Here is a 1,101,683-nt window from a genome sequence, read left to right on the forward strand (position 1 = left end):
GCCTAAGAGCTGGACCTGCTGCTGGCAGCTTCCTGGGTGCAGCGCAGAGCCAGGGCAGGCAGGCAGCCAGCCTTAGCCCTGCTGTGCCACTGACTGGGAGCCAGCTGAGGTAAGCCTGTGCCCGTACCCCAGCCCTGAGCACTGCCCACAAACCGAGCCCCCTCCTGCACCCCAACCTCCTCATCCCTGGCCCCACCCCAGAGCCTGCACTGCCAGCTGGAGCCCTCATGCTCTCTGCACCCCAACCCTTTGCCTCAAGATGCAGCCCCCTCCTGCATGCTGTATCCCTTGGCCCCAGCCTGGAGCTCCCTCCTACACCCCAAACCCCGCATCCCCAGCCAGACCCCTCACTCCCTCCTGCACCCCAACTCCCTGTCCCAGCCTGGAGCCCCCACCCACACCCTAAACTCATCATTTCTGGCCCCACCCTGGAGCCTGCACCCCCAGTTAGAGCCCTCACCCCCTCCCAATCCCCTGCCACAGCTCAGTGAAAGTGAGTGAGGGTGGGGAAGAGCGAGACACCAAGGGAGGGGGAATGTAGTGATTGTGGGGCAGGGTCTCACGGAAAGGGCAGGGCTAAGGTGTTTGGTTTTGTGTGATTAGGAAATTGGCAACCCTAAGCATATACAGCTCCCCAGCCCTCAAACTGCACTCCCAGCATGCACTGCTTCCCCCTCAGCTGCTGTCTCAGCACACACTGCTCCACCTTGAGCCATGTTCCCAGCATGCCCTGCCCCCATTCAGGGGGCAGTCCCATCATGCCCTGCTCGCCCATGCAGGCTGCATTGCCTCCCCAGCTGCCACTGCTGTCCCAGCATGCACCATGCCCCTCAGCCACACTCCCACCATGCACCCCGCCCTCCCCACATGCCCTGCACCATTTCAAACCCAACCCCAGGGGGCGCTGCGGCTAGCGCAGAGTGACCAGGCAACTCCCTCACAGCCCGCCCCTCCCTGCGGTGCCCGGCTAGCCCCGCCCCTTCAGCGGGGCGGGGTGACTTCAGCAGCCTCGGTCTGGTGCCCGAAACGGGGGAGAGCCGCGCGGTGGTCTCACAGCGGCGGGGGGAGGAGTTTCGCACTGGCTGCTTCGGAGCCGCCTTCGCACTAAGGCCACGCGCTGCTTCGGCGCAAAGCCTGGTGGGTAACGGCTCGGGCAGGGGCTGCGCGTGGGCGGGGGGAGCTTCCTCCCCCTTTCCTCAGGTGCCCCCGGCCGGGTCGTTGGGGGAGGGGCGGGGGCTCTTCTCGCCTCTCTCTCGCGCTAGGTGCGGGTCGTTGGGGGGGGCGCCCCGCGTGCCGCGTAGGGGGGCCTGGGCTCGGGCTCTGCTGCGGGCCCCGGGGCTGACACCGGCTGCCGTGCCCCGCCTGCTCCCGGCTGTGCGGGGCGCTGCGAGCCTGCGCGGGGCCGGGGGGATCGTGTTGCCCGGCGCCCGGCTCGCGGTGTGGCGGGAGCGGCCCGCGCCTCTGGGGATGCCGGAGAGCCCGGGTCCTTGGCTGCCCGCGCCTCAGCCTCGCTCTGCGCCGCCCCCCAGGCTGTGGTCCGTGCCCCCCGCAGTGTCCTGTGGCTGATGGATGCCCCCCATAGTGCCCCGGGGGCAGGTGGGGTAGGACACACCAGTGCCCTTGCGGGGGTGCCCTAGGCCAGACCGACCAGTTTGTCAAAGGCACCTCGGACATTGTGGTGCCGGTCAGATCTGCAGCTCACACTTTAGCGAGGGATACGCAGCCGACACACGCGGCCCATGTGTGCCAGTTATATTAGGCATCTCCTTTTTGGCTTTTTATTTTTTAAAAGCAGTAACCATATTTTCTGGCAGGCAACCAAATCTGAGATTCAGATTGTCTCTAGAGTGTGTGCAGTCCTTTATAAATCTAAATAAGACAGAATTTAATCGTGTGAGGAAGGATTTTTTTAGATGAGTGATGCATTCAGATTGTATGAATTGCACTGAAGACAGGAGAGAATCTAACTCTCTGCCTTTTTTTTCTTCTTCATACAGATCCTACTTTCTTCTTCAAAGTAGGGGCTTGGCTACACTTACAAATTTGCAGCACTGCAGCAGGGTGTGAAAACACACCCTCTCCAGCGCTGCAAAGCGCCAGTGTGGTCAAAGCCCCAGCGCTGGGAGCCGCGCTCCCAGCGCAGTCCGTTATTCCCCACAGGGAGGTGGAGTACGGACAGCGCTGGGAGAGCTTTCTCCCAGCTGGCGCTGACTACAGCGCTCAAAGCTGCCGGCAGCGCTTTGAAGTGTAAGTGTAGCCAAAGCCTAGGTGTAAAAGTGTTGACCTGTCAGGCAGGTGGAGTGGCTCAGGATGGAGCACTAAATTGTGTATAAGAGATAACTGAGCTCTCAAAATACATGGCTTAACTTTTCTTGGGAACTGGTTCTTTTAACCCTTTTAAATTTATTGGGCAAGAAGGATGTTTCAGATAAATCTTTGGATTTTAGCATCTTGGAGGAAACCTTTCTGTGTGTGGCAGAAGAATATGAGGTTCCAGGTGCCCTACGTTATACGTGGGCCACCTTATAAGCTTGTGTCCTAAGCATACATAGCATAGATATAAAGTCTACTGGCTGCTGTCATGCAGTTGATCATTGACCCTTAGTAGCTGTGATGAATAAATTGAAATAACTTTCAAGTTATTTCCAGTGCTTGCAAGTTGAAGCTAGAAAAATTTAGAGTGGAAATAAGGCTTATTTTTAACAATGAGGGTAATTAACCATTGGAAAAATTACCAGCTGTTGTGGTAGACTCTCCATCAAACTTTTGAAATCAAGATTGGATGTCTTTCTAAAGGATCTGCACTAGGTCAAATGGGAATTAAGTCAGGGCAGTCCTATGCCTTGTGTTATGCAGGTCAGCCTAAATCAGTAGTTTTCAACTTTTTTTCATTTGTGGACTCTTAAAAAATTTCGAATGGAGGTGCAGGACCCCTTTGGAAATCCTAGATATAGTCTGTGGACCCCCATGGGTCTGTGGATCACAGGTTGAAACCTCTTAGATGATCATAATTGTCTCTTCTGGCCTTAGCAATCTGTGAATCTCTTCATTTTTGGTCTATAGGGTAAATATTTTAAGGAGGAGAGTGACACTCAGAGACTGGCTCAAAGGGTCCTCCAGCGAAACTTAAGTCAGCGTTCTTTCAGCATCATTAAAATGGATTTAGAAGACAACTATGGTAAGTATTTCTTTGCTGGCTTGTAACATTCATGCAGGGGTCTGGACTAGATGACCTCTGGAGGTCCCTTCCAGTCCTACAATTCTGATTCTATTCATGGTTCCTGCAAAGATACAGTGAGAGACAGCTTAGATCTTTGAAAGTATTAAAGTATCTTAAACTTGATTAAAAGGAGGGAGTGGCTTCTAGGGAAGTAACTTTCCCCTCTAGGCATTAAGTTTGGTGGATATATGCATCTGTGTATTAGAGCAGTGGTTCACTGCACCTGATTTTGGGTCCCAGAATGAAAGAATTTGTGGTCTTCTTGCAGTTCAAAACCACACAAACTTTAGAGGCAATAAAGGATGATGTGGGTCAATATCACAGCAAGAAACCATACCTAGGTTTTGCAAGGTGGGTGTGAGACTGCTTGGGTGATATGTAGTTCCTGGGTGGGTGACTGGGTGTACTGAGACAAACTCTTCTAGGCAGCATATTGGGTGCAGACATGCAACACCATGCCCCAACCTTTGTGAGCCGGGAAGGCTGGAGTGGGGGTGTAACTCAGCTGTGTGGGGTTCATTTTATTTATTTAGCATATGCAATCTGGCTAAGCCACAGCGTTCTTATCAGTAATGTTCAAGGCATGAAGGCCTCCAGGAAGTTGTCATTTTACAGTCCTCCACTGTGTGTGTAGGTTCCCACACTGACCCTAGTGGACTATGTCCCCCAGCTGCAGCATGTCAGCGGTCTGGAGAAATGGACGATCCAACTAGCAGATTTGCTGTGTGGGGTACAAACTGGTTACAAAACTACAGTCATGTCTGGTCAGACAGGGCCTAAATCAGTTTCCTGGGGATCATCCCAGTAAAGTGACTTCTTATTAAGGCCCTATCCATGCCACATTTCATAATTTACTTTATTACCAGTGGCTGGCTCCAAAACATGGTTAATATCCTGTTAGTTCTAGGGCTGTCAAACGATTAAACAGGTTAATCGCACGATTAAACAGTAAGAGAATACTATTTATTTAAATATATGTGGATGTTTTCTACATTTTCAAATACATTGATTTCAATTACAACACAGAATACAAAGTGTACAGTGCTCACTTATATTTATTTTTTATTACAAGTGTTTGTACTGTAAAAAAATAGTATTTTTCAGTTCATGTAATATAAATAATATAGTGCAATCTCTTTATCATGAAAGTTGAACTTACAAATGTAGAATTATGGACCAAAAAAATTGCCTCCTAAAACAATGTAAAACTTTAGAGCCTACACGTACAGTCAGACTTACTTCTTGTTCAGCCAATTGCTAAGATAAACAAGTTTGTTTATATTTGCAGGAGATAATGCTGCCCACTTCTTGTTTACAATCTCACCTGGAATGAGAACAGGCGTTCACATGGCACTGTTGTAGCCAGCGTCGCAAGATACTTAAGTGCCAGATGCGCTAAAGCAGGGATAGGCAACCTATGGTACGTGTGCCGAAGGTGGCACGTGAGCTGATTTTCAGTGGCACTCACACGGCCTGGGTCTTGGCCACTGGTCTGGGAGGCTCTGCATTTTAATTTAATTTTAAATGAAGCTTCTTAAACATTTTAAAAACATCATTTACTTTACATACAACAATAGTTTAGTTCTATATTATAGACTTATAGAAAGAGACCTTCTAAAAACATTAAAATGTATTACTGGCACGCAAAACCTTAAATTAGAGTGAATAAATGAAGACTCGGCACACCACTTCTGAAAGGTTCTGACCTTTGCGCTAAAGATTCATATGTCCCTTCAACCACCATTCCAGAGGACATGTGTCCATGCTGACGACAAGTTCTGCTCAATAACGATCTAAGGCAGTGTGGCCCAACGCATGTTACTTTCATAATCTGAGTCAGATGCCACCAGCAGAAGGTTGAATTTCTTTTTTGGTGGTTTGGGTTCTGTAGTTTACACATTGGAGTATTGTTCTTTTAAGACTTCTGAAAACATGCTCCACACCTCATCCCTCTCAGATTTTCAAAGGCACTTCAGATTCTTAAATCTTGGGTTGAGTGCTGTAGCTATCTTTAGAAATCTCACATTTGTACATACTTTGCATTTTGTCAAATCTGCAGTTAAAAATTGTCCTTAAAATGAACAACATGTGTTGGGTCATCATCGGAGACTGCTAGAACGTGAAATATATGGCAAAAACAGAGAAGGAAACCTACAATTCTCCCCCAAAGAATTCAGTCTCAAATTATTTAATGTGTTGTTTTTTTAACAAGTGTCGTCAGCATGGAAGCATGACCTCTGAAATGTGGCTGAAGCATGAAGGGGCATATGAATGTTTAGCATATCTGGCATGTAAATACCTTGCGGTGCTGGCTACAAATGTGCCATACAAACTCCTGTTCTGAGTTTCAGGTGACATTGTAAATGAGAAATGAGCAGCAGTATCTCCCATAAATGTAAACAAACTTGTTTTTCTTAGCGATTGGCTGAACAAGAAGTAGGACTCAGTGGACTTGTGGGCTCTAAAGTTTTGTTTTGTTTTTGAGTGCAGTTATGTAACACATCTACATTTGTAAGTTGCATTTTCACAAATAAAGAGATTGTACCACACTACTTGTATGAGGTGAATTGAAAAATACTATTTATCATTTTTACAGTGCAAATATTTGTAATAAAAACAAGAGTGAGCACTGTATCTTTTGTATTCTGTGTCATAATTGAAATCAATATATTTGACAATGTAGAAAACATCCAACATATTTTATACTTCAGTTGGTATACTGTTGTGTAACAGTGCAATGATTAAAACTGCGAGTAATCGTGATTAATTTTTTAATTGTGATTTTATTTAATCACATGAGTTAATTGTGATTAATATACAGTCCTAGTTAGTATCATGGTCGGGTAAGGGAGCTGCCCTCTTCATAGGCCTAGCCTGGCATATGGCGCTGGTTTGATGCATTGGGGATGACTCTCCTCGCCCCCCCTCCCACACAGAGTAATTCATGGGTACACAGGCTTGGTGCTCTGGAACCATTGGATGAAGTTCAGGGCTTGTCTACACTACCTCTTAATACGATATAATTTATATCAGTCACAGATGTGAAAAAGCCACCCCCCTGATCAACGCATCACCTGAGCTGTCCACACCAGCCCTAAGTCAGGGGGGGCACTCTCCTGCTGTCATAGCTTCCGTCTCTTGCTGAGGTGGAGTAATTATTCTGATGGGAGAGGGCTCTCCAGTCAGCATAGTGCGTTTTCACCAGACTCACTAGAGCAGTGCAGTAGTGTAGACTAGCCATCCGACAGGACCCTCTTGTAGTGTGACCACCCCTCGGGGCGCACACTCACTAAGACAAACCGCCTGGGCTTCAGCTCCTCCTGGGTCTGACCTCTGAGCGTTCAGCATCCCTGTTTCACACCATAAGCTGCCTGCAGCGAGTCCACCTGAATAGAACACCTGGGGAAACCTTGCATGCCCCCCTAAGGGGCCATGCACCCCCGACGGTGTAAAACAGAAGGGTTTATTAGTCCTCTGAAACAACATAGAGCAGAATCTTGTTAGCACAGAAAGCAGGAAGTTAAAGCAAAGTCCATCTTAAGGAGACCCAGAGCCCTGGGTTCTCCCGCTCAGTCCCAAACCAGGAGACTGACCAGCTTTCAGCAGCTCACTCTCAGTCACACCCAGTTGCCCCTCCTCCATCCTGTATGCTGTTGCCCAGGCAAACTGGTCACCTGGCCTCCACCTCTTTGTTCTCTAATTCCTCTGACTGGCTCTTGCAGAGAATGGGCCTCAGGATACAGAATGTCCAACCATTGGCTGGGCCCAGGTAGCTAGATGGCACTTGTACCTTCCCTCTTGGGGTATCTGCAAAGCTCTCACACCTTTATCCCACCGCCTAGATACTTGTGCAACACCTAGGGGAAACTGAGGTGCACACAGTATTCATACAAACATTGACAATTCACACTTTGTCAGAAGTAGCCATTTGTCCTAGTGACCTGTGTCAGTCTTTCTCAGTGGCCTGTCCCTCTGGTCTCTCTGACACTGTTTAGAAAGGCTGCAAGCTGGTCCCTGGTATCAAAAAAATTTAAAACCACTGGTTTATGTAATCAATCTGGCCCTTCCCCTTACTTCCAGCTCTCTAGAGAACATCCCACAGTCTGTTGTCCCTTGTTCCTTTGTGTGCATGCCCTCTGTACACTGATACAAATGTGGGTAAATAGCATGGAAGGTGTGAGGGGAGACACATTTGTAGTGGCAGGAAAGCTGCTGCACGAACACAAACTGAATCCTGAAGATCTGTGTATGCTTGAAAGCTTGTCTCTCTCACTATTGGAAGTTGGTCCTCACCTACCTTGTCCCTTCTATGTAACTTTTAAGTGATTAAGGTGACTCTGCCTCTCTGAGTCCTAGTGTGGACTAGGAGGGAACATTTTCAAAAAGTGCCTGTGACTTAGGCCCTCGCTATATTCAGTGGGTGTTGGGCTCTTAAGCACCTGCCAACCTCTGCACTTTATAGGGCCAAGTGCTCTGTAGTGCAAATTGCAGCCTTAACTCCAGCCATGTTTGTTTTAGTTTGATTTTTTTTTCTTACTCCAGCAGAGATGGCCTTTGAGCATTGAAGATAAATGCAAAAGGATTTACTTCAGAATGCCATGCTTCTGCTGACCCTTAGCATGTCACTGCTATACAGCTAGCTAATTTGGTAGCTTCAAGGGTTTTTATAGTAATGTGTGTATTTCCAGCTCACTGTTCTGCATAAGTGTACTCATTGATATGTACTGGCCACTCTGCACTACTGACTACACTTTCCTCATTTTTAATTTAATATTCCATTCACCAAAAGTCCAAAGTGAATTTGGTTAGGTGTACACAATGAGTGCCAACGTAGCAATTTTAAATTTTTGTCTAGGCTATTAAAAATTCATGGCTTAACCCCATTAGAGGAAAGCTCCAGTGCCTAGTATGTTTCCACACTTGTTAATTGTGTTGATGATGTTCTTAGATCTTGTTTGGCAGAATGTTTTCTTGTCTTTTTATTCCTTCTCCTCCAGTTGATGCTTTGGATCCAGAGAAGTTAATACAATGTCCATATGATCGCTATCATCAAATCCGAGCCTGTCGGTTTCCCTATCATCTTATAAAGTGCAGGAAGGTAGGACAGGGTGTAAGGTCTCTAATGCACTTGGGAAATCATATTTTTGTAAATGTTAATGCATGGTGAGCTCAGTATGCTTTGTTGCCTTTTGCTAGAAGGATGCATTCACTTGCTATTAGACTGGAAGAAGCCATCTTTATTTCATATTTATATCTCTGTTATCCATTTACCACTTAGTAAAAGCATCCAGTTCATATTTAGTAATGCACTTCAGATCAGTGCATTTGCCCTGAAGAAAGGTGATATAGGTTCTTCAGAATACCTAGGTTAGTGATGGGGATCGTATTCTCTTCCAGCAGTTCACTCATGGGACCCAGGTATTTGCTTCCCACTTCAGGGCATGGAGCAGATGCAACCAGTGTTATATGGATGCCTTCTGGCTGGCCAAAGCAAAAATGATCTGATGTTGCAACTAATTCTTTAGCAGCTGCACTGCTCTGATTGCAAAGTAAACCATCTTTTTTTTTATATTGCTAATTATTCTATTCAATGTACACCGGTCTGAAACTTTTTATCTCTTTTCAGTCTTCTATTCTGGGCTAGAATGCTATATATTTAACAGAAGAAGCTGCTCCTTTCTTTTGTCCTCTCAGTCAGTAGCTTGTTTTAACCTCTCCAGTGCTAGTGTATATTAGTTGTACTGATAGGAGCACACTTATACAGGTATAACTGCATCCACATGTTAAGATGATGTACTGTATAACTGTATTGGTTAGGAATTACACCCCTAGCCAGCATAGCTATAGTAATATAAAAACTGTGCAGAGCAAGCCTGAGCAGTGTGTGTTCTTCCTCTCTGTTGCCTTGCTCTTTTCTAAGGGTAAAGGCTCTTCATTCAGTGGGGGATAGTAGTGCTCTTCTGTGTCCACACTCGTTTACCTCTACTGGCAGAACGCCCCCAATATAGATGTGGCCTCAGCTGGAACATTGAGTAACTTCCCTACTGTTTCAGGAGAGTTAAATTTACTGCAAAGACTTAAGCTCTAGTGCAGGCAGGAACTTGTTCTCTAGTTTGTTGTTTACTTAATTTAAAAATAAAGTGGCTGAATTATTTAGGGTTTCAAGGCACTTACTCCCCTTGTAGGCTTTTTAGGGCAATTTCATCTGTGCATCGAACCATGCCAGTGATGACACTACAACGGTTTCACTGTGTTTGTTCTGGGGCTGATCTTCAATAAGAGAAAATCAGGGTGGAGTTTACATGTAAAAATGAACAAACATAGCATGTATCATAAAGGATGCATATGCTTCACTGTTTCTACACTGCATTTGTGCTCAGGACCTGAACTACGTTTTGGCTTTCCTTGTTTAAATGTTTTCAACCTATTTCAGGATGCAGATTGCACAAACCCTTCACTAGTGACTAGAAAGTACAAGGGCTAGGATGAATTCAGTGAGATAGCACGTACTTTTTCTGTTTCTCTAGAACCACCCTGATATTGCACAGCAGCTAGCCACATGCCCCTTTAATGCCCGCCATCAGGTTCCCAGAGCTGAGATCAGACGTCATATATCAAGCTGTGATGACAAAAGCTGCATTGAGCAAGACATTGGTGAGAAAATATTAGACTCCTTTGGCTCTGTAAAGTCACTTCTGGAACTCTTGGGCTAACAGCGTTCTAACTTAATTTTTGCTGTTAAAGATTGTTTTAATACTCTATTATTCCATAAGCAACCCTTTACCTGTAGTGCTGTGTGATACAGAAGCAGCAGGAGCCCTGGGAGACTTGAGTTTCATTCATTCTGTGTCCATGCAAATTCTCCTAAGCATCTGAGAGGCAACTGGCTTGCATTACATGTGTTATCTGCCAGAGATTTTAGCGTTAAAATGGGAACTGTACATTGTGCCCTAAACTGTGTGTGCTGAAATGAGATCTAGCTGGTAATCTGGACCGCTTAGAGCGGGAAAGATAGTGGTCATGAGAGAGGTGGGTCTCCAATGCAGATCTGACCTGATAGTGACCAAAAATCTTCATAGCCTGTCTAGTGGCATGTGTGAAATAAATTGGTCTCAGTCCAGTTCTTAATGGACAAGTGTCCAGATCATAACAATCCTCACTTCTGTGACTGGGCCAGGAAGGCTGAGTAACTTTCCCAATTGAAGGTGGGTTTTTCCAGTTCAGAGTGGAGCAAGTTGGGGAGGGGACTATGGGGAAGCTTTCCTACCACTGCCCATGCTGTCGGCTCTGATGAGGAGTTCACTGTCCAGGTCTGTCACCCCAGCACCTAAATCACTTGGTTATGTGGGTCGTGTTCCAATGTCTCCCCCCACTGATGTCTATGTGGCTATCGCTACACTGGAAAACGTACCTGTTCTCTGGCAAAAGTAGAGTTGTACTGAAGCTAGCAATGATGTGCATGTTCATGTAGACAGGGCTTGGAGCATGATAGTAGTGAAAAAACCTTGAGCAGATTTTTGTGACATGACAATAGAAACACACCTGAACCCTCTCCCAATGCGTATGTTGGAGCAGCTGCACCATTGCTGAAAAATGTGTGCAGAATTGTTTAGCTTTAGAAGAGGCTTAAAACAGGGATTGGCAAATGGGGGGCTGCAAGCACCCTGCCAGATCATTTGATTTGGCCTGCCAAACATTCTGTGTTGTAGCAAACTTTCAGAGTTGGGCAATGTATAGCCTCTTAAGGTATGGCCCACCAAAGGGGTCTCATGGATTTTGTGTCCCTTTGCTACCTTCAAGGTGCCCATCCCTGGCCTAAAGAGTTTTTTGCTGCTAAGACTAGGGGAGTACTGATCAGCTTCCAGCGTATGCTGCTCCTCTCCAAAGCCTAGAGATGTTCTGCAGCTAGGTCAAAAAATGATTAATGTCCCTAAAATAGGAATGTATTTTATCCAAAAAGATTTTCTCACTAAGAATTTTCTTTGCTTGAAGTGAGTCAGTCGAATAACTGCCACAGAGAGATGAACACTGTCAGCATGTGGCAGCCGTCCCCATGTGATGAAGACTGGGATAAAGGTGAGGAGGTTGATGACACAAGGTGGCTGTCAGCCCCTGCTATTCCCTTCTTCTTGCCCCCAAAGAAGTTACATGGGCTAAGAGAGAGGTCCCATAGATCCTTCTGCACAGATCATGAGTTGGGACACCCAGTTATACTGTCCCTGAACAAATTAAGTTCTCCTGCTTCACAGGATCTACCACATGCCTGCTATTCTCTACAAAACATCTGTTCTTTTCCATGTAGTCTGTTGCACCATCTGTGCTTCGATGAAAATGGAAATTGATGATGATCTTTACGCTTTATATTTCTCAATTAAATGCCTGCTTTGCTGTCACTTATGCCAAGTCTTAGCTCAGTTCTCATTCCATTTTGTAAACCTAGCAGCGTCTCTGCCATATTTCTCATTTTGTGTTGCTATGACGCTTGCAGAAGTTACTCAGTTCTGAGCCACAATGATGTCTGTTTCCTTTGGCAGAGCTACAGGAGCAATCAGATTCTGTGTTCGTTTGGGGCACGTTCAATAGTGGCATAAACAACAGGTAACAAAAGGTGTATTTCTTGTGACAGTGCTTTTCATAGAAGATGTGCTTTCAAACTACTTTTAACTCATGCTGCTGTGTTGATGGGCAGATGCAATTTACTTTATGAATCCTATTTTTGGGGTGATGGTGTGGGAGTTCCCACTGGCATGAATCAACATTCCTATGCCTCTTGGTCAGTGTTTCCTGTCTCCTTTTAGTTGCAGATCCATAGGAGAGTATAAGAACATACTATTGCTACCAGATAATGGTTACTCCTCTAGTTCTACTGTAGTACTATTAGTGCTGATGGTCCTGGATTCAGTCCCCACTGGTTATATATTTATTGGGGGGTTATTAAACACTAAACTGTTATGCTGGGCATGATAGAAATGCAGACTGATGTCAGCTCTTAGGCAATTTAGGCTTAAACTTCTGACACTTATCTAATCTCTCATGACCTGTTACAAGTAACTTTTAACAGCCAGGAGATTTTGCAGGCAGTTAGAGCCCTGAGTCAGAAATAATTTTATTTTTGAAGTGTAATCACAGTGCAGGTTTGGAAAATAAAGCATAATGTGTCTGGTCATTATCTGCCTCACCCCTGAACAGCCAAATCATTGTACTGTGCCTTACCTGTCTAATCAAAGGTCATCAACGTACGGCCTCCTGCAGCCTGTAACAGTGACACAGAATTGAAGGACTGAAAGGAACCTCGAGAGGTCATCTAGTCCAGGCCCCTGCACCCGGGGCAGGACTAAGTATTATCTAGACAAGTGCTTTTCAAACCGTGGGTTGTGGCCCAGAAGTGGGTTACGGAACAGAAGGCACTGGGTTGCGGTGGCTCTGGTCAGCACTGCTGACTGGGCTGTTAAAAGTCCTGTCGGCGGTGCTGCCCAGCTAAAGCAGGCTAGTCCCTACATGTTCCAACACCATGCTGCGCCCTCGAAGCGGCCAGCAGCAGGTCCATCTCCTAGGTGGCAGGGTTGGGGGGGAGCCACGGGGCTCCATGTGCTGCCCCTATCCTGAGCACCAGCTCTGCACTGGGAGCTGGTGGGGGGCAGTGCCTGTGGGCGACAGCTGCACGGAGTCGCTTGCACGCCTCTGCCTAGGAGCTGGACCTGCTGCTGGCTGCTTCCGGGGCGCAGCGTGGTCCGTGGTGCCAGGACAGGCAGGAAGCCGCCTTCTTCACCCCTGCTGCGCCACTGACCGGGAGCTGTCTGAGGTAACCCCATGCCCCTGCCCCAGCCCTGAGCCCCCCCAAACCCAGAGCTCCCTCTTGCACCCCAAACCCCATATCCCTGGCCCCAGCCCAGAGCCTTGACCCCCCCCTTCTGCACCCCAACCCCCCGCCCCAGCCCAGAGCCCCCTCCCACACCCTGAACCCCTCCGTCCTGGCCCGACCCCCCAGCCCTTACCCCCAGATCCCAACTCTCTGCCCCAGCCCTGAGCCCCTCCCAGACCCCTTATCCCCAGCTCTCTTAGATCAACTAGGTCACCAGAAAAAAAGTTTGAAAAATCACTGATCCAGACCATCCCTCACAGCTGTCTAACCCACTCTTAAAAATCTCCAGTGATGGAGATTCCACAACCTTCCTAGGCAATTTATTCCAGTGCTTAACCACCCTGACAGGCAGTTTTTCCTGATGTCCAGCCTAAACCATGCTGAAATTTAAGCCCATTGTTTCTTGTCCTATTCTCAGAGGTTAAAGAGAAGAATTCTTCTCCTTTTTCCTCGTAACAACCTTTTATCTACTTGAAAACTGTTATCACGTCCTTTCTCAGTCTTCTCTTCTCCAGACTAAACAAGCCCATTTTTTTTCAATCTTCCCTCATAGGTCATGTTTTCTAGACCTTGAATCATGTTTGTTGCTCTTCTCTGGACTTTTTTCAATTTTTCCACATCTTTCCTGAAATGTGGCCCCCAGAATTGGGCACAATACCCCTGCTCTACTCCATGCTGATTAAATGTCAACTGAAGAATTACTTCTCGGATCTTGCTTACAACACTCCTGCTAATGCATCTCAAAATGATGTTGAGTCATATTTAGCTTGTGATCCACTATGACCCCCAGATCTTGTTCTTCAGTGCTCCATCCTGGGCAGTCATTTCCCACTTTGTATGTGTGCAACTGATAGTGGAGTACAGGTCTGTGTCATCTAACGCTGGGGTTACGTTCCGTGGTCAGCGCGTAAAGTGAAAACCGCGTATAGTCAAAATTACATTGAGTTGAATGGCAGGCGGAATCGCCCGCACTACAGGAACAGTATTTAAATTATTTTTCTCTTTTTTCTTTTTTTTTGCCAGCCGCATAAAGTTGAATTCGCGCATGTTAAATGCACGTAAGATGCGACAGACCTGTTCTCTGGATTTGTCCTTATTGAATTTCATCCTGTGATTGGTTCCCCCCGGGGTGCCACCTGGAACTGGGGTTTCACTGAGCCCTGTGACTCACCAGCCTGGGCTCCCTCTTAGCACTGTGCTGCTGTGACAGGCTATAGACCGCTCCCACCAGCATTCACACAGGCAGGGACACACCCAGCTGCAGGTTCATGCAGGCTTTGGACAGCCACTGCATGAACCAACAATAGAGAGGCTACAGCCAAAATAACCCCCGGCCTGGGACCCCAGAGTTGTACCATCCTGCTCTGATCAAAACATCGACCAGTATGAATTTATTACCCAGTTTGCCACTCCCTCAATGTGGAGAGGACCATGCATACTTGTGTTAAGCAGGCTGAGATTTTTCCCAAGACACTTTGGTCACAGGCACACCGGTTTAGATAAAATCTATCTTCTGTAGTTAATAAACTCGTTTTTTGCTTTGTGATTATAAGTGATAGAACACAGACCAAAGCGGATTACCTAGTAAATAAACAGAATCGCAAACTAAGCCTAAAATTCTAGAAAGATTGGATATGAATTAGCAAATTCTCACCCTGGCTGACAATATAAGCAGGCTTGCAGATTCTTAAGGGACAAGCTGCATTTGTTTTGCAGCTTGGGATCTCGTACCCCGTTCCAAGACTTTTTCTTTCAGAGCTTCTGTCTGTTCTTGAGTTGTAGGGGAGTGAAGAACAACTGATGATGTCGCTCTCTGCCTTATATAGCTTTTTCATATGGCAGGAACTCTGTTTCAAACTTGGTTTCCAGACCAGTTTGTGAAAAAATTCAGGTGCCCAAAATGGAGTCCAGAGACATGTGATCTGGTCACATGCCCTTGCAGAATCGTAGCAGCCATAACTTACAGACTGGCCTTCCACGAAGGCTAAGCTATTCCACAACCCGTTGTCTTTGTTGATGAGCCAGTAGCCGCCTTTGGCTTTTTCATTGTTGTATCTGAAAGGCTGGCTGTGGGTGTTTTCTAGAGTAAGCCCATTTGAAATATAGATACCTAGTCAATATTCATAACTTCAGATACAAAAATGATACATGCCTACAAATAGGATAATTGTATTCAGCAAATCATAATTTTCCCACTGACTCCTTACATGACCCATCTTGTACAAAATGCTTCATAATTATGCCATGATCATATCCTAATAATATTACTATGATGAATATGGAGTGTAATGTCGCACATCCTATTTACTTCATACCATTTCTCCAGTTTGTCCAGGTAACTTTGAATTTTAATCCTATCCTCCAAGGCACTTTCAACCCCTTGCAGCTTGGTATCGTCTGCAAACTTTATAAATGTGCTCTATGCCATTATCTAAATCACTGATGAAGATATTGAACAGAACTGGACCCAGAACTGATGCCTGTGGGACCCCACTCAATATGCCCTTCCAGCTTGACTGTGAACCACCTACTCTGTGTGAACGGTTTTCCAACCAGTTATTCACCTACCTTATAGTAGCTCAATCTAGGTTGTATTTCCCTGCAAGTCAGGATCAAAAGCCTTATTAAATTTAAGATGCACCACATCTACCACTCCCCTCCCCCATCCACAAGGCTTGTTATCCTGTCAAAGAAAGCTATTAGGTTGGTTCGACATGATTTGTTCTTGGCAAATCCATGCTGACTGTTACTTATTGCCTTATTTTCTAGGATTCTGCAATTGGATTGCTTAATTGTTTTCTCCATTATCTTTCCAGGTACTGATGTTAAGATGACTGGTCTGTAATTCCCCAGATTGTCCTTATTCCCTTTTTTCTAGATTGGCACTATATTTGCCCCTTTTCCAGTCCTCAGGAATCTCTCCTGTCTTCCATGACTTTTCAAAGATAATTGCGTATGGCTCAGATATCTCCTCAGTCAGCACCTTGTGTATTTTAGGATGTATTTCATCAGGCCGTCCCGACTTGAAGACATTCAACTTGTCTAAGTCATTTTTAACTTTTTTTCCCCCTGTTTTAGCCTCAGATCCTACCTCATTTTCACTGGCATTCACTGTTGGACATCTGCATGAAGTCTGCGTATATAGAGACAACTAGGGCATGTGTGCTGAGATGCCATTTACAGTTGAGGGCAGTGCAATATTTATAATCGAGCTTTAACTCTGATTTTTCTTGCTGTCTTTGGTTTATTTATTTCTTGTTTGGATAACTGATTAATTGGGGATTTTAGTCAAAAAGTAAATGGCATCAACGTATTCTACACTTTTGTCTAGCCTTTGCGAGGAGAAGTAACTGTTCTGGAGAGTGTGGCTGGAGAGTCTTGCCCGCATGCTCGGGGTTCAGCTGACCGCCATATTTGGGGTCGGGAAGGAATTTTCCTCCAGGATAGATTGGCAGTGGCCCTGGAGGTTTTTCGCCTTCCTCCGAAGCATGGGGCAGGGGTCGCTTGCTAAAGGAGTGGGTGGATCGGCTTATGTGGCCTGCATCTTGCAGGAGGTCAGACTAGATGATCATAATGGTCCCTTCTGATCTTGAATTCTATGATTCTATGATTGCATGAAGGTTTGTTTAAAGTAACATACTCTGTCTTCTTCAATGTTAGAAAAAACTCAAATATTTATAGTAAGATACTTGGTTAGAAGAAGTACACGTGTAGGATAATTCTTATTTGATCTCTTTCAGCCCTGGGTCCAGCATAGTGATGGAACCAAAGAATAACCTAATGCCAGGCATGAGAGCACCCAGGTCCTTGCCATATAGCCTATCCTGGAAAAGCAGTAAGTGCAAAGGCAGGTGGTCTTCCCGTTCTTTAAGCTGGGGCCTACATGTTAGCTCAAAGTGGAACGGGATAACTTTTCTCTGTATTTGTATTCCGTGTGTCAGCATTCTCCTACATAAACTGAAATGCTTTTATTCCCACCATCAGCAAGTGGAGATGGAGAGCTCTGTAACACAGTCCTCTCTAGAAGCAGGTGCGTTTCTGTGGTGGGTGGAGTATCCTCTGTGTCCAGGTTTTATTTCACTGTAGGCGGCATTGTGGCAAAGGTGGTCTGGCTCCATGTACTGCCCCCATTACTATGGCATCTGACATCCAAATGTCAGATTATTATTCACTGCTATTGGTTGAACAAAAGTCGAGGCTTACAAACAGGTCTGAGTTTGGCACAGTGGAGCGCAACACAGTTGTTGTTCTTCAGGTGTAGCTGCTACGGGAGTCAGTGGAAGCTGTACATGTGTGTAGCAGCTGTAGCGTTTGGTTTGGTTTTTGCAAAACCTGATTGAAATCTCATAGCTAGGGTGTGTCTATCCAAGGAGACCTACCAGTATTACTTCCAAGGGGATGTAACCTAAAATGAAAAGGCCTTTGTTATTTGAAACAAGTGTTCACATAGGAAACCACCCGCATAGTGGTGTAGTAATGTGTACTCCTGAGGAAATTCTGCGCTAAAAAATTAAACATTCTGCCCACGATATTTTTAAAATCTGCATATTTTATTTATCGAAATAACACAATATAATCACACCAGTTTCAGTTATTTTGGTAATTTAATTCAAAATACCTGTCAGCCAGCAAAAAGATTCCCCCAGGAGTAGAGAGTCAAAGAAACTCCTCCTCCAACAGCCCAGTTCCTATGTCTCTGTTACGCTTTTGTTGGGCACCTGTCTGAGTGTGTCACACATGTCAGCTGGACACATCTTGGGAGAAATCTCTGCTCTTCCAGTCTGACACCCACACCCCCAGCATCCAGCTGTGGGACACCCCCCTAGCCCAGACACCTGCACCCCCTACCAGCCAGAGCATAGCTGGGGGGAGCAGGGGGAGCGGCCGCTCCCCCCGAGTACATTTTCCAAAAGTGGCGCCTTTCCAGCCAGCACTGGACTCTGGAGCCGGGTTTTGTGTGCGGCCGCCGGCTGGCTCTCAGCTCTGCACTGCCTTCCTGCATCCCCAGCCTGCCGGCGGCAGCGGCTGGTTGCCTGGCTCCCCAGGGATGAGGAGGAGGAGGCTCCTGCCTGTCCACTCGCAGCTGCCCGGCTCGCTAAGCTGAGCCCCGCTTGGCGCATGCCGCCCAGGCAGGGGTGAGCTCTGCTGGGAGGGGAAGGGGCGGCAGCACGGTGGGAGGGGGCTGAGAAGCAGCAGCCCCGTTGGCCCCCGGCAGCCCCATGCAGAGCGAGGCGGCCACACGGTGGGTAAGGTGGCTCTGAAGCCCAGCTGGTGCCGACGGAGGAGGTGGAGAAGGAAAGAAAAAGGCGGGCGGGGGTGTTTCTCGTGGTCTGTCTTCAGTGGCGTCTTTTCTCTGCGAGCAGTGGCAGCCCGGGGAATGACTCTGCTGCAGTCGAGCCGCCGCTCTGCTCCAGGGGGTGCGCGGGGACACCGGCCGCTGCTGTCTCTGTGCTCTGAAGTTGGTCCAGCGGAGCAGGGAGGCGAGGATGATGTCGGGCTCTCCCCGCGGAGGGGGCTGAGGGAATGGCAGGACCAGGAGGCAAAGGAGAAACGTTGGGTTATTGCCCCCCTTCCCGTGCTTAACCCCCTCCCCTCTTTCTTCTTTCTCTCTCTGTAAATTATCACTAATTCAAAATAGTAGCGTGCAAGTGGACTGGATAATGGTAATAGCATAATCTCTTGTTGTAACATTCTAAACCCTACTACCTGATTTTTATATTAAACACTTACTATACATCATACAATAAATCCGACAAACAAAACCTAGGAAAACTGTATTCTTTCTGTGTCTTATTTAAAGTTTTCCAGTAATCTCCTCTTGCTTCAGAATGCCTCATGCGTCACCCATACTGTTTGCAGTAGGATTCAGCCTGTGGCTTGGCTGCTGACTCTTCACTGCTTCCTGAATAGCTGGGAGCTCAATATTAATCTCAGACAGATACTATATCCAGAAGCACAACTCTGTATATGCGGGGGAGAGGAGGGAATTATTGACCTTGTGCATATGTAATTGTGTGTGGTGTTTGTAAGACAAGGTATAATAATCACACTTCCAAATTGCAATGAACTGTGGAGAAGTTCCTGTTTGGTGTGAGATGTTACTTATACCTAGATGCACTCCCCTTCCCCACCCCCAGCCCTATGCATGCTGGCTTGGGAATATCACTGCTGTAGTGTCAACTTTTAGAGAGCTTCACATGCACCTCTTCTAGTATTACGATAAGTTAAAACAAGCTATAGTACATTGGGACACTAATATTCTATTACAGTGTTTGCATTAGCATATTAAAAGCAATAACACTTAACAGACCAGTGTATCCAGGACATAACTAGCACACTTCCCCCACCGATACCTAGTAGTTGCACTGTTATCTCCCATAGCTACTTACATTGCAGCTTTTTTTGTTAAAACTAAATTGGGAAGAAAGACAATTGACTCAGAACTTGTTTAATGGTTACTTTATTGCTATAGGCTTGGAGGGAGGAAGGTTTCTATGATGTAGGCAAGATCAGGTGTTTTATCCAAAACCAGAATATGAATGGTGCTCTTCTTGGTGGCTGGCTGACCTTGAATTATTGTCAAAAGTTAGAGGGTGTACACATCTCCTTCCTCACAGTTTGGTTGAGGATTCCATTGATAAGAGGATTGGCCTCAAATACCTGGTTGTAGGACTCTTCCATGGTATAGTTTTCATCTTGGGTGGCCCGGTCCTAATTATATTAAAGCATGTACTTTAGTCTTTGTAATTATCTGTTATAACTTGGTAGCTTTTTATGAAGACATGAGTAAAATAAAAGTAGCTGCAATAATTCCACAGTTAACTCAAACTGAAAATTTACATAATTTAAATCAGACTCCTAATCTTAATTTTTGCTTAATAAATAAGTCTATAAGAAAACTCTGTTGGGAAACTGCTACAGTTTACTTGAGTGCACTTCTCCTATATAGGTCAATAAGGATCCTGTCTGGCTGAATACTAGCTGCTCTTTCTTTCTTTGATCTGCAGAGCGACTGATGCTTTTCAGATATGGGTTGTGGGTACAGGAGGGTTTCATTGCATCTTATCTCTTGGCCCTAGCTACTGATCTCCCTTCTTGTTGCATTGATAGTGGGTGTGTCTCACCTTTTTTTTTTAATCATATATGCTAGGGACAGTCATGTCCTCTTCTCCTCTCCTGATGTCAGTGTAGCTGCAGGCAGTGCAAAATGTACTCAAGTCATATAGTATCTCAAATGCAAAGCTGCATTTCACTGATCTGAGGTTTGAAGAACAATGTGGAACTAGCTATTTTGTGGGATGTCTAGATTTCATTCCTGTAGTAACAGAACTGGTTGATAGGAAAGCAGGAAGAAAGTTTTTTTTGTTGGGGTGTGTGTGTGTGTGTGTGCACGTACACAGCTTAAATTGGTTAAAAACCCTAACTTTCAGTACTCAGTGTTTCAAAAATGTTAGACTGCCAACCTGTGTCGTAGAGATGTCTTTTGTTTAACCTCCCCCTCCCTCCCCCCATGAGTGAAGCTGCTTTAGGGGAAATTACTGCTTTGTAAACCCCGAAGAGCTATGAGATCTTTGCTCACCAATTCTCATTCTTGTATTTGTCATGCCTTTTTGGTGACTTAATATTACAATCTATTATAAATAAAGTGCATTTCATTGATTTTTAAAATGAAATTAGTAACTGGAAAAAATATCACAGGTTTAAAAAAATACCGGCCAATTATAAACTACTGTATTGTCATTTACTTTCTAGAATCTAAAGTATATCTAAGTATAATCTGTGCAAACACTTCTGTTGCCTGGATCATTCTTGTGTTTTTATTTTAAGTACAAAATAAATATGTATGATGAATTTAAAAGTATGTAATTAGTAATTTGATATGTTGGGTGGTGACTTTTTTAATGTGTTCGCTCCCCCTGATGTTAGAACCTGGCTACGCCACTGAGAGGGAGAAACAGCCTGATGCTGGGTCCCAGGCTTGTACAGAGTTTCCTGCATGCCACTTCCTTCCTTCAGGATATGCTGGGAACTGCACCTGCGTGGAACAGTCCAGCTCCCCGTCCCCCTGGCAGTGTCATGTATTTGCAAGTTGGAGAGCCAGGCTCTGGTTGGTCCCGCATCTGCTACTGACGGTGCTGCAGAGCTGCTGGCTAATTCTGCTGGCCGGGGGGGCGGGGTGTGAGGGGGAGGAAATGAATTTTTGCATTGTGTTGTGGCTTAAAATTCCTCCTGGAGTAAATGTTGGAAAATTTCCCTTATATACAAGCCTGGGTCTGTGCACAGCAGTGTCTATGGATGAGTCTGTTGTCATTGTTGGGGAGTGTGGGCTCAAGACTTGGCATTTTTCTCAGTCATCTGAGTCCATCCCTGATGTGCTGAAATGGCTTACACCCCTCCCAGAGTCTGACCCTGGGCTTCAGCTCCATGCCCTACTGTGAATGCCCTATCTCAGCCCTTTGCTGCATGGCTGTCCTGCTTTCCTGTCAGCTACACATCATGCCAGTGGAGGGGATGGGGGGTCTCTGAAACTGATGTCAGGTTGTGGGAACTGGAAAAGGTTCAGAAAAGAGAAGCAAAAATGATCAAGGGTCTGGAATGGCTTCCATACAAGGAGAGACTAAAAAGATGACTAAGGGGGTTACGATAGAGGCCTATAAAATCATGACTGTTGTAGAAAAAGTGAATAGAGAAGCATTATTTCCCGTTTCACATTATACAAAAACCAGGGGGTCACCTGATAAAACGAATAGGCAGCAGGTTTCATACAAACAGAAGGAGGTACTTTGTCACACAGTGCACAACTAACCTGTGGATCTCATTGACTTGCGGTGTTGTGGTGACCAAAAGTGTAACTGGGTTTAAGCAAGAATTGGATACGTTCATGGAGGATAGATCCATCAATAGCTATTAGCCAAGATGTTACCCACTTGCTTTAGGTGACTCTAAACCTGTGACTGCTAGAAGCTGGGCGTGGAAGAGAGGGGTGCATCACTCCATAATTGCTCTGTTCTGTTTATTCCCCTTGAAGCTCTGGTAGGGGCCACCAATGGAGACAGGATGCTGGGCGAGATGGAACGTGATCTGACCTAATATGGCAGCTCTTATGTTCTTATGAACTCTGCCACATATGACTCTTCTCAAGGTTTTGTTCTTTAAAAAACTGATTCAGTTGCCCAGTGTCCTAATGGCCCTATCCCCAAAGCATGGAGTTCAGGGTAACTATTATTAAACCGCCTCATTGTATTCCATGCCATTTGGATCTTATGGAGGGAGTTTCATGTACTCGCCCTGTACTTACTTGAAAATCTTTTTACCCCTTAGACAGCAGCAAGCACTAACTGGAAGGAAGTGTGACCCACTGAGCGTTTGTCTTGGTCCCCTTGTCAAACTGTAGCTGTGACGTCCTGGCCATAAAGCTGTCCTGTTCTGGGGATGCCTGAGGCTTCAAAGGAATTCTCTTGCAATATCTTGCTCTCTTTCAAGTGGCCATTAGTTTAAACGTTACCGGGGGGGTTATGGTCTTTTACTTCTGAGTATCTGACAGAGTTTCTGTGATGTGGGCATCTGTTCCCAGTGTGAGCCCCACCAGCTACAGAGACTGTCTCCTTGATCTTGGGCAAGTTACTTAAGCTCTCTGTGCCTCAGTTTCACCATCTATAGAATGGAGGGACAGTAATAGTCACCCTGCAAGCTAAGTATTACTAGCTATCTGAGAAGATCAACATGTAACTTATGAAGCATCCTCAGATGAAAGGTGATGGAGAAGCACAAAATAGCATTATTAGGGTTTAAAACGCTTTGAGTAGGAATTTGCCAGTTTAAAAAAAAGCAGGCCTCCACTTTGCAGGAGATCCCCATTGAAGTACACCCGTTACTTGATACCAGCTGTAAATTGCCAGGCGAAAGCATGAATGAACTGAGGATGCAGCATCGTGGGCGCAGTTATTTGCAGTGCAAAATACACTCCACATAAATGGGGGCTTGGTGTGAAGCTTATTTCTGTAGTTTTCGCACCCTTTATTTTTATCACTGTATTTTGAGCTAGCAGGTCAGGATTCATGTAACTGTAACTCTGAAGTGTTGAGTGATGAATACGCTTCAAAAGCATAATGTCTAACAGTCTGGTTGTAATGCACTCATTTAAGAAAAATCTGAAAATCATAATACACTATGCTATGGGGGAGGGGAGCTGAGAGAGATGTGATTAATTCCCAAGAAATGTGGTTTCCCCAGCTGTTAGGCCTGCAAATTCATGGTGATATTATTTATATTGTTGTTACAACCAGGATCTCATGGTGCTAAGGGCTGTACAAACAGAACAAAAAGACAGTCCCTTCCCCAAAGAGCTTAGAATCCAAGTAAGAATCTGAAAGTCACGCTGGCTTGTGCATTGCCAAGAATTAGAAATTCTGCACCTGGAACTCAGTTTGACTAATCTGGCTGTACCCAAGCCAGCTCTCACTCTCAGCTGTGCTGGCTTTGCAGTGCTAACAGAAGTAGTTTGGTCAGTAAAGTAAGCAGAAAGATAACAAATAAATGCACCTAAGTAGCAGGTCAGAGTAAAGGGAACTGTCTAATATCCTCAATTTTTCAAGCCAGTACTATACTTTAAAAATGCCCCATTAAGTGGATGTACTTAGAGCAGCAGTGAAGTTTGCATTTTGCCTTCAAAACACTCCTCTTTTGGACTCCTTTTTAACCAAACCTGTTGGGTATAACCAGATGCTTAATCACCTCCCACATTGAAAAAGCTAGCCAGCCAGGCCAGGATATTGTACCAATTTCACAATAAAACCTGTTTGGTGCATGTGTCTAGGGAGTAGAGGATGCATTGTTGGCAGTCCTCTGCTTTTTTTAATGCAGAGGTGCATGGATGGGAAATTGGTACTTGGAAAAACAATGGCTCATCAGCTTTTGCTACAGTCATCACTATGGGCTGGCTGGCTGTTTTATGGAATAATAGACCATTTCCAGATGCTGGAAAGTAGGTATCCTGCTACATGTGGACTCTCCACCTGGAATCATTGGACAGGTACTGGAACATTTCACAGACAAAACCTGCAATTGGTCTTGTCACTGTATGGGCAGGCCACCATGGGAGTGTTTGCACCTGTATCTGATTAGATTTTCTAGTACATTAATCTTGTGAGATGAGGTTTTCTGAGAAGGATACTTGAGAGGAAGGGGGAATGGCTTAGCTCAATGCCTGAAGGTCACAGCATTGATAAACACACACTGGAGATGAATTCAGAGGTGTCTGTGTACATTGGATTGGTTGAGGGTGAGTTAAAGCAGAAGGACTTATTCCAAGTGTGCGGTAACCACCCTTAACATGCCCAAATAGGTCATAGAAAGCTTTAGCCAGCTTTCTAGCCAAGGTGTGGTGAGGATCCAGTCTAGCAGGGCTTCCCAGAGACCTGTAGAATGTACCTGTGCTTCATATTTGATCTTTCCTAATGAATCATTGCACTACGGGCTGATGCACGGGAGGGATCAGCCTTGTTCTGCTGGGTAAAGTCACAGCAGTAAGGACGGTTGCTTGGTTTTGATTCCAGTGAAGGTGTTGGAGCTCCAGCCAGACAGGCTGGGTCTATTTTGGGGAAGGAACTAATGCTGAGCTCACTCGGGTTGGGCACTAGTCCTGCCCTTGCATGAGCACAGCCAGAGGGGCGGGAATAACAGCAGCACCACCATACATTGGGACTTTGTATAGAGCAGTGAGACGTCTGCTTCCCCCAGTTAAGGAAGCTTTTCCTGCATGTTGCTTGTAAACAGAACAGTTTGTCTAAAGTGGAGAATAAATTCCCTCCTCCTCTGTGTATATAAAAGAGCCCCCAGGCCTCCAGCCCCATCCCCCTGCTCCCTAGTATGCTGACCAAGGAGCAAAACACTCGCTCCTCTGTGCTAGTACAGGTGTTGCTTGTGCTCTTGTGGTGGCAGCACGAGGAGTGCTGCTTCGTTGCCCTGGTGAGACCGCAAACTGCCTGGTTCTGAGCACGAGTGCGGAAGAACAGTCCAAGTGTCTCAAAGTTTCAACACAGTGATTGACTTGGGGGTGGTGGTAGCTTGTGCACCTACATTGAGTCCGAAGCAGCTTGTCTGATGCTTACAACTGGGGGATGATGTTAGAGCTGCTGCTATTGATTATCTACAATGTCTTGCTTTGTAATCTAATTGCAGGAGCTGGTAACTGAAGACCAGAGAAGAGAAGAAGCTGCTATTGAATGCTTATCTGTTTCCTTTAGAAATGTGAGGTGCTGGTTAAGAGACTCAGATAAACTCCCTCTGTGTTGGCTAAGCACTCGCAGCCCTAACCTTCCTGCAGAACTGTCCTTCACATATCTGGCTGCTGTCCTGAAATCATCCCGACCAAGGTAATTGGACAGAATGCTGTTAACCCTTGATACCAGAGATTCTCAAAAACTAACTCCATACACGCTGGTGCCAAGGAGCTAGCAGAGTTCAAACGGTCTGAATCCGAATGCTCTACAAGTTACCTCCTGTAGGGTGTTTGCATTAATCATTGCTGGACTCCTGCATGTCTTTGCATTAAAATGTGTTGTGGCTGTTTACCCCTGCATGGTACTGATGGTGCGTTTCTCTCATAGGGATTGAAGTGCCAGGTCAGGCCATTGGTCCATGTGGGCCCCCTCACACTGGGGGTAAGCTCTCAAAGTGGTACGGCTCTCCCTGATGAGGAGTTAGGCATCTGAATGTTTGGGTCCCTCTAAGTTTCCCTCTAGAGACCTTGAATGTGTACTAGTCCTCGGGTGTCCCAGGGTCAGATCAGCCGCAGCGCTAAGGCTGCCTGTTGTGCCCATCCACCTAGATGTGAAAAGGAGCTGCCATTCAGACTGTAGATGGTGTATGGGAGAGTCGAAGCAAAAAGCCTTTTAAACAAAATATTCTCATTGCTGTTTTGATTAGGCCTAAAAGTCCATCTGTAAGGGAGCTGGGATGGGGGATTCAGTGAGGTTAGGGCGGCGAGTGCTTAGCCAACACAGAGGGAGTTTAGTCTGAGTCTCTTGAAATGGTGCCTTATCAATAAAACAGTTGCGCTGGGCCCTAACACCGCACCTCATACATGGTGCCCAGGGCATGCTGCTGCTTGAGCACCTCTGGCCTGGTGCCCCTCTCTAGTCTCGCTCAGACTCTCTTGTGCAGTGGGGGCTTGCAAATGACTTTTATACTCAGTGGTGCTTAGTTCTGAGCAGGAGTGTGTGTAGGTGTCCGTGTGCTTCATGGGGAAGGTGAGGGAATGTTAATTTTGATAAGGACTGGGCTGGGGTGTCAGGAGTATTATGCATGCTGGACTGTCCCCCCCCAGTCCAGCACCTGGTGTCAGGTGAGCTGGATGACATTAAAGCATGAGAATATCCAGCCAGGTCCTGGTCCATAGCTCTGTCCATCTGTGTCTGTCCAGCAGAGCAAAGGGGACAGAGGGCAGCCAGGGATTTCCCTGATGTCAAGCTGGCATAACGGGTTTCATGCTACCTGCCCCCTTCTCCTGGGGCAAAGAAGTGCAGGAGTGGGCTTCCCTAAAGCATGGTACACTCCAACCATTCTTGACCCAAAGAGCAGTCTCAGGAGAACTGCTGTAGTCAGCATAGTTTCAAGTAGTCCTTAGGCTGCATTAATTACGCTAGAAGATATTTCCGTCCCCGGCTGGCTCCAGCATCGGCGTGTCAGCCAGACATAGGATCTGGCTCATCACATTCTAGTCAAATCTGCCTTGTCCTGTTCCCCTCCACTGCACAAAAGAGATTTGATATTCTGAGTAAAGAGCAAAGGCCCCTCCTCACTCTTCGCCTAGCATCACTACTTGATCCTGCACAGGTTCAGAAAAGAGCAACTAAAATGATTAGGGGTTTAGAGAAGGTCCCATATGAGGAAAGATTAAAGAGGCTAGGACTCTTCAGTTTGGAAAAGAGAAGACTAAGGGGGGACATGATAGAGGTATATAAAATCATGAGTGATGTTGAGAAAGTGGATAAGGAAAAGTTATTTACTTATTCACATAATACAAGAACTAGGGGTCACCAAATGAAATTAATAGGCAGCAGGTTTAAAACAAATAAAAGGAAGTTCTTCTTCACGCAGCACACAGTCAACTTGTGGAACTCCTTACCTGAGGAGGTTGTGAAGGCTAGGACTATAACAATGTTTAAAAGGGGACTGGATAAATTCATGGTGGCTAAGTCCATAAATGGCTATTAGCCAGGATGGGTAAGAATGGTGTCCCTAGCCTCTGTTCGTCAGAGGATGGAGATGGATGGCAGGAGAGAGATCATTTGATCATTGCCTGTTAGGTTCACTCCCTCAGGGGCACCTGGCATTGGCCACTGTCGGTAGACAGATACTGGGCTAGATGGACCTTTGGTCTGACCCGGTACGGCCTTTCTTATGTTCTTATGTTCTTATGTTCTAAAAATAATACTGCGCTTGACATCCATTTGTCACCATGGAAACACATATAGGGCTGGCCCTTTGAGGGAGTGAAGTGTGTTTGGTCAGAAGGCAAGTGTAGCCAAATCCCCTTTTGCCACCCTGCCATTCTGACAAGAAATGTGCTCTAGTTAGTGAGCTCTTCCTGCACCCATTGCTGCATCCATGAGATACTCTCTTGGTAGGGATTTCAGTGTTCCACACCTGGCATTGTGGTTTAGTAGGTCCCACTTGCAAACCCGATGAGAGAAATGTCTGAAAACTTGTGATAACAGGTCAGTAGAACCTTCCCCTCTATTAGCATCAGCTCTGTTATAAAACTTGTTGGGTAGTTTTTTTTAAGTCTTTGCAACTTGAAAGTATTTCTCTTAAGGGCAGAGTTAAATAGTCAACTTCTTAGCAGCAAAGCAAACTATACAGCTTTAATTTGGCCATTAAAATTAGTCTGTGAAAATCCCAGTGCATGCAGAATAACTCTCCCTAACAATTGTATGTAGTGGCAGCATGTCTCTAACCTCCACACTCCAGATTGGCACAGTCTATAACACCTCTAAAGAATGCATTCTGCAGTGTCCTGTTAGGGCAGCATGTTCTCCTCCAGAGGGCAGATGTCATGGGACTGCTTTTAGGCTAACTGTTCTGATGCATTGCCTCAAAGGCTTGTGGAGGCAGGAAGGTGCACAGACCTCAGACACTGAGCGTGCCCGTCAGCACCAGGGCAGGAATTGAAACAGCATTGCCTGGAGCTACCTCTGGGATCACCCAAAGGGCTTGGTGTTGGCCTGCAGGCTTGTCTACAGTGGGAAAGTTATTGAAATAGCTGTTCCGGATTAACTCCCTGTGTGGACATTTACTGCTGAGTAAGAGAACCCTTTTCTAATTTAGTTTAAAGATTAATCCACATCCAAAGTGGATTAAGCTAAATGAGAACAAGGCACTCGTATTCTAGAACAGAATGTCTACACAGGGTCTTAAACAGATGTAGCTATTCTGGGGAAACTTCCATGTGCAGAGACCCTGCCTGCTCCAGGTGATGCTAGTGGGAGGCACTGGCTTCAGTGGAGCAGTTAGGCCAAAGCTGCATGTGTCTCAAACTCCCGCTCTCTAGTGTTAAAGGGCAAGGAAATTCTCAGTTGGGTTTAGGGCAGAGTACCCCGTCCCCCCACTATGTGATCATGGAAATAACCCCCTGTTGTCAGTCAGTCAGTGCTGTGTCTTGTCCCAGCCTGTCACCTGCAGCACTCCTACTGACAAGCTCTGACCTCACCCTGCCTGCCCCACCTTCTGCCCTTTCATCTTAGTAGGGTGTTAGCAACGTGTACTTGTGATCTTACAGCTAACTTGTTATCAGAAGCTGGGTTGAGTTTTGATCTAAAAGATCCATGCAATAAATAACCAACATACCCACGCCCCTTTCAAAGCATACCCAAAAGGGGTCTGGCAGCATGGGGGCGCCTAACTGAAATAGAAGCAAGCTGTTTATAACCTTTATCTAATAGGTTGCAGATAAGTTACTGCAGCTGCAGAGGTGTTTTTGTTCTTAACCCTCTGAAAGATAAGACCTTAACTTGAAAGGGGACATCTTGGAGAAGAGGACACCTACTCTGATGTCCCCTCTGCTCTGCCAGATCTAGGCAAAGCGCTGCTGAACTCTGCACTCAGCTGCTCTTGAGGTTACAAACACTCTGCTGATCTAACACCCACAAGTTTTTATTTATTTTATTTGTGGGTTTGGATTGTGAGGAATCAATCCCTTTGATTCTTTTCAACCCACTCTCCACATTCGTTATCCTTAGTTTGTGAGCAGTCAGTTCATTTGGTCTGTCACCCCCACCAAGTACAGCAGTGCTGGAGGGATCCATCTCTGCTAAAACAGAGTTTGAGTGTGTATTGTACACAGGATAGCAGCGTATCACTGAGCTGTGCTGAAGCCTGGCCCTGTTCAAGGCTTTCAAGTCACTTAGGAAAGTGTGCTCCAGAATGAAACCGGGCTGTAATCCTTTCTAGCAGGGCCTCTAGCAGTGCTGGTGGTGTAGGCAGCCCAAAGATACGTCACTGCCCTATGAGGTCTCAATCTCACATGAACTCAGAGAAAAATTGTAGCTGCTTTGCTTAGAAAAGCTGTTGTGTTGCATGTCTTCAGAAGCCTCATGGGCATTGGCTGAGGTTGTAGGGGAATGGCCTGGGGAATGTCCTAATAACAGGAGAACCACTTCAAAAAGTGTGGGAACGTATCTGAAGCTCTCTGTCACCCTCAAACTGGCAGCTGGAAGGTGCTTGCCTGTGACCAAGTTTCAGTCTGGACCAAAATCCCTTGAAAACAGTGGTTCCTGTTGGCACCCAGATACAGCTGTGACTAGTGGTACACATAGGAACTGTACAATCGGCCAGATCCTCTTCTAGTGTCAGTCGGCTTCAGTGGAGCCATGCCTGTCTACAACGGCTGAGGATCTGGTTGTAGAATTAGAATATCTAATTCTAAAATGCTGTGTTCTTGCTGAAATGGACCCACCAAAGGCACTTGTACCTGAGCTGGAAACCAGGGCTATGATGTCAGAGACCACCCAGCATCTTCTGCCTTGTGCAGAAATACAGTCCTTTTCCTAAATCGGAGCCAGATCTGGTGTTTGGACAGTGACTCCTGCAGAGAGACACAGGACCCAGTTCATTGGTGCCCTTGCCCTTGTGGCTTGTCACAGCAGCTTTGTGGTGGTGGGAGTGATTGTCTCAAGGCACAGGACAGCAGTGAGCTGGGGCAGAATGTCTATGCAGGATAAATCAGTGGTGGTCTTCCTTACAAGAAAGCTTCACCTGACCACCCAGCAACTTGATGTTCCTCCAGGGTTAGAAACAAGGGGAGTTTGAGAAGCCTGTTGGTGAAAGTTACTCTCTGGTTTCCTCTTTTAAAAAAAAGTGCATTTGAGCTAAAGTTTTATTTTTGGATGTGTTCAGGCTGGGCTGAAAACCTACAATTTGCTAGTCTGATTATGGGTACACAGGGCCATTAGCAACAGTGTAACTAGCTAATAGCCATTGGGCCACCATTCCTGTACTAGTTAGGTGCAGTTCTGAAAATGGGGTTCCCACAACTTGGTACCAGATTTTCAAGCTTACCGAGGAGTTTTTGTTTTGTTTCCCATGTTTTGAAAATGCTGTTCCTAAAAGCTGTCCCTGGCTGTAATTTTGTTTGTATTTCAATAAAACCTGTGTTTTGGGTTGCTCAGACTGCCTTGTCCTCTTACACCACTTTAGCAGGCCATTTTATTTCCTTTTCCTTTGTATTCCCACACAAAAATGAAGAGAGAGAGAACCTCTTTATAGCATCTCTCTCTCTCTCTCTCTAATCCTGTAAGCAGCCCTGTCTGCTCTGAAGAATTCCATCATCTCAGAATGGTAGATTACATTACCTCCAGCACCGAGTGGTGAATTCTAGATTGTAGTGAGATTGGTGTGACTGAGCTGTGTGTGCCTTTAACGAGGCTGTGCATTGGAGAATAAAATCTGATTTAAGGAGGTAATTGATCCAGTCTAGCAACAGGAAAATGAGCCCCCAGTAGTGGCAACCTACAACAACACAAATAGGTTTTAGGCTATAGGTAACATTTCCAATGCTTAAATTACTTAAGAGCCTTTGGCCTTGTCGGTGTGGGAAAAGATTTTTTGGTTTAAGTGAAAGTCTGAATTTTAGCCATTTGAGCTGCATGGGTCTGAGGCTCATGGACATTGAGTTCAGTATCCAAAAGGCCTTTGTTGGTTTGGTTTATATCAATTGAGAAGGGATTTAAGCTAAACCACCCCCACTAAGCCACTCTTCTACTGGAAGAAGAGTGCCCCTGCAGGCGGGTTACACCGCTGGCATCACTAGTCCTAAACAGCTGCATTGACCTGAGTTCCAGTCATGCCCATCGCTCATTTCTCAGTTTCCAAAGCATACAGTATTAGGAAATACAAAATTAAGATTTAAACGTAAATTCCATTGTCTGGTAAAATAGCAAGACTCCTAATTTATTGTCACAAAACCACCCCCGCCTTCACCCAAACCAAATTACCAGTTCTAATTAACCTAATTTTGAGTCTGAAGTGCAATAGCTACACTATCTTCATCAGTGTGTATAACTTATGGTAAAGCATAACATTGACACTGACCTTACGTGTAAACAAAATACCAATCACAATGACTAACCTATCTCCAGCCTTGGCAGTCTGTAAAACATGGTATCAGTCAGTTTCATGGTATTCCCCTGATAGTCAAGACCTAAATCCCATTTTCAAAGGTGAATGAGAAACTTGAGTTTAATGTAAACAGATTGTGGTGGTCCAAAATACTGTTCCTTGAACACTTCTCTTTTGGAAGCTATTGCTAAAATCTTTCACGAATGAAAGAAAAATTCTGCATAATTTTGAAGCCTGTGATGCAAAATTTAAAACAGAAGGACAACATCAGCTAGGGGAAACTGTCAGAGCTCTACACTGGAGCGATGGCAATCTGTACCGGCAACCAGCTCTGGCCCAGAGCTAACGAAGAAGGTGACTTAAATCTGGTTGTGCAAAGGCTTATCTAAACGTGCTTTTCTGTAGGCACGTGTGGTCCCATTGAATGGGACTCTGCACATAGTGTTAAATACATGTTTGCAGGACCCAGGGTTATGAGTCAGCCTGCATGTCACACGAGTTTGGCTTTCAGAAGCAGAGAACTTTTACGTTGGGATGGGTTCGTTCTGTTGGTGGTTAGTGCTGTGCCCTTCAAACTTGAGCTGAAGTGAGAGCTCACAGTTTGAATGGGCTCTGGAATGATTCTGGTTTGGGAAGGTTCTTTAAGAAAGCATTCAGTTCCCTGGTGCTGCAGTGCATTAGCTCTGCTGCCTTTGCTTTGATCATGTTTTTTAGCTGTCAGTCTAAAATAGTCTCAAAATTGTGTTTTGGGTACTGCAAAGGGAAACAAGCACTTCAAGCACCTGCCAGAATTAATCCAGGTAAAAATGTCTGATTTGGGGAGAGGGGAAAATAAACGTTTAAATAACCCTTCCCAGGTCCCTGCAGTCCTGGGGTTCTCACAATGCAAGTGACTCCTTGTTTATCTTTGCTGCCTGTGACTAAATTTTTGAAAGCACAGACGGTTCCAAGGCCTGCAGCTGTGCTTGTCAGATAGGAGTGTGAAATCCCCTTTATTTATGTGCGGAGCATCCTTCCCACCAGGCTGGAGAAGCATCTCAAATGCTGTTGACCCCTTTATGGCACCTTAAGAAGCGGCATATTTCTGTCAATACCTTCAGCAAATTGTGTGTTGTCTATTTCATGTTGGCCATGAAATACAGACCGCCTGATGGAAACCTTATTTCAGAATGTCAACGCTGGGCGCTTTGAAGGGCAGGCAGCGTTCGCAGCCCTCACATTCGCTCCTCACACGCGGCAGGCTCCCCGCGGGGCCGAGAGTTGCTTTTCTTTCTTTCCGAGGCGCTTTGTGTCTGGGAGGCTGCAATTGAGGCTTTGGCTTTGCAATCTCCTTCTGGGCTTTGCTTCCAGACTTGTTTAAATTGGGTTCTTTGCAGACTTGCTTTTCTGCCTCTGTGTTTGTGTTTCAGCCTGAGAGGATAAAAGCATTTAGCCACTCTGGTTCCACGGTGGAGTGAATAATCCCCACACAGCCCTGCAGGTGCAGGGAGGCTGGCAGGTATACTTCTTTAATTGCAAAAATAAAGCATCAACCCAACTTAATTTGGCATTTATCCATAATCAGTGAGCTCTAGGGCAGGCCTGTTCCTGAGGTAAGCTGCAGCTGATGGCCGGAGGCCAAGCCAGAGGCCTTGTCCTGTTACTGCAGATACAAGGAGCCAGCAGGGTGTGTGTGGGTGGGGGGACAGAGTTGAGCCCTGGGGTGGATGTTGCCCCATGAGCTGAGCTGAGGTCAGATTCTAAGGTGGGGTGGCTGGCTGGGGTCACTAGTTTGGGGCATGGAAGGATGAGCTTTAAAGTGCCTGGTTTGTTTCTGGGTCCCTGGGGGACTCCCCATTGGCTTTGGCTTGGGAGGGCGACAAGGTGGCAATTACCTCTCAAGATGCTGCCCTGGTAGGCCTGGCCCTGTGGCATCATGGGAGAGGGGACGGGAGTGACCTCTGCAGGGAGGGTTTGAGCCCACCCCTTACACCAGCGAGCCCTCCCCAGCCATGGCAGAGCGCAGCCCACCCTGTGGGCACAAGGGGGAGCTGGGATCTGTGTGCCCCTGCGCAGCAGCCTCCCTCAGGGCAAAGCACCCCCGGCTCCTGAGGAAATGGCCTGGCTCCTCGGCCTCAGGCGCAGCGCAGCCTGTTCCACCCCACCCCTTTAACACCAGCCCTGCGCTAGCGCTTTAACGTGGCTTGTGTGGTCGCTCTAAAAAACCCACCTCCCCGAGGGGCGTAGCTCCCAGCGCTGCTGCACTGTCTACACTGGCATGTTCCAGTGCTGAAACTTGCAGTGCTCAGGGGGGTGTAGACAAGCCCGCACCCTCTTCTGCCAAGCAGCAGGGCCCCGCGCCGGCTGAGCCTTTCTGGAGATCAGGAGGATGGCGGCGTAGTTCATGTAGCGGCTGCTTCTTCCCTTGAGCCGGGAGCACCAGCTGGCAGGCCTTGTGCCTGTAACCCACAACGCGGCGGGGGGGGGGGGGGACGGACGGACAGAAGAGCTGTCCCTTCTGCTCCTGGTGTCTGGGCCAATGGAGATGTCAGGAAAATGGGGGAGGAGGTGGGGGCAGGGAAGGATAGGATGGGGCACAGAGGGGGCAGGGAAGGACGGGACAGGGCACGGAGGGGAGAGGCGAAGCTGGGGACCGAGGCAGGCAAGGATGGGATGGGGTGCAGACGGGGGAGGCAGGGACGAGGGTAGGGAAGGACCGGAGGGGGCGCAGGGGGAGGAGGCAATGATGGGCAGGGAAGGACGGGATGGGACACAGAGGGGGAAGGCAGGGATGGGGCAGGGAAAGATGGAATGGGGCGCAGAAGAGAGGTGGGGATGGGGGCAGGAAGGATGAAATGGGGCTGGGGGAAGGTGGGGGCTGGGGCAGGGCAGAGAAGGATGGAAGCCAGAGAATGGGGCCAGAGAAGGAACAGGATGGGACAGGGCCAGAAGAGCGAGGGGAATGGGGAAGGATAGGATGGGATGGGGCTAGAGGGGAAGGCGGGAGGGTAGCAGAGCAGGGCCGGATGGGGCACAGGAGGGGATGGGGTGGGGAAGGCTGGGATGGGGCCAGAGGCGGGGAAGGCTGGGACGGGGCCAGAGGGGTAGGTGGGAAGGGGGCGGGGCGGGGACGGGACACAGAGCAAGGAGGCAGGAACAGGGGCAGTGAAGGATGGGATGGGATGGGATGGGGCCAGAGGGGGCGAGGAGGGAACAGGGGTGGTGAAGGATGGGGTGGGACCAGAGGGGTGAACGGGGGCAGGGTAGAACGGGATGTGACCAGAGGAGGAAACAGGGCAGGGAAGGACCAGATGGCAGGGCCGCCCAAAGGGGAGGGCAAGTGGGGCAATTTGCCCCAGGCCCGGCAGGGGCCCCCACGAGAGTTTTTTGGGGCCCTTGGAGAGGGTCCTTCACTCGCTCCGGGGGCCCGGAGCTTCTTCCGCATCGGGTCTTCGGTGGGGGGGGTCCTTCCGCCCTGGGGCCGAAGGACCCCCACCGCTGAATTACTGCCGAAGTGGGGCCCCCTGCTACCTAAGACCCCAGGCCCCCTGAATCCTCTGGGCGGCCCTGCGAGATGGGACCAGATGGAGGCAAGGGGCGAACGGGGGTGGTGAAGGATGGGCAGGAAGCAGGGGGGAAATGGGGCAGGGAAGGACTGGGCCAGAGGGAGCATGAATTTCTATGCAGCCCTGCACACCGCTTATGGGGGAGGGATTCCGGCTCCTGAGGGAGCTCAGGATGGCACCAGAACACACAGGAGGAGACAGGCCAGACCAACTGGCCCCTCTGCCATGGGGCACAGGGTGGCTTCCTGCAGGGCCAGCTCTGGGCCTGTTCGACTCGTCGGCCCCTGTGCAGACACAAGAGCCTCAGCTGACCAGCTCCAAGGACGTGCGCCTCAGTTTCCTTCTGAGCGATGTGAGGGCTCATGATCCCAACACCCTCCCAGGGCCCTGCGGGCAGGGAGCCTGCAGTGAAAGCAGCGAAGGGAGCCCAGAAGGGCTGGGGTCTGCCTGTTGCTCTGCTCCAGCTAGTGCAGGGCTCTTAGCCGAGGGGTCATGACCTCCCTGCCCTTCCCATATTGCTCAAGGGGAGGGGGCCTGGCTGGCTGGGAGGTGGGGAAGGGTTCAAGGCTCTGTCCTGTCTCCGAGGGCTGCTGCTCCGATGGCACAAGAACCTGTGGTTCGTTGCCTGTTTGGAGATGAACCATGGAAACAGAAAGCAAGTGGGGTCAATCAATGTGATGAACCAGGGCAAACAGATGCGGGAGGCTGAGTCAGTGCAAGCAAAGCACGGCCGGCTGGGGCGACTCAAGAACTGGGCTGAAGTCGGACTTAACAAACAAGCGATGGGGCCGGAAAGTAATGGGCCAAAATCGGTGGTGTGAGTATTCGGGCTAAGTGGTGGACAAAATACTGAGCAGAGGAACTGTGCCCCCCATGGCCTCCTTGGTGGGGTTCTTAAAAAGAGAAGGCAAAAAAAAGAAATCCCAGCCCAGCTCTCACCTGGATCCCAGCATCCCAGCTCATCTTGTCCAGGTCGCTGCCTCATCCTGCTCACCCCAGGGCAGGAGCCGACCAGACCAGAGGACTTCCTTCCCGGCCAGCAGACCTTGCTCTTGTTCAAGGAACTTTGTTTTTCATTTGTGAGACTCCTGAAAACCCTCCTGGCACCCAATCCCCAGCCCAGCAGTGGGGACAGCCGATGGGCAGCGCTGCAGGGACGTGTAAGAACCTTGCGTCCCCTTTGGGTTACTATCTGCCCCACTATTTCTTCCCGCCGGTCCTCTCTCGCTCCCTCGGCTTTTCCGCGACTCCTGAAATCAGCTGCACTGCGCGCATCACCACAGCGAGACGAGACCACCCAGTCCTGTCTGAGGAGAACAGACCCAGCCAGATGGTGTCCCTGACAGGATGTGAGCCTGAGACCAGACCAGGTGTTGTGGCCGTCCTGCCAGCCTAAAGCAGCCTGCCGTCCTGTGGTCCAAGAACAGCAACAAACGCCGTATTTCCCCCACATGTCTGTCCTTTCTCTCCCCCACCGTGGGTCTGTCTGGCTTAAAACCGGGAACAACGAATACCCAGCACACGGCAGGACTAAAGGTGAAATGCCCCCTTTCCTTTTCCTCAAAAAAAGGATGGCAGATTTTAGTCATGTCAGTTAACACTTTACTGGAGGGCACTCAGATCCTATGGTGATTATGGCAGTATAAGAGCCTGTAATAAGTAGAAATAACGATACTTAGCTCTTAGATAGTGACAGGTTTCAGAGTGGGAGGCAGGTTAGTCTGTATCAGCAAAAAGAATGAGGAGTCCTTGTGGCACCTTAGAGACCAACAATTACAGACCTAAAAGTTGCAATTCTCCAAAAAAAAACTTCAAAAATATGCTCCAATGAGAAACTACAGAACTGGAATTAATTTGCAAACTGGACACCATTAAATGAGGCTTGAATATAGACTGGGAGTGGATGGGTCATTACACAAAGTAAAAACTATTTCCCCATGCTAATTTTTCCCCTACTGTTACTCACACCTTCTTGTCAACTGTTGGAAATGGGTCATCCTGATTATCACTACAAAAGTTTTTTTTTCTCCTGCTGATAATAGCCCACCTTCATTGATTAGACTAGGTAGGTATGGCAACATCCATTTTTTCATGTTCTCTGTGTATATATATCTTTCTACTGTATTTTCCACTACATGCATCTGATAGCCCACGAAAGCTTATGCCCAAATAAATGTGTTAATCTCTAAGGTGCCACAAATACTCCTGTTCTTTTAGCTCTTATATAGTGATTTCATCACTAAATCTCAAAGTGATTTACAAAGGAGATAAGTGCCACGATCCCCATTTTACAGTTGGGGAAAGTGATAGAAAGGTGAAATGACTTGCCCACGGCCACCCAGAGGCAGAGCTGGGAATTGAACTCTGGCCTTAAGGCTCTCACTGCTAGGAGAAATGGCCTCCCCTAGCATCCTTTTCCTTTAAAATGTTGTGTTGTGGTTAGAGCAGAGGCCTTGGAGATGGCACTCCTGTGTTCTACTTCCAGCTTTTCCATTGGCTCCCTCTATAGCCTTGGGAAGTGATTTTACCTTTCTGTAGGTTTTTCCATCAGTAAAATGTGTCTCTGACAAAATGATGCTTGCTCACCTGACCAAAAAACTGAAAGGCTTTGTGAGTGGATGAACATTTATACCTCATGTTGAGCTCACTGGTTAAACAGCATTATGTAAGTGCAAAAGTATGACTACTTTCCCTGTTGCTCTTGATGATTGCTGCCTACTATCCTTCTGCCTGCTGAAAGGGTGAGATGAGCAGCTGCTTCCAAACCCATTGAGACTCCTGGCATGGGATGGAGGGCGGGGGAAGGTGTCTGAGTGGAAGGAGAGAGGTGCATCATACAATTGGATTATTTTCTGGCTTTCATGAAGTGTCAAGGCCACCTAAGATGCACCGTACTGTAACTTTATTTTTCACTGAACAAATTTAGTACTGCTACAATATATCCCCATCTAACCCTGATATACAGAGCAGTGAAATGCAAACGTTGAGCATAATATCCTCTGTGCAGTCATAAACCAGTGTGGGGGGGGAAGGGCAGTAAGTATACGGAAAACATAATACTGAAGAATTCACTGGGGCTATTCAATTTCATGTAACCCATCCTCAGCTATGGATAAAAAATAAACCCTGATATTCTGTGATTCTATGATTAGTCCCAACAGCTACCTCTGACAGTCCAGATCCAGGGGTCTGAGGAATATGTAGTCCGTGCTATCCTTTACTTTAAACTGCAGAGTAGGATAATATACTACCTAACCAATTGGGAGGGCTATGATCCTGAAGAATGCTCCTTGGAACCTGTTGTCCATGTCCATGCCCCTGACTTGGAAAAAGGTTTCATCAATACCACTTGGATAAACCAAGTCTGCAACCTATCCAGAGGAAGGATGCCCCTAAGTGGTGGTGGTGGGTGATGTAAGGTTCCAGGGATTAAAATCTGGGGCTGCAGAACCTGGGACAGCTGATGTTCCCATAGTGCCACCAGGAGGCCAATCCTTGCTCATCACTACTGACTCTGACATGGACCCCAGTATAGCTGTGACTGCTAGGCCAGCCCACCTATGCCCTGGTCCCTCACAACCTGCCAGACCCAAATTCCTATCACTCTCCACCTGCGTCCATGAGCAAGACAATAACTTCTTTTGAGGGGGAGGATAATTTTATTAGTGAATGGCTTACCAAAAAAAAAAAAGGGGGGGGGGGAGGGCAATAAATTCCTGACCAAATCTTCCCATGTGTAGCAAGTACATTTAACTGTATCTTTATAAAGAAATATATAAATGTTGTGGGCATAAGAGGAATTTCATTGTATTATAAGAATATTTCTGTCTATAATGATACAATGCTTAGTATACTAAGTTTCTTGTATGTTCATGCCTCTATAGTACTTGGCATTATTCATAATATGGATTATGTGATGTTATACTATTCCTTCACAGTACAGGTTCATAAGTGTACAGTGTCGCCAACTCTTGAGTCTTTATCACAAACCTCCTGATATTTGGTGTTTTCCTTAAAGTTCTAGCTCTTGGATACATGTGATTATGTGAAAATCTCAGTTTATATAGAAAAAAAATAATTCTCTAGCCCTGATGGTTGGAGAGAAAAGCATAAACTTGAACCCTAAAGGCCATAAGCAAAGCACAACTAAACAGAACCCCAAACAATTATTTAAAAAAACAAACAAACAAAAACAACACAACAACTCATGATTTTAAGACAATATCATGATTTTTGGGGCCTGAACTGTGATTTTTGAATTCTTGGCTGTGTAGTTCCTCGGAATGAACCTGTCAACTAATTTGCTTCTTCAAAACTTCCCTCTGGTTTTTACTAGTAGATGAATGTGATGGAGAGTGCCAGGCCCTTTAAGGCCCCTGTTGGGAGGCCTCAGGGTTCTACAACATCCTGCCCCAGGCAAGGAGCTGTGAAGGTTTGTCCTCCAGGGCCCTACCACCATTCCATCACCCCTGAAGAATCACAATTAGCATTTACAGGCTTGGTGGCCTGCAGAGTTTCCTCAGGCAGCAGATGTGAACAGTGGAACTATGCTGAACCAAAGTGCTAAAAGCATTACCTGATAGTAATTCAATTATAATCGGCATTACTGGGCAGGAATTCTCACTTGTGAAGCTTTGTATTATCTCCTTTCCCCTCTGCTCCATCCATATTCCCAGCCTTATTTACTTGTTTGTCAGCTTCGTGCACAATCATCTCTGTACCTTCTTCCACACGGCCCCCTGTGCTTGGTGTCACCTCCCTGATCTCATCCACATGACTTTTACTCTCTCCATCTTTAAGTCCCTCTTAAAGACCCATTTCTGTCATGCTGCTTACTGTGATCGGAGACCTATATAAATTGCCCATGGCTGTTCCCTTTACCCTGATATCTGCCAGCTTGTCTGTTTGCTTAGACTGTGAGCTCTGAGCTATCCATCTTGAATGTTTGGAAAAAAGCACTAAGCTTTGTACCCTGCTGTAAATAAACAAACAATGGGTCCAAAGCTGCAAAACATTGCCATCCGTAATGTGTATTGACGTTAGTGCCCATTGAAGTAAATGGGAGCCCACTGAAGTAAGTAACGGTGCTCAGCACAGAATTGGGCTTAAAATGAAGGTAGTAATTGGTTAAACTAACATTATAATTATGACAGTCACCGCTTGTTCAAATTCAGCTCAGTTTGGTGGAAAAGTGTTTTCTAATTTATATAGCTGATTATGCCACCCTCATCACTGTAGCATCTGAGCACCCTTCCAGCAGTTGAAACAACATCGCTGACATCTGTCACATGTGGTTTGTATTCTCTCTCATCCTCTCCCCATGAGAAGAATCATGCATGTAGTGTAGAGTGTTTTGGAAGGGTCTCTTGTTGCTGTTGTGTGTTTTTTGGTTTTGTGTTAATATGTACTCACAGCTCTGCATTTATTAGAGAAGGCAGACCAAAGAAGTGCATCTTGCACTGGGAGAGGAAGGTGGTGAGATTTGAGATGGTCCTTAATTCTTGTGGAACTTTATTCCACAATCTGGGAGAAACCCCTAAGAAATTTCTATATCCTGAAGGTCCTGAGCCTGGGCTCCAGATCCAGCCTGAAAGTCTACACTACAATTAAACATCCCTGTATCCCGAGCCCTGCAAGCCCAGATGACTCGTGCCAGCTGCGGGTGTTTAATTGCTGCCTAGACAAACCCTATGTGGCTTGAAATAAGGGCTGAGGCCTTGAACTTGACTCAGTATTCAATAGAAAGCCACTGTAGAGAGTGGAGGATATGCAGCATGCAATAATTTTTTTATTTTTGGTGTGTTCTGAATCTCAGCACTTTCCAAAGACTAAAGATGGATGGTCCCTGCTTCACGCTAAAGGTTGGAAAAGGACCATACACAAGCATTTTCTGCCCTATAGTCTAGTCCAGGCGCAACATGTTAGTTATGACAGCAGTCAATCCTCTGACTGAACCATTTGACCTTCAGCATGTCAGAACTGGTCTGTCATATTGAGACTACCTCATGATATTACTTAAGAATAAACCCACTGGTCATGTGACATTAGACAGCTGTTGAGATTTCTAAAAGCTTCAGCTCCAAAATACAGAGCTAGATTCATAAGCCACGATGAACAGGATTTGCTGATACAGATGTGTTAGTTTTACACAAATCTCACTGACCTTTGTTCCATTTGCTGGGCTCACTATCATTGTCTCACAATGAAGAATCTGTCTGGGTAGTGGAAATGCTGTAGGTCTCCTGTGCAGCAGAATATAGTTATGAGGGTCTAGGAGCAATTGCTCATCCTCAGAGGACAAGACATGCCACGTTATACACTATCTCTTTACCCAGAGTATGATATCACTCTGTTTCCATAACAGAGCATTAGGGATTTCCTTCAGCATTGCTCAAGGAATCTCTCAGGCATCCTCATGGCAGACAATTGTGAGCCATTCAACTCAAGCGGAGGTCAAAATGTTGGTGATCTAGAAGAAAGCTTTTATGGTTTTGCCAAAGGAATTTTAATTTCTCCAAAGGTGTCTTCAAAGTGATTGAGAAACTAAATAGTTTGAATATGGGGAAGAATAAATATATGCATTATTAATGATTTCTTTTGTAATAGCACTGAGAGATCCCACTCCATTGTGCTGGTCACTGTACAAACACTTATAAAAACAAGGTCCCTGCTCCAAACAGCTGAGTTTTGAAATTAATACACTATATTGTTTATGACCAGTGTACTACCAATGCATGGCATGCGGATGACAAAAGCTCCATTTTTATTGTTTTTAATTAGGGATTTTGAAATATGGCTCATTCTAGCTCCGACAGCAGTGAAAGGCATTTTACTTTTTCTTGCTGACTTCCTGATTTGAGAAGCAGATGAAATGGTTTCATTGGTGATTGGCAGGAAGCCTACTCCATTTACTGGCTGCAAGCCACTAGCACCTTGGCAAGAAGTGCTGAAAGGAAGATGAAGAGATTTGTACCCTCTGATTTCTGTCTGAGCAGGGACAAAGCAGTATGTGGATTTGTCAGTGGATTAAAAAAAAAATAAGGGTGGTATTTCCTGTTTCCCCACAGGTGTATTGTCACTGAAAATTAACAATTCAGCTGGTGTGGATGACAGATAGCTACACTCACAGTGATTCAAACCCAGGTGGAACGTGGAACTCTTAGTGAATATTAAAAGCTACATCACTTTGCACATTCAGTGGGTTTTTTTCCTCCATTTAGAGACATTGCTAAGACATGTTAAGCCCAAAATTTAGGTTGTTTCAAAGAATATATATAATTTTACTGTGAATTAGAGATGGAACGAGGTCAAAGCCCACAGACCTGAACAAACTTCAGGGGAGCTGACATCTGAATCAGAACTTCATGTAATGCATCTATTTCTACTAGGCAAGAACAAAGCCCTGGATCTGAGCAACCTCTGACTTTTTTTTAAGGTAGATGAGATTCAAGCCTGGTTATGGACTTTGGACCTCTCAGAAATCTATTATATAAACAAACACAGTCAGGATTGCATTTAAATAGTTAAATCAAAACTGCTTACTCAGACTTACTCAGCCCTGCCAAGCCTGGGGACAAATTAAGCCCTGAATGGCGGGCCGCGGGAGGCAGTAGGAGGCTAGAGCCTGAAGCCCCGCCTCCAGAGCCTGGGGCCTGCTGCCGTGCAATCTGAGCCTGCCACCCCAGGGCTGAACCCCCACCACCCCTGGGAAGGTGGGGAACTCACCGGCTGCCTGCTCCTCCAGCATTGTGCCCCAGCTGTCTCCAGAGGGACATGGCCCAACCCAAGCTGGCATCCCCAGCAACCAACACCAAGGCAGGGCATCCAGAAGCAATAGAGAGGGGGAGTGGCTGCTACTTTGCCCCCCCCCCCTCCAGCCCAGGAGACTGTGGCTGCAAGAAAAGCCCCTGGTGGCCACATGTGGCCACATTGGCTGCATTTGAGAAACACTGTGCTAGTGCATTGAATCAGAAAGCAAAACTCACTAAGGCAAAGTAACTGACCATAAAGACATCTGACGCTCACAGAACATTTTCCTGCAGTATTAGTATCTAGATGGGAAAATAGAGTCAATCTTCACTGGTCACACTGAGTAAAGTTCAAGAAGTAAATAATCAGCGTAAAGGATGGCAAGGAAAATAGATTTTTAAATTCTTTATGTTGATAATGTGAGCTGAGCTTAATGTCAGCAACTGGTTAGGGGAAAGCCGTTTTGGAGATAATGGGCTAGATTGTTTCCTGTGCCAGGTGGGACAAGTCAGGAGGCTGATTCTGGCTCCCTGACTAGTACCAGCCGTGACTCAACCTGATTGCTGACAGGCAACTTTAAATTGCATGACTGGTTTAGACTCCTTAATGGGACTAAGCCAGTGGAGGATTGTTGTGCTGAAGTGGAACTTTGCGTTGTCCCTGTGCTGGAATAGGATGCGGATGTGCCAGCAGGATGTCTTTCTGCTGGGCATTTGCACTTAGATTATGGCTCCATTGTGCCACTTGAGTGTGTCACAAAGGGACCATTAACCAGCCTGTGTATTTGGCCTAAGACCTGGACAGTCCCTTTGAGACTATTTGTTTAGGTCATATATAGGTCATATAAGACTGTGTGATGGCTGAAAAATCTCTAGTACATACACTTTCTGCATGACTAGGTTTTAAAAATAACACTTCAGGCAAATTTGAAAATGGGAACTGGGGGCAGAGGGGTAAACCCACCATAATTGTTGAGCATTGACTACAGATGACTTAATGGATCACAATAAAACTTTCTTTGCGGGGAATATTTCTGTGAGAATTGTCTTAATTCTTCAGATTGGGGCAGGGGGCTAACACTTTTTTCATCATTATGCATTTAAAAAAAACCCCTATCTTTATTATGATCTCTTTCGGCTCCCTGTCACCCTCATCTCTTACAAAGCTACGCAATTGACTGTTCTCTTCATGTCACACACCCTTGGTGCCAGGCCCCTTCCTATGCAGCCCCCTATGTTGGTAACCACACGTCTCCCCTCTCCTTCGCCAAGTCCATCCTTAATCCATATATTTAGCTTTTATAATGCTGTTTCTATCCCTTGCCGCCTGAGAACTTTTCACCTTGGCTCTCTCCGTAAAGGAGCCTTAACTAACTAGACACATCAGGCCAGATTCGCAGCTGGTGTAAATCAGCTACCGACTACAGTGACACATCAGCTTACACCAGCAGAGACTCCAACTCATTAATACTCCCCACACCCAAATAAGAGGACAGATTTGTAGAGCTAAGAAGATCTATGTTAAACAGTAGTGTCTGAGCACACAGATTTGTCTTGGTTTCTACTTCACCCCATTTGTTTTGCATTGACAGTTTTAAGACTAGATCCTGCAAGTGTTTATGCAGGTGTTTAAATTCACACCTGTGAGTAGGCACAGTTTGATTGGAGTTTTAGGGTACGTCTTCACTACCCGCCGGATTGGCGGGCAGCGATCGATCCAGTGGGGATTGATTTATCGTGTCTAGTCTAGATGCGATAAGTCAACCCCCGAGTGCTCTCCCATTGACTCCTGTACTCCAGCGTCACGAGAGGCCAGGATCATGCGAGGCGCAGGCAGAGTCGACGGGGGAGCGGCAGCAGTCGACTCACCGCGGTGAAGACACCACGGTAAGTCAATCTAAGTATGTCGACTTCAGCTATGTTATTCCTCCCGCCTCCCCCAGTGTAGACCAGGACTCAGATTATAACTTCTCCAGGGAAAGGACCTGGGGTACAATTTCCTAAAGCACTTAAATGACTTAGGAGCCTAAACCTCACTGAAAGTTATGGTAATATAGGCTTCTAATTCGCTTAGGTACTTAGAAAATGTCCCCTCTGGTCTTTACAGGGTAGTTGTCTGTAAAGCATCTGGCACATTGTTTCTACTTTATAAAAAACAATAACAGATATTATTGAGACTAATTCTAATAGAAATATACTATGATATACAGGAAAATGTTTTCAATACAACCCCCAGGCATGTAGAGTAGTAGTTTAGCTAGTTTAACATTGCTAAGAAAATGCAAAATATTTTTATAATATTTTACATTAAATATAACTGTAGAGATGTCATGTGGGCTTATGATATATAATATGCAAACCTTATGGCATTTGACCCCTAAATCTCTAAGGTGAAATTCTACTGAAAGAATCTACTAAAAAAGATTTAATGGCACTATAGCAGAGATGAAGTAATAGGCTCCTAATTCAGTAATAGACTGCTAAATGCAAATTGCAGAAATGACATCTTACTTTACCCTCAGATGCCTGGACTGAAAACAGTTTGATTCCTCTGAAGTGAATCCAAATGCTTTGTTTTTTGGGGGATGAATCTGGTTGAAAACATTTAAGCTTCTTTTGCTCTCTTGGCAGAAAGCAATATTACTCACTCTGGGATGACAAAACAAAGAGGCACTAGCTAAGGGAACATCAGAATAGCATAATAAAAGGAGACTTTTTGGCGGGTGAATATTGAACATAAAGAGCATCTGTTAATTTTTTTTTAAATGGGGGGAAAAATGAGTGTCGGAAAGTAACTGATGTCCATAGACTGATGGATCCAGGGTTTGTTGCCAAATGGTAACTTCCCACATGGGTCTGTGTGAACTAGGTAAATGCCCACCCCATTCTCAGCAGAGTGCATAGACCTGAACTGGAGTCCAAATTTATCTCCTTCCAGGATCTTTTTTTCATTTTATTGTCTATAGCTGAAAACTAACACCACCACATGAGCCTAACCTTCCTTTTCACCTGTAAAGTTTCTGTCAGGATTTCTGCACCCCCCAAAAGACACTCCCATCTATTTTATCTAAAAAGAAAGGATGGTCTTGGGGAAACCCAAGTTTTGGTACCCTGTTCTGCTACAAACTGTGAGAGAGACCTGGGATAAGTCATTTAAGATACATTTTTCAAAAGCACCTAAATAACTTAGGAGCCTAAGTCCTGTTTTTAAAACAAACTTACGTATGTAGGAGGCTATGTCTACACTACAAAGTTAAGCTGACTTAAGCTACATTGATGTACAGCCACTGCTATAATTAAATTGCTCTTGCATGTTCACACTACACTTCTTGTGTCGGCACAGCGCATCCACAGTAGCAGCTCTTGCATCAACCCAGAGAGCAGTGCACCATGGGTAGCTACTGGCTGCAGGATGTCTTGGGAAGGATTTGCAATGCCTTATGGGGTCAGGTTCAGCATCACATGATGCAGGTTTCTCAGTCCCATTCCAGCTGCTTTTCAACTGCGCTGGTAATCCGTAAGCTGGCCAGCTCTTGTCAGAAAGCATGAATCCTGCACTGCTCTTCAGTACTGTGCTGTGTATTCTGAACGCAAGGCTATCAGAGGAGCTCAGTGGGAGGAGGAGGGGACCTATTGGGCTGATGGAGGCCTTAAAGAAGCATGTTAACACTGAGCCACAGTAATGTGTGTTGCTGTAGTGTGCTGTCTCACATAGTTTGTTTGCACCGTGCTATGAATCTTGTAATGATTGCTGTGTGTGCCTGACTATAACAATGCACATGCACCTATTACTATTGTCTTGAATTTTAGCAGCAGCCATCACATGATGGAGAATAACAAAGATCAATTCAATTTCCATAAATAGATTTTTATTCCAGACCTATGCAAACATACCTATGTAATGCTGAGGTAAACTTCATACATGCAGGGAAAAGTATCTTTAAAGGGCAGTGAACAGGGAATTCACAAGCCCATATCCAACGAGGCTCTCACAGCTGGGTGTATGTGTGGCTGTCATTGTGTTTACTCTGCCAGGGGGCAGAGTGCCTTGGGTACTGCTGTGGCCCCTGAAGATGCATGTAATGAGGAGGGTGGCGGGGGGGAGGTAGGGAGATCCTTGTGATTCTCTTCCTCGCTTCCCTACAGCGATTTCTCCCCACAGACCCTTAGCTTCCTCTCCCCTCAGAGCCAGGAGATCCACCAACTCCTGTGTACTCCAGGCCAGAGCATGTTTGTTGTGTGAAGCTGGCATGTTCAGCTGGGCAGTTGCTATGTGAGCTCTCCATGACAATCAAGCAGGAAGAGCAATTTCAAAACTCCTTGGGGCTTTAAAAGGGGAGAGGTGCCTGTCTGTGTACCTGGCTGCAGGGCAGCAGAGTTCAAAATGGTGACCAGAGCAGTCACGGTGCACATTTTGGGACACCTCCTAGAGGCCGCTTAGGACCATGTAATCAACACAGTGTTTACACTGACACTGCGTCACTCTAGCTATGTCGCCCTATGCTCTGCGCCTCTCATTGGGATAGTTTTATTATGTCAGTGTAGCAGGAGCGTTAAAGCGGCGGGAGCAGCATTGCAGTAAATACACCTCCATAGTTAGGTCGACGTAAGCTGCCTTATGTCTACTTAACTCTGTAGTGTAAAAAAGGCCTTAGTGGGACTCCTAAGTACCTAAGTTCCCTCTAAAACTTTTTACCTTTAGTCCCTCTGACTCAGTTCCCCAAAATGGAGATAATAACGCTGGCCTGCTTCTCAGAAATGTCTTGAGGATAAATGTGTTAAAGACTGAGCACTTGGATGCTATATACGTATCTAAAATAGGTAGGTTACATTTGTGACGCCGCCTTCCCCGAGGTGTAACCTGGAACTGGGGTACCCCAAGCCATTTGTCTCACCAGCCTGGGCACATCTTCTCACACTGTGCTTCTGTGACAAGCTGCAGACCGCTCCCGGTCCTGCACTCACACAAACCTTTACACAGGCAGGGACACACTCAGCTGCACTTACCTGAAGGCTTCTCCCCAGCTCCACAGCCTAGGACTCCAGAGCTGTACCATCTTGTCCCAGTCAAAAGCCTGACTGGTATAAATTTATTACCCAATCTGCCCCTCCCTCAAAGTGGAGAGGACCATGCACCAGTTGTTGTTACTGAGCAGATGCCCTAAGCACTTCTATCAAAATACACTGTTTTAGGTAAAAAATATAAAACAAATTTATGAAGTACAGAAAGATAGATTTTAAGTGAATATAAGTAATAGCGTACAGATCAAAGACGATTACAATAAGAAATAAAACAAAAATGCAATCTAAGTTCTCTAAACTGGATAGGATTTGAATCAAGCAGTTTCTCACCCTGTTAGATAGTACAAGCAGTCCACCAAGCTTCCATATGCAGGCAAGCTTTCATCTTTCCTGCCTGGCACCCCCTTCCCTGTTCAATCTTTATTCCTTAGGTGTTTTCAGGTGCTGTGTTTTAGGGGGAGTGAGGCCAAGCGAGGATGTCACTTCCCCCTTTTGTATCTTCTTCCAACTTGCTGGAAATATCTTTTGCTGTGACCTGAGTCAACCAGTCTCCTTTGGGTATGTGCTATCTCTGAGAGCTTTCCATTGTCCACAGGTTCTGGGGTAATCTTCATGAGTGTTTGTATTCTCCTCAATGAGCCATCAACATTGTTTGGCCTTTTTATTGTTGTACCTGAAAGGCCGCTTGTGGGTGTTTCCAGCCTCACGACATATTTCAGCAACACCTACATAGCAACGTAATAACTTCTCATACAATGATAGCACATACAATCCAACAGGATATTAATGTTCAGTTGATCAAGACTTTTTTAAATTACCTCACAAGGCATATGTAACGCCGATAGACCCTGGTCGTCGGCAGGCAGGCTCGAACAGGGGACCTCTGGGAGTTTAGTGCATGAAATGCTATAGCATGAGCTAAAAGTCAACTGCCTATTAGCTAAGGCTGTAGAGCAGTCACAGAGAGAGGGAGAGAGAGTCTTTCTCTCTCTCTCGCTGTGTGTGGGGGGGGGCAGTGGGTGGTCTCGGTGCCACTAGATGGGACACAACACCACACTCAGAAGGTGTGTGGGTTACACAAACTTTGAACAAAACATATCATAATTATATCACCATGGTGAATATGAGGTGCAGAGTATCACTTTGAAACACAGAGTATCACAATATTCTCACTGGAGTTACATGGAGGCACCTGCCAGCAGGCTTTAGCAGCAGTTACCTTCATTCCTAATGCAGGATTTTAAAATCACTGCCTCGAAAAAACTTATTTCCTATATTTATGGCCTTGGAGTCTGCCACCATTTTACAGTCTGACTTCTGAGTTTAGAAGTCTAGGCTCCTATCTACCTGTAGTAGTATCTGTGGCTGCTGTTAGCCACCTTTACGACTGGCTTCTTTCTATGATAAGGTGATAGCCACTTAGCAGGCTCTCTGGAATTCCAAAGGTGGTTCTTTTTAGCAGTTGGGCTGAGTGGTACCTATGACTCCACCGCTAGGCAAAAGGCGATCAGGCTCATGGAAAAATACATTCAGGTAAAACCAGTTTGTCACTGGATGCTGTAAAGCAGCAGATGGGGTCTTCCTAGGATGGCTGACATTGTCTCAGCTAAGGAAGCATTTAAAAGTGGGCCTCTTAAAACAGTTGGTTCATTTAATCTACTGCGGCCATCTATGGGGACAGTGCTTTTCAATTCTATACTATGTAGGTTCTTGTACCACTCTCATCATTGTAGTATCTGGATGCCTTCCATAGTACATTAAATGGCATGGCTGATATCTGTCATGTGTAGTTTGTTCTCTCTCATATCCTATCCCCAGGGAGAGAATTGTGTGTGCAACCTATGTAGTATTTTTTGTTTCTTTTATGCACAAAATGTTATGTTTTTATGTTAGAAAACACTCAATTGAAGAAGAGAACCTTGCATTTGGAGTAGCAGGAAGTGAGGTTTGTGATGGTCGTTATGGGAGTTTGTGCCACAGTCTGGGACCATCCCCTGAGAAAACTCTGGCTCCTACATAGATGTAAGATGTATTGTAGAGTTCCATTGTGCCATAGGAGAAAAGCTGTTGATCACAGACCTTGCCATACTGTTTTAGGTGATCTTTTAGATATGTTGGGTCCAGGCCATTGAATGCCTTGAAAATAAGGACCAAGACTGAATTAATCCAGCCCTAGGAAAGAATTTTTATGTGAGCTGCACAGATACAGCACAGGGGAGAAAAAGGGTTGGTGAATCATAATTCTTTTAGAAGCTTCTGTACAAGCATTTTCCTCCTCCCTCTGAGTATCTCTGCAATTCTCATCACCTGTAATTTTTCATTTTAGTTGAGCATAATTTTTAACGGTTTTCATTTTTGCAGGCACAGTTTTGGGTCCAATTAATTGTGAAGGCAAATACTAGATTTAGACATCTGATTACTTGACTATGCCCACAAATCAGGTAGCTAGATGGGTTACTGCTTGAAATTGGCACATACATTTGATTGCACATGCAAACATTGAGACTGGTTTTATGATCACTTTCAAAATTTGGTCCTATAAGTCAGCTTGCTGTACAGCAAGCATCTGCAGCCTTGCTGGGCATGTGTTGGGCTAGTTGGCCATGGTATTGTATTGGCTTTGATCCTTCTATTGATTTATCTTCATGCTTAAGTTGTGGCTCCCTTGCCAACAATGCTGTTAAATTAGAGCTAAGCTTGCTTATATGTTCTTCCACGCAACACCACCTCACCAGGACAGTGATAGTGATGATGAAATGCTAAGGGAAATTAGAGAGGCTATCAAAATTAAGAACTCAATAATAGTGGGGGATTTCAATTATCCCCATATTGACTGGGAACATGTCACCTCAGGACAAAATGCAGAGACAAAATTTCTTGATACTTTAAATGACTGGTTCTTGGAGCAGCTGGTACAAGAACCCACAAGGAGAGAGGCAACTCTCGATTTAGTCCTGAGTGGAGCGCAGGAACTGGCCCAAGAGGTAACTATAACAGGACCGCTTGGAAATAGTTACCATAATATAATAACATTTAACATCCCTGTGGTGGGAAGAACACCCTCACATCTCAACAGCCCAACACTGTGGCATTTAATTTGAAAAAGGGGAACTATGCAAAAATGAGGGGGTTAGTTAAACAGAAACTAAAAGGTACAGTGACTAAAGTGAAATCCCTGCAAGCTGCATGGACGCTTTTTAAAGACACCATAATAGAGGCCCAACTTGAATGTATACCCCAAATTAAGAAACACAGTAAAAGATCTAAAAAAGAGCCACCGTGGCTTAACAACCATGTAAAAGAAGCAGTGAGTGATAAAAAGGCATCTTTTAAAAAGTGGAAGTCAAATCCTAGTGAGGTAAATAGAAAGGAGCACAAACACAGCCAAATTAAGTGTAAAAATGTAATAAGAAAAGCCAAAGAGGAGTTTGAAGAACAGCTAGCCAAAAACTCAAAAGGTAATAACAAAATGTTTAAGTACATCAGAAGTAGGAATCCTGCTAAACAACCAGTGATTGATATACAAAAGGAGCACTTAAAGACGATAAAGTCATTGTGGAGAAACTAAATGGATTCTTTGCTTCAGTCTTCACGGCTGAGGATGTTAGGGAGATTCCCAGACCTGAGCCAGCTTTTGTAGGTGACAAATCTGAGGAACTGTCACAGATTGAAGTGTCACTAGAGGAGGTTTTGGAATTAATTGATAAACTCAACATTAACAAGTCACCGGGACCAGATGGCATTCACCCAATAGTTCTGAAAGAACTCAAATGTGAAGTTGCGGAACTATTAACTAACGTTTGTAACCTGTCCTTTAAATCGGCTTCGTTACCCAATGATTGGAAGTTAGCTAATGTAATGCCAATATTTAAAAAGGGCGCTAGAGGTGATCCCGGCAATTACAGACCGGTAAGTCTAACGTCGGTACGGGGCAAATTAGTTGAAACAATAATAAAGAATAAAATTGTCAGACACATAGAAGAACATAAATTGTTGGGCAAAAGTCAACATGGTTTCTGTAAAGGGAAATCGTGTCTTACTAAACTATTAGAGTTCTTTGAAGGGGTCAGCAAACATGTGGACAAGGGGGATCCAGTGGACATAGTGTACTTAGATTTCCAGAAAGCCTTTGACAAGGTCCCTCACCAAAGGCTCTTACGTAAATTAAGTTGTCATGAGATAAAAGGGAAGGTCCTTTCATGGATTGAGAACTGGTTAAAAGACAGGGAACAAAGAGTAGGAATAAATGGTAAATTCTCAGAATGGAGAGGGGTAACTAGTGGTGTTCCCCAAGGATCAGTCCTCGGACCAATCCTATTCAACTTATTCATAAATGAACTGGAGAAAGGGGTAAAAAGTGAGGTGGCAAAGTTGCAGATGATACTAAACTGCTCAAAATAGTTAAGACCAAAGCAAACTGTGAAGAACTTCAAAATGATCTCACAAAACTAAGTGATTGGGCAACAAAATGGCAAATGAAATTTAATGTGGATAAATGTAAAGTAATGCACATTGGAAAAAATAACCCCAACTATAAATACAATATGATGGGGGCTAATTTGGCTACAATGAATCAAGAAAGAGATCTTGAGGTCATCATGGATAGTTCTCTGAAGATGTCCACGCAATGTGCAGAGGCAGTCAAAAAAGGATGTTAGGAATAATTAAAAAGGGAATAGAGAATAAGATAGAGAATATATTATTGCCCTTATATAAATCAATGGTATGCCCACATCTTGAATACTGCGTACAGATGTGGTCTCCTCATCTCAAAAAAGATATACTGGCACTAGAAAAGGTTCAGAGAAAGGCAACTAAAATGATTAGGGGTTTGGAACAGGTCCCATATGAGGAGAGATTAAAGAGTCTAGGACTTTTCAGCTTGGAAAAGAGGAGACTAAGGGGGGATATGATAGAGGTATACAAAATCATGAGTGATGTGGAGAAAGTAGATTAGGAAAAGTTATTTACTTATTCCCATAATACAAGAACTAGGGGCCACCAAATTAAATTAATGGGCAGAAGGTTTAAAACAAATAAAAGGAAGTTCTTCTTCAAACCGCGCCCAGTCAACTTGTGGATCTCCTTGCCTGAGGAGGTTGTGAAGGCTAGGACTATAACAGCATTTAAAAGAGAACAGAATAAATTCATTGAGGTTAAGTCCATTAATGGCTATTAGCCAGGATGGCTAAGGAATGGTGTCCCTAGCCTCTGTTTGTCAGAGGGTGGAGATGGATGGCAGGAGAGCCATTTGATCATTACCTGTTAGGTTCATTCCCTTTGGGGCACCTGGCATTGGCCACTGTCAGTAGACAGGTTACTGGGCTAGATGGACCTTTGGTCTGACCCAGTATGGCCGTTCTTATGTTCTTATGTGTTGGAGAGGGTGTCAGTCTGTTGGTGTAGATCAGGGGTTCTCAAACTGGGTGTTGGGAGCCCTCAGGCGATTGCAAGATTATTACATGGGGGGGTCGTGAGCTGCCAGCCTCCACCCCAAACCCCACTTCACCTCCAGCATTTATAATGGTGTTAAATATATAACCAAGTGTTTTTAGTTCATAAACGGGGTGGCAATTGGAGGCTTGCTATGTGAAAGGGATTACCAGTAGAAAAGTTTGAGAACCACTGGTGTAGATGCAAAGACTTGAGATGGAAGAATTGTGGTGGGTGTAAAAAGGTACCTTAACTTGTGATTTCTATGCGTTTTAGTGCTAATGCGTGGAAACATACTTAACCAATCTTAACTCTAGGAAATTCCACACACACTTTATTAATGTAGAGCAGGGGTCGGCAACCTTTCAGAAGTGGTGTGCCGTCTTTATTTATTCACTGTAATTTAAGTTTTTGCGTGCCAGTAATTCATTTTAACGTTTTTAGAAGGTCTCTTTCTCTAAGTCTATAATATATAACTAAACTATTGTTGTATGTAAAGTAAATATGTTTTTTAAATTGTTTAAGAAGCTTCTTTTAAAATTAAATTAAGATGCAAAGCCTCCCTGACCAGTCGCCAGGACCTGGGCAGTGTGAGTGCCACTGAAAATCAGCTCGCGTGCTGCCTTCGGCACGAGTGCCATAGGTTGCCTACCCCTGATGTAGAGTTTTTATTTTGGTTTGGTTTTATAAATATGGCTGAGGTCTTAGGACTAGCCTAGCTGAGAAGATGGAAAGATACTCCTTGATCCCCTGAATAGCATGGTGATGAGGGTGATAAAAGGACCTGAATAGAATATGATAGAAAAGGGGCTAGCTGGAAAGTGAGGTTGTGGAACTAGTTGAAGAATTGTACCTCCTCTGCTTTACATTTGCACACCTGGTTTAGAAAGCTTTAAGGGCTGCTCCAGGGGGCTTTCAAAACATATTATTTGAAACATCAGGAACATGTCAGAATGAAAGGCTTTGAATGTCATTAAGCAAAAGCTTGAGCATTTTTCCTCCCCTAGGGGTGTAGTTTTAAACAGAGCTGAGATGAGTGTTTCACTAGTTTCCGTTGTTTCTCCTATCCCTGTCCCCTGGCTAGCTCCACTCCTGAGACATTCAGGGTACATTTGCACCACAAGTTAAGGTATAATTGTAGCAGGGGTAGGCACATCTGCACTATTTTTAATCTAGTTAGCATGTTTAACAATAATAGTGAAGACATGATGGCATGGGTTTCAGTATGGACAAGCAACCCAAGTACGTACCCAGGGTTCATGAGTGTGCCCATCTGTGCTACAATTACACCTTAACCTGCAGTGTAGCTGTACCCTCACTTTACACCTTAACCTGCAGTGTAGCTGTACCCTCTGCTGTTTTTCCCATCCATTGCCCTTTGTCATTGTCTGGTCAAGTTTTCTTTTTTGAAAACTATAAGTGTTTAAATTTTAGGTGTAATTGCATATGCATAAAATATCCTATTAAGATGCATTATGTTGAACAACTTAAAAGCTTGGTGAATCTTTCTAATTAGGTTGACAAAAGGGACTCAGAATAGTTCTATTGTAGAGGTTGAGGCATCTTCTCTGGTTGGCTTTCCATTATAAAAGTATTTTTAAATGTATATCATTAACTTCAATTTTCTCCCAGTAGGTTCTCCTAAATCAGAAATCTAAATTATATAGCTTTACCAGAAGCTTTTCATCAGTGTTATTACCTCTACTGTGGTTTACTGCCTCCAATTTCCCAAGATGGGATTTGTAACAAGAAAGGAACCATTAGATGATATTATTACAAATTAACCCTCACCCAAAAATACCTTTATTTAACCATATACTAAAATGCATGTTCTGTTCTAACATTTCTTCTGCATACTGCCTCAGCAAACTGAAGTGTCACTCCAGCAAATGTTTTCATTCATTCACCCCAAGCTAGAATTCCACCAACGCATTTAGGGTGCCCAACCACTAAAATGCAGCAACTTTTTGCAAGGAACATGACAGTTATTTAATGGTGCACAGCAATACTTCACAACCCTTTAGGAGAGGAAGAAAAAAGATATCCTGTAGCCCAGGGGTTGGCAACCTTTCAGAAGTGGTGTGCTGAGTCGTCATTTATTCATGCTAATTTAAGGTTTTGTGTGCCAGTAATACATTTTAACATTTTTCAAAGGTCTCTTTCTATAAGTCTATAATGTATAACTAAACTATTGTTGTATGTTAAGTAAATAAGGTTTTTTTTAAATGTTTAAGAAGTTTCATTTAAAATTAAATTAAAATGCAGAGCCCCCGGACCAGTGGCCTGGACCTGGGCAGTGTGAGTGCCACTGAAAATCAGCTCGCGTGCCGCCTTTGGCATGTGTGCCATAGGTTGCCTACCCCTGCTGTAGCCCTTTTAAACTGCAGAGATGAGAGGGTATTTTAATTGGATAGAAAGAAATTGCCCTAAGGGGAATTAGGACCTTACCTTTAGTATCTGAGCCAAAAACGCCCACTATTGATGGAGGGGGAACCCTGTCATTGGTTCTGTGATGACCATAAGTGACCAAAACCTCATTTTTACATCTCTTCTAAAAAGACAGCATCTCCAGCAATGCAGTGCCACCAAACACTACGCTGTCACCCTGATTCAGCACAATCTCAATAGGAAAAAGTTCCACTTACAGACATCACTAATTCAAGAATTATCATGAGTGATCCTTTAAGGTGCTTGTACAAGTACTGTTCAATCGTGACCCAGCTTAGTGTGTGAGATTTATATAGTATTATAGCCCAAACAAGTCTGGCTGCAAGCCATGAATACTGAATACATGATGGGTCATTACACAAAGTAAAACTATTTTCCCATGCTATTTTCCCCCTACTGTTACTCACACCTTCTTGGGCCATCCTGATTATCACTACAAAACTTTTTTTCTCCTGCTGATAATAGCCCTCCTTAATTGATTACTCTCATTATAGTTGGTATGGCAACACCCATTTTTTCATGTCCGTGTATATCTATCTTCTTACTGTATTTTCCACTGCATGCATCTAATGAAGTGGGTTTTAACCCACAAAAACTTATGCTCAAATAAATTTGTTAGTCTCTAAGGTGCCACAAGTACTCCTCGTTCTTTTTGCTGATACAGACTAACACAGTTACCCCTCTGAAACCTGAATACATGCTGATACTTTTGCCCTCCTTTCTTTGCTGTTGACTCCCTGGCTCAGCTAATATCAGGGGCGGCTCCAGGCACCAGCACACCAAGCATGTGCCTGGGGCGGCAAGCTGCGAGGAGTGGCTTGCCGGTCACCGTGAGGGTGGCAGTCAGGCAGCCTTCGGCGTCATGCCTGCGGGAAGTCCCCCGGTCCCACGGCTTCGGCGGCAATTTGGCGGCAGGTACGCCAAAGGCGCGGGACCAGCGGACCTTCCTCAGGCAAGCCGCCGAAAGCCGCCTGACTGCCGTGCTTGGGGCGGCAAAATACGTAGAATAAAAATATGGGAAAGGAAAGATTAAAAAAATAAAATGAAAAAAATAAATAAGGGAGAGCTAATTAGGAAGAGGTTTATGGAAGATTTTCTCTTCCAGACTCACTGCTGCTCTTTCTTTGGTGCTGCCTGTACCTAACAGAAGCATATAGCTCCTTTTCATTAACTTGGTTCCCTGCCCTTCAGCTATTGTGTGCATTGAAAGTTGGGAAAAAAGGTCTTGCCTTGATGTTATGTAACCTTGCAGACATTAATTTGAAACAAACAAAACACTTAAAGCAGCTCTCATTCAGGGGATTTTACTGAGTGTTACTAAATTGCTGAATATTTAATAGCTAATCATGCTCCAGACCCCAAGGTCTGTCCCCCAAATGATAAGACTTTTTATTAAATGAACTTTAATTACTTAATAATTAGACCTTCTGTAGGGAAAGATGGGGATCCTGATAAGCTGCCAACCAGGCTGCAGGGCAAATCAGACTTGTGTGCCATTTTCAGATTAGAATTTAAAAGCAGGTCTGGGTGTAATGTTCTGAGACAGTGGGTGAAAGGCAGCCAGCCCAGTGTGTGGAAAGCCATGGATGGCATGAACCTGAACTGTGAAGTGGTTTATTTTTATGGTTATCTTAAAACTAGTATAACTATGCAAGGGAATCAATGTCAGACTGTTAGACTAAACCAATTGAACCAGATGTCAATACTGTAATGAGGATTGTGTCTGGGTCTACTAATATTTAAAATACTTTAGGTGTGGTGGGAAAACTCTGTGATAAATTGCTGACCGTGTGAGAAATGTTTTGACTGTCTCCGTGTCTACTCATTAGTCCTCTTCCCCGAAACAAGCTTACAACATTCCGGGCTTCTGAGCAGCTTCAAAGAACAATCTTTTTTAAAAAAAAAAAAAAAGCCTGAAAATGTTGTGGAATTTCACCATAAGAACATAACATAAGAACATAAGAACATAAGAAAGGCCGTACTGGGTCAGACCAAAGGTCCATCTAGCCCAGTATCTATCTACTGACAGTGACCAATGCCAGGTGCCCCAGAGGGAGTGAACCTAACAGGCAATGATCAAGTGATCTCTCTCCTGCCATCCATCTCCATCCTCTGACGAACAGAGGCTAGGGACACCATTCTTTACCCATCCTGGCTAATAGCCATTTATGGACTTCACCACTATGAATTTATCCAGTTCTCTTTTAAACATTGTTATAGTCCTAGCCTTCACAACCTCCTCAGGTAAGGAGTTCCACAAGTTGACTGTGCACTGCGTGAAGAAGAACTTCCTTTTATTTGTTTTAAACCATAAAAACTATACAGGCTTGAGGCCTTTGCCAGGCAATATATAGTCTTGGACCAGTGACAGCCCTGGGATCTACTATAGTGGGATCCTGGAGACTTATAAACAGGAGCATTGTACATAACCACTGGAAAAGGGAAGGTCCCTGCTTTCCATTGGAACAGTATACGCTTCTAGAGCTGTAAGGACCCAGGAGATCAGAAAGTAAAACCATGACATTTATATATATACAGAAAGCCTACGGTAGATTATTTTTAAACTTTTTTTTTATGGCTCTTTCTGTGTTGTGAATGCTTGGACTGAGAATGAAGGTACCTGACCTTACAGATGCAGAAAAAATGCAAAGTCCCAATCATGTTTTTAAACTCTCTAAACATGCCTAAAATGTCTTTTCTGTAACAGATGTGGCATATATAGAACGTATGGTCGTGTCCAGTGGTGGTGCTCTGGGCTGAGTGCATAACTTGTGACAGCCTCGCATACGTAACATGGCCATCCAATCTCTGACTGATAAAATCCTTATACCACACTGCACCAATTTGTAGCTGTGTACAGGGTAGAATTTCAAAACCGCCTATGTAGCTAAGGAGCACAAGTCTCATTGGGGGTCACAAAGTCTTGTGCTTTTAAATCACTCAGGCACTCTTGAAAATCCTAACTGCAGTGTCTTTCTCCATCTTTTCCATGTGTTGTAACAATATGTGTGTTATATACAGTAGAGCCAAATTCACCACTGAAATAGGCATATCTCTGTCAGCCACCACCACTACTACTGTCCCCAGTACGCCCTTGTTTAGAAGGGCTTTTTCCATAGCAAGAGTGGAAAGTCTGCAGTCACTTGCACTGCTTTGCATATGGGCTTGAAAGGAAGACCTCCAATCCTCCGCTCTCTCTAACCCCACCCCAAACTTGTGGGTCTGGATTCCCCCACAGAACCCATGAAGGGGTTTGTGTGGTGTCTGGGGAAAGGTGCATGTGCCACTAGGGTTCCAGGTGAAATGAAGCATATTCCCCCTTTCCTAAATGAAATCTGTGACATATGGAGTGTGATGATGGTTTGTAATATACCTAAATTCTTAATGAGTTCTGGAGTCACTACCTAGGGTGGCCAGATCTAAGTGATTGTGAGAATCAGCCTTGGTCCCACAGTTTTTTAATTTATTTGCCTAAAATGGAGATTCTTGAAATTGCTGCATGGACTCTTGAGGACAACCAGGTGTTTGTGACAAAAGCCTTGTTCATATGCTATCTTGACGGACAGGTTTTTGTTTGTTTGTTTTGCTCCCTTAAACTTTCGTGAACCTTCTTTTCTGCTGACATGAATGTAGTGGTGGCTTTTAACAGCTTTCCGTCCACACGCATGTTGCTTTTAACTTTTTAATTATTTATTTAAAGCAAAGCTAAAATAAAAAGCGTTCAATGCTTCTGCCTTTTGAGTTTACATCAGCTCTGCTTCATGTGAAAAGCTGTTACAGCCTGTGTCTGTGCCAACAGCTTCATTTGAAATGTAGCATTTTTGCTCTTTCTGTAGATTATGGAAGGGTGCAGCTGATGGTTGTTCACCTATAATAATAATAATAATAATAATTAATAATTGGAGATATACCCATCTCCTAGAACTGGAAGGGACCTCGAAAGGTCATCGAGTCCAGCCCCCTGCCTTCACTAGCAGGACCTGTGGTGTGGAATTCAAAACTACCACGCAGAGTTGAGTTGTTCTTTCTCTTTTCAGAGCAGGGTACTCTTTAAATATGTATTAACGGTGATCATTATGATTACAAAGTACTAAATACGTAGGACAATGTGCAGTATGACTTTTTTTTTTAACATGCAGGAATCTTTTCATAAGTTGCAGTTAATGTCATTAAAATTCATTATTAAGTTAAAGGAGACATGAGTTCCTCTCCTTCAACTGCATCCTTGACTGTTTAGCTAAATGTGTGTATATTATATGTGTGTTTGTACAGCACCTAGAACAGCGGGATCCTAGACCATGACTGGGGTTCCTAGGCACTATGGAAATATAAATAATAATAATATATAGTTCTTGCTACCATAGTGTCTGAGCACCTTACAATTGTTAATGGATTTTATCCTCACACCCCTGCCCTCCCGCCTTGTGTGAAGTATCTCAGTGGTGAGCTGAGACAATGGGTAGATTATGTGACTTGACCCCAATCACACAGGAAATGTGGTTGAGCCAGGAATTGAACCCAGGTTTCCTGAATCCCACTCTAACAATACATTTATTAGACAACACTAGTTTCTGCCCTACCCACTCAGTGAAATTTTGACTGACTTTTTACTGGCCAAAATGCCAGAGCCCTTATTTTCTTTCTTCTTGAACTCTTGGTGGCCTCTGACACCACCGACCACTCCCCTACTTTTTGAAATATTGCACTTCGTTGACTTTGGAGGCTCTTGCCTCTTACTGGCCTCTTTCTACTTCTCTAATTTGCTTTCAAAATCTCTTTTGATGGGTTCTTCTCTTCACTCTCTCCCTTTGTCGATAGGCCTCTCCAAAAAGCTCTGTGCTTGTCCACCTGCTCTTCTCTCTCTACCTCCTATTTCTAAATGATCTTATCCATAAGGGTGGCTTCAAATACCATCTTTATACCGATGGTTCACAGATCTATCTCTCTGCTAAAGACCTGTCTCCCTTTATCCAAACCCTAACTTCAACCTGTTTCTCTGACGACATCTGGTCATCATTTGGCAACTGAGCATTTCCTCTCCCCTTCTCCCTTGGTGTTCTGTTACTATTGATAACATCGCCATAGAGGCCTATAATCTGGGCATTATCTTTGACTCACTCAGGCCTGGTCCAATTCTTGCAGCTTCTACCTACTTGACATTTCACAGATCTGGCTTTTTAGTTTTGGTATCCTGGTGTATGTGGGGTGCGTGGGAATGGTTTGTTTGTATCATTAAAGACATTATCATGCTCAGATGTGTGAGGGGGCAGAATTACTGTTTCATTGGCAACCATAAATCTGGCATTTCCAGTGCTGCTGCCACTGTTGCTTTGAAAGATATTTACATCTTTCATTTGCATTCCTTGGGGGAAATGGTGATTTTTTTAACAGTCTATATCTCAGCCAAAACCCAATGGAATTTCATGGTACAAGTAAAACACCCATGTCTAGCTCAAAGGCTTGGACCCTATTGAATTTTGCAATTCAACAGCTGTGTTGGAGCCTCTCAAAATATAGGTTGCAAGAGTCCTTCATAATGAAAAAGTGACAGGAGTTGCTACCTCTGCCTGCAATAACATGGATATAGACTTCGCTTGTTTCCATACAATGAATAGTATCCTTTCAGAGGACATGTCAGTCATACAGTTTGCTGTGCAGCATGGAAGAAAGATTCCATTAGGTGGAAAGATGTGAAAATAACAAAAAGTTTCTTAATCCTACTTAATTTCAGTACATCTTTCTTTGAATTTCATCCTGTTCTGAATAGTGTGTATTGCAGAACACTGTGTTTGTACTTTGATAAAGTTATTCCTGAAGTAGTTTGTAAGTAACGTGTTGCTATTTGGTACTCTCTTATGTCAATAACACATCTATTATTTTCTTCTTTAAATTACACTCATTAGTGGCATACTGATAGTTATTCAGCAATCACGGAAGCCTCAAAGTACTTGTCTGAACATCACTTATTCTTCAGATTGGATGATTAGCCAAATCCAGATCAACACAGATACATTGTGCAATTTATATTTTCAGTGACTATATAATTGCTTCTTTTCCTTGTGCTTGCAGGACCATTGAGGTTTCTTTCCCAGACAGAATCTGTCACAGCTTTTGCAGGAGACACAGTTTTGTTAACGTGTGAAGTAGTTGGAGAGCCTATGCCGATGGTACACTGGCAAAAAAACCTGGAGGACCTGATCCTGAGCCCCAGTGACACCCGAGTGGCTGTCTTGCCCTCTGGAGCTTTACAGATTAGCAGAATCCAAGCAGGAGACAGTGGGATCTATAGATGCCTTGCAAAAAATCCTGCTAGTTCCAGAACTGGAAATGAAGCAGAAGTCAGAGTTTTGACAGGTAAGAACCATATGATTTTACATTGTCCTTATGTATATGCCCAAGTATATGTGGCTCAAAAGCTTGTCTTTCACCAACTGAAGTTGGTCCAATAAAAGATATTACCTCACCCACCTTGTCGCTCCTGATGGGGGCAGTTAAGTTTTCTTTCCAGTTGCTTCTATGAGCTTACGAGTTCTTTATTTTGAAGAGCTTGGAGACATTTAGAAGCTTCTGGGTGTGAAGGTGAGTAGCTGGCCTTATGTGACTAGCCAAATTTCCATAGGCCATGGTTTGAGAGCTGATGCAATTTTAGTTAAAGGTTTATGTTCCTGTATCTATATCCATATTCATTCTTGTATCCACATCTCGTTCTATGTACCTTTTGGCCTGCCAGGCTTTCCACCGCTCCAACAGTCTTCCGTCTAGCTCCAGCTTCTTTATTTCTAGAAATATTACCATGAATATAATTGAGCAACAGAAGATTGCTCTGCAGCATGATTCCGTGCAGAAATGCCTTGCCTTCTAGTCCTGTGTTTCTAAAGGCAAACACCAGTGAAATTCTACAAGGACATTAACCATCATATTTTTAGAATCTGCTCGGAAAGCCCTCCTGCTGGATGATCAAGTCTAAGGGGAAAAACAATTGAAGACAGTTGGCAGTTTTTCAAAGAGACATTATTAAGGGCAGAAGAGCAAGCTATCCTACTGAGTAGGAAAGATAGGAAGTCTGGCAAGAGACCACCCTGGCTTAACCAGGAGATCGTCAATTATCTAAAATTCAAAAAAGAGTCCTACAAAAAGTGGAAACTCAGTCAAATTATAAAGGATGAATATAAACAAATAACACAAATATGTAGGGACAAAATTAGAAAAGCCAATGCACAAAACGAGATCAAACTAGCTAGGGACGTAAAAGGGAACAAAAACAATTCTACAGATACATTAGAAGCAAGAAGACAACCAAGGACAGAGTAGGCCCATTACTCAATGAGGGGGAAAAGCCAATAACAGAAAATGTGCACATGGCAGAGGTGCTTAATGACTTCTTTGTTTCGGTTTTCACCAATAAGGATGGTGGTGATTGGACATCTAACGTAGTGAATACCAGTGAAAATGATGTAGGATCAGAGTCTAAAATAGGGAAAGAACAAGTCAAAAATTACTTACACAAGTTAGATGTTTTCAAATCAGCAGGGCTTGATGAAATGCAGCCTAGAATACTCAGGGAGCTGACTGAGGCGGTATCTGAGCCATTAGCAATTATCTTTGAAAAGTCACGGAAGATGGGAGACATTCCAGAAGACTGGAACAGAGCAAATCTAGTGCCCATCTATAGAAAGGGACATAAGGACAACCTGGTAAATTACAGACCAGTCAGCTTAACTTCTGTATCCAGAGAGATAATGGAGCAAATAATTAAGCAATCAATTTGCAAACACCTAGAAGATACTAAGGTGATAAATAACAGTCAGCATGGATTTGTCAAGAACAAATCATGTCAGACCAACCTGATACCCTGTCAAAGAAAGCTAACGAGCCTTGTGGATGGGGGGAAGCAGTAGATATGGTATATCTTGATTTTAGTAAGGCTTTTGATACTGTCTCACATGACCTTCTCCTAAACAAACTAGGGAAATGCAACCTAGATGGAGCTTCTATAAGGTGAGTGCATAACTGTTTGGAAAATCGTTCCCAGAGAATAGTAATCAGTGGGTGACAGTCGTGCTGGAAGGGAATAACAAGTGGGGTCCCACAGGGATCGGTTCTGTGTCTGGTTCTGTTCAATATCTTCATCAATGATTTAGATAATGGCAAAGAGAGTACAGTTATAAAGTTTGCAGATGATAACAATGGGAAGGGTTGCAAGTGCTTTGGAGGATAGGATTAAAATTCAAAATGATCTGGACAAACTGGAGAAATGGTCTGAAGTAAACAGGATGAAATTCAATAAGGACAAATGCAAAGTACTCTATTTAGAAAGGAATGTTGAGTTGCACACATACAAAATGGGAAATGACTGCCTAGGAAGGAGTACTGTGGAAAGGGATCTGGGGGTCATAGTGGATCACAAGCTAAATATGAGTCAACAGTGTAATACTGTTGCAAAAAAAGGAAACATCATTCTGGGATGTATTAACAGGAGTGTTGTAAGCAAGATACGAGAAGTAATTCTTCCATTCTAGTCCATGCTGATTAGGCCTCAGCTGGAGTATTGTGTCCCATTCTGGGCACCGCATTTCAAGAAAGATGTGGACAAATTGGAGAGAGTCCAGAGAAGAGCAACACAAATGATTAAATATGTAGAAAATGTGACCTATGAAGGAAGATTGAAAAAAAACTGGGTTTGTTTAGTCTGGAGAAGAGAAGACTGAGAGGGGACATAACAGTTTTCAACTAATAGAAGGTTGTTACAAGGAGGAGGGAGAAATTTTGTTTTTTTCTTAATCTCTGAGGACAGGACAAGAAGCAATGGGCTTAAATTGCAGCAAGGGAGGTTTAGGTTGGACATTAGGAAAAACTTCCTAACTGTCAGGGTGGTTAAGCACTGGAATAAATTGCCTAGGGAGAGGGATTTTTAAGACCTTTTTGGACAAACACCTGTCAGAGATAGTCTAGATAATATTTAGTCCTGCCTTGAGTGCAGGGGATTGGACTACATGATCTCTCGTGGTCTCTTCCAGTTCTATGATTCTGTGATTCTATCATAAGCATATGTAACTTCTAGTTAAGCCAAAGGGCATGGTGCAGGTCTCTCGGACTGCTGGGGTGAAATCCAGACCCCATTGAAGCCACTTGGAGTATTGCCACTGAGTTCAGCAGAGCCAGGATTTTACCCATGAACTATTAGAATGAATCTGTCCATGTGTGGATCTCTTATAGAGACATGGCTCACGGAGTTCTGTTTATTCTCCCTTTTGGGGAGTGGTAGATGGCTCTGGGAACCATTGATTTGATGGGCAGAGCCAATGGGATTTGTGAGATTCAAACATTCTCTGTATTTTAGATTCTGATGCCAGGGCAAAACCCCTGGGACAGCCTGGGATTATAGCTCCCACCAACTCCTCCGGATGCATTACAGACTGCTTGCAGCTTGGGGGCAGAACCAAACCCAACATTTGCTGGTAGCAAGGTAATACCCCACCTCCTGAAGTTCCCTGCAGTTTTTTTCTGCCTCAGTGGTTGCAGCCCTCCCAGCTGCTGAGTTTTTCAGAGGGAAATTCCAAACTCCATTTCAAATTCTTAGACGAACAATTCTTCTCAATAATTTGCCTTTTGAGGAGATTGTATCCTCAGCTCTGCTTCCTCTTCTGAGGCATGGGCAGTCGGTGGTGCTCTGTAGGCTTCAGGGAGAGAGCTAGGGTGAGAGAAGTAAGAGGCAAAAGGAGGGGACTGTGTCCCCTCCCCTCTACTCCCTCGCCATGAGCGTCTTGTTGAGACCTTGGGCCAATTCTGTGGGCAGAATGCAGTCTCTCTCCCAACTCAGACGAGGTGGGGTTACCTAGATACCCTTCCCCCTGGCAGGAAAGGAGGCAGGCAGGAAGGATTGGAAATGAACAGACTCCAGAGCAAGCAGCCCCACAATCTCCACAATGGGAGTGAAGCCAAAATGGCAGCACACCAGATGTGGTTGCACCTGGGTCCCAGCCATGCTTCACACTATGGAGCACAGCCACCTCGTCCACTTCCCTACGAGTTGTGGATGGAGGGCACTGGGCACAGTATGGACACTGCAAATGGCAGTAAGGAGCCTTCATGTCCAGCTCTCTTCCCTTGCTGAGGCCTCTGTAATCGCCCCTCAGCCCTCTACTGATATACCAGGATTAGGAACTCCAGGAAAGAAAAAGACCTATCTGGCTCGTGTGGATCCCATGCAACAGAGGGTTGTGATTCTGGGGACTTGAGACCCAGAATCCCAGATCCATACTTGAGACCCAGAAAGGGCCTATTTGGGAGAGGGACACAAATAGTTCCAACCTCTCTTAGGACACGGAGATGGCTCTGAAAATATTTCAAGTGGTTTACAATCTCTGGACCCAATTTCATTTCCCCATCTAAAGCAGGATTATGGGGACAAGCTCCCATAAATAACTGAATAATAAAATCAGCTCTGTTTCCTCTGCTCTCCTCCCTGGAATGCAGCAGGGCAACTGATCTTCAGCACCTGGTTCCCTGGCTCATGAGATGAGTGCAGCATGGCGGATCAATACAGAAAAGAATAGGCCATAAACATACTGATTCCTCTAGGCATGCATGCATGCCCTCACCACAAATAGAATTGTTCCTCCTTAGGGCAGGAAGGCCAGTGGTCAAAATCAGCGTTAGATAATCAAATATTTACAATATATCTAAAATACTCTACACATAGTGGCCTTAGGGAAGAAGGAAATTTACTTACCTCTTTCTGAACAATTTTTCTGATCACGGTTCTCTACAGAGAAAGCTGAAGCAAACACACAAAATTACATATTTCCTGGAATATCTTGGATTTAGGACAGACACAGACATATGATGCCTGGGAAGTCAATTATAGGCCTGAGTTGAGAATGAATACTATTGATATAAGGTTTTATCTCAGAAGAATGTACACAAATATGAAGATGGCCATAATGTAATACAAGTGGTATCACTGAGATGGAAATCCAGTTCATACTGGAGCCTATTGGGAATTCTAAACTCATACACAGACATGATTCAATGATCCAGATTTTATATGATATCTATTCAGTAATTCCAGAGAAACCATCTACATCTCACTCTGTTTCATCTGTTGGCAGAGATCTAGCTCCAGTTATATATTCTCTGCTTCTACAACAGCTAATTTTGTGCCAGTATTTAAAAAGGGTAAACAGAGTGACCGGGTAATTATAGACTTGTCAGTCTGACATAGATCCCAGGCAAGATAATGGAGTGGCTGATATGGAACCTGATGAATAAAGGGGTAGTAATTAATGCCAATCAATATGGGATTTTGGAAAAGAGATCCTCTCAGACTAACTTGATTTCCTTTTTGTTATTAGATTACCAGTTTGGCTGATATAAGTTAACAGTGTTGATATCATATATTTAGCCCTCTTTAAGGCACTTGACTTGGATACTGCACAACATTTTTATTTTAAAAATAGCATGATTTAAAATCAACATGGCACACTTTAAATAGATTTAAAACTGGCTAACTGATAGGTCTCAAAATATAATTGTAAACAGGGAATCGTCATTGAGCCGGTGTGTTTCTGGTGAGGTCCTGTAGGGATGTGTTCCTGGCCCTATGCTATTTACTATTTTTATCAAGATCTGGAAGAAAACATAAGATTATTCCAGATAAAATTAACAGATGACTCAAAAATTGGGACAATGGTAAATAATGAAGAGGACAGGTCACTGATACAGAGCAATCTGAAGTACGTGGTAAGTGGGGTGTAAGCAAACAATATGCATTTTAATATTGTAAATGTAGAGATCCACAAAGGAAGTAGGCCCTATTTACAGGATGGGGGAATTCTATCCTGGGAAGCAGTGAGTCTGAAAAAGATTTGCAGATGGTAGTGCATAGGCAGCTGATCCTGAGCTCCCAGTGCAACAGTGGGGCCAAAAGGGCTAAAGTAATCCTGGGATGCATAAACAGGGGAATCTCAAGTAGGAGTAGGGAGGTTATTTTATCTCCATGTTTGGCACTGGTGTGACTGTTCCTGGAATACTGTTTCCCAGTTCTGGTGCCCACAGTTCAAGAAGGGTGTTGATAAATTGGAGAAGGTTCAGAGAGGAGCCACAAGAATAGTTAAAAGATTAGAAAACGTGCCTTATTGTGATAGACACAGAGAGTTAGCCTTCTTTTTGTTCAATCTATTTCATTTACGGGGTGATGTGATTCATGTCTATCAGTATCCACATAAGGAGAAAATATAGAATAATGGGCTCTTCAGTCTAGCCATGAAAAGTATGACATGATGCAGTGGCTGGAAGTTAAAACTAGACAATTTTGGACTGGAAATAAGATTTACATTTTTAACAGTGAGGATAGCCATTGTAACAACTTATCCAGTGTCATAGGGGATTCTCCATCAATGGCAATTTTTATTTCAGGATTGGATGTTTATCTAAAAGATATACTCTAGGAATTTTTTCAGGACCTGTGTTATGCAGGAGGTCAAACTAGATAACCACAATGGTCCCTTCTGACTTTGGAATCTGAGACAGGTGATTGCAGAGAATCAGATTTTTTAAAAAGTGATCTTTACAGTTCAGTTCAGGGAATGTGTACCAGAAACAGATTACAACATCCACCAAAACACAGTGATTCATTGGGTCTCACAACATTTGTATCTTCCATGTAGAGTGACCAGATACCAAGTGTGAAAAATCAGGACAGGGATTGGGGGTAATAGGCACCTATATAAGAAAAAGCCCTGAATATTGGGACTGCCCTATAAAATCAGGACATCTGGTCACCCTACTTCCATAGATAACAGACCTGCTGTGGTTGCAGCAGTTCGTGTGTCTGATGGGATTTTCATAATAAGTAGGAAGAACATAATCAGCTCCACTCCAGAGAGATTCTCCTGCCTTGGGTGGAGCAAAGTTGTGCACCGCCCAACAATTTGTAAGGATCTGCAAGTCTATAATCAGGGTTGCAGGGTCCTGGGCCACCAAGAAAGCAGCATCCAACAATTTTTTGGAATATTAGGCACCACAGGAAATACTACCTGAAGAGGCCAGAGAGACAGAATCCTGCAGCCCCCTGATTAGTCCACACCAACTATTTAAATTAGGACATTGTCCTGCAGAGGTGTCCAAGCAGGAATGAAGACTCTGGCTTGCTACATATCTCGTCTTCACCCCATCTCACTCCTGACTCCTGCCTTTGACCTCAGCCCAGTGAAGAGTACCAGTCCAGCTGCCTCTGCCCCAGCCATTGTGCAAGCGGGATACAAGATCTACACGGCACACATTGGATTAACAGGGTGGCTTCTGCACCCAGAAATATCTCACTCATCATAAGTAATTTGGTGGGCTGGTGATCAACTTCTTTGCAACTAGAAACAGAAAATAAAGTGCCCTGTGGCCTTTCTGTGTGTCAGGGCTCAGGATCTTAGGCAGTGAATGGCATCTTGCAAAGCTGGGCAAAGTCCCTGCTACATCTTCTAATCTTTTCCACTGCTCCACAGGACAATACAAAACATGGGAATGAGATACAGCATATGCCTTTTTGGATGTAGAGACTATAACACTCAGGCTTGATTAGCTTGGCCCTGGAGCTTCAGATGCCTGTCTTACAGAGCTTTGCTATTGCAAAACCAGTCTTCCACCCAGGAGCAGGGAGGTTTACAATTGATACTTGCATGAAGTGGTGATTGCTCTCATAGAGCCCAACAGAGAAATCAACATATAGAACTTATTCTATTGGCTGGTTAAGCCAGTGAAACACATCCTTGAGTGGCCATAGCCCAGGAAGGCTCGGTGGTGGGTATATAACAGTGTCCAAGCGAAAAGATCAAGTCTCTATAGTATAAAGTTCTCAGCATGTTCAAGAAAAGGAAGTTTTTTATACAAACGCCAACCTCAAATGCTTTCTTGGTCATCAACCTTATTCCAGCTCGAGGGAATAGAATATGTCCTTGGAACCTCATTCTGCTCTTTACAGCACTACCTAGGTTGAACCCCTGCAGGGGCTATGTTCTCTATCCATTGGAGAAGGCCTTTCAATGTCATTTTTTTCCTCTTTTGGCAGAGTTTTTCTCCATGTGTGGTAACCGTATTTAAAGGATGATTTTACTTCCCACTCTTGAGGCACATTGGCACAAAAATTAACTTTAATGGCTCAAAGAATAGGGAAACTTATCCATGCCTATCTGAAAATTGCCTTTTTTCAGGTAATAAGGTCCACAGATCTGGCCCACCCTTGAGACCAGTGGATTATGCAGAATAGAGATGAAAACTGGCATCCAAAGATTAGGGTTAGTTGTCAGTTGGTGGAATTTACCATGTTCTGCAGTAGGAGAAATTTTTGTGGTTTTCCTCAAAGTATATTTAACAAAATCTGTAACTTAAGAAAGTGTATTTGAATTATTCTGATTGTAGAAACTTTCTCAACTGGAGGATACATCAGGGGGAAAGGCATTCCCCTGCTGCTAGTTACAGACAGGTCTGGCTGGCCGTAAGCTGCAAGCAGGTGGAAGTTCCCATTGTAATGGATCTATAAGCCTCATTGCTTGAAGAAAGGGAATTTTTAGTTAAGCACGGATAAATACTCTTATTCTTTTGCTTTGGAAGTGGGGATGGGGAGGAAAACAAAATGTGACACCTTTAATTCATTTATCCACCAAATAGCACAAATTTATTTAGATCATTGAACCTACAACTCAAATGTTTCTTGTGGCATGATCAGTAATGCTCTAAATAAACAAGACACTACTGAACAAAAATAGGCAGAAGCAAGGTGTGTTCCTCTAAAATCAGAATGGAGGAAGGGAGGAATTCAAAAGAAGAAACATTTTGTTTTGGAAATGTCTTCCGTTAATCTTCTAAGAAAGTACTAAAAACTTGGTGAGAGATACTCTCTGTCAAATTCAGCCTGTAGATATGTGCTTCCAGCCCTCATTGATTTCAGTACAGGCACAACTCAGAGAGCAGTATCTGGCCACAGAAAGATAGATCTTGACAGCATTTTTTTTACACTGAGAACTCATTTGAATTCCACCTTCTAAAACAACATTCCTGAGCCTCACTAGCAATATGGGAAGTGGATAGTTTGGATAAAATGCGAGCTGTCTCAGGCCATCATCCAAAGCCCAAACTAAAGCCAGATCTTTTCTGATGTCTGGAAAATTCAGTTTACTTTGAGTTCTTGCACTTCCTGATTCTGTGTGGGACCAGAAGCAGTAGTGCCAAAATCCTGGGAGAATGGGTATTCTCATGGAATTTCCAACCTCACTGAAGCTAAGGAGAAGTGGAAATTTCACAAGAAATCCTGTTCTCAGTGTTTTCAGTGCTGGGTCAACATGGCTGAATTTGGGATAAACATCAATAAATTCAACTCCACCAGAGAGGTCCTTTGGGGCCATCTGCCTGTCCCAAGTCAGGGTAAAGGAGGAGGGTTGGGCGTGGGGCTAGCAACTCCACCCCGTAAAAATCAGCTTGCTACAGAAACGCCAACAATAGAGTTAACAGAGACTTTTAGCCTGGAAAAAGAAGGATCTTCAACTCGAAGACGCATGACGCTGGGTGGTGAAAGCCGCGAGGAAGCCACTAAGCCGATCACCCTTCTTACAACCAGGAGGATTACCATCGGCACATGGAACGTGAGGACCATGTACGAGTAAAGACGGCGCAGGTTGCAGCAGAGATGAGGAGCAACAACCTGACCCTACTAGGCATTAGCGAGACAAGATGGACGCAAGCTGGACAGAGACGACTGTTGACAGGAGAGCTGTTGAACCCCCAAGGGAAGCGGAAAAGAGGCCGCCCAAGAAATACCTGGCGACGCGACCTTCAGGTTGATAGCAAAAAATGGGCTATACCTGGAACCAGCTAGAGCGAATGGCCCAGGATAGAAGACTCTGGAGATCTGTGGTTATGGCCCCATACCCCGGTTGGGGTGACGGGCATGAATGAATGATGAATGATCAATAAATTCAGTGTTGTGTTGTCCAGGGTTTAACAAGGGGAATCCTGTAAATATCCCTCTGAGCCTATGGTAAATCCCATCTACCTGATGTGTGTATGATGGCAGAAAGGAGAGCTGAGGGACTGGAGAATCTATTCATTTATTTTCCCATTTAAACTGAAAATGTGCTGTCATTACCGTGACCAAAGACAGACACACCACGTTCAACTCTTATTTATAATACCAAATAGATAAGGATGTCTGGGAGCGTCCTCCCATGAGAATATTTTTGATAATACTTGCCAGTTGGTGCAATCTGGTTTATTCCAAAGGCAAAACATTTTCTCTTGCAATGTACTGTATGAGAACCTGGAGTAAGTCATCTCTGGAAGGTATTTGTTTGGATAAAATGGATGGTGTAGTAATAGCCAAACTTGCCTTCCGCTTGGAGGCAGGATTTCAAAAAATTGCCACTAGCCTCTGCTATCAGACTCCAACACATCACTGGATTAAATTTGGGATGAGCTTTGAAGCTACTGGATGCTTATCTGAGCAAAGGCTTTTTAACCAATCTAACACCCATTCATTGTTTCACTTCTTCCTTTGTTTTACGAATAGCCAGCACACATTTTCCCCCAAAGAATGCTTATTCCTGATGCACAGACCTAACCTTTAATTAAAATGTACCCCTTTACTTCAGGTTCCAGAAACATAACCTCAGCCAGACACTTTGGACAGACACTACAAGACTGCAGAAAACGAGAGATGCTCACATCACCACATACGCTCCTCTAATCAATATAGAGAAAAGAATCTTCTTGTACACAGAAAAGAATCCTAAGATACAAAATCACTCCCAAACTCATCCCTGGTGTAAATTGATTGGTCCGGTTGGTTTCTTGAGAAGCCTGTACCCTGCTGAAGTGCAATGATTTTTTCCCCAATGCATAAGTTGTGTAGTTCATTGTCTAAAAGCATTAATTTTCCTTTTGTAAATAATAACCCTGCATTGTCCTTAGGGGCAGATGATATTGATGGGTCTAGTGTTACCTATTCTGGAGTCTTCTCTTTTGTCTCACACAGCTTACCTCTGCTGAATTACAGTGCAGAATTTGCCACCCTACTTCCCCACAAAAAACATCACACACAATGTGCTCCATCAAGGACAGGGGCAGCTCCAGGCACCAGCGCAGCAAGTGCGTGGGGCAGCAAGCCGGGGAAAGGGGGTGAGTGGCCTGTCAGTTGTCATGAGGGCGGCAGTCAGGGAGCCTTTGGTGGCATTTCTGTGGGAGGTCTGCCGGTCCCCTGGCTTCGGCGGTAATTCAGTGGCGAGTACGCTGAAGGCGCGGGACCGGTAGATCACCCACACAACCACTGCCGAATCCACGTGACCAGTGGACCTCCTGCAGAAACGCCGCCAAAGGCTGCCTGACTGCCGTGCTTGGGACGGCAAAAACATAGAGCCGCCCCTGACCAAGGAAGAAGAAAAACTTGCAACCTGTTCTTATTTAATGAAAAATAGAGTTAATTTGCCTTTGGGTGATCAGCTCCATGTGCACACTTGTACTTATTGGAGGGAAGAGGGAGGAGGGTGAATGCACCATAGATGCTGTTGCTGTTCCTATTGAAGTAATACGACACACTCTGAATTGCATGAAGGGCTAAAATATGCTTTGATGGTTGTTAAGTAACTTCTGCATTAAAAGACCAGAGATTAGAACTTCACATTTGCTTAAGCACCACTTAACCCCACAGCAATGGCAGAAGGTGTTCTCATAAAAGTGGAATTACTGTCCCAGTTGAACAAAAGTCATCACTATTAGGCTAAATTGGTCCCCTGGGGTGCTACAGGAATCTGTTCTTGGCCAGTTCTATTCAATATGTTTATCAATGATGTGGAAGAAAATATAAAATCATTGTTGGTAAAGTTTGCAAATGACACAAAAATTGATGGAGTGGTAAATAACGATGGTGAGTGGTCTGGGATCACTTGAACAACACGTATTTTAATACTGCTAAGTAGAACTAGGAGCCAAGAAATAGGATGAGGGACTTAAAAAAAAAAGACTCAGAATAATACTGAAGATAAGGAAGATGCCAGCCTCAGCCCAAACAACATACTGATATGGAAATGATTGCTTTAGACTTCTTTTTAATGCTATATTTAGCTTTCCTATCATCGGAGCATTAATTTATTTTGTTCTGGAACAGTTAGGTCAACTCAGCTGAATTATTCTCAGCATAGAATTGTAGAATATTAGGGTTGGCAGAGACCTCAGGAGGTCATCTAGTCCAATCCCCTGCTCAAAGCAGGACCAACGCCAACTAAATTATTTTAGCCAAGGCTTTGTCAAGCCGGGTCTTAAAATCCTCTAAGGATGAAGATTCCACCACCTCCCATTCCAGTGCGTTACCACCCTCCTAGTGAAATAATGTTTCCTAATATTCAACCTAGACCTTCCCCACTGCAACTTGAGACCATTGCTTCTTGTTCTGTCATCTGCCACCACTGAGAACAGTCGAGCTCCATCCTCTTTGGAACCCCCCTTCAGGTAATTGAAGGCTGCTATCAAATCCTCCCTCACTCTTCTCTTCTGCAGACTAAATAACCCCAGTTCCCTCAGCCTCTCCTCATAGGTCATGTGCCCCAACCCCCTAATCATTTTTGTTGCCCTTTGCTGGACTTGTTCCAATTTGTCCAAATCCCTTCTGTAGTGGGGGGACCAAAACTGGACGCAATACTCCAGTTTGGCCTCACCAGTGCCGAATAGAGGGGAATAATCACTTCCCTCGATCTGCATACTGTCTCTATATTGCTCTTCCTCTCAATACAATGTTAGAAAAGAATTTTCTACTCTCCCCTGCCTCCCAAGCATGTTGGGGTTTGTGAAGTTTGCAAATACAAAAAATCTTATTTTTTATGGCCTGGTCCAATTGACAAACTCTTTTCTTCACTACACACGAGGGTTTTTGCACTTTTTTAACTTAGTTGTCACTAATGTTGTGTTTGAAATTTAGTGTGTGTAAATATTTAATGTTCACTCCAGCGTAGCCAAGCCTTGCAATTTGATTACTGGGTTTGAAATATTTGGTGTTTTACTTAAATCCCCAGGTTCTGGATTCAAGTAACTGTTGGTTTCTGTTGGAGGAAGTGGTGAGAGTCTAGTCTCATTGGTTGAGGAGCCTAAGTGCATCTCACTGGCTCAGAAACCAGACAACAAATAAAAAGAACCCAACATTTATTATTTGACTTAAAATAATCAAATTATTTTTTTAATCTCATGATTTTGGGGCCTCCTGTAACGAAGTGGGAATTTTCTGTAATATAGTGACACCTATCTGTGCCTCAGTTTCCTCAATTTTTGCAAGGCTATGATGTGGGGAGGGTAGAAAGACTGTTTTGCTCTCAGGGTAGGCAAGAGACACAGGTATGAATGCCACCTTGGTGTTTGAGCCTGAATGGGTCATTGAAAAAAGACTAGCTGAGGCTGACCCCATAGCAACAGAGAATCTGAGACAACAATGACAAATCCAGTCACCAGGCAACCATAGGGAGATGGATTTCCCCACCTCTCTTAGCAGGAAGGCTGAGCAACATCCCCCAGCTAGAGAACAAAGGACAGAGGTGTCAGATAGGGAGGATAAGTGTTGGCTGCTGGAAGGAGTCAGGACTCTCACCTGGGATTTGATGAAGTAGGTCAAACTGAGAAACAGACAGACATCCTGAACATGGGGGTTCACTACAGCCTGGCAGGGCTCTGGACTAACCAGAAAGGTTTATGTGCTTTAACCTTCAGTTCTCTATGCTAACCTCAGGACTTCCTATGTTGTGTTCCAATTGACTAATAAATCCTACAATTTTGACAATGCTATTTGAGTGTCATTGAAAAGGCTTGGTGAGGTGCATTAATCCCTGATGAGTGTACAAGTCTCTACCTGGAGCCTGTCTCATTTGGACTCGCTGGGCAAGGTTTGAAGCAGAAGGTGGCGAGGCCATGTGGCTTACCCTGGGGGAAGAGAGAGACCCCTTGGCAGTCTAGTACACTGAAAAAGTTCCTCCTGGAGACTGTTCCAAAACTAAGGCCTGTCACTGATCCTGTGGATTTGTGACACTAGCACATAATTTTTAAACTCTGTGTTTGCAGTCATATCATTTGAACTGTAATTTGTCAGTCATGGCACTCTTTATTAAGTATACAGAAATATTACAAGTATTGTGGTATTACATAGAGTAATAGAATAAAATGTTCAGTGGACAGCTGTGATTTTAGTTCAGGGAGAAAAAATGAAAGCAGCAAGACCCAATGAAACAAATACTAAAAATAAAATTATTGACCCTAAACATTTTATTCACATTTGATTATACCTTAAGCAGGAAATATAACACACAGAGTGAAGAGGAATTCTTCTCAATAACACTCTGTGTACAATTTACTCAGGGCGGGCTCTGAAATCGGGCTGCCCCCAGCAGCGAGCGCTGCGCGCGCTCTTTCCGTCCGGGGGCGGTCCCGTCGCCCCGCCTCTCGCGTGGTGGAGCGGCCGCGCATGCCCGGTCGTCCACCCAGCCGGGACGCCGGGACCAGCCGCGACCTGCCTGCGCGCGCGGAGCTCGAGACGGCGGGAACCGCCCGAAGACGGCATGCCGGCAGGTCCAGCGTCCAGGTCCGTCCGGACTGGCTGCAGGCGACAGGGCCGCCGCACCACCACGGAGGAGCTCCACGCCCAACGCCCGCCCGCCCCCCCCTGCCGCTGCCCAGCGTTGGTGCCGCCCCCCCTGAATTTACTGTATAGCACACAATGATAAGTATATAGGCAATGTATACCATGGTGAACAATGCAGTATAAGAACTTGAAAGGACAGGTTTGCACATACCATATTTGAATGCTCAAGAATGCCTATAACTGTTGAAGAGAAACTTCTTGAATAAAGAGCGTGAAGTTGCAAGGTGCGGAGTGATAATTCAGTAACTCACACATGTTTTGTGAAGCTCAAAGTGTGTTTTTAACGTGCTAGACAAGTGAGAAGTGTTTTATGAAGGACAATAAGTGGGAAAAGTGGGAATAGAATTCTGGAGTTGTTGCTCATTTTTCTAGGCCATATGGGTGAGCTGGTTAGGGGGAGGTATTAGATTTCAAAAATACCTATGTTCTTCTCATAAGTCATGATTTTGCTCAAATTTTCTAGGAAAATTCACCTTTATGGAAGAGGCCAAACAGGGATAATTTCAACTCAAAAGCTGATTGTTTCAGAAAGGTTTAAGTGTGTGTGAAAATAGGATTATAATTATCATAGATACTGTTTTCAACCTTAACAGGTGTCTGACAGTAGCTGCTTTACTTATGTGCCTTATTTTGGAACCTAATCCTCCAACTCACATACTCAATAAGCAATTTTTACTCATATGAGTAAGCCAAGACCAGTGGGGTTTCTCATCTGAGTGCAGGGTACAGAAACCTCATCAGGGTTCTGGTATGTTGGGTTTTTTTTAGCGTTGCTTGTTGAAAATTTGACTAAATACTTAAATTATAAAAAAATAAAATCAGGATTTCGATTTCACTGAAGGATCATGTAGGAAAGGCTGTCTGTTATCCCAGGGGGAGACAGGCTCTCTTGCTATTTAGCCATAGTGGGATGGAAATTTGTGGAAGCACAACACAGAACAATAAATCCATATTATTAGCATGATGTAGTTTCCTTTTTTTCCGGTATGAAAGTATCTTTTATGTGACATACCCATTAATTATATAAAGGTTTTGTATTTCAAAGCTAGCTTTACTCTAAGCTTTAACAAAACAGTGTCCTGAATTTCAGTCCTGGCTGTAAATAACCGTGCACTCATAAATGGATATTTTTCCAGACATGGTATAAAATTTTATAGGTAGAAAATTAGTGTGTGATACTTAGAGAATATAATGGAATACTGTTCTGAATAGGCCAATCTATTGGCTACACAACATGTAACATACCAATATCACTGTGTATAGCATATATGCAGATGGATGGGGAAATAAATACAGTTATAGGCAATGTGTCACTTTTTGCATAGAATTGGTATAAGTAAAATAACAGGAGTAACAGAGCTGTAAGTGAAATAACAAATAGCCACCAAGAAACTTCTGACTTTTCCTTGTCTGCTCAAAACTCCTTGGCTTGTTGCCAGATTAGGGTTTTTCTTCTTTATTAAATAAATTCAGTTTCCTGTGATCAGTTTGGATAGGATTGATTTTTGTGTTTAAGGTATTCGATGCACGGACTTAGGTCAGAAGAAGGACAATAATAGTATCATGTCATTTGGCTCTGAATGTATTTGAAATACAATTTGTTATTTGAAGACCCATTGTACAGGATGAACTTCATGAGATCTAACTAGATTGAGGATGATCTAACTAGATTGAAGATTGTCAGTAGGTGGGGAATAGATTAGTTTACAAATCTGGGGACAGAGACAAGAGTGGACTAGTTCTTTTCACTTTAAATCAATTTGGGACAATATGCCTTTACTTTCCAATGGCAAAGCTATTTTATACCACATAATGGCACTACAGATTTAATAATGAAAATTGTTGGGTGCTAAAAAATAAAAAATATATTTATTCTGTCATAGGAGAGCTGAAAAATTAGAAATACTGGGTTAGATTCTGAGAAGTGCACAGCTGAGGCATGTAAAGAGGTGTGAAAGGTTGCATAAAGCTCATCTTCACCCTTCTCCAATCCTGGACCTGCTGTGTGTTGTGCAGCTGGGATCTTCTGGGTATAAAGAAGCCCATGCACCTTTGTTTTTCATACATCCACTGAAGGTGGAGGGAGGAGGAGTGGTATAGGAGCTGCTACTTTAGCTGTTCAAGACTCATAGGCACTTGTGCCAGATTCGGGACTAGGTTGTGTCAGTGTTGCAGCGCACAGTGTTTACCTGCAACATGTAATGTGGGCAAGTAGCTGTCCAACAATTGTCCAGAATTAGGCAGGATTACCAGATGTTTAGAAGAGGGAAATTTGTGTAAGTGTTCCTGAGGATGTTCTCTCCCTCCTGTTATGGACTCTTTATTTTGCAGTGCCATTAAAACCCAGGGTCCAGCTCGAAGCGAATTCTCCCTGTGCAGGAATTGAGTAAGACAGCCATAGGCAGTTTTAGAAGGCTCCCTACACAAGTCTTGTTGTAAGGGGGCAGGACCAGGGAGTGGAGGGGCAATGTCATAGTGGACACAGCTATAGCTACGGAAGGTGCAACAGAAAACAATTGTGAGCCAAATCATCTGGATGAAAGAATTAAATAGAAAAATGCAAATGATAACTGGGAACAGTTTAAATATATTTTACAAGATGCTCAAAAAGCCAAAATTGAGAGAGATTACTTTGGTTAGAAAACAAGTGTGGCTGAGACGGGAAGTAGAAACTGTGTGTGTGTGTGTGTGTGTGTATTATATATATATTGAATACAAAAAAGGGACATTTTATAGTGATTAATATAAATTAGATGCTAGGAATTGCAGAAAAATGATAAGAGAAGCATAAGACAAAACCAGTGGCCAGCAGAGTTAAGGACAATGATTGTTTCAAGTATATTAGGAACAAAAGGGACCCTAACAGTACTTTTCCATCGCTACATAAAAATGGTAAAATTGTCAATATTAACGCAGAGAAGGCAGAAGTCTTCAACAAATATTTTTGTTCTGTGTTTGGGAAAAAAGAAAGATTATGCATTTATATCATATGATGGTGATAAAATACTTTCCATTCCAACAGTAACTCAGGAGGATGTTAAAAAGTTAGACTTTTTAAAATCAGTAAGTCCAGATAAAACATGCATCTGTCAATATTAAGAGATGGCCAAGGAGCTCTCTGGACTGTTGTTAATGATTTTCAATAAATCACTGAACACTGGGGAAGTTCCAGAAAACTGGAAGAAAGCTAATGTTGTGTCAGGTGTCAGAATGGTAGCCGTGTTAGTCTGTATCAGCAAAAAGAACAGGAGTACTTGTGGCACCTTAGAGACTAACAAATTTATTTGAGCATAAGCTTTCATGGGCTACAGCCCACTTCGTCGGATGCATGTAGTGGAAAATACAGTAGGAGATATATATTACACAGAGAACATGAAAAGATGGGTGTTGCCATACCAACTCTAAGGAGACTAATCAATTAAGGTGGGCTATTATCAGCAGGAGAAAAAAAAACTTTTGTAGTGATAATCAGGATGGCCCATTTCAAACAGTTGACAAGAAGGCGTGAATAACAGTAGGGGACAAAGTCTGTTTTTGAAGTTTTTTAAAGTTGCAGTTCTGCAACAAAAAAGCTTCAAAAACAGATTCCGACGAGAAACTGCAGAACTAGAATTAATTTGCAAACTGGACACCATTAAATTAGGCTTGAATAAAGACTAGGAGTGGATGGGTCATTACACATGCTAATTTCCCCCTACTGTTATTCACACCTTCTTATTAACTGATGAAGTGGGCTTTAGCCCATGAAAGCTTATGCCCAAATAAATTTGTTAGTCTCTAAGGTGCCACAAGTACTCCTCGTTCTTAATGTTGTGTCAGTATTTTAAAAAGATAGAGGATTAGGTAGGTAATTATAGACCCATCAGCCTGACATGGATCTTGGGAAAAATAAGGAACAGTTGATACAAGGGTCAATCAAGAATTAAAGGGGGGTAATGTTATTAATGCCAATCAACATGGATTTATAGAAGACAGAACTTGTCAAACTAACTTTATCTTTTTGATGTGATTTCTTTGCTTGATCAAGGGAATAGTGTTGATGTAATATACTTAGTCTTCTGTAAACCATTTGATTTGGTACCACATGACATTTGGATTAAGAAACTAGAACAATACAAAATCAATATGGCACACAGTAAATGGATTAAGAACTGGCTAACTGATAGGTCTCAAAATGTAATTGTAAATGGGGAATCATCACTGAGCAGATGTGTTTCTAGTGGAGTCCAGCAGGGATGGGCTTTTGGCCCTGTGCTATTTAACATTTTTTATTAATGGAAGAAAACATAAAATCATTACTGATAACGCTTCCAGATGACCCAAAGACTGGGGAAGTGGTACAGAATGGAGAGGATAGGTCACTAGTACAGAGCAATCTGGATTGTTCGGTAAGGCGGGTGTGAGCAAACAATACATATTTCAATATGGCCAAATGTAGAGTCATACATTTAGGAACAAAGAATGCAGGCCATTCTTACAGGATGAGGGGACTCCTGGGAAGCAGTGACTATGAAAAAGACTTGGGGGTAATGGTAATCATGAACTTCCAGTGTGGCCCTGAGGCCAAAAGAGCTAATGCAATCCCTGAATGTATAAACAGAGCAATATTGAGTGGGGTTAAAGGAAATATGTAGGGTTACATTCATATTTTCTTGACTGTGTGGATTCATAATTTATTAAGGTTATGGGCTAATTTAGCTGTATTACAGTTCCTCATTCTGTAACATTTTGCCACTGACAATTAAACCGCAGTGGAAGAAGCTTTTCCAAAACAACTGTTTTCTTGACAAAATTCTGGTACATTTAATTAAATAAAAACCCTCCACCTAAATAGCTAAAAGTAATAGCCCCAATAATAAAATGTTCATTATTTCAAAGGCTTGTAAATATTTTTATTCCCATCACAAGTCAGGAAAACTGAAGGTTCAAGGTCACACAGCAAGGTAGCCGCAAAGCTGACTTCTAGTCCCATATTCCAGCCATTAGTTGACTGCCTCTTTTGCAAACTGTAAATGTATTTTGCAAATATTGTAGTAAGAAGAATGCCTTGATGGGTGTCAGTACAAATGTTATGATCTTTTTACCTCTTTATTGCTTATCCACATAGGCTCATATGACGTCCTATAGCTCTGCTAAGCCTGGCCTGAATTTCCTTTGGGGGTGGGGAAGCAAAATCCCAAACACATTACTACATTGTGGTTATACACTTTAATGCATTCTGTATATTGACAGATCAGTATCATTTTAATGACAGATTTCTCTATCGTTCTTCACACATAACCTTTGCTTTTTCGGTAGGATTAACTATGCAGCCTCTAGGCGTGATGGTAAGATCAGGTCAAGGAATTGGTTTGTCCTTGTCTCTGTGACAGGAGAGAGCAAAATTGGGTTTTAGTAAGTATGAATCTTTATCTCCTCTAATCAAATTTAGAAATGTGACTATGAGCACTTATAGACATTAATGTCATATTAAAGGAATCTGTTGTGCAGTTTGCAATACAAAAACTGCTGCAATAATAAAATAACATTATACTGGCCTGATATACAGTATTAGCAAATATGTTCAGCAAAATTCATATATATGATATGATAGTTTTCTTTCAGCTGAACAACTCTTACTAATGGACTGTAGTGCAAAAGTAATTGAGTACAATAAGAGACTGTGTATTGCAGGCCAGCAAAACAGGTCATTGTATGGAACCAGTCCCCATTTTCATAGTAATGTACAGCATAGCTCAAATGCAGTAGTGACAGTCTCTATCTCCTGCCAGGCACTCTCCATTTCTGTAAGGCTGAATGAGCCAAATTCCCTGCAACTTCCTTTGTTATTCCTTCTTGGGGAGGCTCACGGGGTGGGATATTAAACAGAATTTGAATTATTCTTGGCTGAATTCCATTTGATATGAGATTAAATGCATCACAACCCTTATTTATAAGATATGATGCAGACATAAAACGTACCCCTGGTTTGATTAAAGGATTAATCAGTAAATAATAATGAATAATAACAATAAATTATGATGAGGGGCACTAGCCTGAGAGTGGGGAGACCGGAGTTTAATTCCCTGCCACAGACTTCCTGTTTGGCTTTGGGTAAATCACTTAATCTCTCCGGGTCTCAGGTCCTCATCTGTGAAATGGGGATAAAAGTACTTCCTAAATTAATTCTTTGTATCCAGCTCCAATGTAGAGGATGTGAGGGAGGTTCACATACGTGACCCATTCTTTTTAGGTGACATATCTAAGGAACTGTCCCAGTCTGAGGTATCAGTAGGGATTTTAGAAGAAATTGATAAATTAAACAGTAATAAGTCAGCAGGACCAGATGGTTTTCACCCGAGAGTTCTGAATGAACTGTAATATGAAATTCCAAGACTACTAGCTGTGGTATGTAACTTATCACTTAAATCAGCTTCTGTACCAGCTGACTGAAGGGTAGCTAATATGATGCGAATTTTTTAAAAAGGCTCCAGAGGTGATCCTGGCAAGTACATGTCAGTAAGCCTATCTTCAGTACTAGGCAAATTGGTTAAAACTATATTAAAGAATAGAATTATCAGGCACATAGATGAACAGAATATGTTGGGGGAGAGTCCACAGGGCTTTTCTAAAGGGAAATCATGCCTCACGAATCTAGCAGAATTCTTTGAGGAGGTCAACAAGCATGTGGACAAGGATGATCCAGTGGATATCATGTACTTGGACTTTTCAGAAAGCCTTTGACAAGGTCCCTCACCAAAGGCTCTTAAGCAAAGTAAGCAGTCATGGGATAAGAGGGAAGGTCCTCTTATGGATCAGTAACTGGTTAAAAGACAGGAAACAAAGGATAGGAATAAATGGTCAGTTTTCAGAATGGAGAGAGGTAAATGGTGTCCCCCAGGGATCTGTACTAGGACCAGTTATATTCAACACATTCATAAAAGATACGGAAAAAGGGGTCAACAGTGAGATGGCAAAATTTACAGATGATACAAAATTACTCAGAATAACTAAGTCCAAAGCAGACTGTGAGGAGTTATAATGGGATCTCACAAAACTGAGTGACTGGGCAACAAAATGGCAGATGAAATTCAATGTTGATAAATGCAAAATAATGTACATTTGAATACATAATCCAAGCTATACATTCAAAATGATGGGGGTCTAAATTAGCCGTTACCACTCAAGAAAGAGATCTCGGAGACATTGTAGATAGTTCTCTGAAAACACTTGCTCAATGTGCAGTGTCAGTCAAAAAAGTTAACAAAAAGTTAGGAACTGTTAGGAAATTGATAGATAGCATGACAGTAAATATCATTATGCCTTTATATAAATCCCTGGCATGAGTACAAATTGAATATTGTGTGCAATTCTAGTTGCCCCATCTCAAAAAAGATATATTAGAATTGGAAAATGTACTGAGAAGGGCAACAAAAATGATTAAGGTTTTGGAACAGCTTCCATTTGAGGAAAGATTAAAGATGACTGGGACTTTTCAGCTTGGAATAGAGAGACCGGGGGGGATATGATCAAGGTCTATAAAATCATGAACAATCTGGGGAAGTGAATAAGGAAGTGTTATTTATCCCTTCACATAACACAAGAACCAAGGGTCACCCAATGAAATGAATTGGCAGCAGGTTTAAAACAAACCAAAGGAAGTACTTGTTCACACAACACACAGTCAACCTGTGGAACTCATTGTGAGGGGATGTTGTGAAGGCCAAAAGTGTAACTGGGTTCAAAAAAGAATTGGGTAAGTCCATGGATGATAGGTCTATCAATGCTATTAGCCAAGATGCTACCCTCTCCTTTGGGTATACCTAAACCTCCAATTGCCAGAAGCTGGGAGAGAATGACAGGATGGATCACTCAATAATTGCCCTGTTCTGTTTATTCCCTCTGAAGCGTTTGGCATTGACCTCTGTCAAAGACAGGATACAGGGCAAGATGGACCATTGGCCTGTATGGCCATTCTTATGTAAGGACAGAATCAAGCTGTTGGTGTTTAAACCTAGGGCCTCCAGATTCACTGATAGATCATGCCTAATTGCTCCCTGCCATAATATTTGCCAGGGTTCACTGTGCACTCCCTCTGAACTGGGTGAGCATGCAGATGCTCCAGTGGAGCATAGACCTTCACATGCACTGGGACACCATGGGCCTGAATGCCCCCCTTTTAATGCTATCGCAGCTCTACTAACTGGTTGGGGCAGAACGGGGCTATGGGTTGTCTGTACTAGGCTCTCATGATCCTTGTGTACAATGTCTGTGAAGGATGCTGAAGGGGCAGGGTGAATTATTTTTTGACCACTTCCCTTCTCCTTTAGGCATACTTGAGTGTTATTACAGTATTTAGTTTCTGTTTCTTTTTCTTTTTCATTCTATTCTTCTTCTTACCTTTTTTCTTCTCCCTTCACGTATAGAGTGTGAATATGGCAAGTACAAGTGACAAATTGCATACAGTTTGGGCAAAAATACAGGAAATGAATTTGTAATATTTGTATTGCTATTTTACCTCCTTCTGGCTAAGGAAAAATATCATCCAGTAAACTTTCATAATCAATTTTTTTTCACTAAATATCACTAATAAAATCACATTGGACCATAATCTCAGCTGGTGAAATTGACGTAGTTCCTCTGACTTCATTGGACCTTTTATATCAGCTGAGGATCTGCCCAATCAAACATAAAAACCAAAAAGTAACAGTAATAAATATGCTAATTGTGAAGTAATCAGTGTGTGCTTAAAGCTGTTCTTTTTTTCATGGCACAGAAAAAGTTTGTATAACACCCTGATGAGTGTTATTTTCAGAAGCCTGTAGTTGCAATCTTTTAGGTTAAAGTTGACAGTCCAGTTAACCAGCATATGTGAGTTTGGCAGTTGTTTTTTGGGATTATATGTCAGGTTTGATACCCTGAGATAGCAGATCAAACCCTGTTTCCAAATATTGATGGTGGGACTAGCATTCAATACCCAAAATGTCCGATTTGCTCAGCAATTAACAAAATGTATCCCTCTTATCCTAAAATGTATTATAGCCTTTATACCGCTGGCATAAGGAAGGGCTAAGGTCCTGATTCTGTGAAGTGCTGATCACCTTTGGGGAAACATCGAACACATTCAACTCTTAATGACTTATATGGGAGATGAGAGCACAGTCATCAACTTCCAGGGGGTCCTCAGCACCTTACAGGATCTTGCCCCACGTTGTGCAGGAGTTCCTACCATTTCTAAGTAGACTTCAGGGATCTGAGACCAAAGATCCTATTCTTCCCTTTGCTTTTCAGAAAATTGCAGGTGATTTCCTCATCCTTCCTTTTTGTAACTGATTTTCTATTAAGATCTTTATGTACCATTCTGCTACAGTTTCTGACCGTACCCTGCACTCCCTCACTCAGGTAGAGCTTTCATTCAATTCTGCTGATGTTTCAAGAATGACTCATTTATAATTTGTATCTGCTTTTGAAGTGGACTTCCAAATGAAATACGGATGTGAAGATAATGCTGCCTTTTCAACTAGCATTTCTGTGTCTAAGCAGGAAAGAAAAGTTCAGATTGAGGTCTGGCCTTGCACTTGTAAGGTCTTAATGGGACAGTATATTGAAATGGTATTTGTTACCATACAGCACAGTACCTCCTTCTTGTGCCAGGCAATTTGTGCATTAATAAGCTGAAGCAGCTAGGTGACAGAGAGAGAGAGAGAGAGGCAGCTGGGCTGAGTCTAAGGCACCACACTGCAAATTTAGAAACCACTAAAGATTTTTTAAAAAGCAGTCCTGCTAAGAAATAGCTGGTCAGAGGGTGAGGGAAGTCAGACAAATGAGGCTTGGATGAATGTAAGGAGCAAATTTTGGAGGGAAAAAAAAGCAGAAGCATGATTATGCAACGGTATTATACATATGTGTACTGAGAAACCACATGATTGCCTGTGCTGGTTGCCATTTGCCCACACAATCATGTTGTTTACATGTGCTAATGCAGGTGGGCAAATGTGCTCAAGCATCAAGCCTCCTGCTTTAAAACTCTGGTCTAAGGAAGATTTGGAAAAAAAAAAGTTTCCTTGCAACTTAGATTTTTGTGTCTATCTTAATTAGTTCATATAAATAGTTTAAGCTATGATTTGAAGTTATCATCAAAGAAAGGCTGAATACATTTCAGATTTAGATGAAATTTGGCAATTTCACATTCATCTCAAATTTAAAAAGTCATTAATCTAGCTGTATCATTTTTAGTAGGGCTTCCATTAAAGTATGTGTTTCTGATACACTTCAGCTATATCAAAAATTTGGCCAGGCAAAATTGAAGCAATAGAGAAACAGATGAAATAACTAGGGTTGTTGATTAATCGCAGTTAACTAACGCAATTAACTCAAAAGGTTAATTGTAATTTAAAATTTTAATTGTGATTAATCGCAGTTTTAACCACACTGTTAAACAATAAAATACCAATTGAAATGTATTAAATATTTTTGGATGATTTCCTACATTTTCAGATATTTTGATTTAATTACAACACAGACTACAAAGTGTACAATGCTCACTTTATAATATTATTTTTTATTACAAATATTTGCATTGTAAAAATGATAAAAGAAATAGTATTTTTCAATTTACCTCATACAGGTACTGTAGTGAAATCTCTTTATTGTGAAAGTACAATTTACAAATGTAGATATTTTTGTTACGTAACTGCAATCCAAAAAAAAAGTAACGTACAACTTTAGAGCCTACAAGTCCACTTAGTCCTACTTCTTGTTCAGCCAATCACTCAACAAACAAGTTAGTTTACATTTACAGGAAATAATGTTGCCCGCTTCTTATTTACATCACCTGAAAGTGAGAACAGGTGTTCGCATGGCACTTTTGTAGCTGGCATTACGTGCCAGATATGCTAAACATTCGTATGCCTCTGCATGCTTCAGCCACCATTCCAGAGGACATGTTTCCATGCTGACTATGCTTGTTAAAAAAATAATGCAAATAATGCATTAAATTTATGACTGAACTCCTTGGGGGAGCATTATATGTTTCCTGCTGTTTTACCTGCATTCTGCCACTTATTTCATGTTATAACAATCTCAGATGATGACCCAGCACATGTTGTTCATTTTAAGAACACTTTCACTGCAGATTTGACAAAATGCAAAGACGGTACCAATGTGATATTTCTAAAGATAGCTACAGCACTTGACCCAAGGTTTAAGAATCTGAAGTACCTTCCAAAATTTGAGAGGGACTAAGTGTGGAACATGCTTTCAGAAGTCTTAAAAGCGTAACACTCTGATGCGGAAACTACAGAACCTGAACCATCAAAAAGGAAAATCAACCTTCTGCTGGTGGCATCTGACTCAGATGATGAAAATGAACATAGGCGTGTGCACGGGGTGTGCTGGGTGTGCCCAGGCACACCCTAATGCAGGGATGGGAAAATGGCCCCACTCTCCTGGCGTGGCAAGCCGTGGGGTCTGTGCTCCGGGGCCGGAGCTCCCGGCTAAGCACAGCAAGTCACCGGCCCCTCCCCCACCTTTCCTCCCTCCCCTGGAGCCATGCTGCCACGCACACAGCGCTCTGGGGGCCAGAGCTGTGCGTTCCCGCCGGGCAGTGTTTGGCTCTGTGGGGAGGCAGACACACTCCCTGCTCATCCGGAGCCATGCCGCTCTGAGGGGTGGGGCTGCATGCTCCCGCGGGGCAGCGTGTCTGGCTCTGCGTGAAGCAAAACATGCTGCTAGGAGCCTCATGGTAAGGGATCCGGGACCGGGGGTGTTGGATAAGGGGTGGGAGCAGCCAGGGGACAGACAGCAGGGTAGGTTGGATAGGGGGTGGGATCCTGGGGGGGGTGGTTGGGGCGGGGGGTCTCTGCAGGGGGCAGTCAGGGAGCAGGGGGGTTGGACTGGGCATGGGAGTCCGGGGTCTGTCGAGGGGCAGGGGTGGATATGGGTCAGGGCAATCAGGGGACAGGGAGTAAGGAGGGTCCGGGGGGGCAGTTAGGGTGGGGGGCGTCGCTGAAGTGGGTGGTCAGGGGACAAGGAGCTGTGGGGGGGTGGATGAGTTGGGAGTTCTGGGGGTCCTGTCAGTGGGCGGGGAGTGGTTAGATAGGCATGGGAGTCCCAGGAGTCTGTCTGGGGGCGGGAGTGTGGATAAGGGTCGGGGCAGTCAGGGGACAGGTAGGCAGTAGGGTCCTAGGGGGACAGTCAGGGGACAAGGAGCAGGGAGGCTTAGATAGGGGGTGGGGTCCTGGGGGCAGTTAGGGGCAGGGATCCCAGGAGGGGGTAGTCAGGGGACAAGGAGTGGGGGGTTTGAGGGTTCTGGGGGGCAGTCAGGGGGTGGGAAGTAGGAGGGAGTGGATGGGGGTGGGACAGGGCTTAGGGCAGGGTGGGGTGGGGCTAGGGCGGGGCTCCCTGGGTGCACACCCTAATGAAATGTGCTGTGCACGCCTATAAAAATGAATATGCATCAGTCCACACTGCTTTGGATCATTATCTAGAAGAACCCATCATCAGCATGGATGTATTTCCTAGAATGGTGGTTAAAGCATGAAGGGATATAGGAATCTTTAGTGATGCTGGCTATAACAGTGCCATATGAACACTTGTTCTCACTTTCAGTTGACATTGTAAACAAGAATTGGGCAGCATTATCTCCTGCAATGTAAACAAACTTGTTTGTCCGAGTGATTGGCTGTACAAGAAGTAGAACTGAGTGGACTTTCTAGGCTCTAAGGTTTTATATTGTTTTATTTTTGAATGAAGTTATTTTTATATAATTTTATAGAATATAATTCTATATTAGTAAGTTCAACTTTCATGTTAAAGAGATTCACTTCAGTATTTGTATTATGTGAATTGAAAAATACTATTTCTTTTGTTTTTTTACAGTGCAAATATTTGTAATAAAAATAAATATAAAGTGAGCAGTCTACACTTCATACCTCTATTGTGATTGAAATAAAAATATTTGAAAATGTAGAAAACATGCAAAAATATTTAAATAAATGGTTTTCTATCATTGTTTAACAGCGTGAGTAATCATGCGATAAATCACAATATTTGTTTTTAATTGCTTGACAGCCCGAGAAATAACAGATCATAAAATTTCACTGGTTTTTTTTTTACATAAAACTATGTCCTGCTTCATTGATTACCTCCAGTTAATAATGTCTTGATCTGAAAAAGGAGGATGCTGTTATCTGGAAACATTTTTTAAGAATGGCTAAACAAGAAGTTAAATAGCCATTATTAAATTTAACATTGTCCCTAGATTCTGATGGAATAAAAGATATTTCATTATCACTTTAATATAGGAATATATTAAACAGCTTCTTTCAAAATATACAAGAGAAATATGTATTGAATACTTCTGCCTTTTCTGCATCATGATGCATAATTTTATCATCCTTGAGTGTTAGTCAGACCTGTAATAGTGCTAGGCTTTAATTTATTCTTGATCTATTTAAAGAATTATTTCTTATTGCCCTTAACCTAACTGGCTGGAAAAAAAAATCACTGATACCTTTGGTCTCATTTTTGCATTTCCTAACTCCTAGTTTGTATTCATTGCTATCAGCTTCCCCGCTTTTTAATTTGTTTTCTGCATATTAGTTTTTACTGCTGCCTTTATCTCCCCTCTTAATCAAGACTTTTTTTAACCAAAGAAACCTTCTTTCATGGTAGCAGAAGAGTGGGTTTTTCTGAGCATCTAATAAAGCAGTCACAATTCCTAACTGGCATTCAAATTTTTATGTTCAAATATTGTCTCTTATTGAATTCTGTTCACAATTGTTTTTAGCTTTGGAAAATTGGCCTTTTTAAAACAGCATGTAGATTTTTACTTCTGTATATTTGTTATGCCTTCTAAGGTAGTGATCGTAGAGGCCATTTTGATCATCTAATCCAACTTCCAGCAAAATGCAGCTCATAGAATTTCACAAAGTAAATCCTGTGCTGTGTCTACTAACTTGCGGTTGGGCATGGCATGTGTACCTTGGAAGGCTGGGTATACAGTAGGCATGGAGCAACAGATCATCCAGTGCATATTGTGACAGACCCAGACCAGTGGGGTACAGGAGTCTGGTCGAGGGCAAATATACTGGTCACTGGAGGAGTAGTTTTCTGTTCCCTGAGTGACCAGAGCAGGGGCTGCCCTAGAGCAATCAGGAACTTGCTAGAACCAATTAAGGCAGACAGTCTGATTAGAACACCTGCAGCCAATCAAGGCAGGCTAATCAGGGCACCTGGGTTTAAAAAGGAGCTTACGTCAGTTTGTGGTGTGCGTGTGAGGAGCTGGTAGCAAGAGTCTCAAGGAGCTGAGAGGATGTGCTGTTGGAGGACTAAGGAGTACAAGCGTTATCAGACACCAGGAGGAAGGTCCTGTGGTGAGGATAAAGAAGGTGTTTGGAGGAGGCCATGGGGAAGTAGCCCAGGGAGTTGTAGCTGTCATGCAGCTGTTACAGGAGGCACTATAGACAGCTGCAATCCACAGGGCCCTGGGCTGGAACCCGGAGTAGAGGGCGGGCCCGGGTTCCCCCCAAACCTCCCAACTCCTGATCAGACACAGGAGAAGTTGACCCAGACACTGGGGAAGATCACTGAAGTGAGCAAATCTGCCAATAAGCGCAGGACCCACCAAGGTAGAGGAGGAACTTTGTCACAACAGAAATAAATAAAATTTCTAGCTATATGTTTGGTAAAACAGAGCCATTACTTTGGACCTGATCCTGAGAGATGCTAAGTACTATGGCTTCCTGCTAACTTAAGTGAGATTTGCAGGTGTCAGTGTTTGTCAGGTGATATGGAAGTATACGTAATGGTAGTTATAGTGTGTGTGTGTGTGTGTGTCTTCAGAAATCATTTTAAATAGAGTTGGAACAGACTTAAGACATCTCATCCCCATGGCGTATCAGGAATTTCCACAGTTCTGTTCTCAAGTGTTTTATCTGCCCTGTAAACTAACATGCTATTTTAGTTAAACTTCTTGATGCTTACTATATATATATATACACACACACATACAGTAAACAAATATAGTGATGTCTGTCTGTCTTTGTCCAAACTTTTCACTTTGACTTTTTCCTGGTCACTCTTTCTGTCTATTTTTTGCCTGCCTTACTACCAACTAAATTTGAAGCTATTTCTCAACATCCCTCCAGCAAATTTGAGCCAAAGGAGCTTTTTGGACACTACTCTTTCTCCTAGCTTCCTTCTCAACTCAGCCTTTCTGTTTCTGTCCATGGTTCATAATGTTGATGACTTCCTTGATTTACTAGAGCTTCCCTTTTCCTCTCTCTCACCTCTCATATTTGTAAATCTGCTTACCACCACTTTCAAAATGCCGTGACTACCCTGACCCCAGATTTTCTGACATCCTTATACATGCCTTTGTCTCTTTTTGCCTCAAGTGCAACTTTTTCTGTGGCCTTCCCAAGACTCAGCTCTGACTTCAATCTCTAAAGAATGCTTCTGCAGCTATTCAGAAAGATAGCATCACCCCAGAATTAAACAGCTCCATTGGCTTCCATCCACAAACAGCTCCATCAGATCTCCGTTCCATAGCCCTTTCTATAATTCTTTATTAACTTTTTTTTTCCCTCTTCAGAGATAAGACTTGAAGACCTGAATTCCCTGGGTCCGTTATTGATAGGCTGTTTTGCTTCCATGTTCTGAACACAAATAGCATTTTATGATAACTCTCTTTTTCCTTCATAGATCCAGGTTTGCACAGACAGCAATTTTTCCTGCAGAGACCGTCAAATGTGGTAGCCCTTGAGGGAAAAGATGCCGTTCTTGAGTGTTGTGTTTCTGGGTTTCCCACACCCACCTTCACATGGATGCGAGGAGATGAAATTATTCCTGTCAGGTATTTCATACACGTGTCTCTTATGTAATGAAAGTTCGTTTCCCAGGGTGAAGTACGGGTAAAACATTAACTATCATTTTAAATGTTGTCAGTTTGGTTCAGCTTTGAGGAGATCAAGCTTTCATTCTAAGTAATAATAAGACTGGATGTACACATGAAACTCCTGTTTTCCTCATTTGCAGCTGTGCATGCATATCTGAGGGTAGAATTTGGCCATAAATGTCTTCTTTTATGAAATGGTATTTAAATCAGGTAGAGCAGCATCCAAAAGTTAATTATCACATTTAATAACAACATTATAAGATCAGAGCTAGCCAGCTGAGAAGGTTCTATGGAGTACCTTAGATCTTGAGTACTTTTTATTGGAGATGAATGTGAACATGGTATTTATTTATTTATTTATTTATTTGTTGGTCAATGTTACAGATCCAAAAAATATTCATTACTGGCTGGCAGTAACTTACTTATTTCTAATGTGACTGATGACGATTCTGGGACATACACTTGCATTGTCAGCTACAAGAATGAGAACAGTAGTGCCTCTGCAGAGCTCACAGTTATGGGTGAGTACGGATTTCCGGATTCTGTGCAAGAGGAGTCCTTTGCTTTCCCAAGAATGTTGATAACCATTAGCGCTTATATAACTCTTTCCTCTGCGGGTTTCCATGTACTTATCTGTAAACTGGTGGGGTTCCCACCTTACTTTGAACAGGATTTTCACTCACCGACAGCAGTATACACACATAATCAATATACCTCATGGAAGAACATCAAACAGCAGAGTAAAACTTCTTACAATGTTTCTGGCTTATAATCTAATTGCTAGTAGAATATTTGTTGGTGTCAAATCCCAATTTGCCCAATTCAGTTAACTGTTTTTTCTTGTGTATGGCATCACAAATGAATACAATGGTGATCTGAAATCTTATTTTAGCAAGTTTTGTATAACTATAGTATTGCTTACTGAAATTGTTTTACTGCTTTTTCTTTATCTTACGACTCCATGGCCTTGCTTTAGCATCAGGTATTATGTGCCTATGTTCTTGCTTTTAGTGAAAACCATGAATAAGCAATGATGCAGTGAGGATTTCCCTGTGTTACCTAGGGTGACCAGATAGAAAGTGTGAAAAATCAGGATAGAGAGTGAGGTGTAATAGGTCAATGTAAGAAAAAACCCCGAATATCAGGACTGTCCCTATAAAATCAGGACATCTGATCACCCTGGTGTTACCTTCTACATAAAAATGTTTTCTCCTTTGTTTCAGATGATAGGTTTGCTGGCTAACTAACAAAATATGTTGTCTGAGGAACATGTGGAAAGATGTCTTAGACATTTTGAAACAGGCTTTTTTCCCCTATTGTGTCAAATTTTAATAGAACCATAATTATATTAAATTCCGAGAGGTGTTTTTTTTTTAATCGGAGAACAATACCAAGCTACATTAGCATTATTCAATAAGATTTAAGAAACTACATAGATAATACTTTGTCAAACAATAGCATAATTTCAATGTGCTGTTCATTTTGCATTCTGGTTTTAAAGCTTATGCATAAAAATACTTGCATTAGAGAACAGAACCCCAAGTTGGATTATAGAATATTCAATGCTTGTATAACAATATCCTTCTTTGAAGTCATAATTCAATGTTATAGTAATTACACATGATGGAAACTTTCATTCTATTGCTTTAGGTACATTAATACAATACAAATGTTTTATTTGCTACATTTTGAAAATTAAAAAAATGACTTTATAATTGCAAAAGTTCACTTTAACTATTTATAGTAAACCTACATTTCCAATCTGCAAAGAATCAAATGCAGAAATGGAAGATAACTTCTGGAATAAAATGCTTATTTAGCTTTGCTGAAAGATGCTCAATGGAAACCAACCATGAAATTATACACAACTGCAGCTATTTGTGGATTGAGAAACACCTATCGATTATGTGAATCTTATTTTTTTTTCTCGCATATAGTAGATTATAGGATTCTATGGCATGGACCAAGGCTGAAATTTCAATGCTCTGCAGAGGATTTGGCTATCCAGTTTCCATGAAAATTAATAGAAATTTCACATCAAATTCTTTCGGGTGTTGAAAATCCCACCCCATATCTTTATTCTCTGTAATGCACTTAACTATGGGTTGACTATGACTCTATAATAATGTTACGCTAAAAATGCATTGTATAGAATTAATTTTGTATTTATTTTCATGCTTATACAGAGAGAAATATGTAACGAGGAGTGTAATGCAATTTTGGGGATAAACTTGGATTCAGATAATTCAGTGATAATGGTCATATATGAATGGTAGAAGAGAGGTTTCAAAAGGTGGCACTTGTTACTTATTGAGCACCACAGATTGATTGGGGCTGTACCAACATAAAGGATAGCACAATCACTGACACAATGAAAATGAAATCTAAATCTGACAAAGAAACATGCACGTGCATGCAAAATACGTAATAAAAATGCACAATACAAACATTGTGCATGCAAAATAAATCAATTGTATATACAAAGTAAAGTGGGTGTGTTTTTTTTTTTTTGCATAAGTGTCTAGTCACAAATTTTGGAGGTACAATTTTGATAACCTTTAAAAGTTTGGTCATTTATTTTCATAAGCATGTAGCGTGGCAGATTTAAATTAACACCATGTATCATATTGCTTAGCAACAGGTATTATGTTTGTATTGTTATAGTGAATATGTAAAAGATCCAACAAAAACTACACACCTACTAATGGAGTGCAATAGAAATCCCCATATATCCTTATTTTCATAAAAATTGGACATATATATTTGTTAAATTCATCTCCATAAGTAGGAAACTCACTCTGAGAAGTTTACCGGAGTTGCTCATAACATTAGCCTAATTTATAGACATGTAATAATTGATGGTTTTATTCATTTCCCATTGGTAAGGTATAAATCTGTATATTTTCTTTTTAAAAATTGTTTTATTTATCAAACAAAAACTGAATTGCAAATGCATATTTAGTTATAAAGCATCCATTGTTTATTAGAAAGTTAATTGCTTTCATGTAAACAGTTTGTGTGAGAGTATGTTCTGGAGAGAAGGGCAGGCAAAGTATTTTACACGTGTCAGCTAAAAAATTAAACACTCCAATAATTAAATCTTTCCTCTAGGCCATGTGAGTGGGCCAATACTACATCAAAGTTAGTTGAATCACATGATAGGGTGATAGCTTCATTATTTAAAAGATAAAAGACGATCTGGCAGGAAAATGAATATCTTTCATGGGGAAGATCCTATGTATCATTTCTTTTGCGGATCTTAAAACAACCCCTCACCTGTATTGGCCATAATGCTAAAAATGCGGAGAGGAATGAAGTTGCTGGAAAGGCTAAATAATATTTGTTGCTAAATTTTGAACTTTGAATATTTCATGTACAAATCCTTTTTAGCAGGATGTTAGTCGTGTCTCCTTGTGCAGTAGAAAGTTTAAAAGTCCAGTATATATTACCTTCTTGCTTTATAAATCAGCTGCATGCTTGGCAATGATTTTAAAGGACTAGGCTAAGTAAAAACAAATGTTTAATGATGACAATCACTGGCAAGATGATTGCTATCGTTAGGTTTGCTAATGAGTGTCCATTATAGCTCCTTCTTTCTAGATCTTAAGTTTTCAGAAGCATTCATCTTTTGGGGTTAGAATTTTTCCTGTTTGGTCTTTGGGAGTTGAATTTAAAGTTTGAACAAAATCTCTTTTGCCATTTGTGTAGGGAAGACTGGGCCTGAGATGCACTGGATTATAGCACTGATCAAGCAAAGATCTTTATTCCTGCATGGAATCCCACTGATTTCAGTACAGTGTTATGCTGGAGTGAGAGTCAGGGTTTCCAGATACAGTCGCTGGATTGGAGCTTAATTTTGCAAAACTGACTTTTGCAAGCATTGATTGTAATGAATGCATATCCCTGACAGTCTCTAAATTCTATCAATTCCAATGACAAACATCATGTGACTACGTTATTTGAAATCTGTCAGAGTTAGAATTGTGCCTGTCAAGTCCAGGAAGGTGTACATGGCCTTTTGAAGATAAAGAAGATTTTTCATCAAATAAACAATTGCATATAAATGTGACACATTTTCAGGTTCATAATAAAATTGCACTTGGATCTCAAAGCTACTTTTAATTGGGTTGAGATTACTGTACATAACATAATCGTTGTGTTCTCTTTCTGTGATTTTAAAGATCCTGTAAATGTCCCTTGAGGAGCAATACAGAAGTGAATAGTTTCACAGCACTGCTAGGTCAGCAGACTGGGTTTGCATGGTTTCAGGTCACTGACTAGAGAGAGACTGCCAACAAAAGCAGAAAACTGGGTCCAAAAGGTGGTGTTGGCAGAAAAAAACTGTTCCTAGCTTTTACAAAGCAAGTTATATGTAATCTATAAAGAGACAACTTAGAAAATGCTTCCAAACTGCAGCCAGGGAAACAAGCACCTTTTATGATTGAATTTTTAGGATCAACTGTTTTTTGCATCAGTTTTATTTTCCAGCAAGAAAGTTGAGCCTCCATGGTGTTATGAGCCAGGTTTCCAACAAGTCTAGTTTAGTTTGCCAAGACCAAGAGTTAGTCAGTATTGCAAAGGATGGTCAATCCAATCTTTCTTGTTTGGTTTTATTTCCATTCCACAACATCCATTGCCAGAATATGTGTGCACAGATCAAATGGATGAAAAATGCTGACTGATGGAGGCCTGGAGCATGTTGCCGGGTGTGAATAATTTTAGGAACAGAGTAAATGCTAGGGGAAAAGCCCTATGTTGAAAAAACATGCCTAGGAACAAAAGCCAGACAATTATATATTACGGCTACAGAAGCATCTTTTAAACTTACCCTGCTGGGCACAAATTTTGATTCAGTCTACTTTGGATGTGAAAAATATGTCCAAGGATATACCATATTACTAAACATCAGTGGTAAAATATTGTAAAAGATCATTCACTGTTATTAAATCCCTGACACAGAAACATTCTGGAGTAGATCCTCAACTGGTAGACATTGTAATAATTCCATTGAAGGTGCTGGAGTGATAATTTACACCAGTTGAGGATCTGTCCTTCTTTAGCTATGCTTGATAGGGTGAGTTAAGGATCCCACATCAGTCTGTTCTGCTAATATCTTTGAATGTTCTGTGTGTGGCCAATAGCTAACCCCACAGCAGCTAGCTGAAGTAGATTGTTCGGTAAGCTGTTTTATTCTGAATATTAAACACGGTTGAAGCTGTTTACTTATTCTCTAACTGAATCTCTCACTCTATCTGGAACATTGTATGTTTATGTATACAATGGAAAGCTAAAGTGGAAACAGATAATCCATCCTGGAACAATCTTTTGGATTATCTCAGGCAATTCTTAAAAAAACAAAACAAAAAAAAAAACACACTCAAAAAAATACCTCAAGTCACAAAAAGGCTGTAAAAACTCTCAAGTCATTTTTACCATCACTATAAGGTTAAAGTCCAAAAATAGAATATAGGATATCAGGTTTTTTTTCCCATTTCTTCTGTATATATCCGAAATGAATGCAGAATCAAAGTAAGGACACAAGAGGATAACTCATCCACCCTGTCATTTCCTCTTACCGTTATTGGAGTCCCTCCTCTTTTGCTTCCCCATGCCCCAGCTCTTCAGACCGAAGAATGGGCGAAGTGCTGCAGAGAGACTTGTCAGTTTCATCATGCTGCGTTGTCGATTTTCTTCTCATTCTTTTTAGGATTTCTCTCTTGATGGCATTAGTGGGAATTATGTGGTTAAATTCCATGGAACTTTGAAACTGTACATTGACGTCTTTTGTTTCCAGGTGTTTTCACAGTAATATTAACTATCAAAAATATGTTTGAGATTTGACATGAGGTAAAAATAATGTATTTAGCTTGGGCATTGGGAACATATTTTGCATTGTGCTGTTGAGAAATGGGATAGGCTGCCCGTGCTCAAAGAAGTAGCAAGAGCTGCAAACATAAAAAAGAATGGATAAATCTATGAGGACTGCTGGCACTTCAGTGTTATATAAAATGCAGCTAGTCCTTCCAAAAGACAGGGGCTGAACTGGATGGATCAATAGTTCCTTTCATCTTTGTTTTCTCTGATTTAGAAATTTTTTAAAATACATATTATGCGATCAATAGACTTTAAGGGCGCCACAGGAGCAGTTATTTTCTATCCAGTAAACACCCATTTGGACAATGTTCAGAATGTGTTTTATACAATTGATTGAGAGGCTGTAATGTTTCCTTGGGAATCACTCCATCCACTGTTGCATCATGCTTATGGAAAAAATGGAAGGATTATGATGATGTTGATACAGATGCAGGTATTAAAAATGCTATGAAAAGCAATGCTATTGGGGATATACCCTGTATTTATCTTAAAATCTTATGAAGTCCTTTGCTAGCATTTTGTTTAAGTAATTGAAAATTGTAGATGTTGTGTCATACAGAATATGTTATATTTGTTGACTCTGTTTTTATTAAGGCTGAGATGGAAGTTTTACCTTACCTCATAAGTTGGGTGCCTGCATGCAAGACAGATCACCTAGGGTGGAGAAATCTGAGTACCTGATCATGAGTAGACCTTCTTGTGATTTGCATCCCAGGTGAATTTTGCTTTTGGTGAAAAACGGAAATAAAAAGAGAGAGAAAAGCAGAAATGTGAGCAGAAATGGAGGGAATCAGAGGTGTGACGAAGATTTGTCTGCTTAGAGTCTCTGGTTCAAGTTTGCCTCAAGGAAAGAAAACTTTATTGCTAGAATATAGAAGATATTGAAGGTAGCATTGAAACCAAGAGTTTAGTAGGATTATAAAAAGAATGGACATTTTATATGGATAATGAAAACATCCAGAGTTGTTATAAACAAGGATTTTAAAAAATAAGAGTTTTGGTAGAGAGAGAAATCTGTACGTTTACATGCATTAGTCAACATCTAACTAATGAAGGGTACAGAAGAAACTTTCTCTTTTTGAGGTGGTGTTCCATAACTTTACTCTGCTTTACTCTGAACCTGCTGGAACTGGTCAATGTCAGAGATGGGATCCTGGACTAAGATGAGCACTGTTCGATCCAGTATAGCATTTCCTTTGTTGCTATGTTTCTTGCTTTCTTGAACCTGTTGGTGCAGATATGAGCAGTTAGGTCTGCAGCAGCATGATGGAAAAAATTATGCTAGTGTTTTGCCTTTAATGGGCTCTCCCAAGAGTGAATTGAAAATGAACCCAGATCAAGAATGTCTTGGATGGTGTTTGGTAATCTAAGGATAGGCACCTACTTTACATTGAATTTCAGTGGGAGCTGAGCCCCTAACTCATTCAGACACTTCTGAGAATGTAGTCCTTGTCAATACATCTGTCGGCTAGCATCTTACAGACGTACAGGCCACACCTCTCTTGTGCTACTTATTTATGAGAGAGGCTTGAACAAAACTCCGCTTGTTGCCAGTTTCAGCTAATATGCATATTCATGTTCAACCCAACAGCGGAATATGTATGTAGGAAGGAGCTATTTGTTGTTGGTGCTCTCTCAAATGACCTAGGGGAAATTGTTGGAGACACTGAATTTGAGGATGATTTCCCCAGATCTTTGTTGTGGCAATGGAAATGCATCAGTCCGTGGGAAAACCTGTTCGAATCCATCTGCACAGAAAGATCAGTAATGGCATGATGCCTTTGTTACTTCTATGCATAACTCTCTAATTTAGGAAATACGTCATTTTGTAGATCTGGCTGTAGCGATCAGTCAGATACTCTATAACAATCAGAATGGAAATTGCTCAGATTGAGCCTTATAAAAAGACTCAACTGTACTGCATAATAAGAAGTGAGATCTATTCTGCATAAAGGACAGATTATCACAATAGCAGGTAGTAATCTGTTGTTCAGTATGGATAGTTTAATGATCTACTGCACATAAGTCCTCAAACCTGCAGAACAACAACTATACTGGTAACTAGAATGCTCTGTTTTTATTTATATCTCAACATTCTGTAGTGACACCTATACACTTCCCCCTTATGGGCTATGCTAATGATTCTTCTGTTATAGGCAAACCAGCAAATGCCAATTCGTACTGCTCTACCACAGCAGCTTGCTGTCACCCACGCAAACAGTTACTGGATGCTTTGCTGCTCTAGTCAACGGCTTATGGCATCTGTATTGTGCAGCTGCCTATGCGTTCTGCTCGAGAAACTGTCAAAGATAATCACTTTTTAGGCTTTGGGTAAAATTTTCTGAACCAACTAAGTGATTTACGAGCTCAAGGGCCATTTTCAAAAGGGACTTAGGGCTGGGTGTACGAAGGTGCTTAAAGATGCAGATAGGTACCTATTGGGATTTTCAAAAGGTTAGGCACCTAACTCCCACAGGCTTCAAGTTAATCTTCTGTAAATCCTATGAGGCACCTATTTGTATCTTTAGGCACCTAAATACCTGTGTAAATCTGGCTTTTGGGCACTTAGGAATCTTATTCTAATTGAAAGTCAATGGGTGTTAGATTCCTAGGCACTTAAGACACTTTTGAAAATGATACAGTGGGAGATTTTCAAAGGCACAAAAGGAGAATGGCTGCCTAACTCCACATGACTTTCTGTGAGAGAAAGGAGTCTAACTGCTCCTTGTGCCTTTGAAAATCTCCCCCTTAAGTTAGTTAGTTAGTTCTTCAAAATTTTACCTTCATCTAATATTTAAGGCCATGCCTTAGGTCCATGTTGGAAAACTAAGCTGTAGACTGTACTTTTTTTTTTTTTTTTTTTGGTACTACACCTCTACCCCAATATAACATGACCTGATATAATACAAATTCTGATATAATGCGGTAAAACAGTGCTCCAGGGGGGCAGAGCTGCGCACTCCCGCGGATCAAAGCAAGTTTGATATAACGTGGTTTCACCTATAATGCAGGAAGATTTTTTTTGGCTCCCGAGGACAACGTTATATCGGGGTAGAGATGTATATTGATGTTTGGCTCATGAGGGTCAAAATTTAGGGCCTTATTCTGACACCACTGGAGTCAAGGTGGACTTTCCCCACTATTTCAGAGGCAGGATTGGGCCATATACAAACATGGCAGGCACATAGCTTCATTTGCTGTCCCTCCCACTCATGCTCACCACCCTGGTGTCCCTGACTATGCATGCAGATGTACACTGCTGTCTTTTAATTGAATCTCTTATTCTTCAGAAGCACTAATATTATTCATTATTTTTTCAATGTAGTGTAATTAAAAAGCAAAAGCAGTTATTAAATTCCAATTTAAATATTTGTCTACCCCCTTCCCCCCCACTGAGAAATAAGCAACAGGAGAGAGGAACATACAAACAAACAAAAATCATGCATTCTTTTAATGCTGTTGCTTAGCAACTACACCATCTTGACTCAGACTGATTTTCAAAACTGGTTTGTATGCTGTTTCATAACTAATTTGCCCATACAAATGGTTGTCTGCTCTCAGATGCAGGGCTTGTGGTTGAGCACACATTTTTGAAAATCAGGCCAAAATGTCAATTCATTAAACTCCAAGATCTTCTACATTGCTCCAATTTAGGGTTGTGACTGCATGATGGATTTTGCTAAGTTTTATTGTTGCTGTTTCTGACTCAGAATAGTTATGAGTAGGTAAAGCATGTGTTGACATCCATGGTAAAAGAGAATAAAATGTAATAAGTTCTAATAGAACACAGTATAGTTGTTAGCAAACTACCTAATAAATTAAAACTAATTGTTACCACTGTGTGTTATATGTTGATTCTATGCCTTCTTGGCATTTCTAGCACTATTCTACATTGTGCAGGAGAAAACGTCAGTTTTAATGGCACCCCAATTTTCTTTCTTCCTCCAGTAATTAATCTGGTATTTATAACTCACTCCTCCATATTCTTCAAAAGATCAGAAAAGAAAACATGATTTGAGCCTGGATCTTGCAATTCATTGTGTGTTGGCAAAACAGACTCTGCTCGTGAGGCAAATTACAGGAAATGGGCCTAAATTACCAGATTCTGTTTTCCTATGGTGGATTATTATTGGCAAGACCTTAACAGTGGGACTATAAATACCTATTGTCTTTCAAAAGTGGAAGGATAATTTTGTAGTTAAGGCTGTGGACTGGCAAGACCTACATTTTCTGAATGACTGCAAATTAGCGGAATGTACAGTTCATCACGCCTGAGAGATCAGTCCCTGAACAATACTGTGGCAGATTCCCAGCAGATGTAAATCAAGACAACTCTGACCCTAAGTGCCTAACTTTCTCCAGCTTTAATATGGGAAGAGTAATGTCTGTCTGTCTCATTGTTTCGAAGATTAATCACTACAGGTGTCTTTGAAAACTCCTAGCCCTTTAAAATTTTTCCTAACCCACAGGAAAGGAGTGTAATTTATGGGAATTTAGGCTATGTCTAACCTTATGGTAATGTGTAGAGTACGTATTCTGCATGCACTCTGGCACAGGGGTGTGTGTGTGTGTGTGTGTGTGTGTGTGTGTATGTATATATATATATATATAATACACACACACACCCCTGTGCCAGAGTGCATGCAGAATACGTATATATAATATAGCAGTGTAGATGGTGAAACACTACTTAGGTGACTTGAGTAAAGACATGTCAGAATCGTAGGGTATGTGCCCTACACATCTCTCTATACCCAGTCAGTACCTGCCACATCTATGCTGCTATTCCCTATTTGTGACTGAAATAAGTAACATTTTTTTTATTTTTGCATAAAGGCAAAGTCATTAAATATAGTTGTAACCCTTCCCTCCCACCCCCCAAAAAAATCCATTCAGGAAAATTGAAATTACTTTTCATTTTACACTGGCAGGGTGGGTGTGTTTGGTTTGGTTTTTGCTTTTTTTTAAGAGATATTGGCATCAACTGCTGCCAAACTGATTCACTGAATAACCCCCCCCCCCAAAAAGCCCCCAACAAATAAATCTTGAAAGAAAACATCTTTATTCTGCTTATAGTGAATTCCACACCCCCATTACAGCAAGCCCCTCCACAGGAGGTTATGGGACCAGATTTTCAAAAGAGCTTAGGGTCATATTTTCAAGTGCTCAGTACCCACATCAGGGCCGATTTTTAGAAAGAGTTCATTCCCCTTGAGACACCTGAATACGGGCTAGCTTTTCAAAAGAACTCAGACGCTGAGATTTGGGTACTGAACCTTTCTGAGAGTTCTAGCCTTAAGGGTAATTTCAAAAATACACTGCGAAAGGCTCTTAAATATTGCATTGCATGTGCTGGGCTTGTATCACCCAGCATCTTCTCCTGTGTTGGATAATAAAACTAGAAACCTCCATGTCATAGTACTGTCTTGTCATTAATATATTATGAATGTTAACATATTATTTATTTATTTGCAGTAGCATCGCCGGTGTGCTAGGCACATTCCAAAGATAGAAGATGTCAAGCTAAGAAAACACAAAATGAAAGGGGACTGTCCCTGTAGAGCTGACTGGTTTTGTGGAGTAAAAGTGACAGATCACCCTGCCACACTCACACAAACATACACACACAGACACTCCAAACAGCTTGTAAAAAAACAAACAAAAACAGGAGTGATTATACTGCTGAAGTCCTAAGAGAAGTAGGCCTCTTTCAGCCGAAAGCTTTCCCGTGGATGAGCTATCTCATTTTTCTGGTCGGAGTTTTTTTCCTGATTCATACCTTGACCTTAATATGTTCAAATTTCCTGTTGGATTTTCACCATCTTGTTTTGTTACTTAGCAGCATGGACAGAAGTGCTTGTAGCTGAGTGCTTCTGAACATGATCTTTTAACTTTTAAGCTATAAGTTCAAGACTGCATAAATATATACCATAATGGGATAAGTGATTTCTTGTTTCTGTCAAAGTGTTTTGCACTACAGTTCTGGGTGAACATTTATTGAAGTGCTCAGGAGCACTTTCGGCAGCAAAGAGCTTGACAAAAATAGGCTGGTACATTTATAAACCTGTAAAATGTTGTCTAGTTTCATTATTATCATTTGAAAAAAATCGAATGTTTTTTGTTGGTCGAGGAAAATTTTAGGACGTGGAATTCTGTCCCTGAAATGGACCATCTAAAGCACCACATTTGGTGTGTACAGTTTCATAGAAAACGAGAAGCATGACACTTAAAATATTTTGTGGAACGCCTGAATATTCCATTATTATAACTTGACATTCCTGACAATGTTCATTGGATCAGTCTCTACCCTTTTGCCTCAAAGTTCCAGTTTGATTCAACCTCCGACAAGAGTGATTGAACCTCAGCTTGATTAATGGTTTTAGTAGATCCTAAGTGAAGTGAATGGTGATCTCCACTCAATCAGTTATGGATTATACAGTAGTCTACATAAAATGAGCACGTTTAACACAAATCGGTACAGCTGCTAACCTTCAATTTAAAAAAACGCTCAGGCACACATTTCAGATATGCCTGAAGGGAATACTGAATTGTATCTACGTGATGGATACATCATTGTTCATATAAACTGCATAAGTAAATCTACATGAATCCCAAATGATTGCTAAATAAATGTGGATTTTTGGATGAGGTGCACTACCTTTTTCTCCCACCTAAAATAGAAGCTGGAAAGTAAAGTAAAAATCTTCCTAGTAAATGTATTTAAATGTATGATAATTATACAGTCAGCAGTAACCCATCCTTGCTTTGACTTTTTCCATAATTACATATCACAGTTAGTAAGAGTGGTCTGTGTAAGCTGCGAAAGCTGCTAGAGTCCCTAAAATTCTCCATCATAGATTCATAGCATCATAGAATATCAGGGTTGGAAGGGACCTCAGAAGGTCATCTAGTCCAACCCCCTGCTCAAAGCAGGACCAAACCCAACTAAATCATCCCAGCCAGGGCTTTGTCAAGCCTGACCTTAAAAACCTCTAAGGAAGGAGATTCCACCACCTCCCTAGGTAACCCATTCCAGTGCTTCACCACCCTACTAGTGAAAAAGTTTTTCCTAATGTCCAACCTAAATCTCCCCCTCTGCAACTTGAGACCATTACTCCTTGTTCTGTCATCTTCTACCACTGAGAACAGTCTAGATCCATCCTCTTTGGAACCCCCTTTCAGGTAGTTGAAAGCAGCTATCAAGTCCCCCCTCATTCTTCTCTTCTGCAGACTAAACAATCCCAGTTCCCTCAGCCTCTCCTCATAAGTCATGTGCTCCAGCCCCCTAATCATTTTTGTTGCCCTCCGCTGGACTCTCTCCAATTTATCCACATCCTTCTTGTAGTGTGGGGCCCAAAACTGGACACAGTACTCCAAATGAGGCCTCATCAGTGCTGAGTAGAGGGGAATGATCACATCCCTCGATCTGCTGGAAATGCCCCTACTTATACAACCCAAAATGCCATTAGCCTTCTTGGCAACAAGGGCACACTGTTGACTCATATTCAGCTTTTCATCCACCATAACCCCTAGGTCCTTTTCTGCAGAACTGCTGCCCAGCCATTTGGTCCCTACTCTGTAACAGTGAATGGGATTCTTCCGTCCTAAGTGCAGGACTCTGCACTTGTCCTTGTTGAACCTCATCATATTTCTTTTGTCCCAATCCTCTAATTTGTCTAGGTCCCTCTCTATCCTATCCCTACCCTCCAGCGTATCAACCACTCCTCCCAGTTTAGTGTCATCTGCAAACTTGCTAAGGGTGCAGTCCACACCATCCTCCAGATCGTTAATGAAGATATTGAATAAAACCGGCCCCAGCACCGACCCTTGGGGCACTCCACTTGATACCGGCTGCCAACTAGACATGGAACCATTGATCACTACCTGTTGAGCCCGACCATCTAGCCAGTTTTCTATCCACCTTACCGTCCATTCATCCAGCCCATACTTCTTTAACTTGCTGGCAAGAATACTATGGGAGACTGTATCAAAAGCTTTGCTAAAGTCCAGAAATAGCACATCCACTGCTTTCCCCTCATCCACAGAGCCGGTTATCTCATCATAGAAGGCAATTAGGTTAGTCAGGCATGACTTGCCCTTGGTGAATCCATGCTGACTGTTCCTGATCACTTTCCCCTCCTTTAAGGGGTTCAGGATTGATTCCTTGAGGACCTGTTCCATGATTTTTCCAGGAACTGAGGTGAGACTGACTGGCCTGTAGTTCCCTGGATCTTCCTTCTTCCCTTTTTTAAAGATGGGCACTACATTAGCTTTTTTCCAGTCGTCCGGGACCTCCCCCGATCGCCATGATTTTTCAAAGATAATGGCCAATGGCTCTGCAATCTCATCGGCCAACTCCTTTAGCACCCTCGGATGCAGCGCATCCGGCCCCATGGACTTGTGCTCGTCCAGCTTTCCTAAATAGTCCTGAACTACTTCTTTCTCCACAGAGGGCTGGTCACCTCCTCTCCATACCGTGCTGCAGAGTGCAGCTGTCTGGGAGCTGAACTTGTCTGTGAAGACAGAGGCAAAAAAAGCATTGAGTACACTAGCTTTCTCCACATCCTCCGTCACTAGGTTCCCTCCCTCATTCAGCAAGGGGCCCACACTTTCCTTGACTTTCTTCCTGTTGCTAACATACCTAAAGAAACCCTTCTTGTTACTCCTAACATCTCCGGCTAGCTGCAACTCCCAGTGTGATTTGGCCTTCCTAATTTCACACCTGCATGCCTGAGCAATACTTTTATACTCCTCCCTGGTAATTTGTCCAATTTTCCACTTCTTGTAAGCTGTTTTTTTGTGTTTAAGACGAGCAAGGATTTCACTGCTTTAATGTTGTCAAATTAGTCTACACAGTGCTCAAAACAATCCCGAAGTGAAGTGAGAGTTTGACTGCATTAAAAAAAATAAAAAGCACAGTGTGATCAGTCAGAAACCAATTTTTAAATATGCAGCATTTTAGAATGCTCCAAATATCTTTAGTTGAATGTAGCTGGGAAAGACCAATATAGTTAGGATTTACTTTCTGGTTCTCTTTTAAGTCTATTATAAGCATATTAGTTAAGCCTGGCAAGGGGTTTGTGAACAACGTTTTATTTCAGTTTATCTAATTAAACCATAGCTGTAGGCCAATTAGACTTAAGCAAGAGAGTTTTAACCACCTTTTATTTATAAGAAGAAATCATAAAATGAGGTCTCTTTTTCTCAGATAAAGGAGACAGCTGCTGTTTATGCATAGATATTAAAACTCAGTGCGAAAATTAGCAGACTAGTCGGACAACTCTAGCTAGAACAGAGAATAAGGCATCAGCAGACTGCAGCATGCCTACTCTCGCTAAACTTTAGCTAGGCAATAGAAGGGAAAGTCACATGCAGCTTCCTGTTATCTTAACCTTCAACAGTAAGGTTCTCCCCTTGCCAATATTATCATTTTTACACTGATGGTTTCGTTGAAAGGATGAGAAGAATGAGTGGAGCAATTTTTAATGAACTCTTTTTTTTCTTTTTTCTTTTTTTTTTTTTTAAGTGGGAGAGGAAATAGTCTTGATAAAGTGGTGGGAAGTAACAGAAAATTATTTCTAAATTATATGCGACAAGATACATTTCTCTAAAGGAGCCATCTGGGAAAAAGATACATTATGCAACTATTTATGAGGTCTAAACATTCTAAAATATCCAGAAAAAAGAGTGCACAGTCCCAGAAATGCAGTATATTTTGTGCTGACAATATACACTTTAGGGTTTTCATGTTCCTATTTACTATCAGTGTACCTGCAATAATGGATGCATCTCCCATAGTTGGGTTGTTTGATAGGGTTTTTTTTAAGAATCATACTACAAACTCTATAAAGTATAGATAGACAAACAAGCTTGTACACAAGAAGAACCTTTCAGAGCCTTCAACCATCCCTCTAACCAAGAGTGAATCTTGGTTCAGGTTTTGAAAAGCCCTCTCCCTATAACCACAAAGTCCACCTGTTCCTTTTTACTTTAGTTCACTTCCTTGCTCTAACTGCTAACCCTATCTGACCCCATATCTATCCCCTCCTCCCTATCATCCAGCTGAGTCCAAACCAATCCCTTCCTTTTCACATAGACAGAAGATACTAATGGATCTGTTCTCTGACTTGTTTTTCATCTGACCAAACCCTCTCTCTTTTTCACGGCTCTTTTCACTGCTGCTCATTTTCCTTCCCTGCAGTTCCCCCCCATACAATGTGCCTAAAACTTCTATGAATCTCTCTGTTCCAACATTAATGTTTGCTTCAAAGTTATGGGAGTTCTACCCACCCCAAGTATGCACAGCATGCTTTGAACTCTAGAGAATGCAATACTGAGCTCATGAATTTTAGTAAAAGCATTTTTTCATGGCCTGTAGTCAGGGCCGGCTCCAGACCCCAGCGCACCAAGCAGGCGCGTGGGGCGGCATTGTCGGGGCAGGGCGGCATTTGGCTCCAGCGGATCCTCCGCAGTCATGCCTGCGGGAGGTCCACCAGAGCCCTGGGACGAGCGGACCTGCCGCAGGCATGACTGCGGAGGGTCCCCTCTTCCCGCGGCTCCGCTTGAGCTCCCGCAGGCATGACTGCGGTTTGCGCGCTGGTCCCGCGGCTCGGACAGAGCTCCACCGGAGCCGCGAACCAGCGCACCCGCCGCAGACACTTCTGCCCCGGACGCGGGACAGGGGAAGGGCGGAAAAGCGCGCCGCCCTGCTTGGGGCGCCGTAATTTATAGAGCCGCCCCTGCCTGTAGTAGCTACCTATTAGCCAACTTGACAAGGAAGTTTTCTGGACTTTCTTTCATCTGGTTTAATGAAAACAAAAACAACCACCCCCAAACCCGAAAGATCCTAATGTCACTGACCCTTATTTTTCTCATAACAGTTTGAGAGCTAATGGTTAATTTCCTTTGTTTCATCCCATATATTTATTATTGTATTTTAGAAGCAGTCAAGTTAGATATTTTCTCATGTTTGCAATTTAAGAGATTAAGCACAGCAATGCAAAGAAAAACTCTTTGTTCACAGTTTCTGTGGATTTGCTGACTTTGAACTTTGGATTCAAATGAACTCAAAGCAAACTTGTCAAAACTGTCTCAATTCACTGGTTTTGTTGTGAAATTAAATTAGCTCACGTATGTTTGCAAAGTTTGTCATGAGATTGGGCTAGGAATCAAATTTGTAAAGAAACTCGTGTGATTTGGGGTTGTCTGAGTTTAGTCAAGTTGGAGCAAAAAGTCCATTTTTCTGAAAATAAGCTTGGGTTTTTTAATGACTTCGGTGGTCAAATCCCTGATTATTTTTGCAGCAGCAGCTTCTCTTTTGGTGAGGGTTTCCTGAATATGGTTAAAGTCCACAAATGTATAGTTCATTAGTTGTTACAAGGGAACATTTTACTAATTTAGGGGTGTGTGTATATAGTTTCAAAAAGAGTCAATCTTTGAGACTGCTACTTGAGTGACTTAGCATGGGAGTGAATTGAAGTATCTATTTTGGCCATTATCTAGAAACACTGAATTTGAAAAGTATGTCTATTGATAGTGCATACATTTTTGATATTTACAAAGCAAAGTGTTACATGTAATTAAACTATATTGCGAAGTGCTGTTGAACTGCATACAGTACCTTTAGAATTAGAGTTTCAAATATTTTTCAAATTGCTTTTGAATTTATTGGTTCATGAGGCTGAGATTCATCTTTGTTCACTCCGTGTTAATTTTTAACATTCTTACAAATATATTATTTGTCTTGCTGCCAGAGTCTTTAATTCACAATAATTTGCAGCATGGCATTTTTTCTCAGTCATCTGTTTATGCCAGCACACTAGCAATTGGTAAATATATACTTTAAACTGAATGGGTAGCTAATCATTTTCCATTATTATTTTTTTTGAATGGTTGGGAGTGGGGGAAAGCTTTTAAATCTGCAGTTTTTGCTACCAGACTGAATTCAAGAATTTGTCCTTACAACACCTTTGTGAGACTAGCACCCTAACCACTAAGCTATCTATCCGCTCAGGGTAGGAAACCTGTCTCTGAGGATTTTAGTGCTGTTTGTGAGGGATTCAGGGCCAGCTCCAGGCACCAGCGGAGGAAGCATGTGCTTGGGGCAGCACATTCTAAGGGGCGGCATTCTGTCCATCCAAGCCACACAGTCCGAGTGGCTTCCTTTTTTTTTTTTTTTTTTTATGGTTGGGGCAGCAAAAATAGTAGAGCCAGCCCTGGAGGGATTAATGTTAAATTCTTGTAATGTGTCTGGCTGAAATTCCTCTCTGGTTGTGTAATAGAAGATTGGAATTAAACTCTTGTCAAATTGGTGCTTTCCCAGAAAAGTTGCACAATTCATAGATTTTGGGTGGGCTATAAAAATATCTTTTTGAAATCTGCTTTTTTAATGTCAGGAATCTCCAAGCACCGGGATATTAAGATTGGTTGCCTTTTGGATCTACCTCACTCCCCATGTTTCTTCCCAATATAGAGTCTTATCGCAAGTAGCTTATCTCAGCACATATGCATTAAGTGCCACATGGCCATGGATGCGGAGACCAGAAGTTGTTCTTGAATTCAGTCCAGTAGCAAAACCTGCAGATTTAAAAGCTTTCTCACCCCTTCTCTCCCCCCAACCACTCAAAAAAAAAAAGTTGATCACAAATCATTGTTCTCTATAATTTTCTAATTTCCCATAAATAATGTCTGTAGAAAGAGGCAGAAAAGAAAAATGACCCCTTTAGATAGAGGAATAAATCTGAAATGTTCCATACAAATGTGGTCTGTTCTTCAGTGCAGCAGTTCTTTCCTATGTGAGTGTGTTACAGCCTCTGCAGAAAACTCCAGCACAATTTTATACAACTTCTCTTAAAATGAAGAGCATATTCCTGATAATTCACAGTTTAAACAATCCCTGACCAGTAACTCATTAACAAGTGTTTAATAGGGGGAACTTGTCAGGGCCGCCCAAAGGATTCAGGAGACCTGGGGCAAAGCAATTTTGGGGGCCCCTTCCATGAGAAAAAGTTGCAATACTATAGAATACTATATTCTCATGGGGGGCCCCTGCAGGGCTCGGGGCCTGGGGCAAATTGCCCCACTTGCCCCCCCCCCCACCCCCCCCGGGCAGCCCTGGAACTTGTCCTCTCCTCATGCCTCTGAGGACAAAAGGAAAGTTTTTTAAAATGTGAATGCTGGATACAGTGATTTCACACATAGAATCTTCTTTCATCCTAAAACCTGGCTTCCTCACTCTGGTTATATGGGCCCATATTTAAAAGGACATTTATTTCTCTGTGAAGGTAGCATGAAAAAGTCTAATTCAGTATTTGTGCTTCATAAAGATGGTACCCAATGCAAAGAGTGTGGGGTATTTTTTGTGGGAGTGGAAAAGATACAAGTCTTCTTTTGACTTTCTGTATCCTGTGCAAACTCTACAAAACACAGCACAGTGAGCACAAGAGTTTCATATACTGTATATGAAGGCAAATTATTTTGTTCTATTTAGTAAATAAATTAATCATATCATGCAAAATTGCCCTGACCTCTGAATTAATATGGCAAATTTTTGCTTGATCTTCCAATACATATTTATGAATGGATTTAGAAGATGGAAACGGGATGGAGAAATTCTCGTCTCTCATTAATGTGTATATTCCTCATGGTATGCTATAACTCACTAATACTATGTTGGAAAACAGCCTCAAATTCTCTGTTTTACAGTTATTTGGTATCAGCTTAGAGCTATTTAAAGTGATTCTACTTGAATTTTTTTCAATTAAAATTGTAGTTTCATCAAAATTAAAGTGTTTCGCAAAACATTTGATTTAGGCAAACTTTTTTTTTTTCACACTAGAGAATTCAAAATGAAACAGAAGACTGTTTAGGCTTCAAAATAACACATTTGTTTAATTTTGGCTTTCAAAAAAACAAAATGAAATGAAAATTCAAAGGGAACCAAACATATCAATAAGAAATTAAATACACGTGTTTTTCCTTTTAAATATTTTCATCAAAAATCAAAATATTCTGCAAAAAAAATTAGAAATTCTTCAGAGATAAAATGGGATATTTTTATCCAACTCTAGTATCAACAATATTAAGCGTTTTGGATGTCAGCTGGAAAATGAAGAGATGTAGCATCCTTACAACAAGAAGGTTAGAATTTTTTTTTTGCTAGAGTATAATCCATGAGAAGTCTTCTTCCTAAAACAAAAATCAAGTGGCTTTAGCAGTAGTAGAGAGAAGAAAGTGAATGGCTCATACAATTAGAAATAGAACGATTCATCTTTCATCTTCAGCTGTGATCTCCCTTAGCTAAACAATGAAGTGGGTTAGTGGAAAATGAACATTATTACTAACTATAGTGTCAGGTGCCCATATGTGAAATGATTTTTGTGGTTTTGCAGAGGACAAAAGTCTGCATTACAAAAATTCACGACCACAATTGGCGTTGATCTCCTTTTCTTTCAGTAATGTAAGCAGAAATGCAAGAACTGAATTCACATGGAGACTGAACTACCCTTTCAGATTGTCTCTTTATATTATGAGGAAGTCACTGTTGCTGTGTATATTGTGTATAGAAGACTTCATCTGGCACCTTTTAGAAACACTAAAATTCACACTTGGGGGGGATCCTGACTTGAGCATCTGTATATAAAACATCTCATTTTGAACCTTAATATGTTATCGATGATGTATTTAGTCAGTGGCATGTCACTAATTTTTTTCCAAAGAAATTCTTGCAATATGCTAATATGGTTTCTACTTAGAAAAACAATTTCCAACAGGAAACTTGATGGTTATTAGTGGCGCAGACTCAAGTCTTTTTTCATTCTTCCTTTTCATTTTCATAAGCACTATTTCATTTACCCAGAGTTCTCCATTTAAGAGCTTTCACATTCTGACTGATTAGTCATCTTATCAAATCTTACTGGTTTGTGGCTCCCATGCTACCAATTGAGAATTATTAACTGGATTTAGGAATTTAGCTGGCTCGGCACAATTTGAATTGTGTCCTGTTTAGCAAGTGATGTCTAATTTCCCATGATTCCTAGTAAAATAGAATGGCTACAGAACGGCGGTGTGACTGACTTTTGTGACTGTAGAAAATAGAGTATTCCAAGGAGAACATCTTCAATAGAGCATCCATATGCTTCGGGTCAAATCCTGCTTGCCATATGCAATCAGACCTCCCATTGAAATCCGTGGATGTTTTGCTTGAGTAAGGACAGCAATTGAACCTTTATTTCCAAGAGATCACATATAAAATTCTTAATACTCCTAAATATATACTATAGTATAACATTTGGGGAAGGGCTATTATGGTTAAAAGAATAAAGTTCTCCTTCAGTGGAGACCAAAATTTTCCACTCGGTTGCCTTTTGCCCCTTTTTCCTAAATCACTGTTTTCTCTCTCCTTCTTCCTAAAGCACGCACAATATTACATCTGTCACTGGTGCTGGTAGATCTGGTTTAGAGCAGAAACTATAGTTATTCAGTGTTTGTAGTTAAGTCTGCATTGTGTCTTTGCTGCACCACATTATCGTCAAATGCATCATTGAATACAATTCTGAACCTCTCTTTGACTATATATCTTCTTTATGTGGGGCAGCAGACTGTTGAATGTGCTGCATCTGCATTCATAATAATTAAAAAAAAAGAAGGAATAGTTCAGCTAGTGGGAATAGAAGGATGTTCAATCAGGGCAACGTTAACTGCATTGGATCGTACTTGTCCACTTGGGTAAATTGCTGTCCACCTTTCCTGTGCATACCCACTGATCCTACCACTCGCAGCAATATTTTCAATACTTCTTAAGTTCATGATATTAATCATCTAGCACTGGGGGAACATGGTTTAAAATGTTACAGGCTAGGTGCTGTATTGGCTAGTGCTCTCTCACTGAAATAGTGGGTGTCAGTTCCTGAAACCAAAAGCAACACAAATGCTCTCTTTGCCAGCTGGGGTTGGGTTCTATGGGGCTGGAAGCAGTGGAGACGTCCTCAGGGTGGGGGGACATGAGATACCTCCAGGAGCAACTACAGAAGTGATCCATGTGCTCCCTCTGCTTCCCCCTTCTCCTCCCTCTTGCCTTCAGCATGGTGGGCTGCTTGGCATGCGTCGGGCCACACTGCTTTTGACTGTTATTGAGCAGAACCCATCATCAGCATAGACGCATGTCCCCTGGAATGGTGGTTGAAACATGAAGGGACATATGAATCTTTAGCACATCTGGCACATACATATATTTTGACGCCAGCTGCAACAGTGCTATGAGAATGTCTGTTCTCACTTTCCGGTGACCTTGTAAACAAGAAGCAGTCAATGTTATATTCTGCAAATGCAAACAAACTGGTTTGTGTGAGTGATTGGCTGAACAAGAAGTAGGACTGGCTCTAAAATTTTAAATTGTTTTATTTCTGAATGCAGGTTTTTTTGTACATAATGCTACATTTGGAAGTTCAACTTTCATGATAAAGAGATTGCACTACAGTACTTGTATTAGGTGAATTAAAAATATATTTTTTAATTCAATTTTTTTTAACAGTGCAAATACTTGTAATCAAAAAATAAATAAAGTGAGCCTTGCACACTTTGTATTCTGTGTTGTAATTGAAATCAATATATTTGAAAATGTAGAAAAGATCCACAAATATTTAAATAAATGGTATTCTATGGTTGTTTAATAGTGTGATTAATCACACAATTAAAAAAAAAATTTAAATCACTTGAGAGCCCTATTTTACATTTGAAGCTATGTCTCTGAGATATTTTGAATTAAGGGCATATTGAGCTATGGAAGGCCTTTACAACTCTGTACTGTGTTGGTCTCAGCTTTTCATTGCTACTAACTGAAATGGTTTTGTTGTCTCAGGAAACAAATGGAAAGGACTTCCGCCAGTCAGTTCTCATTTTATTTGAAACATTTTTATTTCTAAGCAGAACACATGCCTCTATATGAATGAGCTGTTAAGTTCTGCACCATTCTGAAGATTGTACCTAGAGCTTATTACACAAAAAAATTGTTGCACACTTCACAACTCAAAGTTGTTTTAATTCATTTCCAAGAAGAAATGAACACTTTGGATCAAACCCTCCCCGGCCGTTAACAAGGACTCAGAATCAGGGGAAGGATCAGTCGGTAAGTGCTATAAACATGGAAACATTTATTTTTTAAAAAACAGGAATAAAAACGATATAAAAAGTTTTCCATATAAAACTATATAAAAAGAAGGTCCACACATATAGGGATGGAACAGAAATCCTCTTGGGACACTTCCACGAAGCTCTCGCAGAGGTGCTCAAAAAGCCTCCGCAGGAGGTTCCTGGGGAGAGGTGCCTTATTTGGTGCTCCGTGGAAGCACACTCTTCCGCGCCAGGCCATCCTAACGTACAGCGGAATCATTGCCTCGACCAGCATGGCAGCATACGGTCCTGGTCTGTGCAGGGATTCTCGCAGCATCCTCTCTCTCTCTCTCCGAGTGACCCGCCTCAGGGTAATGTCGTTCGGCAACTGCTGCATCTAATTAGGGCAATTAGTGTACTGTTACTATTGTGAATGCTTGACTTTTACTTTGCATAGCAATGACCTTCGTTTAACAGCCACGTGTTGGAGGCCGCAGAGGAAAAGCATACAGTGATCTTTCCCGGGCACAGCTGCGAGGGGCTGGAATAGGGTCAGACTTTATACTTTCCAGATTGCCTTCACCGGGAGGGCACAGCTATCCATTAACTGTTAAGCAGCCTATAGTGTAGGGCTTACCAGGCCTGGCTGCTACACGGATTCAGCTGTACCACCCCGCTTGTCCGATCTCCGGTGCAAGACCGCAGCCAATGAAAGCGTATTCCGAAATCTCAAACTTTCCTGAGAGCTCGTGAGACTAGGTGCCCTGTATGGTCTTGTTCACAGAAACTGAGTAGACTGTGTTCTGTGTTCGCAAACATGTATCTTTTCAAGGAAATCACTTCCTTTTTCCCATCACACAGCTGCGGCTCTTTCATGAACTGCCCCGGCATCCCCCTCACAGAGGCTAGCGCAGATTAGGTGGCGAAAGAAAAAGACTAGGGACAACATGTTCTCGGAACTGATGGCCTGCTCCAGAGCCAAGGCGGCCGAGCAGAGACAGTGGAGGGAGACCATATGTCAGCACCAACGCTCACACAGCGAACGGGAGGACAGGTGGCGGCAGGAAGACCAGCAGGCGACTCAAACGCTGCTTGGGCTACTGAGGGAGCAAACGGACACGCTCCGGCGCCTTGTAGATGTTCTGCAGGACCACAGGCAGGAGGAGAGAGCCCCCCTGCACTGTATCTGCAACCGCCATCCCCCGCCACAAAGTCCTGTCCCCCCCCTCACCCAAAATAACAAGGAGGGGTGCTAGGGGCCGTGAAAACTGTCACTGTACCCCAGCAGAGCGCTCATGTACCACACAGCTCTCATGCCATAAATTTTGAGAAGTGCTTCCCTTCCTGGATCACCGAGTCCCAAATCCAAGTTTCATCCCCCCACTGTGTAGTTGAGTATTAAAAGTAGTTTGTTGTTATTCACTGTTTCCGTCATGTTTTTCTTGTCAGAAGACTTTGTGTGAAGGGGGGGAGGGGTTTTTTAATTGCATAGGACACCCTCCATTACCAGGGTACAGACTTGGGGGCAGGATCAACAGCAGGACAAACACAGACTGCAGTCACTAGGCACCAGGGTCAGTCTGTGAGGTGTATGCTGCCCCGGGTCAGTCTGTGAGGTGTATGCTGCCCCAGGGTCCTAGTGCCTGCCATCCACAAATGGCAAGGCAGGCTGCCCTTACCATGCCCTTCCACCCTAGCCACGAGCCTCTCCGATGCCCTGAGCCCCAGCAAGAGCCCTCATCCACGGACACATACTCACCCTTCCCACACACCCCTCACCCCTTCCTATGCCCCAACTCCCAGCCCAGAGCCTGCATCCAAACTCCATCCCAAAGACGTAAGTATAATTTACTAAAATGAGACTGTACTCAGGAAGTCAAAAGTAAATGGATACCTACCCCAGGCAGGAGAGAGAAATCTGATGACTCCAGTATATAACGGATGAAGTCAACAACTCATCGCATTAAGAGGCAGCTTAAACTCTTGCACATCTTGTTGAGTGGAGCTGACTACTTCTTTCATGAGTTCCCCAACAAAGTGAAACTTCGTTGTGCAAGTAAACCAGAAACATTTCTCAATACACTTCAAAAGAGACTGGGTCCCACATATTGCTTGTCTGAAGATGTCTCAGAGAACTCTACTCTTGATTTTCAGAAGGCTGCTCCATCTCAGCATGCCATTTAGGAAATCAACGGCCTGTAAATAATCAAGTGAAATTGACAGTGACCACTGGGCTTGCATTGAAAAGGTGTTTGTAGGATTAGGAAAAAGCTTAAATTTAACCAAACAAACAAAACAGGGAGGTGTGTGTGTTTGTAGGGGAATAGCCTTCTTCAGATTCATAAGGAGGTGTTTTTAACTGAAAAGACCTACTTGGTGGAAGTTGTCACAGTGGATGTATTCATCAAATATTGTTAATATCATAGTCTGTTTGTTTTTCCCCTTCCAGAGAGAGGAGTTTTTGGCTGTCCACCTCAAGTTATTTCCTGGTTGTTCTGTCTTAGCTTATCTGCACATCCCCAACCGTTATTTTGTGGTCCGGGAAGAAACTACCTGCCTGGAGGCGTTTAAACAGACCAGAGTTCCTGAACACACGCGCCATGAACCTTGCCCGCCACCCGACGTAGATGTTGGTAAAACGTCCCCTATGGTCCACCAGTGCTTGCAGCACCATAGAAAAGTAGCCCTTTCGGTTAATGTACTGGCTGGCCTGGTGGGCTGGTCCCAGGATAGGGATGTGAGTCCCATCTATAGCCCCACTGCAGTTTGGGAATCCCATCGTGGCGAAGCCATCTCTGACGACCTGGACGTTTCCTAGAGTCACTACCTTTTGAGAGCAGTTGCTCAACGATTGCGTGAGCTACTTGCATCACAGCAAGCCCTACGGTAGATTTGCCCACGCCAAAGTGGTTCACTACTGACCGGTAGCTGTCTGGCGTTGCAAGTTTCCAGAGGGCTATGGCCACTCGCTTCTGCACAGTCAGGGCTGCTCGCATCCGGGTGTCCTGGCGTTTCAGGGCAGAGGACAGCAAGTCACAGAGTTCAAGGAAAGTGCCCTTACACATCCTGAAGTTTCGCAGCCACTGTGATTCATCCCAGACCTGCAGCACTATGCGGTCCCACCAGTCCGTGCTTGTTTCCCGGGCCCAGAATCGCCGTTCCACACCATGAACTTGACCCATTGCCACCATGATCTCCACGGCGTGGCGTACCCTGCTTTCTGAGAGGTCTGCGCCACTCTGTGACTTCCTGTCCTCACCGCGCTGACGGAGCCTCCTCGCCCGATTTCTCAGCAGCTGACTGTGGAAGAGGTGGACGATAAGGTGCGAGGAGTTGACAACGGCCATAAGTGCAGCGATGATCGCAGCGGGCTCCATGCTCGCAGTGCTGTGGCGTCCGCGCTGTAACCGACCAGAGAAGGGCGCGAACAGATTTCCCGCCGGCGCTTTCAGGGAGGGAGGGCGTGATTGATGGTTCAATGACGACAGTTACCCAAAACCACCCTCGACACATTTTTCCCCCAGCAGGCATTGGGGGCTCTACCCAGCATTCCAATGGGCAGCGGGGACTGCGGGAACTGTGGGATAGCTTCCCACAGTGCACCGCTTCCAAAGTCGACGCTGGCCCCATTACTGTGGACTCAGACAGTCGAATTAGTGTATTTAGTGTGGATACACAAATTCGACTTCATAAGGTCGATTCCACAAATTTGAGTTAAGCAAATGTGCATGCCCGTGCTCTCCCCCTCTCCCTCAGACAGTTACAAGTGTGGTTCCTCATATAAATTTTGGCATGCCTTTATAAACTCAGTCTGTTCCTTCATTGCCCCATGTTTTGAAGCTGTTTAGCTCTGGTTTGACTACCAAGACGGTTGTTCAAAAGTGATAAGCTACCGACAAAACCATTTCATGTATCTATTTAAAAATGCCAAACTGTGATTCAAGGGCTGAACAAAATTCAAAAGAAATTCAGCAGTAGAAGGATCTATTAACTCCAGCCCCACAACTAATTTCTAAATAAAATACTTGGGATTTTTGATGCTCATGTTCAAAAGGTCCATCTTGACTGTTGAGATTATTTTCATGGAAAAATATTGTGCGAATTCATGCTCAACAAATTCTCTCTCAATTTGTGATTGATTGAGAACCTGATTTATGTATTGCTTTTTTATTATTTCCTCTCTTAATTTATACATACAGAATGCTGGTGATGTCTAATGTACCTTTTCCTTGACTGAGAACGCAGATGAATATTTCCTTCCAAATTTGTTGCTAAAAATACTTTCTAGAATGGTTGGGAAGGGGCACCAGGAGATCTACAGATGCTCCTCATCCCAATGGATGAGAGCTGAAAGTACCACCTCAATTATGAACTCTATTTTCTCTGGTTTGGCATTTCAGAGCCTGAATCCCCAGTGGAAATCAGGTTTCCCAGTTGGCAGTGTAGCCTGCTGCTGGCATGACTGGGCTGGCTATAGTTCTTTGTTGTTTTTCTTGGCATTAGCTCAGGGAAGAGCTAGTGATAGGGCAACAGTACTTATATTTATAGCAGGTTGCATGCAAATAAATACTATGAAAATGATTAAAAAGTTCCATATTGACATGAAATGCACAAATGGCTCCTTTGCCATATAAGTGTCTTGGGGAAAAAAGAACATGCACTTTCAAAGAGTGATGATCTTGTGGTTAAGGCACAAAACTGGGACTCAACATTCCTATGCCTGGCTCTACTGTAGATTTCTGGGAGGAGACTTAATTTCTGTGTGCCAAATTATTGTCTGCTGTAAATCAGTGCAGCTTGACTGAATACAGCAAAAGCTACCCTGGTTTTATACCACCTGAGAATCTAGCCTTCTGTAGCTTCACTACACATTGGGAAGAGTAAAATTTCCTTGTCTCAACAGGGGTGTTCTGAGGATTAATTCATTAACTTTTGTCAGATTCTCAGATATCACATTGATGAACACAATGAGAACACAAATTCAAAACACCCACCTCACTATGTTGCTGTATGCATTTAAAAAAGAATAACTGAAAATGTTGATCCACAAATCTCTGCCCTTTGTTCTATTTCAGTTTTCCTATGATGACTGACTGCAAATATTGGGCGACACATACAGACTACAGAACTGGAGTTTTAAATAAATGGCTTTTTATAGAAGATGGTGATAATTAACCCTGGCCTGGATTCAGCAAAGAGTTTAAGCATTTGCTTAAGTCCTTGTCTTTGACTTCAGTAGGAGTGAATTGATTAAATGTGGTGCATGAGCTTAACAGTAGTTACACTAACAATGAAAGGTTCAGGACTGTAGATTATGGAATTGAGTAAGATTAGTTCAACTTCCAGAGAAGCAAAGCAGTCCCTCTCTGTTTAGAATTCCATGTTGTCCATCCTCTTCTGTCATTAAATATTCTCAGCTAATCTGTCTGCTATATGTTCCCCTTCCACGAAGCCCCTTTCATACATCTCCTTAAAAATAAAATTCACTGATTGCTGTTAAAAACTCAGTGTTGGCTTACAGTTACTACACCTTTACCGATGGATATCTCCTGTTCCAATTATAGGGGAAACTTTGGTATCTCAGACACTACTGTGTGGTAACGTATAAATGGCTTTAATTATTTCAGCTTTAAACATTTGTGAGTTTTTCAGTTTGATTTTACAGTGTTATTTGAGACAACACATTTCTACAGTCCCTATAAATAGTATAGACTTCATGTCAATGAGTATGTTCAGCTATGATCCACAAATGTGTGTGTTTGTATGTGGAGGGAGAGAGCAAGAATGAAGGCTGTTCTATGGTGATTAAATAAATTGATGTTTCTATGAGGAGTTCCTGCCTCATTTGGATCTCATTGTTTCTCAGTGTCCATGAAGCCCTGTGTATAATTACATAGTTGTCATCTTGGGTGCCTTGTTGATCTTCTCTTTTTGCGTGCAGGTGGGGTTTAGTGGCATCTCACTGCTTGCTTCTGGCTCCTTATTACAATTCTCTTTCCTAAAACATTTAATGAATTACACAGATATTTTGGCTTTACTGTGGGAATGGGGTATGCTTTGTCAGGTCAAGAAGAGGGATCAATATGCCTCAGCTTCAGAATTCAGATTTTTTTTTAAAAGGTGGCTGTTTTAGTGTCCAGCAAAACTACAATCCCAACCATGATTTCCAAACTTGTCTGCTCAAATGAAGTAATAGGACAATTGTGTGATTTCAAAGAAAGTAGCAGTGGGTTGATGGGCTCCTCTGACAAATCTTTCCATCTACACTGTTGCATCTACAATGTTGATCTTCCTCCAATGTATGTGTGTTGCTTCTTGCATCTATTAATCTCCTTACTCTGCCTTTCCTTACATGATTGCTTCATGTGTTTTTCATTTTAATTAGTTTGAACCCGTCATCCCCATGCTGAACTCAATGATGAACTCAATGAGGGTAGGAACATGCCTTCTGTCTATACCTGTTCCTTCACATTGACTTTTCTTCTTAGTGTCATTTCCTTCTTCAGCCCTCAAAACTCCGAGAAGAGTCCAGTCCACTTAATGTTTCTTTCTCCCTCTAGTGAGCAGCCAGCAGACCCTGCACTGCACTTGTGCACTCCGTTTCCAGCTGGCACGAACATCTCCACTGCGGTTGCCATGGTGTCCCTGGTTGGAAGATCAGCAAGGGCTTTGTCAGCCACACCAAATGCATCATGTTTCTAAGTGGCTATTTTTATAAGAGGCAATGAGCCCATTATCTCTTATGCTATAGATACTGGACCTTTGCAAACTACTTTGATCTAGTGGGTTAAACATGTGAATAGAAGATGGTTACTCCTGGATTCTAATGCAGCCTCTTCCATAGAATCACTTTGTGGTCTAGGTGACTCACTAATAAATGGAAAGGAAACTGTATGAATGGACTGTGGGGTAACACTTTGGGCATTGAGTTTAATATTTAAACTTGGATGTCTAAATTTTGGCAATAGGCACCTAAGTCAAAGTGGCCTGATTTTCTTGACTTGGAGATGACCGTGCATAGTACCTTAGAGAATTGGTTGATTGGTTTTGTTATCTCCGTGCTGAGATATTGTCAGAACAGTAGGTGAAAGCAAATTCAAAGCAGAAATGAATAAATATTTGTAACACAGACATTTCCCATTCCCTTTTCTTAAAACTTCCAAAAAGATGCTGTAAGGTCAGCTGTACTCTACAGAGATCTTCCAAAGACTTCTCAAGCCCTCAGACCTGTCCATGGTAGAATTCAGTGGCATGAGATCCGCTGGAGCTAATGCATACAAAATGTTAATGGAATGGAAAGGAGATAACAAATATACAGTTGAAGAGGCATTAGAGTGATCAAATGTAATGATTGTTTCACAGAGTGTCTATGAATTAGGCCAGTAGGGAAGGTTGACAGTGTCAAATCGTCACAGTGTGTTGGACACTCAACCATTCAGTGAAAGGATTGCAAAAGTATACTCATTTTTATATCAGGGCTGATGTGCACTGTCAGAGCGTCATACAAATAATCTGTTGTGTTTTTTTTTTAAAAGGGGAATGAAAGAGGAAGTGAGGAGAGACATTCACATTTCACGATGTATGTCAAGACCCACAAATGCTCATTTAGATTTCTTTTATGCAACTGGTCAGGGATTGTGGGGATGAAAAACCCCTATCCAAAGTGTTGGCAAGATGTGGAATACCAGTGTTGGTGCTCCACGCTCACTACAACTGCCATGTGTTATACAGAGCTTTGAAATGTAGAGCACGGTGCGTGGGTTATTATTATGTGTAAGTTTGCGTGGCAAATTAGTTCAGTTACCAGAACGTTCTTGAACTGTAGTGGAATTTTGTGCGGTGCATCCATGTAGTCAGTTCCCATCCTGTGTATGGGTGGATTCTAATCCTCACCTTGGGACTCTAATACTACAGAGTGCCCTATTCTTTGGTATACAGGAGTTTTGGAGACCACTGCATCTCTTGTTCATGGCCTTCTCCCCCTGCACAGGAGAACTTGGTATTTTCTCTGTTTCTTGTGTGCCAGCAAAAGTGTGGGGTGGGGAGGGGAAGAGTCAAGATTTGTCCACACAAGAATTTACTGACAGCAGTATGGTGGACAGGAGTTAACTCTGAATCCTCCCTTTGGATTTCAGCCCTTCCTGGAGTTAGCTGAGTAGATTTCCTTTAAGCCTCTATAATTAAAAACACACCTATCCGGACTGCTTCATATAACATACTTCTAAATGTGAGAGTGACATTTACCTTCTGAGTCATTAGCTCAGCATCATAGAACTCAGAGAAGAGGGGGGAAAAAACGATAAAGTTAGAGTCCATTTCCCTGCTAATGCAGGATTGTTAATTACTGGTTGAAAACTTAATTTGATAAAGATTAGTTATAGATCCTGGCTCGTGAAAAGGTTTTGAGAATGTTGAAGATGCAGAGCACAACCCTAAGTGTGTTAATTTCATTATGACTTTTATAGGTCTAAAAAGGAGCAATTGCCATAAGTAATTCTTGAAGGAGTGGTGTGTGCATGTTTGTATAGAGTTCTGCCAGTGCTTATCTACAATGCATAGTTCTTCAGATACTGCTTTTATGGGAAAGTTCATAGCAATGACATAACTGTGTAACACACAGAATACCATTACAAATATAGATTTCAAACAGTCTGAAAGGAATCTTATTGCAGCATCTGTAGTTGGTTTTATTAAGAGCAGTTTAAATTCCCCAGCCTGGAGCAGTTTGGAATTAGAGATGGGCTGCAGAAATTTACATTTTAATTGAGGTGGAAGACAAAATAGGGCATGGCACAGCATTCACACATTACAAGGAAGAATAAATAAGATATGTATTAGCTGGGAGAAAAGAAATGACTGGTCGTTTTTCATTGCCTCCTGTGTTTTATTTTCTAACATTGCAATGAGCAGAACTAGGCAAATTTTTTTGTTCCCCATCAAATTGCGACAACCAAAAGCTACTGTGTTTCAGCAGGTTGTTTAATTAAAATCTGCTTTAAGACACATAAGAATGTTTTTTGAGGAAAAACAACACAAAGGATCTCACATAAGGGGTGTGTGTGTGTGTGTGTGTGTAATGCACTGCCATATTTGAAAGCAAATTACTAGAAATAGCATCTTGTCCAGACCCACACAATCTGGGCAGCTGTCTGCAAGTATAATGGGCTAAATCCTTCTTACCCAACCAAAAGCCACTCTGACTTCAATGGGGGTTTTGCCCGAGTAAGGACTTCTGGATTTCAACTTTGATGAGGATGTTTTAAGTAATAATTCAATGTGGAATGGAGTAAGGGTCTATACTGCTCAGATTGTTTTGGAAAGGACTGGCATGCTCAGGGTCAAATCCTGCTTGCCTTATCTCAGTAGATGCTTTGAATTTAAAATAATTATTCATCTCATGACCAGAGTGACTTAGTGTTTTTGTTGTTTTATTGTGATCTTTGAGGGATGTGTTCATAGATTCTAAGGCCAGAAGGGACCATTGTGATAATCTAGTCTGACCTCCTGTGTAACACAGGCCATAGAATTTACCCAAAATCATTCCTAGAGCAGATCTTTTAGAAGAACATCCAGTCTTGATTTAAACATGGTCAGTGATGGAGAATCCGCCATGGTCCTTGGTAAATTGTTGCACTGGTAAATTACTCTTACTGTTAAAAGTGCACATATTATTTCCAGTCTCAATTTGCCTAGCTTCAACTTCCAGACTTTGGATTACTTTGATTATTACTATTTATATGACAGCAACACCTTACGACCCCAACCAAGATCAAAGCCCCATTTTGTGAAGCGCTGTACAAACATGCAGATAATAGAACAGAGAGTTCACTTAAGCAGTTAACTTCTATATACTTATCCCATGATTCACCCATTGCTAATTATGATCAATGACCTTAAAGATCCATCAGGATCATTTTAATATCAAACAACAAAACATTTAGAATATGGTTCAAAAATAAGTATTTTACAGCTTTGAAACAATACTTGTTTTAGTACCAGCTGTCAATACAGTATCTACTATTTTAGGTTCTTGGGTTCTAATAGTATAGTGTACACCTGGTAGCAACTGCTGTGGTAAAGATTTCTGTAGTGTGTGTTTGATGCTTCCTGTTTAAAGTGATAAGTATCCAAATAATTATTAAGGTCTTGTGATCTGAACAAAAAATATTCTCATTGAATGATGCTTAATTAAATGCCATTTGCTCTGGGGATGGAATTCCTGGTTTCCTCTCTGAAATAGAAGATCCCCGATCAGCAATAGCTCTGTTGGTACTGTGCTGCTAAGGAGGTGGAAGATAGATCTTTGCACCCACAGCTGTGGCCTCAGCAGCTCCTCCAAAGCTTGGGAGATGAACGCTTTGTCATTTCCACAGGGGACAAGGAAGGTAAATCCTGCCCACTAATTCAAGAATTAGGAGTTAACTCTCAGTAAAACCAGAGAGTTTCTTATTCCCTGTACATACGTTATTGTCCTGTAGAGGAACATGGCACCTAAACACAGAGCTACATCCTGTAGACTACCCAATAAATGATGTGTTAGTCTCTTCACTGAGATATTGAATGTCAGAAACTGGTGGTCAGGTTGGAAAAAAAAATAGCATGAACAGACTGGAGGAACCCGACATAAACACACCCTATATTTTCAACTGACTTTCTTTTTTTCTTCCCAGCAGAGAAAGGAAGTGTGTGAATGGAAGGGTGTTGTCATTCCAAATTAAACTTGTAAATGTGTTAAATAATAGTCCTTTACTACGTATGTCCATGAAACAGTATGTGCATTTTCTAGGCCACTAGAGAGATCAAGTGACAGGGCTGGAAAGCTGGCAAATATGTTCTAACATGTGAGTCATCTTTATGGCTGCCCTAGAAATGCTGAGATCTTACTCATTCAGATCAGAGGAAGTGCTAAAAAGCATCTTTGCTCTGACAATCCCAGAGATAATTCTTTTCTGTAATCCTCCCTGTAGTTTATCTTTCTTCTCCTTTTCTAAAAACATATGGAAAAAAATCTCCCACATATTTGTCTTGAAGGGATTAGCCTTTGTGTGATAAAGAAGTAATAATTTTTGTTCTTTAATCCCCTGAGTTTTGACCTTCGTTGTCTTTGATCTAAATAGCTGATCGAACGAGAATTTATTTTTGATGTTATTTCAGAATTTGGCTTCCTGCTGGGTTTTGAAGTTGTTACTGGGAAACGACCCAGGCCCCAGGAGAGTGATAACTATTAACATAATCAGGAGAGCATGATTTTCCCCTCCAGTCCATCCTAAAGGCAGCAGCCAAAACAATCTTCCTGGTCCATCATTTGGACCATATCATTCCCATGCTCAAATCACTGCAGTGGTTCCCCTTAATCTTCCATATTAAATTCAAGATTATTTTCTTTGCCTCCAAGGCTCTCTACAATGATGCCTCCCTCTCTGATCGTCTTCCTTGAAACATCCTACCTATTTTCCTTTTCACTCTGTTACAGACTCCAGGCTCCTCGGCTTGTTTCTCAATCCTCCAACTTTCACCTTCTTTACACGTATTCTAGAACAATTCTAGTCTCTCTTTATTCAAATCCCTCCTGCAAATGCACTTCCTTGAGAGACCTACAAAAGCTATCCCCTGTGGTGCCATAGCTAACTCCATTTCTTGAATAAAATAGATATTTTAGTTATGCATCACCTTCCTCTGGGTCATAGGCATTCTTGTCTGATCTTTCTGTTTTAAAAATGACGAGTCCTCAAGACAGCAATATATTTAAGTATAAAAGTGGGCTAACCAGGTGGTGAATCTGACCCTGGATCTGTATTTGAGTCTTGCCCAGTTCTCTCTCTAATCTTATCTATCGACTTAACTGGATCAGAATCTAAGCACACGTTTTTGGTGCATAATAAATAATAATCACATGACTTTCAGACCATGTTTATCAAGAAAGTAAGTATCACTAGCAACATTTATCCCCCAAACAACTTTGATTGTTTTGGTAAAGGTGGACTGCTTTCATTCTCCCTTTTCTCTAGAGGCATATATTTCCCCTTTTGGTGCCATTGTGTGCATATAGTCTAATTGAGTAGAATCGGATATCATGAAAACTATTGGCTGGATTCTCCTCTTAATACTCATATACAGCTACCAATAAATGAACAGGAGCTGCTCCTCAGTATCCAAGGGAAGAGTTCTTGAAGAGAGCTCAGTTTTGAGTTTTTCAGATTTGTACTATAGTATCTTTCATGGGGTATTTTCATCCATCGACATGATACATGTTATTTTCAAAACTTAGCACAATGTAAAATTTGGTTAATACAATGAACCAAAATGTTTTTTATTTCCTCAATGATGGGTTTCTTTTTTCATGTGGGCTGGCTAAGTAAAGATAGAGATTATAAAATAAAAAAAATCCCCTGGAGACAAATGCAATTATTTTGTGATATCTACTGGGGAACATAAAAGTTTAAAATAATAGAAAGCAGAACCATGAGATTGAATGGAGAACATAACTATGAATACAGTGCATATATGATGCACTTTTTTTCTTCTTGGAGGCATTTTGTTTTTTCTTTGGGAGATATTTCAATTGGGTTGTAGCACAGAAGATCACTTGTTGAAAGGTGCTGGAGTACTAGATTTTTCTCATTAGAGTGGGCACAATTTCAGTCTCTGGATTAAAATGAACCAAACTCTCTTTTTGGTCAGTAGTTCAGGATTTGCTATAAACCATGATGAATTTAGTAGTTCTCTTGTGCTTTCTGTGTGCATGTTGAACGCAGTATTACCGTCACCCTCTGTGCCCAATCTTCACGGGATATGAGTCTGCTACAGTCCTACCTAACAAAACCTTGACCTTTTAGCTTAAGTTTTAGAAACTCATGCTTTTAGCTCTGGAGGGTCCTTAGTTCAATCCTCATTATGTCATCAGAGATGGTGACCACTGCATGTTTCACTTGAAGATTCCACTTGAATGTTACGACTATAATTTCAAGTTGCAGCTGGCCCCTCTTGGGGACCATGCAGAGTCATATCACCCCATGGATATTGAGGAAGCTCCAGGTAAGCGCCAGAGCCCGCACCCCGAACCTCTCCTGCAGCCCGCACCCCAATGCCCTGCCCCGAGCCCCCTGCTGTACTCCTCCCTGCACTCCCAAGCCCTGCCCTGAGCCCCCTCATACACCCAATCCATGATCTGTAAAAACTTCTACTGTTACTTTATTTGAATCTGCACTCCAACATCAGCTGCCCAGTTCTCTTGCCTCCCTGCATGCTGCTGGCAAACTACGTGCCAGCAACATGAGCCCAGCTCTAGTGTCTTGTCTACTTGTGAATCAAAACATTTCAATTCAGGGAATGTTGTTTATGCTATAAACCTGTGCTATGCATTACTAGCTTCTTCACAACCGACAGTTACTTATCTGTTTTGGGCATAAAAGGCAGCTGATCCAAGCTGTATGTGTATTTTTAATATAGTTGATTTTAGTGTGTTTATAAAGGCAAGGTCTACTGGGAGAGGGAATCACCACTGTTGTTCTTCTTTACCCCTCTTCCTATCATCAGATGCTGCTGCTTTCTATCTCCCATCTCTTCCTTTTCCTTTGGACGTGATTTAAATTTACTGTTAATACTTGAGTTACATTTGATATTTTGGCTTTTAGTGACTGAATATTAGACCTTTATGCTTCAGTTTTGGGTCTGCTTTAACACATATAAACTTGTATGACACTGCTAAAACGAACACTGTATCATTATAATCAGGGCCGGCACCAGCTCAGCAAGTTGGTGCTTGGGGCGGCCAAGGGGAAGGGGCGGCACGTCGGGCTCTTCAGCGGCGGGTCCCTCGGTCTCTCTCGGAGGGAAGGACCTGCCGTCGAATTGCCGCCGAAGAAGAAAGTGGTGCGGTGGAGCTGCCACCGATCGCAATCGTGGCTTTTTTTTTTTTTTTTTTTTGCTGCTGCTTGGGGCAGCAAAAACCCTGGAGCAAGCATTTAATTTACTAATAATACTTAACTATTTAGGGGGTGATTTTTAAAGGCACAAAGTTAAGTGAGGTACCGAGAGCCCATTTAAATTCCCATGAAATTCTCTTAAATTCCCCACCACCGACAACAACCTTAGATAATGAGTTTGCATTTGTAGATCTCAAACTGGTTTCAGAGGTGGGAACCAAACAGCTACATTTTGTTGCTGCACAGAGAGATTACACAACACATTAGTATAAGAACCAGGAACAGAGTCCAATAGTTTTGAATGCAGTCCTTGCCTCTAACAATGGGACCACATTATCTTCTTGCATAAGGAGCATTTTCACTGACATCCAGCAGATAGTGTGGCTGACGTTGAGCTTGTCATGAGTCTCTGCTATTTGCTATTCATGAGATACAATAATATATAGGAAATGCAGTCCTTATTTGCTAAATATATAGTCAGTTTTCACACACTTTCACATACTTTCCCAGGCACCCTTGAGAAATACACACTGCCCCAAAATATTCATGTGGCAAGCAAATGATGCAAACTGCCGTTTTCAGTCCCTTCTTATATTAAGAACATAAGAAAGGCCGTACCGGGTCAGACCAAAGGTCCATCTAGCCCAGTATCTGTCTACCGACAGTGGCCAATGCCAGGTGCCCCAGAGGGAGTGAACCTAACAGGCAATGATCAAGTGATCTCTCTCCTGCCATCCATCTCCATCCTCTGACGAACAGAGGCTAGGGACACCATTCTTTCCCATCCTGGCTAATAGCCATTTATGGACTTAGCCACCATGAATTTATCCAGTCCCCTTTTAAACATTGTTATAGTCCTAGCCTTCACAACCTCCTCAGGTAAGGAGTTCCACAAGTTGACTGTGCGCTGCGTGAAGAAGAACTTCCTTTTATTTGTTTTAAACCTGCTGCCTATTAATTTCATTTGGTGACCCCTAGTTCTTGTATTATGGGAATAAGTAAATAACTTTTCCTTATCCACTTTCTCAACATCACTCATGATTTTATATACCTCTATCATGTCCCCCCTTAGTCTTCTCTTTTCCAAGCTGAAGAGTCCTAGCCTCTTTAATCTTTCCTCGTATGGAACCCTCTCTAAACCCCTAATCATTTTAGTTGCCCTTTTCTGAACCTTTTCTAGTGCTAGAATATCTTTTTTGAGGTGAGGAGACCACATCTGTACACAGTATTCGAGATGTGGGCGTACCATGGATTTATATAAGGGCAATAATATATTCTCAGTCTTATTCTCTATCCCCTTTTTAATGATTTCTAACATCCTGTTTGCTTTTTTTGACCGCCTCTGCACACCACGTGGACATCTTTAGAGAACTATCCACGATGACGCCAAGATCTTTTTCCTGACTCGTTGTAGCTAAATTAGCCCCCATCATGTTGTATGTATAGTTGGGGTTATTTTTTCCAAGGTGCATTACTTTACATTTATCCACATTAAATTTCATTTGCCATTTTGTTGCCCAATCACTTAGTTTTGTGAGATCTTTTTGAAGTTCTTCACAATCTGCTTTGGTCTTAACTATCTTGAGTAGTTTAGTATCATCTGCAAACTTTGCCACCTCACTGTTTCTCTCAAATGTTTGTTTTTATAATGCTTATATCACGTTTGTAAACTAACATTGGGGAGATCAGTAGGAGACACCGGAAGCCTTTGTCTTGGCTGATGTCTATTAAAACTTCCTCCTTGTTCAGATGCATGGAGGAGGCAAGCTTAAGTTGATTGGGACAATTCTGGTTCCAGTTGCTTCCTTCCCTCTTCTTCACTAAGGGGAAAGACCTGTATGTCAAGGGAAATGGAGTCCCCAAGTCCACTGCTGTCTTATTGTGAATTTGAGTTTTGGGACTTGAACTTACGGCACCAAAGAGTATATAGGTTCAGTGCACTGCAGAAGGGAGCAATTAGTGGTGACTTGTGTCACAAAGCCAGTCAGATATTATGAGTATGAGAAGGGGTGTTTAGTTGGAGAAATGACAGCCATTAAATGATTTAAGCACTTTTAAAAAAGATTTTGCTCTCATCAAATATGCACAATCCATGTAGTAGCCTTACATGGTGTGAGTACAATGGTATCATTATTAAAAGATGTTTTTCAATGGGGTGAGATTTTTTTTATTGAATATTGGCTTTTTAGAGCTTGGTATGAAACAAGCAATATATTTTAAGCTATTTCTTGCAACAACAGCATATCCTGCCTACTCATGGGGAATAACTTTCAATGTATTGTATTTTTTTAATTCAGATACTGTTAATAAGACACTTCTGGCATTTTACAGAAATAGAAGTCTTACTCCAGTGTATCTTCTGTGGATAGGGATTTTCTGTTGCTGCTTTTTGCAGTATTCTCTGTGGTAATTGTTTTCAATAGACTATGCAAAAAAAGAAAAAAATATCTTGAGTATCATAACATTATATGGAGATATAACTTAGCTATACACCCAGCACCAGTCAAAAGTCAATCTGATGGTCACATTTTGATAAGCTTTTCAAATATAAATTATTACGGTGTCTAAAAATGTGCTGGACTTTCTGTAATTAAAAAAAAAAGAATTTAGGACCTGATGGCTTGCGTTTTTTCCATTGACTTGAATGGAAATGGGATGAAGTCCTGAATCTCATACCACATACAGTGCTATGTGCTCTGCTGGGGTATGTACATTGCTGTGAGCACTTGCAATGATGTGAGTTCGAGTGTAGCTCTGCTGATCTGAACTGGGACAATGAGCCGCAATGAGTATGCAGTCTAGGGACCTGATCATACAAGACTCCTGTTCAAGCACAAAAACCCACCCAGGAGGAACACTGCAGGATGGGGTCCTTATTTAGATGTGGTATGAGAAGTTGGGTAACAAGCAATGGGGAGATAAAGAATAGTGTTATAGCAGTAATATCACATGGCTACTTAGTTTAGATGTCTCAGCTGAAAGTATATTTGTTTCATTCACTTCATAATTCTGCTGGGTGTCTGTGAATGTGTGTGTATTTTATTATACATGCACATGTGTGTACATATACCCACTAATTATTATGGTTGACTCACTTCCTATGTGCATCATGGTTACTGAAGCTTATGGTGCTAATGGACCTAATATTACATTTGATGAAGGCTGATTCCACCTTACATTTGAGTAACACAGATTTCAAAATGAAATTCTAGGTATTCATTTTTTCCCAAAAGGGTTGCACTCCCTTCACTTCTTAATGTAGTCTGATGTGGATGTTCTACTTCCATATGTTTTTAGATGCATCTTAGTGCATTATTCTTTAATACAGTAGGTCTGCTTATGATTTCTAATAGGACCTTTGTCCTCATCATGTGACCCGGGCCTCATACTGTTGCATGAAACCACCAAATGTCCATCATGCCCAGCAACTGACGTTTTATAGTAGATTTTGACATGTTTCTTTAAGGCATTTCTTCCAATTATTATAATACCTATGCTAATTAAATTAAAGCTATAGGGACTCTTTGCTATCATTCTAAAGAGATACTTTGTATGTATATTCTGTGTCTGTCCCAGAATCATACACATCTTACTGACTAGTATCTTAGGTTTCCATTTTAAGCTGTTTTTTTCCCCTAGTGCCAACTTCATTGTTACATCAGGATTTCTGTTCAGTTAAATAGTTCCGTGACTAATGTACAAGTTGTTTCACTGAGTGATTTTTTTTTGAATGCAGAAATTTGACCTATAATGCCATCCATTATTTTAACTAATAGCATAGCACTATTATTTCAGAATCAATAACAATTGCTAAAGGGGAACCAAAAGAAGTTGATGAACTATTAACCTAGTTTAAAGATTTATTTTAAATTTTTTTGTCAATATTCTTGTATGTGAAAACGTCAAGTAAAGTCACTTTAAAAAAAAAACAACAGAATTTTCACATTTTCCCACATCAAATCCAAACCAGTGTAACCCACTCACCTCCTGGGTGTGATGCTCTGTCCCCTTCTAGTGGCACTGAGACCACTTAGAGATGAATGAGTCTGCCACCACCTTAGCCAAGAGCCATGTGGCTTTTAGCTCATGCCGTAGACGCTCATGTATTAAGCTTCAGAAATCCCAGGTTCGATCCCGCCTGCCCGCGGATGACCAGGGTCTGTCAGTGTTACATCAGTACCTTACTGACTGAAAACACTCTTTAGATTATAAAGCCATGACACTCACTGATTTTTATGAAGCTCAAACATTCACCCCTGCATTCCTATAGGTTGTCAGAGTGGGCATTGGCAGTTCAACTCAATGGTTAGAACTGGGCTGAGGGAGCCAGGAACTAGAGTTGAGGGCAAAGGGTCAGAGCCGAAGTCGGAAACCAGAGCCAGGGGTTGGAGACGGAGCCAGGCAGCAGAGCCGGAATAGGAACTGGGGTCAGCGCCAGAGACAGAAACCATAATTATTGGTTGAACCCAAAGTCAGGAACTGGGAGCTGGAGCTAGGAACCAGGAAGGGAACACAGGGCTGGAGCAGGACAGGAACAAGGTGGGGGCAGAACCAGGGCAGGAGCAGGCAAAGGCAAGAATGATTGCATCTGCAGGCAGAAACACTGAGCAGCTGGTCAAACATTGAACAGCCGGTGACCAGCTGCTGCTGTTGGGCTTAAAAGCAGGCCTGCTGGCTCCCTTCAGCCAATCAGGCAGGCTAGCCAATCAGAAGATCCTACAGCAACCCAGCTGGGCTCATTAATCAGCCTGGAGGCTGGACTGGCTAGTGCTTAGGCTCAACTGAAGGTAATTTATTTTACGTTGGGGATTGTGAAGAGTTGGGAGAATTGCACACTGTGCCTGGAGAGCAAGCTAAGGACTCCTGCTAGGAAAATGTGTACCCTCAAACAAACTTTAAATACTTATTTAATATATATCACAGTTGTAAAATCAATGGATGGTCTAATATTCCAGTCTGATTAATAGGGAAGGTGCTCAGATGCTACAGTGGTGGGCAGTAGTACAAACCCCTAAGATACGTAGAAAGTATTGGGTAGGACAAGACAGCTAGTGTTCTGTCTTCCTTGATGATGAAGTGTAGGGACTCTGATTAAAGACTTCATCCAGGCATAGTGCTAATGATGCAATACTGCATTTTATGGAAATATAAATAACTTTATATCTTCAGATCATGTCATGGTTTTGCTTTCTTCTAGGTCATGTTTTAATGTTAGTGCAGTGATGGGTAGACTTCAAGGGATTGGATTCAGATAAACTTACAAAAATGTAAGTTGCCAGAAGCTGGGAATGGGCTACAAGGGATGGATCACTTGATGATTACCTGGTCTGTTCATTCCCTCTGCAGCAGCTGGCACTGGCCACTGTCGGTAGACAGGACACTGGGCTAGATGGACCTTTGGTCGACCCAGTATGGCCATTCTTATGTGGATGTTCATTGGTTCTGTTTGAATAAAAAGTCGTTGTTCAGGAAAGTACTTTAAGCCGTGCTTAAATCCGTCAATGTTACATAAATGTGTGTTTAAAGTCAAGCACATGCATTCATGCTTTCCTAAATAGGGATGAACTTAAACACACACTTAGGTGCTTTCCTGAATAGAGCCATTGAGCCTAGAAATCAGGTAGGAAAGATCTTGGGAATAGGTTTTCTGTTATCACTTACTACACCCTTTCAGTAAGTTTGGAAATACCATTTTTACATAAGAATATAAGAATGGCCATACTGGGTCAGACCAAAGGTCCATCTAGCCCAGTATCCTATCTTCCAACTCTTTCTTGAGTGGTAACAGCTAATTTAGACCCTATCCTTTTATTTGTATAGTTGGGATTATGTTTTCCAATGTGCATTACTTTGCATGTATCAACACTGAATTTCATCTGCCATTTTGTCAGTTACCCAGTTTTGAGATCCTTTTGTAGCTCTTCACAGTTTGCCTGGGACTTAACTATCTTGAGTAGTTTTGTGTCATCTGCAAATATTGCCAGCTTACTGTTTTCAGATCATGAATTAATATGTTGAATAGGATTGGTCCCGTTATGGACCCCTGAGGAACACCACTATTTATCTCTCTCCATTCTGAAAACTGATCATATATTCCTACCCTTTGTTTCCTAACTTTTAACGAGTTACGAATCAACGAGAGAGCCTTCCCTCTTATCCCATGACTGCTTACTTTGCTTAAGAACCTTTGGTGAGGGACCTTGTCAAAGGCTTTCTGAAAATCTAAATACACTATATCCAGTGGATTCCTCCTTGTACACATGCTTTTTGATCCCCTCAAAGAATTCTAGTAGATTGAGAGTCATGGTTTCCCTTTACAAAAACCATATTGACTATTCCCCAACAAGTTATGTTCATCTAAGTGTCTGACAATTTTGTTCTTTACTGTAGTTTCAACTGATTTGCCCGGGACTGAAGTCAGGCTTACTGGCCTGTAATTACTGGGGACATCTCTGGAGCCCTTTTTTTAAAAATTGGCATCACATTAGCTATCCTCCAGTCATTTGGTACACACGCTGATTTAAATGATAGGTTACAGACGACAGTTACTAGCCCTGCAATTTCACAATTGAGTTCCTTCAGAACTCTTTGGTCTTGGTGATTTATTACTGTTTAGTTTATCAATTTTTTCCAAAAACCTTCTCTAATGACACCTCAATCTGGGACAGTTCTTCAAATGTCACCTAAAAAGAATGGCTCAGGTTTGGGAATCTCCTCATATCCTCAACCGTGCAAACCAATGCAAAGAATTCATGTAGTTTCTCCACAATGGCCTTATTGTCCTTGCGTGCTCCTTTAGCATCTCAATTGTCCAGTGGCTCCACTGGTTGTTTAGCAGGCTTCCTGCTTCTGATGTACTTAAACAGTTTTTTGCTATTACTTTTTGAGTCTATGTCTGGCTGTTCTTCAGATTCTTTTTTGGCCTTCCTAATTATATTTTTACACTTAATTTGCCAGTTTATGCCCCTTTCTATTTTCCTCATTAGGATTTAACTTCCACTTTTTAAAGGTGCCTCTTTGCCTCTCACTGCTTCTTTTACTCTGTCTCTTTTTTGATTCGCTTACTATATTTTTTAATTTGGGGTATACATTGAAGTTGAGTCTCTATTATGGTGTCTTTAAAAAGTTTCCATGTGGCTTGCAGGGATTTTACTTTTGGTGCTGTATCTTTTAATTTCTGTTTAACTAACCTCATTGTTGTATAGTTCCCCTTTCTGAAATTAAATGCTACAGTGTTAGGCAGCTGTGGTGTTTTCCCCGCCACAGGGATGTTAATTTTAATTATATTATGGTCATTATTACCAAGCGGTCCAGCTATAATCACCTCTTGAATGTGATCCTGTGCTCCACTTAGGAATTCTATGGTACAGTTTGGTTCATTTAAGATTTGTACTTCATTTGATTCTACGTTTTCTTTCACATATAGTGCCACTCCCTCACCAGCACAACCTATTCTGTGCTTCCAATATATTTTTACCCTGGTATTACTGTGTCCCACTGATTAGCCTTATTCCACCAAGTTTCTGTGAAATAGGTATAAAATACTGTTTAAATTGAACTATAGAAGAAATAAGGCAACCTGAACTATGATTTCAAATGATAGAGAATTCCACCAGAGCATGAATCCAAAGTAAATCTACTAGCTTCAGAGGCTAATTCCATTGTCTTAGTGGATTTATATTAGTAAACCAAAGTAACCCAGAGTCTTGTGCTAAAGTCACATAATTAAATGCTGCAAAGAAAGCACGAGAAGTCAGATCAGAAGGTGAACGTGCAAGAAAACCACTCCAGAGATAAGCCAAACTTCAAACCAGTTTCTGATTTTTCACCCAGTGTTTGGTGCTGGCAACAAATTGTAGGCACAAATTAAAGTGAGTGGACACTTTAACCACTTATACGTTCCCAAAATCATTTAATTGGATGTTTAATTGCTACCACTTGGGGCCATGGCTTCTTGTAAGTGCAAACTTGTAGGTTCCAAACTTTTAGGTATAATGTTGTGGGTATAACATAATATTGTGTGTATAAAATTACAGATGATTTCTGAATGTTTATACCAAAGAGTCTACTATGACAGAAAGATTTTGTATTCCTTGTGAAATTTGAAAGCTAGCCTGAATAAAATATTTGCATGCTACTGATGCAAGTAAACAACAGAGTCAAGTGAACTGCACAATTTGGTCACACTTTATATATACACTATATATAAGGTTCAATTTCTATAGTTTAAGGATGGTTAATAATTGTTTAATAGATGTTATTAAATGGTTAATTAGTTATTGAGACAAAAAGGTCAATATGTTGCTTATAACTATGTTGTATAATCATCCATAACACCTACTTCTGTGCTTAGAACTATCTATAGCGCACATAAATCATGTCAGTAACATGCTTATGGCATCCATTTATCATTTATTAACCATTTATAAAGTATTGGTAAATGGAACACACACATAATTATATAAAGTGTGACCTTTGTTTTGATTAATGTTGTTTCTGTTACATAATGAATTTGGGATACATGACTTGATTTATTTCCCCCTCCGTTCTGCATGTGTCTCTCCTTTTGACATTAGTGTGTGGCTCAAGAGGAGGATAATAAGCTTTGATGTTAAAAGCCATATTTGTTAGAATATGTATTCCATTAAACTTTTGCAGGAGTTGAGAGGATATATCCTCTCAAGTGATCAGTTAAGCTGTTGTGACAATGGATGATAGCAGTGTAGCACTGAAGGAATGCAGTGCCACAGATTCCCAACTTGGTATCATGCTCACCCCAGAGGGGCCTTGACTTAGAATGGTCACCAAGGTTGCCTTTGATTCAGAGGTCCTATTAAATAACATGAACAGAGAAGGCAGGTATTTCCCGAGAAACTATTTTCCCCATGTGGATGGTACTCTTTGGAGGCATTGAATGTATCTTTAACCAACTTGAATTTCTTCTTCGTGATCTATTTAATTATGCTTGAAATATCAAATGTTAAAAAGCAGCACACAGACATTAGCTGCAAGCATGAAACTTCTCCTCCAGAATAAATAAGCAATGGGAGGATGCCACAGAATGAGATAAGGACAGTTTCTGATATTCAGATTTCCTTATTTGTTGTTCCTCTCCACTAAGTACTGTGTAATTGTCTGCCCATCCTTAAATTTTGAACATTTGTGGGCAAGGAATGTCCTGTTTTGAGTATCTGAAAGCATATTTTGGGAACTACTAACAGCAATTAGCATTAACAACAACAAAAAAAATCAAGCTGCTTTTATGAAAAATAATACTGATTTGCTGAGTGTGTGATTTCAGGGGAACTCTAAATTCACATTTGTGTTCTCATCTCAGGTTTTTCTCATATCAACCCTTTGCTGGAAGTGTCTCGTTCTTTTTCCTGATGTCCAGGCTGGCATGTTCAGAAACTTTAGTCCTAATCTGTTTATATGCAGGAAAAAGCTGTGCACTTCCTCCCTGCACCTTAGAAGCACAATTTTGCTTGTGTAGCTGATGCTGTCATGGTACCTTACCTCTGGTTGGGAAGATAGACATATGGCTCCTTTCAACAATGAGACTAATAGTATTTTCTGAATCTGTATAGCCAGTAGTGCTGATCCAGTAAGACAGCCAACATCTTTCTCACAGCAATGTGTATATGCTACAATACCTGTGGTTATTCTGCAGTATGATTTAATATCCTTCACTACATGGCAAGAGAGGGGTTAGAGCGCCCACTGCTGCACAGAATTCTCAGAGTACAGCAGTGAAGCTGAAGCCCTTATTGACAATGCACATGCATTGTTCCTTTCCTACACACGGCTCTCTCTCTAACACTTTTATGCCATCTTCATCTAACCCAAGAAAGAAGTGGCAAATAGCCTTCAAACTCACCAAAGGAGAAGGGATTCCACTTTTATTTGTCTATTTTAGAAATGTTGTTGGCACAGGCATGTTGTGGCTTGTGGTGCTTGTGTGTGTATGTGTGTGTGGGTGGGTGGGGTGGGGGGTCACAAGATCCTCTGACATGACTCTATAATGTACCAGCATGGGGAATCTTTAAGGCAGTCAGAAATCTGATTGTACTGTCACTATATCATTGAGCTACCTGTTGGTGAGAGTATCAGAGCTCTACCCTGGAAGTGTATGAATGCTGCAGTTGGAGTCTGTATGAGGAAACCTACACATGTGAAGCAACAGGGCACAGTATGAATTTGTAATATCTTGAAGCCAGAACCACTATAAGCTACCTAGAAAATGCTAAATCGGTGTTTCCACAAGATATTTCCAGCAAGCCCAGTCCTACCTAGCAAGTTTACCTAGCGTGTTTGCTTTCCATCAGCTCATATGTTCCTTGGGTACTTGAGACACCCTACATGGTCATTTACTTAGTACTTAAAATGCTGGAAAGAATTCTTAAATTTTAAAATTTTAAAAAAGGATTATTGAAAGAAATCAATAAATGATTGAAAAGGTTTTTAAATGAAGAGTTTCTAAGCAAAGAGATCTATATTGTGCATTATTATGTAGCATCATGTAATACCTAACACATGGGCCACAAAGATAACAAGATTACTATCATTTTGCCTTTTCACCTTTTACACAGAATGAGTCCAGGACTGGGGGAGGAGACATACTTTGTAATAGAAACCATTTTGACTTTCACTTACTGTAGGGGGGAGATAGTATTAAAATTCAGCTTTCTACATCTCTCTGTTTTTAAAAAATTCTCTTGCACATCGCCTTTGTGATGAGTACTGAAAAAAAAGTTCAGTTTGGATAAGCAGCCCAAGTCCTGACACTTACCTCCTACACAAACTTAGCAAACTCCTCAAAAAAATCTGGACCTGTGAAGAAATTCCACCTGACTTTAAGAATGCCAACATTGTTACAATATTCAAGAAAGGGGAAAAATCTTTGTGTGGGAACTACAGAGGTATTGCCCTCCTCTCCATCGCAGGGAAGATCCTTGCCCGGATCCTACTAAACCACCTTCTCCCCATTGCTGAGGAACTCCTCCCCGAATCACAGTGTGGCTTCAGGCCATCCTGAGGCACAACCAACATGGTCTTTGTGGCACGACAGGTTCAGAAGAAGTGCAGAGAGCAACAACAGGACATGAGATAAGGACGGTTTCTGATATTCTGAGGAGAGCAACTCCTCATGGCATTCATCAATCTCACCAAGGCCTTTGACTCTATCAATTATGATGCTCTATGGAAGGTGCGGTGCAGGTTTAGCTGTCCACAGAAATTCATTTCCATTTTCTGACTACTCTATGATGGGATGACTGCCACCACTCTGTGCAACAGGTCAGAGACTGAACCATTCTTCATTCGCACTGGCGTCAAGCAGGGCTGTGTCATAGCTCCAACACTCTTCTCAATTTACCTTGCTGTGATCCTGATTCTCATCCGTGACCACCTTTCTGACAGAATCAGGATTGAGTATCGTATGGATGGCCATTCCTCAATCTCTGACATCTCCAAACAAAATCTAAGATCAGGAGAATTGGCATCACTGACCTTCAGTATGCAGATGACTGTGTCATCCTCGCACACACAGAGGCCAACCTGCAAAGCACCCTAAATCTTTTTGCAGGTTCCTATCACAGCCTGGATCTCTCTCTCAACATCTGGAAAATCAAGGTACTCTACCAGCCCTCACCTGCACAAACTACTCTACATACTCCACAAATCACCATCAGCGGAAAACCCCTGGAAAAAGTGGACCATTTTCCATATGTTGGCAGCCATCTCTCCCAAACAGCTAGCATTGACACAGAAATCGAATACAGGATCCACTGTGCAAGCACATCCTTTGAAAGACCACTCAAACGAGTCTTCAGTGATAGGGATCTGCAAACAGGCACCAAGATCTTGGTTTACAAGGCAGTTGTCATCCCCACCTTTCTCTATGGGCGTGAGACCTAGGTAACCTACAGACAACATCTCAAGTGGCTGGAGTGGTTCCAGCAGTGCTACCTCAGGAGGATTCTCAGGATCAGCTGGGATGACTTACACACTAACATCCACGCTCTCTCTGCAGCCAACATCAGCAGTGTAGAAGCACAGGTCATGAAACAGCAACTCCGCTGGGCTGACCACTGTGTATGTATGCCTTACACTCGCCTCCCGAAGCAAATAATCTTCTCAGTCAAGTCAGAGAAGAAGGGCTCGCGGAGGGCAGCAGAAACATTTCAAAGACATACTGAAAGTACACCTTAAAAATGGAGGCATCAACCCAACAAACTGGGAGGACTTGGCGCGGAACAGAACACAGTGGCGCCACACCATACACCAAGACACAGCCCACTTTGAGGAGAACGGACGTGCTCACAAGACAGAGAAGCAACAGAGGAGGAAAGAAAGGGCACAACACTCCAGCTAACAGCTATGTCTCCCCCAAAATTACCCCTGTCATCTCTGTGGGAAAATCTGCAGGGCACAAATTGGGATCCTCAGCCACCTTAAAAACCCATCAATGGAAGCCCCTTGGCAGACATCATCCTTGCATCAAGGGATAGCCGAAGACCTCTTAGATATTAAAGCTAGAAGGGAACATTATGATGGTCTGACCTCTTGCATAACACAGGCTGTAGACTTTCCCTAAATGATTCCTGCATCAAATCCATAGCTGCAGGTTGAGTTAGTATACATCCATTAGAAAGGTACAGCATTCATTCTTTAAATCAAAGACTTCAGGTATTGGAGAACCCCCACAGACCACACTAGGTAAATTGGTTCAATGGTTTCAATGAATGGTTAAGAACCAACACTGTTAAAAAATTGCACATTATTTATAGTATGAATTGGTCTAGTTTCAGTTTCTAGTGATTGGATCTTGAACACCTATCTGAATTCTTTGGTCTGAAAATTGAGTGAAAAAGCTCACAAGATGCTGCTTTCCCAGATGATTACCAGCAGTTTTTGATTTTTCATTTAGTTTCTAGTAGCTCTAGGCCAGAAACAAACCAAGAGCAGACTTTCTTATAGTATTTTGGTGTTTTTCACTCCCCTCCCTCTCCCCCAAAAATGAAACAAACCCCAAAACAGGACAAACGGAGGCATTTGATTTTTTTTAAATAAGAGGCAAAAAGTTAGCTTAACTTTCTACCGACCCCAGAAACCTGTTTGCATTGGTTCCCATGTTATTCAAATCCGTTTGCCCATCTCTATTTATTTACTTTCATTTCTATAAATATAATAAAGGGTACTGATCCCAAGTTCTAACTGCCTTTGGTAAATCTTTAATTATTATTGAGCCAGTCATTTCACTTCATCCCCCCTCACAAGGTATATCTAGCCAACAAAATAAATAAATACCCTTTCCACTTCACCTTTCTTTCTCTTTTTCAAAGGCTCTGGGGAATAAATAGCATTATAGCAATAAATTTGGGTTGTTTGGGAGCAAATAACCCAAACGAGGAACGAGGTTAGGTCTTGTTTTTTGAAGAATAAAAAAGGATACATCAGAAACCCTAGGACTCTTTGAAGAATGCATATTTTCCAAGTTACCATGGCTAAACATACCAGTAGAGGGATCCTGAAGATGTGAATGCCAAAAATACAGAGAACAGGATAGCTTGAGCCCCAACCAAATTGAAAGAGGGAGGTTTGTTTTATTATGTGCTTTCTCCTGGAACCCGGCAGTGGTGAACTGAGAATGGAAATAGTGGGAAAGAGGCTTGAAGACATGTACTTGGTTTGGCAAAAGGCTTAATCCTTTGCTCTTCATTCCCAGGGGAGTGTTGCCTTTTTAACCTGCGTGCAGGGCCTGTGCAACCTATTAGGCGACCTAGGGCGCTAGGATTTGGGAGGTGGCATTTTCTTCGGTAGCGACTGCACCGGCCGGATCTTCGGCCGCCCCGGTCGCCACTGGCATTTAGGCGGAGGGAGCTGGGGCAGGGGGGCAAGGGGAGGGCCCCCTGCAGCAAGTAAGGGGTGGGGGCAGCACGCAGGGAAACTCGCCGCCCCAGCTCACCCCTGCTCCGCCTCCTCCCCGAGCACGCCATGGCTGCTTCACTTCTCCCGCCTCCCAGCCTTGCGGCGCCTAAGCTGATTGGTGCCACAAGCCTGGGAGGCGGGAGAAGTGAAGCACGGCGTGCTCAGGGAGGAAGCAGAGCAGGGGTGAGCTGGGGCGGGCAGCTGCTGCACGGCCATGGTGAGGGGGGCGCCTCAGGGTGGGGGGGGGGTGGGGAGCTGCCATACGGGGAGAGCCTCAGGGCAGAGGGGGGAGCTACCGCAGGGCTCGGGGATGGGGGAGGGTGCAAGGTGGAAGTTTCGCCTAGGGCGCGAAACATCCTTGCACCAGCCCTGTTTGTGTGGGATCCAGACTCACAAATAGAGACTATTCCTTAAGCAGATAGGCAGGATAGTTGAAGTTGGATTTTCCAGAAACATTCAAAAATTATAATTGTCATTAAAATTGAGAAATCTAGCATTATTTACTGCTCCCATTAGTTTCTTGTGCAAATCTGCAGGGAAAGAGCTATGCTGGAGAGTAGTAGTAATAATGGCTTAGAGGGGGTAACCGTACAATATGCATCTCTCCATCATGCCGGTACAAATGAGAGGAAAATAGCTAGTAGGGAACACCTCTATGGTGTTTATTCTGCTCTGCTACCAACAGGCAAGTGTGAGATGGTCAGAAAAGAATACAAGAGCAAATAGGACAGCATAATAATAAAAGGATATGATCTACCATGCTCTACTATGACTGAGTAATGCTCTGATCACAAATTGGATAAATAAGTGTTCAAAAAGCATGAGAAAAATTATCACCATCATGCACTACAGACACCAATTCCCGCTACATGTATGATTTGGAAAGCTTGTTCTGTTAGCTGATTACATGCCCAGAGGGAGCACTAATGGAACCTGCCCTGTTTAAGGCCCAGATTCAGCAAAGCATTTAAGCATATGCTAAGGCCAGCCCAAAGCAGTGGCAGCCTAAAGTTGCTTTGTGGCTATTCACAATACTTATATGGCAGTGGGTTTGGTGGATTCGGTGGAGAGGTGTTAATCTCTTTTAAGCCCCCCTATTAATTGACACTCATTAGTGTTATTCAAACCTTGGCCTCCTGAGTAAGCTGAGAATTTTTGCTGATGGATCTTGTATATGAAGCTTGTATATGGTCTGTCCAGGTCAGGAATGAGGAAGCACTCAAGGAAAGACATTGGAAAATTTGCACTGCTAATGCCCCTATGCTATATTTGTAGTGTTGCTAAAGGACTTTTGTCTTTAGGGCTGTTAGTCTGGCAAACAGACAAGACATCCTTTATCCAATATGATTCTTGCCCTCTGTGACAGTTTTAACTTCATTGGTCAGTCAGCTTTCTTTTTTGCTCTGTGAAGATGACAGTCAATCTCAGTATCTTTTTATAAGCTTAATAGGATGGACACTATTGTTCTGGCCTTTTAGCTGCCTTATAATTGACCACATAAAAGTTAGTGCGGTGAAACAGTTTTGGTACAGCTGCTGCCACTGCTGTTCATGCTGTTTTCATTTTTCCTTCCTGGTGCACAGTATGCTTCTGGCTGAAGCAAAATACTACTTTTTTCTCCTTCAGTAATAAGCACTGGCAGTACTTTGGTAGGAAGAACCTTTGATTTACCTTTGTGGTATGTGCTAGTGATAGGATTTTGAGGGCAGGCTATCAGAAACTGTATTTCCCACCAAGTTCTGCGACTCAGGCTCAAAGCTGCTTCTTTCAGTGCTTTTTTTGTGTTGCTTCCCCATTTCTCTAACTTCTGTTCCTATAGGTATCATCAAGTGAAGAATACCAAGCATGCTGTTGGAGCTCCCATCCAGCTGAAAAGGATTTCAGGGAGGGGGAAGAGAGCAGATGTGGGAGAAAAAATCGCTACTGATTGATCTGTTTCTTTTAGTTAATTTTCCTGTACCTAAAGCTTTACAGTGAAATCCTCATGTATTTAATGGTTAACTTTCCCCATTATATTGATGTATGTTAAAAACCCACAACTCCAATATAATCACAGGTGCTCTTCCCCTCTCTGGGCCAAAGCCCTTGATTAGCAATCTATACTCTCAGGTAATTCCAATAAAGTGTACTACCCTGGGTAAAACTACTCACACTTTCCATAAGGATTTGGATTTGAATTAATTTGTGTCAGTTTCCTGCAGAAATGCAGTACTTTTTCTGCTGAGGTCACTAATCATGTGGGTTTTTGTTGTTCTTCTTCTTCTTCCATTAACAAAGCCCAGCGTGCCTTAAATGTCAGAAAGGAAGAAAAAAAATCAATACTATTCTCATGGCGTCTCCCACTGTGGCTGCCATTTATTAAGCGAAAGCCAAGCTTGCTGGTGGGAGACAATGATGAAGTCAATGAAAGTGCACCCAGGCGAGCTTATCTCTGTAGCTCTTGCTGGAGCTTTAGCATATCCAGTTTACATTTGCCTTCTGCCATCGTTAAAAAAAATGATTGCCTAGGCCTTTCTTATGTCGTGTTATCTCTTGGCTATTATTTGAACACCCAAATCCTTTTGATCATATAAACAAATAGCTGGAACGTCCAAACTGGTTACATACACCATGTTAAAACTGCAGAGCAGCAGCCTTCAAGGTGCTTTAAATTAATATTTGGAAAAGGTGTCTAATATACTTTTGGTTATGATTAAAGTGTAGAATTAGCGCTTTTCAAGGTGTATATTGCTTGATTTAATTACAGTGCTTACTCCTCAGTGTCAAAATGCTTAGCTTAAGAACAGTGGTATGAATCTATTCCCTCTCTGTCGATGCTGAGCTAGGATGAACGGAAAAGCCCTGTGCAAGGTTAGCAGGTCTGCCTTGGAAAATAAAGCATTTTAGAGGCCTAGGAAAAGAAGCAGTGCAATCACCAGAAAGGGAAAACAAACCTAGTAAACTACTCTACAGATGTCAGAATAGCAGCTGTGTTAGTCTGTATCAGCAAAAGAATGAGGAGTACTTGTGGCACCGTAGAGACTAACAAATTTATTTGAGCATAAGATTTTGTGGGCTAAAACCCACTTCATCGGATGCATGCAGTGGAAAATACAGTAGGAAGATATATATGCACACAGAGAACAGGAAAAAAAATAGGTGTTGCCAGATGATAATCCATGCCCACAAAAATTGACTGAAGAATATGAAGTGAAGAAGCAATCATAGCACAGACAGTACGTTTTCAGTGGGAGTTTCTTATATACTATGAATATTTTCAGTTTAAATGAAGTACATGGAAAGAAGTGTAGAAACAAAGACTGATGTCAAAGCCATCTTGTACAGTAGCTGTTCAATTCAGCTCCATTATATTATCCCGGAGCTGCTCTGCCCTTGTCAGATCTGGTGAGAAGAGAGCTTAAGTCATGGACCCTGTCAATAAATATGTGGCAGCTGGTTCAGTTCAATCAGGGCATGACAAGGTCTCGGGAGTTTTGTGCTGTGCCCTGACAAATGATAATGACCCTGGAGAGTCAGAGGAATTATTTAGCAGCCTTCAATGTGCCAAATCACCAGTGATGTGCATAAGTGTGACGTACTAATTGTAATGGGATACTTCAGTGCTAGCACATCGTCACATCAGGACTTTAGGTTAGTTGTGCCATTGTGTAACAACTTGTTAAGTAGATGTCTAGGAAACTATTTATACCTTGCTTGGTTATCTGCAACGGGGCAGCAAGATTGGACTGTATTTTAATTTGGGATACGGGAGGAGAACTAGACTTGGATGTAATAATTAAGATTGCTAGTGTAATGGCCAAAATGACATTGACAAATCTAAAAGCAAATCTTCAATAATGTCAGAAGCGGATGTCAGTCAACTGAATATGTAGAAGCCAGAGTTTACCATTTTGTTTACTGTCACCTGTCAGTTGTTTCGAGAGTTACTAGGTGGTAAGGCCTGAAAATCTGAAGAGGGAATCTATCAAGACACAGAGCGTTTAATACAGAAGGGGTGACAAAAGCAGTTTCTATGGTTTGCTGCATAGATCTGTAGCCTTTTGGGGCTCCCTATTTCAATCTCACCCTTACACTAGTATGTTGGATCTTCTTTGGTGCCAGGGGCTGGGTTCATCACCAGTTTGGGGATTTAGACGGGATTCTTCCCCTGTAACAAATTGGCAAACTGCCATGTGGCATCCTGGAGGTCTGGTTTTGGGAGCATAAATTACAATTGCCACAACTTGGGCAGGTTCCAGGGCAGCTGGTGGGTGTAGAGGGAGCATGACCTTCATCTCCCCCTCCCATTGGTGCCAGTTGTAGTCCACACTGGAACAGCCCTGCTAGGTCTGGGTAGTTTGGGGGTGGTTACTCCAACTAGGTGATTGTTTTAATTGAAGTTGCTGCCTCTCTATTTAACCATACTCTGGTGTTGTGTCTCATTGTTTTCCTGGCCACATCAATGCCTTTGACACAACAGATGCACACTACTGTGTACATTTATAGATAGGCAAACCAGTTCAGCCTGGTGCTGCTCCACTGTGGCTGCAGCCTTCAGACGATGTAAAGCTCATTCTATCAATAGCGAATGCTCTTCTTAGCGCGAATGGAGGCCTGTTTTTTTGAGAAGTTATTAAAGTGCTGTTTTACTCTGAAAATGACAATGATGATTTATTGCCATAGCACCTCAGAGCCCTAGTCACGGACAAAGGCTCCCCTAGTGTACTAGGTGTTGTACAAACACAGAGCAAAAAGGTAGTCCCTGCCCTGAAGCGCTTACCTTCTACATAGACAAGACAGACATGTGACGAGGGAAGAGTGGAACACACAATGTGAGGACAACAAATGTCCTGTTAGTGCCACTATTGTTTCTTTCTTGTGGGTATAGTTAGGAATGGATCAGAGGTTTTCTTCTTGTGTGTATTCAGAGCCATATCAACTTTAGTGACAAAAAAAAGGGATGGAGGTTTTGTTATTTTTACTTTTTACTCCTGTTAAATTGTAGCCAGACCAGCAATAGGAGAATGAACTGAAGTTTCTTTTCTTTTTCACTTGCCATCAACAGAATTATTAATTTAGTTTTAATTTCAGTGATGAATTTTGTGCTCCGTCATTTATTTTATTTATTCCTGCCTATACTAAAACGAACAAGAGTGCCTATCTACACATCTTTGACAAACATTAGAAATTAATACAATAAAATTAATGGATTCCAATGATTACTCCCAGATAATGCTTTCTTGGCAGCAACATAGGTTAACACACATTTAATAAACCTCACTAACAAAGTTATCAACAGACTTTTTACCTCTAACCACTCCTATACCTTTACCCATCTCCCAGTTCCCCATGGACCAGTGAGAAAAGAAGGGTTTTGCACTGCCACTGTAGGTTAACAATCTTAGGTTGTTACAGAACAGATGGAAGTGGGTTCCAACCCTCTTGGAGAAGACAAGACCATAACTTGAAGAAAATGAGGCAGCCAAAGGTCTACCTGAAGACAGAATTTGGCCTAAAGAATCTTTATTTCTGGTGAAATTGTGCAAGAAGAAGGTTGACATTAGATCCGAGGGGAATTTGCAATGCTGCTAGTGTGAACCCTGCACCCCCCTCTCTGAATAATTTTACTTATGAACTGACCAAATTTTATCTGGGTATCACAGATATTAAACATGGAACCCTATATTGTTCTTTATGAGAGTTCCTTTTCACAATAGAACTGCACTTTAAATTATACTATCAAATCCACATGTGTTTGCTTAGTTGGCGACCACAGTGTCAGAATGAGTTTGGCCATGGAGTTATTGGAATATTTCAGTTTATTTTCTTATCTTTCAGTGTTGGGCAAAATTACCTTGGAGCTGGTAATTCTTGTAGTAAAAATATTGCCTCACATTTCTATTTCCATATGAGCTCCTACTTCGCCAGGACTGTAATCAATATGCACATATAATTGGCTAGATAAAACATTATGCTTAACCATTCTCCACTGTGCCCATCTAAAATAGGCTTCTTTTTCCCCCCTTTTTTTAACCTAACAGAACTACCTATGTTGTCACATGAGCTCCTAACATCAAAGGCTATAGGGCAGTGGTGGGCAACCTGCAGCCCATGGGCCGCATGCAGCCCACCAGGGTAATCTGATTGCGGGCTGTGAGACATTTTGCTGACGTTGACCATCTGCAGGCATGGCCTCCGCAGCTCCCAGTGGTCATGGTTTGCCGTTCCCACCAATGCTATAGAGCTACAGGAAGTAGACCAGAGGGGGGAATAATGAACTCTAATAGCATAGAAAAAGGACAGAGAATAGCTAGCGAGACAAAGTGGGTGAGATATCTTTTATTGCAGTGGTTCTCAACCAGGGGGCCACAAGCAGGTTTCAGGGGATCCGCCGAGCATGGCTGGCATTAGACTCGCTAGGGCCCAGGCAGAAAGCCGAACCCCCGCCATGCGGGACTGCAGCCCAGGGACCTGAGGCCTACTGCCTGCATCTGAAACCAAAGCCTGAGCAACTTAGCTTTGTGGGGCCCTTTGTGGTGTAGGGCCCCAGGCAATTACCCTGCTTGCTACCCCATAATGCTGGACCTGGCTTTTGTATGCAGAAAAACCAGTTGTTGTGGAACAGGTAGGGCGTGGAGTTTTTGTAGCATGTCGGGGGGCCTCAGAAAAAAAAGATTGAGAACCCCTGTTTTATTGGATCAGCTTCTATTGGTGAGAGAGACAAGCTTTTGAGCTCTTCTTCTAGTCTGGGAGAAGTACTCAGTGTCACAGCTAAATGCAAGGTAGAACAGATTGTTTAGCATAAGTAGTTAGCACATATTCTCTGGGACCATTCAAGATAGAGTGGCCATGGACCGACACGGCTACAACTACAGTACATACAGAGAATAGATAGTTAAAAGAAAAACAAGTTGGCCATCCAGCTGTGTGGCTTATATTTCTTTTAACATAGCTATATCTGATGGAAGATGAGTGCAGTCTAGTTCTGGTCCATCACAATTATTCAGCTGTATACCCAGGGGAAAGACAACCTTTTTTTTTTTAATTGTCATGTTTTAATATAGTAAGTAGGAAATGCAAACGATCCCTAAACTGAATGAAAATATCAGTGTATCAAAAGTTCTGAAATGATCCCTTGTTGTGACTGATATTTTATTTTATCTTTAATTTCCTGGTGGGAAGTAGCTTATTTCCTATCCAATTGTTAATGAATAAGAACTTGAAATGTCAGTGCCACTGAGATTGGTTGTCACGTCAACACTGTGCCTGAGTGGTACTTTATCCTCTCAGAAGATGCAGTGAAGCCATAGGAGCATCTCTTTAAAATTAATATGACAAATGCTTTTTTAAAGTCAAATACATCAAGTGTTATTACCATTTTATATTTGTTTAAAAAGTGATTAGGCCCAGTTGTGTGATATTGCCTTATACCAGTTCTGTTTTGTTTAGTTAATGGTGCAGTTAATCTTAGCAAAAATCTAATTTGTCCCTGGGCTGCTTTCATGCCATGATCAGTTTGTCTAAATCTAGTGCAGCGCCTCTCCCACCCAGTGTAATCAGAACTGTTATTCTTATTGGGAATAGCAGCAGGTTTATGGTGTTTTGTTATAGAGTGATAAAATTATGTCCTCTGGAGACTGATGTATTTAATCTAATTATTATGAAGATTGTTTGTCATAATATAGTTCTTAATGTTACTTTTTTTTCTCTTGTAATAGTTTGCTAAATGTCGAATAGGGGCACTTCACAACACATAATGCATCGCTGCTTGGACATAAGCACTTAGGAAATATGGGCTTTGATGAACCAGAATCCTTACGTCTAGCAAAACGAGCAAATGTACCCTTACATCATACATTAGAGTGAATGTAAGATTGATGTTTAATTATTACTGACATGAATATGATCCTTTTCATTTCACCTTGACTGTGTTAGTTGGGTGAAATAAGGGCATTGCTTAGAACTCTTCTAGCAGGCAGACACTGAAATCTTTACCAGTGGATATCCCCGTCCTTTGGCAATGACTCTTTCTCTGTCTCATCCTATAATCTGAGTATCTGTGACCTCCTCCCATTGGATTCTTGGCCAAAACTGTCCTAGCCTCTGCTCACACTGATAGAGACTCTATGATACCCAAGATAGTTTACTTTTAATTATATACAAAAAAAATTGAACTTGTCCTGATGGAATACAACCAGCAAGAATTTAGCTAGGCTATATGTAGACTGACCGATAATTCAGATAATGTGCCTCACTGCACAGCATGCGGATGGGAAAGAAACACATGCAGGGAAACAAAACTGGCTCTGTGCCTTTCCCATCAGCAGCCTTAAAAAATGTAGCTCCTTGGGGACCAAGGGGTAATTAATCACATTGTGTGACACAAACTTGGACTGAGATGCGTGAGGAGCCCTGAAATTGACTTCAGTGTAGCTATGCCAAGTTATACCAGCTGAAAACCTGGCACAGGGTCCTTATAACATTTCCTCATTTGTTCTTAATGATTCAGGAAAGTACAGTATTCTATATAATGTAATAAATGTTAGTCATAATATACCAGGCATATATAGACCATAATTCTTTCAAATTTGAGACCCTTTCTCAGACTGATCAGTGTACCTTTAATGTTAAAAATAAGAGCACTTTCATAATATAATACTGAGTAATTACATATAAACCTTCATCCAAGGAGCTCTAAATGTCTTTATAAAGATGGGCATTTTTTCCCCATTTCACAGATGGCATGACCGAGGCACAGATGGGCAGCTTTTCATTTACACTAGGGCCCCTTTATACCACTGCCAATGAAAAGGAGCCTTAAAGTATAATATACCAACACTGGTTAAAAAGCCCAAAACTTCTTGACAAAAAATTTTGTTGAAACATTCATGTTGCAAATGAAGTTTTCATCAATATTTTGATCAACTTTAATTTATGCTCACTTTAAAACCCATAGCAGTGTGAAGGGGCCATAAAGTGAATAGAACAAGGCCTACATATGTTGCCGAGGGTCACATAGGGAATTAGCCGTAGTATCAGGACCACGTTTCCAGGCTCCTCCGAATCCCTTGGCTAGACCACCCTGCTCTGTCTGAGAATAAGGAAGATGTTTATTAGCATATCAATGCATTTTATGGGGTTTTTGTTTTGTTTTTCTGCTTTGGTGTGGTTTTATTCTACTGCTATAAAATAAGTAAAAGTTTAATCATTGTAACAAATAAGACTAAATACAGAATTCCAAGGCTTTACTATATACACTAAACGTGAAAGTGAAAATGTCACTTTTATAAACAAATTGCCCTACACTCATTTTGTAAACACTCTGTGTGAAGGCTGTTATCAGAGTGTGAAAATAAAGCAGTGTACTTAAGGTAAATGAATTGGTGGATGGAAGACATTTCAATAATTCAATTGGATTGTAAAGCATATAATCTGGAGGAAACCAGTAACTTGCCACTTAAAGAGCTATTTATGTTTCATGAAAATCTTCAATAAACATTCTATTAAAAACAACTCTTTTTTATGTCCTATATTTTCTGTATTTTTCTCCTAGTTTTTTTATAATTGAAAACAGGATCTTTTTTCATATTTATCTACTCCTACAGCTTATTTCTCACCTGAAGTTATAATTCTGTCTTCACAATGACATAATTGCTTCCACAGCGGTCGGTTCCGATAGTTCAAGAATTTCCACTTCAAGCGGGGAAATGAGCCACCAGGGGTTGGCGATGGATTTGAGCAACCAAAATCCCATTTTTAGACAGAAGTCATTAGTTAGGAAGAACAAATGATGAGAAGCAGAACTCTTTCTAGCATAGCTGTCCATGAGGCACTGGTAGTTATTTAATATTTCACTGAGGATGAAATTCACTCCTGTGCAGAGGGTCTATGCACTACTTAAGTCCTCAAAATAGGGTGTAAGTGTAGCAAAGGCTTTGTCCTTGTCCTCCAAAGAGGGCTGATGTTTAGTTAGAGCAAACTGCCAAATCTCTCCTGAAAGATTTTATACTTTAAATCAGAGCTAGAGAGTTGTTTAGAACCAACCAAACTTAGCTGAAGTTCAGATCTGGGTCCCGGATGTCCGAGATGAGCCCTGTCTCCGATCTAAGCTATGCAGAGATGTGTAAACTCTTATGAGTAAAGTAAGAGCCACACAAACCTGCATTCAGTCTTCAAACTGGACTAAAACTTTTCCTAGCTCCTTTCTGTGCCCAGTGCCATGCCGCGAGTCTCTTTCAGGGTGCCATTTCAGATTTGGAGGGAGGGGAAGAAGCAACTTTAACTGTGATTCCAGAGGCTACTTGGGCACCTGAAAACTTTTTTTTTTTGTAGATAACTTAGATACAGTGCTCCGGTCAGATAATAATTTCTAATTCCTCTATACAAAATAAAATTAAATATTAGACCCACTTAGCTCTAATACTAACATGTTCTGACATCTTGTGTCAAGTCATTTAAGGGCTATTGGTTAGGTTCAAAATTTTAATGTATATTCTTAATTTATTACTAACTCCTGAATATAATAATTGAAAAAATTGTAGAAAAATCTAGATTACTTTCTATCACTTTTTTGCAGTTCTTTTAAGAATGAAGGCTGAAATCATCACATATCACTTGACTTCAGGAGCTGGGGCTTTAAGGAAAACAATAATTACAACGAGACTCATGACAAAATCATGAGAGTTGGCAGCACTGCTTTTACTTCCATTTAAAAGGCTCCTAAAGGTCTAGAAGGGTCTTAAACACAACACTACAGTGATTGAATTGCAGTTTTCACAGGATAATATTTTAAATCAAATACCAAGAAAATTCCACATTTTAAAGTTGGGGAAAAAATTTAGACTTCAGATGTATATCAGGGCCACTGCAGGAAAGAAAGGAAAATAAACAGGCACAGGAGCTCTGGGCAGCTCTTCCTCTTGAAAGAAAGTTCAGTCTTCTAGTCCTTAATCAAGTAAAACTTCTATTGCCATCAGTGCCTTCACTCATAAACATCACAGTGAACAAGTGATAACATGTGTGATCAATAACTATGCACTTCATACTTAAATATCTGAGCCATCTTATCCAGAGTTACAGATCTTATATGCCATGGCTCAGGGACTACATTTTCTCGTATATTCTGAACAGTGCTGAGCACACAGATAATGCCCAGTGAGTAACACAAATCATGACAATTGTTGACTTTATGGACTCTGTGGATGCAGTTTCTGTTCTTTGTTCTGGAATTGGCCTGAATACAACTGAAACTCTAAGAATTTGTTGTATAATCACATCTGATACTCAGACGACACTTTCTCATTCCTTCATTTTCTCAAACTCAGAAGAAAAAATGACACAACAAAATGGTTTTCCGTTAAGATCTAAAATTGCACAGCAGGCATTGCTTTACAACTCAGCCTAGGGCAGAACCTGCCACCCATTGGTGGTTAAGTGCTCTCCTTGCATCTGACTCTCATTCTCTTTCTTTCTTCATCCTTCCTGACCTCTGTGCTGCTTTTCATACTGTCAACCATGACATCCTTCCCAATCACCTGCGACCAATTGCTGGAGTCTCAGAGAACTGGCCTTCTTGGTTTTGCTCCCATGCATCAGAGGCTTCTTTTTTGCAGCATGCAGCAGAGAGAAAGCTGGTACAGTGGCTAGGGAGCTGAGAGACCTGGGTTCTACTTTCCCCCCTATGGACTTCCTATATGACCTCAGGTCAGAGTCTTAGGGACAGAGTTTCAAAGGTTTTTTAGGCACCCAAAGATGCAGCTAGACATCTAGTGGGGTTTACAAAGCACCTAACCTGCTAGGTGCTTTTGAAAACACCACTAGGTGTGTAAATACCTTTGAAAATACTGCTCTACCTCACTGAGGGGCTGTGATGTGAGGCACTCAGATACTACGGTGGTGGGGCCACATAAGTACCACAGGTAGAGTAGGAACTTCTCTATACCACTGCTATCCCTTCCCTGGGTTTTGGCCCCTTCTTTTCACTTATGCCCCTCACATCTTCCTCTTTTCTGAATGTAACCTTGGCACAAAGGGCTTGGCTGTATTTCTTCTGAGTCCCCTGTGTTCCCTCTTCAACCCCCCTCCCCTCCACCATCACCCACAGAGGGATTCCTGTTTTACAGGTTCATCTAGTGACTTCCAGATCCTTAATTTAATTACCAGCCTTTCTTATCTTAATCACCCTGCCTCTGTTTGTAAACAGAACACTGACTCGGGGCCCCAGGGACACAGGCTGGGAGAACTCACATGCCACACTCATGCTGAGCAGTTAAGAGCTCCACCTGGAAACACCCCCCCCGTATGAAACTGGGCGGGGGAGGAGGGAAGATGGGGTGGCAGCTCTCCCCTGCCCTACCTAATTGGTGCCTTTGGTCTCTTCCGCATTGTTCTTCAGATCACCCCTATATTGCTGAGGCCTGTCCCACACTCATAGAAAGGTAGGGCTAGAAGGGACCTCAAGAAGTTACCATGCCCAGACTCCTGCGCTGAGGTGGGACCAAGTAAACGTAGACCATCCCTGACAGGTGTTTGTCCAATCTGTTCTTAAGAACCTCCAGCTATGAGATTCCACAACCTTTCTTGGAAGCCTATTTCAGGGCTTAATTACCCTTATAGCTAAAAAACTTTCCCTAATATCTAACCTAAATCTCCCTTGCTACAGATTAACCTCATTATTTCATATTCTACCTCTAGAGGACCTGGAGAACAATAGATCACAGTTTTCTTTATGACAGGCCTCAACATATTTGAAGACTATTATAGGTCCATCCTCAGTGGTCTTTTTTCAAGTCTACACATGACTAGTTTTTTTAAACCTTTTCCTCACAGGTCAGGTTTTCTTAACCTTTTATCATTTTTTGTTGTCCTTCTCTGGACTCTTTGCAATTTGCCCACGTCTTTCCTAAAGTGCGGTGCCCAGAACCGGACACAATACTCCGGCTATGACCTCACTAGGTCCTTTTCCGCAGTACTACCACCTAGCCAGTTATTCTCCATTTTGTAGTTGTACATTTCATTTTACCTTCCTTCATTCAGTCGCTTGTCCAAGGAATAGAACTCTGGTCTTATGACCCACCAGTCAGGTGCTCACACATACTTGCACTGCTTTGCTAACACACGGCAGAGAAGGTATGAATGGGAGTACTGCAGATGCTTTCTACATCTCAAGAGTAGTGGGCATATGGGGTCTGATTCTGTACTCACACAGGTTATATACTAGTGAAATTGCTTTTGACATGTGTGGATTTATATGCCAAGTTTACACAACTGGGAGCAGAACTGAGCCATGAAGTACAAACATTTGGCATATTACTGCAAGCTGTATGGCATTTTTGGTTTGTCTGTAGTACTTTTAATAAGCTAATTTGTAGAAATAAGTTTGTAATGAATGGTATATTTAAAATTAAATATATCACATGCTGTGGGCATCATCAGGTATTGCTTAAGCAGCTTCATATTTGGATGTTAAGTCTTTTAAATATTGGGACTAGAGCTGTCGATTAATCCCAGTTAACTCACACAATTAACTAAAAAAATTAATCACGATTAATCGTAGCTTTAATCACACAGTCATACAATAGCATTCCAATTGAAAATTATTAAATATTTTGGATGTTTTTCTACATTTTCAAATATATTGATTTCAGTTTCAACATAGAATATGAAGTATACAATGTTCACTTTATATATTTTTTTATTTCAAATATTTGCACAATGATAAAAATTATTTTTCATTTCACATCATACAAGTACTGTAGTGCATTCTCTTTCTCATGAAAGTGCAGCTTACAAATGTAGATTTTTTTTGTTACATAACTGCACTCAAAAAGAAAACAATGTAAAACTGAAGAGCCTACAAGTCCACTCAGTCCTACTTCTTGTTCAGCCAATCACTAAGACAAACAAGTTTGTTTACATTTATGGGAGATGTTGCTGCCTGCTTCTTATTTACGTCACCTGAAAGTGAGAACAGGTGTTTGCATGGCACTTTTGTAGCTGGCATTACAAGGTACTTATGTGCCAGATATGCTAAATATTTTTATGTCCCTTCATGCTTCGGCCACCATTCTAGAGGACATGCTTCCATGCTGATGATGATCGTTTTAAAAAAAAAGTGTTAATTAAATTTGTGACTAAGGGGAAAATTGTATGTCTCCTGCTCTGTTTTACCCACATTCTGCCATATATTTCATATTATAGCAGTCTCAGATGATGACCCAGCACATGTTGTTTGTTTTAAGAACACTTTCACTGCAGATTTGACAAAATACAAAGAAGGTACTGTAGACAGGTTGGACTCACCCCTGTGGCGCCTCCTGCTGGTGACTCCAGGAATTAGCTCTGTCCAGTGCTGGAGCGCCCTCTGCAGGCCGGTGATCCGCCTGTCTTCTGGCCCCCATGTCCCTCCCTGGACCCGGTGCCCTTTCACATGGGGTGCTGCCCCTGGCAGTAACCCCTTTCTCTCTGGGTCTCCCCTCCTTGGGGAACTCCTACCCTCTAGCCCCACCTTGCCTCAGTATTGGTTACTGCCAGTCATTGTCTAGCCCCACACTCTGGGGCAGACAGCAGTATCAGCCTACTCATCACAGGCAAAGGGGTTTGGACCTGCTGCCTTGGCCTACCCCTGGGCTGCCCTCTGCAACTCCCAGTATCAGTTGGCCCTTCGCTAGGCCGCAGCCTGGGGCTTTCTAGGCTGGAGCTCCCCAGCTCCTCAGCCTTTCCCCAGCCCTGCTTCACCCTAGGTACCTTGCCTATAGCCCCTGCAGCCAGGCCCTTCTCTCTCTGAAGGCAGAGAGAGACTGTCCTGGGCTTCTCTGGCTCTTATAAGGCCCTGGGCTCAGTTTGGGGCGTGGCCCCAGCTGCAGCCACTTCCCCAATCAGCCCAGTCTAAAGCAGCAGCTCTCAAGCCCTGCCAGGCTGCTTTTAAACCCCTCAGGGCAGGAGCAGGGGTCACCCTGCTACAGGTACAAATGTGAGATTTCTAAAGATGGCTACAGCACTTGACCCAAGAAGGTTCAAGAATCTGAAGTGCTTTCCAAAATCCGAGAGGGACGAGGCATGGAGCATGCTTTCAGAAGTCTTAAAAGAGCAATAAAGTGATGTGGAATCTCCAGAACCCGATGCACCAAAAAAAAAAAAAAAATCAACCATCTGCTGATGGCATGTGTCTGAGAGGATGAAAATGAACATGCATTGGTCCATACTGCTTTGGATTGTTATCAAGCAGAACCCATCATCAGCATGGACGAAAGTCCTCTGGAATGGTGGTTGAAGCATGAAGGGATGTATGAATCTTGTGATTCTGGCTACAACAGTGCCATGTGAATGCCTGTTCTGACTTTCAGGTGACATTGTAAACAAGAAGTGGGCAGCATTATCTCCTGCAAAAGTGAACACACTTGTTTGTCTGAGTGATTGGCTGAACAAGAAGTAGGACTGAGTGGAGTTGTAGGTTCTACAGTTTTACATTGTTTGTTTTTGAATGCAGGGTCTTTTGTACATAATTCTACATTTGTAAGTTCAACTTTCATGATGAAGAGATTGCACTACAGTACTTGTATTCAGTGAATTGGAAAATACTATTTCTTTTGGGTTTTTACAGTGCAAATACTTATAATAAAAAATAAATATAAAGTGAGCACTGTACACTTTGTATTCTGTGTTGTAACTGAAATCAGTGTACTTGAAAATGTTGAAAACATCCAAACATATTTTAAATAAATGGTATTCTATTATTATTTAACAGTGCGATTAATCACAATTATTTTTTAATTGTTAGATTAATCGCAATTAATTTTTTTAATCACTTGACAGCCCTAATTGAGACTAATCTCTATATTTATCAGATGAGAAAAAAATTCAAGTGCAAGAGGGTTTCTGGCTTATTACTCCTCCAAGTACTGTCTTGTGGAGATTAAAAAAAAAAAGGCACCAAAAAAAAAAAAAGCTCATGTACCAACAGGGCTTGAGTTCCCTACTTACTGCTGTAAAGGGACTTAAAGGCACACTGTCATTATGAAGCTTCAGCATCATTTTTAATTAAATGGAAAAATATCTTTGTATGGTTGGTTTCATTCCAGAGTTATCCATGTTCTAGAAAAATTGGGTGGAAGTCTCTTTTTTATTAAAGTAGGCTGATTGGCTGAGTGGGATATTCCAGGTGAAAGACTAGAGGTTAACCATTCCTCTCCTGTGGAAAGTACTCTATGTACTTCTGGCAATACAAATGTGTAGTGATTTCTGGCTGCTCTAGTAACTTCATGAAATGGACTAGTGGACTGTAATAATTTTTAGCCCATTAAAAAGCCTTAGGGGACCAAACCTGTCCAAGGGATCACATATGTAAAGCAACAAACTTTAGTTACTGTTCCTCTGTATCCTAATATGTGTATAATACAAGAGTTGTATTTTCAACAGAGCTGTTTGCAATAGCTACAGTAATTCCCCACATATTACTTCTTTTACATGTCATTGGTCATCAAAGTGCTTGTGTTATAAAACTTCATTGTAGTCTCTTTATTATTATTATTATTATTTTATTTTGCATTATAATTACAGTGGACCAAATTATCTGATGACGTCACCCTGCATAATCCCTTTATTTCAGTTGGATTACATAGGGTGACAACAGTGCAGTATTAGACCCAGGGTTTTGCTTCTTGTTTCTATCAGCATTGCAGCAACCGTCATTTGTTAGTGACAAGTTTCTATCCAGTGTTGCAGCAGCCCCCTTCAAGTAATGATAGGTAAGACTCAAAAACCTTGGAGATTCTGATTCTGATAAAGTAGTAGCTTTTTCAGAAGTTTGGATGCTGATCTGAACTGTCTGACCCTCTCAAGTATTAAAGCTGAACATAGAATCTCATGAGCGAAAAGCTCTACGTTTTTAACCGGTAAGGCTGAAAGGGGGAGTGAAAGAGCAAAAATCAGAACAGACTTTTTTGCTGTATTTCTCCTGTTGACATTTACTGTCCAGAATAAAGAAGCATGTATGAAGCATGGGATGATGCATGGTCAGTGTTCAATATACATTTTTGTTTTGGAAATAAGTATAGGAAACTTTGCCAGTGGTTAAATGCTTTGTAAATGCTCTGAAGTTATTGTTAGAGGGGTTGATGCTGAAGGACCAGGGTCTTCAGCCTACTCCATATCCCAAATCAATGGGCCATATCTATATTAGTGGGCCAGTGCCATACAGGTAAAACTTCTAACTGACGTGGAATTTTGCTTCAGTAATAACAATAGAATTTGGCTCAATGTTATTACCATGTCAATTTAATACACTGAAACTAACAATTTTAGAAGATCCTATTACCATTGATCCCACCCTTCAAATACTAACTCTGAAGAACATCCAGTCAGTGATCCTAATGTGTATGTTTGATTTTCTTGGCTGGATATTTCCCAAATTACTAAAGGAAATATGGTTTCTTCTTATGGTGAGGTGAGAGAGAATCAATGTTTCAGGCACTAACTTTGTTGACTGGAGGAGAGTTTTCGCACTCAGATAACTTGTTTTTTTGTAACCTGTTTTTGTTTCTTAATTGTATTATATTTTTTTCATTGCCAAAAGACAATACACATAGTTTAGATATATACAAATATACTCATTTTCAAACCACTAAAAAGCTTTGGTTCAAGTTTTGGGCAAAGTTTTCAGTCCGTTCTGATTTGTATACTTTATTTAAATAAGGTGGTCCTCCGCTACCGGTTACGTACTAAAAATTACCGTAGCTTTATATAAAAACCTGCCAATCATGGCTGTACTTAAGGCTTAAGTTGACCACGTAGGTCCACTTCTGTGGTCAATAGGTAGAAACTCCCATTGATTTCATTGTGGATTGCAATGATGATTCCTCAAACATTTCACTCTCCAAAGTATCTCGATGATCTCTGAGAAGAGCATTTGTCTATTTATTTATTACTTGTTTGTTTATTTTTAATACCATAGCACCTAGGAGGCTAGTCATGGACCAGGACCCCATTGCAACAGGTACTGTAGGAGAACAAAAAAATAAGACAAGGAGTCAGGAGACTTGGTTTTCATTCCTAGCTCTGTCACTTTCTTCTTCCTTGGTTAATTCATTTAACGTCTCCATGGTTCCACTTCTCCTGTATATACTGTGGATAATAATACAGTACCTATCTCAGAGGAACATAGTAAAATTTACTTGATTAGTTTTAGTAAAATATTTTGAGATTTACAAATGGAAAATGCCATACAAGTGCAAAGTAGTATTAGAATCAATTAATGTGCAAACGTCTTACAAAATAATAGCCAGATTTAAAATCCCTTAGTCAAACTGGACAACATCATATATCAGAGGTAGCCCCATTGCATGAGACAACATGTTAAGCAGGATACTACTCAATGTGAGTAGAGGAGCAGAACCAAGAGGAAGAATGCAGCGTGGTTGAAATACTAATCTGGGATTTATGAGGTTCAGTACCCTGGTTTGGCATAGACTTCTCCTGTTACCTTGGATAAGTCACTTATACTTTCCTTTTCCCATGAAATGGGGCTAATACCACTTCTCTACCTCTCATGGATCCTGTGAGGGTACATACCTTCTTTAAATGTTGCAAGCTGCTCAGATACTCTAGAAATGGAGGCTATATGAGTTCCTAAGGTAAATAGTCCTAACTTTGGCAGTGCAACTTCATTAAGTGTAAGCACGAGGAGATTCCGGGCCTTAGGGTGTGGTCTCTTCAAAACCTTATATTCTGTTTGATGGCTCAACATCAGTATCAATGAAACCCAGTTTAAAGAGCTGCTAGAAGCTTCTCTCTTGTGGCAGTTTGATGCTGGATCGATAGTGAGTATTCCAAGAGTCCGGAGAGGCTTGTGCTGTCTGTAAATAACATAATTTGATTTTTCTTGTTCTTTTTATATATTATTCTATGCCTGAATTACATTGAAAAAGCAATTCGAGGTCTATGTATTATTTAGTGTGTAAGCTCCTTTGTTTCCTGTGATGTGCAGTACTGTTAACACATTGATGATTGATTTAGATACCATTAGTGGATGGGGTACTGGAGAAAAGGGACTGCACTTGTGGAAGAATTAGGTCAGTGGTCCCCAACCTTTTTGTCTGGCGGGCGCCAGACGAAGGACCGTGGCGGCGGTGGAGCACCCGCCGAAATGCCACCGAATTTCTGCTGCATTGCGGCAGCGACGCCTCTCGATGACATCACTTGGCAGCAAGTGATGTCATCGAGAGGCATCGCCGCCGAATTTCTGCGACGTTTTGGTGGCGATGCCTCTCGATGACGTCACTTGCCGCTGACAAGTGACATCATTGAGAGGTGTCACCGCCGAAATGCCGCAGAAATTCGGCAGTATTTCGGCAGATGCTCCACCACCAGCCAGGATGTGGACGCATTTAGATGCCCCCGCGGGCGCCATGGCGTCCACGGGCACCGCGTTGGGGACCCCTGGATTAGGTAATTGTTATAAATCATAAACAATTCTTTGTTTATGAATTATGTCAAATGAAGTAATCTATCCGAGGAAGGGAGGAGGGGAGGGAAAGCCTATGAATAGCAGAAGCACACCAGCTATTTAAATCAGAAATTCAGATGCTTTCAGATCTCTTCTCTTCTTTCAGAGAGATGAGATAGGCAAGACATAAAATGAACTCTTGTGACAGTGGGAGTGTAATGGAAAGTCTACCATCATGAAGACGGATCAGAAGTTTTGCACTTACTTTGCTCTCAATTAGAATGAAAAGTGTTATGATCAGGAAATCCATATTAACTGGTTCTTTGAAGCATCATACACCTCTACAGAGCTACATATATAATAAAGTTATACCAGTGTAAATCTAATAATTTCAGTGACATTGAGTTTTTGATTCACAAAGGTGTAGCTGAAAGTAGAAGCTAGCCAATTGTTCAGATTTTGTTTTCAGTCTTCAAGACCACGTATCTTGTGGGTCTGTGTATTAGAAAACATATATTTAAACATAAATTTATCATAAAAACAAAACCCCAATAATCCTGAATTTTCTTTTTCTTTTGTTTTGTTTAAATCTTTAGCTTTAATCCTAAATTTCCCAAAGCAGCATTTACTCACTTGAAATATGTCTGGGAAGCTTACTTTGGAAATTCCTGATGTCTGCGTGTAAATTTTCAGATACAATATTGCATGAATGTAGTTTTCCTATCTTACTCAAAAGCGTAAGCAAACTCTGTAAGTAGCTGATTACATTTAAAAGATTCCAAATGGCCCAACAATAATCAGACTGTTACTATGGGTCGAGCTATATTATTAGCCACTGAGAAAATAATTAAAGAGATTCCCTTAGTTGGCACAAGTCCAATAAAGATTTAGCTCTCATTTCCTCCCCCTTCCCCCCACACCCCAATTCTCTCCATAACACCTAAAACTGACTTTGGTGTTGACATACAAAAATAACAGAAGGAAAAGAAAAAAAGAAAAGAAAAGCTACAGGTATGTCTAGATATGCTCATTCCTAGCCTTTCCTGATTCCTTAAGAATATTTACACTTCAGAATACTATCTCATATAAACCACCAAATAGCTTTCATTGGTGATTAGTTCTGTTAGCTACCAACTTGAATGGCATTTAGACTAGTGTAGTGGTCTTTTCAAAAGTATTCAGTCTTGTTTTAAGTCTGTTGAAGTCGATGGTAAAACTCCCATTGACTGCAATGAGGCCAGAGTCAGGTCAATGCTTTTGTTTTTGAAAAGCCCACCATCATTTTATAAAAAAGCTCCATAGTCCATAACTTTTAAATTCAGGTATTTAGGTGGCATGTAGATTTGGCACTGATTTTAGTAAGGAACATGGCTGACAAGCCGAACGTCATTTCTTAATTTTGCTCTAATGTTGGGAGGAAGTGGGGGAACAGATGACATTTTCTAAAACAATCAGAGCTGACTACAGCTGAGCAAAATTTTGTATTTCTATCCCAAACCAGTTCTGACCATTCAAAATTTGTTTTTGTCCCAAATCAGGACAAAGTTGAAAATGGTAATGTTTTTGCAGCACAGATATTTTGAAAATATTCAAAATTGCATTTTGAGTGAGTTCAATATTAAAAACAATTTTCCCATTGTGGCACTTTGCCTCATGATAGTTGCAACTTGGGAGCCTTATGCTCCCTTTCTCTCCTGTAGGCCAGGATTCTTGATCAGACTACATCTCCCTTAATGCACCCAGAGTCTTGTGACTCCTATACAGCTTGATCCAGAGGGAAATCTACATTACATTATGAGATATGTAGTCCTCCAGGTTCAACCCTAGGATACAGTGGGTGGATGGGAGCAAAGTACAAATCTCATAAGGCAACGCACTGATAGGAAAATGCAGTTTAATGTTTGTGGAATTGATTTGAAACAAAACATTTTGCATCAGTTCAAAAAAACTTCCAACCTAGAATGAAATATTTCATTTTGATTTCTTCAATGGAAAATTGAAAATGTTGAGCAAAATCCCACAGAAAATTCTGATTTTTTTGGCCTTTGTGTTTTCCATCAGCAAATCATTTTGATGGAAAATTCCCAATGAGATCTACAATTCACTAAGATGATTTTAAAAAAAAGTACACTACATTAGGTTCTATTGAGGCTTGAAACATTTAATTCTACAATATTTATAAGCTCCTGAGCCTTACAGTATTTAACACGAGCAAGATTTTGAAATACGAACCATTAGTGCTCTGCCTGCTTTCACAGATTGCAGATATTAACATGAGCAACACCCTACTCTGATTTTATAGCACTTCTAAGACATGTATTTTCAAGCCACTTTATAAATAATCAGTAAGTAGGAACTATTATAACATACGCCTGATAAAAATGGAGTTCAAAAGAGCATAAATATGGATGCCCCAGTAATTGTAAATAGCTTGTTGAAACAAATAGGTTGACATAGGCAAGATTTAAACTGTAATTTGTTTCTGAACCCCTGATTAAATTAATCAATGAGTTCACTAATGGGACCATTGTGACTGAAAGTTTAGGTTCCCTGAGGGTGCAATGCCAGCACTGGTAAACAAAGCAGCATACAGACTGGTGGTTAATGTTAGCTACTACTTTCATAAATGAGTGAGAGAGGCCCAAACGCTTTCAGCTCAGCTCAGCTAGTGCAAACTGACTTAAGTGGAACTACGCCGGTTTATGCTAGCTGAGATTCTGGACCTCATACTTTAACACGAGTAATAAAACATCAAAATCAATCCTGGAAACAAAAGAGGCCATTAGAGATGGTGAATTATGCATTCCCTTCCTAAGATTGAATGGGTGTAAACCTTGCACTCAGGAGCTAAACTTATTAAACTGAAGCTTTCTCACATCAAAATATCCATAGCTCCAGATAAACACAACATTTTCATGATCTGTTGTTGTATCTGCCAAGAAGGATGCTCCATAGTCCATGAATCCCAGCCATCCAGCTGTTAAATGTCATGTCATGGCAAAGAGAAACTGCTGAGCTCCAGTTCATCTGCAAATTTGACACCATCAGCTCAGGATTAAACAAAGACTGTGAATGCTTTGTTGCTTAATCTGGCAGGTCATAGCTATGCATCTCCTTGTAACTTACAAACCATTAGTGAATTGGAATGGTGGTAGTCTGTGCTCTTACAGTCACTGTAAATACAGTTTTTATTTGAAGAAAACACCAACCTCCAAAGGTCATTGAATACCAAACTCTAACCTTTTGCCTGCTAGCAGAATGGCATAAATGGTTTGCTCGTCTCTTATATCTTGAAAGCCTCAAAGCCATAGCTAATCTATGGTATTCACATGGCTCCCCATTGTAGTTTCTGCCAATATGCAGGAGATTATGTTGAGTGGTTATGCAATATTTATGTGAGGAGAACAAAGAAATATACAACTGAGCACCCTTTAAAAATGTCAGGGTAGCTGTTGTTATAAGATGCACTCAAGCACTATGATGATGAGGTCTATAGTAATAGCTCACTAGATAAAGAGATACGTAGACCTGAGCATAAAACTCAAACTTAGAAATCAAAATATGATTTAACCTGAACATATTGCAACGTGGTAACAAGCATACGTAATAATTGTGTGTTCAACAGATAAGTAAAAATATCCCTTGCCAGGTTAGCTGAGTGATGTTACTGTGTCCCACTCAACAAGGATTTTGCACATTAATGCTTCTTCACATTCCTCCATTCACTTGCAGCAAGGTTCCATGCTCTTCATCTGTAGCAGGATGACAGTTACTTCCAGAGTCACATAAACCTGCTGCAGTTTTTTTTCTCTGGTGCTAATTACAAAGCCTGCAGAGCAAACCCCTGAAGCTTACATACATTCTCTTTCCCTTACCATGAGGAAGATATAGCCAAAGCTGGCTTTTGTGTGTGTGTGTGTGTGTGCATCCATGTTGTTGCAGTTCTTGAGGTAACTGCACCTCTGACTTATTCATAATCACCTTGAGGGCACTCCCACTTTGATTTCAGACCTCTAGTTATCTTGGCCTAGGATCCCACAATCTTTCCCCTCCAGACCAGTGACTTAGGCTGCAATTCACTGAGATGATCTTAGCAGGTCTAACTTGAGTTCAGCACCTGCAGTCCTGTTCGCTCTGGGGCAATGACAGGGTTAACCAGTGATCAACCCACTCTCAAAAAGCAAAGTACTATTTATTTAAAACAAAAAAAAACATTAGAGAGAAAACATATACAAATAATAAATCGCTCCGGTGTAGCTTTCCAGGCAATCATCCAACTTCCACATGAAGACCAGGAGAAGATTCAAGTACTTCAGGCTCATTGCTCAGGACCTGTCTCTCTTGGATCGAGTGTGAGTGATGGGTCGGGGCAGCCAGTTTGTACAGTTTTAAGTTCTTTGTCTGAAAGGCCCCTTGAACTAGGTCAAACCCGTCTATACTATTTCCCCCCAAGGTGGATCTTTCACAGACTTTTATCTGCATTAAAGATTTGCATTAACTACCCCTTCCCACAATGACTTTAGTTGCTGTACGAAGAATCATTTAGCTCACCCATTGAGCCAGCAATGCAATCGCTAGCCTTCCCAGGAAGATGCACATAATATTTATAAAGTCTGCATAATAGTTGTTGATTATTCCATGTGTCCTGAGCATCTGTCACATCTCCGTATAATAGTCTTTGAATATTCCATGTTTCCAAAGTATTACATCTGTCACACATGTAAGATATGAGAGTTAATGATGCTGGTTGCTATTGGTATGATGTATAGCAATGCATTTACTTTTAAGACTGTCATTTACTGTATGAAAATCTTACAACAGAGTTGAATGTATGCAAGTGTAAAGGACATAGCAAATCTGAAAATTCGCAGGTCAAATAGTAAAGGGGAGAGCTGGAAGAGGGAATAGTTTAAAGGCTGGGTGTCAGGCATGGAATGTTAAAAACTCCCTAGAACACAACTTCAAGTACTAGCAGTATAGACTTCGTGTTTCCATCTTTTGGAAATAAATAGAGTACCAGGCAATTCTCTGCATATGTGTGCATTTCAGATGAGGTCTTAATACAGAAGGTCAGGGTGGACATTAGAGATTGAATAGTATGTTGTGTTTGCCCCAGGACTCTTGGCCACAATTGTTTCCACCTTTGCAGTCTGCAGAATGTGGTGTACTTAGTTTCCACCCTGCATACCAGAGGAGAGATTTCTTTCAGTGGTGACTTAATCTGTCAGTTTGTCCAGATGAAAGGTGTTAGATAAATATTACACATATTCATTAAAATATAAAGACACAGGAAATGCAAAATTCTCCTCTGTGTAGTGTGGCTCTCTAGTGCATATGCTGCACATAAATCTTCTACTAATGTCAACAGAAATTCCACTCAGACAGAACAAACGTGGAATGTGCAACCAAACTCTGGACTGCAGATTGAAAGGCAGATTGTTTCCTTTATAACTGGACAAATATTTGGTCAATCAAAGATGGTCTCTACAACTTTTTTTCAACCTAATTTCCTGAATCCATAAAAATACTATTCAAATAAAAATGTACTAACATTTTAATATAAAATATTTGTAGAGGGGAAAAAAGGCCATTAAAGAAATTAGTACCCTGCTTTTCTGTTTGGTGTTTCCATGTCTTTTATATTAGACTTTAACAATTCCTTAGAACACAGGGATAGTGGAGTAAAATAGTTCTAATGGCTTGCTTGTTACATTAGTAGGAGCTGGGGTCTGACTCTGACAAGTGTTTTTGCTCAGCTCTCCAGGAGATTGGCCCCTATTTGTGGGGTTTAAACTTAAAAATAAGCCCTCATTCATCACATGAAGTTGATAGAAGGAAAAGAGAGGTAGAGTTTGAGAGATTATTTCCAGTAGCTTTTTTTTTTATTTTTCAGAGCTTCCTAAATTCTTTTTAGGAGAATAATGGGGAATGGGTCATATAGTTGCAAATACAGTATATAGTCACAGAGGGATCCAACACTGTTCCCAATGATGCACAGCTCATTAATTTCAATAAAGCTCCCAAATAAGAACATGGAACACTGGTATAAAGTGGATTTTTAGAGAGAGGTTCTCATTGAAAATCAAATGTGATTATGATTGGGGTTTTTTTTTTTTGTTTGTTTGTTTGTTTGTTTGTTTTGCCAGAATTAAGATATTCAAATTAATAACGTAATTACTGGAAATTGACAATCAAAATATTACATTTAGCCAGGGGATTTAGGAGGTATTTATAGAAAAATGAAGGCAACATCAGCTGCGAGAAAGATATTAGAAATGATTTTGTGGGATTTAACGTGAGAGAATAATTTGAATAGAGACTGCCAACATGAATTTATGAGAAGACAATCTTGCTTAAATAACCTGTTGTTCTTCTCTGAAGATATTACTTTAATGGTAGATTAGAGAAATAATATTGGATGTTATATGCTAATTTTTTCAAAGCCATTTACTAAGGTTTAATATGTAAATAAGGTTCCACACTAAAGATTATTGATAAGACTAGGTACTACATAGGGGGTAAAATTGCATGTTGGACAGAAAATTGGCAAACTTCAGAAAATTGCCAATACATAAGTATTATTTCTAGCTGGAAAGAACATGAAAATGCCAAGAGGTAATTTGTTGGGGACTTCCTTGTGGTGTGTGTGTGTGTATATATATAACATATAGGAAACAGAGATGTATGAAATAAGGTGGATGGAAAGAGGTACAGTTCTGATGTGCTGATGATACCAGATTTGAAGACATATGGTAGAATTGTGACCTTGAATCTATACTGAGGACTTCCGTTTCACATTATGCTCTCCATTCTAGTTCAGGTCTTGCGTTCTGATCAATGTCAATTTTGTCCTTAATGAGGAATAATGCAGCCAGATTTAGAAGGGCTTAGTTTTTGTGGTGACTCAGCAAAATGAATGAAAACATAGTGTGATATAGACAAATGTGATATAGGTCTGGAGGCAATGAACCAAGCTAGGAAATACATGCGACTATAATAGGAAAATCCTTGAGGCCATCATCTTAGCTTTTTGATAAAGTAAAATAGAAAAGATGTTATTGAGATCCATCAGCAGCAGAAGAGAATATAAATCATTAGAATTTTGCAGAAATGGAGTGATTTCTTTGCATCGAACTCTTTGATGTTCAGTGGACTTCATGGTGCATGGAAGGAAGGAGTATTATGGCTGGGGTCACTAGGCATAGTCTGTCTTAGTATGTGAGCAAGTTTTAGTCTTGAAAGAAATGCTGTGTTTTGTTGCAGTTTTTGTTGGAGCTGAGGCAAATACGGAGGGTGTTTGCTCACTGCCTTAATTTCTCTACCTAGAGTCAATTAACTGAGCCAGAACTGATCCCTTGGATGTGGGCATGAGTGTTTGGGGTGAAAGAATGGCGAGTTCTACAGGTGTGGAGATTGCCTGCACACTATTTGTGACCACCTATATTCCAGGATTTATTATATGAGTTAATAAACAACAAGTTGACTCATCCTTTTTCCGCCTCCATCACTATACTCTGTCACAGACTGAGCGAGGTTAGGATGGAGACCCAGCTTGTGGGGGGCAGGATGTTCAGAGGCACCTCAGAACATCTTGCTCTGCTGAGAGCAGCTCTGTGCAGTCCCAGTGTGGGATTAAGTGGTTCAGAGGCCCTTCTGAAGATTAAAACTAATGCATACTGAAACAAAAAAAAAAAGGTGCTGCTGGGACAGAATGTTAACTGACTGGGGTCTATACCAGTGGTTCTCAACCAGGGGTACGTGTACCCATGGGGGTATGCAGAGGTCTTCCAGGGTGGTACATGAATTCATCTAGATATTTGCCTAGTTTTACAGCAGGGTACATAAAAAAGCACTAGTGTAGTCAGTACAAACACTTGTTTATACTGGTCTATACACTGAAATGTAAGTACAGTATTTATATTCCAATTGATTTATTTTATATTTATATGGTGAAATTAAGCAATTTTTCAGTAATAGCGTGCTGTGACACTTTTGTAAGTTTCTGATTTTGTAAGCAAGTAGTTTTTAAGTGATGTGAAACTTGGGGGTCCACAAAGACACGTCAGGCTCCTCAAAGGGGTACAGTAGTCTGGAAAGGTTGAGAACCACTGGTCTGTACAATAATAAATGACATTTTGATGGCTAAATAACAATGGGCTTCCCTTGAAAGTTTGGAATTAGAAGTTAATTCCTCTGGTGAAAACATCTGCCAAATTTGGGGGAGATTCAAACTTTGTGGCTTAAGCATATCTTTGATTTAGGGGCTCTGCTTGGTTTCAATAAACTCCAAAATGTTTAGTAATGAACCATGAGAAATATATAGGTTTGGCAGACTGGCTGAATTCTGCTTCTACTGAACTCAGAGGAAATGCTTACATTGACTTCAGTGGAAGCAGGCCAGGAGCTGTTGGATTGGAAATTTAGTGAGAACAGGATTTCTTGCAAGATTTTTGATATTTTTCCTGATTTCAGTTAGCGGAAGGATGGCTTGGTACTAACTTTCATCACAAAGTGCACAAAAATATAATAAAAAAAAGATTTTAAAATGTTCCCTGAACTTTTTCAAACCAGCAGAGAAGTTCAGCTTGAGTTTTGGCTGTGAGTACATATCAGCTTGTGTTTTATCCCAACTTGTTCATCCATTCTTTCTATAATGTGGAGTTAGCACTTACTGTAGAAAAAAACAAATTCCCTCTGACAGATGTACAGGCTTTGTGTAATGCGAGACATTTTTCTTTTACTTTCATCTCTGTTTTTAATTTTCAGTGAAAGGTTTCTTGTGGCTTTTTCCCCCCCAAGGTTTTTTCCCCTTCAACTTATTTTTTCATTGTATCTCTCTCCTTTCAAAAGAGCTCTGTGCCTTAATCAAAAGAGAAAAAACTAAAGCTAGAGAGAGAGAGAGAGAGAGATGAAGACAGAACTAGAGGCGGATTCCTGTGGTAAAATAACAAAAGGAAAATAATTTTTTGTGCCAACTTCTTGTTTCTTTATCATTTAACTCTGCAGTGAGGACCTAAGTGAGGGCCACAAGATTTGCTACCAAGTGTGAAAGGCCCCTCACTTAATACTGTAGAGTGGAGAAGATACAAATTCAGAAATATTTTTTGTCATGAGATGCTCTGAGTGTTGCCAGAAGGCCCTTTTTGCACCCAGAAAAATGAACTTTTGCTGAAAATGGTTTTCAGCATTGATTTCTCTGAACTAATATTGAAAACTGATTAAATGCTAAGGTAGATCAGGCAAAAGAGATTTCAATACCATTTCACAAAACTGGATTGAGAATCCAATCTCAGTAGGATTGTCTATACTAGGAAATTGAGCCATTTCTAAATCTTGCATCCACCAAGTCTCAGTAATGCTTTCTGAAATGATGTTAAAATAGTTTTGTCAGATCTTCACTAGCACATACATCATTTTTCAATACCTTTTTGTGGGAACCCGTGCTAAGAACCATTTTCAGTAACTGTTCATTTTCCTAGCAGGCACAAGGCTAACATGAAAAGAGTGAAGGCTTGGGTTTCTGCCAAGTGCAGATAGATGCAATACTTCAAGTATCTGCCCATGATAAGCAAGTAATTGAAGCAATCAAGGAAACAAAAGAAAATTGGCTGTTCTCGCGGAGTTGGCCATTTTAAAGGATGAATCAAACTGTACTGCAAACCCTGAATTACTTATAGGAAACTGTCTACCTCTCCCTATCCCCCAGCAACCAGTAACTTTCTTTGTTTACATTTATATTCTTCCTGCCTGCCTGAAGTACTTACTTACTTACTTATGACCTGAAATAAGTACTTACTTCCTTTCTACCTGAAGTAATTTTTTAGATGATGTACTGAGATCCCTTCCAGTCCTACATTTCTATGATTCTAATAGCACACACAACTGAGGAGGAGAAAGCCACCTCCCTTATAACATTTATTCCAATGTTAAGGTACTCACCTGGGATGTGGGAGACACCAGTTTAGTTTTCTTCCTGTGCCTAATGTGGAGAAGGTATTTGATTGGGGTCCCACGTTTCATGTAAATGCCTTAACCACTGGACTGTAGAGTAATTCTCATTCTTTCTGTGGCCCATTTAATACAAAGTGGAATGGCTTCAACACGAAAAATTAAGAGGAACCTACATCAGAATATCCCATAGTCCAGTGGTTCGAGCAGTCATCTGAGAAGTGGAGAACCCCTGTTCAAATCCCTCTTCTGCATCAGGAAGAAGTGGAAATTGAACCAAGGTCTTTCACATCCTAGATGAGTACCCTAACACCTGGGTAAAGGCAGGGGCGGCTCTAGGATTTCAGCCGCCCCAAGCATGGCGGCACGCCGCGGGGGGCGCTCTAGCGGTCGCCGGTCCCGCGGCTCCGGTGGACCTCCTGCAGACGTGCCTGTGGAGGGTCCACTGGCCCCGCGGCTCCGGTGGACCTCCCACAGCCATGCCTGCGGGAGGTCTACCGGAGCTGCGGGACCAGCGGCCCCTCCGCAGGCACATCTGCGGGAGGTCTACCAGAGCCATGGTGCCAGCGGACCTTCTGCAGGCATGCCTGCGGGAGGTCCACCGGAGCTGCCTGCCGCCCTCCCGCTGGGACGCCGCCCCAAGCGCGCGCTTGGCGTGCTGGGGTCTGGAGCCGGCCCTGGGTAAAGGTTATGAGGGAGGTCTCCTGCCCTGCCATTTTGTGTGGAGTTAGATGGGCTCTGAGCATGCCTACAGGATCAGGCCCTGCAGATGAGATAAGAGTTGCTCTGCCTATCTTTACCTGGTGCTTAGGCATAAGATAGGTACTCGGACATCTCCTTGAGGCACCAGTACCCATGCCCAGAGGCTGAAACACAGGCAAGTAGGGAACGTTTACAGCAAACATTAAGGTACCAAGTGAGTTTAGGCACCTACATGGTTAGGTGGCAGCTGACCATGGATTTTGTGGATCGCAGTAGTCCCTAAATCTAGGGTTTAGGCAATGAAGTCTCTTTGTGGAGCTGAGCCTCAGAGCCTAGGGCCAGGGGTTGTATCTTTTGTTTTTTCTTCAAGTGCCTAGAACACTGGGGTTGTATAAACAATAATATCACTGGTGCACACATTGTGCAGTGAACGGATGTATGTAACTATTTTGCCAGTTGAAACTATAAGGGAAATGAACATAGGCAAAAAGTAATCCCTTACATTGAGATTTGGCCAGCACACCAGAGTTAACACTGTACTTTTCTTGTGAAAAAGGTGCTCTAGGCAATTCAGTCACCACAAGTAAGTGGTGAGGACTTCAGTTTCCAGTTTAATTAAAAGAGACAGCACCTCCAGCAGCATAATACCATGATGGGCCATTGATTTAGTACTCACCTTCAAAGAAGAGTTGCTGCTGAGTGGAGACTGAAATTCAGTAATATGGTCCCAGTTCAGTAAAGCACTTGGGCACACACTTAACTTTAACCTTGTGAGTCGTGCCACTTACATAAATAAGTGCATGCCCATTGGTAACAATTGCACTGTGTGTGTTTAGTGTTAAACATGTTTAAATGCTTTGCTGAAGTGGGGCCTGAATGACCGACACTATAGGATTTCCTTGAAGATCTTCCATCCACAAGTCAACAAAGTCCTGTTCAGATGAGTACATGGTCCAAGGCGCAGATGTGGTTTGTTTGTATTTAGACAAAAGAGGTTCACTTTTGCATGAGTTAGCCTGAATGATTGTTGCATCATCTTAATCATCCCTATAAGCAGGGATGGCTCCGGGCACCAGCTAAGGAAGCAATTAGGGCGCCCAATAGAAAGGGGCGGCACTCTGTCTGGGTCTTCGGCGGCAATTCAGTGGCAGGTCCCTCAGTCCCTCTCCTCCTCTTTGAGCTGCCGCCGAAGTGCCACCGAAGAGGAAGAGAGGGAGTGACGGACCCGCCACTGAATTGCTGCAGAAGACTGAAGTGAACCAATTCAGCTGCCGCCGAAGTGCCGCTTTTTTTTTTTCCTCCCCGCCTCTTGGGGCGGCAAAAAAGCTGGAGCCGGCCCTGCCTATAAGCAGGCTTAAGTGTGGCCTAGTTCTATACGGTGAAACAAAATTAAGTTTGCCATGTTGCACACATGATAGCAGTTAAACAGTGATTTGGGCTCTTTAAGAATTACAGTAAAATATTGCATGCCTGCAAATGATAAAATATAATTAATTAATATTAATTAATTCACAATGCAGTAGCATTCTGGAGCCGCTAATGGTTTTATTAGGATAAAGTAAATAAGAGGTTTAAATCAGTATAATTGTAACCGTATCTGTCCCAGGATATTAGAGAGACAAAGTGTGTGGGGGTAATATCTTTTATTGAACCAGCTTCTGTTGGTGAGAAAGACAAGCTTTCGAGCCACACAGACTGCTCTTCAGGTCTGGGAAAGATACTCCCAGTGTCACAGCAAAATTCAAGGTGGAACAGATTGTTTAGCATGAGTAAGTATTGTAAGGGACCATTCAAGTTAGAGTGGCCTAACACCTCTGCAGTCAGAGGACAAAAAGAGGAGGTTAGTGGGTTACAGCTTGTTGTAATAAGCAATAAATCCAGTGTCTCTGTTCAGTCCATGATTTTTAGTGTCTAGTAGAGTAATGAATTTAAGTTCCTAGGCTTGTCTTTTGAAAGTGTTGTGCAGGTTTCTTTTGAGGATGAGGACTGATAAGTCAGATAGAGTGATCACATTGTGAAAAGTGTTCACCCACAGGTAATAGGGTGTTTTTGTCATTTATCATTTTCCTGTGTGAGCTCATTCGAGAGTGTAACTTAGGGTATGTCTTCACTACCCGCCGTATCGGCGGGTAGCAATTGATTTCTCGGGGATCTATATATCGCGTCTCATCTAGACGCGATATATCGATCCCCGAATGAGCTCCTGTCGACTCCCGAACTCCACCAAACCGAACGGCGGTAGCGGAGTCGACATGGGGAGCTGCAGACATCGATCCCGGGCAGTGAGGACGGTAGGTAATTCAATTTAAGATACTTCGACTTCAGCTACATTATTCACATAGCTGAAGTTGCGTATCTTAGATCGATTTCCCCCCATAGTGTAGACCAGCCCTTAAATTCATTACTTTCATTAAAAGATATTATCTCACCTACATTCTGTCTCTAATAACAAGCTTAAAGCATTTTGCATCTAAGGATAGCATGTGGTCATATTTCCAGTCAGTGTAGAGATGCTACAGTATGATAGAAAGATATTCAAGCTATATGATTGAATGTATTATTATGTCTTATATGTATAATTAACTATGCGCTGTACAATACCTAGGGTTGCTTACAAAAGCACCAGTAGCTTGGTAACTGGCAGGAAAGTAGTGATGTAGTTTCAAATTTGTGTGGAGTTGCTTTCACTTTTATACAAAAGATGGCAATAAACAAAAAATGCACAGTGGAACTAGAATAATTGGAAACTTTCTGAACCATTGTGTGTGACTTCACTCCTAAAAAGTATGACATTTCATTCGGCCACAAATAACATATTGGCAGTATAGTAAAAACCAATGATATTTTTTTTAGTTCCTGTTTTAGCAGTTTGGCTGTGTGGCAGACAAATATTGATCTGACCTTTCTTTTGTGATTTATGGCAGTGATTTTTTTTTAAATACATACTCTAAATATGCAGCTTAATACCACTTATTATTCTGCGAGAGGAAACAAGACAGGAACTTAGGACTTTCTTCCCATGCTCTGCCATTCTATTAACTTGATACTTTTGCTTGGGCAAGTCATTTACGTCTAGATTGTAATGCCATTGTCTGCCCACAGCAAGAGGCAGTGTGTAGTTGTACTTCCCCAGGAACAGGCCCGGCACTCTATTACTTGGAGGGGTCACTATTTGGTTCCTCTTCTCCTTTGGTACAGTAAAGTGTGACAGCTCATTTCCTGAACAAAAGGCTACACTTAGTTTCCTGAAGTAAATGACTTGGCTGTTGTCAACTTATGTTTCACTGAACACCACATGTAAAACTGAAACACTTTTATTCCCAATAACCTTGGATTACTTAAAAAGCAGTTGACATTCAAATTAGAGTTTGTTGATTCCTTTCTATCAGATCAAAATACAACTGCCTCACCCAAAGCAGAAGGGTAGTATTGTAATGGACTGTCCATAGTTGAGGGGCCTGTTTGACTCCCTCTCATCTATATGCGTTTAACTTTTAATGCTGAGAACAAAGGTTATTGTGTCCCCAGAGCATCGAATGGCAGAACAGAGAAGAAAACAACCCACAACAACCTTCGCTCCATTTAAAGTGTTTTTAACATTTTCTATAATTTTATTCATATTGTATCTTGGCAAAGCTAGTGGGTGGAATTGCTATCTGAAGAAACCCTACTTCACAAGTTACCTGCATAATACATGGTTTTTAATCCAATTGCAGTTTTTAGCTGGTTTTTGTTAGAAGTTGATTGCTGACTGGGGCACAACTGAAAATCAGTCTACACCTAACGAAGCTTAGTTCATTTTGAAAGGAGATGTGCACTGGTGTAGAAGCAGGGAGACATAGACATTAGAGCTGGAAAAGACTGTATATTATATTCTTCCCTACAGTATATTATTTTCCAGTGCTTTGTCTAGACTCATGCCTTCCCCAAGCTTTGTAAATAATGGGAAAGGGACAAAATATTGTTACTTTTCCATTAGTTCCTCCCTCACTGATTATTTGTCCTGTGTTCTGTCTCTGACCTGCTCATTTTAGATTATAAGCTTTGTGGGGCAGAGACCATCACTTTACTTCCTCTGGGACAGATTTCAACCACCCTTATTCAAGTTGGCTAGTACCTCCCTCCATGAATAGTCCTGTTGGTTTGAATAGGACTCATGTGTTTAGCATGAGTAAATTAGTATCAGAATTCGGCTCATGTAAAACAGCATATACACCTGTGACATTAAACACAAGTGTTAGATATAGTAAATATTAATTGACAGCTGTTCCTTTCCTGCCCATCTAGGCACTGAGATACTATGATGATTTGGGCCATATAAACAGTACATAACTTTTTTAGCACTGTCCCTCTGGCCTGCTCTTGCACTGTGACAGACTGTCACCATACCTCAGCATGGCAGAATACAAACTCAGCCTGCAAAGTTCGGTGTTTCCTTGGCAAATGCAAATGGTGCTGCTTTGACTGGATTCCTGGTTTTGTTTTTGCTCCCCCTCCTCCTCTTCCACACACCCCAACAACCATTCATCAGCCTTAATGCCTATATTATTTTGCAAGTATTCTGGTGCCCAAATTAAATTGGTGACTTTGATGTCCCATAAGAGGGAATATAATTGGAGTGTCATGGGGGCTGAACCTTTAAGGGAAGTCAGGGCCCAGCCTACCTGTGACAGGCTCCTGCAAGGGAGAACGGACCAACTCAGCCCTCTTTGGACCCTGTAATTACACCTCTGAAGGCTGGGGTGTGGCAGGTTGTCTTCCTCCTAGGCATTCCCCTTTCTCACTATAGATCTGCTGTGTGGGGGTCTTTCCTTTTAGTAACTCAGCCCTGCATCCCAGTCACATGTTTAAGGACACTTATTTTGGGGGTACACATGAAGAATCCAATGATGAAGAAATCTACAGGAGTCAGTAAGGACTTCAGGGCTTCTCCCCTTGGGTTGGGGTTTTAGCATCTGGACCCTTGCACCTTCATAATCTGGACTCCAGTTAGCTTCCCTGCCAAGAGATGGACTTCTGGCAATGTCCCCTCCTTAGAGGGTGATAGGAGAGTATGATCCACCCTCTCCACCAGGCTCCAATCCAGGGCCCAATGGTAGCCAGCTAAGACTTGCATCTTAGGGTGCTATGTAGCTGCCTCCCTGGATGACTTCCTACCAGGATCCTCTCTTCCTGCACATCTCTGTAGACCCCATGGATCTGTGGAAGGATTCTTCCCAGGTTGTAGCAAGAGACCTGATTCCAGGAAAGGGAACCGAGCTGAGAGAACCCTACTGCAGGGGAGTGGTGGACCCAGGTGAGGATGGAGAAACTGAATTATTCTATTTCCGCTAAGATCCAGGGTGAAGCCTTTTTTGTATTTTCATTGGGTCTTTGATTAATCACTAGACCCCTCAAAAGGTGCATTGTTTCCTATATAAAGCTTTGTTAAACTTATTGATGACATTAAGGTAAATTGAGGCAGGGAGGACCTACAATGCCACACTTGGCAAGCAGGACATGCTTGAGGAGGTGCACCCCGTGACATGGGGTTAACACAATGACATTAGGAAAGGGTAATTGTAGGGTGACTACTAGGAAAAAAAGTTTCCTCTGTTACACTGTGAACTAGACTCAAGAGAGAAGAGTTGGATAGAGGATACCCCATTGTTTCGGACATTTTAAAAGCAGATTAGACAAAGCATTGATTTTGTGGTTACAGCAAAGGAATGGGAGTTAGAAGATCTGGAGTCTATTTCTGACCTCTTAGGTAGTATTGGACAAGTCACCTTCTTGGGCATGTTGCCCATAGGCCAGTCCTGTGAGGGTCTGTGTTCCTTCAACTCCCATTAGTTTATTAATATGTGAAGTGTATTACTGAAGAAACAATCCTGAATCAGCTAAGGTAGGGTCTAGAGTTTAGACCTTTGTCTATTATTTTTCTTAAGACGTCTTCTGTGATTGAAATTAAAAACAACTCCTACTCAATTATGGAATCATACAGGTCTGTGTGCACAAGAGGGATGTATACAGCCCTATCACATAGAGCAGAACATAGCACTGTCAATAAATTTCATTTCACTACATCGCAAGCTACCTACACAGCCTTATCTTTACAATTTGTCACACTACCTATTTTCTTGTGAGTTTTTATGTCACTGGAATCTCATCTCCCCCCAACCTGTTGCTACAGGCTATGTAGCTCTCAGATATAATGAAAAAAAGTTAAAAAAAAAAAAAAAGTTAATAGCCACAGCTACCCTATTGGCTTCTACTCCCACAGGCTCGTCAGCCACGTTCTGCAATATCAACCAAATCCAGAGTTAGAGGGGCACGCTGTTGTAATTTCTATTGCTGTTGTTACTCTGCAAAACGTTCAGTGTCACAAAAGGTAGGAACATTTCCCAGGCGCAGGACTTGCAGCCTGGTGATGGTGCTAGTTGTAAAATAGGTATAATAATGAGCAAACAAAGCCCTCTAATTACCAAAGCCTGCTACAGAGACAGCAACAGACTGAAAACATGTATTACTGGGAGAGGTAGGTAGGAAAATTCTCTCTCTCATCCCTCCCCTCACATGTACAGTATTTTCATCTGATTGCAGCCTCTCTAATTTCTCATTAAATGAGAATACCAGTTGATATTCTTCTCTTGATGCAGAGTATTGGGAAGAGCAGAAAACTGTAGATCTGGCTCAATTATTGAGCTGACTAGAGAGGAGAGTCACTAGGTCACTTTCTTTCTCAGGTGGGAACTAATGGTTATAATAAGAGCCTGTGACTTGGGAGGACTCTCAACCCAGTTATCACCTGCCCGTGAACCTCAATTTAAAAAAGAAAAGAATCCGAGATTATGTAAGCGAAATAAAAGCAGCTCTGTGTAATAGACAGAGTGACAACTTGATTTTACAGTGAATATTCTGGGGCAAACAGTCAGTCAGGATTTTCGTAACCCCTTCTCCTCCACCACAAAAAAACCTACAGCTTTGGCTACAGATGCCCAGAAAGGGAGGGTCAGGGTTCTTAGAAGTGTGGACTGCCACACAGGGATGCAGATTAATTATGCTGTTTTATAATTGTCGCTGATTCATAGCACAAGATTCATAGAACGACCTTGAGAAAGTCATTTACACTGTCTCTCTGTATTAGTTCACCCATCTGCAAACTACTTAGTGACTTTCAACATCTGCAAAGAGCTTTGAGTGAAAAGTGCTAGTGCACATGAGTGGAAAGTGTCGCAGAGTATGTGCATGTGTCTTAACAAGAGAATCCCACAAACTGTTCCTCCTTGGTCTTTGACAAACCACAGGGACCAGGGTGCTTATGCTTACATAGAGCATAAAGGCCTGAGGTAGGTGTTTATTTTCAGTCCTCTTAGAAAAGGCGTGAAAATTTTCTTTAAAAGACCTGAAAGGCCATGGCTGCAGTGCTCCTGCAGAGCAAATGTCTGAGCTATTCTCTATTAGTATAAAATGCATGTCCCTTTTGGGCTGTCTTCCTTTTTAGTAGTCATTGGCCATCCTTAGGTACAGAGACAAGATATGGATGGGGGGGAACCCTGGGAAAATTCTGTTGTTCTTGTAATTTTTCTTATGAGTTAAATCTTTCTTTCCAGTCACAATTTAACTAAATCCCAGTCCTTAGAAGCTTCCATACATATTGGTGTCTGACACATGCTTAGCTGCTATTGAGCTCAATGGGAATCATGTTCACGCATCCAAGGGCAAAAATTTGTCCACTGTTAGGTATAAAGTGCACAGTGAAAAAATAAGGCACATTTATCCACACTGCAGATGGTGTGTGGTCAATAACTGATGTCTGTACTGTAAGTCATAAAGGCAGCACTAAAATAAAATCTTTAGGCTGTTAAGAAGTGACAGATAACTGTGACCTTTGATTTCTCTCCCTATTTTCCCCATTAGGAGTCGATTACATGGAGAGAACATTTATTAACATCCTGCTACTGTGGTCTTCAAACAGGCATCCTCATTCAAGAATCATATTGAAGACTGTACTTAGGACAAGCAGTATTTTTCGTAACATATTGTGAGATTTAACTGCTTGTATGCATAGAATGTAGGGTCAAAATCCCTCACCCATGCTTCTCCATATTACAACAACAAAACTTACACCTTTATTCTGTAATAATGATCCAGAATGCTATTGCTTAAAATGGCATCACCATATTTTGGATCATTAGAAGGGAATGCTCTTATAATTCATTTATGATTAGTTCTGTAAGTCCTTATAGAAAAGTCCTGTGGGCTTTGAGAGGATACATTTTGCATACTATTTAAAAAAGTCTATTAAAATTTAACAGAAAATTATATTTGTGCTGAAGAATTCTTTGCAATGGTTCATAAAATCTACAGAAAGGATATTCTATGAGTTTTTAAGGTAATCTATGTAGATCCTATTAAAAGTCTATAGATCCCTATTAAACTGACTTCATCCCTATTTAATTCTATAGGTCTTTTCTGTAAGAGCAGAATGTATACAGTCCCATCGGCACTGAAATGCTGATGTTACAGTAACCTAGCAATAGCCAGAGAGCTTCTAGTAATTTAAACAGATGATTACTAACCTTACCAAAGTTATTAGAGACTAATTACCAGGAGGCTTGTAAAGTTTGAGTTCCTACTATCCACATGGCCAGGGTAGCAAACCCCCTTAAAGCCAACAGAATTTTTACTCTTAGATACAGATTATCTCTTTGTTAGGTTTTAAAAAATAACTCCTCAGACTTTTTATTTTATTCTCTAAGCAAAAATATGATCATTCTTAACACACATTACCAGGAACATCTCTCATTTTTTAATAATATACCTGCATTCAGATCTCTAAACAATATACAATTATACCACAAACCCACCACTTTGTTGTAAACTCTTTTTTCCACAAGAGTAAACATCCATGGAGGAGAAGTACAAGTTTCACACATGTGGGATACAAGGATCTTGCATGTAATATTCAAGGGTGTAAAATTTAAATGCTGTGAGCTGAATGGAGCAGTGATCTGAGGAGAAATTGGTACTCCGCAGTGTACTGCTTCTTTGGAAGCAGCAGGTCCGTGAATACTGTGAGTGTCCAGTGGATCAAGGGCTGGATGCTCCAGGGAGACACTCAGAGGGCTCAAGGGTTAGAGTTTGGAAATCACTCACCTGCAGAAACAAAGCGTGGACAGCGAGGCCTAGAGGGGAGAGCTTGTGTTGTCCATGCCCAGAGGAGTTGGGGACCTGACCTGTGGCTGGGGTGACCAGATGTCTGGATTTTATGGGGACAGTCCCGATTCTGGAGGCTTTTTCTTGTCTAGGGACCTGTTACCCCTCATCCCCTGTCCTGATTTTTCACACTTGCTATCTGGTCACCCCGTGGCAGGCCCAGACAAGGTTTTCTCCCACTAACAGCATGTGGTAGCAAGATGCCTCACAACCCTGTGCACTCCTGGGAAAAGTAAAATTCACAGCTTCCAAAGAAACAGTATAACCCAGAATACCAGGTTCACCTTGGCTGATACACCACACTTAGATTTGTTTATAGTGAAATCAAGTACAAATTTATTAAACAAAGCATAGAGATTCAAGTAGTAACAATTAGAAGTATTGGAAACAAATGGTTACGTATAAAACAAAACCATAACACACAGTCCAGAGTCTAGACCTTAATTAACAAAATATTTTCAAGTCTACTAAAGTATTGATTACACTTGAAGAGCTTTACAGCCAAGCTAGGCTAGGCTAGGCATGATCCCTGCATATACCCTCAATACTTATGTGTGGTCCTGGCACTTTTATTAATATGGGTATTTTTATTGTTTTAATGGAGACAATGAAAATAATCCCTTCTATAAAATGATTTTTGCATCAGTATATAATGAAGACAGTAGAAAAGGTTGGCAGCTTCTGAACTGGTCAATGTGACATTCAATTGGACTCTTTTTTCATAGGAAATAAGGGGTGAATGATGATAATTTCTTGTCCTATCCTCGTCTCTCTCTGATAGATTTGCCAAGCAGTGGAGTTCCACTAGCTGGGACATAGCTGACTCCACACCACCCTGCACTGTAGCAATGTAGGAAGCATTAAGAGGGGGAAAAGGTGTTGGCTAAGCACAGCTGTGCTTTGGTGGTCCCTGGCTGCTGGAATGACCTCTCGGGATCATGAAAAGTTGGGTACAATATAGAGAAATTCAGAGGCTGTTCTAAGTTATGCTAGAACATTGGTTGACTCCAGAACTGGAGACTTTAATTGGTTAAAAATAACCTTTGCACCCACTTGCACCAAGCATGTCTCAGCTGCAATTGAGGATCAAGCTCAAAATGCTCTGGTCACCCATGCCTGCTCTAACCACTTGACATATTTCCAAATCCTCTACAGCTACTTTTCATGCATAAGTACAGTGATATTTCATTTTCATTTCCGATGGCTCCAGTCTGTTCCCCTTCAGAGCCATGAAGATCTGCTGTTGTGAATTTTTGCACTAACTGACCTTCATGTTGAAAACTATAGAAGCATGAAATTAATCAAAAAGCATCAAAGAAGACAAGAAGTATCTTTACGTGATTGAAGTGCAAGGCTTTATGTAGAATATCAGTATTATTTTTCTTAAGACACTATTGTTTCCAAGGCTGGTCTGATGGGAGATATATTGAGAATTTACTGTCTCAGTTTGGATAGGCCATGGCCGGTCATAATATTTACATTGTTGCTGAGCAATAGGGAGCAATAGAGCAGTCTGAAGCAGTTAGGAGCACAGCACTGGAAAGTATACATGCCTCTGAAACTAGGACCTTTGAATGTACATAGAAAAGGGATATCGTAGAGTCATAGAATTGTAGGACTGAAAGGAACCTCAAGAGGCTTTCTACTCCAGTCCCCTGCACTCAGGCAGGACTAAGTATTACGTAGACCAAGGGTAGTCAATAGGGAGATGTGGGCCAAATCCAGACTGCCAGATGCTTTTGAATGGACCTGAAATGTTTTTATTTACTTATTATCATTATTGTTAGTATTTTTATTATTTTCTTCAGAGCATGGACCTTGATTATATCTTGACCTAGAAATTTAGACCTCGACAAAAAATAATTGATTACCCCTGATGTAGACCAGCCCTGACAGGGGTTTGTCCAACCTGCTCTTAAAAGTCTCCAATGACAGAGATTCCATAACTTCCCAAGGCAATTTCTTCCAGTGCTTAACCTCCCTGACAGTTAGGAAATGTTTCCTAATGTCCAATCTAAACTGCCTTGTTGCAATTTTAGCCCATTGCTTCCTGTCCTATCCTCAGAGGGTAAAGAGAACATTTTTTCTCCCTCCTCCTTGTGGCAACCTCCTATGTACTTAAAAACTGTTATCATGACCCCTCTCAGTCTTCTCTTCTCCAGACTAAACAAACCCAATTTTTCAATCTCCCCTCATAGGTCATGTTTTCTAGACCTTTAATCATTTTTGTTGCTCTTCTCTGGACTTTCCCCAATTTATCCACATCCTTCCTGAAATGTGGTGCCCAGACTTGGTCACAATACTCCAGTTGAGGTCTAATCAGCACAGAGTAAAGTGGAAGAATTACTTCATGTGTCTTTCTTACAACACTCCTGCTAAGACATCCCAGAATGACTTTTGCTTTCTTTGCAACAGTGTTACATTGTTGACTCATATTTAGCTTGTGATCCACTATGACCCGCAGGTCCCTTTCTGCAGTACTGCTTCCTAGGCAGTCATTTCCCATTTTGTATGTATACAACTGATTGTTCCTTCTAAGACTGAGAGGGGACATTTGTCCTTATTGAATTTCATCCTATTTACTTCAGACCATTTCTCCAGTTTGTCCAGATCATTTTGAATTTTAATCCTGTCCTCCAAAGCACTTGCAATCCCTCCCCAACTTTGTATCATCTGCAGACTTTATAAGTGTACTCTCTATGCCATTATCTGAATCATTGATGAAGATATTGAATAGAACCAGACCCAGAACTGATCCCTAAGGGATCCCACTGGATATGCCCTTCCAGCTTGACTATCAATCACTGATAACTACTCTCTGGGAATGGTTTTCCAACCTGTTATACACCCACCTTATAGTATCTCCATCTAGGTTCTATTTTCCTAGTTTGTTTATGAAAAGGTCACATGACATCGTATCAAAAGCTTACTAAAGTCAAGATATACCACATCTACCACTTCCCCCTTATCCACAAGGGTTATCACTCCGTCAACGAAATCTACGAGGCTTTTTAACCTGTCAAAGAGAAAAGTTTGCTAGCTCATGAACTTCCCAAACAGTCACTGATATCTGTATTTTAACACTATTTTCAGAGTTAGGGCTTCTGCTTGCAGTAATACTAACATGATTCATTTATTAAGTGTACCTGCAATATACAGCAGGATGGGGGTAAATGAGTACTCACAGGTATTTATCTTGAAATGTCTCATGTTAATGCCCAATTTCAACACAGCAACCTTAACAAAATAGTGGGCCAATTTTACTCCCACAAACAGAGTTCATCTGGAGAGAAGCATTCTTTCTCTGAAAGACTGCTTTAAATTCCAGTCAGGTATCCATAGGAACCTTGACTATGGAAGCTATTTGCAAGGTGCCCTGAATTAAGCTATCTTGTGGTGACCTAGCCTGTTTTGAGGACAGAGCCAAGGAGAAAAGATGCCTCATCTTTTTAGGTAGTACCTTTCACCTCAAAGCACTTTATAACCTCAGACTCTGATCCTGAAGTGATTTCAGAAGTGATCCTGGACCTCATTCTGCTGCAAGAGACCAGTGTAGAATGCTGGCTGCCGAAAGAGTCCACCCTTGCTGGAGAGTCATGAAAGAGATGTAGTGCAGATAGGGTTGGATAAGAGCTATGTGATTAGGAGCAAGCAGCAGAGATGGATGCAGATGGCAGGGATAGGAAGCAGGGTCAGATGTGTGTGCTCCCAGCTGAAGTTATGATCACTATGAGAGTTGATATCTACAGAGCAATTTAAAAATCCTGCATTTCCTTACAATTGCTTTCCTTTGTCCTATGTTTTAATTTCACTGAATTACTCCAGTATAGCTTCTCGTGACCTGGGAATATTTGATCTGTCAAATGATGTTATGTACAGATGGTCCAAAGCAGCTATTCCGACTTTAAGAAGACAAGAAACAGAGGAGAGAATAAATAAAGGGTTCAAATTCTGCCCTCAGTTATACCATTGTAAATATGGAGTAATTCCAGTGGGTACTCTGAATTTACCCCAGTCTCAGACAGTTAGACTGTGGTGCATTTGCTTAAATGTAGCTTTTTAAAAAATTCAAGTCTTGCAAGTTAACACTGAAAAATGCAAGGAAAATGTTTTTAAAAGATCTGAATATATGAGATGACAAGCCCACCTTTTAACTACATGCACTTGAGAGTCTTCCCAGTCTCAGTGTTGACAGGGGTTGGGCAGCTGGTGACAGCTGTTATCTTTTTTGGGTCAGTAGGAACACATTCTTTATTCAAACATACAAAGAGAAGACACTTTGCATTAGGAAAAGCTGCCATTTCTCTGAGTTAAAAATGTGTCCTCTTGTCGTAAGATCAGCTGTCGTTTCACAGAAGGTATTTCTAGAAATATTGAGGTCATCCCAACACGTAGCTCTCTAAAGTAGCTGTTCCTGCTGGCAAGCACTCAATTAGTCCTTTGCAGACTCATTACAGAGATTCTCTGACATTTTCTGTAGTAAATGCATCCTCCTGTGTACCTTAAGGAGGAAGTCCCATTTGTCAGAGTTTCTTGAAAGGTCAGTCAAAGATGTACCTTTCCTGGGGATTCTACGGTGGCTTAGAATGTTGGGTCTCAGTCTGGATACTGAGACCCAACATTCTAAGCACCGTAGAATCCCCAGGAAAGGTACATCTTTGACTGACCTTTCAAGAAACTCTTTGGAAGATGCCACAGTACTGTTCTCTTAGATCCAGAGTGTCAACCTGTGATAATTTTGGTGTCACATTTAGTGGTGAACTGCAAAAGAAACATTACAGTTGAGTTAAACCCAGCTTTTTTCTTTGAGTGACCTCACCAGCAAGACTGCCAGGAGCACTCAGCATAGAAACGTATAAACTAACCATTTAAAAAACCGTTTCTCTATATAAAATGTCTTGGTTATCCGTGGTGCCTAGATGTCATAGCATATGACGTTACATACACCAGATATCTGCATGAGAAACCATGGTATTTGTTTTAAAAAAAATTAGATGATGACAGGCCTGATCTTGAAATCATTATTAATTTAACTGGCCCCACTTACATCAATGAGATTATTAGCAAATAAACATAACTGCACATTAGGGTTCATATTTTTGTGCTGAATGTCCTCCACAGCATTATTAGTGAGGACATTGGCACAGAAATCTGGGCTAAACTACATTTCATTCTTTCTTTGACCCTCTGCAAAGGCCAACTGCAATGTCAACATCAAGAACAAAGACTTATTACCTAGATTACTGACCTAGTGGATAGGAGGAAGCAGTAGACATGATATATCTTGGTTTTAGTAAGACCTTTGACACAATCCCATATGACATTCTCATAATCAAACTAGGAGAATGTAGTCTAGATTAAATTACTATAAGGTGGGTGCAAAACCATACTCAAAGAATAGTTATCAATGGTTCTCTGCCAAACTGGGGAGCCTTATCTTGCTACAAGGGTCTGTACTGAGTTGGGCACTATTCAATATATTAATTAATGGTTTGCATAAAGGAGTGGAAAGTATGCTCTTAAAATTTATAGATGACACCAACCTGGGAGGAGTTGCTAGCACTTTGGAGAACAGGAGTAGAGTTTAAAATGACCTTGACAAACTGGAGAATTGGTCTGAAATCAAACAAGATGAAATTCAGTAAAGACAAGTGCAAAGTAGGCCCCTTAGGAAGGAAAAATCAAATGCATGGCTACAAAATGGGGAATAACTGGCTAGGCAGTAGTACTGCTGAAAACAATCTGGGGGAGCTAATTATCCCTGGTCAGGCCTCAGCTGGAGTACTGTGTCCATTACTAAATGCCACATTTTAAGAAAGATGTGGACACACTGGAGAGAGTCCAGAGGAGGGCAACAAGAATGATAAAAGATATAGAAAACTCAACCTATGAGGAAATTAAAACAAATAAACTGGGCATGTTTAATATTGAGGAAAGAAGACTGAGGAGGGAACCTGATAACAGTTTTCAAATCTTTTAAGATGTGTTATAAAGAGGATGGTGATTAATTGTTATCCATGTCCACTGAGGGTAGGACGTGAAGTAATGGTCTTAATCTGCAGCAATGCAGATTTAGGTTAGATATTGGGAAAAGCTTTCCAACTATAGGGGAGTTAAGTGCTGGAATAGGCTTCCAAGGAAGGTTGTGGAATTCCCTTCACTGGAGGTTTTTAAGAACACATTAGACAAACACCTGTCAGGGATTATTTAGCTCAGTGGTTCTCAGCCTGCAGTCTGTGCGCTAATTGTGGGCCAATCAGCGCACAGCTGTGGTCTGTGATATCCTCAGGGCCATACAGGTAGTATATTTGTTTAAAACATAGAAAGCTGCATACGTCTCCCACAATGGTAAATAGGTTGAGAACCGCTGATCTAGATATATGTGGTCCTGCCTCACTGGCTGGGCTGGAATAGATGACCTCAAGGTCCCTTCCAGCCCTACATTTCTATGAATAAAATTTTCTTTCCTTTATTCCTAAGAACTCTTAGGCCTGGTCTACACCGTGGGGGGGGGGTTGATCTAAGGTACGCAACTTCAGCTACATGAATAGCATAGCTGAAGTCGAAGTACCTTAGCTCGAATTACTTACCCGTCCTCACGGCGCGGGATCGACGTCCGCGGCTCCCCCGTCGACTCCGCTACCGCCACTCGCTCCAGTGGAGTTCCGGAGTTAACGGGAGCACGTTCGGGGTTCGATATATCACATCTAGATGAGACGCGATATATCGAACTCCGAGAAATCGATTGCTACCTGCCGATCCGGCGGGTAGTGAAGACGTACCCTTAGATTGCTAAAACAACTTAGATTATACGATTATTATTTATTATTGTGTGTTTGTACAGTTTCTAGCATGCTTGGAGGGGTCCTAGGCAGAGCTGGCTAGAAAACAACAATTCTGTTTTGTGAAAAAAAAATGAGCTTTTGGAATTTGGAGTTCTGATTGGGGGTGGGTGGATGCGGGGAAAAAGACCTTCAGAAATGTTTCAGTGCAAAAACAGAGAAAAAGAGATTTCTTTAGGGCATTCTCCTGGGATGCAATAGACACAGGCTCAAGTCCCTGCTCTGCCTTGATTCTGAACAGGGATTTAAACCTAGGTGTTCTAGATCCCAGGAGATGTTTTATATATTGGTCTCAGTCTTGGTCTCTCTCTCTCATTCATATATGTGCCATAACCACCAAGCTATTCTGTGTGTATATATGAGAGAAAGACACACAGAATAACTTGGTCGTTATGGCACATATATGAATGAAAGAGAGACCAAGACTGAGACCAAAAATTCCAGTTTGTACTTGAGAAACATTCCCACAAAAAGTTCAGATAAATCTTTTGATTTCAACAGAAAAGAGAATAGCTGAAAATGTTTGGATATGTTTTATTCCTGGGAACTACTGCAATATAAATAACAATACAGATGCTCTTAGCTTCTATTTTATTTTTTGTTTTATTCATGGGTCCCATCAATAACTTTCTATGCACATACCTATTCTTAAGGTTTTTCATTGTAGTATCTAAGTCTTTCTCAGTTTACTGCTATACAATGTATTAGCCAAAGAAACCATACATATTACTAAGAGTAGTGTCTTCTTTAGTAAAAAGAAATCCTGCTCTAAAATTTGGGACATACATAAATTACCCAAAGTGTGTGTATATAAACCTCTTCAGATATACAACCAGCTACAAATGAAACTCCCTAGACAAAATAAAACACACACACACAATCAAACTCAACACATAAATAAGCATATCAGACAGTATCGAGCAATCGCTGTACTTTCCAGGCATCATCACTGAGCTGAAGGAAATGGATGAGCAGATACAAGGGTATCGAAGAAGGATTACAAACTTCAGGCCATATTCCAGTCTCAGTCCCCACACAAACCACTCACTGACTCCAGTCCAAACTCCTGAAGTGGAAAAATGTAATCTGGATTATGACCCTTTTTTTGCATGAGAAAAGTAGAGAGCCCATAGTTTGCTTATAGGAAAACAAGAACTGATAAATACACTGCACCCCGGGGCTGGTAAATACCTCCCTTAGATTATATTTACTGATAGCAAGGCATTTCTTTCTGATTGACATGGTTATAACTGGTGTCCTAACTGCCTTCTTCCCAGCATGAGCCTCGTGTTACATTCATGGACCTAATGACGTGGATGTATGTTTTTTGCAGCCTAGAAAAACTACAGCAATAAAGAAAAATGGGGGAGAGGGAAGCAAATCTGTTTTATAGCGGAAAACGAACAGCTCACACAAGTAGAGGTCAGATTCCTTGAGTTGTGTTTATATACAGAATAACTCACGGGTATCTATGAATTACAAGTCTATACATTCATTGAGAGTTTCTGGTAAAATCATAATAAACTATACAAGTGAAGAGTGAGTGGTTTATGATTTTGACAGAGTCTGAAATGTATTTATGGCTTGCGAGCCACACAATTTTTATTTGACTTTAATGCATGTATTAGACTAAGACAAATAAGAAAAAAAGAATTAATAGATGAATATATTTCCTCTTATCCCATTTTTGTCCTTCAACTCTCTTACATCCAGTTACACATCTTGTATCTTCCTGCTGTTTCCTTGACCAAGATGCAACCCTGATATAAGGGAGCACAGCTCCCTCTGACTTCGGAGGCAGCTACATTCACTAAATTTTCTCTCCATGTTTTTCTCTCAACGCCAGTTAAAGCAAAACAAAACAAAACAAAAAAACCCCACAAATTGCTTTAATTAGAATTTACTCACCAATGTTCCCCTCATAAAGGATTTTTTTATATGAAAAACAAATCACAGGAGGCATTTCCTTTTTCTCTTTTATTATTATGTGTTCTTTCTATCGTGGTAGCACCTGGGAGCCCCAGTCATGGATCAAGTCCCCATTGTGCCAGGCGATGTACAAACACCCAACAAAAGGTGGTATCACTCCCCAAATGTTTACAGTCTAAGTATGTACACAGTGGTGGTGTAGCTGTGTTGGTCCCAGGATATTAGAGAGACAAGGTGGGTGAGGCAGTATCTTTTATTGCACCAACTTCTGTTGGTGAGCATGACAAGCTTTCGAGGTTACACAGAGCTCTTCTTCAGGTCAGTTGAAGCTCAAAAGCTTGTCCCACTCACCAACAGAAGTTGGTCCAATAAAAGATATTACCTCACCCACCTTGTTTCTCTACAATCTAACTAAAGACAAGAGACAGCAGGTGGATATGACAGACAAGGGTGCACAAGGAAACAATGAGACAGTCTTAGTCAACAGGATAGGAAGTGGTCTCAGCACTCCAGCTGCCTAATTTAAGTTAAATTTTAAAGCAGTGCGAAAAAGTTTGAAAGTAGCACTTACTATCTGGGGTGCCTTCTGCAAATGACGATGCATCCATTTGTAGTTCTGCTCACATTGAAAAGTCCCTGAAAACTGACAGTGACTACAATCATGAGGCCAAATTTGGAGATGAGTCTAAGCTGGTGTATATTATATCTTCTTCTGATCCCCTCAGGGTGTGTTTTGCAGCAGTTTAGAATCTGGTTGATTTACTTGCTTTCTCAGTATCTCACCCACATACCAATCTGTAATTTACATTCTCACCATTCTCTTCTGAATTTGACCCATTGAGTCAATATGAATGTAACAATGTCTATTTTACAACGCCTTACATATCACCTACATAATGTAAAGCAACAGCCTGAAAGTTGCATCTGCAGTGTTTTGGGGAAAGGTCAAATCATGATCTTTGTGTGTGAAAACCAATAACTTACGGGGATGAATTTTGGGATGTTACTGATATACACACTGCATGGTCTGCAGCGTTAAACTCCTGTACATTCCTTGAACTATCATTGCTACTATAGCTAAAATACCAGAAAGTGATAGGTGGGTAACTATTTATGTGTAAAGTGATTAGGCCAAAATCTGACATAAAATCCCAGCAGCCCAGTAGGGATCAAGACAGAATTTGTCCCATAAAAAAATAGCTGCATTGATCAAAAGCTTAATCTTTATAATTTGCAAAGGTAAGTATAAAAGTAGTGGATTGCTTTCTCTGGGAGACACATCCTTTGACAATAAGTGGGTCTAAATCTCTCCCAGCTCTCTACAGTCAATTCAACTTATTTCATTATCTTGCACTCCCCTCTCCTCACCCTTCATTTTGTTGGATCCATCTGTTGGCTCTTATACTTTGGGCTAGGGATGTCTTTCTATTTTTTGTTTGTACAGTGCCTAGCACAATAGTACTAGGGACACTAGGTGCTACCAAAATACAAAGAATAATAATGACCCATTATTTAGTTAACCACAAAATAAAATAAATCGATACAATAGCAGTTAGTTTTTGATAAAATATTATACGTGCAGCTAATAGAAACTGCAACTGCAAACTACTAAGTGGCCTGTTTTTCTTTGAGTGTCATCATGCCATGTTAAGATATTTACAAGGCCCAGAAATCTAATACTTTACTATTTGTGTATAAGTATTTACATTTAAAACCCTATTCCCAGTTCCAAGTGGAATATACTCTACCAAACTCATTATGATGGCAAGTAATAGGGTTCATTGTAGAATGGGCCATTTCACCCACTTTGATGTTTCCACTTTAAATAACCAGTTTACGTTAAGTACACAAATAACACCCATGGCTAGGTGCAGCATCCTTTGTGGCTGAGGAGATTCAGTGCTCTGTTGTAATGGCTATAAAGAAGGGGATATTTTATGTAGGACTCTGGATACGGACCTTGTGGTTCTCATTTTTTAACTGCCAAGCTAGCACTGAATGCAGCCTGTGCTGTCTAGAATCGCCACACAGGGACTCCCAAAGTCCTGGGTGAGACTTAGTTGGCATGGAAATTCAGTCAGATTTTCTGATTGACAAGAACAGTGACAGCAACTATTTTGAAACTCCTAATTTTAGTAATAAGTTAACTGCTTCAGTGCTGCTGAATGTGTGAGTTGGATAAGGCAAAGCAGGGCTGCCTTGTGGACCCGGTGTGGCACCTTTGAGCTGCTGATATTCTAACTGAGACAACCTTATGATGTTCTCCCACTGCACAGAGACAGCGGCAAGTACCAGTCGGGAGGGGCTAGCGCTTTCCTTAGCTCTCCTTTTATAAGCCACAATAGAAATCCTGAAAGCTTCAAACATGACCTGGGCTCTGAATATTAATATGTTCTTTATATATCTGCCTTAGGCTGAAAATTGGGAAATTGCAAACTACTCATGAAAACCCATCCACTCTTTGTCATTTGTTATTCACAAACGCACACTGCATGTACCATGTTGTGAACTATGCAAGGTTACTCTCACACACTTAAAACAACCAAACAAAATCAGCCACAAAATAGTGCATGGAGTATTTTTAAATGTGCACTGACTTTTAGAAACAAAAGCAATGATAAAAATCAACAGCTCTAATAATAACAACATTGTGCTAAGAACATCTTTCATCTTAGAAGCTCAAAATGCTTTATATGTTTAATTAACAAAAGTTTGCACTACCCCTCTAGGCAGGGAAATAATATCCCCCCCACCCAGTGTGTGTGTGTTTGTGTGTGTGTGTGTGTGTGTGTATAATGTAGGTAAACACCAATAGAGAGATTATGCAACTTGCCCAAGGTAACAAAGTGAGTCAATAGTACAACTGTCAAAATATCATAAAAGTACAGTCAATTTACCGACCCATTAGACCAGTGGTTCTCAAACTTTTTTTTCGCGGACCACTTGAAAATTGCTGAGGGTCTCGGTGGACCACTTAATGATCTTTTCAAATGTTGTGTATACCGTTCGCTAACTATTGTAAAGCATTTTGGATAAAAGTGCTATATAATAATAATTGGGTTTTTTTGTTTTACAAATAAAAACACACAACACACATTTTAATATCAGTAGTCTTATCTTTCTAATATGATGGACGTGCCCTCTCTTCCCTGCCATGGCAGCCCCCGAGCTTGGACTGGGAAAGGGCGGGGGTCTCTTCCTCTCTCTCCCACTGCAGCTGCCCCTGGCTGGGGCTGGAAAGGAGGGGGGTCTCTCCCGCACCACAGCAGCCACAGAGCTGAGGCTGGGAAGGAGGGCCTTCTCTCCCTGGTAGCTGCAGCCCTGGAGCTGGGGAAAGTCACTTGTTTCTCTAGCCGCTGTACCCCTGCACATCCCAAATTCCCCCCGCCCCCTTTCTCACCCCACTGCTCCCCTCCCATCTATCCCTTATTCCTCCCTAAGGCCACCACCTCATCTTACATGTGCGTCTTCTCCAGAGTCCAGGTACCTAATTAATGGAGCCATGCCTGCATGGCTTCACTAATTAGGTGAGTGGCCCTTCAGTCTCCCATGTGCGGCTGCCCAGGCGCGCACCTTAGAGGGAACAATCCATGGACCCAGGGCCGGTGCAAGGATGTTTCGTGCCCTCAGCGAAACTTCCACCTTGCGCCCCTCCTGCGCCCCCGCCCTGAGGCGCCCCCCTCCCCTGCGGCAGCTCCCCCCCCGCCCTGAGGCGTCCCCCTTGCAGCAGCTCCCCACCCCCCATCCTCCACCCTGTGGCACCCCCCGCCCCAGCTCACCACTGCTCTGTGCACGAGCACTCCAAGCATGCCGTCGCTGCTTCACTTCTCCCGCCTCCCAGGCTTGCGGCGCCTAAGCTGATTGGCGGCCGCAAGCCTGGGAGGCAGGAGAAGAGAAGTGGCCAAGATGTGCTTGGGGAGGAGGTGGGGCAGGGTTGAGCTGCTTCATTTCTCCCGCCTCCCAGGCTTGTGGCGCCAATCAGCTTAGGCGCCATAAGCCTGGGAGATGGGAGAAGTGAAGCAGCCATGGCGTGCTTGGGGAGGAGGCGGGGCAGAGGTGAGCTGGGACGGGGAGTTCCCCTGCGTGCCGCGCCCCCCCATTATTAGTTGCAGGCAGCCCTCCCCGTGCTTCCCTGCCCCAGATCCCTCCGCCTAAATGCTGGCAGTGACCGGGGTGGCCGAAGATCCGGCCGCCGCAGTGGCTGCCGAAGAAAATGGCGCCCCCCAAATCCCAGCGTGGTCGCCTAAATGGTTGCACCAGCCCTGGATGGACCACCTGAATGGAACTCACGGATCACAGTTTGAGAACCACTGCACTGGACAACACTGTATCACTATGATATTAACTGCCCACACACTGCTGAATGTTTCTGCTGTATTGAGCAAAACATATGTTACATTGTAGGCTGTCTATTGTACTTGATATAACTCTGTGAAGTGCTAGGGAGAGAAGTTCCAGTAGATCATTCTGAAATGCTAGTGGAAAAACTTGGAATTTCAAAGCAATGGAAACTTAACCTTGCATAGACTAAAGAACAGAAGCTGGAGTGGAAAAAAGGAGCCTTTGGGCCATTGATGCCACTTCCTAGACTAGAATTAACAGATGGTTTCTAGTTACTTACAAGTAGGCGAAACACGTGAACATCTAGTCTTGACTGCATTGCACAAGTCTATCTGCTCATATAAATAGAAAAGCTCTACAAAATTATTCTTTAGAGCAGTCTCGTGGCTCGCCCTCATGTTGTTCCCCTTCTACAGATTTGAGTTGGGAAGTTATAGAAAGATTCTTGTTCCTCATTCATTCAAAACACTGATTCAGTGTTCCTAAAGTGAATTGAAAAATGATTTGTCACTGATTTTTAGCAAGTAAATATTATTGCCTCTCAGTGGAGGTAATGTGAGGTGTATGGGAGCTCTGATTAGAAATTGAGGTTTTCTGGACTTGGGGTTAATTTATTTCTGACCATGAATCTGTGCTTTGGAATCAGTTTAGTTTAATTTATCACTATGACTACGTAATTGGTGAAGGATTAAAATAAATACCTTATCTACAACTATACAATATCACATCTGTATTTTGGTAAGCATGACATGAAACTGATGCTAAGAAGCTTTCACAAAATTAAAGATTGTGGATTATCCTAGCTCTTTTTATACTATACTTTGGTAAATATGATATTTCTGTTCTCTGTTCAAAAATCCTGTGTATTAAAGTAATTTACAGTATTACATGTGGCCCAGTACATACCTGTATCCCTTCCATTCTCCTGTTAGATTAATTCTCCTGGGAGATTAATTCTGTTTCATTTCTTCTGAAAAGAACAGAAGAAATAAGAAAAGTGAAGAAAGGTAGAGAGAGGAGAAAAAAAGGAAGGGGAGAAGAACCTGTTTTGTATTCTAATCATTTAGGGTTACCATACGTCCGTATTTTACCGGACATGTCCAGCTTTTTGGTTCTTAAATCTCTGTCTGGGAGGAATTTTTAAATATCTAAAAAGACCCGGGATTTTGCCATTATTATTTTTCCCCAAAGAAGAGTGGATCATTCGAGAAAGAAAGTGAATGTTGATCACTCCAGAGAGTGCCCGCTTTTCCCCCCTAGCTCCCAGCGCTTGCACCGCGAAACAGTTGTTTTGTGTGGCTGGGAGGGAGGAGGGAGAATGCAGCATGCTCAGGGGAGGGGGCGATGCCAGGGAGGGGATTTGGGGAAGAGGTCCAATGGGGAAGGGAGGGGGCGGAGTTGGGGTGGGGACTTTGGTGAAGAGGTTGGAATGAGGGCGGGGAAAGGTTGGAGTTGGGGCCAGGCTGGGGGCCCCCGTGGAGTCTCCTCTTTTTTGAATGTTTAAATATGGTAACCCTATTCTAATCTATCACTGGGGTATATGATTGCCTACCAAGAGTTTATTAAAAAGAAGCATCTGCCCCATGTAGTTCTTCTTTCTCTCTCCCTCTTGTGAGGAGGAAATAGTCTGTGGATTAAAAAAGTTTCTGCTGCTGTTTGTTTTTATTAAAGTATGCCTTGCACTTGGAGTGAAGAGTGGTGAGATGTGTGATGGTTCTGAGATGCTGCAGGAGTTCATTCCATCCTTTGATGGCCCCTCAGAAAGATCTGAGTCCTGCATAAATGAGCTTTGCTCTTCCTGCAGAGTATTCTCTTATACCAGAGAAGAGCCATGGTTCTTGATCAGAACATCTAGCCCAGTATCCTGTCTTCTGACATTGGCCAGTGCCAGATGCTTCAGAGGGAATGAACAAAATAGGGCACTTTCGAGTGATCCATCCCCTGTCATCTGCTCCCAGGTTCTGGCAGTTGGAGGTTTAGGAACACCCATAGCATGGGGTTGCATCCCTGATTATCTTAACTAATAGCCATTGATGAACTTATCTAATTCTTTTTGAACCCAGTTATATTTTTGGTTTTCAGAACATCCCATGGCAATGAGTTTCACAGGTTAACTGTGCATTGTGTGAAGAAGTACTTCCTTATGCTTGTCTTAAACTTGCTGCCTATTAATTTCATTGAGTGATCTGTCGTTCTTGTTATATAATGGGGTAAAAAACACTTCCCTATTCACTTTCTCCATCATGATTTTACAGTCCCCTACCATATTCCCCGCTAGTCATCTCTTTTCTAAGCCAAACAGCCCCAGTTTTTTAGTCCCTCCTCATATGGAAGCTGTTCCATAACTTCTAAACCTTCTTGCTGCCCTTCTCTGTACTTTTCCCAATTTTAATATATCTTTTGTGAGATGGGATGAACAAAGTATTCAAGGTGTGGGCGTACCATGGATTTATATAGTGGAATTATAATATTTTGTGTTTTAGTATCTGTGTCTTTCCTAATGGCTCCTAGCATTCTGTTAGCTTTTTTGACTGCAGCTGCTCATTGAGCAAATCTTTTCAGGGAAATATCCACAATGACTCCAAGACCTTTCTTGAGTTGTAACAGCAAATGTAGACACTGTCCATTTTGTATGTACAGTTGGGATTATTTTTCCCAATGTGCATTGGTTTGCACATATCAACATAGAATTTCATTTTGCCATCCAGTCACCCCATTTAGTGAGATCCCTTTGTAACTCTTCACATTCAGCATTAGACTTAACAATCTTGAGTAATTTTGTATTGTCTCCAGTTTTTGCCACCTCACTGTTTGCCCCATTTTCTAAATCATTTATGAATATATTGAATAGCACAGGTCCAAGTACAGATCCTTAGGGGGCCACACTATTTACCTCTCTCCATCTTGAAAAATGAGCATTTATTCCTACCCTTTGTTATCTATCCTTTAACCAGTTACTAATCCATGAGAGGGCCTTCCCTCTTATCCCACGACTGCTTAGTTTGTTTAATAGCTTATGGTGAAGGACCTTGTCAAAGGCTTTCTGAAAGTCCAAGTACACTATATCCACTGGATTACCCGTGTCCACATGCTTGTTGACAGCCTCTAAGAATTCTAATAGCTGGTGCGGCATGATTGCCCTTACAAAAGCTATGCTGATTCTTCCCCAACATATCATGTTTATCTGCGTCTCAGATCATTCTGTTCTTCCCTATAGTTTTGATCAATTTGCCTGGTAGTGAAGTTAGGCTTACCAGACTGTAATTGTCAGGATCGGCACTGGAGCCTTTTTAAAAAATTGGGATTATGTTAGCTACCCTGGTTCCGGGCCTAGTTCTTTTAGGTATCCCTGATCATTATGCACCCTGAGTTAGGGGAGGTAGAGAAGAAACTGAGAAAAGGACAAGGACAGGCTAGAGGGGTGTGACACGTCTCAAGGTGCCTGGGATAGTGAGTCACCATGTTACCCCCCCAATTTAGCGAGAGAGAGAGAGAGAGAGAGAGAGAGTGACTTTCTGGTGCTAAACTGGGTGTCAGCTCCCTGACACCACCAGCCAATTAGTCACCCAAATAATCTCCCCATGGCTCTGCCAGCTCTTACTTTGCCTTGCAGGTTAACATCTGGTGTACCCCAGTCTCCAAGCTTGTCTGAAGCATCCGTCTGTAATGTCCAGCCCCTACCATTGGACACTCACAGTAATGTGTGAGTCCCAAGAGAACAGCATACACACAGCTTGATTGGTAGAACTCCAGATCATGGATATATAGAGCTATAGTGAAACAATCCTAGATTTATTATCAAAGATTAAGATTTAAGAAATAATGAGTAAGGATAATGAGTGGAAACAGAAATGATTACACATATAATGGAAAAACATAAAATGCAATCCTGGTCTAAACTTATTTAATGGTTACCTCTCCTATTTAATAAAGTAGATTTTGTCCCAAGAGTTCAGTCTTTGACAGAGCTTCTGGTTTTCAGTCATAACCAGGATCCAAGTTTTCCTGAACAACCCACACCATTCAAGGGATTTCCTCCATGACTGGATGACAAAGTGCTTTACTTGTCCCCTAGTTATAGTCCAGTAAACCTTTGAAGAGCCCTTCTGTTGTTTGTTCTTCCATGTGCTGACCCCCATGTTGACATCATATTCTCATGGTGACTTGGAATGCAAATGTAGCTCCCCCTGTGTTTGGCTTACAGTGCTTAATTTACATCAAAGATAGGAGTGAATAGACATGCTTTTGTCTGGCAGAAAACCTGTTTATTACCTTTGCCCTGTTACATGATTTAAAATATATTTGAGTAGGTAAACATAACTTACACAAAAACAAAGAGGAGTCCTTGTGGCACCTTAGAGACTAACACATTTATTTGGGCATAAGCTTTCATGGTCTATAACCCACTTCAACTCCTCGTTGTTTTTGCTGATACAGACTAACATGGCTACGCCTCTATAACTTACACACCATCTGTAGTTACATTTCACAAGGCTTATGATGACTAGTGTGTCACTGTGGCTTTCATTTAATGCCTTAATGACATTATCTGTGGATAAATGATATCAAAGTGTCATGTTACATGTAGTGAGTTTATCAGGTCTGCTAGGAGTTGCTGTTATAGAATGGTGAACCTTGGCATTGAGAGATTCTGAGATTTTCAAGGGTCCTGGGCAGAAGAGTCTATAACTCCTAGATAATATTCCCCTCGGAACCTGCAGTGGAACATAGGATTCCTGAGTCACAACATTACTTCCTTTGTTGCATAAGTTGAAGGTATGTAGTGAGTGAGGCAGGAGATTGCAGGAAGAGTAAGGATGGACTCATGGTTAAGGTAATTAAATGCCACCCTGGAGAATTGGATTCTATCTCTGCTTGCCACAGATTTCCTATGTGATTTTGGATAAGTCACTTAACCAAAACTTTTCACAGGCAGGCACGGTGTTCTCCATTTTATGGGTGGCCAACTTGAGATCCTGAGGTCTAATCTGCAGAAGTGCTGAGCACTCACAACTGCAATAGACATCCATGAGAGCTGAGTTTTAAACATGTAAAGTGCTATATAGTGCTGTGTACTCTGAAAAAATCAGATCGCAAGTTGGGCAACCAAAGTTATTGGACACTTTTGACCTTTAATTTCTTGGTATCGCAGCTCCCCATCTGTGAAATAGGGATACTCACCTCTGACCTCACAGGGATGTTATGAAAATTAATTAATTAATTTGAAATGTGCAGAAATTATAGTGATGAGTGCTGTAGAAAATCTCAGGAGGAAATTTGTAATTCTGTGTTCAGAGCTGGGTCTGAATAGTGTGCAGTAAATAAGGCTGCAGTGGAATTTCGGTATTGGTTTAGAGACAATCCACTGTGTCAGTGTGAGCAGCCACAAGCTATGACACACATTGTTGAAAACTGCAACTGAAGTCTTTGTGCCTTGAACATCCTTGATAAGAACACTGTGGCTTGGCTTGACCGGATTGCATATGCCAAATAAATAATAAAAAGGCACAGGGCCACATGTTGAACAATGAGGAGAAAACAAAATATTGAATAACAGCTAATAAAGTGAGTCAAATCCATTCTGTGCACTAAAAGAAGCAGGAGACCTGTGGTCATTTAATTAAATACACAATCATAATGTATAAGCACAAGGAGTCAAATTATTTCTGTTATTTTCTAACTTTTGAGCGCTTGATTTTGCAATGTGAACAGTCTTTTCATGTCAATTGTTCTCCCCCCCCCCTTTAATGGATTTGGATATATTATAAATCAGACATTGGAAATGGTTGCTTGAGAAATACAATTGCATTTTCTGTTCAAACGAGAAGTCATGGATGCTACCTAGGAATGAATGTAATCTGGCTTCCTAGCAACTATGAATATTCAAAATAGTAAACATTGTTCCCCTGTGAAAGCTGATGAACTGTATGTGAATTGTTTTTTCTGTGACAGGGAGCTCATTAGAAATTTGATGTTATTAGCAGTTTTCCTCAAATTGCAAATCTCCATCATACCAGTATTATGGTAATGATGAAATTAAATTAAATTAGCATATCGTATACCATACTGCAAAAATGGGAATACATTATAGTAATACAAGGCAACAGATAATTGCTATCTTAATAAGAATTTGTCCTCAGCAAAGATAATCCAGATTGTTTCTTCTTTCTATCATCATGGACAAAATTCATTCTTATTAGTGAAATCCTCATATTTTGTAAATCCAGTCACAAGTTCCACTTGGTTATATGAAACTGTTTTCTCAAGCCTAAATATACTTCATTCTGCACTGACAGTCAGTGAACTTGTCTAAAAGCTACCGACCTGCATATTAATGTGCACATCACGTTTGTGCATGCTTTTGGCACCTGATCCATTGAATGAGCTTTGGATCAGGCCCCTGGTTACTCAGGTGCTTACTGTGTATATTTCACACAAATCTTACCTACTCTCCATACTGGGTGCTCAAGCTTCCCTTTTTGCAAAAATCATATGACTGTTAAACTGTATTCACTAAAATAAATGTTTTCCCTAGTATTTGATTAAAAAAAAAACAACTGAGGGTTTAGGGAAATAATTTGATTTGCAGATATGTTTTCTATTTCTGTCTAATATTTTCCAGGCCTAGTGAAATTATTGGGTTGCTAAATTTACATTCACATCCACTCACTACTTGTTTTGTTTTTTATCTCTCCCCTTGCAGTTCCTCCATGGTTTTTAAATCACCCTTCAAACCTCTATGCCTATGAAAGTATGGACATTGAGTTTGAATGTGCTGTTTCTGGTAAGCCTGTCCCTACCGTGGATTGGATCAAGAATGGAGAAGTGGTCATTCCTAGTGATTATTTTCAGATAGTGGTAATTATCTGACTTTTGTCATTGCAAATTCACTATTAGACTTAAAGTATGTTTTTATTTCTGATTTGTTCATTCTTTTCATAACCAGCGTTTTAACTAGTTTAGCAGAAGCAGGAAACAGATTAAATCTCTCTTGCCTCCTGGTGGACAAAGGGATATGGCACCAGAGTGCTCTATTATGGTCTGACCCAAAGCCCATTGAAGTCTTCCCACTGATTTCACTGGGATTTGGATCAGGCCCTTACTCTTTCGTTCAACAGTAGTTTAGATTTTTGTTTAGGATCTCCTCAAGCACAGAACATTTACCATAACTTCATGTCACATTTTCAATTAAATTATTATTATTTATCACCTGTTATTGATAAAGTGCCATCAGTGTCTCCTATGATGCTTTACTACAGACAAAAAATGATGAATCCACGCGCTGAGGAAATTACACTTTCAGATGTAAGTTGGTAAGGGATGACAAACAAAGGGAAGGAAGTGACTGTGGGAGGATGAAGAATACAACAGTGGTCAATCATCAACTGTGCTTATTGTTAAATGCACAACTTCTTAGTCTGTCCTTTTAAAAATAGATATGTTTAAATCTGAAGATAGTGGATCAACAATTACAATGGAGGTTAGTGATACTTCACACATCGGCATGAGCAAAGGGGTAACGCCTTTCTAGCTAGAGAAAACGGGCTGTGAGCCACAATGCAGCAATGGGGATAATCCCGGACAAAGGGGAAACAGGGCTTAATATCTTCAAGCCTCTGTTTTAAGGATACACTACTGTACATATTTTAAGTAATCATAAGTGAGAAAGGTAAATATCTTAGAAGAGAGCTAACAGATGCCATCTGGAATTCACAGAAGTGTGCAGATCTTGCAGCTTCTTAGCATTTTCTTCCCCTGCGTAATTTCATTTGGAACCACAGGAGTTAAAAGTGAAACAGATATTTCTGCCACAGGTATGACATTCAGCTGGCATCCCTCCCTACATTGTTTTCAAATCTGTTTTAGAACATACTTGCAGAACTTGATCTTTCAGTGACGATCCATCAGTTTCTTCAAATGCAAAGTATTTTCACCACAGTTAAATTAATAATGATAATGGTCATTTGACATGTACACAATTTTGTCGCCATAGCATATAATTGATAGTGTGATATCATGTCACATTCCCATCTTTTATTGCACAAATAGCATTATATGTGAGGCATTAAAAGTTAAACATCAATGGTGGAATTTTCAAAAGCATTGGCCTAAATACTCTCATGAAAGTCAACAAGAGTTTTATCATTGATTTCAATGGGAGCAGAGTTGAGACACTGCAGAGTGCTTCAGAAAATCCCGTCCCCAATATGTCTATCTTTTGTTTTAGCATGATAAAAATATCCACAGGCCATGAGATAATATTGTTCTTTTGATGACTTTGGCATAAGAAGGTTAACATGCCTCATTCACATAGATCAGATTGCAATATTTAATGCCAATTTCCTAGTGAATGCACATTCTAATCAATAAAATGGACTACATTCCTGTAAATTAAACATCTTCCAATGAAGAAAGGTTGGTTTTTACCATATTTTTCTTGTGGAGAAGATTTACTCAGTTATATGGAATCACAAGTTCGTGCTACTTTACGCAGCATCACTATTTGTTATGAGGAGGATCAGACAGCAATAAGTGTACTTGCCAAGGAATGGAAAGTCCCTTTATTATTATTATAATGGGGAGGGGAATTATCCTTTCAATTTTTATTTCCTGAAGAAATACTTATAGCAAGGGAATCTCTCTTGCAGCATTTTCTTATGTAAAGAATTGTCCCTTAGAAGCCAACATTTGCCACATCACTTAATTCTGCTTGTGCTAGCAGCAGCTAAAACTGAAATCCTGCACACCAGCAGCACACATTGAGTAACTCTTCTGTTGCTGTGGGTCTTTGGGTCTCATGTCAAGATGTAGGATCTGACCTTAAGAACACTGTTTGTACACCAGGTACAAAAGTTGGAAGTTTATATCTGCTGCAAAAAGCCAAGGCAAAGCCCTATTCACCACTCAAGTCCCACTCTAGCTTTTAATATGGGGTTTAACTGTTGCATAGGGTGTTGAGCTGGCCCTCCTCTGTACCAAAGTGAATAAGGACAAGCACCATCATTGTAACGGAGTGGTGCAAAGAGAACAAAAGGAATCAGTTGATTCCAATGAACGTGCATTTTATTACAATCCACCGGAGTCAAAGACAATATGAATGGAGGCTGAGGTTTCCTAATACTCTCTTCTCTTGTTTCACAAACAAAATATTATTGAAGCTCCTTAGCAAGTGTCATTCAGTTTGACAGTTTTGTCTAATTATTCCCCTCCCCTTCCTCTCTCCCCTCTTTGTCTCTCTAGGGTGGCAGCAACTTGCGGATTCTGGGCCTCGTAAAGTCAGATGAAGGTTTTTACCAGTGTGTAGCTGAAAATGATGCTGGGAATGCACAGACCAGTGCACAGCTAATCATCCCTGAGCCGGGTAAGATACAAAGGACACAGAGAATCATATCATTGATTAATACAATTAGCATAAATCCTAGTTGGGCACCTAATGTCCCCCCCCCCCCCGCTGCCTTCATTCTTAGCCATGTTAACAAATATTTAGCTAGCTGGGTGGCTTGACTTGTAACAGTGTGTTTCTTCTTAGCATTAGGGGAGATGCAGGTCTGTCTTGGTGTAACCTTGAGACTTTCTGTCACTGAGACAATTACAGATGCTAGGTGCATCCCAGAAGTGACACTGGAGGTCAGAATCTCAGCATGAAAAATCAAAGACGGTGTCTTCCCTTTCAACCACTGGGTTCATCTTGCTGAAATATGAGAAGAGGCTGGGGATTATAAAGGGCCAGGGGGAGAGTGTGTGTGGGGGGAGATGGAAGAAACATTCCATACAGAATGGAGAATAAAATACTGTATGGTTCCACTTTGAACACTCAGAATATTTGTCATAGGGGAAAAGGTAGGTGAAATTTAGCCCTGTGATGGCGGGGGTAGCAAAGAGTCCTGACTGAAAGGCTGGTGTCCCTTATACATCAAGGGAACAAAAGTGTGTTTCTGTGGCACAGAAATGAATAGTTTCGCAAGAATTATAAACTGTCCTTTCTTGTGCCAATACTGGTGGGGTTTGTTTCTTTATGGAATATTAAACTGTAAATACATAAAAACTATGCATTCATTTTAAACCAGATAAGGTAAAACATTTCTAAATGCCTTTAATGTGCTTTCTATGTTTTATATGATAGTTGTTTACTTGAAGTGGATTCTGCTGTGTTTGTTAATTATGTAGAATTGCGGAATATTCAGAAATATAGGCCACATGTACACTTGGAGCTAGGGATGTGATTCCCAGCCCAGTAGAAATACTTGCTCTAGCTCTCACTGAGCTAGTGTGCTACAAATAGCAGTGTCGCTGCGGTAGTACGACAAGTGTCATGGGCTAGACACCTCCAGTAGAAACCCACCTGGACCCCATAGGTACATATTCGGGGTGGGTGCCCATGCGGCAATAGCTATGCTACTATTTTTAGCATGCTGGCTCGATGAGAGCTAGCACAGGTATGTCTTTGTGAGCTGGGAATCACCACCCTCGTTTGTAGCATTGTAGCGTCGATGCAGCCTCACACCCTGACCTGGACTGGAAAAAGTAGAAAATTGGTAGTTCATAGTTGTTGATAGATCTTAAAACCAGAAGGGACCACTTTGATCATCTTGTTTGACCTGTTTTATAGTCCATGCTATAGAATTTGTTTTTGAAAAGTGCGCACAGAATCATTTTAAATTGTAAAGCTTTACTTAAACTCTGCCATTATTTGAAAAAAAAAACAGTGTTCTCCAGTAATGGCCCATAACTGCAGTAACACGGCCACCCACTATAGTGTTTTAGACCAGTAATATGGAACACTCTAATAACATTGTAATGTGATGTTAAAGACCATCGATTTCCTGAAAGGCTTTGATGCTGCAAGCCTTTGTCCTGTGGGCAGTAGAATGCCAGGTAGTTGCACTGCAATGCAAATGCAAGTAGTGACTCCAGCTGGGCACAACCAAGGTTAACTGCTAGGTCCAATGCTCCACACTGAGTAGTTCTAAGTCTCCAGTCCCTGGCATAACAATTCCCTTACAACAAGTACACGGTAAACAGAAAAGGGAACAGGACCAATGGCCTTTCTCTCTGTTTGTTCCTGAGTACAAAATGAATGACTGCCTGAGCTCAAATTTTAAATCTCTTAGCAGTTCGTCACTCCCATTCCCTCTCCCTTGCTATCCAATCCCTCCTTCATTCACTCATTGTTTCTCCAACCAACCCATGTCCAAAATGCAACACCAACAGCACCTGGGGAAGGCATGGATCACTTCCCAGATCTCACCCCGAGCCAGCTTCCTTGTGCAATAAGCCCCCACTGTGAACTGTGCCTGCTAGCAGGAGATGCAGCTACGCACTGACATTGCTTAATGGGAACCCTGGACAGCGCCATGATTTTCATCGTCCTTGTGCTAATGAGACGCTTCACATGCAACTCTTCTCTTAGGCCTGACTCATGCTATTAGTCTGCACAGCAGGATCAGGCTACACTTGTGCTCCCTGTATGGCTCATCACTTTTTACTTGGCCTGTATGCACTCTACACCCGCACAGTGCAGAATCAAGCCAGATGAGTATTTCTCTCCTGTGCAGAGTCACCAGTGGCTAGAAAAGGTGTTACCTTTCCTCTGGGGAAAACACAAACATAAGAAGGTGCTTAAAGAAAAAACCTTGGCACAGTAACTATACATAGCACATAACCCCACTGATATTTAGATGGGCAGCTGGGATCAGAATGATATAATGGTACCTAAAAATAAGTTAATCCCTATTAAACATCATAACGGGGGGAAAGAGGTTATTTGTGGGGCGGGAGGGTTTGATTTTTTTTAAAAGCTGAATCTTGCATTTAGCTCATGCTTCTGGAATATATTTAGACAGGTGCAACCCTGGAGAAAAGGGGCCACCGTGAACTGAAATGTAGTTCTATTTCTCAATAGGACCAGTCTAAAGGAAATGGGATAATTCATTACGGTTTCCACCTAGATGTTCAAATGCTGTCAGTAAATTCTGTACTTTCGGTCAGTGTTTATTATGTTTGGCATTGGATTAGAATGAAAGTAAAAGAAAATGAAGGCAAAATCCTAAAGAGCTACGGGATACTATTGTAACTGTCTCCATTTCCCTTTATAAATGATGGATTACTTTTTCCTGGCTATTTAATCAGATCTTCAAACAATGCCACTCCAATTCCTCTGAGATGTGGAGAAGGCCAGCATGCACAGATGGCAGAGAAGCCAGCTATAAATACAAATTAAGTGCCGGGGCCGACCATGGTGGGAAGCACATCGCCCTCTCTGTTTAAATTTAGTCAATATACGGTCACCATATCTTTCACACTCAGTGTGAGCTCTGCACTGCACAGCTGTTCAGTTTTGGCCTGTCCACAGGCCTCAAACTAAGGGTTACCCCTAGCAACCGTGACAATCTGCTTCTTGCTAAGGCATAGACAATGACCTGTTAAATCCAGTATTCTCTGTTGGTGAGTATTTACGAGAGCCTAATGAAGTTTCAATATAGTCTTTTATAAATAGTTATATACCCCTTTTTGTAACCACTAATTTTGAGGGAACAGTGTCCAAGACATGTAAAAGACCTAACAGAGTTTTCTTTTTCCAATAGCTAGGGTCAGGATTATCAAAAAGCCCCTTAGATAAATTAATACTCTTTTTATTCCCTAAAGTAATATTATGGGGAAAATAAATAGATGACCATTTATCCTCCATGAGATTCGTAAAATCAGGGGTACTGGCATTTTAGTTAGTTGCAAATATTCTTGGCCAGCCTATTAATTTAAAAGTTGGAGTGTCATCTATTCAATGGCTGATACATAGTCTATTGGAGATATCCAGTATAGTGTCTGGTAGGGGGTAAATCAGAAGATCTTAAGATTCTTTTCTGTCTCTAGTTACTATGATCCTGCTCTGATACCAAATCTTGCTGTTGTCATTACACAAACATGCAGCTTGTTCATCTTATTCTGACCTGATTTAACAGCAGTTACTCCTGGTTTACAGGAGTAACACCACCAATGTTAACTATAAAACCAGTGTGAGATCTGATTCAGACCCATAAATTATGTTCAGTGTAAATACTATGGTATCCTGAGTTGAAACTAGACAACACTGAAATGAGTAATGCAAGCTAATGGGTAGTGAGTTTACACAGATTATAACCTTTTACGCCTAGAATTCCAGATGTGGTTATAAGATGTTAAATGCTATTTAAATATATATTGGTTAGACATTGGGGAGCAAGTGAGCCTCCTGGGAAAATTAACTGAAATTATAGCTTTTAGCTGCAATTATAGTTATGAAGGCATTGTATTTAACATTATGTTATGAACTGTATGAGATAGAAATATGATATATGCATAGTTTATAATACATGGTTTACTCAACAAATTGAAGTCTAGGACTTTGGACTATAGGATACTTTGGGCAAATAAATCTTGGGTTAGGGTTCTTTTTCTTTCATTTCATCATCTTTGAAATACATATTGGAGAAATTGCTCTTCTTTCCATAATGAAGGCTGCAATCATTGTCCTGTTATAACCATCCCCTTTGCATCCCTTAGAAAAAAAAATTGTTTCCAAAATGTTTAACTCATCTTCTGCAGCTCAGCTTCCCTGTGTTCTTCAGCCTCCCCTTATGCTCCCAGGCTAACCTGTTTTGTTCCTGCTCCCACTAAAGAAGAGCCATCCCTATGGACCTTTTATAATCTGTAGGATCTGCTGCTAGAGGATTACTAGAATAAAGCCCCCTCTATGTACTTCATAAAGAGAACAGGATGGTTAATAGTGAAGTTTTTGTTAGTGAATTATTTATTTTTAGAACTTAAAAAAACATCATTTGTACATCTAAAAATTAAACATGATGGACATGCATAACTGCAGATATGATGGACATGATCCCAGAGGAAAATTCTCCCCAAAGAACTTGCAAACAATTATTTTCATACTTTCACTCAGATCGATTCTTCAAATAGCTTGGTGGGGGAGGGAAAGAAGCAGTGGGAGGAGAATTATTTACTCCATAGCGTCCAAGAACAGATAAAGAAACTAGCCAATATAATCCTGAAATAATGAACTCACATAAATGGATAATTGTCAACCATAGTTCTTTAATAAATTCCTTGCTAGCCAAATTTTAACTTAAGGATATACACTTTACCATGGATGCATGAGAATATTATTTACCATTGGTAGCTCCAGACATTATAAGTAGCTAACTTGAAAACAGAAAGATAAAGAAAATCATCTGTTATATAAAATAACTAGACAACAGGAAAGTATATGGGCTATTTATGTTACACAGGGGGGATATACTGTATTGGAAATATTTTAATAATCAGTTATTATGTGTCCATCCACAGCTACAGGAAATGGGAGAGGCAGTTTCAAACTACAGACTCTGAAGCATTGAGGGTTATAAAGAAAATGTTTGGCAAGCTTTACTTCAATTTCACAATTTCAGATGTTTATATGTGAAAGGTCATGGTGTTGTAACCATGGGGGTCCTGACCCAAAATGGGATCATGGTGGCAGGGGGGTTGCAAACTTGTAGGGGTGTCCCAAGATTGCCACTCTCACTTCTGTGCTGCCTTCAGTGCTGGGCTCTGAAAACAACACCCTCCAAGCTTCCTGCAGTTAGAAGAGGTTCCTGGAGGCAGAGGAGAATAGGATCTCCCCCATGCTGCTGGGAGTGCCCCAGCCGGGGCTCCTAGCTGCTGGTCCATGCCAGAGATAGATTAAGGCATGGACTCCTGCCAATTTGCCCCTCCCCACCAGGAAAAATGGGTGCCCCAGCCCTGGAAGAAGCCCTAGAGCAGAAGCCTCTACTGGATCACCCCAAGCACCAAGAGGTTCCACGAGGGGAGGAAGCCCAGAGTCCGGGCTGCCCCAGATGGAGCAGTGGAGGAAGTCTGTTGCCCGATCTTTAGATTGTGTATTAATTATGTTGATTACTTAAGAATCCCCAGTTATTACTTTGAGGGTTGACAGGTTCTTGTCCCAAGGTCAGGCCCAGTATTATTTTAATTATTATATAGTTGGGAACCCCGATGTGCACAGTTGCAACACTCACACTATCGGAACTCTTTTATATTTACAAATATAGTTTATTAATGTATTTAGCACAGTCACAAACACCTTAACTCAGTAAGGTAGACAGAGATAATACAGAATGTACATCTGCACATCCATATACTCACACCATCCCTTGTAGAACAACCTGAAATGTTAGCCATTGTCTTTTTCATCACCATCACCTTTCCCATCATCACCAGTGGCTGTCATTCTGGCACCTCCCAAGGGCTACATCTCTTTATCCTACCGCCCCTGGGCTGGGATGCCACTTTTATAATATGTTATGCTGACACCGCTATGTTCTATGCATATTCAGTAGGGGATTTCCCCCCTTTTCCTTATTTGTATTTCCTCACCTTACTAATGTTGGACTGTCTTTTTTCTATAGATTACTATATCAATGATTTCAATTTATTATCGTATATGCAATTCATTACCATGGCCCTTTTGTGGTTAGGTATCACATTTGTTATTTCTGTCTCAAACGGTTATTTCAGTTATTTCTAACTTCCATGTTATAGCTCAGTGGTTTGAGCATTGGCCTGCTAAACCCAGGGTTATGAGTTCAATCCTTGAGGAGGCCACATAGGGATCTGGGGCAAAAATCAGTACTTGGTCCTGCTAGTGAAGGAAGGGGCTGGACTCAATGACCCTTCAGGGTCCTTTCCAGCTCTATGAGATAGGTATATCTCAATATATTATTGTGGTGTACCTGTTAAGTTTAATAGTGTATGAACTTAGGAAGCCCCCTATGCCAACCTACTTCAACACATCCTTTATGTTAAAGGTTGCAGCCATATATGGATCTTATGCTTTAGCTCATCGCCATCTATCTAGGTGAAAGGTCCCAAACGTGTATGCTAACTTTGCATTAGCTGAACATACAGGATGTGGCCTGTAAGTCCCTTGTGTTACAGCCAAAATATTGTCTAATATAAACCTATAAACCTATTATAATAAAACAAATAATCAAGCTCATAAGAAAATAAGAAACATATAAGAAAAGATATATAGGCAAGCAAGCAGGCTAGCCTTAGATATATCTCATGTACCTGTTGTGTACGTCAGTTCATTGCCAGAACACTTCTGTAGTTGACTCATGTACCTGAGGTTAGAACTTCCCCTTAAATTCTATACTTGGGGTTTTTCACTGGGGCATTTATCTGTTCAAAGTTCATAGGCCACAAACCTTATGCTAACCTGCTGAAGCTAATGTCTTACAGGATACAGACCTGTAGGTTTCTTGCATTATTGCTGAACATAATGCAAAGCAGAATATAATGCAAAGTAGTGAATATAATAAAGGCAAGCTAGCCCGCTGGGCTATAAACCCCCAGCTGGAGTGGCAGGGGGCAGAAGCCCCGAGCCTGGGCTGCCTGTGCCCCAGCTTCAGCCACTGGAAGTGGAAGCCCCCGGGGAGGATATACCACCCTCATTTCTGTGCTGCCTCTGGAGGTGGGACTGATCTCCCCACCAAGAGTGGCCGTGCAGGGGAAGGACAACTCCTGTCCCTTCCCAGCATGGCCAGACTAGCAGCTAGGAGCCCTGGGATCCCAGCAGCAAGGGAGATCAGATTTCATGGCCGTTAAATTGGTAGGGCCCTACCCTACCCATGCACCAGCTTGTAATGTCTGCAGTGGGAAGCCATGCCCAGCCCCGTGGGGCAGAAGCTGCCACTCTCAAGCCACTCTCCCCACTTTCTCTGGGCCTTCTTCCTAACTAGGCCAGGTTTAGTGTTGCAGTGCTGAGGCAGAGGATACGGCTGCAGCTGGTTGTTGCCCCCTTGTCAATTTAGTATAGGGTACTGTGACATCCTGACATCCCAGTATTCACCACTGCCATGTAATTAGGATATGCCTTATGCAAAGTATGCCTTGTGAGGTGTCTAAAAGTCTTGATCTGCTAGACAGTAATATCTAGTTGGATTGTATGTGCTATTGTCGTATGTGAAGTTACGAAGTTTGGCTATGTATGTGTTACTGAAACATGTTGTGAGGATGAAAACATCCACAAGTTAGCTTTCAGGTATGACAGTAAAAAGGTCAAACAATGTTAATGGTTTATTGAGGAAATGCACACAAGCACAAGGATTACCCCAGGAACTGTGTACAATAGAAACCTCTCAGAGATAGCATTATGCAATGGGAACTGTTTGACCCAGGTAACAGCAAAAGAGCTTTCCAGAAAGTGAGGAGAAGATATAAAAGGGGGAAAATGACATCATGGGGGGACCTCACTCTCCCTACAACAATACACCTGGAAACACCCGAGGAACAAAGACTGAACTGTGGGAAGTAATGGTCCCAGGCTAGAAGCCAAGGCAGCTTGGGCCTTAAGAATCAGCCAGTCTATTTATCATTCAGGGTGAGAATTTGCTAATTTATGTCCTACCTATCTAGTATGTTAAGCTCACTTTGCGGTTTTTGTTTATTTACTAAGGTCATCTGCTTTGATCTGTTTACTATCACTTATAACCACTTAAAATCTATCTTTTGTAGTTAATAAATTTATTTTGTTTTGTCTCTAAAGCTCATACTTGGGGCAGAAAGCTGTTGCATACCTCTCTCCATATTGAGGGAGAGGGTGAATTTTATGAGCTTACACTGTATGGTTCTCTGTGCAATGCAAGATGCTACAGTTTTAGGTTTACACTCCAGAGGGGATGTGCACTTGCATGCTGGGCAATTCCTTTACTGAGCTCTCCCATTCAGAGCTGATCTCAGCATCTATGTGAATATAGCTGTAGCTGGATGTGTGTCTACCTGTGTGTGTGTGCAGGAAGGGGGCTTGAAAGCCTGTCACAGTAGCACAGAGTAAGGGGAACCCAGGCTGGTGGGACAGCGGGGCTCAGTGATGCTACATTGACTCTGTTCTCACTGTTTTTAGCCTTATATTCATGTTTCCCCATATTTTTCTCAAGGCCAGCACATTTAACAGACAAACCCTCACATTTTTCCTCAGAGGAAGGAAGAATGAGCTGGAGTTTGTCATCTGTGATGTGCAAAGGGACTAGAAAAGTTTACAATGCTATTTCCTGTAAGTTAGCCAGAGGTAGAGTGGTACAAGAGGAGGAGTGGGAATTACAGGAGAGCTCTCAGAAGTTGCAGTGCATGCAGGAAAAGAATACTTTTATCGCCTTGCCTTCTCTTTGTATGTTGATAATACAAACTTTTTCTAGGGGTGTTTTTTGACAGAGTTGTATGAGTGAGTGGTCTAACTCTGGCAGGTGGGAGCTAGGGCCATCTCTCTTAATGCGTATACTAATTAATAGCGGGTGTATTAAGAATATACTATGTCATTATCAAGCCTGGAATCCTGCTTCCATCAGTGGCTACTAAGTGAAGCTTTAGGGGAAAGCAAAAAGCCCTAATAACATAAAGCATATAGCCAGGTGTACACTGCCATAAATGGGATGTGGAATGGCTTCCTGAACCCATCATGACCTGTTTATGTCCTGAAACTAGAGAGTTGATTGCCTTTGTCTAGTATGCATACATAGCTAGTGTGCTGTTCAAGTGTAAAGCGCCGTATAAGCAGTAATATTAATGATAAATATACATTTTGTTTATGTATTTTATGGCGGCCTTCACCATAATATCATGACTGTGAATTTATGAAATGAAACCATGCAAAAATGCCAAGTTAGCCAAATACTTTTTGGCGTAAAACATTTCCACTTAAGTTGCCTTGTGACAGAGCCCAGCCTAAAACTATCTGAGCTGAAAGCCTGATAGAAGATGGGTGCCTTGCTGAAGGCTACCAATTTCAGGCTGTAGCAGGCCATCACAAGGAGCAATTTCCGGAGTCCATTTTCAAAAGCGACTGTAGTGAGGCGGACGGGCCTCCCTTCCCTGGGGTGAGTGAGGGAGCGTTACCCGCCCCTGGGAGGGCGGAGCCTAAGCCTCCCCACCCCCCTTGCTGGAAGGAGAAGGGCAGGGCCGGAAGTATAAAAGACCAGACTCGCAGCCCATTCGGGGGGAAACCTGCAGAGGGGAAGGACGTCCCGCTGGTTCCAGAGCAGCTCGAGGCAGATCCCCTGCCTATCCTGGTCCACACTCCAGATGCGGACGATGACCAGCCTGGAGTGCCCGCTGCTGTTTACCCGGAGGAGCTGGACAATGCCTGGACGCAGGAGGTACCCACCCCAGGGGAGGCAGGATGTGGCCCAGGGGCATCTGCCGTAGGACTGGCTGCAAAGCCCAGACCCCCAGCGTCAGCATGTTGCGGCTGGATCCCCGCCAACCCCGGGGCAGCTGACTCTACCCCTGCCAGGGCCCTGGGCTGGGACGCGGTGGAGTAGGGAGGGCCCACATCCCCTTGCCCCTCCCCCTGGGTGGCTGACCCTCCTTCATCTGCAAAGGGCTCTCATTCTGAAGAGAAGTGGCCCCAGCCCCCTTAAGACTGTGTTGTTTGCTGGCTGCCTGAGCTCTGCAAGCCCAGGCCCCAGCCTACCCCTCAAGACTGTGTTGTTTGCTGGCTGCCTGAGCCCCGCACAGGCTATAGCCAGCCCCCTTAAAACTGTTGGGGGACGGGCTGCCCAGGGCCGCCCAGAGGATTTAGGAGGCCTGGGGCAAAGCAATTTTGGGAGCCCCTTCCATCAAAAACAAAGTTGCAGTATTATAGAATTCTATGTTCTTGTGGGGGCCTGGGGCAAATTGCCCCACTTGCCCCCCCCCTCCCATCTGGGCAGCCCTGGGGCTGCCTGAGCCCAGGCAAGCCCAGTACGCAGGTAAACAGAGACAAGCCTGGAGACAGGCTATTGCAGCCCTCCAGGGACCTCTTGCTTTTTGGGAGTCCTTGGGTCAAGTCCTTGCTGTGTCACAGGCTTCCTCTGTGACTGTGGGCAAATTACTTAGTGTCACTGTGCCTCCATTTCCCATCTGATAAAATGGGAATATTAGCACATCCTTACATTAGAGGGGCGTTATTAAAAATTGTGAGGTTCTAAGATACAACAGTAATAGGCCCATATAAATATATATCTAGGAGCCAAAGTTCCACTGGTTCTCAGTGAGACTTGGACATCTAAGTCACCTCTGAAAATGGAATTTAGGGTCACATTTTCAAAAGGTACTTAATTCACTTAGGAACCTTGTTCTGGTTGAAAGTTGACAGGACTGAGGCTCCTTAGTCATTTAGACACCTTTTGAAAATTCAAATTTAGAATATAACAAAGATGAAAACATTAAGGCCCAATAGAAATATAATAGAATTTTACAAACTTTATTCTAAAAACGTTAAGTGTTTAAGGGAGAATCTCTTATCTATAGCTTAGCAGGGACAGTATTATTTATTAAATTATATACAAATAGTTTAATTTAAAAATAACTATAAAAAGGTTATCTTTTCCTCTTAAATTGATAGTTCGTTCTTAAACCCAGCTACAGAATCTAATGAATATGGGGGTTTTTATTTTCTTAATAAATAATACATAATAGTAATAAATAATAGTCACGGGAAAGCTGGAAGGCATTTTGCTAACACATTGTATTAAGTGATGCTAATTACAATATCCCTTACTGTATATTGACCTTACATAGTAACTTCAGAAGAATCACAAGATGGAGTGAATAAGTGCACAATTAGTCCTAATACTTCAGGATCTGTTAGCAATTAATTTGTTAGGGTAATAGCACTGAATTGACTATCCATGAGTATGAAAAATGATCTACTTCCTAGTCTCGTATTAGTTACTTGCAGACAATTAAGTGTAATTATTATCACTTAATATAGGAACTCCTACTATAAATTCAGAGCCTTGTTTTCATTTCATTTCATTTCAACCTAGAAAAAGAAGAAATGTGTTGTGGTGTTAACAAGCATTATGTGGATGACTAGACTGTTAAACCCTGGAAGCCTCATTTCCCAAGGAGGAATTTTTGTGTGCAAAGCCAATGTTTCCTTGAACAGTGTTAGAGGGCTTTCCCTTCACCCTGTCCCCTGGTTCTTGTCACATGGACAGAAAGCAGAAGACCAGACGTCCGAAGTGTAGACAATGAGATGTTTATTGGGGTTATTTCCAGCAAATATGTATTCCATAACTCTGATGCCACAGAGTCTTGTTTTCCAGTGTCTCATCCCCCTCTCCTCAGGAGACATAATTGTACTTGAAATGCACATCCACAGTCCCACCCCTTACAACTTAGTGGCATGTTCCATTTTGGGTCTGGGGTCTTCATTCCACCTCTTTTGTACCCCATGGGAGGGGTAAGGAGTGAGGTTGTGCTCCAGTCAGGGACGGGCATTTCTTTGGTCTTTGGTTTTATACTCCCCCCTCCCCTCCAGACCTTTTGCCCCTCCTGACTGGTTGCTTGATTTTGACTTGAGATAGGGGTTGAGGCAATCTTAGACTGTGCTCTGAGTAACACTTTAATTACTCTTATCTATTCCCATTGCACTAACAAATCCATCTGACTAGGCAGAAGCAACATCACAGTGTCTTTGTCCTTTGTTTACATATATTAGTAAAAGAGTATCAAAAAGTCAAACCCCAAATTTGATCCCAGGGCTAACAAACAGACCAGATACTAACAAACAGCTCATGTAATAGTTGCTCATTCAGGTTTGGCACAACCTCAGGCTTTTATGTCTTCACTTACAGTAATATAGCACATCACATAGTGATCTAGCGCTGTAGAAAAAAATCCCCAGAATTTGCTGACTCAAGTTTTAGCTAAGCCTTAATAGGTTATAATGTCAGTTAAGTTTGGGGAATTCAAATTGTTGATGTTTATTGCTACCTGCATCTAACAGTTATCCATCTGTTTCCACTCATCTCTGAATGTGGCAATTCTCAAAAGTAATGTGCACTGAGAAGGTTGATGGGTTTGTTTTATTTCCCATTGTGTGAACTGCAGACTTATAATTCCAAGGATGAAACTATATATATATAATGTTATGTGGTTATTTTTTTGAGTTTTACATTAAGTTACAGGTGAAGAAGAAAGCGACAATCATTATATATGTGATATATGCACACATATGTTTACTCATAAACAAAGGAGATCAAGTACGCAGTGAAGATGTAATAGTTATTGCATCTTTTGTTCAAGGTATCAAATAATTAAGCGCTTAAAGGAAGCCCAGCTGCATCAGCATATTTTAGTCATAAACAGAACAGTTAGCTTCTGCAGGGTATTTGGTGCTGACTGTAAAGTGAAAGGAAAAAAGAACAAGAGGAGAAGAAACAAAACAAAATGATAAAGGAGAAGGGCTTATATGCATCGCTGGTGAAACTCCACTGACATTCAGTAGAGGTGAATGTGACTCAAACAGTGATTCCAGTCAGGGGCGGTTCTAGGCACCAGCAAAACAAGCTGGTGCCTAGGGCGGCAAAATCTAGGGGGCGTCCCCTGCAGTCGGGGGGGGCGGCAGGCTGGGCCGGTGGACCTGCCGCAGTCATGCCTGCGGGAGGTCCACCGGAGCCCCGGGACGACTGGACCTGCCGCAGGCATGACTGCGGCGGGGGCGCTCGTCCCGCGGCTCGGCTGGACCTCCCGCAGGCATGACTGCGGCAGCTCAAGCGGAGCCGCTAGACCCGCGAACCGTCCGCAGCCGCGGGAGGTCCAGCCGAGCCACGCGGGACCAGCGGTCCCTCTGCAGTCATGCCCGCGGCAGGTCCAGTCGTCCCGGGGCTCCTTGGGCGGCCAAAAACGTAGAGCCGCCCCTGATTCCAGTACAGGTTTCAGAGGAGGCATCATGGAGATTGTTGTTATCTTGCTAACCTGTTTTGAGAGTAGGAAGTGACACAACTGGAGCTCAATTTTCAAGCATAAGTGCATATGTCAGGGCACTCAGATCTACTTTCGAGCCCTCGAACTGGAAGCAAGGCACATAAAATGGGTGTCTGGGTACCTACAGTAAATGTTAACTTGAATACCCCAATTTACACACTCAGGTTTGGAAGCTGGGCTCCTTTTGGAGGGAATGGAGATTTAAACAAAGCACAAGATTCCCTCTTGACAATCACAGTTCTCCTAGAACCTTTATATTCCACTATCCTCCACAAAGATTTCTTGATCAATAGGGTGAATTAACCCATGTTAACATTTACTATAGGTAGCTAGAAACCCATTTTGTTTGCCTTAGTGCCAGCTTGAGTTCTTAAATGTGGAACTGAGTCCCCTGACATTTGCACCCAGGCTTGAAAATAACAAAAAGGCACCTATAAAAATGTGAAATGTCAGTGGTAATGTTGGGAAGGAATACAGTGTGCAGGTTCAACAAGGATTCACGCACAATTACAGGAATTTGTCAACAAGTCTAGCATTTCCCTTTGTACCACATTATAGTTTAAAGATTATATATGGAGTCTAGGGAGCATAAGCAACTTCCACACAGTAATTTGTAAAATTAATAGGCAGGGATATCTAGGTGCAAAATGGTAATATGCTTTTCCATATAAATCACATTGGAGGCAACTCTAAGCTCAAACTGCTTGCAACTTGCAAGTACAGCAAATCTACCTTTAAGAGCTTTGTCTGGACCATTTTTAACCTCTCCAGGTAAAGTAACTTCACTAAGTTAAGATTAACATATTCTATCACTTACTTCGCTAAAAGAATTCCATAAGAGAACACTGCAGATTTCGCATAACAAACTCAAATAGTTGAAAGCCATGGCATTTCAAGATAAAGTTACACTTTACAAAAAACAAGTTAAAATGTTTGAAAGGGTGCAAAGATTATCCAACCACCCTTAACTCTGCCTTTTCAGCACCATACTGCAAGTAGTGTTTTCCAGGACACAAATGGGTCAACTTTTGTGATGGGTAGATGAAGTTGTGTCTGGTTGCTGTTGGAGTGCCATTAGGAGACATGCAGTGTTGTTGTAGTCGTGTTGGTCCCAGGATATTAGAGAGACAAGGTAGGTGAGGTAATATATTTTATTCACCAACCATATTCATTATAAGATGTCTGCCATTATGCTAGGCATTTAAGATGTTTTGTCTAACATAAACTGTGCATTTTGTTTCTGAAGTAGAAATCTTAATCTGGAATTTCCAGACTTTTTAGTTTTTTTACCTAGTGTTCTCTGATGTGTTTGTTTGCTGAAGTGATAGATTATTTAATCCCTAACTCCAGAGTGATGCAGCTTTTTGCATAGGAATTTCCTTAGGCTTAAAATTGCTCAGAAGCAGGAATTCTTGCTGTTCTGGGACTCTGGTGGCCCTTGTAAAGATGGGTTCCAGGCCTTTCCAGAGGATTTCCCACCTCCACATGTGGCTATTCTCTTCCATTCCCCAGTCAGTGCCTTAGAGAGGAAGAATCACTCAGTAGTTAGGGCACTGATATAGGACTTGTGAGATTAGGGTTCAAATCTTTGCTCTGCCACAGACTGTAAAATGGGGATAATAGCACTTCCTTACCTCACAGGAGTGATGAGGATAAATACAAGAAAGATTGTGAGGTACTCAAAATACTCCAGCAATAGAGGTGTGGGTCATGTAAGTACCTGGGATAGATGGACCTGTTTACTCCAAATTGCTTCTTTCCTTCTAGGCTAGGCACATGTGCTTACCGCATCATTTTGCTGACTTGAGTTATGTGTGCTGGGGCTCTGACTTTACATGCTATGTGTCAGCCCAGAGAAATTTAATCCAAGAGTTAACCCTCCACTTTCTCCTAAACATATTAGTTTCTAATGGAGGCTTAGATGGAGCTGCAGTACTAAGCCCCATTGTAATAAGATCACCACATTCATTGTAAGCTGTCCGAGTACTGACTGGTTTTATAACGAGTGCGCTAGCCTGTCATCCTCACAACAGGGAAGGAAGGATTTAAAGCTGGAAGCCTTTCTTTTGAGTTGCTGCTTGTTCAAAGGCAAGAAAGGCTTAGACATATCTGAGCGTGTTTTGTTTGTGGGGAAACAGCAAGCTGATCATTAGGCATTTTTTGTCAGTAATGTTCACTTGCTGGCTCTGCTCCCTGACGCTAAAGGATTTAGAAAAAGAGAGCATGCAGTCACACAAGTGGCCCACTTAGGATGCTGCTTGATCTAGAGCTGGTGGTGCGTTTGTTCACAGCATATGATTGTCTGTACCTGAGCTCCATCCGATCGGGTATAAAATGAAAGAAAATATTACAGATTGGTTCAGAAGTTTAGAAACCATCTAGCCTCGGTAGAGTGAATTAATGTTTGAGAATGAAATGCATTCCACAAGTGCCCAGGATCATTATCATTGGGCTAATTCCACACCTTGCCTGGGCATCTTGAAGGTATGTTAATCTAGGGTGAATCAGGGGATCCATGCCATGGAGATAGAGTAGAGGGGGATGTGGAACAGCGGTGAAGTAACTCTGCAACCAAGACTAGCAGAGTTATTAAAGGAAGTGGGGACCTTCTGCAAATTAGCCTAAATGGCCCTTTATGTATTAGGGTCCACCATAGGAGATCAGGGACCAGGGCCCGAAAGTTTCCCTCATGAGTAGGTGTGGGAATCCTAGAGGTCTGTACTATCTCTCCACTTCTGATTGCCCAGTATGTATATCGGTGAGAGTATAATTGTCAGCCCTGCTGCAATAATGTTGCCTGAGAACTACACAGATGCCAGTGAAGGCAAGCAGATCCTATGCCCCTTGTATGAAGTAAAAGCTTAGACTAACTACCTAAGTAGGTTAGAACACATGATAGAATTTAATTTAAATGGAGCTATGAGCAAGTCGAATTTCCATCGCAATCCAAATAAAGTCTCCACATGTTACATAAAGTCAAACTTACCTGGGGCTTGGCTGTTTTCATAACTGAGAAAATACCAAGGTACTTATAGAACAGGAGTACTTATGGCACCTTAGTACTCCTGTTCTTTTTGCAGATACAGACTAACACGGTTGCTACTCTGAAACAAGGTACTTATATGTCATTGTCATATCCGGCTGCCTCACAATCATTAATTTGATTTTATCTTCACAACACCCGTTTGAGGTATGGAAAAGTATTATCTCCATTCTACAGATGGGGGACTAACAACATAGACTGAATGATTTGCACAAGGTGTTGGGAGGTGGGGCTTTAGTGTCCATACCTGGTAGTACCACCTAGTGGCAATACTCTGGGCTGTGTCATAGAATCATAGAATATCAGGGCTGGAAGAGACCTCAGGAGGTCATTTAGTCCAACCCCCTGCTCAAAGCAGGACCAACCCCAACTAAATCATCCCAGCCAGGGCTTTGTCAAGCTGGGCCTTAAAAACCTCTAAGAATGGAGATTCTACCACTTCCCGAGGTAACCTATTCCAGTGCTTCACCACCCTTCTAGTGAAATAGTTTTTCCTAATATCCAACCTAAACCTCCCCCACTGCAACTTGAGACCATTGCTCCTTGTTCTGTCATCTGTCACCACTGAGGACAGCCTAGCTCCATCCTCTTTGGAACCCCCCTTCAGGTAGTTGAAAGCTGCTGTCAAATCCCCCCTCACTCTTCTCTTCTGCAGACTAAATAATCCCAATTCCCTCCACCTAACCTCATAAGTCATGTGCCCCAGCTCCCTAATCATTTTTGTTGCTCTCCGCTGGACTGTCTCCAATTTGTCCACATCAAAAACTTTGCTAAAGACAAGGTATATCATGTCCACCTTTTACTGAGGCAGGTATTGACTCCAAGTCTCCTGATTTCCTCTCCAAGGCCCCATCTACTAGACCATTTTTTTTCTCAAACTTTTTAGTTTGGTGTCTCTTTATTTAAAGTTGAAACTTTTTGCAATCTTCTTACATTTAGTGTAAAATGAAGATAAGCCTATATAATTTGTGGAGAGGTTTGACCTTGAAGGGCTAGGTTGTGTGGGGAGAAGGTCACCTTTGTGGACATAGCTAGATTGCACATCTCCAAATACTACGTGTGACCTCACAAACTTTGAAAGTTTTAGATCCCCCACAGTTATTCTTGAAAAATAATTTTTCTTTGCTTTATATTGTAATAACATTTTCAATGCCCCACAACCCACCTGATTGCCTTCTGTGACAACCCAGAAAACTAGCTGAGAAATACTGTGTTAGACCATCCTAACTATACAGAATAAACCTTAGCCTAAGCTTTCTCCCAAGATCTGGTTGCCCTTAATCAAGAATTTTTGTTGTTGTTGTTCTGTGGAAAATTACATTGAAAACAAAAACATTTTTGGCTTCGTCAACATTCCCACATGAATTTTGGGGGTTGCTGAACAGTAAAAAAAACATTTAATTTTCTTTCTTTTGGTTTTCTAGTGAAAAACTGGAATTTTTCAGAGAAAGGAGACACTTTCTGTAAACATTTTCAATTAATTAAAAACAAAATCTTCTGTCAAAAAAGGTATCGTTGGAAAATTTTCACCCAGCTCTATTCTACCTTTTTCCTTCAGCACCTCCCAGGAAATGCCCCTAGTTCCTCCTAACCAGAAAGTCATATTCCCTTCTCTCACATACTGATGGATTAACAAGGAAACCCATCACAATATTTGCCCAGCAGATTTCTTCAACTCACAGAGTAACTCCAACTCCAACTCTAACTCCAACTCACAGAGTAAGCCAACAGAACAGATCTGCCTCTCTTTGTGGTATCTTAGCACTTATAATGGGAGCCCATTGGTGTGTAGTTATTACTAACATATAATTGACAGCAAAGTTCTGCCTTGCAAAATGAGCATGCTACATCTTCTTCCATAATGGGCTTGATGGGCTTGAAAAGCCTTTTTATCTTCCACTGATGTAACAAATGCCCATGCTCTCCGTATATATGGTATAATATTGCAGGGTATTTGAGGACTGTATTGCATCAATGATGCACTTTGTTGTAACAGGACAACATGGGGATCATTAGCATAAGATAACAAAAGTATGTTGTCAATATCGCCCTGAAAACTGTATTAATCAAATCAACATAGACTTCTAAATTGATTTGATTAGCACTTAGAGATCCAATGATAGAAGACTGTCAGAGTTTTTTCTTCTCATTGTGGGTGGGTGTGTGAGAGACAGAGTGAGTCTGTCTCCTTTTACATGCAAAAGATTTTTGGTTAATGTTGCGAAATATTAGAGCCTAGAAAAGAATTAAAAGAGGAAGGGCAAGCTTTGGCTCTCTGCCACCTAGAAATAAAATCTACTTAATTCACCCTGAATATCCTTGTTATAGTGTTAAATATAGACTAAATAGTTTAATATGGATTTACGTAATGAGCTCACAAATTGATTTTGCAGTGCAAGCTCAGTTTAGAGTTTAGGAACAGGCAAATCTCTTAATAAGATCAAAACAGCGCTCTTGCATTCTGACATTTCAGAATATGCTCTTGTTCGTGAAGATGATGTTTTCTTTGTTTAGTTTCTGATGTGGACTGTGACCCATCACCATCCTTTCTGTCTATTTATTTACTTATTTACATCTGCAGGATCAAACAGTGACCAGAAAAAGCCTTGTGCAACCTCCTAAGGGAAGAAACAGGCACATTTCTTGTAGGAATGCAAATATCTTCTCTCTCTGAGTGACAGATAAAACAGGCTTCCTCTATTTACACTTTTTCTTCTCCATCCTTCCCTCCCACTTCCCCCTCCCCACCACTCAGGAATAATCTCATGCACCTTATTTAAACATTAATTATTTAGCTTGGGTGATCCACCGATAATTTGCAGAATGAAATTCCTTGGAAGTTTTGGAGATGAATTCCTGAGAAGGTGCCTCTTTCATCCAGCCCTCTCCTCTGTCTGGCTCAGTGGCCTCAGTTAGATGTAATTGTAATTGGTGTCTGGGCTGCGATGACAGTGTCAGCCTATCATTTCAGGGTTTAGAGCTGTACATCCGATAGCCAGATTTGTAATTATAATGTGCTTTATTCCTATTTATATTCAGCAACATTCTCGCCTTTCGATTCCTTCCCCTGGAGTGGGGAGTGAAGGCTTTGCAGCAGTAAAATCCTCTCTTTGCACAGAATACACTCCAATTCTGCAAGGTATAGAAGGCCAAGGTGACCAGCTATCAAAGGTTAGAATTTATAGTTCACAGGTTCTCAATCTAAACTCTGTTTTTGTCAAAATTAAATATGCTGAACCCTTCAATTATATTAATTGGAATTTTAGTGGAAGGCTCAGATAGGGGTTATCAGTTATGTGAACTAATACTGTGCCCTGGCCACATACTCTATGGAATATTTGAGTTCTGAATTATTATTTTTTATGATGCATCAATTATCACAGTTTTATCCTGAGGACCTGCTTCTTATTGCAATTGCACTGATTTAAATCTATTAAAATGGCCAAACTTACACCCGGGGGCGGCTCTAGCGATTTCGCCGCTCCAAGCATGGCGGCACGCCGCGGGGGGCGCTCTGCCGGTCGCCGGTCCCGCAGCTCCGGTGGACCTCCCACAGACGTGCCTGCGGATGCTCCGCCGAAGCCGCGGGACCAGCGGACCCTCCACAGGCACGCCTGCGGGAGGTCTGCCGGAGCCGCCTGCCACCCTCCCAGTGACCGGCAGAGTGCCCCCTGTGGCATGCCGCCCCAAGCACACGCTTGGCGTGCTGGGGTCTGGAGCCGGCCCTGCTTACACCATTGTACCTGAGATCAGAATCTGTCACCAAGTTTACTATGACCATTCATGTAATCATAAAAGTTAATTCTTAAAAGGACTTGCTAGGACTTGATTATGCAGAGGGATGCCCACTGACTTTGTTCACTACATGCAAGACGTGGCTGTAAAACTGGGCACCCATTAGTCAGTCCTCAGCCATGGCAGGATTGTTTCTCTTGTGTGTTTCTTTCTAGGTCTTCATCCAATCTAATCCACTTGTTTCACATATCCTTTTGGGAGACTTTTTCACAAGCTAGTAGATCTCACCACTAGGGGATTTTCCCTTCAAGCTGTTTAATATTTTTCTTTTCTTAATTTCATCCCATTGTTCTTACGTCCATCAAGGAATTTCTCTCCTGCCTTGGTGTCTACTTCCTGCAAATACTGACACAGGTTATCATCTCTTTCTCATATTTGCAGCTACCACTGTTCTGAAGAGTACTTAGTTGAGAAATTAGTCCAGAATCCTCAGCTACTCTGTGTGTGCGCACTCATGTGTGAGTGTGAAAGAAATAAGAACATTCCTTCTAGTTGCCTGTAATCTTTCTTCTTCTCCTGGGCCCTCCTCTGTATGTGATTTTAAAAAATCTTTTGAAACGTAAATTCAGAGTAAAACTTATTTGCAGCTGCCATTGTGAGAAGGAAAATGAATTCGTTCAGTCAAGTGCTCATAAGTAGCTGCATTTACTATTAATACCTGTATAAGAAGGGGACAGAGTTTCATTTAGTGAATTGAAATGTGGAGGTTTCCTGGTAAATCTGAAAAGGAACTCTCTTAGGTTACAATGATTATTAAACTTTTTGGCCCAGATTCTTCCTGAGTTTCAGACACTGGCACAAGGCAGGCCTAAAGCTGATGTAGCCATCTGTGAGAGGATGAACTCCAGTGGTATAGAGCTGGCATTAGCACTCCCACACTGCTGTGCTCACCATTAATGGCCTCTGGGGATGGCTATCCCTTCCTTATCTCCTGGTGATCTTTGGCTGTTGTAAGGGCCCTTAGGGCCTTTTGTAAGTATAATGTAGAGTAGCCTGTATTTTCCACTTGTTGGTTTTGCTAAAAAATGTGGTAATGTAGCCTGGAGACTGATCCAGTTCACAGTCCAGTCTGCACTGGGACAGTGCAAAGGAGACGTAAACTGCATTTGTGAACACATTCTTCCTGAGATACATTGTGCCATTGTGGCTGCAGCTGAGGAAGCCTTTGTTCTGATGTCTCCTCTTTGAGGAGACCTTCATTTCTTTCTGAGGGGTTTTGCAAGCCCCCTTGAGAGGTATCTGAGTTATTCCCTTTCCTCCCCACCACCCTTGAAAGAGAGAGTATGGTAAGAGGGCTGGATACAGCTCCATCGGCAGGCTGTCAGCAACATTCTTTGATGTAAATTCGTCTCACATATACTGATGTAACTCTGGAATAGCTACATTGATTTAAAGGGAATTTCTCCTGATTTAACTGAGAGCAGAATTGGGCTTACACGCATCTACCAGAAGGTTTTGATAGAAGTGCAACAAAAAATTACTTGGAAGGTCATTTCCTCCCTGGCTTAGAGCCAGACACTAAATAAGGTCCCTACTGGATCAACTCTTAAGAATTTTGGATTTGATTCTTCTCACATTTATACCAGTGTTGGCTTCAGTGTGATTACTCCTGATCATTGGTGTTACAATGCTATAAATGAAAAGGTAATAAGGCCCTTTATGCTTACATGTCAGCATAACTTCATCAGTGTAAATAATGTGCCCTATGTAGAAAACAATATTTTTGGCTCTCACAGTTTTTGAAAATCCTTCTGGTCTGCTTACGTCCTAGATCTAGAGTTCTGTTACGGGTATTACAGGATTTCAAGCACAGCTAGCAACCTATTCTCTGTTTCAGCAAAGAAGCTCTGAGTCAAAGCATATAGTATTTGAAGGGCACTACAGTAGAACCTCAGAGTTACGAACACCTCAAGAATGGAGGTTGTTCATAACTCTGAACAAAACGTTGTGGTCCTTGCTAAAGTTTGCCACTGAACATTGACTTAATACAGCTTTGAAACTTTACTATGCAGAAGGAAAATGCTGCTTTTAACCATGTTAATTTAAATGAAACAAGCACAGCAACAGTTTCCTTACCTTGTGAAATCTTTTTTTTTAATCTTTCCCTTTATATTTTTAGTAGTTTACATTTAACACAGTACTGTACTGCATTTGCTTTTTTGGTCTCTGATGCTGCCTGATTGCGTACTTCCGGTTCCAAATGAGATGTGTGGTTGACCTGTCGGTTTGTAACTCTGGTGTTCATAACTCTGAAGTTCTACTATACTATTCTATTGTAGAAGAAAACATACTAAGGCTTGTAAAAGTTTTTCTTTGTATTGCATAGCATTTGTTGTTTCTTTTAGAACCAGGAATAAGAAAATCTAGATCTTTTAATTAGCAGTCTTATAGTTTGTTCTATCAGTGTATGGTAGATTATTGGGTCAGTCACTCATGTGAAAGATTCCCTAAAGAGAAACAACCGGCAGGATTTTCCTTACCAAACCTTTATAGCCATCCTTCAGGCTGCAACAACTGTTCCCAGTTGTTGTCAATTAAGCCTTTGTGCCAGCAGTTTACGTTTGGTAACTAAAATTTTATAGATCCAACAGTTGGAATGAGAACCTTGAAATATTTGTCACAATTGCTAACTGTGCAAAAGAAACAAAAATTAAATAAACCAGAACCAGATAACCCGATCATGATGGACCAGATTCTGCCTTCCTTATTCTTAATGAGTAGCGCTTTACTATGTGAGAAGTGCTATTGTAATGAAGGAGGCTACTCATGGAGCAATGCTATTCAGTATAAGTTAGATGAGCAGAATCTGATGCTATGTAATGAATAATGAGACTCTGATATTTTGTTCACTTTGAGCGCCTGATCCAATTCCCACTGAAGTCAGCAGGACTCTTCTCTGACTTCAGTGGCAGCTGGCATGGGCCATTTCCCCAAGAGTATTGATATCTGTGCCATACCCACACTTTTGCCCGCAGTTTGGTCAAGCTGAAGAAGAGGTGTGGATGAGAAAGAGGAATTTGAAGATGGCTAGTAAAGACAGGAGAAACATTGCACTTTTTCTTGTACACCATTTCTTTTCTCACCTAGTTTTATCTCAGTGTTGGTCTATGTGTCTCTTAGAGTTCTCTATGCCCTGAACTCACCGTCCATGCATAGTCTAGCAATAAGAAATGGGTCAGATTCTGATGTGAGTTCCTCAGATGTGAGCTCCCTTGAAATCAAAGTTACTCTGGATTTACATTGGTGCAAATGAGATCAGGATCTTTTTCATTACCCCTTGTCAGTATTTTTCCTACCCTTTACGATGCACCTAACTTGGTGAAATGTATCTCTGTATGTAAATGTCAGTTAGTGATATAAAACAAAAATAATCTATTATCCATTATTTTTATTATATTTATTTTGCACAGTGTTCAAGGCATGCTTAACAATGCCCTGTTTTAAACCACACTATTTCATATAAATGTAAAGCTACATGTGATATGACATTGTTTATGTTATGTAACTATGCATACTTCTTTACAAACCTCTAAAAATAAACCATAGAATGTTTTATTCACTGGCTTCCAATTACTTGAAATCCCATTAAAAAAATGACTACAGAATGCAGGAAGCAGCCTTATATTGGTAATGAATCGGTGAGCAAAGTACAGTAGTACTGTGAATGCCTTCTCTGCAGGAAGGTTCAGTTTAACTAGTACATTTCTGCCATGTCATCTGCAATCACTTATAATTCGTATGGGATGGAGATTATACTCAGAGATTTTTTCCCTCAAAAAAGCTTAATCACCATTCTATAAAAGCAGCAAAGAGTCTTGTGGCACCTTATAGACTAACAGACGTTTTGGAGCATGAGCTTTCGTGGGTGAATACCCACTTTGTCGGATGCCATTCTATAGGTTTTTCATTCAGTTTTTTACCAAATAAAGGGCCTATATGTGACATTTTGCCACTTGCCTGCATCAGCTGCAGAGCGGTGGAATCCTTTCCTTAGTGGATTGATTCAGAGGAGAAGTATGCAAATTGCATCATGTTTTAGATGGAGAAGTCCACCCTCTCTGGGGTGGGACTGTGGCCAACTCTGCATAGAACTGTGGAGAGTGGGCAGAACAGGGGAGGTTCTCCCTACTTCCCCTGGGGCAATGCACAGCCTGCTATGTGCACAGAGGGAAATATCCTTGAACTCCCCTGAGTTCAGGAATTGCAACTGGGAGTAGCACTTGTGCAGGACGTGATGGGAAGGAATACTGCTTGCATACTATCTCTCCCCCACACCCTATGCACCCAAGTAAGAGCCAGGCAGCCTTCATATTATTTCCCTAAGCAGTTTGTAGCATCCTCGATTCAATATTCTAAATCATCTCATCCCATGGGCAGTTCACAAGCTCCTCTCAAAAGAATTTGTTGGGGGGGGAGGGGGAAATAGTCACCGCAAAATACTTTTAATGTAAATTGATCCACTTATTCTTTGATACTTGTGATTTTAATTCTAATACACGAGTCTCTGTGAACACTGTTGAATTGAATTAAGCAAATATATTTCTTTCACTACTCTGGGCACAATACTGCATTCCTTACGTAGGCCATCTATAGGTACATGTACTGTTGAAGACCATGGGAGTTTTGTCTGAACAAGGACAGCATAATCTGGAATTAAAAACTCTGGGTGATGTTCATGTTAGGTGCCATTAAGCCGTGTAAAACCTCTTTATGAAAGTTTAAGTGGGCACTCTGCTCTGGGGATTCAGAGGTAGCAAAAGCTTCACATCATTGTAGTGACGATCGACTAACAAATGGTCATGGAGAATTTAAGAGCTGCCAGCCTCATTGCCCTTGTTTTGTCACAATGATGGACTTTGAACCCAGTTTTCCAGGTGTGATCATTAATAGAGTATATTGCCTGGCTCCCCATATTGGGGTAGGATCACTAATATACCTAATATTTTGTGTGCCACCTTGCCCCAACATTAATCCTTTCATTCTGATTTACCACTTCGCAGCCTGGAGATGAACGCCATATTGTGTTCCCTCTCTTTTTACCACTCCTTGCCCTCCACAAGCCAGCTTTCCTTGACCAGTTTCTGCAACCAGCAGAACCAGCATGTTGTTCCACCTTTCCATCCAGCCAACATGGCTGCAGCTCCTCCTGTAGGCCAGCCAGAAGAGCTGCAGCTGCTAAACATGTGCTTGCTGGTCAGTCACCTCTCCTGGTCCCTCTGTTTTCTCAACTCCCACCTGCCGTCCAGGCTGCCTTTTCAATATAACATCTACATAATCTCCCCACACTCTAGGCCCAGGACTCTTGAGCCTGTCGGTTTAATATTCCCTGTTCCTCCATCCAATATTATTAAAATATATTTAGTATTCAGAGCTTTAGATCCTGACCTTCTATAATTATTGACACCTATTTAATTTCTCCTTTCATCCATAGCCAACTCTGGTACAGCTGCTATGGCACATGTATATACATCATTGTTGCCAGCACAAGCTGATTGGCATTCATGCTTGAGTGTCTTTTTATTTTCTCCTTGGCTGCTGGGAGCAGCCTGAGTAGCTCAGAAACTAAAGAGCTTCATCTATTAGGCGTGACAGATTTGTATTCAGCGGTAAATGCCTGACCTTGCTCAAACTCCCTCATCCGTTCCCATCATCCCCTCCCCAGATGAAAGATTCTGCTTAACTCCTGCTTCCTGTCTGTTGCCTTGGAAACATGGACTAAGCAATTCAGCCTAAGAGAATAACTAATAAGAGCATATCCCATTTTAAGAATAAAAATACATTTAAAAAAAATTGGTGCTCACTGCAACCTAAATGTGAGGAGTTTCAATGGGAGAATTTTAAAGACAATCAAACAAACATGAAGGATGTTAATATCCCATAGTGAAATGGGTCAATAAGTAAATTGTCATGCTAAAACCTTCAGCTACAGGACAATGCATTTAGGCTTGTAGTTTCCATATGGGTTACATAACAGGAATAGAATACTTTGGCAATAAAATGACTTATACAGAGCTATTGTATGAGGAGGTGAGAAGAATGTATGCATGTAAGTCTGTACATTATAAGGGAGGCTTAATTTCTGGAGATGTATTACTGATATCTATCATCTGCAGTCATTTCCCTTCTCCCTCCTCCTCCTCCTCCTCCTCATAATTCCTTGATTAACCTATTTCTTTAACCCCTCACCCTTGCAGGTTAAAATCTAGCTTTTTCACCAAAAACAGCCCTGATGTTAGCAGGAAGTTTTAGCCCTTATCCCTGGGTTGACTTTAGCCTTGAACCATTATTAATCCCTGAATAGCAGCTATTCTGGTTTCCCAAAGGGCTCATTTACAATGGAAGGACTGTACTAATTCAAAAGTCTCAAGAAAGGCTTTTTTCTCACTGTTTGCTTGAATTAGCAGAATGTGTATCTGGCTTGCAAAAAAATTATACTGAACACATCTACGAATTTCAATAGAGGTGTACTAACTCATCATGCTACATCCCACAAATCATACAACGTTGATTCCACTATTTTCAACCAACAGCACTGGGCTAGCTCCTTCAGTTCAGAAGCACCCAACAGAACAGAAGGACTTTTTATATCATAGACACGTGCTAGTGTTGCTGCTTGCCCTATGGTCAAATGTTATCTAACAGCAATTGCATTTGGCATCTAGGTCAGGAAACCCTGTGTTAGCTAATACATATATGTTAGGCATACCACGTTATACAGATTATCTGCATGGTATTAATACTATCTATATTATATATATGGGTGTTGGGAAATTACGTTAACTGAATGTATTATGCTCTTCCCACAATTCTGTTCATCCATGCCAGGCATCCTACAAAACTCTGCAAACCTGATGTCAGCTTCGGCATTAGAAAATAGGAAGAATCTCAAAGCAAAGATGCACAAATACTTTGTAACATGTACGGCTAGAGAGTTCGTTCATGGCTTACCAACACTTGGAATGAAGTATTCAAAATGAGATGTGGGAAAATATAGGCAGGGCCGGTGCAACCCATTAGGTGACCTAGGCGGTCACCTAGGGCACTAACATTTGGGGGGCGGTGACCGCGGCAGCCGGATGTTCGGCCGCCGCAGTCGTCATCGGTATTTCGGGGGAGGGACCTTCTGCTGCCTCCGTCGGGGGCGCCATTTCAGGGGTGGGCCCTTCCACCGCCTAGGGTGCCAAAAAGGCTGCCAGCGCTCCTGAGTATAGGGCAGTATCATAGACAAAGCTGGTACAAACTAGTGAGCTAACCTTAAACTTAAAGTGACGTGTAAAGAGTTCTGTAACTTGTAAAATCATACTATAAACACTACTAGCTGAAATTCGAATCTTTGAAGCACACATTACACAGAAGTGCGTAAGGTGAACAATCTGCTAGAATTTGCTCCCCACAACTTCTATTGATTCACACAATGGACTAAAACATTCTTGATCTTAACGGAGGTGTTATGATGATTTAAGGCCATTTATAAATTCCCCACTTCTGATAAGCAATTCCTGTTGCTCACGCAACTCCCCAGTAAAGCATAGGATTGGTGGGCCTTGATTATCTCCTTTTGGGCAGCCTAAAATAGTCACAAAGCAAACAGGTGTCCTGGCTGATATAATTGACAGCAGAGACACTTCACAATGAGCTTTGAAAATGGTTTCTAAAGCAATCCAACCCAGTAGCCACAGTGTTTGTAGAGCTGTAATGGTGGTTAGAATTCTTGTGTTTCTCATGCATGTCTGAAGTGACTGTTACATCACCCAGCAGTGTGCGGGTGGTTTTCAGGGACACGTTTTGCTTCATCAAACTGATTATCACTATCTGCCATCTGCCACTGGGGAGAGCTGGAGAGTAATGGATGAAAATTGATTACATTTGGGGGTGGTTTGTGTGTGTGTGTGTGTGTGTGTTGGGTCTGTGCCACTGGTGTGTGTGTGTGTATGTGTGTGTGTGAGAGAGAGAGAGAGAGCGCAATTTGGCACTTTAGGTGTCATATTTAAGCCCTTTACATTGGACATAGCAATAAAGTGTGGTAGATGTCTAAATGCCAGCCAAATGCTGCAGTGATTGTTTTGGACTGGTGGTAGAGGTGGTGATTACTTATGCTATGATCAGAATATATGAAGATGTTTATTCTGTATTATTGTGTTTGTCCATGTTATTATTACCAAATAACTATGCTAAAACTTTACTAGTAACTGTCCATTGCAATACTATATTTATCTAGCTTCTGTCACTCAAACCTTATTCCTAAAATATTTTACAGAATTAAATAATGTAGTTTCAAAGTTTAATTACAATATTAGAATGAGAGCAGAAGGGGTCAGAATAAAGGGGCTTAGATAAAGGACATAATGTGGTTGTAAATTAATTGCATCTTAATTTATATTCATGCTTAAAGAGATACCAAGGTGACAGCCACCTTACAAATTCTTACGCTAGGTAAATGAGTAAATAAGAGTAGGAGAGAGAGAGAGAGAGCATTTCAAGGAGGATAAGAGAAAAATGACAATTGCAAGGCTGCAAAGGAGAAGGCTCTTGTATTAGCCATGGTGTGACTGGGTAAAGGGAAAGAAGAATAGCCATGCTAGACAAGGTGGAAGGAATGCCTAGTGGATAGGGCAACAGACCGGGACTTGGGAGAGTAGAGCTGAATTCCTAGTTAAAGCACAACTTCCTATGTGTCTTTGAGCCAGTCACTTAACTTACCTGGGGCCTGAGTTCTTTCTCTATAAAAATAGGGATAATACTTCGCTATCCTCAGATGCACTCAGCTAAAGGAGGAGTCAAGGTGCCAGTTTAAAACAAAGAATTTATGTAATGCATTCTTCCATTATGAAAAACAGTTCCTTGGAGGAGGATGAGAGAAAACAGAAGAGAAAATGTTGCACACATTTTATCCACTAACTTAGCAGCTGCTTAAAGTGTTAGCGAAGGTTAAAAGCAGAAAAGTGGGAAAGGTACCTGAGCTACCTGTGTGTTTTCAAAAAAGCAAGACTCTGTTTTATTGACTTTAAATGCATTTTTATCTAGTCTGCTAGAAATAGCATAAGATCAAAGAAGTGCCTGGTGTCACTACATGAAGGCTTCATAAATTCCAGTTTAGACCTGGCAGTCAGTAGATGACCTTTAGGCTAATTCAGACACAACATCCTTAGTTTTGAATTGAATTGATGTAAACAAAGTAATATATACTTTTGACTATCTAACAGTGCTAGGCTTTATTTCTGGTTGTTTCAATCTTTTCTGGATGGATTCAACTTTGTTTTGGAAGGAAAATAGAAATGAAAAGGGAAAGATTTGATGCCTCTCTAAAAGAAATAAATAATTAGAGCTGAGCAAAATTTCAACATTTGTTTTCAGCCCACATTGGAAGTTGAAATTTCAATTTTTTTGCAGATATTCCTAAACAAATTGATTCCAGAAATGTTGAAATGCATTATTTCAATCAGAACAAAATATTTAAATGTTCCTGAAATCAAATGTTTCATTCTGGTTATTTGAAATGTCCCAGAAATGCTTATTTTGTGTCAGTTCAACATTAAACTGCAGGTTTCCATTGTGTCACAATGCCTCACAGGAAAAGTCGTTAGAGAGTCTTATGCTCCCAGTAGGCCTGAATAAGTTGCACTCAAGAGTCCTAGAAGAGTTGGCTGAGGAGATCTCTGGCCCTCTGATGTTAATTCTTAATAAATATTGGAATATTGGGTAAATCACTGAAGATTGGAAGAGTGCTAATATTGTGCCGATATTAAAAAATGGTAAGCAGAATGACACCAGTTACTATTGGCCAGTTTGCCTGACATTAGTCCTCAGCAAAATAAAGAAAAAGCTGATATGGGACTTACTTGATAAAGAATAGGGATACAGTTAATTCCATACTATATGGTTTATGAAAAATAAGTCTTGTCAACCAAACCTGAGATCATTCTTTGATGAGATTACAAGTCTGGTAATATACTTAGAGTTTTATAAGGCATTTGACTTAGTATCACCCAATGTTCTGATTAAAAAAGCAGAGCTATCAATATAGCAATTGTTAATTGGATTAGAATTGGCTAAATGGCAGTGCTCAAAAAGTAGTTGTCATTGTGGGATCATCATTGAATGAGGATATTTCTAGTGGGGTTCCATGAGGATTAGTACTAACCCTGACACTGCTGAGGGCAGGGCAGTCATACAGAGCTATCTGGATCACGAGGTAAGTAGGGCCCATTCTAACAAAATGGGTTTTAATACAACCAAAGACAAAATGATACCTCTAGGAACAAAGGAATACAAGCCATATTTACAGAAAGGGAGACTGTATGCTGAAAAGCAATGACTTTGAAAAGGATTTAGGGGTCATACTGGACAAGCAACTTAACATGATCTCCCAATTTGACAGTGGGGCCAAAAAAGCCAGGCAATCCTTGGATGAATAAACAAGGGAGTAGTGAGTAGAAATAGAATTTTACCTCTGCATGTGGTACTGGCGAGACTGATGCTGGAATACAGCATCTGATGTACACATTTTTAAAAGGATGTTAAAAAGTTGGAGAGGACACTGAAAACATCCACAAAAATGATTTGAGGGCTGAAAAAATGTCTTGCAATAAAAAACGTAAGGAACTCAATCTGTTTATTTTATCAAAAAGAAGATTCAGAGATGGTTTGATTACAGCATATCAGTACTTTAATGGAGAGAAAATACCAGGTACTAAAGCACTCTTGAATCTAGGGGAGAAAGGCATTACCTGTTTCCAAGTCATTGACCCCTTGGAAGAAAATCATCCTGATTGCATATTAATCACTGTCTTAACAGATAAAGCACAAAATGGGGTGCTGCAGACCATCCAATCACATTAGGGAACAGGATGACCTGTTCCTTACACATCTATCTATAATGTGTGGGGAAAAAATCTGTGTGATCCTGGGGGACTCTAATATGAATAACATATGTTGGAGGTCTCATGCCGCTAGTACTAAAACATCCTTGGAATGTCTAAATATTATAGAAGACAATTTCCTAACTCAAGAAGTGTTGCATCCAACATACAGGAATTCTGTATTAGCCCTCATCTTGACAGACAAGGAGCAATTGATCACAGTACTAAAAATACTGGTAAACTAGGTACAAGTGATCATGACTTTATTACATTTATAATGTGCAAATAGAATAAAGTCAAGATCGATCTATCTAGCTATCTATCCATCCTCTGTGCTTTAAAAGGGCCAATTTCACAAAGCTGAAAACAGTTGTAAGCCAGATCAGCTGGGAAGAAGATATATAAAGAGGGGAATCTTGAGTAGGAGTAGGGAGATTATTTTAACTCTGTATTTGGAACTGGTGCAACTGCTGCAGGAATAGTGTGTCTAGTTCTGGTGCCCACAGTTCAAGAAGGATGTTGACAAATTGGAAAGAGTTCAGAGAAGAACCATGAGAATGATTAAAGGATTAGAAAACCTGCCTTATAGTGATAGATTAATCAATAGCTTAACAAAGAGAAGGTTAAGGGGCAATTTGATTGCAGTCAAGGTTGATGATAAGTTTATTACAATGGAGAACAAATATTTAATAATGAGCTCACTGATGATTTTTAAAACAAGATTGGATTCTTTTCTAAAAGATATGCTGCAGGAATTATTTTGGATAAGTTCTTTGGCCAGTGTTATTCAGGAGGTCAGGCTAGATGATCACAATGGTTCCTTTTGGCTTTGGACTCTGTGATCAAGAATCAATGGTTGAAAACTGAAGGCAGACAAATTCAAATAAAAAAATAGACACAATTTTTTAGCAACAAGGGTGATTAATCACAAAAGGGAAGTAGTGGATTCTCCATTTTTCTGTCTTCAAATCAAGACTGTTTGCCTTTCTGGAAGATATGCTTTAATCAAACACAAATTATTGGTCAGATTAGATGATCTGATGGTCCCTTCTGGTCTTATACTCCGGAAGCATCCTACATTCAAACTCTAGAGTCATGTGTGTCCCATGATGCACCACACAGAGCTTGGTGAGAAGGAAATCCACTTTGCATATGGCAGATGTAGTCTTCCAGGGAGCTCAGCCCATAGGAGAGAATGGAGACTCAAACTATAACTTCCATGAGACAATGCACCACAGTGGGAAAATGCAGTTTAATGTTTTATTGAACTGATTCAAAACTAAACTTTCTGGGTCAGTTCAAAAAACTAAATATTCTTATTAAGGTCAAAATGACCAGAAATAAAATGTTTAATTTAATCAATTTTTTTCAGTAGAGTCTAGATTTTTCCTGCATAAAATTTTGATTTTGCAGAAACTGCGTTTTCTGTCAGAAATTCATTTGCTAGAAAATTCCCATCCAGCTCTCTATATAATACATTTTAACCAGACCGCAAGATACCATTTTTTGAGAACCCAAAGTCTTAAGGTGAACAACCCCTCCCACACCCTTGATTTGCTACCTCTCTTTTAATATAATTCATTTGATCTGTCCATAGATAGATTTAATAGATTGTAGATGGCTAGATATGAGAGACTGTAGTCTATCTAATCAAATCCTTCACCTGGTAACTGAGAATTGCAAAATTCTGGAACATAATCGTCCCATCTAATGTATGTGCAGTTGGTATTTACATGCTTGGCCTTTTTTGCATGAGAGTGTATGTCTTATGGCAAACTCTTCCATTATGCAAATAGTGTGTGTAAAATCTATATGGAGCCAGAGTGAGAGGGAATGGTGGAGCTGCTGGCAAAAAATAAGCAAGTTGCAATGATCTTTGAAGTAAAAATAAATAAAATAATAAATAACCTTACCAAATGTTTAAATGAAAAATTACACACACAAGTTACATCTGCAGATCTGCCTCCAGACAGCTGTTACTTGAGCTAATAGTATTTTCAGAGCTGATAACCCAAGGTCTTCATAACCTTGGCAGAATCACAGGGGCAATCTTTGCATAAAGAGGAAACGCTCTTTAACAATTTCTCCAGTATATTAGTCACACCCTGACTTTTCTTCAACATCAGATATGCATGGATATTTGTTCCAGCAGTTCCTTTCCCCTTAAACATGTTGGACCAAATACTGCCCTACATGTGGTTCTCGTCAATTTCATAAGGAACTGAGTGTGTCTATCTGGTAGCAGAATGCGACCTTTCTAGTGAAGCAAAGAAAAGAAATTGAAGCCTGATTGTTGAGTTTCTCCTATGCCCTTTTCACCAACCCAGGATAGCAATGCATTAGACAGTTCCAAACCTTGGGGGGGGGGGCAGGGTTGGCTTTGCCTGCAAGACTCTTGTGCCACAGAATCAATTCTGTTTATTATCAGTGTTGCCAGCAGTTCCTTCCTTCTGGACACTAAAATTAATTTTCCTCATCTTGGCATGTATAGGACATGAGCATCCCTCTTGACCCATTGCCAGGGCATATGCAATTATCCTAAGTGTGGAGGTTATGAAGGAGGCAGCTTTTAAAGCATTAGAAATAGCAGCTTTCAGACATTAGCAGACCGTGGATTTAGGCAATTCTTCCAGAACCAGTTTCTATCGTATACAGTAGATTGACGATAGCTATTCTCCTTTATCACTGGATACTATGGTGGTATAAGACTTGCACACAACTGTTCCTTTGTATGGACACATGATAAGAATCCTACGTCTATGTATAAAATCCATGCTCACATTATTCTGTCAGTCATACTCTGTAATGTCAGCACTGCAATAATCCCCAATAAAAGAAATAAAGGCAAAGCCACTCAAATATACATCAAAACTATAGACAGTACTTTAGCATTAAAATACCATCTGCCCTATGGAATGAATTCCACTGACTCTTTGGGAGGCAGATAAAGCAATGAGCTAAGACAAGGGAGGCCTGGATTCAATTCTCACCTCAGCTACTGTCCTGCACTTTGATCTTGGCCGAAGCATTTAATCTCTCTGTTTTTCATTTGTCCTGTCTATAAAAAGGGATAATGCTACTTCCCTCACTTTGTATAGCGCTTTGAGATCTATTGAAAGAGCTATATCAGAACTACGTAGTATTATTCACTATTATTATTTTAAGTGGAATTTTAAGACTCCAACCTTTTATTAGAGCATAACACAAAATGACTGGTTAAAGTAGTATAAATACAATAAGATAAGAGTTTCCTAAAGACAGATAGGGTTAGGTTTTTGAAATCTGGACTCCCCTTCTTGCCTGCATTTGCAGGTGCAATTAATGTTAGCTACATATTGGACTACTGTACCTGATGTACAGGTATAATCAGCTAGATAAACAGCCAAATGGTATAAGCTGCAGACACAACAAGGACAAATTAGTTAACACGGAGCTGAAAACAAGGCCATTTGTAGCTCATTAGCCAAAAGTCATGCTCATATGGAGATGGTAGAACATGAAATATTCTGGCCCCTTGTGGATTTCCAGCAACATGTGCCTCTCTCTGATTGCCTGGAGAGAGGCAGCTTCTTTAACCCCATAGACAGGGAATATGACCATATTAGAGAATAAAAACCTGTGCCACTATTTTGCTTAAAGTTAGAGTGGTGGCCTGAAACTTTTACTCTATGTAGTCAGTATTTTGGAGAGATGTTTTCCTGAATATTTTACAGTCCAGTCTACTCTTTCAACACACTGACATGGTGGGGAGAAAGATACTTTCAGACTTGAACCCTGAATGTGTTCCTCCAAGTTGTTTAATACCTTTTACACGTTACTAACTTCTGACAGCGTTCATTATAGATGGTGATGGTTGCAACAGTTACCCAAGTTCCCTTTTCCTGGCAATTAGCTGTGGCTTTTGACTGACAATGCAACATTTACTGTGCATTGGCATTAAGGGCTGGATTTTCAAAATTGTGTGATAGCATTTATGCCCATAGAACTGGTAACATGGCGTGCAAATAGATACAGTGCTCATGTCATACACTGGATTAGTGCCTGTGATCGTGTCTCCCTCTAGTGGCTGATATCAGTAAAGATAAGCATCTGCTCCATTCTGAAAGATGTTGGAGTTACTCCCTTATATAAAATGGTAGTTGTTTCTGCTGATTGCAGATGCAGAGAGTTGTGTATGAATATTTTGTGATTGCAGTTTAGCCTTTGAGTTATGAAAATTAGATCGTAAAGGTCCTATAGCTTTTCCTGATCTAAGCTTAAAATTCTTAAACAGTCTAAAATGCTGCCAAATAAACAAACACAAACAAAAACCACAGATGCACAACCTGTCATTGAGATCCCTGACCCAAAGCATAACAAAAAAAGTCATGTATGTGGTTTTCATCCATGACCTGTCAGCTTTATCATGCATAGCAATAGCATTAACTGTCGTAAAGCAGATTATTTTTTATCAGATTTCATAAATTATCAGATACTTCTTGATTAGGTGGAATTTTCCCACATACAATTTGTAGCAATTGGATCACAATAAAGTTACTCTTAACAAGCTGTAATTAAAAAAAATAAAATAAACCAATATCTAAATGGACCTAATGGCCACCAAAACTATTGTTTTGCACTTTGAGGTAAATTATATGGTTCCATTATTGCCTCCTGTTCTTATTTCAATGCAACATGAATTTCTGGAGCCTGGAAAATGTAATGCATTTTTGCTGCAGATAGATTATTTTCTTATCAGTTTCTGACAATTTGTATTCTAACACCCCAGCTTTTTGCCATCATACCAGACTCGGAGAATTATTCTAGTGTGACCACTGTTTGAATGTACTCTTTGGTGTACTCTTGAATTTTGCCTGAGGCAGTTTGTCTGCCTGCCATTTTTTACATTACCCTGATGACCTGAAAAAGAAAGCACGATCTGTAAAGTAGAAAATGGTCTACTGTTTAAAGTAGTGCTTTGCATTAAGAGATTCTTATCTTTTTATTTGAATATATGAATTGTAAATATATATCAAACCACTCACTTTTCATTTAACAAACATAGCAGAAAACCTGCCAGTTCTATGTATGCTGGATAGTTTTGTGTTCCCTCCTTTGTCATTCATAAGTAAACCGAAACAAATGCTTTATATTGCAGCTTGTCCTCATAGGATTAAGTTAGGTACCCACTGTAAAGTATATGAAGACAGCATCAACACATCCTCCATGAAATTTGACTGGTGCTGTAATCCCTGTTGATCGCTGTTACTCTCTTTAACAGCTACTGTCAAACACCACTTTCTACATATGGTGTGTGTGTGTTTATTTCATATATTTATATAGATCTTCTGTTTCTATGTTTATATATATATACATCCCAATCCAGCAAAGCATTCAACACATTCTTAATTTTAAACATGCGAGGACTCCTGTTAAGGTCAACGCTTAAAGGCTTTGCTGGATAGGAGCCATATTGAACACTTTATAGTTATTAAGGGTTTTATTGGTGTGCATTTCAGGCATCTGAGTGCTGGGGACTCACGGATATTGACAAAACTATCACAGCACATCACACTTTCATATTTTCTGTATATGTTATAAAAAAAGGATTTGGGGAATGTTTTAGTGAGTTTTAAAACAATTTATTGGGATTATTTTTTTGTATTGCTTTAATTGCAAAGTGAGTTACCATGTGTCCAATTGTATAGAGTTTAGAGAGAGAAAAAATGGTAACTAATATATTTTAAATATATCTAAAATTGACCTTAAATAGTTTTTCAATATCTAAATATATCAACTATCTTGGGACCGCCTAGGGCTTGAAGCAAGCATTGTATGTCACATAGAAAAGCTGGGACTCTCTCCTTTTTAATTCCCTGTGACAATCAAATTTCTTCTTTCCCCTGCTCCCTCCAAGTAGCTGTATTGTGAGAGGAAGTTAGCCATTTAGGGCTCTCGCCTAGATTTTGGAAGACCCAGTTTCAAGTCCCTTAGACACTCTGTGCCTCAGTTTCCCATCTATAAAATATGGATAACAGCACTTTCATAGCTCACAGGGGTGTTTTGAGGGTAAATGCATTATAGATTGAGACACATTCAGACCTTACAGTAATTAGGCCATATAAATACCTAGAGCTGGCTACAATTTTTTGGATAAAACTGGTTGTTGTTGGGTTGTTTATTGTTTTGCTAAAAAATGCAAATTCAGGTCAACAGAAACATTTTCTGAATTCATGTCAATTTCAATAAATTGTTTCTCTCCAAACAAAAAGAAGAAAAAACACTCCGTAATGCTGAAACAAAACATTTCAAATTTTCAGTCTGGGGTTACCAGGGGATTTCGGCAGAAGACATTGTGCTGGTGGTGGTACTGCCCCTTGTATGCCATGTAGCCCTGTGATTGGAACGCTCATGGGGGAAGCGGAAGACCCCTATTTTAATCTTTTCTCTGGAATAGTGACATGTGATGGAGCAGAGAAACCTCACACCGACAGAAAAAGGTTTCAAGGGAGACTGAGAGCCTATGGGCCCAGCTAGCCCTGTCCTGCTAAACCTGCAGCCGATGCCAGGCCTGGAGGGGGAAGAAAAGGAGAGAACCTGGCTCAGTTCATGGCTGAATGGAGGTAGCTCTGCCTCTGTATGTGAGGGGAGCTTCACCACAAGCCTGGCAGCTGTGACAGCCAATGAGAGAAAAGTCCTGCATCCCTGGCTGAGGGAGAGACTGTTGAGGAGACTGAGGAGCACCCAACTGTGAGTCAACTTTACTGTTTGACTGTCAGAACATTGTGGGGCTAGGTCCCCTACAACCATACATCTGCCCTGGCCTAGAGGGACCTGAGGGCATGGCCGGATGCTGCAAAAGGTATACAAGACTGGACTTTGGGTGCCATACCCCAAACTTAAGGGCCATAGGTAGGAAGTAGCCATGGGCAGGGGCCTTAGACCCTCTGCTGGAAGGACCCTGTCAGTGTTGCTTAACACAAGGCCCTGGGCTGGAACCCAGGGGAGGGGAGAGTTCAGGTCCCCCTATCACACCCTCTTGAGGACTGAGGCCCAGAAGTGAGTGGAGGCCAGAAGGTTCACAGCCAAAGATGAGAAACCAGGCACCTCTGCTGACCAGTCAGAAAAAGCAAGGGGCTGCAAGTCAGATGTGCTAACTATTATGCCACCCGTCCATCAAGCACCCTATCAGAGACTTGAAACCAGGTCTCCCGCCAGGTGAATGCCCTGGCCACTGGGCCATTGGTTATTCTGTTGAAGCTGTTCCACTTTGTGTAAAATACTTGAGTAGTCATTGGGCCACAGAGCAAGACAATGACTATACAGCTGTGTGGCTAGGGCACTCATCTGTAAGGAGGGAGACCTAGGTTCAGGTCCCTCCTCAAGAGCAGAGATTCAAATCTAGGTCTCCTCCATCCAATCTCTGAGCTAAAGGTTATAAGAGTGGCACCACCACCACCAGTTTTGTGAATCTAGCCCTTCATTGGCTTTGCTTGGGGGAAAAAAAAGCCCAAAACATAATGTTTTGTTTGACCTGGACCATTTTTATTATTATTATTATTACTTTCTAACTGCCAGCTAACTGAAAAATACGTTTTTTCCTCACAGTTCTAAGAATCACAGAGAAACTCCTCCCTTCAGGCATAGAAATGTGTTGACCCTTTGTATCAGACCTATCTGCCCCTCAAACTCATTTGGTTGTGCGTTCTTATTTTAGCACCATCCAGGAAAAAAAATGTGTATCTGGATAGAAGGCCACACTTTTTCCCCTGGCTTGATCCCTTTGTGCTTGAATTTCTTTTCCAAATATTGTCTGTTCCTGTTTATGTGCCATTTGTACTCGGTTTCAAGAATGAGATTGGAATACTCACTTGCATATCAAAGAAGTAAGAATTTTTTTTTTGATCCCAGCCTGATTTTTCTCTTGCTGGGCTTCTAGCTCATGACTGATTTATAGGATCAATACAATGCAGCACTTGTGCCATGAGAGGTTTTTCATTAAATGGGTTCCTAGGATTCCACAGGTTCAAAATGGAATGTTAAAAATGGTATATTAGACATTCATTTGAAATCCAGTGAATGACGAGGCACTGAATGTACTTTTGGAAACAATGTAAAATCTAAGTTGAACTAGAGTAACAGCTGATGTATATTTTATCTTTAAAAATATATAGATACAGGATGAAAACTGATATAACATTTCATTCAGGAGTCTTTTCTGTGAATGGACTATAGAGCAGACAAACTGATCTAGATATACTATGTGCAGCCAGAGACTATACCAGGGGTGGCCAAGCTTACTGATCCTCCGAACCACATATGATAAACTTCAGAAGTTCGAGAGCGCAAGACACACACAACCTGCCCCACAGGGCGGCACCTGCTGGGGTGTTATGCTTCTGCCCCAATGCCTCCCTGCGGGGCTAAAGCCCCAAGACCCCCTCCCTGCATGGCAGAAGCCTCTAGCCCCACCACCCTGCCACAGGGCAGAAACCCCAAGCTCCCGCCTCCTGTCTGGTAGGTGGAGAATGGAGTGGGGCGTGGGGGCTCCGCAAGCTGAACTTTAACTGTAAAAGAGCCACATGTGTCTCATGAGCTGTGGTTTGGCCGCACCTGGACTATACATTTGTCTATGTTAATATAGATAGAGAATTGATACTATTTTCTTGGTTTAGAGGGCCACATACTCTCCCTTGTTGTGACCCCTGTGGAAGCCAGCTGGATCTCTGCAATTGGGGATTCCCCAAGCACGAGTAGTCCCCACTGGGTGTAGAGCAGGCAAAGCCAGCATCTATATTACCTCCTCTTGTTCCATTACATTATTGACCACTTTCAGAGACAGGATACTGGTCTAGATGGAACCTGAGTCTGACCAAATAGGCAATTCTTATGTTTCTATGGAGTGGGGATGCCAGGGGCATGTCTGAGAGAGGCAGGGATGGGGCTGTAGCATAATGATCCCCAGCTGATTGGAACCACAGTCAACAGCATAGTTCTGAGTCTGCTTGAAACCATACTGGGGTCTGCACAGAACTGGCCCCGGAATCAAGGAGCTGCAAACGTCTCTCTTTTAGCTCCCTACACTGTTGTAAATAACAGATACTGATGCAATCGAGAATCTAGCCCTCTATTTATCAAATAGCCATCAAAATGGTGCTCTCTTTTTAACATCCTACGCCATATTGTTGTACAGATTTATTTTGTCCTGTACAAACTTTGTTTTCTCCCCTAAAAAATAAATTGCCTTATGTATCCACGGAAAGCAAAATGTAGCCATACGGAGACGTAGCTTAACTAGGGATATGTGTCCAGTCATTTGCTCAGTTCAGTGATGCTTGACTACTTCAGTTTCCATACACTCTTTTGCCAAAAGTTATAACTTATGTCCTTTTATCTTTATCAGAGATCTGCATTGCATTTGGACTTAATTGGCAATGGGCAATTAAATGCAGGCATATTAAGCTGACATAAACCAGTCAGGAGGAACCTTATCTCTTTGGATTTCTTTCTACTGAATTACTGAAGAATGTTGCTTAATTTGGCATCACTAAATTCTGTGTTGGTGGCCACTTTCTACAACCAATGTGGATTGCAATCTTACTTTTCTTGTCCTAAGTAACACTCGCTAGCTTCCCTATTGTTCCTGCCTTTCGTTGCTGCATTGGAGACACCATGTTAATAGTCTCCATGGAAATACCTAAGACCTGATCGTGATCCCATTTGCAACAATAAATTCTGATTACTTCAGTGGTGTTCCACCTAATTTACACCAGCTTAAGTGATATTGGAATCAGGCCTTTTCAAATTTTACTCCGTGGGACATTCTGCAACAAAACATTAAAAATTCTGAGCCAAAGATATAAAAATTATGTGCATAATATTTTAAAATTTGGCAAATTCTGCAAATTTTATTTGTCAAATAAATGTGGAGGCTCTAGCATGGCATGCACAGAGATGGGAGATCACTGTGCAGCTCCCTCCTGGGACACAGACTCAACGGTGAGGTTGCACCCAACTCTGACAGCTCAAAGACCGGGCCTGCCCCAGAAACACCCCAGGGCCCTGCCCCTCCTAGCCAGGTGCAACAGGTGTGGGCAGGCAGGCTCATAAAGGTAGGATCCAAGTGTGAAGGGGCTTAGTGTGAGGGGGATCCAGGTGTGGGTGGAGAGGGTTCTGTGTGGGGCAATCTGGGTGTGGGTGGCTCAGTGGGGGATCCAGGTGTGGGGGATCTGGATGCACAGGGGCTTGTTGGGGGGTTCTGGGTGCAATGGTAATGGGACTCTGCAGGGGGGTCCCGATGAAGGTGGTTGGGGCTCAGCAGGGGAGGTCTCAGAGTGGGGGGATAGAGCTCGGCAGGGATGTCTGGGTGTAGGAGGCTCAGTGGAGAGTCCAGATGCTGGGGGAGTGGGGATCAGTGGTGGTGTGGGGATCCAGGTGCAGCTGGTTAGGGCTTGGTAGGGTGGGGATCTGGGTGTGGGTGGCTCGTTGGGGTGGTCCAGGTGCAGGGGGAAGTGGGGCTCATCGAGGGGGGTTCTGGGTGTGTGTGGGGGAGGCTTGGTGGGAGGGTCTGGGGATACACGGGTTTGGGTGGATGGGGGATCAGCTTCCTATATAGTGACCCCCTCACCCTACAGCTGAGGAACGATGGGTGCAGAGCTTTCTACAGCTGAGGGAGAAATCTGGGGGTGGGTCTGACACAGCCCCCGATGTCATGTAGGGGAAGAGGAAGTCCCATCCTACCCAGCCCAGCCAGGACTAGCAGTTGAGCCTGGCACAGGGCAGGAGTCACCATCTGGGTCTTCCCCAGTCCCTCCCTCTTCCTCACAGTGATTTACCTCTCTGCCGACTGCCCTGGGCACCCGAAACATACTGCTGGGGAGGGTTGCATGACCACTCTTGTGTCTTCCCTTTGCTTCCCTGTCAGAAAGTCATTTTTCAGTGGGGAAGCAAAGAAATCTACAGGGGACATCAATTCTGTGCATATGCAATGGCACAGAATTCCCCCTGGATTAAAATTTGTTGATGCCCTTGTTATGAACCATGGCTACACTTTAGATCTGTTATTAAAAGAAGAAATTAAAAAAAAAAAAAAACCAAAGTAACTGGCTAGTGTTGCCTTATGTCCCTTTGTGATAATAACAAAACATAATATATTAATTTTCATATAGATTTAATTACTTTCTACCAAATAGTCATTAGTAGCGCCAGTTGGTAGCATTTGTTTCAAATTTTGGCAATGCTTCAATTTAAAACTATATCCATTTAAAATGACATTTTCCCATTTATTGCTGCACATGAGATATGATGCCGACAACAATGGAAATATTGAAGTTCTTTTGGATTTATATAAGATGGTTAATGCTCCATGGAATAGCCAATGTTTGCCAGCGACATAATGTGTTCCCCAGAGAATCAGCTCATGCATAAACTAACAGCAGTCACATAAAGAGGTAATTCTATGTATAAAATAGACTGGAATGTGTTTGCTCTCCTGCTTTGGTATGCAGTGCAGGGTAGAACTTTTGAGGTTTGTTTTAGAACAATCAGCTGAAAAAGTACAAACTTAAGAAGCAATCCTTGAAAAGCAGGCAGAAGGGAGTGTGTTGTGGCAATAGTCTTAGACAGAACAAATGGCTCTCCAGGGTTGCAAAAAGTGCAGCATTCTGTCACTCTTTCAAGCCATGGTGGTAGATTATTTATATGCAGATCATCCACAAAGTGCTGAGTTGCTCCTGTATAGAATAATTCAGGCCTTCAAATCACTCTGAATAGACCAGGCCAAAGCTATAGATTTCTGCAGACCTTTCTGTTTGATTACATTTAGGTTGGATTCACAAATTTGTCAAAATAAGTCAGCTCATTTATTTAGGGCTAAATGGAATACACGTGAAGAAATGTTATACATCTGATGAAAGAAATGTCCAAATGCAATTATAATCTTGAACTCTGAAAGCTCACACCCACTGCAATCAGTACTAGTGCATGAACCCCTGTAGGTTCTGGCTTGCATGATAAACTCTGGTTTAAATGAACTCTACCGTTCTCATTTACCTCAAATGTTGTGTGTATTTTTGCAGACTTTCTTAAGGGAAGAGATTTAAGAATATTAGCAAATTTATAACCAGGCGCACTGTCCTCATGATAGAAGCAGGTTCCTGTTTAAAGAAACAAGAACAAAACAACAACAATGAGCAAACATGCTTAGACCCCTCCATCTCCAGTTGTTGGGGTTGTGTAGAAGGGAGGGGTATTTCCATTTGCTGGAGATGCTATGTTTTGTTCTTTTTTCTATTCCCCCATTGCAGAATCATTCCCAAGGGCCGTCTCTTTACTTGCCTCTTCTTTATCAAAGAAGAGGTTTAGTCTTGATTACAATGGACTCAATCTCTATTGTCAACCCTCTAAGTGACAGGCATGAACAGTCAACAAAGGAGAAGCACATGACTTCTCTGAAGTTCTTCTTTGACTAACGCATCCCCTAAAATAGGATAACTGTCTACTCTACAGTTTCTAATTGATCTATGTTTTAATCAAGCTCCTATCATGTTAAAACTTGAGTGCCTCTCAGAAAAAGAGCTAACACAAGATAGGGCCCTGCATGTGTATTGTATTTCTCCCTCCTCTCTAGGAGATTTCTGGAATTACTCTTATTCACACCTCTCCTTTCAACATGTACATGCGAGAGTGTCTCCTCTTTCTTCTCCTATCATCTTAGTCTTATGGTAGGGTAGACTAAATAAAGTCCTGCATTTTGTTCTACAGGCAATGAACTCTGTGGTCTGCCAGAAAGCAGATACATGGTCCTGCACTAGTTGCTGAAAAGGCTCTGTGCCCCACATTCACAAATGTGACCTTTGGGGATTAACGATTTCATAATTCACAATTCACATAATTTCACAATTCCAGTGCAGCACAATGGTTGAGGGAGATCTCCGCCCCTGTGAGGGGATGATTTACTTTCCCATTATGAGCTTCAGACAGTGCCTCACTTTACCCATAGATTGGGTGGTTTCAGCTTCTTGGTGCAAACAAAAACTCCCCCTTTTTTGGGGAAAAAAAAACCCCTCTTCCTGGAGAAACAATCGGAGTTCAGGTGAGCCTTTTTCCATTCTCATAATAGGCACCATAGTGATTCTCTTGGTTCAATGATGCACTCTACTAAATTCTCCTTCTTCTCCAATTCTTCCTTCACTTTAGAAGCAGCAAAATTGGTATCCTCTGTACTGTGCTGAGAAAACAGGGTACATCCCTTTCTTTCTATAGAATCCACCCTGATTCTTCCTTTAAGCAGGACTTTTTCACCAAACACCATATCTGCTTTTTCAGTCTCTTTTATGAGGCCCATCTCAACGGTTGGGGCTCACGTCAAAGAGGATACTTGCCATGACTCAATGACAATGCATCCTCTTTTCTTTTTCTTGCCAGGTGGTGGGGGTGGTCTGTCTTTGAATTGACCCCTTACCTCTCCCCTTAGGCTAGGCTACACTACACTACCTGGCTCTAACAAACAAACTGTCTGTGTCCCTGAATTAATCTCCTGAATCAGTTCTAAACTTAATAGTATTTTAGATCTTGAGTTAAACAGTGAATGCTGTCTTTGGACACAGATCCCTGGAAATAAGTATGACTTACCTATCTCCTTAATTCCTTTGCTCCAACAGACAACCTCTCATGTTCTGTTTTTTCTTACATTTCCTGCACATGTTCCACTAGCTGGGCAAACTCCATTTGTTGTTTGTTGGCCTTTGTCATGTCTCTACCTGGCATGCTCTTAAGAGGCTTTTTTTTTTAATGGTTCTTCCCTTTCTCCCTGAAGATTTTCTCTGTGCTATTTGTTAGACCATGCTTCCATTCCTTTTTTTTTTTTTTTGCATCTTGCAACAGACATGGCAGTCGGAGCTAATGAAATGCATTGTCTTTTCTAAAGTTTGCGTAAATATTAACTTTAATTTTTCTAGCAGTTGCCTGTTTAAAATCTCATTTACTGGAAAATGTCTTATGTATTCTACTGTATTCAAACTAAAGCTATAATACTGTGCTTGTTCATGTAGGTCCCTTATAAAAATGTTCCTACTTTCTCCCACTCTCTTGCCAAAAGCCTATGCGTGAGTATTACATTGCCCTTTGGAGCGGAATATTCATCCAACATTTTAAGAACAATGCAGAGCTATTTTCATCTTTGTACAAATGAAAAATGAAAAGTTTATCCACACTTTAAAAAGGAAAAAGCCCTGCTTAATTGTAAATATTTGAAAACTTCATCTCAAGGAGACTTAACTACTCCGCCCAGAACACTTCCAGTCTGAGTCTTAAAGCCAAGGACTTGTTTAAAGCATTTGAAAAAAAGAAAACTGCAACTTCTCCCATGTGTTATAGGGCAACTTCTAATTTTTTTGGGGGTGGAGAAGGAGGGGCAAAAAAACCAACAACACATGGTTGCAGGTTGACATCAAATATTCAGGGCTAAAAGCGAGCATTCAGAAATACCTGGGTGTCTTAGATAATTTTTGTTTAATCCACTGTCTTGTATTGTAAACTGAGTAGTTACTTTCTGCGAGGGTCACAGAGAATTCAATATCACAAAGACCATGGTACTTGATATTACAGATATTACCTTAACTGCTGAATAGTGGAAAAGTGCTGGCAGTAAAATCTTGGTGCCCTTTTCCCATCAGTGAATAGCTGTAAAATAATTTTACTGGCAGGATTTGTGATCACTTCCACCTGCCAGCAATTTGTGATGAGCTGTGCTTCATAAGAAATTTGAAGAAAGCTGTTTTATCCATCTACCACTTTAGCTGCAGTTTGACATATCCCAGTTGAGATTTCCTTTTCTTTAACCAATGAAATCATGTTCCACTTGAACATTGTTTCATTTTTCCCCCCCATAAGTATATTGTATCAACAGGTGATATGGATTTAACTGTTCCTTTTTAACATGCAAGTCTGACTAACAATGTTCATGTCAGCATAGTGTATATTTTACCTAAATACTTGGGACCAGATCCTCCAACTCTTACCTAGGGTTAGTAGCTTATACCACAATTAGCACCACTGAGTTCAAACTATTCATGATGTAATGTGCATGAGGGTATCACAGTCCAGCCCTAAACATCACATTTTTTTAGTGGTGTTTCTAATTCCATACTGATTTATAGGCCCTATCCTGCACCCTAGAAATCAATGAGAGATTTGCCACCATTAACTTCAGTGGGAAAAGGAGCAGAGGCATAATTAAACATATGATTTTTAAAAGCGAGCTCTAGAAGTCGTCACTTTAATAAATGGGGTTTTCTTCTTTTTCACATGCTATAGAACCATTTCTTCCTATATTGAATTTTAGATGAGGGATTATAATAAATAGAAGGCAAATTAACTCAGTGTTGTTCTAACCTCTCTGGTTATAAGAATCAGTCATGTAATTTACAAGTGATATAGTGTAAAACTTACACGACTAATAATCATCATCATAATTATAAATAATGAATCTTGGGATGCTATTACACAATAAACATCCCCCCATGCTGTGTCTCTGTGTCTCACTGTTCAATTATTTAAGACTCCGTGATAATTATAGACTTGTTTTAAGTCTGTCTCCTTAGATGATTAGAAATTGTAACCCCAGCCAAAATATCAACACTTCTATTTTTTGACACCACTGCTCAAAATAAAATCACATTGAATATTGAAAAAGGAAAGGATTATTTTGTTTAATCCCCCAATTTTTCTGTGAGGAAATGCTATTCCAGTTGAAAGCACTATCCCGGAAAAGAAATAAAACCAGCACTTCAGACCACAGCACTATGATTATGATCCTCCAAGGAAAGGAGTTGGAGATGTGGGGGGGAGATAAATCATGTTATCATCTCTTTAAAAATTAATTGCACTAATATATGAATTATATATAAAATAATATTTATCTCCCTTGACATGAATTCTGCTGATGAAGTTTCTTGCAGTAGTGGGTCCTCTGTGGTTGAAACTCTCCATTACTCAAATCACAACATGGCAGCGCTACTCACATTCTGGTGGGATGCCACAAAACTTAAAAATGGGCACTTCCCTCCTGTGGGCCTCAGCAAATCTACAGCTAAGGAGATTCCTAGCCATTTAGGAGAACCAGGACAAGAGGAGTATCCTGGGGATTGAAGAGCTCATAAGAAGGGGGCTCAGGAAGCCTAGGAGCACAGAAGCCCTTGCTTTAGCCCATGTACACTTCTCAGGAGGGTAGGGCTTGTCTACACAGCACCGGCAAAGCAAACGAAAGGGGTGTATCTTGTAAAGCACACTAGTGTGTTACACTCTGACTGCCCCATGTAGACCTGCTGGTACGATCTAAAAGGTATCTAGTTTAGTACTATGTTAACCCGAACTAGGTACCTTTTAGAGAACTCCAGTAAGGTCTACATGGGGCTGTTAGAGCACGGAATGTTAGTGCACTTCACAAATCACGGCCCTCTGGTGTCCTTTGCTGCATCGTGTAGACAAGCTCTTAATCAAGTACACATAGCCAGTGGTGAGCTGGAGCCGGTTCCCACCGGTTCCCAAGAACCAGTTGCTAAAATTAGACCTCAGTGGAGAACCGGTTGTTAAAGGGCCAGGAGGTGGGCAAAGAACTCCAGTCCGTGGGCCGGACCACCCTGTTGCTCCCAGGATTCCCAGCTGGGGAGGCTGAAACCATATTTTAAATGTTTCTTCCCACCCCAATCTCTACTCTTCCTCCTCCTAAGTCCATAAATGGCTATTAGCCAGGATGGGTAAGAATGGTGTCCCTAGCCTCTGTTTGTCAGAGGATGGAGATGGATGGCAGGAGAGAGATCACTTGATCATTGCCTGTTAGGTTCACTCCCTCTGGGGCACCTGGCATTGGCCACTGTCGGTAGACAGATACTGGGCTAGATGGACCTTTGGTCTGACCCGGTCTGGCCTTTCTTATGTTCTTATGTTCTTAATAATCACTGCTGTGCAGATACTGACACTGGAAAATTGCAACCTGATAGGTTAACATTTTGAAAGTTATGAGTGACTGTAAGGAGAAAATTAGTATGGAAACCATTCAGCAACTTTTAATTGCTGATAATGCTCCATTTGGTTGTCAACAATCCCTATTCTCCGCCCTTAGCCTAATAGCTAAAACACTGGGGGGAGAGGACGGGGCAGAATTACATCAGGAATTTTGGTTGGCAAGTGACCAAGTTTCAGCCCTAAAAGGACTTCAAATGTGGTCCACTGGTTGGATCATCAATTACCCCAGTACAAATCAGGTACTCATGGAGTGTGCGAGAAGAACACTGATCCACTGATTTCTGAAGACACGGTGGATATGTAATTGCTGTTCCAAAACTGGGGAAAGACCCACATAACATTGCAAGCTATCAACAAATATCTCTGTCTGTGCCATTCAAGGTGCTGGAGCATCTCATTCTTTAGTGCATCTCTCCAGAAATGGAGTCAATACTCAGCATTGAGCAAGCAGGCTTTTGGAGAAGTCGGACCACTTGCAAACAAATTCTAGCTTTGACAATATTAGTCAAAGACAGATTTCAGAAAAACATGAAGGCAGGTTCTGTGTTTCTGGACTTGACAACAGCAGATGACCGACCTTTCACTATACACACACCTTTTTGACCATCCAAGAGCACGCTGTCATTGTGGGGCCACTTGCCTTGCTCCGATTTCTCTGTGATATCGACGTGCTGTGAAGAATGGTCTGCGGCTGATGTTAGAAACAAGTCTCTTATAACTGACCCAATCACCCATGTACCCAGCTTTGATTTGCAACACCACTCTGGAGCCCTGGTGAACTGATTTGGAATGGGCTAGAGTCAATGCGTAGCCAGTCTTCCTACCTGGGGTCAGTGAGAGGATCGCACGTGTGGTTACGGCCAAAGACAGACAATGTCACACATCACTGATGACTGCCGTCTGACCAGATGTGAGGGGTCTGCACTTCACTGATGAGGCTGCTGCAAATTGGTTTGGCAAGTTCCACATCCTATAAAAAGAAGCAACTTTAAAGATAGCAGCCACTACCATTATAATGTATAATTCTTTTTAAATCTATGTGAAAGTAGATAATGTTAACAAAACCATTAGTGTCGTAACCTGCTATATATATTTCCTGTTGTCTAAAAGAAACTGCTTTTCTAATGGGACACAGTGAGTTTCATTAAGGTATAGATTAGCTCAGCTGGTTTCCTTCTTATGTCTGTAAAATTCAATATTCTAGGAGAATTTTATCTTAGGAAAACATGTAGCAAACACAACTAAAAATATGCATTTTGTCATTGTGTCATTTTGATAACAGAACCTGCAGCTACCAATTGTATCATTGTAGAGGACAGCGTATAATAAGAAATGTTTTTACATGTCTTTTCACATTGTATCAAGACCTTACAAATCTCTGCCACTTCTCTTTTGTGTTGTCACTGTACCTTGATTCTCTGTTAGGATTTTGGGTGAATTGTAGTAAATTTGAAGCAATAATTCTTTCACGCTGGGAATCCTCTCAGATACTTATTTTGGCAAGTAATACTTGAAAACAAAAACATGAAATCTGGGAATCAACTGCCTTAGACATCTTGCAGATCTTTTGATTGAGTAAAAAAAAAAAAGCCATAAAGGAAGATTGTGAACAGATTTCATTTAATGCCTTTAAACTTTGGCTCAAGAAATACAGGCTATAACCATTTGGGTCCCTATCCTTCAAACATTAGACATATGCTTAATTCAACATATGTGAGTAGGTCCATTGAGTTCAATGTGTGTGAAGTTAAGCATATGCCAGTGTAAGCACAACTGTTTACAGGATCATGGTCTTATTATCCTTTACCTCTTAACAGTAGTTGAGCTTTTATTTTCTGTAAGCCAGTCATTAGGGGGCAGTAGTACATCTGCCTATTATGGGATGAGCAGGGTTCTGTTTGCATGAGCTAACCAAATCTGATTTCTTTTGGTGTTGGTGCATAGGGCTTGGCACCATCCATTCCCTGCAGGAGGTTGGAGTTTTGCAGAATCTGAACCCCCAAAAAACTTTGCCCTCATGACAGCTTCATCTCCCTTTCCCCTGAAACCCATTGCACACCCTAGGCCATCAGCAGTTTCTTGACGATGCTGCACCACTCGTCCATTTAGTTGGATGTGATGGAGATGAGACCTGTAGAAATGTCTATACAGAAATGAAATTTGTGAGTAAATAAACAGTCCTGCCTTTAGGCCAATGGCCTCTCCCTGAGGTTATTTCAGGGTCCCCATCTCACAGCTTCAGTGCCGCCATTTGCCCCAATCCACATCATCTTCTGGGAAGACTGAGAATGAGGAAGAACGTCCCTGGTTCCTAGCACAGTTGCAGAGATAGGTTAACTGCAGCAAGTTGAGACTGACCTGCCACCTTGCAGATAACATCCCTGACATCCGAGTCCCTTGCTGATCACTACAACACTTCATTCTGATTGCATTACACCTCTTCAAAGAACCCATAGGCAGGCTTTTTTCTCCTTCTGTGCAGTCATGTGGTTTAGTTTTAAAAGTCTTGAAGGTCGAAGTAACTGCAAATCTCTCTCCTTTAAAAACACTTTTCTCGAGATACCTTGGTGGATAATGTCCATTTTGCACAGGGCATCTGGAAAGCCTCCAGTTCTGTGATGATTTTGCTTACTCTGCCACAGATTCATGGGCTTTTTTAAAGCAGTCGTTTCTGTGATGTAGGGGGAAAAAAACCTCTTTTTATTCTGACTGGGCATTCTTTCCTTACCATTAAACATGTCTTAGCCAATTACAGTTGCTGCTTTATAGCCATATTCTCGTCTTATTTTTGGCAGATACCATTTAAGCCCCCAGAACCCTGGCACACACTATCTTTGATGTGCAGTAATGCTGATATAATCTGTGCTTTTGGGTCATAGTGGTTGTGCTTTCAGTGAACAATCTTTCCAATCTGTGACTGCCGTCCAGTTATCTGCCGTGCTCTCATTCTTGTGTTCCCTGACTTTTGTGCTCAGCTGGATTAAACCACACAAAAGATCCCTGCACCATGCATGTACTACAGATGCAGTATGCACTGTTGTCTGGGATGGTAGCGCAGCTCTGGGTACACGCAGCCTTTGGCTGTGCCTTGGCTGTAAAGCAGCCAGAACATCTGGAAGAGGTAGCTCTTCCTGAACTGCTCTTTGGGTAACATTTTCTGAGCTGTTTGCTGATTTCATTGGTGACCTTGTTATCCCAGCTGTTTGTGCCAGGTGTTATACCAAAAGAGTTGTGTGCATTACAAGCAGTGAAGGAAGTCATTGAAGAGCTGGCCAGATTGTTAAAAATCTCACTGTTTCAGCTGTTTCTTTTATGTGTTTATTTTGAAGCTAGATGGTGTAATGGTCTCCACTCAGGGTCTCGTTGGGAAGCATGGTGTGATGAGGTGGGAATGTTCTTGATGTGTTCTTTGAATATTGAGTGGGGAGTATTGACCTGGGAAGGTTGCAGGGGAGTTTTGCTGGGACTTCCTGCATTGGGGAAGGGACCATACTTGAGCATGTAACATGAGGACCCAGGAGGGGGATTGGAGGCCAGGTAACACCTCTGCCTGGGAAACTGGACAAAGGACACAAAGGCTGGGGGAGGAGCTGGGGGGAGGCTGAGTGAGAGGCTGAAGGGAGTTACAGTTTGGAGCTGGCTAGGAAATAAAGAGGGGTGACCCACCCAATCAACAGGGCTGTGGCCTCCCTGAGGCCCCCAGATGGACCTAACTAAAGGGGGTCCTGTTGTCTGCATCGGCAAGACCTGTTTTGGACTGCGTTCCTGTCGTCTAAATTAACCTTCTGGTTTACTGGCTGACTGAGAGTCGTGGTGAATTGCAGGAAGCCAGGGGTGCAGGGCCTTGTCTTCCCTACACTCCGTGACATGTGGCTTCCTGGTCACAGCCACAATCCCGGACTGCCAAGGGGGTTTTGGGGAGAGGAGCCCAGGCCCTCCCACTCCACAAGCCCCCAACCCAGAGCCCTTTTAGCTACCAGTAACCTAGCAACCAAGACTACTTAAGGCTGTCCTCCCTGGGTCTTTTCCTCTCATCTTCCCCCCCCCCCCCCGGGTCACCTCAGTCCAAGGCCTTCGCCTGATGGGAAAATTCAAATCCCAAGGAAGCAAGAGGGGGTCACCACTGTCCAGGGCCACAGAATACTTCCCTCTCTGCAGAGGGTCCTCCCTTTCCTCACGGGGGGGCCCTTTGGGAAGTTGTGTCAAAGCCTTTAGGTTTTACTCTGCACTGCACTGCAGAGCTGCTCACCTTCAGCACTGCTCACCAACAGAGCTAATTTGCTGCCTTTTAATTCCTCCAGCAGATGGAGCATTTGCTGCAGGTGTGGCTGGCTGAGCCCAGAATAAGCCCTTAAACCCTTGTTGCTCAGTGTGGGGTTTGTACACCCCATCACAGATGGTATAATTTGTTTTAGCCACCTTGTTTGCACACAGAGGCGTTTACAATAAAATGATGGGTTCAAAAGGAAATGCAGAATGACTGAATTGATGAAGCTCCTCTGTCAGGAAAGGGTAATAGTAAGAGCAAAGCAAGCATGACACCTGGGAATTTAGAAATGGGAAAAGACCTCTTATATTCTCATCTATCTATGTCAGTACTTATATCGCCATACGTTTTGAGTGCCTCTCAAACATTATTACATTTATCCTCACAACACTCTGTTCTTGCCTCACGACTTGAATTTAGGGTATGTCTTCATTGCAATCTGCAGTGTGATTTCAGCATGGCTGAAAATAGCAGTGCAGATGTAGCGGAACGGGCTTCAGAATAGGCTGTACAAGCACACTGGGTATGTACTTGTGTTGCTTGTCTGCATGGAGGCCCATGCCTCTGCATATACACTAATATTGTTAGCGGTGCTAGCATCGGAATGGGTGCCCGGACTGTAATAACACCTCACGCTGCAGTGTCAGCATACCCTAAGATGGTCAACTCTTTGGGAATATCTCTCATATATTTGGACAGCACCTAGTATGGTGAGACCGCCACGTGCTATGATAAAAGACATACAGAAGAAGAATACAGACTATTATGGTCATTTTATAAACGAGGCAGCTGAAACACAGAAAGTAAGAAACTGCGCCAAACCCAGGAATCAAACCCAATTCTGCTGAGTGCCAGACCCAGTTCATTAATCACATGACCTCTTTTCCACCTACTCTTGATGATTGGTTGTTTTCTCTGATCAAACTGCAGTTTGTTTATGTAAAATTATCTGCAAGTATTAATAAATAATTTTTATTTTAGTAAAGCAACTCATCAGCTCAGATTTGCTTTTCCCCTAGCATTCACAGAGTCAGGATATGGTAGATGTTCAATTAAAAAAACAAACAAACAATGGCATGCAGATTTTGCACTTAACCAAGAGACCTAAAAACCCGTTGTGGAACATTAACATTCATTTCTGCTGTGAGCAATGGTGGTACAGCCAGTTCTTTGCAGCATGACAAAGTGAAGTTTGCACAGACTCAGGAATGTTTGGGAACTAAAAATTCCTCCTAAGGAAAATTGCTGTGCAAGATTTGATTAATTTATTTATAGGTTTGTTTCCAATCTATAACAATAGTAGCTAGGTGCTACGCAATTGATTAAAAACAGATTCATAGCAAGGGTAAGGTCACTATGCAATAATCATCATAAACCTGCAGGCCAGGAAAACTCTTATTGCCCCTTGGGACAAGTAGAAGTGGCAAATTTCCTGCATGCCAATCAAGGAGAGCAGGGGAAGCTGACTGAGAACCATAATGCACAATAGCATTGAGAGGATGATGGCTGAAGCTGAATTGCCTCAGGCGTGGGGCTGAGCAGGGCAGTAGAACTGAGCTGTCAGTCACGAGGGGGGAGCTGAGCAGAGCAAAAGAATTAAACTGCCCATCAGAAGTGAGGGGGATAGGCTTAATGCCAGCCATGCAAGTGATGCCTTGGGAGAAGGGGTGGAACCAAGGAGAAGGGCACTGCTGAGCATACTTGAAATAAAGCCTCCGTTTGAATATGCTGTCAGGCAATCCAAAGACAGTACTCATTGTCAGATAGTCCAGCAACAGTTTAATTTTCCTTCCAAGCCAGAATAGACTGTGTAGAGCTTTTAGAACCTTGTGAATTTAGGACAACTGCTGTAAGACAGTTTGATTTGATGTTGAGAGCGAGAGTAAAGCTTGCAAACTATAGGGCATAGTCACATAGTTCAAAGGCAGATATGTTTGGTCAGGAAGGACGGGGATAGTTCAATTTGTCAACTAAGCCAGACTGGGTTTTGTAATAAAATAAACTACAATTTGATCACTCACTGCTGCCTCAAACCACAGATTTGATTTCCTCTGAGGAGGAAGATGTGTCTTTAATAGTGGTTTACTGCATCTGCAATTGTAAATTAGCTTTTTTGCCAGTGCCTCATTCAGTGCCCAGGATGGATGGTGCTCACATAATGAAAAGCTATTCTCATTGATGTTCAATGCGTGACATCATGCCTTATTTACAGAAATGAGTTCAAACCTTGCTCTAAAGAGAGAATTATTAATTTCCTCATGGGCTTTTCTATGATGCTCATCACTATAATGTCTGAGTGCTTCACAACGAATTTATTTTTGCAGCACCCTCTAAGGTGAATTATTAACCCCATTTTACAGATGGGGAACTGTGGTACAGAGAGATTATGGTTCAAAGTATTCACTAATGTTGAGGGCCCAGTGTGAGATGCCTAAGATCTGATTGTTTTTTTCGGAGCATTTTATAATGAGCTCTTTAATCTAACTGAGGAAGGTAAAACATGATCCAATGGCTGGAAGTTGAAGCTAGACAAATTCAGAGTGGAAATAAGAGACACGTTTTTAACAGTGAGGGTAATTAACCATTGGAACAATTTACCAAAGATCATGATAACAATTTTAAAATCAAGATTGGATTTAAAAAAAAAAACATATGCTCTCTGAGTTATTTTGGGGAAGTCCTGTGGGCAGTGTAATACAGGAGGTCAGAGTAGACAGTCACAATAGTTCCTTCTGGCCTTGAAATTTATGACTATATGATGGGAGATAGATGAGATGCCTTAATCTTTTGAAGTATAAAAATATACCTACCGTGGCCTCTCAGCATTTTTGTGTACAAGAATTAAGGCTGTGTGACTGTCACAGAGCTCGCAGAAGTCATGGATTCTGTGACTTTCCATGACCTCTGTGACTTCTGCAGCGGCAGGTGCTGGCTCCGGGGAGCTCCTGGGCCAGCAGGAGCAGTTTGGGTGTGTGGGAGGGGGCACTTACCTTAATGTGTGCAGGGCTTCCTGGCTCCCACTGGCATGTCTCTGCAGCTCCTAGGAGCAGGGGCCAAGGGGCTCTGCGGGCTGCCCACACTCACAGGCACTGCCCCAGAACCTCTCATTGACTGTGGTTCCTGGCCAATGGGAGCTGTGGAGCCAGCACTTGTAGCGGGAGCAGTGCGTGGAGCCCCTCTGGCTGCCTCTCCTCCTAGGAGCTGCAGGGACACACAGAGCTGGGTAGGGAGCCTGCGAGCCCTGCTAACCCTCCCCCCCCAGCACCAGTGGGGGTCCCAGGCCACACGTCACCACTCGCCTCCCCCACAGCACCAGAGGGGGTCCTGGACTGCCCCCCAAGAGCACCCCAGCCCAAGTTTTAGTTAGGGGTATATAGTAAAAGTCACAGACAGGCCACGGGCCGTGACCTGTCCATGACTTTTACTAAAAATACCTGTAACTAAAACGTAGCCTTAACAATAATAATCACATACCTACTTTCATCATTTCAGGTCAGAATCAACTAACTCTAAACATACAGAAGGCCTCATATCTTACCCTACTCCAGTTTCTCATATGGAAAACACTGAATAAAGGGGGAAGTCTTGAAAAGTGGCCAAACTCAAGCTGTGAGCAAATGGCTGAGCAGATTCTTCCATTGAGAAAACTCTGTCCGAAGCCCATATGTACCAATCTAAGATTCGCTGGCCCCAGTATTACAATGTCTCAACCAGAGTGTAGGTACTAGGTACCTTTCATTAGTGCTTTTTTCAATGAAAACCTGAATATCAAGATTAATTACAGTGATTTTGTTATGTTTCTCATTTTATTTATCATTTTATGTTAGATTATGTTGACTATAACAGCGTTTAAAAGAGAACTGGATAAATTCATGGAGGTTAAGTCCATTAATGGCTATTAGCCAGGATGGGTAAGGAATGGTGTCCCTAGCCTCTGTTTGTCAGAGGGTGGAGATGGATGGCAGGAGAGAGATCACTTGTTCATTACCTGTTAGGTTCACTCCCTCTGGGGCACCTGGCATTGGTCACTGTCGGTAGACAGGATACTGGGCTAGATGGACCTTTGGTCTGACCCAGTACGGCTGTTCTTATGTTCTTATGACTTTGTACATTTTGTCTGTGTTTTGGACTAGTTGACTTATAATTAATTATAATTAAGTCCACTGGGTTTTTTTCCCACAGCCCAGAAGATCAATAGACTTAATTTTCTGCAGAAAATAGTGATTTTCTATTTGACACAGCTCCCAATTCTTTCAATAGATTTGGAGAGTGAAACTGGCAAATTGTATGAGACACTCATCCAATAATAAACAGCTATGATTACAACATATTTTATCATATATTATTTATAGAATATCAGAAGTACATGTGATGCTTCACAGAGTACATAAAAGATAAGCCTTGAAATCCTGGCTCTATTGAAATCAGTGGCTAAGCTCCCAAAGACTTCAATGGGACCAGTATTTCAAGGTCCCCTGGTCCCAGCAGCTTAAATTTTAAGCCAAAGAAATATCACTGTATGTAGAACAGTTCAAACAATGAAGGGGGGGAACCATTTCAGCAAAATGAAGCCTGAGTTATATGGCTACCAAACCCAGTGTAGTATCTAGGCTAAATTCAGTGGCGATGCGTAAACGGAGATGCAAGTTACAAACAATGGCTGTACATCAGTCACAGAATGGCTGTGGATGGGTGACAAAGCATCATAATTTTCACCAATTTGATCAGTCAGTGAGAGCCACGGGACAGCATATTTAGTAGCAGCAAACAACCTAGGCTATTCCCACCTGGATCCTACAGCATTACTGATTCTTCTCACCTGTACATAGAGCAAAGTCACGGGAAGGATGATGATTGTGATCAATAAAAAGATATAACAACGCATAATAAGCTCATGAGGAGCAGCAACAGATAGGTAGATGTTCCAGCCACAGTATCACCTTACTGAGCATTGCAAAGCATTGCTGAATATGGCCTGTAGAAATAATAAATACATTCACAGTTACTTATGCTGAACTGAAGATGTATAACAATTACATTTTCTGCTTAACACTGTTGATATTTGGCTGTGAAATTTATTTGGAAGTCCCCTGGCCACTTGAAACAAATCTTTTGTTTATTTCTGCTTTTATGGTGAAAGGCAGCTATTGTTCAATGAGTCAAAGATTGTTGACTAGATTAACTGGCCAGCATTTCCTAAGAGAATATTTGCCAGTGATTGAATTTCTTACAATCAACAAATTACAGTATTTTCTCCCCAACAATTTTTCTTGTTGACCAATTGATTATGACAACTGTCACCTGAGCTATGAAGCCAATGCTGCAGGATTGAGGGTGTAAGTAAAAGTCCTTCTTTTGAAATTGGTGAGCTGATTATTGGTGTTTTTGTTCATTGATTTTGTTTCCAGTGTGGTGTCAGTTAATTACTAAGATCTGGTCATTGCATAGAAGTAAGCAATCATTATGGTCGTATTTCCAATTGTTGGTTGTTTTTTTTTTTCACCCTGCAAATATGAACAACAATTTGCCTGGCTGTAGAAGAGAAGTAAAATATATAATATAATGTATAAATACCTCAAACAAAACATTATAAAGATTCTAACATTCCCAACTGTACCACTTTAGTGTTCTGATAATTGAAGACCCAAACAGGAACTCCTCACAACTGTATCCAAAAAGGATTTTGATGTGTAAATAAAAACATGTAAGAAAGTATTGCATTTAAGGAAAATAAACAAATGTAGATAATATTAACTATAGATGCAATCTTTCTAAAAAGAATAATAGCAGACTAGGTTTTGGACAGAATTGTGGTCAGGTGAAAGTGGTAAAGAATCACAGAAAACTCACTTTCTTCTAACTGTGAACAAGGAACTTTATTACAACAAAGAAAATCATATTATCCATAAGGGTGCTTTCTCTCCCTCACTCCTCTGCTGTAGTGCTGCTGCTTAGATCCTTGTCCCAGCCCTCTGCTTGTGTCTCATGGCAGATTTAAATAAATAATACATATTATTTACATTAATACATCACGATTGCAGTGATTGTGCACAGTATTGTTCCACCTGTATAGCAGAAAATTAGCAACTGTGATTCATGTAATATCTTCCTTAATTTGATCATCCACTAACTACATTTTATTTAGCTTTTCAAAATAAACATGATCACCCAGGGTTAATTCAAATTTACAGAGTCTTGTAATATTATATTGCATTACTAGATTTTCTAAATAATATAGAAAAAATCTTTTTCATGCACATATGGTTGTAAAAGAGATATGCATACTGTGACAAACCCAGGCCAAATGGCTACAAAGGGAGGGGGGGAGTAGGAATTAGTCCCAGGGGGATTAAAAGGCTTCTCCCTATCCATTGAGGAGAGACAGCTGTGAGAAATTAGGTTCAGCTGGAACAGGGGTTATCAGGGAACTAATTTGGTTCAGCTGGCCCCAATTACAGGTGACCTTTTTAAACTCTCCCTGGCAGGGAAATGGGGTGGGGGGAGAGTGAGAGAAGCAGCCAGCAAATGGGTGTAGCAAGGCTCTGCCCTCTTCCAGCAAGGAAGATTGCACTCTGTCCCCAGAAAGGGAGTAAAACAGCAAGGGGCTGACTGAGAGGAGGATCAGCCAGACCGTGTGTGACTGGGAAGGCTTTTACTTTGCCCAAGCCTGTATCTCCAAGGCAAAAAGGGACTGAGCCAGCTGAGGAGAAGCAGGTACTTTGCCACGATACTTAGTATTTCCTTGACAAAATTACATTGCATTGATTACATATGTTATTCCTGAGGGCATTCTGCACCAAAAATTAAAAATTCTATGCACAATATTTTAAAATTCTGCAAAAATCTGCAAGTTTTATTTGTCAATAAGTAAATGCAGAGGCTCCAGCATGGCAGTGGGGAGCACAGGCCACTGACTGCACAAAGGTGGGAGATCACCCTGCAACACCACCTCCGCTCCCCCAGGACATGGATACAGTGGTGAGACTGCACCCAACCCTGACACAGCACAAGGCCTGGGCCTTCCCCCAAAACACCCTGGGGCCCTGCCCCTCTGCGCCAAACACACCAGGTGTGGGCAGGCAGACTCAACCAGGCAGAATCTAAATGGGAAGGAGCCCAGTGTGGGGTGATCCAGGTGTGGGGTGAAAGGATTCTGTATGGGACAATCTGGATGCAGGCAGCTCAGTGGGGGGTCTAGGAGTGGGAGATCTGAATGCACAGAGGCTCATTGGAGATATTCCAGGGGCAGGGGCAATGGGGCTCAGCAGAGGGATCTGGATGATGGGGTGTGGGTCTGGGTGCAGCTAATTGGAAGTCAGTGGCATGGAGTTCTGGATATGGGGGCTCAGGAAGGTGCAGGGGTGGGACTCATCAGGGTAGGGGTTTGAGTTCAGGGAGCTCAGTGGGGGATGGTCTGGGTGCAGGGGTTTGGGTCTGGAGGCAGGGGGCCTAGGTGGGGTTTCAGATGCAGGAGTTGAGGTTCAGTGTGGTGGGGTTCAGGTATGGAGGACTAGGGGGATTCTGGGTGTATGGAGTGAAGCTTGGCAGGGATGTCTAGGCATGGGAGGTCAGGATGCATGGGGAGTTGGGCAGATGGGGGAGCAGCTCCCCTACAGTGACCTCTCCGCCCGCAGCTGAGGAGCGATGGGGCAGGAAGCAGGGGAGGATGCTGAGCTTCCTGCACCTGTGGGCGGTTTCTGGGTGGGTTTAACACAGCCCCAGCCACTCCTTCCAGGGGAAGAGGAAGTCCTGCCCTCTCCTGCCTCCAGCCCAGCCAGGACTGATTCCGGCTCTGGGTAGGAGCCATTGGCTGGGGTGTCCCCAGCTCCACAGCGTTTTACTTCTCTGCCAGCTGCTCTGGGTGCCTGAAACATTGTACCTGCACTGTTAGGGAGTGGTGTGTGACTGCTCTTGCAGCTTCCCTGTCAGAAAGTCATTTTTCTGCAGGGAAGCAAAGAAATCTGTGGGGAACATGAATTCTGCACATGTGCAGTGACGCAGATTTCCCCCAGGAGTCAATGAGGGAGTTGAAAGCCCAGGGCCTGTCCTCCATGTGAGCTGGGGCTGCAAGAGCAGAATAAGGCAGCGCTGGGGAGAATGCAGCAGGCCAGAGCCTCAGTCCGGAGTCTTTGTTTAATCCTGAGCACTTTGACACCATCAGCTCAGGATTAAACAAAGACTGTGAATGGCTAGCCAACTACAAAAGCAGTTTCTCCTCCCTTGGTATTCACACCTCAACTGCTAGAAGAGGGTCTCATCCTCCCTGACTGAACTAACCTTGTTATCTCTAGACTGATTCTTGCCTGCATATTTATACCTGCCTCTGGAAATTTCCACCACCTGTGTCTGACGAAGTGGGTATTCTCCCACGAAAGCTCATGCTCCAATACTTCTGTTAGTCTATAAGGTGCCACAGGACTCTTTGTTAATTTTTATAGATCCAGACTAACATGGCTACCCCTCTGATACTTACAAGAGATCTTTTGCATAAAACATATTTGTTACATTATATTCACATTCAAAGCATATTTTCATAAAACATATGGAGTGCAACGTCACAGTATGATTTTCCTTGCAATTCATTCCCCCGTCTACTGACTGCTGACTCTGACATAATTGTGAAGTCTGACAAAACTGAAGTTCCTGTTTACCACAGATCTTCAGCATGCCCTCACACTCACACTAATTTAAGGAGACTATGAGCTTCCTTAAACAGAGCTGACTACTTAGCTGTAACTAAAGTAACAATGGATGCCTGAATGACTAATACTCTAGCACTGAAACGATCGTTGGGTGGAAGTCTGTCCTCCCCAAGAGAAACCAAAATAACCTGGCTTTGTGCAAGTCACCAAATGGGGACTGGTGGGGATGGAATTCAACTTCACCATGATCGGCAAACCCCTGGGCACATTGTACTGTCTTTATGCATGCATTATTCAGGTCTCTGGGTTGGAACAGTGGCTACTGCTAGTCCATGCTCCCAGCATAGCCCTATTTTTAACCTAACTCCAATTGCTCCCTGGAAGCTGACTTTTCAGCATCGTTGCAGAGTCATACACAGCAACATGCCAAAAGGGTGCAGTGCCTCCACAACCCCGAGAGGGCAAATCTGGTGTCTCTTCATAGGTACCCTCCCAGCACTAGCAGAATTTCTCTGCATGTAATCCCAGTAAGATCTGTGCTAAAGAGTGGGAGCAAATGCACAGATTGCTCCCTGCAGAGGCATCCCTGTTTACTAGTTTTAGAGCACAGCCACTTAGCAGATAACTAGCCTCCTTCCTCCACTCTATCAAAATTTAGCAATTAAACTATTAGTCTTATGTGCTTCTCTGTTTCCTGTGTTTAAGAAAAAGAAGCTGGAGGAAAAGAGAAAGTAATGAATGGTTTAATTTTGGTCTGGTTATTATAGCACAGGGGTAGATCTATCAAAAATCTCTTACCACTTCCTTTTCCTCTTTTTATTTTTTTATTATTTTTTTAAGAGCTTTGGGTCTGATCCTGAGAGGTGCTGCGTGAATTCCTCAGTCTTTCCATTTTCTAGTAACTTCAAGCATTATTAGCACAGGCCTATAAATAATTTACACCTCCACCCCGATATAACGCTGTCCTCAGGAGCCAAAAAATCTTACCACGTTATAAGTGAAACCTCATTATATCGAACTTGCTTTGATCCACCAGAGTGCGCAGCCCCGCCCCCTCGGAGTGCTGCTTTACTGTGTTACATCCGAATTCATGTTATATCGGGTCGCATTATATTGGGGTAGAAGTGTATTTATTACAGGTCCCCTAATATCACACAGGAGGCATAGTAAAAATTAGCACTGCACCACTTAGTTCTAAGGACATCGTTATGGACCCAAGAAATAATGCATTTCTGTGCAAGTGCAAAAGTAGGTGAAGTTTGTGTGGCAATCAAAACCAATCATTTATTCATTACTTTACTTTAGCATCATCGCCACAGGCTAACATTTTAAAAGAAGGATATGCTGCTATTTACTCACGCTGTGGCATATACTCAGCCTAAACGAAGCAGCATATTGCATATTTGCACTCACATTAGCAAGTGTAAACATGTGCATGCACTTAGCCCTTTGAAAATATGGGGCACAATTCATAGGCTGGATGAACATTTCTCCTTTAAAATGTAAGGGCCAAATGCTACCTTTTATCCCACTGAAAAGAAATGGGAGTTTTATATCCAGAGAAGAGTAATACTTCAGCTAATCATAACTAGTGATCCTCCAGGGCTAATCTAATATACTTATGAGACCCTAAATCATTAGAATTTTCCTGTCTGCTTTCTTTCTAGCCATTAGAATCCAGGTTAAAATTTATCTACAGTAGCCTAAAAGTGACACTGTGTTGTCTAATGACTTAACCAAAAACTGGGAGTCATCATTGGTTCTCATTTCTTACTCTTGTTGATTTACTGTGCAACACTGAACACATCTCTTAACTGATGTGTGAAATTCACCTGCCTCATATGAGTAGTGGCTTACTGATATATTCAATGTGCTTTGTGATCTGTGTGCATGAGAACAATAATACAGCTCATTCCATCTTAGGATCACAGCATGCATTGTTAAATAATGAAGTCATATTAATACAATTGCAATTGTAAAGTCAAATTAGACTATAAATTCTTTGTGTCAGGCATGATAATGTAGATGGATGTAGAACTAAAGCTATCCTCTAACTTTCTGAGTTGCCTGGAGTTTGGGGATTTAAAGACACATTTCATATTTAAAATAAACAGGAATTCTGTAAAACTAAGTCACAACCAATTCTTTAAAATATACATAAGTTCTAAAATATGAAAGGGCAGGTTAAAACTGATAGCTGATATTATATATATTAACACTTTTTTTTATGGAAAGATGCCTCACTTTCTAGGTACCTAATGGCTTTTCCTGCAACTTGCTTTTTTCCCCTCACCCATATCTGTTACAATTGGGCCTTACTTATGTTCAGTCAAACTACTTTTGAAAATGTTGGGTACTTCTCCAAACACAGTGTACACAAAAGTCTCCTGAATGTATACTGATTCTTGTGCAATGATAAGTGGTAATCATGTGTTTTAATGTTCCTGGAGCTAACACTCCCCTTAGGTAGCATTTCCTTTTAACACGAAGGCCTCAGAAATAGGAATGGATTGATGTTCTTATGTCATGCCTGAAATATCACATTTCTGCATCAGGATGTTGGATGTGTTTAGAATATCAGCCGTAGAGTTGATTGTAAAATAGGATGATTTTTTCATAAACCTTTATGTGATCGATTTATTGTTGTTTGTGTTGCTGAAAAACTTTGAATTTCAAAACTTTTCAGCCACTACTGAGGAGTATTGTAGGGGTGAGGGTAGCATGCTGTAGATGTCTTTATTCTGGAGCAGTTCTATTTATAAATTTAAAACATTTATAACAAATATTTTGGATGAGTTTCATTTCACTCCATTTACACCCTGATAATATTCAAATCCACTACTAATTAGGTAACACTGAAAGTCATCCTCTTCCATTCAAACATAGTATGACCTCAGAAAAGTTACTCTCTCTATAGCCACCAGAAAAAATAATATAATAAATCTTTTCAAGGATGATGGGCCACCACACAGGGGTGTGGTGACACATTATATTTGTAAAAAGCTTTGAAATCCTTGGATGAATGTCATTAAATATGTGTCTATTATTATTACTTAAATATCAACAGAACTATGTTGATTTATATTAGCTGATGATCTGCCCCGAATGTGGATATTCAGAATAACTTGCAACAAAAAATTTTAAAAGTCAGAGCTGTAGAGCTGTTTAATTGCACGGTTTAATTGTAGTGTAGATGTTTGGGTGCAGACTGGAGCTTGGGCTCTAGGACCCTGAAGGGTGGGACAGTCCCAAACCCAAATGCCTACAGCACAGTTAAACAGCCCCTTATCTGAAACCCCACAAGCCTGAGTCAGCTGGCACGGGGCAGCTGTGCGTGTCCAATTGCGATGTAGACATACCCTAAATGGCCTGATTTTCAGAAGCTAAGTGCTCAGCAGTTTTGGAAAATCTGACCCCATTATGGTGTTAAGGTGACACCCAGAACTGCTAGTCACGCCTGAAAACATGGGCCATGATTTTTTTTTTTTTTTTTGGGTTGGATTTACTGTTACTGGCCACTGTTCATATTTCATTTGAACAGAGGTTTTTGTGTGTGTGTGTGTATTTTATTAGTAATAAAGGCATATAGAATGTTGCCATTGATCTAGAAAAATCATAACTACATTGCAATAGGCATAATTGTCCCTAATTATGAGTGATTGCCTCATGTATCTCTGTGTGAAGTTTGAGTATGTTGTATATCGAACTTTTTGTGTTTTGTTAACAAGTAATTTTAACATCTGCAATTATATGCCATTTCCTGTCACTGGTCAGTAACTTTTTCGAACAGTAACATTCTTTCACAGCAGAAGTGTTATTATTTTTTTAAATATTTAACACATCATTATTTCACAAACTCCAGAAATTAATATTTTTCTATTTAAAGTGACAGTAAATGAGATGGCGGTTGATGCATGTCCACGATTTATGATTACATAATGAGTTTTTATTACCTTAATTAATCATTGCTAGTAGTTATTCCTTTCATTTGCCTACTTAATGGGTTTTAAGTACAAGAGCCGTTCTCGCCAATGAGCCCTTTTTATGCTTTACAGCTTTACTATCAATTTCCCCCCTCCAATACATTAAAAAAATGAGATTAGCCAGGTTGGCATGGTAACAAATTAATGTGCTAGCCCACTGACCATACTTCATTCCAAAATGGGAGTTTTAATCAAAAGGTAGATATTGCATCCACTCTCAGTTTGAGCAGTGCAGAAACAATTGGGAGAGAAAGTGCTATATGGAGAAGAAATAGACATGTGCTGAATAAATTTGTTTCCCACAACCTGTATCTTAAACTGCATTCCAGAATTAAATGATACATAATAGCAGAGAGACAAAGTAAGTGATATAAGCAAAGGAGTGGGAAGATGTTTGAAATGAAGATGGTGAAAATACGTGAAATGCAGACGAGACAGACAGGCTATTCCACATGGCAAGACAAAGAAGGTGGCTCTTACATAGGGAGCTTGTGGAAATGGATTGGTGCTTGTACAGTAGAAAAGTGAAGTCCAGGAGCTACAGCTGACTGTCCATTGGATAGGTTTAAACACGGAGGATTATTTTTAATTGCATCCTGAAATGAGTGTGAAACTAGTGGAGCTGTCTGAAGGAAGGAGGTGATATGTCTGTGCTTTAAATCTGTGGAAATGTGGACAGGTGGTTTATTTTATTTGTTGTTCCTACAGCACTTTCACTGTTCGCAGCAATTACAGTTTGGCTAGATGGATGCAACTCATCCATCTGGATCAGGACCTCACTGTAGTTCGCAAATCCCAATATTCTCTTCATAGGGCTACACCTGAAGTCCATTTGGAAAATTTCAGCTAGTGCAGAATATGGTTGGTTGCTTTCTTGCTCACTGCTGCTTCCCACAGAGAGCATGTTGCTCTGTGTTCATGGAAGACAGGTGAGATTCCAGAGGACTGGAAAAGGGCAAATATAGTGCCAATCTATAAAATGGGGCATAAGGACAACCCAGGGAATTGCAGACCAGTCAATTTAACTTCAGTACCCAGAAAGATAATGGGGCAAATAATTAAGCAATCAGTTTGCAGACACCTAGAAGATAATAAGGTGATAAGTAACAGCATGTATTTGTCAAGAACAAATCATGTCAAACCAACCGAATAGCTTTCTTTGATAGGGTAACAAGCCTCGAGGATGGGGGAAGCAGTAGATGTGATCTATCTTGACTTTAGTAAAGCTTTTGATACTGTCTCGCATGATGTTCTCATAAACAAACTAGGGAAATACAACCTAGATGGAGCTACCATAAGGTGGGTGCATAATTGGTTAGAAAATTGTTCCCAGAGAGTAGTTATCAGTGGTTCTCATAGACTTTAAGGTCAGAAGGGACCATTATGATCATCTAGTCTGACCTCTTACACAATGCAGGTCACAGAATCTCACCCACCCACTCCTGTATCAAACCTGTGTCTGAGCCATTGAAGTAATCAAATCATGGTTTAAAGACTTCAAGGTGCAGAGACTCTTCCAGCAAGTGACCCGTGCTCCATGCTGCAGAAGAAGGCGAAAAAACCCCAGGGCTTCCGCCAATCTGCAAGTTGGAAAGGCATATTGAGTGGGGTACCACAGGGATCAGTTCTGGGTCCAGTTCTGTTCAATATCTTCATCAGTGATTTAGATAATGGTATAGTAAGTAAATTTATAAAGTTTGCAGATGATGCCAAGCTGGGAGGGGTTGCTAGTGCTTTGGAGGATAGGATTAAAATTCAAAATGATCTGGACAAACTGGAGAAATTCTCTGAAGTAAATAGGATGAAATTCAAGAAGGACAAATGCAAAGTACTCCACTAAGGAGGGAACAATCACTTGTACACATACCAAATGGGAAATGACTGCCTAGGAAGGAGTACCGTGGAAAGGAATCTGGGGGTCATAGTGGATCACAAGCTAAATATAAGTCAACAATGTAACACTGTTGCAAAACAAGCAAACATCATTCTACCTCAGTTGGAGTATTGTGACCAAATCTAGGCAACCGCATTTCAGGAATGATGTGAACAAATTGGAGAAAGTCCAGAGAAGAGCAACAAAAATGATTAAAGGTCTAGAAAACATGACCTATGAGGGAAAATTGAAAAAACTGTTTGTTTAGTCTGGAGAAGAGAAGACTGACAGAGGACAGTCACGGTTTTCAAGTACATAAAAGATTGCTATAAGTAGGAGGGAGAAAAGTGTTCTCTTTTACTTCCGAGGATAGAACCAGAAACAATGGGCTTAAATTGTAGCAAGGGCAGTTCAAGTTGGACATTAGGAAAAACTTCCTAACTGTCATGGTGGTTAAGCACTGGAATAAATTGCCTAGGGAGGTTGTGGAATCTCCATCATTGGAGATTTTTAAGAGCAGTTTAGACAAACACTTGTCAGGGATTGTCTAGATAATACTTAGTCCTGCCTTGAGTGCAGGGTACTGGAAGACCTCTTGAGGTCTTTACTCACTGGCTGCTGGTTTTGTTCTGGTGCAAATGAACTTGCTGGTTTTAATGGACAGCGGTGTAAGTGCCTTATTTGACCATTGGCCTTTCACCTCGTGGAACTCCATGATAGCTGAGATCAGCTGTGGCACAACATTGGTTTAGCCTAATAGGGACTGAGGAGGGCATTTACACAAATGAATCTCAACTTCACAACTTGTTTTGTCACTGAACTTTGGTTCGACAGAGCCCGAGTCTGCTGATTTTCTAGGCAGTCAGTAAAGCTTATATACAGTATTTCTACTAGACTTTTGAGAAAGGAATAGTTTAGGAAGAGTGTCTTCTAGGGGGTGCTATCTACAGTATTGTCAGCCCCAAACATTCAAAAACCATGAGTGCAGTCCCCCAAACTCATGAGAGTGGCCTAAAATACAAGCTATATTTTTAAAAGATATTAAATATTGGATCATTTTTATTTGCCTTTAGGATTTTCAGCCGTAGGGTGCACTGGTTTCTTATTTTCAAGCTATCCTCTACAATCCTGAGGTTTGAGGGCCAGAGACATACTTTAAAAGAAAACAAATGAAATTCTCATGCATTAGTATGATTATGGCAGATGGGGCTTTAAGGGAAAAAAACGTGAGACTCTGGATGTACTCATGGAAGTTAGCAACATTGTATTTATAACAGTTGATAGGCTGTTGGGATGAAGGGAATTCTTTGTTTTGTAAAAGTTGTTGTTGTTGGTTTGCATGCAGTTGGAGCCGTGGATGGGACATAGATTTTTATTCAATCTATATATTACATATACAATATATATAATTAATAATTTGATCCTGCAAACATGTATGTGCATGTTTAAGTTTACTCATGTGAGCAGTCCCATTGAAGTCAAGAGAATTACTCATGTAAGAAAAACTGATAGCCATGCGTGGCAGTGGGCATATACATTATGTGATTGGAGGGAATTAAGTTTATATTCAGTAAAACTCAACTGTACATAACATCTGGCTTTTGACTGTGTGCCATGATGGTTTAGGATGGAAGGAGCTTTGTCCTTGGGGAGAGTTTGCAAATTTATTTTTAATTTTGAAAACACAGAGCAAGATGTGTTAAATGAACATCTTATATAGTGCTTTCTCATTAGCCTGTGGGTCAGGGTTCTAGGAAAAGATTCGGCTTATCCAAGAAGGGAGTCCTCAAGTAAAGATCTCATTCCCCCAGGTACACAGGATCAGCTCCATGCATGCTTTGGGTACAGGAAAATGAGCTTCAAGGGAGGGAAAAAATCAAAAAAATTGCTTTTCATTTTTTGAAATAAATAATGCGAACCCAGAGGAAAATTAAAATGATTTTTTGCAATTTTCCATGATTTTTAAAAATCTTGTATATCTTTATCTGCTAATCATAATGATCTATGCCAAGCTGTGTGGTGATGATATGGACAAATGTTGCTAGGGCCTTGCATGAGATCACCAGACTTATTTTGACTTAACATTTTACTAGGATTTGCATCCAGGTCTCTCAGTGAAAGGCTAATGAATTAACCTGTGTCATCTCCCCATGCCTCCCCATTGCACAGATAACACTTTTATGAATGTACCTTCTTGGAAGAATTGTACATCCCCCTTGCATTCATTTCACATTTTTTACTGTATGCAACATGTCAACTCTTCTTAGCATTTAATAACACTATTTCAAAGGAGGAGAGATGCTGCTGTTATGATCTAATGAGTAATACCTCTCCCTGTGTATATTTTCATCTGGTTTTTGTTTGTTTTTGGGGGAGGTTTGTAAGAAAGCAACAATTCTACATTCAATTCTGGCTGTCCTAGATTTGACGGGGTTAAAACTACAATTACAAGGGGCATTTGGGTATCAGAGCTGCCTCTATGAGCCATGTTGCATATCCCTATTACTTAATATTACTAGTATGTATGTATTCTAGTTTTGCATATAGAGCCCCTCTTGAATAGGACAGGATGAGTGTAGAAAATGCAATAGAGATTCTAGTGGCAATCACATTGTCTGGCTATACCAAAAGGACAGGAGACACTTGATATGGTTTTAATCAGGCCACAACTTTATTATTAGATGTCTGGGACTACCAGGCAGATAAAAGTGTACAGTGAAGATAACCCTCTGTTCATTCAATAACTACCCGGGGGGCTACTGCTAGCCCCCCCTTTTTTTCCCATCCAGATCCCCCAGTTAATCCATTGCTGGAACCTTACAATCCATTCCCCTTTGTAGAAGGGGTAAGGTGGACTATAAGAAAGGGTGGTTGGCTTCCTGCCATACCATTTATAGGAGCTTCAACAACCCATCATTCCATTCCATACACCTCCTTTTTAAGTCCTTACTAAGCCTATTATCTGGTCACTATATACCTTCCCTATGGAGTGCCTCCACTGAACATCCGCCACGAGGAGGTGCCAGCAATTAGCCTGGCTGCCTCTTCCCTGAACACAATCGGGTTCCTAATGCCCTATTTTATATCTGACAAAAATATGTCTCCACCCAAGTCTGACAGGTGAACCTCATCCTCCCGAAATAACTGGTACCCTGTATGCTATGCCAGGATGTGAAATTTCTGTCCCTCCTATGGCCCCAAGGATTTGGCCACCTCCATGTTCACATATCTCGTCTACCTAGGGGTGGCCTCAGAGCTCCCCACCAGACCCTGCGTTAAAGCATGTATGACCACACCATTTTAACTCCTGGGAAAAGTTCAAGAATCAGCTTCAAGTCACTCTTCACTCTGAGCATTAATTCCACCCCTTCACACATTCCCAATTTTTTTTCCCCAAGATGCACCACAATTATATCTGGGGACTGCCGACTAGCCCCCATAGTATTCAGCAGTGGTGTTGACTGGTCCCCTAACATGGCCCTCTTTCCATGCCAACTCAGGAAAGTTTCCCTTCTGAACCCCAGCTGCGAACCCTCAGGCGACTTGGACCCCTGTCTATGCTCCCAAAAAAGACAAGACTGTACATGTGGATCCACACCACCATCTGCATGGCCGGTCTTCCAACATCTGGAATGAGATTACAACAAATTAATGCTGATTTCCCACTAGGGGTCTTGCATACATTCTGTATGCTTCTGAATGCCAATACCACATTGCCTGAATTGCCTCTGCCTTCATACCCAGTTGTTCTGCTGCTGTTGCTGCCATGGTTTGGAATGAACAGGAACCAAATTCCTGGGCTGGCAGCCCCAACCTCATCAGTCCCTGTCTCAACACCATAATAAATGGATATTTTGTGAGGGGACTCCTGCCACCATGCATAAAGAAGGGCCCATCCCCTTCCCCAGTCATATTGCCATGTGGGCCCTCAAAGCTTCCATGGGGCAGATCCCAGGATCACCACCCTCCCATAGGATAACAGATTCACCCTGGCCTCCTTGATCCATACTCAACTTTCGCAAGTTTAGTAGCACTGCTTGCCACTGCCAGTGTACATCAGAGTTTCAATGCCCTTCCCATGCCCTACAGGACCCAGGTACGAGCTCACTGATCCTGAAAACACCAAAAAAAAAGCTATCCTGAACAACGCTGCCTCCGGTCCACTACAATACATGGTGCCAAGGATCTGCACAAGATTCCTGAGCATGTTAACTGTGATGTGATGATGTGAATCCTCCCTGGGGTCATTGGTATGCAACTACCCCACCAGAAACCTTCAAACTAAGCCCATTTAATACCATACTAGATCCACCCCCATCTCCCAGATATAAAGCCTCAGAGGAACAAATAATGACGGACCCTGCATCTCACCAAGGCACCCCACCATTGATACTTATTGCCACATTGTGTGGCAGGGGCCAACCTGTACCACATGTCCCCTCAGCCTCCACCCAATGCAGATCCAAATCACCCCTGCAATCAGCAACCTCCATCTGCTGTTGATCAGGCCTGTAATGCTGTAGAAATAACCTCAGAGGCAAAAGCCTGACCACTTGCTGGCTGTCCCATCAGAAAACATAGCCAGCTCACCTGTGTGGGTGTTTGCTTTCCCTGGAGCTCCCCCATACCTGCCATCAGCCTAGGAGGCTGCCTTTGATAATCAAACACACCATTCTTGTGAGAATCCATCTCTGTCCCTGCTTTCCCCCTTTCAACCCTGCCAGTCCCAGGGGATGAGTCAGTGTGGCCATGCTGATCCATTTCCCCCCTTTTTGCAGCACCTTCTGACCTTGCTCTCCCCTCCACACCCATAGAGCACTCTTCCCTTTCCCTCAGCCAGCTGGACAACATCTTCCTCACTTAAAGGTGCGGCACAATCAAATGCATAGGGTAGATCAGAGAAAATGTTGCCCTTCATTTCTATAAAATAGTTTGGTGACGTACAGCTGGTGCTGCCTGTGCCCTATTCATAAGAACTTCCTGTGTAAAAGCTGCGTTGTGCACCTAACTCTGACACACCTCTCATTTCCTATAGGACTTTTGTCCTGCAGGGATGGATGCTACAGCCAGAATTTTCAGAGAAGCTCAGTACCCACAACTGAGGCCAGAGTTTCAAAAGAGCTCAGCCAGATTAATTATCTAGATGTTTATTTAGGTGTCTAAATGGGAATTGAGCTCTCTTGACAATGTGGCCCTATGTGCATCTGTTGCCATGATCTCCACTGAATCTTGTGTAGGCATTTATGCCTGTGTAAAGTGACTCAGAACTGTAGTGTTTTACGCTCACTTTACATAGGAGTAAATGATTATTCAAGGTGCCAAGACAGTAGAGAAATATCCACTGTTTACAGAGTGGGAACAAATGGGACAAATTCATCCCTGGTCAGACGCAAGTGAATTGATCCAGGATATTCATATGAAACTTTCAAGGATTTTAGGATGTTACTTATTGAGATAAATGGTGAGGTAACAGGTTATTTCTGTATTTTAAGCATAAATACGTATGTGCTGTTCACTGCTAACAACTATAAAAGTGAAATAGTTTTTACTGGAGTTAGCAGAAAATCTATATTTCAAGTACTACAGTATTTACTGAAAGCAATAAGAAGCAGGTAGACCCTCCAGCTCCCAACCTTGATACATTTCCCCTCAGCCCTTTCATTACCCTGCATAAAGTTGGGATTGATCTTACAAAAATCTGTCAACTTAATAACATTTCTATCGTATCATTCAACTAAAAACTTTGCAAAGCTTCTTGGTGCTTCCATAATGCCCTTATGCAGTCTAGCATTCATTAATAGGCCTGATTAAGGCATGTGGCATTGGTGTTGATATACAAATTAGACCAAAAGTAAGAATCTCTCTTAGTATTGCAAATCAGTTGTTGTTCCATTGCAACAAATGGAGTTTCACCGCTGGAAGAAGTGAGTGGAAAATTTCACTTTTTGTTCTGCATTTATACAGCTCCTAGCACAAATCAGCCCTGTACAGGACTGGGACTTCCAGGAAATATAACTACCACAAAACAAATAAAATAATAATAGTTGATCATAAATATGCCCCAGGTGTCAAGAGCTGTCAAGACTATGGCCTTTCTTTTCCACCAGATAGGTGCATGAGGAATATCATAGAGAAATTCAGTGGGCCTCACAATTCTTCCACTGAGGACAATTATCCTTCAAGCATTACTACTTTTTAATGGACACCACCATACTGAGTATTATATTTAATAAAAAGGAGTATTTCTGCTCATGAAAATAGTCAAAAGATGTGGCCATATTTTGCACATCTTGTTAACAGCAGGGTTCTAGAATTTGAGGACAAGAACATGAAAATAAGTTCATTAGTTGATCTAATATTCAATGCAAATTACTTTTTTTTTGCATTTTGATGAACACATCAAGCCGTCCTTTATATGCCATTTAGATAACACAGTTCATGAACTGTTAATGAGCACAGTGTAAGTTAATGTTTATAACACTGTTCACAGCACACACCAAAAACTAAAAAGAGGTTGCAGACAGCCATAGAGATTATTGCTTCATGGCCGATAAAGCTGAATAGTTATGAAAAAAAGTAATTTCTTTAGGTGCACTATCAGTGGCAAATTTCTGTTTTTAAATGATGCATTTTATTTTTAAGTGGCTTATGTCAGGCTTCTATTCTACTTATTTTGTACAACGCTATGATGAACCAGTTTATTTTTTTTTCTTATTGAAGTTTATCAAACATCAAAGGTGCCTATCTGCTACTCTGTGGGCATTTGATATTATTTAAAACAACAACACAACAAAACCAAAACCAATAATAAACACCCAGAAGAAAACTCCACCCCTAGCATTTCTCACCAGGGGGACTTCCCCAGTAAGCTTGCATCCTCCATAAACAATCTCTCCTTTTGGGCACTTGACCAGAAAAGTGGGCCATTCGAAAAGTTATAACAATATGCTGGTATTCTATGAATGGCTGTGTTTCTCCATGACAACAGACAAGGAAGTTGTGATCGTGGTAACAGCAACGGGCCTGTGAGATTACGCATTGGACTTCACATTAGGTCACAAAGGAAGAAAGATGATTGTGGATGCTGGTTATGGAGTTCACATGCTAAGACAGTATGTAACTGGAACTGCAACCTATAAGACAAACATTTAGTGTTCAACACACACAAATACTTTTGTAAATTTCACAACCTGAACCTTGAGTTAGCCATTTACTCATTTTACTGTTTATATACCTGGTGTGTTTTGACTTTTTTTTTTTAACTCAAAATCAGATGCACCAAAATTAAAATTATTCCATTCTGCTTTTTATCGTATTGAACTTGGGAGCAATCATCCATTAAGTAATTTGTAGAAGAGTTAGAATCATAGACTATCAGGGTTGGAAGGGACCTCAGGAGGTCATCTAGTCCAACCCCCTGCTCAATCCCCAAATCACTCCCTCAAGGATTGAGCTCACAACCCTAGGTTTAGCAGGCCAATGCTCAAACCACTGAGCTATCAGTTTCTGCCTTTCCCAGTCCAATAAGGGTGGTTCTTGTAGAAAATAGATTTTTAAGAGTTGCTAAAAATTATTCGTGTGTCAGATAACTAAAGATCTGTGAGTGCACAATGCAATTTTTAGAGTTTGTGATCATATATGTAAGAGAGAAGCTCTGAATATTAGCAGGACAGTAACCCATCTAATGTACGTTTGTTGCTGTTGAACTTTGTGGATTGTTGTTTGCGCAGAATGTTGTATTTTAAAGTGTGGTTTTACTGTCAGTTTTCTCTTTTTTTTTTCCCTCCCATTCATTTTATTCACACACCTCCATTTCACCTTGGCCCTTTGTTTTCTAACACATCAGTTGTGCCAACTACAGTACTTCCCACCAGTCCTGAAACCCTTGTTCCACCAACCTATCTGACTGATTCCTCTCCTTCCCCTTCAGCTATCCCAAGTTCCAGTGTCCTCCCCTCTGCTCCCCGAGATGTGGTCCCTGTTTTGGTCTCCAGTCGATTTGTCTGTCTCAGCTGGCGCCCACCTGCAGAAACTAAAGGGAATATCCTGGCATACACTGTCTACTTCTCCAGGGAAAGCATCAACAGGTAGGTGCCAATCACTAAGACAACAAAAGCAGCCCACTACTGTTATCAGGTGTCCTAAAGCGGCACAAGGTTTTTAATAGTGTCTCACAAACTATTCATTTTTTTTTTGATACAATACTTCACAATAATAGCCAGTATGAAGACTGAGATTGTCTACTGTAATTTATCTAAATTCATATATCATGCTTAATACCTTGATATCAGAGCACCTTTGTGGCTAGAATGGTAGTATATTGATTGTAGCTTATGCAATCCCAATTTACTTGTAACAACTTTATCATCCTAATTACTTGTCTAATATATGGCTAGTAGATTAGCACATTTTCTTTTCATTCCCCTCTGGAGATACAGGTTCAAATTCTGTTAAAATCACAAGTGAAAGTAAATTTGGTGAGCTTTTCTTAATTGATCAAGGAGGATAGCTCCAGCACAAAGCCAATGTCTAATTCAGCAATGGTGTAAAATGGAGTAACAAGAATGGGTGTAAGAGTGGTACAGGTATTACAGGTGAGAAGTGAGGTGTTAATAGCAGAGTTGTGTTTTGGAGATTGCACTATGCTATGCCTCAGTTTCATAAGTATTTATAGTTGTACATTGAAAAGTTATTCTATAATAAAGATGTTGTGGGGGGCCTTGTTTATTGCTCACATGATTCCCTGTCTAATGTGCTCAGGATACATGTGAAAAAGATGTTTTTAGTTTAGCTTTGTTTTTCTAATGGGCAAAATCAGCCTGGGATCTGAGAGTTAAGTTGGATTTTTCTTTTTCTTCACATCATTGTCAGTAATCCAGATCGAGTTTATTAAATGTCACTTTCACCTTAACTGCACTTGTAATACACCTCAACTATGTGATGGTTAATGGTACTCTTGTAGGAGCCAGAAAGAACACAGATTCTGAGGGTGAATTGGAATAAAACCTATATTGATTTGAGAAGTAAATGGATTTGCAATGAAATCATTGAGAACTAATGAACTTGGAACCCCAGGATCATTTTGCATAGTCATTTTCCCCAAAAACCTTTTCCCACATTTTGATCTCATTTTATGAGGTGGAGTAGCATCTGCAAAGAGAAATATTTAGGTTTAGCCTTGTTGTTTTGGGAACTATACCGTATCCACAGTGAAGTATGTGCTTAACTGTGGAGGACCCAATCCCATTCTCTCATTGTTTATTTGTACTCTCCTGTCTGTATCCATCTGTTGTCTCTTGTCTTATACTTGTATAAGGAGCAGGGACTGTGTGTGCTGTGTTTGTGCAGTGTGTAGCACAGGGGTCGGCAACCTTTCAGAAGTGCTGTGCCGAGTCTTCATTTAGTCACTCTAATTTAAGGTTTCATGTGCCAGTAATACATTTTAACATTTTTAGGAGGTCTCTTTCTATAAGTCTATAGTATATAACTAAACTATTGTTGTATGTAAAGTAAATAAGGTTTTTAAAATGTTTAAGAAGCTTCATTTAAAATTAAATTAAAATGCAGAGCCCCCCAGACCGGTGGCCAGGACCCGGGCAGTGTGAGTGCCACTGAAAATCAGCTCGTGTGCCGCCTTTGGCATGCGTGCCATAGGTGGCCTACCCCTGGTGTAGCGCAATGCGGTCCTGATCCATGACTACGGCTCATAGGTGCTACAGTAATACTACTAATCAATAATAATTACTGTAATACAGTCTTACTCAAGGAGAAACTCCCCTTTTGGAGATTAGCATGTGCAAAAAACTGCAGGGTTAGGTCCTTGATCTCTGGCACTGTGTTTTATTTGATGATGCTATAATATGTCGGGATTTTTAAGAAAAACAGTGCTATGCACTACACAGAACAAACAGAAACCTACAGTTACGACAGAAATTCTTATAGCAAGAGCCAAACCATTCTCTTTAATGGAAAACTGCACCCATTTTGCTCAGCAGAACACCCTGCAAGTACTCGATGCCCACAGCACATCTTTTTATGATTAAAGTGTGAAAATGTATTTTTTCAAGAAAGCTCTTTAATTAGGTTGGCATTTTGGCGGCTAGTGCTGGAGGCAGCCATCTTCCTGAAACATGATGTCATTTGTGGGAGCCCGGTGGAGTGTCTATAAAGTTGAAGAGGAATGATGGGCTTCTGTTGAAAGCACATCCCTAGGAGCCAGGGTTGTTAGGCTTTATTCATGGGTCTGCCACAGACTTCTCTGTGACCTTGTGTAGTGAAGATAATATATTAATAGGGCTGCCAATCAATTAAAAATACAATCACACTTAATTGCACAATTTTAAAAAATTGTGGTTTAATCAGTTTTAATTACAGTGTTAAGAATAGAATACCAATTTAAATTAACCATATTTTGGATGTTTTTCTACATTTTCAAATATATTGATTTCAATTACAATACAGAATACAAATTGTGAAGTGCTCACTTTATATTATTTTTTATTACAAATATTTTCACTGTAAAAAAGATCAAAGAAATAGTATTTTTCACTTCACGCATACAACTACTGTGGTGCAATCTCTTTATTGTGAAAGTGCAACTTACAAATTCAGAATTATTATTAGTAGAGCCTGTAGAGCCTACAACTGAAAGCATGAATGTGTATACAAATGGTTAGCATATCTGGCATGTAAATACCTTGCAATGCTGGCTACAACAGTGTCATGCAAGCACCTGTTCTCACTTTCAGGTGACATTGTAAATAAGAAGCGGCAGCATTATCTCCCCTAAATGTAACCAAACTTGTTTGTCTTAGCGATTGGCTGAACAAGAAGTAGGACTGAGTGGACTTGTAGGCTCTAAAGTTTTACATAGTTTTACATAACTACACTCAAAAACAAAACAATGTATAATAAATTTAAATTGGTATTCTATTATTGTTTAACAGTACAATTAAAACTGTGATTGATTGCAACTGTTTTTTTTTAGTTTGTTTTGCATTAATTGCTTGCATTAAAGAAGATTAATTTACAGCCCTATCTATTAAATATTCTGATATTCTCAGATACTACAGTGATTGGGGATATACAAGTAACTAAGATAGCTAGAACATGCTAACCACTGTGTGAGGAACTGACTGTCCTTAAAATCTCACTTAGATCAGCACATGCTCAGCATGTTAAATGATCAATCCATTAGTAGGGCTCCGTGTCTATCACGGAGGTCACGGAAGTCACAGAATCTGTGACTTTCTGCGACCTCCGTGACTTGTGCAGTGGCGAGTGTGGCTGACCCCAGGACCGCCCAAGAAGCTGGCCCCGGGGTTAGCTGCTCAGGTGGCCACCAGCTGCTACTGGAGCAGCTCTGCAGTCAGTCACTTTGGCAGCCCTGCAGCATACAGTGGTCCCTGGGGTGGGCAGAGCAGCCGCTGCTCCCCGCAGCAACGCCCCCCCCAGGCACCTCCCCGCAGCAGTGCCCTCACACCCAGCTCTTCTGATTTAGTCAGGGGTATTTATAGTATAAATCATGAGATAGGTCACGGCCATGAATTTTTGTTTGTTGCCCGTGACCTCTCCATGACTTTTACTAAAAATACCCGTGACTAAATCATAGCCTTATCCATTAGCTATCTCAGTTTGGGCACCAAACAATTGCTGCTGCCAAATAAATGGACATTCTTGAAAATATGGATGTTAACATCTGTGCTTCAATTTCCTCAACTATAAACTAGGGATAATAATACTGCACATGGGAACTTTCAGAACTGATGTTGTAAAATGCTTTGGGATTCGATGATGGAAGGGATGGTACGGTAACTCCTCACTTAACGTTGTAGTTTTGTTCCTGAAAAAATGTGACTTTAAGTGAAATGATGTTAAGCAAATCCAATTTCCCCATAAGAATGAATGTAAATGGGGGGAGTAGGTTCCAGGGAATTTTTTTTGCCATACAGTACACTACTATAGTTGGGAGGTGCCCCCGCCTTACCCCACACAGGCACAGCCCACTGGCACTGGAGACAATGAGGCCGGCAAGGACGCTGAAGGTGCTTTAGGATAGGAGAAACACGCTGCGCAGCAGCAGCGGCAGCTTCCCCTACTCTGCAAGCACCAGGGGCGGGGGGCTCAACCCTTGGCCTGCCCACTCCACCCCTTGCCCCAAGCCCCCATCCTTAACCCACATCATCGTCCCCCTGCCTTTACTCTGCATGCTGCGTCCTCCCCCCTCCCTCACCCGCCTCCTGCCTGTGGCAATCAGCTGGCTTGCAACATTCAGGGGGCAGGAGGGAGGGGGAAGGTGCGATGATACGGCATGCAGGCTCCCCCTCCCTCCCCTGCCTCCTGAACACCACAAGCCATCTGATTGCCACGGGCAGGAGGCAGGGGAGAGAAGGGGGAGGTGCACCTTGACCTCGCTCCTCCCCACTCCCTCCTGCCTGTGGCAATCAGCTGGCTTGCAACCTCAGGGGGCAGGAGGGAGGGGAGAGGAGTGAGGACTCCATGCGCAGACTCCTCCACCCTCCCTCCCCTGTCTCCAGCCCACAGCAATCAGCTGGCTTGCGGCAGGCGGGAGGGGGAACTGAGTCCTCACTCCTCTCCTCTCCCCTCCCTCCGGAACACTGCAAGCCAGCTGATTGCCACGGGCAGGAGGCGGGGGGAGGAGGAGGAAGGCATTGATCTGCGGGGTCTGCCGGCAGGTGGGAGGCACTGTGGGGGAAGGAGGGGCGCTAGGGGAGCTGATAGGACAAAGCAGGCAGCCAGACAACATTATAGCGAAGCATTGCACAACTTTAAATGGAGCGTGTTCTGTAATTGAGCAGGTACGTAAGATCGAAACAACATGAAGCGAGAGGACATTAAGTGGGGCGTTACTGTCACAATGCAAAGCATTATTACAGTTATTTCTCATCTGCTTTAATGCTAGTCTAAGACTTGCCATACTGAATCAGACCAGTGGTCTGTCTAGCCCAGTATCCTGTTTTCAACAATGGCCAATAACAGCTTAACAGTCAAAAGAATACTTCAGTATTTAAATATGAAACATTTATATAGAACTATTGTTGTTTTTTTTTAAGATTGCAAGCTATATCCACATCTATATCTGTATATTAAGGGCAGCCTCTGATTCCCTTACACTGGTTGAATATTTTCTTCCATTTAATTTCAGTAGCACTACTCACAGAGTAAGGCACTATGCAATGTGAGGGTGTCAGAATCTAGCACTAACCGCGGTATGGAAGTTATTAACATTCCCTTGCAGAGGGTTTTCATGCTTCCAATATTTAAAAAAAAAAATCTTTTTAGCAAGATGGCAGCCTCTAGCACTTAGCTTAAAGATGCCAATTGTAATTAAAAACTTTCTTAAAAAATACATTTCACAGTTTAGCCATGGCGAGAAGTGCCTCTGGTCTTCTGAACTTTCAGCCTGTGAGGCTGAACCAAATGAATGTAGTTTACCTTTCAGCACTTGCATGGGCTACTGAGTCATTTATTGTTTATACATTTTTACAGAAGAGCTATTTTTCTCTTTACAAAAATAGTGGGTATGACATTAACCTCAGGCATGCAAAGAAATTGTCAGGCAAATTACTGTAACTCTAGAGCAAGAAGCTCTTCCCAGTTTGAGAATAACAGTAATTTTGCTTGACGCTTGACAGTACCAGTAATGCTAGGGATGTGTATATGTCCATACCATCAAACATCTTCATAGCCAATCTTTAGCTGTACTGTAACTACTGGGTGACATCCATCTCATAGGTTCGAGAAGCAGATTGAGAACCAAGTCTCCGCAGATTGTACACTTGCTAGGTTGAAGCTATTGCCTCACTGCTAATCCAGCCGTCCAGTAAGTAAATTTTAAACCTTCCCCATCAGCTCTCTTGCGTTACATGCTGTTATTGGATGCCAAAGAGCCAAGTGAGTCTTTGAACTTGAGCTAACAGGAACAGTGGATTGCTGAAAACAAGCTGGACTCCTTTCAAGGATGTCTTTCCTTACCAAACATCTACAGGGGAGAGAGTGGGAGAAGTTTGTTTTGAGTGAGACTGTAATTTGAGCAAGAGGGCTTCCCTGAATCAACACTTCCAAAGAGAAACTCCTTTGGGAGTGAAGGCATTTATCATACACCCTCACCTTTGGTGTATTTTTGATGGCCTGCTTTTTAATCTTCACACTTGGGTAGGCTTGCTTCAGGGGATCAAACACTGAAATGGTTTTGCTCGCTGATAAGGAAAGCACTTAAAGGTAAAAGGCAGGGTTTTGTAAATTCTTATAAGCATGATAAAACAAACCTAAATCTATTAGGAAATAAATAAATAAAGACTGCAGAAAACACCTGCATCCAAAGGACTATCTGCATGAGAAAATAGTTTAGTTTAAAAGAAATAATACTTTCAAACTATCTGCTGACATAGGAAAGATAGTTATTTAAAGGAAAAAAATAAACATGATTCAAAGTAACAGGTGGCCAAAAGTAACGATAAACATCTGTTAGTGGGTGCTAATGTTCATCTTCTCCATTAAATTATCATGTCACACTATTAAAAATAAGGGTAAAATTTTCAACAGTGCCAGAGTCACTTGGGAGGCTAAAGCCTTGTCTACATGGGAAAGCTTTGTTCAATGTAAACTAGGTTGTAAATTTAAATGGATATTGTTATACAAATATATTCTGGCATATTCTGGCTTTTATGATTTAGTTTAAACTATGGCTTTCAAGCGTTTAAAAACAATTAATCGTGCTGTTAAACAATAATAGAATACCATTTATTTAAATATTTTTGGATGTTCTCTACATTTTCAAATATATTGATTTCAATTACAACACAGAATACAAAGTGTACAAGGCTCACTTTATATTTACTTTTTATTACAAATATTTCTGCTATAAAAAAACAAAAGAAATAGTATTTTTCAATTCACCGAATACAAGTACTGGAGTGCAAGCTCTTAATCATGAAAGTTGAACTTACAAATGTAGAATTATGTACAAAAAATAACTGCATTCAAAAATAAAACAATGTAAAACTTTAGAGCCTACAAGTCCACTCAGTCCTACTTCAGCCCATCGCTCAGAAAAGCAAGTTTGGTTACAATTTGCAGGAGCTAATGATGCCAGTTTCTTGTTTACAAGGTCACCTGAAAGTGAGAACAAACGTTCGCATGGCACTGTTGTAGCCAGAATCACAAGATATTTACTTGCCAGATATGCTAAAGATGCATATGTCCCTTCATGCTTCAACCACCATTCCACAGGAATGCTGATGACGGGTTCTATTCAATAATGATCCAAAGCAGAGTGGACCAACACATGTTCATTTTCATTATCTAACCTACCAGGAGAAGGGTGGTTTGTTTTTTTGGGGGGGCGGAGGGGAGTGTTTGGGTTCTGTAGTTTCTGCATTTGAGTGTTGCTCTGAAAGCATGCGCCCTACCTCGTCCCTCTCAGATTTTGGAAGGCACTTCAGATTCTTAAACCTTGGGTCAAATGCTGTAGCTATTTTTAGAAATCTCACATTGGTACTTTCTTTGCGTTTTGTCAAATCTGCTGAGAAAGTGTTCTTAAAACGGACATGTGTTGGGTCATCACCCAACATCTGCTATAACGTGAAATATATGGCAGAATGCATATAAAACAGACCAGGAGACATACAATTCTCCCCCAACGAGTTCAGTCCCAAATATAATTAATGCATTATTTTTTAAATGAGCATCATCAGCATTAAAGTATGGCCTCTGGAATGGTGGCTAAAGCATGAAGGGGCATACAAATGTTTACCATATCTGGCACATAAATACCTTGCAATGCCAGCTACAAAAGTACCATCTGAATGCCCATTCTCACTTTCATGTGACATTGTACATAAAAAGCAGGCAGCAGTATCTCCCATAAATATAAACAAACTTGTTTGTCTTAGCGATTGGCTGAACAAGAAGTAGGACTGAGTGGACTTGTAGGCACTAAAGTTTTCCATAGTTTTGTTTTTGAGTGCAATTATGTAACAAAAAAAATCTACATTTGTAAATTACAGTTTAATAAAGAGTGCACTACAGTACTTGTATGAGGTGAATTGAAAAATACGATTTATTTTGTTTAGCATTTTACAGTGCAAATATGTAATAAAATAATAATATAAAGTGAGCACTGTACACTTTGTATTCTGTGTTGCACTAGAAATCAATATATTTGAAAATGTAGAAAAACATCCAAACATATTTAATAAATTTCAATTGATATTCTATTGTTTAACAGTGTGATTAAACACAATTAATGTTTTGAGTTAATCGCGTAAGTTAACTGCAGTTAATCAACAGCCCTAGTTTAAACCTTTCCCAAGTGACATAAGCTTACCAAAAAAGAGGCACTTTTAGACTGATAAAAATGTAATGATACTTAGATAGCTGCATCTGTGTAACCTCTAAAACTTTTCCATGTAGACATGTATATCCCATTTACAAAAGTGACTTTGTCACTTCGGAGCCTACCTAGATTGTGAGCAGCTTGTACAGTGCCTGGTCTGTGACTGGGGCTCCTATGTGCTATAATAATACAAATAATAAATACTACTCATACTATGTCTCACTGAAAATCAATGGGACTGAGGGCTTGTCTACTCTTACCGGGGGATCAACACACGGTGATCAATGCATTGATGGTCAATTTAGTGGGTCTAGTGAAGATCTGCTAAATCAACTGCAGATTGCTCTCCCTTCAACTCCTGTACTCCACCGGATCGAGAAGAGTAAGGGGAGTCGACGGGAGAGCATCTCCCGTCGACATCGCGTAGTGTGGACCCCACGGTAGGTAGATGTAAGCTATGTTGACTCGAATTACGCTATTCATGTAATTCAGATTGCATAGCTTAGATCGACTTTTCCCTGTAGTGTAGACAAGGCCTTAGACTTCTAAGTCACTTATGTGCTTTTGTAAAATTTACTCAAAGGCCTTTAAATTAGTAATGGACTCAAGATGCAAAAACTGGATCCAGATCCAGCTTTTTAATTCCCTCAAAGCTCGGGGCATTTGAATACAGGCTTTAGGTCTGGCATATTATATAGATTGCAAGCTCTTTTGAGCAAGTTTCTGTTTGTTCTGTGCACTGTGTAGCATTTTTTTTCTGTGAAAATTCACTCATAATAATAGAGAGAGAGAGTCAATATTCAGATCCACATCCTGGTTCAGATTTCATATATTCCGTCAAATTTTGGGGCTGTTGGCATGATTCAGGCTGAACTATTTTTAAACCTGTCCTTATATTGAACTTTGTTTTATTCAGATCTCTTTCCTGATGTAATTTAAACATGCAGATTTGCTCGCTGGTCATTTGTTTGCATTCACTCTTCTTTTCATCTTTAATCTTCTTCCCCCACATCTCTGTCTTTGGGAGGCTGACCCTGGACAAATGTGGGCATTGATTCATGCAGGCATTTGATCTTTATGTGGTTTTACATTAGTCACCACAAAGACAGACCCACTGTTTACTTTTGGCAATTTGTTCGTGATCTAATGCATATTATTTTGAGGAAAAGTTAAATTCGGTTCAAATATCACCTCAGAATATGTCTAGTTAACCATGCACAGTATTCATGGAATTCAATCTTTTCAGTGGAAAATAAAAAGAGGACTACTGTATTTATACTGTAATATATATATATTCCTGTCCAACATTTTCAGCTAGACATTGCCCCAAGAAGCAAAGTCCACGTTTAGATTCTAACCTTTCTGATTCTGAATTCATTTGGATCTGGTATTTTGGTTTGTGCCCATCTTTCTTCTTAGTTACTATTAATAAATCAGAGCTTTTTCCTCTGATAAATGAAATTAAGGCCCTGGTTTTGCAAAGAGATTGGTCCTTTCGGAGACAATAGGACTCCCCTTGATGTAAAGGCCCACGTATGGAGGATCAGGTCCTACATTAATATAAAGGACCAAGGCATTCATTTGTTTTTCTTTTTGGTCACAAATTAACAGGTGCAGAATCTTAAGGCCAGAAAGGCCATCAGATCATCATCTAGTCTGACCTGTGTAATTCAGTGTAGTGAAGTGAGACTCACCAGCACAGCGCCTCCTGCTGGTTGTCTTGAGAAGTAGTTCAACTCCAGCTCCAGAGCACCCTCTGCTGGCCAGTGTCTTGCCTGCCTCTGGTTCCCGTGTCCCTCCCGGACCCTTGTGCCCTTTTACCCTGGAGTTCTGCCCACCACAGTACCCCCACATGTTGGGTTTCCCCTCCCCAGGGTACCCCCAACCCTCTACACCCACCTTGCCTCAGTGGCTGCTGCCAGTCGTCATCTAGCCCCTTTCTCAAGAGGCAGACTGTAATGGCCATTCATCACTGCCCAGGGGGTTGGACCAGCTGCCTCTGCCTAACCCTGGGCTGCCCCTCTACAGCCCCAGTACCTTCTTAGGCCTTAACCAAGGCCTCAGCATGGGGAGATGCCAAACTGGAGCTCCCTAGCAACTTTGCCCTTCCCCAGCACTGCTCAGCCTCACGTACCCTTGTTCCTCCAGGCAGCTTGGTCCTTCTCTCTCCAGAGAGGGAGAGAATCTCTGCCTGCCTTCTCCCCAGCAGCCCTTCTTATACTGGCCCAGCTGGGCCCTGATTGGCTGCCTAAAGCCCACCCATGATTGCCTTCCTGGAGCAGCCCTTTCCCAGGGCTGTTTTAACCCCTTCAGGGTCGGAGCAGGATGACTGCCCTGCTACATACAGGCTATAGAATTTTGCTAAGCTACCCCTGTATTGACTAGCACATATCTCCCAGAAAGATTTTAATCCTAAAACTTTTACAAATTATTCCCAGTGGGCACTGTTCATGTTTGTTTGTTGTTTTTCTGTTATAATCCAGGTATTTCTGCTACTTCACAGGAGTGAAGCTAGTGGGAGGTACCAAACAAACTTAAGGAGCTAAAACCTTATTAAATTGATAATATTCATTTCACAGCAAGGAACATTAACATGACTCTTCCACCTTGAAACAACTAATTAGATGGTTGATACATTGTAAAAGCATTTGTTGCTCACCTAAGAGGTGTATGGGAACAATGTAATTGCATTATTAACACCCTGATACACTTATGTAAGATGATCTACATTCACCTTTGCAAATTATGTATTGTAGGCTCCATCTTATAAACAGGTGAACCACATTAGAAACTCGTTTATTTTACACATGAATGCTGTGGCCTAGATTTTCAAAAACTGGTTGTCTAAAGTTAAAGGCACCTGATTTCAGTGGGAGCTGCTGGATCCTCCTCACTATCTGTGATGCTTCATATAGCCCACATTACCTTAGTATCTGAGCACCTCACAGTTGTCAATGTATTTCTCCTCACAATGCTCCTGTGAGGTAGAGTAGTGCTATTATCTCCATTTTATGTATGGAGAACTGAGGCAGAGAAAAAACTAAGTGACTTGCCCAAGGTCATACTGGAAGGCTGTCACAGAGCAGGTACCTGAACCGAGGTCTCCCAAGTACTAGACTAGTGCACTAACGAATTCTCTTCCTTCTCATATGAAAATCAAATCACTTATGTAGGTTCCTAAGTAAGAATTTAGGATCTGAAAGCATAATTTAGAAAACCCATTTTTGAATATCTATCTGTCTGTCTTATGGCTTTATGCTACTGCCCATCACCATAGTATTGGGTTGCCTCCCACGTGAACTGGGAAGCAATCATAAAGTCCCAAATGGATTTCATGAATCTCAGCCCTTTTTCCTTTGTTATTTTCCCCAGGTTAAATCCTGAGGTCCTTGCTTGGGTTATTACTCAGTCCTTACTCAGTCAAGTTTGGAAAATTTACTTTTGCTATGGTACATTTCTTATTTTTTGAAACTGGGGAAAAGTGAGGGAAGCATAGAAAAACTCCTTAGATTTTATAAAACAATACATCAGCTAGTCTCAGGTCATTAATCTGGGATATAAGGCATATAGGACAATTATGTGTTGCAGTTGCAAAAAGAACATTTCGAAACTCAGATGTCAGGTTTCTAATACTTTATTTGGAAGACATCCTCGATATGAAAGCTGGAAAAAACCCCAAATAGGAGTTAGATAAATAATAGAACCTGCTCTAGTATATAATACTGTTCATCTTTTCTGGCATATAAAGAGGGAAGTATTGGTTAGTATAGAGCAAGATAGCCAGGAATGGGAACACCTTAGACTGTGGTTTTTCAAAGAACCTAAGGGAGTTAGACACCCAAATACCACTGAAATTCAATGCAGTATGAGTACCTAAATCTCTGAGGTGCTTTTGAAAGTTCACTATCGACTTATCGAGCCCTTGTTCTGACAAGCCTAATTCTGAATGGATTAAGATGTAAGCAGTAGCCTGAGATGTAGCTCTGCAGAGCAAACTAGTTATAAATACCCTCATGTCTGTGTCCAGTGGGCCTGATTCTTCATTATTTTGCAGAGGACAAAATGCTACTAGGTCAGCATTTTCACGCACACCATTGGTAGCATTTTGCACCCAATTTGCACAGACTACACACCTTGTAAAGCAGTAGAATTCAGGCCCTTTAAGCCTAAAGTGTAGATTTGATACAGTTAGGGGAAATAACTGTACTCAGCAGGCAATATAGGCTATTCAGTTCCTTGATTGGAGATCTACATAACAGGGAAAGAAAATTCAAGTATTTCCTTTGCATATTACTTGGAGTAGATTTGCTGCAGAAGTGCTGGAGGCTGTGTATCGTCCCTAATGTGCTGTGCCTATGGACATCACTGCAGGTAGTGTTGCCACAGAGGAAGATAAACGGATATATAAAAGCAAATACACACATCAAAAGTTCTAGAGAAGCTGCTGAACTTAAGAGAAGTTTCATTTTTTTGAGATTTAGGTGAATGGAATTTCCCTTTTTTGCTTCATCTCTGTTTTCCTTTTATCACTTCCTTTCTACCATTTTGTGCTTTGAAGGGCCTCTGTTGTTACTTATTTATCTCAACAAAAAATTGGTTCTGATAGACCAGTGGTTCCCAAAATGGGGTTCATGTAACGAAGCGTTACAGGGGGTTCTTGGGGAAAAAAATCCCTAATGGTGGACAGAGCTGTCCATAGGGACACCAGGCGGCACGAGGCAAGCAGTCCACAGCCTCTGGACTTCCAAGAGCTAAGCAGATCAACGCAAGCATATCTATCACACTGGGGAGATTTAAACTTCAAAACTCCTTAAAAGAAATGAAAAGGGAGGTGGATATTTTTTGCTGTTTTTAAAATAAATAGGCAGCTAGTGTTGTTTTTAAAATTATTATGAAGAACAAGTTTAAGCTTTGTTGTAACGTGTGTTGTTTGCCTGGACTGAATGCTTGTGTAGGAGGAACCCTGAGCTGGCTTCTTAAATACCTTTATGCTGTTTCACATCTGATACTCCTTGATGAAACATAGGAGCCGTGTCTTATAACAGGCTTATTCAAAGTGATGCAAACTATGAAAGTGAGATCTTGGAAGAGTGTTGCCGTTTTCATAATGTAATAAAAATACTGTAATGATAAATAATAATAAATAATAAATAGTGTGTAATAAGATGTGTTTTTATGACATGCTTATATTTCCAAGATCACTACTTTTTAGACTTTATACTCAGGTAAAGGAGAAAATCCCTGGAAATATTCATTTTTAGGAGGGGGTTTGTGAGACTTGACATTTTAGTGAAAGGGGTTCACAGGTTGTTAAAGTTTGGGAACCGCTGTGATAGACAATAGCAATACGTGTCTGACCATCCCATAGCTCATAGAACCATAGAATCTCAGGGTTGGAAGGGACCTCAGGAGGTCATCTAGTCCAACCCCCTGCTCAAAGCAGGACCAAACCCAACTAAATCATCCCAGCCAGGGCTTTGTCAAGCCTGACCTTAAAAACCTCTAAGGAAGGAGATTCCACCACCTCCCTAGGTAACCCATTCCAGTTCTTCACCACCCTACTAGTGAAAAAGTTTTTCCTAATGTCCAACCTAAACCTCCCCCTCTGCAACTTGAGACCGTTACTCCTTGTTCTGTCATCTTCTACCACTGAGAACAGTCTAGATCCATCCTCTTTGGAACCCCCTTTCAGGTAGTTGAAAGCAGCTATCAAATCCCCCCTCATTCTTCTCTTCTGCAGACTAAACAATCCCAGTTCCCTCAACCTCTCCTCATAAGTCATGTGCTCCAGCCCCCTAATCATTTTTGTTGCCCTCCGCTGGACTCTCTCCAATTTATCCACATCCTTCTTGTAGTGTGGGGCCCAAAACTGGACACAGTACTCCAAATGAGGCCTCACCAGTGCTGAATAGAGGGGAATGATCACATCCCTCGATCTGCTGGAAATGCCCCTACTTATACAATCCAAAATGCCATTAGCCTTCTTGGCAACAAGGGCACACTGTTGACTCATATTCAGCTTTTTGTCCACCGTAACTCCTAGGTCCTTTTCTGCAGCTCACTGAAGTTATTGTTTTTTCTTTTATTTCTTACTGTTGTGAATTCCCTCATTGCAATGAATTAATGTAAAAGTTGTTATGGGCTAGATTCTGCATTGACATGAATCTCTTGCTACCTCACTGACTTCAGCGGAGTTGCACTCAGGGTCAATAAGCCTAGAATATGGCTTATTTTGGTTTTGAGTTCAACAGATTCCATATCCCAAAAGGAGGGAGTAGCTTGGTATGTTCTGAATTCCACCATAATAATAATAAAAATTAGAGATGGAAGAGACCAGAGGTTAAGAGAGTTTGAGTTGGTCAACCACAGGTCTACTTCCTCTGCTAAAAGCAAAGGGAGAGCTCCTCTCCTCTTCCCATTTTTGGAGGAACAGCACTACTCCCCAGCTCCCTGCCTGTGTGACAGGAAATCCACCTGTTGTTTTTTATCTGCTTGAACCATTAGAAGAGACCTATAAAGTCACCACTATCTTCTATGTAGGACATTGCTGGTTTGCTCCCTAGAATATATTCACCAGGGCTTTGTCTAATCCACCAGTGCTTTTTCTGAATGAAGCAGAGCAAGGACTTGAACCTGGGCCCCTCAAGTGCTCGGATCGAGAGCGAGAGAGAGACTGACACTATAGCCTGGTGGGTAGGAAAGTAGTGTTGACATAGTCCTGAAAAAGTAGAAGAAAAAGGCATCACTGATAAAGTTTGCAGATGACAGGGGGTCTGGATCGCTTGACAAATTGGGCTCAGGCAAGCAATATGTGTTTTAATATGACTAAGTGTAAATGTATACATCTAGGAACACAGAATGTAGGCCATACCTTCAGGATGGGGGAAGCAGTGAGTCTGAAAAAGATGGGGGCCATGGTGGATAATCAGCTGAACTTGAGCTCCCAATGTAATGCTGCAGACAAAAGAGCTAATGCAATTCCGAGATTCATAAACAGGAATCTTCAGTAGGAGTAGAGAAGATATTTTACCTCTGTATTTAGCACTAGTGTGACTCTTGCTGCAATAGTTTGTTCAGTTCTGGTGCCCACAATTCAAGGAGGACATTCATATATTGTAGAGGGTTTGGAGAAAACCTGTAAGAATGATTAAAGCATTAGAAAGCTTGCCTGATAATGATAGACTCAAAGAGCTCAGTTTATTTGGTATAACAAAGAGAAGATTAAGGGGTCACTTGATTACAGTCTGTAAGTATCTACATGGGGAACAAATATTTAATAAGGAACTCTTCAGAGAAAGGTATAACAGAATCCAATGGCTGATGGTTGAAGTTCGACAAATCCAGATTGTAAATTTTTGACTGTGTGGGTAATTAGCCATTGGAACAATTTAGCAAGGGTTGTGGTGGATTCTCCATCAGAGACCTTTTTTTTTAAATCAAGATTGGATATTTTCTTAAAAGATCTGCTGTAGAAATTATTCTGGGGAAGTTCTGTGGCCTGGCCTATGCAGGGTGTCAGATTTGATGATCGCTGTGGTTCCTTCTGGCCTCGGAATCTGTGAAGGTGAGATTCCAGGGAGCCCAAACACCAAGCCTGAACCTACTAAACCTTCACTATTTCTCCGAATCAGAAGATTCTATCCCTCTGTTTAACACATATGGGTCTATTGTAGCTTTTAAGCTACAGTCTAATGTAGGGAAGTATGGAGGAGCACTGCCCCAGTTGCAGCCCTCAGAGGCATTGGACCTGGAGTATTCCCAATGCCTCTGAGAATGCAGGGTGTTTCCACACAGCTGTGGTCACAGCAGTTCATTTCTCGAGGTGTAACATGCTCTCCTGATACTGGCTTCTGTCTACTGGTCAGTAGGGAAGGACATGAAATGATGGCTTCCTCCTGTCCTATTTAGGGAATCCAGTGCCACCAACAGGCACACCTTTAGTCTTTGTGTGCTTAGAGACCAGGATCAATAACATGGCTGGAATCTGAGAAGATGTGTGAAGGAAGGAGGACTCCTTGTAGTCTCTCTCCCAGCTTTGGGTACCTGCACAAGACCAACCATAGTCTTATCTTAGGGGACTAAAGCTAAAATCCTTATTCAGTTCGTAAACAGGCCACACTCCCAGATGCTTTTTGCAATATATTGCCCTTGTGCTCAACTGCAGTTGATAGCCACGGGAGTTGCACAGATGAATCAGAGACTGTTTGTCTTCCTAGGCTATGAGAACACCACTCCTTAATAATCACTGTGCTATTTTTGCCAAGATGCTAAAAGAGCTAAGTGGGGCAGAGCGCAAACTTTACAAATGTGCTTTCCTTTCAGAACTTTGTAATGGAGACGGACTCAATGGATACACTTCATCTCTATGTGATCTCTTTGCATTAGCTACAGTAACTGACACCACTGAACGCAGCATTGCTAGCTGGGTGGTGGTGTACTTTTGTCCCCATTATCATCAGGAAGGCACATCAGTGGCGCTGACAAAGCTTGATTTGTCGAACCATCAGAACCTGTTTTTCTGTCATTAGCCCAATGTTTATGATCCAGTACGCATCTCACTGTCAAGATCACAGATGTTTCTGCTTATTGAATAGCTATTTGCTTCCCATCAGTTCCATTTCCGATTGTATTAAGACAGGGAAGGAACCAGAAGATTGTGTTGCTTATTAAGAGTTTATAATAGAACGCCTCTGACTTTCTTGTAGTCCTTGCAGCATTTATCTTGGGCCCCATTGCATGACTTAATTTGTAACATAATGCTGCAGGCACCTAAAGGAAACTCTATAGCCCAAAGTCAGAGTTAAAAGAATTAGCAATACTTTGCTAGCTTGCCAAGTATTGTTAAATAAGTATTGCTTGGAAGGCTATGTTAATTTTAAAGTTATTTTTCTGTGCTAATATTTTTACTTAGGGAACGGGCACAGAACACAACACAGTCTGAGACACTTCAGCTTACAGTGGGAAACCTGAAACCAGAGGAGACCTACACATTCCGAGTGGTGGCATACAATGAATGGGGACCAGGAGAGAGCTCGCAATCCATCAAGGTTGTCACGCAGCCTGAATGTAAGTATGCAGTATAACGGTGTTTCCATGTTGTATAGGGTTAGTAATGATCTACTTCTGCAGCAGCTCTGCATTTATCATGCTGAATTTCTTTAAGGTTTACAAATAATTCTTTGTTATAAATATTAGTAATAGAGTCCATATGGATGGTCAAAATAATCTTCCCTCTATTTTCATTGTAATATAATATATGTTCTTACAATGTATTTTCAGAAATTTGATCTGATCAGTGAATTGTTTATTAGATTTGAACACACACACACACACACACACACACACACACACACACACACACACTTTTCTCATACTTTACATACTGGGCCAAATACTAGTCCCCTTGAAGGGCATGGAAAAAATTCAAGTTGCTAGATGCTTAATCTAGTCATGGTTAATTGGAAATATTTTTATTAGTGTTCAGTATATTTTGGAGCTTCTTTGCAGGCCCTTTGCACTTTCTTCTCTGTTTTCTCCAGCTGTAAATACTTGCACACATGTTTCATCCTCAAAAGGAAGATAAACTTTCTTTAGTTCAGAGTATTCTACAATATGTCAGGGTTGTCCCACTTAGCTATTCAGTGTCCCAGAGAAAGAGACCCAGGCTGAACCAATTGGTCAGTCAACTTTCTTGTCAGAAGGGGAATCTCCTTTAGTTTGTAACACATTTTGCCTCGGTGGAAAGGGTTAAATGGGTTTTCCTGATTCACTGTTGCAAGTGACTTGTTGCCCCTCTAAGTGAAGGAGATGGGAGTGGCTCTCTTTGGTGAGGGGAAATAGACTGAGGTCTTGGAGACAAGTCCCTTGAGATGTCAAGATTCTCAAGAAGGCTTAGCTTGATTTAGAGTGACCAGATGTCCCAATTTTATAGGGACAGTCCTGATTTGTGGGTCTTTTTCTTATATAGGCTCCTATTACCCGCCACCCCCTGTCCCAATTTTTCACATTTGCTGTCTGGTCACCCTAGCTGGATTTTATACTGTTTAATTTTGAGTTCCTTTTGTGAATTAAATCAAATCCAGGAAACAGAGCCAGCTCCAGGTTTTCTGCTGCCCCAAGTGGCGCAAAAAAAAAAGCCACAGAAGCGCGATCGTGCCGCTCCACTCTTCAGCGGCAATTCGGTGGCAGGTCCTTCGCTCCAAGAGGGACTGAGGGACCTGCCGCTGAATTGCCGCCGAAGACCCGGACTTGCCACCTCAATAGAGGCCGAAGTGCCGCCCCTTGGTATTTGCTGCCCCAACCACCTGCTTCTTTAGCTGGTGCCTGGAGCCGGCCCTAACAGGAAAGGGCTACTTTCCGCCCAACTACAACATGTGTGGGATGTCTTTGGAATGGACTGGTAAAACCACATGTACATACTGGGTGTGTTAATCAGGAAAGAAAACCAAGATACTGTCATTTGTGATCATTACAGACAAACAAACAAACCCATCCCACCACAGCAGAAGTAGGGATGTTAGTTCAGGACCAGTGCCAACTTGGGAAATTACATTTAGCTTCCCTAAAGTTCTCCTGTACTGCAGATTTGTTTGGGCAAAGTATTCTACATTTCCTGCCAGGAAAATCTTTTGCAGTGCTGTTTTGTCTTGTTATTCGACTGCTGTGGTCCACCAGAGGTAGCTACATTTCAGCCCTGAGTGAGGAGAAATCAGGTTGAAAATCACTTTATAAATATGAAAAGCAATTTGAGATCCTTTGATGCAAGATGCTATGTAAATATTAGCTATTATCATGTTATTTACTCCTTCACATAACACAAGGAGTAGAGGTCACCCAATGAAATTAATAGGCATCACGTTTAAAACAAACACTTCTTCACACAATGCACTGTCAACCCGTGGAACTCTTTGCAAGGGGATGTTGTGAAGGCTAAGACTATAGGGGAGAAGGGATAGCTCAGTGGTTTGAGCAGTGGCCTGATAAACCCAGGGTTGTGAGTTCAATCCTTGAGGGGACCATTTAGGGAACTGGGGTAAAAATCTGCCTGGGGATTGGTCCTGCTGTGAGCAGGGGGTGGGACTAGATACCTCCTGAGGGCCCTTCCAACCCTGATATTCTATGATTACAGGTTGAAAAAATATCTACATAAGTTCATGGAGGATAGGTCCATCAATGGCTATTAGCTAGGATGGGCAGGGATGCAACACCATACTCTGAGTGTCCCTAACTTCTGTTCTCCAGAAGTGGACAACAGGATGGTTCACTTGATGATTGCCTGTTCTGTTAATTCCCTGTGAAGCACCTGGTATTAGCCACTGTCAGAAGACAGGATACTGGGCCAGATGGACCATTGGTCTGACCCAATATGGCTATTTCTGTGTTCCTTTTAACCATAATATAGATATATTGCAATTTAAAAAATTACATTAATGTCTCCATCATGAAAGCACTTTTATAAGAGATCCTTGCATAAACATGCACCAACACTCCCTAGTGTTGCTTTTAGTGTATGTGAAGCTCAAATGACATAGGAACTCCTACACTATTTAATAAAATTACTCTTCTGTTCAGTAACATGAAGGTTGGTCCAAAGTATCAAAATTTGATGGTAGAGAAAATATCTTTTCCCATCGTTATTTTTTCCCCCTTGACAAAATGATCTTATCATTTTGTCACAACTCTCTTCTGTGCTGGAATTCAGTCAGTCTCTGTGTTGCTGTCCCCTGGAACATGATGTAGCTATTGTACAATAAATTATACAGCTGCACTACAAATTGAATTTCAAGATATCTGTGTTATTTGAAAATATCAGAAGTATTATGCAATCTAGCTTTGTTAAGAAATAAAAACCAATGAAAAAGGACATCTGAAATGCATGTCCGTCAATGACTATTTCTAAAAGTGCATACATTTTCTCAGTAATCAGTTTAAGAGATCAACAAGCACAAGTTCCAGCTTTTGAAATAATCATCCAAAATATATGGGATGGATTTATATCAAGGTCTTTGTCTCCAGATTAAATCTTCCTTTCGACTAAACTCCAACCCCTTTTTCCTCTGCTTTTATGGTGTATAATTTCACCACTGTATTATCAGTCAGGATTTAAATCCCTGCCTGCTTAAGACTTGTCTAATCTTTTCATACCACATGTGGAGACTTTGTGAGTTATTATTTTGACTCTTCAAGATGCTGTTAGAGCAGCTGAGTAGCGGAGAGTACAGAAATTGGTCTAGTTCTAGCTTGGCGGGTTGAGCTTTTCTATCTGCTTTTTGAAGGTAGCCTCCCTGCTGGGGCAGCAACTCCATTATCTTCACCACCCTTAGCTATTAAGACTTTCCTTTTAATAACCCTGTTTCTCTGTGATGTGTGTATTGGAAGAGGTTGGTGAAAGAAAAGATTAATAGGGAGACGTGTCAATATACACTTAAATAATTTGATTGATTTACTGCTTAGCTGTCGTGTAATTTGCAGCCTGTAAACATTGCCTTTGATCATCTGCAGTCTAATGGAATCCTTTTACTTTGCAATTATATTTAACCTTCCATCCAAGAGTCTTAAAGGGCTTGATAAAGATTAATCAATTAAGCCTTACTACATCCCTCTGAGGTAGGGAAGTATTATTATACCTGCTTAACTGCAGCACAGAGGCCCCTCTGTGTATCCATATGTCCACCCCGCCACTGCATGGTGCAGAATGGAGCAAATCCCCCACAAAGCCAGTGATCCCACACAGGGAGGAAAAGTGGCTAAGTGGATGTCCCTCTCCATGGAGCCTAGTCACTTTGCTCCGTCCACAAAATAGCCACATACTCTGTTGACAATGGAAAAGTGGGTGAGCTGAAGGTTTGGGAGGAGGGGCTGCATTACATGGCTTTCTCCTCCTCCAGAAACCAAACCAACCACAGGCTGAAGAGTTATTGCTGCTTGAGATGGGATTAATTCTCTGCTGCACATCCTGGGTCAATCCAGCCTCTCCGTACCCATGGAAGTCCCTCTAGCAGCCAAATCAGTGTAGAGTGGTTGCTATGAGCACTGCTGCTAGAAGTCGGAGGGCCTGACATCTGTAAAATTAAGTAAGATGAGCGTATCATTTCAGAGAGGCATGGTTAACTAGACCTGACTTTGCAGATCAACTATGTATTATTGAAAAAAAGTGTAGTACTGCCTGATTCTGCTGTTTCATATCCTTCTTCAGATCTTAAAGAAATGCAATTGTGTGAAATGAGAAATGAAAGAGTGAAATACTGGTCACGATCAGTAATTTTCAACGTCTGTTGAGGAGTGATAAAGATCAACAGACTAAAGGTTTTACGGTTAGAGCAGAAGATTGCTATTATCTCAATACATATCTATTGTGATTGGAAATGAGAAGTGCAATTAAGAGAAGTGGCTATGTGGTCTTTGTCAGCAGGACTAGAGACCAGTTTTTTCAGGGAAGATGAATGACTGTAAGTAATCCGTTCTCCTTAACATAATAATGTGAATCTCTACATCCATGAGTCTCGGTCTTAAGGGGTCTCAGCGGTGTAACCATTTTCCTGTGGCAGTTTATTGTGATCCTAGTTATGACAGAGCTGAAAGGCAGGGCATTTCCATTATCTGAGAGGTCACCTAGTACTGGAAGAGAGTGCTACAGGGCTGACTGTAATATATTGTAACAGTAAATTTCTCACTATTCAAGGCAGACTTGAGAAAGGAAAAAGATACTATACTCTGGAGGAAGGACTGGCATTTCTTCAGTGTATTTTCCATGAGCAATCATAGGATTAAGGATCTTTACTGGTTCTATTGGTCGTGGACCCGATCTCCGAGGTGCTGAATGTCTTCTGCAAGGTGCAGGGCACCTTCTTTTCTCCACAAGGGCAAGGGGAGTTGAAAGTCCTCAATGCTTTCAGGATCAGGCCCACTGAATAAAAAAACAGGAGGCCACATCCTTCTCATACTGAAGTCGGTGGCTTCAGTGGGAGAAGGATCGAACCCTGAATAAAAGCCTCAGGTTTGGCCTCATGATCAAAACCATTCTTCCCTAATAAATCAAGAGGAAACTCATGAACAACAGGTGCTAATCCACCCTGTTATAATGCATCATCCAGAGCTGCATTTTCAGTATCAAAGATGAACTATCACTATATTTATGATGGCTAAAAAAAATCATTATGGAAAGAGTTGCAGTAATTTATTTTGACACTTACAGAATCTGCTCCACACTAGCCATGAGCAAATCTCCATTAATTTAAAAAAAATGTGTTGTGGAGTAATGGAAGCAGATGAAAACTGGCTTGAAATGTTTGATTCTATGTTCTGGCCTTCTTCTATGATAAAAAATAATCAAATGAATAACAGTGCTGGGACAGAACATACTGTGATTATCAAGGTAGTGATATTCAGTTCTAAATCCCTCTTTATCTCCATGTAAGTGTGGGGTAGCTACTTTCAGGTTTTTCCTGGAGGCCAAGAAAAAGCCAGCTTTTCGTTTAAGTGGGTATTTAATCTGTTTGATTTTCTTCAGGAAAACATCCACCTGTTGAAATGAGCCAAATATGTGGTCAAACATCAATGACAACACAGAACTGGCTTGATTATTCAGAGAGCATTTCAGAGCACACGTACATATTATCAACAAGAGACAAACACTCAGGCCAAATTTCTCACAATTGGATGCCTATGTTAGGCTCTTCAATCCGGCCCCCTGATTTTTTTGAGGAAGCTGAATCTCCACATATCCTGTGAGAATTGTCAGTTCACAGCACCTCAGAGATTCAGGCTGCTGAGGCCTTAATCCTGCCCCCTTAACCCATTATTCTGGACATACTGCTCTACCAAACTGCCCCCTCCTAGCATTATTAGTTGTGGATTTGTATGTGGTAGATTATTGTGTTGGGATGACTTAGTCTGTTAAAGAGGTTGCTAGAAAACTGACATTCATAAGGGACAGAATTAAGGTTGCAGTGTTTGGTCTACGGTGTACAGAAGTTGTGAGAGAATAAAACTGGACAGAAATGTGTGGTTGCCAACAGAAGATTTTGGGTGGGATTTCCAAAAGCCACAAGTGATTTTGGAGCCTACGTCCCATTTAAGCTCCTAAATCATTTACATGCTTTTGAAAAAAATATGTACAAGTTCCATTGATTCTAATTGAAGTCAGTAGGAGTAAGGCCCCTTGCCCACTTGGATGCTTTTGTAAATCTCAGTGGGTATCCATCTGCATCTTTAGGTGCCTTTGTAAATCTGCCCCCAAGCGCTTTTGAAAATATTGCTTTTTATGTCTGTAACAGAGAAGATTTTGTCATTTGCAGCTAACCAAATAATGGCTAAAATATCCCTAAATACTGCATTTAAAAAATGTTGACCAGATCTACTCAAGTTTTCTTTCTCAACCAATTTTTGTGTAGATAAGCAACATTTTTAAATAGTTGTAAACAAAATAATCAGATTGACACAGACAAGTTTCAGCCACAACCAAGTTTAAACACTTGCTATTAAAAATGTGTCTAAACAAAACGGCTTAGAAAATTCAAAGAGCATAAAAAATAACTGTGAAATTTCACATGAAAAGATCAGGTGTTGGGAAAAACAGGGATGCGTGCCCCATTTTAAGCCAATTTCAGAACCCAATTTCAACTATCTAGCCACAACTAGCTCCTGAGTGATAGGGTGTGTGTGTGTGTGTGTGTGTGTGTGTGTAAGTGAGATGAATTAGCAAGTTAAAATAGACACACCTTTATCCTTTTAACTTGCAAATTTAAGGGCAGACTCATCTCTGTGCAGATACTGATGGAGAGACTGAGTTTGTACCTCTCCTAGTCTGAGGCTGGCTGGGGTCACATGACAATGCTGAATCAGGCCCCTCGCTTCAAATGTTCAACATAGCTCAACACACTGTTACCACAGTTATTTTCCATTCAACCATTTAAGGTGTCAGTGTTAGAATTTCTAGCTCACACTTTCAACAGTAATAATAACAGTAATGACATTTTTTTTTCTGGCCAACAAAACAATGCCAGCCTGGGTTTCAGAAAGTCTCAGTGTAATGCGTGGAGTGTTAGGGGTTAATAATCCATAGACCAACATTAGAAAATCTTACCAGAAAGTGCAGATCGATATGTTGTCCAGTGTAGGTAGATGATGGGTCAATGGACTTGTAGTTTTTACATCTCCATCTGTCATTTTTATGACATGAAGCATCTGTCTGTTTCTCAGGACATATGCTCTACAATCTTTGTACTCTTTTGGTCAAGGACAAAATTATACAGCCAGCCAGCTCTTCATTATAGCTTACTGGGAAAGGTGCAACTTAACCCCTTAATGTCAGGAATCGGGTATTCCTGGGCCGACTAGCATTATATACTCAGACTTCAAGGCCAGAAGGAACCATCATCATTATTGGCAAAGAATGATCCAAAAGCAACTACTGCTGCTGCTATTGTGGCTGCATGCCAAGGAGATAAGCAGTCGGCTCTTTAACAACACATCAAAGCAGAACATGTAACAGTGAGACTGTTAACAGATTGTTGTCTTGTGATCATCTAGATCTACTCGGGGCATTGCTGAAACTACTGGCATGGGATGTTTTTGGAAAGATGTCAAAAAATTCAGTGAATTTATAAATCTTCTCTTCCCAGACATTTTCATTTCTAGGTCACTGGTTCAGACTGGCTGTGAACAAAACCTTCTCTTCTGCTGGATGTACATTTGCAAAATGTTTTGTGAACTAGTGACTTTTGCCCCCTTCCTTCTAATAGACTTGTGCATCACCACAAACAGCATGACATTTGACGGTACTTGGCACCTAATCCAATTTGAGAGATTTAGGGCCTGTCTACACTACCCCACAGGTCAGGCTAGAGGTGTGTGCACCAAAATGCTACGCTGTAACTCCCCCATGCTAGGTCAGCGTCTGTGGAAAACCGGTACCAGCAAGTGGGAAGTGGGTGTCCAGGGCTGGTGGTCAGTGCAGAGTTCAGGAACCAGAGGCCAGTGGGCATGCTTGGAGCCAGATGTTGGAGCCTACTCTGCTTTCTCCTCAGAGGCTCTAAACAGCATAATTGCCCACAGTTACAAGGTACCACACAGCTTTTCCTAAGCAAGCACGTTTATTCTTACGGCAAAAGCATTACAGAAAAAACATATTAAAACCAATAAAGGAACCTGCATGCATGCCAATAACCAGAGATCATCCCACTTCTAACAAGGGCTCTGGTAGGCGTCAGCACTTCAACCTCCAAGGTTTTGTTTTCTGTGATTACAAGTCCATAACACCTTTTGCTCAGAGCAAGAATCTGTGAGTCACTCCTTTATTCAGTTTGAGCCTCTGATCTTGTCCTCATGGAACAAGTGATCAGTGGACAAAGATTTCATAGATTCCAAGGCCAGAAGGCACCTCTGTGATCATCTAGTCTGACCTGTATAACTCAGACCATAGGACTTCCCCAATATAAACGGTCCCCATCTCAGGGTGTAGCTTCAAAAGGTTGAGTTTGCATAATCGGACAAGGTACAGTTGCATACACCACCCCATAGAGCTGAACTTGCTCTTCTGCTTTCCAACCCCGTTCTACTCTAATAACCACCTCTGACTACTGTTGCTTCCAACAGCTACCCACTGGCAGCCAAGCCAGGTTCAACTCTTTAAAGTTAAATCAGGAGCTGCTTAATGGTGTGAAGCTAGCCCTACTAATTCAGACTAAGTGCTGAATGCTACTTCCCTGTAGGGGAAATACAGTTTTGAGCAGCAGAGGCTCAGTAGATTTAATGCTGTGCAGTTTAATTTTACCTTCCATTGTTTCAATTCCATTTTAAAAAGTTATATTGAAACACAGCATCTGATTTCTTTCAATGAACAACATCATCAACCAAAAAAAACACATAAAAACTTTTAAAAATCTGACCCTCCACTTCCAGAAGTATTCTTAATTTTGTAAGAATATCAAGTTTCATTAAAAGAAAAATAATAGTAAGTTCCTAGCTGTTAATTGTGGAGAAAAGCACAAAAACTCTAAGAGCTCAAAAGCCAGGAGGCAAGTAAAAAGAACCTCAAATATACTATATTTAAGCCAATCTAGTGATTCCAGGGGGCCTCACTGATGATTTTTAATTATCAAGGCTGATATTTTCAAAAGAAAAGTGTCACCACGGGAGCTGCTGGTAGCTGAACTCTTTTGAAAATCTAGCTTTGTGGAAAAACTGGCCTCTATTTGACTTTTGCACCCCCTCATTCACTATATATAAGGGATACCATATATGAATACACACCCTATAGGCCAATTCCTTTAACTTCAAAGAAAGGACTTTGTATTTGGGAACCACAAAATCAAAGCTAATGAATAAAATACACACTTTTATTCACTCTTTGCCCGCACAGATTCTGCTAACTGGATGTTTTCAGCATGTGCTGAAATTTAAAAATAAAATTCAATAAAATGAAACAAATCTTTACATGACAGATGCCAGTCACATAATCCCATCCCCTGCACTCTGACAATATACAGTTGCCAGTCAGTTGGAGTTAAACATAGTATTTAATCAAGTGATGATATTATAGCTATTACATCCACTGGTAGGATGGGGTAGAGATTGGAGAAACAAATCAGCACCACAGACATGCAACTTCCCTGGTACATTTGTAGTAATGGAGGAGGAAAGAAACCCATTTTCCAATCAAAATACCATACACTGCAAGCAAGGGCTAGCGACAATACTTAATTCTTAAGCCACTATGGTGGAGTTTACAAACTCTCACACAGGAGAGAAAGGGGTTTAGAACTGCTCTGGGCTTAGGCAGCTCCATCGTGCCACACCTGCAATGCATGCACAGGCTGGAGGAGGAGCTTATAGAGAGAACTGAGTACTGCACTGCAGGCCAGAGGTGAGTAGACCTATACTGTGAAGCTCTGAAAAAAGAGCCCTGTGGGAGGACCAAACTGCTGCACAATTCACTTCATTTCTTTATGCCTCTGTTTCTTAATCTGCAAAATGGGGATAATTACACCTACCCTCCTTTGTAAAGGCACTTTGAGATCTATGGATGATCATAGAGTCATGGGATGGAAGGGACCTCGAGAGGTCATCTAGTCCAGTCTCCTGCACTCTTGGCAGGACTAAATATTATCTAGACCATCCCTGACAGGTGTTTGTCTAACCTGCTCTTAAAAATATCCAATGGTGGAGGATCCACAACCTCCCTAGGCAATTTATTCCAGTGATTAACCACCCTGACAGTTAGGAAGTTTTTGCTAATGTCCAATTTACACTTCCCTTGCTGCAATTTAAGCCCATTGCTTCTTGTCCTATCCTCAGAGGTTGAGAAGAACAATTCTTCTCTCTCCTCCTTGTAACAACTTTGAAAACTGTTATGTCCTCCCTCAGTCTTCTTTTTTCCAGACTAAACAAACCCAGGGTTTTTTTTTTTTTTCAATTTTCCCTTCTAGGTCATGTTTTCTAGACCTTTCATCATTTTTGTCGCTCTTCTATGGACTCCCTCCAATTTGTCCACATCCTTCCTGAAATGTGTTGCCCAGAATTGGACACAATACTACAATTGAGGCTAATCAGTGCAGAGTAGAGCAGAAGAATTACTTATTGTGTTCTGCTCACAACACTCCTGCTAATACAGTCCAGAAGGATGTTTCCTTTTTTTGCAACAGCGTTACACTGTTGATTCATATTTAGCTTGTGGTCCACTATGACCCCCAGATCCCGTTCCACAGTACTCCTTCCTAGGCAGTCATTTCCCATTTTGTATACATGCAACTGCTTGTTCCTTCCTAAATGGAGTACTTTGCATTTGTCCTTATTGAATTTCATCCTATTTACTTCAGAGAATTTCTCCAGTTTGTCCAGATCATTTTGAATTTTAATCCTATCCTCCAAAGCACTTGCAACCCCTCCCAGCTTGGTATCAGTCACAAACTTTATAAGTGTACTCTGTATGCCATTATCTAAATCATTGATGAAGATATTGAACAGAATCGGACCCAGAACTGATCCCTGTGGGACCCAACTCATTATGTCCTTCCAGCATGACTGTGAACCACTGATAACTAATCTCTGGGAATGGTTTTCCAACCAGTTTTGCACCCACCTTATGGTAGCTTCATGCAGGTTGCATTTACCTCGTTTATTTATGAGATCATGTGAGACAGTATCAAAAGCTTTAATAAAGTCAAGATATACCACAACTACCACTTCCCCTCATCCACAAGGCTTATTACCCTGTCAAAGAAAGCTGTCAGGTTGGTTAGACCCAATTTGTTTTTATAAATCTATGTTGACTGTAACTTGTCACCTTATTATCTTCTAGATGTTTGCAAATTAATTGCTTAATTATTTGCTTCATTATCTTTTCAGGTACACTGCTGAATCAGAACTAAATATTAATTGCACTATGAGGAAGGCACACCATCATGAGTAAGATGGCAGAATCTGGCCCATTAGGAGCAATTTCCTCACTGAACACAGTGGGAAACTAAGAGAGAGATAAAAACAGCAAGGAGTCTGGTGGCACCTTAAAGACTAACAGATTTATTTGGGCATAAGCTTTTGTGGGTAAAAAAAAACCTCACTTCTTCAGATGTATGTAGTGAAAGTTACAGATGCAGGTATTATATGACACATGAAGAGAAGGGAGTTACCTCATAAGTAGAGAACCAGTGTTGACAGGGCCAATTCGATCAGGGTGGATGTGGTCCACTCCCATAATAGAGGAGGAGGTGTCAATTCCAGGAGAGGCAAAGCTGCTTTTGTAATGAGCCAGCCTCTCCCAGTCCCTATTCAAGCCCAAATTAATGGTGTTACATTTGCAAATGAATTTTAGTTCTGCTGTTTCTCTTTCAAGTCTGTTTCTGAAGTTTTTTTGTTCAAGAATAGTTACTTTTAAATCTGTTATAAAATGTCCAGGGAAATTGAAGTGTTCTCCTACTGGCTTTTGTACATTACCATTCCCGATGTCCGATTTGTGTCCATTTATTCTTTTATGTAGGGACTGTCCAGTTTAGCCAATGTACATGGCAGAGGGGCATTGCTGGCACATTCATTTGCAAATGTAGCACCATTAATTTGGGCTTGAATAGGGACTGAGAGTGGCTGGATCATTACTAAAACAGCTTTAAAAGCAGCAAAGAATCCTGTGGCACCTTATAGACTAACAGACGTTTTGGAGCATGAGCTTTCGTGGGTGAATACCCACTTCGTCACTTGCATCCGACGAAGTGGGTATTAACCCACGAAAGCTCATGCACCAAAACATCTGTTAGTCTATAAGGTGCCACAGGATTCTTTGCTGCTTTTACAGATCCAGACTAACACGTCTACCCCTCTGATACTTAAAGCAGCTTTGCCTCTCCTGGAACTGACATCTCCTCATCTATTATTGGGAGTGGACCACATCCACCCTGATCGAATTGGCCCTGACAACACTGGTTCTCCACTTGTGAGGTAACTCCCTTCTCTTCATGTGTCATTATATAATACCTGCATCTGTAACTTTCACCCCATACATCTGAAGAAGTGAGGTTTTTTACCCATGAAAGCTTATGCCCAAATAAATCTGTAAGTCTTTAAGGTGTTACCTGACTCCTTGTTGTTTTTGTGGATACAGACTAACATGGCTACTCCCTGATAAGAGAGAGATGACAGAACTCATCAAGACCAAAAAGTAATTTTATTTTTTTTAATTGCCTTTTGTTTAATTCTAAGAAGCACCAACTAGTTATTTACTGTTCACCATTCATCTTAATTAACTGGCATAATACACTAGACATCTCTCTACTTTTATTTGAACCATTCTACTGGTTCCTTTGAAAAGTGCCAATCTTGTTAGAAACTCACATGGATACATTAAATATGTAATTACAATGTACTTTGAGTGACTCCATATTCCCTTTCTGAGACTTGCATCCTGTGTCCCATAGTGTGAGAAACCAAGGAATACATTTTACATTAGAAGCATACAGTGCATCTTTATTAGTGAATTTATGAATAATCCTCTAAAGAGATTTCCCTAGCTTCACACTTAGGGTAGAACTGATAGTATTTGATTAAGTGCCCTCTAAATCAATGACAGTTTGAGGCACACGGGTATTTAATTGGATTGCTCCTGATTAGCGAGGTTGTCGCTACAGTAGAGGGAGAGTCTACTCTGAGCACAAAGGTCATTTTTTACATTTATTGCAGAATTTTTTTAAAATTGTTTATATTTTGTTAGGTATAAAAATGGCCCTGAACTTTAATGAGCTGGAGTGTCTCTTGTGATGTCCTTTTCCAGGATAACTGTTATCTAAGTATAATATAGCATCAGTTATCACAAAAGCATCAATAATTATAACAGTAGCAATGAGAACAATTACTCTAGGCTTCCTCATGCTACACTGAAGTTAGCCCACGCAAGAGGCTGAAAACAAAATTGATGCATCTGCTCCTGTTCCTTGTTGTAAATCGCTGGCTTGGCATGAGCCCTTATTCCCCTTGTTGCCCAGTTCTTTGCTGCTGCATTGCAGTGATAATTGAAATGGATAATTCTCTCTTTGCACCATTTTAGTGGGGCCTGTCTAGCTATGGCTGATATCAGTGTATACATAAACTTCCCAGTGTGGAAATCTGTCTGCTGGTTGAATGGACTGTATCAGGGTCAATTATAGTCCTTTCAGAGGGAATTCCAATAAGATTGAAGTAAATAGCTTTTTTCTATTGATTTTAGTTCATTTTTTCCTCTCCTCAATACAAGTTATTTGCACTCTACATGACATACCATTTTGCTTATAAAAGATAATGTATGTTATCAGGTATAACGTTTTCAATGGAAATGTGTATTCCTCTTTGATATATGCTTTTTATCCCATTCCTGGGACACTAGACAATGCTAAGATTATTGGTATTTTTGTGTATTGTTGTAACAGCACAGGGCCCCATACTTCTCTCTGCTTCCACAAGCAGAGGGCAGCCAAAAATCATGGATCCAGCGTACTCTTTCTCTCCATGGCCTCCCAACTGAGAGTCTGAATCTCCTGGGGAAATTAGATGTAAACAGTAAGTGAGGGTGAGACTCTACCCACAAACACTTTGTGGGTAAAATCCTGGCCCCAGGAAGTATTGACTCTAGTAGCAGGGGCGGCTCTAGGCACCAGCAAAACAAGCTGGTGCCTAGGGCGGCCAAATCTAGGGGGCGGCAGGCTGGGCCGGCGGACCTGCCGCAGTCATGCCTGCGGGAGGTCCACCGGAGCCCTGGGACGACCGGACCTGCCGCAGGCATGACTGCGGAGGGGGCGTTTGTCCCGCGGCTCGGCTGGACCTCCCGCAGGCATGACTGTGGCAGCTCAAGCGGAGCCGCCGCGTCTGCGAACCGTCCGCAGCCACGGGGGTCCAGCCGAGCCACGCGGGACCAGCGGACCCTCTGCAGTCATGCCCGCGGGAGGTCCGCTGCTCCCGCGGCTCCGGGGCGCCGCCCGCGCATGACTGCTTGGGGCGGCCAAAATGGTAGAGCCGCCCCTGTCTAGTAGGGCCAAGATTTCACTTCTAGTTTGTGGTCTCAGCTAGGTTGCTCCAGTCCATGGCTAGTGCCTAGAAGTGTAGAGCATCTCACTGCTACTTCCCAGAAGACCTCAGAGCATAGTGCTTATGGGCTGTATTGGGGATATAGTGCCTATATGTTGATGGTTGGATTTCACTATGGGAGCGTGAGCCAGCTGGGCTAGGACTGGAGCTAGGCTCTGTGAGTCTTGTGGGGAACTGAGAAGGTGAATTTGAAATGTCTCCCCAGAGAGAGGGAATCTTCTCCTGAATGATCTCAGAGCTTTTCCCACCAGGGCTTCTGTGGTGTCAGAAACACCAATGAACTTAACATGGCAGTTTCTGGTTTGGCTCAGACAAATCATTCCCATTTCTGCTGTGGTAGTGTTTTAAATACATACATGCATATACATGCAATTGAGATTTTGCATATTTATCAAACATACAAATTGAGGCATTACATTATTTGTATAAAATCTCCACTTTCTGGACCTTCAACTTTAAGAGGTATGACCACGGAGACCAAACTGCAGTACAGAATCAGGAAGCCTTGGCATAGGTCCCTCACAATATATTATGTGTTTGTGCAGAAGCGTGTCCCCCTACATGTTGTGATGGGGAAAACCCAATCCATTGAAGCATCAAGAATTCCTATCTGTTTCTCCATAGTCAGAACCTGCTTAAGAGGGAACACAGTCCATCCAGAGCTTTTAAATAGGATCTGCAACCTCTGTGTTTACTTAGAAAAAAATGTCTCCTTAATGTGAAGTACTTTTGCAATTTAAGAAAGATTATGGTCAATTTCTTCCCTTCATCTGCAGGTCCAGCAAAAATCATTTCAATTTAGTAGTGTTTGAGTAGCATGCCTATGTTTTTAATTTAGTATTGGTCTGACATAATCTGACATGATTTAGCAATTACTATAAAATAAAATGGATCTTATCTGTCACCATGAGAGCACAACAGTTTCAGCTTATTCAGAATCATTCCAAAACGATTTCTGGATGGCATTCTGATGAAATCTATTTATCTTCATACAGTTCTTCCTAAACCAGTCAACATCCACTATGGTGGTAATGAATTTATCTTCTGAATTCTTCCACTAAACTAAAACTTTATCATAACTGTGGGTTGTCGGTGAAAGAAGAGCCTTGTTGATGCTTCAAATTGACATGGTGCAACCAAGTTTTATTTCTCATGCTTGAATCGCATATTTGGTATGGAGGCATTATAAGATCAGCTTTCTCCCTTTAACTCCATGATGATAATTATCAAAGCAGTCCCCTCTATAATTAATATGTATTTGTAGTATCTACGGTATCTAGACCCTGAAATCAAGGCCCCATTGTGCTAGGAGCTGTACATATTTAGACTAAGTCTTTGTCCCAGAAAGCTTGCAATCTACATAGATAAAGCTAGGAGTGGGCAAAAGAAAGTATTCTTCCCATTTTATAGTAGGGGAACTGAAGCACAAAAACATTGTGACTTATCCAAGCTCACATGGGAAGTCTATGACAGAGCCACGAACAATAATTTCATCTTAATAGAGAGCTTGGCTCCTGGCCCCAGACACTATTACATAGACCACCTCTCCTTCCACTTGCAATTATGTAGCTTCACTTTGGCAACTACAGCAATTACTCCTGTGGAAAAGTAATGCTAATAAATCATTGAATATATGCTTGGCTGTCTCTTACTGCAACTTAGCAGCTGCAAACAATGAGGAGAGTAGGGTGACCAGATAGCAAGTGTGAAAAATCGGGACAGGGGATGGGGGGTAATAGGAGTCTGTATAAGAAAAAGCCCCAAATATAGGGACTGTCCCTATAAAATGGGAACATCTGGTCACCCTAGAGGAGAGCCAACAAGATGCTCAACTGATCAGCTCCCACAGTTTTTTAGAACAGCTCAGCATGAAAATCTGGCTGCAGTGTTACCAGGAGAGCTGCTGGGTGCTGAGTACTTTAAAAAAAAAATCTGGTCTTTAATTAGGTACTTAAATGAAAATCTGTCCCCAGATCAACTCTACACAGACCAGTGTAGGAACCTTTGAGCTTAAAAGCTCTGGTAATGATTCCTTCAGATGTCAATGCTCAGCAGATAAACACCTGTGGCTGGCCCATGTCAGCTGGTTTGGGCTCAGGCTGCAGGGGTATAAAATTGCAGTGTAGATGTTCAGGCTCAGGTTGGAACCTGGGCTTTGAGACCCTCCCCTCTTATGAGCTTGTCAGCAGACCCAGGCCAGCTGCACGTTTGCTGTGTAGACACACTGTATCTTTATAAGCAACGATGCATTTGTAGAGGAGATAGCAGGGAAGTTCTTCCATCTAAACTGTCTTTTCCTTTGTTCTGAGCTTTCTATAACTTCCCTTCCATGGAGATATATGTGTGTGTGTGTGTGTGTGTGTGTGTATTCCTTTGTGTTTTGTGTTATATTTCATTAGTCTCATTTTGTTATTTTGAGACTACTGTGCAGGACTTAGAGTTGAGACCAAGGCCAAATTCTAATCTCATTCACTGCAATAAGCGTCTCAGTTGTGTAAATGAAGAGCACACTTTGTCCTCTGTTCTTTTTTATGTCCTGTTCTGCAACTGACAGTGACAATAAGCAAGTCACTTATTTCTGTACCTCCCTTTTCCCCATTTTTTTTTAAATCAGATTCCCTGCAGTACAGTTAAGTGGATCAAGAGGTGTTTTCCCAAGCCCCCTAACTCGATACAAATTAGTCCCCATCCCCATAGACAGAGGGCTTGTGTAAGGAAGGCAACTTCCCCCCTCAAAGCCAACTTTCTACAGAGAAATTGGGAGACCTGCATATGGAAGAGACCTGCTGCTTGCATATCTGATGATATGTGATCTGGCCCATAGTGTTTGCTAGTAATGTGAAGGAAACACCATAGAGTAGGTTAATATATTTGACTGTGGAATATAGTTGCACGCCATGTAAGTAAATACAGAATAACCTGATGCAAAGCAGAACAAATTGTGAAAATATCTTTAAGTGACAGCTACTGTCACAGCAGAAGTGAAAAGTGTCCAGCAGAACTCCCGTGGATCTGCAGCCAAGGCAGACAGGGTAGTTTTTTCCTTTCTTGCCAAACCGCTGCCATGTCTTTCAACTGTATACAGTGCAGGGAAGCAAGGGTTTCATTATGCTAATAATTACATTGCCTGCAGGCTTTTTGGAGTCCCAACTCCCCATACAGCACAGAAACAGATTTTATAGAAATATCATTAAAGCTGTTAACTACAGGGAGAGGGGGGGAAAATCAAAGACACAATCAAAGCATGCACTCTATTATCAATAAATGCAAGTGGCTTCGTAAATGTGTCACATTTTAAATGTTTTCATTGCGAATCAGCATAGGAACCAGCTGTTTTAAGGGAAAGTGAAATGTAATAAAAATAAAATTTTAATCGTTGCATCTCAAAAGGAAGAATGAATCACAAGAAAAAAAAATGTTTTAAAAATGTGTTGCATATAACTGAAGAAGACCAACAATCATAAACGTGACTGGGCCCCCTGAGTGCTAGAATAATACGTGATGATAATAATAATGAATAGAAATAGCCACCTTGACACTGTGTGGGACAAAGGAGGTCCAGGTCAGGATTTGGATGCATAGGGAAGGGTTATTTATTGTTTGTTATTCATATTCTGTAATACTAGAGGTGTTCAGGGCACTCGAGAAGACGAGACCTGTGCCCCGAAAAAGAGCATACTGAATTTGACAGACACAATACAAACAGCTAAGGATTATGTGCAAAAGTTTGGGTAAGCGGAAGCAGTTAGGAGATCTGTGTGAGAATGCAGAGCAAAAGAACTGAGAAGGTTTGTGAGAAGGATTGTGCTCTGAGAGGATTTGGGAGCCTGGCTACATATGTGCACATATAGTGTTTAATGAGGGGTGGGGGGGGGGGGGAATGCATCTGGTTATGCATGACCAAAGTAAGCAGTAGCACTTACTAAGCATTGAAAAACAGGTCCTGGACCTCCTACCTCTATACACCTATTGAAATTAAGCTCACAAAGTTTTTGTAAATTGACATCTAATCTAAAAACATTGGTTTTGACCATTTAAAAAAAATCGGTGTTATATTTCAGCAGCTTTAAATGTTTTCTGCCTTCCTTATGCATTCTAATGCTGACCTGCATTTCCTTTGTCTTGACCTACCTCATCAGAGTGGACAATCTGCTGGAAGTAATTAAAAAGGCAGCTTTTGTTAGGTTTGAACCTGTGTGCACTGAAACCAATGTTAAAATTCTCACACCCCCAGTTCAGCAATCTATCCCTATTCAATGAAGTCCAGAAGCATGTGCCTAACTTTAAGCAACTGCTTAAGTCCCACAATGTGCTTAAGTGCTTGGCTGAACAGGAATGGACATAAAACACATGCTTAAATGCTTTGCTGAAATGGGGCCCCATTAATTCCAGTCAGGCACAATGAGAGACTGTGGAACCATCAGCAGTTATGGAGAAATTAAGACAGTTAAAGGTATTATAGATCAAAGAAATATAGGACTGTAAGGAAACTCGATAGGTTATCTAGTCAAGTCCCCTGCACTGAGGCAGGACTAAGTATTCTAAACCATCTCTGACAGATGTTTGTTTAACTTGTTTTTAAAAACCTCCAGTGACTGATTCCATGACCTCCCTAGGTAATTTGTTCTAGTTATTAACTAATATTTGGTTTGTGATCCACTATAAGCCCCAGACCCTTTTCTGCAGTACTCCTTCAGTTATTTGCTATTTTGAACTCTAATTCTGTCCTCCAAAGTGCTTGCAATCCCTCCCAGCTTGATATTGTCCACAAACTTTATAAGTGTACTCTCTATGCTATTATCAATATCATTTGTGTAGATATTGAACAGAACCATATTTCTAAAGCCAGCACTGAAAATCATAGAATAGAATAGAATTTGGCCACTTGTAGCTTTAGGCTTGATTCTGTTCCCATTTACACAGTCTAAATCAGAAGTATCTCCTCTGAAATCAGTGGGGTTGCATTGGTGTAACACTGCCATGAGTGAGAGTAGAATCAAATTCTTTGACAATTACTGTAGCTTTTATTTTACAAAAGTGTCACAAACTTCAGGAGTGAAATGCTCAATGGAGCAGGTAGGCTTAGCATGTTTTATTTCTGTGATTATTAATGATCAAATATAAAAATGACTTCACAGTTTATTCACACTCCACGGGGGGGTGGGGGGGAAATCACTTAATCTTTGCTCTTTCCCATCTTTGAGTGTGTACCGTTTTGGCCAGGAAATTGACAGATCTAAAGAGAACGACTTTTCTGGAAGACGTGGTTTGTGCTGCTTGAATGGCTCTTGCTGTAGTTCTAAAGTCTTCTCATTAACCAAAAAAAAAAAAAAGGGGGGGGGGTGGTAACAGGAAAACAAGAACCAAAACAAAAGGCTATTCCCCCCCCCCCCATTATTGTCAGCAGGGATCAGCAAATATGAAAGAATTTCTGCATGCTAAAGTGTTGAGAAGTTAAGCACATTAGAGGGCCTGTCAGACATACTGAAATATAATGAAATGTAAAGCTGGAGGGGGGAAAAACTGTATTAATTCTATATTAGAGTGAATATTAAATGCCATTTAAAAGTATACGTCACTGGCAGCCTTTCACTGATTTTTAGCTTTCTACAAAATTCTCTCTTGGTTCTCCTACCATGCTCATCACTGCAGTATCTGAGTGCCTTCCAGTAGTACATTCAGCTATATGACAGACATCTGTCATATGTTGTTCATTTTTTCCTCCTCTCCCCAGAGGGTGCAGTGTGTGTTGTTTGGTTTGAGGTTTTTTAATACACATGTTGCTATGTATTTGTTAGAGGTCAAAGAAATGCCCCTTGTACTTGGAGTGGAGAGTGACAAGCTTTGTGATGGTCCTTGGTTCCTGTGGGACCAGTTCACTCCACGTCTCAGTCTAGCCCCTGAGAAAGTTCTGTCTCCCATGGTTTATCCTTATTGCAGAGAGTTCTGTTTGGGCCAGAGGAATGAAATTGTCAACACGGTCTTTATCCTGGAGCTGGAGGCAGTCTTTTAGATATCCTCCGTTTTGCATTTAGCATATTGTCAAATACACAGGTATTAGCTGAAGAAAGTGTCATGTTCTTTCCCTGTCACTTGCCACAAACCTGTTAGTTTTACCCTAACAGCTTTCTTCTATGAAACTGTCTGGTAACATTCATTTGACTGTGAAAAGCCTTTTATAGAAATTGTAATGCTGTTATCTGCCAACTGCACAATAACCGGCAAGTTTGTTTTGCGTGACGGCATTTTCTATATGTAAAATATGAATAGACCATTTCATATTCAGGCAAGAAAAAGGTATTGACATGCAACAACAACAACCCAGATATTTTAAACACTGTTGATCACACCAGTTTTTAGAGTTTAGATCATTTTCAGAATTGTTCACTTGTTCTGTGACTTTTCTGCCAATTTTCTTCCGTTTACTCTCATCGGTTACTCTTGGGTTCCAGTTGAAGGGACAGATGAACTGTAGAGACAGACTTGAAAGTATTAGTCAGCATAGTGGTTCCTTCTCATTGCCTGACATGTGAGGAATGATTATGCATGGAATGACTTACTGGTAAAGGGACTTTCCCAAGTATAGCACTTTTGTTATTTGGTAACTAGTTCAAGTCAACAGTGAATGCATAACATTTGTAATATGTGACACTCAGAATTCAGAGTGAAAAACATATTCGTATAGCTAGAACTGTGCAACACTGGGGGGCTTTTCCATTAAATTTGTGAAGAAAACAGGCAATTTCATTTTGGGTTGGTTCATGACAGAAAATAATCTCACCTTTCACTTCCTACCCCAAATTCTATGAAATCACACTGAAAATGGAAAATAATTCAGCTTTCTGTATTTTTGGTCTCAGTTTTTCCTTTGCCTGAAAATAAATCTGTTCCAGGTTAAAGTATTGTTACAGCTGGTTGCACTAACTCCAATAATTGCAAGATTGTGTCAGATGGTTACAGTTTTTAACACTTTTATTGTTGCTTTTATTTTATAAGTATTGAGTTCCAGTAACGTCTTCGGAGTGCTAGATATTGCACAAACACAAAAGTTTTGTTATGAAACAGAACTGGGGATGTGCTAGATTCTCTTACCAATTCATATAATTAACTTTCACCAAAAATGTCAAACCTCAAAGTTCTTTAGGTGCCTAAATATGGATTTCAGGACCTAAAACTTTCAATCCTGGATGCCTAAAGTTTACTTAAGTCTCACAGTCACTCTAAACTGCATTTCTTCCTACCAAATCACTAGCAATGTTCAGTGCCAAACAGTGAATCCAAGAAGGCAATAGACTCATAGACTCATAGACTTTAAGGTCAGAAGGGACCATTATGATCATCTAGTCTGACTTCCTGCACAATGCAGGCCACAGAATCCCACCCATCCACTTCTATAACAAACCTCTAGCCTATGTCTGAGTTATCGAAGTCCCCAAATTGCGGTTTGAAGACCTCGAGCTGCAGAGAATCCTCCAGAAAGTGACCCGTGCCCCATGCTGCAGAGGAAGGCAAAAAACCTCCAGGGCCTCTGCCAATCTGCCCTGGAGGAAAATTCCTTCCTGACCCCGAATATGGCGATCAGTGGGCAAGACTCACCAGCCAGCACCCAGGAAAGAATTCTCTGTAGTAACTCAGATCCCAACCCATCTAACATCCCATCACAGACCACTGGGCATACTTACCTGCTGATAATCAAAGATCAATTGCCAAAATTTGGCTATCCCATCATACCATCCCCTCCATAAATTTATCAAGCTTAGTCTTAAAGCCAGTTATGTCTTTTGCCCCCACTACTCCCCTTGGAAGGCTGTTCCAGAACTTCAGTCCTCTGATGGTTAGAAACCTTCATCTAATTTCAAGTCTTGTGTCTCATAGTTCCCAGTTTGGCCCTCGGTGCATGCCCAAGATTATTTTTATTATGATGATTATTTTTAGCAACCAGGTATTTGTGATCCAAAGAGATAGTTACAGGAAAGTATATAAAATATACCTAAGGTTAAGTAAATAAACAGGGACATGAAGCAAACAATTTAAATAGGAAATAACACAGTGATACCAAAACCCCATCGTTGCATTGGTAATAGGAGGCCAAGCCAATATATGGTGCATTACATCAAGTTTTAAACAAGTGGCAGTCAAGCCAGTCTATACAGAGCTTGAATAGACACACAAGAAGTACAGTAAGGCTACGTTGTATTTCTCTTAAAAGCTGGGGTTTGTGTTGATATTTTCGGTTGTGTGTCTTTGAGTTTAGCTCTTTTATAAGTAGAGAGTAATGGGTCTGCTAAAGTCCCTCTTTTTCTTGAACCAGTCTTGGGATTGATCAGATTTGGACTGTTTTTTTCTATACCTCGTATTAGATAGATAGATTGATTGATTTTGAAAAATCAGAAGAGAATATTAAGAAAAAAACAAAACAAAAAGCAGAAGTGCAGAAAGGTGAAGCAATGGAAGGGAAGGGAATGGAGAGCAACTAGTTTCCATCCACTAGAAATTAATCACAAGTATAGCTCATACTTCTTGTAACAACATGCTAAATGAAGGGCAGTATTTTACAAAGCCACCTCTGCACTTAGAAGGTTATTGCGATGCAATGTTGTATCACTCTGCAGAGCTTCTGTATGGATTAATCATGCCTTGCCCCGACACCATGCAAGTCTATTAAATACTTCCTCATAGAGAAAGGCACTTCACTCCAATGTTAAAAACATTCAGCTCTGCATAGTTGTATATAGCAGGAGAAGTGTGCTTCTTTGGGGACACATATTGGGTCAGGATATGCCAGAGCAATCAAAAGGATAACAAAATGATTAAGGAACTGAGCTGCAATAAATGACTGCTTTTATTCAGGCAATTTTTCTCCATACAGTGCAAGTTCCAGGGCCAGTAGAAAACCTGCGGGCTGTGCCTACCTCACCTACCTCAGTTCTTCTTTCCTGGGAACCCCCTGCCTATGCAAATGGTCCAGTCCAAGGTTACAGATTGTTCTGCACAGAGACTGCTACTGGAAAAGAACAGGTGAGCAAGTTAATGGAGCTGTATGCTCTTCTTTCAGTTAGTTGTGAGAGCAGGCTTTTGCTGGACGACGTGACAAAATCAGACAGGAAGGAGAAGAAGCGTTCAATCCAACTGACCGTGAATATCTGTTCAGCAGCTTTAAACCTGTTAATAGTGGAAATGTTGGTGCTTCAATGGCATAACAGACTGGAGTGGTTACTCTTCAGGTTAAGTGCCTTGGGATTTATTTATTTTTTTTAAATCAAGTCTTTATAACCCCTGGCAGGTTTGAACTGTGAGAATTTACATGCCACTGTAGCTGAATATTACACAGGTGCATTACAATGTACTTTAATATATAGAAGAACTCATTCTTCTTTCACTTACACTGGTGCAAGACAGGAGTACCTCCATGGCAGTAAATGGAACGGCCTATTGAAATCCACGTTAGTCTTATGATTTACTTAAATGGCAGCAGGATCAAGCCATATGGATTCACACCAGCATACAATTGGTGTAAGCGGGAGAGAAACAAGCCCTTAGTTTACCTTTCTTATCCAAAATCTAGAAATGAAGCAAAGGGTCCTCCCCTTATAAAAGTCCTTTAGATTTTTCAGACACTACTGGTGTTAAGGGAAGTTCTACACAGGAAATGGAGGTAGATATGATCTAATTTGTTTCCTCAGTGGCTCATTTTCCCTTTCCTCAAGGCCAAGTCCATTCCAGGAGTGTAAAATATATAAACTCAGTCTAGGCATTATCTGTATTTCTTATAAATGAGAGAGATAAACAAAGGGAATTCCATCATCATCATTATTGGTGTTCTGCAATGACTGTGTATTTTTATGTGGAAACATATAAGATCATGGTCTCAGCTCCAAGGATCCTGCACTCTAGAAAATAAATAGTTTAAACAATTCAGGCTGTTAACATAGTACATCAGTAGCCGATGTAAAGTTAAGGTGGCCTAGTGATCCTGTAGAGGTCATTGAGAGATGCTATGTGGATGAAATGTGACTTTTTTTTTAAAAAAAGAGAGATTTAGAGGAGGACAGTATAGTAAAATAGAATCTCCCTTTTTCTCCATCTGAGCCAGTTTAATTTATTAGTAGCTTGTAAGAGTCACAGGCATCATAAATCCCAGCATAGATTTATCTGAGTTCTTCACCCCCCAAAATCTTCTCTCTCTTCTCTTGTCTTCCTTTATTTCACACTTTCCTTTTCTCCTAGAATTTCCCCATGACTCATAACCCTTATTTGCTCCTTTCTCTTCCCTTTTTCCTTCCCTATCACTTTCTTATGGGAGAAGGAGTGATTGATATAAGCAAGGAAACTTTCTACTGGGCTTTAAATAACAACTAAACCAAAGGTCTAAGCACCAGAGTCAGCTATAACTTGAAATATGACAGTTTAATATCAGAGAGTCTATTGAGAACTGATCTGTAACAAGCAATGCTATGTTACAAATTACCTTTTACAGCAACTTAAATAAGGATTTAGCATTACCTATTAGACATAGAAAAGCCCTACTGTCTAATCTGTTCATCCCCCAGCATTACTGTCATACCTTCTTTAACATTTCCCCTTAATAACAATTATTACTTTTATGTGCCCAGAATATAGAGGTTGATGGACTATCATACAAACTGGAGGGGCTGAAAAAATTCACGGAATACACCTTACGGTTCCTCGCTTATAACCGCTACGGCCCTGGGGTGTCCACTGAAGATCTTACCGTCATGACGCTTTCTGATGGTAAGTTAGAACTACAGATGCCAGGATAGACAATGTAAGGAGAAGAAAAATGTGCACTTTGCGGATTAACATCACAGATTGCTATGTATAAAGTTTTATCCTGGGACCAGGACAAATTTAGGATTTCCTATACTACATACTCAGTTCAAGTCAATGATAGGCATGACAAACTAAATGAAAATTGACCAATGTAAATGTAAACTATTAAATAAAATAATAAATAAATATCTTCAGGTCTTTTTCAGAGGCAGAAATCATAGATTCATTGTCTGCCCATTATATCGTTTCACAGGATATTTAGGGTCGTATCCCTCATGGTCATTTGTCCTTTTCATTTTTCCTAGTTTAGTAGAAGGTTGTTACATAGCATGATGCTGTCTCTACTCTCCCTTTCCGTTTCCTGAAGTTATACACAGGTTTGTCCTCACCACTTTTTAATGGAAAATATTTTATTATATCTGGTAATATAAAGAAACACCTTTTTAGAACTTCCTCATATTTGGAACACTGATTAGAAAATGTGTGTTTTACTTTCTTCTCTGTCACAGTGATTGCATAGTCTCTCTTCACTTGTCTTGCACTGTGCTTTGTGTCTCCGCATTCTTGGAGTATTGTATTGAAGTTTAGTTTGTGCTTGGAAACATCTAATGCCTGATATTCATGTGTAAGGGCTGCTGTGGCTCCTGGTGAAGTCCAGTGAGCCTGATTCCCACACTTGTAAATCAGGAGTAACTCCACTGATCAGTTTGGTTAAAGTGGTGTAAAACCAGTGTAAATTATAGGAGAATTAGCCCAATAATTGGGAGTACAAAAAATGGATCTGTTTGTCCTTCTGGTGGCACCTTGATGACTTCTCTGGGTGGATTTTTTTCACTGCTAGAAACTTGTTACAGCTTTTTAGAGGAAATCAGAGCCCTGACAGTTAGAAGGGAGTAATTAATATTGGTGGTGGTAGTGTTGGGCTGGGGGAGGAGGGCATGAGATAAAACAAAGGTAGATGAGAATTTAAGAAAAGAGGCCCAGTTTCTCATTGGGTATAAAAACCAGATGTCTCCAGTGTCTTCAGTGGAGCAACACTAATGTACACCATCTGAGAATCTGACCCAGAGAGAACAGAGAGCTCTTAAATCAAAAGATTTGCATATGCATCCAAGGGAGCCTATACCTGCGTCTGAGTTTAAAAAATGATATATTCCACATGTTGCAAACGAAACTATTTAGATGGGGATTTTTACAATTTCATGTAATCTGATTACCATATTATTCCCTGTTTGTTTATGAATTTAGGTATTCGAATTACCGTCTCTGCTCCTGTCCTTTTTGTGGATACAGACTCACACAACTGCTACTCTGAAACCTGCTCCTGTCCTGTATTTGAATCACTGTTAGACTTAAGCTCACAATAGTGCTGTCTTTAACCAGGGCTGTGTCTTCACTGCAAAAAAGGAGTCTTTTTACACTTAGGTAACTATCTTGTTGTAAATCCTAGTGGAGACAAGGCACACACCCAGGTGGGGATATAGAGTTGACGCCAACTAGCTCCATTTAGATGAAAAACTTACCTGTCCTTGTTTCTGTTACATTTTTACAGAGACATGGCTACTTAGATGTACAAAAATACACATTTTTTTGCAGTGAAGACTGAGGGCTTGGCTACACTTGCAAGTTGCAGCGCTGGTAGAGGCTTTCCAGCGCTGCAATTAATAACCGTCCATACCTGCAAGGCACATCCAGCGCTGCAACTCCCTGGCTGCAGCGCTGGCTATACACCTGGTCAGGTTGGGGTGTAGCGATTGCAGCGCTGGTGATCCAGCGCTGCTCATCAAGTGTGGACACACACCAGCGCTTTTATTGGCCTCCAGGGAATAAGGAGATATCCCAGAATGCTTTTAACTAAATTACTCTCTTTGTTTTGTTATGCAGCCTCTCTTTGTTTTGTTGTGAACTCCGATCGGAGCTCCGTTGAACTGCTTATCTAAAAAAACAAACACTGATCACAGCAAACAGGAGCTATCTGTACCTGGCTGTGAACGATCAAATGAGAGGCAGGGAGAGAATGTTTGCTTGACAGAGAAACAGCGTTGGATGCAGGCTTTTTGCAATTAAGACTAAGGGTTTGCGAACATTTTGTGATTTTTCAATCCAGCAAGCTAACACACAGTGTTGGCTCCAAAAATCCACTCTCTCTCTCTTCCCCGCTCCCTGTCACAGTACACCACCCTCCACCCCCCTCTTTTGAAAAGCACGTTGTTGCCACTTGAATGCTGGGATAGCTGCCCATAATGCAGCACTCCCAACAGCGCTGCAAATGTGGCCACACACCAGCGCTGGTAGCTGTGAGTGTGGCCACACACCAGCGCTGCTCCTACACAGCTGGATGACCAGCGCTGTAAACTCCCAGCGCTGCAACTTTCAAGTGTAGCCAAGCCCAAAGCTTAGGAAAACAGAAGTGTTTAGCAAACCTGTTAGCAGAACACTTAACACATTTTAAAACACCACTTTGCAGCCAGTAGTGCTTGTAGATCTGTTAGCTAACACACTTGAGGCTTGGCTACACTTACAAATTTGCAGCGCTGCAGCAGGGTGTGCAGTGTAGTCAAAGCCCCAGCGCTGGGAGCCGCGCTCCCAGCGCTGTCCGTTATTCCCCACAGGGAGGTGGAGTACGGACAGCGCTGGGAGAGTTTTCTCCCAGCGCTGGCGCTTTGACTACACTTAGCGCTTCAAAGCCCTGCCGCGGCAGCGCTTTGAAGTTTAAGTGTAGCCATAGCCTTGCTAAAAACATTTCCTTTTCCTAATCTAGGCAGTGCCTATGATGGAAGAAAAGATTTAAATGGATAAGGATGAACCCTTGTCTCGAGTTCTGTTGTATTTACAAATATTTCCCTTATTAAAAAACAAATATTTGCTAACCTACAGAATTGGTAAAAACACTATGATAATATTATTGTAGGTTGTAGTGTTTCAGACCATCGTTGTAGTATCCTTTATAAGGTTCATCTGTGATACCCACACCTCATTTGGCACTTCAACTTTCAATTATTTTACATTTGATACCTCTTCTGTATTTTTTTTCCAAGTACTACTTACGCCTATCCATCTAATTCAGTCATCACTTGTAGTACAGATTGGATCTTGCCAGAATAAATTACTTCACACTTATAATTATAAAAACAAAAGGAAAACAAGTGAAAATGAATATTTTACATAATTTATGTAGATATAATTCAGACTGTGAAGTGCAGTACTGTGGCTCTGTTCTCCACTTTGGTTTTAAATGTCATCATAAGTGAGAAAGGGAGAGATTGTTATTCATGAGTCTGAAAATTATCCTCTGCAAATTTTGTTAGACGATTTCACCTCTTTAGGAGCACAAAATGTCACTAAAGAGAAGGCTTCCATGACACTATTCCAGAAAACAGAAGAATGGAGAATAGCATATGGCATCCCAAGAAGCATTTAACTTCTCTGCTGTTAAGCAAGGGGAGAAGTTGGGGTGCTGGTCTGAAATGAAATCTGTTGGTACCAGGTTTGCATGTTTTGCAGATATGTACATGATGAAAGTGTGTAGATTTGCTTCATGCTGCCCCCCCCCCCCCGCCAAAGTGGGTTCCATTTTTTAAGAACAGCAGGTGACTAAAAGTTACAAAAGTCTCTTGCTTCAGAGCAAGCTTCTTGTTAGTTCAGTTTTCAGGAAAGGAGCAAGCAGGCAGTGGACATAGATGATGTGTAAATTATCATGAATCCAAACTTATTCAGCGCTCTTGGTTTTGGTTTTGTTGGTGGGGGTGAGCTGCCCAGCAGAGAATTAAGAATTTTACCTAGGTTCCTCCTCTCTTTTAGAGCTAACAGATTTTTCAATATCTAGGAGATATTTGTAAAACGATTGTAATGCTCTGTGGCAAGGACAGTCAAATTTTGATCCTGTCAACTTAGATTTTGTCCTTTTAACTCATCCCACTGAATACAGCAATTGCAGCACGCACAGCCGTAAAACTGCCCCTGGTGCTGCAGGGAGGTGTAAACTGTAGCTTTTTACAGCACCGGGGACTTGGTGTAGTTAGGAGAGGAGAGGAAGGTGTCTTTATGACATCTTTCCATTTTCCTGCTCCTAGGGCTACTAGGAGACATTTAAGACTTTGACATAAATTAGAGCAGCCTATGGACTAAATTATACCAGCCTCCATGGTGCCATTGGGACCACTCCTCTGGACAAAGAAAGGGTGGAGCCTGGGCTTTCTGGCCCTGCCCCCCCCCCACTACATTCCCAAAGTGTGTGTGTATGGGGGTGGGGGGATGTATGTGCTGGAATTTCTGGCTGCCTCTTTAGGACACCTTCTCAGTTGTTTTGCACTGCCACAATAGCCCAGAAGTGGTTGGTAGAGGGGCCTGGGATCTGGCTTGCTATATATAATATCATACAGTGATAGAATCATAGAATATCAGGGTTGGAAGGGACCTCAGGAGGTCATCTAGTCCAACCCCCTGCTCAAAGCAGGACCAGTCCCCAACTAAATCATCCCAGCCAGGGCTTTGTCAAGTCAGGCCTTAAAAATCTCTAAGGAAGGAGATTCCACCACCTCTCTAGGTAACCTATTCGGGTGCTTCACCACCCTCCTAGTGAAAAAGTTTTTCCTAATATTCAACCTAAACCTCCCCCACTGCAACTTGAGACCATTACTCCTTGTTCTGTCATCAGGTACCACTGAGAACAGTCTAGATCCATCCTCTTTGGAACCCCCTTTCAGGTAGTTGAAAGCAGCTATGAAATCCCTCCTCATTCTTCTCTTCCGCAGATTAAATAAGCCCAGTTCCCTCAGCCTCGCCTCGTAAATCATGTGCTCCAGCCCCCTAATCATTTTTGTTGCCCTCCACTGGATTCTTTCCAATTTTTTCATATCCTTCTTGAAGTGTGGGGCCCAAAATTGGACACAGTACACCAATGCCAAATAGAGGGGAATGATCACATCCCTCGATCTGCTGGCAGTGGTCCTACTTATACAGCCCAAAATGCCATTAGCCTTCTTGGCAACAAGGGCACACTGTTGACTCATATCCAGCTGCTCATCCACTGTAACCCCTAGGTCCTTTTCTGCAGAACTACTGCCTAGCCAGTCGGTCCCTAGTCTGTAACAGTGAATGGGATTCTTCCGTCCTAAGTGCAAGACTCTGCACTTGTCCTTGTTGAACCTCATCAGATTTCTTTTGGCCCAATCCTCTAATTTGTCTAGCTCCCTCTGTATCCTATCCCTACTGTCATATCTACCACTCTTCCCAGTTTAGTGTAATCTGCAAACTTGCTGAGGGTGCAGTCCACGCCATCCTCCAGATCATTAATGAAGATATTGAACAAAACCGGCCCCAGGACCAACCCTTGAGGCATTCTGCTTGATACGGGCTGCCAACTAGACATGGAGCCATTGATAACTACCCGTTGAGCCCGATGATCTAGCCAGTTTTCTGTTCACCTTATTGTCCATTCATCCATTGATCTGACTTCCTATAAAAGCACTATGCACGGCGAAGGACGGTAGGGAATTAAAGAGTGTGAAGCTGAAAGTGATACAGTTAAGATGTGTAGGGCCAAAACTTATTACAATTATTTTATTTCAGTAGAATTTAGACACTACAACCAAGATTAGGGCCTTATTCTGCTATGTACTATACAAACAAATAGTAATAGAAATTCCCACCCCAAAGAGCTTATGATCTAAATAGATCAGACAGACAAAGAGTGGGAGACGGAGAGCAGAGACAAAGAGAAATTAAGTAGGAAGGTTGTGTAGAGTAAGGGAGTAAACATAGGTCTCCAAAATCCCAGGCTAATGTTTTAACCACAAGACCTTCCTTTCTAAAACTTCATGACTAACATTTTTTTCTGATCTCTTTGCAAAGACCATGTAATCTTATTTTATTTCTCCAAGAGCGCTGGTAGCCCATCATTTATGAGGAATACTACAACAAACTTGTGTAGGTGTACAGTTGAAAAAGGAGATAGGGAATTCTGTTAAGGAAACATTTCCTTTTCAGTTTTCCAAGGGTTTATTTTAAGCAGGACAAAAAATTAAAATGATGAAGAAGCCTTGATACTGTTGTTCTACCTGATTTTCTTTGTTGCTGTGCATACTACTGTATCATTGCTTCTGTAGGTCGTCACCTCACCTCCTGTGTTCATGTGTCCTTTTTTCTGTGCGTCCTTCTCTGTGGACTGTAATACTTCAGTTTAATTTAAGTTATTGGGCTTAGTGTGTGTGTGTTGGGTTATATTGATGTCCTGTGATACACAGTAGGTCAGACTAGATGATCTGGTGGTCCCTTCTGGTCTTAAACTCTGTGGCACTTTCACAGTATATGATACAGTAGATGGTGTCATTAATAAGCCTAGCATACTATTTCCTTGCATGCCTGTAGAAAGAAATTATCCATGAAGCTCTGGGATATAACATACTGTCTAAGAAATATACTTTAATCACAAGGATTTATTATAGTTTCTTCAATTCCAGGAACTATAGAATCACAGACTTATAGAATTTACCAGATGTGTAATGTTTAGTTTTCTGTTTAATATACAGCTCAGTTAATATTTGGTCAGGCTTTTTGCCATTCCAGAAATGCTTTGGGCTATCATGCCTATGAATTTGTCAAAATGTGTTTAAACCCCAAAATTGGCAGACAGTTTTATTTAATTCTTTCTGAATATTTGATTAAAAATAATATCCATAATGATAATATGAATACACTTTAAAAAAAAGTTAAGGAGTGAGTATCAAACTGACAAAGTCAGGACACTGAGCATATAAAAACAACGAGGAGTCCACTGGCACCTTAAAGACTAACAGATTTATTAGAAGTGGGTTTTTTACCCACAAGAGCTTATGCCCAAATAAATCTGTTAGTCTTTAAGGTGCTACCAGACTCCTCATTGTTTTTGTGGATACAGACTAACACGGCTCCCCCCTGATACTTGAGCATATAAAGTTATTCAGACATCAACAGCTGGTTCTATAACCTGAGCTATTCATGTGTCTACTTGCAGGTGTGTGTGTGGGGGCGGGAGCAGTCACAGTGGCAGAGGAAATGCAGGATGTTATAATATTTAATGTAGAAAATTACCAGAATCGGTGTGGTTCTAACTCACAAGAGTGCAGATTTCTCCTCTGCAAACACTCTGTGAGAGGTGTCATGATTTAGGACCCCTTGGGGTTCTGCTGAACACCCCAATTCTCTTGAGTATAGTCTCCAACTAGAGACTATTATCTGGCCTCTCTATGGTACGTATATAGACTTCCCACACTATCAAAGTACCTTGCAGTGAGGTAGGGAAGTGCTAATATCCCCATTTTACAGATGGGTAAGTGAGAGACAGAGAGGGCTAAATGATTTCCCTCAAGTCAAACAGACATTCTGTGGCAGGTCAGAGACTTGAACTCGGGTATCCCAGGTCTTAGGTGAGTGCCGCTAAGCACTAGACCATCCTCCCTCTCACAGTTCCTGCCTATATAATCTCTAAGGTCTGTAATGCCTAGTTTAATTTATCTAATATAATCTAAATGGGTATATGGCCCCCTCATGAAATCGCCTGAGCACCTGCCAAGTACTTAACACCAGTAGTGGCAGCTTCTCTGACCTTGTCCCCCAGCCCATCTCCTCCCCATTCCAATCTGTCTGTAATGTGGTGCTCAGGGAGCTCCTGCAGAACAGCTCCATGTTGTGCAAAAGGTGCTTACTATAAATGTCATCAAATGTGAGTGAATATTCCAATCCTTTGAGCAGCGAAACCATGGTGGTTACACACTGCAATAGCCGACACAGGGGAAAGGATTTGCCTGACCCAGAAAATACTATTCAGCAGAAAAGTTGTATTTTTTCCTTTATCTCAAGTAGGTGGAGTTTTGGATATCTGGATAACTTTGGAAAGTACTATTACTTATTATTTTCCAGCCTGTTTCCTGAAAAGTGGAGACTTATTCTATCCTCTTGATTTCCAAGTTTGTCCTCTCATCTCTGTCAGTATTTTAGAGTATAAACTCTTCTGGGCAGGGCCTGGCTTTATTTCTGTTTGGCACAGCCCTAAGCATATTGTCAGCACTTAGAAATACAAATAAATAACTGCAATCTGTCTATTAGGATGTGTGGTCTGCACTACAAAAAAAGAATACAAGCTTCTGTTCAGTTCTGAAGAGTGACTCTAGCAATGGTGGGTAGGTTACTAGTTTATTCTCTCTCAAAGAGAATATCTGATCTTCTCAGTTTACAAGTACAACATGATTATTTTTTTTTGGTAACTTCCAGATTTGCAAATATAGCCTGGGATTTGAAAGTAAAAATGTGTTCATGCACCAATGCACCAATTGCATGCACCAGTGCTAGTAAGGAAGATTTTTCGGGCAACATTCTGCCTCCCCTACAACTCTGCAACCCATTGTTTTAAATTTCTGAATGTGATTGCACAGGTGTAAATGAGGCCTGAATTTAGCCCTGTATTTGGAAGTTAGTTAAAAATAGATCACAAGAAAACTGCTTAATCCCACTCTCTAGATACATGTGTTCTTTTACTGAATGATAAGAAGTTTCATATTCAGAGTGACTCTGTCATGACTCCTACCCCTGCCCCATGCTACATATAATCTGAAGTTATATTAGTTTGTTTTTGATTGGCCACATCAAAAATAAATATAATGTACTATGTTTTGAAAAATCCGATGATGCAGCAAAGGAAGGCAAAGAGACAACGCTTAATGATGTGAGGGGTAATTGCACTTGGCAACATTTGTTTTTGAATATAGAAGAAGAGTTAATCTGGAGTTTTTTGTGCTTGTGTACCTGCTTAGTTTGATGACACAGCAAAGAGTTATTGCCTATGGAGAGGACATTTGGTGCTTTTAAAATTGTATGAATGTGAAAGAATTGCAAAATCTGTTGTAAGGATTTGGGTCTGGATCCAAAGACCACTGACATTAATGGAAATGTATTCACATAGACTTCACTAAACTTTAGGTTATTGGTTTATCAAAAGCAAAGAGAAGTCTCTAAATACCTAGGTTATAATGGAACAATGATTAATCAAATATAATGGAACCTTTGATAAGTCTCATTTGTTTACAAAGAACAAATTGCACCAGACAAATTCAATTGCTTTGATCGATCAAGGTCCAAAACCGGTAGAAGTAGGAAATAAAGCAATTGTAATCTTTCTAGACAGTTGTAAAGCATTTGATGCAGTGACCCACAGATTTTTTGTTTTGCCTAAAATATTAAATCACATTGTCTTGGTTATGAGTACAGTCTCATTGGCTGAAGTATAGTACACAAAGGTAAAGACAATCAGCAATGTTCCTATGAAGGTGACTCTGATTGGTACTGGGTCTGGATTTATTTAGCATGTTGATTGAAGATCTGGAAGAAGGGATAAACAGCACATTAATTAAATTTGCACATGAAACCAAATTGGGAGGTGTTACACACAGTGAGGACAGAGAAATAATGAAAAAATTATCAATGTGGACAGCAAAAACAATTGTAGTTAACCTGGAGAAATGCTGGCTAATACACTTGGGGGAGGAATCTTTTGAAACAGACAATCAATAGCAGCAATACTTGGAAAAGGAATGATGACAAAAAAAGGCCTAAGGTGATAATGGAGATCAAATTATATTTGACATTGAAGTTTCATGTGGTAATTAAAAAATGCAAGTTTGATCTGCATGGGCTGTGACATCCCACCTTAATTCAGGAGACACAAGTTGCTTATGGCACTGATCAGATAGCTTTTAAAATCCCACATTTCTAAACACCTCAGTATTAGTGAGGATTGGACCTCAAAATATTTTCCATTACCTAAGCACCCACAAATTTGAACACTGACCACCACCACCAAGAGAAGGTGAAAGATCCACCCATCTCTTTGTTGTAGCCTTACCATAATGCTCAGACACAGATGCACTATGCCAAAACCAACCGGACAAACACTCTTACTTGTCCTCAGGATAAGATAGAGAGGGGGAAAAAAACAGATGTTGTTCTTCACCATTCCTGCTTCTTTCTGGGCAGGAGGAGAAAAGAAAAAAATTGGGTCTTTGTATAGATTGCGAGTATGGTGTTTTTATAACTGTACAATTCCTTCACACACCATCATGATGATCGTATTACAAATACTGATATACTATATATAGAATCTGAATTCTTGCTTCTGTAAAATAGCTCATGAGAACAGGCTTTCTTGTGTGAGATCAGTTATTCACTGTTTCTGATCAGGTCAGTAATATCACAGCAATACCGTAATCACTTCTCTTTTTGGCTTGAAATATTGAGTGTCCTGCAGATATAGATTCTCTGTCTCTAAATTTGTTGAACTGAAGTAATGAATATAATCTCTGTAGGAACTGATGAGCAATCACAGCCCCCTTAGATATTAAGCGGCTGGATTGACCCTTGTATACCAACATATTATTGGTGCTATTATTATTTGAATTATGGTACTGCCTAAGGCTCCAATCAAGACTCCGGCTCCATTGTACTAGGCGCTGCTAGAAACACATAGTAAGGAACAGTCCCTGTCTCATTAAGCTTAACAATCTAAATGGATAAGACAGATAAAAGATGAGAAGAGAGCAGGATGTAACTTGCCCAGGGTCACACAGCAGGTCAGTAGCAGAGCTAAAAATAGAAGCTAGGTCTCTTGATTCGCATTCTAGTGCCCTATCCATTGGTTCATACTGCCTCTCCTAATGTAAAAGGCACAAAATGGACATTAACAATCTAGAACATCAGTTCAGTTGTAAACACTTCCTGGAGACCGTATCTCCTAAGACCACACCAAACCTCAACAGCACTGGGGAAAAGACTCAGTTGTCACTTGAAGAAACCCAAAGCTACGTTCAGATGCTTGATTGCTCAACATCCTTTCCAAAGCAGACCCCTGTGATGTGCTATATATTGAGGAAAGGTTTCAAAGATCATTGTCAAACACTTCATTGCACCATTCATCCAAAACATGAATTTCTTGGTACACTTTGATAGCAATTAGAGCTGATCAGAAATTTTTCAATGTTTCTTTTGATTTCTCAAAACTGAAACTTTTTCAGAAATGTAGCTGTTCTGAATAAACTTTCCTCAGGTGAGAGACCCATCCCAAAATAGACAATAATGCTCATCTGTGATGTCAGGTAACCAGGTTCCCTGCTGGGCCTGATTTGAAGTAGAGACTTGAATGGGAGTCGCCAACATCCCAAGTGAGTGTCCTAACCGCTAGGCTCTTAACTACTCTAGTGTGAGAGGATCTCTCTCTTGTTTTCACAAAATTTTTTGAAAGTTCTTAGTTTCATGACCAAAGCTGTTTAGGGTAATCCATGGAACTATCATTTATATTCACTACTACGATCCTGTTCTTCAAACACATTGAGAAGCCACCACACCAATTGGAGATTTGACATAGCCTTTTATGACTCTTCTACTAATTACATATTTCCATTTTTTTCTCCCCTTTTAGTACCAAGTGGAATGCCTCAGAATGTCTCCTTGGAAGTGGTTAATTCAAGGGTAAGTCTGCAATATGTTCACCATCTCATTGTCAGAGTTCATATATATATTTGGTACATCCTGTATATACACACCCTAGTTATGTGTAGATTTTACATAAGAGAAAATGTTCTAAAATTCACACAATGCTTTGTTTTATTCATCTCTTTATCCTTCCTTATTAGTTGAACTGACCATTTCAAATCCCTGTTTCTCTTTTGTGACAGTCATTTTGGTGGGCATTATATTTCTTTCCTTTCCACAGGCCAAAGTGTCTACCTGAGCTGGTTTAATTAAGACAACAACCTTCTTACAGTAACAGTCTAGATGAGAATGTGTATTAATTGCTGATGAATGAGACTTTGTAATCTTGTTGTTGATTCTAACAAACAAAGAAAGGATTGCTCCTTCCAATGCTTTTAATGAGGCATCATTCTTGTAGCACTTGATTTTGCAGTCTGGCATTTATGACACAGTGCTGACTCTCCTGCATACGAAAGAGTTTCCCTATCAGTTCAGTTTGTGCTGGAAGCCATGAAAAGTTCTGTCCTCCTGAAGAACGTGACTTAGTCTCTCTCCTCAAAGCATAGAATGAAACGCCTTATTTACAAATAGTACTCGCTGTATCACAAAACAGGTTTCACAACAATCCTGTGACTTAGATGTTGTTCACATTTTACAGCTGGGTGAACTGAGGCACAGAGAGGCTAGAAGACATGACCAATAAATCTGTAGCAAAGTGGGGAATAAATCCTAGACTTCTTTACAATCGAGTCTTCTGCCTTTAGAGCTAATGTGCGTAAGAATGTGCTTCATTGTTAGCACTTTGTAAGTGCTAAATATTATCTGTAAATTTCAAAGCTTTTAACAAAGTAGGGTAATTATTAATAGTTTACAGACAAGGAAACTGTTAAGTGATTTGCCAAGGGCCATTCAACAGAACTGCCTAATTCCCTGTCTTATGCTCTGTTCATTCTATTGTAACAACGAAAACATAGTTGACTCCCATTTTAAAAAAATGAAAATGTAAATAGCTATTTATTAGTGTCCCCTTAGCTTTTCAATACACGGTTAATTTTTTCTGTGATGTACATCTGTTTGCCAGTAGAATGTGTGGATGCAAAGAGGGCATACATATTTAACACCTGTGCCCACAAATTTGGGCTAGATTTTTGCCAGTCGGAAACAGACAGTGTAGCTCTGACTTCATTAGAGCTATACCAATTTGTACCAGCTGAAAATGTGGACCATATAGTGTAATTGTGTATGAGGGCTACCAGAATTCATAAGGACTTATTTTTCATAAGAAAATGCATGCTTTGAGTTCAATTCTGTTCTCCTTGAAGTCAATGGAAAAACTTGTGTTGACTTCATTGGTGTAGTAGTGCCTTTGTGCACAATTACCCCTGTGCACATACACATGCACACTTTCTGGGCACAAATATTTCTGTACATAAGACAGTGGTTCTTGAAAATTAGCAGATTGAAAAAATATGTTCCAATTCAGTCATAAGTAAACAATTTTAGCTAAGCTAGTTTATCTGAATGATTGCTTCTGTGACAGAGACAGCTAAACTTCTGAAAGCAATGTAAAGATTTTTGGACAGATGTGCTAGAAATTGCTTCTGAAAGAAATAAAAACAATTAAAAAAAATCATTGTGTGTGATAAGGCATATATGACCCACACTGGCAAGGAGGAGGTTAATGAGGACCTGTGGACCCAATTAGCCCTGCCCTGCTACACCTGCAGCAGATGTCAGGTGTGGAGATAGGAATTAAAATGAGAAGAGCAAGTTGAGTTGGGGGCTGTCCAGGAAGGAGAGCAGAGCTCTGCTTCTCTCTCTAGGAGAGATGCCTGGTTACAACCAGGAGACTGAGACAGCTTGTTGTAGTAGTACAAGCCTCCTGGTGGATGGAATGGCCAGGCCCTGTGAGACTGACCAAAGGACTGGTTGTTTGAAGACAGGACCTAAATAGGGTAGGGTCCTGCCAAATACTCTTTGGATGACCCTGTTTTGGTTTCTTGGTTTGTCTTTTATTTGTGGATATTAATACTCTCAAAGGGGTGGGGACAGAAGAATGCATTAGCCAGAGGGTCTATACACCACTGCATTGGACATCACGAAAGGTGACACCTGAGGCATTGTGAGTAGGGCCTGGTGGGCCATGAGGGAGCGTACGGTGGAGGTGAGCGCTGTCACAGTGTGCAGTACAAATATCTGGTTGTAAATGTAAGTAAGCATTCTATTCTGAATAGATTCTTGTACTACCCTCATTACCATAGTAGCTAAGTAGCTTTGTTGCCAAGAAGGCTAATGGCATTTTGGGTTGTATAAGTAGGGGCATTTCCAGCAGATCGAGGGATGTGATCATTCCCCTCTATTCAGCACTGGTGAGGCCTCATTTGGAGTACTGTGTCCAGTTTTGGGCCCCACACTACAAGAAGGATGTGGATAAATTGGAGAGAGTTCAGCAGAGGGCAACAAAAATGATTAGGGGGCTGGAGCACATGACTTATGAGGAGAGGCTGAGGGAACTGAGATTGTTTAGCCTGCAGAAGAGAAGAATGAGGGGGGATTTGATAGCTGCTTTCAACTACCTGAAAGGGGGTTCCAAAGAGGATGGATCTAGACTGTTCTCAGTGGTAGAAGATGACAGAACAAGGAGTAATGGTCTCAAGTTGCAGTGGGGGAGGTTTAGGTTGGACATTAGGAAAAACTTTCACTAGTAGGGTGGTGAAGAACTGGAATGGGTTACCTAGGGAGGTGGTGGAATCTCCTTCCTTAGAGGTTTTTAAGGTCAGGCTTGACAAAGCCCTGGCTGGGATGATTTAGTTGCGTTTGGTCCTGCTTTGAGCAGGGGGTTGGACTAGATGGCCTCCTGAGGTCCCTTCCAACCCTGAGATTCTATGATTCTACTTTCCACTAGTGCAGTAAGTGATGAGTCTAACATCTGTCATGTGAGGTTCATTTCTTTCTCATACCCCCACAGGGAAATTGTGTGTGTAGTCTAGTGCTTTGGCAGTTGTTTTTGTCTCTTAAATAAATATTAAGGCTGTCAAGCAATTAACAAAATAAATTAAAATTTAAAAATTAATTAAAAATTAATCACTACTAATTAAAAATTAAAATTAATATGCACTTTTATTTCAATTACAACACAAAATAAATATGAAAATGTAGAAAAAAATCCAAAATCTTTAATAGATTTTAATTGGTATTCTATTGTTTAACAGTGTGATTTAAACTGTGATTAATCACAGTTAGTTTTTTTAATTGTGATTAATTTTTTTGAGTTAATAGTGTGAGTTAACTGCGATTAATCGATAGCCCTAATAAATATGTATTATCTGCTGCTCTGTGATTGTATTAGAAAAGCAGGTCAAAGAAGTGTGTCTTGCACTTTGAGCAGAGGGGTGTGATGTTTGTTATAGTTCTAAGTTCCTATTAAAGTTTGTTCCACAGTCTGGAAACAGCCTTTCAGAAAAACTCTGTCACCTGAACAGATGAGTTTTGTCCTAGTAGTATGAAATTCCACTGTGCATGAGGAGCCAGAGCTGGTTTAAAATTTGCCGGCAGAACAGTTTCCCATAAAAATAAATACTGATCAGATAAAATTGAAACATTTAAAGGGAACATTGATTTTTGTCTATTTTTTTCTGGAAATTATCAAATGTTTCATTTTAATAAAATCTAAATGTTTTGCTTTGGTAAGGTTGACTTGGATTTTATTGTTTCAACTTTTATATTATATGAAAATAACAAAAATGTCAAAATAATAAAGTGGAAATTGAACTTTTCCATCTTATTGTTTGGATAAGGTCAAAATGAAATACTGGAATATTTGGAATAGTTTGTTCCATGAAAAATTTTGACATTTCACCTTTACTAAGTGGTTGGAGATGATACACATTTTGAAATCATGGAATTTCCTTCAGGACAGAAATTCAGAATTTTAACCATCTCCTTTCCAAAACTTTCAGAAGTGGTATGCCAAGTCTTCATATATTCACTCTAATTTAAGGTTTCGCGTGCCAGTAATACATTTTAACCTTTTTATATTTAACCTATTATATATAATATATAACTAAACTATTGTTGTATGTAAAGTAAATAAGGTTTCCAAATATTTAAGAAGCTTCATTTAAAATTTAATTTAAAATGCAGAGTGCCCCGGACTGGTGGCCAGGACAAGGGCAATGTGAGTGCCACTGAAAATCAGCTCGCGTGCCGCCTTCGGCACACGTGCCATAGGTTGCCTACCCCTGTCCTAATGGGTGTTCTTTAATCTTATCCTTTCAATGTGAACATGAGATGTTAGCACATATTAGACTGACTTAAATTTAACCTTCAGGAAATGATTGGATCTTCACACAAGCATTAATACCAGCTGATGCCAACCACTTCTTATCTAATAAAAATAATCACTGTACATGTTCCAATAGAAATCGCAATAAGAAGCCATGCTAGTTTACTAAGACAAAGCAGACTCACAGAAAGTGAATAAAATCACTGAACAATTTTACAAAACCCAGCTCTTGTTCAGATATTTTAAGGTTGTCAACTGAGTAGTTGTAACTGAGTTAATCCAATGCAGAAAAAAAATGGTGGAGGCAAGGGGAGAAAGCGATCTGTAAAACATCTTAAGTAGTGATTTTTTTCATTCGAGATTCAGCCAACGGCACTGTCAGTGCAGCTGAGGTGAACAATTGAAAGGTAATCCCAAATCATAAATGATCACCAAAGGAAATAATCACTTAGAAAACAGAGAGGCAAACTTGCCTTTGGGGAAAACTCTCACCAGGAAATTATGTTCAACACAGATGGCTTCCACTGTTTCTATGTCCTGTGTAGGACTATTTCCATCTTGCTAATTTTATGAATATATTTGTTGTCATCTTTTCCTTCACAATGGCACAAATGTCAGTTAAATCCAAGAGATCACTAAGGGCTTGTCTACATGGCCAGTTCACTGTGCACCAGCTTGCCACACAAAGGCTTGCTGTGTAGACAAGCCTTTAGGGTTTGTCTACACTTCACTCAGAGGTGTGATTGCAGCATGTGTAGACGCACCTGAGCTAGCTTTGAGCAAGCTAGCTCAATTAAAAATAGCAGTGAAGCTATTTTGGTCGCATGGGTTAATACCCAAGGTCCCTTGTGGGCTTATAAAGCCTGTGCTGCTACTCCTCGTTGCCATGATTTCACTTACATTGTTGTTATTCGAGCTAGTTAGATCAAAGCTAGCTCAGATATATGTGTGCTGCAGCCATGCCTCTGATTGCAGTGTAATCATACCCTTTGTTGAAGATGGTTAATTCTGTCTCCTCCATTTGATATTTTATATGTTTGGTATTAATTCTGTTAGCATTTTATTATGTTAGCTTTGTACTATTTTATTATGCTGTGTGTTTGAGAGGTTCTTTTTCCCTGTTTTATTGGAGCAACATAATTTTTTCTTTGGTAACTCATTGCAATAGGAAGTCCATTTAGACCCTCATGTTGACACTTCAGGGCATTAAAAGAAATGTACACACATACTTTGTCAATTAAAGTGAAAAAAGTGTCTATATGTGAAATCTGTATTTACAGGTGGTCTCGTGGAACATGCCCTTCAGACATTTCCTTTTCCACCACTGACACTTAAGCCACAAGTTAAATCAACTGCTCATTAATAAGGATGAATTTATTGCTTTGGAAACACTTCTACAATCTCATGTTAATTATGAACTTAAATTTCACTCACGCTGATCTGCATTTTCCATCTCTTGTTTTCTTGAATGCAAATGTGTATTTTAAAAAAGTGCTACCCTCTACTTTTTAAACCCTCCTATAAGTAGTACCCAGAGGCAATGGTGTATAGAAATATCTCATTCCTAATCTTTGTGTGTATCTTTGACTTATTCTCAAGACACCTATGTCACAGAGCAGCTGGTAATCTGTAGTGACCTTATGTAGTGATCATTCAGTGTTAAGACATTTAAAAAAAATAGGAAAATATGCTGTAGGAAATAATGCTGCACAGCAATGGGGATAGACTACATCCATTTTAAAGTTCTTTTTGTTTGTTCATATAGTAATAATATTTATTTTATATTTATTGTAATAGAAAATTTATATTTCTATTGCTAAAGGGTAGAGCCTTTTATCTCTAGGTTTTCTGTATCTGTCATAATAAAAAGGTGCTGCTGTAGTTCTGATTCACAAAGCATTTTAGCATAAAGCTTCAATGGGATGTTAAAATATACTTCAAGTTAAGTACATATTTAAATGCTCTGTTAAATGGGGATGGATTTATGTACATGCTTATGTGCCTTGCTGAATCATGGCCTACAGGACTGCTGTGCTGTAGCCCATGCAAAACAAATGTATCTTAGTTCTTTTCACGGTGGCCAAGTTTTGATATCACAGAACCAAATGGTTGGTAATGTGCACACATTTTGGCAATCTGAAGACACTGAAGGCAAAGGATTGAATGCTGGATATGAAATCTGAACTGCCCTCCCACTATGTCAAGGTTGAGGCACGTTGGCAGGGAAGTGTGGGAAATATTCTATAGATAGTCCCTGAAGTGTTTTTCTGTTAATAGGGAATTTCCTAGAGCTATCAATATGGCACCAATCACAAGCAAGCCATTCAAAAAGATTGATTCCAAGAGTGTGCTTAGTGGTCCCAGAGTGAACTGGTCCCAAAGTGAATTTCTGAAACATTTCATGTTTGTCTATCGTTAAAGCCCTCAACCTATAGAAATTGCATTGATAGATATGTATATTTACACATGAGCACTGTTTGAAAAAGCTAGAATAGATTTCTAAATGTAGGTTGTTTTTTGAAGAACAATCTTAATACAGTAAAAAGAAAAGTAAATTCACTAAATCTAGAGAAACAAAGTTAATCAAGCAGAAGAACTGGCTTCATGGACTGTGGTTAAAATGCCTTTGTTTATAGCTAAGAAATACGATTTTTGTGGCATTTGTTGCCAAGACACATAATTTAACTCCCAATTTCACATTGAACTTTACATTATTTACCAGTCTAGTGAAAATCTGCATGAGGTTTGTAATGTTTTTCTCTTATCTCTTCGGTTTTGCAATGATCTAAAATATAACACGTCTACACTCTGCCTGCTTTTGTCCTAATCATTCTTTCTTTTCTTCTAACCTGACAGTAGTCACTGAGAATTAGTTCAGTTAAACACTTCCACTTCACGAATTGATTAAATAACAAAAAAGTAGCTGAACTTTATTCTAGCACAGTTCCCAAATTGTATTTAAATATTGCACAGGGCAACTATGCCTCATAATGCAACCTTGTCTAAAACAATAACCCGCTCCAATACTTCCCATACCTCTTTAAACTTCATGCTGAGTTTAATAAGATTTCTGGCTTCATAATATTTTTCCTAAGTGGTGGGAGATTGTAAGAATTTAATTACATAGAAGATTTTTGGAGTATTATTATTTTTATTAACGTTTATATTGTAGTTGTGCCTAGAGGCCTCAGTCAGATCAGGGTTCAATTTTTCTAGGTACTGAACAGGTAAAAAAAAACAAAAAAACAGTCCCTACCCCTAAAGATCTTTTAATCGAAAATACAAGATATTACAGGGGGGTGAGATAAGCAAGTGGCTGAGGGTTATCGGAAGACAGAGTAACAAAAATCATTGAATGTCTTATTGGAGACTAGAAGAGCCGTGTGTGGCAATTCATAGCCAATCAGTAGCAGTAATCACAACTGCCCGTATTTCTAAGTGGCCAAAAGTCTCTCTTATCATGAAATTTTATTTCATAACTTCTTTACACATAATACTTGACTGTTCCAGATCTTTTTCTACTAATGCGTGTTCCATTGTGGTATCCCAGCGTTACAAAAAAATAAGCATTATTAGTATTTGTGTGTGTATTTCCATTCAGTTTAACTTCTACATGGGCTCAAATTCAGCCCTCAGAGCTGGGGATGGCACCTCTTTCATTAGTCAGTGGGAGCTAGCATGCATCCTAGACCAGTGTTTGACCATAAAGTTATATACAACTCTGTGCTTTTTCATATTTGCTCAGAGCTGCGTGGTAAGGGGGCGGGGCTACGAGCTCCAGCGGGGCCTGAGTTCCCTCCGCTCAGCAAGGAGCTCGCAGCCTCGCCCCCTTACACGCGGCTCTGAGCGGGGCGGAGCTCAGGGGCCCTGACGGAGCCACGCTGCAGCTGTCGAGGGATGCTGTTGGATGGGCTGAGGCTCTGGGTGAGGGGCGAGCCGGGGGTAAGGGGCCAGGGCTGGGGGGTTGGCTAAGGGGCAGGGTGTCCTGGGGATAATCAGGGGATAGGGAGGGGGCAGAGGTTGGGGGGGGCAGTCAGGGGACAGGGAATTGGGAGGTTGGATTGTAGGTGTCCTGGGGGGGTGGGGTCTGTCAGGACTCAGCGCGGGGGTGGATAGGGGTCGGGGCAGTCGGGACAGGGAGCAGGGGTGGGGTCCCAGGATGTTGGGTGGAGGGGGTCTCTGGGGAATGGTGAGGGGACAAGGAGCAGGATGGGTTGGGGATTCTGAGGGGGGGAGGCAGTCAGGGGGCAGGAAGTGGGTGGGGGTCAGATGGGGGCAGGGCCAGGCTGTTTGGGAGGCACAGCCTTCCCTACCCTAAAGCTCATTCAGCAGTTTGAGGCTTGCGGAAGAGCCGAGCTGTTAGTTTTTCCATTAGGGCTGCCATCCCTTTCACTTCTCAAATGCCAAATTATAGTCTATATGTAATTTCAGTGCCATAGGGAGATTCATGTCAGGGGAAAATTAGCCATTGAAAATTAGCCACTGGGGAAGGGATCACATGAGAAGAGTAATATCCTTCCCAACCCTACCAAGGGAGACCCCCCTCTCCTGCATTCCCTGAGGCTTCAGAGGGGTTAATTCAGTGGTTCTCAAACTTTTGTCCTGGTGACCCCTTTCACATAGCAAACCTCTGAGTGCGACCCCCCCCCTTATAAATTAAAAATACTTTTTTATATATTTAACACTATTATAAATGCTGGAGGCAAAGCGGGGTTTGAGATGGAGGCTGACAGCTCGCGACCCCCAGTAATAACCTCCTGACCCCCTCAGGGGTCCCGACCCCCAGTTTGAGAACCCCTGGGTTAATTTAATTTTAGCACCCTGTTTCCATTCACATGCATGTGCTATTTTGAGCATTTCTGTTTTCACAACATAGGCTCATCCCAGATTCTGGAACAAGCTCAAATGCTCAGTTTGTTGAGTATGTACATAACCTATACTAAAGACAAACTCACAGTAACCGTCTCCAGTTTGTGAGGGACCCCATGGAGCCAGTCTTTAGGAAACAGATAACTGCATGGAGGTTAAGTCCATTAATGGCTATTAGCCAGGATGGGTAAGGAATGGTGTCCTTAGCCTCTGTTTGTCAGAGGGTGGAGATGGATGGCAGGAGAGAGATCACTTGATCATTACCTGTTAGGTTTACTCCCTCTGGGGCACTTGGCATTGGCCATTGTTGGTAGACAGGATACTGGGCTAGATGGACCTTTTGTTTTGACCCAGTATGGCTGTTCTTATGTTCTAACCTAAATGAACCCAAAGTTATGGAGACAGATATGAGTCAAGGAAGCCAGCAGAGTATCAGAAACCTGGAAAAATCTGATTGGATGGGCTGAGGCATTTGGTCACAAGCTGAGGTGGTTCAAAAGTTTTGGATTTTTTTTAAGCAGAATTTTTTTATTGTTTCTTTAAACAATCAAACACAGCAAGCAGCAAATATATGGCCACACACTTCTGAAACCCCAAACCATATTCAGGTTTTGGCAGACTAATTTCAGCTTTTCAATTAAAAAAAACACAACACATTGTGAAGGAAAGCAGACATTGTCCGTGATTTTTTTCTGCTTTTTAAAAACCCCTAGTTTTCGATCCAGAAAAAGTTTTGACGGAAAATATTTGTCCAACCCTTTTAATGAGCTTTAGTGCCTTTTAGCACTAGCTGATGCTGAGAACCAGTGATACCTTGTCAAGAAGTTTTCTCAAAACTGGGTTTGTGCCGAGATGCAGAAGGTTTATTTTTTCCAGGGCCGCCCGTGGGTGCGGAGCAAGTGGAGCAATTTGCGCCAGGCCCCGCAGGGGCCCCCCCCGAGAATATAGTATTGTACAGTATGGCAATTTTTTTGTGGAAGGGGCCCCTGAAATTGCTTTACCCCAGGCCTCCTGAATCTTCTGGGCGGCCCTGGGATGAGCCACCTACACAAATGTGCCATGTGCCAAGAAAGTTAATTTAAAAGCAAGTTACTTCGTATAAAACTGTGTTTAGTTATTCTTGTGGGAGAGTATATGTGTGAAATTCTTTACATAACTCTAGCTCTGGGTAAAAACTATAAGAAATTCTTCTTTTGGAGAGAGAAAGAGACCTGTCTTGGATCTAAACACTTCAGAATTCCAGTCTGATTTCTTTGACAGACCAGCTGCTATTTTAGCTGAGAGGCAATAGCCATTAAGTTGATATTTTTCCAATTTTGTTTTTAAAATGGAAAGGACTTTACTTTCATCAGAGTCCTTCTCCGTGAGGGGAGATTCTTTGGTCCGTTTTTAGTTTGTTTGTTTTGATTTTTGTTATAATGGAGCTTTTTTAATACAGTACAGGCTTTGCATTTTTCTCTGATGCACAGAAACTTTGATGCCTGTTAGTATATTGGCAGTTTTAAAGCCACTAAAGTATGTAGTAGTTGTATTATATTTCAATGTCTACATCTTCTGTGTGGTACTTTAAAAGACCTGTATGAAAGGAACATCGAGGATTTGTACAGCAAACATAGAGGCATGTTTCCCATTCTTCTCTTTCAAATCCCTCCTTAAAATTCTCCTTTGCTGTGATGTCTACAAAAAAATTGACAAAAAGCTGGTGTGCTGAGACCACTGCATATTATGCTCACCACCAGTATTGTCTCATTTTTCCCTTTTACTCTCCCACCAGTCTGTCTGTATCCATCTGTTGTCTCTTGCTTTTTACTTGGATTGTAAGCTCTTTGGGGCAGAGGCTGTCTTTTTGTTCTCTGGTTGTACAGCACCTAGCACAGTGGGAGTCTTGGCCTGTGACTGGGTTTCCTAGTCTCTACAATATTACTATTAATAATTATCATCCACAAGTTGTTGCACTAAGTGAATGGGACTGCTTGTGAAGTAAGGCACTGCACAATAGAGTTAAGGGTCTTAGAACCGGCAATGTAATAATCCCTCCTAATCAAAGATGAGATAAAAGGTAACAGGTCTGATTCTTCTCTTATTCTGATGTAAATCAGAAGAAACTCCACTGAAGTCAATGTTATGCCAGTTTTATACTGATGTAACTGAGAGCAGAATCAGACCCAGCCATGCTTCCGGTGAAGTATTTACAACATTAAGACCCACAAATGATCCATCAATGACTTATCACCAAGGCATAGTGTGACTTCACCAAGGGTTACTTATGGTAATAAGTATTCTATCAAGTACTGTTTGCAAAATGTTACCCCAAATAAAACTCTCACAGTTAATACAATGAGAAAAGATATGCATTGTTTAACTGTTTATGAAAAGTTCAGAAGAATGTTCTTCAATATGATCATCCTCAGCAATTTAAATTAAGACAAGCATAAGATACTTGTTGCAGCCATGCCGAAGGAGACAATGGCTAAACATGACTGGCAAAAACAGATGATGATAATGGAATACCCTTTTGAATGTTTTATTTGCAACACTGTTGAATAGTCTCTTTTACTTCACAGTAGGAATAATTATAACACTTAAGACTCAATGAGTCCTACTCTCCCCTGCTTTGTGCCTGGTGTGGTCATTTACACCTTGGGCAAAGTCGAAATGAAATGCTACCAAATCTGAAATATCTACATAAACTGGTGATAGCATCTTACAGTCACTTCGTCCTTAGTTTGCAAAGGTTTAAATGGTTACATAAGGAGCAAAATAGTGGAGAATCAGGTCCACTGCCTTTAGCAAATTACTTTACTTTCACCACCAGCCGTATATTTGTGGCTTCATGATTTGCCTCCCACTCATACGACTCTGAGAGCTGGTCAAAAGTGCAAAATGTTCATGTGTTTGAACACAATTATCAAGAATCAAGTTAGTTAATATGATTTTGACCATGACTTTGTAGTCTGGGTAGACCTGAGCAAATCACATTCAGCAGTGTTCCAGCTAATCATGATTAAACCTGAGGATGTAAAGGTTCCATCATGGTTGTCTGGCACAATGTTGAGCTTGACTTTGATCAACCTAGGGAAGGACAAATTGTAGTCAGCATCATGTCTGCTAACTTGATTCTTAACCATGTTCAATCCTGGTAACATTTTGTCATGAAAAAGAGCCCTTAGGGTGATGGGCACTATTAAACAAACAAACAAACAAACAAAAACCTACAGTACAGATAGTTCAGAAATATCAGGCTGGGAACCAAACTTTCCCTTCCTACTCCTTTGTCTAATTTACAAGCCAATTCTGCAGCTTGTATCTACCCTGAGTGCTATTTACTCCTTTGTAAAGCACCGGCCACCATTGTTATTTTGTATAAATAATAACAAATATTAATTTAAGCTTCACAACGCTGCTCAGATATTGGTGAGTGGTATTGGTATCCCCATTTTACAGAAGGGTTAGAGGACTTTCCCATCATCACAATGAGTGACAAACCTGGAAATAGGACTCATGGTCTGTCAAAGTTAGACTCAGGACTCACAGTTTGTCAGACCACTCTGTTTTATTAGCACAGCGCTCTGCTAATAACACCCAGATAATGTGAGCACCATGCAAGACACAAACTATCTTATTTATACAGATAAAAGGGTGAGAACTTAACAAGATAACAAAGGAAGCAGAATCAGATAACTTTACCTGGGCTAGGCATGCATATCTTATTTCCTTACTAACTATTACCAATTTTCTGTTAATGTTTCGCCATTAGCACCATTGTTTATGCCTAATGTTTCTTTTCCTGGCACCTGTATTTCAACATTTCTTATTTCTGCTTAAAGGTACATACAACATTTCTTTAACCCATTCTTATTTTTACAATATAATTCATTCTACTTTCACAGGTCCTAATGCACAGTAAATTCATGTTGCTTCACCAATGATGCCAGCCTTGATGCACCATTAACCTGCTTCTTTCACAAATGTCTCTGTGCCTGTTTCCACGCCACCCACTTTGCATGGAATTCTTGTCCTCCAAGCCAGTGCCTTCCCTTTGTTCATATCATTTCCATGCAACTGTAGCTGTCACCATTTTTAAACACAGTATCTCTAAAATGCTACTGCGCTTTTTCTCTGTTTCTGGTTTTGCTCCTGGAATTAATTTCTGCTACTTAGATGGAGGCAGACATCAGAAGTCACGCTGTGGGATACAATGTGACAGACATGAGAGGCAGAGGAGCCAGATGTTGCCAGTGGAAAAAATATTTTTTTCATTGCTTGGCATCTGGGTCTGGCGACTGCTCTGTACTGAAGGGAAATTATATACTGTAGCAGAGTAAAGGGATCAACGGGTCTGTCACAACACATTTAGTTCAACTGTTTAAAATTACTTTCCTATGAAATCTGTATTAAAATATCATGTAAATACATCCCAGACCATTCTTACAACATTGACATATTAGGCCACACAGTGTATTTTAACTCCACTTAAAGCACCAAGGAATTGCTTCTGGTGGTTCAGCATTGTATTCTACTGGTTACCATGATTGGGGGTGGGGGGTGTCATGTCCTTGCCCTGAATCTGCATATATCATACTTGTTCCTCTCCTCTGGCCATCTGCATACATTCTGCGACCTGATGTTGGACCAGAAGTAGCATGTGCACCTCCACCGCTAGCTGTCTACAAGGATAGCCAAACCCAGGCACTGGGGCAGGTTCTGTACTATTCTTTTATATTCTAGTTTGGTACTTACACTGAGCTCATCACTGTAGTATCTGAACATTTCCCAGTAGAGCAATGGTCCCCAAAGTGTGGGGTGTGCCCCCTTATGGGGGCGCAGAGGAACATCTGGTGAGAGCATGGTGGGCCCAGATCAGCCCCCCGGGGGGGGTTTGGGGAGAGAGTGCCACCCAGCCCTGCTCTGCCCCCAGTTCTGCTCCGGCACCAGTCCCAGCTGCTCGCACCCTAAAAGTCCAGTTACCTGCAGTAACTGGCCTCCACCACCAGGGGGTGAGAAGAGCAGCAGCAAATGCTGGACCCTCCAGGAGCACTCAGGGACAACTCCGGTGAGAGAGGTCCCAGTGGCTCCCCTGCCCTGTCCCAAGTGCGGCTCACCCTCCCCTGTCCTGCTCCACTCCCCTCCCTCTTCCCCGCTCCAGCTCCTGGGGGTGGGGGAGGAGCATTGACCAGGTAAGGGGAGGCATGATTGAAAAAGTCTGGGGACCACTGCAGTAGAGCATTAAGCAATTATGATAATTCCTTACACTTACACTACACACCTATTTCATGTGCGGATCACAAAGCACTGACCAGCTATGAAGGCCTGAACCTGCCAGATGCTGACTGCCCTTCACATACATTGACTTGAGAGGGAGCGGAGGGTGCTTAGGATCAGGAACTACTTAGAATTCAGCCACATGACCGTTGTCAAGTAGCTCCCCTAAGGAGCGGTAACCCCCATTTTGCAGATGGGCAAGTCACGGTCTGGTGGGACAGCTACGTTGGTTAGGAATGTAAAAAAAAATCACACTCCTAACCAACGTAGCTATGCCAGCAAAAGTGCTGGTGTAAATATAATAATTCTGTGGTGTGGGGGGAGGGAGAGAAGAGGGAAGTTCCTTTGCCAGTATAGCTTATTTTGTAACTGGTATCTGTTTTGCCTATGTGAGCTGTTTCTCCAGTAGAAGGGTTTGTCTAAGGCTGGGCTCAAGTCAGTGGAAACTTGTGGGAGCTCTTTACTGTTGAAAAGCAAGTCACCAATTTAAGTGATTAGCTTCAGTCACCCCAGTTGAAAATGTTCTCCTGTGCTTCTGCAATATGGTGTTTTTTCCATCAAAGAATGTAGGGATGTTAGAATAGATAGGTAGGTATGCTGGAACTTAGCACAGTATTTGCTTTCGTGTGTGCCTGACTCATTTAATTAACTGATGTTTCTAAAACACTGACAAGTTGGGAAGAGCTACATAAATGCAAAGTGATATTCTTAGTAGAAACAAGTTCTAAAGGTGAGCTGCTTTTTTAAAAACTGAGACTTGAGAAATGATAAAATGTTTTCTCCAGTCTTGCAGAATGAAGAACAATCAGAGGGTTTAAAGAAAAAAGAAATAGTTTTTGCAAACGTTCAAAATATTCAGCAGATTTTTGACCCATGATGACATAAATAAAATTTAATGAGATCCAGGGGCAAATATAAAATATATTGTAAAATAGTCAAGTGAATATTTTAAAAAACAAAAAAGTGAAAACAATGATTGTCACCACTATTTAGAGAGGAGACCTCTAGGATATGTGTTTAACCTTTAAATATATTGCTTATGAAGAGGACTGCAATCCAGGAGCTCTTTAACCTTTAAACCTATTACTTATGGGGAAGAACAGCAATGAACATTGAGCTTAACCTTTAAAAAGGAGAAATTTGCTGATAGTCTGTAAGTCAACATATCTTTTGTTTCTCGCTTTTAATTATACGCTTCCCCTGAAACTAAAACCATTTGTGGGTCATGTTCTTGGTAAATATTCTTTGCGCTTATCCCACTGAAAAAGTTTCAGTAGCGGGATGGCATTATTATATTGTGTTTCAAATATTTTGTTCTGAATCTGTTAATGGGTTTGTAACTATTTATATGGGTTTAGTTTCTTCAGCTTTAGTTTTAGGTTTTAAGTGTATTTTCTAAATCGATTTAGTTAGTACCTCACTGTCACCCATGCACACATGTCCTCCAAGGTTATGGTGCAATTTAACTAAAAAGCCAAGTAGTTTAATTATATAACGCATCAAATGAAGACTGAAGCATTTTTAACAAGAACATTTAATATATTGAGCTTGGAAATACCATTTCTCTTTTCCAAATTCTAACTGTTTTGCCAATGGCCTGGTGCCAAAAGGGGAGTATGGAAAAATACACGTTAAATCTGTTAAATACGGGTTTCGTATCTGGAAGGCACATCAGATAATGGCTTCCTCTAACTATAACTGAGTGCTGTATCATTAGGCAACTCAGCATCAACATTCAAAAAGTATTGAATTAATGTTTTGACAACTGCCAGTGTCCCCCAAGGACTTTGAATTGTTAGGTATGTGGTTCGGCGTCTAATATTATTTTGGTATTTCCTTGCCCATAGGCTTTTGAATATCCTTCAAATGGGCAGTTTCGATTCAAGTTGTTTATAAGGCGAGTACACTATATCCGTATATTGCCTTTATAGATCCAACTAAGAATGATGATATCAAGAAAGCATTGTACCATCTAAAAGAATTATCAGTACCTAAGAATCTCATTAACAGAAGATTGATGATGATGATTATACTGACTCTTCTAAATGGATCTTGAGTTGATAGTTGTACAATAGCCTCTGAAATTTCTTCTTGGATATCTTGAATCATAGAGATTTTATGCTGAAGGCACCTGTTACACTTGTGCAGGCTTTGGAAAAGGTAGTTTGTAAAGAAGTGATCAGAGACGTTGCCAAAATCTCTCTATTGTAAGTCACTCATCTAACGTAACACCTACGTTTGATGGTTCAGAGGATCGCCTTTAAACATAAGAAATACAGATTGTTTCAGTCCCAGTGGATGTACTTATTTGCTTGAGCTACATGTAATAATCTGGGATTTTGGAATTCATTATAGTGATGAAAGATTAGGAGCTCTCCTTTAGGTTTGGATAATAGTAATACAATGCATCAAACCCAAGGATCTCAAAGCATTGTTACAAAGCTGAGTACTACTATTAGTAAGCTGAGGCACAGAGGTTGCTTGGTTCCCCTGAGGTTACACAATGATCAAGAGGCAGAATGGGGGGAAAACAACCCTGCGGTATTGACTCTAACTTCCTTTCTCTAACCACCAGACTACACTGCCTTCTATCTGAGGCAAACATTTGAATGCCGGAGATAGTTCAACTTCTTGTCTTTGCAAAACTTGCCTGCAAACCTTCCCAAAAGATGTTTTTTGTGAGCATTCCATTACTTTCTGTTTTCATTCAGACCAGAAGTTAGTTCAGAGGCACAAAAAGGAAAACAAATATTAAAATTGAGTCAGCAAAATATCTCAGAACTTTCAAAAATGTTTCATTCAGATTTGGTTCTAGAAATGGACAAACATTTGGAAATGGAGTGGTAGTTTTATTTTGTCTAATTTCCTCTTTTGTCCTCTCCTTTGCTGAGAATCATGGTGCACTGCAGAGCAATCAACAGTCTGTGGCATCTGGGTATTACAAGAGATTATATATTCTCCATTTTTCCTGTCTTGTATAGAGGTGCAACTTGGGGGTCAAGTCTGAAGGATAAAAAATGATATTTCATTTAGATAATAAACCTGTAGTCAAGACTGAGAATAAACCACCCTCTTAATCAAAATCAGTCTCCGAGCTAGTCAAGACATTTATGCCATGGAAAATAGCCACAGAATACTTTTCAGTGCCAGTTATGTAGCAGCAAAGAATAATCATGTAGCTGATGTATTGTCTAATTTCCAGTTCCAAAGGTTCCATGTGTTGGCATCAGAATGGGCACAGAGCCCACAGCTGTTCCTAACTCGTTGCAGACAGAACTGTTGGAATCTTGGAGGGTTCTGTTCTTAAGTTGTCTGTGAACTGAGTCCTCTTGGGCCCATTAGCAATATCTGGCAGCAAATCAGCCTCTTGTTGATTTTCTTGGATGTAGGGAACCTGATTCTCCACTGCCTTGAGCGTAGTGTCCTTAAGAAATGTGCAAAGTCCGTTCAGAATGCTGCCTTTGATGTAAATAAATGGAAAGCTCTTAGAAGGTAGTATTTTAAACCAGGGTAAATGACTGTTTTAGTAAAAGTATTTTACACTTTGCAGAGGTGTAAATTACTCCACAAGATGCAGGGCCATGGGGAATTAGGCCCAAGACTTCTACAAAGAAGCAGTGCTTCTAAGAAGAACGCCCACTCCTTCTTGACATAGTTATCTCCTGCAGTTGCCCCTCTGCCCAAGCTTAAGATCCTTCTTCTTACCTATTTTTGTTTTCAGGGGAGCTGGCTCCCTCTGACTCCATAGTCTTGGTACCTGGTGGACTCCTCTGTTGCATCCTCTAAACCTTGATTGAGACACTGCATGGCTACTTCTCCCTTATCTGCTCACCTTCCCAGTAAAGAGCATTCTTTGAAGGTGACTACCCTGTTCCATATAGTGCAGCAGGAACTGAGAAATTCAATTGCATAACCTTAGGAGACAAGTTGTCCCATAAACCTTAGTGTTGGAGCTAATGAACCCTTGGAAGATCATTAGCAACTGCGTGCTAGGAAAGGTGAGGCTTTCCCCGCTGTATTAAATTCATATATTCTGTGGCTCAGCGCAGAGAGGGATGAGTTCCACTGAACAACAACTTGCATATTTCTCTTGGACAGCGGAATCTTGATACAACCATCTGAGGTCCCCAGAAACTCAGACCTCAGAGAAGCCCCCACTGTTGTAAGGTCACCACCAGGCTCTCCAAAGCTAAAAGCATGAGCCATGAGTTTGAGCTAAAGAGCCAAGTCCCTTAGCTGTCAGCTTTAACAGGCTAATATCTCTGGGGGTTAGGCACGGGTGCGCAGGGCATGTAACACACAACGAACAGTGGGTTACTCTTACACTCCACTATTCCCTTTTTTGTCATTCTTTGCAAAGGGGAAAAAATGCATTTGACCTGCCACATTTTCCTTGTGTAAGGGGACTGTTATCCCCTTACTAACATTCAGTGGGGGTGTTTTGGTTGCTAGCTCCCAGCACTAAAAGGGGAGGGATCGATGGCAAATCAGGACCCTGAGACTGGCAGTCCCCAGGAACAATGGCGAGAGGCCAATGCTCCAGGTCAGCCTGATTGACAGGGCGGGCCGGCTAATCAAGGAGACAGAAGGCCAGGGCGGGTCCCGTCCTCCATGTGAGCTGGAATTTGCCTGGGTCAGAAAGAGTGGGGTCGAGCTAAGGAGAAAGCAGGGGCCTAAGCTGAGCTGGAGAGCAGAGCCAGGCCAGATGCAGAGGGGCCAGAGCTGCAGTCAGAGAGCCAGAGACACAGCCCAGGGAGAGCAGATCCTGTGCTGTGAGCAGAGGTGCAGCCACAGAGCCAGAGGCACAGCCCAGGGAGAGCAGATCCTGTGCTGTGAGCAGAGCTGCAGCCACAGAGCCAGAGGCACAGCCCAGGAAGAGCAGATCCTGTTTTGGGAGCAGAGCTGCAGCCACAGAGCCAGAGGCACAGCCCAGGGAGAGCAGATCCTGTTTTGGGAGCAGAACTGCAGCCAGAGAGCAAGAGGCACAGCCCGGGGGAGCAGATCCTGTGCTGGGAGCAGAACTGCAGCCACAGAGCCAGAGACACGGTCCAGAGAGAGCAGATCCTGTGCTGGGAGCGGAGCTGCAGCCAGAGAGCCAGGTGTGGTGAGCAACTGGGGCCAGCCAAGGGGGGGACCTTGGGCAAAGGGCCCAGCACAGAAAGACACCCCCAGCCAAGGGTCCATGCAGGCCAGGCTGGGAGGGGGATCTTAACCTGACCGGGGGGCTGGCACTGGGAAGAAGGGTCCCACCACACAAAGCCCGGAGGTGTGTGGTCACCACCATTGCAAGTGTCCCACCTGCAGCACAGCCAGGGCCTGAGAAGGAGGCCTGGGACCTACAAGGAACAGACTGCAAAGTGCCTTGATGTCCAGAGACACCGTTTGTGATGTTCCCTGCCACAGAGCAGGGTGATGTGTTTTCCTGTAACCTTGCCCATTTTTCCTTATTCTTTTCTTTAAATTAATTGTTAAGTAAACAACTTGTATTTGCTTTAAATTGTATGGAATAATCAGTGGGTCAGGGAGGTGCCCAGTGCATAGAGGGTACCCTGGAGTAGGGATACCCTAGCCCCTGTCCTAGGTGACCACAGCAGGGTTGGGGGTCGAGCCCCCCAGGAATCCAGGGCCCAGCCTTGTTGGGGCTACGAGGACTCTGCCAGACAGGAGAGTCCTCAGGGGCAGGGAGGCCTCTGGGTAAAGGAAGTGGGATCAAGGACTCAGATCCTTTCGCTCGCCCACTTCACCAGGGTAGCACAGAAGCCAGGAAAGTTCCCCACAATAGCGGGACCATTCCCCCGCTTACACTTGGGCAAGTCAGTGGTGACTTTCCACTAAATCTGAAATTCACACAGTAACTGAAACTCTCAAGCCTTGAGCAGGGGTCTTCCCCATTTTGCACTAGTGTATAAAACAGGCAAGTTCCATAATTCAGCCAGCTATTGCTTGGAAGACAATGGGTCTGGAAAGGGGAAAACGGAAGAAAATGATAAGATTACATGGGAGTTAAAACATTAAAGTATCAGCAGAGGGAAAGCTGCTGTGCTGCCATTCAGCAGTTCCCACACTTTATTGTTTCAATTATCACCTTCTTAAAAATTGTTGGGGAGTGAATGAATTGGAACAGCAAGGTCATGTACCACCAGGGGTAAACATGTCACAGTTGGGACACCCCTTGGGAGTGCATTAAATCAGGTGCATGCTTTTAATAAATTATTTACTATATTTTTGTATCTTCCTGCAGGAAATGCATTAATTATGCTATGTTTCTATTTACTAAGCAGGCTTTTCAAGGTTGTGCTTATTTATTTTGGTCATTTAAAGGCAGTAAAGGCTCCCCAGACATACCTCAAGGTACGTTTTTTTTGCTTTTTAGTCTTTGGTGTCCACCGTCTCAATGCCTGCTTTGCATTCCCAGGCATTTAACTGCACTATGGACAACGTAGCCATCTCTTTTAATGGATTTGGTCATCTGACTCCTCAAGCTTACTCTAAAGATTCTTTCTAAGCATCGTATTATATTTTTCACTAAATTTTGCTGACTCTTTTACACCATTGTGTCACCCCTTTGCTACATTTATGAATAGGCGCTACACTCAGTATCACTCTTACCCATTTGGAAGGACTTGTGTGTTGCTACTCCACCTCTGAATTCTGTAGAGTATTTGTGCAGTGCTATAGGTCCTTAGTTTTTTGAATGTACTCCAGCAGCACTCAAGGAATTTACAACTGCCTTCTTATCACTTTTCTGTCAAAGTATCTTTATTCATTAACTTTTTAACTGCTGTGGAAATTATTCATTATGACATTATTCAGCAGGCCTTTATAGTCACTATCTCACCTCTCCAAGTATTTCCAGTTATATTATGGTTACACATGAACCATTAAAGATTAGGGTTTGATCTAATAATGTACTGCAGTATTTAGACTCAAACTGATTTCAATGGGTTATGGATCGAGCCCTGTAAGAGGCTCTGTATGAGACAGGATACAAACAAACAAGCTGTGGAGACCTCTGAAGTCAGAGGGTGCCTTGCTGTTAATTTCAATAGGCTTTAGATCAGGCCATATGTGCTAATCTATATTTTAGAGGATTTAACCCTATGAACCACATTGGGGCCTGATACTCCTCAGTGTTACTCGATTGTTATTCTGAAATTCGGTACAGTCACATTGGTTAAAAAATGGTGTAGTGCTATGGAGAATGAGGCACTTCTGGTTTAGGGATAGGTTGAATTCTGAGTTTCATATTGTCCTGATGTAACTCCTGTTAAAGGCAATGGAAATATTCCCACTAATTTATATGGGTGCTGGATTGGGTCCTCTGACACAAGACTTTGCTTGGAAGCTCTGTTGGAAATGAGGTGAAGGAGTTACACGAACACTGAAGTGGAATCATTTGCCTCTCAAAAGTAGCTGTGGCTAAGGAAAACTTTAAGTGAGTTGAAGTCTTTGAGCTGGGAAACCATGATGGAGATGATGTCTATACAACTATTTCAAGAATAAAAAATAAATGTACCGCCTGAAAAAAAATTGCCTGAGCTCATTGTTATTATAAAATGTGGCAAAGGATCAAATTTGAATTGACAAGGAAAATGTTCTCATTGATAAGAAGATAAAGAGTTTTCAACTGATACAAAGTCAGCCAACTCTTTGATTAGTATGATTACAACCAGAAATCAAATTGAAAATAGTACATATTTATGGAGTCCTTGGTGGCTATTAACATGCTTCAATAGATACTGATCTTAATTGGAGATTTGTTCACTACTTATAAAATTATTTTCCAACCTCTTCTTCCCCTCCTCCCCCGCCTCCCCCTCCCCTCCAAAAAAAGAATTATTTGTATTGCAGTAGTAAACGGACAGCTCAATCGGGATCAGGGCCATGCTGTACTTGATGCTGAATAAACATTTGGAATGACATTGTTGGAACACAGTACAAAAATTCATATGATCGTCTAAGACTGCTTGTTATGCAGAGAACAACTGCAACATGTTTATTTGTTGTTTTTTTTGTAAATGTCATGGTTGAAAAACCCTACCTTCAGAATTCAGAGAAGAGTGAGCTAACTATTGCAAGCGCTAATATATTTTTCTTCCAAATTCTTTCTGCTAAACTATACAAGAAACTAACAGGATTTTGTTTTGTTTAAGTCTAATCTCAAGTACTGTTGGAATACACTGTGACCTGCAATATTTAGCAAGCCTGATGAGTTCTTGGAAAAAGACTTGTCTTCAAACAGCCTGAAGAAATCTTTGAATTTACAAAAGCTAAAAGCCCCGTCTCTGGAAATAAATTAGAGAGAATATGTTCAGCAAGAAAATAAAAATCTTCATGCATAAAAATCAAATGAGAAAAATAGAACGTATCACCCATCCATTTCCATTCTCCATGGCATTACAATATTTAGAGTTCTTCAAACTTTTCATTTTGCAGCTGAAAAAAATAAATGGGTTTATTATTCTTATGTTTCTTTGCCCTGAGCCATGGTTTTAGTTTTATTATAGAATCTTTTTAAAAGCCAATTGTTTAGTACTGGGGAAAAGAGGCAGATTGAAGGTCCTTCAGCTTGCTCAGACACCTTGCCAGTAGCCTCCTCACACATCCTGCCAGAGTGCCGCAGTCCTGATCGGTAGTGACCACCTCTAGGACCTACAGAATAGTTTAGTCTCCATGCCCATCCCATTCTTGAGCTCTCAGACTACCAGAAAGGTGTTAATTGTGGCAGTATTTTTTTGTGTGCGCGCTCTGGATACCTGTCCATTGGGTGCAGATTGAAACACCCAACTCACTTTATCTGAGCAACTGATCAGCTGTTAGACAGTAGTTACATTTGAACATTACCAAATTAAGCTGGATTTGAGGAGTGGGATAGAAGACAAACTCTGTAGCTCATTACCAAGCCAATGAGCCCTCCAGTCATCCAACCTACTAATCATTTTGCTCAGTGCATTTAATCCTTCCCTATACAATATGAGCCAAATGCTGTTCTCTGTCAGTCTTCAGTGAGTTGCCCAACTGATGGACCACTGTGGGTGAAATTTACCTGTACTACAAAGTCATATATAACACTTATGCTCCACACTGGAATTTCATGGGGAGGTTATAGGCTGTGGGGCATTCCCTATGGTCTCCAAGCTAGTCTTGCCTAAGCCAGCACTGTTAGAGGGAACAGGACAGTAGGAGGCCACATGTGGTCCCAACACCCATGTGTGTTACAAAGGGACTATGGCTGCTAATTTAGCCCATAGGCTGAAGTAGCAGTCATGGAGGACTGCACTGCAGCCCCAGGCTTAGGCCCCACATATGGGGTGGATTTCCAGACACTCAAATACTACAATGATGGATGTAACTTAAGAATCTAAACAGGGAGATTTGATCTTCCCTAGGGCTTTCACACTTCTTGTGTTTAGTGCTGAGTACTTAGGCTCTATATAGAGGAAGTGGTTTTTTATCACTATTTCATCTCCTGTTCTTTTAAGAAAAGATGTGTGTTTATACTCATAACGCTGCTTTGGGTTCTAAGCAAGGATGCATTCTGTGATCACTTTTCCATCTTACATACATTAGTTAAAGTTTGTTTGTTTTGTTTTAATTTGTTAGTCAAAGCATCTCTTTAGACTCCAGTGCTGCTGGTAGAGACTTATATCTGCTGTATGTACTTCCCCCATCAATCTGGAGTCAAATTCTTAATAGAGGCTCTGACAAGATCTCATCTGAAAGTCAGAATTTCTGGTCTGTAGGTAATTCCAAATGAAAAATATTGTTTCAGAATTAAAAGCAACAATTTTGATATAATTAAACATTTTTCTTTTGAAAATTTCAAAATGAAATTGAGCCAGGGAACCCAAGCTCCACCGTGGACCCTTGGACAGTCCATGTGGCTGGATTGCCCCAGAGTCTCAGACCCTAGAAGTTTAGGCTTCTCAGCAGCCAGTAAGATGAGTTGGCCAGGAACTAGTTGGTCAAACAAAAGTTGGTTGAAACCAAAATGTTTACAGAAAACATCTACTGTTTGACTTTTGGAAAATTCCCATCCAGCTCTAATTCTGATTGCTTTATACAAGTTTGCTTACAATGGTACTTTTTGAAAATAGATTTGTGCTGTTCAAAATAGCTATTTTCCCTCTGAAACAGTTCTAGTCTGCCTTTATTTTTCCTGTTGTTGACTTTAAAAATATAGCTAATTTCAAAACTTTTATTTTTGGTGAAAAACTAGCAAATCGTGTTTTTGTAAAAATGTCTATTTTGTCTCTGTCAAAACTGTTTGGATTCTACAGCTCAGTGAGTTACATTAAAAAATTTACTTTAACTGATATTGATCCTTTTGTGCTTATGCTTATTGAGGACAACAAATAGGATATATTCAGAACTAAATCAACAATAAGATTCTAAACACATTTCTCCTTAATTTGACCTGTTGCTGTTGGCTGTTCTGGAATGGGTCTGTCTCCTGTGGTGTTGTTTATTTTTTTTTTCATTAAAAAAAAAACACACTTTTTTTTCAATGTAGAATGAAAACAGATACTGAAAACTCTCAAATCTTTTCACAAAACAGAATTCTTGTTTTTCCAGCCAGTCTTAAATATTATTTAACAATGGTCCTGTTGTGCTTAATTCAGTAATGTTAAGTGGTTTTGAGATCACTGTGAAAATGTTTGAACCTACCCTCAGATATACATTTACAATAGTTTAGTTATGCATTGACTCCCTCAGCCCATGGTATTTGCTTTTATCAATCAATATTGCTGCTGAATGCCAGTATTAAAGATCTAGTAAAGATATTGGCCATCAGTTTGGATAAAATCCCTCCAGTGTTGCTCCTCCCTCAGTAAAACTGGACAGGAACACTAATTAAATATGGAAAGTGTTAATGACACAATGATCAATTAAAAAAACCAAACAAAAAAAAACCCAATAAAAACCTAGGTAAAATTTTCGAAAACCCAAGTTATTTTTAAAAATGATGGGATTTAGGCACCTCAATCCCTGATGTTCAGTTATATATGAAAATTGGACCTAGACTTCTTTAATCATTTAGTTGCTTTTGAAAATGTTACAACTATTCCTCTCTATGCAGAATCAGCTCCCTGTTATCCTATTGCTTTATCCTGTGTGTTAATTAGAGGTAGGTGACAAAAGCAAAAACATGTTTTTGTGTATTCATTTCAAGCTGAATCTACTCTGGCTGTGCTTCTTTTCTGTGAGCCTTTGAGGACAGCACATCCGTACCTGTGGAAACCAAATTTTAAACTTCCACATCCAAGTCTTTGCAACAGGAGTGTTTGTATGCTCACACATTCAGGCAACAGGAACAATGCCATGTGACACATAGGACCAGTCACAGCAAATCTACACAGTTCAGATGCAGTGTGTGTATACTCAAATCAGAGTAACATTTTTCAAAGATTACTTGAATAAATATGAGCTAATTGCAAGTTTCTCGTGGATGTTTTGTTAGCAGAAAAGGAGGCTAAATTACTCATTGTGAATTATTCGCTCGTCTCTAATGCTAATTTATTTTGTCTTAATTCTGTAATCCTTCCAGGGATTTTATTCCACACTGATTTCTTTGGTTTTTGTTATCACTTAGTCCTCCGCACCTAATGCCTGTTCTGTAATTGTTTTGACTAGAAAACATCTTGCAATAAAACTAGATTTTTTTTAAAACCGAACAGCAAAATTGTAAGTGTGAGTAACGCTGCCATTACAGCTGAAAAGACACAAAGTACAGAGGATGATAACTCAAGCAAAGACAAATAGAAAAATATATTACAGGAGAGCCAAGCAGCAGTCAGTGTTCCCATGTGGCTAGAACACTATTGAATTGACTCGCTGAGAGCAAACGAGGATACTTTTGGTCTGTGGATTTTATGTTACTTTGGACTCCACTGAATGCTTGGCTGTGTCTTACCGTGAGACATCACAGAAATGTCAGTATAATAGTGGCCTACTACTGCGGGGGAGTGGGGGAAGGATGAGTTTGTTTGCTGTACAAACATACGTACAAGGTAATGGAGGTGGATGGCAGTTTTGTCAAGATGCTGAAAATTGTCTTGCAAACTTGCAACTGATCACTATCAATGCAAAAAAAAAAAAAACCAATGTCAGCAGCTGCAACCCATTGCTCCAACTTTTAAATGTTGCAATTTTGTTTGCTCTTTTTATTTGAAACAAGGAGAGTATCCTGTGGTCACTAAACTTGATCCCTTTTTCATATATGTAGATCTTCATCATTCTAGTAATACTTTTTTTCATATTTTAAAGGGGATACAGAAATTGCATAAGGGGCATACAGTATACTCCCCATTATCTGAACATCTGCATTATCCAAATCCCTTTATTGCCCCCCATGTATCTTATGCTGGAGGACGATTATGCTGGTGGGATTCCGCTAATGCAGAGGTCAGATAATAGAGCAGAAACCTCCAGCCAGAATTACAAGAAAGAAGTGCTAGACAAGCCCCCGCCCACGGGGGAGGCCACCCCACTACTGAATGGCACCTCTCCGTTTGATTTTCCAAACTCCCAATTATGTGAATAAAATCTGTGTCCTCCATGCTATTGGGATAAGTCGGAGTATACTGTATATGGTAATTTCCTCATACTTTTTAAAACATAAAACTGTCAGGCAGCTAGTTTTTTTCACACAAACATTATTGCTTGTGCCTGATTCAGAGCTAGGAGTGCTATATTGGCCATGCGTGCATAAAGAAGTCACTATTCTGACACCAGTATATTGCCATTGATGTTTTAATAGTAGCCTCTGCTCAGCCATGCACGACTTCAACAAACAGCTGACTGTGAACAAATGGATGGGGACAAAATTCAGATTCAGACATTCAAGGCGGTGTAATGTAGACCCCCTAATATGGACTTAAAATGCCCTTACACTTCTAAGACCACCTTTTACACCTCTCTTTTGACATGCCAGGTGGTCTAAGTTGAAGGATACATGCTGAGAAGCTAGAGGGTGGGGTGAAAGGCACAGGTTAAAATAGGTAGGGTCATTTTAACTACACTTTCTTCTGACTCCTCGGGGTAAGTTACACGCATTTTAAAGATGCTCACACATTTGTAGCTTGATGGTAGGGATAAGGGTGGCAAACTGACACCATCTTTATATTAGCGAAATAAGCTGGGTGAAATAATATCTTTTATTTGACCAATTTCTGTTGTCTCACCAATATCCTGGGACCGACAGGGCTACAACTACACTGCATACCATCTTTATTTGTCACGTTTGAATTTGTTCCACAGCCTCGCAGAGGAGAACATGGAAATTAATGTATTTTCTGTAATCACCTACCAGATACTTGTATAGATGTTCTTGGTTAAAGTTCATCAGGTAGAACTGGTAGCCCTGAATGACCTTAATTTCTCCAAATTGGAAAGTTTTTATCCAGCATGACTGGCTTACGGAAGAAATTAGTATACTCATTTAAAATTGTTGCCCCTTCTACACATGTAAGGACACTGAAATGGTTAGAGCTGATTTAAAAAAAAACAACAGTTGTTGACCTTTTGATGACCTCTGATCACACAGTCAGATTTCATGTCTGAATCGTAGAAGCCCACAATCCATAGGTGTAGGAAAATTCAAGATTCCAGGTCAATGGCAACTTGGAAAATAATTGTTTCAGTCTCTCAGTGGCCTGCTACAGTCTTCTGTGCTATATTAGAGTATGACTATGAGATATTAAATTGCTGCATATTTATGTAAAACAATGATGCTGATGCTACTATATCTAGTGGTATTACTAGTGAAACTGAATTGTGAATTCCTCTTCTCTGCATTCCTGGATCAAAGCCTCTGCACTGACAACAAAACTGGTTGTCATTTTAGTAGGGGACAGTGAAAACCTCTGAAAGAATGTTGCATGAGTCAGAGTCCTCCCCACACACAAAGGGAACCAGAAGACAATATCTGACTAATGGACTGCAGTAGAAATATTCAATATTCTTTGAGAATCCTGTTGCACTTTACTCTGACAGTGTGGCTTGAGAAACACAATTGAGTGGCACTAGACTAAAACAAATTGATCCAAACATAGTGAATATGGGGTGTCTGACATTTGGCCGATAACTGTGGTAAATCAGGTGTTGAGGCTTTCTTAGTATCATGCTGTGGATATCCTTTCAGTTGGCTCCTGTGGTTACACATAATATCTTTGGTGCTGTGAGGGGATAACAAGTATGATAAAGCAAATTGGCACAAGTTGCCACTTTGTTATTGCAGTGATCACAGGAATGTAAACTAGAAGAATTTGGAGGATGACACTACATGGCAAGTTATGTAAAATATTAGCGCTATTGTGTTGCAGACTTCTGGAATCTGGAGGCTGCAGTGATATTTCTAAAGCACAATTATCTGAAAATATTAGACAATGAAGATAATTTTTATTGTATAAAATTAGATTTCTCCTCAGGCTTAGTGGCATGTTGGTTGAAGTAAAACCCTGTTTCAAAAGAGTGTGCTAGCTTGATGATTAATAATAATTGAGCTATAACAATTCTTAAAGTGCTTCACAAATATAACTAATTAATCCTCCCAATACCCTCATGAGGTAAGTAAGCATAACCTCATTCACAGTAAGGAATTAACATCTGAAAAATACTGCCTACTCTTTGATCCCCTCTACAGCAATTCATCTATTTACTTGTTCAATGTAGACCTGGCTACTAGTTTAGAAGTAATCAGCATAGGCAAAGAATCCAGTCAGCTGGTGGTTGACTTGCAGGTACTAATCCTTACGTTCTGATTATAAGGCAGGAAGAAGAGTACATTGGGGTGGAGAAGTTTTTAATCTCCTGTCATAGCCACCAGATAGCTAGGTTACTCAGCACTCTTTTCAGGCTACTGTGTAATCTGTATTAAATTACACTGTCTTGCATCCGACGAAGTGGGCATTCACCCACGAAAGCTCATGCTGCAAAAAAAAAGTTAGTCTATATTATGCACAGATTCTTTGCTTGCTTTTTTACAGAACCAGACTAACACGGCTACCTCTATGATACTTCAAAGCAAAACAATTAAAAAAAAAAACCCTCTTAAGAACATTTGTAAGGTTGCAAAATCAAGCACTCAAAACTTATGAAGTATCAGAGGGGTAGCCGTGTTAGTCTGGATCTCTAGAAGCAGCAGAGAGTCCTGTGGCACCTTATAGACTAACAGACGTATTGGAGCATGAGCTTTCGTTGGTGAATACCCACTTTGTCGAATGCATTCCCTTCTAGTGCTGGTACATGTAGAGGATACTATTCGTTACTCAGTTAACTCAAGTGGCAGAGGTCTGACTGGTAGATATAAAGTTTACAACACTGCTGCTGGAAAAAATAGCATGTGATCATATAATTAAAGATTGTACCATAACGTCTACACACAAGTGGGCTGAATTAAGGTTGCACAGGCAGACTTAATTGTGACACTTCATAAGTTTTGAGTGCTTGATTTTGCAACCTTACAAATGTTCTTTTAAGAGGTTTTTTTTTAATTGTTTTGCTTTGAAGTGTAATTTAATACCGATTACACAGTAGCCTGAAAAGAGTGCTGAGTAACCTAGCTATCTGGTGGCTATGACAGGAGATTAAAAACTTCTCCACCCCAATGTACTCTTCTTCCTGATATTTGCTGCCTCCAGAGGAATGGTGAGACTGAGGAATCCTGGGTTCCATTCAGGCTCTGAAGGGCACAGACTTCTCTGTGCATTCCTCCCCAAGCCTGACCTTTTCTTCCTCCTCCCCTCCATCCTGTCCCAGACTTGCCTCTTTCCCACCCTTGGCTCATTCTCCCAGTTCCATTGTCCTCACCTAACTCATCCTAATCTGCACACCTCAGGTTTTTCATTCCAGTCCCAGCAAATCTAATGTCAGCCCTCCGGACTCCCTGTATCAGTTCCCCCAATGCTGAGTCTCCTTATCTAGCCATTCCCAGTTCCCCCCAGCTCCTTGCTTCCAGTTTTGCTGCTCAGCTAGTCCTATTTCTGTCCCCTCCTGGCTCCTCAGCTAATCTGCCTCTCCCCTGACATACTTTGGCCTCGGTCACCCAATCCACAACCCTCATTCCCCATATCCACTGGCTCCCAGACCCAATTAGAGCTGAATGTAAATGCTAACGTTTCAAATATGTTTTGGGTTGGAATCAGAATAAAAGTTAAAAATTTCAAAACTTTCAGTGGAAAGTATGTTCTGAAAATTCTTTAGGTTTTGAAAAAATTGAAACATTTCTGTTCAATTTTTCCAAAATGAAACTCCCTAGGTTGCTCCTGGGGAGTCCTCAGGAGTCAAATGCATCCCCCACTGTGCAGCAGGGAGTCTAGAAACCCTGATAACCCTGTCTCAGGCTGCTGGCTTTAGTTTTGCTCCAGTCACAATCTTCCTCCCTGGACTATGTCTACACTACAGCCGGGATCTATGCTCTGAGATCGATCCACCCACAGTCGATTTAGCAGGTCTAGTGAATACCCGGCAAATTGACAGCAGATCACGCTCCAGTTGACCCCTGTATTCTACCCCCAACGAGAAGAGTAAGGTAAGTTGACAGGAGAGTTTCTTCTGTCGACCCCCCGTGGTGTAGACCCCGTAGTATCTTGACCTAAGGTATGTCAACTCCAGGTATATTAGTCACATAGCTGGAGTTGCGTAGCTTAGGTTGACTTACCATGGTAGTGTAGACATAGCCTCAGTGTCTTCTTCCCTCTCTCTCCTCTGGCTCTGTCTCGTTTTCCCAGGATCTTTGTCCAGCCAGTTCCAGTTCTTCGTCCATGCCTCTGATCATCAGATCTGTCACCCCTTACCTCCTTGTCCTCATCTCAGTGATTCTCAGTCCTAGTCACCCTACTCTGCCAATCCCTGTCTCCCTTTACACCCCAACTCCCTATCACATTTTCTCTCCTACTTATGCCAGCTTCCACTCCTACCTCCTTCCAGCTGAGTTTCCTTGTCTCCATTTACTGCCCTCTCCCTCCTCCAACTCTTGTCCCCTCTTCATCTGAACCAAGAAGCTTCCTTCTCCGTATTGCTTGAGCCAGAGGGGTCATGGAGAGACAGGAGGGACTAGCTCTTCAGTTGCAGTTCAGGTGCTTGGACCTCATACTGCTTCAGGCCCCAGCAGCCCATAACTTGCAATTTCAGGGAAAGTCCTGTTCAGTTCTGGATTGAGCCTGTCCAATGCAAATTAACTGGTATAAATTTAGCTGTTAAAATCTAAGAAGTCTCTGCTAAGCATGTGCAAATTATGGTTTGGTTTTGTTTTCCCCAGAGCCTTATAACGGCCAAATATTGGCAGATTTTCACTGGGAAAGCAAAAATCATATCCTTGGCCTATAGTCCAACCTCTGTCAAATATCAAGTCCCTTATCCAAAGCATGGGAGTACTAGACTTTTTGAAATAAAAGCTTGCCATTTAAAAAAAAATGTGCAAAACCAATGTATTTTCCCCTACCCTCTTTTGGCTAAAATTTTCCAGAACAATTGAACCTCATGAAAAACTTCACCCAGCATGGAAAATTTCAGCCTGAACAGTTAAAGATGGCAAAGTTACAAGCAAATGAATGAAATGTCTTATAATGGGAAGTATAGGGCAGCCTTAGTAGTATGGTGCTATGAACTCTGCTTATAAGGAAAGAAAACAAGGCAAAAAAGTTTGAAGGGGATATCTAGATAGAAACCTCATGCTTAAGGACCATAAGTTAACCTCTGTCTCAGGAGCTAGAGGGGAAGGATGGTGCAGTGCGTAAGGTGTTAACCTACCACTTAGGAGACCTGGGTTAAAATATTTGCTCTACCACAGACTTTCTTTGTGACCTTGGGCAAGTCCCTTAGTCTCTCTGTGCCTCAGTTCCCCATCTGTAAAATGGGCACAATAATGCTTTCCTACTCACAGAAGTATAGCAAAGATTATACCTCAAAAACTGTGAGGGGATCATATAGTAATGGGGGGACAGAAGAGGGCATATAAATACCATGGAGAGAGAGGAAGAAACTTTCTCTATGTGGAAGTTTTTCCATAATTGCCCTCTTCAGCATTCTTGTACTTTCTTCTGATGCTGGCCACCATCACACATCAGGTACTGGACTAGATAGTCCAATAATTCTGATCCACTATGATAATTCCTCTGTACCTTGAAAAATATTATGTAAATAAAATATATTTTATTAAAGAATAAGGCAACAGTTAAGCATTATATTTAATTTTAAACATCTATCAATAGACAATATTATTTTTACTAATATCTGGCCTATATATTGTGATAGACCCAGGCCAGTTGGGTACAACAAAGTAGTAGAAGGCAGATATACTGGCCACTGGATTAGCAGTTTTCTGTTCCCTGAGTGACCAGAGCAGGGGCTGCTCCAGACTAATGAGAAGACCTGACTCCAATTAACCTGCAAAGAGTCAGGTGAGGCCATTAAGGTAATGTGAACACCTGACTCTAATTAAGGCCCTTTTGATACTATAAAAGGGCTCACTCCAGTCAGGCAGGGGAGAGCCAGGGAGTCAGAGGAGAGGAATTGCTGTTGAAGGGCTGGTTAATGAAGACACCCTCAAACCATCGGGAGCCCTAAGGTAATGGTGAAGAAGGGAGAAGCAGGAGAGCTGTGGGGAAGTGTCCCAGGGAAATGAAGCAACTCGGGCAGTGAAAGATTGGCTGCCAACAGCTGCTAACATTAGGGTACCTGGGCTGGAACCCAGAGTAGAGGGTGGGCCTGGGTTCCCCCCCAACCTGCCACTACAGAAACACCTCTGGGGAAGGGAAGACAGGCCCCTGTCAGGACAGGAGGCTAAACTGTTCTGAAATAAGCCCCCAGGGACAACAGAGACGGTGGGAGTTCTCTCACCAACCTTCTTGCTGGTTTATGATGAAAAGGGCTCAGTAGACTGTAACCCTGGCCCTAGAGAAAGAAGGGCTACATGGAGGGTTGCAGTTAGCCACTGAGGCTAGCGTAAACCACCTGGAAGCGCGGGACCCACAGGGACAAGGTCGGAGCTCTGCCACAATATTTACCAACCTATATCCTGGATAGGCTAAATCATTTAAAAGAAACTCTACAACCTGACCCCAAGTTTCCCATAACTAGAGTTAGGCATGAGGTCATACTTCCTAGATCTGACTTTCTTAAGCTTCTTCCTGAAGGTGCTTTACACTGTCTTGGGTGTGCTTGCATGCACTGTATATGTGTATATTATTATTTATTCCATGCCCAAATGCATATATATAATATATATATAATACAAAACGCCAGTGGTTGACAATTAAAATCTTTGCATATGTCATTTGAAAGTTATTGTTAGCGTAGCATTCCTATAATATGTATGAATTATTACTAGGGCTGTCAATTAATCACAGTTAATTCATGTGATTAACTAAAACAAATTAATCATGATTTAAAAAATTAATCATGATTAATCACAGTTTTAATCAAAGTGTTAAAAATAGAATCCCAATTGAAATGTATTAAATATTTTTGGATATTTTCCTACATTTTCAAATATATTGATTTCAATTACAACACAGAATACCAAGTGCACAGTGCTCACTTTATATTATTTTTATTGCAAATATTTGCACTGTAAAAATGCTAAACAAACGAAACAGTATTTTTCAATTCACCTCATACAAGTAATGTAGGCAATCTCTTTATCATGAAAGTGCAACTTACAAATGTAGATTTTTTTTGTTATATAACTGCAGTCAGAAACAAAACACTATAAATCTTTAGAGCCTACAAGTCCACTCAGTCCTACTACTTATGCAGCCAATCGCTAAAAGAAACAAGTTTGTTTACATTTATGGGAGATAATACTGCCAACTTCTTATTTACAATGTCACCTGAAAGTGAGAACAGACGTTTGCATGGCACTTTTGTAGCCAGCATTGCAAGGTATTTGTGTGCCAGATATGCTAAAAATTTGTATGCCCCTTCATGCTTTGGCCACCATTCCAGAGGAGATACTTACATGCTGATGACACTAGTTAAAAAAATAATGTGTAATTAAATTTTGACTGAACTCCTTGGGGGAGAATAGTATGTCTCCTGCTCTGTTCTACCTGCATTCTGCCATGTATTTCATGTTATAGCAGTCTCAGATGATGACCCAGCACATGTTCATTTTAAGAACACTTTCACTGAAGATTTGACAAAACACAAAGAAGGTACCAATGTGAGATTTCTAAAGATAACTACAGCACTCAACCCAAGGTTTAAGAATCTGAAGTGCCTTTCAAAATCTGATCAGGACAGCATGCAGAGCATGCTTTCAGAAAGAGCAACACTCCGATGCGGAAACTACAGCACCCGAACCACCAAAAAGGAAATCAACCTTCTGCTGGTGGCATCTGACTCAGATGATGAAAGTGAACATGCGTTGGTCTGCACTGCTTTGGATCGTTATCGAGCAGAACCCATCATCAGCATGGATGAATGTCCTCTGGAATGTTGGTTGAAGATGAAGGGACATAGAAATCTTTAGTGCATCTGGCACGTAAATATCTTACAATGCTGGCTAGAACAGTGCCACGTGAACGTCTGTTCTCACTTTCAGGTGACGTAAACAAGAAGTGGGTAGCGTTATCTTCTGCAAATGTAAACAAACTTGTTTGTCTGAGCAATTGGCTGAACAAGAAGTAGTACTGAATGGACTTGTAGGCTCTAAAATTTTACATTGTTTTATTTTTGAATGCAGTTATTTTTTGTACATAATTCTACATTTGTAAGTTCAACTTTCATGATAAAGAGATTGCATTACAGTACTTGTATTAGGTGAATTGAAAAATGCTATTTCTTTTGTTTTTTACAGCACAAATATTTGTAATAAAAATAAATACAAAGTGTACAGTGCTCACTTTGTATTCTGCGTTGTAATTGAAATGAATATATTTGAAAATGTAGAAAACATCAAAAATATTTAAACGGTATTCTATTATTGTTTAATAGTGTGATTAATCGCACCATTAATCACAATTATTTTTTAATCGCACGATTAATCGTGATTATTTTTTTTAATTGCTTGACAGCCCTATTACAATAATAAAAGGCAAAAATATCAAGATTTTAATGACAACCACTTTAGGCATTTCTAAAATACTCCTCTTCATTAGGCATCTTTCTTCTGGTGCAGTCAGCCCTCGGTAGATCATCTGTGCTGAAAATTCAAATCTGCAGGTTTTACCTCTTTTTGGAAAGAGATTCTTTATTCTACACATTTCATCCCTTTGTCATGAAAGAGACTTTGTTCCTCCAATTATTCTACTATCAAACCGAGTCCTTTTCATCTAAAGCATTGCAAGTTTCTTCTGCTTTCTTTCTGTCTCTTTAACTGTCGCTCTCAGACAATAGCTGCTCCCCTCTCTCTGTGTTCTGGAACAAACCAGGTGAAAGGGTCGTCCATATTCATAAGCTGGCTTTCCGCAGTTTACTGCAGCTTCTTTTTACATGATCATCTTATGCATGATCATTGCAGAATGTTTTTCAGGTCCTGGAGCAAAGCACTAAAAAGAATGTCTGAAGCTATCAGACAGTTAAAATAGTTATTACAAGCCTTTTAAACAATCTCCTATTGCCTCAGCTCACTACAGAGCCTAACTGTGCTTTCAGTGTAGTGAGAATAGTCAAAATGTCTTTGAACCAGTTTCAACACAACATTTGCTCAGTTTACTTGCCATGAAGAGGAATATTAAGCCATTCTGGTTTGAGGGAACAGCAATCAAAGGAATTTGGAGTCTGCCAGAGCAGCTTCTGTGATGTACAAAGACCTTTGTACGAGTAATATCATAAATAGTATTATTTGACACATTCAATCAGGCTATCAATACCCTTATACTATAGATTTATATTGTCTGAAAACTAAGCTCAAGCAAAGATTTTTATCTCATTTTCTCTTTGTTATTGCTTTGCTGTGCTAAAACATTGCACGGTTAGAAAAGTCAATGCCTCAGTGTGCATCCCATGTTGCTCCCACATTTGGGAGCTCTGGAGCACCTTAAAGTCAGGAGGTGAGATTTGCTTCAAGCCAGTTACTGCACCAGATGCTTTCAGACAGTCTTTGTGCTAGTTGTCTGTGGAGCTTATAGGATCTCAAAATTAATTAGGAATCAGGATTATCTGTAGACAGCAAATAGCGTAGACACTGGGAAAATATTTCTCTGGCAGACAGAAAAGAAATAAGTAAAATTGGTTCAATCAAGTTTGTATGAGTCTCTATTGCTAAGGGTGTTCAAAAAGCCTGTAAGTATGTTGGATATTTTCAGCCCTCAATCCAAAACTCATTGAAGTCAGTGGGAGCTTTCCTGAAAGTTGAAAATTCCTGGAATTATGTTACGTGGAGCACAGAAAGATATTAATCAGGCTGACACAAGGACACTATCTCTGGAAATGCAAACATCCAGAAATGGTACTTATGAGAATAAATGGATTTCTATTAATGTATCAGTTTTATTTGCTTGTAAGTAAACAGACAGGTTCTTGGGCTATTTGGACATCCAGTTTGTTAGTTGCCATTTTGCTGATCAGTACTTTGCCTCCCATTTTAAGATCTTCCATCTTCAGAGTGGACAGTTTATATAGACACATAATAACAAGCTGGAAGTTTGCATGACCAAGCAACTAGAGCTCATACCCTTCCCTGTCAGCTCAGACCACAGGCAGACCAAGGAGGATTAATAGATAGAAAGTGTTATTAGAAAGAGATTTAATAGGAATTTCTTAGCAATTGTAAAGGTTTTAATAAGGCTAAAGAAACCATAATGTAGGCTGTTTGTGGATTACTAATGCTTTTTATAGGTCAATCACAAAGATACTAATCCAGTAAGTATAGTATCTGAGACTGAAGACATTGTGTATGTTTACAGCAAGAAAAGGTGCATGCATGCGTACACACACACACCTTTGCATGGTACACAACTAGTTACTGCCAGTAATAAAGCAAACAATTATGGGTTTATAAAAAGAGTCATGGGCAATTTTCCCTGACATGTCTTATTCCAGATTTGTTGTGAAACACATTATTTGAGTTATTATTCAGTTTGTTAATGACTTTTAAAAAAAAAATAATTATTTAAAAAATATTAATGCAACAAGTGTATAGGAAGAGGGTATATGAAGCTGACAGTGTTTTGGTTATTTATAGGATATTATGATTTAATGACACTAAGAACCATTTTGTTTAGAGCAGAGTTCATTTTTCAGCTATTAAAGGAAATACATTCAGTAGAGAACTAGAACCATAGAAAACTTATTCAGTGAAACCTTCTGAGTGGACTTGGGATGGCTTGTTTTTTTCCATCTCAAATGTGCAAGACATTTTTTTTTATTTAAAAAATCAAGTGAAACTAGGTAGTTTGACTACCTTATGCTTTGACATTTTGAGATTCTTTGAACTTCAGCAAAATTTGGGTGGGAGGGAATTGACACAAATTGAATCAGAGGAGAATGTTTGAATGCAACTTCCACAGAGTGAAACTGTAGTTTTCAACAGCCCTGTGCAGATCTGCACAAGGTCACTGAAGTTTGCCTTTAGCTGGTTTTATTGGAAGAGAGTATCTTAGGCAAGTTTTTCATGGTCCTTTGAACAGGAGCTTATAACCATTGCAAACATTGTTAGAAGGTACTCCCATCATTAGGGATGTTATCTGGCTGTATCTGAATGGATGCAGAGGGCTCCCTGCTGCAGAATTGGTAGAGTCCTTCTGCTCAAGAGAACAGGATTCTGAGGGTGGCAAGGGGGATATATGCCATGTATATGGCATGAAGCTTATCCCTACAGATCTTCCTGCCTGGCAGCAAGCTGGGACTGTTTGGAGACAAGAACGAGGAAAGGTGCATTGGAAGAGAGGCAAGACTAGAAGAAACACAACTGCACATGTCCTTTGGATCTTCTCCTCTATGTCCCTGAGATGGGCACGGAGACTTAGCTTTCATTCAGTGGTCTGGTCTTGGTGAGAGGATTCCATCCTTGTCCGACCTTTTCCCTTGTGGATTTCAATAGTAATAAGAAATTAGAATACTCAAACCAGATTTGCCCCTTGTAAGGAAGAGTGTAAAGTGCTAAGGAAGCACCTATTTTCTTGTGATTCACTTTCACTTTTTAAGTTGATGGCTAATATCCCTCTGCTACAGCATGTTGTTGTCAGTTTTATAGAGTAAAGTCTTTTCTAAGCACAAGCTTCTTGTGGCAGTTGCTGATTCTTCTTTTGTGTATTGTACAGGGCTGAACATGCCAGTCGCAGCAGTCAGTTCTCATTAAATCTATGGACAAAAACCACAATGTTTGGATCTGGATCCTCATTACCCCAAAGTTCAGGAATTTTTGGATCTCAGGTTTCGGATAACAGTGATCTCTATTAAATAATATTTACATTGAATGGAATTAGGTCTCATGACCTTGGGTAGGTCAAACATTGTATTATAGGTTTAAAAGTTCTACTGCAGAGACCTGGTTGGTAGCTGTTACCTATTTCTAGCTAGTCTTCACTTGATGGATATTTTGACTATTCCACTGTGATTACAGAAATCATCAAATAAGATATCCAAAACGATGTATTTGTCTATTAAACAGGTAACTTGGGACAAGGAGCATTTTAGTAGTGTTTCCCGGTCAATATACTTGTAAATGTGTATGTAGATTTTTCTAAAAGCTAATTAAGGACATGAGCTTGCACCTGTTCAAGTCAATGGGAGTGTTGCTACTGATTTAGGACCTGATCCTGAAAAGTGCTAAGTGTGCCTGTGAGCTGCCATCTGCTCCCAACTCCCATTGTTTCCAACCATATAAATTCTAGAAAGGACCCAAATCATCTCTTGATAGGTACATTATAGTCCCCTTACAGTGAATTCTAGTGGCCTATGCAATAGTCTGCATACCAGTGCAGAGTGAGCAGATTTTCCTAGTGATTTGTTTCTGATGCATAAAAAAAGCTTGGGAGATCACATACATGTATTCCAATCACTAGCTCTCATTTTATGATGCACTTGTGAATTCTGCTCTTTTTTTGTGTTGGTAATCAGAGACTGAAACAGATGGTAAAGGCTCATCCTAAAGTGATGTGTCCATTCAAATAACCTGCTAAACACTGCCATGTGAGTGTTTGTTATAAACGTCTGTTTGTTCATTATGATAAGGGTTTTTTTTCTCAGCTCAAACACAATGAAAATAAAATGAGCCATTGGAAATGTTTACAGTGACTCACTATAAAAAGAATTACTGAATCAGGAACACAGTGGCAATTCATTCCTCCACTGTCTCTGTATACACTTGGTTTAGGTTGTCAATTACTCAGGGTGTCTATCTTCTGATTTCCAGTGGCGTGTAATGAGTCATAAGATTTTTGCAGCATTTGCAAAGTTTCTTGATGATGATGTATATTTTTATTGTATTAGTTAGTTTAAAAAAAAGACAGTGGTGTCTTTCTTTCCATTTTTCTGCAATTTCTTAACAGTATATTTTAATTGCCTTTTATACAGATGGATACATTGACAATATGTTCTTTTAGCGTCCTTAGATGTATTGAACTGATGCTATTTAAGAAAAGTCCTCTCCTACATTTGGATGGCGCAGCGTATAGATTTACATGATTTTGACATTTTCAGTATTTTTTATCACTGTTAAAAACAATATATGCAAGTTTTAGCAATTCATTTCCAGAGCTGTGAAATCCCACCTGTCCTACAGAATGGGAGTATCTTTATTGTAGGTACTCAGTGTTATTCAATAGAAGTCAACCTAACTTTTGTTCTACTTTTCCCTACTTTTTGTTTATTTATTCAGAAGTCTATACTATGAGGGTTAGTGAGATTGTCTTTAATTGCTGGTAAAATTAGAATTCAGTAAGCACCGTGCTTGATTTTGCTGTCAAAAAACAATACACGTTTTTGGGGAAAATAAGTGTTATGTAAAATAAAGAAAATTCTGTTATAAGCATATAAAAAGCTTATATCTCTTCACTCTTGAGAAACTGAAAAACCCCTATGATACCATAAAAAGAAAACCACTGAATTTAAAGTGTGATTAATACTTATTCTAACATATGTGATGAATAAAAATAACAGTATGCCCCTCAAAGCCAGTTTAGTGCTAAAGTACTATGGCTGAAGAACTGTATCTCCTGGGCATTCCAGGTGTTACATAAATACTTTTTCGGCATCCAAAACCTTATATAGACAAGCATTTTGGTGATCAAAAGGTAGAAACATTTCCTATCAAATATAAAGGGAGGAGATGCAGACAACCAGGGTTGTTAATAGGCTCTCAACAGTGCTGCTACTTATCTGACCTGTACTTGAGATTACTTTTTTTTTTTTTACTTTGGTTGATTATTTCTACAATCTTCTCACTGAAACAGTATCACAGATCTTGTGATTGTTTAAAACAAATCCCCTTTGAAACGAATGCAGGCCTGTCCACTTCCTGGAAAAGTATAGTACACTTTATGTACATAGTACATGTAGTAACTGTTCAGTATAGAACCCTTTCTTCCAGGGATGAAAATTGCTCAGTTGAGTTTCCAGTACTCAAAATTGCTGAATGAGGAAAACAAAGTTATTTCAATCATAAAAGCTATGAGAAAATGAAGTAAATCTGCATAGATAATATCACTTGTACATTTTCCTGTACTATGCTATTAAAGTCAAAACCCTAGAATAGGAGACAGTTGAAACTCATCTATTAGTTGCCCTTATTTTCCCTAGGAGCAGTGAATGTAAAATATATCTATACCACTGGAATCTACGTATTCTACTAGATGACTATCAGAGGTCTCCATTTTTTATATGTGGATCTTTTCATTTCCCATTATGTGAAAATGGCAACATACGTTTTCTTGCACATGCGCATGCACATAGAGTAAAACAACGCATTTTAGGTAATGGTGAATCTATCAAGAAGGCACTGAATGACACCAGAGGAAGGCTATGTACCATATAATATTAGGGAATGCTGAGTATGGAGCATGCTCTTTCAAGTACACTTGATATGTGTGGGAAAACAGAGTGATCCAGAGAGTAGCTATGAATTTTGGCAGGTGTCTAGGAAACCTAGATACCTAATTAGATTATTGTGTGATGCAATGTACTGTCTGTACCCACCTGAATCCAAAGATGGGCAAGAGGCTGATGGGTTCAGAAGGCGCTGGAGTCCCATATTGATTTTTTTTTCCTCCCTGGAGGGAAGGTTTAATGGATGGGGCAGAATATGCATGGAGCTTATTACCTTGCCAGGAGCTTAGAAAAGGAAGTACAAACTACCACTGAGAGCCTGCTGGCAATGGCTGGCAATGTGATTCGGACTGTGGCAGATCTAGGCGAGGAGACTGCCAGTTTCAGAGTGAGCCTAATTTGGGTTAAAGACTATAGACCCAATTCACCTTGCACTTAGTGTAGTTATTTATGCGAGTGCCATAGGTGTAAATACCTCTCGTTCTGATCCGGTAGCATTTTACACCCACTGGTGCAAATGACTACACTAAGAGCATGACAATGGCTGAATCGGCTCCTGTGCTTTTTTTTTTTTCCTCTTCTGAGGAACTAAAGGAATTCAGAGGGGATTTTAATTACTTCCAGTCTGTGTAGCCCACTGCCTTCATCTGAAAGGAGAGGATCCTGGAACTGTTTGCGCAAAATCTTTAAACCTTTATTTTGTTCTGCATCTATAGCTAGAGAATAAAGGGAAAGAGTCTCAGCAGGATAGGATAATGTGGAGTCCAGTCTCACTGCTGCCTTACTACAGGGTCTAAGATTGCAACACCACAGTGCAAGGTGGATTGGTGTTCTCCTCTCCCCTTAGCATTGGTGGGTTGCTGTGATGTATTCGAATCTTCTCCAAAACCTAATGAAAATAATGGCCAAGGGTTCTACTTGGGAGATGCAAAGTTTCTTACAAACAAACAAACAAACAAAAAACAACCCTAATTTGTTTGTCTTTCATATTTAGTTGGGTTCAAGTTCCTTTACCCAGACATCCATGAGATCCTGAAAGGAATACAGAGGTGACTGAAACATTCAGGAAAGCAGAACCAAGAAGTAATAAGTAATCTGGTAATATATATTTCCAGACCTCTAGACTGATCCAGGGAGGCTGGTCAAATCAGAATCAGGATACTGTAATCTTTCAAATACCCTGCTTAAGCTATGCTGGCCTTCTTATAATTAAATTTGAATCCTTTACATCCAACAGGAGGAGATTTAATTTATTTTTGCTGCTAGATTATAGCAGAATGCAAGTTCAGGGCCTGAAATTTTCCTGTTCACAAGTGAATATGCAGCAGTTCTGCCTCTGAAGATAATGCCATAATGGAAATTACTACTTTCAACAGTAAAAAGAACAATTTACAAACTTATCTGCAAAGGGATAAACAACTTGCCTGTGCTGAAAGAGTGACAACTTGGAATAGCATAGAATAATGAAAACCCACTCTTTGGTAACATTTGTGTGATGGTCTTCAACAGAACTGATCCCTAGCTGCATTGTGCAATATTATCCTTTATCCTTCTAAGGATATTTATTCAATCAAGTATACCCATTGCACCTATCTCAGGATTTACTGCTGTTCAAAACTGTATATAATATTTGAAATAGAATGTTTTCCCAGTAAGACCTCCAGTCTGAGATCATACAAGAAAAAAACAAAGGCCTTCTGTAATATCACCAACACCCAAAACAGCTTTTCTCGGTTCACTGTAGCCAGTCCCCTGAGGTTTGGCTCAGGCCTCTTCCCTGGTGTCTGTTATTGAAGTGGCTTCCCCCTTCGCCTTGCAACGGATTGATCCTGGGTTCTTTTCTGTGATGCCCGACACCTCTGTCGCAGTTCAGGGCGTTATAGAGCAAACATTAAAAACAATAAAAGACCCTAGATGCCTAAGTTTACTAAAAATCACCCCAGCTCCAGCAAGGTCTCTGGCAGGTGAATGAGCCTTCAGACTCCACCTAAGAGGTTTTCTGCGGTTACAACTTCATAACAGCTTTTGCTCAGAAGCATACCCAGGAATCTGAAGGTCATTCTTTTATCTAGAGTGGGCCTCTGATTTTGTCCTCCACCTAACAAGTGATCGGTAGACAATGATTTCTCTTCAGGGTGCAGCTTCAAAAGGATGGGTCCAGAGGTGAGAAGTTGCCTTCCCCTCCTCCCAAGTATTTCCTAGCAATCTCACTTAATTTTGTTTGTCCCGCACATTTGTTTCAAAGAGTCCTTTGAAGCTCATAACACTTTTCAAGGTTTATATTAGCTACGTCTCCTGGAGAAGTTATTTACAATCCCACATGAACCCACGCAATTTTTCATTCTTCATACAGTGAGCTCTTGGAATACTTAATTCAGGTTTATTTTAATTCCAGATTTGTACAGGATATTGCAGAAATTACTAAGTAACCTTTCCCCCCCCCCCGCTCACTTTGCATGGGATGGCATACCTTGGGAAAATGCTATCACTCTTAACAAGGAGTATATGCAAGCAATCACATGAAATGCCACACCCAAAAATCCACTATCGCAAAGGAGTTTATTTGGGACTGGACAAAGAGAAATAAATGCTGAAATATGAATAATACAGTAAATTGCAACACCACAGTGCAAGGTGGATTAGTGTTCTCCCCTCTCCCCAGTGCATAGTGGGTTGCTGTGATGTATTCGAATCTTCCAAAACCTAACAAAACAACACAAGGGTCTCTACTTGGGAGATGCAAAGTTTTCTACAAACAAAAAAACAACCCTAATTTGTTTGTCTTTCTGCTTAAGCTGAGTTCAAGTTCCTTTAAATTAAATTTGAATCCTTTACATCTAAAATATGAGGAGATTTTTAATTTATTTTTGCTGCCAGATTATAGCAGAATGCAAGTTCAGGGCAGGGTCTTGTCCTGTCTCATGAAGTACAGCAAAATTCTGCCCTGAAGATAAGTAATCTAATAATGGAAATTACTACTTAAACAGCAAAGAACCTCACCATAAACTTATCTGCAAAGGGATAAAACAACTTGGATCCTGTGCTGAAAGAGTGACAACTTGGAATAGCATAGAATAATGAAAACCCACTCTTTGGTAACATTTGTGTGATGGCTGATGGTCTTCAACAGAATCAATCCCTAGCTGCATTGTGCAATATTATCCTTTATCCTTCTAAGGATATTTATTCATTCTGTCCCCACTGTAATCTTTCAAATACCCTGCTTAAGCTATGCTGGCCTTCTTATAATTAAATTTGAATCCTTTACATCCAACAGGAGGAGATTTAATTTATTTTTGCTGCTAGATTATAGCAGAATGCAAGTTCAGGGCCTGAAATTTTCCTGTTCACAAGTGAATATGCAGCAGTTCTGCCTCTGAAGATAATGCCATAATGGAAATTACTACTTTCAACAGTAAAAAGAACAATTTACAAACTTATCTGCAAAGGGATAAACAACTTGCCTGTGCTGAAAGAGTGACAACTTGGAATAGCATAGAATAATGAAAACCCACTCTTTGGTAACATTTGTGTGATGGTCTTCAACAGAACTGATCCCTAGCTGCATTGTGCAATATTATCCTTTATCCTTCTAAGGATATTTATTCAATCAAGTATACCCATTGCACCTATCTCAGGATTTACTGCTGTTCAAAACTGTATATAATATTTGAAATAGAATGTTTTCCCAGTAAGACCTCCAGTCTGAGATCATACAAGAAAAAAACAAAGGCCTTCTGTAATATCACCAACACCCAAAACAGCTTTTCTCGGTTCACTGTAGCCAGTCCCCTGAGGTTTGGCTCAGGCCTCTTCCCTGGTGTCTGTTATTGAAGTGGTGCCCTTCGCCTTGCAACGGATTGATCCTGGGTTCTTTTCTGTGATGCCCGACACCTCTGTCGCAGTTCAGGGCGTTATAGAGCAAACATTAAAAACAATAAAAGACCCTAGATGCATAAGTTTACTAAAAATCACCCCAGCTCCAGCAAGGTCTCTGGCAGGTGAATGAGCCTTCAGACTCCACCTAAGAGGTTTTCTGCGGTTACAACTTCATAACAGCTTTTGCTCAGAAGCATACCCAGGAATCTGAAGGTCATTCTTTTATCTAGAGTGGGCCTCTGATTTTGTCCTCCACCTAACAAGTGATCGGTAGACAATGATTTCTCTTCAGGGTGCAGCTTCAAAAGGATGGGTCCAGAGGTGAGAAGTTGCCTTCCCCTCCTCCCAAGTATTTCCTAGCAATCTCACTTAATTTTGTTTGTCCCGCACATTTGTTTCAAAGAGTCCTTTGAAGCTCATAACACTTTTCAAGGTTTATGTTAGCTACGTCTCCTGGAGAAGTTATTTACAATCCCACATGAACCCACGCAATTTTTCATTCTTCATACAGTGAGCTCTTGGAATACTTAATTCAGGTTTATTTTAATTCCAGATTTGTACAGGATATTGCAGAAATTACTAAGTAACCTTTCCCCCCCCCGCTCACTTTGCATGGGATGGCATACCTTGGGAAAATGCTATCACTCTTAACAAGGAGTATATGCAAGCAATCACATGAAATGCCACACCCAAAAAATCCACTATCGCAAAGGAGTTTATTTGGGACTGGACAAAGAGAAATAAATGCTGAAATATGAATAATACAGTAAATGCCTATTTCCCCAATTCACCGCTCTTCCCAGACCCCAGATTCCGCCCTAGCACCTTCCCAGGCAGCTGGTACTCTGGGGATGAATCCGGAAATGAGTGTTGATGTGAATGATGGCCAGCCTAAATAAAACAAAAAAAGGGAGGGGGAGGAGGGCTTTACAATGTCATTTTCCCTAGGCAGGGCAAGGTCCTCTCCTGGCTCCCTGTTCTGGAGTCCTGTGGAGATCTCGGCTAGTTCTTGATAGCCAGCACCAGGTCTGATCTCTGCCACTCTGGACTCTGCAGGGCTGGAACTGCCTGAGTCATGCAGTAGATCCCGCAGCAGTTCAAAGACTTTATTGGGAAGGAGAGTTAATAAGAGATTTCCTGAACTTTTCTGCTTCTCTGTCTCACAGCTCCCAAACTGAAAGCTCAAACTCGAAACTAATTGTTGTCTCAGTCAGGCTGTCCCCTCTCACTGAGGGGCTGAGCAGCCCTGGCTCTTTATAGGCCTAGCAAACTGTCTGAGCATATCACCCCATGCAAAACCCTCCCTATTGTCCTCAGCAGGTGTTTCAAGTCCATTCTGTCCCCACTTAACTCCTTCCGCCGACTCCTTGAGCATGCTGGTAAATGGTGTCAGAGGCCTCTGGGGATAGTCATTATTGTTGTAGTCTATTTTGTAGGATCCCTTACAAGCTTAGTACAGAGCGCTAGGAGCTGGCCAACTCCAAGCGGGGATTACACAGCTATCCAATCAGTCCCTCACTCAACCCTCGGATAAAGGCTGCTTATCAGCCCTTCCAAAGACATACCTGAGAGAACTTTCTTCTAAAGGTCTCCAAATTTAGTCTCTGGAACCCAAGGAAGCAAATTCCAGAGGTAGGGAAAAGAAATAGAGATTGATGGATTTTATTGTATGCTGGCCTTGTGGAGAAGATCTTTAAAACTGCCGGCTTGTCTGTCCTTGGACATGCAGGGCTAAATTATCAAAACATGACCCGCATTTGTGCATGCACAGCTTGCAACACACAATCGTGTGTGTGCAGTTTTTGTGTATAAGTAACCATTTATATTCATATCCACACATTGGCGTGTGATTTGTCATCACAACTGGGATTTGCACATTACTGTGCAATCATCTGCATGCCTAAATGTTTGTGCATGTGTGCATGCACACAAGAAGGTCATACAGTGGACTGTTACAAAATCTGCTCCTGAAGATTTAATGAAAATGGGCACAGCCAAAGTGTCCTTAGCAAAAATTTCCCCACCTTCCTCATTGTCATGTAGTGTGCACCAGGCTGCATGTTCCATGATGCTTATGCTGAGCACGGGGCCTCCATCTGTAATGTACAGATACCTGCACACACATTTTTGAGCACAAATATCAGTGTGCACAGTCGGTAGATTCTAACCGCCGCATGCCAAGATGAATTTACAAGTGCAATATCCATTTGCCCATGTGTTTGTGCTTATAAAGTTACATGTCCATAACCAGAGACCACTTCCTGAAAATGTGGTACTCTGTGTGCACAGGGGACTGATTCATCACTGCCTTGTAGCTTGCTTTGTAATTTATACCATGTACAAAATGGATGCAACTACATTAGGATAAAGAAACTGGTTCATAGTTTGCAAAGTGTTCTGGAATCATTTGGGATAAAAGCACTGAATAAATATATTATTTATCTGAACCAGACAGAGAATTCAATAAGAAATAAGTTGACAGCGCTTATTTTGTGAATTGGTGTTGTCCTTAAAGACAAGTTGTTGGGAGCTGGGACCTTTCTGTTACAACTGTGGATAATGATAAGCCTTGACCAGTTGCATATTGCATGTTTTGTGTGCATTTGTGTCTGGGCAAAATGTTTCTGAAAATTCAGACTAACATGGTGCTTGTATACTCCGAAAGAATGCAGCAGGCATTCCTCTCATATCATGTCAGCTCCACTGGCTGGGGCAGAGAAGGCATAGCCATGGTTTTACCCACTGTTAGCCAGCTAGTACCACTGATAACGCTTGCTTCAAGATTTTGCTCTCTTAGAGTGAAAGGTCTGTAATTATGGATAGTGCCTTGTGCACACTTGCACAAGCTGTAGTTTGCATTGTCGATGCCTACATCCAGCCTACTTCTTCTGCTGGACTCCTCTGCAGATGATTAAAAGTTATAGCTTCAGTGTGCCTGTACAGTAGAATATATTCAGTGAACATATTCACTTACCCACCCTTGGTTTAAAGTTTAACTGTAATTAATGGTGTACTTTCATTGGCTTGTGGATGGGGTCAATAGTGAACATGACTCTGCTGCTTCTGTTCAATTAAGAGAGATGATGATGATAATCCATCTCTTTGAGTGAGGTGAGAGAGGTATGCTACTCCCAGACCCAGTTCAATTATAAACTAGTCATCAGAGAGCTCTCCCCATAAGCTCTATAATTCTAATAATTTTTCACAATATACTAGCAGGCCAGAAAATGAAATGCAACATTTACAGTGCAATATACAGTGAAGATCGGGAACATAATAGGACAATCCTTCATTCTCAAAGGATCAGAAGTGACTGGGCAGGTCTGTAGAATTGTTACCATAAGGGTTTATTTTATTTATTTATTTGTACTGTAGGTTTTTAAATCATAATGTTGGGTGCAATCTTTCTCTTTTGTATTGCCTTTTTTAGGAAAAGTTTTTTAATTACAAGAGCACTGCAATGGGAGAGTGAAGAAATATGAGACAGTTTAAAACAAATTAGGCAATAAATGCCTTTGATGAAGCACATGTCTATCTAAGCTTGGCTTCATGAAAACTTTATTTCTGAGGTTCATTAATCTAGAGTAAGAGGGTATTTTACATTCACGGTGAACCAGCAAATAAAGGCTTCTGGGTTATGTGATTCTGTCACAGAATGGTTGAAATTGTAGATGGAAAGAATCATTACATCATCAGGTCCCACTCTTTGCCTAATTCACCCTTTGTTACCTACCCTGCATTTTTCTGGTGTTTATCAACATCTAATTTTGGAGGTTCCAAGTGATAGTGCTTATCGGTCACTTCTCTTGGGAGGCTATTCCAGTGGCTAATATTTCACTATCAGTCTTTCCTGATTCAACCTAAATTTTCCCATTTTTAACTTCATTCTTTTGCTCCAAGTTATGCCTCTCCTTTGGTATTTATAGCCTTCATATGTTTTTAGACAGTTGTCTTGTTCCTGCATTTGTTCTCACTTAGTCAAGCTATACATGTTTACTTCTTTTGGGGATATATTTCCAGAAAAAATGTGTGCTTCATTTGTGTGGCCAGTTACTCTGTTGACATGCACATTCATGAAAATTGCATGTGCACACAACTTTGCATACCTAACTTTGCAAGATTATATTGAGTCTGCAAATACGCACACATTTTTTTGTGAACATGTTCATGTAATCTTTTTCTTATAACTAAATTCCCCTACGCTCGCTGATCACTGGAATTGCTATTCTCTGTACTCCCTCAAATTTATCAGTAGTTTTCTGGTCATTTGTTTATCTAGGTATAAAACAGCCTTCTAGTTTTGGCTGCATAGTTTTGTTTAATATGTAATATTAGGACTCTTCATGCTAATTCCTGCAACCAGTGAGCAAAATCATCACTTATATGATTTCACTACTTATCTTGTATGACATAAGATCTTGTTACAGATGTGCAATTACTAAAGGAGTATCTTGAGCCCATCAGAAGTGAGCAGAGGGAGTGGATTGGGACTGGCTGTGCAAAGATAAGCTATCATGATGGTGCCAGATGGCTCAGGTTGGAGTAGCAGAATGCCTTGCCAGGTACACAGTGTTGTTGGCCCCTAGCAATCACATTTGAAACCATGTTTCCCAGTCACAGACTATATGCCCCTTAGGAGTCATGAATCGTGGCTAATGATGAACCCAAGCCTCCTTCTAAGTACTCACCTGAGTGCTAGATAGAGATGCTGCCCTAGATGTTAGGGGTCTGTGTCAAATTGTACAAATATGACTTCATTTTTTTTGTCTGTAATTGTGACTCCTGTGAGTCAAACGGGTGAATAAGCTGCTCCGTGTAGAAATACCGAGTTATGACCCCCAACAATGGACTCCGTAGCAATGACTTCTGTGAGAGAGGTACACAGTTCTCTATTATCCAAATTTACTGAGTCATGGTAGCCCAGATGCCTTGGATAAAAAATGTATTCTCAAAGCTTCCTCACTCTCATAGCAAAGCAGCATAACTTATTGCTGCGGAGGTGAGGGTAGGTTACATAGTTTACAGGCATAAGCTGTCACTACTTGTAGAAAATGACCCATGATGTGTTCTGGGATATATAATAGGAGATATACCAATCTCCTAGAACTGGAAGGAAGACCGAAGGTCATCATCGTCAGCCTGCCCCTCTTCTAGGCAGGACCAATTTGCCCCAGATAACTCTCAACCCTGGGTTTAGCAGGCCAATGCTCAAACCACTGAGCAATCCCTCCCCCAGATATGATGTGTTAGTCCAAAATATGTTGTCACCCTCAGGATTTTGAGAGGTTTGTTTTAGTTTCCCCCTTGACTTTTAGCTTAAATCAAACTCTGCACTTATGAAGGAATATTCCCTTATAAAACACACATTTTTTATTAAATGCACCTTAAGCACTGATGATGAAAGTAAAGTTGCTATATGTGCATTGACTTGTCAAATCTGGTGAATTGAAGCTGAGATGTTTAGATTCCTCATTGGCATTCTTCCAAGGTATAATGTTCTAATAAAGGATAAACCTGGAAGAGATGTTTTTCATCCATAGAAGGCTCTTTTGTGTTCTAACTACAGAAATAATTGTTTTGAAGTCATAAAAAAGAAAGCACTGGAAACTCTCAAAGATTCCCCTGTGAGAAAGTTGTACAGCAGACTTATTGCTTCGGTGTAGCTGGGAGCTTCCACTGTATCTGTAATATTTGATTTCCACTTGAACACAAGCAACTGGAATGAGTATTTAAAAGGTCTCTGAAGTAAATTTGTCCATGAACAAGATTAATATTAAGAGCTGTCTATGGGTTTCTTTGAGAGGTTTATTTTGGGAGCATGAGGAACGAGAAAGGAATTCACTTTCCATTCTTGCAGTTTCATGAATTTTGAGTGTTTGAGGTAGAAATCACAGGAATTTATGTTGACTTGTACTAAAAATGTGTGTGCACGCGCACACACACACACACACACACACACTTTCACTTTGAAATGAAATCTTGCAACATATTTGCCTTTAAAGAAGCAGGTTTGTCTACTAAGCAGAGCACTGGCCTGAGATTCAGGAGACCTAGATTCTGTTCCTGGCTCTTACACTGACCTGCTGGGTTAGACCAATCACTTCCACACTTGGTCTGTCTTATCTGTTTAGAATAAAAGTTCTTTGAGCAATTATTGGCTCTGTCGATGTGTTTGTACACTGTATCAGGCCCTGATTTTTAGGCACTACTATAACACACATAATAAACAATACCTAAAACAAAAACTATTTAATAAGCTACCAGTCTGATTTCATGATCCAATTTATTATAGGCATCAATAGTTGTGCCTACTATCATGATTACAAATCAGTTTCTATCGTAAATCCCATTTTTCATGGCCTCTTAACATTCTGGAATATTCCCATTTTGAGCTGAACTTTTTTGTGCTTGGGGTAAAATTTTCAGCATTGCCTGTGTCCTATTTTCAAAAGAGACTTGAGACTTAGGAACAAGTGCCAATGCCGCTTTGGCTCGTAAGGGCCAGATTTTTAATGGTATTTAGGCACTGAAAGATGCAGCGAAGCACCAAGTGGAATCTTTAAAAGCAGCTGAGGTGCCAACTCTGTGGGAAAATCTGTCTGGCCCTACGTCAGTCTTTTTTATTTATTTATTTATTTTAAAATCCATATCAAGGACAAGAGAAAAATTGTTGGCATGAAAAAAAAATCATGGATCCCATAATCCCATTATCATTTTTTGCTACATGGTACAAATTTTGTCATATTCTAGGCTCTCATTTAAACAACCAAACAAAATACATAAGGCCCAGTCCTGACAGGTGCTGAGCATTTCCTATATAGTGCTTAGTTTCCTCAAATTACATTGACTCCTATAGGAATTAAGTGTGCTAGGGTTAGGCCCCACATTTTTGTCTTCTCCCATTGCAAAGATAGGGCATAAGAGTATAAACTGCCCTATTGCTGCTGTCCTGTTAACCCAGTTTTGCAGAAAACAAAGATTGGAACTTGTACTGCCATGGTCACAGTATAGCGCTAACTGCATCCCAGCCCCCTTTCTGTTCTCTCTGAGTGCACCTCAGGTGAAAGGCATCTTGATCTTAATGTATCTTGGTTGAAATATACCTATTTTTCCATTTTAAGACTGGGAACTTGGCACACCCTGCAGCATATTCCAGCCATTTTTATCACCCTGCAGCTCCAACTGGGGTTTGGGCACCTGCCTGTCCTGTCTTCTAGAACCTGTGACCAGTGCTACAGTGACCAACGTCCATCTTGAAACAAAATCATTTTATTTAATAGTTGGAACTATACACTAGAGGCAAAAGGCATTTAAAACCACAAACAGCCAACATGCATGTTTACTCTCATCTAATCTTGCCTCTTCACACATACTAAATTAGATAGATTTTCTTCTTCCATTGCAGGAACAAAGCATAACCATCTGACATTTTCCTAGCAAACCCAGGCCCTCCTGTGTGTCTCTTAAACTGGTTCTCTCAGATGACCCAACCTTTTGAAAACTGGTTTTGGTGCTCCTGAAGGAGAGAGGCTAAACCTAGTAAGGCTACTCATGTTGGCATCTTAATGACACTTAAGTGTAAGAGGTTCGGTGACTATTAAAAGGGCTCTGCTATCCAGTCAAACCCTTAGGGTTAAATATCTCTTCCCATATCTGGTACAGATGTGCCACGGTAGTGATAGATCCAGATACAATATGTATAATTATTAAAGACTATCTTCACATTTGTCACAACCATATTCACTTCCTTGTGGTGTGAATTTCAAAGCCTAATTAGGCCCACTTGCATGCTAACAACATCTATTTTTCTTTTTCTCAAAAATTCAGGGACATTAAATGCCAAAAACTGTTATTGTATTTTAAGATTGCACAGACAAAATCACACACAAGGAAGAAATGCATAATAAGGTTTCAACAAAAATGTTAGCTAAATTGCAAATAATGTATATGTTAAGGTATGCATTTTATGACACAAAAAGATAAACATTCAGTCAGAAAAACAGACTGAACACTGCCGTGTAACAAGGCTGAGTGAATTTTGCTCTGGGAAACTTAATTTTTGCAATTTCTGACTTTTTGAGATTTTAACAGTGTAAACCTAATATTGCATTAATGTAGGTTATTTGTTTTTTTATAATAAAATTGAACTTAAATCCTTGTCCGTGGAAAGGAGAGGAATAATATAATTGTCATAACAATATTCTATATGTCTCCAGTGAGAAAGATCAGCTTTATATTAGTTGGGCCACATATTTTCTCTGTCTTTCCTTCGGTACTTTTAGGGCTTGTCTACACTTGAAATGCTACAGTGGTGAAGCTGCAGCACTGTAGTGGTGCCACTGTAGTTCTTCAGTGTAGACATTATCCATGCCGACGGAAGGGGTTCTCCTGTCGGTGCAGGTAACCGATCTCCCTGAGAGGCGGTATTCTTCTGTCAATCTGGTGCTGTCAAAACTGGGAGTTAGGCCGGATTAATTACGACACTCAGCGGTGTGGATTTTTCATAGCCCTGAGCAATGTAGCTAGGTTGATGTAAGTTCCCAATCTCCCCTCTCTTTATATGTAAAAAAATGACAGCATTTGCTCAAGACAGCTTGGTAGAAATGGGAGCACTTTCACTTGGCAAACCTAGGCTGTCACATTAGTTGTAGAATGTACTGTGTTATTTCTGAGTCTTTCAGATGATATCCTGAGTGATTCTAACAGCAGCATTATTTTTCACTTTATATGAACAAGAATAAAGCCAAATGTTTCTCTGGGTTTGTTTAGGATCAGTGTAAAATGAGGATGGATGAACAGTAAGGAAGCCAGCTTGTGAGGGCCACCTTTGGGAGAAAAGGCAGTTTCCATTTATGGAATATGGTCCATGTCATTTGCAATAGCAATGCATTTTTCTGGAATAAAAGCACATTAGTCATAGAATCATAGAATATCAGGGTTGGAAGGGACCTCAGGAGGTCATCTAGTCCAACCCCTGCTCAAAGCAGGACCAATTCCCAACTAAATTATCCCAGCCAGGGCTTTGTCAAGCCTGACCTTAAAAACCTCTAAGGGTGGAGATTCCACCACCTCCCTAGGTAACCCATTCCAGTGCTTCACCACTCTCTGAGTGAAAAAGTTTTTCCTAATATCCAACCTAAACCTCCCCCACTGCAACTTGAGACCATTACTCCTTGTTCTGAGACCGTAAATGGATGGTCTGCGCAGAAATGTCATCTATGGGACAGGTGTCGGCTTGGATGAAAAATTAAAAAGAAAAAATAATGTTACACTGTTCCTCCTATTGATACTGGTTTCCATATAAAAAGTTAAGGACCTACCACTGTGCCCCAAATGGGAAAATCATGTTAGGATTTATTTAAAAAATAATATAAAACATCACACTGCTGAATACTTTAAAATGTTTTTATTGTCTTTCAGCTTTTTGTTGCTTGTAATTACCAGGTAGGGCCAGAGTTAGCCCTTGAATCAAACATGTTGATAGCATCTTTCATCCTGACAGACTACATTTTTCTGATATGCACATTGTGTGTGGATTTGTGTATATACATGGATGCCACACTGAGTGGGTGTAGATTACACACTCACTAAACATGTACATTCAAAGGCATAGTTGCACAGTCCGTGTGTGTGTGTACATTATGGTAGGAATCTGAAATCTATCGCTGAAATCTAGCTTCCTGTGGCATGAAATGCTACAGTTGTTAAATATAATTCCAGAACACTGGAGAACAGTTTTGGGAGGCTGAAAAGAAGGAAATACTCTACCCAGTTAAAACTATATGGGAAGGAGTGGGAGTTAAGTTGACCTAATCATCCAAGCAAGAATTTGGTCTAGATCATAGGGTCAGTTCACACTTGTACTCTTGAAAACAGTGTTATGTGGGTTTTTTTTTTAAATTGTCTGGATCTCAGTTTTACATCCGAAGGAGGAAGTGGGGATACTACCGCATTCCTCTTACTGACCCAACCTGATCTGCAAGCCTGAAAAATAACAATAAAATATAAAAAAGTGTCCTACAGATTTATGCCGTGTAAAGAAGCATTAAGGTGGGAACAATTCATTCATAGTGCTAAAGTGTTGTGAAGAGGCCTTGTGTAAATGAGAATCAGGCCCTTAATATTCTTTCCATTTGACAATTTTTGTGACTACTACTAATTATTTTGTATCGTAAATTCTTCTGTTTTTCTCTGCCAATGTCAGTGCAGCAGTGGGATTAATGTCTGCTTGTTAATTAATGCTGCAGAATCAGCAGGGTTTTGTACGCCCCCAAAACAGTGGTGGTTGCTGGTGGTGGGGAGGATAGTTTGGATAGGCTAACTTTTTCAATCAAATTTAGTTTTTTATCAAATGGCATAGCTCCACTGAAGCCAACACGAAAATTGATAATCCAGAAGTCATTCCCCTCAGAACATAGCAGTTTTAAAGATAGTCTGTCTTCAGGCCTAAATTACATGATACTCAGTGAAATCATTCATGCTGGGAAAACTTTGCCTAAAGTAAAGCATAATTGACTCTTTTCACAAACTCGGTTATCTTTCAGGAAGAATTCAGAAAGTATGTGAAATTTCCAGCATTATTGAGAGTTTTTCTTTTTTTGGGAGAGAGGATTTGGAGGACGAGGGCAGGAGAGTACTTGTTGTTGGGGGAGGGATAGCTCAGTGGTTTGCACATTGGCCTGATAAACCCAGGGTTGTGATTTCAATCCTTGAGAAGGCCATTTTGGGGTTGGTCCTGCTTTGAGCAGGGGGTTGGACTAAAGAATCTCCTGAGGTCCCTTCCAACTCTAATAATCTATTATTCTTTTTTATCCATGCAGCAACACTATAGTTATCCTGGAGAAGCATTCCAGCAGTAGCTTCAACATCTTTGAGTTTATTACAGAAACTATGCACAACTCTAACTCTTTTTCATTACACAGCATGCAATGCAGCTAATTATCCAACTGCATTTCTTCCAGAATAGTTAGATCATCATCAAAGAAGTTTTAATCTCCACAAAATTACATTTGAATAAGGGTAAAAGTTTAATTAAACCAACTAATGTAGGAAAATTCCAAACTAAAGCTAAATTCTAACTTGTGCTCCCTTCATATTTGCCTACTGTAAGCACAATATTTCAAACGTCTCCAGGCAGTGGGTAATCTTACATATCATAGAAAGGATTTTTTGGCCTCTAAGTGAGGCCTGAAGTTTTGATGTTTGCATCAATTTGCAAATGCGCAACAACCTGAATTTTTTGTATATAAATGTGTATTTCACTACTTGCTTATGTCCACAATTACCCATTTTGTGGGCCCAATCCAATACCCATTGAAGTCAGACTCCGATAAACTTCAGTGAGCATTGGATCTGTATGTGAAAAATATATGGGGTTTGGTGCACATGAAGCTGGCTCATTTTTAGACTCTGTGACAGCTGCCCAGACTGATAACATATTATCACTTAAATAATGAAACCAAATGATGCTGTTGACCTCTTTGTTTTTTCATTGTCATTAGGGAGAACTAGATTTGGAATCATCATGAAATATATTATTTGCCTTTTTTTTGAGTCAAAAACTATTATTAAATATCACGTGTGTAGCTAAATATCTCCATATCTGTATGTTTTCTCATACTGAATTTTTAAACTGCACTTTTCACTTGACAATCTATTTAACATTTCTTCCCTTCTCTGCTTGTTTTTGGAATGCCCAGGGAGTTCCTTGCTTTCCATCTCTCCCTGCATTTTTTTTACGGTGTCTTCTGGATGCTTTTCATTTAAACACAGCAGTACTTCAGCATCTTGCTTCTCTTGTCCAAATGAGCTGTTGAAATTGAATTCATACAGCGTACACCAAGAGAAGCCACATTTGTATGGACCAGAGACATATGCTGCACATCCTTGCATAACTGTTTCTCCGATTAAGCTAATGTGGGTCCCCTGTTAAACAATGGGGCCCTGGGCATGCCTGAGGCAAGGAGATAATCTATGTGGTTTTGGATAAGCAGTGCTGACACATAATAGGAGAACTTTAAAGAGAGAAATTCTGTATGTATCTCAAAAAATACCGCACGAGGAACGGATTCAGAGGGTTGGGTATTTTTTTAACCTTTGAAGAATCTGCAGCAACATCCTTGTTGCAATCATCTTTATTTGTTATATTAAAGGGACAATGCTAGTGTTTTAACAGATCTACTTACTGCAACCAAGTGTAGTAAAATCCCTCTGCCCTTGTATGTGCTTATGATAATTATTATTCATGATCAGCACTTTTCAGCAGTACTGGGTACAAAACAAAGTTTTGGGGAAATTTGAATTAGTTCCAGATTTGGGGCTTGGACCATCTCTGTTCTTCAGATAACTCTGCCAGTTGACTAGATCTGGGCGTCCAGTGACCTCTTTGTGCCCTCCTCCCATAACTAGCTACTTCCCTCATTGCATGTGAATGTGCTGAGTCCACAGTATTCTTTGCCCTCACTGTTTCTTTTGCCCATTCTCTGTGTACTCTCTCCTGGCTCTGTGGCCTTGGACAAGACACTTCACCTCCCTATATCTGTTTCTTTATCAGTAATACTATGATTACCTTCCTTTGTAAATCATTTTGAGATCTCTGTTTATAAAATTCTACATAAGACCTAATTACCATTGCTATGACCCTATCCGTCTAGGTTCATATATGCATATGAGTGCCTTTACCCAGATGACAAGATTGAAGCCAGTCTCTTTTAAGGAAGTTCATGGAAATGTCACTCTTTGCTGTTGGATGATGGTTTATTCTGTATGTTTGTTATTCTGCGTGCTAGGTTTCCATGCCAAATACAAATGGGACCTAAACACTAATTTATACTGTCATCTTAACTACAGCCTGAATATTCTAAGAGTTGACATCAGGTAAAAACTAAGCAAACTAAAAAAAATCATGGAAGCAGTTTGTCACATTCAAAGATTTTTTTTTAAGCTGCTTTCTTCTTCCTGTAGAGTTTTAGTGCTAAAGGTAGAACAAACTAAGTTCTAAGGAATACAATCTACCTTTCTCTTATTCTCAGATGCCTGAGCAATCTTTGGTCATTTGTTTGATGAAAACACTATGTTAAAAAAAAATCAGCAGTCCCTCAATTCAGCAGAGCACATCAACACCAACTCTGTCTTTTATTTATATCCAGTATAACTCCAATGCTTTGCTCTGCAAATTCATAAAACCACTATTTCTGAGAATAGTTCATGTACTGGCAATTTACTGCTCCTGACATGTGTCCACTAAGGCTCTGAGAAGGACATGGTGTGGGATGATATATATATTATGATTACCATAATATTTCTGGGGTTTTGCTTTGTTGAATAGTGATAAAGGCATTGAATATGGTTCACTGTGTAGCATTTTGTTATGCATATAATTATTTGGTCAGAAGATAAGTAAGGGCTTGATTCTTCTTTGGATTTTTCCTTGGATATTAGGAAAAGCTTTTGGATATTAGGAAAAACTTTTTCACTAGGACAGTGGTGAAGCACTGGAATGAGTTACCTAGAGAGGTGGTAGAATCTCCTTCCTTAGAGGTTTTTAAGGCCTGGCTTGACAAAACCCTGGCTGGGATGATTTAGTTGGGGATTGGTCCTGCTCTGAGCATGGGGTGGGACTAGATGTCCTCCTGAGGACCCTTCCAACCCTGATATTCTATGATTCTAAGATTCACTCTGGATTTAGGTGTGTTTAACTCAAGTAAACTCCGCTGGAGTTTCACCAATGTAAAACTGGTGTAATGGAGTAGAGAGCCAGCACCTAAACTCTAACATGTCATGAAGGAAGCTCCAGGACAGTCTCTTTTAGCATCCCCCTCTTGTGAAAGGTTGATAATATTTAATAAGGCAGTTTGATGTGATAATGCTTGGATTTATTCTGAAACCAGACACATAATTTGCTTGATTCATTGGTGTGCTTTGCACAACACCAGGAGGTGATTTGGTAAATTCTTACTAGTTTATACTTTCCAAGATATTAACATTTCTTGTTCTAAATCCTCAATGACATGAACATTATGTCCATGTGAATGAGGATGGTGAGAATTCAAATACATCTTCACTGATGTTGTATTAAAAACTTTTTAACAAAGAATAAGGATTAAAATTGCTCAAAGTGATAATTCTGCCAGGTTGCAGTACTTCACTGTTCTAAAATATTCTTCCAGGTTGTGGAAGTTAATTATGATCAGCAACTGGGAATTCAGCCAGGGTTCGTAAAGGAGTTGATTATTATAATGGATTATTTTCCAAAATTGTAATCCAGAAAAATAATCTGGACATGAAGGAATAATTGGTCACAGTCCTCTTTATAAAATCCCTTAGTATATTTGAAGACTGTTATCAGATTTTGCCCTTAATCTTTTTTTAACCTTTACTTATATGTCATGTTTTCTATGCTCGCCTCTGGACTGTCTCCAGTTTGTCCTCATCTTTCTTAAAGTGTGGCACCCAAGACTGCACACCATATTTCAGCTAAGGCCTCAAATTCTGAGTAGAGTGGAAGAGTTATCGCCTGTGTCTTACATAAGACAGTCCTGTTAATACACCCTAGAATATTAGCTTTTTTCACAACTGTATCACACTGACTCATGTTCAACTTGTGATCCACTATCACCCCCAGATCCTTTTCATCAGTAGTAGTACCTCGTCAGTTATTTCTCATTTTGTAGCTGTGCATTTGATTTTTCCGTCCTAAATGAAGTATAGCGCACTTGTCTTTACGTGAATTTCATTGTGTGATTTCAAACTAATTCTCCAATTTGTCAAGATCGTTTTAAATTATAATTCTATACTCCAAAGTGCTTGCAAACCCTTCCTGCTTGATGCCATCCTCTCCACTCCATTATCCAAGTAATCAGTGAAAATATTGAATAGTATCGGACCTAGGAATGATCCTGGCAGGACCCCACTAGATATGCCCTCCCAGTTTGAGAGTTAACTATTGATAATTATCCTTTGCGTACCATCATTCAACTAGTTTTGCACCCACCTGGGATCGTATTTTAACCCCACATCATCCCTGAATGAGTTAAGTGGCACACAATGGCCCAACTAATCTTCTATGCTGCATCTGGTGGAGAATCTAACTTGACTGAAAATGACTAATGGATGATAAAGCCCAGGTGGATGCGAAGCTAGCCAAGGTACAAAGCCAGGAAGCTTGTAGCAGAAAGGGGCTGTGGTGTTGAAGCCAGTAATCACAATGTGGGCTTAGAAGGGGAAATGAGAGAAGCCTTGGGATCCTGGCCCAGAGGGAAGGGTTTATCCCGAAGGGAGTAGAAAGCCTGTGGGAGGTGAAGTAGGAAACAGCTGAGCAAAAGAGTAGCAAGACCAGAAGACAGAGATTGTGCAAACCGTGACTGCTGATTGCAAGGTCCCTCTGCTGGAATCTGGAGTAGTGGGTAGGTCCAGGTCCAGTTTCCTCTATTAGCCACTAGGAAGTGGCAAAGGATTATGGGAGATGCCAACCAGACATCTGGTCCAGAGGGACTTTGATATCCCGGAAGAGGGGCGGGCTATATAAGACTATATTTTTGTGATCTAGCCAGAGGGCTGAGTCACAAAGAAAGGGAGCATGCCAAGTCTCAGCGAGAGAAAGAGAGATCATGCAGTGAGCAAATGACTTTTTGTAGGATTCCTTTTTGATTTTTAGGTCATTAATATTTCAGGCCTTTAATATCACCTCTTTGAGAAACTGCCAGCTCTCCTGAACTCCTTTTATCCCTTAGATTTTCTTGCGATGGGCCCTTACTTGCTAGTTCTGAGTTTGTTGAAGTCCATTGTCCTTATTCTACTGCTCTTACTTCCTCCTTTCGTTAGAATCATGGTCACTTTCTCTCAAGTTGCCTTCAGCCTTCAGATTTCCAGCCAGTTCCTCCCTGCTAGTCAGAATCACGAGTAAAATGGTTGTCCCACTGGTTATTTCCTCCACCTCTGCAACAAAAAGTTGTCCCAGGTAAATTCTAAGAACCTATGGGATATTTTGTATCTTGCTGTATTACTTTTCCAACAGATGTCCGGGTAGTTAAAGTATCCCATTACTACCAGGTTTTGTGGGTTGGATATTTCTGTTGTTTGTTCTGGAAATGCTGCCTCCTCCTTCTGATTTGGTGGATGATAGTAACCCCTACTATGACATTGCCCCTGTTTTTTACCCTTTTATCTTCACCCAGAGACTTTCAACTGGCCCTTCTCTCACTTCTTTCTGGACCTCTGAACAAGTTTGTATAATCCAACATCTCCTCCCTTTTTCCCCTGGCTGTCCTTCGTGAACACTCTATACTGTATTCCAGCCATGGGAGGTATCCCACCAAGTCTCTGTAATGCCAATTAAGTCACAATTTTCAATGGTGTAGAGTATCCAGCACTCCCATTGAAGCCGTGGGTGCTCAGCACTTGGAAAGCCTAGGCTGTTATTTTAGGAGCCTAACTTTAGCTTATTTTTGAAAAGCCTGACTCTAGTTTCCAACTCTGCTTCCTACTTCTAATATTTATATTGAGCGGTCCCTCAAATTTGCTTATTTTAGTACTAATCCAAGAAAGCCCAGTTAGGCCTGCCAACTTTCTAATTGCTGAAAAACAGACCCTGCCCCCAGTCTGCCTCTTCCACAAGGCCCTGCCCCCTGCTCACTCCTCTTCCCCCTCCCACCCTTCCTTGTCGCTCGATCCTTTCCACCTCCCTTGCCCTCCCCAACTGGGCTCCCTCTGCTCCAGGGCTGGGATGGGAACTGCAGCCTGCTATCTGTCCACGAGATGCAGGCAGGAAGTGGCCCCTGGCTGAGCAGAGACTGGCACAGATTGATGACCTGGTGCCTTCCACCCCCCGCCAGCCCACGGTAACCAGACTTTTGGTGTCTGACCGAACATTGCCAGGTCCCCTTTTTTACCAGACTTTTGAGTCAAAAACCAGGCACCTGGCAACCCTGAAAATCCAGCTCCCGTTAAAGTCAATGGCAAAACTCCCATTGACTTCTGTGGAAGCAGAATTGTTCCTGCGTACATACTACATTGATTGGTGCCATATAAGGAACTGAGCCAGATGGACAGAAAGGGTTGTGTTCTCACAATTTGTATGAACATCAGTTGCAGATATGTAGAATGTGTTTGCTTAATGGATACAAGACTATCTGCAAAGATACCATCAACATCTAGCTGATAGCTAAAGAAGTCCTGTACAAGTTTGTTTGGCTTCTCAAATTGCTCCTCTTCAACCAGTATTAAAAACGAAAACATTTCTCATTGTGAAATGTATTTTCAAATGTCGAACTTTGTTTTTTATAAGTGTAATTGGTTTGTATTTGGGGCATATTCCCTTTATTTTTTCAGCTGAAGAGGTATTTTTTTTCCTGCAGCTATAAAGGATATTCAGTCCGAGGGGAAAAAAAGTAAAATGTATTTTTATGACAAAGTTGATTTTTTTAAGAACTCTGCTTAATGTTATTGAATGTGCACAAGAAGCAGGGGGAAAAATAATTAAACAATGCCAGTGGGTGCACAATTTAAAGACCTGTGCTGAATGACCCTAGTCATTAATCCTAAAAATCAATATAATGCATTGCATTGTCTAGTAACTTCTAGTCATTTACCTTTTCTAGATGAATTTGGTATCTGGTGCCCAGGATAATTACAGGACCCTCCAGCACCTAAAATTTAAAGATGAAAATATAGAGATCAGCACTAAGATAATTATTAAAGATCATGTATTTTCATAGCTGGCTGCAGCCAGAGATATTTAAGGCGATATGTGATAGCTGGAGTACTTTTGTTTAAAGAGCCAATGTTTTATAGAATTCAAAAAGCTTAGAGCAAAAGAATAGATACAGTTCAATCAGAATTTATGAATAAGATCAGCCTTGGGGTGCAAAATATGAGAAGTGAACTGTGAGCAGGATTTAAAATGCTAAGATAATAAAACTGTGGTGGGGAAAAGAGACCCAAGGTGGGATTGCCAGTTGCTCTTTGATATGGATTAATGTATTCTGATTTACTCTAGGGAAAATGGCCGAGCACCCTCATTTTTCACCAAAATGCCAACTTCACATTTTAATTTTAGACGGTATCTGAGGTTTGGTCCTTGCCTGTCTATCTTTACCTATGTCTGAGAAGTCTTTTATTTCCAATGTCTATAATATTGTAGCATAATATCAAGAATATTGTGTAAAACACAGGATAGAGCAATCGGAGAATAGCAGTAACAAAGAGGACTTATTCTTCCCATAGTCACTGCGGGTTTCAAGTTGAAAAAACACTGCATTGAAAAGCATGGGGTTTTATGCCTGTCAAAAAGTCACGCATAGCTCAGTGATGAATTCTGTTTTACACACTCATGCCAGGAAACCCCACCGAAGTAATTGGACAAAATTCAAAAGACCTTGAGCAAGGACCGAGCTAAGTAAAATTCGCCTTGACATTAAAGTCTTGAGTAAGAACTTCATAAAAGCTGAAGAACCTCAAAATTAAGCTCACTTGAACTATTCACATAGGATAGAATTCACCCTCAAGCAGGGGGTCTACAAAAGGCCTATGCACAACTTAAGTCCAACTTAAGCACTACTTTGAGGTCTAAAAGTCTTGCAGATGCCTTGTGTTGGCATTCTGGGCAGGGTGAATTTGACCCATGGGCAGCTGGGAAAAGCTGTCATTCTGAAACGTGTGCTCTAGCTCAGAAGTTATGGGCTTGATGTAGGAAACACTTGGTGAAATTCTATGGCCAGTGTTGTGTAGGAAGTCAGACTACAGGTTTATAATCATCCCTATTGGCCTTAAAATCCATGATTCCATGGAAATACTAACCATTGTCTTCTGAAAGTACTGTCTAATTCCATCTCTGACACTGACTCCATCTGTGTCTTTGTCAAGTCACTAAAACTTCCTGCCTTAGTTTTTCCTTCTACAAGAGGAGGATGTTCTTGTATTCCAATCTCAAGGGTGTTGTGTGTTTGTTTAGTTAGTATTTGTAAAACTGTGCTAATAAATGCGCATTCAGGTGCATTTTAGTACACAAACCACCCAGCTTGTTTTGAGGATTGTCCATTGAAACACTTTTTTCTGAATTTCAAAAATGATATGCAGATCCCAGCACACACACCTAGGTTCCACTTGTCCTACAGTCAGACCCTTTCATCCCCCATGCCCCTCCCAAAAAGTTTAAGACCAATCCTGTGCACAATGGTATGTTAAGAGTGGACAGGAGTCAGTTATTATTTGTGAAGGGAAGGGACTGGAGTAGAAATAAATAAACTGATTCATATGCTAACCCAAGAATATCTGTAATCATAGGTGCCAACTCCTTGGGTGCTTCAGGGCTGGAGCACCCAAGTGCTTAGCACCCATTGGCAGCCAGCTCCCCCCATCACCTCCCCCAGCGCCAATTGCCTGCCAGCAGCCCTGCCAGTCAACTCCTCCCTCTTCCTCCCTCCCTCCCACCGCCTCTTGTCTGCCACGATCAGCTGGTCTGCGGTGTGCAAGAGGCGCTGGGTGGAGGGGGAGGAGTGGGGACAGAGAGTGCTCGGGGGAGGGGGCAGAACTGGATGGGGGTTGAGCACCTCCAGGGCCCAGAGAAAGCCGGTGCCTGTGTCTGTAAGGTTTAATTATTAACTTCTGGGGTCCTGTCATTTCCCATCTTTGTTTCTCCAGAGGATATCAGTAGTTCTTATGGAGGTCAGTAGGAATTAATGGTATTCTTGGACCCTGGCATATGAAATGTTACCTCTTAAGAGAATTTTAAAAGAAATGTGAAGTGTCTTCTTGGGTAGGAAATCCATTTCTGTCTTTGTTATGTGTTTGCACAGTGTGAATGTGTAATTGCACATGCATTCTCAAAACCACACATTCATAATAGCTGTTAAACTGCAATAGTTTGGAATTATTCCTGCCCGTTTCCAGTCATAAGATGCTTTCTGGTTGCCTCAGGCTTGATGATGTGGTCACCTTCTCCTAGGCCTCATGTTCTTATATCTTTGAGCACTTCAGCAGCAGTTGTACACACCACCTGTAACTTTTCCTCTTCATTGATTAGCTGCTTGTTCAGCCTCCTGCAGACTGACTTCCTCATCCATCTCTCTTGCCACTATAGATTGTCCTCAGTCAGCTGCTCTCATGCAAGTTACGTGGCTTCTTTTTTTCCTTCGAGAGCTCAAAGCTGCCATGCATGCAGACTGCTGCGTCTCATTCTGCTTTTTTTAGGCTACAAATACTCTGTATTAATCTGTATGATTCCCAGCTTGCACAGACTTACGTGTGATAGCTCACATTGAGCCAGCACCCTAAAAATAGAAGTGTAGCCGGGGTAGCATGACCAGCGGCAACAGCAGCAGCACGGGTGAGCCAGGCTGAGTCCAAAGCCGCCTGAGCCCTGCGGGTACATACTCGGCACAGCTAACCTTCTTGCTGCTGCCCTGCTGTCCCAACTACACTACTTTTTTAGTGCTCTAGCTTAATGAGAGCCAGTACAAGTATGTTTGCATGAGCTGGGAATCACACACACGCACATACACACACACACACAGCTCCAGGTGTAGACATATTTTATTTTGTTATTGGGATAATCCTATACCTCCAGGGGCACCACAAGGCAGGGAAAGCAAAGTTTCCCCCTCCCCACCCCCTCGGCTTTCCACCTGACACATTTGGTAAACTTTTGTCCCTTGGCTGGTAGTGCTGTTAGGTAATGTGGTGCCGTGCTGCTGGGTCTCCTATCCCTGCCTGTAGAGAATGGCAGTGGCATAGGAGCTTGGGCTGCTACTGCTGCCAACTGGTGGAGAAGGCTCTGACCCTCCAGGACTCCCTGCATACTGCCCATGGGGGAGGGAGGATGCTGAGAATGCAGAGCTGGCTTGGGGGTTGGGGGGAAGGGGCTGTGGGGGAAGGTGGGATGCAGATGCTTGGGGTTCTGGTTCTTGGGAGGGGGCAGTGGTGGCCAGCCTTTTTTACTAAGCAGCCTGTGTAGGAGGCCATCTCCAAGTAGCTCCGGAGGCAGCTCAGTGTGGAGCCAGGATGGTTCAGCCCCCGGTGTCGGCAGGAGCGAAGGGCCTAGTCAAGCTGCCAGGGGGTGCTGGTGTAGGCAGCGTGTGCTCTGGCGGCGTGCGTCCCAGGACCCCCGCTGGTGCTGGGCAGGGATGGGGGCAGGGCTGCCCAGAGGATTTCTTGGGGCTGGGGCAAAGCAATTTCGGAGGCCTCTTCCATAAAAAAAAGTTGCAATACTATAGAATACTATATTCTTGTGGGGGCCCCTGTGGGGCCTGGGGCAGATTGTCCCACTTGCCCCCCCCTCCGGCGGCCCTGGGTGGGGGGGTGGGCAGAGGCACACAGCCTGGGTCACTGAGCTGGTGCTTAGGGGGCGCGGATGATGGCACGTGGCCCGGGACCCCTGCTGCTGCTGGGGCAGGAGAGTGTGGTGGCCCACAAGACTGCCCTAGCATCAGCCGGTGCGGTTGACCCAGGCGCTGCCTGAGATGCTCGGCAGCCCCCTAGGCCAGACGCACTGGCCACTGCAGAAGTCACAGAGATCCCGGAAACTCATGGAATCTGTGACCCCCATGACAGACTCGTAGCCTTAATAAGTAAATAGTAATGATAGTCATACTTTGCACTTCTGTATCATGTTACATCTGAGATTCTCAACATGTTTGACAAACCTTCACTAAATAAGCTTCCCAACAACCTATGGGGGTATGTAATTACCATTTTGCACACAGCTACACTGGGACAAGTAGAGGTTAAGTGACTTTCTATAGGTCACACACAGTCAGTGTCAAAGCAGCAACGAAAGCAGTGAAAAGAGAGAGTACAACTGTGAGTTTTAAAGTTCAGTCCTGCACTGCTGTAGTCAGTGGAAGTTTTAACTTCAACTTCAGTGGGAACAGGACTGGTGCCATAACCTTTAGAGGCCAGTTCTGGCACTTTTTATTCACACTGAGTAGCGCTCATCAGGGATTATTTGTGCAGAGAGGTACTACTCAGTATGAATAAGGCAAGAGTGCAGAATCAGGCCTTAGATAAGTAGTAAATTGTAGACTTCTGCAGAACTCTCTGATCCATTTAATGTGGTCACAGTGACCTGGTTTTTGTTGTGATGACAGAGAAATCAAGAGCACTTTGGAAAAGGAATGACTGACTGAATATGTCAAGCTGTCTTGCAGTGGCTTAACAGTGGTAGAACTAGGGTGACCAGACAACAAATGTGAAAAATCAGGACAGGGGGTGGCGGGTAATAGGAGCCTATATAAGAAAAAGACTCCACAATTGGGACTGTCCCTATAAAATCGGGACATCTGGTCTCCCTAGGTAGGCCCAACCTCAGGGCATACTGTTAAGAACCAGGGCACAAACCCCAGATTGGTTGTGAGTTCTACACTTAGATTTCACCAAACAATTATCAACTGTAAACTCCTCAAGCACTGTAACAACTTTAACATGGAGTCACAGAGAGTTTGCACTGTGTGAATGTGTTCTCCGATCTGCCACTGAGGTAAGCCCAACTTTTTGATAGATGGTCCTTTACACTGTGAATCACAGCCATATTCAAGTTACTTCCAGTCCCAAAAGACCGTCATTTTTCCCAGGTTAATTGCACCTTAGATCTCACACCCAAAAAAATGCTTGTTGCCACCTTATAATAAACTATATACAGATATATTAATAGGAAATGGTAATGAGTTATTTCCAAGGCTAAAGCAGGTAAACCTGTGTACAAAAATGAGTTTGAATCTTAAGTTTCAGAACGTAATAGAAGCTTCTATTAGTAGCTCTATATGTCCTTATGCCGAGAAATCTTGCCCCCCAGAATCCAAACAGCAATAAGACACAGTTCCTCCTTGTTAGAGTTTTTTATTCCCTTCCTCATTCTGCTTCTGAGCTGCAAATTCATCTGCTGGGAGGAATTCACTTGCAAGACACATCTTCATGGGGGTAAACAATGAAGTCTTTTGTCCTCTTTAATGTTCCACTCTAGTCTGCCTGGTGTTGATGGGCCTTCCTTCTGTTGGAGATCGGCATTTCATGCTAGTTAATGTCTCTTTCCTGTCTAGTGACAGAGGGTCACAATGCAAACACTCAGATATTATTTTATAATGTGGGATACAGATGTTACGAGTGAGATGAATGCAGGCAGCAACTTAAAAACGCTCTGTACAGTGTAAACACTAAACACAGTTTTATAATTCTAATATCTATTTTAACAATACTCACACACAGGTGTGACTGATTTCAGTGTTCCATTAAGACGTGGGGACATTGGCATGAGCTTGCATCTGGTCAGCCAGCGTGACCGAATGCATTATTTAAAAAAATCAAACTTCTCATTGCTGAAGTATGAATATTTAATAAACAAAATTAGAAGGGGTGGGGTCCATTGTTTTTGTTTATTTTTGTTCTGTCTTTTGCTCCGATGGACAACTTATATCTTCCATATGCGCCAGGGAGAAGCAGGAAACTAGCTTCCTTAGAGCAATTGCTAGAAGCTCCTCAGATCTGTGCTGCATAATTAAGGAAAAGAACATTACTATTGTTTAAAGTGGAAATCTCTTTGAAATATTTAGAGATTTGGTTTTAATCTGAATCTTAATAGCCTAATTATTTTGGAGTTGTTGTGCCCTTTGCTTTATAAACTGTTAATTATAGGGCTCTCATGCAGATATCATTTAAGTAATCAGCACTGGTGTAATCAGTAATTAAATGATGGCCAACTACAGGTGCTGCTAATTGTTAATCAATCAAATGCATAATTATTGCATCTGTAATTGAAGTATTGATACTTGCCTGTGGACCTTGGAGCAGTGAAATGCCTCTTGGTATTCTGAAAGTTGACTTGAGCATTTTGCAGGTGTGGAATATTACAGAGTTTTAGGAGAATAAAATTGGCTCTGAAAATCAGCATCAATGGCCATGCCCACTCCAGTTCATATGAATAAAATGGGTACTGTAGATCAGACTGGCTGTTGAATGGGTGTTTGAATTTTAATAGGTTTATTTGCATGAGAACAAGCAGCTTTCTGCAGATGGTTTTGCTGTCCCTGTACGTCTGGAGTTGGCAAATGCCAGGGCCATTACATATGCCATGTGACAGTCAATAAACAATGATAGAATTCCTATTTTGCCAGGAGACTGCAGTCAGTATCAATGTCAATTTGCTGATTGGCCTTTATGGGGGGTTAATTAGTCCACATGTTTATAGCCATTTGGAAGCTAGAATACTGACAAGAGGGGGAAAAAGCAAATATCACTGGAATAAAAGGACCTGAGTCAGAAGGGAAGGTGTTCATACTGAAAAGTAATATTTTACCTCTGTTGTAATATAGTATTAGAACTGGGTAGGAAATGGTTTTCCTTTTTGGAAAATTTTGATTCCTTTTTGGACAATTTTTCAAAAAATGTTCCTATCCCAAATTGGAACAAAAAGTCAAAATCTTGAAAATTTTTGCAAATTGGAAATCGGTTTGGGTCAATTGAAACATTTTGCTTCAACAGTTTGGAAATGTTTCACTTCAGTTTTGACCTTTGTTATTATTTATTTAACTAAATTTACTTAAATTTCTAAATGAAAAGTTGTTTTGAACCAAAAAATACCTGGAACTTTTCATTTAGAAAATGTCAACATTCCATTTTCACAACTTCAAAACTTTTTTCATTTTTTTTAAACAGGAAATTAATCAAAACTGGCCCTTTCCCATTAAAAGTTTTGCTTTCAACAAATCAGCATTTTTTTAATTGGAAAAATGTTGAAAAATTCCCAACCAGCTAGATAGTATTTCTAATGCTATGTTTTTTACCTCCAAGGGGTACTTCACTGAGTTGTACATATTTATTACCCACATCATATTTAAATGCAATAGTAAAGTAGGCTAGTTTATAAAGAATGAGAGCAATATTTGTCGTTTTTTTATTTAGTTAGTTGAATGACCAATATATCAGAGCAAATGCAGTAACTGCAATTGTATCACAGAAGCATAGAAAATAGGGGGTGGATATTAGAAATGATTTTTTCCCATACTTAATTTCATCCCATTACTGTTAAACTGTCTTGTGCCACCCTAAATAATTCTTCTCTTTACTTGTTGTTTAAACTCTTTAGACAGACGCATATGGTTATGTCTCCTGTCCCCCCCCCCTTAGTAACTGCATAATCAAGATACAATTAAAGTTAAGCCAATGTTGCACTTTGGAAAATCCCACCAGCTTTCCAGGCTGGGCCACTCAGGAGAACCATGAAGAGATCCATAGGTGTTATATCAGTCTCTTTTCCTGATTTTTTTTTTTAAGGTTGTGGTTTTGAGATGGTATTGAATATCTGACAGTATAATTTTAACAGGAGAGCTCTTTGAGGAAATATTTGCAGAAGAGAAATACCCTAAACACACTGGAAGGGTCTGAATGCTGTAAAAACCCTAGTATAATTTTTTTTGTTATGATGAACAGTGGAGCAAAAGTGGTTTAATAAAAACAACATGATTGGGGATTTCAAAGCTGCTGGAATCCAAGGCAACTGTCCACTGACATGAGGCCTGTTTTGTAAATCAATTTACAGCTTCCATGTAGTTGTATAATAGAGGCTTCCCTAACGGTGCAGAGTAAGTCAGGTGTGGAGTGGCGATGATGCTGAAGAGGATTGAGGATTGAGATAGATCTGACAGCAGCAAGTATATTTGAGGAAATGCAGCTTTAACATTAAACATAAAACCTCCGCTGCCTCTTGTGCATACACATACTAATGGGACAAAAGAATGTGTTAAGGTAGGTAGGGCATTTGCAATAATGTATCATGGAGTAAGGTACCCCTCTAACTGTGCCCCATCCCCTTGTAGTGTCTTGCACTGTATGCATAGTGGTGTTCCTGGGACATGAGTCATCTAGCTAGTGATTGAATTTCTAATTGAATCTCTGAATGTTCAGAGGTTCAATTCTGATCTGCCCTCTAAGTAGGAAGGCTTAGCTGACCTGCCTCCCAAAAATTGTCTTAAATATTGGGTTTGTAAGCTTGAGCAAACAGGCTCTCCTGTGAGAAGGAAAGTATTTTATATTCCAGTCTTACCATGAGAACAGTCTATTTACAAGATAGCTTAACACTTCCAGTCCCAGCCAAAGTCAAGACGTGCACATATTTCAGGGGTGAGAAGAAAACGCAAATTATCTGAATTTAGGAACTTTAAAAAAATGTTCTGTTTGGGTTTAGATTAGAGTGAAGTTTTGGGTCTATTCCTTTTTTTTTTTTAACCCGTACTGCTAGACCTCTTCTACAAAAGAGGAAGTGAATTTTATGGGATGCAGGATGCAAGACAGTAATTGTGGGTTAAATATTTTTATTATGGAGATCAAACATCATGAATTAAATTGTTTTTTCCTGATGTCTCAGCAGCACAGACGGAACTCAGGTCCTTTATATCCATTGCATCGCTTTCCATATATAGGCAGGATTGCTAGAACTGGTTGAAAAATGATTCAGTGTTCACAAAAATGTCATCCCTATTTTCCATCAGCTTCTGAAGTTTTCTGACCAGCTTTAATGGAAAGGAACTGGATAAGGAGTGAATTCTGCCCTCCCTCACCTCTTATGCTGTCAGTGGTTCCCATATGCAGCAAAACTATCATGCTTCTGCTCTGTGTGTGTGTGTGTGTGTGAGAGAGAGAGAGAGATGGGTTTGGGGAGTCAGTGCAGGAGATGAACCCCCAATGTGCTGTGCAGAAGGTAGTTCTACAGGGGAATTTCTGTGCACAGACACAGGTAGGGGAGTGATCAGGGAAAGAGAAATGAGAGTTATTTCAATCTGAAGACTACAGTACTGGCCATGGGGTAACTCTTTAGCTGCTTTGCAGCCTCGGGAAAAGCTTCCTCCACCCGGACCTTCACAATGACCTAGCCTGGTTGATCAGGCCAATAATTCAGGATTTGGCCCTACCTGAGAGTTCTGTAGTTTGGTTACTCTTTTATGTGCATATATATATATAGATAAGGACTGAAATGTAGGTGGACAAGTAACTGATTTTTGGTCCCAATAACAGGGGTGCGCAATTGAAGTACTGTATTTAGTCTGAGGGTCTTGATATCATTTGTAATGCTTGGGCTTCATTTGTTTTCTCACAGAACTGAGGCACATGTGGCCTCTTTCAAAGTGAGACACACTTATTTCTTACTAAGCATCATACAGCAATTCCAGAGACTACCATAGTTTGGTTTCTAAATAGAGAGTCTGGATTTTGCATATAATCTTAATCTGTGTCCCATGGAAGCCAATTACACATACATAAAACCTAATGGGCATTTCTTGGAAATTGATCTTATCCCGTAAGTGAGAGAGTTCACATGTAGCAAAGTGTCAGTACATTAAGCTGCCTTCATTTCACCTCAGGATGGTTAACTTACTGGTAAAATCAATTACTTTACAGTTATGCCAACGTTAGCACATCTTACTGCTCAAATAATATATTGATTCTCATGTTCTCAGGCAAAAAGGAAACATTTACTTGAGAAAGCTGAAGCAATAACTTGCCTTAAAATACACCTGAAGACTATACTTGTTTCTCATATATAATCTTTATGTTTCTTCTCAAGTCCCACATGTTTTTCAAAAGATACTAGATTCAGGAAATGGTCTACATTTTCTCCTCTGATTGGCTCAACAACAATAGGGTTATTCAAGAGACTTGGACTTAATTGTAATTAAAAAGGTAGATTGGTACAGTCTGTCCACCCTTTCTGATAATACAAAAACAAGGGGACATTCTATTAAATGGAATGGTGGAAAATGCAAAATACTAGGAAACACTTTTTCACACAATGCACAGTTGGCCCGTGGAAGTCATTGGCACAGGATATCATGGAAGCCAAGGACTCAGCAGAATTCAAAAAGCAATTGGACATTTATATGGGTAATAAATCTATCACGAGTTCTAAAATTAATTTTTTTAAAAAAGGGTTTGAGAGAAATTGGAACCCTCATGCTTGACAGCTTAAGGCAGCATCTGAATATTGGGAGTTGGTTAGGACATTTTTCCTGAAGACAGACTTTTCCTGAAGCCTAATGAAAAATATCTTGTACCTTTCTCTAGAGCAGCTGGCATTGGCCGCTGTTGGAGAGAGGATACTGGACTAGCTGGGTACTATTACTAGTCTGATCCTATGAGACAATTTCTTTGTTCCTTCTTAAGTACTGAAGATGGGTCAAACTAATCTTAAAACCTTCCATCAAATGTGTTTAAGAGGTTGTAGTTATTTGCAGGGGCAGTTCTATGCATTTTGCCGCCCCAAGCATGGCAGTCAGGTGGCTTTTGGTGGCATGCCTGCAGGAGGTCCGCCGGTCCCGCGCCTTCAGGGTACCCGCCACCGAATTGCCACCAAAACCACAGGACCAGCGGACCTCCCGCAGGCGCACCACTGAAAGCCGCCTGCCTGCGGCCCTCACTGCAATCAACAGGCTGCCGCCCCGCGGCTTGCTGCCCCAGGCACACGCTTGGTGCGCTGGTGCCTGGAGTCGCTTGTAACTGGTGTCTGCTGTGAATGGTATTCTGCATTTAGATGTCATTCCCTAGAAGTACTGGAACCACTGGTACTGTGCAGTGTAGACAGGATGCAATTACTCTGCTGGAATTTTGGAATATGCTGGTTTTGAAGGAACTATCATCGCTAAGCTAGAAATTCAGAATGACTGGTGCTTCAAAGTCTATTCCAGAAAATTCTACTTTTCATAATGATGGTTTACTTTCTTATTTAATATAAATCTCTCACTAAATTGAATTCATTTTGAGGGAGAGTGGAGTTTTGTTTAAATTGAATATGTACCAAAGTGCAATACATAACATTCCTATGAATTTTCAATGCACAGTAAGTATGTGCAGTACACAATTTGAAAGAATAAAATTTGAACAGAAATTATTATTAATATTTAATGCATACAATACACAACACCTTACACACTTTAAATAATCTTCACAGCGTTGCCTTTGATATTGGTAAAAGGCAGATATGGTTAGTCTGAGGCAGAAATAATACTGAAAATAGAGCCTTTTATGCAACAATCTCAGGTCATTTTACAAAAATTAGTAAATGTTATCCCCAGGGAAACAAAGAAAAGTTAAGTGCTTGCCTAGGAGTCCAGGTTCAAAGATACAACCTAGGTCTCCTGATGCCCAAGTTTCCTGCCCTGTTCAAAGAATAGGTTAAGTGATTGTCCAAGGTCACATAGGAAGTCAGAGTTAGATTTGGGATTAGAACTGAGTTGTTTCTGGCTCCTAGAGTGTTCAGAGAGCTATAGTCCATCTCTTAGTTGTATGAAGTCATCAGATGTGGCCACAGTAGATGATTTGAATTTATCATCTTCTTCCTTTTATTTTTTTTTCAACTTTATACAAACTGTATGTGTCTGTGTATTGTACAGAACAGTTATACAAATTCACTCTAGAGTCCTCGTGTTTTAATTCTATTTCCCCTCCCCGCATTTTGGACAGTTTTCAAGGCCAGGTTTTCTAACGAGGGCATGTGCAAATCAGGTACATATGTGAACTCAAAAATGCCCAAAATAGGTGGATAACTGACCTTTCCTGGGTGCAGTTACCTGATTTGTGGATCTACGTGGTGTAATTGTAAATGAGCATGCAAAAGTATAGTTGACCTTTTCTTTGAAAATTGTGTCCTCATTATCCATTAGCATTGCAAAAATAAATAAATAAATAAAAGGAAGAAGAAGAAAAGCAGCAGCTGCAGCATACACACACCATGTATACATTGTTTATAAAACAGGACAATGAACGTTGGATGAAAGTTCAGGCCAATACCTATCTTTTCTGAACAGATTTATGTATTTCTGGACCTCAGTCAAACTAATTGTTAGCAGAAAAAGAGCAGGTTGATCCTGAGGTGGATTTGAGTACAGGCTTCTTTATTGCGATACTTGTTCCCCTCGACCCAATTGTATGATATGACATGCTGTGTGATATGCGTAATGCTGTGCACAATACATAGGGTGGGTTTACTAACAGAATGGGTGTTTTTTATTACTCAGTAAGTGTTTTTGAGGTGGTGTACCGGATGTAGGCGTACACATACTAACTTAGACAAAAAGAGTGTGCTGTAACTAATCCGGTGCTTACTCGACGATTGGGTCGAGGGGAACAAGTATCGCAATAAAGAAGCCAATACTTAAATCCGCCTCTGGGTCCTCCTGCTCGTTTTCTTCTAACACTAATGTGTATCATGCAATGCAGTTTGCAATCACTAAAATAATAGGCCCTTTGAAAACATTTGAAGTTGTGTCTAAACGTTATGGTGGAGAGTTGCAAGCTGTGCCACATGTTATGAGTGGGGTAGTGCCATGTCCATTGCTGTGCCACAATAAGCATAGGGTCTGACTGTCAAAAGTGCAGCTCTGTATGAAGCCAATATCTTTGGCTGCTGAGACCCATACGGTGCTGCTGGTGATGACCTTACAGAAGTGCAGGCCAGTGGACACAGTCTGATTACAGTGGAATTATTGCAATAATACATAGGTGGTGAAAAATCCTTTCAATGCATTATTAAAATTTCATTGCAGCCATGCCTAGAAGGCTCATAAAACAAGCACGATTGCCGAATCTTTTTATGGTTTCCTTAGGAATCCTGGTACAATAGAAGTGAAATATTTTCCTTCAGTAAATTGTCCCTTCTATAAAACATAAAGGATTAAAGTACGAGTAATTACTATTCTCTCTCAAACTGAGTAAAGGACAAGAGGCACTTCAGAGTCGTAGCCATTGATTTTTGAGAAGCAAGGGTCACATGTTAAGTACTATTGATAAAAAGCATTGCTGCAGTGTCCATGGAGACTGAGTTGAGGTGAAAGTGAACTGTTGCCATAACGGTGACAGCTTTGGGTAGAGCTGTAAGGGACTGGGACTTGTCTAGCTATAAAGTAGTTTTATGCATTACACCTTGAATGTGAGATCAAACCCATTGCTCCTATGGGGCCAATCATTCAAGGGTCTACCGTCACTATTAACTTCAAAGGGAGATAAAGATGCACAGGACCATACAAAGGGGCACAGTACCATGCAGTTTTTAGGGCCCACAGAGTGCTCAGATTTATACGAGCTAAAATCCCTCATTTAAGCAAATGTTAACAGAATTGCTGTTAACCTCCCAAAAGAATTCAGAAGCCTTTTTTTTTATGTTCTCCATTATGTCCATGTTTATAGCATCTCTTTTCTGAGCAGTTGCATTTTCCCATAAACATATTACATGAATGCAATTTTTATAGCTACAGCTGCTAATTCCATTTTTTAAAAAACAATCATTCCTAAATTGAAAAATGCAGCTTGTTCTACTATATTGCTACATTACATCATTTAGCATTGAAAACCCCACCTATTGATTTTGAAATGTCTAATTGATTTGGACCAATAAATCACTATGCAGTAGATGTGCAAAATTGATTTTTATATTGCAGTAATTAATTTGATATGTGCCATAACTTTTATTTGTACGTGGACTAAGCAATTGAATGATGATAATTGATTGTATATGGTCAAACCTATCCACTGCCCTGTAGATTACTCTTCCTTTTGTCCAAAAGCTGGTTACATAGGTTCCATTAAAGACTGGGTATGTTACTTTTATAGGGCTCTGATCCTGTGAGGTTTTGAACATTCTAACTGTCCAGTGATGTCAATGGGAGTTAGGCACTCAGTACTCACGTGACCAGAATCTTACAGAGTTAATTCCCAGACAGTGGCCCCGGGGAAGAGATATTGATGAACAACAAAAGCTCCCTGATAAATGGTAGCTCAGATTTCACTTTTCAGATAAGAATCATGTCTTTGGGGATTTTATTGTATCTGTTGATAACATGGAGTAAAGTGAATTATCATAAAGAATCCCAAAAGCAACTACCTCAGATTTCAAAAGTGACCAGTGATTTGGGGGTACTTCAGTATTGGGAATGCCCAGTTTGAGACACCTGTTTTTTAGAGGGTGTGGTGGTCAGTACTTATGAAAATCAGGCTCCTTTTAAGGTGCTCCAAAAATGAGACAACTAAAGTCATTTTTTGGAAAAGGCAAGCCAAGGTATTTACACAAATTTTGATCAAGCTGATTGCTGTTGACTTCATCAAACAATTCTGCTAAAATGCTCTAAAGTGTTAGAATCAGCAATAAGGTTAAAGGCAAGGGGACTGATTTTTGATGGGGACTAGTATAAGTCAGAAATTAATCCACTGAAGTCACTGGAAGTAGAGAGCTCTTGATGAGAACCTGTCTCTAAATATTTGTACAGCAAGCATGGGTGGTTTTGTAACTTCGAGGTTCACTAGAAAGTGGAGATGAGCCACAGTATATGTTCACATATAAAGATGACGGCTGTAATATCACAGAAGTGCATGAAGGAACTGAGACATCCCTTTGGCCTGTTGAAATGAAATGTTCCTGAAACTGAGACAGTTTTCCAGCAAGGGACCATGCTATTTATTTCCCAAGCTTCAACTTTCCACATAGTTAATTTTGCCAATTAATAGGTAGTTTTAGTGATATCATTGTTTTAATCTTTTCAAACCGATTTGGTGCCTGGTTTAAATTACATTTGTTTGTTCTAAAGTTTGATTAATTTTAATTATTGCTATTATGTTGTAATAAAAAAACAACCTTGACACCTATCCCTTCTCCCTCCCCACCCCCCCAACACACTTCTGTTTACTTGTGATTCCATTTATTGTGACTCCGTTTCTTGTCTTCTTTTGCAAAAATTTCAACATTAACATCTCCTGTTTTTACAGAGCATCAAAGTTAGTTGGCTACCTCCACCATCAGGCACACAAAATGGATTTATTACCGGCTATAAAATCCGACACAGAAAGACTACCCGCAGGGGTGAGATAGAAACACTGGAGCCAAACAACCTCTGGTACTTGTTCACAGGTTAGTGTTCATAGTGTAGCCTTGCAAGGTTTTGATGAATTAAATGCTTTGGGAATAAAATATATTTTCACTTCAAGGAAACATTGATTTCTTTTCTGGCAAGTGACATTTATTGGGCTGTACAGAAACAACCTTTATATATTTTTTTTATTTTTTCTCCTTAATGCTTTTTTTCATACATTTTGTCCCCTGGATTTCATCACCTTAATGAAAGCAAATTCCCTCTGTTCATCTTAAACCTAGCTTGGTTTCTTGGACCACTGAGTCAACCACACATCCTTTCTCTTAATACAATGGCATCTACCACATGGATTTTTTTCTCCATCCGTTGTCTTGTATTTTATGGGGGGGGATCTCTCTTCGCAGTGTGAAAGGTCCAACACGACACTATTTTAAAAATATAATTGCCATGCTAAGTGTAATCAGCCAGATCAATACTTTAAAGGTAACATTAAATTAAACAAAGAATAACTTCATTTCTGGAGCAAGATGTTGTCACAGAGCAGATGTACCTGTATTTCTCCTCAGCCAGGGCACCCACTGTCAGGCTTCCAGCTCTCTAGCCATTGCCTTTCTTCAGTGGAGACCTGAATCTCATGGCCTTCTGACTAGGGTATTTTCAGGCTGCACAGTTCCCTGCCTTTACTGTGTTATTCCCAGCATAGACAGGTTCCCCAAGCACACCTGCTCGCTTTCTCTTCAGAGATAGTTAATAGGTGTAATTGCTACAGTTATACATCACCACACTGTTTTGTTTTTTTTTTTGTTTTTTTTCCTGTACAAAACTATTTTTTTCTTAAGGTAAAAGCGCTACAGAGAAAACATACTAAAACAATAAAGAACCTACACACATGCTAATAAGCTTACCAAGGTTCACCCCAACCCTAACATAGATTCTGGCAGAAGCAGTCCTTCAAATCCCCATCCAAGGGGATTCCTTGTGCTTACAAATTCCTTACGCTTTCAGCTCAGAACAAGCACTCAGGAGGCCCAGTGTTTCCAACCCTCCCCTAAGGACTGGGGCCCTCCAGGGACCAGGATCCTGTCTATTTTGTGGATCAGAAAAAAGGCCCTGAGTTTAAAACCAGGCTATTTATCCAAAAATCCTGAAGAATCCAGGTTGAACTAGTATATGCATAACTTTCCTGGAAGGTGCCTTCAAAGGGTTGATAATGGAGGAAATACATTAGCATCCCCCTCCCTGCTTGAGAAGATACATCAGTTCCACAATAACACCTACACCATTTCATTTTTAATAGCAATAGGCCCCCAAAAGTATTAATCCTAATGGTCCCTTCTAGACTTAGTCTGAGTCTATGAGTAACGTTTAACTTGTTTTCAGTAAAGTTTATCTTAATTCCATAAAGTTTGTCCAGGATATCGTCAGACTATGACATATATTTTTATATTGTACCTGCAATATGTATTTATTGTGAAGGAAGTTAAGTTCCATAGGTGAAACCCTGGCTCTTCCCCTTAAATATCCCCACTCCATTTACTTTACAATAAAATAGTATTGTTTGAGAGTTGAAAATATTTCTGTCTCATGAAAGTACATATCTAAGGGGCAAAAATTTTATTTATTTTGAAAAAACACCAACTTTGTTTAGAGTCACAGAACATCAAAAGCAGAAGATAATTTTTACATAATTAAGATCTAATGATGCAACCATGAGTAGTTCTTACTCATGTAATGAGTCTCGAAGATAATGGGACTACTTGACTAAAGGTTGTAGGACTAGTGATTATTGGATTCAGAGCAGGGTAGTTTTGGGGAGATAAAAATTTCAGGTTCGTTGGGAAAGAATGAAACATTTCTATGATAGGTGATTTCAAAATAAAAAGTGGTGGCTGCTCAGAGACTTGGAGTGTTAAAAGTGTTCTTGGTGGTGATGGATTAGTGGGAATAATGCAGGTGATATGGTCAAAGGTACATAATGAAGGGAGTTTATCATATGACTCCATAATTTGTTCCACTGATATCATCACAGTCTATGATATATCCCTCTGCAAAATATACACATGCATGCATACTGTACTGTAATAATAAATAAATATAATAGAGCGACCTTGATCTTGGAAAATTCAACATTGCTTAGGAAGAAAGACTGTCCTTGAAGTTTTGACTCTAACTGTAAAGTGAGACTCAAATCTTGGCATGCACCTGGGATAGGAGACTGGGTGCTGGTTGTCTCTGTGGGGACGCTCAGTGTATGGAAGATTTTCTGCATTTCAAAATATTAAGTTAGGTATTTGTTTTGGGAAAGTAGTGGAAATAAATATTTAAATTTGCAGGTTTAAAAACAAAACTTCCTTCAGAGCTCATCATTATAGGTTCTAATATAATAAAATATTCAAAAATAAACTAATAAAATGGTTGCTAGAGAAGCTGAACTGTACAGTTGTTTTAAATAGATGACTTAAATATTCAGTTGCAAATACTTGTTACAATCCCCTATTTGTTAGGCAGGTGTTTTTGCAGGATAATATAGAAACCTCTAATAGTAAAGTAACTTAAACAAAGATTTTAAAGATTTTTAAAAGGCTGCTATCTGTTTTATTGTAAGTTCCAATGTCTGATCAATTTAAATTGCTGTTTTAATTTTGATCATTCTTCCCCAGAGAATGTTTGCAATTGAACATAACATTTTTTCTTGTACTTCATGGTCTGGATGGACTAAATAAAATGATAAAACACTTACAGGAGGTTTGGTGGCCAGATTGTTTCACCATAGCTACACAGGGTCCAGAATTGAGTCTATGAGCTAAACTGAATTGGTACTAAGTAGCAACAGTAATACAAATTTATAGTGACCAGTGGTTCTGTTGTAAATAAATATATCTGTAGGAACATACTCACTATTGCTGTTTGTGTAAATGAATATATTAGTGCAGGCCTGTTTACTTACACAACTAAATGTGGCAAGGAAGTTGGAATTTTACTGGAGAGTATTAATTTTGCTCTAGTTCTGTTCCAAACTTTAGAATCTTGATAAAACTATTTTTTCCCTTCTGTTTGGTTTATATTATGTTTTTAACAGGACTTGACAAAGGAAGTCAGTACAGTTTCCAGGTAGCTGCCATGACAGTCAATGGGACAGGACCCTCCTCAGATTGGTATACAGCAGAAACTCCAGAGAATGATCTTGATGGTAATTACATTTTCTTTTCAGACATTATCATCACATTCCTTCTAGGTTTTTATCTGTCGGGTATCATTCTAATTGTTACCTAGAGCTTTACCCAGATGCTGTGCAGGTCTTGCGTTAGATTCCAATGATTATAGTCGCAGGAGCTGTTGTCTGAGTGTTTTTGAGCAGAAGAACTCAGTGATTACCCATTATTAAGATTGTCTGCTGCTTTCTGAACAAGTGAAGTGGAAGGGACAAGACAAGACAACTTAGTTTTATTCTCTCATTTACACTGGCACTCTAAGAACTCTCATTTTCAGTCTTTTTTTTGTTTGCAGTTTTTGCTGCACTTGCAAAAATATACAATAACAATCTTGGATAATAACCAACCAAATAATGCGTACATAGATTTCACTACTAATATTTCTTAAGCTACGGCTCTGGTCTGATCACCAATAAAGAGTCAAAAGTCTTTGTTGTAATTATCAGGTATTAGAATTTCATGCCTGTGTGTCATGACTATTTGAAAGAAAATTAGTGTGAAGTGAATCAATAACACCATGAACAATAAACATAATCAATCAGAGAAACACTTAAAATAATAGTGATGACTCTAACTCAACAAAATGAGCCTACAAATGTCTTGAGGATTATTGTCTTTGACGTATCTATTTTCAAATTGTTGGCAATGAAGCCACATAATAAGTGAAAGATGATAGGATACAGGAATCTGAAAAATATTGAATGTAAAAATGAGTACAGATGTTGATATAAAAGAAAATGTGACTGAAAGCAAAGGGACAGATACACTGACTGAGACATTTGAAGAACTAAAAGAAGAAAGGAAAAGTAATGGAAACAGCTGCCTACTTTCAAAAGTAAAAAAAGTGCAAGTAAAATGGAATAAAAAAGATGCAGATGGAAATTGAGGGAAAAAACTAAGGAGAATAGTCAAGAATTGTCCCGCCGCCGAATTACCGCCGAATCCGTGGGACCGGCGGACCTCCTGCAGGCAAACTGCCGAAGGCTGCCTGATTGCCGCCCTCACAGGGACCGGCAGGGCACCCCCCGCAGCTTGCCGCCCCAGGCACATGGTGTCTGGAGCCACTGCTGCACCTAAAATATTGTATTCAATGCAACTGGGTTCCAGTAAACATTTTAAAGAGGTGATGACACTTTTGGAAGTGATGTGACCATACTGACTGGTCACAATATGCTGTGATATCTGGCGATGTATGCTATCATTCTACTAACTACTATTTTGGGTGGATAGCACTTTCAGAAATGACACATTACTCAAGATGAGAGCAGCTGGCCACTCATTTGGAGGTAGATCTTAGTAAGTAAAATTAAATATATTCTAAACACGTCTCAATATTTAATACAGTATCGTGTTTTTTTAAAAAAAGCAAATACATCCCTTGGCTTTATTTATTTATGTTGCAAAATGAAATACAATGCATTTCTTGGAACAAATTTGTTTTCATTTGCATTTAATCCACAGCAAAATATTATGATATTTGTTTTCCTCCAACAATATATATGTATATGCATGCAAAGATGCTAGCAGCGTAATCATAGGGGACATGCAATGAAAATGAAAACACACTGATAATGAAATTAAACCAAAGACTTTTTTCATATATTGTGTCTACACATATTTGCATTTACAGTACCAATGAAAAATCTGTAGTGAAGCTGCAGCAATCTGACACTTTGCATGCACTGTGTTGCATAATATATATACCACTGAGATACTTTGATAAACTCTGGGGAGGGATCGACTTATTACTGTAGTTATGCAAAGTCCTGCAACTGTCAGCTAAATAGTTGAAATGCTGTTGCACAGATTGTTAACTGCAATTCCCTTTCTGCTCTTATGGTTTATGCAGTTTCTCTTGCCTTCACTGTATGTCTGCTTGGCATAAGCAACACAAAGATGAACAGTTTCTAGGAGAACTACACTAACTCCCTATGGATATTCCTTTTAATTAGTGTGTTTTGTTAAAGTGATTAGAAAGCCAAACATCACTGCTTATTCAAGGTTCCCTGGAAAGCTTGTGTGCCCTTACTGACAGCTGGGAAGCTTTTAAATATTTATTTTTGAGCCTCAAATTTTGTGCTTTAAAAATGGAAATTTAGTTTTCCCCATAGGGTCTGATTTAAATAGCTTGAGCAAGGATGCAAGAGACTCAAGTTTGCAAAGGTATCCTCCAGGAAAACGGGTTTAGGATTTTCAGTTTCTGCTTACTGCCTTGAACAGATGGAAGCTATTATACATATTAGTGATATAGTTTAACTTCAGCCCTAAATTAGTGTTTAAGAGCATGACAAACTAAACCTGTATTACAGTGTAGTTTCTTCTGAAAATGAATTGTGGGAATACAGGAAGAAAATGAAAATAATATCAGCCTTAGTTTAATCTGTAAAATATGCAGCTATGAACTCCAGAGAACCCTCTACAACAATTGCTAAAGTGACCCAAATATAAATAACTTCCTTAGTGTTGTCAGTTAGCCTGAGGAATTAAGGACCAATAAACATACGACATTCCCTGAAAGAAAGATGTGTGCTTGGACCATTACATAAAAGTCATTGATTAAGGATGAAATAAAGAAGACAGCATGGTATAGGGTTTCATTTCTTACAGAATCTAGCTTGACTACATGGTACCGTGTAGACAAGCCCTAAGATTCTCAAAATGTGCATAGTGCAGAAGGTAAAGAATGCAGAATCAAAGTAACATGGAGTGTTTCCTAACCTCAGACATAAGAAAAAGTAAGAGTTTCTCACTAGTTCTATGGGCCAGATTCAGCCTTCAGCTACTTGTGTGCAATTCTGGTTGACTTCAGCAGCTGGTGTACACATCAAATTTTTCCTTCTATGAACGAGGACAGGAGACTCGTTCATAGAAGGAAATTACAGTCAGAGAAACTCCATGCACAATTGCAGAGTGCAAGGAGAGTGGAATCTTTATTCATGTTAGAAGTGTTGAGAAATGTAGAATGTAGATCTTTCAAAGCAGGATTGAGGATTTATGTATAGAAACAGAATTTCAAGATTCCTTCTTTTGGAAATGTTTCTGACACCATGTCTAATATCAGGTAGACAGAAAAAAGGTTAGAAACAAAGGCATAACTGGATATTGAATATAAAAGTGCAAAAAGTGCAGTAAAGAAGAGAGTAAGGTATATCTATATGCTGAGTCTAAGTAGATGTTTACATGCATTTAGCTGGAAGATGGTGGGGAGGTGAGAGTTACCAGGGGCTAAATGTAAAAGGTATGTAAAGAGGAGAACTGTGTGAAGGATGTAAATTCTGCTTCACAGAGTATTTCAGATTTTGAAATTTGCCATTGTTTTGAATCAGAACAAAACCAACATTTAACATTTTTTCCAAGGAATGATTTTAAAAAATCGTTTCAAATCAAGCACCACAAATACTATGGCTTCATTTTTGATTTTTTTTAAGAAGTTCATATTATATATTATAAAAAAGAAAATATCAAAATGAAAAGTCACTTCACAATGAAAAAAATTGAAATGTTTCATTCTGGAAATGATGCTGAAATGTCCCATTACAACATTGCCCATCTATGCTAGGAGGAGGAGATCCTGAATGTGGTATTATTTAGGCCACAGATTTATTTTTAAAATACCTGGGAGTACCTGGCTGATAAAATTGTACAGTGCAGGTAATTCCATGATCATTTCTTGGGGCAGCTATCATCCCTTCCCCTTTTTCTGCTTATTTAAAATGTGTCTTCTGTAGCAACTTTACCCATCCATTTTTTATCTGATCCATATCCATTCCCAATGGAATACCTGCACTGGACATCTGCCACATTGTTACACAATGAATTGTGACATTCTACCCCATTAAGTCCGCAACTCACTGTGGGGAAGGCAATAAACCAATCTCACCTAGGCCAATTCGGTGATGAGGGAAAATTCCCCCTTTCCACCAGCCTCTGTACAAGCCCCATTACTGAAGTTGAAGGGGACAATTTACCTCCTACATCCAGCTGGAGAAAGGGCCCCACCGCTTAATGCACGATGAAGACATTGGGCCTTTTTTTCAGTTTTTGTCTGGAATGAAATTTTTACAACATTGACACAGTTTTACAAAGTATTTGGTTTTAACAACTGCATTTTCCTATGGAAAATAGTTCCATCTTAATTTTTCTGACCAGCTTCAGAAAACAGGTATAGACATTAAATAAAGTAGAAGAGATAAAGTGGTAAACTAGGAAGTATTCATTGATGAATGAATGTGGCTGTGGACACAGCGGGCCAGATGCTTAGCTGGCACAAATCACCATAGCTCCATGGAAGTCAATGGAGCTACATCAATTTACACCACCTTGGGGTCTGACCTAAAGTAATATAGTTTTTGTTTAAGAAAGTTTACAGTGCATTATCATCCAATAAGCTTATACTCAGAATTGACATGGGTGTGGTATTGGGATGAGCTTCTTGAGCAGATAAAGAACTTACTTGGATATCCAAAGCAGATTGTAATCCTGTAAGGGGAAATATTTTGGATCATTTTAGATATGTGACCCAAACAAATACTGGCTAGCAATGTGGTGAAATTGTTTAATCACAAAAAGAAACGGTACAAAGGCAATACATTTCAGAATTACTTGGATAGATGAGGAGTATGGATAGATTGCTTCATTTACTCGAGGGTAGAAAAATATCAGATAACAAGGTTAAGCAAAAGGATTATGTTCTGTATCATTTCTAGTAATAATTAGACCAGTACCAGCCATGGAAACAGAGGTGGTAGAACAATTTGCATAGTGCGGGTGCTGAGAGCCATTGAACCAAACTCTATTCCCTGTATATAATGGAAACCACTTCAAGCCCAGGGTGTAGTAGCACCCCCAGCACTCCTAATTCCAGCACCTGTGCATGGAAATTCCACAGTCTGGCATATAATTAAGATTTCTTGATGGAGTCTTAGCATTTACAGTGTTTTTTGCAGAATCTGAGTGATGTTACAATTCTGTTCCTTCTGGTTGTGAACAAAACCTTCAAATGGGAACCAATTCATTTAGTTTCCATGAGTCTGCCATGGACTCATGGAAATAAGCTCTTCCAAGAGTGGATTGTTTACTCTAAAAACTTAGCAATATTCAGAAAGATTACCGTTAACCACATTTGCAGTTCTCTTAAACCTTTATGCCAAGACCTGACATCATCTAAGTAACAATGTAAAAGGAGTAGGACAGGTGCTAGATTTAAGCTAGAATTATATATAGAATTCTTCTGTCTCCAAATGAATTCTGCCCCTGAAATGCCCTCTGTTCCCATGTTCATAAAACTTTTATGTGGGCAAATAGTCCAAAATGGTTGAGTTCACCCTAGGTTCATTTTTATCTCTGTGTTTCATAAGAAGGGTAAATTCTTTATAGTTTGGTTTTTGCTAATGAGACAACAGTGGCACTGATGTTTAAAATTGTATGATGCATATGTTTGAATTCCTTCATACGAACAGTTCAGCGTATCAGAATAAAATTGTTTGACCCCAACAGCTACTTAGGATGTCTATGCTGGTGTTAAAATCTCTATGTATTATATAAGTGAAATGTAAAGATTATTGCTTGATGCCAATAGCTTTTTGAATGTTCTGACTCCATGAACTGCTTAAGATTTACTGCTTCTACTGTGTGCGAGGAATCCAGTATCGCCTCATTCTACGACTTCCTATTACAAGGTGCTAAACTGCTACTATATGTCTGATTCATGTAAGAACCATTTTTGTAATTTTGAAAATCATCAGTATTCAAAGACAGTGATTCAAGTAACTTTAGATTCTGCACTGAAGCAAAGTTTGGAGGTCAGAAGGAGATGAATGACAATTGTGTATGATTTGTGGTGGCACTGCTGGTGTAATCTGGTTTTTGTTTTGTCATTAGCTATTCTTCAGTGCATTTCCTTCATTCTTAAAGTGTATGACCATGGATAGCAGCTTTAAGAAAACTGAGTGCAAAAAACTTTTAAAACTTGTATATCAGACTGGTATTATACTAACCAGATTCAGTAGTTCTTCAAATGTGTTAAATAGAATTCATTTCAAAGCACATAAAATACCAAAGACATCATTGTACCATATATGACAATAGGACTGAAAAGTATTACTTCCATCTTTTTATGGTCTTTTCCAAGGTTTATAGTGGGAATGCTTCACAATCTCAAAATATCTTTTGTTGGAGTTTTACACCTGCATTTTGTACCACTCCCCACTCCCCCCATGCATTTGCCTATTATATTACAGGCCTCTTCACTGGGGAAAAATAGTAACTTGTCTCTTTCTGCTCTCAAAAAGACAAGCTACTGTGCTGCTCTTCTAAAGAGACTTGTGATATAGTAGCTACTATACACTCCAACAAAAGGCATTTATTATCTATTCTTTAAAGTAAAAATGGGTTCACTGAAGACAAAGTGTGCTAGTTACGCATCAAGTCATTAAGTACTACGTAAGAAATGAATATGCCTTGAGAGAACCTGTATAAAAATATCATTGTATTATTTCATTTTATTATCCGAGTGCTGTTGTATTATTCAGAACAGCCTCCAAGCCAAGAGAGGCATGTCCAAGAAAGTTCAAGCTTGCTTGCTCGTAATTAACATTACAGTTTTCACAGGCATGAGATAGGTCATTGCTGTTATAAATGCTCTTATATCACTTCAAAGTCAACCAGTTCATTAAATACTGTAGTTAAACTACTGGCCCATGATAAGTCATCTAGTTGATTTCAGCATCTTATTTGACTTGCAAATAAACCGGGAAGACTTCAAAATTTGTTATGGGGAATTTTTTATCAATTCCAAACATTTCCATTTTCCACTTCCCTGCATAATTATTGATCTGCCTTGTATTCATACACTAAAAATGGGACGAATAGAGGGATATTCTATTTTTTTTAAAGAGGAAAGGGGATCTTATATGTTGAAGAAGCTGCTTAATGTGCTTGTTGCTGAAGAATGTAGTTCAAAACAAGGCTGAATGTTCAAAAGGGAAATTGCATGTAGACTATGCATGTAGCTGTGAGATTCCTGGTTGCTTTCTTATAACATATTTCTTAATCTAAACTCTGCCTTTGTAAATGGTAAAACTCAATGAGCAGGATATTAATGGATCCTTTCTTTGTATCCCAGAATCTCAGGTTCCTGATCAGCCAAGCTCTCTTCATGTCAGGCCATTGACAACCAGTATCGTCATGAGCTGGACTCCACCACTGAATCCAAACATTGTTGTACGCGGCTACATCATTGGCTATGGAGTGGGCAGTCCATATGCTGAGACAGTGCGAGTAGACAGCAAACAGCGCTACTATTCCATTGAAAACTTGGGTAAGTAGCTCTTTATTCTTTAGGGATTTTAAAATAAAAAAGTTTTTTTTCTGGAGTTTATTAATTTTGGAGACTTTTCCTAGGCTATCACTAAGATCTTGTGTACAAACCAAATTTGTAGCCACTTAACGGTCGAGTTTGCCATAGTATGGTTTGTGCCAATACACACAATGGTTACTATTCAGCTACTAACGTCATTGGCTAATGAGGTTTCATTCCTGCAGTTGACCAAAACTGGCACTTGGTTACCTTCCTGTTACCAGGTGGTAACACTTAATTCTGCAGCATGGATGTCAATGAAGGTGTTATAACCAGGTTACCAGAATAAAGTTGTACTTAGAGTCTAGATGGAACCTTAGTTTCATTACATTTATAACTTTGGAAACAATAATCAATAATAGATCTTACAGCATTACAATGTTTGATTCTAATAAGCACATACACTCTCTTAATGTGCTTGAAATTATTGCTAATTCATCTTTTGCTTGGCCTGTACAAAACAATGAGATACATCAAGGATCGTGTTGGGAAAAGAGGAAATCGTTTGTCACCAGGGAGTTTAGAACAAATAATGAATCTACTAAACTGAGATCATGAATTTATTTGTTCGTCACCGATTGGTTGAAATTATTCTCTGTCCTTGATCATATGCCGAAAACTATAATAGCCAGATCAGGAAAGATCAAGTTTTCTTAATCAAGTGGTCCTGTCATGTAGTTGACCTTTAACTGATGAACCAATGGAAAGCTCATTGAGCTGAAGATAGACTCCAAAATATAATCAGCATTTTATATTTCTGGGCTGCAACTTTGATGGCATATCAGCTTGGCTCCTACACTTCAGAGCAAATCTAAATACTAAATAAGCACTTCACTATGTGGCCCCCTATTTTGAAGAGAGCAGGAGTTGGAAAGGCTATTCCCTGAGCTGGCCCAAGTGTTTGAATTTAATGGCACTCACAATACTCATATTTTGTATCTGTCAAAAAGGTTTAAGGAGATATTCTGTTATCCCATTATTCATTACACACTGTCTCTGATGATTCATCTTGATGCTGGGCATGATATGCAGGGGACTGGATACTTTGGTGATGAAATACTGGTATTCAAGAATTGGGAAAACGGTTCAAAGTTTGAATGAAGTCATGAGTAATAATCAGTTTTCTTTGTTTTTCTTCTATAGCATTTTTCTTTCAAGGATATTATTTTTCTTTATTATTATTATTGTTATTTAACATTTGTATGTGATCCTCTAGGCGTGCTCAAATACTTTATAAATATTAAGTCTCATAATGCACCTGTATGTTAGGGCTGGGCACAAAAGTTAAATGACTCACTAGAATTTGTACAGATATTTGTTGTAACAGCAGGGAATGGAACACAGAACTTCTTGTCTTCCAGTCATCTTCTCTGATCAGTAGATACCTGGTTTCTTGTGCTACTGAATGCTATTACCAAAATGGTGTATGATTCAACTCGATGGTCACCCTGTTCTCAAGAGAAGTCTCATACAGATAAAATCTTTCTTCATACATAGGAAAACTTTGAGGGGGGAGGGGTTACAATAAAGGGCACTGTGAAGAAATTGCTTACTGTGACTTCACCAAGCTTCTGTGTGGCTATTAGGGCATTTGTATTTTTAATTAAATTGGCTTGACAAAGTCATTTGCAAAATTAGAAAAAAAAACAAAAACAGCCGTAATGCAAAAAGGTAACATATATCAAAAATCTCTCCAGAATGTTTTAAATCCTTAAATTTAAATGTTGGTAGTACATGACTGATGATGATGACAACATTGTCGCAATTCTCATCTATGGTTAATTCTTAAGTAATTAACCACAAAATATGCAGTGCTAGATATTAGTGTAGTTTTCCCATTCTCAGCACCATTATGATAAGAGCTATTTTTTTTCTGGACAACCCAGTAACTCATATGAACAGCACTGAATCCATTTAGTATATTCCATGTCCCTCAAATTTATAATATTCAGAATTTCTCGAAATTGTGCCAGTGAAGGTACTTGCAGGGAGCTACATGTAAGCTTCTCCACCAAAGTCCAAAGACTCAAAGTGTTATGTAGATAAAGGCTGACTTGAAAGTGTTTTGATGGAGATTAAAGTTATTATGCAAAATGGAAAGAGGTCTGAATGGGCCATCAAAGAAGGTGAGTGGAACATAAGGATAAAAGTGATTACTAATGACTGTATGGGTCTAACAATTAATGATTCAGGTGAAGTTATACACATTTTTCTAGATTTCAAAATAGATTTATATTCTTCCAAATTTAATCATCCTACTTTAAATTGTTTCATAACTTTAATGAGATTGAATTGAAGTGTCTCACCTCCACTGACCTGAAGGTATTAGAAACAGAAATTATATTAACAGAGTTACATAGGTCAGTATGTTCTCTGGACTCTGGCAAGGCCCCAGGAGAAGATGGTTATACAACCAAATTCTTTAAAGGTTTTAATGAACACCTTTCACTAGAGATATTCTAACTAGCAACTGAAGAAATGCCTCATAACAGGACTTCATGCAGCTTCAATTATTCTAATTTATTTTAGTTCCAGAAATAACTCTACAACTTCTACCAAAATATGAGGAAACTATTTAAAGCTGAGCAAATATTTAGTTATAAATAACATAGTCACTGAATGTAGCCTTTTTTTTAAACTTTCTGAACATTCTCCAGCAGCTCAAGATTCCATCAGTATTCAAATGTAATGGACAAATGCTTTTTTGGATGTTCATACTCCGGTTGATCACAAATATTCAAAATGTAAGCAGTGCTAGTTAGTTGTCATTTTCCATTTGTTCCCTAATTGGTTGAGGGACAAAATTGTGTGAATTTTGTCATGTGTACTTTTTATACTTAATTTCTATGAATACTCTCGTGTATAACTTTGAAAATCATTTTTGGTGAACAGTTGTGCTAATTAAATTCAGTTGCTCAAATGTTCACAAAAAATGAACCCTGAAGGGATGCAACCAAGAGCCCAGAGAATGCTTTTAAAAATTAGAACAAATGTCTGCCAAAATTTCTTACGTTATTCACCTAACTCTATTAGAGACCATCACAAGAAAATTACTACAAAATGATTAGACAGGATTCTTTTTCTAATGCAAATATTGTTTTCAAGAAGATATGGATCAAAATAAACTCACTGACAGAAAGGAAAAAAGATAGACATTATATGGACTCATCCCAACTGTTGTAAAATGTTCTACAACCCATACATATTAAGTCCCTAGGTATTCTGTTATTGTCAAATATGATAATAAAAATCTGATTCCTAAATAAATGGTGAAACTTCAGACTTCCCTCTGTGCTCCAAAGAACAAATTTCTACTACCCCATTCAACAACGCTGGTGCTCACAGACCATCTCCCCTGTACTCCACTGTCTTTCATCCCTCCTTTTCCCAGCTGCACTCCTCCTGGGCCCCAAATGATGTCTCCAACCCCTCATTCTGCAAACACAGCACCTGTTGCATTCCCACTCTGCTGGTACATCACCTCTCACCCACTCACTGCCCAGTTCTGACTCCTGCTCCCATCCTTCATCTCCTGCCCAGTTCCACAAATGCTCATCCTGTCCTCCAGACATTCTCAAGGGTGTGACTCCTATTGAATTAGTAATACAGGCAAAGGGTGATAACAAGCAGAACATTAGACGTAATTTTGCAGTGTAATATGGTAGTTGCAATTACAGGTTATTTTCAGCTCCGTCTACATAGATGTACATCACCGGAGAGGGAAAGGGACCTTGATAATTCAGCTCCGGACCTGGAATACCACATTCAGTTCTGGGCACCTTGTTACCAAAGAGATACTGACAAATTGGAGAAAGACAACAAAAATGATCATGTAGTCCAGATGTGTTGCAGGATTTACAAGACAAGAGTGAAGGAGATAATTATGTATTTTAGCGAAGCAGTAAATAAGAGGGCAACATGATACCAGTAACAGTCTACAGGTATCTTAAATGTTGAAACCTTGTGGATAGGGTGATCAGATCGCAAGAGTGAAAGATCAGGACACATTGGGCAAGCAGGGGGGAGGAGGGTCTGTGTGTGGGGAGACACAGACAGACAGACAGACACAGGTGCACAGCCCCGACCGGAGCCAGAGGCACACTGACCTGCCTGGCCCTGTGCTATCAGCGTGCCCCTTCCTGTTGGGGGTGGGCCCATGCTGCGCCACACAGCTCCCCTGCCAAGTGCCCCCTGGATCCACTATGCCCAGAGCTCCCCTACAACATGCACAGTGCTGTGCACACACATCCCGTCCAGCGCCCCCCTGCCCACAGCCTCACAGCCCAGCACCCCACACACACCTCCCAGACACTCACTCCATCACACCCTGCCCCCTTCCCTGGCCGCACTCACTGGCCCTGCTGGGAGGTCTCTGGCTCCTAGGGTGAGAGCGGCGAGGGGAGTCTCCAGACTTTCCACATGCTGCGCCCTCCACAAGCACAAGCTCCATGGCTCCCATTGGCTGGGAAAAGCGCCAATGGGAGCTGCCAGAGCCGTGGAGTGGGGCTTGCAGGCACCGGCAGCACGCAGAGCCTCCCAACCCTAAGAGCCAGAGGGACCTGCCAGGGGGTGAGGTGGGCAGGGGCGGCTCCAGGCACCAGCATGCCAAGTGTGTGCCTGGGGCGGCAAGCCACGGGGGGGGGGGACTCTGCCGGTTGCCGCGAGGGCATCAGGCAGGTTCCCTTCGGCGGCATGCCTGCTAAGGGTCTGCTGGTCCCGCGGCTTCGGCGGACCTCCCACAGGCTGCTGCGGAATTCGCGGGACCGGGGACCTCCCGCAGGCAAGCCGCCGAAGGCAGCCTGCCTGCCGTGCTTGGGGCGGCAAAATACCTAGAGCTACCCCTGGAGGTGGGGAGTCCTGGCTGTGTTCACTTGGGGCGGCTCCCGTCCCGGGAAGCATCCGGTAGGCTGGTCCCTCTGGCTCCTAAAGTCACGGGTTGGGTCAGGTTGGGTGGAAGGGGAGGAGTGGAGGGCTCTCTGCCCACTGCTGGTGCCTGCAAGCCCTGCCCCTGCAGCACATGGCACTCCTGCCGGCAGGCAGGCGCCAGGAGCTGCCCCAGGAAGCGATGAGCGGTGGTGCCGCGGCTGTGGTCCAGACAGTCCTCAATATCGGGACAAAGGGTGTCCCGACCGATGTAAGGTCAGGATGTAGGACAAGTCCCCTAAAATCGGGACTGTCCCAATAATATCGGGATGTCTGGTCACCCTACTTGTGGAGGAAAAGGAATTATTTTGCAAAATGAAAGGAATTTATCCCATAATTGGGGGTAATAGAATATAATTCATAAAGGGGAAAATAGGTGAATATCAGGAAAAAGCTTCCTGAATATGAGAACTATTAGAGATGTCTCCCAGTGGAAGCGTTGGAAAGCCCAATCTCTTGGCACATTTCAAACTATCCTATACTGTCTTGTGTGCAACAGAGAATGATCCTGCACTGGAGGATTGTGCATATGGCAATGGTGACCTAGTAATCATTTTCTATAAGTCTAGGACCTAGTAAAGCATCACAATGGCTGTCAGTTCAGAACCCATATTTACACATTCAAATCGGACAGAGAATCTTAATGACCAAGTGTATATTTGTATGTACGTATATGAGCTTAATTTAAGTGTTGTTTCCCAAGGCCCCAATTATGAATATCAGCACTTCAATTAGACTTTTAAAGGGGTAATTTATTAACATATTTCATCTGTCACCCTCTTTTTAATTCTTTAGGCCAGATCCTGTTATTTATTTTGACCATTCTGTGTGATGCAAATAAGCTGGAAGCCCAGGGATCTTCCCAACAGAGGATTTCTCCTGTTAGGTGTGTAGGAGCCCCCAGCTAGTATAGGCCATTGCCAGCCACTGTGGGATTAGAGCAGCCCAAAAGCTGCTCTAATCTATGATGGGACCACTGTAAATCCAGCCCCAGAATAGTGGAGCTTCAACCATCTCCTTTCAGGCCTCCCATTTCAGCTGTACCCAATGGGCAACAGGTGCAACTGAGAATCTAAGCCATTGTTTAAGGGCTCAAACTTAATATTTATCTGACCTCCCTATGATTGAAATGCACTGTAGTGTGTGTTTGGTTTGCTTATGCTCTGGGTGTTGTTTTGAAATATGCTAAATATTGAATTAAGTATAATTAGGATTCCAGAGCAATAGGTTAGTTCATTAATGAGCAATCAGATTTGCCTGCCATGATTTACCTTGAGCAAATCCATGCTGACTCACATCTGTGGTAAATGCTTTGAAACTTGGATACCTAAAGCTAGCAACCTAAATCCATGCTTGGAGATCATTTAATTAATAGAAATAACATTATAAACTCACTTTTGAGGGCCTCAGGGAAGTGGCTTTTATGAACTTCTTAAATGAAGAAAAATTTATTGCCTTCATGAACTGGGACAGCAGGGACATCTTAGGGGAGAATGGCAGACAGCTTGGAAATGGGAGTGAGAGAAGGATTCTGAGTGGAGCAGGAAGACGTGTGGCCTGATTTCAGAGGGGTTGAGCATCAGCAATTCCAATTAAAATCCATGGGAATTGTAGGTGCTCAGCCAGTCTGAAAATCAGGCCAGTAGGATCCACTACAGAGGCAACATAGAAGCATAAGTGAAACATCTGAGAGTTGATGCAAATTGGCATGAGTATCAATTGGTAGATGAGTGGCGTGGTAGTAGAAAAAGTAACCAACACATTAACGTACTGTTGGAAGCTGCTTAGATACTGTTTTAATGAGGGGAACGTAAGAACCTGAGTAGAACAGAGTGGAATAGATTAGGCTAGAATAACAAGGTACAAGATAAAGCAGGGCTACCAAAGAGTAGAAGAAATGGTGTGTGGAATGCATTAATATTCTTGTACAAGTGAGGCTGTCAAATAAATGTAGTTTATCACATGACTTTGCAATTTTGCTACCACTTCTGTGCACACCATACATGTGTGCATAAGTACAAGTATATGTGTGCATACATAAACCTCTTTCCAAGAACATATCTATTGTTTGGCACTCTACAATACACAACAAGAAAGAGTTCTTGCCCCAAAGATCTTACTGTCAAAAGATAGACATGAAAAATGAGATGCACATGAAAACGTAAACATGAGGATAACTTACTGTTGTTTTTTACCTATAAAGCTATGGGCATGTTATAATTTGCTATTATTAAGCTAGGCACTGCATATTCCCCTAGTACATGTGAATTACTGTCATGAGGCACTTACATCTGTAAAATAGGAATAATAACACTTCCTTTTTCCATCCTTTGGCTTATCTTTCAAGATGTGGGTGTACCATGGATTTATATAGAGGCAATATAATCTTATTATCTATCCCCTTTTTAATGATTCTCAGCATTCTGTTAGCTTTTTTGTCTGCCGCTGCACATTGAGTGGATGTTTTCAAAGAACTACCCACAATGACTCCAAGATCTCTTTCTTGAGTGGTAACAGCTAATTTAGACCCCCATCATTTTATATGTATAGTTGGGATTATGTTTTCCAATGTGCATTACTTTGCATTTGTCAACACTGAATTTCACCTGCCATTTTGTTGCCCAGTCACCCAGTTTTGAGAGATCCTTTTGTAGCTCTTTGCAGTCTGCCTGGGTCTTAACTATCTTGAGTAGTTTTATATCATCTGCAAATTTTGCCACTTCACTGTTTGCCCCCTTTTTCAGATGATTTATGAATATGTTGAATAGGACTGGACCCATTACGTGTTAAAGCTTTGGCTCATATCACCCAACCACAACATATTAACCTTCCCTCCCAGTTGTCTGGACCCAGCAGTACCACTTCCCCAGCTCCCCACTTCCTTACTTCTTGCCCCATGAACCTCTGTCTGCTCTTGGTCCAAACATGAAGTTAAACTTCAGAGTGAGAGACAGTGGCAATCATTACATAGATTTGGACCGGGTGTACAAATATGTGGTAACATAATATTTGTCATGCATGGTTGAGCCAGGTTTGTCATCAGATTTGTCATGCACCTTTGAATGCCTCACCTACACTCTGCTCACTAGTTCTGACATGTTAAATTTTTAGGCAGCTCCATCACTTGTATTTAAAAAAAATAAAAAGGAACCAGCCTGTCAGAATTTGTTCCTGAGCATTTTTCACCTCTAGTGTGAAGTTTCCACCAATTAGCCTGGTCCAAGATGCAGAATGGGCAATATATTCAGTAGTGCACTAGCTAAAGGCTTAAGGGCCAATATCTTGTAACCCTAAATCTAATGATGGTCAGGTAGGGGAGTGGCAATCAGCAAGTACCTGAGCTGGAACTTAGTATTAGAAATGTAAGCAGAAGAAATTGATGTAGACGCTACAGGGATGGATTTTAAGAGGCAGGCCACAACTTTATTACACTTAAACACAGGGGAGAGGATCACCCACCCTGTCACACAGCACACATTTTAAGTGCTGGGATTACAAGGCTTCTACCATCTAACCCATAACTTGGCGTAGACTCTCCTCAGTCTACCTCTAGGACCTAGCTTGCTTTTCGGACTTCTACCACCCACTCACTCACTCCATGACAGGGCAGAGAGTACTAAAGCAGGGGGAGGGGGGACCTCGGCCCTCGAAGGCCACAAGACCATCCGTATCCTGTGAGCACAAGGCCCATCAGTAAAATCTCAGGTTTTTTACATCTGGCCACAAGTTGCAATGAACTAACATCCTTACTGAGTACTATCAATAATTAAATCCTGTTCCTATTTAACATAACTGTGTCTCCAGGATGCTCTGAGAACGGCATAAAAATTGTCCAGGACTCTGCCAGTCTGGTCCTTCTGGGAATCAAAAATTCCTTCCTGACTCCAAAACCAGTCAGATTTGTGGTCAGATCCACAACATCTGCAAATCACAGCTTTGAAGTAGCAGTTCAGGACAGAGAGGATGGGGCTGCTGGAACAGAGCAAAAAGAGGCTCCATATGGCCCCGGCTAGGGTTTAAAAAGGGAGGGTGAGGAACCAATCAGCTTCCTTCTTCCCTAAGCTAGCCAATAAGTAGCTAGAAACTTTTAAAGCAGGGGGATCCTGCATCTCCTCAGTAAGTGTTCTCCTCCTCTTTCTGTTCACGATGCAGATAGATGCTGATTTCAACAGGAGTTAGGTGCCTCCATGCTTTTCAAAATCCCGCTAGGTTTCTATCAGCAGCATTCGGTGCCTGAATACTTTTATAAATCTGGCCCTAAATCCACCAGCTGGAAGCAGTAGCAGACTCATCAACCTCTTAAAGGGCTATCCATAGATGGAGCCAAAGACCCACTATCTCCTGGAATAGGTTATTGTAGCAGGTCCAATAAATACATTACTTTATTTCTCTCAATGACTGGCAATATCACACCAAAATAAGTGGTTCCTTCATAATATGCGATCTCCCAAACAAAACATCATACCTTAAATTATTCTTTTTCTCTCATCTTAATCTGTCTACCTGCACCTCATCTCAGGTTTTCATGGACATTTAGTATCCCAGAAGCCTTCATAATTACCTAATCAGCCTTCAACTGCTGCTGCTCCAGAAGTTGCCCAAGTAGTAGAGCTTGAATATTGAATAAATCACTTCAAAAGCTTAAAGGCCAGCACTCACTTTGTCTTAATAACTGTTTGGGGCTCTCTTTCTTGTAGTGATTATTTTGAATATGATTGGATGGTACTAACACCTGAAAGTCAGAATATATTAAACAGAGTGATTAATCTCATGAGAAAGTGGTCATACTGCCTGGGAGATACTCTTCTTGGGCATGTCAGTATATAAAAATCTGCAATGACTTCAGCTTTTTCAGTGAAGAATTTGTTATGTTTTCTTTTGCAGTGTTTGAAAGATATGTGTGTCAGTCTCATAAATTTCAGGTGCAATCATCCACTGCTCTCATTCAACCTCTTCTGTGTCAAAGGAATCAGTGGTTGACTGATTCCCAAATGAATAATTCTAACAAGAAGGCCCATTTGCAATGTGCTCTTTTTCCCTCTTATGATTATAAATAGCAAGGTTATTGCCTGATTAATGGATGTTTTAACAAATGCTCAATACTGGAACTTTCACACATGCCCATTCTAATCATTTACGCATAAGTTATAATGATTTCTGTACTGATCCAACTCAAAAGGCATTAAACCTTGTAATGAGATGACTAGGTTCACATCCATGGAGCTTTGTGTTAAAACCTACACATGAAATCAAAAGTGAAAAAGAACAGGAAAGAAGCATACGAGAGTTTACTAAATGTGCAACTATCAACAAAAACTTTGAGTAAGTGAAAAATGAATAAGACTGGCATTGGAACAACTGATTTGCTATGATCTGAATGAAATATTTTCTGATCTTTATAGCTTCATTTCTGTGTTAATAACATATGTGAGAGAGCAAATAATATTAAGTGATACTTTGGTGAGCATATGAAAGGGCAGGCAGTGTGTGCCAAAGGATAGGGTACTAGATTGGGAGCCAAGTGATATGGGTTCTAGTCTCAGTTCTGCAGCTGACCTGCTGTGTGACTTTTGAGCAAGATACTTCAACTTTCTCTGCCTCAGTTTCCCTGATAATGTTTCCTTTTCTTTGTAAAATACCCTGAGATCTATGTGTGTAGAGTACTATAAAAAACTACCTGCTACTATTTAACTGTTGAAAAAACCCTTACTAGTCAAATATCAGATGAACACAGTACTGAATTTCAGTAAATTAAAGGAAGGGGAATTTCATTGTTTAAAATACGCCTTTCCCTTTTTACCTGTTTATGAACAGAAGAAGAAAACATAATTTAGGAGCCAAAATCTCAAAGGCTCTTAAGTACCTAAATCACTTTTGAAAATGAGACTTAGGTGCTGCAACTCTGAGTGCAGCAACGGCTAAATACCTTTTAAAAATATGGACCTTTATGTCTAAGCATCTTCATCTGACCTAAGAAAGAAATCAAATTGAGCTCCTTGAATGTGACGGCAATGTAGCAGTTGATCTACAAGCACATGAAAGGGTTTCTTTGTGTAACAGGAGTACACATCTTGAAATATTCTTCTTCTTTTAATATAGACGTTTGATGCTTTTTCACCACCCCTGGAACTGAATCTCCTAAAACACAGCCATTGTACATAATCTAGATAAGGACTTAAAGTATTTGTTTTTTTCTGATTTAACTCCTCATATAAGGACTTCTATTTTTGACTTCATTCTTCCATATAAAATACCTTGTACATTGTTGGCACTATCTACAGATAAATCCTGATTTTAAAATTTTCTCAGGGCTATGTGAACACTTCTTAAAGTGAGAGTTTCAGTTATGTGGAGCTGCTAAACTTTGCAGGGTGAAAACTAAGCTCCTGTGCTGCTTTTAGGAGGATAGATGGAAGAGGCACTCCATTGCTGTGGAGTAGAGCAGCTATATGGAAGGTTTTGGTTCGCTTAAGTCCTATAGAGCTTAACGGCACTGTGGGACTGAAGCTGCCCATATATGGAAATAATGAACTCCACAGTGTAAGCCTAGGGGATGTAACCAACCTTTTGTTAACCAATAGTTTGGAAAATAAGGGTTAAACTATAAATAATAAGCATCAGTACTACAAATAAAGCTCACAGAGAGAAACGTTTTAACCGCACTTACACACTGTAGTTCTATGCTCTTCACATACCACTCCTGAAGGAATTCTGTACCAAAAAAATAAAAAATTCTGCACACAATATTTTTAAATTCTGCAGAATTCTGGGCATATTTTGTCAAAATAACACAATATAATCATGCCAGTTTCAATTATTTTGGTAATTTATTTAAAAATACCTGTCAACAATATTTCTATAGCAATACAGACAATGAAAAAGATTCAGGAAATGTTCTCACCCCCTCCCCAACAAATAGATTCCTTACTAGGCATATTAATACAGAGTAATAATTCATTTAAACTACAATACAGAAACATTTTCTGCACTTCTCAGAAGCAGTGCAAAGGCTTGGGGGAGTCAGGGGTAATGGAGGATCTGAGGGAAAGGGAAGTAATTTCTCGGAAGGAGACTGAGAGTGAAGCTGGAGGCTTTTTGGGTGTGGGTGGGAGAAGTATGGAACATTTTTGGGTGGGAGAGATAGTTAGCGAGTTGGGAAGCCTCCCCCATACAGAGCCTGGATGACCCCTAGCCTCTTTCATTCAATCAGGCACCTCTGCCCCACTCCTAGGTGTCCATGCACCCTTCCTTCCCCTGCCTCCATGTGTCCCTGTACTCCTGTCCCCATGCACCCACTCCCCCCATCCCGATATGGCCCTGCACCCCACTCCCATTCAGCCTCTGAACCAGTCTGTCCCCCTCCACTGAACCCCAGTCTGTGATCTCGCAGCAGCCCCATGGGCCCCAGTCTCTGTCTGTGACCCCCCTATATGTGTCTCTTCTTCTGGCCCTGCAGACAGGACGCTTTGAGGAATGCAGCCTCTGCTCTCTCTCTATCAGCTGTTCCAGTTGGTGAGTGGCTGTCCTTTGTTCTGGCACCACAGCAGCCCCTGGTGGGTGAAACGCAGAACTCTAGTGTCTCTCTGGCAGAATGTATTTTTTGCAGAGGAAATAAAATCTGCCGGGGGACATGAATTCTGTGCATGTGCAGTGGCGCAGAATTTCCCGAGGGGTAATATACCCTGTTAAGACTACCAACTAGTGGTTATATATAACCAGAGCATCACTCCTTAAATGAATGTTAAATGGAATTAGTTCTCTTACAGTGCTTGCAAACCAAATGTTGCAGCCTTGCAATACCTGTGAGGAGCAGGAAGGTGAAATTGACTAGAAAAAGCAAAGTGAACCTTACTAGATAGTTTTTGTTTCCTACACTGAATGAAGTAGAGAGAGCAACAAGAGTATAAAAAATAAATGGTGAAAAGTGAATTAGAATTATTTCAAATTTCTTCACATTAATCATCTCTCATATGTGAGTAGAACAGTAAAAGAAAATTTTGGGATGTGTTAAATTTGATTTAGTGGCTTTTCAATGTATTGCAACACTACATTATATTTTACATTGTATTAATTTTGTCTGAAATCTTGCTTCTCACCAATAGAACTTGAGCAGTCAGGTTCTGGGCAAGATAAATGCAGATAAGTTGGTGAGGTAAAATCCACTTCCCAACCAGCCTAAGGCGCATGGTAGCAAGAGCAGTTGTACCCATGCCAACCTGCTCACAGAGCATGTTGAAGCCACTGGTTCAAAGTAAACCTGGAGCCCATAGCATTCTCCCCATCACATGCCTCAGTGCTGGCCTATGTGGAGCCAGTTCAGAGACCCTTTCTGAGGCACATGGGATGCCTAGCTATCTCTGCACCGTTATGGTAGTGCACTATAGTTCTGACTCTATCAAACATTAAACATTGGAGATTGCTTCATTGCTCACAGAATGAGAGCAAAGAGAATATCGACAAATACAAACAAGGAGAAATGCAGATGAAGCACTTCAGATCTGAAGTTATATTTTAATGAACATAGCATAAGGAACATCAAGGACTTCATTGAATTCACCTTCCTTTTAACTACAGATTAAATTAAATTTGACCCTCATACATAAATGAAGCAAATAATTATTTTGGTTTGCTGCAAAGAGAGAGAGAGCTCTTCATTTTGTTTAATCTCTGCAGATGACAGTTGTGGATTCCAACAAAGACATGAAAGGAAACGAAAGTGCTTTTTTTATTATAGGTTTAGGGTTTTCTCTTCCCTTTACATTTTTTAAAAACAAAATGGAACAGTAGAAATCAAACAAAAACATGTTATGTTTTATGCAACTCCCCTGCCTCCCTCAAAGATCAAATTAAAGCACAGCACCAACAAGAAAAAGCATTTCAAAACTCCAGGGACTGTTCATTCTATTTCCTTCCTTTGAGAAATGTCTGCAAAATGGTTCATCGCGCCACACATTACACTGACTGATTTTCCTTCCTTCTCCCTGTATTGTGGCTACAGATCCTGGTTTCAGTGCAGAGACCTAGCAGCATCTGCACTAGGGCTTAGGTGGGCTTAACTACATCTCTCAGGGGTGTGACTTTGGGTGATGTAGCTAGGTCATTCTGTTTTAGATATAGACCAGGCCTCACTCTGGGGCAGAAGGTCAACACAAGATATATGTGCCGCTTTAGTCCTGGTCTTGAGTGGTGTAGAGGCTTTGTCTTGGCCCTCAGGCAGGGTGAATTTCAGCCACCCTGTGTAACGAGGCTTGGGGCTGGATATTCCACAGAAGAGGAATCTTCCCACACCAGATCACAGCATAGCCGCAGAGCCTCTCTACTGCCACAGTCTCAGGGCAGGAGTGGGCTTTGGAAATCTGGCACGCTTGCTCCATGGCTTGGTCAAGAGACAATGAATCCTCACTCTTGCAGATCCATTAGTTCTGCCTTGCTCCCTGCCTGCCCAAATATCAGTTCACAGAAAGCACCTCTCAAGCTGCTACCACGCTTGTTATTGTTGTTATGATTACAATAGTGTCTTTACAGAAATAATGGCTCAATAGAAATCAGGGCCCCATTGTGCTGGGCATTGTTCACACACATAGTAATGGGTATGCCCCACTTTGAAGAATTTGCAGTCTAAATGAACAAGAAAGACAAAGGTGGGAAAAGCAAGTATTATTAGTCCTTTTTCTGAATGGATGGGCAGACTCTAGACCAAAGATGGACACTGCAGCACACACAGGCTTTCCCTCAAACCCATATTTCTCACATGAGCTACTAGAGTTTGCCGCTCTCCCCCATGCACCGCAATACTGCAGCAGTTGCTGTGTCTGCCTCCTCACTCATGGAGTGCAAGTTTTGAGTCCTAGTGAGAGTGAGGGAAGAGAAAGACAATGAAAATTGAGCAGGACAACAAGAGACCAGGGCAATGCTGCAATGTAGCCTAGTGGCAAGTGTACTGGATAGAAACTCAGAAGACCTGCATTCTCTTCATGCCTTTGCTATTAGGCTGCTAGGTGACCTTGAGAAAGTCACTCATCTCTCTTTGCCTTCATTTCCCCATCTGTAAAATGGAAAGAATGGCATTTACCTCCTTTGTAAAGCACTTTAATATCTATTGGTGAAAAGGTTTATATAAGAGCTCGATTTTAGTAGTAGTATTCCTTGCTACAGCACAGAATGCCCAAGAATAAACCCCTTAGGCCCAGCTTCCTTCATAAATGATACAAATATCACAAAGGAATAATTTGTTACATATATTTACTCATAAATATTGGCAAAATGACAGGGTTGTTACCAAATGGTAATAATCCAGTGACAGTGAATTTTGTCAAAGATTTGTTATCTCTACAAGGGCACAGATTCAGTGGTGTGCCCTGCCTTAGACAGGCTTTCATCTGCCTCACCTTGCCTCAGCAGACCGATGCAGAGCAGAGTAACACCGTGAAACAGATGCTAAGTACATACATTTACATTTCCCTGAGTGGAAGTACCATTTCTGTGAAGCCAAACAGCCTTTTCCTGCTCCAAAAGTCTCAATATTACTTTCTGTGAAGGTACCCAAAGAAATCCTGCACAAAAATGAGTTTACACTACTCACACAGTGAATGCATTTTATTAGGAAGCCAGAATGCCTTGTAAGATGATGGATATTCATTTTTAATTCATTTGTCCATATGTCTTTTGCTTTAGTTTCTGCTACACTATTTAACTTTTACTGATTTCAGCTGTGTTTGTAACATAAATTCCAAACACATATGCCATTTATTTTTTTTTAACTTGGTTTAGCTTTATAACTTATACAGTATGCACTGAGCTTGTAATGCACTGTGGGAGTTGTAAAGGTTCATGTCTCCACAGGGGAGGAGACCTATTTCTAAGCATGTTCAAGTTACAGTCATTCTTTGAAAGCCTGTACGCTTTGTTATGATGCACATAGGACATGACTCAAGAGAAATCAGTGAGCAGGTATAATGCATGATGAGATGACATCTTAAAAGCTACTGTATAGATGGGATTTACTCCTGATGGGATCTCCTGAACTGCATTAAAATAATGCAGATGATTGTTTAACAGAGAAGAGAGAATTTATAATGAGAATTAAACTCCCTAATTTTTTAGAAACAATATATTTCTAGAGGCAGTACACGTATTTATATAGATACACAATTGTCTCCAATATATTGTGACACAATTAACAGTCAATCACAATGAAACATTTGAATATCCTGAAACGTGCCAGTTGAAAGTAGTGTTACTACCTCAGTGCCTTAGAACTGTTTGTTGCCTGAAGAGACACATTGGCCCTATGGATATGCATACATCTAATTCTTGTAATGATTCATTGACTGTCTTTGGAAGTCAGGGAAGCAGCGTACTGAAGGAGTCATCCAAATGAAATGTTACTATACTGGTCACAGAAGAGGCCAAATCCTGTGGTACTGACTCCAGTCAAATTTCCAGGAAAGTTAGTAGGAGGCCTGCCTGAGCAAAGACTGCAGAATTTGCTCCTATAACACTCCCCATTCAAATTTGAGTGGGTTAGGTTAATAACTGGCGTTGGATGAAAAATGGAGGGCAGGATTGTGCCTTTCTGCAACCCAGGTGAGCCAGGACCTCTCTCCACCCCCTGCATTCCTGGTCAGCAGCAGCATGGTAACACTGCAGACCTTGGGCACCATTATAAATTAAATGTAAACACTTTTTTAAATATAACCAAGAGTTTAATATTATTATGTTGTTATTATTTGTATTACCATAGTGTCTGGACGATCCAGCTGAGACCAGTGCCTAGCACAACCGGGCCCTGTACAAACATAGTGAGAGACAGCCCCTACACAAAGAGCTGAGCAGCAGAGAGGCTAAATAGATAGGAGACAAAAGGTGGCAGAATGATTAATACCATTTTACAAACAGGGAACTAAGGCATGGACAGATGAAATCTCTCAGGAAGTCTGACAGAGTCAGGACAGGAGCCCGTAAGACCAGTCTTTATTTTCTACAGCAGGTTGGAAAGTTCAGCCCATCATATTTTGATAGGCCAAAACATTCAAACTTGGGTGCCTAATTCAGGAGCCTAAGTTTATATTTAGGAACCTAAACAAAAGCCACCTGATTTTTTTCGGAGCTTCACACTCTCATATCTTCAGTATCTCAAAAATCAGGCCATTTACTTAGGTGTCTAAATATGTATTTAGCTGGTTGAATCTGGGCACCAAGTTTAAACCTTTTGGCCTAGGAAAATATTATTGGCTGAATTTTTACATCTGCAGCCGAACTTCAACCTTCACTATTTATAAATGCTCTCATTGCTTACAGTTGTATGCACAAATCCTTGGTTTTTCATTTACACAAATAGGAGAGCTAGACCGATATTTTATAGACATACAGAAGAGATGTTTGAAGTGCACTCTATAAGGCTAGTTTAAATTGCATTGTACTAACCTGTTTTTACTAACCTGTTTTTACTAACAGTAATTTCCTCCCTGCTATAATGCAACGTACAATTTAACAGAAAGATAAAAAACAAATGCAAGTTCTAGTATATTACAGAATGGCCAATATATTGGTAGTTCTTTTAATTTACTGAAAATATGTTCAAAAGGCATGTATTTCCATTTCATTCTTAATAATAACAATTATCACTTAAGTGTTCCTTACCAACCAAGCAAAAATTCCAAATCACCTGGCCTCCTTTATCCACTGATATTATAGTGTTGATCTTATCCATCCCTGAAATGCAACCATTTCTGAATGGTGGTTTTTATACAATGCATAGCAGAAGTTAAAGGTAGCAAGTAAAAAATCTTTTATCTAGCTGTAACTACAGGGGAAGTTTGGTAAGAAGAAATTAACTTCTTTGAATATTACCATGACACGTTGTTAATGCTATGCTAATACAATATTTTATAAGGAGAACAGCTAATATGATTAAAGACTGCTAATAGGATTAAAAGATTGTTTCTAAATAGGATATAATTTTCTCATACTGGGTTCAGGTCTACTTTTCAGTCTTTTTCACAGGGGAAAGGATAAGATTGTCCAAGATGGAGAACCTATCAATCTTGCTGTTTCTTTGTAATTTCACTGCACCTAATGGCAGTGAAAATATGCTGAATCGGGGCTTCATTGTGACATTAAGGCACATAGAATCATAGACATGTAGGGCTGGAAGGTCATCTACTCCCACCCCCTGTGCTGAGACAGGATCAAGTATGCCTGGACAATCCCTTACAGGTGTGTGTCCAACCTGTTCTTAAAAACCTCCAGTGACAGGGATTTCATAACCTCCCTTGGAAGCCTATTCCAGTGCTTAACTCTCCTTATTGTTACAAAGTTTTGCCTAGTATCTTACCCAGGGGCGGCAGGCAGGGCTCCGGTGGATCTCCCGCAGGCGTGCCTGCGGAGGGTCTGCTGGTCCCGCGGCTTCGATGGAGCCATGGGACCAGCGGACCCTCCGCAGGCACGCCTGCGGGAGGTCCACCGAAACCGCAGGACCAGCGGACCCTCTGCAGGCACGCTTGTGGGAGGTCCACCGGAGCCGCGGGACCGGCGACCGGCAGAGCGCCCCCTGCGGCATGCCACCGTGCTTGGGGCGGCGAAATGTCTAGAGCCGCCCCTGATCTTACCTAATTCTGCATTGCTGCAGAATAAGCTGATTACTTTTTGTCTTACGTTCAGTAGACATGGAGAAGAATTGATCACAGTATGCTTTACATCGCTTAACATATTTGAAGACTGTTATTTGGGCCCCCCCCCGTGTTTTCTCAAGACTAAAATACCCAGTTTTTTTTAACCTTTTCTCATAGATTAGGTTGTCTAAACATTTTATCATTCTTTATGGCTTTCCTCTGGTCTCTCCAGTTTGTCTGCGTTTTTTCTAAAGTGCCCAGACCTGGACAGAGTACCCCAACTGAGGCCTTACCAGTGCAGAATAGAGGGGGACAGTTACCTCTCATAGCCACATACGACACTCTTAATATATGCAAGAATTATATTACCCTTTTTCACAACTGTATCACACTGTTGACTCATTTTCATTCTGTGATCCACTATAATCCCCAGATCCTTTTCAGCCGTCCCACTGTCTCACCAGTTATTCCCCATTTTCTATTTGTGCATTTGATATTTCCCTCCTAAGTGTAGTACTTTCAGTTGTCTTTCTTGAATTTCATTTAATTGATATCAGACCAATTCTCCAATTTGTCAAGTTCAACATGTTTGTGTTGGTGGTGGTGCACACCCATGCTGCCTCAGAGGGAACTTCAAGAAGGCAGAATCCCTCCCTGGGCTTTCCAGCCCTCAAGAGAATCACATCTGCTACAATATTTCTACAGGTAGTGCAGTGAATTCCCTTGGCATGCTTGACCCGCTCTGCATGGCCTTCACCATATCAATCTCAAAGAGCAGATGTATTGTGCATAGGGAAACTTATTATATCTTAGCAAAAAGAACAGAAGTACTTGTGGCACCTTAGAGACTAACAAATTTATTTGATCATAAGCTTTCGTGGGCTACTGCCCACTTCTTCAGATGCATAGAATGGAACATATATTGAGGAGATATATATACACATACAGAGAGCATGAAAAGGTGGGAGTTGTCATGCTCTCTGTATGTGTATATATATCTCCTGAATATATGTTCCATTCTATGCATCCGAAGAAGTGGGCTGTAGCCTACGAAAGCTTATGCTCAAATAAATTTGTATGTCTCTAAGGTGCCACAAGTATTCCTGTTCTTTTTGCGGATACAGACTAACACGGCTGCTACTCTGAAATATATCTTAGCAGTTTTCTCCAGGGCCAGATCTGAGTGCCTCACATCATTATGAAGAAATTCATCCTTATTTTACAGAGAGCATTCTTCGGATACACACAGAGTTGTCTCACAGAGCAAAATCTTGAAGTAGGCAGTGACTCAGACGTCTTTGCTCAAATTACAGTGGTGTAGCTTACTGAGTTGCTGCATGTGCTGGGAAACCTTTGTTCCTAACCTGGGCTCTGAACATCTCTTAATGCCTCAGACGTCCATGGCTTTTGTCAATCTGATTTTCATCCTGCATTTGGCACTTCTTGTATTGCTTAATGATCTCTTTCTGGCAATATGTAATGCTGATGTCAGTAGATTAGTCATCATATATTGATACTATTAGTCATTGCATGTGGTTGATTCACAGATCCAAATGAGATCAGATTGGACTGCTTTTTGATGACTTTTTCATTTCTCTTAAATAATTTTTGGTGATTGGTTTTCTGCCCTGAAGGCTCACTCATGTAGGATTCCACCTTATCACCCCCGTCTCCCCCTCGCCCCCCTTCAATATATATGGGGTTGTTAGTAGGGCTGAGGCCTGGGTTGAAGTGTTTTCAGTGTGCTGACAACACTTAGCTCTCTCTCCACTTCATGGGACCCAAAGGGTGCAGATAAGGTTCAATCCAGAGAAGACAGAAGTGATGTTGGCTGGCTGAGATAGGTAACTGGAAGATATGGACAACAGATTGAGCCAGATTCTCAGATTATGTCCCCTTTGTGCCACTCAAATGATTCAAAGGAGCCTAATTCTGCTGTGACTGTCCATTATAGCTTTCTTCTTCTGGAGGGGAACTCCATCCTGTGCAGCTGGGCCTTGCACCTCCACCCCAACTCTCAGTATAGAAGAGGTGGAAGATGGGAGGGGAGTTGTAAGTGGTTGTGGTGAAGCAGAGCTCACTATAGCAAACCTTCAGGAGTGAGGGGGTCTAAGGACATGATGTCAGGGACACAGCTTCAAATTTCCCTCAAGCAGCTCCTAAGTATCATCCAGGCCAGCCCCTCTCAACTCATCATATTTGCAGTTTGGATGCCTTGTTAGAATCCTATTTCTTGTTAGATAGTCATATGGAAGCCACAACCAAGATGGCTTTGTTTTAGCTGCATCTGGTCTGGAGATTACCCACCTTTTCTTCAGACCTCACCACAATCCTCCAGGCTGTTGTCTTCCCAAGAGTAGAACATTGTAACAAGTGCTACGCAGGACTACATCTTAAACCAACTTGGTACAAGGAGCTAGAGCAGGAGGTGGCAGCCTACTTGTTAAGCAGGCTATCTTGTCAAGAGCACATTACACCAATACTCTGAAATCTGCTTTGCTCCTGAGGCAGAGTTCAAGGTTGTGGGTTTGATGTGTAAATTTCATAATGACTTTGAACTATTTCCCCATGCTCCTCCCCAACCCCACCAGTTCCTCACATCTTCTTGTCAATTGCTGGAAATGGGCCATTTTCATTACCACTACAAATAATTCTTTTTCTCTCCTCCTGGTAATAGCTCACCTTAAGTGATCACTCTCCTTATAGTGTGTATGGTAACACCCATTGTTTCATGTTCTCTGTGTATATATATATCATCCTACTGTATTTTCCACTACATGCATCTGATGAAGTGGGCTGTAGCCCATGAAAGCTTATGCTCAGATAAATTTGTTAGTCTCTAAGGTGCCACAAGTACTCCTGTTCTTTTTGCTGATACAGGCTAACATGGCTGCAACTTTGAAAAACATCAAATGTGATCCTAGGATGTTTGCCATGTTTAGTAGATGTGTTGGTCCTAGGGTATTAGAGAGACAAGGTGAGTGAGGTAATATCTTTTATTGGACCAACTTCTGTGGGTGAGAGAGACAAGTTTTTGAGTTACACAGAACTTTTGAGCTACCTTCTTTAGGTCAGACCTTGTACTATGTATTAATTTTCATTGCAGGTCAGAACTAAAGAGCTCTGAGTAGCTTAAAAGCTTGCCTCTTTCACCAACAGAAGTTGGTCCAATAAAAGAAATTACCTCACCCACCTCGTCATCCTAGGATTTATCATGCAAGTTATTTCCAGTAGAGATAAATTAAAACGTCAAAAGAGGCACTGATAAGACTTCATTTGGAAGACATTTCTGGTCACCAGGGACCAAGAAGAATAAATTCAAACTGGAATAGTTGCAGAGAAGAGTTACTAGGTTGAACAGAGGAATGCAGATCCTATTTTATGAGAGGAGATTAAACGAGGTTGCCTTGTTTAGCATAGCAAAATGAAGGCTAAGAAGGGATATGATGGATCTCTATGAATGCATCTGGGCGTAAACTCAAAAGAGAGGATGAAGACCTGTTTTAAAGTAAGGTGAATGTTATTTTTTATTTTATATATATATATATTTAAATGAGACCTAGCGTATTACTTATTGCCCTAGTTAGCAACAGAGTTCACTGAAACCCCTGAACTTTTCTTGTTTGTTACTCAAAGCCATAATTCTTTTCCTCACACCCACATTTCAAACCAAGTTCTTTTGAAACGTGTTTGCTAATGAGACCCTCGCCCAAATTAGTTATAAACCTGAAAGCAGGAAAGTATGGGGTGTGTGTGTGTGTGTGTGTGTGTGTGTGTGAAGGGATGGTGGATAATAATTTAGAGCTCGATAGAGAGTTGTAAGGAAGAATGTGTTTGATGAATATAGCCTCTGTTTGTGGATTTTCTGTGAACAGATCACATTTTTCTACAAAGAATTTGTTTGAAATTGTTTGCCAAATAATTCTTAGGAATAATTTTTGGTCAGTAGATTATTTGTGAGCAGTTAATTTCAAGTAGTCAATATTGGAAGTTCAAGATGTGTTTTGATTAGACATGTAGATCACATAGCATGTTTCTTTTCAGAGAATAACTTGTAGAATCATACTGTAAAAGTTGCAGAATACTAGGCAATTTTTTTTTATTATAACAATTACTATATCTTCATATGGAACCTAAAGATTAACAAAGTCAGGTACCCCTAAAGATTAGAAATCTAAGATAATAAGCTAGTGCATCGTGGAAATCACATGAATGTCTGTATTATGTCTCCATGAATATTAAATAATTTCATCATGACAAATGATATTACAGTGAATACCAATTGAAGTAATAACTGTGGAACACTTAGTGTAGAGCATTATTAATGGATAATGCTCCAGTCATTCATTAGCCAGTTTTAAAAATTTAGCTCTTTTTGGAAACGAACAGGGCATCTACCTGAATATTAAACAAATAGTCACAGTTTCTGCTCAACATAATATTAATTACAAAATTCAGGGGTACTAGCAACTCTATACAATACATTGTTTATTATTATTATTTCATTCAGTATTTAGTATAATAACATTTATCATTCCTAACTCATTTAATATTAATGTGGATAAAGTATGTAATTCCACAGCAATTCCTTTGTAACGTAACATTAATTAATGTCTTCTCACTTAAAGCATTTGTTTCTGTGAAATAAAGAATCTCAAGAAAGTGGTTCCCTGTGTTTGGTCCTTATGTGAGCATGCAGCATTCTTGGTTAAAATTTACATCAATACAATAACAACCAACTTCCCTACTGAAGCAAATGTGGCCCTCAAGATATCACATGGGAACATGCAGGAGAATGGAGTGTTTTATTTTCTTCTGAAAACAGTAGCAAAAAGCATTACGAAACTGACCTACTCTGTTGACTTTCTTTTCTTTCTGGGATATATTTAGAATATTCCTATTACAATCTTTGACACATAAAGGTATCCAAGAATATTCATGTTGCCAAAAGTTAATTCTTGTATGTCGTATTTCTGTCCTCCACATCCCACACATTTACAGCATAGCCAGAATAGCTGGATAGCTTTGGGTGTATATCCCTGGATGATTAGTGGTCTTCATTAGTACAACAGTTAGTAAATTATAAATCTCTAACTGCACACCAGAGTGATATACAATGGCTGAGTTTCAAGTCAGGATGCCAGCATTATTCATATATCTCAAGGCTTGATAAATTCTCAATATTAGTAAGATCAACAGTAGTAAAATAGCTATTACCAATGTATTTTCTGTCACAAAGAAGTTAAGGAGTGAGATATACTCCTCAACAGCAAGCTAGCAATTGTAATGGTATGTGAGTTGGAATTTTGGTTCACAACAAAATCTCCAGCAAAATGGTGTGTGTGGAGGGGGGAGAGGCATTTAAAATGCACTGACATTCAAAAAACAAATCAGATATATAGTTAGTGATCTTAAAATCTTGGCCTCAAATCCTTCCCCAAATATCCGGCCTGAGTACCTGGGTGGTGAGCTGGGAACCTCATCAATTATTGAAATGGAATCGCAACCATAGCATCTGTACTGACAACTTTCCTTCCATACAGGGGCCAGTGGAGCCAATTCCTGATGTACCGCTAAATCCATGCTGCACAGTGACATGAAGCAAGACCTCATACAACATGCAGGGGGAGTGTGAACTCCTGAATGAATCTCCATGCAGAGTTGTGCACCGGTAGTTACTTCTTATAGAAGAAAAGGCTGAACTTGCAGTCCTTACTCAGGCAAAACATTCATTGACTTAAATGGGAATGTTGATTAAAGACTGAGAAAGGACTATAATGTTGGCCCTAAATTAGAAACCGGAATGGAATGAAAGCAAAAACGTGACAGCTTTCTAAGCAGCTCTACTAGCCGTTGGTTTAGTTTGGACAGGCGTTCACTTAACATATTTTATTTATTTTTCATGCAAATGCTAATCCAGTCTGATTCAGAAAATTGATTTTAACAATGTGTGTTTTGCCTTTTTTGTTTTTGCCTGCAGAACCAAGTTCCCATTATGTAATTTCTTTAAAAGCCTTTAACAACGTGGGTGAAGGAGTCCCTCTCTATGAAAGCGCCACCACTAGATCATTGACAGGTGAGTTGGAAATGTTGATTCTGATTTTGTTCCATATCAGTCATCATTAGCCTTACGTACATATTAGCCAAACTGTTTTGGGAAGCCAATAAAGAAAGAGCTCTTCAACATCCAAGTTTCTGCTAAAATAAATCAGATTATTTTTTCCACCCCATTTTAAATGGTTGAACTCCACGGCTGTAAGATAATGAATTAATTACACTTTCCTGAAATATATTTTACAGCAGTAAATTTTCATTAGCTGATATAAAATAATGTAATGCTTGCACATCCGTTAGTAGTTTGATTGAGTTGGCTTGGGAGCAGCATGAATCCCAGAGCAATTTGAATATCTGAAGATCAGGTTAAAATTGTGGCTGCTGTCACAAATCAAACACAGAATTTAATTATTTTCTGTATCTCTTATAATTTTTGCTAAGTTGAAAGTAATTAATTAAAGCCAAGAACAGTCACAGACATAGATAGGGTCAGGTAGCCAGGTCTCAGATAAGATGAAGGAAAGTATTGCAAACAATTAATGACGATATAAACTCACACAAAACAGAATACCCAGTATTAATCAGGCTACTCACTTACCATGCAACATTTTTCTTCATAGATGTATTCTTGGTACAAAAAACAGAGTGCCACTAAGTTTAGGGATCCTTTGGTCCAATCGGACCTTTGTGCATGTATGGGTTTTTGGGATGAGTGGCTGAAATTGCAGAGAGCTGATAACAAAAAGAATAAATACAAAAACAAAAATGATTTTCCTCTGGAGTAACAGCATCATTTGGTAGTGTTTCCTTGTGTTTCACCCACTATGTTAAGAACTTCCTCAAAGGGAGGAAGCTTATGTCACTGAGAGCAAAAGGACCATTGACAGACAGACTGACTAGGGTGAACCATTAAGGATAATTAAATCAAATGGCAGCACTCTGGCTCCAAATGGAAAACCATCCATTGTCCATATGCATTTGTGAAGTATTCCCCTAAGAAATCTTGGAAAGTCCCAAAGATGGGGAGAAACATTCAATGTAAAAGCAAAGGCAACTGTGAGAAACCATATCCAGATGTAATACATAGCCGTGAGCATGTGGCTTCAACATTGTTAATATCACTTCTGGTGTGGTATCTACAAGGGTCAGTTCTTCCTGCTAGGCACGTGAGATTACGTATATGTCTTGAAATCTTTATTTGATTAACTTGGTTCAAAATCCAGGTTGTTGTTTTGTTTGTTTGTTGTTGTTGTTTTATCTTTTGTTCCGTGTTGATGCTAGATCAAGAATTATCTATGTGTAGCCTGTGGGGAATTTTTTTTTATGTATGTATATATGTGACCTCTCAGAAATGAAATGTTATCCTGATGTGAAAAAGGTATGTCAAGCTTGGGTTCTACTTTGGTGACTTGACCCAAGGACTCTATACAAGTACTATATGCGACTTTGCAGCTTCTCTTTTACTTCTAAGAGCAGCTCTAACAAGGAGCTTCCTATCTAATCTCTTACCCCTCTGGATGCGGCTTCTGAAGCGAGTCAATACCATTGAGTTATTCATGGAAGAGCATTTCAAAAACTACGTTCAGCAAAGTGAGAAACATTTTAGTTGAACTCCCTGAGTGGTTGTTGAACTGACTTGCCCTGAGTGAAAAAGAAAATTTAACTATTGTATTTATTTCAGTGCATAAGAATTGTATATATAGAGACAGATATAGAAATTTGTGTGTGTGTATAACATATAATCTCAAATGATGTGACAAGCAAAATAAGAATTAAAGGAAGCAGAAACTTTTTTATCAAAGGTATGCAATATCTAAATGACAGATGTCCGAACATGAACAGCAGCAAATAACTCTGTTTTGAGAAGTGGAGGAAGTGTTCAGGGACCTATTTTCAGACACCAAAGGATTATAGAAATTCCACTGTTTGTCAGCTAAGTGATAGCATGTTTCAAGAACTGAATTATCTTGATTGATTGAATCTAATCATTTATTTTGCTAGACCTAGTCTTTCTTCGTAATCCTCTGTACAACAGACCTTCAGAATTCAGTTTGTCACTATGGGGAAAGAAGAAAGATGCAGTGTTTTATTTGCCAAAATACCGAATGCATATTACCTTACAGCATTAACTATGTAAGCAAAAAAGAAACAAAAATGAAAAGTGTTCATTATTTCACAGCTTATAGACAAATCTCCTTGAAAATTTCAGTTTAGAACTTGGAATTGAAATCTTAAGAGTAGCAATATTCTTTGTGAATAGGCAAAGAAGTTTGAACCCATCCTACTATGCAGAATGTCCAAATTAATTTTGGATCTGTAGGTGAACACCCAGATTTCTCTATTTCCCCGAGCATCTATGTTCAAGATTCTAAAGAAGCTGATGATGAATGAAGCAGGAACAACAACAGCATTAAAAGGTTCATCTAGTTGCTCATCATAAATTTTAAACATGCTTTTCTCCTGTATTTTTTATTCCAAAGTCTGTGGCCTCCTGAAGTCCTAAATAATTAATTACAAAATTACCACACAAAAAAAAGTGATCAAAGAGTGTCAGCAGTTTGAAATACATATAGAGCTAACAAACTGAAGTAATTATCAATTGGAAAATGTCAGATTAATTTGTGCTTTGATTAATTACATAGTCTGTTATTTTTCAAAAAATATGGTTGTGTGTACTGTGTCATAATTACTGCAGCCTGAAATTTTTGGTTGGTAAAATCATAATCTTGTTTTTAAATTGCAAACATTAAAATGTTACCATATATCTATATCTATATCTATATCTATATAAAAGGTAACATTTTAACATAAATGACTCTGCTCTGACCAACATTTTCTGCATTAAGAGGCAGTAGTTATTACCTAAAACTCAGAGGTTAAAAAAAGACATGCAATCTAATTCTTCTATCGCACTGTTGTAAATCAGGGTTAATTCTGTTGAAGTCAATTCAATTATAATGAAGTGAGAGGAGAATCAGGCCCTTGATGTTCTAGATAGCATTGGCTAACTGCCAAGTATGGCTTTCCGATATGGAACTGCATTTTTGGAAATGGAAGCAAACTTTTCTGTGTAATAAAACCTACCACAGATTGCCTCTGTGTGTTGTGCTAACTTCACCTACCATTGCATACCATTATGTTGTCTATTGATCTGTCTGAAGGCAGCAGGATCACAAAATGCATAAAAGAAGTGTGCTTATGTCTCGAGGAAACATGCTCAGAGATTAAAACAACAATCCGCATATCCGTACCTGGATGCACACATTTATCATGTTGGCATTATTAAATCAACAAATGTGGACCTCCATCTTAGCATTAAAATTATGTTCTCTTTTGCCTGACAAATATTTAAGCAGATGTAGAAGTGCTCCTTTGAATAGCATTAAAAGAACAAACGAAGCTGCAGAGAGAGAGAGAGAGAAAAGCATAGGTAACTCCTACACACATCAGAGTGTATTTTAAAATGACACTATTTTGTACGTGTTTTTAATAATGTATCATTTATGTATTTAAATGTTATTACTGCAAAGTAAATCATTTTAAGGAGAAACAATGCATTTCAACTTCATTTTGGAGCCAAGAAAAGAAAGCACACCTGGAAGTATTTGAACAAGCCATGCAAAATAATATTAATTGCTAGTTAGCTTTATTTACAGTAATGTAAGTGAAATATTATATGTATATATATATATATATATAATCTTTTTCAATTAATGCCTCTCTTTCTGTTCTTCTCCTGTTCCCCTCTCATCATTTAACCCATTGTGATGTGTATCCACTGGTGATTGTTTTGTTTTGTTTTTGTTTTAACTGCTATTCGTTTTTTTTAATGCTCATTTGGTGGTTTCTGACCCAGATCCCATTGATCCATTAGAAGTTGATTTTTATCCTTTGCTTGATGATTTCCCTACCTCAGTCCCAGATATCTCCACCCCCATGCTCCCACCAGTAGGTGTCCAGGCTGTTGCACTTACCCATGATGCAGTGAGAGTCAGCTGGGCAGACAACTCTGTCCCAAAGAATCAAAAGACTACTGAGGTTCGCTTTTACACTGTCCGTTGGAGAACCAGCTATTCTACAAGTGCAAAATACAAGGTGAAGTTATAAAGGGATATGAATTGATCTGCAATGTCTTGCGTTTGTATTTTATTTGATAATAACCTGAATCTACCAATTCTGTACTTCACTCAGGAAAAACTCCCAGTATAGTCAATGGGAGATTTGTCCTGAATAGCAAGCATCTAATAGGGTCACAAATATATATAGTTTGGAGTTTTTTTAAGAGTATTTATTGGTCTGAAAATGCCACACTAAAAATCTAATTGTTGAAGATTCTGATCTTTAATTTTAGATATCATATATAAGTTAGAAAGTCATTGATTGGACAGCATAATGACCAAGAATGAAACTGGGTTGCCAATTTCAAATCAACCACGCCGCTGGAAATCCCTGCTTTATTATATTAACAACAAACACTCAAAAAGCACAGAAAAGAACAGAAAACTTCTCAATTTGGAAGTACCCTGTAATAGCATGAATATCCTACTGCCTGTAAATGAAAGATGTTTTCAAACACTAATGCCAACAAAACAATATAAAATATATATCTGGGATAGGATAGGAGAGAAAATAATAATAATAATTCATACTTAATAATGCTTGGCACTTGTACAGCACAGAAAGTGACAATCACTGAAAAAAATTAACTCTATCAATTTACATACTATGGTCAATTCATATACTGCATCTTATAATATCCAAATCACTCCTGGTGAACATACTTCACCATTCCTGTTGGGCCATGTCATAATTACTGGTTAACTTTTCTTGCCATATGGGGCTATATTCTTGACCAACATGCAATTGTTCCCAATAGTTGCACATATACACTGCAAATATGTTCACCAATAAGTGACTGGTCACCACCCCAGACATAACTCTCTAGTACAGATTGTTCCTATTATGATCACAGGGCCATTAGTGAGTAAATGAAATTGTGATTAGAAACATGGATTTAGGGATGGATTTTTAGAAATATTTATGGAATTAGGGACCTAGGTGCATTTGAAAATCCCACTAGAGAATTATCTCCATCTTTCGGCGCCTAAATACCTTTAAAAATCTGGCTCTTGTTCTTAGACTGAGCTATATCACTGTGTCAGTGGATTTTGAAAGGAGACAAAATAATGATGGAAACTTCTTTTTTCTCACTCCAACTATTGAACATGATTTTCTAGTAGTGACCATAACATATCTGCCAGAATTTCATTCAGTGGTCCTAATTTTCCTGTTGCTTACACTAGTTTTGCACTGGTGTAACCAATGCTTTTGATTTACACTAGTGTAAGTGAGCGGAGAATCAGGCCAGTTGTCTTTTAGCTGTAGATGCTGATGATCTTAAATGTCTTAAGAGTTACTAGTTAAACATGCTTAACTATATAACAGTACATCTTGAACATCTTTTCAAGTGCATCATGGAATGAGTGGTATCACAATTACTATCATAGCTATCTCAACCTCAGATACCACTGTTCTGGGCCACAGTGTTAAACCCTAAGATCACCAAATTCTCATATGATCATGTAGCATACACCAGGGACTTGCTGGCAGTGTAGTAAGCTCCAGTGTAGAAGAAATAAGGCTTCTGAAATAGTGTTGTTTTGTATTTTGATGTAATTATACCCATTGTGAGATTTATTCCCATTCCCAGTAAAATGTGGAATACAGTGGAATGAGCCATAGTTTTATTAATTTAGTTTCTATAGTAAGAGCAAGGATCCAAAGAGCACAACATTATTTATTGTGACCTTTAGACAATTATGAAATTGCCCACATTGTCACTTAATGTTCATCACGTGCCGGCCCAATGGAAAATTGCAGGTGCCAAGCAAAAAATATAAAGATAGCTTTGTTAGTGTCATCTCAGTAGAGCCAGGTGACCATACTTATGTATAATTAATTTAATAGGTTAACTATGTTTGCCTGAGACACCCCACCCTGTCAGTACCCTGTTTTTTGCTGGGAAAGTGTTAAAATGGATAAGTGGAACTCATTGAAGAAACTAAGTTATTACAGCACATTGATATAGGAAGGAACCCTAGGAATGGTCAAGTCTGGAAACAAAGGTTTAGGTTGAGATAAAGTAACTATATGGGCAACCAAGCCTGATGAAAAAACTTAAGGTGGGGTGATCAGATAGGGTTATTTTGAATGAACCGGACTACAAAAGAGCTGACTCATGTTGATTCCAGCTGGAAGGAGAAGTATGGAAATTAGAGTTGATCCAGAACTCAAGACAGTCTCCAAATCTGCTTTATTTTTTTTTAGTTTAGCCAATCTGTAGCTGAAATGTCATGAACTGGTTGTCACAGTTTCCAAGTAACTGCATCTGTATCCCCTCCTCCATGGTCCACTTTAGAGTGACCAGTCAGGCCTAAGGTCTCCAGCGTTCACCTGTCTCTGGGCAGGGACCTTTGTCCCATTCCCTTCTGCCTGGAGGTTTTAAGGCTGTACAGCTCCCTGCCTTACACTCTGATACCCCCGAAAGCCACTCTGCCTAAAGGCTGCCCCTGTGTGTTGCTTTTTCTCTGAGGGCTATGAACAGTGTATTGCTAACAGTTACAGTTACCACACAGCTCTCTGTAGGCAAGCACATTTATTCTTACAATAAAAGCATTAAGAGAAAACATACAAAAAACAATAAGTTCCTATCCGCATGCAAAAAGCTTACCAAAAGTCTCCCATCAATCTTCTGAGGCCCTAGCAGGGCCAAAGTCTTTCCAATCTGCAAGGGTTGGGGCCCTTGGACAGAAAGTCCTGTCCATTAGCTGGATCAGAACGAAGGCCCTGAGTCAATTTAAACACAGCTTTTTTAATGCAAAAAGCCATGTATTTGTCTCTTTGTCTCTGGAAAATCCAGACTGAATCTCCCCAGGGAGTGGTACCTCTCTGGAGGAGTTTACATTGTGAGTGATTCACCTTAATAGTTCCGCCTCCTCCCAACCCCCCCACTATTTTAGTTCTTGAAGCAGCTCTGGTAACACTCCCCTGTGGAGCAGAACACGGTTAGACATACAATCCCTGGCCCACAGGGATTGTATGTATACAGCAGGGGTCGGCAACCTTTCAGAAGTGGTGTGCCAAGTCTTCATTTATTCACTCTAAGTTAAGGTTTCACGTGCCAGTAATACATTTTAACATTTTTAGAAGATCTCTTTCCATAAGGTCTATAATATATAATTAAACTATTGTTGTATGTAAAGTAAATAAGGTTTTAAAAATGTTTAAGAAGCTTCATTTAAAATTAAATGAAAATGCAGAGCCCCCCCAGACTGGTGGCCAGGACCTGGGCAGCGTGAGTGCCACTGAAAATCAGCTCGCGTGCTGCCTTCGGCACGCGTGCCATAGGTTGCCTACCCCCGGTATACAGTGTTAATACAATGTTTTCCCCAAAGATGCTGCATACAGTTGCAATATCTGTCACACTAGTCTATTCCTTTGTTATTCCCAGGTCAGCCAGAAGCAGCAATCTCGTAACTTTACTTTTAATAAAAAAGTCACAATGAATGTATGTTCACTCAAAGCCTATTTTGTCCAGAATATGTTCAACCCCAGCCTGTTTTCCCAACATTTTGGGCAGGTCTACATTACAGCCTAAGTCAATATAACTTATGTTACTCGGGGATGTGAAAAAGACTCTCCCTTCCCCACCCCGAGTGACACAAGTTTTGTACTGTCCACACTGGCGCCATGTCAGCGGGAGATGCTCTACTGCTGACATAGCTTCCACTTCTCGCCAAGGTGGAGTAATTATGCCAGTGGGAGAGCACTCTCCCATCAGCAAAGCATGTCTTCACCAGATGCACCACTGGAGCGCAGCTGTGCAAGTGTAGTTCTGTAGTGGAGACCTGACCTTTGTTTTGTTCCTGTCCTTTCATCCTGAGCATGTGAAATGTCTGAGCAAGTTTGAAAAAAAGAAAGTTTAATTTCTGTAGTGCTCTTCTTCCTCTTCCTCTTCTTCTTTCCTATTTGGGGTTGGCAGCTTTTATAGCCTTTTTCCAGAACTCTTGATAGTATGCCTGGCTGTCATGCAAATTGGTCTCCATAAGGTCAGCTTATATCTAGTCCAAATACTGAGTCTTTGGCCTCCCCTTTGGTCATCTTCCATCAACGATCATTGCAAGGGCCATCCTACCAATATAACTCTGATTTCTACAGTGCTGTCTATAAGATTTAGCTTCCTTCAGTCATGCTGTATAGTACCTTATTCCACAAATAGTCCCACTTCAGTCAGTGGCCTACTTATGGTGAACAGTACTTCCCACCGAAGTGAAATCTGTCCCATAGTTTAAAACCTCATGCTAATGGTCAAATTTTGCCACTTTTACTCCACGAGTTGACATCTTGATTTCACTAGGATTACTCACAGAGTGGGAGACTACTCAATGGGTGAAATCCTAGTCTCAAAGAAGTCAACTGCAAATCTCTCATTATCTTGTATAGGGCTAGGATTTCTCCCAGTGAGTATAAAGATGACGGAATTTGGCTCTGAATGCAGAAGCTTCTTTGTTTAACTGCTGTGCAAAGCCTCAGTGTGAATGCTTGTGGAGTAGCAAAGCAAAGTAATATTCTGCACTGTTTTGTAAGCTAATTGTAACATTTTAAAAGATTTAACTTGCATCTTTAGGGCTGATGATTAATGTCAACACGAGGGTGACATTATTGGTGAATACTGGAGAGCTGCATAGTTCGAAACACATACTACCAAACATTGAAAAAGGATCCATTCTGATGATGAAATTCAGAAGTTTTGCATAATTGAGCATAAATTTCACTCACCCACTCCAGTGGTTCAGGCATCATTTGGTAGATTTTAGGCCATCAGCTATATCGCACAAGTTAAAGATTTACAGCTCAGTTAAATGAGCTGAGATTGCATGTTATACTGGATGTGGCATGCCCTCAAGTCTCATTGCTGTGAGTAGGTACGGAAGATGCTCAGCACCTCACTGGAAGTGCCTAACTCTTCAGAAATTGGGCCCAATATGATGGGGCTTATAATGCTCTGAAAACACAGATTGGGTTTCATTCAATTTTCACCCATTTTATTCTGCAATTTTCTTCTGTCTCTACTCATGTGATAAAAATGTGCTGTCTCTCTTAAATCATTTCTTAGAACAGGCTGAGATCAGGTAAATTTACATTGTAAAAATGTAATATACACATCAATTTTAGTTTATATACCTGTGCTTAACATACTGTAGTGAACCAGATAAATAATACATATTTAAAATATAAAACACAAAGAAAATGCATATTTAAACAAACAAAAATATAAGACTGAACAGTTCTAGTTTTATAAGAAATTAAATGCATATTCATCTAAGAAACTTAGAAAGACCAGAGTGCCTTAGTTAGAACCATTCTAGTGAGAAAAACAGGTTGTGAGGAGGAGCATCTCCCTACCTTAGTTAACTGTCTAAATTATAGAAAGCAAGTTTAGTATCTTATTTATAGTACTAATAATAGTTCCACTCAAATACATGCTACAGTGTCAAGGCTATTTCTGTCCTCAGAAAAGTATGCTTACAAAAGGAATTTAGTGTTACTGTATTATGCTCTTCCATTTTCTCTGTTATATGGAGAAAGTGTGTGGAAATTAGTTTTCTAGGATTGCATTTTTCAAGTCTTAATTGCTTAAACGTATATTTGTTTTCCTCTTTTCCCCCCTTTTGTAGTCATCAGATACAACAGCTTTGAGCCATAGTGTAATAGGCCTTAAGCCAAACACTATGTATGAATTCTCTGTCATGGTAACAAAAGGTCGAAGGTCAAGCACGTGGAGCATGACTGCACATGCCACAACATATGAAGCAGGTATGTCTAGATATTTTGATAGCTTCAAAAAGTGATTTTGTTTCAAGATGCCCATATTAGTAAAAAATATTTAGGAATTTTCAAAATCTGGAACTGACTAAATATATTGAAATTCCTGAACTACTGCTGATATAGTTGGTAGCATTGTCAACTTTCATGCCAGCGAAACAAATCATCAGTGTATATTAAAAGCTAAATTTCTTTTCTTCACTTTTTTCTACGGGCAACAAAACAGCAGACATTTAATTCTCCTTTAAAGTTACTCAAAGCCAAGAGGTTGGAATTTAGTAAATGGATCATAAATATAGTGAGCTTCAAAAATCCTTTTCACTAATGATGTGACCTAGTTGGTATTCAGTTTTCAAAGAAAACTGAAATCAGATAAGAACAATGATGGAAATAGTCTTCTATGACTAGGATGGCAGCTTTGTTAGTCTCTCTCATTTATTAATTTATTAAAGGCTACTTGTACTGGCTCAAGTGTGTGTGATTCTGTCCTAGCCCTCTAGTGCCTCTGGGAATGGATCAAGTACTGATGCCAGCTAATAGAGGTTCTTTTTGGCTGAAGAGGTGAAGATGCTTTTGAAGCCAAAGGCCCACGGTTCTATTCACTATATTGTATATGTGCACTTCTGTGGGCTCTGGAGGTGTTTGTAAGTGGACATTACATAGATGGATTAAAGATCCTGAACTGGAGTTACAGCAGCTGGTACAGCTACAAAATTAAACAAAAAATGTACAATGAAGTTGAGCAGGCTCTTCAAATTACATGTTATTTACAGATACAACCTCTCTACCTGTAGAACGTCTCGTATCATGTAAGAGGCTCACTGCTTGGATGAATGAGGCTCCTTGGATGACACCAGGGTTTAAATTCAGCCAGAACCCACCATAGTGGAGCTCTATTAAATATTTTCAAACATGTGGAAGCCCCAAAGCTTAGGGCTTCAGCCCCATGGGAAGCACCGGAGCTGGAGGCTTAATCCCCAGCATGCACCGTGGGTACTGAAGCCACAGTGCCCCGCTTATCCCCTGAAGGACAAAAGCCTACAGTCCTGAGCCTAGAATGAGAATGAGAATTTAAGCCCTAGATGACACTCCCATTATTTTCATACCTCCTTCTGTATTCAGGCCCCTACTAGTCACCATTATTCTTCCCGTTATTAGAATTATTATTATATCATTGAATAGATATTAGGCATAAGGATTTTATGTAGCTGCTGGCCTCAGATGCTTAGTGGGGTCTCTCAGGAATACAACTATGTTGGCTACTTCAGACTCTGAGGAAAAGTATTGCTTGGGTAGCAGTCATGTAATATTTATTGTAAGATAACAACTCCAGGAAGCTGAATGAACGTCTATTAATAGGGCTGTAGAGTTAGGAGGTCTCTGGCTGGGACCTTTATTTCTATCTGCAAGGAAAAGGAAGCTAAGGAGCTTGTCAGGTCCCAGCCTCGCTATTTACCTTCCACTTTGTTCTCCCTTAAAAAAATAGAGAATGATACCTTTTCTCTGGGTTTTGTTTTTTAACTGTCATATTAATGACATTAATGGTGAAGTGTATCCCAAAGTATAGAATTCTATTGAATGGATAAAAGCAATGCTCTACAGCAGTGAAACTCACACTGAGGCTTGTGAAACACAAGTGGCTCTTTAAAGTGTCTCCTGAGGTTCTTTGCAGTACATGATATTAAAACACTGTGTGATTTAATTATTAACCAATTTAAGTTATTAACCAGTCAGGATGCTTTTACTATGTTATTAACCAATTAAGTTATCAAATTGCACTCAGTTATTCACTTATTTTCTGTGAGAATCATATGTATAAAATATATAAATGAAACAATGAATTCACACTATTGTGGCTCTTTTGGGTAATGTTGATCACTAATTTGGCTCCTGAACCACTGAGGTCTGAGTATCACTGCTCTACAGAATGATTAGTATTTTCTATTAAATTCTATATGTGTTTAGAATAAATTATTCATCTTCCTCCTTGAGGCTCTTCAGAAGAATTGCTTTTGAGTCAAGCCAATGAGTTGCCTCGCCACATAATCTAAACAGGGAGAAGAGCAGGCAGGGAGTTTCTTAAATGCACTTACAAAACTTGACCTCACTTGTTCACAGTTTTTGTTTCATTTTGTGTTTTGCCCTCCAGCATAGGCCAGTCTTTCTTCTGAGTAGGTAGGCCTTCTGCAGAGCTGGTAGATCTTCCACAAACTGAGTGGCTCATAAGACTGCAGATATACTGTGCTGTTCAGTTACCTTATTGTATTTCCCATGCTCAACAAAAAGTGTATGAGTAAAAGAGTATGATATTTTCCTTTTTAACTGACTATTGATTCTAATATATAAACTTGGATGGCTGTGTAATATGTGTGATTATTTTCTGTGCATGACAAAAACAACAAAAGTACAATAGTAATAACTAAAAATCAACATTTACCAACAGATGTAAAATGTGGAGATGTCTGCTGGTAAATATTGACCTTTTAATGGCAACTGCTGAACACATCAGTTATTTCTCAGGGGGAAACTCAGTGGAAATATATGTATCTTTAGATTTTCCTGTATGGTTGACATACAATTAATTAAACCGGAGATGCAGCTGCATTAACTAAAGGGATCCTGTATTTCTGATCTTTATTGCCTATTTTGTACCCATTCTGCATGTGGGAGTTAATGAAAGCTGAGAGCAAGATTTGGTCTTTTAATTTTACTCACAATTCCTTATGTTCACAATCTGTTGAATCCCAGACCCCAAACTTCAGTTCTTCAACAGAAATTGATGAGCCAATGTCATAAACAGGTTATTGGTTGAATGTTTGTTATGAAGCACAACCCACTATATGTTATTATTATTACACTAATTTTCCTAGTTAAGTGCGCAGGCATGTCATACTGTAAATATATCTAGGTTAAGAGATTGAAGAACTAAGACTGTGCATTGTGTGCCTAATTTTGGAAATCCTTGTTTGAATATTTTGGCCCTACTAAATAGAGTGATGAAAAATCTTAACATGACCAGGCTCCTCTATAAGGAAACTCAATAGAATAGTTAAAGTAAACATCCAATAGCCATTAGGCCTCAACGAAAACATCAGTGAATGATCGTCTCACCTATTTATCAATGTATCAATATTAATTATAATGTGGGCTTCCTTTTTACATCTTTCTTGATTGTTTCAGACCTTTTTTTTTTAATATCGTCATTTGACACATTTATTATAAGATTAGTTGATCAGTATTCTGTTGAATCCTGTATTCGGTATTCTAATAATCCATTCTTTGTTAAATGTGTGGTTGTTCATTTGTTTTAGTGTTTAGCACCATTATATATTTTTCATTTTGGGTCAGACGTTCAGTTAGAACCTCTTTGTTTAATATAGATTCTTTTCTAATGTAACATCAACCCTACCAAATTTTCAGAAACAATATTTTAAAAAATAATGACTTTGAGGCAGATTTTCAAATATTCAAAAACTTCACATAGTGGAAGTCAGGTAGGAGATGGTGACTAGAGCTGTGGAGCTCATACTGCATTGCCCTGTTCTTTTTCTATTCTGCACATGCCTTTCACAATGAGCTGTGTGACTGCTCTAAGGGTATGTCTGTACTGCAAGCCAAGGTATGACTGGAGCATGTGTAGACATACACGTATTAGATTTACCTGCAATAGCACAGCTGAAAATAGCACGGTAGGTCTGAAAATGTAACTGTGGATGGGGAATCATCATTAAGTTGGTCTATTTCCAGTGAGGTCCCTCAGGTGGCAGTTCTTGGACTTAATACTGTTTAACATAAGGAAACATAAAATCATCACTGACCAAGTTTGCAGATGACACAAAAATTGGGCAAATGGTAAACAAGGAAGAGGATGGGTCTGAGTGATCTGGATCACTTGGTAAACTGGGTGCACGGAAACAATATGTATTTTAATAGTCTAAAGGTAAATATATACATCTAGGAACGGAGAATATAGGCAATATTTACAGGATGGGGGACACAGTGACCTTGAAAAACATTTTATGGTTGTGGTGGATAATCACCTGTACATGAGGTCCCAGTGTGACGGTGTTGCCAAAAGAGCTAGTCTGATCCTTGGATCCATATATAGGGGAATCTTGAGAAAGAGTAGACAGGTATTTTTACCTCTATATTTGGCACTGGTTTTTCTGCTGCTGGAATACTGTGCCCACAACACAAGAGGAATGTTGGTAAATTGAAGAGAGTTCAAGTAAGAGCCACCAGAATGATCAAAGGATTAGAAAATTTGCCTTAGAGAGAGAAACTCAAAGAGCTCAATCTGTTTAACTCAATAAAGAGGCAGTCAAGTGGTGATGTGATTACAATCTGTAAAGGTCTACATGGGGAACCCACTATTTTATAATGGGCTCTTCAATCTAGCAGAGAAAGGTATTACCCAGTTCAGTGGCTGGAAGTTGAAACTAGACAAATTCAGACTGGAAATAAGGCATAATTTTTAACGTGAGGGTAATTAACTGTTGGAACAATTTACCAAATACTGGTGGTAGATTCTCCATCACTGACAGTTTTTAAATCAAAATAGTTTATTTTTTCCAAATGATATGGTTTAGAAGTTAATTTGGGGAAGTTCTGTTGCCTGTGTTAAACAGGAAGTCAGACTACATGATCACAATGGTCCCTTCTGGCCTTAGAATCCATGAATCTATGAATGAATCTAGAAAAGAGGCATAGTCTTCAGCATGGCTGTACAAGCACACCAGGGATCCTGGATACTTACTTGCATTGCTAGCCCACATTAAAGCCCCTGTCACTGCATCTACACAGCTATTTTTAGTTATGCTTGCATGGGTAAAGCTAGCATGGTTATAGCTACCTGTGCTGCAATCACACCTTAGATTGCAGTATAGACATTCTCTAAGGGCTTCTCTTCACCACGAAGAGATCAATGCTGCTGCAATCGGTGCAGCAGGGGTTGATTTAGCAAGTCTAGTGAAGACCCGCTAAATCAACGGCACAGCACTATCTAGTTGACCCCGGTACTCCAACTCTTGAAGAGGAGTAAGGAAAGTCAACCAGAGAGCATCTCCCATTGACTCAGCTCAGTGAAAACACTGGGGTAAGTTGACCTAAGCTACGTCAACTCCAGCCACATTATTCATGTAGCTGGATTAGCGTAATTTAGGTCAATTTACCCTGGTAGTGAAGACAAGCCCTAAATTAACACCTACTATATTATACCCCAAACACTGAACAGCTAGCTCAGGAACAGTATAGCTCAGTACAGTCCTGATAATGTTCTTTAACAATAACCACTCCCCTCTTTCTCCACGCTGCTGATAGTCTGTACACCACCAGAAGATCCCATGATCATCCTTAAGCCTAAAATGATCATCCCAAAGCCACTCTGCAAGATTTTGTGGCAAACGTGCAATGGAAATGTAGCATAAAGAAGGCACAATACACTCACAGACCCAGCCTGCTATATTTAAAGGGATATATTACTCTATTTAGGACACAATACTCCCAGGACTTTGCTACTATATCCATGTCTCATGTTAGGTGTATTTTCATTTCATTTCATACATGGTGACAGGCACCTAAAACATCTGTGTAATATGGTAGTAGCAGTGGTATTAATATTAAATATGGTGATGCCTTGAGACCCCTAACATGTAAAATAGGTACTTAATACCACAGTGATGCATGACAGATGAGCACCAAAGTGGAATGGAATGGGATAATAAGGATCCACATTTCCAGAAGTACCCATAACCAATGGGGTCATACAATAGTTTCCCTTAAAAATCTAGGTTTTAGTTCTCAACATATATTACCTGAGAATGTATCTGTAATGCATCAGCGGATCTAAGAAAAGAGGTAAATGCAGAATGAGTACTTTATACTGATACAGCATTTTAAGGAAAACAAGTATATAGCTGAGAATCTGATTGTTTGTGTTCTATTATTTCCATTCTTTTAAGCACCAACTTCTGCACCCAAGGATTTGACAGTCATTACTCGGGAAGGGAAGCCTCGAGCTGTCATTGTCAGCTGGCAGCCTCCATTAGAAGCCAATGGAAAAATTACTGGTAAATGCTTTTATTATCCCATGTCTATCTTTTTATTTTACAGCTCTCTTCACTTTCTGGTTTCATTCCTCAGTTATTCTTCTTACATCTTTGTTTGTTTCCACTATAATATTTCATCTGAACTTTCTTCTTTTCGCATAGAAGTGCTGAGTTGTGTTAGTTGTTAATTCAGTGCCAGAGTTACAGTGAGATGGAGAATTGAGAGGATATAAATCCTTTAGTTTTAATTGCTGAAGGCATTAATATACTTTCTAAATGTAGTAATTCCGAGCAAAGGTCTTCCGGTGGCAATTAGAAATGACTAATAAGAAGTAGCTTGTTTGGCAATAATGTAATACATAAGGTATATAATGATAGGTTGCTTAGTACAACACATAAATGGTAGGATTTGTTGTAGATGTTTAACTTTATAATAACAATTTAAAGCACTGATGATCAGAAAAACTCTAATATTGACTGACAAGGACTGAACTTAATGGATGCTTCACAAAGACAAATTTTATTGTTCAAAATATTGCAGATAACATCAATGCATAATTAAGACATCCATTACAAGCCCATAGTGTTAATTTAGTATGAAAAATATAATAGGCTCTATCAGAGATTTTGCATCTAAATGATCACTTTAGGATTTTAATAGACATCTAAGAGACATATAATTATTATGACAAATAGCATTCAACTTAAAAATGTGCACATAATGGTTTAATTAACACAAACTATTGGGTTAGACACTTGGAAGTCATGCAGCATATTTTCTGTATGTCAGAGATAGTCTGTAGTATGTCACCATACTACTAATAATTCCTGACACATATCGCTCAAGCATCCTGAACTATAAATGTTGGCACAAGAATACTTCTAAATATAAATTCTGTGTGAGTAATTCAAAGCCTATTGTATCAGATTCTCAACCTGTGTAAATCAACATATTTCCATTGGCTTTGGTAGAACTAGGGTGGTTTACACCAGTGGAGAATCTGGTCCAGTATTACCAGTAAAATAAGGTATATTTGGATCTGTCAGGAAGTTTCTCAGGGATAATACACCTCAGATTGGAAACGCTCCATTCATTATTTCCCTGTACATTATATTCAGTACTTTACACTCAATGACCACATCCAAAAGAAAGGCATGTTAAAGATAAGCATTTTCATAGAAAATGTTTTTACTGATATTAACCCAATGTTCTGCTGAATAACTGCATTGACTTAAATAGAATTACTCCTGATTTCCATAAGTGTAAGTGAGAGAAGAATCAAAGGCAGTAACTTTAATGGAGTTTCTTATTTACAGTGTTGTAAGTGAGAGCTGACTTTGCTTGAAAGTATCCATGGACAACTATTCTTCATTGTGGAATTGTTTGAAAAATGAGACTTACAGAAAATCTTTAATGCAGCCAGGAGTGGCCAAATATTATTTAGAAATGTCAAGCAAAGGCAAAACGACCAAAACTCCATATCTGCAAATACTTAAGCAAGTGTGTAACTTTATTAATGTGACTAATCCCATTGAATGATTTGTAATATGTTACATAGTTGAGGTAATATCTGACACATGACACTCATATCATCATCACAAAGACTAACCTAAATGGGCTGACTGATACATGACTACAAAGAACTTTCATAGTTAGAACAACCTCCAAATAACTGCATACAATCCTGTAAACATAACCCTATCATACAATGCCAAAAATCTTAAAAGTACAATCATGGCCTTTCATTCTGACATTATTTTTCAATGCATTAATACACCAATTCATTTGGAAACAGGGGCTTGCAAAGATTATTTTATTTTAAAGTGAATAGAGGGATATTGATGATGATACTTATGTTGATTTGCACCAGCTGAAGATTTAGACACAAGAAGTTGCCCAAGAATTAGAGTAGCCAAGGAAATTATTTCTATAGGCAATTATTATTTCACGTTAGTTCTGTTATTCTAAGGGCTACTATAATTTCTATTTCCGTGGGCTTTCATCTTATGTTTTAAAATAATACCATAAGGCTTAATCCTGCAATCCTAACCAAACCCATCTTTACCCATGTGGAGTCTCATGTAAGTTTGTGGGGGTCCACAAAAGCATGAAGGTCCAGTCATAGGTCTGGTTGTTGGATCAGGGACTTAATTTGCTCATAGTACAATTCTTGTGGTTTTAGTCACTTTGATTTTATATATAAATACTTAATTTCTATTTTTTGTGTGTTTGTTTTACAATTACTGTTGTTTTATATGGTGGAATTTTATAAATTACATAAGAACATAAGAATAACCATACTGGGTCAGACCAATGGTCCATCTAGCCCAGTATCCTGTCTTCTGACAATGGCCAGTGCAAGATTCTTCAGAGGGAATGAACAGAATAGGGAAATTATCAATTGATCCATCTCCCTGTTGTCCACTCTCAGCTTCCGTTGTCCACTTTAGGGACACCCAGAGCATGGGGTTACATCCCTGACCATCTTGGCTAACAGTCATTGATGAACCTATCCTCCATAAACTTTTCTGATTCTTTTTTTTAATCCAGTAATACTTTTGGCCTTCACAGATACCCCACAATGAGTTCAACAGGTTGACAATGTCTTGTGTGAAAAAGTACTTCCTTATGTTTGTTTTAAATTTGCTGCCTATTCATTTAATGGGGTGATCCCTGTTTCTTGTGTTATGTGAAAGGGTAAATAACACTTCCTTATTCACTTTTCTCCACACCATCCATAATTTTATAGACCTGTATCAATTCCTACCTTAGTTGCCTCTTTTCCAAGATGAATAGCCCCGGTCTTTTTAATCTGTCTCCAGCAACCCCTGGAATGAAGCGGTTTCCATCATATATGGGGGTTTGCAGTTTTGTTCAGTGGCTTTCAGCACCTCCACTATAAAAACGCCACCGTTCCTACTTGTATTTGTTGCCCTTCTCTGAACTTTTTCCAATTCTAATATATCTTTTTTTGAGATGGGGCAAACAGAACTGCACGCAGTATTCAAGATGTGAGTGTAGCATTGATTTATGTAGTGGCATTATGATATTTTCTGTCTTATTATCTATCCCTTTCCTAATGGCTCCTAACATTCTGTTAGCCTTTTTGACTGCCATTGCACATTAAGCAGGTGGTTTCAGAAAAATATCCAAAATGACTCTGTGACAGGTTAGGTCACAGAAACCCCCTTTTGAACTGCCACCCGATGTGCTGAGACTACCTCTGAGCCCGTTTTCCATGGCAGCTTGGAACTTCAGTACCCTCTCTTGTTGAGCCAAACACACTAGCCTGCTGCAAACACAGACCCAGGTTTGAACCACATCCCCCAAAAGCTGCAGACTTAATTGAAAACAGCTCAAGAAGTGCTCCTGTCTCTACCATCCAGATGGGATCCAAACCCCAAACAAATCTGTTTTACTCTGTATAAACCTTATGCAGGGTAAACTTATAAATTGTCCACCTTCTATAACACTGATAGATATGCACAGCTGTTTGCTCCCCCAGGAACTAATTACTTGCTCTGGGTTAATTAATCAGCAAAAAGTGATTTTATTAAATATAAAAAGTAGGTCTTAAGTGGTTCCAAGTAATAACAGACAGAATAAATTAAATTACCAAGCAAAATAAAACAAAAACCATGCAAGTCTAAGCCTAATACAGTAGGAAACTAAATGCAGGTAAATCTCACCCTCAGAATATTCCAATAAGCTTCTTTCACAGACTAAACTCCTTCCTAGTCTGGGTCCAGCAATCACTCTCACTCCCTTTCCTGTAGTAGGTGACTTCTGGGTACCCTTCTGGCTCTGTCAATCAAGCGTTCTTAAAACTACCTGGGGTTCTTAATACCCACCTGGGGAAGTCAAGAAACAGATAGACCCAGAAGTCACCTACTACAGGACAGGCCCAACAAAGAAAGCCATCACCTACAGCCCCCAACTAAAACCTCTCCAGCACATCATCAAGGATCTACAACCTATCCTGAAGGATGATCCCTCACTCTCACAGACCTTGGGAGACAGGCCAGTCCTCATTTACACTCAGCCCCCCAACCTAAACCAAACACTCACCAGCAACTACACACCACATAACAGATACACTAACTCAGGAACCAATCCCTGCAACAAACTGCATTGCCAACACTGTCCGCATATCTATTCAAGGGATATCATCGTAGTACCTAACCACATCAACAACACCATTAGGGGCTCATTCACCTGCACATCTACCAATGTGATATATGCCTCCATGTGCCAGCAATGCCCCTCTGCTACAGGGCCGCCCAGAGGATTCCGGGGGCCCGGGGTCTTCGGCGGCGGGGGGCCCTTCTGTTCCAGGACCCGCCGCCGAAGTGCCCCGAAGACCCGCGGCGGGAGCCCCCCGCCGCCGAATTACCGCCGAAGCGGGACCCGCCGCCAAAGTGCAGCCCAGTCTTCGGCGGTAATTCGGTGGCGGGGGAGGGTCCCCGCTGCGGGTCTTCGGGGCACTTCGGCGGTGGGTCCCGGAACGGAAGGGCCCCCCGCCGCCGAATTACCGCCGAAGACCGGGCTGCGCTTCGGCGGCGGGTCCCGCTTCCCCCCCGCCCCAGCCCCAGCCTCTTACCCCCGGCTCCCTCCTCACCCGGAGTCTCAGCGCCTCGCCGGAACAGCTGCAGCATGCCTCCGGCGGGGCCTGAGCTCCGTCCCGCTCAGAGCCGCGTGGTGAGGGGGCGGGGCTGCGAGCTCCACGCCGAGCGGAGGGAGCTGAGCTCAGCCCGGAGCTCCCAGCCCCGGCCCTCACCACGAGGTTCGGAGCGGGGCGGGGCTCCGCCGGAGACACGCCGCTTGATGCGCTGAGGCTCCAGGAGAGGGGCAGAGGCGGGAGCCTCCGCTGTTCTCTTGGGGGCCCCTGCGGAGCCCGGGGCCCGGGGCAAATTGCCCCCTTTGCCCCCCCCTCTGGGCGGCCCTGCTCTGCTATATACATTGGACAAACTGGACAGTCTCTTGCAAAAGAATAAATAGACACAAATTAGACATCAAGAATTGTAACAGTCAGAAACCAGTAGGAGAGCACTTCAGTCTCCTTGGACACTCAATAACAGACTTAAAAGTGGTCATTCTTCAACAAAAAACTTCAAAAACACACTTCAATGAGAAACTGCAGAACAGGAACTAATTTGCAAACTTGACACCATGAAATTAGGTGTGAGTGGCTGGGTCATTACAAAAAATAATTTACCCTCTGTTGATATTCAGCCCTTCTTGTCAACTGTTGGAAATGGGCCACATCCACCGTAATTGAATTGGCCTCATTAACGCTGACCCCCCACTCAGTAAGGCAACTCCCATATTTCCATGTGCTGTCATATATATATTGCCTACTGTATTTTCCACTCCATGCATCTGATGAAGTGGTTATAGCCCATGAAAGCTTATGCCCAAATAAATTTGTTAGTCTCTAAGGTGCCACAAGGACTTCTCGTTGTTTTTACTTATCCACATGTTTGTTGACACATTCAAAGAATTCTAATAAACTGCTTGATTTCCCTTTACATAAGTTGTGCTGATTCTTCCCCAACATGTTGTATTCATCTATGTGTCTGATAATTCTGTTCTTTACTATAGTTGCATTCAATTAGCCTGGTAAGTTAGGCAAGAAATTAGATAATAAGTTAAGTTTACTGGCCTGTAATTGCTGGTATTGAATCTGGGTCCTTTTTTAAAATCAGAATTACATTAGCTATCCTTCAGTCATCTGATATAGAGACTAATTTAAGTGGTAGATTACATACCACAGTTAGTTGTTCTGCAATTTCACATTTGCAATTTCTGCATTTTCCTTCAGAACCCTTGGGTGAATACCATCTGGTTTTGAGAGGTTTCAGAATAGCAGCCGTGTTAGTCTGTATCCGCAAAAAGAACAGGAGTACTTGTGGCACCTTAGAGACTAACAAATTTATTTCAGCATGAGCTTTCGTACGAGTTTTTTCATGAAGTTGATGGATTTCCACTCCATAGTCTCTAAGGTGCCACAAGTACTCCTGTTCTTTCATCTGGTTTTGGTGACTTATTACTGTTTAATTTATCAATCTGTTCCAAAATCTCCTCTATTGACACTTCAGTCTGGGACAGTTCCTCAGATTTGTTACCTAAAAAGAATGGCCCGGGTGTGGGAATCTCCCTCATATCTTTGGAAGTGAAGACTGATGCAAAAAAAAAAAATTAGCTTCTCCACAACAGCGTTGTCTTCTTTGAGTGCTCCTTTAGCACCTCAATCATCCAGTGCCCCTCTGATTGTTTTGGAAGATTCCTGTGTCTGATGTACTTAAAAAAATTGCTCTTAGTGTATGTATCTTTTGCAGGTTGTTCGTCAAAAATTTTTTGGCCTGCCTAATTATTTACACTTAACTTGCTAGAGTTTATGCTCTTTTCTATTTTTCTCACTAGGATTTCACTTCTAATTTTTAAATATTACCTCTTACTGCCTCTTTTACTCTGTTGTTTAGCCATGGTGACATTTTTGGTCCTTGTATTGTTTTTTTTTATTCATTTATTTGGGATATACATTTAGTTTGAGCCTCTATTATGTTTTTTTTAATAAAGTTTCCATGCAGCTTGCAGGCATTTTACTTTTGTAACTGTTCCTTTTAATTTCTCATTTTTGTTTAGTTCCTCTTTTTGAAGTTAAATGCTACTGTGGTGGGTTTCTTTGGTATTTCCCTCCTTACCAGGAGGTTAAATTTAATTACATTATGGTCATCATTACTTAGCGGTTCAGCTGTATTCACTTTTGGACAGGCTCCTGTGCACCACTTAGGACTAAATCAAAATACCTACAGTGGCGGTTCAGTTTATTTTCCTGGGGATTTTGAGATACAGTGATAGCATTACAGTGAGTTACCATGGGTTTTTCAAATGGACTTACCGTATAGTTACCAGGAAATATTGCATGGTTTCTTATGAGCACCCACTAAATGATGTTCATCATCCATGTTATTTAGTTATTTAGTTTACTTTTATTCCAGCCCTGAAACACTAAAGACTTATCTCATATGATTTATGACTGATATCATACTGGATAACAAGTCTGAATTTGACAAGTGCAATGTATGAGTAACCAATATAACACAGCAAAGAGTCCTGTGGCACCTTATAGACTAACAGATGTATTGGAGCATGAGCTTTCGTGGGTGAATATCCACTTCATCAGATGCATGTCCTGCTCCAATACAGATGCTGCTTTTACAGATCCAGACTAACACGGCTACCCCTCTGATACTTGACACAATATAACACAATAAAGTTTGCACACAATATAACACATAATTGTTAATCCTATATTTTATATTGCAGTGAATACTGCTATTGATACTCTGATCTTGAAATAGGAAAATTATGCATTAATTCTTGTAACATTCATCAAAATAGATTTTAATATCATTAATGTAGGTGAAATAAAAAAACATTTATCATGTCTGAAATTTGAATTTTGAATATAGTTTGTAAAATACAGTATATGTACTAACCAAGACAATGTTTATGCAGCTTATATTCTGTTCTACACCTTGGACAAGAATACTCCAATTGATGACTGGGTTATGGAGTCAATCAGTGGTGACCGACTTACTCATCAAATCATGGACCTCAACCTAGATACAGTGTATTACTTTAGAATCCAAGCTCGCAATGCCAAAGGAGTGGGACCGCTCTCTGACCCTATTCTCTTCCGGACTCTGAAAGGTTTGAACTTTTCTCTTAGATAGCTGGATATTAATGAGATGTACAACATACTCAGGCTTCAATGCTTGCAGTTTACTTCAGTGACACTAGGGAGTCCATTATGCTAATGCTAATAAGACAGTTCTAGAAGGCACTCTGAAACTGTTATTGAGAGACTGTAGCTAGCAGCACAGTAGACAAAAATGAACACCACAATAATGCAGCAGCTGTATTCACATGCATACCATTGGGTAAAAAAACTATGACATCATTCCACTTCCTCCCGTGAGCAAGGAAGCTAATTGCACATGATTGCAATTTCTCTGGTGAGACACTGTTTCACTTTGGTATTTATTTTATCTCTGTTGCTGGCTGTAAAGAACTAGTAGTGACTCACTCACATATCTAGAAAATAAGGATACAAAATTATGATTTCCTTCTTTTTAATTGATCAAACAAATACAAAATAATTAAAGAACAGATCAACACTGTCGGAGGCACAGTCTAATTGGGTACATATGGAATTTTCTCTCTTACTTGGAACAAACCATTTGTAGGCCTGTGCCAGATATCTCTCTTGCTGGCCAGCATGAAGGAAAAGCAAGATGAGGGGGACCTTTTCAATGGCTTGTGCCTTAGCATGCGTTAACGAGGAGCAGTGCCTGTGCTTACTGGAACTCTGGACTGCAACCATGTTTGGCCCCATAGCAAGTGGAAGTGGAAAGATAATCCACACACGCAAAGATCTGTCACAGTCTGCCCCTACATTATTAGCCATGACAAGGTAGAGTATATTACTGTGCGCCTTATGTTCAAAACTGTCACTCATGTAGTTACATGACAGTATAAAGTCTTCTTTTTTAAAAGGCAATTCATTAAGGAAACAAATAGAGTGACATAAGCTATGTGCCTATTTTAGGAAACTGGGGTCACGTGTAGTAGAGCTGTAGCTTTTCCAGAGCAAAATATGAGTATAAAAAATAACGTCTTGACAGAAGGCTGCTTAAAATGAAGATGGGCCAGAGCTGAAAAGCTCTGATCAGAGGTTTCCGATCCAATTCCATTTGTGGGGAGTCAGAGGGACATCTGGATCCAATATTCTGCTTCAGGCCTATCTTTAATTTAAACATATATATGAAAGCCCAGGAAAAATGACTGATCAAAAAGACAATTCATAAGCAATACTTTGTAGATCTACATACATCTCATCCTTGTTTTCCTTGTAGGAAAGAGGTATTATGCAAGTTCAGCCTTTAACAAATATTGGAACAGAAATGTAATTTTTCCTACTCCTGCTGCTTTTGAAGGAGGGAAGGGAGACTCCATTTTCAGTCAATCCCTAGCATTTACCATTAAGGAAGCATCAGAATGAATGGGCCAGTGCACTCAGCAGCATTGGCAGAGAGCTAGCCGTTATCTATGTGTATTTAGAGCATGTTACCAAATATTTAGGCTAACTGTGAAAAAACTCATATAACAGTTTTAGTGAATTAACATGAATCAGAAAAATGGGGGGGGGGTATCAATTTGTTCAGAGCTTATCACAGTCTATCCAGATTTTCAGGACTTACTTGTCCGAGTCTGGTTTCACTCTGAATTAATTATTTGTAGGATCCTGATTATTCATTCTCAACTACCATGAAATGTGAATAGAAGTGCTTTCGTCTCTATCAACTAGATGGGTGCCAACTTAATTTCATGCTCCCAATTTGTGCCAAGTAAAAGAACTCTGTTAGAGAGAATTTAAAGTGAGTCAAAGAATCAAAATATAATAATGACAGAGTAATGAGACATCAAAAGATACAGAGACTCAGATATCTAACTAAACAAAAAGATTAATGGACTAGATATCACCTACTTTGTAGTGTTTACACAAAGTACCATAAAATTCATTTGGGAAATGAATTCTATATCAGAGAGCATCAAGAGATACCAAAAAGATAAATTTACACATTTGTTACATCTTGTAATAGTCTACAAGGACTATGTTTAATATCCTGACATGAATATTTAATGTTATCCACCCTAAATATGTCATGTTCAATAATATTCAGCTGATTTTTGACAAATCTGTCTCTACATATAAGGTGAAAAGAGCTTCTGAAGGCTTGAGTGCATTCTGAATTATGCAAAAATGTTGGTTTCCTGACCTTAATGATTATTAACAGGAGATATGCATGTGACTTATGGTAATGAATGCTTTGTTGGCAAATATATGTTTTGATCACAAGATATTTTAAACCACAAGGAACTAAGTAAGCATCAAAGATCTATAATGTCACCCCTTATCTGATTTAAGATATTATAGCACGCAAAGCTCTTTCAAGGAAACCAAGCCCCTAGTTGGGTATAAAACTGCAGCTGATTTTTTTTTCTCAGTAACGTGCCTTTAGTAATGAAAAATGCAGTAATCTGTGTGAGATCAGATACCTTTTATTGTAAATATCACTGCCAGATAAGCAAAAGTGCTCATGGTTTTTCCCCTCAGATCCATTGGTAACAATGTAATCCAATGGAGAGGTCTTCAGCTGTTTTAAATTGTCATAACTCCAGCTGAGGATCAGCCTGTGTGTTCTTTGGCTAGTCATATTCATAATTTAAGACATAATTGCTCTGATACAGGCATTACCAGGCAGTTCTTATGTGCCTGGAGGAGATGAGGGTCTGAGATGTTATCATGTACTCCATAATTCATTACTAGGGAATGCGTCACTTTTTTTACTGTTATATATTATGGACCAAAACCTGAATCAGGTGTTCAGATTTTATTTAGTTCTTCTGAGAACAAGTTCCAGCTGATTTCATTAGATGTCCTGAAAAAAAATAAAGAAAATTAGAAGTAAATTTTTTTGTATGTGTTGAAATATTAAATTGCTTATTGACATGGATTCCTCTAGAAGTTACAGATGCATGCAATAACAAGTGGGAAAGCAGAACTTCAATCTCAATGTTCCACAAGATTTACTGTATGTAAATTAATAACATTAAATGGTACATTTCTGAAGTAAAGTAACTGGAATCCATTTAGCAAGGCAACTCCAGTGTGGAATTTACTTCTGACTGCCTTATGAAAAGGCTAGCTAAGAAAGTCTGAATGTAGTCGTGTCCGATCAGTAGGAGATCCCCTCATTCTTTCCAATTAACTTATTAATAACTTTTTTTTTCACCTGCAGCAGAAACTGATTAATCCCAGAACTGTACTTAACCTCTTTTCAACTGAAACATAATTTGATTCTAAATTTCAGCTTCAATTTAGAAACAGCCCATAATTTGCTACTGAACTTTCAGGGAAGCAAATAAAATAATAGTATTTGAACTGTTTATTAATATCACACACAAAAATAAACCAGCATGCATAGATAACAATATGAAAATGCACATAGTGCATTTTGTACAAATCTGTACATCTATAGGCTTTATTTCAAGGATGAATGAAATAGATGGTCAGTTGTTTATATAAAGGAGAGAGAGAGAATTATCTTGGCTTTTCAATGTTGTCAGATATTACCAATGCCATTATACCAAGCAGGGAAAGTCTTTATTTGGGGACTTGCTGCAGGACATCAGGAATACATATTACTGATGTCCCATTTCTGTTTGTCAAGCTGATATGGGGCAGCATTTCTAGCATTAGAGTGCCCTCTAATGCTGTATTGGAGTGGTGGTTAAAAAGCAAATCCTTGCTCCTAAGCTGTACAAAACATGAACCTTTATGACCTGCCAGAGAAAAATGTTACCTACTGAGCCACCACAGCAGTATTTCACGACACTGTAGATGTCACAGAGGTTACATCTCCTTAATAACTCGAAGAAGGTAGAAAAAGTTGAGGTTAGCTTTTAAATATCATAAATAGTTGGAATGAGGTAACTGCAGTTTCAATCAAGGGTTTAATGTTTTTATAAATAAATTTGTTCTCTGGGGAAGGTCATAATCCCAGATCTGACTCAGCAGGGAAACCCATTCTCCCCAAAAGATTTCTAGAAACTTTGAGGGAATATGTACAACTCTATACATTTTTCTCTGTTAACATAGTTAAAATAGTTGACTGCATGGTGATCATTCAGAGGGTCTGTTTTCCCTTTGCTGCAGGCATGGAACTTTCATAAGTACTAATGGGAGTTACAATGATAACAGGTGCTGATGACATTGTTATCAGAAATAGACACACTAATGTCATTGTGCTACATGTAAGTTTCCACCATCTTGGGCCTTTATTGTTCATGGCAGCATCTTGTAAACTAAACCATGAGATAACATGGTGGTAATAACATGAAGGTGGGTAACCAAGTAATGTATTATTCTTCAAAGGGAGAATAGATCAGCCTTTAAAAACCACCCTACATTTATAGGCTGCTTACTCAGCTACTTAAACTCAGGTGTGTCAAACTCTTTTTTTTTTTTTTTTGAATCTCCTGTAGTTTAAATTCCTTTAAAATTTTATTAACCAGAAAATTGGATAATTTTCCATAATGGCAGCTATTTCTGAATCTGAAGGGAAGCTTAATACTATCTATCATTTAATAAAATGCTGAGAGCTGCTAACAGTTCAGAAGAGCTTTCAATGTGTCTATTGAATTCTGAAGCCTTGTCTGGTGCACTTCAAATCACACCATCGTTTGTGTAATTATTATACAAAAAACATGTACATAATTTAAAACCTCTTTTGTAAAAAGCTGAAACAATAACATTATAATTCAGATCTAGCTTCCAATACGTAGGTGATTTGTATGCAATTATTCAAGGATCAGTCTCTCTCTTTCACTTACTTCCGAGCTTAATTAAACTTCCCAGATGATGCTTCTAAGTTCAGAGACCAACAAGTTGAGGAAATATACATTTTTAACTGCTTTATTTTTTTAAGAACTTGTGACTACATTTGATGTGAAACACAGTGTGACTTGTACTTGTCTTCTCTGTTCTTCAGAATCTCTTTGAACAGGGAAAGGTAAAATATCTCTCTCTGTCCCAATCAATCCGCCAAAAGTGCAGGAGAGCAGCAACTTGATAGGAAAACCTGCTAACAAAATTGTTGATTTGATATGTCAGCTTGGCTACTAGGAGCTGTCACAGTCTAATGATATTGTCTTTTTCTTGCAGTTGAGCACCCTGACAAAATGGCTAATGACCAAGGTACAGTGGCCTCAATCTGTCACATTTTCTCTTAGAATCAATGCTGAACGTTAGGAACGATGTTACTCGTCACTTTGCATTCTGTTTTTCACCTGGGCTGCACACCTGATGAGGCAGGCACTGGCATGATAATTAATCTTGTTAATGAAGTTCTGCTTCGCTAAGGCTGCTGCTTTGATGGGGAAGATGTAAATTTTCTTGAGAGGAAATTGTTTTGTCTCTTTTCTGAAGGACCAATTAAAATGTCAAGCTTCTTTGTACGAAATAAATTTTTAGTCTCTCTGCTGCATTTCTGAATAATTCACATTAAGTATAATTAAGCTCAGCATAATATTCAAACTGCTCTTGCACCCTTTCATGGGTTATAGATTAAAGTTCTGAAGTGTTGCAGTGAAAAATCATGAATCATTTTCTTTCTCAAGTCAGCTGCCCTGTTTAATAAAAGCAAAGTTTAGTCAACTTTTCAAGGCATTATCATTGCTATGTTTACCAAATATGAAATGTTGTCTAATTAGTCATGTTTCTTCTGCTGTTAACTTACTATAGTTTTTTTTATTATTTATGATGTCTGTTGTTTGGAAATTTTCATCTTCTTTTTACTCCAAACTGATTTATTGTAAGCACCTATTTCCAATGCAACTATAGCATCTTCCATATAAGTAATGTAATTCAATACATTGAGAGATGGAAATATTCACAGTGATATCTGAAAGTTTAAGGCTACGAAGACATTTAGGTGATTTGAACTCCCATTTCACACTAATTTAAATGTAAATAGGGTATCCAAACCCCATAGGTTTCTCTTCACTTGGAGAAAAGGTGTAGTCTTACCTTGTGTTAGCTAACTCAAGTTAACTAACATGACGTAAAATCCTAGTGAAGACAAGGAAGTTTGTAGCTTTCATTTATGTATGCAGGTCACAGTAAAGCCTATACACTCCCATAGTCTTTATCTCAGAGGTGAGCAAACTATGGCCCACTGTACCGTCCTGCCCGGCCCCAAGCTCCTGGCCCGGGAGGCTAGCCCACAGCCCCTCCCCCGCAGCCTCAGCTCGCACGCTCCGCCGCCAGCGCAATGCTCTGGGCAGCGGGGCTGTGAGCTCCTGGGACAGTGCAGCTGCAGAGCCGGACCTGGTCTCTGTGCTGCATGGTGGTGGCAGTGGCATGGCCCAGGTCCAGCTGGGTGGCGTGTCTGTAGCGCTGCCAGCCACTGGTGCGCCAGGCAGCGCGGTAAGGGGGGATGGAGCAGGGGGGGTGGATAGAGGGCAGGGGAGTTCGGGTTGGTGGTCGGGGGGGCGAGGGTGTGGATAGAGGTTGGGGCAGTCGGGAGAGAACTGGGGGTTAAATAGGGGCAGGGGTCTTGGGGGGCAGTCAGGAAGGAGATGGGGGGGATTGGATGGGGCGGCAGAGGGCAGTCAGGGGCAGGGGTTCTGGGGGAAATCAGGCGACAGGGAGAAGGGGTAGTTGGATGGGGCAGGGTCCCGGGGGGAGGTGTCAGGAATGAGAGGAGAGGTTGGATGTGATGGTGGCAGCAGTCCGGGGGCGGTCAGGGGACAGGGAGCAGGGTGTGTGGATGGGGAAGGGGTCCCGGGGGGGCCGTCAGGGAACAGGGGAGGTTGGATGGGGCAGGAGTCCTGGAGAGGGGGCAGATAGGAGGTGGGGGCCGGACCACAACCCCCTCCCCTAACCGGCCCTTCATACAATTTACGAAACCTGATGTGGCCCTTGGGTCAGAAAGTTTGCCTGCCCCTGCTTTATCTCAACCTGCTAGCACCTGTGAAAGCCATAAACTGTATAGTAAATAGGGTTTTACGTCATGTCAGTTACCACAAGATAAGAACACACCTCCCACCCCAGTGAAGATGCCTCCTTAGACAGTTTTGAAATCCACCTTAAGGTTTCAGGATTTCGTTCTTTATTTTTGGGGACAGGGATCTCAACGTTTATCTTTTTGAAACTTGACATTTGATTTCACCCAACATCAGGTTTTTTGTAGGCTGCAAAATAGTTTCAAATTACTCCCCCTCCTCCAAATTTGCCTTTTTAAAATAATTGTTCTTTCCAAACAGGCCTAACAAGCAATAAATGGCGCTGTCGAACAATTAAAAATATAATCGCAATTAATCATGAGATTTAAAAAAATGGTTGTGATTGGTCACAGTTTTAATAACACTGTTAAACAATACAATACAGGCCATCCTCGGACTGATGACACAATTGGTTCCTGAAAATTGCGATGTAAGTCAAAATGTCGTAATTCAGAACCGCAATCCACTGCATTGCGGGACTGAATGTCCTAAAGTCAAAACCAGTTGTCATAAGTCGAATCAGGGTATCAATTCAGAAACGTCGTAAGTGCCTCTCATCGTAAGTCGAACGTTGTAAAGTCAAGGACTGCCTGTACCAATTTACATTTATTATAAATATTTTTGGAAGTTTTTCTACATTTTCAAATATATTGATTTCAAATACAACACAGAATACAAAGTATACAAGTGCTCACTTTATTATTTTGGATTACAAATATTTTCATGGTAAAAAGTGTAAACAAAAGAAATAGTATTTTTCAATTTAACTCGGACAAGTGCTGTAGTGCAATCCTGTATCATGAAAGTGCAACTTACAAATGTGGATTTTTTTGCTTAATTAATTGCACTCAAAAACAAAAGAGTGTAAAACTTTAGTGCCTACAAGTCGAAGCACAAAGAGGCATACAAATGTTTTAGCATATCTGGCTCATAAATACCTTGCAACTCTGGCTACAGCAGTCCCATGTAAACGCCTGTTCTCACTTTTAGGTGACACTGTATTTAAGAAGCGGACAACGTTATCTCCCATAAATGTAAACAAACTTGTTTGTCTTAGCAATTGGCTGAACAAGAAGTAGGATTGAGTAGACTTGTATAAGGTGAATTGAAAAATACTTTTTCTTTTGTTTATATTTTTTATGATGCAAATATTTGTAATAAAAATAATACTATAAAGTGAGCACTGTGCACTTTGTATTCTGTGTTGTAATTTAAAACAATATATTTGAAAATGTAGAAAAACATCCAGAAATATAAAATACATTTAAATTGGTATTCTATTATTGTATAACAGGGTGATTAAAATGGTAATTAATTGTGACTATTCTTTAATCTAGTTAATTTGTTTTGCATTAATTGCATACATTAACTGTGATTAACTGACAGCCCTAATAATAAAATTATCAGTACTGATGAACAGTTATAATATGTAATATTATATTGTAATATTGTAGTATTAATATCTACAGAATAATATGTAGATAGGCTATGATTTTTAGTGGGGCCTAAACCACTTAGGCACCCTTCTTCTAATTAAAGACAATATAAGTTGGGCACATAACTCCATCAGATCACTGTGAAAATCTCAGCATATTTTATTAGACTTGCCTTAACTGATAAAAGAAATGGGGCATCTTGATTTTTAGCAAGATCCCCAGCTGTTGTAACTCCAGGAGTGCCAGTTACAAAATGTTCCTTCTACCTTTGGTGCCAGATTACAAATGAGGCGATCAAGTAATCAGTCAATTCTGATCTTAATAGAAAATGGGGAGGGTAAAGAAGATGCCAATTTGCTCAGATACCTTGGGAATGATTTTAAATAAATGCAAATAGAGGGAAACTTGAGTTATCATTTTGGTAACAGTTCAGCTAACTTGCTACCCACATGATAAATTTGGATTAACAATTTAAAATCCAACAATATAACACGAAATAGGCTTGAAAACAAAACTGGCGCTCGTGTTTGCCTACCTAGAGTTACTTAAAGGATGAGGGCTGTAGTTTTTCTGAGGGCATTGGGGTTACATTTCTGAATGTGTGGTGTACAAAATTGCTATAGCTTAGTTATCCAGGCCTGTCTTACCTCTAGTTCAGGATTCTTCTGTATTTGTCCCACAGCTACTGCCCATGAAAAAGGTGCATAATTTAAATATGAAGTCAGGGTCAGCGGTGTTCTTGTTTCTTGTCTTCCGGCTGGTCTCCAGGTAGAAACCAGCAAAAATACAGGAACGTTTATTGAATATTCTAGATACAGCATTGGCTATGCCCTTTTAAGAAATAAATAAGCGGGGGCCTGGGGAGGAGTATAGTCTCTCTTCATTTTCTCTAGACTTGCCTGAGTCCCTCTTGGAAAAAGATCAGAGCCTCAGCAGGGAGGCCGGTTGCACCCCCTTTGAAAAACGGTGCTGTAGTTTAATTCATGTGGTGAACTAAATAAGCATGTCAGCTGAAGGTGAAGCCTGTGTATCGTATATGAATATACATTCCTTGTATCACCAAGAGATCTAATTACAGCAAAGTGTTTGCAGTGTAGGGCACTTCCTTTTCCACTGTAATAAACATGCATTTTACTACAGATTCAAATAAGGTCTGAATACTATGCAAATATAATACCAGGATATGAACAAAGCTATTTCAAGTTTGTTTATATACATTTGCTAGGAAAGTAGCTCCATTTGCTCAGAACTACTGCTCAGAAAGGCTCGGTAATGGTTTATGCCGAGAATGTACATGGTACCTATTCACTGATAAAAGAACAAGTGTAGTATCACGAGTAATGTTACAGTTAAGGTTTTGTCAGCACTAACATAATCCTTTTGAACTGAAAGTGAGCATGCAGGACTTTCTGTCCTGTTATAGGACTAAACACAGTTGTAACTCATGATAATGTATAGAGAGAACTCGTTTCTACTAGCCATATATAATACACATAGAAGTTGATACAGAAAAGTATAACAATACTGTAAAAACTACAGGATGGATAGATAGCACAGCAAGGTTGGCGGATAGGTGTAGTAGGAGCTCAAGTTTTCAGGCAGAATAAGATAGGGGTGTTTTGTCTTTTCTCTGTATTGAGACTCTGAGATCCTCATGCAGGGACTTCTATGTCTAACCTACTGTCAGGCTCACTGTCAAGCAGTTAAAGTTAGGCACTTAAACTGACAGTGACATGGGAGTTGTGGACAGGGCCGGCTCTAGACTCCAGCGCGCCAAGCGCGCGCTTGGGGCGGCATGCCGCCGGGAGGGCAGCAAGTGGCTCCGGTGGACCTCCTGCAGGCGTGCCTGCGGATGCTCCACTGGAGCCGCAGGACCAGCGGACCCTCCGCAGGCACGTCTGCAGGAGGTTCACCGGAGCCGCGGGACGGGCAACCGCTAGCGCGCCCCCCGCGGCGTGCCGCCCTGCTTGGGGTGGTGCAATTGCTAGAGCCGCCTCTGGTTGTGGGTGCTGACCTACGTGTTTAGGTGCATACACATTTGAAGATTTGGCCAAAGTGACTTACCTGAGGCCAAGGGGGTGGTGGTGGTTATTGCCCCTCTATGAGCCAAATTTAGAATTGAGATGCTCCTGGTCCCCATTCTCATGCTCATGTCACTAGACTGTATCTTTCTTCTGACTTCCATTTTCAAGCACGGTCCTTCAACCCCATATGGAAATCATGTTCATGGCTTTCTTCCACTACATCGTCACCACTCGCTTCCTGTGGAGGATTCTCTCCACCAAAGTGTCCCATAAATGAAAAATAGTCTAAAACACAGCCCCAGAGCTATGCCAGCCATAGCACTAGGGCTCCTGCTGGATGCATTGTTGGTGAACTGAACCCTGGCAATCTGTATTGTGTCAAATAGAGTGGAAAGGCGCCTTGAATATTACCAGTGGTACTGGCAGGCACAAATTTATTCTTAAAAAGTCAAAACCGCTTTTAAATGTACCAGTTAGGTTTGATTGACGGAGACATGAAAATTAAACTCCTTCAGGCCATAGTTAATCACCATTATGACACAAAAGTTACAATTAAGGAAATAAATAAATACAAAAAGAACCTGAGGATGTCTCATGGAAGTAATGAGATGCAGACTCTTACATGTAAGCCATACATTGAAAGTCAGTATCAGCAGCTACAAAAGTGTTATCGCTGGATTGCACTGTGGTTAAATGAGTTAGTGGTCTCAGCTCAGTTACTAGAGTACAGATTTCAGCAATCTAGTTTTCAGTCTCAAAAGGGAGACCAAGGATTGACAACTGAAAAACTCTGACTCCTAGAGCTGGTCGGGATTTTACCAATTCTGCCCATACTGGAACTGTCCTTTCAATGCTCTCAATCCAGCAACTTTCATGAATACAAAATTAAATTTTAAAAGTAACTAAAGGCTAAAATAGTGTCACCAGAACAATCTGTAGAATCTGAGGAATGTTTGTGATATACATGATGAAATAAACTTAGAATAAAATTTGATTTGTTTGGGTATAGATTTCAGAAAGACTTTTATATCTACTGTATTCTGAGATTCCAGTGTAACCAATACATTCAGGTGGTTAAGTTAATATTGAGATTTCAGACATAGTCTACGAATATCCTAGTTTGTTTAGGAAGTTTTTTGACTGGGCCACATTATTGATAAATGTAGTTTGTAAAGGCCTATATGTAAGAGTCTGTAAATGAGTCTGCTCATGCTGCAGAACGTCTGTTAGTCTATAAGGTGCCACAGGATTCTTTGTTGCTTTTACAGATCCAGACTAACACGGCTACCCCTCTGATGTAAGAGTCTGCATCTCATTACTCCCATGCGACATCCTACATTCAGTGGATCAGGTCCTAAATCAGTAAAGAGGTACATTAAAGTCATCTAATAAATTTCTAAAGCATATGAACCAAATCCTGAGGTTCTTACTCAGTTTTCACACAATTCTTATACAAACTACTGTTTGTCCTGGCCCCACTGAAGTCAAGGTAATTTTGCCATTGGCTTCAGTGGAGGTAAGTAAGCACCAAGTAAAACCTTAATAAAGATCTCAGGATTTGGCTGAAACAAACACCAAGATAAAATCCAGTTTGAAGCTGAGTTTAGATTATAAGGTAATAATCACCCTACACATACCTAAGAGAGTGTTGGATCAGGCCCTTAGGGCTTATTCCAACACATATATCCTTCTCATAGAATAACAAAATTAACTCTATTACGGCATCTGCTTCGTTCTACTGTTAGTGCAGGATTGTTCCTGCCAACATAATCTCCAGTGATTCTCCCACAGAGCTTTCCACCTTGGCATCTAGAAAGACTGTCATGCCTATAATGAGACCTATTTTCTCCCCAGGTTCCGAAGCAGCTACTGAGAAATGTGCCCATGCATTATTTTTTTCCCTTCAATTTTCTGCCTGTGCGCCCTCCCATTTCTTTTGCTGCAGCTGTTTCATTAACCCCCTGCCTATCCTTCCACTAGTATTATGGTTTGGATGGAGCAAAGAAAGAGATTTATGGGAAAGAGAGGACAGAGGGAGGATGAGAAACTCACATGGCTCAGCAGGACCTAACCATGACCCTTAGTGACAGCTATGTCACCACAACATGCTCTAATAACATGAGAGCTGCACCCAGTGAAGTAGGTGGGAGTATTGGTGGTGTCAAAGCCACTCTGCTAGTTCAGCCTAGGCAACTAACTCCTGCTGTCAGCTGCTCAGTATCTGAAAGGTCAGAAGAGCAAGCTAGGAAAAAAGCCAAGAGCACAAGGGAGGGACTTGTCAACAAAGGAGAAGGGAAAAGAAGCGCAGTAGATGAAGAAAACAAATAAGAGCACAGTGAGCTGCTTAAAAGCACCCTGTTATATGAAGGAGAAGAAGAGGCAGAGAGGCATTTTGAGTAGAATTATGTCACATATTTATGCAGCTCACGTTCATCCAAAACAGTCCTCACTTTTTTTGTGAAAGGTATAGTATACTAATCATCTCGTGCACCCAGGGCTGGTGCTTCCATTAGGCGACCCTAGGCAGTCGCCTAGGGCGCCAGGATTCGGGGGACAGCATTTTGTGCGCTCCACGGGGCGCGTGGGAGCTTCCAGTTCCGCTCCCGTTGCACCGCCGAAGAAGAACCTTCTGCCGATGTGCCGCGGAAAACAGTGGCGGGCAATTGAGCAGCTCAATGATTGCCACTGTCGCCTGCGGCATTTCGGCGGAGGGTCCTTCTTCGGTGGTGCGATGGGAGTAGAACCGGAAGCTCCCACGCACCCCGTGGGGAGCGCACAAAATTCCGCTCCCCAAATTCTGCCTAGGGTGCCAGAAACCCTGGCGCCGCTCCTGCATGCACCAACAAAATGCTGCCAATTCTGGGGTGGACTGTCTAAAAGCATGGAACAATGCTATTTAACAAAATGTCAGGATATAAAGAAAACTCTATACCAGGCGTAGACAACCTATGGCACACGTGCCGAAGGCGGCACGTGAGCTGATTTTCAGTGGCACTCACAGTGCCCGGGTCCTGGCCACCGGTCCGGGGGGCTCTGCATTTTATTTTAATTTTAAAAGAAGCTTCTTAAACATTTTTAAAGCCTTCTTTACTTTATATACAAAAATAGTTTAGTTATATATTATAGACTTATAGAAAGAGACCTCCTAAAAACTTTAAAATGTATTACTGGCACGTGACACCTTAAATTAGAGTGAATAAATGAAGACTCGGCACAGCACTTCTGAAAGGTTGCCGACCCCTGCTCTATACAATCAAAATAGCCTGGATTCATTTGAACTGAATCTCCAGATGTACTCAAAAATTAGCACTTCCACTGAAGCTGGTGACAAATCACATTTTTCCCAATTTTGCAAAGTCAATAACAATAGCCCTTGCAGCTAATTCTATCACGCTTGTGAGTGGCAGCTGTTTTACTGAGTGAATACTGTGCTTGATCTTAATAAAGGTTCATCCTAGTTTTGTCTGAATGAAAATGGAAGCAACATGTAACTTGTAAAATCTCAGCCAGAATAATTCTCAAAATGAGCTAGAATTTCTCAAAATTATGGAAATTAAATCAATATATAATATTAAGACTTTTTCACCTTTGGGGATAGCATATATTGGGCCACTCAGAAATAGCACATTTCTGTTGACTACTTAGGCCTGGTCTACACTACAGTCATAGGTGGACGGAAGCCGTCCGAAGTCAACCTAATAATGTATGCATCTATACTACCGGGTCCCTTCCACTGACCTAACTCACCTGTAACGTCGACTTAATAACTCCACCTCCATGAGAGGTGTAGCATTTAATACAATATTGATGGGTCGACAGAAAGGCAGTGTAGATGCATAGTTGTATAATTTGACTGAAATAGCCTCCAGGAGGTGTCCCATAATGCTCCACTGTGAATGCTCTGGAGATCATTTTCAACTCCACTGCACAGCAGCCAGGTACACAGAAAACAGCCTCTCCCCTGTTAAAGCCCCCCCCAAACAAACAAACAAACAAACAAAACAAAACATGGGTTGTTTGCCATTGATAGCAGAAGGTAGAGACAGAGAGGAAATTGCATCATGTTCCCATTCCCACCTGCGACAAAGTTTTGGTCCCATGAAGCATTGCAAGACCCTCCCAAAACCCCCTTTAGCTAGTTGCACAGTGGGATAGCTACTCACATTGCACTGCTCTGTGCATCGACGCAAGTGCTACTAGTGAGGATGTACTCCAGCAACACAATGAGTGTGGTGTGGACACACATGACCAACTTAATTACTGTGGAGACCTGATGTTGACTTGCATTAAGTCGACTTACCTTTGTAGTGTAGACATGCTCTTAGTATAGTATGTCATTCAGCATTGAGGATCACTTTTTATGGTAGGGAGAGTTGGGGGCATCTGAGACTTGTAATTAATTGATTTACTAAAGCTTTGCCCTCTGATTCTCTTTGTATTTGAAGCTGTTTTTTAACAGATTAGAATAATACCCTTTTTCATTTGTAGTGAGAATCTTTTCCAAGGTCATGCTGCAAATCAGGGATGGAGCCATGACTTTAAGAAAACACTTAGATTCTGGGTCCCCAGTCCTGTGTTCAGAACAAAGAGTCTTCCCATATTTATGACTGAACTTTAAAATTCCCACTTCCTTCAGAAAGACAATTGCTTTAAAAACAAAATGTTATTCCAGGGTAGGAAGTGGGATTCAGGATAGGTGGAACTGTAATACTACAGCACTGTATTTGACATCTTTAAGAGCTAATCTTGATTTATTAGCAAAAATGTCCACTACATTGGACCTAAGGGCCCGAGGGCCAGATTTGTAAAGCTGCAGATAGGTGCCTAGTGAGATTTTCAAAAACCTTATTTTCAAAAGACTTCTCATTGGGAATTAGGTGCCTAGGCACATTTAAATATCCCATTAGACATCAATCTGTATCTTTAGGTACCTAAATACCTTTAAAAATCCATCCCTGAATGTCCAGGAATAGGGAGCCCCCCGTTGCTCTCTGCAGAGGTTAGAGATACACAGAGATGTAAGGCAATGTACACTGAGTGTGAAATTTTCAAAAGTGCCGAAGTCACTGAGAAGCCAAAATCTAGTTTCCAAATGTATCCAAATCCCTTGGGAGCCTTCATGCCATGGGTTATGTGCATTTGGAAATGGAATTTAGGTTCCCCTTATTTACTCTGAATGTGTGAGATTTATAGGACTGCTCAAGTTCCAAGGCAATAACTGTCAACATAAAGGTAAAAGTAAAATTATAGACCAGGTCATATGAGAAGGAATTTTTGTCAGAGGCACAAAGTACATATGAAAGAGGATCTGTGGTATGTAGACACTTTCAAACAGCTTGTTAGAGTTGCTGAATAGCAAAGTCTTGTTCAAGTCTAAATAGTTTCTCTTTTCAGAGTAGCAGCCGTGTTAGTCTGTATCCGCAAAAAGAACAGGAGTAGTTGTGGCACCTTAGAGACTAACAAATTTATTTCAGCATAAGCTTTCGTGGGCTACAGCTCACTTCTTTGGATGCATAGAACATGAAAATGTGGAAATATGCATACCAAATGGAAGCTCATCTCAATTGATTGGACTCTTCCAGTTGGTATGCATATTTCCACCTTTTCATGTTCTCTGTATGTATAAATATCTCCTGTCTGTGTGTTCCATTCTGTGCATCCAAAGAAGTGAGCTGTAGCCCATGAAAGGTTATGTTGAAATAAATTTGTTAGTCTCTAAGGTGCCACAAGTACTCCTGTTCTTTTTAGTTTCTCTTTAAGATTTTTTTTTTTTAATAAGTGGACAGTGGGTGACAAAGAGGTTGGTTTATTTTGTTTTATCCTATCCCAGTTTTCATATGATAAGCTAATATCAGGTTCTTCATTCCATATTTTCTCTGGATAGGAGTAGATTAGTATATAGGTAGGTAATAAGAACATAGTAGCAGTTCCATGCAGAATTAAGGTTGGTTCAAAATTTGGCAATCATGTCTTCTCACGTGACAAGCTGATTCTTATGTTTGGACTTAGGTAAGTTATATAATTGATTTGTAATGTTTGGTCAAAGGGAACATGTGAGTCTTTGAGTTGATATTTTCCTTATCCTGGGGGAAGTTCAGTAGATATTTTTTCTTCAAATGTATCATCTATGCAATGACTCCTTTGAGCTTTCCAGAGTTGGTTAGGTTCAATTTGCCAGAATAGACATCTGTGTTATTCCAAATTAGAATTATGTTATGTGTTGAGGAGAAATCAGATTTTCAAATGACATTACCCTTTTGGTGGTAGCCCATGGGTTAGAGATTTACAGGAGCATGTATAAAATGTACTACCATTAGGAATAATTTCACAATGTACAGGTCCAATGGAGTGCCATCTGCATTATCTATAGTTTATAAACCTTTAAAAAACAATGGATCAGAAGAACTATGCCAATTTACACCTGCTGAGTATCCGATCTAACAAGCATATTTGGCAGGATGTAAAGAAGTTCTCCTCTGATGGGTCTAGCATTAGAAGCACTGCTGGAAGATCACTCAAGACTGAAAACCAAGACTCATGTCTCAAAACCCTGGAGAAAATGGTGGCCTTCGTCATTCTGAGGGCATACAGCAAGGCATCCAAACAGATCCCTGTGAATTCAAAGGATTTTGACTTTTCTGGATGGGGAATGAATGCATTATACTTGGCAGTGCACCTAACCACTTTACACCTCAGTGGTTTTGAGTTCATGAATAAACAGAGCACTAATTGTTTTAGCTTTCAGGGAAATAGGGTTCGTAAGGCAAGCTAGTCATGCTGGGAACTTAACTTACTGTCATTCAACCTTTGCCATGTTTGGATTACAGCGGGCATGTTGCAGTTTGGCTGTTTGAAGCATAAACCATCCAGTGTTCAATATCATTAATCTGAAAACTATAAACTGTCTCATTGTTCTGCTTTACTGCTTCCACCCAGCCAGTATGAAAACAAGTGCAAGTACATCTATAGCCTGATATCAGCCTAGAGACAGCAACCTGCTCCCATACTGTGACAGCAGGAGGCAGCTAGTTCTCCTCTTTACCTTTTGCTGAAGCTTCTGTTTGCTCCAGGCTTTTGGTATTATACCTAAGTCTCTCATGGAAACTGTGAACATAGTAAAAAGACGAGTAATTCATGAGCATCTCAAACAGCTGCTTTCTAAACAAATGTATTTATTTATTTACTGTTTGTATATTCACCGAGCCAAGCAATAATGTTGCTAGTGGCCAAGTGGAGCTCTTGGAGCCCACCGCTGAATTTGGTTTGCAGATACTCCTCCACAATATGTATCATTGTTAGATGACCACAGGTGCAGCTTGGATTGTCTTGAAGATCCCCAGTGGTGCTGGTTGGCTGCACAGAGGCCTTGTCCAGTCTGGAATCAGTTAAGAAGGGCCAACAGATGACCTGGCAGGTCAAAGCTGGCAGAGCGGGCAGTAAGGTCTGTGACAAGGAGCTGACTGGTGCTTGAAGTTAAGCACCAGTCTTCCCACCACAGGCACTTTGCTGTCACATCCTGGCATGGCAGCCTCAACCACAATAGGCGTTGTGATGAAAGAGATATAGCTGGTGGACTAAAAAGGTCATTAAACAAGGGCAAGCTTGGGTTGGCACATACCTTCTAGAGCAACTTGCCAGCTGCAATCTCCCTCTTGATGTAAGGGGGAGCATTATGACTCAGCACTGGGAGCCACAGAAGCATAGGCAACACGTGTGTGTGTGGGGGGGGGAGATACCGGTTCAAATGCCCCTCAAGATTTCTGCTTAAACAACCAGGGGGAGAAGGGCTCTGTCCTCCTTCCACCATGCCTTGCCCCCAGCACATTTGGCCCCATCCCTGGCAGCCAGGTCCAGGCATGGAGTGGAGGTGGTGGGATCAGCCACTTCTCATGCCGGCCACTCAGGTCACTGTGCAGCACTGCTGCTGCCTGCGAGAGCCTGGATGGGGCAGTGGCCGTGGTGACTGGGCTGTCTGTCTCAGGCAGCTGCTGCACTGCACAGAGCAGTGACCCTGAGCAGCCTCCTTCAGCCAGCATGAAGTGACTCTGTCCCACCACCTCCGCGTCCCCCCTCCAGACCCAGCTGCCAGGGAGAGTGGCAGACTGTGCCGGGGGGAGGCACAGTAGCAGAAGGACAGAACCTCTCTCCACACAGGTAACTCTGGTGGGGTGGGGAGAGCGCATGGTCCAGGCTGGGCTCAAGGCTGGGGTGTCCCGGGCACAGGAGACACATGGGACGGTCATGTGTCCTCCCCTTTAGATTGTGCCCCACCAGTATTAGGATGCACGAGTCATCTATGCATGGAAGATCAGTCAGTCGGAGAGTTCCTGGTATGATGCACGTTGTTGAGTTGAGTTGTACGTCGGCAAGTTTGATGTGTGCTGACTGACTCCATACTGGTGTCTGGTATTCTGCTATTGAGTACAAGATGGAAAGGGCTGAGGACCTTAGGGTTGGAGAATTTGCGCCCTGTAAAGAACCTGCCAGTTTGCTGAGAAGGTTGTTGTGTGTCTTGACCTTCACTGCTATCTTCCTCAGGTGGCTTTTGTATGTCAGTGTTCGGTCGAGAGTCACACCTAAGTAAACTGGGTATGCTTCATGCTTCAGCCTCTGGCCATTTATTATGATGTTTAGTTCCCTCTTAGTATTGGCGTAGTGGAGGTGGAATGTGCCAGAGATTGTCTTGCTGGTGCTAGTCTTCTCCAGCTCAGAGAAAGTTGGAGCCTGTAACTCTCAGCAGATGTCTTCTGCATAGATGAACTTCAGTGACTGGGTTGGTGGCAGGTCATTGATGTATATATTGAATAAGGTTGGGGCTAGAACAGACCCCTGGGGCAACACGTTCATCTGTTTTTTCCAAGCACTTGTTTTCTCACCTACATGCACCTTGAACCGTCTTTTTCGGAGTAGCAGCTTGATGACATCAGTGACCAATGGTGGAAGGATTCTTAATATTTTAACAAGTAGACCCATGTGCCATACCACATCATATGCTGCAGTGAGGTCAAAGAAAATAGTGCCTGTTTCAGGTTTCTTTGAAAACCATTTTGGATTAATGTGGTTAGTACAAGTACTCACATGTGCTTTGATCTTGTTGAAAGTCTCCTTCCTCGACATTCAGGATGTTCTCCACCTCTCATGTTGTTCACTGTAAAATTAGGTGCTCTAAAATCTTAAGACACATAGAAAGCAACAATATCGGGTGGTAGTTTGATGCCTGGTTTGGGTCTTTACCAGGTGGTGGGAGGCCGATGACTTTTGACATGCGCCACATTTTTGGCAGCATGTCTGATCATTTCTAAACAAATAATGCTATGGGGTGAAATAATCTGTTTCTGTATGAATATTAAGCAAGGAGATTAAGGAAAACAGAAATTAAAATGCCATGTTTGTCTGTGGAACATCTCCCCATCAACAAAGTCAGCAGGGATTCAGTTATATGGCTAATATTATGAAACAGCCAATGAAAAGTCATCCTTAGTGTTAGAGGCACTGAAAGCTTTGCTAATGAGCAATGCATAGCTAGCATTCTTGGAAAAGAAGCTAAACAGATATAACTGAATATTGGTTTTATTTTTTGCTGCGCTGAGACAATACAATATTTGAAACTGAAAGTTGAGCAAATCCAGAGGTGATATAGCTAATGTAGTCAAGGGATAACTTCATCTCTACTCAAAACTCCAGTTTCCCGCCAGGAAATATATCAGGATCTAACAGGCTGAAGGAAAGCTAGTTTAAGACCCTGTGAACATTCTCCCCTGTGGCCTTTCTCCTCCCTCACTTCCCACTCTTGTGACCCTCATTCTTGAGTGTGGTTGAACTCTGCTTGGTACAGGACCTCGTAGGGGGCACAGATAGATTTATGTCTCTTACAGCATCCTCTGCCTAATCCTGGGGCCCACTAGAACTGATCTAATTTATGCCCAGGTGCCAGCACCTCTAAGAGGCCATTCAAGCAGCTGAGGATAGATGGAATTCAGTAACATCTTGGCCATGCTCCCTACACCAGGACTGTAGCAAGAGGGCTAGGAATTTCCCAAAACTGGAGGAATCCTGGTTAGCCACTGGAGTGGTGCAAAAGGGGCTGTCTCAGACCCAAGAATTGGATCGAGTGACTCTGGCATCCTTCTTTCTGGCTGAGTGGATGCATACAGAGTCATCTTCCCCATCTACTGATTATTGCCAGTCTAAGTCTAAAAGGGAGCAGCAATCCTGACAAAGAGCAGCTAGTGGAGTTTCAGCCTTGATCTGTACAGTGTAGTAATCATGGTGCAAGTTAGTCTTATCTTTCTTCTTACTTCTGTGTGTCACTTTTCCAGTCCCACTTTCTGTCTGTCATGCTTACAACAAACGATTGCAGGCCCTTGTGGGTAGATTTCCTGTGGATGGATTTCCTGGTAATCAGATTCCTACTTTCTCTTGCAAATTCCTGTCTGTCAATTCCCGGCTCAAACTCCTGTTGCTCCTTCCTCTCCATTAGCCTTCCTTACTCTGCTTTTATATACACCTTGCCGGCTTTTATAGCGAGTTTCCCAGGTGGCAGCTTGGCAATCCAATTTGAGCTTCCTCTCCAAAGCTGCTAGAAGGCCAGACTCAGTTTGTTTCAGACCTTCTCTCTTGCAGCTGCTTTATATCTCAAGGAAAGCTTTTCAAGTGCTGAGCACCCTCAACTGGCACCAAGTTTCCCAAAGAGTTCAGCTTCATTTAACCATCTAAATAAGGGCCAAATTGTCAATAGTACTTAACACCCAGCAGCTCTCATTCTGACAGTAAGGACCAGATTGTCGAAAGAAATGAGCACCCACCATGCTGAGCAATTTTGAAAAAGCTGCCCCTAAGGGTACGTCTACGCTGCAGGTGGGAGTCAGCCTTGCATCATTGGTAGGCTGCCTTGTGTTAGCAGAGCTTGCACTAGCGCACTGCAAATAGCTGTGTGGATGTTGCAACACCAGTGGAGGCTCAGGCTAGCCACCTGAGCTCAGACCCAGGGAATAGGGTGAGTATGAGCTCAGGTGGCTAGCCCAAACCTCTGCCAGTGCCACAACATCCACACAGCTATTTTTAGCACGTTAGCATGAGCCCCACAAACCCAAGTCTGTCTACTTAAGGTGGGAGGCTCACACCCAAGTGCAGTGCAGCCATACCTTGAGTGACTAGACCAGACTCACCGTGGCAGAGCCAGGAATTGAAACTGGATCTCCTGAGTCCCAATCCAGTGCCTTAGTCATAAGACTGACCTTTCTGTGCATGATAAGGCCTGCAGAGTCAGACAAAGTGCATGGCCAAGTTAGCACCCATGGGTGCGGGCAATAGAATGTTCAGTGGCTTCCGGAATGGGTGATGCTGCAGCTTACACCCAAAGCTGTCTGTGCTAACATTAATCCTATGGCAGAAGAACTGCTTTTCATGTGTTGGCACAATGAAGTGGTTTAATTGAGACATTCTTGACTAAATATAATTTTCTTTTTTATGATTGAAAACTGTCAGTATCTCTAAGGAAATACAAGGGTGAACAACCAGGAGGCAATCCCTAAACTTGGCAATGAAGATGTCTTTGAATAACATGAAGCGCAAAATGACAGAGCTGGGCTATCTTACATTTTCTTTTGTCCATTGTATACTATGTCTGAGGAGTGTCCCTTTGTGTATTGGAGCTTGTTCTGGCAGCTGTGGTGCCCATAGAGAGAAATCATGTGCCCCATAAAAAAATGGCTTTTTGCTGAAGTAAAATATGACGGTCATATTACAGCCTCGCATTGGCTGGTATCCATGCACAGCGCCGAAAGGCTTATAGTTGTCATCATGTCTCAAACTATGGCTCCTGGAGGGAAGGAAAATTGCTTACAGCTTCTGTAAACTGAAATAAGAGTACTTCTCAGCCAGTTTTCCCAGGGTTAAATGAGTATAGGGCTGAAAACATTGGTAGAGAAAGGATATATCTGGACCAGATGAATTAGATAATGAGTCCTTCATGGAGAGCAAGACATACTATAATGAAGTCACTACCCTTCATAGCAAGTACCCATGTATAATATAGTGAACATTAAGCAGAATGGAAGCAATATTTCCTGGAGTGAGAGTAGTCTGGCCAGGGCATTCTGGAATACCTGAAGTTTGGAGATAAGGGATTTTCAGTATTTAAAAAATAAATGCTGAAGCATAAATCAGGAAAAAATGAGCTAACAAGGAAGAAGTCCGCTAGAGTTACAGCAGAAGTGACACCAGATTTACAAATGCTGGAGAACTGACAAGAAAAAGAACATTTGTAGTCATGGGGAACTTCAAGTTTTGTAGTCTTGATGAGGCAAAGTTAAAACATGTATTGAAAATAATGCTAGTTGATCTATAGTTGTGGGAGAAAGGACGTTTTCCAGTGGAGGACTTTAGTCATAGAAGCATTCATAAGAAGGAGCTAATTGAAGACAGAGCACAAATGGGAAATAGAAAGATCAGAAATCATTCACACTGAAGTGATGTCCAAAGTTAAAACCATCCTTTCTGCATAATTTGAGTGAAAAGTTGGCACTTCTTGAACATATTTCTGCTAGTTTGAATTCTGCCATCCGTTACACAACTCAGAGAAAAACTGAAGAGTATCAAGAACCCAGCCTTGTGCCAACTGCATAGGTCAGATATTGAGGGGAAAATATAAGGTCTCCACTAAAGAAGGAGAAATGAGAAAGGTGGGGTTTCATCCAGGGGAAGATTGTATAGGGGAATAGCAACAATTCTGAGTGTGGCAGAAAAAAAAATCACAGAGATATGAGGTAGCATTAGCAAGGTAGGTGGTGATGTTGGAAGTGCAGAAGGAGTCACAAAGGACGTGTTTTTGTGTGTAGATGAGATTAAGTATGTAAGCTAATGGGAGAATGAGACATCAAGCCATAATGAAGCATTTGGGCTCAAAGTAGCAATGGACTTGTGCATCATTTTACTTTTCCAAAGGAAGAATGTGGTAAACTCCACACAGAGCTAGATGAAGAAAGCTTCCAAGAAGGCATGTTGGTTTGAAGTACAGCATTAGTAGTCCTTCACCAGCACCGTTTACTCTTTAGCATCTAGATTCCAACACACCATGTTGAGGATTTACCTTACAGCTTTACAGCTTCCTAATGTGTTGGTTTGCAAGATAATCAAAATATTGAACAATTGTGTTTGTTTGTTTATCTTAATACCATAAACCAAAATACAATTTTAGCTACTGGTAACATCCAGTTTTGTTGAAATATTGTGTGCTGGGCTTAAGTGTTATTTATTTCTCTGCCCTGTTATCAGTCTAATTAACAGTTATCAAAAGTTAGACCATTTGAAAACATTAGCTTTCATGCATAAAACTAGATCATTTTTCTTCACCAGGAAGCTTATTTCCCCCCTCCCCCCCAAAAAAGGCATTTAATAAGCTTTCCTTTTATTAGAGAGGTAGGTCGGGGCAGAGTAAGGCAATCTGGGGACATCACAACACAGGATCCCCCATGGCTCTAACCTCACTGCTTGTGCCTGTGCCTCCCCCACCCCTTGCACAATGTCAGGGGTCCCCCTCCCCTACCAGAGCATCAAGGGGCATCCTTCTTTCTCCCAGGAACAGAAGCAGGGTCCTTCCCAAAAGAGAAAAGAGTGGCAGCAGAGCCTCCCCCCCATTGTTTACCCAGAAGTTGGGGTGTATTTGCTTAAGTAAGTGGGTATGGCTGCACTCTTCTCCTCCTGCCATACACTGAGTGTTTTCAGGGCCATCCTAAGCAGCTCATAGGGAATAGGTCCATCAATGGCTATCAGCCAAGATGATCAAGGACACAACCCCAATCTCCAACTGCCAGAAGCTGGGACTGGACAAGATGGGATGGGTCACTCAAAACTGCCCTGTTATGTTCATTCCTTCTGAAGTATTTGGCACTGGCCACTATCAGAGATAGGATACTGGTCTAGATGGACCATTGGTCTACCCCCAGTATGGCTATTCTTATGTTCTTAAAAGCAGCATTCTTGGTGGTAACATCCCAGGAAGATGTATAGTGCCGTTTATTCCTTTCAGTGCTATTGTTTCCTAATGCGTGCCCACTCAGACCGACATCACTGTGTTGATTACCTCTGGGTCACATTTTCAAGAATAACTATTACAGCTAGAAACTTCATTTTATTTATAATCATACGACTTCAAGAGCTGGATCTCTAGGTAAAAGCCTATATTACCTGTGCTTTAACCTAGCCCTGTAGTAAGCGTTATTTGATCTTTGGAATCCCGGTGTTCCTCTTACTCTAGTCAGGTTCACCATGGTTTGCCTGTAGGGCAATTCAGTCGGTGGGATTCAGTTGAAGATGAACATGGAAGAAGTCTCACCAAATCAATTCCCTGCCATTGCAGGGGTCTAGCTATTGCGGTATCTCAGTTCTTCCTATTCTCTGCCTGTGGGACAGAGTAGTTTAGTCTCCTGGGAGCTGTAAATACTGTAGTCTAATTCAGATTATTGGGCCCAGTACAGGGATAACTGGGTAGGTTTTGTTGCTTATGATGTGCAGGAGGTCAGACTAGATGATCTGAAGGTCCCTTCTGACCTTAGGACTCTGAAATCACCATGTTGTTTGTACTTTGCTCAGTTACTCAATCCATGATTTCATGAGGATCATGAAACCTTAAATTGGCCTCCAGTTTCTAAAATATTTGTACATCAGTTAATGTGACATGTAATGCCTTGAAGAGTTCTAATATCTTAAATTGTAGAGAGGTGTTAAAGCAGACAGTAGGGGCTAGATTTTCAAAAGAGATCAACTCCCACTTAGACGCCTAAGTAAGGACAATTTTTTAAACAAATATGAGTTCTCACCAGCATCTCCCACTGAGAAACCCAATGTATTTAGTTCTATTGACAATTTATCCCCATATATTGAAAGCTTTTAGTGCAAACCCGGGAATATTACTCCTATACAGTGCAGTCTTTGTAAATAGAATTACAGTGCATCCAACATTCATCTCACTTTTGCCTGTTACTTGTTACAGCTAAATATTGTACAACCTTGCTGTGCAATTATGCTGATTGAAAAGATGATTATGTTGAAGTCACCTATGATGATAATGATCGTACATTTATATAGTTCCTTTCATTGAAAAGCACTTTATAAATTGATAGACAAAATTATACATAGGAATCATTTCATACTCCCCTAAAACGCAGCTACCTCTAGAATGAAATGCAGCAACTGTTTAACAATGCACAACAATAATAATAGAGTATGGTAGGAAGTGAAGAAAATGTTCCAGCTGCAACAACTAAGGGATTTGAAGTAGCTAAACACTAGATACCAGAGCTGGAATTTAATTAGAACATTACGGGTTAAATGTCCCCATACAACTTTTCTAAAAAGACTCATGAGTTCTTTATTGTCCAAAATTGGTCATCGGCTCATTTTTATGTCTCATCTGAAAGATGGAAGTAACAGGGCTCCATGCCTCCATGCTAGGACACTGAGGGAAGAATACCATCTACTTAGTCACCTCATTATCTATTGGGAAAGTACATTACTCAGGCCATGCAAACACTACAGATGTCTGCTGTATAGCTGTAATGGTTAGGGGTGTGAAAGGGTGCAATCCCTGACAAACACAGATGTGCCAGCAGAAGACCCTAATGTAAATGCAATAATAAATGCAAAGTTGCACTTTTACTGATACAGGTTGTTTTGCTGAGAGGGATGGAGGTGGAATAAGCAATATTGCCAAGAGCACAGATTTGCTAGTATAAACTGCATCCATATTAGCAGTATGTTGCTGGTATAGTATTCGGATTCTGTCCTGCACCAGAGCTGCACTACATTCTAACAGTGGTTTATGGTCCTTGATTGATTGATCCTATACCAGTGGAAGATAGGCATAGTATACCAGAGCTCTACTCCGCCCCCTACCAACCCTGCCAGGCCCCATCTACCATTTATGGGGAAGGCATAAGCATAGTCCGTGGCAACAGCACAGATTCATCACCTGGGTGGCTCAAGATGGCCATAGCCACCATTTTGATTTTGGGCCTAAAATTGCTTATTGGTATAAGCATACAACAAATTAAGTTCAAAATATGAACATCTCAGAGGTCAAAGTTTTCCTTACTTTCCACTTTTGTGCAAAACCTGTGAAATGGGGCAAATGTTCTTTTTAAAAAAAACAACAACAAAGATTAATTTTGAAGGAGATTTTGTAATTTCTTTAGAACAATAATCACATCATATCCATTTTGAAATTCCTGCATTTTCAATGTAAAAAATGACAATTCCATGAAAAATAATATTTCTGGGGATGGAATAAAATGATTTTTTGGGCTTAATATCTTGTAGAATACTATTTGACAATGTTACAGTGTTCTGACATTCTTCTGACTGATTTGATTCAATATTAAGTATAACCCCCCGCCACTCCCTTCCAAGAATGCCAGTTCATAAACTGAACTATGCAGGGGTTATTTCCTCCATACAAGAATATAATCAAATATTAAACTTATCTTCTGTGGCAAGTAACAGAAGGAATACTAGACACCCAGACACTAGATGAGATGTACTGTCACCTTGTAGAATAAAAATGACAATTTACCTGCACTCAAAGAAATGTCAATTGGGAGCCATCAATGAACATAAGCCACTGAAATGTGAGGGAAGCCCAATATTATGTCTGTCATCTGAACTATGAACTAACTTTTCCATCAGATCTGTCAGCTTTTGAGGAAGAACGTTCTGACTAATACAACTGCCTCACCTTATTTTGTCACTTTAACAAGTATTATTGGAGAAAGAATTTAAAGAGGCAAGCTTCTCAAAGGCTTGAAATTCAGCTTGTTTTAAAAGTCGACTTTTATGACATTTTCTCATGTACATACAGAATTACTTTTCCCCTCACTGTCTAATGGTTTAAATATTGTCAGATAGACTCTATTTCAAGCAGCAGATCGCACTTAGATCAGTTTATCTGTCATTCTGTTTCTGACACATGCTTTTCTGTTAACAGGTCGTCATGGAGATGGGGCCTATTGGCCAGTTGACACGAACTTGATTGACAGAAGCAGCCTTAATGGTAAATATAGACTAAATTAGACTCCATCCAATTAAGTTTCATTATTAAGCCCTTTTTCAATAGTAAACCCCATCCTCTCTCTCCCTCCTACTCCCTCCTTACAACCTTCTTCACCACTTATAAGGTTGTTCAGTTCACATATGGGTGAGATTTTCAAAATCCCATTCAGAGTATGATAGTTTGTGTTACAGAATCATAGAAATATAGAGTTGGAAAGGGGACCTCGAGGTCATCAAGCCCCTGCTCTGAGGCAGAACCAAGTAAACCTAGCACACTACTGACAGGTGTTTGTCCAACCTTTTCTTAAAAACCTCCAGTGATGGGGATGCCACAATCTCTCTTGGAAGTCTATTTCAGAGCTTTTAACTACCCTTATAGTTAGACAAGTGTCCTAACTGAAATCTCTCTTGCTACAGATTAAGCCCATTACTTCTTGTCCTACTTTCAGTGGACATGAAGAACAATTGATCAATATCCTCATTATAACAGACCTTAAGAGAATGGCAGACTGTTATCATGTCCCCCCTAAGTCTTCTTGCTGATTTCAGACCAATTCTATAATTTGTCAAGGTCATTTTGAATTCTAATCCTGTCCTCTAAAGTGCTTGCAACCTCTTCCAGCTTGGTGTTATCCACAAATTTTATAAGCATATTCTCCACTGCATTATCCAAGTATGAATGAAAATATTGAATAGAACCGGACCTGGAAATGACCTCTGTGGGATCCCACTAAATACACTCTCCCAGTTTGACAGCGCACCATTGATAACTACTCTTCGAGTACGGTCTTTCAACCAGCTGTGCACCCACCTTGTAGGATTTTCATCTAGACCACATTTCCCTAGTTTGCTTATGAGAATGTCATATAAGAGTGTGTCAAAAGTCTTTCTAAAATCAAGATATATCCTGTCTACTGCTTCCCCTGTATGCCCTAGGCCAGGAGAGGAAGAGAAATAACAGTTTTGATGAGTTGAAATCATATTTCAGCTATTATAGTTTAGATAGACATTAATGGATCTTAGTACACTTGAGAGAGGAAGTGAAATTTAAACAAGGCTGACATTGTTAAGATTTTGCTGTGAGGAAGCCTGTAGTAGTATTGCATTCCATTTCCAACTGAGGTATCTCTGTAAGCACTAGGGCAAAGTAGACTGTAAAAGAAAAGAGATTAAGGGAGATTAAAGAGTAAACTGAAATAGATAATTGAGAAAATTTAATTATTCCTTGACAGCTTCTAACCATGACTAAATAGTTATTATATGTATTGTAGATTTAGCAAATGTAAACTACAGAAAGCGGAAATTATTCCTTTTAAAAAAGCATGTTGGAAAGGTAGCCCTCTTTTTCCGTGTGTGACAAGTTTAAAAAAATCTGTTTTGGCTGTTTGAAGCTGACCCAGGAAAGTAAAAAATAAATAAATCCCCTGTCATATTTCCAGTCGAAAAGATGTTCTTTCCCTAGTAGAAGCTTATTGTAAAACCAGTTAGCTATTTTCTTTGTAGGAGATATTTTAGTTATATCTCACATCATAAGAAAAATGATAAGAAGGAAGTATAAGAAATAAAACAGAGAACCAAAAGATCTTAAAGGGAAAACGTCATAAAAAGTATGTCATGGTATTTTGTTTCAATATGTTAAACCTCCTGTTGGCAAATGCAATCTTAATTAAACCTGAGCTGATATAGCAAGACACAAGAAGAAAAGATGTGGATTACTAAAGATTAACTGAATCTGACCACTATCACCTGAGTTTTAGATATGCTATCAACACCTTTTCCTCCCCAGTTACCTAATGGAGCTTTAGTTTTCAGATTATTGAATAAATGAGAAGAACAGAGCACCTGAGGTGCTGTATAAAGCCAGTCTGGAAAATACACAATTATTGCAAGGCACCTAACTGATTAAGTGAGACTGATTACTTTCCACAGACAAGACAGGGAGGGAATACTGAACTCAGTAACCTTTCCCTGCTCTATTTTGCCAGCTGACAGATGTATGCTTCATATTTTAGACATAGCTCCTGCTGTTACCAGCAACTTAGTAATGGTATCTTAGACACAATCAGAGCTATCTAATTAGTACCCGACTTTGTTTTGCACTTAAGAATTTTCTTTTATCAGATCAAGGTAGGCCTGGACTTTAGATCATTTTTGCCAACTATAACATTATCAGCAGAAACCTCACCACATGAGGTAGGTTCAGTTATAAACAAACTTTTCTAAAGCTGTTTCTCCAGATTAAAAAAAGGCACAAAGCATTCGAAAATCAAGAACTGATGAAGACTTTTGTAACTCCTCTATAGCACACAATTGAGAAAGAAATTGCACAGTAAAATAATGGCTTGTTTGCGGGACATTGGACACCCTTTGGGAAGAAGTGCAGAAATACCTAATAATTACATTTGCACTGCTATATGCCACTTCTGTGAAGCTGAACAATCCTGTTTAAAATCCAAATAATCAAGCTGAAGCTTCTCGATTCCAAATAATTCATATTTACTATGTAGTCTTAAATCCCTGAGAAAACTATAGAAAATATAGATGTTTCTAAAGGATATTATTTTGTGTGAAAGATAGAATGACAGCTGTTATTTAACCTGGTGGTTTTTTTTAATGGAAGCTTCTCCAGTCTTTTTCAGCAAGTGTTATATTAAGACATGAGAGATACTATAATTTTAAACAAAGGAAAACCCTTCCTATTATCTCTAGAAAATATCAATTTGTGGTTTATATGTTCAGATGCTAAAGGTAATGTGTGTGCTTACATGATTACTACTTTCTGGATATGTCTTTAAGTTGTTATGGCATTTGTTTGAAGTTCCCTGTGTCTATTCCTGTTGGTTGGCTGTTCCCGGTTTCAAAGGGCTTGAGGAGGGTTTGGAGTCCAGGACATCTTGTTTGGAGGAAAATGTGTGAACAGGGATTCTGCAACCTTAATAATGATCAGACAAATCCAGTCAGTACTTTATTAAATGAATCACTATCCTGGGTTGCAAGAGAAAAACTTAAATAAGCCTCTAGCAATTTCCTCCATCTTGTATCAATTTCACACTAGTGTTACATCCATGGACTTACTCCTGCTTCACGTGGTTAAGAATGGAACACCCAACCTGCCATTTGTTTACTGTTTTTATAGGAATAATAATTATTATTTAAGCATCAACCACGTGCTCTGTACAAGACACAGAAGGCACAGTCCATGCTTTGTGACGCTTATAGTCTAAGTAGACTTTTGAGATAAAATTTACTGAAAAGCCTTCAGAAAGGTTCTATCTTGCAGCTTTGTTTATTTTGCTTGGTATAGCAAGTGGTTGACAGGAGTTTTAAAGATTTGGGTTAATAGTTGTTGGCTTCATGGAAAAATTGAGTTTTGTGGAGAGAACAGAGGATGGATGCATGAACTAGGGAAAGAGGAAAGGCCAATTTTGTTTTACAGGTGTTTACTATACATGTCATATTCCTTATACACAATGTGGAAATGAAAAAACTACTGAATTCCTGTACTAGGTCATTCTAATGACAAAAGCCATGAAACTCACAAGTGCTTGTCATGTTCTATTGCCTGAAAAAGAACTATGAGAAAATGTCAGTTTATTTAAACAAATTAATTTGTTATGTAAAGAAATCACACTACACTACAGAATGAAGATAGAAAATTACAATAACATTACATTTATCACTAGCTAAAATGGCAATTTAGAAAGCTTTGACCTTTGTCATGTGCTCATTCAGTTCTAATGAAGGCAAAGTGACTTCACGGTCACTTTTTTAAAGTTACAGATGGGCTTTTGGGATGATGACACTGTTTGAAAGCTCTTTACAGACTCTGCTCATGAAGTTATTGACAAGTTCTCCAAACTTAAGTGTCATCATCTCTTCCTGAGCTCTTAGTCTTTATAGGATCCATTAGCAGACAAAAATAACTAAATTGCATATTGTCCTATGCTAGTGTTTATAATGTATGATCCTGAACCTTCAGTCCTTACTCAGGTAAAAACTTCCTTTGACCGAAATGGAAATTTTTTGAATAAAGACTGCAGGATTGGGCCCTCTCTGGATACGCAAGGGGAGTAATTATTTTTCTATGTAAATTATGCAAGAAGCTGTCAACGCAGTTGAAAAATGTGCCATCCGTCACGTAATAGCATCCATAAAAACTAGTGAGCAAACGCCCAATCTTTGAAGTCAGTGGTATTGGGATCTGAAACAAGAAATGATGTAACTTGATCATTTGGGTTCCAGTCTTGCTGTTCCATTGAAGTTAATGGAAAATGGAGGATTCTCAGCACGGATTCTCAGAGGATTGACCTCTCTATCTGCTATTGTGTTCAAAGTGAAGCATGATTAACACCTTATATCAGAGGAGCTATATCAATAAATACAATACAATATAATCTGTGGCTGATTATGGGCTGAATGGAATCTTGAGAGATGAATCACACATTCAGATTGGCTAATACACAAGACATTAATTTTCCGGTAAATATCAATAGAGGCTATGCAAAGAATAAAAATGCATATCACCTTTTTTTTCGGTTTTAGCTGCTAATAGCAATAGTGAGCTGATAGCTATCAACTCCCAGCTGCTGGTCATTAATTTCCAGTAAGCACCTTGCACTTCAGTCCTTACTGCTTCAATATTTTCCTGTTTGTTATACCACTGAAATACAGTGAAACATAAATTTCAGTGCTTTGTGACACCATTCTGAACCAACTGTCTGTTTTTAAGTAGAATTTGCACACCCCAGACAGGCTTTAAATTGTGACTTTTTTTAATGGGTGGCTTCTGAAGGAGAAGGAAGGTAAATTGTGATCACATTGTGTCAAGCAATTTGTCTTCCTGGGCATGAAATAAGTAGGCTATTTCTCGTAAACCATGACCTTTCATCAGTTATGTCAGAGAAATATTTGTGTGGCATAAAATATCTTTTTTTCCTGTCTCTTTCAACTAGGGACAAAACTTATCCAGGCAATCTGATGGGCAAAAGGTCTATATACCGGATCTAGCAGTCTCTGCCAACTGTTGTACATCACATCTGTTTTTTACACTCTGTTGTTAAATTTTGTTGCTGAAACTATCTCATCATTTATATTTTTTCAGAACCTCCCATAGGGCAGATGCACCCTCCGCACGGCAGCGTAACGCCTCAAAAGAATAGCAACCTTCTAGTAATCATTGTGGTCACCGTTGGGGTCATTACGGTGGTGGTGGTGGTGATCGTGGCTGTGATCTGCACCAGGCGTTCTTCAGCGCAACAGAGGAAGTATGTTGCTGGCAAATACCTGAACAAATAGACAAAAAAGTGGCCACTTTTCTGTTGTTAGGTTTCAAAGATGATGTGAGCAAGGTCCTCAAATGAGCATTGAAAGGATATGGCATCACTGGCTGAAATATGTGATTAGATCCAGCCATATTGTGCCACTTAAAGGGTGCAAACGTTCCAGAAACTGGATGCAACTGGCCAGTGGAGAGAATTTCCCGGTCATATGGGAATCTCCTATTCCAGAGCCTTTGCCACACATGGCTTACCTTTGAGGGAGCACATTGGGAGCACAAGAAGAATGGGAGAGGGTGTGGTGGGGCAAAGATAGAGATGCTAAAAAGTAGCTCAAACATTTTTTGGGGCCGAGGGCTGATCCTCAGAATCAGACAGCCAGAACAGCCCCCTCGTGGCCCACCCTTTCGCTGTTCAATCAAAGAGGGGAAAAATCAATTCCATTGATTTAAGGAAAAATGTTATCTGTCTGTGTGGCTAATAATGCCTTCTAGGTACCTGACTGTCTGACTTAACTTCTTCTCTCCATACAGCTGAAAAATTGAGACGTTCAGGCTAAGTTTTCAGTCTATTGTGAGACTTTTGTCCTGCAAAAGAAAGTCAACATTTGTTATTCTTGTTATTCATAAAAAATGCCAGAAAACAGCACACTCCATACTCGCTTCATCCCTGCCTCCAGCGCCTCCTGCATGCCACTGAACAGCTGGTTGTGGTGGGCAGGAGGCACTGGGAGGGAGGAGGAGGAGCTGATCAGCAGGGCCCACTGATGGAGAGGAGGCACTGGGAGGAGGAGGAGGAGGATCTGATTGGGGAGGCTGCCGGTGGGTGCTCTATTTTTTCCGTGGGTGCTCCAGTTCCAGAACGTTAAAGGTGACATCTGGCCCTGGTATAAGAAGAAATTCCACTGGAGTCACCTAATTTGCCATAGAGCTGGATTTTACTAGTTAAATGGTTCAGAATTATACAGTAATTACACTATTGTGAAAGAATGAACTTTTTGATATAAAATTTAATCATGTTTTGCATATGAGGATGATAAATAGTCGAAGTGCAAGTCAAAAGTCTATTGCGTTGATGTTTGAAAAAGAGTGCAGAGCAACAAAAGGATGGTCATGGGCAGGGTAGGTGTCCATCTGACCCAGTATGGACGTTCTTATGTTCTTATGTGACTAAACTGTTTCACCGTCTGCTGAAATTAGCTTTGACCTTGTCAAGCTCAGAGGCAGGGAAGTTTATATTATAATATAGTCACTGGTATAGTATAATATATAGGGTTATAGTATAATATAACCCTAACCCTAACCGTAACCCTAAGCCAAATTTCCAAAAGAGTTTAGTACCTACACACATGGCTAGATTTTCAAAATATGTGGTCTCTATTTAGGCACCAAAATAAGTGACCAGGTTTTTAGAAGAGCTCAATGTGTTGAATGCTGAGCTATTTTGAATATCAGCTTTAATTGTGGGTTCTGAGCTCTTGAAATGTCTGGCCCCGAAGCCCATGCAAGACAATGGGAGCCTTTCTGTTGACTGCAATGGGCTTTGAATGCAGCCTAAAGCTCTTATTGGATTGCTACTGTGTAGAAGAGATTGAAGGATGTGGAGATTAAGTTAACCGAAACTAAACCTTTTCTACTGAAAGTGTGGGAGAAGGGGGAAAGTCATTACATAAAAACAAACAAATAAATAAATAAACAAGTAAATTTTAGGCTCAAGCTCCAGAATTCAAAAATCCGAAGCCAAACTTCCTCAAATTTGAGGGTGTTGGAGCCCCTTGTTCAGACCATTATGAAGAGATACCTAAGCTGAAACAAGTGGTTTGGGATCCAGCTTCCAATGTGGACTTGCCTCTGATTTTAAAATCACCAGTAAGTTTCAAAACCTGTGAATGAGATGACATCAAGAAAAAGGTTGATTCATGTTGAATATGAGTGAAACCTTCATAACGGTGAAAGTTTTTGATAATGTAATATACAGTAATCTCCCAAGAGCAGGGAAGGCTATACTTCTTGAGGCATTTAAAATATGAGTGGGCAAAGCACTATAAAATATACTGTAGGAAAACACTGTACTGATGGAGGGATGGATTAGGAGACATAATAGTCTCTGACTTTAGGGAGGAATAATGTATCAGCCATACTAGCTTTCCAGTAATTTAGATGTCTATAAAAAGCAGGAAAGAGGGATGATTAAGTGTTCAGGTTTATGTTATTCTGTGGTACCTACAGCAGGTGCTACAGCTCTTGAAGTATGTTGAATTGTCTCACATTCTGAAACATCTCAGTAGTCATATCCTCTGTAGTACTAGAAGTTTACTGGCATGCACTCGGAACATGGCCACTGGTACTTCCCTCAGGTGGGAACTGCATCTGTTTGCCCTCATTGGCCAGTGCCGGCGGCAGCCCTATGCCCCATCCTCATGTGCAGACTTACTGTTCATTAATAAAAGATCAGGCAATTTAACTTCTATATGTAACACGTCTCCCTAGTGTCCACATGTGTGTGTATACATTTATTTATTTGATTGTCGTGGGCCATGACCCCATTGTGCTAGGCACTGGAGAAGCACAGACTATAAATATGGTCTCTGCCCCAAAGACCTTACAAACTATGTACAAAACAAGAGACAACAGGTGGAGAGACAGATGGAGGAGTACAAGTAAACAAGGAGACAAAATTCAATAAAGTAAAGGGCAGTAAATAGAGACCAAATTAAATATTATATTAAAAATATGACCTAGGACTAAAGATTAAAAGAATTGTTCATGTTTAGACTGGACAAGGAAAGGCTGTTGGGGGACATGGTAACAGCCTTCACTCAGGAGGAGGGATAGTTCAGTGGTTTGAGCATTGGCCTGCTAAACCCAGGGTTGTGAGTTCAATCCCTGAGGGGGCCACTTAGGGATCTGGGGCAAAAATCAGTACTTGTTCCTGCTAGTGAAGGCAGGGGGCTGGACTCAATGATCTTTCAAGGTCCCTTCCTGTTCTAGGAGATAGGTATATCTCCAATTATTATATGTAAAAGGCTGTAATAAAGAGGACAGTGATCAATTGTTCTCCATGTCCATCAAGGGTAGGACAAAAAATAATCAGCTTTGTTTGCATTAAAGGGATTTAGGTTACATATTAAGAAAAACTTTCTAACAATAAGGATAGTTAAGCACCAGTTGTGGAATCCCCATCACGGGATATTTTTAAGAATAGATTAGACAAATATTTGGCAGTGATTGTCTAGATATGCTTAATCCTGCCTCAGCATGGAGGGATGAAATAGATGATGATATCTTGAGGCTCCTTCCAACCCTATGTGTCTGTGATTCTACTTTATGCAGTATATAGCCAACTCGTGGACTTCACTGCTGCAGGAATTTGTCAGGACTGGATGGTAAACGATATTGTGCTTAGATTGTATAATATAACATTTATTAATGGCCTTTGCAGCAAGCTAAAACCATGAAATCTCACATGTGCAATGTAAATGAAAACCTGAGAAGTTCTGAAAACTCAGGTACTGGCCACTTCAAGAAGCAAGGTACTGGTATAGGTGGACCTCTAGTCTGATCCAGTTAGGTAAATCCTATGTTCCTAAGCCACTCCAGAGCACAGCAGCTAAATGATAGGAGGTTGTCCTTCAGAAGTTGTCAAGTAGTGAATATGATGTTAGGCATCTGAAGTGAGTAAAGGAAAAGTATGAGAAATAAATAAAGATTGCCTGCAAGGAACTATTATAACTGATGGTAGCAAATGTGTACAGAGATAGAAGAAGCTAGGTGGAGACTTAAAGGAAAGCAAAATAAAATTCAGGCAAATAAGTCAGCAACCACTAGACATCCTCAGTATGTCACTGCAGTTTTCCCTTGGGATATGTCTTCTTTTTTCATTTCACTCTGCATCTCCCACCTTGACATTGCTCATTAGCTGCAGCTTATGGTTTTGACTCTTGCCTGCAAGGCATTAGGTTGCATTTGTTGGTGGTGTGAATGGTGGTGGGGGAGACGTGTCATTTCCACTCCTTTAATAGTAACCTGCAGGAATAACTGAGCTGAAAGTGAACTGAGCTGAAAGTGAAATCACTTCTCATTTGTAAAGAGATTTTTTTCCTACTTTCACCTTTATATCAGCTGCGTTCCCTTTACTGCAGCCTGTTACAAAAACAAAAGTGCAGACAACTGTTATATGCACGATGCTGTCAGGACAAATGGGGTGAATCACAAAGGGCTTCGTTGAGCTTCTCTTCTATTTATTTGTCTACAGCTGCAGGGAGATAGAATCCCTATCTGCTGGAAGACTTATGATATGGTACAGTAATTGGTTTAAATCAGAGACAAAAAGCTGTTCTCCTGCAGGGGACAAAACATCCTTTCCAAGGTCTGATGCTAATGAGTTATCAGCTATGTCTTTACTTATTTGCCTCATCTAAGCTGTTTGGGATAGTGTCTGCATAACAAGAAGCAATGTTTCAGCAAAGTAGAAAGAGCTTTCTTAAAAGACTCAATGTGTAGTGTGTCTTAGTGAATTCCACAAGGTGTACTGTATAATTCCATACTCTCTCTCTCTGTGTATTGCAAAGTTAAAGAGTAAAGAGTAGTGCATCTTAATTTTTAATTCAGTTACCAAAAAGACATTTAAGATTTAATAGTAGTTGCACTCAGCACCATATATCTTCAAAGCACTTTACAAACGAATGTTCATGACTCCTATGCAAGATTGCTGCAGTAAGTAAATGTTATTCATTTTATTGATTGCAACTTGATCAAGTAATGGCAAAGCAGAATTAGAACTCAGGAGTTCCTGGTTCAATTGTCTTTGAATCAGGCCTGTGATGAACTGGTAGATGTATAAAATGCATTTTGGCGTGAATAGCTTGTGGGGTTCATCAGGAGTTGGTATCAGAGAGGTAGCCATGTTAGTCTGTATCCACAAAAACAACAAGGCGTCCGGTGGCACTTTAAAGACTAACAGATTTATTTGGGCATAAGCTTTCATGGGTAAAAACCCCACTTCTTCAGATGCATGGAGTGAAAATTACAGAAACCGGCATAAATATACTGACACAATGAAGAGAAGGGAGTTACCTTACAAGTGGAGACCCAATGTTGAAGGCCAATTTAGTTAGGGTGCATGTGGTCCACTCCCAATAATTGATGAGGAGGTGTCAATTCCAAGAGAGGAAAAATTGCTTTTGTAGTGAGCCAACCACTCCCAGTCCCTATTCAAGCCCAAATTGATGGTGTTAAGTTTGCAAATGAATTGTAGCTCAGAAGTTTCTCTTTGAAGTCTGTTTTTGAAGTTTGAACAGGAGTTGGGAGTGCTCAGCACCTGTGAAAATCAAGCTGCTGTTTTTCTGATGACTAAATGTGCACCCAAGTTTGAAAATTTTGGCCTCACTGGGGTGTATCTCACTTTCCTCACCAATAAACTGGATTATACTTATCCATTTATGTAAAGTGCTTTGAGATCTGCAGATGAAAAATGCTATGTGAATGCTCAGGCAGATTGTTCTACAAATACCATTAAAAATAAAACAGAGGGGCTGCATGTTTTCCATATTTTTAGACTGCTTAAAGTGAGTTTAAATAATGCATCGCCAATGAGACTTTTTAGGTAGCTGCAACAGAGAGCTCTTGATTTATATTTAAGTTGCATACGTTTTCTTTAACAGCAGATGCACATATGTCGCTGAATGTGTTTGCGTGCATGTTTTGTATATATACACACACACTGTATGGTCTTGTAAGGATAGAACATATTGTAATGAATATACATAAGGAGGAAAGTTAATGTTGCTGTGGGGTATATCACTCTGAATTTCTTAGCTTTTGTGTGATGAAAATCATGTTTTAATATACTTTTAAGAAATATAATGTATGCTGTAGCTGTTTATGGAAAGTATGAGACCTGCAGGACACTGCGGGAATATATTCTGCATTATTCAATTGCTGTTGCTATATGTAGTTAAATCAGAAATTATAGTCTTCCCAAGAGGAACTTCACAATTCCCCTATTGTTTCTGGAAGGATTTTTTCTCCAATTGCACATCAGCTGGTGCACAGATGACCTACCCTGCTGAGCCCCAAGCCCACCCTCTGGAGCAATCAGCAGTATTTCCTCTCACTTGCCCCTTTCATTCATCTCCTAAACATATGCTGTCAGTGAGACACCTTCATGTCTAGCTCTAAGGGATTGGCAAGTGGCCTCATCTGGAATTAACACCAGTGCCACTTCATGGATCAGCAAGCAGCTGGTGCTAGACAGTGAGACACCTGGTACCCACCCCCCATGCCCTGGGGATTTAACATATCATGGCTATAATACCTTTATCTCTAGAGGCCTAAAGGCATAGCAGTCAGATCCAAGATAACTGGTTCCTAAGCCTTGTAGGACAAACCTAAATGGATTTATTTGTTGCGTAACCTGAGATCGCTTAATTTTTACGGGCTTTGTTGTTGTTGTTGTTGTTGGGGGATATTTTCTTAGATTTCAATCTGGACTTTTTCCACAGAAAGCGTGCTACCCATAGTGCTGGTAAAAGGAAGGGCAGCCAGAAAGACTTGAGGCCCCCCGACCTCTGGATACACCATGAAGAGATGGAGATGAAGAATATTGAAAAGCCATCAGGTTCTGACCCCTCAGGAAGAGACTCACCAATGCAGAGCTGTCAAGACATCACGCCAGTCAGCCACAGCCTGTCTGAAACTCAGCTGGGCAGCAAGAGTGCCTCCCAGTCTGGTAATATCACTGCCATTGTGCTCAATGAAATGGTCCAGCCCTAACCTGCCTGGAGCTGTTTTTAACTTCAAGCATCTGTAGTGATATGAAAATATTCTCTTTGGGGGGGCAGAATAACACAGTCAGTCCTGAAATCAATAAGCCTGGGTGCTATGGTCCAGATTTGGCCTAGCTGTATGCAGTTATGTCAGAGAGAGAAAAGGGTGCTCATACTCCTTGTACATGGACCTGCCACCCTCCCATTGTTGCACTCCTAGACATAAGGACTGAGGAGTCTAGACCCACCAAAGGGAGCAGCCAGCAAAATCAAACCAACACAGGGTGGAAATGTGCAGTGTATTTGTGCATTTGTAAAGGGTACTACAGTGGTTGTTCTAAAATGTGCCTCTGAGGGACTCCCCTGCTGCAGGCCCCCTCCACCAATGGCAGCCATGTTTAACAGGCCCGATACAGTTCTGGTGGTATTGCCAGCTCCAGGCATTCAAAAATCACAAGTCAGGCCATCCACAGATTGGTTTAAAAATCACAAGATTTAAAAATAATTAATTTAGGCTCTGTTTATTTGCCTTCTGGTGTTGGAGTATTTAGAGTCATGCTGTCAAGATAATAACCAGATTCCAGCAACTGGGGCTCTAGCAAACACACCAATTATCAGAAGACTTATAATAACATTGTGAGAGTTGGCAACACTGCAACTGGGGATGGTGGCAGATACTTCTCGTCCAATGTAATAGCATGACTAGCTGCATGGGTAGCTTCTAATGCAAGTGGAGCAATACATATGCTGAAATTTAGATCTGAGGGAATGAAAAATCACCTGGACCCACAATTGATGAACAAAGTATATTGTATACAATATTAGAAGGTTTTAGCTTATCATAATCAAATATTCCCAATTGCTTTAATTCAAACATTAAGCAACTCAGTAGTGTCTACAGAACAGGTAGTGTCTGCAGAACGGGTAAATTTCATTTTTCCAAAATGACATGCTACTTTGCATCGGTTAATAATTAGAAGAGTATGCATCAGGTTTGATTTCTACTCCATTCTTTCGTGATTGAAAGAACTTCAGCTGGAAATCAAATGTTATTGAGAGCTTGTCTGCACAGTCAATTAGTGCACCGCAAGCCGGGGTGTAAATCTTCAGTGCCTGAGCCTGCTCATATGAACTGGTCATGTGGATCCTACTGTATGACCCAGCTAGTCAAAGGGTACTATGGTACTTTAGCAAAAACAACAAGGAGTCCTTATGGCACCTTAGAGACTAACAAATTTATTTGGGCATAAGCTTTCATGGGCTAGAACCCACTTCATCAGATGCATGGAGTGGAAAATACAGAGCCAAAAGGGTACTCAGAAGTCACCTACTACAAGACTGGCCCAACAAAGAAAGTAATGTCACTCAATAACAGACCTAAAAGTGGCAATTCTTCAACAACAACAAAACTTCAATATCAGACTCCAACATGAAACTGCAGAACTGGAATTAATTTGCAAACTGGACACCATCAGATTAGGCCTGAATAAAGACTGGGAGTGGATGGGTCATTACAAAACCTAAACTTAATTTCTCCAATACTAATTTCCCCCTTCTGTTACTCACACCTTCTTGTCAACTGTCTGAAATGGGCCACTCTCATTACCACTTCAAAAGTTATTTTTCCTCCCTTGGTATCCTACTGTTAATTGAATTGTCTCGTTAGACTGACCTCACACTTGGTAAGGCAACTCCCATCCTTTCATGTATTTATACCTGCTCCTGTATTTTCAACTCCATGCATCTGATGAAGTGGGTTCTAGCCCACAAAAGCTTATGCCCAAATAAATTTGTTAGTCTCTAAAGTGTCACAAGGACTCCCCGTTGTTTTTGCTGATACAGACTAACACGGCTACCACTCTGAAACCTATGGTACCTTAGTGTACAGTTGCAGGCTCCACATGGTGGACACGGCAGGCTAGCATACTGGCTTGCCATGCACTAAGTCTCCATGTAGACAAGCCTTGAGTTTGCATTCCACTTTAGGAGACTCTATTGGTGGTGGTGGGGAGGATGGGAATGACAGCGTGGGGGTGGGGAACACAGTGGGAAAAAAATCAAATGAAAAATGGAGCAGAGAAACAACACAGTAAAAAAGAGTTTTGCCACCGTACGTGAGACCAGAATTTGGCCCAGAGAGAAAGAAAGTCTCATGCAAAAAATGCAATTTAAGTGTAGTATATAGGCAGCCTAGCTTTTCTTTTCTATCCTTAAACAGTACATAATTCCCTTTCATTAGAGAAATTTTTTTCAGTAATAAAATGGAATGGGATGGAGAAGAAGCAGCAATATATAGATTCAAAATATAAGTATATTTGGCATGCGTTTGCATGGCTGCATCACTCATGAGTGACAGAGACAAGTTAGTCTGGAAAATCACATAGGGTTTTAAATAATGCAGATTCTTTGGTGATATATATGATGGTAAATGCTTAGATTTCTTCAGCTGCTACTATTGTTTGTATCTCTATTCCTTACCTACACTTAGAGGTACAGGCTTTAGTGTTAAAGAATGGCAGACCTAATAGGATTTAAAACCTCTAGAATGATCTAAAAATCATAGGTTGCCATCAGGATTTTAGGGTTTGATATTTTACATAGTGGTTTGTCTTTTTTCTTTTTTTAATTTGTATTGGATTAGCACCTAGAGACCCCAGCTTCATTGCATTAGGCACTTTACAAACATACAACGAAAAGATAATCCCTGCCCAAAAGACTGTATAATCTATTCATAAGTAAGATGATTGTGGGGCATAATCCAAAACCAATTAAGATCAACTGGAGTTTTTCCATTGACTTCAATGATCTTTGGATCAGACCCAAGATAAGCAGTGGTCACAGCACACCAGTTGCCTAACCAGAAGGGCTAGATACAAATACATGCAAACAACTAGGCCAGATACAAATTCTTTTATAGTACTGGGAATCCTAGAATATCCAATTGAATAAAACATAGTCTTTGCCCTATTTAATCACTTGGGTTTTGACCTTAAAACAGTTACTGGTGCAAGAGTGAGATTTTAGTCCTGAAAACTAAATCAAGATAATTTGAAGGAAAGAAGGAAAGAGTTTTGTGGAGAGTCTTATTAAAAAAAAAATTCACGAGCTGCTCAGAGGTTTAGAAAGGAATAGCCCCAGTGGAGATGAGTAGGCAAAATGGAGGTGAACTACTCAAAGATACCAAATAAATTCAGTTTATTTTGTTATGGCAATAATAAACTCATTTTCCCCATGGTGGCATAACTACTTATGTGATATTAATATAATATACATATCAGATATGATACAATCTGAGAATCAGAAAACATATCTTCTATTTCATTGGGAATTACTTTACCAAACATTCCACTGAAAACATGGTACCTCCATGACCAGAGATAGTTACCCTAGCTTCTTTGGTTACACCAACATCTCTGTATGAGTGTAAGTGGACTAAAACTTCTAGTTTGACTACCTGAAGATACCTACATCTATATTTCAGTATAAATAATATGATAATGAAACGCCTGTTTTTTGTAGCTGCTGAGCCAATCATTTGAATTGGCTGGGACTTAGTGGGTGCATATAAAGCATCTCTGCAGATAAGGCCAGTTATTTAGGTGCTAGATTCTGGATTTAGATGTCCAACTTTATGCACCCAAATCTGGCCATGATACTTTGTTTGAACTTTAAGGGAAGTGGGTAATAAGTAATGTTGAGGCAGAGGGTTAGTGTCATTTTTATGAAGCGATTTTTGTTTCAGCAGCAGGGAGAAAGGAGAGTTAAACCAGGATGTGATTGTAAAGGGAGAAATTTACATTTAAAGACAGTTGTAAGAAAATGAGAAACAGCCATTTTATTCAGGAATGGTGTCTGAAGTAGTCTGTGCAGAGCTATTAGGAGATGATGCCATTTAAGTGACCGGTTTTAGTGATAGATGTCTGAAAAAATATCCATTCACTTTACTGCAAGACATACGGTAAAGAGGGAAACAGTTTTGTGTATAGCCATTATTAACATAGCCACTGTGTTGCTTTTCACTAGGTCCTGACACGGAGGATGTGGGAAGTAGTATGTCCACGTTAGAGCGCTCGCTTGCTGCCCGCAGAGCCACACGTGCCAAGCTCATGATTCCGATGGATTCACAACCAAGCAACCCTTGTGAGTAGTGCATTTCTTACTCCCACTTACAATTTTATGTGAGAACAATAGTGCATCTAGAGTTTCTTCCATTTGAGGATCTCAAAGTATCTTACAAATATTAATTAATTAAGCCTCATAATACAACTACGGTAAGTAGCATTAACCACATTTTACAAGGGAGTAAACCATGGCTTCCAAAGGCTTCACAATAATTCAGTAGGTGGGAATAGAATCAAAAAGTCCTAACTTCCAGTCCACTGCTCTAACCACTAGACCACACATTTCCTATGTGTACAGTACTTGGGAAAACACGTTACAAAGAGTTATATTTACTATGATAATTGCTGTTCTTCATTATAAAATTTAGCCAGCAAATTTACTTTTATGCATTACGGTGCAGTGTGATTCCCAACATGGATTACAGGATGGAGATGTTTATCTCTGGAAAGAATCCCTTGGTTTCAATGAACTGCTGAACACACATTAAATCTGGACATTATTTGGTATGTTACATTACTAGTAATCTATAAGGCCCTGATCCAGCAGCCCGTTACACAGGTGCTTAACTTTAAGCACAAGAGCGGTCCCATTGATGTCAATGAAACAACTTGTACTTTAAGGTAAGGAAGTACTTAAATGTACTGAGGCAAAAATCATTCTTGGGAACTGTGTCCTTTTTAGGCTGTATCCACTTGTAGATAACACGATTGCATACACACTTTGACATTCTGGCCTGACATGCTGTTCCCTAAGGGGAGTTGTAAACATAAAAAATATTGGCGAATGCACAGATAAAGATTCAGTGGGTTTGATTCTGATCTCATTTACTCCAGAGAAAAACATTACTGATGTTGATGGGCCTGATAATCCTCTCTCACACTAGACTTATGCTGCAATAACTGCACTAGCTGCACTAGCATTACTCCTGATTTACCCTGATCCAAGGTAGAGATGAATAAGGGCAGTGGAATCACACTGATGTAGAAGTGTTGTAGGCAAGATCAGAGGCAAACTCATTGTAATTGCAATGGTACAATACCACTGTAAGTAAAATCAGTCCACTTTATAGTAGGTCAGTGTCTATGGATAAACGTGCTGTTGGGTTTTTTAGGATCAAATCTTAAATAGTTTTAGAAGGGTGAGGTCCTGTTTTCTATCTGTATCCTACTCTCACTAGTATATGTCTAATAGAGAGATTATAATATATAATGATACATGGGGGAAAAATTGATCTCACATTTAGGTCTAATTTGTGAACTTTTTAGCCTGGGTTGTAATGAACCTGTTTCTTTCTCCATAAAATAAAAGTGGTATGTTTTTAAGGGGCTTGATCATATTTTTTAATTTCTCTGACTCAGTGTGCCAAGCATTGAAAGTGATAGGAAATAAGCTATAGAAAGGACTGAAGAAATGAAAACAGGTAATTATTCCGAAGTAAAATAAACACATTGGCACTGTTAAATGGCAACATAGATGCGACTTCAGCTGATCTTAAAAAGCACAGAAAATCAGTTTATTTGGGTTCTTCAGGATCAAATGAGCTATTGAATGAAACGTTTTGTATTGACGTGAAATGGCAAAACGTTGGTGAGTTTCATGATGCTACAAGTGAGACTGTTTGAGGCCATCGTTGTTATTGAAATGTCACCATGACGATACTCTTAAGTCTCTAAATTCCTTCACAAAAAGGCACTAAACTTGATAAAGCAATTGAAGGGGGTTTCATAGGGTCTAGGCAGATTACAGTCCAATGACACTAAAGTCAGTCTCAGTGGAAAACTGGCTTAATCTGATTAATAATGAAGACCTGGATCCACACAAGGACAAAACTGAAAAACAATTCAGAGCATTGTTTCCAATACATAACCATTGCAATTGATCTCAAATACGCAGATCAAAGAGCTGAGAGCTGAGCTGAAAACCAGAAAAGAGGCTGAAATGCAGCTGATGATACATAGTCCTAAACACCTTCCTTCTCCCCAAGCATTTAAAATTGAAGATCTGGATTTCGATCCCAAGTCTGTTTGTGAAGGAGGCTATATCACAATTTGTTGCATCAAAATGGTGACAAGTTATGGAGTAAAATCTTGGAAAATAGGACAGTTGAATTCAGAGTATCATCTATTGGTGAAAGAACTGTGCTTCTTCTCAGCGCCAACACAACATTTTTTTTCATTTTCTGATTGGCTTAGTCAAAATGTATTAATAGGGTAGGGTGACCAGATGTCCCAATTTTATAGGGACAGTCCCAATTTTGGGGTCTTTTTCTTATATAGGCTCCTATTACCCCCCACCCCATCCCGATTTGTCACACTTGCTGTCTGGTCACCCTATAATAGGGTAGGTGCTGACAACTAATAACTTGACAAAATATGTATCTATATAAGGGCAAATTTTTAAAAAGGAGGTAGAAAAATTTTGACTACTTAGTATTATGTTGTGATAATACTACAGAATTCCAATCTATTCATTTCTTATAAAACTTACATCTGTATGAGGAAGAAATATGCTCATAGAATGAATCACTTTTTGGGATTTATTTTCACTGATTTTTTATTTAAGTATTTTTTCCGAAGTTGTGGAAAATCACAACAACCCTGTTTTGGGGGTGGAGGCGATCATGTTGATGTTGTGTTGGGCAATATTTGGGGACTTTGAGCTATTGAGCACAGCTTTGGAATTTCTACTTCATAATCTCAATGAGCCATACTTAGATTACATTTTTATAGGGCGCAGTGAAAATTTTTTGATGCAGAAGGGCAGTGGTCAGGAAGATCCAAAATTTGGTAAGGGAATTTCTGCTTTCAAACTCCTAAAGCATCCGTATCAAATGCAAATTCAATTCTTGGTAGGCTATGTCAGAACAAATTTCTTGTCATATTACAGAGGTTTATTGAAAATGCTTGAAGCTATCTTTTCCCTTAGCTTCTCTACATAAATATAACATTACAGTGAATACTTTGATTTTTTTTTTTTAATTCTTATTACCTATGCCTTGGAGAAGAATGAAGGGATGGACTTCAATAAATGTGTTGGGTTTTTATGACTCAATACAGAATGATTGTTTTTGCAGTGCATTAACAGTGTTACAAACAGGAAGACTATTATTTAACCTTTCAAAAGTGTGAATAAAATGATTTCCACAGATAAAATTAAATCTTTGAATAGTAAGACTACTATTCTAAGGATGAGTAAATTGAACCTAGACATTTTGAATGTTCAAAATACTATGATTATCATTTCTTAATAAAAGTTTTGTGCGGTTCTACGCTTCCCATTATCCTCTGGAAGTACAGAAATGCCCAACAAAGACTGTATCGTTTAGTGCTTAAAGAAGTAAGAAGGAATAAGCTTTGGCACAACCACTGACTCTTTGTGTGACCTGGGGCAAATTTCTGAGTTTACGACTCTGTGTGGTGGATGTAATAAAGGCTAGAAGTAATATTAATGTCTACTTTAACATTTATAATATTGTTTGCAATTCACGTGTGAAAAGTGGTACATAAGCCAAAAAAAATCATCATTGGGCCAGATCCTGAAGTTCCTACTCAATGTTTACTCGGGCAAAACTTTTGTTAAAGTCAGTGGGAGTTTCCCTGAGTAAGAAGTGCATAAAAACTGGTAAAGGAATTCAGAATTTGGCCCATTCTTTTTGTTATTGGTTGTTTATTCCTGGATTGTTCAAAACCAGAACATATTGGAAATCACGCACAAGAAATCCTGATTTCACTAGATTTTGAGCCAGTTTCCAAACCAAAATGATTCATAAGCTTTGGAGAAGTCTTACATGTTCAGGTGACTAATCTGTGCATAACCCATTGTTTCTCTTTCCTGTCTTTGTTGGTTGTAATTCCCATTAGAACTATTAGAGTTAAAGGTACACACTGAGTGAGGAAGTAGGGCCAGTCTCAATTACACTGGTGTAAATCAGGAATAACTTTAGTAGAGTCACTAAGATTATATCCTGGCCCTTAAAGCCTTGATCCATCCATTTTCCTTTCAAATAGTTGTCACTTAACAGGAAAATATTCAAACTTGTCTGCCTAATCTGCATCCGTGGGCCAAATTCTGCTTACACTTACAATGGTGTAAATCCAGAGTTGCTCTATTGAAACAGGCATTTATGTTTGCAGATAGTTTCATACATAAAAGTGGCTTTTTGTATGTGAAAATATCTCAGTCACATGAAACATGCCTATTTCTGTATACAGATGTGGTATATGTATGTGTGTTGGTGTGTCTATAAAGAGCATACACACATTGTTTGTTTGTTTATTTATTTATCTGCTATTTATATTACCATAGCATTTAGGATCTAGTCATGGATCAGGACCCTACTGTATCAGGCATGATACAAAATACATATTTTGTGGCTGCAGTTTGGGCACCCAGCTTTGGAAATGTAGCCATGGGTAGTCTTCTGCTAGATCCGTCCATTTATTTTTAACCTTCTACAAATACCCACAGAATGTTAAGAGATCTTTAATTCTCTCTCTCCTTCTCTCTCTTTTCAGCTGTTGTCAGTGCCATCCCAGTGCCAACACTAGAAAGTGCCCAGTACCCAGGAATTCTGCCATCTCCAACATGTGGATATCCGCATCCGCAGTTCACTCTCCGGCCCGTGCCATTCCCAACACTCTCTGTTGACCGGACTTTTGGAACAGGAAGAAGTCAGTACAGTGCCTTACCTTTTATTTTGATGTTTGTTTTCTGATGAAGTGCTTTGAAGTGGTGTTTAGACTGGAAATAAGGCATACATTTTTAGTAGTGAGGGTAATTAATCATTGGAACAGGGGTTGTGTTGGATTTTCCCTCACTGGCAAATTTTAAATCAAGATTGGATGCTTTTCTAAAAGATCTGTTCTAGTGCAAACGGGAATAATTTTGTGAAAGTTCTATGGCCTGCAGGAGATCAGACTAGATGATATCAATGGGTCCTTTGTGACCTTGGAATCTCTGAATCTATGAAATAGCAAACACAGTATTAATTTCTTATCAGGAGGACAGTATACTTTAAAGGAAGGCTTATAACTAGCTTAGAGTTTGTGTACACATTAATTTGAACAAAATGACATCTCACCTCATGACTGGGTTCCTCTGGGTGTTTTTTGGTATGAGCCAGTAATAAAAAGGAAAATATCTGCAGTTGTGTAGTACAGTATAATTTTGAAGTGTAGTAAGAATGCATGCAGTCTTTGCAGTTAATTCCTTCCTCTCAAAGTTAACCAGTATACAATATAAAAAGAATACATTGTGGGTTGCATTTTCAAAAAGCACTCCATCCTGGCCTAACTTGAAATCAATGGCAAAATTCACATTGACATCAATAGAAAAATTCCATTGATTTCAGTGGGAACAGAATTAGGCCAATGTTGATTGGTCTTCAAAATCCCACCCAGCATTCTCTATATTAAACCCAGGTTTGCCAAAATTGCACTAATATTTTCTTACCAGCAGATTTGTTCCTTATAAAACATTGTCATCATATACTCCTTAAACTCAGTGTTCATCTGTGTTTAATTAGGCATTCTTGTGCATTTGGAGGATCAAAATATTATGGTAGAGAGCTCGTTAGTTCATACCAGGTGGACTGAGAATACTGATCAGGAGGGACACCAGAAAGCCTTGCTTCACACCTCTTCTTAGAGGTTGAAAGTTGTTGCACCTCTTCAGGATCGTCTGTGTCAAATCCCCCAAGTTTTAAAACCCCTTGGTTTGTACCAAAACAAGATTTATTAAGAATTGAAAGAGAATTGGATCAAAATAAAAAATAAAAATCTGCATAATGTACCTAGCCTTAAACTCTGCACCAAGTTATCTAGATAGGTCCAAGCCATGTCATTAAACTTGGAAGAAATAGTTTATGCTTCTGGAGAATGCATACTTTTACCAGCTTGCCCCTTTGTCCATGACAGTTTAGCAGGGCAGCATTTCTTAGACTCAGGCATCTCGTATCATCCTTTGCCCCCTCATCCTCTCAGTTTACTTTAAACTGCCTTCCTATGGCATCTTCCACAAAGATATTACCATATATGGACCCTTCAGGAAGGATATAACAGTCTTGCATGAAATAATAACACCTATCTCTTACGTAGCATTTTTCATCAGTAAATCTTAAAGCACTTTACAAAATGGGTCAGTATCATTATCACCATTTTACAGATGGGAAAACTGGGGCACAGAGAGGTAAAATGACTTGTGCAAGGTCATCCAGGAGGCTAATGGCAGAGCTAGGAATAGAACCCATGTTTCCTGAATTCCAGACCATTACACTCTCCCCTAGCTCACACTGCTTGCCGTGGCATAGATTTACCAGACTTATATTCTTTAGAGAAATAGATTGGTGTACTTTTGTTCCTGTACTCACTTTACATACGCACATAACAGTTGTCCCTCAGCCTCACCTTCACACCTTATTTTGAAATAAGCAGTCCTAACATCATGGGCCATATGTTCTAGCCCAGGAGTCAGCAACCTTTCAGAAGTGATGTGCCGAGTCTTCATTTATTCACTCTGATTTAAGGTTTTATGTGCCGGTAATACATTAAAGGTCTTTAGAAGGTCTCTTTCTATAAGTCTATAATATATAACTAAACTATTGTTGTATGTAAAGTAAATAAGGTTTTTAAAATGTTTAAGAAGCTTCATTTAAAATTAAATTAAAATGCAGAGCCTCCCGGACCAGTGGTCAGGACCCGGGCACTGTGAGTGCCACTGAAAATCAGCTCACGTGCCGCCTTCGGCACGCGTGCCATAGGTTGCCTACCCCTGTTCTAACCTATGACCATGCTTTTGCATGTTCATTATCCTAGCTCGGGGACTCATATTGTCTTATAATTCCCTCTTAACGTTATTCTACTCTTCAGTATGAATTACTGACATATTTATGTCAATCTATCACACACATTTTTCATATTGCTGGCAGTCTGTGCTGCTAGTTCATGGAGAATAAATTCCATGAGTGGTTTTTCTCCTGTTTGATTTTTGCTTTCAGTCATTATGGTCAGACTCAGAGACACTGGCAATTGACATTTCAGTAGAAGGCTTATTGGTAGACTGTGGGCCTAGATGTTCTAGCCAGGAACCCAGTATCATTGTCACCTTCTTCCCCTACAATATCTGGATCCAATACAAGGCTAAATGGTAGCTGCCTCCTGGCTGGAGCAGCTGACTCCTGGCTGGATGTTTCTGTGTGAGAGTATAGACCTCCCTCACCCCCAAATTATCACAGAGTTAACATGCGGAAACACAGGGTCTTCAGCTTTGTGATGTATGGACACCAAACTTGGGAGGAGAATTTTAACTTCCCATTACAAGATGTTGGATTCTGCCTACCCATGGAGATGGAAGAGAAGATTGGCAGATTGGAATGTGTGGTCTTTATCCTGGAGAGTTTTTTTTAAAAAAATGTGGATGCATGGGCAATTGCACCTCTTGATAGGCACTTTGATAGTGTTCACTGGGGCAATGTGGAGCAGGGATCGTACATTTCATAAGTATGTTTCATGATACATTTCACAAGGGATTATATATTTAATAAATTGTCAAAAGTATAGGCATGCACAAACTTGCCACTCCCCTGAAGAGCACTGGACGGGAGGTTGGTGTCCTGTTCCCCATATCTTGTAGATGGCCTCCCACAGGATGGATTGGAACAGGACTGCCTCCTTTTGAGAGAATGCCCTTTGCTCCCCTCTCTGGACTCTGCTAGGTCAGCTGCTATCATCTTGTCCTCCTTGTGGCGTTACCTCATCTTTTTTCTAATACCTCCAGACCTCTCCTGTGACCTCTCACAGCATTCACCCCATCAAGTGCCTTCATCCACAAACAATTATTTTACATTGCCAGACTTCTCCCCAGAGGATGTCATAGCACACCTCAGTCATCTGATCAATATCTTACCCTTTTCTTGTGAAAAAAAAATGCACTTTTGAACTGAGTCTAACCAACCTACCCACCCTGGAATCATCACTGGAAGCAGGTGGTGAGAGCAACTGAACATTTCTGTACAGCCATGATTGATCCAAAGCAGATATTTCTGCAGATCTCCAGTAGGAATTGTGAGGTACTACTCTCAGAATGACATCTTGAAAATTTCTGGCTAAATATTTCGTTTTTACACAGCAGAGTAGAAATGAGGAGAATTATCTGTGGATAAATTCCCACACATGCAGCAAACCAGGTGCAAAGTCAAAGAAGACATTGTTACTTCTGCAGCATCCATCAGAGATGCAGGAGACTCAGCTGCAAAATATGACAGAAAGGAGCACCACAAAACTCCATACACAAAAAAATCCATAAGGCAGAAACTATTTTCATATATGTTTGTTTTATCAAATAACCAGCCAAGCAATTTCCTAGCTTTCTGTAACAGCATGGTGGGTTAGCCTTCTGCCTGAGTGGAATGGAGGAGAGGCTAGATAGATAGATAGATTTGTGTGTGTGTGTGTGTGTGTGTGTATGTATGTGTATGTATGTATGTACATTCCTGCTCTCTCTACTAATGCTCCCACCACTGAACACAGGGACTGGCAGCAGCACATAATATGAAAGAATGGCTGCGCTCCTTGTTGCACATTTCCTTCCTACACACTCAGCCAGCAGACAACATTAAAAAGCAGCTGGAGAATCTGCTTCATGTTTGGCTCACCTTACCAGGTCTCCCATATGGCTTCTCTCCTGCAGAAAATGGTTTCAGCAAAATTACTCTAGGATTCTGACTCAGTCATATCCACTTCTTTGTCTTAATCTGATCATGTAGGGTTTTCTTGACAGTGAATGGCAATTGAAGATCATACTAGGGAAGGTGCATAAGGTATATTTGTATCCATTTGAACCACACAGTGAAAACCCCATGAGACTCTTGCCCCATTGCAGCAAAGTTTTAAAAAAATGAAATACATGCACTGTAATAATTCCTTTGCGGTGAATTCTACCTGCTGTACTACATGGCTGAACATGCTATTGATCAGGATGTAGCAATCTTTGAATACATCATGTGGAATGTCATTAGGGAAAGTGTTGCTGTGCATTCTGTAAAGTGGACCATGCTTGAACACCTCTTTCTGTTCCTGAAACCATTCATGGTTGACCTCAAAGCTTCCAGTGTTGAAAATCTTCCTTAAGCCAATTTTTACTGTTCATCTTCTACTGAGAAGAAAACTTTAAAAAAAAAAAAATGAAGGGCTAAGTCAGAATCAACCAGAACCTCCTTGAATAATACATCTGCTTGTTTGTTTTACACTATCAGTGAAATTTATATAAGCCAATTATTATAGATTTGCTTTTCTATCCTTGCTGCCAGGAAATATATGTGTGTCATATTAAGGTGGCTTCACTCTGTGCTGCAGTTCCTCCTAACCATTAGCCTTCACCTAAGGAATCTGTCCGGTCTCTATTTTGAGCTGTTTCCCCAGAATCCTGAGGTACACGTTAAAGATTGTGAGATGCCGTGGCCTGCAATGTCATCAAACTTGCAGAGGATGCTCAGGTTTGTCTCCTCCCCATCAAGCACAGACAATGCTGTCCCCTTGAGGTCTCAGAATTTGAGAGAAAAGAACAACTGGATGAGACCTGATGATTCATCCTTAACTAGGAAAAACACTGAAGTGGCACTGGTCAGGAAGAAGCAGTTTTAAGGACTAGTACAGGGGTTCTGAAACTGGGGGTCGGGACCCCTCAGGGGGTCGTGAGGTTATTATGTGGGGGATCATGAGCTGTCAGCTTCCACCCCAAACCCCACTTTGCTTCCAGCGCCGAGACCCCCTCTCTGCCAGGCAGAAGCTAGAGGCGATGCGTGGAGTTTTTTGCCAGGGCATGCCTGGGGAGGCATGACTCAAGCTACTGGGTGGGGCATGAACCTTTAAATTGTGCCCCCCACTCTCAGCAGGCACCAGTTGTCTCTGGCAGAAGCCCCTAAGCCCACCACCCTGCCGCAGGGCAGAAGCCCTGAGTTCCTCCTCCTCTGACTGATAGATAGAGAATGGAGAGGCCTTGGGGGCAGGAGGATCCATGGGCTGCACTTTAACTGTCAAAAGAGCCGCATGTGGCTTGCGAGCCACAATTTGGCCACCCCGTTCTATGCCATCTATACCAATATTCTAGTCATGAGATTTAGCCCATTGAGTCTCTGTGATGCCAATTATGTCAAAATTTAGCTTGTGGACTAGTACTTCCATATGTTCTGGTCTATACCCCCAACAGGTCTTGGTTTGATATATTTGAGAAGTATAATGATATCAGATGTATGAACTGTTCACTGTATATCTTTTACTGGGTGATATCTTTGAGAAGTACTCCCACTTTGAATGTGGCTGTTAGCTCCACTCTGACATGAAGTCAGAGATAAGCCCGGGCTATACCAGCGTATGTTTAATTATGAATGGCAATCATGACCCAGAGGACAGGGTACCAGACTGGGATTTAGGAGGTGTCAGTTTTATTACTAGCTCTGTGTGACCCTGGGCTGCACTTCTCTGTGCTTCTGTTCCCCCTCCCATGCGTTGTCTGTCTTTTCTATTTAGATTATAAACTCCCTGGGGACAGGTTCTAGTTATTTGTATCGCACCTACACAATATGGCCCTCATTTCAGTTAGGGCCTCTGGCTTTATTGTAATACAAATAAGACTAATAAATTTGCTAGAACACCAGTTTTATTCTCAGGTGAGAAGTTTAGGTATTTATATTTATATTCTTGGGGAAAAGGTGCTGTGGGTTTTGGGTTTTGTTTTTGTTTTATTTTTTTTGCATTTGCTAGAATAAGACAGATCCAGCTTCACTGTATTCAATAGAAATATTTCTGAAGTCATTTATGATGGACCAAAGAATTCATTTCTGAAAAAAAATATCTTTAAAGCTGCTCTAGTTTGTGTAGAGGAATCTCACTAGATTGTCATATGCGGCTCGGAGGGTCTGTAAGTTTGGCCACTCCTGGCATAGAAGGAAAAATTAAAAAAAAAACATGGCATGTTTAGCCTTGAGAAAAGAAGACCTGATAGTCTTAAAATATATTAAGCTTATAAAGAGGACTGTGATCATTTGTTTTCCATGTCCACTGAAGGTAGGACATGAAATAATGGGCTTAATCTGCATCAAGGGAGATTTAGGTTAGTTATTAGTACAAACTTTCAAGCTATAAGGATAATCAGTTAAGCAATGGAATAGACTTCCATGGGAGGTTGTGGAATTCCTGTCATTTGAGATTTTTAAGAATAGGTTAGACAAACACCAGTTAGGGATGGTCTACGTTTACTTGGTCTTGCCTCAGCATAGGGGGCTGGACTATATAAGCTTTTGAAATCTCTTACAGGCCTATGTTTCTATGATTCTATTAGTCTATATGCAAATGCAAGAGAAAAGTAAAAGTATACAGTAGAATGCTGAGACTATGTTAAGTCCACCAGCTGCCTCTTGTTCTTCTAGTAGACAGTTCATTCCTTTTGGAATCCAGAAAAACATGACAGCAGCAGAGGATTTGAAGAAGTAAATAAATCTTCCACATTGTAAATGGAGCTTACCTGGACATAAAAGTCCTCCAGTTAGGGTCTGATCCAAAGCCTGTAGAAATCAGTGGAAGGTCCTCCTATTGGTTTAATTGGGGTTTGGATCAGGTGCCAAGGTACAGCAATTATTTTTTTTTTTTACCTTGTCAAAGCTCTTAACTTCAGCAGTGAGGACAGTTGGGACCCAATACAATGTTTTTCATATTCAGGATTCTCTGAGAGCCTAGCTTCCATCAAAATCCTATTTTTAACTACAATATTTGTTCAAGTAATCAGAATTCTTCTGGGATTAGACATCAGTGCAGGGTTTCGTAAAGGCAAATGTCTAGCTTCTAAGTGGGAAATTGAGGTAACTGGATCGTGTGGTACCAGCAACAGACTCCTCTTCATCCATTATTTAAATAAACTTTCAGAGCTTCCATCTTCCATTCCCTCAGGAACCTGAACTAACTGTGAATTGATGGCTCTCATTAGGTTTTCAAGCATGTATGTTTTATTGTTTTAAAACTCCCTTCTCAAATACTAGACATCTTCCTCAGACAACTTACTTTCAATATTTACAGCCCAAGTCAAGCCTTCTAATTTTTATGGAATCCTTGCCTTCAATTGTAGATGGAGTGCTCAACCCCATCAGGTAGTATAGTATTATACTTTTGTATAATAAAAGTTATTGTAGTCTTCAGATTTTACAACTGTGCTTCCCTTCCAATATCCATCACCATCTTTCATTTCTAGCCCACTTGGATTTATACAGAAACTTTCTCAGGAGCTATATCTAGTGCCCATTAATGTTAAGAATATCACTTTCTGCACTGCTGGTGCCAGCTGATCAAGTTTTTCTCTCTGAGACCATAAACTCAGAAGATAGCAGGCAGGTCAGTGGAGGTTAGCAATACATGCCTGCTCTCTCTTGTCTGTGCGTGTGGGTCAGCAGACTCCCAAAAGAAGTGGATTTGAAGGACGTGATAGCCTTGGGCACAGTAGAAGAAGTAGGCTCTTCCTAATATCATGAAAGAAAATGTGAGGCCAAGAGCAGGAGAAAAAGACAAAAGGCTGGATTTTTTCCTTTAAGCACAGCTGTGAGCAAGGAGTCACCCTCAAAGACCTTGCCACTAAGACACACACCTTTGAGTCACAATTCTCCAGATTCTCCTTGGCCAGCAAGTAGTAGGGATGGAGCCAACATACCACCATTCTCCATCCCTACTATTTGCCAACCTGCTCCCACAGCACTAGTTTACCTCTGTGCACCAAGTCAGAGATTTAAAGGTGCTTTTACTCTCCTGCACTGGCATGTGGTCCAAGTCAAAGCCTAGTCCAAAGAGAACAGTCAAGAAAGAAGAGTAGAAGGGGCACACAGAGCAAGGGAGTGGACGGAAAGAAGAGTGGAGAGCCAGTCAGTGGCATCATTAGGCAGAGAGCACTGAAAGTGAGGACAAGGAAACTTCACTACAACCAAGTAAACTTTTACAGACTACAAATTATTGTGACCTTGGTCACATCTCTGCTGGAATTCCAAATTGCTGGAGAGGTCTGCAATATTGCCTCAGGAACAGATACAAGGATTCTGGAACAAAAATCCTCATTTCCATTTTTCAAAATAATTTTACCACGTAGTAGGTTGTAATTACTTATATACATGGACATTAATTATTATAAAGTGCCTTGAGATTTGTCTTGGCTCTGTAATTACATGTTATTTCTATAATGAGTTCTGGAGTTCCAGATCCTCTAGAGCATTTTCATTCCCAGTATAACAAGTAGGCCAGATATCTAAGTGTCAGGAAGGTTGTTTTCTGTAGTAGAAGGATGAGCTGTTTGGGGTCTTGATTGTTTGTTTGTTTTTGCTTTCTGGGCTCCATCCACAAGATTAACAGTTCAGCTATGAGCCATTCTGGCTGGCACAGATATTAAGGAGTTTTTACCTTAATATCAAGACTGGACAAATCCAGTTTGCCCAAAATAAATATGTCCCTCCTCTGATTATACTTTGTTAACTTGTTTGCACCCTTCCACTGCTCTGTTTGCAAGTAAGGTAAAGATTTTTAGTCATTTAGGGAAGCTCTAGTGAGATTCCTCTACACAATGGGTCAGGATTTTGGAAATCCTCAGGAAACACAGTAGAGCCCAGGGCTGCAGGGCCTCCATGAATTTGCCTAGGATGCAGGATCTGGAATGGGAGTGTTGAGACACTGTGCAGAGCATAAGAACATAAGAACGGCCATACTGGATCAGACCAAAGGTCCATCTAGCCCAGTATCCTGTCTTCCGACAGTGGCCAATGCCAGATGCCCCAGAGGGAATGAACAGAACAGGCAATAACCAAGTGATCCATCCCCTGCTGCCCTCTCCCAGACTCTGGCAAACAGAGGCTAGTGACACCATCCCTACCCATCTTGGCTAATAGTCATTGATGGACCTATCCTCCATGAATTTATCTAGTTGTTTTTTTAACCCTGTTATAGTCTTGACTTCACAACATCCTCTGACAAAGAGTCCCATAGGTTGACTGTGCATTGTGCAGAAGTGGCCAGCACTTGTGACAGGGGAGAGGGGATTCCTGGCCATCTTTCTGTTTAGTATACTATACCCATAACCATGGCATAACCAGCCAAGGTTTCTTCCTCACAGTCTTATTCCCCCATGGATAACTCTAGTTGGGCCTGTCGTGGTAGATAGAGGTGACTCGGATTTACTCCTTGGAGACTTTTACTACTTCAAAACTAAAATTCTTCTCTCAAGTACAAAATAATCTATTCCCTCCACCCTCAGATTTTTTATTAATCTATTGGAAGAACAACTTCATTTGGACAGTGTGGTACCCTTGAAGGATGTCCTGCAGTACAATAGTGGCTTATTGATGGTGCAATATTGTTTCTCCGTATAAAATAGCAAAGACCAGTACACTCAGTGACTTAGAGACAGCACTAGACGGAGGACTCAAACTTTTTACAGATTGCAGATAACTTTGTAAAGTGAGATACCCAGGGAGAAATCCTGGGTCCATTGAAGTGAATGACAAAACTTCCATTGACTTCAATGGGGTCAGGATTTCATACCCAGTCTCCACACAGATTAAGTGACATCTGATCTTACTCCCTCGTTCTCACTTTCTATGCCTCAATCCCTCCATATACAGATGCAACGAGATACCTCTTCCTCCAAGTTTCTCAGCTCCTGGGTTTTATCTTTTGGATAAACTAGGGTGACCAGACAGCAAGTGTGAAAGATTGGGACAGGGGTTGGGAGGTAATAGGAGCCTATATAAGAAAAAGACCCAAAAATCAGGACAGTCCCTATAAAATCAGGACATCTGGTCACCCTAGGATAAACAAACAAACAAACCATAACCACTAAGATCCTTTATGGTCTGTTAACCTGACCATATCACCCCAGTCTGTCAACCCTTCCGCTATCCTCCCTGCTCAACTGGACCCCACCTTCTTCATGTTTTTCCTGCATACCACATGACCTGCTTGCAGGCTCAATCTGAGAAGGAAATAATTTAACATCGCTCTTGCTCTAAAGAGATCTGTAGCCAAGAAATGAATGGGCATGGAAACTGAACTACCATTTGCCCCGCAGGCTGTCCAGTGAAACTACTGACAGAGCAGTATGGGGAAATTTAAACCATGCCATTGCTTGTCCTATGCCTGTTCTGTGCATAGCATTTTATGTACCTTATGCTGGGTACTATCATAAGAGAACTCCATGTTTCAAAAACAAAACTGGCTCTTTACTAATAGAACTATTTACAGAGGTTCTGCAACTGCAGCTAGCTTTCCAGCTATGTGTACACAGACTGACTTCCTTTGCCTCCTCCTGACTCTTCCCTCCTGCAACCTTTGCTCTTCCCTCCAAGTTCCGTGACAATTTTAGATTTCAGGACTCTTAATCCATCACCTTTCATAAGAACTCAACTCACGTGAATTTTTTTTAAGTTTAAAAAAAAATGAACTCAGAGCATTTATCACTTTCACAGATGGCCCATGACTGTGCAAATAAAGTGGATTACAGCATTAATACAAATGCCCTTAACTTGTTTAGAAGCGTTGGCACTGTCACATAGCATCTCTTTTATCCTGACACTGTTCTTTGAAAATATCACTGAGCAGCTTCTCTGTAGCTCCATTTGCAATATGTGCATATTCTCAGTAACAGACCATGTTGTTGCAACTACAAAAGCAGTTTCTCCTCCCTTGGTGTTCACACCTCAGCTGCTAGAAGAGGGCCTCATCCTCCCTGATTGAACTAACCTCATTATCTCTAGACTGATTCTTGCCTGCACATTTATACCTGCCTCTGGAAATTTCCACTACATGCATCTGACAAAGTGGGTATTCACCCACGAAAGCTTATGCTCCAATACATCTGTTAGTCTATAAGGTGCCACAGGACTCTTTGTCGCTTTAAACAGTTGTAATCACACTCAAATTACCAGTCTGGCTACAAAGCAGACAAAAAAAAGAAATTATTTCATCCACTGAAATGTTTTCCTTTTCTTTCATTTTTCTTTCACATTACTTTAGCCAAGTTTGTTACTCTGTTTTGGCATAGAAAGTTCATGAGAGAGGTAATTTTTGAGAGCCTTTTATAAGAAACACTCGAGAACATAGAGTAACCTTGATTTATATTTGAAGGTTGACATGGCATGTTTAAATCACAGAAAAATTGACTTTGGGTATAGGATAATAAAACAGCAACTGACTGCTTTGGCACAGTGAATATTACTGCTGTCTCAAGGAAAAAATGATGTTGGTATTTGGTTAAATAGAAATTAAGTCCCTTCTTTGTCTTCAACTCTCATTAGCTGTGGCTATAACAATAATATTGGGCAGAATGTAAAGAGTTTCAGCAGCTGGGATTTCTGTCACTATCCGTATGATATACTTATGATTTTGGTTGATATTTAGAATTTAAAGGCACCTAGACCCATTAGTGATGGGAACTTAAGAAGTTTGTATACAAATAAAATATACAGAGGGAGCGAAAAATGTCATTTTCTGTACTTTATTTGAAGGACACTTTATTGCAGCACTTCTTTGAAAAAAAAATGTTTACATATTTCTTACAGCTCCTCAAAGGTTAAAGGCTGGCACTTCCCATTCTTTGGGAAATGAGCACAAAAGTAAGAAATAGGATTTGGAAAAATATTTCAATAATAGTTCATTTTGTTATTCCCTAACAGCGGTGAGTGAAGGACCAGTTCCACAACAGCCATCCATGCTGCCACAGACACAGCCTGAACATGCCAGCAACGAGGACGCCCCGAGCAGAACGATTCCCACAGCCTGTGTCCGGCCTACACACCCTCTCCGCAGCTTTGCCAACCCTTTGCTACCTCCACCAATGAGTGCAATAGAACCGAAAGTCCCTTATACACCACTTTTGTCTCAAACAGGTAATAATTCAGGAAAGAATGACTGATATTATTTATTAGCCACCAAGGTGCAGTATTCTATCTGAGCCTGGATGCAGGGATTATCTGTCTAAGGTACTTATCTGCCCTCTGCCCTCAGAATAGTATGTGAGCACCTCATAATTTTAAGTTAGTTATCTTCACAATACCCATGTGAGGCAGGGAAGTGCTGTTATCCCCATTTTAATGGTGGGGAACTGAGACATGGAGAGACTAAGGGCCAAATATTTAAAGGTATTTATGTGCCTAAAGATGCAGAAACACAAGCCTGCAGGAATCTAGGTAGGTGCTTTTGAAAAATCCCTCTTGGTACTTAGCTGCATCTTTAGGAGCTTAAATACCTATACAGACCTGGCCCTAAGTGACTTGCCAAAGGCTATGCAGGAAATTCTTGGGCAGATTAGGGATTTGAACCTAGATCTTCCAAGACCTAGACACTGGATTATCCTTCCTCTTTCTGCAGTAGGGCTTTGATTTTTGTTCTGCTTATGTTCCATTGACTGCTATCATTTTACGTTTTGCATTTAATTGGTATTGCGCCGGGACCTGGCATGGATGTGCAAGGAAAGTGAAGGACACAAAGACCTTCCCTTCTGCTGCAGAACCTCGGATAGGAGTCAGCCACAGTTGTGGTCCTTGTGTTCTCCTAAATACAGAGATTGTTCTCAACACTCCTTGGAGGGCTACGCACCTCAAAGGAGAGTGGGAGGAACAACAGTGGAGAGGAGCACATGCTGTACTCTTAAGGGGTGAGCCTCACACTCATTTGCACTAAAGTTTCTTTGCAGCATTCTGGCCATTGGAGGGGGCCTTGAAGTGAGTGTAAATGTCCTTAATGCCCACTTAAGTGCTCCAAAGTGGCATAAAGTGGCCTGAGTGTAAATGCGAATCAGGCCTCCTGTGGCTTTCAGAGCTGCCCCCTGGGACAAAGCAGCTCTTCTCTGCCAGCAACCTGGGCCAGACCCTAATAAGCACAATCTGGCTATAAATCGTAATGCCCGTGTACTGCGCCTTCTATCTATGCACACCACTCCCAGTCACATCATTGACATCAGTGATGGTTGTGCCTGCGGACTGAGGCCGTTTGTAGAACTGAAACTAAGTGACATCCTGGTGAGAATTGTAGAATTAAAAGGTCAACCCTTACCTATATTTTGACTTTCTTAAAAGTTGCAACCCTCTACATTTAAAATTCCTCATCCTCTACTGGGAAGCTCCATTAAATACCTTTAAATTCTCACTTAGAATCATAAAATCATAGAATATCAGGATGTGGTCAGACGCTACCGGTGTGGTGCTCTGCTCTATTCAATGTTGATATCAGTCAGCTGTGTGCGTGTGTTCTCCCGGTGTGCTGCCCTGGCTCTGTGCAGATAGCTGACACAGCAGACCCAAAGAGAACCCCCAATGACCACAGACTCTTGTGAGGTACGAAGGCACCCGGGCCAGGTTTACTGTCGAAGAGAAACACAGTCTCCAGCTCCCTGGATTAGATATCCAAGGTGCTGCTAAGGTGCTGCTAGCTAGTACATATGTGCTCCCTGGCAACCAGCTCAGACAGTGGTGGGACTTTCCACTGCCCCCTAGGCCAGACAAAGATATCCACTCAGGGGTGTGTTCTTGTACACAGGTACAAAGAAATTACACATCACTCCCTTCTACGCAGTAAGGTGCCGCTTCTCACCTTGTACATGTTGGTTCGAACAAAACAACTCTATCCATCATATTCCCCTTTTGCCCCTGTCCTTGTTATCTGTGTGGAATGTGCAAGTATCAGAGTGTTCTGGTATCTCTAATGTCCAGTACCTTTTAGGTATGTGTATTTTTGCAACATCAGCCCTTTCGTTGCCAGCTTCTGCAAGCAGGGCTGCCTCTGGCTCACAGTTTAACTTTGCTTTATGTTAGCAAAGTCTTGACCATTACTTTAGTTCAGGCCTTAGGCCTCATACCGGGCCTTTGATAAGGGATTATGTTTCAGGGCCTCATCTTAATACATTGGGTTGGAAGGTACCTCAGGAGGTCTTCTAGTACAACCCCTTGCTCAAAGCAGGACTAATCCCCAACTAAATCATCCCAGCCAGGGCTTTGTCAAGCCTGGCCTTAAAAACCTCTAAGGAAGGAGATTCCACCACCTCCCTAGGTAACCCATTCCAGAGCTTCACCACCCTCCTAATGAAAAAGTTTTTCCTAATATTCAACCTAAACTTCCCCCACTGCAACTTGAGACCATTACTCCTTGTTCTGTCATCTGCTACCACTGAGAACAGTCTAGATCCATTCTCTTTGGAACCCTCTTTCAGGTAGTTGAAAGCAGAGGCGGCTCTATGAATTCCGCCGCCCCAAGCAGGGCGGCGCGCCGCACCACTTGCGCGGCCAGGCGCCAGTCCCACGCCTCCACGGGACCTCCCGCAGACGTGCCGCTGGTCCCGCACCTACAGTGGAGCTTCCGCAGGCATGCCTGTGGGAGGTCCACACGAGCCGCGGGACCAGCGCACCCGCCGCAGTCATGCCTGCGGGAGGTCCGGTGGTCCCGCGGCTCCGTTGGACCTCCCGCAGGCATGACTGCGGAAGGTCCGCCGGACCTGCCTGCTGCCCTGCCGGCAAAAGGCCACCCCAAGCGCGCGCTTGGCGCGCTGGGGTCTGGAGCCGGCCCTGGTTGAAAGCAGCTATCAAATCCCCCCTCATTCTTCTCTTCTGCAGACTAAACAATCCCAGTTCCCTCAGCCTCTCCTCATAAGTCATGTACTCCAGCCCCCTAATCATTTTTGTTGCCCTCCACTGGACTCTTTCCAATTTTTCCACATCCTTCTTGTAGTATGGGGCCCAAAACTGGACACAGTACTCCAGATGAGGCCTCACCAATGTCGAATAGAGGGGAATGATCACGTCCCTCGATCTGCTGGCAATGTTCCTACTTATACAGCCCAAAATGCCGTTAGCCTTCTTGGCAACAAGGGCACACTGTCGACTCATATCCAGCTTCTCGTCCACTGTAACCCCTAGGTCCTATTCTGCAGAACTGCTGCCTAGCCATTTGGTCCCTAGTCTGTAGCAGTGCACTAGGAGATGAGAATGATGCTAGTAATACCCTTCTTTAAATTCCTGCATTGCCCCCCTGCACCATGGGTCCAGGTGCAGAGAGGGGCCAGGAGTTCTCATTACTAGATTTTTTGGTTCTCTTGGCAGTTCCAAAAAATAGGCGAGGGGGAAATCAGTCAGATCAAACCAAATCCAGAAATGCCAAAAAATGTTGGCAAATTGAAAAATTCTGTTTCAGATCAAACAAAACATGAGCTTATGTCCCAGTCGTTAAGGTCCTCTCATGGGATTGGGAGAGCCAGGTTTGAATCCCTGCTCTGGAGCAGGCTTCTGAACCTGCATTTCATCCCATTCCAGGCTCTAGGGATGGATTTGTTTCAGTCTCTCCTGCTGAAGCTCCTCCACTTTGTATAAAATAATTGAATAGTAATTTGGCCAGAGAGAAGGAGAATCACTACCCAGACATTAGCTTGGTGTTTAGGACACTCACTCAGGTGAGGGAGACTCAAGTTTAAGCCCCTGCTCCAATGATTATTTATACTAAGAGGAAAAGCTTCAAAAGGAGAGACTGAGTGCACCCCCATCCCAAAATAATCTATGGCCTGGTTCAAATTTACAAATAGTTCCATGTTGACTGAAACTGCGTTTTTCGGCAAATACACTATTTGTCCAAAAAAAAGAAGACCTGATCTACCCACTACCCTGCATCACAAGCAAGTCGGGAAAGGGTCTTAGGTCCATCCTCCACAATGCACCATCTCCACATTGGAGCTGTCCTGGGGAAGGTAGTTGTTTGCTGCTAGTATGGACTATGGAGCAGAGAGAGGGATTGTGCTTAACTAAAGATATTCCTTTCTTGGGATGCTCCTAGGGTAGCACAACTACACACCACCACATAGTTCACACCTCTTCTATATTGTATTAAATGCAATAAAATGAAACAAGTTTTATAACATAAGCCTTACATTATATATATATATATGGGCCCAATCCCAGAATCCTTACATGAATAATTCTTATGTGAGTTGTGCTTTTGAAGTCAATAATATTATCTAGTAAATAAGGACTACTTGTGTGAAGAAAGTGTGCAGATCAGACCCAATATTGATAATTCACACTATGCAATGTGGTGGGTTGCTCAGTTTGGCAGAATTACCTGCAGTTCAGAAATTTCAGCTCTATTGAATTCTGTTCTATATTCAGATGTTGCTCTCTGAACATAGTGTTCTTGCCACACAACATATGTTACCTAACAGTAAGTGATTACAAGACTACCAAAAAAAGCACCATGTTTTTATTATGAACACCTGCTATCCATCACTAGGTAATTCAATTTTTGACATCAGACAGAAGCAGAGAAACCCTACAATGTTGGAAAGTCTTCCCCCCACCCCAACTCTTACAACTGACTTATGTTTTTATATATGATAGTGTCTATTCATCCTTACGTAATACCACAAGTTTACAGAAGGCCAAATCATACTGACCTTATTATGTGAATAAGCCTACTTACTTCAGTAGAACTACTTGAATAAGTAAGGCAATCATATTTTTTTACTTGATCTTCATGCTTTGGTGGTGGGGGCGGGGGAGTAAGTAGAGACATGTTAGCCGTCCCCATATAAAGTTCAGTGATCACCATTAAAATTGCTATTTGTGAGTAATTATGTTACCTCAGAATTTTCTGTGTTCCCTACACTGTATAAGTCTGTATTGTTAATTAGACAAAAGGTTACATTAATTGTGACCACTGGACCCACATTTCCAGAGAAGGTAGCTGCCATGGACCAGAGCCACTGTGGAGGCACACTGGCTTGTCTATGGGTAGTCCCTGATAATTGCATGGAGCTCAGAGGATCAGCAGGGTTTCTGGACAGGCAATTCCTCCTTCCTCCCCATTGACAGAACAACTAGGGAGGAATCATAGAGATATCCCCTTTGAAACCACTCTGATTTTACTGTAGGTGGGGGCATGCCAGCCCTTAAATGCTAGCAATTTCTCTTTTGGGAAAAATAATTTCTTGGCTCAAACAGATGGATGGAATGAATTAATTTTTCACTAGGCTTTTTTAGATCTCAAGCAATTTCTACTTGCAGAACATAATAATGTAATTAGTAATAAATTTGTCATTATTTAGACCAAGCAAAGTGTTTATTACTTTAAGCGAGTGTCATGGAAAACATTACTCTCTCATTTCTCAAACACGTGTTGGGCAAGTGTCTTATCCCTCCAAAAATAACTGTGATGGAAACTTCCTGTTTAATTGAACTGGGATGAAGCCAACAGGGTTCTATAGAAATATAACAGGGTTCTATAGGAATTGTATGGACAAAGATTTTTTCAAAAGTGGATCCCTAAAAGTAGGCGCCTATATCAATATATGCAGGCACCTAAATAAGCAGCCTGATTCTTAAAGATTATGACTATCCAGCAGATCTAACTGATCTCAGTGGAAGCTTGAGTTTGTTTAGCACTTTTTAAAATCAGACCATTTATTCATGTGTGTAAATGTGGATTTAGGAGACTAACTTTAAGCCTCTGTTTTTGAAAATCGCGGCCATAGAATTTAAGGGCCAAATGTCATGGTCGTTTAAGTCAATGGGAGTCTTTTTGTTGACACACATGCACCCCCATGGGCATTGGATCAAGCCCTAATAGAAGATCTTTTCTACAAGTATTTTAGCATCCAATAGAATTATACAGAAGTGTTATAATTAGCTATTAACATCTATAAGCTACTACATACAAACCTGTAGAAAGGTTAACGTATTTTATTCAATTCTATAGTATTTTACCATAAGGGAACTAATAAATAACTCAAAAGGCCACAATCCTGTTTATCAGGTCATACATTCAACATACCCCAAAGCTGAAATTTACTCCTTTTTACCTTAGTCCGTTGAGTTTGCTCTCTCTGCTTTAAGCTGGCCCATTTGATAGATATTTTATAGTAGATTACACCATTTCATCACCACTTTATGATACAGTGGTTCAGATTCTTAATACTAAATCTGAAGACATGAGAGTAACTGCACAATCTTTCCTTTCTACACTCCACTGTGGCTGCGGTCATTTCTCCTTGCAAATCATGGACATAGACATTTAAGCGGTTTGACTTACTCTCCTTTCAGGTTAAATAGAAAATGCTTGATGGAGTGTTGAGCTTATTGCATTATGGATCTGACATAAATTCTACAAATGGCCAGGAAAGGAGTGTGTTTTTTTTTCAATTCCTGACAAGTGGAAATTCCTTTTAACTGTTGAAATGATCCGCTGCACTTTAAATGAACCTGGATTAGCAGGCCATTTGTCTTCTGTAGCTGTAAGTGTGCCGTATGCAGGGTAGAAAATGTGACCTCTTAAGTAGAGCCTTTTATACTGTATCCCAGTTTTATAACTTTAGCCCCTGTATTTTTCTGCAGTTGTAAAAGTGCTGTATTCTATTGGCACTTTACTTTTTTTGCATAATATGTACAAACAGAAGTAAAATTTCCCATCTTTTCAATCTTCCATGGACCAATATGCCAGTGGATATGACAGAACTAAACAGTACATCATTGTACGGCAAAACTGAGTTTGATTTTTTTTTCTTCCTTACACACTGGAAGGTGTGATCGAAACTGGATATGATCTGGAAGTTGTAGGGGAGGGTTGCACAGAATGTGGACTTGTTTATGTTCTCTGGCTCGTCAGGAAATCATGTATTCTTGGCATAACTTTTGTTTGTTTTTTGCAAGAAGTAGTCTAGCATGCATGTCTATATATATATAAAAGTAATCAATTATGGCAGTACATTAGTACAAGTCCCTACCAGTGCCTGCTTGTAGCCTCCCACTAAGTGTCTTCATTAGAGGTTACCACAGCATACCTGCCTAAGGAAATCAGCTCGGTCTGGTGGCTGCTGTGTCTGCCACTTCTTCCTGTGTATGAAGATTTGAAAGAAAGAACCAGAAAAACAAGAGAGAAAACTGAAAAAAAAATTACAAAAATCACACCCACAGAAATGAGAGGTAAAATCAGTATGAAACAATGGATTGAATACAATTTAATTAATCCTGTGCCATAGTAATCTCGCACATACATAAAGGCCTCTTTATGTATAAAATCTCACCCTCAGAGATGTTTCAATATGTTTCTTTCACAGACTGGACACCTTCCAGGCCTGGGCACAATCCTTTCCCCTGGTACTGCTCTTGTTCCAGCTCAGGTGGTAGCTAGAGGATTTCTCATGATGGCTGCCCCATTTTCTCTGTTCCACCCACTTATATACCTTTTGCATAAGGCAGGAATCCTTTGTCCCTCTGGGTTCCCACCCACCCCTTGTCAATGGAAAAGCACTAGGTTAAAGATGGATTCCAGTTCATGTGACATGATCACATGGGGGGAGGGATAGCTCAGTGGTTTGAGCATTGGCCTGCTAAACCCAGGGTTGTGAATTCAATCCTTGAGGAGGCCACTTAGGGATCTGAGGTAAAAATTGGTCCTGCTAGTGAAGGCAGGGGGCTGGATTCAATGACCTTTCAAGGTCCCTTCCAGTTCTAGGAGATTGGTATATCTCCAATAATTAAATTAAATTATTAAATGTCACTGTAAGACTTCAAGCAACAAAGAATCCTGTGGCATCTTATAGACTAACAGACGTTCTGCAGCATGAGCTTTTGTGGGTGAATACCCACTTCTTCAGATGCAAGGCTTCATTACCCACTTGCCAGCACACTTGTATACAGGAAGACTCACAAGTAAAACAGAGCCATCTACAGATAATTGTCCTGGTTAATGGGAGCCATCAAGATTCCAAACCACCATTAATGGCCCACACTTTGCATAATTACAATAAACCCTCAGAGTTATCTTTTATATTTCTAGTTTCGGATACAAGAGTGATACATTTATACAAATAGGATGACCACGCTCAGTAGATTATAAGCTTTGTAATGATAACTTACAAGAGACCTTTTGCATGAAGTATATTCAAGTTACATTATATTCATGCTCATCAGCATACTTTCATAAAATCATATCGAGTGCAACGTCACACGCGGTCACTACCTCGTTCCTCAGCTGTATCATCAGTTCCACGGACCCGATGTAATTCATTTAATGCCTCCTACCATGATAAACACCTAAAAGGGAAAACAAATTTAGGCTGAGTTTACCTTCAATAAGATCTGCTTTTCACAGTGCCACCAAGTAGCTGAACTGTATCATACAGGTTTCAGAGTAGCAGCCGTGTTAGTCTGTATCAGCAAAAAGAATGAGGAGTACTTGTGGCACCTTAGAGACTAACACATTTATTTGAGCATAAGCTTTTGTGGGCTAAAACCATTCCATTACACTTCTGTGTGTTTAGAATCATAGCTGCTTAGTATAGCAACAAACAAACAAAAGGCTGCTATTGTTTTGCTTCTCTTGGCACTGTAGAACCAACAAAGCTATGAGAGAGGAAGCTTGATTCTCACAGGGCAAGGACTATCATTTTGTTCTGGGTTTGTACCACACCGAGGGCAAGGGATTCCTGGTCCAGCACTAAGCCTCCTTCGCACTACTGCAATATGAATGATATTAGTAATAATAATAATTAGTAGCTGTTAACTCCTAATAGTGTTCCAAGTGCAAGGGCAACTCATTAATTATAAGCAAAGTATATTTGATCAGGAAGTAATTGGGAGAGACTATAAATCTAACACCCTGTGGAGCAGAACTGTACTTAAAAACAAAGCAGAGAGGTATAATCTAGTGATGGAACAGGGGCATTTATTCACATTAATCCAACTGACACTAATTGATTAACTGTACAGATAAATGTGTGTGCTCTTTTAGACATTTACCCCTCAGAGTCAATATTTCCCATTGCTAATGGAAAATGTAAATAAAAGCATATTGTTGTTTTATATATAGTTCTAACTCCCATCAATTCAACTATTAGTTTCTTTGCATAAAAACTATGAGAGCATTTCTGGTTCTTCTAGTTCCAGTTCTTCATCTTTTAATGCTGGCTGGAAATGAGAGTTTTAGATTCTTCTCTTGATAAATTATCTAGAGTACAGAGTAACAGATGTCTTGAGAATGCAGCAAACATTGGTAGGGCAGGAGGTATGTTAGGATCTTTCTTTGGGAAATTAATGGCATATTCATAGCCTTTTGGTGTTGGAATCCTAAATTAAATCACATTAGCATCAGATAAAAAAATCACAACTTTTGCAGTCAAAGACTGTTGTCATTTATGTTCCATATCTCTTCCCCCCCACACACATATATCCTGCCCTCCCTTCCCCCAAAAAACCCTTTCAAACTTTTCAGCTCCCATATCATGTTATGAAATCAGGCTTCCTCCATTCAACTCAGATACTTCGGTGATGAAGGATCACAGGGGTTTAATCATGCATGTTAATGAGATGTCTGGCCACAGTCCAGCAAAACACTTTAAGCCATGCTTAATTTTAACTATTGAATAACACTATTGACTATACTGGGATTACTTAAGGTTTTAAAATTTACCATGTGCTTAAGTGCTTTGCAGGATCAAGCCCCTATAGAAGTAAATTGATTGATTACACATTTTGCCTAATATGAGGCAGCAGTCAAGTTTGTTTGTTTTTTTAAATGGTTTTCTGGAGGATCACTACATCGTCTCTAAACAACTCTCTTTTGAAAATGTTGGGTGTTTTTCCAAAAGATCGACTACAAATCCATAAAAAGACTGCATGGATGGCTTATTTACCACCTGGTTATCAGATTGTGACTAGGGTCCGGCGGGCACACTGAGGTCTGGTCTACACTAAGGGGGGGGGTCGAACTAGGGTACGCAAGTTCAGCTACGCGAATAGCGTAGCTGAACTCGAAGTACCCTAGTTCGACTGACTTACCCGTCCAGACGCGGCGGGGTCGAACTCCGCGGTTCCAAGGTCGACTCCGCCACTGCCGTTCGCGGTGGCGGAGTTCCGGAGTCGACTGGAGCGCGCGGGGAGTTCGAACTCCGAGAAGTCGAACTCACCGCGTCGACCCGGCAGGTAAGTGTAGACTAGCCCTGAGATTGCTTAATCAGAGCAAACTGCAAAGAATGGGGTGGTAGGTGAGCCCCAGAACTGGTGGTTATTTCTAATAATTAGATTCACCGATCCAGCAACCAAACAGGTTCTACAATACCTTGCTGGTTACTCAGAAGCCAAAAACACAGCTCCCTTAAAGCAGCCCAGCCTTAGGCCTCCACTCCAGACACTCAAGTCAAATATGATGAGGATTACTGAAAATCTTCTTCATCATATCTAAAATTCTACCAGTCCCAAAGGATCGGACACATTACCCACCAGGTCAATGGATATTTCAGATCTTACCCAAATACATGCTTACAGCCAATTCTTATTAACTGAACTAAAATTAAAAAAGAAAAAGAGAGAGTATTGGTTAAAAGATCATTACACATACAGTTATGAGTAAAGTTCTTAGGTCACTAGCAGAGATGGTGAGCTTTTGAGTTGCAAAAAGTTCTCTTCAGAATCAGTTCATCAGGTTATAGTCCAAAATAGGCAAACCATGTCCAGTATCCGGTTGATCCAGACTGGAGCTGGAGCCCTCAGTCTTGAGGAGACTTAAATGTCCCTGACGAAGCTTAAGCAGATCTCAGATACAGGATCAGGGCCCTAGAATATGTTTATAGACCTCTGGTGGGCTATGATAATCTCTTGACAGCAGATATTCATTGGGTGAAGAATAGTGGCTTTGAAGTAAAACGTTCTATTTCCTATGTATACAAGGTAATTAGTTGCATTCATCAGCATAAGGTACTTATCCATTAAGCAATTCATAGATAGTTTACTACAGATTTCAAAGAGAAACATAGACAGTGATATTATTATACCCAATTTCCATCTTAATGTTAATATCCCCTTTTGATCTCTGAATCAATAACATAAGAAAGGCTATACTGGATCAGACCAAAGGTCCATCTAGCCCAGTATCCTGTCTTCCAACAGAGGCCAATGCCAGGTGCTGCAGAGGGAATGAATAAAACAGGTAATCCTCAAGTGATCCACTTCAGCAAACTCTGGTTCCAAGTGCCTAGTCAGTGACTTCCACCAGTTCAGCAGTTTGACTTGCTTTAAAGCTTGGCAGCAAAGCTGTACTGGTGAATATAATTTTTTGTATTTAATTAAAATGATTTAAATATATTATAATAAATGTAGGCCTTAAATTTCAAACCTAATTTACAATAGGTTTATTTTTAAAAATTGAACCTCTACTTAATTTAAATATAACATTTTAAAAAACAATCTGATTTTGATTTAAAAAAAAAAAGAATTGATTTTTATCCACCCTGCTCCATAGTATTTGCATCCCGCAGGAGCCTACAGTCACTTCTCATGGCCACTCCCCATCCACCCTTTGCTGAGCTCAGCTCTAGAGATTTGGTCTCTTTTGAACTTTCTCTGTAAACTGATCCCTCTGGCCCCTGGCCATTGCTTCTGCTTTGTCCTGGAGCAGCCCCCTCACCCTCCCTCAAACTGGGGGGAGGCCAGGCAGTGGCACCGAGGCCCCCTTCACCAAGGGCTTTCAGTTCCTTCTGGGCTCCAGAGGCGTTCTGATGGCAGGGGAAGTCTCCCTGGGAAACACACTGAATCTGTGCACCTTCTGATCCCACCCTCCCCGCTTCAGGGTCTGCACTGGCCTTCTCTGGACCACAGGCTACACAGCCCAGGCTCCAGCAAGACTCCACTGGTGATTCTGGCCCATTCCCACTCTCTACCTCTTCTCCCCTCCCTCACCATCACAGTCAGCCCCAGAGGCCTCTGTCCTGGCAGCCACTGGCCATAATGCCATGTGCCGAGGCTGAAGGGCGTGGCACCTTTATCCAGCTGAGGAGGGAGCAGAGACTGAGTCTGGTTCCCTCTGCAGCCAGCTCCCTGCTATTCACAGTACAGAGCGCAGGTCGCCAGAGCAGACTCGTGGGCAAAGGCTCCCCCACCTTGCTAAAGCACCTTGGGGGGACAAGCTGCGAGGTTGTTGGAGAGGTCATGGGTGGCAAGTTTGTAAAAATTTTGGTGGGGCCCAGAACCCGCCCCCAACTCCGCCCCCCCAACTCCGCCCCCACCTGCCTAAGGCTCTGGGAGGGGGCTCGGCGGGGGAGGTCTGGGGTGCAGATCCTGGGCTGGGGATTAGGGTGCAGGAAGGGTGCTGGGTGCAGGCTCTGGGCTGGGGCAGGGGGTGGGTGTGCAGGAGGAGGTGAAGGGTGCAGGCTTTGGGATGGAGTTTGGGGTTGGGAAGGGGTGTGTGGGAAGTGGGAGGGAGTTTGGGGATAGGAGGGAGTGCAGGGTGAGGACTGTGGGGCTGAGGATGAGGGGTACATGATGCAGGAGGGGGCTCAGGGCTAGGGAAGAGGGTTGGGCTGTGGGGTGAGGGCTGTGGATGAGGGGTTCATGATGCGGGGGGGCTCAGGGCTAGGGAAGAGGGTTGGGCTGTGGGGTGAGGGCTGTGGATGAGGGGTTCATGATGCGGGGGGCTCAGGGCTAGGGAAGAGGGTTGGGCTGTGGATGAGGGGTTCATGATGCAGGAGGGGGCTCAGGGCTAGGGCAGAGGTTTGGAGTGTGGGGTGAGGGCTGTGGATGAGGGGTTCATGATGTGGGGGCGCTCAGGGCTGGGGCTGAAGATTAGGGTGCAGGGGATGAGGGGTTCATGCTGTGGAGGTGCTCAGGGCTGGGGCTGAGGATTAGGGTGCAGGGGGATGAGGGCTCTGGCTGGGGCTGAGGATTAGGGTGCAGGGGATGAGGGGTTCATGATGTGGGGGTGCTCAGGGCTGGGGCTGAGGATTAGGGTGCGGGGGGAATGAGGGCTCTGGCTGGGGCTGAGGGTTTGGGGTTGGAGGCTCAGGGAAGGGCAGCCTGCCTTGCCCGTAGTGGTGAAGGGCAGGCACTAGGACCCTGCGGCAGCAGACAGCAAATCTGCTGGGAGCCCTCCGGGCAGCAGGCAGGGGAGAGGCGCGCTGTGTTCTGTCAGGCAGGGACGCAACACAACGCGGCAGAGGGGGGGAAACACACGGAGGGGGGGGTGGCAGGCGGGGGCTGGGACCTGCTCCAGGCAGGGTCGCGGCGGCAGGGGGAGACCTACGGTGGCCGGGGCCAATCCAGGCAGGACCGGGGGGGCGGGAAGAGACCCAGCTCCAACTATTGCTGGAGCAGGGCGCCCAGCCCTGAATATTGCTGGGGCCCGGGCCCCACACAAATATATAACCTGCCCCCCATGGGAGAGGTGGTGGGCTGGCAGGGTGCTGCCTTAATGGCTCTGCGAGACCCTCTGGGGTGTGGGGTGCTGCACCATGAGTGGTAGATATAAGCACAGGGAGCACCGCTCGGGCTGCTCGCTGAGTTGAAGATAGTTGAGTTGAAGATAAAGGATAGTAAGAGACAGGAACCATCTGGTTACGTTGTTAAGTTCTAACAAGATATAGGTAAACACAGACCAATACAATCACTACCTTCTTCCAATTCTTCTAAGAAAACAAGTCTACATTTCAAAGCTCTATTCAATCTAATATGGCTTGGTTCAGGGCATGGCTACACTGGAAACGTCAAAGCGCTGTTGCAGGAACGCTCCCATGGCAGCGCTTTGAAGTGCGAGTGTGGTCGCGTGCAAGCGCTGGGAGAGAGCTCCTGATAATCCACCTCCACAACGTTCCCAGCGCTCGGACCCTGTTTACACTAGTGCTTTCCACACTGCTGAACCAGCAAGTTAGAGGCTATAAAATGTAAGTGTAGACAAGCCCTCTGTGTCACACAGGTGGAAGAGCAAACCTTTTTTGGATGTATGAATATGCAATTGAGATTGTGTTCATTATCACTGACCAGCAACATCCATTTTATACTGACAGCTCACTGATCTCATTGCGTATTTCCTGAGGAGAGATGAAAAGCCTTTTTTCCTCTTTGAAAAGTAAAAGACAAAGAGGATCAATGTGATGTTGTAAAGTAAAACCGTAACAGTCACCGGATTTTCCATGGAATTCTGACATATGCATTAACTTCATATAATGGAATTGTAAGAAAACATCATAATGCCCAACTGAAGTTTGTAAATGTCTTCATGTTCTTAAAGTTTAGAGCTGCAATTTTGATGGAGAGGCCCTGAAAAGACAGAACAAACATCTCCTATGTTTCAAGGCTTTGACTTTCATATTCTAGGTGTTAACATTCTCTATGATTGTTTTCATCTTCAAGTGTCCTTTCTATATCCACTATTTTTTTACACCTATCATGAAGACTTATTACATACAAAAAAAGAAGGCTTGTCAACATCCTTCAAAAGTCTTCCCAATGGGCAATTCCATGAAATAGTTGGTACTGTACATTTTGAAATTCACAAAATGACCTCTTCCTTTTTCTCTTTTCTGTTTTCATTTTTGAATTTATTTCCCCACAATATCAAAGTTACCCAAATGAAACTTAGGCTCTTTTTAAAAGCATCTCCCCTATAGAATGAGTCAAGCTGCTGTTCATTATCATCTGGGAAAGTCATTTTTAAAAGCTCCATTTTTACTGACAATGTAAGTATCTTTTTATTTCTTTCATTTTTTTTTTACTTATAGTGTAAAAATGTCTAGTCTTCAAACATTTGTCATATGGTTTCACATTCCATTCCCTTGAGAGGCACCATCTCACTTACTGGGGACATTCTGCCATGTAGTTACAAGCAAGCTCAGAACTGCATTTAAACTGTTAGAACACACACTTTAGTACAGTCAGTATCAAATAACCCGTTAGTCGTCTTTGATCCTTTTGTGATTTCCTGTTGTAGTTGTGTGGAACTGAAAGGGGGAAAAAAAGACCTCTTCACATTGCGATATACATAACCCCAGAAACTCCTCCACAAATATTTAATTCATAACAATAAAACCCTCACATTTCTTTATTACTAACTAAAAAATAAAGATTCAAGTTTTGTCTGCCACCTTCTTTATAGTCAGAAGCATCTAAGACATAGGAAGAAAGTATTAAATGTGTGTCTGTAGTCCCTTACCTAGACATTAATGGTCCAATCCTACAGAGTGTCTCACAGTTCTGTTAATGCTGCAAGGAAATGGCTCCAGTTCTTACAAAACTAAAGACTTAATTCAGCCCCAAGATATATAATATCTATTATAGATTAAATATATTTATATTCTATATTGAAACTATTTATGCTTAAAGTTAAGCAGGTGTTTAAATGTTTTGCGAAAATGGGAGCCTATATAGGAAATAAGGCCCTGATCCTACAAACGTTTATGCATGTTCTTAACTTTACTAGTATTAGTTGTCCCTTGGAAACCAAATACATGTATAAATGTTTGCAGGACTGGGGACTAACTTAAATTCTGCAGAGTCTGTTGGGAGCTGTTTCCTTTTTACAGGCAAACTCTCTATATGATGAATCACTGCTGTTATGTGTTGATCCTTCCTGCAATGGTAACAGGCTAGTTAATTAGTTAACAGCTTGACTTTTACCTGAGCTCACTTGGTCTCTTTCTTGTGGTCTTTTGAATGTCTGCCTAATTAGCTGTTAAATCCCTGGAGAGTGTGTAAACATTCAGTCAGCTTCTGCCCTTTGAGCCTAGCCATTTCTGACTTTAAAATGATTCCCGGTTTGCAAATTCCCACTTTATGGTGAAACTGGGAACATACAATATGTGAGTAATAGATAAAATTGTTAACCTCATCAAACATAGGATTTCCTCTCATTCTCAGTATTGGTCAATGAAACCTTAAAAGTACGTTTTAAAAACTCTCGGTGTAAAAGGGGGGGAAATACCAGGCTTTACATAACTGCACCTCTGTGAATGATGAAAGAGTTATTTTCAAAAAAAGAGATTGACGCTAGAAGTACTAGTTATACACGTGACATGTTAGAGTCCTGGGGGCTGAGTGGGGCGGGATTGGCTACGTGACTTACTGAGGGTAAGCCCTAAACATTCCATGATCTGTACTAGCTGGAATGGAGAAGGGGGTGGGGAATTCATTCAGAATTAAAACTGGCAACATGTTATTGTCCTCCAATACTCTTTATGGAGTCAGTGGATTCAATACTAGTAAGTTAAAAACTGGAACCAATAAGGTGTGCCCAAACAATGCCTCTCAGAGCAAAATTCTCTTTTCATATCCTCTCTGATATCTTGCTCAGCCTGCATTGATGTTTATGGCTGCACACTTGTAGGAAGAACAGAATATAAGAAAGGGATGTAGGAACTGCCATATTGAATCACACCCGAGTGGTCCATCTAGTCAGGGACCATTTTTCTTACAGTGGTTAGAACCAGATGCTTCAGAAGAAAGTGCAAGAGATCCTATAGTGGACAATTATGGAATTATCTTTCCATCTGAGATATTGCATCCTACACGCAGGTAGCTGCTTTCATGTTTAAACATTAAGGTTTATAGCTCTTATATATTCTGGACCTGATTCAAAGTTCATAAAGTCAATAGACTCTCATGGTCTTCACTGGGCCTTGGATCGGCCCCCATACTCCTAATTTTCAGATGTGTTGAGACATTCCCATACTCCAGCTGATGTCAATAGAAGCTTCAGGTATTGAGCACTTTTGTACTGAAACTTAGGGGTGTTCTTATAATCCAGGCGACTTCCCGTGCCAGTGAATTCCATGTTGATTATGAATTCTGTAAAAACATATCTCCTATAATCAGTTTTCAATGTGATGTGTCCAAATTTCATTGGATATTCCCTTTTCTTGCCTTATGAGAGAAGGTAAGTATAAGTGGACCATTGACTCCCTGCTCACCATGCCTGATTTACATACCTCTAACATGTCACCCTTTTATTCACGTCCTCTCTGAACTAAGCAAGCCTAATATATTTTGTGGCTGTCTCTGGAACTATTCTGTTACTTCTAGATCTTTTGAGAGATAGACTGACCAGTACTGAACACATCCAGTGAAATTCTGGCCCCGGGAAGTCAGTTCGAGTTTTGCTATTAACCTCAATGTCCATACAGTACATAATATATTGCTGTTACAAACAGTTACTTGGTGTCCATATCACAGCATCTAGGCCACCACCCATGCAAACACATATATTTACAGTTATCTTCATTTAATGATGTTACAGAACACTTGTTTGCCCACCGATGTGCAGTGCTGTTGATATATAATGCAGAGTGACGTAATGTGCTCAATAAGGCCTTCTGAAATAAGACACTAGCTGGAATTTTCACTTAGCAGCCATATGCTGTATAACTAATGAGCAAATGAAGTGTTTAATTAATAACCCTTCTGAGAAATAAAACTTTAAAACGGTAAATTCATGCTGTGGCTACTTAGAACTACACCTGAGGAGCACTGTCATTTTTCTCTTCATGAGCCAGCGGTTCCTATTTTTCTTCTAAGGGTCCTGCTGGGTTCGGAAGCATTAGAAACTAAATGGTTGTTAATTTAATTAGTAATTCATTTGCATACATTAGCTTACTTAGCTCATCAACCTTCTGTGTCCGGTGTATTTACTGAAAGGTGAGCTTGGTCTTTTCAATATTCTTTGTTTCTTACTTGTATGTACAACTAATCAAATTACATACTGTGGGTGTTTTGATTATTGTCTGTAAACATTTACTGGGGAACTTTAAATGTAGGGTTACTTAAGTAACATTTTCTGGTTGTCATTTTAGTTACAAGCTTTAGAAATTGCCTGTTGTTTTTGTGAGCTGAAGGGGAAACAAAATGCTAATTGTCATTTTGGCTTTTCATTAACAATATCCAGGAGGCAACATCTGTCTTTGTACAGAAAATCAGCTCTTTAAGGCCAATTACTATAATGAGTTACATATGAGTAACAGGATTTTTACCAGGGGATTTACAGGTACAAATATGCATTGCAGCAGGAATATTATAGCAGAATATTTCTGCAGTTCACATAAACTCGTTCTGCTCCATGTAAAATGTTTACTTTCTCCCCAAATCCATGAAGATCAAGCAATTCACAGGATGAAGTCATTTGTTGAAAGAAACATTATACAGTACATCTGTGTTAACCAGGGAACAAGCATGGTGCAAGTCTGACTTGCAATTGTTTAGTTTTATTCTTCATTATGTTACAGTGGTAGCCAAAGGTTCCTGTCAAATTGTACTGCAGTAGGAATCTGAATAAATATATATTTTATTGGGCCCTTTGGGTGCTAATATAAATAAAAATAAATCCTACAGTTACAGAGGTCACAGTTGCACTCTTTTTCTTCACAGGTTAATGCAGATGTCCTCTTAGTGCTTTAAAAACGTATAAGAAGGTCTGGTCCCTGCCCATACCTTCTTACAGTTTATTGTATTCTTGATCTGTCCCTGCCCATACCTTCTTACAGTTTATTGTATTCTTGATCCGTAGCACCTAGAATCCCCAGTCTTAGACCAGAAGCCCATTGCGCTGGGTGCTGTACAAACACAAAACAAAAAACAGTCCCTGTCCCTGGGAGCTTCCGAGCTAAGTATAAGATAAGACACAACACATGGATACAGACAGATGGGGAGTATGAGTGAACAATAAGACAATATCGGTTCGCATGATAGTCTGTGGTCTCTGCACACCAGCACCTAAACTGTGTTTTTACTTTTTTTAATCTTTAATATTTTAAAATATTAAACGCTTAATTTGCGCATTAGTTATATAATCTATGACTGCCGGATGCACATTCCAGGAAGTGTCTTATTTCAGAAGGCATTACTGAACACTTTACATTACTCTGCTTTCTATTTCAGCCGTATTGCACATCAGCATGCAAACAATTGAAGTAAGCTCTAAACCTATGTGGATGCATGGGTCAAGGCCCAGATGCTATGGTCACAAACACCAAGCAAGTGCTTGTAACAACAATACGTTATGTATTGTATAGACAATATATTGGGAGAGCAGGCTTGCATTATTTTATTCTGTACCACATCAGAGGAATCAAGGACATATGTTCCCATTCAAGTTGTTCCTGCACTCCAGTGAACACTGGTTGGAAGAAGAGGAAAGAGGAGGAGGACCTAGCACTTATATAGTGCTTTTTATCTCTAGATGTCAAAGCACTTTACAAAGGGAGGTCAGTATCATTATTCCCATTTTACAGATGGCAAAACTGAGGCACAGGGAGGGAAATGCCATGCCAAAGTCACCCAGCAAACCAGTGGCAGGGCTAGGAATTGAATCAGGGTCTCTTGAGTCCTTTAAAAGCCTACAGGAGCCATGGGTATCCAGGCATAAATAAAACAATGCTGATTGAATTTAGAGCTTGCAAAAGGCACTGCCTGGATAGTACTGAAGATAGAAATCCTGTTTTATCCACAATAGATACAGCAAAGGACCCTTCACTGTGTCTCAACTGGGACCCAGAGGAACCACTTTTGTGATTGCAATCAGTCATTGGTCTCTCCAGTGAGACCTCCAACAAGAGTGGTAACTATAATTGTGGGGTTTGTGATATGGAGGCCCAAGTCCTTATTCACCCAAACATTTCAACATGTACTTTCAGAATGTGTGTATGCCACATTGAAGTCACTAGTCATATGTTTAAAGTTCAGTATGTGCGGAAGGGCTTTGCTCAGTTGGGGCCCAGCCTTTCACAACTGGACTGAAGCCACTCTACTGTTTCATATATAGTAGACCACTGAACATTGATCACTACAAACATTGGCAAAATTCCCACCTGTGACCCATAGGTGAAAGGCCCCCAGTATTGTGGGCTTGGGTCATGCAGGCTTCTCAGCCAGTTCTGGTCTCTGCTCCCACTGCATCATACAGACAGATAAATACAGAGCACATTTTGAAACTACTGTACAAACAAAAGGGTATTAATAATTTATAGAGGCAGATCCTCAGCTGGTGTAAATGGACATAATTCCATTTAAATCAATATGGATATGCCCATGTACGTCCTCTGACTCATCATGTTTTTCTTGGTGTAAATAGAATTTAAAAGTTCGGTTTTGGATGATTTCTCATTTTATCTTCGGATCTTTATTTTCTTCCTCTGCATGCCTTGCACCATGTACTGATTTCTTATCATATCAAATAGATTCTGATGCCACAGCCAGGTCCAGAAATTGCTTGGTCAAACACAAATTTTAAAGAATGCTTCCACCAATGCAAACAAGAGTGTATGCATTCACTTCCACATCAGCAGAAATCCTTTAATAGGGAAAAAAAAAAAGCCTCTTCCCCTTTGAAAATCACTTTTATCTGAGGAACTGGACGCTAAACACATTTTCTTTCTTAAAATTTTTACTTGAATTTGTGACATTTAAGAGATTGTATCTGTTGGAGAAAGCTGTGTCTTCTAGTCTTTCTTTCAACTACTGGGAAGTTTGGCGCGCCAGTTATTAAATAACCTTTTTAGCTATTAAACTGGAGCTAGCAAAGGGTTTGTATCTTTTTAGTGATCTCTTTTAGTCAGTATTGACTTTCCTTTTTTGTTGTTGTTGTTTCAGTTAAACTTGTATTATCAAAGAGACTGACGTTTGGGGAGTGTACATACATGGGTCTCTTTTCCTTTTAGTCTTTGTCTTATAATTCTTTATTGGAAGTTACTGTATTTATAACTAATGTGCTAGGGGGGTCTCTAAAGCGGGGGGAATTTCATTCTCTCTTTGCTCTTTTGTGTTTCCTCTGCTGCGGGTCCTGAGTGTTTTAGCTCTGTTATACACATTTTAAACTAATTAAAAATGTAAAAACAATTATTTGAAATGCAGGAAAATTAATCTGTAGCTTTTATCCCCAGGCTACTCACCAGAGCTGTAAAAATACTAAAAACTGTCATGACTGCAATTATTTATTGGGAGGAGGGGAGTACTTTCTCTTCTCCAGCGGCAGCAACTGCCTTTCCTACCATAGTAGAGTTATTCCTCTTGGTAGCACCACTGATGGCCCCAGAGAATTACTTTTCATGATCTATTAATGATCTACAACGACTGAGCTCATCAGATTGGAACCTATTTGGGGAAGAAGAAGAGCAGTGAATGATTAAAGTTAAACCCTATAAGTCTGGATTTAAATAGCAGCTGGATAATTTGTGTGACCAAAACTGATATTTGCTTGTTAAGATGGGATAATCAGTTTTCATGCTTCAGGGCATCAGATATTTCCCACCAGAGTCAGGACATCAGGAAGATGGTGGTATTGGTGTATTATTTGGCCAGGAGGGATGTTCATGTTCCTCTTAAGCATCACACATAGGCCACTATTAGAGGTAGGATATCAGACTGGGTGGCACGATAATCCAATCTGGTAAGGTAAACCCAGATCCTCAGAAGTATTTAGGCACCTTACTCCCAATGATTTAGTCTATAGATGGAGGAGGGAGAGCAAACTGATGTAATAATAGACATAGAAAATATTATATAATGACATCTTGCACCTTCTCCTAGCATTTTTGATACAACGATCTTATAGCACTTTACAAACATTCATTAGTTAAGCCTAACATGACTCCGATACTTCAGAGATGGTGATGGTTTTGAGACCATATCTAGATATAATTCACCTATGTGAGGTAGGTAATTATTATTATACCCATATTACACATGGGTAGACAAAAGCACAGAAATCTTAAAAGCCTTGCTCCTAGTAAAATTATGGGAGATAAGGAGGGGAGGCTGGAGGGCCGGGCTCATTCATTCATATATATATTTTTGGGCTCGATTCCCAGGGTGACAAATGAACTGAATAAAAAAATGTCTTGCACAGTGTAGAAAATGTAGCATTGTCCCTAATGGGATCATCTGTATTAGCAGTGATCTCCTGATAACTGATAGCACCCATGCTTTGAGAGTTCACAACCCTAGCAAGCAATGTACTCTGCCAAACAAATTTCGATCTGGAGAGTGCTGATAACCTGGGCATATCAACCTAAAATGTACCATAGGGAACCAACATGCATTGCAGTGGTTGAGTGTCCATAGAGGCAAGGTGGAAGAGAGTCAGATTAAGGGATATTCAAGAGAAGGGATAAAGTAGATGCAATGGATTGCGTTGGCTTTACACAACTGGTAGTGTGGGACTTTTACCAGTGACTTCAGTGGGAGCAGAGTTAGGCCAATGCTGAGCACTTTTGAAAACCTCACCTCTAATAGTCTGTCTTTGATATGTGCCCATTTCTTTAATGAATACTATACATTTTGTTTCATTTTCAAACCATTCTAGTGTCTTTAAAATCAGAGTCATATACTCTTTGCAGTAGCCAGCCATTATGTCACCAGCAATAGCTTCCACATAGCCATGAGCATTAGAAGCTATTGTATTTTGAGAGGACACATTGACCAGGACAGTGGTTTTATTACCTGTTGTTTTAAAAGATAAAACATGCGAGAGGACCTTTAATTTCCACCAGAAAAACCACCGGGGACCTCATCACAGTGACTCATTAGACGAGTGGCAAGTGTAGCAACTATTACTTCTCCCACCACCCGCAAGTACTGAAGTGTTAGTACTGGGCAGATTTTAAGTCCTATTTTGGGAGATGGGCCCACCATGGTCTGGCCTAGTGGCAAAAATGGCTTCCATCTGAGTTACAAAGACATCCCAAAATACTTGACCATCTGAATGTGGCAGCAAGAGGATTCAGAGCTTGCTCACAGTGAAATCTAATTGACAGAGTTTCAACAAGAGTGGTCCAATCGGCACTGGCTTCCCTTCAGGAAGAAGCAATGTAAGAACATTTGGAAAAGATCATCTGTATTTAGGATTGAAAATATAAAACCAATTATAACCAGTTAAATCAAGTGCATTTTGCACAGAAGGCTTACACCTCATTTTCCCCTATATGTATTATTCAGACATTATTATTGTGATTTGTTTCCTCTTTCAGGGCCTAATCTTCCCAAGGCTCAGGTTAAAACAGCGTCACTTGGATTAGCTGGAAAAGCACGATCCCCTCTGCTTCCAGTCTTGGTGCCAACAGCCCCAGAAGTGTCAGAAGAGGGCCACAAACAGACAGAGGATCCAGCTAACGTAAGAACAATCTTTAAAAAAAAAGAGTCTCATCGCAAACCATATTAACTTTAAGTGCAGGGTCATAGCTGTAAATCATATTCTGTCCAATCACTTTAGTTGAACAGCTTCATCTCTGCCTACTTGCTGTATTGGGTTATACCAGTGAGTAGCAGTTAAGGAACAACAGGTTTCATCCAAAGCCTGCTAGCGTGAGTAAGATTCTTTCTACTGACTTCAGTGGCCTTTGGATCTGGGCCTGTGTCTGACACAGATAGACAGATAACCTGTGTTGTGTGCATATATAATTCAAATTGTTATTTACATGATCTCTTTTGTACCGATTGAGAGATCAAAACAATTCTAGTTGTCAGGCACGGGATCCAGAAGGAGAAAGGGACTGATGGAAGAGAGAATGAATGAGAAAACTGATGTCAGAAAAAATAAGTTAAGGAATTAAAGATGATAAAGTAATACCAGACAGTGGAGAGTAAAAAATAATGTGCAAGATGAAAAAGGATCAGAGGGAAAAGATGCCTGGAAAAATAATCAGAAAATGTAGAACAATCCCATTAACTCCTATTAAGAGTCTTAGACACAGTACTTTACAAAAGGTGGAGAAAGAGCAAAAGAAACTAAATAAAAAGGAAGAAAAAAATAAGGGAGACAGACAGTTATGTACAATATTTTCATTTCCTTGCATGTGCAAGTGGCTTACTACGCATCACGAGAGAGGTTCATCTGGCATCTTGTTACCTAATCCTCTTATGTTTGAAACCTTGGGGAAGGGAGACAGCAAGAAATCTGTTTTTTACGTGCACAGAGAGATTTTTGGTCTGCTGCCCATATAAATGTAGGACAGTTAAATTCCCTTTTATTGTTAGGCGTATCATAAACAATGTGCTATTGCGTTGTTACGAGAGAATTCTTCTCCCACTATGTTAGGCGGTCAAAGTGTGGAGCCATCACCAAAAAATAGGTTTTTATTACCTGACCCTTTCCTAACCCAGTAGCTTTTTTTCTAGTGATGCTTATGCTACTAGTGGCTCTTTGTAATGATGATAATGCTTTGCACTGACTCCTATAAATGCATATCTAGTTGCAGGATTGATGCCCGGGTGCTTTTATCCACAGATCTCAAAGCTATTTCCAAAGCAGATAAGATAAATATCCTCGTCTAACTAAAGAAGTTACTTTTCAAAGTGGCATTTACTCCCCTTGCCGTGTTGCGTTTTTTTCCTGATTCTGGCAATCACCTGGACCTTCACTCAACAAGTGTAACATGATTCCATGATTTAGAGTCTAACCCTACAACAGCAATGGGACTGAAACCACTAGTGCTTGGAATGAAGTGTAGTGCTGAGCCAGCGCACTGGTGGGTAAAATCCATTACTGAACAATGTGGTCACAGAGCAGTCCTGTGGATTACCGCAGCCTATTTCTTTGAACTTCTTCCAAGTCCTACTGGCTCTACCACATAGAGGAGATAAGGGCCATGGAGTCTTGTATTGGGGGAGAGAAATGAAAATTACTTCTTTGGTAAAATTACTGACATAAAGAGTAATTTAGCACAGAACATTTGATAACATGAAATGCTATTTTGGCTCTAAATATCTTAGAACAGCAGCACAATTTATTTCCCAAGAGGGACACTTTTCAAACTCAGCAAGTGTGTGAGCACTTATAGGAATAATGGCACAGGAGTTATTAGGCTCTTCAAGTAGTCAGAGTTTTGGGGGCGGAGGGGTGAATTGAGGGAGTTTTTAAAGTTTATTTCTGCAGAGGCACGATTATGCTGTTGGATTCTTAACTCTGTCCAGACCTTTAGGCTGCAGATTTCCCACAGTGCTTTCAAATCATTTACTTTGAAAAGTCCACATAAAAAACTAGTGTTTGAGTTCTCTCTCTGTGAATCCAAAGCAGAGAATCATTCATTTTGCTCTTGTCTCCATAACGTTTGAGGTCAGTGGTTCCCAATGATACGTACATTTGCCAGTCATTTAAGGTTTCATGACAGATACTCAATTGGCTGTCCTCTGTACCCCACCCCATACACACACACTTCTGTCACAGACCCTAATACTGAACACCTCCTGCAAGGCGCTGAGTGCCCTCAAATCCCATTAACAGCAATGGTAAGAGTTAAGACTCACTGGCTACAATGGGAGTTGGGAGCGCTCAGACCCTGCAGAATCAGGGCCTTCATTATGAACCCCAGGAGCAACCTCTGTAGTACATCCCAGTGCACCAAGGCTGCATTCCCATTCATTCATTCAGTCTCATGCCATTCTGGAATCATCCAAGATTTGGAGTATTGCAAGCAACATTGCTGGTGGGAAGGCATATACTGGAACTCTAGGACTCATCTCAGAGTTTGGTCCTTGAGTTCACCAACTAGATATATAGGAGAGGAGGTTGCTGACTGCAGTGGAAGAGGAGCAAGTGAGTGACTGGGTCTCAGTTGGGTGAAGTGATGAATCTGAGAACAACTGTTTTAATGTGTTGTTTCAAGAGGCTCTACCCCTGCTTGTCATTTCTGTGTCCTTTAAAACAGACTTTTGGTTATAGCTCACATTGACTATTGATTTGGGTTTTTTGCAGGTATATGAACAGGATGATCTGAGTGAACAAATGGCCAGTTTGGAGGGGCTAATGAAGCAACTTAATGCTATTACAGGCTCAGCCTTCTAACAGCTGTTGATGAATAGATAAATTGTATTATCCAGGAACATTGCAGCATACAAGTACTTCATATACACCACACATACACAACCCCATAAAACCACCCTTTCTTCAGTACCATTCATTCAACGTAAGGAAGATTCTTGATGAGTCCTAAAAAATAAATAACTAAAAATATGCTACATTACTGTAGATCAAGCATCTAAAGCAATTGAAGTGTGGCCCTTGCAAATAAGTAAAACAATGACAGCAGAGCCCGAGGTGATGCCACTTGATTGCTCATTTTGATCTGCTTGCCTTTGTAATACTTGAGGTGTCATGACTATCTCACATTTTACTTAATAGAGATGTGTAGTTCTTGGTGAAAATCTAGTTTTATGTCATTCAAATGTATTTTTAAACATATACCATGCCATAATTTGTCAGTGTGGAAGTTCACTCTTCGTGTTTTTTGTGTTTTTTTATATTTTTTTGATATGAAAGCACCCGTAACAAATAATCATGACATAGCACCAAAGGATTGGAAGTGTTACCAACAGCACAAAACAAGACAAATAACTCCCATTTCTTTTGTAATTTCAATCACTCATCTTGCCCAAGCAGTGTGCATTAGCAAGTTGCAGTAAAGTCCACCCATTTTTGCAAGTTTTTGGAAATCCTCCCATAGGTAACATTTTATATCTGGCTACAGAGAATGGGAACATAAAAAAATCTGCATTGGTGGCATGCTGCCAGCTGCCGTATACTTACAAAGAGAGGATATGATATGCAATCTTCTCTGACACACAGTGATGATGTGCTTAAGCTTGGACTAGAACACTTCTAAATATGGAAAAAGAACAGGAGTACTTGTGGCACCTTCAAATAAATGTGTTAGTCTCTAAGGTGCCACAAGTACTCCTTGTTCTTTTTTGTGGATACAGACTAACACAGCTGCTACTCTGAAACCTTCTAAATATGGGTGGTCTTTGTGCCATACTGCACTGTGATGATATCTGAAAGCTCCTCCAGGGCCACCTTTCACAGCAGCAAGAGGAAAATGGGTGAAGTTCCTCCCACCCTTTCTCTACTACTCCAGCTCTTGTTTGAGACTGCTCAGTTCCATGAACTCTGTGATTCAGTCACCAATGACTTCTCCTAACTCAATGGAGGCTGCGGAAATTGGAAAGCAACCCTAGGTCAGGCACAGTGGAAGATAAGACGTATCGGTTAGCAGTGATGGACACAGCACAGTTTTTACAGACAAGCAACAAATTCAAGAACATGAACTAAGAAGCTGGTGCATGATTGCGAAACAAATTACAGGTGCTTGATTGCAGTAGGATATTCCTTGTTCAGTCATAATTAAAAAACAACCAACCAACCACAATTTAGCATCAGGACACTGCTGTGAACTTAGCGGAACCCTTTCAGTGTTCTCCCCCCTCTTCTAGTAGTCTAGCTTCATATTACAGTGTTTATTGATAACTATAACTGTTTGAATTGACTAAATTTTGTGAGCATACTTTTTATTGCTGAATTTTCAGCTGCATTCAGAGTTAATCCCTGTTTATGCAGTTGAATCACCAAAAGGGAACTGATTTGCATATTTATCAGTTAGGTGGCTGCAAAACCCAATAAGAGAGTTTCAGATGAATTACTCCATTCAGTTCTGCCTTTGATTTCAAGCTTGAGTAGGTCATAATTTTAAAAGAGCACAGAAGGGCTGGGATCTTTACAACCTAATAGTTCCTTTTATTAGGTGGGTAATTATATGTGAATCCCTGAATAAAATATTTTGAGTAAAATGGCACTGTAACAGAGGTAATAATTCAGATTATTTTCTACAGCCATGTATTGGGGAAGAAATCAGATGCAAAGGATGGAATTCAGATGCTTCATTAGGAACTCCAGTGTCTTTGTGAAAATGTTTCTTACCAAAATGTATTTTTATTCAATTGACTAAGATTTTAGTCAGATATTTCCTAAGAGTTAAGGAAGTCATATCTGTGTGAGAGGTTGAGTTTTTATGTTCTGTCAGATCTGTAACTAAGAACTTCCACTGAAAACAAAGCAAGCAAATCTGTCGTGATGACAACCAAATTCATAGTCCTGGTATTGGATCCCATGACATCCCAGCCTACTGTCTTGTTTCTGCAAAGCAGGTTTAAATACACCTTTCTGAAAAAGAGCCTCTTTCCTGCTAGCAGAGATTGTCAGTTATTTTGAAATAGGTCCACAGGGCAAAATTCTGCACTCTTATCCTGGAGTAAGTCTGAGTTACTCTGGAAAACAGGATTTGACACATAGGACTTTAACAAGGGGCTTTTAATCATAGAACATTAACCCAAAACTGAATATATCCATGGTACAAAATTATCTAAAATATGTGATAGGTAAACCTCAAAAGTTTTGACAACTGGATTTTGTTTGGATAAGCAATCAAATATTCAAATGCTTATTTGAACGTTGGTTATTGTGATGGCTGTCCTGTGGCATTGATTATCATATCCATTTTGTGAATGCAACTCCCGTTGATTTAAATGTTAGACCCTTGAATGTCTGCAAAATTAGTCTGGATTTCTCTTAAGGGCAGCCTTTCTTGTGAATTCTAAAGCATTTCCATCTCTAAACTCAGCCAGAAACTGGAAATGAAAAGAGAAATGCAAAATTTCAGAACCTGCAGAAGATCCAGAACAAGTTTGGTTTTTGATATCTGTGAGTCGTCCGGAAGAGGAGATTCTTAAATTTTACATAGTAATTCAGTCATCCCTAGTTTGCAGGCATATGCAGCCATAGCTGTGTCCTAATATAGGTGTCAGTCCTTCAAACACTTGTGTTTAACTTTACAGTAGTGAGTTGTGTCATCTAAGTCAATACAGCTTTGCAGGACTGGGGACAAAATCTAAGCTAAAATAAATTCCTGTGCTCTCTATTCAATAAATAAACTATGGGAAACAGGGCCGGCTCTACTGTTTTTGCCACCCCAAACAGCACGCCGAATTGCCACCCCGGATGGCAGGGGCAGTCAGTGTGCTGTCAGGGCAGCTTGCGCATTTCTGCGGCGGCAGCAATTTGGCGGCAGCTTCTATGTTCAGCTGTCCAGGGCGGCGCAGCTCCTGTCTTGAGGCTGAAGATAGAAGCTGCCGCCACCGCGGAAATGCTCGTGCTGCCCTAACGACTGCCCCCGCCATCTGGGATGGCAATTCGGCACACTGCTTTGGGGCAAAAACACACAGATTGCCGCCCCTTAGAGATTGCCACTCCAAGCAGCTGCTTGGAATGCTGGTGCCTGAAGCCGGCCCCGATGGGAAAGAACAGCTCATTCTATTAGCTAATACCAAGACATGCTAACACCTTTCATTCTAGTTAGTAAGATGCTTCTGCTGCAAGTTGAGTTTAAAATTTCATATAAAAAAGTAACCGAGTTTTTGGATTAATTGTTAATTTCTCTATATTCCAAATTCTCTAGACAAGTACTAAGCTATGAACATTGGTAGGTTACCTCCATTTGTTTCTCTTGCAAATCCAGTTTATACAGTGTATCGGTCTAGCACATAAGGCTGACTCCTTTAAGGTTTCACTTGATAGCTAAAAAAGAAGCTGTAGCCCTGTGACTTACATCAAGCTAAATAAAAATAAACTTGGGTGTACAGGAAAAATGAAGGATCTCTGGACAAATAATGCCCTTCAGAAACTTGATCTGAAGAAGTCCAGAGACTCTGAGTAGGATTGTTAAATAAATAGCTACTTAACTTTATATTTCAGTTTAGTTGTCCAATAACAAAGATACTGACCTTCTAAATAAATATCCAGACATGGGAGACTCACATGAGTGTAACAGCACAAAACCTTTAAAGGCATATTTTGATAGTGCTGCGTTTGCAGTGAATTCAGATGTAAAATTTATTTCAGTTTTGTCTGATTCCTAAGCTTCCAGAATATTTAAATTGAAAAATTATTGATATTCAATCATTCTCTACCCTAAACACCCTTGTAAATGTAAAGAAAGATAAATCAACTTGTAACAAATTTGTAAAGTTGCCATGGGGAAGTAGCTAGCTAATCACACCTGGGAATAGTTTCCTGGGCGGCCATTACAGGTAGCAGATGGAGTTTGCAGTCAAGAATTCTGCAGCTGTATATCTTGTATCATATTCATTTTTCTGAGCAAGACCTCATAGATGGAATTCTGCCAGGAACTTCATTGTCTGAGAGTCCTCTAGCTTGAGAACTTGGCTGTTAAAGTTATTTTGGTGGTGGGCTTTTTTTTTTTTTTTCCGAAGGGTTAGTTCAGGAAACCATCCAAACATGTAGCCACTTATCTAAGGCCATTTATCCTTTTCATTGGTAAACTAGCAGAAACATTGGTGTACTCCCATATGATCTCCATTACTTCATGGTTTGGGCTGGGATAATACTGCAAAAGTTGCCTCAGACCATGGTGTTTGGGAATTTCTGATTCCTGACCAGAAGAAGCCATGAATTGCAAAGTATTGCAAACTGAAATCATTGTGGCTCCATATGAGTACAGGGGACTACCGAGGTGATTCAGATTGCAGGCTCAAGGGCCTAACTTACCATTTTGGAGTTTCAAAATAATGTTACCGATAGTTCAGGAGTTGTTACTCATTTTCTCCAAACCAGTTACCACCCCCCGCCCCCAGTTGTGCATACAATTCCCAGGTTAGTCTCACAACTTTGTATTGTTTAACAAATAAAATCTGAAAACCACCCCACTAATATACAAATATACCGCAAACATAAATAGCACCACTCTGACTTAAATGGAAGAAATATGATGGCCAAGTTACTCGTACAATTCAAAGTTTGCCCTAAGAATGTTTTTAACATGAAGAGCAGAATCATAATTTACTAATCCCAAATCCTTATTGTAAGAGTGGTTTTGTGAGCTGTTATGTTGATAAAAGGCCTGGTCCTGCTGAGCAGTGAAGTGAATGGGAGTTTTGCCATTGAGTCTGGTGGGAGCTGTTGAGTTTTATATTGCGTTATAAAAATGTCCTCTCTTAAATGCCATATTATTCTCAAGTCTGAATTTCCACAGTGTTACTCCAGTTATACACTAATGCAGCCCCACTGCAATCAACACAATTGAATCAACAAAAACTAGAGTAACACCGTTGAGAACCAAGGCATCAGTTGTGATACCTTAGAACAGTGGCCCCCAACCTTTTTCGTCTGGCAAATGCTGGACGACAAGCCACCAAGGACCGTGGCCAGTGGATGAGCATCTGCTGAAATGCCACTGAGAAGCAGCGACATCAGGTGTCGCCGCCGAAATGCTGCCAACAAGCAGCATCATCCAGAGGCGTCGCCGCCGAAATGCCGCCAAAATCAGTGGCATTTCAGTGGCAACGCCTCTGGATGACTCTGCTTCTCGGCGGCATTTTGGTGGCTGCTTGTCTGCTGGACTGTATGCGGGCACGCATAGATGCCCCAGCGGGCGCCATGGCACCCACGGGCACTGCGTTGGGGACCATTGCCTTAGAAAATCATGTCTGATACTGCATCAAGACTCAACCTCAGAATGAAATGATTATTTCCACTAGAACATTCTGATCCTGTTTCCAGCAGCACCTTATCCCTTGTATTTGACAGCCAAATCTGTTCACTGAATCCTTTAATAGGCATGCCAAGTCTGTATTTTTTTAAAAATGGCTAGGCCCCAATCTTGCAAACGTAGGGTTGCCAATTTTGGTTGGCTGTATTCCTGGAGGTTTCATCACATAACATAATCTTTAATTAAAGATAAATCTTCGATTCCTGGAGATTCCAGGACAATCTTGGAGAGTTGGCAATCCTATGCAAACACTTATGCACATGTGTAACTTTACTGCTGAGCCTACTCATGGTAATAAAGTTAAGCACATGCATATGTGTTTTCAGGGTCAGGGTGTTAAATGTTATTGAATCCCTATATAGACGTAAAGATATGGAAAATAAAAACATTTCAGGTCACAAACATACACACTGTGCAGTATAAATAAGTAACATAAAGGGTGGATAAGATGAAAAGCATTCAGTATTCTGTCAAAAATAGAAGCACTGGAAACTGGATAAAGGAAGACGATTATTAGCAAAGCCACAAACGATTGAAAGTGATCAGAGATTATTTTTCTTATCTGTTTGACTTGTCTCTCTGTTGGCCAGCAAGTGTCCTGTCTGATTGCAAATTGAATTTGCTCAGGCTTCTTTTTTGAGCTCAGCAGACAGCATTTTAAGCATCTTCATTCTGAAATTTGTTGATTGGAGAAAAACAATAACAATACAGTACATATGTCATAAAGTGGCACAGGCCAGAGTTTTTCACTGTATGCTGTACATGTATTTTGAAGTGCAAGAAAGCAGTGTTGGTAGAAGAAGGGAAAACTGCTGTTTTTATTATTGTAAAATATACCTGGCAATTCCTATATTTGTGAATTGACACCATGTGTAGGATGGGAGGGTTGGGGGGAAGGGGTGTACTTTTTATAAGTAATATTTAATTTATTATTTAGAGTGTTTTCTTTTGGATAATTTATGATAAAAGGGAGATCTGGTTGGAAACCTAGAGTTGGCTGTTAAAGCTGCGGTGTCCCATGTCTCAGTGTGTTGTGTTTTAAAACTATATTATTCAGACCTAACTATAAGAATACTCAAGAGTAACTGGCAAAGCTGTCTTGCTAAATATTCACTAGTATCTGCCACTGAGGTCACGCAAAAGATGTTGACTGTGAAACACTGACATAAGCTGTTAATTAATTGTTACAACATTGAGGAAAACAGTGCTAACTCTTCATTTAAAGGGCTTTGCAAGGTAATTCAAACAAATTGTTAGCCTACTAGTGATACCTTAATCTGGTCGAAATGGGTTACACTACAGCTTTAACTAGCCTTAGTTTAAAAAAAAAAATCTTGTTGTTACAAAAGGCCTAAAAATGGCATTTTGAGCCTATGAACAGTTTCTTTAAATTGTCAAATTCTAGCATTGTTAACCAAATTAGACTAGTGACTGCAATATTTAAGTGTAAATCTTGTTCTATGCGAAAGGAAACTTGCTTACGATTTAAAAATAAATGACTGTTTCTACACACAATCTTGTATACTAACTACATGAAGAAAAAGGGGGTTTTGTAATGCACTGTAGAACAGTCTCATATTCATTTTTATAGAAATGTTATTCCAATGGTGCATTTTTTTGTTTAATAAATAAAGTTTTGATACAAAAGTCCTCCTGTGTGGTGTACTAAGTCCAGGCCTTTTTTTATTTGCACTGAGTGACCCTAAGTGAAAACAGAAACATTCACCAGCTTCGTGCATGAGGATTTTCGTTTGTTACAACACAGCAAAGGTAAAAAGTCTCTAAGCTTTATCCAGCTGAATTCACAGAGAGCAACAAAAATTAATTAGGAGGCTAGAGACTGATTTATGAAGAAAGATGAAAGAGTTTGAGTGAGGATGACTGTACAACTCCTAGATGCACTGGCAAGCAGTTACTCACCCAAGAAGTCCTTTGAGTTCCTCCTTTGAGCGATTGTTCACCAGTATAAGTAAAGTTTGCCCAGTCTAAATCAGAATAGGTAGTTTAGCTTGGTGAGGAGAAAGGGTGGGTGGGAAAGGGTAAATAACAGGCAAGAACTATTTGAAAATTATGAACACTAAGGCCCTGATCATAGAAAACACATGGGCACATTCTTTAAGCACACGGAGAATCCTATTGACCTCAACCTAACTACTCATGCTTAAAATTAAGCTTGTGCATAAAGGTTTGCGGGATTGAGACCTAAAGAAAGAGAGGAACTTTTAAGGTAGAACTTGGAAAAATGAGATGGAGTAGAAATAAGAATAAATGTAACTAGGGGAAAGTAGGTATAACTAGGAATAATAGAATATAATTAAGAAAAGTGAAGATTTATGCTGAATATAAGGGAACACTACTTGACAGTGAGCAAGTTCAATGGAGTGGTGTGAGAATCCACCCTGGGAAGCGGTAGAAATCCTGTTGCTTGGAACAATTAGGGCCCACTCTTACTTAGATTAGTAATCTCAATTAAGTGTTTGCATGGTTGGGGGCCTTAGAATGGGCAATGCACTATTTAAAAAGCCATAGGGAATATTACTGTATTGGCAGAGAAAATGATCTAGGGGGCTGATCTTCAAAGTGCTGAGCACCCAAAGTGGAAATCAGTGGAAGCTGTGGGTTTCAGCACCTCTGAATCAGGCCCTAACACATATCTCCTATTGATAATATTTGTCTATACCTAATATTGTGACAGGGCTTGTGACATGAGAAGAGTCATTATCCACTGACTACAGGGACTACTGTTACAGCCCGGTTAGTGCCAATGGGTTCACAAATTTAAAAGAACATGTGAATTAATGAGTGAATCTGCCTCATTCTTATTACTAGTCATGATGAGCTGGTTGTAAACTTAAGCATGGGCCATAACTGATGTCAAAAAGGCATCCAGGTTGATATTATCTAAACATGTCATAGGAAACTGAAAGGACATGAAATATCTCAAAACACCCTACCACAGGGGTCAGCAACCTTTCAGATGTGGTGTGCCGAAGCTTCATTTATTCACTCTAATTTAAGGTTTCGTGTGCCAGTAATACATTTTAACATTTTTCGAAGGTCTCTTTCTATAAGTCTATAATATATAACTAAACTATTGTTGTATGTAAAGTAAATAAGTTTTTTAAAATGTTTAAGAAGCTTCATTTAAAATTAAATTAAAATGCAGAGCCCCCTGGACCGGTGGCCAGGACCTGGGCAGTGTGAGTGCCACTGAAAATCAGCTTTTGTGCCGCCTTCAGCACGTGTACCATAGGTTGCCTACCCCTGCCCTACCATTTAGCTCGGAACACCTCAGAAGCTGGTCTTCTGCACAGATTCCCCAACCCTTAGAGTTAGGAGCTTAGTCCTTTCCCTCTAATACATTTGTAGGCAGCATTTAGTTCTCAACTTTGCCTTTACTAGATACTTTCCTGGCATGTTCTGATCCTTTAAGCGACAACAGAAGATATAACCCGTAAGGAGGTCTCTTTGCTGTAGGCTCCTTCCTTTCCATCTGGTAAGTATCGTAGAAATGTCAGTCTAGGAGGGCCCTCGAGAAGTCATCAAGTCCAACCCCCTCTGCTGTGGCAAGACCAAGTAAACCTAGACCATTCTGACAGGTGTTTGTCCAACTTGTTTTTTAAACACTTCCAGTGATGGGGACTTCATGCCCTCCCTTGGAAGCCTATTCCAGAGCTTAATGCCCTTATAGTTAGGTTACATAATAGGAAAAACTTTCTGACCCATTACTTGTTGTCCTACCTTCAGTGGACATGGAGAATAGTTGTTTACCATCCTCTTTATAATAGATTGGAAGACTATCAGGTTCCCCACCATCACCTCAAGACTAACCATGCCCAGTTTTTTTCAACCTTTTCTTATAGGTCAGGTTTTCTAAACCTTTTATCATTTTTGTTACTCTCCTCTGGACTCTTTCCAATTTGTCCACAACCTTCCTAAATTGTGGTGCCCAAAATTGGCCACACTACTTCAGCTTGGGTCTCAACTGTGCCAAGTACAGCTGGACAGTTACCTGCTGTGTCTTACATACAACATGCCTGTTAATAGGTAATAATTGGAGACATACCAATCTTCTAGAACTGGAAGGGACCTTGAAAGGTCATTGAGGCCAGCCCTCTGCCTTCACTAGCAAGACCAGTTTTTGCCCCAGATTCCTAAGTGGCCTCCTCAAGGATTGAACTCACAACCCTGGGTTTAGCAGGCCAATGCTCAAACCACTGAGCTATCCCTCCCTCCAATCATAATACACCCAGAATCATAACAGCCTTTTCTGCAGCTGCAGCATATTGACAACTCATATTCAGTTTGTGGTCCATTATAATCTCCAGATCCTTTTGAGTAGTGCTACCACCTACACAGTTAGTGCCCATTTTGTAGCTGTGTATTTGATTTTTCTGTCCTAAGTGTACTACTTTGCACTTGTCTTTACTGAATTTCATCTTGTTGAATTGAAACCAATTATCCAATTTGTCAAGGGAATTTTGAATTTTAAACCTAGCCTCTTGCAAACCACTCCCAGGTTGGTGTCATCTGCAAATTTTATAAGCCTACTCGCTACTCCATTATCCAAGTCATTAATGAAAATATTGAATCGTACTAGACCCAGGCCTAACCACCCTGCAGGATCCCACTAGCTATGCCCATTTGACAGGGGACTCCGAGTGTGACAACAAACCATTGATAACTACTCTTTGAATGCAGTCTTTCAACCAGTTGTGCACCCACCTTATAGTAATTTCAGCTAGACTACATTTCCCTAGTATATAAACTAAATTATTATTTAATTGGCATCACAGAGACTTGGCAGGCTAAGGCTCATGACTGTAATATTGATATAGAGGGGCATTGGCAGCATGTGACTCCTCCATTTGGGGATGCTGCGCACGCCTGGTTTGTGGCCCCACCACGAGGCCTGCCTCTGCTCAGCCTCCTCCCCGGCAAAGCCTTGCCCATGTTCTACACCCGATGCCACTCAGCCTCCTCCCTGAGGCCCCCCCGGGGGCCACTCATGCCTCTTTGCTGCCATCTCCCAGGGCCCCCTGATGGCTGGCCATTCACTGCTCTTGTGTGCCTCTTCATGTGAGGTCCCCATGCTGGCGGACTAGAGGAGGGAAGAGGAGGAGCAGGGCAGAGCATGGCTGGGGCCATGGCTGGGACACCTTTCAGCGGTGGCACACTCCAAAGGTAGTGGGCCAGTTGTTTGGGGAGGCTTAGCCTCCCTTGGCCTTTTATATCCACCGCCTATGTATGGGGTAAAGCTTGTTCAGAAAGAATAGGCAGGGAGTAAAGGGAAAAGGTGTTGCATGATACATAAGGGATATAGGCTCTTGTTCTGAGGGCCAGAAGGCCATGGGAGGCAGACCAGTTGAGTGTCTCTGGGTGAATCTAAAAGAGTTACAAAATAGGAGTGCTGTCATAAACAAACAAACAATGTAAATCTCCAAAACAAAGGACCTGGTACTAAGGGGGGGCCTTTAACTATCCAGACATCTGTTGAGAAAGTAATACGGCAAAACACGAAATCGCCAATAAGTTCTTGGAATGTATCAGGGATAACTTTTTGTTCCAGAAAGTGGAGGAAGTAACCAGAGGGGCAGACTTACTATCCTTAGCTCCTGTTATGTTTTCCCCTTTTCCTTTTTCCGGAGGCATTGGCACAGCTTCAGTCTTGTTTAAAAGTCACATTTTATTCCTAAATGTGTTTCTTCTCTTTCACTAAGTTTGTCTTCACTAGGTAATTTGGGGAAGTGTTTTAATGGAACAAAACATTTGCTCTTTTTTTTTTCTCCCTGAAGTATTTATTTCTGAGGCCATGTGATCCAGTGTAACACGTCAAAAAAACATTTTTTTTTTGTATTCTGAAAATCTTGTTTAAGAAAATTAATGTCTGCTATAAGGGCCAGATATCTGGAAACTTTTACTTAAATCCCTGCTCTAAAAATAATACTTAAGCATTTATATGGAACAGCACAACCTCTCTCTATGGCATGATCCTGCTCAATGAATAGCAATTTTCTACTGTGACCTATCAAGAAATAGTCCAGCCCAGGCAATTTAATAAATCACCCCTGAAACAATCCCTCAAGTTTCTTGCTTTCCAACCTTTCCTCTAGTCCAACAGTTCCTGCAGATTCTATAATCTTGAGCATCAGCCACTTTTTTCCATTTCCACCGGGGTGGTGTTAGTCTTTTAATGCATTTCTCATGTTCATTTAATCCTAATAAATCTAAAGTCAGCATTTCTTTTCCTGTCTAGCAAGTAGAACCTTTAGTATTTCCCCTTCTAATTAAAATCCATTAAAAAAAACCCTGCAAGCATCTCAGAGTCTCTGTGGTTCTCTTCACTGACATTTGATGGAGAATCACTAGGAACAACATTATCCCCCGGGGTTCATGTATCCTCTTAAACGTTTATGATGGAGGTTGTCACCCCACACCAGCCTCTGAAAAAGTTAAGGTGTCTGGCTGAGCCAATTAACTGCCTAGACTGCACCTGGAGGAGGAGTCAAGGAGCAATGAGGACTAATTAAAGGAGGAAGCTTACCTGGACAGGAACAGCTGGGGTTTATATAAAGCCAGGTATAAGCCAGAAAAGGGTGGTAGGGAGGAGTTCTGTAGTCATTCTCTTTGAAGTTAGGATGCTTGGTCCAGAGGGACAGGCCTATCTGGGCAGTGTGGAGACAGAGCCTGAGAGAAGCACTGTAGGAAGTAGTCCAGGGGAAAAGCAACAATGTGTGGGACAGTGCAGACCTCAGCTGCTGGTTGTAGGATCTCTGAGCAGAAGAGAGTGGGCCTGGGTTCCTCGCCACCCACAAGGGAAGTGGCACCATTGAAAGGCAGTGAGTTGGAAAGCCGTCTGGGTTGGTTGGTACAGAAAGACTTTGATACACAACCCCCTAAGCCATCCTCCAGAAGGGGCAAACTACAGTGAACTGGCTGGAGGGCCAAGCACAAAAGGGAGCAATTGAGTCCCGACAAAGTGATGGAGTGAAGAACTGCAAGGGGATGGCATATGTGGAAAGAGTTAATCTCCAGCACAGTGAGGAGGAGGTGCCTAGTGGTGAGTGAACCCCATAACTAGGTTGTATTGGTAATTTTGCCCATTCTCCATTGCCCTTCTTACTCTCTCTCTCTCTCTCACACACACACGTCAATCATTGCAGAAGAATTTCTAAGGCGCTTCAGGTACCAAGCAGTGCCAAATTACAATATCAAATTGGTAGGAGACTTTAAAGTTTCAAAGTTAATATAGAGAAACAACAAACCAGGGAATTTGCAGAAGGGAGAACTTACTGTCCTTGGATTTAAAACAGAACAAAAACAAACTCTCATACACCTCAGCAGAGAGGAGACAGCAAGAGGCACACACAGCATCCAGTCATGTAACTTTTATGAGCTGGCTAGTGTGTGACTTGCATAGAAGAAGTTATAGTGCACCTTGGGTGACAAGTCAATTCTGGATGTCAGTTTTGGGGGGTTCTTAGATACTGCAATGATGGGCCCTGTACTAGCGAGAGTAACTTGAAAAGCTAAGCAGCTCAACTCAAAGATTAATATCACCTGCGTCAGCATCCCAACCAGTCAGCCAAGTTGGGGGGAGTATTTGCACCCTCCCCTTATGCCTGCACCAGAATTTCATGAATGACAAAGGAGGCACCTATCATTACAGCAGCCACTGGAAGAAACGGGGGCAGAGAGGAGACACATCCGGGACACATTTTTTTGCTAGAGCAACAGGCTCCACATCCCCAAGTAGCAGAGAGGCAAACCTGAGATTTAACAGTAGCAGACCCATTCCCATGACTCCGCTACATGCCAAGAGGCTGGCTTAGCCAATTAAGAATTTACCTATGTGAGTAAGAGCTTTTGGAACTGACCACCTACACACAGCCCAACAGACACAGCCTCTGAGGCACAAAAGACTGCAGTTCATTTGTGAAAAATGAGGGCTTATATACCTTGTGCTTGATCCTGAGTTCCTTGCCCATTCCCAATCTCTCACCAAAGCCAATGACTGCAAGTGTGGACACATGGTACTGGAGTCAGTGCAGGGGTTGTAGGTGATAGTTTAGACTTTCCTTCTGGAAGCATCAACTGGTACTAAAGATGATTGGGCTGCAACCATAGAGGTTTATAGCCCCTCCTGTCTTGCAAGAGATTTTTCTACTGGAACTACTCAGAATTTATCCTGCAGGGTAGGAAATCACCTACAGGACAAGTCAAACAGGATCCAGGAATGTAGGTGATCTGTTAAATGAACTCCATTCCAGCCATCAAAATATGACTAGCCCTTTACTTAACTTATAAACTAAAGAGTTGTTGTGGCGCAGTGTAGCAAACGTGCTGACTCTGCCCGTGCTGAGCTGGATGGAAAGGATCTAGCCAGTGGAAGATACTGTATTACTTAGTTCAACAGCCAGCTGGTAGAGTAATCCATAATCCCTAGAATACACCATACATTGCTAGCATTCTGCAGTTTTGATAGCAAAAATTCAGCCTGTCCCCAATGGATCTGGAATGTGAACAGAATCAAAATGGGATATCTTACAAAGGCATCAAACTGGTGTGTTAATATGGGGGCATCTTGGGCCCACCTAACCCTAACCCATTTAAATTGTTTTGTTTTGTACAGTGACAGGATCCTGTTTAACCCTTCGACTCTCTGGGCCCACCTATTCCACCAAAACTAACACAACAGTAAACACCTCCCTGTTTGCAACTTGGCTTTTAATCTAAACTAAATCATTCCAAGTGAAAGCATGGGATTGCCCTTTCTGTGTGTTTGGGAAGCAGGAGAGAAGGAGGGAGGAATATAACCAGCAGCAAACTGGAAACCAGCTCATACATGCACCAGCTTGAGGGGGAAAAAACGATCAGAAAGGGTGGGAAATGCCAAGATATTATCCAACTGAAGACTCATCTCATAAGCGCTTGAGTCACAGCAAATGAGACTGCCAACACGAGAGGAAACTGGCCTGCTATAACTCTAGAAACTATTCTGGTCATTCTCACTGGTCGCCTCTGAGGCAAGGGAAAGGGAAATTGTCTTTTTCGTATACCCTCCCATGCCACATCTGCTCTTTAAAATGTTGGTTGGTGAGTGGGCTCAGACACTTTAGGCCTGGCCACACTGAAAGCATGAACTGTGTAACCTGCCGAAGGGACAGGTGTCTTAACATGTTTCTGCTTGTTTGCTGTTGGGAAAAAGGGAGGAGGCTAGTACGTACAGGACAAAGTAGTTCCAGCATGGTATGAGACCGTGCCCTCTGAGCTGTCTTACTACACTACATAGAACCTCCCCAAAATATTCCCTTTTGCTTTGGGTGTAGTAAGACAGCCAGGAGACTAAAGGACCACACAAAGCAAAAGGGAATATTTTGCGGGAGGTTCTATGGGGGTCTATTATATAGGAGGTCAGACTAGATGATCTCAGCTCCGACCTTGCTAACTAAACCCATTTCTAAGTCAATGAGGTGGCAGGGGTGTAAGTCTTCACAGACAGGCTGGTCCAGTACTTAGGATGCCAGCCTGGGACTTGGGAGACCTTGCTCGTTTCCCTGCTCAGCCACAGACTTCCTATGTGATCATGGGCAAACCACTTAGGGCTTGTCTTGGAGCGTAGTGACTGGTGCGAACTGTTTCTGCAAAGACAAGCCTTAAGTCTCCCTGTGCCTCAGTTCGCCAACTGCAAGGTGGGGATAATAGCGCTTCCTTACCCCACAGAAATATTGTGAGGATAAATGCATTGTGAGATGCTCAGATTCTCTGCTGATGGGGGACACATAAGTACCTAAGATACACCAACAGATACTACAGATATTCTATGCAGTCCACGCATCCGATGAAGTGGGTTTTAGCCCACGAAAGCTTACGCTCAAATAAATTTGTTAGTCTCTAAGGTGCCACAAGTACTCCTGTTCTTTTTACAATGGCAATGCCATTTAAATCAATTTTGTTACGCTGGTGTAAATGTGGTACGGGGTGGGGAAAGTCAGGCCCCATCTTTTCTGTAGACAGGGAAGTTCCTGGAGTAGAATATTATCAGCAAAAGAAACGTGCCTGGCTTTGAAAATAAACATCTAAACATCCCTCTAAACATCTCTGCTTCCCTCTAAACATCTGATGCTTCCCTCTAAAACATAACCGCTTCTTCCCTGCCTCAGCACTTACCTAGCAACAGGAGACCATTATCCCGTGACTATGTTCCTGTCCATTGATACTGGGCCTGAGTCTCCTCTCACACAGTTATAACTTGATTTCAATGAATTACTCCCACTCTGCCCTAGTGTATGAAAGAGGTGAGTCATTAGCTCTAAACAATGATCCAGGTGCAAACCTGAGGATATGTTCTAAACCACTGCTTTTATTTTTGTGCTAGAGTCCTTGAAAAAATCTATTTGGGGTTGTCAGTCGGGATTAATGGAAGCCTTTTCTATTATATCACATTTAAGGGAAGAGAAATATGAGTGTAGGGTAAACCAAGCCATGATGAATTGTATGTGTGAGGTTTTACTCTGAATTTAAAATAGTGGCACACTAATAAACTGATCATGGTGCAGTATTTTATTGGCCAAGTGGGAATATTTTTATTTCCGGCACAAAAGGATGCTGTCCTCCCTTGGGCCTAATAAATTAAATCCATTTGAGATTTTCATATACCAAAATAACAGTATGGGAAATAAATCAATAGAGTTTAATAAGAAAATGTTGCTATATGGTTTGGGGGGTGTTGGTTTGTTTGTTTTTTAAAGTCAAACTTGACACTGTTACATCAATGTGCTTTCATGTAAAACCTTTATCTTTAGTATTTGGGAGGAGGAGGAGGAGGAGGTTATTTATATGCATAGAGTTCATTTGCTGAATGTGTATTTGTGCGGCATTCTTTGAAGTCGCTAATGCATGTTGAGTCACTGCAGTACTTGGTGCAAGCACAGACTTCTTGTCCTGTCCATGTTTGCCCTATGCATCCTTATAATTCCAATAGTGCTGGCTGGCTCAGGAATTCCTCCAGGGCACACTAAGTGTTTTCCTTTAAGACCCATTTCCCTTTTTCCCCTCCCTCCCCTGCCCTTTCCTCTATTCCCAAGAGAAAACTAACCTTTACTTTGTGCACTGAGAGCTAAGCAATTAATCATGCATCGGTGCTTTAAACTCCCAGAGCTAAGGGCATCCCAAGGAAATGAACCTCAAGTGAGCCCCTGTGTGCATCTAGTCATCCACAAGGACAAACAGGGAACACAGAGCTGCTCCACTGCATTTGTCACATAGTTTGAAGGAACCACAGTGCCTCACAACATGTTCAGTGTAAGAATAGGGCATTGCACAAAAATAAAGTGAACACTTTTTGGGAAGATCGTCAGCGCTGGGGCCACATCTTGCACTGTGTCTAGCACAATGGGTTTGTGAGACTCACCAACATACAAATATTAAATCATAAAAACATTGCTGGGCATGATAGTCTGCTAATTATATGGATACCAATGGGAAATAACATATGATCCCGTGGGTGTTTTTTGTATGTTGCACATTTGATCTGTGAGCCACCCTGTCTAGCACTGACAGAAAATGAATGGCTGCATACTGGATAGTTGTGTATTTCTGTCCATGGAGGAGTAATGTGTTGCCCTTCTCGCCATGATACTAAGTATTTTAGAAAGAGGGAGCAGATGAGCTTATACTAGTAGTTTCTGCAGGGAGGTGGTGGGAGGTTCTGTGGTTATGAGGAATCCTTTCTCGGGGCCCCTGCCCTGTCTGACACATACCCTGTTCCCTGCCACTTTTCTGATACTCTCAGCCTCCACACACATCAGTGGATGTCTTGAATCCGTTTGTACTGGGCATCTCCAGGGTGGGATGATCCAGGAAACCAATGAGCAAATGACTGGTGCTTGAGTGGCTAAACATGCACCTTCAGGTTTAGTTGTGCCTTTGGCACCACTAAGTCAGAAGCACCTGACCGGGCACATAGGGCTCTCTGAGTACCTGGGTGAATGTTGCAGGAGCACACACCGTGTTTGGCACAGCCTCTTGGAGCACTCGGCACTCGGCGCTCTCGGGAGACTTGGGTACACCAACAGACTGTTTCTACAAAAAGGCCTGAAGTCTCCATACATATGCTGAGCCCCAGTTCAAGTGCACAGTGGACCACTTGGGCGTTGGAAAATTCCAATCTCAAGTTACAAAGTGCACTAGCAAAGAGGTCATGGTAGTGATAGGCTGAGGAAGTGACACTGATCTTCTCATTGCTTGTTTGTTCCATGTCTGGAGCATTCCTTGGTAACATACAGTCAAAAAGTCATTTGCCTCTACAAGAGTTGGGTTGAGGCTACTTGGCATGTGCCAGTTTAACAGATGTAGTGATGTCCTAAGCTCAGTGATTCAAGTCTGTCAGTGCAAGTTACCTGCGGCACAAAGAAAGAGATGAAGATTATTAAAATTGGCAGACTATTTTATCCGTCTCAGCAGCCAGGGCAGAATGATTGGGTCTCCATTTGAAACAGTTTCTGATATAGAAACAAAGCTTGGGAGGTCAAAAGTTTTTTAAAGGTGCCCTACAAAAGAAAAAGGGAATGGTGCCCTCTTTGGCCAGCTGTGTACAAAGGATGCCCACGGTGCTAGCCCTGTACAATCGTATAGAAGTGAGAATTCCTGCCCCAAATAGCTTACAGTCTAAGTCAGTGGTGGTAACCTGCGGCCCATCAGGGTAATCCACTGGCAGGCTGCCAGCCAGTCTGTTTACATTTGCACGGCCGCCCACAGCTCCCAGTGGCCCCAGTTCACCGTTCCTGGCCAATGGGCACTGCAGGAAGCGGCGTGGGCCATAGAGACGTGCTGGCCGCCACTTTCCACAGCGCCCATTGGCCAGGAATGGAGAACCGTGGTCACTGGGAGCTGTGGGCAGCCGGGCCTGTGGACAGTCAATGTAAACAAACTGTCTGGTGGCCCGCCTGGTTGCCCATCACTGGTCTAACTAGACAAGAAAAGGGCAATGTTGTTGTTCCTGATTTATGATGAGCCACTAGTTTAAGATAACAGAGAGAGTCTGTGGCAGGGACAAGACATAGATTTTTTGAATCAGAGGCCAGCGCTTTGACCACACAGCCAGCTTGCTCTAATCCACCTGTTAATGATGGGAGAACTCATACAATGACTCACAAAGACAAAGAAGGGGAAAGCTGAGTAACTGAGGGGAAGGAATTCACAGTCCCGCTTTAAAACCTTTCCTTTAGTTTGGCTAACAACTGCACCACTGTTGGTACTGGGCATCTCTTTATGAGGGGGTTCAGTGCTCTGACCTCTTCAAATGGCAACTAAAAGCTCTGGTCTTCCAAGGAGCTCTCTAGCAGCAACAACCAAACTTTAAGAGGGGAAATGGCCTTTTTATGCACACCAGAATAAGTACAATTGGGCACAAACCTAACTTTGTTTTTCCTTCACTTTTTTTAACCAGGAGAATTACAGAGAGTGATGAAATCATCAGTTCCTTCTCATAATGTTCTATTCCTAAACAGTTTTAAATATTCAAACACAAATAACATTAACAATCTGCAACTGCTGAGGAAATCAATCACCCCATGGCACTGTATATACCTCCTAAGAATGCTTGCTCTGATATGCCTGCTTTTATTCACTGAATCTAGCTTGATAAAGGCCATTTCTGTGATGTGCTATAGCGATAAGTTTTATTTATTTTTCCATCTTAAGCCTATCTACTAAACAGAGAAATGAATCTTTTGCTGATTTGGGCAGAATTAATGTACTGAAATTGTTTGGTTGTTGCATGTGATAAATGGTTATGGATATGAACTCTGTTCAAGGACAGAACATTGAGTATTCAATTGGCCATATATCCATCCCTCTTTAGAGGAAAAGGTCTTCATTATTAATGTGTGCTAAAATAATGACTTAGAAGTTTAGTTGGCGTATTTTGGAGGAGAAAGTCAGGAATATGTGAAATAACCTCAGAAATATTGTTTAAGAGAAATACTTCTATTTACAAGACCCAGGCTATTACAGATACTATAGCAATTATGTCAATGTGATACATTTGGCTATACTGATCTTAGTTGATATTGAAATTAATTACAACTTAAACTGGGAAAAATAAGGACAAAATTCAAAACAGGGAAATCTGAACAAATTGTGAAATATCAATGGATGTGATGGAAGCCCCATCACTCAAAATATTTTAAAACAAGCTAGAACTCAGTGCTAGATATACCATAGAAAGTGAATCCCATGTTGGCCGGGAGATGGAGTGGATGTCAGCATAGGTCTCTTACCATTTTGGACTTCTACGATTCAATGACTTTCCCCTTCCATCCTTGTTAACAATATTATGAAATACGAAGGAAAATCGATGCTTCTGGAAACACCTTTTCCATTAAAGCCTGGACTGAAGTGATCTACTTCTCCAGTCTCCTAACAGCTCTACCCAGTCCTGCAATTAGCAGACTCCTGCACCTGCATGGAAACTCATAGATTCCTGTGGGTGCCTGCCTGTCAATCCTCACCATGGCCAGCTCAGCAGAGCAGGTCATAACACTTGCAGAGGAGTCACAGACATGGACAAAAGGATGGTGTCTGGGGAGTCAAAACAAGATATTACAGAGAGAGAGAAGTGAATAGCATCTAAGAATCCTCCTTGTACATATTTCTCTTTCAAGTAAGCACAAGAATTGTGTGTACTGGCTCCAGTGGGCTTCACTTGATCTCCTACCACATATTATGTAGTAGGGTGGGTAAAGGGGTCACTAATCCAGGATGAGATACATTGGCTTTGCTTAAATGGCTTGGCTTTATAAGCATTTCTATCCAAGCGTCTCTGGACTGGCAAAATTGGTCAGAATACCAGCAGAATACCTTCCTCTTCCTTAACCTTCAGGGAAGTTGTTTGACTGGAAATAGCCTGAACCCACTCTACTAGATACAAATGAGCCTGACAACGCCATTCAGTTAGACAAATGCTATTCTACAGATCAGTGTTATCAGGTCTTTCATACACATTTATAACATGAAAGGCAAATTTGCCTATCTCGGAATTCTACTACTATTATTTCCATTTTACAGATGTGGAACCCACATTAAGTGCCTTGCCTAAGGTCAATTAAAGTCTGTGACTGAGGCAGGACTTAAGCCTAAATCTCCCCAGTCCCAGTCCAGTGCCTTAACCACAAGACCTTCTATTCTATTCTGTATAGGTTTTTATACCTCACTCACCACTGTTGTATCTGAGCACCTTCCAGTAGTGCATTAAGCAACATGACTACACATGTGTCATGTGTTGGTGGTTTTCTCATCCTCTCCCAAGGTAGATAAATATGTGCAGTGGGAAGTGTCTTGTTAGCAGGATGTGGGGTTTGAGGTTTTTTTAAATATAAACATACTCTTTCTTGTGTGTTGCCTCCAGAGAAAGCTCTGTCTCTGCACAGATGAGCTTTATTCTTATTGTTGAGAGTTCCATTGTGCTATAAGCACACCATGGTCTTCATCCCAGAGCTTTAGATTATCTTCTAGATAGCACATCATGGTCTGGGCCCGAGACCTTGAAATGGATTCAAAATTCTATAGGAATCCAGTGTAGAGAACAGGTTTGCCTGTGTGGCTGAGGAAACATGGTGCAGTGTTCTGAACCAACTGGAGTTTCTTATATGCTGAAGGCTGCATGCCCAGGAATATTATGTTGCTGTACTCCAGCTGAGAGGTGATGAAGGCAAGAATAACTGAGGCCAGAACTTTGTCCACCAGGAAAGGATGGAGTTTCCTTGCCATGCGGATATGGTAGAAAGTGTTACAGATGCTGATATTTCCGGCTAAATATGAGTGAACAATGTAACACTGTTGCAAAAAAAAAAAGCAAACATCATTCTGGGATGTGTTAGCAGGAGTGTTGTAAGTAAGACATAAGAACTAATTCTTCGGCTCTGCTCCACACTGGTTAGGCCTCAACTGTATTGTGTCCAGTTCTGGGTGCCGCATTTCATGAAAGATGTGGACAAATGGGAGACAGTCCAGAGAAGAGCAACAAAAATGTTTAAAAGTCTCAAAAACATGATCTTTGAGGGAAGATTGAAAAACTGGGTTTGTTTAGTCTGGGGAAGAGAAGACTGAGCGGGGATATGGTAACAATTTTCAAGTACATTAAAGGTTGTTACAAGGAAGGGGGAGAAAAATTGTTCTCCTTAACCTCCGAGGATAGGACAAGAAGCAATGGGCTTAAATTGCAGCAAGGGAGGTTTTGGCTGGACATTAGAAAAAACTTCCTGTCAGGGTAGTTAAGCACAGGAATAAATTGCCTAAGAAGGTTGTGGAATCCCCATCACTGGAGATTTTTAAGAGCAGGTTAGACAAACACCTGTCAGGGATGGTCTAGATAATACTTAGTCCTGCCATGAGTGCAGGGGACTGGAGTAGATGACCTTTCAAGATCCCTTCCAGTCCTACAATTCTATGTGAGAGCACAGTGTGAATAAGGAATCAGAGTACTCCTAGACTACACACTGTATCACCAATTGTGGGTTTGTATTTTCAATGAACAGACACCATGACTGCAAGTTCTTCAAAATATTGTCCTCTGCCCATGAGCATCACTTCTGTCTTGATCAGTTTCAGCTTCAGCCTGCTGCTCTTCATTAAAGAGCAGATCTCATCCAAGCACTTGGTGCATCTTGGTGGTAATGGTATGATTATGAATTTAGGTCAGAGTTGCTTTGTTCTTAGTGTTGGGTAAAAGGACTGTTCTACTTTGCTTTGTGGTTCAGACCTATAAATGATGATACATACTGGTGTATACATTATCCTTGATAACGGGAAATAATTTACATAATGAGCAGACTCTTTGATTAATAAATTACATATCTTCTAAAATTTGGAAAAATACCATTTCCTCTTTAATTTTGTTTGGAATGGAAGGGTTTTGTTTGGAAGGGTTTGGAATGTGTGAAGAGAAAACGGCACTACCCATGTAAAATCAATATAACTTTATTATGACAATGTGCTATCCAGCCACACAACAGCCTGCTCCAGACATGAATATTTCAGTAACCAAGGAAGAGTTAGTGTGAGATGGAAACAGAATAATCACAGTGTAGATTAATCACAAGGCTGTTAGAGGCAGCTTAAAAGGATAATTACAGCAGGATAAGTAAAGCAGGATAAGTAACTAACACAACAGCATAAGGAGAAAGTGGAGAGCTACTGCCTCATTATTATGACAACCTCAGTTATTGGCAAACAGAAGTTGACCAGCTGATTGTCCCAAGAGGAAGGGCCAGCACGTAAGTAGGTGCAAAGAAATTAGGAGTGGAAAAAGACCAAAAGAAAGGGAAGATATGTATATGGAGTAGAGAGGAAGGATAGGTTTCTTTCATTTGTTTACACTAGAAACAAGCACAAGCTTCATCCGATAGAAACAAACTTCCTATCTGGCCCTGCAAAACCAACAGTCCCTGCAAAACCAACAGTGATGAAATTCTGATTCAATTGCAGATGGAAATTCAAACCTTGTGACTCTAGCCCATCTCCAGCTTAGCACTAAAATAGCTAAATACATACTAGTGCTCAGGGGTATTTGCCTCCATGAACTCAGATATGTGGGGGTGAGTCCAAAATAGATATCTAACTCATAGATGCATGCTTTATAAGGCCAGCGGGGTTCATTGTGATCATCTGATCTGATCTCCTGCATAACAGAAGGCATAGGACTTCCTGGATTTAATTCCCATTTTAATTAGAGCACAGCTTGTAGCTTTCAAAATTTCAGTGTTGGACAATCCACCACAACCTCGGTACATTGTTAATTACTCTCCCTGTAAAAAAAATATTAACTTTATTTCTAGTCGCAACTTGTATAGATTTAACATCTAACCATTGGATTGGGTTATAAACCTTTGTCTGCTACAGTGAAGAGAGCCTCTATTATCAAATGTATGTTCCCCATGTGGGTACCTACAAACTATGACAAAGTCTCTCATTAATGTTCTCTTTAATAAACAAAACAGATTAAGCTCCTTGAGTCTTTCACTATAAGGCATCAAGTATCAGAGGGGTAGCCATGTTAGTCTGGATCTGTAAAAAGCGACAAAGAGTCCTGTGGCACCTTATAGACTAACATGCATCTGAGCTCGGTTTTATTACAAACTACCAGTAGAAAGTTAACTCAAAGATGGTATTTATAGCAATCAAAATCCTGTTAAATGAGACTAGATTATACAGCAAGGGCTCGGTCCTATAAGATACTGCATACTCTGGGACCAATTCAACAAAGCACTATAAAAATATGCTTTCTTCTGAGTGCACTAGTAGTCCCACTTGTAAGTGGGCCCCAGATACAGTTTTTCTCTAACTCCCCTCTCCACTGCCTCAGAACCCTCTTCTGGCTATAAGACCATACATTGACGGCAGGACTCAGTGTCTCAGTCCTTAACTCCCAGACTCTTTCACAGAACTCTGCCCAGCTCTGAAAATCGTGGCAATGGAGGAGCTTCTTGTGTCATCATGACAGCTCCTCCTGCAGGCGCTACAATCCCATGACTCTCAATCAACTTTCAAGAGTTGGTAACACTGTAACATTGCCTTCTCCTGGGTGCTCAGAGTGGACTCCCCCTACTCACCACTAACCCCAGGCTGGAGGAGTAGCCATCAGATCCCTCTGTCTCCCATCCCCATCACTATCCCCCTGCACCCCCATCAGCCTCCTTGCACGCTATTCCCATGCAACCCTTAAATTTTCCTCCTGCTCCCTTCACTTTCCCCAGCCACCTTTCACAAGGACTACTCTGGTCCTCAGGCCCTGTGTCCAGTCTAACCCCCTGAACCACAGAGTGGCAGCCATGTTGTCTTCCTTCAATCTCCTTGAAAACAGCAAGAGGTGGCAGCCAACTTTAAGGGCAGTCTTACAGTCACATACAAGGAAAGGTAAGGAAATGGTGGCCATCTTGCTGGCTCCAACCCCATTGGCAGTAAGAGGGGATGGTGGCCATGTTCAATGAGGAAAACTCATCAGTTGGCAGCCTTTCATCATGTTGTCATGACACAGGTAAAACACCCCAGAATTGCTAGAGTCACGATAAAATTGTCAGAGTTGGAAATGCTGCTGTGCTGCTGGTGCCCAGTCTCATGGCCATTGTGCTGGTCAGGACACGTGCTAGGTCTAAGCTGTTCCTGGCCTGCTCACAATAGGTACAGGCTGCACTTTGGTCTGATCCCTCCAGCAGCTGCAAAACAAAATGTGTTCTGGCTTTAGCTGTGTATCTCCCATCACTCAGTCTACCCTTGTGCCAGATGATTGGACCAGAGTCAATCTGGTGGCCTGCAGCCAATCCCTGCTTTATTTGGCCGGAAATCACTCCACAGCAGAAGCTGAGATTCATCACTTCCAGTGGGATTTGAGCAGGACCAAGAAGACTTTGGGCTTTGAAGACCAAGATGAACTTCCCCAGCTGGCGAAGTGTGTAACCCACTCCCACTCACTGTGGTGCTCTGTCCCTGGGCCAGCTATAGTGATTGGAGAGGCTGTCATAGCCTTGGCTAATAGAGCAGTCTTTCGGCTCAGGTAGCAGAAGCTCATGTTGGTGAAGTCAGAGGTTTCTGGGTCTGATCCCTGCTGCTGACAATCCAGGGCCATCATATTGCACTTACATTAAGGCTGTAATATTGAGAACTTTACTCTGCAAAGAGTCCTATTGACTTCACTGATGGAATAAAATACTGCTCAGCATGGGTAAGGGTGGAGGAATCTGGTCCGATATAGGTCAACGAAGAAAAAGCAAATTTCTACAGACGTAAAAATAAAATACTACTAAAATGTTCTGAGACCCCCTTTAAGGCCGTCAGGGATCTGTAATCTCCTGTGCTGGTTGTGTGCAGGTTTTTCTACCAAGGCAGCTTTGTTGGAGTCAATGAGGAAAGGAAGGACTCTGTCTGAGACAAGTCTGCATGTGGTAAAGGGTTGTACGGGGGTGGGGGTATAAAAATAAGAGGCAATGAGGGACAATTGAATTTGTCATGAAGGCCATGTCGAAGAACTCATGTCACAAGCACATGTGGACAAGCACACCCACTTTGAGAAGTTCACTTAATATAACCTCTAGTCCAATAGCTTTCCACCATCCCCAGCCCTCTGGCTAAAAGTCTGAGGTAGCCAGAAGGATCCCTTGTACAATATGGGGAGTGGGTTAACTTTTCATGTCCTTGCTTCCAAAGACTGTCAGTATGATTTTAACAACAATTCTCAATTAAAAGATTTGGCCAATGTAGTTTCTTTCTCTTACTGAAGAAAATCTATTAGACTTTAGTATATCACAGTTTTCTGATGTAACCAAACACTTTGCATTCTAAGTTGAACAAAACAAGTATCTGCATTGCAATGCAACATTTTCGCTTGATGTCAAATCAGACCATCTCAGGAAAATATTAAACGACAAAACACCACAAAACAGAACATAGAACACACAACATAATTGTGATTGCCATAAAATGCTGTGCAGCTGGCATTAATGTTCTTTGATTATCTGAAAGACGCAGTTAAATACTTAAAATATACAAATACTCTTGTTGATTCTAGGCAAAACAGACCTAATAAAATTTCATTACATACAACTGTATATATTTCTTCAACTGATTTAAAAAAAAAAATTCAGCCAATGAATGCAATCTCTATAAATTTCTTTGCCAATTCATTAACCTGTTTTCCAAAGCCTGTTTTCCAAATCTCTCAGTCTGTTGCCCCATGCCTGGGAAACAGAACAAAACTAAATAGTGCACCAAAACCAAATAGTGTTTCTTATTCTATTTAGAGCTCACCTATAATCATGCTATTCTTAACACAAAACACCAACAGTACCAAACAAAGCAAACATAAACTAACAAGGGTAAAACAGATAGATGGTGTCACCAAACTGTGACAAATTCCTGTTACTAATTTATCCTCATGTCAGGGTGATCAGACTGACAGAGCACATAATCAATTTTTAAAGCTCAAAAATAATAAAACAACAATGGAAAACCACTTTAATACTCACACATGTCTCACTGGGAAGTTAAGCTTTGCAATATAATTCCAATTCTGTAACTCCTGCTTTTTGTTGCCCTCAGTTTCTTTTTTCCACAAAGCTGGGGGGGAAAGCAGTTTACTTTTTTGCACTTAGCAGTCCGCACTAATTCATGACCTTGAACACAAAACACTTTCTCCTTTATCTCAGGGCTAAACCGAATTTCAAATTAACCACAAATTGCTCACACTGTGACAGAGGTTTTTTTTGATTTAAAGCTTCACTGAGATATATGATCTTATCTAGATTGAAGGTACCTTCTAATGGGCATTATTTAGATGGATTGTCAGGGTGAGGTGGAATATTTAGACAGTCCCTTACCCATTTCCACTCACACAGGAGAGACTCACAAGACCCAGGCAGCTTCCTGCCAGGCTGAGTCAGCCCACCATGGGTCAGATCTCCTAAAGATCCCACTTTTACCGGGCTAGCCACTCACACTGGTGTACACACACACACACACACTTTTTTTTTTTAACCCTTTTTATCTCTTTTTTTAAACCATGATGCATCTTTACCTGGTCTGGACCAATACTGCATTCTAATGCATTTACGTTGCATCTGATCCTACTGCACAGTCAATAAGTTCAGATGGCGTAGTTCTCACTTTTGTTTGGGGTGCAGCAAAATCAAATTCTTTATTATTTCTCATAGGACACAGGGTCACCCCAGTCCTGGACAGGTCTCTCAACTGGTAAACAATTACATCAAGCCTTTATACCGTTGTTTCAGACAATTTCTAGCAATAATACAGACAGTAAAAAGCAACAAATACATTTTGTTTATACATAAGCTTTTCTGCTATCTCACTAGAAAAACAAGACTGCAAGACTGCATACAGGGTCACAGTTAACCTAACTCATGCTAACTAACATTCATTAAGATCTCTTCAAAACCTTGTTAATTATTTACTGGCTTCCACAGCCAGATCCACTGCAATTTTAGGCTGTACTGAATACAGTGCAGAGGAAGGATTGTTAAATACTACTATATACTAATATACTGAAGGATCATTATAGTGCATAAGCAAGTCAACATGAACTCCCAGTGCAATACTGTGGCAAAAAAGGCTAATGTGATTCTTGGATGTATAAACCGGGTACTAGGAGTTGGAAGGTGACTTTTACCTCTGTATATGGCATTGGTGAGACCGATACTGGTTCATCCACTCATGTTTTTTAAAAGGATGTTGGAAAATTTGGAGAGGGCACAGAAAACATCCACAAAAATGATTCAAGAGCTGGAGAAAATGCCTTACAGTGAGACTTAGAGCTCCATCTGTTTGGCTTATCAAAAAGGTTGAGGCGTGACTTGATTACAGTGTGTAAGTACCTTCACCGAGAGAGAATACCAGATACTAATGGGTTCTAATCTAGCAGAGGAGGGCATAACAAGAACTGATAGCAAATGGGCAAATTCAAATTAGAAATAAGGCACAATTTTTACAGTGAGGGTGATTAACCATTTAAACAAATTACCAAGGGAAGCAGTAGATTCTTTATCTCTTAACACCTTCAAATAAGACTGGATGCCTTTCTGGAAGATAAGCTTTAGCCAAACACAAGCTATTGGGCTCAATACAGGAGTAACTGGATGAAATGTAAAGGCATGTGATATACAAGAGGTCAGATGTAATGCTCCCTTCCAGAATTAAATATAAATCTATGATATTGGGACTTCTGAACACAAATATCACTGTTTGAACAATGACTTACCGTCTCATTTTCTTCAGTCTAGAAGATCCCTTGTCCTCCCACTACAGTACCCAGGCTCATGGGCTGGCTCCATAGTTTTTGCACCCCCAAACAGCAAGGAAAAAAAAAGAAAAAGCCGCTATCGGCTCTACCGCTGCCGCTTCATTCTTCGGCAGCAATTCGGTGGCGGGTCCTTCCCTCCGAATTGCTGCTGAAGAGCCGGACGTGCTGCCCCTTCCCGTTGACCGCCCCAGGCACCTGCTTGCTGCGCTGATGCCTGGAGCCAGCCCTGCCAGGCTCCACCTCCCTTGAGATGTCTTCTTGGTGGAGGGGCAGAGAGCAGGGGAGAAACTTAATGTCATTCTATTCCCTTCTTTATATCATTGATTATGGCTGCTGGTGTCTTACATGACTCTCTCTTCAAGAACAGCCAGCTAGTCCACATCTCCGCCTGTGTATCTGTGGCAGAGAAAAACCAGATGCGTTACTTTATTTCTTTTAAGTTTACACTTCAGTGCACCCTCCAAGCCCCCAGATAAATATTATTAGAGAGGCAAGTAGCATGCAGCAGGACTGGGAATTTCACCACAGGCACCCATTGCTGAGGCTGAGACAGCCCCACTTGGAGCGCACACACGCTGAATCTATGTCTCCATGAGGCATCATTCCTAGCACTAAACTATTCCCGCAGCAAATTGTCCTTCCAAAAAGTCCCTGCCAAGTTCTAATGAGCCATCAGTCTCCTGCTACTAGAACACAGATAGGAGTGAGACTGGCTAGCACATACATTACAGGGAGCATCTGCACATTCACTTATTGCTGTTCATGCTGTGTTTGCATCTGCTTTGTTCTTGTTCACACTTCCCAGCAGTAAAGGGAAACTTGCAGTAATAATCCTGATTTTTGGCTTGCTTCCGACAACAGGCTTCTTTTGAATGGTGTCATATCCCTGTACTAGATATGGACTGGCTACAGCGCTTGCTTATACACACCAGATGTGTTCATAGCAAGATCCTTTAATACTCTGCCAGGTATGACGGAGGTTCATTTAAATAAGGTATTCTACACACAGTGCCACCTAGCAGGTAAATAGTATAATACATTTAGCATTCCATTACATCTCCCCCTTAAGTTCTACATTCCGACCATTTACAATATTTATACTATCATGCTGTCTTTGAAGTTCAGTAGGTAGCAATCTGTTAAGTATCTCTGAGTTGTACTCGTTTTCTTATTACACAACCTGAACATATAACAACTTGGTCATCTGGCTATCCATTAGATATGACTGTCTCCAGTTGGTTTGTGAAGGAACATAAATCCATACTGTGTAGGGGTCAAGCATAGGAGTTTATTATACACAGTGCTGGCGGAGTGTCACCTTGCTCATTAGGCTCAGAGACACTGTCAATCAATTGATTACAATGGAATATATGTATTTTCCATGGGCGGGAGAAAGTGACGAGGTAGACAGTTCCACACACCGGGAAAGGTCTAGCCGCAAGCCAAGATAGCACATTAGCCAATGGTTAACAGGTTACATAATGTCTCCACCCATGGTCTCAAGTTAGTAAGTTAACATTTAATTAATACTTTGATCAAATGTTGTTACTATAAAATATATATGTTGAATTCTGATTTGGGGTCCATAGGAATGAAGTAGCTCCTCTGATTGTCCAGCAGATACATTCCTAGGGGTTAAAACAAAGAAACAGTGAGAATATATGGCAATAAAGATTGTGTCCTTTGTGTTTTAAGGCAGGCATTGGTCCCTGGGAAAGGGAGGTGGGCGGATGCCATATCTTATACTGGCATGTGCCAACCTTTCATAAACTCAAGGTTGGATCTGTGGGAAGAACGTCTCCGTACAGAAGAAACTAATAACGGAAACAGGGCTTCTTTGTTCAATCTGCAACTCTGAATAAGACACAGTTATTTAGTTCTCAGCTCCAACACCTGGCAATTTGCTGACTAGGCGTATTTTGGCCAAGCAAGGTTATCTTTTGTTTATTCTGCTTCTCTTAGCTAAGCACTATTTGCTAGGCCTCTGGTCTCTTGACCAAATTCTGGACTTTGGGTCTGGGAAAGAGCTGGCACAATCCATATACCAGGTTGTTACATAAAACGCACATGGATTTTAACCCTTCAGTTTGGAATAAGAGTTGTCGTCTTCATGGTCTGCATCTGCCATCATTTTGAGTTTGCTCTGTTGGTTGTTCTTTCTGAGGAACAAACTGTAGATGTTGATGGTTTCGCTTTAATTCTCCACTCTTGCTCTTGAACACACAAGATCTGGGCACTGAGTTCTTTGCAACAGCTGCAGTTGTCCATCCTTTTTCTCCCTTCAGCTTGATATGAACATAGTCCCGGTGTTCTAGAATTAGCAGCTGTCCGGGTGACATCTCTTCTAAAAGTGTTTGTAAGATCGTTTCGCTGATTTGGCTATTCTCTTCATGTGCGGCCACTTTGGAGACAGATTCTTTTCAAAAGTTAGAACAGTAGGTCTGAGTTGTCTTCCCATCGGGAGTTATGTTAGACTATATCCAGTAGCTGCTACTGGTGGTTTTCTGTAACTCAGACAAGCAAGGAATGGCTCTTCCTGTTGTAGGATTTTCTTGACTTTCTAAACAGCTCTCTTAGCTTCTCCCTCTGTTTGTGGGTAATGTGGACTGCTAGTAATATGATCAAAATCATATTTCATTTGGAATTACTTAAATGCTGCTGCAGTGAATTGTGGTCCACTGTCTGTCACTAGTTGTTCAGGAATACCAAAATAAGCAAAAGTGCTTTTCAGTTTCTTGATACACGGCAATGGATTATGTCTCAAACTCACTTGTTCTATATTCCTGGAAAAATAGGCCATGACCACCAGGTAATAATGTCCTCTGCATAAATCTGCAGCTAGTCTCTTCCAAGGTTTGTCTGGGAGAGATGATGATGTTAAAGCACTTTTGTGTTGTGTTGGTCTGTTAGTTCTGCAATGTTCACATGCAGACACCTTATTCTTTATGTCCTTGCTGATGCCCAGCCACCACACTGACTAGCTGGCCCATTAATACTTGATGTGCTTCATGGATGAGTTTTATGTTTTCACCTCTCGTTTCATTTGGAAATACGATGCAATTGATTTTAATCACGAGTCCCTTTGACTCACTTAATTGTCCACGCACCACATCATAGTCTTGTCACTTCCTTAGTGACCTTTTAGATACTTATGTCAGCCACCCCAATGTAACTTAGAATTGTGTGGCGAGGTTGCTTTCTGGTAGCTGGACATAGGTCTGTGTTCACAGCATCCACATATGCCTTTACTTCATCTTTGAGCTCATGGGTAGTTGAGTCTGATGGTGGGTTCCATGACTGAGCATCTGCTACTACCAGATTTTTCCCAGGAACATATTAAAATTAGGTTAAATCTCATTAACCATAGCAATGGATGTTGGCATCTCAGCTTCCTGATCCAGGTCGTTTCCATCGATGAGGGTTACAGGCAGTTTATGATCTGTTATCTGTGTAAACGATTCCAGTCCACACAAATAGCTGTAAAATTTCTCACATACCCATATGCTCGCCAGGCACTTCTTTTCAATCTGCACACATCTTTTGTATGCTTCTGTGCATGTGCAAAAAGAAAAGGAATCCTGCCAGAAGCTGGGAATGAGCAACAGAGGATGGATCACTTGAGGATTACCTCTTCTGTTCATTCCCACTGAAGCAACTGGCATTGGCCACTGTCAGAAGACAGGATACTGGGCTAGATGGACCTTTGGTATGACCCATTAGGGCCATTCTTATGTTCTTATGTGAGGTGTATATACACTGTATGGTTCAGCATTGTCTCTTAAGGTTATTTGTACTGGATCTCCTTTCAAAAGTCCAATATCACTAAATATTCCATTGAGTTCTTCCACCTTTCTCACTAGGTCCATCATGGCTGAGAAAACTGTTAATCTGTGGTCCTTTGATCATATATGCTCTGAGTTGCAGAGTTTTCATCTTTCTAAGTTGCTTCTGTGATGAACTGGCTCAAAAGTTTGTCTCTCTCTCCAACAGAAGATACTACTTCATTCACCTTGTCTCTCTAATATCCTGGGATCGACACAGCTACATCAACACTGCATGAACTGGTTTATGCCGTTAAAAATACCTCCAGGGCTAGTTTAGAGCTATGCCATTTTACTTCAGCTGTGGGAGGTGCTGAAGATTATTTTAAATCTCTTCTGAGATGACAGACATCAGCTTCTGAGTCTATTTTAAAGTCAATAGCCTTGCTAGGAATATTCAATTTCACTCTCCAGGCGGGTTGTATGTCATCACAAGTGATAGGCCCCAGGAACAATGGTTCTTGATTGTCTGTTTGTAATATGTCAACTCCCTGACCACTTTAGTGCAGCAAACAGCTGCCAAATCTCCATATTTAAAATGATTATTATGCCATGAGCCTCTGGCTGGCCATGCATCACTTCTTGGGACATGATTTTTTCCACACGTTGTGCATGTAGGCTGGAATTTGTCCCTGGGAGTCTTCTGTCCTTGCCTCAGGGGTTTTATGATGACAATTTTTAACATAGAAGTCTTTGTTTATAGCTTCTAGGCTAGTTTCAGATTTTTCATATTTGTCACGTTGTTCTAGATTTTCCTGTTTCACCAGCTCTGATTGCTTTGATATTTGAATAGCTGTGGCTAGGGTTAAATCTCTCTTCAGCTGTGGCTGCTGTGAACATTTTTTATATGTTAACCTAATAACCAGCCTGTCTCTGATGTTTCATGTATTGCATTCCCAAAATCAGTTTTCAGCCAATGTATGCAGAGCTTCTTATAAAACATTCAACATTTCCCCCTGGTTCTTGAATTCTCTGGTAAAAACATGTTCTTTCGTAAATGATGTTTCTCTAGGGTATAAAGTATGCATCAAACTTAGCCAGGACACTTTCATCATCATCTTTGTGACTGTCTTCAGTAAAGTCAAAGTATTTAAAGATATTCTCTGCCTGCTTCCCCATAGTATAAATTAAAGAAGATACCTGTATACTTTCAGTTTCTGTATGGAGTTTGCTTGGAATTCCAATTCTTGCAAAATATTGCTTCCAGTCTGTCTATTATGAAGGTTTGTCAAAGCTGAAGTTCTCTAGGGCATTGAAGAGTGGCGTATTAATGATGTCCTCCAACCTTTGGTACTGTTCCTTCCGTCTGCAACCTTTGCTCTTTCTGTTTCTGGTTTACTCCTGACACCATGTCGTGTTCCTGGACCAGATATAGTCTAGCAAACGGAGCTTGCTTATACACACCAGATATGTTCATCATAAGAGCCCGGCTATTTTACATTCAGTGTCACCTTGTGGCTGAATAGTATAATACAGTTTAACATTCCATTACAAATAGTTCTGCATTAACTGCTTACAAAAAGCAAAGCAGGCAAGCATTGCGGAGAAGTTGTTGTTGTTATGGTTGTGATTATTATTTGTATTGCCACAGCACCTAGGAGCCCTACTCATGGACCAAGACCCCATTGTTGCAGGCACTGTACAAACACACTAACGATGGTCCCTTCCTCAGAGCTTAGCAGTCTAACTAGACAGGACAGACACAGGATGGGGAACATTGGTTCCCAACTTTTTTTCATTTGCGTGCTCCTAAAAAATTTTGAATGAAGGTGTCGACTCCTTTGGAAATCTACTGTTTGTATATATAGTTGAATTCTGTTCAGTTAGTTTTCAGCCTAAGTCATTTGCAGACCACTTAGGTTGAGAACCACTGCTGTAACACACAAGCAGAGTGAACAATGTGATGACTATGACTCACATGTTAGTTCCAGGATGAGTGTTTCTTTTTTGGGGGGAGGTGGGGCACCGGGTTTACTTAGCTAGGGGTCAGCTAAGTGGGGGAAAAAAGGGAAGCAAGGGTGGAAGAGAGGAATGGGGCAGGGAAGGAGGAGCAGGTGTGGAGTGCAGCTGAGGTGAAAAGAATATTGGGATTATTGGTGCAAACAGCCAATCAGCACAGGGCAGGGAAATTCAGAACATTCTACTGTTTTAACTGGAATTCCCAGAGGCTCCACCTTTGGCTGCTGCTCATAGGGCCGGAGTCTCTGGCTGGCTCCTCTCGGCAGTTGTCCCCGAAGGCCACAGGGTAGGGCAGAGGGGAGGCACCACTGGACCCTTATATCACCAGAGTGAGGGTTCTCCCTTGCCTTAAATGGGAGAGGTAGCCTTAAATGACCATTTTACCCTCTTTCTCCTAGTGCAGCTGTCTCTGCTTTGGGTCCTACTAGCTGGAGTATCACACTTTCTCTCGCAGTTAAAAATGTAAAAGGTTTAAATAAACCTTTTGGGGTGGGTGACCCAACCCACAAATTTCAGCCTAAAAATGGCTTCCCCAAAGCTCGAGGGGATTCAGATCTGATGTTCTGGTTTGAGTTTGTGTCTTTTTTTATTTTTTCCAACTTTGCCAATGTATCCCCGGGGAATATGGACTCCTGCTGCTGCAGTTGCATCTATAATCCAGCAGATGGCAAAAATTAAAATATCTCCAGATGCAACCATTCTGAGCATCTTTCCCAAAGAGAATGAACTTGGTGTCAGGTGGAGGGGATGGGTCAGACTCAGAGTGGCTCGTTATAAGCTAGGTACTCTTTTAAACTATTATCTCCATTGCCACACAGTGTACCATAAGGGGATTTAAAATGAATATTGTGTGAATGAAGGGAGTCAGAAAGACTCTCTTGGAGATAAAATCCTCTATTTATTCACACTGGCAGTAGCACAGGCAAAGCAATGCAAGCTCCTTCACCTGCCAATGTATCTCAAGCTTGACCTGCTGGTGAGGCTAGAGTTCAGTTTCTACGGTCAGTTCAGGCCTTACCTTTAATAAGACTACCAATAAGGGTGCCAGCTGCTGCCTAGTGGGAGAGTATTTTTTGATACTTCTCCACAAGGAGCAATACTGAGACAACCAATTAATTTCACAAAGGTCACTAAACAGCTCTACAGTAGCTTAGGTTTAGCAAATGCAGATGTCTCAAAGTTCTAACAAAACAAGCACACCCCCTACTACTTAATCAGTTAAACATTTTGGTCCTGTTTTTTTTTTAATAGACCCCCTACTCTCCCTTTGTGTACTTGCAGTTTCGCATTGTACAACCTTCATTTTCTAGTCTTGCTGATTTGTGGGCTTAGTCATTTGCATCCCCATGATTATTTGTGTATGCAAAAGTGGAAGCTGAGGTTTAAAAAACCATGCCTCGTGGCTACATTTTCCAAAAGACACATGCCACACTGCAGCCCTTAAACTTCAAATGAGGGTGGCATTTTTAAAAAGCCCTCTCCTTTGGCCTAACTCTACTTTCATTGTACTAGAACATCTTCAAGCATGATACTTTAGAGAAAAAAATCTAGTAGTGCACATCAAAATGAGATACAATTAAAAATTAACTGCTTACCTGGGAGGAATGAAACGAGGGGACAAGGCTATCAATTTATACACTCAAATGCATGTTCAGAATGATCAGATACCTACCTTGTTGCCTAAATTAAGGCAATGTATTTGCATATGCAAGTGAAAGCTGGTTATTTACTTGTCAGGTTTTGTTTTCAATTTCCTAATAATCAAATTCCCCAAGGGAAGATTTGAGCATGAATTCATTTTGAAAACGTTTTTTATTGCAATACTCTCTGTTAAATTTCTGTAAATTGAAAAGGCAGACACACAAATACCCAGCCAACTGCAACAAAATGGTTACAACAAAAAAGTGCTGGCGGGGAGAGGGTATAAAGCTTTATAGATAATGTGACTCATGCTTCACATATATAGCTACAGTCAGCCTTAACTATGTGTGAGCCATTAAGAATACCCTGATCTGAGAGCTCCACATTCAAATTGTATCTCTATCCAAATAAATGTGAAAAGGCTGCTAAATCTGCCTACAGAATATACCCCAGAAGGCTTATGCATTTCTATTGGATGTAAACATACAGGGAATTTTTATTCTGCTGCCCATCTCTGTAGTATCTGAGCATCTTCAATGTAAAATCAATAGCTGTAGCAAACTCCCAAGAGAATTTAGCAGAATCTCTGACACTTCACCATTTTGGCAGGGGAGCGGGGGAGTGGAGGCAGAGCTGTCATGAATTTACTTTGGTTTTTGTTTAGGTTTAGGATTTGATTTATTTCAGGGGATGGCTGGTTGGAGTTTTTGAGGTGTCAATGTAGTGACTTACTCTTGTGATTACAATGCCTATTCAAAAACCATAGAATCATAGGACTGGAAGGGACCTTGAGAAGTCTTCTAGTCTAGTCCCCTGCACTCATGGCAGGGCTAAGTATAATCTAGATCAGTGGTTCTGAAACTAGTGCCACCGCTTGTTCAGGGAAAGCCCCTGGTGGGCTGAGCCGGTTTGTTTACCTGCCGCATCCGCAGGTTCGGCCGATCGCGGCTCCCACTGGCTGCGGTTCGCCGCTCCACACCAATGGGGGCTGCAGGAAGGGAGGCCAGCACATCCCTCGGCCTGCGCCGCTTCCTGCAGCCCCCATTGGCCTGGAGCGGTGAACCATGGCCAGTGGGAGCCGCGATCAGCCGAACCTGCAGACACCGCAGGTAAACAAACCGGCCCAGCCCTCCAGGGGCTTCCCCTGAACAAGCAGCGGCCCTAGTTTGAGACAGGAGTTTGTCTAACCTGATCTTAAAAGTCTCCAATGATGGAGATTCCACAACCTCCCTAGGCAGGGGTGCTGGAACTTAGATAGTGGGGGTGCTGAGAGCCATTGAGCCAAACTGTAAACCCTATATATGATGGAAACAACTTCCCTGCCTTCTGCCCATGACAATCAGCTGGCTTGCAGCGTTCAGGAGGCTGGGGGGAGGGGCGAGGCTGCGCACCACGTCCTCCTTCCAGCCCCCTGAAGCTGCAAGACAGCTGATTGCCAGGGGCAGGAGGCAGGGGGAGCAGAGGGAAGGTGCTGATCCACGGGGTCCACTGGTGGGTGGGAGGTGCTGGGGTGGGGGGGATGTAGGGGAATTGATAGGGGGGGCTGCCAGCCTGTTTAATACCTGTTTAATACCTGTATTAAATTGTTTGTTTAAAATTGTTTAAAATGTATATAATGCCTTTTTCTGGCAAAAAAAATTTCCCTGGGACCTAACAACCCCGCCTATTTTCATTAACTCTTATGGGGAAATTGGATCCACTTAACATCATTTCGCTTAAAGTCACATTTTTCAGGAACATAACTACAACATTAAGTGAGGAGTTATTGTATTTAGCTTGTGATCCACTATGACTTCCCAGATCCCTTTCCACAGTACTCCTTCCTAGGCAGTCATTTCCCATTTTGAATATGTGCAACTGATTGTTCCTTCCTAAGTGGAGTACTTTGCATTTGTCTTTATTGAATTTTAGCCTATTTACTTCAGACCATTTCTCCAGTTTGTCCAGAGCATTTTGAATGTTAACTCAATCCTCCAAACCACTTGCAACCCTTCCCAGCTTGGTATCATCCAGAAACTTTATGTGTACTCTCTATGCCATTATCTAAATCACTGATGGAAATATTGAACGGAACTAGACCCAGAACTGATCCCCCACTTGATATGCCCTTTCATCTTGATTGTGAACTACTGATAACTACTCTCTGGGAATGATTTTCCAATCAGTTATGCAGCCACCCCACTGTATCTCCATCTAGGTTGTATTCCCCTAGTTTGTTTATGAGAAGGTCATGTGAAACAGTATCAAAAGCCTTATAAAGTCAAGATGTACCACATCTACTGCTCCCCCCCCATCCACAAGGCTTGTTACCCTTTCAAAGAAGGCTATTGGGTTAGTTTGACACAATTTGTTCTTGGGAAATCCATGCTGACTGTTACTTATCACCTTATTATCTTCTAGATGTTTGCAAACTGCTGCTTCATTATTTGTTCCATTATCTTTCCAGGTACTGAAGTTAAGCTGACTGATCTGTAATTCCCAGGCTGTCCTTATTTCCCTTTTTATAGATTGGTGCTATATTTGCCCTTTTCCAGACCTCTGGAATCTCCCTCATCTTCCATGAAGATAATTGCTAATGGCTCAGTTATCGCCTCAGTCAGCTCCTTGAGTATTCTAGGATGTATTTCATCAGGCCATCTTGAAGACATCTAACTTGTCTAAGTAATTTTTAATTTGTTCTTTCTCTATTTTAGCCTCTGAAGAAGGACTTTAAAGAGAAGCAAGAGTGTTAGCGGTATAGGCCAGCGCAACCTGTACGGTCCTGCTCTTTCAGGAAATGCTAGCCCTACTCCAAAGTCAGAGCTGTTAAGCCATGTTCTGGTGCACTCCCCAATGGAAGGGATACCTGGGAAGTGAATACCCCCCATCCAGTTAAGAACTGCCCTCCTTCAGTGAAGGAATACCCTAGAGAGCTATGTGAATAACTGGTGTGGGTTGCAGGGTTGTTTTTTGGTGGGGGGAGGGGTGTTGTTTTTGTTTTGCTGGCAAACTGAAAAATGTCATTTCCAGGCAACAAAAATGTTTCATTCTACTTGAAATGAAACATTTCGTTTTCAAGACTTTTTAAACCTTTTTTTCCTAATAAAACTGAAGTAAAATTTGGAACAAAAAGCTTTCAAATTCAGAAACATTTCATTACAAAAAATGTAAAAATGAAACATTTTAGGGGGGGAGGTTAGAAATTTTGGGAGGGGACGTGGCTCTGACTAAAACAGCTCAGCATAGTCAAATATGAATTTGTGGAATGTTTTGGTTGGCCCAAATCTGAACTTTTCAGTGAAAAAATTTCACCCACCTCTAGTGTCCCACTTAAGTTGCAGGCAGGGCTGTTTATAGCCGCAGAGGACAGACCAGAAAATTGCCTCAACATGCACACAGCAAAACTGCCAGCCACTACACCATCACTGAGTCTACATCCACAGCCCACTGCTGTCAGAGACTGGTTTGCTACCTGTTCTTCCTTTTTTCCCTTCCGAGGAAGTTGTGTCAGATCCCCTTACTGGTTTCCCTGGTCCTTCGTGTGACGGACAGCGAGGTGGTATTGAAAAATATAAGATTAATAGACTCATTCCCAAGGTAGAAATAAGCCATTACTGATTTTAATAACTATTAACTGTGAAACATCAGCTTCTGTGAAGTCCTCATGCTCCCAGATTTAAGGTTATCTTGAAAGTCTGACAGATTTCGGATTGTCTTTGAATGCAGGGTAAACAGAAGCCATTGGAAACTGTCTCTGTACTTTAATTGAAGGCACAAACTAGAAGAGATGGATGTGCGATGAGTAAGGGAATATTGTTCAGTACAAATTCTGAGCTCAGTATCTTTTCCAGGATATGCTGAAAGGCAAATGTTTTCAGGTAACGCTTCAGGCTGAGGCCCAGCCTTTGCTTTCGTGAGAACAATTTGCAGCTAAAACATGTGCCCACTGAATGAACGGTGGTGTTAATCCCTAGCACTGTCTCCTCTAACTACCTAACTCACACCTTCAACCAGTTAGAGGCACATTTTGATCATGAGCTGTAGTCTAGAAGTCAAATATTTTGCACCTATGACAGTAGGACTTGTCAAGAAAAGATCTCAGCAATTTGCAAACAAGCTTCCTATTCTATTGGTAGCTATAACAATACACAGAGATTAAGTCAGTGGTACAGCCAGAATTCCCTGCACTGGCAATGGAATGTATTAATAATAGGCCCTATTCCTCATTTATGGTTGCAGATGCATGGAGCAGCTTGGGCGGAGTCACGAATGAGTATTACAGCTACTGTACTATGCTGCTCTGCACTAATATCACTGCTGTATGTTCTGTGAACTTTCCTATACACAGAATATAAATATCATCTGCCAAAGGAATGAGCCTGTTAAAGGAGAAAATTGCCTCCAATGTGTATAATCAGGCTGCACTGTATTATCTGTTGGGTTTGATTCTCTGTGTGTTATTTGCTGTCTGTTTTTGTTTGTTTGTTTATTTATCTTAGAAATTGATCTTCTACAAAACTCATCATTTTCTTACCAAGTAAATCAGCCAGAAAATCCATCATGTTTCTGGAGAGGACTCTCCAGCCAAGGAGGGCTTTTCATAGATTTTTTAAGGCCAGAAGCGACTATTTTAATCATCTAGTCTGACCTCCTGTATAACACAGGCCTTTGAATTTTACTCCGTGATTCCTGCATCCAGTTCATTAACCTCAGGGCCTTGTGAGAAGGGGTGGAGTGGGAGTGGGGTCTGGGGGCGGAGCCTGAGGTGGAGCAGGGGTCCAGCACCCCTAGGGGAAAGTGGAATGTTGGCACCTCTGAGTGGAGCAAAGTTTCCTGCAACAGAACCAGCTGGATGGCTGAAAGCACTAAGAAGCTCTGCAGTGAGCCTGAAGAGGAGGTTTACTGAAAGCGATGCAAATGCACAGTAAGCCCAGAGAGAGACTATTGGAAAATAGGGCATCATAGGAAGTGCTTCAGGAGGCAGTGAGGAGTTCACGTAGCCAGACCTTGACTGCATATTAAAGGGTCCCCGGACTGGAGCCCAGAGGAGGGACTGAGGCCTGGGTTTCCCTACTGACGAATATAGGATGGAAGCCTCTGGACACAAGAGAGAAGGGGTACTGAAACTCTCTTATACAAGGGTAAGGACTAGAGAGCCTGGAATTGGAGGTTGATGGACTATTGATTGTTGAACTGTTTGTTTATCCCGGAATGGCAGGATTATATGTAACCTGGATGGAGGGCCAAATCTCAAGAAGAAGAAGAAGCAGACTACCTCAGAGCTGGTGTGACTGTCAGCTGACAGCCACACCAAATAGTAGGAGACCCTGCTGTGCCATACCCTGCCACAAGGGGGGGCAGGCTGACTGGTGACTCACACTCTTACAGTTGGGTTTTGGGCCTGTCCAAAATAAAGAAAGAGGACACTTAGGAAATGTTGATCCAAATCTAAATTAGGTTAGTAATCACCATCAAAACTTGGGAATATTTGTATCCAGGGTTTCAGGTTAGACCATCTCTACAAATTTAAACACAAAGTGAAACTTAGGAGGTATGAAACCATGTGGATCAAAACTAAAGAGAACATTTCCATAAACCCTGATGAAGCGACACCACTGAAATTTTTTTGGCTCTCATCTTGACTTCTGATGACTATAATCTGATGCACCCTGACCTACGGATACACGTACCACCAGAATACACATGGGAGATCAGAAAATTAAAGTAACTATTAACTGTGATTTTTTTTTCACCTAGAGGAGCCTGAGTAAGGTTCCCAAATCCCACTGACATTCAGTCGGTGTTGGACACACTGCACATTCCTCTGAAAAACATGCAGTGTGGATATTGAGTAATTCTCGTATTCATTAAAAGACTCCCACTGACATGTAGGTCAAAAGAGATATAGTGATTAGAGTAGGGACTCAGAATTCCTGTGTTTCTTTCCTTACTCTTCCATTGACTCAGCCTTCACATTTTGCAGAGCTAACCTACATAACCATGTGACCTTATTACTATTAACCGCCTTATTCCTCCCCTCTTCCCACCTATTGATTCTCGCATCTTGTTTCTTGATTGGGGTCTTTGGACTCTACCACATAACAGATAATAACTTGCTTTTGATCCTGACTGTGCCTCAATTTGCCTGAATGGAAATAAGAACCTCTAACAGAAGTGGCAGAAGGGTTTAGTTTGGATCACCTTCTGAACACCCTTACATTAAGTAGCACCTCACTCTGCGGATTAATTTTCATAGATACTCACAGGGTGAGGTGCTACTCAGTATGAGTAATGATTCAGTCTCTGGCAGCCTAACATTTACGCATTGAGATTCTCAGGAGGAAGGCACTATGTGGTGGTGGTCATTCATTCATTTAAATATGACTTTGTCAGTCTTAGGTCTAGAAAGAGTTCAGATCTGTCTGAGCTCCTTTCTCAAATAGCTGGTGCTCAGTGATACTCAAAGTCAACGCCAGCTCTGCCTGTCTATGGTTTACCCTGATATAGAGTTCAGATATTGATTGCCTGCAGAGAATTGTGCATCAACAGGTTTATTTTTACATAACTCCAGCCCCTGTTAAAAACTCAATCGCATAAAACCATTACTCATGTACAGCAAGTTGTTCTGTCACGCAGGAAGAATACTCTTCCAAAATCCATAGCAAGGATAATGTCATTGGAGATAATCCCTTTTGCTGAGTTCTCGCTGCAGGATTGCAAGGTAATCCACTGGTAACAGTAGAGGTTGCATTCTAGCAAAAAAATCTTCTTAAAACATTGGCAACTCAACAGGGGCTGTAAATCCAGGTAGCTTCTCCTTACTACCAGTTGACTTACAGTTTGTGGTTAATGCAACCAATATCTGCTCAGGTAAAGCATGGACAAACAATATTTAGTGCAGAATTTAGAGAGCAGCTGCACCATACATGGCTAGATAGTTACAGGCCTTACTCAGCTTTGCAGGGGAATAAGGGGGAATACAACAGTTTCCCCGACACCCTTACTTGGACCTGCTCAGATTGTAATTCCAGCCAGAGAGGGGAAGAGCAAGGGCTATTTAAACACTGCAAGCAAGTGGGTAGGGACTCGGGAGTGGATGAGGAGTCGACGCTCTGGTTCCATCCCCTCTCCTGGCCAGCCTAGGTGGTTGGCTGGGCACAACAGGGAACTAAGATGCTCCATGAAAAGAAATGAAGGGGGCACAGGAGAGGAATTTACCATGAGTCTCAACTTGTGCTCAGCTTTTGGAGCAGTGCAGCTGTGGGCCACCTTCTTCAGGAGAGGTAGCCCCTAACAATCAACACATAAAGCCTCCCAATTCGTGGACCAATACTCCTTTCAACGTCCTCTGCCCCCTCTGTTTCAGGGTTGGGTTAGAAATATTTGCTGTTGCTCAAACTGTCACCTTCCTGCTGTGTGAGCTTTCTCCAAGGGAATATTGTCGTTCTGCATTTACAATTCACGACATGCAGTTCAGGTTACAGGGAATGCACTAACCCACTTCCCCAGCCATTGCCTGAGTGCTGAGCCCTTCCCCTGAGAGTCTGGAGCACCAAGCAAGCTGTGCCCAGCCACAGGTGTACCCTTGCAGGTCAGATAACTACAGATGCTGAAAGGCTTGCTGAGGAATGAGAATGAAGCAAATTAACTGGTGATGTGCAAAGAATGTCGCCTGAGTGAACAGAGCCATCTGTGCTTCTTCCCGAGCAAACACAACCACCTTTAAAGGAAACCCACGAGGGTGTTTGCATAAATATTTAATTTTGGAATGTTCAGCAGACGAATGGCTTGTGGAGAAACGACAGAGCTGGGAACTCGCACACGCTCACCAGATTTTTTTTCCCCGTTGTGGGGTTTTTTTGCTGTTGATCTTAAAGGTTAAAAATTCAGACGTGTCAGGGCAAAACTACTTTTCACTCCCTTGTAATGACGTGGCCATTGTGCTCTAGTTCCCTTTCAAAGCTAGTGCTGGATTTTTTAATGAAACCTTAAAAAACGACAGGTTCTGTGTGTCCTGCATAACCGATCCCACGCCACTGTTAATAAGGGTACGGGTGCTTGAACCAGCAATTTTTCCTCAGCCAGCCAGGGGGAACTGTTCTGTGCATCAATCAGTTTTCCACTATCCAGCACCAATGCTGGCAGAAGCATCTTCACTGGTGCTGCCCTCATCCATGCCCCACCCTGTATTAGCTGCTACTGAGGACCCCTGCACCTATGCAGAGCCTCACTAAACTTAGTGTGGCTCCCTGCAGCTGAAAAGGTACATGGACTGAGTCTGATTGTAAACATGAAGCACTTTAGGATCCTTCTGGATGAAGGGAGGTTTACGTGTTTTACGTAGGATACAAATATTTTATTATGGATATTCAAAAACCCATAGTGTATTTGCAGCAAATTTAGGAAGAATAAAAATCGTCATTTACTTAGGGTTGATTTTAAAGGATCACTGAAAATGTCTTTACATTAGTCTCTCTTACTGGTATTTGGGAATATGATGCTAGAGGACTGCTTTGTGCCAAGGGCAAAAAAAAGCAATGAACATACTAGAATGCGAACAAAGAGCTGTCATAGTACAATAGGCTCATGAAAGGTGTTGGCTAATAGTCAGATGGAGATTTCAGAATTGGTCCGACGGCAAAGTCATCCCAGCAGCTTGATTTAAGAAAAACAAAGGGATGAGAGTGGTGAAGAGTTGAAGGGGCACAAGTCAGGCAGGGCAGTAATTGGCTGCAAGTCATTCCTCAAATCTACCTCAAAGACCACAACTAAAATAACTCTGATAACCTCGCTTTAAATTTTAATGACCAGCTTGGTGCTCCTAACAATGAATCATCATTTTCAAATGTTCCATAAGCTTAGGAACTATATGCTTGATTGCACTGTGGATGAAAAATGGAAGGGGGAAAAAACCCTGCATTTGTAGCTTGAAGAGCCAAAATAATGATTTGGGTGCAGGTGTTTTGTCAAAGCAAAGAAAGGAGAAACCTTCTAGGTAAAAGTGTCCTTTGGAGAACTCCACAGTCAGAATCATTTTTATTTTTAAATTAGGTGAGTGCAAATGAGGAAAGCACTATTTCAGGGGGGAAATGCTGTTGATGAATTTCCACTCTAAATAGCTAATAAAATAGCCTAAATGTGCAGTTCAATGAGGAAATTAAATTGGTCCAAAAGAGAGATTTCTGCTTCAGTCAGTCTCTTGGACTGAACTTCAATTCATGGCACTTTTCCCATTAACTTCAAGGGGAAGAGAATGGGATTCAAAATATCTTGCAGATGTATTCAATAGGAGACATAAATTCAGTGGTATTTATGGAACCCTCCATTAGCAAATGGAGCAGGTCAAATCAAATGTAGGCCCTGATCCTGCAAAAACTGATGCATATGTTAACTTCATAGTCAATGAGCTACTCGTGTGTAAAATTAAATATATGCAGCCGATGTCTTCAAGAATCAAAGCTTTAGTGGGTTTGAGAATCTGATCCTCTCGCTTCAAAGGGGAATTTAAAAGAGGTCACACAGACAGAGGATGAAAAATGCAAGGCAATGAAATTGGCTGGCAATAGCTAACCTCCTCTGGGTCTGTTGTAGTTCAGATACATGCACAGGGTGCACAATGAAGGTTGCGTGAAATCTGTGTGTGCGCTGTACAGAGTGAAACCAGGCAAAGCTAAAATGAGGGTGCACTAGGAAACCAAAAAGATTTTTTGAGACTGAAGGTTGATCTTTTGAAAGCGCTGGAAAGGAGAGGGCACAATGTCAAATATCAACGATGCTTTATTTTCCTTTGAAGGAAAGTTTCCATGACCATGACCACCGAGTTAACTTAGACTTCAGAAAGTGACTTTTCCATATTGATGAGGGAACATAAGACAGACACCATGAATTGAAAGTCAAAGCTCCCAACAGACATTTTTAATCAAGCAAAATGGACTAAAGCTAGGAGGACAAGATATTGTAAGTGGTGGGGCTAGTCTGTGACAAGACGTTTATTTAGTGCAGAGGGTGAATGTTATGAGTAAAAATGCAACTTGAAATACCTGTGGAAAAAGTCAGGCCCATCTTGTGGGATTCAGGTTTTGGGGGGGGGGGAGGTGAGGGGAGGGTTTTGACATTCATCGTAATTGGGTTAGAGTGCCAGCCTGGGACACAGGACAGGTTCATTTCCCTGATCCACCACATATTGCTTATTCAACTTTGGGTAAGTCACTTAAGCCAAGGAGCTGGGCCTTAGTATCTCAATTCCCCATATGTAGAAGTGATGATAACACCACTTCCCTGCCTCACCGGGGCATTGTGAGGTGCTCAAATACTACAGTGAAGGAAGCTCTACCAGTAACTTATATAGAAGATAGATCAATTTGAAATTATCTATCCTGAGCTAAATCAGACTATTATTATTAAAGGCAATCAGATAACAGATGGTCCAAATATGTTCCTTAGGGATTTGTCTCACACACACAAATGCCATGGACCATCATTCAGTGTTAAACAGTGTAAGGAAATATACTGCTTCATGGCAAAAGTACTAGAGAAAATGGGTTCAGGGGTTAGAGCTCTCACCCAGAATGTGGGAGACCTGGATTAATATCTGTATCTGATTTAGAGCAGATATATACACCCAGATCTCTTAGTTCCCAGCTCAGTGCCCAAACCACTGGGCCACTCAGGGCCGGTGCAACCATTTAGGCAAACTAGGCGGCCACCTAGGGCGCCTAGTGGTTGGGGGCACCTAAAAGCCCGCTCAGGCGAGGAGGTGGAGTGGAGGTGAGCTGGTGCGGGGGGGTGCGGGGAGGGCCACCCGCAGTAACGAGGGGGGGGCACACACAGGGGAACCGCTCCCCGCCCCAGCTTACCTCCACTCTGCCTCCTTTGCTGAGCACACAGCCCCCGCTCTAAGTCTCCTCCAATCGGCGCTGCAAGCCTGGGTGGGGAGGAGAATTAGAGCGACGCCAGCATGCTCAGCAGAGGAGGTGAGGCTGAGGTGAGCTGGGGTGGGCTCCCCAGGTGGGGTTAGCTGCCGTGGGGGTCTCCCTGGGCAGGGTTAGCTGCAGAAGGGGGGGTAGCTGCTGCGGGGTGGGGCGGTTGGCTCCCCAGGTAGAAGACTCGGTTAGCTGCCGCAGGAGGCGGGGTTAGCGGTGGGGGCACTGGGTATAAAGGGCATATCACCACTACCTCCTCCTCCTCCTCCTGGCTGTCTTTTGTGAAGGACAAGTGATGTTGGAGTACGCCTGCTGGATCTGACCATGAAAATGAGATAGAGGAATGCCTAGTTTGAGAATCCTACCAGGGCATAGGTGTGAGTTACGTGTTGCACAGCTCAGTGGTGTCAGGACTTAGGCCCATAGGAGACTTTAAATAAGGAAACTTAGGTACCTACAAGGTTAAGTGCCAATAGGACTAGGCAGCAGCTGATCAGTAGTTTTGTGAATGCAAGTGACACCCAAATGTTGAATTTAGGTGCCTAAAGTGTCAGCGAGGCACATTCTGGTAAGTAAGCTGGAGAATTGCAGGCTTGGTGAAACTACCATTAAATGGATACATGGTTAAACAATCACAACTAAAGAGTAACTTATTAATGGAATTATGTCAGATTGAAAGGAGGTCTCAAATAGAGTTCCACAGGGATCTGTTCTGGGTCTGGTGTTATTTAACATCTTTATGAATGACCTGGATATAGGAATAAGAACATAAGAACATAAGAACGGCCGTACCGGATCAGACCAAAGGTCCATCTAGTATCTATCTACCGACAGTGGCCAATGCAGATACTTTGGTGGTAACTAGAAAGGATCCAGAGACAGTGACAAAGATGATCAAAGAGATAAAATGCAAGCTGTGCCAGTAAAGGCTGAATAAACTGGGTATGTTTAGTTTGGAAAAGAGGGACTAAGGGGGGTCATAATGGCGGCCTTCAAATACTTGACTTACCCATGTGACTCCAAAACTCCATTTTGTAGCTGGATTCTACACAGGGGCGGGGGGGTGTCTACCCACAAGAGAAAATCTATTTAATCCCCTGGGAGACCCCTCCATTTTGTCTTCAGCTGACTCAAGAGATAGCCTCTCCACCCCCAAAGGATACCTGAAAGAAACTGGAAGAAAGGACAGTAACCACAGGGGGTGTGAGTGATTGCTGGACCCAGACTAGAAGGAGACTAGTCTGTAAAAGGAAGCTTACTGGAACACCTCTGAGGGTGAGGTTTTATCTGTATTCATTTTTCTTAGGGCTAGTCTACACACTTTGCGGCGACACGGTGAGTTTGACTTTTTTTTTGAATCGAACTATCGTGATCTCTCTCTGAGACGCGATAATCCCGAAAGCGCAGCGCCGACCGAACGACTCCCACTCCACCTCGTTGGCGGGAGAGTCGTCGACTGGAGCCGGAGGAGTTCCGTTCGCGGCGTCTGGGCGGTGTTTTTTTTTTAGGTAGCCGTAGGTCGATTCAGCTTTCACGTTTCTGAAATTGCAGCATTCTAATTCCCCCCCGTCCCCCCCCCTAGTAGCTTACTGTATTAGGCATAGAATGCGTGTTCTATTTTATTTTGCTTGGTGATTCACTTTGTACTGTCTGTCATCACTTGGAACCACTTAAATCCTATTTTTTGTATTTAATAAGATCACTTTTTACTTATTAATTAACCCAGAGTACGAATTAATATGTGGGGGCCAGGGGGAAAACAGCTGTGCATCTCTCTCTATCAGTGTTATAGAGGGTGAACAATTTATGAGTTTACCCTGTATAAGCTTTATACAGGGAAAAATGGATTTATTTGAGGTTTGGACCTCACTGGGAGTTGGGCATCTGAGTGTCAGAGATAGGAACACTTCTTAAGCTGCTTTCAGTTAAGCCTGCAGTTTGTGGGACGTGGTTCAGAGCTGGGTCTGTGTATGTAGCCGGCAAGCGTGCCTGGCACAACCAGGCAGGGTGCTGGAGTCCCAAGCTGGCAGGGGAGGCAGGGGCAAAAGTAGTCTTGGCACATCAATTGGCAGCCCCAAGGGGGTTTCTGTGATCCAACCCATCACAGCCACCTTTCTTGGATGGTTTAGACACAACAAATCCTGCCTCCTGGCATGGGGTTAGACTAGATTAGGGGTTCTTAAGAAGGGGGGTCGGGAGCCCTCAGGGGGTCACAGGGATATTACATGCGGGGGGGTCACGAGCTGTCAGCCTTGACCCCAAACACCACATTGCATCCAGCATTTATAATGGTGTTAAATATATAAAAAAATTATAGGGTGGGGGTTGCACTCAGAGGCTTGCTATGTGAAAGGGGTCATCAGTACAAAAGTTTGAGAACCACTGGACTAGATGACCCTTGTGGTTCCTTCTACTCCTATGATCCTATATATCCCCTTTGTGAATCTAGCCCTAAGCTACTTCACACCTCTCTGTGGCAATGCAAAGGGTCCTGTTGTGATAAATGGTCCTACAAATTTGCCCTAATTGTCAGCTCCACTGTAGAAAAGTCGATGTAAATTCATAAGATGTCACAATAACCTATAACAATTAATGGTGATGAGTAAAAGTGCAGAAGCAAGACAGAAAGTCCGAATTAGTCCAAAGAAAAAGGATTTAACTCAAGGACTGGTACGATCATGCTTGGTAAACAAGATAAGTGTGGAACCAGAAATCAGTAAACCAAAATTGACGTGTCACTAATTAGGCCTAATTGGTGGAAATAATGAGCTACGGTATTTCACCCATCACTCCATTTTGGTGTCCTTCAGGAGACTTTGAGGAATAAAACTGGATACTGAAGATAGTTTCACTATCCTGTCTGCCACCTGCCATCTGCTGCAACCCCAGACCTTCATCATCCTGATCCTGAGAGATGTCCTGACCAGACTGGGACAGAGAGAGAAAGCCAGATGACATCACCATCTCTAGCAGCTCTGTATGAATCTCAAACACCACCTGGGATGATTCTCTCTCTCTCTCCTTTTTCCTTCTGTTTAAAAAGAGTCTGACTTAGCCGGGCAAGACTGCATATTTTGCAAGCCTGTGAGCAAAAAGGCAGGTAAAAGCAATACCCTAAACAGCTTGACAATGTATAAGTTGGCCAGATCTTGGAGTGGTTGTTAGGACAGTGTGCTGTGCCTGTGTTTTTCCAGCAGTGAGGTTGCACATGAAAGTCAACACCAGAGACAGAAGCTGCATTTTCTATCTTTGCTTTTCTTTTCCCTCTCCCTTTTGTATGTGTTTGTCTTGTTTTGTCTTCTTAGTAAACTAGATTGGACTTTAACAACTGCAACAATAACAGCTCCAGCCCATCTTAACTAACTTCTCTTTTCTCCAAAAAGAACAGTTATTGCTATCTTTAATAAAATCTAAGAGCCTGTCAAAGGAAGGCTTTTTCCCTCCAGCTAAAGGGAAGGGGGACAAGGGATGTTGTTACAATGAAAGCCTTTATTCATACTTTGCATTTCAAATGCTTTAACTATTTTTCTTTCTTTTCTGTATCTTTAATTAAAATTTAAAAGGATTTTTAATGGTGTGTTTGCCATGGTACTAAGCAATCTGAGGTCTCTGTATACCAAACCAGAAACCTTATTTAAAACTGTTTAATGCTGTTCAGTGACTGGATTATGTTAGCGCCTTTGACTTTTTGGGCCTCTTTATTCCATCTAAATTAATACAACAGTCCTTAAACTGTAAGTCAATTATATTTACACATACATTTTGGACCCTTTTCTTTGCTAAAATGATGAAAAGGGGCCTTTGTGTACATTAGAATTAGGCTCAATACATTCCAGATTATCACTTCTTTGTAATTTTGAAATCTTTTTCAAATCTGAATATATTAGGAGGTGTTTGGAAATTCTTTGTTTTATTTAGGAAGCTCATATTTTGAAAAAAAAATTGTAAACTTTGCTACTCTTCTACAGTATTTGCTTAGGAAAGAAAATTTATACCTATATTTGCAGAATTATTTTCTTTAGTGTTTGCATTAAAAAGAAAGGGGAAAAAATCAAAGCAGCATTGATTGTAATTCCACTTTAATATTAATTTAAAGACTTTTGTCAGTACCTTTTTATCTAGTTTAGATGCAGTATTCCAGAAAGCATGAACCTTTGTCTCACTCAGCTTTGATTTAGATTGCAGCCCTTATTGGCTTATTCCAAACTTCTTTCTTTAACAGTTTGTAACTGTTTAACTGCCCACTGAACATACTGTCTGCTGGATTTGTGTGCAACAACAATAGTGCCTAATGATTATCTAGAAAAATCCCAGATCGTCATTTCTCAATGTCTCAAAGGCTAGAGGCAATTTTTTCTATAGATAAAGTACTTAGATGCTCCTGCTCACAATCTTTGATGTATTTCCTCCCCCAACACCCTCCTAAATCAATTAGGTGGTGCATCACTTAGGACTGGTCTACACTAGGGGGGGTGTCGATGTAAGATATGCAACTTCAGCTACGGGAATACCATAGCTGAAGTCGACGTATCTTATTCTGAATTACCTCCCGTCCTCACGGCGCGGGATCGACGTACGTGGCTCCCCCCTCGACTCCACTACCGCCGCTCGCTCCGGTGGAGTTCCGGAGTCGATGGGGAGCGCTTTCGGGGATCGATATATCGCGTCTAGATGAGACACGATATATCGATCCCCGATAAATTGATCGCTACCCGCCAATACGGCGGGTAGCCTGGACGTACCCTTAGCACAGCAATGCCTAAGCCCCTTTCCAAATTAGGCCTAACCGACTTGCTCAGTATCACACAGGAAGTCTGTGCCAGAGCAAGGACTGGAGCCCAAGTCAGCACTCTAATCACTGGACTGTCCTTTCAAACCGCTGTGATTTGAGGAATCACTTGAGGGAAAGGATGGAGCAGGGCATGGCAGGGAGGGCGAAGGAGAGGATCTCAAGCATATAGGGTCTAGTAGAAGTCACAGGGACAAGAGTGAGAGAAGAACACAAGGGGAAAGGTAAGTTATGGAATGAAGGATCAGTCCCTCATCTGTAAAATGGGGATAAAAAACACTTCCCTCCCTCACAGGCTGTTCTGAGGACAAATATGTTAAAAATGGTGAGCACAGATACTGCAGAGAATAAGGCTAAAGCGGTAGTGTGAGGACTAGTATAAGCAGCTTCAGATCTAGACAGATGACAAGGGGAAGGCTGGGAATTGATTTGCTAGGGCTGACCATAGTAGCAGCATAGTTATTCATTTATGCTTTACAGCTTATTAAAACATGATTGCCCCTTTAAATTTACATCTTGAAAATTAAATATGCTGAGCTTAGCCTTCCAGCCTGTGGCATTCTGGAAAATAAGTGCTAATATGCGTCCGTACAATAAGTATATAGTAGCTAGCTTAACTGTCTGATGATTCCCAGTGTTTGGTGGTAACACCTGAGTGTGTCATGAAAAGAACAGGTTCAGTGTGTAGGAAGCTGATTTTAATCCAAACAAAACAGGCTGTGCAGGAATTGAGGATGCATTTTCATTTTAAACGAACAAACAAAAAATATTGACTGGCTTCCTGGAAAAAAAAAATCTCTTTCTCTCTCCCCTATAGCCATAGCTATTGTCCTTCATATTCTTTTGGCCTTTTGCTGCAGCTAGTTTGTGATCACGAAATGAATCTCAAACCAAAATACTGGGAAGGCAGGCAGTTATATTTGCATTATGAGAGGTTCTCTGGGCCTGAAATGAATAAGTGAGGACTTGTTGCCAACTACGCTGTTCATTTGCACATCATTCCTTCAGTCTGCTATAGGAATGAATGAATGTTGCACAGTGGTCAGCGTTATTCAAGTCTATTTGACTATTCTGTTTGGGATGTCTGTCTCTGAACTTCCCTTTGGCTCTGTGGGTGTGCAAGCAGCCAAGAGCCAGCCAGGAAGTCTGCTCATCTGTGATTGTTATACCACAATGAGCCTGTTCCTGTGTTACCTAAACCTGGATTTGTTTTCTATCTTTACCCTTCTAGCACAAAAATACCAGGGACATGAATGAGCATATATAGGATGAAGAACCCAGACTCAGCACACGTGGGCCTTGCTAGTCAAAAACCAGGGAAACAAACGTCATGAAAATATTTCTAACCATGAGATGTCAAAAAAAAAAACGACATCAACATTTTCAATTTAAAACAAAATTGCAACTATTTCTCTCACTGTCTTTCCCAGTGACCTTGTGAAAATTCACACAGATGTGCAATGCCTCAGTTTCCCTCTCAGTAAAATCAGGATGGTAACTACCTTCCATGGGATTTAGGAAGATGACTGTTTGCACAGTATTTTGGGATTCTTTGGGGAGACAGATCAAGTAGTACTATACACTGTCAGTATTTGCAGACACAACTTTGAGTGCTCCCTCCATTTCACCAAGCTTTAACCCTCAGTGGCCTTCTTGACAGGGCTGAATATTTTCATGAAATATCCTTGGCATTAACACAGGGCTGCCCAGAGGATTCAGGGGGCCTGGGGTCTTCAGCGGCAGGGGCCCCCTGCTTCGGCGGTAATTCGGCAGCGGGGGATCCTTCCGCTCCAGGACCCACCGCCAAAGTGCCGCAAAGACCCGCGGTGGGGGCCCCCCACCGCCTAATTGCCCGGCACTTTGGCAGCAGGTCCCGCTTCGGCGGTAATTCGGCGGCAGGGGTCCTTCCGCTCCAGGGCGGAAGGACCCCCACCACCGAATTACCGCCAAAGACCCGGAGCAGAAGAAGCTCCGGGGGCTCCAGCCCCGTGAGAGTTTTCCGGGACCCCTGGAGCAAATGAAGGACCCCGCTCCAGGGGTCCCAAAAAACTCTCGTGGGGGCCCCTTTGGGGCCCGGGGCCTGGGGCAAATTACCCCACTTGCCCGCCTCCCCTCTGGGCGGCCCTGCACTAACAACTACGGTGGCCTGTAGCAGCTCTAAGTGTGAGTCACAAAGAAGACTTCTTAGCCTAACCTTTAGAAGCCCCCGCTGCCAAGCAGAATTCACAATCCCCAGTTGTCCCTATTCAATGTGTGAGGAGAGTTAGGAGCCTAAAAAAGGGATTCACAGGAGCCAGCATGGTGAGCTGCCTAAGTTAGCCATGAGGAAATGCCAAGTTGAGGAATGTGGTCTAAGCCCCAACCCTCAGAGGAAGTTAGGCACCGCCATCCGCTCAAGATTCACAGACATGAAGCCTCGCCTGGAGATAGGGTACATAAGCCAGAAAGAAAAACAATGTGGAGGAACTGATGTTGTCCTCCCCCCATTATGTTCAATAGCCAGGGTGTTTACCTGGAAGGTGTGAGATCTAACTTTAGAGCCTCACTCTGCCTGACGTGGAACTATGAATTGAATCCATGTCCACTAACTCTCTAACCAATCTGGCTGTGTGGTGTGTGGGGCTCAATCCGGCAAATGTGCTCTAAAGGGGCCTCTAAACATACCTATGCTATCAGACCTCACAGGAGAACGCCTAGTTTGTGAACCCTGCTGGGGCTTAGGCATGAGCCAAACTGATTTTTGGGTGGAAATTTCAGCACTAGGAAAACTCTATCTGTGGAAACTAGGAGTTCAGGCACCCAAAGGGTTCAGTGGCAGCTGATCAGGAGTTTGGAAGATCTAAATTTTTGACTGTGGTGCCAAAGTGGCAGTTAGGTGCCTGTCCCCTTTGTGAATCCCACTGTGATGGGGTTTACAAACCCCGCATTAAGGCTCAGGCAAGAGAAGGCCCCACCCCTTAGGCACTGCCACAAGTGTGCCTGGGGAGAAGACAAGTACAAAGAGAGTTTTAGCAGCACAAGGCCAGGGAAGAAGGAGAGAGGCCATCTCCTTGTGGAGCACTGCTCTGCAGCAGCAACAGCAGGCGCTTCTACTGAGGGGATTTGGCTATCAGTCTCCCCACCCAGACAGTTCCTAAGAGGGAGGGATAGGGCACGGTGCACAAGAGGCATCGACCCTAGATTGGAGAGGGATGGTTTGAAGTAAAGATGTTAAATCAGCTCTGACCACACCCCAAACCAAGACACAGGGTGTGGTAGGAAGTGGCTAGGGGAAGGTAAGCAATGGGTTGGCACTTTCAGAGCCCTCAGTGGAGAGGGAGGACCTGGGTCCCCCAACCCATCCTAGAGCTATGACTCCTGGCCCCAAAGAGGGCAGATCTATGGATTACCAGCAGAGAGGTCAGTCCAGCTTGGACCTCATCCAGAGTTCCAGGACACCCCGAATTGACTGAAAGACTGAATCAGAGGCCCAGACCACTAGGCCTTTTGACTGACTAAACAACACCATGACTCCTACCCTCTCTGTTTTTTTTCTAGTTTCAAATATAATTTTTGCTGGAATCAAAAAGCTTAGCTTCAGTGTGGTGAGAAGATGTCATGGAAGCAAGGTTCAAACTTCAAACCACACCCTTTTTGACAAATACAGGAAAGTGAAAGCAAAACCTACATTTGCTAGCACTCTCTCTGGCCAAATGGGAATCCAGACTGGAAATCTCCATAAAAGAACACTGGGTGTCTTTACACTTCTTGGAAGTTCAGTGGGGAACTCTTTTAAAAATGTCAACCCAACATATGCTAACTCAAGTGGCAATAATGTTGAACTCCTCTTTAGAAGCTGGAAAAAAACAAAGTAGCCCCTGAAAACTTCTAGGCAAGCAACAGCATTGTACATTGACATCTTAACTTGCAGGGACTGCATCAGATTCATCACCTAGCTTTTTGAGCACCAATTCATATTTCTGAAGGTTAATATAAAAGAGTAAACACATCAAATCAGTGGCTCTGAAGACAGAATATGATTTAATTAGTTATGGTCAGAAAAATTTAATGAACACATGAATAGTTAGCACGTATAAAGCAAAGCTGCTGTGGGGTATAATATATAGGTAATTATTAATGTCCCCATTTTACAGATGCCAGAGAGTGTTAAGAGCACAGCTTTGCAAATCCTGAACAGTTCCTACACATAAAAATAGTTTGAGTTCAATAAGAATATTCTCATGAGTACGAATGGCTCAGATGAGTAAGAATTTCAGGATCAAGGACTAAAGGCCAGCTCCTCAAAGATGTAGAGGCACCTACCAACAACTATACAGTTAGACAGCAGAGGACCATTGTGCCAAAGGTCCATGACCAGGCTTTATGGCTTTATTCCAGTGGATTATTTACCCCCACAGGATTATTACAGATCTGATGCAGCCAAGTTAATTCTGGGTGACCACATGACTGCCACCAGGTAGTGTCCCTCTCCCCCCGTCCTGACCTCAAGTCTGATCTTCAGAGCTCAGTGTGCATGAACCTTGTCTCTGAGGCAGCCAACATGACCAAAAAGAGCCTGTGATCAATGATGACTTCAGTCCTCTCAAGACTCATTCTCAATGATACATACCTACTACTGATAAAGTCAAACCAGCTTATATCCTGTAGTCACCACTGGCAATGCATATGAAATGCCTCCAGCTTCCTGATGTCTTCTCTAAGCAATGTCCATGTTTCAGCCCCATATAAGAGCAGAGGTTTGAGTAAATCCATAATTTTGTTTATAGTTTTGCCTTCTTTTGGCACCTGACCCTCTGCAGATCTTTCATAACTGACGCTGCTAAACCAATTCTCCTTAGGATATCTGACTGGCTGCGCTCATATGATGACAATTTACTGCCTAGATAATTAAAGTCATCCATTATTTCCACAGTCTATCTGGAAGCATAGCTGTTTTCTATCACAACTCTTGTGCCAACACTCTGGACTACATTTGAGGATCTGGGCCTACTTTGCTTGTCCCCGGCCACAGAGTCACTGTTTAGAAGGTTTAAAATTCAGGACAACTTCCTGGCTTGCTGTCCTGAGTTCAGATTACTAGGTCATGACTCTTGTTTAATCAAGCAATTTTGTTCTGAGACAGTTTGATGTGTTATGAGTTCATGTCTCATTTAATTCAAACTGCTGTGTGTGGGAGACCTAGATTGCTCAGGGGATTGGTAACAGGCCAAAGAATCTTTCACCTCCAGCAGACTGCTTGAAATCTAACCCAGCTAAGTAACCCAGGTTAGTAATGACTCAAAGTCATTACTTTCTAATGGATTTTCAGAGATCTGTATAAAGTGAATTAGTCACAGTTCAGCTCATTGTGGAGTGAAGCTATCATCACCCTTGCCACTAATAGACACCTTTGTTGGCACTCCCTGCAAGGACAAGTCCATAGACAGAAAGGAGTAGGAAAGCTTGAGTAGCCACTACCTAAGATGTACCTGTTCTACTCCTGATTTGCGAGGTGCTGAACACCCTCAACTCCAATCTGATGCCAGGCCCTCATGCCAAAGTCTAGATAGCCATCTCTAGGCAAGTCAGGCCAGCATTTTTCACAACCACTAATGGATTAATTTAAAAGGAAAACAAAATGCATCTGTGGCCTAGATCCTCAGAGGTACTTAGGCTCCAAACTTCTATCAGAGTTAGATGCCTAAAATACCTTTGAGAATATGGGCTGTGGAGAGAAGTGGGGTGGTAGATAAAAGATCAGTTACATGAGAGAGAGGGTTTCATATATATTTAAGGCCAGAAGGGACTATCAGAACATTTGGTCTAACCTCCTGTACATCATAGGCCACATAATTTCATCCAGTTACTGCCATATTGAGACCAATAACTTGTGTGGCTAAAGCACATTTCCTGAAAGGCATCTAGTCTTGGTCATTTGTTCCAATGATTATTACCTGCAACAAATTAATTTTAAAGTACTGTAGAATGGTTTATAACTTACTAACTTATCTTTCAGGAAAAAAAATGTATGCTATCAATATGTATACCAGGAAGGAAAGGGAGAGCTTTTCTATAGTTAAAAGTTCACGAGATATGTTTATTGTTAAATACCTATTTTGGTAGTTCCTTATTGGGTTTATTTGCCGTTGTTGTTTTTAATTTGCTTTCATTGATACTGAACAGATTAAAATGTGGAGACGGTGTCTGGAGTGAAGCCCAGGGTGCAGGTGACTGCTGGAAGAAGGGGCCTCAGTGCAGAAAATGTGAGCTGAAGTTGCTCCAGGCCTAAGGAGATGAATGAAAAAAGTTGTGGATCTGCTTTATGTGTACCGACTTTGTGACCCTTTCAAAGGTCATCCATCACTGGTTGATGGTTATGCTCTGAAGTAATTGCTCAGAATGTATTAGCACAGTACTGATGATACAGAAGTACTGAAAATGCCAGTTGAAATTAGCACAGCCATAATCAATACCTCACAGCAGTAGCTTTGCATTTAGTAGGCTACAGGCTTTTTCTACAGCAAAGGAAGTTGTGCAACTTACGGTAATTATGTTTTGCAAGACTTGTGTTTCTGAGTGGAAAGAATAATGGAATCTAGAACCATTACAAGCTTTGCATACAGGGATATCACCTGCCAATTCTCCTATAAAATAGACAGTTGTATTGAGCATACGCTGTAGATAACAGACATTTGCACTTCTAACAATAACAGACAGCTTTTATTTGCAATTGTGTTCTGTCTGTATCATGCTGATATTTGCACTTCTTTAGCACCTATCACCTGAGATCTCAAAAAGTTTTGCAAACATCATTTAAAACTCACACATGCTACATGGGTGTTGTGAGATATAGAACTTTGGGCTCCAAAATCAGAAGAGCTAAGTCACTTGTATCAAAAACAAATCTTTAGTAGTGAGTAATAGTTGTGGCATTTTCTTGATTTCTTCGAGAAGCAATCGTTACCCCCATGGTAAAGACTTGAATAGGTCAGGGTGCATCCAGAGGTGAACAGCAACAAACCACTATGTATAGCAAACTGTTAACTAGTGCAGCATCTAATGCTTTGCTAGAGCCTAGTGAAAGAACACAAATAAAAAGTAGCTGTGACCAGAGTTCAGTTTCAATAATTTTTCCACCGTGTCTCTCTCTCCCCCAAATAACTGTGGATAGCCATGAGCACCAATTCTAGTCAATCATGTAGTCCACGATATATTTTGGCTAAGATGCAGCTATGCCAATATAAATGCAGATAACAGAAAAGCCTGGGCTGTGATGGATCACTATTGATCACACTGATATTCATGACAAGGCCTTTCCTACCTGCAGAATAAATTCCGACTGTTAAAAATAATTTTTAATATGTATTTTGCCTGTTTGTGTTTAAAAAGAAAAGGATTGTCCTAGATTTCAACTCTGTAGGTATCTGAGCTTCTGAAATAACCACAGGTTAAGAGCCAAAAATGAGAGAAGAAACAGTTAATACAACTTATAAAACCAATAATGTGCTCCAAAAAAAGTGCAGCTGTTAATAATCTGCATTTTTTGAGTAGTTGAAATCATTTTGCTTTTGGCCTCACTCACTCACCTAGGCAGTTGTGATAGGCTGTAGGATCCTAAGCCTTGATGAATAACAGTATTAAATAGGAGAGTGATCCCCTTGACTAACAGTTCCAACTTGCTTTCATATCTCTTATCAGCATGCGCAGCTAGTTCAACTCTACTCATCCTTTCTAGGGCCAGACTTTTCAAGAACTGAGTGTTTGTATTTAAATTCCAGGCACTGTTACCATTATTGTATGTCTGTTTACAATAAGTCCATTTGCAAATTATCATAGTGGCTTGTAAATTATAGCCTCAAAAAAAGTAGCCAACAAGGTGCAAGCACTGGTCACCCAAGCAACTGTATGGGAAAATTGTCCTGACTTCATCTACCCCTCACTCCTTTCGCTCTTGTCTTCACTTAGGCCTCCCTCTTGCAATCTGATCTGTGCAGGGCCCTGTTGACTTATTCTGTGTGGGAGTAAGGACTGCTTGTATTGATCCCCTTGCAAGACTGGGGCCAGAGGCTGTAAACTCTTCAGAGCAGGGAATTGATCTTTGGTGCTCTATAAGTAGTAACAGCTCTTCATTCTCACACACTATTACCTAGACTGCGTAGGCCAATGGGTAGGGTGATGGATCATGATTCAAGGGTTCTATTCCTACTTCTGCTATTGATCAGATGTGTGACGTTGGGCAACTCAATCTACTTCTGATTCCCCTGACACTGTTTTTCTGTCTTGTCTTGTTGATTTGGACTGTAAGTTCTTGAAGGCATAGACTGCCTCTTAGCATGTGTATGTGTAACACCTCGCACAATGGGGCCTGTAGGTACTACTGGAATATAGATAAAAATGGTGTAAATTAGGTTCACAGAACACAACTCTGAAAATCTGGCCCTTCAAGTTATATGTCTGTATAGGTCCTTAAGTCCCCCCCATGCCACTGTAACTGCACATTGTAAGCCCTTTAGAGGCTGGCAATGTCTTTTTGCTCTGGGTTATATAGCACCTAGCAGAAAGGCTCTGGTCCATGGTGGAGCTCCTGGATACTCACAATACATTAATAGCGTATCTGCTTATATCATGTGTCTGTGGTGGAAGCTGTCCTCTCTGGTAGTTTGTTACAATCCTATCTTTTCCCTCCAGGTGGAGAAGGACTTTAGCTCAACTGTCGACATTACAGCAATACACTTATTAGCGAGCAAACAGTCTTCATTGCTAGCAAACAAACCGGCCATGTGTCCCTCCAAAATCCTCCCTTAGTCACCAATCAGGGCACATGTGTGCTCAGCCTGATTCTTGCATACAGTGCAATGCAGGTTCCTATTAACCATGAACCCAGGATGCCCCCCTAGACCTGACCAACAGCCTTGAGCTCAGGCTCTGGGCTTGCTGTCTCCCTACAGCAGTATCACTCCTCTAGCCCATGCAACCTTTTATCAAATGGCATCTCTATCCTCCAACAAGAGGGGAGCTGGCAGCAAGAGCATGGGTGGGATTGCCTGCTAGCTCTGTAGCTATCCAGAATTGGGGCCCCAGTGGGTCGGCTCTGCTCCCTGACAGTCTCCAAGTCCATCAATGTCCGTGGGGAGTAGGGCTACCACTTCCCTACTGCTGACACGTGCAGGGGAGGGCTTCATAGTCTCTCTAATTCAAATTTTGAAAGTATAAAGGGGACAAACAATGTGAGGAGTTATCTGTGAAAGAAAATGAACAAGATGTCTTGACTCAGTGCAGTTTGGATGTCGTTTTTTGGTTCTATTAGCTGTGGGCTTGTGGTGATTTTTTAGCAATTCCGCTCTGCAGTTTTGTAGAGTTGTTTAAAAATTAATAAAGAGATTGTAAAAATAGAAAACACGATAACAGTTGTGACCTCAGAGGCGCTGCTCATGGAGACACCTGTAGTGCTAAAAGGCCTTGAAGATAATGCTTTATTGTAGCTAAGATCTCCATCTATCTTAAGAAGAGACTGTTCAGTCCTATCAGCCCTCCGGAAACTATTGACACGGAAATAGATGAGAAAAGCCACGGTAACCGCAAGCAGCCCTGTCTCCTGAATCTTTCTGGAAAATATGCTATAGCTCAAACTGAAGTTAGGGGCTTGATGCAGGAATTATTGGATGAGATTCTTTGGCCTGTGTTATGTAGGTCAGAGCAGATGATCATAATGGTCCATTCTAGCCTTAAGACTATGTATCCGATTTAATTATGGAAATTGTTAGGCGAGATAACCAACGAAAGTAGACTCACCTCTTCCTATGCACTCAAGGGCTTTTAAGACTCCAAAGCTATGTCTATAGTATGAGCTAGGGGTGTGATTCCCAGCTTGCCTACACATACTCATGCTAGCTCTCATCTAGAATGCTATAAACAGTACGTAAGAAATAGAATCCTAGAAATATTATGGTATAAAGAGTGTGTAGCTGTGGTAGTTTGGGCAGTGGCAACACACACTAACCACCCTGAGGATGTATCCATGGGACTGGGGTGTGTTACCCGGGGTTCTTTCAACCCAACGCTCTTGGTAACTTTTACTCTGTGCGAGGAGGTGTCAGGAAATAAATCAGGGGCGACATGGCCGTCTGACCGATAGATGGCTGGCACAAACAGGACAACACAAGAGTGCTTTCACTTAAAGCTAAACTTTACTAGTCTCAAGCACTTACACAATCCCGCAACAAGTTAGTAAAACACTCCCAACCCTTGATAATTACCAAAGCTGAGTGTGGCTCTCGAGTGACACAGCGACAGACTTCCGGTGGCCAAATCTTCCGTCTGCTGGTGGGGACCGCAAGATGTATCCAGAGGGAGAATCCAAAAGAGTCCCCAAACGAGTCCAACTATCTCAAGCTTTTTCCTCTTATTTATATATTAGTCATAGAATGACATGTCCCTTAAAGAAACCTTGTTAAGTAAGCAGTTTCAAGCAAGAGGTTCCTTCTGACTATTGATTAACCAGGTGCGGGTTTTCCAGAGTCTGCAGCTCTGAGACCCCAATAAACATTCCTGCTCTTTTTAAAATGCATGTATCAGCAACTTCAACACAATTCTTATCAGGAAGGACGCGGGGTCAAGCTGCCCTTTCCTTGGCACCCAAAACCCTCTCTCCTCCTGCCTTGGCCAAGCCGAGATTGCTGAATGATCAATTTACAGCTTGCGGACTAGGTTGCTTTTTAACAATAAGCCATAGTGGTTTTAGGCACTTTACTGGTTTGCCAAAGTCTCCCCGCACAGGTGGGGTTGTGTTTGAGGCAGCTAGCTTGTGCTAAAACAGCTACACTATTTTTTTGCTTGCTAGCTCAGATGAGAGTTAACATGTTTGTCTATGAGAGTCGGGAGTCACACCCTAGCTCTGAGTGTAGACGTAGCCCAAGTTTGACATTTCAAGACATTTCAAGGTTTATTTCCTTGCTAAATAGTTTGCTGAGCCTTGAAGTAACCATACCATGATCATCAGTGCATTCCTGTGATGCAAAATTTGTTAGCACTGCTCAGTCAAAGTATTCGCTGCATCACAGTCACGTTCCAGACATCTCCGTGCACTGACTTCGAGGTCTCATTCAATGAAATGGAGACTCCATATTATATGCTCCATTGTCTTTATAGGTAAAACCACACATGCCAACATAAAAACATCTTCCCTTCTGTATGCAAAGCAGCAAATACCTCTTTCCAGGTTCTCCCATTCACCCTGTACCTCAGTAATGGCAATAGCAACACAGAGGGCTTCAGTCACTGTAACTATCTTCCCCAAATGCCACATCGATGGGATTAGAAAGGCTGCTAGAACTGTATGAATGGAGGAATACAGCCAATATAGATCAGCATGGTAATGTGCACTTTTATGAGCAAGCTGTTTTCTTTATTCCTGAAATACACAATGAGGCTAAGCTCTCAAATGACAGTGCAATGCGTGCACGCTCAATAATGCTAATTCATGTGCATCCAGATGATACTAACCAACTGATCTGCATGCCAAATTTTATGGTCCTTACAGGTGCTCATGCACTGCTGGACATTTGCCCCAGCCTATCAGGTTCCATCTAAGCCAGTTGGAATAGAGTTTTCCACTAGGAGCCTTTACCCAAAGTCCATTTAAGGCAATTTGTGTTGTTATATGGGTTAAACACACTTTGGATCAGACCCTAAAAGCATTCTTCTGTTAGTCTTTTAGAACTGTTCTATTGTATGTTATTTTCACTCAGTCAATAGATTGGCAATAATGTTCCTGGAATTGAAGTCTGGGCCCAGCTGAAGGTTTCCTTGCCACTTGCAAAGTGCAGTAACCCATTTCCCTGCTTTCTCACAAGTTTATTTTCTCCAAATGCCCTGGCATTTATCTTGCAGCAGGAATCATTACTCAGTTCCAACATTCATTTCCAATGATATTGTCACTTAGTTATTCCAATTTCATAACAAGGAATCTATTGCAATACTGGAAAAAAGTGATGATACAATTAGAAGTATAAACACTGACATGAATACTTCACAGGATTCTTACTGTGAATTCTAGCAAAGTGAATCTGCATGTATGTTAATCCAGTGATCCCAATTTGTCTAGGGGATGCAGAAGGACTGTGGCTAGGACAGATGGTCTAGCGTATTCTGGTACTGGTACCTGCATATAATTGCTGGCTCACTCAGAGCCTTTTATCTGGCCTTTGGCAAGTCATTTAATGAACCTTGTGCCTCAATTCCCAATCTTTAAAAAATTGGGACAAGTACCTCCCTACCTCACATGGTTGTTGTGAGAATACAATCCATTAGTGATGGTGAAGTGCTCAGATACTAGAGAGATGAGGTCAGATAAGTGGCTAGATAGGTAGAAGTCACTATTCCCACTCTTAAACAGGCTATGTTACAGCTGCATGGCCTCCCTGCAGAATGGAAGCTGGAGCCTCATCTTTTCCCTACCCCCAATGAGTTGTCAGACTTTGTGTGGCGGGGTTGGCTTGGTGAGTTTATTAAGCAGAGGAAAGATTAGATGTTTGTTTAGCTGTTTTTCACTAAGTTGTAATTTTCTGTGGCAAGGCTCTAGTAGATCCATCTGGATAGCGAAAGAGTCTGACCCCACTGTTTCAAGTAAGGTCACATTGTCTCTCCTAAAAAAATGGAGCTGGATAGCCTCAATATGCACAACATTATTTGCAAGCTTTTACAAAACGGTGTCAGTGGTATTTAATTCTGTTTTTTTTTTTTTTTAACACAAACCCCACAGTGCTACATCTCATCACTGCTGGGGAACTCATAACTGTCTGGTACAAAGGTTCAGAATTTCAGAATCCAAATCTCGAAATTCATTGCAATAGTCACTAATACTACTTCCTGGCCCTTACACTATGCTTTACAATTTCAAAACACTGTATAAATCAATTATCCTTAAGTCTCTTCTTTAGAACAGAGACATTTTATTTCAGGCCCTGGTATAACAGATGGCTTTTATTCTCTACCTAACTCACATGAGTAGTCCTTATGTACATTGAACTACTGTACTGAGCTCACATATCTAATCATATCTTTTAGTTCTACTAGCTGTTCCAAGCAGCTATGACAACTTGTTCTGGATTCATTCCTAGAGGCTTGGTCATGCTACCGTGGCTGAAAGTCCAAGGTTCAATTCTAGTGGATGAAGAAGGGGGCTTATAGATACTACATATGACCACAGTTTGTTTATATTACTCATGTGAATAACCCTTTGTAGGTATGAACCTACAGGGAAATTGATTTTGAAGCTATAGTGACTGCCAAAAGACAGAGAGAAAGAGATGAATGAGAGCATAAAAAATGTAATCACTCACACCAGCCCAGCAAAGACCCAGCTGTAGGAGGTGAACTGGGGGGAGGATAGAATCCCTAACATCCAGAGGCAGAGGAGGTTGAACAGAATGTGTGAAAGCAGCAGGGGAGTGGCCCAGTGAAAAATTACAGAACATTTTGCCTTAAATTGCAGGAATTTTCTTCTGCTTCTGCTGGAAATAAAACCAGAAAAGTGTGACACTGTCCATGATTCTTTGGAAACATACACTTTTGTTCCATACAATATCATTATGCTTAAGCTAGGTGGCTGAACAAACCTTTCATTTTAAAATTAAACTCCTAAGGTGTTGTAAGATGTACTACTTTTGCCAAAACTGGATTTCACTCAGAAAGAACTACTCCTGTCTCTTTCTACCTATTCCTGCTTAGTACAGCTGGCAGAAAAAATGATTTTATTTACCACAAAAAAATTCCAAAAAAAAAATTTTTTTTAATTGCTGAATTTTCCAGGTTTTTGTCGGGGAAAAAAATCCCCTCTGAAAAACAAGTTTTAACAAATGAAAACCACAATGTTTTCAGTTTTGAGGTGCTTTTTTTAAATGCAAACCCAGACATTTATATGAAAAATTGCATAGCATCAAAAAAGCCATTTACAGAGATAAATACGTTTTGGTGGAAAATGCTTTGACTAGCTCTTCTGCTTAGTTCAAACTGTGAAGAGACAAGCACCAAGCCATCACAGACGTCATTGTAAAGGGAGAATGAGCCATATAGTTTGCTACATATCCACCAAGATACCTCTTCTCCCATTCTTCATCTATATTTTCATTTTTGCCTATATTTCTCTCATGCCACTCTCCTATTTCTCTTCCACTTCTTTTCTTCTGCTTTCCTCAGTTTTATCTCCATGTTTCTTTCGCTTGGAATGTCAGTTCAGAACCAGTGAGCCAAAGCAGCCGATGGCTACTAATATAACTCAGACAATGAAAAAAAAGAGGCTGAAATTATAAATGGGGAATAATAAACAGGGAACCATAAAATATGATAAAAATCATGGAACCCATAATTAATTTTAGCCTCTTCCATTCTCTGTTGTTCTTGAAAGTCAGCTTAATATAGTTTAATTTCCAGAGCTGAAATGCAGAGGGGAAAGTCAATCAGGAAGGCAGATAAAGATGTAACCATTAATATTAACAGTCCAGAACTATTAACTTTCACCACCTCCGAATTGAAAGCAATCCCAAGTGCCCAAGCTATCCTGCCTCCCACCAAATTTAGTTGGAGATATATCCTTCAGTGTCCTTTTGTACTCTTTCGACAGCACTACCTCTAGCAACAAGCACCACTGAGAACTAGGAAGTGAGAGAAGGATACAGAAAACAAATGTTCCATAGAAAAGAGTTCAGCACAACAGGTAAACCACCGGTTAAATATTTCCAGGGCGAGAGCAGCAACTCTATGGACACCAAAACTCAAAGAAGACCAACGTACCAGCAACCAGCCAATGATTAATTGCAACAAACAGCAGCAAAGGCATGGTGATTAAAAAAAAATAAAAACAGCATCACACCGCAGAGCTTTGGAAGTTTGTAAGATACACAACAGTCCATCCATACAGCAATAGCTCCACAAAGATGCCAGCTGCTCTTAGACAGACTTAAAAAACAACAGCTCTCACAAATGGTACTAACAACTAATAAAAATCCCCCAGGCATAAAATGCCCAGCTAAATAAACTACCCAGCTGAAGAAAAAACAACACAGAACCACAGCACATTGCTAACTGCATCTCTCCCCATTAGCCGGCATACACATGCACAATGGATTTGATTGTGACTTTAGGCACAGTCCTGAATAAAGGGTGACACATAGTTTGTGCCATCCCAGGCATAGCCGCTGAAACAGTGTGCCTCATAGATGGCCCCCTTAGTCAAAATCCCCCCCCCCAGCTTCCACTTTCCTTCTGAAGTACAGGCCAGCAGTAAATTACTAGACCTCTTCAATATGTTGGTTTAGCTACTCTATGTAGCAGGTTGGGGCTTGGAGCAATGGCTCCACCCATTATCTGCTCAGGCCACAGGCAACCCATGTGTTCTAAGCGAGGAGTAAGTGGACATCTAGACCTACTTATTTCTGTGCTCCTGGAGCCAAGGTCTAGTAGCCTGCTTAGGGAAGCTAAAGGGTTGGTGGGGGCTCTTACTCCAAGCATTATAAGTAGTTCATGTCAAAATCCAGCTCTTAGGGGGCAAATTTTGAAAAGAATAATTAATGGTTTGCTCTTCTAGACCCTAATCCTGCAAACATTGATTCCTCTGGGTAACCAGCATCATTTCGGTCTTGCTTGGGTACAGTTACAGCCAGCTGCTATTCCTCCAGGAGCCAATCTCTTGTAGGCCTGGTGACATTTTCGTGAAGGTGGTGGGTGCATCAGTGGAGAATGAGATCTGCAATTCAGTATCATCATTGGCATATTGTTGGTAGTGAATCCCGTGATGTCTCACTGTATCTTTAAATGGTTTCCTATAGATTCTAAAGTGGAGAGAGAACAGTGTTGAGTCGCATGGGAGCCTACAAGGGAGGATCTTTGAGGAAGAGCAGCAGTAACCCATAACAGCTTGGTGGTTTCTACTGAAGAGTAATCGTTGGAGACCAGAGTAGGGCTGCTCTGCCTACTCCAGATATGTAATGTAGGTAGGTTAGCAATATCTGTAATCTACATGTCTTGTGAGCCTTTAGGATGGTAAATAGTAAATTGATGTAAAATATTTTAGTGTAGGAGTATTAATAATGCCTATTAATTATTATTAGTCATGAACTATTTATAATAATGTGTTAAAAACGTGTATACATAAATACTGCATGCTTGTACAATTGCTAGCAGTTCCAATAATAACAAAAATGTTCTTACTTTTAACCAAGACTACTGTAAGGATACCAGGGACATTTACATGGATAAGAAGAAGCTGCAATGCTAGAATAATAAGTCTATTTTTAAAGGGGAAAAAAAGAATTTTGAAAGGACTATGAACTCTCTTCCTTCAGGGCACAAACCAACTCCTAACTGATAGAGGTTAGGAAGAATTTTTTTCCTGTGGTCAGGTTGTTCCAAAACTGGTTACCGCAAGGTATATTGCACCTTCTTCTGATGCATCTACTATTGGCCACTGGTGCAGGCAGCATATTGGATTAGATGGCCCACTACTCTGATGCACTACGTCAGTGCCTGTGTTTGCAGGAATATGTCTGAATATAAAGTTACCACTTACAAATGTGTGGGTTAGAAACTGAAGGGATTAACACACACTTCTGTTTTATATTGGGTACAGCTGAGGATTTAGAAAAACAATGTTACAGATATCCACGCTGCATTTGTAAAATTAAATTACCCTAAAGAAACATCTATTTATATTCTACTTCAAGCCTGCTCAAAAAAAAGATAGTGTACATGATTGGGCAATTACAAAGCCAAGCGTGAGCAGTTATGTAAATGAGAGAGCTGTGAAGAGTATAGAACAAAGGACTCGGAGGACAGCAGTTTCCTAAAATGCAGATACATTTTACAACTACAAACTACAAAACAAGGTAAAATTGCTCAGAGAATTAATTAGAGTTGATTAAGAAAGCCACAAAAAACGGTAAAGATAATAGAGAAAGATCAGGAAACAGTAAAATCAGAACAGAGGATGCGTAGGCCCTGATCCTGTAATGTGTTGCATGCACACTGGCTGCTGTATCCACGCAGCACTACACAGAAGTAAAAAAAATAAAACAAATCAATGGGGTTCCATATGAGTGCAGCTGTCAGCCGTCATATAACGAATTGTGGGATCCTTTGAACTAAAAAGCCCCCTCTGGTGGATATTCAGTGATCCAAGTTAAATGTGTTTGGTCTCGGTCCAGTGTTCCAAAGCTCCAGATTGGAAATAATGAGCTCCAGAGCTGTGCTATTGGTTACATTTGAAAATGTGCTTTTCAAGTTCAGCAGAGCTTCTGTGAAAATGCTATGTATGTCCTGAGAAATGTTTTGCATGTTGCTTTTCACTCGCTGATTGGCAGAAACTATTTCTTCTTTTGTGGTGCATCTTTGATTTGCAAGCTGCTTTGCATAATTTTCATCACCTGGTCTTGTTATATGGTGTTCAGATTCCTTGACTGGCTAAGCCTACTCCACATGCTGTGAAGATCAGCAAAAACATTTAAAAGGGGAAAGGAGAGTATTGTTTCTCTTTGGGAGTCACAAATGAGCAGGAGTAACCTTAACATGTATAAAATACTGGTCTAGGGGCTTGATCCAGTCCCACTGAAATCAGTGGGAGTCTTTCCATTGATTTCAAAGGACATTGCCTCAAGCCCTTAATTCCAAACCCCATTCTGTCCGATTTATATCTCCCTGAGTTAGGACTGAGATAAAAAGTAAGGACTCCAGCATTCAGTTCACTGGCCAAACCCAAAAATGGGTGGAGGGGGAATTGGGTCAACCCAAAACTAAAAATGGTTGAATTCTTCAGTGAACTGAAAAAGCAGGGAAAAAAATAATTTTTGTTCCACACAAAATGAAACGTTTTGTTTTTGAGTTTAACATTTTAAAATAAAATTAAAGTAATAGTTGAAACAAAGTGGATTTGAATGAAAAATATAAAAACATTTTAAAAAGTCAAAATAAAACTTTTTTTAAAAATATTTTGACCAAAACAAGTTGTGGCAAAATATTTTCATCAACCAAAATTTTCATTTTTCAGAGAAAAAAAGTTTTGGCAAAAAAAATTGCCTAGATCTTGACTTGAGATCACCCAGATAAGAGGCTTCCCCAGCTTGCAATGGACTTTGATTCTGGAGCCCGTATTCAGGCAAAACTCTCATTTACTTTTATGGGAATTTTGTTTTACATAGACTTCGAGGTTGAGTCTTAAATGTGGAAAACACTCCCTTTTGGGGTGGAGGGGGATGTCTATTCAAAGTATGACAAGTAGAATGTGTTCATAATTTACCTCGTTGCCTCCTTAACACAGAGTTGTATCTTCTAACTCTGCCCATATGGCCATTGTAAAGAAATGTGATTTCATTAGTCAGCATGCACGGCTCCAGTGATCTAATCCAGGTTGTGATTTTATGGACCACTAGATAAAATACGATAAATTTGATTCACTCTGCCAGCTTCGAGCTGATATTATTCTTAAATAAAATTCTACACTGCAAACCAGAAGCAAGGCACAACAGATTTGCCAGCTGTTAGCATTATGTTTACAGCACGGGTTTGGGGCCAAAAGCATTACACAATAATTTATACACAACTGGAAAATAAAATGCATTTGACAAAAAAATGTTTTCCTGCCAAGATACCATCCCTTGTTTCACTAACATGTCTCTCATTGCATCACTGGCTGTAGAGCTTTGTAGGTTTCTTTGATGTTTCCTTCTTGAGGGTGGCCCACAGATAGGGTAAGGAACTTGCTACTGATGTTCTTCCTTTATTTTAAGTGTTAGTATCCTGTGTTTTGGAACTGAAGGACCAGAGTGCTCAGCTTGCATCCACATGGACTATGTGTAACTTATACAGTAATTGTGTCATGTGCAGTATCCCCATTATTATTTTATGATAGTTCCCATAATGTGCTAGGTGCTATGCAGACATTCAAGAAGGGATGATCCCCGCCACAAGATGTTCACAGTTTAGGGACAGAGCCAGTAGACAGAGGCTAGGGGAATGGAAACATCAAATAGGAAGTATCTATAAAAGTCAGCTAGATTCACTGCCAGCAGCATGGCAGAAATTAGTCTTGAAGGGGGGAATAATGTGGAGAGGCCTTGCAAGCGAGCTAGGAGGGAGGAGAGGAAACAGAAGAAACCCGAAGGTGAATATGTAAGGGGATGACAATGGGTAGAGGAGGGTGGGAACAAAGGTGGAATAAGAGAGGATTTACATGAAGCGCCATCATTTCATTGCAACTGCTTTGTCATTTCACCAGGGTGTCTCTATCTTCCGCTACCCTCCTCCCAAGCCTGCCTACTAACTGTTCCTTTATGTCCTTCACCTACTCTCACCTCTGTACCTCCTTTCACACCGTCTGCTGTGTTTGGAACTGCCTGCTTCATCTTATGTATCATGCACCTTTCTTCTTCTAAACTAATTATTCACTTACCTTAAGCTCCTCTTTTCATAATCTTTCTCACTGACAGCAGCTGCACCCATCACTACCTAGTTGTTATCCAGAGTATTGCATTAGTCTGAGTCAATTTCTAAGTTCCTTATAGCCAGGACTTTGGCCAAAAGCCTCTCCTAGTAGGATAAATTGTGTTTGCTTACACCACATCTGAATTTGGCCCATGTGTGTAAAGTGATATGGACTTTTGTTGTATTGTGAATTGTAAGTAACAACAATAATTGTCTCAATGTGCTGTGCCTGTCTTTACAGAGCAACTCTCCAACCTTTCAAATCAGCATTTCTCAGTGGAAACAATGTAATAAGCAGTTGATTCTTTGTTACTAACCTTAGTTTGGATAGAAAGAGTACTCCCTCACAGGATGCTTGCATTTTACAGAACATTCAGCTGATACATTTTCACATTTCTATCAAAAGATGCATACCATACACTGACATGAGCCTATCACAGCATGCATCTTTGTAAGGGTACAGCCGCAGTGTAAGTATGTGTATCTCCATTGACTCTGCTTATACAAAGGCTGAATTTGAGCTTCATTGTTGCTAAGACATTCACACATGTGGCCTGATTTTCAATGGAAATTGTGGGTGGTGAAAAATGAGGTTGAGATAATTCCCCTGGCAGGCACTGGATCTCCCTCTCTAGAAAACTACAAAAGAAGAAATAGCCCCATCATTCAATCTCTGACATACTGTCAAGTATTTGAGGGGTAGCCATGTTAGTCTGGATCTGTAAAAAGCGACAAAGAGTCCTGTGGTACCTTATAGGCTAACAGACGTATTGGAGCATGAGCTTTCATGGGTGAATACCCACTTCACCAGCTGAATGTAGTGGACATTTCCAGAGGATTGAACTAACCTCATTATCTCTAGACTGATTCTTGCATATTTATACCTACCTCTGGAAATGTCCACTACATTCATCTGATGAAGTGGATATTCACCCACGAAAGCTTATACTCCAATATGTCTGTAGGTCTATAAGGTACCACAGGACTCTTTGTCACTTCTGACATGCTATTATTCTTGCGACAGGATACCCTAAGCTACACTATTACACATGGGTGCTGCTGTGTGGGAAACAACACCTGGAAAGTTCCGGTACCTATTGAACGGAGATCGCAATATGAGACAAATATTTGCTCAGAAGAAGAAGAAACTCTTCTCCTGGTTGCTCAAGCTGGGTAACTTTGTTTAGAACACCACCTACTGAATTCGTTTTGTTTTCAGCATTAGCCTTATTTCTTCCTCTAAAGGATTTCCAGATGACTTAAAGTGCATCCTCATTTGTTTGTATGTCTTATCAGGATCAAACTTAATTACTTCTATGTTCAGTGTTTTAAAAAGTAACCTGCCCTCAAGTCTTGCAGGTAAATAATGTTGGCATGGTTACCTAACCCATTACTCTATGGATATTGATCCTATTACTCTTGAAAGCCATAAATTCACTTTCCAATAATATCAGTCTAATCAAGTTTCAGAATTATAGTACACGGAGTTTCTAGGTCTAAAAACCCTGTGACAAGATGAGAACTGGGAATCCAATACCAGATTCTTTATAAAGGCTGTTGCATTCTATCGATGGAAGAAGTATTAAAAGGAAAGAGACAGACTGGTTTGCACACTCCATATCAGAATGAAGATGTTACAGAAACATCTCCCTCTCTCTTAAATCACACAGTTGCTTTTATTTAGAATATAAGAATGGCCATACTGGGCCAGACCAAAGGTCCGTCCAGCCCAGCACCCTGTCTTCTGACAGCGGCTAATGCCAGGTACCCCAGAGGGAACAAACAGAACAGCCAGTCATCAAGTGATCCATCACCCGTCACCCACCCCTAATCTCCGGCAATTAGAGGCTAGGGACACCATCCCTGCCCATCCTGGCTAATAGTCATCGATGGACCTATTCTCCATTAATTTAATCTAGTTCTTTTTTGAGCCCTGTTATAGTCTTGGCCTTCACAACATCCTCCAGCAAGGAGTTCTACAGGTTGACTGTGCATTGTGTGAAAAAATACTTCCTTTTGTTTGTTTTAAACCTGCTGCCTATTAATTTCATTTGGCGACCCCTACAGCTTGCTTTATGAGGAGTAAATAACACTTCCTTATTTACTTTCTCCACACCAGTCATAATTTTATAGACCTCTGTCATATGCCCCCTTAGTCATCTCTTTTCCAAGGAAAACAGGAATGATCATATGGAATCAGACCGGGGTAATTATAGTGCAGTATCCTATCTTCAACAATAGCTAGCCCCAAATATCTCTGAGAAAAGTCCAAGAAATCCCATAATAGACTAATATACAATTACCTACCCATAGCCATTTCATGGGGCAGGGTTATCAAACTGAAATAGAGCCATATCCGCTGTGGATCAGTGGCAGAGGGGGACATGTAATATAACACGCAATGACCAGTGGGTTACATATTTCCCACTTCCACTAGCATAACACCAGACAGACCAGTGCGGGGGCAAGTGTTTCACAGACAGCTCCCCTTGACTCTACCTGGTCACCTGCGTCCTGACCTGCAATGCTCCTATTACTCCAGTCTTGGGCCTCTGCCGTGGAAACTGCCGACTGTGTGTTTTACTTCTGTTGTTTTTGTTTTTTTTAGGCTAGAGCTAAATCAAACCCCTTCCTAATGCTGAAAGACTAGTGTGCTCGCTGCGCCACTGCTGTGTCAGCCCACAGTATGATGCTGCAGTGGAACTAACTGTTTGGTATGAGAATTCCCAGCTGTAAGAGGTTTCCTCATATAATTATTCTTGATTGCTGTTTAGTGGTGGGAACAGCAGATTGGGAATTAGGACTCCTAGCTTCTATTTCCAGCTCTATCACTCACTTGGTCTGTGACCTTAGGAAGACCACTTATCCTCTTTTCCCCCTATCTACACCCCATTTCCCCTCATCTGTAATATGGCAATTGCACTTACATAGGCCCCAGTGGTGTTGTGAAACTTAGTTTTTGTAAAGCATGTTGAAATCTTTGCATGTAAGGTGCTACATATGTACAAATATTATCATCAATGTGTAAACCCCCTCCACACACACAAATGCACACACACACACACACACACCTATTCACCATCCCTGTAGGAGTTGCTCAAGGTCGGGCTTTGTGATTTTTTTACACAACTTTGGGGAACTGGGCTCTGTGTTGTGTGCCAGTGTGCATTCACCACAGACCAGAGCCACTCAGACACACCACTAGGAACAAAGTTTTACTTTTATTCTGTAACAAAACACACAACAGGATTCCAGTCCTGCCGCTGCTTCGCTGCATACCTCCTGATCTCAGCTTCAGTGCTAAAACTCCCTGCTGGGAGGGCAGTGGAACTAGGAAATTCTCCCAACATGTAGCCATGTGTAGTCCACCATTTGTAGTTCCCACCTCTGCACTTTAGGCTTATAAATGTATTATATCTTTATTCTCATGCAATCTTACTTGCTTCTACATTGCATGAGTCTCAGAATACAGTTGCATTTTAGACTCTTTGGTGTGAGATTAGATAACTCATGTCTATTGCTTAAATAAACCATCATTAGGAAGAATCTATAATGATGTCACCAAATTGCATCATTAAGTGGAGTTATCCCATTGCTAAGGAAACTCCAGGAATTGTACCTCCAGGACAGGGCTTGCCAACATACAGGGGAGTGCATGAGCCAAACCGTCACTTAGGCTACAGATTCATTCCACACCATTAGTGGCAGCACATAGCGTATGTGTAGCTACATGCCTAAGTGAAAAGTAGGCTGTGTCCACACTACATTATGTAGCTACACATCTCAGTGAAAGGTGCTGGCAGTGGGAGGCAGCAGGGAAGGCTCCAGCAGCTTGTTGTGGCAGAGAAAGGTCCCAGCAGCAGGGAGTCAGCAGGACAATATGCTGCTAGTGTAGCTGGGGCAGGCATTGCTTGGGCATGGAGAGAACCATGGAGGGTACAGACCCAGAGGGTTCAGGCATGCCTTTACTCACCCAAGCAATATCTCACCATCTACACTGCTATGTATACCCACCAGGGATGGGTGCGGCATGCAATGTATGTACTCAAAACACTGCTGTAAGGAGTGTGCAGTGTAGACGTAGATGTAGCCTGCTCCCCTCCTTCACCTAACCAGCTACTACAGGGGAGACAAAGACATGCCAGCTGTGTCTCCTTCCCACCTCCTTTGGGGAAACTTCTAATCACATGGTGCATAGAGCAGCAGTCCCTGGAGTGTGGGGCCTGCTACTTATTTTAGCCCTCACATGAGGATCAGGCATAACAAATAGCTTCTCTTTCCTTCCCATGCTGATGCCAAGACTAAGACAATCTGGGTCTCTGACTAACATTCAGATGCAGCTTCCCCCCATTCTTCTAAATGAAAAGCATGGCTGCTTTTGCCCAAACAATTTAAAGCTGTGATGCTAGAGGACCGAGGCATAAGCTGTTAAAAAGTGTGAAATCCTGTACTTCTGATGGCTTTAAATATTGACCCTTTCCACACATCAGAAATCATTGGCTGAAACCAACATACTGACTAAAAGGCATGGGCTCTCAGCTTGTATCTGAAATAGCCAGACCACCCAAGGCACTGAAACATTGTGATAAGGCAATAGCTATTGATGTGAAATTAGAATGACCAGAGAGGGGCTCTCGCAAGATACCATGGTAACTAATCTATAGCCCTTTATTATATGGTCAAATATTTTAATTTATTTTTCCTAGGAAAGGTCTATTTTACAATATATTTCACTTTCCTTATAGAAACCCACTCACTCAACATGCATTCATTAAAAAAAAGTGATATTCTGAGTTAGAATCCCGTGAAGTTTCATGAAGGGGCAACCTTGGAAGCTTATCTTCACCAAGGTTTATTAAAGACTCATTTGTGGACATAAGCATTAAAAGGTGCGATAAAGATCTGTGTGTTCTAATTTCAGTTTTATCATCCTTTGTGTTACCTGATCTTGGGGACTGAGAGAAGAATTTTGCAGAGCAGCAACTGAGCGATGGTGCAGCTGTGGTGACAAGCTGAGGTCAAGTTTTTTTTAATTTTAACTTTTACATAGAACATCAATCATTGTTACAGAGCACTCTACCACTTTATTCTATATGGGTCCTCATGCCACCGCATCCTGGTAGTATCTGCGCACTATCCAGTAGTGTTTTAAGTGACGTGACTGACATTTTTTCCACATGTGGTTCATTCTCTCTTTCCAATCCTCTCTGCAGGGGGAGAAATACATGTGCAGGTAAGAGTTTGGGGATTTTGTTTCTCTAAGTGTACATGTGTCAAAGGGTGTGCCTGCCCTGTAGCACCCCTTGCTAAGTTAGTCTGACACTGCATGTACTCCTTGCCTCAGTTTCCCTTCTCAGGAAGACAATAATTCCACTTCAGGCATTCTTGATGCTTATCTTAATAATACCTTTCTTGAAGCTTGTTTATTACAAAACCTCATTCAAAAGGATCCATAACAAAAAGTCCCATATAAACAAAAGTGCTTCTGGCTTTCAGGATTCCTCTGATGCCTGTCTTATAAACTCTGTTATGAGTCCCCTCGGGGTTATCTTCTCAGTCGGTGTCTTCTCCTTATGGCAGGTACCCCAGCCCTCCTCCTGGAGCTGGGCTGCAATTTGTGATCCGCAGCTCGCCCCACTAGTCCTTAGGCTCGGAGGTTTGTCAGTCTTCTGCTATCGCTAATTTCCTGTTCTTTGTTAGCAGGTTTAAAACAAACAAAAGGAAGTATTTCTTCACACAACACACAGTCAGCCCATCGAACTCCTTGCCAGAGGATGTTATGAAGGCCAAGACTAAAACAGGGTTCAGAACAGAACTAGCTAAATTCATGGAGGATAGGTCCATCAGTGGCTATTAACCAGGATGGGCAGGGATGGTAGTCTTAGCTTCTGTTTGCCAGAAGTTGGGAATGGGCGACAGGAGATGGATCACTTGATGATTTCCTGTTCTGTTCATTCCCTCTGGGCCATTCTTATGTTAAATGAGGACCCCGCACCTTATTACTCCCTTTAGCATCTATAGGCATCTGCCATGTTTTTTTTTTTAAAGTCAAAAATAGGTTTAGTGGAATGTCTTTAGTCACAGCTATAAGCAGCAATACTGAAAACACTTAGCTTGCACATCTCCATGACAGTACAGAAAGTTTCTTGGTTTGCAGAACCTAATTTAAAAAAAAAAAAAACATGAGAAAGTGACATCCTTGCAATTATTCACAGAATGGTTAGATTCCCTTTAACATAATGCTACTTTCCTCCTCCTTCACTTGCATGAAACAACTGAGCTCCTACCTTCGGCAGCTGGCAGTAGGAAACTGTGTTTAAATTATAAATAACCTCATTACTACTTAACTATATATACACAAATAAAATGTATTAGCAAGTAGCTAGTTCCAAACTGGGATTCCTGGAATATAGCAAAAAATAGGGTTTGGACATTCAACCTTGTTATAAATCAGTGTATGTGGAAAAGGGTCATTTGGCAGTTCTCAGAATGCCCTAGTTAGAACTGGCTACTTGCCTCTTTCACCATCTTGAAAAAAATCACCTCAGTTATATACATATGTTTCATTTAAATTACACAGCAGCTTTATCATCCCAGAGCCGCTTCCACAGAGCTCTCTAGCCATCAAGTCAAGTGTGGTATTTCAGGATGATAGGGATAATGATCACTAGCAAGAGGACGACAGCAACCAACGCAACAAGGGCCTTCATCTTGCACCCTCGCCACCACATCTGTCTTTGAAGCTGTTTGGATCGGTTGCTGAATGCTGTTGCATTGTCTGATAAACTTTCTGATTTATCCTGTAAGTCATCCAGTCTCTCTCCCCTTTCAATCACCTTGGTGATGTTCTCCTGCATGACGTCAATGACTTCATCCACCTGGTTCTGGACATGCCTGATCTTGTCATTCCTGGGTCCAAACCTTGGTCCTGCAGGTCCTCTCAAGAAAAAGTCCTCCTCCTCATCGGAATCTTCTTCTAAAAGGTTTCTCCTTTCGCTTTTCACTGAGCCGGTGACATCATCATCATTTAGGTGACGCTTGAATTTTGGAGGCATGTTTTCTTCTCACAAAAATAGTCTTGATCTTCCTGTACAAGACGGTGGCAGAGAAATACACTGCCGCTCCGGGCCGGCTGGGAAATGGCTGGGACTGCGCGGAGGGGCCCAGCAGCAAGTCAGCTGCTCTATCGAGCACTCGGCGCAGGAGGCAGCATTTTATTCCCCTTTTCTCCCAGCCAATTGAGGATGAGCTGGAAGAAAGGAGAGCCTTACTCTGTTCTGGCTGCCAGGAACCTGGTCCTGAGCCCTTAAAGAAATATAGTAGTACCAACGTTTCCTTCCAAACCCTGCTTACTCCTGGGACCACTCCCTCTTTCCAAGGTCCTTGCCTGCGATGGAATGTCCCATCACTTCGGCAGAGGAGTGTTCAGCTACTATTGACTTGAATTCAGGGTTTGTTTATTTTTACAGCTTCTCCCATGGGAAGTGAGTCCAATCCAGGATTTGCACATTTCGTTACATATCTTGCAAGTATAGTCATTGTTGGGGGAAGGTTGGAGATGTTGGCATTATGCCATGCTTTCTTTTTCCCACAGAGACCTTATACGCCACTCCTCAAAAGTGGACATGGTCTCATGGCACACACCTCTCTGTCTCAGTCTGTCCAGTGCAGTGAGTTCCCATGTTTTAATGTCCCTTTTGCATGCTTTGAGGTTGGCCTTCAAGGTGTCTTGATAGCTGAGGATGGGTCAACCCTTAGAGCAAGTTCTTGTGCAGCTGACTATAGAGAACCACTTCCGTATATAGCAGAGGTCCGCAAACTGTGGTGCATGGACAGGAGTAAGGGGGGGACGCAACCCTCAAAAGTTTGAGACCGCTGTTATATAGGAAACTTCTATGAGGACATGTGTCCAACCCAGCAAAGCTGAACCCTGATAAGCATGCATCTCAATGGATCTTGTCCCGCCACTTGAAATTGCAGATGGATCTTAGGCAGTGAAGGTGAAAGCTCTCCAGCTATTTAGTACAGTGTCGGTAAAGCATCTGTGACTTGCAGCTGTAGAGGAGTGAGTACAACAGTGCAATAGATTTTTATCTTGGTTCTGAGGCAGACTACACACTCCCTCCAGAGCCTGTGGGTGAACCTGTCAATAGCAAGCTGGCCTTGGCCAGGTGCTGAATGATCTCATCACCCTAGAAAATATGTTATCCGGGTAGCAAAATTTCCTGACCAAGTTTAGGGTTGTATTGTGAATTGTGATGATGGGCTTATGGTGCTCATGATGCTGGTGGTTTGGTGCTGGCTGGTACATGACCTCCATCTTTTTCAAGCTGATTGTGAAGCTAAAGCATTTTGAGGCATAGGCAAAGTGATCCATGATAAGCTGAATGTCCACAAGTGTGTGTGTGCAATGGAGGGTGCAGTCATCAGCAAACAGGAGCTCTCTTAATAGCCATTTGATTATCTTGGTGTGGGCCCTGAGTCGCTATAGCCCGACTAGACACCCAAACAAAACCAGATGTGTACACTTTTGTCAAAGCCCTGGAATGCAAACAAGAGCAGGGCTGAAAAGACAATAACAAAGAGAGCTGGAGCCATTACACACCCTTATTTGGTGCCATTGGTAACAGAGAAGGCTTGTCATGAGTCACCACACCCTGGCCATTAAGCTACTGAGAAAGGAGCAGATGAGAGCAATCAGCTTCTCAGAGGAGCCACATTTATTAAGGAGTTTTCATAGACCCTTGTGATTCACTGTGTTGAAGGCCTTGGTCAGATCAACACACACCATCTACATATCCTTGTTCTTTTCATGATCCTTTCCTTGTACTTAAACAAGGAGTCCAGTGGCACCTTAAAGACTAACAGATTTATTTGGGCATAAACTTTCATGGGTAAAAAACCTCACTTCTTCAGATGCATGGAGTGAAAGTTACAGATGCAGGCATTATACAATGACACATGAAGAGAAGGGAGTTGCCTCACAAGTGGAGAACCAGTGTTGACAGGGCCAATTTGATCAGGGTGGATGTAGGGTGGTGTGGACTCCCAATAATAGATGAGGAGGTGTCAATTCCAGGAGAGACAAAGTCGTTTTTGTAATGAGCCAGCCACTCCCAGTCCCTATTCAAGCCCAAATTAATGGTGTTAAATTTGCAAATGAATTTTAGTTCTGCTGTTTCTCTTTGAAGTCTGTTTCTGAAGTTTTTTTTGAAAAGTACTCCCTTCTCTTCATGTGTCATTATATAATGCCTGCATCTGTGCCAGGCTACCCCCTGATACTTTCCCTTGTACTTGTTGGCCTGCAAAAATGGTCCATGGTACCACGGCCAGCACAAAAACCACACTGAGACTCTGGATACACTGAATCAACGAGGTGAGAGATGAGCCTGTTGAGGACAAGCCATGCAAGGATCTTCCCTGGTACAGATAGCTGTGAGATTCTGTAATGTCACAGCTAGATATTCCTTCAGCAAAACACACAATTGCAAATGTAGAAATAAACTTATAATACTAGTACGCCTTTCTAATACTCACTAGACTGAATAGATGAAAAATACTGCAGAAACCTGGGAGGACTTGATTAAGATGTCTGGACTCCTTTAGCTCCCAAGAGAGACTCAACTCAACACAAAACAAAGAACACAAAAAAAACCCTTCCCTCCACAGAGATTTGAAATTATCTTGTCCCTGATTGGTCCTCTGGTCAGGTGTTCATCAGGTACTGCTTGTTAACCCTTTACAGGTAAAAGAGACCTTAACCCTTAACTAACTGTTTATGACAATGTGCTTCTCTTCCTTTTGTATAGATGGACTATAAAAGCACCATTATATTCCTGGGGCACGGTTCCCTGTTCCCATTAGTCTCAAAAGGCTGTTGAGTTTCCTGACCAGGTGGGCATCTCCATATTTGCACACTGGAGACTTGCCCGTGGCCAGCGCTTGATGGCCTCAGAAACCTCATCCAAAGCAGGATCCACAGATAGCTCCTCCAGGACAGGACACTGCAAGAGTGAGTTGATGACTTCATTGGACATAGTTGATTGACAGTTCAGGAGACTATCAAAGTGCTCTGCCCAGCAAGATAAAATATTGCCTTTGTCTGGGAGCAGCTGGTTACCATCTGCTGTGAGGACAGGGGCTGTATCATTGAATTTCAGGCCAAACACAGCACAGAGACCTTCATAGAAGACCTTCAGATCATGCTTGTCAGCCGCTTCCTGCAGTTCTGCAGCCTTTTGTTCCCATCAGTGGTTCTTCATTAGCTTTAATTGGGTTTGTGGTGTATGTGTGGCCTGATGATACCAAGGCCTTCTTCTTTACTGATTTCTTGTCCAAGAGGTAGGACTTGTGTGTGGTGTGCATGGTGTCCAGTAGCTGGGTCATTCTCATCAGTCTTGGTGCTTCCACTGTACAACGCCAACAACCTTGGATGCAGTATTATACGTCATATCTCTGAGCTTCTGCCAGATTGCCTCAATATCTGTGGAATTCTCTGGGACCTCAGCTAACACAGTGTCCAGTGTCTGTTCCAACTTTGCTTGTTTGCTGGGGTCTTTCATGGCACCCACACTGATCTTCTTTAGTGGTTTGAGGTGTTTTCTGGTGCACTTTGGCGAGAAGTGTAGTGACATGATAATTCTCACAAACTGATGGTCTGACCAGCATTTGGTGGCTCTCAAAGAGCAGCTGATGAGCACATCTTTAATGTCTCGAGACCATACAATTAGATAGTCCAGCATGTGCCACTGTTTTGAGCTGGGATGCATCCATGTTGTGTTATATTTGTAGGCCTGGTGGAAGGCTGGTTTGGGAATAATGAGATTGAACGCAGCACACTCAGAGAGAAGTAGATGGCTGTTGAAGTTTGACCTGCCAATGCCGTGATGGCCTAACATCCTGCTCCATATGTCTGACATTTCATGACCCAAATGTGAATCCGTGTTTTATTTCAACTGCTGAGTTGAATGACCAGCCAAGAGAAATAACCTGACAGGTACAGAAAGGGCTGGCTGTGTTTAGGGTTCTTTTTCAAGCCCCTGTCCCCAGATTAGGGACAGCAGTGCTATGCATGAAAAGGCCATCTCTGTCCCCTCAGGAGAATACAAGCTTTGTATCTGTCCTAGTCTGTGAAGAACCACCATCACCCTAAGGCTGCCTGTGTACATGGTTGTGATTAAGACCTGCCAGCAGCACAGAACCATAGAAATGTAGGACTGGAAGGGATCTCAGTAAGTCATCTAGTCCAGTCCCCTGCACTGACATAGGACTTATTATTATCTAGAGCCTTCATAACAGGTGTTTTCTTAAACACCTCCAATGACAGAGATTCCACAACCTTCTTAGATAATTTGATCCAGTGTTTAACCACCCTTGCAGTTACAATTTTTTATCCTAACGTCTAACCTAAATCTCCCTTGCTGGAATTTAAGCCCATAGCTTCTTTACCTGTCCTCAGTGGTTAAGAGGAACAATGTATCACCCTCCTCTTTATAACAACCGTCTATGTACTTGAACACAGTTATGTCCCCTCTTAATCTTCTCCTCTCCAGAGTAAACAAACCCATTTTTTCCAGTCTTTTGTCCTGGGTCATGTTTAATAGACCTTTAAACATTTTTGTTCCGGACCTCTGGCCTTTCTCCAAATCTTTCACTTCAGGAAAGATGTGGACAAATTGGAGAAAAAGGCTTTATTGCCTTTCTCTCCATTGACACTAATGTGTCCTTCCACATAGTCAGCCAATGAAAACTTTGCTGTATCCCTAGCAGGAAAGTTTAGGGGTTATCCACACTTACCCAAAGTGTAGCCCCAAGACTAATGGAGGAGAGCAGTGTCTCACTGTTCCCATACAGACCCATCAGGTCTACCCATTGCCCAACCTTGCATCTATAACTGGACCTTTCAGCTCTTAAAGAGGCATAACAGGAGTGGGGTGAACTAACCAATAGGCAGTAGTGCCTTTAAGGGGCAACTACCCTGTCACAATATGCTGCTCTGTTTATGTTAGAGAAGGCAGGTCAAAGAGGTGTATATTCCACTTGGAGGGGATGGTGGTGAGGTCTGTGATAGTCCTCAGTCCCTATGGGAGGTCATTCCACAGTCTTAGCCTGATCCTCAAGTAGTCTCCTTCTCCTGCACAAACAAGCTTTACCCTTAGTGCAGAATTTCTATAGTGTCTGAGGAGTGAAGTTGTTGACCAGGATGGGACAGAGTCTCCTATTCACCAGAGACAGTAGAAAGCATTACTCATGGATGCTGCTAGGTGAGAGCTTAATGCCAGGAATCTAGGCACACTCTCAAACCATGGATGAATTGACCAATGTGTGCCCCTTTACCCAAAGGAAACCACACCATGGCTACAACCTTTTCAAAGTTTTTTCCTCTACATCCAAGCACATCCTCCATCTTGCTCCGGTTCAGCTTCAACCAGCTGATCTCATCCAAACATTGGGCCATCTTGACGGAAGTGATATGGTTGTATGTTGTGAAAGATAGGTAGAGCTGTGTATCATCTGTGGATTGCTGACACTTGAGTCCACGTCATCTTACTACTTCACCTGGTGGCTGCATGTAGATGTTATATAGGACCAGCGAGATAATTGATCTTTGTGAGACTCTGTGAGGGGGTCCAGTGGTGAATGAGCAGTTTCCCTCATCTCTACTTTTTGGATAAGTCCTTCCACAAAGGGCTCGGACCATTTTAGTGCATTTTTAGCCCTCCAACCTGAGCTCAAGTCAGCTTACCTGGGCTGTAGGGTTGCCAGGTGTCCAGTTTTTGACCAGATTAAAAGTCCAGTTGGTGGCACAGAGGTCTGTGCGGCTCCCAGGAAGCGGCTGGCATGTTCCTCTGGCTCCTACATGGAGGGATGGCCACAGGGGCTCTGTGAGCTGCTCCTGTCCTGAGCGCCAGCTCTGCAACTCCCATTGGCTGTGGTTCCTGGCCAATGGGAGCTGTGGGGGTGGCGTCTGCAAGTGGGGGAAGCACACAGAGCCCCCTCGCTGTACCTCCACCTAAAAACCGGAGGGACATGCCGGCCACTTCCTGGGAGCTACCTGAGGTCAGCACCACCCGGAGTCTGCACCCCGAACTCCCTCCCTTGCCCCACCCCCTTGCCCCAGAATCCCCTCCCTCACCCAAACTCCCTCCCAGAGCCCCTCCTACACCCCGACCCTCTGCCGCAGCCTGGTGAAAGTGACTGAGGATGGAGGATAGTGAGCGACAGAGGGAGGGGGAATGGAATGAGAGGGGGTGGGGGTCTCGGAGAAGGGGCAGGGCAAAGGGCAGGGCCAGGACGTTTGGTTTTCTGCAATTGGAAGGTTGGCAACCCTACTGGGTTGTGAGACTCAGTGTCTCAGGTCTTTCATGGCAGTGTAAACATACCATTAGAGGCTACAGCTGAGCTCAGGGCTGTATTCTGGTAGCCGCTGTACATACACATAGTGAGAGAGAGGTTTTTTTGGAGTTGCACTCTACTCCCAGCCTGCTACTGGGGCAGCATAACAAAGTGCTTCCTCTTTATCAGACTCTTTAGCCCTTAACTATGGAGATATGATAGCTTCTCCACAGTTAACACCAGGTGAAGTGTTAGCATCCCTGTTTTACAGATGAGGAAAGGGAGGCACACAGACTTTAAATAATTTACTTAAAGCAAAATAAGTCAAGTTAGAGTCAGCACTAGACCCCCATCATTCTGGTGCCTGTTCCTATCCTTAGGAAACGCTGCTCAGGGAGTTCCAGTTCCACAGTTATATATATACACATATATATTCTTTACACTCTCTAGCATTTGTTCACAACATGATGTTCAATATTCCAGGCAATGAGTCCTTTATTCTATTGTGCCATTTGCTTTGCTACTATGGACAGAGTTCCTTCAACATGTTCCAGCTGCTTAGTTTCCTGGAAACTGCATTTTTAATCCTTGGCTATAAAGTTTGTTTTATTTCCTGTGAATGGGGCCATGCACAGTTCAGGATTTTTATGTATTTTTTATAGAATGTTTTGTGCTCTGAACCAGCTAATTAATTATAAGTTTGTCCCTTTACAGCAAGCGGGGGATGGGGAAAGACAAAAAAGGTTGATGGTATGGAAAGACTTACCTTAAGATGCTCTTGTAAAATTTTGATATTTTTACCAACGTCTTAGCTATTTCAAGGGACTGTGCTGTAACCAAGAGTAAGCCATAGACGGGAAAAGTGTGGTCAACTCAATCTAGCTTTTCAAAATATTTCAGTTCTGGATTCAAATTCTGACTCACCAAAGCTCTTTGATGTGTGGTTCAAGTTTGGCTACATTTGGGTAAACCTGGGTATATTTCTAGCATTGAAGAATAGCCAACAACTGAGAGTCCACTTGAATCTCCTTAAAAATACTTAACTTTGATTTAAATTAAAAAAAATCAACACAGCACTCTCTAGTACTTACATGGTCTCCTACTGTAGTATCTGAGCACTTCAGACTATTTAAATAATTTATGCTCACAACACCCCTACATGGCAGGGAAGTGCTATTATCCCTGTTTGAGGAACAGAGGCACAGAGAGACTAAGGGTTAGATTAACAAAAGGACTTAGGTGCCTAACTGCTGCCTTATCAGGCCCCACTGGGATTCACAAACCCCTGATCACTTTTTCCTGAATCCCATAGATGCCTAAATGCACTCAATTTTTGCAGTTAAATTTCCCTTGGCCAAAATGATTCTCTGGCCCAATGATTTTCTAAAGTTATTTAACCCACAGTGGAACAGCTTAAACAGGAGAGATTCAGAAAGCCCTATATCCAAATATACCATAGTCCCATGGCTAAAGCCTCACCTGAGAAGTGGCAAAGCCCAGTTTAAATCCCTTCTTCCCCTCAGGTGAAGGAGGGGGATGTGAACTGGCAGTTTCCCTCCTCCCAGCTGAGTATCCTAACCCCTGGGCTAAAAGTTATGAAAGGAGTCCTCTCCTCCTCCCACCCTCCTCTGGCTTCTTGCTAAAATGGCACAGGAGCTTAACATTATGAGAGGGTTCGCAGGTAAGGATCCCAAGCAGAGGGAGGTGCCTCCCTGCCCCCAGGCATCTATCTCCAAGACAGGGGTGAGGCTTAGCACACACGCCTCAGGTTGGTCTTTCCCATTAGTTAGTTCAGGTTGGGAGCCATCTCTCATGCTGGCTTTTGTGAATCTCATTCTAAGGCATGTCTCTCTCCTCGTGCATGGAGCTTAGCACCAAACTCAGGCTTTAGCACTTAAAAGTGATGCCAGAATCACCACACCCCCTCCCCCCCATTTCTTTGTGAATCTAGCCCTAAGTGGTTTGCCCTGGATTACACAGTGACAGAGCAGGGAACTCAGTGTGATACTCCCAGGCCAGCACCCTAATCAGAATGCCATCCTTCCTCTCAGCCCTTACTAAAAGTCAGCACTCTACTGCTAAATCACTCTGAGCACAGCACTTCTCCAGACGAAGACTGAAATTAGACTGCAGGGGGCAAAGAACCAGTTCTCACAAGCTTTACACTGTCTCTCGGAACTTCTAGACAACAGAAGCACAGCAGATATCTGGGCTTGCTGGTCTAAATTATACTGCCTAATTCCATTAACATAAGAACATAAGAACGGCCGTACCAGGTCAGACCAAAGGTCCATCTAGCCCAGTATCTGTCTACCGACAGTGGCCAATGCCAGGTGCCCCAGAGGGAGTGAACCTAACAGGCAATGATCAAGTGATCTCTCTCCTGCCATCCATCTCCATCCTCTGATGAACAGAGGCTAGGGACACCATTCCTTACCCATGCTGGCTAATAGCCATTTATGGACTTAGCCACCATGAATTTATCCAGTTACCTTTTAAACACTGTTATAGTCCTAGCCTTCACAACTTCCTCAGGTAAGGAGTTCCACAAGTTGACTGTGCGCTGCGTGAAGAAGAACTTCCTTTTATTTGTTTTAAACCTGCTGCCTATTAATTTCATTTGGTGACCCCTAGTTCTTATATTATGAGAAAAAGTAAATAACTTTTCCTTATCCACTTTCTCAACATCACTCATGATTTTATATACCTCTATCATATCCCCCCTTAGTCTTCTCTTTTCCAAGCTGAAGAGTCCTAGCCTCTTTAAACTTTCCTCGTATGGGACCCTCTCCAAACCCCTAATCATTTTAGTTGCCCTTTTCTGAACTTTTTCTAGTGCTAGAATATCTTTTTTGAGGTGAGGAGACCACATTTGTACACAGTATTCGAGATGTGGGCGTACCATGGATTTATATAAGGGCAATAATATATTCTCAGTCTTATTCTCTAGCCCCTTTTTAATGATTCCTAACATCCTCTTTGCTTTTTTGACCGCCTCTGCACACTGCGTGGACATCTTCAGAGAACTATCCACGATGACTCCAAGATCTTTTTCCTGACTCGTTGTAGCTAAATTAGCCCCTATCATATTGTATGTATAGTTGGGGTTATTTTTTCCAATGTGCATTACTTTACATTTATCCACATTAAATTTCATTTGCCATTTTGTTGCCCAATCACTTAGTTTTGTGCGATCTTTTTGAAGTTCTTCACAATCTGCTTTGGTCTTAACTATCTTGAGAAGTTTAGTATCAATCAGTTCAATCAAATTGTTCTTGATTTCCACTGGAAATTAAATTGATATCAAAATCTAACTTGTGGTATACAAATTAACACATCCATAAGAGATGTAGGTAATTAAGTCCTGAGTTACTGGATGAACTTGTGTTCAGTACATACAGAATGCTACCCTATCATTCTTTTTGTGAATCAGCCCCCATCAACTCCTTGTCCATTATACTTTTAATTTTCTATATTCCTTTCTAATTTGTCTACTGCTTCCTAGGTAGATTAGAACATGATACTCTACCTATGGTCTTACCGGTACAATATATAAAGAGACTTGCAGTGCCAAATCCTCACACTGATGTAAATTATAGCACCTTATGCACTTAGGGCCAATTTGCAGCAGTTTAGGAGTGTATAGAGGTTTTTATAGTGTTTGTCATAATAAATATGGTTGGTTGAGCAGTAATGGTGAAACGAAATTCATGCCCCATGGTTTCAGGCAAATAAATTTTTATCTCGTGCGCTACATTAGATAAATTGTTCAAGAGTAGTTCATATTTATGTACAGATGGGCTCGGGAGTAAGTCACCCAAGAGAAAGCTGCCTGCAGGCAGGCTTATATGAGCACTTATTTTTTTAAAAAGTATTTTTCTGTCATTCAGGGGTTTAATCTGCTAGTTTGAGCCCATTTTCCTCCTTTCCAAACTCTCCAGCTCCTTTTAGAAATCTCTGCACACAACCATTACATTAAGATCCTTTATTTCAGTGCTTGATTTGGAAAAACGTTTACTGAGAGGTAATTCTGATTTGAAGTGAATTCACAGGATTGCTGCTTTCGATCAGTCTTTCACTCAAACAAAATGAAAAACGTGCATGAGGATAAGGTATCAGTTCTGTTAAACATCTATTCTATGTCTCTGTATTTTAATTAGACAGTGCAAATAAATCCTTTTAAAAAGTTTTAAAATAATATTTTCAGCAGCCTACAGCAGCTCATATTTTGTTCCAAATTGGGTTTCTTTTTCTTCTGAGGTTTAAAATAAAAATAAAAACACACCACGCTTTATCCACTCCTAAACAGAGCCAGCATGTCACATGTGTGACTTAAGCAGAGCAGCTTCATGTGTTGACTGACATGTACTATACATAATTTCCTGCAGAATGAAAGGAGCAGACAAAACATGTTTCATTCAATGGAGAAAATATTCGGGAATTTTTCTGCTGTAGAAGACCCATGAAATGTTTAAAAACTTGCATTATATATAAGAGCAATCTTCTGCCTCATCAGCTGAATCAAGATGTACCTTCTATTTTTACATGCTCACAGACTCCTGGAGTAGCAGCTACTAAGGCTATATCTACACTACTGCTGGATCGATGCGCCGGCGATCTATGCACTGGGGCTCGATTTAGAGGAGCTAGTAAAGACCCACTAAATCTATGGCAGAGTGCTCTCCGGTTGACCCCAGTACGCCACCCAGAACAAGAATGTCTCCCATCAACCCAGCATGGTGCAGACACCGCAGTAAGTCAACCTAAGCTACGTTCACATAGCTGGAGTTGCGTAATTTAGGATGAATTACCACGGTAGTGTAGACATAGCCTTAGAAATGTGAGCTGGCCAGAAGACAAAGCATGAGGAGATGGCTGTCCATTGTAGAACTAAGTTTTCAGACACTGTTAGAACTGCTATGACAAAAATGTCCTTTCCTTGGCTTCAGTTCCATCAGGAAGGACTCTTTCTCATGATCATTTTTTCAAAGTGATCATTGCAGCCACTAGGAAATTTTTTAAAAGAGATAGTGTTTGTCTTACTGTCAGAACAACAACAAAGTGAAGGTTCTGTGCATAGTTTGATGAGTGTGTGCATACATCCTACTGAAGTGTAAATCAAGAGCTAAGCCCTTTCCAACCAGCAGGAGAAACAAAACATGTGGAAGTCACTTGGGATGAAATTAAGAAATGGAAAATTTAGGTTGATTATTAGGAAAACTTTTCTAAGAGCACTACAATTATAGGGTGAAGTAATCTCTTTAGAGAAGAGGTGGAAGCCTCATTATTCAGGATACTTACCAGACTGGACAATGAACATGTAGGTAGTTGTTGGAAAATGGAATTACTGTCTCGTGGGAAATTACAACATTTCAAAATCTGTTTTGGGCCCAAACTGGGACAAAAAAGTGGAAATTGTGGAATATTGGTATATTTAAATATTGCAATAACTTTATCAAAATAAATCTTTTCAATAATTCAAAACTATAAAAAAATATAATTAATACAATATGTAAATGTTGAAATAAAAGAAGGCAGTAGGAATGAAACAACACATTCCATTTCAATTTTGAATCATTGACATCAACACGCTCCAAGGAAAAATTTCTATTTCAACAACAAGAAAATTTCTGATGCAAAAATGTTCTTTCCACAAATAAAATTTAACCAGCTCTTCTTGTAGGAAACTTTGGTAGTGAAGTTGCATGGCCTAGTAGGGTTTTTTTTAAATTCTGGCTTTCATGATAGCATGACAGATAACTATGCGAACTTGGCAGTTAGAGGTTATCCTGCTAAACCGCCAGGCCATCCATCCCCTCACTTTCAGTCCAGTTAATGATCGATAACTCATTATCTGACACCAATTTAACTGCAGAGCACCAAGTAATTGATATAACCAGTAAGGAAGCATATATGCCTGATCAATAATAGTTGCAGGGCATCCAAGCACGAAATGCCAAGATAGAAGAAAACCTATATGTAATCAATTTATTTTATATCTGCACCCCAGTACCCCCAGATCATATGAGAACGACCTGAGGATCAGGATGCCCTTGAGTGAATTGTAATGGTTCAGCCACTTTATTGCAACATTTGAAAGTTATATAGCTCTGAAACTAGTTGCAAGTTATTATTACTGTGGAACCTAATTATTTGTTGTATCAGCTCAACACCAGCTATTTTTCCAGTTCTCTGTAAATTTTAATCACACTCTTTCACTGATCAGAAGTGCTTAGCTTCTTCCTTGAATTTCTTAACTGTGGCAGCGACCTTGGGGTAGCCTTGACTTGCTGAAATAATCTAAAGTCTGGTTCATTTTTTCCTGATTACACTACATGCTTTTTCCATATCATCATTTCCATGGGGAAGCACTCGCATAAATGTATCCACTTCTTCAATTCAAAAAAATCTTGCTGTATTTGTAAAAGGTCATTCAAGACATATCATTTATGAGGCATGTATTTCACATCTCCACCAGTCATCAGGCCAAATGCACCCCTAGTGTAAGCAGGTGCAGCTCCACTGATTTCATTACAACTCCATTGACTCTCTACATTTCCTTCCAAATAAGGACACCCAACAAGAATCATAGAATCATAGAATATCAGGGTTGGAAGGGACCTCAGGAGGTCATCTAGTCCAACCCCTGCTCAAAGCAGGACCAACTCCCAACTAAATCATCCCAGCCAGGGATCTGTCAAGCCTGACCTTAAAAACCTCTAAGGAAGGAGATTCCACCACCTCCCTAGGTAACCCATTCCAGTTCTTCACCACCCTCCTAGTGAAAAAGTTTTTCCTAATATCCAACCTAAACCTCCCCCACTGCAATTTGAGACCATTACTCCTTGTTCTGCCATCTGCTACCACTGAGATCCATCTTTTTGGAACTCCCTTTCAGGTAGTTGAAAGCAACTATCAAATCCCCCCTCATTCTTCTCTTCTGCAGACTAAACAATCCCAGTTCCCTCAGCCTCTCCTCATAAGTCATGTCCTCCAGCCCCCTAATCATTTTTGTTGCCCTCTGCTGGACTCCTGCCAATTTTTCCACATCCTTCTTGTAGTGTGGGGCCCAAAACTGGACACAATACTCCAGATGAGGCCTCACCAATGTCAGATAGAGGGGAATGATCACGTCCCTCGATCTGCTGGCAATGCTCCTACTTATACAGCCCAAAATGTCGTTAACCTTCTTGGAGACATTTTCCTCTTAGGAACTGGAACAGCAACCAGCACCAACTGAAAACAAGGGCAGTCAAAGTGTCTGGAATTTTTTTTCCTCAAGCAACTCACGTTTTTCCTCCATCTAAAAATATGGTTTGTTCAGATAGTTGTTCACCAGTACCATATTACTTCATCATATTGGATTCCTCCTCTTCCTCTGGGGGAATCACTCATAAGAACATAGGAATGGCCATACTGGGTCAGACCAAAGGTCCATCTAGCCCTGAATCCTGTCTTCTGACAGTGGCCAATGCCAAGTGCCCTAAAGGGAATGAACAGAACAGGTAAACATCAAGCAACAAAGAGTCCTGTGGCACCTTATAGACTAACAGATCTATTGGAGCATAAACTTTCGTGGGTGAATACCCACTTCGTCATCTTAATGTAGTGGAAATTTCCAGAGGCAGGTTAGTTCAATCAGGGAGGATGAGCAGTTTCTCCTCCCTTGGTGTTCACACCTCAACTGCTAGAAGAGGGCCTCATCCTCCCTGATTGAACTAACCTCGTTATCTCTAGACTGATTCTTGCCTCCATATTTATACTTTCCTCTGGAAATTTCCACCACATGCATCTGACAAAGTGGGTATTCACCCACAAAAGCTTATGCTTCAATATGTCTGTTGGTTTATAAGGTGCCACAGGACTCTTTGTTGCTTTTTACAGATCCAAACTAACACAGCTACCCCTCTGATACAGGTAATCATCAAGTGATCCATCCCACCTTCTGGCAAAGAGAGGCTAGGGTCACCATCCTGGCCCATCCTCACTAATAGCTAGTACCTCTTCACAGAGGGCAGAAATGTGTATCATAAGTATCTTTTAGGAGAATTATGGCCCTTTTCTGACAAAATGGAGTTATCAAGAACACATTTCCTCCTTTCAGAAGGAAAGCCTCTGCTTTTAAAACTGAGAGTTGGCTGGTACCTTGATATTCTCAGACACTGTTCTAGGTGGTGCTATAAATTTGAGAACTAAATGAGCCATTTTATAATGACTATTAAAAGGTTCCTTTAAAATACAGACTGCTGTTATGTGGGACTGTCTCCATCCAACTGATACTTGAACAATAATATTTTGATTTCCCATAGCACATGCAATTCAAGAATTTGTAAGGTGATTTACAAATGTTAGTTAACTAAGTTTTACAACATCACTGAGATAAGTAAGTATTACTATAGCACCCTCTGTCCATCTATTGATTCACATAATGCAAGAACCAGGGGTCACTCAATGAAATTGATAGGCAGCAGGTTTTAATTTAACATAAGGAAGTACTTCACATAACACACAGGCAGCCTGTGAAAGTCATTTCCGGGGATGTTGCGAAGGCCAAAAGTATAACTCAGTTCAAAAGAAAGAATAAGATAAGTTCATGGCAGAGAGGTTCATCAAGGGCTATTAGCCAAGATAGTCAGGTAAGCAACCCCATGCTTTGGGTGTCCCTAAACCTCCAACTGTCAGAAGCTGGGACTGGACGACAGGGACTAGATCATTCAATAATTGCCTTGTTCTGTTCATTCCCTCAAGGCATCTGGCAGTGGCCACTGTTGGCAGATAGGACCTGGACTAGAAGGATCACTGATCTGCCCTAGTATGGCCAGTCTTATGTTATGTATTTTTTACTGAATAGAGCAATCATGCTTTATTCAGTTAAAAACAAAATAAATACATGACAGTGGAGAAACCACATAATGCTGGTGCAGAAATATCTGAAAGTAGAGTACTCATTACTATACACAACATTTAGAAAACACAGGGTCTCCACTATACTTTCCTTTCTCCTGCCAGCCCTAGTATCAATCACCAGGTGAGTTACAAGGCAGAAGGTAATCCTGCCATGAGTGGAGGGGATTGGACTAGATGACCTCTCAGGGTCCCTTCCTGTCCTACGATTCTATGACTAGGCAAGCTGAATTCAGGACGTAAACAGATGTTAGGTGCAGGCAGTAGCAGTAGACATGAGGGTATCTTGGCTGAGTTTTCCTTTCCCTCAATGCCTCCCATACTGTTTACTGCTTCGTGATATCCATAGTTTGCTCAGTCTCAACACAAAAGAGTCAGCATAATCCAAGAAGAGAAGAAAATTCTTCTTGACAAAGTTGTGATCTAACATTAAAATTAACCTGTGCTTTGCATAATTATAATAAAGAACTTTTGGTAAATAATCAATTATGGGTCCACATTTTCAAAATTGGCTAGTGATTTTAGGTGGCTCAATTTACGGTGCTCAACCTGAGACTGCTTAGGTTTTCAGAGGGCAAATGTTTTATAGTTTCCTAATACACTCTCCTATCAACTTCTAAATGGTGCGATGTAAAGCATTTATATGCTCACACCAGAAATAGCTCTAACAGGACAGATTGCAGGATTCACTCGAAAGCACAGAGCTATCCCAACACTTTTATCAGCACAGACACTGTAAAGACTGTCATTCTAAGGGTATGTCTACACTACGGGATTATTCCGATTTTACTTAAACCGGTTTTGTAAAACAGATTGTATAAAGTCGAGTGCACGCGGCCACACTAAGCACATTAATTCAGTGGTGTGCGTCCATGTATTGAGGCTAGTGTTGATTTCTGGAGCGTTGCATTGTGGGTAGCTATCCCATAGCTATCCCATAGTTCCTGCAGTCTCCCCCGCCCATTGGAATTCTGGGTTGAGATCCCAATGCGAAAACAGTGTCGCGGGTGATTCTGGGTAAATGTCGTCACTCAATCCTTCCTCCGGGAAAGCAACGGCAGACAATCATTTTGCACCCTTTTTCCCTGGATTGCCCGGGCAGACGCCATAGCATGGCAATCATGGAGCCCGTTTTGCCTTTTGTCACTCTCACCATATGTGTACTGGATGCTGCTGACAGACGCGGTACTGCACTGCTACATAGCAGCATTCATTTGCCTTTGCAAGATAGCAGAGACGGTTACCAGTCATATTGCACTGTCTGCCATTGTAAATTGGCGATGAGATGACGGTTATCAGTCGTTCTGTACTGTCTGCTGCTATCATGGATGCTCCTGGCTGGGCTCGCTGAGGTCGGCCGGGGGTGCATAGGCAAAAATGGGAATGACTCCCTGGGTCATTCCCTTCCTATGTTTTGTCTAAAAATAGAGTCAGTCCAGCCTAGAATATGGGGCAAGTGTACTAGAGAACCAGAGAGCACAGCCGCTCTGTGTCAGAGCCCCAGAGATCCCGCAGAAATGATGAGCTGCATGCCATTCTAGGGGGTGCCCCTGCAACAACCCCACTCATTGCTTCCCTCCTCCCCCAACCCTCCTGGGCTACAGTGGCAGTGTCCCCCCATTTGTGTGATGAAGTAATAAAGAATGCAGGAATAAGAAACACAGACTTTTTAGTGAGATAAAATGAGGGGGAGGAAGCCTCCAGCTGCTATGATAGTCCAGGCAGGACATTAAAGGGTAGTGGGAGGAGAGGAGACCAGCCTTCCTCTGCTATGATAGTCCAGGCAGTACAGAATCTTTTCTTTAGACATGATGGGGGGGGGGCTGATAGAGCTCAGCCCCCAGTTGCTATGATGAGGACGGTTATCAGCCGTTCTGTACCATCTGCTGGGAATGACCAGGAGTCATTCCTATTTTTACCCAGGTGCCCCCGGCCGACCTCACCGAGGCCAGCCAGGAGCACTCACAGGCTGATGACAAGGACGGATACCAGTCCTTCTGCACTGTACCATCTGCCACCAGGGAGAGGAGATGATGCTGCTGTTCAGCGCTCCAGCACCCCGTCTACCAGCAGCATGCAGTAGACATAGGGTGACATTGAAAAAAGGTGAGAAACGATTTTTTTCCCTTTTCTTTCGGGCGGGGGGGAAGGGTGTAAATTGACGACATACATCCTGAAACAGCCGGGAAAATGTTTTTGACCCTTCAGGAACTTGGAGCCCAGCCAAGAATGCAAATGCTTTTCGGAGACTGCGGGGACTGTGGGATAGCTGGAGTCCTCAGTCATCCCTCCCTCCCTCCATGAGTGTCCATTTGATTCTTTGGCTTTCCGTTACACTTCTCACGCAGCACTGTGCTGAGTCCCTGCTGTGGCCTCTGTCTATCATAGCCTGGAGATTTTTTCAAATGCTTTGTCATTTCGTCTTCTGTAACAGAGCTCTGATACAACAGATTTGTCTACCCATACAGTGATCAGATCCAGTATCTCCCGTACGGTCCATGCTGGAGCTCTTTTTGGATTTGGGACTGCATCGCCACCCGCGCTGATCAGAGCTCCACGCTGGGCAAACAGGAAATTAAATTCAAAAGTTTGCGAGGCTTTTCCTGTCTACCTGGCCAGTGCATCTGAGTTCAGATGCTTTCCAGAGCGGTCACAATGGTGCACTGTAGGATAGCTCCTGGAGGCCAATATCGGCGATTTGCGGCCACATTAACCCTAATCCGACATGGCAATACCGATATCAGCGCTACTCCTATCGTCGGGGAGGAGTACAGAAACCGGTTTAAAGAGCCCTTTATATGTATATAAAGGGCCTCATTGTGTGGATGGGTGCAGGGTTAAATCGGTATAACGCTACTAAATTCGGTTTAAACGCGTAGTGTAGACCAGGCCTAAAGAATAGTCAATGGGAATATAACACATCCCAGACACCTAAAAGGAACTCTACCTCCATCACTCACAAACTGTCTCAACTGCCTCTCCCACTCTGGTCCCTTAGTCCCAGATTAAGGCACCTCCTTCCCTTTGGATAGTGGTCAGTTCTTACATGCCATGATGGCTCATAGGAATCAAGCATTCAAGCTGAGCCAACTCCTCATCCACAAGATGAGCATCTACTTGGGCTTGCTGTCCCAGCAGCAGCAGAACATACCATCTCCTGCAACACATGTTGTATGGTTTTAAATGGCATCCCCACTCTTCAGTTGGAAGAGAGTTGGCAATGAAAAGTAGGGTAAAATATCCCCCCCATCTTTCTAGCTAACAAAGGCTCTGGGCTGCCAAAAGTAACGAGCAGCCAGTGTCCTCCCTGTGACAGAGCCATATCCTCCTCCCCCAGTGGCATGACAGCAGTCCTTTCTAGCTGGATAGCGTCCTGTTGTCATGGGATAAGAAGGAAGATCCTTTCCTGGATTGAGAACTACTTAAAAGAAATGGTAAATTTTCAAAACTGAGAGGGTTAATTAGTGGTGTTCCCCAAGGGTCAGTCCTAGGACAATCTAATTCAACTTATTCATAAATGATCTGGAGAAAGGGGTAAACAGTGAAGTGGCAAAGTTTGCAGATACTAAACTGCTCAAGATAGTTAAGACCAAAGCAGACTGTGAAGAACTTCAAAAAGATCTCACAAAACTAAGTGACCAGGCAACAAAATGGCAAATGAAATTTAATGTGGATAAATGTAAAGCAATGCACATTGGAAAAAATAATGCCAATTATACATACAATATGATGGGGGCTAATTTAGCTACAACTAATCAGGAAAGATTTTGGAGTCATCGTGGATAGTTCTCTGAAGATGTCCACGCCGTGTGCAACAGCAGTCAAAAAAGCAAACAGGACGTTAGGAATCATTAAGAAGGGATAGAGAATAAGATGGAGAATATCTTATTGCCCTTATATAAATCCATGGTACACCTACATCTTGAATACTGTGTACAGATGTGGTCTCCTCATCTCAAAAAAGGTATACTGGCATTAGAAAAAGTTCAGAAAAGGGCAACTAAAATGATTAGGGGGTTGGAACGGGTCCCATATGAGGAGAGATTAAAGAGGCTAGGACTTTTCAGCTTGGAAAAGAGGACACTAAGGGGGGATATCATGGAGGTATATAAAATCATGAGTGGTGTGGAGAAAGTGAATAAGGAAAAGTTATTTACTTTTTCTCATAATATAAGAATTAGGGGCCACCAAATGAAATTAATGAGCAGCAGGTTTAAACCAAATAAAAGGAAGTTCTTCACACAGCGCACAGTCAATCTGTGGAACTCCTTGCCTGAGGAGGTTGTGAAGGCTAGGACGATAACAGGGTTTAAAAGGGAACTAGATAAATTCATGGAGGTTAAGTCCATTAATGGCTATTAGCCAGGATGGGTAAGGAATGGTGTCCCTAATCTCTGTTTGTCAGAGGGTGGAGATGGATGGCAGGAGAGAGATCACTTGATAATTACCTGTTAGGCTCACTCCCTCTGGGACACCTGGCATTGGTCACTGTCGGTAGACAGGATACTGGCTGGATGGAACTTTGGTCTGACCCAGTATGGCCATTCTTATGTTTTTATGTCCTCAGACTTGGACATCTCCATATGACTACTCCTGAGGAATTCCTTGTCGGCACAGATGCTCCTCAGCCTACCACCGCCTCCTATAGCTCTCCCATCTGCTTCCTGAGAGATTCCACCAGCAGGCACTTTTCACACTGGACACTCCCTACCCCCACCCCACCCCAGCTTTCTAAGAGTGGGAAATGCAGGCCTGAGTCTCTGCAAATCCACACCAGGATTTGGGTAGAAATATCCATGGTCAGGTTCTCTGTCTCCATACAGGCACAAGTGGAGGAGAGGAGCAGCGCTGGCAATGGTGATGTGGCCCTTCCTAACCATAGCAATTATATTATGACTCCCTATCGCAAGCTCCCCTGGTCACTTAACCTCTGGTTTTTAAGGCCTTCTGTCCTAGGTCAGCCCTTCTTTCTCATTAATCACACTGGGAGAGGGTGATCACAAGGCTGACTGAGGCTGATCAAAGATGATCCAGGGAACAAAGGCTCTAATAGTCCCCAAACTCACAATCTCAGCTGACCTTGTAGTTTTAAATCACTGAAAATGAAAATGAAATGAAAATGAAAAACACAAGCAGCCAAACAAACTCACTCACCCCAAAATTAGTACATGCAAGATGCAGAAATATGCCTTTAGCCCTGTGACCAGACAAAGTTATGATAATGTGGCTTCCTTCCTGGGTGTTTTAGAGGCTTCCCACATTGGAATCCAATAGGCTTTCTGCAAGATCATCCTTCATATCCATATCCAGAACTTTTAGCTCAAGTTCTTTTGGCCATAAAAGAACACAAGTCCAAACCCCTTCCCCTAGAGGGACACCTGCCACTTTTACCTTTTGGGATCTTATTCTTTTTTTCTAAGTACTGCAGCTGACAGTCTCCAGCCGCAGTGCACTTCACTAGTTTTGAAATTGCCTGAGTCGTTCAAAGAGATTTTCAGATAATTTTATTTTACTACCTAAAATGTGCACGGTCATCATTTCCCCCACCCTCCTGGCTTCTAGTTTAGCAAATTTTGCAGAAATACTAATTCCCTTTTCCACTGGGAAGGTAATGCAAAGAATGTCTTGCTTGGAAATAATCCAGTTAGTTTTATTTCAGGATAGAAAAAGCCTCTGACTGAGAGTGCAGACAACTGCACTTTACTGGAAAAAAACCCTAGATTAAAGTCCCGATATCCATTAAAAGTAAAACTAAAAATAATTATGTTTTGCTTCTTCAGATTTAGCATCTTTTAATTATGTGTTTGGAGGAAAACTCCCACAGACTTTACTGGGAGCTGAATTAGGCCAATAGTTAGCACTTCTGAAAATCCCACCTTTCAATTCTATCATTCAGTGAAACAAAACAAAACGACCATGATATATAGATTAAGATGAAGCTCCTGGATCATGCCTCCAGCAAGAGCCTTGCTGAGACCCTTTCAGCACTCCCAACATTAGTACTGACTTTTCCCTATTTCTGCACATCTGGAAAATGAATAAAATACATTTAGAATAAAAAAAATCATCCTCTGCAACAAAATAATTAGGAACTGGTGACATTTCCAAAAAAGTGTTGCATGAAAATGAATGAGAACACATACAGCACAAAGAATGCATGGAGTTTTAAAAAGTGAATACAAACTACGGCTGCATACCAATTTTAGAGATCGATCAACTTAGGCGCAGAGAAATATCCACCTACAAATAGAACCTGGTCTTCACTCTGCATCCCATGCCTGCGCCATTAGAAACATTTCCAGTTTTTAAAACCTACAATTTCCATCTTAAGCATCACTTGTGACCACTGTCATATATAGAAACTAGGTTAAGAAACACTTTAAAAGCTTTTTTGGAACATCTTTGGAGTTAGAATATCACAAGCAATGGCTTTCATTGTAAACTATCCAATTAACTTTGATAAAATGTACATCAAAATTTGGCTTAATATGTCTTGCTGAACCATCTCCATATTTTTACCTAGGAATCTATAAAATGCTTTATTTTGCCCATCAGATGACCTATTTGATTATGGGAAATTTCTTTTTGTTTCTCATTAACCAACAGAGCAGCTTGCTTAGCTTCCTGATTCTTAGTGCTATGATATTTTGAATGGTCATTTTAGGGTTGGGGTTTTTTTGTTAAGCCAAATGGACACACTCAAGATGATGATGATGATGATGATGATGGTGATGAAGACCAAAGCTTCTGACAAACGGCAGATAGCTCATGAACTTCCACAAGTGAGTTGCAATGCTGATGAACAATTAGCTACAGCTCTATTTAAATCAAGTGAGGGAGACGGTATCCAGCAAGATGAATTCTAAGCTTCCAGCAAGTCTGAGAAAACTGGCTAAGGAGAGAGTACCAATAGAACTAGAAAGCTGATCAATGAACATAACTTTAAACATATCCTATAAATATGGGGGATGGAGCAGGGGCGGGGGGGGGCAGTTATCAGATCTGAGTATGCTCATGTCTTCCTTGAAACATAAAGCAGAACCTTGTGTATATTGATTGCTAAAAGCAAACTTGTCCCAGTGAAACCTGTTCTCTCTCTGCACAAAGCCATGCCTGCATCTCAAGAATTCTAACATGATGTTTGCTGCCATCACACTGTTTACTTGTTATACCTCTGCTTGCACCTTGTAGCCATCATCTCTACCTAGGCTATAAGCTCTTTGAGGCAGGGACTATCTACTGTAATACTCTGTGGTTGTACAATGCCTACCAAAATGCAGCCCCACTCTTGATTGGCCTTTAGACACAACCTTAACAGACACAATTAACAATGAAAATAATTATTGTATAATATCAAGTAAAAAAAATGAAAAAACACATTCATACAGAGAGCTTGCTGAATTTGGGCCTGATTCAAAGACTGTTAAAGCCCACCCAAGTCTTTCCATTGGCTTCAGATGAGCCCTGTACATCTGGGATGAAATCTTGACTCTATTGAAGCCAATGGCAAAATTCTCACGGATTTCAATGGAAGCAGTATTTCACTCCTCTTGCTTTGTCCTGGCTCATTTAGGACTAGCTGAAAGAACCTGTAGAGAAAAAGGCCATGGCACAATTAGAAATATATTTGGGTGTTTTGCTGCCTTCATTTTCACCAGCGCTGGGAAATGCCAATTCTTCAGTGACAATTTACGCTGGAACTAATGCTCAAGACTATGCAGACAAAACTTCCATTAACTTCCATATCCAGTCCTTTATTTGTGAGCTGGGTACATGACATTTTCTATACACTGACATCTGGCTTACGTGAACACTAAATATATTGGGGCTGATCCTTAGCTGATGTAAAACAGCATAGGGTCATTGACTTGAATGAGAGTCTGTAGATTTGCATCAACTGACGATATGGCTAATATTAAAGTTAAATGTCTGAGGTTTAGTGGGATCTACAAAAATGCTGAGGAAATTCCCAGAGTTATGGCCAATAATTCAAAATGTCATTCAGTCCTAAACTCATGCATTGGGCCAGTACATTTTAGAAGTACCAGAAAAATATGAGATTTTATGAGCTATGTATGCTGCAAAACTCAGGAATTTAGCATTATTCTTATTATGGCTATATTTTATGATAACACTATTTATAAAATTGCCTAATTCATTTCAATAATGATAATTAACACAAACAATTTAAAGCTAGGCTGGACATAACTTTCAAGAATAGTCAGTCATCCCCAGGGAGGGGGATACATAAGAGTCCCTCATGCTCCCTAATACAGAATAATATGGAGAATCAAGGGAAATGTTAATGTAAGATTGTGTTTCTTGCAAGACTAGATTCCACTATCAAATTCAGTTGTCATTCTTGTTTACTGTCCAGTCAGCAGTGAAGTGGAATAAGCAAAAATTAGCCTGCAGAGAGTAGTTCATTCACCTTCCAATATCTCAATGCAACTTTTCAGCATGAAACTGTTTTATTTTATACTGGGATTCTGCATTAGGCCAATCTTTTGCCTGGAGAGGTTAGTTTCCCACAGAGCCAGGATCTTCTGAATTTTAAAGTTTGTGGCAAGCCAGAGGCTGCAGTAACACACATTTTATTCTGCATAGAGCCCTAAAACGCCTTTTTAAATATAGCAACTGTTATTTAAACTGTTTTAGGTCGCTCAGCAACTTGTCTGTTATGAAAGATGTACTGCTAGTGGGCTTCCTCGCAGTTAGAAGCCTGAACATCAGTCAAAATTGCATCAAATTAGATGTAACCTTAAAAAAAAAAGTCTGCAAAAGCAAGAATGAGCAGTATTTCAATTTATTTTATAATATCTCATTCTTAGTGAAGTTGGGGATGGTGAAAAGTGATGGCACCGTAGCCCTGGAAACAGAAATTCTCTTTATACATAAGAGCAGTCACAATACAGCCAGTGAGAGTAGAATTCATGCAGGGACTTAGGCATTGCAATACTGACTCTCATGGTACCTAAAAGTTACAAACTCAAAGGAACAACTCTGTGGTGCAGTTTGCAATCCACAGACCAGAGTTGGGCACCTAGGTGCCTAAATCCAGGATGCAAGGACGTGCCTAGCTCCGCTGAAGATTCACAAACAGGAACTCCTCCCCTGACTTAGGTGCCTATGTCATTTCTTGCAGGCATGACTGAGGCACCTGCCTCGCTCCACACAAACAGCTGGAGGAGGTGGTGGTGCTAGTGCTCATAAATTAGTCCAGTGGTTAGCGTACTCACCTGGTATGTGGGAAATACAAGTTCAACTCCCCCTTCCCTAGCAGAGGAGGGGAAAGGATTTGAACTGGGGGTATCCCATTTCTCAGGGGAGGGCTCAAATCACTGAGCTGTGCAGCTTCCTCAGTCTCTCCTGTTGCGCCTGGTCCACTTTGGATAAATAAAAATAGTGAGTGAAGTCAGGAGATTTGATGCAGGGGCTCCTGCACCTCCGTCCCCAGATAGGTGCCCTACCCACTGGATTAGTGTCATTCCCACTCACACTCTCTGTGTCCCAATTACTCTTTACGTATTTATCCAAAGTAGAACAGCTTCAACTGGAGAGACCAGGGGAGCCCCAAAATGTGGATGTTGAAGCTAAACGAATTCAGACAGGAAATGTGGTGTAAATTTTTTAAGAGTGAGAGTAATTAGCCATTGGAACAACTTATCAAGAGTCATGGTGGATTCTCCATCATTAACAACTTTTAAATCAAGATTTTAAATCCTTCCTTGCAGTAAGCTGAACTAAACTTTCACTGAGAAGAATTCTACACCATATGTGTACCTTATACCATATGGAAAACTAAAGCATACACTGCAGGCAGTCACTGGATAGAGTTAAGGATGTACTTGCCCCTATTAAATGCCAGGGAAAATTTGTAGCAAGATGCACTGCACAAATGGAAGGGGAGTAGAACTGTGGATATTATTATATTTCACTTTGGGGCCCCCCAACCAGGAGTCTTTAACCAGGTAAGATTGCCACTGACCTTCCAATCACTTGTAAAGATGTCAATGGTAGTTTCGATCCTTAAGGATAATGGTAAGGGTGATAAAGGGTAAAGCTGTAAGGATAGTGAGTGAAAATGTATTGACACTGGTTATAGTATTACAAAGGTAGCAGCAGATAAACCAATTTGACCAAGATGATTTTCCCTTTTTCTTTTATTTCACAAAGTCAAGGTTTATTTTAAAAAAGCAGGTTTCAAATCATATCAATTGCAAGTAAATCAAAATTTAATTTTAGACAGAAAATGCATCTGTGATGAAAAGGGAATATCAATCATTGAAAACTCCTCTTCATGAAAATATTCAGGCTATTTTATGAAAATTCACTTTGGCTGTAAGATATGTGACATTTACCACACATACATTTTGTTATTACTTTTATTTCATCTTCATCTCTAAATACAAAATATTTTCCATGAATAATCTTCTAATTTGAATCTAAAAAGGAATCAACTCTGAATTACAAGTACAATGCAACACACAAACACATGCCACTTTTGTAAGCCCTGGGTCCAGTTCTGTTCAATATCTTCATCAATGATTTAGACAATGGCATAGAGAGGACACTTATAAAGTTTGCAGATGATACCAAGCTGGGAGGGGTTTCAAGTGCTTTGGAGGATGGGATTAAAATGTAAAATGAGCTGGACAAAGTAGAGAAATGGCCTCAAGTAAATAAGGACAAATTCAAAGTACTTCACTTAGGAAAGAACAATCAGTTGCTCACATACAAAATGGGAAATGACTGCCTAGGAAGGAATAGTGCCAAAAAAAATCTCAGGCTACTGTGGATCACAAGCTAAATATGAGTCAACAGTGTAACACTGTTGCAAAAACAGAAAACATCTGGGATGTATTAGTGGGAGTGTTGTAAACAAGACACGAGAAGTAATTCTTCTGCTCTACTCTGTGCTGATTAGGCCTCAACTGGAGTATTGTGTCCAGTTCTGGGAGCCACATTTCAGGAAAGATGTGGAAAGATGTGGAGAAATTGGAGAAAGTCCAGAGAAGAGAAACAAAAATGATTAAAGGTCTAGAAAACATGACCTGTGAGAGAAGCTTGAAAAAATTGGGTTTGTTTAGTTGGGAGAAGAGAAGACTGAGAGGTGACATGATAACGGGAGGGAGGGAGAAAAATTGTTCTCCTTAACTTCTGAGGACAGGACAAGAAGCAATGGTCTTAAATTGCAGCAAGGGCAGTTCAGGTTGGACATTAGGAAAAACTTCCTGCCAGGGTGGTTAAGCACTGGAATAATTTGCCTAGGGAAGTTGTATAATCTCTGTCAATGGAGGTTTTTAGGAGCAGGTTAGACAAACACCTGAGAGAGATGGTCTAGATAATACTTAGTCCTGCCATGAGTTCAGAGGACTGGACTAGATGGCCTTTCGAGGTCCCTTTCAGTCCTATGGCATACCTGTTATGGCACAAGTTCCTAATGTAGACTAGGCCTAGGACTGACCCTCAGGAATAAACATAGGCACTGAACAGCCAATTGCATTATCTCCCTCTCTTTGACATCCCTGTTAACTCCTGCTGCAGTCACACCCAATATCCTCTTCTGCTATTCTTGCAATGATGGCACATAGTTTATTTCACTAGGCACAAAATATTTCAGAAGTATGTTTTGTGTGCTAATGACTCAAACATTTCTTCTTTTCAAAATTCTGAATGTACCATGGGTATAGTCCTCAATGAGGACAAGTTAATTCCTGCTATAACTCACTCCACTGCTCTTAAGGATGCATTTGTTATCATAATAAAATGCTCCCCCATGGGGTCCCTGGACAAAAATGCCCCCAGAAGAACCGAGGGCTTAAAACCCTCCCGAGAGCTCAAGCAAGTCAGAGATTTACAGTGGACCCTAGATGACCTTTGCACAGGGCAGACCTCTTGTCTACCCTTCCCCCTCTTCTTACGTTACACCCAGGCTTGGCCAGCCTTGTGTTGTGCATGTGTAAGTATGAAAGTGGGTTAGGGCTCGGGCACTAATGCTTTCTTTCTCCCCCTGAGTGATGTGGGGCGCACTCAGCACTCACCGCTGTTATTTGGTTAATAAAGTTTAAACTTATTCACTGGTGTGCGCCTTCATCTCCTCCCCTAAAGATCCTGCAGCCTCAGCCTGATCACCTGAGGCCCCAGGCAGATTGTTAACATAAATCTGTCACATTGTCCCATTTTGATCAGCAGCCACAGTGCTAAATGCACTGAAAAATAATACACTATTTGTACAAAAAGGCAAAGTGTGCTTGTTTGTTAACAATGTGTGAAGCTGGGGTACTGCAGAAGATATACCCTTGCAGATGCAGTCATCTCTCTGGAAACTGGCACTCCAATAATTTGCCCAAATTACCTCCATCTCAATGAGGGCATTCAGAACCCTCACTGCACACTGCCAGCCTCTCTCACTGCATACCCCTCTTACCATCCATGCTCATATAAATGTGTAACCCACCTGCCAGGTGCCAATATAACAACAATCTCTTGTGGTCCATTTCTAAAATAAATAAAATTATGGTTCAAGCCTTCACCCACAGCCTCAGTCTTATTCTTGGCACTGGGACATTAAATAAAACCTGGTCACATTTGCAGATTTTTCCCCATTCACACATACTCTGAGTCCTTGGGAACATTGTATCTTCTTGTTTGGGGGAAAAGAGGAAAATAGTCAACAGAAGCATGAAAACTCATTATATATATAATAGCATTTAAGCAATCCGAATCAATACATCTGAAATGTGTCAAGTATCAGAGGGGTAGCCGTGTTAGTCTGGTTCTGTAGAAGCATCAAAGAATCCTGTGGCACCTTATAGACTAACAGACGTTTTGCAGCATGAGCTTTCGTGGGTGAATACCCACTTCTTCGGATGCAAGTAGTGGAAATTTCCAGGGGCAGGTTTATATATGCAAGCAAGAAGCAAGCTAGAGATAACGAGGTTAGTTCAATCAGGGAGGATGAGGCCCTGTTCTAGCAGTTGAGTGAAAACCAAGGGAGGAGAAACTGGTTCTGTAGTTGGCAAGCCATTCACAGTCTTTGTTTAATCCTGAGCTGATGGTGTCAAATTTGCAGATGAACTGGAGCTCAGCAGTTTCTCTTTGAAGTCTGGTCCTGAAGTTTTTTTGCTGCAGGATGGCCACCTTAAGATCTGCTATTGTGTGGCCAGGGAGGTTGAAGTGTTCTCCTACAGGTTTTTGTAAAAAAAAGATCATTTCCTTATCTTGCAATCATTGTCGTATGAGAAATAAACTACAAGCCTGGCACACCACTGGGGTCAGATTGGAGGCTAACACCAGCTGGAGCAAAAAGCTTCTCTCTCCAATAAGATAAGAAAGCAGCTCCCTAAAAGATAGAGGTTGCTGACCTTTCAGATTGCAGACTGAGAAGAAATGACTCTCTAATGCATAACCGCCTCACTGCTACCAGAATGAACATGCGTCTGGATTAGAGTTTTCTGATGAATACTCCTTAAATGGAGAGCATTATAGGATGTGTCAGGATACACACCTGTGCTTCTCTCAGCAGTGCACAAGGAAGTCAGGCTTACAGATCTGGACCATTCCAGATTCCTCGGCCACATCACCAATATCTGTTATATTAAAAGGAATTCATTAAGTTTCTAGCACGACTGGAAAAATACGGTGGCTCTCCAATGATTAGAACTATCTCTAGAATTCCATGACTATTAAGCAGTATCTGTGTAGCCCGAAGAGTGCCTGACTTTTCTTCCAAACTATTGAGTTCCAGATTACTGAGAATGTATCTATTTTATTATTATTTTCTATTAACATTATTTCATCAGCAAAATTTAAAGCAATCTTTATCAGCTTTCTAAAGTGAACAAGAAATGTTATCACCGCTAAAACATTTTCTCATGTAAAGAAAAGCATTCCAGAAATGTACAGTTCAATAAGTAGTTTTATAATATGGGTCAGATCTCAGATCTCTACTGATGACAATTCATTTCAGTTACACTGATTTCTACCATGTGGAAAACTGGCCCATCAACTAAAAATCTTGAAAAATCTCATGTCAGAGAAGGCTTGCTTATGAAAACACACAATTACAGCCAACCTGTTTTCTTTCTCAGAGTTCCCTAGTACTCATATGCCTTTTGAGTGGTGTGTTCCTAATTACAGCTGGATCTTTGGGTTTGGTTAATAACAGTTTAATAGCAAAACCAAATTTCAATAGTCTCAAAATTTATTCATCATTTTAGATGGTCTGGTGATTATAACTGGTGATTTGAGTTCATGCTGTGGCTTTGAGATCACCTTTGGAGCTGCATGCTTTGGAGCACCATTAATTATATTACTCTATTTTCCTTCCTTTTCAGCAGTTGTTAAAATGAGCTTTGGCCCTAATCCTACAAATACTTATGAATGTGCTTTATCTTCAACATGTCAGTAACTTTAAGTATGTGAGTAGTCTCCTTAATGAGATGTTCATGTATGTGTTAGCACATTTGGGGCCTTAGGTGTTACATTACATTGTGTAATCTAACTTTAGAAAATGCTGTAACAATAAATTAGACAAAACAAAACAAAGAGCTACCCAGCATTGACATATTGTACTTGTTCTCACCACTGATTGTTTCATTAGTATTCTTTTTTCCTGAATTTAAATAATTATTTTATCACCTTATTTATTCTGTACGTAAGATCAAAAAAGTTTAAAAATTGCTTGCAGTGCAACATCTTTTCCTTGTATTTCTTCTGCATTCGTTATAATATATTCACTGCAAACAGTTCAGCTACAGAATTAATACTGCTATAAGAGAACTCTGCACAATGATCAGTCCTTTTTACATGATGTGACGGGGTGCGACTCACAACACTAGCACCTCCTACTACTGGTCATCTTGCAGATCAACCCCACAGGTTGGTACACTGACTCTCAGTGGGGTCTCGCCCACCATCACTTCTGTTCCTGGACCCATGTCACTCCAAGGACCACAGAATCCTCTTCAGGACACAGCCCTCCAGCTGTGCCACTTTCTGAGCCTACCCTTCCATGAGACAGTACCGCAGTGCAACAGTCTAGCCACTTCCTTAATGGCGAACGGGGGCAAGGGGACCCAGGTCCACCCACTATTCCGGGTCCCGACCCAGGGACCCTGTAGATGGCAGCCACATGCTGCATCCCATGAAACCTTTCAGTCTATTTCCCTGGGTCACTTCCCCTCACCTTCTTTGCCCTTACCTCCGGGCCTCAGCATGCCAGTCTTAGCAGCCAGCCAGGAGTTCACTTTCACTCCCCTGATCCTGCCTAGCACTGCTCTGTCCAGGGTACTAGCTCTATTCCTCCTGCAAGGCAACCAGTCGTCTCTCCTTGAGCTCCAAGGAGCAACTAAACTTACTCTGCCCTGCAGCTCTTCTTATATGGGCCTGCCTGGGCCCGATTGGCTGCTCCTCACAGCCCATCTCCTATTGGCTACTTTATGTGCAGTCCCCCCCCCCGGGACCTCTCATAGGCCAGTGTGGGGTGGATGACCCATCACATGTAGTTTCCATAACTGCCTGTGGAAGAGAGTTCTATAATCTAATAGGTCTCACCATTTGTCTTAGTATTAAATCTAAATTTCCTTTAAAACAGTTTCATCCTAATATTCCAGTTTATACTGCCCCTATTTGGACTGCCATAAACAATAACACAGATCATATTGTTATAGATTAAAATAGTTCAAAGGACCATAGATCATCTAATCTTACCTCCTGTATAACAAATGCCAGAGAATGTCATCCAGTAACCCTTCTATTGAGCCCAGTAACTTGTGTGTCACTAAAGCAGAGCTTCTAGAAAGACATCCAGTTTTTTAAAGACTTTCGGGGGACATGGTGTATTCTCCATCTCTTGTAGTGTGTTCCAGCGGTTAATCACCTTCACTGTTTAAATAAGCACCTTATTTCCCATTTGAATCTGTCTTTAACTTCCTATGATTGTTTTTTGTTTTGTTTTTCTTAACTACATTAAAGAGCCCATTAGTACCCACTACTCCCTGTGTAGGTACTCAGAGACCATAATCAAGTCACCTTCTTTATATGAACTGAATTTTTAAGTCTCTTATTATAAGGAACTTTTCCAGCCTCAAATCATTTTAGTAGCTCTTTTCTGCATGCTCTCCAATTTTTCAACATTCTTTTTAAAATGTGGACACCAGAACTGGACTGGACAGAACTGGATCACTATCAGCCTCTCCAATGCAGAGGTAAAATCACCTGCATATTCCTATATCCCTCCTATTCCTTATAGATAGCTATATCTTTCTTTTCTTACCCTCCTTGGACACCATTTCACCAAGGTACTATGCACATATCTATCCTCCAATATGTACTCATCAGTAACTTCTTTGTTACAACTTTTTGTTGTTCTCTGAATTCACTCCAATTCATCCTTTTCTTGAAGTGAGGCCCTAGAACTGTACCCAGTATTCTAGGCACCATCTCACTCGTCCACAAGCTTTAGCTATCTACATTCCTGCAACCTTAGAATTCTCTGCTGACTGCAAATCTTTTGGTAAAACTGACATTATTCAGTTCTGACTTACTCCGGCAAACTTGCACCAGACAGTGGCAGTGAGTTTTGGCCTACATGAGGATAGGATCTGGCCCAGAAAAAGCACAATAGCATCGGAATAGCCTCTGTTCCCACTGACTTAAATTTTGATTGTGGGTACTGAGCATTCCTGAAGGTCTGCCTTTAGTTGAGGGTTAATTCAGAACACAAAGGGGAGTTTGGCCTGTGGTAACAAATATACTGCAAGCTCTTCAGGGAAGGGACCATCTTATTGTTATGCATTGATATAGCACCTAATCCATGACTGGGGCTCTAGGTGCTACCACAATACAAATAGTTATTCATGAATAACCATAATAACCACAAGCAGTTAATATAATTTGGAGGGTGATAAATAGCCCCACTATTTTCCCACTGGTGGATGTGGCAGTACAAATATTAAAAGGCAAAAAAATTAAAAAAGCAAAAGAAAACAATGCAAAATGATTAGGAAAGATTAGACCCATCATGAATAAGAAATGACTTGTGCAGTTCGTTGTAAAGTTGTGTTAGATATCAGGGCTAAGAAACAGCGACATGTGAAACTTGCAGCTTTTGCTTTTGCCAAATGTTCACAGTGAAACTAAAAAGTCACAAAAGACCGTAGCTATAATGGAAATGTCACCATAGCAATCCAGCTGTGGAAGCTCACAGAGCTGTGCATTTTTCAGACAACAAACATCCACTTAGATGACAGTGTTTTAATCACCAGATGTTGAAATATATGTATGGTAATTTTCATAGTAGTCACAACACAGTGAACCATTAAAAGCAAATGCATGTCTTCTGCCTGTGGGTTGATGGGCATTCATGTGTAAAAGGCAAGTCACACCACGTTTAACTCAGGTCAGATTTGAGGATTATAATGTTCAGTTCTGCATCCTACGAACCTTGTCATCTCAATATTAGCAGTTCTTGTGACAAAATAACCTTTCTGTATTTTCCTCATTGTCATTACCTGTTTTGCTTGGCTCGGTGTACTAAATTAGCTAATGATAACTTGTAAAGGTGAAAGGTGAGTGCTCATTCTCATGAATGTCACTAGTTTGACAACAGTAGTAAACAAACAGGTCCTCTGATCAGTTGTACTGGCTCCAAAATCACTGAAAGCATGCTTCTAATAAACACCTGTGTGAAGATGTCTGAAATACTTGTGTGATGCTGAGCCAGTGAGGGTTGAGCAACCAGGAAGCTGGTTGAACTAAAAGCAATATTTAAGGACATATTAGAAAAGTATTCATATGGTAAATAGGGCCATTCCTTGTAGATAGTTAGCAAAGCCATGTTAAATAGACTAGAGGTTCAACAATGTGATCTAATTAGCTTGTAGATGCTAAAACTTCAGATCCTGACTGTAATGTTCCATTACTATATTCCATTGATTCAGAGATCAAAAGGGAATATTAACATTTAGATGAAACATGGTGTAGTAAAATCACTGTCTTTATTAATCTTTGAAGTTTGTAGTAAACTACCTATGAACAGTGGCCAAAGTCAAGTGATTCAGAGGGAAGGAACAGAACAGGGCAATTATCAAGTGATCTATCCCCTGTTGTCCATTCCCAGCTTCCAGCAGTCAGAGCTTAGGGACACTCAGAGCATGGGGTTGAATCCCTGGTCATCTTGGCTAATAGCCATTGATAGCCCTATCCTCCTAAACCTAAACTTATCTATATCTTTTTTGAACCTTGTTATACTTTTGGCCTTCACAACATCCCCTGTCAATGAGTTCCACACATTGACTGTGTTGTATGAAGAAATATTTCCTTTTGTTTTAAGCCTGATGCCTATTAATTTCATTGGGTGCCCCTTAGTTCTTGTTCTGTGATGAGGGAAATAAATAGCACTTCCTTATTCACTTTCTCCACACCATTCATAATTTTATGGATCTCAGTCATAATCCCCCTTAGTCGTCTCTTTTCCAAGCTGAAAAGTCCCAGTCTATTTAATCTTTCCTCATATGGAAACTTTTCCAGACCCTTAATCATTTATGTTGCCTTTCTCTGTACCTTTTACCATTCTAATAGGTCTTTTTTGAGATGGGGCAACCAGAACTGCACGCAATATTCAAGGTGTGGGTATACCATGGATTTATAAAGTGGTATTATGATATTTACTGTCCTATTTTTTCCCTTTCCTAATGGTTCCTAACATTCTGTTCGCTTTTTTGACTCCCACTGCACATTGAGTGGATGTTTTCAGGGAGCTATCTACAATAACTCCAAGATCTCTTTCATGAGTGGTAACAGCTCTCATCATTTTATATGTATAGTTGGAATTATGTTTTCCACTGTGCATTACTTTGCATTTATCAACATTGAATTTCATCCGCCATTTTGTAACCCAGTCACCCAGTTTTCTGAGATCCCTTTGTAACTCTTTGCAGTCTGCTTTGGACTTAAATATCCTGAGTAATTTTGCATTGTCTGCAAATTTTGCCACCTCATTGTTTATCCCATATTCCAGTTAATTTATGAATATGTTGAACAGCACTGGTCCCAGTACATACCACTCGGGAAACACCATATTTACCTCTCTCCATTCTGAAAACTGACCATTTATTCCTATCCTTTATTTCCAATCCTTTGGTTGGTATCAACGTGATATATGCCATCATGTGCCAGCAATGCCCCTCTGCCATGTACATTGGCCAAACTGGACAGTCTCTAGGCAAAAGAATAAATGGACACAAATCTGACATTAGGAATCATAACATTCAAAAACCAGTGGGAGAACACTTCAACCTCTCTAACCACTCAGTGACAGATTTGAAGGTGGCAATTTTGCAACAAAAAAACTTCAAAAACAGACTCCAAAGAGAAACTGCTGAACTCGAATTAATATTCAAATTAGATACAATTAACTTAGGTTTAAACAGAGACTGGGAATGGTTGGGTCATTACACTAATTGAATGTATTTCCCTATGTTAAGTTCTCCTCACACCTTCTATTGGTCATCTCAATTATCACTTCAAAGGTTTTTTTTCTCCTGCTGACGATAGCTCATCTCAATTGATTGGACTCTTCCAGTTGGTATAATTCTTCCACCTTTTCATGTTCTCTGTATGTATAAATATCTCCTGTCTGTGTGTTCCATTCTATGCATCTGAAGAAGTGAGCTGTAGCCCACGAAAGCTTATGATGAAATAAATTTGTTAGTCTCTAAGGTGCCACAAGTACTCCTGTTCTTTTTGCGGATACAGACTAACACGGCTGCTACTCTGAAACTTTCCATAACAGCTTACTTTGCTTAAGAGCCTTTGGTGAGGGACCTTGTCAAAGGCTTTCTGAAAATCCAAGTACACTATATCTACTAGATCACCCTTGTCCACATGTTTATTGACCCACTCAAAGAATTCTAATAGATTGGTGAGGCATGATTTCCCTTTACAAAAGTCACTCTGACTCTTCCTCAACAAATCATGTTTATCAATGTATCTGATAATTTTGTTCTCTACTATAGTTTCAACCAAATAGCCTGATACAGAAGTTAGACTTACTGGCCTGTAATTGCCAGCATCACCTATGGAGCCTGTTTTAAAAATTGGTGTCACATTAGCTATCTGGTACAGAAGCTGATTTAAGTAACAGGTTACTACCACAGTTAGTAGTTCTGCAAATTTCACATATGAGCTCCTTCAGAACACTTGGGTGAATATCATTTGATCCTGGTGACTTTTTACAGTTTAATTTATCAATTTGTTCCAAAACCTCTTTACTGACCCCTCAATCTGGGATAGTTCCTCAGATTTATCACCTAAAAGGAATGGCTCAGATATGGAAATCTCCCTCAGATCCACCGCAGTGAAGACGGATGCAAATAATTCATTTAGCTTCTCTGCACTGGCCTTATCTGCATTGAGTGCTCCTGTAGCACCTTTAGACTCTCCTATGGAAACTCCTATTGAAAGTCAATGGATGCCTAACTCCCCTCTGCTTCTTTTAAAATCCCAGATTAAAATACATTACGAACATAAATCCCTAATCTCTTAAAATTATAAATGGGAAACAAATCAAGCAGGCACTTGAACAGAAACAGAATGGGGAGAGAGACAGGATGGGGAAAAGTAATGAATGTGGGGCCGGAAGAAGAGCTCTGCGTAGCTCAAAAGCATTTCTCGCTCACCAACAGAAGTTGTTCCAGTAAAATATATTACCTCACCCACCTTCTCTCAGACCAAGAAAAGTCATAATAAAAACAAAACAAACAACTTCAAATGAACAAACAAAAGGAAAGCAAGACTTTTTTTTATTTAAGAGTAGGGAACAGAATTTAGGGAGAATGAGTTCCACACCCAAAGGTATGGGTGAGTTACCTAAAATGGTGCTTGGTGTCTGAGGCCAGATTTACAAAAGAGCTCAGTTTCCATTTAGGCGCATAAATGTGTGATCAGCACCCAGCAGCTCCCACTGTGACATTTACTAAACAGCTCAGTTCCAAAAATCTGTCCCCAAATGTGGAGGCTGATCATTTCCAAATTCTGTCTCTAGAGCACAGATACACATCAGTACTAGGCGTCAGCCTCAAATACAGCCAAGGGCTTTATAAACCAAGTGTGTCAATGTAAAAACAAAAACAAAAAAATTACACTTTATAGTCATCCAAGACAAAAGATACAGAGTGAGAGAACTATGTCATAACTGTCAAGCAAATGTGCAAAAACACTGGCGCATTCTGAAAAAGATGAGAAGCCCTGAAAAGGGGGAATCACAACAAATGAGTTTTGTGGGCACCAAGGGCACAAGTGATGTTGCGAGATCATCCTCAGTTAAATAAAGGCACAGCCTTGGCAGACTGTACCATTACAGGGAGATGTCGTACCACAACAGAAGGACAGAAATCTGTCAGATGACCTCATAGTTTTTAGCCTGATTTGCTGCTTCTAAAGCAACCTTCTTAATAAGCAGGACATCTTTTCTACTGCTGCAAGTCCTCTTTTTCTCCCAGAGTTGAGGGTGAGGTAGCTGTGTTGCATATAAATGGCAACATTCTTACAAAGCTGAAGCCAAATTTTCAGGATCCAACACGTAAGTGATACAAATGTGTGTTGTCAGAACAGTGATACACTACCCAATTTTAAGAAATTATTTTGCTAAGAGACTTTATATATACACAGTGAAAGATGAGATAATGCCCTCACAGAGCCCACTACCACCACCAAACTTCAACATTCATTATTGGCATTACAGTAGCAGATTGAGGTTTTGGCTAACACAGGGACCCATTGTACTAGGCAAAAATCTAGTGGGAGACAGTCCCTGGCCCGGAATGTTTACAAGGGAGACAGGGATACAACATACCAGCAGATGACTGAAAATTGAAGGAGAGAGACTAGGTTGCTTGTCCAAGGTCATACAAAGAATCTGTGACAGAAAAAGAAATTGAACCTAGTCTCGTGATTAAGGAACTGGGAGATCTAGTTTCCTCTGCTAAGTGCTTTATCTAGTTTTGAACCATGTTATACATCCACCATCTGCAAACCAAGCTCCCATTCCCAGAGCATGTTGAAGGTATAGAAGTCTATGAATAAGAGCGGGGAGTAGTCAGCCATTTGGGTCTTTTTCACTAATCTGCTCCTAGTTAATAGTGAAGGAGCTTCATCTTCATTTCTCACTAATATTCTCTGATATTAAGTTGGAAGCCTTAAACATAAGAATTTTTCTGTGTTGTTCCAAGTTGCTTTGGCTACTGTCTTTGCAAGTGAGTTTCAGCCATATAGACAATGAAGGATAGGCTCCTCTGATTCTTTATTTTTATGTGAAAGTTTTCTGTCACTATGACAAATGTGCTGTCCAGCAGTGCACATGGCAACCTTGTCAAACAGCTTTTCCTTCAGATTCACTACAGTAAGGGCTTTTTCAAAACAGCAGAAAGTGCCACTTATTGATGGACAGTGGTCATGAACTAGAAATCTAGCCATCTTTGACAGGACGTTCCTTGGGGTAAGTGTGTCATCCTTCTGATTGATTCAGCAATGGGCTGTATTATCTGATAGACACAGTGGCTATGTGCCACCTTACTTATAGGAACTGTCCCATAGATCACATAGCTTCCCTTATTATCTAGTGCAGTGACAAATAGAGATGACAATAAAAAGATAATAGAGGTTAGAACATGCTGTTAGGTGCCTTTCTCTGAGTTACCCGTCTTGCTTCTGTGACTCATTTTTCCGCATTCTGACCTATTCCTCACAGTTAGCTGCTTCCCCAGGACACATTGGCAAGTAGGTTCTTAATACAGATTTTCCCGTGCATGCAGTGTCTTTTCCCTGGAAAAAATTGATCCCCACCATGGCATGTTCAGCAATATGGCTCTTGCTCGTGCCACCAGTGCCAATACATACAGGGTGAAACTCACCCCAGTGCAGAGGGCCAGAGCAAAGCCTAAACACCACCGTTATATATTTATATTACAGTAGCACCCAGAGGCCCTGATTAGAGCTCCATATGTTAGGTGGTACAAACAGATAGTACAGTTATTGTCTATGCTTAAAATATTGTAGGCCTGCTAAGGCAAACAACTTCAATGATGCATAGGCCTTTTGCTGGCTCTCTGCAAAGGGATGAATGTCATCCATACACATTTTTTTTCTAGGCCTTTTTTCATTACTTCCATTGTTGTTCAATAGATTTATTATATTTATCAGAACAAAAACATAAAACTGAACTAAAAGGAAAAAAAACACCGCTAGGATAAGTGAAGAATCCGAATGGAATAAGATGGTTCACTACAAAAACTAATTTTCCCCAGCTGATACTCACACTTTCTTGTCAACCGTTTGCAGTGGACCACCTTGTTTCCATTGGCCTCATTAGCGCTACAAAAGTAATTTCCATCCCTTCTTGCCAACTGTTGAGAATAGCCCACTTCCACCTTAATTGAATTGAATTAATTGGCTCGTTAGCATGAAAGCTTATGCCCAAATAAACGTGTTAGCCTCTAAGGTGCCACAGGGACACCTCGTTGTTTTTGTTGATACAGACTAACACAGCTACCCCTCTGAAATAGGAAAGAGTAGCAGTCCGATATTCAAGATACTTATTAAGTGGGATGCTCAGCTGTAGAATTCCAAATGTTGGGCAACAGTTCCAAGGTCTTGTGCTGTAGAGCAAAATAGTTCTCCAAATTGTAAGTTGGGAGTATGAAATGGATCCAGTGGTCAATATGAAGTCGCATAGCCTCCTTCCACGTCACCACAATCAAACATCTCTCTGAACCCCTCCATTGGCTCCCACTCCGTCCACCACATCAAGTGTAAATTTCATGTCCACACCTTCAAGGGCCTGAAGAACGCCACTCTAGCCAGCAGATCTGTGCTAGGGAATTACCCATGTCTATTTACCAAATAACTTGTAGCCCCTTTTAGAGAAGGTGCAGGCTCATATCGCAGAGCAACACACCGAAGTCATGAGTTGTGTGGTTTTCACAAAATGGACTATTTTTGAACATTTGAAACGAACTGTAAATGTCTGGATTTTTGACAAATTTAATTTTGTTTGCACACCTTTAAGGGCTTTGGTATTGTCCAACTGCCCATGTTGTCCTCAGAAGCACATGCAGAGATAGCAGAATCAATTTATGCTGCATCAGAGGGAAGGATTTTGATGATCCTTGGCTCTATTCTTTGTGTGTTCTTTACTCACTTTCTGGAGTGCTCTTCTGACTTAGAGCCAATTTTTCTCCTAACATTTTCACTGCACCCCCTTTATTTCCCACAGCAGCAACAGCAAAGTCTTTTACTGCTAATCTGTGGCAATTGGGGATATAATATGAACAGAAGAACACTAGAGAAACTAGGAAACTTTTTAAGTACCGGGGGTAGCCATGTTAGTCTGTCTCCACAAAAGCAACAAGGAGTCTGGTGGCACCTTAAAGACCTTAAATTCATTTGTAAATTTAACACCATTAGTTTGGGCTTGAAGAGGGACTGGGGGTGGCTGATTCATTACAAAAGCAGCTTTGCTTCTCCTGGAATTGACACCTCCTCATCTATTATTGGGAGTGGACTACATCCACCCTGATTGAATTGGCCCTGGTTCTCCCCTTGTGAAGTACTTCCTTCTCTTCATGTGTCATTATATAATGCCTGCATTTGTAATTTTCACTGCATGCATCTGAAGAAGTGAGGTTTTTTACCCACAAAATCTTATGCCCAAATAAATCTGTTAGTCTTTAAGGTGCCAATGGACTCTTTGTTGTTTTTTTAGGCGTCTTTTTGTCCATTTTAACAAACTGAACTTCAAGTATCCATTTTTTTTTAACTTGCTGGGGACTTCCTGTTGCAACAGTAGCCTTTAGCGAGGGTATAGGTAACGACATTCCGATCAAGATTGCGTGATGCAACCAGCTGTATTTTATAACTTCTTCTCTAAGCAGGCTGTGCATTTCTCACCACAATTCCAGGAAGCATAAAGCAGTCTTCAGATGGAAAAATACGTTGTTTTATGGCACACTTGGTGAAACTAACCCAGATGGAAATATATTTTTTGCAGGTACTGAAAACAGCAAAGGCACATTTCTTCACTTTTCCCACTGATATGAAATGCTTCACACAGTTATCTGGGAGACTACAAGTATTTACAGATGCTAGAGGCATGTAATGCTCCTTAACACCAGGTTCAGGTTTGGACTAGAAATATTTGGATCTGGCTTGAGCGCTAAACTCAGGGCCTTTTGTGATGGCTTCATTTCATCCTTACTGATGTTCTCTAGTGCTTCCTTGATTTGATTCCCCCTTTTCATATACTTCCTAACCCTTAGTTTTCTTCTTTAGAACCACTGAAAGAGTCACATTTATTATTACCAAATTGTTTTCAAAAGACAGACAGGTAAATGCTAGAAATACTATTAGTTATATTTCACGGTATTGAGAGGCAAGGCTGATGCTTCCATGTCTGCGGTGTTTTCTATTATTCTTTATTTTATGTGAATCACAAAAGCCTCACCAGAGTATCAGCTTTCATCAGTACTCGTCTGTAGGATCACTATAGAAAGAGCTTGGAAACAAAGGATGTTTCCCTTCTATGTGTTAATATTAAATATATTTATTTATTCACTTTCTTAACTTGCTAATACTGTGCAGCCCATATAGTAATAGCCTGAGAGTATATGTCTCATTTGGTTACAGCAGCACTACTGGAAAAATCTCTCGTATTCTTATATTTTTAAGAGTGTGACAGTCAGAGGTAAAGACTGAAATAACAAAAAGGGAATTGGCCACAGTTAACTTTAATGCAGTAAGACAAGAAAGAGCTGCAGGTAAATATTAGAACAGAAGAAGAAAACTAAAAAGCTTTTATTTGCTAACCCATGCAGCTCTGTCTGAGTCCTGAGAACTCAATTTCGAGAGAAAGCTAAAGAATAGTTTAACAGCACAACTGTTAAAAACATCCCAGTCATAACTTTTCTTAGCTGTAAAATGGCCAGTTTCCCCAAACTGAAATCTTTCAGCAACAACAACAACAACAAAATAAAAAATGTTTTGGTTTACAAAAGTCAAAACTCAGCCTTTTCTGGCTTAGGTCGTTTAGTCCCTTTACTCTCCTTCCCCCTCACCCTGCTTTTTTTTTTCTATTTTGCCACTGAAAGGGACAAAAGGGAGAGAAAAAGGGGAAGATCTCTAAAAACCAAGAAAATGAAAACTGGAAAAAACCAAAGCCATAGAGTTTAATCAAAAAGAAATGGAGAACTTAAGAAAAAATTGCAGATCTTATTTACCATTTGCCAATCAGCTTTAATGAATGGCACCACAGTAGGTCTCCCTTTCCCTGAAGGAGTTTAAATGATTCCAGAAAGTGGAAATTGTGGGAGAAGGGATGTTTGTGGGTTTCTGACATAACTCCTGACCAGACCAGAAAAGGAAGCAAGAAGATAACAATGTATGTGACCAAAGCTAAGGCATGAGTGGCCTAACAAGCTCAGCTGACCACCAGCCTTGGAATCCCATCTGGGAACAAAGACTAGCAAAATAAGGGACATAGATGTTTTCTGATACACACAGAACCATAAACACATACCTACAATATATATGATATTCCTACCGGAAGCTTATAGCTATATAGACCCTAAGATTATAGCTAGTTGAAAGGGGGGAAACATTTTGAGAACATTTTTTCCAGAGTGTTTCTCTCCCACTTTTCCCCAGAAATCCAAAATTTACCGAGATTGTCAGCAAATTTCAGCCAGCTTTACCATATTCACACTGACATCGCTGTAATTCCATTTCTTTTTGTAAGAATAGGCTGCCTGCAAAGTGAGGTACTAAGATATTGCAATAGCTATAGACGGTAGATTGCTTAACTTTAACCTTAGATTAATGTATGTGCTGATGTGCATTTGTCACAGCCCTGGTTGAGCTCCCTCTGCTGGCCACTCACCAGGCTGCTGAATTTGGGTCCCATCACACAGGTCTCTCTTAAGCGTCTCTTGGTCTGGGTAGGCTGTAGCACTCTCTCCCCCCATGGCCTTTCTGGCCCACTTCCTGGGAACAGACTCTGTTATCCCTTCACAGAAGTGAGACCTTGCAGTCCAGTTGCCCTAGGTCCTCAGGACCAGTGCTGACCCCTCTCCTTCAAGACCACCGCTGTTGCTTAAGCACAGTCTTTTCAAGAGCTCCAATCACATATTTACACTCAGCCTCTCCAGGGAGATGTGATAGAGGAAGCACAAAAACACATAAGCTTTGCAAAGTTTTGTAACACAATTATTACTCTTTACTTTAGATTGCACAAAAGATAGATCTAGGTAAAAACAACATGCCCTTCCCTGCCTCAGCTTGCTCACCACTCCTGAGTGTTCTTTGGGACTCCGTCAGTGACCTCAGTTCCCCTCTAGAATATGGCTTTTCCTCTGAACTATGAAATCTCTCTCTCCTGCAGAGAGCTTCCTTCTTCCCCAGCTGATCCCACAGTCAAAAGAAACCCTCTGCTACAAAAACATTCCCCTTTGTTCCTCGCCCCTGCTTCCATTTTAGTGCTGTCAATCCCTCTGAGTTTTTAAGCCCTATCTCTGCTTTCTTGCTTTGTTTCCCCTTTCAGGGGTTATGGGGTGGGTTTGGACTGCTCCAAAACCTGCTCACTGTAGACAAATGTAGTCCAACCAGGCTGAACCCAAGGCTTCAGCCAAACCATCTTCCATTGTCTCTCCATTGTTCCCCATCTGGGAGGGACATGACACAACCCCTGTTAGCAAATGGCTGATTCCACATTCGCTGAGCCAGTCATTGATCCAGCAATTTAATAAATTCCACCAGAATTCAAAAGTCCTACATAGACATATTCCCCAAATCATCAGCTGACTTATTTTCATTTTTGTAGATGTGTTCAAGCATGTTTTCAATTGATCACTCAAACTTCACTTGATTTTATTGTGAAAGGTGCTATTGCATCTGATAAAACCTATGATACATACTTCAGGTCATTATTTTGGCATGCAATCATAGAATGATAGAATATCAGGGTTGGAAGAGACCTCAGGAGGACCAACCCCCTGTTCAAAGCAGGACCAATTCCCAACTAAATCATCCCAGCCAGGGCTTTGTCAAGCCTGACCTTAAAAACCTCTAAGGAAGGAGATTCCACCACCTCCCTAGGTAACCCATTCCAGTGCTTCGCCACCCTCCTAGTGAAAAAGTTTTTCCTAATATCCAACATAAACCTCCCCCACTGCAACTTGAGACCATTACTCCTTGTTCTATCAGGTACCACTTAGAACAGTCTAGCTCCATCCTCTTTGGAACCCTCTTTCAGGTAGTTGAAAGCAGCTATCAAATCCCCCCTCATTCTTCTCTTCTGCAGACTAAACAATCCCAGTTCCCTCAGCCTCTCCACATAATCATGTGCTCAGGGCTAGCTCCAGGCACCAGCCCAGGAAGCAGGTGCTTGGGGCGGCCAATGGTGAGGGGCGACATGTCCAGGTCTTCAGCAGCAATTCGGCGGCGGGTCCCTCACTCTCTCTCGGAGCAAAGGACCACCTGCCAATTGCGATCGCATTGTGTTTTTTTTCCTCCCTCCTTTTTGCTGTTTGGGGTGGCAAAACCCCTGGAGCTGGCCCTGCATGTGCTCCAGACCCCTAATCATTTTTGTTGCCCTCCACTGAACTCTTTCCAAATTTTCCACATCCTTCTTGTAGTGTGGGGCCCAAAACTGGACACAGTACTCCAGATGAGGCCTCACCAATGTCGAATAGAGGGGAGTGATCACGTCCTCCGATCTGCTGGCAATGCCCCTACTTATACAGCCCAAAATGCCGTTAGCCTTCTTGGCAACAAGGGCACACTGTCGACTCATATCCAGATTCTCATCCACTGTAACTCCAGGTCCTTTTCTGCAGAACTGCTTCCTAGCCATTCGGTCCCTAGTCTGTAACAGTGAATGGGATTCTTCTGTCCTAAGTGCAGGACTCTGCACTTGTCATTGTTGAACCTCATCAGGTTTCTTTTGGCCCAATCCTCTAATTTGTCTAGGTCACTCTGGACTCTATCCCTACCCTCCAGCATATCTACCACTCCTCCCAGTTTAGTGTCATCTGCAAACTTGCTGAGAGTGCAGTCCACGCCATCCTCCAGATCATTAATGAAGATATTGAACAAAACAGGCCCCAGGACCGACCCTTGAAACCAGCTGCCAGCTAGACATCGAGCCGTTGATCACTACCCATTGAGCCCGACAATCTAGCAAACTTTCTATAGACCTTATAGTTCATTCATCCAGCCCATACTTCTTTAACTTGCTGGCAAGAATGCTGTGGGAGACTGTATCAAAAGCTTTGCTAAAGTCAAGGAATAACACATCCACTGCTTTCCCCTCATTCACAGAGCCAGTTATCTCCTCATAGAAGGCAATTAGGTTAGTCAGGCATGACTTGCCCTTGGTGAATCCATGCTGACTGTTCCTGATCACTTTCCTCTCCTCTAAGTGCTTCAGAATTGATTCCTTGAGGACCTGCTTCATGATTTTTCCAGGGACTGAGGTGAGGCTGACTGGCCTGTAGTTCCCCGGATCCTCCTTCTTCCCTTTTTTAAAGATGGGCACTACATTAGCCTTTTTCCAGTCATCCGGGACCTCCCCCGATCACCATGAGTTTTCAAAGATAATGGCCAATGGCTCTGCAATCACATTCACCAACTCCTTTAGCACCCTCGGATGCAGCACATCCAACCCATGGACTTGTACTCATCCAGTTTTTCTAAATAGTCCTGAACCAGTTCTTTCTCCACAGAGGGCTGGTCGCCTCCTCCCCATACTGTGCTGCCCAGTGCAGTAGTCTGGGAACTGACCTTGTTTGTGAAGACAGAGGCAAAAAAAGCATTGAGTACATGAGCTTTTTCCACATCCTCTGTCAGTAGGTTGCCTCCCCACACTTTCCTTGACTTTCTTCTTGTTGCTAACATACCTGAAGAAACCCTTCTTGTTACTGTTAACATCTCTTGCTAACTGTAACTCCAAGTGTGATTTGGTCTTCCTGATTTCACTCCTGCATGCCTGAGCAATATTTTTATACTCCTCCCTGGTCATTTGTCCAATCTTCCACTTCTTGTAAGCTTCTTTTTTGCATTTAAGATCAGCAAGGATTTCACTGTTAAGCCAAGCTGGTTGTCTGCCATATTTACTATTCTTTCTACACATTGGGATGTTTTTTTTCCTGCAACCTCAATAAGGATTCTTTAAAATACCATTACAAAATATAATTAAGCTGGTCATGAATGACGCATTAGTTATGTTTTGTCTCTTACCTGTTGAGCTGGTAGTAGTAAAAATAGAACTTGCTTTGTTACTTACAGAATCCAATCCTTGACTTTAAGATTTTGTTTAATTGGAGTGTAAGCAACCTTTAGTCCCACACTCCAGCCATTTTCCCTTGTGAATAAAGTCTCCCTGAAGATCTACACAGCACTTACAAAGGGCAGGAAAAAGACTGGTGAGAGATCATCAATAATACACTAAAACCATCTGCACAATGTTTAGCGACAGTAAATGAGATATTGAGATGCATGCATAGTGACATATTATAAATTGGAAGCAGCTTTGCTGATACTGTTTAAGCTACTAGCAAGACCAAAATTAGATTAGAATTGTAGTTTACAGTTTTGGTCAAGGACTTTGCTGAGCTTGAAAAGGACAGTGGAAGACAATCAAACAGATTCAGGAAGAAAGATTAGGCAGATCAAACCCCAAAAGGAAATTAAGAGGGGATATTTCAAAGGTTTGCAAGATCCTAAAAGGATAGGACAGATTCATACAAATCACCTGCATATTATAGTTACTAGTTAAAAAGCAAGAGCATAAATTGACTATATCAAGGACATTTGATGTATGGAACTAGTTGCCAATTCATCAGTACAAGCCATTGAAATTAATCCAAATAGGAAGATAAGTCATTATTTGGGAGAAAAGCTAGATGGTGATGGAGTTATACAATGAGATATAGATTGATTAATACAAGTACATATATAATCAAAGTTGGACAGACCTCATTGTCCTCTTCTGGCATTTCAAGTTTGAGTGGAGAAAGGAACATCCACAAAGAAACATTACTATTAAAATCCATCACCTCATACAAACATTGTAAATTAGAAGTTGAGTTGATGCCAGGAGCAGCCTGAAATTCCATACCTCCATTTAAAATAATGCTAAACACTGAATAAGCAATATTTTGGTGAGATATTTATTATATATTCTGCTATACAACACTTGTGCACATTTGTCTCCTGGTTGTTACATAATTTAGTTAATATATTTTCCCTTTGGCCTCAGTGGTTAGCCATTATGGGGAGTCCTGGAAGGTTGTTTTTGTTAGAAGGAAAAATGTATAATACAAGTCAGGTATTTTTATGGTGCAGTCTTGTTTATTTACAAAGATGTCCTGTTTCCATGAACACAATGGAAACAAACAACAGCAGGTAGTTTTCTTCTTCAGAAATCCCCTGGATGAATTCTGTGCCATGGAGATCGGTCTCTTTCTGCATCCTTTTAGCCTGGAGAAGCAGTTGTTAGCAGACACATTTCTCCCTTTGCCACAGATATCTTGTAAATTCAAACTCCGAGCCTCCTGCATTTTCAATCAGGGAACTCTGTGTTAATCTACATGGATTAGCTCTGCTTGGGCCTTGGGCAGTAGCTCCATTGTTTCCAGTTATCTCACTATCTAAAGAGGCCTAATTGCTCCTCCCATTGAGTCTGAAAGAGTGTCCATTGACTTTAACAAAGTCTGTGTTTGTCTTTGGATCAAAGACTCACATGATGTCAGCATTAGCACTTGCCAGCATAAGAAATCAGAGGAAGGATACAGGAGGAGGTTAAGGATGGGACATACTTGAAGCACAGGAAAATGTAATTTCCAGAGGCTAAAAGCACTGCTGTGATTCCTTTGAAGGTCTATTTCAAACTGCTGTCACAGGAAAAAGAGTAGAACTTAGCTTCAGAATTTATTATGCCTCCAGAATCAGGCTGAAAGGTGAGGCTGCTATATACTGATTGCATTAGCAATTCTGTATGATGGTATGAAAGGGATCCTTCCGGGTCCAACCTCTCCCTGGAAAGCAAATGAGCCCAGTTCCTCAGACATTGTTCCCTTTATCCACATATTCATGAGCGGTGTGTGAAATATTTGTAATGAGATGCAAAATTCATCGTTATTTTTAACATCTCTCTCTAAGTCTTCAAAATGTGATCATTTCCACAGGCAGCTTTACTGAGGTATGCACAATATTTTTTAGAAAAATATTAATTTTTTCCCCAGTGAAATGGAACCTTGTTTTCAAGAGAAAACAGGCTCAGTTTCAAGGGGAAAATTTACATTTTTATCACATTCTTTTGATGTAAATATAGCCAGATGGCTTGAAATTTTTGCATAAAGTGAAATGTCAAGGGTATGAAATCATTCACAATAGTGAAAATGTCAACATTTTACTAGACAAAATAGGGTAAATTTTACTCAGGTCTATAGTGAGCCCAATCCAACTCACAGCCTCCCTCACTACTCTCTGTGTCATTAATAGGAACAGAACGCTCAGATTGAAAGACTTTTTTAGTGACTGGCACTAGGAAATGAAATGAGTGAGAGACAGCTTTCTTGTTAGCTTGCCCTTGGAGCAGCACTCAGCTATGGTGAAGCTACTGATGTTGAACACTCTTTTCTAAATTGTTGCTCTGCCATGTATGTGAAGAAGATCCTTCTTAAAAATAAATGCAACTACCTTCTGAATATTTTTTGCTCACTTGTCCTTATCCACATCAAATATTGCTTGTTTAGAGCTCAACCGACAATAGGCATATAGAGAGACACAGTGCGTGAGGTAATATTTAGATCAACTTCTTTCAAAGTCTTCTTCAGCTCTGTGCAAGTTCGAAAGCTTGTCTCTCTCACCAACAGAAGTTGGTCCGATAAAAGATCTGACCTCACCCACCTTGGCTCTCTAATGTCCTGGTTCACACGCCTATAACACTGCATACAATAAGGCACATAGGCAGATAATAGTAAAAAGGTCTCTCTCTTGCAGCAGATGGCCCCACGGCTAGGATGAGAGGTCTTTGTTCTTTCATTCCTACTCCAGAGGGTTAATTCAAGTGAGGCTGCTCCCATCCAGGATTTTGCTGCAAAACGGTTTGGATCATCTACGAAAGGTCTTTTGGGGTGGAGCATATCAGACTAAATGAAGCCACATTGCAGTGGCACATCCTGCAGCTGCACCATTGTAGCACTTTAGAGGGGGGTTCTCCTATCAGTATAGGTAATCCACTTTGCCAAAAGGCTGTGGTTGGGTTGGTGGAAGAACTGTTCCATCAACCTAGTGCTGGCTATGCCAGGGGTTAGGTCAGCTTAACTACTTTGCTCAGTGGTGCGGATTTTTCACACCCCAAGCAACGTAGCTAAGACAACAAAAGTCTAACTCTTTAAGTGTAGATGAGGCCTTAGAAATGATTCTGGTCAGAGAAGACTTTGGTTTACTTGAATGGAGGCTGGGATTTGACCACAGTGGGCTGCACCCATTTCTCTTCATTAGCTGCGAGAAGATGGGGTGGCTGCAGGCTAGAGCTCTGGTACAATGAGGCAAGTCCCATGTCTTACAGAGGGAAAATCTTGTGGGAAATCTGTCGTGAGAAGAGCCCAACAGTCACGCATCTCATGGCAGGGGGAGGATATGCCTTTCAGCAGGGCTCTTACAGCATTCACGGTGGGAGGGCCAGTCATGGATGGGGTTGCTGGGATTATCTTAAGGGAGCAGAAAGAGGAGAAATCTTTTCTGTGGAAGCAAGAATTGCTCCTAAGGTGAAAGGTGTCTCATAACAGTTTACTTGGCTCTAGTGGGGAGGCAGGCAGGAAGTGAGGAGGAAATGAAGTTAGCCACCAGAATTCCCCCCACTTACACACTTCAAAACCTCTAGTGGTGCACAGCCCCTCCTGTGTATCTGGCTATTATAGACACAACACCTATCTGGGACTCATTCTTTTTTAAACAGAACTTGCTATTTGTTTTTAAAATGGGTAAGTGTAATGACTTAATTAAAGCAGCTGATATTTTGATGATACTTTTCATACCTCTCCCAGATTGTCACATTCCTCCCCTTCCTATCAGGCAGCTGAACAACAGCTATCAGCATTTTATTTATTTATTCTTATGGGCAGCATTTTTCTGTAATCAAGTATTACATTTTAAGAAGCTGATTTTTTGAAGCATGAAATGGATATATAAATACAAATCCGTGACCTGTAACATCCAATTTCAAAATCTTTTATCGTGCAACAACCATTTAACAGGAAACCAAAGATTCTCATTTCTTGCAAAGTTAAATGTAAATCGTCAAAAGCATTAATCATGCAGAATGAACTTTCAAATCTTATATTTATTTCCAATGTCTTGTTTTTATAAAAACTAAATCTAAAGTGTGATTTTTTTTCCAAATCTTTGGAAATTGTATCAAATTGCCTTTTCACACCCTTCTTACTGTTTCCTACATAAGTGTACATAGCAGCAGGTAAAATATACAGCCTATAATATACACCTCTGAAGAATGAAACATAGTGCTCTAAGTATCAGGTAAGAATAACCAGGACTCCCTGAAATTGTAGGTTCCAGTCCTGGCAGGACTGACACAGCCCTTCAGTAAGTCTGATTGAAGCATTCAGGATAAGATCTTGGCTCCACTGAAGTCAGTGTCAAAACTGCCATTGACTTCAATGGGGCCAGGATTTCACTCATGGTACAGGAGGTGTTTTGAATGAGATATGAAAAGTGAAATTCACCTCTATGCAGACAGCCAGCACAAAGCCCCAAAAACAGGGCTTAAGTGGTACATAGGCCTTGAGCTGTCCCTCTGAATGTAGGTGAATTTTACCCTTGCACCCTGTCTTCTGTGCTCTGACCGTAAATATATATATATTTTGATCAACAACACAGGCACTAAACGCTAAACAGATCCCTGATATATATATATATATATATATATATATATATATATATATATATATATATATATATCAGGGATCTGTTTAGCATTTAGTGCCTGTGTTGTTGATCAAAATATCTAGTTTTAGATATAAACAGCCATAGTAAAAGCATTGCAGTTAATAGCAGTCAAGCGAGATGCTCAAGTGTTAACCCAACATTGTAGGTGTTTCTTCTTCCCAGTAAATAGATTTTTCAGTAATTATAACATAGCGACACTTTCCAAGTCATTACAGCAGGGAAATCAGTCTCCTCTCATTTTGCCAGATGTATTGGGTGAAATCCTGGCCCTACTGAAGTCAATTGCAAACATCTATTGACTTGAATAGGGCCAGGGTTACACTTATTTTTTTTGCCCACCTAAATTGTCTCAGTTCCTGCAGCTACTATCTCTGCCACTAGGAGAACAAGAAAATACTTCTCTCTATATAGTGAATGATCATTTGTGCTAAAAATTGTGGGATTCCAGGATTCGTAAATAAGTTCATAAATAAACCAGTGGCATCTAAATAATCATAAACAAATTATACATCTCTATGGTTAACAATGGAGTGAATTCCCACAAATTACTTCCATTATTATTCAAGGAGCTCTAGCTAGCCGCCCTTCCAGGAAGTGACAGGCCATGGGAAAAAACTCTGAAAACTTCCAAAGGAAGATAGAGTCAGAATGACTCCGGTAGCCCATCGTTAAGTCACTCATCTGGGCTGTGGGAGATCCAGGTTCCAAGCCTCTACTCCACTGCTTATTTATTTATTTATACACAGTTAAACAGCTTCAACAGGAGATATATGGAGATTTACCCATAGCCTCGTCATTTGGGCAATTTCTTGAGATGGGCGATCCAACTTCAAATCCTTTCTTCAGATCAGTCAGAGGGGGGATCTGAAGCTATGTCTCCCTCATCCTGGAGGAGTGTTCTAAGCACTGGGCTAAAAGTTATAATGGGAATTCTGCTACTCGGTCAGATCAGGAAGGTCGGATCAGTGAGGAAACAACTACTTTGTGACTCGCCGAGGCTGAGGCGTTAGATAAGAAAATAAAAGGAGGTTTCTGGAAGTGACAAGTTGTATCTGCTAGTAACCGTAAATTAGTAAATATTAATCTTTTTAGTCCTTTTCTTATTGTATATTTGACTAATTTATATATTAACTATTCTTTAAAATCTGTAGGATATTAACAAAGAGTATATTGAATTCTAGGGCCCAGATCACTGGTCCTTGACCAAAAAATAACCCTATTCAGGAATTCTGTCCATTAGACTGTATTGAATATTCTATGGCATCTCTATGTCTAAACCTCCAGATAGACTGAGAACCCAGCCCCTTAACACATAAACGTACATACACACACACACACACACACACACACACACGTCCCTTACATAAGGATATATAAACCTGGGAAACTGATAAGGGATAATTACTACAGCAGATGTTTCCTATTAAGGAATCAACAGGGAAGAATAATTATGGGGGAAGAAAGATTCAGCTGAAAATTGTTTCTTCACACATAAATTAGGTAAACTGAGAATGTATAGAAATGACATCAGAACATATATTTCTTTTAGCAAAGCGGGTCTCTTTGTTTGAGAACCCTATATAATGACACTGGTGCTGGAATTTAGTTGGAGAATGAAACCTGACTCATCTCTCCAATTACAGTGAAGAAGAGACACAGACCGAGCTCTTGATTTTACAAGAAAAGGGTGGTAATGTATTTATTTTTTTCTGTAATCTATAGAGTACTGTACTAATCTCCAGTTGATAATTTTTTATTAAATAATTCCACCTGACCCTGTTATTCGACTTTCTGGAGTCGCCATTAACTCAGACACACACAAAATTGGTGACCCCAACGTGAATGTCAATAACAGTATCATTTGGATCCAGATTACCTGGAGTGGCAAACTATGTTTTCTGGAAAAGTTTAGGAACAGAGTGTTTTTCTCTACTGTTTTAAAGCCTACATGCATAGCACACTGCAGTACTTTGGCAGTAAGGTACCTTGGGAGGAAAGAATAAAGTAAGATTAATAATAAGAAGAAAAAATTGAAATAGATTAAATAAGAAAAATGTTGGCCGACAAGGGGAAAACCCTGGATACTTTCATAATAAACTATGTTACTGAACAAGGAACCATTTTATTTGCATTAAAAGCAGTTAATGAAAGTGATCCTTGGAAATGTGTGTAAGTTGTTTGAAGAAGAGACAGAGGGGAATGGTAAAAAAGGGAAAGAGGAAATTGAAAGGCAAGGCTATCCAATGTCTGTTGTAACCCACATGGTTTAAGTAATGTGGCTAGTAAAATGAAGGAGAAAATGAGGGAATTTGAATATGATTTGGAAGCAGAAAAGGACTAAAAGGATTAATATTTACCCACAGATACTAACAGAACTTAGGACCTTTAGGGTGAAATTGTGGCCCCAGTGAAATCAGTGGGAGTTTTGCCAATAACTTCAGTCAGGCCAAGGTTTTAATAGCTATTGTCCACACTTTGCAAAGCAAAGACTGGGACCTTGAAAAAGGTTAAAGTTCATCAAGATTGAAGTTTCCAAATTCTGCAGTTTCACGGGGGACTCCTGCCTGATATGGTATGTGCCCATCCAGTTCAGAAACTGACTTTGCCCAGATGGGAAATCAATATTTTTTCCTAATTTATCCCCTATTTCTAGTTGGAGTTCAACCATATGTAATAGCAAAAGACTCCTTAAAAAACACCAGTAAGGACGCATGTGATAGTCATCTTTCTGGAGTATATGAATAATCATCAGGCACACAAGATGCTGTAACATTCTAACCATATTTCTATTGGATGTGCAAATTTAGAAGAGCCTATTTAAGCATTCTTTGTGAGCCTTTCAGTAATGAGAAAAAAATGCAAATCTGGTAAAAGGAGAGATGTCATTTGAGAAATCTGAGCCAACATTTTAGTCTTGAAATTATAGAAGTTCCCCAAGGGAATCTAAGCTCTGAGCCTGGAAAAAGGATTTTTTTCCCCCTCAAAATGAGACTGAATAACAAAATTTGAAGAACATTCTTCCTTTCATATGTTCTCTGTGTATGTAACCTTTCAACATACTTTCTTATGCTTTTGGCTCCACTTACCAGAGTATTTTCACTGTGGTAACTTGGGTGAAGAGAAACATAAACCTCTACAGGTTTTAAAGAGCTGTGAAAGAAACAAATCAGAGGTCTATTAAATAAAGAAGAAAAAAGGGAAAACACAGTATGACAGCTTTTATGCAGCACTTTTTATCCTTGAGTTCTTATCTTTTCTCAAGCTACTGAGAAGAGAGGGAGTTGGGGTGGTTATATTCATCAGGGACAGTCATTGTATGTTATTGTTTGTGTTTTAACCTATGAAAGTAGCACTCACAGCTCAGGATGAATACCGAATTATATGTTATACAGTAACATTACAGTAAAATGCTTAAAAAGAAATAAATCATCCCATTTTACAGATGGGTAAACCACAGTACAAAGGGGATACAGGATACAGTGTTCAGTGATCTCTCAGGCCCAGATCCTCAAAGGTATTTAGGCATCTCACTCCCATGGGAGTTATGTGCCTAAAAACTTTTGACTATCAGGGTCTCAGTGCTTAAGGTGCTTGCAAGAGATCTGGTTTATCCTATTGGGTTCCAGTATCTGGTTCCAACCGAATGTGCATAACCTCAAGGACTTCCCAATGCTCCAGGTAGACTCTCTGTTACTCAGTCCCCAGTACAACACATGACTTGGCTTGAGGTCACACAGCAGGTCAATGGCAGAACTGGGGATAAAACCCATATCTGAGTCCCAGTCCTATGCTCTCTTGCAGGACCACACTGCCTACCAAAAAGGAATTTTTAATCCTGATTACTCCTCACAAAAAGATGTTCTTCTCTTCTTCAACGCTTAGCCGAACAGTCGCCCGTAACGATCATTCACCATTTGGTCTGTTCCTGTGTGGCTGCAAGAGCATGATGGCCTGAGTGTCCAGCAATGGAACAGACACGATGAACCCATGGCCTCTGGGCCGCCTCCATTCCTCAGTTGGTGGAATTTTATCCCAGATGTTACAAGCCACCTGGAGAACAGCATTCCCTGGAATGTCCTGTGGCATTCTTGCACCATATCTGAAAAGCCTAAGATGCCGTCTGTGGACACTGACCCCAGTGGTCTGTAGATCAGAGTGACCATAAACATCTGAATTACAAATGAAGTAATTCCACTTTATGCCCAATATACAACATTGGCATTTTGTGTAGAAAGCCTCCAGCTGAGTCGCATAATGTCCATGTTCCACAACCATACAACAGTGCAGAGAGGATATAGCTCGACTAGGTCCTGAACTTAGTTGGCGTGCTGATATGATGTTGATTCCATATTCATTACATATGACCCGTGGCAGACGCTGTGATGCCAATCCCACTGAGAACCTCCATGTGAGAGCTGGAGGAACTGGTGAGCATAGAACCCAAATATCAAAAGCTGGAGACTGCTTCGACAGTTTCATTATTCAAAGACATTGGAGTTGCAGATGGACCTGGCTCTAGATTTTGCAGCTTTGTTTTTGACTGCAAAACTTGGAGGCCAACCTTGGCCAACTGCTCCATGTGCTGGAGTGCCTCCCAAAATCTGTCGGGGCTCAGTACCAGAAGAACAATGTCATCAGCATAGTCAAGGTCTGAGAGAGAGCACCAGTCTTAATGCCTATGGACCTGACGGAATGATGCATTATGAAATCCATTGCCTGACAAAAGAGTGCAGGGGACAAGACGCAGCTCTGCCTGACACCAGATACTGATTTAAAACATGCCGACATCTGATTTCCCAGACATCTGATTTCCATTATGCCACTCACTAGTCGAGACCAGCAGTGTTTGGGACACCTATGCCCTTTAAGGCCACCCATAGTGTGATTTGATCAACTGAATCAAAAGCAGCCTTAAAATCAATATATGCTACATACAGGGGCTTCTTGAACTCACAGTGTATCTCCGACAACAAATGGAGGGCCAAAATGGACCTGTTCCTTGTAAAGCCTGACTGCTGGGGGCAATGCTTCCAATGTAGCAGGTGCTCCAAATGAGCCAGCAGAACATGCGCAAACATCTCCATGGCACAGACAACAAGGTGATTGGCCTGTGGCTGTTACATTCACTACACAGTCTCTTGCCCTTATAAAGTGAAATCACAAAACTGTCCTTCCAGGAGGTTGGCAAGGTTCCAGTTCTCCATACCAGATGAAAGATGGCCTGAAGTGATTTTGTAACAGGGTCAATAGCACATTGTAGCAGCTCTGGGGGGATGCCACCAGCGCCTGGTACATGTCCATTTTTCTGTTTGCAAATGTCACTCTTCACTTCATCCAACATTGGTGCATCAGTACAAGTGCCAGGGTCTGAAACCATAGTGGCTGCCAAATTTTCCAGCTCTGAACAAGCAGCAGCTGGAGGTTGGTTCAGGACATTGTGATAATGTTCCACCCAATGTGAGAAGACGTCATCATCTGATTTATATGGACAGTCCTGGCTGTCGTTCAGAATGCTGTTCGTAATGACTACATCTTGACCACTGAGGTTGCGGATCGTGCGGAATACTGGCTTTAAGTCTCTCCTGGCTAAGCCAAATTCAACATAATCTGCCACTTGGTTATAATATGCCTCATGAGTCCCCTGACACTCCGAGTCTGACCTGTACCTCATTGCGGTGGAGGGGTGTAACATCTGAAGTAGGGGATTGCTCATTGGAGCTATGCCATCAATGATGAAGGCTGGTCTGAAATATCACCTTGGGCATTATGAAAGGTGGACAAGTCCAACAAGAACCCTGAAAATTATGTCTAACACAGGCGGCAACAATGCAGGGCAGCAGCTGCACCTAGCTACCCGAGGTGAAGGAAATTATTGAGACACTCAAGCTCAGGGTGCATAGCGTGAAGACAGTACTGATAGGTGCAGTAACACAATCCTTTTCCTGGTCTCTATCTCATGTCAGTGAGACGAGGTATTCTTTGGGACAATTGTTCGCTTTTGGGATGCCAGGAGGAAGCATGAGCAGGAGAGCGCAAGAGGGGAGGATTCCTGCCTCATACTGAGAAAGCAGGATGATCAGCGAGTTATCTTAAGTGCCTATACACAAATGCAAGAGGCCTGGGAATCTGGAAGTCCTGGCACAGTCAAGGAACTATGATGTGATTGGAATAACAGAGACTTGGTGGGATAACTTACATGACTGGCGTACTGTCATGGATGGAAGGACAGGAAGGACAGGCAGGGCAGAAAAGGTAGAGGAGTTGCATTGTATGTAAGAGAGCAGTATGACTGCTCAGAGCTCTGGTATGAAACTGCAGAAAAACCTGAGAGTCTCTGGATTAAGTTTAGAAGTGTGAGCAACAAGGGTGATGTCGTGGTGGGAGTCTGCTACAGACCACCAGACCAGGGGGATGAGGTTGACGAGGCTTTCTTCTGGCCACTAACAGAAGTTACTAGATCACAGGTCCTGGTTCTCATGGGAGACTTCAATCACCCTGATAGCTGCTGGGAGAGCAATACAGTGGTGCATAGACAATCCAGGACATTTTTGGAAAGTGTAGGGGACAATTTCCTGATGCAAGTGCTGGAGGAAACAACTAGGGGCAGAGCTCTTCTTGACCTGCTGCTCACAAACTGGGAAGAATTACTAGGGGAAGCAAAAGTGGATGGGAACCTGGGAGGCAGTGACCATGAGATGGTCAAATTCAGGATCCTGACACAAGGAAGAAAGGAGAGCAGCAGAATACGGACCCTGGACTTCAGAAAAGCAGACTTTGACTCCCTCAAGGAAATGATGGGCAGGATCCCCTGGGAGAATAACATGAGGGGGAAAGGAGTCCAGGAGAGCTGGCTATATTTTAAAGAATCCTTATTGAGGTTGCAGGAAAAAAACATCCCAATGTGTAGAAAGAATAGTAAATATGGCAGATGACCAGCTTGGCTTAACAGTGAAATCCTTGCTGATCTTAAATGCAAAAAAGAAGCTTACAAGAAATGGAAGATTGGACAAATGACCAGGGAGGAGAATAAAAATATTGTTCAGGCATGCAGGAGTGAAATCAGGAAGACCAAATAACACTTGGAGTTGCAGCTAGCAAGAGATGTTAAGAGTAACAAAAAGGGTTTCTTCAGGTATGTTAGCAACAAGAAGAAGGTCAAGGAAAGTGTGGGCCCCTTACTCAATGAGGAAGGCAATCTAGTGACAGAGGATGTGGAAAAAGCTAATGTACTCAATGCTTTTTTTGCCTTTTTGTCTTCACGAACAAGGTCAGTTCCCAGACTACTGCACTGGGCAGCACAGTATGGGGAGAAGGTGACCAGCCCTCTGTGGAGAAAGAAGTGGTTCAGGACTATTTAGAAAAACTGGATGAGTACAAGTCCATGGGGTTGGATGTGCTGCATCCGAGGGTGCTAAAGGAGTTGGCGAATGTGATTGCAGAGCCATTGGCCATTATCTTTGAAAACTCATGGTGATCGGGGAGGTCCTGGATGACTGGAAAAAGGCTAATGTAGTGCCCATCTTTTAAAAAGGGAAGGAGGAGGATCTGGGGAACTACAGGCCAGTCAGCCTCACCTCAGTCCCTGGAAAAATCATGAAGCAGGTCCTCAAGGAATCAATTCTGAAGCACTTAAAGGAGAGGAAAGTGATCAGGAACAATCAGCATGGATTCACCAAGGGCAAGTCATGCCTGACTAACCTAATTGCCTTCTATGAGGAGATAACTGGCTCTGTGGATGAGGGGAAAGCAGTGGACGTGTTATTCCTTGACTTTAGCAAAGCTTTTGATACTGTCTCCCACAGCATTCTTGCCAGCAAGTTAAAGAAGTATGGGCTGCATGAATGGATTATAAGGTCTATAGAAAGCTGGCTAGATGGTTGGGCTCAGCGGGTACTGATCAATGGCTCCATGTCTAGTTGGCAGCCGGTATCAAGTGGAGTGCCCCAAAAGTCAGTCCTGGGGCCGATTTTGTTCAATATCTTCATTAATGATCTGGAGGATGGCGTGGACTGCACCCTCAGAGAGTTTACAGATAACACTAAACTGGGAGGAGTGGTAGATGCACTGGAGGGTAGGGATAGAATACAGAGGGACTTAGACAAATTAGAGGATTGGGCCAAAAGAAATCTGATGAGGTTCAACAAGGACAAGTGCAGAGTCCTGCACTTATGGTGGAAGAATCCCATGCACTGCTACAGACTAGGGACCGAATGGCTAGGCAGCAGTTCTGCAGAAAAGGACCGAGGGGTTACAGTGGATGAGAAGCTGAATATGAGTCAACAGTGTGCCCTTGTTGCCAAGAAGACTAATGGCATTTTGAGCTGTATAAGTAGGGGCATTGCCAGCAGATCAAGGGACGTGATCATTCCCCTCTATTTAACATTGGTGAGGCCTCATATGGAGAACTGTGTCCAGTTTTGGGGCACACGCTACAAGAAGGATGTGGAAAAGTTGGAGAGCCCAGCAGAGGGCAACAAAAATGATTAGGGGGCTGGAGCACATGACTTATGAGGAGAGGTTGAGGGAACTGGGATTGTTTAGTCTGCAGAAGAGAAGAATGAGGGGGGATTTGATAGCTGCTTTCAACTACCTGAAAGGGGGTTCCAAAGAGGATAGATCTAGACTGTTCTCAGTGGTAGCAGATGACAGAACAAGGAGTAATGGTCTCAAGTTGCAGAGGGGGAGGTTTAGGTTGGATATTAGGAAAAAAAACATTTTCACTAGGAGGGTGGTGAAGTACTGGAATGGGTTACCTAGGGAAGTGGTGGAATCTCCTTCCTTAGAGGTTTTTAAGGTCAGGCTTGACAGAGCCCTGGATGAGATGATTTAGTTGGGGATTGGTCCTGCTTTGAGCAGGGGGTGGGACTAGATAACCTCCTGAGGTCCCTTCCAACCCTGATAGTCTCCGATTCTATGAACACTCTTGCAGTTGGGGGCCCATTGCTCCCAATTCCAAGTCACCATTCAGTTGAAGAACTGTTGATGGAGAAAGTTTTCAATGTAGCTAATTATTCACAATGAAACATTGTATCACTTAATATTGCTCACAATCTCTCTGCTACAATCTGCTCAATATGTTTTTTTCCTCTCTTCACATTGGAAAACAGAGCCCCCTCTCAGGGAAATTTTGTAAACTCCCCCTTCTTTCTTCTAGCTCATTACCACATACTGTTTACCTCATACTGATTTTCCTTAGCTAATAAATCTTTTCTCAGCCTTCCCATTTAATATCCCTTCATTCTCACCTCTTGTAGATCTAACACTTGTGGTTTCCAAATATTTCTGACTAATAATTGGGAAACATCAGGGGAGTCAGAGTTCTGGCTGTTTTGATTAGCTACTATTTCTCTTTTACTATTCCATTTAGACTGCAGGGTGTTTGGTCCCATATACAGCAAAAAAGTGTGGGCACTCTTTTCTGTACCCTTCAGCTGGGCGCACAAACAGCCTATTCATTTCAGTGGGAGCAGAACCAGCCCCCAAATGCCCGATGTGCATGAACAAATCAGGTGGTTTGTGTGGAAAACTGAGAAATATCTAAATTTTTATAAATGTTGTGCATGCCTATGAGTTTATGATGGGCTGGCCTTTCTGAGAATCTAGACCAATCGCCAAGGGGAAGCCTGTGCAGGGCCTATGACAAGTTACATTTATATGACTGTGTGAGTAATCTTTGGGTGGTCTAAGTTAACTTTACCACTTCTCTTCTAATGTTTCAACACAACTCCGATAGAAAAGCACATGGAGACCCAGAATTCAGACACTGAGGACTCTCAGCAAGGATTGCAGAGGGTCACCCTGCCCACAATGAAGTCTGAAAAACAAGGTGAATGCACTTAATTTTTAAGTACCAACTTTATAACATTTTATAGCAAAAAAGAAACAGCTTAATTTCTACTACAAAACAAGGCTATTTTATAATCCACATACATTGTCTTCACAGTTATACATACATATATATAAAGAAACCCTCTAAACAGGTCAGTCCCTGCAGAAATACAGTAAGAAGTAGCTCAGGGTTCCAAAAGCTCAGGTTGAGTTCATCTGAGCCTCAGAGTCCTTATTCATCAATGTGATACAGTCTGCTGAGTCAAAAGCAGTGTAGCGGTATCTTCCCTCCTTTGGCTTACCGAAATTTCCAATTGTAACCCATGCAGACTCTTTTACCTCCTTTGCTGGACTGTGGAATCACTCAATTAGCTAATCAGCTAACTAATTAATTAAATATATAATCAGCATTAATTAAAATGTGTAAATGAATATCCTTGATACAAGAAAAATAATGAACCGAGAAAAGGAAAATAGAAAGGACTCTTTCCCTATCTCACATTTAAATAAGAAAATAGTTGGTGAACCATAGTGATAAAAATAGTTTGGCTAAAATCGAACAACATCCAAGGTATACAATTAAAATGAAAACAACTAATTTTCCCCTTCTATAACTAACAAGGTTTCCCTTTGGGAAAGTTAACAATATTACCAATCTGCTGCAGAATGCTTCAAAGTTAAGGGAAAACAGACCACTTTGTGCTCTTATGGCTGAACTTCTCCCAACCCATGACAATCACGTCCTTTCGTAAAGCAGCTGCCCTGACTACTTTTGCTCAATACAGTCTACTAGTCCAGCTACCGGGAATCTATTGAGCCTGCCCAGAAACTCTGGGCATGAATGCTAATTTTGCCTCTGTGGAGCAACAATGACTCAGACACATCTCATTCCTCCCGCTCCCCACACACACACTTCTTCTCTTCAGATGACTTAAAAAGCTATCTCCCTATTAGGCTTGTGTGGGCTACATGTGCCTCTTGTCATTCATTGCCCTGGGCCTTGAGTAGACTCTAACACCACCACAAATTTGGTCTAAAAGGTTGATATTCTCATCTGGTAGCATTTTACACTCACTTTGCACAGGTTTCAAAGACTCCACAAGGTACAGCACAATGGAGAATCAGACCTAGCATGTTTGGCAGATGCATCTAGGTGCACTTTTAGAAATTGGGTCCTCCATTGGACCAACCTAGGCACTGGATCAACAGTTTAGTTCAAGAAACTGGTAACACATTTCCTGACTTTTGTGCATCAATGTCAACCTTTAACTTGACTTGACTAGCTTTTTTGTGAGTTTAATTAGCTTTTTTTTTTAAATAAGCACAGTCATGCAGTTTCTAATTGAAATGTAAATTATCAGTAGTATAACATTTGTGTTTAATATATATTGTAATTGAGTGTCCCAAAAAGTCCAACTTATGTGCCAAAAAATAATTACATTTCTCTCTAACAAGATCACTTGTGTAGGTACAGGACCTAAATCCTCAGGCTTCCCAGGAGGAGGAGGGTTGTGGGAATGCATATAATATGAAAAATAATAACTCTTCCTGTGATGTAAAGTTTAATTCAATCAGCAGGACATCATGGAACTAATAAAGCACAATTAATTAAAGGAAAATTGACTTTCTATCACTAATAACATGACTTAATTTCTCAAGGCAATTAAGACATAAAATACATATGCAAACTTTTTATTCTTAGTTCAGACACTCACCAAACAAAAAACAAACCCTGGTAAACATGGACATTTGGGGTCTTAAATCCCAGATTGAAATGACACATTTTTGAGCAAGTCATTCCAAATGTCTTCACCTCTAAAATTTAGCAATTGATGTGGAGTGGAAAAGTTTTTAAGAAAACAAAAATTACAAGGCAGTTGAATGAGCCACTGTCATAGACAATCTTTCATTTCAAAGGGTTAGCTGGAAATTTTCCCTACGGCAAAGCTATCCAATTACTTCCTGCTGCAGAGTTTCTTGCACTGTTCTGTGAAGCAGCTGGTACTGACCACAGTCGCAGACGGAATACTGGATTAGAAGGGTCATTGATCTAATCCAGTATGGCAATTACTATAGTCCTGTGTTCCGACGACCATAGTTTTGCTACCTTTCTCCTCTTTTGTAAGTCTCAAGTTTCTGTGATTACAGAAATCTTGCTGCATAGAGGTGACCTTGCTTCCTAATGACATCAACACATGAAGTGAGGAGGCTGCCTGTCGACAAAAAATAACTGTGTTGGGTTTTATTTAAAAACGGGGTGGCTGTCTCCAGTTGTAATGATGCTGCCTCTGGTGGAACACAACTGAGAGTATCAATTCAGGACAAATTGCTTAGACCAGGGCAGTTACAGCCCAAAGCTGGAGTTCCTTTACTATTAAGGCAAACCAAACCAGGCAAACAGAGAGGACTTTGGTTTTACCCCACTGGCTATCCATAAGTCACACAAGCAATTCCCTTAGACATTCCAGTTTCCCAGTATCACCACCAGTGCCACTTGTTATGGGGACAAATGGTTATGAAAACCAATACTCCAGTAAAAGATAAAAGGTTCTCCCGATCCCAAAGGACCAAACCCCAGACCCACGTCAATATACAAGTCAGATCTTACCTACAAATCATGTTGTTGCCAACCCTTTAGAATCTAAAATCTAAAGATTTATTCATAAAAGAAAGAAATGTAGATGAGAGCTAAAATTGGTTAAATTGAATCAATTACATACAGTAATGGCAAAGTTCTTGGTTTAGGCTTGTAGCAGTTATGGAATAAACTGCAGGTTCAAATCAAGTCTCTGGAGTACATCCACAGCTGGGATGGGTCATTCAGGCCTTTGTTCAGAGCTTCAGTTTGTAACAAGGTTCCTCCGGAAGTAAGAAGCAGGATTGAAGACAAAATGGAGATGATGATGATGCCTTTTATAGTCCTTTTGCCATGTGGCTTCTGCTTTCTTTGTTCCAACCACAAGCTACTCAGCACATGGCTTGGAAAAACCTTAGAGTTCTGTCCATAGGCATGTCCCTGCATGCCTTGCTGAGTCACAAGGTGTATCTGTCTTCTCTCAATGGGTCAATTGTATAGCTGATGGTCCTTAATGGGCCATCAAGCATGCTAGGCAGTGTTGATGTCAAATTGTCTGGAGTGTCACCCAGAAGCATAGCACAAGTTTGAAATACTGACAGTATAGAGCCAATACTTATAACTTTAAATACAAAATGATACATGCATTTAGATAGCATAATCATAACCAGCAACTCATAACCTTTTTATAGACACCTCACACGACAACCATTGTACAATATTTGCTGCAACTATGTAACAGTGGTTGCAACAACGATCTATATGGTTACAGTTTATGTCAATAAAGTCACTCCAGTCTTCCCAGAGGATGCAAAATAATAAGATGAGGAATAATTCTAGGCCAAATTCTGCTGTCAGTTACACTGGTGCAGACTCAAAGTAACCATACTGAGTTCAATGGAATTGTCATATACTCGCATAGCTGTTATGGAGAATGGAACCTAATATACTGCACTTTATTACATTGAAACAGAGATTGTTATCATTTTGCATTTAATCAAGTGGCTATTATTATTATTTGTAGTACAGTGGCACATAGAGAGCCCAATCAGGAGGGCCCCATTGAGTCTGGTGCTATGCAAACCCATGAAAGAGAGATTCCACACTTCATAAATCTTTGGCTGTGGCTACACTTAGCACTTCAAAGCGCTGCCGCGGTAGCGCTGCCGCGGCAGCGCTTTGAAGCGCTAAGTGTAGTCAAAGCGCCAGCGCTGGGAGAGAGCTCTCCCAGTGCTGTCCGTACTCCACCTCCCTGTGGGGAAATACGGACAGCGCTGGGAGCCGCGCTCCCAGCGCTGGGGCTTTGACCACACTGGCGCTTTGCAGCGCCAGAATTTGCAGCGCTGGAGAAGGTGTGTTTTCACACCCTGCTGCAGCGCTGCAAATTTGTAAGTGTAGCCAAGCCCTTATACTCTTAAGGACCTGCTCAAAAGCCCAATGAAATCAAAGTGAGTCTTTCCTTTGATTGCAGCAGGGTTTCGCTCACAGTTTAAGGCTCTGATGCTACAATCAGATGCATACTGGCAGATGCTGTACTTGCAGGTCCCATTGGCTTCAAGGGGGTTCTGCATAGATGCAGGAGTCCACCCACCGGTAGTAATTGAATGGTGCAACAAGTGGGTGAGGTTGGAAGATAAAGGTAATAGTGAGAGGAACACATGATTATATGGACTCATATATTTTAAGGCCCAGGACAGACCATTAAGTTCATGGAGCATAGGTCTACCACTGCATTTTGAAGCCTGTGAGAGTGAGCCTCCAAGCCCCGGTCAACAAACTTAGGTTTCAGTGTAGCAGCCGTGTTAGTCTGTATCCGCAAAAAGAATGTATCCTCAATACATGTTCCATTCCATGCATCCGAAGAAGTGGGCTGTAGCACACGAGAGCTTATGCTCAAATTAATTTGTTAGTCTCTAAGGTGCCACAAGTACTCCTCGTTCTTTCAACAAACTTAGGTCAGAGAATCTCACACTACAGCTCTAAAAATATCGGTATATCTATATAAAAAATCTTTGAAGTTGTGGCTCGGGCTGGAGCTCAGGCTCTGAAGTCTAGGAAATCAGGCCCAAAGGGATAGAATTTGCTTCATCATGGTAATCCTCGCAAAGAGGAAAATTATTAATATATAAGTACACATTAAAATGTTGAAAATATTTTGATTCACAGCTACAAGGAAGTGCATTCCATGTTGCATGATTTATTTATTCTTTTACATTTCTGAGATACTTGTCCTTCATCTAGTAGCACATAGCTGGCTGAAGGAGTTAAGATCTCTGAGTCAAAACTGGAGCCAGTGAGCACTCCAGCTGGTTGTTAAGTGGCTGACACAAGCCGAAGTAGATCTAAGTTCTGCAGTATTATGAAACATCCAATGTTACAAATGAGCCTCTTTCAAAGTCATTAATGTTATAGTTCAGAGCAAATTATTCCAGCGGTACCAACATGAGAATCTTTTCTTGCATAACTTTCTTTATGTGCAACCACTACATAATGATCAAGAATGTTTCCAGATGAGATCAGATTTCTGATGGCAAGAACTCTGATCTCCATCTCTGTGCTTTAAGACTTATGCCTGTGGCATGACCTTGCAACTGGACTCCAGAGACTAAAGCTTACCAACTACACACAAACTGGTTTAATGATGGAACAACTGTGGGCCAATATATGCCAGGTGCAATTCAGTGGTGAGGCACCCAGTTCACTGGAGGGAGGGAATGCAGCCATTTATGCATAAGTAACACCTGCCAGGCATCAGGAGAGTGATGCTGGCATTAGTTGTGGAGGCAGCTGTTTTCCTCCCTTTCTGGCTGGTGGAAAATGGTTGGAAGAATAAAGAGGACAGCAAGCATTATTTAAATGAGCAGTTTGGAGAACAAAAGTGAAGACTACATTACCCAGAATGCAATGTACTGCCGCATATTTATGCACACCCTGTATATGATGTTGACTTTTGCCCAAATCCTCCACTGTGCTCCAAGCCTGAGTAAATAGAGTGGTGCAGATGTGTTCTCCCAGAAAGAAGAACCAGGACATGTTCAGAAGCACAGGCCTCTCTTCAGTTAAATGTAGAAGTAGCCCTATTATTTGAGAAAACTGTTATATCGAGCTGGACAACATTTATCAATTCCAATTTTTTTTAATGAAAAATGGCCTTTTTTAAAATTAAAAATTTAGTAACAAAGTTTTGGATTTTTCTTTTGAAAGTTTTCTGAATTTTCAGCAAAAATGCCAGCAACCAACCCCCCACCCTTTCCATTTTCCTTACCTCTTTCACTTTCCTTTTTATTCCTTTTTAGGCCTTCTTTTTAAGAGAAAACAAGGGGAACAGAACAAGGAGGGAAAAATTTAAAAAACAAAAAAAATGGCTCACACTGTTTTTCATTTTTATTGAACAAAAATGAGGAAAAATTTAACATTTTCTTCACTTTTTTGTAAAATGTACAAAACATTTTCCACTAAATAAATATACTTACCATTCATTTTTTATATATGAACAGAACTCCAAAGCCATTGCTCTTTACAAAACTTTTCACAAGCAATGTTTCTAAACTACTGCTGAAGTAATTTTTCACTGGGTGAGTTACAGATCAATTTTCTTAGGTAAGAATAATGTACCATTGTCTACTACATATTTACAGCTGGAATGTTTCCCCCTACAATTATTATCTTATAATTGTTTTCATAATAACAATAGTTGTTTACGTCTGTTTCTGTGCAATGAAAAATAGCAAAGTAGATTTTAAATGTATAGGAAATGTATTCCCTGTACATGAAATGTATTTTCCAATTCCTACAGTGATAATTACTTCTGCAGTCTTGGACTCAAAGATAGTGGTTCATTTCCTCAGCTGTCATAAACTAATGTAAATCCCTTGAAGTCAAGGGAACTATGCTGATTTACACCTGCTGAGGATCAGATCCAGTGTGCTCACCTTTTGCAAGCAGTTGATAGACCTGTGGTGTTGTGCAGTCTATATGGTTTTATAAAAATGTAATAATAAGTGAATATAATGTAACTGAGATATGCTTCATGCAAAAGGTCTCTTGTAAGGTATCATTACAAAGCTTATAATATACTGAGTGTAACCATCCTGTACCACTCTTGTATCTGAAACTAGAAATATGAACTATAACTCTGAGGGCCTATTGTAATTATACAAAGTGGGGGCCATTAATGGTGGTTTGGAATCTTGATGACTCCCATTAACTAGGACCATTGTCTGCAAATGGCTGTTTTACCTGTAAGTCTTCCTGTATACCGGTGTGCTGGCAAGTGGGTAACGAAGTCTTGCAGTGAAATCCATCTTTAACCTGGTGTCTTTTCATTGAGGAGAGGATGGGAACTCAGAGAGGGACAAAAGGATTCCTGCCTTATGCAAAAGATATATAAAGGGGTGGAAGAGAACAAAGAGAGAAAGGAACCATCATGAAGAATCCCCCAGCTACAACCTAAGCTGGATAAAAAGCTGTACCAGGGGAAAGAATTGTGCCCAGGCCTGGAAGGTGTCCAGTCTGAGGAAAAAACTTACTGAAGCATCTCTAAGGGTGAAATTATCTGTATTCAGTTTGATTAGACATAGATGTGCGAGTTTTATTTTATTTTGCTTGGTAACTTACTTTGTTCTGTCTGTTACTACTTGGAACCACTTAAATCCTACTTTCTGTATTTAATACAATCGCTTTTTACTTATTAATTAACTCAGAGTCTGTATTAATACCTGGGGGAGCAAACAGCTGTGCATATCTCTCTATCAGTGTTATAGAGGGTGAACAATTTATGAATTTACCCTGTATAAGCTTTATACAGGATAAAACAGATTTATGTGGGTTTAGACCCCATTGGGAGTTGGGCATCTGAGTGCTAAAGACAAGCACGCTTCTGTGAGCTGTTTTCAGGTAAACCTGCAGCTTTGGGCAAGTAATTCAGACCCTGGGTCTTTGTTAGAGCAAACGGAAGCGTCTGGCTCATCAAGACAGGGTGCTGGAGTCCTAAGCTGGCAGGGAAAACAGGAACAGAGGTAGTCTTGGCACATCAGGTGAAAGCTCACAGGGGGTTTCTGTAATCCAACCCATCACAGTGGTGTACTCGGCAGGATCTGCGCACAGCTGATTGTTTTGAGGTACTGGTAGCAATTTCAAGTGAGTTTTAAGTGTGGTGGCTGGAGAACAGACAAAGTGGTTACTGGTTTGTTATTTTCTGTTTGCTTATTTAGGGTAAGGGAAGTAGGCGACAGAAAAGAAAGCAAAATAAGTAAGTAAGAAAGAAGATCATAAGAAGTTAAACTATACAAGTTGCAAATTGCCCAGAAAGGCTAAACACTGGGCTCTAGGAAAGTCTCTGTTAACTAAGAAGCCCCTGAGCTGAGTGCATCTCAGTTTCAGTGAACTGCAGACAGGTGTGGCCCAACCTCTGTGTCTGTGCTGAAGCTGACTGGAGTGTCTAACGTAGCAAGACAGGAACAGGAGGGACCATCCTGATCATCTAGTCTGACCTCCTGCACACTGCAAGCCACAAAACCTCACCCACCCACGCCTGTAATAGACCCACAACCTCATGCTGATTTACTGAAATCCTCAAATCTTGATTTACAGATTTCAAGTTACAGAGAATCCACCATTTACTGTAGTTTAAACCTGCAAATGATTCATACCCTGGGATTCAGAGAAAGGCAAAACAAAAACAAACAAACAAACAAACAGTGTCTCTGCCATGCTGATCTGAGGGGAAACTCCTTTCCAAATATGGTGGTCAGTTGAACCCTGAGTATTTCGGCAAGACCCAACAGCCAGACACCTGGGAAATAATTTTCTTTAGTAACTCATAGCCCTCCCCATCCAGTGCCCCATCCCTGGCCATTGGGGATATTTGCTACTAGCAGCTGCTGATTGGCTACAAGCCATTGTAGGCACTCTCATAATACCATCCCCTCCATAAACTTATCAAGCTCCATCTGGACGCCATTTACATTTTTGTCCCCATTGTTCCCGTTGGAAGGCTGGAGCTTCTGGAGTTTCACAGTGATCTAAGTTCTAATGTAAAATGAGTTTTATCGGGCTCAGTCCAATGTCTCATGGACTCATAACAGAAAGTATTCCATATAACACAACTACCATAATCTGGTGTGATTCAGAACTAGTATCAGGGAAGGCCCAGGACAAAGACGATATAGAGAATAAACTGTCACCACTATCTCTAAAAGTTCAAGCTAATGAAGGCAATAGAGAAAGAAGCAAGCACTGGGAAATTTACACTGAAGCTGTTTAAGGGCCCCATTCAGTACCCACTGGAGCCAGAGAACTTCAGTTTCCTTTCCTACCAAATCTTTAGATTTAAAAAACGATTGTTGTGATGGATTTGGAGTTGCTCTGTAATAATTTATGAATATTATTTGTCGACCTGGTTGCTGGGATGTTTACGGTGTGAATATATTGGTTTAGTTTAAGAGAAGGCTGTCAGGAAAAATAAGCAGGAAATAAAAAGAATAGCTCATGACAAGCCATGTCTCAGCAAACATTAAGAGTTGTTAAGAGACAAACACCAGATCAGTTTGCTTTTGACAATTTTACCTCTGGCTCCAGTCAACCTACAAAACTGCTTTTGATGAGAACGGTCAAAGCCCTGGGGATGTAAAAGAACAAAAGAACTATATCAGCCTAAAAGGGACTGTCTATCAAGAGGCAGGTAGGTGCTCAGGGGAAGAAGATTGGAACATAGTCACCAACTGGAGTGTTTGAAGAAGTTAGGCCTGTCTAGGTTACCATCATGGGATAGTAAGTCTTTAGGTAAAACAGAAATGAATGTAGACTGTTGTTTTAATATGCTTTTTCTCTAAATACTTTGTTCTTACTGTAAAATAAACAGCATTTTCATTTTAAGAAGGCGATCTGGTTACTGAACACCACTGGTCATAAACTTCTGAAGGGAAGAACCCCAGGTGCTCAAACCCAATGGATAATCGGTTGAATATGAACTCCTAGTGTGACACTGTGGCCAAAAGGGCTAATGCAAACCTTGGATGCATAAACAGGAGGATTTTGAGTAAGAGTAGAGAGGTTATTTTACTTCTGTACTTCACAGTGGTGCAGCCATTGCTGAAATGCTGTGTCCAGTTCTAGTGACCACAGGTCAAGGAGGATGTTGACAAATTGGAGAGGTTTCAAAAAAGCGCCACAAGAATGATTACAAGATTATAAAAATGCCTTATAGTGATTGAGCTCCTTGAGCCTCTGTCTTTAGTTTAACAAAGAGAAGATTAAGGGGTGACTTGATTGCAGTCTATAAGTACCTATGTGGGGAACAAATATTTGATAATGAGCTTTTCAGTCGAGAAGAGAGGTATAATGCTCGACAAATTGAGACTGGAAATAAGGTATACATTTTTAACAGTGATGGTAACTGACCATTAAATGAAGTTACCAGGAGTCGTGGTGGATTCTCTATCACTGGCCATTTTTAAATCAAGAAAGGATGTTTTTCTAATTCAAAAGGTATTATTTTGGGGAAGTTCTATGGCCTATGTTATACAGGAGGTCAGACTAGATAATCACAATGATCCATTCTGGCCTTATAATATATGAAGTTATGAATTTCCAGAGGAGGTCACTGGTATACCTATTGTATATACACACAAATTCATTATCCATGGACCATAGTTTAACCACATTATCAAAAAGTTATTGACAAACTAGCGAAAGTTCAGAGAAGAGCAGCAAGATGATCAAGGTTGTAGAGGAAGAAGCGACATATGAGAAAAGACCATAAGAGTTCACTATGTCTAGCTTCTCTGAACAACACAGAAAGGAGAACAGCAGTCTATAAATACCAGAAGAATGTTAATAAAAGGGTGGAGAAGGGTCATTTAGAACACAAGGATCTAAAAGTAACAGGATGAAATTAAGAAAGGGAGAACTGTGGGTGAATATCAGGAAAAACTTCCTTACTTCAACAGTTATTAGGCTACAGACTAGTCTAGCAAAGAAAGTGATGAAAGTTCATTGTGTTGGGATATTTAAAACTACACTGGACAAAACCCTGGAAAATGTACTGTATATAACAAACCTGCGTTGACTGAGAGAAGGATTGACTGTGCTAATAGTTTTTTCCCCTCTCTGCCTTCTATGGTTCTTTGGTTGTTAAGATAAAGCTTTCAGTAGCTCTGCAATAATCTGTTTATACACACAGTATAATCAACAACCAATGAAATTCAACCCTTTTTAAACTAAAGAAGTTGCTCAACTGTCTTAGGGTAGATTTATACTGCAGCTAGGATTGTGGCTCCTCTCCTGGGTAGGTAGACACATGTTAGTTCTCCTTGAGCTAGCGCGCTAAAAACAACAGTGTGGATGTTATGGAATGGGCGGCAGCTCAGGCCAGCTGCCTGAGTACATGTCTGCCTGACCCCATCTTAGGTGTAGGTGGCTGTATAATCCACACTGCTATTTTTAGCATGCTAGCTCAAATGGAGCTAGCATCTGTTTGTCTATCCGGGATAGGAGGCATGTTTCCAGCTGCAGTGTGGACATACTCGTAGGTGTAATTAATCAAGTTGTTCTGAAACATGCCAGTATAAGTCATTGCTTCATCTAGACATATAAATCAGTTAATCATCTCTCCCTTTATGCTTAAAAACACATTGGTTTTCCTTTAACATAGTTTAGATTGCTAATATTGTGGAAGCCAGTAGATTTTAGAATATTTTGAGTCTTTTTCACCCTTGGATCTTCTTCAAATGTTGAGCAGTTCAATTTGTTTGCCAATCTGTTTCTTTTCCCCTTCCATTCCTTGATAATCAAGTGACCAAATGACTAACTAGCAGCCAAGATAGAAGCAGATGAGATGTGACAGATTGTATTTAAATAGGGAAGCTGGCCTAATAAACAAACTCAAGCTTTCAACAACTGAGACAGATCCAAGTGAATGCCAGGGAGAAAATATTAACTCACAAATGCACAAACTATAGTTCTTTGATTCTGTCCATTGTGGCAAATGATCATTCCCCAGCCACATGTGCAACTGCCACACAAGAAAGATTCTGAGAGTTATGTCTGTACTGAGGAAACTAAATGATACAAGTAAATTCCATAGGGTGCTATTGAAATTGTTTCAGTAAATGACTGGGGATAAAGTTGATCTCTTAAATTCGGACACAGAAACAGAGAGGCAGAGCTCCAGTTCATGTAAACAAACATAATTCCTATGTAGTCAATGGAAGAGATCTGCCCATATCTTAAAGAAAAGATAACCGATGTGGAGTGGCTACACTCTAGAATGAGAAGGGACTTCATTTGTTGTTATTTCGATTCTCTTTGCAATCAACTTGTAAAGTCCTTTGATCAAGTCCAGACTTGAGAAGTGATTCATAATTCCCTTTCAACTTTTGGTTGAAATCTCTGCATGAGTAAGCATTCAAATGCGGCCGTTCCATTTTGGTGACAGTTTCTGAAAGATAATACTATATTGCAATGATTTTGACCTTTTCGGTGTTCTGCAATTTAATCTGATGACTATACATGTTCTGCTCTTTTACAACCTCAATATCATCTTTTAAAGGAAAAAGTGATAGAGGAAAATGTGGCCTGGCCAACTAATTAAATACAAAGTGGTTTGAAAGTAATGTATTTTCAGAAGGTTCATAATGCTGCAAAACGTTCCTTTCAGGCTGGCACTTGCCATAAAAATCTTCATCCTCTGAGAGCATTTCATCCCCCTTTCCAATAACAAAAAAGATGAGCGAGGTTTGTTTATTTAGTCCGAAAGCAGGAAAATATTTTGAAATAATTTCCGTGGTAATTTCATATATTTAGTATTTTAATATGGGCTGATTTTCAGATGCAGATCTTGGCAGGTACTTAGCCCTTGATCTATTTTGGCATCGTTTGCTATTAAAAACAAAAAAACAAAAAACACCTTACAGGTAAGACTTGTGTATTTGCAGAGTAATTGCTGGTTCATTACAGTTTAACCAATGAAAGGTTCAGCTCCTTTGAAATCAATGAAGGTGTCCAAATGAATTCAAGATTTCTCTGTGTAGTTAAGTTAGGATCTGAACTGACCATTAGCAGGGAATTGGGCACATCCCAGTGTAATTCTACAGACAGTCCAGTGGAGACAACCCCTGCCTGCAGATGGGGAGGCGGAGGGGAGGGCAGAGTGTGAGCATGCTCAGTATAAGCCAAGCAGCAAATCGGGGGGAGAGAGGGGCATGTGACCCCACATGCCCCCTCCACACACACATCACCTCTGCAGCCTAGTATGGGTTATGGTTAAATTCAACCTCACTATGGAGTTTCATTAATATAGTCACTGATAATATATTGTCATGACAACAGGTCACACAAGTTATGAGTCACTGATGTGCAAGCCCTCGGGATGAAACATTTCCACAGAAAAAGTTAAAGTCATCATGCAGTAGCCACACTCAGAAATGTGTTAAGGGGAGTGTGTGGTTAAGGAAATCTCTTGAGGGGCAATTTAACCATGCTTAAGTCCCTGAGTGTTGCAGAGAAGCTTCACAAAAGGAAGATAAATAGTCTGGCTACTTTGGGACATTACGTGATCCCAGATGAGCAGGTTTTATGTTAGGGTTGTTTCCAGGTTGTAAAACACAGGGGTTGAGGAAGGCAAAAAGAAAGTGTGTGTTAAGTAGTGAGATTCCAGGTGTATGGAGACACAAAGGAAAAGGTTTGGTTTTATATCATGATAGGTAACATATTGTAAAACCCTAGTGTAGACTGGGAAAGTTGTAATTTTACTTGAATTTAGCTGGTTGAGGTGACCCTCCATGGGCACCCTAGCAAAGTGGAGATAAAATGACAACTTTGCTGTCTACACTAGGATTTTACAATGTGTTGGCTTCACAGTGTAAAAACACACCTTTTTTCAAAGTGTAGACGGGGCCCAAAAGAGACAGAGGCCCAAGACAACTGCTTCTCGATTAAAGGAAAGCGGTGTCGTTGCTGAGGTTTCTACAAGAGGGACTGGCCTATATGCAGTTTGCAACCATCTCTGTTCCTAGAATAAGGATGAATGTAAATAGACAAATAACAGTAGAAATTACCTGGACTGTGTCACTGATTTCCCTTCCAGCAGGAAAATAACATAGGCCCTGAAAATCACTTGGCAAACAGGTAACAGTCTTCATAACTTTGAACTTCATGGATCTTATGGGCCTGAGTCTGAATTATTCTGTTACTGTGCTAGGAGTGGAGAAATGAAAAAGGGGGGTCTGACACTATATGACAGGGTAGCCCTGCTAGCAAGTGCTTCCCTTCTATAGGCCAATAATACATTCTAATCATGTCCCAAACTCCCATAGAGATCAAGGAGTTTTAGTTGTGCTGTGTGCAAGGAATAAAGGGCCTGGGCCCATTTATGCATTATGTGCCTACACCAAGAGGATTTGATTCCCCTTATCTCACTCCTGTTGGCTGGATAAATAATTGACTTTTGCCAAGATGCTGCTTATTCTTTCACTGAACATTCAGCATTTGTCACTCATTGTTCCCCCCCCCCCCCCCCGTCTGGTCACATTCCAGTAATAACTAAAGACATTTGCACTCTGCAGATGGATCAGTGCCACCTTCAGTTTAATAAAGAAGATGACGTTTTTAAAGGAATGGCATTTTGTTAGTTATTAGGAATCCTCGCCCACTTGTCTTTGAATCAGGTTAAATAATATATTGCTTGACACAAATGAATTAGTATAATAAAGTTTCAGCACAGGCACCTCATAGTATGCTGGTGGAAGGGGAAAGCTTGCATCTAGAGTTAGCATTTAATTTTGCACAAGAACAATCTGCCTCTGAATGATTGGAGTATGCACTGAAAGGTGAAGTCCCCATGTTCCACTCCCATCCACAAGCAGCAGAGCTCCTGTGCCTACAGATCCTGGCAGGTGTGTATGGTATTAAGGTAAAGGGCACTGCTGTTTTTATGAGATGCACCTGCTTTCCTTCAACTCTGTAGAAACCCCTCTGATTTCCAGCTTTGCAAGGTGGACATATATATATATATACACACACACACACACATACAGATGGGAGACTGGATCAAGTCTCTTCTGAATTCTCCATCTCACCAACCTCCCAGGGCGAACAGAGTCTACCATATCTTATGCAGCTTCTCTATTCATACTGTGGAACAAACCCATCCGTGAATGTTCCCAGATGAGCCGTAGGCAGGAGGATCATAGAGAGAAGATTCACTCCACACGCATAGGATTAGAGTAATCCAGCTGTATGTAGGTGGAGTGTTGGATGCTTGTAGAGGTGAAATCCAGGGTGTGAAGCTGCTGTGCAATTTCCCGACAGCTGTTGTCCCAGCCTACAGATTAGAATAGCAGACGCAGCCCCTCCACAACGGTATTTGGGCCTTAAAAGCCAGGACCCGATGCCCCTACCTAGCCTACTGTAAATGTGGCCTTTATTTGTTCAGCTCTACTCAGGGATTTTTCAATTATTTATCATTTGCTTATTCTAAGGTTGCCAACTTTCTAATCTCACAAAACTGAATATCTTTGTCCCGCACCCTGCCATGTCCCTTCCCTCAGGCCCCACCCCTGCCTCAGCCCTTCTCTCAGACCCCAACCCCCAGTCACTCCATTCCCCCTCTCTCCATTGCTTGCTCTCCCCCAACCTCACTCACTTTCATTGGGCTGGGGCAGAGGGTTGGGGGTTGGTAAAGACTCTAGCAGGGGTGCAGGCTCCAAGGTGGGGCCAGAAATGATGGGTTCAGGGGGCAGGAGGGGGCTCCGGGCTGGGGCAGGGGGTTGGGGTGCAGGAGGAGGTGAGGGCTCTGGCTCGGATTGCAGGCTCTGGGATGTGGCCTGGGCATAACGGGTGTGAGGTGCAGGAGGGGGCTCTGAGCTCGGGTCGAAGGGTTTGGAGTGCAGGAGCAGGCTCAGGGCTGGTGAAGGGGGTTGGGCTGCAGGAGGGGGTGTGGCCTCTGGGGTAGGGCCAGGGATGAGGAGTTTGGGGTGCAGGAGGGGGCTCAAGGCTTAGGGGAAGGGTTGGGGTGCAGGGTCTGGGAGGGAGTTAGAGTGTGGGAGGGAGTTCCGATCTGGCATGGGGAATTGGGGTGTTCGAGTATGGGCTCCAGCCAGACGGCACTTACCTCAGGTGCTCTCGGTTGACTGCACAGCGGGGCTAAGGCATGCTCCCTGCCTGCCCTGGCTCCACTCGACTCCCAGAAGCAGCCGTCATGTCTGGCTCCTAGGCACAGGAGTTGCCAGGTGACTCTGCGTGGTGCGCATTGCCCGTGCCTACAGGCACCTCTCCTACAGCTCCCATTGGCCACGGTTCCTGGCCAATGGGAGCTGTGGAGCTGGCGCTCAGGATGGAGGCAGTGCACGTAGCCTCCCTGGCCACCCATGCACCTAGGGGCAACAGGAACCTGGCGGCTGCTTTCAGGACCTGCACAAAGCCAGGGCAGGCAGGGAGCTTGCCTTAGCCCCACTGCACCGCCGACCATACTTTTAATGGCCTGGTCAGTGGTGCTGACCAGAGCCGCCAGGGTCCCTTTTTGCTTGGGTCTTCCAGTCGAAAACTGGACACCTGGCAACCCTATTCTCCAACCAATTATTCCAAACTTAAACTGTGGATATGTTTTCTTAAGAGGATTACTTACCCTCCAAGGGTCAGATTGTGAACCCTTTATTGAGTATTTTCACTGATATCAATGTGACTGTTCATGGAATAAGATACTAGTCTATGTGAGGAAGGATTTCACAGTCTGCCCCCAAATTTTGATGATGAGCTGTTTTTGAGTTCACACTGTATGGAAAGAAATGATCATATGGGAATGGGAAACATGTATATTTTTACCCCCCAATAAAGTCAAGACTAGCTGAAAGGATTTCAGACTTTTGAAAAAAGGGGGAAAAATCTTTGTACAAAGATTAGGCTTTGAATATTTCAGCCTCAAGGGTCTTTTTTTTTTCCCACTGTGAGTGTGGAAAAAAATAATCTATTTATAGTAATCTCCTTCTTTGTATCTGTGTCTCTCAAATCGAGTTGCATTTGCAAATCTAGAAAAATATAAGAACAATGTTTGGCAATAGCTAATAAACGTCTGTCCATATGTGACTATATCTCACATTTTCAATTCTGTATCATATGCTTTACTAGCCTATACAGTCCAGCAAAATCAATTAATTTTAAACAGAACCACCCCAGGAACTTTTTACCTTCATCCTCCTTGCCAACTAATCCCAAATGGTATGGGAATGGTTTCCTAAGAAGTAATTCTCTTTTTCATTAGTAAACATTTCTCTGTGACAAAAAATCGTATTGTCCCGTGTGGCCCCAAATGTGGCACATTGGCAAATGGCACACTGCAAATTTTAAGTGTCTGCTCTGCGTCTAAACTGCCTGACGTTTGAGCTGCTTTGGATTCAGTTCAATTCAGTTCATTTTGGTACTCATCAGTCCATGGCATTTTTATTCCCCCATCAAACTGGCAAGACTCCGTTTTTTTTTCTTAGCTCAGAGAATGCAGAGAGTTGTTAGATCAACAGAGCAAGACACAAATCTTTGTCACCTTCTAGAACTCATTTATCACCCTCAAAATAAATGAATATTCTAGTTTGTTTGGAATGACATACATTAGAGATTACGGCCTTCATAAAACCTGGCGTGTAACTAAACCATTATCACTGAATGTACAAGTTTATTTTGCCTTCCAACACAAACATGAACCATTACTCCAGGGATTTGCTAATACGTTTCTGTTTTGAAAAGAATTGATTAAACACAAGGATAGAGTAAAGCTATGAATTCTTCTCTGTATAGTTAAAGAGAGTTTCAGATGAAATACCCCTGAAGTTACCTCTTCAACCACCATATGAATACACTTGAGATTAAAGTTAATGACGGAAAATCAGCCCAAACTTTGCCAAACACTTTAAGTGAACCAGAATTTTTAGATGTTCAAAAAAATTAGTAAAGACTTTGTTATTTTATTTTTAATTTTGACATATTTCTGTAGTTCTTAGATTTGAGAATCTAGTTCCAGATTTCGAAGTTTGAATGTGTATCCAAAGTGAATCGAACTTCTAAAATTTTTGAGATTCACCCATCACTACCAAGAATTTAATCCATTACAAAAATCAAACTTGTGGAATAATTTTCCTCTGTAAATATATTGTAAAACCTATTCAGTTTAAACAATCAAATTCTTACTGCTCTGCAAGGTCCATGTCCTTGGCCTAACTGATGCAACACAACAATTGGAACCTGGAGACAGAAAGCTAATGTCATCTCAGAAGAAATAAGATGTTTGATCTAACGGTCTCAGTCCATAAGGCATGGGACATAACATCTACCAATCCAGTTCAAATTAAACTGGATTGACATTGACCAAACCTTGGGTCTTTCATAGACAATGGGAAATAAACTGGGATATCTTAATCTAGCTCCTAGGGGATACATATCCATATAACAAAAATACCACCACAGCTGACATTAATTGGGAGCTGCAAGCACTCGGGTCACTTATTTAAATGCCTAAATGTAGATTTAAGTGCCTAATTTTAGGCATTCCATTTTCATTTAATCCATTATCTTAACCCACTGCTAAAACTGATTCTCCGTATTTGTAACCTTTTTACCTATTGGCTTTCCGACATAGACTCATAGACTCTAAGGTCAGAAGGGACCATTATGATCACCATAACCAGTCTCTGCATTGTTTGCTCTGAAAACATGTACTAAAAAGCGTGGAATAAAGTTAGTAATGTTCTTGAAAGGTTCTTTGGCTAGTTGCCACTAAATTAAATACTATTCTTCATGGTTATATTTAATCTATTATGAAAACCCCAATTATAATAATTTTCATCCAAGGATCTCAAAGCATTCTAACAACCACTGATTGACTAGGTCTCACAAATCCAGCATAGGGTAGGTGAGTACTCTTTCAACCATTTTACAGATGGATTAACTCAACAACACTGGCAAGTCAATGGCAGAGCCAAGAATTAAACCTAGATCTCTTGAAACCAAATCCCCCCATGCTCTGATTAGTAGATTATGCTTTCTCCCAGGTACTGATGGGTAAATCTCGTCCCTTCCTCTCTGGTCAAGGCAAACCATAATAGGGTGTGAAGTTCAGTGCTCACAGTTTCAGATGTTCATCTGAACCTTATGCAAACCTCTGTAAAGTGCTGGGCTGAAAGTCTCAGGAGAGCTAACTTATTCCTGAATATTTCAGCCTTTTGCGAGACTCACAATCAAATTGCTAGAGTTGGCAACACTGCTATCAACACACTTTTCTGATTGTTGGGAAAACTCCGGTATTAGCTTTTAAATGGGTGGCGGTGGCTATACTCAGTGCCTTTTAGATGCTTCATTCCATATGTCTGGTAGCACCTTGTTTCTGTGGAGAACACTGCACACTAAATCATGTCAATATACTATTTTCAGACAGCATTTCTGATCTTTTTTCCAGCATAGGATTTCACTGTTCACTATATTTAATGACACATCACAGACACTCATCTTTCATCCAATTATATCCTTAAGCTTGTTTTGTATGCTGTTTGCTCACCCTCACAGCACACATTTATTACTTGTCACCACACTTTCTTTAAGGCCTTGGTAATTTGTATGAATCTCTTTACAGCACTGTAACTAAGTCTTTATCTCTTTCTGTATTGAAAATGCATTCCTTACCTTGACGCTACTGAATTCTGCCACTGGGCATGTCTACACTACTAACTTTTGCTGACACAATTACATTGGCATAAAGCTGCCGCAGTTTGTGCGCGGGCATACTTAGCTCCTTGCGTCAGTACTGTACGTAATCCCCAGGAGTGGTTGCTTTGATGCACAATGCAGTGTACCATGGGTAGGTGTCCCACTGTACAACATACCACTGTCCAGTGCACTGTCTTTTGGGAAGTTTTGGCAATGCATGGTGGTGCAGAAATGAGTTGTGCAGGGGTGACTGGTGCTGCAGGGTCAAGTTCCCATCATGCGACATTCTCCACCGCATAACGCCATCTCTATCCCATAATGTTTGTGCCTATTTTGAAAATCCCACAAACCCACGAGGCACTTGCTGTCCATCGTCTCTGACAGAAGCATGCAGCATGCACAGCACTATTGTCAGGAGCATCACATGCACAGGACACACAATCCTCCGCTATCTGCAAAGCCACGAGAAAAGCTGTGGGCAACATGATGATTTCCTGGAGGTCAGAGTGCTGTGGCCATAGCAAGGAAGAATTCAAGATTGTTCACGGAGCAGTTGCAAATGGTGGTATGCTGTTTCTGGGCCCGAGAAATGAGCACTGACTGCTGGGATTGCATCGTAACGCAAGATTGGGATGATGAGCAGTGGCTGCAGAACTTTTGGATAAGAAAGGCCACACTCCTGGATCTGTGTGTTGAGCTTGCAGGGCACCAGTATGAGAGCTGCACTGACAGTGAAGAAGCAAGTAGAGACCACACTGTGGAAACTTGCAGTGCCAGATTGCTACTGGTCAGTGGGAAATCACTTTGGAATCAGACAATCCACTGTGGGAGCTGTTGTCATGCAAGTGTGCAGGGCCATTAATTGTCTCCTGCTACACGGGGCTTGTGACTCTCAGCAACATACAGGACATAGTGGATGGATTTGCAGCAATGGAGCTCCTGAACTGTGGTAGAGCAATGGAGAGCACACATATCTATAGTTTGGTGCCAGAGCACCTTGCTACTTTTCTATGGTTAGGCAAGAGTGTGTGGATCACCTGGGACACTTCACCACCATCAGTGTTGGCTGGTTAGGGAAGGTGCATGACATGCACATGTTTAAGAATACCGAACAGTTCAGAGAACTACAAGCAGGACTCTCTTACCTGACCAGTGGATTACCATTGGCGCTGTTGAGGTGTCAATCGTGAACCTGAGGAACCAGCCTATCCCTTATTCCCCTGGCTTATGAAGCCATACACCAGCCACCTCGACAACATCAAGGAAAGATTCAAGTACTGGGTCAGCAGGTGCACAATGACACTTGAATGTGCTTGTGGTAGATTGAAGGGATGGTGACATTGTTTACTTACAAGATTGGATCTCAGTGGGAAAAATATTCCAATGGTTATAGGTGCCTGCTGTGTCCCACATAATATCTGTGAAGCAAAGGGAAAAGTTGCCACCGCGGTGGAGGGGCAAAGATGGAGCATCTGTCTGCTGAGTTTGAACAGCCAGACACAAGGGCTATCAGAAGAGCTCAATGTGGAGCTGTATGGCTCCGGGAGGCTTTGAAAGAGCACTTTAACAATAAGCCATTGTAATGTGTTGTACTATTCTCTACCTGGCCCTGCAGTTTGGAGCCCTGTTAGGAACTGTGTGGTGCTTGGTGCACATCTATGAATATAACACTGACAATGCAACTATTAATTTTGTGGTGCTTGCTGTACATTAATGATTATTACACTGTGTTTGTCACTGATTCTATGAGTTGTGTCACAATGTACAATAACAACTAAGTGGGTGCTTTCACTACTGCTAGGCATTCTGTAGCATATTTTAAAAACTAACAAAGACAAATTATTTTCCAAACAATAGACTTTTACTGAGTAACAAAAACACTTCAAACAAAATCTGTGCAAGTTAAAAGCAAATACATTAAATCCTTGACAAATGTATGGAACAGAGCTTAAAGAAGGGGAAGGACTATTCATGTCCATTTTAGCTATACATACATCAACCGTGGCACTCACAGGTCAGTGTATGTGAAGCTGTGGCTGTCCTTAATGTCCCCTGGTGTGGAGTGATGGGGTAGGGATGTGGCCCTTGATGCCACATGGATTGTTGACGGGGTGCAGGAAAGTGCTTATTTAAGTTCTCCATGGACCACAAAGGGAGGCAAGGCCAGGATTGTTGTACCTGGAGGTCTGCAAGAGTCTGGAGTATCTGTGTTTGAGGCCAGAGAAGCTCCATAATGTCCTAGTGCATCTCCCACTCCGACTCCTGGGCCTTTCTCCTGTCCACTCTTTCCTTCTCCATTCAGTATACAATAGTCATCCTTCCAGTCCACTGTTCACCATCTGATGCAGCACTGGCTTGCAGGATCTCATTGAACATGTCATCCCAAGTCCTCTTCTTTACTCTCCTTAACTGGCTCAGGTATTCCACGAGTGTCGATGGGGAATCCCTCGAGGCCTTAACAGCAGCAGCTACAGATAAAACACACAGAGGTGCCATTGTCAGTATATTCACAATGGAAAGCAAAAGTTAAGATTCAGAACTCCCTTCTTGTGCTCCCCTAAAGTTTTAAACAAGACAGGCTTACTGACACTTTGGAGTGCTTGTGCACACTACAGCATCACTCACAGCTTCAATCATAGTGAGTATGGCCCACCAGGGAGGAAGAAATGAGGAGGGAATTGCTCGGTTGCATGCAACTATGAGTACTGAGTGATGGAACTGAATACTGGCATAATTTTATGCAGGTGGTGGTGATTTTAGCTACCCGCTCACACCTGAGGGTAACAAAGGTACAACGAGCACAGCTGCTGGTGGCGTCCTGAATTGCCCTGGCCCGTATGCTGCTAGCCTGTTTACTGAAATGCTGACTGCTGAAATTATCGCCAACTGGCATGGGAGGGTGAAAGGAAGAAATAAGTGAAAGAAATAAGGCTGCCATTCCTAGAAACCGTCAGGAGAGGATTGCACAGTATCTCCATGAAAGTTTCATTGAGATCTCTCAGAAGGATTCAAGGGACATCCCTGTGTACAAGAACAAACTGCTTCACATGCCCCCACTGCCTAACTCTACAGGGGAATGTACTGACACCTCTTCTAGTATGAGTACATTAATGGAAAGTCAATAGTTGTGTCCTGCTAAGCTTGGGGTACCATCTCTATAATGGGAAATAAATTTACACACTTACCCAAGTTCCTTTCTATGCATCAGGCTCATTCGTGGTTGATGTCTGGAACGCACTATATTGTAGTGGAGTCTCAAACAGGTCCTGGCTCAGAGCATAGTTGGACCTTTCGGTCATATGTCCCCCATTCTCCTCCACCTCCTCCTTCTCCTCACTGTTCACATCTAGGGCCTGTGACTCGAGAGATATCCATAGTGCTGTGGGGATGGGATAGGGTCTCTGCCAAGTATGGCATGCAGCTCTTTATAAAAGTTCTGTTGTTCAAGCCCATATCAACTGTTGGCCTCCCTGGCCTTGTGATATGCCTGTTGCAGTTCCATCACCTTCATGTGGCGCTGCTACTGATTCCTGTTGTACCCCTGCTCATGCATCCCCCATGCAATCTGCTTGTAGATGTCCACATTTCCATGGCTAGTCCAGAGCAGTGTTTGCACAGGATCTTCTCCCCACACACCCCCTGAGATCCAATATCTCCTGTCAACTCCAAGTTGGAACACATCTGGAGCATGTAGCTGGCCTGGTCAGCTGGGCAGTTACACACGGCAATGGAGAACTGTTAGGTGTGCTCACCATGCTGGACAATCAGGAAAAGGCATTTCTAAAACTTGCAAAATTCACAATTGTTACCAGTGCGGTCAGTGTCAAGAATTATGGGATAGCTGCTGGAGGACTGTTAGGATTGACATAGGTAGTGCAATGTCCACATTTGCACTGCATTGACCTTAATACATCAACCATAGCTCAACACCACTCTGGGAGGTGGTGTTAACATGTTGGTGTAATGGAGATCTTACATCAATGGGAGACAAATCTAAGTGTCAACACATGAACAACTAGGTTGATGCAAGGAGGCTTATGTCAACCTATCTTTGCAATGTAGGCCAGGCCTCAGTCTCAACTCTTATATTTTTCTATCTATACTATATAGCTACACTTTCTCTTCAGCTCTGTGGTCAGAGGAACACTATGTATTACTCATGTGCTAAATACAGGCATTGAACTGAACCACAAATTAGATTTTTGTCAGGCTTCAATAGAATTCCTACATATGAGTGTCCAAATACAGTCAGCAGCATGGGGGAAATCAGAAAATCTGCATTATTTATTTTATGTATAGTTGAACAAGGATTCATTTTGACTGAATTTCTGATGAATCCGAGTTTGCGGTATCTTGGTTTTCAGCCTTTTTATCCCAATGAAGTCAGTGTGTTACATTTAGGCACCAGTCCTCTTTCTTCCTTGCATCATTATTCCATCTAGTTTAAAGCAATGGTGTGCATATGTACACATGGTTAGCCTGTGATGAAGAGGAGAGGAGAAAATACCTCCCTGTCCACCCCTTAACTGTTTATCCATGTTGTCACTAGGAATTGATCCTGAGATAGAGCTTCTTCAGCTTGAGGTAAAGGACGAATTCCTTTAGCTGAGAGCATAGCAGCCTAAGATCTGCTGTGGGTCAGGCACAGATAGGGATGTGTAACAAATGCTGAAAGGTGGGTTGCATCGGGGCGGCTCCAGGCACCAGCGCTCCAAGCGCGTGCCTGGGGCGGCAAGCCGTGGGGGGCGCTCTGCCGGCGCTGGGAGGGCGGCAGGCAGGCTGCCTTCGGCGGCTTGCCTGCCGAGGGTCCGCAGGTCCCCGGACCAGTGGACCCTCCATGCTTGGGGCGGCAAAATGTCTAGAGCCGCCCCTGGGTTGCATATACAGACTGAATGTGGAGAATAATAGTGAATGATTAAAGTGGATAGACCTTTTTCCATTCTCCTGTTCCAATTATATTTTGTTAACACCATGACCTTCACTCAGAAATGTCTGCCATACACTTTGAACCAAAGTCACAACCATTACTCCAACTGTTCTTTTCATAGGATCACATTGTTTAACCCAATGATTTCTGGTATTCCATTGAAATGGCAGATGCAGGTCAACGTGGCTGAAGCTAATGGGAACTAGGGAGAGTTGAATGAAGATCTTGGCTGTGATCCTTGTCCTATAATTAAAGAAAAGTCCAGTCTGTAGTGAATATTGTTCCAGAATTCTTTTAATCTCAGTCCTTTGTTAACAGCAGACAGGGTTGTTAATGATCACATTATAATCACAAAACCAAACTTTCTGTCAAAGCTGCATATTAATTTTGAAGGTATAGCTAAATGTTACCAGCTGTCACTTCATTTTATCAAGACAATGCTGATGAAAATGGCCTTTTACATATCCAAATTTAATTATTTTTCATTAGAATTATAGAGTCAAACTCCAGCTCAACAAAGTTAAATATTTTACTTTGCAATTGAACCAAACTGTTTTTGTGGTATTTTTTTACCACACTACAAAAGATTTGCTTCATTATTGCAGCAACAAAAGATAGTTCATTAGCAGAGTTATTTAAAATCCTGTTTCCAATGCAGAAAATTGTCTTACACAGCTATTCTTAGATTTTCAGGAATACAGACCATTGGGAAAATTGGGCTCTCGCTGATAATTTTCAAAATTTTGAGTTATTTTAGACTTAATTCAGTTGATCTCTGAACTCTGACAGCTCAGCTCAAAATTAAAAAAAAACAAAAAACAACTTTCAGGGGCTATTGACAAGGCTATTTCTTGTAGAAAACTTTTGTGCAGCTATCAGCTGAGATTTTCAAAATAGTCCAGGGAATTTAGATGCATCCTTCTCATTAGTTTTAATGGATTACATGTTTCAAAGTCCCCTGGATTGCTTTGAATAATATCTCCTCACAAGCCTAAAAATATGCCCACTGTCGTCTTTATTCTGCATGACAAAAGTTGATCAACTTTAGTTGTTGCATGGGTGTAATAGGGAAGGGTAACAGTTCCACAAGTATCCCATAATTTCAAAAGGTTCCATTGTACCTTTCTCATTAAGTAGTAGAAGAAATGATCCCGTTTCATGCAACAAGCACGGCCATTTTTGTAAAGCCGGTTAAACCCCATCAATTTTTAGCAATTGTTTTTTAGCCTAAAGTTTCCCATACAAATGTTGTTACAGTAAGAATGTTTCTTCCCAGGCTACCATGTCTTGAGGCACACAGTAATATAAGGAGTTGTAGGTCTGCTCAGGCTAATTATTTTTTTTTCAGTTCAGTTATCCTATTGGCTGGCTACAAATAGGCCATTTGAAAGTATGCCAGAGAGCGGGAGGGGACATGTACCAGGGAAGCTATCTATTATCAGGCACCCAGAGGACAATTTATACATAAATAACCAAATAGTGAGGGGGAAGAAGGATGAGCCAATGGTTAGAGTGTTTTCTTGGGACCTGAGACACTTGAGTTGGATTCCCTGATCCACGACAGACATTTGGCCAATCACTTAGTCTACCTGTGCCTCAGTTCCCCATTTGTAATGTGATAACATTGCATTTAAGATTGTGAGATGTTCATATACTGTGGTGATGGGAGCCATATAAGTACCTTAGTCAGATAAATGTGTAATAAAGACTTAGTGCACACCAAGATGAAGGTGTGGGTATTAGTGGTGGGTGTGATGCGCTACTCCCTCATTCTGGGGTGCCACTTGATGTACTGGGTCCCACTGAGCCCGCCCGTTCCACCAGCCTGGGCTCCCTCACCCTGTCCTGCTGTGCCAGGCTCACCGGCCTCCTCAAGCAGCACACACACAGGTAGGGCCACACCCAGCTGCAAAAGGACACAGACACTGAGATCAGCTCTGTGTGGGACGACTCAGCTCAGGGATTGCCCAGCACTCAAGGGCACACTCCCTCTGGAGTGTAAACCCAAAGTTGTATTGCCTTGCGCTGCACAGAGATCTGTACAGCATAAGCTCATGAAACCCACCCCCTCTCTCAATGGAGAGGAAGATTTGCACAGCTCTCCCCCTCCCCTCCCATTATGAATTACACAAACTGGCTTTAGAATAAACAAAAAACAAGTTTAACAACTACAAAAGGTAGATTTTAAGCGATTATAAGGGATAGCAAACAGATTAAAGCAGTTACTTGGCAAATAAAAAACACACAAACTAGGCTTAATGCACTAAATAAATTGGCTACAATTAGTAATTTATCACCCTAATTGCTGTTTTAGGCAGGTTGCAGAATTTCTTGTGCACAAACTGCTCTTGCTCACAGTTTAAAATTCTCAGCCTGGGTTCAGTACCCCCCCACACCTCTTTTATCTTTGTCTCTTAGATGTTTCCTGCAGTCATACGGGGTGGGGATTCAGTGAAAAATGAACCAAGATTAACTCACATCCCAGCCTGAAATAGGATTTTCATATGGCGGGAATCCCAGTTTGACCCCACCCACTCTTAATTGAAAAACATTAGAAGTCCAAGATGGTGTCCAGTACCTGGTGACATGATCGCCTGACCCTGCAGTGTCAAAGCAGCATCCCAGGAAACTTCTCAGCAAGGAGGGAGATTCACATCTTCAAAATCCCATTGTTCTCTCTAGTGGTGTATTGACTAACCAGCCAGACTGATTGCATTTTGTCTGATAGGAATTCCCCAGGTGCAAACTCTCTTGTAATTGATACATATTCCATATTCCTAACACTTCTGATACATAAATGATACATGCATATAAATAGGATAATGATATTCAGTAAATTATAACCTTTCCAATGATATCTCACATGACCCATTTTGCATAAAATACATCTTAGTTATGCCATATTCATATCATAACAATAACTCTATGAAGACTATGGGGTGAAGGGTCACAATGAGTATTTTAGCAAGTGATTTAACTTCTCTGTGCCTTTGTTTTCCCCTCCCACCCTTTGTCTTGTTAGACTGTAATCTTTTCAGGAAAGAGACCTAGTACAGTGGGGGTGGTCTTATTTAGGTCTCTAGGTGCTACGTAATCACATTAAAAAATAATAAGTTAAGACTATATCATTTTCCTTCTAAATGTAACTCATCTAACTACCATGACTGACCTGAGAAAACCTTTAACACTTCTGAGTATATTTATTTGTTCATATCACACTGTACGTGACTTACAAAGAAACAAAACAGACTTGGAGACCCATATGTAGAAAAGCAGCCTAAGAAAGAAAAGGATGAAAATGTATAGGATCTCTTATAGATTTAAAAGATGAGAGAATTTATAATATCTGACGTCAAAAAATTCAAGAATAACTCAGGACTAAAAGAGCATTGGAGTGGCGGGGCAGAATTGAAATGAAAAGGCAGACATGTGAGGATAGTTCAGTGATACTCGTTTCTTCTCAGCACTAAATTCTCACGTGAACTAAAAAAGAATGAACTACATGGAAGGCTCCAGTATTACTAAATACTGACATATGCTTTGAGCCTAGGTCTGCAGTGCTAATATAATCCAGGTTTATATTTGAAATATACGGTCGGCAGATCTGAAAAATAAAAATCATGTAGTTGGTAAGGATCTGGAAATATGGGACCAAATCCTGTTCTCAGTTACGCCAGTGTAAATCTAGTATAACTCCACTGAGGTAAAATCTAGATTATTCTAGATTATTTACAGTTACTCTCAATTTACACTGCTGCAACCCCAAACAGAATTTGGCCAATGACAAATTAATAATTAAAAATTAAAGAGATTCTTTCCAGTAATGCTAATGAATTAATAGGAACTGAAATCATCAGGCAATAAAAGCACCAGAAAAAGATTAAATATTGAAGAGGTACTTTAAATCAGGGTGGATGTTTTGATGATGGTTGTTGTTGAAAGTCAAACAGTTTGGTTCCATTCCAATAATAATGTTTAAATACAGAGGTATTGCATTCAGCTACAGTACCCTGACTGCAAAGTCACCAAAACCTTCTGTAACTTCACTGCTTAATCCTTATTCAGGAGATATAAAATAATCTCTCTTCATTTATGGTGCTTTCCTCTAATCCCAGTCTTCCTTTGAATACATACACTCTGTCCCATTACAATACAAACCTTCCAGGATGATGTTCTGAAGAATGAATCAAATTCATGCCAAAAGAGTTGTGACAGCCTCACTTTGGGGAAAGACCTTATGCCTTAAAGAGAAAACATAATTTTGTTTGGAATGCTGGTCAGGTTGAAGGAAGTGTGAATGTGCTAGAATAAAATAAGAATGAAGTCTGAACCTCAGTTTATGCCTTAATCTGAAACAAGCACCCTTTTTTAGGTAGAAAGAGGTTAGCAAATTTTTGGACTCTGTTTTCAAAAACTGGATTTCCTTTTTAGACCCAGAATTTTTATCCTAAATGGCCAGCACAATCTTATAAGTGCAACTATTTGCCAAGACAAATGAAGGCACAAAAGACTTCTAACAACCTGATTGTGCATGCAGATCAGGTACTTAGAGATCTACAGTTGATGCCCTCATTTGAACTTGCAAATATTTGCATATGCAAAATTGCTGCGGAGGAAGGATTCTGAGTTAAATTTTCTTTTAAAAAAATCACATCCTTTTTTCAAATCTCTATGTATCTCTGCGTGCCCTCTTTTTCAGGACAGGAAATACTAAAATAATGTCACAGAGCCTATTTTATTAGCCCAGATGAATTCAGCAAGTGCTTAGCAATTCCCTAGAAACCCTATTCTCACAAGCTTTCCAGCCTGATTTCCAGAACAAAGAGTTTTGAATAAGAATCTGTATTTTGGGGTGCTTATCCAGAGTGAACTGAGCAACTTGAAGTTCAGCATAACTACATAAGCCTCCTAGTTGTTGCCGGCAATTTCAGCTCTGGGGCACGGTAGTTTCAACAAACTTGTCACTTGCCCATTGCCTGATTGCAGCAAGGCAATCTGTCTTCTGGGCTCTTGTTAGTAACTATGCCCCCCACTCAGTCAGGGCACTGGGGAAGGTGGTAAGCACAGGTGGAATCCACATAGGCAATCTCTCTTTTATTCATGTGTCCTATATTCAAAGGAAATGAACACAACTGGTGCAAACTCTTGTTCGGTTTATTTGCCGCAAGCTATTTACCTGATGAGAATGCTCCACTATATTTTTTAATCTTTCTCCCAACCATACTGTTTTAGATACATGTTAAGCAAAATGTCATTGCACATTACAGTTTCTGTCACCTAGATTCCTAAGTGTTTGAGTTTATCCCCTAGAGCCATGTTCAGGAATGTCCTTGTATAAGTTTGGTATTCTTATACAGAGAGCCAGATGCTGTGTCTTTTCTGTGATGCTGCAGCTTTTGCTGACAAACGTGTCCAGCACAGGACCTATCCCTGACACTTTCTCCACTCTCTGTGATAACGTCTGCTTGATATCCTCAAGTACTTGTGAACCCTTTTCTCCTCCTCTTCCATTGCTTGAATATTCTGATTTAGCATAAAATGACAGCCAGCATGATAAAGTGTAAAGAGACACAGTGTATGAATGTGATAGCACGGTCACCAGTAAGGGAACTGAAACAGTGTTAGCTTTAGTCACTGTCCTGGTGAAACTGGTGCAATTCATATTCATAGACATTGGGGAGCAGGACATCATACGTATATGATCAGCTGTGAATGCTGAGTGCAATAATTTCAAGATAGCTAGAAAGGGCATCGTTTTGCCAACTTAAAACCTGTTCTTTACTCAGGGCCTGATCATACTGTCTAGCAGTACTGCTCCCATTCAGAAAGGATGGTGTCTGGCTTTAGGGAGGGGAGGAGTAGGGAGATGTCAGTGTTTTCCATTAAGACATGCCAGAGGGATCCATTCTGTAGGTCCTAAGGGTCATGTGATGGGAGGGGGAGAGTCAGGAGTAGCCTAGGTGACCACAGAGAAAAATGCTTGTTGTTTCCCACTCATCAGCCTTGTGGACAAAAAGAAATACAGCCATAGGTTGAATAAGAAGTCTGTGCTGCCCTTCCATGTTGGCAAGTCCCCTTAAAAGGCATGCCTGCGGCAACCTCTGGCTGCAGGATCGCTACAGTCAGCATGGCTATATGGAATGTCAGCACAGCTACATTTTGTTTTGGCTTAAGTTTCTTCCAGAGACTTGGAGCCAGTGTGGAGGTACAGGGCCTCAGTGTGAGTGGCCCTAGACTCCAACTGATCTCCTATAATCCAATTGTGGGGTTTGGAGAATGGCCTCAGGACCATTTCAATAGGGCATCAAGGGAGGTAAACTCTGCTTCTTGCACCAGAACAAGGGGGCAGAAAACTCCACAAGAAGACCCACATAGAGATGTTGTGTGCTTCAGCCCCCTCCCTTGGGTTTTATTGCAGGAGCAGGCAACTGAGCCTTTTAGTTAGTCAAACTAAGGGTATGTCTACACTATCATCTGTACACATGTCCCTGAGTGGGCTTGTGCCAGAACCCTCCTGTGATCCACACTTAAACCACTAAAACAGGTCTCAAGGAGAATAGAGGGCAAGTAAGCTAGCATGCCTGAGAGGTGTGGGTAAGTCCATGCCTTAGCTGTGGCATGACGGCATCCCCATGCCAGTCTGCAGTGTGAACGGGGGTAACAGGAGTGTACCAGCTGTCAAGTTTCAATAGTCCTCCATCCCCATCACCACAATGCACTGAACCTATGTAGGAAGGTCAAAGATTCCAACAGTTGGTCCAGAAGGGCTCATCATGCATGCCCCTTCTTCAAGGAGCTTGACCGGTGCTATCAAGCCCCAATACACAACTTGGAGTGGCTTATGATCCCTTCCTCAGCCCCACCTCCCTCATTGGCCGACAGGACACTGATCAGGGCACATGGGCAAGGAGGCAGCAGGGACCATGGAGGGTGCCCAGACCTGGAGGAGGAGAAGCATGTCATTCTACTCCTTTATCCAGAGTAGCAAGTTGAAGAAGCCCTCCGAGGAGAACCCTACACTGCAGAAGGAACTCGAGGCTGGTATGTTACAATGGTGTCCCAACCTCCCCTCACACCAATATCTCCTCTTGAGCTGGTGCTAAATTCCTGATCTTAAGATCCAGGGTATTTGAAGTACTGTATTCTGACTTTTCCTCCCTGGATAATATGTCATGAAGTGCTGAAGCCAGTACTTTGTCAAGCTCCATCTTCTTACCAAACTCACGCAGGTTTTCTTCCTTCATCTGCCCCCCATACTGCTCCACCCCAAAATGGTCCTTCAAGGGAGACAGTTATAAACCAATTACTTTATTTATTTCTGATGAACCACAGCATTACATAACTAAAGCTATTTTTTCCAAACACTTTATAAAAGAAAAACAACCAGTGTGCCCACGTCTGTGCATTTTTTGGCTTGCAGTCAGGTAATATTGATTCTGAGGCCGCACAGACGGGGGGTAGGAGTTTTGAATGATCCCAGTGGGGGTAGGGAAAATAGTTGTAGAAAACTTAGTGGGTTGTTTAAAGAAAAGTTAGCTACAGCAGTCTTTTTTCTCCCTTTAAAGATCACAGTTTCAGGGCTTCTCCCACACCCCTGATCTATCTGTCTCCTTCCAAACAAGACCCATGTAGAACAGGGGATGGGGTGGGAGAGGGAAGGTCCCAGATGAGGAAGGGAACAGAACACAGTTGTAGAAAACCTACAAATTGGTTGTTCAAGGGAAAGTTAGCTACCGCAGTCTTTTCTCCGTTGTCTCTTTACCTTCACAGAGCCATGCTATGCAAGCCAGCTGTAGCAGGGGTGGGAGAAAGATCCAGTCTGGCATTAGGATAAAAACAGTGTCACTTTCCAGTTGTCTAAGGTGAGGGTTGTGATGCTGAGCTGAATCTTCAGGAAACCAAATGAAGCTGCAGCACGTCTCTCTTTTCCTGTCCATATTCAGGCACAAGAATTTCTGGTAAACCCAGAGGTGGTAGTGGTTGGTGGTTCAGATCTCCTTCTGCATGAAATTTCCATATGGTAGCTGACAATGTAGTCAATTTCCAATCATGCAAGCATATTTCAGCAAATTTCTGTTGCAGCAAAGTGCACCTGGTTCTTCAGGTTTGCCCACAGTGCAAATCTGCCTTGTCCACCTTCACAGCTGACCAAACCAATCCATTCAACCATATGCAGTGGAGTGACCATTAGCAGAAACATCTTTCTGGCACAGATTACTGGGTCTCCTCCGCAGGCGTGGTCAGCCATTTCTCTTTTCCATTCTGGTACTTTGAAAACCGCTATGTTCTTCAAGTTTTGGCCGACCTTCAGAGAAGAAATTGTAAATTGGTAACATTTGAAAGAATTGCCCCATCTCCCCCTATCTCTGTTGAGTAAGTATGAACATTGTACATTACTAAAAACAGTAATACAATTTTCTTACCATTACCAGCCTCTGCTCATGCCTCATGGGTTGCAAAAATTATCTTGAACCAAGGATAGTAGGACAGTTACATTCCTGGAATGCTGAAAAGTATCACAATTATGGCCTTTCACGATCAACTTACAGAGGCATAGATGCTGGAACTAGGGGTGCTAGGGCTGCTGGTGCACCCCCTGGCTTTAAGTGGTTTCCATCATATACAGGATTTACAGTTTGGTTCGATGGCTCTCAGCACCCCCACTATACAAATTGTTCCGCACCCCTGTTTGGAGGATACCTTGGCTTCTTCAAAAGGCCAGAAATATAATGATCTCCTTCTCTTTGCACTGGCAGGAACTTCAGCTCCTGAGAGCAAAACCATGCCACCAAGAGTCAGAAGCAGCACCCAAGAGACAATGGCTTTCTAGCCCCAAAGTGGTTTCCAATGGATCAATAGCGGTCCGGTGTTGCCAGCTTCCACAGAGCATTAGATACTTTCTTCTGCACCAGTATGGCTTCCCTGTACTGAGTGTTCTGGTGTTGAAGGATTGGTTCATGCTCCACAAAGGTCTGTTTCCTCATTCAGAAGTTCTGAAGCCACTGCTGGTCATCTCAGGTGTTCAAAACAATGTGATCCCACCACAGTGCTGGCTCTCCTACACTAGAAGTGACAGTCAACCAAAGGGCATACCATGAAAATACCAGCATTCACTATACCTGTACAGTGTGATCTGAATGAATTGTTATGTACTTCAAGGTCAGCCATCTTTGAGGTGTCAGAAAATGCTGCCCAAATTTCATCCAACATCTTGAGAAGCATCTACACCACTGCATAACCATTTCTCCCGTATAAAGGAGCAGGAGCAGAACCGGAACCAGATCATCGCCCATTTGCTCCATGTTTTCCATCTAGTTTTGCAGGGATAACCGTGAGGCATGATCAGGAACTACCATTGGCAAATGTGTGAAAGCAGGGAATAGTACCAACAAAGCACAACAAAGAGATTCGTTCCTTCAGTGTCTCCCCGTGATGCACAGAATCCTGGGAAACCACGCCTGAAATGGTAGCACTAACATTGTGTACCAACAGAGGCAGCATGGATGCGGGTATACACATGTACATGGCTTTGTACCCGTGTCTAGCATGGCATATATGGGCTCTCGGGTATAAGAACATAGGAACATAAGAACGGCCGTACCGGGTCAGACCAAAGGTCCATCTAGCCCAGTATCTGTCTACTGACAGTGGCCAATGCCAGGTGCCCCAGCGGGAGTGAACCTAACAGGCAATGATCAAGTGATCTCTCTCCTGCCATCCATCTCCATCCTCTGATGAACAGAGGCTAGGGACACCATTCTTTACCCATCCTGGCTAATAGCCATTTATGGACTTAACCACCATGAATTTATCCAGTTCTCTTTTAAACACTTGTTATAGTCCTAGCCTTCACAACCTCCTCAGGTAAGGAGTTCCACAAGTTGACTATGCGCTGCGTGAAGAAGAACTTCCTTTTATTTGTTTTAAACCTGCTGCCTATTAAAGGCATAAGTAAGGGGAGCACCTGTGAGCCTGAACACAATCCAGTATTCAGGTGTGTGCACCAGTGTAGACATAGCCTAAGAACTTGACAAAGGAGAAGGGAGAAATATTGTAATGATATTCACGGTGACCTTCAGGCAGAACTGGCTAAGAAGACCCTGCAGTAAGACCACTTTTGTGCTGAATAGGTTGAAAGAGTTATCACTGCCTCTGAATTAAAGTCTAGGACAGTAAAGCAGATGGCATGCATCATTAGGAAACACAATATCCCAGTAAATGACATGTGCTAAAGACAATCGGAGAGAAAAAACTGAAGCACCAATTTCACTAAAGTCCTTATTTCCTTAAACCCATATTACAGCCATGGTTCTGAAACTGTGGCCAGGTTTTTTATTCTAATTATTTAGGAACTGTGCAGGCTCTTTACTGGGGTATGTTTAGAAACAATTATTTAGATTGGGATTTTCAAAGGAGTTGAACTCCCAACTCCTGTTGAAAGTCAGCGTGCTTTGGGTGCCTAATTCTTCTAGGTTCCTTTAAAAATCCTAGTCTTAAAAATGAAATGGTGAGCATTGCATTGAAACTAAACCTTTGTTTCCTTACAATTATAGGAAAAAGCTGTAAATCCACAGATCTGTCTTGTTCAATTATGAGAATGTGATTTAGTTCCCATGCTTCAGTCATGCCAACCAGGAAATGTACCCTGTGGCCCTGAGGGAAAGTGTTAATTGAATTGCCATAACCAACCATTTTCTATTGATTCTGCACTCATATGTACAGCTTTTCATTATGATCCACTGAAGGGTCCCAGTGCAAGATGGAACCCATCTGTTATTAGCTGGTAACAGCTAGAATTGATCAAATAGTACTAAATAAATAAAAAATCATTTGCAAATATTTTCACAAATAAAAGCAAAAAAAATCAATCTTTTGTGATTCATAGTGTCACATTATTTCTTATTCACAAGAACTTGGACAACTCCTGGTTCTCTGGATTCTTAGCACAAAATAATATTCATCCATAAATGCATACTGGAAGTGCCTTATTTGCTATTTGTTACTTGCTTTCATGTTTAAAAAGTTCAATCATTCAAAGAGGGAACAAAAATGATAATGTGATTTAAGTGACCAACCACACAACTAGAATAACCAATGGAAAACAGTCAAAGTGAGCAGTTTACAAATAGCCCATACATGGAAAAATCAATTGTTGAAGCTATTAAATACACCCTTTAAAACAGTGAATGTGTTCAAAGTAAACAAGGATCAGTTTGCAAATAGTTTGCTAACCAAAAAGAAGAGTGAATGAATATGAATAAACACGATTCATAATTAGAGATAATCTAATAATATTTACTGAATCACTTAATGAATAGTATTTGATCAGCTAATGGAAGGCCAAATAATGCAAAATAATTATTGAATAAATAGCAAAATTAAGTGAATACATCACATATGCAATAATATTTAGCTAGCTCCATTATGAAAAAATGACTGACCTGCTCTATTAATGGCTCATAAAGAACTAGTTAGCATGAAAACCTTTGAGGTTCTTATTAATCTACAAATGCATATATACTTTTGACATTTGGGCACTTAAAGTTCTTCTGCCTATTCACTGAGCTCTCATAAATGTGAGACCTGCTACAATGTTGTTAAATCAGACATAATACATTCAAATAAGCTAGATCATGACAAATTATTATTGTTTATAAATTGTATTGCTAGAGTAAAAATGGAGATAAAACTATTTTGCTCCCAAAAGGAACCCATGACAAGAAAGTGAATCTTTTGAAAACCAGTTCCTCACGCCTTCCCCCCCTCCACACACACACACATCTTCATTAGCTTTGTTACCAGTGTATGGTAACCACACACATTTCTGAAAACCTGATCCTGCAAAGAAAACTTCCTGGGCAGTTCCCTGCATTCACATGGATCCCCGGTAAAGTTAGCAGAATTCTGCACAGCCCCAGAAGTCTGTCCGTAGAATCATAGAAATGTTAGACTGGAAGGAACCTTGATAGGTCAGCCCCTGTGCTGAGGCAGGACCAAGTAAACCTAGACCATCCCTGATTGGTGTTTGTCCAACCTGTTCATAAAACCGTCCAATGATATGTTGAATGATCCAACTGAATAATAATAATAATGTAATTAATAAGAACAATTAAAGAGGTCAAAATAATCAGCTCAATTGGAATTGTTTAATCAGAGATTAGTCAAAGATTAACACAGCACTGCACAGAATACAGAAAAAAAAGTGTATTTACCACTCTGTGTAAATGGTGATGAGACGGCAGTTTGATCCCTTCGTTTGTAACTGGTGGAATGATGGCAGCTTATTCAGTCCCAAATTAACTCCCCAAAAACTCTTTCCTTCATAGGGTGTGAGACAAAGAAATTCCTTTTTGGGGAGGGAAAAGTTACTTTCCCACAATTGATCCCACCATGTGTTCTTTTCTTAAGATCTGTTTACCTCATTACTTATGGAGGTTTTTATTTATGATATCTCAGTTTACATGATTGATAAGCTAATAGGATTTCTAATTCAGTTATTACTATTCAGAACACCTCTTGCAAGAAGCACATCCTAATGAGTTAAAAACATTTTTCACTGGGTCATTATTTCATAAAATGAAGCAAACTTTGAAGATAACAAATATCCCTTATCAATCACACAACATAACTAGATTATAAGTACCCCTTTATCAATTATTATAACAGTGACAGACACTCTTTGTTAACACTAAGGGTTCCTTTCCTGAACATCTGGACTACAAGTAAAAAATTACACACATTCCATTTCTGAGTCGTGTTTCTCTTCACATACTAAGGGGCTCAGATGAAGGATGGAGAACTTCACAGTTTTAATAGGTATAGGCAGTAAATTTATGGATACACAACATAAATAAGAATTTTGTTAACATAAAAAAGAATTGTAGGTGTTTTAATATCTACCACCAGATGGAAATTCCACAACCTCCATTGGAAGCCTAGTGTTTAACTATCTTCATAGTCGCTAAGATTTTCTTAATATTTAACCTAAATTTCCTTTGCTGCAGATTAAGCTGATTACTTCTTGTCCTACCTTCAGTGGACATGGAGAAAAATTTATCATAGTTCTCTTTATAATGGCTCTTAACATATTTGAAGACAGTTATCAGCCCTCTCCCTCCTCCCATCTTCTTTTTGCAATACTAAACATGCCCAGTTGTTTTTAACCTTTCCTTATAAGTCAGTTTGTCTAAAAATTTAATCATTTTTGTCCCCCTCCTCTGGACTCTTTCCAATTTGTCCATATCTTTCTGAAAGAACCGAACACAATATTCCTGCTGAGACCTCACCAGTGCTGTGTAGCGCAGGTCAATTACACTCCTGATAAAACACCCCAGAATTATATTAGCCTTTTTTGTAACTGTGTCACATTCATGACTCATGTTCTATTTGTGATCCTCTATAACCCCCAGATCCTTTTCAGCAGTACTACCACCTAACCAGTTATTCTCCATTTTGTAGTTGTGTATTTGACTCTTTTTTCTTCCTAGTATATTACTTTGCACTTGTTTTTGTTAAATTTAATCTTGTTGATTTCAGACCAGGTTGTTTTGAACTCTATTCCTGTCTTCCAAAGTGCTAATAACCCCTCCTAGCATGGTGTCATCTGCCAATTTTATTAGCATACTCTCCACTCCATTATCCTAGTCATTAATGAGAATATTGAACAGTACCAGATCCAGGACCTGAGCATTCCTTCTACATATGTGCCCCCAGTTTGACAGTGAAACATTGATAACTACTCTTTGAGTACAGTCTTTCAATTGAACCATGATACCACCAGGGATAAATGAAGGAGGGGGGGCAGCTCTCTTAAAGGATCCAACCAGCCACTTAGCTATAAAATCCCTCTTAATAGCTGTTCTCTACTTGCTTTACTTGTAAAGGGTTAAAAGTCACTGAGATACTTAGGTAAAAGGAAGTGATTGGGCACCTGGCCAAAAGAGCCAATGGGAAGGCTAGAACTTTTAAAAATTGAAACAAGACTCCCCTTTTGTCTGTCTGTTGTTGTTCTTGGGGGAGAAGCAGACACAGAGCAACTATGCTGTAAGAAACTTGGGGCCAGGTATGAAAAATCATCAATATCATACCTAGAAACTACTCGTTTGAAACCCTAGATATGTAAGTAGATCAGGAAATGTCTAGGAAGACGCAATCAGGTTTATCTCCTTTTATTCCTTTATGGCTTGTGGACTCTTCTGTGCTAACCCCAAATGCTTTTGTTTTGCTGGTAACCTTTAAGATGGACCTCAAGAAAGTTATTTTTGATGATTAATCCTTGTAATTGGGTTTTTTTTTTAAATCTAGCAATAGCCTGAGTTTCCAGATGTAGTTTCTTTCTTTTAATAAAATTTGCCTTTTTTAAGAACAGGATTGTTTTTTTTGTGTCCTAAGAAGTTTGTGCATGTTATTTAATTAGCTGGTGGCAACAGCTGATTTCCTTTGTTTTTCTTTCTCAGCTCTTCCCCGGAGGGGAGTGGGGAAGGCTTGAGGGTACCCCACAGGAAGGAATTCCCAAGCTCACCTTCCTGGGTTCTCAGAGGGGTTTTGCACGTGAGTGGTGGCAGCATTAACCAATCCAAGGTCAGAAAAAGCTGGAACTTTGGGAGTTTAATACAAGCCTGGAGTGGCCAGTATTAATTCTTAGAGTCCTTGTGGCCACCACCTTCTTCACTCGGAGTGCCAGAGTGGGGAATCAGCCTTGACACCACCTTATAGTAATTTCCTCTAGATGCATTTCCCTAATTTGCTTATGAGAATGCCATATAGGACTTTCAAATGCCTTACTAAAATAAAGATATATCACACCTACAGCTCTCCCCTATCTAGTAGGCCAGTTACCTTCTCAGGCAAGGAAATTAGGTTGGTTTGGCATGATTTGTTCTTGGCAAATTACTTATCACCCTCTTATTTTCCAGGTGCATACAAATTCATTGTTTAAAATTTTGTTCCAGTAACTTTCCAGGTATCAAAGTTAGGCTGACTGGTCTGTAATTTCCCAGGTCTTCCTTTCCCCCCCTTTTTAAAGATCAGTACTATGTTTGCCCTTCTCCAGTCCTCTGGGACCTCACTAGTCCTCCATGAGTTCTCAAGGATAACCACTAATAGTTCCAAGATTGTTTCAGCTAGTTCCCTAAGTTCCCTAGGATGAATTTCATGAGATCCTGCCAATTTGAATACATCTCACTTATCTAAATATTCTTTAACCTGCTTTTTCCATGTTTTGGCTTGTGTTCCTTCCTCCTTGTTGTTAATATTAATTGTGTTAAGTATCTGGTCACAATATACCTTTTTAGTGAAGATTGAAGCAAAATAGTCCTTAAATACCTCAGCCTGCTTGATATCATCCACTATTAGCTTCCCAATCCCAGCTAAGTAGAGGATCATGTGATTCTTCTTGCAGGAGTGTGGTGGGCCAGATGCCAGCTCTTGCCAAGGCTGCAGGCATTAGCTAAGAATTGATAGACGCATCGCTGGAGACCAGACCAGTTTACTTATGTGTTAGTGTTGCTCAAAATAGGTATTAGTCTTATAAGAATGTATTTAGTGTTTCAAACAAAAAGCAAAATTTCTGTTCAGAAATGTCTGTGCATTTGGTTTAAATATTTTTGATCTAAATGAAATATTTCAGTGTTCCTGAATCGAAATGTTTAATTCCAGTTCAGTGCAACATTAAACTGTGTCCTCGTGAACAATCCTGGTCCCTCATGGGAGCTGTAGTTTGGGACTCTTAGGTCCCCCTTCTCTTCTGTGGGCCAGGTTCCCTGGCCAGACTACATCTTCCCTGATGAATCACAGCCGTATGAGTCCTATGATACACCACAACAGGTCACAATGAGTTGAGATTGTGGTGCACAATAGAAGATAAAATCTGGCCAGGGTGCCTGGCATACAGGAGAAATTGGGAGCATGTCAAACTAACTCCAAAAACTAAGCAATTCAATTCAGTTCAATAAATGAAAATATTTCTGTTTAGGTCAACCTGACACAAAATATTCCATTTCAATTTTCCCAATGGATTTTTTAAGTTTTGGCTGAAGGCTTTTGATTTGGGGACTTTCGACAAAAAAATCAAAAATCTTCCATGGAAAAAATAATTCCCAGCCAGCGCTACTCTCTGAAGCCTAAATTAATGAGGCCAGGTCAGATCTACACAACACACTTACATCAGTATAACCACGTCGCTCAGGGGTGTGAAAAATACACACTCTTGAGTGATGTAGCTATACCAACCTCACTTTCCCCCCGCCCCCGTGTAGACAGTGCTGTCGGCAGGAGAGCTTCTCCTATTGACATAGCTCCTGCCTCTCACAGAGGTGAATTAACTATGCCGAATGGAGAAGCTCTCCTGTTGGCATAGGAGCATCTTCACTTAAGCATTGCACCTGAGCCAATGCAGCATTGTGAGTGTAGACCTACCCTAAGCAGCAATAAATTGTCTCTGCCTTCCACTAGTGATGACCCAAACCAGAACCTCAGTTGTAAACTCGTCAACTCATGACCGACTTGCCCAACCTCTCACCTCACTCACTCATAGATAACTTCACAAACCAACCAAACAATAACACTGCCAGTTGTCTCTTCAGTAATTCCACCCACCCCCCACCCGCTTTGCAAACACAGTGAGGGTGCATGCAAAACTTTTGGCACCACTCTGCCTGCTAACAACTACAAACTGAAGCACCTGTTTGTTAGACATGCCCAGCTGTGTGTGTGCCAGCCAACAGAGAGCCATCCATCTGCAGAACACTCCAATGCCAGTTCCTTTACTTGGAATGAGTTGAAAGCATCCCTAAGAAAATATTCACCACACAACTAAAATCAAATTTTCCTTCTTGATACCTTCTTTTTTTCTTTCCCTGGTATTTTGAACTTCTCTGTTTACTTTTATTAAGACTTATTATAAGCTCATAAAGTTGGCAGAAACAAGTTGTGATTTTTATCACCTTTAGAACTTTCAGTGTTTTTTTATAATCAACAGAGAGGGAAAAGGACTAGAAAAGGGGGTTTGGAAAAGAATATAGAGATGCAGCAATTCCAGAAAAAGTATATATAACACCAAGTCAAAATAAATGACATAAGAATCACATACAGAGGAATTTCAACAGGATAGGACAGAGAAGGGGAAAAATCAGTTCTCGTACTTTTTTTTCTAAAGCCTCCATTATGCAAACCCTTTGGTGGTAAAATAACTACTCAGATGAGTAAAGTTACTCCTGTCTGTTTTGCCAGATTGGCTCTAAAACTATACTAACTTCCACTTTCCTTCTGTATGAAGTTCAAGCTTTTTATGTTCAAAGCTCTCTGTTACTTCACCCTGCTTATATTTCTGCCTTTATCTCCTCCTGCATTTCCTTCTGCTTCCTATGATCTGTGCATGTTTCCTTGCTTCAGGTCCTTAGTCCATGCTTTCTTTCATACATGAGAAATGGCTTCCTATCTATTATACACCAAGAGACCTCTCTCCCCCTACTCAAAACAATCCCCACCTCTCCATTAAGATGTGATAGCTAGAGTCGTCATGTCTCACAATATGTGCCTTCTATTCTGGGTAGTAGCATTTGTGTTTGTCTTTAGATTTCTTTGGGCCAGGTGCCTGGTATTTGGCAGAGATCAATGCAGTCTGACTGTGTGTACGCTTATACTACTCTATCAAAGATACAAATGATGTACTGTTTATACAGTGCTGCGGGTGCTCACAACACTCTAGAATGCGTGACGTGCCAAAGGAAGAATAAGGCATTAACATGGCTTTTTTTGTCTTTTGAAAAGTTATCAATCTAAACAACTCAGATGGCTTGATTTTTCCTTCAGCCATTCTGCTTAAACCAGGAATAGCTCCATTGATTACTATTCCTTTGTATTACAGAAGCTGTTGGAAGTCTCAACTGAGAGCAGGGCTCCACCGTGGTCAGTAAGAGACAATGCACGCCGAATCGGTGACCCTCTAAATAGACAAGACAGACAAAGTGGGGGAGGGGAAACAGAGCTACAGAGACATTTTGTGACCTGTCCAAGATGACCTAACAGGTCAGTGGTAGAGTCAGGATTAAATCCCAGGTTTTCTGAAACTCAGATCAGTGCATTATCTACTCAACCACACTGTCTCCCTATCATAGTGCAGTGATGGCAGTGTAAAACCAGTGTCATTCCAAAGAATCAGGCCCCTTTTGTTTCTATCAGCTGACTCTTCAAAGTCAAGTTTTTATTTGTAAGGACATGAAAACACAATAGCCTTTAATGTAAAGCTCCAGCTCTCCTCATCCGTAGAAAACCCATTTCTCTTGTCATTGAAGAGTAGCTGGCACTCAGACTGTATAGCTGGGGGTAATTTACATGCTGGAAGCTGGGCATGAACAAACGAGGAGTGGCTGCTCCCATAGCAAAGCAGTGTAAAAGGCACCCTAGGCTGGAGAATGTAGGCTGGAGACACAGCCTACAGGCACCCTAGGCTGGAGACACAGCTGTTTACCAATCTGGATTGTACCCTGGGGAATGTCACAACGGGACTAAACATCACTGTAACGGGTAGATGATTGGTCTGGGACTGGAGCCTGAGGTCTGGGACCCCCACCCTCGCAGGATTGCAAAGCTTGGGCTCCAGCCCAAGCCCGAGCGTTTACACAGCAATATTTCAGCTCTGCAGCCTGAGTCTCATGAGCCAGAGTCAACTAACCCAGGCCAACCACAGGTTTCATTATCACTAAGGAGACATAGCCTCTGGGGCTTAGGACAGGCATCCAGATGCCTAGAGCGAGGCATTCTCACATGCCCAGGGGCAGACATGTAAACGTCTAGGGGATTTTGATGGCGACGATGTGAGTTTAGGCACATCCAGGATTAAGCAGCAGAGGTGCAGGGGTTTGGAGGATCTCAGTGACACCCCTATTTTCAGTGTAGGTGCCTAAAGTAGGAGTTAGGTACCTAAGCCCTTTTGTGAATCTGGGCCTGCAATAATACAAATAATAATATGTTGCCTATTTTAGGAAAAAAGCCTAGTGAGAGATTATGTGCACCGGGTGATATTCTCTCAGTGCAGGATTCACGGCACTATCCCTTTCTTCCATCGTCCCAGCAGAGGGGCAAAGAATCTCCTTCCATTTAGCAGGACAGTGCCCAGAATCACAACATCTCCCCTAGATTCACATAGCTACCTGCACCCCACAGCAGCAGGGGTTGCGTGCTCCAAATCATCTCATTAGTCTAGCCCGTTTGTTAAGTATGCTGTAGCCCCCACCTTAAGCTGTCATGCCTGATTTATTTGGGAGGGGCAGATGCTCTAGTGATGACAGACATGAAGGCTGGAGTTGAACAGAACCCAAGGTCTGTTGAGCAATTGCATGGTTACAGCTGGCAAGAGCTGGAGAGAGATGTCAGGGCTGCAAATTGGCCATGAACTAAAAGAGAGAAGGCTGAGGCAGATGGAGGCCCTGTTAGATGAGCCAAGAGAATAAATGAGGGAGATCTCCTGCCAATCAACAAGGCTGGAGCATGGAACTGGGGGACCAAGTCATGCCCAATGCTAAATTGTTTCAGTACATATCAGGGGGCTTCAATTATCTTCTATTGGAATCAGAGACTTTAGGTCAAAAAATCACACTCTGTATTTTTTTAACCACATTTCCTTAGCTGTGTTACAAAGCATACTTTAGTTATTAATACAAAAAAAATGTAAAAGTCTATCTTACTCATCGTTAGTTTCTGCTCCTTGTTTACCCTGCAGTGTGTGGATCACACAAGTTCTGAGCTAGATGCAGAAATTACTGGATGAGATCCTTGGGCGTGTATTTTGCAGGTCAGATTGGATGATCACAGTGGTTCCTGGCATCCTAAAAAATCTATGAATGGAAGCTGCAGGAGGAATGTTTATTTTATTTTTTTAAACCCTGTTTCCCTTGGAATTAAAGTATGTTTGTGGAAACCTGTCTAGTGATATTAGTGTAAAAGTTTTTACATCCAGAGCATTAGTCCAGGGGCAAACTAAACCTGATATTTTTACTTGATAAGTGGGTCAACACTGTGATAATCCCCTTGGAATTCAGCAATTATAAAATGCCACATAGGTGTCAAATGTATTCCAAAGGGAATATCACCTCTTACTCCTCTTCTGTGCTAGTTGAGTACAGACAGAGAAGAAGGAAAATAAAGGTTACCACTATCCCATGAGGGGAGAGGTGAAGAGGTATGCCTTTCTCCTAGGTATGGTTTATTGAAAACTCTTAAAATTGTGATCTATCACATTACATTCTCAGGGAGTTTCCTTGATGTTTTTAGGGAGCACCTTACTTTTGCTCTCTCTGTTTTTGGGTTCTTACGTGTAATTCTGAATTCTAAGAAATAAAGTCATGCTATGTTGCAGTCTTCCAGCAATAGTACTTTATGTTTTTATCTAACTTCTCCGTGTATATGCTGTGAAACATAACATGAAGCTTCCTGCAGCTGGGTCAAAAATAACTAGGCCAGTCTTAACACAGCTGCACCCAACTGGGAGTGAAGATACTGCTGTCAAAAAACATCTGTCTTTTGTCAAAAGTTTCCAGTGCCTCCAGGAATTGTGCAGAGTAAAGGCTAGGCCAAAGAAAGGCTTTGCAGGAGAAGAGATGATCTTTGGCCAGGTGGGCTCTCAGTGAGTCTCCATTGGTAGATAAGTTTAAAATGTCCACATCTTCAAAACAATAAATGGGGATTATCCAAGCTGTTCACTTAGAGCCAAAAACTGACACCCTTTCTCACTCTGTGTGGTTCCCTTACTCCGTGAGTATCTACACTGAAATCCATGGGACTACATGTGTAGTAATCTCAATGCGAGGAACAGAAGCAGCCTCTGCCCCATAATCATTAACGGAAGCCAAGTCATTCAAACTCATCCAACACACACAGAGATCTGTAAGTATTCTTAATGTCCATCCTTATGGCCTTCCTGTTAATGAAATGTTTGGATGGACCTCCCTATCTTCTATTCCTAGAGCTGCTTCTGATTTTGGGCAGGGGAGCTGGAAAGAATCTCCAGGGGGATGGAGAAGACCCCTCAGAAGGACGAGAGATAGTGGCAGGGCATCTGGAGAAATTAGAGGAGCAGCAAATTCCCATCAACAGCATAGAGGTGCCAAATTGATAACTTCAACTTTAGCCACTCAAAAATTGGGTTCCAGAGTGGTAGCCGTGTTAGTCTATATCAGCAAAAAGAACAGGAGTACTTGTGGCACCTTAGAGACTAACAAATTTATTTGGGCATAAGCTTTCGTGGGCTAAAACCCACTTCATCAGATGCATGAAGTGGAAAATACAGTAGGAAGATATATATACACAGACAACATGAAAAAATGGGTGTTGCCATACCAACTTTAACAAGACTAATCAATTAAGGTGGGCTATTATCAGCAGGAGAAAAAAAAACTTTTGTAGTGATAATCAGGATGGCCCATTTCCAACAGTTGACAAGAAGGTGTGAGTAACATTAGGGGAAAAATTAGCAGAGGGAAATAGTTTCTCCTTTATGTAATGACCCATCCACTCCCAGTCTTTATTCAAGCTTAATTTAATGGTGTCCAGTTTGCAAACTAATTCCAATTCTGCAGTTTCTCGTTGGGGTCTGTTTTTGAAGTTTTTTTGTTGGAGTATTGCGACATTTAGGTCTGTAATTGGGGATTTTTTTTAATGCACATGTAAATAAGTTCCACTTGAAACTTAGTAGTTAATTGGTCCACTTTAACACTAAATATGTTATATTCATTATGTCTCTAACCCATTTTGAAATGCATTAGTATTCAGTTTTAAATGCTTAATCACTAGAACGTTCAATTTAAATTCTTTCAGTAATCTAGTCTGCTAAATTTCAAGTTGATGTAAATGTCAAAAGCAAAAGACAGAAATGTCTAATTAGCTAAGTACCTAAATTGTTGCATTTCCTTTTAAAAAAATAAGTGAACTTATGTAATACTTGCTGTAAGAGGGTATAGTATAGATAAGGATACCTTTAAGGAAATAGAAAATTGTTAATGATAATTTCACGGCTTTGATTATAATGAATGAGTGTACGTGAATTACTGCCCTCTAGTGGCCAGTCTGCAAAGGGTTTACAATAAACCTGTGCCTATTTACATGCGGTCTGTTATATTTGGACTGCCATCTCAAAACCAATCCATACTTTGCTAATTCATATCTTTCCTAAAAAATTATTTCTGCTGCAAAGCCACAGTAAACAAATTAAACAAGAGGATTTTTTTAAAAGCTTATGGTCCTTTAGATGTACACAAACTGACCAAATCTCTTTATGTACCTCTGTTTTTTCCCATCCCTTATCCTCTCTTGTTTGTTTGTTCTTTCCCTCATTGTGTCATCTTTAAACTAGAAATGTGGATTAAATCAATCTTTAAATGAGACTGAAAGATCTTCAGGGCAGGAGGCCTTGTATATTTCTTTTGTGTGGAACAAACTATTAATAATAATAATGACTTGCAACCACTAATAAATTTTGCCTTTTAGTTCCATGATAGAGGACTGAGTGTATGGAGCACAAGGTCAGATGTATAAAATCTAAACTTTCTTTAAAGTACTTTAATTAAATTATAAGCAAGTAAACATTATAGATGAAAGAAAGTGCATGATCAGGGCCAAAGTTCCTTCCTATTTTCATTATTGTTCTGCCTGAATGTATGGTGCCTGCCATTAAAATGTCAACATTTAGCAAAAACTACCACACCACAGCAGCTGAGATGTTGCAGTGATTTTTGCTGTTAGGGAGTATTGTGATGTCTTAGGTACCATTGCAAATGATTTCTTAATGGTGACCACTGTACATCAGAGTAAGAGTAACATCATATTTCTATGAGATATAATGCAAGCAGGGGTGGGGAAAATTGTACTGCCTATTTCAAACCCCCTACATACATCATAACATTAAATACTGGCCTCAGACTCACACATTATTGGATTCACATTCTGCTAAGTAAAGACTGTGAACATAGAGGAAAGGATGCAGAGTGGAAAACGATGAATACAAGGAGTGTGGATATAAGAGAGAAGATGAGAATAATTAAACAGAGTATGTCAATGTTTAAGGTTTTCAAAAAGTCACTTATGATTTTGGGTGTCCAACCTGAGGCACCTTATAGGAGCCTGATTTTCAAAAGGTGCTCAGCACCCATCCCCTGATGTTCGGGGCCAAGTAAGCTGTTTCAAAAGGAGCATCTAAAAATTGAGGCATCCAAAATCACTAGTCACTTTTTCAAAAGGTTGGCCACACAAAGTACCCACCCAGTACAGCCTAAAGGGTGTATGGGTGAAGAGGGCCATTCTAGCCCTCATACTGCTTGACGTATTGATTCACTCTAGCTGCCTCCTCCTTTCATAATCCCTTGCTGTGTCGTCTACTCTTATTGGTATTGTTTTCATTTAGGCGTAGATCTTGCAATCTCTTCCACATGTGCAGATTCCCATTTTACTATCTGGGTCTTAACTGCAAGCTCTTTAATGTACGGAATAAATTGCAGTATGTAAAGCAATGGGCACATCTTTGGTACCGCATAGGTAATAACAACCATACAGAGCACAGGCTTATCCTCAGCTAGAAAAATATGCTGGTTTGTTTTAAAACTCAGTGTCTATTGAAAAACAAAAATGGGCCAGATCCTCAGCTGGTATAATCTGACATAGCCCCATTGAGCTCATTCTCTGATTTAAATCAACTAAGGGTCTGGCCTTGTGTTTAAATTACAAGGAGTTGTGAACTCATATAAGTTATGTGAACCCAAAATGTAGATCAACAATTTCACTAAATCTTAAACCCCTCACCCAACTATAGCCCTGAATTCTATTCCATATCTATTGCACGTGATTTAGCTGATGTGTTGTGATTACAGATTTATCACAGCATGTGCAATTAAAGTCCAGTAGCCACCTTTAAAACCTCTTACAGTGATTTCTGCATCAAGTATCTTGTTGTAAGTCATGTTTAAAGAATACTTTGCTACTTAAAAAATGTACAAAGTTTGCATTATAGCTAAATTCCTTAAGGAGAATCCCATGAAAGCAAAAGAAAAACCAAGAAAGCTGTGATAATGTGCATGATATGAATAATGACTTATGATAAGATGGGAAAGAAAATAGTAATTAATAATTCTGTATTATGAGGAGTAGGCTTTCCAATTACTGCAGTGTCATAAACATAGGAAGCTAAATCATTCATGATATTCAAATGAATATTTCTGGTATATGTCTGATAACCAAGGGCCCAACTCTGCAGTCCCAATTCTGACAAAACTTCCATTAGTTACAAAGGAAGTTTTGCCTGGGTGGGGCCTATTTCATTAAGTCTCTAGGGTCACTGTTCGCTAGGTTAAACAAAGGAACAACAGACAGGTCCAAACTTTCCCAAACTTGTTGGTTAATGAAGACCCCTTATTTCCTAAAAAAGTGTGTGTCTGTGTGTGTAAGTAACTTCTGGGTCATATCACATTTCAATCATTTTTTTCTAAAGGAACAGAAAATTGGGAAAAGTAATCAGTTTGTTAGATTTCACTTGGGAAGAAAAAAGTAAAACACTATTTTTTACCCATTTCCCCTTCTTTGTCTGCTAGGTGGCCCCACCTAGTGTCTGCAGTCCTCTGCCATAGAAGCTGTATCCTGTTTGAAAGGAAGTGGGATCTGACACCTGTAAAGAGGGTGATCTCCCACAGCTGGTAGGATCCATCCCCACCAAGTGAAAACCCAGAATTATTATATAGTTTGCCTTGGACTGTCATTAATATTGTAAATGTAGTTGGGGAGTAAACCCTTTAATGAGGTATAGAGCAACAGGATGTTTCAGAAATCAAATAAGCTCCCATAGAAAATATTCTTAAAACCCACAAAACCAGATCCTCTGTTGTGCTAAATCAGCATATCTTCCTTGACTTCAGTGGAGCTATAGACCTTTCCCACAAGGGTAAGAACAAAGCACAAATATATTACAGAAATGTCACTATTATTGTTATGCAAAGGAGGTATCATACACTGACCTATGTGTATAAAGAGACACAATTAAAAAGTTCAAAAGCAACCATACAAAGAAGGATAAAATACTACAGTGGTTTAATTCCAATACGTAACGGCACTTGGTGAACCTTGGAACATGAAGGGACTTCTGACAAGCTTAATATGCAATATAAAGACTAAAAGATACAGAGCTTTCCCTAGAAAGTCTTGCAGGACACGTAGAGCTGTTTAATACAGAAAAATAGACAACAAGGCAAGCAATAAGGATTTATTTACAAAGGCTAACAAAATGAATCAAAGAAATTCCCCTTCTGGCTAATGTACATTCAAAACTGGAGGTTAACAAAGGGAAAGGAAGCTAAAACTAATGATGTATGTCTTAACTACAGACATAGATGCCCAGAAAATCTCTCCTAAGAAATGAACAACGTTTTTTAAGCCCAAAAGAATAAGTCCCAATACAGGAGGAATTATGATTTTGTATGAGCAGGTCAAGAGTCACTATAAAAAGCTCAGATCAGAGAAAAACAGAGAGAGATAAGAAAGGAGATTAGGCAGAAGACTACTACTACCGTGGACCTCTCTTCAGTTATATCTGTCATTCTTCCCTGGATTTATTCCATCTCTTTCGGGATATAGTGATAAACTCTACTGTTCTGCAGAGATAAAAATTCTAAAACCCTTTTTGTGACATTCCCCACAAAGTCTTCACTGCTATTTTTAACCCGGTTAAAAACACACCCTTTTTTTGCAGGGAAGATGTATTTTCACTTGCAGCCGTAGTAGAAATGGTCTGCAGCTGGCCCCAGGATTGGGGGAATATAAATGTGACATAATGGGATCTTTCTCTCCCAAACCCTTCCCCTAGTCTTGCACAGAGCACAGTTGGGCCAGCAATTGGGAGTATTTCATTTTATGAGATGAAGTTATTTTACATTTTTGGTGCAGACCCCTGGGTAGGGTAAAGTAATAGGGCCACTTTCCAAATGCAATTATTGCTCATGATTTTCAAAAGTAAATAGTGGTTTCAGTGTCTTGATTCTGAGTGTCGAGCAGGGGGAAACTGAGATGCCCCAAAGGATCAAGATTTTCAGAGGGCAGGTTCTCAGCACTTCCTGAAAATCAGGCTTCTTTAAGGTATCTTAAACGGAGCACTCAAAGCCATTAGTGACTTCTGAAAATCTTGGGCATTTGTTTCTCACTGGATGTGGTATGCAGATTAAAACAACATAGAACAGCCAGCTTAGCTTAATGTTACCAGCAGTAAAGTATAGATACAGTGGTCAGGGGTCAGCAACGTGTCTGTACACAGACAAAAGTGTCTGTGGAAAAAATGTTGAGGTCCATGGTAATTTTTCAAGAAACATTGCAAGTGTCCGTCGTGCAACATGGTGGTGCTGACCCCTGACAGTGGCCTAAAGTCCTCACTCGACTTTTACTTCAGTGCGAGTTTGCCTGAGAACTGCATAAAAAAAAAAGTAAAGACCCTCAGGCTTTGTTCAAAATATAAAAGAGTTTTTAGATAAGGTTCTCTTGAGTTATCTATTCCTGTCTGAGGACACTGGAGGAGGTAGGAAGTAGGAACATGTGGCATTTCGCTTGGCATGTTTCTCAGCCTAATTTGCTGAAATTTATGAGTGCATAACAAGTGAATTTATCAATTTTTGGCACAGCAAACATTACAGAATAAGCCCAAGTAATATTCAGTCTGCTTTGGTTTATGGAACTCTTTATAGAATTGACACGTAGCACACAAGTGCACTGTGCATCTGCACAGATGCTTGCATTCATTTTACTCCTCTCTTTGTGGCATCAGTGATGTGAACCCAAATCAGAATGCAAAGAAATTATACTGGAGGGGTGGAGGTGGGGAGCAAATTTCCAAAATGCAGCACCAACCTTCCACTTTAAATCAAAGCATAAATGGCTTGCACATGTGCTGTCTCCAGCAAACAAAAATAACCATCTGTTGAAACACCACAAAGAAAAACTCTTTCCAAAACAACAAATTATTGTTGTATTTATATTTCCCCTGCAGTATTTCTCAGCTGATTAAAATTAAGACACTAATCAACACTGAGCACATAACATCACTGTCAGTTAGCAGAAAGTCTGTTCACTTATTTGGCCTGTCTGATTGCTTGAACTAATGATTTAATATTTTTTGTAGGCCATCAAATAGTGCCAAAAAATCTCCCTCTGTATTTCTCCAGAGCCCAGTATGGCATTGTTTACAAATAGCGTTGTACTTTGCTGATTCAATAACCCTGTAATTTGGTCCACTGTGCAGCATGGCATGACTTCCTTGTCATTTCTGTAAATGAAAGAGAGAGAGATTGGTGTTTGTGTTATTTTTTTGCCTCACACTTAAATTGTTGGTTTTATTTTTTCCCAGTAGAAACAGCTAAAGATAGAGAAGTTGTAGAAATTGTTCCTTTACTGTAGTATCTATCTTTGGGGTTGGTATTAGTGCCCATCATGGTAGTATCTGAGCCCCTATACACTGTAATGCCATTTTCAGCTCTAACGTTAACAGGCTATTATTTGCTTATTGGTACAACCCAAAATCTTATATCAGCTACACTGGCACTACTTCAGTGATTTTTGCATGGTAACTGGACTCTAATATCAGGCCAGATGGTCCCAGCTACTTTCCTGAGTGAAGGGGAACCAAATCATGTGGAGCTAAACACTCGGACATCATAGTGAGAAACCTGGTATAAAATCCTAGACAGACAGACCTATCTGGCTGAGGGAAACAGAAAGGGAAAGGGGTGGAATGCTGACTCTGTGGCATTGTCCCCCTGTGGCATTATCTAAGTGCCTAGGACCACTTAATCTCATTTCTTTTCATTCATGTATTTATGTCATTGGGGGTGGGGTAGGAGAGGTGAAGGCTGCTCAGTGAGACGTTGTCACTGTACTTCCATGGAGGCCAGGAGAACGGTACTAAGGAAAAGGGCCTTCAGGTGGCTGCTCTTGAGCTCGGTGGTTCTCCTAAGTTCCGTGTGGAGCCTTCCAAGTTTCCCACAGAGCTTGGGGGAAATCTATGGGTCAGGGACTGAACATTCTGACAATTTGACAGCAAATGTAACCTCTGATGGAACAATTTGATGGAAAGTCCACAAGCACAGGGTGATTCTAGCATCTCCTTTCCCCTTCATGGATTTTTATGTGCAGGGCATGCTACATAGTGTCTACCATACCCCGTGTTGTGCAGTAATTGTAGTGCAAATTGTACTCGCCATGTATGGGAAACCCCATCACCACCAAAAGCATACTGATTTTTCTCTTACACTGGAGCTGTCTACATGGGAGCTGGAAGGTGTAAATGTGAGCTTGAGGAGACATACTCTCACTAGTTCTAGTTGAGCTACCACACTAAAAACTGAAGTGTAGATGTGGCAGTGCAAGTGGTGGGCAGGGCTGGACACCCTGATTACGTACCTATGGTATTGGACAGGATTATACTTGGGGCACTTAGCCCCTCCCACCAGTCACGCTGCCATATCTGCACATCCTTGAGCTGGGAAATATAACTTGCAGGGTCTGGAATTTATTAAATATTTATTATCAAAACACCAAAAATCCATCACATGTTAAATGTTCTCCTTTCTCTTCCCCCTTTTGTTAAATTCTTTCACCTTCGTCTGACAATCACTCACAGGAATTTATTCCCCTTCCTTTCAATCACTAGTCTTATACTGGAAGATGTTAGCAGGTGACACTTCTCTGTCATGACATTTTATTTGTAATGAGCACAAAATACATACATAATACATCAACAATCCCTGTCACTCCACTTAGTGCACATAAGTATTGGGATATTCAGCAAATACTTTGGGACCCAAGGCTGACTCCCTGCCATATCAGAGCATGATCCTAAATTCAGCAAAAAGCCACTGGGTGGAGCCAGGATGTGTGAATCGTGGCTGTGGGCAGAATTCTTCATTGTCCTACAGGCCCTTTATGCCCAATAAGCTGGTCCATATAGTACCATAGCAGCTATAAACTGTTTCCCCACAGGGGAATAGGCCCAGTGCAATAGGCCTGTTCCACTATGCACAGAGCCAACATAGCCTGCTCTGTACTGTCTTCCCCACAGCAGCCCATAGTTCAGAGGGACATGCTGGGGTCAGGAAAGGATGAATTCCAGGCAACAGAAGTGGTAGCCAGTGATTATCAGGCTGTAACAAAGCCCATAGAGGCCATGACAGCCAGGGCTCAAGTTACAAGATCCCTAACTGCACTGGGAATTGGATCAGCCCTTGGTCAGCCCTAGGATAGGAAAGGTGCAAGCTGCATCCCTTTGGCCCATTTGATGACCACCATCTTGGCCAACACTGGGGATTAAAGTGGGGACCTCTTCAGCTAAAGGCATGAATCACTGCAGCTTGAGCTGGAGATTCAGCCTCTCAAGCTGAAGCAGACCCACAGCCTCTGTGGATTGGGCCAGAGACAGACATTAACACACACTGATCTGGGGGTTATGAACTCCCTCTGGACAGAGAAACTTTTTCTCTGAGCATCTGAGGCCCACAGCAGTTCAACTACTGAACAAGCCTCACTTAGGTGATGACTGGCAGAAAGGGACTGAACCATAAGCTGAACAGATAAGTCTCTGCTGCTTCAGCTTAAGAGCCACACTCTAGACACAGGGGTTCTAACAGACTCATGTCTTCTGCAAATTGGGCACAAGGAGACGATGTAACATTCTCACCAGATTGCTACATCTGTGCCGGCAGGGATGGCTCTAGGAATTTCGCCACTCCAAGCAGGGCGGCACGCCGTAGGGGGCGCGCTGGCGGTCGCCGGTCCAGCGGCTCTGGTGGACCTCCTGCAGACGTGCCTGCGGAGGGTCCGCTGGTCCCGCGGCTCCGGTGGAGCATCCGCAGGCATGCCTGCGGGAGGTCTACCGGAGCCGTGGGACCAGCGGACCCTCCGCAGGCACGTCTGCGGGAGGTCCACCAGGGCCGCGGGACCAGCGGACCCTCCACAGGCATGCCTGCAGGAGGTCCACCGGAGTCGCCTGCCACCCTCCCGGCAAAATGCCGCCCCAAGCACGCGCTTGGCGCGCTGGGGTCTGGAGCCGGCCCTGTGTGCCGGGCTCTGCACTGGAGCATGGATGAATCTGACCTGTACCCCCTATTTGGCATGCTAAGGACCAGCACTCTGCAGAAGTTCCCTCTATGGTAAATGAGTGGACAGTTGGAAGCTGTGGGGTGAAGTCAGAGGATTTGCAAGAGTGCAGGTCGACTGGCCAAAATCCCCTATGTACCAGGAATTTGGCCCTTTATTCGCATGGTAATTCACAACAATGTGAAAGACTGATAGCAAAAGTGACTTGGCTACTTCTGAATATATTGGCAGAACTGGAGAGTTAATTCATTTTGTTTGCTGTAGTTTTTACATGTTGTGATCAACACAGAATGTTCTCCAACACTGCCTAGCCATTCAAATCTATACAATATCAAATCCTTTTCTTTGTTTAAAAAAAAAATAAGGTGTTTGCCATCCTGTTATATCCACATGCTCCCCAACTATATATTTAGACTGCATTCAATTCCACTAATGTTTTTCATACAGTTTCCGAAAATTATGTTGACAGGTTCTGACTGGCTGCAGTACAGATGGAAACTTCATGAATCTCCCAAAAACTATGATGATCATATTTTGTTGAAGAATACAGCTAAAAAAAGGCAAGGAGTGGCAACTTGTGTCTCCTTAAAATAAACAAACCTTCATGCTCGTTCCTGTTATGGACGACTTGCAGAGGCACTCTTATAAATCAGATGATCTCTCCAAATAGCTTCCCAACTTTGGATTCTTCAAGCTCATACACTTCGTGGCACACAGCTCAAATACATTTGAAAGCAGAGAGAAAACTCTGAAATATGACCTGCCTCTTCCCCTTAACTCAAGAAAACTCAAAGAGAGAGTGACTTAATAAAACAGTTGTTCTAAGCAGTTGTTTGTAAGTTTATATTGTGATTTACATAAATTCATATTCAGTGATCTCTCAGCTTTTCTTTAATACAAACAAGCAAGTTTTGTCAAGTGCCCAGGGATAGCTATGCTGTGATGGGTGCTAAATAAATGCAATTTTTTGTTGTGGTTGTTATTTTCTCCCTTTTCAAAGATCGCCTAGAGCTCTTACAAGGAGCATTTTTTTCTTCAAAAATTCATTTTGACTTAATGCTCTTTTTGATCTATACCTCCCTTAACCAATCGAGTTCTTTAAGGAGTAAGGAAAATTTTCCAAAAAGGTACCCCGGAGCTGCATATGCAAAACGAATGGTTCTGAGAAAACGCGTAGACTTTTATGAGAGTTGTGTGTGTGTGTGTATAGAAATTGTAGGATTGGGGCTCAAGCATCGCATGGCATTACTTTTTCTGTGAATAATAATTACGATCACTATTTAAGACCCCAAACAAATGTTTAATATAATCAGGGCCACACATTAATATAATGAGAGCCACACAAATTAATATAATCAGGGCCACACAAATTAACCTACGTCCAGTCTTGAGATGGCACAGCGTGTACCTCTCTTCTGCAACAGATCGCATCTGAACAGAGTACAAAAGGGCAGCTACTTCCAGCAGGTAGAAAGTTTTGTAAAAATGTAAAGGTGCAAGAAAAAAAATCCTACAGTTGTATAGCTACATACCACATCCCCTCGGAGGAACAGCATGCAGAGTGCTTCCAAAGATCTGAGGTGTACTCACCTCCCTTGTGTTACCTCTGCAAATCCTTCCCCCCTTTACCTACATAGGGGGGATAGACATTACCCCTATATCATTTATCACTATTACTTTTAGAATTAAGGAGTGCCACATATGTGATTGAGTGAACTGGAACGCTACAATATTGAAACAGAGTGGAAACTACCCCAGAGTAATTTCCACCCCCTCTTAACTTCCACAGCTGCATTTACCCAGGGTTGTGATGTGATGATTGCATATTGTGTGCAAATTGTACATGCTCTAGAAGCCTTGTTCCCTACAGAGCACAGAAAGTAATAACTAAGGAGATTGGGAGAGGGTCTGCTAGCCCTGCAATGAGTGATAAAGGAGGATTTCATCATTTTAAAAGACATTTCCATGTATTTACAAACCAAGGTTTCATTTTGTTTGTTGAATTGAGTTAAGAAAGCTCCTAGAATCTCAGATTTCTGGTAATTACTAGAGATTAACTCAAACTATATCCCCATCTCTGTGCAGGTTTGAAATCTGAAAGCAGATGTGGATATGAATTTTCCTAAGCCTCTGCTCTCCACCTCCCATGGGTTGAAACAAATCCGAACATCCAAACACTTTCACACCTTGGTGTGTTCAGACTCCAGATGTGAATTATGTGGTTTGAGCCCATTCCTGGTAATGAACACACATAAAGTCGCTTTGCTAGGTTTGAATTTAAGTAGCTTTCCCCATTAGTAGCAGATTGCATTCTATAATCTCCATATTACAAGGACCTGTGCTCAATTTTCATTGACACAGTATTAGTATTTTAAAATCTTTATTTTTTCAAAAACTTTTAAAACTATTTGGCAAAAATGGTCTTGTGAAGAAGTTCTTTTAAAATATCTCTTATAAAGCTATATTTTCCATTCAGGAATCTGTTTAAACACACTAATATGTTGCTAGAATGGTAATTTTGATCTCACACAATTTAGCTCTGCCTCTGACAATCACAAAACACAGATGCTAAAAATAAAATTAGTAGAAGTGTGAAGCATTTATCAAACGAGCTGTTAACTGTCTGAAGCCAGGTGCTGGCAGATACACAGCTGCCAGAGGTTTTTGCTCTCTGTGAGATGTAGAACTGAGGTCATGTCTATTCATGATCATTTAAAATTCTGTGCTTGACTTTTAGGGCCCAAAGAGGTATGCCTTTGCACTCATACTAAACGTGCCTACTTGTGCACATTCATCTGGGTACATGCATGTGTGAGGCCGTGTTAGAATCAAGCCACATTTTTGATAATAGTGTTTATTTTTGCATCCTAGTAGCACATTTTAAATGTTGTCATATTGTATGTTTTGTTCAATTTAAAATTGGAGGTGCACTTCCAAACTGCCCATATCAATCCATGAGGGCTGAAAATGTGTTACCTCACATGAGAGCGGGGATGCTAGCCCTAGGCCAGGTCTACACTATAAACGTATATGGGTAAAACTATGTCGCTCAGGGTTGTGAAAAAACCCTGAGTTATACCCACCTAATCCCCTGTGTAGACTGTGCTATGTCAACGGGAGGGCTTCTACTACCAATATAGCTACTGCCTCTGGCTGAGATGGATTAATTACACTGACGGGAGAAGCTCTCCCTCCAATGTACCAGCATCTTCACTGGAGCACTACAGCGGCCGCTGCAGCGTTTTAAGTATAGACCTGCCCTCAGTGTCCCTGACAAAGTCCAGCTGGACTAATGACTTTCTCTCTAGCTTCTGTTCCCTGTTTCCAATAGGAGACAAGCTTCCTCCCTTCCTGCCTGAAGCCTAGTGTTAATGGCAGAGAACAGCTGCTAGATTCCACTTTTATGACAAGAGCTTTTATATAAGCTCTTTGGGACAGGGATTGTCTTTTTGTTGTATGTACAGCGGGCTCCCAGCCCATGACTAGGGCTCCCAGGGGCTACAGTAATACAAATCATAAATCGTAATAGTAATACCATGCTACAGTTTTCACATATAAGCCAATCCCTGTATTCAACAGAAAACGATTCACACATGTAGCAGCCAGCTTGACTTACCGGTAAGCACAAATATATAGTGCAATAAAGTGAAATTTCTGTGGGACTGTGTCTGCCTCTTAGCTGTGGACTAAAGGGTGGGGTAGATTAAACCAACAGTCTTGATAGTCTAGCAGTTGAAGATGAGTCTTCTTGGCCACAGCATGTTTGCAAGTCATATGGCACTCACTCTACTGAGAAATTGTCTAATAATTCTTTATTTTAAGCAAAGAGAGAAGCCATACAAAATGCAAACATTCATCCCACATTCCCTGAGAAAGATGCCATGGGCTCTATTATACCCTCCAAGAACAAGATGTTTAGGGAAATAGTTTCCTTTTCTTACACATAATATAAGCATTATAATAGCTCTCCGTTGACAGAGACCCCTAAAGAGTGGCATTGCGCACACATTCCATATTATCCACTGTGTTCTGTCCACTGTTTAGGTTTTGCAAGTTCTGATTTCTGTTGAAAATGGACTGAAGAGCTAGTGTTCAGATCCAGTGTTGTAGCCTTATGCGGTGCTCCGGGGTTGAGGCTTTGTGTAATAATTGGGCCTACAAATTTACCCTAACTGTGAGCTCCAGTGTAAAAAAGTGAATGAAAGTTCATTAGCTGTCACAATAACACATAATAAATGTGGATGAGGAGAGCTGCAAAAGGGAGACAGACAGACTGAATTCGTCCAAACACAAAGGGCCCCTGACATAACTCAAGGACTGTGCTTAGATCATCCCTGGTAAACAAAAGGAGGGGAGGACTGAAAATGAATAAACCAAAATCAATATGTCAGATATTAGGTCTAATTGGTGGACAAAATGAGGGGATGGGCTATTCCACCCATTACTCCCTTTGGGGCCTTAAAGAAAAACACTTGGGGGGGAAATTGGTTACTGGAGTGAGCTTCACCGTAATGGCTGCCACTCCCATCATCTCTTTGGACCCAGGCCTTCGTCATCCTGATCCTGAGAGATGTCCTGGCCAGATGGGGCCAGAGAAAGAGACTCAGATGATACTATCAACTCTCTTGGCTTCAGCTAAATCCCAAGTATCACCTGAGATGTGAGACTTGGTCACCTCACCCTATACTCCCAGTTGTCCTTTTCCTTCCCTATTTTATTTCTTCTCTTTCTTATCCCTCCCCTTTTGTCTTCTATCTGATAAGACTCTGGCTTTACCAGCCAAGACGCAGGGCCGGCTCCAGACCCCAGCGCGCCAAGCGCGCGCTTGGGGCGGCGTCCCGCGGGAGGGCGGCAGGCGGCTCTGGTGGACCTCCCACAGGCGTGCCTGCGGAGGGTCCGCTGGCCCCATGGCTCTGGTGGAGCATCCGCAGGCATGCCTGCGGGAGATCCACCGGAGCCGCGGGACTGGCGACCGCCAGAGCACCCCCTGCGGCGTGCCGCCGTGCTTGGGGCAGCGCAAATCCTAGAGCCGCCCCTGCCAAGACGTCATACTTTGCAACACTGCTTTACGCCTGTGACCAGAGAGGCAGTGCCCTAAACAGCTCAGTGCTGGTACAAGTTTGCCAAGTCTTGGAGTGGCTGATAAGACCGCGTGCTGCGCCTTTGTTTCTCCAGCAGTGAAGCCGCAAGGGAAAGCAACAAAGCTGGAAGCTGCATTTTTATCTTTGCTTTCTTTTTGCTCCCCTTTTATATGTGTTTGTCTTGTTTTGTCTTCTTAGGAAACAGGATCAGAATTAAACAACAGTACTAACAAAAGCTCCAGCCTGCCTCAACTCCTCTTTTCCCACAAAAGGATATTTATCATTTTTGATACCATGGAGACTGTCAAACAAAAGGAAATTTTCCTTCTAAAAACTCTCTCCAGCTAAAGGGAAAGTGAACAAGAGATGTTGCTCAAATGAAAACATGCCTGATAAACTCAGGACAGACAGCTGCAAGGGGGGCGGGGGTAGAAATCAGTCTCAGAGGGTTAAAAGGCCTTCTTCCCTATCAACTGGGGAGTAACTACAGGTCAATCAGGTTCTGCTGAGAAGGGGTTACCAAAGTATCAATTAGAATCAACTGAGAGGGAGCTACCTGAGGTTAATTAGGATCAGTTGATTCCAACTAAGGGTTGCCTGAGACCTTTTTAAACTCTCACCTGGGAGGAAGGAAAGTGGGAGAGAAGTCGTTCTGCTGCAAGGAGGTTAGGAGCAGCAAGACAGAGAGCGCCTCACGAGGCGGAGAGGCTGTATTCCCTCCCACAAGACAGAAAAATAAGCTAAAAAGGACTGGTAAAGAGAAGGAACGGACTCTCCCGGTAACCCAAGGGGGACCATATTACCCAAGCCTGTCTCGCCAGGGCTAAAAGCAGCGGAGGCTGAGGAGACTGAGAAGGTGCCTTGCCACACATGTTGTAGAGCTTTATATTTCAAATGTTTAACCGTTTTCCCTTCTTTTCTGAATCTTTACTAAAAGGTTTGAAATAATTTTAATGGTGTGTTTGCCATGGTATTAAGTGTGCTGAGGTCTCTCTATACAAACCCCCAAACCTTGTTTAAACCAGTTTAATATCAGACCGTGACAGGGTCCTATTATCACCTTTGACTGTTTAGGCCAATATATTAATATAAAAGGCCAAACAAGGGCTAGGGGTTGTGTTTAAAATGAGATTTGACTGCACCAAAATTTCTCAAGTTATTCTTGCATATTTTTGGCCCAAAATGCAGCAACTTATGAGCTCAGCAGTTGGGAGATTTCCACCAGACTAGATCATGGAAGTGTCACAAGATTGGCCTTCATTAGGAGATTCCAGCTGCATCCAAACTGGAACTGGAAAATAAGCCCCTTCTGTCTAAGTTCCATCCATAGCAATAGGGACAAGTACGGATCCAGAGATTTGAATCTGAATCTTTTGTAATACAAACCAGTTTGAAGCCAAGGTTCTGATTTTGGATCATATCTAGATTGCTGCAGAGCATTCTGGCCAACAACAGATCCCACATTAGAAACAAAATAGTTCTGGGTTTTCCCAACTCTAAATTATTCTGCACATATTTCTGTTATGCTTACACCCACGTATAAGTCATTAACAGATACAGTTCATAATGGTATTCGTTAAATTTCAATGTTAGAATGCATAACCTATCCCCCACACACACCTTGTCACTATACTGGTAATTCTGCATAAACTATTAACCAAGAGTTAAAGGACACTATGATTTGGAAATTATTTGATGAAGAAAATAAATTATACCATTAAAAAAAATGGTTTGCTTACTTCCTTTAGACACCACTGATTCTGTTTAGACCTGATTCCTTTGCAAACTGGGGGGAAATGGAATATTAAATCACAAAATAATGAATGAAAGGTCATAAACAATAAGAGTATGACAGGAATCTACAACTCTTCCATCAGAACTTTGAAATAATTGCCAATTTGCTACAAAAATCACCTGTAAAGAAAAATAAATGCAAACTGATGCATAGGATTGTTTTGGGGATGGGGGGGGAAATACATCTGTTTTAGATTAATTTCACCAAGTTCTGCTTTTTTCCCCTCTAGCAGTGAGAGAACAATGGCATCATGAAACAGCCCAGTTCACAATACTATATAAAAAAGCTAATTAAAATACAGCCTCATTAATTACCTTTGAAATTAAGTTATACTGGCTATCACCATCTCAGTGCTTCAGATTCTTCAAGCAGACATAAAAGGAAAATTATCTTACCCCTGCAAAATGTTTAACGATTAATAACAAGGAGCAGCAAATGCCAAATTCTAGTAAGATACACTATGAAACAGAATCAATGCATGCAATATACTTTAAAAAAAAAAAGAATAATTTTGAAATTATGCATTTTAAATGCATAGTTAGATAGCGATGTGGTTACCAAAACTCCTTGTTCTGAAGTGCCTATATATATATCTCTCTCACACACACACTCATTAAAGCTTGTACCAATTATACTAATAAATCTCTTCGTTAATCAGACCAGAGGAGCAGAAAGACCCACATTCTCCTATATGTGAATTACATAAGTCAAGGTCCATATTTATTGGGTTGTAAAGACATATCTTCATCAGTTTGGCTTGTCATATGGTCATCAAGTATATACTAAATGGTGAAGATTGGAAGTGGCCTCAGTCATTAAGGACTTTAAGACTTCTTCTGAGAGGAGAGGGTTCATTTGCTGATTAGTAAAAGATGGAATAAGATATTCCTCACTGCTGTGCCAATCTTCATCTTCAGGACCAGTCCAGCATGACCTAGAGGCTGGTACCACCTTAGTGATTTGAAGTCTGATGCCTTCACTGATGAGTGAAGTTAATGTTAGCAGAAAAGGGGGTTTTCCCTCACTTCTGTTCTTCCTAGATTGAGTTGTGGCTGCTATTAGATGGGCATCATTTTCAAACTAACTTGTTTGAACTGGTCACATATTTCAGCTACTAGTTCATTAATGAACTGGTTTTTTTGGAGTGGTGCATTTCCTCTCCAAAATCTTCTGGAAGTTTTCCAGGACCAAGAGCTTTTAGACAAACTAATTTGGTTGGCTCATTTGTGAGGCAAGAATGGATCCGTTTAATCTCTGTTTTGAGACTATAGCCCAGAGCCTTCTCTGTTGTCTAACAACTGTATTCTCTTGATGTAATAAGATTGCAATAGCATTTAAGTAACAGAAGATGTTATCAGAAAGACTCAGAAGAAATATTTGAAACTAATATTTTAATGGGTACAAATTAACAGTTTTTGGATCTTCCCAGTACATTTTCAGTTCCAGGCTGCATTAGATCAGTTTGAAACAGTTCTTTTATTATTGACTTATTGATCACACATGCTAACAATGTAATATACCTAGATGCTACAGCAATAGGCTCATTAGAAGCATGATAGATAGATGGATAGATAATCCATTGTATCCTTATATGATCGATCTATAAATAAACAACATTTTTATGTCAAACTATATTTTGGGTTAATATTTGTAGGAAAGAAATTCTCTGTGAATCTCTTCTTAAAATATTGTTTACATGGGCATTTGCAATTTTTGGTAAGTTTTTTATTTAACAGTAGTTAAGGTGCTTTAGATGCATCCAATTAAAAAAAGAAAATTGATAACAAAATTAAATGTCTTAAGTGCTGTAGTGCATTAACTATGATGAAATAAAGCACTTTTGGAATAATAAATACAAGTTGATATTAATAGATTAATGGTCAATTTGTGTCCTATGTAGGAATTATTCATCTGTTTTGCTGAATTTTCCCTGGTATCATTGCACTGCTGGCTAGTGGGGTCATAATTTCCCTCACTCCATGGAAAAAGCAGAGTATTGGCCCCACAAACGAGAGGATCCTCCCAGAAATCTTTCTTCTGTGGACTCACAAAAGGGATCTTCTAGGTTTCCATCTTCCTTACTCATGGAGACAGGAGACAATCTGACTCATCTTTTCTAACAATAATGTCAAATGTGGGTTCACAACCTGGGAGTGGCAAACAGGTGTGAAGGAGATGTGACCACCTACCCTTCCCATATAGCTAAATGGGTGGAGTGGGCTAGCTACACACAGTCAGGGTCCCAGGTGATTCCAGTATGGAAAAGGGGCTTTCAATATGGAAGAGGTTAAAAATCATTGAAGCAATCGATATCTAATACATAATTGCAAAAGTTTATTAAAACAGTTCCAAGTGTTCAAATATAATTTCTTGTAACACTTATACTTGAATCACTCCATTCTTTCCTCAGAGAGATCTTAGAGTATTGCATCGCTGTCTTGAGGGTTATGATATGTGGGTGCAAATCTCTTTAAAATTTGCCCTACATTTCTTTGCCTTGGCCCTGCAGCTTCTCAACAGAAGGTTCTCAACTCTGGAACTCAGTTCCTCCAAGGAGCTTTCATAGCCAGAGTTTGTAACGATCAAATCTTTCACCTTCTTGTTCAATGCATGTGTGACTTCCTTAGTGAAGACAATGGAGCAGTTTGCTGCAGTTACAGTATTATGTGAATGATACTTTCCTCCGTATCCTTCTCATTGGATGTGGACAACCAAGCCTCTTTAGTTTCCAAATATTTCATTGCGATACAAGCCTGGGAATTCATCTCATGCAAGACAGAGGTGATGCTAGTTGGCTGAGTGAAACATTCAGAAGAGGTGGACTAAATTAACGTTGCCCCTTCATTTGAGGGACTACCCCACTCTGATAACCAAGTGTGCATCAATGAGGGTGCATCCTCATCTGTGATTGTACTGTCAGGTAACAGAAGCGGCTGAGCCTGGTTTTCCAGCCTCTGGTTTGTTAGGCGAGGATACTGCAGACTTGTCTTTGGATTAAGCCCTCTCCATAGCTACTGAAGTGTTTGACACCAACAGTTTGGCTCAGAGATCATGAGATAGTCAGAAGAGCTTAACTCCCATTTCAACACCCAAATAAAGCTCAGGTTTTCAAAAGTGACTTTGACTCCCTATTGTGAATTGTGGCCAGATTTTTTAAACAGTTCAGCACTACTGTGCCAAACTGTTTTGAAAATCTAGCACTAATTATGGGTGCGGATCTCTTGAAAATTTGCCCTACATTTGTATGTCTTAGTTGTTTGGACACAGCAGCTTCTCAGCAGAAGGCCCTCAATTCTGGAACTTGCTTCCTGAAGGAAGGGGCTTTCATAGCCAAAGTTTGTTGCCCTGTCAGGCATGCTATTAAGCCTTGCTAGTTTCTCAGGCTTTTTCCTGGGGGGTTATTTTTGAAGAGGGATTTGAATAATTTGTTTGCATTTTTTTTCTTTTTTTTGCTCAGAGGTCCTTTCTTTGGAAGTCTCATAATTTGACATGTTTCGATGTAAAAATTTGACTATTTGATGTTTAAAAGATGATACAGACTTGCTTAGAAGTGGAAAGAGGGGCACATTATAAATAAATATATAAAAGTAAGTGAGTGTGAACAAGGATAAGCATAATTTCACCATGTAAAGTACATACAGAAATTCTCATTAGTTCAACGCTTGATTTACAAAATGGCTCTTATGAGTAGGCCGGTTCCCTGAGTCTGGCACATGTTGAGGATAACTAATGATTCTACCTAGGATTTCATCAGCATCCTTCAACAATACATAATATATGTCCTTCATTTTTCAGCTTCATTCTTATATTCCTACACTAAAATACATCACTGGAGTGATGGCACCTAGAACTATACATCACCAGAGCTTGTCTCTTCTGTGATGAATTGCACTGCACACCATCACTCTTAAGCCTTCTGGGTCAGATAAAAATAATAATTAATCACATAATTAAAAAATAAAAGATTTAAATCTCAAAAATATATTTAAATGTGACTAAGTGACGTGGGGAGTTGGGAGGTCTTGGAGACTTTTAAAAACCATGAAAGGTCTGTTTTATTGCAGGTTTTGTTTGCACAGGAATACAGAAGCTCTGCCAAAGCCTTTTAAAATTAGTGAATGCAAAGGATTGTAGACACCCCCCCAGCTTGTACTGTAGACAGTCTTTTGCAACGGTGTGCGCTCAACTGGTCAGTTGTGCATAAAACTGGCCTATGCATATGCACTTAGTGTTTGCATGTGCAATAATTATAAGTAAGTAGGCATGATGGGCCTTGTAACCTGGGACCGAGAGACTCCACAAAAATCCCAGTTTAGCTCGGTTATCTTGGCTGGATGATAACTACTAGGTTTATGTCAGGGGGTAAGGGGCTCCCAATGGGCATAAAGGCCATGCTTGCCAGTCAAATTCTCTGAGCTACCCTAAGGTGTAATTGGGAACTCCAGGTGGTAGTTTATTGGCCATTAGGGGTGAAGCACCTGATCCTTCTAAGGAAGGTTGTCTGAACCAACTAAAGGGTTTTTCCCCAGGAAGGAAAGAAATGAGTTTATGCCTCTAGAGTAAGAAGTCTGTAATGGAAAACGTAGTCCCTGGGCAGGGAATTGAAGGCTACTCAGACAGCATAAAATAAGCTCCCAAGGAAAGACCAAAGAATTGGAAAGACACACTGAGAAAGAGTATGCTCCCAGGGGGAGCAGCTGATTGACTAACAACTCTGAAAAAGAGATTGGTTACTTCATCTCAGATGGGGGACAAGAGCTGGGCCCGGGAGGCAAAGGGTGTTTGTGACCGCTTTCAAGGAATGAACGGTGAGAGTACGAAAAGAGTGGACTAGAAGCTGTTTCTAAACATAAGATTTACTTGTGTTCATTTTCAGTGTCAGTAAAGGAAGTCCTAAGGTCGAGGGATTTCTTAAAGCAAATGCTTGTTTGGCCTAATTCATGCCAGGCAAAAAGGAAACAGGCACGTTCTGGGGATGGGAGCTTGGACAATTTAACTTTTACACTTTTTATTATAACTAACTGGTTATTCACATGCTTTTTTCTGGTTCACACATCTAGAGAATTGTTAACTAAATCCTCATGCATAGTCTTTTTCTTAAATTGATTGTATCAATAATACTCCTCTGCTAACTCAGGGTAGCTGTTGATAATGCTCAAGCAAAATATATTGGAAATCCTAAAATATAGCTCTACTTTAAAAAGTGATTCTTGGCATGGCTTGGTAGAAGGTTCATGATTATTGTCTTTCATATATTTTTATTTTATCCCAATAAACTGATGCTGTAAGGGCTTTGCATATATAGCTCCTCTAATTGCTTAACTTGCAAGTGGAAGAATGCAAACAGATCCAGATTCTGAAAGACAAACTGGGTTCTTTTGGAGTTATTGTGAGATCAGGGCCCCATGGTGCCAAGCGCTGTATATGCATATGATAAGAGACAATCTCGTCCCCTAAAATTTACACTCTCTAATTAGACAAGACAGACAAAGCCTAGGAGAAAGAAAGGCTTATTACTCCATTTTGCAGATGGGGAATTGAATTATAGAGGTCAAGGAACTTTCTCAGGATGATACAAAAAGTCTATGGAATTTCATCCCATGTTTTATGTGTCCCTGTATAGTGCCTTGACCACAAGACTATCCATTCTAGATGACGCATCATCAAACGCTACCTGAGTTAGTTGAGATGTATTATTGGTACAATCAATTTAACATAAAGACTAGGCAGGGGAGATTTAGTTAACAATTCTCTTGATGTGTGAACCAGAAAAGGCATGTGAATAGCCGGGTAGTTATGCAGGGTCCATTTTGTCTTAGCTGGGAAATTTCAGTTGTCTCAATTGTTTCCACTAAAGGAGTTCAGACATATCATGATAAATTTGTTATAGAACAACCATCTAAATGTGAAGTGTAATACAATTACAAAATGTGTTATTTGATTTCCTATCCATAAGTTAACTGCCTGTAGTTTTAATTTCACACGCTATCAAGTTCCTTTACAATACACTTAGAATTTGCATCTTATTACTTCACATTCATGTGCGCACTCACAAAAAGCCACGAGTGTTTGAGATATGATAATATGAATTGCTTGGGCCATTCTGTCTTACTTACTGGTACATCTGTTGCTTTATTTAGAATTGTGTGGTTAGAAAAACATAAGTCGTCTTTATATTTTTAACACTGGCCTTCATTGAACTTTCAGTGCTGCGTGCTGAGTTAATGCTTCTTAGGGTGAAATTCACTGTACGCAGAGGAACAGCACAAGGCCAAAGCATTACATGAGTCTCACTTCAGCTTTTTAAGGCCATGTGGTGCATTGGCCTAGAGCTGGCCTTCTGCACAGGAGTGAATTTCACCCTGAGAGTATTGTTAATGACAGAGAGCATGCAATCAGTTCCAGCAATGAAGCCAGGCAGGTAATAGTTTAATTATAAAAGTTAAGAGAAACACATATGGCTACATTTTGCAAAAGCAGTTTTGGAAAGGAAGTCTAGATCACACAGTATGGTATATTGTAGCTTTCACTGCACCAGTTGTCATGGGGATGTGTGAATGCATAGGTGCCCCATGCCAGCAGCTGGATGCAAACTCCCTGCAGCGGACAGAGGCTCTCAGAAATGTTCTGCCTGCAAGCTGAAGAGCAGCAATTCTGTGCAGAATGTACTTCCTCCTCTATGTGCAAGAGATGGGGATGACCATATCCCCAACCTTGTCCAGCCACATCTCTTGTGAGGTATCCAGCATCTCTGATGGTCCTAACACTCCTGCACCATGTTCTCAGAGGGCTTTATGGAAAGCCCATTGCAGAGAATGAAAAACTTGTATTGACTTTGGGAGTTTCAGATCAGGGCCAAAGAATACAAATTGAGGGATTCTAATTACCCTTAAGGATGATTCCTTCTTGCTCCTTTGCACACCCATGCAAGGGCATCTAGTATCTGGCTTACTGACTACAGATGGAAAGACCTATGGTTCATCTAGTTCAGTACTTCTCAACTGGTGGGGTCACAAAAGGCAATCAAGGGATCGTGAGGCATTGAAAAGGTTGTTACTATCGAAAGCAATACATTTTCCAGAATAACTTCAGAGCAACCAAGAAGTCAAAGTTTGTGAAGTCAAATGTAGTAATTGTACTTGAAACTCCACCATTTTCATCACTCTGCAGTTAATCTCTTCCATTACCTCATTCCCCAGCTCCCAACACACCCTAACCCTTCAAAGTCAAGTGTTCTTTGTTATATAGGCTTAGCCAGTGCTTAATTTGTAATGCAAGAGATGGCGGAGCAAAAGCAATTAGGTGCCAGGGCTCAAGCAATTTTTTTTATTTTGTAACTGATGCAACAAGCCCAGAGGCGCCAGGGCTGTGAACTGCAACAAATTAAGCACTGGGCTTAGCATTGTTATAATTGAGAGATTTTTTTTAAGTGTAAGGTGGTCATGATTTTTTTTTTTTAATTTCCATTAAGGGGTCACCAACCTGAAAAGGTAAGAAACACTAAGCTAGTCCCTCACTCACTGTCACGGTATTGTCTTGAGAGATGTGCAAATTTATGCACCAACCTCATTGACGTAAGCCACCTGTGTTATAACAGTAATAGAAGAATGCCAAAACTAATGATTATGTATTGACATATGCATGTATGACTTTTAGTGCTTTTTTGCATCAAGAATCACTATCTCATGCTTTCACATCATTATGAGCTGTAAGCCCTGCAAACTGAAAATTTTGTGCTCTGCAAAAAATATAAATAAATTCTAAGGATCATTTGGGCCAAACTAATAAAAAAAACATTAACAGCTATCATGCTGAAATTCATATCAGCAGACATACAAAGATATATTTGTTCTATAGAGTTTATAAGTTGGACACGTTTTTACTGTTCAAGATATGAAAAGTTAACCAGAGACAGCTAACATCTGCAGAGTCCATGGAAATGGAGAAAGACATCAGTAGAGCACATGAATTTTCAACTGACAGAGACAGAACATTAAAGTCACATACCTAGCATAATTGTTTTTAGAAAGGTAAAGGAATTTTAATGTTTTCAAGCTTAGTGGCTCTCATCCTTTGCAGACTACTGTACCCCTTGCAGGACTCTGATTTTTCTTGCATACCCACTAGTTTCACCTCACTTAAAAACTACTTGCTTACAAAATCGGACATAAAAATAAAAGTGTCACAGCACAGAATTACTGAAAAATTGCTTACTTTCCCAGCTGAGTAGAGCTGGTTCAATATTGCAAAACCCAGTGTTCAAAAACACTGGCATGAACTCCAGTAACTATTCATTTCCAGCACATTCATACTGCTTTTTATTTGCTGTCTGTGAATGTGTGCATTAATAGGAGTTTCTTTACATAAGTATTTTGAGAATGGCTGTTCATTTGAATGCCTTTATTCACCTATGAACGAGAGTGTTATTCGTTCATCCCTATTTATTACCTTATATAAAATATTTTGCTCATCCAATCAGAGGGCAGAAAATAAAAAAACAAGCGAGTTTGGTAACCACTCACACACCACAAATGAGTAACAAACATTTGCAGACAGCCCACAGGCTGAAAATGATTCATCCAGACTAGTTAGTGAAAACACATGGTTGTCAGGATTTGTGCAGAAATCAATTGCGTACTGAACAATACGGCAAAATCCATCAGGTAATATATTTCTAGTGAATAATTTGACTAGTTCTGCTCCTGAGCTTGCAAAATATGTCTGGAAATGTCATAAGAGGCAGCTTGCTCAGGAATTTTCCCTTGGCCACTGTTTCTGGTTGGGCCAGAAATACCACAAGAATATATGCCATCATGTGCCTGCAATGCCCCTCTGCCATGTACATTGGCCAAACCGGACAATCTCTATGCAAAAGAATAAATGGACACAAATCTGACATCAGGAATCATAACATTCAAAAACCAGTGGAAGAACACTTCAACCTCTCTAACCACTCAGTGACAGACTTGAAGGTGGCAATTTTGCAACAAAAAAGCTTCAAAAACAGACTCCAAAGAGAGACTGCTGAACTTGAATTAATATGCAAATTAGATACAATTAACTTGGGTTTAAACAGAGACTGGGAATGGTTGGGTCATTACACTAATTGAATCTATTTCCCCATGTTAAGTTCTCACACCTTTTATGGGTCATCTCAATTATCACTTGAAAGGTTTTTTTTCTCCTGCAGATGATAGCTCATCTCAGTTGATTGGCCTCTTACAGTTGGTATGGCTACTTCCACCTTTTCATGTTCTCCGTATGTATAAATATCTTCTTGCTGTGTGTTCCACTCTATGCATCCAAAGAAGTGGGCTGTAGCCCATGAAAGCTTATGCTCAAATAAATGTGTTAGTCTTTAATGTGCCACAAGTACTCCTGTTAATTTTGTCATGGTTCTTCACCAGTGCAATCACAGACTACAAGGAAAGCACAAACAGAGGTTTAGAAGAAACAGGGGGAGGGGGATAATGGGTCTTATATTTTGTACGTGCAAGCGTCCAGACACCTGCACTTTGCCATCACCGTTAACAAAATTCAGAATAAGCTGATGTTATCAAAACTTCTTGCTGTCAAATGTCAGAGCTGAACATGACGAGTAGCTATTGACAGAAGTGTGTGAGATGGAGAGCTTCAAGAGTTGGTACAAATCAGAAGACACATTTGACAGAAATGCTCCCTGAAAACACTCAGAGTAGACGTTTCAACAGTATTTCTACTATTCATCAAGAAGAGAAAAAAAACAAGCTTCAGGTTTCACTAAAAGGATTTCAATGAGACAAGTAAAATGAAAAGGAGGGAAATCCTTCCAGTAAATAAGACACTCTAAATTTTTTTTTTCTGTGCTGAAATTGCACCAAAACATTTCACTGAAATGCAGGTAATTGGCCAAAATGTGCTTTCTGCAGCTCATCAATTTAGAGTTTTTTCTCAGATCTTTGAATCTGCATGGAAGGTTAATGATGATTTAGTTGCTAAGGGTTTACAGCATGACATGAAATGAACCTCTGAGTCACATAAAACAGCAGGAATACAAAACAAAGCTAGACATTATATCAAAGTCTTCTATAAAACAGTGATTAGAGGAATGAGAATATGCTCGTTTAAACAATTCACCTGCAATCAATGACTAGTGAGACCACCCACAGGCATTAAGAATGAAATTGCCTTATATGAATCATATGAGTTCAGTGGTTCCTTAGAATATGTGCTATCTACCTATGCCAAACAATCTGTTTCATCTTGCATTTAGCTATGCTGCTCGGAGTACCTGTCCCAGACCTGAAGAAGAAAGCTTGTCTCTCACAAGTTCATCCAGTAAAAGATATTACCTCACCCAACCTGTCTGTCTATAAATCATACAGTCACAGCTGTTAGAGATGGGAAAGACCATTTAGGTTTTCTAGTCCATCTTCCTGCAAATGTAGTGCAGTTCTTTAAAGTAGATTTTCAAATATTTTGTCCAGTCTAGAAAAACAAACTTCCTACAAAGTTTTCCACAATCTCTTTAAGAACGCATTCCTAATTTTTTCTTCTTAATTTTTTTATGATTATACTTATTTATATCCTCTTCTGTCACCTTAACGATTTCTTCTCCATCTTGGGGCTTACATCACCTTCAAAACTGTCACTACCTCCTCAAGTCATCACTCAGTCAAGCAATAGATCTATAGCTCTTTCATCATTCCTCACAAATGCATCCCTCCAGCTTCCTGATAATTTGTTACTCTTCTTTGGACTTTCAACCTCTTGATAAGAGGACTAGAAAGCAACATTGTGAGCTCAGTCTACACTAGCTCTTAGTGACATCAACAGAAAGGACTACCACATCATAATCACTGTGATTGTGGTTATAAACATATTGTCGACTTCTGAGTCAATGAGCACACACTAAAGTAATTAATACCAGGTGAACCTCTAAAGGTTTACAGGATAGAATAAGTTAGGCTAGGTGCTCAAAAATCTGGATGTTTATCTGGACCATTCAAAACTTTTGATGTTGGGAAACTGAACTGGAGTTCCCATGATATTTCTGGCACTGTCTGCATCCAATTCCATCCATGTGACAATGGGGTGCATGGTGAACAAATGTAACATTCATAAAAATCCCATTTAAAGTAACAAAATCTATTCATCAGAAAATGAGACTGGGATTTGAAATAGGAGATAAAACAGCACTTTGCTGATCATTGGCATGCTTGTTATACAGTCCATTATAACATCTCCACCTTCATCTGCCCTTATATTGAGAAAAGCAGCAGTACAAAGGTGATGGGAAAAGGGAAAGGAACCATAATAAACAAACAGTCTGAGGTTCTCAAGTCCAGATTCCTCAGAGATGACCATTTCTTCCAAGAGCTGGGCAAAAAAGTTTGGGTGAATAGTTTATTTGCCGAAATATGCAGTTTGGAGTGACTCAAAACTATTCACAAATTCATGTGGAGTTTGCCAAATAGTTTCAACTGAACAAAAATAAAATCTAAATGTTTTGGAAATGTTAAAACATTGTTTCATTCCAGCTCTTTTTTTTTTTAACTTTTCAATTCACCAAAAATTTGAAAAATATGATTCAGTTTGAACCAAATGAAACTTTTAAATGTTTTATAGTTGCTAGCATATCAAAAAATCCAGTATTCAATCATCTCAGCTGCCTTACGCAGGTTTGCTACTACTTGCTGTAACCACAGTGGCCACATCATTTGAAGCGAGGTGATTTTTCTCTTACTTCTATTCAGGTCAGGCTGAGATTTCTAGATATTTCAATTGGGACAATAATCAACTGTGGACCGGCTGAGTGAAAAAATACCTATTCTATCCCCAAGGCTAAACATCTGTTCACTACATCTCTAAGCCCAACGAAGGGTTCCTGTGAGCTGATGTGTCAGTGCAACAGCACCTTTGGCCAGACGGAGCATTGCACCAGAGTTCGCTTGATCTGGCGGGGGGGTTGGTCAGTTCCCCTTGCCTGAGTTCCACTGAAGTATGGGGTTTGCCCCTGCTACTAGATGAGGTCAGCAGCTCCTGGTGCTCAGGGGGTCTGGAAGCCCCCTCAGGTCCTTAAATCTCTCAGGAGCTGCTAGGGGAACCCAGGCCCACCCACTCCAATGGGATCCAGCTCAGGGTTCTTAAGCCAGACTTACCAACTCCTTCTGTATTCTGAGCACCTTTCTACCTTTCCTAGTTTCTGCAGGCATTTCCAGCCTGTAAATCCAGTTGTCCCGTCTCAGGATGTTGTCTCTGTGAGGCTTCTCTGCTGCTTGCTGGCCAAAGTTTCCTTCTCCAGTCTGCTTGCTCCTCTGGCAGCTGCCCCACCTCTGCTTTCCAGCTCCTTTATTCTCCCATCTGCTGTGAGGCTGCCCATTGGCTCTGGCCCAGCAGTACCTGCATTAGCCCCTTGGCTGCTGGACTGGCATGAGGTACATACACCCATGACAGTCCCAATCCTGTCTGATGATCTTTGCAGGAAGACCTGGTAGGAGTCCCATTGCAGTCAATGGGACTCCATTTTAACTGAAGGTCCACTTGCACACTTCATCTTGAGGGATTGGGGTCTATGTTTAAGTGTTTTGCATTGAGAACCCATCTCAAATAATGTTACATATGGGAGAGATATCCAAAGCTCTCTCAGGGATTTAGATGCCCAATTTCCATCTCATTACTGGGAATTGGGTATACAGACTCTATAGATGTCTTTGAAAATCTCCCTTTCATTTCTTTAAAAAAATAAAATAGGATATAGTTTATTTTGTTTCTTTCTTAAATGGAAAATGCTCTTTTCAAGCCACCTTTCAGATGTTGATAATTTTTATGCAGTCCATTGCTTCTTGCTCATGTCCCTAAATGTTTACAGTTTGGCAATACTGAAATTGTCTTAAGAGCCAATGTGCCAAAATGAAACACCACCAGAAATCCTCTTCTCATTGTCACGCTCATTCTCAATTCTGTATCTTCTCACAATAGTCCCCCTTATGGCACGAGACATTTGTTTCAGAAAGTTATGATTATAATGAACTGTAGTTTAGAATGCAAACAACACCTAGAGAATTTGTAAGTTGGGATCACAGCCACGAAGTTCCCTTTCTTTGCTACTTTTTTCCCTTTCCCCTGATAGAGTGACCATATTTCCTAGAGAGAGAACAGGACAACCCCAGCCGCTCACCAGAGCCCCCCCCCATGCTGTTGCTTATCTGGAACCCTGCCCCCACCCCCCGCGCAAAGCTGTTGCCCTGTCACTGGAACCCTGCGGGGGCCCCTCCTGCTGGAAACCTGCTCCCCTTCCCCCCGTGCGGGGTTGGCATCCCCATTCAACTCCTCTACACTGCACCCCACGTTTTTGACAAAAGTGGACATTAGTCCTGTTTGCTTTTGCCAGCTGATCAAGTCAGCAAGAACAAACAGGACAAATGCATCCTTTTGGGGAAAAAAGGCAGGATGGCTGGGGCAAGGTTTAAAAAGGGGACTGCCCTGACCAAAACAGGACATATGGTCACCCTGCCCCCGATCACTTGAAATTCAAATCCAGTGCAACCACATTAGCAATGAGGAACTGATTCATGGCATGCTAATGAGTTGCCCATTTGAGATTGATTGCCTTTTTCTGTGCATAGATGCCTAAAAAATATGCAGTGAGTTTATTTTTGGGAGGTTTGAAAAAGTTTGTCTTGTCTACAAATGTAATGGGCAGAAGATTTAAAACAAACAAAAGGAAGTACTTCTTCACACAATGCACAAGTATCAGAGGGTAGCCGTGTTAGTCTGGATCTGTAAAAGCAGCGAAGAGTCCTGTGGCACCTTATAGACTAACAGAAGTTTTGGAGCATGAGCTTTCGTGGGTGAATACCCACTTCGTCGGATGCATGCAGTGGAAATTTCCAGGGGCAGGTATATATATGCAAGCAAGAAGCAGGCTGGAGATAACGAGGTTAGTTCAATCAGGGAGGATGAGGCCCTCTTCTAGCAGTTGAGGTGTGAAAACCAAGGGAGGAGAAACTGGTTTTGTAGTTGGCAAGCCATTCACAGTCTTTGTTTAATCCTGAGCTGATGGTGTCAAATTTGGAGATGAACTGAAGCTCAGCAGTTTCTCTTTGAAGTCTGGTCCTGAAGTTTTTTTGCTGCAGGATGGCCACCATAAGATCTGCTATTGTGTGGCCAGGGAGGTTGAAGTGTTCTCCTACAGCTCATACTCCAAAACTTCCATTAGTCTATAAGGTGCCACAATGCACAGTCACCCTGTGGCACACATTGTCATGGAATATTGTGAAAGCCAAGAATATTGGGTTTAAAAAAGAAGTAGATATGTTCATGGAGGATACGTCCATCAAAGGTTATTAGCCACAATGGGTAGGGGTGCAACCTCATGCTCTGACTCTGACTGCAGATGCTGGGACTGGACAACAGGAGATGGACCACTCAATGATTGCCTTGTTCTGGTTCATTCCCTCTTAAGCATCTGGCACTGGACACTGTTGTAAGACAGGATACTGGGTTGGATGGACCATTGGTCTGACCCAGTATGACCATTCTTATGTAAATTATTTGCACAGAAAAATTAGACTGTGGCAGGGCGATGACTCACCAGCACAGCGCCTCCTGCTGATTGTCCAGGGAATTACCTCTTTTCCAGCCCCGGAGCACCCTCTGCCAGCTGATGTCTCTCTCACCTGCCGCTGGCCCCTGTGTCCCTCCTGGACCCCGGTGCCCTTTGCCCAGGGGCTCTGCCCACTGCAGTACCCCCTTTGCCTGGGTCTTCCCTCCCAGGGGAACCCCCAAACCCTTATCTCCACCTTGCCTCAGTGGCTACTGCCTGTCTCCATTTAGCCCTTGCTCACTGGGGCAGATGGCAGTCGGTAAACCACTCATCGGCAAGGTGGGGTTGGACCAGCTGCCTCTGTCTATATCTGGGCTGCTCCTCTGCAGCCCTAGTACCCTTTTGTAGGCCTTTAACTAGGCCATCAGCCTGGGGCTTTCCTAGGCTGGAGCTCCCCAGCTCCCTCTGCCCTTCCCCGGCACTGTTCCACCCTAGGTACCCTCCTCAGCTTCCCAGGCAGCCAGGTCCTTCTCTCTAGGAAGCTAGTGAGAGTGTGCGTCTTAGTCTCTGGCCCTCAGCCCTCTTATAGGGCCAGCTGTGGCCTGATTGGGGCATGGCCCCACCTGTGGCTGCTTTCCCCCAATCAGCCTAGCTTTCCCCTTGCCTCAGCCCTCTCCCAGGGCTGCTTTAAGTCCTACAGGGCATGAGCAGGGTGACGACCTCGCTACATAGATGTAAATTAGTAGAAAGACTTCTGATAAAATAGACTTATTTCCATACACATTCAACGTTTTATGGCCTGATTCTATAAACACTTAATCACAGGAGTGGACTTATGTACATAAGCATGTGTAAAGTACTCACTAATTTTATGTGTTTGCAGGATCTAGTCTTTAATCTGGTCTTTTAGCCTGAGGTCTGCAGATACTCACGTTTTGCATTATGGACAGCATGCTGGATTGTAAACTTTCTCGTCATCTAGCATATGCATCAATCAGTTACTGCGTGCCTCTCTTTAATCTAGTTTAGAATTAGGAGTGCCTCATGGCAGAGGCATCATCATAATTCAAAATCTAATGTTTTGCAAATAAGAGAAACTCTGTATGAGGAATGTGAAATACATTGGAGGAACTAAAATCAGGGAGAGAGGAATTAATTGTCATCTTCTTGTCTCCGTACAATGTAATTCAAAGGGCCAGGAGCATATAAATAATGTGCAATTGCTTTTCATGCCTTTGCCTGCCAAATAGTGAAGGTAAAAATAATTAAAAATAAAACATGGGTTTAGCCGAGATCTACTACTGTGCTCAGAACAAAATCTCATTACATTCCTTTGCAATGGACGGGGACTCAGATAGAAACACCCATCTTGGTTTGGTGGGTTGATGATCACAGATTAACCGGATGGAAGAGTGGGATTTTACTTCATAAACATTTCATAGGAAACTTAAAATGCTTACAAGAGTCACAAGAGATTTGGGGGGGCACAGCATTGGGGGAAGGTAGTGCACTACTGTTCAGTCAAGGCCAAATCCTTAAACAATGCCTGTGGCTATGCTAGGAGCTGAAAAAATATACAAGGGCAGAAATGATACGGGGGAAGGTGCTGGAATGGCTCTGGAACTACTCCATGGAAACTACTTTGGCCAAATGACTACTGCCAAGAGAACCCCAAATGGAGCAGGGCTTTCAGATATAGTGCAGTAGTTTTATGTCCAGGAGACCTGCTGCAGTGAAGCAGGGTTTGTATGTAAGAGCCATTATTCTCTTCTCCCTTAAAAACTACAAAGGGGAGATTTTAATATAAAAAATCCTCTGTGGGCTCCCCTTATTAGCTGAGGACAGCTTAGAACAGGCAGGGATGAAGACCTCACTCTCTGTGCAATGCCAGAAATCCACAGGCAATGGCATTGGGACCCATGTATCATTGATATCTGGCCACATGCTGGCTCTGTGGTCCTCCTAATCCTCCCTCCTACCAGGGCTGTGAGCATATGATCTCTCCAAAGGGATTCACATGGCATGGAGGAGGGGCTTCCTGCTGCAATTTATGATGCATATAGAATAGTAGATTATGATTCCAGGTGGCATTTAAGAAATTAACCACTATCCAGTCTTGCAGCATAAGATACCGCTTCATTTTCCACCAAGCACCTTCATGGTGATGATTTTTACAAGCAAAGAGAGTCCCACTGCCAGTGCAATTGAGGACAAGACACTAACTAACTAAGATCATACCATGTGTCCAAGTAACTGATGGGATCATTGTGTGTTCTCTTCCAAATTCAGATGTTATGAAAATCTTCAGTGAAACTCCCCGTGAACAAATACTGGGAATAACTAGATAGAAGCAGCCAGGGCATTCATTGCAACAAATGTGCAGGCAGCACAACGTATGTCCCAGGCTGAGAATCATGCTCAAAGTAATACTTTTAGAGCAACATATTCAAAAAAGTGTCTACTGATTTTGGATGCCCGGTCCAAAATGACTCAGGTGTCTTGTGCTGGATACTCATTAAGGACCTCATCCAACTTCCCACTGGCAGCCTTTCCACATCCATCAGTGTGTATTGGATCAGATCCTAATTGTGGAACTAAAAATCAGCAGATGTTTTAGAAAAGCTTGTTCTTAGCTGACTTTATTCATGGCTATTTGTCTAACTAGCATACCATCCATTCAGAGGTTGGTAAAATCATTACTATAGTTCATACGTGCCAGACAAAATGGATTTAGAGGTGGATAACTCGAATACTCCTTCAAGTGACATTTCTTGTTCAAAGTCCCTTTTCTGTGACAGCATCGAAGCGTTGGTATGACAGAGAGCTGGGAAACAGCAACTGGTACAGCATTCTGCTCACTGCAGCCACAAGTAGTTGCTCTGGAGAAGTCCTGATTAGGAAGAGACTGGTGGATTGGGAGAGGCTGAAGAAGGCCCAAAAGGCTAATTATCCCATCACCAAAGAGGTAGAAAAGGCCCAGGAAGTAATTTCTCAGGAGGAAGAGAGAGACTGGCAGGTTTTTCTGATTCAGGACCAGGAGAGCTCTCTCAGGGGGCAGATACCTTCTGTCTCCCCACTCCTTGGCTGAGTGAGCTCAGGATTGTATGATATCGTAAATACAAAGCTTCACGAGCTTGTATAGGTGGTAGGGAGAACATGATGAAATAAGCCACAAGGTGTTTGGCCAGAAGCTTTCTGAGCTGCTTGTTGCTTGGAGAGAGACAGGAGCAAGGCCCCACCCTGTCACAGTTGGTATGATAGTCTTCTTTATAAGAGACCAGATTTGTTCACATGTAGGTATGTTGACTTCCACTAATGACTTTTCCCAGCCTCCTTTTTTCCACATTGTAGCACTGCTAAGCATTTTTTTGCATATTAATTGGATTTTAATACACTTTGTGAGTCATACGACTGAAGTTTTTTCATAGCAGTTTGTGAGAAATTATGCAGCATCATTTTGTAACTGTTGCCTCCAAGTGGTAAAATTTCAGCACAAAGTTATGTTATAGGATGTTTACCAACCTTCGCATTGTTATTACAGCCAATAAGACAAGGATATTTGTGAAATCTGATTATTACTAACCACGTGGCTCATTAACCAATCTCTTACCTATCTCTTCCCCAAGTTACAGACCATCCCCTCTTTTTAGTTATAGCAAAGAATATGATAGTTTACGATATTTGGTTCCATTAACAGTTCTTATTTCTAATAGTATGTCCATATTCAATTCTCTGAATAAAACGGAGTTATAATACAACTAAATCACTCTCTAGATGTGCCTTTATTCCATTAAACAAATGGAAGAGTATATATATCTCTTGGGTTCTCCACACATTTGGTAGACCAAAATTTTCCCAAAGTAGTATCTGAACTTTAACAATTTACAGCTGGTGGATTGCAATCACGTCAATGGATTTTATTTCATCAACTATGATTATTTCAGAAAAGGTGACTGTAGTTCTTAATAATTAACATTAATAACTTTTCTAAATTAATTAACTTGAAAATTCCGTTGTTATCCCCAGACAATTAAACCCTCAAATCAAAGTCCTACCCAATTAATCGTCACTGACATTAACAGCAAGTTTGTTAATCTGAAAAGAGAATGAGATGGGATTCTCTTCCAGAAATATTTGCAATAAGGGTTTTCAATTCTCCCACTTCACTTTACTTCAGTCTGTAGTATGCTGAGGTTTCAGATAATCTCAAAACCGTGTAGGAATGTTGATTTACAAGTTAAGCAGTTTTTGCTTTGAAGAGTCCTCTGAAGTAGTAGTTCAGGTGGCAGTTAAGGGTCGGCAGGGAAGGAGAGTCTCAGGTGTGCATATGAGGCGCACAAAATCAAAGGTCAGGATTATATCATCTCTTCTGGTTCCCCTGGTCTCTTAATACAAATCTATGACTTATCTGTCTCTTTATGGCTGCTGGCGGCTGTACTATTATTTGACCTCACTCGTGACATTTCCTGCTTCACCCGAGTCTCTTCTTTCATCTTACAACAGTTAGATCTTTTTCCACTTTCTACTCATACAGCTAGCTCATTGATCACATGGGATCAGGTAACCTGGCCTGAGTGGCCTCACATAACATTAATCCCTGGAGCACCCAGTTTCAATTCTGGGGACTTTTCCAATGGAAACACATAGGTCCTGCATTTTATACCCAGCTTTGTCACTGAGCTACTGCGTGACCTTGGACAAGTAACTGATTTGCTAAGCTTCCATTTTTCCATATGTAAATTAGGGATGATGATAATTGCTCTTCATTGTAACCCACTGTGAGATCTATGGATGACAATTTATATATATATCATTGTATTTTATCATGTTGCCTCTGGTTAGGAAGTATGTCCAGACATTCTGTAAACCACAGGGGTCGTCATAGAATAATGTTTTCGAAGAGTGGCGAGCTTTGTGCCATTAACATACAACATATTTGTCACAAAGACTTGATGGAAACATGAAATAGCACAGGAAAAGTATAATGCACAAATAGCTGAAAAAAGAAAAAGCAAGGCTGAATGCAGAGTTTGTATAAGAAAATGACTACTGGCTGCTTCCTCTGCTTGCACAATTCACAGAAAAACTGTAACTGTAACTAAAGCTTATCACTATCATCTAAATGTAAATATATTCTCAAACCCTATATATCACTCCTTCTGTACCCGTCTCCATTATGCTGGCAAATGGATCCTTCTTCCAATGCAAATCAACCTCCATAAAAAGAGAAATTCAGCACCAAGCTTAGTCTTGTAAATGAGTTAGAGCTATCTAAAAAAACACTCCATTCTTCTGCTTTAATTGATTGTGATATTTACAGTTCATTCCCATCTGCCCTCAAATGAAACATGGATTAGAACATAGCTCGCATTTTCCAGAATACTTTTCTGCCTCTATTACATTAAAGCCAACACAGGGGATAACTCAGAAAATAATGTAAAGATTTAAGGTGGAACATATTATAGCAGAACAAATAGCAAAGCTCTTTCCATAGTCAGTGGGAAGGCAAGTGAGTGTAAAATGTCGCAACTACTTGAACAGACATAAAAATCATAATTAACAGGAATATCTCAATATCAAAGTGTGCATGGGAAACTGTCAGGTTTCTTATGGTGATTGAGGAGGCAACTTGTAGTTGGCAAAATTCAGATGGGTCAGAGATTCAGTTAACTCATTGAACTAACACTCTTCTGTGCTAGCAGCATTTTGAGAATCTTTTTTTAATGTAAACAAACTGGAGACAATATGGCAACCCTTTGCTGAGCTGTACATGGATTAAGAACATTAAACTTTTCTGATGTGCTTGATTGGGTGCAACCTGAATCCCTTGGAAAACCTTTGTCTGGCTTTTCATCCGAGACGATGATTCTGTTATATTGAGGACTGTGTTAGAATTGCAAGCTATAACTTTCAGATCAGAGGGGGCTCTCTGGTCCAGCTTGCAGGCTAGGAGGCCCTGTGGCAAAGCCTGCAAGCAAAATTGGTCAGGAAAGAACTGGCTTAAAGCAAAAGCTGGAGTGAGTTGTGCCTTGCTGCCCTCAAGAGCAGCCTGTTTTCTCTCTCTCTGTTTTGGGGGCGTGTGTTGTTCTCAGTTCTAGGAAATAAAATAATGTTATGTTGCAATCTTCTAGGAAGAGCAAGTATGCCTTATTTAATTTATCTGTGTGTATGTTGTGAATATGCCCATAACCAGTCTCAAGTTTTTCTCCCAGTATTTCAGCCATTCCATTCTAGTTTTGCTCAACACCTGGAAGGGCAGACTCATGCAAAAGTGAGAAAGAAAGAAAATCAGAATTTTTTGAACCTCAGAAAAAGTTTGGATTACATTTAGTTTGAGCATTGAGCACATGTGTGTGTTCTTATTTTAACTAAGTTGTTTCACGCATCCCTAATTGCAACCAGATGTCTGGATATTGTTTTAAAAAAAATAAGAGCAATTTCAGGTGATCTGTAATATAAAATTAACAAAAGAATGTAAACTTTGCAGGGTCTTCCTGGTATAATTTGTACATCTCCTGGCTCAACAGGCCCCAAATCCTGATTGTAACCTCTTAGAGCAGAGGTGGGCAAACTCCGGCCCGTGGGACTGTCCTGCCCAGCCCCTGATCTCCCAACTGGGGAGGCGAGCCCCCGGCCCCTCTTCTGCTGTCCCCTCCCCACAGCCATGCCGCCGCATGGGCAGCGGGGTTGCACGCTCCTGCAGGGCAGTGTGTCTGGCTCAGGCTGGGTGGCACGGCTACCAGACATGCTGCTCTGAGTGGCATGGTAAGGGGGCTGGAGCCGGGGGGGGCTAGATAAGGGGTGGAGGTTTGGGGTATCAGGCAGGGGACAGGGAATGGGGGGGGTTGGATAAGAATGGAAGTCCCGGGGGGCTTGTCAGGGGCCAGGGGTGTGGATGGGGGTCATGAGACAGGGAACAGGAAGGGTTGGATAGGCATGGGATCCCAGGGGGCCTGACAGGGGGCGGGAGTATAGATAGGGGTCAGGAGGGCAGTCAAGGGACTGGGAGCAGGATGGTTGGATAGGGGGTGGGGTCCCGGGGAGCAGTTAAGGGTGGGGAGTCCTGGGAGGGGGCGGTTAGGGGACAAGGAGCAGGGGGGGTTGGATGACCTTTTTTTTGTTGCTAATATACCTGTAGAAACCCTTCTTGTTACCCTTCACATCCCTTGCTAGATGCAACTCCAGTTGTGTTCTGGCCTTCCTGATTAGACCCCTGCATGCTTGAGCAATATTTTTATACTCCTCCATGGTGATCTGTCCAACAACATGGTGACATATTCATGTTGGACAGATCACTATAGAGCCTGAGCAGAATGGACTGAGCATGAGCTTTTAGAACAGGTGGTCATCAGTAAGGTCTGGTCCTGTCACATGGTGTGGTTGACTGGTGACAGTGTGTGTGCAAGCAGCTGTGGATAATGACACAAGCATAATTTTAATCTCAACTCCAGCGGAAACTAATATAACTTCTTGGCTACAAAAAGAGAATGGCCTGCAGTGTAAATAGTTATAGTTCTATATCAGCTGTGGTTCAGGTTGACATATGCAATATTTTTACTCTGTTTCTTACAACATCTGTTTTGAGGATTTTATGTTTTACACAGAGAGGAAGCTAGAATAATAGAGAATTGTACAACCCAAAAATGGAATACAAAAACTTTCAAAAAGCCTCTTTATTATAACGTGTCAACACTAAAAGGGGATTGCCGTATAACTAGCTACGATCGCTATTTATATTCTTTATCAAAATAGCATTGTTTACATGCCATGAAATGTATAACAGCAGGCTGAAGTTAAGGAATCATAACTGACAGGAAAGAATTTCTTTATTTGATTGTCTGCTATTTGGAGCTACAGAGAAGTATATCTATGGTGAATAGTCCCTAAAAATGCATAGCTGTCAGAGCTTGATGGAAAATGAGTTTTTCATCCTGCAGAGAATTTTGATTTTTCATTGTAAGCCTTATGCCCTGAAGCCTTAAGACAGTACAACTGTTGGTGAACAGGGAAAAAGAGCAATTCTGTCCATCTGGAGTTCACAAGCAACTCTGAAGTTCCACTGGGGGTGGAGGGGCTCTCTGCCCTATTTGTTCATGAGCAAGGGGAAATAACCAAATGGACCAGCTCTCATTCAAATTTCTATAATGTAACAGATTGTGGCATTTTGGTCAACGTTCCGTTAAGTTTTTAAGTGTTGGCATAATAAAATATTATTTACCTGTTGAGTAATGGAAGGGCAAGAGAACTGGGATGAGAGGTTACCGCGACCAAAACTGCAGTCTGGAATAATTAGGTAGCAGAGCATAGGCAAAGCCAGCGATAGAAAGTCCTTTCTTCCAATCTTCTGGTAGGAGTGTGTAGCGGGGTGGACCCCCGCTCCTGCCCTGAAGGGGTAAAAACAGCACTGGGAGACGGCTGTGGCTGGAGAAAGCAGCTTTTAGGCTGGGTTGATTGGGGGAAGTGGCTGCAGCTGGGGCCATGCCCCAAACACACTCAGCTGGCCCTATAAAGTCAGAGAAGCCAGGGGCAGAAAAAAAACTCTTCCTCTGCCTGTAGAGGGAGAAGGGCCTGGCTGCAGGGAGCTGGACACAGGGTACCTGAGTGGAGCAGGGCTGGGGGAAGGCAGAGGAGCTGGGGAGCTCCAGCCTGGAAAGCCCCAGGCTACGGCCTAGCATTGGGCTAACAGGTACTGGGGGTTGCAGAGGGCAGCCCAGGGGTAGGCCAAGGCAGCAGGTCCAAACCCAACCTTGCCAGTGATGAGTGGCTGATACTGCAGTCTGCCCCAGGGCGTGGGGAGCTAGACAATGACTGGCAGTAGATCAATACTGAGGCAAGGTGGGGATAGTGGGTGGGGGTTCCCCAGGGGGTGCCAGGGAGGGGAGACCCTAAGACTGAGGGGGTTACTGCCAGGGGGCAGCACCCCATGTAAAAGGGCACCAGGTCCAGGAAGGGACACGGGGACCAGAGGACCAGAGGATCACTGGCCTGCAGAGGGCGCTCTGGAGCTGGAATGAGCTAATTATCGAGGACAACCAGCAGGAGGCACTGCAGGGTTGAGTCCGCATGTCTACAGAGTGCAACCCAGGATCCTATATCTCCCTGATTCTTCTCTCTGGGGTTTTGTGAAGAGGTGGCACAGAGGTGGGAGAAAATGCAGAGATGGCTCTGTGACCCAATGCAATGCTCAGGTGGCTTTCATTGAAGCCACAGAGGACAGCAGCATAACGGAGTGACTCTGGTGAGAGTACCCCTTCCCAGCAATCAATAACGTGTAATTGCTACACCTGAGTTAGGTGGTAGAGTCCCTGGAGCAGATCAAGTAGCACATCTCTTGGGGCTGGGCATGGATCTGCCTGAACTCTGGACTCCATCAACCCTGAATAATGGACAGTGAGTGGAGGGGTGGAGAGATGCAGCAGAGGAGTGGAAGAAGGAAGATGGCTGTTGCAGGAAAATATTGCCTTATGGGATGGATACTTACACTGACATAGAATACTAAAATGTAAGTCTATTGCCAGAGTGCCCTGGGGTGTGGGAGTTGATTAATTATTACTGGTTTTCCCAAAGTTTACTCTGTGCCCCTTTTTTGCCCCTCAGTACAGTTGTCTTTATTTTGTAGAACATTCACTGCTTATGTGGGGGAAGTATTGCGGATCCAGGCCACCCAGGGGAAATAATTTAGTGTTCCAAGATTTCTGGGTAGAAGATTGAGCCAGGGCTGTTTGATACATTTTCAGAAGGAATTCCTAGATAATGGAACCTGGCCCATTTTTTATCTGCTGACAACACCTGGCAGAAAGGTTACATCATCATAAAAAAAAAGAAATAAAAGTAGGGCTGCCAACCATCCAGGATTGTCCTGGAGTCTCCAGGAACTAAAGATTAATCTTTCATTAAAGCAGGGCTGGCTCCAGGTTTTCTGCCACCCCAAGCCGGGGGGGGTGGAAAAAGAGCCACAGCAGTGCGATCGCGCTGCTCCACTCTTCGGCAGCAGGTCCTTCGCTCCGAGAGGGACTGAGGGACCCGCCATCGAATTGCCACCAAAGACCCGGACGTGCCGCCCCTTGGTATTGGCCGCCCAACCACCTGCTTCTTTAGCTGGTGCCTGGAGCCAGCCCTGCATTAAAGATTATGTCATGTGATGAAACCTCCAGGAACACAGTGATCCAAGCCAGCCACAATCTTAGCCTATAGAACCAAAAAGAAGACCAAGCGATAATCACTAGAGCTCATCAATAAATTGTCCTGTCTTCCAGCCAGCTCTAGTATGCACAGTGTTACATACAGGATAAATTGGTGTGTAGAATATTTTTTTCCTCTGTGCCTATCCTGAAGGAAATTATGCTTATTAATCATTCTTAGTCTATGTGGTTTCCTATGCCCAACTGTCAGATGTGTGTGTATTTGCCTTTCCAACATTTAATGTTTTCATCTCCTTTCTTGTAATTTTCTCTTTGGTGTTTTAGTTCCTACTGAAAAATGTTGCAATGGCTGCTGCCAAGACAACTGCCTCCAATTCAGCCTTCAATTACAGCATCATTATCAATGCCTATTCATTGTTACCTCTTGGTCTATTGATGGACATATTGCATCAAAATACAATTTTACACCAGTTTCATAAACAGATTTGCATTTTCACCTCTGTACATCTCCTTTTATGATCACTGGGGACTCGGACGTGCTTCTTTGTTATTAGCAGACCTTGCCGGAAAATGGAATTTCTCTACTACGGAAAATTTAGATTTGGGGGCTGCAAGGAAGTTGCCCTAAATTGGGATAAAAAGTAAAAGACATTTTTTTCAGGAGGAAAAATTCTGTTTTTGAGAGAACCAAAATGTCTTTTTTTTTTTGGCTTGCTGCCCAGCTTCCTAAGGAGCTGTCTGGGGGAGTCAGAAAGCCCAGGAGCCAGATATCTAAGCAGTCAGGGGGCCAGTTCTCTGAGTAGCTGCCTCCCTGGACAGCCCAACTCCACAGGGAGCAAGCAGCGGTGGGAAAGAGCTGTCCAGGAAATTAGTCAGCTGCCCGGGAGTCAGGGGAACCGGAGCTGCCAGGGTGGTGAGCTAACCAGTCTGCCTGATTTCCATAGAAAGTTTTAACAAACTGATACATTCTTGCGGAATATTTAAATTCCTGTAATCAGCATTTTCCAGTGGAAAAATGTTTCTGTTGGAAAACTTTTGACCGGCTCTCTTTATTAGCTCATTTGTTCTTCTTGATCAGGTAGCTGACCATATTCTGATCCATTTACCTTACTCACTCTCAGAAACATCCTTGGCCTGATAAGAGGACTCTGCACTAGTCCCAGGTTCCCCCTGAAGTGCTTCTTTAAATGACTTTCAAATCTTTCTTTGCCCATATCATTTGCATTTGCCCATATCACGCTATGCACTGGATTCTGAGATTCATTACCAAAATTCTTATATTTGTGTATCGCCACTTTAATATTCCGCCATTGCTAAACTAAAGACCATCGTTATTAGTTAGGGGCTTTATTTCGCATTAACATTGATGGGAGTTATAGATGCACCACAATAAGATCACCGATTCCCTTCATTATGGTCTGAATTACCTATCTTCCTCTCACTGAACATCTAGTATGAGTGACCACAAAATAACACTGTATGATTGTTTGTAACTATCATTCATTCTCTGGTTACAAATTCCCTGTCAGAGTGGATCAAATTCTGTCTTCCGTTATACCTGTGCAACTCCAGTGGGCCCTGCTTATTTTAAGAAATTAAAAAATAAAAATAAAAAAAAGATTTCTTAATGCTTCAGAAAAGAACCTTAGGCTGCATGTTTAATCCAAAGCAATTTAATTCAAATTTATAGTCTGGCAGTCATACAAAAGACAGTAGCTAATGCAGACAGGTTTTTTTTCTTTTTTTTTCATTGTTGCTCACACCCTCAATATACCCACCCACAGAAAGTGCAGTGAGTTGAAATTTGGGAATTTGATAACCAGGGGACTAATAGCCACAGATGCTGTGAAGCCAGATGCTGTGAATGCTTTCACTTTTAATGTGGTGACACTATTAGTTGCATAGTGTTTTTGTAACAGGGACTAGGATGAGACTACTAAACAAATTTCTATTTGTGACCGTTACAGAAGTAGAACCCAGGTGCCCTTTACTTAGTGTCAATCTTAGCACACAAGCCCACTGCTGCACCCAACCACGCATGTGTAGATACTACAATGATGAGGGCATATGAAACCTACGTAGGTAGATAGCCCATTTCTCTGACATAGTAGCCTTTTGCCTATTCAGATTCAGGTAGGATGTGTCCAAAAGTAAAGCTTGTGCAACCTAGCAGGGAAAAGGATAAACAAACTGGTAAAATGCCTCTCATTATAAAAAACGCTTTTCCTCTGAGGGAAGAAAGAATGTTTGTATTGCACAAATCTAGACTGATTTCAAGTCCAAACTCAGAGTTGTAAATTGAACCATTTTTAAAAATGTTAATTTTTTTCATAGAAAAATGGCTTTTATCTAAAATTGATTTTTTCCCCAAAACATTCCCATTTTCAAATTATTTTTACTTTCTGTGAAAAATTAAGAGCTTTTTTAATAACTGGAGTGTTTGTACATGAATGAGAAGTCCTGTTGAAGTTAATGGGACTATTTTAACTGTAGTTAAAGTTAAGCACATGCTAGGTGCTTTGCTGGATCAATGCAAAACATCTGGTCCTTTTTCTGGGTCTACACTTTGTCTGCTCTGTAGGAGAGGTATTTACCTCCAGAGGTGATATTATGTCTACATGTAAAGCTACAATTTAGTCATGGGTATTTTTAGTAAAAGTCATGGACAGGTCACAGGCAATAAACAAAAATTCACAGACAGTGACCTGTCCATGATTTATACTATAAATACCCCTTGGGGTAGGGTCGCTGCTGGGGGGATTCTCTGGGGGCACCACTGGGGGGGCCGCTGCTGAGGGGGGTGAGGCCAGTGGCACCAGCTGCTGGGGGCTGCAAGGCAGTGGCTGTTCCAGCCGCCCTGGGACCACTGCCTGGGGCCAATGACAGTGCTCCAGCCGTCCCAGGACCGCTGCCGTGGGGAGTAGTGGGGGCCAGAACCAGCAGCACCAGCTGCCGGGGGCTGCCCGAAGACTATAGATGCTGGAACTACAGGGGATAGGGGTGTGGCTGCACCCCCTGGCTTGAAGTGGTTTCCATTATAAACAGGGTTTACGGTTTGATTCAATGGCATTCCTTATGACATTCCTTGGTTTGCATATAGCTAGGGCTCCATGTCTGTCACAGATTCCATGATTTTCTGTGACCTCCATGACTTCTGCAGCAGCCGGTATGGCTGACCCCAGGGCCAGCTGCTCAGGCAGTCCCCAGGGCCAGCCACACCGGCCACTGCTCAGGCGGTCCCCGGAGACAGACACAGACCCCAAGCTAAGGAATGTCACAATTTGCAACTATAAATAACATGGGTTTCACTGCAAACCCTCATTGGTATTAAATACTGTTCAGAAAAACAAAACATTATTAAAATAAATTAGAGGTCTAAAGAGGTTGGACTAAAGCAACTTGAATACATGTGACAAAGGGCTGGTCTACACTGGGCGGGGGATCGATCTAAGATACGCAACTTCAGCTACGTGAATAGTGTAGCTGAAGTCGAAGTATCTTAGATCGAGTTACCTACTGTCCTCACGGCGCGGGATCGACGTCCGCGGCTCCCCCTGTCGACTCCGCTACTGCCGTTCACGTTGGTGGAGTTCCGGTCGACAGGAGCTCGTTCGGGGATCGATATATCGCGTCTAGATGAGACACGATATATCGATCCCTGAGAAATCGATTGCTATCCGCCGATACGGCCAGTAGTGAAGATGTACCCAAAGTCTCTTAACATGGATATTTAGAGACAGGTTCTAAAATTGTAGTTATTTATGATATTAAATTGTATATTAGTAAATATTCTTTGGTATACTTCATAAATGTAAATGAAAATGAAAATGTCTTTGTAAATGGAACCTTACTACAGTAGTCAGTTATTAAATCTCTGGGGAGACTGCTGTTTATGGTGTGCAGACTGAGGGTTGTGTGGATTATCAAAGTGTGAGTTAACAAGGCTCTGCCATACTATTAAACTCAACATAAAATTAATCTTTTGCTACTGTACCAAAGAACTCCACAGAAGGCAATTATATAGCAGGAAGTTATCCAGACACAAGCCTGACCTGTTTATCACATAGACAAACACGTGAGTAACAGGCAGTCTTTGAAGATTTATTTGATTTGTTGGACAGATTTAATGTGCTGTACATGAAATATGGTGTGTATTAATTATGAACTCTATTTTACAAAACTTCAGATTGTTCTGGCTATGAAAACCATGTCTGGGGTACAGTTAAGAATTTAAGTGGGATTTAAGGACCAAAATTATCCATCCCTTTTCACTCCTGCCTTTGGCTACACCTCTCTTATTCACAGCAGTGAAGAAAAATTACAGTGGTTAGAATATAAAAGACAGTCTATCCTTGGTTCTGAGAAACTCATCATTATTATTGCTGTTGTTATGTTATCTCAAACTTCCACATGTAAAAACATTGCTGCTGGGACATTTAAAGTCCAGCTGAGGAACTTTCCATTTTAGAAAATTATCAGCAGCCCTGTGGTTAGAACTTGTACAATAATTAAAGGGAATAATAAGAATGACTGGAAGGTAAAGTAAGGCCTCTGTGGGGGATGGGGGAGAGTAGTTTCAACAAACAAGAGACCTCTCATATTGTGCATTCTCATGCTGAAAGGCTGTATAATGTTCTTCACTGAACAGTGCCCCATGAACTCAATCTGAATTAGGGTGACAACATGCCCAGTATTATCAGGAACTTCCTGATATTAGGGGCTTTTTCTTATATATGCAACTATACTCCTCCAAAAAAAAAAAAAGTGTCCCGATTTTTCACATTTGCTATCTGGTCACCCTAACCTGAATGCCAAAACATATGGGGTTTTTTTTCCCCTCTGACACAGCTCAGTCACTATTTTTTTCATTCTCATTTTCCAGCCCCCTGGCAATCAGAGAGGCATGATTGTGTGTGTGTAAGCAGAGCACCAAAACTGTAGTGAAAGTATTTGACACAGCATTCAACCAGCATAACATCAGAGAGGCTGTTTGGCATTTTTAATTGTGGCACTGGGATTCATGGAAGTGTAGCAGAATATTGGATTTATATGCCAACTTTCTGAGTATATTTTTCCATAAGGAGATATATGATATGCATTTCATCTATATCAACAATTTTTTTTTGCTTCCTGTCATGTATTCTGATTGCCTTCCTTGCTTCTTTTTCTTTGGGGGAGGGATAATATAGAAGATTTAACAACCAATATCCAAGAGACCCACCGCTAGCGGTAATTCTTGGGGTTCAGCTGACCTTTGTGAGCTAAACTACTCTGATGGTTTATGACATGTGCAGGACCACTTGCGGGAACTAATAACTTGATTCTTGAATGAGAAATCTCCTTTTCTTGATCTACATATAGCATCTGTCCATTTGTACTTTCCATTTCTCTGTCTGCCTCTCTCTTGGTATATGATTGGGGTGTTAGGTTTTTTTGGGGGCGGGGAGGGGCTTAAGATTTATTTTAATCAGGAGAAGAGGACTCAAGGAGTACTTGAAAATTAATGACATTATCAATCTAATTAGGGGTTCTTGAGTGCTTCTTTAAAATGCATTTTCAGAATTGACTGACAGATCTAAGCTATACAGCATTAATTAGACTTGGGACCACAGTCTGCTCTGTCTGACATAGGTGGAACTCCCATTTATTTCAATGGGACTTTTACCTGTGTAAAAGAGGACAGAATTTGGACTTGTTCAGAACTAGAATAGCAGCCGTTTACTTAACACACCAGCTAGCCATTCAAATCTTATCATAGAATCATAGAAGATTAGGGTTGGAAGAGACCTCAGAAGGTCATCTAGTCCAACCCTCTGCTCAAAGCAGGACCAACCCCAATTAAATCATCCCAGCCAGGGCTTTGTCAAGCCGGGCCTTTAAAACCACTAAGGATGGAGATTCCACCTCCTCCCTAGGCAACCCATTCCAGTGCTTCACCACCCTCCTAGTGAAATAGTTTTTCCTAATATCCAACCTAGACCTCCCCCAGTGCAACTTGAGCCATTGCTCCTTGTTTTGTCATCTGTCACCACAAGAACAGCTGAGTTCCATCCTGTTTGAACCCCCACTTCAGGTAGTTGAAGGCTGCTATCAAATCCACCCTCACTCTTCTCTTCTGCAGACTAAATAAGCCCAGTTCCCTCAGCCTCTTCTCATAAGTCAGGTGCCTCAGCCCTTTAATCATTTTTGTTGCCCTCCACTGGACTATCTCCAATTTGTCCATATCCTTTCTGTAGTGGAGGGGTCCAAAACTGGTTGCAGTACTCCAGATGTGGCCTCACCAGTGCTGAATAGAGGGGATTAATCACTTCCCTCGATCTGTTGGCAACGCTCCTACTAATACAGCCCAATATGTGGTTACCCTGTTTGGCAATAAGGGCACACTGTTGACTCATATCCAGCTTCTCGTCCACTGTAATCCCCAGGTCCTTTTCTGCAGAACTGCCGCTTAGCCCGTCAGTCCCTAGCCTGTAGCCGTGCATGGGATTCTTCCTTCCTAAGTGCAGGACTCTACACTTGTCCTTGTTGAACCTCATCAGATTTCTTTTGGCCCAATCCTCCAATTTGTCTAGGTCACTCTGGATCCTATTCCTACCCTCCATCGTATCTACCTCTCCCCTCAGCTTAGTGTCATCCGCAAACTTGCTGAGGGTGCAATCCATCCCATCATCCAGATCATTGTTTTGATATAGAATACAGCTTGGTATATATATTTTTTAAAATGTACCACCATATGCATTCAAACACACTCTCGCAACTCATTCCTCATTTTAGAATATAGATATGCAGGCCTGCCTGTAAAGGCCTATACTTTAAGAACTTATGTGTATTTTTATCACTTAGCTAGTTATAGAGGTTTAAAACAAAGAATCAAAATCACAGTCTGCCTGTGTATGGGCCTTCTCTCACTAGGATAGTATGAGGGCCAGGGCCAGCTTTATGACCCCTGGGGTCCGATTAGAATACTCGGCGGCAGGACGTCCACTCCGGGTTTTCCGCAGCACTGAAGGACCCCCCGCCGATGAAATGCTGCCGAAGACCCCCAGAGCAGACCCCCCCCACCAGTGAAATGCTGCCGAAGACTCCTGGAGCGGGGCCCCCTTAGGTATGGGGCCCAATTCCGGGGAATTGGCTGAATCAGCTTCAAGCCAGCCCTGCTGAGGGCTTGTTCATAGGCTAAGGCCTTTGGCTAAGCAGCAGGGGCAGCCATAAACTGGGAAGCGTACGGTCACATCCTCATATTCCAAACCAGTCACATTGAAGTAAGGTGGTATTGGGCTGTTAGCAATACAATCTTGTCCTGATAGTGCCTGGCACCACCAGATAAAGACACAGATCTTAAGATGGTTGAAGAACACTTAGTTTGATAGCATCCTGTCTGGCAAGAAATCACTTATCAATGGTTGTGGTTGTGAAACCATCATGTCTGTATTGTTTGATCTTTATGGCCTGCACTTTTCTATTGTTAATCTGTCTGTTTTTCTAATTGTTTCTGTCTGCTGTATAATAAATTTTGCTAGGTATAAGTTAATTAGGATAGTGGGATATAATTGGTTAGAGAATTATGTTACACTATGTTAGGATTGGTTAGATAGATTTCAGTAAAATGATTGGTTACGGTATAGCTGAGAATATTACTATATAAACTGGGAAGTAGGTGGGAAACTGGAATCATGCTTGCTGGAAATTAACCCCAATAAACATCGCATTGTCTGCACTTCGGACTTCTGGTCTTTTGCTGCTTACAGTCTGTGTGACAAGAACCAGGGAAGTGGGCGGGTGGAGGGAAAGTCTTCTAACACCTCATGCTGAGTGGAGCCAGTTGAGAGTGCTGCTGAACAGAGGACAGAATTAGGCCAAAGGAAGCCTGTTGTTGCTATTGCCAGAAAAAAGTACTGGCTTCAGGTTATGGTGCCAGTCAGCTGTAGGGAAGGGTCTTAGTTATACCAGCCTTACAAGGCTTTCAGGCCTACGTTCACAAAGGTACTTAAGCACTGTGATGTTCAGCATCACAACACCTAACTATTAGGTGCCTAGAAACTAACAGGAACACCACCATGATTCATAAAGCCTGAATTAGGTGCCTCGGCTCTCAATACAATGAATGGGCAGAAATAGGCACTTTAGTCTGTGATTCGCAAAAGCCAGCACACTAGGCGGGGAGCTGCCTAGGCTAGCCAGTAAGAGGTGCAATGATCAGAGTGTGAACTAAATTCCACCCCTCTCACGGAGATAGGCACTTAAGGCTATGTTTACACTTAAACCACTACAACAGCACAGCTGTACCACTGTAGCCCTTAGACACTCACTACAGAAACAGGAGGGGTTCTCGCATCACTGTACACCTCCCCAAGTTTGACAGAAGAAGCGCTGTCTGCACTGGGGGTTAGATCAACTTAACTTCATTGTTCAGGGATGTGGAGGATGGATTTGGACAGGGATCTGCCAACTCTCAGATGAATGCCCTAGCCATTGGGCTACAGAATAGCCTGTACCCATTGAGACAGCTCTGGAATGGGTGCTACAGGACAGTACTGGAATGGGTTACCTAGGGAGGTGGTGGAATCTCCTTCCTTAGAGGTTTTTAAGGTCAGGCTTGACGAAGCCCTGGCTGGGATGATTTAGTTGGGGATTGGTCCCGCTTTGAGCAGGGGGTGGGACTAGATGAGCTCCTGAGGTCCCTTCCGACCCTGATATTCTATGGTATTCTGGTGCTGGGAATCCCTCAGTCTCTCCTGTTGGAGCTGTTGCACTCTGGATAAATAATGAAAAAACCATTGGGGCAGGGTGATTGGATGCTGGATCTCCCATATCCCAGGTGAGTGCTCTAACCCCTAGGCAAGATGAGAACGATTCTGTGTGTGTTCTCTCTCTCTCTCTCTGGCGCAAATGACTCTAACTGGTTATCCACGCTGGAACAGCTTCAATAGGAGAGACTGAGGGAGCCCCACATCAAAATATTCCATAGCCTAGTGGCTACAGCATTCACTTGAGAGGAGGCAGATCCCTGGTTTTTCTCTCCTCAGATAGAGAGGGGAGGAGAGCCAGATGTTTCTCACATCCCAGGTGAGTATTCTAATTGCTGGGTTAAAATAAGGGAGATCATCATCATTCGCCTCTCCCCTGCTGTTTTCCGTGAAGTCGCCTGAGAGGCTTAATCCAGCAGGCCACCTCTGAGGACACCTACCAATCAGGCCCACACACGAGTTAGGCGGAAGAATGCGATCTTTCCCTAGTTTGTGAATTGCTCTGGGACTTAGGTGGGAGATAGGTGTCTGGATGCCTAGAATGAGACAGCAATACTGGTGCATGCCCAGTGGCAGAAGCATACGTGCCTAGGGAACTTTTACTGCAAAAAATATAGATACCAAGTCAGTTTAAGCACCTACAGGATTCAGTGGGAGTTTTGTGAATCACTGTGGAGCCTAAAATTGTGATTTAGGCACTTAAACCCAGATTTGGGCACCTAAATCTGGGCTCAGGTGCCAAAGTACTTTTGTGAAAATAGGCCTTAATGACTGCCCACGCTGTCAGTGATTCTGCCACAACCCTGCTTTTGTTACAGCTCACCTTGCAGCCACTTTGAAGCTTCTGGAGAGTTTGTGCCTTCCTTTCCCAATCATAATTCTCTCCTTTCCTCTCTCCTCCTTGTCTTTCCCTAGTGGAGGAGAGGGAAAGGTCGCATCTCAAAAAGAAGTGTTCTATTCAATCAGCCAGGCCCCTACCAATCAGAAAATGGAGGCAAGACCAGAAAGTCAGGAAACTATTTAACTATGGGCCAAGGCCTACCCAGGCAAAACAGCCATTGACTAGAAGGGGAGTTTTTCCTAAGAAAGAGTGCGGTATAAAGATTATAGAATATGGACGTATCTAATTAAAAGACGCTTTTATGTGATTACCTCGTTAACATTTTGTAAAATGTATTTACATATTCATTCTCCTCCAATGAACTATTTATTTTCAAGTAACTTTGAGGGAACGGAAGCAGCTGAACAACTGCACCTAAAGACCATCAGCTGAAACAGCTATCTTGAGTAGCAAGGCATGCTCCCTAATAGTAACAGAGCAACAGGTAATAGAGGCCATGGAGCCAGTCTCTCCACCATTGTCATTCTTGGAATTTAGTATTTCCCATCACTGAACAAACATTAAGTAATTTTTCATATATCCCTGGAAGGTAGGTAAATAGGTAACATCATCCCCATTTTATAGATGGGGAAAGCAAAACACAGTAAGGATACATGATTTGCTCAAGCTCATAAGAATCATATGTAAAACCAGGCTTAATACTCAGGAATTCCTGACTTCAGCCCAATCCATTAGACCACAATGGCTCCTCCTCATCATCTGCCACAATTGGAGGATTACAGTAACTTGGCCAGAGGGGTCTATTACAGGAGTGGGTGAGTGAGTGAAGTTCTGTGGCCTGCAGTGTGCAGGAGGTCAGTCTAGATGATCATGATGGTCTCTTCCAACCTTAATGTCTATGAGATGGATGACAACCTCTCTCTCCATTCACCTGGAAGAAGTTTTGAACCTGATCTGAAATACTTGACCCAACACGTCCAATGGACAATTTGTGCAGCTAATGGGCACATACTGGTACACACTCTCTGGCACATACGAGACTCGTCCTTCACTAGAAAATGATATTGTGTTTGAACACAATTGGAAACACTTGGATTAGATTATATTGAGCTGACCAGGAATTTGTGATCATTACAGACAAGGAAGCAGCAGGCTTAGTCAAGACACAACACTGAACATGACTTATTGTTTAAACCAATTGCAAATTCATGCCTAGCATCATGTCAAAATCATATTCCCAAAGAATCCCAATCACATTTGAACAAATTTGTCTAACGAAAACCATCCAAGCCCTTGGAGTGCATGCTCAGGTTTGGAGATGTCCTGGGTATCGCCTCTAGTAAAGCTTATCAGGTGACCGAGTCCAAAATGGTCAGGGGCAATGGTGCTCCTCTCAGCTGCTCAGCTGTCTATTCAAAGTATCACTTTTTCTTTTACAATTGGTTGCTGAAACTGGTGCTCAGCTCTGCACACTGAAACCAATGAATCAAATATAATGAGTCTGACATGTCACTGAGCAAAACACAGGGAAGCTTTAGCAAAAAAACATTCTTGGTTCCATGCTATTGCCTCACTCAGATTCAGGGTTTGAATTTTATTGTTTTGTTGCTATAGACTTTTTCACAGATGAATGGCCACATTGCTTCCAATAAAAGCCTTTCTTTGTGCCTCTCTCATCTCCACAGTACTTTCTGACATAGAAGACACTTGAATGATTTGTTAACAGCCAGCAGGAGCAGCAGTGCTGGAAACAAGCCTAGTTCAATATGGTGTATTTGTATATTTTTTATATATATATATATATATATATATGCACACACACACACACACACACACACACACACACACACATAAATACATGTTAAAATTCTTTTGATAAATAAAAAATGATGACTAACGCCAAATTAAAAATAAAAGTATATAAGTAGCTTTCATGCATCTAACCCCAAGATAATTCCTCCTGACCTCAGTTCCTACATCATCCCATACCTGGTTGCCTGTAGCTGAGTCTCACTTATGTCTTAGAAGTCCCATTGCTGGAGTGGGCCCTTGGGGCCATAGACAGCTGGCACAACTTATAACAGCCAGAAAGCTTTTCTAAATTCAACCAGAGACCAGCCCAAAATCCAGCCAGTACCAGGATTGGAGGTCAGATAGGTGATTTACACTCACCTTTAGCTGTACCCTCTTTGGCCATAGCTAAGGGCAGGTCCAGATTAACCTATGTGCACTACCTGCACTTCCACAGAGCCCCTCTCAGAGGGGACCGAACAACCGGGGGAAGACAGAACTGACCATCACTGCAACCCTGTGCGATGCAATGCACCTCCACTCGTTCAAGTTTGGCCCAGTGCTCAGGGCAGGCAATGGGAGCGAGAGGAGATGGGAAGCTGGTATCGGGAGGAGCCCCTCTACTCCTGAGACTGGAGCAGATAGCTGAGCTGAGGGTCGGGGGACGGGGGCTGGTGAGTGGCTCAGGACATACTAGGGGTAGTGAGAGAGCAGCGGGGGGTTAGTTGTTGCCAGACTATGGGCTGAGTGGGTCGTGCTTCTGGGGCACTGTGGGGTGAGGGATTGAGGGAACGGTGGCTGTTGGGTGCAAATGGCCAGTGAGGCTGATGTGTTAGGGGCTGTGATAAGCAGGATGCAAGTCAAGAGTGCTGGGATGCATACTGGGGCTGCGAGGATAAGTAGGGGCTGATGGTGAGTTGTTGGTGTGTAAGGGGGGTCGGAGGAGCATTTCAGGGTCTGTGTGGGTGGAGTATGTGTTGGGAGGGGGAGAAGAGATATTTGGGGGCGGGGTCTGTGTAGGGTGGAAGCACTTTGCTGTCCAGTTTATGGAAAGGGGGCAATTTCCATAGTGCACAGGAGTCCAGAGTTCTTTAATCTGGGTCTGGCTGAGCATCTAGCCCTATATTCGGGGCCCTGACCTTGAAATGATAAATTCAGGGTCATTAATGGGTTGAACGTCGGTACCGGGCAAATTAGTTGAAACAATAGTAAAGAATAAAATTGTCAGACACATAGAAAAACATAAACTCTTGAGCAATAGTCAACATGGTTTCTGTAAAGGGAAATCGTGTCTTACTAATCTATTAGAGTTCTTTGAAGGGGTCAACAAACATGTGGACAGGGGGGATCCGGTGGATATAGTGTACTTAGATTTCCAGAAAGCCTTTGACAAGGTCCCTCACCAAAGGCTCTTACGTAAATTAAGCTGTCATGGGATAAAAGGAAAGGTCCTTTCATGGATTGAGAACTGGTTAAAGGACAGGGAACAAAGGGTAGGAATTAATGGTAAATTCTCAGAATGGAGAGGGGTAACTAGTGGTGTTCCCCAAGGGTCAGTCCTGGGACCAATCCTATTCAATTTATTCATAAATGATCTGGAGCAAGGGGTAAACAGTGAGGTGGCAAAGTTTGCAGATGATACTAAACTACTCAAGATAGTTAAGACCAAAGCAGATTGTGAAGAACTTCAAAAAGATCTCACAAAACTAAGTGATTGGGCAACAAAATGGCAAATGAAATTTAATGTGGATAAATGTAAAGTAATGCACATTGGAAAAAATAACCCCAACTATACATACAACATGATGGGGGCTAATTTAGCTACAACGAGTCAGGAAAAAGATCTTGGAGTTATCGTGGATAGTTCTCTGAAGATGTCCACGCAGTGTGCAGAGGCGGTCAAAAAAGCAAACAGGATGTTAGGAATCATTAAAAAGGGGACAGAGAATAAGACTGAGAATATATTATTGCCCTTATATAAATCCATGGTACGCCCACATCTCGAATACTGTGTACAGATGTGGTCTCCTCACCTCAAAAAAGATATTCTAGCACTAAAAAAGGTTCAGAAAAGAGCAACTAAAATGATTAGGGGTTTAGAGAGGGTCCCATATGAGGAAAGATTAAAGAGGCTAGGACTCTTCAGTTTGGAAAGGAGGAGACTAAGGGGGGACATGATAGAGGTATATAAAATCATGAGTGATGTTGAGAAAGTGGATAAGGAAAAGTTATTTACTTATTCCCATAATACAAGAACTAGGGGTCACCAAATGAAATTAATAGGCAGCAGGTTTAAAACAAATAAAAGGAAGTTCTTCTTCACGCAGCGCACAGTCAACTTGTGGAACTCCTTACCTGAGGAGGTTGTGAAGGCTAGGACTATAACAATGTTTAAAAGGGGACTGGATAAATTCATGGTGGCTAAGTCCATAAATGGCTATTAGCCAGGATGGGTAAGAATGGTGTCCCTAGCCTCTGTTCGTCAGAGGATGATGATGGATGGCAGGAGAGAGATCACTTGATCATTGCCTGTTAGGTTCACTCCCTCAGGGGCACCTGGCATTGGCCACTGTCGGTAGACAGATACTGGGCTAGATGGACCTTTGGTCTGACCCGGTACGGCCTTTCTTATGTTCTTATGTTCTTATGAACCCAAAACTAGGCAGAAATCAGTTTCACATTGTTTCCCTTTGAACCACACTTTCAGATGAAAACTACAGGGTGCAAGTTAAAGGTGTGCAAAAATATAACTGCGAAAAGTGACACTACTGGAAATTTGAGTGTTCTTGCATTTCATTATGAACCTGAAAATGGGTAATTTCTCTGAAAAAATTGCTATGTTTCATGATTGCCTCATTTAAAAATAATTACTTTTGCTAGTGAAATGGGGTCTATCATTACTATATTTATACTAATTACAAATTATACTTGCCATAAATATCACCACAGATAATTACTATTCATGTCAGCCACATTGTGTCAGACATATATTGCCCACTATGAGTCCAGAGGAAGGATGGTCATATGGTTAGGGCACTAGCCTAGGACTAAGGAGATGTAGGTTAAATTTCCTACCCCACCATATACTTCCTATGAGAATTTAGGACAGTCACTTAGACCCAGATCCACAGATGCATTTAGGTGTCCAAGTCCCAGTTTTAGGCACCACTGCAATCCACAAAACCCCATTCAGCTGCAGCCTAATCTTGTAGGCATCTACATTTCTGCTGCAAAAGTTCAATAGCTGTCTAAGTTTCTTCCACCGGGCATGTGCACTGCTGGCTTACTCTAGGCATCTGGATGCCTGTCTCCCACCTAAGTCCCAGTGCAACCCATTAACTGGGAGAAGATAGGCAGAGAAGCACCTTTTTCACCCATAGGACCCAATCTGGCAGGCACTGTCACAGTTTCAGGATAAGTGTATATGTGTTCCCCACCACCAGCCTGATGAGTCATCTATGGGTCAGGGAAGACTTTTACTTTGTTGACTCCCGCCTCCCTTGAGAGCAGTACAACCATATGGAACATAGGGTCTTCACCACTGCCTTCCATCTTTGGCAGTCCCTCACTGCAGTCTCAGTCTCAAGTTTCTAATGTGGGCCTCCCCCCAATCTCTCTTGTTGAAGCTGTTCCAGTTTGGCTAAACAATTAAAGACTCATCGGAGCAGGGGGACTGGACTCTGGATCTCCAACATAGATGTCCTAATCCCCAAGCTAAAGAGTCATTCTGATTCTCTCATTGGCCCAGTAACTCGAAGTGAAACAGCTTCAACAGGGAAAATTAAGGAAGCCCCACATCAGACTATCCCAGAGCTCAGTGGTTAGAACATGCTCCTGAGAGGTGGGAGATCCCTGCTCAAATCTTTCCCTGTCCCTCATGCAGAGGAGGAAATTGCACCTGGGTCTCCCACATTCCAGAGGAGTTCTCTAACCACTGGGCTAATAGGTGAGATTAAAAAGATTGGGACTTTTCAGCCTGGAAACAAGACAGCTAAGGAGGGGATATGATAGGTCTATAAAATCTTGACTGGTGGGGAGAAAGTGAATCAGGATATGTTATTTACTCTTTCACACAACAAGAACTAGGAGTCACCCAATGACATTAATAGGCGGCAGATTTAAAACATACAAAAGGAAGTAATTTTTTGCACAACGCACAGTCAACCTGTGGAACTCTTTGCCAGAGGATGTTGTGAAGGCCAAGACTATAATAGGGTTCAAAAACTAGATAAGTTCCTGGAGGATAGGTCCATCAATAACTATTAGCCAGGATGGGCAAGGTTGCAACACCATGTTCTGAATGTCCCTAAATCTCTGTTTGCCAGAAGCTGGGAGTGGATGAAAGGGGATGGGTCACTCAATGATTGCCCTGGTCTATTCATTCTCTTTGAAGCACCTGGTGTTGGCCACTGTCAGAAGACAGGATACTGGTATAGATGGACCATTGGTCTGACCCTGTATGGCTCTTCTTATGTTCTTATGAGCTCCTCCTCTTCCATTTTGCATGGAGCAAGGCAGGAAGCTACCTCATTCTTGCAAGAAATGACTTAGGTGCCTAAGCCACCTGACTCCATGGGAGGAATACCCAGCTGTGGATTGCTAGCAGAGATAGGTGTCTCTCTGCAGCTTGGATTTAGGCACCCATCTCCATGAGAGGGCATCCCTCTCAACTACATACACACACACAAACAATATGTAAATTGGAACTGACACACAAGGATTGTACACTTTCAGGAAAATTATACAGGAAGTCTTTTTGGGAGCCAAGGATGGAATCCACAACCCAGACCATTGCTTTAACTATAAAACCAGTCTTTGTCTCATACTGCGATACCAGAGATTTATATTGGTCCCAGGTATAGAGAGCTAAATCCATCCTTGATGTAAGCAAGTATAACTCCATTGATCTTAGTATTGAATTTGAGCCACAATTTTATTCAAAACACTTTCCTCCTCTCCATTTTCAAAGTAAAAATCAACATCTTTTAAATGCAAAAAACAAACACTTCAAAACCCATATTCCAGACTACTACACGACATTTTTCATATCAGCTTCTTGGATGTTATAAAACTGACTTTGGGTTTCTAGATATTCCCCCCCAATCTTGCCCTTCGGTAGATTCTTCTGTTTTCCCATATGTTCTCATTTTCATGTGTGAAATGTACCAAACTTGGTATGTCACTATTTTCTGGCTTTTCAACAGCACAACTGAAACTCAGCCAGACAGTACTCTTGAGTTATTTCTTTCCATGAAAAAATAAATCAGTCCCTTACTGACTCTTGAACTCACAAGTTATGCTGTGTGCTAAATTTCAAGAGCAATCAAATAGCTAGAATACCAGCAAGGCTTGCTTTGAAGATTCATGGCGCAGGTGCACTAACTACCCCCACTCCATTAAAGCGCTAATCATATAGGATCAGAGTTATACAGGACAAGAAGGAGCTCATTTTGGTGACACATTATGATCCACTTAATAGAGCACAAGATCAGGAGTTAGAAGACAGGGTAGGTTTGTTTTTTTTCCTGTAGACTCTCTGTGGAACATTCGGCTAGTCATTTCAACATGTCATTCGGCATGTCCCATTTCTTCACCTGTGAAATAGGCTTAATGATACATAGTCTCATTTCAAAAACACTTTAAGGTACACCTCTACCCCAATATAACGCAACCTGATATAACACGAATTCGGATATAGCACGATAAAGCAGCGCTCTGGGGGGGCGGGGCTGCACGCTCCGGCGGATCAAAGCAAGTTCGATATAATGCGGTTTCACCTATAACATGGTAAGATTTTTTGGCTCCCAAGGACAGCATTATATCAGGGTAGAGGTGTATATGAATGAAAAGGGATAAAAAAATACTAAGCGTGATTAATTCTTAAAAGAAAACCATTTGTTTAAAAAATGTGGCTTGGATTTTTAAGAAAAGGTGGATGTAGGTAATGTTTTTATTTGTTCTGTAAGCTTTATTTTTTTCTTTCTTTTTTAAGTATACCTGAATACAAGGGAATGTTCCCTGTCATCTTATCTATCTATTGTGTGAAGCATGGCTTTGTGAACAGAGCCTGTAAAGCTGGAAATAAAACTAGAACCATACAATTCATTCAATGCCCCTTAATCCTCGCCTGCAGCATCCCTGCCATTTCAGAACAGCACTGGCTTCTCCAAAGCAGAAACTGTCCATTGTGTTGAATTATATCACACTGTGTGTGTTGTTTTGTGTGCCATGAAGAGATCTGTAAAGAATGACACTGAGATCACCTAAATCATCACTGTCATCAACACTGGATTAAAGTACTTTGCTAATAATAGAAGCAATTAGAAGCAAAGTGCTTTCACCAGCTTGCCAAAAACAAGTAGCTCTTTATTTTTGTTAGTATGTTGGACGATACAGCTTTCACAGTTAATTTGCTACCAATTTCACAATAAAAGAATTCTTAGCTTGGTTATATTTAACCTAATTAAGATTTATTCAAGAAGAATTAAAAATTGGCATATGACATATGTTACTCACTATTTAGTATGCACAATAGTTATGTTCTTGAAGAGTTGTAATCTTATGGTATTCCAAAAAACAGAAAGTAACATCTAGGAGAGTTTTAAGTACTTTGTGTGTGTTCATTTTACATAAATGAGTATCCATAATTAGATTTTCTAGGTAGTAGTAGGCATCCTTCAGTTTCGAGAGTCCATGGGTATGCGCTCCTGAGAGGAAAAGAATTTACTCAGTTGGTTTTATGGCAGCCGCAAATGGGGCTGAAGAGACCCACTCAAGAGAGACAATCTCTGCCGCATCTATCACATTTAAAGGTGATGTTTTGACTGTTTGAGCTCTACCTTCTGCGAGGTCTTTTCTCCTCCGCTAAGCAGGACGGCTTCCTCTCGTAACTCTGGAGACCTCTGTTAAGCTCTTGTTTCCCAAGGCTGTGGTCTTGAGTCTGATCTTCCCATTTGTCCACATCCAGTTCCATTTCTTTGAGTTCTCGCCAGCACACATCCTTGAAACGCAATTTTGAGTGTCCTTTGGGTCTTTTTCCAGATGCCAGTTCATCATAGATTATGTCCTTCAGGATGCGCCCATCATTCATTCGGCACACATGCCCAAGCCAGCAGAGGCATCTCTGTTGGAGGAGTGTTCACATGCTGGGTATTGCTGGCCCATTTCACCACCTCAGTATTGGTGACTCTATCCCTCCAGGAGATTCCAAAGATTCAATAAAGGCAACACATATGAAAGCGGTTTCTTTTCCTGATGAGAGTATAAGGTCCATGTCTTGCTCCCATACAAAAATGTGCTGATAACACCTGCATGATACACAAAGATCTTTGTGTGTTTGTTGCTTTGCCAGACCCTCTTGTTCAGTCTAGACATTGTTGTGGCAGCTTTTCCCATGCAGATGTTGAGTTCTGTTTCAAGTGAGAGATTGACTGCGATAGTGGTCCCCGGGTATGCGAACTTGTTCACCACTTCAAGTTCATAGTTGTTGATCTTGATGGAGGGTGCTTCCTCAACTCCTTAGCCCATTATGTTAGTCTTTTTTAGTGTGGCGGGGCGATGACTCACTGGTGTGGCACTTCCTGCTGGTTGTCCACTGGGGGGAAGGTGTGCCCAGATTCCAGCTCACTGCCAGTCATCATCTAGCCCCCGCTCCCTGGGGCAGACTGCAGTCTATAAAACACTCATCATCAGCAAGAGGGTTTGGACCAGCTGTGTTTGCCTATATCTGGGCTGCCCCTCTGCAACCTTTGTGGGCCCTTAACTCGGCCTGCAGCCTGGGCTTTGCTAGGCCGGAGCTCCCCAGCTCCCTCTATCCTTCCCCAGCACTGGTCCACCCTAGATACCCTTCTCAGCTTCCCAGGCAGCCAGGTCCTTCTCTCTCTAGTAAGCTAGAGAGTGTGTCTCTCCAGCTCCTGGCCCACTGCCCTCTTATGAGGACCAGCTGGAGAGACACACTGCTTCCTTAATCAGCCCATCTTTTCCAATTGCAGCCAGGGGCAGCTCCAGGCACCGGCGCAGCAAGCGCGTGCCTGGGGTGGCAAGCCGCGGGGGGCGGCCTGCCAGTCACTGTGCGGGTGGCAGTCAGGCAGCCTTCGGCGGCATTTCTGCAGGAGGTCCACTGGTCCCACAGTTTCAGAGGTAATTCGGCAGCGGGCACACCGAAGTTGCGGGACCGGCGGACCTCCCGCAGAAATGCCACCGAAGGCTGCCTGACTGCCGTGCTTGGGGCAGCAAAAAACATAGAGGCACCGCTGGTTGCATCCCTCTCCAGGGCTGCTTTTAATCCCTGTTTACTTAGGCTTATAGTAAGCCAAAAGCCTTGGCAGGCTTTGGTAAAACTGTCCATTAGGCTTTGAAGATGAGCTTCTGTGTGGGTTGTCACTGCTGCGTCATCAGCAGAGAGAAGGTGTTGGATAAGGGCCTCCCGAGTGTTGGTTTTAGATCTGAGTCTTGCAAGATTGAACAGTGTTCCATCGGACCTTGTGTGCGAGCAGATTCCCTCAGTTGAGGAACCAAAAGTTTGTTTCAACAGAAGGGAGAAGAAGATCCCAACCAGAGTCGGGGCAAGTACACAACCTTGCTTAACTCCACTACAAATCTGGAAAGCCTCAGACACTGAGCTGTCGTATTGGACTGTGCCGTGAATGTTTTCATGGAATGACCGAGCTTGAGGGGACATCCAATCTTTTCTAGAAGTGTGAATAGTCCACTTCTACTGACAAAGTCAAAAGCTTTTGTGAGATCAGTGAAGGCTATGTAGAGGGGCTTTTTTTTGTTCTCTGTATTTCTCTTGTACTTGTCTTAGTGAGAAGATCATGTCTATAGTAGACCTTTCAACTCTGGATCCACACTGTGATTCAGTACAGATTCTGTCTGCCAGGGTCTGAAGTCTATTCAGGACAACTCGGGCAAAAGCTTTTCCCATAATACTAAGAAGGGAAATGCTAAGATAGTTGTTAGTCGCTTATGTCACCCTTGTTTTTATAGAGAGTGATGATGGCGTCTCTCATTTCTTGTGGTACTTCACCTTCTTTCAGGCACAGGCAGAGCAACTCATGAAGATGTTGCACTTTTAATTCACATGCCTAATGTAGTTATGTGAGGACCAATTCCTATGGAGGAGAAAAAATCTAGAGCATTATAGTTGAGCGACATCCCTGCTATAGTTAAGGTTAAGGTCAGCTTTCAGTTTATAGCTTGACTGTTCTAAGTGCTCTGAAATCCATATGGTTTTTCAAATTTTGTTGAAATTTGGTATATCTCGTGGGGATATGGGGTACCGTACGTGATCTAAATTTGGGGCCATTTAATTCATGAGATACACCCCATGGGGAAAAGACAGCTTTTCTTAAAGTTGACACATTTTTTGCTGACAGAGATCAAACCAGGACTCAGATGATTGTATCAGGGTCTGAGTCTCAAGGGTTACCCCAACAGAGTGTGCGGTACTCACCAGCCTTTGAGGGAAATCTAATTAAAGTGTTGTTTCAAAAAGAGTTTGCTTCTCCAGTTAGGCAAGCTAAGATTCACAGGCCTCGTCTCCCACCTAATGGATTACAGTGAGCATGTGCAGAGAGAGGCTAATGCTCTGAAAACTACTTCTGCGTCACAGGACCTGGGTGTCTCCAAGCATGTGTTACAGTCATTGAATCTGAGCACTACCCGAGCACTCTGAGTTCAGCTGGATTTGAAGGTTTTTTTAAAAAAGCAGATGTATTGTTCCAATTTGCCTCTGTCAAAGGGGGGGATTCTTACTCTGCAGAAATGTAATCTGAGGACAGCAGAATAGTGAGAAGGTGCTGAAACTGGTTTTTGTGGGGAAAAATCTACACAAGCAAATGCTCACTGCGGAGAGTGTGATTAGGAGGTGGAAGACTAGATGGGAATAGAGAAGAGGGGTTGGGGGATGGGGACTAAGGAGAGTGTGAGGAGAGCCATGGGACATTGGGAAAAGGGACATGGATGTCAGTGATGGGGGAGTGGGGAAGAATGGGGCAGAGGCACCTGTCAGACCCAAATTCCCCTCCCCTGTGTGTATCATGATCTGGGGCTCCTCAGCCCCTCACTTAGGCAAGCCCCCTCCAGAACCTGGCTCACATATCTTAGGTTGGACCCTCCCCCTCCCCACACACATCTCCTTGTCCCTCATATGAGCTGGAATCTGGACGTACCTACCCCCCAGTGGTGTGTGAGCCCTGCACCTATATGTATGTGCCAGAATGTGAGAAGCCCCTGCATTGTCTGGGTAGTGGCTGAATTTTGGGAATAATGGATTTTTGACCGTGTCATTGAATGCAATAAAGTGCTTTTTCCAAGCATTTGTGCACTATATTGCACTGTTCCTGTTCAGTATTTTGGCTATCAACCCTCCCTGAATCTCTTTCTAGCATGAAACTGGCAAAGTACCAAGTTGGCATTTGAAATTCATAGACTGCAATTACTATAATGTAAGAGCTGTATCAAAACATATTTAGGTGGAGAGGGACAGATTACAACTCTGTTTAAAGAAATATTTATTTAAATTTAATTTTGGCAAGTCATTATTCATTTTAAGTGGAAAATCTACTCCTTTACTGTAGATTTATCATTTGAGGAAAAGAGGCCTATATGAAGATCTTTACCAAGGAGGAGCAGATGGAACTCAATATTTAGCCTTCAGATTTACTGTATGTACTAGCACAGATTCAAAAATGTGGGGAAATGCTGGAAGTTACTTGGGGGAAGAAGAGGTTTATAGTTGTGAGGAAAAATTAACAGGACATAAAACTCAGGTCAAGGCCCTGACTTTGGTCAAGCTTGCCTGCAGGCCGTAAACTGAGATCCTGCTTGCTTATGTGTGTCAAAGGGTAGGAGAAGTCACAGTGGAAAAGTCCCCAGACAGAACAAATTTGTAATAGCCCAAGCTCAGGAAATATATAGCCGCAATAGCATTGTTAGAAAAGTCAAACCACAAACAAACCAGACTGTGAGTAACAATAGCAGGAAAAGCCAAATAAGGAGGGTGATTGTTGTTTCTAATGTCATTGTTTCTAATGTCAATTTGTTCACCTTCATCTTCCAGCCATTGAATGTCATTATACCTTATTCTACTTGATTAAAGAGCCATCTACCATTAGAAATCTCTTCCCCATATAAGTACTTGTAGACGATAATTAAGGATACAATTCTGTCATGCAGGTGTGGAAGTAGAACAAGAACTGACAGGGATTTGAAGGGGATTTCAATGCAAATAGTCTCTTTTGTGAGCAAGAGTTAGGCTAGCTGTTATTCTAATAACTCGAGATTTTTAGAAGCGAGGCTTGTGTGAGGTGAATGGGAAAGAACTGTGGGAGAAGTTGCGACCTTGTGTTAGATATGGAATGTAGACTGTAGTCTAAATAGAAGTGAGAAAAATAAGATATCAAGATGACCTATGTATTAACAAAATGCAGCGGTTGCTTATTATTTTATGTAACAAAAGGTATAAACGCTTGCTGTAATTGTTTACCTGTGGAGACACCTGCCTAGGAGGGGGAAACCCTGTGTCCTAGTGCACTCTCTCCCTCTATGCAATTGCTTGAGAATAAAGTATCTGACTTTGCTGCACCCAACCAGAGAGTGAGAACAATGTTTTTCTCTGACACAGGTCACGGATTCCGTGACTTTCCAGGACGTCCGAGACTTCTTCCACAGCAGCAGGGCTGGAGCCGCTGTCAGCCCCATAGCTGCCAGAGCAGCGGCCCCAGGGCTGAAGCAGTGGCTAGGGTTGGGTTTTTGATGAAAAACCTGAGCTTTACAATTTATCTTCCTCTCTCGCTAGTTAGATGTGACCAGAGAGCCCTGGACCAAAAAACATTCCCAGTGAAAACTTCGTTGAAACTGATATATCTTTGCAAAACATTTCAACTGTGATGAAAAAACGTATGGTGTTGAAAACGTTCTGACCAGCCCTACTCTTAAATCTCTTGGATCAGCTAAAAAAGTTTAAGCATCTTATGCTTCTTATCATAAAGCATGTTTTCCAGACCTCGAATCATCCTTGTAGTTCTTTTTTTCAATCCTTTCTGATATTTCAACAATTGTTTTGAAGTATGGAAACCAGGACAGGACTCATTATTTCAGTAATGGTCTCACTAATGGTCTATACAGATGTATGTGTATTTTACACACACTTTAATGCCCCTTTATCCTGCCAGAGTTGTGTAAAGAGAGGGGCCTTAGTGTAAAAGGAGAATCAAACCCCTAGTTCATTATGCAATTTCTTGGATAATATGCTCCAAACTACTTTCATCAATGTCCCCGTAAGCCAGAAGATGAAACAACCATAGAAAATGGGTGTTTTTAAAAGCAGTTCATAACATTACTCAATCTCTGATTCTCAGTTTTACAACTGAAAAGTTCATCTGCATAATTTATCAATTATCCTGAAAAGCTACCAAATGTGTGTTATTTCAGTACCTTTGAGCTGTAAACAATTAAGTTAAAATACAGATGGTGTTATTCAGGTTTCATTCAGTGCAGTCTGCTCAGACCAATATATGCTACAGTTTGAGCTCTGCACCATGCAACACGGGGCTTGCAAAGCTGTTTGTGGGAACTAATGAATATAAATGGTAAAGCTAGATATGCATAATAAATTCCTACAGTTTGGAGCTTGGAGCTCAGGTGTCTTTTTAGTATGCACTAGACATCAAAGGATCCCTGGAAAGCTCGCTGCCTAATCCAGTTTAGCATGTGTGAAGAACATATTATGGTTCATCATTAAAAATAATAAACCTTTGAAAGTGACCATAAACAAAAATATCCTTACATGAAACTCCTGATTTGCCAAGCAGAACCACAAGAGCCATAAGACAAAATTGTTTACAGATAACAGGCCCAACTCTGCTTCCCATTGAAGTCAACGGCAATACTTCTACTTGCATCAGGTAGAGCAGGACTGGCCACAAAAGTTGTTAATACGCCATCAATAATATTAAAAAATGGATGCTGGCAGTATACGTGGCTACAACTCAGTTTCAGCTGATGAAACTGTTAACTTCTGCTGTGCCTCTATGTTTCTTCTATTCTTTTGAGACAGCAGCAGCTGTGTTTCAATATCAGATTGTTCCATTTTGCATAAGGGGATTGTCTATCTAATGTATAGGCATTTACTTTATATAATGACCTGTATGCTAAAATCTGTTGTATAAATTCAGCCTGAAAATTAGATTGACAGACATGATACTGACCAGTGACAATAAAATCAGACCTTTGGTGAGATTAAGCTAATCAGCTGTTTAGATATTATTGTAGCTGCAACTGAATTCAAGCTTCCTTCAGCCAAAAGCAGTGTGACCAATTCTTCACAGTTATATCTATATAGCCCCATTGATGTGTGAAATGTTGAACTAGTATAGAAGACAGCAAGGAATGTAATAGAAATACTAGGGTATATATGTTAGTTGATCAGTGAAAAACACTTAACCAGAGAGTCTAATGCAGTGTTTCTCAAACTGTGGTATATGGATCACCAATCTCCATGTGGTCTGTGGAGATGCTTCTGTCACAACTGAGTAGGGTGACCAGGTGTCCCGTCTTTAAAAGGACAGTCCCTTTTTGGGGGACTATTACCCCCACCCTGTCCTGTTTTTTCACATTTGCTATCTGGTAACCCTAGAACTGAGGATATGACCCATTCCAAGCGGTGATGCTTCCTGCTCCTAGTCTCTGTACCAAGCATGGCTGCTTCATACCTGTCATACATCTGATGTTTCTTTGGTGTGTATTTAATTGTGGCAAAATTTGCTGATGGCATAGCGATTTGGCTCGGGAATTACCATGGCACTGCTCCTATTTCAAGTCAGTTTTTAAAAGTCCTCTCCTCCTACAAGGATTGCAAAATCTATCATGTTCACTTGCTCACTTGGTAAAGTGACTTTTGTTCCCTCTGCTGAGGGGCTGATCCAAAAGTAAGTGAAGCCAATAGGAGTCTTTCTATCAACTTTGAGGGGCTTTGGATCCAGCCCCAAGTGATGTTGAAACCAAAGGCTAAGCCATATGTAAGCCTCCCCTTTAAAATGTATCCCAAACGCCACACATCTCAGTGTTTTCCAGGCTTTACTCTCACTTCAGCTTCCCTAAACTTTCCAGTGGTGTGGAAGTTAATCAATGGAATTGGTTGACCACTTGGGTTAACCAATCCCTTACCTAGGGATGTGGCAGATTCTCCATCACTTGAACTCTTTAAATCAAGGCTGGATATCTTTCCAAAATATATACTACCAACAGTTGTTGGCTTGATGCAGGATCCATGTGGTGAAATTCTATGGCTTGTGTTATGGAGGGGGAACTTAGATTGGATAATCACCATGGTCCCTTCTAGCCTTAAAATCTATTTATCTTAACTTAAGTGAGAATCAGGCCCTAGTTGTTCACATCTAAAGAGTTACTTGTGTGGTCCTGGTGGCTGTTACTGATATGCATACAATATCCTCTAACCTGTTTTCACCCCATCCCCCATACTTCATAAGTCTCTTGTCTTCTTAGGGACAGACTCTGAAACTCTTACTCGTGTTTCATAGCTTCTTATTCCACAAATATTCCCACTGAAGTAAATATTGTAAGGGTGGCACAGTCTGGTAGCGTTATTTCCACTAAAGGGATGAATCCTACGGTGTTTTAAATTTCCTGCATGAACCATTTTTGTGCCCTTTTTTGGAGGTCTCTGTCACAAATTGTGTCCCACATTCAGACCCGGCAGGTTTACAGATATGCTAGCAAGAAGACTTTCCCCATGAGAAGAGGGAAGCTTGATTACACAGTTGTGATAGTAAATATAAGGGACTTCAATGAAGTCTTATTTACAGCAATGTATATGGGAATTCTGGGTGAAAGATACATAGGATGTTCCTGCTAAAATTCTTCAGGGGAAAAAAGCCCTCGTTTCTAGGTAGTGATACACCAGAATTCTGGGATATGGCAGTGACATGTCTGGCCACAAGATTAGAGAGGAATCCTATCAACTCACCACACTGTACATAGGCTGGCAGCATCTGAGTATTATCAGTTTTCCTATAACGTGTTTACTCCTCCAAGAGTGAAAACAAATATCAAATTATAGCATTGCTATGAGATATTTAGGTGCCTCACGTACCTACAATTAAATGAATTCTCACTCTGTACACAAACAGCTATGATGCATTGTTAATAAGGGGACAGTGGTGTGAGAGTCTCCTCCAAATTACTCTTTCTAGCTGTTTAGATTGTATCAATGATGTTAACGGTATTGACTGCGCCTATATAAGCTAGATTCACACTGGCAAAGGGAGACGTAAATGAACCTTCCACTCTGCCAACATAGCTACAGAACACGAACATGTATTTACACGGCCACAGGGACAGCAGTTCTGCAGCTGCCACCTACCCTCAACGTTTCTATCAGGTGGAGGCAGTTTCATGAGACCTTCAGAGGAGGAGGATGTACCAAATCAGTGTATCAACCAATCACGCTGGCCACACCCCTTCCCCAGACAGCATCACTCACATTGTGATCAGTGCTGGCCCTTTTCTATAGAGGTGAGATTGCAGTTTCTTTTCACTGCTGAATCTAGCCCTGTAAATGTTCTCAAAGATAATGCAGCATGATGATTAACATCACACCCCTGTGTGCCACCCACTATTTTAACAATCCCAGGTATTTGCAGGGAAGCCATTTAAAAATGAGCTACTTAGTCCTATGTTGCTAACTTGTAAACTCTGTCCCTGTGGCTCTACGTGCAGAGAAGAATCAGTGCTGAACATCCTGACTTCTATGCCCAGGGAACCAAACGTAAGGGTGGCACATGATTGTAAGAGAGGTGACGTGGAAGGAGAATGTGTACTGATCATGAGCAAACTTCTGCCCCCATTTACACTTCTGTACTGAAGTCACTGGGATTTCACAGGTTATATATACCAGGGCTTTATCTGAATTATATCAAATGGTGCAATTAAGCCACTTCCCTATGAGAAAATGTATCCTAAAATGGTCAGAGAAATGGGCTTGTTTATCTGAAATAGTTAGTTGCTGAAGCCAATAACCTCTGAAATCAAGGAACGATTTCCATTAACTTCAATGAGCACTGGATCAGGCCCCATGTAGATACTTAGGGATGACGAGAAGGAAACAAAGGGGGGAGGATTGTACCCTCAAGCTCAGGGGCTCTACCCTAATGCAAGGGTGCGCCTGCATAATGGAAACCCCTGGATTGAAGTAGTTTCCACTATATATAAGGTTTGGCTCAATGGCTCTCAGCACCCCCTCTATCAAAATTGTTCTAGCACCCCTGCCTTCACCCACCAGATTTGGTAATGCCAGAATTCTGTTTATTTCGGTGGTTACCCATGGTGAGCTTAAATTCAGCTGCTGGCACAGGAGGGCACCAATCCACTCCTGACATAATGCATTTATTTCTACAGTAGATGTAACCCTACATGAGTCCACCTGAGTAAACACTGACTTTTCCCAAGCATAACTTGCATTAATATAATGTTTTAAAGAGCGTCTCACTTAGCTTTAAATTATTTTTATCATAGTTACAGGATGCAGAAAAAGATAATGCTGTAAACATTGCAATGTATGGAGGATAATAATGTAGGCAGACTCAGCTGTAAAACCAAAGCTTGCTTTATTACTGCTTTTGCTTGGAATTTTGTGCCCAAATTCTGAAGCAGATTCCCATGTTTACTGAACATGATGCCTGGTGTGTCAGATTCCAGCTAGTGCCTGGGGTGTCAGATTCCAGCTAATGCCTGGTGTGTCAGATTCCTTCACTGAGAATAGTTTATTGGTGGAACATTTGATACTTGGCCTCTTTTTAGAGAACTTCTCTAAAGGAATCATTCACAAAATGTTCATATTTTACTTTGACAGAGTACATCACTGTTTACCTTAAGACTGTTAATCTTAAGTGTACCTCCAACACTATGGGAGAGATCCTCAGCCAGTAGAGATCAGCAAATTACACTGGCTGAGGATCTGACTCTTGGTAAATTACTGCTGGGTGAATAATTTATAACAAAAAACATATTCAATGAACTTCAGCCTTTGTCTGTGTGAGGACTATCCACAAAGAAGATTTAATTTTCTCTAATGTATTTGCTGCGATTCAGCATACAGTTGGTGGGTGAAATTATGCTCAGCACCATTTGAGTGGGACATGAGCAGTGCTGCATAGGCCTCTTACAAGCTCTCTGCACTGGCCTGAAAAGTCAAAATTTTCCATTCAACATTTTTTCATTTTTGTTCAACTTTTTCACATACAAATCATTTTCCAAGCAGCTCTATTAGTAACAGAAAGAAACTTCTTTGAACTCTTTTTTTAAAAATAGATTTCATGTTGATGGTATCTTTTTAAATTTCCCCTAAAAAGAAAAAAAATTAATGATAAGGGTCTAATCTCCCACCACCTTTTGTCATAAGGCTGCAGGAAGAGGGGTCATTGTGAAGAAGAAAATATTAATCAAATTCACTTTTCTTTTTACCTTACCTCACTAATTGTATTCATTCACATATCTAGAAGTAATTACAGACAAAGAAAGAGGAATCAATGTATTTAAATAATAACTTTTTTCTTACTAGGTACATTAATTTTATGACAAGTCATTTGCCTGTGATAATTAGTTTGGTGAAACTGATGTACTTTCTTAATAAATCATATCAAATAAATGGACTTGAAAGTTATGTTCTTTCACATTAGAAATAAGGCAGAATACATAAGTGATGAAAAAACAGTGACTTCTTGTGTCAGATCAATGGAAATCAGCACAGTATAAAACATTAATATGCAGAGCTTTATAAGGCGCTCTGGAGCAGTCCGTACTGCATGAATAGTTCAGAGAAACAGAAAAACAAAGATTCACTGTGGCCTTGCTCAGTAGAAAATATGTCTCTAAGAAAGTTTCTGCAGTTGATATTTCCCAAGTAAATGCCATTGTAAGAACACCCATGCCACTCCATTGCAGATTGAGTAGGAACAGAGGGTCCCTTATGTGAGAGTAGCCCACCTCCCAGGTAGAATGCCCTGAGATTCTTCTTAAGGAAGTTCCCTCAAGGAAGTGGGCTTTTCTAAAACGGGGATCAGCCCCCACCCAGCCAGGAGACCCTGCAACTCTTCCTCCCCACCCTAGCCAGCTGCCTGGCATCCCTCTGCTAACGTAGCCAAGATGCCACAGGGCCTTTCCCACCAGCCACGGCCCCTTGAAACTTCCTGTGAGGAAGTTCTGCAATATGGGGAAGTGGGGAGAGCTGAAGTTAAAACTGACTCCAGCAAGATTAGTTTATGTGGGGATGGTTGTACGGCAGTGATTGTGGAGTGATTCCATTCCTCAACTGGACAAGCATAACTAAGAAAACCTAGCCAGTCCCTATCCCAGTTTGTGACCTTCCCATCGAGCAGATCCCACGACCCACAGAGGGGCTACCACACCTTTTGAGAAAAGGGAGGAAAAGGCCCTAAGCACAGCACTTCCCACTTCTGTGCTCCCTGCCAGCAGCGGGACCTGATTTTCAGAGTGAAAAACAAGGACAGCTTTGATGTGGGCAGTGGGGGGAAAGTGTATGGGAGTTCTGGCATCTGAACAGCGGTGTGAAAATTTATGCAGAGAGAAAACTGCTCCCCTGGAGGCTATTAAGAAAATATTTAATGATTTCAGTCCTCCACAGCCATCTATTTCCATTTAAAACAAAGGGCTGGCATATTGGACTTCACCAATGCATAGACTGCATTTTCCAGAGATCCATTTAGTTGATAAGAGCTAGGTTTTCTTTAGCGGTGTTAACTACTGTACTGTAATATCCAGTCCCCTGCCATGACTGCAGGGCACTAGACTAGATGACCTCCTGAGGTCCCTTCCAGTCTTATGATTCTATGTTGTGCAGTATCTTCTAGCTCAGGGGTGGGCAAAATATGGCCCGTGGGAGAGATCTGGCCCGTCTAACATTTCTGTCTGGCCCACCATGACTAACATTTCTGTCCTTGCGATCTCTGGGCTGCTAAAAGTCCCGCGGCACAGCGGGGCGCTCAGGCAAACTGCCTACCTGCCGTGGCCCCACGCCGCTCCCGGAAGTGGCCGGCTGCTGCTGGCATGTCTCTGTGCGCCCCTGGTGGGGGCGGGAGGCAGCTCCACACACTGCCTCCACCCCCAGCACCGTCCTCACAGCTCCCATTGGGGAGAAACCAATTTGCGGGCACAGGCAGAGCACAGAGATGTGCCAGCAGCCGGCAACTTCTGGGAGCAGCATGGGGCCACAGCAGGCAGGCAACCTGCCTGAGCCCTGCTGCGCCGCCGGCCAGAAGCCACCTGTGGCAAGCGCCTCCCAGCCAGACCCTGCACCTCGCACCCCCTACTGCATTCCAACCCCGTGCCCCAGGTCAGAACCCCCTCCTGCACCCAAACTCCCTCCCAGACCCTGCACCCCCTCCGGGACTTCAATCCCCTGCCCCAGCCTGGACCCCCCTCCTGCACCAAACTCTCTCCCAGAGCCCGCACCCCTCACCCCAAGACTCTGCACCAGCCCGGAGCTCCCTCCCACACCCAAACTCCCTCCCAGACCCTGCACCCCCTCCTGGACCCCAATCCCCTACCCCTGCCTGGACCCCCCTCCTGCACCAAACTCTCTCCCAGAGCCCGCACCCCTCACCCCAAGACTCTGCACCAGCCCGGAGCTCCCTCCCACACCCAAACTCCCTCCCAGACCCTGCACCCCCTCCTGGACCCCAATCCCTGCCCCCGCCTGGACCCCCTCCTGCACCAAACTCTCTCCCAGAGCCCGCACCCCTCACCCCAAGACTCTCCACCAGCCCGGAGCTCCCTCCCACACCCAAACTCCCTCCCAGACCCTGCACCCCCGTCTGGACCCCAATCCCCTACCCCTGCCTGGACCCCCCTCCTGCACCAAACTCTCTCCCAGAGCCCGCACCCCTCACCCCAAGACTCTGCACCAGCCCGGAGCTCCCTCCCACACCCAAACTCCCTCCCAGACCCTGCACCCCCTCCTGCACCCTCAGTTTTTGTGTGAATTATTTTATTACATGGCACTGCAGTGGAGGGGTAGGATTTAAATTTTTCATTAATATAGTAGAAATGTGCAGCCCATGGTGACTTACTAAAATTCATGGAGAGGCCCCCCTGTGAAAATTATTGCCCACCCCTGCTCCAGCTCCATTTGGGCTTCCACACCATCAGTCTGGAGGTCCTTCCTCTACCTTTTCATCAGGCATAAGTAAAGCACTAATCCAAAGCCCCCTGCAGCTAGTGGGTGTCTTTCAACTAACTCCAGTCAATACTGAATCAGGCCTTAATACTCAGAAATATCATCACTTTAAATCAGTCTTTTCCCATCATGGTCAACAGAAGCCTTGGGAGGCCCACTTAAGGTGTGTGGCTCTATTATTACTGGCATACAGTACACAAGGGCTCATTTTACCTGTACCATGCACTGTTTAGGTGGAGAACGGAATCCTTAGCTATGGAAAACTGCTTGTACGTAAGCCCTTTGCCATCAAACGCCTTGGGAATTTAATGCAAATCATCAGAGGCAGAAAGTCAGCCCCAAATAGTCTTAAAAGCAGTCAGAAACTAAAAGTAGTAATGCAGGTAGGAGTCAGATGAGAACGCAGAAATATCCTCTGTGCTCTCATGTCACCAACAGGAGACTTTAAAACAAATTCTGAAGTAGTGCATAATATTTTAGGGACAAAATAGACTTGTACCAGAACAGTATGGCTGAGTAGTTTTTACTTTTTCAGAGTTATTTTTATCATGCCTATACATAAGCTATTTATATATTATATAGTTCATGTGCCCTAAGGAAAGCTTACAGGCTGGAAAGATCATTACTGGGCTGGGCACTTTGCTTTTGTCTTTATGTATAGTCTATGAATAAAAATAAGACAATAAAACATGTTATAGGAATACTAGCAATGTTATTTACACAGCTTAATTTATTAAAGTTCTGCAATCAACATGATGCACAAATAGTTAAAAACATCACTTTAAATCTCTTTCTCTCATTGCTTTACAAGTACAAATTAGGGCTGCATTCTTACTTCAGACTCAGGTTTTTAAGTGGTATATTTACATATTTAAGAGTGGAGCTGCATGAATACCATGGAAAATTTTCCATTCTCTTGATTTTAAAAATGAATTGACTTCAGCAGTGCATGCACCTACATGCATCTGATTAAGTTTCACTCTCTTGAATGCCCACAAAAAGTGAATTTTAAGCTCACATGCTCACAGGTATTTAACATAGCATAGGACATTGCATGACACAACAGGGGGACAGATCTCCAAGAGCCTTGGCAGGTCCTGGCTTAAAGACAATGAAATGAACCACCCAAGTATCTAAGCTTGACCTTTGCAACCAAGATCCCCCATGCATATGTAAGAACTTTGTGTCATAACAGAAAGTTACCAGTCAGTGAAAGTGATGCACTTGGCATGTTTTATAGGGGATAGGACAAAACATGACAGCAAAGGAACAGGATACCAAAAATATCTTGTTTAAACACTGGAATATAAGCAATTCAATAAGACAGAGAAAGAGATCACAGCCCCCTTTCACAATGGGGAGTGTACACACACACTCAAATTAATCTGAATGAATGATAAGAAAAAAATGTAAACTCTGCATTCTGATAATAAACCTTACAGTAGCCTAAGTTGTCTAGGACGCATCAGGCAAGGCCTGTCTTAACCAAAAGAGAAAAGTGAAGTGTTCGAAACTCCCTTAATAAAGTTTATCTGCTGCTTCTGCTCACTAAACTGCTGCCCTTTCCCAAAAGAATCAAATCCTCAGTAGCTTTTGGAAGCCCTTTTGTTGACTGTAAGTTATGCTTGTCCAATCAGGGAATGGAATCACTCCACAATCACTGTCGTACAACTAGCCAATGCTGCTCACTTGTTGAATATTGAATACTTGTTGTGGGCTGTTTGCATTCAGTCCTTAGTAGGGGAAAAAATGTGTTCAGTAAAATTTGATTAACAAATACAATAGAGAAATTAAGGTCTACTTTGTGGGCATTCCGCATACAGAGAGAGAAAAGGAGGCTACATTTGTCAAGTTCATTATTCATTTTAAATTATTTACTTACAATGTAATAGATGTTTATTGCATTCCACATTTTTCTCCAGCTATAGGTATTGAATTGAGATTCTGTGCCAACTGGTATAATTTAAGGTGCAAAACATCATTATGATTTGAACCTGTATCTAGTCTCTTCAGAGAGGCAGGAATAATTTGCATGAGATGTTGGGTCAGAAGTGAATGTACTTGAAGATGCCTATCATATGACTTCAAAACCCATCCTCCAAAATGACCCAGCCACAGGATACCAGGAGTGAAGTACAGTGAAGGTATCCTAATGATCCCACTTTTGCCTCATTCTTTTTCTGCTTATATGGAAAAGGGGGCTCAAATTTGATCCTTGGTATCTTTGCTTAAAATAAGAAGAGGGCCCTTTTCTCATGAGTTTTGCATACACAAATGCAAATACTGTATGCTACGTGCAAAACAAGGCCTCATGGAGCATGAGAGATCTGAGACATGGATGTCTGGAGGGAGCTGGCTCCAAACCACATTCTGCCCAGACTGTGGAGCCAGATACACATAGCAAGCCATGCACTCATGCAGTGTTCACGCTGATGCCCGGAGTCAGACAAACTTTTTAGAACTATTGTTTCATTAATTTCACCATTTGTTCTGTTAGCAAATTATCTGCAGACAGACTGATTTTTCTGAATTTGTTCACACTTCAAACTCTTAGATGGATGGTTTATGTGAACATATTTCAGACTTTGATTGTTTGCCATGAATGTTACCTCAATTATTCATGGTTCACTATTCTTGATATATGATTGACTGCCCAAATCACAGTGTATTGTTCATGATCTCTGACTAAGACATTCAAACCTAAAAAGAGCTTTCAAGATTTTCAACATACAAATGTGAACATATATATTTGCACAACTAGTTGTGCAAATTTTTCTTCCCATAAACCACTCTTCTGAACAAAAAATATTTTCTTCTCCATATTCATGGAAACTAAATAAAAAGTGTTGCAAATAACATTCAAAGGAATTTGTGGTTATTTGACTGTGTATACACAAATGTGAATATTTTTGCAGTATTTTGCAATATTCACCCAATTTTTTTCTCTACCACTATGTATATTTACAGCTGCATATAATTCAATAGATCCTGAATAAAGATAAGGTGACAGCTGAGAAAAATTAGGCTCCAAATATTGCATATTCATTTAAAATCAAAATCAGCATTGAAAGAACTTTGCATGATTTGGCATGATGCAATCAGCTGTGTCTTGCAATAGTCCATCCCATTTTATTCTTGTGCAGCTTGCTTCTATACTCTACCTGCCTTGCCACATTGGTACATTCCTCCCCTTTCTTTACATCCCATTTGAGCACAAGCCTGGAAGCCATTTTGTGGCATAATCCAGTCTGGATACAGGCTAGAGCAAACTATCTCCTGCAGTAGCTGCTGTTTTGCCTGATAGATGTCCCTGGCAAACAAGAACATTCATGCATTTTGGAATTTGAAGTACAGTACATGAGTTTCTGTCACTGTCCTCCTCCTTTAGATTCAGAGAAATGCAACATTTTATTACAGAGAAAGGTAGATATTTTGGTTTATAGACACATCAATGGCTCTCAGCACTGTAATATGTGAGCACATTGCAAATATTAATGAATGAAACCTCACAATAGCTTTGTGACACAGGGGAATCTTATCCACACTTTAGAGACAAAGTAACTTGGGTGTAGAAAGGTTGAGAGTCTCAGACAGAATCTAAATAGAACATGTATCTCCTGCTTCTTAGTCCTATATTTTTACCAAAAGACCATCCAATCTAGCTGATGGAACCATGTAGTATAAACGTATATAGGCAAAATTGGATTAATTGTCTTTACTTAGCCATTTATATTGACAGCCATTTCCAAAGACAAATAATCAGTTATGGATCAACAGAATCTAACAGACTCCCTCTCCATTTTTCTTATTTGCAAAAGTCCTCAATTTTTACAAATATCAATCATCAGAATGGGGAAAATAAAAAAAAGTCCTACACTCTGTCCTGAATGTCACCAAACTTGAGTCTTGATGGCCTGCAAGACACAGTAGATTCCCAAACTGAGGAACCTCCAATACCAATGTCCTGGTGATGTCTGGGGAAAGTTCCAACTCTAAGGAAAGCGAGATCTTTACTCCCATGGCAGGACTAGAGCTCGTTGGGAATTTTCAATGAAATGTCAGAAAATGCCGTTCATTGAAACCAAAAGGAATGGGTTGATTTCAGCAAACGTTTTGACTTGAACTTTTTTTTTTAAAAGTTTCAAAATGGCCCAAATGTTCAGTTTTGACATTTTCTAAATGAAAAATTCTCGTTGTAAAACAACTGTTTCAAAATTTAAGCTAATTATAGTAAAACAAATAAAAACGAAGCATTTCAATTGACCCAGACCAATTTTTTATTTTTTTTCGTTCACAAAAAAACAATTCAGGAGAGAAAAAAATTTCAATATCTTGAAAATGTTCATAGGACAGGAAAAGAAGTTTCCTACATAATTCTATTGATAACCAATTCCTTTAACTGGAAGGAGGTAAAACTTGATACAGACGGTCACAGTGAGCCAATGGAAAGAGTCTCTGAGAGGAATTACATGCTCAGAGCATCAGACATTTTCACAGCACCTCTTTAGATAAACTGCAGGAGAGTGGGGTAAAACACAGGCACTAGAGGGGTGCAGTGGACTACATGAGAGCTGAACCAGTGCATAGACAAGGGTTCGTCTATCGTGAAGGAGGGGAAAGGATGGCTTTGGAGATGTTCATCAGGAGAAAGCAACAGAATTTGCAGCACCCCCAGCCTCCTGAAACTTATTCACCAGCCTCTCTGATAAACTCACTTTTGTCAGAAATTGTAAATAAAAATAAGGTCCCTGCCTGAAGGAGCTTCTAAACTACTCTAGCCCACTAAGATAGTCTGTACCTCAAAGTAGCACCCTGGAACCCTCATATTCACCATGGTGATAGGATTATGAAATGTTTATGAGGAATCTTGATCTGTTAAACAATAATATCTTGTTGGATTGTATTTACTATCATTGTATGTGAAGTTATGAAGCATTGCTATATATGCTATTGAAATATGTCATGATGTTTGCCAGAAGCTGGGAATGGGCAACAGGGGATAGATCACTTGATCATTGCCTGTTTTGTTCATTCCTTCTGGGGCACCTGGTATTGGCCACTGTCGGAAAACAGGATACTGGTCCTGATGGACCTTTGGTCTAACCCAGTCTGAACATTCTTATGTTGGGAGACGCCCACAGCCAACTTTTCAATTGCAACAAAGGACCAGCCTGATATGCTGATGGCCCATTAAAGCAGAAGTCCCCCAACGGGGATGCATCTGGGGCCCCAGCGGGCAGGGAAGGAGCACCACCCAGCTCCACTCCTGGCCCTAATCCTGGCCCCGCACCCAGGGGCCCGGCTGCCCGCTTCAAACCCCGGCCAATGCTCCACTCCCACCTCTGCCCCCAGCTATGGCCCCAGCCTCGGCCCCCCTTACACCTGTATGTGTGCCCCACTCTGGGTAAAAAGTTTGGGGACCATGGCATTAAAGGGAATCCACTCTGCCAACAGCCATCCAGAGACTTCTCAGATAGAGCACATATGCAATGGAGACTGCTTGACCAACGGGGACTGCCTGATCCCCACGTCACAGCAAAGATCTTTCCAGCAAGCTGGAAGAGACCACAAAATAGGAGAAGTGACATTATCACTTGGCCTCTCTCCTCCACATCCCCACCTCAACACCTGGAGGAACATCTGGAGGACAAAGACTTTGAACTGGGGAAGGATGGTCCCTGTCTGGATCCTACAAAGACCCCTCAGCAGACCACATTCATTGGGGCATGTTCTTATAGGCTGCAGAAAAAGGGAATTGGGAACTGTCAGAGCAGGTGTGTACATTCTTGAGACACATGCCAGTCAGGAAAAACAGGCACCCAAATGAAAGAATGGGCAGAGCACTGATTTTCAGAAGCAGTCAGTGAAGGCACAAGAGACAACATGCAGTTTATTATTGATTTCTTGACTGTATTAGCTATTCTTCCAGGTCAGAGCACAGTATTCTAGTGTAGCACAAAGAAAGATGAAACAAGAAGTGCAAATAAGGAGCATGACATATTGGCAAGTTTACAAGTAATGACTGTTCCATTTTTGTTGATGTCGAGGCTGAATATGATTTGTAAAATCTGAATTCACAATCACATTTGGCTTAGGAAAACAAACTAAAATGAGCAACGTTTTTCTCATTGCTCGCAGCAGTTCTGAGTTTAGATTAGACAATTATGATCAGTTCTTATCATGGAGGAGCTTGCAATTGTATCATTTTTTAAAAACAATACTTTGAAGTTTTAAGTCTAAAGAAAATGTGGAGTCAAAATACAAATGACTAAAACACTCTATTCTATAATAAGCTACATAGTACCGGGTGTTGAGTAAACTATGCATCATTAGTCTTCTCTAGTACAGGAAATAAGCATTAATACACAACAGTACAATAGAATAAAACATAAGGGCACCATTACAAACTGTGCATTTCCATGCAGGAAGAATTGTTGATGTTCTTGTGCTTCATGGTGGGGGGTTTTTTTTAAGCATTTTGTAACTATAAAGAATTTTGAAGTTTGCCTAGGCACCTTCCACAATAGCAGAAAGAATTTGGAAATAAATCCATGTTTTAAACATGTAACTACATACATACAGAGAAAACTCATCCCTCTCTAAAGGAGCCACTCAGGTAACCATTGCAGGCACAGATTTCAAACTGAGGCTCCTAGGTAGGGTGTGTAGATTCCACATAACCATATTAAAATGAGGACATCAGCACCTAAATTATTATTTATATTGCAGTGTTGCGTAATGTCCACAGTCTCAATTGGAGCTCCATTGTGCTAGGCACTGTATAAAAACATAGGAAGAGAGTGATCCTGCCCCAAAGAGTTTACAGATGAAATTGACATGTCAAAAGGTGGAAAAGGAAACAGAAGCAGCACGGTGTTAAATAACTTGGCTAAGGTCACAAGATGAGTGGCTGAGCAGAGAATAGGACCCCAGTGCCTCTTTCAGTCGAATGTCATGTTCACCAGACCACATTGCATCCAACTAAAAGTTGGTTGCCATCATCTTCAAATTGAAGTTATGATTTCTGTGGGCATCACAGGACAATTGAGTCTTAGGGTCTGCCCTGTTGGCACTAAGTGCCAATGTCAGCTTTATTGCTTAGCTCGCAACGGGAAAAGGTTGCTTTCTATTCCTCTGATGAAACACCTTTTCAGTGTCAATTAAATAACATCTAACATCCAGGCAGCAGTATATTGTCTGCAGTTAAAAGCAGCAGCAGCAAACAAATAAATAACTACAGAATAGCTAGCAGATTCATGTATTAACAAGAAAAGAGCCATGTTTGAGTGCTTGCTGGTGAAAGGTGCCAACCCAACAGCTTTGGAGATTGAACTCCTCCGTTATCCACAGAACAAGAGTCCTGAATACTCAGTAGTCACAAAAACTCCCTCAGGCTGGAACACTGTTTGAATGACAGTCCCAACCTGGAGGGATCTAGTCTAGGAAGAAGTCCAGTTGCCATGTCTATATACTGCTTGGCCTGGTAGCCTCTCAGCTACACATAGCAGCGCAGCTCTACTTATTTTAAAATGTATGAATACGTGTCCTTTAGGAAGTGGACTGAGAATATTGGTACTGAAAAGGGTACATGTTTCTGAATGTCGTTTTAGACCCTCTCTATGTGTTAATCAAGTAACAAAACATTTCTCCCCAGGAATCAAAGATGAACAAAGTTTATATAATGACCCCTTGCTTGGAATTCAGTATCTGAAGGCTTCGGCACTAAAAGCATTATCCTCTCTCAACAAGCTAAGGGAACAATTTTGTTATCTAGCAGCTGTAGTAGACTCTTATCCTCCTATGCGGATCAGCTACTAGAGGGCAAAGATTCACATGCTTGTAGGGTGGGTTACAGATACAGAAAACTTTCCCCCAACTAGAAAACAGAAGAGGGATTTTCTATGGAAAGCATCCTATTCTATTCTGTTCTTCTTAGGTTCTTATACCACCCTCATTACCACAGTAACCATGGTCCTGATCCACAAAGTTACTTAGACATTACAACACTGAGCATCGCTTTTAAGTGCCTTAAAAAAGTGTCACAGGAACAATAATGATCCACAAAGCCTGAGTTAGGGGTCTAGGCTCCTATACACTAAATGGGAGATATAGGTGCCTTAGAATGTGATCAACAAAAGCCAGCAGGTTAAGCAGGGAGCCACCAAAGCCTGACAATGGGAGATGCCCATTACAGGGGTGTGTCTTAAGCCCCAATCCTCTCTCAGAGATAGGCACCAGTTTCAGCTTAATGATCCACAAACTTAGAGAGAATGGCTCTGTAGCCTGGTGGTTAGGGTACCCACTTGAGAGTGTGGGAGACCCAGAGTCCAGTCCCCCCGCTCCAATCATTTTCCTTATTCATCCACAGTGGAATAACTTGAACAGGAGAAATTAAGGGAGCACCACATCAGAACATCTCCTAGCTCAGTGGTTAGCCCACTCAGAGGTAGGATTTGAACAAGGGTCTCCCTTCTCCTCCTCTGGCAGAGGGGAGACTCAGCCCGGAGTCTCCCACATCCCAGGTGAGTGCTCTAACCACTGGGCTAAGTTATAAGGTGAGTGCCACCACCTCTTCCTCTGGCAGCAAGGTTTTGAATGGGACCCTGATCCAGTAGGTAGCCCTGAACATGACTTAGGCAAGCAAACACATCTTCCCCCACTTTGTGAATCGCTCTGGGGTAGGAGATAGGCATCCAGAATGAGGCAGCAGTGGGCATGCCCAGAGTCAGAAACATAGAGACCTATTTTCTACTCTGAAAATTTAGGTACCTATAGCATTTGGAAGGAGTTTGGTGGATTTCAATGAAGCCTAAAATTGGGACTTAAGTGCCAGTACCTGAGACTTGGGTGCCTAAATCCTGGGATTAGGCAACCAAGTACTTTGTGGATCAGAGCCTGTAGCCCTACCTGAAACCCTTATTCTGATTTCACATCAGTATACATAAGGAGTCACTTTACTGAAATCAATGGAGTGGTGCAATGTATAACTCAGATTGGAACCAGGCCCAATATGTGATTGCTCTTATAAGGTTTAGAATTGTATATGGCTCTAAAATCTGTAATGCAGCTGCCTGGAGAATGTACCATCTACTCAGCAATAAGAAATGGAAACCAGTGGAACTGAGAGTACTTACCAGCTAGGAGAGGAGAAGTCACAGCAACTAGTTGCAAAATGGCTACTATAGGGCTGCAGCTGCTAGTCTCTGCCAAATTTAAAGGGCCACTCCACAGAAAGGCATGTGGGAGCGGAATTTCTTTTAGAGGACAAACTGCAGTGGGCCTGGGTTAACAGGGACTGGGCAATCGCAAAGGCCCAGATCCTCACAGGCATTTAGGCTCTGTGATTTCAGTGGAAGTTAGGAACCCAAATACCTGTGGGGATTTGGGCCAAATAGCCTGATTCTGAGCCCATTAAAGTCAATGGAAAGATTCTTACTGATTTTAGGAGACTTTGGATCAAGCCCAAGTAAATGTGGCCTGGGGCAGGGAGTGCAGATACAGGTCAGAGGTGATGCATGGGGGGGTGTACGTGCAGCCACTTGTCCCCTTCCCCCCCCAGATTTCTGCCTCCCATTTGGCCCTGCTCCCCGAAGTGCTGATGTGGCAGGGAAGAGCCCACCCCATCCCCTGCGGCCTCAGGGTGGAGTGGGCTGGGTGGGCTCAGTCCTGCTTTACTCCTAACAACTCAGTGCCTTCCCCTCTGCATTCCCACCGAAGCAGCCAGTGTAACAGGACTGCAGTCCATACTGAGCTCCCCTCCTCCTCCCTTTGCTCCCCGGCCTAGGCTCTCTTCCACCGCAGCTCCCAGGCTCATACCCACAGGCAACACCACTCCCAACTACAGCCTCGCCCGCCTTCCCCAGCCAGCCCACTGGCCAGACACCCCAGGAGATGGAGCTTGTCACCTGTGAATAGCTCTGCTCCAGCTGTCAGCAAAAGTCCAGTTAAAGTCAGCAGGCAAGTTGCAGTGTTCCCTGTGTCTCCCCGTCCCCATCCCAGAGACACTGCATGGAGCGGTCACAAGAGGAAGGCCTCGGCTCTGGTCCGAGTGCTCCAGCACTACACTGAGTTGCATCTCCCTAAAATGAAATAAAGTGAAATGCTTTAAAAAATAGTAAAGTCATAGAAATATTATTCCTTCAGTTACATCCATCATTTATTGATTACAGTGGGTTACCAGGGGTGTAACTGAGGGCAGAATTTGGCTCGTTCGTGTTAGCGTGTAAGTTGCATACAACATGACACTTAAAATGATCTAACTTGAAATATATAGCCCCTAAAAATAATGTAACAAAATACTACTACTTCTACTATACACGTAGTGCCTTTCGTTTGAGTCTTGCAGCATCCCTGTGAAGTAGGTAATTAGTAGATCTGTTTTACTGAAAAGTAAACTGAGCCATCTGATTGATATTAAGGGCTTGATCCCATACCACTCAAGTCAATGGAGTTTTCTATTTACTTTGATGGGAGCCAGTGTGTACTGTAAATTGCTCAAGCCATACATCAAGGCAGAGATGGAACAGATCCTCGGGGCCCGTCCAACAGGGAGACATACGGTACTCTCTCCATAATATACTTTTATTGGGTAATAACAGAGTACAGTGAGGAAGCTCTCCCCAGGATTTACAAGAGTGACAGGAAGATGATAAACTCACTGGTTAGCTTCCTTTCGAAGGAAGGTCTGATTGATTGAAATTGCAAATAAATGACTCCGACAAACAACAGTCTCTTATGGCAGCTCTTGTGCGTGACCCTGCTGAGGCACTCTGCTTTTGAAGGGAGAAGCAGCAAAGACACAAAACAATCTCAAAGTGTGACACTGCGAGTCCTGGTCTTGTTATTTGTTATTTAATCACACTTCTTTACATGACAAATTCTTACAGTTGAAATTTCCTGTGGTCTGGAGGCTGCCTAAGATGGGGCAGTATGAAGGGAAATCAAACTGTCATGAGTTTTGAAACCTTCACTTTTCTTTCTCTCTCTACAGGCGCTTCTACAATGTTCTTTTATTCTTTCTTGTTTATAAGTGGGCTCAGCCCCTTTCTATATTGCCTTGGTGTAAGGATGCATGGACACTTCTCTTTTCTCTTTCCTGATTTAATAAGTCCAATTAATGCTTGAAGCCTCTCCTTTGACACCATAGTCAGCCTGGCCAGTTTTATAGGAATGACTCTGCACGATACACCTCTATTTTGAGACGTTTATAACTCAGCCATAAAAACTCCAGGCAGGATTTATATTTTTATTGCATTTTATAAAACTGACTCAACAGTTACAATGCAAAAAGAAAAAGAGCATTAGCAAATAAGTCACCAAGTAAGGTTTCAATATAGCTTAGACCATGCAGCACAGCGTCCAACCATAATAAAATCTGCTGTGTTGCCCAGTTATGAGAGTCAGTGCTGAGTTATTTAATACTATCTGTAATGTTTGAGCTCACATATCTTCATGCCTTCAAGGGAAGTGTCCAGCATATAACATTTCTAATGCAACACTACAAGATTATAGCCTGATTCTGATCTCACTCATGCCAGTTATAAAGTGGTGGAATGCTGTACCTTTTCAATGGCATTACACAGCATTACAATGGTATAAGTGAGATTAGAATCAGGTCACATACACATAACTAAACTAGCATATAAATACATTTCTCGTTAGACATACACTGTTGCACAATGACTGGGTAGTTGTCCTTTTAAGGGGTGCATGGTGGTGGGGAGGCCTTCCCAAGTATAAATACAAGCTAAATTTTGTTGTCTTCATGCTGCTATTATTATTAATTATTTGTAATGAGGACACCTAGGAGCCCTAGTCCTGGGCCAGGATTCCACTGTGCTAGGTGCTGTACAACCATGGAACAAAAAGACAGTCCCTGTCCTAAAGAGCTTATTAACCAGTATTAATCAGAAATGACTAATATTAGTTTTGGGCAACAAATTATCAGGAAATAGACAAAGTTCATATCCCAAGAGAAGTATTTAATACTGAACTGTAAGGCAACTTAAACTCTGCAGCCAAAAGTGGCAAGGTCCTTCCAGTAGCACAGGTTAGTGTCCAAGTCCTCAGATTGCTTAATTTTAATTTCCACTAGTAGCTTGTTGGCTGCTGACTTGGCTCCAAAGCAGGATTTGCTTTTGTGCCGGCCTGGCAGGTTGGCTGGATTCAGTACAGCTACTTCAATTCCTTTCTACAGCAAATCTTTTATGATCACTTTCAAATCCTTTTTCTGAACTTGCATGAGTGGGACCACTCTGGGAAAAATAATTCTAGGTCCTCCAGTGCAGACATAGTCCCCTTGGATCAGACAGCTTTTAGTACACTGTCTTATCAGAAGCAATAAGAGCCCTCAAACTGGTGCTCTGCCTAGATAAGATTCTGTAATTTCTCTCCTTGGTAACTGGAATTTTCCTCTGTGCTCAGCTCAAAGAGATGTGGGATTACACTGGAGACGGTGGCTATTGATTTGAGTACTTCTGGCCACCTGTGAAAAAGGCCTGAATCCAGATATTTTGGTTCTCACTGAATTCTGCAGAACTTTTTCCTGTCTTTGCAAAAATGTTTGGCTGTCAAGTACAGCAAGGCAGAAGTTCCATTTGTGGCTTCCCATTCGACTCACAGATGGTTTACCACTGGGTTATTGTCCCTTCTACTCTACCATTTTATTCAGATTACCTATTTTAGCCACCAAATTACCCTGCTTTGTTTCCACAGAGGTTTCCCTGGGAGCCCTCATTTCAACCAGTTTGTCATGCAGATCTTCAGTCCATGTTTCTAAAGGACTATGCTGATTGCTAGGCATTTAGCCTAGGAAGTCAAAAGTATAGTACTGTGGCCATTCCTAATGAGGAAGGGAAGGGGGTTAAAAAAAAATCCAGTCTCTCTTAACTTTTCCTCTATTTCTTATTCTTTCCCCAGAAACACCAAGGCTTGCCCCTTTGGCTTATGCTCTGTTATATTCCTCATTATAATTGTTGTTATTGTTGTTGCTTTTTATCAAAGCCACAACCTACTCATGTCCAGATTGTGGAGATGCTCTCCTTTGTGTCCACTGTTTCCTGCCACCATCTGGGCCCCATGCCAAGCCCTCTCTCCACAGTGTCCACAATCCTCCATCACTGCACATCCAAACTCTTGTTGTCTTCAGTGGGATGCCAGCTCAGACACAATATGTATTGTATCATCATGGCAGTGCACCCTATAAACCACCTTCTGACTCAATGGTTAGAAAAAAGTCAACCATGGTATTTTTATTTTATGAGATATCTATTTTATACCTCTATCATCTCTGGACATTAAACTATGGAAATCCTAATTCAACATACTGTGCACATTCCAGTTTATGATAGCATAGCTTTATTGCTGTGGCTACTGTGTTTTTCCATCTCTCCAGCCCAACTCCACTATTATGCTGCTGCTACATTGAGTCATGTAGGTAAACAGATGTAATCTCTGGTCTTGGACCTGGTATTATATATATTGTAAGGAGCCTGGCACAATTTTGGATGCTTTTTTAAAAAGTATACAGTAAAGTTTGCAGATGATACTGAATTACTCAAAATAGTAAGCTCCAAAGCAGACTACAGAGAGTTGGAGATCTCACAAAACTAGGTGACTGGGCAACAAAATGGCAGATAAAATTTAATGTTGATAAATGCAAAGTAATGCACATTTGAAAACATAATCCCAACTATATGTACAAAATGATGAGGTCTAAATTAGCTGTTACCTCTTAAGAAAGAGATCTTGGAGTCATTGTGGATAGTTCTCTGAAAACGTCTGGTCAATGTGCAGCAGCAGTCAAAAAACTATCAGAAAGTTAAGAACCCTTAGGAAAGGGAAAGATTGTAAGACAGAAAATATCGTAATGCCACTATATAAATCCTTGATATGCTCGCACCTGAATACGTCATGCAATTCTGGTCGCCCCATCTTAAAATATATATTAGAAATGGAAAAGGTACAGAGAAGGGAAACAAAAATGATTGAGGTTATGGAACAGCTTCCATATGAGGAGAGGTTAAAAAGACGGGGACTATTAAACATGGAAAAGAGATGAGTAAGGGGAGAGGTCTATAAAATCATGAATGGTGTGGAGAAAGTGAACAAGGAAGTGTTATTTACTCTTTCACGTAATACAAGAACTAGAGGTCATGGTTCTGGGGCAAAAATTGGTCCTGCTAGTGAAGGCAGGGGGCTGGACTCGATGACCTTTCGAGGTCCCTTCCAGTTCTAGGAGATTGGTATATCTCCAATTATTACCTATTACCTATATAATAACAGCAGCATTTTATGAATTGTTAATAGACTCACCGCAAGTTTCTGCCTAGTGGCTCATTAATAATCCAAGTGCCTGAATTAAGATTTATACAATGAACTCTGAAGGGGCCTGTTACTGTCATTTTTGGTAAATAACATTATTTTAAAATTGAATAAATAAATGTTGTTTGCATAATAAACCCTAAGAGCTCCAAAAGGAACAACTAGACTCATTGGCTAAATAATATGCATGTTTAAAAGTGTCTAATTACATTTTTAATGTATCTGTGCTTTTCCAAGACTGACTCTTGTGGAGCTGTGATGTTTATTGTGTCAATTTTCATAGACATGTGAACCGTTATTTTCTAGTCCAAAAACAAAAAAAGTAAGACACTGTACACTTAAATAATATAATGGATTTTACCTAAGTCATAGATTCTGAGGCCAGAAGGGACCATTGTGATCATCTAGTCTGATCTCCTGTATAACACAGGCCATAGAACTTCCCCGGTATAATTCCTTTTGAACTAGAGCATACCCTTACCAAAAAAAAAAAAAAAAAAAGAAGCCCACCTTGATTTTAAAAAGTTGCCAGGGCAGGAGACTTCACCCTTAGTAAATTGTTCCAATGCCTTATTTCTAGCTTCAACTTTCAGCCATTGGATCATGTTATTCCTTTCTTTGCTAGATCCAAGAACCCATTATCAAATATTTGTTCCCCATGAAGGTACTTATAGACTATCATCAAGTCACCCCTTAGCCTTCTCTTTGTTAAGCTAAATAGATTGAGCTCCTTGAGTCTATCACTCTAAGGCAGCGGCTCTCAAATTGTGGGTCAGGACCCCAAAGTGGGTCACAACCCCATTTTAATGCGCTCACCAGGGCTGACTTATACTTGCAGGAGCTCAGGGCCCGAGGGATTCAGCCCTGGATGGGGCTCAGGTTACAGGCCCCCGGGCTGGGGCTGAAGCCTTTGAGCTTTGGCTTTGACCTCTTCCCTGTCCGAGGCAGTAGGGTTCAGGCTTTGGCTTCGGCCCACCCCCCAGGGCAGTGGGACTCAGGCAGGCTCAGGCTTCGGTCCCCGCTTCTGGGGTTGGGAAGTTGGTTTTGTGGTCAGAAGGGGGTCACAGTGTAATGAAGTTTGAGAAGTCCTGATCTAAGGCTATGTCTACATTAGAGAGCTGTACCAATGCAGCTGCACTACTGTAAGATCTCTTGGGTAGCTTCTCTATGCCAGTAGGCGAGAGCTTTCCCATCGACGTAATTAAACCACGCCCAACGAGCAGCCGGAACTATGTCAGCAGGAGAAGCTGTCCCACCGACATACCACTGTGCACACTACCACTTATGCTAGTGAAACCGATGTCACTCGGGGGTATTTTTCCATGCCCCTGAGTGACATAACTTTTGTCAACATAAGTGTGTAGACATGGCCTAAGGCAGTTTTTCTAATCCTTTAGTCATCCCACAAAATAAAAGAAATGAAGTTACTTTTTACCCACAATTTGGGTATAGTGAAGGTCAGCTGTTTCACATGGGTCACAGAAGTCGTGAATTGTGTGACTGATTAAATAGTCTAGTGTAACCCAGAGGCATCAATCTGGAAAGGGCTCCATTGTGCTAATTGATGTATAAATACAATCCCTGACCCTCAGTTCAGTTCAGCAAAGTACCAAAGCTCACACTTATTTTAGCAGATCTTTCGTATGCGGCTAAAGGGACACACTTGGATGATTTGCTAGATAGAGATGAAGTGCTGGATCCAGGTCCCTGCCCTGAAGAGTTTACAGTCTAGTGCCCTGATCCTGTGTTGTGATCCATGTGAACGAACTGCTGTGCTCCGCTATAATCAGTTGCAGGATTTAGGGCCTAAGAATCCAGTGACAAGTGAAGGGGGAGGAGATAAGGCTATAATCGAATATAGACTATATATAAGGAAAGGGTGAAAAATAAAAAAAAGGAAAGGCAGTATTTCCTAATGGCTAAAGCACTGGCCTGGGCCTCAGGAGACCTGGGTTCTATTCCTGGCTCTGCCACTAGTTTGCTGGGTGACCTTGGGCAAGTCACTTCATCTTTCTGAGCCTCAGTTTCGTCATCTGTAAAATGGGGACAATGATATTGCTCTAGTGATGAAAAGTGTCATATTAATATAACAAAACCATACTCTTATATAAGCTTAGAAAGTAAGTACCCGCTATTCCCATCTAGCTGCCTGCTGTTATTCAGGACCCCAGGTCCTGACCTTCTGATGGGTGGGGAGAAAGATGGTGCTTCTCAATGCTGGACCTCTCCTGGGGACTGAAAACGTGCTGCTGTCACTTTAGTCTCTGCTCCTGCCATGGGGTGAAGATCATGACACTTTAACTCTAATAGCCTGTGTCCTTAGGGGGCTCCCAGGAGGGATTTGGTGTCAGGTGATGACCTGGGATTCTTGTTCCCAGTAACAGCAAGGGCAGGAGATGCTGATTCATGTAGCATGGCATGGTCTTGAGCCATATCTTGTCCTTTTCTGCCCATTGAAGACGAGCATTAATTGAGCTTTGAAAGTAGCTCAGGTCAGACACCCATTATGCAGGTGCTGGTTTGTTTCAGTCTCCACTATAGGTTGTCAAAGAATTAGGAGAACAATGTTGGGCATGGGGGGAAAGGTTGCACAGCAGGCAGACATGTCAGATAGTGGCTGTGTAGAGTTGAGGGGAAATTTAGGACTTTGGAAAAGGGGCCACAGACAATTAATCATCTCTACCTCCTTTGTTTCAGATTAAAAATTATGGACCTCCCCTTCATGCCACCCCCCTAGTGAATCACAGATTCATAGAAATGGAGGAGTGGAAGGGACCTCGACAGGTCACCTAGTCCAATCCCCTGCACTGAGACAGGACTAAGTATTATCTAGGCCATCCCTGACAGGTTTTTGTCTAACCTGTTCTTATTCGTGCTAAATAGATTAAAAGAATTACTTCTCGTGTCTTGCTTACAAAAATCCTGCTGATACATCCTAGAATATTTGCTTTTTTTGGTAACAGTATTTACATTTTTGCCACATTTAGTTTGTGATCAACTATAGCCCCCCAGGTCTTTTTCTGCTGTACTCCTTCCTAGGCAATCATTTCCCATTTTGTATTTGGGCAATCAATTATGCCTTCCTAAGTGTAGTATTTGTCTTTATTAAGTTCCATCCTATTTATTTCAGACCATTTCTCCAGTGAAGACAATATGAGGCCCAAATGAAGCCAGGTCTGGGCCCTCACTAGATAACTGACACCGCAGCAATAGGCCATCATCCTTCCACGCCAATACCAGCCTTTCACTGTGCCCCCATCATAGTGAAAAATTAACATGTCCTTTAAGAGTCTAGTCTAGAGTGAAATTAATGTTCCAAGTCTTTGACCCAAACCCAATCACTCACACAGACAGAAAAAACAGTGTTTTATGTTAAGGAAATGTTTCTTCTCTTAGGAATTTAAAACAGCATTACCTCAACATTTCCAATTATGGAAAGCTTACCAAGTAAGCTAGAAAAGAACAAATGGATGCTTATCACAAAACAATATTTTAGCCTCATTTAAAATCACAACACTCTATTACTTCTGCTCCCGTGATGAAAAATACAAAAGACACTGGCGGTATGTAGGGAAATCCTTGAAAGAAGGGGTGTAAATCACTCATGTTGTGACAAGCAAGGATTTACAAGTGTAATGTAGCAACATAAATTGAGCAGGTGAGAGATTAAAACATAATGTAGAAGATAAAATCCAGTCCACATTAAACTTAAAGCTAAAGCTAAACTTGTTGCTAATGAGATTCAGGAGCAAGGAGTTACCACCCAGGATAGGGGTGAGCTCAATGACTTTTTACCTCTGATAAGGCTTTGTAAGTGTATTTCAAATGCATTGTTCTAAATGGCATGATCTCATTACTCATTTATCCTCATTTCCTTTTTGATAGCTACCCAACTGATTAGAAGCTTGTCATGTAAAAGCTAGGAATAAAAGAAACTCATTACCAAATGAATAAGCATCCCAGGAGGAGCCTTAATAACGTACATTTCATGCCTGCAGCATCCCACCTTGCTCTATGAATGTCTGCTCTCACCAGCTAAGGAGAGTCAGGCCTACTCAGTGCTTTCCTCCAAGGAAAACCAATGTGCTGTAGAAAAATGGCGTTGGTATTTCACACAGGTGAATCATTCAGTACTAAACTAATGCTCCCTTGTGATTCAAGGTAAAGAGTCATGTGTTACCACAGGTGCTTTCTTTTGGATCCCAAACGAAAGGCTTTGTTGTCAATAAAGATTCTATCACACTTTTCTCAGAAGTTCTGTGTGTTGGTGTCCTAGCCAGATTCTAACTGAGGGAATTTAATTATAAAGTGCCCCTGCAATTTCATTAGGTGGCAAGATTCGTCTCCACATCTTCTACAAAAAAACTTTTATCGGTGATGCTTTGTGCTTTTAGGCAGCTGCTGTGTTCCACACCAGAGCCAGGTAAAGTGGTTGTTGTATTTACAATGTACATTGGGATCCTTTGTCCAAATGTTAAATACGAGTTATTACCTGTTAGACACAGATTTTTGGCCGGTCTGCTCTCAGGTCCACTAGTGTAAATATAAATTCTATCTAAATCGCAACTCGGAAAGTACATTCAGATCTGGATTTCAAACCCCACAGTGTTCAGATCAGGGGCCTTGGTTTGGCCCATTTTAGTAACAGGCCAGCTAAGAAATTCCTATCCTATTCCAATTCCATTCCCTCATTTTGGTACAGTATTTCCAGATTTTGGTTCAAACCAATCTCTAGCTTTTAATACAGAGTATTGGAAGTTATGCTCATAATACCTCTTCTGACTGGCGAAATCCTAAAGTCCTAACTCAGTTTTTAACCAATACTTCTCTTCATGATTTCAATGGTAATTTTGTCTGTATAAAGGAAGGACTGAGTAAGATCTTCAACACTGGGGGCCAGATCCTTAGCTGGTGTACATGATTATACTTCTATTGACTTCAGTGGATGAATGATAAATTACACCAGCTGAGCTCCTGAATCCATTGTGTGAAGAAATTGCATTGACTTCTGGCAGCTCCTGGGTAGGCTGCCCGCCCTGAGGACGTTTGCCATTCCCCATGACTGCAGTCCTTTTAAGGGACAGAGCCGTGCCTCCTCTTCTCTTTGGAGTGGGATTCTGCAATCCAATCACTCTGTGACTGCATTTCTGGGTTACACTTGTCTGGCTGCCAACCATATTCCTTAGCTGGCCCAATGGGCTTGCCACCTGTAAATTTCCTCTCAGGAGTCTGTGGACAGTAATAGTATGCAGTGACACAGAGGCAGCTTCCTCAGAACAAGGTATGATTTATTTTGCCAAAAGGCACATGTCACTAAGAAAAATGCATTTAAAATAACAAAATTATGTGCATACTGTCTTATCTATGCTTTGCATTCTCCTCCAGCCTCTAGATAGGCATGATTTAGCCATGGGTTTCCCTGTTCTCTTGGGGACCAAGCTGCAGCCTTCTTGCTGAAGTGCAGACCCCTGACTCACTCAGATCTCCTCCTTCTCTGTAGAGCACATCCTTTAACAGATCAATGTATTTTGATCTCCAGATTCTCAGCCTTGGCAAGAAGGCCCTGTTCCCAAAGTTCGAACTGAAGAGTCTCGCTTCATGGATATTGTGTTTGAGGAGACATTCCTTATCTAAGCTGTTGTTTCACATTTATTGCCTGTTTTCTTTTACATCCTCTTTTGATCTAACTCTGTGCATTTAGGCCAGGTAATATCAGAGAGACACTATGAGGCTTATGATATTCATAAAAAATGCAAGTATTTCCCAGTTCTCCACAACTTCTTTCAAAAGGTACCACTGACGGCTACATTATCTAAGCGTTACACTTTCACACATCAAACTAATGCTTTAGTGGGAGATTCTAAAGTAAATCCTTCTCCTTTGCTTTGAAAATGTACCCCACAAAAAGTGCTTGGGGTACTAAGTTCAAAGGATGCATCATCAACAAAAAATTTCCTACAGCAACAAAAATCTGTAATAGGTGCTAGTGATTCAAATAATCATAAAGCAACACACAATCTTGAAAATGACAAGTATCTTTCGGTGTATCATTTATATATTTTCTTTTGCCTCTCTGAGTCATAAGGCAAATCCTAGAATGCTCAAACACATAGCATAGACTCAGTCAACAAAAGGATTATGGGTTAAAGCCTGACTCCACTGACGTCCATGAGAGCTTGGCCATTGACTTCAATGGGGTCAAGATTTCACCCTACATGTCTTTAAAACAGGGTTGTTTCTTCACACTATAGACAAAATTAGGAGCAGGCACCCAGAGAGAAAACAAATGAAACCAAATAAAAGGAACCACCACTTTGATCTTGTATCCTGTCCTTTTTGACTTACCCAACACCCCTATTTTCAGCAAGATTTATTATTGAAGTCGTTGGGGCTCCAGATGGGCACAGGAGCCCACTCACATGGATCGTATTGCAAGATGGGACCTCAGCCCCAAAGGGAATAGTAGAAGTTACTGGCATGCCACTCTCTGTAGGAAGACAAATTTCAAAGTGGGAAAAAATTGTTCATACAAAAAGTTTGGTTTGTTCATAACGAAGCTGGTGAGCATGTATGTTTGTAATAGGCTAAATGTTTCTGGCTTTATTCTTTGTTAGGATGTTAAACTTGAAATTGTGGTGGTTCATCCCAGAGGGAAGAAGGTGCTTCATAGATATAACTGTGTTGATTTAAATAGGATTCTGCACTTTCATCTCTTAAACCGCAACACAATTTAATTTAGATACCTTTGAAGCCTACACTGTATTTTCACTGAAGAGTCAATGTTCTGTCTCTTTGATCCTCTCTTGCATTGCTCTGCAGTGCTCCATATGGGATCTGCCATTCCTATCCTTTTTTAATTAGTGTTTTTATCTGTTTCATTTCTGAATCTGCCTGCTTATATTTTTCATGATGACTATCCTGATGCTGTTACTGTTCATGCACTGGGCCTTTAACTGCTCCGCTTTTGAATACTGGGTATGCAAACATGAGTCACTCCATCTGCCCACCATTTTACTACATTATCTCCTCAACCTATATAAAGTTATAGAAAGCTACATTAGAAGATTCCTTTTGAAGTCAAGCAAGGAAATGCCAGAATTAAAACTGCATTGTATGGTTAGGTGTATCAGGTTCAACTAAATGTCCCATTCACTGCTTGGGTGTGGGGGGAGGGGGAGAAGCGGGGAGATATTCCACTTTAAGAGGGAAATCCAGCACCTTCCAAGACAGCCGTGGAAGTTAGAACCAGTAGCTTTTGTTCCACACAGGAAGGAGCTGAATTTCAGGGTCCTGTACAAGAGTTGCAGCATTGAGTGCAGCATTTCAAAGGCTCGCTAGGGTACGGGTATGCTCAGTGGAGGGGCCAAAGCTCCAGTCCTTCCCCGAAGATGCAGTCATGTTGAGGGCACAGGGCTACCTCATTCAGAGAACAGTTCCAGAGGCTTAATGGGAATATTCCTCTTCCTTTTGACTTAGATATCTCCCCACTGCCTGGGCCAGCTATTCATGCTGTGGGTTTGTTCCTAATACAACACATCAGCACTGTTGCTGATGAAGGGCACCAGCAGCAGAGCACTGAAGTGTCTCCTGGGCTCTATTTTCAGATTTCTTTTAATTAGTGTCAGTTTGTCCTGTATTATTGAGGCCATTTCAAACCCAGTATCATGCAGTGCTATCCTAGATTAGCTGTAAATGCTCCATTTACTCCTGTTCACATTCTGCAGCTGCATTTGATAATTTAGTAAATCAAAACAAAAAACAATGTTCTAATGACTCATTCTGACAAAATAAGTCATTCATTTATAATTGTCCTCTACAAAGCAGGATTTCAGTAACACGGTATTTTGAGATCATTTGTAATTACCTTAGTAATCAATAGCAATTGTTGAGTGACTAATATATTATTACAAAATAGGTTCTCCTGTACAGGTGTTTACAAATGAGTTTGTATTCCAGATTACTATGTTAATATACCTGTTATTGTGGTATGTGGGTGCAAGTGGTTTGTAACAAGTTATTGAATTTCTTGATTATTAAAAATTACTTATACCTGACTTTAAAATGATTACACTGTAACATAGTCAAGTCATTTAACATCTATTTCTGTCACTGGTGTCTTTTTAATTCCTTGTTTATCCCATGCTAAGTAACAAAGTGACAGCAGTGGGAATTATCTATGCAGATACAAGGGTAGAATTTGGTTCTTAATCTTTGTGTGGCTGCAATAGGGCACACCTACCCTGTAGTGCCTGCTGCTGGCCAACTGTGGCTCTGCATCACCCTGACTCAGTTTCCCTTCAGAGAGTCCCAGGCATATGTCCAATGTAAAATAAATACAACGAAGCCAAACCCAAATTAAAGTCTCTTCTCCCACTTCCATCCGAGTCTGCCACTGGGCACAGGTCCTCCTCCCTGAGTCTGTCTGGCTCCATGCTTTTACACTAAATCCCATCTCCAGCCTTCCTGAGCTCTGCTCAGTCTCTCCCCTCAGCTTACTCTAGCCACAGCCATCCCTCCTTCTTGGGATGTCTCCAGCAGCTTTCCCTATTGCTTCCTCCAGGAACCCTTTCAGCAACTCTCCCAAAAGCTTCCTCAACTGTAGTCACTCCCTTTATAGGGCCCAGATGTCTTCCCTTAAGCCCAATTGTTCAGCAAACAATTAGTCTCAGCACGCTGGAGCCTGCTCCCTCTTAAAGGTGCCAGTCACCTGTGAGTGAAAATGAGTGGAAAAAAAATCTTTCTTTAACACCAGTTTAAATCCCAGATGATTCCACTGACTTCAACAGAGTTATAATTAAAATATGGTCCATTAGTATAGCTTGGCATGAGCAGATGTCTTTTGATTGGACTTTGAGAGCAGGTCACCAAAGTGCTCCCCCCTCTCTGGGGTTTGATTTATTGACAAAAAAAATCAACAATGACATAAGTGAAATCAAGCCTTCTCTCTAGGCTAGCCTGCTTCTAGGGTTTCTCCCTCAGGACTGCTCAGCTCACACCCTAGGCTCCCTCTAAATAATCCCTTCAATCTCCCTTAAATCCAAGACAACTGCCTTAGTGAGTCAGTAAAACCCAGTTAATACTTGTTCTAGACGTATCGATGCTTTCTAACAGGCAAACGTTGTTAGCATGTACACTTACTTTGTCAGAATCTGAGGCTATGAAATCTTTTTGTTCAGTATTTGGAGCCCTGTTAGCGATGTTATGGCATAATGGCCCAGTTTCTCCAAAGATAGGAACTATCATCATAATAATCAAAGTACCCTGTCTTAGGTTTAGATTGTGATCTTTCTCAGGAAAAAAAGAAAAGATGGCAGCCTTCTTCAAATTACTGTGGAAACACAATGATTTCTTTAAAAAAAAAAATTTACTAGAAGTTCACCTAGGACTAGAATGCAGTTTATATCTTACACTGCATTAAAGAATAGCTAGACTTTCATTTTACTTCATTGCACAAATCTATTCCTAATATAGCTGACGTTGCTATTCTTATTCCCCTTTATTAATTCAAGTCAACTTGATTATTGTAAAACACTGCCAATTTTCCTGACCCTCTTTTTGTGCATTCAGAGTACAGTGGCTAGATTTCTAGCATGGATTAAAAGTACTGATTTGTAGATCTTGCTCTGCATGAAATCCTGTACCCCTCTCCTCTCACACACCAGGGAGTAAGTGGTGCGACCCAGTGGTTGGAGCAGAATCGGAGGGCAGAAGCAGATGGTTTGTCAGGGGACAAGCCAATGGTCAGAGCCAGGAGTCCTGGGGAAGGTAAGGACAGGAGCAGGCATGCATTAGAGCAAGGGCTGGATAAAGAAGCAGGTCTAGCGCAGCTGCAGGCATAAGTGACATTGAGCAGCCACTATGCTGCTGGAGCTACAAGTCTTAAAAGGTGATCTGTTGGGCCTCCTGTCCAATCAGAGAGCACAGTCACTTAGTGCGGCTTTATTGTACCTAGCCAAGCTCATTGGGTTGCTAGGCAACCACACCAGGAGCCAGATTAGTTCCTGACATCTGTCCTGTATTAATCATTGCTATTCAATACCACTCAATAAAGAAGCCCTGAGGACACCCCAAAACACATGGGATCCAAGTGAATGATGGTGAGTATAGATCATGCTTCTCATTTATTCTTTGCAAAGTCTCATTTCTAGAAAACAACTTCTGTTAATGATCTGTGGCCCCATTTCATGCCTGCACTCCAGTTCTTAAATCCCAGAGCATCCTTACAGAGAAAGTTACATGCCTTAATGAAAGAAAGTTTCTGAAGTGTTTAACCAGTGTGCTAACCTCCCACTGTCTGAGGGACAGGACTAATATAATTAAACTGAATATTCAATGTCTCCCTTACTCCCCTCAAACACTCCCCTGTGATCTTACTGAACCTTCTTTATCCAGCTCAGTATGTAATCCTTTTGAGATAAGTTGGTTAAGTCAGAATGAGATTTGCCACCTGTGTCACCATCCAAGGCTCCCATTACATGGTTTCAATTGAAAGATAAGATTTTTAAAAATGAGTTCCTCCTTCAAATATATCACCTTGTTCTGACTCTCCTCATCTTTCATTGACACAGTCTTATGATTAAGTTAACATACACATTTAAGAATAACAATATCAAACGAAGATTTCTTTCTCTGCATGAAATCCTGACCTCACTGAAGTCAATGGAAGCATTGCTATTGACCTCAGTGGGATTTGGATAGATATTTTTGGTCCTACAAAATCCAGGAACTATACTGCATATCCATCTACTGGCACCTTAACTATTTACATATATACAGACATCAAACATGTCTGTAATAGCTGGGTTTTGCTCACATCCCTTGAGAGCTCAAAAACCTCCCTAGCCCTGTGTGCTTTGTGCAAGGGCCAATTAAAATGATAGTCCCTGCCCGCAATCACAATTGCATGAAAAATGAGGAGACGGAGCTATGGCTTGGCTCCTCCCCTGAACTCTTCTGCTCAGTTTACACAATGGGCCAGGTTGTTCAGTGAGAGATAAATCACGTGCAGTCCCTCCCGAGGCAGTACAATTTCCCTGCCTCTCCCTCCCCCCCTCAACATAAGCCAGTGCTTAAATGGCACAATTTGGCTCAGAAAGAAGGCATTATCTAGGTCTGGCTATGCCTGCAGCAATAAAAAATTAAACACTGAGTGTGCGGGAAGGCATGTGTGATCTTCAGATTGCAGTAGTTTAGGGTTTGATCCTGCCTACATTGATGTCAATGAGAGCTTAGCCATTCAGGGCTGTAACTAGAGTGGGGCAAGAGGGGCAGCAGACCAGGGCACAAAGCAGGCGGGGGTGCAAAAAGGGGGCAGCACAAGATGGGGCCCAGCAGCATCAGCCCTCCCCACAGGATTGGGCCCAGAAGGGTCAGCCGGAGTTCGTGGGCATAGTTGGGGGGGCATTGCTCCCCGCCTCCCCCAATAGAGGCCTAAACTGGGAACAGAGGGGGTTTCCAGAGCTGCTTCTCCTGCTGGGTGCTCACTGCCTTTGCAGCTGGACACCGCCTCCTGGGTCCTAGTGCCAATCTTCTCCTACGTATGCTGAGTGCCCTATATGGCCACCATCCTGTTTTCTGTACAAGGATGAGTTCCCCTGGGAGGAGGGGGCGGTGAGGAAGGGAAGGGAATAGGGGAATGGGGCAGGGGAGAGGGTGGGGAAAGGGAGGGGAGGAGATGAGGCAGGGGGCAGTGAGGGAGGGATGGGGAAGAGAAGGGGCTAGGGGAGGTGGGGGGAAGTGGGAGCCCTGCATGCAGCGTCCAGCAGCAGCAGCAGCTGGGCCTCCCCCATTAAACTGGCCCATCCACCCCTCCCCCCAGCATCGGCAGCCCACTTTCAGTGGGTACCCCAGCCGCAGGTATCCCCTCTATTACTCTCCAAATACCCCCTCCAGCACCCGCCCAAATATCCCTCCCAGTACACAGAAATCCATCCAGCACCCCCCAAACACCCCCTCCAACTCCTCCTCCCCCTCACTCTGGCAGTGTCCTCTATTTGGGAACTTGAAATAAAATAACCTTAAGGGTTGCTCTGTTCTCACAGCCTTGGTTTCCGGAGCTGGTGGGAGTGAGTCCACCCTGCCAGCAGCCGCTTGTCCCCAGCACACCAGCTCCCGTGGCTGAGCTCAGAACTCGAGCTGTGTGACTGCGAGCCCGGCAGCCATGGGGCAGAGGCAGGGCAGCCAAGGGAGCAAGGAGCAGTTCTACTCTGCACACAGGGACTGTTGGGAGAGGGACCTGGCTGCAATGGCAGGTTCCTGGGTGACGAGCAGGGTGTGACTAGGCTGCTAAGAGGCAGGTGCCCAAGGGGAATGAGTATTGCAGAGAGCGCCTTGGGGAGCATCTAATGACAGCCAAGCTGCATGGGCAAGGGCAGCTCCAGGGGGTGTCACTGGCCGATGCCAAGCTCCTTCGTGGAAGAGGCAAGAGCATGTCATGGTGCAGCTCGGAGCTGTGCCGCCTGCCCGGCCTGGGGAGCATCCACCCACGCAGATGCAGCCCGGCTCGGGGAGCAGGGCAGGGGTGGGTAGAGGGAGCTTCCCTTATAGCGGCTGTGCTGTGGCAAAGGACTAAAAGCCAGCTGTCTAGAGCTTCCAGGTAGGAGAGCAGCATCTTACCAGAAGTGGGGAAACTAACCCAAGCAGACACAAGTCTACTGGAACTTAAGTCCAATGCCTTAACCACCTGGCCATTCTGGTGAGCACCGTCAGACTTGACCAGCAAAAGAGTGACTTCTTGGGATCAAGCCAGCTGCCTTGAGCAGGTGACCATGGCAGGCACAGTACCACCTACATAGGCATGCGTGGCAAAGGCAGGGAGGCTGGGGCCTGGCTCCATAGCTCAGGGGTTGGAGCATTGCTCTTGTAAACCAGGGCTTGTGAGCTCAAAGTTTGATGGAGCCTGAGCAGCCTGCTGGGTCTTTTGTCCCCACCCCAGTAGTGAGGTGCTTAGCTTTATTTATTAATTTTTGGGAGGGGTGCGGCAGGGCAGGATGCCCAAAGGCTTTGTTAAAGGGAAGCAGCAGCCTGAACTTTTGTGCCCATTGGTCATAGGGCAGCAACAGCAGGGCCCTACCAGAAGCGTGATTCAAACCCACACAGCCTCATGTCCATTAAAACTCAAGTTTAGCACCTTAACCATTCAGCCATCCTGGCAAGGAGGCAAAAGCAGCCTATCCACTACACCCAAAAAGTCTTGGGCGTGCTTTGGTGCTCTCACTTTGGATAACTACCCAGCTAACTGGGTGTCGCCTCTAGGAGATGTAAATATGATTGCTCCTCCCAGGCACTAAAATGCTTAGTTACAGCTCTGTAGCCATTGACTTAAACCAATGTAAGATCAGGCCCTTATTTGGTACATAGTTTAGAGTCTAATTTCTCCTCTCACGTTGGTGAAAATCAGGAGTAACTGCACTGAAGTCACTAAGTTATACCAATGATAACCAAGAGTCAGAGTTTAAGGCCAGAAGGACCATTCGATCATTTAATCTGGGCTTCTGTATCTCACAGGCCAGCAACATCACCCAGCACCTGCACACTAACCCAACAACCAAAATTAGACCAACATATTACAACCCCCAGGAGACTATGCTATTATGTGCCACAGGCAGAAAATAAAAGGGACTGAGGTACACTTGTGCCCCCACAGTGACAGGGAAATGATTGAGAAGAGAATCAGGACCTTATTTTCTAGTCCAAATCGGAAACTGAGAGAACAAAAACAAAAAAAACCTCAACACATTTTAATAAACCAAACAACTACCAACCAGGGCTAATTTTAGGCTTTCATCAACAGCATGCAAGTTTATTTAATATCACTAAGCCTCTACTTGAGAAGAACAACAAATTATGAGGAAAGCTTGACCTATATTTAAGGCAATTGTTAGTTTTCATTTCCTACATTTAAACTTTTTTTCTGCTTATGCTTTCCAGCTCTGCTAGTGAGAAATTAGAGCCATTAACAAACAAAGCAGAGAATGAAATTAATGGTGACTCACACAATGGCTGACATACTGAACTCCTTTTCTAACTGTCGTCCATTGGAAAAGATATGGGGGAGGAGTGGGAAGACTGAACAATTTGGAGGTAAGAAAGAACTTGTAAAATATTCTCTGGTAAAGAGTAGATGAGGGAATGCATGGAAAAGATAAATGTATACAAATCAACTTTTTAGTTATGCAGTGTACAATAAGAGACATGGCTATATTGCAAAGGTGTATGGTTCAAGGCATGGCATTTAGAAAATATGATGTTTGGTGCCCTATAAACACCATAGATAGATTAGCTTAGATTGGCATCCTATTTATAAAATGTTGAAAATAGTACTTAAATACTGGAGTATTAGAAATAGCATTTGTCATTAAGCATACAATGTTATTCATAATAAATTAATAGAACAGCCAGTTCAGGAGTCTTAAATCCTTAGGTACATAAACAGTGTATTAGACAGACTTCCCACCACATGCTTTTGGCCTAGAATTTACCTTACTTACTGTCCACTAGAGTTAATATCTGTCTGATTATCCTTTGTGACTTTAGTCTTCCTGCACTACAGAATGTGCTGCAGAGAATGATATTCCTACTGAGGGAGATACTTATTTTCCCTACTGAAAAGTAAATTAGCCAGCATGAGTTTAAAGGGAACCTGACTTGGTATAATAGAGGTAAATCTAGTCTCAGATATGGGGTAGGGACTGAGTGAACACTAGCTACATGTTTCTGAAATATAGATGACCAACCCCTTCCAGAATTGCACAATAAAAGGTTGATTTCACTGTTTGCAGAAATTCACTCAAAATCCGTACTTAAGCACCTTTATTTTACAAAGGGTAGCAAATAGTCTGGTAAATTTACTTCCTGAAGCCCAGCTTTACAGACAAGATCCACTCTTGTTCAGCTCCATTACATAGCATTCCATCCCCGCTACATCAGATATCCATTCCTCTCCTGTACCCACTGGAATGCATGCTCCATCACTAAAATGATGATCACCATCCACAATCTTTTCATCTCCTGCTCCCCCAATTTCCTGGCACGAGCTGAAGACTAGATCTCCCACTTTTAACAGTGCTTCAGCATTTATGGTAAACACACACACCCTGCCCCAAGTCTACCCTTAGGTAATGCGGTGGCAACATCAAGCTATCTGCTCCTCCTGCTCTCATCTCCTCCCTCTTCTAAGTGAAACCCCACCGACTTCAATGTTGCCATCTTCTACAATCCATCCAACTCCTCTCCAATCCTTCTCTGAATTTCACACTTGGATCTGCAGCAGAATGTCTTGAAAGTGGGGCTCACGCTGCTGTGTCACAAATTAATAGTAAATGAAAAGTCCAAAGATTGCGTCACCATAAGCATGTATTCATAAGAAATTACTATATGGTGTCATTCAGCACTTCCAGTCATCAGTGGAAGAGATTCAGCAAGATCTTCCAGATTAATACAAAATAGAGGGAAATGATGGTGTTTACTCCTAAAATATGGAAGCTGGCTTAAAACAGTCAGTTAAATATGAAATAAAATGTACAAAGCCCATGTGATGTGGGTTTTTTAAAAACAAAACCCTCAATCTGTGACTATCTTGGATCCTCTGTAAATTCTTAAGGAATCTACTGATACTTGTCATCCTTGGAAGTTGTTATAAAAGCCCTGACACCAAAATAATTTTGTCAGAGCTACTAATCTGAATAATTGCCAGGTTGACATATTATCTGTGGGTCAAGTAAATCCACAAGACCCACTTGAACAGTAAGTTATCTGACTTTCTACACTGACATCAACTGAGTGGACAAGCACAAATACAATTATTCAGGAGATGAAATGTTACAGGAAGGGTAATCTTTCAACAGATGGGGAAGATGCCTCTTGTGGGGCATTAGAACCAGTCTTCTGAAAAGGAATTTTCATGAGTTTTCAAGAGAACTTTGTGAAAACCATCCAGGTAGGGAAGTCTTAGCTAGTCAGCATGATTGGCAGCCAGCTATAGACAGGGATATTGAAGAAACATTTCATAATTGTAAGCCTTGCCCTTCTGAATGAACACAAAGGTTTGACCTGCACTAACAAGTTGTCATCATACCCATGGTAGCATAGTGTGTTGTTTCTTTCTTTGTTGAAAATTTTCTGACAGGTAAAATGTCCTCAGTTAATGCCTCAAAATGGCCCTGCGTGCATTGTTCCTCACTTTCTTTTTTCAAAAAATTCAGAGCCAGATCCTTTGTGCTGCACTGGTGGGGACAGAAATATTGTTTAAACAGGGTGAATCCTTACGTGAGGTAAAGCTGGTATAGCAAATTCTATTTTACCTGTTTTGGGCACCCCTCGCCTCCACTATAGGGGATATTCTGGGGCATGAAGGATGGTGGCTGGAGTTCCTCATGAAGCATATGGCTCTGGCTAGCTTGATCGAGCAGAACAGCCCTTTGAGGCTTGTTGCTGCCATTGCAACTTATAGCAGTCCCAAAGCTGCTCTAAATTGGACCGAGGACCAAACTGACAGCTGTCTGCCCCCCAGTTTTGGGAAAAGGGATGGGTCAGAAAGGTGTCTTAATGTCACCTCCCCTGATCTCACCACGTAGAGCTTGACTGAATCCTAGAATCTGGATCTGAGGACTGTTATCAATCTAACTTTGATAATGCATTTGGTGCAAACATAAGGATATAAAGGAAGGATATAAAGGATATAAAGACACATTGTATGTCTGCCTCTCTGGCCTTTCAATTTCAATGGACATCCAACACAAGACATGTCAAAAGCAGAAATATTGCAGTGGCTTATATATGTCTTCCCACTGCTCCTGCTTCGTCTGCCCCACAATTATTTTGAAACACTAATTTAATCAGAAAAAATATGGCAATGGGTCCCAGACAACATCTGAAGAAATCCAAGTATGGCTTGCAAGTTTGTGAACTTCAGTGTGTTTTATCTGTCCCTGTACAACCCATATTCCATTGGTTATGCTGAACATTTTTTAGAACTGCCATGAAAACTATCAAGGAAGATAAACTATCTTTAAATCAGAAAATAGCTTCTTTCCTGCTATCTTATCTAGCAACACCACATTGTTCTACAGAATGCATGCCTGTGCAACTACTGTTGGGAAGTAGTTGACTGTGAGACGCAACTTGAGTAAGAGTATATATATCTTTAAAAAATAAATAAAAAGCAGTCTACCAGGTCTTTCAAAGGCTAATTTTATTGTTTGCCTAAATTGATTATCATTACTTTAAATACCAACCAATACCCTTGCAAGCGTTTTTAGAAGTCATGGGCTTTCACTGGCTGCAATTTTTACTTGTCTATATGAATCCTAACCTGAGTTCCTTCTGGCTTTAGCTATCTCCACTCTCCCTCTGAAACTCTGTTCGATCTTGTTTCTTATCTAGGTTCTTTTTTTTTTTTTTAGCTGGTCTTCTCTCTCAAGTGAAAGACTTCTTTATGCTGGCCAAACTCATCTTTTCCATTCTCCCAGGTTCCTGGGATCTGCCTCTCTCCTGTGTTGGCCAGACAACTGCCTGGCTCTCCTTCTCTTTCCTCCTCTGGCTGGAAAGTCTGGTCCCATTTGCCTTGCCACTCCTGATTCAGAATAGCTGGTGGAAGGAATGACTCAACTGTCCACCAAAATATCATCTGATGAGAACTGATGATACAGCACCTTGCCCTTGCTGATGGAAAGGGCATTTCTGATATTGTTCTGCATGGCCTCAAATGCAGTCACATAGAATCATAGAACTGGAAAGGACCTTGAGAAGTCATCTAGTCCAGTCACCTGCACTCACGGCAGGACTAAGTATTATCTAGACGATCCCTGACAGGTGTTTGTCCAACCTGTTACTAAAAATCCCCAATGATGGAGATTGCACCATTCCCTAGGCAATTTATTCCAGTGCTTAACCACTCTGACAGTTAGGAAGTTTTTCCTAATGTCCAACCTAAACCGCCCTTGCTGCAATTTAAGCCCATTGCTTCTTGTCCTATCCTCAGAGGGTAAGAAGAATATTTTTTCTCCCTCCTCCTTGCAAAAACATTTTATGTATTTGAAAGCAGCAAAGAATCCTGTGGCACCTTATAGACTAACAGACGTTTTGCATGCAGCTGTGGGTGAATGCCATGACCACGCGGGCATTCACCCACCAACGAAAGCTCATGCAAAAAAAATGTAAGGTGCCACAGGGCCACCACAGCTTTTTCAGAACAGAGAAACACACGGCTACCTCTCTGATACTATGTATTTGAAAACTGTTATCATGTCCCCCCGCTATCTTCTCTTCTCCAGACTAAACAAACCCATTTTTTTTCAATCTTCCCTCACAGGTCATGTTTTCTAGATCTTTAATCATTTTTGTTGCTCTTCTCTGGACTTTCTCCAATTTGCCCACATCTTTCCTAAAATGTGGCACCCAGAACTGGACACAATACTCTAGTTGAGGCCTAATCAGCGCGGACTAGAGTGGAAGAATTACTTCTCGTGTCTTGCTTACAACACTCCTGCTAATACATCCCAGAATGATGTTTGGTTTTTTTGCAACAGCATTACACTGTTGACTCATATTTAGCTTGGGACCCACTATGACCCCCAGATCCCTTTTCGCAGTACTCCTTCCTAGGCAGTTATTTCCAATTTAGTATGTGTGGAACTGATTGTTCTTTCCTAAGTGGAGTACTTTGCATTTGTCATTATTGAATTTTATCCTATTTACTTCAGACCATCTCTCCAGTTTGTCCAGATCATTTTGAATTGTAATCCTATCTTCCAAAGCACTTGCAACCACTCCCAGCTTGGTATTGTCCCAAACTTTATAAGTGTACTCTCTATGTCATTATCTAAATCATTGATGAAGATATTGAACAGAACTGGACCAAGAACGGATCCCTGCGGGACCCACTCATTACGCCCTTCCAGCATGATTGTGATAACTACTCTCTGGGAATAATTTTCCAGCCAGTTATGCAGCCTCCTTATAGAAGCTCCATTTAGGTTGTATTTCCCTAGTTTGTTTATGAGAGGATCATGCAAGACAGTATCAAAAGCCGTACTAAAGTCAAGATATACTACATCTACCACTTCCCCCCATCCACAAGGCTTGTTACCCTGTCAAAAAAAGCTATCAAATCCATGCTGACTGTTTTTTATCACCTTAGTATCTTCTAGGTGTTTGCAAATTGATTGCTTAATTATTTGCTCCATTATCTTTCTGTGTACAGAAATTAAGCTGACTGGTCTGTAATTCCCTGGGTTGTCCTTATTTCCCTTTCTATAGATGGGCACTATATTTGCCCTTTTCCAGTCTTCTGGAATGTCTCCCGTCTTCCATGACTTTTCAAAGATAATTGCTAATGGCTCAGATATCTCCTCAAACAGCTCTTTGAGTATTCTAGGATGCATTTCATCAGACCCTGGTGATCTGAAGACATCTAACTTGTCTAAGTAATTTTTGACTTGTTCTTTCCCTATTTTAAACTCTGATCTTACCTCATTTTCATTGGCATTCTCTATTTTAGACATCCCATCACCACCAACCTTCTTGGTGAAAACTGAAACAGAGTCATTAAGCACCTCTGCCATTTCCACATTTTCTGTTATTGTCTTTCCCCCCTCATTGAGTAACAGGACTACCCTGTCCTTGGTCTTTCTCTTGTTTCTAATGTACTTGTAGAATGTTTTCTTGTTTCCTTTTATGTCCCCAGCTAGTTTGATCTCATTTTGTGCCTTGGCTTTTCTAATTTTGTCCCTACTTACTTGTATTATTTGTTTATATTCATCCTTTGTAGTTTGACCGAGTTTCCACTTTTTGTAGGACTCTTTTTTAAATGTTAGATCATTGACGATCTCCTGGTTAAGCCAGGGTGGTCTCTTGCCATACTTTCTATCTTTTCTACGCAGTGGGATAGCTTGCTCTTGTGCTCTTAATAATGTCTCACTGAAAAACCACCAACAGTCTTCAATTGTTTTTCCCCTTAGACTTGCTTCCCATGGGATTTTACCTACCAACTCCCTGAGTTTGCTAAAATCTGCCTTCTTGAAATCCATTGTCTTTATTGTGCTGTTCTCCCTCCTACCATTCCTTAGAATCATGAACTCTACCATGATCACTTTCACCCATGTTGCCTTCCACTTTCAAATTCTCAATCAGTTCTTCCCTATTTGTCAAAATCAAATCTAGAACAGTCTCCCCTCTAGTAGCTTTGTCCAGCTTCTGAAATAAAAAAATTGTCTCCAATACAGTCCAAGAACTTGTTGGATAATCTGTGTCCTGTTGTGTTATTTTCCCAACAGATGTCTGGGTAGTTGAAGTCCCCCATCACCATCAAGTCCTGTGCTTTGGATGATTTTGTTGGTTGTTTAAAAAAAAAAAACCTCATCCATCTCTTCTTCCTGGTTTGGTGGTCTGTAGCAGATGCCTACCATGACATCACCCTTGTTTTTTACCCCTTTATCCTTACTCAGAGACTTTCAATAAGTCTGTCTCTTATTTCTATCTCAACCTCCGTCCAAAAGTGTATACATTTGTAATATATAAGGCAACTTCTTCTTATTTATGTATTTATTTTGTTCAGATTCCAGAAATGGTCATACATAATATAAAATCTACTTGAGCCTGACATAAGGCTGTCCATCGTTTTTTTAATTGAAATGATTTCCCATAATTTATTTCTCTTTGCCACTAATGATGGGGTATTTATCTTTTCCCAAAAATGAGCTATTACACAGCTGGATGCTAGCAGTAATTGAGTTATCAAGGAGCCCTACTCCAAGTTAGTAACCTCTTTTAAAATGTTACCTAATAGACTCACTATGGGTTTTGTGGGTGGCCTCGCTTTAGTTACCTTGAAAATTCTATTTGTTCTTTTCTCCAGAAATACTATTATCTTAGGGCATTCACAGCATACATGCAGAAAGGTCCTTATTTCTCTCCATCCTCTCCATTATTTATATATATATATTACTTCACTTACATGGTATGAGGTACCACCGATAACATATTTTGTAGTAATCTTCCTTAATGGTTACCCAAATAGATGAGACTTGAAATTAGATGAAGGTTTCTAACCATTAGAGAAGTGAAATTCTGGAACAGCCTTCCAAGGGGAGTAGTGGGGGCAAAAGACATATCTGGCTTTAAGACTAAGCTTAATAAATTTATGGAGGGGATGGTATGATGGGATAGCCTAATTTTGGCAATTAATTTGGCAACTGATCTTTGATTATCAGCAGGTAAGTATGCCCAGTGGTCTGTGATGGGATGTTAGATGGGTTGGGATCTGAGTTACTACAGAGAATTCTTTCCTGGGTGCTGGCTGGTGAGTCTTGCCCACATGCTCAGGGTTTAACTGATTTCCATATTTGGGGTTGGGAAGGCATTTTCCTCCAGGGCAGATTGGCAGAGGCCCTGGAGGTTTTTCGCCTCCCTCTGCAGCATGGGGCACGGGTCACTTGCTGGAGGATTTTCTGCAGCTTGAGGTCTTCAAACCACAATTTGAGGAATTCAATAACTCAGACATAGGTTAGGGGTTTGTTACAAGAGTGGGTGGGTGAGATTCTGTGGCCTGCATTGTGCAGGAGGTCAGACTAGCTGATCAAAATGGTCCCTTCTGACCTTAAAGTCTATGAGTCTATGAGTCTAACACCTCCTCCCTTTTTCCCTGCCTGTCCTTCCTGAGCAAGCTGTGCCCTTCTATACCAATATTCCAGTCATGCACATTATCCCACCAAGTCTCCATGATGCCAACTAGGTCATAGTTGTGTTTATTTACTAGCATTTCAAGTTCTTCCTGCTTATTCCCCATACTTCTTGCATTAGTATAAAGACATCTAAGATACTGATTTGATTTCCAACCCCTCCCCCAGTTCTGTCTTGTCTCTCCCTTATTTCTGCTATAACAGCCCATGCTGCCACCCTTCTCCCAGGTCCCCATGTTTTTTTACTTACCTGTGGGCTTTGGTCACCTGCCCCCATTGAACCTAATTTAAAGCCCTCCTCACTAGGTTAGCCAGTCTGTAGCCAAATATGCTTGTCCTCTCTCTCGATAGGTGGACCCGATCTCCGTTTAGCAGTCCTTCTTCCTGGAACAGCATCCCGTGGTCAAAGAAGCCGAAGTCCTCCTGGTGACACCATCTTTGTAGCCAGGCATTCATCTCCAGGATGCATCTGTCTCTGCCGAGGCCCCTACCCTTGACTGTAAGGACTGAAGAAAAGCTTATAAGAAAAATATGTATCAAACACATTGTGTTCAAAATAATTTCTGTGTATCGCCATTATCGATATGCTGCACATTTACATAACAAGAAAGGAGAATGTTTTATTAGTTGGAATATAGCTCATACATATGAGGAGGAATAACAAGCTTGTGGCTAAAACACCACTGTATATTAGACTCTTTGGGTCCTATTCCCAGCTCTGCCAGAGACTTCTTCTGTGAGCTTGAGCAATTTGCTTAGGCCAGAGTTTTCAACAGAGGCCAATAATTCTGATTGCTCAACTGGAGATACTTTGGGCCTCCCCGTTTCAGAAGAGCTAAAACTCCAGTTTTAGTAAATGGAAACTTTGGCTGCTCAGCACCTCTGACAGTCAGGCCCATTGTCTCTAAAGATAGTCATCCAAGTCTAATAACATATGCAGATATACCTAACCCATAGAGCTGGAAGGGACCCTGAAAAGTCATTGAGTCCAGCCCCCTGCCTTCACTAGCAGGACCAAGTACTGATTTTGCCCCAGCTTCCTAAGTGGGAAGGATTGAACTCACAACCCTGGGTTTAGCAGGCCAATGCTCAAACCACTGAGCTATCCCTCCCCTTAAAGGCCAGCTTTGAAAATATAGCTGTTACAATTCTTTGCCTCTGTTTTCATCATCTGAGAAAAACAGATAGTAATTCCAACCTAGCTCACAGAAATTATATGAAAACCAATTAAAGTTTGTAGAGTGCTTTCATAGTCTGAGATAGAAGGTTCTGAAGAAACACAAAACATGAATATTTACTCAAGACACTCAACTTTTCAAAAGGTTGCTCAACACTTTACATTCAGCGTAGCTGCCACTTAAAAATAACAAGCAAACTTCTGCTCTCATTAACATCAGTACAACTCTATTCAAGCCAGTGAGGTTGTATGGCTATAGTTGAGAGCAGAATCTGGCAACAAAATATTCAGATTGGACCCCAAATCTTATCCTCTTACACTCGCAGTACTGAAATACTCTTTCCCCTACAGTGAGTGAGGCTATGGCTACACTACAGTTTAAATCAACATGAGCAACCATTTATGTTGACTTAAGCACCAGTGAGAACAGTGCTGTGGGCAGGAGAGCTTCTCATACCAACATAGCTACTGCCACTCAGGTGAGTGAAGTAATTAAGCCAATGAAAGAGCTCTCTTCTGTCAGCGTAGACCAGCTTAAACCGGCTCCACTAGAACAGAGGTTCTCAAACTGTGATCCGCGGACCACCAGTGGTCCGCGAACTCCATTCAGGTGGTCCATGGACAGTTCCCTTTCAGGTGCATGCCTGGGCAGCTGCACATGAGAGAATGAAGGGCCACTCACCTAATTAGTGGAGCTGCACAGGCATGGCTCCACTAATTAGGTGCCTGGACCCTGGAGAGGACACACATGTGAGGTGAGATGGTGGCCTTGGGGAAAATAGGAGGTAGGTGGGAGGGAGCAGTGGGGTGAGAAGAGGGGAAGGGAGGAATCTGGGACATGCAGGGATGTGGTGACCAGAGAAAAAGGTGACTTTCCCCAGCTCCAGGGCTGCAGCTGCCGGGGAGAGATTGCCCTCCTTCACAGCCTCAGCTGTGGCAGGTAAGACTACTGATATTAAAATATGAGGTGTGTGCTTTTATTTGTAGAACAAAAAAAGTTAATTATTATTAAGGTTTTTTTATATAGCACTTTTATGCAAAGTGCTTTACAATAGTTAGCTAACAGTACAGACAACATTTGGAAAGATCATTAAGCGGCCCACCGAGACCCTCAGCAATTTTCAAGTGGTCCGCAAAAAAAAAGTTTGAGAACCACTGCACTAGAGATCTTACAGCAGCGGAGCTGTGCCACTGTAATCTCTCTCGTGTAGCCATAGCTTGAGTAATATCACCTCAAGGATGTATAAGGAGCAGTACCAAGTTTACAATGGCACCAGGCTCACACTGAGAAGGGGCCCCAGCACCTAAACTGTGGCTCCACCCCCAGGCCTGCCACCACTTGGCCTCTTCCCCCCATGGCTCCACCCACCGCTCGCTCCTCTCTACCCCTTCCCCCCCATTGTTCCCTGCTCACTCCTCTCTACTCCTCACTCTTCAGAGCAGAGCATAGGCGGGGCCACAGTCCGAGCACCAGGGCCCACAAAACATTAATCCAGCCCTGATCAGGAGTAAAAACTACTAGCACCAGAAAGAAGACTGGCAAAGATTAATTTTGAAAGGAAGAGAGGCACATTTCCCTTGTAATGGAGCCTGACATAAGAAAGAGGATTTAGGACTAGAGGAGAGAGAGATTGCCTGGCAAAAAGAAAGACAGCAATGATAGTAAAAGACAAGTGTAAAGTATTTAGATGCTACAAGGGGGCATAACTAGAAGTAATGGGATAAAATTAAGAAAAAAAATTATATTAACTATGGCGGGGAGGGAACTTGCTGATAGTGGAATCTACTAGATTATGGAATAATCCCCTAAAGAAATTGGGGAAGCAATTGTGGGACATTTAAAAAGACTGGACAAAGTGCTAAAAAATATACTGTAGGGAAAAAATCTGCAATGGCAGGGGATGATCTAGATGACCTAATAGTTATATATGCCTGCATTGGACCTGATTCTCAGCTACACCAAGAGCTGTGGATTTCAGGACTTATTAGAGTTTATAGTTGTATAAGATGGGAAATGAAGGGCCCAATCCTGTTCCTATTAAAGAAAATGGTAAAATTCCCTTTTAACTCAAATGGGATCAAGATCATGTTTTAGTTAGCTAATCAGATGTCTCTTGTATTCAGAGTAGTTACCCATGGACAGAAAAACTTCTCATTACCCTCCTTTAGTTTTATAAAACATTATAACTTTTAGAAAAGTTTTAGAGTACTTTAAAACTTATAACCTTAGAAAAGTTAAACTTTGCCAGTCCCTCAGCTACACTGTAAAATAAGCCAGTTGGAGAAGATAGTTTCATTTTAATAATTCTACAGTCATTGCCCAATAATTTTCCTGGTCATGAACTTCAAGTATAAAACTGAAAAGAACGAGAATTCCAAGGTCTCCTTAATAAAATGCACTCAATGCAACTCTCTAATTTAGGGCTGGATTCATCCCTTGGATGCACACACACAGCTCCTATCAGAGTTGATGGCAGCTCTGGACATGTACCTGGGAGCGGAATTTGGCCTTAGTAGACTGAAGCCGTTTGTATTGTGAACAGGGGCGGCTCTACAAATTTGGCCGCCCCAAGCAATCATGCCCGGGAGGCGCCCCCGAACCGCGGACCTGGTCGCGCGGCTCAGCTGGACCTCCCGCAGCTGCGGACGGCTCGCTGCTCCGGCGGCTCCGGTTGAGCTGCCGCAGTCATGCCTGCGGGAGGTCCAGCCGAGCCGCGGGACCAGCGAACCGTCCGCAGTCATGCCTGCGGCAGGTCCGGTCGTCCCGGGGCTCCGGTGGACCTCCCGCAGGCATGACTGCGGCAGGTCCACCGACCCAGCCTGCCGCCCCCCTGGGAAAGGGCCGCCCCAGGCGGGTGCTTGCCCCGCTGGGCTCTAGAGCCGCCCCTGATTGTGAAACAGCATTCTCCTCTCCACCGTATAAATAAATAGGAAATATGTAAAATAGCAGATGTGCAGATTACCACTCACAAAGAACTTTACAAAGAGTGAAACCAGGTGTGAATGGTAAAAGGGATAAGACAAAGCTATTCTGGAAAAAAAAAAAAGGGCATTATAACTAGATGCAAATCCAGAGAGGTTCAGAGCATCCAGCCTGTGAATTTCAAAGAAGGGACATGTTAAGCAAACAAAGCAGTGCAAAGTGCTATATGGAACTGACAGCAATCTCTCACTTCCTGAATATAGATTGTGGCCCAGAGATGCATGACTGAGAAGAATTTTTGTGTGTGTAATAGATATGATCATCTCTTGACACATGTTAGTTTCTTGCCACCCAGTTCAACTTTAGGCTGAGAAAACCTGAGGCCAGTGGAGATGATGTAGGGATATTAAAGAAGGTTTATATTAAACATGGTTTATATGAGAAATGATTTATTGTTAATTAATACTTTATAACTTAAGGTTTATGTTAGAAGTAAATTTGTGGTGATTTATTGATTTATTGTTAATTGATACTTTATAACTTAAGGTTTATGTTAGAAGTAAATTTGTGATTTCCAACATTTAGCCTCTAACCTGCAAGCCACCAGCTGTGTCTGTGTGAAGCCTGCTCAAAGAGATACTTGGTATAAAATTTGTTAAGCTCAAAGAAATGTGTAAAACTTGTTAAACATCAATTGACTCTAAGTGCCTGTTCTCTAAATTGGTAACACCCCAAAAGATAAAGAGAGTGAAATAGATGTGATTAAGATAGAGAATGTATGTGAATGCGTGCCTAGTTTAAACAATGAATGAATGGTTAGGGAGTTACCAACCTGAAGAATTCAGTGTCCGCTGAAGAAGGTGTCAAGTGGGATCAACCAGATGACCCCCACCACCTCAAAGGAAGGAAAAACAAGCATCTGACAGAATGGAGCCAGCTACCTGCTGATTGATTTAGCAACAGCAGAATGAAGCAACTCTCATGGACTGACATAGGAATAAATTCCTATAAAACTGGACTCTAAAGACTGAGGACTTTGAGTCTATGGTTCTGCTGCCAGCCTCCAGGAGCATCAGATGCATCTGACACAGACTCAGCTCCATCCTCATGACCAAGATACCTGGCCAGTAACTTGGCATGAGCAACATCTAGGCTGGTAACTATAACATCTATACAGAACCTAAATGAATGATTGTGTGAATGAATATATATGTGTGTGTGTGTGCATAAGGAATAAGTAGTGATAGAAATAAGTAGTAAAACAACGTTGTTTGCTTTTGTCTTTTGCTATCTTTTGTTTTATTATGGTATTTACAATAAATGTGGCATCTTTGCCTTATCCCTCTTAATAAGATCCTGCTGATTTTTATTATATTGGTATAACAATGAGTGGCTTGGCAACCCTAGGTCTCTATATCCCTCAGGCAGCTGCTATAATCAGAGAGCAACATGGACATGATCACTATTTTCCCAAAATTAGGTGTGCCTGATGGGATATAGAGGTTTGGGTTTTTCCATCTTTATCACCCCAAATCATAGTTTTAAAAAACTGGAAGATGGAAACAAATCCAATTACTAATTGTAGTTTAGGAAAGAAATGGGGCTTAGTCTCTGCGTAGCCCAGTTCTGAATTTGGCCCATTATACTTGTGGCTTGTTTCACTGCTTAAATAATAAATTTTATTTATATCTTTGCAACAAACACAGAATTTTCAGTGATTCTTGTGTGCTGGTGTATCACTAACAGACTCTGGTTGTCGGCCCGTGGGATCAAACCTGGGACCTATGGAGCTAAACTCTTGAGCCAAAAGTCCCATGGCTCTTAGGTAAGGCTGTAGCAGACTCATTAAGTGGCCTCAGTACTACTAGAGGGGACAGAGCACCACACCCAGGAGGTATATGGGTAAGTGGGTTACATAGTTCTCCCAGCTGAGGGAGCACATCCCAAGCTTCAGAGACTTCCCAGTTGATATCCTGGACAAGCCCCAACTTGTAGCACCAACAGCTGCTGGTCTTCGGTGGGCAGGATCAAACCTGTGATCTCTGGAGCTAAATGCATGAGCCTCTGCTACATGGCTCTTAGCTAGGTCTGTAGCACACTCATTAATCTCTAAGTGATCTTGGTGCCACTAGAGAGGACAGAGCACCACAACCAGGAGGTGTGTGGGTTACACTGGTACAGGCACTTTCCTGCACTTTGGGCACCCAAAACTCTGGGTGACTTCAGTGGAGGTTACATAATTCTAAGATCATCAAAATGGAGTTATTTAGGATGCTAAAGGTCTGATTTACGACTTCCTTCCTTTCCTTATTAAGCAATATAAACCTCTTCTAAAATTTGCACCAGTCACATAGCTTTCCAAGGCAAAACTGAAGTTGTTTTATCCCCTCTCTGAAAATGACTTGAGTCATTAACATCCTTCTACATCTAAATTAAACTTTCTGATTTTTGTATATTCCCTATCACATCTTACTTATTCTCCTGTTAAATAGGACACTGTACAGAATTGCTTGTTATTTGCTGGTTTACATTTTTCTGATCTAACTTCTATATCCACTCACCTTCCATTTTCTAGTCCTCTGTAGTCTAAAATCCTTCACAGCTGCAAAAATGGCCTTTCTTCCCATTCAGTGGGGAAGTCTTATGAATAATAAGTATGATGCAAAAAGATTATAATGGTCTTTAGAAGGGCCCAGATTTTCTCAAGTGTTTTGAGAAAAAGAAGAAGAGAGAAACTTTATCATTATTAATTAAGCCCCACACTTGGAAGACAGGAATAAAGTCAGCTTAGCAATCAGTTAACTAAGTCTGCAGGAAAAAAACTTCAAGCTATCAAAAATGTGTTCTAAAACCACAAATGGGAATAATAAGAAGCAAAATAATTCCTGAAACTGAACAGTTGTTCCTTAAAAGAAAAAATATCTAAATCAAGGAAATTTTTTCACATCAATTTATGCATGAGAATTTTTTTCAAAAAAAGAGTGTATTTTTGCCTCTGTTCCAAACCAGTTCCCTGTATTATCTACTCCAACTCATATGTCTGATATTTTTAAATAAATATGAATCAGAAACAAACTTCATGGAAAATTCCTACTGCATTTAATAGGGTTCTACAGAATTTTGAAAGACCTTGTCTATAGAAATAACTTTAAAAAACCCTTTAGAATATAAAAGACAATGATGTACCCTATCTCTTGAACCTTTCAACTAGCCAAGCAGGGTGGCAGAATTCTTCTTTTGACTCACCTGAACCGTGATCCAGCAAAGTGCTTAAGTACCCTTATTCAGGAATAAGAATTCCTTTTTCTGATTTGGAATTGGATTAAGCTATACCAGAAGTAAAGCTCATTGCAATAAGATTGTTTAAAGGGGAGTTTATAGTGAAATATCTAATATGGAATAATTATTCTGAAATAGTTATTTTGGTACATTTCTAAGTGTCAATGAGCCCTTGCAGTCAATGTCTTCTTACTTATCTGTATAGCACCACAAATCATAAAACTAACAACAACCCAAAAGTTTTTGAACCTACTGATGCTGTCCGACAGTATATTTTTTGTTTCATCAGCCTCGCTATTAAAATAAGGTTTCTCAAATGAAAGGCAAATTAATATCATGCTACTCTAAATTTTCTACAGGAAGAAAGAGAAAAGCAGAAACATAACTCCTTTACAAATGGTACTTTCACTAAGCTGCAGGTGGTTTGAGTACAGGTATGAGAGCCAAGAACTGAGTCTTAATTCTGATTTAGATGCTATTTAATGTTTCTATTCTATCTAGGTTTTTACGCCCATCACTACAGGGGTATTTTGAAAATAAAGATGAAAACTGCTAAATATTATTTATTAAAGCTAAACTTTATTATTACTACTATAATAATAGCCCTTTAAAGTAGATAATGATGTATAGGGTTCACTTTCCCCCACCACTGAAGTGCAGCCATTGCTGGAATGACGTACTGCAGCTGTTTAATAGGGCAGAAACATCACACAGAAGAAATGAAAGCAAGTGAAGAAGAATACAAGATTCTTTTCTCACTGTGAGAGGAATTTAGAATTGCAGTTTGGTCAGCAAAGTAGGATGTACACATCTGCTTTTACAAAAAGCACTTTTGAGTCTTTAATGGCTAGAAGGGGTCAGGATCATCTGAAAGACAACACCTCCAGCAACAGAGAACCTTTTAATACCATTACCATGCTAGGATGTTGGTTCAAAGGAACTGGCTTAGAGGGAATATAGGAAAGAATACCACTGACTGGCCCAATTCCTGCAGTACCCAGGTGTTCCTTAACAATCATTTGTCCAGCTGCTTTCGCAGCCCCGCCATGCTTGCCTTGTGAGATCTGACACGACGTGGTTTGGCTGGAGGCCATCAGGCTCGAGTGCTGCTCCTCACTAGAAACCATTTAAACACAAGGGCTAACAATTATGGACTTAAGTAATAATTTGAGCTTGGTTGGCAGATGTTAGGGAGCAAAAACTGCCATTAGATTGATACCTGCTAAACGGGTCACCCGTATCACTTGAGCAGACACTGCCAGAGGTTCTGGAATTGCAATCATTTGGATTGATGACCCTCTAATCCTAGAGGTTAGAAGGACTAATGCTCACTTACTAAGTAAAAGATCATCAGTTCATTGGATAAGATATGAATGTGCAAAATCTGCCTGCATTCTCTTATTTAGAACTATTTCTGAAGAAGTCATAGTTGACAAGAGGAGACAAGTACTTATTCTTTACTACTGAAGGTCTCTTGAGACAAGTATCTGTCAATACAATTGTTCCTAGACCAAAATCTGTCCAATCTGAGGCAAGAATCAATACTTCTGTTTTAAGCCTCACTCATTATGGCAGCTACTACAGCAGTCCATAAAGGATGAGATATTAACAGTTATTATCTGTCAGCTGGTTGAGTAGCAAAACATTTCATAAATATTTTTCTCACACCTCAGACAAAGACATACATGAGATGGTTGTTTCATCATTATCCACATATTAAAAGAGCTTATTTCTCAACTTGTAAAGCATGTAGAAAAGAACTGTGGCTGCCTTGTCAAGGGCTTTTCATCCATAAATCTCAACCCTCTGCCAAAGGAAAAAAGGGATCATTATCCATACTGAGACACGGAGAGGTGAAGTGGGTAAGCTCAAGATTACACAGCAGGTCAGTGACAGAGGTGGGAAGAGAACTCTGGTATCCTGACTACTAGTCCACTCAGGGCCGGTGCAAGGATGCCCTCCCTGTGGCAGCTCCCCACCATCCACCCTGAGGTACCCCCCCTGCCCCAGCTCACCCCTGCCCCACCTCCTCCCCGAGCATGCCGTGGCTGCTTCACTTCTCCTGCCTCCCAGGCTTGCAGTGCCAATCAGCTTAGGCGCCGCAAGCCTGGGAGGCAGGAGAAGTGAAGCAGCCACAGTGTGCTCAAGGAGGAGGCGGGGCAGGGGTGAGCTGGGGCGGGGAGTTCCCCTGCGTGCCGTGCCCCCCCCTTACTTGCTCCCCATGCTGCCCTGCCCCAGCTCCCTCCACCTAAATGCTGGCGGCGACCGGGACGGCCGAAGATCCGGCCACCGCGGTCGCTGCCGAAGAAAATGATGCACCCCCCCCCAAATCCCAGTGCCCTAGACGACCGCCTAGGTCGCCTAAATGGTTGCACCAGCCCTGAGTCCACTGCCCTGTGCACAGCAGCATGGTGCTGTCCAAGCAATAGTAGGTGTGTGTATGTTTACAGAGGGGGATTGAGGGTATGTGCAATAAGAAGCTCAGAAGGCCAGGCAGCAACTTCTGACCACACCTCTCAATCAGTGTGGCAGAAGTACCTGTTCCTGATCTTAAGGGATCTTTGGCTTTCCACTCACATCTGTGTCTAGACCCTTAAGAGGGTTTGGTAGCTGGACTCAGGCCCTCCCTTTCCAATGGGTCCCAGCCCAGGACCCTATGGGAAGTGACACTGGTAGATTCCTCCCTAAAGTGAGTCTCAGTTACTTCCCTGGGCTACTTCCTACCTCTAGATGTGAGGCATGGCCCCATAGCTCAGTCAATCACCTTACAACCAAAAGAGAGCAGAGCAGCAGGGCCCTGCAATTTCTCAAAGGGGCGTGGTTGGAGAAGGCTTTGGCTAGGGGCCTGACCTGTTCTATGATCACTTCTCAAGCTTCACTTGCTGTCTAGCTTCTTGGAGGAGGATTCCTCCCTCATGCAGCCTATCCACCACCGGGTGCCTGGGCTTCTGAGCTCCTTTTAACCCACTCCTCACAGTCAGAGAATGCTTGGCAGTTATGGAGGGTCAGGGTTACCTGGGTCCAGTATTGCCTTTTAACCTGTTCAGGCCCAGGGTGGGGCTTGTATACCTTATCTACACTGCATTTGGGGTGGGATTGCAGTGCAAGCTAGTTTTAATCTAGCTAGCTTGGGCAACCAACAGCAGTGAAGCCGTAGCAGCATGGGAGACTGGTTACATACTGGGGCATCTTATCCATGCTGCACCAGCTTCACCGCTGTTGATACCTGATCTAGCCAGATTAAAGCCATCTTGGGTATGTCTACTTGTGCTGCAGCATAGACAGCGTAGCACCTCACATTGCAGCACAGACATACCCTAAGCCATGAACCCCATTCTGTCCTGGTCCGACTCCTGGAAAGAGAGATTGGGTAGGGAGTTGCTTCCTCTTGAACTCCACAACCAGCATGTAAAATCAGGCCAGTCTATTATTTTAGGTAATTGTTGTATCAACCAGGCAAGGTACTAACAAACCTCAACAGGACTTTATTTTTAAAGTGGAGACCTCTTTACCAAGCTGCTGCTGCACGCTCTGTAACTCTCATTCTGCCTCCTCAACTCCTCCCCCTCCTTCCTGTTTCCTATCCTTTCAGACTCCCCACAGGCAATGCTCCCAGTTCTAATAATCAGAAGCAACATCTAAACGCCACAGTAATTCTAGATTATGGGAGCTCTGAAAAGAGAGGCACACCCAGGGCTTATCTATGTCTAAAATTGGTTTTGGCTGGAAGAACATTCGGGGTCCTAACAGGCAAATGAATAAGTAGACAATGTATTCCATTTTGCTTCAGTATTCCTACTTCAGCATCACTACAGTGCACTGAGAACTAGGGCAGAGTTTATATAACCCAAGCCAGGTATGCAGCTGTGGATAATAGTAGACTCTCAAAGATTTGGGAAGGTGTCCAGATACAATGAATGTTTTGTGCGCTAGTAAAAAAAATTGTGGTCCATGACAACGATACCAGGTATTACCCAAATTACACTCATTTTCTGGGAAGGTAACCAACATTCTAATGTATTTAGTGGAATGTCTTTTGAATTAATATGTGGCATGAAGCTCTTATGAATGTGCTCTGTCAAGGGCCATCACAATGTGGGAAGTGGTGGCTGCACATGTCCTTTCCATACAACAGGAAACAACAAGGGAGTGATTCATCACTGCATTTCTCCAGGTTTATACTGGTGTAATTCCACTAATGTTATTTTATACATTTAGATTAAACTGGACAAATATTTTTAAAGGATTAAAAATACCATGAAGAAACCAATGTCCTTAGCTATGTTAATAACTAAAGCACCTCTAGCTTTTTAAAACTGCAAGGATTTTATTATAAATATGTGATGGGACATATACACCCCACGTTGGCAATGAGAGGGTTAAGTACAGCCTGTGGCACCAACTGCAGCAAATGTCCGGCATGGAGAGGGAAGTAAAAAAGAGCAAGGAGACCTGGCACATTTCAGAGCTGACCAGCAAGCAGGGGGGGGCTCTAGCAATTTCGCCGCCCCAAGCACGGCGGCACGCCGCAGGGGGCGCTCTGGCGGTCGCCGGTCCCGCGGCTCCAGTGGACCTCCTGCAGACGTGCCTGTGGAGGGTCCGCTGGTCCCGCGGCTCCGGTGGAGCATCCGCAGGCACGCCTGCAGGAGGTCCACTGGAGCCGCCTGCCGCCCTCCTGGCAACAGGCGGAGTGCTCCCCGTGGCATGCCGCCCCAAGCACGCGCTTGGCGCGCTGGGGTCTGGAGCCACCCCTGCCAGCAAGGAGAGCAGAGCTCTGCTTCTCCTGATTGGAGAGAACCCTGGTTGCAGCCTAGAGACTGAGCTAATTTACTGGCCCAATAAGCCTCTGCTAGAAGGGATGACCAGTCCCTGGGGGATCAGTAGAAGCACAGCGTGTTTGGAGACAACTCCTGAATAGAAGGGTGGGGTACCACGAAAGGCTCATCAGATCCAGTTTTGAGTTGTGGGTTTTTGTTGTTGTTCCTAATTTCCTTTGGACCTTAACACCCCAGAAGGGATAGGACTGAAGTGTGCCTGAGCTGAAGGGCTAAAACACCACTACCTCAGCCTCCCACTAGGGTGACCAGATGTCCCGATTTTATAGGAATAGTCCCAATTTTGGGGTCTTTTTCTTATATAGGCTCCTATTACCCCCCACCCCATCCCAATTTTCCACACTTGCTGTCTGGCCACCTTAACCCCCCTCAGAGATGACAGCCTACCAACAGAGACCCTCAGCAGATCAGGGAACCAGCTTTCGGTCCCAGGTACTAAAGGAGTTGTGCAGTTATCTCCGAATTTCGGTCCCCAAACAGATGGATTGGTAGACCACTTAAATCAGACACTAAAAAGCAAATTAAAGAAGTTTGTTGCTACAGACCCTCATCACTGGGACCATCTGCTGCCTACCCTTCATGTGTGGGTGTGGGAGGTGCTGCAGTCATCCACAGACTTCTCCCCATTTGAACTGTTGTATGGGAGGCAACCTTAGTCACCTAAATACCTTTGAAAATCTGGCCCTGGTTAAGGGACCTGAGTGTCAGAAAGAATTAAGCACCCATCTACTAAAAATCATGCATCTCAAGTTGATCACCCAAAATCGCTAGTCCCTTTTGAAAATCTTGGCTTAGGTACAAGCTGAGGCTCCTAAATCTTTATGTAGGTGCCTAAATAAGTGTCCTGACTTTCAAAATTTCTGAGCACGCAGCGGTTTCCACTGAAATCAATGTGAAAATAACTCTTGCAGTTGCACAGATGTGCTATGGGGGCGAAAGCCTCTTCCAGTCAGACTTGCCAGTGAACCTATTACAATCTGCATAAATCTTGTTCATTATTCTTATTAGAAATTCTGCGAGTAAGGCACTGGGCATTTATATGATCAGTTTATGGTTTAGAATGTTAATTATTACATGTTGTTATTATACTTTGGACCTAATGTGAGAATAATTACTCTATGTTTATTGCTATTATCATTGCCCCCTGGTGGCTCACTTCTTCAGCTGTTGGAGATATGAAACATGGATAGCACTGGCTGTGAAGGAAGTAATGTGAGAAGGAAGGGCTCACGGCTGGAGGAGAACTCCGATTATTGCACAAGGCATAGGCCGTGGTTCTTTGTAAAAGGCTTTGATTTGGCTAAAGAAAAACCTAGAAGTGGTTTGGATCAAACATACTGATCCAAAGCAGATTGAAATCAATGGAAAGATTCCTGTTGACTTTCATGGGCTTTAAATCAGACCAGGCTCAGATTAAAGAATGTTGGGGTCCTGTGTGCTAGGGAAATATGGGCAGGGAGGGGCATCTTCCTTAAAAGTTCCCCTGCCGATATACCCCACCACACACACAGACCACCAAATGTCTCTCCCACACCCCATGTACCCCATCAGCCCCCACTTATCCTGGCAGCCCCCCCCCATCCCAGGAGCCCTGAAATACATCCCCTCACTGCAGCCCGCAACACCTTAGCTGCACCTGCTATAGCCCCCATTTCACTAAATCTTCCCACTGTCCCTCTCAAAGCACTCTAGTCCCATGGATAAAGTTGCCCTCAGCGCCATGTTAGGTAGATATTATTATCCCCCTTTCAGAGACAAGGAAACAGACATGGACAGATAAAGGCCTTGATTTTAGCTAGACCTCATCCTGGCCCCCAAAGTTGTAATGAAATATGTTGCTCCTGCATGTGCACCCATTTAGGCCCCACTCCTCCAACAACTTAAGACCTTACCCCACAAGACAAAGTTAAGCATGTGTGTGTGTTGAGGATTAGACAACTCCTATGTAAATTTCAGTACGCACACAAGTGTTTGAAAGATCAATGCATTAGGATGAGGTCGGGTGTTTAGACGTCTGAACTACTGTGAGTGGTTGGTGCAGGTGCACAGATCTGTCTGCAGTATTGGAGGCTGTTTCTAAATATCCAGTCTTAGGTGATATGCCCAAGGTCCCCACTGAGTCTGTGGGGAACTGGGACCAGAGTCCAACTCTCCTGATTCATACGCCTGTGATTTTACCACAAAGTCACATACTTCCCTCATAAACAAATAGAATAAAATTGTGGTGCATTTGTCCCATGAACTACAATAAAAGGTGTGCTGGAAATACATATTAGCAAGCATGCACCTTTTAATATGCTCTGCTTATGCTATCGAATACATGCTACTCTTAACCTACACATGACCATCTACATTAATCACGAAAGACCATTGGGCTTCATTGTCTGGCTGAGGAGCATGGTCCAGTGGTTAGAGTGCTATCCTGTGTCTCGGGGGAGCTGCCACAGGCTTGGGCGCTTACATACTTTTGAAAATCCTACTAGGTGCATCTCTCCTTTTACAGATGCCAAAATATTTTTGAAAATCTGTCGCTAAGTGCTTAAGTCGCTTCTGAAAATTTTACCCAGAGACACTAAGGCCCAGATCCTCTGTCTCTGGGTAAAATTTTCAGAAGCGACTTAAGCACTTAGCAACAGATTTTCAAAAATATTTTGGCATCTGTAAAAGGAGAGATGCACCTAGTAGGATTTTCAAAAGTATGTAAGTGGTTCTTCTGAAAATTCCACAAGGCACCTATCTGCTTCTTTGGGCACCTGCATGCCCTTGAAAAAAACAGGCCTGTAGAAACCTATGTCCTATTGACTTTCAATTGAACTTAGGGCCCTAAGTCACTTAGACACTTTTGAAAATTTCACCCTAAGTGACTTAGGCACCTAAGAGCCTACATCTCATTGAAATTTGAGGGGACTTTGACTCCTAAGAGACCCAGGCACTTTTGAAAATTTTCCTGTTTGTGCCTTGGTTTCCCATGTGTAAAATGGGGATATAACAATTTCCTACCTCACAACAGTGTTGCAAAGATAAATACATTAAAAGATTGTTCTCCGATATTATGGTAAAGATACCTTAGTTAGACCTTTCCCACAGCTTGCTCTGCTGCAGCATTTAAGCATTTCACTGAAATCAGTGTAATTAAGAAGTATCTAATATGTTCTTCAATCACCGAAGTTGTATTGTGCTGATATTATCACACCATTCAACAGGTTATCAAATCCAGCTTTGTCGAACTCTGTCAGGTCATCTGAGAAAGGCAGTACGCAGTCATGGCTATTGCTTGCAACCAATCATTCAAAACTCAAGCTTTAATAGCTACACACAGTGCACTTTCTCCCAAGGGCTAAACAATAAATGTGTGGTGTTGATTCCAAAACACGCACACAAGCAGCAAAACAAATGCACCTGCCATGCAACAGGAGTGATGTTCCCTAGTAACCAATAGGGTAGGCCAAATTGTGCAAAAACACTACTGTGTTTATTACTTAAATACCTAAATGAATTCACTTTGGCAATGCTCATGACCCTTGTGTGTTCACTTAAATTTTAGTATATACATTTATTGGCAAAACATGATCATGGAAACAGTGGTTCTTCAATGCCACTGGAAAATACATGTGAGAGGCAAATTACGAAATTGTAAACACGAGACTTCATTCAAAAGAGTTACACTCATCCAATCAGGGAATATAAAAGTACCATTTGCCATTGTGTCCAATCAAAGCTACATAATTCAGCTAAAAGTTTGCATATCAAATACGCTTAATGAATTATTCATGAACAAACTTCAGATAAACCAATATTTGGTGGATAGCTCAAAATAACAAATAAGAAAATTGTAAGCTGCTTGTGTAAACTTGTGAACAGAAAAAAAGGTGAATTTTGTTTAATAAATGGTCTGTCGAGTTATTTGCTCAGTTATAGTGCTCATTACATCACAGCAGACTCACCAATCAAACTGAAAATGGTTCTAGCTAGACAGATGTCCATCAGAACATGCTGTATATTATGGTTATAAGCCCATTAGCATCTCGGTATTTCATTGTACTGTCATCTTCTGACCACCATGCAGACACCTTGCAAGTGAACAAGGCCTCAGTGCCTGCTTTTTAAAACCTGATTCCAATTACTCGAACAGCTTAGCATCAGTGAAATGTAGAAGGGCTGTAGCATTGTGAAATCAGAACAGTGAGTTCTGAATGCTGATAGCTGGAAGGGACTTGACGGGCTACCAGATCACAGCCAGCCAATGGTGATCTAAACAATCCAGAAAAAAAAAGTGACAAGCAGCGTACACCTCTACCCCTATATAACGCAACCCGATATAACACGAATTCGGATATAATGCGGTAAAGCAGCACTTGGGAGGGGGCGGAGCTATACACTCCAGCGGATCAAAGTAAGTTCGATATAATGCTGTTTCACCTGTAACGCGGTAAGATTTTTTGGCTCCCGAGGACAGTGTTATATCCGGGTTGAGGTGTATTTGACATACATACAATGATCCTAAATCTCAAATTAGATCTGCCTTTGATTCCAGAGGTTTAAAATTTATACCAGGAGAATTCACTATCAAGGGAAATGTTCTTATCAGTGTAAGACAATGACACTACTTCCTCGTTAGGATGAAACAGGGATAAAGTTATTATTGAAATGTTAACAGGTCTCATTACTGATTTTCAGAGGCTGCCCATTGTTTGAGCTATACTGACCTCTAGAGGCTCTCTCCTCTCTTTAATCATTTTATTTTTCTATACAATCTCCTGTACGGTAAAGTTTCCATATTCAAAAAGGGGAAATTAGATGAGGAGGGGGGGAGTTGAAATCAATGTGAAAATCTATGATAAGAGAAAATCTGAGCCAAATATGCCAGGCTATTTTTCAGTACCTGTAGCTGTGCAAAATAATCCTGCTCCAAAGTAACTGAGCAACTTAGGAACATATTATGAATCTTAAAAAATATCTCAGTTTCCTGCTTTTAGCCACTTGACTACTTCTGTACATCCCAGCAGGGCTGCAGAATGGACCAAGAATGTCCCAACATTCCATAGGAGCCAATGGAATGTTCATGGCTGGTGGAGATACAAGCAGGAGCAACCGAGAACGAGGACTAGGACATTTATTCATAATGATCCTTTTAGCTAGAAAATAGCCTGTTTTCAGGTTAAAGCCAGGGGGTGGAGAGAGATAGTTTTGTCACTTGCATCGTAAACCCACCCACAGAGACTCCCGGGGAAGAACTATCCACAAGGAACCCCTTACAGAGCTTCTCCCCCATTCTTTTATCAGGGTCAGGATCTGTGGCCCAACCTTCTAAAAGCCCTGTGCCTCCACACAAGTTCTGACCCTGGCATCCTATTCCTTGGGGCCCTGGCAACATGGCTCCATTGGCCCCAGGCTTCCTTGTAAGGGATTTCCCCTGGCTATGATGGCTCCTAGAAGTCTAGAAGGAACTCTGCAGAAAAGAGAGCACAGAGCCCTGATTTATTATCTTTGCTGCTTAAGCTGAATGGGGCTGGAAGTAGTGAACCAATGTACATCCTTCCCACCACTGCCCATCCGCTTCTCCCTCTGGTTCACCAGTCCCTTTTCTCACAGGGATGCCGGACATACAGAGCAATGGAACTGTGGGGAAGATGTGAGATCGATGCCCTGGAAACTGCTGGTTTCCCTCCCTCTTCCCCTTGTGTGCAGAAATGAGGAGATCCACACAGACATATTCCTTCCATGTGCAGGCCTAGGGAGAATAACATGGGACAAATTTTTCCAGGTGGCTGGATACCACTTTACCTGGGCTGTTTACTGATAACCAGCTAGAAGACCAGTAGCAATGCTGGCAATCAGTCAGCTGGCAGATAAAGGCCTTCCCCAGAACTGAATATCCAATGCCACAACCCTCAATAGCTGTTGCCAGAGCCATATGTTGAATGTAATGATGGAGCCAAATTCACCACTGGCATAAATGGATGCAACTCCATTGATTTCAGGAATTACATGTCAATGGAGCTGTCAGTGGTGAATTTGGTCCATTATTATTTAAAAGTTTGCCTAGAGTCTGAATGCAGCAACACACACACACAAGCATTAAAGATGCAACCAATGTCAGCTCATTGAAGCTAGACATTTCTTTTTAAACTTCTTGGAGAAGTTATCAACTTTTACATAGAACATGGGGAAAAAATTCTAGGAATACAAATTAAAAATGAAATACTGGCCTCACCAAGGTCAATGGCAAAAACTCCCATTGACAACAATGGAGCTAGTGTAACCCACACACCTGCTGGGTGTGGTGTTCTGTCCCATCTAGTGGTGGCGAGACCACTTAGAAAGAGAGAGAAAATGAGTCTGCTCTCCAGCCTTAGCTAATAGCAATGTAGCTATTAGCTCATGCTGTAGAGGCTCATGCACTAAGCTCCAGAGATCCCAAGCTCAATCCTGCCTGCAGTTGACCAGGGTCTGTCCATGTTACACTAACATTTCATGCTAAGTGTTTTAGTTCTAGAAAAAAGACTCTTCTGCATTATTTCATCCTATTTCTCAACCTGAATTTTACAAAGAAATAAACGGTGCAAAAACAGTGCGTATTCATCTGCCAAAACACCTAAGCATTTCTCCTTAAATTGCAGCTCTGATGTCTTTATATGGAAAAAATAAAACTACAGTTAGAACATGAGTGGTAAAATAAAATATAGCTTGTATTGTTCTCTGTAGTTAATCCACACACATTCAAGGTAAAAGATGACTTCAGGTGACCTTCCCATTACCTAAACTTTTAAATGCATTTTTCTCTGGATGGTCGTGATATGTTCTGCATCTGAGCTTTTCTCAAATTGGCTTTTTAATCTAATCACCAAGCACCTCACACCGAGTGAGAGATAGGAGAGTTGTGTTTATGGAGGCGTCTACTCTCTGAGAAACGTTATCCCACTTCTTTGAGATCACAAAGGCAGAACCATCTTTCTATTTATATGCAGTATCTGATTTTGTTCTGGCTGCACTACAGGGACCGCTCCTGACATAAGCTCTCACAGTCATCTTTGTTTCTTTTTGAATGTGCCAAATGAAATCATGAGAGTCTCTTCTTTTATAAGCAGGATACACCCAGAGACCCATACACCCACAGTGTGTATGCTACTACATATGTACATTGGCACCAAAATATTGACACTTTGTGATGGTAAAAGGGCCAACTGCACTCTGGATCCTCTTAAGTTGCTCCCCTTCAGCCACAGGCCTCCCTTCCTGCACCTCACTCTGAGCAGACTGAGCAGTTCAGCCACTCTAGGACTAGGTCCCTGGGCACGAGCCCCCACCATTTCCCCACCAAGTTAATATGGCAGGTCCAGCTCAGCGAGGCACCTGTAAGGGACTTTCCCTCCTTAGGGACTATGACCAGTGAGGTGGGTAAAGTGACTCAAAAAACATTTTTTTTAAACAAAGTATCCTCCATGTACTCTCTCAAGCACACAAGGGCATAGGGGGAAAGACGGGGGTGAGGGGCTGACAAAATACTTGGGTCTTACCTACACCTTAATCTTTCCTTGGCAGCTTTTGTGGATTGCCCTCAGCCCAGCTGGGAGAAGCAGACTGTCCTGCTCCCTGCATGCTCTCTGTGACTGCTTGCCAGCCTGTCAGCGCCCACGTCCTTGGGCAGCGTCTGGACACTAGGTTCAAGCCCCATCCTTTTCTGGGCCCGGGGGTCCTCTGCTCAGCTAGCGTTCCCTTTCTCCTCTTTCTTCTCAGCCTTGGCAAAACTGCTCTGTCACCTGGATTGGGCTGAGCTGCATCTTCACAGATATAAATCTGGCCATTGTGTTTGTTGGGATGTGTCATAACTAGCCCATTTTTTTACCTTTCCTGCATGGCTGTTTTAATAATCCCTTTAGATGTAACTCCATAGCAAGGAACCCATCATTTAAACACACACACACACACGTGCGCACGCATGCGGTTTATTAATAAAAAAGAGTACAGCTATTTCCCAGCTTGTCACACCCTCTGTTTACAAAGCACACTATAAATATTTCATTTGACACATACAAAGATGGCCTTGAGTGCCTGACTTCGACCATACTCCAGTTTCCTGGGAGGCTGAACGTTAAGACAGTTGTGCTTGGTGCAGGCAATGTAAGCAATCTCCAAGCAATTGCTCTGCAAATCCTGAGATGTGGGGGCCATGTCAGGCTAGATGCTGTCACCCCACAGCTCACATTGAATAAGCTACAATTTCACCTCCTAGGATCGTTTGATTAAGGAAGAGCTATGGGCGGAACATGCACACAACCATTTTGATCCAGCTTTGTTGAAGAACCTGACATAAAATATTGGCAGCCCATTAAGTCTCTGGATTTCATAAAGGGCTTTTTAAGGTCCACTTTGTGTAGCAATCCTTCACTGGGATTGGAAAACAGACTGGAGAAAGTGGCAAAGTGATGGATTAAGATGAAACACTAGTTCTACCTTTAGAAAGAATTAGAGCTGAGTTAACATCACTTATACTTTACAAAATCATAATACCAAAATGTTCAGTACCAAACAATGTGTGCATTATAAGTAAGTCATTTCTCTATGAAATGAGTATCTCTGGTAGCAATTTAGGTATAATCAGTGCTAAAGAAAAAGCGGGATTGACAACAGTGGAAATTATAATCCTCTGCACAGGGGTAAAATCACTCATGTGCAAATGGCCAACAAAGGTCTAGGTCCTTTAAGGTGCTGCAACGGAGGTGCAATTTCCATCTGAGGTGGAATAGATGCACATGCCCTAGCTTTGATCAGACTAGCACACTAAAAATAGCTGTGTGGCCAAGGTGGTGTGGGCAGTGGCATGGGCTAGCTGCCTGAGAACTAACCTAGGGTCTCAGATGGGACGGTACTCGGCAGCTAGCCCATGCTGCCCTGGCTATGCTGCCATTTTTAGTGCGCTAACTTGATCAAAGCTAATCTCCATCTGTCTACCCAAGCTGGCATTACATCTCCAGCTGCAGTGTAGATGTACCCTTAGATGTACCTCCTTCATCTCTCTTACCATGAGCATTTATGGAAAGGAGAGAGACTTACTTTCCCGATAGGTGGGAGTCACATCAAAGTAAGGTTATGGGATTTTTCATGGAATCAGTTTAGCATAGCACTACTATTTAATATCTTAAAAGGGTTATGCAACTCCAGCAATAGTCACCAAAGCCCTGTCTACATGTAAGAGAGGTGCTTTCTTAGCCTAACCTGATTCTAAAGCTGCCTTACCACTCCTGAAGTAATATACTATTTGAGGTAACTTGATGGAAGAGAGCACTTTTTTTTTTTTTTTTGGCATGTAGGCCTGTCCTAAGATTTCTCTCTGAGGACTTCCAAACTCAGCAGTAATAGCACTTAAATATTCACCAGGAAAACAAATTCTGGTCTGTCGTGTTTCTGTACCAGATATGGACTAGCTGCAGAGCTTGTTTATACACATCAGATGTAGTTCATCATAAAATTAGGGTTGCCAATTTTGGTTGGACATATTCCCGGAGATTTCATCACATGACATGATTCTAATGAAAGCTTTTTTTTTTTTAATTCTTGGGGACTCCAGGGCAATCCTGGGGGGTTGGCAACCCTACAGAAAACCTTTAATGCTCTGCCAGGCATGGCTGTTAGCTTTAAATAAGGGTATTTATACACAGTGCCACATAGTGGCTGAACAGTATAGTGCAGTTTAGCATTCCAGGCAGCCCCAGGTGAGGGGTCCTCCAGAATTAAACTCACTCCCCCTCGATGAGCTGACAGTGTGATCAGAACTGATAGAAACTTTTTTCAAAGTTTTTTTTTAAATGAAAAATCATGATTTTCAGTGCTACCAACCGGCACTGACATTTTTCATTTTGGGCTGAATTTGCTAGTTTTTCGTGGGGGAAATGAAAAATGAGAAGTTTTTGATAAAACTGAAAATTGTAACCAAAACAGTTTTTAAAATCCAAAAGATATTTTAGGGAAATTAAAACCAAAAAACAACCCACCCCATATTTTTTTGAAATTTCCCCTTAGCTCTAAGTCTGACCTTAAAAGTACTTTGCAAGGCCTATTTATTTGCACAACCTTCTGTCAGAGAATGGGTTATGGTGGATGTTTTATTTTAAAACAAATAAAAGGAAGTTCTTCACGCAGCGCGCAGTCAACTTGTGGAACTCCTTACCTGAGGAGGTTGTGAAGGCTAGGACTATAACAGCGTTTAAAAGAGAACTGGATAAATTCATGGGGGTTAAGTCCATAAATGGCTATTAGCCAGGATGGGTAAGGAACGGTGTCCCTAGCCTCTGTTTGTCAGAGGATGGAGATGGATGGCAGGAGATCGCTTGATCATTGCCTGTTAGGTTCACTCCCTCTGGGGCACCTGGCATTGGCCACTGTCAGTAGACAGATACCGGGCTAGATGGACCTTTGGTCTGACCCGGTACGGCTGTTCTTATGTTCTTATGAGATCATTGCAGGCTGTGGATTTCAAGTTCTTTAATTAAGGATTGTTGACTCCTTTAACAGTCATTGAGTCAATTTGTGATGGCACATTTTGTTACACAATTGCTTGTATGAAAAGCACATTCATGGCTTTTTAATTAACTACCCCAGAAATGACTTAAGTCAATTCTGCTCAGACTTTACAAAATCACCTTTAGGCTGAGACCATCTATAGAAAGTTCTGGTCCAAAAAGCATTTGTCAAAGTTATGACCAATCCAATAAAACTAAAAGGGGTGGTGAGAGGAATTACATGGAAATTCCAATTTCATCTTCACTACTGCAAGAAACATTATGAAGGTCATGTAAGTACTTGGATAGATGATAGGAAGAATATAGCAGGAAACAAGCTTATATTGGCAGTGGTACAAGATGACCTAATAGATCTTCCCAGCTCTAATTTCTACAATTACACAAGCTGCTGTAATTAGAAGGATCGTTGATGGAATATTTCAAATAATTACCTTTCCTTGCTAAGCGGTAAACTGTTTGTGAATCAGCAACTAAGTCTGTGGCCTTGTTGTTTATTCTTGAGCAATTTCTCTCTTGGGGGCTGTGAGGGGAAGCATTTATTGCTCAAATTATCTTATCACACAATTTGTGGCGAGTGAGCAAATCATGGAAGTGCTATTGTCTCACAAAAGAAGTACTGTAACTTCTACAAGAAGCCTGAACACCAGCAAAGTACTTCATAAAAGAAGCAAAGAGTCCTGTGGCACCTTATAGACTAACAGACGTTTTGGAGCATGAGCTTTCCAAAACGTCTGTTAGTTTATAAGGTGCCACAGGACTCTTTGCTGCTTTTACAGATCCAGACTAACACGGCTACCCCTCTGATACTTCATAAAAGAAGGTGATTTTCGTAACCAATGTATCATGCTGAAGATACAGCTTGTGCTTTCCTGTGCCACACACCACTCTCCTGTTATAAACATCCCAGACAAGCAACAACCATTAATGCCATACTTTGCCACTGAGTACTGGGAGAAAACAAGATACTCCTGTAAGGATATGTCTATACAGTAACTCCTCGCTTAATGTTGTAGTTATGTTCTTGAAAAAAATGCTACTTTAAGCAAAAAGATGTTAAGCGAATCCAATTTCCCCATAAGAATTAATGTAAATGGGGGGTGGGGGGTTAGGTTCCAGGGAAATTTTTTTTTGCCAATTTAATACTGTATACAGCAATGATGATTGTGAAGCTTGGTTGAGGTGGTGGAGTCAGAGGGAGGCTATTTCCCAGGGAATGCCTTCCTGCTAATGATGAACTAGCACTGGGCTGAGCCCTCAAAGGTTAACACATTGTTGTTAATGTAGCCTCACACTCTACAAGGCAGCAGGAATGGAGGGAGGGGAGACAGCATAGCAGAGAGAGACAGAGACACACACCGTGTGTGTGTGAGAGAGACGCATGTTGCCCCTTTAAGGACGCTGACACCACTCTAAGTACTCTGCCTTTTTAAATAGATCAGCAAGTTGAGACAGCAGCTGCTGCCAGCAAGCTCCCTCCGTCCTGAGTCCTGTCGTGTCCTGCCCTGCTCTGGGGAGATAGGTGCAGGAGCAGGGTGGGGAGGCAGGGCCGGCTCTAGGTTTTTTGCCACCCCAAGCAAAAAAAAAAAAAATTGGCTGCCCCTACCCCACCCCTGGGCTCTCTCCCCCCCACCCCCTGCCACTCCAGCCCTGGTCTCCCCACCACACACACCGTGCTCCCCCAGCTCTGGGCTCCCCCCTTCCTCCTCCCCCGTGCCCCCCACACACACACACCCTGCCACCCCAGCCCTGGGCTCTGCCCCCTCCACCCACACCCCCTGCCGCCCCAGCCCTGGGCTCTCTCCCACCCGCCCCAACCTGCACCCTTCCTTCTGCCCCAGCCCTGGGTCACTGGTAACTTGCTCCCAGGGCAGGTCATTCAGCAGGAATTTTGGATGTGCACAGAACACAGACAGGATTGGTTCCCACATGGTTACAGAACTGCAGTAAAGTGGAACAATTTTCAGCTTGTGTGATTGGAGGATATCTGGATGCATATTATAAGACTTTCCTACATAAATGAGGAAATGTTGAGGTGCCTTTATTATTCTTTTGTTCCACTCTTCATTTCTATGGGGAATTTGCCAATGCAATATCACTGTCTTCCTTTTAAACAAATAAAACTAAAAAAGAAGGCAATGGCTGTTGAAAATAGCAATTCCAGTCCTAAAAACCACTGGGAAACATTTCTTGCTCAATTTTATCCTACTTTTTCTACAACAAATTACAGTGGATCAGTATATTTGATTTGGGAGAAATGAAGTAACAGCTGCCCAAATTGAGCTTGAGCACTCCTGAATTTTGAGGTGTTCAAATCTGGAAGGCAGGTGCTAGATTCCCTTTCTGAATATTAGCTAAATCTGGAGAGGAAAAGTCAATTTCTGCTTCCATGGCTCAGAAGTGGAAATCCTCCTAAGCTGCCCAGGTCCAGAGCCTCCCCTCCCTTACTTTTCATTTTAAATTCTAGTGGAATCCACATACCTCCCTTGTGAGAGAGAGGGGCACTGTCCATTTAGTCCACCCAATTCCTTCTTTGGGGGCTGCAAGGTGAGGTCACATCCAGTCTGGGGATGTCTTCTGAAGGGGATATCTGGGCCAAAGCCTTCTACTCCTTGGGCACACTTGTTCCCCATTCACATTGCCTCCCCGCTCTAGCAGTGAGCTCTCCATTCACAGCAAGCTGCAGCATGAGGTTTCAGCTACCATACTCCCTTCCCCTCCTTTTCCTGTTGATAGTGGCCAAGAGAATTCTGGGAATTGTAGTTCTTTCCCTGCTCCAAGGCTGGCTCTATAGGCAGGGAGCTAACCAAGGAACTACAGCTCCCAGGGACCCCTGTTGGTTCCCAGCTCCCAGGGTGGATCCCTGCCAGCTGCCGCCCCTGCAAATGGGCTGCCCCAAGCAGCTGCTTGCTTTGCTGGTGCCTAGAGCCGCCCCTGGGGGGAGGGAGATACCCTGACATTAGCACCCTTCTCCCCATTCCCTTGCACAGCAAGCATGAGGTTCCCAGGAGGAGCTCCAAGGCAGAGGGCAGGAGCAGCACAAGGCGGTGGGGGGAGGAACAGCTGAACTACCCGGCAATTGATAGCCTGCTGGGCAGCTGCCGCACAGGAACTTAGAGGAGCTGAGGTTAGGCTGCTGGTCCACCCTGGTTCCAAGCTCCCACCAGCTAGCTGCAACGGGCTGCTCTTTCTGCAAGCAGTGGACAAAGCAAGCGGATGCCAAATGACGTTATAAGGGAGCACTGAGCAACTTTAAACAAGCATATTCTCTAACTGATCAGCAACATAACAAAGAAACGACGTTAACCGGGATGACTTTAAGTGAGGAGTTACTGTACTGAAGGCTTGACATGCTCCAGGTCAAATCCCCCTACAATCCTGTGATGGAACACACCTCTGTGTTCACACCCTACACATACATAACTGTAATAATCTTTGTATAAGGTATGCCTTGTGAGTAGGGCTGTCAAGTGATTAAAAAAATTAATCATGATTAATCGCACTGTTAAACAATAACTGAATACCATTTATTTAAATATTTTTGGATGTTTTCTACATTTTCAAATATATTGATTTCAATCACAACACAGAATACAAAGTGTACAGCACTCACTTTATATTTATTTTTATTACAAATATTTGTACTGCATAAAAAACAAAGAAATAGTATTTTTCAATTCACCTAATACAAGTACTGTATTTAATCGCTTTATCATGAAAGTTGAACTTACAAATGTAGAATTATGTACAAAAAAACAGCATTCAAAAATAAAACAATGTACAATTTTAGAGCCTACAGGTCCACTCAGTCCTACTCAGACAAACAAGTTTGTTTACATTTGCAGAAGATAATGCTGCCCACTTCTGACTTTCAGGTGACATTGTAAACAAGAACAGGCATTCTCATAGCACAGTTGTAGCTGGTGTCGCAAAATATTTACGTGCCAGATGTGCTAAAGATTCATATGTAAGTTCATGCTTCGACCACCATTCTAGGGGACACATGTCCATGCTGATGATGGGTTCTGCTCGATAACAATCCAAAGCAGTGCAGACCGACACATGTTCATTTTCATTATCTGAGTCAGATGCCACCAGCAAAATGCTGATTTTCTTTTTTGGTGCTTTGGGTTCTGTAGTATCCGCATCAGAGTGTTTCTCTTTTAAGACTTCTGAAAGCATGCTCTACACCTTATCCTTCTCAGACTTTGGAAGGCACTTCAGATTCTTAAACCTTGGGTCAAGTGCAGTAGCTATCGTTGGAAATCTCACATTGGTACCTTCTTTGCGTTTTGTCAAATCTGCTGTGAGTGTTCTTAAAATGAACACGTGCTGGGTCATCATCTGAGACTGCTATAAAATGAAATATGTGAGTAAAACAGAACAGGAGACATACAATTCTCCCCCGAGAAGTTCAGTCACAAATTTAATTAATGTATTTTTTTTAAATGAGTGTCATCAGCATGGAAACATGTTCTCTAGAATGGTGGCCAAAGCATGAAGGGGCATATGAATGGTTAGCATATCTGGCACGTAAATACCTTGCAAAGTTGGCTACAAAAGTACCACGCAAATCCCTATTCTCACTTTCTGATGACATTGTAAACAAGAAGTGGACAGCATTATCTCCTGTAAATGTAAATAAACTTGCTTGTCTTAGCGACTGGCTGAACAAGAAGTAGGACTGAGTGGACTTGTAGGCTCTGAAGTTTTACATTGTTTTGTTTTTGAGTGCAGTTATATAACAAAAAAAATCTACATTTGTAAGTTGCACTTTCACGACAGAGACTGCACTTCAGTAAAGTATGAAATGAATTGAAAAATAATTTTTTTATCATTTTTACAGTGCAAATATTTGTAATAAAGAATATACACTTTGATTTAAATTACAACACAGAATGAAATAATACATCGAAAATATTTAATAAATTTCAATTGGTATTCTATTGTTTAATAGTGCAATTAAAACTGCCATTAATCGCAATTAATTTTTTTAATCACAATTAATTTTTTTGAGTTAATTGTGTGAGTTAACTGCAATTAATCGACAGCCCTACTTGTGAGGTATCATTTAAAAACTCATAACTTGCTGATCAGTAATATTTTGGTAAAATGTGTGTAGCGGCTTTAGGCGCAAAGTTATAAATTTCCCCTGAATGATGTTAAAAAATATGTTCAGACTCATGTAGCACCAAACTGGTCAGGCAGACCTGACTTGAACAAAGGAGTGTATGCTTGTCTTAATTTGCATTTAAGCAGTAAACAGAGTCATCAAGCAGAAGGGGGAAGGGAGAAAACAAAGAAAGCTCACACTTGCGAAAAAGCCCACCAGGGAACAGCCTTCCTCTGGCAGACTGCCCGTCTCCTAGCTTTCGTCTGGAAATGCTTTTCAAAGAGGGACTAAAAGACTATTAAAAGGAGGGACAAACACCTGAAGACACCCTTCTTCTCTTTCCCTGTCCATCTCATTCTTTGCTCCTGAGAAGACAACAGAAGCAGCTGTTGGACTCTGGGGGGAGGAGTCCTGGACTGAAGAGTTTGGTCAGTAATACTTCTGGAAGAAACTTTGTTTGAATCTAATGTAGTTTGCTAAGTTAGCCCTAGAAAACATTTTATCTTTATTTTTGTAACCATTTCTGACTTTCATGCCTCATTACTTGTACTCACTTAAAAGCTCTCTCTTTGTAGTTAATGAACTTATTTTATTGTTTTTCTAATCCACTGTGTTTAAGTTAAAAGTCTGGATATTGCTCTACTTAAGGTAATAAGATGTTCTGTATATTTATTATCCCCTTAAAGGAAAAGTGGACTTAATATATTTGGACTGTCCAGGAGAGGGCTGGACAGTACAAGGCAAACATTTCTGGGGGGAAATCTGGGACTGGGAGTGTGTTGGGGTTACTATGCAGTATAACCAAGGCTGGTGAGCCAGGTGTGACTGGCAGGCTGCAGCTACGCAAACACCTCCAGGAGTGACCTGCATGCTGGATGCTGTTTGTGAGCAGTTTATGCTGGAGGCTACAGCAGCAAAGCATTGTAAGGCAACCCAGGTTGCAGAGCAGGGATGACACAGACCTCCACTGGTTTGGATTGCACCCCAATATGTCACACATCCACACACAAAGCCCTTGGACATGTGCTTTATGTATAAGCTATACTTCATGTTTTTGCCACTCACTTTGTAGTAAGGATGCAGCTAAAGTATAGGCCACTGAGCTCGTCTTTGGATAGTCCGCCAATGCTATTCCAAAATTCCCAGGGCCTGTAAGTTCCAGCCTTTCTGCCTATGAACTTTCTACTTGCCTCCCATATACAGGAACCTACCTGTGTCAGGGCCAGGATGTAGGCAGCCAGTCCAGTGGATAGTGTAGGGCAAAGATCCAGATCCCTAAGCCAGCCAGGTTTCAGAACAAGAAGGAGCTGAGGTCAAGGACCAAGAGTCGGGTACCAGGAATGAGGCCGGGTCAAGAAAGCAGGAGGTCAGGACAGGAGAGAGGAACCAGTATTGCTGGGTGAGCAGTCCAAAGCAGGGTGGAGCCCAGAGGTTTGGATGATTTCTTCTTCCTCCTTCTGGATTAACTAGGGGGAGTTGGCCAATTAGGAACTTTTGTGTTCCACCAATCAGGACCCAGACTTCTTCCTTTTGGATTAACTAGGTCTCCACCAGGCCCCCAGAAACTCAGTGGGATTGCTCATGTAAGACACTGCTGACCCCATGTGCTTTATCTTAAGTGTAAAGAGACACTAAGTAAAAGAACTCTCCCAGCTTGGCCAACAGGTGTGTGGCAGTTGCCAGCAGACAGCTATAAGGAAGCCAGGGAAGCGAGGAGGCAATTGATTCATTTTGACCGTCAAACAGTTCTGGTTTAGTCTGTTGTACTTTACCTATATTTCCTTTCAGGTGAAAATCCAGCAGCTGCTGCTAAATTCAGACAAATTTCCCACAGGCTCTGCTTTGGGCAACAAAAGCACATTTGGACATGTATGCCTTTCCCCAGCCTACCAATCTCAGCTGACAGAACAAGGAGGCAATAGGCCTTGAACCGGGAGCCAGGGACACAAGTTCGTTGCTTGCTCTACCCCATAACAGAACAATTTCCAGTCGCTCTGAATATAATCATTTATTTATCTTTACAGTGATGATGGAAGAATGTACAGGTGTTTTCACTCAACAGCAGTATAAAAATCTGTTTATATACACTGAGTCACAATAATCTTTAATTCTCCTGATCCATCCTTTTTCTCCTGATCCATCATTATTATAAACCACAGGAAAAACAAATATTAAGTACAGGCAATATAATTCCAGTAGGTTTGCAACCTAGTCTCAAAAGCTCAGCTTTAGTTTAAGGGTACTGTTTGATATTTTAAAAAAGACTATTTTAAGTCATAGGACACAAAATAAAGTTTGTTTTTCAAATAAGATATTTACATCAAAAATAGGAGTCTAAAAAGGCATTGGTTTTAATGCTATTAGAAAGCTATATAAATGTGCATGGGTCCATTTCTTCTTACAATGAAAGACCGAAGGAGAAAGTGCCTCTGTTTTCTTAGGAAATTCCTCCTGGGACAAAGTCAGTTAAAGTACCTGTGAGTTAGAGAGAGGGATAAATAAATCAAAAGTAAAAGTATTTCTTTGGAGAAATGATAGGTTGATCACAATTTAAATCAGAACAACTTAGCTGTGTTTCAGTCACATTTCGGGCACACATAAATAGTTGACAAAAGGCTAATAAATAATCAATGTTTTAATAAATGGTTAATCAACTGTTACAGTCCAACAGGTCAATAAGTTACTTATAACCACTTAAACTGATGTACTTATAACCATCTAACTTTACTCACATATGGAACACGTTTATAACATCTAATCCTTTATAAACTATTTATGAATATACTCTTAAATGTGACCTGCATTTCTATGGCATTTAGTTACATTGCTCCCTAACCTAATTTTTCATTTTTTTGATAAATAACTTCCATGTTTATATCTATTACATAATATATAAAAGTTAATCTCAATAACACATTTTCTTCCAGTTTAAAGTTTTTAAGCAACCAACCATATGCATAAACTGATCCCTTATTCAAAAATCCTACTCAAGTGTGCAGTTAAAATGGCTGTTAGAAGAAAACAGAATAGAAAGATAGCATGCTGGCTATGTATATATAACAAATCCATTTTTGATGGAACTACATAAAGGTCTATTATTAAGTTTAAATAAGTCAAATTTCTGCAGAATTAACTAATGAAAATAAGGATCATCACTATAAAACACAATAGGTCTATATTATAACCTCATTAATATCCATTTCAAAATAATTATTTGTTAGACAATAAAAATTTCATGCTACTGACCTATTTGTTTCTTGACTCTATAACTTTGAAGTTTCGCATATATAAAGATTGTAAAGTTCTTGCATTTGTCAACCCTCTCGAATATACATAATTAAGGTCTCATTACATGGAAAGTTATTAACAGCGACAACTGACAGGGACTGCAGATTCAATGGCAAATATCTGTACCCTGAGCTAGTTAGGAAGTTTTCAATGCATTGGAGAGCAGCAGGACAGCCACTAGTCTATTATGCAGACCAACCAGATAAGTGTCCCCTCACACAATCCATATCAAATTCATATTTATGTAGCACCAACATTGTGCTAGCTGCTCAAAATATTATAAGTAAATCATGTAAGAGTACACGCTACTGTTAAAACCTACAAGCTTTATAACGTTTGTACATAATTGTCCGCCTCTGTGCAAGCTTAGGGCAACACGCACACACACTCCACTGATGAGCGGGAGAGCTGTGAATGAAGGAGAACAGAATGTTGGCATCAAGATCTACCATGCAGATGTGAGCATGGTTCTAACGTTAACGATTTCCTCTCCCAGAACAACTCCATTCACTAGTCCTCAAATGGTTTACTAGATCACTGAAGTGGCTCAGTGCCTATGCCACACCCCATCTAGTTCACTTTAGATTTTAATAAATATGATCACTTCCTAAGCTACATGCTGGACTACTTGACAGCAGTCTCTCCTTTGGGTGGGCATGACTGTCAGTGTCTACATCAGCAAGCGTATTAATATGCCTCAACAACTTTTCTGACTAAACTCTATGAAATGAAACTGGCTGATTTTAAATTTCTCCAAATTGGAGGGCTCAGATCCAATGTGACCATCTCACACAAGACCACATTCTTTTAAGTTATTTTTTTGCTTACTTTTTAAGGAAAGCTCACATCTCAAAGTTTGGATTGCTTCCTGTACTCAAGATCCCATAGTGAATGAGTACCAACTTTCAGAATTCTAGCTCAATAGGAACATGGGAATTAGTTGTCATCCTTCTGGATAATTATTTCTAAAAGGGTTTAGCAAATACTTGTACAGATCAACTTAGTAACAACCTAGCATGTAAAGCAATAAATTCAAGCTATTCTGGATGAGAGAAATGGGAATGCTTCTCCTTTGGAAAAGAGAAGGAAGCTCTATTTTGGTATATGCTCTAGAGAAGAACATTTAGGGTGGATGGGACCATTTTGAGGAAAGAAGTGAACAGCAGAAACAAAGTTTCCATTCTTAAGTAGAGCAGGTATAACTTTCCTTCCATAGAGGGTTGCATGTGTTCACTGCAGATACAGTGTACAGCCTAGTAGGATTGCTCTAACTGAACTTATCTGCCAAGCGGAGAGCAGCGGGGTGGAGGGGAATATAGAGTCACTATAGGTTTGTCTACATTGCAGTTAAACACCTGTGGCTGCCTCGTGTCAGCTGACTTAGGATTTCATGGCTTGGGCTACAGAGCTGTTTACCTGGTGTACATGTTCGGGCTTGGGCTGCAGCCCAGGTTCTGGGACCGTTGGGACCCCCAAGCCTGAGACCAAACGTCTACACTGCAATTAAAAGGCCCAAGTCAGCTGATGCGGGCCAGCTGCAGGTGTTTAGCTGCAGATTTTTTTTAGGCCACATGTTTTGTGGGGATAGTGTGTCATTTCTATTAGACTGGATATGGAAAAGCTAATTCTCAAGATAGCTCTGAAAAGAGAGGGTCTAAATCTTGCCTGCTTGCTACACTTCTGAAAGCTCTTGAAAAGGCGCACAGCCCCTGAGCTACCCCACAACTACAGAGCCTCCAATGAACACAGGAGAAAAGAAGAGTTCACAGGCAGACAAGTATCTGAGTGCTTACAAAAATATTTATTAAATTTGTTAGAAGAGGTGATTTGAGTAGAACTAAGCAAAGGAGGAAAAGTATGGTCATAGTAATTCATTTAGATTGAACAAAAATAATTTCACACCTAGCCCATCTTTTCACCCTCCTGCCCCAAAAAATCAAAAGTGGAGCTTTATGTATTTTAGAAGTCAGTAACTTCACTCAGTACAAAGGACTAAATTTACTATTGTGCAATAGTAAGTGTTAGCGAAATCAAAAATGCACAAATATAAAATGGGGAATAACTGGCTAGGCAAAGTACTGCAAAGAATCTCAGGGTTATAACTGATCACAAACTGAACATGAGCCAACAGTGTAATGCAGTCACCAACAAGGCTAATAGCTCTCTGGGATGTATGTAAGACTTGGGAAGTAAGTGTTCCGTCTGCTTGGCACTGGTGAGGCCTCAGCTGGAGTACTGTATCCAGTTCTGGGTGCCACACTTGAGGAAAGATGTGGACAAACTGGAGAGAGTCCTGACGAGCTCAACAAAAGAGATAAAAGGTCTAGAAAATCTGACCTATGAGTAGGGCCCTACCAAATTCACAGTCCATTTTGGTCAATTTCACAGTCGTAGGATTTAAAAAATCATAAATTTAATGATTTCAACTATTTAAAGCTGAAATTTCATGGTGTCGTAATTGTAGGCCTCCTGATCCAAAAATAAGTTGTGGGGGGAGTCGCAAGTTTATTGTAGGGGAGGTTGCAGTGCTGCTACTCTTACTTCTACGCTGCTGCTGATGGCCTTCAGAGCTGGGCAGCTGAAAAGTGGCAACTGACTTCAGAGCTGGGATCCTGGCCAACAGCCGCTGCTCTCTGGCCACCCAGCTCTAAAGGCAGCACAGAAGTATAGGTGGCAATACCACAACCCCCCTAAAATAACCGTGCGACCCCCCCCCCCCCCGCAACTCCATTTTGGGTCAGGACCCCCAGTTTGAGAAATGCCGGTCTTCCTCATTAAATCTGTACAGTATAGGGTAAAAGCACACAAAAGACCAGATTTCACAGGGTGAGACCAGATTTCAAGGACTGTGATGTGTTTTTCATGGCTGTGAATTTGGTAGGGCCCTATCTATGAGGAATGACTAAAAAAAACTGGGCACGTTTAGTCTTGAGAAAAGTTGACTGAGTGGGTACCTGAGTTCTTCTTTTTCCCTTTATCCCATCATGTGGGGTTAGGTCCTCATACAAGCATCTGCCATCTTCACTTGTCCGAGGCAGCACTAAGGTCTACCTGCTTACCATCATCTTTGATGCAATCCATCCATTGCTTCCTTAGCTTTCCTGATAGCCTCTTTCCTACCACCCTCTCCTGCCACTTACCAGATCCTCTTCTTTCATCCTCTGTATGTGTCTGAACCAGCAAAGTTGTGCTTGCTGGATTTTGTCAGCCATATAACTGACATTGATTTCCTTCCTAAGGCTTTCATTTTAAAATCTGTCTCTTTGTATAACTCTTTTTATAGCATAGAGACATCTCATCTCAAAATATTTGCAGGCTTTGAACCTGCCATGGTTCTGTATCACATAGCATTGTGGGGCACATCATTGTTCTATATTATTAGGCTTTCAGTGGCATATGCTTGTCATAAACAACACCTGAGATGTTATTCCACGCCCTTCCAGCACTGCCCAGTCTGGACTGTATCTCAACGTTCAATGGCTGTCTTCCATAAACCAGTCACCGTGGTAGTTTAACTGGTTGGTCTGGTTTAACTGTCCTCCATAAATATTTACATCCACTTTCCCTGTACAGTCTCCTATTGACCCACATAATATCAGTCTTAATTATGTTCAATTTTATAACTATGCCTACTTAGTTGGTCATATCACTGGTTTACTTTTTCTCTAGGTCTTGTTTCCTCTAGGGGGACCTGATAACAGTCTTCAAACATGTATAAGCTGTTATAAAACAGACAGTGATCAATTATTCTCCATGTCTACTGAATATAGAACTAGAAGAAATCGGCTTAATCTGCAGCAAGGGAGATTTAGAAAATTTTCCCTAACATCTAACCTAACTATGAGGATATTTAAGATCTGGAATAGGTTACCAGGAGAGGTTATGGAATCCCTGTCATCTGAGATTTTTAAGAACAGGTTAGACAAACACCTGTCGGGGAGGATTTAGATATACTTGGTCCTGCCTCAGTACAGTGGGATGGTCTAGATGACCTCACAAGGTCCCTTCTCGACCTACATTTCTGTGATTCTATACATTATATACCATTGCTGAATGAAAGAATTAGAACCCTCTTGTCCTGTGGCATGGGAAGTTATTTTAGAAAAAACACTAAATACGTTTTTTAAAAAAGAAAAAAAAAACGGACTGGATGAAATGTAAACCCTTTGTAATTTTGCAAATTCTGTACATCAGATAATGGTTAAGGATAAATGAAATCCAAGGAGGAAGCAATTATGAACTCAAGCAATTTTCACCAAAAAAGATGGAGAAATCATTAATTTTTGTAGAATGTTCAAAAAAGTTGAAGCCTTAGATGTTAATGTTGCAGAATTTGACCACTGTTTTGCATCAATACCCACTTTCTATTCAAACAGACTATTCGCATGAGTAAGGGTTTTCAGGACTGGGCCAAAGAGTCATGTTTTCCTCTTTTACCAGTTGCACTGGTAGCCTGGACAGCATATTTCTAATATTCTGTGTTTTAGTATGCATGCAGAGGTAGCAATTTAGTATTTTGTCAGCCACAATGTATGTTCCTTGATACTTGTATGGGATGAAACAGGGCTCAACTTTTGAGTGAGATGTAAGTGCCCACTGGGTGACTCAGTGACAGTGTTAAGATGAACAGCTGTTAAGATCAACACTGCTAATAACTACTAAGTTTTCCTATCTCCTAGAAAAACCACCTGGAGTTCTGGCGTTACCTGATCCTTTTCTTATGCATCATCTCCATTGTCCATTTCCACATCCATATCTTTTGTTGTATCAGCAGCCCGCGACAAAATGTCTGCCATAAGTGCCTCCTCCAGTTTTTTACGCACCTGTTGCACCCGTTCTTCTTGCTTTCTGTTTCAAAAACAGAGCGACAAACATTTGAAACAATAGCAATCCTGTGTGTATATTAACATAGGACTATAACATTTGCCTCGCCTTCACTCATAAGAAAAGGTTTTACTAGGGTATTTAGTCTAAACAGAAACACCTTAAAGTTGAAGTAATGAATCCTACTACAAAACTGACTTTCACAGCACCAGGTAAAAGGATTTTTTGGATTTTTTTTTTTTTGTGTACTGTAAATATTCAGCCACCAATTTAGCTCTCACAGACCCATAACCCACTCAAAAACATACATAACTGCATAAGTTCTCAGAGCTCATCAGTTGTGGCTCAAAAATACACAACCTACTTTATCACAATATGGAACAGAGGAAAGAACTATAAGTGCTCTGCCAGACTACATTATTTTTTCTGAGCTTTTACCAGTATATATAAATTCTTCCACAGCAAGTGTAAAAGAGCACTTTCCAAGTATTTGTTTCTAAAGTAGATGTTAAAAGCACTACAGAAATCATGTTTTCTGAGATGACAGTTCAAACTTTTAGTCCACAAATATGAACTCTACTTAAGGGTACGTCCATACTACCCGCCCGGATCGACGGGTAGCCATCGACTTCTCGGAGTTCGATATATCGTGTCTCATCTAGACGCGATATATCGAACTCCGAACGCGCTCCCGTCGACTCCGGAACTCCACCACCGCGAACGGCGAACTCAAAAACATCGCGAATGGCGGTGGCGGAGTCGACGGGGGAGCCGCGGACTTCGATCCTGCGCCGTGAGGACGGGTAAGTACTTTGAACTAAGGTACTTTGAGTTCAGCTACGCTATTCGCATAGCTGAACTTGCGTACCTTAGTTCGAACTCCCCCCCACCAGTGTAGACCAGGCCTTAGAGAGTTATAGTTTGATGGGAAAATTCCTCTAGGTTCTAAATGTCACTCCACACCTGAGAACATTTTTTAAATGGCCACTAGTTTACTAAACCCCATAAAATATATTTTATTATCCATCTAACTTGTTCTGAGCAAAAGTTAAAAGGGAATCAACATAATTAAGACTCAAAATCTACGTTTTGCAGGTGTTAAGAGGATTTTATAAAACCCAATTTAAACAAATAGTTACTGGAGTTTTAAATTTAGAGGAAAGTGAGTTAATATTCAAACATTCCCCTGACAGGTCATGAATCTAATCACCACAGCTGGAAACGATAAAGTGAAAAACACTTACAATTGACTGGTTTTGTTTAATTATTCAACCTGAGTATAATGTAACAAAACGGTACAGTGACTTTTTTAAATTTTATATTATCAGAACTGAATACACTAAACAGGAAAGATTTTAAAGGTATAGTTTTTATCTGGATATTGTCTCTAATCAAAACTATTTCAAGTTCTATTCTGACTTCAGATAAAAATGCTAGTTCAAAACGCACTTTGATGCTACAGAAGAAGCTGCTAAACAGACAGCTGTGTTAATTTCAGTTTCATTTAAGAAAACAAGCCACCAATACACAGACAACTTACATCTATTAAAAATAAGTATTTTAAAACAACTTGAATGAAATTCTGTCCTGTGCCTTGTAGAGTTTTGCAAATTTTAAGAGAATGTTACAAAAACCAATTTAAACAGATCTCTTAGAGCCACAGCATAGAACTCTTAGCCCGGGGGAGGGTGACCAGGGGCGGCTCCAGGCCCCAGCACGCCAAGTGCGTGGTTGGGGCGGCATGCTGCGGGGGGCGCTCTGGCGGGAGGGCGGCAGGCGGCTCCGGTGGACCTCCCGCAGGCCACCAGAGCCGCAGGACCAGCGACCAGCAGAGCGCCTCCCGTGGCGTGCCGCCGTGCTTGGGGCGGCGAAATGGCTAGAGCCGCCACTGAGGGTGACAGTCAAGTGTCTACCCCTCTTGATCCTGGGCTGTTCCTGGAGGCTGGAGGAGTCCCCAGCGTAAATTAGACAGTCCTGGGTGTCTAAGTTACAAAAACTTCCCTATATTGCCCTATGGGCTTCAGTGCTGCAGCCCCACCCCTAGCATACCCCTTCTGGACTCAGCCCCACCATCAGTCCTGAGGAGTTACTCAAAAGGCAGTCTTTTGTCTGTCTTCTGCAGTGCCTGAACCAAGGGATTCTTTCCCTGGATAGATATGGGGCTTTTAAGACCCTTTATGCTGCTCTGGCCCAGGCATGGAGATCTTACTCTGCATTAACCTAGGTAATTTATTAAGGCACAATCTGCATATGGATACAATGTTAGAAAAGTTTAAGATGCAATAAGCTTCATTTCACGTTTTATGTCAAGTTCACACTGTAGGTAAAAGAAGGTCTTGTTAAAACTTGATTCAATATCTTTCTGCTCAGCACGTCACATTAGGTTGGACTTTAGCAGTTGGGTACAGTAACAATGCTAATTAATATGATTTATTTTTACGCAAAGTTCAGGCAACATGAACTAGCTCTCCAAAGTATAGGTCAGGAAATTCAAGAGATACCGCCCAGTCAGTCAATGGACCTAAAATTTTTCTCTTACACTAATTTTACATTGGTGTAGTTCCATTTCCTTCAGATTTTCACTGATATAAATCAGAGCCGAATGAGAGTCCAGGGCATGTCCAGATCCTCTGATAATGGCACCCTATGCCCTATAATCACAGCCATACTTAGGAAGTATTCTCACTTGAGTAGTTCTGATCACTGAAGACTGTATTTTTCTCTACTTTCTCCCCACATTTTCCAGTTAAAATTTCTTCTGTGAAAAATTTTCATTTTCCCATGGGAACTTTTGAACAGATTCAAAACAAGAATTTTAATTTCAAACTGACACTAAAATCCAAATGTCATTTTGTTTTGTTTTTTTCAAATTGAAAATGACATTTTAAGTCAAAATGAAAGAAATTTCTTATTTAAATTCCAAAGTGTTTCTCTGAAACAAAAAATTTCTTTTTGAAGTTTCCCCACAAGAAAACTGTAATTCTGCATCACAACTGACGTTTTTCTGTGAAAACTTTCAGTTTTGACAAGATCATATTTTTCAGCAGGAAAGCATTTGCACAAAAAATGTATACCTAAATCACTGGAGCTTGTCAAAGGTAGAAGCCAATCTGGACCATAAGAAATGTGTGTTAGATGGATATAAGAGGATCCAGTGCCTTCGTTTCCATTTGCGGTGGCAGCAAAGATACTAAGAAATCTGCCTCAAGCAAACATGGAAGCAGGAGACCTGTGAGGATGTCACTGGAGCTGCTCAGCTGAACAGATGCAATCCCTAGCACTCCCCAAAGTACGTCCCCTCTCTTCCACAGGGAGTAAGAGCAGAACAAAACAAAGCAGCAGAGGTCAGTAGAAAAGCAGAGGCAACACTGTCAGTAGAAAAGCAGAGGCAACACTGTCTTTTTACCCTAATTTTCATAATTCTCTCCAGCATCTTGACTCAGGCCTGGTCTACACATAAAAATTAGGTCAGCATATCCCTGAGCGCCATAGCTATGCCTACGTATCCCCTGGTGTAGATACAGCTAGTAGACAGAAGACTCCCACCACTGGGAAAGGTGGGTTACCTACAGTGATGGAAAAATCCCTTCCATTGCTGTAGGTAGTGCCTATACTAGGGCACAACAGTGGCCATAACTGTGCTGCTGTAGCACCCATAGACATGGCCAGCCTGAGAGTTGATTACTCACACGTAAGACCCGGTGTAAGTCATGATTTCAGAGTGCATGGAAATTGTGAAAATACCCAAAAAACGTGATTTTTCAATATTCTCTAAAGATGAAAATGTATATAATAGAATGTATTTCATACAAAAAAAATCACCTTAGCAAACTGTCCAGCCTGTACACCATAGAGTGCTGTACACATGTGTAGCATAGAGAGTTGTATTGTGAATAGATTGAAATGCAATCTAGGTGGGAAACACAAACAAGAAAATGGATGTCTCTAAAAGGCTAAAAAGGTGTCTGCACAGATCATGTGAAGCAGTATCAACCAAGAGTTTTATACACTGATGCAGGTCAGCTCTTCTGTACCTATTGTAGATGACTACCAAAAAGTGTCTTGACAGGCATTTGCCAAAAGAGAAAGGCAGAAACCCAAAGTGAAGCTTTACTTGGGAAGAAAAAAAAAATTGGGATTTTCTTGTTTCAAAATTCCACTGAAAACCCAGAAACATGTAGCTCCCTAATTTGACTAACAGAGGTGTTTATTTGCACAAATATCCCTCTTAAAAACTGGATAACCAAAACCTATGGGAATTCTTCAGACAGAATGTAGAAAATGATGGAGCAATTCCTTCATCAGCTCAGATGCGACCTAAAGTGTCACAAGCAGGAGATTATGGTGAAGCAGTCAGTCTAGATGCTTGTCCATGGTCACTGACCTATCAGTTGTGTTACATATTTTATTTGTTTTGCAAGGTATAAATGGTGAATACACATCTGACTTGGAACTGAAAGCTGTCCTCGCTGATCCAATTTACCTACAGTCTGTTAATTACAACATCATTGCATAAACTATTGCAAGTGCTTGAATACCTTTGAGGTGGATTTCGATGGTATCAGTGCATTTATCTCTGATAACGCATCCTATGATCAACTGCTTCAGAGATTAATGCCTAACTCAGTTCATCTTACCTGTAATGCTAGTGATATCTGGAGGCCCAATTTACTAGATGTTGACAAGCTAATAGGCAACAATCAAAAAGGTTTTTAAAGATTGTCTGAGCAGAAAATTGTGTTTTAAAGAGCAATGTGCAAATCACAGTCCAAGATATGGGTTCAAATCTTCCTATAAAATTGCCCCCAACCCAGGTAAGTGAAGATGGGGAAGCTGGTATGCTGCTACTGAACACGGTGCACAGTACATTACTTTTTACTTCAGTTTTGTGGAGGAGCAAATGAAAATTACACCAAACACAGAAGTGTTAATGGAGCTGAAACGTCTGTTGAACCATTCAGAAAAGTTACAGATTCAACTTGACTTACTCGCAAGGAATGGCAAAGAGCTTGTTGATTTAATCAAATAGTTTGAAAGCCATGAGAGTTGTGTTCATCAATTATACAATAAAGTTGCTGACTTAACACACATCAAGCACTTACAGGTGAGCAACACAGCAGCAACACAGGGATTCAAAACCAATTTATTAAAACTTTTATGGAAATTGCCAACTTACCAAAGTTAGTTAGCTTTTTCTTAAAGATCAGTACTTTGTATAGATGGAAAAGCAAAACAGCAATGCAAAAGTGCCCTCTGCTGGTGATTATATGAAATATTAATTACACATAAGCAGCTTGTAATTATTCATAATTAAACCTCTCTTTCACCAGGAAGAAAAAGTAAAAACCCTGACTCAAGGTTACTTGACATTCTTGCTGCAAGTTTCCTAGTCAAGTTGAAAAATGTTTAGTCCTGAATACTAAATGTTAGATAACTACTTTGAAATGCTTTTGTAAGTGATACTTTATGTTTTTAATTTAAGGATTTTGGATTGAGTTTCGAATATGGCTGCATTTCTCTCTTTGGATCAAATAAAATGTAAGGTTGCCTGTTATTAAATAAATACCTTTCCCAGTTTCAATGAATTCGTCTTTTTTTAAAAAAGAAGAAAGAACTAGAGTACAGGTTAGAGGCAAAATACTGGCTCTACTGAAGTCAAAGGGAGTTTTGCCATTGACTTCAATGGAGCAAGAATTTCACCCTAGGAGCTTTTGTGGAGCAAGATAGGACATATGGGTCACTGAACATATGTTCTGGTGGCTATTTTTCTTAGCTAGAACCACACAACACTGCTACTTGTATATGTTTGTTGTGGGCAGAGGAGGTAGGAAAGTATTACACTGAAGAATATAAACTGTAAGAATGTGAATGGCTGGGGGAATATGAAGAAGCCAAACCTTTTAAAAATCAAATTACAATTAAGTTATATTAGTTTTAACTGTAGCAAATATGCTACAGCAAGAAACCATGTCACGCCTAAATAACAGAGCAATCCAAGATCAACAGTTTCAAACTCTGAACATACTTTAAATAGATTGTACAAGAAAACAAAACCATCAACTATCTAGCTTTTTATACAATGGGCCTAGCATGACTTTTACATTTATACACTTTATTCTATAGATCAGGGGTCAGCAACTTTTCAGAAGTGGTGTGCCGAGTCTTCATTTAGTCACTCTAATTTAAGGTTTCGTGTGCCAGTAATACATTTTAACGTTTTTAGAAGGGCTCTTTCTATAAGTCTTTAATGTATAACTAAACTATTGTTGTATGTAAAGTAAATAAGGCTTTTAAAATGTTTAAGAAGCTTCATTTACAATTAAATTAAAACGCAGAGCCCCCCGGACGGGTGGCCAGGACCCGGGCAGCGTGAGTGCCACTGAAAATCAGCTTGTGTGCCACCTTTGGCACGCGTGCCATAGGTTGCCTACCCCTGCTATAGATACAGAGGAGAACACAAAATAAAGTGTTCTTTTAGGCAAACGTTGGTCCAAATACCTGTACATGACCACTGTACAGTGTTCTTTGAACTTCCTCTATGATTTCCCCCCTCACTTTTTCCATACTGCGAAGGCCAATACAGTTTCATTTGATTTACTTTCTTGTTTATGTACCAGCACTGCTGTATCTGTTCTGTCAGCAAAAATGTACACAGCTCTAGAAATAGCAGTTAGTGGCTGTTATAGCAGAAGCACAAAAGATGTCCCACAAAATTAGTGCCTTTTCATTTGAGACCAGTTTTTGATTTACAACCCTCACCCCATCCCAAACACACAAAACAGTATATTCTTCATCCTAACATACAATAAGGATGGATATTCCACCTCTACACAAGTGTTTACAATTTTTGTAGGCTTTAATAACTGGTAAGTAGCCTCTAATAAATTTGTAATGGTGGTAATTATCCTAATAAAGAGTTACCCAAGGCTCAAATTGGCAATAATTTTACTCTTTAGAAGTAGCTGTTATGCTCTGTCTGCAAAATTCATTGCCATTACTTGCCTCTGATCAGGTGTGAGCAAAGCTTTTTCTCTCAATCCCTTAAGTTTTCAATGCAATTTTATGTTTTTTAGAATTATTACCTTTTTTGCAGTGTTATAACAGAGAGGCTATAATAGGATGCTACCTTTTACACTGTTTTAGTTTCTTACATGGTCTTTGTGTGAAGTTTGTTTTTCATTTCTGACAGTAATAAAGTTTAAAGTTAAAATAATCCTACACAAATGGGCAGGAAAGCATTCTGTGCTTGGTAGTGAACAGTCAAAAAGGACACTGTTGAGATAGAAGTAATTTCAATTACTACACTGGCCACTGCCCCTGAATCCTCATTGCTAATTGTTGTGATTTTATAATTTTGTTCTACGAAGTGTATCTTCTCCTTTGTTAAGTTAAAAAAAAACAAACACCTCACACACGGACAGTACAGGAAAAGCTGCCATACTATGAATAAAATGCTGTCAAATGTGACAAGTAAACAGAAAAAATTCTTCTCCCAGTCCTTCAGTTTTACTGTTACGATTAATACCTAAAATCATACTATAACAAAACAGGTAAAATATTTTCAGATAGAAGTCTTATTTTTTAAGCTGATATTCCTTAAAGGGTAAAAAAAAAAAAAAAAAAAAAAATCATGGGCTAGAGCTCTGGACCCTGGACTGGAAGTCAGGAACTCCAGTTCCCCATGCTGGCTTTGAAACCAGCTCCCTGGGAGGACTTCAGCATGTCATTTTGTCTCTCTAACTCAGCACACCCCTCAGCCCACGCCGCTTCCCACAGCCCCCATTGGCCTGGAATGGTGAACCGCAGCCAGTGGGAGCTGTGATCAGCTGAACCTGCAGACACTGCAGGTAAACAAACCATCCCAGCCCGCCAGCGGATTTCCCTGGCAGGCCGCGTGCCAAAGGTTGCCGATCCCTGCTATAGAACAAAGGCAATGACATCACATTCAGATTATATGAACGTAATATTTGTTCTCTGTTTTGGAAATTAAAAGCATGGCAGTGAATAGAATAATTAATCATGAATGAATCATTCCTAAAAAAAAAATCAGTTTTATACTACCCTACTCAACACTATTCAGGAGACTTCTTAACTGATGGAAGAAATGTTCAGCATTCCAGAAGTTGAAATGCTTAAAGTGGTTAGAGCACAAAACTGGGAGCCAAAACTCTTGGATTTGATTCCCAGCTCTGTCAATTAGAAAAACTGGAGTGCAAGGCAACAAGGTGAAGAGCTTGCCAACAAAAGGATCCAGACTCCAGCTTTTCCAGTCCTGCCTAGTTTATATATTGCAAAAAGCTAAATGGTGGCTAAAATAGAGCTCAGATCATGAGTGGCTCAAAAACCATATAGAAAAATGGGTATTCATGTTTTACAAACAAATTTATCAACGAAAATCTAACCAAGGTACTTATTTGGGGCCCCCATTTCCATGGTATCTGAATGCCTCATTCTTTTCAGGTAGGGAAGTGCTATTATCCCCACTTAACAGATGGGGAACTGACAAAATGACTTGTCCAAGGTCACAGAGGAAGTCTGTGGCAGAGTAGGGATTTGAACCCAGGTCTGCCAAGGCTCAGGCTAGCACTCTAGCCATTAGAGCGTTTTTCTTGATTCTGTTAAATGCAAATATATTTAGGCAACAACCAGTTTATTCTGTAGTTTAACAGATACACCTAACAGGTTCAAATGGGGAAATACATGATTCTGTTTAATGTTTTGGAATATGCTCTGTTTTTTCATTAGATATGAAGAGCAAGCTCAGTATACAAAAATTTACATTTTACTGAAAATTTCGTGTCTCAATTCCCTTACCTAATGTCCTCATCCGTAACAATGAATGCTTTGCAAAGGGGCTGAGATGTATTGAGCCACACTGCTGGGTTCTTTTCCACTGCAGCAGAGAGTTGCCCTGTTATAGGTGCAGAACTGGTGTGCAAAGCACTGGCAACAGCAGATAAGAGGGTCTCATCATTGTTGCCTGGGCCAACTCCTAAAATGTAAATGACAACACAATTAATTTATTTAACCAGATGGCTATACAAGGTACACAAGGCTGTCTGCCATTTAAAGTCATAAATTTCTCCTGTTTGCAAGACAACTATGTATAATATGTCATCCAGATGTATGAGCATACACTTTAAGACCACATATTTAATGGCAATACTGACTATGAAATACAAATGACATTTTAACAAATGACTTTGAAATCATTTTAATGTAATTTTAATATACAGTAAAAAAAACTGAAATATCTACTATATTTGCTATTTGTAAAGTGCTAACTTACAAATTGGCTACAGTTTACTCAAAGAAGGTCAACCAATTTAATGATGTGGGTTCCTTCTTCAGCAATTATCTTGTCTTCAAGTACACTTATTAATGTAACATTTGGTCTTGAAATACAATTTCTCTTTGTAGCTTTTAACATTAATCTATACTGGTATCTCAATTCTCTTTACTTCAGTGCCACAAGGAACGAAGCCAATGCTGGCAAGTAGTAGTGAAGTCTTTCACAACTCTTCCAAATTCCTATAGATGTCTCCAATGTGGTAGAATAAACAGTTACTAACTGTGACCTATAACGTACTGAATTTCACATCAGTTGCACTTGTGCCAAGAAAAGAGTACAACTCTGAAATGTTCTTTATATTAGTTAAGTTAGTAACTCGATAAAAGAGAAAACTCTTTTGAGGAGACAAGTGTTTCTGCCAGCAAGCACATGTCAAGATCTGAGGGCTACTAAAGTAAATCAAAGTCGGAGATACATACTGTAAACAGCTTAAGAATATTTGAAAAGCTAACATGATCATTTTTTTATACATTCTGCTTCCTAGGCATAGTGTAGTTACTAAAGGCATACAGTACCTTGAAGACCTTTAGGTAGCTCCATGGATTTTATAATTTGTTCACTTACATCAGATGCACTTAGGCCTTGTAGCCTCTTCTCCCAGAAAAGCTGAAAGATGGAAAGTGAGATTGCTTGTTAGCCAAGAAAAATATACTTGGAAGCATAGCACAAACAGAATCATGCTTATATTAGCACAGAGTTTATTCACAATAAAAACACATAGGACACTTAAACAAGGAAAGTGATAACTGGTGGCCTACAACTGCACCCTATTAAATAAAAAGGAGTAATATCATTTTTAATATCCACACGACTTACTACATAAAGACTGGGGCATGATTATTCTTCCACTGATAGGAGCTTTGTCACTGACTTTCATGGCAGTGGGATCAAACCCTTAGTATTTTCTAATTTAAAAAGTTATCTGAAATATAATTCAAATGAAGTCCACTTTCTCTACCTCTGCCACCTGTTTGTCAGGTAAAAAAAAATGGATTAGTGGCCTGAGATACTCCTACAGAAGGGTACAGATTCCTTCTTTCTACTTCTATCGACCAGTGTTATGCCTTTTACGATACATCTACATTGTGTTTTAAAATCTGCGGTACCGAGTCTCAGAGCCCAGGTGTAGAGACTCAGGCTCACAGAGCTCGCACTAAAAACAGCAGGATGGATGTTGAGGCTTAGGTTGGAGCTTGGGTTCTGAAGCCCACCCCCTGCTTAAGCTTCAGAGCCCACATTCCAGTAAAGTCTACACTGCTATTTTTAGCACCATAGCACAAGCCCAAGACTGTAGACCCAGGCTTTTAGTCTCGCTGCTGAGAGTTTGTAAAACACAGCATACACATTCTCTTAGGCTCCTCCTGCCAGTACTTCTGAGTTCTTAATACAATACCAAACCAGCCATATTAGTGAAGTTCATTAAAAAAAAACCTAAAAATTCCCCCAAAATTGGCTAGAGGCAACATGTCCACTCACTGTGGTCTTCTTAGTTCATGCATGTATGAGTAGCCTACACTCCAGTTACGATAGAGCACCGCACAATTGGACATATAGCCGCCACAGCTATCACCTCTGAACACTGAAAGCAGGTAGGAATAAGTTCCATTTGAAATAAAATTAGGCATTGCCTTCATTCTTGGCAAGTTAGTAATGTACCACTTAGTTGGGATCTCCGATACAGAGCACATACAGTAAGGGATTAGCGGCTATAACATTTGATTTTCCCCCTCCTTCACCCATCACCTAACTTTGGAATTAATGAGTGTACTCAATATATTCAGGCTTCCTTCATTAAAAAAAAACAATCAAGTTCATATTGAAATGCAATAAACTTCTGAACAAGAATCATGAAAGAGAAACCATTTTCTCAGGGATAGAGGGCACTATCCATGGGGAGGAAAAGGTTAATGATAATGTCAACTGTTTTTAAGCACTGACAGGAAAATGTGACAAGCAATTGCTGTGGGAATTCTTGTGCTTCTTCCATCATGACATCTGGACCAGTGGGTGAATGATAATTTACCTACTCTGAATGCTGGAAGTAAAAAGAGATTAACTTTCTACAGATAGTGACCCAACAGCACTGCTCTCTTAACTGGACAACAAAATATTCATGATTGTTTTACAAATTGGATCTTAACTGCATAAGACCTTTGGATCATCCAGTTTGACCCAACACTTGTGTTGATTGTAGGACTACTTGACTACAATAGTTCCACTGACAGATTGTTCTAACCTGTTCTTGGACATCGCTGTGACTCAAGAATTTCCTTAGATACCTGTCACTCCTCATTTGTTCATACAACTAGGAACACTTAATCTGAATCCTAAAATTCTTCCTGTGAACTCTCACTCAATTTCTGAACTCTTATTTCTAGCTGAAGCTTTCCTTCCCTCATTTTCAGGCCAGGGGTTTCCTGTCCTACTCTTTTCTGAAATAGATTCCCCCTTTAAGTTATATCTCCCTCCCTTAAGTTATATTGTTACTGTACCTTGATGGTAGTTGAAGACACATATTATTTCCCTTGCATCTTATTTTTTTTAACTGAATACACTTAGCATCCTGAGTCTCATTTGTATTATTTGCTACTCTCTGTACCTTTAAAACATTGTATTCCAAAGAAGTGTAATAGATTTCCTATAAGAACCAATATCACTCTTTGGATAAAGTGACAATGCCTTTAAAATTCTAGAACACTGAAGAAATCCATGTTTTAGTTACTCTGAAAAAGTAACAACTCTATAACTAAGAGTACATTGAGATATGCATAAGCAGTGAAAAAGAATTTAAATCCTTCTAATTCAGTTTAATCATTGATTTTAGTCTCAGTTTGGCACAACTACTCTTCTGAGGACATATGAGTTATTTTAGTAAAATAACTACTAATTTCTGCAAAGGAAAGTTTTAAAAATACTCCCTTTCAAAAATGGTGCCCTGTTACTCTAGCTAAACACTCAAGACCCAAGAACTTCCATCTCCGCACACAGAGATTACACCACAGGGTATGTCTATACTGCAAAGAAAAACCTGAAGTACTGAGTCTCAGAGCTTGGGTCAATTTACGTGGGCTCCCAGGGCTCAGGCTGCAGGGCTCAAAATATCAGTGTAGACATTCAGACTTGGGCTGGAGCCTTGGCTCTGAAACCTGATGAGAGTTGGAGTAGGAATGTCTACACTGATATTTTTAGTCCTGCAGCCCAAGCCGTGTGAGCCCGAGTCAACTGACCAGGGCTCTAAGACTTGGTGTGATGGGCTTTCTTTGCTGAGTAGATTTTCCTTTCAGATACTATTGTTCTATGATGCCACCAGCTTGCTTCCCCAAATCACTCTCTCTATTCCTCACATAGACATGAGGTGCCAGGGAGAAAGGTTAGGTAATAGGAGACACAGGGGAGGCGCTGGGAGAAACATGGGTGCTCCAGGATGGATATCTGGAGAGCAGGGATATGCAAAGAACTTGGAGTAGGAAGCCCAGTGCCCAGGGAGATTAATAGTACTTCCCTACCTCACAGGGATGTTATGATGATAAATACTTTAAGAACTGTGAGGTACTCAGATACTATGGTGATAGGGACTATATAAATATTTAAAATAGATAAATCATTCTAGTCTGACTTCCTGCATAACACAGGCCATCGGACTTCCCTGAATTATTTTCTGCTTCAAGACCAATAGCTGTGCATTGAACTAAAATCATGTCTTTTTGAAAAATATCCAGTGGAAAAAATGCCAGTGATAGAGAATCCACCACAACACTTAGTGAGTTGTTCCAATGGTTATAAAACCTCAACACAAATTTGCCCCTTATTTCTAGTCTGAATTTATCTAGCTTCAACTTCCAGTCATGGGATCTTGTTATATCTCTTTTTGCTAATTAAAAAGCCCTCTATTATCAAATTTGGGTAGTTATCAAATGTAGGTAGTTGTAGACTGATGAAGTCACCTCTTAGCCTTCTTCTTAACAAACTAAATAGACTGAGTTCCATGAAACTTTTGCTAAAAGGCATGTTTACCAAAACTTTAATCATTCTCGTGGCTCTTCTCTGAACCCTCTCCAATTCATCAACAACCTTCTTGTATTGTGAATATCAACACCGGACACAAGATTCCAGTAGCTCTTGCACCAGTGCCAAATACAAAGGTAAAATAACCTCCCTACTCTGACTCAATATACCCCTATTTCTACACTAGCCACATTAGCCACAGCCTCACACTGGGAGCTCATGGTCAGCTGATTATCCACCACAATCCAAGTCTTTCTCAGAGTCACTGTTTCTCCGAATAGAGTCCCTCATCCTGTTAGTGTGGCGTACATTCTTTGGTCATTCTCCCAGCACTCCAGTGAAATAAGGAAGTATTCTTTTACAGAGGGGAAATTGAAGGAAAGAGATTATGTGACTTGCCCAAAGTGACACAGGAATCTGTGACAGAGCCAGAAAGTCAGCCCACTATCTCCTGACTTGTCAGCTCTAAGCTACCCTTCTTTTCTGGTGAGAGAAGTAATGAGGAAATCTGAAGCCACAGTTGCAAGGATGGGAAGAACTTTATTTCCTTGCCAGGTTTCCGTTGGTGATTTTTTGCACTTGTACAATTAGATTATTTTGATTTTTTCAAGTGAAGCCTTTTGTTTGGCAAATCATAAAATAACTTTGCCTCCCCAATATTTTCACTTTTCCAAGAAAAAAATGTGGATCATGTCTCTCTCTGGTCCAATGACTGAGTATTTATTCATAGTAGAACAAACACTGGGCCAAGAAAGCGAGACTGTGAAAACAATCCCTCTGCTTCAATCACTCTTTCATTATTTATCCACAGAGGAAGAGCTTCAACAGGAGAGATTAAGGAGGCCTACATCAGACTATCAGCAATTAGAGCACTCTCCTGAGAGGTGGGAGACCCCTATTCAAATCTCTCTCTCCCTCTGGCAGAGAGGGGAGAATTGAACCTTGCTCTCTCACATTCCAGGTGAGCGTTCTAAGCACTGGCCTTAAAGTGTACGGTGGCCACACAAACCACCTCCCTCATAACTCATAACCAGCACATAACTCATTCCTGCAGGAAATGCTTTAGGTATCTAAGATGCTGGACTCCAGGTAGCTGGTTCTTGTTTGTGGATTGCTAAGCTGAGATAGGCACCTCCCTGCAGCACAGACTTGTGGGCCTATCTCTGAGAGAGAGGTGGGGCTTAGCAAACAGCCTCTGGTCAGCATCTTCCTTTGGCTAGCTTAGGCAGCTCTGTGACTAGTGTGCTTCCTCTTGTGGATAGCATTCTAAGGGTACATCTACACTACGGGACTATTCCGAATTTGCATAAAGCGGTTTTGTAAAACAGATTTTATAAAATCGATTGCGCGCGGCCACACTAAGCTCATTAATTCGGTGGTGTGCGTCCGCGGTCCGAGGCTAGCGTCGGCTTCTGGAGCGTTGCACTGTGGGTAGCTATTCCCTAGCTATCCCATAGTTCCCGCAGCCTCCCCCGCCCCTTGGAACTTCCGGGTTGAGATCCCAGTGCCTGATGGGGCAAAAATCATTGTCGCGGGTGGTTCTGGGTAAATGTCGTTAGTCACTCCTTCCTCTGGGAAAGCAACGACAGACAAGCATTTCGCGCCTTTTTCCCCTGGATTGCCCTGGCAGATGCCATAGCATGGCAATCATGGAGCTTGTTTTGCCTTTTGTGACTCTCACCGTATGTGTACTAGATGCCGCTCACAGAGGCGATTCAGCAGCGCTACACAGAAGCATGCTTTTGCTTTTGCATGACAGCAGAGATGGTTACCAGTCATACTGCACCATCCAAACCCTTCCATAAATTGGAACTAAGGATGATCATGGCTACCAGTCCTTTTGTACCATTTGCTGCTGTCATAAGTGCCCCTGGCTGCTCTTAGCCAGGGGCGCAAAAGCCAAAATTGGGAATGACTCCCTGAGTCAATCCCTCCTTTTTGGTATCTAAAAATAGAATCAGTCCTGCCTAGAATATAGGCAAGTGTACTAGATAACCACTGTATCATAAAACCAGAGAGCACAGCTGCTCTGTGTCAGATCCTGCAGAAACTATGATCTGTATGCTATTCACAGGGGGTGCTCCTGTAACAACCCCACCTGTTGATTCCGTTCTTCCCCCAGCCTTTCTGGGCTACCGTAGCATTGTCCCCCCACTTGTGTGATGAAGTAATAAAGAATGCAGGAATAAAAAGACATGGTGACTTGTTAGTGAGAAATGAGTGGAAGGCAGCCTCCAGCTGCTATGATAGTCCAGACAGGACATTAAGCAGTGTGTAGGAGAGAAGCCCAGCATCCCTCTGCTAGTCCAGGGGCAACTGAATCTGTTCTTTACACATGAAGGGTGGGGGCTGATGGAGCTCAGCCCCCTGTTGCTATGATGACGATGGTTACCAGCCATACTGCACCATCCACCAGAAAAAATTAGGGCCAGGCGCCCTTGATCGACCTGACGGATGCTAGTCAGCATGGTTACTGCCCCATGTGCCAATAGGCTGATGACGAGGACGGTTACCAGTCCTTTTGTACCATCAGCCACCCATGGCAGGGGGGGAGTGAGGATGTTGGTGTTGACGGCTGCAGCTTCGTGTCTATCTGCAGCATTCAGTAAAGATAGGGTGACGTAAAAAAGTCAGAGGATTGTTTTCCCTTTCGCTTCTGGGGGTGGGTGGGTGGGGTGAGTAGATTGCCAAGCTATGCCCTGACCCACCGCGGACACTGTGTTTGACCCTAGAAGCATTTGGAGCTCAGCCAAGAATGCAAATACTTTTCGGAGGCTGCAGGAACTGTGGGATAGCTTCAGTCCTCCAGTCCATGAGCGTCCATTTGATTCTTTGGCTTTCCGTTACGCTTGTCACGCTGCAGTGCGCTGAGTCCCTGCTATGGCGTCTGTCTGGAGATTTTTTAAAAAGGATTCTGAATTTCATCTTCTGTAACGGAGCGCTGATAGAACAGATTTGCCTGCCCTTACAGCGATCACATCCGCATGGTCCGTGCTGGAGCTCTTTCTTTATTTTGATTTCGGACTGCATCGCCACCCGTGCTGATCGGAGCTCCACGCTGGGCAAACAGGAAATATTCAAAAGTTTGCGGGGCTTTTCCTGTCTACCTGACCACTGCATCCGAGTTCAGATTGCGGTCCAGAGCGGTCACTGCTGCACTGTGGGATAGCTCCCGGAGGCCAATACCGTCGATCAGCGTCCACACTAACCCTAATCCGATATGTTAATACCGATACTAGCGTTACTCCTCTCGTTAGGGAGGAGTACAGAAACCGGTTTAAAGAGCCATTAAAATCGATATATGGTGCCTCCTATAGTGTGGACGGTTGTGGCGTTAAATCAGTTTTACGCTCCTAAAACCGGTTTAAACGCCTAGTGTAGACCAGGCTTGAGGCATCTATTGCTTCCTGTTCTACATATAGGAAGATAGGCGCCTTGTTCAGCTTTATGGATAACAGTGTTGTTACTATCAGAGGGGTAGCCGTGTTAGTCTGGATCTGTAAAAGCAGCAAAGAGTCCTGTGGCACCTTATAGACTAACAGACGTATTGGAGCATGAGCTTTCGTGGGTGAATACCCACTTTGTCGGATGCATGTTGTTACTGTGATTTTCTAGGCACCTAATAGTTAGGTGCTGTAATGCTCAGTGTTGGAACGTCTAAATCTCTGTGCAGATCCTCTGATAGATTAGGCTCCCTATTACTGTAACCAGAGCTGCCAATTTTCCTTAGTGCAATAAATGGAAACAGCCTGTTTTACACAGTTGCCCCAAAATTACTAAAAAGAGTAACATGAGTGCACTGGCCTTTTCCATGTCATTCCTCATATTAAGTGTTACTTTTAAAAAGGTATCTAAGCATTGGAATCACTTTGCTAATAAGAGATTGCCCATCCAGTTAGAACAAGTACTCCAGAACACAAAAAGACTAAGGGTCTCAGGATATGTCTACACTGCAACTGGACACTATCAGCTGGCTCAGGCTTGCAGGGCTCAGGCTAAGGAGCTGTTTAAATGTGGCGGAGATGCTTGGGTTCTGGCTGGAGCCTGGGCTCTACGACCCTCCCACCTCACAGGGTCCTAGAACCCGACCTCCAGCACAAGCCTGAACATCTACACCACAATTAAACAGCCTACAAGCCTGAGCCCAGCAAGCCTGAGTCTGCTGGCACGGGCCCATCATGGGTTTTTAACTGCAGTATAGACATACCCTCAAATCTTGCAAACCCTTAGCATTGGAAGTACTCGCATGGAAGTCAATAGGACTGCCTACAGGAGTTATATTGTGCAGGATTGGGCCCTAAGAGGGCAGGGTAATCTTACTTATTATAATGTAAAGCATAAGATAGTTTACAGCTTAATTACTGAAAAGCTACACTTTAATCCTTCTTCTATGGTGACAGCTACAGACATGATGTCTCTTCCTGATATTCCTTGCATTAGTCGTTAGAAATGTAGGACCCCCCCCCTCGTTACTATACAGTTTAATAGAGAGGAAAGAGGGACTAGTTGATTGGGCACTGGCCTGGGATACAGGAGAGCCAGGTTCAATTCCCTGCTCTGCCACAGAGTTCCCATGTGACCTTGGGCAAATCATTTAGTCTCCCTGTTCCTCAGTTCCCCATCTATATAAAAGGGGGTTGAAGAGACCGGCACCTATGAAATAAAACTGCACAAGGAAATGTCATGAAAATGACACCCCTACAACCAAGTCAAATTTTATGCATGTATGTATTCTGTGATTAATAAGACATATTTTACCAGGTATCACAAAATCTGTGAAGTTGTTCAATACTGTATTCAATCAAGAAGTTCAATACATGATTTAGAGTCACCACAAGAGGTTTAGATGGAAACAGTAACTCTGCATAGAAGAGGCAGGGAGGCCCTTCTTTTGCCAACTTCTTAGAAGTAACTATCCAACAATCCAAGGGAAAAACAGAATGTGCAACTCACGCATTTACAATAAGCTCGTAGGGGTTCTTGTGCTCTGTTAGTATATATTATCGGTTTTTGAGAGTTGTTTAAAAAAAATCTTAACAGAAAATGGCTTTGGAAAATTGTTACAATATAATCCTTAGGTACCATCTGCCAAAACCACTTACAAGATTTTATTAATGAACATGCAACAGAGTGTCAGCTTCTCTAAGTGTACAATTTCCAAAGTAGATGCTCACTGATAAAGAAAAAGCACTAAATATTCACTTCCAGAAGGACCATTCTCAGGTTCAAATCTGTGGCCATTTAAGCTATCAGAACACAAGTTTCCAGTTGATGAAAATTTGTCCTGCTCTCACTTACTGACATCCACCAATCCAGAGTCAGAAATCTCTAAGATTTAACAATAATTTAAAAAAAAACAGCCAAACAAAAAAAGGAGGTCATCTACTCTATCCCCCTGAAGAGAAGGATTATTCCTCTTCAATATATATATTCCAGTGCTTGGAAAAAGCTTGAAGTAAATATGAATAAACATAAGGAAACATAAGCTTTCCAGGACCTTTCAAGCAAGGTAAGATTTCCACTTTGTAATGTTTAGTGAAGAATGCAGGAGTGTCCAAATTGAATCCCTACACAATAAATGTATGACTCATGATTTCTATCTATTAAATGGAGGTAACTGCAGATGTAGTTGGAAGTGCTTGTATTTTTAAGGGAACAGCTAGTTCAAAGAGCTACTTTAACACACTTAAAGACACTCCATTAAAATAGTCCCATGAATTAGCTATTTGTCAAAAACACAAATCCTTTGGTAAGATTTACGTCAAGTGCAAATAAGGTTTTTAATTTAATCTTTCAGACATTAATTGTGCAAGTTACTCTAAACCCCTGTGTCTGTTCAGTGTCTCAGTGTCATCAATGGGATTATGCCTTACTCCTTACCTGAGGAGGTTGTGAAGGCTAGGACTATAACAATGTTTAAAAGGGAACTGGATAAATTCATGGTGGCTAAGTCCATAAATGGCTATTAGCCAGGATGGGTAAGAATGGTGTCCCTAGCCTCTGTTCATCAGAGGATGGAGATGGATGGCAGGAGAGAGATCACTTGATCATTGCCTGTTAGGTTCACTCCCTCTGGGGCACCTGGCATTGGCCACTGTCGGTAGACAGATACTGGGCTAGATGGACCTTTGGTCTGACCCGGTACGGCCGTTCTTATGTTCTTATGCCTGGTTGAAGCAATTTGCAGGATTGGGGGTGTAAATTGTTACTTCATAATCTGCCTTCCATTTCCTTAGGGTTTTTTTTTTTTACATTCAAGAGCAGCAGTCAGTACAAAAGATACTGGCATCCTTATTACTGTCCCATGTATTCAACTTTTAAAGTAGTAGTTTGGGGCATAATACTGATGCCCTTTTTTGATCTGAGCAGCTAGTCAAATTTCAGGGCCCTGGGACAGAAGCACCGACTTTCTAATGTGCCGTGGAGGGTGGGTGGTGCTTGACCTCTGGCTCTGCCCCAGGCCCCACACCCACTCCACCTTTTCCCTCAAGGTCCTACCCCTGCCTCTTCCCACCCTGCCCCACCTCTTTCCAGCCCCTCCCCGAGCACGCCCCACCGTCGCTCCATCCCCTGCCTCCCAGCGCCTCCTGCACGCCGTGGAACAGCTGATCCATGGTGGGCTGGAGGCACTGATCAGCAGGTGGGAGGTGCTGGGGGGAGCAGAAGGAACGGCTTGGGGGGCACTCAGCACCCACCATTTTTTCCCCTTTAGTACCCGCAGTCTGCGCCTATGCCCAGGAGTATTTCCAGTTGGAAAATGGAAGTCCGGTATTCTGTTTAATGCAATCATGTATTTACAAGGAATGTAAAAAGTCCTGCTTCTCCAAATGCAGGAGAAACTAAGAACAAAAGGAGCCGTTTTTTAGCTCACAGCTCTAAATCTCTTTAGCCAACAGACGCAAAATCTCTCTTTCTAGCTTTTCCCAGAATCGTACTGAGCCCACAGGCTTCTGCTTGACTTTCCTGCTTCTCCCTCTTTCTCTCACTGTTCGTTTTCTCTGTCTGTCTCTGAGAGACAACATCGTACTAGTTTCTGGGCAGACTCTATTAGGCCTTATTTTTGGTGTGCCCCTGAAACTCTCTCTTCCAAGTAACTTAAATTAAGGGTGTGTTCACATATCAGATTGAATTAGGTTTTAAACTCAACCACAAGAAGGATTCACCCAGCTCACAACAATGTAAATACATGCAATGGTTTTAATTTAATACATTATTCAACTCAGGATCAGCCACTACATCCTATTCTGTACTACTTTTCCTGCTTAGTTGCAGAGTCAAAGTTCAAATCTCATTTCAGTGAGCATATATGACCCTTAGGGAACGTTACAAGGCCCATCTATTGCTCAGGATTATCCTGAGGTAAGTGGGTGAGGTGAAGAGAGTCAACCCCTTTTGGAATTTCATTTTGGGAGGATCGAAGAATCAGCTGGGATATATCATCTGATTCCTTAATTCCTATAATAGAGGATCTTTTTCTGGTTAGACTGTGTGAACAACCCTGTGTATGTTCAAAAGTCCAGAGATTCTCATGAATTATTTAAGCCAAATGAAATGTGAAGGCACTGAGATGAAACATTGGCAAGACAAATGTGATTAGCATTTATCTCATATTATACCAGCATACATAAAAAATTATTTTAAAAAATTAAAAATCAGATTTTATTTAAAACAGGTTTTTATTTAAATTAAAGAGGTTTATTTTAAAAAAAATATTTAAAATAAATTGGAAATTGACAATTTATTATGATCTATTTAAATTATTTAAATACAAAAAATAATATAAGCAATACATGTTTGCTCCCAAGTTTCAAAGAAAGTTAAACCACTGAAAAAGAGGAAGTCACTGACTAAGCACCTGGAACCAGAGTTTGCAGAAGTGCTAAACCAGCTTTAGATAGCAGTAGCCTTTTCTGCAGCTGCAGAGAGAATATTTTCTTCATTTCAGTTTATTCACTTAGTTCAGTTCAATAACTAGTTCATTCAAAGTTCAGAAACCAACTGGGAGTTAAAAAAGGCAGGAAACCTTGTTTTCCTTTTCCCAATTATGAATAAAATCTAGGTGTGAGAGAGATCATAATTTACTAGTTCTAAAATCCTGAAGGACATGGTGACCACAAATCAGTTAATTTCACTAACTACAAATACTTCCTTTAATCAGTTTTAACTGCAAAACATGTTTTAATAAACATTTTTTTCTTATTATCAAACACTTAAGTTAATATTTTTATTGCATAAAACTAAAATGCTGTTTTTGTGCATTTTAAGGGAATTTGAATTTCTATCCAAATTGGGCTTGACGCAATAATCACAAGTAAAAAAAAAAATTAATCATCTAGTTAATAAGGAATGCATCATTTACCATTTTCTAACATAATAAAAATGTAAAAATTAGGAATCTGAGTAAATATGATATAAAATTAAAGAGAATGTATGTATCTGTATGGTGTATCCTCCTGATTAGCAAAAGAAAGCACCAAATTTAGTGTAAATGTTATGTTGATTTTGCAAAATCAACATGTTTTAATAGTTACCAATTAACGAGACTCAACCTTTCTTTAGGAAAATACCTAAAAAGTACAAATACACAATATGATTAAAATCTATTATTTAAATCTGTGTTTTCTGCTTGTTGTGTTAAATCATTATTAAAATCAGTGATTCAACTAGTTTTGATTTAAATCAATCCATCCTGAATTATACAAACAAAACGTTTGCCCTAGGCTCTCTTATACTTAAAGGCACTACACTCATAACTCCAGTAGATAACTGGTCAAGTCTCAAAATATCCACTACCTAAAAAACCCTATTCACTAAGTGAGACTTGTGTTCAAGCTTTTGGGGAAGAAACAGGTGGGCTTTGTAGCATGCCCTGGAGGTCAAAAAGTTCAGGCTAGTTAGTACCAAGGAGTCCTGTGTTTTCAAGGAGAGAACATGTGCTTCACAAATAGTACAGCTTTTGATTACACCTTGGAGCAGTGACCTCTGGAGAGTGAAACAGAGCAGACACCTAGAGGGCAGGGATACTGAAATCCATGAGGAAGAAAGGAGTTTTGGTTTGCCAAGTCACTGAATATTCTTCAGTCAGATGTGAAACACTGAATAGGCAGCAGTACTAACTTAAGCAACTGATTGGCTAACTTATTGCCTGTAGACTTGAGGTCTTGCTCTTGGGTCTCCACTGGTCTATATTATTTTTCTTTCTTCTGGGAATCCCCACTCCAGGTTCAAAAGGAAGTATGTGGCAGGGGTAGAGAGTACTGCCACAGTATAGAGTACTGCCACATCTGGTGTCCTTTTGGTTGAGAAAGGAGAGAGCAGTAACTGGGAGAAGGTGCAGTTTGCTGACATTAAGCAAAATCATACTTAGTTTTAGAAATGATGAGGAAACAGGCTTTCTGCCTTTTACTGATGAAACTGCTCTTGAAGCCAATAGCTATTCTGACATTTTTCATCCACAGAGCGATTCTGGGTAGCAGTCCAAGGTTGACTGCTTAACCTCAGCCAAAGCTGAGTGCAATACAACTCTGAAGCAGTAAGACAAGCAGCAATGACTGGAAGACTGAGGGTTTCTAGTCCATGTAATGAAACAGGCAAGAAAATGAAGCCTGCAAGAAGGGAAAGAAAATGCTACAAAATGCAAGTAGTAAAAAATAAAAATCAAAGGAGTGAGACCCCAAAACAGGTTTTGGGTAAGAGAGTAATTTAGGAAGAGAGTGAAGTAGCTACAAGAAGACTGTGTGAATGAGACAGACTTGAAGTTTGGCAGCATGTGGGTAAACACACCACTGTGCTTTGATGACAAATATAGTTTTAGCAAAGTGCCTCTGGATTGGTTGGTGTCAGTGTATGAAAAAAAAAAGTTGTTCGAGGATTTTAAAACAATTCACAGAAGTTGGAAGTGCATTCACCGGTTCAGCAGCGGGGGGGAAAAAGAAGTAGTTTGTCAGCAAGGTTCGGTCTTCAATAAATAGACTCAGTCCCCTCCTAAGGATACAACATAGACCTGGGAATCCTGGATGTGCAGCTCTACCTTCTCACACCCTCGTGTGAACTCCTCCTTCTTGATGAGCAAGTAAGATAGAGAACCAAGAACTTAAGGGTTGTATGTATTCCAGATGTTCCTGTACTGTGGTCTAAAAGCCCTTTCCAGTGGCACATGAAGAGCTGCGCAGCCTCATGATGATCCTGGCTCCATCCTTTGTGTGCAGCTGCTGCCAGGACACCTAAAAGCATAGAACCACAGATGCCACTAGGGTCTGTTGCTCTATAAAAGGAGGAAGCTGCTGCTACAAGGTCATGGAGGAACTACCATCAGAGAGATCTGCTACCTGAAGGAGCTGCTGCCCGAAATCTCATTGCAACACCACCTAGGGAGCCACCAGATTGATTACTTCTGAAGCTATCACATGACAAAGAAACTACTGGGATTACTAAGGGGATAGCTATCACAAAAAGGACCCATTGAGACCACCATGTGAAAAGTCAGGCTCAGAGGGAATGTTGGCAAAATCTGGTTTCAACTTTTATTGTGAGGAGGGAGGTAGATGGGGGTAAAAAGGTAGAGAAGAGAAAGGAGGCCAGACCACGGTACCTAGGGGGAAAAAAAAAAAAGAGGGAGGTACCTAGAGGGAGATTTGGGGTAGAGGTGGGGGAATAGTGAGGCAAGTAGGCATAGAGAAACCAGGACGCCTGAAGGTAGAAGGTTGATTGAACTTGAGTTTTAGCACTGGGGAAATTTGTACACGTATGGAGCTCATGGGGGTGGCAACATCAACTGCAGTGGGAGTTTATTTTGAATGTCTATGTGAGGGAAAGTGTGAAATGGATTTTGTTTGGAGGGGAAACTGATTGTATGCGGGAGGAATTCACTTTGATTTGGAAAGAGTAATCACGAGATTGCCTCACTACTAAGAGATGCTCTACAATATGAAATGTTGGGAAACCCTGGTGTTCTCTCTTAGAGTCTAATTGAACTGTCAGTATCCAGTCCTGCCTCATTATTTTGTCCTGTAAAAGATCCTAACAGGGAACCAAATCCCTGCTTTGTGGAAAGTAAGCAGGGCCTAAACACTCCATTGGACTTCTTCTGTATTCAGCAGAATGTGCATAATTACAGAATTTGTGTGCAAATCTATTAAAATGCACAATTAGAATAAAATCTATCATATGCATACACACATATGCAAGTGATTGCAGATGTGCAATTGCACACAGAGGAGGTGAGCTGAGATCCCTCTGGACCATTTAGCAATTTATATACAAAAAAGACTTCGATCATCATCACGTGACAGATTATTTTTCCATGGAGGAGACTAATTTCTAAGAGATTTAAATGTCCTATATGAAAAGCATATAATCAATGGTCAAATTATTGCACTGATATTTGTTACAATGTAAATAAGTCATCTATTGTCTGTTTTGAATTGCGACTTTCCTGAAACACAAAGCACAGGAAAGTCTTTATAAACTCAGTCTCTAACACAGTTTATCTGGAGGTTAATTGGGAAGTGCTGGGAGAGTCTGCTTCCATCCCTAAATTTTACAGAGGGTTTTAGGATTCCAGATTATTTTCTTCCTTCCTTCCTTTTTTTTTTTTTTTTTTTAAAGTTGTTGTACCAGGAAAGTCTCTAGACATAGTTTGGAAGAAAGTTTGTATACTAGATACTTTAAATTAACTTCTTTGTTTACTGCACCATAATAAAAAAAATGTACTGTTTATAAATTTTCCAGCAGGGACTTTTACAACAATCCAAATTTATGGTTTGAAAATCTAACAACAGACAGGCTGGAAAGGAATACAAATACTATGGTGGGAAATATCTTTGAGCTGAATTTCACTCCCATGGTTGGTTCCCTCAAATCAATTATGTTAGCAATTATGAAAAGGGTAATTTTTTGTTACTGTACCCCACCAATCCAGATTAGTGAGTTTACATATCACAGGGTTAGTCAAGCAATTGAAACACTATGAATTTTAAGCTTTTTGGATTTTCTGCATACTGTTAACTCTGCACTACCCAGAACCACATGAGCTTTACTGAATAGAAGAAAAAGCTGGAATCAGTGCCTTTAAAGACCCAGGGAAATTGCAGACAAGCTGAAGCCACACCAGCTTGTGCTTTAGAAGTCAAATTTACACAAAAATAATGTCATCTCCAGGTTCTTGGGATCTATGTGACCATTCCAAAGAGATGAAGTGCATTGGAGAAAACAAGAACACAGCTTTAAGTTAACAACAGCCCTAAAATTCTTGTCTAAAATCAGCACTAAATAGGGAACCGGGGGTGGGGTAACCATTTCAAATCCAACTCTTCAAAAACAATAAAAAATGTCACCGATCTTTACAGAAACCTCTTCTGCTCAGAACACCAACATTTTGTTTAGCGATTTTATTCAGTGTGTCCTCTTACCAAGAAGTGATGCTGTAAAAGATGAAAATGGAATTTGTTCAAAAGTAACCAGGATGTCCAATATAGCAGGTGTTGCTTAGCTTTAGATCTCATTCCATCTTCTTAATTTATTAAACCCTCTCTTAGAGGGCAAAGACCTTGCCCAATTGAGTATTGAAAGTCATCTATAATGGGAATCTTTAGGAGGAGAGATTACTCTTTCACATAAAGATCAAGGGACTAGTTGTAGAAGACCTCAATCACTAAATTTGTGGGAGGTAGGGGAGCAGACAACCAGGGAAGGGTTTTGAGTCAGTCATCAAGGTATGAACTGGCAGAGATCCATTCCTCTAGAATGAAGGTGCTATAACTGCCACCCAGTTTGGTGAATATTAGTGGTGCAGCAGCCACACTGAAAGGAAAAGCCTGGCACTGGAAGTGTAGTCGCTCAAGGGAAACCCAAAGAATATGTGGTGATAAGAGGTTGTAGACCCATGCAGTTATGTATCTTTTAGATCTGGATGTGATACACTTACATGGCCCCTGCTGAACCTCGTGGGACCAACAGTGAGGCAAGTCGAGACCTTCAAATCTTGCTGAAAGACCTCTATAACAAGATGATCCAATATGGCTCCAAATTTCTTCTTTTCTGGCTCACCTGAAGAGGAAGAAACACTACACAGGATGTAGGATCCAAATTCTTTAGGTAGATTCTTTAAGAAAACAAGCCCAATCACGTGTGATAGGTCAAAACTATTTCTTAAAAGATCTTCACACAGGAACCTTGAGGGAGCAATGCTGATAGAAGTAGTCTGGATTTCATAGGGAATGAATGTTAAAAGCACGTTTGTCCCCAGAACTTAACCCCTGTTCTATAATAAGAAAGGGGCCATGAGAGTGTACCGAATACATAAATAAGTGCTGTAGTACTTTCTTCTTAAACAGCCAATGTATAAGGCATCTTAATTTGATGGTAGCAACCTTACAGGAACTTGATAAATAAGATTACATTGATCCTTCAGGTACTGTTTTTAAATCTCACTCACATATACACAGCACTAATAATTAGCTAACAGGGAGTTCCTGGAGACAGAGTTCTTGCATTTGTTCATTTCTTTTCAAATGAAGATCCCTTTGGGGTGAAGAGATGATCAAACATCAGTACAAAGAAAGGGATCTAAATGAAATCCTGTACAAAACAGAGTTTATAATAATATATTCTACTATTTTCTGAAAATGAGCATTCATCAAAAGTCTCCTTACAGGGGATTTAATGAATTTAAGAGACACAAAACAGCATTTTTTAATGTTTTATGTAAAGCTTTCCTCCAGTAAAATGCCTTTTACAAAGGTATGTTCTATCCCCTCCCCTTTATAAAACAGCAAACTTTTTAGGAACAAATGCTGTAAGGAGGACAACACAATGAAGTTTGATGCTTCATCTCAAAATACAGGGATATCTTTTAAAAAAGTGTTATGACTAAGTGAAATTCTCTAATTGTAGAACCATGAATGAAGGTACGGATTAAAGAGTTAGCCTCCTACACACTTATTTTAACATGCATGGAATCAAGCCTTTTCAGTTTCTTCTCCACTACACTTCTTTTTATTAAAAGAAGAGATACTTAATAGGAATCGCATTAAGGCTATAAATCTCCCCTGGAATGCAAATTATTCTGTCTTAAATTTAAACCAAAGCCAATTAGATCTCAGGTCATACTACCACTTTCTGAATCGTAACAACAGGGAACTGATGACCTCCTTACCTGTCGTGGCTGTTCAGTCACTCGTTGTGGATCTGATCTCACTTTATTGCTAGGATGGTTGGTAACTTTGGTTACTGGCTGTTTGAAAATGGAGGCTGTTTGTCTGATTGGCAGTGTCGTATTTAAGTCTGGTTTACCCTGTTAAAAAAAAAAAAAAAAGAATTAGCAAAGACCGTATAACAGATTGCTGTTGGATTAACCCATTTTTACTGACTTGTGAAAGAATTTGTTGTTACTGCACTAATGAGTTCTTGGATAGCTAACCTTTCAACCAACTCACTTATTTTAAAGAAAAAACTGAGGTTTAGAAGTTTCAAGGCTACTTCTATGCAGTGGAGAAATAAAGCAGCATGACAGCCCACCTTTCCTTATTTATTTAAATGACTTGTTGCCAAAGTGAGCTATTGTCAGAAAGCTAATGACAAATTCAGCCTTCCAATATTCAAAGCAAGTAATTTAGGGTTCTAATAAACAAAAGTATTATTCAGAAATTCACAGATATTAAGACCAAAATAGACCAATATGATCTAATTGAACCTCCTACATAAACACAGATCATAGTATATCCTGCATCAAGGATCTTCATAACTTTAATTGAGTTAGAGCATCTCTTTCAGAAACATTTTTAATCTTAGAGTAAATGACATTAAGTGACAAAGAAACCCTCACAACCCTAATAGTGTTCTAATAGTTAATTACCCTCACTACTGTGAAAACAGCTTGTTTGTATATCAATACCTTCTATATTTTTTTTTTAAAAATTATATTTTGAATTTGTTTCATCTTGGTGTGCTTTAAGTAACTTCTCTATCAATATGGAGATTTTAGAAGATAAGATGTTTGACCTATAATCTAGTTCCAAACTAGGATACTTACTGTAAAATCTTGTTTCCAAGAAGAATGAAAAAATTGCCCTTGTTTTAGATTAGCTCAGGCGAAAATGGACATAATGTATCTTAAGCGTGAACTTATTTTTATTTTACTGATAAATGAATGTTTGCATGACTGGCTCTGTTGTGCTCAGGTATTTTCATAAATGGGGATTATATTTTATTTCCCATAGACTGGTGACAATATTTTTAGGATATATGATCCAGATAAGAGTATGCTAGTTTCCTCACATGTGGTCTTATGCTTGATATTTTGGCAGTGGTATGTCATAGGTTGAAAAAACTTCTGAGACACAGAAAATACCAAATATTTTATGAATTGCTGGCTAACACATCCCACATACTTAAGAACTACCGCCAGTGTTTTCGTCCATGAAAACAGAGTAATTTCAGATATTCAAAACTTTTTATTTCAGAAATTTTGGATATGCATTATATTAATACAAAAAAATGTATAGACAAACCTGAGCAATATGTAATCATTTACAGCACAAAAAAGGTGGTAGCCGACATTACGTTTACAGACTTTTAAAAAAAACAACAACAACATTGTCAGTTTTAGAAAATTAAAAAATGTATTAAGTGATCATCAGTATGAACACAAAACAAAATTCTTGCCACACAAGACTATACAATTAAAATGAAAGCTGGATTATTGTTTTATGCAACAATCTAACAGCAAGGGGAAATTTGCAATAAAAAATACATTTCTGCTTATACTAACATTTTATTGCAAATATCTGTATATCACCTATATCAGCATACAAATATTCACTGACACACACTTAGGATAAATTAAAACTCTTTTGCGCATACATCTTCATACTTTCCAATCACATACAGTAACGTTGCGGGGTTAGCACTTTTTCAAGATTGGCGAAACTGCGTTCAGCATCACCTGAATTGCACTGGATTGACAAAACAACATGAGCAATCTGGCTAAGTCTTGGCAAACGTTTGTCCATGCTTTTCCAAAAACTGGAGAGAGAAATGTCATTGGTACTAGGAAGTTAATTTACAATGTTTAAGTAAACTGCTCGCTCACCCTCAGGTACAGAACTCAGCAGGGGTATACTCTCTTCATAGTCACTGAAGTTGCAGGAGAGTACACAAACTTGCTTGAGATCAAGGATTCTCACATCATGAAAAAAATCTATATGCTGGCTGTTTGTATTTAAATACCCCTGCAATTTCGCTACACAGCTCTGAAAAACTTGATGCTTGAGATTGTACAGTGCATTCTGTCCTCTGTACTGACGTATTGCCAGCAGATCAGACGCCACGTTGTACACTTCTGTTGGTAATGTCAACCGTGATTCAAACATAAGTGGTGTCTGAACAAGTGGAGTTGCATCTGCTTCAATAAAAATTAAATTTGCCACAAGCAATTCACTCTGCAATAAAACACTTAGCTCCTCTAAAACAGCAGCCGTATCATCCAATTCGATTTCCCAAGCAATGAACCCCTTGTAGTACTCCACATGATGGCCGTGATAGTCAATGGCTTTAAACCAAGTAGTCCATCTTGTTACAACTGGTTCCAGTGGTAATGTTGGACTTTAAACTCCAAGGGCGATAAGAACAGCTTTTTTGTTAGAGCACACAGACGGTCCACTTCCATATACAAATGGCACCGGCAATCACCTAGTAAAGCTGTAATGTGTGCCCAGCAGGCACATCAATGCAGTTGTTTAAAATGCTATTTCAACTGTCTTTGAATGACTTTTACATGTACTCTGCATTATCTGTCACACCAGCCACTACATTCGAAAAGTCAATTTCATGGTGTACAAGGGTCTTTATAACAGCTTGTGCAACTGTAGAGTAGTTTAACGTGTTCTAACTCTACTGTTTCTATGAGCATGGCAGCAGCTGGGAAATCTTCTGAACTTGCATCAGCTCCATTAGAACATTTGCAACATACTGGTGTAGGCTGTCTGTATATTCATCCACAATTATAGCTGCATGCTGATTCTTCAATTTAACAATCAGTTGTTGCTTGTTTAGTTCAAAGACGTGGGGAAGATAGACTCATCTCAGTGTACTTGCTTGCAGGATACAGGCCCCATTTCATATGTGTTTGTTTAGGAATTCTCTCATTTTGCGATTGTCTAGTTTTTCTAGCGGGATGTTTGCACTGCAACAGGCCTCTACCCATTCTTGTCCTACCTTTTTCTGTATTTCTGATTTTCATTTTGTCATGCAAGCACACCAGTAATTGTGAACTGTGTCTTTGCTACTGTCACTTCGCCACCCTCTGCCCTTTGTTTTCTGTTTTCTATGGCTACAACTTGACATGGACCTTTAATGTGGTTTACTATGCAGACCTTTTTAACGTGGTCAAGAACTTCGCTGCAAATTGTACCAAATAACTTCCCTACATCCATATGGAACATATCTTTGCCGAATTCTTTAATGTTATCCTCATGCTTAACCATTTAGACATTGGTAGGAAACGGCTCGAATGCCTGAAGCACAAGTTAGAAAGTCATAAGGAATCAGAGATTCCAGAAATGAAAGGTAATTTCAGGGAAAAAATGCAGCAATATTGCCAATTTCCAGAAAACCCTGGCCCTACTAAGAACATCCCAGCCTTTTTCAGAGTGTAAAAGTGAAAGTGTGGCTAGGTGCACACACATCTGTGCTGACACCTAATAAAGCCACACAGGATAGGCACTGGAAAAAATGAAGTTCCCCAGGATTAAACAGCTCTAAATATTTTCCCATAAAGTATGTTCTGTGTTTTAAAAAGTCTTGAGAGACTTTATATTGTCATCTGTAATTTCTGATAAATAATAATTGTTAAACTTGTGCTTATCAAGAATGTTCTGTTAACGATTGTATTTATAATATCTGTGCTGGAAGGGAGGAAAAGAAGGAAGCTTACCACGTAAGAAGGAAGCTTTATAATTGGCTCTGAGGTTGTAGATCAGATAAAAAGTGAATAACTGGTTTCAATATAAGCTTCAATATAAGTATATACATACTTAACCAGATGCAAATTATAGATCTGATTGATTTGGTGAAGTTCTTTTGTTTGGTTATAAATCCCAACTAAAGCCACATACTTAGACTCCTTAGAATTTATATAGGGATTATTTTTGTACTCAGCTGATCATTTACCTCCAATATTAACTTGTTTGATTTGATAGTTTTAGTGTTTTATTTTTGTTCAATATTATTAAGGTTAGCTCTGGTGATAAGTTTTCTTGATTAAACTTTAGTTTTAGAGTTTTAATAAAATTTATAAAATAGAAACTGATATTGAGTTACAATTCCTGAGTCAGATTTCCTTCAGTAAGGAAATGGGTCCAGAAGGCCTGGGTTGGAGGCCTGGGTTGGATACCAGCCACTCAACCTAAAGGCCTGACCTGCACCCCCTAACAAATCTATGGTCTTAAGCTACAACATTTTCTTATTTTTAGTCTGAATGTGTCTCTGAGCTTCTAATTGGATCATGTTATGCCTTTGTTCGCAGTTAAACAGCTTCTATTTTGAGAAATCTTCTCCCTGTGTAGAAGAGATTTTTACAGACTGTGATCTCCTTGTCTGTATTAGTGCCATGTGTTATAATAATGAATCCTCTAAATATTGCTGCCAATGACGTCAGACCCATAGAGCTTTACTGGATTCCTTTTTAAAACATGCACGAGTGTGCCACTTATTGTTCAAATCCTATTGAGCACTTTTCAAACTGCAGAACTAGATCTCAAATTGCTTGTTCACTTTCACAAGGCCAGAGCTACAGTAATCTGGCATGTTTGGATGTCCATGCATTGCATATAAGGACATCCTATGTTTACAAGTAGGAGGTCATTACTCTCCCCCCCCGCCCTCCCCATCCTCTCACTAAGGAATACAGTGGTCTCCTCTTGGAGGAGGATTAAGTTGCAGCAAAATAATTACTCCTGAACGACAGCATCCACACAGGGGTTAACATTTTTAATTTATGTGCACTGACTTCACACTTTTAGTTGATATGCCTCAACTTTGCTTAGTGTTTTGGTGCAGACATGCCCTAAGTAGTAGCCCAGTGAGTGGTAACAAATTAACACATGGTAACTTGCAAATCTCATTTTGAAGATGTTTCCAATGGGGAAGGGCTGGAAATTTTCATGGTGGACTGAGGGCATTAGGTTGCTTTGCTGAAGTCTGAAATATTGTTGTGCATTTGTTAATATAGTAAAGCAGCTTTGGACAATGAGGGTCACCAAAATGCAACTATGTTCTTACATTAAGCACCTCTAATTTTCTAGCAGGCAAAGAAATCAGATGTTTTGAGATTGCCTTCCATCCAATAACAGGAATTTGTGTGAGACTAATGAATATAAATGTTTCCATCAAAAACAGGGGGATTTTTTTATTTTAAAAATACTGTGTTGTCACCAATTTTTTCACAAATGACACAGATCTAAAGCTTGCACTGAAGCCAATGGAGTTAAGATAATGGATGTATTTGGCCCCATCATTTCTAAGTGTATTATATTCCACAAACACTTTCAATATAGACATGAACACCAGTCTTCCACAGCTTTTCTGAGACAATATCAAGTCTTTTGGCATTATCTCCAGAGACTTTTAAACCCAAACAAACTTTTTAATTTCAGAACTTTTACACTATAAACAACCAGGGACACTTAAAAATAAACAATCAAATAAATAAAAGGCATTTTGAGTTGTGTGTTCAAGACATTTTGTGCATGCAACTTGAGATCCTTTTTTTTTTTTGAAGTATTTCCCTCAAATTATTCAGTGAACTGAAAGATACTGTGCAAGTACTGTGTGATCTTTCATCTCATTCTAGTTTCAATTTTTATTTTAAAGATATGTTTCTTTAGATATCTTTCTATAGTCACTCAGGAGAGGGATAAACAAAACAAACTGTGATACTCTAGCACACTACTAAGAGGCAAATAACAAGCTACTGTATTTTGTGTATGTGATAATTCGTATAGAATCCACACATACACTTAAAAGCAGTGAATAGGAAGCTTTCCCTGGGGAATGCAAGAGCTTAAGCAATCAAATTCTGGAGTTGTTAAGATTTCATTTTTTAAAAAGCTTTTAGACCTTACAGTTGCAGAGAAATACAAAACAAGTATTAACTATGGGGGAACATAAGATTTACCAGACACCTAAATAGCCTGAAGTCAGCCAGGGTTGGTCTGGGCTTCAAATTTCTGTGGTGCCATGGCCCTGGAAAGTTCCCAGGCTCTTCCATATCAACCACTTTCTAGGAGGTTCAGTCTGACAGCTAGCAGGAGTCTGTCCAACTGTTCAAGCGACAAGTGAATCAATGTAAAAGTATTCTGTAACCATGCCTTTACCCTCTTCCTAGCCTGCTTTTTGTGTCCTGATTATCCTCACTTCTAATGTCATATCTGTACTTTCCACTGACTTCAGTGGGCCATCAAGGAAGTCCCTAAAGCCTCCCACTGATTTCAGTGGGCTTTGGATCAGCCCCTAGTAAGCAGGGAACTCAGCTTTACTTGTTTTGATGCAGCTCCCTGTATACTTTTGGATGTTCAGAAAATCATAATTAATTATAATTATGCAGTACAGTGTGCGGTTGATTTTCAGAGTGCAAACTGAGAATTTTTAATGAAATCATAAACTAGCATTCATCCATGGTTCATTTCATGGTGTTGCTCCAATAGTTGCATCCTAGCGGTGGATGAAGTATCATCTCTGTATTTCACATAGTCTACATTCGTATAGCACTTTGGAATCCTTCATGATAAAGGACACAATGTAAAATGTAATGAAATGTCTATAAATGGTCTAATAAACATCACTTCATTTAAGACACATAAAGTAAGTTATGGTATTCAGTTACCAATATACTTGTTAAAGAAAGCTCAATATTCTTAATCAGAATGGGCTTAAAGGCCAAAGACTTCTCTGCCAAGTTCTGCTGCTGCTTGATTAACATCCTTTAAAAGCAGCTCTCCTCACATAAAGTCCCTTTGCCCTTCTAGGAACTAAGGTATTATATCATCTGTCAGGCCTGTCAATGCATCGTTGTGCCACATATATGCCTCATCCAGCTGTATTCTTCCTTACATAATATTTCAATGCTAGCAGAAATGTTTTCCAGAAGGCCGTCCACTTTTCCTTCTGGAAAAGATACTTCATACTGAGTATGATTTAGAAAGTTCCCACAATATTATTTCCAAGCCTTTCCAACCAGATGATCCTTAGATCACTCATTACATAAATGTTTGGTTAGAAAGTAGTCTAATACACTTTTCTTTCAAAATAAAGCCAACCACCAATTTGAAAGGGCCGTGGAAGGCATTTTTACAGCATAACAGTAACGGCAAACAACTGTGTTTATTAGTTCTTATTCAAAACTACTCTGAATCTCCTATTCAGTTCTCTCTTCAGGAATCTCTAAAATTAGCAAAATAGTTTTAAATACTTAAAATGTCCAAATTAAAGGCATTACAAATTATTTGAAAAGATTACTGTAAGATTGAAGCAAAACTCCTCCTTCCCCTCTACCCTCAACAAAGTCCATCAATCAAAAGGGTTTTATTGTTAATTCTGCAAGTTCAGTAAGTGCACTAATATCTAATCAGGATGCCTTGCAGTTTGTGTAGAAGACCGGATGACAGACTGTAAGTGACCCATAAATGCTAACAGCACAAAGAAGAAGAAAACTTACTTGCAATATCTACATGCTGGTATCAAGCTAAAGTTATCAAAAAACTTAACTAATATGTTCAATTAATGATGGCAGAGGGGAATTTTTTTTTTAAACAGGATTTTTCCATTACCATCTGTATATAAGAACATGGAACATAAGAGTGGCCATACTGGGTCAGACCAGAGGTCCATCTAGCCCAATAGCCTGCCTTCCAACAGTGACCAATGCCAGGTGCCCCATAGGGAATGCACAGAACAGGCAAGTGATCCATCCCGTCGCCCATTTCCAGCTTCTGGCAAACAGAGGCTAGGGACACCATCCTTGCCCATCCTGGCTAATAGCCATTTAACTGCCTATTTAACTGCCTCAATATGGTTGAGAAAGACAGCTTAGCTGCAGTTTTATACTTCGTCCTTTGCAAAAAATATAAAACAGAGGCAAATGATTTAGAAACCACTCATGGTAAACTGTTTGTACAAGACTAACAAGAAGTACAGTAGGTGTGAATAAATGTATGCACAAACATGACAAGGTAAATCTGTTAGAGGTACTGTATAAGAATTCAGTTGCAAGGTTTACTAGAAGATGAACACCACATATCTCTCTCCTCTAACAACTGTGCGTTAGAACTCACAAATAGCAAACTTCAGGATTAAATTTAAAGTCCTTTTTACTGAAATAACTACTGAAGAAATAATCCAGTAGCCCACAAAGTAAAGGTTTTAAATAGCATAAGATCTTAACAAATGATATTTGCCTAAGAAACTGAACAAACAGTAGTGTAGATTCTGATCTCACTTACACAGCTGTAAACCCAGGATAGTTTCTGTGATTTCAAGAGTATTACTCACAATTTGCACTATTGTAAATATCAGAATGTGGCCCAGACTTTTATATATAAAATTCTGCAAAACTCACCGAATTAGTTTCCTGGTACTGTACTCCTCCTCCATTACTTGCCCTTTCAAAAAAGCGCATGTCTGGGGGAGGGGTTATTATTTTTTTTTTAATGCACTCATTAAATGTAAAAGATCAGCATGAACTGTGTGGTCCATGCCTTCTGTCATCTGCCATTAATTTAATCTTGGGAATCCATGTCCTGGAAACCAGATGCAGCTTATTATGCATTTTCATGCACTGTCTAAATATATAATTGCTAATTTAAATGAAAACATTGCAACTTGTTTTAAAAACCCAACAGACAACTTTTGGAAAGAATCCTTACAGTATAAGCATTCTTACTGCATCCGTCACTATGGTATCTAGGTGTCAGCAGCCACGGCTTTATTGGTCATTTTCCTAACATGCTGCATCTATTATCTTTGCCTGTGTGTGCTTTAGTCCCCCAGCTCCCTTTTTTTCGCCTAAGCACTATCCAGAAGAGGAGTATATTTTCCTATTAATAAAAAAGCCTGATGCAGTCTCGTTTCACAGACCCCAGCTTTTAAAAAAATTGCTTCTTTTGGATGCATAATTTTAAAAGACCCCAACGTTTGTATAAATATTATGTAACTGCCTCAAAAGACAAGCTTCCTGGCACGTATGAAAAAATATGAAACATTTTAGCTCAGAACAGGAAGATGAACATAACAAGGGCAAAAGCTGGACAAGTGAACAGGATAATCTCTTGACACGAACTAACTTAACAGGTCTAATTTAGAAATGTGCTTTAAGCCTTATCGGTCATCAGATGAACATTACTGAAATTTGTTCTCAAATCACACACACGGGTCAACTCTCTAATTATTGTTTAAATTTGATGTTCCAGGTTTAGCCTCACCTTGATTGTTCCCTGTAGTAGTAGAATATTGCCTCTATCAAAAAAATCTACACCTCCATGACAACTAAAAAGATAAATATACAGACACACACAACCCTCAGCAGCAGGCTGCTTTACGCAGAAAAAATTGCTAAATGCACTAGAGGAAAGGGCAATTTTAGGATCTGAAGTAGCATAGATACACTTAAACACAGTGTATTTACTAACAAACCTTATTTTGATTGAGAGAATCATTCCTTAGTCTCTGTTTGTTCTTCTGTAATTTACTGGGCATCATCTTTCCAGTTCTGAAGTCAAAACTGCTGAGATCAACAGTGTTTCCCAGGTATCTTGCCAACTGAGGCTTGCTTCTGAACTTCTTACCACTTGGACTAAAAAGAAGAAAACACTTTAGTATGTTTTGTTTTACGAAATGATACAGCTTTGACTTCTTAGAACAGGTTTCATACCTTTTAAATTGATACTTTAAGAAGCGTCCATATCTTTATTCCATGCATCATGTTCACTGTGGTGTATTTATGCATGTATTAGGCAATTGAGCCGAGGTATCATCGCTCTCCTAAAATCCAGTCCCATCCTTTGCTCAGGGTTCTAACCTATGTTTCAGGCTGATGGACACAAGTATGCACTATCGGCCTGGAAGGTATCTTTAAATGGAAATTCAAACTGAATGATTGCTTCAGCTACTCTAATTAAGTATAAAAAGCCCACAATGAGAGATTAGATTCTGTCCAACTGCAGGAAGTCACTTGCTCTGTACAAGATATAGGTCAGTAGAATAGGCTTCAACCGACCATCCATTAAACCCAATCATTAATACACCAACCATCTCAAATCTCTAATGCCGTTAGACTGATACAAATATATAAAAATAGGATATAATACAGCATGGCACCATATACATAATTCACTCACTAATGCTGGTATCAGAGGGTGGAGAAATAACTGACCAGTAAGCAAGCAAGCGGCAAGATAAATGATGCATGATATGAAGCGAATAGTTACAGCTTTGGACCAGCACGTACCTTATCAAATGAAATGATGCTGTTTGTAGCAATATTTTGTCTGAGGCTTTATTTAGAATTGTTCCATTTGCCCCATTTGGCCGATGAATTTTCAACACTACCCTATTCCCACCTGTTCTTTTGAGCACCATCTGTAAACATTTGGTTTACCATCATCCTAAACAATCTTATTTCTATCAATCTGCATGCAACAGAACTTTCTTTTTCCCCACCCACAGCCCTTAACTTTCAGTAAGGTGCAGACAGATGGACAAAAGGTTTTGCCCAAATGCACCTCTTTTTCAAGACCACAGGCCAAGCCATTATTCACTGAAAGAAAGTCAACTTAGAAAAAAATAATGCTGCCTTAATAAGACTTAGAAGTGTGGCAGAAACAAGGTATTAAGAGACTATAAACAAACTCCTGGTCTATGACACAGTAACTTGTGACGTCCTCACAGCATAGCTGTGAAACATGGATAAAATCAAAGCAATGATCAAGTGTCAGATGTGGTGCCAATATAGCATTCTTATTGAACAATGATACAGTGAAAAACAGGAGCCACCAGGATACGGAAATGCACAAATTAAATTAACTGAGAACATGGTGATATTTTCAGACAGACTGCTTTGCACTGGAAACTAACAAAAGCAAAGCACTTCAGAAGTTGCCTAAAGCTGTTTGTTCTTTCAAAATCATTTTTGACAAGATATTCAGCACTGCAGAATGCAAAGGAATAGCTAAATAAGCACTGCAAAGGAATAGCTAAATAAGACAAATATAGGAAAATGGGTATTATCTGAAATAATACAGCCTTATGGAGAGCCAGAATTAACAGAAAGGATGAGTGGAAGCACTGCTCAATAGGGAAAAAAGACATTACAACGTGAAGCCAATCACAAATGTGGGTGAAGGAAAAAATGAGGACATCTTCTAGTTTTGGTAAACAACAACAACATAAACAAAAAAATCCAAGCTAACGTGTGAGCAGAAAACAAAGTAACTTTCTACATTTTTAGTTCTAGGGCTGGCTGTCATTGCTCTAAGTTCAATCAGTGGGAAAAAATACTGCATCAAAGATCAGAGACAAAAGCAAGTTGCTTATATGGCAACAAACTTCCACATTAAAGATGTAAACTATTTGACACTTTGACCACGTTTACCCTCAACACTCACCTGAGCAAAGTTCTGTGTACAAAGGTTTGCCAAATTCCCTGTTTTCTGACTAAATGAAGAGGGCTGAATTTGCTGGATAAGTCATTTTGTTGTGAATTGCTCTCCCAGCTTTATTCACGAACATGAAAGAGACACTCAGAAGAGAAAAACTAGCAACAACCCTGCAATCAAAGTCTATATTGTCTGTTCCAAAACCATGCTTTTAACAATTAAAAGCTTTATAGATTCTTAGTGCATGTGTATATAGCCATTTTAACCAATGTTATTACACTTGGGGATGAACAAATGGATTCAGTGAGTAGCTATCAAACTTACAAAAGAATCTGGATAACCCATATGCGCTTTGCAAAAAATTAGGTGAAACACTTATTTTTTCCATTTCTTCTGTGTCACCTTTATTCTCTTGTACAGATGGCTGGGGATTTTTTGCTAGAACATTTTTTTCCAATGGAAAATGCTGAATCTTCAAAACCAAAACGTTTTGTGCAAATGTATCAATTTCAATTAAACTTTCATCAGAAAGGTTTCTCAATTTCAGGATGGTATTTCTGGTCAAAACCAGAAACGCACAGCCACTGACCCCAGAAGCCAATAATCTAGTGGTTTGGGTACGCACCTAACCCTAACCCAGGTTCTAAATCAGGCAGAGCAGTGACTTGACCCTGGGTCTTGTGACCCAGGGACCTCTTGGTGCCAACTGGCAGAGGGCACCCAGGCTGCAGAGGGCTTTACAGGGGCCCCCGGGTTAGATATATGCATAATAGTTCACCAACAGGCGGCATGTGAGGTCTCTAGCGAGAGCCAGTAGCCCACTGTCACCATAATCACTCCAAATGCATATACTGATAATATATAAGGAGTTATGCATCTATATTGAAGGTTCTTAAGGTCTTGGAGATAAGGCAGGTCAATAGGAGACATGTTCCTTTCAGGCAGAAGGTAACAGATGTTAATCTCCCTGTCTGGTCATGTGTGTATTGTATGTCTCACAATGTAGTCCTATTTGCAAAATGAGCCACAGGCAAAAGAAAAGTTTGTGAAATCTATAAAAGAGGAAATTCACAGAATGAAACAAACCAGTTTGTTTGGCCTGTTTATGACTAAAGACAAAGAAAGGATTGTTTGGGTACGTCTGGGGATGCAAGGAAACACACAGGATCCTTCACCTAGGAGGCAAGATGACAGTGTACTTGTCTTATGAAAGGAGGATCACAGCCAAACCCGACGGTAAAATCCTGCAAGGATGAACATTACTTCACAGGCCACTGAGAGTATCTAGTTAATTAAGTTTAGGTTTTAGAATGCATGTTATGATATTATTTCATGTGTAACCATTTGTTTCCAATACTTCTACTTGCTAGTAATTGAATCTCTATGCTTTGCTAAATAACCTTATACTTGATTTCACTAAAAACATATCTAAGTGCTGTGTGTTAAGTGGAGAGGTGATCTGAGGTGGAGGTAAGGTGGGATGTACCATTTCTCTGGAAGCAGCAGATTTGTGAATACTGGGAGTGTCCAGCAGAACAGGGGCTGGACACTCCAGGGAGACAGCAGGCTTGAGAGGCCTAGAGCAAAGTTCTTGTGTTACCTGTTGAGGTCGGGAGCTGACCCCCAGCAAGTACAGATAATGTTTCCTCATGCTGAGGGCAGGCGATAGCAAGGTGCCTCAAAGCCCTGACTACCCCGGGAAGCGTCACAGGTATCCCATGTCCTAGGTGAGTGCCCTAATCATTGGGCTATATGCTATACTGGGGGGAGGTGTCTCTCTCAACCACCAAGTTTCAAAATCTCAAACATTTTCAAGAAATGGGAGCAGCAGCACATGAGCCAGCAAACAGAGCTGGAAACAGGGGAGTCTGATTGGGAACTTGGGGGCGGGGATGTGCGTATGTGTGTTTTCTTTTTTCTCCTTGACAGACGCTTAGGAGGATAGGCTAGGACAGCTACAGAGGCAGCAGTGGTAGTGACCCAAAGAATGGAAGAGTCAGTGAAGATGACTGGATGTGGAAGCTACAGTGCACATTATCCTGGAGTGGGTATCTGAAATGTGCTTCGTTTGTATGGAGTGCTGCCTGAAGAGCTGATGGAAGAAAAGATCCGAGGTTTGGAGACACAAATAGAAACCACGGTTGAGTTTCAAAAGGGATTTAAGCAGATGGAGGGAAAGCAAGAGGAGGTTGAAGAGAAAACTCAAGACTCACAGATGCAAGCTGGACTGGAAAACTGCGAGGGTAGATTGCTGGATGAGGTAAGTGGCCAGAGGAAGCATGTGACTTTGAGAACCAGACAGAGAAAGAGACTGGCTAGTGAAGGAGAAATAGAACTCAGAAACAGGTTTGCTGAGATGGAAAATGAAGAAGGGGCAGAGCAGGCAGTAATAGAAGACGGGAGTGCAAGGAAGAAGAAGAGAAGAGTGGCTAGTCTTACAAGAAGAGGGAATCAATGGAGACACCCAGAATTAGAGCCCCAAAAGGATCGAGGATGACTCTCAGAAGATTGCAAGTGAGAACAAAAGACAAGAGGACTTACAACCAGGAAAAAAAACAGTAGAGGGAAGGCTGGAGAATCACACCCACACCAACACCAGGAAGAGGCAGGTCTGTGAGACTGGGGACTCCCTACTCAGAAAAATGGAGAGGCCTGTCTCCAGAGTTGATCCACAGAACAGAAGGGTGTACTGTCTGCCAAGAGCTAAGATAAGGGATGTGGACCAGAAACTGAAGAAGATCCTAACAGAAGCAGGAAAGAATCCACCGATTGCCCTTCATGTGGAAACAAATGATACAGTTAGATTTTTGCTGGAACACACCCTGGGGGACTATTTGAGGCTGAGGAAGACACTAAAGAAATAGAGGCTTTAAGTCTCTATTTCATAAGCAGGATCTAATACTCCATATCCCTACAGAACCTTCAAGTGTTATTCTGTCTACAAACATACAACTAAAAGGAGAGATGAAGATGTGTTCTGAGGATAAATCTAACACTCAAAAGCCAGAAGAGTTAGTCCCCATCCCCACAAAATATAAAATCTGACTAGAAATTGTAAGCAACATAACTTCCCAAGCACACTTCCCTCTTTCTGAATCAGATGAGGCACTTTGCCTTTGCCTTTTACCAACAAGGCTGAGATTTTCAAAAGGAGTCTAAAGAAACGTGAAACTCAATGGGAGTAACATGCCTGGCTCCCTTAGGCTGGGATTTTCAAATGAGCTTATTATCAAATATTGATCAGTACCTGAACGGTGTGTAGTGGAGGCATACAAAATCTATTCTCCAGACACCTAATAAAAAGCTTTGGCGTGTGAAGTTCAGTAAAGTTCATAACAAGCTGTTTTGCTGCACCCATTCACTGAAAGAAAGGTGTTAAGGGAACTATCAACCTAACCTAGACCAGTGGTTCTCAAACAGGGGTCCAGGGCCCACAAGCAGGTTTCAGGGTGTCTGCCAAAATAAGCCAGAGAGAAGGGCCGGCGTTAGACTCACTTAGGACTGGGGCTGAAGCCAAAGCCTGAGCCCTACTGACCTGGGCTGAAGCCGAAGCCTGAGCAACTTAGCTTTGTGGGGGGCCCCGTGGCATGGGACCTCAGGCGATTGTCCTGCTTGCTACCCGCAATGCCAGCCCTGGCTTTTAATCTACTGGATATGCAGAAAAAAAGTTGTTGCGGCACAGGCAGACCGTGGAGCTTTTACAGCATGTTGTGGGGCGGGGACTAAGAGACAAAAAACTTGAGAACCCCCTAACCTAGACAACTTTAAGAAGTTAGATTGGCCCCAGGTAATACAGCTCTTGTAGCAGTTTCTATGCTTTTACATTCACATTTCAGAGTTTCTGTCTTCTGCTGCTGTCAGAAAGACCTATACACACAGGATAAACCGATTCTGATATTTATCTTTGGTAATTACCCAGCCCCATTAACATAGCAACCAAAGATCCCACACTTTGTAATGTATTATCTCCATTTTACAGATGGAGAATTGAAAGAGATTTTTTTAAAGATACTTAGGCATTGCAACACCTAACTGACTTAGGAGCCTAAGAGCTTGTCTACATGGGGACAGCGCCCACAGCAGTGTGGACACTCTTACTGCCCACAAAATGTGCCTTTGTGTGCATAAGCTTAATGCACTTCAGAGGTCTATTAAGCTAAACTGCCTGAGCACATTCCTAGAAGTGAGCCAGGGTATAAATTTAGCAACTCCACATTAACTTCCTGTGACTCTCTATACCTTGGGGGTGGGGGGAGAGGCTGTAACCCCCATATTCCTCATCTATATTCAACTGTGATATTGAATATAAAGCATGCCCTTTGAAGTATCAGGGGAAAGGTTTTGATCCGCTGAAACCCATTGTTTCATCTAAGTATGTGTATCATTAATGCATATAAAATTGTAAGAATTGTGTTGTATGGTTTTCACTAAAATATGCTGTGGGTCTGGGAAGCGCCCAGATATTAGTTCTCTAAAGACAATGACAAGGGAGGTAACAACGCTCAGATGGGTGCTGAACAGACACCACTAGCCATTGTCCAGCAGAGGAGTTATGCTTACCATTCAGTGACTCTCTCACAGTAGACACACCTGGGTATTGCTTCACCTTGTGACTCAGCAATGCCCACCAGACATGCCTGGACTTGTGTTCTCCAAGCACATGGACTAAAGTCAGCTAGGCATAGCAATGCAGAGCGCAGCAATGCCTACAGACGTTTAAAAATCTGGGCCTAAGTGATAGGAAGTCAGCAGCAAAGCAGTGAATTGAATCTGCATCTCCCAAGTCCCAGGCTAGCACTCTAAACACTGGACCAGCCTGCCTTTCACTTGCACCTTTTTCATATGAGTGTAAATACACTGACTTCAGTAGAGTTGTTCCCAATTTACAGCAGCATATGGTGAAACGTACAACAATATAATAAAAGTTATATGGAGATCCCATGCTTGTTCAGATGGCTCAAAGGCCATTGGAGAGTTCCTTGTTTGAAATATATACTAGTAATGTGTCATTGAGAAATTATTTAAAAACTGATTGAAAAAAAGATAGCTTTCCAAGGTTTCCTAATGCCACATGCCTTTGCTAATTTATATTATAAAAAGCCTACCATGGTAGCTATAAGTAGTGGAAAGTGATTATTTTTAGTGGCTATCCCACAGTAGTTTGTGACACCTGGAATCTACATTTCAAAAATGTTTACGCTTTTTGAAACATAAGTGAGATAATTAGCACATATGTCCCACTCTTCAGCGCAGCAAAGAATGTATGTGGTATTAGGCATATGTAAACAGTCTCACAGTTAATGGAACATTGAATTATCAGAAGATTCCATAGAACTTTTAGGTATGCTCAGGCCATAAAGACTCAAAATGAGACATACTAGGTTCACAATGGTTAAATAGATCTCCATATGTGGAAAAGTTAAACATAGCTTCCTAAAACTGTTAAAGAGAATTTACACAGCTAGGAAGAGAACTAATACAATTTGCCTTTATGAACACATCATAAACATTCTATGATTTTACAGTGACTTCATTCATGCAACCAGAAGTCATAACGAATGACTTATCAGGATACTGGGGCAGGGAGGAAGCATTAGTATTTGATTAAATTAAAGTGTGTCCAGAACCAGAGAATTTGGATTTCCAAGATTAAATTAAATTATATAGAAACATGAAGCCCAGTGTATAAACTTGAATTTGGTATTTTGCATACAAGATACAGAAAAAACATCAAATAAACTATTCAACTAATGTGCATCATGGAAGTGGGTTTTTTTAGAGCGCCAGCGCTACGCCGCGACTACACAAGCCACGTTCCCTGGTGAAGACGTGCCCTTAAAAAGCCTATTGGAACCTATTAATGAGGTTGTTAATCTCAAAGTGCTACTTTCAAAACAACAGCAGGGTAAGTAAAGCCACTGCTTGATCTTGATTTGTTTACATTTTCTTTCAAGAAACAAGAGCTACTTTACAATTTTAGTGGACAAACTGTTCAGTTTTTAAAGTAACTTCTTAATATGTAGAAATATTTAAGGCCCTGTCTACACTAGGACGGTTTTGCTGTCTAAATATTTTGGCAAAATCCTCCTAGTGTAGATTCAGTGCCTCAAACCACCATAAAGTTCACCGTATAAGCACAGTTATACAGATAAAACTGCATCCATATTAGGGTTCATATAGCTATATTGGGTTTAAAAATAAAAACAAAGTCATATCCCAAACTGACACAGCAATATATAGTGTAGCTGAGTGCAGAGTCATTTCTATTGCTGTGTTTGGTTTTCAGATGAGGCACATTATAAGCAAAATATACGTACATGCCCGCATACACACACTCACTGGAGAGCCACATGTCCAACAATGATGAAATTCCCCCACTTTCAACAAGCTTTTATTTAAAAAGAAAGAAAGAAAGATCTCCTACCACAAATTTGTAGAATTAAAGGAAAGTCTATGATTATCTGTTACAAAGCTATTCAAGAAAAGACCTGTTTCTTTTTAGGTACCGATGTAATTATCCACCCCATCTACCACCCAACATAATATAAACTTACAATCTGCTTTATGGTATTGGCAGTATAACCACAAACTGAATTCATGTATTCTTTTAACTGTCAAATGCCATTTGCACTTTTTCGCACTGTAGAGTGAATAAACATGTTTAATGAATATGAGGCGGTTACTTTGTTTCAACAGAGCAAGACAATCTTTTGCTTTATTTCAAATATTTCTTATTTTTAAATAAAATCTCAAACATTTAATAACTAATATTTATCCATGTGTATATTAAAACATATACACATTACAGACAGCAACCTGAAATATGAATTTAAAAAGTGTGGGTTTACTCTGAAAATGGTATCTCAGGTTTCCAAAATTTCTCTCTGATGCCATGTTTCTTGTCATAATGATTTCTGTATCAAAGAGGTTCAGTTTACAAACAGATTTTTTTTTCTCCCTAACATCAGCCTATAAACAATTTCATCTACAAAAGAGCTGCATTTTTTATTCCAATGTATCATCACTATTAAAGTCTCTGCAGGCCAAACTAGGCCCTCAGTGACACCTGTTCACGGCCCATTATCATCAAATTATGCCATGACTGATACCTGTGCAAACCCATTTCTTTCCACGGTTTGCACAAACATAACTCATTGAAAATGAAAGCAGACAATTCTGCTGATGATACACGAGAGACTAGAATGCAGCACACATTTCCACAGTTGTTCTGGCTCTGTTTTGCTAAAAGAAGGAAAAAGCAGTACAAAACTTATTTTTGTCATTAAAATAAGATCTGGCTTTGAATGCACAAAGCAAGCAGATCTATCAAATAAAAAGGAGCCATTATTAAAAGTCACTTTTCAGAATCTAATCAAACATTAATCTTACTTGGCTACAGCCAAATCCTGAAAGTTTGTTATATTATATACAATAGTTAATTTAGATTTACAAGATCAGATTAAATACAACTGTAAAAGGCATGATAAAAATCACTTCATACCCAATTGCCATTATTAGCAATGTATTCATTCATTCCTTTAAGAAGAGGTGACAATCAGAGTCCAGATACCACAGGGGAGAACAGAGGGTCTGAACACCAAAGAATAGGTAGTTGAATCAACTGCTGTATACAATATTACTGTACCAAAAAATAAGTGTATTGAGTAGGTACTGTATATAAAAACTGGTGACATGCTGCTCACAAATATCACTGTGTGATGTACATAGGGATAATGTGTGAAGAGTTATGAATCTGTGCTGGAAATATGTTCCTAAAATATGTTTTGGGGACAGACTTGATAAATAAACCTTCCTTAAGCAAAAAAATGTGGATTTACCTATCTGAGTCCAGCTTTGCAAGCTGGAGACACGGGAAGTACATTTGCATCTAAGTTAACAAAGTATTCAAGCCAATCAAGAAAGCGAATTGACCAGACGGATGAAAAGGGGGTTTGGCTCCTGCACCCTGAAAAACAAGCACCAGGGGAGAGGAACTTTGTTGGGGTTTATTTTTCAAAGAATACATTTCAAAGGCTTTCTGAATTATATAAGGAAGAAAAGGGAACTCCTTAGTTATCTATCACTTAGGGAACAAAGGGGACAGCACCCTTTGATTCTGTGAAAATAGGATCCTCTGACCTGGAGGACTATAGTTGCTGGTAACCTGATGTAAATGAGAAAACTGCTTACACAAAAATGGTAACTTAATTTTAGTAAGTTTTAGTCACTAGAAAGCATGTTTTGTTTTGTTGGAACCATACCTGTCTCTTTTTCTCTTGCTTAGCAACACTTAAATCTCTGTCCTGTATTAATAAAGTTATTTTTAGTTTTACTATTAGCCATGTCACTGCTATTATATTGACATATAGAGTAAGTTCTAAGCTAACTTAACAGGCGGGTGTGTACACTGTCTCTTTAAGAGGGACGAGACACTACAGAGAGATGTCTCTGGGGAACTCAGGCAAAGTCAAAATTGGCAGAGTCTTGAGGATTTTGCTGGTGAAGCAGTCAAGACTGGTGTGGCATGGAGCTGATGCAGTCTAATTTCCAGCAAAGCTCACACCCTCTAGGCAGAGGGGTAACACAGTAGCTAGTTCTGAGCTGTCCCGAGGAAAGCATCACTGAAGAATCCTAGAGTCACAGGCTGTTTAAATGTATTTGGCCCCTACTGATTTACCTTACTGGATTTTTACTTTAAATATGGTATTACTGACATTTGCCTCACAGCTGAAACTGAATGGAATTAGACAAAGTTACATTTCCTAGACAAACCCTACACAATGTGCTAAACACTACTACACACTTTTTATATATTTTGCGTGAGTAGTCCTCTTGACTTCCACAGGAGTACAGTTAAGAATGTGTGTAATGTAAGTGCGAGTGCTATACATCCCACTGTAACCATCTGCAAGATCAGAGCCAAAGATATGGAATCTACTGTGCATGATCTGTATTCTCATTACTACTTCCCTTTCCTTTTCAAATCAATGTCTTTTATATCCAGGGATTAAAACAAAAACAATAATGTATTTATATACAAAGGAGCATGTCTGATGGTCCCCTAAGTGAAAGCAGGCCACTTCTCTTTTTTGGAATAAGAAAGATAAAATAATCTTGTTCCCCACCCCCATATTTTTAATATAATTATACTTTGGCACTTCACTAGTGCCATCCATCTGATTATTATAAAGCACTTTACAAATATTAGCTATCCAAACATCCCTATATGATTGGCATTATTAGAGAGAGGAAAACTGAGGTACAGAGATGTTAAATGATTTATTGAAGGTCATATAGCAAATGATTGACTACAAACTATTCCTCCTGACATAAATAACTGCTCAGTTTTTAATGCCCTGACATGTATAATGAAATCACCAAATTGCAAGCCACGAGTTGCCTGGTAAATTTTTAATTTCAATTTTGTGGTGGTTTGGCAGAAGATCTGCATTAGTGCTGACGATGCTGGAATGAGTCCTAAAATTTGAACCATTTACTCCTAATTCTTTCCCAGATAAAAAAGGCAGACTTTTTAGGTTAAAAACCAGATTATAATCCTCTTCAATTGTAATATATATTTTTTAAAACCCAGAGTTTCTTATTATGGCTTCCAGAATAAGCAAAAAACTTTTTCTTATTGAGATATGGACGACAGTGCACAACTAATTAAAATTAAAAACTACATTTTCATTTGGTACAGTATTTCTTAAGCAGTATTTCCACGCCACCAATATTTGTAATAAGTAGTTGGATTATAAAAGTTATAAATTAAATCAGTAGGACTAACTGGCATCTATCTACAGGAAGGGCAGACACTGTCCCACACAAAAGTGCTCGAGGGGGTCTACACTGTATTATCAGCTTGTTCACATGCCCAACAAATTACCAAACCATGTTATGTGAATTTGATATTAAAATTCTGAAATGCAATACTGAACCAAAGTGGATTTCAAGACATATATCATATTGATTACAACATATTGAAATCCTGCAAGAGTTCTGCTTAGCCACCATCATTGACTTAGTTGGTCATGCTACTGACATGCTTTTAAAACTTTTTCCTGTTTTTTCTTGCCTTTAGAAAAAAACAAACAAGCCCTCAGTTCTGCAGTGAGCTCATCACAGAGCCACAATGAGGTCACACGGCTCACTGCAGAATCAGGGTGAAAATTTGGTAGTATGGGCCCAGATGCACATAGGTATGTAGGTTCCTAACTTCCACTGAAATCAATGGATACTTTGCAGAGCTTGGCCATAATGCTTATTTCAATTAAACTGTTTTGTCCTCCCCCTATTTCAACCAGGGACCCTAAAATACAGAAATTTGAGCATATTAAGGTCCCCAGAGTTCTGGCAAGATAGAAACAGTTACAGAGGAGTAAACCATTTAAGTAGTGTTTTTCAGAATGGTTGTTTGAAGATATATCTATAATCACTTAGTTGTTCTGAATCAAATGCTCCTATTAAAATAATACTGTCCAGAATAAATGTACATTTTAAGCAAAATCTGGCATTTAAATCTGTGAACAGTGACTTTACATGTAAAGTGCATCTCCAGGCCCACAACCAACAAGGACCGACTTAGAAAATAAAAATCACGTTGTGGGCCTCAAGTTTAAGCTTTCAGACAGGCTTCACAATAAGGTGGTACTGCAGCAAGGAAAAGCTGATCGTGATGCCAGACGCTATCCAATCATCTGCCACCATATTAGCGTATGGTTAGTAGCTCAAATCAGACAAAGACAGTAATACAAGAACAATGGCAAATCAAACTCCTTTATAAAGAGGTTTCCAATGAGATTTATTTAAAATGCTAATGGAAATCAATGCTCCCCCTTCCACATGTATAAATGCTTCTTTTGTCTAGTGGCAACACGTGATGGGTCAAATGATCCTATGTGCAATGCTAATAAAAACTGGCTTCTAAATAAATTGACAAATAGACTGCCCCCAGTAGGACAGTGAAAAGACTAAGCCCTTTGCCCTTCACTGGGCTAAGAGAAGAGAGTCAGCCCTGCCCCCAAACACTACTTTAAAGTTAGGGAGAGGCCTTCAGGTGTGACTCATTAGAGACAGCCATAAATAGAAGCACTCTGGGTAAGAGATTGGCCATAACAGAAGGGAGTGTCCTTTAACATAGAGCAGTGTGGACTTGTGACTGACTGTATGTTCTACAGCCAAAGCATCAAGACATATAGTTTGTTTCCTTTCTCTTTTGAGAAAAGAACTAAGTTGTTTTTCAGTGCCTCTAATGAGGCACCTACAAAGAATTAGGGTAAAATGAAAGAGTAGGGTTTTTGTATTATTGTTGCAATTGTAATAGTAGTATTGAATATAGTTATAGAAATTGTCCATCTAACACCTATGTTTTCACATACTCAACTTACAACAGTGTTTCAATTTGTTTGTCTAAAAGTGAACTCTTCAAGGAGTTCAGCAACTTTAGAATCGAAAGTAAAAACAAGTAAATTGACAAACTTATTTTGCTAGAATAAAAAAAAACTCATTTGTGAACAGTATTTAATCTAAGTTTAAAAATACTGGCTTTAAAATAAGAGATCCAAGTTTATGACATGTTTCTCTTGGCACATTCCATTTAATTTCATTTTATGGGTATTCCATTTAATTTCATTTTCCCAAAAGGAAAAAAAAAAACAAGAGCAATTCAGCTTGCACCATTTACAAGCAACACCTATTGCTCAGGGGCTCATTTAGCTTCAAAGATGTTATAAGTGTTTTAGAACCTGGTTCTGCAATAAGCTGTTGGGGACAAACCATCACTGACTTTAATGAGATGTTGCATGAGCACATGGGCTCTTCCATATGGAAGTCAATGGGGGTGCTGCAACTAGTCCATCCGCAAGGACTGCACTGCAGGACTGCAACCTTAAACTGCAGTTGATAGCTGCACTTGCAGTACAGGCTCTACAAGCCCTTGGTTCAGAATTCAAATTTACAATACTCCTGCTTCAGAAACCGAGCTTGATGATTTCTCTAGTTAAATATCTGCACTGTTAACAGCCTGTGCATGCCCGCCACACCTGTAGTATAAAGTCTGAATTTGCAAATGCACGTATACAGAATTCAGATAAGAATATATACATAAGAGGGTGGAGTGTAAAATGATATGTCTCAAGTTGGCACTAATTCAAGCCTGATCAATCCAAGCTCTTCAGATGACCAACAGGAAGAAGTCGCAGTGGAGGGGAAGACAGGTGCTGTGACTTAAGCAGGAAGTGCTTTCTGCAGGCCAAAAACAGGCAGCAGGACAGCCTGTCAACTTTCCCCAAACCAATTATCTGCAGATCAAAGACATGGCTGCCTGAACGTGACTTCTTGAAGATGTTTTTTAGCAAGTCACTTGCTTTCAGTTCTTCCCAATGACGTGTGAGAATGTGAAAGTCTCCTATTCCCGTGGATGTGTACATGTCAGGGGGGAGAGGAGAGGAGAGAAGGGGACCGCATTGGGGGGGGGGGGGGGGGTCCTGGACCCGGAAGTGGCAGAGGGGGTCTGTCTGACAGCCCCTGGCCCCAGGGCGAGCACTGCCTGGTAGGATTGGTGGTGCTGAAGCCAACACTGGGAGTTGCATCTCCTCCGGGGGGGGGGGAGGTGGCTGGGGGCACGGCGCCCGAGTGCGCTGCCTGGCGCGGAGAGCCTGCGGGGGTGGAGGGGGTGCCCCGAGGCAGAGGCCTGTCCGGGGGCGGAGGGGGCCGTGCCCCGGCGGCGGGCAGCGAGGAGGGCAGCCCGAGCCCGAGCCCGGTCCCGGGAGGGGTGGGGGGCAGAAGAGGGGGCCTGTCCCGCAGGCCTGTCGGCAGGGGGGCGCCCGGGCGGTACCTGAAGTAGTAGACATCGCTCTTGCCGGCGCTGAGGCCCGACTTGCGGATCACCTCCTCCTTCTTCCAGCCGGGGGGCAGCGCGGGGCAGTCCATCCTTCCCCGTCTCTCCATGCACCGGGCCCGGGGCCCGACGCGGCAGCGGGGCGGGGCCTCACCGCAGCGGCGCTAGGGTGCCCGGACACGGCCGGGGCCGGGACCCCCCTCGCGATGGCGACCGCCGCGCTCTCCTCGGAGTCGGGAGCCCGAGCTGCGCGCGCAGCTGCCTACTCGCCGGGCAGCCGCTTCCGTAACTGAGCCTTGGAACCCGGTGTCATCGGCCCCCGAACGGGGCCATAGAGCGCGTTCTAGGGGGGCCAGAGCGGCCAAGCCGTAGACCATGGAGTCGGCGGCAGAAAGGCCAGAACAGCCATTGAGAGGCCCTGCACAGCTGACAGCGCCGGCAAATGGGCCCTAGCGAGGAGCCAGGAAAGCTGGTGTCTCAGGAGTTGTAGGCAGTGCCGGGACGAGGGGCGCCGCTGCACCCCCGGCTTGAAGTAGTAACAGCAGACACTAAATACAGTATATGATTTCCATCATCAGGACACCCACTATAGAAATTGTTCCAGCCCCCCTGGCTGTAGGAAACTAAACGAGTGATTGTAAAACTCTGTTAAACTCTTCCTAGAATAGCCGGAGTGCCCAGTTCTTGAATGACCTTAGAATGCTGTAGCATTACCAAGTCCATCCAGAGCAAAGAATGCATCCTAGAGCAGCCATAATTACGCAGTTCATAGCCAGGACTCTAACAGGGCCATCCGTTGGTGGGGAAGAGGGAGAGGATGCTCAACAATTTGCAGCCATAGACAGTATATTCAATATTAATATATTGGGATTATATTTTCCTCGTGGTCATCTTAAAATCTATTGTTTTGCATCCTCTGAAATAGAAAGCGTCACAATAGAAGATGGGGTGTTGGCTAGCAGTTTATAACACTCAAAAATCCACGATTTGTTGTGAATTTTGCTAACTGAAAAAAATATTAAAAAGTAAAGTTATGAATGAACATAAATAGCTTGTTGTACATGTTGGAACACAATTTTCCTTACAGCTTTCAGTTCATGTGGAGCATGGATAACCAAACCACTACACGGTCAGGTATGTATACTGGTGGTGTACTGCCAGAAAAATGTCCCCGATGGATCTTGTGTAACCCACAGTGCATATGCTTGCAGAGAGAAAGGGAGAAGCTGTTCATTAATTTAGTCTACTGATTTCCTCTTCCCTCCTCCACTCCTGATTTAAACACACATACTTTATCATTGTAACCATAATGGAAGAAGGAGGCAACATCATTAGGAAAACGAACATATTAGCTTTGTATACTGGGAACTTTTATACTACCTATTTGAAAACGATATTGTCTGTGTTAACAGTACAGCAGAGCTGTGCTTGGTTACAGCATTGTTGGAAATGGACTGGGGTGGCAGTGGAGTATCCTACCTTAGGAATTTTTTTTTTAAGTTTCTTGCTTTTTTGTATGCCCTGGTTCATTTGAAAGTAGACACATTTGTTCTGCTTATTTGTATATATCACGGGAATAAATTGTCCATAGAAGGATGATTTAACTAACAGAACCCAAGAAGTGAAGTCTATCACAGTTCAGTAGAATTTTATCATGTGTTTCTTAGGAACCACCAAAAGTTCACTACAAATAATCACTGAAAATATCCCACAGGACTCCATGGAGTTTTTTAAAGACCTTCTATGCAGATCTTCATTCCCTCCGAAGCACCCAGCATTGGCCATGGTAAGAAGACAGGATACTGGGCTAGATGGACCTTTGGTCTGACTCAGTATGGCCGTTCTTATGTTCAAGGGAGAGAAAACAATTTGCCCAGATCTCTCATTTAGCCTTTTGAAATTAATGTAACAGACGATCTGTCATTGTAGGGAGTCAAAAATAAGAATGTTAGCACTAGTTGAAGATACACATTACTATCAATGACATGTTGCAGCAACAAGACCTAACAAGAAAGAAATTCTGACAATGTACTGTAATGTGCAAACGATCTAAATCTTTATTCTAATGATGTCTTCACAACTGATACTTGGGAGAGAAATATATTTCCCTAAATCTCTCATTTCCTAGTTTGGAAAAAGATACCTGTATGGTTTTCACACCACTAGAGGTCATCAAACGCTGCCCAAATGAAACGTGACTAATAACAAATTAACCTACTGGCTTCATGAGGGCTGTCTCTTGTGATTTTGTAAACTGTAGGTCTTTTGTACTGACTGTGGTTTTCCAGCCCAACTGAGCTATTTATAAATGACAGTTGCGGGGGGCGGGGTTTAGCAGTTGCAGGTTGTGCTGTTTTGTGCTATTTTGCTTGTAGTGTCAGAAACTTCTCTCTGACAGAATTTGCTGCTTATGTTCTAATCTACGGAGCAGGATCACACCAACTGAGCATGCTCAGTAACATCTGCTGCCCTCGCTTGGGATCAGATTCTGCTGCCTGCTCTTAACAGGTATTAAAGGGGGCAAATCGGAGGGGGTGAGTGGGTGGGCAGGGTCTGAGCAGAGGGCAGAAAGTAACTGGCGTGGGGAGGGTCCAGCAGCTGGAGGCAGGGACAGGGGAGAGGCAAAATCAGAGGGGGAGTAGCAGGCAGGGTTAAACCCAGGGGTGAGGGGCTGCCAGAGGGTGGCAAAACCCCAGCATAGAGAGGGACAGAGAGGGGAGTGACAGTTACCCTGATGGAAAAGCTACCTGCCATGTGTGCAAAAACAGGGTTAAGGACAGAGGGGCTCTTTTATTTCCTCTCTCACAGGACAGACTAGGTCTCAGCACAGGCTTCGTAGGGCTGGGTTCTTAAAGGCACAGGCATCCCAATGCCTAGACAGAGCAGCTCCTCTCTATCTGATATACTGACGTGCTACAACAGACTCGAAATTCAGTGAAATATTTTACATACACCCCAAAAAATGATGTGTCAAAAAGTCTTATAATAATTCACAAATTTGTTTTATCTGCTGCAGTAATTCCCTGAACTGCACTCCTTTCTTTATAATCCATTTTAAATATAGTTTTGCTCCTTTTAATTGTGTACTTTTTAAAATGTTATTTTTATTACTCTTATGACTCTTTAGCACTTCGTCATTTACCTTTGTGCAGATGTATGTCATTGCGTGATTTAATTTATATTTTAATAGCAAATACTCATTGAAAATATTTATAAGTAAATAGTTGCTAGAAGTTTTAGCAATGACATCTGAGTTTCTAGTATAGCACTGGCCCTATATATGCCTCCCATTGATATCAGCATGAGCTGTTCATATGTTCTGGAGATTTATGATCAAATAACTGTCAAAGTGAAATGAAAATCCTAATTTGGCCAAAAATATCCATTTAAAAACAGTTAAAAGATTTAGAAAGGTAAGTTAATGGATGAATACAGTAAAGGAAATGTATATTTAAACTACAGGATCCAACCTAATAGTTTTGTAAAACACATTTTTTAAATTTTTTTACGGTATTAAGAATGTAATGCTATTTGGGAAAAAGAATAAATCAGTTGTAGAATAACTCACTTGCCTTTTTAATTGAATTTAAATCAATCCCTCAAATGCAATGTAATCTCCATGCTGTCCCTAGTTGTAACATGGCTTGCCCATACAATGACAATTTAATATTGTAAAGTTATTTCTTCCAGTTCATAACATGATTTAATAATGTGGAGAAGAGATAATTAAGACTGTACCTGCAAAAGTAATTCCTTGTATGTATCTTCCTGAATTCTGAGCCAAGTGGAACAAAGCATTACAATCCTACAAGCTGTTAGAAACAACTGACCAGGTAATACAGTAATTTTATATAAAGCTTTTATTACAGGTTTTAACTGTGTGCTGCCTGATTAGATATGGAAACATTCACCTCTAGGTGTCCAGTATCATAGAAATGTAGGGCTGGAAGGGACCTCAAGAGGTCATCTTGTCCAGCTGCCTGCACGGTGGCAGGATAAGTTACCTAGACCATCCCTAACACGTTTGTCTGGCCTGTTCTTAAAAACCTCCGGTTATGGGGATTCTACAACCTGCATTGGAAGCCTTTTCCAGTGCTTACCTATCTTTATAATTAGAAAGCTTTTCTTAATATCTAAACTAAATCTCCCTTGCTGATGATTAAGCTCATTACTGTTTGTTCTACAATCAGTGGACATGGAGAACAATTCATCACCATCCTCTTTATAGCGGCCCTCAGCATCTCTGAAGACTGTTTTCAAGTCCCCCTACACTCTACCTTTCTCAAGACTAAACATGCCCCGTTTTATTCAGCTTTCCTCATAGGTCAGGTTTTCAAAACCTTTTGTCATTTTTGTTGCTCTCCTCTGGACTCTCTCCAATTTATCCACATCTTTCCTAAAGTGTGGCACCCAAAATTGGACACAGTACTCCAGCGGAGGCCTCACCAGTGCCAAGCAGAGCAGGACAATTACCTCCCATGTCTTACATACAACACTCTTCTTAATATACTCCAGAATATTAGCCATTTCGCAACTGCATCACATTATTGACTTATGTGCAGTTTGTGATCCATTATAGCTGTGATTTTCAAACTTTTTTTCTTGGCACCCAGTTGAAGAAAATGGTGCCCACAACCCAACAGAGCTGGGGATGAGGCGGTTGGGGTACAGGCTCTGGGGTGGGGCCAAGGATGAGGGGTTTGGGGTGCAGAAGGGGCTCTGGGTTTGTGGGGGGGCCTCAGGATTGGGGCAGAGGGTTGGGGTGAGGAAGGGGATCAGGGCTCTGGGCTAGGGCATGCAGGCTCTGGGGCCAGGGATGAGGGGTTTGGGGTGCAGGAAGGGGTTCCAGGTTTGGGGGTGCTCAGGGCTGGGGCAAGGGGTTGAGGTGTGGACTTACCTCTGGTGGCTCCTGGTCAGCAGTGCAGCTGGGGAGCAGAGGCAGGCTTCCTGCCCGTCCTGGCACCGCAGACTGCACTGCACCCCAGAAGCAGGTCCGGCTCTCACCCGCAGGCACCCCCCTCCAATTCCCATTGGCCAGTTCCCGTTCAATGGGAGTGCGGAGCCGGTGCTCGGGGAGGGGGCAGTGCGTGGAGCCCCGTGGCCCCCCTGCTTAGAAGCTGGACCCGCTGCTGGCCACTTCCGGGGTGCAGCGCGGTGTCGGAAAAGGTAGGCACTAGCCTGCCTTAGCTGAGCAGCACCGCCAATGGGACTTTTAACGTCCCAGTTCGCGGTGCTGACCAGAGAAAGCCAACCCAGTGCCTTACATGCCACGACCCAGTACTGGGTCACGACTCACTGTTTGAAATACATTGCATTATAGTATAATGTACGAATGTTGACAGTGACTAAAAATATTACCATCTCATGACTTCAACAATCTCTGCTCATTTCTCAGTCGACAAGGGTTCACATTACAATGAATACTTTTAATTGTACCACTGGTGACAGCCTCACTGATGCCAAGGATTGAATGGACAGAGAAGAATGTCAAACGAGATCCTTCTGCTTCCGGGGAGAGGCACATTAGAGGGGCAATCAGGGGAAGCTTGCACAGACACACTTTGTACATTGGATAAAATAAAAAACAATTAGGCCACTCCTCTGAGCTTTTGTTTGAAATGTAACTGGAGGCTGGGCTGATATTTCAGATATGCCGAAGTCAGATACTGTGGACAACCTAGTTATTGATTTGGTATTGTATTGTACTAGCACAGCAGCATCTGTTTGGAGCACTTCTGATTTCAGATCTAGTGCCAATCTCGCTAAAAGTTAGGAACACAAAATATGTGATAAGCAGTCTCTGAAGAGGAGGATCAGCTCTTAACTGTTAAAGGTGAATTGCAAAAGAAACAAAAAATGTTTGGTTAGCCTTTAAGTATAAAGGAGGCCTCAATTTAACAAAATTGAAATTCCTCTACTAAAACAGGAAAATTAGCATTCAATATTTCTAGTACTAAAAAAAGGCAGAAAATAGCTTTTTGGAAAAACTAACATTGAGGCTGGCTTGTAATAAAGAGCACAATTTGTTTCCTTTGAGGTCCATCTTCCACAGCAGCCGGTACCTTCATGCATCTGGGAAGCACTGAAAAACAGACAGTGTGACAGACCTTGGGTGTAACAAAATAAAGATGACTGACAGTTCCCTTTAAGAGTGTTTCTTTGAGTCAGTTTTTCCTCACACCCCCATTTGGCCACATATCAGCTGGGAGGCTAGTGAGGGCAAGTAACAGATCCAGCCGTTCCATCTTTGTAGGAACCAGTTACATAAAAAAATATTAAATAGAAAGCTGATTAAATGTTACGAGTAAATACTGTGCACACACAAAAAGCAGGGCACAACTATATTATTTTTGTTTTAGTCCTCATTCCTTTGTGTGGGTGTGGCATTTGGGTGATGGTAGCATAAGGTGTTTTCCACACTGGGTACTTGTTTTGATCACTGAATAAGTACATTTTTCAAGCACTGTCTCATGCTATGTCTGACATAATAGAGCATGACAGTGATGTTGTGAAGACCACTGCAGTTAAGGTGCAACACACAGCAAGCATAGCTTCCTTCCCCTCTCCCCCCCGTTGCATTCACTAATTATTGATGTTTGCCAGCTGAGTGACTCTTCTGCCCTGAAATACTGCCATACCTTATGGTCTTGGATATAAAGGATCAAGTCTTAAAGGCATTCCTGTCACAACATACGTGCTCTATTAGAAATCTGCATTTAGGGCAATTGTTTGCACAATCAGTAGATATCTTTTTGAAATCTAGCCTAGAATGTAATTGCTAGAAATACAATAAAAAACTTAATACAGTTATCAATATATGTATCATTTGGGGAAAGAAATGTTTCCTTTTTAAAAACTACATTCAAGTCAACATGACTAGCTTGTTTAATTAATAGATTTTTCATTTTTAATTCTGGGTTTTGCTCACTTAGCTGTCAGTGTGGGCTATCAAAAATGCCCCCCATCTCCATCTTGCATCTGGGGTCATAAAAACCCTTGTGGATGTGTGTTCACCCCTGCCGGAATAAGTATTAATGTCTTATATAAAGCAAGGTCTCTGAAATACAGTAACCTTTTACCTACAAAAATTAAAACTGATCTGGTTTTGACTTGTATATATGAATTTCTGTGGTACTAGTTATACTCTGGGGCCACTTTGGATTTGATTGTAGATCCCAACTTTGTGGCTCAGACCTGCCTCTTCTGACATTGTGATTGAGAGCACCATCACAGGACACTTGCATGTGGTAACACTGGTTTGCTGAAGCTCATTTTCTATTAACTCTCTGTATACTACATCCCTTCACTTTAATAGAGAAGGTATTTCAGCACATACATTTTGTAGATCATATTCAAAGATTTATTCCTCTCCAGAATTCTCACTGTTGGAGAAATATGTATTTTATTTTAAAGCTTCAGTTCCCTTTCTTACAGGAATCCAGAACATTCCAAACTAATTGTGTTTATCCAGCCAGAACAGGGAGGAATGCTCCTATGTTCAGTGGTGGAGATAGCATTGCTTACTACCCTCATAAATGGAATCACTGAAACAAGGTCTGGAATAAAGATACTAAAGAATTATACACCAATGCCAAACATAAGAGGAAAGTTGTATACATATAAAATCATATGTAGCTGCCTTCATTTTAAAATTAAAGAATTTGAGATCTTTAATATTTTAAGTGTGGTCTATATGGAGAATGTAAATGTGTAGTTTAATTTCATGTACTTCTGTTAGTAGCAAAAATAATGATTATAATGATTAAGCACAACAGTACATTGCTATTTTTAAAGAAAAAGCTTTTTTTTTTTAAATCAGAACCCAAGTTGCCATCAAAACACATAAGATAGAGTCAGACTTCATTGTAACCTAAAGATACAGTGATGTGTTCTGTAACACACTTTCACTTTACTGTGTAAAGTTATTGTGAGATAATTTTGTTATGTAACAATTGTCAATTAGTATGGAACTAGTCAGTATTTAGGATTTAAGCATAATTTGATTTTGCCCTAGAATTAAAAGCATTGACATTTTAATAATAAAGTATCTCATTAGATTAATACATCTCAAAGTTATTTTATCTTGAATAAAACAGGCAAGGTATTAACAACTCTAAATGTGTTTATTACAAGTTACTTTGCAAGAATAATTAGCTAACATTTAAACATCAATTTTGTAATCAGTCTTCATTGGCCAAGATTTTTTTAAATTATACTTTTCCGACAATTACGCAAAAAAAAAAAGCTTACAGAACTTTTTCCGTAAGTCAGGTTTGCGTAACCCGGGGAACATCTTATTCCTAAAATCCATATTGAGGTAAATCAGCAAAGTAGTTATGCATGTTCTTAAGTATCTTGCCAAACTGGAGCCTAGCCTAATCAATGGCTGGAAATGCTGACAACTGTCTTGGTGGCTATTCCAGCTACAAATAGTAAAAGCCTATTTGTGGGTTAGAACTGCCTGTACATGATGCTCTGCTCACATTACTCATGTGTTTTACCTCTAGCAGTTAGGGACACTAACTACTAAGAAAGCAGTACTTTTTTTCTCCATATTCCATTAGTTTCACAAGCCCAACCATTCAAGTCAGTATTTTCTGTATTTCCAGTTTAAAAAATATGTTTTAACAGCAAGAACATCCATGCCCTAATGGATACCATTTGGTTGATACAAGAACAAGGGTAAGTGTTTCAAACTGGATTGCAATTTTTTAGTATGGGTAGTAACAACTGGAGGATTCATCACATCTAATGTGCATTTTAGGGGAAGTAAGTCTCCCTTACTGCTCTCTTTGGACTAAATAAAACATTAATCTGCTAGTTTAACACAAGAATACATAGTATTAATCACTTTTAAAAGGAATTATCAATAGTTTTACACTATTGTTAAGATGGTCCGTTTTTGTATGCTATTTTGTCGCATTACATTTTAAAATAGTGCATTTCTTTAATGCATGAATATGATTGTATTACCTCCTTATTTTATCATCACAAATGTTTTACACCAGCCATCTCTATATTATGCATATAATCATTTTGGTTTAAAATATCTTAATAAACTGTTAGACTGTGATGGACACAACACCACATTCTTTTTTCCTTTGTTTGTTTTTAGCTTTTCAGGTTTATTCAGATGCATTTTGGAAACAGGTTTTAGATTCTTCCATTCAGCCAGTAGTTCCTTTTGCATTTCAGCAGGTAGTTCAGAAAAAATATTTGGGTCAACATTAGGAGGAAATACAATTCTTCCTTCTCCTGATGCTTGCTCTCTCGGACCTTTATTCTGAGAGGCTGCTCCAATGGGCTGCTCTTGTCTGTCTGAACTGTGGGGCTGAAGAAAATGTTGACTTTGCAAGTTCAATACAATTGAATCAGTGCTACTGAAATTCAGTGATTCCTTAGGTACTTGTTCCATACAGTTATTTATTAGTGCACTTTCAGGGTACTCAGGAGGATCCTGTAGACTGAGTCTACAATTAGGATTAGGCCTGTGTACCATGGCTGTCTCCAGCTCACTGGTAGATTGAAAGTGTTCACTGCATACCAGACTGCTGATACTATGATCTGCTCTTCTGGAATTTGGGGTAGTGTGCATTTCTTCTTGTGCAAAAAATGGTAGTGCTCCTTTAGAAAAAGGTAATGGCTGGCTCAAAACATTCTTTGTATGGATCCTTTGCCCAGATGTGTCAGAAATAATTTCCTCTTTAATGTCTTCTGGAAGCTGACTGAAGACTTCCTGGTCAATGCCAGCAGGAAGCAAATGAATTGGGCAAACAGGAATTCCAGGTTCTTCTGCGCAGCTTTTGGTTTCTAGTGAAGATTCTCTAGTTCTTGTATTTCTAATTCTTCCATCTGGTACAAAACTGCAGGAGTTCACCTGGACTTGTGAAACATCATCCATTTTCTGCAGCAAAAAATATATTATTTAGCTACATAGTGCATATGAAAAATATTTAATGATTAAAAGGATACCATGACATAAATACAATTTTATTGATAGTGATCGCTTAAATCCTACTTCCATAAACAAAAAATTACTACTGAATCATCGGGCAACAAAGATTTTTCTATTCAGCATAGTATTTAGAGATAGATAACGGACCAGCTATTTAAAGAGTTTTGCTGGGGTTGTAAAACAAGTAATTTCAAAAGCAACATTAAACTGGGTATATCATCATACCGTCTAGCAGCCCAGCTACATCAACGTCTTTCAATATGCCTAAATACTTATTTACAGACTGTATCATTGAAGTTAGCATCTAAAGAAAATTTAAAAGGGAAAAACTTTCAAACCAAATTATGCTGCACCCAGAAAAAAAAAGAATGAGCCTGTGTGTACAAGTAATTATCGGAGAAAAGAGAAGATATGTGAGCATGGATACCTGAGAAGTCAGGGATAGGGAGGTAACAGAGCTGAATGTCTGCATATAGGTTGTATGACAGATTGTGGAAGGAAAGGTCGTCAGCTATGGACAAATGTGCAGTGAAAAAAGGAGAGAAGAACAAAGATGTAAACTTTGCACATCTCACCTAAGGGAGTAATTGCATACCAAATACTGATAATTATAGACACAAGTATCTGTTTGCATGTATAAATGTGTGACTTGTAGTCATGATTACTTGTATGTAACCAAGGACAAGAATTTTGATCATTTAACCTCAAGTTTCTAAATACAAAGTAGATCTTAAATGATAAACAGTACAATGGCTCACAAATACTATGAATTAAAAAATATAGACATCTGGGGTGAAGTGCTAGCCCCAATGAAATCAATGAGAGTTTTACTAGTGTCTTCAATGAGGCCAAAATTTCACCCATGGTTTTTGTCAACTTCCCTATATTTCCATTAAAAAAAAAAATCTATATTAAAGTAACACATCACAGTTGATTTAAATGATATAAGTGAGATTTGAAGATGAAATCCTACCCTTAACTCACGCCGTTCAGGCTAGGAATTAAGAGCATATGGAAAGTAAAGCAATCCAGTGTTTGAAGACACACTTATAGCTAAGTGCAAAAAGGTAAATTAAGGGCACTTTAACATGATTTAATTCAAGCTAAACAGTTAAAGATATTTTATGATGGTAAGAAATATTTAGGTCACTTCAGTTCCACCATGACCTATAGATCACACACTGCAGAAGCCAGGGCCGGCTCCAGACCCCAGCGTGCCAAGCGCGCGCTTGGGGCGGCGTCCCGCGGGAGGGCGGCAGGCGGCTCCGGTGGACCTCCCGCAGACGTGCCTGCGGAGGGTCCGCTGGTCCCGCGGCTTCGGTGGAGCATCCGCAGGCACGTCTGCAGGAGGTCCACCGGAGCCGCGGGACCGGCGACCGCCAGAGCGCGCCCCCGCGGCATGCCGCCCTGCTGGGGCAGCGCAAATCGTAGAGCCGCCCCTGGCAGAAGCACTGAGGTTTTAAAACCTGGATGCTGAAAAATTAGGCTCTTAATTAGATTCTTAAATATGAAGTTAAGTGGCCAGATTTTTCAGACATGCTGAGCAGGCAGAAGAGCTCCCATGAAAGTCTGTGAGAAACCTAATTTTAGGCATCCACTTCTGAAAACCTTGGCTCCACAAGCTCCTCTCTCTGTCCCACAGTAATAAAGTTTCATTGCCTAGTACTGTCCCATTCAAGACATGGCAATTGAAAACAAAGAAGGATAGTATAAACAAAGGATACCAAAGAAGGATAGCATAAACACATCTCGTAAATAGTTTGTACTCAGGAAAGCCCACAGAGGTCTTCATTTTTACTACCTAGATGATATTTGGGACTATAAAACTTCTTAAAGTATTTAAAAATCATTAAGGATATTAGAGCATATATATAGTCTCAGTCTGAATTTAATACACTTGATTTGATTGACAGTTTTTAATCATCTTCAACTTACTTTGCCAGAACTTGAAGGGGGTGACGACCGCGTTAAATAAAATCCTATGGATCCTTTGGTGAGGCTAGGCAGAGCTTTAAGATTTGAGAAGCAGACACTCAGAAGTGTAAGATGAAATGGCATCTCCACTTTTATCATCTTTCTAAACAATTTCATAAGGATACCAACCAGTGGGGCCACAACATCATAGTTTCCTGAACATGAAATGTAAACAAACAGCAGAATTAATGTAAACCTTTCTATAAGGGGCTGAATGGAATTAAGGTTTGTGCATGAGATAGTGTGGACTTTCAACACTTTGCACTAATGCAAAATAAGTTGGCATTTACCCTAATTGTTCAATGCAATGAAAAATCTCAGTTCTTAGGAAATGTGAGGGATTTTAACTACAGCTATGCCAAGTAAGGCAGCATTCATTTGATCATCTGAAAATAAAGAGGCCATTAAATTTACAGTATTTGATGCTTAAAAAGGTTTTCTGAAATGAATTTTATGACTGCAAGAAGTGCCAGACTGACAATACTAGACAGATGCCCACAGAATCTCTATAGCAGAGACATTAATGGTACTTGCATCTGAAGAAGTGAGCTGTAGCCCACGAAAGCTTATGCTGAAATAAATTTGTTAGTCTCTAAGGTGCCACAAGTACTCCTGTTCTTTTTGCGAATACAGACTAACACAGCTGCTACTCTGAAACCTGTCATTAAATGGTACAAGCTCTCCTGTTCTGCCCTGCCATCTCTGTTGATAAGTGATGTGATAATTGGAAAAGTGGTCAATTTAAACAAACAGAATTAAACTAACATCCTGCAAATGGAAAAGGCCTTTCTATACAACTGAGAGTAGCTCACTCTCCATTTCTATTAAATTGTCTTCAAACGGATCCAATTAATGACGACAATTTGTGTGATATGGCTATCTGACAACAAAGATCTAGACTGAGACCACTTATTTACCTTACGCAGAAGAGTGTGGACATATCAGATGGTAATAACTTTTGGTTTCTTCCAGTCTAGACTGGATTCAGTCTATTCCTGTCTATGATTATAGTATTTTATTAAACCCTATAATTACTGAGAGAAAACATAATGATCCTGAATAGTAGTGAAGTGATTGGTCAAATATGGGGAAAAGATAAACTTCATATGAAGTGGCAAATGAAAGACTGTGATCTCTATTTAGGATGGACAAACCCTGGCTTCAGAGGAGGAAGACTGTATACATGTCACAAACTGTTGGATAAGGAGTGATTCAGAAAGATCCTGAAATCTTATAGCTAACAGCCATACAAAATTCCTTTCACTCACTCATCCCTTGCATGCAATTTTTTTCTCTCTTCTTTTTGGGCAGTGATGAGTTACATTTAATTAATTTTTCAACATCAGGGTAAAAGGCAGGCAAGTATATTTTGTGCCTGGGTTAGTAAACTCCCATAACAATCTTGCAAGGCTGAGTAGGGTGACCAGATGTCTCGATTTTTTTTTTTCTTATATAGGCTCCTATTACTCCCCATCCCCGTCCCGATTTTTCACATTTGCTGTCTGGTCACCCTAAGGCTGAGTTAACAACTTCGTTACTTATTAAACAAAGTTATTCCTGCCAGGAAGTCCTGTGTTTTTAACATTGTTTCACTGAGGTACATCTATCGCATAAAATCAATGCAATACTTCAAATTTAAAAACATCATTGTTCAGAAACCTAGATTTAAAGTAACTTAAAGCAAAACAAAGGTAATGCTTAATGCCTGAAACTTTATTAATTTCAGTATCAATAGATTGATAAACCTTCCTTCCCAGAAGGAAGTATCATTTCACTGGTCCTATGAATGTGCCAAATACTTGGGCATCTCTACAGTCAGAGAGACCCTGGTTAAAATTTCAAACAACATATTGTGCACCAAAGTAACAACTGACCAAATACTTTCTGAAAACAAAAACTTCAGAAAAGCGCTTACCTGTCCCAAATTTCTGAATGACATGAGAGGGAATAGGACACTGACGACTCTCCCGACTAAACCATTTATTAGTTGATGAAAATTTACGGATGGTTAATCTTATTGTATGTGGCTTTCTTCCATCTTTGGATATTCTGAAGAAAATTGAAGTGTGCAGCACAATTAACATTACTGCTGCTTTACAAATACTTTCAAAGCAATTGGATCAAGTAAGTAATGTATATCTTTTTTAATCCATCAAGAAAGTGAAACAAAATAATGGTAATAGTATAGAACATAAGCAGCTTTAAAGCTTTATCTCTAATTTCTTTCCTGCCTCATTTTCCCCAATTGATACCATTCTAGTGCTTCCTAACTCAACTATTTATTGGCAATGTCTACTTATTTCTTCACATTTTTTACAAATGGTTTCAATAAATAGTTTTTGTTTAGTATTGCACACAGTTGAAGACTTATAGAAAAAAAAACTTACTGTTTTATTCACTTAAGGTAAAAATCTCTGCATTAGTAAAGAAAGTGGTGGAAGTTCCATGCTTGATATTTTTAGACATGGATTGCTGGAAGCATTAGAATATAGTTCTCAACCTAGAGATGCAACCATCGTCTCCATCCCATATTGCTAAGTGGTAGTAAGGTCCCAGTATTAAAAGGCAGTCCTGGTATGTAAAAGGTTGAGAATGACTGTACTAGAAAATATATTGAAGGGAACAATTCTACCCTGGCAGAGTGGAAGGCTAAAACCCTCCACCCCTGTGGTGTCCTGGAGCCCTGGGTTAGCACAATTTGTGTCTAGATGGAAGGGGAGTTAGGCCTGAGCCTGAATTCAAACCCTGAGCTTACACTGAAGTGTAGACATACTTGTGGTAGCTACAGTAATTGAGACAGGAGATAAGGGGAATGAATTAATTCTTCTTGTCTGTACAAAAAGAAATGGAAGTATCTTGATGATGATGTGGGAGAAGCAGAATTTGGATACTGCCTTAATGTGAGTGGCAATGGAAAGGGAAGAGTTGAAGATGACCCCAAGTTATAAGTGAGTAACAGGAATGAGGATGGTGATGTCTGTGGTTGTGCAGAACAGCAGAAGGCAAGATAAGGAGTTCAGTTTGGGCTACATTAAGTTTAAGTTGATGGCACAACTTTAAAGAGATGTCAGAGAAACTGGATCAGATGCAAAGTCAAACCAAGGGAAGCAGTCAGAAGTGGAGAAGAAGATGTGAGACAGAAGCATAACAATAGTAACTGAAACCATAAAAGTGGATAAGATCACCCAGGCACAGGGTAGAGAGAGAAAAAGAGGAGGCCTATGAAATCACCAAGAGAACAGAAGAGAGACTGGAGGGGACACACAAAAGGATACAATGCAGGATGATCTGAGATGTAGGAGAATGAGGAGCCGGCAGAATCATGAAAGCTAAAAGGAAGACATGGCCATTAGAAAGCATGATCAGCTGTGTCAAAAGCAACAGAAAGGTTGAGGAGGTAAGGATGGAAGAGCTTACAGACATTGGTGAGAACAGTTGCAGTGGAGTGGAGAGGGTAAAAGCCAGACTGGGGGAGAGGAGCAGAATACAGTTGCAGGAGCAGAATTTAAGGCAACAGTTGCAGAGGGCACATTTCACAAGTTCAGAGATAAAGGGCAGAAGGTAACGAGGAAGTACTTAGAGAGGCAAGTGGGGTTGAGGGGCAGCATTCTGAAGATATGAGACCCCAAAGTATGCTCTGCAAAATATGAGACAAATGTTACATATGCCCAGTGTTCTTTCAGGTCACAAACTGAATCAGCAATAAGAACAAATGAAGACAGTCACCTGTCTAAAAGGTTAGCAAGTAGTTCTTCAATTTTCTTTTTAACTTCCACTTCTGATGAACATTTTTTAAAAGAATCTTCATCACTAAGGGACTGTAAGAAATGCAATAGTCCTTTTAATTTTGTGTAATACCAAGTGACCAAGCAAATTCAAAAGATATGAAAGGGAATAGCCTTTCCACATAATTCACATATTAACCTATGGAACTCATTGCCACAAAATACCATTAGGCCTAGAGGTCAGCAGGATTCAAAAAAGGATCATACATTAATAGAGGTAATAAAAATATCATGAGTTATAACAGTAAATATAAATAAAGTAATTTTAGAAGGATTATGAACTGCCATGTTTTATGGCATGAGCCAACCTCTAGCTATGGGGAGTTGGGAAAAACTTTCCTGGGTGGCAGGATATCCCATAACTGTAGGATTTTGTGTACCTTACTCTGAAGCAGCTAGTACCGACCATTGTCAGAGACAGGATCCCAGAGCAGATAGACTACTGGTCTGATCCAGTATGACAACTGCTTTGTTCATTATGACTGGATTTCAGCGAGCTCAGCAAAACTGTACTGAAAGAGCACAATCTTTCTCATTCTGAAAAAAACTGTATTTTCATGTCATTTATACCTGAGGAGGTCCAGAGGAGGCCACAGGGGAGTCATCATCTCCATAGCTGAGCTTCTGAATGTGCTGAGCCATTGAAACTCCTAGTTCCTTTTCTAGTATTACAGGTGAAAAGGTCTGGAGATCACGCACACTGCTGAGACCCAGCAACTCTAGGCGCTTGGTAGTTTTATAGCCAATCCCTAGATGAAAAAGGCGTGTGATAACTTGAGTAAAAATTTATTTACAAAATAATACAGTACACAGGAAAGACATTAACAAGATTAGGCTATGCTTAGCAAGTTGTATTTATAAAATACTAAAAACTAATTTATTGTTTGGTTAATAAACTAAAATACTTTTTCCCTTTAAATTATATTTAGTTTTATATGGCAAGACCTTATAGACATCAAATTTAATCATTTTAATTATAGAACTGGAAGTTCTTTGAACCAACATTTTCAAGTAACTGAGACCCACATTTTTGGATGTGCACATTTTTTTTTAAAAATTATAGAAATATGGATATCAATATCCACATTTGGCTTTCAATGAAAACAGTCTGAGATTTATATATTCTTTTTAGGTATTTGCAACCAAAACGCTGCAGCACTTGTGTTACTGCAGAACCAAAAAGTGACATGGACTGGAGAACAGAACACAAAAAAAACAGATTTTAAAATTATTTCAGTTTTAAAAGTATAGTGTGTATATTAAAATTATGAATTCTCACAATGTCTATACGAAAGACTGTGGCACCAATATCTTACCAGGAACTTTGCTGATGTGATCGAGGCTGCCTACTAGGTCCTGACAGCTTTCAGGTAGAAGAATTGTTTGTTGATTTGGTTTGAAGGTGCCAGATACTAGTTTAGATAGTAATTTGTTAGAGGCCACTCCTGCACAGCCTGTAAGACCCAATCTATTGTACATGGCTTCCCTCATCTCTGCTGCAATCTGAGATCCAATGACAAGTCTTATATGCATAACATCATGTAAATTGACAGCTGTGAAGACAAAAAGGAGGTGGTCACTTCTCAGCATACAATGACCACTCACATCACTACAGGTCCATTCGCTAATAAGAAGATTCATATGCTTATAACCCATTAAAAACTTGATGGGAAAGAGTGTGGTCTACTGGGTAGATCAAGGGGCTGAATGTAAGGACTACTGGGTTCTCTGTCTGGTGCTGCCATGGAGTACATATTTAACCTCAGACAAGTAATTTAACCTCTTTGTACCTCAGTTACCTCCTCTCTAAAATTAAAAGGGTAATACTCTAGCATCACAAAATTATGGTGAGAATTACTTAATATTTGGAAAGCACTTTAAGGATAGATGCACTCTATAAATCTTTAAGAGTTATCAAAGAAGAATATTTAAATATCATCATGTAACAGACTCTTGCCTCAATATAACCAAAGGGAAAAGTAAATGAATTAGAGATTTAGTAATACAACATTTGTTTAATTATAAGGAAGGTGTCCATCTCTGTTACTAAAGTGTGAATGTTAATGAAATGAGATCTTATTAAGGCAGTTCTTTCTCAGAACTGTATTAAAAATTATAGCAACCGTTGATATTAACATCTGGTCTGGTAAAAATCAACTGCTCTTTTCCTTTATTCATGAAATGAATATAAATCTTGCTATGCCAACTGTGGGCACTTGTGAACTAGAAGGATCCCAGTGGAGAATATGAATCAGTCCAAGTTCTACAGTCAGCCTTCAGTGACTTCAGTATAAGTCTCCCATGCAGGCATCCTGTATAGCAAAACTTTGCTCTGTTTTTCTGTATACATTAAGGATATTTTGGATGAAAATTTCAATTAGCTGACACACAGTAGCCAAACACTTAAAACTAAATTTTCATGAACTAACATGAAAGCTGTTACTTCAAGCTCAATCAAACTAGATATTTAATTCTACATTTAACTGTCTTTTTTGAAGACCACATAAACAAAAAAAATCTATTCTCCCAACTCAGTGTGCATGCCCAACTTCCACTGACATTAATATACAAAGGTACACATTCCACTCAAAATAATCAGATTGTCAGATATGAAATTATGGTATATTGCAAGTCGGTTCCTGGCAGTCTAACCACAGGGAAAATAAAAGTTTCCAGGCAATACTGTATTGAATAGGAAATGTGTTTTCATGCAATTTTGGAAGTTTAATCAATTCAGTTATCAAGATACTTTTTGTACTAAGTTCTACTACTACTTAATAAAATATTTTAGCAAAATAGGGAATAACCACTCACTTTGATTATTATACACATGACCAGACACAGACACTTTGGAACAGCCATCTCTTTGCAGCTGTGCTAATCTCTTCTCTACCAACTCTGTGATATCCACAAAATTTTCATCAAATCCAAGTCTTTCTACCAGTGGACTGAATTCTTCCAATAGCTCTATGGGAAAAAAGCGAAGTACATAACGGGGACAGGTATGACAAACAGGCATATCTTTAGACTACTGTACCACTTGATAAATGTTAACTTTATCTCTCGTTGTATGCACTGTTGCTGTAGCCTTGTTGGTTCCAGGAAATTAGGGAGACAAGGTGATCTGAAGAAAAGCTCTGTGTAAACTTGAAAGCTTGTCTCTCTCATACCAGAAGCTGGTCTGAGTAAGAAATATTACACCTCACTCACCTTGTCTCAATTGTATCTCAGTGAGCCAGGAACTGTATGCTGGCTGGTGGGGAAGGTTATCAAGCTCCATCCAGGATCTAAAATTGCAGGGGAGCATAATTACTAGACTCTGGGACAGGTAAACCCATACCAACTGTAAGAAAAACTTTTGAAGGTGGCAATTTTGCAATAGAAAAGCTTCAAAAAAAGACTCTAAGGAGAAGCTGCTGAACTTGAATTAATATGCAAACTAGATACCATTAACTTAGGTTTGAACAGAGACAGTGTAATGACCGAGCCATTCCCAAATTGAATCTATTTCCCCATGTTAAAGTATCCTCACACCTTCGTGTCAACCGTCCAAAATGGGCCAACTTGATTATCACTTCAAAAGTTTTTCTCCCCTGCTGATAACAGCTTCTCTTAATTAATTGGCCTCTTACAGTTGGTATGGGTACTTCCACCTTTTCATGTTCTCTGTATGTATAAATATCTTCTTACTGTATGTTCCATTCTATGCATCTGATGAAGTGGGCTATTGCCCTCGAAAGCTTATGCTCAAATAAATGTGTTCGTCTCTAAGGTGCCACAAGTACTCCTGTTCTTTTTGCTGATACAGACTAACACGGCTGCTACTCTGAAACCTGTCTTACAGAAAGGTACCAACCCTATGATGAATTGCATATACCCGTTCAAACCAAGCCCTGCTTTTGATCCAACAAATTGACATGACTCTAATAATGTAAACTTCGGACTTCATATTCTCCACAATCAACAGTGGATTTCTCACTGATCTAAGTGAGAAATTTGCACAGAACTCAAAGGGAGAACATAGCCGCAAGGTAATACTAAAATGTATTTATTCAATACCTTATTATCTCTTCAGCATTCAATGAGAAAATCTGCTTCCCTTTAAGGCCACTGCTATTTTGCCATTTGATTTACTTCCTTTCATTGCTCCTTTCTCTCTTCTCTTTGTGAGTTTTCAAGTTTTTAACTTCTGTAATTCTTTCCCTGCAGCAACTCCAAATTCCCAATCCTGTGGACTTCATTATCAACCCCTTGAAGAAGATTAACAAGGGACAGGGGAGTTCATACTTCTGAGTAACTGACTCAGGCTATCTGCAGTCTCTGGCAGATGTCATGACATCAGTTTCATTTTTGGAAGATTCTCTCTGCAGCCATGATGCCTTGAAACTTACCTTTCATTTGAAAAATAACAACATTAAAGATTCTGCAGAGTCCAAGTATGTCATGCAGGCCATTTAAATACACCAAGTTGGCTGAATCCAGCATGCACCTCTAATCTAGATAATGACTGAGCCCAACTGCTTAGTTTGTGAAATCTGATGGAATCAGAGATGGCATCCCCTAAAAGCCTTATGACATTTTTCTAAAGCTCATATAAAATCAGAAGTCTATGTACAGTACTTATTTTCCACTATTAAAAAACTGTCAACCTGTACCTGTAACCTTGTATGACATTTCTCTGTATTGTGTCAGGTCCTCTCCATTAACTAGCACTAGCTCTGGGCATTTTTCTTTAGCATCTCTGACAGACATAAGTTTCTGAATTCCAAGTCTCCTGGCTTCATAGTTACAGGTAACAACCAAGTATTTCTGCTGAACACCTGGAAACAAAGGTAAAAAATCATAACACATTTTAAGGAGTCACTTGTTTATTACAGTACTTCCATGCCACTGGTTGACACTTTGCTATCAAAGCCTGTAATGCAAATCCCTCAATCAGTAAAAATGTAATACTGTTTTTAAGAAGAAATACACCCTAATTTTATTGTGCAATACTGAAGGAAGCAGCACCCTTGCTCATGTTCTTATAACATTTTATGGTAATAAAATATTTTTTCTTAAATGCCATATTAATTTTTAACTTATTAAAAGGTATTCTCACTACTTTTGGCCCTTATCATGCAACCTGCATTAGTATAAAAATCAGTAAAAATATATTTACTTCACTCTTTTTCTCCATTGATTAGTAAATTCACATGCAATAGTACCAACAGCTTTAAGCTCAAATGACTCTTACAACCAAGTGGAGTAAACTATGAAAGACCAGAGTATGAGTAAAAAAGTATCTTTGTCTTTCCCAACCACATAAACATAAACCAAACAGCAATAAACAGCAACATATAAATTTACCTAAAGGTTTGTCTCTTAATTCAGGATTATGGATCATTTCTACTTGTGCATAAAAGCAGTCCAGGTCAGTATGGACAATTACCCTGTGTGCTGTACTTCCTGATGGCACAGTCTTGTCATGACCTGCTGCAATGAAAATATACAACCAAGTTTAAAGATAACATCCTTCTTACCCTTGTCAATAATGCAGCAAACGATCTCACACATGAAAACTATGCTTGGAAACCAAGCACTGTGTGGCAAAGTAGAGAGTTTATAAATGGTACATTAATTAGGTCAGAAGCCAATTGGCACAGTGGGTTGGTATCAGTAAAAGATACTGCTGACTACATCCTGAAGACCTCTTTTAGATGGCCAGTGCCACCTCAATTCTTTTTTATTGAATAATTTTATAGTTATATTTCTGATGCCGCACCCTTTATATGGTATGCCTTGGTTTATTTTAATTAATGCTAGAAAATTTATAAGAATTTTCCTCTATTTAGAAGCATCAAGTGGGTGGGCACAAAAAAGTGACACCACCAAACATACTTCCTACCTCTTTCTGAGAATATACCTGCCTAGTATCTCTACAATTTCAGCTTTTCTGCTGCTACAGGTTTAAATAAATAAACCTGTCTATGGAAGAATAAGCACATGAACTCCACCTACTAGCAGCCCATGAGCGATGCAACTGATCATCAACCAGAGAGCAAAAATGCTGTCAAATGCAAAGAGCAAACTTTATAGAAATATATTTTTAAATTATATAGTAAGGCCCATACTATATAATTTCAAAAAATATATTTCTTAAAGTTTAAATCTGTTCTTCTGGTTCTTGACCCAAAGATGAACATTTTCTTAGGAAAGTTTAAGAAAAAGTGTACTAAGCTACATTTTAATACTCAAAAAATAAATTTTCCCCCTTCTAGAAACTTCTGTTTTGTTTTCTTTAGATGAAAGGGAATGCACTTTAAGTTATATGAAAATGTGCAACATTTAACTATTTCAATCCACTGAATTTTTTTTTTTTTTGCATGTTCCTAATGTGAAACAGGACTGAGCACTGGGAGCAGCACCATTTTCTAGATATTATTATTTATATGGCACTTCACGCAGATGTGGTGTTTTACAAGCAAATACGATGCCTGAGTTCAGCTACATTGTTAACATTTAAATAGGTTGGGAAGCATTACATTTGCGTAGGTAAATACTAATTTCCCCATACACACACAAACCAACAAAAATATTTCCATTGATAATAACTGAAATGTAGAGACATGCAAAGTAACAAAATGTATGTTTGAGAACTTACTAGTGTGTGATTTGAGAATATTTCCTTTATATATTTTGACAGGTGATGTTGACAATTTGTGTTTTAACTGTTACAAAGCTTTAACTTTTTAAATCTCACTCAGTCTATTCTCATTAAATTATTGTCTGTCACAGCCCACATTGTTATAGCTCCCCCCCCTCACAAATGTAAAAATTGCTAAACTCTGGGAAAATGCTTAAAAATAAGCATTGTTATTATCCATCAAATGTATATGAAAAAAAAAGTCGAATTCTGACAAGCTCCACATTTGAACTAGCCCCAAACTTGATGGGGGGGGGGGGCGCTGTGCGGAGACAGGGGCAGTGGGGACACTGAGGGAGAAACAGGGAGGGGAGGAACGGGGGGACGGTGGGGGAACACTGCTACGGGGGCAGAACGGACCCCTGGGGGAGCCACTCCGTTCCGGGCGGGACAAACACGCGTATCGGGGCCCCAGCTCTCGACGTCTGTCTGACTTTGCCGCCCGGCGGGCTCTAGATTCTCCCCGCCGGGGCAACAGCTCCAGCCCCCCCCTGTTCTCGGTGTGAGGCGGCCCGCGGGGCCCGTATTTACATTGTGCTCCGAGAGTGGCGGAGGAGCCTCTCCCGGGCGCCGCGTGGCTCCCAGGACCGCCAGGCTCCGGGCAAAGCCAATCCGGTTCCTCCTCCTCCTCCGGGAGCTCCATGCAACCGCCGCCGTAGCTGAGGGGCAGACACAGCTCCCGCCCTTCCCGCACGCAGAGTTCAGCCCCGCGATGGTCGACGGGGGCGGGGCTGGGCCTCGCGCGCGCTTCCCTATGAATCCACGCGCCAGCTTTCCATAGCCACGCCCACTGGGCTAGGGCCGCTGTGCGCCCCGTGCGGTCAGGCAGTAGCGGCGGCTGTGCGCTCTAGTTCGGTCCGACGCTAAAACCGCTGCAGGCAGGCGACAAGGGAGCTCAGCCTCCCCCACAGCAGCCGGGCTGGGTGTGTCAGACATAACGCCGCGCTGCGGCACCGCCACTTCCCCACCCAGCCCAGGGCTGGCAGGCAAGGTCCGCTGCTAGCAATAGCGCAAGCGGGGTATAGGAAAGCAAAGCCTTCCCTCGGCAACACCCTTCACTCCCCTGGCAGGTGTCCTCCGATGGTATCGCAAGCAATATTACTGCCAGGAGGGACATAGAAGGCCCTGGAGAGAGCGGTAGATAATCTGCAGGCAGCAACAGGGACAGGGAGGTGGGATGAAGAAAGAGGAGGGTTACTTCAGTACTAGCGTGACCAGATGGCCAGATTTTATAAGGACAGTCCTGATATTTGAGGCTTTTTCTTATATAGAGGCCTATTACTCCCCCCCCCCACACACACACACCCCCATCCCAATCCCAATTTTTCACACTTGCTATCTGGTCACCCTAGTTCAGTACAGCCAGTGGGGTGATTTAAGCATGTAGGCACATTTTAGTGGCTCAGCTTGATGAGTGGATAGACAAAATATTATTGGGTCCTCTATTGTAGACATCATTGAAGACGTAAGTTTTCAGGAGGGATTTAAGCGAGGAGTGGATACTTTCCCTGGCACACAGGAGTAGGACACCCAGACTCCAGCTCAGCTCCCTGAATCACAGCAGCGTGCGCATGCCGCGGCGATTTGTGGCAACAGCCCGCTGGGCATTCTGGGAGTTGTAGTCCCCAGCTTGCTCAAACGGAGGAGATAAACTACAACTCCCAGAAAGGAGCGCGACCTGGTGCTCCTGCGCAGTGACTAGCCAAGCGCCATTTTGAATAGAAGTGTCGTTGTACTTTAAACTAACGGGCGGCAACGGCGGCTCCCGGGTGCTGAGGAGAGTCGATGTTGCTACTGACCGTCCCGGCTCGTGCCTTAGGGCGCCCGCGGGGTGTCCAAGCTCCCCACTGGGGCTCAGCATTGTAGCCTCCGCGGCCGGAGCGGGGAAGGAGGTGCGGAGCGGGCAGTGGGGCGGAAGGTCTCTGGGGGCGGTGGGGGTCGGGGCTTGGCAAGAGCCCCGCCGCTCGTGTGAGGTGACCAGCTTGGGTGAGGCTGTGATTTTCAAAGACGCCTAAAGGAAGCTAGGTGCCTATTTTCCATAGGATTTAATTCCTTTAGGTATCTTTGAAAATCCCAATTTCAGCATTTAGTGCTATTCTATATTGATGACCCGTCTGTAAATTTCAGTCAATGGAATTGTGATAACCAAGCCAATTTGAATTGGCTTGATCTTAATTGCATAGCTAGGAGGACCTGAAAAGCTCTTACAGCCTGTCCAGTGTTACCCACACCTGTAGAAGGCAGGGGTCTTTAATACACCGTTCCCAGTACTGTTAAATCTAAATTGTTCTTAATTTCTGCAATGATAGTGCTTTTATCACTTTGGTATATTCAACTGAACCACTTGCTTATACTGTTAAAAAACATTTTTACTAATCACTTCAGTTTTGCTCTATTATTTTTTAGGTCGTCTGTGCTAGCTGTGATGTCATAGGATGACATTCCAGCTGAAGGCAGGGGTCTGGCAGACTTTAATCTATTCATGTGTTATGTGCCCCTCTTGCTTTTAAACTGGAACTAGCAGGGGTCTTTCAAAAAAGCTAGTTTAACTGTGTGGTGTCCGTACAGCATACAAGGTGCCTTTTGGATATGAACACTCGGATTCTTTCACTTTTCTCTGTCCAGATGCAGACTTATTTTGGTTTTGTGCTCTGAATGCCTTTGTTTTTCTGATATTGTCTACTTATACATGTATAAATAATAAACATTTTATTTTTTGTGAAGCTCTGAGGTCGGTAGCTAGATTGAATATCTGGCTTTTAGCTGAATAAAAGCTTAAAATTGCTGAATGGAATCTGATAGCTTTTAAATAGTGCAATTATCAAAATTGGTGAAACTCTTACTGGAAATTAATAAACATACAGATGCTTGATAAAATTAAATACAGATTCAGAAGTACAGTGTATGAGAGGACATCTCAGTATAGGTGATTGTTTATATTTTTATTTCTTTACTCAGACTCTTCAGAAAGATGAGAGAAGATTCCATTAGTCATTTGGATAAAAGCCATGGCATGCCTGTTTGAAAAAGACAGCATTTACTCGCCTGAATCTACTGTGTCTTCTCTCCTAGCAAGCTGCAGCCTTAATAGTAGTAACTCCTACTCAAACAGCTCAATTCAATACAAAGACAAGGTATACAACTCTGCATCTCAGGCTTTGGAGGCCTATATTGAAGATTTTGACCAAAGTCTTATGTCTTCAGAAGTAAGCACTGGAAAAATCTGCATAGGTCAGAGTACTCCTAAAGATAAGTCAGCAAAGTATGGGTCTGTACAAAAATACGGTATGTTTCCTGTAAATTAAGCTTAAATTGTGGTTTTGTTTAATATTTTTGACATATCCCTAAAGAGAACATCTCATGAACTGGTTCTGTCATCTTTAAAATTTTCAGTCTATTCTTGTTTTGTTACATATGGCTATAGATATTTTATTGAGATTTAATATTTTTAATTCCTTTTTGGAATTTGAAACGTCAAAAGTCTTAACCCTGATCAGTAATCTAATTACTTGTTTTGTACATGAAATCTATTTGTTTTAATGAATATGTGCTACATAAATTGTAAGCACATATTATGTAATAAATGGTGCTTAGATAGTGATGCTTCTCATTCTTTGTAATAGTCTTCAGTAAAAATGAATTTTTATATTCAGTCTTTTAAAAATAAAACCATCTAAATTTGAAATTAGAGACCTATGGTGGAAGTGGAAGAAGTCTACTACACTTCCTCAGTTTCATCTTCATGTAGAAGTTTTTAGGTGTGTAAAGGAACCTGATCTTCTGGACTGCAAACTGGGCTGGGGTGAAACTGCACTTCCATACTGTGCTGTTTACCTCTTACTTTCATATTAAAGATTAAATGAAACTTTTGTAAATAAGATTGGAAATCATAAGCAAATATAAGTAAAAAGTAGAATACTGCTGGAGTGGTGTATCATAAAGGGGCTACAGAATTTTGGTCTAATTTTAGTTGTTAGGTTTAGTGTGTTGGTGGCCTGTAATATATACAGGCACTAACTACATGATCTAGGGCTTGGCTACACTTACAAATTTGCAGCGCTGCAGCAGGGTGTGAAAACACACCCTCTCCGGCGCTGCAAATTGCGGTGCTGCAAAGCGCCAGTGTGGTCAAACCCCCAGCGCTGGGAGCGCGGCTCCCAGCGCTGTACGTTATTCCCCACACGGAGGTGGAGTACGGACAGCGCTGGGAGAGCTTTCTCCCAGCGCTGGCGCTTTGACTACACTTAGCGCTTCAAAGCGCTGCCGCGGCAGCGCTTTGAAGTGTAAGTGTAGCCAAAGCCCTAGTGATCCATTTTGGCCTTCAACTCTGTGACTATGTTTGGAATAGCTGTTATTGGCATATACATAAATATAGTGCAGGTCTTACCATGGGGGTGAATAAAACCACTATGCTATATATGCCACCCATTATATATGAAAGCATTGTTTTAGATCCTAATCCTGCATCAGTCACTTACCTGCTTAAAACTGAGAATGTGAGTAATACCACTGAAATCAATGGGATTATTCATTCTTAAAGTGAGGATGTGTATGTTTTCAGGACTGAAGCTCTCACTTTTTTAAAAATGAAGTTATTGGGTCTACTTTTGTGTAGCCATTGATCTGTAGTGCCTTTAGTTACTATTAGTCCAACAGTGATGAGCTTACTGGAAATCAAAATATCTTTCTGGGGACCCCAGAATATATATGTTTTTGAGATCTGAGAGATTAAGCCCTTAGCCAAAAACTAGTGTTGAGTTTTGTTGAAAAGCTGGAAAGTATCCTTATCAGGTGGCAAATGTCACTATGACACAATGGACTTAAATGCTATTTTTAAAATAGAAAACATGTTAGTGATACCGCAGTGAATATTGCATGTCCTGGATCTTAAGCAGGTGTAATTTTATGGAAAATTCTACATTTGGGGGGGAAAAGAGGAAAAAATTATGGTAGAACGACTTAATGAGTAACTAATGTTTGGAGCTAATCAGAGGCTAAGAATGTTAGAATGTGGTGAAATAGATTTGTGGATAGTGGGCTGATGACACAGTCATAGGTACAGGAATAAACTTACTGCTCTGCAGCTGACTAAATATAAATCATCTCCACAATATATCATATGCATGTATAGAAAATCATAATGTAAATCAGTGCCTAAACTTGGATCTTGACAAGGATTCAATTTCTGTTCCTAGAGTAACATCAGAATTATATAAAACTAATTTTCCTGAGCACCTCTTAGGTGCTGGTGGTATTATCAGTTCAGATAGTTGGGGTTTACTTATTGCTTTATCTGAACTAGAGTTTTTTTTGTCTTGCAGGCTGCACCATGACTAGCAACAAATGTTTGTAGAAGTTTTGCATTAGCCTTTACAGCTGTGTGTGTTAACTTGAGTTTATTGGCAATCAATTAACTCTGATTACCGCCACCAGAAACTCTAGTCAGAAACACCTGGAGATGTGAGGGTGTAAGAGAAACTGTTTTAGTGGCATGCAGTTTGTTTATGGTTAGATAAGGCTGGTATTCTTGTTTGATTAATAGCTTTCTGATTCTAGTGCTTGTTTAAAAACTTTTTCTGTTTAGAGAAAATATTTTCTCTTTCCCTTATATACTGAAAGCACTTTACAAACTGAGCCCCCAATTCTGCACTGGGCCTCATTGATGGTGCTCTACTGAACATATGTCTGCATGTTCTACATTTGCAAGACTGGATGTTTTTAACACAATAGATTAATACATATGCAGTTGAAACTGCTGGAAGATTTTAGGTGCTAAAATACCTAAAATGGAATTTGGCTAGGAAGGTATTCAGAATCTTAGCTTTAGAAATCTCTTCTAAAAGACTGAATTCTAACCCTGCATAGCTTGTGAGTTCACAGGCTGACATTCTGTAGCTACAGGCTATTGTCTTGTCCTTTCAATTCTACTTTTCTCTTCTAATATACTTGCTGCACTTCGGGATAGACAGGGAATCAGCTTTAATATTAGTGTATAGGTAACAGTCAGTCGCTATTCTTCCTGAAATATTATGGATGTATTAGCAAAATGTCTAACCTTGAAGGAAGGCATGCCCTAAAATTGGACATGTCTGTGTTTCATTTGCTGATGCTAGATCCTACAGTATTCATGTTGTAAGATTGGGAGGGGCGGGGACAGGGCCTGTCTTATTTCTGTGAGACTCCATGTGCACTTATGGTGCCACATACTGTTGTGATAACAGCTACAATTTACATATGATAGCAACTTGAGCGCTCTCTATAAGAGTTCAACATTTGTACATGAAAAAGTAAAGTTAGCTGTATTCTGTGTCCTAATAAAACTTGAAAATTAAAAAGCTAATTGCTGAAAAGGTTTCAGCATCCTGTGAGTTCTGGGTGCCCTGTAGATCATCGTTTGATATGTATTATGGGCAAAATGGACAGCCGTGCACATGAATTACACAGATTTTAGGTACACATGTTTATATACAAATGCAGTTCTTTGAAAATACAGTACTCAGCCCTGGTCTACAGTACAAACTTACACTGTTATCTAAGTTCCCTGTAAGCTGTGTGGCTGTGCAGCAGCCTTCTTAGTGCCATGCAGACACTCAGGGAACCCGCCCAGGGGACCTGCTGCAGCTGACCCCAACCTAGCCTGGCCTCCAACCTGCCGCGGCCAGGACAGCCCTTCCCCGGCCCCAAGTCTTCTGTGCCCAGACTGGCCGAAGCACCTCTCCCCTAGCCCGAACCCACCCCTGGCCTGGACCTGCCAGGAGAGAGGTGCCTATCCTGTGGCCCCAGCCCCAGAGCTGCTGCAGCAGGGAGAGGGGCCTCTCCTACTCCCTTCCCCCCCCAGCTCAGGTGCTGCTGTGGGAAGAGAGGGCTGGGGGGGGGAGGGAGTCCCCTCTCTCCCACCACCGTAGCCCTAGAGCACCCTCCTGCACCCCAAACTCCTCATCCCCGGCCCCACCCCAGAGCCTGCACCCCCCAGCTGGAGCCTTCACTCCCTGCACCCAACCCTCTGGCCCAGCCCTGAGCCCCCTCACCCCAGAGCCTGCACCCCCAGCTGGATCCCTCACACCCCCTGCATCACAAGCCTTTGCCCCAGCCCTGAGCCCTTCATCCCCACCCCAGAGCCTGCAGCCCAGCTGGAGCCCTCACACCCCTGCACCCCAACCCTGTGCCCCCTTCCACATTCTGAAACCCTCAGACCCACCCCAACCACATGACACAATTTATTCGACATGTGGGTGGGAAAAATTAGAGGGAACTGGTTGGTATACTGTGACTCTGGGATGTGGATTTTCCACACCCCTGAGTGACACAGTTATACCGACTGAACTCCCAGTGTAGACTGACATATGTCAACAGGAGGGCTTCTCTCATCAACATAGCTACTGCCTCTCAGGCAGGTGGAGAAGCACTCCCAGCGGTGAGGTAGTGTCTTCACTAAATGCTGTAGCAGAGCTATAAGTATAGACAAGCCCTTGGTGATTAATAGTATTTCTGACAGAAGACAGGGAGGTTATGTAGTTGAGCAAACTTTAAAAAAAAAAAAAAAAGTGACAATTCTCTTCTGACTAAGGATCTTTGGTTTTTTATACAGTGCTATACAAATATGAAAAGATCCTTATTGCAATCTTCTTTAAACAGCTTACACAAGTAGAGTTCAAATTGCAGACGTGTCTGTGTGACTACAAAAAAGATAAGTAGGAAAGCTCTTCCCAAGAGCTTCTTTTGGGAATAGGTTGGCTGCAAGCTTTTGATTTAACTTTTTTTGGGGGGGGGGGCAGGGGGGCTTATATTTGTGACGCAAATTGTAGTCAGGCACAGAAGTCCAGATGGCTTTCATTCCAACTCTAATTTCTGCTCAGGCAAGTAATTAAGTGGCTTTAGGAAAAAAGTGAGTATTTAACTGATACAACTTTAACTTCCTAAAAATACTAACAGGAATATTTATTGCTAATATATGCCAAGATTTGTTTCGAGGGGTTTGCATTGGGAGGTCCACCTTTATAAGCATGAGAATTCAACATCCTATAGGGAGAACAGTTAGTAGTAGTAGTTCCATTTTGGCTCTTGCATATGAACAAGTTCTGGATAGAGGATGGTTTGTATATCCTATCCTTATCCTAGGTTACCATTTTAGAGGAATGCACTGCTGTTGGGAAAAGGAAGGCTTGTCCATACCACTTTGTATCAGAGTTTATGCCTCAGCAGTGAAACAAAAATGGCAGCTTAGATCCCCTTCCTTCTAGGAGTCTGAGAACTTCTTGGTAGTAATATTTTAGCAGTATTTTCATTGTTTTTATCCCTCTGCTCTGCAACCAACTTTCTGGTGATGTTTGTGTTGGGGTGGATAAACTGTATCCCCCAGGATCCCCTCCCACTGCCAAACTGCATCTTCCTGGGTGTGACACAGTAGGGAGCGGGGTGGATTGACCTGGGGATATCATTTAGTTTTACTGGGACTGTCTGCATGGGGGATGGGAGAGCAGGGGATGACTTTAGGTGAGGGCTGGTACCTGAGCCTGTAACCTGAGCCAAGAAGGGGGGTGGGGTGAGTTGACACCTTTCCCCAGGAACCTGGACAAAGAGAGCGGGAGAGAGGAGGGGGAGAGAGAGCCTGCCGGAGGGTTTTGTGGTTTCAGTTTTGGGCTGGCTGGGAAGAGGTAGCGCCCTCCAAGTCTGGGGTCTAAGATCCTTGCCCTCCAGAGGGACCTGGCTGAGGGGTCCTGGTTGTACCTACAAGCCCTGCTTGGGACTGTGTTCCTGTCGTCTAATAAACCTTCTGTTTTACTGGCTGGCTGAGAGTCACGGTGAATCGCAGGAAGTGGGGGGTGCAGGGCCCTGACTCCCCCACACTCTGACACTGGGCATCAAACAAAATGAAGCTCTAGATCCATAATGCCTCCAGTCCAAGTGATGTCTGAAATATGCTGCCAGTTATAGTCAAAACACTTCTCTAAATGGTGCACCGTTTTGGTTTTATGAATCAGATAAACAGTAGAAAGAAGATGCTAGATTTTCCCCATAACCATCGCCCTCTACAGTTCCACAGGCAAGACAGGAGTATTTTGACTTATGGAGACTTTTAAGACAAAACTTTTAAATGACTTTATTTTGTTCATTTTTGTCACCAATATTTTGAGAGGAGTGGAGTCAGAATTGATAGACTGTGATGCTTTGAAACATCAGTATACAATATTCACATTGTAATTTAGATACATTTTTACATTACAGTTTTTACTATCAGGTTTTTTTTAAATACATGGTTTTAATGCATTTTTTAAATTCAGGAAAATATATCTTTGTTTTTCAGCTTTGGAGGGCTTTAACCAGCAAGGAAAACTCAACTCCATTGCCTCACCTTTTATGAGACAAACTGTTTGTGACCCAGACTTGATTAGTCTCACCACAGATGATCTACTAGCATTTCCATCAGATGGATCACTGCCTTTTATCCATAGGATTCCTTCTGGGTCAGGACTTCAAAGTGGCAAGTGGATTAGGAAGTCACTGAAAAAATCTGCCTTCTGTCCTTATCAAACGTCTTCATTTGATGTTGAAAAAGACTTTGATTTCCAAGACAATGGCAAAGCTGTGGATAATCGAAATCATTACAGAGACATTGACAAAGAGAAACACAATGTGTATAAATCTCACAAATATAATTCTATATTTTCTAAAGAAAATGCAGGGGATTGCCTTCTTCAACAACACTCTGAGTCCATCTCTGTCAAGAATTATCCAAGGTGGCTTACTAGCCATAAGTCTGACTTGAATGTGTCAGGGATAAGTAGTATTCCTGATTTCAAGTACCCAATCTGGTTAAAGAGTCATAACCTTTTATGTGATTCAGCTAATCAAAGTTTTATTCAAACATTTAACATGCAAGATGAATTTTCCTCTTCACAAATGTGTGAGAGTATGGAAAAAAAACACATTGTGGATAAATTAGACTGCAATTCTTTTGAACAAAATAGTTATCTGGATCCAGCAGGTGACCGTGAAGTAACAGGAAATTGCCGATATGTCAGACCAAGTGCAGACTTCCAACCTGGCAATGTTCTCTCAAGACAGTCCAAACAGCCATTCAGAGGTAACTGCATTACGCATAATTTGTTTTGAATGTTTCTTGAGAATGTTAAATGCAAAATGTTACTCTTTTAGTCACACATGACCGAACATGCTGCTGCTATACGCAGAGTGAACCACTGCACAATAAGACTATTCACACCTATCCTACATGGGGGAGTGGTGAAAAATCCATGCTCCGAGTATTTAGGCATACTGAAGGACTTTGATACACTCTCTAAATATTCTTGAATCAACCTAGCTACCACCTCTTGAGGGGGTGGTTTTACTACAGAGACAGAAAAACCCGGTGGTCTAGAAAGTGTCTACACTATGGGGCTACTGCAGCACAGTGCTATAGCTGTGCTGCTGTAGAGTCCATAATAATAACATTCTCTAAGTTAGAGTGAACAAAGGGCACTTAGCCCTGTATGGGTACTCTCATTTAGGAGTAAACACTGTTTTAACTTATGCACCTCGACTTCACACTTCTAGCTGGTTTGCCTTTGTGACCAGCCTCTTCCAGTTTCTCCCAAAACAGCAGCTGCAAATACTGCACTGAGAATACCTGTGAGCAGCTGTAACAGGAGAGAATGGAGGGAGCTGGACATTACTGTGCCCATTTGTCCGATGCGGGGAGAAGGACTCAGCGCCCTATCCCTTCAGGGAGCACAACGTGGCACTGTAGCTCCCTCAACTCCTTAGGGGATGAGAGAGCCAAGCTTACCCCATAGCCAGTTTGTGTCCAGTTTCTGATCCTCCCTGGGAGCATCATGTGGAGAAGGCGCTCTTTCAATTCCCAGGGTGGGGGGTCAGTTTGCTGAGCTGGACTCCATTCATAAAAAACCCAGCATATGATGCCTGCAGACCACCCCCAACAGCTTTTGCCTGTTGCTAGCTAATGTGGTTAGTCATGTAGCTCAAGGGGTAAAAGTCTGTGCTGCAGTGTTGAGGGTTCAGCATTCGCATTGCTGGTAATGTATGGTTGGGATTTGATTTATTTAAAAAAAACCAACAACAAAAAAAACAACTTGGAAATTCATATAAAATCCAATTTAAACCATTATTTTAGATGGCAAAGCCAAGCACTCAGAAGTTAGGAGATGCCAATTTTACAGATGCCTGCATAACTTTAGTTTGCATCCCTTTATGTATATGTATTTTTAATTATATGATCGCATACTATTTTTTTTTCTGCAGGACTCCTACCTCACTCAGTCCAGAGGCTGGTTGGACAGGTAGTTGAATTAAGGTTGCATGTGAAAACAAAAATCTTCCACTTCCTAATTTTCGAGTGCTTGACTTTGCAACCTAACTAATGCAGTTTTTGTATGTAATTACATATGGTGTGTGTGCGAGCAGAACTTCTTGAAGCACCTATTATGTAACACTATGAAGCAGAAAACTCACCTATTTGCCAGCATTTAAGAATCCTCAATATTAACGTAGATTTGATTAAATGATCATACTATCAGAGTGCTTTATAAAGTTAAGGAATCTTGAATGCTGTATTCTATAAATGAGTTATGGAAGGAAACATCTGACTGCCTGGAAAGGCTGTGGCTATGTTAATTTTACCTTTAATTCATATCTGACACAGATGTGCAATTGAACAATTATATGCCCTACAGCCACAATAAAGATCAGCAGTGGCACTGATGCTGGAGGTCCCCCACTATAAACAGGAGACAGTTGTCAGCAGGGCATTCTTTGTGAGGGATACTCAACTTTGGAATTCTCTTTTCCTCAAGTGTTGAGGTGGGTTGAAGGCTAGAGAGTTTTTGTTTACTGTAGAGCTTATTTTATCTTCTGGGATGTATTTTATGCTGGGAAGAGCAGTCCACTGCATTTGAGACTTTTCTGGGAACTTTGAGCTTGGAATGGAGGCCTGTTTGTTTTATAAAATCATGGCAAGATTTTTAAAAATAGGTGCCTAGAGTTATTTATAATTCCATATTAAGAGGCTTAATTTCATATTTAAGCTAAATTTTAGGCATCACACTTTGAAAATTTTGGCAATAATGTCTGTGAAAGAGGACAGACTGTTTCCAGTGAAATTGCTGACTTGAAGAATCTTAGTGTATAGTAACTGGTGATACTGTGTTGTGCTTTTTAGATGACCAGATTGAGTTGCTTATCTTGAAGGCAAAGAGAACTCTAGAGTCTTCTGTTGAGAATTTATCAAGTGCTCTGAAAAATGATGGCAGCCCTTGTACAGTAGATATACTGGAAGCAGAAAGATCCTGGGAAAATGTTCCAGTTGCTTTGTGAGTAAACAAAAATAAACATTAATACAATTTGTTCTTGAAAGTGTATCGTACTTAGACAATGTGGTGTGTATGCTGTAGTTCAGTGGTTCTCAACCTATTTATCACTGTGAGCTGCATATGCAGCTCTCTGTTATGTGGGCTGCATCCACACTATATATATAACATGTATGGCCCTGAGGATGTCACATGGACTGCAGCTGTGTGCTGATTGGGCTGCAAGGAGCCCGCAGGTTGAGAACCACTGCTATAGATAATTTTAGATAAGCATGATTTGCTCACATATAAATGCTAAGGAAAGAGAAGAGTGTTTTTAGAAGATATTTTATCATACGAGGTGGTACGCTACTGTCTCCTATTCAATCATATTATCAATTATCAGGTTTCTACTTTCACTAAACCCACTGTGATATGTCTGGATCACTAGTTTTGTAAATTTTGTTAGTGCTGGAAAAGTTTTGATGTAAGGGAACACACCGACACATAATTCATTTGTTTTATGGGGGGGTAGCGGGGAGTTGATAGCTGTGGAGGCTCCTGGACAGTTTCAAATATGAGTTTAGATTCTCGGACTGGGTGTTTGGAGTAGTCCTGGATGTAAAATTCCACTTGTACAACAGAAAAGGATTGTCTTCTACAGGGCCAAATAATGTGACCTACACTGTAAGGGAAAGTAACCTTAAATGTTCTGATGTGAAAATGAAGTCAAGGGGGGAGGATTAGCTAACACAGGAAAAGAGGTCCGTAGTATCAAACCATCCTATTTACGAGTTATTGGAAGGAGGAGAACGAAGATTCTTGGTGCATTTGTAGATGGGTATTGTTTCAAATGTAGGGAGCAGAATGAATTTGGTATAGTGGAAAGCTATAGTAAAAAATGTTAATATCTCATCTTCCTTCCCACTACACCCCCCTCCTTTTTTAAAATGACCATGAAGGTCTTGTCTACACAAGAAAAAGTGGAATTTAATCACCAGTGGTGGAAAGTGGTGCAGACAGGGCTCACCTGTCAGTACCAGTGGTGGAATTGAACTTGTGTTGAATCACATTTTGGCTAGAGTAGGCATGGGATCATAGAAATGTAGGGCTGGAAGGGACCTGAAGAGGTCATCTACTCCATCCCCACACACTGAGGCAGGATTAAGTATACCTAGACCATCCCTGAGGGTTTGTCTAACCTGTTTTTAAAAACCTTCAGTGATGGGGATTCCACAACTTCCTACGTAATGTATTCCCTTGCTTAACTAGTTAGAAAGATTTTTCCTAATATTTAACCTAAATCTCCCATGCTGCAAACTAAGCCAATTACTTCTTGTCCTACCCTCAGTGGATGTGGAGAACAATTGATCATGGTCATCTTTAAAACAACTTCTCCTCTAGACTAAACATGCCCAATTCTTTCAACCTTTCCTCCTAGATCATGTCTTTGAAACATTTTAGCTCTTTTGTTATTCTCCTCTGTACTGTCTCCAGTGTCTTTGTGTTTCTTAGTGTAGTGCCCAAAACTGGACATAGTACTCCCATCTAAAGGCCTCACCAGCACCAAGTAGAGCGGAACAGTTATCTTCCGTGGCTTATTTACCATGTATCTCTGTTAATGCACCCCAGCATCACGCAGTTGACTAAACTTGAAATTGTGACCCACTAACCTACAAATTCTTTTCCGCAGTGCTGTTGTCTAGCCAGTAATTTCCCATTTTATATTTTGCATTTGATTTTTTTTTCTTCCTAAGTGCAGTACTTTGCACTTGTTTTTATTTAATTTCATCTTGTTGGTTTCAGAGAAATTCTCCAATTTATCAGGATCATTCTAATCCTGTCCTCTGCAACCTCTCCTAGCTTATTATCTGCATATTTTATAAGCATATGAAACATTAGTCCCAATGCCATGTGAATGTATCTTACAGCAATTTGAGTTTGTAAAGCTGTTTCATACTTTCAATTGCATGTTTAACTTTTTGTTTAGCAAATCTCCAGTGCCTGTATACTGTGAGGAAGATGAGACCACTCTACAATCTCCCAAGGCTAACATTGTTAATGAATTCCTTGAAGACTGTTTAAATAATGACAATCAGGTAGGTTAAGCTGAATTATGTCTGTTTTGTAATATTTCTTGCTTATAGTGGTCTTAAAGTAAATCGTAAGCCTTTACAGTTCTATAAGTTGTTTCTAGTGCACAAATAGTAGCATGAAGAACACTTGTAGATTGGTTTCTGTTCTAGTTTTAATAATGAGTTAACAGCAAAAGGAAAAATTGTAATGTCTTTAAATAGTCACATAATTTTAATGATTAATCCCTACATTCTGACTCTTCTGTGATCAAGAATTGCAAATAAATAGCAGCTGGTCTTAACCCATTTTGGTAATAGTAATTGTTTCATTAGTTGCTTGAATTTTCTATCCTATATTTTAATGTTTTTCCTATCTGAAGTAACTAAATAGTGGTGGTCTCCATATAAATATCTGAGCCTACTAATCTCTTAGCCTTAGTAATAGCTTTTGTCAATCAGTTGAGTTCCACAAGTTAGTTATGTATTGTATTTCCTCTTGTACATAAGAATGGCCCTACTGGGTCAGACCAAAGGTCCATCTAGCCCAGTATCCTGTCTTCCAACAGTGGCCAATGAGGTGCCCCAGAGGGAATGAACAGAACAGGTAATCAAGTGATCCATACCCTGTCACTCATTCATTAGGGACACCATTCCTGCCCATCCTAGCTAATAGCCATAGATGGACCTATTCTCCATGAATTTATCTAGCTCTTTTTTTGAACCCTGTTGTGGTCTTGGCCTTCACAACATCCTCTGGCAAGGCGTTCCACAGGTTGACTGTGCGTTGTGTGAAGAAATACTTCCTCTTATTTGTTTTAAACCTGCTGCCTATTTCATTTGGTGACCCCTAGTTCTTGTGTTAGGAGAAGTAGTAAACAACACTTCCTTGTCTACTTTCTCTACACCAGTCATGATTTCATAGACTTCAATCATAGCTCCCCTTAGCCATCTCTTTTCCAAGCTGAAAAGTCAGTCTTATTAATCTCTCCTCATACGGAAGCTGTTCCATACCCCTAATCATTTTTGTTGCCCTTTTCTCAAACTTTTCCAATTCCAATATATCTTTTTTGAGAGGGAGCAGCCACATCTGCACACAGTATTCAAGATATGGGCATACCATGGATTTATATAGAGGCAACATGATATTTTCTGTCCTATTATCTATCCCTTTCTTAATTATTCCCAGCATTCTGTTTGCTTTTTTGACTGCCACTTCACATTGAGTGGATGTTTTCAGAGAACTATCCACAATGACTCCAAGATCTCTTCCTTGAGTGGTAACAGCTAATTTAGACCCCATCACTTTATATGTATAGTTGAGATTATGCTTTCCAATGTGCATTACTTTGCATTTTTCAACATTACATTTAATGTGCCATTTTGTTGCCTAGTCACCCAGTTTTGAGAGATCCTTTGGTAGCTCTTCACAGTCTGCCTGGGTCTTAACTATCTTTAATAATTTTATATCATCTGCAAATTTTGCCACCTCACTGTAATACCCCTTATATTAGCTTTATTGTTGCCTTTTAATTAAACCGCATATTTCAGTCTACCTTCTCTAGACCTGTAGCGCTCAACCTTTCCAGACTACTGTACCCCTTTCAAGAGTCTGATTTGTCTTGTGTACCCCCAAGTTACATCTCATTTAAAAAGTACTTTGCTTTGGTTACAAAATCAGACATAAAAACAGAAAAGTGTCACAGCACAGTATTATTGAACAATTGTTTACTTTCTCATTTTTACCATATAATTATAAAATAAATCAATTGGAATATAAATATTGTACTTACATGTTAGTGTATAGTATATAGACCAGTATAAACAAATAATTCTGCATGAAATTTTAGTTTGTACTGACTTCACTAGTGCTTTCTATTTAGCCTGTTATAAAGCTAGGCAAATATTTAGATGAGTTGATGTAGCCCCTGGAAGACCTCCGCGTACCCCCAGGAGTATGCGTACTCCCTGATCAATGGGTCTCAAAGCCGGTCCGCCGCTTGTTCAGGGAAAGCCCCCGGCAGGCCGGGCCAGTTTGTTTGCTGCGTCCGCAGGTTCGGACGATCACGGTTCCCACTGGCCGTGGTTCACTGCTCCAGGCCAATGGGGGCTGCGGGAAGGGCAGCCAGTACATCCCTCAGCCGCGCTGCTTCCTGCTGCCCCCATTGGCCTGGAGTGGCGAACTGCAACCAGTGGGAGCCGCAATCGGCCAAACCTGCAGATGCAGCAGGTAAACAAATTAGCCCGGCCCGCCAGGGGCTTTCCCTGAACAAGCAGCGGACGGGCTTTGAGAACCACTGATCTAGATCATTATTTTGTATTCTTTCCCTTCATATTCATCTCTTCTCTAAAGGAAACATTCCTGATATTTTCAATCATTCGCTTTTGTTAACTGAACCCTTTCTATTTGTTGTTTCCTAATGCCCTGTTAATAATAAATATTCTGTATATAAATAACTTCTTGTGTTAGTAATCAAGTTAGCAAGGTCATTACATTCCATGTTGGTACATACAGCATTTTGCCATTTACGTAGCAGTTTATAGATTCCAAGGTCAGAAGTGGAACCTTTGTCATTTCCTATATAATATAGGCCAGAGAACTTCTCCAAAATAATTCCCAGAGCATATCTTTTTAGAAAAACATCAAATCTTTATTTAAAAATTGTCAGTGATGAAGAATCCACTGTGACCACTGGAAAGCTGTTCCAATGGTTAATTAGCCTGACTGTCAAAAATTTACACCTAGTTTCCAATTTGAATTTATCTAGCTTCAACTTTCAGTCACTGAATCATGTTACGGTGATATTAGGAACTTACACTAGAAGCTATACTAACATATATTTGCATTTCACTTGTGTGCTTGCATTTAAGACATAAAAGTTTTCTACAAAACATTCTCAACTAGACGTTTCCTTAAAACTTCAGCAAAAAACGTGCAGAGCTCTTATTTGGGAGTGAGGGGGGGAAAAAAACCCTTGTTTATATCCTAGTTTTTGTGACTTTAACAGATCCGAACATTCCTTTTGGAATCTCTGAATAAAAAACATCTTCATGTTCTTTTATATGACCGGGTCTTTTCTATTTTTTTTAACAAAATTTGATGTAAGGATTATATCTATTACTCCTGAGGGAATTCTGCATCAAAAAAATAAAAATTCTGTGACAATATTTTAAAATTCTGCATATTTTATTTATCAAAATAACTCTCTAATCACGCCAGTTTCAATTATTTTGGTAATTTATTTCAAAGTGCTTATCTGCAACTAGGACTATAACAGTACAGACACAAAAAAAATTCCTCCAAGAGTAGAGTTGAGGAAACCCCTATGATAACCCAGTTCCTGTGTCTCTGCCCCCTCCCCCCAGAGCCCAGTAGGTGTGCCAGGCACCCACACACCCCTATCCCCCACACACACACACCCAGACACTTGCATGCCCTCCCTGCCCACCAGAGCCCAGCTGTGGGGTGCCCCAGTCCATATACTCTCACACACACCCTATCCTCCACCCCTCAGAGCCCAGCCATGAGACACCCACCCGCCTCCCCTCCTCCCCAGAGACCAGCTGTGCTCTCCCCCCAGCCCTAGGTTGACCAGATGTCCCAATTTTATAGGGACAGTCCCGATTTTTGGGTCTTGTTCTTATATAGGCTCCTATTACCCACCCCCACCCCCATCCCGATTTTTCACATTTGCTGTCTGGTCACCCTACCCAGCCCAGACATACGTACTCCTCTCGCTCAGGGATCCAGAGGGAGAAACAGCCTGATGCTGGGTCCCAGGGTTGTGTGGAGTTTCCTGCATGCTGCCTCCTTCCTTCAGGGCGTGTTGAGAATTGCAGTTGCTGGGATCCCTTCAGTGCCCTCCCTCTGGCAGTGTCTTCTACTTGCGAGCTGTGCTCTGCTGGGTCCAGTGACCCCTAGTGGCTGCCAGCAGTTCTGCAACCCATTTCTGTGGAGGAAAAGGAAATTCTATACAAAACCCATTAATTTCTGCTCAACTTCTGCACACGCAGTGGCACAGAATTCTCTCACAAGTAAGTATCTATACCAAACTAGTACCTTACACAAGAGGAAGATGCCTTGGTCTTTGAGAAGACCATCTTCCTGGTTTACTAGTTTCTTTCAATTATTCCAACACTCCCTAGAGTGGAAAGAATTGGTTAAGATTAGGCTAAATCTTTATGTATCTTAAATCTTTGTATATCCTAGGTGACTCTTAAAAGATCTATGATTTGCTTTGATCCTAGTTAAGTAGTACTCAATGGTACCTTACAGTATGGACTTATATGCACATGATATTACTATTAACAGTTGCACAAACATATCCACTCCTAAAAAATCTAGGACAGTTTTTTCCTATCAGGTGTCCCTGCACTGGTGTTCAAATGTCCCATTAAGGAGACAAAATGAGTAAAGTTTCTTAGAAAAAGTATCTGCTCTGTAGTTTGCTTGTCTATGGAGCTACAGAGCAACTGTAGTTTGGGGAACCAGCAATGTCTTCTGGCTCAGGTACTGACATTCTCAGGCTGTGATGTCTTTCTCTCTACTTTCCTTTGAAGGGGAAGTTGTGATGGACATTGCAATCCCATGGAGTATCTTTGGGGGCTACAGTATCAAATTTATGAATGGCTTATGTATGATTGTGTTCTACTCCATAGGGGATGGTTGCCACAAATAGACTACTACCTAAAAGCAGTGTGGGGTGATTACCCTGGGGATTGTTAAACAACTTGAGAAGCACCATCACCTGGTGTTTGCGTATACTGATTCAAAGTTGGCTTTCCAGATAATCAAACACAAAAAGGATTTTTGGTATAAAAAGCTGAGCTTAAACTGATATGGGGCCTTTGTTCTGATCCAAGCAATTGGATAGACATTCTGTTCAAGGGGGACCCTAACCTTTCCTGAAGCATTGGAAAGACGGTGGCCTACTAGGCTGTCAAAAGACTAATAAGTAACTTCTGGTATGTTTAATGTGTGTTTAAATCTGTTTGTTTTTAATGTTTTCTTGGTAATACTTTATCTTAAGAATAAATGTGCTTGCCTAGAAAGAGCTGTGTGGTAACTTGTAACTCCTGGCAGTACGCTGTTCATAGCCATCAGAAAGCAACATGCAGGCACTCGCTGTTAGACAGGCTTGCTGGGTATCCAAGTGTAAGGCAGGGAGCTCTGTAGTCTTAAAACCCCTTGGTCAGAAAATAGTGGGGCAAGGATTTCTGATCAGAGAGAAGTGACTGCTGGAGACCTAGCACCTAACTTGGCACCCCTGGATTGGACCACAGAGGGAGGGGGATGCAGGTGCAGTTACCCTGAAACTGTGTGATATCAGCATTTGAGTTGTCATTGTGGTGAACTTCCTCCTCATTTATCTGGTCTCTTATGAGTGAAACTCGGGCTGGTATTATCCCACAGGTCCTTGCCTGAAATCATCTGATCGATCAGAGGATCACAAGATTGTCACCCCAACTGCATTGCCCAATCATGAGTAAGTGATATCAGTCTGACTCTGGGTCCACTTTTGCGGTTCTCCTTTTAGGGCACTGTTTCTTAGTCACACCAATGAGTCTGTTTTTTTCCAGATAAGTAACGTTCAGGAAATAACTGGAGACGATGTTCTCAACCCCCTCATGAGTCTCAGCTGTTCACCTGAAACATTGGAGTCTGTTCCTGGTCATAATTTATTACCAACTATCCTATGACTTACAAAAGTAGTTTCTTACCCATTTACGTGCTTCATACTTTTACTTCCCCAAGGCGGACAAGCCCTTATAAATAAAATAATTTGCAGAATTGTTACTGTTTGGGGAACTGGGTAAATGTTTATTTCACTCTATCAAAGATTAAAGTCAGGCTGCTTCAAAGCTACTTATTAAATTCATTAACAAAAAAATATTAAAAATACTGGAGGTCTGCATTACTATATACCTGTATGTGCTACATCTTTACTTTCCTCCCCTCATTCTTAGACTAACAATTAGTGTAACATGTAAACTTATTAGTAACAATTACACATTTAAAGAAAAATAACTTGTTTTCTGCATAGCTTCATCTGTCTCAAGGTCTTCTGCCACTGGGATTGACAGAGGTCTTGCAATTCTTTGACCAAAATTTGGGACTGTGGATGAAGAGACAGAACTTCTACTGTAACTTGCACCTCACAATTCTTAGGAATAACATCATATGAAGGGGGAAAAAGTGAGTACACAGGAGGCAGGGCCAGCCTTAGGGATAGGAGTATATAAGATGGACTCAGAATATGTATGTCTTATTGCTGGAATTTAAAATCTGAAATGTCATGGGTTACCATTACCTCCACAACTTGGAAGTCTTTTTTTGGTATAGCAAAGTGCCTAAATTGGAATCCCTGGGGAAGAAAGTTCCTCCAGAAGCATCAACCATCTCAACATTTGACTCATAGCTCGGGGTGTTAGACCCGCAGTAGAGGTCTCCCTATGGGCTGCGGAGCAAGCAGATACCGGACACAGTGTTGGTATATAATATTCTAAATGCTCTTTATTGATTACAAAACAAACCTTACTCACTCCTCCTTCACACCCCAAACATACTATACCAGAGTCCAAAGGTCAGAATGGCCCTGATGATCAGTCAAGGTTCATTCCGTCAGGATAAGATCATAAGATGCTGGGAGCCTACAAAAACCACATCTATATTCACATGGGACACTGGATCAATAAGCAACTCTGATTTGCAGAAATCATAGGCATCCATTTATAGTCCATTCCATCGCGTCATCAGTTCTTTGCCTTTGTTCACTAGGCCTTCTACCCGCACAATTCCAAAGAGACAATCTTGGGCGGGTTGCCATGATCCAAGGCGTGCCATTTCCTCCAATTCTTATACAATTTTATATCAGTCCAGCTGGTGGTGTTTCCTGTCTATGATGATTTTCTGTATTTTTCTCAGAACATAAAATTGTTTTTGCACAAAGAGTTCTAATAGTCCTTGACCTGAAGTTCTTGCTTCGGTTGCTAACTTGCAACACACGCGTCATTCATACCAGGCCTCAGTGACCTATAACATATTACATGGATATATGAATCACAATGTGTATCTCCCAACTTTCCCCCCTCTTGATACATGATTAATGCCATTAATTATTGTATCACTTTACAATTTTGCAAGCAATTCAATTGTATATATCACTTGTTCCAAAATGTGTTGCCACTTTCTTATGCGGCAGTATAAACACAGCATAATAAATGTTAAGAAAATCATTAATGCAAATATCACAGTAGGATGTAGCATTAAATTTAGAAGAGCTGTGACACTGGGAGACCATCCTTTTAAAAAACATCGTACCAGTGAGAAATTACCAATCTTCCCCTTTTCCCAATTTTAATATTTGACCATTGTGAATCAATGTTTTTCTGCAGCTGAGCAGACTTAGATGATACTTTTGCATATTGCCTTATTTTTTTCACTTTCATCAATCAATTTTTCCCATTGTTCCCAATGTATCCCCAAATCAAAGGACCAGTCCACATAATTTCCTTTTTTTAAAAATAGAGGACCTTGCTAAATAATTAACCTCTGCTACATTACATTTACATGACTCAATTGGGCCTTTTTCTGTCATACTTCCCAAAATACATGTTTTTCAGTGGTTACCACACAAATACACCCATTGCCTAAATCAAACACTCTTGTGCCATTAAAGTTTTTGCATGGTACATTGTCTGCTTGAATGGTTCAAATTACATCCCTCTAGGGACCAAGTTAGTTGTGAGCACACCCATTTGCTTCGTCCTCACTCTTCACAATGTTTCATTAATTCTATTAATTTATAATCCTCTTATTCTTGAGTCAAGTGTATCCCACTTATTTTTATTTGTGATAACTTTCCATTAATAATTTTTAGCAACATCCAGGCCATTGCTGCTTTTCTTTGCTTCCTTGTGTTGTGTAACAGCATTCTACCTTTCCACTCTCCCCTCAGAGTGGCTTGATCCCAATGAAACTCCATATATTTCTTCCATCCTGTAATTCGTTGATTCCATATATGAGGATCTTTGAACCATTCGAAAAGCCATTGCCCATTACTTAACAGATTAACCATTCTTTCTATGTATTGTATCCCAGAAGTTTGCATCGGTACACATCGTATTGCTAGTACAGTTTTATTGTCAATCTCAGACACACCAAATAGATTTACATTTAGAGACGTTTTCAAAGTTTGGGTTTGTTTCAGTTGGAGTTCCACACTTCTTATTCCTTGTTCCGATAATGCATGTGTCTGTATAGCCCCCAAAATCTTACCCAAAGCTGACATTTTCCCTTGTAAGTCTCAATATCAAATGAGTTTAAAACTCCAGTTCCAATACTACCTACGAAATAGTCCCCTATACCTTTTATTTCATATAGTCCTGTCCTCCCCATTGTTGTGATGCTTGTAATAGAGGTAAAGCATATGGCATACACTCCAGATGTTGTGCACTTAAGTTTACTTTTGTTCCTTCCAGATTGTTTGGGCTCTAATTACTTCTTCACTACTATATGGGTGCTCATCTGCCATGATTCCTGGTGCAATCTTGTTTACTGGTATCTGATTAATAAACATAAAAAACCTAACCATATCCCCAAATATTCAAAAAACATAAAAGCCAAAAACCATATTTCCACCCTTTTTGAATTATGAGGATCCTCAATATTGAACCATGGCCCTTATTCCATAGAAATAATGTCCGATGCTTCCGGTCATATTATTCTAAATACTTACACTAACCTCTTCCATCTTTGCTCGAGCTCCAATATTTTTTTTCTTCCTAAAATATAACGCACATAACACAATTCTTCTAAGCACAAAATGCAAAGCAAGCTTAAGCAATAAACCCATTAAAAAAATTGCAGAACCATATTTACATTCCAAATCCAAGGTCTGTACAGGATAATTTCCAGTGCAATTGGGCATGCCTTTCCCTCTGTAAGATAAACTAGAAGAAAGAGACATTATTTAATCTTTAGGCCATAACTTTAATTGTGATGTGTGGACCCACTTTCCCTTTTCCCCCTTGTTAATCTGCACTACAGTATGTGAAATTTTATTCATGATGGTAAATGGCCCACCCCATTTAGACTCCAGGACATGATTTTTCAATGTTAATTTCAAATATATTACTGTCTCCGATTTTCCATAATTGAGTGTCCTGAGCCGCATGAGAATCCACCTAGTCTCTGGCTTTTTTAATGGCGCCAGTCAGTTTAAATTCCATTTTCTTATGTTCTGTTGGTAACTCCCATACCCACTGGGTAATGATGCCTCCACTTCTTCTTCTTCTGTATACCTTCTTCCTCCTCGTCTACCAGGGGTGCTTCTTCAACTAACTTGGGTTCAGTTTCTGAAAGTGGGCATTCATGCTCCTCTCCTTCCATCAGGAGAGCATATGGTAACATAATTGCTTGTTTGTTATTCTCATAAGTAACATCTCTGCTAATTAACATCAAGGTCCATTGGGCCATCCTGGTATATGATATTCCTTTCCCCTGCAGTTTTCCTGATTAAAATATACTTCAGGGGAGTGAGGTGTTTGTATTGTAATAGGGACTGTGCCAGTAGTCAAAGCAAAAGCTTCAATGGCCTACACAGTAGCTAAACATTCTCTTTCACAGATCCCAAACTGCTGCTCCATAGGGGTTAATCTTCTAGACTCCCATGCTACCGGTATTAACTTCCTGTCAGTTTCTTGCATCAATACCACCACTAGACTTCTTGGGTCGCTGCCAACTTAATTACAAACGGCTTGTTTATTTCTGGGAATTTCAATGCTGGAGGTTGCATCAGGGCTTGTTTTAAATTACAGAAAGCTTTTTCTTCAGGCCCCCACTCCCATTCTACTTTCTTTTTTAGTAAATGCCACAAAGGTCAAGTTATACTGGCAAAATTTCAGATGTGTTTCCTTAAATAGTTAAACTCTCCTAACATCACCTTCAACACATGAGAATCCTCTGGCCTTGGTAAATTCATTAGTGATTTCACCTTTTGTTGATCTATTGGAATTTCTTGGTCACCTACAAATAATTCATTTTCCTCTCCACTAGTTGGGCTTTCTCTTTATTAGCTTTGAACAGAGCCGGCTCCAGGCACCAGCCAAGCAAGCTCGTGCTTGGGGCGGCAGATTCTATGGGGCGGCATTCCACCCAATCCTAGGGTGGCACGGCTGCCTTTTTGTTTGCTGCTCCGGCCGCCCTGTAGGGGGTGGCGGTGCAGAGGAGGGGAGTGCCCTGCTGGGAGCGGGCTGCACGCTCCGTCTGCCCCAGCTGGTGCCATATCTGCGGCAAGCCCAGCACGTCAGCCCGCGTCCTTCCCTCCCTGCTGACCAGAGCGGTGCAGAGCCCTCCCAGCAGGCGGTGCGGCGGCCGAGGCCATGTGGTGAGCGCCCCGCTGAAGCCCTGGCCGCCCCCCTTCTCTTTCTCTCCCCACTCCCTCCTCCTCCTCCTCCTTCCCCTCCCCGCACTAGCCAGGGCACGTCTGCAACACAGGGAGTCCCCTGCACCCTGGCTCCAGCCACCCTGCAGGTTGTTGGGGGGGGGGGGGGTTGTTTTTTTTTGGCTTGGGGCAGCAAAAAAGCCAGAGCCGGCCCTGGCCTTGAAACCTGTTTCCTGGGTGAGTCTCCACACTTAGTCCGCTCAGTCTCCTCTACATATGAGGTGACAACTCTTCATCTTCACCACCTCCTCATCTACATATGAGGTGACATTCTCCTGATCCTCTTTGGATAATTGATCCAGCATTCACACCTCTCCTCAATTTCAAATACCTCCAAGCGATATTACGAATCACATTCATTCCTTTCTTCTGCCTTTTTACTCCTCACCTCCCCTTGCTGAATTTCAAAGGGCAAAATGGATGGAGTTGATTAATGTATACTCATCTGCGTGGTTTCTCCAAAGGAGGAGCAGCAGCACAGGAGCCAGCAAACAATTGTGAAAATGGGAGTTTGAGTGAAGATATGTTGTAGGAAAAAGGAGACAAGCCCCTGTTCCTTAGGGGCAGTGAATGAGTTCTTGAGAGTATGTGTTTGCTCGGTAGTTTGTTTTCAGTTTGTAAAATTTGGTAGGGGGCAGTGTGTTGAGAGAAGCAGAGCGTTAGATCATAGCTAGGCAAGCCCTACCCCCAGTCAAGGTTTAGCTGTGCTCTAATGCTTTGCTTCTCTCAACACGCACACATAAAAACATGGTTCTCTCAACAAACATATACAGAGGTATAAAGGCAGCCAACTGGCTAACCAGAGGCACAGGAGCCATCAAACGGAGCTGTGAAAACAGGGGAGTTGTAGTTTGAGTTTGGGGGAGGGTGTGTCTAGTGTGTGTGGGTTTTTTGTTCTACTTGTTGTTTATGGGAGCTTAGGAGGCTATGACAGCTACAAAGACCTAAAGAATGGAAGAAACAATGAAGACAGCTTGGTGTGGAAGCTGCAGGATGTATATCATTCTGGAGAGGGTACCTGAAAGGTGCTTCGTTTGTATGAAGTGCCTCTTGATAGATCTGATGGAAGAGAGGATCTTCGGTTTGATGGTGCAGCTTGAAATAATGGTTGAGTTTAGAAGGGGATTTGAGCAGATGATGAAGGGAAGGAGAGAGGAGGCTGAAGGGAAAACTCAAGACTTGAAGATGCATGCTGGACAAGAATACTGAGAGGATACATTTCTGAATGAAGAAAGTGGCCTGTGGAAGCCTGTGGCTATGAGAACAAGGCAGCAGAAAAGACTGGCTAGTGAAGAAGAAATAGAGATGAGGAACAGGTTCACTGAGTTGAAAAATGAAGGTGAGAAGCAGGCAGTAATAAAAGATGGAAGAGCAAGGGGAAGAATGGCTAGCCCTACAAAAAGAGGGAAAAGCTAGAATTTGGAGCCCCAGGAGGATAGAGGATGAGTCTCAGAAGATTGCAAATAAGAACAAAGGACAAGAAGATTTGCAGCCAGAAAGAACAGAGGGAGAAGGCCGGAGAATCGCACCAACACCAGGAAGAGGCAGGTCTACATAATTGGGGACTCACTGCTAAGAAGAATAGACAGGCCTGTCACCAGAGCTGATTCGGAGAACAGAAGGGTGTGTTGTATCTTAGCTCCCAGCAGACGGGATGTGGATCTCAGGCTGAAGAGGGCCCTGATGGCAGTGGGAAAGAATCCATCGATTCATTCATTTGGGAACAAATGATACTGCTAGAGTCTTGCTGGGACGCATCAAGGAAAACTACCCCAGGCTGGAGAGGGTGCTTAAAGAAATGAAGGTTCAAGTTCTGTTCAGTGAGATTGTACCCATCCCTAGAGGAGGAGAGCAAAGGCAAAACAAGATTATATCAACAGTTGATTAGGCAATGGTGCTATAAGGATGGCTTTGGAATGTTCGACCACTGGGAGGCATTCCCTGACAGGTGGAGTCCATACCAAACAGTCCTCTAAGTAGGGAGGGAAATAGACTTCTCAGCTGAAGGCTGGCACAACTGATTAAAAGAGCTTTAAACAAGGAATTTAGGGGAGATGTTTGGAAGATGCTCATGTAATATCCACACTCAATCCTAATGTAAATTTTCTGGGGGAATCAAGAAAAAGAGGATACAGCAATGGAGAAAGGAACAGCAGAGGGTAGGAGAATGGACAACAAGAGGAAATTTTTAATGCCAATACCAATGACAGGGTGATACTGGCAGTAAAATGACTGTACCTGATCTGGTGAGAAATCTGGGTAAGGTCAAACAAAAACAACTAAGATGCCATAAGAATGACCATACCAGATCAGACCAATGGTCCATCTACCCCAGCATCTTGTCTTCCAACAATGACCAATGCCAAATGCATCAGAGGGACTGAACAGAACAGTGCCATTATTGAGTGATCCATCCCCTGTCATCCAGTCCCAGCTTCTGGCAGTCAGAGGTTTAAAGATGCCCAGAGCATGGGGTTGCTGCCCTGATAATCTTGACCAGATAGCAATTGATGTACCTATTCTCCATGAACTTAGCTAATTCTTTTCTGAACCCAGTTATACTTCTAGCCTTCACAGCATTCCCTGGAAACAAGTTCCACAGGTTGACTGCATTGCAGCACATTAATTTAATTGAGTGATCCCTGGTTCTTATGCTATATGATGGGGGTAAATAGCTTTTCTTTATTCACTTTCTCTACATGAGTCACGATTTTATAGACCTCTGTCATATTCCTCCCCCCCTCCACTATCTCTTTTCCAAGTCTGTCTTTTTAATCTCTCCCTATACAGAAGCTGCTCCATACCCTCAATACTTTTTGTTGCCCTTCTCTTTGTTTTCCAATTCTAAACTTTTTTTTTTCGTGATGGGGCGACCAGAACTGTATGCAGTATTCAAGGTGTGGGCATACATAGATTTATATAGTGGCATTATGATATTTACTGTCTTATTATCTATTCCTTTCCTAATGGTTTCTAACATTCTGTTAGCTCTGCAAATTGAGATGTTTTCAGAGAACTATCCACTATGACTCCAAGGTCTTTGAGTGATAACAGCTAATTTAGACCCCATCATTTTGTATGTATAGTTAGAATTATGTTTTCCAATTTGCATTACTTTGCATTTATCAGCATTGAATTTGATCTGCCATTTTGTTGCCCAGTCACCCAGTTTTGTGGGATCCCTTTGTACCTCTTCACTTCTGCTTTAGACTCATCTATCTTGCGTAATTTTGTATTGTCTGCAAATGTTGCCACCTCCCTGTTTATCCCTTTTTCCAAATCATTTATGAATATGTTAAACAGTTCTGGTCCCAGTACAGATCCGTGGAGGACACCACTGTTTAACTCTCTCCATTCTGGAAACTGACCATTTATTCCTATCCTTTGTTTCCTGTCTTTTAACCAGTTACTGATCCATGAGGACCTCCCCTCTTATCACGACTGCTTACTTTGCTTAAGAGCCTTTGGTGAGGGACCTTAGCTTACAAAAGCCACGTTGACTTTTCCCCAAAAAATCATGTTAATCTAGGTGTCTATTAATTGTATCCTTTAATATAGTTTCAACCAGTTTGCCTGGTAGTAAAGTTAGGTTTACCGTCCTATAATTGCCAGGATTGCCTCTGGAGCTTTTTTTAAAAATTGGCATCGCATTAGTATTCTCCAGTCATCCCAAACACAAATCACAAGGCTAGTTAGACAAAGAATTTCAGGGTCTCAATGTGTGGATAAGACGATGTGTTGGGGAAAAGAATTTAGGTTTATTAGGAACTAAGGAACCTTTTGGCAAAGGAGGAGCGTATACACAAAAGATGGGCTCCACTTAAACCAAATTGAACCAGATTGCTAGCATGTAAAATTAAAAAGTTCATAGAGGAGGTTTTAAGCTAAGGGCTGGGGGAAAGCTGACGGGCGCAGAAGAGCATACAGATCGGACAGAGGCAGCTGTTGAGGGTGGATTTATTAAAGGGAATACTTTGTCCTAGTAAAGAGGAGAGGATAGGAGTTGATAAAGTACAGGTAGAAACTGAAGAGAAACAGTCAAACGAAAGAGTCTCATTCAATTAGATCACATGAAGGCGGACAACTAAATAGAGACAAATATAAGTGCTTGTTTAGAAATGCTAGAAGTCTAAATACTAAGTTGGGTGAATTTGAGTGCCTGCTTTGCGTTTGGCAGGCTTCGTGCTTCTGATGTACTTACACACTTTTTTTTAATATTACTTTGCGTGTCTCTTTGCTAGTTGCTCTTCAAATTTTTTTGGCCTGCCTAATTATACTTTTGCACTTGACTTGCTAGAGTTTATGCTCCTTTCCATTTTTCTCAGTAATATTGCCATCCAATTTTTAAAAAGATGCCTTTTTGCCTCTCACCATATCTTTTACTCTGCTGTTCAGCCACAGTGGCATTTTTTTGGTCCTCTTACTGCTGTTTATTTGGGGCATACGTTTAACGTGAGCCTCTATTATGATGACTTTTTAATAGTTTCCATGGAGCTTACAGGAATTTCACTCATGTGACTTCCGTTTGACTAGCTTCCTCATTTTTGTGCAGTTCCTCTTTTTGAATTTAAATGCTACTGTGGGGGTTCCTCCTCCCCACAAGGATGTGAAATTTAATTGTTATGGTAGTGATTTCTGAGTGGTTCAGCTAAATTTGCCTCATGGACCAGATCCTGTGCTCCATTTAGGACTAAATTAAGAATTGCCTGTTCCTTTGTAGGTTCCAGGACAAGCTGCTCCCAGAAACAGTCATTTATAGTGCCTATAAATTTTATCTTTGCATCCCATCCTGAGGTGACATATACTCAGTGAAAATGTGGATAGTTGAAATCCCTCATTATGATTGGGTTTTCTGTTTTTTGTAGCCTCTCCAATCTCCCTGAGCATTTCAGTCACTGTCACCATCTTAGTCGTGTGGTCAGTAGATATTCCTACTGCTAAACTTCTATTACTCAAGCATGGAATTTCTTCCCATAGAGATTCTATGGTACAGTTTGATTCATTTAAGATTTTTACTATATGCTTCCTTTCACATGTTTTGCCATTCCCAGGCCAGTTGCAACCTACTCTCATTCCTATATATTTTGTTTTTATCACATCTGTTGTGTGGAAAAAAAACATGCAAAGATAACTCTCTAGTTTCATAGCTTTCCCTTATAAATCACAATTTAAAAAAATCCTCATCTTTCAACGATAGTAATCTGAAGTTACTTGTTAACAAAGGTAGGCAAATAATTTTCAAACAGAGGTGATATTTGTTCTTAAGCTACTGATGTCCCTTCAAAAATTAAACATTCAAAATTAGAAAATGTGGAAATTCACAGTTCAGGTTCTAAACAACTCTTTTCCGAGGTGTTTGCTTTCCAAGTGTTGGGGAACATATGGTGTGCATGTTATGGGTGAATGTGGGATTGAGTTTGGTTCTGGATATATCATATTTTTATTAAAAATAATATTTGGAGTTAAGAATTTTAGTGTGCCCAGCTATGTTCATTAATAGTGTAATTTACATCTATCAAATAAAGTCAAGACATACTAAAAGCATGATCTCTATACCAACTTGCTGTCAGAGCAATTCCTATATTCCTTTATTTCTAGACCTGATTCCGCCTTTTGGGAATGTCTACACTGCAATTACACACCCATGGCTGGCCCATGTCAGTAGGCTCGTGCTATGGGGCTGTTTAATCAGTTTGTAAATGTTCAGGCTCCGGCTGGTGCTCGGGCTGTGGTACCCCACAAGGTGGGAGGGTCCCAGAGACTGGGTTCCAGCCCAAATCCAAATACCTACACCACAATTAAACAGCCCCTTGGCCAGTCCCTTCAAACCCGGGCCAGCTGTGGGTGTTTAACTGCAGTGTAGACATACCCTCTGTTACTCAAGGTCCACTGCACTGTACCTACATTGGTTCCATGGGCTGTACAGTGCCATACAATTGATGTAGTTGGGAATGAGGCCCTCTATATGCTATTTCTATATAGACTGACCAAAAAAAATGGAAAATCCACATAGGTCACAACTACCAAATTGTCCTAAAGAAAAATTAAAAGTAGCAGGTCTGATTTTTAAAATGTTACAGCTCTTGTTTCATTGCAAGATTTAAAATCTTTCTGCTTTTTGGTTTTAGGAAAATACCTTTTCTGGAGGGAACCACCATGGGCCAGTTGAAGCTTTAAAGCTAATGTTGTTCAACCTTCAAGCAGTTCATGAAAGCTTTAACAAGAATAAAACTGCTGAACAAAATGATGAATTTAAAAAAGTAAGCAGTTTCTTTCTGATATTGGGTCTTATTGATATTAATATTCTGTCTAATTTTTCTGTGGGACTCTACTTGTAAGAGCTAGAATTCCAGCCAGCCTACAAAAATGTGACCACAGTTATCCATATTCATTCAAATTGGAGATAAAGACCTATTTTGTCTTCTGGTCCATATACTTGACAATGTAGTATTGTTCCCAGTTTTCTACTGGTTTTTATCCACTCTACTGTAACTCTGTCACAAGTGGTGGAACTTGTACCAATTGTGTTGAGAGAACCTAATGGAGCTCAATGTTAGGAAGTTTTTTCCTGATACGCAGTATTCAGCCTACAATTTTCCCTTAATTTCAAATCACTACTTGTAGTCCCTTGGACCACCCTAAATTGTTCTCTTTCTCTCTCCTTCTTGGTGTTAACAGGGTACAAATATCTGAAGAGTAAATATGCCCTTCCTTTGTTAAAAGTTAGGCATATTGCACATATTATTACCGTGATTTTTCAACCCATGTTCTGCAGATCCCTGGGAGTCCACAGACTATATTTAAGATTTCCAAAGGAGTCCACACTCCCATTCCAAATTTTTTGCTCGTCTGCTTTTAATCCTTTTCCCATAAAGGCTCCAGTTCAGGAAAGCACTTAAACACATGTTTAAACCTATTGAAATCAAAGGGATTTAGGCATGTGCTTAGTGTTAAATACGTGCTTAAGTGCTTTATTGAAGTAGGATGTACTTAAGCATGTTCTTAAGCGTGTTCCTAAATTGGGGCTGAAGTCAGTTTCTCTGCCCCCCCCCCTTTATTTTTACCTCTTTAGTGAACTTTGATTCATCAAAATATCTTTTATAAAGAGATATTCAGAAATTAATATTCCAAATGTGGTCACCCCCCAAACCATATGGACAAAAACTGTCATGTTTTTGATGTGACTCTTTACATGCAGTCCATAATTTCTTACTGACTCTTTCTGCCACATCAGACTGCAAGATTATGTCTAACTTCCTGTCCCACTCTCATCTTGTGGTTTCTTTCATATTAAATTGGATAGATGGTATACTGTATTTTAGAGAACAGGGCTAGGTATCAGGAGATATTTTATTCTGTCCTTTATCTAGCTCTAAATTTGTTTCTTTTTAATAAGCTGGCACTCCTCTGTTGGTCTATTCATACATTTAATTGGTTCTAGAATTCAAATATCTAGAATATTTAATATCTTTGTTGTTAATATTTTATAAGTGTTCTTCACTGTTTCAGCTTACACACAACTCTATGCGAATTGTCTCTACATCCTTCAGACTCTCTCAGACCTTCAGTAGTTTGAGAGTTCTCTCTTCCTCAGTTACATGAAACCAGAATACTACTACTCACCAGTAGTCTTCAAAACTTTGTGCTAGCTACTATAGTGCCTCTGACGGAGGTCTCCATTTTTAGTGCAAGGCTAGTAATTTGATCTGTTTAACTCAAACATACTGATATGTAGACTGAGCATGTAAGCCAACATGAGGTGTCTTTTGCCATTTTGGTATATAAGAAAATTTTACCCTATACAGCATCTTCTTTGGCACAGGAAGAAAAGAAGGATTTACATGAGAAACATGGCATTTCAGATTAAAGGGATACATTACATAATATTTGTATTTGCTTTTTTATAATCGCTTCAGAAAGGTGGAAAGCCTCTAAGCATAAATTTAGATGAAGAAAAGTCATACTCAAATACATTTAATTGTCCTATATTACAGAAATAAAATGTTTAATAAAATCTGTTTAGAAATTCTTTACCTACTTGTTACTTACCATAGCCTGTCACGTTATGCTAGTATCCTGTCCTATCTCCCAAAGCCATGTTGGAGAAGGTCAGTAACTGGATGGAAGACTTCAAAGAACATGTGCTACAAGTAGTGTTTAATTCAGAAGGTGAATTAAAACACTTTTCCAGTGAGGCCAGCAGTTGTTAGGGTGTACTGTGCTGCTAGAGATGCTGTCTTTCATGCATAACGTGTTCTAACAAAAATATCTTGACCACTCCTTAACAGACATGACAATTTTCACCAGGGCAAGGAATTTTATCCATACTATGCTTACCCTGTTTTGAATTAGGCAATTCCATTTTGCTACCTTAGTTTTTCTGCAGTTTCAAGTGGATTTGATGCAAATTAGGAACAGGTATTGAAGACTCTGTTATGTTGCAGTGTTTTAAACTCTTCTACTTCACCCACAGAGCTCGATTCAGTGGCGAACATCCTTATAGTATGTGTATAATTTGTAAAGTTGTCAGAGACCCTATGGGATGAAAGATGCTATATAAACGTAAACTATTCGTATCTATACTGTTAGTCATTTGTTTATATTTGACAGATTTCTTTTTTAAGCTTTCAGAAGAAGCAGTTTCTGAATTAAACTTATGTGACAATGACGTGATCCCTATTACCAAGTCCCTTCAAAGGTAAGTGTGCTAATTCTCTTACTCCGCATAGTTAAACATTTCTCCTGTCTCGGAGTCTTGCTTGACAAAATAATTTAAATTAAATAACTGCGAGAGTATAATTCTGTTTCAAACTGTCCATCTTCACTGTGCACTACATTTTTGTATTATAATGTTAAATAAAAGTAAAATGTAAATAGTGAAAATAATATAACTCTTAGGTACAGAAACAATTTCCTAACATAGTGCACTACTTTAGCATCCTAATTTGACTTTTAGACCAAAGCCTGGTGTACAATACAAAGCAATGTAAGCCTCCTTGTATGGACCTAGTTGTGCATGCTTAAATTTGTCTCCCACTGATGTAAGCCCCTCCATTATGTTGACATAGTAACGTCACTTCCCCAAGTAGCAACTGAGCTATGGTCAATGTACTGAGGTTGACACAGCGTGAATATAGACACTGCATTACCTGTGTTGACCCTAGCAGTCCTCCAGCAGCTGTTCCACAATGCCTGACACTGATCACTCTGGTTACATTTGTGAACTCCACCTCCACCCCCCCCGGGGTCACAGTGACCGGAAGTCATCCTGCTCCCCTGCCTTTCAAGCCCTGCACATTTTTGAAATGCCTTTTCCTAATTGTCCAGCTTGGCACACCTGGCAGCTCTCCATTGCTGTGCACAACTGCCCAGCTAACCATGCTGGCTACATGCTCCAACTTGGAGTAGATCGGATCTCCTGGGCCTGTGGGGAGAAGAGGCTGTGCAGGCACAGCTACAGAACAGCTGTATAAATGTGGACCTCTACTAGCAGGTAGCACAGAAAATGCAGGAGAAAGGGTACAACAGGGAGCAGCAGCAGTGCTATGAGAAAGCAAAGAAACCTCAGCAGACGTGTCACAAGGCCAGGGAAGCCAACAATCAATACGGTGCCAAGCCACAGATCTGTCACTTTTACAAAGAGTTGCATGCCATACTTCGTGGAGACCCCTACCCCCACCCCGCACATCACCCTGCAGTTCTGTTTTTATAAACTATCTGTCTCTTAAATAAGTAATGAAAAGAAAGGACCAGTCCTCTCCCATTAAAACTCATTGACTAAAATGGAAATAAGATCAAGCCAGACGTTGGCAATTGAGATTTATAAAATTTAAAGTATTGTGTGTTGCTAGGCAAAATCATTGACCCTAGAAGAAGCTGAGGTTTTTATATAACACAGGCTAAAATGTCATCCTTACTTGCTTTTAACAGTAGTAAATAGGAAAAATAGACATCTGTAGAAAAAAATGAAGAAATGCAGTGTCATGAAAGTATGTCTACAGTTGAATTGTCCCTTTACATCAGCATTTAATTTGTTTTCACAGTTTTACATGTCAGTATGTATTAATCTGAAGAGATGCCTCAAAGCTGATTAAGTGGTGTTAAGGAAGTACTGCCATTTCTGTTAAATATATGTAACTTAAATCATAATATATACTTGTTAATAAGGGTGTGTTTTGTTTTTGTTTTTTAAATGTAGGGCTTTACACCATTTGTCACGGCTCAAAGGCCTAGTTGAAGATACCAGTGGCAAACAAGATCAGAAAGATTGTCATCAAGAAGATGGAAAGGAAAAAAATCTACAAATAAGAAATATTTTGTTGGAAACTGAGCAGTCTGTATAAATAAATATTAGTACTTGTATAATAACCATTAACTTTTTTCTTTGAGAGCAGTTTCATAGGTCAAATATATTTTTATTTTTTTAAATTTGAGAGAAGTGTGTGTTATTTTAAAAGTACCATACAGGATTTCTACACTTTTTTTAGCATTGAGGTGAAAACTCCAAAATGCATGAGTAATAATTAGATTTTACTAGATTCTATATTTATCTAGCAAGATCCATACTATCAAGAATATTTATTTTATTAAAATAACTTGAGCAACCATCAAGGAAAATGCTCTGTGGTCTATAAATAAAATAATTCAGAAATTCAAAATGCTATGCCACATTTAGTGGCCCCATTACATCCCCCACACTCTGCTACAAAATTAATAGAAATAGGGAAACTGAAGAGTGAGGTATAAACTTACGCAAACAGGAAGGCTTTGCAACAATATTACATAAAAGCTCTAGGATCATTGCTTTCTGATGGAACATTATTTTGACATGATTATAGTCAGGAGCAAAGCCTACAGATTATTGAATTTGCTAACTCTAGAAACCCTTCTCTGGCATTTCTCTAATACAAGTCATGTAATCCCCTTTCAGCCATTATTTCTAGTTACAGTAAGACAATATCATGACAGATTTATAGGATGCTCCTCAAGAGGCCAAATGAGTCTAGCTGTGACCTATTTCTTTGGATAGAAGTGCCATAAAATATCACCTAACTTTGAAAAGTAGTAGTCCTTTTTAAGCATGCATTCACATAGCTGTGCATTTTCCTCCATGCACTTTGTCAGTTGAGAGATTAATAGCTAAAGGCCAGTTTTACCTTTTTGTACTAATACAGTTGTATAAAATCTCCTCAAACCAAGTCAGTAAAGAAGTTTGAAAAGAACCAAAAGAATGCATTTAAAAGTTCCAGAATTCTGCATCAGTTCTTCAGGCTAAAGCAGTGTTAAATAGATCATTCAAGGAAAAGCTAGTTTGTCACTTGAAGCCTGGTGCAATGATGTTTGAAATTAAAAATAAAACAAGCAAGAAATTTTTCAAGTCCCAGGATGTGGGAATTCTGTATTTTAATTATGCCTGTTGAATACTTCCTAGAAAATAGCTGATTTGGTCTCTAAAGATATACATTGATAAATTGGTAATGAAATATATACATTTTTAATTAATTAGATAGGGGCTCATTATGTCTCTTCACCACTATGTACATGCTTGTGGCTAAGTGTTAACAAATACTATTTTACTTCTACAGCTCACACGAAAACATTGTTTGGTATTTGTCATTTGCAGTATTTTAATTAAAAAATATTGTCAGCAGTTATGATTCACTATATAGACACTTTATTAATATCAATGTGCATACTTTTTTGTCCAGGTTTTCTCAGTTAGCCTGCAAAGTCTAAACCCAAATCGGTAAAGAAAGATGTCTGGCTATTCAGTAAAGTGGAGTATCTGTGAGTGGAAGTAAAGAATAGGCCACTTAACATATGGGATAAACATAGCTTTTACACATTTTAATTGACACACAATACATATAAATGTCTGTGGTTCTAACAAGATCTTTCCAGAGCCAGCCTTCATGGTTCTGCTTTTTATACTAGTTCTGCATAATTGAAATAGCTGGTTGGAAAGTGAGGGAGGGGCTGACTTGGTATATTGGTAATAAAAGTACAAGAAGGCCCTAATTCCTAAGTCCAACCAAGCTCTGCTTCACACAGGACCCAAGAAAGGGTATGCCATTCTTGTAATTCCCTGATCTAGGAACTTGTGTTGCTGCATCTTACAACCCAGCTCCTTATGGCCCCAATGGACCCTTCCATAAGAGAATAGAAGTACACCATATAACATGAATTTGGATATAACGCGGTAAAGCAGCGTTCCAAGGAGGTGGAGCTGCACACTCCGGTGGATCAAAGCAAGTTCAATATAACGCAGTTTCACCTATAACGTGGTAAGATTTTTTTGGCTCCCGAGGAGAGAGTTCTATCGGGGTAGAGGTATAGAGATACTCTAGCCATTCCCTATATACAGTGGAATTCCCAGCTTTCTACTTTACTTGTTTTATAGCCCTATCAAACTAGTAGAACAGCACAAAAGGATATGTACCAGACTCATGAATTGGGCCCAAATCCTTTGACCTGCGTCTGCTTGCTTGAATCTGTCCCAGGGTAGTAATGTCATCTGTCAATGGTCAGTGAAAAAGTTGGTGTCAGTCAAGTTGTGTGTGAACTTGTGTCCACATTAAAATACATTTTTTTTAAATTACATTTATTTATTACTGAAAAGACAAGAATTAGATGGGAATGAAATCTGAGCAGTCACCACACCCCTATATGTGGTCCCTCAAGGTCTGGGTTGAGATATATTGACAAGATATTTGTAGGAAGCCTTTACAGCAGCTCTATAAGCTGTACTTGTTCTGTAACTAGTCCAGTCTCCTAGGCTATCAAGTCAACATTGTATCATTACTAAATTCTCTGTAAATAAAACACCAGATGAAACATACGTATCTCCAAATGAAAACAAAATTTTCTTGCAAGCCCCTGTCACATGTACATATGAGACCTCACTGTACAACAGATTTGGATAAACTCAAAGCTGCCAATTTGAAGAACTGAAAGATACTAAAAGAAAAATAGGATGATTAGTAATAGAAAGGAGATCTAATAATTTCCCCCTCTTGGCTCCCTGCAAGTTAATGAGTAAGTAGATGGGAAAACCTACAGTTGCAATGACTTTAAATACCACTTTACTGTATCTGTTACTTTACAAAAGGAAGTCTGGTGATTGTCATAATATGAGAACTTCTGGCTCTGTACGTGTGTTCAAAAGTTTGGATTATACAAATGTATTGAGTAAAATGTCTGGATGTAGAATCAGGGTCCAATAAATGAGAGGACTGTTCTACTGGAAAAGACGGTCTGTAAAAGCTTTTATGTAGCAATACACTGTAAGTACACCAATGACGATACCAGATGATGTAGTAGACCCTACTTAGTAGCTGTATTAAGACTATCTTTGATTGTCAAAGATGATTATACTGAAGATCTCAAGACTTCACAGGAAATATGATGCTATTTTTCCATAGATTTAGTGTGACAAAGGAAAAAAACTGACAGGGAAGGTGTTGACCTGATTCTCTGCTTTGCACACTCATTCATATCTCTGCAAAGTGGATGTAAAACACGGCCATTTTGGTTTTTTTAGCATTGTACACCTACTTTGCATTTATTTGCTGTGGGTATAAATGTTTCCACAAGGGTTAAAGCAGTGGAGAATAATGTCCTTTGACTCTGAGGAGTTTACAAGTCAGTATACCTTTAATAGGGCACACAATTAGCACATCCAATTGCTGATTTTCCAAAAAAAAAAAAAATAGAAAGCAACAAGGTACAACCACTCTCCATGTATCTTGAATACAAGATGAGAATCCCAAAGCATCTGATATTACAGAAAAGTGACTATAGGAGTTTTCCATAAAAATGGGCCCCAGGTGCCAAGCGCCTACAATCAGAAATGTTATACATTTTGAAGACAAAACAGACTCAACCAAACAGGTTGTGCGCATCTCTCCACTGGAATAGTAATACATTTTTGGATAAAGAAATCTTAGATCCCCTATGTTGATACAGATTAGTGGGCGCCAGTCATGCTGGTAGCTCATATGAGCTGAATAGAATATGTGGTTACAACAACCCTGGAGAAGGGAAAGAGCATTATAGTTGGTTAAGTACCACCTTTGCATCCTGTTGGGAAATTATCCTAATAAAAAATCATGCTTACAAAGATGAGGATTTGTCAGAGAAGACTTATTAGAGTAATTATTGTGCCTCCTCACTTGTAAAAAATAATATAAAATCATTTCTGATTCAGTCAATCTGTTTGGTAGCTCAGGATGATTGAATTTTACAAAGAGGGTTGTGTAATGAGTTTCTTCCTGGTAACTAAATCTCCTTAAATGAAAATTTACAAAAGTAAATTGAGAGAGACAAGTTGGGTGAGGTAGTATCTTTTATCAGACCAAGTTTTCAGACTACATAGAGCTCTTCAGAGCTCAAAACTTTGGTCCGATAAGAGATATTACCTCATCCACCTAGTCTCTTTCATATACTAGGACTGACAGGGCTACAACACTTGAAGAAAAAGGAAATTGACAGGTAGGGTCAATGTTCCCTCTAATTTTTCCATCCATGTGCGGAATAAATTTTATGTGCACCGAGGTATGTGTGGATGTGCGCCACTGGTAGAAACAAAAAACCTAGATATATATTATTAAAAAGTTACAATAGGATAATTACTCCAGCCAGGACAGGTTAGGTATTTTAGAACTCACTACTCAAAGAATTAAATTTAAGTGTAAGAGAAAAATTATGAAATGCACAGACCAGACAAAAAACTAACAAACTTTGAAAGAATAAAATTATAGAGAATATATGTGCATTGCAGGATAGTATCAAGACAACAATAACAATAGTAACAACAATAATAATACAGGTATGTGTTGGGAGGTGAGTGCAAGAGACTGTGTGTGTGTGAGAGAGAGAGAGAGAGACAGACAGACAGTTTGTATGCTGGCTGCTGAGGAAGTTTCTGAGAGATGCCATGCACTGTTTAAGGCACTCACTGAAACCTGTCCTGAGCCCTGTCTCTCCTCCCCTGCTCTGTGGAGATGGGGTACATGGGGAGAGGGGGAGAGAGAGAGTGTGTGTGTGTGTCTCTCTCTCACACACATGCAGACAGACAGACAGAGAGACTGGGTGAGCTGGTTGCTGGGGAAGTCTGAGAAACCATGTGCTGTCTCTTTAAGAAAGGCACTCAATCACTTCAGACCACAGCAGCTTCTAGTCCTCCTGAGACAGGCTGTTCTCTCTCTCCTGCTCTGCAAAGATGGGATACAGGGGTGGTGGGAGGGGGACACCCTGACCCTTCCCCGCCACTTTGCACAGCCATCAGGCGGGTCTTGGGAGAAGATGCAAGGCAGAGCAACGTGGCTGCAAAGCAGCAGGGGGAGAGGCACCTGAACACACACTGCCGGATGTACACGCTCTGCTAATCAACTGGGCAGCCCTTGAATCTCTCTTGGGCAGCCACCCAAATGCGCAGCTTACAGGGAACTGTAAGGATTCAACTTTAGAAACTGTAAAATGGAATTAATACTTGATCTATAGAAACAATAGCTGTTTGACCTGCCAAAGAGGCATATTAAGCATCAGTCAGGATGCTTATAAAAAAGTTCCAATAGTCTTTAAGTCTTTGAAGTTGTCTATAGATAACAATGTATAACTCAAGTTTTGCAAATTATACAAAAATGTCCATATATTGAAAAAAGCGTGTTCAAACCACTCGTAATTGTAAGACTAAGTGAAAGCGATACAACATCAAAGCATTTAAAGACCAAGCCTGCTGTGAGACTTTCCAGCAACACTTGTCTGAGAAACTCTCTAACTTGCCTGACATCACTGACATTCAAGAGCACTGGGATCAGCTTAAAAATAACATTCACAGTGCACGTGCTGAAACCATAGCCTATTCCACTGATCGGCATCAAGACTGGTTTGATGAAAACAATGAGGAAATCCTAGCATTAATTCAATAGAAAAGAAATGCATTCTGTTACTAGCAAAATGATTCCTCTAATTAACAAAAACATGAGGCCTATCACCTGCTCAAAGCTGAAGTCCAAAGGAAGCTACGTGACATCAGAAACAAATGGTGGCAAGAGAAGACCTCTGAGATCCAGAGTTTTGTAGACCAAGATGACGTGAGAAGCTTCTATCAAGCAACAAAAGCTATATACGGACCAAGCTCCAAAGGCCCAACCCCCTTACATTCCCAGGATGGCTTTACCCTCCTCAAAGACAATGCAGCCATTAAACAATGCTGAAAGGAGCACTTTGAGAGCCTGCTCAACTGTGAATTCAGTCTCTGAAGACACCATCGAGTTCATTCCCCGATGCTCAGCAATGGAACACCTTGCTGATCCTCTATCTTTTGAGGAAGTCTGGCATGCCATCACCAAGACAAAAAATCACAAGGCACCAGGCCAAGATGGCATCCCAGCTGAGGTTTTAAAAACTGTTGGAACAATGCTCCACTATTTGTTTCTGATGTCACATAGCATCCTTTGGACTTTGGCTTTGAGCAGGTGATAGGCATAAGCAGGAGAAAAAAAATTTGAAGTGATAATCGAGATGACCCATAGAAGGTGTAAGAATACTTAACATGGGGAAATAGATTCAGTTAGTGTAATGGCCCAACCATTCCCAGTCTCTGTTCAAACCTAAGTTAATTGTATCTAATTTGCATATTAATTCAAGTTCAGCTGTCTCCCTTTGGAGTCTGTTTTTGAAGTTTTTTTGTTGTAAAATTGCCATCTTCAAGTCTGTCACTGAGTGGTTAGAGATGTTGAAGTGTTCTCCCACTGGTTTTTGAATGGTTTCAGAGTAGCAGCTGTGTTAGTCTGTATCCACAAAAAGAACAGGAGTACTTGTGGCACCTTAGAGACTAACAAATTTATTTGAGCATAAGCTTTCATGGGCTACAGCCCACTTCATTGGATGCATGTTGTGGAAAATACAATAGGAAGATATATATATATACAGAGAACATGAAACAATGGGTGTTACCATACACACTATAAGGAGAGTGATCAGTTAAGGTGAGCTGTTATCAGCAGGAGAGAAAAAACTGTTTGTAGTGATAATGAAAATGGCCCATTTCCAGCAATTGACAAGGAGATGTAAGGAACAGTGTGTGTGTCGGGGGGGAATAAGAATGCAAAATAAGTTTTTGAATGTTATGATTCCTGATGTCAGATTTGTGTCCATTTATTCTTTTGTGTAGAGACTGTCTGGTTTAGCTAATGTATATGGCAGAGGGGCATTGCTGGCACATGATGGCATATATCACATTGGTAGATGTGCAGGTGAACAAGCCCCTGATGGTGTGGCTCATGTGATTAGGTCCTATGATGGTGTCACTTGAATAGATACGTGGACAGAGTTGGCATCAGGCTTTGTTGCAATGATAGGTTCCTGGGTTAGTGTTTATGTTGTATGGTGTGCGGTTGCTAGTGAGTATTTGCTTCAGGTTGGGGGGCTGTCTGTAAGCGAGGACTAGTCTGTCTCCCAAGATCTGTGAGAGTGAGGGATCATCTTTTAGGATAGGTTATAGATCTTTGAAGATGCGCTGGAGAGGTTTTATTTGGGGGGTGAAGGTGACGGCTAGTGGCGTTCTGTTATTTTCTTTGTTGGGCCTGTCCTGTAGTAGGTGGCTTCTGGATACTCTTCTGACTCTGTCAATCTGTTTTTTCACTTCAGCAGGTGGGTATTGTAGTTTTAAGAATGCTTGATAGAGATCTTGTAGGCATTTGTCTCTGTCTGAGGGATTGGAGCAAATGTGGTTGTATCTTAGAGCTTGGCTGTACACAATGGATCGTGTGATGTGTCCTGGATGGAAGCTGGAGGCATGTAGGTAAGTGTAGCGGTCAGTAAGTTTTCGATATAGGGTGGTGTTTATTAGCACAGTAGTGCTTTTTCTTTTGTTTTCATTACTGTGTCCTTACCCAAAATACTTTGTCAATCATTATCATGGGAATGACTCGCATAGTAGGGGGAAGCCGCTCTTCACAGGGAAAGGAGCGGACCATTTGTTGCTGTTGCACTGCTTCCCAGCTCACCATGACCCTGGTGTCACTGCTTGAGCTGTCCACTGTTCGTTCCCCACAATCTTCAGTTAACAGAACCTATCTGTCTTACTGTCTTGTCATCTCACGGCTTTTGTGTAATGCAGAAATGAGTTGAATAACTTCAGTCCTGAATTTGGAAATAGGCAGATCTTTCCTGTGACAGTTTAGAAAAGGACACTTCCTGGATTGCAACCAGTTTAGTGATCATTCCAAGTGTCGTTACTATTTCTATGCAAAATTAAAATTAGTTGTTTCTTGGTGCTGCAGCTTTAGAAGTACTGAGCACAAATTAGAATTAACATTATTTTTCAATCAGATCTTTTTTTTTACAAAAGTCTGTTCCAGTTTCTTTAAATGGAGAACCCAGGATTTGAAATGCATGAAGAGAAAATACAAAGTTCCTCAAATATGAAAGAACAGACAAAGCAAGAGGTACCGGTAAGTTTCTCTTTTGGAATTATTTAGAACTTTATCAAATAAGAATCAGGGTTGGGGCTTAACATCTTGTTTCATGGTATAGCAAAATTATTTATACAAATATACTATAAAGAGTTAAATAAAATAAAATCTTCCTAATTTTCACTTTGCTAATTGGCAAACATAATACTCAAGAAATCACCATGGCCTCACTTCACTTAGCAAAGATGTGATAGGAGAAGGCTTAGGACTAGTTTACACACAAATTCAACTGATTTAACTAAATTCGTTTCTAGATTGAAGTTAAAGTGCAACACCAACCATGGGTGTTTCGTTGCAGTGTAAACATACCCTAAGCTGTTGCGTTATAGGGAGCTTATGGTGAGTACCGAAACTGCCTTCCCAGCAGCTCTAGGCTATAAATATATCAGGGTTAGCAACCCACAGTGACCCAACTGACTTTACCCATTGGGGATTTTTAGTGAGACCATATGTGCTATATTAGTTACCATGATGTAGAATATCTGGGTATTTTTAATAAAAGTATAGACTTGTGTGGGATTGACAGGGAGATACTATAAGGTAAAGTGAGGGCTCTGGGTTGGGGGGGCTCAGGGTTGGGGTAGAGGGTTGGGGCACAGGCTTATCTCTGGCGGCTCCTGGTCAGCGGCGCAGGTAGGGACTAGCCTGCCTTAGCTGGGCAGCACCACCAACCAGACTTTTAATAGCATGGTTGGTGGTGCTGACCAGCACTGCCAGGATCCCTTTTCGACCAGGTAGTCCGGTCAAAAAACAGACACCTGGTCACCCTATCTCCATAGCCCAAAACATACCTCCCTTCTCCCAGGGAGTGATTCCAGACAACTCTCCTGCAGCCCTTTTCTTCTCTGAGCACCTGTGCTTTATACAGGCCCCTCCAGTTCCTGTCCAGCAGCAGAGCCTCCTTATCAATTCCCTGCTCCCTGGCACCTCTCCAGGTGATGCCTGGGCAGTTAATGGGCCTACCTGGCCAGCTTAACCTCTTCCAATTTTGTGTAGGGTGAACAAAGTTTAAAAAAATGTTGGTTATCTTATATTGTTACGGGCAGCAGAAGTTTAAGCAGCAGCGGTTTGAAAGCTTAAACAGTACAGTTTGAAAAGTGACCATTAAGGATCTAACCAGGTTAAAATACACCGAGGACTTTACATTTTCCCAAAAGATTAAAAAAGTAACCATACAAAGCATATCTTATCTCATCATCCCTTTAAATGGTTAAAAAACAACAACCCATGCTTAATGTATAAAGGATGCTTTGTCTTGTTGCAGTTTGTAGCTTAATCTGTAAAACTGGTGAAAATTTCAGTAGCTCTTTTGCTTTTTTTTATTATTTCACTTTCTGGTGAAAATTAGCAGCTTGTATTGATATTCCAAGGGAGATCTAGGCTCTGTTCTGCACATTGATGGGCACTAAAGAAAACTCCTAGATAGATCGATAGATGGATCGATAAATCGATCGATCGATAGATGGATCGAAAGAATACATGTGTGAATAAAGTCTGTGGTATCAGGCCTTTTGTGTGAAGTGCTTCTAAGATTTATTCATAATTTCATAAACATCAAGCCTGAAGGGGCCATCAGAGCATCTAGTCTGACCATAACAGAGGCCAAAAAAATTTCATCCAGTTACTTCTATACTGGGCCCACTAACTTGTCTGACAAAAGCATATCTTCAGGAAAGGTATCCAGTCTTGATTACACAGGTACCATTGCATTAACTGTTGTTCTGATTGCTAACTAATAACTTTGGTTTTTAAAATGTCTTGTAGGAAAGAAAGAACCACTGGTCGCTAATGAACATCTTTCTAGTTTGTCTCTTGGCCTGCATCATCTCCACCATCCTAGGAGTGCTGATTATTTCTTTGGTCTACATTCGTAACATTGGATTTGTGACAGAGCTAAACATTCAAAAGCATGAAATAACCTCTCCAAAAACACCAATAAGAATGTCAGACAAAAAAAGAGTAGATGTCAAATTCCAGTTTCTGAATCATCTGGGTAAATCTAAGGTAGCAGTTGTTCTTCTTACAAAACAGTATTATTGTACTCAATATAGAAGTTTAGGGCCAAATTTTCAGACTGGCCTGTTGTTGTTTTTTGTTTGTTTTGTTTTCTTTTGGTTCTCTCCTTTTCTGCCCACAGAATTGCAGTCACAAAGAGATATTGATTCATAAATTATCCAAAATGCAATTTACATCTTTTGGACATATCATTATTTGCAGCTACAAATTAGATGTCTAAATAACCAAAATTACAGAATTTAAAAGGAAGTCAGCTTTTGAAATCTAGCAGTGAAACTACACAATGTGAAACATTTTCAGAAAGCTTGAATACAATTAGAAGCCAATTAGCTGAAACTGGAAGTCTTGAGAACCGAGCTAAAATGTATTCTTTGGTCACAAATAAAAATGAATGTGATGGTCTCATTTTAGGCAGTAGTAGCCTCACTCACCTTGCTGGACTTATAGCATTGCAGTTCATGTACAAACCAAACAGTTAGATTACTTCAGAGTTTAGTCTCTGTATTTCAAAACTTACTGAATTTTTAGAAATTGACCAATTTTAGAAGAATTTTTCATAGAGCCAGATGTTAAAGTGTATCCTTAAAAAGTATATTTATATGGATTTTTCTGACCCCCATGTTCATGTTTATAAGGGTTTTCCTGCAAAGGAGAAGATGATTGATTAGACACTTCCCTAATGTAAGGTGACTTTTTAAAATTACTGGATTTATACTAGATGGAGTACAAATAAATGGGAAGGAACAGTCCCTAGCACAAAGAGTTTACAATCTAAGACCCTGCTTCAGGAAAACATTCTATTTAGGAAGGGTACTTACACATGTGCTTAATTGTAAGCATGTACTTAAGTGCTTTCCTGAATCAGTGTCTAAAAAGACAAAGGAAGAGAAGGGGGAAGGGAGTACAACATAAAAGTAGAGTGGTCAAGGTGATGATAGGCCATGTCAGCCTTATATTTGTTTAGTTTTTGGTAGCAGATACACACTGATTGACTCTGCTGAAATCCTGGCCCTCCTAAAGTCAGTGGGTGTTCTTCCATTGACTTCAGTAGGGCCAGGACTTCACTCCAGGTCTTCCACTTTTTTTGTTTGATGTACCTACAAAGTGATTCCTAGCCACCAATTTTTTCTGAGAATTTTGTCCTTAAAACCATTTCTTATCAATCATTGTAAAAAAAAAAAATTATAGCAATTTGATGTATAAAGGTATGTGTGGAATCATCAGAAGTGTAGTAAACACATAGAGAGAGAAGCCTCACCAAGAATTCCCTATGTTTTCCACAAATTTCATATCTACATATAAAGTAATGTTCTGAAATATTCCCTCAATATTTTCCCTTCATTTCTCCACTGGCCTTGCCTTTGTCCAATACTTATAAAGAATAACTTATGTCTATGATTTGCTAGGTATTTCAGTTTCCTGGGGGTGATATTCAGTGGGCAAGATTTAGGTCTGATGTAAAGGATTATCCAAGTGATGAAGAAATGGAATTTGGAACAAGCATCAACAATCAGCGGTCTAAGATGACTTTTGGAACATTACGGATCAAAAGCAAAGGGCTCCGGGCCCCCCACTGGCACTTTAATGCCAATGAACACGGCTTTCTCCTAAAGGTACAATCTGATTATTTTAATTTCATCTGTTGTAATTTTTGGAGTAAAGCATCATGCCAACCTATGGTCTTATATACAAATGCTAAATAATAATAATGACGGCATTATCACTGGTTAACGTGTGTCACATTTTCAAACCTTGGTGCCTGAAATTATGTTCTTAAATGGCGTGATTTGCAGACATACTATACACTCACAGCTCCAACCAAAGTGTAATAGTTGCAGTCAGTGGAAATTTTGTGTACTCTGCACTTTTAGAAATTCAGCTACTCATCTGGGTGCCTGCACATGAATTAGGTGCTTAATATTAGACACACAAATTTGAAAGTGTTTGTCTTATCTCCTCTGACTATCCATTTCTCCATGTGTAAATCAGGAATAGTAAAAGTTACTTAAAGTACTAACTCATGGGGTATTGTGAGGAATAATTAGAGATTGTACATAATTTTGAAAACAAAGCATTATGTATTTTGAAGAATTGACTCTTGGCTATACTTAGAATACTAACAATATTTTTATTATTAAGTATTTAATATTTTCATAGTAACACTCACAGGCCCCAGTCAGGATTGGGGAGCAATTGTATAAGACAGACACATGGTCCTTACCCCCAATAGTTTGAATCATCTTAATCTATAATCATAACATTCACAGCTTTGTTTAAACAAGGTAACGTTTTGTGTGTGTGAGAGAGAAAGAGAAAATTTGTCAAGTGTTTCTTAAAGAAATTGGGCCTTCCAACAATTTATTGCTGAATGCACTATTCTTGCTTTCATATCTCAAAAGCTGAATAAGAATGGGACTGTCACCAGAGTGGGCTACCATCAGTCACATGGGTATGTTAGAATTATTAAAATGTAGGTAAATACAATTTATGAGCTCACTATGGAAAAACCAATGTTTGTTTGTTTCTTTCATGACTGTGTTCTGTCGCTCTACCTGTGTTTCAGGGTAGTGCCTGGATTGGCGTTGTTGATGCTGGTGGTAGCATAGTAACCACATACAATGTTACCGCAGGCCAAGTGATTTTCTTCCCTAAAAACACATTGCATTGGGTAAAGAATGTGGGAGAAGATGACTGTTTGTTCCTGCTGTTTTTTACAACACATGAAGAACTTCAAACCTTGGATGTTGATGATGTGTTTTTCTCTACACCAGAAGATATAGCAGCAAGATCATTAAAGGTTTGAACAGTAGCATACACAACTCTGTCTTGCTGAAAGTAATCATAAAGGGCCCAACAATGCCCCTTATCAATTTGTGGAGGATCCCCTCTTTGCCTGGATCTCCTGTCTCCCGACTGGAAGGATTTCTATGTCTCCAGTGTAGCAGTGTCCTCTCATATCCTTAGAACTAGTCCTTGTCACCCTTGGGGCAAGGGTCTCTGGAGCCAGCATATAGGTCATAGTATCTGGATCTGCAGGGTCTCATGGTGGAAACTGTGCATTCTATAGGGAGGGAGCAAACACTCCCTCCTTCATAGAACAATTTGTAGCATCTACTCAGGTGAGAGAGGACTTACATTTTGATTCCGTTTCAAATCTTTTTAGGATTTGAACAAAATATAAAATCAAGTTAAAATATGTATAGTGCTAGGAATTATATGGGATAATGCATGGCAGCAAGTCTTACCAGATCAGACCTTCAGAATGTCTTAAATGTGAAAAGCACATTACTTGATCAAGCAGCTCTACTTTCCCTGTTTGCTTCATGCATTTTCTAACATAACATTTTTATCGTGTGTATTTTAGCCTCAAGGTGGAGTGAATTTTATTAGAACATTCAAGAAACAAACAGAAGATCAGGCCATTAACCTTCCACCAAACTTAGTAGAGCTTGTTCAGAATGCCAGCTATGTGCAGTCTCCAGACAAGCTAGTGTGGCGATACTTCTATAATCTCAAAGGTACAAACTAAGAACTTGGTATATAAAAGGGGTATTTGTTTGTTTTGAAGGAAGTACTTCTTCACACAATGCACAGTCAACCTGTGGAACTTGTCAAGGATGTTCTGAATGCCAAAATTAGAACTAGGTTCAAAAAAGAATTACTGGTAGATAAGTTCATGGAGGATAGACCCATCAATTAATTTTAGCCAAGATGGTCAGGGATGCAACCCATTGCTCTTGCTTCCCTAGTCTTCTGACTGTCATATGCTGAGACTGGATGACGGAATGGATCACTTGATGATTGCCCTGTCCTGTTCATTCCCTTTGAATCCTCTGGCATTGGCCACTATTGGAAGAAAGGATACCGGGATAGGTGAACCATTGATCTGACCCAGTATGACCATTCTTATATTGATAAAATGGAGTAAAAATTAAATGTGATAAAGGGGAGAAGTAGTAATATAATAGTCTAGAAACAATTTGTAAATTAATAAAAGGGACGATATTAACCAGAGGCCTCAGGCAGCCTCCTGTGGACTGTAATATGTTGTCTAATTTCAGTTGTTGCATTTAGTGTATGGGTGCTGGGTGGTATTGGTGGCCTGTGATATACAGGAAGTCAGACTAGATGATCTGGTGGTCCCTTCTGGCCTTAAACTCTATGATTCTGACTCTGAGTAGTTCAACTGGTATGCCTATACATTAGAAATTGAAGCCAATGGAACTACAAACGTAAACACATGCACACCTTGGGGGTTTTTTTGTTGGTTTTTTTCCTGAACTGGGGCCTTGGTCTGTATTCATTAGTTTGTCTAAAAACTCAGATTCAAAAGTACAGGTCAGAAAATAAGCTAATTATTTAATCAAAAACTAAAAGTATACGTAGATTCAAATCTGCCTGTACGACACAAATGCAGCTGCATCTATGTAATACACCAAGAGTCTATTATTTCAGCTGAGAATTGGCCAGGTTCCACTGATACCCCAGCCATGCTCCCTTTTCCCTGACCAAGCTCTCTCTGACTTCCACAGTGTGTATATGAGTGGCATGATACACCTTCCAGAGGCATAGCTATAGAAGTGGCCATGCTGGCTTTAGGCTATTGGAAGGTCCAGCTATACCAGACATACCATCCCATAGTCAGATATGCCAGCTGTTTTGCACTGGCTGCCTTGTGTTGCAGAAACAGGGCCATAGTTTAGCATAAATTCACATATTGAAACTGAATATGTTCTTTGTGCTCTAGTGAGCAGATACCACATGATGTCACAGAAAAAATGCCATGTAAAGGCAGGTCATAGAATCATAGTTTAAGGCCAGCAGGGACCACCAGATCATTTAATCTGACCTCCTGTGTATCACAGGCCACCAACTGTACCCAGCAACTAAACCCAGCAACTGAAACTCGACCAAAGTATTATAATCTTCAGGTTACTAAGCTATGGTGTGCCACAGGCAGAGAGCAGGAGGGACTGAGATGCACCATCCAGCCAAGCATATGGGAGAATGTCCACTGCCATCTCAGAGCAGTGATCCATCCCATCCAGTATCCCATCTCCAGCTGTGGCCATCTCAGATGCTTTAGGGAAAGGACACACACACACACACACACACACACACACACACACACACACAACTCTGAGAGAGAGGAAGGAAATCCCTTCCTACCTCTGTTCCTACCTCTGTGTAGGTGAAGAACTGAAGCCCCAAAGCATGAGATTTTAGTAGCAACTCCCAGGGCTGCCATGTCCTGCCCCTCCCCCGCACCAATGGCAAGCAACCTCATCACCCAGTCCCACTCTAAATTTCTCTAGCTGTCTCTTAAAACCAATTGTTTGCTCTCACAACTCCTATTGGGAGGCTGTTCCAGAACTTTACTCCTCCAATGGTTAGGACCTATAACTGAAGTATAGAGCTGATCACAAAGCTTCTCTGGGAAGCCTCTCTCAGAAACCAGTCCTATTTTCTGCCACACAATAAATGCAGCTGACTTTGCAAAGTTCTTCTTCAAGTATGCGCCTTCCCCTATGGGTGCTCCACTTCAGGTGCGTATGCCCCTCTCGAGCCCTTGATCAGAGATTTTCCTTTAGCATTGTCTGTTTGGCCCATGCATGCGTCCTCAAGCTGCACACCGAGTCTATATAGGGATGTGGGGGTGAATTGTACTCAGTTCCTTCTCAACAGCCTCAGCAGGAGACAGAGCCTTAGCCTGTCCACCTTGAGTGTGCCTGGGCTATCTTGTGTACAGTTTTCTATAGCTGTTAGTTTAGAGTTAGTTTGCATAGGTTAGTTCTTCTTTGAGTGCTTGCTCATGTCCATTCCAATGTAGGTGTGTGCTCACCCTGAGCACTGCCAGTGGAAAGTCCCTCCCCCCCAGTGATATCCATCGCGACAGATCTGTTGCCTCCTGGAGTCGCACGCTCATAGAGCAGGTATAAAAGGTCCTGCTGACCCACAGCTCCTCAGTTCCTTCTTACCCCCTGTGATGGCCACTGGAGCTGCCTCATCCCTTGCATTCACAAGCACTCCTCAGTGGATTTTCTAACCTCATTGTATATAGTTATGTTTTATTCTTAGTAGTTAAGTTTCAGTTGTTAGGTAAATAGTTAGGTTAGCGAACTCTACTCAGCTGGGTTAATCCCTGCCTGGTACCGGGGCATGCCTCAGTCTCTGAGGTTTAAGTGTTTGCTTCTTGTCACAAGCTTATGTCTGTGAGTGACTCCCATTCCAGCTGCCTTAAATGTCTGGTGGGAACTCATGTGTGGGAGCGCTGTAAGATCTACAAAGACTTACCAAAGACTGCACCAAAAAGAGTAGAGACACTAGCTCAGATGTATCCTCATGGAGGCAGCACTTCGACCTCCCTTGGAGCTGGGTAGTTCAACCACCATAAGGAGTGCCCTGGCTACTGTTTGGGAGACTCAGCGCCGTTCCTCCTCTTCCGCACTGAGAAAAGACGCTCCTGCCTCTCAAGAGACTCAGCACTGTCCATCCTCCCCGGTGCTGAAAAAAAGAGTTTCAGTGAGGGAACCTCGGCACTGCTCTCTATCATCGGTGCCAAGAAAGAAGCAGAAAGAGACTGTTAGAGGTCGATCCCCAACACCAAAGTTGTTGGAGCAGAGGGATTCTGGTAGAGTGCGACCCACATCGGGCCACTCTGAGTTCCAACAACCCGTGTGGCGCCATTGACTCTGGCCCTGGAACAGGTACCATTGAGTCTGGCGTCCCTCCAGCTGCCCTCCTTCCACTCTGCTTCAGACTGTTTTCTATGGGACATTCAGGTAGAGAAGGAACTGAGGGCAGTTCACCCGCGTATCCCTGTATAGCCTTGGTGTGTGACATGAGGAGGAATAGGGTTCATGTGCAGACCGAACAGACACTGCTAATGGAAAATCTCATATCAATGGCTCAAGAGGTGCATTAGCACCTGAAGTGAAGCATCCACAGTAACACGCATCTTGAAAAACCCAGTTACTGCACAAGGTGAGCAACCTCTTCTTCTGTAACTTCAAGGAAAGTGCCAGCCTGTGATGTTCTCTGTAGTATGGAGTGTGTGTATTTAACTAATTTTTTATTTTATAGTTTTCTCTCTTTCGTATATTGCCAATAACACTTATTTTGATGGGTCCCTGAGGAGTTGGCTGGTGATAGACCTGAGGAGTTGGCTGGGGCACTCCAAGGAAAGCCAAACTCTGTCCTCAGGGGAGGTAGAGCAAGTTGAGCCAAAGGAAACTGTCTGGAGAATGGGTTGGTCTGCCAGTGCCAGAGAATGAATAGAGAACACCATTGTAGGCACAAAGAAGTCCAAATTACCTAAAGGAAATAAGGCAACAATTACAACTTCCTGGGACTTTTAGTATGCTCACGGTAGAATACTACAGGCATTTTAACATCAGTATGTGAATAAGTGCCTGTCTGATTCAGGAAAATGTTGTCAGTGTGAATGACCGGTTTAAGGTGAAATGTTGTCCATCGATGGAAGGTGTATAGAAAACACCACCTTATCATCTTCAAGATATTTTGTATAAAGTGGATCCAGCCACTAGTACATGATACTCACACACCGTGCACTCAATCCTGCAAGCTGCTGAGCATTTCCTGGGAGATGCTGAGCACCCTCCACTCCTAATGACAAAGCACCTTGCAGGATTCAGGACAGCTGAAATGATTGCTATCGGAACAAATACTTTTCATGATAAAAAGTTTGAGCTCACAGCTAATGGGTGAGTGGCTGGAAAGAAACTTTCAGTGTTGCCACTAATATCAATGAATACACTGCTAGTTACTAGTCTTAATCTAAACTCAAGAAGAAATTCTGATTTCAGATTTCTTATTATTTGTACAACTGCTCTTGCATGTGTCAGAGTGGGGTACCGTGCAAGTATAAACTGCTGGTGAGTCTGTGTTATGCATCCTGCACTGGCGGCTGCTTCACAAAGGATAGGAGTCTATTAACTAGCTAAAGGTAGATGCTCATGCTTTTAGCACTGGATGTCCCAAATTCAGTGTCCAGTGAGGACCCATGATCTTGGTCGATAAACAAGCAACATGAGCTAAAAGCAGATCTTCCGGCAATTAATTACCAATAACATATGGGAATATTTTCTAGTAATTCTCATTTAACTGTCATTCATTCAGATTCAACAGAATTCAAACTTCCAGGAGGAATAATTCAGTGGGCTCGCTTTCGCAAAAACGGAGCTGGTCTAAATGACAATGAGAAAATCTTCAGTGACTCACTGCAAATGGTACGTATGTTCAGTAGAGCATTCTCGTTGCTGAAACGTCAGGTAACATTTGCAAAGCATGTGAGTTCGTCATCACTGTCACACACAGCTAAGATGTTGCCATATGGGCTCTTGTCTGACTGTTGTGCTTATTTTGACTTCCAGCATGAAAATGCTCTTACCTTAGCAACTATCAGGATATACAGCAATGGACTACGGCAACCTCATTTTCATTTCAATGCTAACGAGATGGGCTATGTCATTAGTGGCTGTGGAAAGGTAATTTGTTACATAAACTAAATGAGGGTTTTGTCTGAGTTAGGACTGCAGGATTGGAATGTTTTCAGAAAAATGTCTGATTCTTGTTAGTATTGTAAAACTCCAAAATCCACACCCTTCCTCTTAGGGTTAAATTTTCTCTGAGCTATGCTGATGGAGCTCTAGCAAGTAAAAAAGAAGTTGCACTACCACAACGGAGAGAAAAATTTAGCCATTATTGTTCTGCATTCAGGGAAAAGGCAGAAAGCTGCTTCAAGTAGGAATTCTTATGGTTTTAGAAAGAGGGTAGACAAAATAAGAGGGAATCCTGTTGATTCAACGCTGCTGAGGAACAGGCCCTAAACAGAGGAAGTTAGTTGCAACAAGATTTAGAAAACAATGTTTCACTATGTCCCTATCACCACATGTAAGTACTATATAGAAAGGAAAAGGGGTGGTCTTGATTCTATGCCAAGAGGAAGGCCCAGATAATCGTTACTGCTCTGATTAGTATTAATTAACATGACTTCCCAGGATACTTGAGGCTCTGTTTTGATATAATACAAACAAACAAAGATACAATAAGATCATAATTGAAAACCACCCTCTTTAAACTAAAGCTGATAAATACAACAAAGGGATCCGATGTAAAAGAAGGGAAGTAAAGGATGGTGAAGGTACCAAACACTTAGTCTAGCAGTGGTCACAACCCTTTGAAAAACAAAAAGGTTTAAAGGTTCTTTTTAAGGGTCCTGTGTTTCAGGTGAGCTGACCCATAATGTTAATAATCCTTCTGCCAAGGTGAAGAAGTTGAAACTTCTTCCCTATACGGAGAGTTGAATAATAATAGCCACAATCTTCCCCTGTGGATACCTGTGCCTGTCTGGTGCTCCTCTGACATCATTGGGTCTGCACTAGCAGATCTCAGTGCAGAATTGGAGCCATATTCTTAATTAATCTTATGATGAGTGGGCTTGGCATGTACTGTTGGATATTTGAACATTTTCCAGCAAGGAATAATTGCTGCGTTTCTTGTTTAGGTGGGAATTATTGTTTCATCTAAAATTACCACCGACTTTGACATTGGGACTGGAGATGTTGTATTTTTCCCCATTGGAACACAACATTATATCAAAAGCACATGTGATGAGGATTTGCTTATGATTCTAGCATTCAGCACGGGCAACCAGGTGAGACTTCATAATGGCAGTTACTCTATAAGCAGGCGTGGCGGGGGAGGGGAATCAGGGAGGGAGAGAAGCATAAATTGGACTTATTCCCTGATCGGTTGCCTTATGCTTTGCTACACAACCAGTAACGCTCAGCTACACTGACGGTGAGCTTCACTTCTGGTGCGAAGGGCCTTCATGAGGCACCACTAAAGTACCACATTGGAGAAAGACTATGTACTGCGTGTGCGTGTGCATGAGAGAGAGCTTGTTTGCTGGTCATGCTGTGGGTGGATTAGCCTGCAAAGGCCACTATAGCCCCTGTGCACCACAGAAAGGGGATCTGCACAAGCATTGACCAGGCCTACATGCTTGATGGTGAGCATGGGTGGTGCCATGGACCTGTGATTACACATATCCTGTGATCCTGATATCCAGCAAAGGAGTGTGAAAGCAACTGCTATTCTAGCTTAGTTCCTTATCTCATAGGACATTTACCCTTTTAAGTATTGCCAACTCATTAACTGGTCATTGTGTGCGTGTTTATGTACACATGTGTGCATGCACACACACACACACACACACACACACACACACAAACTTTACACACTCAATCTCTCTGATTCAATAATCTACTTGTATTTCTAGCATTAGAAACTATTGGTTTTCAAAGAACACAAATATTCTTAAACACATAGCTCAGAACTTTCTCTGTTCCCAGTCCAAAAATAAAAAGTGTGTCCAGAAATAGTTAAGATTTTAATAGCTTTGATGAAAAGTGCCATGTAAGTGCTATGCTTTTTATTGTTTATGATATTTTTATTGTGTGTGCTATAGCTCTCATAAACTATGTGGCTTTTTACTCAATGTATTTTAATATTCTGTGATGTTAATAGTCTTATACAATGATCATCTAATAATAAATTATTTCCATTTGAAATATGGTATTTCCGACAGCTGCAAACCCTTGATATGGATGACTACTTCCATGCCACAGCAGATCATATTCTAGCCCAGCTTTTCTTCAAGAAACAGGAGGAATTTAAGAAGATCCCAAGGTTTAGTGAGGATCAGGCAATTAACCTGCCACAGCAGCTAAGATTAATTGCCAAAAATAATTAAGTTTCACTGCCTTATTTTTAAAAGTACTTTTTACATTTCTTGCTGTTTATCCAGGGGAGCTGGTCAGAAAACAAAGTAATCTCATTTTAACTTTTATGTAGTTATTTTAGTTGGTATTTGAGTAACAGTGTTTTGTAAATAAAGGTGGCTCCTGCCACTCAAATTAATTTTTGTCTGTATTCGCTCTGTTCCATTTATTAATTCATACACTTCATCTCACTTTACTTTTCAGTCAAAGTACTGAAATGTACATTGCTACACACATTCACTGTATTTAAACTCCTCCCCACCCCCATACAGTGTGGACACAGTTCTTTGTCTCTTGACTAGAACTACTTATAGTAGCAAGCACTATACCCAACAGTTTTTTCAGGAGTGATCTCTCAGTTGCCCTGTAATACATTCAGGCCATACCTGCTTTCCCTCCACTAGCTGTAGTTCAACAGATAGGGCACTGGATAGGAACTCGGGAGACCTGGCTTTTAATCCTTGTGCTGCCAGCAACCTGCTGTGTGACCTTCATCAAATCACTACATTTTTTTGTGCTTCTGTTTCCCCTTTCGTTTTGTGTGTCTCTTGTCTGTTTAGACGGTGGCTTTTGGGGGGCAGTGGCTGTTTCTTATCATGTACAGTGCCTAGAACAATGCAGCCCTTTCCTAATTTCTAATGTATAGACATACCAGTTGTACCACTCAGAGTCGGGGTCATAAAGATTAAGGCCAGAAGGGAACACCAGATCATCTAGTCTGACCTCCTGTATATCACAGACCACCAACACCACCCACCATCCATACACTTAAAGCAACAACCGAAATTAGACCACAATATTACAGCCCACAGGAGGCTGCCTGAGGCTTCTGCAATGGCAGGGAATTGATCATGAGATGTAGCTGGATAACTCTATAGCCGTTGTCAATAATGATAACTCTATAGTTGCTATAGTGGGCTCTTTGCAATGTTTTGGTTAAGACATTGGCTCCTGTTGCTGAAGTAAACGATTGTGCACTCACTGTACTAGTCACAGTAACAGAAGTCTATATGCTGTCATCTCTCTGACTGGAGTCCTTTGGAAGTCAGTGGGTGATGGCAGGACAATGACCAGAAACCAGAGATTACTAGTATAAATCCACAATTAATCCATAATCTGCTATCAGTTACACCTGTGAAACCCTTGGTCCATTAACTTACATGGGTTTGCATGCGTGTATCGCTCAATGTTTGCTCTATTGTGCTCTCCTGCTTTTTCCCGATGGAGTCAGAAACGAACCAACTGCCCAGAACACACAGATCCAGATCCTCAGTCTGTGCAAATCAGCACAGTTCCATTGAAATCTATGGCGCTACACCAGTTTCCATCAGCTGAGGATCTGGCCTAAGGAACTATTGAGCAGTGGTGGCTGGTAAACTTTGGGGCAGGTGGAGCTCTAGGAGAGTCAAGCCCCCATTTCAAGTGGCAGCAGCAGCAGCAAAAGGGGGGACTCTGCTGGGTGCTGCAGGAGTGTCAAGCCATATGAGAAAAAGCCTCCAGTGGCAGGGGAATGACCTTCCACCAATTATTTCCCTCCATTTCAAGCATCTCAACGATATCAATGGATATGTATGCCTTTGTTGGACCTTCGGGGATTTGGGACAGTTTACCTCAGCATGGCAGAACAGTAAACTATTCCAATGCATAGGATAGAAAGGAAGTATGGTAAGAGACCACCTGGCTTAACCAGGAGATCTTCAATGATCTGAAACTCAAAAAAGAGTCATGCAAGTTGTGGTCTGGTAGGAGAGGAGAAAGTTGCATTAATCAAAATGGGTGATAAGGACTTGTAAGATGGTTTTTGCTGTTGGGACAGTGAGAAAAGGTTAGATCTTTGAGATGTTGTACAGGAAGAAGCACATGGATTTGAACACTTTGAGGACCAGATAGTATTTAGGAGAGGGAAGAGTTGAAGATAACCACTAGCTTTTGGGCCTACATGTCATGAAGGGTGGTGGTGGTTTTGTCAACAGTGACAAGAAAAGGGGAAAGAGAAGAAATTCTGGAGGGAAAATAAGGAGCTCAGTTTTGGTCTTATTCAATTTAAGTTTTTGGTGAGCCATCCAGGAAGAGATGTCAGAGAGACAATATGAGATCAGGGTTTTGTGCAGGTCTGGTTTTGTGCCAATTAATTCAATGAGCATGATGGAACTAGACTAAAATAAAATAAAAATTCTGTTTGTGGATAATGACAGATCAAAACCACAATGATCCATGTGTATAAACTAGTATTGCCTGATTTCACAGTCATACTAAGGTCCTTTTATACAACTCTGGTAGTGCAGAGGGAGGTCAAAGTGAGTATATATGTAATGTGCACCCACATTAAGGCCCTTTTACACTGCCAGAGCAAAACTCCCATTTAAAATAATGGGAGAATGCAGGATAAGGTGCACACTGTATTGTGGCTTTACTTACCCAAACCTGTACTACAGTAATTTAATTAATGTGAAACTGGAAATATTTTAAACAGCGAAACAAAAAGCCAAACCCTTCACTTCCTCTGAAAATTATTGCATTCAATTGATTGAAACAGGAAGCAGGAAATTTAGCTAAAAAAAGTCTGCAATGCCCCCCTGTGGTGAATGTGAATTATGGCAGAAAATACATTTTAAAAAGGAAGTTAACAGAATATTAAATAGAAAAGAACCCAGCACCTACAGTTAATTGTAAGCAGAGGCAATAATGAGCAGTGTGATATGTTTTTATTAAAATATTAAATTCATTCAGTGTGTGTCATGGGATTTACTGACATTGTATGATTAGTTCAAGGTTTCAAGCCACATATTCAAAGGAACAGTGTTCCTAGTAGGTGAAATTCATCCTCACGCAGGGAGACAACATAGATTTTATTGGCCACTTAAGGGGCCAGTGGCTCATAGGACTGGAGTATAGGGGTGAAATTCGCCCCAGGTAAATTGTCTCATGTCTTATATTAAAGAGACAAATCCTGCCCTTGGTTACATCACCATAAGCCCAGGGTAACTCTGGGAGCACAGTCTGACCATGTAATGGCACAAAGAGAGTCTTCACTGCAGTCGTTTAGAAAGGCAGTATCATTTGGACTTGACTGTGAGGCCTTTGTAAATAACTAACCAACCAACCTCTAGATGCTTCTAATCTAGAACTACAGCAGTGTAAGGGGAAGAAAGACGTGTGCAGTGAGTCTGAACCTATGCTCAGTGTCGCAATGCCTAGGTTTTGGGCATGTAGAAAAATCACTGGAACAATAAAGGAATCCACAAACCCTGAACTGTGCACCCACGCATCCTATGCAATGCACGGAGAAAGATAGGTGCCTAAAAATAGGATTCACAAAAGTTGGCATGCTTAGCTGCCTAAGCTAGCCAATGGAAGATGCTGGTGAGAGGGGTTTGACCTAAACCCCACCCCTCCCAAAGAGTAAGAGCCTAAGTCTGGCCTGGAGGGAGGTGCCCATCTCTGCTTACAATCCACAGCTGGGGATACCATTCCTTGAGTCAGGTCACTTGATCAGTCTGTGGCTCAGTTTCCTTCCTGGGGTAGGTCACTGTGGCAAAAGAAACCCCAAGGGAAAGGGCTGGAGTTTGCCCCAGAGAGTAAGGGAACTGCTAAGGAAACCCCCCGCCCCGAGCACCATCAGTGAGATAGGCTGTGGTGAGGGGGTGGAGAGCAGCTATACGAGTCCCTAGACCAGGGGTGGCCAACCTGAACCTTAGAGGAGCCAGAATTTACCAGTGTACATTGCCGAAGAGCCACAGTAATACATCAGCAGCCCCCATCAGCCCCTCCCCTCCGCCATCCCCAGGACCTCCTGCCTGCTGGCAGCCCTGCCAATCAGCACCTCCCCTCCCTCCTTGTGCCTCCTGCCCGCCGCGGTCAGCTGTTTCGCAGTGTATAGGAGGCTCTGGGATGGAGGGGGGAGGAGCAAGGGTGCAGCAGGGGGTGGGAAGGGGCAGGGGCCTTGGGGTAAGGGGTGGAGTGGGGGCGGGGCCTGGGTTGAGCAGTGGAATGTTGGCACCTGTAGCTCTAGCCCTGGAGTCAGCACCTATGCAAGGAGCCACATATTAACTTCTGAAGAGCCGCATGCGGCTCCGGAGCCACTGGTTGGCCACCCCTGCTGTAGACCCAGTGATAGAAGCAGCTAGGGGGCAGCACAGAGCTGGTCAACAACTCCTTTATACCCAGTGAAAGAAATTCTACAGGAATGAATTACCTACCACACAGCTACAGCTAGCTCTGCTAGTAATGTTGGTCAGTTAATGGGGGCAGAAATTTAGGTGCCGTGTGAGTTTAGGTGCATATAGGATTCAGCAGAAGTTTTGTGGATCACAGTGGAGCCTAAAACTGGGACTTAGGCACCTAAACCCCAGATTTAGGCACCTATTCACAATGGTACTTATGCACCTAAGTGCTTTACTCAATTAGGGCTGGGCTTCAGGAGGTGCCTAAAGTTAATCACACAATTAAGTCTTTTTTCTGAGTTAAGACATTTAAGAGAACAGCTCATGAGATATCAATTCAATGCCTGTGCATGTTGTTAAAGAAAAAGAAAATAAACTCTACATACTCTTAAGAATATTAGACTATGTGCCATTTAAAATTAAAAATTAATATTTAAATATTCTGCATAAGAAAGGTGCAGAAATAAGCATTTTCATACATTTCTCAACAAAAGTCCATGAGGACTTAATTATGAGGAACTGCAGAAACTCACCTAGAAAGAATTTGGCAGGAGCAGCTAATCGGCAGGCTGAAATCAAAGAGAACACTGATTAGATTCCCCGGAATCAGACTACCTTACAAGAATTTTTTCCAGCAGGTGGCATCAGACATCAATGAAATTAACAGATGGGTCTTGTCTGTAAAATCTTCAGTAAAGGAATTAGGTTGAAACAGCCTAAAGAAAGGAGTCAAACCTGTAAAAACCCATAGAAAATAACAAGAATATATTACCTCCCATGACTGATCCAAAAACAGTTGGGAACAGTCAAATTTTATATAGAAAAATCACAGCCACCAAAATGATCTAAAGGGTTTTTGGAATGGGTGCCTCAAAGTGCTTTAGAATTCAGTTTGAACACTTTAATGCAAGCTTGGAAAACCACTAGTGACTGGCAGAAAGGACTTTCACTTAACTTCTTTTCCCAATAGGCAGCACTTATAACAAGTTAGCTCCTTTCCAAAAGTGCATTGTGCTATCAGCAATAGTTCCTAATGCATCAAGAGTACTAGCAACTTTGTGGAATTCATGAAGGTTTTCTCAGTATTTCAGAAGTTTGTGGAAATATGAAAGGTTTGGGAAGCATATGATGATAATGGGTGTAACCCAAAACTGTTTTGCAATCTTAATCATAGTGGTTACTATGTGTGCACACTGTAATGTGATTCCAGGAAGATACCTGCAATTATGTCAAGAGTTTGTCAGCCTTTCTTCACAGTCCTGTTATAGTCTCACATACTGTCACTCAATTATACCTACCCTGTGGAATTATATAATTTAAGGACTCAACATTGTAGTAAAATGGAGTTATATTATAAATAAAATTATATCATTATTTGTGGACTTAACTGATCTAATGAAACTATTTTTCCCATTGTTAAAGAACTCTTTCCTTTAGTTTTGCCTTCCTTCTTTCCATCCATAAGAACAGCCATACTGGGTCAGACCAAAGGTCCATCTAGCCCAGTATCCTGTCTTCCGACAGTGGCCAATTCCAGGTGCCCCAGAGGGAATGAACAGAACAGGTAATCATCAAGTGATCCATTCCGTCACCCATTTCCAGCTTTTGGCAAGCAGAGGCTAGGAACACCATCCCTGCCCAGCCTGGCTAACAGCCATCGATGGACCTATTCTCCATGAATTTATCTAGTTCTTTTTTGAACCCTGCTATAGCCTTCACAACAGACTCTGGCAAGGAGTTCCATAGGTTGACTATGCATTGAGTAAAGAGAAGTTAAAATTGAGAAGTTAAAATTCTAGTTGATCTAACAAGTTTGTTAACTCTGACTGTTGTTAAAATTCCAATTTGCTGACATTCTCATCTCCCCTTTGATTTCTGTGATTTAAATCATCCATGCATGCAATTCACCTCCATGGATAATGCTTGTAATAGCTCTCTTCTAGTTACAAGAAAAGAGATTTCAGTTAAATAATGAACACCGAGTTTTGTAAATTACTGGCTCATTGTTTCCATGAAAAATCTAACAATGGAGGAGCAGGAGCCATATCCACGGGGTAAATTCAAAATACCACTTTGCAAAGCTGTTCATATTTTGATTCTGACCTATGCGATCTGATGTGCTAACACTGGTCAGGGAGAAACTTGAGCAGTTGCTAGCATAAGGAGCAGAAGAAAACATCAAAGGCAAATCATGATCTTTACTAGTTTTGGACCTGAACAAATTGTTTTCAGTGATTAGGTCTTCCTGCCTTTGAAGAGTCAGAGAGGAAATGTGCAAAGAAAGAAAGTGGGGGTCCGATCCTGAAAGTTGTTTCTTTCCCACAATTCTCAGCAAAAGGCAACAGGAGTTACGGCTGTTCAGCACATCTCAGGATTAGGCTACAGAAGAGCTATTTCCACCAACACTATCAGACATCACCCCATCCTGTTATATGGACTAATTATACAGAGAGGTTTTTCTGTGAAGTCTGAACAGAAAAATCAAACAGAGGGTATGTGTACACTTGGAGCCACGGGATGTGATTCCCAGTTCAGGTGGGCATACTCGTGCTAGCTCCTTTCAACAAGCTTGCCTATGAAAAATAGTAGGCAGCCTCAGTAGCATGGGCTGTGGCAAATGGCAGCAAGGGCTAGCCGTACTGAGCACAAACCAGCCTGGACCCTGTGGAAATATACTTGGAGCACTTAACCCATGCTGCCACTCACTGCTGCCCTTGCTACCGAGGCTATACTATTATTTTTAAGGCACTAGCTTGATTAGAGGTAGCACAAATATGTTGACTTGAGGTGGAAATTACACCCCAGCCCCAGGGTAGATGTAACCAAAGATATTTAAAGTTATGGTGCTTTCAGAGTTTAGCTACAGTAAACTTTTTAAAAAACAGACTCATGCTTTTTTTAAATTCATCATATCTCCAAAATGGCTTGGCCTAGAAACTGAAAACGTATTTTGTTAGTCTCACTAAGAGAAGTGTTGGTTTTGCTTTGATAACCCATTGAAAGTTAAACATTCTTTGTAGGGCTGTCAAGCGATTTAAAAACTTAATTGCGATTAATCACACTGTTAAACAATATTTTTGGATGTTTACCACATTTTCAAATATATTAATTTCAATTACAACACAGAATACAAAGTGTACAGCACTCACTTTATATTTTTTTATTACAAATATTTGCACTGTAAAAAACAAAACCAAAATATTTTTCAATTCACCTCATACAAGTAGTGGAGTGCAATCTCTTTATCATGAAAGTTGAACTTATAAATGTTGAATTATGTACCAAAAAAACCTGCTTTCAAAAATAAAACAATGTAAATCTTTACAGTCTACAAGTCCACTCAGTCCTACTTCTTGTTCAGCCAATCACTCAGACAAACAAGGTTGGTTACAAATTTGCAGGAGATAATGCTGCCTGCTTCTTGTTTACAATGTCACCTGAAAGTGAGAACAGGTATTCGCACGGCACTGTTGTAGCTGGTATTGCAAGATATTTACGTTCCAGATGCGCTAAGGAGTCATATGTCCCTTCATGCTTCAACCACCATTCCAGAGGACATGCTTCCATGCTGATGATGGGTTCTGCTTGATAACAATCCGAAGCAGTGCGGGCTGACACATGTTCATTTTCATCATCTGAGTCAGATGCCACCAGCAGAAGGTTGATTTTCTTTTTTGGTGGTTTGGATACTGTAGTTTCTGCATCAGAATGTTGCTCTCTTAAGACTTCTGAAAGCATGCTCCACACCTCGTACCTCTCAGATTTTGGACGGCACTTCAGATTCTTAAACCTTGGGTCGAGTGCTGTAGCTATTTTTAGAAATCTCACATCGGTACCTTCTTTGCGTTTTGTCGAATCTGCCGTGAAAGTGTTCTTAAAATGAACATGTGCTGGGTCTTCATCCAAGACTGCTATAACATGAAATATATGCAGAATGCAAGTAAAACAGAGCAGGAGACATACAATTCTCCCTGCAAGGAGTACAGTCACAAATTTTATTGATGCATTATTTTTTTAATGAGCATCATCAGCATGGAAACGTCCTCTGGAATGTTGGCTGAAGCATGAAGGGGCATGCAAATGTTTAGCGTATCTGGCATGTACATACCTTGCAACGCCAGCTACAAAAGTGCCATGTGACTGCCTGTTCTCACTTTCAGGTGACATTGTAAATAAGAAGCGGGCAGCAGTATTTCCCGTCAATGAAAACAAACCTGTTTGTCTTAGAAACTGGCAGAATAAGAAGTAGGACTGAGTTGACTTATAGGCTCTAAAGTTTTACACTGTTTTGTTTTTGAGTGCAGTTATGTAACCAAAAAAAATCTGCATTTGTAAATTACATTTTCACGATGAAGAGATTGCAGTTCAGTGCTTGTATGAGGTGAATTGAAAAATACTATTTCTTTTGTTTACATTTTTACAGTGCAGATATTTGTAATAAAAATAATCATATAAAGTGATCACTGTGCACTTTGTATTCTGTGTTGTAATTGAAATCAATATTGAAAATGTAGAAAAACATCCAAAGATATTTAATAAATTTCAATTGGTATTCTATTGTTATAAGTGTGATTAATCACAATTAATTTTTTTGAGTTAATTGCATGAGTTAACTGCGATTAAGTGACAGCCCTAATTCTTTGCTATGTTGTGTAAGTGCAGCTGGCTAGTAATGTGTACAAAGTGCAACAAAATCTCACCCAAACTCTTCTATCTAATGTGCTTAGCACATTAGATACATAAGTAGTCCTTAGTAGTTCTAGCTGATTTTGCTTTAGCTTATTTTGGGGCAGATGGATAATGCCCTGTATGCAATTTTTCAAAGAAAATAGTAAAATGATTAATTTTACAAAGAAATTTCGTTGACTGTGTCATGGAGCCTCAGGTGTCCTAGGCTCAGATACTACGGGGACAATTGCCAGTATAAAACCCAAGTCCATGCTTCGGATAAATGAGCCAAGCAATGGCTGCTTGCTATAAAGCAAAATTTGTAAACAGTGACTCTCCTCTTTAATTTTGCTAGGTATTTGGATAAGAATGACCTAGGCACAAAGTCACACAAAAGCGTTAATACTAGTAGCATCTCCCAACATATGAATACTTAAGATGGGATTTTCCAGGACCGCCCAGAGTGGGGGGGAGGGTGCAAGTGGGGCAATTTGCCCCAGGCCCCTAGGGCCCCCCATGAGAATATAGTATTCTATAGTATTGCAACTTTTTTTAATGGAAGGGGCCCCCGAAATTGCTTTGCTCCGGGCCCCCTGAATCCTCTGGGCAGCCCTGAGATGCATTCAGCACTGGTCTAACTCTGGTCAAGTAAGCAGAGTTAGGCTAGTGCTGAGCACTTTTGAAACTCCCAGCCTTGGTGTACTACATTGTCATCTTTTCCCTAAAGTCAAGATAAAGGGCAAAACTCTGTTCTACGTTGACTAAGGTAATCCACTGTTTCACTGGGATGACATAATGTGTATGTTTAGGCAGAAAAGGGCCTAGACTGATTAAAATTTCCATCCCAGAGCTTTCATATGGAAAGAAAAACCCAGAAAATCTGGGCTTCTTTCCAGTTCCTAAACTGAAACCCTCCTGCCCATGTCTGATGCACTTATGCTAATTTTCCCTTAAGTGAAAATTAGTTTTTGCTTAGGGAGAGCAGATCTTGAGTCCCACAGCAGGTGAGGAAAAACATGAATATTAGCAAGTAAATTCTGCTTATGCCACTTGTTTCTGGAATTCAATTTTGACTGCTTGATATGCACCACTGATGATCACACAGTGCAGAACCAGGTGCAACACCTTTGATAAATCCTCAAAATAAATTGCTAACAGCTGCTTAAAATCACCTACATTCATATTTCTTCCATTTTAATTATACTTTTTAAGTATACGTTATAGAGCTCCAAAGTACAGAAAGTCATTGAAACACAAAGATTATATTGCATAGGTTGGTGTGTTTTCTAAATTACTGTCTGTTTGACGTACAGCACAATAGTCAGGTACCACAGTGATCATGGCCATATTAGTTCCTGAACAGATACTTTATCAGAGCACTCTGCTTAAATTCTGCCATGATGTGGACCAGTATTACTATTTTAAATAACGTGATTATAAAGTTGGTTGGTTCCCATAGTGAACTGCAGATATCTAGTGAGTGAGAATGTTGAGTAGGGTTCTATGCTGATGGAGTCCCTGGTCATTGCTGGCCCTGTCTCAGCATTCCTGCAACAAGTACAGAACATACTCTGTTACAACCTATTTCATTTCCCCTCCCCTGTACCATGTCTCAGTGCAGGTCATAGATCAGAAGTGACTATAACATGTCCATCATGTCACTCTGATGTTCACTGGTCTGAGATGCTATTGGCAAATGATGGTTCTTGACTGTGATGGGGCCTTGGCTCCACGCTGACCTCTGAGGGATTAATAGAGTCATAGGGAGGATGCACAGGAGGCAGTCAATTAGAGAGGGACTGAGAGGAGCATCCAATCAGGGCCTGGCAGGCCCATATAAGAAGACCTGCAGGGCACACCAGGGTCAGTTACTCCTTGGAGCTCAAGGAGGAAGGATGGGGTGCCTGACAGGCAGAAGGCAGTGACCATCCTGGACAGAGTAGTGCTGCTAGCAGGGACCAGGGGGAGCTAGAGAGAGCTCCTGGCTGACTGCTGGGATTTGCAGGCTGAGGCCCTGAGGCAAGAGTGAAGAGGCTACGGGGAAGTGGCTGGACAATTGGCTGCAGTTGCCATTGGTGAAGTGGCAGGAAAGTTGGACTGCCACACTCATCCCTGGAAGAAGGGAGCACAGATCATGACATGGATGAAGGGCGGCATCATGAAGAGGCCACTGTGGTTCTTGGAGTGACATGGTTCTGGGAACATAAGTGATGGTGGGGGAGGCACCACCAGGACAGGGTGTACCGACCTGTAGAGTTAATCCCCAAGATGGCCAGCAGGAGGTGCCAGCATGGTGAGTGGAGCCCTGTTACCAACACAGACTTGTGTTTTTATTGTAATGTATCATTTTGAACTAAATGGTGGCCCTTTATCTGGTGTACATTCCTTATCTGCAACATTTTTTCCTGGACCAGGCATAATATGAGGGAGGTGATTAACTTCTTATATTCATCAAAGCAGTGTTAGCATTGTTGGTGTCTTTGTTTCTTGAGTCTGTGTGGGTGCTTTCTGTTACCCAGTGATCACCATATAGATTCAGTCTGCTTTTCTGTCCAGTACTTGAGGGCCTAAGCAGTGTAGGGACAATCTATATTTAGCAATATGTGGGCACTGCAGTATCTATTGTGACAGCTGCCTTTTGAAGATGCTGGTGGCTAGTGCTCAGCTGGAGTCAGAGTGTCCATACAGCTTGAGTGCCCAGATCAGGGGCTGAATTTTCAGAACTACTGTACCAGCAACCCTTGGCTTTGAAAATTCCCCTGAAGTTTTGAGAACTCAGAATTGAATGTTCATGTTCTCTGCTGTGCAACTAGATTACCCCCTCTGAAAATTCCCCCATAGTTATATTCGTCCCTTTTTTAAAAAGTGCTATTTGATCTTTAATTCCTATCTAAGTAGTCACCAACCACAGAGATAGGAGACATTAATTTAATGTCTCATCTTAAGGACAATGCTTCTGGCAGTATGTTATGCTCCTAATACCACACCATCAGCATGGTTTATTTATACTGAGCACAAATATGGAACTCAAATGTGTGACCTTTGAGTGATCCAATGCCAAAAGTGTCATTCTGTACTTAACCCTTCTATGACACGTATGTAACTTTACTATAAAAACAATTTTAGTAGAGAAGGGTACAATACTATTGTAACCAATTGTCATAAAGTATCAGTTTTATGATCCCAATAAACAGTTTATGGTTTTAGTTACTGGGTAATAGACACTTGCATGCTTCAGGTCATTTCATTTTTATCCTTTTGTCTGAGAGTGTCTAGGTATGCCATTATTAAACAATAACACATCCTAAAGTGGAGGTGCAATTTATCCAAACTATATGAGCCCCTTCGGTCTGAAAAGGGTGGAAATCTTATGCCCAGTCTTGCAACCCTCTATTAATGTGAATAAATCTTTCCTCATGCAAAGGGTTATCAGGATTGTGCCTAAGAGGGAACAGGAAATCTTGTGCTTTCTCGTGCATTCTGATTCCAGCTGAGGTAGAAATGACCAGCAATATTTTAATCCTTTACTTAACCCCAACCAGAACCAGGAAGTGTAAATTCCCATGCAGATTAGTAACTTTAAACTCTTTTGAACCTATAACTCATTTGATCTGAGTGAAGTTTCAGTTTTGGGTGATAATTCTCGTTAGTTCTTTCTTTATGATGTTCTTAAAAGTGTAAAAAAATGTAATGCCTATAATCCTATTTATCCACACGTTTTCAAGGGAGTTGTTTCTTAGCCTCCCTTAGGAAGGCACATACCAATCAATATCCATCAGTAAAGAAATCTATTAGTCCTCATTACCTGGGACAAACAAGGTAGTGTTTTATTCACAACTGCAGCACTGCAAGGTACCCTTTGCCTTTGGTTTAAGATAAGCCAGGAAATCATATTGTTAATACTAGCACATTAGAATGCATCTAGACACCAGTAGGTAGCAACAGTAGGTTGTGGCATATTGAGCACTATGTTGGAATTGCAAGCTATCTCTTTAAGGGAGGTTTTCCTGGTCCTGCTGTCAGGCTATGGGGCTCTGTAGGGCATCTTGGAGTCAGACAGTCTGGGAAGAGACAGCCTAGAATAAGGTGAGATGAGTTGTACCTCTCTGCCTTAGGAAACAGCTTGCCTTGTTTTTGGATTCTTGTGTGTTATTATTCTAAATTCTAAGAAATAAAATAGTGTTATGTTGCAACCGTCTAGCAAGAGCACTTTATGTTTTTTTATCCAACTTCTTTGTTTGTATGCCCTGAACATGACATAAATCAAAGGTGAGCACTGAACAGATGAGAGATTGAGGCAACTGGGAGAAATGTGTTATCCATATACTATGCTGTCACAGACACCAAATATCACCAGAGATTTAAGTGCATAAAGTTAGCAGGATTAAAGATGGCAGGAATGGAACGTGGCACTAGGTAGAAGACCCAGATGCAGGAACAATCATAGGACTGCAGTGTCTAGGTTATTGAAGACCAACTTGCTGTAGATTTGTTATGTGATATAACTGGTCTCCAGGATGAAAGGTGAGGGAAACCACCTGCTACAAAGTTAATGGAGAGACATTAATGATCTAGAAGAAGTTCATGCACAATGTTGCTGTAACCCACATGCCTAAGAGGGAGATATCTCTTTAAGAGCTCTAGAGAGACATGAGTGGGGCAGAGGAATGAGTTGTGCCGAGTCATTGTTGCTCTGCAGATGCACAATTAGGAGATTCCATGCCCAGAAGTTTCTGGACTGGGTGTGGTAGTTTTGGGCATGCTCAGTAGGCTCCTTGTAGCTGGATTAAGACTCCACTGAGGTCAAGTGGTCAGGGCTGATGCTTGTCAACAGGACACATCGTCTCTGGCAGGGGTTGGGAGAATCTCAGACATAGGAGCAGAAAGCAGGTTGTTTTTGCCTAACCCTGAAGCATTTTGTAGCAAATTAATGATATTGTTAACTTTCCCACGGGGAAGTCCTGGCAGTGTTAGTTATAGAAAGGGGGATTCTATACCTTGAATGTTATTTGGTTTTAGTGAAATTGTCTTAACCAGTCTGGTTCACCAGCTCTTTTCTCATTTAAATCTGGTGATGGGGAAAGAGTCGTCTATATTTTGCTATTCTCAGTTTTGCTTGTAAGAGAGTTATTCATTCACACACTTACTACTGATTGGTTGGTTAATTAGTTAGCTGACTGATGGAGTGATTTCCACAGCCCAGCAGGGCAGAAAGATTTGTGTGGGTTCCAACTGGAAAGCTCTGCAAGCAAGAGAAGGGAAGTGCTTTGGATTCAGCAGACTGGATGGAGCTGATGAACAAAGACTCTAACTCAGATTCAGATGAATTCAACCTCAGCGTTTGGAACTCGGAGTTACTTCTCACTGGGTTTCTATGGGGACTGACCTGTTTAGATCTAATTCATTTAGACTTGTATATAACCATGAAGATAATGTGTGTGGATTAGGAAGCTATTAGTATTGTTTCTTTATCATTATAAAACTTTACGAAGTTGGTACTTAAGAATTCAGTTAATTCCTTTTGTTCTTTTTTTACTTGACTCTGTGGAATACATGCTGAAAATCCTCAATGACTGAATTCTGGCTCTCTGTGTACCATTCTATAGGGGTAGTGCTGAAGCATTAGGAAAGGGGCAGTAAAATAAACTCTAGCCCACCCAAAGTTTTCAGTGCTTAAGCTCTAAGGGGGGTATGCACATCATCCTTCATCTGGTCCCATATGCATTTCAGGGAAAAATATGATGAAACCTGGTGATATATTATCTCTTTTGCAAAGCACTACCTCCCCTGCCACAAGGAGTCCTGGAGGCAATTGTAGTCAGGGCGCTGAGATCTACCAGGGGACAGAGCAGCTGCGGAGACACGGCACCTCTGTATGGATGACCCTTGGGATTCTTGAGGACTCTTGGATTTCTGGGTCAGCCTGCATGGCCTGAAGGAAAAATGCACCCTCCAAATGGAATTTTTTGGGAGGAATGATGCAATGGCTTCCTCAGATTTCCTCCCTCAGAGGCTAGGGACACCATCCCAGCCCATTTCAGTTTTCACCCCAGATATACACTCTCTTGCTGCATACATTTCACATATGTGCTATGCAGCTGCCATATTATCATTGGAATGCTTATGACAAGGATCGGTTGCTAATGACCAGAGAGTGGTAATTTTTGGATAAATCATTTGTTAAGTACTTTCCAGTGCTTTTTATCTCCCATCCCTCCCCGATCACTTTCTGACAATCACATACCTATCATCTGGTATGACCTTTTCAAATAAAGATTTCTGATATGTCTTCCCAACTCTAAAATCCATGTCTTACAGTTATTTAGTGACACTTAGTGGATGGTTGGAATAGCTGTGGGTAGTCTATTCATCGGACTTGTCATAGGTTTCACCCCCACTCTGGACTTTAGAGTACAGATATGAGGACCTGCATGTGAACCTACTAAGCTTAATTACCAGCTTAGAGCTGATTTTGCTGCCACCATCCAAACATTCCATGTTTGAGTCATCTGGAAAACTCTGTCTCCCCCCCCACCAAAAACCTTCCCCTCCCTGGGTAGCCTTGAGAGACTCCTCCACCAATTCCTTGGTGAACACTGATCCAAACCCCTTGGATCTTAAAACAAGGAAGAATTACTCCTTCCCCCTCCGTTTTCCCCCCCACCAATTCCCTGGTGAATACTCATCCAAACCCCTTAGATCTAAAAAACAGGGAAAAAATCAATCAGGTTCTTAAAAAGAAGGCTTTTAATTAAAGAAAAGAAAGGTAAAAGAAGAAAACCTCCGGGAGATAGCATACAAGCTGATCTCACAGAAAACAGATTTAAAATGCAGGATGTTCCCCTGGCAAAAACCTTACTACACACGAGAATACCCAAATGTGATTATTCCCCTAATTGCACAAAGACACATTACAAAAGAAAATAAACATAAACCTATTTATTCTTTTCTAGAACGTACTACTCTGATAAGAGGCTGGTTCCTTGATCTTTTTCACTCCGGCTGAAACTGAAATTGACTCTAAACAAAGGAAACTTCCCTCCTTCCTTTCGAAACATCTTGTTCCCCCATTGGTTCCTCTGGTCAGGTGTCAGCTAGGCTAGGTGAACTTCTTAACCCTTTACAGGTAAAAGAGGCATTAACCCTTAACTATCTGTTTATGACAGGACTATAATACAATTGTTAGCTATCCAGGAGCTTTTCACAAAAATGCCAGTTAAATTTAGGTCCAGAAATATGTTAAGAAATTGTGCACATATAAAAATAAGATGCATCATCTGAACCGGATTAAAAAGAGTCTTTATTTGTTTGTATTCATTCAGAGAAATGAACAACATTGGATTTTAAAATGTATCAGCATTAATCTTTAAGAAATATTTTTGCTTCTTTTCAGTATATCCACTATGGAAAAGTCTTCTAAAATTTAATAGGTATTAAAGCAATAAGATTGTACAGAAATGCATAATGTTTTATCAACATTGTACTGATGACTTATGGAGTTCTACAGCAAAGATACCATTCTTAAATGCTATGAGATGATCTAAAAGTCCTATAGAACAGCTATTCTTCTTCAACTTCTATAGGAATTTCCCAAAGGGTATGTTTTTTAAGCAGTGTCCCTTTAAGATTCTGTTTCAAAATGAAGTATAAAAACCTAGTGATAAAACATAATATTGACACGTGGATACCTTTAGCTGCAGTTGTCTATGAAATATGATATGTAGAAATGCAGTGGAAATTTTGTTTAACTGATTTCAGTGGTGTAGATAGCTGTGGATGGTTTTCCATGGATTACATTTTTAAGAGTAAGAAAGCTGTGGGACAGGACCATAACTGGATTAAAGATGGAGATTGAACAGAAGGAGAGACATACTGAAGGGATAATGGGAATTTTGCCATTGACTTCAATATGACCAGGATTTCACCCTCAGTTTTCTCATGGAGAATTTTCATTTGTTCATCCTTTGTTAATGTAAAATAATAGTGACCTAGACTAAAGGGACTTGTTTTGCTCTTTGTGCATGGAGAAACATCCCCATTATACCTCATTCATTTTGTGTGTGTGTGTTTTCCTCCTGATGGAGGACAGTTTGTTCTATCCAACCACTTGTCCCTTCATGCTAATTTTTGCTTTATGTAGTACTGAATCTAGTAAGAAATTCCTCTCTTCACATTACATTACATTTCATGGCTAGTGTTATGCTGTTGCTAAATACAGTGAGATGTTCATAAAGCCATACCTCTTTTTGCTTAGTGCGAACACTGCAGAAGATATTTGCTCAGTCCACAGCAAGCCTCAAGTCACTAACAAGAACTTAATTTCTCTTTCAGGTGTGCTGACCTCATGTCATCTACATTGTTTTTCATTACAGCAGACATACTGTAGAAACTCCCTCATAAAAAGATTTTTTTTCAAGTGATAGAGAGAAAAAATGTACTGCGTGGAGAGGAAGCAGGAATAATTAAGATCTGAGCAGGGGAAGAATACCTAAGTGGTGAATTTTGTTCAACAGTAGAACAAAGTGCTGAGTCAAAGAAGATCAGTAATGTAAATTGATGTAGCACCTTGCCAAGAAGCTGACTGAAAGGGAGAACACTTAAGAAGTAAGTTCCTATAAATTCCATAACCACTTCTGAGCTAGCTATGCATGTGTGTTATATTTATGTATGCAGTGTTGCTGTTGCTGTGTGGGTCTTAGGATAATAAAGAGAGAAGGTGGGGGAGGTAATAGCTTGAAAGCTTGTCTCTCTCATGAACAGAAGTTGGTCCAATAAAAAAATAACCTCACCCACTTTGTTTTATGTATTTTATTTTTTATTTTATTTTTTTATTTTATTATGTATGAGGCATTCTGTTTAAATGGTAACAATGCAGGTGATTCTTCAGTCTCTTTGCCATCCTGGCACTCTAAGCAATCAGCATCAAAAGCTTTATAACTGTGCTTCTCAACAGAAATAGTTGCCTAATAGTTTATGTTCTCTCCCCTAACGCTAGAGTTAGTACCAAGAGACTTGCTTGTGCTGGCATGGAGCAGAGGGCTATAATGCAGCTGCGTTCATGCACTTTAGTTCTTTGTACCTATGTCAACTATTCTAAGATGAAACTGAATATAATTTTTCCTTCCAGCTGAGAATGGGGCAGTGATAGTTCAGTGGTTTGAGCATTGCCTTGCTAAACCCATAGTTGTGAGTTCAATCCTTGAGGGGGCCATTTAGGGATCTTGGGCAAAAATCTGTCTGGGGATTGGTCCTGCTTTGAGCAGGGGGTTAGACTAGATGACCTCCTGAGGTCCCTTCCAACTCTGATATTCTGTGAGTATTGTCAAATCTTGGAGACAGAGGCATTATCAAAAAAAATCTGAGAACACCCAAGGATGTGGGCAATTGCACATTTAAGTACAGATCCAAACAAGCACTTAATTGTATGCTTAAAGTTAAGTATGTTGCTGGACTGGTGCTTGGATTTGCACTTGCAGTTACTCAGATTGAACATACATATTTGGTGTGCACATGCAAAGGCCTAGTTAAATGCCTAATGGCCATTTGTGGGAGCAAATTCTATTATCTGTATGTATCAATTAGGTGCATAAGTCCACATGTGCTTTTTTTTTTAAAGTAACCTTGGGCTTCTCAGGGTTTGAAAATCAGACCTATCTGCAGCTCTCTTTTATTGTTGGACTTCAATATGCTGGAAATGGTGAAACTGAGGATACCTTAGCTGGAGGGCTAAAGCACCATTGCACTGGACCCTGTCAGAGGAGGCAATTAACTGTCACAGACCTTGTAACAAGCTGAGTAATGCTCCATTGGGCCACAGGGGGGCGGCACGGAGGTAGGTCATGTGACCTGGGTTTGCACTAACATGGGGGTATAACAGAAATGAAGAGAAGAGAAGAGAGTTGTTAGTACTATTCCAAGGACTTAGTCTAAAAGAGGGTAGCCTACCAGGTCTTCGTGAAGTCAACAGAGAAAGGGAAAGCAAATGAGGGGACTACATTTCTCATATGTTATATGACTTAAATTTTGTCTTGACAAATTTGTTTCCATCAGCTACTTTGGAATGCCAAAAAAAAAAGTAGTATACAATAAGCTGCCAGGAGAGAAAATCATAAACTTCCTTTGTATTTAAGATTTTTCACTGTTTATATTGTTTACTTTTTTGCATTCCACTTGGCTGATTGGAAGAAATTGGTCACTTTCATTTTATTTTTAGTCTGTTTCACTTTCTTTTCCTGCACTTCCACAATGCTATGACTTTTTGTTAGGTTCCCAACAAATAATGAATATTTGAATAATTACATATAAAAAGATCTTATTCATTTTTTTGGACATATGGCCTATTAAGGTAAACTCTTTTCCTACCTACACATTTGACCTGAAATACAATACTTTGCTGCATCCCTTTGAGGTTTTGCCTTAGGGTCATTTTAGCTAAGCACATGTACTTTGTATGCCAATGTAAGTCATTTTTGCTTTCTGCTGTTTGTTCGTCCTCGTAATTATAAATGCACAAGTTGTAACTGTTTTTGTCTATATCCAAAGAGCAGAACAGGTACTCACAATTGTTGGGATATGTAAGGGTTAAAGTAAAGACCTGGGAGACCGCTGGTGTGCTGGCATGGTATTAGGGAGTAGGCACAGGCATGCACTGTTCCTTTGCTTGATGGATAAAGTATCATCCTGCCATAAAGTTCCCTTCTGCTCATTAAGGATTGGTAAGCATTGCAGCTGCAAAAAGAATGTGGGGATCTAAGGGATACTCTTTGGGTAAAGCAGTGTTATCTGCCCCTCCCTTCCTTTCCCAGCTACACAAATGAGCTCAGGGTCATGACACCTTTCTCCCTTCCCTGCAAACTGCTGATTAAGGGAATTCCTGGTGGCAATTATAGCAAAAAATGTATTTTCAAAGTAAAATGGTCTGTAAAATATGCTAATGCTGTAAACAGTAATCAGGGGCCAGAATAATTATATTCAGTATATAGCTATTAATATTCATTGTATGGGTGTTCATATTACTCAATAAGGGTTTTGGGGGTGTTGTAGTAAATGTGGGTATTAACATACTAATTTAGATAAAAGAGTGTGAGGTAACTAATGTAGTGTTTACTCAACAATTGGGTCAAGGGGAAAAAGTACCACAATAAAGAAGCCCATCTACTCAATCTGCCCCGGTCAGCCTGTTCTTTTAACAACAGTATGAATGATTCTTTTTTTTTTTTTAGATTAAGTAAAAAAAGAACAAATGTAAAGTCTCCATGAAAGAACAGTCTTTGACACTTTCACAAACAACTACTTTTGGGTACCTTTATTTTTGGGTGACCAGGCTGGGACACTTTTAACAGGACTGATTTTTTTTTTCCAAACATCGGTGCCCTTTGGTGTGGACCCAGGAACAACTCTTTAAAGGAGCACTTCCTCCTGGCCACTCTGGGGATTAGCTCTTTCCAGGTCCAACATCCCCTTCTACTGCTTGTTGCATGCCTTGCCACCATGCACTTTCCCTCTCGCAGTCTGTGACTCAGGGTGCGCTGTCATTGTGGCTTAGCCCTCCAGCCAGGTCACTGTGTTTTCCTCCTTCCAGGATATCAAACCCTCTTCCTCCAAGATGGCAATTTCCCCTTCATTGCCCTGATGGTGCCACTTTCCCAGTGGCTGGTAGGGAAAGCCAAGCCTGCTCTACTCCAGGTTCCAGTTCAGGGTCCCTCTAATCAGCAGCCAATGTCTGTACCCTCTTAAAATTTACCGCCTTTTCCTACAGCCTGTCCCCCAAGTTTTTTCCTTTGTCCTTCTATACTGGCCAGAGCATGGCCTCAGGCTCCCTCACTGCAGCCCCATTCTGCTGCCAGCTTCCTGGCTCTCTTAGCTCCCCCTGTTCCTTCCCAGCTGGGTTCTGGCATTATTCAGGGATTAGTTAGGACAACGAATTCCCCTCAGACGCTGGTTAATTGGCCTCTCCGCAGCCTCGTTAACTCCTTTTAGTCTGGTGTGTATGTGTGAGGGGGTGAAAACCCCATTATAGGTGTCTTAAGGTTGGTGTCTAAATATTGAGGCACCCCCATCACTTCTGAATATCAGTGTGACTCCCTATGTCACAGCAGTTCTCTTAAACTGAAATTGCTCTCCAAATGGAGAGCCTGACAACAAACAGACTTGCCTCAGAAACTTACACAGAGAATCAGAACAGGTACATAGTACTTGTACTATGTCTATTATATAATCTCCCTCCAGCTAATCATATTCCAGACTTTTCTTTGCATCTGCATAATTCCATTAGCCCTGTGATGTCCGTATTTGCCCTGGAAGATAAATCAGATAAGAGCTATTTTCCAGCTTTACTGGTTGCCCTCAATCAGAAGGATTGCAATGGATCCTTTATTCCAGGTAGCTTGCATAACTGTGTAAGCAATAGCCTTGCGACCTCTTCACTCTCCTTTCGGTGACCTAAATTATATACTGACATTTACTAAATATACTGCTCATTTCACTTAGCATTGTAATTGCAATATATGGCCCTGGGGAAATTTAATGATTTCCCATGAGAGCTCATTAATTTACAGCTGTAGTAAACTCACCGGGGCAGATTGTGAACTGGTGTAAATTGGCATAAGACCATAACTTCATTGGCGCTGAGGATCTGGTCACTTATGACTAGTAAGCTACATGTTAATAGGTATGAAATGATTTTGCCTTAGTTCTGAAGTTCTCTTCTTTTCTTTTAAGTTAAATGAACAATTAATTGAAATTTATAAACTAGCTGCAAAGCTAGGATTGTTTGCACAACAGAATCCAATCAAGTGATGTTTTGTAAATCTGTAAATGTTTTATTTCAGAATTTGCAAATTTGATATTTAGGACAAACTTATTCCTTTTCTGACATAGACATTTAACCTCCAGTACAACTTGAAAAATAACATTAGGCTGCATTGGCTTGACCTGGATTTTTTTTTTTAAATTAAGTTGGAAGTGTAATAAGTGAAATAGAGGTTTCATTAACTATGGTTTAAATGGAAATTTGGTTTGCAAAGTCTGTATTTTTCTCTGCAACATTGCCAGTTTCCTCTGTCCTCTTCCCCAATTGTAACCCCATGCAGTGCCTTTAATAAATTCCTCCCAAGAAAAGAGTCCCTTCTGATTCATAATCCAAGACTAAATCTGGAATATGGAGCTGACATTCAGATGCTATGCAGATGAGCATGTTAGAAAAAAAGGTAAGCTGAGGAAATAGCAATGAAGATGCGATCACCACCAACAAAGCATGTTAATTCTTCTTCCCCTGCTCATAGAGACAGAGCATATGGCTCCGCTGGGTCTCATGTCCCCTGCAGGTTGCAAAGAATCATTTTCAAAACACACGGTTAATTCGTTTTCTTCCTGGTGCAGTAATATATTATATGGACAGAACAAGAAAGAACAGTTTCATTCCCTGGGAAATGACTAGGTGGTTCAGGGTAGACTTAGCCAGTGTTGCTGCTAGTTACAATCTCCCACCGCTTCTCAGGATAAGCCAATTTATTCTCAGGACATGCTGTATGTAGCATGGCAGGCAGCATGGATAGTGATAACAAAAAGTAAAAGTAGGACTACGGTGATGTGGGTGAACATTGCAAGAGACGCAATGCTGGCCCAGTGATAAGGCTACTGAAGACCACACTTTGTTACAAAAAAGCCAATAAGGTGAAGGAATATAGGATGGGAGAAGACTGGGGAGCTGGCAAGACTGTTCTCAGCAAATGTCATAAGGCACTGATCAGCTGTCTGTGAGGGACAGACAATATTTTTAGCAGACAAGACTGAAAATATTACAAAAGGCTTTTATGGACTTCACTGGATTGCATTTAAACACCTACATCCTGGCCATGTCCTCTCTTTTGTCCTGCCATGATTTCCTCATGTTCACAGCAATGAAAACATTATCATGTATATATTTTTAACTCTCTAAATTAGAAAAGCTATACTAAATTTAGTATACCAATCAGGCATGGCTTGCATGAGAACACTCAGGTAATTTAAACTCTAACTGGTTTTTTGTTTTGTTTTTTTTCCCCCTCCACATGTGATAATGCTCATCCCAAAGGGATGTTGTGAAGATTAATTACATGTATCTGAAAAGTACTTTGAGATCCTTCAGAGAAGGTGCTGTCCACTTAAATGGAAAGCTGTTGGTGGGGGAGGGGGAAAATCTGCAGGAAATTTTGAATCTGAAGTGAAAATAAAAAAATTCAATTTGGAAATGTCACTGCAGTGCTCATGAGATTTGGCGTTTAGGCCCCTCAAACCACCATTCTCCTCTGTGGTCTAGGGTCCCCAGGCAAGACTACATTTCCCGTAATGTACTATAGTATCCTCTCGTACTAAGCCACTGCCGTACATCATGTGAGATCCAGTCTACACAGGGAGCCTATGGGGGCAGGAAATGGCCAAACTACATCTCCGATGAGGCACTGCAGTGGCATTTCAGATAAATACTTTTTTTTGTTTTGTTTTCAGTCAAAATCTCATCTTTTTTGAGGCACTTTTTAAATGAAATGTCAAATTTTTCCATGGGAAGCAAACTTTTCATGATTTTTTTTATTGTGTTGAAAACCTAATTTCCAGTTAAAAAAACAGCAACCAAAAAACAGTTAATGGAAAATGTTCACTCAGCCCTACTTGAAAGTACTTCTCTGAAGGATGGCAGGGTCAACTTTTATAGGATCTCAGTGGTATTGAATAGACATCTATGGATGTTGTAGAAAACTCCTTACAGGGAGAAGAATTTTCAATTGAAAGAAATTAAGTACAAATAATAATTTTAAATTCAAACTCTCAATCTTTTTGGAATTCTGGTTGTGGATTCAGAATCAAAACACTGCAACTTTGGCCCATCTGTATTTGTTACTGAACCTACTAATTACTGTTACATGTCAATCAGGTTCTTTTCTAAGTAACTGATTGCAGTAACATTTCACTTCTTTAAAAATAGCTTTGAGTAGTAGTAATCTGATGTCAAGGTAGTCATGGTACCCAGCATAGTCAAAGACAGCCTCAATGGATGAAGTATACACACAAAATGCATGAGTCATATTAATCTGAGACTGGAGAGCCAATTCTCATTAAAGCTAGTGGGACTCTTTCAATTGACTTGAATGAGAGCTGGCTCAGACCTTAAGAAAGCAAGCCACAATCCGTAACAGTTTCTGTAACAGAATGCTTTTCATATCCACTAACTGGGTATTTGTAGCAAATTAATTTTTTGTAACATAACTTCATCCACCTATGTTTTAATCCACCATTTTATAAGATGGCATCACACATTAGGGTATTAAATTAACACTGTTCATTTTAACACAGGAGGTTTTTTCCTATTTTGAAACATAACCTCCAAACCAAGAGATACATCTGACTATTTAATAGGTGAATGCTCTTTGCAACAATAGAGTCCCACACCTTGTTCCAGAGATTTGACAGGTATTATATTTGTACCATAGATTAACCAAGGTTGTAATAACTGTCTGTGGTCTATCATATTTCCTGTGTGAGGAATAGCAGAACTTTGCTGAATTTTCATCTCACCAGTCCTTTGTCTCTTATCATTGTCTCTGTAACTCTGTCCCTGTTGCTCACAGTTATAATAAGATTGTTCACTCAGTCACAATGCTGAGTTCATAAAAGGCACAATGTGCAAAAATAGGTTGGCTTCTAGAATGAAACATACCAATGTTTTGATTCATCTGCTCTTGAATAGCAGGGACCTAATTTAATTATAATTACTTTTCTAGTAATTCCTTTCTTTGGCTGTCTACACCTGAGATCTCGCTTCCTCTCTCAGCCCTTATGCCATCTATCTCTTTCTCCCACTCACGACTCCGCACCTATTTTCACATCCCATGTATGCCCAGGGAAAGGAGGGGAACCAGAAGTGTAGGAAGTAGTCCAGGAAAGGAGCAGTGAGGGTGGAGAGAGGAAAGCCCAGAAATGCTGAACTGAGGGTTTCATAACTGGAACCTGGAGAAGATGGCAGGCCTGGGTTACCCTGCCAGCCATTGAGGGAGTGGCATCAAGGCAGTGGAAGGAAGACTGCCTAGGACTGTTGATGGACTGAGCCCCAGAAGGGAGAACACCGAGTGACCTAGCCGAAGGGCTAAGTCACAAAGAAGATGCTGTGGGTCCTGGACTGAGAAGAGTTGTAGAGCGGAGTCAGAGTGACAGCGACAGTGTGCAAACTACAACTGGAGCTGTTGGCCTTGAGAGCTAATCCCCAAAGTGACCAGGAGGAGGTGCCAAACCAGTGGAGAGTGGATTGGTTGTTTGCCTATTGTGTTTGTCCTGCATTGGATTTAGATTGGTTGAATTTTACATATAAAAATATATTGCCCTGGGTTAGGTTAAACCTTTGAAACTAGGTGTAACAGCTGCCCTTCATTTGTAAGAAGCCATTAAGCTCCTTTATGTAACCATGTAGCTGAAACAAAGAGCCCGCCCCAAAACAAAGGCACACATGGGCAGAAGGGTTTCACTGGCTACAGTTTTGTGAATGTCTGACAGAAATAGCAGAAAGACCAGAGAAGCTGGGAGAAGGCAGAAAGGAAACTCCAGACACAGCCAGAACAGCACTGGTAGTGACCCTGAGAAGAAGCTAAGAGAAAGATGTTGGGCTGAGTGCTGGCTGGAGGAGGCTTGGAACTATGAGCAAAGAAGTTATCTCCTGCTGTTGGGTTTTTTCTGTGTTCAGGAAAGCAGGTCTTTGTACATCCTTTTTAAATAGGCTTGCCTCAAAGATAATTGATTGCATCATCAATTTCTCCTCCTACTGAAAACAACCTGCAGGACCTGTACTTTGACTAACTGCTTGGGTGAAAATAGTTACAGTATTGTACGGTTTTTATGGGTGTATGGCACTTAGAGACCTACTACAAGGCGCCCTGTAGATAGATGAACATGAAAATAAAATGACCAATAATAACTTCTGAGTGAGCATGATGACTCCTCAGAAACTTGTGGGAATTTATATGTAGTACGTGGCCATTCGTGCATGGGAGTAACAAGGCGTAAGACACCCTCCTGTGGGATACCTGTACAATAGGTAACAGCACTGGAGGTGAATTGGGCTCTTCAGAGTCACTATGCCTCCTTCATTCCTCACCTAGGTGAGCAGGAGGGGCGAGAAGGATTTACATAGTGGCTTTGTGCCCCCAGCTCTCAATGCTCCAGCCAGTAGAGCTGTGCTGACATGCTGCAGGGAGGGAGACTGTGACTCAGAGAATCACAATCGCCCCTCTTAGGATCCTCCAGGGACAATGTAACAACATGTCGCCCCTTGCTCGGGGCAGATAGTATAGTTACGAAGTAGCACATGAGATGACTGAAGACCTTTTGAAGAAAATAACCAGAGCCATTTGGCCTGAGTTAAAAAGGTTGCCTTACTAGTACAGCCAGTAGACATCTCTGTTGTGCTTCTCCATTGTTTTAGTCCTTCCAGGGCAAAGAAGTTGTTTTCAGGACTGTCCCAATGCACAGTGAATGTCAATGCTGAAGAGCCCCATAATCCAGGCAAAATGGCTTATGTTCTGTACAGAAGTGGAGCTGTGAAAACTCCAGAAAGTCTCCTCAGTGAGCCAGTCTTACTTGTTAAAAGCTTTCTGAGAAAGGGAACAAGTGCTAGACCTATGGCTGTGCTTGATCTGCAGAGCTTGTGTCACAGAATGTGTAAGAATTGAACCCAGCTGTTTAATTCTGAGGTGTTGGAGACAAATCAACCCCTGTCGGTTCACTTGGACTGTTAGGTTTGCTTTAGATGAACTTGAACTGCTAAAACTGCACCTACACTAGGCATTTTTTGGGGATGTTTTACGCTATTGCTTTACTATCAGTTCACCCAGTGGTAGCAACTTTAGGATCATGTACTGATGAGGTTTTATTTATCAAGCTATCAAACTGGTAAGTTTCTTTGTCCAGCAGTGCCTTGAGGCACCTCTTGAATTCTGTCATCTTTAAGGCCACTGGAACCTAACATCCCCTAATAGATCTAGATTTTCTAAACTGTAGGTTGAGTGAAGAAAGTTAACAAAAAAATCCTATGTATGAAAAAACTTTCAGAGGTCATAATTTCAAAACTAAACCAATTTTCTTCAGACTAAGATATTATTCACTTGTGTTATGATAGCATCCAGAGACCCCAATAAGGGTTACTGCTACCTCCCATGTGCCCCACACTGTCAAAACGGAGAGGAAAACATCATCCTTATGCTGAATACTTTACAATATAATCTTCAGTTTTCCTCTTCCTTAGATCTCACTGAAATCTACCAAATAAACCAAGGTTAACTGAATTCAGTTCATTGACTGACTTGTACATGCATGGCACTTCTGATTGGAACATTTGTGACGTGTGCAGTTCTTTTTTATTTTGCTTCTAGAACTCAAAAATAGGTGAATTGACTTTGCTGAACCTTAAAAAAAGAGGAAAAAATAAGGTGGGAGAGGTGAGTGGAGGGCATTGGGCAGAGACCTAGCGTAGAACAGTTCTGTCACAAAGAAATTTGTCCAGAAAAGTACTGAGCAACTGAAATAAGGTAAATCTTAAAATGCAGCATCCCATGTAATTCTAACTATTGTGGTTGCTGCTGTTCCTGCTCTAACGCTCACGGTACTATTGCTACTATGAGTTACAAACAACCCACCATTGTTTACAGTATATAGGTCAGATTTTCTCCAGTACCAAGATCCACCAAAGGCTACTGTAATTTATACCAGACGGCTGTAGCTCCTAAGGGACATTATACCATCTGGGAAATGGAAGAGCAGAGCAAAACTCTTCCCTGCCCCAATATTCCCCTTCTGACCCTCAACACATTCTCCCACCACAGGCTGAGAGGCAGTTGGCATAGTAGCCAGTTCTGCTGGCTTTGCGCCAGCTGAAAGCCCTGAAGACATATTGAAGGAAATCGTAGCTGAGCAGCTGTGGTTAGATTCCAGCCCCACTGCACCACCCAGAGACAGAGAGAACCTAGTCTTATGTATAAATAAATATATATACATCAAATTGGTCATTTTGCTGTTTATAATCTGTATCAGAAACAGAGGATGAAGTCTTTTTTTTTTTCAAGAGGAAAAGGATAATCAGGGTGAGAAAAGAAATTTCTATTATCTAAGCTAGCTGCAGTAGAGAACTGAAAAAAGAATAGGAATGGTTATAAAATACTTGGCAGCATCACTTTGAAAACAAATGAGTAAGGAGGAAAAATTCCGGGGCTGGATTCTGTGACCCCCCCACCTACACTCAGCCTGTCAGTAAGAGAAATCACAGGTTAATTAAATGAGTTGTGTGTTTCCAACATGTACTGTTGGTTAATTACATGAGTCTAGTAAATGATACATATTTCTGAAAGTGCAAAATATTGTTGGATAACAAGCATGTGACTGTAACTCATTATAAACTGGGGTTTGGAGATCACAGTTTGAGAATTTCTATTAGAGGCAATACTGCTGCAGTACTTAAAATCCCGTTATAATGACTTGGCTGGATTAATTTAATCTGCTGTACTTGAAGTCTACTAATGGATGCTGAATTAGTTATGAACTCTTAGGAAAAAGACCTAGATGTCTTGATAGATGTGCCAGTGGTGGTGCCTACTCAATGGGCAACAGCATTAAAAAAGAACAAAAAAACCAAAGAATACAACTGCATTTTATTTTGGTCACCTTGCAATCCCAATGAAAGTTTTGCATGCATTGAAATTGCAACCTGAAACTTGTGCTGAACAACTGCTTTTGTAGTGAGCACTGGGCATCCTGTGCATTGAATGAGACAGGGGTCCTGTGGAAAAAATTGTATGTATTCATGATTAAAGACTGTGTCATAAGACATATGCACAAGAGGGGCAAAATAGTTGCACAGACAACCTTAATTCTGGCATTTTTCCAACTTTTAAGTGCTTGATTTTATTAGAGTTGCAATGTTCTTTTAATTTAGGATTTTTTGTGTAACACATACTGTTGTCGTAGCTTCCAGGCAAACGTTTGGACTTCTGGGATAAAATCCTGGCACCAGTGAGGTTAATGGTAAAACTCCCTTTGACTTCTATGGAGGCAGGATTTCACCCCCAGAGTGGGATACTTCCTCACTGGGGGAGAAATGAGTAGACCTAGTCTGAGGATTCTTTTCCTGAACTATTCCTATTTACAATAAGTGTATAGGCTTTGTTATTGCCGTAAGCAAAATGGATTATCAACCAAAGCATAAGATTGCAATTCACAGGTAGACGTAGATTTGGAACTCTTGGGGTGTAAGGAGGGAGAAACCAACTGCAATCAGCCAGTCAGGTAGATCATTCAAATACACTATGGATTTTGTGCTGCAGCATGTATACCTATATATATACATAGGTATATATGTGTATATTTATAATGCATATATACACAGCCTAGCGCGTATAAATACCAGAGTGGGTATTAATTTACAACATATCAAAATTTCTCTAATACTTAAATATATTTGCTGTTTGTTTATTTGTATGGTGAGAGAAGAGTGAACACATAGTTAGATCATAGAGTTCTGGAGCTAATGTAGAGGTGTTCCAGGATGTGATGCAAGAAGTAGGTCAAAGTTCACCGTTGATGAGATTTGAGCTTCTCTGTGCCTTCTTTATGTCATTTCAGAAGTTGCACTAGCTCTGTATCCATAACAATAAACTGAATAAACCCAGATTTTCTTTCTTTCTTTCTTTTGAAAGCTGTACCAGATTGTCAGCTGGAAGGGTGATTCAGGGACAGACAGTCTGTGATTTACTCTGCAACAAAAAGTGCAATAGAAAGCTAATCAGAAAAAATAGATGACAAAAATTCCTCCCTGTGGGAATGTTTGAAAAATGGAAGTCAAGTGTACCCATAGACAGATCCAGGCTGTGGAGAGAAAGATGGAAGCCAGTTGTAAAAAGAAAAAAAATGGTCAAGTTAAGGGAATCTACATACAACTGCAGCCCAGAACTGGTTGCATGGCAACTAAAAGTGGAGGAACATCTCCACAGCAACAAGGAGTAGCAACAGCCCTAGAGGTAGATGAATTGTAAGACTGACAAAGTTTTAAAGGGGAAAGAACCAATCACAATTGAAAACCAAACAAAACTTCCCCCAAATCCAGCTATTACCCAATAGTAACACCATTTCCAGAGTTGCTGCAGAAACAGGAATTTAGCTCGGATGGGCTAGAAGAGTGATCACTTCTGGATAGTGTCAGATCTTTGACAAGGAAATTCATGAATGCTGGGTAATACTTTCATTTATGCAAAACAATGGCTGACACTCCTATTGATGGAAGCAAACAACTATCCTCAACAAAATGACTAAAAGTGTCACAGAATAAGTTACAGGGTAGCATGTCAGCCTACAAGAGTGGGTTATATGGGGATCCTAAAACAACAAGGAGTCCTTGTGGCACCTTAGAGACTAATATATTTATTTGGGCATAAGCTTTCGTGGGCTAAAACCCACTTCATCAGATGCATGGAGTGGAAAATACAGTAGGTAGGTATAAATATACAGCACATGAAAAGATGGGAGTTGCCTTACCAAGTGGGGGGGTCAGTGCTAATGAGCCAATTCAGTCATGGTGGATATGGCCCATTCCCAACAGTTGATAAGATGTGAGTATCAACAGAGGAAAAAATATTTTTTGTACTGAACCAGCCACTCCCAGTCTTTATTCAGGACTAATTTGATGGTGTCAAGTTTGCAAATTAATTCTAGTTCTGCACTTTCTCATTGAAGTCTGTTTTTGAAGTTTTTTTGTTGAAGAATGGTCACTTCTAAGTCTGTTATTGAGTGTCCAGGGAGATGCAAGTGCTTTCCTACTGGTTTTTGAATATTACAATTCTTGATGTCTGATTTGTGTCCATTTATTCTCTAGTGTAGAGACTTTCCAGTTTGGCCAATGTACATGGCAGAGGGGCATTGCTGGCACATGATGGCATACATCACATTGGTAGATGTGCAGGTAAACAAGCCCCTGATGGTGTGGCTGATGTGGTTAGGTCCCATGATGGTGTCCCTTGAATAGATATGCGGACAGAGTTGGCAATATGGTTCGTTGCAGGAATTGGTTCCTCGGTTAGTGTTTCTATTGTGTGGTACATAGTTGCTGGTGAGCATAGAGCTAATCTTGTCACCTGCTCTCCAGCCCACTTCTGGTTCCTCTGCTCCTTCTCTGCATAAGAGAAGTCCAAGCTCCTCCCACCTCAACACTTAGCACAGTTCCAACCCTCCCACTATTACTCCTAGCCCTTAACCCAGATTTAGGAACTGGGCACTTCTATTTCACTGTCTCCCACCTTCCCTGCCTCCTCAGTGGGAAAGCTCTGTGTGCCCAATCTTCCTCCAAAACCTCCCAGTTCTTCCTGCGCAGCTCCAACATTTTCCTCCCCATGAATAATGCTGAATTTATCTACCCAACACCTTTGTGCTGTATTATTATTGCCATTTTTCAGCAGAGGAACTAAAACAGAGAGATTAAGGCCAAAGTTAATAGCCAGCTCCAAACCTTCTGGCTTCAGTGACTTGCCCTGCATCCCAGAAGTAGTCTGTGGCAGAGGCAGGGATAGAATACAGCTTTTGAGGATACCACTTTATTGCCTTCAATTTTGGATTACTCTTTTTCTTCTCATAGCGGCCTGCCTCATTCACTGCATAGATATTCCACCCTATGAAACTATTTGCTAGGCAAATTCATTGGTGTACCTCACATTGTTTTGCAGGAAAAGGCTCATTGCACAGGAAGTACCAGAAAATATGTAGATTTCACCTAACCTTTCAAAGGGTTGGTTTTGCTCTATGTAGGACCTCAATTCTACTCCTGGCTCTGCCAGGAATGAACTGGTGGCATTTCTCTCAGGATCCCGATCTACCCATTTTTCAGACAAATTTGGTTGTTTTTTGTTTTGTTTTTTCTCCTAAATTTTTAGAGAAGAGGCCAAGTTAGCGTTTAAATTTAGCTGCAACTTTATTCAAAGTGGCTGAGGGGGGAAGGGAGGAAGGAAATTCTGTCCCGTTGAACCACAATAACCTCTGCATTAGGTCACCAGCAGTTTTTGAATGAAGGACCTTCAGATCCACTCCAACTCCTCTATCCCTACAACTAACACAGTTTTTCAAGAGATTTGAACAGCTGCTTGCTAGACAGCAGTAGAATTTTGGAAATCCTGAAGTCCTGAGTTCTGTTTCGGGTTTGGGCTTTGGGGACCGGTGTCTAGTGGTAACAGGCTAGGCAAGTTCATAACTTTGGCACATTCATTCACAAAGATAGAGTGGCTAAGTGGATCAGAGTTGATTCTTTCATATTAAAGCAGTAGGTTATGTTTCCAGTTCTAGAAGTCACCTTGTGCAACCTCTCCATTATCTTATCTGAGAAATAGAGCTGAGTGCGGAGATATTTGCTTGCCTCCGGTTATAGGTATGAGGTTTTGATCAATAATAAAGATTGTAAAGTGCTCAGAAATATGAGCAGGCATCATCTGAAGATGAGTCAGGTGAGCCTAGAACTCATGATCTTGTTGACTGTAGTTCAGTGCACATTCCCCTAGGAAAAAGGGTATTTGGTAGGGGAAGTTTTTTTTGTCTTTCCCTCCTACTGTAGAGGAAGGAGCTGTATCCTGGGCACCCCTTGATCAATAGCATCAAATTTTCTCCATCAAGTCTACCCTTGCCTTTGATCTACCTTATTAAATTAAGCCAATCTGATTATGTATGTATATTTTAGATGCACAATTCTGATTTAAACTGAAACTTAGCTGCAACCTTAGCTATGGAGTGGTGATAACCGTTCCATAATGCTTATACCAACATTACAGATGAGAAAACTGAAGAACTCTGAGTTTGTGATGTGCTCCAGGGCATTCAGGAAGATTGTGGAAGACCTAGGAATAGAGCCACCATCTCTTGATTTCTAGACCACTACTTCAACCGCCACAGGAGTTTTGGGGTTAAATTGAGGGAATAGTATTGATTGGAATTTTAGTGACTTGTTCATTAGCTTATTCTGTGTTCTTTTCAAACATCTACTGAATAGTTTGAGCAAAGAATTTTTAGATTACTGGTTGGTGTGAATGGTTCACTACAGCTATTTGTTATGCATTATGTGGCTGTTCTCATGAGCTGGGTTCTGTTTCCTGACTGGATGACTGAATTATTTTAAACAGGAGAATAATGAACAATTGTATCAGAAGCTCATCCTACAATACATGAAGACGTTGATATTACAAATTCTTTCACAGCAATTGTCTATAACAAAGAACATAAGCTCAAACCAGTGGGACCCGAACATGGTGATTTTATTTCTGAAAATATTCATGAGTCCATTTTTTTTAAAACGATTTGATTAACTCTAATGGGAACCCTCTGAAACAAATCAACTATTGCACATCTCCAGCAAATCCTCCTGTAGGTGTTTCCAAATCTAAGAACTTGTGAGGCTACCATTAAGTCTGCCACTGAAGGTATAGAAAAGAGAACCGTAGCTGTAGACAAAACATGCTCATGGTAGGTTTTGACAATAGGCCGTGTTCTCTCAATTACACTACAACAACTTCCATTGGATATCACTGAACTTTTTTTTTTTTTTAATTGACAAGAAAGAAAATTCCGGAGAAATGCTTTGTGAAGCTGAAAGGGTTAACAATAAGTTACAGACCATGTAGTTTTTTGAGGCCCTAGCTTAAAAGTGGTCTAAAAGCTAGAGATATTAATGCCTACTTTCGGTTATCCTCGGACTGTTCTGATACGGTGCGCGCTCTCTCTCTCTCTCTCTCTCTAATTTAGAGACAAGGTGGGTGAGGTAAAATCTTTTATTGGACCAACTTCTGTTAGTGAGGGAGATGACAAGCTTTTGAGCTTTCACAGAGCTCTTCTCCAAGTCTGGGACACGTACTTAGAGTGTCACAGTTAAATACAAGGTGACACAGTTTTTTTTAGCATAAGTAATTAACACATATTTCAAGGGACCATTGGCGAAGCAGTCAGTTAACACATCTCCAGTCAGAAGGGGTGGAAGGAGAAAAAATAATATATAAATAGCATATTTGTCAGGAATACAAATTATAAATAACAAAACTAACAAGAGCATGGGAGCTTTTTTACAGTCAACTACTCCTGTGTTTTAAATGTAATATTCTGAATGATTTCCTGTGTATTTTATGTAGTGAGCTGTATGATCTGTATCTGGCATAGGTTATAAGATTGGGACAGGAGTAGAGGCAGTCAAACTTTTTGTTGAAATGTTTTTAACAGAAAATAGCTTCAATGAAAACACGAGAAATTTTGAATTTTTTGATAAAAATGAAAAATATTTCTTTCATCAACATTTTTCATGGGGGCCAAGAGGGGTGGAAGTGTTTCCTCATCTAGCCATAGATGGGAGCCCCGTGTTTGTACAGTGCCAGACATACTAGTGATACTTATTAATTCTTATTGTTATTTCTTTACTAACAATAGCCTCGCTCATGTCTACATTTGAGGAAGAATCTACAGAGATTTCTGTTGCCCGGTTTGTTTAAAAATGTGACTGACTCTTCAGTTTAACATGTTGATTTCTTGTTTGTGATAGTGAATTCACTATTACAATAGTGGATGAGTAAAGTAAAATACAAAAGCAATTAAACTTACCACGGAACTTTTATGAAATTCCATAGACTTTAGGTAATAGTCCATATAGCTTTGGAGGAGAAAAACAACAGACATTTTGGCTTGAACCCCTGTGTAGATATTTGTTATCCCTGATCCCCATTCTAAAAAAATAAGCTATGCCCAGGCTTCCGATCCATTTGCAATTGTTTATTTCCATTGGCTTGTTCTAAATAACACTCAGAGTTCACCACCTCTTCAGAAGTGATTTATCCTTGAGACTCATAAAAGTACTTCTGAAGATCTTTGGACTGCACCAGCTTACATCAAGTGTCAGGTATTTTAAAATGTTTTCCCTGCAGGGGAATTACCATTTTCCCATAACACAAGCCAAACACTGTGCTGTCTTATCAATATAGTCAGTACACTTTTCAAGAACAAATTCCAGCAAAGTGCTCTTAATGTAAGTGATGTCAGTGCACTCGCTGTAAGTGGTGGTGTCTCCCTTCTTGATTAGGGTTATAAGAAAGTGTTTTTGTTTGCAGGGCCAGTTCAGATCCAAGCCATGAAGGGTCAGGTTAAAAGCTGGTGGAACATTTAATGCTCCTGCTCCAGTGCCACGTGGATAGGAGTGTGAGCCACTGCCTGTGGAGCGAGGGCTCCCAGGTGATGAGTAGAGGTCCCTGGGGAATCAGGATATCTTTCATATCTTTGAGCCTGGGGAACATGACGGGCTCTTTTGTTCTCCTGTTTAACAAGAACCCTGAATCCACTATTTCCTTCATGCACCCACAAACTCGTGTAGTTCTGGGCACATTCCCTTTTACACTCCCAGATCTTTCCCACTCCCTCACATCTTGCATGGCAGAATAGTTTGGGGCACGTTGATGTGGGGAAAAAAATGACACAATGAAATTTGAGCCATGCAGCAGGTGGGAGACCTCAAATGAGTGGTTTCATAGGGAGCCTCAAATTTGCTTGAATGTCCCCACTTCCTTCCATTCCTCCCTGCTAGTGTATTTACTTGGTGGATCACAGTCTAAGAGGGGAAATTATGCATGAAGCCATGCTATGTGTAACTGTGATTCTGATTTACAGAGGTTTGTCCAGATCTAGTCTTTAGTTTTGACCAATGTATGTTTGCACCCATTGTGTTTTGCTTTGTGCTTCAGGACTGAATGAACCCCAAAACTGAAAGCAAAACTAAGTCCAAAATGTGAAATTCCACCTGCTTTCATAGCCTGACTGTGCAAGGTTGCAAATGTCACCTACTTTCCCCAAGAAGCCATAAATCAAAGGTCAGGTATCAGAGGGGTAGCCATGGTAGTCTGGATCTGTAAAAGCAGCAAAGAGTCCTGTGGCACCTTATAGACTAACAGACGTTTTGGAGCATGAGCTTTCGTGGGTGAAAACCCACTTCGTCGGATGCATGTCATAAATCAAAGGCTTACTCAATGGGAGCTGAGTTTGCAGCAGAGCCAGGAACAAGTCATGTGGCTGTTCTTTTGCAAACTTTCTGTGCAGCTGTAAAGGTAGAAGAAACTTACTGCAAAGAGGGAGAATCCCAAAACACTACGGAGAAGAACCTCCCTCCTCTCTGCCCCTACTAATACATACAAAAGAGAAACAGCACATCAGCATCAGAAACTGGAAGGTCAGTAAGGATTCTGTCACTGGCACCAGATCAGTGAAATGTGAACCTATTTGAATATAAAAGGGAATAGAAATATCTTGGGTAGGCACTAGGACCCCACGAATGCCTATATGAAATGCTGCCTGGCAGCATGTCAGTGGCACAGAGCTTCCTTAGCTGTTACACAAGACAAGGAGCAGCATTTGGAGCATCATTTTCATCCTGAAACCTGCAAGGTATTTATTTATCTACCATTAATCATAAGGATTCTTAGATTATAAAAGCCTTAGAGCTGCTTATTTCATCCTTATTTATTGCCAGCATCTCAGTCATTTATATTATTGTTACATGTTGTTATGTTTTTATATTTCTGTAGCTCAGATGGGAGCAACAGTGCCATAAAGAAATGGGCTAGTTATTTCCAGCTAGTGAGACCTGGGAGTATTGTACACCAAAAGTGTAAGTATGTGTTTTCTATCTTTATTATGCTGTTTATCACTGCTTGTTCCTTTTGGTTTGCATTGTATTCCCCCTTCAGAGAGGGGAAGGAAACCGTTGATGAGCTGATCTAGGAAGAGAAACCTGGATCTTCTGTTCACCCATTGTGGAAAATGTCTAGCAAATGCCTGAAAAATCCTAAATACTGGGAAGACATTGTGCATTTTCTTCCAGTTTGTGAGATGGTAGATTCTGATGAGGATAGCAGATTTTTTTTTCTCCCCATTGTGACTTTTTCTTCCTTGCCTGGGATGGGAAATGGATTTTGCTGGATGTTGTGAGCAAAGCTCACAACTGTTTTACGTGTACTCCATTCGCAGGGTTGAAGAACTGTTTATTTTCTTTGTAATCACTCATGCGATTCAGCATATTTCCTGAACATATCTCTGGTTTTCTCAAGTCCCATCAGATATGTCATTCATTCCTTGCTAGAAGGGTACAGAGATATTCATGAATCTTAACTGTGAAGCCAATGGATTACTTCCTACGTATAAAGTTCACATTCAATGCCAACAGTAGTCAGATGTAATCTTGGAAACAGATCATAGGCAGTTTTTCCCTATCATTGGAGCAAGCTGAATTTGGTCTAGATGTCCAATTTTGTTGGCCATTAAAAGGTTTGTGATCTTATAGAATTGATTGCAATTTCCCTTTAACTACACTGCCTGTATAGACATAGCTTCCACAGAACTGACATACAGATTGCTCAAGGGCATATAGAGCACTGGATGCCAGTTGGAAAGAAGTTGAATGAAAGAAGTTTTGATTGCAGTTTGAACTTCAGTGGATGTGACTACTGTTTGTCAATGGACCGTGTGTGTGTGTAAGGAGAGAAGGATTTGGCCCATCCCATTCTATGCTAAAAGCATTTATTTTACTAAGAGTAAAAATAATTTGATTGGATTTTAGAGAAATGCAAACCACCAATATGACTTATAAATGGCAACTGTACACTAAAGAAGAATCAAGTTTTATAACTTTAAATTGATTGATTTAAAAAGTCAGTGTTTTTAATTTGTAATGATCAAAATTCAACTGGCAATGGGCCAAATTCATAGGTGAGTCTAAGGCCTGGTCTACACTGGGAGTGGGAGGGATCCATCTAAGTTATGCAACTTCAGCTACATGAATAACGTAGCTGAAGTCAACGTACTTAGATCTACTTACCACGGTGTCTTCACTGCGGTAGGTCGACTGCTGACATTCCCCCGTCAACTCCGCCTACGCTTCTCGCTCCGGTGGAGTATCGGAGTAGACGGGAAAGCGCTCGGTGGTTGATTCATTGCGTCTTCACTAGACGCGATAAATCACCATCCCCCCCGTGGATCGATCGCTCCGGAGGTAAGTGTAGACATGCCCTTATAGGTAGTAAAAGGGCTGTAATTCATAACAACATGTGCATGACTGCTAAATTTGGGTCATGATTTAAACAATCCAAAATATATTTTTGCAGAGAGGGATAAATTAAAGCCTTCTCTGGGGTAAGGGATGGAATGTTGTATTCCATGTTCATTTGTCTTTTTAAGAGAGTTAGAGCACAACTTAGATGCAAAATTCCCATAGAGTCATAGGCGGCAGGTTATATATATTTGTGGTGCTCGAGCACCAGGAATATTCAGGGCCGGGTGCCCTGCTCCAGCAATATTTGGAGCTGAGTCTCTCCCCCGGCCCTGCCTGGATTGGGCCCCGGCCCCCACAGGCCTCTCCCCCCCACCGCATTCCTGCCTGGAGCAGGTCCCAGCCCCCGCCTGCCACCCCTCCCCCCTGCGTGCCCCGCCCCACCCCACCGAGTCCCTGCCTGACAGAAAGCAGCGTGGCGCCTCTCCCCTGCCTGCTCGTGCTGCCGGAGTAGAGCGGCTCCCGGCAGAACTGCTGTCTGCTGCCCCAGGGCCCTAGCGCCTACCCTCCACTAATGGCAAGGCAGGCTGCCCTTACCCTGCCCTTCTGCCTCGCCCTGAGCCTCCCCAACGCCCCAAACCCTCTGCCCCAGCCAGAGCCCTCATCCCCCCACACCCTAATCCTCTGCCCCAGCCAGAGCCCTCATCTCCCCGCACCCTAATCCTCTGCCCCAGCCAGAGCCCTCATCCCCCCACACCCTAATCCTCTGCCCCATCCCTGAGCCCCAGCCAGAGCCCTCATCCCCTCACACCCTAATCCTCTGCCCCAGCCCCGAGCCCCCTCCTGCATCATGAACCCCTCATCCTCAGCCCCACCCCTGCACTCCCTCCTATCCCCAAACTCCCTCCCAGAGCGTGCACCCCTCACGCCTTCCTACGCCCCCACCCCCAGCCTGCACCAAAACTCCATCCCAAAGCCTATACCCCTCACCCCTGCCTGCACACCCACCCCCTCCCCCAGCCCAGAGCCTGCACCCAGCACCCAAACTCCATCCCAAAGCCTGCACTCCTCACCCCTTCCTACACCCCCAGCCCAGAGCCTGCACCCCTCCTGCACCCTAATCTCCAGCCCAGGACCTGCACCCCAGACACCCCCCCAGACCCGTCCTAGAGCCGTAGGCAGGTGGGGGTGGAGTTTGGGGGGGCCGGGTTCTGGGCACCACCAAAATTTCTACAAACTTGCCACCCACGCATAGAGTTAAGAGTAAGATGTCACAATGAGCCCTGAGGATTTATGAGGTTTTTTGTAGTGTCCCTTAGAGCTATTTTAAATACAGTGAATAATTTCCACATGATTTGATTTAATAGCTAGTTACAATTCAGATTATGTGTTACTTGGTAATAAAAGTCCATGATCCAATATTTTCTGCAGACAGGAAACAGTAAAATCAGAATGAATCCTCCAATGTCATACTGTGGGGATGTAATGAACTAAATAACCTCTTTAACCTTTCATGTCTAATATACATAATCTGTGTATTTCTATGTTTTATAGTATATTATAATATAACTGTATTCTATAATCCATAAGAACATAAGAACATAAGAAAGGCCGTACCGGGTCAGACCAAAGGTCCATCTAGCCCAGTATCTGTCTACCGACAGTGGCCAATGCCAGGTGCCCCTGAGGGAGTGAACCTAACAGGCAATGATCAAGTGATCTCTCTCCTGCCATCCATCTCCATCCTCTGACGAACAGAGGCTAGGGACACCATTCTTACCCATCCTGGCTAATAGCCATTTATGGACTTAGCCACCATGAATTTATCCAGTCCCCTTTTAAAGTAATTAGAACTGTGCAAATAATGAATTTTTTGGTTCACTAGCAATTCTGAAAAAATACAAAAGAAAAATCATTGTGGATCAAACTGAATTGAAAAGTAAGTTAAAAAAATTGTTTCAGGTCAAACAAGGTTTCTTTTGAGCAAAATCAAAACGTTTCACTTCAATTTTGATAATTTTAAAACATTTTTTATTTTGATTTTAATTTTTTTAATTAAAGTCACTTTGAAAATGTCAAAACGTTTTGAGGGGTTCTTTTTGAAGGATTTTGTTTTGAGCAAAACAATTTGGTGAAAATGATACAAATTTGCTAAATGTTTTGGTGTCACTGAATCTTCATTTGTCACTGGGGGGAAAAGATATTTTGGCCAAAAAATGTTGCCCAGCTCTACCCTTAGATTAGATGTAGATTAGAACTATGTAGTTTCGGATATGGATCTAGATCTCCATTTCAACTCTAGTCCTCCAAAAATTCAGGAGTGTATGAATTCGAAGGTTTGGCTCAGTCTTGTTATAGAGCTAACACCCATAATGTGAAATTTGAATCTGGGTCCAAATTCTTACCCACTTGCCCCAGCTGTGTGAGGTGTTAAGGCCTGGGGCTTTCACTTGAGCCTCTGTGTCTCAGAATTAATGTATAACTGTGTGTACCTGTCCTACACTTATAATTATATACACAAAAGCTATGTTCAAAAGAACATTATTAAGGGTGCACTATCAAGCACTCAAAAGTTGTCACCTGCCTTTGCAACTTTAATTCCAGCCTTTGTGCGTGTGCATTATGATACAGTCTTTTATTATACATTGCCTCATCCTGCTCTGGGGGGTGACTCAGGGTTGTGCAGTGAAAAAGACTTTTGTCTGTAGGACCCCTTCTTCATTTACTACAGAAGTTGGAAAGTGAGTAATGATTAAGGCAGGGGCCTGCAGGAAGAGAAAGGATGGTCTTGTGGCTGTTGAATGCTGGCCTGGAGGACTGGATTCTATCCCTGCCTCTGCCATGGAGTTCTTGTGTGATGCTGGGCAAGTCACTTAAGCCAAATTTTCACAGATGGTCACTAATTGTGTGTTCCTTATTTTCTGGGTGCCCAGCTTGAGACCCTGGCATCTGCTAATCACTTGCTGCTGCAACTGGACTTAATCAGAGCTGTGCTTTGGATATATAAAGTGTTATAGAAGTATCCTGAAAATTCAGGTCCTAACATCTTAATTTAGATGCCCCAAATCAGTGGATACTTTTGACCCTGATCTCTTTGCCTCAGTTTCCCATTTATAAAATGAGATAATACCCTTCCCCAACCCATCTCACAGGAGTGCTGTGAAAATAAACGAATGTTTGTGAGACACTCATGTGAATCATTTGGGGGATTCTTTGTCTGTTTTTAAAAAAAATTTAGTCTGAAATATGCCGGATTAACACTCCCGAAGAGCAGATGATGCCTCACTGCAACTACTCTGACCGTGCTTCTCCTTTAGGTATTAAAAGGTCGTCCCATCTCCATACTCATCCTCTCTTTGGCCTCTTTGTAGAGAGTGATTACTAGACTGCCCAGGCTGGTGGTGATTTTTATGATGACGCTGCCTGTGCACGACAAATGAGTCGGAAGCCACTAATTAATGTGTTTCATTAGTGATATGACGACAAACAACTTTCACTTAGGCTGAATTCATACTGGCAACCTGGCAATTATGATGTGAAAGATTATGTATCGTATCCATCTCTTGCATGATGCATTCTCCACAACTATGTTTACAGTTATTATTATTTTATTATTTGTATTATCATAGTCATGGACCAGGACCCCATTGTGCTAGGTGCTGTACTAACACAGAGCAAAAAGATGGTGCCAGCCCCAAAGAGTTCGCAATCTAAGTATAAGGCAAGAGACAACAGATGCATACAGATGGGGGAGTAACAAGGAAACAATGGGACAATATTGGTCAGCATGAAATGCAGTGGTATCAGTGTCACTATTTTTGTAGGCATCACAGCAAAGGAGAGCTTTAAGAAGAGTTTGGAAGGAGGATAATGAGATAGGTTTATCAGAAGCTCTTCTCAAGAGTGAGGGGCAGCCTGGAAGAAATCACAAAGGTGCTACTTTGAAAACTTAAGAGTTGGGCAATGGAGCGTGGCATCCTGGGCTGGTCAGAGGGGAGAGGTGACATCTCAGCAGCAAATGAGATATGATAGGTAGGGTGGAGATAGACCATAAAGGGCCTTGGAAGTTAATAGAAGCCATTTACGTTTGATACGATATAGAAGAAAACCCCAGTGGAGGGAAGCAAAGGTGATCGTCAAAGTGACAGGCTAGGAAAATGATCTTTGCAGCAGCATTCTGAATGGATACAAGTGGGGCAAGATTGCATTTGTCAGGGCCAGACAGAAGCATGTTGCAGTAACCGACATGCAATATGATGAGAGTCTGGAATAGAATTTTAGCTATGCAGATGGCTGGGAAAGGCCATGTCTGAGAGATGTTTTGCAGAAAGACTTGTCAGGACTTAGACTGAGCTTGGATGAACCTAGAGAGAAGTCCAAGTCAAAGATGACACCAGGTTATGGGCCTGAGTGACAGGCAGGATGGTGGTGATGTCCACAGTAATTGAGAAAGGAGGTAGCCGGGAGAGCTCAGGAAGCAAAGATTAAGAGCTTTGTTATATCCATGCGATAGCCCTGAAGTCAGTTGGGTTTCCTGGGTGCCACTGAGAGTAGAATATGTCACAGCATGTTTGTATTTTACTAAATTATATAGCTATAAAATAATTTTAAATCTATCAAACAGCCATAAACATCATCTTTCATTTGGAATGCCAATGAGACTAATGCACTAGCCTGTTAGCCTGTATTACTATCTCAAACTGTCTAGAAAGCACCTGTAACAGCACACTGTGAATTGCTAAGTAGCTGTATCTATGGGCAAAGTATTTGTAGATCATTTACTTAACAATGGAACGTATTTATGCCCTCTTTAAAAAAAATCTTCAAAGATTTTATGCTCTGCAACTGATCATTTTCATTTATGATGCAGTATGGAATACAGAGGAGACATGATCCTGCCCCCTAGATGTTTACAGTCTAAAAAAAAATCTACTGTAAGCTGAAGAAAGGCTCTGAATTCTCTCTAGGTCTTTTTTTTGTTTTTTAATTCTACTATTTAATGGTAAAGAAATTAAAAACCAAATTGGGTCAGCATTATTGATGTTGGTATACAAAACAATGTTTAACATGCCCTCTGCTGGTCTGAAGGCAGCAGTTATTCCCAGGACTATGCATATATTAGTGGGTCTTTTGACACTGCATTTGTTAAACACAAACAGACTGATGGATTTCAGCTGATTGGAAAATAAATGGAATAAATGTTTGCCAAATGGAGTAGGACACAGGGTCCTATCTGGCAACCCTTTCTCATCCGAGTAGTCTGTAGTCATGCAGGTACTTGCACTGAAGGCTATTGGCCAAATTGTGTTTTACTTGTTTAAATCACAAGTAATTTCATTGATTCAATGAAGTGACTCCAGCTTTAAACTAGTGTCAGAACTGGGGAAACCTGCAGGAGTGAAAGTTACAGGTTGTGATGTAATGTGGGGTTGGTGATTCTGACTCCCATTATCCCTCTCTAATTGCATTACCGTTAGGGCGACCCAGCCATTGCCCATTCAGAGAGTACCAGTGATCTAGTAGGACCTGTGCTGATTCTGGATGTGAAGGTACCATCTCAACATGTAGCCAGGCTTTTTAAGTGGAAGTAAATATAGCTATCAAATTGTGAAAGCCATACTCTGAAGGCAATCTATAATATTTTTACTGGGCACTATTTCTACCTGAGTAACTCCACTGCATTGTTCTGATCCAATGTTTCTGTTATTTTAAAGCCTTTTCTAACAAGAAATCCTCTTCAATATGATTGCCCTTTGAATGATAGCTAAGACCTATTTATCCAGTATATAATAGCATGTCTGCAGATTTAAAAACTGGAGCACAATTCAGTTTTTGTGATATGTGGTTTTCTCCTTATGGTGTATATATGTAAGTCCTCTATCTGGTCCATTTGCTGACTTATAAAGCATGCTCCTTTAAAGGAGTCATAATACATCATTTTTAGCAATGTGGTAGCCACACTTTGAAGCATTCAGTCACTGGGTCAAAAGCCATCCATTAGAGAATGAAGGAATACTTGTCTGTGGAACAACAGTATTGTAAATATTTTCTGTCTAGTTGAGTGGGTAACCAGCGGATTTCACTGTCTTACTAAGCTTGACTCAAGTGCAAAGAAGTTGAATTTTTTTGTAACACTACTCAGTTCCTGTTACTATTTTGTACTCTTTTGGTAGCTCAGTCATGGGCCAAATTAATCCCTGACAGAATGCTAGTGACATCAGTGGCGTTACACAAGAGATGAGTTTGTCCTAGCGAGTCTCCATTTAAAAATCTCTGGCTATGCATTTTAAATGAAAGCATCATTATTTGTATTGTGTCAGCCCAGACTTTAGCAGATTCGACTTTATTTTCAGTGCTTGTTAGCTGGGGCTTAATAATGATGAAACAGTACATATTGTCTCATAAATATCTAATCCACATTTTAAGCATTTTACAAAATTATTATTACTGGTGGTACTTGGGAAATAGTATATTTTTAAAGCATAACAATTCAATGATAAGAAATAGCTAATTTATTGTGTCAGGTTTGTGCCAGGTTCTCCCTTGTCTGCTCTTCTAGGGCCTGATCCAAAGGCGGTTGAAGTCAATTGGTATCTTTCCATTGGCCTTTGGATTAGTGTGATGGGTTCCCCAGGTACAGCCTCTAACTGGGGTACTGCTGACCCCTTTGTCTTACCAACCTGGGATCCCTCTCACCATAGGCGACAACTTCTCCTGGTGCCAGTGGGTGCTCAACTCACCCCTGCCCCAGGCCCGTCCTGACTCTACCCTTGCCCTGCCCCCATTCCAAACCTTTCCCCAAAGTCCCTGCCCCTATTGGACCCCTTCCCCAAATCCCCGGCCTCGCCTCTTCCCCACCTACACCCCTGAGCGTGCCACGTTCCCGCTCCTCCCCCTCCCTCCTACAGCTTGTTACGCCACAAAACAGCTCTTTCGTGGTGGCAAGCACTAGGAGGAGAAGTGGGGACACCGCACGCTCAGGGGAGGAGGTGAAGGCAGAGGTGAGCTGGGGTGGGGTGGGGAGCTGCCGGTGGGTGCAGAGCACCTACCAATTTTTCCCCGTGGGTGCTCCAGCCCCACAGCACCCACCGAGTCGGTGCCTATGGATCTCACACTGTGATGTTTTGACAAGCTGCAAACCCCTCCAGGTCCTGCACTCACACAGCCATCCACAGGCAGGGACACACCCATATTAGTTACATGAATGCTTTCACCAGCCCCTCATGAACCAACAATAGAGAGGCTCCAGCCAATTCTCCCCAGTCTAGGACCCCAGAGCTGTACTGTCTTGCCCTGATCAGAAGCCTGGCCAGTGTAAATTTATTACCCAGTCCTCCCCAAAGTGGAGAGGACCTGCACCAGCCCTTGTTCCTGAGAAGATTTCCCTTGCACATCAAACAACATACTGTTTTAGGTAAAAAATATAAAACAGATTTATTAACTACAGAAAGATAGATTTTAGGTGATTATAGTAATAAATGTACAGTAGTAAGTGTACAGATCAACCCTTCTAGTACAGTCATGTAGTTTTCATTTGCCATTTGTTTCTAGTCCTTCATGGGGTTTTTTTTTCTTCACTGATGACAACAACCACAATTTATAGACCACTTTTCATTGTAGCTAAGATCAGAATCTAGGTGCCAACTCAGGAGAACACTTAAGCATGTGCTTAACATTTGTCATGTACTTAAGTCTCAAGGGACTAATGCAAGTGCTTAAAATTAAGCACATGCTTAAATGCTGTCCTTAATAGGGAGACTTCCTCTTGACTCTGGGTAAAAATTTCAACTCAAACTATGTCAATTGTATGAAACTGGAGAACCTTGCTACATAATCCAGGGCTTTAGGGATAATGTAGCTACTGATAGTGTGTTTGGGAAATCAGTCAGAATAAGCACCAGATGTGTTAGTGTCAAAGCAAAAGTGGGAGCAGTAGTAAAAAAACAAAACAAAAAAACAACATGAAAATCCACTTACAGGCCTTCAGGGAAGAAGAGACTGATAGTCATCCTTAATTTACCCATAGTCTTCTGAGCAAAAGTACTGTGCTTGAACTTCATCTATGAATGTTTCCATTATAAGCTCTAATAATAAGGTTTTGAAAGGAAACCTACTCTAAGCAATTTAAATGTGTCAAAGAACTGTTCACAAGACATACAAAAGAAATGTACTGCCTTTCTCCCCTCTGCAAAAAACGAGTCATAACTATAATTGGGAAGCCATGACACTGCCCTTTTGAAATAACAGTTCTTTGATGGGTTATGATATCTCATCTTCAACTGAAGTGATGGTTGTCCTTAATGGTAACTTTGGCATAAAGTACAGTTTGCAGAAAAGCAACTTCCTTTATTAAAATATACATATCAAATAACAGAGACTTGGTGGGATAACTCACATGATTGGAGTACTGTCATGGATGGATATAAACTGTTCAGGAAGGATAGGCAGGGCAGAAAAGGTGGGGGAGTTGCGTTGTATGTAAGAGAGCAGTATGACTGCTCAGAGCTCCAGTATGAAACTGCAGAGAAACCTGAGAGTCTCTGGATTAAATTTAGAAGTATGAACAACAAGGGTGATGTCGTGGTGGGAGTCTGCTACAGACCACCAGACCAGGGGGATGAGGTGGACGAGACTTTCTTCCAGCAACTAACAGAAGTTGCTAGATCACAGGCCCTGGTTCTCATGGGTGACTTTAATCACCCCGATATCTGCTGGGAGAGCAATACAGCAGTGCACAGACAATCCAGGAAGTTTCTGGAAAGTGTAGGGGACAATTTCCTGGTGCAAGTGCTGGAGGAACCAACTAGGGGAAAAGCTCTTCTTGACCTGCTGCTCACAAACAGGGAAGAATTAGTAGAGGAAGCAATAGTGGATGGGAACCTGGGAGGCAGTGACCATGAGATGGTCGAGTTCAGGATCCTGATACAAGGAAGAAAGGAGAGCAGTAGAACAGAGACCCTGGACTTCAGAAAAGCAGACTTCGACTCCCTCAGGGAACTGATGGGCAAGGTCCCCTGGGAGAATAACATGATGGGGAAAGGAGTCGAGGAAAGCTGGCTGTATTTTAAAGAATCCTTATTGAGGTTGCAGGAACAAACCATCCCGATGTGTAGGAAGAAAAGTAAACATGGCAGGCGACCAGCTTGGCTTAACAGTGAAATCCTTGCTCGTCTTAAACACAAAAAAACAGCTTACAAGAAGTGGAAGATTGGACAAATAACCAGGGAGGAGTATAAAAGTATTGCTCAGGCATGCAGGAGTGAAATTAGGAAGGCCACATCACACTTGGAGTTGCAGCTAGCTGGAGATGTTAGGAGTAACAAGAAGGGTTTCTTCAGATATGTTAGCAACAAGAAGAAAGTCAAGGAAAGTGTGGGCCCCTTGCTGAATGAGGGAGGGAACCTAGTGACAGAGGATGTGGAGAAAGCTAGTGTACTCAATGCTTTTTTTGCCTCTGTCTTCACAGACAAGGTCAGCTCCCAGACAGCTGCACTCTGCAGCATGGTATGGGGAGGAGGTGACCAGCTCTCTGTGGAGAAAGAAGTAGTTCGGGACTATTTAGAAAAGCTGGACGAGCACAAGTCCATGGGGCTGGATGCACTGCATCCGAGGGTGCTAAAGGAGTTGGCTGATGAGATTGCAGAGCCATTGGCCATTATCTTTGAAAAATCATGGCGATCGGGGGAGGTCCCGGATGACTGGAAAAAAGCCAATATAGTGCCCATCTTTAAAAAAGGGAAGAAGGAAGATCCAGGGAACTACAGGCCAGTCAGTCTCACCTCAGTCCCTGGAAAAATCATGGATCAGGTCCTCAAGGAATCAATTCTGAACCACTTAAAGGAGGGGAAAGTGATCAGGAACAGTCAGCATGGATTCACCAAGGGCAAGTCATGCCTGACTAACCTAATTGCCTTCTATGATGAGATAACCTGCTCTGTGGATGAGGGGAAAGCAGTGGAAGTGCTATTTCTGGACTTTAGCAAAGCTTTTGATACAGTCTCCCACAGTATTCTTGCCAGCAAGTTAAAGAAGTCTGGGCAGGATGAATGGACGGTAAGGTGGATAGAAAACTGGCTAGATGGTCGGGCTCAATGGGTAGTGATCAATGGTTCCATGTCTAGTTGGCAGCCGGTATCAAGTGGAGTGCCCCAAGGGTCGGTGCTGGGGCCGGTTTTGTTCAATATCTTCATTAACGATCTGGAGGATGGTGTGGACTGCACCCTTAGCAAGTTTGCAGATGACACTAAACTGGGAGGAGTGGTTGATATGCTGGAGGGTAGGGATAGGATACAGAGGGATCTAGACAAATTAGAGGATTGGGCCAAAAGAAATATGATGAGGTTCAACAAGGACAAGTGCAGAGTCCTGCATTTAGGACGGAAGAATCCCATGCACTGCTATAGACTAGGGACCGAATGGCTGGGCAGCAGTTCTGCAGAAAGGGACCTAGGGGTTACAGTGGACGAAAAGCTGAATATGAGTCAACAGTGTGCCCTTGTTGCCAAGAAGGCTAATGGCATTTTGGGTTGTATAAGTAGGGGCATTTCCAGCAGATCGAGGGATGTGATCATTCCCCTCTATTCAGCTCTGGTGAGGCCTCATTTGGAGTACTGTGTCCAGTTTTGGGCCCCACACTACAAGAAGGATGTGGATAAATTGGAGAGAGTCCAGCAGAGGGCCACAAAAATGATCAGGGGGCTGGAGCTCATGACTTATGAGGAGAGGCTGAGGGAACTGGGATTGTTTAGCCTGCAGAAGAGAAGAATGAGGGGGGATTTGATAGCTACTTTCAACTACCTGAAAGGGGGTTCCAAAGAGGATGGATCTAGACTGTTCTCAGTGGTAGAAGATGACAGAACAAGGAGTAATGGTCTCAAGTTGCAGGGGGAGGTTTAGGTTGGACATTAGGAAAAACTTTTTCACTAGTAGGGTGGTGAAGCACTGGAATGGGTTACCTAGGGAGGTGGTGGAATCTCCTTCCTTAGAGGTTTTTAAGGTCAGGCTTGACAAAGCCCTGGCTGGGATGATTTAGTTGGGGATTGGTCCTGCTTTGAGCCGGGGGTTGGACTAGATGACCTCCTGAGGTCCCTTCCAACCCTGAGATTCTATGATTCTATGAAAGCTAAAGGCACAAGTATGAGAAATAATACTTTACAATCTATCTCCTGCACAAAAGAACGTGCATGTGTTGGGACTTTAGTTATATAAATTCATTAGTTTAAGGGGAACTACATGATAATAGACTTGTGAATTGAGTTAGGACCATTCCCCCCAAGTCTGCATTGTCAAATCAGCGTCACAGAATAAAATCAGTGTTCATGCACAGAGACCCACAGTGCAATAACTCAGTTGACGTTAATTTGAATTTATTCTCCCTTTCCCCAAAATACAATAATTTACACCTGAGATGATTTTATGTCACCTAACACCAGAAATCATTTTCCCTGGAGCCACAAAGTGGCTTTGATTATCCAGATTTGTTTGTTTCCTGCTAGGACACTTGACTAGACGGGGATAGCTAACATCATATCCAGCGTTTACCTAGTATTAGATGGTAAGGGCCAGATTCTGATCTCAGTTACATTGGATAAATCCAGAGTAACTTCACTTTGACCATTGCATTGCCGTGGTCTCTAAGTCCCTGACAAACTGTCCTGTAAAACTTTGACATTGGTTCAGAGCCTAGTATGGCCATTGAATATGGACTTGGATTCCCAAACTGTTTGCAAGCTCTAATGTGCATGTGTTTATGCATACACATAGTTGAAACCACTTTGACAGGATGTGGATACCCTTTGACAGGATACAGAATTTGTAATTTAGCTGGACAGATTAAACTTAATGAGCGTGCTGTCTGTTGAATGCGGTGCTCAGAGTTGCCGAAGCTACTTTGTAAAGACAATTTTTGGCATTAATTGGCTTGTCAATCACAATGAAAGGGGCTACAAATTGCTCTCAGAATTCCGCTCTGTGCTGCATCTCATCTGTGTGCACAGAGTAGCATCCAGGAGGTACGACTTCTTCCTGACTGAGAGTGTTTGCAGTTCTGCTGTTGCTTTCCTTTTCCCAGCCATTCTGGGATCACAGAAGCCCAAGTGGTTCAGATCAGTCAGAAGAATTTAAATATGAGTGGTTTTGAATGAATGCTATCGCAGCAGGAATGTTAGTTATGGGACGAGACTAGGTTGTTTCTATCTCAGTATATGTAAATAGGCGTACTGTCTTACCAAGGGCTTGTACAGTCACTGTTGCAGTGAAGCTACATTATTGCTTGCTGCTAATACTCTGGATCTCATTTTAAGGCAGGGTTGGAGGTGATGGGTCAGCTGAAAAGAATCTGTCATGGTCACCACAGAACTCAGAATTGCATCTGAACATGTACAATTTGAAATTCCTTCACGCACTTAAGGCTGATGTACAGCAGTGTACTTTCTTGACAGTGTCATTGGCGAGTCTCATCAAATTGGATTCTGTGATGTTTTCTTGCTGGCTGTAGGCAGGTGGGAGTGACTCGCAGACATCAAAGCCATAGTTTCCTTCGAGAAGGTTATTTATTAGAGAACACAACAGGCTCAGAACATCTGGCTTGTTTTGGAAGCCTTTATTAAAGGCACTCGCACCGTCTACATCTTTGGGTTTGCCTTTCTGAACTCAGACATGGGTTATGTATTTAAAAAGACATTAACATTTTTAAGAACACTGCTTAGTTCTTCGGTGACCCAAACAAACCTATCATCCATTTTCACTAGGATGCTCCAACTGCTTTACCCAGTTCCAGTGATGCACAATAACAATAAATCTGTCTTAACAGGGCAGTTAATGTGGGTTTATGGCTGCTTTGCATTACTGGAGCAGCACAATCAGCCAGAATGTACTGGTGAAGCTGGTCCATATGGTTCTGTGATTTAAAAACCATACAATTGGGATGCTCAGATACACTCACATTTGTACAAAATAAGCAGCCATCTCAGTTAAAAGGGTTCTTCAAAATGGAACCAAGGGCTACTTGTTCCCCAGTTAGTTCCATTGCAATGAGGTTAATTTTGAAGAGTCCTTTATGTGAAATGCTCAATAAAGGATTTCTGTAAATTTAAGTGAATAAATTGCTATTCATGGTGTTTAAGAAATATGGGTCATATTAAACTCTTACAAATACTATAATCATTACATTAAGAAAATCCAATCATTCTGCTTTGCTTTAATTCAGAAACTGCTGTTTTGTAAAACTGTAATCTCACCAGTATAACAAGTAGGTCTTTGCCATTCACCCACATTACTGGCGCTTCATTGTTGTGGACAAGCAGTAAATTGTTTCAGCAGCATGCCTGGAGCAGAAAGTCTCCATGTCATTCTCCTCAGTCTCTCGTCTTCTATCCTCTGGAATATCTCTCCTTGCTGTGGCTAGCACACTTCATCTGTCAAATCTTCCACTGTAGGCTTGTTGGTATCCATGCTAATAAAATCTCTGAAGTCGTCTTCACCCACAAAGAAGGCTTATGAAGTTAAAATCCACCATTAATCTCTGTGGTTGTTCAGTTGCCGGGTAGAATGAGGATGGTGAGGTAGGCCTGCAGAGAGGTGGGATGGTGAGGGATGATGGAGGAGTCTGGGTAAAGGGCACTTTGCCCTGGAAAGGGGGTTTTATTGGACTGGGCATGAAACTACAACAATAACAAATTTTGTACATTACAACCACGTTAGCATGTGAGCTTATTTGTGCAGCCTGTTCTGTTTCTCACCTGTTTGAAGCTCGTCTGTGTTCTGTCATATCTACTACAGGTTAAGGGAAGGACGGGCTAGGGCTAGAGTGCGGAGAGGAAAAGCACCGCTCTCCCTCCTCTGGTAAAAGTGGAGGGAAAGAAAGCTCCCGCTTCTCTCCCTGGTATGGGGAGTGCTGTTCCCCTATGTCTCCCCTCCTTCTCCTGTGTCTATTCCATATGGTCCGCAAGGTGGCTAGCATACTGTGGGTGCTATAACTGGTTTATGGTGGCTCTGATCACTAAGATGCCCCACATCTTTCACGCTTGATTTTTAACTGTAGTAATATACAATGCTGCCGTTTTCACTACCACATCTGTCAAGCCTCTGTGGGGCAGAGTGGAGCTATAAGCACCAGCTGAGCTACTTTGCAGTAGGAGCCTGAGGAGAAGTGACATAGATTGTAAACTCTTTGGGGCCGCAACCATCTCTTTGGTCTGTGTTATAATCAGAAGGAGGAATTCTGACTGGCTCAGCCAGAATTCTCTTGGTCTCTGGGCGAGCACACGATAAACTGCAGGTTTCTGTAAGTCAGTGGTTCTCAACCAGGGGACTGCTGCCCCCTAGGTGGACGTGAGCTGGTTTTGGGGGGCCATGGGGCCCTGCGACTGAAGCATGGGGTCCTGAGCCCCAGCACCCCCATGGGGCTGAAACCAGGAGCAGAACCGCAGGGAGACCCAGGCCCCAGCACCCCTACGGGGCTGAAACCTGGAGCAGAACTGTGGGGCTGAAGCCCTCAGCCACAGTGCTCCCACTGACCTAAAGCACTGAGCCCCAGTTCCCCTGAAGTGCAAAAGCCCTTGCCCCCCATCCTGAGCCCCCAGGACCCCTGGTGGGGCTGAAGTCCCAAGCCCCTCACCTGGAGCCTCTTGCCTCCCTCCCACACCAGGGCTGAAGCCCCAGCCCCCTTCCCCTCTCCCTCCACCTGGTGGCTGAAGTCTGGAACTGCCATTCCCTTCCTCCTTCCCCCTCCTCAAGCCCCACAGGGCTAAAGCCCTGAGGCCCCCACCACACACGGTGGCTGAAGCCAGGAGCCCCAAGTCATTCCCTCATCCCCCGCTGGGCCCTGATGTTTTTATATTGGGGGGGCGGGGGGCTCAGAAAGAAAAAGATTGAGAACCCCTGCTGCAAATTACAAAAGTATCTGCTCACTCTTGCAGTAAGCTGCGAGTGAAGCTAATTGTACTGCCTTTACTGACTGGCAGAAATCTGCTGAGCAAGTTTAAATTGGACTAGTGTAGAGTACCATGTATTGGATCCAGCGGAGGAAATATAAAGGAAAATAGAAACATTTTATGTATTACAAACATGGGGTTAGTAAAAGGTTGAACGAGGTGAAGCAATAATGTAGCTGAAAGTGTGATTTCGGTATTCCTAAAGGTTCGTGGGAACATTAGCATTGCTATATAGGGTCAGACCATTGGTCCATTGAGGTCATCTGACAGTGAGAAGTATCGGATGCTTCAAAGAAACCCAATACTGGATCGGTAGGCAAAAATCTGTCCATAGTAGAAACATCTTCCTAATTCTGTAGCCTGATCTATAGATTATGAATAAGAATTTCCAGTTATCACTTTGAGGATTGGCAGGTTCTTGTCCCAAGATCAGGCCCAGTATTAAAATTATTATACAGTTGGGAACCCCGATGTGCACAGGTGCAACACTCACACTATAGGAACTCTTTTATACTTACAAATAAAGAATTCATTAATACATTTAGCAAAGTCACACACCTTCTAACTCAATAAGAGAGAGAGAATACAGAAAGTAGATCTGAACCCCCATACTTACACCATCCCTTGCAGAATAAGCTGAAATGTTAGCCATTATTTTCCTCATCACTGTCATCTTCCTCAGCTTCACCAATGGCCGTCATTCTGGCCCCTCTCAAGAGCTACATCTCCCTCTCCTCCTGCCCACAGGCTGGGCTGACGTTTTTATAGTATGTTATGCGGATGTTACCATGTCTAATGCATATTCAGTAGGGGTTTCTCCCCTCTTCTTTATTTGTATTTCCTCCCTTTACTAATATTAAGGTGTCCATCTATAGGTTAGTATATTTCTGATTTTAACTCATCATATACATCAATTCATTGCCATGGCACTCTTGCGATTGGATGTTCCATCCAAAATCTTCCAGAAGCTGGTGTTAGTTCTGTGGTTTGCTAATGTCATTATGGACAAAATTCCCCATTACACTATACTTCCTGTTCCCCAAAATGTATGGGTTACCTAAGTTTATCTATGCCAAAGTTCATAGGCCTCAAGCCTCATGCTAACTGCTGAAGCCAATGTCTTACAAGATACAAGCCTGTAGGTTCCTTGCATTACAGCTGAATATAATAAAGCAGAATATACTGTAAAACCATGAATATAATAGAGGTAAGCTGGCCCACTGGGCTACAATCCTTGGTAATTAGATTATACCCTGAAGCCTGAGGTTTCCTTATTTGTTATGTTATTTTAATGCAATTCTGTATGTACTTATTATTCACGTACAAGTTCAATACTTTATGCAGTCTGGGGAGCTCTTTGCTTCTGGGATATCTTGTGGTAGTGAGTTCCACAGATTAATGTTGCTCACCTTGCACTTAAGCTACAAATGTGATTCGACTGATGAATATGGGGTTAATTCTTTTACTCAGAAATCAGGTAGTTCCTAAAAGTCTTTCTCCCTTGGCATCCATTTTCCTTTCAGAACTGCAACATGTTCATATACCTTTTAATATTTGGTCTTTAGCTTAGTGCATTTCTCCAACAGGAAGTCACCATCTGTGTGCTCTAAAAAGCAGAAGGCCAAATGATATGACAGGTGGGCCCAAATCAAAATGTTAGAGCTTCAGTGGTGGTCAAAATTCAAACATGGATCCAGATCCAGATTTTGCAAATGGCTTTTATTTTTATAATGAACTGAAAGCCCTGTTCTGTCCAGCTCCACTTTGGGGTGCTCAAAATTCAGATCTAAACCTTTTTTCAGAGGCAAAATGTGCAGTTCGAGCTCATCTCTAGAATATAGCATATCAAAATCAGGCCTACTTGCATGATATACAACTGCTTAGGACATTCTTCTCTCATCCCAGAGGAACTCTGTGAGAGCCTCGTTGAAATTCCCAGAGTTCATCAGCGACACGAGGAATAATGTCCTGAAATAGGTCTGAACACTTATGTCAAATTATCATTTTTATTAGTTTGATTGTGCCAGCCTGAAAGAGAGAGAGATGAGTAATCCAGTTCTCCAATTCTAAAGGAAATTGGGTCAATAGGGGTTTAAAATGAAAGTCCTGTTGTCTATTAAAATCAGGAATAATAAGAATCACAAAGTAACAAAAGAAGTTGACCGACCATGAAGCATCCTAGCAAAATGTAATGTGTGATTGAATTGTTTGTGGGCAATAGTCCAAGCTATTGTGGTCATGAGAACCAATTTTCTCTTGGTGGATTGTGAGCTGGAATGCAAGGGCTGCATTATCCTAGATGCTCTGTGCAGTCCTGCATCCCAAAGATCTCATCTATCCTGCAGGAAAGGATTTTAACCATTGCAGTAGCTCAGTGGCATGCAACTGGCAGGCAAGAAAATCCTCTACAAGAGAGGTGGAATTTTAAGGCTCCAGGTTCCCTAAGGATTTATGTTAAGATTTATACTCAGAGCAGGGAGGAAGCCCCTGACAATTAAAGCAATGCCTTTAAACTTATCAGCATTTTATTCAGCAGCACAGACATTTACTTTCTATATAGTTCTGTCAATGAAGCCCAAATTATTATTTTCCTATTACTAAGCAGAAGGAATTTTTCTGGACAGCTTAATGTTTTGGTGGTCTCCTGTAACTTGTACAGATTTTTAACTAAAGAGCAGAAAAGCAACGCTAGGAAACCAAGTAATGTGATTGGTGAGCTCAAAGCCAACGCTACACAGAGCACTGACATTAGTTACTTGTAAAGGCGTAAGAAGTTCTTTACCAAAACTCCTTTCTTCTACACAACAGAACCCACTGGAACACTTGCTCCATGCTGATTCCTCCTGTTATGATGCCAACATCACTCTCGCTACAGCTCCTTGTCTCCCCTCCCTAGACAACCCATGATACAGATTTTAGCAACTTGGTCTCCTGCCCAGCTTGCTTCCTTTTTAATGCCACTCCGGCTCCCCACTAACCCCCACTGTAGTTCCCTGCACAAACCTTAAGTCCCTCCCCAGCCTCCCATGGTCACCCTCCCAAAGACCTGCTGGTTGCTAACCCCATGACTGCAATCCTCTCAGGCCTTTGTGTGTGGTGCACAGGGGAAGGGGAATATAAAATGAGCGTAAACAAGAAGAGAGTGATGGTATGCATGGTTGTAGAAGTTTTGCTTAGCTGACTGTAGAAGTTGTTCGATCTTGGAGAAATGCTTTTTGTTAGTTGTGGTGTAATTCTTTTGGGAAATTGTGCATACAGTAAAGTCTGTGTCCTATCTTGGAGCCAAATCCAGTTTCACTGAAATCAGAGGGAGTTTTGATATTAACTTCAATGGGAGCAGAATTTGTTTCTCTGACAAATCAGTGCTTAAGTGCATGGCTGATGCTTATAGGGTTTACCCAGAAAAGCAAACAAAAACATTCCTTGTTACCAAAACATTGGAGGAAAAAATCTGTTTCTGCCCTCATCCTAATTTCCATGAGCACATCTAGATAGGGCACTATTTAGCCCCAAACATTCAGTAGTCTATTTATCAGTATGCAGCTCAGGCTGAGGCTGATTCTCAGCTGGTGCAAATGGTCATAGCTTTAAAGTTGCCTCATTAAAGTCAGTGGGAATACACTGATTTACACTATCTGAGAATCTGGCCCACTGTACTCTGCATGAGATAAAAATCTATCAGTTATCTGAGCACCTAAGGAGGATTGCAGAAAGTTAAGAAGGTCTGTATGTGAGCCTTTAACCTTGCCTTATGGATTTCATCTGAACACATTTTACTGGTGTCTCATATCGTACAGCCCTGCTTTCTCCTTGACGCATGTGGGCAGTGTATATTCATTTTTGTCAACAAAAAGAACATCTTAGCTTACTGAAGTTTGCTGGGATGTTGCAGGTACCATGATGTCTGAGGTCTGCGGGGCTGTTAAAAGAGATTATTATGTTACATATTCTACCTACTGAGGTAGTGATGGCTATTAAGTGGAATTGAAACCACTGAGGCTATTGAAGTACATCCATAGAGAATGATCACTTTGAGGCAAAGAAAGTAAGTTTTTTTTCCCCCATACTATTAGTTTGTTATTAAAAAGTCCATAACTCTGTGGCTTTCATACATCTTAAGTCTTTATTTTTTCTAAAGGTAGGTCTTGTGGCTAAACTGAATTTCTGTTTATTTTTTATAAGGTCCATCATCAGGGGATTGGACTAGATGACCTCCTGAGGTCCCTTCCAGCCCTGATATTCTATGATTCTATAATTCTATCCTTAATGCTTCTGGATTTGGGTTTAAACAGAATCAGCATGATGAAAGGGAAAGACAGGCAATTGATTCAAATCTGAATAAAACATGAAACATTGATTACTCCTGATTTGTCTGCCCCCCTTATTTTTTCCTTACTAAAAAGATACTACAGCCAATGTTCTATAGCAATGTTCCAAATGTCATAGTAACACTTTTCTGCAAAATGTAGGATTGTGAGCCAATTCTACAGCACTTTTCTAAAAAGCATCAAGGTTATGGTCAGTTTTATTCTCAGTTTTTGAATTCTTTACTTAGGCAAATCCCACAGAAGTCCAAATGAGTTCTTAAGAATTTGTATTGGGATTGCGCCTGGAGACATGCAGACTTGAATTAACCTTATAACTTGTTGAACCTTCTTGTTTCTCTAAATGTTGATTTTTCAGCCTCCCTAAACTTGTTGCAAGAGTACAGTAGTATTTAAAATGTGTCTAAACAAAGCTTAACTGCCACAGTAACACCTGTTTTTTAATTATGGCTGGTGTTTAAATTGCAGCATTTAGCTTTAAACTCAAGTTCACTATTTCTGAGGAACAAAAGGTGGAAATTGGAGATTATGATGGATACTGGAATAATTGACAATATGCTATTGTTCCTATTTCTGTCATTAGCACATTTTCTATTGTTCTGAGTTACTCCTCTGTTCTAGTTTAAACAAACTCTTTTTGAAACTCACCTATGCAAGAACTTAGATAGCTGGATATTTTACAGCTTGTTGAATTTATACATATAAAACACTGCATGAAAGTCCCCTGGACCAAGCCACTTCTCTTAAAGGAATAGTACTTGGTTAAAAATCATATTTAAAAAAAATTATTTCCTTTTCTGATTATTAGGAATTAGATTATTAACATTCCCTTTTAGGAAAATATTCTGAACATTCAGCTTAACCATTTCCTTTGGTTTAGATTTTTAAATAATTCATCCAATTTACTTTTCATCATTTATCTTGTTTTTCACTGAGTACTAACAATTTTCAGTACCTTTTCCCATGCTGTTTCTATGAAATAACCTCCCTCTTTTCAGGTGAAAACTAATAACCCTTCCCTCATATCATTGTTTCTCAGTGGGTCACAGCTGAGGATGCCAAATTCAGGACAAACTGCTGAGAAATAAGGCAGACTCACCCCAAACTGGTGGTTATTCTATCATTAGTTTATACCACACCAGTAAACTTCTGTCTCACCACACTGGTTAACAAGAAGCCAAAAATGCAGTCTTTGTAGGCATTCCAGTCTTTGGCTCAGCACTCACACACTGGACTCTACGATGAGCAGCTACTGAAAATCAATTTAATCAAATATAGGATCCTTCTAATTCCAAGAGATCAGCCACTTAGCCAGGTCAATATATAATTCATATATTACCTCATAATCATGATGCCAATCCTTTAGTAACTAAAAACTAAAGGTTTAATAATAGAAGAAGAAGGGGGTTAATAGATCATATACATACAAATAATTGTAGTGATGGAATAGACTGAAGGCTTGTAAAGTCTCTCTGGTAATTTTCAAAATATTGGAAAGTCCTCAGTCCATAGTTCAAAATGCATCTTTTAGTTGCAAATCCACAGTCCAGAGAATCAGGGCAGGAAAGAGGCAAAATGGAGATATCTCAGGGCTCTTTTATGTCCTTTGCCAAGTGCTGTCTGAAACAAAGTCTTTGTTTGTGGAAAGTTACTGGCCCAAGATGGAGTCCAGGGTCACATGAGCATATCACATGTCCTTACATGCTTTGATGCATGGGGCGGCCACTGCCTATATTCTTTTTGAGGCATCCACATGAAGACTCAACTGGGCAAGATGAGTTTCTCTTCTATGTGTTAGAGAGAAGTGTCCTTAATGGGCCAGTAACATGTAGCAGTCTACCCTTAATGTAAATCTTGTCTGGTGAGTGTTAGCCAGGAATACAACACATGTGTTAGATACAGGTCCATAGCAAATATTCATAATTTTAAATATAAAGATGATACATGGATTTAACCAGGATAATCATATTTAATAGATCTGTAACTTTTCACTGACACCTTTGTACATACTTTGTACAAGATTTGTTGCAATTGTAGAACAGTGGTAATATCAGTGATATAAATGGTCATATTCAATCATACAGCATACACCTTGATCAAACCATGATTTAGGAAAGCACTTAAACCTGTAGTTAGTTTAAATCCATCCCAAGTCAGAACAGTACTTCGGCATATGCTGAAGAACTCATTGACTTCAATGAGACTCAAACACATGCTTAAGTGCTCTTCTGAACAAGACTGTTTGAACTGCGTTCTCAAATTTCTACCTATAAGCCACACCTTTTGCCTAATCTTCTACCACTAAGAAGCTACCACAATGTCTACCAATTCTCCACTATTTCAGCTGTATGTATATGGGATCTGACCAGTATATACTTTGTTTTGTAAAGCACTATGCATGCCATATGAGTAAGAACAAAAGGGAGACTGTCTCTTCTGTTATTTATCAGATTTTAGGCAGTCACGCTTCCTGGTTGTCATGCACAAACACAATGCTCTATAGTGTGGGTTTCAAATCCTGCAGGGATCAAGTCAAACCAAAGTAAAAAAATGACTTCTTTTTAAATGAACCTGTATCTATTAATTTTAATTTAGTTGTAAACCATTTCAGTTTACATTTCAGTTTCAAGTTTGAACTTAAAGTATCTTGCAGTCTCGCTTTAATTTTTTTAAAAACTCTATTGTTTGTTTACCCCCAGAAGCTTTAAAATACAATTTCTACTTCTCTACCAGTTTTATTTCACTCTGTCTTAGAATCAGAGAGATGAATAAAAACCAATTGAATCATATTGTAAATCTTCCCCCCTCCCTGCCAGTGCTCAACTATTCTCTACAGTACGTTTAACACTATCTCATTTGGTCTAAGTTTTAAATGACCCAGGCAGTGAGGCTTCCATTGTTTCCATTCTAAGAGAATTTGCTCTTGCCTTCACCGGGGCTGCTCTCTCTCCTTCGAGTCCTATTCCTTTTCAGTTCCTTTCCTGGGTGCAGTATAATTCCAATATTGGTACTTGTACATGATTACCATGTTCTATCGCTCACCCCATGGGGCCTGCAGCTGCATCTGTCCAGTCATCAGGTGGCCAACAAGTGCAGCTCAGTCACAGCAGAGCCTCCCTATTGACTGCAGTCATAGGTGGCTTGCTCGTAAGCCCGACAGCTGCAGAGGACCAGTGGCTGCTTAATGCACGTATCTGTGGAGTCTCTGTTTCCCTGTCCTTGCCTCACTCCAGCCTAGGCCCTACCCTGCACCCAGCCTTGTCCCAGTCTTATCCCTGCCTTCCTTGATTCCATGAAATCTGGTTCTGACCATCTTCCCATAATCTGGTTCTGACCATCTTCCCCGGTTCCTGGTTCTAATTCTAGCTCAGCTGTGGGCTCTGGCATTCGGACTCTTCAGTTCTGACCTTTGGCTCAGATCCCCAGCTCTGACTCTGCTTTGACTTGGGTGCCGGTATTTGGATTTTAGGCCTGACTCCTGCTCTGACTGCTAGGCCTGACAGCATACAGGCCGGTCTCCTGATAGTTATCCTTCAGAATGGTGGTATCTGTCGCTGAAGTCTACACATAGATGTGTCTCTGATACTCAGGTGCCCAGAAGAAAGGGCCTGATCCAAAGCACATCAAAGTCAATAGGAGTTTCTTCAGTTATATTCTAGGACTGTTCTCCTTAGTGAAGTGACTCACAGAAAGAAACAAGTAGCTTGCTTGTCAATGATGTAAAGCCAACCACGGTATAGGCCATACCGGCTTTTTCTTTGTTGTTTGTTTCTTACCATATCACATTGAAAAGCTAATATCCAGTCTTCTATTCACTAGGCATACAACTCCTATGCAGAGAGCCCACAAGAGGCCCATATACCACTTAAGTCCTATTAAACTATCAAAATAGGGCTGTTATGAGTTGTACACAGGAAGCTGTTTGCAGGGCACAACATCAGGTTTTACTGGTCTTCTAAAATCCAGCAGTTGCTACAGTGTTCTTAAGTACCATCTACTGGCACTTTATCAATCAACTATTTACATATGTACAGGCCTAGAGCACTCCTGTAACAAGGGCTTGTGTAGTGTAACAATGGTTACACATGCACCTTGTGTGGGCCTTGTGGACAGGAGTGAATTTTACTGTATCACCTCAGGTCTTTTTCAGCATCACCGTTTTTAAACTCTCTCCCAGTGAGGCACAACTGCAGTTCCTGCTTCCGCTCTGCAATTAAAGCACTTCAAAAGTGGTGGGGAGGAGATGATCCCACTACACATCAGCCAGAGGAGATGTCTGGGCACTCAGAGAAGGGCTGGTGCACCCCTTGAGAGGTGTAGCAGTATGCATTCCCCATATCATGGGATACCAGGGTTGGAAGGGACCTCCGAAGGTCATCTAGTCCAACCCCCTGCTCAAAGCAGGAGCAATCCCCAGACAGAGTTTTGCCCCAGATCCCTAAATGGCCCCTCAAGGACTGAGCTGACAACTGTAGGTTTAGCAGGCCAATGCTTAAACCACTGAGCTATCCCTACCCCCAATTAGGGAGGGATATGAACTGGGGAGTCTGCCTCTGTAAGTTTCCTATGGGGCTGTGTGGTTCCAGTTCCCCCAACGTGGGGATGTGTTTTGAAAAGAGCCTCTTCAGAGTTATCACAGTTTAGTTATTCTTCTATATTGCATGGAAATAATTGACTTTGGATGTTAATAAAGCACAGGACATTTCTTCTGTGGACCATGAAATTGTCATTTTTTAAGTAAGATATGCTGATCAGTGAAGACAAGTGACTGCTGTATCATTGTCTGAATGCCAAAAAAGTCACTTTTTATGACCTATAATAAAAGCAACAATGTATTTAATTCATAAAGGATCTTGTCTGAAGGATAGCAGGGATTTCATCTGTGCATCTATTAGTTCTCTGTCCTGTGCATAAAATATAATTAAACATATTGGATGGATAGTTACGGCATCTTCAGTGTCTATTTTAATACTTAATAAAATGCACACCCAGTAGAAATCATTATCTCCTGCAAGAATTAGTAAGCTGACTTCTAGTGAAGTCCTATAATTAATATATTCTGGGTTTTGATTAATATTTGAACAACACACTTCCCTTCTCTGTGTCCAGGAAGCTATACTTCACAGTGCCGTGTTGGAATGCATACTAGTATTCCTAGTATGTTCTTCCAGGTACTGGACTCGAGTCCACTATGAGCGTGTGTGTGTGTCTTTCTGTCTGTCCCCCCTACCCTCACCCCCACTCACCTGGAAGCTGGGAAGGGCTGCAAGCACTTTGGAAGACAGGATTAGAGTTTAAAATGATCTTGACAAACTTGAGAAATGGTCTGATATAAACAAGATGAAATTCACTAAGGACAAATGCAAAGTGCTATAATTAGGAAGGAATAATCAGTTGCACAAGTGCAAAATGAGAAACGACTGCCTAGGAAAGAGTACAACAGAAAAGGATCTGGGGATTTAGTGGATTACAAACTAAACATGAGTCAACAATGTAATAATATTGTTATTTAAAAAAAAAAAAGAGAGAACATAATTCTGGGATGTATTAGAAGGAGTGTTGTAAGCAAGAGGCAAGAAATAATTCCTCCACTCTACTCAGCACTGATCAGGCCTCAACTGGAGTACCGTGTCCAGTTCTGGGCACCACGTTTCAGGAAATATGTGGACAAATTGGAGAAAGTCCAGAGGAGAGCAACAAAAAAAGCTTAAATGTCTAGAAAATATGACCTAAAAATAAAATAAGGAGGAAAGACTGAAAAATTGGGTTTGTTTAGTCTGGAGAAGGAAGACTGAGAGGGGACATGGTAAAAGGCTTCAAGTACAGTACATAAAAGGATTTTACAAAGAGGGAGGTGAAAATAGTTCTCCTTATCAACTAAAGTCAAGAGAAGAAATAATGGCCTTAAATTGCAGCAAGGGAAATTTAGATTAAACATTCAGAAACATTTTCTGGCAGGGTAGTTAAAAGCACTGGAATAAATTATCTAGGGAGATTATAGAATCTTTATCATTGGAGATTTTTAAGAACAGGTTAAACAAACACCTGTGAGGGATGGTCTAGATAATACTTAGTTCTACCTCAGTGTAGGGGACTGGACTAGATGACGTGTTAAGGTCCCGTCCAGTCAGACATTTCTATGATATAGATATGTGTGTGAGTATACAAACACACACACACACACTATAAAGTGCTATGGAATCTTTTAATATTTAATCTCAATTAACTAGTAGTATATGTGTATAAATGGTATATAGCAGGAAAGACTTGCTGATATCTCTTGTGAAGTTTTTATAGACTACTCAAAGTTCTTGAAGGAGATGATGCAAATAATTTGTGTTAATTTAGAATTATAGGGTCTGTTGCAAAGTCCATCAGAATGTATCAAATGTTTTAGCGGATTGGACAATTACAATTACCAATTAATATTACCTCCTGCATCACAAACTTTATAAAGTCTGTCCAACCTGTACAGAGTTTAACATTCCTTTCTGGAATGTGGAGAGATTTCAGTGGTCTTTGGAAAACTAATGCTGGAGTGTGTTCAGGATTACAATTGTATAGTTCATTCCAGGCTTGGCTGTCTAGGGTGCGTAAAATCCTTAGTGGCGTTTTGGCAGTTGTCTTGTTGGGAAAAAAAGTAGTAGAGATTCTTTTTCCTCGTTTACCTTTGTTATGTCTATTGCAAACTCAAACTTTGTTGGTACTGTAAAATCTGACAGACTTTATACTGGTTAACAATTGTAAATAATAAATAAATTAAAGCTTAATAAATTCTCACAGACATTACAAAGTCCTAGAAAGGATGAATGAACTACATTTAGTTGCTTCTAACTTAGCAATTAATTGAAATCTGTTTCACAGTGGTTGATACTGAATAGGTAACATTTACCACACCACATTATGGTATCCCAGATACCACAATAACCTTCTACTGTAGGTAAAGGGAAAACTGTGGTATCTCAGATACCCCTGGGGTGGGATGTTACTATTATCTTTTAATAAAACCACTGGATTTTTCACTATGAAGAAGCATTGTCTTTAAATGCCTCCTGAATTTAGCAAAATCTATTCTAACTACAGGTGGTCCACAAAGGTGAGACAACCTGGTGTAATAAAACCCACTCATATCTGTATAATGAAGTATATAATGAAGCTGCCACCTAGTTTAGGTTTCATTGGCACAGCCAGATTATTATTAAAGAGGAAACTGTTACTTCAAGCAAGTTATCCTGTAAATAAATTCTTCATGATGATAGTGGGGGATGGGTGTCTGAAATTCTCATAATTTCTTGGATTCACAGATTAAAATATATAGTTTAGGGCAGTTTATATAGTCAGTATAGACTCCTAGCTGTCAAGTTTTGTGTCTTGCTTAAAACTCTGATGTTGTGACCTTTCATTTTCAAACCAATGCCTCTTTCTAGTTAAATTGTGGTCTTTTATCTTTGCCATAATTTAATAAACATGGTTACTGAGTCAATGCTAGGATCTACACTGCTGTTTGGTGCACTTTTAACTACTATGAAATATGATTGGTTTAAAAGATATAAATCAGTGATTTATAGCAAAATTTCATTGAACTAAAACTGAGTTTTTCTGGACGAGTCACGCCTACTTATTTAAAGAAAGTTACAGATTCTGCACTGTTACACTGTATATAGGCTTGGTGTTGCACTTCCTCTGGGAAACTGCCAGTTCCTAGTTTTAATTAAGTTGACAGAGTGCAGTCGTTTTCCCACAAATCATCGAATCAGTGTTTGCTTTTTAAATCTGGAAAATGCCCCAAAATGCTATTGTGGAAGAACTGGAAAGAGTCCAGCAGAGGGCAACAAAAATGATTAGGAGGCTGGAGCACATGACTTATGGGGAGAGGCTGAGAGAACTGGGATTGTTTAGTCTGCAAAAGAGAAGAATGAGGTGGGATTTGATAGCTGCTTTCAACTACCTGAAGGGAGGTTCCAAAGAGGATGGATCTAGACTGTTCTCAGTGGTAACAGATGACAGAACAAGGAGTAATGGTCTCAAGTTGCAATGGGGGAGTTTAGGTTGGATATTAGGAAAAACTTTTTCACTAGGTGGGTGGTGAAGTTCTGGAATGGGTTACCTAGGGAGGTGGTGGAATCTCCTTCCTTAGAGGTTTTTAAGGTCAGGCTTGACAAAGCCCTGGCTGGGATGATTTAGTTGGGGATTAGTCCTGCTTTGAGCAGGGGGTTGGACTAGATGACTTCCTGCGGTCCCTTCCAATCCTGATATTCTATGAACCTTTGTTAGCAGTTTGGTTTGTGATAGAGAGGAACAAATTAAGTGGATGTTTGCCTTATGGTTTCAGTTGTGACATGGAGCCATTACAGAAAGTACTCAGACTATTCAAAAATATGACTTTGTGTTCTATTTTCTCTGATAACGCACTTTGTATGAATAAAAAGGTAGGAAAGAAAAGGATAGTCCACTCAGCCTAGAATTGTGGGAGTTTTGTTTGGTCCATTCCATAGCACAGCAGGTGCACTCTACTGAACATACATGGGAACATGCCTGGTACATTCAGCAGCCCAGAGGACACATTTACATGCACATCAAACACACTTCATTCCTGAACATGCTTGCTTGAAACTTTCAAGAGCAGAGCAGGTTCACCCTACATTGATATACCTGCTTAATACATTTAGCAGTAGGCCTGGGTTAAAACCTAAAACTTTGTGTTCATTTAACTTAGGCGTTATCTATCTCTTCCCAGCCCAGCTGCTGGCTGCAGCTTCTGTAGAGCTTTCCTCTCCACTCCATTGTTCATTTGTGTTGTACTGGAATCTGTGAGAGGAGAAGACTGCAGACAGAAATCTCTATTTCCTCTCAGCCTGAGACTTTATATCTTTCAGAGTCTTTGAAGCAGTGATGTGATTTGGTAGCCGGCTAGGCTGTTGTAATAGGTGGGGATCAGAAATGAAGAGCTAGTACTTTTTCTAACAGCTTGAGAATGGTGTTTTATTCATGGTCGGGTGCATTTTTCCTCTCGGTTTTTGACCAACCTATTTCCATATCTGTGTTTTTCCTGTAAGTGTATGAAGAAAGATATTGAAACTTTTATTTTTGTTTTGGAAAATGTAGTGCACACCTTTCTGTTTTGGAGCAGAATATGTTTGTTTTATGTGAGGGCAGATTTGTGGTTGGGAGCAGATGGCTGTTCAATACTGTTCATCTCAACTCTTTAAAAAACAAGGGTTTTTGATGCTATGGTCTGTACTGCAAAACTATCACAGCACTTTTGATTCTGTGCAAATGACTCTCCACCAGCTAAAACCACCAGCTAAAACACCTTCCTTTTAGACATTAGTGCATTACTTTTAAAGGGTGTGATTCATGATGTTCTTTACTAAGATCTCTATCAGAAATCTGCATTATTAGTAATGTTATTTCTCTGCTTTCTGGGCCAAATTTTTAAATGTGGGCATGAATATGCATTCCAAGAAGTCCAGATATCTGCATCAGGAACAGGGCGTTTACTCCTGCAAGTCTGATAACTATGTGCTTAGCTAGCTATGTGGTATGCATGAATACATGTTACTTCTGTCATAACAGACACACATGCTTTTGGGGGTGTGCTCATTTCACCCACATCTGAAAACATGGGCCCATATGCTCTATATTTCCCAACATTCCTCTCTATATTTTTAATTCCTTTGTTGAATAAGGCCTGGTCTACAGTAGAAAATTAAGTTGGCTTAACTACGTTGCTCGGTGATGTGAAAAATCAACCCTGAGTGGTGTAGGTAAGCCAACCTAACCTCCAGTGGAGACACCACTAGGTTGACAGAAGAATTTTCCCATCAACCTATCTACCACCTCCTGGAGAGGTGGATTAACTACCGTGATGGGAGAACCCCTCCCGTCGGCATAGGTAAGGTCTACATTGAAGTGCTACAGTGGTGAAGCTGTGCTGCTATAGAATTCCAAGTGTGGGCAAGCTCTGAGCAAAGCACTACTGTATGTCGTGTTAAATATTGATAAGCTAGTGGATGATGCTATAAGACGTAAGTGACACACAGGCATGTATGAGGTGTGACATGATACCTTCTAACTAATAAAAAAGAAACATAAGAATGAAGTTATATATCCTGTGTACTTCAGATGGTTTATATTGTATATATGACAGTCCCTCCCTATCTCTTTCTCTCTTTATTGTGGATATATTTATAAAGTGATATGCTTTTTCTTTTGGCTGCTTTTTACTGAGTCAAATTTGGTGAGGCATGTGAGGCTCACACTTCAATAGGAGTCACTTGTCAAGTTAAAATTTGGCCCATGATGTTCATAACATGATTTTATCCCTTTATGTTGCCATGAATTATGCCAAGATCAAATATTGTTTGACTCTATTGCTTCCTTGTTTCCCCCGTTTCGCTAACTGAAGTGATTTACAAATGATTCTGTCCAGTAATGTTAGAAGCAAACACATTTCCCCAGGTAGCGAGGCATACTTTATCTACACCACTCACTATCAGGCTGCAGCAAACTGAGCACATCACTGAGGAGACCATTAGGCAATGGAGGGGGGCAGGCTGCATTGAAAATCTTTCTTTGACACACTTGCTTTCAGACTTAACTATTTCACTTAATTAAGTGACCAGACTGAACATGGTGACCGTTAAGAAATAGTCATGTGAAAACAGCGATTAGGGAAGTTTGCTCCTCATCTGTAGAGTCAGATGCTGGATGGATCAAATGTGCTCACTGCAGCTGTGAGTGGTGGGTACTTGTCCTGCTGCCTAGAAGAAAAGGAACTGTTGCCCTTTCAAGGGCCCCTTCTATGACTGGTAGCAGAGGAGGAGGAAGGGGAAAATTTACCTGGAGTAGGGAGCATCAGGAAGCAGGGGATCAGGCCCGGGGATGGAGTGGGGGCTGGCACTGTCCTTTCAGCTGACTGGAAACGGGGCTTATTTATAGCCCAGGCAGTCCTGGGATTTGAGAGTCTGTGCACGGAACCAGTGAATTGCCCATTCGGGTGCAGTGAGACCTCAGAAAGCCTGGTTCTTTATTCACCAATTTCGTCTTTATGCAAAACAACTATTACTCTGAACATTCAAGTGTATATTTGAATTGGGTGGGAATTTCCTCCACTTCACTATCAGGTTAATAAGGGGTTTGGCAAGGAAGGATTTAGATAGGGATTTGGAGGATTTTCAGTGGGGAAAGGGACCTGACACCCTGTGTCTCAATATGTAAATAAAACAATTAAGACATAGCAAGGAAAGTCATATTACTATCAGAGCATGGGGGAGGCTAGGATTTGCCCCATCAAAGCAGCACAGACTTGCTTAGTATAGGTGCCATTTTCTCTTCACAGGGAAAGGAGTTACCTTGGAGAAGGAAATTTCTGTTCACGGCAATGTCAAAGAATACATATTGTTGAGGTGCCTCTGGCGAATTGCTTCAGGATTACATGGGTTACATCTGCAGCACAGCCTGGAATGGCAGGCCAGCACATTAAGCCTATCAGTGGTAGCATCCAAATGCATACAAGGTTGGAGCCCCCTGTTAAGGAAGATAATTCAGAGGCCTACGTGCTAAATTCTCTGTGTTTATTCCTTTCTTCAGGATCACCTGAATAGACACAGGAGATGGATGTGTGGGAATATTGTGCCATTGGCCCACAGGTTCACTACTGGCCTTTAGCAGTGAGGCAGCTCTGAGTCAGCATGGATGGAGAGGCACTGTCAGGGCCAGACTGTGCGTGGCCTGTATGCATCGATCAGTTACAAAGTTGTAGTCAGGAGACAAGTAGCAGGTTGGGGACAAGCTGGGTCAGGATACCAGGGAGTCAGGGCCAGGCACCAGGTTATAGCCAACAGACAAATAGTAGAGTCAGGGACAAATAGATGTCAGTAGCCAGAATCAGGGCTGGAGGCAGGAAGTCTGCATTGCTTCCTGGTTTACAGGTCTTCCATTCATCTCTGGGCCTTATGCACACTAGATTGTATGCCCCCTGCAGAACTGGTTTAGTGAAGATCCTGGCAGTCCTCAGGCGGTTCAGCAATTCTGGGATAAGGTGCAGGGGGTACCAGATACGAATAGTCCCCTGATTAATCGTGTGGTAGTCTACACAGGGACATAATGATCCCTCCTTTTCCCTCCACACAAAGAGGGCTGGTGTCCATTCTGAGAGGTAGATCTCCAGATGAAGCATTTTGCAAGATTTTCCTGGATATACTCACATAGTGCCTCTAGGTCTGGTTCAGCCATGGTGCATATCCATCGATAGGGCACCTTTGCACTGAGTTGTAGGTCTATTGGACAGTTGTTGTCCCTGTGTGTGGGGTAGTGAATCTGTATTTTTCTTTTCAAACACATCGAGGTAGTCTCAGTACTTGTTGGGAGGCCAAGGTCCTGGTCTGGAACTGCTCCCCTTCTGGTTAGCACCCACCATCCAGGGTCTCACTATCTGACTAGGGAGTGGATATATTTTTTGTCCTATATTAAGGAATGAATCAGTAAATATCTAGGAATCCAGTGTAGGATGGAGGTAGGCAGCCAAGCTAACTACTGGTGCATCCTCGTGGCGGATGTCCATTGGAGGTACTTGTTACAGAAGGGAAGCAGTAATTGTATAAAATGGATTGGAAAAGGATTTAAAGTGAAGCATCCCTTGAGGGATCTGGGGAAGTGGGATTCAGTGCTCCTACATCAGGTGCAGTGGAGAGCCAATCCCCCTCTTTTTTTTAGCCCCCTTAATCTACATACAAGGGGAGGATGGCAGGGTCCCAGCAACAGGATGTCTGGCTGAGGATTATGTGGAAATGCTTAAGGAAATGCAACGGCAGACAATCATTTTGCGCCCTTTTTCCCTGGATTGCCCTGGCAGGCGCCATAGCATGGCAACCATGGTGCCTGTTTTGCCTTTTGTCACTGTCACTGTATGTGTACTGGATGCTGCTGACAGACGCAGTACTGCAGTGCTACACAGCAGCATTCATTTGCCTTTGCAAGGTAGCAGAGACGTTTACCATCCCTATTGCACCGTTTGCAAATTGTAAATTGGCGATGAGATGATGGTTATCAGTCATTTTGCACCATTTGCATTTGGAAATTGGCGATGACGGTTATCAATCCTTTTGTACCGTCTGCTGCTGTCATGGGTGCTCCTGGCTGGCCTTGCTGAGGTCAGCCGGGGGCGCATGGACAAAAATGGGAATGACTCCCCGGGTCATTCCCTTCTTTATGTTTTGTCTAAAAATAGAGTCAGTCCTGCCTAGAATATGGGACAAGTGTACTAGAGAACCAGAGAGCACAGCTGCTCTGGGTCAGAGCCCCAGAGATCCCGCAGAAATGATGAGCTGCATGCCATTCTAAGGGGTGCCCCTGCAACAACCCCACCCGTTGCTTCCCTCCTCCCCCAACCCTCCTGGGCTACCGTGGCAGTGTCCCCCCATTTGTGTGATGAAGTAATAAAGAATGCAGGAATAAGAAACACTGAGTTTTTAGTGAGATAAAATGAGGAGGAGGCAACCTTCAGCTGCTATGATAGTCTAGGCAAGACATTAAAGGGTGGTGGGGAGAGGAGCGCAGCCTCCAGCTGCTATGATAGTCCAGGGAGTACAGAATCTTCTTTAGACATGAAAGGGTGGGGGGCTGATGGAGCTCAGCCTCCAGCTGCTATGATGAGGATGGTTACCAAGCCTTCTGTACCGTCTGCCGGGAATGACCGGGAGTCATTCCCATTTTTACCCAGGCGCCCCCGGCCGACCTCACCGAGGCCAGCCAGGAGCACTCACGGGCTGATGATGACGATGCAGTCATTTTGCACCGTCTGCCACTGGGAAGGGGATGCTGGTGTTCAGCGCTGCAGCACCCCATCTACCAGCAGCATGCAGTAGACATAGGGTGACACTGAAAAAAGGCGAGAAACGATTTTTTTCCCTTTTCTTTCGGGGTGTGGGGGGAAGGGTGTAAATTGAAGACATACATCCTGAAACACCCGGGAAAATGTTTTTGACCCTTCAGGCATTGGGAGCTCAGCCAAGAATGCAAATGCTTTTCGGAGACTGCGGGGACTGTGGGATAGCTGGAGTCCTCAGTCCCCCCTCCCTCCCTCCATGAGCGTCCATTTGATTCTTTGGCTTTCCATTACGCTTGTCATGCAGCACTGTGCTGAGTCCCCGCTGTGGACTCTATCATAGCCTGGAGATTTTTTCAAATGCTTTGTCATGTCGTCTTCTGTAACGGAACTCAGATAGAAGAGATTTGTCTCCCCATACAGTGATCAGATCCAGTATCTCCTGTACGGTCCATGCTGGAGCTCTTTTTGGATTTGGGACTGCATCGCCACCCATGCTGATCAGAGCTCCACGCTGGGCAAACAGGAAATGAAATTCAAAAGTTCGCAGGGCTTTTCCTGTCTACCTGGCCAGTGCATCCGAGTTCAGATTGGTTTCCAGAGCAGTCACAATGGTGCACTGTGGGATACCGCCCGGAGACTAATACCGTTGAATTGCGGCCACACTAACCCTAATCTGATACGGCAATACCGATTTCAGCGCTACTCCCCTCATCGGGGAGGAGTACAGAAATCGGTTTAAAGAGCCCTTTATATCAATATAAAGGGCTTTGTTGTGTGGACGGGTGCAGGGTTAAATTGGTTTAACGCTGCTAAATTCGGTTTAAACGCATAGTGTAGACCAGACCTGAGATGTGTAATCTCAAATAGTTGCACGGGCTTCTGGTCTGAGATGGTTAAAAAATCTACACAAGAGTGGGTTCTTTTCTGGGTACACCAAGCCTTTTCCGCTCTTTAAAAATAAAATAAAAATCTTAAATTTGGTTATTTACATAACACTAAATACTATTTGTTCCCTTTAAAATTCTAGGCACTCAGATGCCAGATCAAAATATTTTGCAGATAATTCAACACATTTGTGGACTAGTAAAATTTAATCAGATATAGTGCTGAACAGATACTGTACTACATGTTTCTACTGCATGTTACTGTTGGTTATTAGCATGAAGTTACTTCATACATCATGTTAATAATGTCCAATAATTAGTTAATTGCATCCTTTCATGGTTAAATAGGGGAGTAGTGAAGAGGAGTAAGGAGGCAATTTTACATCTGTATTCTGCGTTGATAAGAACAATACTGGAATGCTGCATCCAGTTCTGGTGTCAGTGGTTTTAAAAGGATGTTGAAAAAGTGGAGAGGATGCAGAAGAGATCCATAAAAATGATTTGAGGGCTGGAGAAAATGCCTTATAGTGAGAAAATTAAAGAGATCAATCTGTTTAGCTTGTCAGAAAGAAGATCAAGATGGTGTGTAAATACTTGCCTGGGAAGAAAATACTGGCTGCCAGCAGGCTCACTAATCTAGCAAAGAAAGGCATAACAAGAACCAGTGTCTGGAAATCAAAACCAGACAAATTCAAACTGGAAATAAAGCACAGATTTTTAACAGTAACCATTTAACCACTGGAACAAACTACCAAGGGAAGAATTCTTCATCCCTTGATGTCAAACCAAAACTGGGTGCCTTTCTGGAAGATATGCTTTAGCCAAAACACAAGTTATTGGACTCAATGCAGGGCTAACTGGGGTGACAGTCTATGACCTATGTTATACAGGAAGTCCGATGAGATGATCTAATGGTCCCTTCTGGCTTTATAATCTATGAATCTGTTCATTACTTGCTGTGAGCAACAAGGACTCATTCAACTAAATGAGATAGCAGAAATGTAGGACTTGATTCTCATTTACCAAGGCCCTTTTAATCTTCTCTGATGGTGTAAATGGATGTCAAGGTGGATGGAAAGGGGGTCCCTGGATAAGAATCCGGCCCATAATCTATGTCAGTCAATGATTACATTAAAATACTTTGAGCCAAACCCTGCCATCCTTACTCAGGAAAAAAACTGCCAGTGAAGCTAATGGTCGTTTTCCCTGCGTGAGGACTGCATAGAGAGAGCGGGGTTTGGCTCAGTATATAGAAATAATTTTACATTTTAATTGAACTGAAACAAAGACTTACAATGGTCTTCTTTCCATCAAGTGTCACAGTGCATTATAAAGTGGGTCGGGGAAAAAAGGATTGTCTGACTATTTGATAAGGACTCCAATCTGCATTCATATCATATAGCAGGATATTGTCTGTGCCTGTAACTGATTTCCCTGTTATGCTTCCAAGTGAAAGATATAACTTCTTACACTCTAGGCCTCACCTTCAGGCACCGCAATGGTAACATTTTTCAGGGCCTGTGCAGAGATTTTTTTTAAACTGAGCTTTAGTCTTGTACATGCTCCCATTAAAGTCCGTGACAGAATTCCCATTTCTATCAGTGGGATCAGGCCCAGGCCCATTATGTTTAACAGGAACATTTGTAGATGTCTGATGCTCCTGGTTTAGTTCCGTTCCTATTCTAAAAAAGTGACAGTTAAGTGTCTGGCTATGGACGAGTCACTCTTGAAACTTGAGGCCGTGCCGCTGCCATTCAGAAGGTGTCCACAAGAAGCTGTGGTAGGAAGAGAGCCTGAAACATAAGGCCTTGCATCAGAAGCCTGGTGTGAGGCCTGAACTAAAGTAGTGGTCAAGCTTTGCTGATATGAAGCAAACTGAACAGAAGTCAGGCTCTGCCTGCCTGCAAGCTCACAGAATCTGGCAAGAACAGGGGTGATATTGTAGGAACACATATTCCTAAGAAAATGTCAGGCATAAAACACACAGGCAAACACATTCCAGAAAGGTGGTACCAGAACACCTCGATACCAACACATTTCCCCAAAGATAACAGGAACAGGCTGACCCATCCTAAAGATAAGGTCGGGATGATAGCATGATGGATAAAGATGTTTCTATCAAACCAGCAGGTACAAGGTAATGGGTGGCAGAGGGTTAACACGTAACTTGTTTGTATTGGTGTATAAAATGGAGTCTCAGAGGGAGTGTCTTTGGCTGGCCTAGGGGATAATGAAAAGTCCTGCCATTAACTGAGCTAGTCCATTGCAACAGGCATACATGTGTTAGTGTGCCTGTAACCATTGAGCCAGTGCATTAGGACCAGGCTTTGTTGACAATAAATCTGACCAAGTTCTTTCGCTACAAATGGGTCTGTGGTTATTGGGCTGTGCAATTGAGGTCTTCTGTGCCAACTATCTGCACAGAGCTGGGACAGCACATGGAGAAAACACACACACAGCCAAACATCTAACAACATCTATCAACAGTAGCCTAGAGTGTGTTAGTTCAGATGGGGCTAAGAGAACTGTAGCAGAAATGTTCTGAGCCAAGTTTTCAAATGGAGGCATCTCATGCACACCTGAAGAACTTACAGATATATCCATTATGTCTGCAAATTCTGTTTATGCAAACAGGCACAGTCTATGAAACATGGTAACTGGGAATGCCTGATTTATGTGCATAAGTGAAGCATTGGATTTGAATGCACAGCAGGTGAAAACATACCTCCAGCCATTTGAAAATGAGTATAGCATTCCTATGCCCTCCTTTTCCAAAACCAGCCAGACTAGTAACTACAGAAACAACAATTCCATAACAATGAGTCATGCTGACGTGAGATACTTAGATTAATACAACAAGCCGTCTAAAGATTTTTCAAGGCTCTTTGCATTTAAAGTGTTTCCCAGTTCAGTGGCAATGAATTGCTCCTTAAATTCTTATTGTATTTCATTCACTGTATCAAACTAAAACATACACCCCACCACACTGTCCAATTCAATATTTGTAGATATTCCCTTTTAAGGATCTGTGCAGGGTGAATTTAAGAACTGGGCAAAAGGCACAGCACAGTAAGGAGTCTGATAGATAATGGTCTCCTAATTATTATTTCATTCCCTTACACACACAGAACGGCAAAGGAAAGCTAAAATCATTCTCTGTACTGCATTTGGGAATACCTAACTAATCCTCACAATACTTTGTGAGGTAGGGAAATAAGCCTGGCTATCTTTATTTTACATATTGGGAACTCGAGGAAGAGAAGTGAAGTGATTCGCCTAAAGCCACAAAGGGAGTGAGCTGTAAGAATTGGGTTTAACAGGTTCCTGATTTTCAGTGCCATGCTCATACCACTTTACCACACCCACCGATTTCATAAAGGCATTTAGACTCTTCATTACTGTATTCTGTGTTATTAAAAAAACTGCAAAGCATTAGAGATCGTTATTAGGAACACTCTTACTCAGCAAACTTCCTCTTCAGTTAGAGAAATAGCACCACTGGACAAGTTCTTGTGCCTAAAAATGCAAATATACTTTTTGAGGCCATCCCACCCACTGAAATGATTATAATGACAGGGCATGCATGACCAGCAAATATTTTTGCAGAATAGTCAGAATTGCTGCACCTATAGCTATATTTTATTTATTTTATTTCTGTCTGGCATTCATTGTATCCAAGGCCGGCCCTAGACCAAATGGAGCCCCTCATCTGTTAAACTTTTGAATACCTTTATTTTTTATTGCATTTGTAGCCCATGTCATGACTTTGATGCAAGATTTGCAAGCATGAGTTATCCCCACCATATAAGACGATAAATTTGCATGCTAGGATCTGTAAATCTGTATTTATTCATGCCATATATAAGCAAATAAAAAAATCATTTTTCTAAGCTTCTATAAACTTTTTAATTTTAAGAATAATTGAAATGTTACTAACATCAGGAAATAGAACTGTATACCAACGTTAGATGGACCAGTATTAAATAGTGTTTCAGTAGGTGACAGACTTAGAATGTTAACCCTAGTCCTTTCGTTCTAAAGGTCGCTTTTCTCCTCTTTGCCCTCGTAAACTGAAGCACAGTGTCAGAGGTCCAAAGACTGGCCAATGGCATTTTTAAGCAATAAAATAGCAAGCAATGTCAGTCTCTTGTTGGCCATTGTCAGTTTGAAGATATGTATTAATGAGCCTGAGCTTTGAAAAGCCGCACTCACCACTTGTGACTATGACCGACAGTGTGAGCAGAATCCTCAAAGCTATCCACACATTAGGAAAAGCGTCCTTGAGCTCTGCATCATGAATGAATTGGAGAGCTTGGAGAGGAGAGTGCTTCCCTTGTTCATGTGTGTTTTCCTGTCTGTCTGCAGCTTACTAAGGTCATACAAAACCCCACAAGGCTTTCTGTGGTGCTTCATTTGTCTGAACCTTTCTTCGATGGACTCTCAAGCAGTGTCAATGAGCAACCAAAAAACCTCCCTCTTGAATTTTTCTTCCGAGCTTCCCATCACCTCATCTCTGCCCTCATAACCAAACTGTCTCTTCTTGTGATGAATACGATTTTCCTTGAAGATCAACTTAACTCCTAAGTTTTCCACCATTTCTTTGTTAGCTGTGATGGCATCTTCAAATCCATTGTCTCCATAGGCCACAATGAAATCAAGGTGGCATCTCGTCAAAGTAGTAGTGGTTGCGATGTCCACTGGCTGAGTTTGTAATGCCTTCCTTACTTGGAACAGGATATCTTGCCAAACCACAACTGAAACCAGAAATTTGAAGTCAGTGATCTAGTTTGCCAGGCTTAATGCTGTGTGTCGGATTCTGGCTTTGGCTTTACTGCACCAGTTCCATCAGGACGCTGTAAATCTCAGTTATTTGGTACCTCACTCGCCTTGCGCTGTCAATGCAGCTCTCCCAGCGAGAATCACTTAGCGGTCTCATGGTCAGATTTGTAACATTATCTGTGAGCATCTTTCACCTGATGCTTGAAATTGAAAACAGGATGTATATCCTTTGCAGTGTTCTGAAGAGAGATACTGAATCTAAAGAAGATGATGCTGCATCTGACACAGCCAGATTGAGGGAATGGAAGCCATAAGGCATGAAGAAAGCTCTTGGATTCATCACAAGGATCCTAGCCTGGACACCACTGTTTCTTCCCTTCATGTTCACACCGTTGTTGTAGCCTTGGCCATGGCAGTCCTGAAGCTTTATTTTATTCTCATTCAAAATGTTCATAAACAATGCTGTTAGGCCTTTTCCAGTAAAGTCATCCACAGACCGGAAACAGATAAAGTGTTCCTTTACTTGGATACAGCCATCCTTGTCATCAACAAATCTTACTGTAAATGACATCTTTTCACTGTGACTAATCAAGAGTGCATTCCATTATTACGGCATAGTACTTTGCTTTGCCGAGTCACATCAGTATGTTCTCAAGCACCTTCCTTGCTATAAGGTCTATCAATTCGTTTTGAATTGTTTTGCTGCAGTAATGGTCCGTAGCTTCTTTATGAACTACTTGACATAGGTGCTCATGCATGACATCATATTTCCCAAGGAGCTCTATCAAACTGAGGAAATTACCATTTTTTCAATGAACAACTTGTCCGACGAGCCCTGGAAAGTCAAATTATTCTTTTCAAGGAAGAGGGTAATTGAGATCAGATGCTCGAGCACGTTCCTTCAGTGCTGGGTTTCTACATTAATAATGCACTAGTTTTCTGCGTCTATGCATTTATTCAGCATGGGCCTGAACATTTGGAGTAGGCCGTAAAATGGCCAGGTGACTTTTCATGTTGCTTCAGAGCATCAGCTAAGTTATGTCAGTAATTGTACCAGCAAAGCACAAGCAATGAGTTGGCATTTTTGTCAAATATGTTGCAACAAAACCAGAACACTCTGTCAGTTGATTTCAAGTAAACTAGCCAATGATGATTCAGTTTCTCATACTTGAGCACTCTCTTGCAGTGTGACTTTGAGAAGTGTTGCTTCTGCTCAATTACTGGAAACCTCATATCCTCGATTTTGCCCAGCCCGTTCAAAATTGTACGATCAATATTGGCAGAGTTTAGGATCGCCAGCCATAAAGCAGGATCTGATGTATCGATTTGTGGTGTGCAATTTTTCTCATTGCTATTTCTGTCATCATGTGAGGCTGATTCTTCTTTATCGTTTCTCTTTTTTACGTAAGCCAAATTTTTTTGTCATTATTCTCCTTTTTATATGAGCCATATTCTTCTTTATCATCACTCTCCTTTATGCCACCAGGAAAACTTGATGATTCTCCATCACTTTCCTCACATTTCCATTCCTTATCTTCAGGTAAATCTGCTAATTCCTTAGTAATAGGACTTCCGTCATTTACACTTCACTCCTCAATTTCTTCTGCACTGGGATGATCGCTATTGCCTAAAGCCTGGTCTATGTTGTTCTGTTTCAGATATTTTCTCATCGGGTTTGCCCCTAGCTGAAAACTAGATTGCAATTGAACTTTTCGTTTCTATACTGAGTTCCTGAAATCTTCTTTGGGGACATCTTTTATTTTCTATGGGGGAACACAGACAGTATTAGGGGGAGCAAAAATCTACATTCTGCAGTTTTAGAAAGTCATTAAGCATGGCAAAAGAAGTAACAGTATTTTATATTGTTGCGTAGATAGGGGTTCAATAGATATCTCTGGCATCTCATTAAATATGTCCTTTATTAGTTGCTATATCCACTCTTCAAGTCTAAAAAAACACAAGTACATTTTCACAATTATACAATAAAACAAGGTTCACAGTATCACAACTGGGCTCTCACTTCACTTCAGTTTGTTCTTATATCTCACTGACTGACTGGCAATACCCCTGGCCTTATATACCCATGAGGGCATGGCTGACAACATTCTAGGAGGTTTGAGGTAAATTCTCATAAAGTCTGGAAGGTTCCATGAGATTCTACAAAGGTCCAGAACATTCTAGGAGGTTAGTGAAAAATGAATCCTGAAAAATTTTACTTCAAACATTCTATTTTCTCTTTTGTCACTAACAAAAACAGCACCCTCAGTGTGGCGCCCCCCACAAACCAAGCATCCCAGGCATTCACCTAGGTCACCTGCCCCTCAATCCAGTCCTGATTGCCAAGCCTGCTCACGCAAGTGGTAGAGTCATGAGAACAGAGGGTTCTCAGCATCACTCAGAAGGTTCTCAACAACTTGCAGGTTTGGGCCATAAGTGAATAACTGTAGATTTGAGTGGAATTCTAAAGGATAGGATTTTATTTCCCCTATTAAATGATTTCCCTTTAAACACTGAGGGTATATTAGCTAGAATGATGTTGATGTTGATTGCTCTATTACAGGTGCTATCACTAACATATTAATGGAACTAGGGCCTTCTGATTTGTGACTAGCTATCACTGTCATTACCATCTCTTCATGCTATCTTGCATTAGGCTCTGTAAGGAGACTGTTTTGGCTGTACTTGGTTTCGGGCCTGCCTACATGAGAGATTGCCTCTCTTCACAATAGCCTGGTGGGGAGCTGAGCAGATGTACAAGGGGTCCCACGGCGACGACTGCCTTTATGCAGCCTCCCACATGGGAAGGAAGACAGAAAGATCTGTGTAGGCAGGGCTGGATTTAGGGGCAGGGATTCAAGAGGGAGGTTTTTTGCTCGCTCATTGACGCTGCTCAAGTGTGCATCAAAGAAAGGTTAGGACACATGAAGCACCACAAAAAGACCTAGGTTTTTTAATGACCTTTTAATAAACTTCCAGCAGACAGGGCAACACTCTTGAACAATTGTATGGACCTTCACCAGTTGCTGAAGGAATGTTCAGGCATCAATGATAAAGACCTCTATGTTGAATTGGACAACATGTGTCACATTTTGCCACATGGGAAGCACTCTCCACTCCAAGTTCTCCAATTCATTCATGTTTCAGAGCTCAAGGACACTTTTCCTAATGCATGGATAGCTTTGAGGATTTTGCTCATGCTGTCGGTCACAGTCGCGAGTGGTGAGAGCAGCTTTTCAAAGCTCAGGCTCATTAAAACGTATCTTCGATTGATAATGGCTAACTAGTGACTGACATCACTTGCTATTTTATCACTTGCAAATGCCACTGGCAGTCTTTGGATCTCTCTGATGCTGTGCTTCAGTTCACAAAGGCAAAGGTGAGAAAAGTGACCTTTTGAACTAAAGGACTAGGCCAGGGTTAACATTCTAAGGTTCCAATTCATTCATGATGCAGAGCTCAAGGACACTTTTCCCAATGTCTAGATAGCTCTGAGTATTTTGCTTACACTGTTGGTCACAGTTGTTACCTACTGTAACACTATTTAATACTGGTCCACCCAGTGTTGGGGTACAGTTCAATTTCTTGATGTTAGTTATTCTTATTATAATTTTAAGAATAACTGAAATAAAGTTTCTATAGGCTTAGAGGAAATGAATTTTTGTATTTGTTTATATGTGGCATGAATAAATACAGATTTACAGATCCTAGCATGCAAATTTATCATCTTATATGACAGGGATAAATCATGCATGCAGATCGTGCATCAAAGTTGTGAAATGAGCTACAAATGCAAGAAAATTAAAGTATTCAAAAGTTTGACAACTGGGGTGGGGGTGTGTGTACAGAAGATGCTCCTCGCCTGGGGTGCCATTTGGTCTAGGGCTGGCCCTGTGTGTAGGGATGGATGTTTGGCCTGTTCCTCACATGCTGCCCCTTGTAGTTAGGGGTTAGTTCACTAATGTTCACAATATGCTGCCAGAGTGGTATATGAGGCCTAGAGTGGGGGCGGGGGTCACATGAGTGCAGGAAAGGGATAGCCATTTTGTCTTGATTGTTCCATTCTTCATTTTTCTTCCTCTTTTTCTCTCCAGACTATTCTATCCACCTCCTTACCATTCCCCCAATGTATGTTCTTTTAATATCTCCTTTCTCTTCTCTTCTGTTTGAAACCTCCCTTTCCCTCTGATTCTTTATCTTTCACATTCACACCATCTTTTACTGTCCACTCACTACTCTCCCTGCTTCATTTTCCTTTTTCTTGTTCTTTCGTGTATTTCCCTTCTTCCATTTGGTCTCTGCATGCAAATTTCTGTCCTTTTGATCCCTTCTTGTGTTTCTCCACAGTCCTGCCCATCTATTTATTAATTCAACCTCTTGTGTATTTAATTTATGATACCATCAGGAAATACATGATCATATACTATCTTTTCCTGAGGACCTCTGCCTCATTCATTGCATTGGATGAAGGATACTCAGGGAATGAATCAGGATTGTGTAGTGAGTGAAGGTGTGGCCTGGAGGACCCCTGCCTCATTTACTGAAGAGGTTGAGAAGTGTGTCTTTAATGAGAGAGGAGACTACAGGAAGTAAATGGAAGTGGCTGGGTGCTCAGTAGTTTTGAAAATCAGGTTATTTATTTCTGAGCCTAAACACAGGCTTAGGAGCCTTACTTTAGAAATCTATTTTGAAAATCTAATGTTGTTGCTCCCAGCAATGGCAGTGACATTAAGCCCCCACAGCAAGTTTATATTGCTTCTCACTGATCTAGTGTGCTAGGTCTGGGAATCAATAATATCTTGGCTGGGAAGATTAAAAAGTGGCTTAGGGCTCAGAAATGCCTAGTGATAAGATCAGTATAAAAACCTGGACAGATTTGATTAGGTGGATCTTCCTTAGGTGCTAGCATGTGTGACTGCATGTTCTTTTTTCATCATATCTAATAACTAGACTCAGCCACACCCCAAAGGCAAATACAGTTAATCCCATTTACTAAGCATCTGAGGTGAGTTGAAACAAGGCAAGCAAGGGGGTTAGCAATTATGTAAACTATTGAAGAGTAAAAATGCTAGAAATGGAAAATAATCATTGCTGTGGAAAGCAATAAGAGAGGGTTGTACAAGAAATATAAATTAACAGCCAGTTGCACATGGGGAAGCATACAAGCACACAGTGAAAGAATGTGAATAAAGATCAAGAAAGCTAATATTAATAAAAAAGACTGTGCTGGTTGAGAAGACAAATGAAACCTGTTATAAATATGTATATGGAGGAAAAGTTAAATGAGAGAAGCTATAAAGACCTTAACTCTTATGGGAATATGATGTATATTTGGTACTATTACATATAAGGCAGATATTGCTGTGAAACAGAACTGCTGCTTTTCCTTAAAGTTCACCAGAGAGATCAAGGAAAAAATGCTGGAAATGGAGATAAATTTTCAGGTGTGCAGAAAATGAAAAAAATTAAATACAGACATAGAAGATTCTTAAATAGGTGACAAATAATTGGAACAAATGAAAGCTCAGAAACTTTTAGGACTAGAAAGATGAATCTCAGAATCCTTAAAGGGATTGCACCCAAAGGGCCTGCACTCCTTACTTAGGTGGGGTTCCCCTTCAAGTCAATGGAGAAGTACAGGATTGGGATCAGATTAAAAAAAAAAAGAACCATTTGCTGAAAACCAGAGGTACCTAAAGACATTAGAGTAGATAAGATCACACCTATATTTAAGGTATCAAGAAAGGAGAAATGAAAACTCTTTGATTTTGAATGCCATACTGGAGTGACTGGAGTCATGGACTAGGGACAATTAGGAATAATTAGATATATAGAAAAGTAATTAACATCCAGAAGAGATATAAAAAGGAGAGATGACAATGATAAAAGGAGAGTTATATATGAAATTTCTAGTGGAATTTTTAACTGAGTAGATTTTTCCTATCAGAACTTCTTGTCTGAATCCTAAAATCAAATATTTGAGATGAAAAGGACCTACAATATCAGGTCTTCTAATCCAGTGGTTCTCAAACCAGGGCCGCTGCTTGTTCAGGGCCAGGCTGGTTCGCCATTCCAGGCCAATGGGGGCTGCAGGAAGGGCGGCCAGCACGTCCCTCAGCCCGTGCCGCTTCCTGCAGCCCCCATTGGCCTGGAGCAGCAAACTGTGGCCAGAGGGAGCCGCAATCGGCCGAACCCACAGATGCGGCAGATAAACATACCGGCCCGGCCCACCAGGGGCTTTCCCTGAACAAGTGGCGGCCCTAGTTTGAGAACCACTGTTCTAATCTATCCCTCTACTAGTACAGGATTATACCCTATGGTATATTTTTCTAGTGCTTGACTAATCTAGTTTTAACTGTTATGCTTCTGCAGCAGCAGTAATATAAGTACATTTTCTCTATATATTAGCTCTATACATATTCTAGGTTGTGATTTTACAGTGAAACAACACAGAATAAGGCTTCTTCAGGGAAATAATTGCTTTATAGCTGTTTTCATCTTTTGTATGAACTCAGGAAGTCAAATTCCATCCTCAGTTGTATCAATTAATCCTCTTGCAATCATGTACTGCAGTGATGGGCGCATATTAAATGCCTAGACATATAGATAGCCCCATGTGTGGTTGCCTGAAACATTTGCCATTTTTGCCTTAGATAGTTGAAGATACCTCAGTATTTAGAGTATCTCCCAGCACCCACTTGCCCCTTCCCAAAAAATGAAAACAGCTAAAAACAGGTTGTGATTTTCTTGAATGTTTTCCTAATTAAGAATTTGGCGAATAATTTCTGAAAATAATTCTTGTTCATGAGAAGCTTGTTACAAGTATTTGATATTTTAAATTCCAGTAAAATGGTCAAGTGGTGAGATGATACTCAGTTTTTCTGCTAAACTGTGATCATTTTGTGACCTGATCTTCCCATTGTCTTGTCAGCCTGTTAAGTCCTGTCTGACACCTACACCAAATCATATGTCCAGCACCTAGAAAATGGGGTCTTGATCTGTGATTGGGGTTCCTAGGCACTATTGTGATATAAATAATAGGACACATAGGTTACATTAAATGTTTTTTGTTCCCTGATTGGATTAGAATACATCTTATGAGGCTTCTAGTGTGAATATGCATGCTTACAAATTAAGAATTTTTTTTCCATTACTATTTTGCAAAATCTACTTGAACACTTGCCAAAACAGCAAAGATTGTGTCAGTAAACTCATTTGCTAGAATATTCACAGAAGGCAATGGGGCCTTGAACAAAGTCAAAGTGAATTCTTTTAAAAACTGAATTAATATTCATAAAAAATATTTGCAATATTCACTTAGTTCTGTTCTGGACCCAAAATTTTTAAAAAGACCCCCTTTCACAGGAAACTTAGAAATTCTTTGTTTTTGTTCTGATCTGGAATGAAAACAAATGTCACAACTGTGGAATTTCCTGGGCAGTTGAAATTCCAATTTCTGCACAATTCTAATAATTACTGGGCCTAAGTTGCTCATTGTTACACCCATGCAAGTTCGGGAAGGAAGTGAATTTACACAGGACGATTGTTGCATTGATTCAATGGGCTTTGGATCTGGCCATAAGTAAGAGCAGCATCTGTGCCATTCTGGTTAAATCATATTTTACAGAAAGTATCTGGCTAATATACTGTGCTTCCTCAATGCTAGATCATAATTTAACAAGGGGCAGCACTTTGTTGTGGTGCCCAAAGGATGGTTTTGTGATGCTCAGAGAGTGACAATTTCCCTGCCAGTCTCCCTTCTGCTCTGGGGAAAGAGGGATTAAACTATGCCAGCTCTATACCTGGCACAGCACACATCTGTAGATTGGACTGGCTCAACTACACTGCCTTTCCCCTCCCTTTCCCATGCACCAATTCATGCTCATGGCTCTGCAGAGATTGCTTCCCTTCCTGCATTGTTAGGCCTTGTCTGTACTACGCGTGAAAGTCGATCTAAGATACACAATTTGAGTTACGTTAATAGTGTAGCTTAGAGCTACTTACTGAGGGCTCCACACTACACTGTGTCGACGGGAGACACTCTCCTGTCAACTCCCCTTACTCTTCTTGTTCCAGTGGAGTACAGGAGTTGACGGGAAAGAGATCTGTGGTCAATTGAGCGGCTCTTCACTATACCCGCCAAATCAACCCCCGATGCATCGATTGCTGCACGTCGATCCCCCGGTAAGTGTAGACAAGCCCTTAGGGTATATCTACACTGCAGCTGGAGGTGTAATTTCCAGCTCGGATCAACAGAGACACAATAGCTTAGACTGAGCGAGTGCACTAAAAATAGAAGCATAGCTGCAGCAGTGGGTGTGGCAGCATGAGCTACCTGGCTGAATACAATCCCATTCGAGGCCGTAGGCAGGTACGTGGGTGGCTAGCCTATGCTGTCGCCACCTATGCTGCTGCAACTATGCTGCTGTTTTTAATGTGCTAGCTCAGGGATGGGCAAACTATGGCCTGCGGGTCACATCCGGCTCATGGGACCATCCTGCCCGGCCCCCAAGCTCCTGGCCTGGGAGGCTACCCTCCAGCGCCTCCCCTGCTGTCCCTCCTCCCCCGCAGCCTCAGCTAGCTTGCTTGCTTCGCCACCGGCGCAGTGCTCTGGGTGGTGGGGCTGTGAGTTCCTGGGGCAGCACAGCTGCAGAGAGCCCGGCCTGACCCGATGCTCTGTGCTGCGTGATAGTGGCAGCGGTGGCAGGATGGCCTGGCTCCAGCTGGGTGGCGCGGCTGTAGCGCCGTCAGCCACCAGTGCTCCAGGCAGCACTGTAAGGGAGCAGGGGGGTTGGATAGAGGGCAGGGGAGTTCAGGGTGGTGGTCAGGGGGCGGGGGTGTGGATAGGGGTTGGGGCGGTCGGGGGGAAACAGGGGGTTGAATGGGAGCAGGAGTCCCGGTGGGACAGTCAGGAAGGAGGGGGTGGGGTTGGATGGGGAAGCAGGGGGCAGTCAGGGGACAGGGAGAAGGGATGGTTGGATGGGCCAGGAATCCCGGGGGAGGGGGCGTCAGGGAACGGAGAGGTTGGATGGGGCAGGAGACCGGGGCGGGCAGATAGGGAGGCCGGCCCACGACCCCTTCCCCTAACCGGCCCTCCATACAATTTATGAAACCCGATGCCCGCCCTTGTGCTAGCTTGATCAAAAGTAGCACATGTACATCTACCTGAGCTGGAAATTACACCTTCAGCTACAGTGTAGACATACCCTGTGAGTGGTGATGCAGGGCGGTACAAGCGGGTCCTACCCTTTGCAGTTCCACAGGTCAGCCCACCGTCTGGTCCCTCCATTTTCATATGCCTTGCAGCTTCAATTCCCCACATTAATCATTTGAAATATTACATGCAAACCCTGATAATATTGTCATATACCTTGTCATGTACCTTCTACAGCAGTGGTGGGCAGCCTGCGGCTTGCAGGCCACATGTGGCCCATCAAGGTGATCTGCTGGCACACCGCGAGACAGTTTGTTTACATTGACCGGCCGTGCCCGCAGATGGTCAATGTAAACAAACTGTCTGGCGGCCAGGCCAGCCAGTGGATGACCTTGATGGGCCGCTGGTTGCCCACCACTGTTCTACAGGGTTTGGGGATTTATGCTATTCTATATTCGCTTTACATTGGACACCTCATTTAGCCTTGTATAACCATGTTATTTTTTCCCTTTTTTGTTTTGCTTGGAAAGCTTTTCTTTCATTAGCTTAAACTATGTAGCTTGCCATCACAGTTTAAATGCCTCATCAACATTTCTGTGCTTTTTAATTGACTCAGACATAGGACATAAACTAAACAGCAGGTTTTAAATAATTAAGTTGCTGCTAATCCTGAAGAAATGTCAGAAAGTCCCCAAGTAATGTCAAATTATATCTGCTTTCTTGTGGACCAGGTAATCAAAGAGATCCTTTTTATTGGAACTAAATGACTTTGTGATGTCATCTGCAGCAGAATTCTTAGGGGGGTGGAGGAGGGAGGGGAAAAGGGGGAAAGAGGCCTGAATTAAAGACAAAACAATGGGATTGGAATGTGGTGCTTTGATTTCCCTTGTAAAAATGGTTAGAGAGGCCAAAAGTATTTAAAAAATATATATTTGTAGTGTGTATAGATTGGAATACCTTTTGAAACAAAAGTCTGTTTTTCTCATGATAGAAACAAGAA

At 41.3% G+C, this 1,101,683-nt stretch overlaps 6 protein-coding genes and 4 long non-coding RNA genes across 41 annotated transcripts; 5 read left to right on the forward strand and 5 right to left on the reverse strand.

The window, feature by feature from the left end:
- The first annotated feature begins 2,484 nt into the window (after nt 1-2,484).
- On the forward strand, nt 2,485-557,950 carry DCC (DCC netrin 1 receptor). 25 transcript variants are annotated; one of them, XM_039544133.1, is made up of 34 exons: nt 2,541-2,856; nt 3,064-3,178; nt 8,218-8,318; nt 9,748-9,874; nt 11,213-11,296; nt 11,755-11,818; nt 16,823-16,917; nt 61,966-62,250; nt 92,240-92,390; nt 92,817-92,953; nt 202,353-202,507; nt 204,890-205,010; nt 279,828-279,984; nt 297,166-297,320; nt 320,671-320,819; nt 322,415-322,553; nt 334,039-334,088; nt 412,051-412,192; nt 415,234-415,344; nt 422,490-422,684; nt 447,240-447,335; nt 451,230-451,408; nt 457,051-457,189; nt 463,159-463,266; nt 470,768-470,962; nt 476,040-476,072; nt 498,322-498,387; nt 503,488-503,650; nt 510,165-510,391; nt 514,452-514,568; nt 519,065-519,220; nt 531,241-531,453; nt 554,316-554,458; nt 557,039-557,443. In XM_039544133.1, the coding sequence occupies exons 1-34, from the start codon at nt 2,839-2,841 to the stop codon at nt 557,126-557,128; spliced, it is 4,476 nt and encodes a 1,491-aa protein (XP_039400067.1). In that variant the 5' UTR covers nt 2,541-2,838; the 3' UTR covers nt 557,129-557,443. The 25 variants fall into 25 exon arrangements, with proteins under 25 accessions (XP_039400069.1, XP_039400068.1, XP_039400067.1 ...); XM_039544135.1 differs by lacking the exon at nt 9,748-9,874 and having other exon boundaries at nt 2,485-2,856; nt 557,039-557,950; XM_039544134.1 differs by lacking the exon at nt 11,213-11,296 and having other exon boundaries at nt 2,537-2,856; nt 557,039-557,456.
- On the reverse strand, nt 258,012-262,897 carry LOC120407875. Its single transcript, XR_005600293.1, has 3 exons — nt 262,701-262,897; nt 262,219-262,374; nt 258,012-258,125 (listed from the first exon to the last, which is right to left on the reverse strand). It is a non-coding gene; the product is annotated as an uncharacterized LOC120407875 (long non-coding RNA).
- LOC120407873 lies at nt 473,417-545,479 on the reverse strand. 3 transcript variants are annotated; one of them, XR_005600291.1, is made up of 5 exons: nt 545,347-545,479; nt 539,561-539,634; nt 538,380-538,431; nt 504,161-504,249; nt 503,542-503,669 (listed from the first exon to the last, which is right to left on the reverse strand). It is a non-coding gene; the product is annotated as an uncharacterized LOC120407873 (long non-coding RNA). The 3 variants fall into 3 exon arrangements; XR_005600292.1 differs by lacking the exons at nt 503,542-503,669; nt 504,161-504,249 and adding an exon at nt 473,417-473,754; XR_005600290.1 differs by lacking the exons at nt 503,542-503,669; nt 504,161-504,249 and adding an exon at nt 473,417-473,754 and having other exon boundaries at nt 538,323-538,431.
- Nucleotides 557,951-634,220: 76,270 nt separating the features above from the next.
- Nucleotides 634,221-635,189, reverse strand: LOC120408371 (vesicle-associated membrane protein 4-like). The gene has a single exon (XM_039545221.1). The coding sequence runs from the start codon at nt 635,099-635,101 to the stop codon at nt 634,676-634,678; it is 426 nt and encodes a 141-aa protein (XP_039401155.1). The 5' UTR covers nt 635,102-635,189; the 3' UTR covers nt 634,221-634,675.
- Nucleotides 635,190-836,875: 201,686 nt separating this feature from the next.
- LOC120407566 lies at nt 836,876-849,206 on the forward strand. Its single transcript, XR_005600113.1, has 3 exons — nt 836,876-836,998; nt 840,831-840,983; nt 848,930-849,206. It is a non-coding gene; the product is annotated as an uncharacterized LOC120407566 (long non-coding RNA).
- A 29,211-nt stretch (nt 849,207-878,417) lies between these two features.
- On the reverse strand, nt 878,418-936,654 carry MBD2 (methyl-CpG binding domain protein 2). Its single transcript, XM_039544081.1, has 7 exons — nt 936,373-936,654; nt 921,577-921,736; nt 912,047-912,184; nt 894,402-894,492; nt 893,349-893,526; nt 884,417-884,558; nt 878,418-878,897 (listed from the first exon to the last, which is right to left on the reverse strand). The coding sequence occupies exons 1-6, from the start codon at nt 936,483-936,485 to the stop codon at nt 884,429-884,431; spliced, it is 810 nt and encodes a 269-aa protein (XP_039400015.1). The 5' UTR covers nt 936,486-936,654; the 3' UTR covers nt 878,418-878,897; nt 884,417-884,428.
- A 1,395-nt stretch (nt 936,655-938,049) lies between these two features.
- LOC120407849 lies at nt 938,050-956,112 on the forward strand. Of its 2 annotated transcripts, none has more exons than XR_005600280.1 (3): nt 938,050-938,161; nt 940,066-940,208; nt 955,934-956,112. It is a non-coding gene; the product is annotated as an uncharacterized LOC120407849 (long non-coding RNA). The 2 variants fall into 2 exon arrangements; XR_005600279.1 differs by lacking the exon at nt 955,934-956,112 and adding an exon at nt 941,771-942,143.
- Nucleotides 944,480-959,514, reverse strand: POLI (DNA polymerase iota). 2 transcript variants are annotated; one of them, XM_039544079.1, is made up of 10 exons: nt 959,306-959,514; nt 957,439-957,561; nt 956,745-956,909; nt 954,904-955,056; nt 953,406-953,642; nt 952,660-952,838; nt 952,031-952,122; nt 950,220-950,353; nt 948,266-948,459; nt 944,480-946,279 (listed from the first exon to the last, which is right to left on the reverse strand). In XM_039544079.1, the coding sequence occupies exons 1-10, from the start codon at nt 959,415-959,417 to the stop codon at nt 945,407-945,409; spliced, it is 2,262 nt and encodes a 753-aa protein (XP_039400013.1). In that variant the 5' UTR covers nt 959,418-959,514; the 3' UTR covers nt 944,480-945,406. The 2 variants fall into 2 exon arrangements, with proteins under 2 accessions (XP_039400013.1, XP_039400012.1); XM_039544078.1 differs by having other exon boundaries at nt 957,439-957,564.
- Nucleotides 959,515-960,311: 797 nt separating this feature from the next.
- C6H18orf54 (chromosome 6 C18orf54 homolog) lies at nt 960,312-995,243 on the forward strand. Of its 4 annotated transcripts, none has more exons than XM_039545452.1 (8): nt 960,319-960,666; nt 961,733-962,059; nt 968,079-968,858; nt 970,950-971,100; nt 973,067-973,175; nt 989,722-989,853; nt 992,204-992,291; nt 993,792-993,928. In XM_039545452.1, the coding sequence occupies exons 2-7, from the start codon at nt 961,783-961,785 to the stop codon at nt 992,243-992,245; spliced, it is 1,491 nt and encodes a 496-aa protein (XP_039401386.1). In that variant the 5' UTR covers nt 960,319-960,666; nt 961,733-961,782; the 3' UTR covers nt 992,246-992,291; nt 993,792-993,928. The 4 variants fall into 4 exon arrangements, with proteins under 4 accessions (XP_039401387.1, XP_039401386.1, XP_039401385.1 ...); XM_039545451.1 differs by having other exon boundaries at nt 960,321-960,666; nt 992,218-992,291; nt 993,792-995,243; XM_039545453.1 differs by lacking the exons at nt 992,204-992,291; nt 993,792-993,928 and adding an exon at nt 979,193-979,344 and having other exon boundaries at nt 960,312-960,666; nt 989,722-989,836.
- Nucleotides 995,244-1,001,777: 6,534 nt separating this feature from the next.
- On the forward strand, nt 1,001,778-1,014,987 carry LOC120407420 (dynactin associated protein). Its single transcript, XM_039543055.1, has 9 exons — nt 1,001,778-1,002,051; nt 1,003,837-1,004,076; nt 1,005,495-1,005,701; nt 1,006,652-1,006,885; nt 1,007,453-1,007,606; nt 1,012,228-1,012,337; nt 1,012,482-1,012,595; nt 1,013,615-1,013,764; nt 1,014,701-1,014,987. Exons 1-9 carry the CDS (start codon nt 1,001,968-1,001,970, stop codon nt 1,014,863-1,014,865), a joined length of 1,458 nt encoding a protein of 485 aa, XP_039398989.1. The 5' UTR covers nt 1,001,778-1,001,967; the 3' UTR covers nt 1,014,866-1,014,987.
- The last annotated feature ends 86,696 nt before the right edge of the window (nt 1,014,988-1,101,683 follow it).

This window comes from Mauremys reevesii, linkage group 6 (assembly GCF_016161935.1).
Source record: "Mauremys reevesii isolate NIE-2019 linkage group 6, ASM1616193v1, whole genome shotgun sequence".
NCBI classification, from domain to species: domain Eukaryota; kingdom Metazoa; phylum Chordata; order Testudines; family Geoemydidae; genus Mauremys; species Mauremys reevesii.

What these genes read in the sequence shown, in the direction of transcription:
- LOC120407420 (XM_039543055.1), top strand. Translation starts at nt 1,001,968, where the DNA reads ATGGAGAACCCAGGATTTGAAATGCATGAAGAGAAAATACAAAGTTCC. An exon ending in AACACGGCTTTCTCCTAAAG is followed by an intron (nt 1,005,702 to 1,006,651) that starts GTACAATCTGAT and finishes CCTGTGTTTCAG; the next exon opens with GGTAGTGCCTGGATTGGCGT. An exon ending in ATACTTCTATAATCTCAAAG is followed by an intron (nt 1,007,607 to 1,012,227) that starts GTACAAACTAAG and finishes TCATTCATTCAG; the next exon opens with ATTCAACAGAATTCAAACTT.
- MBD2 (XM_039544081.1), bottom strand. Translation starts at nt 936,485, where the DNA reads ATGGAGAGACGGGGAAGGATGGACTGCCCCGCGCTGCCCCCCGGCTGG. An exon ending in TGACTGAACAGCCACGACAG is followed by an intron (nt 894,493 to 912,046) that starts GTAAGGAGGTCA and finishes TCCATCTTTCAG; the next exon opens with CTTTTCTGGGAGAAGAGGCT. An exon ending in GTTACGGATGAGGACATTAG is followed by an intron (nt 884,559 to 893,348) that starts GTAAGGGAATTG and finishes TTTTTGAAACAG; the next exon opens with AAAGCAAGAAGAACGGGTGC.
- C6H18orf54 (XM_039545451.1), top strand. Translation starts at nt 961,783, where the DNA reads ATGGCATGCCTGTTTGAAAAAGACAGCATTTACTCGCCTGAATCTACT. An exon ending in TGGGTCTGTACAAAAATACG is followed by an intron (nt 962,060 to 968,078) that starts GTATGTTTCCTG and finishes TTTGTTTTTCAG; the next exon opens with CTTTGGAGGGCTTTAACCAG. An exon ending in GTCCAAACAGCCATTCAGAG is followed by an intron (nt 968,859 to 970,949) that starts GTAACTGCATTA and finishes TGTGCTTTTTAG; the next exon opens with ATGACCAGATTGAGTTGCTT.
- LOC120408371 (XM_039545221.1), bottom strand. Translation starts at nt 635,101, where the DNA reads ATGCCTCCAAAATTCAAGCGTCACCTAAATGATGATGATGTCACCGGC.
- DCC (XM_039544133.1), top strand. An exon ending in TCCAGGGAAAGCATCAACAG is followed by an intron (nt 279,985 to 297,165) that starts GTAGGTGCCAAT and finishes ATTTTTACTTAG; the next exon opens with GGAACGGGCACAGAACACAA. An exon ending in TTCACAACCAAGCAACCCTT is followed by an intron (nt 514,569 to 519,064) that starts GTGAGTAGTGCA and finishes CTCTCTTTTCAG; the next exon opens with CTGTTGTCAGTGCCATCCCA.
- POLI (XM_039544078.1), bottom strand. Translation starts at nt 959,417, where the DNA reads ATGGAGCTCCCGGAGGAGGAGGAGGAACCGGATTGGCTTTGCCCGGAG. An exon ending in CTTGCTAACCTTTTAGACAG is followed by an intron (nt 950,354 to 952,030) that starts GTGACTGTCTTC and finishes AATTTTCTTCAG; the next exon opens with AATATCCAAAGATGGAAGAA. An exon ending in CCCCTTCAAGTTCTGGCAAA is followed by an intron (nt 946,280 to 948,265) that starts GTAAGTTGAAGA and finishes TTTTTGCTGCAG; the next exon opens with AAAATGGATGATGTTTCACA.